Source organism: Podarcis cretensis, assembly GCF_951804945.1.
Source record: "Podarcis cretensis genome assembly, chromosome: 17".
Classification (NCBI taxonomy): domain Eukaryota; kingdom Metazoa; phylum Chordata; class Lepidosauria; order Squamata; family Lacertidae; genus Podarcis; species Podarcis cretensis.
Genome location: NC_137187.1, coordinates 11,419,931 through 12,573,363, shown reverse-complemented (window position 1 = coordinate 12,573,363; position 1,153,433 = coordinate 11,419,931). Strand labels below are relative to the sequence as shown.

The window sequence follows — 1,153,433 nt, the reverse complement described above, 5'->3', positions numbered from 1 at the left end:
CATGTGTGAACCAGCTCTTTGAGACACACATGTGATGGGTAGTAGGCTACATTTTTGTTTTAGTAAATAAATATGACACCCACCCCTTTTCAGGGCTTCTTCCCTCAGTCAATTTTTTTTCCAGGGCTCTTCCCCCATTCCCACAAATTGTGTGTTCGTGTATATGTTAACAATGAACCACAGCAAGCCCAAAACACATTTGCAAGCTTATCTTTGTCACATGTGCACATTGGTCCAGAAGGACTGAGAGTATGAGAAAGAAAAGAATCTCCAGCCATTAAGCTCATAGGCACAGTTTGTGATTTAAAGCACTGTGTCTGAACGCCATTTTGTTGTTGTTGTTCCGGAGTTTCCCCTGCTAAAATCTCTTTAAAGTGCAATCAGAGCAAACGTCAATCCACAGTGTACCTGAATTGATGTTTGCTCCAGTTCAGCTTTAAAGAGCGGGTTTTCATGGGGAATGCCCAAGGCAAAATTTTTTTTACATGCTCAGACACAGAGTGTTAGCTTGCAGACCTCTGCCTGGAAAGAGTGATGTGAAAGCCAAGTACGAATAAACCCACAGTCTCTCAGCCTGTTACCTCTTTCCACCCCACCCCCCAATTATATCGTCAACATTTTTAGCATATACAGTCAAAACACAATTCCGTCTTTTATTTTTGTAGACTCTCCATCCTGTTTTCCATGGAGTTGTTGTTTCTCCCCTTCTGGTGCACCCTATCTTCTATCAAATCATAACCACAATATTATAATCTAATTACCTCTGTTGCTCAAAGCTCTAATCCTCCTTGAAAGCTCATCACACTGGCAGAGGAATGGGGGGGGACACGGGGGGAGTGCACCGGCCCCTGCTCCATTGGGCCCACCCCTGACACGCACCATGCACCCCCCTGTGCCGGGCACCATGCCCCTGCGGGCAGCATGCCACACCCCCAGGATGCATGCCACACCCAGCAGGTGGCATGTCACACCCCCATGGGCGACTTGCCACACCCCGGGACGCATGCCAGCCACGCCCACACCTTCTCTCTGCCCCCCGGTGACAGATCATGCAGCTTCGCCACTGGCTCATCATACAGTGGTACCTCAGGTTAAGAACTTAATTCGTTCTGGAGGTCCGTTCTTAAGCTGAAACTGTTCTTAACCTGAAGCACCACTTTAGCTAATGGGGCCTCCCGCTCCTGCCACACCGCCGGAGCACGATTTCTGTTCTCATCCTGAAGCAAAGTTCTTAACCTGAAGCACTATTTCTGGGTTAGCGGATCTGTAACCTGAAGCGTATGTAACCTGAAGCGTATGTAACCCAAGGTACCACCGTACTACTGTATAATATTTCTTTAAATAGTTCAAAAAAGGCATCCATTCTTCCATAAAGCACCCATCCTTTTGCTGTTAAAGTTGCCAGTTCTGCATTGTGCATTACCTTACTTATCTATTCTTCTTTGGTTGGAATTCCTTCTTCCTTCCATTTCTGCACATATAAAATCCTAGCTGCTATTGCTATGTACATAAAAGTCTAAACCACCTCAAAGGGTTGTGAGGATAAAATGGAGAAAGGAATAGCCATGTGTGCTGTCTTGAGCATGGTGGAATATACACGTAAATAATAATAATGAATCATTCAATTAAATAATACTGCCACCAGCATAATTGACTTATTTGTAATGCCAAAGAAGAGATGAGTAGGGTTGGCCCGTCACCTCCAGCAGACCTGAAATCTTACCAGCTGCGTGACTTTCATGCAGTTGTTAAAGGCACCAAAGATGTGGCAGGATAGAAGGTTGGCATGGTACCCTTTTACTCTCTGGTGCCAGAAGGAGGACCAGCCTTGTCTTGCTGTATCTGTGAAAACGAGACTCATCCTGCCAGATGCCAGGAACAAGTACTCTCCAATGCGAACGGAGGAATGTTTGCTCGAATGCTTAAGGCCAGGCAAAAAGCCAAACTGTACTTCTGGTTTTAAAAGGGGGGCGGGAGTGGGAGGCTACTGAAGAGCAACCAAAAGGAAGGATAAGGTAATCTCAGGCCCTGGGCAAATTCTTGTGTATCTGAAATGCATGTGTTGTTGTTTTTTGAAATCATTTTTATTTGATTTTTACAAATATAATTTTATAACAATCCAAATACATATCCATATATAGAGATTACTCAGAATCTCGAGACTTCCCCCCATCCCCTTCATGGGTCCTATTGTTAACATTTAAAACAGCATATTATTCCATAATCCACATCTTATATCAGTCCATATTGTCCATAGCATTTGTTACATTACAAGTGGGGTTAAAATCCCACTAGTTTTTTCACCTGTTTGCAGTGGTCTCCTAATTGGATTATAAATTTTCCCATTCTTTTTTAAAAGCTTTTGTCCTCTTGGTTCCTGAGCTTTCCAGTCAACTTTGCCATTTCAGCATAGTCCATCAACTTGATTTGCCATTCCTCTTTGGTAGGTTTTATTTTATTTGTTTTTTATTTTTATATTTTGGAAATGTACATCCAGTTTTTTCCCCTTTAAATTTTTTAGAGAGTGAGGCCCTAAACTAAAGCTTGTTTGGCTTATACGTAAATCCGGCACTGGCTATACCAACCTCTGGCATGTGGCTTTCAGACAGAAGAAGGCTCCTCACCCCTGCTCTATATACTACTGGAGCAGAGAAACTTCCTTCCACTGATGGGGAGTGTTGAAGTGAGGGTAGCATCAGAGGACGTGTGCTGTCTTGCCGTTCAAAACGAATGTTCTTTCCACCTTTTGTGCAACAATGCATTATAAAAGGAAGCGATGTCTGCAGCCTGAACACTAAGCTGAGCCACAACGACTCTTTGTTAGCGCCAGTGCCTTTTATTTTAACAGTATTTCTTAAGCACCGGGAATCAAGAATTGTCAGTCTGCATATGCAGGGTGGAATATTCCTGCCAAGCTACCGGGGAGTTACATGCTGTGTATAAATATCAGAATGTACTTGCTTTCCATCTCGCCACTGAAGCCAAATTTCTCTCAGCCAGCCAAGGGACTGTATCAGACCCTCCTGCTGAGATAGCTGGGGGTCTCAACCTCCTCTAAGAACATCAAGTCTCTCAGCTGCCACCCGTCTCACCTAGCTTTCCCCCCGCCCCTTAGGAGTTTGTAATTCTAAGCATGCTGTGCTCAAACAGGCCCCATCACGCAAGATTCTCTTGCACTCATGTGCTTCTCAAGCTAGTTCAGTACTTTGGCTTTCTTTGAGAGGGGATCTCTTTGTTCATGACTGAGACACACATGCGACTCAAGAACAGCATTCCAAGTAGATGCTGTAAGCCACATTGAGCACGGAAAGGCAGCATACAAGTAAAATTATGTATGTATGTATGTATGTATGTATGTATGTATTCTTTGTTTCTTGTCCCAGAAGGCAGTGGGTACAGATTTTTCCTCAGGATTTACTCCCAAAGCCACGAGGTTTAGGTTTAGGACCAGAGTTTTCCTTCTCCTAGATGGGCTATGAAGTGTAGGTGGGTTCCCATGAGGCAGGACACAGTGATAACAGCAAGAACCTTGATTGAATTAACAGAACTGAACAACAGGGGCAAAGCAACTGCTTACATACATTTCTGAAGGCCTGGGCCACTCCCACTCCCAACATGATTGGCTATCTAAACTTCCAAGCTGCGAATCATAACTCTGAGTTGAAGGGCCAATGGCAGAGGCCCAAATCCTGAAATGTTCTGTGATTGGATATCATGTATCGAATCAGAACACAGGGGCTCATAATCCTTAGTTCAAACGCAAGCTCTGGCAAACACAGACCACTGAATACATAACAGGCTACCTTCCCAAGTTGATGAGCCCCATCTGCCCCTCACTTCCCTCTACAGCATGTGCAGAAACTGCCTTCTTGACATTTGGACCCACAATTAGTCTCAGCTGCTCAATCTTCCAGAGCCTGTCTTTGCCTGCAGAGGAAATCCCTAACTGACCGACAGTCTGAGACTGTGGGCATAGCTGGGAGGTGGGGGGGGGGAGCTGCCCCCTGGATCAAGTAAAACAATACAAATATTTAACTAACTGACCAATCACCTCGGTTCTGCTCCCCCCTAACAACAGTCCTGCCTCCACTAATGAAAATCCTGGCTACGTCCATGTCTGAGACACACCAGCTACTCTCACCTGGTTTAGCCACCCAGTCAAAGCCATTCCTGGGATGTGTCTGTTGACACATGCCGACAGCTTCTAGGAGCCATAGAGTGCAGGGTGGGGACAAAAGGTGGACAAACTACTCCAGAAGGAGCACACTATGTCCCCCACCAGAGGTACAAACCGAGGGAGAAATGGTGGCTCCCTTGGCCTGAAAGCAGAGATGAGCGCCACACCCCATAGTCAAATTTAACTGGACTTAACTGCCCAGTGGTTCTTGACCTTGACTTTTACTACTCTGCCCCTAACACCATGTACACCGTACCCAGATCCAGAGATCCAGAGTGGAGTCCCTAAGGATGGGTGGCTGGCGCCTTGTACACTGCCTTCTGGTAACTTCTGCGGCCAAGAAGGTGCCAAAGATATCGCTCTGCTTTCCTTTGGACCCAATCAATAAGGTTGAGAGGGAGGTCTTGTTGTCTGGGCAGCTCACGACCTCCATATACACTACTCAGGCCTGCACCTCAGGGAGGTCACTTTGGTGCTGCTAGGACAGCAAAAACAACGCAGAAGAGGTTATTAGTGCATGTGCTTGTATATGTGTGCGGACTGGGAGAGGGGATTTGTCTACAGGTATATGTGTGGAGTCTTTGTCCATGGAGTTTTCTTGGCGAGGATACTGGAGTGTCTTGCCGGTTCCTGCTCCAGGTGGATCACGTTTGGTCAAAACCCTGCACTATGACCTGTCCATCTTGGGTGCCCTGCTCGGCATAGTTCATAGCTTCTCTGAGTTATTCAAGCCCTTCGCCACAGCAAGGCAGTGATCTTGGGAGAAAAGCAATGACAAACCTAGACAGCATCTTAAAAAGCAGAGACATCACCTTGCCAACAAAGGTCTATAAAGTAAAAGCTATGGTTTTCCCAGTAGTGATGTATGGAAGTGAGAGCTGGACCATAAAGAAGGCTGATCGCCAAAGAATTGATGCTTTTGAATTATGGTGCTGGAGGAGACTCTTGAGAGTCCCATGGACTGCAAGAAGATCAAACCTCTCCATTCTTAAGGAAATCAGCCCTGAGTGCTCACTGGAAGGACAGATCGTGAAGCTGAGGCTCCAATACTTTGGCCACCTCATGAGAAGAGAAGACTCCCTGGAAAAGACCCTGATGTTGGGAAAGATGGAGGGCACAAGGAGAAGGGGATGACAGAGGACGAGATGGTTGGACAGTGTTCTCGAAACTACCAGGATGAGTTTGACCAAACTGCGGGAGGCAGTGGAAGACAGAAGTGCCTGGCGTGCTCTGGTCCATGGGGTCATGAAGAGTCGGACACGACTAAACAACAACAACAACAACATATGTGTGGAGTAGAAGGAAGTGTGGAGGGTGTCAGTCCTTAGGCACACAAACACACACACACACACACACACACACACACACACAGTTCTCATCTACTATCACAGGTGACATCCAAGTCTAAAAGGTCACTCTGCCATGCGCTGATCCCTGACAGGTGTTTGAAAAGCAGCAAACACCTCCCCAGAAAAAGCAGCAAACCTAGGAGGGTTATTGAGCCCCGTAATACGTAGCTAGAGGGTCATGACATTCTCAGGCCAGGGCTAAAACCCAGCTCCGATAGAAAACTGCCTAAGAAGGAATGAGAACTGAATTTCAGTCATAGAACTCATGCCCACGTTGTGTTTCTCAGGCAACTGAGACACTTGAGTGGTGGGTGGTAGCTAGCAGTTTCAGCTGTATCCAAGAAACCAAGAAAATCCCAATCCTGCGTGTGTGTGTGTGTGCGTGCACGCAATTTGTGACTACATTTAAGACAGGCTGGTGTAGTTCAACTCAGGCTGACCGAAAAGCAAAATTCTTCAGAAGGCCAATAAAACAGCATAGTCACGCAACAAAGGGGCGGAGGCTGGAATCGAATTTGTTTGGCCCTTTCTGGCAGAGTGACCTGCCATTTTGTGTGCTCTGTGGAGGTGGCAGCTGACATCTGTTGATCTTTTTCTGCTTCCTGCTCGTTGCACAGATTACGGTTTTTTACCTGTGGCAAATCGGTTCCCCCCAGAGATAGCTGACATCCATGCTGGTGTTACGGTGCACTCACAGTTAGGAATTTTGGTAAACGATTTGATGTGTAAAACCTTTGGGCTGATTAAGTATGAAGAGCTCCATTGCTCTGGCATCCAGACGGATGCTCGCTATGCTGTTTTGACCAGCTGGTGGGGAAATTGGGGCGGGGGAGCTTCATGCTAATTAACAAGAAGCTTGGCAATGATTATTTATTACCCTCCTTTCCACACACCCCACCCCCAAACTTTGTCGTGAAAGGGGAAAAGCTACGTAACCCTTTGAATTTCAAAAGTGGGCTTTGCTGTTTGAGACTTCCACACAACCTATTTAGCATTCATCCCGATTCGTTTGCATGCAGTTTAGACAATGTTGGCTATTTAATGAGCATTTGTTTATATTTGTTTGCAGAGAGGCTAGATGACATTGCTTCGAAGCAAGTGTTATCTCACACTTTCCAGGGCATTTTCCTCAATGCAAAAAGTCTAGCCTTTCAGAGGAAATGGATTTGTTGCGCTAGACATCCTAATCAACCATAATTGTGCAACCTGAATTTGCCAGATTGTGACAGTGTCAGTGAGAGTCTGGGCTTGCCGTGACTGTAACTGCTGGGGGAAGACATGCTCTCAGTCCCAATTTTTTTGGGGGGGAGGGGTGTGTTGTGACTAGAAATAACCAACTGAGAACAATCTTATGCCAGAACAATGAGCATCCAGATGAAATAGAATCCAGAATGTAAAACCAAAGGAACATTTTTAGAACAAGTTATTGTACTCTGACTGTTCCACCTAAAACCAGCAATTTCCAGCATGCCAGGACACGCTGTGGCGCTGAGAAATGATTTAACAAAAGGACACAAGGCTTTTGTGAGCACAAAGACAGAAACTGTGGAGAAGCGTACATGTTGTGTCCTTGGGACTTAAGACTCTGTCATAGATTCAGTCAGACTATATGTTAATCTAGGCCAGCATTGCTTGTTCTGAATGGCAGCAGCTCTCTAGAGTCTCAAGAAGAGAGTCTTTCCCATCACCTTCTCTCTGACCCATTTTAAGTGGAGACGCCAGGGAGTGAACTTCTGAATACACAACATGTGAACTACTACTGGGCATGACCGGATGCTCTGACCTTGCCTTTTTGGGGTGGCGGGTATTTTGCCTGTCGCCCTAAGGTAAAGGTAAAGGGACCCCTGACCATTAGGTCCAGTCGTGGCCGACTCTGGGGCTGCGGCGCTCATCTCGCTTTATTGGCCGAGGGAGCCGGCGTACAGCTTCCGGGTCATGTGGCCAGCATGACTAAGCCGCTTCTGGCGAACCAGAGCAGCGCACGGAAACGCTGTTTACCTTCTCGCTGGAGTGGTACCTATTTATCTACTTGCACTTTGATGTGCTTTCGAACTGCTAGGTTGGCAGGAGCAGGGACCGAGCAACGGGCGCTCACCCCGTTGCAGGGATTCGAACCGCTGACCTTCTTATCGGCAAGTCCTAGGCTGTGTGGTTTAACCCACAGTGCCACCCGCGTCCCGCCTGTTGCTCTAGATGCAGATAAATTGGCAGATCCATCTCTCCTCAGAGAAGGCTGTGCATTTTGTTGCTGGCTGAATGGCAACCTATCAGAGACTCTGTAGGAACCATAGAATCATAGAATTGTACAGTTGGAAGTGTCCCCGAGGGTCACCTAGTACAACCCCCTGCAAAGCAGGAATAGCAATAATCGCTTCCTCTGTGCCAGGTTCAGAACAGAGGCCAGAGGGCCTCCATTGCCCCCAAGCACAGATCTAGACAGCTTCCTGAAGCACTCCAAGACCAGGAAATGCCACAAGACCCATTATTTTATTACAAAGACCTCACTCAAGATGGTGTGGCTGTCTTGCATCGGCAGGGACTGGGCTAGATGAAATTTGAGTTCCCTTCCAGCTCTATGATACAGTGGTGTGATTCCACCCAGAGCCAAGACTCGCACAGCAACAAACACAAATCCTCTGAGAATGGATCGTTCTTATTCTTACACACTTGAAAGTAAGGCTCTCCTGTACAGTATTTGAGAGTGAAGTGGTTTTGCTTCAGAAAAAAAGTATTTACCTTTGGGTATGAGAAGTTAGAAAACATTGATCTAAACAAAACTCTCACTTGACTGTGCCTCACAGTCCTGGGATTATTTATCCTTTTTTTATTTAAAGAGGAAATGTATTCCGATTATGATGGGGTTCCTCAACAAATCCCTTCACAAGTATAGAGAGTTGGGTTCTCTGAAAGATCTACTGCCCTGAGACTGCTACTAATGTGTTTTGGTAAGTGTGTTATTAAAAAAAAGTCACTGGCTACCTCAGGTGTGGATAGCTTGTTATAAAGAATAACTCGTGTTGTGGACAGATGTCCCGACCCAGTATCCAGGCCAAATACATGGGGCAACTCATATGTAACTATGCCAGCTTGCGATCAGGCCATTCCCAGTAGTACCTAAAGGTGGACAAGCATCTTCTATGGTCAATTTGGCCTTCCTGTTTCTTTGGCCTGGTGATTTACTTCAGGCCCTTACTGTTTCTGTCCCTTTTCCTCATTTTCTTAAATTCCAACAGTGGCACATTCTTCAACATTTTTCCAGGGTCACCACAGAACTTTTTACATGCTTATTTTGCTCTCTGGGTGCCAACCACAGTCACACAGAGTCTTTCTCTATGTGGTGCAGTGATGTTAATGCAGAAACACTCCTATCTGGACATTTCAGCAGCCCATTGGGTTGTTGCCAGAGGGATGATAACCTCACCACTAGTTTGGATAGCGCCATATAGTCTTTGCCTTCTGTTTTTTTGATCAGCAACCGAAGTTTAAGCTTGAAGTCTTTGAAAGCGTTGAAACAGAGACATTCGAGACAGCTGCTTTTTAGGCAGTCTAACAATCAAAGCTTGAAGCAACTGCTCCTTCGAGGAAGAGGCATGTTTTGCTTCGCTGTGACGTATTTGGACAGTTGTCTCATTCTCATAGCATCTGTTTTCCGTGTCTTGTAGGTGGTAGCTGCTTTCGAGCGAGGATCCGGCTTGTATGTGTGGAAAACCATGGTTTATCAGCGTGCTTGACATAGGAGAGTTTGCAATCAATGGCTAACAAAGTCTTGACATGCACCAACTCTAGGGGCTGAGCTGTCTTTGGATGCCTCAATATTTGTTTGAAGAGGGTCCGGCACCCTCTACTTTGAGGGGGCCAAGCACTCCGCCACGGAAGACTACACCAGGCTGCACAGCCTTGGGAGACACCGCAGGGACTGGTCTTGCTACTCCACATTTTGGGATCAGACAGAGAAGGCTCAGGATGGTTGTTTTGCATTCTCTAAAATGGGATGAAGTTTCAAGAGAAACATTTCCTTTGTGGGGGTGAATGTCAGTAGCTTCCTTGTGGGAGTAGCTATAAGCAATCAAAAGAGAAGAGAAGGGAAATTGGGGTCAGGGGTGGTCTACTCCTTAAGTCTATTCTTGGTGAGAGATCTTTCATATACCTTTCCAGTCTTTGAGAGGAGACACTCGCCATATTCCTGAAAGTTGCAAGCACTTCCCTTTGTCATTCTCAATTTCCCCAGTAAGTGGTCAGCTACACAATTGTTTTGTTTTTACTCTTGCAAAGACATTGTTTCTCATTAGATGACTGGTATATATTTTTTTTCTTTTCATTTTTGGTGTTCTTGCCAAGATACCTTTTATTTATGTGAACAATGGGTAAATTGGATTGTTGTGTTTACTGATATTTTAGAGCAATATTCGTTTGTACAGAGCATATCTGGCCAAGTGCATCGACGGTATCACCCTCATTCCTCTTGGGAATTAAGCTTGTGACTTCAAACCCCCACCCCCTTGCGCCATTGTAACTTCCATTAAAGGAAGGAAGGAAGGAAAGAGATTGATTGTATAAATGGCCTAACCAGCTATTAAGATCTCAGTGTGGAGCAGCAAGGTTTTCCTTGATTTTGTAAAAGGTTTTTAAAATGGCATAGCACTTTGTTCTTGATCGCAGTTTACTGGAGCCTGAATTCTCATTACTGCTCCGTCTGACAAAATGGTCAGTCAAAGCCTTCACCATTCCATACTTAAACAGGAAAATATGGCCAATATGCAACATGGGAAGCAATGAGGCACCACAAAGAATATCCTTCTCTTATTACTAAATTGTGGTCACTGTTAAGAAACTCGCCTAGATTGTGGGTGTTATGTACTGAAGTTCTCACCCTGGGCCAGCAGGGGATACTGTAGATAGTTCAGGTCCACATATGCAAATAAGGGATCGAAAGTGACATTCAGTGATTGGCTAGTTACAGAAAATGGTTACTGTTGCGTTCTAGTGGAGTTCTATATAAGCAGGCTGGCTGAACCCTTCAGTTCAGTTCTGTTCTGGCCTGTGAATAAACAAGAGCTCTTTGAAGAATTGCTGTGTCATCTGTTATGTTCACCCACAACTTAACAGTGGGCTTTTCCACCCACCTCAGGAAATACAGGCACCATCCTGTGGGTTCACAACAACAGAAAATCTTCCATCTCCCGCAGCTGATTTGGATAGGCTGAAATCCAACACAGGTGTGGAGCGTTGGCCCTCCAGGTGGTGCTGAACTACAACTCCCATCAGCCCTAGCAAGCATGGTCAGTAGCCAGGGAGGATGAGAGTTGTAATTCTGCAGCATCTGGCAGGCAAAAGGTTCCTCACAATGGGTCTAACAGATTGGTTACAAATCTGATATCAAAATCAATATTAATTTTGGTCTTACAACAGGAATAGGGAACTCTCACAGGAGTCAGTAATCACACAGTTCGAAGTCAGAGTTGTCTTTATTAGCAAAAACACCATCTCTACAGACTTGGTTGAGTGTCAGGCCTAATGAACAGAGCAGCTCGTTCCTGGTTGTCTTATTCTATGAAAATCAGTTGATAAGACTGAAAGTCCCCACCTCCCCACAGGTGTCTAATACCCTTCCTCTCCAAGGCTTTTCCCAAACACCCACAGACTATGCCTGCATGCAGCCAACCTCTCCTCTGCCCTTTTCATGCCTCTTCTGGTTCTGGGAGACAAGTATTGCAGCAGGAGGGGGAGACACCCATGACTCATCAGCAGCCTGACTCATCTCTGCTTCTGGGTCTCCCTCCCCCCACGCTCCAGCTTCAGCTTCAACCTCTTATTCTGGACTGCTCTCTGCCACAGACTCTCCCAGCTCACTAAGCCCTGTTACCTCTTCAACATCCAACACCTCCTCTTCCCAATCTTCTCTCTCTGGCCACTCATCATTGTCCTACCAACCCTCCCTGGGCTCTGAGCCTTCTTCCCTTGGGGGTTCCCCAGCTGGTTCCTCCCACTGTTCCTCTGTGTCCAACCAGTCCGTCCATGACAGGAACCTAACCCCAGAGGCCAAGTATTCCCAAGATCTCTGTCCGGCCCTAAGAACCTTCCCAAGCCACACACCTCACTGATCCTGCTTCCTGCCTTCCTCAGATTACTTTGCCAGGCTGAAATACAGTCTTATAGAATGGCAATGTCTCTTGCTTGCCAGAATGGGGTAGGTGTGTGTGGAAATCTCCGGCTTTTGCATGGCTGGGACATAGCCTACCATACAAAGGGTAAGAGTTGAACCTGTTGCTCCAACCACTTTGTCTCTGTTTTTGTAAGTACAGTGGTACCTCGGGTTAAGTACTTAATACGTTCCGGAGGTCCGTACTTAACCTGAAGCACCACTTTAGCTAATGGGGCCTCCTGCTGCTGCCACGCCACTGGAACACAATTTCTGTTCTCATCCTGAAGCAAAGTTCTTAACCTGAGGTAATATTTCTGGGTTAGTGGAGTCTGTAATGTGAAGCATATGTAACCTGAAGCGTATGTAACCCGAGGTACCACTGTACAGTTGGAAGTACCTTGGAAGTCGAACAGGTTAATTCTCGAATGTTTTGGCTCCCAAACGCTGCAAACCCTGAAGTGAGTGCTCCGGTTTGCAAACTATTTTTGGAAGTAAAACGTCCGATGGGGCTTCCACGGCTTCTGTTGGCTGCAGGAGCTTTCTGCAGCCAATTAGAAGCAGTGCTTTGGTTTCTGAACGTTTTGGAAGTTGAATGGACTTCCAGGACAGATTCTGTTCCACTTCCAAGGTACGACTGTACTTGTAGTAAAATATCCTTTTCAAGTTTTCAGATCTGTTGTCCAGTTAATTGGGGCCTCTTTATACTCAATCAAAAGGTTTGTATTCATGGCCGTACTAGTGGCACTGTTTCTGCCTTGGACCCTTGCTTGGGTTTATGTGAAATATGAGTCCTGGCAATCCAAGAATCTCACCAGACAAAACAGATGACGAGTGGGAGGATTGTGATGTGGAGGAACCGATATGTGCTATTCTTCAGATTTGCTTCTCCATCCTTGCCGGTAAAATGAATAAGTACTCATCAGGTGCTTCGACCAAGCCAAGAACCTCATGTGAAAGGTTAATAAGGGTCACCTCTCTGAATCTTCACCTGTCGTAATTCTTCCTGGCAAGAGCTAAATTCTTAGAGATATGCGAAGTCGTTAAAAAAGCTCCAAGGAGTTCTTTAAAATTTTGCTGGGAAAGTTCATGCCAATAATAGTGACCCTTCAATGAGCCCATCTCTCCTTCTCCTTAACAGCTTGGAACTATTTTAAAATATTCCACAAGGGGTTATCTCTTTTCAAGTCAGCCTGCAGTGACACTGCAGTGCCAGTCAGTAAAACAAGCGACCTTGCTAGCTAGAATATATTCATGCCAACGAATGTTCAACTGTGTTAAAGGCCCTTGTGCAAAATAATGGAGGAGGGCTAAAATGAATACAGTGGTACCTCGGGTTAAGTACTTAATTCCGTTCTTATCCTGAAACTGTTCTTAACCTGAAGCACCACTTTAGCTAATGGGGCCTCCTGCTGCCGCCGTGCCACCGGAGCACTATTTCTGTTCTTATCCTGAAGCAAAGTTCTTAACCTGAAGCACTATTTCTGGGTTAGCGGAGTGTGTAACCTGAAGCGTATGTAACCTGAAGCGTATGTAACCCGAGGTACCACTGAAATGCATAGTTATCCTCTATTAGGATGATTAAGAATAATAATGAATGTTGTTATTATCAGTTCTCATTATTATTTATGAAGGCTCCCAAGCTTTATATGCTGGATGCTCCCATCAGCCCCAGCTAGCACGGCCATGTTGCCAGCAGCTAATGTTTGGTGCAGTCCAATACCCGCTGCAGGGCCACAGATTCCCCTTCTCTGTCCTAGGAAATAAAGTTTCCTGATTGGTGGAGGGCAGTGAGAAGAAGCTGATGACTCAGTCCTTCAGCTCTCCTCCTATGGGATGGAGCCAGGGTGGAATGGCTGGTGAAATGTGAGAAATGGCCGTCGCCTTGGCTTTGGTGCGTTACACACATAAGGCAAACGAGTTTGCCAAGCCTCCTTATTAATTTGATGCTGTGAGCAGCCATGAAACATTTAGAGCCTGTATGAAATATTCAGATTCCTCTGTGGCGATTTTTGAAAGGCCGTGTGCATAATTTAAAGGTAAGTGTAATAACACCAACGTCATTAGGAGCATCAGTGCTCAGTTTAGGGAGGCAGGAACAGAACCGGAACAATATGGATGTATGATCTTAGAAAAACACCCTCTTGAACATAAGGCCACACACCAAAAGAATGTCTTTCGCCCACACATTTTTAGCTGCTATTTAGTTACGTGTTTTGTCCTACATTCAAAGAGCCCAGAGTATTGTTTTATATCCATCCCCCCATGGCGTTTGCCCTCCTAGGTGGGTCATAAGGAAAGGGTTAAATGAGTGTGAAGTGATTGGCCAGTGGGAACCCAAGGGGAGGAGTTAGAGTTAGAGTTGGAGTTGTTGTGAAGTCAGTTGGGAGTTGGAGAAGGAAGAGGGAGGATAAGTCTGTGGGTTGGTCTAGTTTTGATGTGTGAGAGTGAGGGAAACTGTTAGGAGGAGTCAGATAGATAGTTGGGATAATCATTTAGAAGTTATTAGGAAGGTATAGGCCGGTAAAGAAACTAAGATTAAGAAACTGACAAGAAAAGTTATCTGAAACCATAAACTTGTTAATGCTTATCAAATAAACTTGCTTATTTGATTTAATGTTAACAGCTGTCTGGACTCTATGTGTACCCGAGAGAAACGGGTTGGTGGCAGCGAGGAAGCAATCACAGTGGTGGCACAGGGATTAATAGACCGTCAAACGTCCGGGGGACCCTGTGTGATCGCCACCTTCCCCCCCCCATTATCTTCACAATAGTCTTGTGAGGTAGGCTGGAAGGCAGAGAAGTGGCAGCTTGCCCAAGTTCAGCCAGTAAGCTTTGTGACTGTGTAATTTGTACTTGGCTCTCTAGCTCACTTGGTTAAAGCATGGTGCTGATAATGCCAAGGTTGCAGGTTTGATCCCCGTATGGGACAACTGTGTATTTCTGCATTGCAAGGGGTTGGACTAGATGATCCTCAGGGTCCCTTACAACTCTACAATTCTATGATTCTATTATTCTGCTTGGTCTGCCGCAGCACTGACCACTATACCACACTGGCACTTGAATGTTTAGATTGTTTCTGTGGCTATGAGTACAGTTTGAATTCAGGTAGCTCCTGCACAACTTCCAGAATGAAGAGTTTAACATAAAAGAAAGAACCAGGGGTCTAGTCCTTGTGGTAAATTAAAGGTAAAATTTAATTCAGAAATAATAATAATAATAATAATAATAATAATAATAATAATAATATTTTTTTATTTATACCCCACTCTTCCCAGCCAAGGCCGGGCTCAGAGTGGCTTACAAGCAATAATAAAAACAAGATGAATGATTACAACTTAAAAACAAAAGTAAAATACAACATTAAAATAATGGAACATTAAAATATTATAATGTAGCCTCATCGCAGGAGGAGAAGGGAAAGAAAAAAGAAGGAGAGGGGGGGAGGGAATCAAACTGGCTCCAAGCCAAAGGCCAGGCGGAACAACTCTGTCTTACAGGCCCTGTGGAAAGAAATCAGATCCTGCAGGGCCCTGGTCTCATGAGGCAGAGCGTTCCACCAGGCTGGAGCCAGTGTTGAAAAGGCCCTGGCTCTGGTTGAAGCCAATCTAACTTCCTTAGGGCCTGGGACCACTAGGGTGTTGTTATTTATGGACCTTGAGGCTCTCCGTGGGGCATACCAGGAGAGGCAGTCCCGTAGGTACGAGGGTCCTAGGCCGTGAAGGGCTTTAAAGGTCAAAAGCAGCACCTTAAATCTGACCCTGTACTCCACCGGGAGCCAGTGCAGCTTGAAAAGCACTGGGTGAATATGCTCCCATGGCAGAGACCCCGTGAGGAGCCTCGCTGCAGCATTCTGTACCCGCTGGAGTTTCTGGGACAGCTTCAAGGGCAGCCCCACATAGAGCGAATTACTGTAGTCAAGCCTGGAGATGACCGTCGCATGGATCACTGTGGCCAGGTCGGGGCGGGAAAGGTAAGGGACCAACTGCTTGATGCGGTGAAGGTGGAAAAATGTCGCCTTGGCTGTTGCTGTAACTTGTGCCTCCATGGAAAGGGAGGCGTCAAGGATTACACCCAAACTCTTAACGGAAGGCAATGGCACTAATTGGGCCCCCGCAAGAGAAGGGAATTGGTCCCTCATCCCCATGCCATCCCGACCTAGCCATAAGACCTCTGTCTTCGAAGGATTTAGTTTCAATCGGCTCCCACGAAACCATCCAGCCACAGCTTCCAAGCATCTGGTCAGTGTGTTCAGGGCTGAGTCGGTGTGGCCATCCATCAGCAGATAGAGCTGAGTGTCATCAGCATATTGGTGACAGCCCAGCCCAAAGCTCCGGATAATCTGGGCAAGGGGGCACATAAAGCTGTTAAAAAGCATCGGGGAGAGAATTGCGCCCTGCGGCACTCCACACACCAAGGAGTGGCGTGATGACATTTCCCTCCCTAGTGCCACCCTCTGTCCCCGACCAGAAATAAAAGAGCACAACCAGTTACGGGCTATGCCCTCATGTAGAGAGACTACTTCGCCTTCCCGTACCCAGCTCTCTGTCACACAAGCCAGGTCAATCCCCTGCAAGACAAAAAAGTCACGCATGGTGGCGGTTTTGTTGCCTATGGACCTGGCATTGCACAGCACCAATGACGGAGGTGTGTAATCCTTGCTCTCCCTACCCTCATCCCTTGGGATGGGGCGTAGATTGGAAGGGGTTCGAGGATCACTGCATCTCAAAACCCTTCGCCAATAGAGATATCTAGCCCCACCGCCATTCCTCCCTAGCCCTTCAATTGTGGAAATCTCAGATCCCATACTAGCCTTCCCAATAGATGGGTAACATCCCCTCAATAACAAGTCATCCTTGGGCCAGGACTCCTGGGTCAAAATGGTATGGGAAAGAGGTGGAGGTCTGATAGGGTAAGTATCCCTAGAAGATAAAACCCAACCAACCGCACCCCAAGCGGGGGGACAGTCCCATGGTGTTTCATTAACTGTCAATCCCCCTCTCCCTCCTGGGTTAATTGGAGGATTGTTGGTTCTATCTGTGGCTGTGGAAGTATTAATGAGGTATGTGTTATAAAATGTGGATCCTGGCCAACAAAGAGCCAGATTCAAATTCGGAAGATATGTCCATCCTGTCTCGCCAGGAGTACAGTAGAGAAGGCTGATCATTCTGATAAGTTTTTGGAACATTAGGCAAAGGTCCAGATGTAGATTTGGTGCTGGATATCTCCAGATTGTCAGCAACATAGAGTTCTTTAGGAGTTGTTGCCATAGAAATGTTGGAGGCGCCAAATTCCTCATGTAATTTGGTGTCGTTTGAAAAGGGAACAGGGAGTTGCACTGATGTCTTTCTATGGGATAAAGAGCTGTTGGACGTCTTTAAATATTGTGCTCTAGGCTCTACTGTCCTTATACTTTGGGTAGAAATCTCAATCTTTATACTCATTAGCCTCTTCTTCAGGTCTTATAATTCTAGGCTTACAGAGTTCTTTTCTTCCTTTGGGCAATTAGTATTTCTAGTGTTGAGCTTGGTTTCCTTTATCCGCATTAGCTTTGACTCTATGCAAGGGATCAATTGCCTCCTAGTTTCGTCCTTAAATACCCTCACTGGGCGGAGAGAATGGAACCACCATAGGGTATCCTTTATCTCCATGAGTCGAGATGGGAGGGTTGATGACCTAAAGGTCATAAATAGGCGCATGGTGTTTCTCAAGGTAGGCAGGAAGTGGAAATTTTCTAGATCTGCATTTCGGTAATGGTAATTCAGGAGCTGAGACAAGGACATAGTAATTTGTCTGCGGTTCATCCACCTATGAGTGTATCGGTGAACCTCAAGCATTATCTGGTTCGTTTGCAAGACTTGACAGGACCTCACTTCATCCATAGTTTGAGTTGGTGAGTTGTTAACAAAGTCATTTCTTATCATCCTTTTAAGCCCTTGGGCATTTAAAGGGGAGGAACTAGATAACTAGGAACTAAATTATGCATATCACTTGTCTTAATGTCGCTTATCTGCAGCAACTCAATACTGCTAGTAGCCCATAAATTGCTTTATAGTTTAATTCCAAACTGAAAAAGAAGACAAATCCTAGATAATACTTAACTCAATGGGGCTTACTTCTGAGTAGGCATATTTAGGATTGCACTGTTTGTGTAACAAAATTGTACGGAGAGCAAATATACAGATTTTTTGAATAATTGCAAAGTACGGTGACATATTTCTGGCGCACGTCCAACACACTTCTCTTCCTACACTATAAATTTTTAACTTTTTAATTTGGCTTGAATCAAATGTTTACAAGAAAGGAAACAGAAAAGAAAGAAAAGAAAAGAAAACCCCAACACAGTAACTGAAATGTATCATGTCATTCAAATCAGGACCAACAGATCTAATTATTCTAAATCCAAATTCTGATTCCAATAATTTTGTAAGGCTGCCATTTCTGAAAAGCCAGAGAATGATCTCTTTAATCACTGCCCCTCGGAAGGATGACAGTAAATCTGTCCATATATATGATGTCTAATAGTTTTGTCAGCCTGTCTGTAGTTATGGATAGACATTGCAAGCAATGAGCTAAGGCCATTTTTGCAGAAAGTTCATAAAGCAAAGCTGAGTTCTCTAATAAGGTTCATCATCAAGGTAAAGCATGAGAAGAATCGAGACAATATTCTTCCATCGTACTCATGACATAAATGTGCTGACTTGAGAATCATGTCCCCAGTTAAATGGGTTCACATGGTAAGTCTCTGGGGCAGGGATGATGGTTCAACATATTTTTAATGTTGTTGTTTTTTATAAAAAATTATTAATGAAAGAACAACACAAAAAAGAGAGGGGAATGAGAGGAAAGCAACTAAACAAAGACAACACTGTCAGCTCATCTTTGCAATATATCAATACATCTGTCATCAATTACACATACAGATCCAAATGTCTGAATATGTATCCAGACATAACAGATGGTGAATATTTACCATCCCAAGCTCAAATTTTAAGTATCTTAGCAAGGACAACAAGTTAGTCACCCCCTGTTCTGAGGTACCATTTTCCAGGAGCCTATGATGTGTCTCCTGTAAATTAAGAGATTATGTACTGCTTAATTGTTTTGTGGATCTTGCCCCACATCTGATTGGATGTAGCATTCCCTGTGTCTCTAAACCACAATCTTATGAACAATCTCTCTTTCCCTTTTCAAATTCCAGATGATCTGACAGACCATTCATTCCAATGGCTGAGCAGCTGCTTTTTTTACAAAGTCTATGGCAAGAATCTGCATTTGAGCATTTGCAAAATTGCACAAACCCAAACAGAAAGCAGTCATCATGAAATTATAAAACCGTATTTTAAAATCAAAGTGCTCAAACAGTAAAACACACCCAAAGGCAGATGTCATTCATAATTAGGCAAGGAGAAAGGCCTGACTAGGAAGGAAAATGACACAATGCGTGGCTTCAAGTTTCAATCGTGCAGTCTTCTCCAATAAGGTCATATTGACTGAGGCTGATGGAAGTTGTCCAAAATATCTTGGTGGCCATCAGTTTGGGGAAAGCTGCAGCAGTGGCTGGAAGGGGAAGATTTACCAGAAGGGGGAAAGCCCTGATCTTGGATGTGCCCAAATGCTTCATTTTACGACCCTTTGTTGTGGTTCAGTTTTTTAAATATCTCACAATAATCAATGGTGCAAATGTTCCTGATGGGGTGTTAGGGGAGGGGTGGTACCACTGGTGGGGGACATGTCATGCTCCTTCTGGAATAGTTTGTCCACCTTTGGTCCCCAATCAGTTCCTAGAAGCTGTCAGAATGCAACAGCAGCTACACCCCGGGAACAGCTTCAACTGGCCAGTTCTTCTTTCTCTTTGGTGATCACTCGTAGCCGAATAAGATTGTCTTCCATTAATATGGTCTTAGTAGTGTGTCCATAAGTGACTGTGGAGGCCAATTGTGGATCCACACATCCTTCCACAGCGGGGTAATCCTCAAGGTGAGGATCTGCCACGGTGTGCCTTCCTCTTAGCTTGTTTCTCCCTTTCATGCTTCTTCAAAGTTCACAATGCCTTTGGTGAAGGCTGCTCTCCAGCTAGAGTGCTTGCAGGCCAGTAATTCCCAGTTGCCATTTTTTCAGGTTTGCCCTGAGAGCATCTTTCAACCTCTATTGTTGTCCACCGGCATTACTTTCTATGCTTAAGTTGGGAATAGAGTACTGTGGTACCTCTAGTTATGGACTCGATCCTTTCTGGGGTGCCATTTGCACCCTGAAAAGTCCATAACTAGAGCGCTGCTTCTGCACATGCACTTGGCATGATAGAGCACTTCTGCACATGTGTGAAGTGCTCAGAATGCTTCTGCACACACATGCATGGCGAAACCCATTTGCAAGCCAAAAAGACACAACATGAACCTAACGCAACATGAGGTATGACTGTGGTCGCTTTGGAAGATGGTAATCAGGCATCTGAACAACATGACCAGTTAAACCAGGTGATCAGCCATTTGCTTGCCACTGCTTCTCAGAGTTAGGGTTGTCAACACTGATTCTGGCCAATAAGCGAGGAGCATGTGACAGATCCCACAGCCAGTCCAGCAGCAGAGCCTGGGGAACATCTCCAGATACTATTTTTAATGGCACAATAGTTACCCATTTATTTTGGGGGTACAGTTAAGATAGGGGGATTGCTGTTGGGGAAAGAAAGCCATGGCCTTGCCCCTTGCTTTTCTGGCAACTCCCCTTAAGTCTGGTGTGTGGTGGGCCAAGGTGGCTTTTTACCTGGTTGGGCCTCGCAGTAGATGAGCAGCTGAACCAAAGATCCACAGCCCTCCCCACTTGGGCCTCCCCGGACCTCGTATCCACAAGGCTGAGGCATGAACTGGATACGCGGCATGAATATTTTATTCCCCGTTCTCCGAGCGAACTCCAGGCTCCCATCAACAGCACCAGTGTGTCAACATCATCAACAACTCCTTCTACCTTGTTCCTGTCACAGCAGACAGTAGAGTACAGCGGATTCCCTCCTGAACAAGACCTGCATAGTATATGCTCCAGCAGTTATTAAACACATCACTCACGGAATGATGTGACCTTCACAGGGGATCAGGCAGTAGAGTTGGCGATGCAAAAAGTGATACTCTGTACCTGATTGGAATGATTTCTGAGGGAGGCAGGAGGACTGCCGAGGGGAGGGAGGAAAACTCCAGTCACGCTGCATAGCCGCCGCTCTCCAAACAACCACAACCCTGCCATGCCTTATTTCCCTGTTTATCACAGATGGGTGCCTATTCAGCTCAGTTTTGAGAGTGGAAATATAACACCCTGCGTGACTTGGGTGTTTTAGGATGCTGATAGATGGAGGTGGGAGTGTAATGCTTAGGGGTATGGCCATGAATGCATTAGCTGCCTCTAGGTATACTAAAACACTGTGCTGTAAGCCTCTTCCCTTCACTCCCCACTGCTTAATCTCAGGGGAGCTGTTACGGGCCAGCCTAGGGTCTTTTCTTTTGCTCCCTCCCCCTTCTGGAATCTTGATTTTAAAAACAACTTTACTTACAGGATAGCCAAACACGCTGCAAAGTGCAATTAGATCTCAGTCACCCACTGTCTTAATTTATCCAGAGGCAAATTATTATTATTATTATTATTATTTTATTTTTATTTTTTTATTTTTATATATATTATTATTATTATTATTATTAATACCCCAGCCACTCTGGACAGCTTCCAGCAAAATATAAAAACATAATAAAACATCAAACATAAAAAAAATTCCCAATACAGGGCTGCCTTCAGATGTCTTCTAAAAGTTGTGTAGTTCTTTATCTCCTTGACATCTGACAGGAGGATGTTCCACAGGGAGGGTGCCACTGCTGAGAAGGCCCTCTGCCTGGTTCCCTGTGACCTCACTCCTTGCAGTGAGTGAATCGCCAGAAGACCCTGGACCTCAGTGTCCAGGATGAACGATGGGAGTGGAGACGCTTTAACAACAAGAGACAAGAGTTTATCACTGTCCCCTTAAAGTGGCTTAAGTCTTCATATTTCCTTATAAGTTAGCATATTATATTTCCTGCAAATTTGTGCCATGGCCCCGTGCCCCAAATATTTTAATTACCTAGAAACATGCAGCCTGTCTGTCATATGGGAGCAAGGTAAAAAGTAAAAGATAAAGGACCCCTGGACGGTTAAGTCCAGTCAAAGGCGACTGTGGGGTTGCGGCACTCATCTCACTTTCAGGCCAAGGGAGCCAGCGTTTGTCCTGACAGCTTTCTGGGTCAGGTGGCCAGCATGACTAAACCGCTTCTGGCACAACGGAACACCATGACATAAACCAGAGTCACAGAAATGCCATTTACCTTCCTGCCTATTTATCTACTTGCACTAGTGTGCTTTTGAACTGCTAGGTTGTCAGGAGCTGGGACAGAGCAACGGGAGCTCACCCTGTCGCGGGGATTAGAACCGTCAACCTACCAATCGGCAAGGCCAAGAGGCTCAGGGGTTTAGATCACAGCACCACCCGCATCCCAATGAGAATACTAGTCTACCTATTACTATGGTAATACAGTACTACCCTATCTTACAGGGCTGTTATGAAGATGAAATCATATGCACGAATCACTTTGAACAGTCAGAGGGCTTCTCCAGATCACTCATTTATGGAGCATCCTCTTGATATGTTTGAACAAAGTTTACATGGGGATTGTACTTTCAACATGGAAGGTTGTATTTCTATTTGATGTGCATTTGTTCTGATACGTTTGCAGGGAGGTTATAAGGCAATGAGCATTCATCCGGCTGACATGATTTCTTTGTGCATTCCACATACTTCAATGCATTTACTCATCCCTTTCCAAGCCACAAAAGTCTATTTCTTTTTTTAAAAAATGGACTTACACTTTCAGCCACTCTAACTGCACAAGCCTAAATTTTCTGATATGTGGCATGTGCTCGAGCCCCTTCCAGAAAGTGCTCCATGTATACAACACTAATGTCTCACAACAAATGTAATCGATCTGTAGAAAATACAACCTGAAAAAGAGACGTTGCACGTACTTTTGTAAACCAAGAATTTTTAAAACAAAAATTATTATAAAATAAAAGCAGTTATCACTTAAGGTCCTGCCAGAGGTTTATTTTAGCTTATCTTCTCCTGTGTGCACATTTTATTTTGATACTTTTTGTGATGGTCTTTTTTAAATGTAGATTGCAGATTTGAAGTACAAATTATATTATTTTGCTATTTGTCATGTCTGCTCTGTCCTTTGGCTGCCAGCAATGTAATGAACTTTAACTTAATGGGTGCTGCAGTCTAACCAACACCCGTCTGCTCAGGCCGTATGTCTGCAGAATTCATTAGATGAACTCGGCTGTGAATTTTGTGACTCGAAGGCCAAAGATTGATAGCTGCAGGGTGGGGTGGAGGGATACATTAAACAGTGATGTGGAAGTACTTCAGACAAAGAGCGGCAGGTCCTAAGAGTAACGCCCAAACAGAGACACTTATTTGCCATGTTGGCGTTGTTGGAAGGAATATTCCCTATCCATTACTGGTATGCTGATTCACAGGCCATAAGAATTGTCTCTATGTGCATCTGTAAACAAGGAAGTTGAGGTGATGGCACCACCACAGCAAATAATTATAAGGTGAAAAAGAACGGGAAGTAGCAGAACTTCAGGATACTTCAGGCAGGATACTTCAGGCAGCTGTGATGGCCTGGGAATCTGATTCAGAGGCTGAACCGGAGGAATCCCAGCCTGCACAGGAGTCCCCGCCTCCAGGGCCGGCTGAGCTGGGGCAGGGCCTTGATTCTGAAGCGCCTGCACCTTTGCCGGATTCTCAGGAGCAGGAACCAGGTGAATCCACTCTGGCTCCGGAGGTGGTTGAGGACTCAGTGCCTACAGGTGAGTCTCCCCCTGGGCCCAGTAACCCTTCAACCTCTCCTGAACTGCAGAGGCTCAGGGCAGAGAGGCGAAGGGAACTGGTTTCTCCCAGGAGGAGTGCTCGGCTTAAGGCCAGGAGAGTCGGGTCTCCTGGAGGCCGGGACCGCCCCTGGCCTCAGAGAAGATAAAGGCCAGTCAGCCCGGTCCCAGGTTGTGGGAGCAATGTCGTTGAAGAGCTGTTTCGGCCAGCACCCAGTCCGGTTCCCCCAGAGTTCCTGTCCTTGCCCGGCTTCTCGCTGTGGACCCTGCTTCGCCCGTGGAGGACTGTCTGCCAACCCTCAACTCAGGTCCTGGACCTCGCCCCATGGTAACCTCCCCCCCCCCGGACCAGCACAGCAGCAGAACTTCAGGCAGTTATCAGACTAGCTCTGTGTTTCAAATACCTGCAAACGAAGGCTAGCCATAGCAAATGTGGGAATCCCTTGCAGACCACAGCACTGCCTGGAGACAGTCAAGCTGGTCTCAGAGGAGAAATGACCCCTGGGAGGAACACAGAGAGAAGAAATGCCGTGGTGCATCTGCAGCAGCACAACCAGACACCTTCATCTGCCCCAGCTGCAGCAAAACATGTCTCTCCCGCATCAGTCTCTACAGCTACAGCAGGCACTGCAACCTTCCAACAGTTTGGCTTCACCCTCAAAAGTGCACTCCTCCATCGTTCCCCAAGACAGATGGATGCCAACCAAATTGATGGCCATTCTTTGAGTTCTGTCCTGTGCTGCTGGAGGAACCAGTTTTGGAGCTTGAACTAGCCAGAGCACTCCTGAAAGTGCTCTGGCTAGTTCATGGAGGAAAACAGCAGAGGGGTGATATATTCTAGGCATTACTATTCCAGCCGCCCAGAGTGGCTGTGGGGTATCTCAGCTAAAGCGTCAGTGACAGATAGCCATCCAACCTCTGCTTAAAAACCTCAAAGGAAGGTGAGTCCTAAACCTTTCAATAATCTAAGTGATTGCAGTTCTCTCCTTTCAGACGGTGGGCAGTAGTGGTACATGGTCTGAATCCAAAAGCAAATATTATTGTAAGGTCACAGAGCTGGCAACCTAACTCCCATTCTGCCATGCTTCAGCTCATCACTTTTAAGAGCTGACGTGGACTTGAGTCCTGACTGTCTCACGAGGGTTAGGCCCACAGAGCAGCGGGAGGGAACTTGAATGCTTATTTTTACTAGGCTGACAAAACCATGCCACTCACTCTGCTTGCCACACTGCTGATCTTGTCCCAGGATGGGAAACCTAAAAGGTAAAAGGTAAAGGTACCCCTGCCCGTACGGGCCAGTCTTGACAGACTCTGGGGTTGTGCGCCCATCTCACTTAAGAGGCCAGGGGCCAGCGCTGTCCGGAGACACTTCCGGGTCACGTGGCCAGCGTGACATCGCTGCTCTGGCGAGCCAGAGCCGCACACGGAAACGCCGTTTACCTTCCCGCTGGTAAGCGGTCCCTATTTATCTACTTGCACCTGGAGGTGCTTTCGAACTGCTAGGTTGGCAGGCGCTGGGACCGAGCAGCGGGAGCGCACCCCGCCGCAGGGATTCGAACCGCCGACCTTTCGATCGGCAAGCCCTAGGCGCTGAGGCTTTAACCCACAGCGCCACCTGCGTCCCTGATGGGAAACCTAGGGCCGTCCAAATTTAGCTTGACTACAACTCCCATCACCCTGTAACCAAGCTGGCTGGAGCTGATGGGATTTGGAGTCCAACAACAGCTGGAGATGAGCTCAAGTTTCCTATTCCTGGTCTGGCCACCATGGTGCTCTCTCAGCCAACATTACAGGCAAGAGGAAGCCAATGCGATTGGATATGTTCTATAATGAATATTCATGGGATGTTCTGCTTATTGCCTGCTTTGCCTCCCCCATCACCCTTCTTTATGTGGTGAGGCTAGTGGAGGTTCGCTTTTGACTCGGTCCTACTTACCTCATACAAAAGATACTGGCAGCCAAAATGCACATCTACAGAAGGATCTCTCAGGGCAAAGAATAAAGGCTTACTGTGCAAAACGGCGGCTGTGCTGGCGCTAATCGATACTTGGCTGATGGATGGCCTGCCAGGAGTCTTTCAAGCACATCAGTTCAGCAGCGAGATTTTCTGCTTGCTCACTGCTTAACAAAATAAATAGAGATGAATCCAGGCATTTAACATTAAGTTCTGATTCAGGACTCAGATTGTTTAAGATGCATTGCTATCGCTGCTGGGTTTCATCCTTGTAAAAGCATGTTACGCTCCCAATTGTTTTTAAAAGTGTTTTTGTGTGAATGTTTTTTTAAAAAGAACTGTGCCCTAAATATAAGAATGCTTGGGAAGTAAACATTTTTCTTCGAGGGAGGGGAGGAGCAGAGTTCTGTTTTTCAAAAGAATCAGGCCAAGTATTCCCTTCAGTTTTATAAGCTTTGGTTTCTTGCACTAGGCATAAGCAGCTGCAACTTGGAGAGTAGCTGAGATTGCTCAGCTAGTAGAGCACGAGATTATTGATCCTTAGGGTTGTGGGTTCAAGCCTCACATTGGGTGAAATATTCCTGCATTGCAGGGAGTTGGAATAGATGACCCTCAACTCTATGATTCCCAGAAGGGGCTCAAATCCAGCCCCCACCTTACATGCTGTCACTGCCTTCAGAAATCTGGCTTGAGGTGGATAGAAACAGGGTCTTTAAAAAAAAAAATAATATTACTGTCTCATTGAATGTTCTGCCTACCAGACTTGACCTGGCCAGTTCACTGAAACAGAAATCAGCGGGCCTAAGTTAGTTGCAACTCCCTAGTGATTTCAATTTAACCTAAGCAAAATTAAAGGAAAATCATTTGGATTGGAGTCCGTATGCTTTAACGATAATGATAACGATAACAATATCTTTATTGTCATTGTCCCATACGGAACAATGAAATTGAAAAACTACATAAAACTACATAAAACTACAACAAAACTACATAAAACTACTACAAAACTACATAAAACATTAAAAAACCCCTAAAAACTCTAAAACCCCATTTTAAAATACACTATACTATAGAGACCCCTTATGCTGCGTTTAGAACCAGAATTGCATTTGCATAGTTACTGTGCGGTAGCCACCACAAAAGTTAAAGCAGCCCCATGTTGGTACCAAGTAAATTTTGAAATGACAAGACAAAAGAAGGGGATTAAAAAAAATGCAAAAACACCAAATAACACCAGTGTTTGGGTGGTTGTTGCTTAAATCAGATGGGTGCTTTTAAGAAAGAAAAGTAAACACAGCTCAGAATATAGTTGTATTTGTCTGATATGCTATGCATCATTTCGCTAGAAAATTTGCATTATGTTTTGCAATGGAAAATGTGGATTGTGTGAGTGAGCAACAGCTTAGGTTTCTGTTGGCTTGTGTTTTAATATGATAGGATTAACAACTATGCCAGGAGAGAATGAATGCAGAGCCTTAGAACTTTTGTTTGCAATTTCAAAACTTCTCCATCTCTAGCTGAAGAGTCTCCCCGAAAAGCTGGGGGAATATAATACAATTTAGGCTGCGATGTCATATGTACATATTTATGAGCAAGTCCCACTGAACTCAGCAGAATTGAGTAGGATTGCAGGATTGCTTTAAAAGTAAATTAGGCAAATTAAATGGAGGTTAAGGCTGTCATTGGCTTCTGTCCAAGAGGAGTTTGGATTTGGATTTGATATCCCGCTTTATCACTACCCGAAGGAGTCTCAAAGCGGCTCACATTCTCCTTTCCCTTCCTCCCCCACAACAAACACTCTGTGAGGTGAGTGGGGCTGAGAGACTTCAGAGAAGTGTGACTGGCCCAAGGTCACCCAGCAGCTGCATGTGGAGGAGCGGAGACGCGAACCCGGTTCCCCAGATTACGAGACTACCACTCTTAACCACTACACCACACTGGTTGGTTATCTTCTGCCTTGACGGTTGGAGGCAGTATGAACCTGAAAACTAGTTGCTGGGAGTCCCAAGTTGGAAAAGTGTTGTTGTGCTCAGGTTCTGCTTTTCAGTTTGCGATGGGTGCCTAGTTGTAAGAACAGGCTGCTAGAGTAGATGAAGCTTTGGCCTGGCCTGAAGCTTTGGCTCTTCTTACATTTTTATGCCTGAGATCATGTTCCCAGCAGAATAGAAAAACTCACCTAGCAGCTTTGAGCAAGCCGTAGAGGGCTTCTGCATTTTCAAAAGCAGTAAATGGGAAATGATATGTAATGAATTAAAAAGGATGTTCAAAATAATCTTTGTGTAAAAAACAAACAAAACCAGAAGTTTTCCTTCTGGGAATTATAGGGACCGAAATACCTAAATTGTCTAGAAATTTATTTATGTATGGTACTACAGCAGCAAGAATGCTACTTGCCCCAAAATGGAAAGAAGCAGAAGTCCCAGCAAAGGAAGAACGGATACAAAAATTTATGGAATATGCAGAAATGTCGAAACTTACCGGAAGAATAAAAAATCAAGATAACAAACTTTTAAATAAAAGAATTAAAATGGTTTGTTGAAGATTTATAGATAAATTGCAAACAGATAAAAACATTGGCAGGATTATAGAAATAACCTGCAGTTTCATAAGAGTACATATTTAAAGTAGATGAACAAATGAGCAAATGAAATGAGTTTGGATATGCAGAAGATATTTAAAAAATAATAATTTAAGGAACCGCAGAAAGAGGTGGAAGGAAGTCAAGTTTTGAAATGTCAAAATGATTGTAAAATTAGTGAAATGTATAAACTTGAAAAGTATAGATAAATTTTAAAAAATAGAAAAGGAGGCCTTAAATACCCTGAGATCGGACTTGAGGGAAACCTACGTACTCTTTCAGGTTCATCCCCAAGGAGAACCCTGTCTCCAGGCCTGCCTGCTATTGGCCAATCTGTAGATAGGGGACTTCCACATGTTCAGAAGCATTTGCATAGTGTAAAAGATTGATATGTGAGCAGGATATGCAGGAAAGGGTAGGAGAGTCAGATGCAATGCAGGACAAAGCTTGATGTGGTTGGTTGATAATTCTATATCTGGACAGATGCAGCCATCAGTGATGGTGGTGGTGGTGATTTTATTATTTGTACCCCGCCTACCTGACTGGGTTGCCCCAGCCACTCTGGGCGGCTTCCAGCATATTCAAAAAACATAACAAAACATTAAAAACAAAAAGTTGTATAGTTACTTATCTTGTTGACATCTGATGGGAGGACATTCCACAGGGAGGGCGCCACTACCAAGAAGGCCCTGGTTCCATGTAACCTCACTTCTCACAGTGAGGGAAATGCCAGAAGGACCTCAGAGCCTCAGGGTCCTGGCTGAATGACAGGAGTGGAGATGCTCCTGATGTGTACATGCCCTTCCCAAACTGTCTCAGATCCTGATAAATCTTGTGTCCTACACAGGCATTATCCAATCACCTGCTCTGAATCCATGCATGGTACTTACCAGCTAAAGAGTTTCAGGGCATCGGGAGTATTTGATTAAACTGCATCTCTTCTCTCCTCTAGGCTGTGCTTTGCTCTGTCATCGTCACCTTCCTGCCATTTCTGATCTTGTCTGCTATGCTTTCCAGAGTAAGTGGCAACATTAACTCTAATGGCATTTAGACTAATAGGACTCACTTACTCCCAGTTCCAGCCCAGTGCTTTTGCTTGACAAAAGAGAAGGGGCTAGAACATAAATTAAGCATTTGTGTTTGGTGAGAATGCATTGGAATGGCCCTGATGTCTACTCTATCCCCCTGCCCCTTCCTATCAGCAAAATCTAGCTAAATATTTTCCAGGCAATACAGTGGTACCTCGAGTTACAAACACCTTGGGTTACAAACACTTCGGGTTATAGACTCCGCTAACCCAGAAGTAGTACCTCGGGTTAAGAACTTTACTTCAGGATGAGTACAGAAATGGTGCGGCAGCAGCGGGAGGCCCCATTGCTAAAGTGGTACCTCAGGTTAAGAACAGTTTCAGGTTAAGAACAGACCTCTGGAACGAATTAAGTTTGTAACCAGAGTTACCACTGTAGTGAATTTCTGGTCTAGGGGGAAAGTGTCATGGGAAAGCTTAGAGGAGACACCAGTCAAGAAGCTAGACAAGAACTTGATTGTCTCTCTCCAACAAGAATGGAACAGTGAGGTGAAAATTCGGATTCCCCCTACATGCTACCAAGTCCAGGGCCACCTAGTGTTTAACCACAGGATGACACTATGTATAGACAAAAGGACAGCAGATAGGAGGAAATGAGAAGATAATATTGTCTTTAGAGAAATATAGTAGATTTTGTAGCATTATTTTGTGTTCATCCAGGGCTGGCCCTGACCAGCAGCAGAGTGAAGTGACCGGCTTCATGTGGCACCATCAGAAGAGGATAGATGAAGGCAGGAATAGTGCAGGAAGACATTTTCAAAAGCTGGACCCCTCTAGGAAGCAATGGATCTGTTAGTTTTGGTTTTTTGAATGTATCAATTTATTCAATCAACAATTCAGTTCTCTACATGTCTGATGCAATCTTTCTTTCTCCTTCCTTCCTTCCTTCCTTCCTTCCTTCCTTCCTTCCTTCTCCTCATGAAAATTGGTGAGCTTTTTGGTCCACATTTTGCCCCAGTTTCCTCCAGCTATTTTTTGTGATTAGTTTAGCCACAGTTCCTGAATTTTGAAAAATGTGCTTTAGATATGCACATTTATATTAATGTCAGCAATGGTTTATATGGAAAGCAAATATATATGGACCTAGCTGTATGCTTGACCACCCACTTGCCAGCTACAAATTACTCCCATAAAACACATGTAGTCTAGAAGCTAAATAATTCAGCTTACAGCTTTGTTATTTACCCTAAATCTCAAGATAAATGGATTCTTTATTACATTTTGCTTAAGATGCCCAGTAGCAAGTTGGGCTTTTTATGCTTTGAGGAGGGAAAATAATATAGCCCATGCAAACAAAGGATTCCTTAAGTGTTCCACCCTGGTTAGTTTCTTCAGTGGGCAATTGGAAATTCAACAGAGCATTTAGGTTCATGGGATGCTGTCTTGTGCTGAGTCAGTGAGACCATTGGTCTAGCTAACTCACAATGGTCCATGCTGATTGGCAGTGGCTCTTGGGAGATTCAGATAGGGTCTCTCCCATCCGTATCTGGAGAGGGCAGGGGTCCAACTTGGGACCTCCTGGAAGCAAAGCCTTTCAACGTCTGCCCAATTGTAATCATGCACTAGCTTGTTTTCAGCCTCAAATGAAGCTTTTTGGTGTGACTTCCTTCCAAGCCCATAGGCATGAAGACCACCAGAACATCTTGACTGCCCCATTACTTCATTCAGCCTGAAGTTCAGAAGCACACAGAGCAGGACCCATCATTCTATATGCTTAGTTATAATGTCCCAGGTTTACTCCCTGGTTAAAGCAGCGATAGGGCTCTACATGCGGCTACCTTTGAAGGTGACCCAGAAACTACAACTAATCCAGAATGTGGCAGCTAGACTGGTGACTGGGAGTAGCCACCGAGACCACGTAACACTGGTCTAGAAAGACCTACACTGGCTCCCAGTACGTTTCCGAGCACAATTCAAAGTGTTGGTACTGACCTTTAAAGCCCTAAACGGCCTTGGCCCAGTATACTTGAAGGAGCGTCTCCACCCCCCATCGTTCAGCTCACTGAGGTCCAGCTCCGAGGAAACCAGGCAGAGGGCCTTCTCGGTAGTGGTGCCTGCCCTGTGGAACACCCTCCCATCAGATGTCAAGGAAATAAACATCTATCTGACTTTCAGAAGACATATGAAAGCAGCCCTGTTTAGGGAAGTTTTTATTGTTTGATATTTTATCATGTTTTTAATGTTCTGTTGGGAGCTGCCCAGAGTGGCTGGGGAATAAATAAATAAATAAATAAATAAATAAATAATAAGATCTGTGGCATCCCCAGATGGCGTTGGACTTCAACCTTCATCAGCCCCAGCCCACCTGTCTATTGGCCAGGGATGATGAGAGGTGGCCCAGCACCATCTGGCCCTTTAAATAATCCTCTACCCTGTTCTTGTTTGCATAAATTGATGGGCAGAGATGAGCATGGAGCTCTCCCACAAACACTACCCACCTTGTACCTCTTGCTTTAAGTCTGCAGTCCTCCCAACTGACTTGGAAGTAAGGCCTACTGAAATCAACAAGACTTATTTTGCAATCCTCACCCACCTACCAAGGAGTAAGCTCCATTGAATTCAGTGGGACTTACTTTTGAGTAGGCATGTTGAGGATTGTAGCCTTAGTTCTCAGTCAATGGGATCAGGACAAGGCAAAGGCAGCAGGCAAGTCAGAAGTTAGATGCTCCTCCATAATACATACCCCCCTCATACATGTCAGATGTGTAGGACCACCCGCAGCAACACAGCCCAAGCTTTCAATTGTACATGCCTGGGATTCATAGCACATTGAATAAGCTTACAGTTTTCAAGTCAGGGTGAAACTAGCTTGCGGGGAAATGCCTCACAATGCAATATTTCAAAAGGAACTATAAGATACCTGTGGGTTGTGAGTAATCTCTGTTGCAGAAAACAGGTGGGAACACACTGGGACCAGAGTGAATGCCAATGTGCACACAGCCTGATTCTCTAGTGCCAGTTTCTAGACCATTTAAATATCATACAGCAAAAAAGGTATTTCTGAGTCTATAAGTCATTAAAATTACAGGTAATAGCAAGATTGCATACTTATCAGCTTCTGTAGTGCCTGATACTTGCTAAATATTAATGCATGCCAGGCAGGAAAATTAACAGCAGCAAATTGTGTCTATACATATTTAATAAAGCGTTCCAATGTATTAAACCATATGATTTATGCTTAAACATGAATATTTATTGCTTAGTACGAATATTGAGGGCCTGGGTCAAATCAACAGATGATTTAACCCAGTGCTAGTCCAATGATGTCAATATAGCAATGATAATCTCATACCCTTCAACATTTCTCTGATGAAAGTAGGGATGTCCTGTTATAATAATAATAATAATAATAATACCCTGCCCATCTGACTGGGTTGCCCCAGCCACTCTGGGAAGCTTCCAACATTTTAAAAAACATAATAAAACGTTAAACACCTGCCATATACAGGGATGCCTTCAGATGTCTTCTAAAGGTTGTACAGTTACTTATCTCATTGGCTTGGGGGACCCTCCAACATTTCTCTGATGAAGATAGCGACGTCCTAAAGGAAAAGCGTGACATTCCAGGATCAAATCAGAAACTGGGGCAAGACTGTTCCTGGAAAAGAAGGACATTTGGAGGGTCTGAAAGGAGATGGTGTTGGACTTTCGGAGGAAGAGAGGAGAACTAGCCCCGCTGTACATCAGTGAGGGCTGTGTGGAGACAGCCTCTTCCTTTAAATTCCTAGGAGTTTATCTCAGTGAAGACCTTACTTGGAAAATAAATACAACCCAGGGGGTTAAGAAAGCCCAACAGAGAGTCCATCTCCTCAGAGTATTGCGAAAGAACAATGTCAATCAACATTTGATGATCTCCTTCTACCGGTCAACAATAAAAAGTGTCCTTTCATACTGCATCACAGTGTGGTACGCTGGTTTGACATCAACTGATAGGAAGTGCCTACAGAGGGTAGTGAATACAGCACAAGATATTATGGGCTGTCCCGTGAATCCGCTGGATGAAACAGTGGAAGAACGTTGCCTCAGGAGAGTGAGGAAAATTCTCAGGGATGATTCACACCCTGGTCAGCACTTTCTTGATCTCCTGCCCGCAGGCAGAAGATATAGAAGCATGATTAGTCGCACCAACAGGGTAAAGAACAGCTTCTATTCATGGGCTGTTAGGCTGCTGAATGAAAAGATAACAACAGGGCAACTTACTTTTGGGTTTGATGGGTGTGCATCAGTAAACGAGGGGAATTAAGACTAAGAGAGCTGAGTGGGGGATGCTTGTGTAATCTCACTGTATACAAGTTGTACAAGTGACAATAAAATATTTCAATCAATCAAAGTCTGGAACTTGGACGAGAGTGGTTGGTTCAATAATGAAGCAGCTCAGCCTGGTAACTTATAAAGACTCTGGAGGCTCCAACTCTTCCTGGTCCTCAACCAACATTCTTATGTTCTTATGGCACCACCTCAGTTGCTTTCAGGTGGACCAATAACCATCTCCCTTCTTCACAGACAGACAAAATGGAGTCTGGCCTAAGCAACTTGTTCTTCTACAGTTTATGGCACTGAAGTGAACTTCTGTAAATCTGGGACTATCCCTGGAAAATAGGGACCCTTGGAGGTGTGCATGTGCAAGATCTTCAGAAATGGCTGTAGCAAAGACAATAGTTGGTTGCCTAATTTCTCCCAAAGACCATTGTGATGGGCAGGGCAGGCTCAGTCACTGCCTAGAAATAACCTCTTACACCAGTGAATGATATGCTTCAAAAACAAAACAGTATTTAGCAACTTGAGTGCAAGATAAGCAGGCTCCTCTGGGATAGATCAACGATCTATCTCAACTCACTACTTTTAAATCAATAAATCGCCTACCCACTTACATTGCCCTTGAGTGCTTATTAAAACGCTCTTGCTCAGTGTTATTGCAAGCACTGACCTTATCCAGTTTGTAATTCTAATTTTTATTCTTTGTTTGAAACTTGGCTCTTTGCCTCAGCAATAATGGAGAATTCGCAGCTTGGGTATATAGCTCGTGAAAAGATTTCACTGCAACTGCCTGAGGTTTATGGCCTGCAAACTTGGGTGCCGGCTGGTCCTGGCTTTAGAGATTAGTGGAATTATCTAGCTGAACCTCACCAGACAGTAGATTATTTCATACATCTCTGTCAGCCTCTTTGCGGATATGTGGTCTCATTTTAAATAAGGACCTGGCTGTAATAATTTGCTATGGTGAGTAACTTTATATAAGCAGTTTCTTTAAACTCCAGAGGGGTTAACTAACAGGGTAAAGTTCATAAGTATGAGTATTTTATAGATCGAATCTGTATTAAGCTTCTTCTAAGCATGACTATAAATGTGGGAAAGGTGTAGGGAACCTTTGGCTATCAAGATGATGCTGAACGAACTAAAACTCCCATCACCCTGAACCATTGGCTATTGTTAATGGGAGCTAATGGGAATTGTTGTGGATCCAATCTGGCCCTCCCAGTGGTGAGTTTGGACCATTTGAACCTTGCCCCTCCCACTCTACCCCCTGTTAAGCAGCAGCAGGAGGTCAGATGAGTCTGGCCATAATAGAACGGTACCATTAGTGTTTGCGAACTAGGCACTATACTTCTGTTGATGCTGTCTAGAATTGCATTAGCTTTCTAAATCACTGCATCAGAGTGCTGACTCATGTTTAGCTCGTGGTCTACCAATACATCCTCTTCCCCCTCCTCTCTCCTTTAATTTTGAGTTAAACCCTACATTTTAAATTCCAAAGTGTCAAAGTTTCTCATCCCTAAATTCAAATGGCAAAACCTGAAATTTGGGTCTCTGTGTGTGTCAGTGAAATTCATTTCAGCTCTATAGAAGACACGGTAATGTGGTAAAATTCTAGGTAGGTTTGCAAGGGTAAGGATGCCAGGATTAGTTCAGCACCCCTCCAGTAACAGATGAACTATGCAGTGTACACCAGTGGTCATGTCCACAAAATGCAAGGTGGCAGGATCCCCAAGGACGCGCTCTACGGGGAATTGGCTTCTGTGACTAGGCGTGTTGGTAGACCAACTCTGTGTTATAGAGAAAGGCTGGCAACACCAACACTGCCATATGGGAATCTCTTGCAGGTGATCACAGGGCCTGGAGACAAGCAGTCATGTCATGTATCTGTTAGAATTCCTGCTCCATGACTGCAGTCATGGGATTGTTGTCTATCACATGACGGTGTATGTTTTGACTCCATAGAGTGGGATGTGACGGAGACAGGATGTTTCTGTTACTGTGTTCCGTGAAGTGGGACTATTGTCCTTTGTTTTCTCTCTCTTTGCTGTCTGATGCTAGAGAGAGAGGGAGCCATGTTGCAGTGCTCCATGTGTGTTTATATGTAAATAAAGTAGATTAGCCAAAATGCTGAGTTGCTGAGGTCTGTTACGCATGATGCACAAACTCTGCGGATCCCTAAGTGTGCCAGTGTCTGATGGCATCGTTCGCTCTGATGTTCAGGCTGAAGAAAGCTTTTGAAGCTCCCGAACGATTGATCAGGAGGGAGAGAACATGCCAGTGAGGCATGTGTCTCTACCAGGGTCCTACTCAAGTGTAGGCTTAGCTCTTGACAGTATCCATAGCTGTGACCAGAGCAGAAATGACCGCTGCAGGGAGCACAGAGAGAATAAATGCCGTGGTGCATCTCCAGCAGCACAACTGGACACCTTCATCTGCCCCAGCTGCAACAAAACATGTCTCTCCTTTATCATTCTGTACAGCCACAGCAGGTGCTGTGACTCTCCAATGGTTTGACTTCACCCCCGAAGGTGCACCCTTGCCATTGTCTCCTGAGACAGACAGATGCCAAAACTAACAACGCCAGACCAGCATCCCTCCAGACAGTCCAGTCTAGTCCATGCACACCCCTGTAAGTGAGTATACTGCGTTTAGAATAAATACAGTGCAGGAAACAATCTTCTGTCACTCCAATTCAATTTTTCCCCCCACCTACACAACCTACCCAAACATCTCCTCTTTTTAGAAATTATTAAACGTATCATCACAATCCCACAGAATTTGTGGGAGTATACGATTTCATATAGCATGGGTTTCTTTTTTCATATTTGAATGTTCCTACACGCAAGAAAAACTCTCTTTATGTGGAAAATGAATTCGCCAAGAAGAAACCCACACTAGAACGCTTCTCCCTGACTTGCCAGTTTCCCACAGACAGGAAGATTTTTTGTGTGTGGGAGAGCATTCAAACACGTTTTTCTCCGCTTGCGATCTGAAATGGTGCAGTCCTAGAAATTCTGTATATCAGCTCTAAATTGAAGGATGGGCAGAATTTTCAGACGTGCCTCAATTAGAATGTGAAAAGCTGTTAGGGAAAGGGACCCCTGACCATTAGGTCCAGTTGTGGCCAACTCTGGGGTTGCAGCGCTTATCACGCTTTATTGGCCGAGGGAGCCGGCGTACAGCTTCTGGGTCATGTGGCCAGCATGACTAAGCCGCTTGTGGCGAACCAGAGCAGCACATGGAAACACCGTTTACCTTCCCGCTGGAGTGGTACCTATTTATCTACTTGTACTGCCGTGCTTTTGAACTGCTAGGTTGGCAGGAGCAGGGACTGAGCAATGGGAGCTCACCCCGTCGCAGGGATTTGAACTGCCGACCTTCTGATCGGCAAGCCCTAGGCTCTGTGGTTTAACCCACAGTGCCACCTGCGTCCCGTGAAAAGCTGTTAAATGGTTGCAAATATGCACATACATTAGACTGGGATCTATGGCCTTTATATGCCTGTATACGTATGTGTTTGTCTGTATACGTGCGAAAAGCTTTAAGGCTGTGTGGGCCATCAAAATCAGTGTGCAGCCTATTGACTCAGAGCTCACGGAAATGCTCAGGCAAACATGTGTTACAGTCCTCCATCTGGCTGATCCGTCTCAGAAGCCATGTGTCCCACATTTTTAAAAATCTTCCTCCTTATGCAAAGAAGGCATATCAAGAAGAATGTTTGTTCATGGTCCTGTGAGAGGACTGTACCACATGCACATTTGACCTATGGATGGTTTTAAGCAAGCAATCTTCCATGGGCATTCTGGTACATCACAGAGACAACTTTCCAGGTATCTCTTGCTTAAAAATGATTTTATTTAGGGTTAGAGTGCTAACCATTTTTCAGAGTAAGAGGTGGTATTTTGGCTTGTTTGCCATTTGGGATGCTTAAGAACAGGGAGGAGCTGGATTTAAAGGAGGGAATTTCACTAACTTTCTTTTAAAAATTCCCTAAAGACTTCACATTTGATTCTCTTAAGCCGATGAAACGTAAAGTGGGTTTTTTAAATTAAAAACAAAATCCTCAACATTGCCACTAGGGGGCATTGCTTACTTTCATATGGCTGTAAAGAATTCTTGGAAGGTTATGCAAGTTTCTGTGAAGATGCGCGTGTGTTATAAAAGACAAATGGGATTTGCAACAAATTCTTCTAGTAAATTCCTGACACCCCTCCTTCCCCTCAGGAGCGCTCATGTTCAGTGTTTCAGCCATCCTAGGCATGTCTTTCTCTGCAATACTATAAACTACAGTATTGGGGCTCAAGTAAGCCAAATGACCCCAACCCTGGCTGTCTGCTTTTCCTTTAGAACTGACACTCAATATTCCATGGCTCATCCTGTAAATGAAGAATGCTCAGTCTTCACTGGGCTGCTATTTATTTATTTATTTATTTATTTATTTATTTATTTATTTAAACATACATACATACATACATACCTTGCCCATCTGGCTGGGTTTCCCCAGCCACTCTGGGCGGCTTCCAACAAAAGATTAAAAATGCATTAAAACATCATTCATTAAAATCTTCCCTAAACAGGGCTGCCTTCAGATGTCTTCTAAACCTCAGATAGTTGTTTATTTCTTTGACATCTGATGGGAGTGCGTTCCACGGGGCGGGTGCCACTACCGAGAAGGCCCTCTGCCTGGTTCCCTGTAACTTCGCTTCTCGCAATGAGGGAACTGCCAGAAGGCCCTTGGCGCTGGACCTCAGTGTCCGGGTTGAACAATAGGGGTGGAGACGCTTCTTCAGGTATGCTGGGTCGAGGCCGTTTAGGGCTTTAAAGGTCAGCACCAACACTTTGAATTGTGCTTGGAAACGTACTGGGAGCCAGTGTAGGTCTTTCAAGACTGTTGTTATGTGGTCTTGGCAGCCACGCCCAGTCACCAGTCTAGATTAGTTGTAGTTTCCGGGTCGCCTTCAAAGGTAGCTCCACATAGAGCGTTTTGCAGTAGTCCAAGCAGGAGATAACTAGAGCATGCACCACTCTGGTGAGACAGTCTGCGGGCAGCCTGCGTACCAGATGGAGTCTGCGGGTCTCAGCCTGCGTACCAGATGGAGCTGGTAGACAGCTGCCCTGGACACAGAACTGACCTCTGCCTCCATGGACAGCTGTGAGTCCAAAATGACTCCCAGGCTGTGCCCCTGTTCCTTCAGGGGCACAGTTACCCCATTCAGGACCAGGGAGTCCCCCACACCTGCCCTCCCCATTCCTCCAAAACAGTACTTCAGGATTCAACCTCAATCTGTTAGCTGCCATCCATTCTTTTAGGGGGGTTTAGGGATCCCCCCCCTCAATTGCATTTCTGCAAGGCTCAAGTTCCTCCCAGATGTCCTGATATACCTTCTGCTTGTAGTTCAGTGGCCTTATTTTGGCTCACGCCCTGTGGGGCTACTGAGTTCACTTTTCCAGGAGAGATTGCTGAAATAGGCTCTAGGCAGCCTCCCCCAACGTGGTACCCTACAGATGTTTTGGGCTATAACTCCCATCAACCCCAGCCAGCATGTAAAGTCCCGAGGGGGATGGCTAATAATAGGATGAGAGGAAATGTCAGTGGCACAAAGGGAAGTGGGAATGGATGCTAAATGTGGGGGGAAATGCAGAAGTGTGGAGGCCAGTCACCAGTGCCCTCAGATGCTCATAAATGATCATCCGATGAGAACAATCTGTTTCTAATTATGGAGAAGTCACATGTGAAATCCCAGATGCAGAAATGCATCATTGATGCTGCTACTGATGTTTGAGGAAACCCCGACTAAAGAACTGTGGCAAGAGAAATTGATGGACTACGCAGAATGGGCAAAACTGACACACAAACTACACGACAAGGATAACTGTGATTTTAAAGATGAATGGGAACACTTTACAAAGTATTTAAAGAAACAACAAAATGAACTGGACTCCTTGGCAGGTTTTGAATAAACATTCACAAACATTTTGTTGATAACATTTAGACAGATAAATTAAGGATCTGTACAGTTTTGTAACATGCAGAAAATAACGTATGTTGATAAACCAGAGAGAGGAGCCAAGGGAAGTCTGGGGGGGGCCTATGTTTTGGGGAGGGGGGAGGGAAAAATAGGGGGGAATATAAGGATGATATGTTTTTTGATAAAATGTTATGTTGAAATTACTAATAAAAAATACATTAAAAAAATAAAAATAAATGATCATCTGATGAGAACAATCTGTTTCTAATTCTGGAGAAGTCACATGTGAAATCCCAGATGCAGAAATGCATCACTGATGCTGCTGCTGATGTTCAGTTAACACAAGTGGCAAAGAGGTTTGGAAAAACTAAAAGTTAAACCACGGGGTGGACTTTTTAATTATTTATTTTCAACTGAGTCTTGCTGTGATGGAACTAAAGACTGTGATTGGCTACCGGACGCTTCATGGGCATCATCCCACAGTCATTTGGGCTCATTTACAGTGCACTCCGCAGCCCAGAACCTACCAGGTCTACTGATGGAGTCCTGCAGCAGTTAACAGGTCCCGGCAGCAATACTAAGATCTGTTTCTGCAGGACCTGGGAGAGCTCCTAGGGAAGAAGGATGTAGCTCCAGCAATGTCCAAAGCTCATTTGAGGTCTATATTTTCCTCTTCCCATCTTAGGCTTCATCTGCACCATACTTGTAAAGTTCTTGGAAGAGCCACTATCCTTTGGAGTCGTCGCTACCGAAATAGGCGGGTTAGTTCTATTTGGCGGGTTCACATGTTCAGCTGCTCCTGTTACCTTGTCTGACAGGCCTTTTGGGCAGTTCTTGGCATGGATGGCAAATTCTGGAGGCAGAGCTGGCGACGACCAAGCAAGCTGTCAAGCTAGCAGAAAGAGTAAGCAGTCAGAAAGATGAACACTCTTGAGAAGAGGCCAGTGTTTATAAATTGTGCAGATGGGTGAGCCAGGACAGTGTCGGAGGTATAACAGGGGCAGGTGAAGACACACCAACACCTTGTGCTGCCTGACCATTGCTGAGTTGGTAGCTGTGGTACCACCCGATGGCCATCTTCCTTTGTGGTGCCAAAGGACAACTGGTGGGCCAGCAGCTTTCTCCCCTAGGAAGGTGCAGAGAGTGAAGCTACTTGGTCCAGTTGTGGGTCACTGGCGTGAGAATGTCTACAGTTCCCTGGGGATTCTAGGTCAGAAGCATCTGAGAACTGTAAGACCTCTTGAGGTATGGGATGGTCCTAGCTTATCAGAGCAGTCACCGTCAAGCCATGTCAGGGGTACAAGAGCTAAGAAATTACTTAGCTGAAGATTAGGCTGGTGTAGTACAAGAAGCACAGTTCAAAGTGCTGGTGCTGACCTTTAAGGCCCTAAACAGCTTTGGCCTGAAGGAGCATCTCCATCCCCATCGTTCAGCCCAGTTCGTTCTGGCGGTTCCCTCACTGCGAGAAGTGAAGCTGCATGAAACCAGGCAGAGGGCCTTCTCGGCAGTGGCACCTGCCTCGTGGAACACCCTCCCGTCAGATGGCAAGGAAATCAACAACTATCTTACTTTTAGAAGACATCTAAAGACAGCCCTGTATAGGGGAGTTTTTAATGTTTTATGTTTTACTGTGCTTGATGTTTTAATTTGTTGCAAGCTGCCCAGAGTGGCTGGGGCAACCCAATCAGATGGGTGGCATATAAATAAATTATATCTTCATCATCATTCCTCTCATTCAGATCATGAGAAGGGCCATGATTCACAGGGTTGCTTCATAATTCAAAGACAGCATAAGGGCACCTGTTCCTCAGCTCAGGACCAGATGACAGACTTCTTCACTGCTGACGTTAGTTTATTATCATTAAAAAAAACAACAACCCATAGCTCTTTTCATCGTTTAAAGTGCTTCAGCTGAACTTACTACAGATTCTCCCAATGTCAGAGTGACGTCTCCTTTTCTGATTGTTTGGACAACAAGGCAGTGATGGCTCTTTTGTGTCTGTACAGAAAGTTCCCTGGTTTCTCTGCAGGGATTCATTAAGAGCTGCCGCGAGGCAAGGAGAGAGGAAAACCACAGAGTCGAGTGTTGGACTTGGCATTTAGCTGGGACTATACAAAAAGAAGTTCTAATGTTCAGTGAGTCAACTTGCAAAGGCTGCAGGCTGCCTCTTCCTCTCTCCCCTACCGTTACTTGCTCTTGTTACGGTTTTGCAAAATATAGATTATTTTCTTAATGCAAATCCTTTGGCTGTTACTCAAGTTCCCATGTGGAGTATTGTGCATGACATACTGTGCTGGAACCAGTTCCAATCTGCCCCTCCTTCTCCTGTTCCCTTCGAGGGAGACAGTGCCTGAGATTAGCTTTGCTCCATTTCTGAGAATAACTCTAGGGGACTCTGTGGTTCCGTTTCAATTGAAATGGCACAGAATAAACCATTTCCACAGAATAAACAAGCATGGGTGACAGGCCGGGAGAAACGGCTGAGTCAGAAAGTTCTCTTTCCTTCCCACCCACCCACGCTAGATCAGGGTCTGTAATTTGTGCTGGGGCTTCTCAGCGCTTAGCACATTTTCAGCGCCATAGCTCAGGGCTTGCTCCAGGTTTTGAGGAGGCCCTGAGAAAGGAGACTTCTTGCAGGAACCCTTCAGTGAGGCCTGATGGATTCACCTGAGCTCCAAGCACTGCTGGGAATTTGGGTCTTGCTCGCCACCCTTTTGATTCCCCACAATGCCCCACAGCAGTGCTAGGTCAGAGGTGCAGTGGGAACTTGAAAGGAAAGCTTGGTCCCATAGCTCCCTGGTAGAACATCTGCTTTGCATGCAGTGGGTCCCAGGTTCAAATCCTGGCATCTCTAGGTAGGGATTTCATGCTCTTTATTCAGCTCATAGTGGTGAGGAGGAATGGAAGTTCCCCCAGAATGTCTTCTTTATATACATTATTTACACAATGGGTCCCACGTGATTGGCTAATTCTGGGATTCACCTGTAGGCCAATCAGGTTGTGGATTCCCTTCCACCTGGAGCTGGATTGGGTGGCTCCTGTGGACCAATCAGACTGCTGCATTCTGGATCCTATTGTTCTAGGACCAATCAGACTGCTGCATTTTGGATCCTATTCAACTCAGTATTTATCAATGGAGGTAGATGAACTGATATTCTGATTCTGAATAAGGCAGCTTCCTATGTTCCAAGATCCAGCCACCTGACACTGCTCAGTGCCAGACTAGAAAAAATGAGATAGATAGATGCTAGATGCTAGAGGCCTCCATCAGCTGTGCCTCACTCCACCAGGGTGCTGGGGGTATGAAAGTTGCCCAGTGATGCCAGGTGCTGAAACTGGTGGCCTTGCCACAGCATAACCCTGGAAAGAAAATACGATCATGTCCCTGAGCAGGTGCAGAGTACGTTGTTGCTCAGTTATAGAATAAAATCTTCCACAGAGCTAGAGGCACTCAACCCCAATGACCCCAATGGCCTCTATTAACTGTACGGTGCTTTTCAATTGTGTAATGATTGTGTCTTTAATTTATTTTCCAGTATGGGTTCATCAGTTGCCCAAATCTTGTTTACTGGAAGGGCATTTTGTTTGCTCTTTTGTGCTCTGAGTTTCCCTGGAAGTCCCGCAGGACTACTGTGGCTGTTTAGATTGGATGCTACCTCTCTGAAGAGAATCCTGCCTATGCTCTTCTGTTATCTCTGGTGCTCCACTGCATACAGAAAAACCTCTTCACCCCTCATCTGGTATTGACACAAGCCTTACCAGTGCATCACAGCTGCCCTTGGGCATCTTGCCTAGCACACGAGAGGCTTTTGATGAGGCAAATACACACAGAGCAGTGGAAGTGTGCAAGATGTGTACTTGTATAACTTGGAAAAGGACAGCCAGCCAGCAGTAGTAGTTCTGTTGACTTAACCGCAGATAACCACAGGCCAAATATGCAATGGAAACAGATGCGCCCAGCACAGTGGCATAACATGGGGGAAACCACACAGGTAGTTGCCACGGGCACAAAATTCTTAGGGGTGCAAAAATTTCAACACCCAGTGCTGCCTCTATACAGCTATGCACTTCCACCACGTGCTCCATTGAAACCGACTTCTCCATGCAAACCAGGAAGTGACTTCTCCGGGCAATGGAATGACTCTTCTTTTCTTATCTCTGCGTCTCCGATTTCCTGGGTGACAAGGACGCCATCAGGCAGTTGAATGTGCATGTGTATTCCAGCTTTTCCCTCCCTCCCACTGCCCCTCGGTGCTGGACACCCGCGCTATGCCACTGGTCCAGCATAATTGAATACAAATAGTTTTTCCCCCTATATAGAATCATAGAATCATAGAAGCATAGAATCATAGAATCATAGAGTTGGAAGAGACCACAAGGGCCATCGAGTCCAACCCCCTGCCAACCAGGAAACACCATCAGAGCACTCCTGACATATGGTTGTCAAGCCTCTGCTTAAAGACCTTCAAAGAAGGAGACTCCACCACACTCCTTGGCAGCAAATTCCACTGTCGAACAGCTCTTACTGTCAGGAAGTTCTTCCTGATGTTTAGGTGGAATCTTCTTTCTTGTAGTTTGGATCCATTGCTCCGTGTCTGCTTCTCTGGAGCAGCAGAAAACAACCTTTCTCCCTCCTCTATGTGACATCCTTTTATATATTTGAACATGGCTATCATATCACCCCTTAACCTCCTCTTCTCCAGGCTAAACATGCCCAGCTCCCTTAGCCGTTCCTCATAAGGCATCGTTTCCAGGCCTTTGACATTTACATTTGTTACTCAGCAGTTATATTCCAATTCAACAAAACCAGTGATTTCCTTCTCAAGCATGGGAAGGGTGGAAAGAAAAGAGATGGAAAGAAGATAAAGTCCCTACCAGAGTAGAGTGGCAAGTCAAGTTGTTGGATTCTGCTGAAATGGCTAAAATGACTGGAAGAATCAGAAATCAGGAAGACCAAAATTTTAATAAGGAATGGGGAAAATTTATAACTTACCTTAAAGACCATTGTAAACAGTTAAAATCGTTAGTGGGATTGGAATATCACTTGTAGTTTAATGGTGAATTTTGGATATAATGGAGAGAGAAAAGATTTGGATTATTATAAAAGATGCAGAAGGAAATGATTAACAATGGGACCCACAAAGGGGAGGGTGGAAGTCTAGGAGATTCCTTGGAATCTTGTTTTTACGTTGTATGTTGGATATGTGACTGTAAAATGTTAATCTGAAAAACCAAATAAATAACTTTCTTTTTTTTAAAAAAGAATTCCTGTTCACCCACCATCAATGTTTATAACTCATATTACACACAATTGCATTTTAAGGTTCTGCCTGTCACCCTCTCTAACACGTTTCATGGTCAGACTTGGTGTGAGGCAGCCTCCTATAGACAACATCTCATTTATTCTGAAATGAGGAACTTTTACAGCTCTCTCCTCAAATTTCTTATTAGTATTAGTGCACTATGCTTGCATCTTTACCCCTTCCTCTGAGCAGCTCAGCCTGATTTCCTGGGAGTTATGCCATTTTATCTCCACAACGTCCCTCTAAGGCAGGCCAGGCCAATAGACCCAAGAAGGAGATGCTCCTGTTAAGTGCGGACGGGAAGAGCAAGTGAGGCCACTTCGGGGGAATACGAGGGCAGAGTTCTCCTGCTGCAACACCGACAGTAGCTGCCTTGGAATGTGGCACTAGGACTTGCCGATCATAAGGTCGGTGGTTCAAATCCCCGTGACGGGGTGAGCTCCTGTTGCTCAGTCCCTGCTCCTGCCAACCTAGCAGTTCGAAAGCATGTCAAAGTGCAAGTAGATAAATAGGTACCGCTCCGGCGGGAAGGTAAACAGCGTTTCTGTGCGCTGCTCTGGTTCACCAGAAGCGGCTTAGTCATGCTGGCCACATGACCCAGAAGCTGTACACCGGCTCCCTTGGCCAATAAAGCGAGATGAGCACCACAACCCCAGAGTCGGGTACGACTGGACCAAATGGTCAGGGGTCCCTTTACCTTTACCTTTAAGAAACACCAAGGATGTGTCCACAAGCCATGCAAACGTGTCCAGAAACAAACAAGAGCTTTGCACATATGGACAAAAGGCATCAAGGCCTTGAGGGGGAAGCTTGGGAGCTCTGAACAAGCTCACAGAGAAGCCCTGTGCTCACAAGGGTTTCCCTGCTCTCTTCCCGGAGCGGCAGAATGATCCATGCCCAGGGCAATAAATGACCGGGGAAATGCAAAGCATGTTCTGTCAGAGAGGGAAAGGGGGAATCCCTTTCAGCTGCCCTCTGACCTGGAAGAGCAGACATGCCGTTGAAACAGGGAAAATCCATTCAGAGGGGAGAATTTGGAGTGGGGAAAAAGGATTTGGAGTGGGCAGGGAAAGGGAAGGTGTCTCTTCCTGCTTCCACATCTATGCCGCTCGCAGCTGTAACCTCCCAAAGCAGCTTTTTCAATCATGAAAGGGTGCATTGGTGAGGCACTGCCTTGCCTCCCCTACCCCAGTCTTTAGATGGTATTATCACACTTTGCAATGTGATAAGCTAGCCCTTGTTGTTTCTCATTCTGCTGAGTTTGGGTCCTGGACTTCTGCCACAAAATCCTGCCCTGATGACATCACTGATTTGCACAAGAACATGTAACGTTGCCTCGGTGGTGGTACTAGACGTCCCAGACAGCAGCGAACAAATGCCAGAGTCTCATGCCCCATTGCCCATCCTCTTCCATAATGCCAAGTTCAATTTGCCTTGTGTCCTCCTCAGGAAGAACTTTCTGGTGGTAAGAGCTGTTTGACAGTGGAATGGTTTCACTCAGAAAGTGGAAGACTCTCGTTCCTTGGAGGTTTTTAAGCAGAGGTTGGTTTGGCCATGTGTCATGGATGCTTTAGTGGAGATTCCTGCATTGCAGAGGGTTGGAATAGAGAACTCTTGGGGTCCCTTCCAGATTTACGATTCTACGATTCCTGCTGGCAATATGCTGAGCATTCCCTTTGCCCTTGTCAGTGATGGCCAATCTATGCTCTGGAGCAACGGCAGGTCACCACAAACTGTAATAATAACATTAAGACTGAGAGGTAAATTTACCTAGGCATTGCAGAGAAGGATGAACCCAACATAAGGCTGCAGATTTTGGCAACAGTTCCACACGCTTTTTGGTTATATCTCCTTAAATCAACTTGAGTAAAAAGGAGATTTCACCCACAGAAGAGTTCTCATTGCACAGTAAATTGGAATGTTGCTTACCAACATTTTAGAAGACATCTGAAGGCAGCTTTATTGTGTTTTGAATATTCTGTTGGGAGCTGCCCGGAGTGGCTGGGGAAACCCAGCCAGATGGGCAGAATATAAATATATATAAATATATTATTATTATTATTATTATTATTATTATTATTATTATTACCACCATTGACCAGAAGTGCGATCCCATGCATGTCTACTCAGGTCAGAAGTAAATCCCATTTAATTTAATGGGATTTACTCCCAGGTAACTTTGTACACCTGAATCGTGAGCAATGAAGAGCCTTGTGCAGGAATGTAAAGACTAACAAATTTATTACAGCATAAGCATAACACATGATAACATTCCATGCATCTGACGAGTTGGGCAGCAATCCATGGAAGACGATGGCATAATAAATCTGTAGGGTTGCATTGAACACTGACAGAACTTCCCTCTCCTCTCCTCTGCAACCAGTGCTATTTTTCTAGAAAAAGAGTTGCCCGAACTCACCCTTGTTCTCTTAGAATGGCAGCGGCATCTACCTGAGAGGTGCCAGAACTGAGTTCTGGTGAGTTCCGGCTGAAAAAAGCCCTGTCTGCAACCCCTCAGGTTCGAGAAACTTTCTGGAGCAGATGTTGGGTTGGATCCAACTCTTAATCTTTGAAATGCCACAAGACTCCTTGCTGCAGCACACCACCGTGGCTCTCTCTGAAAACCTGAGAAAATGAATGTTACTTTTAAAAAGCTAAGTTGAGAACAATATTAAAGCAGAAACATGTTTCGAAAGCCATTTCCCCTCAAACTGGCCTACTTTAATAATCCAAAGAACACATATCTCTAGGTTGCATGGATTTTAGTTAAGAATATTGAGCATATGCTTAAATCTCCCCCTTGGAGAGCAGTAGGTCAGAGAACTTTAACTGGGCCATATGTGCTCTGTTTTCATAGGGTGTTCTATTCTATTCTATTCTATTCTATTCTATTCTATTCTATTCTATTCTATTCTATTCTATTCTATTTTCTATTCTATTCTATTCTATTCTATTCTATTCTATTCCTATTCCTATTTCTATTTCTATTTCTATTTCTATTTCTATTTCTATTTCTATTATTTCTATTTCTATTTCTATTTCTATTTCTATTCTATATTTTACAGTGGTACCTCGGGTTAAGAACTTAATTCGTTCTGGAGGTCCGTTCTTAACCTGAAACTGCTCTTAACCTGAGGTACCACTTTAGCTAATGGGGCCTCCTGCTGCCGCCGCACCGCCGCCACGCAATTTCTGGTCCCATCCTGAAACAAAGTTCTTAACCCGAGGTACTATTTCTAGGTTACCTGAAGCGTCTGTAACACAAGGTACCTCTGTATTTGCAAATATTTACCACTGGAAAGGATTGACCAAATTCTTCAAATTCACAGTTGAACTGTAACTTTCAGTGAATCCACAGTTCTTATCAAACCATGTTTGTTTTGTTTCTAGAACTGTCATGGCAAGCCAATTAAGGACGAAACCCTATATGCGCTAACCTGGAGAGTGATTTTTAACTGAGCTTAGTGGGATTCACTTCTGAGTAGATACGCCTAAGATTTGTGAGAGTGGCTACCACTCATTGCAGTGGAGCTTGTGCATGAGAATTTCCCAGCGGATCATGCCCTAAACTTCTGGCAAATCCTCTAGAAGTGGATTTTCTTTGCATTGCATTCCACGAGATCTGAGTAGCAACATCTGAAAACCAAGATTCTCCCCAAGAGCTTGTTTTCTTCTGCTAAATCAGGTAGCTAACACGTCCCCCCCTGAAAGGGCCTTTTCAGTTGTGGTACCATGAAGAAGAGGAAGAAGAAGAGTTTGGATTTGATACCCTGCTTATCACTACCCGAAGGAGTCTCAAAGCGGCTAACAATCTCCTTTCCCTTTCTCCCCCACAGCAACCCTCTGTGAGGTGAGTGGGGCTGAGAGACTTCAGAGAAGTGTGACTAGCCCAAGGTCACCCAGCAGCTGCATGTGGAGGAGCGGAGACGCGAACCCGGTTCCCCAGATTACAAGACTATCGCTCTTAACCACTACACCAAACTGGCTCTCTAGAATGCACTGTGTGTGTGTGTGTGTGTGTGTGTGTGTGTGCGCGCGCACCATCATTTTATTGGGTCATATTTCTATTGGTTTTAACTGTAAACTGCCCTGCTAATCCAACTGAAAGACAGGGTGTACATTTTACTAAATAAATAGAGGCTCATGGTAACTCCAGGAACATTATCGACACAGTTCAATGACTTGCCTTTTTTCTGATGAAAGCAAATGTGCGCCTTTGGCACTCGTACCTCGCGTACGGGTCTGTTTGCTTGTTTGGAACGGTGTGTGTTGACAGAACCTGTGGGCTAAGCTGATCGGAGATGGATGTACTTCTGGAAAGTAATCACCTGTGGTCTGAAACAAGCGAGTGATAAATGTCCCTCCCTCTCCCTAAACAATGCCCCTGAGAATCATAGCTGTCAACTTTCCCCCTTTTTAAAGGGAAATTCCCTTGTTACGAATAGGATTCCTCGCAAGAAAAGGGAAAAGCTGACAGCTATGCTGAGAATTATATGTTAACATGTATAGTGATCCTAGACACATTAATTGGGAAATGAATATGAACTGGTTATTTTAGGAGAGGAGTAGGCGGACTTCAGGTTTATGAGATTATTATTTTTATTAATTAGACCCCAAGATCTACCAACCAGATCCAGATGCAAAAGATATCAATGTAGAATTATACTGTTAGAATTAGAGGTGGGGGATAAATTTGATCCAGTTTGCTTTTAAAAGCGAACCAAACTGATTCACACTTTCTGGAACAAAACAAAGCCACCTTCAGAATCCTCACTTTTCTGAATTTTGCAATGTTGTTCTCTGGCCAAGAAACACACAAATATGCATGTACTAAGGTAAAGTGTGCACCATGATGCATATATTAGTTAAAATACCATACAGAAATGTATTTATATTTGGGGAAACTTCTTTGCAAAAATGTGCATGTTAGGCAAAAATTGCATACAAACATGGATATATATATAAAGGGGAATTTTCACCAAAATGCTGGTGAATTTTCAGGAGGATCTTTCTTTTTTTTAATCAGAAAACTGATGCAGAATTGCGGAGAACTGAATTTAAGACCGCAAAAGTGAGAAACTAGGAGAAAATGAAATGGACAGATACACCCATCCCTAGTTGGAATTAAAGAACAGGGTTCCTTTGAGCACATTCTGAGCCTAAGCATTTGATTTCGGTAACAGAATTGCACTGCACGCAGTCCTTTCACACAAAACCCCACTCCTGGTGATCTTCCTTCATTAATTTATTGTGGGGGAGCCATTTTCTCATTGTTATTAATGGGAGTCAGAAACCTTTACTGCAAATCACCCAAAGATCTAACAGGAGAACCTGATCTAGCGCCCACCCATCCTGGTCTTAGGAAACCAAGGATAATAACAACAAAGTCACCGGGGGAGGGGGCTACATTATAATGACAGCTAATACATTCATTATCTTCCCTCTTGCTGTAAGACACTTCATTAATTCTCTTTGCCCTCCAAGGGAACAACGGATTCTGCCTCCTGTAGTGTTAAGTGGCTGGCAACTGGAGCCTGAATTTGATTATTACAACTGAGAGCCAAATTGCACCCCTGAGAGCCACACTTGGAGAGGAGGCAAACCACGTCAGCACATGCTAAAAGTGCCTGGTATGTGTGGGCGTCTTGGAAAAGAGACGGAAACGCCATTGGCAGGCATCCATCTCCTGTACACACATACAAACACACTGAAAGAAAGCAGTTTGCAGTTGCAAAGCTTAGAGGTAGCCATGGCAAGGATGCATTTTTCTCTCCATCGCCCCAGGGATCCCATTGCCAGGAAAGGAAGAAAATGTCATATTGTAAAGGAGACCAAGAAAAATGATAATTGAGAAGATGTATGAGAAAAGTCAGGACGCAGGTGGCACTGTGGTCCAAACCACAGAGCCTAGGGCTTGCCAATCGAAAGGTCAGCGGTTTGAATCCCCGCGACAGGGTGAGCTCCCATCACTTGGTCCCTGCTCCTGCCAACCTAGCAGTTCAAAAGCACATCAAAGTGCAAGTAGATAAATAGGTACCACCCCAGCAGAAAGGTAAACAGTGTTTCCATGCGCTGCTCTGGTTCACCAGGAGCGGCTTAGTCATGCTGGCCACATGACCCGGAAGCTGTACGCCGGCTCCCTTGGCCAGTAAGGCGAGATGAGTGCCACAACCCCAGAGTCAGCCACGACTGGACCTAATGATCAGGGGTCCCTTTACCTTTATGAGAAAAGGCAAAGTCATAGCTTGCATGATTTTCAAAGATCTCTTCCTCTCTCTTCAGCCTAATTATGTTTATGATGCATAAATAATTTCAGTTCATAGTCCATAAATGATGCATTCCACGCTTAAGGACATGTGGTATCTAGGATGCCCTCTGATACACAGAAAAAGCCTCGGATTGTACTGAAGCAAGACCTTATTGGACAAACTGCCCCAGAAGGAGCGTGATGTGTCCCCCACCAGAGGTACTCCTCCTCCCCTAATTCTCCATACACCCCAAATGACTCCTGTTAAATGTAATAGTTGAGGAGGAGAGGGAATTTCAGCATGTGCAGCTTTTCTCAGTCCTGTATGGCTCAAGTCACACCTTCCAAAATTCCCCCATCTATAGGACTATTAAACAAGAACCCCAGCAGGACCCCTGCTGCTGAGTCCCTCCTCCAAAGTCCTTTGGCCCATTCCTTCATCTTGCTGATGTTGCGTCTTCATCTGGCCTCTCCAGGAGACAAGAGGTCCAAAGGAAGGAGAAGCCTTGCACGCTCTCCTTCTGGGAAGTGGTGCAGATTGGGGCCAGAGGGCAAGCGAAAGGGTAGTGGCGACAACGGCACTGAGCTGAGTCCATGTGACCTAAAATCTGGAGCCAATGCTGCTGTTACAGGCTAGCAATGCATACATCGCAATCCACCCAACCCCAGAAGACGCAATGCGTCTTTGTGTCCTCTGCGCACGCAAAAGCACATCATCTCACATGTCAGCAAGGCCAGGCCACCCAGGATCGGGGGTCCGGTCCTGGCTGCAACACTGTCCCCAAGTGCTGTGCTTTCTTGTTTTCCTGTAGGAATGAATGTCACATTCACAGATATGGGATAAAATAATGGTCTTCCCGGGACTGGGGCACAGGCTAAATCTGCTCCCTGGATGCCCATCCACCAACTATCAAGCCAAAATTTATCTCCATGGACCCAGCATGGTTTCTGTTTCTGCGTCACAGGATGGAGTGTGTTTTTATTTATTTATCCCATTAAATTTTGTCCATCAATCTCTTCCCATGAGTTGCATCCAGAAGCATTTAAACAACAATAACAACAACAAAACCATCAGCAATAAAAACATCAGTAAATACGATTTCTAGGGCCAACAGGGGTGAAGGCCACGATCAACATCTCCACTTAGAAAGCTTGTTGGAAGAGGAAGTTCTTTAATAGTTGTAAAGACAATGAAGGCAATGGGTATCTAATATAGAATGGAAGAGGCTGGTGCTTCAATAGGGTGGGTGCTTCCTGATAAGAAGTTATCCACAGGAGGCTGTCTCCTGGCACAGCCCAATGACCGAATGGGTATTCAAATGGGTGGGGTGGTATTTCAGGTATCCTGGTGCCAAGCTATATAAGGCTTTGTTTGATAGCACCAGCACCTTTAACTGATCCCAGCTGCTGATTGGCAGCCTGTCCTTCAGCAGCGACTTAACCTGATGTTGGCTTTCTGCCCCATCAAGCTGCTGCATTTTGCACTAGCAGCAGCTTCTGGCTCAACCTCAGGGCAGGGCAGCTCCACATACAGCACATTGCAGTAGCTCAACCGAGAGAGTACCAGCACATGGATGACAGTGGTCAGGCTGCTCCTGTCCAAGAGCATCAATTGTTGACTTACCAGTTGAAACTGCTAAAGGGCACTCCTAGACGTCACCGTGTGTGATGGCCTGGGACTCGGGCTCAGACTCAGAACCAGAGGAGACTCAGTCTGCACCGGATCATTTGCATCACCTGAACCAAGTCTGGGGCCTGATCCTGAAGAGTCCCAGTCTGCACAGGATCCCCTGCAACAAACACCAGCTGGGCCGAGTCAGGGGCCTGAGCCTGCCCTGGCTCCAGATGCGGGGATTACCTTGTTGCCTTCAGCTGGGCCATCGCTTACAGCTGCTCCACTACCGGTTTGGTCAGGGGAGGCTGAGGTGGCCCCTGGGTCTAGTAACCCACCGACGTCTCCCGAGTTGCAGAGACTAAGGTCTGAGAGAAGGAGAGACCTGAGTACTTGCAGGAGGAATGCTCGCCTTCGGGCGAAACAGGGAGGTGAGTCGCCAGGGGTTCAGGACTGGCTGCTACCCCAACAAAGATAAAAGGCTGTCAGACCCTGCCCCAGGTTGCAGGAACAACATTGCTGTATGCTAGATCCTGCCTGAGATCCTATACTTCTTCTTGCCTGGTTTCCTGCCTTGGCCCTGTCGGACTGATTCCTAGCGGAACCTCCAAATTCTGGACCGTTCCTGGACCGTGTTTCATGGGTTACCCCCGGGCCCAGGACACCGTGGCTTCTAGAGAAAGATGGTTCTAGTAGGACCTCCAGACTACAAACCTGTTGCTTCATGGGGTGTATGGCTCCTTCCAAAGCAGGCAATTGACCATTTTCCTGGACTTGTGAACTGAGCTCACCCAGGGTGCCTTCCCCAGGATTCAGAGCCAGTTTGATGGCACTCCTCCAGCCCACCACAGAGTCCAGGCACTTGTCTAAGACTTTCACAGCCTATCCTGATTCAGATGTTACAGAGAAGTAGAGCTGTGTATCATCAACAAACTGATGGTACCAAATCACCGCAACACAGTGGCCCCAATACCCTGTTCACTGAATTTGTTCAGGTCAATGGTATCAAAAGCCACTGAGATATCAAGCAAAAATAACAGAGTTGTACACCTCCTGTTCTTCTCCAGATAAAGGTCATTCAACAAATTGATGAAGGCCAATTCAGTCCCCAGACCAGACTGGAGCCTGGACCAAAATGGCTTGAGATAATTACCATATTTTTCACCCTATAGGGCGCACCGGCCCATAGGGCGCACCTAGTTTTTTTGGGGGGGGGAATAAAGGGGGGGAATTACAGGCTGCTAGCTGCGAGCCTTGGGAGCCCGGTGGGAATTCCCGCCGGGCTCCCCAGGCCTGCGGATATCTGCCCGAAGCCTGGGGCGCGCGCCGCTGTGCTCCCCGGGTTTCGGGCTGCAGGCTGCTGTCCGCAAGCCTTGGGAACAAGCCTTGGGAAGTCGCGCCGGGCTCCCAAGGCTTGCGGATAACTTCCTGAACCGACCCCTCTCGCTCTCCAGGCTTCAGCAAAAGCCTGCATTTGCCCCATTGGACGCACACACATTTCCCCTTCATTTTTGGAGGGGAAAAAGTGTGTCCTATAGGGCGAAAAATTCGGTAGTTATCATGGCTGAGCTGGGACGGGGGAGTTCTGTCGGCCCAGGCTCAGCTAGGACATTCCAAGATCTGCCTATTCCAAACTTGCTCATCCTGGGGGGACCTTGGGCTGGCTTCAGTTAAACAAGTAGGAGCCGGCACAGTGTGCCCATTCCACTACCCTGTGCTCCCTGCACCTCTCAAATAATCTCTGGAGGGAGGAGGAGAGGGGAGACTGTTTCGTCTGGCAAGCAGAACTGCTTGTACAGACGGAGCAATAATAATAGCCCAATGTTGAATTCCTCCCCTTGCATTAGGATCTTACTGTTACATGGAAGTGTTATGTTGATAATTTCCCATTGCCAATTACAGTACAAGGTGACATCTTTGTGGTAGGTCATGACTCTGGGCCCCAGATCTTGAAAAATCATGACTTCAGGAGGAGACACATTTGCATTTCTCTCTTTTATTCATGTAGAAAATATAGGAGCTACATTCCCCTTTGCATCTGGTGACATCGGTCCAGAATCTGAACCCCAAACCCTGGTGCAAAATGAAGAGGAGTCAAACTCTTCCAAGATGCTTTTGCTCTACTCTCTTTACTATTTTCTTTGCTCCCCCCTCCCCAAAGAAAAATAATATTTAGCAACTGCTCAGTCTGTTTCCTAAGCAAGTCCCGCCACGCAATCAAATGTCAGACTTTCTCAGGAGGATTGGTTGTGCCACAAAGTCCAAGCTCAGAACTGTGGAATGTATTTTAAGTGCAGCAACCACCAGCCTCCTCTGAACCTCCCATGCTGCAGACCTTGGTTTCCTCGCTTGTGAAATAAGCATCTGGGGCAAAGATCTTGGAAAGATCTGGGGAGGGAAAAAGCCAGCAGATTTTGAGAGTACCCATGCATGATACGAGACGACAGACAGACCATTGCGTATTTGAAAGTTAAAGGTAGTTCGTACGACTGAACAGTGGCGAGAGGAGCGGGGGAGCGCAGGAGCAGTTGCCCTGAGTGCAAAATTGTTAAGGGGCACAACATTTCAACACCTGGTGCTGCCTCAATACAGCTGCATGTGTCTGTCACTGGACTCTGTTGAAAACGGCCTCTCCATGCAAATCGGGCAGTGGCCTCTCCAGACAATGGAACAACTCTTATCGCTGCGGCTGTGATCTCCTGGGTGACAAGGATGCCATTAGGCAGTTGAATGTGCATGCATGCTCTGTGTTTCCCTTTCTCCCAACCATCCACTCTGCACGGCCCCTGGCAACCCACGCTATGGCACTGTGGTGGAGGCATCATTTCCCAGTGGCATAAAACATAAGCCTCTTATCAAGACCTGGGGTGGTGGTGAGGAGTTCTCCTCTATGACCTGATCAAACTGGGCTCAGTGAAAAAGTAGGTCTCTTGGAGGGCATTGCTCAGATTCCTAGTGGCCCAGCTAGTTAGCTATTCCAAGTGTAGCAGGGCAATGTTTCTCACACTACACAAAACAACTGCTGTGTTGTTTTAATGGCTGCATCGTCTACTTTAATGGTGGGTGCCTATATTTTAATGTTTGTGTAAAGGTCAAGGGACCCCTGACCATTAGGTCCAGTCGTGACCGACTCTGGGGTTGCGGCGCTCATCTCGCTTTATTGGCCAAGGTAGCTGGCGTGTAGCTTCCGGGTCATGTGGCCAGCATGACTAAGCCGCTTCTGGCGAACAAGAGCAGTGCACGGAAATGCCGTTTTACCTTCCTGCTGGAGCGGTACCTATTTATCTACTTGCACTTTGACGTGCTTTCGAACTGCTAGGTTGGCAGGAGCAGGGACCGAGCAACGGGAGCTCACCCCATTGCAGGGATTCGAACCGCCGACCTTCTGATCGGCAAGTCCTAGGCTCTGTGGTTTAACCCACAGCACCACCCGTGTCCTTCTCAATGTTTGTGTAGCTGGTTGCTATACTTTGTAAACCACCTAGAAATCCATTTTGGCATTAAGCAGCATATCACATCCTAAGTTGGAAAGGTGTGCTAAAGAAAGAGGTTGCTATGAAACAAATCCCACAAAAAACACATTACTAATGAATGGGGATGTTTTCATGACCTCATTTGCTGCTTATCTGAGGGTGGGGCAACTTACCTTTCTTTTGGTAGCTGCTTCCGTATGCTTACCATTGTATTTCCACATAATACCATGGATGTTGCATTTTCCCAGAACATTCTGGGGGAAATGGTGACTGCCATTGGGACTGCTGATTTTCTTGTGTTGACCACCCTCAGAATGCTTCCAGAACAGAGCACTCTAGGAAAATAAAATTGCTGCTACCAGGAAACAGTCCCTGGAAAACTCTGCTCCCACCACTTCCATAAGCTATGTAAAAAAAGCACAAATAAGCACAAATGCATGTTTTAATGAATTAATGCAGGCAAACTTATTTTACAATGGGGTCATTTAGGAGAACTTCATGATGGACTGTGCCCAGCAAATGAATAAGATTGCGACCAAGCCAAATGTTTCGGCTACATTCATGTGGACTGACATTGAGCTGTAGCATAAAATGCACTCTTCAAATACACATTTCCCCTACAATCCGTGAAAGGCCATCTTCACATTTAAATGACACGAATGCCATATTTTGTTTTCCAACACACTGCATTCCAAAAAATCACAAAAGAATTGAGAAACAGAAAATTCAACACATAGTGGCATGTACTGTTTGGATCTAATTAAGTCCTGGAGTTCGTCATAGTATGTATTATGGTGTATGCAGAACAAATCAAATCAAAACATGATTCGCTTGAAGGGGTGGTGGCAGAATACAATGAAATTACAATGCTTCGTTCCAGTGGAATTTTGATCCACCCTGGATAGTTTTAAAAATAACAACCAATTCTCCCAGGCCTTTGGCTAATTAATCTATGACCTTTTTTTGAACTGTGTGTACAATGGGAGTTTATTGTTTTGTTTGTTATTATGTTATGTATCATTGTGTTTTTTATATTGTATACCACCTTCCAATCCTCAGATGAAGGGTGACATATAACTTGAATGAATGAATGAATATCAACTGCCAGGGAGCAGAAGAGACAGCCATACACACATCCCTGGCTTCCTACCACCTTGTATCTTTCTTTGCGTTAGATTGTGATGGATTGTACACCAGGTAAAATTGCAGCTTTGCTTCTGCCCCCTGCCCTCTGCACCTGTCCTCAAGTCAACTGATTAATTCTGTGAACTCAGATTAGGTGAATGCCAAGGTCTGCTTTTGCAAACAGCTGGAACAGCTTCTATGAGCTTCTAGTTAGGCTTTCCCCCCGGGATGGTCCACATAGAGAGGTGCAAATATGTACTGGGGTAGTAGCTACCCTTTTTCTAGGTTCACAAAACTCTCTTCTAATCTCCCCCCTCCTTACAGAGGTCCTGTACCTTTAGCAACAGAGCTCTGGGGCCTGTGCTATTGCAGGTCACTGGTGGAAGAGAACAGGTCTGAAAGCTCAACTACATTGAATAAATAAATAGACTTTCCCTACATACAGGAAATTAGACAATTTGGGACTATCAGTATCTACATATTAAAAACAAAAACACAAAAGCACCTTAGGCTCCAATCCCATGCTAATTTACTTGGTAGTGATTTCAATTGTACTCAGGGGTGTTTCTTCAAATAGGTGTGCATATGTATTGGGCTGCATGTTATCAAACTATAACCCCCAAAGTGCCCTCATGGAACAAACTGCAAACTCACCTGTTTCGCAGGTATTTGTGGTGCCATTTTCTTCTAGACAATGCTGTCAACAGCTCATCCAAGGCAGACTGTGTAATAACTATGACTTGTAGTTAATTCATACTTGGAGTTTGATCTTTGTGGAGCATTTAAGCCTCTTCGGAAGACACTGAATGGGGTCTTTATGTATGTTAAACACAGAGTCATTTATTGCCTCTTTGGGGGTCATTGCATAGTGAGTTAGCAAAGGGATTTGCAAGAGCAACTGTTTTCATTTCTTGGCATTCCTCTATGACAGCATAACAATCATATAAACCCTAGACGAGGCCTACAATTGTAGATTACCTATTGTACCACATGGTAGACTCTTTATGGAATACAGTGCAGTGAAATTTAGGTCACCTCCAGAATGATGGTATTTTTGGGGAGGGATTCAGGAGCATACAAAAAATGTGAAGGTAAAGGTACCCCTGACCGTAAGGTCCAGTTGCGGACAACTCTGGGTTGCGTGCTCATCTTGCTGTATAGGCTGAGGGAGCCGGCGTTTGTCCGCAGACAGCTTCCAGGTCACATGGCCAGCATGACTAAGCCGCTTCTGGTGAACCAGAGCAACACATGGAAATGCCGTTTACCTTCCTGCCAGAGTGGTACCTATTTATCTACTTGCACTTTGACGTGCTTTCGAACTGCTAGGTGGGCAGGAGCTGGGACGGAACAATGGGAGCTCATCCCGTCGCAGGGATTTGAACCGCTGACCTTCTGATCGGCAAGCCCTAGGCTCTGTTGTTTATGTAGGTTTGCACAAAATGAGTTTAAATGCTCTGTTATTCTGCCACAAATACCTTTTTGCTGTTAGGAAAGTGATAGGGAAATGGGATTAATGGGAAGACGCAAGACTACAGCACAAACAAATCAGAATGAATTAAGGGACAACGTTGTTTGTCGTGTAACCCCCCATTCCGCAAACAAATGGAGAGGAATGCTCAATAAAGACCAGACATTGTGTAAGTTTTGTGCAAGCAAATCAGGATAAATGCTCAATAAACAGGTCTTCTGGGGGAACCCTGAGAGGAGAGGGAATGGCCTATTCCTAGAAAAGCTGCTTGATCTTTTTTCACTGCACAGAGATCAACATCATTGCCTGCCAATGACCAAACATCAGGTTTCTGTTAAAGGCACAGCTACAGTTGAAAAGCTGACAATCCTGGCTTGTGGGGGTTGAATGAGAAAGGGCAGTGGGAGTCCAAAAACTTAAATTGGAGAACTATCCAAAGCTCACCATGGCGCTAATGCCCTCTGTGGATATGCCATTTGTTGACAATCTGGCGGACTCTGTTTGGCGGACTCTTGCAGCATTTCAGTCCACTGTTTCTGCAGCAGTATTGCTTAGGCAGGGTTTGTGCAAAATTCTGAACAGCAAGGAGATGTTTCCATGTAATTTTTGTTGCTGGCAACCTCATTACCAAAACTTCAGATTTCTGAATTTCTGTGGCAGCCCCTCTCACACCAACCAGTGCCAAAATGTTAGTATTTCACACGCCCAAGAAGATGAGAAGCCGTTTTAGATCTTGGCACGTTATTCCACTATAAGCATTTCACTAAAACTATGGGACACCAAAAGGTGCTTCGGAGGTGAGGGAAACTAACTGAATTAAATGGTTTCAAGAAATGTTGAATGAGTTTGGCCCAGCTGGTTGAAATTCAATTTAGCACTCGACATCGACCTAAATCTGAAAAAGTTGCAAGGACCTGGAGGCAGGGGAAGGTTAGAATTGAATTCAGCATTAAAAGTAAGCGTGTGCAGCAATCGCCAGAAGATACGATTAGAATTGTAGGAAGGCTCCATACAAAGTTAATTGCCTTTTAGGAGGTAACCAGTGTTACTGAAAAACTAAGGAAAAGCATACAAAAATGCTGTAATTCGGAACCAGATCAAAGATAAGCAAAAGTGACTTAGGATATGAACACCCTGGAATATAAGAAGCTGCATTTATTCATTACTGAGTATTCTTTATTGTGCGTGGGTGCTCCTCTACTTCTCCTAATTTTATTTTGTTTGGAGAGAAAGGCTGCGGTCGACAGAATGAAGAGAATCTGTTCCCATGGCTCAAACGATTTGTTTAATAAATATATGTAGGACAGAAGGGGGGGGGGGAGAGAATTGGCTGTTTCAGAGAGGGCTGGCAAGGGAATCGACTTTGTCCATGAGGAAGACAGAGCTCCGCAGGAACTAAACGTTTTTCTCTTGGACCAAAATAAATAAATAAAACAAAAGCCATCATTCCCCACCCTCCTTTCCCACCAGCCAATCATTTCCTCACTCTTGCACTTTTATGCAGCCTGGCAAAGGGCTGGAGGGACGATGTCTTTCCCATGCTGCAGAAATAGCCAAGGAACCATGTGAGCCTGATCAACAGAGGAGGGAAAGAACCAATGGCAGAAGGGACTCGGGCTCCACACCCACCACCCACCCCTGTAGTGGGAAGGGGCCGGCACTCGGCTGTCTCTCTGCATTGCATGCTTTTAAAAAATGGCTGGCAAGACAACCAGATACACTTGGCGGGTGGTATCTGCCTCTCTGGCATGATGAACTAGACCGTACTCAAAAAATGCAGCATGGGCTGTTTTAAATCCAGAGTCTGGATTTTCCTGGAATCTGGCTTTTGTTGTCTAAATCGACTTCTTTGCCTACATGAAACAGAAGATTCCCTCCTGCTAAAGTTGAAAGAGTTAAACATGCCTCTAAACTGATCCATGGGTGGAAGAGATGCGGACTGGAAGTTAGAGAAGGAGACAAGACAGAAAGAGAAAGAGAGAGAGTTAAGGGCATCTGAAGGGCTAGACCAGAGAGTCACTATTCTATCTGGTAGAGATCTGAAGAGAGATATAAAAAAAGGAGACACCTGCGCAGAAACTAAAAGCTGGATTCAGACTAAGTTAGTTGAACTTAGTTCACATTGAAATCAATGGGACTGATGTGAAACCATGACTGACTTGACCCACTTATTTCAATGGGACCTACATTCAACTAATTTAACCAGGATCCACCATGGAGTAATTTGGACAGCCTATAATGCAAACAAAGAAATAGGTCACCAAGGGTCATACCACAACAAGAACCCTATTCGCTTTTCCAGTGCCAAAACTTTATCTCTCTTGTCTCAATTATCACAACCCCAAATATTCTCTTCCTGCCCTTGTTGGTTTCTCTATTGCTGGGTGTGTGAAATTGTTAATTAATCAATCAATCAATCAATCAATCAATTATTATTAATAATAATAATATATAGCATACCCACCTGGCTGGGTTTTCCCAGCCACTCTGGCTGGCTCCCAAGAGAATATTAATATTAATAATAATAATAAAGTGACAAAACATCAAACATTAAAAGCTTCCCTAAACAGCCTGCCTTCAAATGTCTTCTAAAAGTCAGATAGTTGTTTATTTCCTTGACATCTGATGGGAGGGCGTTCCACAGGGTGGGTGCCACTGCCGAGAAGGCCCTCTGCCTGGTTCCCTGTAACCTGGATTCTCACAGTGAGGGAACCATAGAACCATAGAATTATAGAATCATAGATTCTATAGGGTCATCGAGGGCCATCGAGTCCAAGGGCCATCGAGTCCAACCCCCTGCCAAGCAGGAAACACCATCAGAGCACTCCTGACATATGGTTGTCAAGCCTCTGCTTAAAGACCTCCAAAGAAGGAGACTCCACCACACTCCTTGGCAGCAAATTCCACTGTCGAACAGCTCTTACTGTCAGGAAGTTCTTCCTAATGTTTAGGTGGAATCTTGTTTATTGTAGTTTGGATCCATTGCTCCGTGTCCGCTTCTCTGGAGCAGCAGAAAACAACCTTTCTCCCTCCTCTATGTGACATCCTTTTATATATTTGAACATGGCTATCATATCACCCCTTAACCTCCTCTTCTCCAGGCTAAACATGCCCAGCTCCCTTAGCCGTTCCTCATAAGACATCGTTTCCAGGCCTTTGACCATTTTGGTTGCCCTCCTCTGGACACGTTCCAGTTTGTCAGTGTCCTTCTTGAACTGTGGTGCCCAGAACTGGACACAGTACTCCAGGTGAGGTCTGACCAGAGCAGAATACAGTGGCACTATTACTTCCCTTGATCTAGATGCTATACTCCTATTGATGCAGCCCAGAATTGCATTGGCTTTTTAGCTGCCGCGTCACACTGTTGGCTCATGTCAAGTTTGTGGTCAACCAAGACTCCTAGATCCTTTTCACATGTACTGCTCTCAAGCCAGGTGTCACCCATCTTGTATTTGTGCCTCTCATTTTTTTTGCCCAAGTGCAATACTTTACATTTCTCCCTGTTAAAATTCATCTTGTTTGTTTTGGCCCAGTTCTCTAATCTGTCAAGGTCATTTTGAAGTGTGATCCTGTCCTCTGGGGGTTTAGCCACCCCTCCCAGTTTGGTGTCATCTGCAAATTTGATCAGGATGCCCTTGAGTCCATCATCCAAGTCATTGATAAAGATGTTGAATAAGACCGGGCCCAAGACAGAACCCTGTGGCACCCCACTAGTCACTCTTCTCCAGGATGAAGAGGAACCATTGATGAGCACCCTTTGGGTTCGGTCAGTCAGCCAGTTACAAATCCACTGAGTGGTAGCATAGTCAAGACCGCATTTTACCAGCTTCTTTGCAAGAATATCATGGGGCACCTTGTCAAATGCCTTGCTGAAATCAAGGTAGGCTACATCCACTGTGTTCCCTTCATCTACCAGGCTTGTAATTCTGTCAAAAAACGAGATCAGGTTAGTCTGACATGACTTATTTTTCAGAAATCCATGCTGACTATTGGTGATCACAGCATTCCTTTCTAGGTGCTCACAGACTGTTTGCTTAATGATCTGCTCCAGAATCTTCCCTGGTATTGATGTCAGACTGACTGGGCGGTAATTATTTGGGTCCTCTCTTTCCCCCTTTTTGAAAATAGGGACAACATTTGCCCTCCTCCAGTCCTGTTCTCCAGGAATTCTCAAAGATGACTGCCAGTGGTTCTGAGATCACATCTGCCAGTTCTTTTAATACTCTTGGATGCAGTTCATCTGGCCCTGGAGACTTGAATACATCTAAACTAGCCAAGTATTCTTGTACTATCTCCTTATTCTGGGCTGTGTTTCCTCTGCTGAATCATTTGCTCCAAATTCTTCAGGTCGGGCATTGTTTTCTTTATCGGAGAAGACTGAGGCAAAGAAGGCATTGAGGAGTTCAGCCCTTTCTGTGTCCCCTGTTTGCATTTCACCAGCTTCTCCTCTGAGTGACCCCACTGTTTCTTTCTTCTTCCTTTTGCTACGAACATACCCATAAAAGCCTTTTTTGTTGCTTTTAACCTCTCTAGCAAGCCTGAGTTCATTCTGTGCTTTAGCTTTTCTGACTTTGTGTCTACACGTGCTGGCTATTTGTTTGAATTCCACTTTGGTGGTTTCCCTCCTTTTCCATTTTTTGTACACAGCCTTTTTAAATCTTAACTCAGTTAAAAGTTCTTTAGATAGCCACCCTGGCTTCTTTAGGCACCTTCCTTGTTTCCGTCTCATTGGTATTGCCTGAAGTTGTGCTTTTACTATCTCCCTCTTAACAAACTCCCAGCCATCATTAACTCCCTTTCCTTTTAGTATTACTGTCCATGGGATCTCACCCAGCACTTCCCTAAGTTTTATGAAGTCAGCTTTCTTAAAGTCAAGAAATTGAGTCCTAGTATGCTTGGCTGCTCCTTTCCGCTGTATAGTAAACTTCAGAAGAGCATGATCACTCGCGCCTAATGATCCTTCCACTTCTACCCCACTAACCAGGTCATCAACATTGGTTAGGACCAGATCTAAAATGGCTGTTCCTCTTGTTGCTTCTCCCACTTTCTGGACAACGAAGTTGCCTGCAAGGCCAGTGAGAAATCTGTTTGACCTTGTGCTCTTGGCTGAGTTTGACATCCAGCAAATATCCGGGTAATTGAAGTCCCCCATTACTACTATCTCCCTTCCTTTTGCATGCTTGGCCATCTGTTCCAGGAAGGCATCATCTATGTCCTCCGTTTGGCTTGGGGATCTATAGTAAACTCCCACAATGAGGTCACTGTTATTCTTCTCTCCCTTAATTTTGACCCAAATGCTCTCACTTTGGCTTTGAGGTTCTAAATCTTGGATCTCTTCACAGGTATACACAGCCCTGACATATAACGCCACTCCTCCTCCTTTCTTGTCTGGTCTGTTTCTCTGAAATAGATTGTATCCCTCCATTATTACAGTCCAATCGTGGGGCTTATCCCACCAGGTTTCAGTGATGCCTATTATGTCATATTTAGTTTGCTGTACCAAGAGCTCAAGCTCATCTTGTTTATTTCCCATGCTTTGCGCATTAGTGTACAGACATTGAAGTCCATTAATCATTCCCCCGTGACTCTTATTTAAGGATTTTTTCCTCCCACCACTAGGTCTGCGTGCTGTTTGCTCCATTTGGTCTATGACATTTGGATGATCATCTTCATCAGTTGATAGACTCCAACCTTCAGGAGCACTGTCTCCCTCCCCCACATTAGTCAGTTTAAAGCCCTCCTGATGAGGTTTCTGAGATTTTTGCAAAAACATTCCTCCCAACCATTGTGAGGTGCAACCCATCGCTTGCCAGAAGTCCATCTTCAAGAAACTGCAGTCCGTGATCTAAGAATCCAAACCGTTCCTGTTTACACCATTTGCAAAGCCAGCTGTTCACTTCCACTATTTTTCCCTCTCTCCCTGGGCCACGTCGTTCAACTGGGAGGACAGATGAGATGACAATTTGTGCATTTAATTGCTTCAATTTCCTGCCCAGAGCCTCGTAGTCTCTTTTGATCTTCTGGAGGCTATTGCTTGCAGTGTCATTGATTCCCACATGAACCAAGAGGAAGGGGTATTTGTCAGTGGGTTTTATGATTCCTTGCAGTCGTTCAGTTACATCTTGGATCTTAGCCCCGGGGAGACAGCACACTTCCCGAGACATCTTTGTCAGGCCCACAGATCACTGCTTCTGTTCCCCTCGGTAGGGAATCCCCTATCACCACTACACGCCTCCTCTTAGGTCTGGTCGGGGTTCTTCCGTGAGCTGTCTGTTCCAAGGTTGCCTGCACATTCCCTGAGGACTGACTTTGCTGCTCGTCTTCATATACCTGATCGACTGTAATGAGGGAGAGATCCTCAAATGGAGTCTGCTCTTCGTCTTCCATGCTAGGGGAGAGGACCTCAAAGCAATTGTGTATTTCTAAACAATCAGAGCAAACCCTGGGCCTCCTACTACCGCCAGAATGGCCTTGGCGCTAGACCTCAGTGTCTGGGCAGAACAATGGGGGTGGAGATGCTCCTTCAGGTATACTGGGCCAAGGCTGTTTAGGTCTGTAAAGGTCAGCACCAACACTTTGAACTGTGCTCGGACTGTGCTGGTCCCATATGGGCCAATAGAAAGAGCCAAGGAGGCCACTTACATACAGGGTCCCATAGAAAGAAGGGGGTCAACTGGGCCCGGACCAAAGGCCTGGCAGAACAGCTCTGTCTTGCAGGAAATATGTCAAATCCCGCAGGGCCCTGGTCTCTTGTGACAGAGCGTTCCACCAGACTGGGGCCAGGGCTGAAAAGGCTCTGGCCCTGGTCGATGCAAATACATACGTAATACATTGGATTAATTAAAACAGGTCAATATGCCTGTCTGCCTAGCTATTTGCTATGTGTTCTGCTCTCCTTTTAAGGTATTTAAGACAGGGCGGTTTCTATTTTATCTTCACAACAACCTTGCGAAGTAGATAGGCCACCCAGTCAGCTGCAGGACATGTATCTCTTATTGTGGCTGGGTCTGTAAACATACACATTCCTTGAGCAAGTGAGCTAAGCAGAATCAATCATTTCCCTACTAGTTTATATGAAAATCTAGCTAACGCAATGTGTATCGTATTACTCTAGGATGCTTGCTCAGTCCTGGCTCTGCAACTCTTTGGATATTTCTGAGAGTTTTCTTCCAGCTGCAGATAATTGTAATCAGGTTGAGAAGTATTTTGTGCCATGGCCTAAATATGCTCAGTCCAATGTTAGCTGGCTTTGAGCCTCAAATCCTCAGCAAAGTACGTAGCCTTAATATGCTAAACATTATTAGATCTTCAACTTAACTCTCCCACTGACACCACTGATATTTCAAAGTGCTTAACTAAGGTTGGATCACAGAATCTTAGAGCTCAAAGGGGTCCCTCAAGGGCGATCTAGTCCAGTCCCTTGCAAAAACAGGTGCCCATAGAGAAGTCAGCAAAGGCAATATGGCAAAGGCAACCAGTTTATTATGGTCATAGACCAGCAATTTAAAAATGGCCAAAAATATAATAGTTATAAGAACAAGATACAATAGTTATGCAGCTTTTTTGGGGGGGGGGGTCAAACTGCGCATTTTCTCTCTCTCACTTGTCTTCTCAGGAGTGTAGAGCTTGGTGACTGGACAAATAAAAGCATTAGAGCATGTGCTTCTCCAGTGCTTATACTATAGAGACCAGGCACCCCCAAACTTGGCCCTCCAGCTGTTTTGGGACTACAACTCCCATCATCCCTAGCTAACAGGACCAGTGGTCAGGGATGATGGGAACTGTAGTCCCAAAACAGCTGGAGGGCCAAGTTTGGGGATGCCTGACAGAGACATTCGTATTAGCCTCCCCTCCCCACTACTCCATAAGTACCCAGGGTGCGCAGGACAATTTTATACCTCCCTGCTGCTGTCAGATACCAATCCTGCTACAACATACAGTGTTGCCAGATTCTGCACAGCGGCATTCAAAATTTGTCAGATGATGACGACTTGTGCCACAAACTAGATTTAATGAACACTCACATCAGGGTGCTCTCTAAACTGATAGTTGTAGTCTTTTATATACTAACCTTTTATGCTCTTCCATATTCATTTAATGTTCCCAACCCTTCTTTTAGATTCTTATAGTCTTTTAGATACACCTTCTGTTTTAATACTTTTTAGCCTTCCGAAATGTTTTACAGATTCTAAATGACTGTACCCCACCCTACTTATGCCGGTCTATGACCGTAATAAAGATTTGATCAATTGGTGAAGAAACTCTCCATGCAGTTTGGAAAGTTGCAAAGTCCTGGGACTAAGGTTACCAGTGCATTTTGGCTGTAGTGAAAATTCTGGAGCAAGTTTGGAGGCCCCAGTTCAGGGGGGGGGGGGCTTACAAGGAAGAATACAAGAGAAGTTCAGGAAGGTTTGCGATATTCTTTTGGCGGGGCAGGGGGGCAGGGAGGGTTCTGCATGTTCCAAATTGTGAAACAGGAGAACATGAGAAAATAAGATGAGCCTGCTGGATCAGACCAATGGGCCAGGTCATCAACATTGGTTAGGACCAGATCTAAAATGGCTGTTCCTCTTGTTGCTTCTCCCACTTTCTGGACAACGAAGTTGCCTGCAAGGCCAGTGAGAAATCTGTTTGACCTTGTGCTCTTGGCTGAGTTTGACATCCAGCAAATATCCGGGTAATTGAAGTCCCCCATTACTACTATCTCCCTTCCTTTTGCATGCTTGGCCATCTGTTCCAGGAAGGCATCATCTATGTCCTCCGTTTGGCTTGGGGATCTATAGTAAACTCCCACAATGAGGTCACTGTTATTCTTCTCTCCCTTAATTTTGACCCAAATGCTCTCACTTTGGCTTTGAGGTTCTAAATCTTGGATCTCTTCACAGGTATACACAGCCCTGACATATAACGCCACTCCTCCTCCTTTCTTGTCTGGTCTGTTTCTCTGAAATAGATTGTATCCCTCCATTATTACAGTCCAATCGTGGGGCTTATCCCACCAGGTTTCAGTGATGCCTATTATGTCATATTTAGTTTGCTGTACCAAGAGCTCAAGCTCATCTTGTTTATTTCCCATGCTTTGCGCATTAGTGTACAGACATTGAAGTCCATTAATCATTCCCCCGTGACTCTTATTTAAGGATTTTTTCCTCCCACCACTAGGTCTGCGTGCTGTTTGCTCCATTTGGTCTATGACATTTGGATGATCATCTTCATCAGTTGATAGACTCCAACCTTCAGGAGCACTGTCTCCCTCCCCCACATTAGTCAGTTTAAAGCCCTCCTGATGAGGTTTCTGAGATTTTTGCAAAAACATTCCTCCCAACCATTGTGAGGTGCAACCCATCGCTTGCCAGAAGTCCATCTTCAAGAAACTGCAGTCCGTGATCTAAGAATCCAAACCGTTCCTGTTTACACCATTTGCAAAGCCAGCTGTTCACTTCCACTATTTTTCCCTCTCTCCCTGGGCCACGTCGTTCAACTGGGAGGACAGATGAGATGACAATTTGTGCATTTAATTGCTTCAATTTCCTGCCCAGAGCCTCGTAGTCTCTTTTGATCTTCTGGAGGCTATTGCTTGCAGTGTCATTGATTCCCACATGAACCAAGAGGAAGGGGTATTTGTCAGTGGGTTTTATGATTCCTTGCAGTCGTTCAGTTACATCTTGGATCTTAGCCCCGGGGAGACAGCACACTTCCCGAGACATCTTTGTCAGGCCCACAGATCACTGCTTCTGTTCCCCTCGGTAGGGAATCCCCTATCACCACTACACGCCTCCTCTTAGGTCTGGTCGGGGTTCTTCCGTGAGCTGTCTGTTCCAAGGTTGCCTGCACATTCCCTGAGGACTGACTTTGCTGCTCGTCTTCATATACCTGATCGACTGTAATGAGGGAGAGATCCTCAAATGGAGTCTGCTCTTCGTCTTCCATGCTAGGGGAGAGGACCTCAAAGCAATTGTGTATTTCTAAACAATCAGAGCAAACCCTGGGCCTCCTACTACCGCCAGAATGGCCTTGGCGCTAGACCTCAGTGTCTGGGCAGAACAATGGGGGTGGAGATGCTCCTTCAGGTATACTGGGCCAAGGCTGTTTAGGTCTGTAAAGGTCAGCACCAACACTTTGAACTGTGCTCGGACTGTGCTGGTCCCATATGGGCCAATAGAAAGAGCCAAGGAGGCCACTTACATACAGGGTCCCATAGAAAGAAGGGGGTCAACTGGGCCCGGACCAAAGGCCTGGCAGAACAGCTCTGTCTTGCAGGAAATATGTCAAATCCCGCAGGGCCCTGGTCTCTTGTGACAGAGCGTTCCACCAGACTGGGGCCAGGGCTGAAAAGGCTCTGGCCCTGGTCGATGCAAATACATACGTAATACATTGGATTAATTAAAACAGGTCAATATGCCTGTCTGCCTAGCTATTTGCTATGTGTTCTGCTCTCCTTTTAAGGTATTTAAGACAGGGCGGTTTCTATTTTATCTTCACAACAACCTTGCGAAGTAGATAGGCCACCCAGTCAGCTGCAGGACATGTATCTCTTATTGTGGCTGGGTCTGTAAACATACACATTCCTTGAGCAAGTGAGCTAAGCAGAATCAATCATTTCCCTACTAGTTTATATGAAAATCTAGCTAACGCAATGTGTATCGTATTACTCTAGGATGCTTGCTCAGTCCTGGCTCTGCAACTCTTTGGATATTTCTGAGAGTTTTCTTCCAGCTGCAGATAATTGTAATCAGGTTGAGAAGTATTTTGTGCCATGGCCTAAATATGCTCAGTCCAATGTTAGCTGGCTTTGAGCCTCAAATCCTCAGCAAAGTACGTAGCCTTAATATGCTAAACATTATTAGATCTTCAACTTAACTCTCCCACTGACACCACTGATATTTCAAAGTGCTTAACTAAGGTTGGATCACAGAATCTTAGAGCTCAAAGGGGTCCCTCAAGGGCGATCTAGTCCAGTCCCTTGCAAAAACAGGTGCCCATAGAGAAGTCAGCAAAGGCAATATGGCAAAGGCAACCAGTTTATTATGGTCATAGACCAGCAATTTAAAAATGGCCAAAAATATAATAGTTATAAGAACAAGATACAATAGTTATGCAGCTTTTTTTGGGGGGGGGGGTCAAACTGCGCATTTTCTCTCTCTCACTTGTCTTCTCAGGAGTGTAGAGCTTGGTGACTGGACAAATAAAAGCATTAGAGCATGTGCTTCTCCAGTGCTTATACTATAGAGACCAGGCACCCCCAAACTTGGCCCTCCAGCTGTTTTGGGACTACAACTCCCATCATCCCTAGCTAACAGGACCAGTGGTCAGGGATGATGGGAACTGTAGTCCCAAAACAGCTGGAGGGCCAAGTTTGGGGATGCCTGACAGAGACATTCGTATTAGCCTCCCCTCCCCACTACTCCATAAGTACCCAGGGTGCGCAGGACAATTTTATACCTCCCTGCTGCTGTCAGATACCAATCCTGCTACAACATACAGTGTTGCCAGATTCTGCACAGCGGCATTCAAAATTTGTCAGATGATGACGACTTGTGCCACAAACTAGATTTAATGAACACTCACATCAGGGTGCTCTCTAAACTGATAGTTGTAGTCTTTTATATACTAACCTTTTATGCTCTTCCATATTCATTTAATGTTCCCAACCCTTCTTTTAGATTCTTATAGTCTTTTAGATACACCTTCTGTTTTAATACTTTTTAGCCTTCCGAAATGTTTTACAGATTCTAAATGACTGTACCCCACCCTACTTATGCCGGTCTATGACCGTAATAAAGATTTGATCAATTGGTGAAGAAACTCTCCATGCAGTTTGGAAAGTTGCAAAGTCCTGGGACTAAGGTTACCAGTGCATTTTGGCTGTAGTGAAAATTCTGGAGCAAGTTTGGAGGCCCCAGTTCAGGGGGGGGGGGGCTTACAAGGAAGAATACAAGAGAAGTTCAGGAAGGTTTGCGATATTCTTTTGGCGGGGCAGGGGGGCAGGGAGGGTTCTGCATGTTCCAAATTGTGAAACAGGAGAACATGAGAAAATAAGATGAGCCTGCTGGATCAGACCAATGGGCCATCTAGCATAGCATCCTGCTTTCGCAGGGGCTGACTAGATGCAACAGCACTCTGCCCACTTATGATTCCCAGAAACCAAGAGATCGAGGCAACCTCTGCAAACTCTGGAACATCTTACCAATGAATTTTGGGCACAATACCTCAGGAAACTCTCTTGCAAAAGCCAATTGAAATAAATCTACTTTCATGTGGGACATGTGCTGGAGAAATTCTGGATGGATATTGCCCTTTAAGGTGCATTTTCCCAGACCATATGGAACACACATTTGACGCTTTTTCCTTTAAATGCCTAACACCTGTATATTTTCCCAGTGTATACTACCATGTGTGCGTAACTGCGGGTTTTTTTTTTAGAAGTTTAAATGCAATGCATCATATCCAAAGTTAGTTCTACCTAAATGCAAGTTTTCTGTCTGAGGTTGTGGTCTGGCTGACTGCTGATAACAAAGCAAGCAAGCATTTTAAAAAGTCATTTAAGTTGGAGATGAGTGGGCAGATTTCAAGATGCACATTTACAGTATTCTGAGCTCCATAATTTGATTGAAGTACCAGAATAGAAAATAGATCTCCTGTTCCTTTCTTAACAAAAACCGTGTTCTAGAAAATTCATCTCCATTTTTCTTCATTTCAGCAGAGGGTGGGGGTTTCTTGGGAAGGGGCTCATTTTCGTATTGGTTAGCAGTTGGGACTGCATTAGAAATCCTTTCTCCTAACTTCTGTCATGTGCCAGTTACAGATAGGTAGCCGTGTTGGTCTGCCATAGTCAAAACAAAAAATTCCTTCCAGTAGCACCTTAAAGACCAACTAAGTTAGTTCTAGGTATGAGCTTTCGTGTGCATGCACACTTCTTCAGATACCTTCTTCTGTCATGTGCAGTGTGAGTCCGATCGATGCAGATATTGCATCTGCCCCGCCCCACCTTTGCGGGACTAAGGCTGTAACCTTGCGCAAAACTCCCCCAGACAGAAGTTCCCCTGGCCTGAACTCAGTGGGATTCCACTTTGGCATGCGCAGGTGTTGATGAAAGTATGGTAGCTTTGGGGAGGAGATACCAGGTGGGAAACCAAACCAGTGCGTCTGGTCCCGCTCATGAATCTCCCCCATCAGGTCTGATTTAGCAAAGATTTTCCTATATCCACGTCGCGACTTCGGGGACGGGGAGACCCTTGAGCATCTTAATTCAATTCCCCAGTGGTTTGCAGCCCCTCGTCCTTTAAGTTTGGGGCTTGCAAGGCATTCCTCCGCCCACTGCCTCTCGGCTCCGAGCAACTCCAGCTGCGCCAAAAGGAAGCGAGCCTTGCCGAACTGTTTGAGCGGAGCCTGCCTCGCGCGCAGCCAAGGGTCGGGCCCCTCCTCCCCTCCTCGAACCAATAGGTGCCGAGCTTCATTTGCATATTTCTATAAAGCGCCGGCTTGGGCGGGGTGGGGGGCAAGCGCGAGTATCTTGCCTTCGTGCCTTTCCGAGGGCGCCCTCCGAATCCTCCCCGCCTTCGCACGGCACAACTTGAGGGGAAACTTTCCCGCACGGACGCCGCCCGCCACCTTGCGCGCGCGGAGCTTCTACCCCGGCCTCTGCTACCCCGGTCTCCGGAGCGATGGACAGGCGCGCGCTGCTGGCAGCCCTGTGCCTCGTCGCTCTTGCCCCCCAGCCCGCCGCCGCCACCAGCACCACCTCGGTCTCAAGTAAGTGCAGACCCGCCCGCAGCCCAGAGAGCGAGGCGGCCACGCGACCAGCGAGCGCTCTGCCGAGCGAACCTGACTGAGGTTGGCGGGAGAGAAGGAGCTTTGCGCGGCGCCCGCGCTGGCTTTAGGGTGGCGGGAGGACGAGCAGTAGCAGCAGGTAGACGCGTCGAGCGGGCGGAGTGGAAGGGAACCCGCGGAGGCGGCTGAGGGGCGAAGAGGGCGGGAGGAGGACAAGCGGACGTCTGGAGCGCGAGGATAAGGCGCTGGTCAGTCAGAAGCGGGCGCCAATTTTTGCAGTGGGTCTGGAAGGGCGGCTGACAGGGCGAGCTCTCTGGGAAGTAAGGCGCGTCAGGGGACTTGGCTCCCAAGTTTGAGAGCACGGGCGCCTCCGGTATCCCGGGACGGTGCCAAGTGTCAAGCGGGGAGGGGGGGATGTTCGGAGTTCATATCTGAGGATGGTAGGGAAAAGTATGAGCGGAAGCGCGGAGGACCCTGTAAGGGCTTGTGGCACAGTCCGCGTTTCCGCAAGCAATCCAGCCACGCGTCCGGCGCGCGCGGGATGGGGCGACTTCAGTTTTTGCCCGGGACTGTGGAAGACGCAGGTGTGCTGTTTGGTGGCGAACCTGCCCCGCCCGCTAGGGCTTCTCGGTGATGAGGCGCCCTGAAGAGGGCCTGCCGGTTGGACCATTGCGCGGCAGTTTTGTGCGTATTGGCGGGGAAATGTGAGGCGCCGCGGAAGGGAGAGAGGGGAAGAAGACGACCCCAGATTGGAAGGGCGAAGGGAATGGGAGTGGCGGCGGGGGCGGGTTAGGATACGTAAAGCAGTTTGGGAAGGCTTGACGGGGTTCCGAGGCCGCAGCTCGACGCCCTGCCGAACTTGAGCCGAAAAGGAAAGGCGCGCTGAGGCGAAGGGTTTGTGGGGCTCGGCGTGCGCGTCGGGGAGGCGCCGGTTCCGTGGCTCCGGGCGCGCACGCTGCGAGGCGCCAGCTTCCTTCCCGCCCCTGGGCTGCTTTTGCGCGCTTCCTTGTTGCTGCCGGCCGCCCTTCCTCGTGTCAGCGCCGCCGCCGCCGCCGCCGCCGCCTCCGGAGTGGGCAGGGCGGCTCTCCTGCGGCACCGCGCGCTCCGGAGGAGTGTGCTGGGCGGGGAAGGGGCCCGCCGGCTGACGGCTGCTGCTGGTGACCGCTAGTAACTCCTCGGCTCGCGAGCCCAGGAATGCCTGGAACGTGGGCCAAGGTCACCCTGGTTCAAGGGCTGCTGGGAGCCGGGGCAGGCAGGGAAGGAGGGAGGGGTCGTGCGGAGGGAGAGCGGCTGCCGCCTCGGCTCCCGCTTCCGTGCCGGGGAAAGCCTGGCTGGGATGCTCCCTGGAGGATGAAAGCGCCACTTAAGGGAGGGAGCGGGGAGGGAGGAAGTGCCTATGGAAAGCTGTGTAGTAACCAGAGAGAGAAGGGAAGGGAAAAGCGCAGTTTCGCGGGTGTTTTGGTCTCCACAGGGTGCGCTGGAAGTCAGTCGTCTAGTCCTCATGCAGGCGCATTTATGTTCTTGTGCCCACTGGAGGCCAATATAACCACACACACCCCGATCTCCAGATGCAAACCTTAGAGAGCTGGGAAGAAAGCTGAAAGGATGGAAGAGAGATTGGCCGTACACTAGTTTTGCAGTTCAAGGCAGATAGGTGGACAGTGGCTAAAATTCTCCCTTCCACGCCTCACACAACTCACACAAGACTTGGCAAAGTGTTAGCAAAGGGCTTAGCTAATTGCACTGTGCACACTGCATGTTTTCTATCTGCAAGATGTAGCCCTTGTTTTCTGGTATATATGCTCCTAGTAAAGTACTTTCGCTGACTACCACCACCCCATTGAGCTCCTTGGGGATGTTATTATTATTATTATTATTGCTTTTAAAAAGTGTTAGAAGGAGTTGCTAGAGTTGGTGAAAGTCCAGAGTTGCTTGTCCAGAAAAAGCACCTGTTCATTGCTTTTTAGAAACACCTTTCATGACTGTAGGCAACAAGTTACCATCTGGTAAGTTAGTGTTCAGCATTCAGGCCTACAGATTAGTCACCTTGTGACCACATTCCAATTTTCATATGTTGCATTATTCCAGTCTTATGGCTGCATGTGCAAAATGGCAGGACTCATGTGCTTTAAACAGATTTGTGAAGGGTAGAAACAGCAAGTTCTGCGTTCCCTAGCTTCACATATTCTGAAGGTTCATTTTACAGTTTGCTTGCTTGCTTGTTTAACAGGTTGTAGTGAAGAAGGAGATCCTTTAACCATGATCCTGGGTTCACACAACACACAAAACCAAACATTGGCTTAGTTGCTGTGCCATACTGACATAATAAGCCTGAGAAGGAACAAAACAGAGGGGAATTCTCCTCCGGGAGACAGCATGTTTGCATGGTAATGGCAAACCAAATTCTGACTTACCATGGCATGTGAAGTGGGCAATAATTTGAGCACATGTGGATTCTTTCAGAGTTTCTGTCTCATGCTGCTCTGCGAATAACATTAGCATGCATGTCCTGCTCAGGCTTCTTTATTTATATTTGGGGGGGGGGGCATTCACATTTATTTTGCATGTGTAAGGTGGCAGTTCCATTCCAGAAGTTACTACAATGGATTCAAACGCAGTGCGAGCATACCTGTGCTTTACCACTGCCAGCTGGGAGGCCAGCATAATAGACCAGCATTGTAAATCTAGAGGACATTGCGGACAGCAGACATTTGGCCGTGCCTCTGTTTATTAACTTAATCAGTTCCGGAAGTCCGTTCTTAAACCAAAACTGTTCTTAAACCGAGGCTCGCTTTCCCTATTGAGGCCTCCCGTCGCCAGTGTCCTTCCACCACTCAGATTCCATTCTTAGACCCAGGTAAAGTTCTCAAACCGGGACACTGTTTCCGGTTTTGTGGAGATTGTAAACCAAATGGTTCTTAAACTGGACTATTCTTAAACCAAGGTACCACTGTACCGTTAAGTCCTGCATACTTCACCAGCAAAAGTTTAGGCCACCAGTCTAAACTGGGCAGAACAGGACCATACAGCATCAGCTTGAAACATTCTGTGCTGTGCTCTGAAAGCATACATAGCTAAAATGCAGAAAATGAAAAGAATGACAAGGAGAACTCTTTAGTCAAGTAGGAAAACCCCCAAATATTTTCTTAATCCCCCTTGCAAAATACCTCACTTGCAACCAAGTTAAACACCCATTTCTCAAAGATTAGGCTTGGCCTCTAGTTCACCATCGGGTGTCAGTCGATGGGCTTTTGTTCCTAATCAGTGAAGCTGTTTACAACATACCACTTGCCAGTCATTGATCACAGCATCTTTTTTGTGTCTTTCCTAGCGTGTTAGATCATAAAGTCAGTGAGTTACACTGCAGGAAGTTAAGTTAATGTAGCTTATTTAATATATATTTTCCCTATTTCCATAATAGGGGAAAATAATAACTACTTGAAAGGAACTTGGCAAAGCTTCGTTTTATTGTGATTTGTAGAATTATAGAAAGTTTGAGACCAATAACTTAACACTGATGTCAGTTAACAGCTGAATTGCCAGCTTCTTATCTGTAGCAATTGTTTCCGGAATACACAGTTTGTGTAAATGCTGATACAGTAGTTGCAAATTTTGAGTATTGTTGTTCATGTAAATTGCAACAGTTTTGTGCACAAAGTTCAATAAATGCTCTCCTTCTGTGCTCAGCTGATATGAATGGTGGTTGCAGTGTTTTATAGAGCATACTCTTTCCCTGATTTTAAACTAGCAGCCTTCTTTTCATTTTTAGTGGCTAATGAAGCTTCTCTCCTGGGATTAATAACAGCGTCAGGTGGAGAGTGTGGGGCTCACTGGAAAACATTAACTTGCTCCCTGATTGGAGGTTTTGGTTGGGCCGCCAGATGGTTGGCATTACAAATTGCAGCAATAAAATAATGATTCTAATGCAAGTGATGTGTTAGTGTTGCATCCTGCTTTTGGTGGTTGACCCTGCTTTTGATTATTACTAGCGTTCCTACCATAAGTAATTGTACTTCAGAGGTAGGTAAAACATTCCCACTAACCTTTAATTGCTTGGTTAATTCTATGATTCTAGGGCTTTCCGAACTTTTCATGTGGGTGACACACTTTTTAGACATGCATCATTTCGCAACACAGTACTGTAATTCAGTTTTACTAGAAAACTGGAGGTTAAACTAACCCCTTTCCACCAGCCCCGGGAGGAGCGCGTGGAGCATTCACGCAACACACCTGCACACTGCAGCTGACACACTAATGTGTCGCGACTCAGTTTCTAAAGCTCTGTTCTAGGGTGTATAGACTGTTAGTCGGTCTAGACAGCTCATATTTATTTGAACTCTTCAAAGCTGCTGTAGAAATCTTAATAACAGTTATATACTGCATAAAGGCAGGTACAGATTAATGTGTATGCTATGTATACTTAGCTGGCAGGCAGCAATTCAAATGAAATAAGCTTGGCTTTTCATGCCAAGATGTCTTGCTAGGTATAAACTGGTAAAAGTTTTGTGTTTATGAAATTATATGAACTTACTGGAGTTGTAGAGTAGCTAAATATAGAAATGCAAAGGTGTAAATAAAATACAGACAGGTTGTTCTTCTTTGTGTTCCTGTTTAGAACAAGAACCTTTCATGACCAGAAGTCTATTACGGGGTTTCCTGTATGCATTCTGTATAGTTGAAGGCTCTTTTTATTCCATCCAGAAGTCTGTCGATTCATCACTTAATGGAGCAGCAAAGAGTTTGTTTTAACTTAGCTTAAGACCTACTCAACTATGATTTTCCTTTTCTTAGTGGGTAAAATGAATATTTATTTAGCAATCTGTGATAAACGTAAAGATGTACTTAGGAACTGGCAATAGGTTGAGGAGACAATGCATTTGTTTTGCAAGGCTACTGTGAGTAGTACTTGAGACTGAGAACGATGAGGTGCGAAAGCTGCCATAAAATATCATAAGCGGTAATATAAACTAGCACCAGTCAGCATAAAAAAAGAGAAACCCTGTACCATTAAACAGCATAAACCTGGGAATGCCTGCCTGAACCAAAATTCTTCACCTAGGACTGAAGGAATAAAATGCATTTCTCTTGAAAGGGAGCTCCCTGAAGATGGCAGTGAGTCCTAGCAGGGTGAAAGGCATTATGTAAAATAAACAAATGGGGAAAAAAATCATTCTAAAATTTATTTAGTTCTAATAAATGCACAATATGGTATGTGTGATCCCAGCCATACTAAAATATTTTCCTTCAGAGACAGGGGAGCCAAAGAGTCACAGATTCCAAAGTCTGAGAATAATTTCCACAAAAATAAATGAGTTTAATTGCTTCCTTTACTTCCCTTCCACTACACACACCTTTTAGCCTTCCTGGCACCAATGCACAGAAGCCAGTGAGACAAAAGTCCTACTGATTTCAACCCAAGGAATATGGCGCTGGACTCATTTTGCAAATATACGCATGCTTAACTTTTAAATGGGAATACACCCTTTGAAAATGCTGGCATTTCTTCACCTAGAGCTTAGGTTAGGGTATTAAACATATAACTGTTAGAGGAACCATTGGCCTACTTGGATATGATGGGCTGAATCACCCTGAGACCTCCAGGTGTAGGGTGGTATATTATTATTATCTGGTGAACCAGGTTCGCGTCTCCGCTCCTCCACATGCAGCTGCTGGGTGACCTTGGGCCAGTCACACTTCTCTGAAGTCACTCAGCCCCACTCACCTCACAGAGTGTTTGTTGTGGGGGAGGAAGGGAAAGGAGAATGTTAGCCGCTTTGAGACTCCTGCGGGTAGTGATAAAGCGGGATATCAAATCCAAACTCCTCTTCCTCCTCCTCTTCTTCTTCTTCTTCTTCTTCTTCTTCTTCTTCTTCTCTGTTGTACTTGTACACATATATTAGACGCTGTGGTTTCGTCATTTCCTTTGTTAGTTCTGAACAGCACTCCACAAATACGTTCCCAGAACATTGTGAAACTCTTATGTGAAACAACGAATTGAATACACAGTTAGATAAACAAGGCAGCTGTAGTACCAACATTTGCTATGTTATGAAAAGGTGAATAAATATTTGATAGGTAGAAGCAGACCAAGAGCTCCCTATTCAGCAAAGGACTGAGATTAGACCATGCTTAATGTTAAAATTAAGCCATCTTCACTGCAAAATATATTGTCTGCCCCTTTTGTTAAAGAGCAAGATGGAAGCTGCTAGTGAAGTCTAAATGTCTTGATTCAAGTAAAGTAAAATATTTGATGGTGGGGTTTATAGATAGCCAGGCACACAAGACAGGAAAGCTTTATAAACTGTGTTTTGTGAACTGTGTTGTGTACACACACATGCAGACAGGTTACTAATGTTTGTGAATCAACTTGCAAGGCTGAGCTAGCAAAAAAAACCATTGGTAATGTTATAAATTTTTAAATTATAATGGTATGTGTTTTCTTTGTGCGGCAAATGATTTAAATGCTGATGAATTCCATCATAGCTAGGGATCAGAAACAGGGTGGTCCATCTGCCTCTTTAGCTGCTAATACAGTTGCTAAAGCAATGATAGCTGTGAGCATTGGTCTTGCCAGCATCCTAGGATGGGCAGGGGACAGTGGTCCACCACTCTCCATACCATCCTCAAGGAAGACCCTTCAAGAGAACTATGGCCACACAGGCTGTGTGTGCAATGCAAAACGATCAAATTATTTGCTGGCATTCCTTTTCTTTTAAGTCATTTTAATGTTTTCATGTTTTGTTCTCACATTAGGGAGCACTACGGACAAAAAGTGGGACTTCAGCAGCATTGAGAGCAAATTTTCTTTAAGGACACCTGGGAAACCTGATGAAGACACCTGCCTCATAGTTCCTGGCCAGGAAACCAGTGTAGCGCAGTGCAGCTTCAATCATACCAGCAAAACCTTTGTGGTTATACATGGATGGACGGTAAGAGGGGTTGCAGTTCTCCTGGTGCTTCACAGTTGCTTTCTGATTCAGAGCCATTTGAATAGAGTCTATTAGTGAATTTTCTGTATCATATATACCACTTCAAATAGTTGTCACATTTCTGGGTGGCGGATAGCCTTCTGAGCTCCATTTAGTGTTGAAAAGTCTTTAGACTTGTTCTTAGAAATACATTGTGTGTTTATAAGTAATTTGCAGCAAACACAATATTAAGCTTAAAAAAATAACTGTATCATAACCTTTAGCAAAATAAGAGCAGCAGAGTTCAATGAGAAAGCAAGGGCCAGTCTAGTGTAGGGTTTCCCAAGCTTGTTTCTCCAGCTGTTTTGGGGACTACAACTCCCATCATCCCTAGCTAGAAAGACTAGTGGTAAGGGATGATGGGAATTGTAGTCCCAAAACAGCTGGAGACCCAAGGTTGGGAAACACTGGTCTAGTCCATCATTCTGTTTCCACCATTGGCCAGCCAGATACTTCTGGAAGCCAAGAAGCTGTCAAGGGTGAGCTGTAGGCAGCTGTCAGAGGTTGTTCAAGAGCCAGAGAGTCAGGGCTAAGGGGCGAAGTCAGGCACAGAAGAAACACACCACTGTTGAAAGACCTTACTATTCAGGTAGTGTCCCAGCCCAAACAAGGAAGGCTTTCTGATTCAGGAGGGCCCAATAAGGCAGAGCCACCCACAGCTTGAGAATACTTCATTGCTGGGAAGATGTTATAAGCTGCATCACTTGTCAGGGCCCCATATGGAACTGAAGATTCCCAGTACTAGCCCTGGTCCTTAAACAAGCAGGGCATTAAGACGAGGGCATTGTTCTTGTTTGACTCCAGCACCTGGTATTCAAGGGATATATTGCCTCTGTGCATGCAGTTTCCATTTAGCTTTCATGGTGAATAGTAGACTTATCCTTCGTAAATGTGTCCAGTTCTGTTTAGGTAGATTTTTTTAAAAAAATAACATTTATTAAAGTTTCATAAATATTACAAAAATGAAAAAGAAAAAATAAGAAAAATACAAAATACAGAAAAATAAAAACAATTAAAAACATTTCAATCTTTCTATGTCTTGTCTTTCATACTTGTTTCCCTGACCTCCTCACACCTCCCTTTTTTGTATTCTAATTCAATTAGCAGTTTCAGCAGATCCTTTCCATTTTTGCTTTTTTATCTTAATAGTTTATCTTAATATATTATAACTTTACATTCTCACCTATTCATAATCCAATTTTACCTAATTCTATAACATTACTGCTAAAACCACATAACTTCATTCCCGCATCCTTCTAACATTCCTTAATTTTACAGTGTTTCTGTAAGTAGTCTTTAAATTTCTTCCAATCTTCTTCTACCGACTCTTCTCCCTGGTCTCGGATTCTGCCAGTCATTTCCGCCAGTTCCATGTACTCCATCACCTTCATCTGCCATTCTTCCAGGGTGGAAGGGTGTTTAGGTAGATTTTAATGTTCTGTCTCCATTCCATTGCCTCCACATGCCTCCGAATGACAGTTGCTGGGAATTGCAGGTGGGCAGACCTTGTGCTCAGGTCTCGTTTGCAGGCTTTGCACAGGCAGTGAGAGAACAGGTTGGCAATTGTCAGAACAGGATGCTAGACTAGACGAGTAGAGTTTCATATTCTTATTTAAAGCCATCTAGGCTACAATTGATCACCACATCTTGTGAGAGGGAATTTTGTATGTGTTCACTATACTAATAATAGGTCTAAATTGGAAATTTGTGTATTCTGTGTGGAGTCCCCAGTCTAGGTGTGCATCTGCATTCTATGATTTTGATGGTTCAGGCAGTGGCTGTTTATATATATACTGTACACAGCTTTATATGGGACGTAGGTGGTGCTGTGGGTTAAACCACAGAGCCTAGGGCTTGCCTATCAGAAGGTTGGCGGTTCGAATCCCCGCAACAGGGTGAGTTCCTGTTGCTCAGTCCGTGCTCCTGCCAACCTAGCAATTCGAAAGCACGTCAAAGTGCAAGTAAATCAATAGGTACCTCTCCAGCGGGAAGGTAAACGGCATTTCCGTGCGCTGCTCTGGTTCGCCAGAAGTGGCTTAGTCATGCTGGCCACATGACCCGGAAACTGTACTCCGGCTCCCTTGGCCAATAAAGCGAGATGAGCGCCGCAACCCCAGAGTCGGTCACGACTGGACCTAATGGTCAGGGGTCCCTTTACCTTTACAGATATATATATATATATATATATATATATATATATATATATATATATTTCTTTTCTATCGTTTTGTCGTGGCATTTGGCTCGTACAGTAAAGCTTACTTACTTACTATACTAATACTGCTGAAATCTGTCCTCAGTGATTCCCATCCCCCTAAAATATACCTTAGATGCTGCTGTGATATAATTCCCTAATCAAACATGCTTTCCTCTTAGGTTCCCACACTGGAAACCTTTGAAATTTGTGTTAATCTTGTGTGTTCATACACTGCTTCCTTGGTTGGGGGGTCCCTGTGACAGCTTGAGACAGAATAATGTGGTTTCTATTCCTGTCTTGCAGGTGATTGGCATGTACGAGAGCTGGGTCCCCAAGCTGGTAAAGGCTCTGTATCAAAGGGAACCCCATTCAAATGTTATTGTCGTTGACTGGCTGTCTCGATCCAGCTTACATTATCCAGATTCTGCTGCCTACACAAAGGAGGTGGGAGAAGATGTTGCCAAGTTTGTTGACTGGCTGGAGGTAAGCAGTTGCATTCATTTTTAGTGCATAATACATTCAAGGAGGGTCAAAGGTGTAGAATATGTACTATAAACGCTATATTTTAAAGCATAGCTATGCAGTCAGCGAAATCTAGCGATGCATCTCTTGTTGAAGTGTGCCACATGGGGCTGCAGGTGGGGCAATTACATGTTTAAATATTCTCCCAATGGAGGGAACGTTCTGCATATAGACTGGGCAGAAGGCCAGACTAGAGAACCTTCTTTCCATCCTATTGGATTTCTGTCCGGGGATTTTATAATATGGAAGAACATCTGAGAATCCGAGCTGCAGCTTGAAGCGGTACACTTTGGCAAGGATCACACCTTTGTCCTTTTTTTCTTTTCTTTGTCCTTAGTCTCCTGCATATATGAATAGTAGCCATGCTCCCCCAACCTTGGGTCTCCAGCTGTTTTTGGACTACAACTCCCATCATCCCTGACCACTGGTCTTGCTAGCTAGGGATGATGGGAGTTGTACCCTGCTCTAGCGCAAAATTGCGTGGGTTTGTGGTAGGCTTCCTGCTGTAGTATTTTTTGACTAAACCAGGGGTGAGGGCCACATTCTTGTATAGATAACCTTCTGGGAGTCTCATTCCTGTGCTGGGAAGCACTGGAAGCAAAAGTGGCCTAGCAGTCAATGTGAACTTTACCTTTGTACTGTAGGTTGGTACACACACACACACACACACACACACACACTGTTCTGCAGCCTCCATCCAAGCAGGAAAGAGGCATGGTCAGAGTTCAAGGAGCCAATCCAGGCAGGCAAAAACACTCAATGAAGGTGCAAAGCAGCGCTGGGCATGACTTGGGTGTGTGTGTGTAGTCTGGGAGCAGCCCAAGTGCTAGGCTGGCCCCTGTTGCAAATCAGTTCATCGGCTGTTCAGTGTCAAGCAAGATAAAGGTAAAAGGTAAAGGTACCCCTGCCCGTACGGGCCAGTCTTGACAGACTCTGGGGTTGTGCGCCCATCTCACTTAAGAGGCCAGGGGCCAGCGCTGTCCGGAGACACTTCCGGGTCACGTGGCCAGCGTGACATCGCTGCTCTGGCCAGAGCCAGAGCCAGAGCCGCACACGGAAACGCCGTTTACCTTCCCGCTGGTAAGCGGTCCCTATTTATCTACTTGCACCCGGAGGTGCTTTCGAACTGCTAGGTTGGCAGGCGCTGGGACCGAGCAGCGGGAGCGCACCCCGCCGCAGGGATTCGAACCGCCGACCTTTCGATCGGCAAGTCCTAGGCGCTGAGGCTTTAACCCACAGCGCCACCTGCGTCCCTTCTGTCAAGCAAGATAAAAACTATAGATTTAGAGCTTAATCTTTTTAATATGATTTTTTTCATAGGAGCAATTCAGTTACTCACTGAACAAAGTCCATTTGCTGGGATACAGCCTTGGTGCCCACGTTGCTGGCATTGCTGGGAGTCTGACCACTAATAAGATTAACAGAATTACTGGTAAGCTAATATTGACGCCATTGAGTTAAAAAAGGAAAGGTTGAATGCCGTGGTTCCTTCCACGTTACAAAATGAATAATCCTCAGAACAAAACCAGGAAAGGGTCATTAAAATGTTATATAAAGGCTTTACAACCTTTCTGAAATGGGATGTAGTGCTAATAGTTATAGGATTCTGTTTCTAGCATCACCATCACCATTTATTATTTATACCCTGCCCATCCGGCTACGTTTCCCCAGTCATTCTGGGCGGCTCCCGAAGGATTGAAAACAGAATAAAACATCAAATATTAAAAACTTCCCTGAACAGGGCTGCCTTCAGATGTCTTCTAAAAGTCAGATAGTTATTTCCTTGACATCTGATGGGAGGGTGTTCCACAGTGCAGGCACAGGTGCAGTTGAGAGCTATTTATATCTGTGGGAATTTTGCCATTGAACTGAATGAGAAATGGGGAGGTATTCAATGTTACACCAATCCATTGGTACAAGTATTTCTACTTTCCTGACAAAACAAATCTCCCCTCTCCTCCCACTAGGGTTCTTCCAATCCTCATTTGCGGAAAGAGAGGGGGCAAAGGCCCGTTGTGCTAGTGGGAGACCTTGCACTGGCTTCTGCTAGAATGCAAGGTTAGGTGAATCCGGCCTATGGAACTCTACCACTAATATTCATTCTTTTAGACCAGAGTTTTCCAAATTGTGTATTGTGACATGTTAGTGTGCCGGCTGCAGTATGTAGGTGTGTCAGGTGAATGCTCCCTGCACTCCTCCTGCAGCTGCAAAGGGGTTAGTTTAACTTCTGGTTTGCTAGTAAAACTGAATTACTGTGTCGCGAAATGATGCACCATATGTCTTTTAAAAAGGGTATCACCAACATGAAAAGTTTGGGAAGCTCTGTTTTAGACAATGTGCCATACAAAAGCATCATACTTACAGGGATTTCTAACAGTTTTCTTCCCTCCTAAGGTTTAGATCCTGCTGGCCCTAACTTTGAATATGCTGAGGCATCCGTACGCCTTTCCCCAGATGACGCTGTCTTTGTAGATGTCTTGCACACTTTCACAAGGGGGTCCCCAGATCGCAGCATTGGAATACAGAAACCTGTTGGGCATGTTGATATCTACCCTAATGGAGGTATCTTTCAACCTGGTTGCAACGTCGCACAAGCCCTGCTCCTGATTGCAGAAGGAGGGCTTCAGGGTGAGTTTTCAAGTCTGATTCTTAATAAAGGCATAAATATGACCGAAAGCTAGTGGTTAATTATGTTCATATGTGCTACTGAACATTAAATTCTTCTGAAAACTTGCTTCCCTTTTTTCAGATCCTTCGCAGAAACATCCATTAATTTTATACTTTTTCTTGTTTGAATTCATGCTTATTCCAAGTTTAGCTAGATTTTTTTTTTCGTTTCCCAATCACATTATCAATTCTCAACTGGGGAATTCAAGAGATGCAGTGGATGAATGGTTAAGAAAACACTCAATATTCTCCAGAGGTGTTATGCATTAGAGAGCTGCTTATTTTAATGTTGGATGGCTAGGTCCAGCATATCCACTGCAAATGGGGACTTGACCCACAATATTTTACAAGTAAAATACAATCAACAGTGTCATAGAATACATCATTCTTAAATGTGTCAGAAACACTCATTTTTAATTTATGATAGCTTAATCAACTATGGGACGCAGGTGGCACTGTGGGTTAAACCACAGAGCCTAGGACTTGCTGATCAGAAGGTCAGCGGTTCGAATCCCCGTGACGGGGTGAGCTCCTGTTGCTTGGTCCCTGCTCCTGCCAACCTAGCAGTTCGAAAGCACCTCAAAGTGCAAGTAGATAAATAGGTACCGCTCCAGAGGGAAGGTAAACGGCGCTTCCGTGCGCTGCTCTGGTTCACCAGAAGCGGCTTAGTCATGCTGGCCACATGACCCGGAAGTTGTACGCCGGCTCGCTCGGCCAATAAAGCGAGATGAGCGCCGCAACCCCAGAGTCGGTCACGGCTGGACCTAATGGTCAGGGGTCCCTTTACCTTTAATCAACTATAGCCTTCAAGGCAATAGTATTTAGCCTATATCATATATATCTGAGAATTGATCTTCATGCTGGTCCCTATTACATTGGTTATTTCTTCTTATCTATAGTGAAAATCCTTACATTGGAATGAGCAGAAAAATCACATTTCTTCTTTTTCTAGGGGGGAAATCTGCATCATTGAAACTTAATGATTTTGGCCTCCAAAAAGTCAAAACTGGAGGCCATTTACTGCGCCTGCATATATTGTATATGTTGTTTAACAAAGGGCACACATCTGTAAGCTGTGCATCCGTAACATAATGGCTTCCTTTTCCTTAAAGACGCAGATCAGCTGCTGAAATGCTCCCATGAACGTTCCATTCACCTCTTCATCGATTCCCTCTTGTACGAGGAGAAACCAATCATGGCCTATCGCTGCAACTCAAAAGAAGCATTTGACAAAGGGCTCTGCTTGAGCTGCAGAAAGAACCGCTGCAACAACTTGGGCTACAAAGCCAACAGAGTAAGAAGCAAGAGGGGCACCAAGATGTACCTGAAGACTCGAAGTCAAATGCCTTACAAAGGTAAAAGTGGTGACTTTCTCTATTCTAATCTCGGGGGGGGGGGGAGGGTGTGCGTGAATATAAATAATTTAAAGACAATGATGGAAAAGCCTGGTAGTTCTCTTGCATAGGCACTACTTATTCAAAGGAGCTTGTGCAGGAACCTTCCACCTGAATCATGCCTCTCTTTCCCCGAGTAAGGAGAGAAGCAGGCTGCGGCCGTACCAGCTGTTTTGTCTGGATCTGACATTGTTAATTTCGCTGGTCGCCCACCTCTGAACTGAGTTGGGTCTCCCCTCGATAACAGCTGGAATCAATCTAGCCTACCTCAGATACTGGCACAGACTAAATGTCTCTGAGGGCCATATTCCTACTAAGCTCTTCTGGTTAGAGCAACTAAAAACAAGTGGCTGGGTGCAAAAGTGTCACAATAAGTTTAGGGCTTAAAATCTCCAAATGGAGAAATATTTGGCCCTGAGTTCACATGACCTTAGAAATTGGATCTTTGACCAGAATGCCAATCAAGATAGAGCATCCATTATAGCTGCTCGTTACTCTTCCTGGTACCCCCAAATTAAGATCAACCATTCAAGACCTTGAGACACTGACTTTCCCATGACTGAGTGGGGGCATTTGTTGAACTAAGGTTCCAACAGATGTCCTCAGCATACTTAGAGGGGAGATACTTAGAGGGGAGATACCTTAGAGGGGATATTCCCAATATGGAACGCAAATGCATTGATGGATGCAATCAGGTTGAGGATATCATGTGCTACCTGCTAATTTGCCCCCACTGTATACAGTATAGGGCCAATCCCCCTAGGAAGTGGCAGTCGAACTCTGATAAAGATCTACAGATGACACACCTGGTACCCAAATTTGCTCTGGCAGCTAAGAAGCTCTGTTCCAGACATGTTAATGCTCTCTAATTTTAAAATTTCATGCTGTAAACTTTTTATGCTGCAGACTTTTATAGGGTATGTCATGCAATTTCAGAGGAAAGCTTTGCCTTGCCCTCAGCTGTACATTTTAAAGGCCTTTGGCTATGCACAATAAATTGATTGATTGATTGATTGATTGATTGACATTGTTAATTCATTCCATTATTGTCCAGAATCCAGTCACGATGCAAAAAAACAGAATTGTTTGCAGATATGAGATAATCAGATAAAGTTCTATGATTGGGTATAAATTGATTTATTTGTTAAATTTATACCCCACCTTTCCATCACATGATACAGAAGGTGATTATCAATGGATTTTAAGATCTTTTGTTAACTGATGGTGAATAAATCTTACAAAACTGACTTTGTGACTTGGATGCAGAAGTATTGATATGCTTGAATAAAAGTAGTGGCTTCTAACTCAAGATAATTAAGAAGAATTGAATTTAGGTTTTTCATCTGTTTTTGGTCTCTCTTTTTGTTGCTTAGTCTATCATTATCAAGTCAAGATCCATTTTTTCGCAAAGGTGAATACAACGAAGAAAGACCAGCAATTCCGTCTCTCTTTCTATGGCACGAAGGATGAAAGTGAGAATATTGCAATTTCACTGTGAGTATTGACAAACAAGTGCATTTATTTTGGGTAGTAGAAAAATGTTAAATGTATGGACATACAGACAGACACACAGAGTTATACAAAGACTCTATAATCAATCAGTCATGCAGAGGCTTGCTTCTCAGTCTGCATCTTGTAGTCTGACTGAGTCCAAAACACACACCTCAAAACACTTCCGCATACAAAGGCAGCCATCCAGTTTGAGAAATAGTTAAGGAGCTAAGCAGCTATGCAGGGCAGAGAGTAAAATCACTTTGCCTCTTTCTGTATTATGGGACTCAATTGACCAGGTATGGCAAAAGCTTCAAATTGCTTAGGAGTTGTGTTGTGTAAATGATAAAGCTATGAGTTGAAGTCATATGTGTTGTTCTTTGTGTATGCAGATCTCCACCCATTCACTTTAAAATAAAATAAAATGAAGAGTTCAGTAGGCGCTGTATTTTTATGCCCTCATGTCTCGTGACTTAATCACATAGATAACTGAATTTTTATTGCCGAGTTCCTCTAATCATATCTTTGTTTACAAAGATTACAGTCACAAGACAGTTAGGGCACCTAAGTCCACCAGAGATTTAAAATTAAATCTGAACTTCCTTCTCCCCTGTGAGATTCTGTGGGCAGGCGTAGTCTAATACAGTGGTACCTTGGGTTACAGACAGTTCAGGTTACAGACGCTTCAGGTTACAGACTCCACTAACCCAGAAATAGTACCTCGGGTTAAGAACTTTGCTTCAGGATGAGAACAGAAATCGTGCTCCGGCAGCAGCGGGAGGCCCCATTAGCTAAAGTGATGCTTCAGGTTAAGAACAGTTTCTGGTTAAGAACAGACCTCCAGAACGAATTATGTTCTTAACCCGAGGTACCACTGTAATGGTATTGAACAATGGGTTCTGTCTCTACTTCATGCTCTTGTTTTGAGTCGTCTCAGCTTGGTCTGTTGCAAGTCACTGTCCCACTTTCTCTCTCGTGTGCCTGTGTGGATGCTACAATAAGGATTTACATAGTGGGTAGAATTGATTATTTAGTGGAACATCTTTGCTCCTATACATGTTTGATATGATGTGTGCTATGTCCTATGAGCCAGCACCTTAGTCTTTTCCATGTTTCCTCATTTAAGAAACAACTGCATTCTCAGATAACTGAATTCTTACAAGGTTTCAGGGAAGTATTGCCTAAGCATAGATTTTCTTTTTAAACAGGCCCGAGATCTCCACAAACAAAACTCATTCGTTCCTGATCTACACAGAGGTTGACATTGGGGACTTGCTCATTGTCAAAATCCAGTGGGAGAAAGGCTCATTTCTCGACTGGGCCGATTGGTGGGGTACCCCTGAGTTTGGCATCCAAAAAGTCAGAGTCAAGGCTGGAGAAACCCAGAAAAAGTAAGAGAATGGATTGTGCCGTGTGTGTGTGTGTGTGTGTCATTTACCTTGCAGCGCATTTTGCTTTCATCTAGGACTAGTTGCCATCTATCCATGCTCTGTGAAAGTGGTATGCTGAAATTTTCTATGGATGGGAAACCCAGATGAGTTCAGGCAGGGCTGGTGAACCTGTGGCCCTCCAGCATGGCCCATGGTCAGGGAACATGGGATTTATAATCCAGCAATATCGGAGTTCCACGGGTCCACCAGACTTGAGTTAAAACATCTCTACTAGCAGAGTTGAGAGAGACCTTGGCACCATGAGGTGCACCATGTGAGCGAAAGGCAGTTCTTCTCATGCAAGGGAGACTCCCCTCATCACCACCAGCCTGCCACACCATATCCCACATTGTTTGAGGGTCCTCTGACTCTTGTGATAAGCTGCTTTGGGGATACTGGAGGATGGAGAGGAACAGCCCATTCAGTGAGCGGAATACTTGGCGCTCTCTGGACACTTTAGACCATGGGTTGGCAAACTAAGGCCCGGGGGCTGGATCTGGCCCAACTGCCTTCTAAATCCGGCCCACGGATGATCTGGGAATCAGCATGTTTTTACACGAGTAGAATGTGTGCTTTTATTTAAAATGCACCTCTGGGTTATTTGTGGGGCCTGCCGGGTGGTTTTACATCAGTAGAATGTGTGCTTTTATTTAAAATGCATCTCTGGGTTATTTGTGGGGCATAGGAATTCGTTCATTTCTTTCCTCCAGATATAGCCCGACCCCCCCCCCCAAGGTCTGAGGGACAGTGGACCGGCCCCCCGCTGAAAAAGTTTGCTGACCCCTGTTTTAGAGTGTCTCCCAATCAGAGTAGACAATATTGAGCTCTATTAGCCAATGGACTGTCTTGATATAAGGTAGTTCCATACAGTCAAACTCCCAGAGAGAGCATAGAGGTGGGCTTCCTGTCCTCTAGAGCGCAAGGAATCATCAGTACATTGTGCAGCAAGCAAGGAGGAAATGCTGTGATATGGTCCAGTAAAAGTTTTACCATATAGGTTTGCTGACAATGTCAATAGGATAATCAGCAAGCAACATTCCCCCCCCCCCCCGGTGTTTTTCTAATTTAGTCTTCTGCTAAAGATCAGACTTCAGTGGGAGTATATAATTGTAATACTTCTCTGCACTATACAGTGGAAGCTTGCAGTATTAAATGTTTTACAAAATATGGTCCAGGGTGGTATTTTTAATGTCACAAAATCTTTGTGGTTTGTAAGCATAACTTGCTTCTCTGGAATAATTGAAAGTGCCATATGTATAATTTCATCATAGAAGAAATAAAGTAACATGTTAAGCTGTCTCCTCCCCGCAATTATAAAATGCCACTATTCAGAAGACTTTTCCAGTGTAAGAAACAGATTAAATAACAAGAGATAAGACGTTGCATTTAGGATGGTGTATTAATAGCTGTTTCGGGAAAGAGCTATGGTAATATTCTGTGTACTCTGCAGGTTGGTGTTCTGCTCTCGCGATGGATTCTCTTACCTCAAAAAAGGAGGTGGAGCTGTGGAATTCGTGAGATGCCTTGGAAAAAACTCCATTGATCACGATTCATGGTAAGAACTTTGCAGTTGTATCACTGAGAACTCGGTCATGAGTGATGAGTTGCCACCACCCTTCTCACAGTGGGTGGGGCAGGGCAGTGGCGGGTTTGGAACTGCACAGGAACAGTGGCAGACATGATCCAGCACTTCTGCTGGTGCGCCCTCACAGCCCTTACGTCATCACTGCCCTGCCCCATCTCAGTCTGATTCAGGCAAGCTGCAGCAGAGGCATTATTAGTTAGCAAGGTTAGTATCTTGAGTACAGCAGCTCCACCCCACCACACAGGTCACTGTAGAATCCAACCCATGCCTGCTCTTCCTAAATGGTGATTAAGAGCCAAGTTCCATTATAAGCGAAATCAGGTGATGCACTCTTGCTAGACTGTACCTCAGTGACATGGGGCCAGTGAGGGCCAGAGGTGCCACCTTGAGAGCGATTGGGTCGGTGTGTGTGTGTGAGCATCGTGCCTCCCTCCCTAAGCTGGGCAGAATCTTTCTGGGGTTTGGGAAGGAGGTGCCTGGCCTCTGACAGGGTGCTGGAGCTCTGCTGCCTCTTTCCCAAAGCTACCTGGCTTTGGGAAGGTGGAAGGAGGGATCTTGGACCCATTGGAGCAACGTGTCCCTCTACCTAAGCCAGGCAGAAGCTTCCTGGGCTTTGGGAAGGAGGTGCCAGAAGAACATTTAAGGGGCTAGACTAGACCCCCCTAGTCCATTGACCGCACATACTGCAGGGTTCTCCTCGTTCTGTATGTAACCTGCTAGGGCATTGTAGAGAAAGTCAAACATAACGCTTCTCTCTGATTGTGTGCAGGCATTCTCCCATGGGATATAATTCAAACATATGCTCTGCATTCTGAGGGAGGGGGAAAAAAAAGCACAAACCACCAAACACATGCGGGAATGTTCAGGGATGCAGGAGAGGATATATTGCTTGATTATACCCTTTCCAACTTGTGTTAACAAGTACTACAATTTATCTGAGTAACATTCCCCTTTTTAAACTTGCACAGCGGATGCGTTTGCTCAGGCTCGCTAAAGCCTATAAAATACGTTTCCTTGGTAATTCCCAATTTAGTCCCTCACAAAAAGATAGGCATGGCACAGTCTTCTATAAAAGTATTAAAAGAGTTTACTCGCACATTCTGTTCACAAATGGATCTCAGAAGGCAGACTTAAGTTACAAAAGTAATATACACCTGGAAACGATCCCATAAGGAGACAGCTCCTTTGTCCTCTCTTGGCTGGAAGCCAAGACGAATGTGGTCACACAGAGAGAGAGAGATGGCTGACCAGTCCTACTCTTTGGTTACCTTTGCAGGTGAGGTCACACCTAACTCTAGTCACATGCAGAGGAAGTCTGTCCCAGCCTAGGAGAAACGGGAAGTTCCGACTGTCTGGTCCAGACATCCGCTTTTATGTCCACTCTAGGGATGTTGTACTTGACTGCTCTTGTGTTTCACATCCCACAATACTGAACCCTGGTGGGCTCATGCTGACAAGCTAGTTTAACTGCCCCCTCTTCTGCCTTCTGTCAGCAGTTCCCACCCCCCTCCCCAAGTTCAATCCTGCTGTGCCCATGGATCTCATGTTCCTCTTTTTTTGCCACCCCTTTGTTTTCTTTTTAGAGAACAGGTCAAGTCACGAAATAAATATCGGCGCTTGAGTTCCTCGGAGACTAGCAAGTGGGTGAAGAAGTTCCATTCAGGGAAAGAGCCAATATGTTGGCTGTTCGGGGGCTGAACCCATTGAAATATTTATCGGTCTTCTGCAATGCTGTCTACTTTCTTCGTTGCTCTAAGAGACTCTCGCCCAACCCAGGCTCTAGACTGGTTGCACCAGAATGCGGTTGGGGTTGCCCAGTTGAACGCACACCCAACTGAAATGAATGCAGTGCAATAGACAACATTTTCAACGAGGATTCAAATCTTCACTGTATTCCCGATCCAGCGAATGATATGCGTGCAGAAGCCTACTTTAAAATATGGGGATGCCCTTCTCTGGGTCAGAGTATTTTTGTTTTATCTCAGTATGCAAAAGAGCGCACATTAGCCAACTGTTCTTTTTTAAAGAAGCCTCTCACATTGCACTGAGAGCAAACTACCATAATTGTCACACCACCTTGTTACATTTTCTCACTTTTTTATAATGTACTGTGTGTAAAAAAAAAAACCAAAACTATTTATTGAAAGGCTAGATATTTCAACTGATGAGTTTGTATTTTTATAGGTTTTTTTAATGATCACTTGGACATTTTGCTGGACAATTTCCATTCAGGTCATTCATTCAGTGTTGCATCCTTTGACTGAAATGCAATAATTTCACTTGAAGGGGGAGGGCAATAGATACTCACTTAACATATTCCTGTTATATACATTTCTCCTCCAACCCTGAGCATGACTGAAAGACTGCAGGGTGAAGTCTCTGCAGTTGGTCAGCACTTATGTACACTTAGGTATTACTTATTGAACACTTACTTTTTAAATAGGATAATAAATTTTCCAGAGAAGCTAGCATTTTTTCTAATGTCTTGTCTTCATTTTTTAAAACAAGAATGCAGTGCATCTGTATAAAAACATATGCACTCTCTGGCACTGTACCAAGCAATTAGTAAAAAGGAGTAACAGTTTGTTAAGATTGCAGGAACACTATTTCCGTTATCAATTTCAATTTGACAACTCCTAGTCTTGAGCAATTGTTACAGCTGCAATCATTGTTCCTAGGACTAGGATAAAGGACAAACACCTCTTTGTTGCTGGTATTTTTAAATTTGGGGATGGAACCTCTTTTGTTGCTCTGCAATATGAAGAACAGCAGAAGCTTGAATAACAGTGTTTGTCTGAAATCATCCAGGTTTTAACAAAAAGCAGTATTGCACACTTTTAGAATATGCACACTTTCAGATTATGCACAAGCATTACACCCTTTGAATCAGAAAGTCATGGATGCACGGACAAGCTGTAAAACAAAAGGGTCTTAAGAAGTATTTACAAGAATGCTCAGAATACTTTAGTAATCATTTCAGTTTTGCAGCCGATAACTCAGTTAAAACAAAAAGCTGTTGTTTTATGAGGATACCTGAAAAAGCATACCTGGAAATATATATGTACTGACCTTCTATCTCTTGTTCCGAGGGGCTATCTGACATTTAATATTCATTGTTTGAGCAAAAACATGTCACAAATAAATTGTTACCAAAATCCTGTGTGTGGTGACAAAACTGTGGTCCAGGACGCACATACCCCAGTCTAACACAACAGAAACTGCATTCTTCAAGAACATTCTTTTAAAAAAAGAATCTATAATAGTTTAGCTGGCTCAAAAATGATTTCTATGCCTTGATGAACTATGGTGTAGGCAGGATAATTGAGTTTGATAACTAAGTATTGAAGGAGATCTATAAAGATAAGGCAGTGTTTCTTCTTGACGAAATTTCATACTTCCATTTTCAAATTTCTGAAAAGTGAGGGTTCAGTATCTATAAATGTATTATGAATTGCACATTTCAAGGCAAAATCAAATATAAATATCAACAGCATTTGATCACCAAATGGTGAAGTATTTTATATGTGAGAAAATAAAACTAGGCTTTAAATGTTCTTATTTATTATCTGTAAAATACCTGTATGTATATGTGCCAAAAGGTTAGTTTGTATATATTGCTGAAGTTATCACAACTATATGCATAATAAAGTGCCAATTTTTCTAAATAAGAAATTATCAATCAGTTATATGAAAAATGCTGCAATGAAAAAACTTTCCTCCTCCCCAAGATGCATCTCCATTTTGTACTACACTGAAATATGAAAGCTTATTAAAAGTTAATTTAGAATGAAATCACTGGCATGACTTTCTTTGGAACAGGTGGGGAACTAGAACAGATCATACTTACAGAAAGCAATTTAGCAATGCACTGGAATATATGTGTGAAATTAACACTTTCACCCCTTCTGCAAGCAACACCCTGTCTCCATAAACATGCCCTCTAAATAGGATGGGTAGTCCATTCATATAACTAAAATCCCAGCAAAATATTGAGAAAATGAAAACTTGGTGTGATACATTAGGACAGTCCATGGGGGGGAAAACAGTCCTTTGTTGCTTCAAGTTATTTCAAATCAATTGTTCATAAGGTGCAAATTGTCCTAGGATCCCTACCAGAAGCTAACTCAATTATGTAGAATGTTCATGTGTTTCCTTAAACTACTTGGCACTAAGGACATACCTTACATGCTGTTAACAGTTTCACATTAATTACTGTAACTGTTGTGGCATCCCTCAAAGAATATCATCATCTTCACAATTTATTATTTATACCCTGTCCTTCGGGCTGGGTTTCCCCAGCTACTCTGGGCGGCTTCCAACAAAATATTAAAAATACAATAAAACTTTAAAAACTTCCCTAAACAGGAGTGCCTTCAAATGTCTTCTAAAAGTCAGATAGTTGTTTATTTCCTTGACATTTGATGGGAGGGTGTTTCACAGGGCGGGTGCCACTACCAAGAAGGCCCTCTGCCTGGTTCCTGTAACCTCACGTCTTGCGGTGAGGGAACTGCCAGAAGGCCCTCAGAGCTGGACCTCAGTGTCTGAGCTGAACAATGGGGTGGAGACGCTCCTTCAGGTCTACTCAACCGAGGTCATTTAGGGCTTTAAAGGTCAGCACCAACACTTTGTATTGTGCTCGGAAATGTACTGGGAGCCAATGTAGGTTATGTGTTAGGTCATTTTAATTTGGCGAGGGCGCAGAAAAAGAGATCCCTGTCTCACTCCTCTCCACAGAGCTACAGTTACTTTCAGTGGCGTAGCGTGGGTTGTCAGCACCCGGGGCAAGGCAAGTAATTTGCACCCCCTAACCAATGGATTTGCGCTCCCTAACCTGTGGATTTGTGCCCCCTAACCCTAACCCCCAGATGTTGCGCCCGGTGCGGCCGGCCCCCCCTGCACCCCCCACGCTACGCCACTGGTTACTTTTAAGGTCATGAGGCAAGTTGAGGTTGAAAAGCCTTGGGCGGCAGAATCCACAGGGTTTAGCAGATCTGGCCTCTGAGGAATGCATCACTCAGTGCCACAGTGTCAGTGACAGCTGCGGCTCACTTCTTGGAAGTCAGATCTGCCATCTGTTCAGCAGCCCCTTCCTCCACGACATCTCACAGCCCTAGTGAAAGAATGCCATTTAGTGGTTCGCCTCGGGTGCCAGAATGTGTTGGGGGCTGGCCTTGTTTTAGTTGCTTCCAGTGTGGAAGTGTGTGCTACATATTGCAAATGGGTATCGCAAATGGGTACTGCACTTTCTTCTAAATGGAGTTACATAGGACTGTTAGAAAGCACAACTCAGCTTGCTGTTGTTACTTGGCTAAACAACTGAAGTAAAAAAATAACCTGGGCAAGCTCAGAAGCACTGATCTCTTTACTCCGCTGTCAGTGAATGTTTAGTTAATAATAGCGCTCCACAGTCTGAATTGGTGCTGCCTCCTCAAATAAACTAATATTTTACCAATAGCTTCCCTTCTACATGCTTCGCTCGTTCTCTCCGTTCATAGAAAAATACCCTGCATGTGCTCAGAGGGATTTTTCCATGGCCAGGGAATATGTTTTTGAGACTGAAAAATCCTCTTGAGAAATTTAATTAGTCGTACTGAAACTCTTCTAGCTCCACTTTAAATTACTCTCTCCCCCCACCCCCCCACCCCCGAAGTAGGAACCTCTTTGGGAGCCTAGAAGTGTGAAGATGGTGAGGGGAAACAGCTGAGGAATTTTGCTGGTCTTATCAAAACTTGTTTGGCTTGCTTTGAAATTCCCCAGATGTTTTGCACAATCAAGAGGTCCCAAGTGTGCCTCAAATCTGGCTTTAGGCAATACTTGAGGCCAAGCTATAGGTATTCTAGAAGCCAAGGGGATTATACGGTGGTGAGCACTGCTGAGATAATATATGTGGTATGTTCTAAAGTATGATATGGATGACATATATTGATATTTCTAGTAGTAATAGCACTAGCACCATTGGGGTAGTGGTTACAAGAGGAACCTGTTGACAAAATATCCATCACTTTAGTCCCGTGTGAGTGAAAGCTGACTTGCAGAGTCAAGACAGTAGACGCAGATCTTTGTCCTCCTCATATGATCCTCACAACAGCCCTATGAGGTGGTTGGACCTGAGAGATGGTCGCTGACACAAGGTCATTCCAACAAGTTTCAGGGCTGAGTGGGGATTTGAACAGGCCTCTCCACTCCTGGTCTGTCACAGAACACAAGTGGAAACCTTTTCCAGAAGGAGGGACTCATACCTTCCTTGGCAGCCTTCCAGGACCTATGTGCAAGGGGTGGGTGGTTCCAAAGGCAAAAGTGGACAGGTGTGTTGAACCAAATGTGATCTGCTCCGGAAGGTCTGATAGCACCATCTTGGCACTCAAGATGACCCCACAATCAATTGGTAGCGGTTGTAGCCAAGAGCTCACATAGGTTTATGTTCAGCTTGCTTTGAGGGTACCCTTTTCTGTGGGCTTGGGATACTGGGCTCCGAGGCCAGAGAGAGGGATATCTGTGATGTTTTGGGTACTGGCTACCTGCCAATCAGGTGATTTACGTATTTTGCTTCGCTGTATGAAGAAGCTAGTAGTATCCGTACTGCTGTCGTCGCATACATAATTAATCGTCTCTGCTCCTTTGGTATCTCCGCACCAAAATTCCTAACAAAAAGGCCTCTGGATACTATTGGCCCAGAAATGGAAAGAAGATAAAGTCCCAACCAGAGATGAATGGCTGATGAAGATGATGGACTACGCCAAAATGGCGAAATTGACTGGGAAAATCAGAAACCAGGAAGAGAAGAACTTTAAGAAGGAATGGGGAAAATTGACAATGTACTTAAGAGAACACTGTAAACAACTAAAAACTTTGGCGGGATTTGAATAACGTTTGTAATGTACTGAAAACTAAGGTAAAATTGGAATATATAAGAAAAATAGAGAAAATAAGTGAAGCAGTGGAAAAAGATTGAAAATGGTAACCATGGAAGGGTGGAGGGGAGTGAAAGGATGCAGGGAATCCTAAATGATGGTGATTGTTTGAATTTAAATTTGCAATGTAAAATTCAATTAAAAAGATTTATAAAAGAAAAAAGAAAAGAAGAAGAAGCTATGCCCTTTTGCTTGCATGTGGACAAGCCATCTCCTTGCTGGAATGCCTGCGTGCTGCAGAGTCTATCCTGTGTCTGTAAGGGCAAGGGGAACTAGCAGGCTGCTTCACTGTAAGTCTATGCCTTTCTTTAATAAAACATTAGAACTGATCGCTCTGATGTTTCAGAATTCTTCCTTGGAACTCTTGCGTATCACAAACTCCCAAGTGCCTTGCTCTGGCTCTGTGCTGAGCAGCGACAGAGCAACAGACGTAGCATTTCTTCTGCGCAACGCTTGCACACAGATACTTGCACTCCAGCCACCCAAAGTAGTTTCTACTCAACCACACCTCTCTCCTTCCTGGGAAGAAAGAGGCTTTTTCTTTCAGTTCAAAGACACATCCCAGCCACGCAAATGCCAGAGAGCAAAGCATTTCTGCAGGAAAAAAATCCACTGGAGGGAACAAAATCGCTCAAGAGCTACTATTTCCAATAGCCAGCGTCCCCCAGATCATCACTCCAAAGTTGCTTGAGTGTTGGGAGGACTGAGGCGAATGTTGTGGTGAAAATGTTTAGAAAAGAGGTTAGAGGAGATTGTTGTTGTTTAGTCGTGTCCGACTCTTCGTGACCCCATGGACCAGAGCACGCCAGGCACTCCTGTCTTCCACTGCCTCCTGCAGTTTGGTCAAACTCATGTAGGTAGCTTCAAGAACACTGTCCAACCATCTTGTCCTCTGTTGTCCCCTTCTCCTTGTTGTCCCCTCAATCTTTCCCAACATCAGGGTCTTTTCCAGGGAGTCTTCTCTTCTCATGAGGTGGCCAAAGTATTGGAGCCTCAGCTTCAGGATCCGTCCTTCAAGTGAGCACTCAGGGCTGATTTCCATCAGAATGGATAGGTTTCATATCCTTGCAGTCCATGGGACTCTCAAGAGTCTCCTCCAGCACCATAACTCAAAAGCATCAATTCTTCGGCTATCAGCCTTCTTTATGGTTCAGCTCTGCAGGGCCACCCAAGATGGACAGGTCATAGTGGAGAGTTTTGACCAAACGTGATCCACCTGGAGCAGAAACCGGCAAGCCACTCCAATATCCCTGCCAATAAAACTCCATGGACAAAGTTAGAGCAGATATTCCCCCCCAAAAAACCCTCTGACAGTGACAAGAGGAGTTCACAATGGGAAAAACTCCACCACATGTGGAAATATGTGCCTGGCAAATTACAGCCCTTCCAAAAACCAAGAAGGAAGAGATCATTCTTTTATTAATGCACCAATGTTGGGCTGTTGCTGTAGAATTCCACTACTATATCAGTCGAGCATCTTCTCTAATCCCTGCTAAGACTTATTTCAACAGTTGTTTTCAATAATCTGGCATTCTAGCTTGCTTCCTACATTGACTTTCCCCACCTCCTTCAGCCCAGCTGCGCAGTTCTTTATCTTTAAAATGGGCAGCTCATCGATGGAGGACTGTCCTTCACAGAGAGGGCTGTGGGACACATGTCAAGCAGGCCACATGACCACTCTAGTCCACTTTCTCACAAGCTTTCTTTCCACATTAATTGCCTGGTGTGTGATACAATGAAGTAGCCTGGGATGACATGGTAATTCATAGGCGATGGCTGCTCATATCGAGTATTGTTGTTTAGTCGTTTAGTCGTGTCCGACTCTTGGTGACCCCATGGACCAGAGCACGCCTGGCACTTCTGTCTTCCACTGCCTCCCGCAGTTTGGTCAAACTCATGCTGGTAGCTTCGAGAACACTGTCCAGCCATCTCGTCCTCTGTCGTATCCTTCTCCTTATGCTCTCCATCTTTCCCAACATCAGGGTCTTTTTCAGGGAGTCTTCTCTTCTCATGAGGTGGCCAAAGTATTGGAGTCTCAGCTTCACGATCTGTCCTTCCAGTGAGCACTCAGGGCTGATTTTCTTAAGAATGGATAGGTTTATTTATTGTTTTCTTTTCTTTTCTACGTTCTTATTTCCTTGGTTATTATTGTTTAATTCTTTTGTGTTTGTGAAAAGCAATAAAAATTATTTTAAAACAATGGATAGGTTTGATCTTCTTGCAGTCCATGGGACTCTCAAGAATCTCCTCCAGCACCATAATTCAAAAGCATCAATTCTTTGGCGATCAGCCTTCTTTAAGGTCCAGCTCTCACTTCCATACATCACTACTGGGAAAACCATAGCTTTTACTATACGGACCTTTGCATCGAGTATTAGAGATATATTAAAGAAGGCGGGGGGGAGTGTATCTGAGTGCAGAGAGCACAGCTGAACTCAGATCCTGCTTGCCAGCTTCTCTCGGGCACCTGGTTTGCCACTGTGACAACAGAATGCTTGGCGGAACAGGCCTTGGGTCTGATCCAGCAGGGCTTTGCTTAGAGTTTTAAGCATCCAACAAAAGGGGGGCAGATTGAGGCCATGGGCATAAGCACAATGGGGCAATATCTGGTTATATCCCTGCTGGGAATGAGGAAATGTTAAAAAGATGACAAAATATGGTCAGGGGACTGTGCACTTATCTGGAAGCAAGACAACAATGCAAAAGGAGCAAGATGTGGATAGGCGACTGTCTGATCTGAAAGCAGAATATTAGGAAAGTGTTTGCTGTCTCCGTCCTGAAAAGTTCAGCACATCAGCTCAAGACATTTGGCTGCCCCCAGGAAGCTGCACTGCACAATCCAGAAGTACATTTCCTTATTCCACCATGTTGTGGTGTTTTTGTGTGTTTTGTGTTGTGCTGTGGTGGTTTTTTTAAAAATGAACCCTTTCTCACCAGGCATGTAGGTCAGATATAACAATAATGTATAAAACCCATAACTTAGAATTAAAACATTCAATGGCATTAAAAATAGTCCACATAGTTAAAATTATTGGAAATTCCACAACCAAAGTCAATAATTTTTGAGTAGTTGTTTGCCAAGAAAAACTAAATTATATTTAATTCAAGTGGGTAGCCGTGTTGGTCTGCCGTAGTCAAAATAAATTTTAAAAATTCTTTAAAAAGATCGTTAAAAAGACTTTTCTTAAAAACCTAAAAACTCCCTTAAAAGAATCAAGTGTTCAAAAAAGTTATATGATCTAAGAAAGTCTTTAAAAGAATCCTTCTAAAAGAATTTGAAAATTATAAAGTAGCACCCTAGAGACCAATGGAGTTGTTTAAGTATACACTTTCATGTGCATGCACACTTCTTCAGATACATATAAATTATATTAATTTAGCCAACTTTTAGCACCCATCATTTCTGGAATTTGAAAGCTGAAAAATTCAATCCTCCCTATTTATATAGTTATTGCATTCTCTGTATATATATATACAGAGAATGCAGGGACGCAGGTGGCGCTGTGGGTTAAAGCCTCAGCGCCTAGGACTTGCCGATCGAAAGGTCGGCGGTTCGAATCCCTGCGGCGGGGTGCGCTCCCGCTGCTCGGCCCAGCGCCTGCCAACCTAGCAGTTCGAAAGCACCTCCGGGTGCAAGTAGATAAATAGGGACCGCTTACCAGCGGGAAGGTAAACGGCGTTCCGTGTGCTGCGCTGGCTCGCCAGATGCAGCTTGTCACGCTGGCCACGTGACCCGGAAGTGTCTCCGGACAGCGCTGGCCCCCGGCCTCTTAAGTGAGATGGGCACACAACCCCAGAGTCTGTCAAGACTGGCCCGTACGGGCAGGGGTACCTTTACCTTTATACAGAGAATGCATTAAAACAGCAATCAGCCCCAGCCGAACTATGCAATTACAGTATAATATGCATGGTTGGAAAAGAAGATTTGCATCACCAAGAGTGGGAGGACTAAAGAGGACACCAATTTACATTAAAAATGCATATGGTAATTTTATATGTGTAGGCACAAATTTAGCTGTGATCACTATAATTAGAAAAGCAGTAAATCTCAATATAATCAAAAAGACACCAGGAAACTTGCATGCTTGCTCATTCTGCTGACCCGGTGGTGCTGTTGATGGCAACTTCAAAGCTCTCAACCTTCCTTTTTCGAGCTCTTTATCTTTAAACCAGTCTCAAACTTGGACAGCTGTCAGAGTACACTTTCAAACAGGATTTCGGCAGCCTGATTAAAACCATCACCAAAACCCCAGTTTTCAAAGCCTGCTTAAAGGCTTGGCAAGGCGGAGCCTGTCTAATCACACTTTGAACACAGTTCCACAAAGGTGGGGCCACCGCTGAAAAAGCCCTCTCCTTCATCCCTGCCAGAACATTTGCTCTCCCAGGTGGGTACACAAACCAGGCCTCAGAAGCAGAACTCAAAGTGTGGGCAGGCTGCTCCAAGTCCAGTATAAAAATTAAGAAACTCAGTAATTATTTCTGAATTTCCATCTATGTATATAAATTAGCAAATACAAATCTGTGTCCTCCATGGTTCTACCCCTTGTATGGTCACACATTTCTTCATTTTTGGCTGTGCATACATTGTTAGCATTTGTATTGTATTTGCATTGTAAACGTATTCCACAAAGAATATATGGTATTGTGGAAAGGAGGTGGCAGTTGGAAATTGGCAGCTGGCAAGTGACAGTTGGGAATTGGTTGGTTACTCTGTTAGCTGATTCTTCATGATTTGCGGAGTGTGGTGACTTCAAGCAGAAGTCTGTAGGGATTTGTGAGGGAAGGCAAGCTATACAACTTATGCACTGCTACAAATGAGCTTTTTTGAAAACAAAAAGAACTAAACCCTCTCTTGGGCTCAAGGGAGAGGAATGCATTGGTGTGTGTGTGTGTAATACTTGTTCTTCAACTACTGCCAAACGGACAAGTAAAGATTTATCTTCCAGTCTTGTGTAAGGCATCTATTTATATATATATATCAAAAACAGCTAACATAAACGGCAACCCTAACACCTATTCTCAAAGATTTGCACTGCTTCTCCAGCTAGTTTCCCTATTCAAATAAATTTGCTAGTTTTGTCCCCGGCGGTCTGGATCTTGGCACTTGAAGGAACACCTCCGCCTTGTATGTTCTTCTATGTGCCTCAAGATCATTAGATGAAGTCTTGTTTTGTGTCAGCCACTCACCCCACCCCCATTGAATGAGGTAGTTTTAGGCCATTTCTTTAATAGTTCTTTGGGACGCCTTGCCTTAGGCCACTTATTTGGCCATTTCTCTGCAGGTTTTCAGAAGACTTGGGTGAGACCTTTCAACTCAGCAAGGCACCTGGATTGTTAGAAGGCAACTGGTAGTGATTTTATTCAGTTCTCATCCTGTTTCTGATTTTCATTTGTGACTGTTTTATATCAGGGATGTAGAGCCTGGGTTCCTCCAGATGTTGTTGGACTCCACCTCCCATCAGCCCCAACTAGCATAGCCCACAGTCAGGGATGATGGGAAGTGCAGTCCAGCAATCTTTGGAGGGCCTTTCTTATATTGTGGTTTTAAAAAAACTGTATTTTCAATACCGTGCATGGCTTTGCAATACAGCAAAACACAGAGCAGCACAGCATTTACATTTGCCCTACACTTTTTTCCTTCTTTTTTTCTTTTTTATTAAAGATTTTCTTGTTTTACAGAAATATGTGTAATGTCTCTTGTATTTTTTCCATGTAGCATTTTTACAAATCAGTTTCATTTGTTGAGACATTAGGAAGAAAAGGGGTGGAGGGGGGGGGGAAGATGGGTGGGGTCGGGTGGCGATGTTTCTATTCTGCTTAATGTATGTAGGGTTTGGTGTCAGCGTTACTCGTGCCGGTTCTCTGCTGTTCACTTGTGTTCCTTTGGTGGTGAGAGAGGTTGGGGTTTGCCTAGGGTGTGGTTGTTTGTTTGTGATTGGCTGTGGTGATCTTTGTTTTTGTGTGTGAGTGGGGTGGACAACAGCCATATGAGAAATATGTAAAATAACTAAGCAAGTATTAGACATCACCCCAGAATTGGCCCTACTAAACATCTTCCAAGATAACAATGCCCATTTACACTACAAAGCACTCATAACCCACCTACTTTCAGCAGCCAGAAACACCATAACCAGACACTGGAGAGACCTGTCAGGAGTAAGCATGGACCAAGGGTACCAAATAGTATGGGAAACAGCCCTACTAGAAAAATTAACCAATAAACATTTGCTCTACACTTGATCTTAGCCCATGCTAGGCCAAGAAGCTCCCTAGCTTTGCAAAATATGCTACTAGAACATGCCAAGCATTTCTTTTGCGGGTTGCATCTGTAGTTGGGATGTTCCTTGCACTCAGCAAGGCCTCCACTGGAAACAAATCCCAATTTTATGCATGTTACAACTTCAGCTAGGATTCTCTACACACAATAATGGAACAAAGCAGAAATACCCACAAAAGCAGAATGGATAAGCAAGGTGATGGATTAAGCAGAACTGGCTAAAATAAGAGAACCTAGTGATGAAGGTTTTGTGGAAGAATGGAAACCTTTTTTTTGGATCATTTAAAGAAATATTATCATATGATGAACACACGAGCAGGATTGGGACTATGAGCAACAGATGGGATTAAAGATCATAGTAGTTTTGTTAAGGGTTAAGAGATAGAAGACAAGGTGCACCAGAGAGAGAAACAGAAACACCTTGGGTCAGCAAGTTGGTGGGGAAAGTTTTTTATTATGTATGTGTGAAATTTTGGAAAACGTAATTTTAAAAAATGGAAATAAGTCCTGAGAGATTTTGCATGAAGCAAAATTCTCTGGTGTGCAGATGCACACACACACACACACACGAAGAGCCAGAAAACAGTGTGGAGAGTCAAAAATCAGTTTGTTTGCCAGAATCAAATGGGAGGATGAAGAAAACATATTTCCTTGTCAAGCTTCGTAACATGGCAAATATTCAGTTAATTTCAGACAATTTTTATTATTCCTGCTTTAGAGCCATCTTCAGCCAACTGAGGAAGAGACATCTGAAAGTGGATCAAGATAAAAAGAAAATCCAATATAAAGTTATCTTTACTCCTCTTAAAAACAGTCATGCAAGGGAATGTTATCATATGTTGGCACAATGCCTAGTGACATAGGAAGTTTGATCTTGGCTGAGGTCCCAACGCAGTATCAAAGAAATGATGGAGAAGAAACTGGTTTGCTTTCTTTATCCTGCTCAGTTAGACGTCGTAGAGACGTCTCTAGAGGCCCATTTGAATATCAGTCTGCAAATGCAGTCTTCTTCATTAATTTACTTTATGGAGCTTCATGTAGAGATTTAGTAATCTGCATGATATGTCTGTCTGAACCCTACAGAAATTCTTTTCACTTCTCTCAAGGCTCGAGGCCCACAGCTGAAGATTCACACCTGGTTTTCCAAAAAGTTTGCTTTGCCACAAAATGCAATATTTTGGGGGGAAAAAGCAAAAATACTGTTCAAACGAGATTAACTCCTTGAAACCCTGTGAGATACTGTTACATTCACCCCACTTGAGAGTCAGCATGGTACAGTGGTTCGAGTGTCAGATCAGAATGTGGGAGGCCATGATTCAAATCCCCATTCAGCCCCGAAGCTCACCTTGGGACAGTCACCACCATAGCTGTCAACTTTTCCCTTTTCTTGTGAGGAATCCTATTCGGAATAAGGGAATTTCCCTTAAAGAAAGGGAAACGTTGACAGCTATGGTCACCACCTCTCTGCCTAACCTACCTCTCAGGGTTGTTTGTGGGGATTAACTGAGGAGCAGGGAGAAGCATGTATGTTACCTTGAGCATCTTGGGGGGAAAGGTGGGTTATAAATGCAGTAAGTGATAAATACTGTATTTTTTGCTCTATAAGACTCACTTTTTCCCTCCTAAAAAGTACAGTGTTGCCCCGCAAGACGAACGCCTCGCAAGACGGAAAACCCGCTAGACGAAAGGGTTTTCTGTTTTGGAGGCGCTTCGCAAAACGAATTTCCCTATGGGCTTGCTTCGCAAGACGAAATGCCTTGCGAGTTCCTGTGGATTTTTTCCCCTTTCCCCCCCACTTTTCCTAAGCCGCTAAGCCGCTTATCAGCTGATCCGCTAAAAGCCGCTAAGCCGCTAATAGCGCTAATCCGCTAAGCTGTCAATGGGCTTGCTTCGCAAGACGAAAAAACCGCTAGACGAAGAGCCTCACGGAACGGATTAATTTCGTCTTGCAAGGCACCACTGTAAGGGGAAATGTGTGTGCGTCTTATGGAGCAAATGCAGGCTGCGCAACTATCCCAGAAGCCAGAACAGCAAGAGGGATTGCTGCTTTCACTGTGCAGCGATCCCTCTTGCTGTTCTGGCTTCTGAGATTCAGAATATTTTTTTTCTTGTTTTCCTCCTCCAAATACTATGTGCATCTTGTGGTCTGGTGCGTCTTATAGAGCGAAAAATACGGTAAATTTCTCGTGGTGACAGGTTCCAGGGCCTTAACCAGGATTGGTTACCTTTAGAAGGAGGTCATGGGAGTCTTACTACCTCACCACATTTGAACATGACTGCAATGTATGGTTTTTGCAAACACAAAAACTTTTATTAATTACACCACAATAAAACACTTTCTTGAGGAAGGTCAAATGAATGCTTTAGAAATGAATGACAGAGGTATTGAAAACAAAGGAAGAAGAGATTTCTTTAGAATGACATCGAAACAACAACGCCACAAGGCATGATGGGGATCAGGAATAACCAAGACAGACAGAATATTTGGCAAGGACAAAAAGGAACAATATGTTTAAAATAAATACCTCACACGGGAAGAATAAAGGAGAGCTTCACTTGCAGATTCATAAATTATTAAATGTGTCAACACGAACTGAAGTTGAAAACATTGTCGCTGTTGTATAAGGGATTATTACTAAGATTGGATTGGAATTGGATTGAGTATCGGTTTTGAAGCAGAATTAAAGGGAATTATTAAACCTTGAAATCTAGCACGCAGGGAGCCAGACTCCTCTAACCCAGAAATAGTACCTTGGGTTAAGAACTTTGCTTCTGATGAGAACAGAAAATTGTGCAGCGGCGGGGCAGCAGCAGCAGGAGGCTCCATTAGCTAAAGTGGCACCTCAGGTTAAGAACAGTTTCAGGTTAAGAACGGACCTCCAGAACAAATTAAGTTCTTAACCTGAGGTACCACTGCATTAGATTCCTGGTAAGTTCCCTTATATCCCTCTTAAAAGAATAAACACGCTACAATCTTGTGTAAAGTATATAAAAGAAGTTTATTCACATCACCAGTTCACAGTTGGATCCCTGAAGGCAGACTTAGTTACAAAGTATATACATGTGGAGCTATCCCATATGGAGATAGTCCCAATGTCCTCTGTTGGCTGGAAGCCAACTAAGCATCTCTAGCTAAAAGCTGCTGCTCCACCTGAGGAGGAAGTCAAAGAGAGAGTGTGTGGCAGCATGCCTTGTCCTTTTATTACCTGGACAGGTAAGGTCACACCCACCTCTAGTCACATGCAAAGGAAGTACGTCCCAGCCAGGAGGAAACAGGAAGTTTTCGATTGTCTGGACCAAACATTCCCTCGCATGCCCACTCTAGGAAAACAAGGAATGTTGTACTTGACTGCTACTTATGTATTACATCCCACAGATTTCCTTCTCTCTCCACGCCCCCCATAGGCTGGCATAGTTGTGTCTCTGGACTGGGAAAATGTTGGGGTACTGGGAAGGCACCAGATCCTGCAGACATATACCTCGCCCTAGTATACCCCAACAGGCTCTCAAACTGCCCTTGGCATGCCTCCTTCCGTCAGAGCTAGAGAATGTGTGGCCCATTGTTGTTGGGCACTCTGGCGATCACACAGGGTCCCTGGACGTTTCACCATCTATTGATCCCTGTGCCACCACTTTATTTCTCGCTGCCCCCACCCAGGCCCTACCTGGTAAAATACTGAGTCCAGTCAGAGTTAAAGTGGAACATAAACTTCTGTTTATTTATTGCCGTTTAACAAGCGTGTGGTTTCATAAACGGTATCGGTCAATTACAATCATGGGGTGCTTATCCAGACCTATAACTTCCGCTGCCTGCTCTCACTCACTAAACCACCTCTCAGATATTTCCTTGTCTTCCTAGCCCCTAACTGTTCCTGACTCAGCTTATTTCTTTACACTAACTCAACCTACCCACAAACTCTATCTCAATTTGCTCCCACTCCAACCAACCTCCCAACTCCCAATAAACTCCCCCTTCGCCCATCCCAGAGCTGGTTTTATAGTCCCTCTGACTCCACCCCCCCCCCCGGTTCTGATTGGGTAACCTGTTTAACTATTTCACCTCCAGCACTCTCATATGTTGACGTCACAGGCACCAACCCCCATCAGCCCCTGCCAGCATGGCCAATGGCTAGCGATGCTGTGAGCTAGGAATTGAAATGTATCACATTTTTAAAAGGCCTTCTCCACTTCCCCCCAGAATGTAGAATGGAGAACAAAACATGGCAAGACATTTTATGAGGAACAGGCATGGTGCAAATGCAGAGTAGTGATTAGACTGGTGAACTAGACCCCACTCAGACATAAGGCTCTTGATGTCACCTGGGACCAGTCACAGTCTCTCAAGCCTCTCCAACCTCAGAGGGTTCTTGTGGGGATGGAAATGGGGAAGAGGAGAACCACGTACGCCACCTTGTGTATCTTGGAGGAAAGGTGAAATATAAATGTAATAACAGATGGAAAAGTACAAGAAAATGGGGACTATTCCTGGTGTAGAGGGAGAGTTGCAGTGCAGTCTGTGTTGGCCAGCTGTGCCTTTCCTTTCTAAAAGAAAATAAAGGTAAAGGTAAAGGGATCCCTGACTATTAGGTCCAGTCGTGGCCGACTCTGGGGTTGCGGCGCTCATCTCGCTTTATTGCCCGAGGGAGCCGGCGTACAGCTTCCGTGTCATGTGGCCAGCATGACTAAGCCGCTTCTGGTGAACCAGAGCAGTGCACGGAAATGCCGTTTACCTTCCCGCTGGAGAGGTACCTATTTATCTACTTGCACTCTGACGTGCTTTCGAACTGCTAGGTTGGCAGGAGCAGGGACCGAGCAACGGGTGCTCACCCCGTCGCGGGGATTCGAACCACCAACCTACTGATCAGCAACTCCTAGGCTCTGTGATTTAACCCACAGCGCCACCCGCGTCCCTCTTAAAGAAAATACATCCCATGAAACAAAGCATTTCTTCAGTGCACACATAACCCCCTCTTTTTCCTTGGTGACATTTACTCTACTCGTCTCTCAATGACAGTGTCTGCCAACAGGGAACTATATTCCATATGTCTCAACTCCTGAGAGATGTGGAGGGTTAGATCGTGATTCAACAATCTGCTACGCCTTGGGAACAGTGGGTAGCAGGGCACAGATCGAAAGTTGATGTGGAGTCAAGTTTCATTTCCTAATAAGATATACTACCCTGAGGAATAAGTAAGCAATTCCCTGACTGGTGGAAGAGCCTTGTGCCAAGAACTGAAAGTATGAGCCCCCTCACTGTGGCATTTAAACACGGGAATACAGGGAACGGTCTTAGAGTGAGCCAGCCTCTCTTTTTTGGGTATAATTTTTATTAAATTTTAGAATATTCATTTAAACAACCTTAAAATACCAGTGACTTCCTTTCTTCTCTCTCCATGGTTCATTTTGCATCACATAAATCCCTGCATATTTTATATAAACTAAACCATTCAGTATTCCATTGTTACATCCACCAAAACCTATTTACACTGTTGAATTTATCTTAATGCTGCCCATGTTTTCAAATACAGTAGTACCTTGGGTTACAGATGCTTCAGGTTACAGACTCCAAACAATGTCAAGCACACTCCATCTAGAATTTGCATATTACTGGGGGTACATGGTTTTCTTCTACTTTCTAAGTTATAGCCCATTCTGCAGACTTGCCATGTCCGTGAACACATGCTTAAGATAGGTGTGCAGACTGTTAGAAGATTACCATGGAGTGTCGGGAATTAGCTTTCGTATGTCAAGATTTCATTCTGATAGACAACTTTTCCCTTTTCTTGCGAGGAATCCTATTAGGAATAAGGGAATTTCCCATAAAAAAGGGAAAACGTTGGCAGCTATGCTGCCAGAGAAAAACAATTGATTCTCTTTATGCTGCAAGTGCTATTGGGACTCAATCAAGAAGATAACCATGATAACCATGCTCCTGTTTCCCCCCCCCCCCACCCCTTTGGTGAAAGTGTTTTGTGAATTGAAGTTTTTTTAAAAAAATAATAATAATGTAAAGATTAAATTTGCATTTAACTTACAGCCGAGCCACACAATCAGCAGACTTAGGTAAGGTGATATATATCTGTTGCTGGATTGTACCACTTCATAGTGCAGGGGAAGACTAAATCTGAATACTGTAGAATGCTTCCTCCTTATCAAACTCTTAAAACATACAATAGCACCAGGGAGAAAGTTAACCCCAGATTGCCTGGTTAACTGCACTAATATTTGAAGGACACTTCACTTGCTCTGGATTGTGCCCCATAATTTCCCCTCATTGTATGATTCTGTGGCCTAACACAAGACGTGCTGTGAATCCCAGCTAACTCCCCTTTACTGAACTTCATGTTGCAGAAATGGCATTTGTTTGCATTGGCTTCAGGAGAGTTAATCCGATGGTCTTTGCCTGGAGAAAGCAGTTTCGAGTTCTCCAGCAATTCCTGGCTATCTCTGTTTCAGGTCCTTCTGCTAGGTTGATCTGTATCTCTGGTACTCTTCGCAATCGGCACCTTTTAAGTTAAGCCACCCATCCAACAAAGTATCTGAAGAATTTCATCTTCCTCTGAGAAACGGTGGTGGAATTTCCCCTAACTGATGCACCAGTGCAAAAGATAATGATAAATTGTGGGATTGCTTTGTGTAAATATTGTTTCACGGTTATCTGTTTCCCTATGGTGTGGAGAGTTCCAAGAGAGAACGTGGTCCAGCACTGGGCAAAGGAAGTTTGAACCCATCAATTTTAATGGACGAGTGTGACTAACACCATGTAACCATAGCTGTCAACTTTTCCCTTTTCTTGTGAGGAATCCTATTCGGAATAAGGGAATGTCCCTTAAAAAAAGGGAAACGTTGACAGCTATGCATGTAACCATAGTGTTTTTATGACATCCTATTACCGTATTTTTCGCTCTATAGGACGCACCAGACCATAAGACACACCTAGTTTTTGGAGGAGGAAAACAAGGGAAAAAATATTCTGAATCTCAGAAGCCAGAACAACAAGAGGGATCACTGCGCAGCGAAAGCAGCCATCCCTCTTGCTGTTCTGGCTTCTGGGATAGCTGCGCAGCCTGCATTCGTTCCATAAGACACACACATTTCCCCTTACTTTTTAGGAGGGAAAAAGTGAGTCTTATACAGCAAAAAATACGGTATATATAAATCACAAGCTGAGAAAGGGGCAGCAACCTGGAAAATGCCTGCCTTTTAAGTATCATCTGTTTCCCCAAAGGAAACACGATGCAATCTCAGATTCCCCCATCCCAAAGGCAGCAATTGGCCAGGCAACAGAACTTCTTTCTCCTTTGCTGGCTGCATTTGAGGACATAGGGTATGCACAGTGATAACCTTCTTCTCCATGAAATTGTCTTACTCCTATATCAACTTTCAAATGTTTGCTGAGAGCCTTTCATTGCTACTTTGCCTTACCTTCCATAATTCCATTACTACCTGGGAAGTTCGTTCTTCAGCCTTTAACACGCGTTTGGTGGGGCTTACTCCCAGGTACATGAGTATACAGTAGGTTTGAAGCCTTCATGACATTATCCAACTGAGAGGTAATTTCGGCAAAGCACATGGGTTCTACAGTAAGATAGAACAGAACAGGAAGTAGAGGCATGACACAAGATTTGGAATCATGGCACTGGGTGACTCCATTGGCTTCGGCTAAATTTGAAAAATATACAGCTTGAGGATTCAATCAGGCCTGCCGGTTATTGGGTACTGAGAATTGCAAAAGTTTACAGGTTCTTGTGGTCATCTCAGTTTGGCTCGTATCTCTTTTCTTCCACTGCTGCTATAATCACACTGGACTTTACCCGCTACTATCCTAAGGGCTCTCTTTGAAACCTTATTCCCCTTCCCACCACCCCACATGGTCTAAATACTTGGATGAAAAATGGTGAGAAAAGACCTCTTATGCAGACACATCACCACCAGTTCAATGGAGTCAGCACATAAACATTGTGTTCTGAACCAAATTTAAAGGGGAAGTGGGGGTGGGGGTGATTTTTAGCAGCATGTTTCAGCAGGCTGACCAGGAAAAAAAAGAAAAAACACTGGTGGAAGAGGAGAGGTCATGCCCAATGGGGTTTGCACAATTCTGCCCCTCTGTTTGTTTTTTAAGAGTAACTGTGACTTCCACACAGGAAGTGAGGGGAGCACAAGATGGGAGCATGTCACGAGGTCTTTATTAACAGTTCTGGCCAATTATGGTATCAGGAGGAAGACTGAATTCATTACACGAGTTGCGCCCCATGTGCATGCATGCCAGGAAGAGGTTAAGCAGGTCACCCAACCCTAAATTTCATATCTGAAGCCAGTTTGGTGTGGCAGTTAGAAGGTCTGACTAGGACTGGGGGAAACTGTGTGACTTTGGGCCACTTCCTATCGCTCAAGCCTGACTTAACTCTCAAGATCTTTGTGAGAATAAAATGGAGGGGACCATGTGTGTTACTCCAAGCTCCTTTGAGGAAATGTGGGAGAAAGATGTTAGAATGTTATAGTCCTGGGAGAATCTCTTATCCACATTTTCCTCACGTTACCTAGTAAGACTAGACTATAGCATCTTGAGATGACCACTGGGGGAGGACCATATCCCATATATACTTGAGTATAAGCCGACCCGAATATAAGCCGAGGCACCTAATTTTAGCACAAAAAACTGGGAAAACTTATTGACTCGAGTATAAGCCGGTTCACCACACCACAAACCTGGTGGCGGCGGCAGCGGCAGAGGAGGAACAAGCAGCCCAAAAGGGCTGCTTTAGGGCTGCTTGTTCCTCTTCCTCCTCTGCCGACGACAGCAGAGCAGGGACAGGAGCCATGGTTGGGAGAGGCACAGCGCAGCGCAGCACATCTCCCAACCGCAGCTCCTCTGCCTGCCCTTGCGAGAGGCAGGTGGCAGCAATGGGACCAGCGGTGAGAAAGGGCTCCTTTCCGGCTGCTCGCCCCACCGCTGCTGCCCGCCTCACTCGAGTATAAGCCAAGAGGGGCTTTTTCAGCATAAAAAATGTGCTGAAAAAAGTCGGCTTAAACTTGAGTGTATACGGTATATCAGGAAACACCGCAGCTCATGGGGAAGAATGATGGCTAAATGGGAAGGAAGGACCACAGCTCAGTGTTAGAGCAAATATTTTGCATGGAAAAGTACCAGGTTCAACCCACAGCAAATGCCAATTCGAAATGGGGCCTGTTTCTGCCAGTCAGTGTAGTAAGTGAGTAAAATGGACCAGTGATTTGAAGGGGAATGGATTCTTTTTTTTTTTCTATACTGGTAAACTATGATATGTCAAAACATAACCCTATGCAGTGTTTTTTTTCCTGGGAGGGGGGAAGTGGGGGAACTCACCATGAAGTTTGTTTGTTTGTTTGTTTATTGAAGGCCCAGCCACAGTGGCTAAATGTAAGAAGTGATTAATAAACTCAAGCAGACAATGATCTGGTACTAGAAATGGCCACAACTTTATTGAGGTGGATTTTTGGCTCAGGTCACAACATTATTGATTATATAGATAAGTGGTACAGGGTGGTATATAAATTCAATAAATATAAAAAAGAGAAATAAATAAGAAATAACCATTTAATTTTAAAAATTTAAGGGAACTCAGTTCCCCCGTGTTCCTGCTCAAAAACAACAGCAACACAAAACAACAACAAAACCCTGAGCCTGTGACTTATATATTTATATATATTATTGATTTTTAATTTCAGATAACGAAACATACCCACAGGTCTGCGTGCTGCTGGGCCTGCATGGCGGAAAGGCTTCTCTTCAGCACCAGACACTTACCGGTACCTCCCAGGCAGGCCTTGCACACAGAAAGCACAAGAAAGGCCAGCACAGCGCCTGCCTGCCTGCCTGGCTGGCCTCCCACTTGTCTGTCCATTCCCAACTGCAAGGGCTGGTGGACTGGATGACTGAGCTCTCTCACTTGCTTGCTTACTCGAGGCTTTCCTCTGGACCACATCAGTGAGACCAAGAGTGCGGTCTTGTCATCTGGGCAGCCAGGACCTCCATACACCATTCCCAGGCTTGCACCCCAGGGAGGTCATTTTGGTGCTACTAATGCAGCAGTTTGACTTCACCCCCGGAGGTATACTCCATTCTCTCTTGAGACAGAGGGAGGCCAACAATGTCATTGTGGCTTGTATATGGTTTTCCACTTGGCCCCTGTGGGGAGCAGGATTAGGTAGGCCTTTGGTCTGACCCATAGGAGCCAACTCCTAGGGCCTGAGGTCCCTTCTACCCCCCACCCCTGTAAAATATTTGAAGGGACCTCTCCGTCCCCAAAGTTGGTGGTGTTATATACTGAAGTTCTCACCCTGGGCCAGCAGGGGGATACTGTAGATAGTTTTCACTCAGGTCCTCATATGCAAATAAGGAATTGAAAGTGATGTTCAGTGATTGGATAGTTACAGAAAGTTGTTACTGTTGCTTTGTAGTTGAGCTCTATATAAGCAGGTTGGCTGAACCCTTCAGTTCAGTTCTGTTCTGACCTGTGAATAAACAAGAGCTGCTTGAAGAATCGCTGTGTCGTCTGATATGTTCACTCACAACTTAACAGGTGGGCATTGCCATTCAAATAGTGTGTGTGCATTGCATCTTGTGGTCAATTATGCAGGGTGGGGCTTACCTGCCCCCCCCCATATTTTATTCAAGTTGGCACCCATGGTCTGAACCAGCAGGACATTTCTTAGGGCTGAGCCAAACTATGCATTGTAGTGCTCAGTTTTGCTTTCAAAAGCGTCTTGCAATATAGCCAGGGGTTATCTGTTTAAAGAAAAAGAAATAAAACTTTCCAGTGGAATCTTTCTGCTTCTGCCTAAGCATATCTTCATTTTATTTTTTTGTTCGGCTTTGCTTTTTCCCAGACATCCGGAATATGCAAGCAGCATGAAAACAACAAGCCCCATAGACTGATGGGAAAGCATGATAACCAGTTACCCCAAGCGACTCCCAAGGTAGACATAACTCTTCTTCATGCTAAAACAGCAAGGTTTTCCCTCATATCAGTAATTTTCCAAGGCAGGTTGTTCAGCAGCTCATGTCAGATAAGAAGATTATAACTCATTACCTCTGCTCTGAGCTACTTCCAGCCTTAGTTTTTGGATTGTCTCCAATCCACCGCACAGCAAGCAAAGCTGCAAATGTCAACATGTGCTAATTAAGACTGGGATTGTTAGAAACTTTACCATTACATATATGCATACAATCATTTTATTTATATGCCACCTGTGCTTGGTTCAAAGCATGCTCAAGATGGCTTGTGTGGAAAAAACACATAATTACAACATAACAAAAGCAGCCGAAAAAAACAAATAAAACCGCAAAAAAGTACATAACCTAAACTTCCTAACCTGGCTTTCTAAACTCAGCATTCTTCCACTTTTGTTATGTTTGTTCTTTGCCCTTTGCAAGGTATATCTTTTCTAAATCTGACTATAGAAGACTGTCTTGTACTAGCTAAGACTAGTATTGTCTTTTCTGATGGGCAGCAGCTGTCCAGGGTCTCAAGCAGAAACCCCTGCTCCCTGACCCTTTTAACTGGAGTTGCCAGGGATCAGAAATCCTGCCTGCTCAGCCTTTGCTTTGCAGTCCCTTCTCCAAGCAAAACATATGGGGATATACTTGTAAACATGGCCAACTTAATTTACACATTTTGTTCTTGAATGCACAATGTCGACGTTTGGGGTGGCCAAGGAGGTACGTCCTTCCATGGGCCTCATCCAGTACTTAATCTGTACAGCCTGTCAGCTGGTTAGTTCCTGCTCCTGTATATTATTTGGGGGGTAGGGGGAGGCATAGAGGCCACTGAGTTCCTTGATCTGTGTCTCCAAATGCCTATATCTGATCTGACCTCGTCCTTTGGCACTAGAACACTCTTATTTAATCTTCTGCCGAAAATATTACTTGCTGCCATGTGGCCTTGAGCTAATAGCTGATTTCTCAATGTGTGCATGGCCTAAGAGAGTTGAACAGTGACTTACACAACATGGGTAGTTCTGCTTCTGCATTTTTTTCTCCCATTTTTTAAAACCAGCTGTTCATGTCCAAGTGGAAAAATGAAGCAAGAATATTTGCTCTGGGTTATGGGTGACCAGCAGCAAAAAGGCAGGAGCTGGTGGCAGGAGGATGTGTGTCAACGTTCTCCTACCCTGGATGGAAAATGGGGAGATGGAAACACACCGGCTTTGAACAGCTGCTAGGACCGGCTTGAAATGCTGGTGACCAAATTTCACAACCCTGCTCCCAGAGTTTGCAGCTGGGAGCAATTTCACTTTTTTAGTTGGAGAGAGAAACAATTTGTGTTATTCTTGAGTAGTATGTGGGCTTCCCATAAGCATCTGATTGGCCAATGTGAGAATGGACAGGCCCTTGGGCTGTTGCAGTCTTCCAATGCTCTGAGGCATGTACAGTGGTACCTCGGGTTACAGATGCTTCAGGTTACAGACGCTTCAGGTTACAGACTCCGCTAACCCAGAAATAGTACCTCGGGTTAAGAACTTTGCTTCAGGATGAGAACAGAAATCGTGCTGCGGCGGTGTGGCGGCAGTGGGAGGCCCCATTAGCTAAAGTGGTGCTTCAGGTTAAGAACAGTTTCAGGTTAAGAACGGACCTCCAGAACGAATTAAGTTCTCAACCCGTGGTTCTACTGTATAGGATTGTACTGCCTTAGGCACCCTACAATCTCTTGGTCTCAACCCCTCACCTACAACATGAATACTCATTTATCGTTTAAGGGTCATAAGAACCAATGCAATGAAGCACTCCTAACAACCATTGCCATCTTGTTCTTAGAGCCTCTGTGCAGTGGATCCCAGCACCAAACCTTTAGAGATAAAGCAGAAACAAAACAGGGACATTGCACTGCTCTGCATTTAGAACTAATAGAGAATTAGTGGAGTTGCAAAGATATATGTTTTATATGCTCAGTTGGACATAACATCTTCTCATTCAGGTGGCAATTCTAGAAGCATATATAAAAAGTGACCCAACAGCACTAAACTTTCCATTTGTAGATTAACATAACTTGGTTAACAAGACTAGACGGCAAACCATCAGCAGGGACTTGTAGTTTTATTTTTATTTTCCACAGTGCCTTGTGCAATCAGTAAGAGGAATCTCAATGTTTTATTTCTGCCTTCACAATTCATGATAGTGAGGGCCAGTACGCTCAGGACAGACAAGAGCAAGTATTTTTTCACATTATTGGTAAGCAACTTAGAGGAGTAACTACCACAACATGTGCTGATAAGTCCAGATGAATTCTTAAAGTGACAAAGTTGTGGAGGACACATTTATCCATTCGAAAACCCATAGAAGGGTGATACTTTTATGAGGACAACCAAAATGTCACAAAATGGTGTGCAAGCTTATCAGTGTACATGGTAACCAGTCGAGCCCCAAGACATTGTGTTGCCTGTGGCAAAGGACAAGATGGTGGCCTCCTTGCACTCCATGTACAAAAGTCGATCAGACCGAGAGCTGAAACTTCCTCCAACAGTGGCAAAGAGACAGCAGTGTATCTGAGGGCAGCAGGCTAAGTTAGGGGATGCAGGGCAGGCAGGCTGGATGGCGCACACATACTCTAACATGAGGGGCATCAACATAAGAAAACCCTGATGGATCAGACCAAAAGTCCATTTAGTCCACCATCCTGTTCTCATTGTGGCCAACCAGATACCTGTGGCAAAGGTTTTCAACCATTTTGAGTCCACGGTTCCCTTGAACAACTACGTTCTTTCTGCGGCACCCCTGTGGGGCTCAGGAGCCCAGTTATGTCACCCCTTGCCTGCAGAGCTGGCAGCCTCTCACCCTTTTTCAAACACCCTCACTTGTGGAGTATTCCCTCAGTCTCCTCTCTTCTCCCCTTTCCTTGGGAGTTCTATGGGAAGCCAGTGCTGCTGCCCCTGATCTCTGAGCCACACACCTCCTGCCTCCTCACACTGCCCCACAGGGGTCTGGGAAGAAGAGGCCCCCAGCCTTAGAGCCCCAACAGAGACTGGCCAAAAGTGAACATGAGGCCAGCACCTTACCTTGGGAGACAGCAGTGGCAGCAGTAGGTTACTGTTGGGCCTGCATGCACCAGGCCCTTAGCTCACACAGCAAGCACAAGAAAGGCCAGCACAGCGCCTGCCTGCCCTGCTTCCCACTTGTCTGTCCATTCCCAACTGCAAGGGCTGGTGGACTGGGTGGCTAGGCTCCCTCACCCACTTGCTTGCTTACTCCAAGGCTGCCTCAGCTCCTGGCAATCAGCACCCCCTGGCCAGCCCCAGAGGCACCATTGGGTTGTCTCTGCCTGCCTTTGGAAGGCAGAGATGTGAGAGGGCATCAGAGGATGGAGGGAAGGAAAGGAGGCCAGAGGCCAGTGTTGCCCATGACACCCCTGACCATCATTCAAGGCACCCCAGGGTGCTACGGCACATGGGTTGAAAACCACTGACCCATGGGATTGGAAAGCCTGCAGATTTAAGACCTGACATTTCTTTCAGATTCTTGAATAATCAGTAGGTAGTTAAGTCGCTAGGTGGCACCAGATGTTTCTGGTGTCTGTTCTTGTTTGAGAGAGACAATAAAGTACTTGTGTAGCTCCTTGTCCCAAATCCTAAGCTTCACCATGGAAGCAGCAGCGGGACATGCTTTAACCCTTGCTCTGCTGCTTTCTCAGTGCATATTGGGCTCCCCTCCAGTTGGTATTTGCACTGGGAGAGAAGCTCCCATTGCTGCCCATTGCTGCCCCCAAGGCAAGTAGCAACTGGGTGGGGTCTCCTCTAAGGATTAGTACTGTCATCAGGGCAATGGATTAACTTCCTCCTCCCTTATGCCACAGCCTCAATTCAGATCAGAATGATTAAATTTAGGTGTATATACATGTATACATATATACACAAACACACTGATGAATGATATAAATCTGCTTTGGCCTTAAAATTGTGCAAAGCAGAAAACAGGATACTCCCTGGCTGACACTGCAATGAGTTCTTTCACTTTTATGATATCTCCTCAAGGGAATGAACTTACTGGCCAGATAACTCAGGCTAGAGATTCCGGTAACCTGAGATGGTGTGTGTATTTTCCAAATGTGGATGGACATCTGGAAACACTCAGCCTCATGTGTTTGCAGAAACAATGCCCTGAGAATATCTGCATTGAGATGTGAGTTGATTTGGGCAAGGAGGTGTAATCTGATCAACAGTCTTGATAATGTTCCAAATGCAGGGTTCTGAAGACCAGGGTTCTCGACTGCACATGGAGTCTCCATTGGATACGCAAGACTCCCTGCTACAGAAATTTACTCCATCGCATGAGGGGCTGGAAGAAATCATGTGGCCCTGTGGGTGAGGCTAAACCTGTTCCCCCAGCCTTCCTGCCTCTTTAGGTAATAATTCCTGAAGAAGACGAAAGGTATTATAAGATGGTTGATGAGACCATAACAATGGTGCCTGGCCTGTTGTGGAGTAGTTTGCAATACTCTTTGAAAACCAGGTTTGCAGCTTGAGGGTGCTTTTAGATCCAGTTTGACAGCTGTAGCATGATGTCCCTTATACCAATTTGAGTTGGTTGATTGACAAGGAGCATGCTCTTCTGGAAAAGAAATCACCTGGCCACAGTTTCCTATCACACTTTGGTAACATCCTTAGACTAGCACTGCAATACATTGTATGTGGGGATGCCTTTGAAAAGGCATCAGGCACTTGCACCAGGTTCAGGATACTAGGCTGTTGAATGGGACCCATGTCGTGTCGGCTGCCAGGTTCTTCCCAAGAGCCCCTTTTGACCCCTGTAAGTCCTAAAGGGGTTTGAAGCTGGAGTACCTGAAAGACCGCCACGTCCCATGTGAATCTGCCCATTGACTGAGATCCTCAGATCTGAGGTTCTCCTCCTTGTAAGATTCAACAAAAGACTGCACGCCCACTGGCAGCACGGTGGGGTGAAAGCAGTTCTCTGATCTGCCAGGTGAGGCACTGCTGTTTACCAGGAGAGGGTGGTGCGGTGCAAACACACCAACAGAGCCAACCCAGTGGTCCTGCCAGCACATTTGCACTGCACTCCCCTGCCCACCACCTTACCCTTCCTTGTAAGCGGCAGTGACTCACCTGTTTGTGTTATTCTAAAGCAGCAATGCTGCAGCAAGCAAAGGCTGTAGCAGCCAAGTCAGCTGCTTGTGGCTGCAAAGCCAAACAGGATGTGTGTGACTGTTGCCATGGAAACAAAGGGGCAGTCCATTCTGAACTGAGCACTGGATGTTAGCTCAGTGTGTGTGTCATATGACCTGTACAGGATGTACATGGGCGGAGTTTGGAGTTTCTCTCTGTTTGTTGATGAGAGCAGACATGTTTTCTCTATATGACTGCTGAAGACAGGAATAAAACATGTAGATACATTTCTGTCTGTGTCTGATTCCCCTCCCTGGGGATATGCTGGAGAGCAGGGAGGAGGAGAAGCAGTTTGGTGTGTTTTTCTCACAGCCTGAGGAAAATCGCCGGAACGGACCTCGTGTATTTCGCCTGCCGGGAGTCGCCGGAGGGAGGTCAAAAGAATTCAGCCGGTGCCTGGAGAGATAGGCACATACCTCTGACCGGCCCTGAATTCCGACAGTTTGGACATCTCAAAAGTGTCTCCAACCCACCACGCTGTTTCCTATTGACTGACTGGCAGAAGCTCTCCAGGGATTCCGGCATTCCGGCGGGAGTCTGCCCCAGCCTTCCCTGGGGATTTCAAGGATTGAACCTGGGACATTTTGTATGCAAACCATAACTCCTCTACTTACGTCATTCCCACATTACTATTTCTTACGTACTGTCCATCTTGTTCTTTTAATGCACATTTTATTTTATCTGTCTGTAGATAGATAAGCAGGCAATGTCACTTAATCAGGCCTCCTGATCAGTAAGTGCTGCCTTGATGGAAATATATATATGAGAACAATTTTTTATTCCCTTAAAGGGTCTAAAAAGCTTGATGCACCCAGTTGGCACATAGAATATAGCAGCCCATTTGACGTCAGTGAAGCAGAGGCTGTTTGGAAAACTGGGAGGATAATCTGGTCCCCAGAGTGTGCTCGGCTGCAGTTTTAAGCAAAATAAAGATAAAATTCAAGGTTTGTTTGAATTCTACCACAAATTAGAAAGAGCACGATAGCAGTCGGTAGCTGCTTCCAGAAGGGAGCAAGAAACCCTTGCTCTTCTGCTGTAACGTACAAGTGGAATTGCAACTCGCCTTTTTCACTATTCGAGATGTGGGACTTTTCCCTGTGGGTATCTCTATAACATGCATTGTACATTTAAAGCAGTACCATATCACTTTAAACAGTCACGGCTCCTCCCAAAGAATCCTGGGCCCTGTAGTTTGTTTATTATCCCCTTTGCAAAGAGGGGTTAATTGTTAAACCACTCTAGGAATTATAGGGGGAATAGAGGTCTCCAAACAAATAAACTATAGTTCCCAGATTCTTTGAGGTAAGCCATGAATGACTGTTTAAAGCGGCCTAACACTGCTTTTTAAAAAAACCAGAGCCAGGGCTTTCTCGGCTGTGGCTCCGATCTGGTGGAACGCTCTGTCACAAGAGACTAGGGTCCTGCGGGACTTGACATCTTTCTGCAGGGCCTGCAAGACAGAGCTGTTCCACCAGGCTTTTGGTCAGGGCACAGCCTGACTCCCTCCTTTGGCAATCTTCACAGAACTCTAGCCCAGTGGTTGCCATCAATTTGATTTGAATTAATTTTATAATGAAATGATTTTAGAATGTTGTATTATTTTATTGTTGTTAGCCGCCCTGAGCCTGGCTTCGGCTGGGGAGGGCGGGATATAAATAAAAAATTATTATTATTATTATTATTATTATTATTATTTGTATAATGCTTTTCTATATTATTATACACAAGCTGAAGAAACAACAAAGATCACACACCTTATGACAGATCTGATACAATTCAAAAATGTAATAATAAAAACATAACTTTAAAATAAACAACCTGTATCAAATAAAGTAATATTCAGTAACTCATTACAATATAATAGCACACAGTAAAATTGAATATCAGCAAATAATAATTAAACAGAAATTCACTCTTAACAATGACAATAAATAATTTCTAAACTATAAAAATAACAGCAAGTCACAGTGCATAAAATAACAATACAAATCGAGAAGCAAAGACGCAGGACAAAAATTATCCCTGAACTCCTGCTTTAAAGGTACAGATGGAGCCTCTGTTCCATCCACACCAATGGGTTTGACGTACCTGCTGCAGCTGGAGAAGATGGAGACACAGTTTACTTGAGGGGATGTTGAATGAAAAGTTCCAAGAGGAACACACACACACACACACACACACCATTATTTATTTAGTGCCAAAGAGCTTATGCGTTTAAGCATGATGACCTGATTACTATCCATGAAGCTTGTCTCCTTTGTATTAAAGGAAATATAGACTTCACCGCTGTAAATTGCTAGTGAGGGTCAGAAGCTCTTCCCTCAGCAAGGACCCTTGGGGTAACAGTGCCCTTTCTGGGGTGAGGCAGCGGACCAGACATTTTCGGGAACTCGCCTTCCCTTGCAATACAGATCAATGCAGACAGTGGGGCATTTTTAAAAGAAACATTACATTACATAAGCTTTACACCACTTTCTCACTTAAGTGCAATTGCAAAAATGTTTTTTTAAGATGTAGTTGGGGAAGCATTGGCTAATAATAATAGTAATAATAATAATAATAGGGAAACTTGGAGGGTCTGCTGAAGTGGCAAGTAAGGTGACACATTTGGTACACCAGAATTTCCCAATTGCACTGCAATTCACATTCAGAGGTTAAGTGTGCCTTTGAGGCTGCTATGCCAGTCTTCAAGTATTACACAACATGCAATAGTATGGAGAAAAAAGCAGACCTTTTAACACTGCTGTCTGTACACTCTGCCCTACGCTCTAAGGATAATGGAGCCAGACAGTGCCAATGTATTATGAAAAGGCTGGGAAAGAGATTGTATCTCTTCTGCCATCTACCGGCCATTAAAATAGCTACAATGGGTTGTGGAGCTTTCCATTTCAATGCACAGCTTCAGATACATTTGAAAGACACGATCTAAATAGTTTTAGTGGAAGCAACAGGTCTCTCTCTACCCTCTGAATTCTCCTCATCAAGAGGAGCTCTGAAATTGCATTGAATGTCTCTGTATTTACTTAGTTATCTAAAACATTTTCATCTTGGCTCATCATATGGCTTTACAATCTAAAAGCCACAGGGTCTAAAACATTGCAATGTGATAATGGAATCAAAACTTGACAGTAGTGAATTTCTGTTTTAAATTACATTTTGGTGGCAGCTTTCCCAATTGCCTCTGTTTGAATGGTCAGGGACTCTTCCATTGGTTATCAGCAGGCAAATCCTTCCCAAGAGTAAGAGATGCAGTGATCAGTGCAGCCACAGCTGTTTATGTCCAGCTGTTGATTGCTGAGTTGCAGCAAGTCAACAGGTAAATATTTTCTGCAGCACAGAAACAGGGTGATAGGAAAAGTTGTAGAGGTTGGATTTCTGTCTTTTGTGGAGCTGTTAGAAGCACCTGTCCATTAAGAGTCCTTTAAAAACAAACCCCAAACCCACAAGTGAGGTGCACTAAAAGTTTGCAATGGGAAATGTTCCTGTTCTTGATTCCAGGCAGCTGGCTATCACCACCTGCAGGATATTCCATTCCCCTCCTCCCGTTTTCCCATTCTGTTCCCGCCAGGATGTTTGGTCCTCATCAGTGGCTTGTGGTCAATGGACTAGGGGGACTAGGCGAGTTCCTTAAATGTTCCGGGTAAATTAGAGTATTCTAGTATTAAAAGCTTGCAACTCCTTTCCAAAGCCTGGGAAGCTTCTGTTTGGCTGAGGGAGGGAGGTGCAATGCTCATATGAGTGACATCAGCCAGCCACACCCCTCCAATAGCTCTCACAAGCTGGCACCTCTGGCACCTCTGGCCCTAACTGTTCCCCTACAAAAAAATTCACCGCATGCCACTGGTCCTCATCAAGGTTTTCCTCCCCCTTTAAAAAAACCTTTTCCTTTTTTTTTTTTTTTTTAGTACTTCTACTAACTTTGGGGTTCCCCTAAGATTGCCGATTCCTTCCTCTTTCACATGGATGGTACCAAAAGAGGTTTGATGGAGATAGCAAGCTGTTAGCTTGCTGCTGTTTACCAGAAGCATGCAAATCTGGCACGCCTGGTGGTGCTTTGCACCACACTGACCTTGCGGCCACCTGGGCCGCCCCTCCTGGTAAGCAACAGTGACCCACCTGAGAGGAAGCTATTGTTGTGGCTCTGTCTCTTCTCTGGCAAGCCGCTTTTGCATGGTACCATTTTGGCTATAAAAGCAAACTCATGCTCCAAGTATTAGTGCACAGGATGCTTTTTCAAGAAAACAACAACACCAGTGAACAACTTTGATTTTGTAAATCAGAGACACCATCAAATGCATCATCTTTTCCTCCTTGAGTGCCTCCTGCCGTAATAATAATAATAATAATAATAATAATAATAATAATAATAATAATTTATACCCCACCCTCCCCGGCCAGAGCCGGGCTCAGGGAAGCTAACACCAGTAAAATTACAGTAAAAACATAATAGGGCAAAAAATAATACTTTTAAATACAAGTTAAAATGCAATTTAAAATGCAGCCTCATTTTAAAAGAAGCCCATAGATCAAAACCATAAGGGGAGGGAAACATAAGGGTCAGACTGAGTCCAAACCAAAGGCCATTTCTGCTTGCCATCAGTGGATTTCAAATTGTGCCCCGAGGATCTTTCCTGTATATGTGTGTGTGTGTGTGTGTGTGTGTGTGTGTGTGTGTGGTTTCTAGGGTGCCCTCTTAGAATCATAGAAGAGTAGAGTTCAAAAGGACCAAGAGGGTCATTTAGTCAAACGCCCTGCAATTCAGGGATCTTTTGCCCAACGTGGAGCTTGAACCTGAGACTGTGAGATTAAGAGTCTTATGCTCTACAGACTGAGCTATCCTGGGAAGTTTTTTGCAAGCCTTCCTGCACTCCCCTTTAACCTGCAGCATCAAAGGTTGAAGCAGGGAGCACGTTTTGCAATCCTCCCTGTGCTTCTTCCGCCCTCCCACAATATTGGAGGCGCAAAGGAGAAGTGCAGATCCTTTGCCAACATCCTGCTTTGAACCCTAGGACGCCTTACAAAGTGCAGGAAATCCAGGGCAAATGTCCACAGAGGTGTTCTGCAGTGGATCATGTATCAACAATGAAATATCCCCCAAATACAGGAGGCTTCAAAAATTCAGCCTGGGGTGACCGCAAAACTGTATTGTATCAAGAAGACTGGTTTCGCTAGGCTTCTACCGTCCTGGAAAAGAAAGACATTCAGGGACTGCAAGACTACATATTCCTAACTACTCAAGTCGTCTCCCAATGGAGGCCTTGTCAGGCTAGGATGTTTGGGATGACAAGAATCTGGCTTCTGCAGCCAGAGGTTGTTGAACAATGTACAGTTGCTTCTGAAATGCCTTTTTGCCGCTGCCTAGTACACAATTCTGCTTACTCAGGAAAGGCTTGCTCCAAGGTTCTCAGTTTGTGCATGTGTAATAGTTACGCTGGGGTCAAGTAGGAGTACTTATTTGCCCAGCACATTCTGTTGCACAATATTAGAGAGCTAAGAAGGCAAAAGGTTTTTGGGGGGGTGAGGGAAGGAAACCACGTTACTAGGGAGCAGTGCCATAGCTACAGGGGTGCTAGCTGGGTTTTCTGACCCAAGTGAAGCCTTCTGAGGAGCACTGTTGAGGCTCCCAGCCTGTGTGTGTGTGTGTGTATGCAAATATGAGTGGCAGGTGTAATGGTTCTAGGGGTTGCTCGTGCGTAAGTTGTCGCCACTCCTGGCTAGGTTACCTGGTTGAATCCTTTCTGTCTGGACAGCCCTTCACTTCGTGGCTGTCTCAGTAGCTGGCAGAATCTGTCAGTGGGCGTTTCTTGAACTTCTTCCAGCAAAGAAGTCCTTTGACGCCCAGTCTCCTCCTACTCTCCCTGCGTGGAAGTCTTCTGCGCAGGGAGGGTATGGGCAGCGGAGGACCCGTGCTCTCCCCGCTGGTCTCCGGCGAGGAGTCCTGGAGCCCCCTCGCCGATTCCCCCATCTGCCCCCCTTCTTCACTGGTGCTACGCTGATTTCCTTCCCCAGCAGATGGGCTGCCTCTCTCCCTACTCGGACCCTCTCTGGCATCCCTCTGGAGCCTTCCCTCCGCCTCTGGCTCCGATGGCAGTTCCCTGACAGCAGGGTACCAAATTGGGTCTTTGACCTGGGTGATATAAAGCCTAGTTTTGCCCCTGCTGGGGAGGAAAAGAAAACCCATGACACACTTAAAACTGTGTGTCCTGTGCTCTGTGTGAGGGTTTAAGGCTGCAATGTTATACATCTTTACCTGGGGAAAAGTCCCACTGAACTCTGTGAGGCTTACTTCTGGGTAGACATGATTGCATTCTAAATGGATGTTAAATGTAAAATTCAGCATCCTGGCTTTGTTTCCTCTGCAATTTTCTGCAAAGGTAAGACTGGAAGTTTGGGAAAATGGCAGAATCACCTGATATGAAAGAAGAGAGATTCAGCAGAGAATGGAGCATGCATGTCGTGCTTCCCACCCAATGCTCTCCTTGACTGGCAGATGCGGAATCAATCATGCAAATAGTCAAACATATCATTTGCATAATAGATACGAAACATAAAATATTACATCTGTGAGAATGGAGTTTACTATGATACAGAAGCCCATTTTTATTTTGGATAACTTAATGCAGCATTTATTTTAAAGGGATAGGCAAAATCTCTAGCACTCGCTTAACTCTCCCACTGCAATAAATAGAGCATGGGTGAGGAACCTGTGGCTGTTGGACCAGCTCCCATCAGCCCCAGCAAGCATGGTTGATGGTCAGGGATGATGGGAGCTGTAGTTCATCAACTTCTTAGAGGACCGCAGGTTCTCCACCCTTGCAACAGTGCTTCAAAGAGTTATTGTTGGTCAGAATGATCCACTAAAGTATCACAAGACAGTGATCAAAGTGCCAAGTTTGGCAGAACTCTTCGTCAGATGATTTTTAAACAGTGTTACGTATATTCTTGTCAAGATATTTTTATACTGCTGTGCGCCACTTTGTGTGAACTTTGTCCCCAAAGGTGCTTTATAAGTGTGTATAGTTTTATAAACATTTCAATACATAAATGAAAAAAATGCTAACATTCTATGCATGTCTCCTTAGACATATATAAAGGTCAATGGGACTGCAATCCTATACTGACTTACTTTGGAGTAAGCCCCACTGAGTGCAATGAGAGACTTTTGAGTTAGTTGTGCGTAGGACTGTCCTCTAAGAAGCTACATCCACATTGCTCTGCCACTTCCCCATGAAGAAACCTGTCATTTAGTGCTGAATCGGAACAAACTACAATTGGATTTTCTGCAGGTTGTCATTTGTTCCAATTTAGCACTAAAGAGTGAGTTTTCCAAGGGAAAGCAGTGGGACAAAAGCAAAACAGCTCAGACCCATGCCTAGAAAGCATAAGGCAAGCAGCAAACTGCTTGGACACATGGAAGTGTGGGTAAGTCCTTAGTTAGGCTCTACTAAGAGACATCAGCTTGCTGACAAAGGTCCGTATAGTTAAAGCTATGGTTTTCCCAGTAGTGATGTATGGAAGTGAGAGCTGGACCATAAAGAAGGCTGATCGCCGAAGAATTGATGCTTTTGAATTATGGTGCTGGAGGAGACTCTTGAGAGTCCCATGGACTGCAAGAAGATCAAACCTATCCATTCTTAAGGAAATCAGCCTTAAGGAAACCAGCTCACTGGAAGGACAGATCCTGAAGCTGAGGCTCCAATACTTTGGCCACCTCATGAGAAGAGAAGACTCCCTGGAAAAGACCATATGTTGGGAAAGATTGAGGGCACAAGAAGAAGGGGACGACAGAGGACAAGATGGTTGGACAGTGTTTTCAAAGTTACCAGCATAAGTTTGACCAAACTGCGGGAGGCAGTGGAAGACAGGAGTGCCTGGTGTGCTCTGGTCCATGGGGTCACGAAGAGCCGGACACAAATAAATGACTAAACAACCAAAAAAGTGTTATGAAGATCCCAAGTTGCACTGGGGGCTGATAGGAAAAAGAAAGGAATCATGACTGATCCCCCATTTTTGAAAATATGAAATCCAGCAGTTTTTATAAGGCTGCTAAGGCAAACTAGCATTCATCCATGGGCTGCTTTTGAGCCATGAGCTTCCAGCTGTTTCCTACTGCTTATAGATTGAGAAATAGGTTTATATAACCCATCCTTAAAGCTTTATATATTTTCCCATTTTACTGATCAAAACATTTGCCTGAAACTGCATATGGTCTTGCTAATGCAGCCTACAGCAGACCTGGGTCATCTTTCGTCTGTTTGGTAAGCCTTTGCCTGAGAGTGTAGGAGCATAGTCAGGTCGGTATTAACTCACGCATGCCATCAACTTGTCAACATGACGTTGCTTAATCTTGAGGCTAATTGTATCCTTCCCTGCCCTTCTCTCTAATGCTCCTCAGACATAGATGGTAAGGGGAAATATGCGAAATTTAGAATGGTCCGTGAGTCATTTACCAATCATGGGGAAATGTTGCTAAAGTAGTGCATTCTCACATGTTATATCCGGATAGATAAGGAAGTCAGTGGTACATTAGGCTTTAGCTCGTGGAAGTCGCTGGCCACAGGGTTACACAACCCTGCCTTTGCCAAAACAATACCAGTCATTCTTAACATGACAGGAGCAATCTGGGTACATTCACGAGGTTAGTAGTCAGGAAACTGTCAACCCCTTTAAGAACTTTAAAGTGGTCTATAAATAAATCCTTCAAGTGGGTAGCTTAGTTGGTCAGATCCTGATGCTGAAAAACCAAGATTGCAGGTGGTTCTTCTTCTTCTTCTTCTTCTTCTTCTTCTTCTTCTTCTTCTTCTTCGGCGATCACTCGCAGCCGAGTAAGATTGTCTTCCATAAACATGGTTTTAACAATGAGTCCGTAAGTGACTGTGGAGGCCAATTCTGGATCCACATGTGCTTCCACAGTGGGGACATTGGTTTCCGGGCGGGAGTTGATCACAGTGTGGATTTGCCAAGCGTGCCTTCCTCTTAGCATGTTTCTCCCTTGTATCCTGAGTTTTAGTGTCTACAAAGCCCATGACAACATTGGTAAAGGCTGGAGCACTTGCAGGCAAAGTGTTTCCCAGTTGTCCATGTTTATAATACATTATTTTAGATTTCCCTTGAGACAGTCTTTAAACCTCTTTTGTTGACCACCAACATTACGCTTTCCATTTGTAAGTTCGGAATAGAGTAGTTGCTTTGGAAGACGATCATCAGGCATCCGCACAACATGACCAGTCCAATGAAGTTGATGTTGAAAAATCATTGCTTCGACACTGACTAGGTTGTATTGATGCTTTTGCAAGACTCTTGCTGGTTATGCACACAGACACCAGGGTTTCCTACCTGACCCTATGTACCAGGGCTTGTCACTATTTTCTGGGACTTGCCTCTGTTAAGTGCTATTTTTTGTCTTTATTTTGCCATTCACTGAAATGTTAGAGATGCTTTTTCAAAACATTGATAGTGCAGAGAGCTAGCAATTAAGTCCTCACAGGGGAAGACAGATGCACCTTCTCTATCATGAGCCCTTGCCTGCTGGTAGGACATCTGCAAATGGGCATAAAATGCTTCCTTTCTCCTGGGCATGGTCGGTCAATTGGTGCAAAGGGAGGATAGAACATTTTTTATGTACACTACAACAGCAGCAAGAATACTCAGCGCAAAGTATTGGAAGACACAAGAATTACCCACCCGAGAAGAATGGCAGACGAAAGTGATGGACTAAATGGAATTGGCTGAGATGACTGGCAGAATCTGGGACCAAGGAGAAGTGTCGGTGGAAGAAGATTGGAAAAAATTTAAAGTTTATCTTCAAAAATATTGTAAAATTAAGGTTTGTTAGAAAGATGTTGGAAAAAGAAAATTAGGTGGTTTGGGTAGAAATGATATAAAGGATTAAGTAAAAATGAGCTGATGAAATTGACGAAAGAGAGGACGTTAAATTATAATATATTAAATTAAATTACTTAAATGAAAATAAGGTTGGAAGGATTTGCTGAAATAACGATTTGAACTAGAATACAAAATTGGGAGGTGTGAGGAGGTCAAGGAAATAAGTAAAGGAAGAAAGTTATGTAAAGGTTTAATCTGTTTTTTTTTTCTTTTATAAGTGAATGTATTTTTATTTTGCTGTTGTATTCTTTTTTTTTGTATTTTGTATTGTTCTTTTTTCTTTTTGTAATTTTTAAACTCCGAATAAATATTATTTAAAAAAAAAAATGCTTCCTGCCTCCAGCCTCCCATAACCTCCCATTAAACCATTAATTCATTAATTGTCTCCAAATATGTTCAAGATTCATTTTTTAAAAAGGTACAATCAGATCCATTATGAGAACAAACACACAACAACAAATAATTATACAATTCTGGTCCCTTTCCTAATAGACTGTGTCTGCTTAAAGAAAGCACTGCAAAAAAGGTGATTGCAGAAGGAAGGAAGGAAGGAAGGAAGGAAGGAAGGAAGGAAGGAAGGAAAACTTCCAATACTGTAGTGATGAGGCTGATGAGATTGACTCGGGATCCTAGGAAGGAACATAGGAAGGTGCCTTACACAGAAACAGACCCTTGTCCCATCTAGATTGGTATTGTCTGCACTGACTGGCAGCAGCTCTCCATATCTGGAGATGCCAGTGACTGAACATGGGACTTTCTGCCAAGCCTAGGGAGTATTCTACACTGTCTTGGATACATCACAACACAAACAAGCTACAAAGAGGAGCAGTTTGCATTCACTGCATACGTGACATGAGATCACCCCCGGACTACCACCTCAGTTGTGGTGTAGATGCCCAAATAGGACTAGTGCAAACAGTGGAGGATGCAGAAAGAATGTGACCCCTGATACGCTGCAGTGAGGAAAGGGAGAAGCCCAAAGGGTGGGGAGAAATCTTTCATTTCTTAAGCTGCAATTGACAAGATAGGCTCTGGGGGCTTTTAGGCTGATCCTTAGGCAACACCTGCTGATCCTTTGTGGTGAAAGTCATCCTGTATATGTGTATTTGTTTGTTTCTGTTTCTTAGCTCACCTTCCTACAGCCAACGGAAGGCTTAGCTGGATATCATACCAAGGGCACCGCATTCAAAGCCATGTTGATTCACCACCATGTCCTAGGCAAATCAGATTGTGTGGGAGACAAGGTCTGCCATCACAGAGATTTCAGTTGGATGCATGTAAAGGTAAAAGTAAATGACCCCCTGGATGGTTAAGTGGTTAAGTCCAGTCAAAGGCGACTATGGGGTTGTGGCTCTCATCTCGCTTCAGCCTGAGAGAGCCGATGTTTGTCCATAGAGAGCCTTCTGGGTCATGTGGCCAGCATGACTAAATCGCTTCTGGCACAACAGAACACCGTGACAGAAACCAGAGCGCCGTTTACCTTCCCGCCAGAGTGGTACCTATTTATCTATTCGCACTGGTGTGCTTTTGAACTGCTAGGTTGGCAGAAGCTGGGGCAGAGCAACGGGAGCTCACCCTGTCGTGCAGTTTCTTTTTTTTTTTAATTTCTTTTTATTAAGCTCTTTTTCAAAAGAAAGGAAAAAACAAGTAAACGAAAAATAACATACAAAAAATAAAAAAAATAAAAACAGCAACATCAACAAAACATATCAAAGACAAAACACACATACATATCAATTTACAACATAACATTAATTTCGAACTGCCGACCTTCCCATCAGCAAACCCAAAGAGGCTCAGTGGTTTAGACCTGTGTCCCTTGAATGCATGTAGTCCTTTCAAAATGCCAAGAAATATTTACTAAATTGAAGAATGTATTAAGGACTGGGTCACACCACCTTTTTTTATTGATAAGCACACCTGAGTACAAAATACAGTGGTACCTCGGGTTACATACGCTTCAGGTTACAGATTCCGCAAACCCAGAAATATTACCTCGGGTTAAGAACTTTGCTTCAGGATGAGAACAGAAATTGTGCTCCGGCGGTGCGGCAGCAGCGGGAGGTCCCATTAACTAAAGTGGTGCTTCAGGTTAAGAACCGTTTCAGGTTAAGAACGGACCTCTGGAACGAATTAAGTACTTAACCCGAGGTACCACTGTAGAGACAAAACTTGTGAATTAAAGCATGCACACATAAGTGGCCATTTCTCCGCACAAAATACACGAGTTTTAATTGTTTTTACCTGCTTGAATTTTATCTTGTTATTAAGTTGGGAGTAAACAGGGATGTGATACACAAAAGTCATGCCTGTACCCTTTTAAGGTGGAATGGAACTATATCCTAACAGGCGGATCATCTATGATGTCAAATGAAGTGTCTGCTTGCTGGGCTATCTCTCCCCATGCTTCTTCTAACCCTTCGTAACTTGGCAGCTCATCACTCTCTGCCTCATTATCTCCCTCACAGCTGTAATTCTTTCTTTTTTTAATATACATTTTTATTAATTTTTTAACATATCATTTCCAACAATCATTTAACATAACTTCTTATCTTATACAATATTTTAGACTTCCATCAACAACCTCTGAAGATTTTCCGTTCTTTATCACTTGTTCTGCATTTCTTAGTTTCTCTGTTACTTTTAATTATCGTTAACTAATAATTCTCTTCATAGTCTTCCTTGCAATATTTCACATAATCCTCCTTGCAGTCCTACTAGCGTAATCTCTATATTACAATTGCTTTTCAAATAGTTCAAGTATTTACTCCAGTCTTCTAAGAATCTCTGGTCCCACAGGTTTCAAATCCTTCCTGTTAATTTATCTAATTCTGCATAGTCCATTAATTTCATTTGCCATTCTTCTTTTGTCAGTAGTTCTTTTTGCTTCCATTTTTGTGCCAATAATATTCTTGCTGCTGTTTTTGCATATAAAAACAACTTAGAATCCTGTCTGTTAACATCCTCCCCAACAACGCCAGCTTGGCTGTAATTCAGACTGGCTTCCCTCCTCCCTGTCAGCTACAGGAGAAGGGCAAGGCAATCTCCACCATTCATCTTCCTCTTGATTCCAGTTCCTGACTGCAGGCTCTGGGACCCAGAGACACACATGGGCAGAACAGGGAACGCTGTGGAAGCTGGCACCTGCGTGGGCGCACCTGGTTTGCACCACCTCAAAATTGTGTGCCCAGAGCCACAGTCCTCCTAACGTTCCTCCCATGCTATGCCTCTGGATTTATGTGGCCATATTCTACCCCCAAATGAGCACCAAGTTAGCACCAATGGAACATGGCTGTGTTGGGGCCCTTCTTGGTGGTGTCCAGCTTGTGCCCCTGGAAAACAGAACCCCCCCAAAAAAAACTTTTGGTGTTGTCTGAATCTGATAGTGGCCTGGTTCACAGTTCACTTTTGTTGTTGCTGTTTAGTCGTTTAGTCATGTCCGACTCTTTGTGACCCCATGGACCAGAGCACACCAGGCACTCGTGTCTTCCACTGCCTCCCGCAGCTTGGTCAAACTCATGCTGGTAGCTTCAAGAACACTATCCAACCATCTTGTCCTCTGTTGTCCCCTTCTCCTTGTGCCCTCCATCTTCCCCAACATCAAGAATGGCAAGATAAACTATTTACCGGTAGTTACGTTGAACTGGCAAGATTGACAGATGCGATCAGAGGTCACAGCAAACAAAAATTTCAAGAAGATTGGAAGAAATATAGCGATTACCAGAAAAGGCAATGCCCACAAATTACTAGTTGGACTTGTTTTAATTAACTTTTGCAAATTGATTTATGGTTAGAATATAAATAATTAAATGGAAATATAAAGAGAGTTAGGGACCAGATTGATTTATGGTTAGAATATAAATAATTAAATGGAAATATAAAGAGAGTTAGGGATGCAGGTGGGTTAAAGCCTCAGCGCCTAGGACTTGCCGATCGAAAGGTCGGCGGTTCGAATCCCTGCGGCGGGGTGCGCTCCCGCTGCTCGGTCCCAGCGCCTGCCAACCTAGCAGTTCGAAAGCACCTCCGGGTGCAAGTAGATAAATAGGGACCGCTTACCAGCAGGAAGGTAAACGGCGTTTCCGTGTGCGGCTCTGGCTCGCCAGAGCAGCGATGTCACGCTGGCCACGTGACCCGGAAGTGTCTCCGGACAGCGCTGGCCCCTGGCCTCTTAAGTGAGATGGGCGCACAACCCCAGAGTCTGTCAAGACTGGCCCGTACGGGCAGGGGTACCTTTACCTTTATAAAGAGAGTTAAAAAGAAGATAAAAGGAAGCAGATTATTATGGTTGATAACAGACTCGTGTAAAGGATGAAGGAAGTCATCAAAGAAAATGGATTTGAAATTTAGTTAAAATATACTGTCTATTAGGGTATTTTTCAGGTACAGTACACTTTTATTTTTGTTATGGTTCTTTTTGTTAATATTGTTATTCCTTTTTTGTTTTTCCTTTGTTTTTGCTATTTTTTCATTTTTATTTGTTATATAATGTCTCTGATTATGTTTGTTTGTTTGCACATAAAATAAATAAAATTTAAATTTAAAAAAGAAAAAAAGTCTGAATCCAGGCCTGTAGTTTGTTTCTCACAAAAATACAGTTGTATCTTGGTTGCTGAACACCTTGGAACTTGTACCTTTCGGCTCCCAAACAATCGAAAACCGGAAGCCGCGTCTTGGTTTTCGAACAGTTCCGGAAGTCAAATGGACTCCTGGAAGGCATTCTATTTGAGAACCAAGGTACGACTGTACTTGGATCGGTCAGTCAAAAACAAATCTTAGTTGCTGCTTAGGGCTTGTTTGGAGAGAAAGAAAACCACAAAGGCAGCTTCAGGCATAAAGCTAGCCCAAACCATGGTTTTACTCCTGGCTGCTCAGCAACAGAGCCAGAAGCAAGCGAGGGAGAAGTAAATTACGTGAATTTTTTAGCAGTGTGCACTTTTAAACCATAAAGCTGATGTCCCCTTAAGTCCTTTTCGCCTCCCCAGCCCCCCACGCTGCACCAAATAAGCACCAAGTTGCCGTAGAAAATGGCTGTGATGGGGAATATCTAAGATAAATATCTCTTATAGTGCTGATCTTGGGCCCTTGTGAAAAAGCCTCTCCTTTGGGGGTGGGGACTGAATACAATAGTCCTTGCAGTCTCCAAAATATTTCAAAACAGATGATTTTAAAGGTATTGCATACGCATTTAGAAACAGATTAAACTGAAATGTTCTAATCCCAGAAGATGTTTGGCGGGATTTCCCAACTAATCCCAGGAAGCCTCTGAGCATATATAACTGCTGCAGATACATCACAGGTATCAAGCCAAGAGAGAAGGTCCAAGCTGCTAAGTGAAGACCAAAAAAAAAGGTAAGCAATAATACTTGCATTGATATGTGTTTTTTGTCTTTGTACTTTTATGGTATATAGGAATAATAGGTAGGTTGAAAAGTAAGATGAGAGCCAGCTTGCAAAATCTAAACTGCCTTAAGCTCCTTGAGTTCAGTGGAAGTAGCATCTCCTGATCTTTCACATCAAAATCGAATGACTTGTTGTGACTTAGCGCTCCATTTCTATAATTTCTATAATTCTGATGTCCTGTAAAATGTGCACGCTCTCTGCTCTTATCAGTTTGCATAGTTAGTGACGGTTATTAAATGCATGGTGCTTTATTATTATTTTTTCTAAACCACACTAAGAACATGTGACCGAAGGACAGTATTAAAATAGCTATAACCAATAAATTTTAAAAATGAGCATTTACTCCTCTTTTTTCAATAGCATCCTCCTTATACCCAAACTAAAGCAGCCACATGAGATCTGCTTATAGTGAATAAGTTCACAGAGTCCAGGACTGTCTTCCCTGAGAGGCAGAAATTCCTAGTTCACTGGAATCTTTCCTAATTTACCTGTGCTTTTTTTTTAAACCAGAGATGCCAGAAGGTGAGCCTGGGATTGCTTGAATGCAAAGCCTGGGCTCTACCCTTGAACCATGGCCTCCCCCTAATAAAACTGGACAAGCACAACCCAAATTAAATCTTGACTTTGGATCCTGTCCACGTTTTCATACTGGATTCAGTATCTCAGGTTATGGTATGGGTCTTCTGATGGCACTGGCTTGTTGACTGTAATATGGTTGGAAAATCTCCAGGTGAATTATTTGAAGAGCAACTGTAATCAACAAATTACGCTAGTAGGACTACAAGAAGTTTTGTAAGGAGAAATATACGAAGTGTTACAAAGTAGAAAAAGATAGAGATATTGGTTATGAGTTTGAAATGTAATAGGGAAAATAAGAAATGCATACTAAGAGATTAGATTGGAAAATTTTCAGACAGGACTGATGGAAGTCAAAAAACTGAATAAGATGTAAAAGTATGTTTATTGTTGAAAATGATATGTTAGAAAACTAATAAAAAATTATATATATATATATATATATATATATATATATATATGGAAAGTCTCCAGGTGAAACTATAGCTGGTGAAAGAGGTTTATTAAATATTGCTAGGACCACAAATTATAGGTAACAACAACAACTTTGGGAGTGAGATAGATGCCACATACCCAGAATGCTCTGGTCAAATATAGCCACATTGTTCACTTCTACTCCACTTCCGTTCTTAATTCCTGTCACTGCCCATTCTCCCTCTCACAGTCCACATGTGAATACCTAAGTTCAGTTTTAGTAATGCTAGCATTCAGTGTTGACTCTATGAGATTGTTTTTGCTCATTGCTCTTAGGGATCAAACAAGCAGAATGAAGACTCTGATCCTTCTTGCCTGCCTTCTGGCCCTCACTGCTCATTTTGAGGTAGGCATTGAGAGTTGCCGTTAAATTGCAGCAAGGGGGGTTAGGTGAAGGTCAGGCAGCAGTGGCATGTGGCAGTGGCGGGCGGAGGCTGGGCGGTAGCGGTGGCAGGGGGCAGTGGTGGCAGGGGATGGAGGCTGGGCACCCACAACAAAAAAAATTGTGGGTGTCAGGGGCCCCTTGAGTTGGCACCTGTTTGGCCCATTTTTGCAGTTCTGGGCAGGCAGCAGAAATGGTAGACTGGCTGATCACATGCTGGCTTGCATTTCGCTAGGAGAGTTGCATGTTTGGATAAGCGGTATGATTGATGATGAACTTTGACTTGCCATAAAGGGCTCCTTATATCTACAAATGAAGTAATGGCATAGGAAGAGGGAAATATTTTTATTTATTTATTTAATTCACCATGGGAATAAGCACAGAGTTAAATACATTTATGTTTACCAATGTCTATGCCAACTCTCCATTGTTCTCCTCTGTCTCCTCTGTCCTCCCAGGCTAGCAAGAGTGGAAGTGGAAGCAACGAAAGAAGGTATTGGAGAGGCTTCCGTCCACAACCAGCCTACTTCCCTTCCTATTCAAGGAATCCATACTTTCCCTTCCCTTCCTATGCAAGGAATCCATACTTTGCACAAGGGCCTTATGGCTACCCCTCACAGAATCCATATTTCTCACAACCACAGTATTATTATGTCTTTCTCCCTGTCAACGCTACCGATTGAGGTAAGTGTCCATTAAAATGGTAGTAAAGGATTGAGTTTCCTGTGGCTCTGCAAGGGACCAGGTGAGCTGGGCTGTTTTGAGCAGTCATTCAGTGACTGCTTGCAATGAAGGTTCAAGCCCAGCTTCTATCTTTTTCACTGAAGAACTTGGATTCATGACTTCATGAATGGTTTTTAGGACAAAACCCTAAACATTTTGTAAACAGTTTTTGGTGGTTGTATCCCTGACCGGGCTAGCCTACTCATGAGGCAAGGTGAGGTGACCGCCTCAGGCGGCATGATCCCCAAAGGCAACAGATCCCTGTGTAGATATTTACACACACACACACACACACACACACACACTGTTCCTGATATAGATCTTCATTCACTGATGTAGATCTTCACTGATCTTCTACACAAAATCAAGTGGTGATTTTCTGGCTAAACCAGTATAAAAATAGCAGGCTCTGTTTGGTTTGTGTCTGTGTGTGAATGTGTTCTGAATAACCTGAAGCTGAAAAGAGCTTTTCCACCCTTATGGATTTGATTGTTACCAATTTGTTCTTTTCAATTAACAGGTCTCTCTGAGATGCGTTCTTCAAGACTCTAAGAAACAATTTCCTTCTGTTGCCATGAATCACCTGATATAATGCATGATACAAGATTTTAATTTTTGGAAAAAAATTATGCTTTGAAGTATATTCCTTTGAATAAATATGTCCAGTATCTACTTATGTTTCCTGTGGGTTGTTTCTTCCTTTCTCTCTCTTCCCTGTCAGGGATGGCCCCAGACATTTTGGCGCCTGAGGCAAATCAGAAATTAGAACCCTTCCATAGGAGTCAATTCCTAGGAGCTGAGGGGACTTTGCGCTGCCTATAAAATATTTGAGGGGGCCAGCCCTCCAAGTTGATGGGTACTGAAATTCAAATTGTGTGGGTGCAGTACATCATTTGATCAATAATGTGGGGCAGTGCTTACCTCCCCCCCAATATTTTATTCAAGTTGGCACCCCTGAACTCTCCCAATTGTAGTTTGCTAAACATACTTTTTATATACTGTTGAGGCCCCTCACGCCCCACCACCTTGATGCTGCACACCTTGCTCCCCCCTTGCTTCCAATGCTGATCTTCTCTTGGGGAATACAGTGGAACTTTGGTTTTCAAGCGTCTCAGAAGCTGAACAATTCGGAACCCGAACACTGAAAACCTGGAAGTAATTGCTTCTGTTTATGAACATGCCTTGGAAGTCGAACAGCTTCTGAGGCACGTTTTTCATTCCCCCCCCCCCTTGACTTTGCAGCTAGCCCATTCATCCTCGGTTTTCAAACATTTCAGAAGCCAAACGGTCTTCCAGAATGGATTACGTTCAAAAACCAAGGTTCCACCACATTGGAAATGTGGGGAGAGAAGATCAGCATCAGAAACAAGGGCAGGGAGAGAGAGAGAACCCGTGCTTTTATTTTCTAAAAAAAATGTTTAGGGATACTCTCATTTTCCTATTCATATTGAAATACTGCCCCTCAATGAGGCCAAACTTAGAGTCACAAAATGTTTCGGTGTATGCATCCCCCTGCGTCCTCCCAGGAAAAAAAAGCACTGGAGACAACACAGGAGAAATGTTGGAAATGGGAGAGTCAAGATTAGCATTGGAAACAAGGGGAGGGGGTGAATATAAGCATCTTAAACGAGCAGGGAGCAGGGAGATCAGCATCAGAATGAAGATCTTCACTCTCCTCTTCACTCCCCAATTTTACCTGATTTATACTCCTTCCTTCTTAAATTTCACTCTTTGCTGCTTCTCCCTCTTCCCCAAGAGAGGGAAGTGAGGCTGTGAAACAACTCCCTTGAGTTAGGGACTCAATGCTGGTCATTAAAGTAAGTCCCACCAACCTTATTGTGAATTGAAGACTGGTGGTTGTGGAAAATGGAGGATACTGGTCCCAGTCTGATGACAGTCTCATGTTTAACCAGGTTAGGGAAGATCACTTGGGGCATAACACGAAACTGGCTCCTATGGCAAGGAGATTGGCATTCCCTTGTGAGATTTGAAAAATCATACTTACTTCCTGGTTGTATTCTTCAGCAGAACTCACCATGAGTTTTCTGCTCCAAATCCATGACCTGGTGGCTTCCAGTGGGGATGGTAAAACTCACTAGATGACACCCATGACCACACGGTGTGCTGTTATGGTCAGTGTGGGTGTGTTGGTAGGGCAACTTGTCATCATAAGCCACAACAACATATAGGCCACCTCTCATTTCAGTCTCTGGGGCTTCCTAAACCAAAGCACAATGAAAGCAAATTAAGGGATTATCATCACACAATAGTTGACTTTAAGAACAAAACCCAGTCATTCCTTTCCTTCCAATTCATATCAGCCAAACCACAAAGCTCATCTTGATGAGGCAACAAATCCTTTTTGTTTCCAGGTCCTTCAGACTTAAGTTCTTAGATCAACCCTACAAACATTATTATTCATTAACACGTTTGCCTGAATCAAACATGAGGTTTTGGGCTTATTTTTTAAAAAAGAAAGATGTGCACTGATAACAGCAAAACCGCCTTTGCAGTGATGAATGCAACTTTGGAGAAGCCAATAGGCTGGGTGATAAAGGGGGTCAGGTATAAATAACGTGGATTGCCGTGGGACACCCAGTCCAAGGTGCCACAACCAGTTTTTCTAGGAGTGTTGCATTAGGAAGGAACAGTCAACAGGTAGGTAAATTATTTGTTTTTCAAATCAAAGTTACTTTATATTTTTCCTTGTCATATAGAGTGATGCTTAAGATCTAAATCTGCTTTCACTGATTGTTTTCTAAGTGGAAACTGGGCTTAATCAGGCCCTTGATGAATAAACAGATTTATTTTGAGTGAAGAATAGCCGAAAACGACTACAGAGATAAAGAAGGGTCCATGGGCTTAAATTAGCCATAACTCAGTGATTCCTGGGGTCATGTCTTTGAGCAAATATATGATTTCATAACACATGAACCTGTGAAATTCATTGTCTGAAATTCATTGACTGAAGCATCTGGAATTGATCCCTCTTCATGAACTATCTTTCTGCCTATCTTATATAGTAATACAGAATTTTTCTTTTTTCAAGTAACATATTGAATTTTTGATATTTTCCCATTATGCATATTATTATTGTTAAAAACATCCCACTCTTTCTTCAAGGAGCTCAACAGGGCATACAAGATTTTCCATGTCCCTCACCCAGTGCTATTTTTCTAGAAAAAGAGGTGCTGGAACTCACCATGAACTCCCCCATTGTTCTCTTATAATGTCAATGGTACGCACCTGAGAGGTGCTGGAACTGAGTTCCAGTGAGTTCCGGTTGAAGGCAAAAAAAGCCCTGTCCTCCCCATATTTTTCCAAAACAACCCTGTGAGGTAGGTTGGACCAAATGATAATGGCTAGCCCAAGGTCACCTAATCAGATTTGTGACTGAGTAAGGATTTGTAATCTGGATTCCGCACTTCAAAGCCAATATTCGAACCACTATGCTACACTGAATTTCTTTTCCTATGGCCTATTTCTCTATTCTGCTTCAACAGTCAACCCTTTCAAGAAAGGAAATGAGTGGTTTGGCAAGGACTATGGAGACCAGATGCACAGAAGCTAAGGGCTCCTATGTTCTTATCAGACCAGCAACAATGGGGATAGCCACAGTGCCAATGTGGGTGGCACTGTGGTCTAAACCATTGAGCCTCTTGGGCTTGCCAATCAGAAGGTCGGTGGTTTGAATCCCTGCTGCGGTGGTGAGCTCTCGTTGCTCTGTCCCAGCTCCTGTCAGCCTAGCAGTTCAAAAGCACGCCAGTGCAAGTAGATAAATAGGTACCACTGTGACAGGAAGTTAAATGGAGTTTCCATGCGCTCTGGTTTCTGTCACAGTGTTCCTTTGTGCCAGAAGCGGTTTAGTCATGCTGGCCACATGACCCAGAGAGCTGTCTGTGGACAAATGCCAGCTCCCTCGGCCTGAAAGAGAGATGACAGCCACAACCCCATAGTTGCCTTTGACTGGACTTAAACATCCTTTACCCTGCCCCCCACCTTTTAGTCACCTTTTCCTCCCAAGAATACTCCAGGCAATAACACTACATAGGTAAAGGTACCCCTGCCCATCAGGGCCAGTCGTGACTGACTCTAGGTTTGCGCGCTCATCTCGCTCAAGAGGCTGGGAGCCAGCGCTGTCCGAAGACACTTTCGGGTCACGTGACCAGCGTGACTAAGCTGCATCTGGCAAGCTAGCACCAGTGCAGCACACGGAAACGCCGTTTACCCTCCCGCTAGAATGCGGTCCCTATTTATCTACTTGCACTTAGGGGTGCTTTTGAACTGCTAGGTAGGCAGGAGCTGGGACCGAACGACGGGAGCTCACCCCGCCGCGGGAATTTGAACCGCTGACCTTTCGATCGGCAGGTCCTAGGCTCTGTGGTTTAACCCACAGCGCCACCCGCATCCCACCACGTCAACACTACATAGGGTTGTCATATTTCAAGGGTTTTTTTTGCAAAGTCACCAATTTTTTAACACTTCCGATATAGCCATACTCCAATTCAGCAAGTCACCACATGATCCTGCAGTTAAGTATTCTTCAGCTTGTTAAAAGAAAGAAAAAATCCTTCTGCCATCTCACATAAAGTAAGTAAAACAATATTAGCGTTCACTCACAATCCCTAAAGTTCAACACAATATTCGAGGGACATTTTTTACCCCAACCTGAAACTAATGAAATTCACATGGGCTGAATATTCAGCCCAACATGAATGCAAAAGTTTCTAGAGCTGTTTACAAAGATCAGTAATAACACTAGACAGTCATAAGGTGGTTGTCCCTTTGAAGGAGAGATTTAAAATTATTGAGAAAGTGGGAGAGGAAGTGCAAGCACTGTGTTGGTTGGAGGAGGCAAGGAAGTGTGAACTCAGAAGGGATGGTGTCTGGAAAGAAGTGGAAGAAGTGAGAGATGGAGGAGAAGGGTGGAAGAAAAGAAAACAGGGAAGGCAAGCAGGGAGAAGGGGGGAAGAGTAGCAAAAAGCTAAAAAGAAGAAATGAGTTGGTGGGGAACTGAGGGAACAAGGAAGTGAATGGAGCTAAGGGAAGCTGAGGAAGCAAAAAGAAAAGGATGGGAGGGAAGAAGGATGAAAACAAAGAGGTAAAAAATAGATGGAGAGGCAATGGGAGGGTGTTGAGCCCCCCTGTAATCTGGCCTACCACTGCCAGATGGCCTGCACAGGTAACAATATTATTATTGTTACTATATTAATATACCGTATTTTTCACTCTATAAGACTCACCAGATCACAAGACGCACCTAGTTTTTGGAGGAGGAAAACAAGAAAAAAAATATTCTGAATCTCAGAAGCCAGAACAGCAAGAGGAATCACTACGCAGTGAAAGCAGCAATCCCTCTTGCTGTTCTGGCTTCTGGGATAGCTGCGCAGCCTGCATTCGCTCCATAAGGCGCACACACATTTCCCCTTACTTTTTCGGAGGGAAACAGTGAGTCTTATAGAGCAAAAAATATGGTATTAATTATATGATATATTATATAATATATTAATTAATAATGTTAATAATGTTAATAATAATAATGAACATTATTATCCTCATGAATAATATCCTTAATGAAGACAAGTAAAGCAATCAATGTGTACATAAGGAAAACTGCCCCCCCTACTTTGTCGGTGTCCCCCACCCACTGAACTTTGAGCCTGGCTATGAGAGTAAGGTTCCAGCTAATTTGTATATTATCCTGGTATGTGGCTGAGGCAATTTTTTCTATCCTGGAGTGCAACTGGCACTTGCTTCATGTCACTCAGCTGGTTTCTCTCCCAACAGAAATCATCTGTACCAGATGAGACCCGCCATCCTGTTGTTGCTCTTTTTATTTGTCGCCATGGGTTCCTCTCGCTCGGTGCGCAGAGTGAGTATAATTACTTCGTGACAGTCGCCATCTAACAGCTTGATCTGTCTGTCCAATCGACTGAAGTCACAGCCTAAACTTTGCGCTCTGCTGTGTTGTGCTGGTTGTCTGTGAACCTTGCCAAGGCATATTTAGGAAAAAATAAATAAAAATGGTTCCCCTAGTGCCTATTAATGTAAGCACAAAAGGCGTTTGATAGAGCAGAAGGAATTTTTAAAACTGCTGAACAGGGCTGGCCCAAGACATTTTGCCGCCTGAGGCAAAAGAGAAAACGGCATATCCTCCCTCCCTGTTGCCTTCTTTTTCACCACCTCACTGCCCTCCTCCTCTGCTGCCTGAAGCAACTGGAGGTGGCCCAAGGAAGCCCCAGCACACTGAAGACAGCGGAGGAGAAAAAGGGAGGCCAGAGAGAAGCAGGTTCTGCTCTTCACAGGTGATGCCAGCGGGTGGCAAGTGCAGAAGGTGGCAAGCATCCTCCTCCATGGGAGCTTGGATCTGCTGCCCCTCCAGTCTGCTGCCTCACTGAGGTTAATGGATGGGCCAGTCCTCCTATTGATGCAGGGCAGCTGCACCATTCAAGAGAGTGGTACATGTGAAACTAAAGCACACTGTCTTTTATGTGTCATCAGCCAGTTCACAGCATACCCTCCCAAATCAGAGATGATGAAAAACGGGACGTGGGATCCCCCAGATCCAGTTTACAGAGGCAATTGCATCACCCCTCCCCACTGCCAAACAGGGGCAAAAGCAGCAGGGGAGGGGCCCCTCCCCTTACCCCTGGGCCAAAGCATCAGCCAGGACTCACCTCTGGTGGGGGCATAGGTTCAACAGTGCGATGGAAAGCAGGAGACAGAGACCAGCAGTGCAAGGAGACTCCATTCTTCAGGAGCCGATCTGCTCCTACCCTCGGCTCAGATCCCCACTCCTCCCAGTGCTGTGGGGTGCATGTCCACACACCAGCCCCATGCAAAAACACATGTCTTTTGGTCCTGCTGTCTTACGAGAGAGTGTGGAGCAAAAAAACCAATACATTCTAGGGTCCATTCAGAAGCCAGGATGGTTTCTGTAATTCTGGGGTGTGCTGGTCAAATCTGGATGGTAGGGGGATATGTCCATTCAGAACTGAGGAATGTCTCATTTGGTGGTGGCTCAGTGGGGCTGAACAGCCCTTATGATTCTGAAAGGGAATGTTCAGAATCTGGTCTCCAGTCACATCTAAACCATCCATTCAAAACACTCTTAATACCATTTCAACAAACCACGGCTTCCCGCAGAGAATCTCAGGAACTGGAGTTTCTAAAGAGTGCAGAGAGCTGTCCGGAGACTCCCTTACAGAGTTAAGCTTCCCAGCACCCATAACAAACTATAGTTCCTGGGATTCTTTGTGGGAAGTCATAACTGTTGAAGTGATATGAGCACTTAAAAAGTGTGTTGTAGGTGTGGCCTTCTTCTCTGATCTCTCTGCAAGACCCTAGCAGATCAAAATAGATGTTTCCACTTGTCTTCATTGTGCAATGAAATTACCAGCGTACATGAGAACATGCTTTGTTTTCACAGCCTAGAAATGGACATTGGACCAAGCATAGGCCAACGCTTGGACTTCAAAACTGGTGGTTCTCGGGAATTCCCAGGCTGCCACCTCGTGTGGTGGTGGTTTTTGTGCCTTTCAAGAAGCCCTCGGTGACCTCTGGTAATGCAAAACCTGTGACACCTGGAAGAGTTCCGGATATAAACAGAACTAATACAACACCGGGTTCAGAAAGAGGAACTAGTGGTAGAGGAGACAGGAACATGGGAAGAGGGGATCGTGACCCCCTGGTCTCAGCTAGTCAATATTGAATTGCTGAGGGAGTCCATGGTTAGATTTCCTGCATTTCAAAAAGGCAAATGCAGCCGAGTGTGTGTCATGCAGATTAGGGTCAAGGTGTTGAAGGGAAAATTAGGAAGGATAAATATTGACCTTAGCTGTGTTTTCTTGTATTTCTGTTTTCTTCCTGTTCCCCTCAAAGACTCAATAGTCCCTTAGTTTCTTTCAAATTTGTTTTCTTTTTGTATTTTGGTAAATTTTCTTTATTATCTTTTATTGGCTGAAAGCTAGTTATGACTTTTGTAACCATTTAATATACATACATACTTTTACATTAAATTGGAAATCCATGTTAAATATCATGCCATTGATATATATATATATATATATATATATATATATATATATATAGTGCTTGGCTGACATGGTGCTTAAATAGTGCTTAAGTTCAAAACTCTTTGACCACAGTGTCTGATTTGTAAAGTGCTGGCTTAAAAAACCCAACAGTTTTCTTCAATCTTCACATCTCTGTACCACATATTAAAATCATAACATGTTGTATACCAACAGAACGGTGAGATCAACTGTGACAGATGAAATAGGTTGGATGGTATGTTGCATTAATAAGTGAAGCTGAACCAAGCAAACAATTGTCTAGCTAACAAATCAATAGCCAGCCTGATTTTTGTAAATGGCATGTTTGCTGTATTTCCTAAAATGGACACCAGAGGGAGGAAAAACACAAGCTACTACAGGATAGCATATTTTTTTATTTTATATTTTAAAAACAACTTCATAAGAGAGAAATAAACGACATTTGTTTTGAGTTCAGCACAATTTCTAAGATCAGGAATTGTAAGGAAACGGTTGGAAACATCAGTAGTAATCTTCTAAATGAATATAAGAAAGGCAAATATAATACCTTGAGCTGTTTTTGGTGCTAGAAGTAGGTGTGATGTTCTTATCTTGCACTTGTCTCTTGCATTCACCAAGAATCAGAGAAAAGGAAGTCTATTTTAACTGACAGTGCAGAGTCGGAATCAGTGCTGGATTTACGTATAAGCTAAACAAGCTATAGCTTAAGGCCCCACTCTCTTGGGGGCCCCCAAAAATTTAAAGGAAAAAACACACCTGGCTGTACATTTCTAAAATATAAGATAAAAGAATAAAATAAAACCTACATGCAGCAACAGTGTTTTGTGTTGTGTAGGCTCCTATGATGTAAGTAATGGGCCCAACCTGCTAGCCTCCTCCCTAAAATATCACTGGTTTGCTATTCTTATTTCATGTTATAGCAAGTTTCTAAAGACTAGATTATGAGTCTTTGTAAATTGTGTGTCTAAAGGAACCTTTGTTATTGCCAAATGCCAATGTGTTTGCATTATTAAGTTTGTTATGAATAAAAAAATCATTTTAAGTTAGGGCTTAATTATTTCACTATTAATATACTTCTTCTTAACTGTATTCCAGTTCAACAATTACTTTGATAAAATGCATATTTTGTTATGTGCAAATGGCTTTAGGTTCATAAATTACCATATAGCATATATTCAACACAAAAAACAGCGGCAATTTGTTGTTGACAAAGGACAGCTGGACATATAAAGGGCCCCATTACCTTCAGTAGCTTAGGGCCTCGTCAAACCTAAATCCAGCCCTGGTTGGAATCATCCAACAGCAAGTGCCGCACAATACAGTCCTAGTGTTTGAGGCACCCTGGATTCAGTTGGCTTAGCTCTGCTGGAGCTTCAGTACAGTCACCTGCAGTTGTGAACTCTTTTTAGCAAAGCAGCTGGAGGAGGAGGAGGAGAGGACAGAGGAGGAAGAAAGAGCTGTTACTGGAGAGGGAGCCTTTCCCCATCCTTTGGACGCCCTGAGAAACTCAACAAACCTGCTGCACCTGGAACAGGGTGTGGAGACTGCAGCTGAAGGGGACAGAGCTGTGGGCAGCCAGATGAAGGGCTATCCATCTTGGGTCTACCCTTAGTTCACAAAATTAAAAGACGCCTGTTTCTTGGGAGAAAAGCAATGACAAACCTAGACAGCATCTTAAAAAGCAGAGACGTTACCTTGCCAACAAAGGCCCATATAGTCAAAGCTATGGTTTTCCCAGTAGTGATGTATGGAAGTGAGAGCTGGACCATAAAGAAGGCTGCTTGCCGAAGAATTGATGCTTTAGAATTATGGTGCTGGAGGAGACTCTTGAGAGTCCCATGGACTTCAAGAAGACCAAACCTATCCATTCTTAAGGGAATAAGCCCAGAGGTACTCACTGGAAGGACAGATCCTGAAGCTGAGGCTCCAATACTTTGGCCACCTCATGAGAAGAGAAGACTCCCTGGAAAAGACCCTGAGGTTGGGAAAGATTGAGGGCACAAGGAGAAGGGGACCACAGGATGAGATGGTGGCACAGTGTTCTCGAAGCTACCAGCATGAGTTTGACCAGACTGCGGGAGGCAGTGGAAGACAGGAGTGCCTGGTGTGCTCTGGTCCATGGGGTCACGAAGAGTCGGACACGACTAAAAGACCAAACAACAACCTTGGTACCCAAACAGCTTGGCTCCCAAACAAATCGGTTCCCGAACACCGCAAACTCGGAACTAAGTGTTCCGGTTTGCAAATTTTTTTTTTGAAGTCAAACATCGGTTTGGGCTGTCGGCGTTGTTTCTGGGGCCAATCAGCCAATGGTTTGCGAATGTTTTGGAAGCTGAATGGACTTCCAGAGTGGATTGAGTTTGAGAACCAAGGTACCACTGTATATGTAACTGCATTTCTGTAATAATTTAAGTTGTCTGCTATTGCTCCAGGTGTTTTTGGTTTTTGGTTTTGGTTTTGGCACACAGCTTAGAGATATTTTAACATATTAAGTGTTGATGAAATAGTAATTTTATTTGTACCATGCCCATCTGACTGGGCTAAATTATAATGATACCTCCCAAATAGGTCTAGGGTTTGAGCCAAATTTCAAAATTCAACAGAGATTTATATCTAAAAGATACATGCTTCCGCACCTCAGCTGAACACCTTAATATGCCCCCTACATCTCCGGTTAACATGAGCCGGAGCAGCACGAGGGTTTGCTTAGCTGAGGTGTGGCTCCCCTTTGCATCAGCAGTTAGCTGGGCTGGGAGGCTGAAGAGCCTCAGGAAAGCTCCACTGTGCCTCCGGCTCACGAGGAGACCCTCTCCAGAGTGCATAGAGGATGTTCTCTTCAGGCTCCAGGAAGGGTCTCCTCATGAACTGGAGGCACAGCCAGGCTTTGCTGAGGCTGGTCAGGTCTCTCTCCGCACTTCCAGGGACCAGCTGAGAGGTGTCAGAACACTGCTCCAGCTCAGTCCAGCTGAACAAAAAGCCCTGCTCAGAGTCAAGTGGTGGGACCCTGAAGACAGGTCAGTGGATAAGTGGGGTAGGCAAAATGGTTGGGTGCTGAACAAACAACAGGCTTGAGTGAGAGAGAGGAAGAAGCAGAAGCAGAGAGCACTGCAGATATAGGACAGACAGCTGAGGAGGAGGTTGGAGCTGAGGGGGCTGAGGCTGGAACAGATTCCCTGGAGCCTACAGATCCTACTGTATTCAGCTCCCCTCCTTGTCTCCAAGAGCAGGGAGAGTTTTGCATGTAGCAGAGCAGAGAGCGCAGGGGGTGGGGCTCCCCAAAGGAGTTTAAGACTGCCAGGAAAACAGCTGCACGGTGGAGAAGACTTCAGGGGAAGTGGTAGGCACAGATCGTCAGCCCTGGGAACTTCTTTGCTGGGGCCAGTCTTGCCCATAGGTTTCTCTGTTTGTATTCTGTTTCCCTGAATAAAGGATCAACTTTACTGCTCATCTCTGAGTTCCTTTACTGACCTGCACTAGCCCTGACACCAGGTGCAAGGAGGCCCTTTACAGAGGAGGAGCTAGGTGCTCCGGTACCCAGAGCAGCGTGTGCAGGGCTAGCAGCGGGGGCGAGCTTCCCGGGGGTGCACGTGGCGATTTTATCCTCCCTGGGATGACACCCAGGGCGGACCACCCCCACCGCACCCCCTTTCTCTGCCAGTGGCCCTTTATCATAGAACTGTTCTGAAATCCTTTGTGATGGCCTGGGATTCGGACTCAGAGGCTGAACCTAAGGAATCCCAGCCTGCACAGGAGTCCCTGCCTCCAGGACCAGCTGAGCCGGGGCTGGGGCTTGAACCTGAAGGGCCCTCACCTGTGCCGGATCATCAGGAGCAGACACCAGCTGAATCTGCTCTGGCTCCAGAGGTGATCGAGGACCCATTGCCTGCAGGGGCTCCACTATCAGCCCCGTCAGGGGAATGTGAGGTTGCCTCTGGGTCTAGTAACCCTCCAGCCTCTCCTGAGCTGCAGAGGCTCAGGGCAGAGAGACGGAGGGAACTAAGTTATCGCAGGAGGAGTGGTCGCCTCCAGGCCAGGAGAGGCGAGTCACCTGTGGACCGGGACTGCCCTATGCCTCGGGGCATATAAAAGCCAGTCAACCCCAGTCCCAGGTTGCGGGAGCAACATTGTTGGTAACCTGTTCCTGCCGGCACCCTGTCCTGCTCTTCTGCCAGAGTTCCTGACCACACCTGACTCCTTGCCTTGGACCCCGTTTCAGCCTTGACGGACAGCCTCCATACAACACCCTCAACCTCGGACTGGACTTGGACCACGCCGCACGGTAACCCCCCGGGACCAGCACATCCTTACTGTGGCATAGTGGTGTCACCTTGTGCAGAGGACAGGGATAAATCAGGATTATTGATGTGGTATCCTCCAGAGGTTTTGGCCTCCGACTCCCACCATTCCAGCCAGCTTGACTGGTGGTAGAACATGATGAGAATTGTAATCCAAAACATTGGAAGGGCACCACATTAGCCTTAAAATCAGGCCTTAAAACCCTAGGTAAACACTTGGGACAGGTATGGGGGAACCTTTGGCCCTCCAGATGTTGATGAAGTGCAGTTGTGATAATCCCTGGCCATTGGCCACGCTGGCAGGGCCTGATGATCATTGTAGTTCAGCAATATCTGGAGGGTCAAATGTTCTCTACACCTGACTTAGGAGATGGAGGTATAGAAGCAGCCTAGCTAGGCAGTTAGGGTTGGAGCAGGAATGTTGTTATTGTTGGCACTCATCTGTCTGAAGAGACAATGGAGTGTGCCTCCAGGGGTGAAGTCAAACTGCAGCACCAAAGTGACCTCTCTGGGGTGCAAGTCTGGGTAGTGTGTATGGTCCTGGGCTGCCCAGGCGACAAGACCTCCCCCTTGACCTCACTGATGTGGTCCAAAGGAAAGCAGACCAATACATTTGGTACCGGCTCAGTTGCAGAAGTTGCCAGAAGGAGACATTCAAGGCACCAACCAACCATCTCAGGGACTCCATTCTGGATTGGGGTAGGGTTTACTTCTTAGCCTGTTCTTCTCCTAAAGATGTCCCACAAGGCAGCAGAGGTTAAGGACGAGAGTTTTCCTCCTCCTAGATGGGCTTCCTTCCCAGGTTGCCAAGCCCCACAAGAAACAAACCCTATAGAAGAGGGACAGAGAGATAAATTTTTTAGCACACAGACGTGCAAAGGATGAGTTGAATCAATGGTTCCTTTATGTGGAGCAGCAAATGTGAATAAGAGAATGGGGGTTCTGCAGGCTCTCCCCATTTTGGAACCTACCTCTGCTTTATCTTGAGAAAAGAGGAGGCTTTTTTCTCTTTAGGAGTGTTCCGCAGGGGAGTTCATTCTCCTTAGACACCCAAAAATAAAGAGCAAGTGTGTATTGTGTCCTTTCAATATGTTGCACTGCCAGCCCAACTGATTTTGATATGCAACTGATTGCATATCAAACAGCCCAACTGATTTTGATATTTGGCAATTTCAGTGTTGTGAGTCAAGGTGAGTTTGGTGTTACATTACTAGTCACCAGACAACCAGGAAGCCCTTAATTGGCAGCACAAATCCAAAGCTATTTTAGGAGATCAGTATGGGATTAGGAGCACATTTTAAATCAAATGTGTGCATTGGTTCTTGCTCATTATGTCTGCTTATGCTAAGTCTATTATGAATCACATTTTTGCTTACTGCACACTTTGAAAATAGCCCATTTATTACATGTAATTCTTAACCTAAATGGGAAACATTAGTTTCTTCACACTCTAGAGAAAAGTTGGAGAAGTAAAATTACATATCACCAGTTGATCTGTCATTTTCATCTATATTATCACAATCTAATTAACCATCATTTCTGTTTTGCTGATGCTGTGTTCATCTCTACTACAGATAATCTTAACGACATTTTTGCCTTGTCTAAACCATTAATTATGGTATGATGGTCAGGTTACCCAATTCCAGAATTAGGTGTAGGTTTGGTGCAAGAAGTAACTTGTTAAAAATATTCTTTTTGTTTCCTTTTTTATTTCGTGATTAAGAGAGAGGTGGGGAAGGAGGAAAGCATGAAATCAAGAGGTGATCAGAAAAAGTGGGTGAGTTAACGTATGTATTTTTAGAAATGTATTGCTCGTGTAAAACAATAAACTTCAAAAGAGAGAGAATGACCCAAAAATAGGAGTTTTAGGCCCAGTCCTAAATATATTTATTATTCTGGGCACTTCCCACTAAGTTTAGTGACATCAACTTCCACCCAAACATATGTAGGGGTTAGGCTGTGTCCAATTTGCAAAACACTTTGCATTTCGTCTGAACCGGACACTATATATGGTCGAGTATCTGGATGCACCTTCTTCATCTGTTGCTATGGTTACTGTTCAGTTTGTTCAGCCTAAGGATATGCTCAGAATGTCCGGAGTTGTAAGGGCATTTGCCTAGCTGATTAAAGTAACCAGAGGTAGCATGTCCTGCTGGGTGGGCAAGACAATAAACATATCTTTATAGGAAAGCAAGGTGTCAAAAGTTTGGAAGAAAAGCATGGCAAGACTATTACAGAAGGAACTCTTTTTTGACCCCACCATTTTTAATGACTACTGGCCTATACATTCCATCTGTATCAGATGCTTGAAACCCCAACTTCAGGTGCTCCTGGAAGACACTAATTTTTTGGATCTATTTCTATTCTGGCTCTCAGCCTGGTGTTGAGACTGAAATTGGAATTGGACAGGGGGGCTTGCATCCTCATGCTGGATCTCTGATGGCCACACCAACATTTCAAAGGGACTCATGGGGAGGGGGGAAAATTAGGATCCAGCCCACCAGGCAAATCCAGTTCCCCACGCCTGGCTTCCATCTTGTCCCCAAACTATTTAAAATATGCATGAAACTTCTGGATAAGTTGTCTAGAGAGCCGCCCAGAGTGGCTAGGGAAACTCAGCCAGATGGGCGGGGTATAAATAATAAGTTGTTGTTGTTGTTGTTGTTGTTGTTGTTGTTGTTGTTGTTAGTGTAGTGTCATAGAATCCAGGGAAAAGGGCAAAGCCCACCCCAAATAAAGCCTCCAAGGAGGTCTTTGTCGAGCCCACTCCATCTACTGCCCATCTCTTGGGTTTCCTATTCCTTTGGTCCTCCCACTCACAGCCTTTTCTTAGTAACTGCAGCGATGCATCTTCTGTTGCCTCTCTACTTCCTTCCTGAACCACATAGGAAGCAAAGACACAGCTTATACCTCATTTCTCCTGTTCATCTCCCAACCACCACCACCAGGACCAATAGCACAACTGCCTTTGTGATCTCCCCAGGGAAAACACATACATACACTGGGGGAGGGGGAAAACCTGACCTCTCCCCACAAATGTCAGGAAGAGAACAAAGGGCAGGAGTGAGCCTAATGGGCACGTGGTGGGGAGGGATGTAGTGATGCTTGCAGGTGCCACAATAGAGGCTCTGATGGGGCTATATGGATGCAGACCCAGAGAATGAATCAGAAGAGGGACCACATTTGTAGAACACATGTAATCTGTTACCCAGCTAGGGCTGCAGACACACCATACATGTAAAGCACATTCCCGCCCCCTCCAAGAATCCAGAGAACTGTAGTTCATTGAGGGTGCTGGGGACTTTAGCTCTGTGAGAGGTAAGCTACAGTTCTCAGGATTCGCAAAGCTACAATTTGCAGCACCCTTAACTACAATGCCCAAGATGTGCTTTAAATGTGTTCTGAATATTTGTTGCGTGCACAGCCTAGCAATGTTTGTGCAGAAGCACCTTCTGATTGTACATGTCCCCTCTGTAAGTTGGGCATCGATCTGAAGAACCAGCGAGTTGGCCCAGGATATGGGTGCTCCTGAATTATGAATTATGGTGCTGGAGAATTGAATTATGGTGAATTGAATTATGGTGCTGGAGGAGACTCTTGAGAGTCCCGTGGATTCTTAAGGAAATCAGCCCTGAGTTCTCACTGGAAGGACAGATCCTGAAGCTGAGACTCCAATACTTTGGCCACCTCATGAGAAGAGAAGACTCCCTGGAAAAGACCCTGATGTTGGGAAAGATGGAGGGCACAAGGAGAAGGGGACGACAGAGGACGAGATGGTTGGACAGTGTTCTCGAAGCTACCAGCATGAGTTTGACCAAACTGCGGGAGGCAGTGGAAGACAGGAGTGCCTGGCGTGCTCTGGTCCATGGGGTCACGAAGAGTCAGACACAACTAAAAGACTAAACAACAACAAACAACAACATGGGTGCTCCTGAGGAATAATGACATGTGATCTGAAAGTGGGGTGATGGTGGTTAATTGCCTTCTCTCAGAGGCAGCTGTTCCACCCCTCAGAGAAGTGGGTCTGGTTTGGTTTAGCTCATTCCATGTGTGTTCCATCTCAGTGAGAAAAGACTTCCCTCAATAACCACAGACTTTCTGTGACATAATGATACTTGCTGCTAATAAGATGTTGGGCATTGCGTGAAACACAAATGACTGTGTGTGGGTTCGGCTTTGATCACTGCCCACTTGGAAGAGACTTTAAATTCCATGCAAGAGACGGGTACATCCCAAAAAGTCTTCAGTAGCCGGGGAAAGAGCTTCAACAAAGCAGCAGGAGGACTAAGCCATTATTTCTTCTGAATTTGCCATACAACCACGTGGTAAGAATTCCTTGTAATGCCAAGGTTGAAATTTGCAATGTGAATAATGAAAGACGGTGAAGGGAAAAACTCATTTCTGATTCTTTCATGCAGGTACCAATTTGAAATATGAAGATTGTAATTCTACTCCTTTCTCTTCTGGGGCTGGCAATCTCTTTACCAGTAAGTAGCTTGTAATCTACTCAAGCTTGGCTCTTTTGGTAAGATGCATACATACCTAGCAAGCTACAGCAAGGTACACTTAATGTACAGCATAGCTCTGGGCTTCTAGCCGATAATGGTCCAACATGCTTCTCCGTAAATTCAAGCCCGCAGGGGCAGTGAAACTCACCATCCCACATGCAACTTGGCTTCCTCTGTGCTGCAATGCTTTCCCAAACAGGAGGCAACTTCATGCTCCAAATGTTGACGCTTAGGTGTGAAAATGTTCATTTTCAGACTTTTTTTTTTGTAATCGGCATTTGCACATACCAAATTTCAGCTGGTTGAAAGTAATATTTTTTGGGTGTGGGTGTGTATCCTTATCTCTCCCCCCCTCCATTTCCTAGGGAGAGACTTACAAATGTCTCAATTTCACACTGTGCTAGTAATCAGGGGACTGCAACGGGCTTTGCCTGTGCTACATGCTAGCTTTCTGAAAGTATTTTCAGCAGGTATAATGTTTCTGGGGCCAGGCCTGTGAATGTCTTTCTTTTCAGCCTTTTTCTGCTAACTAGTCCCACGCTACGTGTGTGCTTTCTGTGTGGCAAAATACCTTAACCACATGGGTTACAATTTATAACACACACACCCCAATTTGAAGGCGAGACATAGAAACGTCCTGATTTTTTTTGGGGGGGGTTGTAGTAATTGGGGTACACTGAACTTTACGTGTGCCCGTTTTCAGAGCTCTAGCTCACTGAGAAATACTCATTTTCATTTCTCAAGTGAGCCAAGCAGACAGTAAGGGGTATATGTGTACATTTTCAGAGAATGAGAAGGTTTAGAAAGGTTTATATGCAGAGGAGAGATTGCCGGCTTGCTTAATTCAAGACTAGGCATAACAACAACAACAGTTTAAATAACTAACAGTTTGCTGCCCTTTCATGGTGTCCCAAATCAGCCGCCTGAGGTGGAAGGTTTACTTTGTCTAAAGGCAGCTGCTTGTCTTTCATTGCTCATGTTATTTTGCAAAGCACTATGTGCATTGATTGTGCCATTTCCATGTTTCCCAAATTTCTGATAGCTGACACACATTTGGCTTTTGAAAAATAATAATAATAATATGTAAATCCTGAATTAACATTAGGGACATGCATCAGTTTCAAAGGAAATTCTAAAAGCTTACTTTTATGTATGAGAAAGAGCTACCCGCACACAGAAGTGCTCTCGACCTTGCTTTTTGAGGCATCTGTGTCCTGTGTGAGTCTTACCTGGAGTTGCATGTCTGGACTTTCCCAGAGATATTTGAAATACCGTAGTCAGCAGCAGTGTCTGGGCAAAAATTGGTGAAATGTCCAGGAAAATACAGACATCTGGCAACCGATGTCGGCAGTGTGTCGTTTTTGCTGATTTCCCATAAAAAATAGTTCAGAAACGTTACTTTTGTTTGCGGTTTTGATAAAAAAAAACTCAGCAAGCTTTCTGTCCACATTTTCACGGTTTGAAATATGGCAACCCTAGTCCTCCAAGGATAGATCATTCTGCTATGTGCCAGGTTCAATCCCTGAATGTCTCCAGTTTAAAGCAGGACTGGGTAGCAGAGATTGTGAAACCTTTACCAGAGGCCTTGGGGAGATTTTTAAATGTTTGGAAACAATACCCAAGAAAGAATAAGCAGTTCCGTGTATATTCCCTTAGAGTAACAATATTTACACATGTAAATACAACACTAAAAAGTTCATCAGCAGCTCAGTGCAGATGCACCTGGTAAACGCAGAGTAGTGAATTTTATGTGATAATTTATGCCATAAATATAATGCTGCAACTCACAAAGCTCTGCTGATACTTGATCTCTGCCCATCTCATTGCACAGAAAGATCTGTGTTCTGTTTCTGTAGATTTCTGAAACTTCATGCTATGACGCTGGGGAGATGTTGCTACCCTGATGCATTGCGGTAAACGGTGCACTGCCCAAGCATTTGGTGCCACATGACCTATCAATCATAAGCATTCAGGAACTGCTGCATTACCATTATTTCATTTTGAGTAGGTTGCAATGATCCTAGAACATGAACTAGGTAATTGTTATAGGAAAAGCGAATGAAATGCAACTCCAGTGGCTGAGGAAGGGGGGTGCGGTGGGGGCTGGCCGCCCCGGGTGTTGCCATTGAGGGGTGTGTGTGACAAAATGCAGGGTGGCACTCACCGTGGGGCCTGCAGCACGCCCAAGCCACATGTCTCTCCTGGGAGTGACGTGGTGGCTTGTGCGCCTGCAGGCTCCGTGCTGCCCCAAACGGTCTGCCCGCTGCCTCCCCTTCAGATGCAGGGCAGCTGAGAGGAAGGAGGCAGGCAGACTCTGGAGGCCCCACGGAGCACCCTGCCCTGGCTCGCTCCACCCAGCGAGCAGCTGGCCCTGTCCTGGGCGCAGGGCATGTGCACCACCCCAGGCGCCCGATCAGCTTGCTCCGCCGCTGTGCAACGCCAATCCATTTTGGTGTACTTCATCTGGAATGCATTTGCTTCCTCCTTAGGTGAACCAAATGGGCAGAATCCTTGCTACGAGCAACAGCAGAGAGGTAAGCAGTGTGCTTGTGTGCATGCTTTGTAATGTTAGGAAAGCGTCTTTTAAACTATATATTTCCTCATCGCTTTTACAAGCTGGATAATTAGCTAGACCAATGCCCATCAAGATGGCAGTGATGCTGGAGACCGGCACAGATTCTTTCCCCTATATACATATTGTGAGTTGCTGGGTTCCCTTGGCAGCTCCTCAGCCTCAGCCTCCCCCCCCCCCCCAACTATTGGTTCTGGCCAAAGCAAAAGGTGGAGGAGGGCCTGTTTCTCAAGGTTTGGCACTGTTCAGTACTAAGCCAGAGTGCACTTTGGGGTGAATTTGAGGGCGAATGCTCAGTAGAGGAAGCTGAACAGATGATCTCTGTGGGAATTAGACTGTGGTTCCTATTTGCAGAGTATGCGGAAAACAGACCTGGGTTATCTGTCCCTTTCATTCTCTTTTCCCTCATTTAGAAACGATGCAAGACACTCTCATTTAAAGTTAAAAGAATGCATAACTTTGTGTCCTTGCAGTTGTGATGTTGTCCTCCTCCCCCCCCCCCGCCAAGCTAGTACCTCTGTTCAGGAGTTTTGTGTTTCCTGCAAATACTTGGCTTCTCTGATGTACTATCAGCTCTGGTGACAAATGTTCCATAAGGGCTGGTGAAGGTGTGGGTGCTATTGTGCCATTTTTGTTCTTTTCCTCCTTTTGTACCAATCCGAACATCTCCTAAAAGTCTTCATCGAAACACTCTATTTTGTTTTACCGCTGTGGACATTTTGAATAGTTTTCAGTCAAAATAAACTGCCTCCCAAGCTTAAGTACATGTGTGTATAGGAAAACATCCACAGTACAAGGGAAAGTCAGCAAATTACTATATATCATAGTATATGAATAGTCGACATCACTTCTCCAATGATAAATAATTCAGATTTATCACTTGCAAGAAACTGTTCTGTAATTCAATCCTCAGATACTACGACTGATGCAAAGATACAAAGCCATGGGGAACAATCCACAGCAAACACAGGTACCTTAAAAGCAAAGTAATTAAGGTGCAACAAGTTGGAAAAGAAAAATTAAGTTTTAACTGCATTGTTCTTGTGAATGTGACTTCTCAAGATAATCTTTAACTGCTGCAGAATTAGGTCATAAGTTTAGTTATGTATTCCTGTGTACAAGGCTAATTTGATGGCTCAGTAGAAGCATCCAGTTCAAATGGCAGTGGAATGAGAAATGGAGTACAGGGAGCTTGGAATTCCAACAATTCCTTGTCAGACAAGGCTGTCCCACTTCAAGTTGTGCAAAGCCCACTTTAAGCTTCTCCTAACTTAGATTTGGGCTTGGACAACACCTCTAATCTTTGCAGCTGGAGACTGAGTAGAAGACCCACAATCCTCAGCTGCATATGGCAACCAAGGCTAGGTTCTGCTCAGTAAGGGAGGTTCAGAACTAATAAGGAGGGGAGTAATGGGGGAGGGTGTTTATATTCTGAGTTTTGCTAGCATTTATTGTGAACATTTCAAGGTTTCTGAGTAAATGGTAGGAATGCTTCCAAAACCAGGTGGTTTTTTGAGACAAATAGGAGAGTGTCTGCACATGTTATAATCCAGGAGAACTCATGGAGTCTATTCTTGTAAGGGACATTTGGCACCACCACTCAAATAGATTTCTGTCAGTATCCTTATCTTTGAGCCTCTTGCTCTATCTCTACTTTATGGGACTTCCTCCCAATCTTCAGCATCCCCAGTAAAGCTATTTCTGTCCCTAGAAGCTGATGTGTAGTTTTAACCCCAACCAAACTGACAGCATTGCTTTCCTTCACAGATCCACAGATACTGAATTACAAACATTCTGATACACTTCCCACCCAAATATGATAGATAGATGATAGATAGATGATAGATAGATAGATAGATAGATAGATAGATAGATGATAGGTAGTAATAGCTTGCTCTTCACCAAATGGTTCAGGGCAAGTTACAAAAATATCACAATAAAAACAGGTGCAATTTATATTAAAATCGTAAAAGACCACAAAACTAACCGATATCAAAGTTAACAAAACAGGAGCCCAGAACAGCAATGGATAGGAAGGAAAGAGGAAGGAAGACATAGACTCAACCAAAGGCAATCCATACTGGATCTTCCAACAGGTAACAGTGGCTAACTAGTACAACCTCAGTGCAATATATAATTAATTTCATCATTAGAAAGAGGAAATCTTGGAGCAGTAGCAGCACTTTGGGAGAGCTTTTCTTTATTTCAAACAGAGGCCATCTCTCTTTTAGAACTGAAGCAATAAGCAAACATAAACCTGATCCAAAATAAAATAAAATAAAATAAAATAAAATAAAATAAAATAAAATAAAATAAAATAAAATAAAATAACGTTTTTAACGTGTGATTTTACTGTATTTTTGGTTTTTATGGAAGCCGCCCAGAGTGGCTGGGAAGGCCCAGCCAGATGGGCGGGATATAAATAATAAAAAATTATTATTATTATTATTATTATTATTATTATTATAAAATAAAATAAAAACAACGTTCAAATTGCATACTTCATCCTTAATTTGTGTTCCCTCCTTGATGGTAGCAAAGGCCAAGATTGGGGCCTGGATTGCCTCCAGCAAAGCTGGTTCCAGATCAGAATCCATCAGTAAACCAGGTGCCCAATGAGGTAAGCTGGAAAGAATTCATCTCACAAGTCAGTGTTGTGTAATGCGTTTCCATGGTAGTGGGTACCGCTATTTTAGAAGTGCAGACAGAGAAATCAATGCCAGCTGCTCGACTCCAAATTGCAGGCCTTCTGGCTCATGAGGGAATGACCCAGTGGAACTGGTCTGGCTAGGTCCATTAAACAAGATGCTGTAGGTGGGCTGAAAGCAAGGAGCTTAGAAGTCCCAGGCCTTATGGTTTGAGGGCAAAAATGAGAAAAGTTTGCAGCAGGCAGATCTGATATAATGGCTCACATTCTAGAGGGAGTCTGGTGCCTGACTACCTTCGCAGATGAGGCTTCTGTTACTGTTATGGAAGGCTGCATATACATCTGCTCTGTGTGGTTCAAGACAAAGAGATCTGGGCGCTGAATTGGAAGACATTTCTCTCTTACTGCTGGTGTTATTTGTGCTACTAAATTGACTGTGCAGAGAGGAAGAGAGGTGGTTAGAAATACATTTTCTTAAACCCAAGTAAGTGGTTCCAGCTAAGTCCCTCTGTACTGCACATGAAGGGGTCAGTCTATGGACTGACAAGAATAATGATGATTCTGGGTCTGTGGCAATACTAGTTCACATTCCTGCAGCAGCAAGTTTAGGACTGGTGGGTCAATCCTATTCAGAATCAGAACTGGGACTAATGGACCTCAAGAGTCCCAAATGCTCTTGTGTGTTTCAGACTAAATACCCTTGTTTTGAAGTCATTTCCTTAGTCTCATCTATTTCCACTGGACCTACTTCTGAATAACTGTGTTTGGGATTACATACAAAGTCTTTTCACCACAACTGACTGTGGCTCAGATTTCAACTAAGAATATGGGAGATAAATTTTGCATATCTCACGCCCAATATCTTGATTCAAACTATGCTTATCCATATTAGAAGAGTTTGGATTTGATATCCCGCTTTATCACTACCTGAAGGAGTCTCAAAGCAGCTAACATTCTCCTTTCCCTTCCTCCCCCACAAGAAACACTCTGCGAGGTGAGTGGGGCTGAGAGACTTCAAAGAAGTGTGACTGGCCCAAGGTCACCCAGCAGCTGCATGTGGAGTAGTGGAGACGCGAACCCGGTTCACCAGATTACGAGACTACTGCTCTTAACCACTACACCACACTGGTGTATTTACTCTGGCTAAAATTCTATACACAATGGGGTTAACTCCTATTGAATTCTGAGTGGACTGCACTGTCCATCTGTTCCAGCATAACCAACTTTCCAGGTTATATTTATTAAATGCATGTTGATCGATGTGATTCTTTGTCACCCTTTAGCAGGTTGCTCCACTTGAATGGACGTTTGCAAATTTCCCAGTTACTTCCAATTTCCCACAAAACCCATCAGAGCTGGGAGGGCCAAACATCCAAGTAAGGAAGCTTCTTAAAGGGTTATGTGCCATCTTAAAAGCAGATCATAAATGTATTGTGCTTTTCTAACTTGTAACAGAGATTTGAGTATTGTTTTATTTTATTTCTCCATATAGTCCATGAATTACTTTATTTCAGCATATAGTCCAGATATTGTTCAACTCCAGCTCCCACCATCCCTGACCATAGGCTATGCTTACTGGGGCGGATGCAACATTTGGAGGTCCCCCTCCTATTACCTTCTTCTAGAACCTTGTTTTACCTTTTCCAGTGTTTTAAAATAAAACTGAAGGATACATTGGCCTGGTTGACACATCACAACGAGCCAACCATGGCTAAGCACATGTGTGTTGAGCTCTCAGCCACTTCATTCCATTCTCCGGTTGTGCTGAGCTAAGCCATGGTTTGGCTTAAGATGTCTTCTGAACCTGTGCTCATGATGTAGCTCTCCCAGACTCTCTCCACAAGCCATAAACCACAGGACAAACCTTAAAGCTCATAGTTAGTCTGTAGAGGGCTAAACCACAAGCCCATGTTTAGATGACATGATAAGCCAAGCTATGGTTTATTTGCAGTGCAGTGCAGCTCAGCAGCAAAACAACTGTAGAGGAGAATATCAGCAGCAGGAGTCCCCATGTTAGTACAGTCATGCTAGGCCATGGTTTCACTTAACGTGGTATGTGAAACAGGCCATCAGTTCTTCACTGCTGTGAAACATTCATTGTGAAGTCACTCAACAGTAAGTTTTAAAAATGAGATTTCAAATGGTTTGATCTTTAAGGGCTAACCTAAATATTCTAGAGCTGCTATTATTGATTTGAATGATTTCTCCTATTCCGCAGCCAAGAAAAGTTGCCAGAGCAGCAAACACTGCTCTGTTGCATCATCTGATATCCAGAATACTCCTTGAACATTAGAATACAAAGTAATATTCTGCCTAGCAAATGTATTATATACAATGACTTTCAATGTTTTTGCATAAATCACTTAAAAAAACCTCAGTCATTTTTGTGTTACAGAACTTTCCTGGCTATAATGTACTACCATTCACCCAGATGCTCCCAATGGACCTTAATTCTGTAAGTTATTTTTCTTCCTAAGCATGCCATGTTCTATATTTGGTTTCATCACTGCAAGATTATTTTTTTTAACAAAAAGAAATTGAAGAAATAATTCTGGTTTTACTCTATAGGAAGTTTTGTTACATCTGAAGGTGTTCTGATGCAAGAAGACACCATTATTGCTGCTCCTGTTAGAGAACTTCTATTTATCTAAAAGAGTCAAAATATTACGTCATAAGCATGATGTGTCCCAATTTTTCTGGTACATCTCTCTTTCAAGCCACTGTCAATGACTTCCTTTTCTTTTTTGAATGGTTAAAGTTGTTGCTCTTTGGGGTTCTAAGAAATACACAAACACGAAAATAATATCTCTTGACAGCAGGTGTTGTTGCTTACAAAGAGGGGGACGGGAGGGGCAAGGTGCCAGAGACCTTGGTGCAGTGTGAATGGGCCAGATGAGCCAATCCGGTGCTCCCACAACCGCCCTGCTGCTGTCCCAGTAAGCGGCAGTGACTCATCTGCCAGGAAACTAGTGTGCTGGCTCTGCCCACCCACTGACCTCGTGGTCAGATTCAAGCTGGAATGAAATTTTTCTGAAAACAATTTTCGGATAAATGTTGTGAATTTTTCTTTCTTTCTTTCTTGAACTGAACTGCTGGAGAATGTATTTTTAGGGGAAACAGCCCTAATCCAGAATGTAGTTTCTATCAGTTTCCTACTTGAGCAGGACCCTCCACCCAGCTGCTCCCCCCCCCCCATAACAGCTGAGAGGAGAGGGAATTTTCAGCAGGAACCTCACATAGGTTGCCTGTCTAAAACGGGACCCCATGTCTTCAAAGTCAAAGCACACTTTTTTACAGGGCTGTCCCTGGAAAATAGGGACACTTGGAAGGTCTGCACGCTGCCTGTCAAATGATGCAAACAATGACATTCTTCAAACTGACTCAACATTGTGGCTGCCCTGCTTACCCATCATGAGCTGGCCTGGGCTGAAGGCCTCTGCTATGGCAACAAAGCTCATGTCCCTGTCATCTGCTGTGTTTGGAATTAAAATATTTATGGTTCTGAGAAATTTTAATCAGATTTTACATAATTCATTTCAAATGGAGCATTTCTTCTCTTTTTGTATTTGTCCCTGATAGTTTCAAACCCTTATTTCTTTTCACATAGCTTGCTATCCTGTTGGGGGCATTGACACTTCCTCAGACGCTGCCTGTAGCGGGCGTTGGAACAACTATGCCACAACAGCTGCTGCCACCCCAATCGGTAAGTATTTTATAGCACTTTGAGGCTGCAATCTCATACCTCATTTGTTGTTTGGACCTTTAGTCGTGTCCAACTCTTTGTGACCCCATGGACCAGAGCACGCCAGGCACTCCTGTCTTCCACTGCCTCCCGTAGGTTGGTCAAACTCATGTTAGTAGCTTTGAGAACACTGCCCAACCATCTTGTCCTCTGTCGTCCCCTTCTCCTTGTACCCGCAATCTTTCCCACATCAGGGTCTTTTCCAGGGAGTCTTCTTTTCTCATGAGGTGGGCAAAGTATTGGAGCCTCAGCTTCACGATCTGTCCTTCCAGTGAGCACGCACTCAGGGCTGATTTCCTTAAGAATGGATAGGTTTGATCTTCTTGCAGTCCATGGGACTCTCAAGAGTCTCCTCCAGCACCATAATTCAAAAGCATCAATTCTTCGGCAGTCAGCCTTCTTTATGGTCCAGCTCTCACTTCCATATATCACTACTGGGAAAACCATAGCTCTGATTACCTGGCAGTAAATCCCACTGAACTCTGAGCATGCACTTGTAGGATGGCACTGTAAACATACGCAAGTCTATATAAGTCTGCTCCAAAGTGAGCAAAGGATGGTGGCTAATAGTGTCTACACTATTCACCTTTCGCGATTTGGGAATTTATGTTGGCGCAAGTGAAGAGATACTGGTGCAACACTAAAAACAACAACACTCACCCTTCTAGATAAGACAGCACAGCTAGAGATTGGAAACTGGAATGCAAATGAGAATAATGTCCCAATAACTTCTGTGATTACTTGTAGCTTTGTAAGGGGTAATCTACAGCTTCCAGGATCCTTAGGTAGGAAATGTGCTTTAAAAGTATGGTGTGTATTTTAAATTTGTCAAGGAGGTGCCAATTACGACAACTTTTCTTGCAGATGCTTCCAATTATAGTTGCGCAAATGGGGCCACAGGTAAGAAATTAGACAAAACTATTTTAATAATAATAATAATAATAATAATAATAATAATACCCTGTCCATCTGGCATCCACTCTGAATCTCTGGGGCTCTTGAAATATAGTTGTCCCTTTCTTTTTTTCTTTTTGCCTGAAAAATGAGGGGTGAACACCTGTCAGATATTTCTCAGCTACAGTTCCCATCATTGCTGACCATTGGCAATGCTTGTTGGTGCCGATGGGAGTTGTAGTCCAACAACATCTGAAGCGCCACAGGGTCCTCATCACTGCCCTGTTCTTTCATTGCACCTAGTTAACAGTCATGTGAGGGAAAGGGGTGACTTCACGTTCCCTGCCATATCCACTCTCCACGTGCTGGTGGAAGGTCTGGTGAACCTGTACTCCACATATAGGCTCCCTGTATGATTTAGCTCCCCCATGGCCTGGCAAGGGGGTATGGCAGCAAGGGTGGGGGGTTAATGGCCATGGCCTCGCTTTCCCTGCCTACCCTCCAACATTTCACTGGGGAAGATAGGGACGTCCGACGCTATTTTTCTAGAAAAAGAGGAGCCGGAACTCACCATGAACACCTCCCTTATTCTCCTAGAATCTGACATTATTGTTAATTGCCTGAGAGAATATGGCTCTAGCTTATTAGAGATGCTCATTCTCTTAGCAAGGGGAGATGTAGCTTAGTCACAGAGCATTTTCCTCCCAAGCAGAGGACTGCATGTTCATTCCCCCAGCATCTCTTGGCAGGGTTGGGAAAGATATAAAATACTGAGCTCAACAGTCTGGCTCAATGTGAGGCTGCTTCCTTCCCACGTTCTGCTCTCAAGAGAAACGCACAAGTGGAATGCACGGGGATTATTTCTCTGTCCTGGATCTGGCCTGAACCTGCACAGAATCATACACAGGCAGATACCAGATGGCATAGATGCGTGCTAAAGAGCTAGGAATTGGTGGTGTTGCATAGTGGCTATGTTTGTTGACAGAGTGAGCTGTGAACAAGGAAGTCCATTTTGTACATTGCCTCTGTCATCTAGTAATTTGCCTAATAAGACTACTAGGCTACTATTAGTACCAACACTACCCAGTTTGCATTGAATTTGAATAGACATTTGTGTGTGTGTGTGTGTGTGTGTGTGTGTCTGTTATTAGCATATTGTAAATTTCTTTTGGGATGCCTCATGGCAAACTACTCCTAAATGAAATAAACAACAACCACAAAGCCTGCTGGTGTTAGTATGTTTTGTACCTTCTTAAAGATACCATTTAAAAATATATAAAAATATTTCTGCAAATTAGCTTTTACTTACCTCACCCCTCTCCTTTTTGGGGCTCTAGGGTGCAGTGCTCAGTTCTGAAGAAATGGTAAGTAGCTCCCTCCTTAATTTCTTATATTCTTTTCTCAAAATAGTTGGTCAGCAATCACCTCCGAGCTGCTTCAAGCCCACCCTGTTAGTGTGGCCCCCTTCTGTGGCCTCAACTACATAAGAGAACAATGAAGCACCCATTCCAAAATCCTGGGTCAAGGAGGGGGAGGGTATGTCAGAATTTAGTCTTGGTTTCAGGACTCAGTATCCCTGAGTATTTTAGTTTTAGTTTTAGTTTTGAATGTGAGGAAGCCTTTAGTCAAGGTATATGAAAACTCTGGGCTGAGGGCTAAAACTGGACACCTCTCCCCTGGCCTCCCCTCCATCCCCTCCTGATGATGCTGTAGGTACAACACACCCTAGCCAGCTTCCTGGTGTGGGTTTGTGTGACTACCCACTCTGGCCACACCCTCACACTCTGGCCTCGCCCTCTTTTGGCTCTGACCACACCCACCGCTGGAATGCAAAGGGGCTTCTGCTAGTTGGATCTGTCCCAATAATAACTAATAAGGATTGATGTGTGGGTAGGCTTGCCAAAACAAAAAGGTTCATGTGCCCATCACCCATCACCGAATCCAGCTTTTCTTGGATCAGAATTTGGTATTCTCCCATCTCACCATGGGGTTTAGGGAGATGCAGACGTTCCAACTCAAGCACTGTGGATAAGGAGGCGCAGTACATTTCTCCTCCTCCTCCTCCTCCTCCTTCCTCTCTCTCTCTCTCTCTCTCTCGTCCAAAGAGGCTCTCTGTGACGTTGAAGTTAGTCGTCAAACATCCTGACAATTGTTCTATTGCTTTTCTTCTCCCTTTGTAGCCACCACAGTCGCAGATTGTTGGGTTTCTAGTCCCTGGAGGAGGATTCTTCCCTTTGGGCCAGGCCCTTCCTGAAGGTCAAGAAGATCTTCCAGCAAACCAGGCTGGTTCTAATCCGGGCAACCTACCGTTTCCAGAGGGCACAGCAGCAGCCATCCAGAAGATTTCTCCAACAGCAAGTGATGGTCTGAGCGAGGTTGCAAGCGGGTTATACCCAACCGCCTCGGGCTTCAGACAGCCAGGGCCTGTGACGAATGGTGTGTTTGCCGAACCAACTGCTGGCATGAATATGGAGCCGAGTGAACTCCGGGAACCGCCTACTTCTCTCGTAAGACTTGATAAGGACAATAATGGGAAGCAGCAGCACAATCTGTCTCGGTCACATGTGAGAGGAGACAGCTACGTGCCATTAAGCACCGTGGCGAGTAAGCCATTGAAAGAACCATAAAGGGAGACCTCTCAATTATCATGTCTTCTGTGTATTGTATATCGTATGCAGATGCTAACGTGCGTGTGGTAACTGAGTTGAAATTTGGGCTAGGGGTGGTTGGAGGATTTTTTTGTTTTTTGAAAAAATAATAATCATTATGGATTGTATCTAACATTAATCCTGCTTAGAGGAGACCCAATGACATTAATGGACATGAGTAACTTAGGCCCCTCAGCTTTAGTGGGTCTTAGTTGGATACAGCCTTACTAGTTGGAAAATTTGGAAATCCCATTCCAGAAAGGGAAATACTCTTTGAACAGCCTTATAACAATGCTTAGCAGCTTTTAATTCTGGCTCTAGATCTTAATGACGAGGGGTTGAGTTGGGTGATACATATTTTAAGAAAGATTATTGTGAGAATCTTTTTATTTAGTGAGATCCTTTTTCATAAAGATTCTCTCTTATATACAGGGAGGAATCTTCACATGCAGAGGTTCCATTTAGGGAGGGCAACCAGAATCTCCCTTTTCCCTTTTCCAGGCACTGTGCAATAATTCATTGGAAGCATAGATCCGTAGCCTGCAAGCGAGTTCCATATACTGAGCGGCTATTGTGATAAATGATTAATAGCCAAATTACACATGTGGGCAGAAGACCTGAGTTTTTAAACATAGGAACTGCCCAAATCACATGTAAAAGGGTGCCATTTAAAGTACAAAAGTAGGTGCATGATGTCCTCTGTGCTGTTTTTGTCTTCAACTAAGTCTGCAGGGGCCACATGCCAGTTCCTGCCTGCTAGGGATAAGACTTGAAACAATGCTTCATTACCACTTTCTTACATGATGCAAAGCCAAAAAAACACCAAATTATAAATTCATGGGCGATAAATGTATCCTGCCGAAGATATCAGATAATGAGAGACTGTACATCAAAGAACACATTCATTATATTTCACGATTTGACATTACATGGTGAACAGTGTGCCACAAATGTCCCTTTTCTCATTGTGCCATATTGCATCTGATAGTAATTTCTGATGGCAATGCATAATAAACAATAAGTTAATAAATATCTTTTCAGAGGCATGTGATTGGGCTTGAATTTAGTGCGCTATTCCAGCTGAAGGTTTTAATCATATTAAAGGGAATGAGAAATTTTTCCATTCACAATATGAAGCTTGTTCTGGTTATTTCTTCTTTATGGTTGCTTGGAAATGTTTGTCATGCTATTACAAATATTACGCCTGAGCAAATGTAACAGCTTGCCAGATGGAACAAGCTCCCCTCGTCCCCATGTCCTGTTCTGGGGTTTCCTCATGCACACACCCCAATTTTAGGGACACAAGGGGAAAACCCTGTTGCACAAGCAGAGGTTCATTAGATAACAAGAGTATCATAACAAACGTTGCTCGAGTTTAACAAAATCTAATATAGTTTGAAATCCAAACTAGAGCTTTAATAGCTACTCTGTTATTGGTGGAGCCTCTTCCCACCTCCTAGTTTTGTCTGATTATCATTCTTCTTGCAGTAATCCCAAGAAAACCCATTAATCCCAATTTCAATTTTATTTTATTCTTTGGTAGATTTACAAAAAGAAAAACACACACCAATAAATAATTTTTAGAAAGGAGCAAGATGAGACACTGACGCACAAAGCATATTTAAAAAATATCAAGACTCCTTTGCACTCTGCTCCGCTCCTCCTTTCTTCCCACCCAGGGCAGCCCTACCCTCTGCCTGCACTATCTATCTATCTATCTATCTATCTATCTATCTATCTATATTATAATAATTTATTTATACTCCGCCCATCTGGTTGAGTTTCCCCAGCCACTCTGGGCGGCTCACAACCGAATGTTAAAAACACAATACAGCATTAAATATTAAAAATCTCCCAATACAGGGCTGCCTTCAAATGTCTTTTAAAAGTAAGATAGTTGCTTATTTCCTTGACATCTGATGGGAGGACGTTCCACAGGGCAGGCGCCACTACCGAGGGTAGTACATATTTTAGAGCTGACATGTCATGTGGGGCTGGACCTCAATGTCTCCCCCTCCTGGCCTGCTCTCCAGAAGCCACTACGAGCTGCCCAAGAGAGGAGGCTAGTGGTGGCGGCCAAGGAGAGGCCATGGAGAGGCAACGGGATGCTCCCATACCCCACCCAGAGGAAGTAGCCTGAATCCTCGCCAGAGTTTTCTGCCAAACACTGCAAGGTCATGAATCATGACAACAAGAGCACTCTCTCTCACAGACTCACTGACCACAGTGTGTCCGTTTACCCAGTTACTATTTCTACACACATACTATTTCTTGCTGCAGAAGCTTACACAGCCCTGGTGATTTGTTGCAGAAAACCCTCACTAAAATGCCAGCAATTGTAGCACAACCTGTGTGCTATTTCTGTTTTCCTGAGATCTGTTAACCTGAGAACAAAGCATGTCTGGGAGAAGCTTTCACACCCTTCAAAAAACAGGGGAGTTGTGAAGCTCCTGCAAGGTGAAATCCCTAGGCTGTCCCGCAAAAACAATCTAAGGTGTCAGGCCTGCGAAAGACCCCCAGAGCCTGAGTGTCTGGAGACAATATTGGACTAGATCATGGTGTCCCAACCTTGGGTCTCCAGCTGTTTTGGGGCTATAGCTCCCATCATCCCTATCTAGCAGGATCAGTGGTCAGGGATGATGGGAATTGTAGTCCCCAAACAGCTGGAGACACAGGTTTGGGAAACCCTGGGCTAGATGGACATATGGTGTAAGGCAGTTCTGTATGCTTCTAGTTCATTGGCCATGTACTACAGCCCTCCAGGTGCATGACAAACTTTCCCCAGCTTTTTCAGTCTTAGGCAAGCAGCAAGAGTCATGCAGCTCCACAGCTGGCCCATCGTATAGCTTAGTGGACTGTGCGACTTGTGATAGGTCACCAGTTGTTTAAGCAGCCATCCTGCTCTGTTGCTGTTTGAGACTTTCTTCCAACCAACTGCCGAGACACGTAACTTCTGCCTGTCTCTCCACAAGTCTTTGCTCCTCCACTTATCTCCCTTTCTTCTCTTCTCCGCTTACTCCTTTCCCATTTCAATCCCTCTTCCGGAACTCCCTCCTTACAACGAAGGCACGAGGTACCTGTACATTATTACAATTTATGAACTGTCGCCCATTTTAAATGGTTCGTGCAGCTGGAATGTAAGTGGCTCTGAACACTTTGCAATGCTAACCGTGATTCCCTATTTGCTCAAACGCCCCATCTGGTCTCTTCAGAAGCCACTTATATGTATTGGGTACGCAGAGGACATCAGCTGGGTAATTTGCTAATACTTTAGGTTGCTCAAGGCAGCTCCTGGTCTTTTTGTAATTAATATTTGCTCAAACGTTTCCCCAGGCTAATCAGTATTGATTGGAAAGATCAAAGTGCTCCCCAATCCTGTGCGATCTTTACTTCTTTTTAAATGAATTGCCCCTTCTCGGACATGCATGGAATCTGAAACACAGTCTTTGCAAGGAGAATATGAAAGCAAACTATTTTAGGATGGAAACGTATTTCCATTTCAAAGGCCCAAAGAACTATTTCTCTGGATCTTCCACTGGCAAAGTCTGGGCTAGAAATACATTCACTGCAGAGATTGCTTGCCTCTAAAAGCAGTGGCAGAGCTTCATGCTCCGGCACGGGGAGGTGGAGAGCAGGTGGGGCGGGGCTGGCGCGTGTCCTGGGGGCGTGGCATGTATCCTGGGGGTGTGGTGCCCAGCGCAGGCGGGGGGCAGCCGTGATGGCACCCCACTGGGATCGCGCTGCCGGGGGCGGTGTGCTCCCCCCACACTCCTCTTCCTCCGCCAGTGTCTAAAAGAAGGAAGCCTGGATAGCTCAGTTGCTTACAGCATGGCGCTGATAACACCAAGGTTGCAAGTTCGATCCCCACATGGGACAGCTGCATATTCCTGCTTTGTGGGGCGTTGGACTAGGTGATCCTCAGTGTCCCTTACAACTCTACAGTTCTGTGATCCTGTGAAGACCAGACTTTGTCTGGAGCTCCAGCTCTTCAGCTCGCAAAGACTCCAAGGCAACGCACTTGCGGTTTCACTTCTACTTATGCGGTTGGTTTCACGAAATAGTATTGGGTGACTGTGATTCAACCCCTGCAATGGATAGGCAGGGTGATATGACTGAGCCCCCAAGGCTAATTCACAGTTACATGAAGCCTCTGGGGGCAGTCTTTAGAAGATGCGGGGCAAGGGGCCACCAGTATGCTGGTGACACCTAACCCTAGTTTGTGAGATGTAAGTGAGATGTGGGATAATATTTCTTAATATTGGGGTGGATTTAATAATAGTAATAATAATTTATTATTTATACCCCGCCCATTTGGCTGGGCTTCCCCAGACACTCTGGGCAGCTTCCAACCAAATATTAAAAACAATACAGCGTCAGACATTAAAAACTTCCCTAACCAGGGCCGCCTTCAGTTGTCTTTTAAAAGTAAAATAGTTGTTTATTGCCTTGACATCTGCTGGGAGGGCATTCCACAGGGTAGGCGCCACTACCGAGAAGACCCTCTGCCTGGTTCCCTGTGACCTCACTTCTCACAGCGTGGGAACTGCCAGAAGGCCCTCGGCACTGGACCTCAGTGTCTGGGCTGAATGATGGGGGTGGAGATGCTCCTTCAGGTATATAGGACCGAGGCCTTAAGGGTGTTGGAGAGTAATGAGTAAAGGCTAGAAGCAACATGCAAAAATCACAAACATACCCTTCACCTCCCAAAAACCTCCAAGCCAGGATGCCTTCAGAAGATATAGGAAATGTGTTACAGGATGGGACAATGTAAGAAAAGGAAGATTGCTCAGGGTGGAAAACTGTGTAAAATAAGGAGTAGTTAGCCCTTATCTGTGTGTCCCCAAAATAAAAAAACCCTCTCAATTCAAATCGGATTGGCTATCTCTCATTACACCTCTAAATAATCTTCCCATTAAAAAAAATGGCCCTTTTCCCAAGATTCTGTGTGTTCTTTCTTTCTTTCTTTCTTTCTTTCTTTCTTTCTTTCTGCAACTCTGAGTTTTCCAGTTGTCCTTATCAAACTTAAGCCATAAATTCTCCTCCAAGCTTGGAAGTAAAACCTTGAAATCACCTGGTTTCTAGCTAAGATTGTACCCTCATTCCTCAAACTAATTGCCCCAAACAAGATTTCTGTCTCTAAACAGGGATGAAAAACTTGGTTAAAATAAAACAATCCAATTTAACAAACATAAAGGCACACACCTGGGCAATTCCAGACAACAGGGGAAGTCATCACTCACACAACTTTAGTTCATATCTTATATCCCCAAAGTTCATCCCATAGTTTATAATTGGGGTGTTTTTCCTTGAACAGCTGCTTCCTAGCTGAATAAAAGAGGAGCGACATAGGTAACTCTCAAATTCAGAACAAACATTATGTAACATCAAAAGGTACCTAAAGATACAAATGGATGAAAGGAGTAAGATATTTCATTCCCAATTAAGCAACAATTCTGTGTTGCTCCAGAACAGGCTTGAGTGGGTCACAGTGATAAATCCACTCCTTTTTAATTAGAATAGGGAGTAACCAGAATCCTCTTCTCCAGGGATTCCTTTGGTGCTGCTATCAGAAAACTGTCAACCAAAACTATATTCAAAGGAAGATATAGTGTCCATCTCTCTCTTAATGTCAAAGTTTGTATGGTGGGAAGAATGATCCATGTATTCAAGGATGTTTAGAAATCATTTATTTTGCTCCCTCCAGTCCTTGGACTTGGCACAATCATCAAAGCTTTCTGAAACCCAACTTTGGTTCATACAGGAAGTGGATCTGCTCCTTCTTACAGCACCCCCAAAACCCAGAAAATAAGTGTTTAAAAGTCCAGCAACTAAAACAAAGTAGTGGACACAAAAAATGCATGTAGTAGAGTAAAGTTTGAATAAGATGCCTATAACTATTAGGGATGCTTGCTTGCAAAAATGTGCCCATTAGGAAAAAATTGCCTGCAAAGTTGTGTGTAATAGACAAAATTCACACTAAAGCGCTGCTGGATTTTCATGGGACTTCCTATATGAAAAAACGCAAACTGATGTAGAATTGTGGAGAACTGAACTTAAGAGTGGAGAAATGAGAAGCTGGGTAACTCAGTTGGTTAGAGTGTGATGCTGATAACGCCAAGGATGCAGATTCGATCCCCATATGGGACAGTTGCCTATTCTTGCATGGCAGGCATTTGGACTAGATGATCCTCAGGGTTCCCTTCCAACACTGCAATTCTATGATTTAGCCATTACTAGGTGGCTTGCTCCATGAAAAGCAGAGACATCACTTTGCCAACAAAGGTCCGTATAGTTAAAGCTATGGTTTTCCCAGTAGTGATGTATGGAAGTGAGAGCTGGACCATAAAGAAGGCTGATCGCCGAAGAATTGATGCTTTTGAATTATGGTGCTGGAGGAGACTCTTGAGAGTCCCATGGACTGCAAGAAGATCAAACCTATCCATTCTGAAGGAAATCAGCCCGGAGTGCTCACTGGAAGGACAGATCCTGAAGCTGAGGCTCTAATACTTTGGCCACCTCATGAGAAGAGAAGACTCCCTGGAAAAGACCCTGATGTTGGGAAAGATGGAGGGCACAAGGAGAAGGGGACCACAGAGGACGAGATGGTTGGACAGTGTTCTCGAAGCTACCAGCATGAGTTTGACCAAACTGCGGGAGGCAGTGGAAGATAGAAGTGCCTGGCGTGCTCTGGTCCATGGGGTCACGAAGAGTCGGACATGACTAAATGACTAAACAACAACAACAAAGGTGGCTTGAAGTCCTTTCTTAGTTACTGGAACATATTATGGCTTCCTTTCCACCATTGCCACTTATTTTTAAGAATATTGCACCAGAGGCCAGACAGCCACCAATACCGCAGGGCATTTAGGCCATATCCATTGTCTAGCCAGATCTCTGCTTGCCTTGCTGAGTTCTAGGCAAAGCTATATTTTTCTAACCACCACAGATCGTGCTTGTGTGTATCAGCAAGCAGAGCACCATCTATTACCAGCAATTTCAACATTGTGTGCTCTGTCTGCCCCATTTTAATTACCGTTTGTGCAACAGTGAACTGCAAAAGCTTCAGAAAGTCTTGCCTCATCATTCTGATCTGAGACACTACTTCACTTTCACACATAACCCAGCCTTCTGAAATGTGCCCAGAAACATCAACTTTCAGCCGTTTTGTCTTCTTCAAGAGCCACCCATAATTCAGACAACTGATGAGTCAAAGTCTGTCTTGGTCCATTTCCAGCCCCTTTCACAAGCATTGCTGAGGGTAATTTGCTTCTCCTGCCTGTACTAGCAGAGGTCACCCTATGGTTCAGGCTAGGCTGCCATCTGAATATTCAAGACGAAATGGAAACAAACTCATCAACATTCACTAGGTTTCCCTCTCTAGCTCTGGGGTTATGCTTCAGGTACAGCACACACTTTGGCATCAAAAGTGTTCCTTCCAGTGTTGTAACACCAGCCTTTTGGCCACCAACAGGGTGCACAAAGACCACTTACATTACCCTTCTGTCAAGGCCCACAGTGTTGGAATATAAATTGTGTGCATCCTAGAATTTTGGAATTTTCCATGGACAAAGTTGATATTGACAATGACTTCCATCCAAAATGGCGTCACTATAAGACACCACCTAGACAGCATCTTAAAAAGAAGAGACATCACCTTGCCAACAAAGGTCCGTATAGTTAAAGCTATGGTTTTCCCAGTAGCGATGTATGGAAGTGAGAGGTGGACCATAAAGAAGGCTGATCGCCAAAGAATTGATGCTTTTGAATTATGGTGCTGGAGGAGACTCTTGAGAGTCCCATGGACTGCAAGAAGATCAAACCTATCCATTCTGAAGGAAATCAGCCCGGAGTGCTCACTGGAAGGACAGATCCTGAAGCTGAGGCTCCAATACTTTGGCCACCTCATGAGAAGAGAAGACTCCCTGGAAAAGACCCTGATGTTGGGAAAGATGGAGGGCACAAGGAGAAGGGGACCACAGAGGACGAGATGGTTGGACAGTGTTCTCGAAGCTACCAGCATGAGTTTGACCAAACTGCGGGAGGCAGTGGAAGACAGGAATGCCTGGTGTGCTCTGGTCCATGGGGTCACGAAGAGTCGGACACGACTAAACGACTAAACAAAAACATAAAGCCACACCTTTCAACACCACACTTGGCAGAATGTCTGTGCATGCAAGACGTTTCTGACAATTCCTTCATCCAAGTCGTTTATGAAGCCATTGAACAATAACGGGCCCAGGGCAGAACCCTGTGGCACCTCACTCTTCACTTTTTCCCAGGATAACAAGGAACCATTAATGAGTCCTAGTCCAACATTCCAACCAGTGCACCACACTGGCTCACTTTAGTTCTGTTTGCATGCAAATTCTTTCCAAAACCTTTTCTTTTTCTTCTTTGGTCTTTTTTGTCTTTCTTTCATCATAGATGCAACAAGTACTAAGAATATATTCCATAGCCTCCTTATTCCCAACTGCAAGGGAAGCAGGAGATGGTAGAAACAAAATTGACTTTGCCACGAATTTCTGCCTTGTTTGAACATATCTAGAGCACTTAAATAATACAATTTCCATTGACATTCTCTTGAATTCAATTCCTAAATTCTTTAGGCACTTTCAAAATTTCCCCAGAGAATCTGGCTATGTGACAAAGTAATTTTGCCTCAAGCCTTTAATTTAAAGGATGAAAGCAAGTCAAATCACATCACAGTGGAAGTCAAACGCCTGACTGCTGGTTTTGTCCTTTCTTCCAAGTTAAGAGAAAAAGTTCAGTGAAAGAAAAATAGTGCCACAGCAGGAAACAGAGACAGCTTTATTGCTGTAATATCATTTAGACACGGCGGTATATTTAAAAGGAATATCGAGATGTAAAGGCCTTATGTTAAGGGAGGCATTCAGAATGGGTGTGAGGTACATATATTCTAACTTCATTTATCAGAAATTTACTTCAAATATATATAGTATTTCAAATCTCCCATTTTGGAGCATTAATATTGGTTTTAGGTGAGCTTTAAAAAATGGTCATGTGACAATTCTATGTCCCCTTTGAAAAAAAGTGAAGAAGTGATTTGAATTCTTTAGTATTTGATGATTTTTATCTGGATGCCATGTTCTAAAGGGTTTTTTTTGGTTTGGTTTAGGTTTTTTTTTTTTTTTTAGGGGGGCATTATATGACTTTATATTTTCTGAAGAATCCATGGGATTTTGGGATGGGAGCATCCTGTTCTTAATGCAGTGGATGTTCAGCATTCATTCACTGTAGTCATTCAACTAAGTGACTCACAGGTGTGAACCATCACAAATTAATCACCTCATACAGAACCACCATGTCATTTCATAGAATCATAGAACTGTAGAGTTGGAAGGGACCGTGAGGATCATCTAGTCCACTGTTTCCCAACCTTGTTGTTTTTGGACTACAACTCCCATCAACCCTAGCTAGCAAGACCAGGGGTCAGGGATGATGGGAATTGTAGTTAAAAACAGCTGAAGACCCAAGGATGGGAAACACTGATCTAGTCCAACCCCCCCCCCCCCGAAATGCAGGAATCTTTTTGCCCAATGTGAAACTTGAATCCATGACCCTGAGATTAAGAGTCTCATGCTCTACTAACATATCCCAGTCATATGATGTCAATTAAAATTAAATACTTATTTCCAGTAAGGTTTTTTTTTTCTTCAGTAAGGGATCCGGCATGGCGCTATGGTCTAAACCACTGAGCCTCTTGGGCTTGCCGATCAGAAAGTCAGCGGTTCGAATCTGCATGACGGGGTGAGCTCCTGTCGGTCTGTCCCAGCTTCTGCCAACCTAGCAGTTCGAAAGCACACCAGTGCGAGTAGATAAATAGGTACCACTGCAGCAGGAAGGTAAACAGCGTTTCCAAGCGCTCTGGCACTCATCACGGCGTCCCGTTGCCCCAGAAGCTGGCCACATGACATGGAAAGCTGTCTGTGGACAAATGCCGGCTCCCTCAGCCTGAAAAGCTTACCTACAGAAACAACAAAAAGAGATGGACTCATTGGCAGGTTTTGAATAAACATTCCCAATGCAATAACATCTAAAGTATATTAATATGCAGAAGATAATAAATAATGTAACAAACCAGAAGAGGAAGATGAGGGAAGTCAATGGGGAGGGTGGGGAGTGTAAAATGTAAAATTGGATAACTGTATTCGCAATTTGTTATAACGAAAGAAATTTAATAAAATATTTATAAAATAAAATAAAAAGCGAGATGAGCGCCGCACCCCATAATTGCCTTTGACTGGACTTAACTGTCCAGGGTTCCTTTACCTTTACCTTTTACCTTTGCTTTGCTATTAAATTTATTGAGATGAAATATTACAAAACAAATCAAAGTTTTCATTTCATACTTGTGTACAACAATGCACTCAGATCTTTCTTTCTTATCTGAAAAGTCAACATCATCAACGAAATGTTTCTGGTTAAAGACCACAAACCAATTCCAATTATCATCATGTCTCTTTATCTTGTTTATTCCTTTCCTTCATTCTTTATCCAACACATCCTCTCATCAGATGTGTTGATGTCAACATAAGCATAACATCTTCTATATCCTGCTCTGTCTGATCCCCCTATTTACAGGGCATATCCAAGTTCTTGTGGCTGCCATTAAATCAATGATAATTAATTGGGGATAGCCAGTGCTTTTTTTTGGGGGGGGGGTACTCTCATTTTCCTCCTCATATTGAAAATACTGCCCCTCAAGGAGGCCAAACTTAGATTCACAAAATGTTTAGGGTTATGCATCCCACTGCGTGCCCCAGAAAAAAGCACTGAGGATATCTGTGACTTCCCTCTATGGAGCTAATAATAATAATAATAATAATAATAATAATAATAATAATACACTATTTATACCCTGACCATCTGGATGGGTTTCCCCAGCCACTTTGGGAGGCTTCCAACTAGAAGTTAATTACAAACTTCCTTAAACAGGGCTGCCTTCAGAAGATAGTCAAATCTGGTGGGATAATAACTGTAGGTATATTATGCCTCATTACTGATGAAACTTCCTTCCAGAATACCTTAATTTCACCTGGCTCAAACATAATTTTCTGTGGGCCCAGTTACACATCAATGAGTGGGTGAGTTCTTACATGTGACTGCTTATATGCCTACTGTGACTGGGAAAATTCCTGGAGAAATTCTAAAACTGGGAACTCATCAGTCAGAGAAAAGTGCTGCAAAACTTCTCCAGAACTCCACTGATCAACCCCTGCTCACAGAAACCAGGATGGTGCCACAATCCCCAAAGCTGGGAGTCTGAGTGAATGCCCAAATATTGGAGTCTTGATGAATCCCCAAAGCCATGAATCTGAATGAATGCACAGATCCTTAGGCTGTCTCAGGACCTCTTTTAACCGCTGAATATTTTGCAGGATTGGTTTCCATCCTTTCCCCCTCTCTTTACAAACTAAGCCTCCCACCTGCTTGCATCTCCTGCAACTTCCTGATCAGACCTCTTGACTCCCACGTAGCCACTTTACCCAGCCTTGCTTCACTGCTGGAGAACATTCCCCGGGGCTTCCTAGTGTCCCTATTTTCCAGGGACAGTCCTAGATTTACAGAAGCTGTCCCAGTTTCTGCTTTGATCCTGGAATGTCCTGCTTTTCCTTTGTTGTTGTTTAGTCATTTAGTCATGTCCAACTCTTCGTGACCCCATGGACCACAGCACGCCAGGCACTCCTGTCTTCCACTGCCTCCCGCAGTTTGGTCAAACTCATGCTGGTAGCTTCGAGAACACCGTCCAACCATCTCGTCCTCTGTCGTCCCCTTCTCCTTGTGCCCTCCATCTTTCCCAACATCAGGGTCTTTTCCAGGGAGTCTTCTCTTCTCATGAGGTGGCCAAAGTACTGGAGCCTCAACTTCAGGATCTGTCCTTCCAGTGAGCACTCAGGGCTGATTTCCTTAAGAATGGATCGGTTTGATCTTCTTGCAGTCCATGGGACTCTGAAGAGTCTTCTCCAGCACCATAATTCAAAAGCACCAATTCTTCGGCGATCAGCCTTCTTTATGGTCCAGCTCTCGCTTCCATGCTTTTCCTTAGGAGGTCCTTATTTTCATTCGAGAAATGTTGAAGGGCATGAAGGTTGGAGTGACACCCCCCCCAAGCCAAGGAGATAAGTTAGTATACAGCCTTTAGAAGACATCTGAAAGTTTAATGTTTTATTATGTTTTTATATATGTTGGAAGCAGCTCAGTGTGGCTGTGGCAACCCAGTCAGATGGGCAGGGTATAATTAATAAAATTATTATTATTATGGAATAGGATGGCCCTATTTGGATGTGCCCTATCAGCACTTGCCAATGTGGGACAGCACTGGTTACTTGTCAAATCTCCAGGATTAGCCTCAGGAGATTCCTGGAGATTAAGGTTGATTCCTGGAGGTTCCTGGCCATACCTGAGGGGGGGGGGCTAGCAACTCATTAAGACCACCAAATAAAATCAATTACATTCAAATACAATAAATGAGACGACATACCTGAACATTCTACAAACGGTTATTACACAATAAGAGGTACATTACCAAGTAAAACATCCACAAGGGTACACAGTATACAAATGGTTCAGCTTACACTAATCAGTGTAATTGGCTGACAGTGTTAGCTTTTATTATCAGCTGAGGAAGAAGATTTAAAACAGTTGGTTATCCTGGAAGGACTTTGCTGCTGCTGCTGCTGTTTTTGGAGCACCAACATCCTTCAACTTATTCCCTGCAAAACACTGCATGAGTTGTGCTTTGTCTGATTTTACACTTACCTTGGAAGGCATGTTGCCTCAAGTTTCAGTGATTCTTTGTGAAGTTATACTAGCCAAAAAAATCCCTTAGTATGCGACATTTTCTTAAGTCATATTAGGTGGTGTCACCATGTATATATTGTACGCTGATTGTAAATTAAGATACAATTCAGTAGTGATATAAAAGTGTTGTAATCATATTATTAGACCACCGTGTTGCTTTTGGATTGTCAGATTAACATATAATGTTGACACTGGAAGAAAACATGAAATGCACTTCCGGGTTGGCGCCATCGCCGAATGGCGGACTCCCTCCGAGCTCCGGAGGGAGCCTGCTCGGCAGGGGCTGGGTTCTACCGCGCTGGCGACGCGGGGACCCTTAAAAACCATGGGCGCTGAAACCCATGGGCATGGTGACTCGGCGGGCACCGTTTGTGCCCCCCCCGACCACGCGAAGGAGCCTTTTTAAAGGCTGCGGAGCGGGTGACAGGGGGGGTGGTGGTGCTGTGAGTCCTCCGCTTCCCCTGCCGAGTGAAGCCGCATGCCATTTGGCGGAGAGCGCTGACTTCTTCCATTGAAAATCTGGACTTAAAAGAACAACCCGTGAGTAATTGGAACTTGGATTAAAAAGGGGAATAAATTTTTTCTTAAATTCGGAGCGAGCGGGGGAGGTATAAAAAGGAAGTCAACCTCCCCCCTGTTGTAGAGGAGCTAAAGCAAAGGACCTGACAACTAAGATCGAGTGCAACCTTTTTTTTTGATAAAGTTATTAATTTCGCGATGGAAAACTATAAGCTGGGCTGGAGGAGAAGAGTGGAATGTGAATTAAAATACAACCACCCCCGGAAACCCCGGGAACGATCCGTGAGAGCGCCTGGAGAGGAGAAATAGAGGTTTTGACAGCTGTCAAAGGAGCTGCCAAAACTGAAGAACAAAAAGAGAACTTTGTTACGAGGACTTTGCTGGTTACATTTGTTATAAATTGGATATAAACTGTTTAAAACAAGGAATAATAAGTTACTTTGACTGGTGGGTGTGATCGGGAATGAAACTGAGTTACTATAATCCCTCTAGAGGAGCTGTGGGTTATTACAAGTATCGCTGGCATGGAATTTGAATCGGACTTTTTATCTCCTGGGAAACTGCAGAAATGGAACACTATTTTGTCTACAGAGGTCTACACACTAAAGGAGACAATAGATTTATCTATTGAAGAATGGAAGGGACTTGACGTAATGTTTTGTTCCTGAATAACAAAGCCTCTGTAGAGGAATTACAAGCTTTTTGGAATTAGAACATTTGTGGAGGAGAGCAGGGGGGAAAAAAAAAAGAGGAGAAGAGAGAACAACAAGAACAACAAGAACAACAAGAACTGGACAAGGTTGGAAGATAGACCCCTTCCAAGATTGGACATTTGAAATTAAAGATGATTAAAAGACGGTAAAGACTATTAAAAAGACGGCAAAGCGGACTGGTGAAGGATTATGGCTTAGATGTGGGAGCTCCAGGAGACAGTAGATATTGACGGACATTGGGAACGCAACCGGGAAAGGGGGGAGGGAAATTTGGAATCCAAAGGGTGTTAAATTATATTTTATTCTTTTTTTCTAATTTTTTATGTTAATCTGTATCTTATATTAAAGAGGGGAACTCGTGGAAGGGAACAGGTCGATTTTAGGGGATGGGAAAATATTTTTTAAATTGGGTTAATGATAATAATTTTAAAATTTGGGGTAAGAATTTGCTGAATCTATTTGAAAGAATTGGAATATAAGAGGGGGTGGGAGGGGGAAGTCCTGGAAAGATGATATTGAAAATAAGGCCTTAAATTTGGATGCTTTTCTTTTTTTGTTATATTTGAAAATCTTTAATAAATATTATTTAAAAAAAAGAAAACATGAAATGAACTATAAACCATTAAAAAAATCTCAGCTGCTTTCATATATATTTTTCTTTCTTACCAGAAGATGAGGTTATGTCCTTAAATCAACATTTTCTCCTGGTTTTAGTTCATTTTGTACCTGCAGTGTGTCCATGTTTTGATACAGGTTTTGCAACTTGATCAGCTGAGTGGCAGGTAGGTATTCCACAGGGCAGTGTTTCTAGAGATGCAGCAAGGTGGAAAGCTACACCTGTGGGACAGCTACTAAAATGGAGCCGTTTCAGGTAGAACACTTCTGTTGTGGCATGGAGAGGGTGACCGCCGAGACACCTGGTGTCATAAACAAGATTTCATCTCCATTTTGCTTTGTTGCACACATTCTGTTATTGTGCTCATTTTCTATGTGTTAGACAATGGTTTCTATAAATATAGACTTGAGGATGCAATTATAAGTAATGAGATATCATGGCTTTGAGTTTTATGTGCTGTGGTAAGGGTAGGTGGGAACTTGCTGGAAGTCTGTTATTCCCCTGCCCTTTTGCTCGGTATTGATTGGTTAGCCGGCCATTTCAATAAGGCTTATATTCTAGAGAGAGAAGTTTACAAATCATTCCTGTGAAAGCTTTATCTTCTGAAGATTTCACCAGTTGCCTCAAGACAACAAGGGTTGGGGGATTTTCAAGACAGCGTGAAGGTAAACATTTCTTTCCATCTTCTGTAATAGATATGCTTGGAGGAAGGGGACTGTATTCCATCACAGACAAGACTTCTGTCTGAGAAAGAAAGCAGTCACGACAGCACACACTTTCCCCTGAATTTTTGGTTCTGCCTCAGGCTAGTGGTGTGTGTGTGTGTGTGTGTGTGAAGAACCCTGTGAAAAAAAGTGACAAAGCTTACATTACGAGAGCTCAAGGCAAGTGTGCTAGGCCATTTCCAGAGAGTCACTATTTTGTGGGTAGGATTTAATTGCACACTGACAACTTTAGTTTGGGCAGTTAAAGTGGATTTGGTGCTCTTGCAGAACAAATCCACTCCCCTAACAATGGGCCTTTTGTGATGAAGGAAGTGGTCAGGGGAAGCACTGGGGAAAAGTAGGATAATAATTGTGTGAAGTAGGTCTTACAGCCTCCTCAGAAACAAATCAGAGTGAATGTTCAAAAAGTAGCGGGTTATCATATCAACGCCCTGCAAACTTTGTGCAAGTTAATTAGGACTCACTAAACACAGACCCACCGAGTGTCCCTATTTTCCAGGGACAGTCCCAGATTTACAAAAGCCCTCCTGGTTTCTGATTTGATCCTGGAATGTCATTAGGATGTCCCTATTTTCATCAGAGAAGGGTTGGGGGGCATGGAGTTACGTGACTCCCAAGCCAAGGAGATAAGTAACTATACAACCTTTAGAAGCCATCTGAAGGCAGCCCAGTATAGGGAAGTTTTTTTTAAAAAAAAAATGTTTAATGTTTTGTTATGTTTTTATATATGTTGGAAGCCACCTAGAGTGACTGGGGCAACCCAGTCAGATGGGCGGGGAATAAATAATAAAATTGTTGTTGAATAGGATGTCCCTATTTTTATCAGATAAATGTTGAAGGCTATGTAAACAGTCTTCAGGAAACAACCTTAGTCTTTAAGGTGCCAAATAACTTACTTTGGTTTTGATTTTTGCTGCAATGGGTTGTCATAACTTCTTCCCTAAAATTTATCGTTAAGAAACCCTTTCACCTTCCCTCAGCTGCCACGAGGCAGAATGTAATGGCCGCCACAGGCAGCTGATTTGGGGCTTGTTATTGCTGTATTTTTATTCCCAGGGAGAGGCACTTTTCTACCTCAGGTGCTAAAGTAACTTGACTGGCTCTGTGTACAAAATACATTTTGTGGTGTGTGTGTGTGTGTGTGTGTGTGTGTGTGTGTGTGTGTGTGTGTGTTTGGTGACTGGGAAGGGCACATAACATTTGCTGCTTTGCTTCAGGCAGCAAAATATATTGGGCCTCCCCCAATTCCCCAAGCAAGAATTTCCACATTTGTCTTCCGTTCCTCTATAAGTGAATTACAGGACAAGTGTATTTAATCTAGAAGCCCTGCCACTTGTGGAATATGGCCCCGCTGTGCTGGAGAGCTTGCTTGGGATCAATTCATTAGCATTGCTTTTTATATCTCTGTGCACTCTCAGCCTAAAATTACTTTTTGCAGTGTTAGGCTATAAACATATGACACAAGCTATTCTTTAGGGAAGAAAAATGTTTGGCACAGGGTGTATATTATGTAGGCATGATTGTGATTGTTATGAAAACCCTCATTATCTTGTAGACTAAAGTTTCAGACAGTTTCAGCATTATTCTTATTGGAGATTAGTGTATGCTCAAAACATATATAAGCAGCAGAGCCACCAGGAACCAGAGAGGGGTTTACTCATGAGTACAATGGTACTTCTATTTGCGTTCACCTCCAGTTATGTATCCTTCGGGATACGAACATGGCAAACCTGGAAGTATTTTTCCAGGTTTCGCTCTGCGCTCATGCGCAGAAGCGCTCTATGTGCCACGTGCATGCACAGAAGCGACACCTCCAGTTGCGGAAACCTCAGGATCTGACCGGAGCTCTGGAATGGATCCCGTCCGCAACTGGAGGTACTTGCAAAGTCCATTTTTAAAAGGAACAAGTTTAGTTCAAGTTCCTCTTATCCAAAAATGAACTTGTCTGAGTTCAAGTTTGCACTTTTACAAAGCAAACAAATTCACTCCCAGTTCATCCAAGCTCTTCAGTTCATAAAAAGTTTATCCTCACCTGCTTCTATGCTGAAGTGTAGGGTCTGAAATCAAATCAGTAAATGCACACAAGTAATAAGCTCTTTTGACAGGCAGAATAGGTAAAGGTAAAGGGACCCCTGACCATTAGGTCCAGTCATGACCAACTCTGGGGTTACGGTGCTCATCTCGCTTCATTGGCCGAGGGAGCCGGCATACAGCTTCCGGGTCATGAGGCCAGTATGACTAAGCTGCTTCTGGTGAGCCAGAGCTGCGCACGGAAACACCGTTTACCTTCCCGCCAGAGCGGTACCTATTTATCTACTTGCACTTTGACGTGTGCTTTCGAACTGCTAGGTTGGCAGGAGCAGGGACTGAGGAATGGGAGCTCACCCCGTCACAGGGATTCGAACCGCCGACCTTCTGATCGGCAAGTCCTAGGCTCTGTGGTTTAACCCACAGCGCCACAGGCAGAATATTAACAGGTAATGATCCCCCCATAGCTGCATTACAGTACCAGAAAAGGCTTGCCTGCCACACAACTGGCACAAGGCATTGTTCATTTAGTTCCTGTACCTCTCCTTTTCTCCATAAGCTACTCCTGTTGGAAGAGCAGGACTCCGTTCAACAGGGAAGATTCAAAAATGCCTCGCATTCCTCCTTCTGACTGCTTGGCAACAGTGTTAAGTGATGAAGCATCCTTAGACATACAGAGCATCATGGGAAGGGCTCCCTCTACCATTAGGTTGAGTGTGATGTCATGATTTGGGGTATAGTGAAAAAGCAGCAATTAAATCCATTTAATTAGTGATTAAAATAAATTATTTGATTTATTAGCATTGTATTAACATTGTATTGTAATGTTGTATAATAATTGGTTTTTTTCCCCATCCTCCTAGGGATGTGGGGTTTTTGTTTCAGTTGATAAAAAAACTTCACCAGCCATGGGTATTAAGTACCTCAAGCATGGAAGGAAAACCACATTTGTCAAAGGGGTCTTTGCACTGACTATGCCACTATTTCACTGTTTACTATATTTCATTTCCAGGACCTCATCATCCTCTGAAATTCTTCCCAGGTCCTTTTTTTACTCAAGACATAACATCAAAGATATGAAAAAATGGATCCTTATCTCAGTCCTATTAGGAATCTGCTCTGCAATGCCGGTAACTAATACAATTTTACCTCAAACTGTTGTCCATCAAATTAAGGAGAACCTGTTCCATGTTTTGTTTTGTTACTAGTAGTATAGATTGTTATTTTGGAGACTTGACATGCACAGTGCTTTCCAGAGTAGACGATCCTCTGTTTTTTTCTCATGTTGGAGGGAAATATAACATCATAAATATCAAGATGGCTTCCAAGGCATTTTTACAAATGGTTTGAATTTTATATGACAAAGGCCCAGTGTTGCTACAACCCTGCTGAGACTGGGAGCAGATTATGGGCTTGATGGCTTACTCCTCACACAACCTCTTTCCCTATCCAGATAAATTTCCCCCCTTCCTTTCTTCTCCCAACATTAACTTTAATTTTGCTTCAGATGAGCAGCAGCAGAAGCCATGGGCAATGCAAACCAGGGCTGAAAACTATTGTTTGCAAGTATTACAACATTAAACAGACATGGCTTCCTCCAAAAACTCACGAGAAATGTAGTTTGTTAAGGGTGCTAAGAGTTCTTCGGAGACCCCTATTCCCCTCACAGAGCTACAATTTCCATAGTTCTCTGGGGAAATGGGTTGACTGTTAAACCACTCTGGGAACTGTAAGTTCAAATGGGAAATAGGTATCTCCTAAAAACTCTCAGCATCTTTAACAAGCTACAATTTGCAGAATTCTTCGAGGGGGAGCCATTATTGTTTAAAGTGGTATGATGATGCTTTAAATGTGCAGTGCAGGTGCAGCCTAGGTGATGAGGAGTCCCATTACTTTAATCAGGACTATGTCATGCCTAACCCAGCTTGGATCAGGTCCATTCATTTTTGTGTCATTTTGTGTGGTTGCACAAAGGTGAATCTGTGGCCATTTTTAGACACCTAAGCCTCAGTACAATATAAATTTCATGCAAAAGAGCAAGTCAGCAATGGAAAACCTGCTTCTCCCCTTTCTGAATACAAGTGATTAGCACCTTCCCAAATGCAAGTGTTGCAAAAGGTAGGGGGAGATTCAAGAAATATTTTGTTTGTCCGCAGATGCTTCTTCAACATGCCGGGATACCTGGAAGGGGTGGTATAAGCCTTGAGGTATATTTTACCCCCCACCTACACTTGCAATTACAGTGGTGTACCTCGGGTTACATAGGCTTAAGGTTACATATGCTTCAGGTTGCAGACTCCGCTAACCCAGAAATAGTACCTCGGGTTAAGAAGGATGAAAACAGAAATCTCACAACGGTGGTGAGACAGCAGCGGGAGGCTCCATTAGCTAAAGTGGTGCTTCAGGTTAAGAACAGTTTCAGGTTAAGAATGGACCTCTGGAATGAATTAAGTACTTAACCAGAGGTACCACTGTATCTCTAAAATATCTGGAAGTCATTATGATAACCTTCAAGGAGAACCGGTCCAATTAGCATCTTAAAATAAGCTTTTCTGAATGATGGTGTTTGCTGTTTTAAATCATTAATGCAGTAATGAATAATTAGCCAGGGCTGCAGTGCTACAGCTGGTGAAAGGCTAGCTGAATTGTTTTAGGAAACTGTAAATGCCATCCTCCAGCAGAGAGGGAGATCTACAGACAGGCCTTGGCACAGAGAGCCCTGCAAGTGCAGATGTCCCACTAGTAGTGGGGGTGGGCAGATCAAGGCATTCGGGGGCACGTCAGGGCAGCCATGGATCATGGGACCAACACTCCCTCATGCCCCTGGCACACCTACAGAATGATCCAGAACCAAAGGCAGCTTTTACGTAGCGCAACCAGAGGTGCCACCATTGTTTTGGCTCTCTCCAGTATATTTTCTGTGATGCTTAAAGGTAAAGGTAAAGGGACCCCCGACCATTAGGTCCAGTCATGACCAACTCTGGGGTTGTGGAGCTCATCTCGCTTTATGGGCCGAGGGAGCCGGCGTACAGCTTCCGGGTCATGTGGCCAGCATGACTAAGCCGCTTCTGGCGAACCAGAGCAGCACATGGAAACGCCGTTTACCTTCCCACCGGAGCGATACCTATTTATCTACTTGCACTTGATGTGCTTTCGAATTGCTAGGTTGGCAGGAGCAGGGACCGAGCAACGGGAGCTCACCCCTTCGTGGGGATTCGAACCGCCGACCTTCTGATCGACAAGTCCTAGGTTCTGTGGTTTAACCCACAGCGCCACCCACGTCTGTGATGCTTAGGAACAAATAAATTCTGTTGCATATGGGCTTTTATAACTAATTCACCGCTCAAGACTGTACCTGTCATTATTTACTCTCTCTATCACCTGCAACAAACGATGGTTACAAGAGTTAATCTCAACATCACCTAAGAACTGGCATGCAGCAGTTGGGCTGCTGATATGCACAATCTGCTAGTGGAGGTTGGTGCACTAGGGCAAATGTGGCAGTGCCCCCAACAACCTTGGTCTGCCCTCTGCCCCTGCTTGCCTGCCTTCTTACAGACATCCAGTCCAGGGGGTGGCACTGGCTGTCAGCTTCTCTCTCTCTCCCCCTCCACCATCTCAGCATTGTCTTTGCAGATGTCAGCAGGGAAAATGATGGGGACCAAAGTAGAATTTGTTATCTCTGCCTGTCATATATCCCCTGACCATTTGATAGATGAGAAGGATGAATTTTATGTATACAGTGGTGCCTCAGAAGTCGAACAGAATCCGTTCGACTTCCAAAATGTTCAGAAACCAAGGCGTGGCTTCCAATTGGCTGCAGGGAGCCCCGCAAGTCACGTCGGACGTTCGGGTTCCAAAGAACATTTGGAAACCGGAGCGCTCACTTCCGGGTTTGCAGCATTCGGGAGCCAAAATGTTTGACTCACAAGGCGTTCAGGAACCAAGGTATGAATGTACTCTGTGTTAAGAGCTAACTATGAATTACCTTTAAATGCTCGATGGCAATATCTTCAGAAAAAGCATTTGCTAACTACCATTTACGGACCAACAGCTTTTACAACTCCAGAGGCCCCAGAGATATTAAAACAGCTGATTAATTCTTATGTAACAAGGAAAAAAACCCTATTACCTTATAGAAATGTTTATTAGCAGCAAACCAGTTCAATGCACATATATTAAGGAAGGAGCGGAATAAAGAATTTGAAATCTTGATCTCGGCCAAGCAGTGGAAAACTGTGTTAAGCTCTGTAACAGGGTTTCCCATACTTGGATCTCCAGCTGTTTTTGGACTACAACTCCCATCATCCCTAGCTTGCAGGAGCAGAGGTCCGGGATGATGGGAATTGTAGCTCAAAAACAGCTCTAGACCCAAGTTTGGGAAACCCCTTTTCTATAACAAGGGTGGCTCTGGGCCTTAAACAAAGACTCGTACAACCTGCAAAGAAGAAAATTTGACAGATTTTCACCACTCCTTTCCTCTCCTGGACGCTAATGCTTCAGGCCATCCCATGAAACTGTCCAGGAGGAGATTCTGAACAGATAAAAGAAAAGTGCGTCTGTGCACAATGTATAAGCTACACGTGGGAACCGCTGCCACAATGCCCATTAGCTTGGATGGCTTTCAAAGACCATTTTAATACAGGACTGGTCTACCAAGGGTTACTAGCTGTGATAGTAACCTCCACTTTCAGAGGCAATCTATTTCTGAATACCATTTTCTGGGCGCAAAAAGTTGAGAAGGGCTATGGTTTCATGCTGCATTTGAGGGCTTCCCAAAAGAATCTGGCTGGCTGCATTTGGATACAGGATGTTGGCCTAGACTGGATGTGTGTGACCTGGATGTGATCCCGCAAGGTTCTTTTTATGTTGATCTGACACAGGCATTCTACAATATCTTTTCAAAAATTTTATTGGTTTTTGCAATATCAAAGACAAACAAAAACATAAAACAAACAAAACATAACAAACATAAATCATAACCTTATTGAAAATAACAGTTATTTACTTTGTAGAACGACTTCCTCGTTTCCCCTTAGTTGAATTTCATTGCATATCCTTATAACGGTTTTCCAAATCCCAATTTTAATACCCTTTAAATTAAACATTAACATCCTTAAATCTTCTCCTTCTTGTATTAAACATATTATTTTATCAGTTAACATAAATACAATCCTAAGCCCATTAAGTATCTGGACGCTATTTCCTGTTATTTTAGCTTAACAAATTTAGCTAAATAATCATTAAATTTCTTCCATTCTTCGTGGTGTTCCTCCTCCTTCTGGTCGCGGACTCTTCCGGTTAGATCGGCTAGCTCCATAAAATCCATCATCTTCATCTGCCATTCTTTTACTGTTGGTAATTCTTGAGTTTTCCACTTTTTAGCTAACAAAATAAGAGCCGCAGTTGTGGCATACAAAAATAGATTCACATCTTTCTTGGGCAATTCCGAACCTGTTATTCTGAGAAGAAAGGCCTCTGGTTTCTTTATAAATGTATATTTCAACTTTTTTTTCATCATTATAAATCTTTTCCCAGAAGTCTTTCACCTTGGAGCAGGTCCACCACATATGAAAGAATGTTCCTTCCTTTTCTTTACATTTCCAACATGTATTATCACAATTATGATACATCTTTGCTAATTTTACAGGAGTCAAATACAATCTATACATCATTTTCATAATATTTTCCTTTAACAAAGTACATGCGGTGAACTTCACCCCTTTCTTCCACAATCTTTCCCAGTCCTCAAACATTATGTTATGTCCTAAATCTCTTGCCCAATCTATCATCACCGATTTAACTTGTTCATCTTTCGTATGCCACTCCAGCAAAAGCTTGTACATTTTAGATAAATTTTTACCTTCAGTATCTAACAACTCCATCTCCAACTTAGATTTTTCCAAGGCAAAACCATTTTTCTTATCCAGTTTATACAATTCGTTAATCTGGTGGTAATGTAGCCAATTTAGCTTATCTTTAATTTACTCAAATGGTCTTAATTTATAACCTTCCTCTTCCTCTATTAATAAGTCATAATATCTCAACCATTTGGTATCCATATTTAATTTTTCTGGGCCTTTGCCTCCATTGGTGAAAGCCATCTGGGCGTCTTTCTTTCTAAAAGGTCTTTGTATTTTATCCAAACATTATACAACGATTTCCTAATTATATGATTTTTAAATGCTTTATGGGCTTTTACTTTATCATACCACAAATATGGGCATTCTACAATATCAGGGAGTTCTTCCACAATAAGAAGGCTCTCTGCACGTGCTTAGAAGTGTTATTACTTGTGTTCGAGGCACTATCTCTGGCATCAAAAGATAAGGACCTTGAGTTAAATACCAATTCTGAGCATCAGAAATGGGCCTGGGGGGAGGGGGGCAATAAGAAGGAGAATAATATTGCGAAGATAAAATGGTTGGTATTAATGTTGTGGGTTTTTCATTTCTTTTCAGCTGATGAGACAATTGGCGGGACCAAGCGTGGCAGGTGTACTCCAGCAGGTAACTGCAGCTAATTACAGATACCCTCTTTGAAAAATTCTCTTTCTAAGTGAATGTAACTGCAATAGAAAATACATGATGCAATTCTAGAATATTTTCATATATGACAAACTACCCCAAAAATCTATTGTTCCTTTGGCAATAGAAATCCAATTGTAATATCCTGCTTGCTCAGCAGATGTCTGCTTGCATCTCCAAAAAGTTATCCGGAGGGTTGGGGGATGCCTCTAGAGTAGATTTGCGGGGGCCCAAATCTTCATGGGGGAAGGAGATGAAGGAGAATTCCCATCCTATCTGCTGGCATAATGCTGGATCTTGTCTTAATATTCAACAACTGATGATTTCCTTCTATCAGTCCACAATAAAAAGTGTTCTCTCATACTGTATTACGGTATGGTATGCTGGTTTGACAGCCATGGACAGAAAGTCCTACAGAGGGTGGTGAAGATAGCACACGATATCATGGGCTGGAGACCATTGCCTCAGAAGAGCAAGGAACATTCTCAGGGATGACTCACACCCTGGCCAGCACATTTTTAATCTCCTGCCCTCAGGCAGGAGATATAGAAGCATGATAAGCCTCACCAACAGGTTAAAAAACAGTTTCTGCCTGTGGGCCATGAGGCTGCTGAATGGAAGACAGCAACATAGCAGCTGACATTTGGTGTTGGTGGTCGTCCGACAGCACACAGAGTATAATAAGGACTGAGAGATTGTGGGAGGGAGGGGGTAAACAATAAAGTATTTCTATATTTCTATAACAATCACATTGTGTTCAACATGCACACAGCCTGCGTACCCAGATAGTTGCACTGTACACTTTGTTCAACAAGTGTACAGTCTATGTATCTCTGTACACAATAGCTGAGCTGTACAGATGAATGAATTGCACTGCTTCACACAAACACTTGTGCATATGTAGAGACAACTTGGGCCTGTAGGTTGTGCAATGTGTGATCAACTCTCAAGCAGTTTAAAAGTCAATTAAAAGAGACAAAGGAAAGGTACATTCTGGCTCAAGTTGGCCATGACTAAGGCTGCAATCCAATCTGCAATTATTTTATGTTCATGTGACATATAGCTTGGTAAACGTAGAAAGGATTTGTCTGTTCTACATTGAGAGGAATGGAATCTACTGTGTTATCCTTTACATGTCTTCTCAGAAGTGGATCCCGCTGAATTCATATAGGACTGCAGTCTTAGCCTGGGCTATCTTTGTTCCATTGGTTTCTTGGATATGCAGCCTATTTTAATGCATGTTTACTCAAGACTAAGTATGCTTACTAGAGAATAAGTACTTACTTCCAAGCAAACTTGCCTAGGATTGCAGCTACGTATGGTCACAAACTAACTTTATCTAGTTACAGATAGGTAGCCGTGTTGGTCTGCAATAGTCAAAACAAAATAAAAAAATTCCTTCCAGTAGCACCTTAAAGACCAACTAAGTTAGTTCTTGGTATGAGCTTTCGTGTGCATTCTTCAGGTATCTGAAGAAGTGTGCATGCACACGAAAGCTCATACCAAGAACTAACTTAGTTGGTCTTTAAGGTGCTACTGGAAGGAATTTTTTTATTTTGTTTTAACTTTATCTAGAGGACTATGGATAAAAAGTGCAGAGCTTTTTATTTCAGAAGGCATTTGGAGGTCTTAGAGTTTAATGCTGTACTTTTATTCATTGATATGGGTTTATGTTGTCTGTATTTCTTTACTAATTTGTAAACCAGCTTGAGGGTTCCTTGGGTACCCAAAGGTGGAATAATTGTAAATACTTCCCTTGTTCCACCTTCCTCTTCTGCCTCTATCCCTCTGTAATGAAATATATGGCTGTATTATTGAGCAGAAAAGAACTGGGTATGTCAACATAACAGAAATCAATAAGAAAACCCATTTCCAACTATTTATGATGCCACATTCTAATGCAAGTTTTTAAGAATGCTAAAATGTGAATTGCAGCTGCAGAATATCTGCATTGATTTGTGCCATTTCTTTAGTATGCTCAGCCTTATAGCTATGCAGGTCCGTTTAATACAATGTGGATACACAACTTTCTTCCGCCACATCCATCTTACTATTGGTTAAGGGGAGGACCTCAGCAACATGAAACTCAACAGGTAAGCTGCTTGTGCTGCAATAATTTTGGGAACTGTACTCAGTATAATGAGGATTAAAAATAAGGTGCTTCCAGGGCATTAGAATTTTGCGGGAGAGATTCAATCACTTACTGGGACTTTAGGTTTGCCCAATTAAAGTGGACTAAAGCCTGAGTGCAACAAATCCTTAAAAAAAAAAAAAAGGCCAAAAACCCCTTCAGCTTTTTGTGGTTTGGAAAGCAATGGAGAAATGCATTGAAAAGTGTGAGGAGAATGAAATATTACCAGGAAAATGTGCAAAACAGCCTGCAAGCGAATCAGGATGGATGGAGGATAAATGTTCATTGTCAAATAACATATCGGAATGAATACTCAAGTCATAGTCTATTTTAGGCAAAAAGATCAGGATGAATGCTGAATAAACAAGGCATCTGGATGTGATGCAATCGCTTTCATGTCTCTTAAATGATGACAGCCAAACTATTCCCCAAGATATTTGCTAGGAAGAATGGCAATTTTCTGTTTGCTGTCAGGGCACAGTTTATAGGGAGAAAGGCCTCTTGGAACACATAAGGAATGATTTAGGGTTGTGCTATATAGGCATTTAAAGAGATCATCTTTATTTCAGTACAACTCAGTCATTAGCATCTTTTGCTAATTATTTGGCATCTTGAATACTAATGAAAGAACGAGAGATTTTGCAGGCAAGAGCCTAATACATTAGATACTTTTTAAAAAGGCATGCACTGCTTTTGGTATCATGGACATAACTTCTTAATGACTGTACCCTTTTCCTTCTGGCTATTTGTCCTCCCACGCTCCTCTCTACAGTATGAAATCAGCATGCCTGTACACCCTCCTCCACTACCATCTCAGCAGACACCCATTCTGCTTCAGCAGCCTGAAGTGCAAGAGCAACCTCTCTTCCAGCTCGTAAATTTCATTCCTACAAGGCAAGTCCAACTCCAGCAGTACGATATGCAGCCACCATTCCAGCAGAAGCCATTTCTGCTGCCGGAGGGAAACCAGCCAGTTGTCCAACAGCAGCCATCAGAGAGACAAACTCAGCAGGTCAGTTTTATAAACAGGTGACATCTAAGTCCCAAAACCACCAGTACAGGTTTCAGGGACTCCAGTGCTTGAATCCTGAGCTCCCCCCCCCCCCCAGATGATAGGTTCATTTTCCTGCCAAAGGCCAGTTTCTGAATTTTTGGAAGATTTTTCTTCCATAGAATTTCAAATTTCCATCCAATCCTGGTCAGCTGAAACAGTGCTGTAAAAGCATCCAGCCTCAACTGCAAATTAGGATTAAGGTCTGTCTTTGCTTTTGTTATTCATTTTGTGTCTCCTAGTCTTATGTCTCTAAATGTTTTCTTGATAGATACAGTTACCCACTATACAAGAATACTCAGGGACATTAGGTCAGGCAGTCAGTATAGAATTTTATTTCATATCGCCTTGAAAAATTAGCATTGAATTCTATGCACAAAAAGGCAGCACCCATAGTTCTTTGATACTTTTCTTGGGTACGTATTATAGTACCTATTCTATATATATATTAGTTTTTGCCTTGCATTTCACTTCACTGGATGTTTCTATGCTCCTTTCTCTTGCAAAGCTCTACCCAGGTTTACTTGGAACTCCACAAGATGTAGCCCAACAACCACAGCATAGATCTGTATGTTGATTCTCAAAACAGTCATGCTGCCAGACACTGATTCACATATCTGAACTCTCTTAACATGCAACCCCAGTGGTGCACTTAGGTGCTTTCAGGCTCGGAACTTTGTGGTATTACAGTGGTACCTCAGGTTAAGAACGTAAGTCATTCTGGAGGTCCATTCTTAACCTGAAACTGTTCCTAACCTGAGGTACCACTTTAGCTAATGGGGCCTCCCGCTGCCGCTGTGCCACCACTGAAGCAAAGTTCTTAACCCGAGGTACTATTTCTGGGTTAGCGGAGTCTGTAACCTGAAGTGTCTGTAACCCAAGGTACCACTGTACAGGGGAGGTGTGAGGCTCTTTAGACAGTAATACATATTACTTAGATCACTCCAAAATGTGGTCAGTCAGTTTTTCTGCTAGGGGTGGAAGGAACTGTCAATTTCAATTCTCTCAGTTTCTTGTTTTTCTTAAATTTAGTTCTTCACATTTCTGCAATTCTTAAAAAAACCCTCAGCATTTTAATTTGAATTTCTCATAATAAACACAACTTCCCATGAAATTTTGTCTCAAGTACACATTTTTTAAAAGCAATTACCGTACCTATAATATAAGGCATCTTAATGATATTTTCGTTGACAGATTAGCTTTTACACACACTGTCCCCTAATATATTAATTTTTGTAAATGTTGGAGAACTGCATTGCAAAATTTAGATAAGTGTCAATTTTGAAAGATCCATGTGTTTCAGTTCTTACATTGCGAATTTGATGCAGTCACCTTTAAACTGAACCAGACTTCTCACCCATCCATATTTGTGGGTTGGTGGGGGGAAGGGCTCCTGCTCATTCTCCTGCGTTTGGCCCTGGACTTATGACCCAAAGTCCTACCTTGAGTGCATCAAGTAAGTATCTTGCACAGGTTTAAAAATGAGCTCATGTCAAAGTGACTTTTCTGAGAAGTTAAGCTATGCAAGAACTCTGTTGACATGGGTGCTTTCTGTACTATCCATCATGAAGCAAAGCAGTGCATGGTAACACAGAGATCTAAAGCAACGGCAGCCATCAAGTGTCTTCCTTTCAGCCTCGCTACCCCACATGCACACCCCACATTGACCTCACAGACAAGTCTGGGCAGGGCAGTAAAGGACTAGGCCAGGCATTTCCAAACTCAGCCCTCCAGATGTTTTGGGACTACAACTCCCATTATCCCTAGCTAACAGGACCAGTGGTCAGGGATGATGGGAATTGTTGTCCCAAAACATCTGGAGGGCCTAGTTCGGGAATGCCTGGACTAGGCAATACAGGGGGTGGGAATCCCACTTTATCATTCTTACAAGTAGGATTTATTGACCTGTCTGGAGAAAAGCCATCAGTACAGTGAATCACGTAAAATTATTGCAGTACCTTAATCTCACCCAGAAGAGGTGTTGGACTCTTCTTCCTTGGAGGTTTTAAAGCAGAGGTTGCATGGCCATCTGTAATGTATGATCTAGTTAAGATCTAGTTAAGAATCCTGCATTGCAGAGCTTTGGACTAAATGACCCTTGGGATCCTTTCTAACCCTACATTTCTATGATTCTACACTTGCTGCGAAGAGGTGATGACTTAAGTCCACAGTGTAGGTGCTAACTATAAGAGCAAGAATTGGGAACCTGTGGTTCTTCAGATGTAGTTGGTTTACAACTCCCATCATCCCTGACTATTGGCCATGTTGGCTAGACTGGTGGGATTTGGAGTCCAGCAGCACCTGGAAACTCAAAGGTTCTCCATCCATGTCTTAGGGCATTTTGGTAAGACTACCATTGAGAACAAGATGCTGACGGGCCTCTAAGCTCTCCACTGTTTTGCATGAAACAACAAAGAGTACTGTTCCTGAAAGCAAAACTACTGCTAATTGGTTTTTCTCCTTTGTCTAGATGCCACCCAGTTTGCATTACATGTCTTACATAGCCAGCCAAGGAGTAAGTATGTTGCATTCATTTACAGGCAATGAAATCCTTATCATTATCATGTCAGGGAGACAACCAAAACATTAAAGGAATATCTGGGGTGCAGTACATCTCTGTGTGCTCTGCGCACAGTATGAGAATGCTGGCGACACCAATATTGTTGTCACCCCAGTAGAAGCTGTGGCCAGCCAGCACCAGAACCAAAGGGCAAAGTGGATCTAAGTGCAGCACCTTTCCCTCACAGGAATGAATGGAGAAGGAACTCAGAGATGCCACCTGAATGAGGGCAGAGCTAGCCCTTCCGCTACAGCCAATCCCAGCGCTCCCTTTCCTCCTTATCACAGCTTGATTACTTTGTCTCAGAAAGCTCAACAAGAGTATCTGAGAACTAACTTGCCACCCATCTACACATCTCAACCCATTCATCTGCACAGTCTCATCCTTTTTGTCAATCCCACTAAAATATGACAAACGGATAGAATCAATGAGATGATTTTTCCGTATGCTGCTTGCAAAAGAATAATTGCATTCTAATTTAGCTATTCAAATGTGTGTGTGTGATTGAGAGAGGGAGGGAAGGAGGGAGGGGGCACACTTATGGGAATGATCATAAACCTACCCCTGGAAGCTACACGTTGCAATTTTTTTAATTTCAAAAGACAGGAAGAATTTTCAGTGAAGGAAAGCAAAACACTCCAGAGCTCGTTAACTTGTTTATGATACACTAATGTTTCAAAGGGAAGGAAATAATATAAGCAGCAATGTGGACTTTTAAACCATGTAGACAGAAATGTTTTATGAAGTACAATCAAATGGGTATAATATGCTTTAAAATGAAGGGTGTTTTCCCACCACTGTACGTGTATTGGCCTGGGATGATTTGGTCCTCATATGCTGTTTGCTTACATGTTCCTTAGGCGGCTCCTGCCAGACTAGGAATAGTAAGCTCAGAAGAAATGCCGGTGAGTTGTGATAAGTTGAAATATGCCTCCTTAATTACTACATTAATTTACACTGTGAATGAATGAAAAAGCAAATTCTGTCTACAAAGATACCTTATGCCAGTTTTCCCTTACCTGGTGCCACCCAGATCTTGATGGGCTCCAGCTCCCATCAGATCTTGTCTACATGGCCAGTGGTCAGTGACGTTGGGAGGTTTTTACCCTAAAACATCTGGGGGACAGCTGGTTGGGGGATGGCTGTCTTATGCTATAAACATTAAAAGCTAAGTATTATAGTAACTACCATTCAAGGGACTCTATGAATTGTAGCAATGGCATTCAGAGTTGCTAAGGAACATTTCTCAGTTACCTCACAAAAAAATTGACGGTACTTGGAGAGGTCATTACCCTCAAACTGATATAATGCTGATTACAGGATTGTAATGTAAGCAGATCTCCGTAATTCTCCTACATGGCTAGATAAGTATCACAGTACAGGTTCACCAATATTGAGTGATGTATACAGTTTACCACTGATGCTGGAAGAGAAATATTTGGGAGAAACAAATATATAACAGGGTTTCTTTTTCTTTTTTCTTTCTTTAAGCCTGTCAGTGCCAAGGAGGGTTAAAAAAAAAAAGCTTGGCCTTCGAATAAGCAGCCACTCCCTTTTTGACACAAAACATTTCCCCTCAATTAAAAGAAACTACTCCAATCTGAAGGGACGTGGGTGGCGCTGTGGGTTAAACCACAGAGCCTAGGACTTGCCGATCAGAAGGTTGGCAGTTTGAATCTCTGCGACGGGATGAGCTCCCGTTGTTTGGTCCCTGCTCCTGCCAACCTAGCTGTTCAAAAGCACGTCAAAGTGCAAGTAGATAAATAGGTATCGCTCTGGCGGGAAGGTAAATGGCCTTTCCGTGCGCTGCTCTGGTTCGCCAGAAGCGGCTTAGTCGTGCTGGCCACATGACCTGGAAGCTGTACACTGGCTCCCTCAGCTAATAAAGTGAGATGAGCACCGCAACCCCAGAGTTGGCCACGACTGGACCTAATGGTCAGGGGTCCCTTTACCTTTTACTCCAGTGTGAATCAGTAAGTGATCCCCTATACTAAAATCCTACATTAGACTCTAATTCACCAGGAAGTGAATGAGAATCAAGCCCAGAATGTTCCATTAAACACACACTTGGCATCAGAAATGCCAGCCCTATTTTTAATACTCCCTTCTCATTCCAAAACATCTAGAGCAAATGTTTCAGCACTGAAGTCACAGCCCCCACTAGTAACAGACCATGATGTGGAGCAGGAAAACATGCATTGGTTCAGTTTGCTTGACACCTCTCTCCTCCCCTGGCACAAGCAGCAGCAACAAACCGTGCTCCCTGGTTTAGCCTTTCCTCTGAACCAGGGACTGTTCTCTTGTTTCACTCAAGCCACAGTTGGTAAGCTCAAAAACAGACACAAGGGAGCAAAGGAAGGGAGCGAAAACAACAATCTCCAGTTTGGGTGTAACACTAGGCCAGGGGTTGTGCAAAGCAAGGAGTGAAGTGAGAGTCCTCTGCACATTCACAGCTATATTAACTATAGCGTACCGTAATGTGAAAATACTGCTGCCATTGTGGATATTGGAAAAACTCTGCTAAAAGCTACTGGAAATTTTTTCTCTCCCAGGGTGGTGGATTTGGCGCACCAGCCTATCACGCACCAGGCCCAAACCTGTTTGCCATGGATGCTAGATATGGAAACATGCAACCGAACCTCGGTGGGCCAGGTGATTACACTGTGGAAGATGACCAGCTTGGAATAACAGAGCAGCCTGAAGTTCAAGGAGGAGCCAACGCAGGAGCTAACCCTTCAGGCAAGGGGAGCAACATCATCTCCCTAGATGGCACCCAGGGTGGTGCCTTGCCCAATGCCAACAGCAACCTGCTAAACCCTGCGGCCCAGAGCAAAGGACCAGCAGGTGTACCACAGGCCACAGCAGCCCCTCCGGCAGCTGAGGGGCTCCCTGACAGCTTCATGCCTTTTAACGCTGATGCTGCCATGCCTTTGGAACCCACCATGTTCCCCGACACCGTATCCACAGCCAATGCAGGAAATGAAGCTGGCTATCCACAAGTAGGTCAAGATATGTGGCATTTCCAAGAGCCTTGAGTGCCCTTAAGGAACGCATGCCCACTTCTGCTCTTCAGGTATTTCCTGTGCTTGATGCATTGGCTTAGGAGGACTATTAATCTTCTACACAATGAGCACCAAAGCATTAAATGTGCTAATCAATGTATGCAGCTTGTGGCAGTGATGGCGTAATTTCCCACCTCCCCGCCCCCCCATGTCTTACATTTCACATCTGGAAAAGCAACGGAGGTGCCAGATGATTAATGGCTAAAAAATGAATTCTGTTTCTGCTGGCAATCGCGGAGGTTCCCTTCCCTTTTGTTTATGCCACTTTAGCTTTCATATGCTTTAAGCCCTCGCCTGATTGATATTTTAAAGAATGATTATTATTTATGAAACTTTTGGCATTAGAAACCAGAAATGCACTCAAGATTTATAAGCAATTGCGTGTTAATCTGGAGCTTACGGTTGGTGTGTGTCTCTGATTCTGATTAGAAGGCTCACTGTGTTGCATTGATTTATGTAGGCAGCATGTAATAAACTTTTATTTAGCCATATTAATGCTTCTTGCGGCTTGCTTTTCTTAAAATGTCGAGTAAATGACAGCGCAGTAATGCTAAAGCTGTTCGCAAACATAAGCAATTCTTAACCCTTAGTTGGGTCACCTTTTCCGTCCTAGATACTTTGCCTACTGCACATTACACACAGAACTTTCAGGTAACCAGATTTAATTTGGGGGAAACCAAAGTCCCCCGTTCATACTCTTCCCTGAGTCTTCAGTCACTTGATGGGTCATGTCCCTAATCCCCAGGGGCAGCCATCTTGTTTTGCTGCCTGATGAAGAATGGGAAAGTGCTGTCCCTGCCTACAACTGAAGTCTCATTTACCAGGGTCACATGGCAGTAGCTTCTGGTGAAATCTCTCTGGAAGCCAGCCAGAAATCTCTCTGTGCCCCCCCCCCCCGCAGTGGTAGGGGGGCAGGGGAACCACAGAGGCACCATGCCGTGGGATTCTACTGCCCAAGGTGGCTGCTTTACCCTGCCTCATGGGCCTACCAACCCCATAAACTGAACTGCTGGCATACCCAATTTTACAGATGCAACTCCCTTCACATCCCTCTTTACTTAGCATATAGATTTGCAACTGGAGAAGCTAGGTGTAGCTCAAGGGCTTCCAGATGCTTTCCTAGCACAGATCTTGAACTGCCAAATTGTCATAATCTAGCCTAGGGACATGTGATGCTGGATCAGAGCAGGGTCCATGCATTCTCTGTTCCAAAGCGGCCAGCCCAATTTCCTCTGGGAAACGTCCATGCATTTCCTACATACTTTGTGAAAGATTTCTGGTGCTCAACCCAATACCTTTTGCTGCCAGAGGCTATCCTGCTACTGCGACCCTCAGACCCAAGCCAAGGTACAAAACTATTCAAGGGGCACTAAGGCGTTTTGAGAACTGTGACAACATATCCCACAAGCACCACCCTCTTCTTCTTTTGCCAGACTATTTGCTGCCCTTTCATGACACCTCAAACCAGTTACCTGTCTTTACCTAGACCTGGTTTTATTTCTTTGGCTGGAAGGAAGGAAGGAAGGAAGGAAGGAAGGAAGGAAGGAAGAACTTGCTCTCCCCCTGCCGGTTGCACCAGCCTTCACAGACATTGTTTACTGGTGTAATAAATTACTGCATTGTGACCTGAAGGCCAAATGAAGAGTCTGACACAGAGTCTGGGTTGAACTAGAGCCTCTTTATATAAGATTAAAACCCATAGAAACCCTGCAGAGGGCAACACTATTGCATACCCTCCAACATTTCTCTGATGAAAATAGGGCTGTCCCACAACAACAACAATAATTTTATTATTTATACCAGCTCATCTGACTGGGTTGCCCCAGCCACTCTAGGTAGCTTGCAACATATATAAAAACATACTAAAACATAATAATAATAATAATAATAATAATAATAATAATAATTTATTTATACCCCGCCCATCTGGCTGAGTTTCCCCAGCCACTCTGGGCGGCTCCCAATCAGTGTTAAAAACAGTACAGCATTACATATTAAAAACTTCCCTGAACAGGGCTGCCTTAAGATGTCTTCTGAATGTCAGGTAATTCTTTATCTCTTTGACATCTGATGGGAGGGCGTTCCACAGGGCGGGTGCCACTACCGAGAAGGCCCTCTGTCTGGTTCCCTGTAGCCTCACTTCTCGCAATGAGGGAACCGCCAGAAGGCCCTCGGCGCTGGATCTCAGTGTCCGGGCTGAACGATGGGGGTGGAGATGCTCCTTCAGGTATACAGGACCGAGGCCGTTTAGGGCTTTAAAGGTCAGCACCAACACTTTGAATCGTGCTCGGAAACGTACTGGGAGCCAGTGCAGATCTCTCAGAACCGGTGTTATGTGGTCCCAGCGGCCACTCCCAGTCACCAGTCTAGCTGCCGCATTCTGGATTAATTGCAGTTTCCGGGTCACCTTCAAAGGTAGCCCCACGTAGAGCGCGTTGCAGTAGTCCAAGCGTGAGATAACCAAAGCATGCACCACTCTGGTGAGACAGTCCGCGGGGAGGTAGGGTCTTAGCCAGCGTACCAGGTGGAGCTGGTAGACAGCTGCCCTGGACACAGAGTTAACCTGCGCCTCCATGGACAGCTGTGAGTCCAAAATGACTCCCAGGCTGCGCACCTGGTCCTTCAGGGGCACAGTTACCCCATTCAGGACCAGGGAATCCTCCACACCTGCCCGCCTCCTGTCCCCCAAAAACAGTACTTCTGTCTTGTCAGGATTCAACCTCAATCTGTTAGCCACCATCCAACCTCCAACCGCCTCCAGGCACTCACACAGGACCTTCACCGCCTTCACTGGTTCTGATTTAAAGGAGAGGTAGAGCTGGGTGTCATCTGCATACTGATGAACACCCAGTCCAAACCCCCTGATGATCTCTCCCAGCGGCTTCATATAGATGTTAAAAAGCATGGGGGAGAGGACGGAACCCTGAGGTACCCCACAAGTGAGGGCCCAAGGGTCTGAACACTCATCCCCCACCACCACTTTCTGAACACGGCCCAGGAGGAAGGAGCGAAACCACTGTATAACAGTGCCCCCAGCTCCCAGCCCCTCTAGACGGTCCAGAAGGATGTTATGGTCGATGGTGTCAAAGGCCGCTGAGAGATCCAGCAGAACTAGGAAACAGCTCTCACCTTTGTCCCTAGCCCGCCAGAGATCATCAACCAGCGCGACCAAGGCAGTTTCAGTCCCATGGTGAGGCCTGAATCCTGATTGGAAGGGATCCAAATGGTCCGTTTCCTCCAGGCGTGCTTGGAGTTGTTCAGCAACCACCCGCTCAATCACCTTGCCCAAGAATGGCAGATTTGAGACTGGGCGATAGTTGGCCAAATTGGCCGGGTCTAAAGATGTTTTTTTAAGAAGCGGTTTAATGACCGCCTCTTTCAGCGGGTCTGGGAAGGCTCCCTCACAGAGGGAAGCATTCACCACCCCGCAAAGCCCATCGCCCAGCCCTTCCCGGCTTGCTTTTATCAGCCAGGATGGGCAAGGATCAAGGAGACAGGTGGTCGGTTTCACTCGTCCAAGCAGCCTGTCCACATCCTCGGACATTAAACATTAAAAACCTCCCTATTCAGGGCTGCCTTCAGATGTCTTCTAAAGGTTGCACAGTTACTTATCTCCTTGACTTGGGGGTCACATAACATAACTCCATATCCTCCGACATTTCTCCCATGAAAATAGGGATGTCCTAAGGAAAAGTGGGGCATTCTGGGATCATATCAGAAACTGGGACAGTTGGAAAATAGGAACCCGTGGAGGGTCTGCTATTGGTGCAAGAGCAAACCTGAACCCAACTGCAGTCTCTAGGGCGCAGGCGCTGGAAGCATGGCTGTGCAGCCTGTATTCTACTTCCAGACTATACCCTGAATGTGCGTAGAAAGGCCTATACTGCTCCACTGGCAAGGCTCCATAGCTTCAGGCTGATGAAGCAGTTTAGTGTCAGAAGCAGCCCATATCCCACCTCAAAGCCCAGACAGGAAGCCTCAAGGGCAACCCATCACCCTGAAAGGTGCCTAAAGGGGGTCACCAGGCTGAAACACAGCTGCTCCCCTTCCCATACCTGAACTCCCACAAAAGGGGACAAATCTCTATTTAGTCCCCTTTCCTCCATAGCTCACCCACTGGACTAGTGAGATGGTTATATCCTTGCAACACTAGTCCGTCTTCAACCACCATAGCTGAAGATGAGCCTGGCCATCAAGGGTCATCTGAGAATACTGCTCCATCAAAAAACTGGCACTCCCCAGAATCAGAAGTGCCAGAGAAAATCATTTAAACAGTGTACCACCTGTGCCAGACCTGATCACCTCTTGCCCACCCACTCCAAAAAATGTACCAACACGTACCAAGCAGCAAATTGTAAAAGCTATGTCAACAAAACAAGAGCCATCCATCAAGGCCCAACAAATAAAAATCCCAGGGCTGACGCAAAAGTCAGATTTAATGTTGCATTTGCCCATCAAGGACCCACTAACACAGTTCTGAACCATACAGATCTAAGGAGGTATAGGAAACTGTGCACAACTGGTCTGGGATGTGATGATTGAGTGATAGGACAAGTGGTGAATAAGCTTAAACTCATTTGGGGCTTTCTAAGGCATTATAACTAGAGTCAACACCCTAAGAGAGGGCATTGGAGGCACAGAAAAAGGGCCTAAAACCTTGCCTTTGTTAAAATCCTTATCTATCTTCTGCCAGGCTAGAGACTCCATGCCTAATACCGATTTCAGATTCCTTGCAAAAGAGGGTGCTGTGAGCCGTCATAAAGGATGTGAAAACTAAAAAGAAAACCTCCCTGAGGTAAACAGTATCCTCCCTAAGGGGATAGGTAAAGGTAAAGGTACCCCTGCCCGTACGGGCCAGTCTTGACAGACTCTGGGGTTGTGCACCCATCTCACTTAAGAGGCCAGGGGCCAGCGCTGTCCGGAGACACTTCCGGGTCACGTGGCCAGCGTGACATCGCTGCTCTGGCCAGAGCCAGAGCCGCACACGGAAACGCCGTTTACCTTCCCGCTGGTAAGCGGTCCCTATTTATCTACTTGCACCCGGAGGTGCTTTCGAACTGCTAGGTTGGCAGGCGCTGGGACCGAGCAGCGGGAGCGCACCCCGCCGCAGGGATTCGAACCGCTGACCTTTCGATTGGCAAGCCCTAGGCGCTGAGGCTTTAACCCACAGCGCCACCTGTGTCCTCTGTTACAAGTTAGAAAAGCACAATACATTTATGATCTGCTTTTAAGATGGCACATAACCCTTTAAGAAGCTTCCTTACTTGCATGTTTGGCCCTCCCAGCTCTGATGGGTTTTGTGGGAAATTGGAAGTAACTGGGAAATTTGCAAACGTCCATTCAAGTGGAGCAACCTGCTAAAGGGTGACAAAGAATCACATTGATCAACATGCATTTAATAAACATGCATTGATCAACATGCATTTAACCCACAGCGCCACCTGCATCCCCTCCCTAAGGGGATAGTCCTCTAGAATTTGGCACATGGCATCCACCCTAGTTGGACATGGCCTTTTTTGAGATGCACTGTCCTCCCTCAGGTCCTGGATTTTTGCCCTGGGAATCCCTGTAGCTGTACTTTAAGAATTGACACATTCAAATGATGAGAGGTCCCACAGATGGAGCAGTCATGTTGACATTTGTGGGTATTCGGTGTGCAAGGACCACAGGAGCTGTACTCCCACAAATACATCCCACTGGCTGGTACTAGGGTGGACCAGGTAGTGGACTGGACCTTTGCCATATACAGAGGCCTCATAATCCAAACTGTGTTGGCAGCCATCACAGAGGCAGTGCCGTTTATTATTACAGCTGAGCGATGTGTTGGCAAATATGGATTCTTACCATTCTTAGAAAGTTTTGAACCAGACCTTTGGGACAGCGTGAACACTTTTTGCGAATAATAAAATAAATGAACCACATACACATTTAAGTTTTTGAATATGTAAGGCCCCAGAGGCAAAACGAGGCCATATTCTGAGCTGCTTGGCAGGAGCTTTTGCCTGGAAAGATGTGTGGAGAATAATTAGTTTAGTACTCAGAACTCCAGAAGAAATCTGTGCCTCTGTAGCACCCTGCTTGTGGTTAACGCTTAGCTGGAATGAAATATTCAACGCAGAAATAGAGAAATTAAAATAATAATTTATTTGTCAGACAAATAAATGAGAGGCACAGTGGTATATGGTTACCAAGCTCTGGCCTGCTCTCCTGCCATTCTGGCCAGCACTTATATTTCCTTAATCCAGCCCCCTTGCTCCTCCTGTGGCTGCCTCTGTCCAATCAGCCTGGTTGAAATTCCTATTGGCTGTTTGCTAGAACCAATCACAAAAGATACACCCATTTCCTTTTGCCCTTTTATGGGAAACAAAAAGCTATATATTCTTCTATATATAAATGACAAATAAGTAGTAATATATCTTACATGTGTCTCAACAAGGAACCTTAATTACCAGCTCACCTCTTGCCCTCCTTGCCCTATTGCCCTCCAAAACAAATGGTTAATCTTAAATTTTTATCTTAAACAGATGTCAAGGATCTTGAGTTCACATCATCATTGAAAGATCTCCTTCTCTTGGAGGTCTTTAAACAAAGGCCTGACAACCATATGTGTGCTCTAATGATGTTTCCTGCTTGGCAGGGGGGCTGGGCTGATGGCTGATGGCCCCTGTGATCTCTTCCAACTATATGAAATAAGAATCTAGCATAAGGATTTAACATTTCTTTCTTTCTAAATCCTTTGCATAATTACATTTAAGCCAATATATTTAATACATAACATAGATAGCTTTTTAGAAGAATAAACCTTCTCAAAGTAAAAAAGGAAGGAACAGTTTCCAGCCTCAAAATAAGATAGGAAGAAACCTATCTTCTCCAGCCAAGCCAGTTGCCTTTTTCACTGCTCTTGACCTTTCAACCTTAGGAAAATATGGCTCAAATTTAATGGGAGGCACATGGTTTTATTTTACTATTTACCCACTCTTAATTATGTTTATCTCTTTTTTTTATCTTCTGTAATATGTAGGGTCAGTGTAACCTTGGCTCTCAGCCTGTAATTCCCTTTTTACGACTTTGAGAATTGTTTTCTGCTATAAATCAGGGGGCCCCCTTGTCCAGGAGAATAAACATTGCCAAGGTTCTTAGGCAGCTGGTCTTCTGCCTGGCATAAACATTTGAAAATCTTTAAGCTCTTTTTAAGATACAGGCCTTAATCAAAAATATAAGCTTTGATAAAAATGCAGGCTTATGATTAGATGCCTCACCTCCACAGCTATCTTGGGAGCGTTGCAAAATGCTGTTGCCATGAGCAACGAATCCTGTCCTTGTGACCATGAGCCCAGTCTCAGAAAGATGTGGATGTCACGAACACCCCCTCCTTCCCTGAATTCCCTGCACATGGAAAAGCCTTTGTAAAGAAGGGGAAGGGTCATGTCTTGTGCCTGGTGGGACTGACAACCTGATCATGAGAAGCAGAGAGAGTCAACCTCTTATTTAGCACCAGGACCCTGCACTGCAATGCAGCAATCGCCTCTTTCTCTTGCCTGATTCTGTGTGTCTTCAAAGCACACGTTACTTGTGGTGACGCGAAAGGGGGCTTCTTCACTGGTGGCATCAGTGCTTTGGAATGCACTTCCTGATGAAATATGAGAGGTCCAATCTGTATTGGCATTGCACTGTTTACACAGGCATTCCCAAGATCTTTAGATCCAAATCTCCTGTTTGTATTGATGTGTTGTTCTAACATATATTTGGGTGTTTATATTTTAATGTTTGTATAACTGGTTTTAATAATTTGCAAACCGTTTAGAAGCCTATTTTGGCATGAAATGATGTATAAAGTTGTTCTTGTTGTTGTTAAACATGAGTGAATGGCTTATTTTGTGCTGTGCTTTGAAGGCACTCTAAGGCAGACAAATTCTTTTTCCTCTGTGAGTCTGCAAATCTCATCACACAGTGAGGGTCTGACCTCATTCTTCCTTGAATCCCCCAATGATACCAAGATCTCTTAAAGATATCCGGGGATGGGGGGATGGGACAGGGCAAACAAAAGTATTGACCGGGCCGCCTGTATCTTGGATCTGTATATCCAACACTGTAAGTCCTAGACAAATACACACTACTGTGAATTCACAGAGCTCTGTTAACAACTGAGACTTGGTGTTTGGATAGACATTGGCCCCATGTGCACTGAATAGCACAACACACTAAAATTTACAGTTAGGAGGCATATTATGAGCTGTAGAGCACAGAGAAATAGGGAAAGATTTGTTCAAGGTGTTTGGAAGGTTTTGATGTAACCCATTACAGTTTTATGAATGTAACTTGAAAATATATTCCCAGAGGGTGAAAATAGCACCAAATATAAAAGAGAAGGAAGGAAGGAAGGAAGGAAGGAAGGAAGGAAGGAAGGAAGGAAGGAAGGAAGGAAACCTTGCAAGAACAAGTCAACAATTTGTATTCTTCTGGTGCTGAGGAAGATTTCCACTGAAACAGGCTGTGCAATTAACTACTCATATGATCACATTTCTACTCATTTCTCCGAGCAGTGAGATGTTCCAGAGGTGCTGTTATGTGTTGTTTTCACAAATGCCCTAATCTACACCTTTGTGTTAATATTTATTTGTTGGAGAACTGCACCACAAAATTCAGAAAGGTGCAGTGTTTGAGTGATAATTGTGATTATGTTCTGGGAAGTGTGAAATTGGTAATTTCACATTTAAACGTGAACCAAATTCCCCCCCCCCCCCCCGCTTACTCAATATTCCCCCTCATCTTCATATTGAAAGGAAACATCAGTAGCAATAAGCAAGTGGCCTTTCAGGTAAGCTTGTCCATCATTGCTGATCTTCATACCAAGAAATACTGACTGGATAGCTCAGCTGGTTAGGCAGGGGTCAGCAAACTTTTTCAGCAGGGAGCTGGTCCACTGTCCCTCAGACCTTGTGGGGGGCCAGACTATATTTGGGGGGGACGAACGAATTCCTATGCCCCACAAATAACCCAGAGATGCATTTTAAATAAAAGCACACATTCTACTCATGTAAAAACACCAGGCAGGCTACACAAATAACCCAGAGATGCATTTTAAATAAAAGGACACATGCTTCTCATGTAAAAACACGCTGATTCCCGACCCGTCCGTGGGCCGGATTTAGAAGGCGATTGGGCCAGATCCGGCCCCTGGACCTTAGTTTGCCTACCCATGGGTTAGCAAAACAACAACAAAAAACCTATGGGTACGTGAAACATACTCAATAGACACACAAGATGTAACTGGCTGTACTTTTGAATAAAGTATACTATTCATTGTATCAGATTGTAGATTTCAACAGAGGTTACATAAAGTTCAACGAAAAAAGCAGAAGACCCAGTAGATCAGTTCATTCTCTAGTCAGTTCATGTATGAAACTTCCATTGAAATCTACAGTTTGATACAATGACTAGTATACTTTATTTATTCAAAAGTACAGCCGGTTACGTCTTGTGTGTTTATTACCCATGGGTTAGAGCATGGTGCTGATAATGCCAAAGTTGCAGGTTCGATCCCCATATGGGACAGCTGTATATTCCTGCATTACAGGGGGTTGGACTAGATGATCCTCAAGGTCCCTTCCAACTCTTTGATTCTATGAATCCCCTTGCAAGCCAAGGAATCACCAGAATGCAGTCTAAAAGTCCCTGGACCAGTCAGCTGAATGCACTGATTTCTATTACCCTTTTTGGTTCCCCTCTCCCCCCCCAAAAAATCTTGTGATTACAATTTGCTGTGAATTGTGTTTTCTTTGCTTTCATAAAATACTGACCCCCTCCATAAATGCCAGACAGCACATGACGGTGATTGTCCAGACCAGTCCTCAAAATTCTTTCCAGCAAAATGCAATTCAGCTATACTTCTTTTCTTTAAAAATGCCTGATGTTTGGTAGTAAATATATGTTGTGAGAACAGAAACAAAGTAAGCCTAGGAGAAATTTTCAGACAGTGGTGAAGCAATGCCAGACCCCTGGAGCCTAAAAGGAATAATCAGGAAATATGACGTCTACCCTGGTTCTGCTGATGGTTTCTGTATTCTCCTTTCATCTTTCATTACAGTTCAGCACCTTTCCACTTTCATTTGCTCTTAGATGGATAATTTCATACCAGGGAAAACAAGCTGAAGGAAGGGGATTTTTTTGCCAGGAAAGGTGTGCAATGTAAAGAGTTCTCCATGCGCTCAAGGGCTGTTTATAACAAGGAGAGGGTTTGTTGTTTTTACACATGTAAAAACAGGGCAGAATGATACACTAGTATCATGACAGACACTGCCATGGCAGACACTGCAATCATAATTTTACATTTCTGTCGCTTTTTCCAAAAGATCAGCATAAGAAGGCTCCGTATGCTGGGTGCAGTGGATGGGTAAGCGTCCTGAACTAAGTTACCTTTGAGAAAAAGCTGGGGGGGGGAGAGAGATTTGCACGCATAAAATCACCTTAAAATGGTCATTTGCAAATTTTGATGACAAATGTTTGCATTGTAGTCTCTGATTGTTTGCTGGGTGCTTCTGTTTGAGACCCAGGGCAGATCCACACTATGCATTTAAAGCACATCCAGTGCAGATGATTGCAAATGATTGCAAAGGTTGCAGGTTCAATCCCCATCTGGGACAGCTGCACATTCCTGTATAGCAGAGGGTTGGACTAGATGATCCTCAGGGTGCCTTCCAACTCTATAATTCTATGATTCTCTCCCCCCACACACACACACACTCAAAGAATCCTGGGAGCTATAGTTGCCCCCTCATAGAGCTCCCAACACTGCTGAAAAAACTACAGTTCCCAGAATTCTTTGGGGCAGCCATGTGCTTTAAATGGGCATTACGTGTAGATTCACCCATAGTCATACTAGTATTTGTTATTGACAGCTGGTTGGTTTTTTTATAGTATTGGAAAACTAAAATGAAGTGTAATACAGTGGTACCTCGGGTTAAGTACTTAATTCGTTCCGGAGGTCCGTTCTTAACCTGAAACTGTTCTTAACCTGAAGCACCACTTTAGCACGATTTCCGTTCTCATCCTGAAGCAAAGTTCTTAACCTGAAGCAATATTTCTGGGTTAGTGGAGTCTGTAACCTGAAGTGTATGTAACCTGAAGTGTATGTAACCCGAGGTACCACTGTAATGGTATTTGGCAATCCCCAGGGGCATATGCTAGTCTGTTGAAGCAAAGGCAACAAGGAGTCATACCTCAGCACTTTAAAAACCAAACACCGTATTTTTCCGTGTATAACACGCCCCCGTATATAAGACGCCCCCTGTTTTTGGGGACTCAAAATTAAGAAAATGGGGGGAGAGATTGTATCCGTGTATAAGATGACCCCCAATTTTAAACATATTTTAAAAAGAAAAACCTAGTCTTATACACGGAAAAATACGGTAATTTCTTATGGAATGCACCTTTATAGATTAGATGGCTGTAGTTTGCAAAAATGTGATAGTAAATCTCAGTGCTTTAAGGTGCCACACAATACATTAGTTTATTATATTTGACAGTACTGAGCACTGCTGGAATGCAATAGTGTACAGCATGCGGCGGAATATTGTCAGGGGCATGCACAGAGCACATAGGGTATGGCTGCACATCCCCATCAGAACCAGAAATATTAGGGTATAACCCATTATACCTGGAAATAAATCTATTTGACCCCATTGAGGATTACTTCTGTATAGATTTTGCATTGTATTTGATTACAGGTTTAAGCTGATGAATCAATTAAGTCTGCATGAAGTCTTGCATGTGAGACAAAACCAACAGTTCTACAAAGAAAAGCATCTCTTCTTTGTTTTTAAGGTGATGCGCACCAGTTTGCAGCAGGCATCTTCTTAGAACAGCAATTGATTCCAAGTTGAAATATAAGAGGGCATTAACTCTTGCAGGATAACACTGGTTGCAGGGCCAGCCCACTCATGAGGCAAGGTGAGGTGACTGCCTCAGGTAACAGTAGGAGCACCAACTCCTGGGGACACCAGCTCCCTTTTAACCCTCCCTATATTTTGGGGTAGGGCCCAGGGGGGCTCCCAGTGCCCAAAAAGCGTGGAGGCATAGCCACAGCCAACCAAGACAGGGCTCCAGCGGCCAGCTCCTTCTCCTCCTGCAGCAGAGGGAAAAGAGAATTGACACCAGGAGGAGGTGTCACTGGCCATTGAAGCCACGCAGCCACCACATTTGGCTCCCCGCTCCAGCTCCCCCCAATGTCCTGACATCACACACAAAACACTGGGACATTGGGACATCACACGTGTGACACTGGACCCCCCCCCAATTGGCCTGGCACCTCTGGATGACAGGATCCACAGGGGCAGCAGATTCCGATGTAGATCTTCATTCCCCGCTTGCTCCTGATCTAGATCTTCACTCACTCACTCACTCCTTTTTCCCTGGCGAGAGAGGAGGGATGCCATTTTGTGCTTCGCCTCAGGTGCCAAAATGTCTTGCGCCTGCCCTGACTGGCTGTGCCTGCAGTTTTTGAAAGCGTGAGCTTTAAAAATAATTGCATTAAAAAAAACAAAAACCTGCTGACCAATTCATCAGAGGTATGTTTTTAGTAGATTAAAGTGTTTTTAATCCAATGAACTAATCAATTAAATACCGTAGGGCTGAACACATTATTTACCCATTGTGAACAGGGACTATTCCAAAGAGTACATTCAGCATCCATCCATAATTGCATATGGTACTGGTGAAAATCACTTGTTTTTCGATCAGGAAAAACAAACCATGAACCTGGGTTTGGACATACCACCCAGCCAGACCATGGTTTGTTTCCCAGCAGTGTGGTAGCAGCAGGAGTGGGGGAAGAAGATAGTGCCCACAATTTCAGCAGCTTACGCCACCATGCTAAAAGTTTTCATTTAAACCATAGTTTAGTATAACTACGGTTTAAAGTGATGCACAAATAAGGCTATAGGGCTGCATAGGCTTATATGGATGGATGCACATATAGCAGTGCATATTATTTACTATGCTTTACTAGCTTGATACGTAAATTATTTGATTTCTGTAAAACAGTGCTTTCTCAAAGCTTCTTTTTTCCAATGCAATTCACGAACCCTCTTTCGATGCAAGTTTAACTATTATTTGAATATGGTCATGTAGTTTCTTGAAGTTGCTGTTCCAAGGCTACACTTCTATATCCATTTACCTGGGAGTAGGGATGGAGGAGAAATTCAATTTTGTTTGCATTGTATGTAATTTGCATTTCTCAAGGCAACACATGAACCAAAATGCACCCATCCCCCAGATTTTAGCCACCCTTTGAAATTTATACTTCTGTGAAGTTTGCAATGCAGTTCTCTGGTCAAGTAATGGGTGCACACCAAAATATACACACGAGGATAATGTGTGCATAAAATACGTATATTAGAAAATAACATACAAAAATGCATTATACAAGGGGTAAAAAGGTAAAGGTAAAGGTACCCCTGCCCGTACAGGCCAGTCGTGTCTGACTCTAGGGTTGTGCGCCCATCTCACTTAAGAGGCCGGGAGCCAGCGCTGTCCGAAGACACTTCCGGGTCACGTGGCCAGCGTGACGAAGCTGCTCTGGCGAGCCAGCGCAGCGCACAGAAATGCCGTTTACCTTCCCGCTATAAAGCGGTACCTATTTATCTACTTGCACTTAGGGGTGCTTTCGAACTGCTAGGTGGGCAGGAGCTGGGACCGAAAGATGGGAGCTCACCCCGCCATGGGGATTCGAACCACCGACCATACGATCAGCAAGCCCTAGGCACTGAGGTTTTACCCACAGCACCACCCGCGTCCCCATACAAGGGGTAATTGGTTGCAAAAATATGCACATTAACAAAACCGCATACAAAACTGTGTTTATTGGAAGAAATTCACACTAAAATGCTGACAATTTTTCATAACGATCTGAAAAATAAAACCTCACAAAGTACTGCAGAAATATGAAGAACTCAGTTTAAGATTAGGAAAATGAGAGAAAGCAGAAATGACAGCTTTGTCCATCCCTATTCAGCAATAAGCTCCACTGAACCCAAAGGGACTTACTGCTGAGAAGACATGTATAGGATTGCACTGTAAGCTTTTCCTCCCCATGACTTGTTATTAAACATAATAAGAGACTTTGAGATTTGGCAGCTCCTGTAATAACATATGCAAGACCTTACATACAGTATCAACTGCCTGGCTGTAGCCTAGAGTGACGTCAAATGTCTCACGAGCACTGATTGGCTCCAACCTTGCAAAAACAACATTTAAATGTTGCCCTGCAGATGATTTTAGAATGGAGAGCAAATTGCTTCGATTTTCAGTCTTAAGTTGTTTTCCCCCCTCATCCCATCTCAGGATCCCAAGAATGCTTCCCCACATTTAAGAGGTAATTCTATTTCATATGACTCCCCTTCATTTTGATTTTTGAAATTTGCGTTTTACTTTGCTAAAGAGCATAATGGTTGATTAATTGAAAAAGGAACAACGAGCAATCAGAGACCGTGTGATGTATTAATTGATGTGTCATTTTTTTCATTACTTTGCAAATACTGTGCAACAAAATAGATATTGCTTTAGATTTAAAATCATAATAATAACAACAGCACAGTCCAATCAGAGTTATGTGACAAGTCCCACTTATTCCCACAGGAGAGATTTAAACATTCATCCATGGGACCTACTAATGTAGGAATAAATCCAATCAAACTCAGTGGGGCATACTTCTATGTAGACAGGTATAGGTTTGCACTGTAAATCAATGTTAAAAAAGGCAGTGGGGACCCAATCCAACATGCAGTTGGGGCTATCTAAAAGCGAAAATTCTCAGGTATGGCATTTGCCATGCTTCTTTTTACTGTATCAACTTTGTAAATGTCAGTAATTTGCCTTTTTAATTTAAACTGTTTGAAAACAAGGATGGTTGGTGATGTGATATTTCTTGGGATTTTGTTGTAATGTACATTGCCTGATCTTCCCAATGTCTATTGTGTATGATACAAAATATTTAGATTTTTTCACTGTGTTTTGAGATGTGCAACCCAATTCTGTTTTAAAATATTAATAAAGCTCGTTACTTCTATCTATATGGTACAGTGGTACCTTGGGTTACAAACACCTTGGGTTACAAACACTTCAGGTTACAGACTCCGCTAACCCAGAAGTAGTACCTCGGGTTAAGAACTTTACCTCAGGGTGAGAACAGAAATCAGCCACCGGTGATACGCCGGCAGAGGGAGCCCCCATTAGCTAAAGTGGTACCTCAGGTTAAGAACGGTTTCAGGTTAAGAACGGACCTCCGGAACGAATTAAGTTCGTAACCAGAGGTACCACTGTAATGCGTTCATTTTTTAACCTAAAAGATGGAGTTGTCCACAGTAGCAGATCTGATGTGGAACTTCTGCTGGGGGTAAATGTGCATAAATGTCCCTAGGGGCATGTGTTAATCTTTTCTGCGTGATCTCTAGATTTTGCAATGTTCTGCTTATGCAAGATCTCTTAGGCTCGCAGACTAGAGAGGCTAAACTTCTACTCCAGCTGTGGACTTACTTTCTCCTTGGGGCAGGGTGTGGGGTGTGAACAGTGCCAGATTTACGTATAAGCTAAACAAGGCTATAGCTTAGGGCCCCACTCTCTTGCCCCCACAAAATATACTTCTTCTTAATTGTATCTCACTATGAATATACTTCTTCTTAATTGTATTTCAGTTCAACAAATGGCTTTAGATGCCTCTTACAGTGGTACCTTGGTTTACAACCATAATCGGTTCCAGAGGTCTGGTTGTAAACTGAAACAGGTTGTAACCCAAGGTGTGCTTTCACCAATTGGGCCTCAAATAAAAAAAGGGGTTGTAATAATAAAAAAATGGGTTTAATCCAAAAAAAGGGACACACACTTCTGGGGTTGACATGGTTGTAATCCAAAATTGTCATAATCCAAAACGGTTGCAAACCAAGGTACCACTGTAGGTCCATAAATCACCATATAGCATATATTGAACACAAAAAACAGTGACAATTTGTTGTCGACAAAGGACAGCTAGACTTATAAAGGACCCCATTACCTTCAGTAGCTTAGGGCCTCATCAAACCTAAATCCGACCCTGGGTGTGAAATAGCAAAGGCATCATATCTCCCTGTACCGCTTCTGGAAATATATTTATCAAACACTGTATAGTCTTATATACCCACTACAGTGGTACCTTGGGTTAAGTATTTAATTCATTCTGGAGGTCCGTACTTAACCTGAAACTATTCTTAACCTGAAGCACCACTTTAGCTTATGGGGCCTCCTGCTGCTGCCGCGCCGCCAGAGCACAATTTCTGTTCTCATCCTGAAGCAAAGTTCTTAACCTGAAGCACTATTTCTGGGTTAGCGGAGTCTGTAACCTGAAGCGTATGTAACCTGAAGCGTATGTAACCCGAGGTACCACTGTACATCCAGGTAACAAGTGCATTTACCTGAATGGAATCAAACCAACGAAAACACATGGATCAGATGACCATGTTGTCAATAGACTCAGAGTGCCCAGAGCTGCTGGGGAAACCCAGTCAGATGGATGGGGTACAAATAATAACCATTATTTAAAGGAGGCAACCATCAGTTGGCTGTAAATGCCAATTCAGAAAGGGTAAAAAGACAAGAAATTAAACAAGTTGTGAAATTATGAACTGGGGGTCGGCCACTGAAGGCGCCTGGGTGAGAGAGTTTCAGTTGGTCCTCCAGATGGCAACTCCAAGGCAAGAGAAGTGTGTGGTGACAGACTGGCCGCTGTGGAGATTGAGCTTTCTGGCAGTCCACTTTATGGAATGGGGGAGGGACTTGGGCCACCACCCTCAGCCCTGCTCCCAATTGAAGTCATGGCTCACTTCTGTAATTACTGGGGTTTTTTATCATTTGTATTGTTGCTTTATACTATTATGCTGCACATTTTTAAACAGTATACCACCTTGGGGACAGAAAGGAAATTCGTAAATTATTGTATAACTAGTAAATGAACTGGCCACTGGTCCCATCACCTCCTGGCAAATAGAAGGGGAAGAAATGGAGGCAGTGAGAGATTTTACTTTCTTGGGCTCCATGATCACTGCAGATGGTGACAGCAGCCACAAAATTAAAAGATGCCTGCTTCTTGGGAGAAAAGCAATGACAAACCTAGACAGCATCTTAAAAAGCAGAGACATCACCTTGCCAACAAAGGTCCGTATAGTTAAAGCTATGGTTTACCCAGTAGTGATGTATGGAAGTGAGAGCTGGACCATAAAGAAGGCTGATCGCCAAAGAATTGATGCTTTTGAATTATGATGCTGGAGGAGACTCTTGAGAGTCCCATGGACTGTAAGAAGATCCAACCTATCCATTCTTAAGGAAATCAGCCCTGAGTGCTCACTGGAAGGACAGATCCTGAAGCTGAGGCTCCAATACTTTGGCCACCTCATGAGAAGAGAAGACTCCCTGGAAAAGACCCTGATGTTGGGAAAGATGGAGGGCACAAAGAGAAGGGGATGACAAAGGACGAGATGGTTGGACAGTGTTCTCGAAGCTACCAGCATGAGTTTGACCAAACTGCGGGAGGCAGTGGAAGACAGGAGTGCCTGGTGTGCTCTGGTCCAGGGGGTCACGAAGAGTTGGACAAGACTAAATGACTAAGGAAAAAGTAAATGAACAACCATGGTTGAAATGGGTTATTATGCTACACATATATAATAGCAGCGCTGTCTCTGAGTTCAGAGCAGCTTAAAATTGTATGGGGCAACTCCGGCCAGAGTCTTAATAGCACAAGGATGGAAGAACGAAGAAAGCCCGACAAAAGATCAGTGGCAAGGGAAATTGATGCACTATGCGGAGTTGGCGAAATTGACGTACAAACTGCATGACAAGGACAACTGTGACTTTAAAGAAGAATGGGAACCTTTTACCAAGTACTTAAATAAACAACAAAATGAACTGGACTCCTTGGCAGATTTTGAATGAACATACACAAATTTATTGTTGCTAATATAATAGATGGATAACTGAAGGATCTTTACATTTTTGCGACGTGCAGAGAATTGTTGTTGTTGTTTAGTCGTTTAGTCGTGTCCGACTCTTCGTGACCCCATGGACCAGAGAACGGCAGGCACTCCTGTCCTCCACTGCCTCCCGCAGCTTGGTCAGACTCATGCTGGTAACCTCGAAAACACTATCCAACCATCTCGTCCTCTGTCGCCCCCTTCTCCTTGTGCCCTCCATCTTTCCCAACATCAGGGTCTTCTCCAGGGAGTCTTCTCTTCTCATGAGGTGGCCAAAGTACTGGAGCCTCAGCTTCACAATCTGTCCTTCCAGTGAGCACTCAGGGCTGATTTCCTTCAGAATGGAGAGGTTTGATCTTCTTGCAGTCCATGGGACTCTCAAGAGTCTCCTCCAGCACCATAATTCAATTCTTCGGCGATCAGCCTTCTTTATGGTCCAGCTCTCACTTCCATACATCACTACTGGGAAAACCATAGCTTTAACTATACGGACCTTTGTTGGCAAGGTGATGTCTCTACTTCTCAAGAGAAGTGCAGAGAATAATATGTATTAAAAAATCAGAGAGAGAAGCTGAGGGAAGTCATGGGGGGGGGGAGGGTATGTGGGTGAGGGAGGGGGAAGTGGGGGAAAATATAATGAAGATGATTTGTTGGAATAATTTGTTATGTGAAAACGGTTAAATTAAAAAAAAAAAAAAACTGTGTGGGGCAACTCAGCCCGCACTCTAGAATGTGTGCATGCATGCACACACATACAAGAGAGAGAGAGAGAGAATGTCTTATATGTGGGACATACAATAAAGTTAATTCAGGAGGGTTTCCACACACATGGGGAAGGAGACAGAACTTCCTACAGCCTGCCAGGTCCAGGACAGTCAGGGGGGAAGAGTTGGGTGTCTTCTTCCCCCCCTTCCTTCCCGGTATAACTTTCTAGATCGCCACCCTCCTGTTGCTTTCAGCAGGAGGAAAATACCCATGCCAGCTGCAAGCCAGAGGAGTAATGGTGATGGACCTTTCTGCCACCCCAATGAGGCACTTTCCACTAACAGGGCAGGGGGGGAATTCACAGGATCAAGCAGCCCCACAGCAGACAGTCTGGAAAGATACAACTGCTCCCTAAAGCATTATTTAGCAGAAACCTATTGCAGTGGTGGTGGCGCTGTGGGTTAAACCACAGAGCCTAGTACTTGCCGATCAGAAGGTCGGCGGTTCGAATCCCCACGACGGTGTGAGCTCCCATTGCTTGGTCCCTGCTCCTGCCAACCTAGCAGTTCGAAAGCACGTCAAAGTGCAAGTAGATAAATAGGTACCGCTCTGGCGGGAAGGTAAACGGTGTTTCCGTGAGCTGCTCTGGTTCGCCAGAAGCGGCTTAGTCATGCTGGCCACATGACCCGGAAGCTGTATGCCAGCTCCCTCGGCCAATAAAGTGAGATGAGCGCCGCAACCCCAGAGTCTTTCACGACTGGACCTAATGGTCAGGGGTCCCCTTTACCTTTTTATTGCAGTAGTGGGGAACAGCTGGCCCTCCAGATGTTGTTGCAGCCCCAGCTTGCATGGCCAATTACATGCTGCAGAGGAAATTTGGAACACACAACTCTTGGGGTCTCGCAGGTGGCTCTAACGAGTGTTTTTTGGAGGCTGTGCTCTCGTGAGAGCCAAAACAGGACATCCCAGGATCCAGTCAGAGGCTGGGATGGCTTCTGTAATTCTGAGATGCCCCGTTGAGGTGTATGTAATAATTAGGGGTGACAGGAGTTGGAGTCCATCCTCACCTGGAGGTTCACAGGTTCCCCACCCCTGTGCTTGGCAATTATAAAAAATAACTGTCCTGCGATTCTCTCAGGTGTCGTTTGTGGGGCGTCTTCTTACGCAGTGCAGTTCTGAGGCTCCATGGTAAAGCAGACGACGTTTTCAAGAGATAGTCAACATCAGGTATGCCAGGATCTGTTTGCTGAGGTATGCCAAAATCTGTCCCTGCTTCACTTCCAATTATTCTACGTATCTTAGAACTAGGCTATGTCAGTCTTCCATAACCTGGTGTCTTAGGTAGGTTTGTATTAACATGCAGGCCACACAAATGTCTCTTCCACCCCTAGTCATGTAACCAGAATGAAGACTAGGCTGCTGATTTGCAGTAAAGAACGCCTGAAGATGCCCACTCTTAAAATTATTGCATGATAAAATCAAGGCAGTGTGCTAAAATGAATGGCCCAATATATGTGATGGACTGTTGATTGTGTGTATGTTTTTTTATAGGCCGGAAAAGGTGAAGGATGAAGCTAACCCTCCTGTATCTTTGCCTCATGGGCACAGCTTTTGGCATGTCGGTGAGCATTTCAGACCCAGCCAATTTGCTAGGCCTCCCCCCTTTTTAATTTTCCTCTGTGTGATCACTCAGCACCACTTTTTCTTTGTTTCTACCGTAGCTGCGCAAACCCCGTAAGGCGGGATTTGGAAGTAAGAGTGAAGAAGTAAGTAAATTTCCTTCCATTTTTCTCATTCAACCAGATTTATCCAGCTCTGTATTTCCAGCGGCTACTCTGTCCCCCAATAATCCAAGCCCCTCGCAGGTGGTTTAGTCTGTTTCAACTAGTAAACACTGCTTCATCGTAATGGAGCACCCTGACTCAGAGATGGCCAAAGCCAGAGGCGAATAAAGGGGAAGGACCATAGCGGCAGAGAAAGTCTGAGATTCAATCATTGGCATATCCAGGTCTGAATCTATACAGATATTTAGAAAAACGCTGCTTTTTAAAAAAAAAACGTAAAATATATATGGAATTTGCCATTAGCTCACCAGCGCCACCTAAGGTTACATTTGTATAATGCACTTAAAACATATTTCCAGCTGTATAGCTGAGTCCTAAGTATGGCTAGGAAAAAACCCCGCCTGAAATTCTGGAGAGTCCAACTCACCTCTGTTCCATTGTATATACACCCCGTCCCCAAAGAGAAGCAACAGTCTCACACACTCTCTTATGCAAACATTTTCCCTTGATGTACTCAACATCTGGCAGCATTAGAGTGGCCAGGTGAAAAACAGAACAGGACAGGACTCTTGCACCTTTGTTTGTTGTGTAGAAGACTGAAACTCAGCAGGTGTAGCTTGTCAGGTGGTAGTGGTGGGGTTTTGAGCCCTGCCTTCTTTTACCCCTGTCAGGGAACTGCCATCGGAGCCAGAGGTGGAGGGAAGGCTCCAGAGCGATGCCGGAGAGGGTCCCAGCAGGGAGAGAGGCAGTCCATCTGCTGGGGAAGGAAATCAGTGTAACACCAGGGGTGAAGGGGGGCAGATGGGGGAATCGGAGAAAAGGCTCCAGGACTCTTCACCGGAGACCAGTGGGGAGAGCACGGGTACTCCGCTGCCCACACCCTCCCTGCGCAGAAGACTTCCGCGCAGGGAGAGTAGGAGGAGACTTGGGGTCAAAGAACTTCTTTGCTGGAAGAAGTTTAAGAAACGCCCACTGACGGATTCTGCCAGCGACTGAGACAGCCACGAGTGCAAGGCTGTCCTGAGAGAAAGGGTTCAACCAGGCAACCTAGCCAGGAGTGGCGGCAACGTACGCACGAGCAACCCCCTTAGAACCATTACAACCCCTGTCCACCCTAGGCAGAATTCCTCCGTTCCTCCTCCAGAATTCAAATTTGCCCATTTCAAGTTTGTCTGTGTACAGCTGTAGTTCTCAGCCTATTGTCTAGGGCCCAGGGGTCAGCAAGCTTTTTCAGCAGGGGGCCGGTCCACTGTCCCTCAGACTTTGTGGGGGCCGAACTATATTTTTTTTTGGGGGGGGGGGAATGAACGAATTCCTATGCCCCACAAATAACCCAGAGATGCATTTTAAATAAAACACATTCTACTCATGTAAAAACATGCTGATTCCTGGACCATCCGCGGGCTGGATTTCAAAGGCATTTGGGCCTGATCCAGCCCCCAGGCCTTAATTTGCTTACCCATGGTCTAGGCAGCTCTGAAAACAAGTGAGGCTCGGCAGGCTTGGAAAATAATTTATCACTTCCAGAATTTTGAAATGACTGACAGGATGCGGGCCAGGGATAATTTACCCTCCCACAGTGCTAGTGAAGCCAGTGGGACTAGAATCAAGTTGATTCAATTGAAAACCGGTTCTGTTTAAATACTGTTGTTCATGGAGAGCCAGATTCAAATGAAACACATTCTGACAGGTATCTTTCTTCACAGATGATGCAGTTTGGCCCATATGGCTACATGAATTCCCCACAAGTAAGTTCACTCTTTTCTTGGTTCTTGAAACATACACTTTCTATACTTCAGTGGATAGCTCAGTCAGTAGACCATGAGACACTTAATCTTAGGGTTATGGGTTCAAGCCCCACATTGGACAAAAGATGCCTGCATTGCAGAGAGTTGGAATAGATGATCCCTTTCAACTCTATTATTCTATGATTTTATTACATGTTTTTATTATTATTTCTTTATAATTTGTACCGCACCCATCTGACTGGATTGCCCCAGCCACTCTGGGCAGCTTCCAACACATACCGTATTTTTCGCTCTATAAGACGCACCAGACCACAAGACGCACCTAATTTTTGGAGGAGGAAAACAAGAAAAAAAAATATTCTGAATCTCAGAAGCCAGAACAGCAAGAGGGATCGCTACGCAGTGAAAGCAGCAATCCCTCTTGCTGTTCTGGCTTCTGGGATAGCTGTGCAGCCTGCATTCGCTCCATAAGACGCACACACATTCCCCCTTGCTTTTTAGGAGGGAAAAAGTGAGTCTTATAGAGCAAAAAATACAGTATTTAAAAACATGAACATCCTGCCTTGCCACTAAGGATCTCAATGCGGCGTATATGGCTCTCCTTCAATTTATCCTCATGACAACCCTGTGAGGTAGGGTGGAGGGAGACCCAAGGCCATCCAACGAACTTCATGGCAGAGAAGGTATTTGAACCTGGGTTTCACTGGTCTTAGATCAACACTCCAGTCAGAAATGCTTTCTCACTATGTGCTGCTTTTATTTCTCTTTTATTTATCACATTTCAGCTGGCTCATTTGGCAGCTTCTTTATATGGCTACCGCTCGGGTTTCCCGCAGATGTTCCCCCAGCAGCCTATGTTGCCCCAGCAGAGATTTCTCCTCTGGCCACAGCAGACACCAGTGCATCAAGTCGCCAGGCTGCCTCCACGCAAACCTCACCAAACTCCAGTGGCCAGGCAGCCAAACATCAGGCCACAGCCAAGGCCGCAGTTAAAACCACAACTTCCGAGGCGTCCGCAGCCACAACCACGATTACAGCCGCCACCAAAGCAGCCACAAAATACCTACCCTTCTCAGACTCACCAACAAGTGCTGGTTCATCAACCCCAAAGGGGGAAGCAGCAACAGCCTCAGGTAAACAAGCAAGTTTGATCGGGGGGGGGGGGCTGAATTGCTCCAATGTCCCCAGCATTTCACTGTCTGCCAGTGCAAGGGATCAGCAGGGACGGCCCTATCATTAGCCAGAATGAGGGATCTGCTTCAGGCAGCAGATGTTGTAGGGCAGCAGTGGAAGCCACACACACACACACACCGCTTCCCTCTGTTGGAGGACAGAGCTGTGAGTTCCACACAACCTTTCCTGAAGCTCCTAATATAATTTGTTTTGCTCAGGTGGGTGGCGGATTATGCTGTCCCATTGAAGTAAGAGCCGGCTGCCAGTCCAGTCAGCTCCTGTACATGGGCCAGGGCTGAGAGGAGGTGCCATATTGACCTTTGCCTTAGGCAACAATATGTCTTGGGTCAATCCTTGCCTTCAACCCTTACTCCCATCGCTGCATTTGCAGGTCAGGGAAAGAAGCTGCAAATTTTCTACTTGTCACAAAATGTTAGGGTGACCCCTTGGCCTACTTTACGGGGGGGGGGGGGGCGTTCTATATTTGAAGGCATTCTCTATTTGAAGGACTGCTCTGCCCGTATATGGGTTAAAAATAAAGAACCCCAAGATGGGAGAGCTGTGGCCTTGAAATTAGTATTTGGATGGCAGACTGAGCTGGCACCAATGTCACTTGGTCACAGTCTTCCCGCTGTGGGGAGATTCACTTTCTCTCTATGCAAATTACAAAAATTATGTCTAAATTGTGCCCTCTTTTGCCCATGTGTAAGTGGCCCCCCAAAGACACAGGAAAAAGACACAGGTGGCAACCCTAGTTTTCATTTTTAGGCTATGATTATAGGGCATACGCATCAGAAAGGAGGGGTATGAGGGGAAGAAAAATGAGAGCATGTGACTTACTGCACATGTGCCAGCACTGGACTGTACACACCATACGTTTAAAACGCATTTCCCCCCACAAAGCATCCCAGGAAATGTAGTTTGTTAAGGGAGCAGCATGGGGGTAAACTACAGTTCTCGTGTTTCTTTCGGGAAGGGTGCATGTCTTAAATGTATGGTGTGAACACAACCTTAGTTTTGGACATTTTCCACGTTAAAGGGGGGGAATGTGTTATGTGGTGTCAGGCAAACCAACAGAACAGAAGCTACTCTCAGTGGTCATTTTAGCAAAACAATGATAGCTGGAAATGTAGGTGGAATCACACTATTCTTTTTTATTGTAATCATTACATAGTGACTGGGTTTTTTGGGGGTTTTTTTGCAGGGAGTGTTAGATTTTGTCATAATGACACCTTCTCTTTCCCTCTCCAGGTATTCCCACCACAGCAACAACATCCTTGGCACTTCCCTCAGGTGAATGGATGTTCCTTGTTTTACACACGCAGAGAACTTTTAAGGGCTACAGTTGTGGGGTATTTTTTTTGTTTTTGATTAAAAAGGACTTCTGATTAATAGGCCAGCAGATCTCTCCTTAAAATAAAAATGCTTCTAAGTTAAATTCTTCTAAATTCACAGGTGGAAGATGCTTTCTCAGGGCAGCCAAAGCTTTATCTTCTCAAACATGGGAGGAAGTGCTTAGAAACTCATTTTGGCATTAAGCAGTATATTGATGGATTCATTAATATCATTAACTGCCAATAATCATACTTTTGAAAATGATCCCCATTGTGACACGTATTTACCTTATCTGAAAGAATGCCTACCCCCTCTGCAGTGTCGTCAAGTCAATACTGTATGCAGATTGAGCTGATCGCTGAAAACTCACATGGTTAATCTACTAAGATTTCTTCAATGGATTTGTTGCCAGCACCACAACAGCATTGGTCCAATGCACGCTTCCTCACAGATCTTTGTGATTTTTGTTTACATAGGAAGACAAGCGAACCACCAATAAATCAGAAACCACGCCTGTGGTTGGGTGATTTTGGGGAGATTCCATGTAAAAATTATGCAGTTCCATGTTTTTGTACCATGAAAACAATGGGAAACACCAGATCTGTGGTTCTTATGGTAGAGTTAACAGGTGCCAAAATGATCTGTCATGTGATGGGAGGGTGGAAGGAAGAATCCATGAAAAACTTAAGCAGTTTCAGGGGGCTGCATTTTTTTGTATCATTGTGTCTCCTAGATCTCTCCCCATTCTCTCTTATCTTCTTGGTCACTCTGATGCTGTTCAGATGCTCTGATCTCTGAAAAGCACTTAGAGCTAGAAGCGGAAGTGGGAATTGGTGCTGACCTGCTGGGAGCCTGAAGGGCCCTGCCCTGCTACTCTCCACCTGGCTTGGGATGGAGCCTCACAGGCTCCATAAAGGAGTGTTGCTGCTGCTCCTCAGCAGAGAGGGCCATTTTTGTTTTGTTTGTTAAAAAAATGCTGTTATTTTTTATCTATGTCATTTTAAATTGTGATTGATATTAATGCGCCAGAAGTGGTTTAGTCATGCTGGCCACATGACCTGGAAAGCTGTCTGTGGACAAACGCCGGCTCCCTTGGCCTGAAAGCGAGATGAGCGCTGCAACCCCACACTCGCCTTTGAGTGGACTTAACCCTCCAGAGGTCCCTTTACCTTTTTAACATTTTTACCTAGATTTTATGATTTATGTGGAAATTGTTTTCAATTTCATAGTGTACTTTTGATGTGTTTTATTTATTGTGTATGACTTTTGTTGTGTTGGTAATTACATAAATCTTGTCATGTTGTAAGCCGCCTTGAGCACTGATTTAACTATGGAAAGGCGGTATACAAATAAAAGGATGGATGATGAATGGAATTGGTGCCACTTCCTCGTTAAATTACAATTATGCTAACGTGGCTGTTTTTCTTCTGCATTGTAGATGTTTGGTCATGGAGGCTTCCAACAACAACCATTTGGTCCATATCAGGGAGTAAGATATTCCATTTAAACGCTTCGGGGTAGTGGGGACAATTTTGGGGACCACTTAGCTCTATCCCATAGCTAAAGTGGCTTGTTTAATCAGGAATGATTGATTGACAATGCCTTTGTCTGAATTCTATTAGTATCACCATGGGCTGCTAGGGATTGTGTTATATTCTTAAGATTATGGATGTTTTAATTGTGTTGTTGTGGTTCTGAAAAAGTTATAAAACTAAATAAACAAGCCCTGTGAAACTAATATAGATCCATACAGTGAATCCAAAATGCTGTTGATTCTTCCATTAGAAATATAAAGAAACGAATTCAGTAGAACAAAGGGGGAAGAAGTTAAGCACTTTTTGTAGTGTGGTGGGTGGGTATGAATCTGTCCCTCATTATTCATCAGATAGCTCGTGTCTGAGAAGCGAGGGAGAGTCTTGCAAATTTCAGCACATCATGTGTGCTTAGACACTGGTCTTTATGTTTTAGAATAGCTAAGCAATCTAATTTCTATGCCCTCCCCGCAAAGTCTATCCAAACTTACTCGATTTTCTTTTTCTCCAGCGTATGCCATTTGGACAGCCACCTGCCAGCAATGAAGAAGGGGTAAATACAATTTGATATAATTGGGATGGTGTGAGCTAAACTGTATATGAAGCTGCAGGAAAGAGGACGTCTGAGGCATCCTTCTACATTCTCCTGCTATAATGTTCACTTGGGAGCCCTCCCTTCCCTTGACCTTCAGGAAGGTCAGGATGCACAGACCACATGGCTTTAATCTTTCCTGATTCTAGTTCAACAAACAAGATGAATTTTAACAGGGAGAAATGTAAAGTATTGCACTTGGGCAAAAAAAAATGAGAGGCACAAATACAAGATGGGTGACACCTGGCTTGAGAGCAGTACATGTGAAAAGGATCTAGGAGTCTTGGTTGACCACAAACTTGACATGAGCCAACAGTGTGACGCGGCAGCTAAAAAAGCCAATGCAATTCTGGGCTGCATCAATAGGAGTATAGCATCTAGATCAAGGGAAGTAATAGTGCCACTGTATTCTGCTCTGGTCAGACCTCGCCTGGAATACTGTGTCCAGTTCTGGGCACCACAGTTCAAGAAGGACACTGACAAACTGGAACGTGTCCAGAGGAGGGCAACCAAAAAGGTCAAAGGCCTGGAAACGATGCCTTATGAGGAACGGCTAAGGGAGCTGGGCATGTTTAGCTTGGAGAAGAGGAGGTTAAGGGGTGATATGATAGCCATGTTCAAATATATAAAAGGATGTCACATAGAGGAGGGAGAAAGGTTGTTTTCTGCTGCTCCAGAGAAGCGGACACGGAGCAATGGCTTCAAACTACAAGAAAGAAGATTCCACCTAAACATTAGGAAGAACTTCCTGACAGTAAGAGCTGTTTGACAGTGGAATTTGCTGCCAAGGAGTGTGGTGGAGTCTCCTTCTTTGGAGGTCTTTAATCAGAGGCTTGACAACCATATGTCAGGAGTGCTCTGATGGTGTTTCCTGCTTGGCAGGGGGTTGGACTCGATGGCCCTTGTGGTCTCTTCCAACTCTATGATTCTATGATTCTAGTGCTCAGAACTGCTAAGTGATGAATGCAGTTCTGAGGTCAAGGCCTTTAACCCACAGTTAAAATAACTTTCATAATTCTATTAACAATAACATTTCATTCACAATTGCTAGTAATTTTATTGCATTGGGTGGTATCAAACTATTTTACTCTCTTAATTATATTTGTAGACCCCCTATTATGGATATGGCTACCTTGGGATGGGAGGCAGAGCTCCGTATTCTGAAGAAATGCTTGAGCAAGACTTTGAAGAGGCAAAAGAAAAGGAAACCCCTAAAGAGAGCCCAACAGCTGATCCTGCAACCAACTCAACGGTCTTGGAAACAAATTCAACCATCTCTAATCAACCAAGCCAGGCAGTGAATGGCACTGCTTCTGGGCTCAGCTCAGCCGGCAATGGGGCTAATTCGCCAGGTCTTGAGAGGAACTTGCTCAGTGGAAATGGGATCCCAACACCGTCACCCACGGCTCATGTGTCGGCAAGGAACGGAGCAACATGGAATGGCATTGATCCCTCAAGTCAAAGGCCTCCATCTCCAGATGTCAATGCCATTCAAAGCTTTCCTTCAGGGGGGCAACAACCCCCAGGGTATGGTGCACATGTCTATAAGCCCCAACCAGATATGAGAGATACAAGGCACAATGCTTTGATTTCTAGAGGAAACCCCTCTACCCAAACTGAAAACCCAAAAAATTCCTTGACTTATGGAGAGTACTCTAACCACAGAGGCAATCTCCAGAATACAAACAGCAACCCTCCCTCAGTAAACAATAGACCTAACTTATATGAGCAACAAGGGCAACCCCATTATCTTGAGAGGAACCCATCAGGTCAAAGAGAAAGAGTGCCTTTTCCTAGTTCTGATCCACAAGGCCAGTGGAATAAAGTTCCAGTCTACAGGGATAACGGTCTAAATCATTCCCCATCTGAAGGCCGTTCCCTGGACCCACAGTTTAATACAGCAGGACAAGTTGAGGATGTCTATAATGAAAGAGAATACACTGAACGGCATCAGCCTTCTGGAATGCACCGAACAAGCACATTTTCCCATCAGGAAGCATTCTCAGCCACAGGCAGAACTCCATTTGAAACAGAAGCCCGGCAGTATGAGTGGAAGGAGAAGCCTTTTATTCATCCAGATCGTGAAAGAGAACAATTTCAATCTTCACAAAACCGGAGGTGGAACAACCAAGAAGATCCACAGGTCTTCCGAGGTGCTCCTCCCAGGTATAACTCAATGTATTCATCTGGTTCTTTTCAACGAACGGGACATGCCGCTTACTCTGAAAGGGCTCTCAATGGCCAACAAACCCATTCCTTTTATCCCAGAGGATGGGAGGATAGAGAACATTCACCCACAATGAGCCCAGCAAACCAAAGAGAAAGTCCACCGTATTCTCCAGATTTGCCTTCAAATCAGATGCAAAGAAACACCTATCACAGAAACGTTCTGCAGGAGCGTGAACCATATCCCAGGCAAAACCCATGGACCCAAGAAAAACAGGTGCTTGACCTTGACAGAGAGTACAGAAATCCTCCATACAATCCAACTCAACACCATGCATATCCAAAATATTCTATGGAGAATCCAGCCAACCAAAGAAGTAATTTGCCATATGAGGAAATTAACCGGTGGTCTCCAGAAGAACATTCTCCAGTTCGTGGCACAGAACGCTTGAGACAAACAGAAAACACCCCATATCGCATGAACAATGCATTCGGACCCAGAGAAAGGAATTTGGAGAACCAAGCACCACATTCTCCATTACAAAGCGGCACTCTTCTCCAAAGCAGAACACAGTATCCTGAAAGAGATGTTTGGGCCCCCCAAATGGTGGGCCCATCTGCTCCGAAAGAAACTTCGTCCTACTTTGATACCTACCCCACAGACTTCAGGAAAAACCCAGCGCATGCTGAAGACACAGAGGGAGCCATGCATGGGAGAGCACCAATCTCCAGTATTGATATTGCAGAAAGAAGACATCATTCTGACACACTGAGATACTCAGGTGATTACCCAAGAGAACCCAGAACTGTCACCTCACACACAACTGACAGCCACCTGTGCTGCGCAGGTGACTCCCCAGTGCCAAGAGAGAACTTACTGGCACCACTGCAAAGTGCTCCTCGTTTCCAGTTTGCTTCATGGGAGCAAAAAGGAAGTTCGACATATCCAGAGAGCAACCATGCAAAACATGCCAGGGATGCCCCTTACCCAGCCGGCATTCAGTCTAATCACAGGGATATATCTCTGAAGACTGGGAAAACACAGTCACAGAGAGAAAACTTGGATGTATTTGGAGAGGAAATAGCAAGCCTACAGACTGGTCCACCGTGCTCCAAATCGCACCTAAGAAAACAGAATGAACCTGAAGCCAACTATGAAACTGGCCTCCCTGCACCTAGGAACACACCTTGTTATGGAAGCAGCATCCGAGGTGACGGACACAATGTCCTTGCTTGGATCGTGGGGGAAAATCAGTCCAAAAGAGAATCTGAAAGGGCAGCTTCTATGAAGTTTGTTCCTGAAAATGTACCACCGCCACCTCAAGGGATCAGAAGTGCAGCTCATGATGGTGAAGATGTTAGAAAAGGAGAACTTGCAGCACTTGGGTTCAAGAGGACTCCATGCTTTGGAAGCTGGTTAAAGCAGTATTTATCCAGCACGGGAGCTCCATCTGGTGATCAGCAGCACAATCAGTTTTATCCAGATAACCCATTGCCCACCAGGAAGCCAAACATCATGGTGCCACCTGTACCACAGCCAATCTCTAGTACTGATCCATCTCATGATATAGAAGAAGCACCATTGAAATTCAGATCCCCGGAAGAAGAATTGGTTGAGCAAGCAAAGGAAAGGACACCGGACTGTTTACTGTTCCCAAACAAATGAAATGCTAAAGAACCTACTTTTTTCAAGTTTGGAAAACAGCATCTCTAAAAAATGACAATGGCATGCTCATTCAGAGCACAGATGCAGGAAAATGAAACGTACATAACTGCATAATTACAAAGAGGGGGAAATAACAGCTGAATTGTGTAGATAGTTTGTGCATGTGCATAATGTAGGTCATTTGGTATTGGGTTTTTCAAACCTCAGCTGGCATTTCACCCTTCAACATTCTAACCTTCAACCTTTCTTCTGGCTTTCTGTAGGACTCAACCAAAATGGGCTCCCGAAACTCTCTAAAACCTAAAGTTACCAGATTCCCCCCCCCCAATAAATCCAGGAACACTTTTCAACTTCCCCATTCCAGGGATGGATTTTGTCAGGGGACTAATTTGTAAATCAAAGGACTGTCCCCGGGAAACGGGGGTATCTGATAACCTTACTATAACCTGTTTGCAGAGGATGGTGAAATTCTTATTAATATATTTCAATTTATTATCTGCCTTCACCATCAGGTCCCAGGGCGGGTTACAGTACTTTAAAATTCAATATTAAAAACAATTTAAAACAAATTATGGCCATAGGGATAGGTGGGGGTGGGGAAGTTATTTCCCTAAATATTCTCTTGGAAGCATGCAGAATTCAAATGGAGAGAGAGAGAGAGAGAGAGAGGGAGATGGACTATGTACTTTTGGCAGGCTTCTCCCCTTCAGACCTTCCCTCAACATGTTAGTAGTGTGGGACTGGTATGAGATGTCACAATATGCCCATGTTGAGTGTGTGCAATCCAGCTGGCTCTCTGAATAGGGCCTTATGTATATGCACTAAGCCTTTTCCTTCCCTGCTGGTTTCACTTTGCACAATGCTTTTCAAAACGGCAACACCATCAACGTTATGGAAATATCGGCACAGCTTTTCCTTACTGGGCTACAAATTACTTGTTTGAAACAAATGTAATCTTCCCCTTCTTTTCTGAACATTTACTTGACATTAAAGTGCATTTATTATGGACACTTTTCCTCCCTTCATGTCTGTGTGGCGCGTTTTCCTGGTTCCATTTTGCTCCGTCTCTCATCGCAGAAGATGCCAATTAAACTGTCACAAGTTTAAAGAAGTTCAGAATTCAAAACTGGCAGGGTTTAATGGTGCTCTTAAAATAGCATAATTAACCAGCTTCCAAGGAAAACAGCAGTCTCTGTCGCTTCACCAGTGATATGATGTAATATAGTCCCGGAGACAGCAAAGTGGTTTAGTACTACCTTAAAGCCAATTAAATGTAAGAGGTGCTGATTTAATCCAACAATAGAAGTACCAGGATGTCAGGTTACATGGGGATAATGGTCCTCTCTGTCCTTCAGAAGGCAATTAAAATGTTATTTAAGCACACGGGACACTAAATGCACAGGAACACAGGAAACTGCCTAATACATAGTCAGGGAGCTGGCCCATCTACCTTGCTGCCCATCTACCAATCTGCTACAGTGACTGGTAACAGCTCTCCAGAGTCCTGGGCAGGTGTATTTCTCAGCTGTATCTGCAGATGTTGGGGACTGAACCTGGGATATTGGACATACCAAGTGTGTGCTTTGCCCCAACAATGCACACACAGAGCTGATTTCAATGGACTTAGTTAAACCTAAAGGTGGACCGGTCTAGCCTATTCTGCCTTGGATGTCTTGCATTAAGGCATTATCCTTTTGATACATGTTGTCATGAACACACCTGCCGCAAGTAGAGAAACACAGCATGTGTTAGTAAGCAGTCAGACACCTGGGAGCAGCCCTCCTCCCCCAACACAGAATGGAATGTTGATAAGGAGTTAGCATAGAGTGGGAGGGTGAGAAGTCAGCTCGCTCAAGAAGCACTAGTAGACTTGCAAAGCAGGAGGAATTAATCATCTGAGCCCAAAGAGTTGACATATGGGAAAGGTCGCAAACCTATGTGACATATGGGGCAGGAAGCAAACCCAGAAACGTAAGTGTCATAGGTTCAGGATATTCTGCAGAACCAGGAGGCATTCTTCAGAAGGGTCAACTGATTCATAAGCCGTGGATGTTTGGTTAGATGTCCGAGGCTAATTGTTTGCATTGCAATAAATCTTCAAGCTAATTACGACTTGTGCGCTGTGTTATCAAGATGGCAGCGTGGGCTCCTGACACATGTCCCCAAATGGATGTTTGGAGTAAAGGTGGGTTTTGTGTCTGAAAACTGGGTGGCTGCTGCCTGCTTCTATGCATGTCTCAATGGGTTTAATGAGACTTATGCCCAGGGGTACCAACTTGAATCAAATATGGAGGGGAGGTCAGCCCTGCCCTGCATAATCGATCACATGAGGCGGTGCACTGACACCATTTGAATGGCAACATGCATCAACTTTCTGCAATCCTTTGTGTGGCAGGGGGCCATTTGAAGTACTTGGACACACACACTCCAGGGTAATGAAGATGTAGGTTGATGAAGTGAAAAAGAGGGTCAGGCTTCTGTAGCTTTAATTGTTGAGTGAATGAGATGATTTCAGCAGGTGTAGCTTGCATGAAAAGCTGCACCTGCTCAAGTTCCATCTACTACACAACTGTGAAAGTTGCCCGTTCCGTTTTCCCTATTGCAACTCATTAAATGCCAAGGTTCCAGCCACCTCTAGCTCAAGCAAGGCCTGTGGGCTGGATGCAACCCTTGACATCTCTCCATCTGACTCTTGGGAAGAAGCAGGCGCTTAGGGGCAGAGCATCTACTTTGCGTGCAAGAGGTCAATCCCTGACATTTCCAGTATGGACGACACTGGGCTGGGTGGCCAAATGGTGAAATTGAGGATGGAAAGAGGTGTGTGTAGACAACTCTGACTTTTGCCTTTCTAGAATGGAACTCTACAAAAGTATGAGTCACATCTATTGCTCCACCTACTTTTGCCTATTGTCCCGCCCCCCCACCCCACTGCAGAGGTTTTCAACCTTTTTGAGTCCACGGCTCACTTGACCAACTGCATTCTTTCTGCAGCACCCCTGTGGGGCTCAGGAGCCCAGTTACATCCCCCCTTGCTTGCAGAGCTGGCAGCCTCTCACCCTTTTTCAAAGACCCTTCTTTGTGGAGTGTTCCTTCAGCCTCCTCTCTCATCCCCTCTCCTGCCACCCCTGGTCTCTAAGCTGCCCTCCCTGCCCCAAAGAGAGGTGCCTCCTCACACTGCCCCATAGGAAAGCTAACCCACCCTGTCTTAAAACAACTATCCTCTCCTAGCAAATATATATATATTAAAAGCTCAAGTGGAACACTTCGTTACAAATGTCTACATTGCCACTTTCTCGCAGGGCTGCTTGAAGTATGGGAAGAGGAGCTCCTTGACATGCTCTGTGCCAGCTCAGTAACATTTTCAGGATCTGCACATAAAAACAAGAGGGGAGCAAAATATTACCCTGAACCTTTCTCAACAGCTATAGAAAAGCAGTAAAATCTTATGACAGTCATATGGTTGGTTTTACCATATAACTACCATATACTATCTCATATATCAGTATCTGTATCTGTTCATTTCACTTCATTAGCCTCAAGCCTGCTGGTTTGCGAGAAAGTGAGGGGCACTTCCTCTACAAACTGATGGGCTTGTGAGGGAGCCTTGCTGCTTAGTGGCACTTTCTTTGTATGCAGAAGCCCCTAATTTCAATCCTTGGCATCTCCCAGCAGAGTTGAGAATATCCCTGGAGAAACTCCAACAGCTAGTATAGATTGGGTTCAGACCCTTTTGCTGGACTACAAACTCCCATCAGCCCTAGTAGTAGTCCTAGTATCTGGTAGTCCATGCCCAATGGCAAGGGATTATGGGAGTTGCTGTTCAACTATGTCTGGAAGGCCCAGGTTCCCCACATCTGTACTGAGTTAGGTGGACCAATGGGCTGACTCTGTCCGAGGCAGTTTCCCTATGTTCATTACATTACAAAACCAAGCAGTCTTTCAAAGAAACATTTGGAAGATTCTGTGCTCCTATAGGAAGTTCATAAGACCAGAGCTATGGACTGGAAATCCCAGTTGCTTCCAATCTTGTCACAGTAACCATGCAAAGGCAAGCCAGCTGTTCTGATCTTCTAGGAAGATAACTCAGGAAAGGACTTCAGCCCTGTGGTTGGGGACTCTGACAACTAAGCATGCAGCATGAGCCCCTCCTCATGAGTTAGTTCCCCAAACGTCCAAGCTCCCTCATGTAATCCCACACTGGAAATACCAAGAGGCACACAAGGAGGATGCTGAATGTCAGAGATGCACACATTTCCAAGCTAGCACACGGCCTCTTTGAGTCCACTCCACTCTCTGTTATGGGGCGTACAGCTTCAGAAGTCATCAACTCCTCCATCAGGACAGGAGGTAGAGATGTGGAACCCATGGTCCTCCAGATGTTACTGCTCTCCAACTCTTGTTGTCCCTGACAATGCTGTTTTGGGCTGATAGGGTCTAAGAATATCTGGAGGGCCACAGGTTCTCCATCTCTTCTAGAAGACCTTATCTGAATGCCACACTCTCTTGAAACAACATGGGCTGTATGGACATCTTGCTGCCAGCTGGGCCCCTCTGGATTATGCTTAGTGCCCAAGTATCCTGCCACTGGAACAGGCAACTTCCTTATCACTTCAATACATGGCTTTCTCCACCAACCTAACAGGTATGCCACTCTTTGTCTTTCAATATGGCTGTTGCATTTTTATTATAATTACTGCATGTTCCCCAACTCCTGACTAATTTGCTTTTGACACTTGCAAAAGGTTCCACACCCATCCACACCATACACCAAATCTGACTTACTTGGTCCTTTGTTTTCCCATGCTCATTCCCCAAATGGAAGTTGTCCTTCTCTGTAATGCCAAGCTTACTAGCAAGAAGCCTCCAGTTTCTTTTCCTTGTGGCTATCTCTGTGGCCACCTTAACAAGTTGCAGGTCACTCAGTCCTTCTTTATCCTGAATATCTGCAGTGAACTGCAAAAACAAAGTGGATTATTAGAGAACTGCATTCCATGGGTGAGCCACATGGTCTTTGATGGACTCAGCTTCTGGTTAGAACTTTATTCTGATTGGTTAACAACATAAAGTTATATTTTAAATGACCTTGCTAAGCAGAAACCCATTAAACTAAACAGTAGCCATATTATAAAAACTTCTGGGGAGTTATCAGGTTTGCATCTAACAGCCTTGTATATTTCTCTTTTGCTCCCTTCACACTCTGTGAAAAGACAGAGCATGTAGAATGATGTACAGTGGTACCTCTGGTTACAAACTTAATTCGTTCTGGAGGTCTGTTCTTAACCTGAAACCATTCTTAACCTGAGGTACCACTTAAGCTAATGGGGCCTCCTGCTGCTGCCGCGCCACCAGTGCGCGATTTCTGTTCTTATCCTGAGGTAAAGTTCTTAACCTGAGGTCAGGGCCGTCTTAACCATTCGCGCCAGGAGTGCAGAGCACTCGGGTGCCGGGCTCCCAGGGGCGCCAGGCCGAGAGTCTGGGGCCTGAGAGTTGGAGTCTGGGGAAGAGCCTACCCGTCGGAGCACAGAAGCAGGCTCTTCTGCTGTTGGCGGCTCTGCGCCATGAATTCAGGGGCAAGCAAGCCAGTGAAGCTCTGAGGCGGCTGGCCAGCCGGCTGGCTCCACCCTCCTGCGTGCCTGGGATTGGCGTAGGGCCATGGAGAGGCCCGCCCAGCGCATGCTGCTCACACCACGAGGCGCCCGGCTTCACTCAGTCATCGATACTGAGGCTTCAGGCTGGCTTGTTGCGCTGGGCGGGGGGGGGGGGCGCCAGGAGGATCTTTGCACCTCGGCGCCGCATATGCTTAAGACAGCCCTGCCTGAGGTACTACTTCTGGGTTAGTGGAGTCTGTAACCCAAAGTGTTTGTAACCCAAAGTGTTTGTAACCTGAGGTAACACTGTAATAGGGCTGTGCTTCTGGCCCTGCCCAAACCATGTGCAGCTCCTCCCATTCATATCATTCATGAAATTGCGTTGGTGCCTCTGCATGTAGTTACTGGCTTCCTTAGCTTCTGGAACCTCACACAGTAGATGACAGGGACAAAGGGAGAAACAGGTGTGTGTCTGGGCAGGTCCAGATGTGTGGGCTCACTGCAGCTTTCTCAGCACTTTGTCCCTTCATGCAAGTAACTGTTGGCTGCTTTTGGGCAAAACGGTTGGTAACATCTCGCTTTGGATCACAAGACAAGATGGCATCCAAAATGCTATTTCAGAATCCGCTGAGTTCTCTTTAAAAGCTATGACTCCATAGGAACAGGTCAAGAGTCTACATGGACATAGTACTGGGATTTCCACAAGATTTGAGACATGTTCCATATGCTCCCCATGCAAACAGCCCTACCTGCCATTTCTAGACTACTGCATCTCAAGCCCTCGGGTCAGATTAAGTGTGCTTCAAATAGATACACAAATCAAAAGCAGGCGATTTAGAATTTATACAAAATTGACAATGATCAAAAGCATCCAATTTAGAATTGCACTCTCTCTCATGCACATCCTTCTGAATTAATTTGATCTTTCAAAAGCCAGACCAATAAGAATGCCATTCAGAAGGCTGCTAAGCCTTGGCATTTTGCAGTTCTCTGTATTTAACAGATACGAGCTTTGCAAATATGTGGACTTATTAGAATTCTGGAAAGAGATGTTGACTGTACTCATATTGTTGGTTGGATGCAGAGATATTAAAAGTCCAACAGATATAATCTGTGCATATTTTTTAATATAGATTGGTAACCACTTTCTTTTCTCCCACAAATTATTATTATTAGTGAAAAGTGACAACTTTTTTTTTTAAAAAAAAGGAATATCTTAAAAATAAATCATAATGTCTACTTACACTCAGATAAGAAGTAGGATGCTCAATTTGTGTCAGATTTGGAGGTATTATTGGAAAATCTAGCATAGATTTGACTATTTCTTCTGAAAAGGATAGAACCCAGGCAACAAACATATCTTCAGAGATATACCCTAAGGAGAAAATGTTCTTCTTACATTAATGCTATTTATCTGCAAGATAATGGGTGCCATCCTGTAACTGAAGTTACTAAATACTCATCAGTGGCAGCCCCACACAGAGCACATAACTGTAGCCCAGTATGGAAGTTCCCAAGGCATCATGGATATTCTACTACTAGGGAAGGTTGGTTTTAAAATGTGCTCTAATCCAAAGCTCTTCAGATATTCAGAGCTGGAGAAACGACTCCTAGGATGAGCAGGACTCTCTATTCACTGAATTGTTAGGGGCAATAGCTGCACATGAGTGCAATGAGGATGGTTACATATTTTTATCTGGAATTGTCATGAATAGGGAAGTCCTTGTGGATGCAGGAAAGCTATTTGCACACTGGGGTTCTGCGTAGAGAATAGCCTCTGGATCGCAGAGTAATTTATGTATTTACATGCATAAATACTTACTGCAAATTTATGTATGTAAAGAACCAGCAGTGACGATATATGATGCTTTGGTTTTAAAATAATAAACACGATCAAGCCATAGTTAAGCACTTTTAAGCCCCATTGGTTTCAGTTGGGAGAAAGTGAGTATATTCTTAACTGTCTCATTGGGATTAACAGGAACAGCTTGACTTCAGTTGAGTCATGTAAAAGCAAAATAAACCTGGAAACCACATCTCTTTGCAAACTCCCCCTCATTTCTGTTTGCCACATAACGAAGAATCCACAAGATGGTGCTGTGTCACATCCTTTATGAAAAAAATACATTGTTTTTGATCTTCTTTCAGTCAGTTTAAGTTTCCTGTTAACATGGTATCCTCCACATCATGGACCCTGGAATGCACATTTCTTCAATCAATATTCTCAAAATTCAGCAAACTACCTTGATTGTCTTTATCCAGTTCCTTGAGGAAAGTAGCAGAAAGTTCATCAATGGCACTGCAACTTTGCATAGGATACAAGTCATGCAGCACGCGCCTGAGTTGTTCCTTGCCAACAATGCCAGAGAATAATGTTTGGTATAGTCCTAAGCAAGGGAGATGAAAAACAAACTGGATGTTATTTTCTAAATCTGCTCCAAATATTTTTCCCGTTTTTATTTTTAGTTAGAATTTCTGGCCATTTTGGAGAAGTAAAAAATCCTGTCATCGTCGTCCCCCCAAATTAGTGATACTTCCACCTTTCAAGATTATTCACATGGGGAATTCCAACCCGTCATGGATCACAGAGTGAACAGGATGATTTTTTGCCATGGATTCCATCTAACAAGTTGCTAGGGAGCAGTGGAGGCTAAAATCTTATGGGTACAGGACTGCAATCTTGGGTCAGATTAAAAAGCCCATGTAGATCTCTGAACATTTCAGATCAGGGGTCAGGGAACTTTTTCAGCAGGGGGGCGGTCCACTGTCCCTCAGACCTTGGGGTGGGGGTCGGACTATATTTTGGGGTGGGAGGAAATGAATGAATTCCTATGCCCCACAAATAACCCAGAGATGCATTTTAAATAAAAGCACACATTCTACTCATGTAAAAACACCAGGCAGGCCCCACAAATAACTCAGAGATGCATTTTAAATAAAAGGACACATTCTACTCATGTAAAAACATGCTGATTCCAGGACCGTCCGCAGGCTGGATTTAGAAGGCGATTGGGCCAGATCCGGCCCCTGGGTCTTAATTTGCCTACCCATGTTTTAGATGATGCAGGAAGTCATAGATGGGGCACAATGATGTTAGCCAGCAACCTGGCATCAACAATCAGGTTCTGAAGACCTTTCCACATCACACTATGGAATCTGAAGCAACCAAACAGCACCGCCATAGAAACTGCTTCTCTTCTGCAAGTAACCAGTTTTAGCAGGAGTTGCCTATTCACCAAGAGGCCACTGTAGACATGGCTTTGGGAGCAGGACAAGGAGGTGCAGCAGTGGCAGTGGGTGAATAATTTATTGGAGACTGGATCCACTGCCCATATGGATCCTGCTGCCCAAGGTGGTCACTTCACCTTGCCTCATGGATGGGCTGGCCCTGGGTCTAGCCCACAGCCACTCTCTGCATCTCCTCCCTCCTCTGTGGTAGTGGCTTCAATCATGGATTTAATGGGACTTTGGTCTGCGGAAGCAAGGAAAACAATCTTCTCTTAAGTATATTTATCCAATACCACACAGGCAGAAGAAAGGAGATTTAGCCAAAAAAGGTTCAAGAATTGACTTTGGCCTCAAAGCAAATACAAGCTTAGCATTCCCAATATTGTTCTCTGGTGACAATATCAGAATGCCACTTTTATAAAGCTAAACTCCTGTGTACCAATGACACTTACAATCCGGAGCACCCTCTGCCCCACCAATTTTGTTAAGGAAAAAAAATAAAAGTTCTGAATCTATCCACATGCACTTGGGAAATCAATAAATCTTTAGATGTGCGTCATTATCATTTTTATGAGTTCGGTGAAATCACAGATGCTGTATCCTCTTCATTTGGGATAATTGCATTGTTTGCATGCATCACGGGAATTAGAGTGGAATGATGGTAATTTATTGATTTGAACAAAAGGGCTTACCACTCATGTGGTAAAAACAAACAAAAACGTATTGGCTGGTTTAAAAGCCAGATGTGCCCCAAAATCTTGTCAATAACTGATGTTTCTAATAACCATTGATTTGTTCTTAAGCAAAGCCAATCAGCAAAGGGGTTTTTCTCAAGTTTCCCATGTTGGAGCAAGTTAATTGAGCTAAGGGGCAGGATCTCAAAAGATACAAGAACTGTGTATGATTATTCTTGAGCTCAAACCTGGCACCTTTTCTGTGGGCACGACCAGTGCTATTTTACTAGAAAAGGAGGTGCCAGAACTCACGATGAACACCACCTTCATTCTCTTAGAATGGCAATGGCACCCACCCACTGAGAGGTGCCAGAACTGAGTTCTGAAAAAAACACACCCTAGGCATGGCATTGCTGATGTTGGCAAGGTCACAAGCTGATCTTTAAACCCTAAATGGCCTCGATCCAGTATACTGTACCTGAAGGAGTGTCTCCACCCCCATCGTTCAGCCTGGACACTAAGGTCCAGCACTGAGGGCCTTCTGGCAGTTCCCTCACTGCAAGAAGTGAGGTTACAGGGAACCAGGCAGATGGCCTGTTCGGTGGTGGCACCCGCCCTGTGGAACACCCTCCCATCAGATGTCAAGGAAATAAACAACTATCTGACTTTTAGAAGACATCTGAAGGCAGGGAAGTTTTTAATATTTGAAGTTTTATTCTGTTTTTAATGTTCTGTTGAAAGCCGCCCAGAGTGGCTGGGGAAACCTAGCCAGATGGGCGGGGTAGAAATAAATTATTATTATTATTATTATTATTATTATTATTATTATTATTATTATTATTATTAAAACAGGGCTAGCTAGTAATAGGAGATAAGCCATGAAAGATGAAAGCTTGGCCTCTGGGATGTTCTTCCATTCCCCTTCTAAGATCAACGTTCTAAGAAGGAAGGAAAGTACATTTGTGTTTTGAGTTTGTTCCCTTCAAAGAAATCAAGCACGTAACTCTGGCCTGACTGAGCTTAAACCTTCTCAGTTGTTGTTTATTTTCTGGAGACATAAGGGAAAACATACAGGCAATATTCAACCCAATTGCTCAATAAGAAGTAACCCTGCTTCATCATTTCAGTGTTCTGAAAATGATAACAAAGGCCCTAGCATGATAGAAAGGCATTAGTTTTTTTAAATTTTATTTTTAAATGGTTTGCAAGTAATTTTAACACACAGTGGTGGATCCAAACTAAGGAAACTGTACTTCATTCCTATTGAGATCATTGGGTCAAGTGAGCCATGATGTAAGTAATCTCCACTGATTTCAATGGAAAGTAAGAGAAAATAAAATGCAGTGTGATCAGCTCTCTGTTTACTCGTGAGTATTCTTTCCTTTCTATTAATTGCTTTATTCATCTGCCCGAATCTTCCAGCGTCGCTAAACTGTTGCCATACTCCCAAGCTTCTCTTTTCTATTTCTCTCCTCCACAGCTCAGTTTTCTTCATTGAAAAACAGCCTTCAGCAGAGGATATCTAGATTACTGAAGTGTGAATCTCCTTGCAAGCCTGGCAGTAATCCAAAATTCCTATTAATTTGGAATATAAGAGTCAATTTCATGGTTTAAGTCTCATGATGCAAGCCCACATTTCAACGCTGGTCAGAGATACCAGGCTGTGTCGCAAATACTGCGGACTAATGCTCTGCTCTACTCAGAAATGCTGGGCCTTGCCAACGAACCTTATCAGGGATTCTCAAATAGCCACCCTATAGAATCAAGCAATGCCTAACAGTGACTGATGAATCTATTTTTGATGCCATTATTCTGTGACCAGAGTTAGTACAGTCAGGCTGATGAATTTTTATTCGGACGTCAGCTGCTAGCTACACATCTGAATAATTCTTCAGCCTGCAGGAAAGATGCATTAGTATCTGTCATGGCCCTTGGGGGGCTCTGTAGCTATCTGTTTTTGTTGCTGTTTCATTGTCACAGATTTGCAAGAATCCAAGCAAGCTTCATCTTATTCCAAGAGAAAAGAAAACAGTCACGGAATCTAGCACCCCAAAACTACAAAACTGTTATTACTGAGGTGGATCTTCGCTGCTCCTTGTGGCGATCACACAGGGTCCCTGGACGTTGGACGGTCTATTGATCCCTGTGCCACCACTGTGATTGCTTTCTTCACTGCCACTAACCCATTTCTCTCGGGTACACACGGAGTCTTAGACAGTTGTTAACATTAACAAATAATCAAGTTTATTTTATAGGCATGAACAAGTTTATGGTTTCAGTTAATTTTTCTTGGCAGTTTCTTAATCTTAGTTTATTTACTGACCTATATGTTCCTAACAACTTCAAACCGATTATCCCAACTATCTATCTAACTCCACCTAACAGTTCCTCTCACTCTCACAACACAACTCAACCAACCCACAGACTTATTCTCCCTCTTCCTTCTCCAACTCCAACTCTAACTCTAACTCCTCCTATCAGTTTCTCTCTGGCCAATCACTTCACACTCATTTAACCCTTTCCTTATGACCCACCTAGGAGGCAAACACCATACTCCTTAACATTTCCCCATCAAGCATCTAGTGCAGCTGTTAACAATTTGATAACCAAGAACATCCTAGTCTGATCTATCACCCACGTCTGGATCAATAGCTGCAGCAAACAGCTTCAAACACAGTCATGGGTCCCTAAAGCATGCAAGCCGCACAGCAACAACCCTTGCTAAAAAGAAAGAAGTAGAAATCCTGAATTCTAGTCCCTACCATTCCTTCATTAATATGTTTTCCTGTCAATGATGATGATGTGAGGTCCTTAATATATCATTTAATATCTTCAGACTCACTGCTTCAGTACATGAAAGTTTAAAGCACTACGGACATGTTCTAGAATGAAGTGAACCACTCATAAGTCTTTGACGCTGACCTAGCTAGGTAGATCCAGGTGTCTTCTTATTATATGTCAATATATGAGGAGAATTGCACCAAAATTGAGTGAATATATGGTATAGGAGGAACTAGTATAGTGGTACCTCGGGTTAAGAACTTAATTCGTTCCGGAGGTCCGTTCTTAACCTGAAACTGTTCTTAACCTGAGGTACCACTTTAGCTAATGGGGCCTCCTGCTGCTGCAGCACCACTGCCATGCGATTTCTGTTCTCATCCTGAAGCAAAGTTCTTAACCCGAGGTACTATTGGTCACTGGAAGGACAGATCCTGAAGCAGAGGCTCCAATACTTTGGCCACCTCATGAGAAGAGAAGACTCCCTGGAAAAAAACCTGATGTTGGGAAAGATTGAGGGCACAAGGAGAAGGGGACGACAGAGGACGAGATGGTTGGACGGTGTTCTCGAAGCTAACAGCATGAGTTTGACCCAACTGCGGGAGGCAGTGGAAGACAGGAGTGCCTGGCATGCTTTGGTCCATGGGGTCACGAAGAGTCGGACCCGACTAAACAACAACAACAACTATTTCTGGGTTAGCGGAGTCTGTAACCTGAAGCGTCTGTAACCCGAGGTACCACTGTACTAGGCATATTTACTTGGGCAGGAGTGGGAAACCTCAGGCTCAGGAGTCAAATGCCCTTTGTATCTGCACTCATGACTCTTCCCAGGCCACACTCCTGGTTGGCCCTGCTTTGCTCCTTGATTGTTTTTGTATGGCTAGAACGTCTCATCTCATCGAGTCACAGAGTTGGAAAGGACCCCGAGGGTCATCTAGTCCCAGTGGCATTGCTGGCAACATTAACTCTGCCTTGTGGGAATCCCTTACAGATGACCACAGTGCCTGGAGACAGGCAGTAAAGTTGTGTAAACAAAGTAGTGGCCAGAGCAGAAAGGACTGCTGGGAGGAGAGCAAAGAGAAGGAACGCCGTGATGCATCTGCAGCAGCACAACTGGACATTTTCATCTGCCCCAGCTGCAACAAAACATCTCTCCCACATCAGTCTCTACAGCCACAGCAGGCGCTGCAACTGTCCAACAGCTTGAACTCACCCCAAAAGGCACACTCCTCCACTGTCTCCCAAGACAGATGGATGCCCACAAATTACCGTATTTTTTGCTCCATAAGACGCACTTTTCCCCCACCTAAAAAGTAAGGGGAAATGTCTGTGTGTCTTATGGAGTGAATGTGTGGTTGATCGCTGGCTCTGTTTCTGGCCCCGCCCCCTTGCCCAGGCCTCCATTGTTGAATGTTCTGAAGATGGAGGCTGTTTCTTTCCCCAGTGACATGTGACTGGCTGATTAAATGATCTGTCTGGAAATTGTAGAAATGGCTCCCTTTCCTTTCCTAAAGAAGCTGCAGAACTGTGAGCTGAACCCCATAAAAACAGGATTTTTTCCGTTTGCAAAGTAAGCTCTACAGCTTTGAGCTGATCCTCAAAAAAAGGGGCTTTTCCCCTTTGCAAAAGAAGCTGCACAACTTTGAGCTGATCCCCCCCAAAATGGGGCCTTCCCCCTTTCCTCCTCTAAAAACTAGGTGCGTCGTGGTCAGTCTTATGGAGCGAAAAATACGGTATTTATATGCTGAGTACTGTAAAATCTATATTTATGCTATTTTTCTCTCATATACCTACCATGTCCATAAGGTCTGTGTGTTTTGTTTGTTTGTTTTCCCACTTTTTCTAAGATGTATATCTGCTGAATCATATTTTTTTTTAATGACACAGCCACCCATTTCTACTCACAACAACTCTGTAAGGTAGGTTAGGTGGATATGGTCTTCCAGCATCTAGTCCAACACACTAAGTAGTCATTGGACCACACTGGCTCTTAAATGAAGTTTGATGGGTAGGCTTATAATGAAAGACACGATCCCGGTTCTAAGCCACTTAGGGCTTTACATGTCATAACCTATAGAAATCACACAACTGAAGTTACTCTCAAGAAATTCACATCCATATTTTTCAATCAAAGCTCCTTTCTCCCATGACTGTAGGCGAAATAATTTTAGAAAATGCTGTGAGATAAGAACTGGATTACAGTCTTTTGTTTCACAGAGAAGGCCATGCCCCTAGAGCTATATCATTTCTGTAAAGCATTGGGTGTGTGCCTGGGGCTGGGGTTTTGAGAAGAAAGGAGCAGTTATTCCTGTTTGGTTGTTTTTAAACAAAATGGTTTAATAGCAATAATAGTCGTTCCAGCAAAGGATTGTCCAGCAGCCAGCTGGAGGTAATAGCCCAAAACAAAGCAAAATTCCAGAATATCAGTTTCCCCCATCTGGCCATTAATCTGCAGGAAATGCACTGTGTGCTGTAATTGCTTTAATTAATCAAATGAACTCTGCACTTCAAAACTGGTATTCCTGGGTTTTTCAATTGAGACAGCTAATCCCATCAGGTATTTCAAAAGCAAAACCTTTCAGCACTTCTTCACTCCTTCCAAGCCTGGGTAATGAATCAATAATTTCATTTTGAATGCAGAGCAGCTGAACGTGGGCAACAGATTTATACCTACAGCAATGTGATGCCTGAGTATAATGTTATTCAACCTGTTTCTTGGATTTCCCAAGAAGGCTAATCCAATAGAATTTATCATTAACCAACTACAGGAGGAGACCCTCCCTGGAGCTTGAAGAGGACCTCTGTAAAGTAGAACAGATAGTCACCTTACAGGGCAGCAGGGGAGAAGAGAGGATGATAATTTCATGAACTAAGATTACCATTTTAGGATCCAGCCCCATGCCTAGGAAAGATAGTCGATGTATAAAATCATTCTGATAAAAGTCCTGATCTAAATCTGCAGTAGAATGGACTAAAACAACCTAATGCAATACACATGAGAAAGTGAGTAAACCCTGAACTACAAGCCAGTAATGAATTTGTATGCAAAAAGCAAGTAAACTAGAAAATCCTGTGGCTTCAATCTCTACTCACTCATCTGGAAGCAAGTCCCATTGAAATAAATGGGACCTGTGTCTGAAAACATGTAGATGCCATCAAAAAGTAAATGGCATTTTCCATTCCAAGAGACACAAGACACAACTTTTCATGAATACTAAACTACAGAGAAAATTGATAGTGATCCCTGGAGAACAAAATACTGGATAGAAGAATATGCCCCGACAACACGACAAAACTACCACACACGACTGCTTCTGTATAATCATCCCACACAAGCCAGCAAACCTCCCTGGACTTGACTGGAGTTCGGCTGATTTACAAACGCAAAGCTCATATTTTACTCAGACTCTTAGTCAGCCAATAGGTTGCAGACTGCAGTACTGAAATAGCCATACATTCATTCTCATTTGCAGCAGAGGGCATTTGCTGATTTGGTGTCCCAGGCCATAAACTTGTCCACAAGGAGGCGGGAATTGGGCTACAACCAATATGCGTGCAACCACTTATACAAATCTTCATTGTTGAATGTTGTTGTTGTTGTTTAGTTATTTAGTCATGTCCGACTCTTCGTGACCCCATGGACCAAAGCACGCCAGGCACTCCTGTCTTCCACTGCCTCCCGCAGTTTGGTCAAACTCATGCTGTTAGCTTCGAGAACACCGTCCAACCATCTCGTCCTCTGTCGTCCCCTTCTCCTTGTGCCCTCCATCTTTCCCAACATCAGGGTCTTTTCCAGGGAGTCTTCTCTTCTCATGAGGTGGCCAAAGTATTGGAGCCTCAGCTTCAGGATCTGTCCTTCCAGTGAGCACTCAGGGCTGATTTCCTTAAGAATGGAAAGGTTTGATCTTCTTGCAGTCCATGGGACTCTCAAGAGTCTCCTCCAGCACCATAATTCAAAAGCATCAATTCTTCAGCGATCAGCCTTCTTTATGGTCCAGCTCTCACTTCCATAGATCACTACTGGGGAAACCATAGCTTTAACTATACGGACCTTTGTTGGCAAGGTGATGTCTCTGCTTTTTGAGATGCTGTCTAGGATGGTCATTGCTTTTCTCCCAAGAAGCAGGCGTCTTTTAATTTTGTGGCTGCTGTCACCATCTGCAGTGATCATGGAGCCCAAGAAAGTAAAATCTCTCACTGCCTCCATTTCTCCCCCTTCTGTTTGCCAGGAGGTGATGGGCCCAGTGGCCATGATCTTCGTTTTTTTGATGTTGAGCTTCAGACCATATTTTACGCTCTCCTCTTTCACCCTCATTAAAAGGTTCTTTAATTCCTCCTCACTTTCTGCCATCAAGGTTGTGTCATCTGCATATCTGAGGTTGTTGATAGGTTGATATAGATAGGTGTATCTACTGTTGAATAGATAGGTCTTTTTCCTTTGCTCTTTCTTCCAAGGCTCTGCCTTGCTGTGTATATGATTCTTTCTTCTTCTTCTTCTTCTTCTTCTTCTTCTTCTTCTTCGGTCATAATATAGTGCTTGGTCTATTCTGCATGGTCTCTGATCTGCCTTCTTTTGTTTGGGCCAGAAGATAACCCTGTAGAAGATTCTTTAAGCACTTAGAACATAAGAAGAGCCTACTGGATCAGGCCAATGGCCCATCAAGCCTAGCATCCAGCTCTCACAGTAGCCAGCAAGATGTCTATAGGAAGCCAGTAGGAAGGATCTGAGCACAACAGCAACTGAGACTTCCTGCTTCTTGTAGAGATGGACCATAGCTATCATAGCTAGCAGCCTTTGATGGATGACAAACACATTTATTTGAGTTGTGATGGTGTCATGACTAAAGCCACAATTCTGGAAGATGCTTCAAGGAAGGAAGGAAGGAAGGAAGGAAGGAAGGAAGGAAGGAAGGAAGGAAGGAATCTCTTGAAATGTTTAGATTGTTTTCAACCTTCTTTACTGGTGTTCTGATAACAGTAAGGACTTGTGAGATAACACACATCAGACAGAGTTTTATACATTAATAGCATGTTCTGCAATTACATTCCTAATCAATGCAGAGAATACAATAGGTGGCTTTTATTTTTTTAAAAAACTAGTTTTGTGAGTGAAATATCAGTCTTAATCATTTCCTCAGTTATTATTTCCTCAAGAACGTTAACCCTTGATTGGGTATCATATAGATTCATCATAATGACTGTTGGATAAATCTGTCAATTTAAGCTTCTCTCAGTTTCTTATTTTCCCAGTCTTGTTCAGTTCTCCATATTTCCACATTCAATTGTGATTTGTTTTTAAAACTCTTGAAAATTCACCAGCATTTTAGTGTGAATTTTTTCCTTATGTACACAGGTTTGATGTAGTTCTGCCTGATAAACATATTTTTTGCAAAGTGCATAATGTAATGCATTTTTGTGTTATTTTCATCTATTTTTGCATTTTTTATGCAAACTTTCCCCCAGTAAATGCATATTTGTGCACATTACTTTGTGTACAAAATTCAGAGATATGCAAAGTTCAAAGGATGGCTCCATTTTGGTTCATGCACTATTTCAGAAAGTGTGAATGTGGCTGGTTCGCCTTAAAATGTGAACTGAAATGGATTTCTCCTCCCTCCTTAGATATGACATGAATGGATCTCTCAGTAGCCTAACCTTATTATATGTTTAACAGCGGTAAGAAGGAAAGGGAAAAGTCTAAAGGCATATCTGCTTCTTAAGTATATTCCAGCTGTTATCTTACCCAGCTAGGGACAGTATCTTAACATTTGTTGTGACAGCAAATAAGAGCTCAAGATCAGATGCCAGCATACTCTACAAGGATAATACTGTGCCGTGCGAGGCCTCTGTCGAATGTGTCAGCAGATAGTGTCTACTGCAAGATTTAACACTGGAACTAACGGAATGTTGTGCTTAAGAACAATTGAATAAACAGAGAGGACTAATATAAATCCTGGAATTATGTCTTACCTTTTACTTTGGTCTCCAAGCTGCTTTTAGAAAGCCAGGACAAAGCATTACAGTAAGTCTGGAATGTTAACTGGTCACCATCCGTGACAGGAATTTGCTTTAACAACTGAAACAAACAGACAAACTTATTCAAAACCAAGGAGATAAATGATTTCTCTATCTTAAATACAGTGGTACCTCGGGTTCCATACGCTTCAGGTTACAGACTCCACTGACCCATAAATATTACCTCAGGTTAAGAACTTTGCTTCAGGATGAGAACAGAAATTGTGCTCCGGCGGCACGGTGGCAGCAGGAAGCCCCATTAGCTAAAGTGGTGCTTCAGGTTAAAAATAGTTTCAGGTTAAGAACAGACCTCCGGAACGAAGTACTTAACCCGAGGTACCACTGTATTTTTCTCCCCAAATTTCAATGCAGGGCCAGCCATAACATTAGGCATAGTGAGGCAATTGCCTCAAATGACAGGTGTTTATGGGGCGGCAGCAGCAGCCATCCAACCACTGTTCCTGAGCCCCCTATTTGTTCTCCTCTGTCAGAAGACACAGCTATGTGTGACGCACGGACTGTCTACCTTCCTGAACCCCCAAATATTAGCAAAAGTGGAGATTAGTACTGAGCGATCCATTGTGTATTGATGACATTGTTTTCCATGCAGAGCAAGACGCTCTTCGCAGTGCAAATATCTGCATTCTCCGTTGGCTACATGCTCAGGATTGATGAACCCAGTTTTTGCTATAGTACACATATAACTAACAATTAAGCTCCTTATTTTGGAGATTTATAGCATCATCACTGTGTAAGATTGAGAATGAAAACAATATCTGCCAATTTCTTCTATGTGAAGTGACTGGCAGCAGCTTTGACTGTTGCACCAATTATGCTTTGCACAGGACATGCATTCCCCTTGCCACAGGAGGGAGCACTAGAATCAAATTTTAAGCAAGCAACATTTCCTGCCTCTTTGCTTCCTTTCATTAAATAGGTTAACCAAATATATTAAAAAGCACCAGGCAGCCAACTGTAACTGACTTCAAAACATAATTATTTATATTACTTGCCAATTAACAGCTCTTTGTTCTCTTAAAGACTCATCATGTTTCAGAATATAAGAATACAGTTACTTATACGTCATAATTTTTCATCCCACCTTTCTTCCAAGGATTCCAAAAATTGTAGAATTGGAAAGGTCATTGAGGGTCATCTAGTCCAACCCTGCGCAATGCAGGAATTTTGCATTATTTTCTTGTGCCCCCCCCCCAATATTTAATCTTCACAACAACCCTCCAAGGTTGGTTAAGCTGAGAGGATAAAAACCAAAACAAAAGTGTTGTTTCTACAGCAGCAGGTACATAGGAACAGGGGAGAGAGGATCACTGCTTTCTCATATAAAATATTGATTCTATAGATTGGTTGCTATGCACATTACTAACACTCTCTTCCTTGGGGGGTCACTGCTGAAAAATACTTATAATATATCATCTGGATGATGTGCTGTAACTATTCTTCAGAAATTGCCCTTGAGAGAGAACTCGAGTTTAAAGTCTCCAATATATAGAATAAATATTCCTTATCATTAATCAACAGCTTTCCTGTTCTTTTGCTCCACTTTCAACTGCAAGCCGCAAATCTTCCCATTCTTAATCTGTGGAATGAAGGCAAAAACTTTGATGCCTTCAGCCACATGTGTTTTGTCCTGGCTGCCAATATATAGTAGGCTTACAGTTCCAAGTTTTTAACGATGCATAACGATTACTGGAGGTTCTTTGAGTAGCGAGCAAATTTCTAAGGAATGTTCAGGGATAAGGGCTGACTTACTGTACCTTCAGAGGGCCCAGAATCTCCATGGAAACACCACTACACAAGGACCAGACTGGCAAAGGAAGAGGAACCATGGCTGGAACAAACTCCAGAAGGCAATGAGGTTGATAAGTCTTGATGGCTGTGATGAGCAACCAGCAAGGTTTTTTCCACATTTTTATTATTATTTTAAGGAGGGGGAATACTGTCCTTGACCACCTTGTCTGTGAAGTAAGCAAATCCCCCACCTCAGTCCCTGAAATTCTTAGAAAATTCTCCTGCTCAGTCACAGTTTGAAGATGGGTTTTCTTCCTATTTCGCTATTAGTTTGACCAAAAATATCAGGCTGGCTGTAATAAAAAAATGTACCATTTTCATACTTTCATTGCAATTAGGTTCTCCCAAAAGACATTCTATCTGTTGCAGAAATACCACTTGTGAAGTGCAAGCATATTGTTTATTGCCTCATAAATAAGCCTTCTTCTATCTAGAGATATATGTTTATTTTCATAGAACATTGTCTATTTTACTGTGTATTTTTGTTTAAAAAAAAAGATGTATTGTAACCCACCCTGGAACCTTATGGTGAAGGGTGGGTAAGAAATCTAATAAATATCATATTTTTCTTGGCTTCCACTGCAAATATTCTCCTGTGGGGCATCCAGGGCCAAGCAAGGGTTTTCCCCCTCCTTGGACAAATCCCTGTTTAAAATCCCCCAAAAAAACTTTCTTTAAAAGGCAGGAAGTGGAAGTGTTATCAAGGCATTTAGTCCAATAGATGCAAGCATTCAAGCTGTATGATCTCTTCATTCAAAACATAAAAGAAAACAAGACTTTTTAAATAAAAAAACCTAAACTCCACCCTGTTGGAGGCGAGTGGAGGAGGTATGTGTACCACATGCCTGCCTGAATAACAGTTTAATAGAGTTTAAATGTCTGTAGGAGGCAGACAACAATTCTCCATCTTTTTCAAGGACATGATCAGAGAACAAAAAGCAGGAATAGGACTGCGGCCACGGAATTCCAAGTAGAAGCTTGAACCTGAATTTCCCTGGAATGAAGAATCCAGCCCTGAAACAACGAAAGCCTTTGGGAAAAGGTGATCGGCCACCTCTTATGGCAGGAGCTAATATTGCAAGTCCATAGAGATGGCGAGAAGGTAAGCTTGTGCAAAGTGAACAAGGGAAGCTTATTCAAAGATAAGGATTCCATTCTCCGTTTTACACGCATTTGGTTTGAATGAAATACAGTAAAATGTTGAGCCATTAGTTAAGTCAGGAAGGCTTACATCTTCCTAAGGTTGTCTAGATGCCAACAGAACACAAACGAGAAGAAGGATGCACACAATTTCCTGGCTCCCAAACTCCGGGATCATAACATATACCCTTTCTAATCTAATGCTATTTGAAGGAGGTAAAGAGGGAAGTCTTGCCTCATGTCATTGTAGTTCATGTGTGGCTTGGCTTATTCTCTGTTGCAATGCAAGCAACTGTTCACTGTCGCGAAGTGAAATTCACAATTTCTGCATGACAGAAATAAGAATGGTCCTTGCCCTAGTAAACAAACTCTCTGTGTACCAATTTTTGGACTTTGTTCTTTCACAGCAGACGGAATCCTGTTGAAACCCCTTGAGGTTAGAACATATACAATTGATCCAACAGCTTTGAAACGCTGTTGCTCTTCTGCATGACCTTGATTTGCAGCAGGTTTATGGAATTATGAACCTGTGGAAAAGTTCAACTATGTTATTTCCGATATCTTTGTTTTCAATTGCAGGGTGGATCTGTAGGCTGATTGGCCCTGGAGCTTTTCTGTATCTCTAGAAAGAAACAACTTCTTGGCTTCACAGACAGCAAAGCAATTATAAATTCCTCAGACTCTAATTAAAAACCAGATAGGTTTCCAAAACACTATTAAAGACACACTAGGGGAATAAGGATTTCAATTTATTGTCATGAATATCAAGCTCGTTTCCTTATTAGCTGCAAAGCAGTGAAGAGTAAATGTTCCATAGGCAAAGCATTCTGTTTAACAATGGTAAAAAAAATGTACCTCAACAAGAAAATGGTGTTTTGCAATTTGTGCCTTCTTTCCACTGAAATATATCTACAGTAAATGAATCTGCACTAATGAGAAATATTTCCCATTAGGAGACACTATAATCTGCAAGCAAGTGGCAGGCATGTCGCATCTTGTGTAGGTTTATCTTTTTCGCTGTATTTTTTCAAAATCTGTGCATATTAATTTTGATTTATGAGCCAAGTTCTTCCACTGGATACTTCCTTGGAACTGTTCATTCCATTTGACTATCTAGTTCATTAATGCCCCTCTCCTCCCATGATAAATGCTGTAGGTCAGGCCTGTCCGGCTCCTAAGAGAATGTGATCTACTCCCAGTATGAAAAATCTGGCAGTGATCTACCCATTGTCATTGAAGAAGAAGAAGAGAAGAAGAGTTTGGACTTGATATCTTGCTTTATCACTACCCAAAGGAGTCTCAAAGCGGCTAACATTCTCCTTTCCCTTCCTCCCCCACAACAAACACTCTGTGAGGTGAGTGAGGCTGAGAGACTACAGAGAAGTATGACTAGCCCAAGGTCACCCAGCAGCTGCATGCGGAGAAGCGGGGACGCAAACCCGGTTCACCAGATTATAAGTCCACCGCTCTTAACCACTACACCACACCGGCTGGTGGATTGACCAGAGTTGTTCAGCTTTTCTTGGGGGGAGCAGAGTTATTAAACTTTTGGGGGGAAATCAGAGTTGTTGAGCTTTTTTTCGGGAGGACAATATATTTTTAAGGCGGAATAGCATACACCGCTCACCTCATTCTCAAAACACCAACAAACAACATTGACTGGTTGAACATCGCTGCTGTAGGTTATGCATGTGCAACTGTCAAATCTTTCCCCCTGAGGAGACCACCATGTCAACTTACGGAAGCGGGTGGGGAACAGAAGCAGCTATGGCAATGGGGAATGCTCTTAAGTTTGCTTGGATCCTAAATTGCATACTCTTGCCTTACTGTGCATGGGCTAGAGACCCCACATTATCATGCCACATTTTCTCGTTCCTTCAGCAACTCCTTCCTCACTTACAGCTAGTAAGTGAACTGCATCCACCTTGAAATATTCAAGATAATCGCCCCATTTATCAGGTCGCATCCAAAAATGAAACTGAGATGAGTCAAGACCCTCTCATGGTTCTGAGGCTCTGCTCCGCACTTTAAAGCTCACATCAGATTTATTCATTATTTAAAAATATTTGCGATCCAGACTTATACTAAGAGCTAATAAGGATAAACATCCACTGTCTATTACTTAATGATCTGAGGACCTCACTGCCCTTACTCTTCTGACATCTGGATGGATTATATAATTTTATATGTTTTAATTTAAGATGGATGTGCTGGTGGCTATTTCATGTGAGCTGAAGTTTTTGTTGTCATTTTTCATTTTTCCTTCTTTATTTTTTAATAGCAAATTTAACAAACAAATAAAAATATTTATTATCGTGCTCACCTTGGGTGGAAACCTCTGATAAACCAGTAGATTCTACAAACAAATCACTGATGTTAAGGTAAAATTGTTGGCCTGTTTCTAAAAGAATTGTAATTTAAATATGTGCTTTTATAATCAGACAACACATTTGCAATGGATCAGCTAAGTCAGCTTTCAAAAGCAGTTCCTAGTCCTTTAACAATGGACAAAGATTATTTTGTGTGTATGTGTCATAATATTCCAGTCCAGATATTTTAAAGGGACGCTGATAAAATGATGTTCCCTTTGAGGCTCTCATGTCTTAAGTACAATTAAGACGTTATGCAATAACAGGCTATTCTGCAGTTGTCTCATTTTAACAAGGGGAGAGATTTTATTGTTTATAGTCAATTATTAATAGCAGTGGAACTATCCAGAGTAGGTCAACTGGCAGTCGCTGCCTCTGATTATTATTTCATCTGGCTGCAAACATTCATGCTTGGTTTTTAACTCTCTTAATAAAAATATGTTCCCTGTTCTGGCTAAAATGACCCAGTGCCTCTTCTTTCTTAAGGCTATTGTCTACTGGGGAGCGAAGCCAGCACGGTGATGCCCCTTGGGTTTAAAACACACTGCTTTAAACTAGGTTGTTTTTTCTAGACTGCAGCTTCTCTGCAGCCAATAGACCTTTATTGGAGCCGAGTGAACATTGTAAAGCATGTTGCAGGGCTGTGGCGTCCTTGAAGCTGAGCAGCTGTGGACCTAATCAGTGCCTGGTTAGGAGACCACTGGGAGCCCCACATAAGTTGCTCGGAGAGCAAAAGTTGCAAAGAGCAGGGGGGCAAAAAAACAAAAACAAACCCATGATGAGCTCCCCCAACCCCGCTAACTGTTTAGTTGAGCTTATTCATTCTTCTAACATCATTACAATGTCCATGTCCTGGCTTTGCTTCAGTATCTGCTGGTGCCAGAGGCAGGAAAACATAGACTGCAACATTTTACAGATGGGAAGCTTGCCTTGTACAGAATGAGACATGGCTCATCTAGCTCAGCAGATCTCCAGGGTTCCCAGGAAAATGCTCAGATGTAACCAGGGACCTACTGCGCCACTGAGCTATAACCCTTACCTAATGGCTATTTCTGCTAGAACTTTCCAAGGAAGGGCAGTATTCAGGGTAATTGTTCATAGAAGTGGCTTGGATAAAATAGGCTGACTCCAGAAAGTGAAAAAGTTGGCAAACTTTATAAGCGGGTAGGCTGAACAAAACTCTAGCAGTAAGATTGCTATAAATAAGAACGTACAGAGTCGTCTGGTTAGCAGTCAGACAGAAGCCTAATCTGCTCTGCTCTGCTAAAAATAAATGAATGTATTACTGAAACTAGAACATACTGGACATTCTTTTATACTCAAGAAACTCAGGCTGAAGGAAACTTCTTTGGCTCCCCCCAGGAGCTCTTAATTAGCTGTCAATTAGCTCAACCACCATGAGTGACTCTTGCAATTGCACCAACTAGCAGCTTTAACACTCTAAGAAGAAAAGAACTCTTAGCTTACATTTTGATCCCTTCGCACTGCCATTCCAAGATAATAATACTATAATCAAGCAACATACTAAGTTAGATCCATTCATTTCAATAAGTCTACTCTGAGTAAAACCTAATTGAATATCACCTAATGTTTTCTTCTTCCACCCCCCTTTATTAAAAACAGCTTTTCTGTTTCATTTTCTACCCTTAAATACAAAACTTAAATACAACTTAAATACAAAATACAAAACTTAAATACAAAATACTAAGTTAGATCCATTCATTTCAATAAGTCTAGTCTGAGTAAAACCTAATTGAATATCACCCAATGTTTTCTTCTTCCACCCCCCTTTATTAAAAACAGCTTTTCTGTTTCATTTTCTGCCCTTAAATACAAAACTTTCCCAGGAAGGCTGACAAAATAATAAACATATATATAAACCATTCAAGACAAATCAATGCACAACAACAACAACAACAACAACAAGTGAAACAGTAGGATAAAAACAATAACCTACCATCAGTTGAACAAATCATTACAAGGGAAATGTTAGGGAAAATAAGATGGTTTTTGCCTGGTACTGAAAGGGCATGGAGGTTGCCAAGCATGTCTCCCCTGGGAGAGCATTCTAGAAGAGGGACACCCACAACTGAAAAATGAATGCAAGAAAAAAAGATTTGCAGTTGCTACTCAGTTAAGCCTGGAGCCAAAAACCTGAGCAGCCAATTGAAGCCAATGTTGTTCAGAAAGGATGCATGTATAGCCGTGACGTAAGTTTTCTGGGCACCTCTTTTGCAGTGACATCTCTATCAAGTGTGTGAGATTCCTAATGATTGTCTGGATGACTTTCCTTTCTTCTGATGCTTATTGCTGGGCAGGCCCTATCTAAGCGAAAGAGCAGGAAAGTTCACCCAGCGGCTGCTGGTTGTACCTTCTTGCCAAAAGGACTGTTGGTTTGCAGGAGGCGCATTCGAGGCACGTTCCCCTTCTGGTCTGGCTGAAACATAAGGAACCTACTCCAGCATCTTTGAACCTCTGGCACTGGCACTGTTCAGAGAAAGAAGGCAAATAAAATATTGACCGTTTTTAAGAGTACATCCCAGAAATTTATTTATTTTTAATTACATGTTAGGCGTAACATTGTGTGGATATGCCAAATATGTGTTATACAGGTATGCTGGTAGCTCAGGTAGCTGTGATTGGCTGCAGAACCCTGTTGAATCTAAAATAACCAGAATTACTACCATGTATGGGAGGTAAAGGTAAAGGGACCCCTGACCATTAAGTCCAGTCACGGACGACTCTGGAGTTGCGGCGCTCATCTCACTTTACTGGCCGAGGGAGCCGGCATTTGTCCGCAGACAGCTTCCAGGTCATGTGGCCAGCATGACTAAGCCGCTTCTGGCGAACCAGAGCAATGCACAGAAATGCCGTTTACCTTCCCGCCGGAGTGGTACCTATTTATCTACTTGCACTTTGACGTGCTTTCAAACTGCTAGGTGGGCAGGAGCTGGGACCGAGCAACGGGAGCTCACCCCGTTGCGGGGATTTGAACCACCGACCTTCTGATCGGCAAGCCCTAGGCTCTGTGGTTTAGACCACAGCGCCACCCACGTCCCTGTATGGGAGGTGGATGTCCTCAAATCTCAAAAACCTAAGCTTACCATATTTGCACTAAAAGCAGGGAGAGGAGTCTCTGGGTCTCTCTGACCTTTGAGGCTCTCCTTAGGCCATGAAATTTTCCCAAGCCACACCCATCACAGGTTCTGCTCAACTCCACCCTTAAGTGCTTAACTGTGACAGTGCATCTTCCCAGCTTAGATAGAGAGGTCCGCTCACTTTTGCCACTTATCCCTAGCATATGGCCCCTGAAAGTTTGCTCATGTGGGAATCTGGCCCTCAGGCCAATATGAGTTTCCCACTCCTGCACTAAAAAAAACCCTTGAATGAATTGAGTGATATTAGATTAAGGCCAGGCTAGATGTTTAATGTGGTGAATGTGTACATTTTTAAAGAATGTAAGTAGCAGCTCAGTCAGCCCTTCCCCCCTGCCATAGGTAAAGGTAAAGGTACCCCTGCCCGTACGGGCCAGTCTTGACAGACTCTGGGGTTGTGCGCCCATCTCACTTAAGAGGCCAGGGGCCAGCGCTGTCCGGAGACACTTCCGGGTCACGTGGCCAGCGTGACATTGCTGCTCTGGCAAGCCAGAGCCGCACACGGAAACGCCGTTTACCTTCCCGCTGGTAAGCGGTCCCTATTTATCTACTTGCACCCGGAGGTGCTTTTGAACTGCTAGGTTGGCAGGCGCTGGGACCGAGCAGCGGGAGCGCACCCCGCCGCAGGGATTCGAACCGCCGACCTTTCGATCGGCAAGTCCTAGGCGCTGAGGCTTTAACCCACAGCGCCACCTGCGTCCCCCTCCTCCTCCCCCCTGCCATAGTCCATGAAAATTCCCCACCCCACTTGCTGTTTTTATCAGGAGGGAAGGATACCAGTGACACCATTGGAGATAAGCTCCTCCAGCTCCAGCGAGAGCAGAGTTTAGGCCGTGTATTCCCTTGTTTACAATCACACAGATATGGGCAAACTATGGGTGGTCGCTTCTCTTCTACTTCCACATATATCTACTTGCAACTGTAGTCTTTCGTAGTAAGCCTTCTCAAGGCCAAGCTTGGATCGGGATGCCATTGGGACCACAAGGGAGAGGGCAAAAGATTGAGGCACCACCCATGCCAAGGTAGTGCCCGCTGCCACTCCAATTTACTTTTCAAAAGCCATTCATGCCATTGCTAACCACATGGTTTGACCCTTATTTATTCAAGTTGGATGCTCCCACCATCACCCTACTGCAAAAAACAACCAGGAGGAAAGCAAAATGCCCCCCAGACCACCACTATCATCAAAGGTTTTTTTTTTTTGTTTTTTTTTAAATAATTTTTATTGCATTTTTCACAAAAAAGAACAAAAAAGCAAATTTTCACAAACATTACAAAAAGAAAAATTTTCACAAACATTACTTTTACACTATCATCAAAGTTTTTGAAATAGCATTGTATGAGAAAGAAAAAAATAGGCTTTTCTAAAAAAAAAATACTGTTTTTATTTATTTTGATGGTACAGAAGATAAATTTTGAGAAAACAATTGTTACAACAGTAAACATCAAGTAACTTGTCCTGATAAAATTACAGACTTTTATCATGCCGTGTGTTAAAGTTTCATTTGATTACGCTAAGAGATCATGCCACATTTTCCCACGAGTGCTGGGTGGGTGCTGGCATTTTTGTCAAGGCAGATTCCAACTCAGCTGCAAAAACAGAAAGTGATTTTTTTTTCACTCCAGCACTAGTTTTCAAAGGAGGTTCTGAGTCACTGAAGCTTCACCTGTTATTTGCTTGAGAGAATTCTGGTGCAACAAGAATGTGCTTGAAAGACAGATGTTGTCTTCCCTCTCTCAGCTACAGGAGACTTATTGCTCATTTTATTACTAAATTCTGTCTGGAGATGTGCATCAAGAAATGCTGATGTGATATTCACCCTGGGTAGAAGACGGCTTGCAGGGCTTTCTGGAGAGACAAGAATCTAAGCAAGGCTAAACAACCCCCTCTCTCCAGACTGAAGAACGATTGCTTTGTTTTTTGTAACAAAAAGTCAAGTAAATTGAATTAGAAGTGTGTCTACACCAGACCTCAATACGTTTGGGGCTACTAATCTCATCAGCACCAGCCGACTTGGCCAATGGTCAGAGATGGTGGGAGTTATATTTAAACAACATCTGGGAGGGAGCAGGTTGGTTTACACTTTGTGTAACCAAAAATCTTTGGGGATTTTGTTTTTGGCTTTCAAGTCAATTCACACATTTTTAGTTGCATTTCAGCATCAATAAAACTGTTAATTTTTTCAGTTCCGAAGGTAGTGTAGCATTTTTCTAGACATCAAACAACAGTATCATTACTATTGCCATAAATTCAGATTGATTAATAAATCATCAATAAAGATCTGCAGTTCAAAGTGGTTCACAAGATTTTTTTTAAAAAAGGTTCATTTTTAATTATTACTGAGCATACAGTGTGAATTATTTTAGCTTATGTCATGAGCCACTATGAAGGTCTATGGACAAAAGGTGGAATGAAATAAATAAATACTGCATTGGGCATTCTACTCATGTGTAAATGCAACATGTGAGTTGGGAGAGTGGGGCCAAGTATGCCAAGCATCGTTCCTGTTGTCCTGTGTCAGCTGGAAGATGAATTTCCTCAGTCAGTAGAGCATGAGACTCTTAATCTCAGGGTTGTGCAATCAACCCCCACATTGGGCAAAAGATCCATGTGTTGCACGGGGATGGACTAAATGAACCTCAAGGTCCCTTTCAATTCTACAACTCTATGACCTTCTGGTATTTGTGGAGGGTTCCAGTTGTGAAGGGACCTTCCACAAGTACCATAACCTCTCCACTTTGGAAATTCATCCTCCAACTTAGGGAGGGTGGTGGCAACAGCAGACAGAGCTTAGCATGCTCATCAATACTTACATGTTGTTTTGACATATGAGTACAATGCCTGAATGCCAACAAAGGTCCATATAATTAAAGCTATGGTTTCCCCATGTGATGGCCTGGGAATCCGATTCAGAGGCTGAACCGGAGGAATCCCAGCCTGCACAGGAGTCCCGGCCTCCAGGGCCGGCTGAACTGGGGCAGGGCCTTGATTCTGACGCGCCTGCACCTGTGCCAGATCCTCAGGAGCAGGCACCAGGTGAATCCACTCTGGCTCCGGAGGTGGTTGAGGACTCGGTGCCTACAGGTGAGTCTCCCCCTGGGTCCAGTAACCCTTCAGCCTCTCCTGAGCTGCAGAGGCTCAGGGCAGAGAGGCGAAGGGAACTGGTTTCTCCCAGAAGGAGTACTCGCCTTAAGGCCAGGAGAGTCGGGTCTCCTGGAGGCCGGGACCGCCCCTGGCCTCAGAGAAGATAAAGGCCAGTCAGCCCGGTCCCAGGTTGCAGGAGCAACGTCGTTGAAGAGCTGTTTCGGCCAGCACCCAGTCCGGTTCCCCCAGAGTTCCTGTCCTTGCCCGGCTCCTCACTGTGGACCCCGCTTCGCCCGTGGAGGACTGTCCTGGACCTCGCCCCACGGTAACCTCCCCCCTGGACCAGCACACCCCAGTAGTGATGTATGGAAGTGAGAGCTGGACCATAATGAAGGCTGATCGCAGAAGAATTGATGCTTTTGAATTATGGTGCTGGAGGAGACTCTTGAGAGTCCCATGGACTGCAAGAAGATCAGACCTATCCATTTTTAAGGAAATCAGCCCTGAGTGCTCACTGGAAGGACAGATCCTGAAGCTGAGGCTCCAATACTTTGGTTACCTCATGAGAAGAGAAGACTCCCTGGGAAAGACCCTGATGCTGTGAAAGATGGAGGGCACAAGGAGAAGGGGATGACAGAGGACGAGATGGTTGGACAGTGTTCTTGAAGCTACTAACATGAGTTTGACCAAACTGTGGGAGGCAGTGGAATCCAGGAGCGCCTGGTGTGCTCTGGTCCATGGGGTCACGAAGAGTCGAACATGACTAAACAGCTAAACAACAACAACAACGCAATGCCTGAAAGAGACTGTAGTGGTTTGCCCAAGGCAACAGAAGAAACCTTTTGGCTGAGAGTGCTTTGAACCTTAGGCTTCAGTCCTATGCACAATTACCAGTACTTTTGAGTGGACCTGTATAAGATTGCACTTAACTTAGTAGCATTTACTCTGAGTAGACAGGTATAGGATTGTATGTTAATAACTGGCCAATATTCTCCTCTTATCTTTGTGGAGAGTTCAAGAAGAGGAGCCAAGTGTTAATCTAAAAATTGGTTGCAAAGCTGAACTGCTTCATGACTAGATGTCAGGGACTGGGCTGAGGAAGAATGGTTAGATCACACCCCCCCCCCTTTTCTGAACCTTCCCAAGGGCAGGAGGACAGTATTGATTTAGAACAGTGGTTTGCAGAAGGGCACAGCCCAGAGAGGAAAAACTGGGAAATACTGGGTGAGGAACAGCTAGAAGAGGAAGCACCAAGAAAGAGACAGCTGGTTAGATTCAGTGTCCTGGGACAGCATTCCTTTCACCCAAGACTAGATGGGCTTGGAAAGTGATAGAACAGAAAACGCAACAGCAATAAAGTCAGATTACCCGATGTAGGAGTGACATATATTAATGGGGACGGAGGGGGTAAACCTTTATTGGGAGAGACACCATTTTTTAGAGAGATATTCATTCCTTTGTCTCTTGCTGTGATTATTAAAGAACTTATCTGGTAAGAACACTCCTTTTGTTTGATCCGCTTAGTTACTGCCACCAGGGGAGGGATCCGATTCACCAAAGCCTGACACTAGACAGAGTGTGTAATGTCTTGTTTTGCAATTCTTTCCCTCCATACAATTTATAATTGTGATTGGTTTGCTGATGGGGCAAACGTCAGGCCTGGAAAGGAGTACATTCAGTGCCCTCCTGCTTCAGCAAAACTACTGATTGCAGCTGGACTCAAAGCCACCACTAGCCATTACTTCAGGGTGGAGGGATTATTTGTTTTGTAAGAAGCTGGAAAGTTAAAAAAAAAAAGTATCAGAAGCTAAAACAAATACCTATTTATGGGTTGGAAAGATGTGCTCTTGAAAAGTATAGTATAAATGAATAAAACAACGATAAATGGCATCAGATGTAATAAACCAAGTGTGTGATGGCACAACCATATGGAAATGTCATTTCATAATGACTATGTTGCTACATTGCCACTTCCCTCGCTGTCCCATCTTCCCATCAAAAGTTGCACCTTTTGTAATCAGAAAATGTCTCAGATACATTAAGCTGCCCAGCAAGGGAGGAATCAGCAAATACAGTACCAAGGTGTACCTTGTGGCTGTGCAATGTTTCTCACACTTTATTACACTTTCCAGGACCCCCCCCCCCCCGGTCTTCCCATGTGTGCAGTAACTTAGCGCATCACAAGAGAGCTGTTGAGGATTTAGTACATACTTGTCCATTGTTGCCTCACTGTTTATTGGATGCAGAGGAAATGGATATGTTGATGAGTTGGAAAGAGTGGGTCCTAATAAGTGCTTAATTTCCAGAACAAGAGATGCTGGATCTGGAAATAGCACTCTCAGTTGGAAGCCTGTATGCAAATCCCCAGTATGTTTGGCAGCTGGCGTGGGGTGGGGGCTCTCTGTGCTTACTCTATGAGAAAGGAAACCCACCCTGAACCTGTGCAGGGTTGCTTTCATCTATTATTCCTTCATCTGCCCCTAGCACTGTGGACAGATGGTAAAGACAGGGTTCAGCCCTGGCACAGTCAACTGATCTAATGCAATATTAAAGCACGTGCATTAGACCTTGTGCATTGCGGTTTTTCAGCATCATCACTGTTTGAAGGCTCTGTGGATTTGCACATTCTCCAATCCACATGGCTAACACGAAAAATGTGTACAATGCAAAGTCGGCTAGATGCCTTAAATGGATGTCCACCACAAACCGCATGCACTGCCTCATTCCATAATCTTGACCACACAATCTTGCATAACAATTGCTTCATTCCGATGACAAACGTCTTGCAACATCAGCTCTTTTTGGAACCATGTTCAAAATCACTTTGTAGGCTTCAGGTGATGGAAACTGCACCCTATCCCAAGGCAGAGTGCTCTACTTTACACGTAGGGTGTGTGTACACCCTATTACTGGATGTAAAAATAAATTGCTTCTCTCCATGGGACATTTCGAAATCTGCTCTTTTATATTAAAATTGGGTTTGTAATTAATGTGGCAGCTGCAGTCACGTGAACAAAAGTTCAAAATCATTGTTTTTTCTTAGTAAATCATTAAGATTTTGCTTTTACTTTTTTTGGATTTTAATCTGTTAGTTTGTGTTCACAACAGACTTAACACAGCATATGCTAGCCTTACTATAATGATATCACACATGGAATCTGGGTGGCATGTCATTCTTCCACGTATCTCCATGCCAGCATCAGTTTCTACCACAAACCAGTGGCACTAGAATGAAGACATATTATCTGGGGGGTGGGGAATATAGTGACTAGGTCTAGATAATATTTATTTATAAATACATACATACATACCCCGCCCATCTGGCTGGGTTTCCCCAGCCACTCTGGGCGGCTTCCAACAAAAGATTAAAACTACATTTAAACCTCAGTCATTAAAAGCTTCTCTAAACAGGGCTGCCTTCAGATGTCTTCTAAACATCAGATAATTGATTATTTCTTTGACATCTGATGGGAGGGCGTTCCACAGAGTAGGCGCCACTACCAAGAAGGCCCTCTGCCCTCATACCATGGCAGCAAAGATAAGTCATGACTGACTGGGCAACTGTTTCAAATTGTTCCCTTGTGAAAAGTGCAAAAACATAGGAAGGTGCCTTATACGTAGTCTAATTGGTGTGTAAGGTCTGATGAAATGGACAGTTGCCTTGAGTAACCATCCAGCCAAAGTCAAGGTCCCATTTCCATTGCAAACCTATGCTGGGTTCATTCCCACTTTGACCATCATTATTTCCTCAAGGAATCATAGGAACTTAAGTTTGACCATATGCTGAGGATTTTCTACTTGGGCCTCTATCCATTCCTTTCACAGAACTAACAGATTTTAAAGCGGAGAGCAAATGGCTCAAACCAGCGCAGTCTATTACATGGAGAAACTATGCCGCTAATAATATCACCATAAATATGCCATTAATTAAACTTATTTTGGCTACGTAATGGGTAAAAGGCGCTGTATGAAGTCACTATGAAGGGATACATTTTTTTAAGCATGCAAATACTGTACTGTAAAAAGGATTACAGGAATGTGTTCAGCAATTATTGGTGTGGACAGAAATAGCACTTTATCCTTCAGAGGCCAAGAGAGAAGATTAAGGTGTGAGTCACAGCAGTGGCTGATGCTTTTTCTTTTTTTTAAAAAAGGGATACTCTTACTTTTGCAGGTCTCGGCATGGATTGCAATCCAGTTGGCTTGAGATGGATCTGTAATTGCCGTAAGGATCTGACCATCGTTCTTTTGGAAGTGACTGGCATAGATTCCCATAGTCCAAACAAATCCTACAACCTGAAGCAGTGCAGTAAAGTACTGTAAGAAGAACTCAATTCTGCTACACCAAAGAACTAGAAATCCTCACTTTATTCTAGAGCAGAGTAGGGACACTTTTTCAGTGTGATAGCTTCATTTCCTTCTGGGCAAGCCTTCAGGGACAAAAGGTCTGTGGTGGGTGTGGGCAGAGTGAGGAATGTATATTTTACCTACAGTAAGTACACTAGGCTAGGTTCTATACAAACGCCCTCCTCTCTTTCCTGCATTGTTAACTGTTAATTTTGAACGGGCTCCTTCATAGTCCTGTTTCCAGTCTTCCCAGCTTTGGGGAAAACTAAGTTTGGAATCCTAAACAGATGTGGTTAGAAGTAAACTGCAGTGAAATCAGTGGAATTTCCTTCCGAGAAAATATATAAGATTTTGTATATTTATTTTTATTTATTTTTATTTATTGAATTTATATAGTGCCCTATACCCGGGGGCTCAGGGCGGTTCACAGAACAATTTGGCTGTAGGACTCTACTGCTTGCCAGAAAAAAATTCCATTGACTTTTTGGGCCTTGCATACTCTAGGACTTGATATATATCTTTTCATGACCTATTCGTATTATATGCATTAAACATAGGGCATCTGAAGCTACAGTTTGCTAGTAGCCATGATGGCTGTATACAGGGTTTCCCAAACTCAGGTCTCCAGCTGTTTTTGGACTACAGTTCCTATCATCCTTGACCACTGGTCCTGCTAGTTAGGGATGATGGCAGTTGTAGTCCAAAACCAGCTGGAAACTCACATTTGGGAAACCCTGCTGTATTCCATCTCCAGTACAGGAACAGATAGGTAAAGGTAAAGGTACCCCTGCCCGTACGGGCCAGTCTTGACAGACTCTGGGGTTGTGCGCCCATCTCACTTAAGAGGCCAGGGGCCAGCGCTGTCCGGAGACACTTCCGGGTCACGTGGCCAGCGTGACATCGCTGCTCTGGCCAGAGCCAGAGCCGCACACGGAAACGCCGTTTACCTTCCCGCTGGTAAGCGGTCCCTATTTATCTACTTGCACCCGGAGGTGCTTTCGAACTGCTAGGTTGGCAGGCGCTGGGACCGAGCAGCGGGAGCGCACCCCGCCGCAGGGATTCAAACCGCCGACCTTTCGATCGGCAAGCCCTAGGCGCTGAGGCTTTAACCCACAGCGCCACCTGCGTCCCTCACAGGAACAGATAGGACTCTATATACCAGTTTCTTGGAATTGTTCTGGTGGACTTCCCCAAAGGCGTATGATCGGCCACTATGAGAAGTAAGGATGCTGCACAAAATGGTCCTTTGTTCTGATCCAGTAGGGTTCTATATCAAGTCTTACTTACTTACTTACTTACTTACTTACTTACTTATTTTCTAATGCAAGGAAGAAAGTATCATTTACTAAATAGGTAAATTGGAACAAGCTCCATGCAAAGGCAATAGTTATCCATGAGAGTTTTTTTAAGAAACTCTTTAAGGATAATTAACATTTCAGAAGTTATCGCCTATCACACTCATTTGGAAAGTGCCACCCTCCCCCATCCCACCCCATAAATATATAAATGTGCCAGCAACAGATTTTGAGCCTGGAGTTACAGAAGATAGATATGGAAATTGAGAGAAGCATCCTTGCCTGAGGTGTGCATACTCATTTGAAAAAATCCAATCACTGTCTCCAAGCCAGCAAGTTTACATGTTGTTGTTGTTTTGAAACAAAAACATGTGAATAGAATGGGATGAGAAACATACACCCCATACTCAGCCTCAATGCTTGGAGTGTAGGTAGGGAACCTGTGTTTCTCCAGCCAAACTAGTAACAAACTATAGCAAAAGTGCTTTTGACTTTGAGGTCATCATGTTAATTCACAATCTGAATTAACTCAAGACACACCTTTGCTGAGTTTGTGGCAAAAAGAAACAAAAGTTTTAGGGAGTGCTCTTGCACTGTGGCTCCCTGAAGGGATAATCTGAAAGAGAAATACTCTGAGTCAATACTTTGGAGATACGCCCACTACCTGCAGCAGGCCATACCCTGGAAGTGGTACTGTGTACCCTGATACCAAGCTGCTGTTAATATCAAAAACAAAGTCTTAGATGGCCTTGCATCCACACATACACCCATGCGCCTCTCTTCAAACACTGGTAGTGATGGCAGTGGCTGCTAGCCACTGGAGCAGGGGGGCTAGATGTTAGAAATTTGCCACCCCCAATTTAGTGTCTCACACTCTCTTGCTGCCCTGGACCCATTGAAATAGTTCCACTGCCTACTTCCCCTCCTTATGCAGAAGCAACACCTGCAGAAACTAAATGGGGCGGGGGGGGCGTTCTTTCTTCCCACTTCAGTGGAACAAGAGCTGCTTCTCACCTCTGGCAATGCTGTTGGGGAAATGGCTGAAGAGTTGTTGTTTTTAAATTATTGCAGGAAAGCAGATTTGCAAGGGGAGGGAGGGGAGAGAGAGAGAGAGAGAGAGAGAGAGAGAGAGAGAGAAGGGGCTCTGCTCCTTTAAACTAGTTTAAGCAGTTGAAGTTACAGATATGCCTGGGGTTGCTATTGCCTGAAGTGAGAGACAGAGAAATGGCTGGGGAACTTGCTGCTCTCAGGCACTTTTCCTGAAACAAAACAAAGGACTCCCTTGCCCCCTTCTTCCCACATACAAGTCTGATGAATCCGTTTGAAAGAACTCCGAAAAAGAGGGGGGGAGAGAGATTTCAGTTCTGAAGCAAGTACTCGCCACACTGACAGCTCTTCCTCGCATATAATATTACACCTTGAAAGGAAAGATCAAGCATTAATTTAGAAAACGTCTCAAGATCAACTGAGCAGGGAAGCGGGGACGAAAAGAGCAGCAATGCACTCACCTCGTTTGTTTGTTCTCTCTGCAATACACAAACACACCTTTTCAGGTTGCTACAATGCACTGTATCCAGGGAAAGCCTCCTCATCTTGTTATTGGATGGAAGTTCTCAGGGTTTGTCTTTGCCCAGAAGCTCTCCACTCATAGCAAGTGGCGATGGGGTGGGGAGGGGGGAAGAGTCACAACAGCATAACCCGCTGTTGCCTGGCCTTCGCCTCTTTCTTCCAGAGCTACCAGAGTCTTCAGTTGAACTTGGAGGAGGGCTTTGTTGTCTGTATGTAGCAAGGAGAAAGAATGCCTCACTGTACAAGGAAACAAAATAAGTGGTTGCTTCCTAAGGGAACAACCCAGGCTTTAAAAAAAAAAAATCTGCTCCTTATTTATTGCTAAGAGGAACCTGTGAGCAGCAATTAATGCAGCCAAATTATTTGTAAATTAAATAGATTAAATCGTTCAATTTGTAAACTGAATGAATAACTTGCTGTTGAGAGCTCAAGATTTCCCTCTAAGTATGGATGGAGGAGAAATTTGATGCAGTTGGCTTTGAAAGGTGACCCTACCTAATTCACACTTTCCCAAGTAATATGCAAACTGAAATACAAGCATCCTTTGACATTTGCACTTATGTGAATTTTGCAATGTAGTTCTCAAGCCAAGTAACATGTACGAAAAATCCATCTGCTACGGTAAAGTGAGCATATGAATGCATATACTGTATTCATAAAAAATGACATACAAAAAAGCAATATATTAGGGAAATTGCTTTGCAAACCTGTTTGTCTTAGGCAAAATTGCACACATGGGTGTCTATTAGTAGAAGTTCACTTTAAAATGCTGACCAATTTTTACGAGGACATTTTTAAAATATCACAAATTGATGCCAAGATATAGAGAACTGAAGAATGGGCAAATGAGAAATCGAGGGAAGCCAAAACTGACACATTCACCCATCTCTACCTATTAAGCACATCATCTCACCTGAAAGCCTTTCTATGCATAGGGCTCATGAGAAATGGCCTCTGAGTGTGCTCAGGTGAACTCTCCCTTAGGATGATTTTGTATGTTATACAGGACATTGAGAATAAGTTCTGGGACTGAGATCTGGAAGACTCTCACACTTAGAGCTGACACTTTTTAACCTGCCAGCTTATGAACAGTTCATTCAGCCACTCACTGGGGCAGTGAACAACATCTCAGGGTGAAAAATATCATCCTTGGGACCCTGGCGACATTTTATTTTAGTGATTAACTACAGAGCTTGAGATCTAGCCACAAATTCCTTGTTATCCCATAATATTCCTTCTGCAATCTGGTGCCCTTCAGAAGTTTTGGACTATAATTCTCAGCATCCCCAACCAGGATTGTAACCTGAAACATCTGGAGGGCACCAAGTTGGAAAAGACTACCATAAAGCAATTACAGTGGTACCTTGGGTTACAGATGCTTCAGGTTACAGACTCCGCTAACCCAGAAATAGTACCTCAGGTTAAGAATTTTGCTTCAGGATGAGAACAGAAATCGCGCAGCAGCGGTGCGGCAGCAGCAGGAGGCCCCATTAGCTAAAGTGGTACCTCAGGTTAAGAACAGTTTCAGGTTAAGAATGGACCTCCAGAACGAATTAAGTTCTTAACCCGAGATACCACTGTACAGCTTTCCAGAGTGTGGTTAACAGACAAGATAACACCAGTATAACTAAAATTTCAGCACCCCATCCCCTTTCCCCCCTAATTCTATCCTACACTCACATTTTAGCAAATTTCTGCTGCTTTTGAAGAAGAGCTCTGTCCCTTTGCCCTTAAAAATGTGTTCCTGCAAATAAAGCAGCACTGATCAAAAAATGTTTACTTTGGACACACAATTCAGTTTGCTCATTGAACATGTGAGCAAACACCACCCATGCTCTGCTTTCTCCTTATTATGGAGAGAGTTTTCAAAATATGAACTGTCCACGGAAATTATAAGCAAATGTCAGTCTTTCCTGTCACAGTTTAAGCTTTACATAAATTGCTTTCTGTTGGGCCAGCCCTATATTTCCAGGATATAATGTGAAGTAGAATAAAAATGTACCAAAAGCACAACCTCCTATATCACCTTCCGGCTGAGATTATTCCTTTCCCTGTCCTCTGATATAGGATGTCTGTCTGCAGCCCTCAACTACTAAAGTTGCTTAGAGACACCGTGGGACTTACTTCTGAGTAGGTGTGCATAGGATTGTGGAGATAGTTGATTTCAATGCAAATTACTGTCAAGTAAGTATGTTTTTGAGGCAGGGATGTAAGAAGGGGATACAAACATCCCTAGGACAGTCTCCAATGCTCCTGTTCCACTAGCATAAGAGACTTGCACTAGCAGAATGGAACTCTCCCCGGCAGCTCCTCTATATCTCAAAATCAGCTCCAAGGGGTTGCGGGACCCTTAGCAGATTAGATTCCAGCACGCAGGAGGAGGAAAGGAAACTGAAGTGGCTCAGCACCAATGGAACTCTGCATTGGACATAGTCCCTATTTTACTATGGTCAGGGGCAGGGAAAGGGGGTGAGGTGGGGGCAGTCCGCCCCAGGTGTCACCACTGAGGGGGGTGAGAAAATGCCGGGCGGCACACCAGTGTGGCCAGTGTGGTGTAGTGGTTAAGAGCGGAGGACTTGTAATCTGGTGAACAGGGTTCGCTCCCCCGCTCCCCCACAGGCAGCTGCTGGGTGACCTTGGACCAGTCACACTTCTCTGAAGCCTCTCAGCCTCACTCACCTCACAGAGTGTTTGTTGTGGGGAGGAAGGGAAAGGAGATTGTTAGCCGCTTTGAGACTCTTTAGGGTAGTGATAAAGCGGGATATCAAATCCAAACTCTTCTTCTTGCTCCTGGGAGTGACACGGTGGCTTGAGTGCCCGCAGGCTCTGTGCTTCCCCAAACGGTCCTCCCACTGCATCCCCCTCAGCTGTAGGGCAGCTGAGTGGGAGGAGGCAGGTAGACTCCTTGGTGGCCCCACGGAGTGTCCTACCCCGATTGGCCCCGCCCCACAGGCGGCTAGCCCTGCCCCCAGGTGCAGGGCACACATGCCGCCCCAGGCACCCGAACGGCTTGCTCCACCACTGACTATGGTTACCAACTAAAGAAGTGGTCTGGCTTTCTCTTTTGACTAGAAGACAGTGCCTTCCACACAGCAAGGATATGTGTGCGAATGCCTGCAGTTCAAAAATTCAATTCAAGGCAGAGGAGCAGCAGCCAGTGAAAAACCTGGCAAAACCTTAACTTGCTGGAGAATTGTTAGGGGTATTCATATAATACCTAACTGTCTAGGAGGCCAGTGAGTTTTTTGTTTTGATCCTGGAACCACCAGTTGTCTTCGATATGCCACAGAGTTTTCAGCCTTTAAGCCTAGCACCTCTTGCCAGGGACCCAACAGAGAGTCTGGATTCAGCTTGTTGAGCATCCATAAAACATTTGGGCTGCTCAGCTCTTCATTCAGAGTTACTTCCAGATTGAATTTCAAGTGGCTAGACCCATTCCAAGGACAAACCTAAGCATGCCAAGCAGCTACCTAGCAACGCTTTCCATTTTCCTTTCAACTTGCAGGATGCAGCACACAGTAACTGCGGCAGCATGAGCTTCAGTTAAGAAGCCTTTCAAGCCACCATGGCAGCCATAATTTAAAAATATATCTGGCGGCCAGCAAAGAACAAGCAAGCAAAAACTGTGGCCTGTATGTTTCCAAATCATTGACTTGAATTAATGCAAGTCTTCCTTTTAAACTCCCCCCCCCAAAAAAAAAAAAAAACTTTTTTGGCAAACTTAGTACAAACTGGTCCAGGGTCTGAATCTGTTGCCAAGGACAAAACATTATGGGGCTGCACTCCTAGGCTATTAATACACTGGTTGCTGTGAAGGGGAAACCTCTTAAAAACTAAAATGTGCTGTTCTATAACAGTCTGAGTAACATATGCTCATATTGTTAAGAAGCGCAGATTCCCACCTTTCTCTTTAAAGTGTAGATTCAACTGGTGATTCAGTCAATGATTAGGACTTGAGGGTCTGGAGTACAAAATTTTACCAGGAAGGAGCTTCCAGGCTAATTGGAAGCTGAGCCCAGAAATTACCAAAAAGTATAAAGGTAAAGGTAAAGGGACCCCTGACCATTAGGTCCAGTCGTGGCCGACTCTGGGGTTGCAGCGCTCATTTTGCTTTATTGGCCAAGGGAGCCAGCGTACTGCTTCTGGGTCATGTGGCCAACATGACTAAGCCGCTTCTGGTGAACCAGAGCAGCACACGGAAACACTGTTTACCTTCCCGCCAGAGCGGTACCTATTTATCTACTTGCACTTTGACATGCTTTCGAACTGCTAGGTTGGCAGGAGCAGGGACCGAGCAATGGGAGCTCACCCCATCACGGGGATTTGAACCGCTGACCTTCTAATCGGCAAGTCCTAGGCTCTGTGGTTTAACCCACAGTGCCACCCACGTCCCTACCAAAAAGTATACTCCCTTCATAATTAGTCTGAGTCCAAATACAAATTCTCATTGGTGTAGCAGCATCCATACACTCTCTTCTCTGGCTTGAGTTTCCCTGGCTGCATGGATGCTGATGAGAACTGATGCTACAGTCTTTATTAAACACTGCAGTGTGGGTACTTACACCCTAGGAGATGTTAAAGATAGGAAATGTTAATAAAGTCCTTATTAAAGATCAATAGCTTCATGACTTGACAACATTTATGGGGATCAAGCAATGTATGTTGAAAGTGCAAAGCAATTAACAGTGACACATACCATTTATTTGGTATTGCTCAAAAAGAACATCTTTGTAGGAGAGATCATAACAGGATCATAACTTACCAGCAGGCTCTTTCCGCACTATACATTTAAAGCGGTATCATACCACTTTAAATAGTTACAGATTCCCCTGAAGAATCCTGGAGACTGTAGTTTGTAGATGGTGTTAAGACCCCTATTCCCTCCACAGTTCTCAGGAGTTCCCTGGAAAGAGGGGTTGACAGCTAAACCACTCTGGGAACTGTGGCTCTCTGGGGAAAATAGTGGTCTCCAAACAACTCTCCAAACAACTGTAGCACCCAGGATTATTTGATGGACACCGTGACTGTTTAAACTGGTATGATACTGCTTTAAATATATAGTCCAGATGGGACCTTAATGATAAAACACTCCAATTGGCTAGTTATGAGCAATAAGAACCCATCAGTCATCGTGGTGTCTGAGTGGGAGGTTGGCTGAGCTCTAAGATTGTAATTGAACTGTATTTCACTACAAGGAGGGGTGAACCCTCCCTTGAAGTTCTAGAACTACTAGGTAGTTCTTGTTAAGCACATGAGGGTTTGTGGCACACTTCAAACTCTTTGAACTCAATGGATCTTATTTCTGAGTAAATATGTATAAGCTTGCATTGTACCTTTCAAGCGTACACTTTAAAATGCAGCATTTAAAGAGTCATTTTACTGTAGCACTTGTTAAAAAAAAAACCCTATGTGACAGCGATTTCTGTTTTTTCCTTTTATTCTAATAGTGTGGAGAGTTTTGTAATTGATTTAAGGCAGATCTTGGCACCAATCTTCAACTCACACACGAACTCTTGGCTTTATGTTGACAATCTTTTCAATTAACTGAAGAAATTAATTAGCAGACATCACACACAAGAAAATGCTGTGAACTGCAGGCATTGTGTTGCTGACCGTATGACGTCTTCCTTTTGTTAAACTGCTGACAAGGATGCTGTGCTGTGATCACAGAGATGACTGCAAATTGCTCTGGGTCTCAAGCAATGTGCAAACCAAAAGCTTTTTTGAAAATATTTGTGCATGAGTACATTACATTATTTTCATGGTCCTGTAGAATGCTCATAATTATGAAGTTCAGGGTGTTACTGGAGGGTGTGTGTGTGTGTGTGTGTGTGTGTGTGTCACAAAAGATATCTGTCTGATCCAAGAATGCCACATGGCCACAGCTAGTCTACTCAGCCTACTCTATTCAAGCTAAAATATTGTTGCCAGTAAACAAAACGGAAGCAGTATTAAAAGTTTTTAAACAGGACCCCTTCTCAGTAAGGAAAGAAGTCCTATCCACCTTGGAGTCAACTGCCAGGTGACTCAAAAATCATTGACTATTCCCCATTTAATCAGCACCCATTGCTCATTGCTCATTCCCCACTCCCAGAGGCATAAACAGAATTTGAGCCATATGTCCTGACCTAGTGAGGAACTAGCCAGGCAAATAAATTTAGAGCAGCCTAGCAAGGGGAGCCTCCTCCATGAGCTATAGGGAGTCCTAGCTGATGACATGTCTTAGCTCCATCTGACAAAGGGTGAAGGAGAGTTAAGCTGATGTTCAAGTTCAGCAGCAGGGCAACAAAGCTGGGGCACACCACTCTCCCTTGACCTAAAGCAAAACCAAGCTCTCAGTAAAGCAACTTAAACTACAGAAACAATTACTGTATGCAGGTAGAATGCTAGTGGGGGGTAGGGTACTGTCACATGTCTGTCACATGTACAACTATCTCCCTGATGGACAGAAGCCGTGGGTATGTCCAAGGTGCAATGAACTCCTGGCTCTCCAGGAACAAGTTTGTTTCCTTGAGACCAAGGTGGTTGACTTGGAATAGCTAAGAGAGGTAGAGAGGTTGGTGGGATGTTATAGCTGTGTCCCACTCCCACAATGACAGCTGCCCTGCTGTCATGGAGAATGAGTCTCAGGGAAGGAGAATAGATACAGGTAGGTAGCCATGTTGGTCTGCCGTAGTCGAAACAAAATTAAAAAAAATTCTTCCACTAGCTCCTCACGTTATTGGAATGAGCTTTCTTGTGCATGCACACTTCTTCAGATACACTGGGGAGGAGAATGTCGCTCTGAAGAAAATCTTCTTTTAGAAGGGATTGATTTCTTGAGGGGTGCACAGCTATCCTCTTCTGCCAATGATACATTTCTGGGGGACGGTCCCGTTAGTGGATGAGTCAATAATTAAGAACATAGATAGTAGGATGTGTGATTGGACATACAGACTACAGGATGAATTGCCTACCTGGCATGAAGGTTGCTGATGTCACCCATCATCTAGTTAGCCTGGTAAATAGTGCTGGGGAGGAGTTAGTGGTTGTGGTGCATGTTGGTACAGATGACATGGGGAGATGTAGTTGTGACACCGTGGAAGTGAAATTTAGGTTGTTAAATTGGATGCTGAAAGCCAGGACCTCCGAGGTAGTTTTTATCAGAAATGCTACGAGGTAGTTTTTATCAGAAATGCTACCACTTCCACAACCAGAGCCTGCTGGTAGTAATCTCAAAGTATGGATAAGATGGTTGTGTCAGGAGGAGGGTTTAGACACTGGCAGACTGGCCCAAGACATTATGGCACCTGAGACAAACAATAAAATGGTGCTCCCCACCCGTGGCAGGGAAGAAGGGTTGAGTGAAGATCTCCATCAGGAGCACGGGGGGTAAATAAAGATCTACATCAGGAACAAAAGTGGGAGGAGACCAGCAGCACCTCCTATTCTCCAAGAAGCCCCTGCAGACGAGGACTTCTGGGTTAGCGCCTCCGGCAATGGCGGAGCTCCTCCGAATGGGAGGAACTTGCTCCGTGAAAAGTAGGGTCTGAACCACCACAGCGAAGGCGGAGACGCACTGAAATCACAGGCGGAAGAAGCCTGTGAACTTGGGATTCGGCTGGCACCCTTTGCGCCTCCCCTACTCACGGGGAAACCCTGTTTTGGGGATCCAGAGTGACGTGGGGTGAGCGGCGCGGTGCTTTGAATTGACTGCTTCTTTCACGGAGTGAAGCCGCATTGCTGCTGCCGGAGAGCACTGACTTTTTCCTGTGGACAATTGGACTCTAAACAACAACCCACGAGTAGTACGGAAAATTGGATCTTTAAACACCTTAATTTGACATTGAACGGGGAAGGTTCAAAATAGGAAGTCCGCCTTCCCCTTTTGTAAATAGACTGAAGCAAAGAGCTTACAAGTTAAGGTCTTGGAAAGCCTTATGTAAAGGATTAAACTTCCATCAATTGAAATTATTAGACCCCCCCTTGGAAGCAGGAGAAGAGGGGGGAAATTTTGGACTGTGTATCCTGCAGGAGAGAGTGATTAGAATTAAATTGCCACTGTTCTGAACCTGGGAACGGACTGACAGTGATTGACGTTTTGGGAGAGTCCATTGACAGCGAAGAGAACGGATGTTGACAGTCGGTTGAATAAGAGAAATATATTGTTTCCATTGTCCGCTTCTGCATTTAAAAGGGAGGAAAAGTAACTGAAAATTGAAACAAACTTTACTTTTTGAACTTTCTTTGAAAGGATTGATACAAGTGGAGACTGTTTCCCTCTAGAGGGAGCTTTTGAAACTGTTACAAGAGTGGAGCTGGGAAATCTCCAGTTGCTTGATAAGAAGTGTGGGAACCAGAGACTGACCTTGGACATTCGAGAATGACGACAGGAGAAGCCTTAGTAACTGCATTTTACAAGATAAACTATTTGCTGGAACAGCTTCATAAAAAATTGGATGTTATGACTACTAAAACTGACATTTTGGGATCAAAAGTGAGCACCAATACAGAAATTATTCAGGATTTGACACAGGAATCTATTTTAGCAGGACAAACTGCCGAAAAGGAGAAGGAGAAAGTTGCTGTTGTCGAACCTAAAGCAATACAAGGGGGAGCCTTAGTCTTACAGAGGCAAATCGAAGACTATAAGTTGAGGCCCTTTATGATTGAATCTAGGAAAAGTCAGACTTTGAAGATCGGAGCCTGGCCTGGACTGGAAAAGGAAAGTTGGAAAGATCCCTCTGTGCAGGGATTAACTGACTTTTGGAATATGGACTTGGGTCAGGAGGAGATTGGATGGGGGGCCTTTGGAGTTGGAGGAATTTTGAAATATGCCCTGAAATACTTTGTGGATTCTAGTTTTAATTGTGGAAATTTGGCTGACCTGTCGAGAGGGAGTGGAGGTGTCGTTGGATTGGAGTTTCCTCAAGTTCCGCTCTTTAGCATCAAAGAATATGAAGAAGAACTGCAGAAGAGATATGGAAAAGAGTTAAGAGCCTCGGACATAAGATCTCCAGGTTGATGGACTGTATGGAGTGGACGGAAGGGTCTGTCAGAGCCCGAGACCGGGGAGAGGAGATGGTGGAAGAAGATTGGAAGATTTAAAGTCTATATATAGAAATACTATAAAATTAATGAGTGTGTGATGGCCTGGGATTCCGATTCAGAGGCTGAACCAGAGGAATCCCAGCCTGCACAGGAGTCCCCGCCTCCAGGGCCGGCTGAACTGGGGCAAGGCCTAGATTCTGAGGAGCCTGCACCTGTGTCAGATCCTCAAGAGCAGGCACCAGGTGAAACCCTTCTGGCCCCAGAGGTGCTTGAGGACTCAGTGGCTACAGGTGAGCCTCCTCCGGGGCCCAGTAACCCTTCGGCCTCTCCTGAACTACAGAGGCTTAGGGCAGAGAGGCGAAGGGAACTGGTTGCTCCCAGGAGGAGTGCTCGCCTTAAGGCCAGAGGAGGCCTTAGAAGATAAAGGTCAGTTAGCCCGGTCCCAGGTTGTGGGAGCAACGTCGTTGTTGGCTTCAGACCTTCCAGTGTTCCTGTTCCCTGCTCGGCCTCCTGTTCCTGACCTTCCAGCGTTCCTGTTCCCTGCCCGGCCTCCTGTTCCTGACCTTCCAGCGTTCCTGTTCCCTGCCCGGCCTCCTGCTTCTGATCTTCCAGCACTCCTGTTCCCGCCCGGCTCCCAGCTTCTGACCTTCCAGCGTTCCTGTTCCCTGCCCAGCCTTCTGCTTCTGACCTCCCAGTGTTCCTGTTCCCCGCCCGGCTCCCTGTTTCGGACCTCGCCTCTCATCTCGTGAACTCTGACTACGATCACGGTACCTTTCCCCCGGGACCAGCACAGAGTGACAGGAAAATGTTGGAATGAATTTTTATGGCCTTAGTAGAAATGCTATAAGGAGTTAAGCTTAAATAAGTATACTAATTTTAATGGAAATAAGATTAAAAATATGTTAAGACATTTATATGATAGAAAATGGAGAGAGATGGAAAGGAATTGCTAAAACAATTAATGGAAGTGGAATGCAAAGAGGGAGGTGAGAGGAGGTCGATGATATAAGGGAATGAAAGTTAGAATATGGAAAAGGTATGACGTATGTTTTTTTTAAATTGTTTTTGTTTTGTTTTGTTCAAGTTCATTGTGTTGGGTGATGTGGTGGGGTTGTGTATTGTATTGTTTTATTTTTTCTTGTTCTTGTTTCCCCCCCCCCTTTTTTTCTCTTTTCTCTCTTTTTCCTTTTTAAAAAAGTAATAAATATTATTTTTTAAAAAAGAAAAAAAGAAGCCCCTGCAGACATTGCTTTAGAGGGGCTGCTGAGGAGACAACAGATCCAGCCTCCAGCTGAGATTAAAATCAAGATGTTGAAAATTAATGTGAATGATTTTGGATTAGAAAAATAATTGCTACAAATGGGTTTGTGTGTACACAGCCTATGGCGGGCTTTGAGCTTCAAAACGCATACAGTGGTACCTCAGGTTACAAATGCTTCATGTTACAGACCCCCCCCCCCCAACCCAGAAATAATACCTCAGGTTAAGAACTTTATTTCAGGATGAGAACAGAAATAGTGCAGCAGCAGCGGGAGGCCCCATTAGCTAAAGTGGTACCTCAGGTTAAGAACAGTTTCAGGTTAAGAACAGACCTCCAGAACGAATTAAGTTCTTTTTTAAAAAATATATATATATTGGAATTTTATTTACAACATAACATAAACCCCCCACCCCCACCCCAATACAGATATCCACCCTCATTAAATATGAACATAACATACAACAATACAAACAACCAAATAAAAGACCGGAACGAATTAAGTTCTTAACCAGAGGTGCCACTGTACTCTAAAGTAGTCTTTGGTGGGTCTACTCCAAAAGGAGCAAATGGGAAAAGGGATCACAGCCTATGCATGCTCAGGACAGGGTACTGCAAAATATATGCAACCCATTTGTGTCCTTGTGCTGTATGCTTAAGGATGACATCATTGCAACTTATGGTGATGACGAAGGAAACAGCCAAAATCTGGCAAAGCAATTCCCAAAAGGTCTGATTAATCTTGGCACAATGCCTTTACACTGCATACATTTTACACTGTAAAAATAAGACCAGATTTGGTACTGGATTCCTCCTCTAGAGGGGCCCAATGCATAGACACACAGGGCAAGTATCTTTTAATTGAAGAGGAAATCTCAGGTATTACAACTTGCCATTCAAAAAACTGTATTTGAAGAACGTTCAGGAACTGAGGTTGGTGTAGGATGCTGCTGTCAGAGCCTTGTTGAGAGACCATTATTCATAGCATATATTATTCCAATATTATTCAACCTCTACTGCTTTCCAATTTGTTTCTGAGCCCAATTCAAAGTGATGGTCATCACCTATTGAGCTGTTATTGGTTTGGCTCCAAAATTGAAAGGCCTGCTGGCTCCTGCGTGATTCTCCCCACCCACTGAGAATTTTGGGGGTGACTCTGTTCTGTGTTCCTCCTTGTCTGGAGCAAGGTTAGTGGTATATGAGACAGTGGCTATGTTGTGCTGCTCCCCAGGAGGAGCCCGTGGGACAAGGCACGTAGTAGACCAAGGACAGCTCTTATGAGCAACTCGCTGAAGCTGAACAGATGTCTTTCAAGGCTCTAACACTCTAATGCTCCAGCCTCTTTGTTGGAGAACTAGAGAAAGGGCCATGCATCTAGCCGGATCATGACAAGCTTCTTCATACTATGGCCTACTTCCTGTGTCACTGGACCAGTGGGGTATTTGGGAGGTACCTACTTTCTTAGACTCATGAGTCTGGTTCTGGTTCTATGGACCCTGGTGTTATGGGATCCAGTTCAGCAGGTTTCTGCCCACCTCAGGTTCTGAAGTCCCCTCAGGGTCAGAGGCAGAAACCAATGACACTGTAGCCTCTGACATGATGTCCTATTCAGCACTGCACTCTGACAGTAGATGAGCAGGACAGCTGGAATGCCCTCATTTAGTGCGCTCTCTCTCTCTCTCTCTCAACTTGTAGATGAACAATGAAGACATCAACAGTGTTGTTGGTTTTTACTGATGTTTTATTTAGTGTGTTGTTGTTGAAAACCTATTTTTGTATTTTATGAGTGTTGAATAGTGTGTGTGTGTGTGTGTGTGTGTGTGTGTGTGTGTGTGTGTCTGTCTGCCTGTCTGTCTGTCTGTCTGTCTGTCCGTCTGTCTAGAGATATAGATGCATACATCACACAATTTCTTGTATCTCAAAAAGTCGAATTCATACAATCTTTACAATTCAGATTTCAGAATTCAGATATTTGGTGGCAAGATATTAACATGTGTCCCACTATTCACAGCATCATTAAATCTAGATTTTGTAGATTTCAAAATTAAATGCCCTTGAATGTACTGAATTCAGCATTTGATTATAGAGCTTTTATACTTTACCAGTTCTAGTGTTCTGCCTCCCTGCCAATTTACCATTTGGTTAGTAAAACACTTATTGGTGTTACCTCTAGCAAACTTTAAGAATGAAAGCTGACATATATATTATATTTTAACTTCAAAAGGTTAGACATGCCTCTGCAGAATTAGTATTATCAACAGCATTATTATTTTACAGTATATATACTCTGTTGATACACACACACATATGAATGAGAGAGAGAGAGAGAGAGAGGGAGGCTTCTGTTCTTTCTCTGGTATCACTTAGATTTGAACTATAAAAAACCTTGCTGAATTATAAGCCAATAAAATGATCTTCCCACCCCCTCCCAACCCTGGCCTTTTTGCTACTTTGCTTTGCATCTCCTGCCACGAGAAAACGAAGTGCTGCAATGTTCCCCAGATTTATCTGTTCATATATTTGGTTGACGCTCTACAAGGCCAGCAGCAGAAGCTGAACGGAGAATACTGCTGTAACTTTTACCTCCATTTATGCTGAAGACTGTGTCATTTCTTTTTCATGAATTGAATTATAAACCTTTTCCTATTGATAATATATAGATCTTATATCTCAAGGCTTACTTCTTATAAGCTTGTCAGCAAAAGCAGGGACAAATCTGGGGCCACTATCACATTGGCCAGTGCTGGCTCCAGAATTTTGATTGGCCTTGATCCAGGCATCCACAGTGGGTCCTCTTCATGTGGAAAAAAATATTATGAGCAAACTGAGAACCCTCACACACACTGCTTTCCATGCAAAGTAAGGATGATAGCTCCATTAGGGTGGTGTGGGGGATTCCTGAAGCCCTGACCTCACACCATTTAGAACTGACCCTGCAATTTGCCTTAAATTCCCTTTCCCTCTCTGTAAGCTGAATGATCCAAGCACAATGTCATCACTTGATTTGCAGAAGAACCTTTGGGATGGCAATTGTGATGTAGCAGACCTGTGCTGGGGAAGATTCAGGTGCAAATTCCAGTCTAGAAACAGTGGTCCTGGTCCAGTCCACATCCTACCTTTTAGGACTGTTGGGCAGATAAATGAGTCCCTTGGAGGAAGGTTAGGACACAACCATGATAACATATAGAAAAACAGCTCTGAAACATTTTTCTTCTTGCAAGAAAAGAGGAACATCAGCATCCCTCCACACTACTGTGACAAAGAAATGTGCTCTGTGCTAAGAATATTAACTTAGCTCTCTAAGCTCTATGACAAATTACAGCTAAATTGTAATAATGTGCCTGCCTTTTCTTTAATGAAACGTCTGTGTTTTGCTGCACATGACCGCACTTCTGTTTTGCTTCCCCCCCCCTTTTCCCCTCCCTCAAATGGAAGGTGTTCTTATATAGCTCACAGATGATGTTTTTGTGCATAAACCAAAGCCCTAAAAGACTTTATCAACTCATGTCAAGCTGCTTGAAGACCTGGCACAAGCAATTTCATCCAGGACTCTTGCCGGTGATGTATTTTGAAGGGAAATATTTTGTGAGAAAGATCCAAAGATTGATTTAAATCTTTAGGTTAAAGCAGGGTTGGAAAACCTGTATCCCTCCAGATTTTGTTAGACTACACCTCCCATTCTCCCTGACCATTGGGACACAGGTTCCCAGCCCCTGAATTAAAGACTACAACTCCCATCATCCATTGGCCATGCAGGCTGGAGTTGATGGGAGCTGAAGTCAACAACATCTGGAGAAGGCCACAGGCTCCAAAACTTGATCATAAGTTATTCTAAGCAGCCTTCTATCTTTATGACACGATATCCGGCAAAACCTTTGCTTTTCTGTTTATTTCAGTTCACAGTATTGTCATACCTTGGTTGTCGAACTTAATCCATTCCAGGAATCCGTTTGACACCTGAAACAATTCAAAAACCAAGGTGCAGCTTTTGAGTCGCTGCAGAAACACAGCACTCGGAAGAAGAAGAGTTTGGATTTGATATCCCGCTTTATCACTACCCAAAGGAGACTCAAAGCGGCTAATAATCTCCTTTCCCTTCCTCCACCACAACAAACACTCTGTGAGGTGAGTGGGACTGAGAGACTTCAGAGAAGTGTGACTAGCCCAGCAGCTGCATGTGGAGGAGCGGAGACGCTAACCCGGTTCACCAGATTATCAGACTACCGCTCTTAACCTCTACACCACACTGGCTCTCTCGGACACTCAGTTGCAGTGAGAGAGCAAAATCTACCCTCCAAATATGAAGCTGAGTGGCCTAGAATTCACTGGTGGGAACTCTGCAGGGTGTGTATACCTTGTAATTGTGAGCAGAATGCCTTTTGCACACACCCAGGGTCCTTGCAGTATACAAGTCAGATATGCACTTCAGCCATCATAATGGTGGGCACTTTGTGAGAGTTATAGAACAGTAATTATTTGCTACTTTGAAGAACACATTGTTCTGGTATGCTTGTTTTGGGGGGAACCTTTTCCACATCACAGTATGGTCTCCGCACCACAGCCTGCCTCAGAGATTTCCGTATTAAAATTCAGCTCCTCTTGCACTCGGCTTGTGTGTACTGCAGTAAGGGGGAAAACTGTGGCTTGAAGGGAAGGCGAGCTAGGCAACCGTTTGACACTGATAGGTATGGCAATACATCATAGCAGTATCAGTCAAAACACTGCGACTCAGGGTTAATTCTTACATATAGCTGACAAATGAGAACCAAACATGCTGCTACATGCTTAAATAATATGCTGCAGGAAAAGGGGGGAAGAGCAGCGAGTGCGGGTGTTGTTACCATCAGAGATGCTGGGAAACTGGGTTTGCTCCTCAGTTTTCCAGTGCTGAGACCCAGGGTGGTAAAATACTTTGGATAGGCAGCCTGCCAAGTTCAGGCTACCAGCAGTTGGTAAGACAGGGGGCAGGCTGAAGATCAACAGTCTGGATGCACGGAGGAAGAGCCTAGTGGCCTCCCTAAGCAACATGTTAATCAGAAACTGGGATGAATGGTACGTTGGTAGGTAGGCAGGCAGGCAGGCAGGCAGGCAGGCAGGCAGGCAGAGACAAAGTACAGTGCTATTTTTCTAGACAAAGAAGTGTCAGAACTCACAATGAACACTACCCTTGTTCTCTTAGAATGGCAGTGGCGCCCAACTGAGAGGTACCAGAACTGAGTTCCATCGAGTTCTGGCTGAAAAAAAGCTCTGGATAGATGATGATTATAGATAGGTAGGTAGGTAGGTAGGTAGAAGATAGATGATAGATAGATAGATGATAGATAGATAGATAGATAGATAGATAGATAGATAGATAGATAGATGATAGATAAATGATAGATAGATAGATAGATGATAGATAAATGATAGATAGATAGATAGATGATAGATAGATTTGGTGGTTTAGAAATTCTTTTATAAATAAAAAATAAATAATGCCACCCCAAGAGAATGAAGGTGGCTGATCTGGAAGCCAGTGGCACCAAGCTAGCTTTCCACTACCACCAGCCTCCACAAGTCAGGAGGATTTGTGGCTGCTATGGCTGCATTCACACAACACTTTATTCTGTTTTCCTGATGTTTCCCTAACTGTTGATTTCTGTGCTCTTTTTAAGCTTTCACATGAAGTAAAAGCAGAATATGGCACAATTTTAATACTCGTTTCCATGTTATTTGAAAACAGGTGCGTGTTTTTGTCCTCTGGAAGCAAAGAACACAGAAAGGACTGCTAAATTAGCACTGTCTTCTGCTATATTTATGAAAGCAGCTTTTATGCCATGTGAAAGCTCAAGTGTAACGCAGAAATTTACGGTTAGGCAAGTGTCATAAAAATGGAATAGACTGCCAGGTGAAGGCAATCTCTGTGAGTATCCCAGTTGGAACTGCCTACCTTTCCTCCTCTTGCCAGGAGCCCAGGCAGCGACACAGAGAGTAGAGAGCCAACACCTGATTTGCAATTCCTACATCCACCTGATAAAGTGTTATTTTGAAGAGTAAACCCGGCTTGGGGAGCAGTGACATACTTTGGGCTACTAATTGGCTAATAACTGTGGCAATTAAATTGGGGGTGGAGAGAGAATCACACACACCACCTTGAGTTTTTTGGAGAAAAGGTAGGCTATGAATCCAGTACTTACAACCAAGAGCATTGTCTACTGTGCTCTTTTGGGTCTCTAATTTATTTAGCCAGAGTTTGCACAGGAAACTGTCAGTTCATGCCATTCCCTGCCCCTCTTGTGCTCCAGAAAAGAAGATGGTGCAAAATAGGATAAATGTTGTCTTTACCAACAGACAATATCACTTAGTTCATTTTATCTCTGCTTCATGTATACAGATTTTTCATCAACGAAGTGTGTAAGCTGCCTTTTCAGATATATGGTTTTAACAGTATGCAGTCATACTTCAGGTTATGAATGATGTGGGTTGCGCATTTTCGGGTTGTGGACCGTGCCGAACCTGGAAGTACCAGAATGGGTTAATTCTAGGTTTTGGCACTCACACATGTGCAGAAGCACAAAATGGCATCATGCGCATGCGCAGACACGGTGCTTCAGGCTGCAAATGCTGCAGGTTGCGAATGTGCCTCCCGCACAGATCAGGTTCGCAACCAGAGGTATGACTGTCTTTGCATTGAGACCATTTCAATTTTCTTCCAATGGAAAATACAATGTAACTAACTGTAACTGTCCAGGTGAACAACTAGGGAATGTTATTGAGCCGTTTTACCTTTCCTTATGCCACTGCAGGTCTACTTTAAACAAAACAAAACAATAAAAGTCTATTTAAAGCCAGTTATCTCCTTTATACTCAGATGCTTGGAAAGGTCATATGGACCTTTAGAAATATTTTTGCATGAATCAATGCACATCCAAATTGATCCAGCCCCATCTTAATGTTTTGTCAATATCTGCTAGTGTATTTCATATGCCGCCCACTAGTAGCCTCTCTGACAGCTTCAAATGATGCTACTTATTCATAGGATGGTTTGCAATGGCAAAGTGAAACCAGACAGATTGTCCCGATGTGTAAAAACTGAGGAAAGATATGGCACATTGCTCCAGGTGTCCAAAAAAATTGCACGGAATGCAGATCAGATACAGACAGAAAGAAAAAGAACCTCTTCGTAAAAGCAAGAAAGAGTAGCTGCTGCAAATTAGTTTTCTCCCTTTACCTTCCCATTACCACCTTACCTCTTTATAAGAACTAGGACATTATCAGTAGTGTGTGCCATCCATCGAGTTATGTTATATTTAAAAAGGACTGAAAATGCTTATCAGGAAAGAGAGGCACTGGGAAAACTAATTTGACAAAAGCTTGCAAACTTGGACCCCATGATGAAGGCTGGATGGCTCTATGGGCCCTGGTAGCAAGGGCATTTAGGGTTTGTTTCTGTGTAGTATGACAGGTTGATCCTGATTGCAGGGAGCATATGAGCCAGCCAAGTAGTGCAGCTGAACTGCAGCTAAAAGCTCCCATATGGAGCTATCCAAGGTGCTGTAATCCTTGCTGCTGAGTTGTGTACCCATTACTCAGCTGCTGTGCGATTTTGCTGCTTGGCACTTAGCTCCCAGAGGAATTATTTGGAGAGGGTGGGTATGCCTCCTCCCACATTTGCAATACGCAGTTGTCTAGAACACCTATATTTCTGGGCAACATATTGGTTCTACAGTTGTTACAGAAGTTTATATGAGCCTACATATTGGCTGTATACTAAGCAACAGAGCGCCCGCAGCTATTTCTCTGCCCTTGTCTCTGTTTGATGCAATTGTTCTTGCTTTATTGCATATTGTTGCACACATACGCCAAACCCTGAGATGTGTGAAATTGTAGGGGTCCCAGGTGCTTAACCAGGATTCAGTTTCCTCGAAATAGGATCAGTGGAGACTGTGGCGTCTTTTGAAGGTACCTTTTTCCACCTTTGGTGGACCTGCCCAAAGATTAAGGCCTTCTGGGAAATGATTTATAATGAAATTAAGAAAGTGCTTAAGTGCACCTTTAACAAGAAACCAGAGGCATTTCTCTTGGGTATGGTTGGCCAGTTGGTGTCGAAGAAGGATAAGAATTTCTTTTTGTACGCTACTACGGCAGCAAGGATTCTTCTAGCAAAGTATTGGAAGACACAAGAGCTACCCACGCTGGAGGAATGGCAGGCGAAAGTGATTGACTTTATGGGATTGGCAGAAATGACCGGCAGAATCCGCGACCAAGAGAAAGAGACTGTGGAAGAAGATTGGAAGAAATTTAAGATGTATCTTAAGAACTATTATAAAATTGAGGAGTGCTAAAATGCTGAGGGAAAAGAAGACGTAGAATTGCAGCGGAAAAATGTGTTTAATTTTAGGGTGGAATTGAAAAAGAGAATCAATTTTCATTCAATTGGTTAAAAAGGGTTGCTGAATAATGGTTTAAAATCAAGGATGCAAAAAGGGAAAGGTATGGGGAAGTCCGGGAAAAGAGGGTTATGGAAACAAGGTTAAGAAAAAATGATTTTTTTGTATTTGTTTCCATGTTGCTTTTGTTTATGTTAAAAATTTGGAAATTAATAAAAAATTTATTTAAAAAAAAAAAGAGAGAGACTGTGGCGTCTTTATGATATATGGTTTATTTACACATATATACAACCTGAGCCTACAATGGCGGGGCTCTCAGCATTAACACTTCAATATGGCCTTGCTTCTCCCATAGACATAGCCTTTGATTCCTGCAGAAATCAGGCATGGTTCTGTCTCTCCCAACTGCCTAGCCTGCAGCCCTGTTTCAATGGCTTCTAGGTAACACACACTTCAACTAATTTGTCTTTCTAACTACCAGTGAGTTGAGGGAAGGGGGTCCACTCATTTGCCATACTGCCAAGAGCCAGTTCCTTTGTTGCCTTAAGAGCTCATAATTTGAGGGCCATTACCTCACCAGGAAGCTAGCCTGGCTTTTTACAGGAATTGAATCCATGCTGTATCCAGGAATTAGAAGGGTGCTCAGGCATACAGCTTATACCCTCCAAAAAGGGGGGGGGGGGACACATCATAACAATATTATGTGCCATATATGAGAAACACACTGCAGTTTCATATTTAAATAATGGATCAGGTTCCAGAATCAGGATGGATTTACTGAAAATCTTTATGTCTTCATTTCTTTTATTTTTTATTTATTGCATTTATACTCTACCTTTCTCTTTAAGGTGGCTCATGGTGGCTAACACAGTTCTCCACTTCCTCGTTTAATCCCCACAACAACCCTGTGAGGTAGCTGAGATGGAGAGGCAGTGGCTGGCCCAAGGTCACCCAGGGAGATTCATAGCTGAGTGGGGACTTGAACCCTGGTCTCCAGGGTCCTAGTCTGACACTCTAACCACTGCATCACAGTTTTCATGAAGTGTAAACAGAGGGCTTGAAGGCCAGCTTAAGATCAGTTTAAAAAAAGGTAAAGGACCCCTGGACAGTTAAGTCCAGTCAAAGATGACTATGGGGTTGCGGTGCTCATCTCGCTTTCAGGCCAAGGGAGCCGGCGTTTGTCTACAGACAGCTTTCCAGGTCATGTGGCCAGAATGACTAAACTGCTTCTTGCGCAGTGGGACACGGTGACGGAAGCCAGAGTGCACGGAAATGCTGTTTACCCTCCTCCCTGCATTGGTACCTATTTGTCTACTTGCACTGGCATGCTTTTGAACTACTAGGTTGGCAGAAGCCAGGACAGAGCAATGGGAGCTCACCCCGTCACAGGAATTTGAACCGCTGACCTTCTGATCGACAAGCCCAAGAGGCTCAGTGGTTTAGACCACAGCGCCACCCGCGTCCCATAATAAGGTAGTACAAACAAGATAGTCCCTATGCTCAGGCAGGGACCTATAATTAACTTATGTTACTCTGTAAAGCATTACATCAATAGTGTTGTTGTTGTTGTTGTTGTTGTTGTTGTTGTTTAAAAGCATTTTTACCAGGCTCTTCAGCTGAAAAAAACCCCAATTTAAGAAGGTTAGTACAAACAAGACAGTCCCTGCGTTCAGGTTTACAAACTAAAAAATACAATGCAAAAGGGAAGGTGAGAAAAGCAAACCTTGACCCCAGCTCTTAAAGCTGCCCAGTTCCTATAATGACCTGCTTGAATGGAAAGAGTTCTGCTGTCTTTCAGCAGAGCCTATCAAGTGGGATGTGCTTCCGATCCCTTCATCTGCTAAAGCCAGGTGAAATACAGGTGGAATGATGAAGGTGATGATTTCATACCATCTAAAGATAGAAACACACCAGCCTGGACACTGTGTACCAAGCATTTTGATAGCAAACCTACTAGCCCTGTCTCAGATATACTCTACAACTCTACAACCTTCAATTCCATCTCATAAAACATATGCCAAGAAGGATCTGGAAAGAATTCATCCCATTTGATCCACTTAACAATGATGTCATCTGTAGCTACTTCATCACAGATCAGTTTGTTGCCAAGAGTTTAGCACAGACTGGTGGATGCCAGTGTTGTTGTTTATTTTGCTTTTCTTCCAGTAAGTCCAAACTATAGCAGGACAAAAAGCATCACTGGTGCCAAAGTGCAAAAGACTCAAGTTAAGTTTTGACAGCTTGGGTAGAGAGAGCAAGCTTTAAAGTCCTGTGGTGTATTAGCATTTCTGCCTTGTGCTACAGATACTGCCGTGGGAAGAAGAATTCATATAAGAAAAATTATGGTGGTGGAATACTGCAGCCAATGGTGGCTGTACCCATTGTGATGGATAGGGCAGAAGGCAGGGAACAAACAAACAAACAAAAATAGCCAGTGTGGGAGCCAATGCTAGACAGAGCCAAATAATTCTGGTCTTGTCCCCATCTTCCTCCTCTCTGCTGAGTTCTAGAAGTGCAACATTGAGACTAAGGAGAAGGAAGCTGATAGACAGTGCCACCTCTTTGGCTGGTTAAAAGAAAGAAACAGCAATGTCCTGTCTACCCAAACAAATGAGAAACCACTTATTTCAGCTGTGCAAACTATAAACGTGAATTAATTCAAGAGAATCTGGACCCAAATACTTTACCTTTTTCTCTGTGTTTAGAAATTAGTGCTACATCTCCTTTAGATCCTACTATCTTCTTAAAAGGTAGCTCAGATTCTGCCAGTTGTGGAATTTTTCTTGCATTGTTTCTGAAGAGCGATATCAGCTGCACTAACCTGATGGCATTATTTGAAGAATGGTGTTTCATGGTTTATGTCAGGATGTTGTCAGTGGCTCCCGGCTGGATGTCCAGGAAAGTATAAAGCAAGGGAAAGTTTTTTACCATCCTTTTTTATTTCAGACTTTACAGAGAGAGGTTATAGAACCCAGCCTCTTGGATAATGGCGTTGTCCCAAGTGAATCTCCACCCCCCCCATCTCTCCCACTTCCTCATTCACCATCATTCTCATCATTTCCTCTATAGGTGCTGCTACGTGCCCTCTGTCTTTGAGCTCTTTGCTCTCCTACTTTTAAGGCTCGCCGGGTTCTGGGAGATGTAAGGTCTGGAATGCTTTCTAATGACAACATGTCAGCCAGCTGCTGCTCTGGCTCTCCATGATTTCCCAACTTTTCCCCTCATCTGCCTCTGAGCTGTGACCTCCCGCAAACCCCCATTTTAAATCTATACTGTCTTCCCCTTCTTCCTCCCTGGAAGGGTCAGGATAGGGAGATGGTCTCTACCATTCCTCCTTTGCCCAGTCCCTGACAGTTTAGCTCCCCTTGGTCCAGGAAAAACACTAAATGGACCCTTCACTGCATGCTTACCAGGGATTCAACAAGTATTCATGCCTACCTGCTCTGAAAGCAAGAGCAACTTATTACCTATGGCATATAAATGTCCTGATGAGGAAACAGGCTTACAAATATCATTGTGTACACAGTAACAAAAGAAATTAAGATGAGTGCTGAGTCAGAATAAGGTGCATATTTTGTGAATATTTTTCTCCCCCGTGTGAAATGCACCATCCTCTTTGCTGATTTTTTTATGAGGTCCCAAAGGGGGTCACAGTCATGACATGCAGTGAATGTTCTTCAGAACCTTGCCTTGGAGCAAAACTCCAAAGCGAGTCTCTTCCCACCCTGGAACAGCTGTTTCTTCAGCACCACTTGTGGTCCATATCTGAGTTCTTCCTTACAACAGCCACATCATCATGTAGCCTCCAGATGTTGTGAACTACAACTCCCCTCTGTCCCAGCCAGCATTGCCAATGAACAGGGATGATGGGAGTCGTAGTTCATAACATCCACAGGGAACCACATTAGCTATGCCTGATATAGCCACTCAGATATGCTAGGGGGTGGAATGAGGTAAAAACAGCATCAAAGTGAAGCAGGAAGGTACATATTTATGGATAGCAAGAAACTAAGTGAAGAGGATTTTCCCTACAGCAATCATATGGACCATTCATTATTCTGATTCCGGGGCTGTGTGTGTGTATTTATTTTAACGCCAACCCAGTTTGATAGGATCTTCCTTTTGCTGCCCTTCTCTTTGCTTCCCATAGCTGACTGTGACGGCCGGCAGCTGCAGGGGGTGTGATAAGTGCAATTTATTTCCATCTAATGCAGATAGAATTTTAATAGCACTAATTCATGAATATATTTATATCCTCCCTCATTGCTTTTATTCTTTATGAATAGCTGTAGGGGGAAATGTTGGGTTATAATTCTCTCCCCTCAGGACAAGGGAAGAAAGGGTGGGGGGATAAGGAAATGATAATACCTTGGGGAAGCCATAAGTCTAGTTTTCAAAAGGTTAAAAGAGGCAGGGGGAGAGAGGTTTTACAGGTTCCAGGGCTTAGCAGGGGAAATTGTATGGCTGCACCAAAAGCAGAAGGGAATCACACATTTGAGATAAGTGCAGCTCTGCTCTGAAATAGTAAACGAACCAAATATCTATGTGTGAAACATTCCAATGGCTTGAAACCTAGATTTTCATAGTCATGAGCTGTGGCTGCTTCCACCTTAGCTGAAATCAATATTTTGCACATATTTTTTTTTAAAAAAATCTGCCCAGTTTTCAAAGTCAGATTTTGAACGTTAATTTTTGACATTCTAATTTGCATTTTCAACACGGACTTAACCCCAAAATTTGAAATCTGCATGCTTTGTACGTCTTGGTGTCATTTTATCGTTTTGATTTTAAGAGGCATCTAAGATAAATTGTTATAAAATGTAATCAATCGCATATTGCTTAGCACTGCTGTTTTGTCCCCCTTTCTTTGTGTTTTTCCCATTGCTGGTTCCCCCTTTCCCCATTTTCTTTCTTTAATAATTTTGCAATTATAAAGTTGTTTTTTTTAAAAAAAAAAAAAAAAAAGCATGGCATTGCTATCAGATGCTAAATATTAGCACATGTCAGCTGGCCAATAACAAATTCATTTGCACAGAGTTATGTTGCAGAGTCTCATAACTGCCTGGTTCAGAATACTAATTGGATGTGGTTGAATACACGCTGATATTCTGAGCTGGGCCTCCATGGCTCTTTGCCCTCCACTCTTGCCCTCCATGGTTCTTCTCTGGCTCAGATTATAATGTCCTTAAACACTCTTCAGGAATTCAGTACCAAATGCATGAAATGGCTCTCAAGAAAGATGAGGCTAGCTTATACATCTGCATGCGTGTAAACCCCCTTAAAAATTACAATTGCAAATTGCAAATCACCTGGGTTTGGGGGGCTGGTTCACACATCACAATCTAGGGGATAAGCAGGTTCACTCCTTCTCAAGAACACCTCCATGTGTTTGTGCCAAACATACAAAAGTAAGCATATATGCTCACTTGTCGTCATGGGTCATAGCAGAATTCCAATTTCTGCAGAAATGGGGAGGATGAGGAAAACGAAATGAAAGAAAGAAATTGAGGGTGAGAAGGAGTAAGACCAACTTCTGCCACTCTTACCACCATCCACAATGACTGCCAGAGCCCAGAAGCTGCAGATACCATGCAAAAAGGGGGGAGTTCAGAGGTTAGGGGCTAAGTGGGTGAAACCGTTACAAATACAAGGGAGGGAATTTTAAAATTAAGAAGAGTCGAAAGGCTGACTCTCCTTATTGATTGCTAACTGGTTAAAGAACCGTAAGCAGGGAATGAGAATAAATGGATAGTTACGGTGGAGGGATGCAATCAATGGGGTTCCCCAAGGATTAGCATTGGGACCAGTGCTTTTGTATATGTGTGTGTGTTCTGGAACATTACAACAGAATGTGTGATGCTACATTACAATTAAAATTCATGATTTGCAGTGCAATCCTAACTGTGCCTACTCAGAAATAACTCCTATTTAATTCAGTGGGGCTTACACCTAGATAAGTGGGGTCACATCACAGTTGCTGCCTTAATTTCTAAGTCCTGTTTCAATCTACTATGGGAGAAAACTAGCATGGGTTTCCCTAAAGATATGGTAGTTAATATTTCACCAAATTTGGTTTAGCTGTAAAAAGAACAATTTCCCCTGCTTACTTTTCATATGTAATACATTAAAATAAGCTACATTCCCCATGTAGTTGAGGAACAGATTGTCTTCAGCATTCACTTAGATTCTTCTGCAGTGTTGATAATGGGAAGCAATTCTACGAATTCAGGTGTAATGCTGAGCTTTCTGCCTGGACAATTTAGAAAAATGTTTCTTAGCTTTGTACATTCAAATGGCTTGAATAGCTGCAAATCAACAAAGGAATAATACATGTTCTTGATATTCTTTCAGCCTATTATTAACATGCAGCTTATAAATGCAGGGGGGAACAGCAGGCTCTTTTTAATTTTTAATGCTTCGGGGCATGCAAAATTACTAGTAGTAATATAATTACATATTATGATACAATAAATGTTTGCATGGATTTGCTTAACATAGGTGTAGAAACGCCCTGCCTTGGACAGCCTTTGCGTCAAGTGGTTTTTCTGATTCAAATCAAATGCATTTCACAGGTGTAGCTCTCACCAGTCACCTGTTAGGAAATTTATTCTGAATAAGCACATTTCATTGTAACAGCTATTGACATTTAAATGTTACCGCAGTGATCTACTCTGGTCTCAATATATTTATGTTCGTGGAGATTTATTTTATTACAGTCATTTGGCAACTTTATACAATAGTAGATGTGAAATGAGTCACCCTGTATGTCCTCTGTGCTACTATAAATAAATAAAAAGAATTATTTGTTCATGTGGGGGAGGGGAGAAAGAGAGACTCATGCACTTGTAAGGGCGAGAGCTACTGGGAGGGGTTGAGATGTTCTAAGGAGATATCCCACGTGTCCTTCCCACATGCCCAGTGAAAGAAGACATGTTGCTTGACAAGAGTGTGGGAATGTTAAAGATAGTAAGGAAGGATATATTGAATAAGTATTATCCTTCCCTCACTCACACTAGTGAAGTGATGTAGCAGAGCAAATTCCCCTCAATACAATGGTACCTCGGGTTACAGACGCTTCAAGTTACAGATGCTTCAGGTTACAGACTCCGCTAACCCAGAAATAGTACCTCGGGTTAAGAACTTTGCTTCAGGATGAGAAATCGCGCAGCAGCGGTGTTGCAGTAGCGGGAGGCCCCATTAGCTAAAGTGATACCTCAGGTTAAGAACAGTTTCAGGTTAAGAACAGACCTCCAGAACGAATTAAGTTCTTTACCCGAGGTGCCACTGTATACCGAACTTTTCTGTGTATTGGACCATCTTTTTTCCCAAAAAAAAGTATGTGAAAAATTGTGGGTCTTCTTATACATGGGTAGTGCCTTGATGTGGACTTAGGATTGGTTGATGCCAAATTTGTGGGTGCGGCAAGCTGTGTTGTTGATTGGCTGTTGTTGGAGCAATTGGGTGGGTGCTTGGCTGCTTCTGCCAGAGAGGGGAGCTCAAGAACTCCGGTCAACCCCCCACCCATTTTCTAAATTTGGAGTCCCCAAAAACAGGGGGCATCTCATACATGGGGGTGTGTTATACACGGAAAAGTACGGTAGTTGGAAGCTAGTTTGAAGAGTCATTTGAATCTCTTAGTTAAGATTATTTCCTGGTGTCCCCTTTAATCCCTCTTCAAAGAATAAAGACATAAGAGTCTTTCTGAGTAAAGTAACAAAAGGTTTACTCACATTTCAGTTCACGATTTGATCCCTGAAAGGCAGACTTTCCTTGGTCAATCAATCAATCAAACCTTTATTGCATTAGCATACAGCCATAGCAGGATAAAAAAATAAAATAAAATAAAAAATGCTAGAGACAAACAACCAAACAAAATTCAAAGCGATATTACTGCGAATGTATATAAAGCATATAATGGCCCCAAAATAGGCTCAGGACATTAGGTTAAAAAGGTAATAAAAGAATTAAGACAGGCCCAGGTCTAGGACACACTACCCCGTCAGAGTAGCCCTGAGTTTCAAGGCCTGCACTATAAAGATTGCCACCCCACGTGAAACTTGGGGATTTGCATCCACAAGAAGCGATTTCAAACAGTCTTCCTTAGATGTGATGGTGGACGGGATCAAGAGGAGGAGCTTAGTTCTTATTAGCTCATAAATAGGGCAGTAGAAAAAGAAATGTATGAAGTCCTCTACTTCATTCATTGTGCATGGACATAGACGCTGAGTAATAGAGGTCTTAGAGTAAATCCCCTGCAGGAAGGCCGTGGGTATAGAATGGAAACGGGCCATGGTGAACGCTCTTCTCAAATTAGGCTCCGTCAGGTCTATCAAGTAGCTGGCAAGTGATCTTACCACTTTCACTTTAGGGAGCCACATGGAGAGGCGAGTTGTGGTGGACTGTGCCCGGTCCATGGCCTCGTCTCTAGTAAGAATCCAGGCCTGGATTTTATGTTGATCCCAAGCTGACAGCGTGTCCAGATCTGGGAGGGAGTAGCATGCAGTAATAGTCTCCATGGCCTTGGACCATTTATTGCTATGAGAACTAGTTAAAAAGGCTTGCCTGGCTAAAAGGGAACCTGGGGCTTTGATTAATTTACAGTAAAAACTAATAATTCTAATGTGGGCTCTCGCAACAATGGAGGGGAGGCCAGACTTTCCTTGGTAGTTACACAAAGAAACTATGAGTTCATCTCATATGGAGACTGAATTCATCGGCTTCTGGCTGAGAGCCAGCAGACAACAAACTTACATTAAGACAACAAAATGGCTGCAGGAGAGCAGCAACAAGACAGCAAGAATCAAGACAATAGAAAGGCAAAACAGACTGAGAAAATGGCTGCATGACTCGGCGCTTTTAAGGAGTCAGCCAGAGCCACGCCCATCTCCCAGATCACATGCAGGGAGGGGAGGAATAAGGAATGTTGCATTTGACTGCACCAATGGATTACATCCCACAAAGAGGCCTGGTGACAAGCCAATTTAGACATTGTGAGGAATGTATGACTGTCATGTAGGGCAGTGGTCTTGCTTAAGTGCTCCTCATAGCTTCCCAGCAAAGTCTCGTAAAAGAATGACGCATGACTGAACATCATTGTGCTCAGACTATCCTTGGCCCCTGTAAGTGATAGCCAATAATGTACCTTGGAGGTCCAGGGGCTTCTGGGAAGCCATGAGGAGCACTTAAGCAAGAATACTGCCCTACATGACAGTCATACATTCCTCACAATGTCTAATCTGGCTCATCACTTGGCCTCTTGGACTTAATGAGTGGCTTCACAAATTCCTTGCCCTGCATGGAAAGAAATAAAAAGAGAATTAGTTCATTCACAACATCTACGTATCTTGATTCCAAGGCTGATTGTTCAATAGCAGAAATGTGTAGACATTTGATATCTCTTGGCTGCTTCCTTCTCCCTCGCCCGTCACTAGAAAATGTAAGGCGATTGTTCTCAGTATCCCTGTCATTTCCTGGACTTCTGCCATTATTTTATTTTGTGTGTCATTTATATGTCAGTAAATATTTGAACTATTGAAAAGCAATTGTGATAAACAGATTATGCTAGCAGGACTGCAAGAAGTTTTGTAAGGAGGATTCGGTGAAATATTGCAAGGAAGACTATGAAGAGAATTATTAGTTAAGGACGATTAAAAGTAATAGAGAAATTAAGAAATGCAGATTAAGTGATAAAGAACGGAAAATCTTCAGAGGTAGTTGATGGAAGTCTAAAATATTGTATAAGATAAGAATGTATGTTAAAGGACTGTTTGAAATTTAAATTATTTTTTTAATAAAAAATTCGTACCCCTGGAACGAATTAAGTTCTTAACTAGCGGTACCACTGTACCTGCCATTGTAGAATGTGGAGGTGTGTCTGGATACTGGGTGCTGGATTAGTAACCAGTTCTCAGGAAGTAGAGACTGAGGTTAGATCTGCAAATGCCCTACAAATGCTACTGTCACAGCTGCTGCTGACTGCTGCTCCTCACTTGAGTGCCTGGCTATTTTTCTTTGTTATCCTATAGATTTCTTTTTTTAAAAAAAAATATCCTGCAAATTTGTAAATAAACACCTATTAGATGAGCCTCCAGTACTTTTCCACATGAATGTGATAGCAACGTAATGGCTGCTCCTAAAATATCCTCCTTCTCAAGGAAGCGGGGGAGCGTGAAGCAATAATTTAAGTCCACAAATTAATCTACTGGAGGGACTCTTAAATACAAAACCAGGGCAGCTCAGCAATGCATGTGAACTCCAAGGGACCACAGAACATTCGCATTTGATGGAGGATGAGTGCCCTATCTATTTTGCCCACTGTGCAAATTAGCCAAGGATGCTCTCTGCAATTGGCTGCCATAATCATGCAGCTTCCACGACAGGCTATTTGTGACAACTCGTAAGGTAGCCGTCAACCTTTAACAACTTCAGAGAGGGGAAAGGAAAGCCTCTGGTGAGCACTCACACCCTGCTCGTTATGTAAACGCTGCACTTGGCTGAGATGTGGCACTTGGGAAATGAATTTAGAATAGAGAGGATCTGCAACAACCCATGTACAAAAATATAACAGATCTACAGCATTTGCCTTCGGTATACATTCAGAAAGCAGCTGCATCTTCACTGCACAGTCTTATATATACACACACGCATACACTGACCAACAATGCCAGGGAATGCTTGAGTTCATTGAAGTGCAATGGCGAACTGGGAGCTAGGCCGGGGTGAGGAGGGAGAGATGTTTTTTCAATGTTGGAAGTAAGCTATGAAAACAGGAGCTCACACTGACTCACTCAGATTTCACAGGGATTAATCCCTGCTAAATTGTTCCTCTAAAGAACCATTTTCTTATAAAACAGCACATGTGCAAAAGTGAAGACCCCGCAGCTCATCATAAAAGGATGATTTCATCAGTCACTGAAATTACCTCTCTTCTCTCGCCGTAGATTTGTTTGTCATAAATGCAGACATTTTGTCTCCTCTTCATTTGTCGCAATGTTTCATTTCCATCCTTAATTGGAAAGCTGAAGCACCTAAAAATGAGGTGTAGTTTCAAAGGATAGAGTTGCATTTCCCATTTTTTTTATGCCTGGGTCACAGGTGGCTTTTGGGGATTTTTTTTCTGGATCAAAATTGGAGTTCCATTTCCTACTTACATAAAAATACATCTATCCTTGAGCAGTTTTCAGATGAATGGGCAGCCATCACCACTGCAACAGCAAGGGATAGCCCAGTTAATAGTGCCATTCTTATTTCTTTCCTCCTCCTCTCTATTTTCTTTCTCTTCATAATAGCTTAGCTTTTATTTATTTCCTTCCCTTTATTTGCTACACATTTCTCATTCACTAAGAATATAAGAACATAAGAAGAGCCCTGCAGCTGGGTCAGGCCAAGGTCCCATCTGGTCCAGCATCCTCCTCTCGCAGAGGCCAACAAAATGCCTCCAAGCAGGAACTGAGCACCACAGAACTCTCCTGGAAGTGCACATTCAGGGGGAGCAGTCCCAAAGTGTGATACAATGTCAATAAAAACACAAAGTTATATATCAATAAAATACTCTGATGTGGTTTGGCACTGAAACCACCTTGGCCACCTTTGGGATGATCTCTGTTGCGGGAGAGAGGTGGGGAGTGTGAGTCTGTTGATTCCCAGCTGCTTTCAAAACCACCAGCCATGGTATCTTTCTGGAGACACTGTCCAATTAGGGTGTGGGTGGCACTATGTTGCAGAGTTTGTGTTCGTATTTAGGTGGCCATTTCCAGAAGGTGGCACTGGCAGATCTTTGCTTTACCCAAACGTATCTATACGTCAAGATTCTGTCTCATCCCTCAAGCAGGACCAACCTGAGATAGACAGCAGTTCTGATGCAACCAACTTTCCTCTTCTGATCCCCCAACAAACTGAAGCTCAGTCCGTTCCAGACAAGACAGAGGCACTGTTAGTAGGTGGCTCCTCTGTCCAGATGGCTGTTTTTTGTTTGTTTTGGGTGTTGTTGTTTGCTTGTTTGTTTGTTTGTTTGTTTTCTTGCTGGGGTGCTCCTGGATTCATCACTGTCATTAGAGGCTCATATGGTCTCTGTGGCATGGAGTGCTTTTAACCAGCTTAGACTGGTTTTCCAACTAGACTCTTCAGTGGTTCATGCACTGCCCACTTGAATTACTGTCATGCACTGTACATGGAATCCTAGAATTGTAGTGTTGGAAGGGGACCACAAGTGTCATCAAGTCCAGTTCCAAGCAAAGCAGGAATATTGTGCCCAACATGGGACTCAAACCCATGGCCCTTGTATTCAAACTGAGCTATCTTCTATGAACATGGTGCTGCCTTTGAAGATGATCCAGAAAGTACAGCTGTTGCAGAACTTAGCAGCAAGAATTCTGATAGGAATGTGAATTAAGAACATATTGTGGCATTTCTTCTTCACTGTCATTGGCTCCTAGTCCATTTCTGGCCTAATTTAAAGTGGTGGTTTTGATCTATAAAGCCCGGTGTGGCTTGGGAACCTCAGTATCAACATCACCTTACCCCATATGTGCCTACCAGAGCCTTAAGATCTCCATCACAGGCCCTTCTCTGCCTTCCCTCTCATTTTGGAGGGTGGTTTTCCCTAGAAAGACTAGACTGGTGCCCATGCTAATGTATTTTTGGTGCCAATGGCTTTTTAAATTCTTTTTTTATTCCCAGGCCTTTCAGCATTGTATTTTGATATCCTCTTAGCTTCATTTAAACATATGCATAATATCATTTAAATATTGATATTGCATTTTTGCATTTGTTTTGATGGCAGTTAGGGTGCATTTTAGCCTTTTTAAGGTTCTTTTAGTTCTATGTATAATTTGGTTATTTGCTGTTTTAGTGTTGGTTGGTTGGTTTAATTTGATTTTAGTATTGTGTTGTGTCGTGTGGGGTTTCTATGCTTTTCAATTGGTTTCAGTTGTCTGTATGTTACCCAGAGAATTAAAGAATATAATAAAAATATAAACAAAGAGTGACATCCATGTATCTGTTGTACCATATATATTCGTCATTGCAATTGAGCACATACACAGTTATTCCCCAGGAAACTAGAAGAATAAAGTGAAATATTAGGTGAAATTATCAACAATAAAACATGCATTGGGTACACAGATCAGATAAAAATAAAAATAAAACATTGTATAGCAGACCATAATAAAAAGCTCTGGTCTGACACAAAATTATTAGAAACCAACACCCTGTTAAGCAGATCACTGAAATGTGAAATAGACTATAGCTCTGAAAGTCAACAGAAATCTATCCATGACTATCTCTGAAGAATTTAACTATAAGAAGCCATATATTGCTTATAGAGTCATCAGCCATGTATGGATTTCATGAATTAGCAGGAAAAGTAATAGTCTGCTTCCTTTTCTGGTAAGAAGATTTTCTGAATAGGAACAAACACATACTTTACACAGCTACAAATACGCCCTGCTTTAAATTTCAGTGATGTGCTGAACTGATTAAGTCTTTGTCCACAGAAATTTTAACCAAAAGGCTTGCCTTTTTGTGGACTAATATAATATATTTTTACTATTGCTACGTATCTATTGCATTTCACTTCCTGCAACAGGAAACAGTAACTGCCCAGGACTGCCCAGGGCATAAACAATGCTTATGCACTTAGGCCCAGTTCAGATGTAATGGGAAAGTATGCCTGACCAAGTCTCAGGCTCACAAAATCCCTCGCCTTGCCTCACCTCTTCTTCTGCATGTTGTGAGGAGGGAATCAGAAGCATCCGGTTCTGATGTTAAACTAACCACAGTTTTCTGTGTCATTCAACTTGGGAAAATGTGGTTTGTTTAAACTATGGTTCTGAAACCATGGTTTGATCATGACCTTTTTTCACTATAGTTTAAATAAGGCAGTTTCCCAAGCTCAGATGTCACAGGAAACAGTGGGTCATTGAAAATCAGTGGATGCTTCCCAACTCCTCCTCTGGTGTGCAAATGAGCACAAGGACCAGGCAGTTTTGTTGCTTGTTTGAAACCATGAAATAATGCACATTCTCTATATTGATGAAATAATGGCTACCTAACAATATTGGTGCTAGCTATTATTATGAGGGTGGTCATGTCTTACAGAAGACAGACACTTATATAAATGAGTTCTATATTTGAAGTGCTATTCAGACTGATATAAATATTTTAAAAAATCTTAGGAATGGAGAAGAGAAACCTTGAAGTTGCCTACCACTGAACCTAGTGAACTAGTGAAGCCTAGTGGTTGGCTGTTCAGAGCAATTGCTCATATGGAGAAATGTACAATACTTTGATTAAAACTTGAATTGTTATTTCTAGATTTGCATCAGTAACTAAATTAGCAAATGCAAATTTCATACAACGCTATGTCCTTTTTGTCCTCTTTTGGGGGGGGCCTGTTATGCATTTCCAAAAAAGAGGGAGATGCATTGACAAGCCACCCTTATTATAATTAATGTCAAAGTGGTGTGAGGGGTGAGATAAGAGCTAGCTAAAGTGTTGGTATAAGATCTTAGTCTAGACCAGTTGTACAAAAGCTTAGTCTCTCTGTTAATGACGAACAAGTTTTGTATCCACGTAGATACACGCACAAGCAAGCACGCTCACTGGTTTAAGGAAGCATTGAGAGAAGCACTCAATCCTCATACCTCTCTACGGAGCCTTCTTTCACACATGAAAGACCATGGCTGTGAATTGCTCATTTGGGCAGGATGTCTCACACATATTCCCATCCAGCTAAATGAGGGGAATGTTGTTAAGTGATGCTAGCAAAATCAAGTCGGAAATTAGTTTTCTTCTAAAATCTCTATGTTTAACCATGTCTCCCATTGTCAGGGAAAAGGGAGCTTGCATCAGAAGCCAACCAACACAACACAAGCATTTTGTTCTAAATCCGCATCAAAGATTGCAATGGAAAGGATTAAACGTTAACCAGAAGCTTGTAGCCAAAGAATTGGCTGATTGGTTCAAATCAATCTATGAAATTTAAGCTTCCCTAACTATTTATTTCGGGTGGCACTGTGGGTTAAACCACAGAGCCTAGGACTTGCCAATCAGAAGGTCAGCGGTTCGAATCCCCGCAACAGGGTGAGCTCCCATTGCTCGGTCCCTGCTCCTGCCAACCTAGCAGTTCGAAAGCACGTCAGAGTGCAAGTAGATAAATAGGTACCACTCTGGTTGGGAAGGTAAATGGCATTTCCATGCGCTGCTCTGGTTCACCACATGACCTGGAAGCTGTACGCTGGCTCCCTTGGCCAATTATGCGAGATGAGTGCCGCAACCCCAAAGTCATTCACTACTTTACCTAATGGTCAGGGGTCCCTTTACCTTTAACTATTTATTTGCGCTTGTTACCCCACTGAGGGCCCCCAAGCCCCAGTGCTCTAACAGCAGCAGAAACAATTTAACACATGTCTTGGAGCACAGGGGAGCAACCTACATCTCAGAGGCCACACATGGCCTCTGATTTCATTTTATGTGGCCCTCATCTATTCCTGGAGCTGCCCCATTCTTCCATCCCACCAGCTTCTTGCTTCTTTTTCGTTTCCTTATTATTTTTCCTGGCTTTAAAAAGTGTCCCCCCCCCTTTAATTGGAAGGGGAAGTGTTTAATTCACTTAAAAATGGTTCAGAGTAAATACTGCAACATTAATGTCATTATTATTTATTGTCTGCTATTTTGATAGGGATTTAGCAATAAATGATCCCAACTCCAGTTCCTATTGAATTCAAGCTTAAGCCCCTCCCACCAAATGAATGAGGTTTTAAACTGCTTAACTAGCTCAGGGATTAGGGGGGGGGGTTGGTCATGCAGAAATATCCTGCAAGACGATAACACTGATAGCCCTGCAACATCTAAGTTGTTTTGGATTTTTGTTTAGAACATGCATGACTTAAGAAGAGATGGATTACTTGAAAACCTTGTGCTTCTGGCCTCTTGAGAATTAGTTGGGGATCACTTGTGGGCTCAGATATTTTCTGGAATTTGTCTAAATCTGAACCAAACAACTTATGAACCAACGCAAAGAGGTTGACCAGCCAAGTCCACCACCAAGGACTTGAGGTTGCTGTCTGTCTCAGCCAGCATAAACAGGGGAGAGGGGTTGCCTATTTGACTGGCCATAGCCCATATTGTTAAGACCTAGTCTAAAGGGAGACTTACAGTGCAAACCTAATTATACTTACTCAAAATTCAGCGGGGCTGACTTCCAGGTAGATGGGGTTTGAATTGCAGTCTGGAACAGTAGCTAAATATATTATCACAGAACACTCACACATACCCACAAAATTAATAGAATCCTTTCCCACAATTTAAAACACTTTGTAAAAAAGAAATAATTTAAAAAAATGGCATAGTGTTAATATGTTTCAGCCATGTATCAAAAAAGATTATTAATGATTAAGATTTATGTGTGAATATTTCATTTGTTTATATATTGATTTTCTTTCTTTTCGGCCTTCCTGAAAAGGCAAGATCTCCCTAGCAGAAGTAATTTATGTGCTTATTCAATATCTTATCAATTCAGTTTTGCATATCAAGAAAAAATTACTTCTCATCCAGATGATTTCTTCAGCATCTGCACTTAATTTCTTTCTAAATGTCAGTGTGACACCGCAGTGGTAAAAAAGAGAGAGAGACCAATTTTCCAGTTAACATTCTCTACAAAGCAAAGTACAACTAGTACTAGAAATGAATGCAAATGCTTTCCGTGGAAATGTCTCTATTTACTTTCCTCAGAGAGCATGCTGCAAGCTAGCTCATGCTGCCTAGAGAAGGAATTAATAACTATGTTTATAACCATTATAAATATTATTATTTTTAATTGGGCAAATGCTTGTGAGGCAATACACTTTTGTTAATGTGTTTAATTAAATAGAAATGCCAGTTGTTACTTCTATCAGGGGCTTTTTTCAGCTGGAACTCACAGGAACTCAGTTGCTGCACCTCTCAGGTGGGGGCCATTGCCAGTCTAAGAGAACGTGAGAGGTGTTCATGGTGAGTTCCAGCATCTCTTTTTCTGGAAAAATAGTGCTGCTTCTATCCCAGTTTGCTGGAGTTACTCGATTTAAACCGGGCATAGGCAAACTCAGCCCTCCAGATGTTTAGGGACTACAACTCCCATCATCCCTTAGCTAACAGGACCAGTGGTCAGGGATGATGGAAGTTGTAGTCCCAAAACATCTGGAGAGTGGAGTTTGTCTATGCCTGGTTTAAACCGTGTGTGTATTGCCCCATTTCTCTGGTAGCCCACACTCGTGTGGGAAAGAACCACACTATGCATCCCTCCCTGCCAGGGGCTGGACTGAGGAGGAATGGTGGAGCCCTCCCCTTCTCCTGAACCTTCCTGAGAACAGGAAGACAATATAGATTTAGAACAGTGGTTTCCAGAGGGCCATATTTCAGAGGGTGCAGAGGGAGAAAGCTGGGAAATATTAGGAGAGGAAGAGCAGGAAGAAGCAGCACCAGGGAGAGACAGCTGACAGATTGAGTGTCTTTGGAAAGCATTTCTGAGCCCCCCTCTCCCAAGACTAGGAGGGCATTGAGAGTAGTAGAACGGAAAGCGCAGAGACAGAAAGCTCAGATCAGCCAGCATAGGGATGATATAGAATAGAAGAGATGGAAGGAGTTGGACTTTACTCGGATCAACACCGTTATTTCATTGTCTCCTTTCTCTCTCTCTGTGAATACTGAATAAATTACATGGTAAGAACTCTTCTTGTTTATCTGGTTTTTGGCTGCCACCGGGGGAGGGATTGGATTCCCTGAAGCCTGACACTCCCATATAGTTGTCCAATGATTAGAACGGAAAGGAGATACACCCAATAGCTCCAACGCCACTAAAGATAATGTCAGAAGGCTTCCAAGAAACATTTTCCTATGTTGATGCTCCATGTAACAGGCCAAGAATAACTTTTTAAGGCCTTTCACCCTGTGTACATTGTCCAAAATTCATGCAGCAGCTCCATGCCAGGATTATACCGGAAGTGCTTACATGCCATGGACTGATGTACTGGGGAAGAGGCTCTCCAACTTTATGCATGGAGATTCACCCATAGGGAAGTTGTTTTTATTTTTACACCAGCATATAATGATCTCTGGCAGGCAAGCAGCCTGATAAGCAGCAAGGACTCTCCATCAGTTTTATGTAAATTTATTTACAAGAAAAACACACTGAGAGCTCAGTTCCCCGCCTGCTCTCATTCACAGTAGTTGATCAGTCTGAATCATTGTTTGTCCACCAACAGGAAGAGCACCAAAACCACGCCTTTCTTCTCCTTCCCTTCCATTGTTCTCTGAGCTTCTCAAGTCTCCTAGTACGGGGACTGAACGGCTGGTCTGTCTCCTCCCCACTCCCAGAAGACACAGCCTCAGACTCTGGTTTATCTGCTGGTTGCCTGGCAATGCTCTGACTGCCTTCCAACTCTTCCTCTCCTTGGGAGCTAACAGCGTCTTCCCTGGGAAAGGCAGGCTGCTCTTTCTAGACTTTCTAGACAGCCAGCTCTCATCTGCAGGGTCAGTCCCCTGCTTGCTTAGCTCAATTTCTGAGGCTGACTCTTCCACTGCACTCGGGGGGGGGGGCACGTTCCTGACACAGCAGCTGCCTTGTGGGCAGGAGCAGCATGGTTAAAAATCAGCCCTGAGATATGCCACCCTTTACTTTTAATCAAAAACATATTCACTCAAAATAAAGCTCTTCAGTTTACCTTAACCATTTGGATAGGTATCGGTGCAAGGACAGTGTGTTCCTCCTATTAATTCTACGTAGGAAAAGATATGCTTTCTGATGTGCCTGGAAAATTAGCTTTTTTGTGAAACCTAGTAAAGGCAGATGGAGTCAGAGCTGTGCAGGTGGATCAGCAAACAGCAGTCATGACCCAAACTCCCTTATAAGGAGTTAGGAAGGACTACCTGTCCTATCGGGGGACGCAGGTGGCATTGGGGGACGCAGGTGGCGCTGTGGGTTAAAGCCTCAGCGCCTAGGGCTTGCCGATCGAAAGGTCGGCGGTTCGAATCCCTGTGGCGGGGTGCGCTCCCGCTGCTCGGTCCCAGCGCCTGCCAACCTAGCAGTTTGAAAGCACCTCCGGGTGCAAGTAGATAAATAGGGACCGCTTACCAGCGGGAAGGTAAACGGCGTTTCCGTGTGCGGCTCTGGCTCGCCAGAGCAGCGATGTCACGCTGGCCACGTGACCCGGAAGTGTCTCCGGACAGCGCTGGCCCCTGGCCTCTTAAGTGAGATGGGCGCACTGTTATTCTAAAGCAGCAATGCTGCAGCAAGCAAAGGCTCTAGCAGCTAAGTCAGCTGCTTGTGGCTGCAAAGCCAGGCAGGATGTATGTGACTGTTGCCATGGAAACAAAGGGGCAGTCCATTCTCCTTATTGAGCACAGGATGTGAGCTCAGTGTGTGTCATATGACCTGTACAGGATGTACATGGGTGGAGTTTGGAGTTTCTCTCTGTTTGTTGGTGAGAGCAGACATGTTTTCTCTGTACTGAAGTGAAAGACAGGAATAAAAGCAATGTAGATTCATTTCTGTCTGTGTCTGATTCCCCTCCCTGGGGATATGCTGGAGAGCAGGGAGGAGGAGAGCAGTTGGTGTGTTTTTCTCACAGCCTGAGGAAAATCGCCGGAACGGACCTCGTGTGTATTTCCTGCCGGGAGTCGCCGGAGGGAGGTCAAAAGAATTCAGCCGGTGCCTGGAGAGATAGGCACATACCTCTGACCGAGCCTGAATCCTGACATTGGTAGCAGTTGACGGTTGCTATGATCCATGGGAGTCTGCATCAAGGAGACTGTATTCATCCCTCTCCATGGAAGCCTGAGATGGAGGCTGATTCTCTGCAGCCAGAAGCTGACCAGAGGAAGCTGAAAGCCAAGCTACGGAGCCCAGGTATGAGATTTTCGGGCTTAAGAGTGTGAATGCAGATGGATTAATTCTCTGCTTCATGGGAGCAACGTTTGGGAAAAACAGCTCCGAGAGAGAAGAGTCTGCATTCCAAACATTCCTGTGGTTTTTCCTGTCCAAGGAAAGGAATGTGGTTGCTTAGCAACGCAGGCCAGTTTCAAGATAAGGGCTGGAAGTCAGGCTATGCCCAGATAGGCACAAACAGCTCGTGTTTTGACTAGGCCCTTACAAAGGAACTGTTGGAAGGGGACTTTCCAAGCCGCCAGTGTTATTGCTGCCAGGTGCACAGAGTGTAAACAAGCCAGCTATTGGATTTTAGAGGCTTGTGTTTGAGAGTCAATGCAAGGACTCAAAATGGATGTCAAGAAGGGAGGCCTGCCTTCTCCACCCCTTTTGACCAGTGACAATTATGCATCTTGGTCTATTAAGATGAAGGCCTTGCTGCAGAATCAGAGACTGTTTGGGGTGATTGAGAACCCCATCCCTGCAGCACCAACGCGTGCTTGGGAGTCACAGGATGTGAAGGCCAGAACCGCTATAATTCTGTGCGTGTCAGACTCTCAGCTTATTCATATACAAGATTTACCGCACGCGAAAGATGTTTGGGACACGCTGAGAAGGACACATCAGAGAGATGCAGGTTCTTCAGCGTTGCTGTATTTTGAAAAGCTGACTAACCTGAGGCTTGCGCCTGATGGAGATGTTCAAGCGCACCTGACGGAAATGAAATTTCTGCGTCAGCAGATGGTGGAACGCAATTTCCGTCTGCAGGAGGAAGTGTTTTGCTTCATGGTGATCAACAGCCTGAATCGGACTTACAAAACGGTTGCCAGTCAGCTGGGGTCTCTCCCAGCGCAAGATCTAACGTCGGACAGGGTCTTTGCCGTGGTTCTGAACGAACATGACAGACTTGCCGCCCTGGAAGTCAAGGACAGGGGGAGGGAAGAACGGAGTTCTAACACCCCCACTGCTGTAGCTACTGGAGGAGACGCCGTAGCTTTGCACGTTGTCCTATGCCACAATTGTGGACAGACTGGGCATCTTCAGCGGTACTGCAGGAAGCCACGTCAGAACAAAGGAGCCAAGGAAAGCTCCACGAAGTCTGAGGCGTCAGGCAGAAGTCATGCCAAGTCACAGGCGAAGCCTGCAAAGGCTTTGATGTCCCTAAAAGCCACACCACAAGTGGGGAATTCCTTCGTTTTAGACACGGGAGCGACGGTTCACATGACCCATCGTAGGGATTTGTTTTCGTCGTTTAAGAAGCGAAGCTTCGTTGTACAACAAGCCAACGGTCAAGAGCTGGAAGCCACCGGAATTGGGACTGTGTATCTTAAAAGTCTGAACTTGACTATAAACGATGTTTATTTGGTTCCAGAGTTGAAGTACAATCTGCTCAGCGTTTCGCAGATTGCCAAGAAGGGACTAAAACTGTCCTATGATGATCAACACTGCGAGATCTACAAAGATGGAGAGTTGTATCTTTCTGCCAAAGAGGAAGATGGACTGTATTTGTTGACTTTTGATCAAAGTGATTACATGGAATGTAATTCTTGTGATTCTAACATGATTTCTTTTGCAGGTGTAGCCAAGAAGAACGCCAAGCAGATCACCTCAAGGGTCGACAGGGCATTTCAGCGGGTGTATGCTGATGTGATTGGTCCTTTAGCACCATCTAGAGGCAATGCGAAATATTACCTAATATGTGTTGATTCTTTTACAGGTTTTGTCTGGATTTATCTTTTGGAGAGACCGAATGAAGCCTTAGAAAGGTTTAAAGAGTTTTGTGACAAGGTTAAAAATATGCATGATGCTGACATAGATTGTCTTTGCACAGATGAGAAGCCAATTTTTCTCTTACAGGATTTCCAGAGGTTCCTGAAGAAGAAAGGGATAAGACACAAAGTTGCTAGTTCCGAAGAAGCTTGGAACAGATGTGTTTGTGTTAGGGTGAACAAAGAATTGCAAAAGGGAATGCGTGCGCAATTGCTTAGTTCACATCTGCCACATGAGTACTGGGCTGAGTCACTAATGTCATTTTGTTACACGTGGTTGAGAAAGTTTTCAAAAGAGTTGGGATGTTCTCCTTTTGAGAAACTGTTCCACAGAAAACCTTCTGTTGCCCATTTCAAAGTTTTTGGGTCTCATGTGAGGACAGAAGCTCCGGGTGGAGTAAAGAATGCCAGAGGCATTTTTGTGGGTTATGAAAAGGGTCTCTACAGAGTAATTTTGTCTGAATCTGGTCAGGTGATTCTCACAAAATTTCTAGAGAGTGCTCCTGAACAGGAGCGAGTGATTGTTCACACATTTCCCACAGGTGATGATGATGATTCTGATGATGATGATGATGATGAGTTTGATCTTATTGAGTTCAGTAGTACTGATGATGACAGCGATAGCTCAGACAGCTCAGTTGTCACAGTCATTGAGAGGAAATCTCACATAATGACTAGACCCTCAGAAGAGGAGGATGAACCACTAATTAAGCTTAGTACTGGTTCTCCAGAGAGTTCAGAGGCTGAACCAGAAAGCAGAGAAGAGCAGCACCTCTTACGTAGGTCTGAGAGAGCAACGAAGGGTGTACCACCCAAGAGGTATTCAAAAGAGTTTGCCAACCAAGCTGTTGCATGTGTTGCTGTTGTAAATGACCAAGGTCAAATTGAAGCTGTGTCTGAGTCAGAGACAAAGGCACAACAGAGAGTTGCTAACCAAGGTAATGCAGAAGCACTCATTCCTTGGAAGTCACACAACCAGAGAGGTACATTGGTAAAACCAGTGGCGGGTAGTTCCAAGGGTGGAACTGAAACAACAGGGGAGTGTTATAAGTATAACAACTGTTTGTTTTCTTCTCTGGATGACGCTTTGCTCGCAGCACGCATTGATACTTTAGGGGGAGTATGTTATTCTAAAGCAGCAATGCTGCAGCAAGCAAAGGCTCTAGCAGTTAAGTCAGCTGCTTGTGGCTGCAAAGCCAGGCAGGATGTATGTGACTGTTGCCATGGAAACAAAGGGGCAGTCCATTCTCCTTATTGAGCACAGGATGTGAGCTCAGTGTGTGTCATATGACCTGTACAGGATGTACATGGGTGGAGTTTGGAGTTTCTCTCTGTTTGTTGGTGAGAGCAGACATGTTTTCTCTGTACTGAAGTGAAAGACAGGAATAAAAGCAATGTAGATTCATTTCTGTCTGTGTCTGATTCCCCTCCCTGGGGATATGCTGGAGAGCAGGGAGGAGGAGAGCAGTTGGTGTGTTTTTCTCACAGCCTGAGGAAAATCGCCGGAACGGACCTCGTGTGTATTTCCTGCCGGGAGTCGCCGGAGGGAGGTCAAAAGAATTCAGCCGGTGCCTGGAGAGATAGGCACATACCTCTGACCGAGCCTGAATTCTGACACGCACAACCCCAGAGTCTGTCAAGACTGGCCCGTACGGGCAGGGGTACCTTTACCTTTACCTTTTACCTGTCCTATCAATGTCAATATGCATCCTTGCTGATGTGCCTGGTTTCCTTGAAGCCCCCTCTTTGGTAAGAGCCACATAGTGGTGCACAGACTAAATCCCTGCATGCTCCAGTTGCCTGTTCAAGAATAAGCCCACTGGGCTACAAACCTTGCAAGACATGTGAATCATGACTGATGAGGCTGCATTGAGGCAAGGTTAAGCTGTGTTGAAAGTGTCAAGGCATAGGGAGGGAAATAGGGCATAGGGAGGGAAAATAATGATAGGGATCTAATTGTAGCTTTGATTGCATTCTGGCAAATACAGTCTGTTCTACTGATGGGCCAACTGCTTGGCTGAAAGTATTTTTGCAGATTATTAGCAGGAATGCTATGGTACCCTGTCCAGGAGAAGGTAATGATTCAGATTATGCAAATGAGCATGTTTTGTTTGTTTGTTTTTTAAATGGCATTTTCCAAGCGAGTTTTTTCCTTTAATCCAAATAGAAACATTAGGAAGATACGACACAGAGCAGCAAATAGAATGGCTGTAAATTTTGGAAATGGGATGTCAAGCTAAAAAAAAAAAAAAATGCACAGAAACCCATGTTCTACAAGCTGACTGCAGATATGTGGTGATGCTATCCAAAACAATGATCAAAGGATGTGAATTACCCAATTCAGGTGACATATGTAACATCCTACCAGGATGCGCCGAAGTCATCATAGCAGTCAATTAAAGTCACATTTTCAATGCATGTTTCAAATCTGCCTGCTTTCATCTTTCATCCAGCAGCACTTTTTAAAGTAGTATTCTGAGCTGAAACACAAGCATGCTGCCTTTGAGTTCTATACAAAGGCTTTGATTCAGCGAAACACTCCAATGTATACTTTAACAGAAATCCTATTAGCTTCGATGGAATTATAAGCATGTTTTTAAATAATGCTAAATGAAACAGAGGAAGATAAACCATAAATTCTGCTGCTGGTTTTACTGAGCAAATTATGTGGCTGAGAACACAGGGAAATTCCTTTGGAAAACTCTGTCGGAATGATCTCAGCTGTCCATGGAAGTTTACAAACATCGCTCTAATCCATGGGAGGTGGACAAAGGGCTTCTTTTTGACTCATCTGTTCAGTATGTCTGAAAAGGAAACATGTTTAGGATGGTATTCAGCTCCCACTTGCCACCAACTATGCAAGGATTTCTACTTGTTTAAAGGGATTTGCACTCCTTTTCATTTTTTTTTATAAAGATTTTTATTAATTTCCAATTTTTAACATAAACAAAAAACAACATAAAAATAAACAGAAAAACTCATATTTTCTTAACCTTATTTCCATAACCCTCTTTTCCCGGACTTCCACATACCTTTCCCTTTTTGCATCCTTAATTTAGTACCATTATTCAGCAACCCTTCTTAACCAATTAAATATAAATTCATCCTCTTTTTCTATTCCACCCTAAAAATTAAACACAATTTTCGCTGCAATTCTACGTCTTCTTTTCCCTCAGCATTTTAACACTCCTCAATTTTATAATAATTCTTAAGATACATCTTAAATTTCTTCCAATCTTCTTCCACAGTCTCTTTCTCTTGGTCGCGGATTCTGCCGGTCATTTCTGCCAGTCCCATAAAGTCAATCACTTTCGCCTGCCATTCCTCCAGCGTGGGTAGCTCTTGTGTCTTCCAATACTTTGCTAGAAGAATCCTTTTCACCAAGTGAGAAGGTCCTCACCAAAACAGCTGCAGAGGGTGAGAACAACCCCTAGATCAGATCAGATCTGAAGGAGAGGAGAATGTTCCACTGAACAAATGCACTACGAAAATTCGCATAACACTACATTGAATACAACCCTTAATGTTTAGGGCTGAGGTGAGGATGATGAAGACTGCAGTTTCATTTAATACCCACCTTTCAGCCTAAAGTCCCACGGCAAGTCCGAAAAATATATAGTGGTACCTCAGGTTACATACGCTTCAGGTTACATATGCTTCAGGTTACAGACTCCGCTAACCCAGAAATAGTGCTTCAGGTTAAGAACTTTGCTTCAGGATGAGAACAGAAATTGTGCTCCGGCGGCACAGCGGCAGCAGGAGGCCCCATTAGCTAAAGTGGTGCTTCAGGTTAAGAACAGTTTCAGGTTAAGTACGGACCTCCGGAACGAATTAAGTACTTAACCTGAGGTACCACTGTACACCTCAAGTTTCAAAAGCCGGGGCTACTCGCCACATTCCACGATCTTTTTCATGTAAAAAAAAGACAAACACCCACCCACTCATTCCAAGAGTGTTAAGAGTAGTCAACATGATTGAATAGTGGTATTTGCAAAACCACAAAAGTAAAGAAGGAGAGGGATGATTATGATGCCTCCCAAAAATCAAGGGCCTGAGCTATGAATCAAGGGCCTGAGCTATGGGCAGTTTGATCAGTTGCATTAGATTAACTATATATGAGGCAAATACAGAATATGAGGCAAATACAGAAAATTAGAGGACATTCAGTATAGCTCTAGTAGTGACAATGTATACTACTATCTATGAGTGTTTCTGATGCATGGTACTAGGGCTGGACAAGATACATTTGGTCCACTTCTTCATCTAATGCTCCCTAACTTCCTTGTGAACTGGAATGCAGCTCCTAGACACATTATGCACATGACTGAATGTTGTAATGCATCTTTGGTGTACAAAAGGGGGCACCCCAAAATTGTGTGTTTTATATAAGAGTGGTGAGTGAGAAAGGGCACTGCTGCATACCCATCCTCCTGACAGCTGAGTCGCTACTGTTTACTGGGAGGGAGAGGGATGAGGTGGCAAGGAGGTCGGCACTGTGTCAACTGATGCACCAACACAACACTGACCTCCCTGCCACATTGTCGCTCCTCTTCTAGTATGTGGCAGGCACTCAGAAGCTGGAAGACCAGGCTTATGGTGCCTCCCCTCCTCACCAGCCACTTCTGGCTTTAAATAAGTGATGCACACAGAATACACATGTGAATGTGTTTTACAGGTGAATGTGTTTTACAGGTGAATGTGTTGAAAAGCATTGAAAGGGGGATGGATGGATAGAGATAGGTTGATAGATGGATAAATGGACAGACAGACGGTACAACTGAGGGAGGAAATTTTCAGATTCACATGCAGTTCAGCATAAAATAGTTGGCAAGTGATTCAATGTTGTGCCTTCCAAGCCCATTTCAGCAAAATGATCCAGAAGAATGAGATGCCATGGTAGATTATGACTGAAGGTTGCTGAGAGATCTAGAAGAATCAATAGGATCACACACACACGCACACGCGCGCGCGCACACACACACACACACTAACACTTCAGTTTCAGGCACTTGGGAGAAATCCTGCTACAGCATGGACAGCTTCAAAACTGTCCCAAGCAGCCTTGCTTCAATTCTTGATTTGGGACTTTCTGTATCTTATACATACACCCCTAATATTTACGCTCTCGAAATATATATTAAACCGTGTGTTTTCTCTCAAATAAATGTGTATGTTTAAACTACTGAGAATTGTGCTGCAATATTCAGAGATGTGTGAAATCCGGTGGACGGTCTAGTTTCCATCTGCACAGTGCGTGAAAGAAGTGCAGAGAAGCCATTTGATATAGGAACATGCAAATTTCCAATTCTTCTTTTTTTTATATATAATAATTTTTATTCGTTTTTCAAACAGATAACAAAAGTAACACAAAACAACACAATTTCCAACTCATCGTTTCATACCCTTCTTTCTTTTGACTTCCCCATACCTCCCCATCCCTGCATCCTTGTTTAATGGTTCTTTAGCAACCCTTAGGTCCATTATCTTAATTCCCTTTTCATAAAAGTTCCTTTTTTTTTTTTTGGTTACTGCTGCAATTTCTTTACCTCTTACCCCCTGACATCTTAACATTCATCAATTTTACAATTGTTCTTAAGATATATTTTAAATTTCTTCCAGTCCTCTTCCACTGTCTCTTTCCCCTGGTCGCGGATTCTGCCCGTCATCTCAGCCAGTCCCATAAAGTCAATTACCTTTGTTTGCCATTCTTCCAGAGTAGGTAGTTCTTGCGTCTTCCAATACTTTGCCAGTAGAATTCTTGCTGCTGTTGTAGCGTACATAAAAAAAATTCTATCCTTCCTTAACACCACTTGGCCAACCATGCCTAAAAGGAAAGCCTCTGGTTTCTTAGGAAAAGTCCACTTAAGGACCTTCTTAATTTCATTATAGATCATTTCCCAGAAAGCTTTAACCTTTGGGCAGGTCCACCAAAGATGGTAGAAGGTACCTTCAGTCTCATTACATTTCCAACAGTTATTATTAGGCAAATGGTAAATTTTTGCAAGCTTGACTGGGGTCATGTACCACCGATAGATCATTTTCATAATATTTTCTTTTAAAGCATTACATGCAGTAAATTTAATACCGGTGGTCCATAACTGTTCCCAGTCAGCAAACATAATATCATGTCCAATATCTTGTGCCCATTTAATCATTGCTGATTTCACCGTTTCATCCTGTGTATTCCATTTCAACAGCAAGTTATACATTTTTGATAAGTTCTTAGTATTGGATTCCAACAGTTCTGTTTCTAATTTTGACTTCTCTTTCTGAAATCCTATTTTCCTGTCTTGTTTAAATGTCTCATTTATCTGATGGTAATGCAACCAATCTCGAACCTTAGGCTTTAGTTTCTCATAACTCTGCAGTTTCACCCTTTCACCATCATATTCTAAAATTTCATGATATTTTGGCCAGCAAATTTCCAATTCTTCAAGCATCCCTTTCACTTGTGGATAATAAAATCCATCTTATACACACATATTAAAGATACACAACCTTTTCCCTGCTTTGAATAGGGTCACCCTAATTGTTGCATTTTTAATCTTTAGCGGAGCATTGCAAATATAATTTACCAAAAAAATTTGGGGAATTCAATAAGACATGCAATTATGAGGGAAACATGGTATAACTTTTAAGCAGAATAATCAGTGCATTCTTTTATATAAAGAGAGTTGACATACAACGTAAATGGTATTGTCTGGGGACATTTTAGAGAGAATGCTTTTTAATTGTTGGGGCAGTATATGTTTTGGAGAGCTATAGTAGCATAAAGGGAAATTTTCAGATTCACATTCAGATCAGCCTAAAATAATTGGCAAGCCATGCAATGTTGAAGCTTGGATGTCACTGCGAATCAGACCTCATTGTAGTAATGCTGGTGGAAATTACTGAGCCGTTTAACAAAGCTGAATCCTCAGTAGATTTTGCAAATTATTTGTTTCTTTTTGTGATTGCCAAGGGCTTGATCCTCAATTTGCACACAGAAGAAAACCATTTCGCCTGGCCTGCTGTTTCTCTCCACTCTGTGAGTTGGGATTAGCAAGGAGTGAACAGGCAAGGAACAAGGCTGGAGGGTTCTAAGTCACTCCTAAGCATCTACCATACTTTTCCATCTATAAGACAGTTCTTTTTTTACCTTAAAACAATGCTTAAAAATTGTGGTAGTCTTATACATGGGTAGCGCAGAGGTAGGGGACTGTGGAAATGATTTCTGTCTTGGGTAATAGATTGTCACTGGTGTTATTGCGGGTGATAGGCTGCTGCGACAATGTCTGCTTGTGATTGGTTTCTGCTGCAAGAATGTCTGCTGGTGATTGGTCGCTGCTGCAACAATGGCTGCTGGTGATCGGGCTCTGCTGCAGCAATTGGGTGTGTGATTGGCGGCTGCTGGTGTTGATTGGAAATACTATAGGAGGCTTCTGCGTTGCATTCGATCACAAGCGTTTGGAATTTGGGTGAGCTTTTTTTCAGCATTCCTCCCATTCTGGACAATCTCTCTCCCCCCCCCCATTTTCTTGATATTGAGTCCCAAAAATTAGGGGGCATCTTATCCACGGGGGCGTCTTATAGACGGTAAAGTACAGTAGGTGATGCTCCCCCCGAAGTGAGCGTAACTGCTGAGCCACCATGAAGGAAGAAAAGTCCACTGCAAAACCTCTTTGCTTCACTGAGATGCCTGAAGAGTTAAATTCTAGTGTAGCTGGCCTCTTTCCTGGAAGCGGTCCCATTGAGCATCAATAAGAAAAGGTCAAATCTGGATTCAGTATAGCGTCTCTTGAAAGCGACAGCACAGAAGGTCCACATCAACATGTAAACCAATCACTGTCCACTTCTGATTCACTGGATCCCTGCAAGTAGGCAGTCGCTTGGCTGTGCTTTTCAGGCTGGTTGGAAGCACTACTGAACTACATATTGAGATAGCGGAAATGTTATTTATGTATGCCACTAGTGCAGCCCGTGTTTTGTTAGCCCCAAAATGGAAAAGTCCCAACTAAAGAATGCATGTGCGTGCATTGCCAGGCTCCATTACTGTCTTGACCATGGGTAAGCAAACTAAGGCCTGGGAGCCGGATCCAGCCCAATCGCCTTCTAAATCCGGCCCGCAGATGGTCCAGGAATCAGTGTGTTTTTACATGAGTAGAATGTATCCTTTTGTTTAAAATGCATCTCTGGGTTATTTGTGGGGCATAGGAATTCATTCATCCCCCCCCCAAAAAAAAAATATAGACTGGCCCTCCACAAGGTCTGAGGGACAGTGGACCGGCCCCCTGCTGACAAAGTTTGCTGACCCTGCACTAGATCAGCCTCTCTTTTTTGAGGCAGCTTATTTAGTAGTTGCCACTTCTAATTGCTACAACCACATAGCAGTTTTGTTTCACACATCACTTTTGCCACATGGAGCAGAGCCCACATAATTTCAATGCAGGTGGCAACCACACTGCTGAGCTCATATATGAATTGGGCCTCAGGCTAAGACAAGAAGCAGAAGAGCAATATAATTGGAGGCAGCCCACTGGAGCCAAGACTACAGAGGTGGTCTTTCCCCTTTTTTTAAGATAAGCAGATGGTATGAATAAAGTGGCATGGTGACAACTAATTCAGTCCCATCACTAAACCCAGAGGCTATTCTAAGCCTTCTGTTTCTGACGTGAGGTCCTATCTTAGCAAACCAATGGATAAAGCTTTTTTCACCTGGCATGCAGTTATCCTGTAGAACTCGTTATCAGCCAAGAGACAGTATGAAGGCTAATGGTATATGAAGATTCAGAATAGGATTAGAAACATACAATGCACAGTTTCTACACTTGCGAATTAAATAGTGCTAACTGACTTAAAATGCTAATATATAACCATGCTCCTGAAAGAACAAATTCTTGGAGAGTTATCAATCTTATTCAGCTCTCCACTGGTGTGTATTATATTTGAAGCCTCTCAAGTTATTCTGAAGAGAAAATGACCAAACCATATCTCTCTGTTTTTGAAAACTGGTTTCCACGTCTTTTCAGACAATGTTGTTTGTGTGATGTCATTCTGTTTAGCTGGAATTGAACATATTGCTAGAGAGATTCAGCTGGAGACCTGCAGCAAAATGGTATATGTTGCTGGAGTCTATGGCTGAGGGGGTTGAAAAAACAAAATTTAGTGTCAAAGACAGGCACCCGTTTGCATTTTTTAAAAAAAGTTTTGGAACATTTACAAGTGCAAGCAGTCTACATGCAAGTCAATGGAGCATGAGGATTCTGAATGCAGTTCAGTGCTTGATTGGGCCTTCGTGGTGACTGAGGGGGCAATATAGGACAATACAAGATGCCCGAATTAACATTGGTATGGTAAATGCAGTTCAACATCAGTGAGCCATGCTAAAGAAAAGCAAATCCCAACTTTGCATATACACTGATGGACACTGAGTTGGCAGTTGTTGCTGGCATCCATCCGTCTCAAGAAACAATGGAGTGCACCTCCAGGGGTGAAGTCAAACTGCTGGAGAATCACAACGCCCGCTGTGGCTGCAGAGACCGGTAACTCGTGACTGTTGCCTCTCAAATTGGTTTTGCTGCATTAGCAGCACCTAAGTGACCTCTCTGGGGAGCGAGCCTGGGCAGTGTGTATGGAGGCCTTGGGCTGCCCATCTGGCAAGACCTCTCAGCTTGGCTACAGGAGTTGCTGGAAGGTGACATACAAGATGCCATCCAACCATCTTAGGAACTCCACTCTGGATTTGTGTAGGGTTTTCTCCTCAGCCCTTTCTTCTCCCCAAGATGTCCTGCAAGACAGAGGGTAGAATTGGTAGTGACTGTCCAGAAAAGAGATGTTAACGGTGGATAACTCAATGAAAGGTTTGACACCCAGTGTGTGTCAGCTGTGAAAAGACGGGCTCCATGCTGGAGACCATTAAGAAATGGAAGGAACAGAATTATGACCTAGAGAGAATGTTTACTGTGATCTAGAAAGCTCTTATGTCCTTATGCCTTTATCTTTTCAAATCTATCCTTGCAGTCATGGAAGTGGGAAATGCTTTAGTTTTATAAATGAAAGAAAGGTCATAGTCTGGTTTTGTGGCACCATATTTCACCGCAAGCAATGTAGGAAGCTTTATAATGGCATCCAATGTGTTGATGTCTTGGAAATTTTGTACCTCCCATGGCACAGTACTGCACCCAGCCTCAAGTTCCTCTCCAACCCCAAGATCTTGTGGCATGTCATCTTCTTCTTTGGCAATCACTCGTAGCCGAGTAAGATTGTCTTCCATAAACATGGTTTTAACAATGAGTCTGTAAGTGACTGTGGAGGCCAATTCTGGACCCACACGTCCTTCCACAGTGGGGACATTGGTTTCCGGGCGGGAGTTGATCACGGTGTGGATTTGCCAATCATGTCTTCCTCTTAGCACGTTTCTCCCTTACATCCTGAGTTTGAGTGTCTTCAAAGCCCATGACACCTTTGGTAAAGACTGTTCTCCAGTTGGAGTGTTCGCAGGCCAGTGTTTCCCAATTGTTAGTGTTTATACTACATTTTTTAAAAATTTGCCTTGAGACAGTCTTTAAACCTCTTTTGTTGACCACCTTTGTTTACCTTTCTTGTGTATCACTGTTGTGTATCACTGCCCAAAAGCCATGTCAGGGAGCATGTGTTCCTTCAGATGTGGTTGGGCTCCTGCTTCCATCAGCCTCAGCTGATGATCCCTTCTCTGTGCCACCAGAGCAGCTGATCGCAGAAGAGAACTTCAACCATTTCAAGCCAGAATGCTAGCAACACAGAGCAGAGTCCTCCTGGTCCTTTGAATTGGATAGTCACAGACAGCTGAGCCAAGCCGCTGCTTGCTTTGTACCACCAAGTTCTGCTCCATTCATTTTGTATGGGCAAGTTTGTCTGAAGAAAGGGCTACTTGGGTACCTTTAATGGAACACAGGCAGACAGCTTCCTTCTTTTCTAAGTACTTGCTGCCTCTCCAGGTGTGTTTTTTTTTTGGGGGGGGGTGAACCTTACCAGCACTTGTGCCTGGGTCAAGCTCCTAACTGGCCACTTTGCTATTCTGTGATAAAGCAGTGTTTGTGCTTGTCGTCTTTCAGTTGCCAGGCAACTATGGAACAAAGTCCTCATGTCACCTATAAGTCAACCTTGGAAGATTACTGAGTGGACTTCCATAGAAGTGAGTTTCTGGGAGCAGTGGGAGCACCCAGCAGAGAGCTGCTTAATGCCCCCCAAGGCTGACATCTGGTCCAAATGTCTTGTTTGCCTTTTGGGCACTTTGGCTCCATATGCATCTTAATTCAGCTTGTGCTCTTAAAATGTCCTCAATTATGTCAGATTGAACCTTGCAAAAACAGCGGGGTGTTAATGAGATTATTTGTAGAAATAAGGCTGACATGGTTCTCTCCCATAACACTAAACAGAAACACATTGTGTTTTTCTGGTTGATAGAAAAGCCCCTAAGTTTCAATTTCTAACTTTAATATGTTATTGCTTTGGGTAAAGTTTAGCATGCTTCCTAAAATATACATGGGGGCAACCTTTGCCAAAAAATAACTAAATACACTACATGGAGTGGTTGATGTGCTCAGCATTTTGCAGTCAATATTTCCCTCGGCCCTTGGGGCTGGTTTTTTTTTGTGTGGTTAGACCAAGGGATTGTTTTTAAGATTTGATTACCATAAGAGCGGTGGACTTGTAATCTGGGGAACCGGGTTCGCATCTCCACTCCTCCACATCCAGCTGCTGGGTGACCTTGGGCTAGTCACACTTCTCTGAAGTCTCTCAGCCCCACTCACCTCACAGAGTGTTTGTTGTGGGGGAGGAAGGGAAAGGAGAATGTTAGCCGCTTTGAGACTACTTCGGTTAGTGATAAAGCGGGATATCAAATCCAAACTCTTCTTCTTCTTCTTCATATTGTGAGTTGATTTTATAATCATACAATTGCAGAGTTGGAGGGGCCTCAAGGAACATCTACTCCCACCCTCGGCAATGCAGGAATCACAGCTAAAGAATCACTGACAGATGGCCATCCAACTTTTTTTTTAAAAAAAATCCAGTAAAGGGGAGCCCATCACTTTCTGAGGGGGTCCATTTCACTGTTTAACAGCTGTTAATGTCAGAAAGTTATTCCTAATGTTTAGTTGGCATCTCCTTTCTTATCATTTGAACCCATTTAATTATCTTGTATTATGCTATTATTTGTATGAAGCTTGGAGATACTGGTATAATGTAACAAGTTCCCGGTGCTTTATTATACTTATCTGTAAGATGCCTGGCAAAGAGTTCTCCCTCCATTATTTGCATATTCTTCCATAAGCACACATTGATTTAACAGAAGGCATCACCCTGATATTTGGTACTTCATTAGGGACCAATCGGGCCACCACAATCTGCACATAAACATACAGCAAATCCATTTTAGGAGGGATCTTTTGTTGCAGATGGCATGCGAGGGAGAAAGAAGAGCAAAGAAAATGCTAGATTTGTCTTAAAGGAAAGCAGGCGTTTTTACTGCCTCTTGAATCTTGAGACATCTGGCTAGCTATAGAGGCAGTGAGGACATATTTATGCAATAGCCGTGATGAGCAGGCTCTCCCTCCATCCTTGCCCAGTTGGTATTGATTGGCTGTTTACTCTCATTAAGTGGCTGAGAAACGCAGCTACAGCCACTTGTCAGCAGAGGCTGCTCTGCTGCCCTAGTAGAAAACTAGGAACTGTATGCCTCCTGAAAAACATTTCAAAACAATGCTACAGAACCTCAGGATCCAGAAGGCTCTGAAAGCGACGTCTTTATGTTAAGCAGGACCTGGTATTTCTGAAATCAAGTTCCTAGTTTTCCTATGAACTTGCACAAGCACTAGTGTGATCCAGGAAGCGGCTATTGCAGGCAGGGGGTAACTTGGTTCTTAACAGCTGAGCTTACTATGGCCAGGGACAGATTTTTAGAGTTTCGCCTAAAGTGATTTCTATTTGCTGTTAGGATGACAAAGTAATGTGCTACAGTTTTGCTTGGGGGCAGGGGGTTGTACCACTATAACACAATGTTCCACTCTATGTTCTCACAATTCAATTATTTGAATCAAATAAGATATATTTGTGGGTTTGTCAAAATAATGGAAGGAATATGCTTCTCTTGGCTAAAATCCTGACTAGCCCCTCTCTTTCTCTCTCTATACAGCAGGTTTGCTTATAAACAGCTTTAAAAATAAATAAATACAGATAGCTTTTTGCTCAGCTGGGAGGTTACAAGTTAAGTTACATAAGTCAAAATGCATTCTTCATATCACGTCTTCATCTGCCCCTCTCTGCATATGACAAAACAATATATGTGGATGCATATGAACTGAGAAATAATTCATGTTCAATAGTTCCGTTAAGTAATTTTAGATTCTGGACCCAGTGCTTTTATGCCTCCCCAACCTCTTTAGATAGTAATGGGCATTACTTTAAATAGCATTTGTGTGTGAGTGGGGACCTCTTTAGATGGTCATGTTAATTACTTCAGTTAATTCTCAAAATGTAGTAAACCTGCTGCTTTTTTTTTTTTTTTTGGGTAGTGGGGCTCCTGCTCATTTTGCTGAGTGTGACCCTGGAATTCCCTGGAATTCCTGTCTGGACAACACTACCTTTCATATCAACACAGCCACCCAGATAAAAGTTTTCCCACTATGGAGCTCTTTGCATGAACTGTACATTATTACTTTGAAGCTACTAAGATCTTCATGTGGGGGAAGGTAAAATATAGCTGAAGCTTCTGTTGTGGTTCTTCAGTGGTCAACCAGGAAAGGGAAGGGAGATGAAAAGCAAGACATGCATGTCGAATTACAATGGCACACAGTGCTATTTTTCTAGAAAAAGAGGTGCCAGAACTCACAATGAACAATGATCTCCTTTATTTTCTTAGAATGGTAATGGCACCCACCTGAGAGATGCCAGAACTGAGTTCTGGCTGGAAAAAAAACCCTGCCAACACATTCTATTTCTCCTCCTTGTTTATATACATATGAGTACAAACTGTTGCCAAACATATCTTTTCATAATTCCATCAGATTAGATGGCTGCTTGTGATGGGTCCGCATTCTAAGGGCTGAACAACACATATGTTCAAATTCGTATGGACATGAATGTATGAACCACCTTCATTGAAATGGAGGCACCTGACACCACTGAAGTTCCCCTAAAGCTAAGCAGGTTTGGCCCAAACTCACCTGGGAACCACGTGTAAGGTGTTGTGAACACTTTGGAGCATGAACACAGCATAAGTGTAATAACGAGCTCCATCTGTGGTGTTTGTTGTACGATTTCTCATTGTCGCATGAAGGCACCACATGATGATGCATCATTCACTATGCAGAGCCCATGCAGGCCAACTCAGGAGTAATTCCAAGTTAAATGATGCTTACTCTATGACTTTTTTTCTGCCAAAATTCACAGGAACTCAGTTCTGACACCTCTCAGGTGGGCCTGACCATTACCATTCTAAGAGAAAGAGGTAGGAGTTTGTGATGAGTTCTCACACCTCTTTTTCTAAAAAAAAATAGCACTGCTCCTAGGCAAGAGTGGATGTACAATTGCTGTCTTAATGATGCACCCACATGAATGCCCATCCCCTCAAGACAGTCCTCAGGTGATGAGCATTCATGGGTAGTGGTACAGACCCGGGGTTTAATTTGTGGTCCAGCTGCACCCACACTTGTCGCCTGACCAAGTTTACACATCAGTGATGGGTTTGAAAGGCATCTCTCTCAAGACGCACACATATAAACAAGCTGCACACAAATAACCCACGTGACTGTGGGGGAGAATGGTGTCATCATGCCCACACTCCAAGGGGTTGTAGTGGTGACTGAAGGCAATGCTTCATTGCTTCAATGCTTCACTCAGCACCTAAGCTCAGGCATCACGTTGCATCCTCAGACACACCCCTGTATTAGTGAAGAGCGCGGGGGGGGAGGGGTCAGGCTAAGGCAGAAAGGGGAGGAGCTTCTATGCAGGTGAAGCATTGAAAGTGGCGCGTGAGGGGAAAACATGCTGCCCCTCCCCCATACCCTAAGCAGCTGAGGTAAAAGCGCGCGCCAAAGAACGTAAACAGAACGTAAACAGAGCCCAGGAAACACATGGCTGCCGGCGCTGCTGCTGCTGGTGGCCTCGCGCCTTCAGCAGCTCGGCAACTCCGCCGCCTCCCGGCCTCTCGCTGCCTCCTCAGTCAGTCGGCTTCAGCCACTGCAGGAGCAGCTCCTGGCGGCAGAGGCTAGAGAGGACTGCTAACAGTTGGGCAATACCAAGCAGCGTCTTCCCCGGCCGCGGTCGCCACCTGCGCGCAGCGGCGGCGGCGGCGAGGCGCGTGGGGCTTAGAGAGCAGCGGCCCCTTCTCCCCCCCCCCCGCCCCTCAGGCGTTTTCCCGCCTTCCTCTTCTTCCCTCCTCAGTCAACAGCGGCGGCGGCAGCAGCAGCGGCCCCCTCCCCCTCCCTCTCGGCCAGGCCAGGCGGCGCGCAGGTGGCGAAGCTCGAGGCTGAGGGGCACGCTGGCGGCCACCGGCGCCAAGAGAGCTCGGGGCTGCCCTCGCCGTTTCCCGCCGGCCATGGCCCCCCGCCTGCTGCTGCTGCTGCTGCGCGCGGTCGTCGTCCTGCTGCTGCTGCTGCTGGGCGCCTCGGCCTCGGCGGGGGCGGCCCCTCCGTGCCCCTCCTCGCCGCCCAGCGTGGACTGGGTGCAGGGGCTGGCCCGGCGCGCCTCCGTGGTGATCGAGGGCAAGGTGCTAGCTCACAGCGTGGTGGAGCCAGGAGGAGGCGGCGGCGGCGGCGGCGACGTAGGAGGAGGGGAAGAAGCGACGTCGCTGTTGCTGCTGCTGCCGCCGTCGCCGCCGCTCCTCACCCTGCCGGAGCAGCAGCAGCAGCCGACCGCCGCCTCTGCTTCCAGCACCACCTTCTCAGGGACCGTCCCCTCGCCAGCTCCCCGCGCGCTGGTGCCCAGCCCCAGCCCGCCGCCTCCGCCCGTCTCCTGGGTGACTCGGGTGCGCGTGCACCAGGTGTGGCCGGCCAAAAGCGGCGGGCTGCGCAAGGACGGGCTGCTGTGGGTGCTGCTGGCCGAGCGCGGCTCCGCCTGCGGGAGCAGCCTCAAGGAAGAGAGCCGCTACATCTTCTTCATGGAGCCCGTCGCCGCCTCCAGCCTCAACGCCACTGGGGCGCCTTCGCTGCTGCTGCCGTCGCCTTCGCCGCTCTTCCGGGCGTCTTCCCCGCCCCTGGAGACGGGCAGGAGTCTCAAGAAGGAGGTCAGCAGGGCGCTGTGTACCCGGGGATGTGGTAAGTCAGCTGGCTGGCCAGGGGGGCCCGAGGAGCGGTGCCTGGGCTGGGCTGGCCCGCATCCGCTTTGGGAGGGGGGGGGATGAAGGTGGGGAGAAGGATGAGGTCGGTTGCTTCTTCGTTCCTTCGCTGCTCGCCCTCTTTCTTGCCACCTCCGTCCCCGAGGTGTGGGACTTGTGGCCCGCTCTGGATCTTTCCTCTTTGGAGCGATTTGCAGGTGGATGTGGATCGCAGGTCGTTCAAGTTGGGTGCCAACCATGGGTGGGAAACTTTGCGAAAGCTCCCTCTCTTTCTCTCATACGCACAGCAACAAGCAGGCTACGAGTTTGGGGTTGTGGAGAGTGGGTATATTACTGCAACAGAATGGAGCCTTTCTCTCTCCTGCCGATTTATTTTTTTAGTTAGTTTGCTAAGAGAAGGCTGCATTTCAGGCCATCAAGAAAGAGGGAGGAAACTGGAAGGCTCCTTGGTGCGGGGCAGGATGTCTTTACTTCACCTGAATAAAGGCCTTGGCTGTTTGTTTGTCTGTGTTTGCTTTCTTAGAAGGAGGAAGGTGCTTGATGGGGTGATGCTTTCCAACCCTTGTTTACGTTGGTATGTTGTTGGATGTGTAACTTTAGATGAAGCTGTAGGCTTTTGAAGCAGAACGAAGGAAGAATTTGGTTGCATGTTGTATCTGGAAAGGTTGCTCTTTGGTCGTGGCGAATACTTCCTTGCCTAGATCTCCTTTGGCATATGGGATTGGATATGTATTGTAAATAAATCCAGCAGGGCCCAGCCGTTTTTCAACTGCTCACGTTGTGTCCCCCCTTAAAGTCTTCTGATGCCTCCAAAATCATTTCCCTCAACAAAAGAAGCAATTGCTCTCTCTCTCAGCTTCTGGGATTTCAGTGGCTGCCAAATGTTAACAGTCCTCTAGATGTAATTCTGCACTCCCATTTCTAGATGTGTTAGTACTCATGAGAGCCACTGGATTTAACTGGATTGTTTGCAAATGCAGTGCCCTGTCTTGTTTTATAGCACCTGAAATTCAGTCTGTCAGCTCTTGTTAACGTGAGGGTTTCAAGATGATTTTGTTTTGTGGCTGGGAGAACGTAAATGGTTGTTGGAGGCAGAGCTGCTGAGGAACAACGCTGACCAACCAAATCCATGAATCTTGGTGATCCTTTTCATTTTGTGTACTTTCACCTCAACTCAGTTGGTTTCTGTTTTCCTGTTTGTTTGTTTAATTCGCAATTGTTACCATAATCACTTCGGCATTTTCTAGCTACCCTGTGCCAAATTACTTCAGAATGGCTGCAGAAGGGAGCTGTCCACATTAAACGGTGCTGATGTTGAGTGAATGACGTCGGGATTCCCCAGGACTGGCGGGTAGATGTCACTGTAAAACAAGGGAAATACTCTGCGGGGACCTGACATATTGGCTGATATAAAAGCTGAACATTTTTCTACATCAGGTTGTTTTTTCTTATGGTGCAGTGAGGAAAGAACGTGTCTTTATCAATCCTTTGTAGTAAGGTTTCTGGTGTGATTAAACAAGATACAACAATGAACTGGGCTGCTGCAAACAAAACTGGACACTAGCATAATATCAATTAAGTGTGGGGGAAGAATTGTGGGAGTGTTAGAATCCTGTTTATTCTTGTCTGTTCCAAAACATTGTCATACATCTCACAGGTGTGTTAACATTAATAAAGCTTCTAGTTTTTCTGTGACTTTCATTCATAACAGTTTTGAGGCTCCTGTGATCTGCAAGCTTACTTGAAATATATATTCCATTACATGTAGGATACAATGTTGTTGTTGAACTACACACACACACACACACACACACACACACAAGTGTGTGTTTAAAAATCTGAATACTTCAGTAGTTGAGGCGTTCTATGGAAAATGAGGAAATATGCAAAGGCGAGTTAACGTATAAGAGTTAACCAGAGTGGAATGTTTTTGTTCCCCTTTTCCTGCTGTGGACCTGAAGTATGCAAATGAACATATACAGCATGACTGAGTTTCTTCTCAGCTTGAAATGTGAAAACATAAAGATGGCAATTTCTCTCTTTTTTTTTTGCAGGACTTGAATTTTAAAATGTAGGTTGTGGTGTAGGTTAATTGTGTGTATCTGCTGTTGATTAAGTAATAAAATGTGAATAACACCCTTTGGTGAGGTGGGGGGGGGGCTCTCAGCAGCTTTTTGCCTTAACCATATTGAGTTTAGCCATTCCCAGAAAAATTAATGAGAGAATGGCTGATGTCTCATTGCTGTCTCAGTTCCCATCTTTCTGTCCATAGATTGATGCTTGTTTATGTATTTAAAATATTTACCAGCTATCTAAGGCAGTTACTGAGTCAGGATTACTGCCTCCTTTCATCTTAAGATAGGATTCCACCCCTTTTGCTTAGTCTGTAATAAACTGAATTTACCCTGCTGCTGTGACTTCTCAGCATCTGACAGCCTTTGACTTCCATAAAAGTCAAACCTGGTGAGCTCCAAATGCTCTAGACACTGCAGTGAGGCCCTAAACGTGTTTTTTTTTTTTTTCCAAGTCAAGGACTAGGGTAAACCATCTGTTATAACAGTATTTAGTGAATAATGGTGGAGAAGTGTTAAATGGAATATCAGATGGCATTAAAATCTCTGGCTTCAAACTCAGCAGTTCAGTTCTAATACCATGCTGAATCATGACTAATGGAAGTTTAACTACAGTTTAGTGTGATGCCTGAACAGATAAACCATGGATTGCTATTGATCAGCAGTTCGGTATCAGAAACAATGTTTAAAATAGGCTTGTAAATTATTGCTTGTACTAATTATGATGTGTGAATTAACAGAAGATAGAAACAGCCATCGTGCTGCCTGTGGAGGCCACTGCATCTAGTGATTGGTGTGCTGAGCATACGTAAAATTAAAGCTGATGAATAACTGTAACCATGTTTTGCTTGCACATTGGGAACTGTAACCATGGTTTGCTTGCATATTGGGAAGCTGTAACCATTGTTTGAGTTTTAATCTATATTTAGCTGTGAGGTCTGTCAGAATAGATTCACTATATGATTAGTGGTTGATATGGTTTGTCAGGGTGTATTAATTACAGAGAACATTCATTACCATATACTCAAAAGGCCAACTTCTAAATCTAGATAACTAGGTCTCATGCTTGTGAGATTTTATTTATAGATGGATATGTTTTATTTCTTCTATCAATCAAGTTCTTAATTTTATGTTGTTGTTTACTTAATTCTGAAAGGAATGAATCCTTTCTCTTTATAAGTGTATTTTTTAATAGCAACCTTCTCTCCCCCCCCCCCAATACATTAAATATAGAGGATTCTTCCCCCCCCCCTTCCCAGTTCAGGATTGTAGGAGAAAACTGGTTTTTGACTTCAAGTAAAATCTCACAGAAGAAGGGGTATTATCTCAACCATCACCAAAGTTACTTGCATTTCAGGAGTAATACATAACTCAAAGATAAAGACTGTAAACCTTAATGATGTGATTGCTCCTTACTCAAAATAAGATGTTCTATTGACATCATGGGTTATAGATTATACAGAGATCAAAGCAGTCAGATATAGCTCTTTTTTCATGCTGCGGTAAAACTTACACAAGCTGCCTAATGAAGGAGAAGCTGTTTATCTGCCTGTTTTGTAATGTGCAAATGATTAGCTGTTTGCACCCTTACTCTCTCATTAGTTGCATAAAGTCCATACTATATAAATTATATGGTTCCAATATCAGAGATGCTGCCAGCTACCATACATTCTCCATGCAGTGCATATTTTACTCCGATTCTTCTCTAACACTGGCAGCAGCTGGTCAAGCTAGAGGAAAATGCCAGCCATTTCTGGTGGGCAATCAGTTATGGGGGGGGATGTCAATTCCTTCCTTTACTGGTTGGTAATCATTAGGATTTGGCATTGAAAGCAGGTAGTGGGCACTGCAGCCATGTGCAAGTGTTAGATTGTTGATTGGCCCCCTTCCCGCACTGATAGCAACTTTGGGGGTGGCTTGCCCATCAATATCAGTGTAGTTACCCTGTGCCCTTTGTCTCCATTGCCCTTTGAAGTGCCCTTTGTCTCCATTGCCACCTTCCAACAGTTACTGGTAAATGTGGGCATTCTCCTCCCAATCTTGATCACTTGATAGCTGCATCTAGCAGTTCGTTAGGGCTTTATTGGCCAATGCTGACTACCACCCTAAAAGAAAACCAATACTGTACGGAAGTGCTAGAATTCTGGACTGTACTACATTAGACTATACATGTCTCTCTGTGCGTGTGATATTTCCTGAAAGTTCAGATATATAGGGTGAGTCCTTTAAAAGAGGCCCTGTGGATACAGAGTACACATGTTCTACGGGGCCTTTTTAAAAGACTCACCCTGTAAAAAGCTCACTCTGTGTAATAAACCAGGGATCAGACAATACCAAACCCTTTTCTCTGATATATTAGCATAGATGGGGAGGCGGTTTGGTCTGTGGAGAAGCATTCAGAAGCATGTCTTCCTCACCTGCAATCTGAAGTGTTATGGCTGAGAAGTAGAACCATTTCAGTCTGCATAATTTGTGGATCAGCTGTTACTGCACACCACTATACACAGATGTTTTACATATCCCTTGATTATCTGTTTCATACAGTGTAGCTTCCTAGTCCCTGTGGATGGCTCCCGTTCCTTTGTCCTACATACATTCCAGTGCCTTCTACTTGGGTCCTTTTTAAGAAAAAACGGGCAGGGGAATGCCATGCAGTTGATTACAGGGGACCATCTGGCCCAGGGTTTGTTTGATTGGACTCTAAATGAGCCAAGAAACATCTGTGTACTTCTCTCTTGAATTGTGCAAAGCAGCCTTAAGTCCAGCCAAAATTAAAGTTGGCATCTTCTTTCTGTACTACGTGTTTTGATTTGGCCTGCAGGAGAAGATTAATTAATAGCATGCATGAAATCGCTTTGTGTTCATATATATCAGGTATTTGGAGAACTGATTCCCTTTGTGCCTATTGATCTGCTGTTTTTGAGGCATCCAGTCATTTGCATTTTCTATTTCTTTCTTGTAGTTTGTTGCCTTGTTTCATTTACCTACTGTGAGGGATTTCTAAAAGCAAAACATTGCGCTTGTCAGTGTATGTTGACTATGTGCCTCCATTTACATAAAATATTGCTGCAAAGGATTTTCTGTCCAGAGCTAAAGAGATTTCTTATAAAGCTGTATTAAGTGGTAAGCTTTAAGAATAGCAATAACTTTACTGCCTGTTTTACATATAAGAGTGCAGAAGCAGACTTAGCCAATAGCCAAGATAGCTTGCATGTGCATCAGTATTATGTTTAAATGTGTGCATTGAGTCTGCTAAAAGCCATATAAAGGAGGGCTTTCATTACTTACTTAACTTCTTACATTCTTTCAGATTCAGTATCTATCAAGACAGTTATTTGGGTGCCCCCCCCCCAATCCTGTCTCATCTAACAGAGTAAAACTTGAAATATAGTCACCTGGGGAAACCTTAAGTACAATCAATTTTAAATGTATTTGAAAAGCTGTCTGAAAAATAGTTCACTTCCTTATTTACCCACTCTGGGGAGTATATTTTCATCTCTATATACTAGGTTAGACTCGGTACTAATGGAAGTGACATCCATACCTTCCTATACACAGAAGCTATGCAGTTCTCAGGAGGTTTGAGGTTAACAAACTTGTTTTCTTTTTTACAAAACAAAACAAGTCTCAAAAGAGCATATTGTAAATATCATTGTCCCTAAATCAGTGCAAGCTTAGGCATGTCTACACTGAAGCAAGTCCCAAGGAATTCAGTGGGCTTCTTTCCTAGGTAAATATGTATAAAAAGGTAAAGGACCCCTGACAGTTAAGTCCAGTTGCGAACGACTCTGGGGTTGCAGCACTCATCTCGCTTTACTAGCTGAGGAAGCCAACGTTTGTCCGCAGACAGTTTTTCCAGGTCATGTGGCCAGCATAACTAAGCCGCTTCTGGCAAAACCAGAGCAGCGCACAGAAATGTGGTTTACCTTCCTACCGGAGTGGTACCTATTTATCTACTTGCACTTTGATGTGGTTTCGGACTGCTAGGTTGGCAGGAGCTGGGACTGAGCAACGGGAGCTCACCCCGTCACGGGGATTCGAACTGTTGACCTCCTGATCGGCTGGAACAAGCTCCATGCAAATGCAATAGTTATCCACGAGAGGTTTTTTTAAAGGAACTCTTTAAGGATCTTTAACATTTCAGAAGTTATCTCCCATCACACTCATTTGGAAAGCACCCCATGCCCCATCCCACCACCACCCCCATAAATAAATAAATGTGCCAGTAACAGATTTTGAGCCTGGAGTTACAGAAGATAGATAAGGAAATTGAGAGAAGCATCCTTGCCTGAGGTGTGCATATTCATTTGAAAAAATTCAATCACTGTCTCCAAGCCAGCAAGTTTGGCTAGGTTGGCAGGAGCAGGGACTGAGCAATGGGAACTCACCCCGTCGCGGGGATCCTCCACATGCAGCTGCTGGGTGACCTTGGGCTAGTGACACTTCTTTGAAATCTCTCAGCCTCACTCACCTCACAGAGTGTTTGTTGTGGGGGAGGAAGGGAAAGGAAAATGTTAGCTGCTTTGAGACTCCTTCGGGTAGTGATAAAGCAGAATACCAAATCCAAACTCTTCTTCTTCTTTAATAAATGAATAAAATAAAATAAAAACCCTCAGGTCTAGAGTCCGAATGCATCCCTCTAGGCCTCTCTGTCTAAACCTTAGGACTTTCACCAGGTCACATGCCTTACCAGCCCTGCACGGCACCCTTCTTTACCTCTACAGTAATTGTGCCATTTAATTGTGATAACATGCTTGGGTGAAGAAGGATGGAGAGGTGCTGGTGGGTGGGTCAACAGCTGTAGAAGTCTCTGACTTGTGTGACTGAAATGTAGCCTATTGTACGAAGCCGCACCCATTTTTTGCCTCAGGCCCCACTTACCACTGGAATATGATGCCCCAAACATTCCCTGTGAGCAAATGTGTGTAGGTCTAAGGCTGAAAAAGTTCCCTACCCCAGCTGTAACAAAATGAAAAAGACAATATTAACAGATCAGTTTTCTTTCTAAGAATGGCTGGTAGCTGCAGCTCATTCAATTCTAAATAATCTTCAATTACCTTCATTACCTCAAAATGGGTGCCTATATTGCCACTTTTGTACATTCATTTAAATGTAATCGATCATCAGTTTCGTCAGTTAAATGGTAGAGGAGTAGTCAACTAAAAGTTATGTAATTCAGCTGACAATCTGGGTTGCTTTAGTTAAATATTGCTTCCATATTAAACATAAACAAACGGGTACATCATATGGTGGCTATGTATGCTCCAAAGTGGGAGCAGCGAGAAGCCTACCCAGGAAAGAGGGATACATTTTATTTCATCTAGGACATCACCATACCAACAAGAGGAAAGAGACTCAGCAGGGTCCAAGTTGGTCCCACATTTTAGAGTCAAGATGCTTGTGTGTGTGTGTGTGTGTGTGTGTGTGTGTGTGTTACTGGTTCCAACAAAGTGCAAATGTAAAATACATATAAGAAAATATAGAAAAAATAAGAAAAGGGGAGAGTATCTAAGGAAACTTACTGCCACTGAGTACATTATGGGAATACGTACATAACTCATATCACCCACATTAAAATAGGATACTATTTTTAAATTGTTTTTTATGTTCGCAGTATCCTATGGAGAAATCACAAAAAGAGAACATATGGACCAGATCTCCAAATCATCTCTCTTAAGCTTGGTACCAGCTCAGGTTATTGGTGAGGGAGACTGAATATTTGAATGCCCCAATATATGTATTCCCTGTGAATAGAAAATGAGCATGACAGGGGGAAATTTCTAGGCTAGCTAGCATCTTGATATTCAATATTTAAATGTGCTGGGATCCTACAGAGTCTCCAGTCCAGGAGCAGATACTTGCTGCTGTGTTCTGCCTCTTTTTTTCATTTCTGCACTGTGTGGGTCTCATAATGCTGCTTGAGTACATCTGATCCCTGAAATAAGCACCATATGGATGTACCCTAGGTAACAGAAATGTCAGATTGCAGTGCACACTGCTTGTCAGTACGTTGTACAGACACTTTTTAAAGAATGTAAATCCTACTGCTGATTAAGTGAGTGGATTACATGACTGTAGTACAGGCTACTTGTGTCTCTACCTCTGAAATAAGCTCACTGATTTCAGTAGACCTAGTTTTCTGAATAAAACCAGCTGAATGTTGTTTCATATGTGCAGTGGTTGCAGAGATACGTCAGTGGAGTTTTTGTGGTCTTAAGGAACAATTCTAATAGGGTTCTTCAGCCAGAAAACGTTTTGCAAGTTACTTTGTCCAGTTACAAATCAAACAATGCTAATCAGTTAAGCTGCCATCTGCTACATTCATATTATCACTAGTAATTATAAATATGAAAACAGATTTCTTTTTCTTTACTGGGAAGAAAGGAATAAGGATTAAAGAGAGAGACTTTAGAATAGTGTGGAAACTCAAAGCCATTGTTTGCACAATTGTTTAATTTAGTTTTGATTGAAAATATACCTTTAAGGCTTTCTGATAATGGGTGCAATTATCTATCTTGAGATTCCAAGTGTTTATTCTATGTCTATTGCCACATATAAGTCATATTTTATTGTGTAATGTTCCGGAACTGCAGTACTATATTTCTCCTTGTGCCAAGATTATCTTTAGAAAAGCAATGAGAATCTAAATTACAATGTGCCATGATTATTTTATCTGCAACAAAAAATGTGAGTCATAGACAACATGAGTGACTATCTTAAAACACCTAAAATGAATTGTACTACAGAATGTGTAGAACAAACGCTTCTTAACGAGGAACAATATATTAAGATTCACTTCTTTCTGGAACTTATATGTTTAATTTATCTATTGGAGCAAGTTGCATCAATATTTAAAGTTCACCCTTGACTATGCAGTTGTATTTATTTTATTTAGTAAATTTAGAGAGCCGCTGTGTTTTATCCTGATAAATGGTGAGATTATTGTTCTGATAATTGACAAAATGTTTGAAACAGAATGTTTTGTCATCAAGCGTGAAACACCCACTCAGGTTATTGCAAAGATTCCAAAGCTTATTTAAAGAAACATGCAACAGTCACCTGTATAGGAAAAAAGCAGACATGTCTTACAATGATTAAAATCCTCCCCAATGACCTTTGAGAAAACTAAACAATAGATGTTCTATCTCAACTGTCACAGGCATTATGCCTTTGAATACGAGTTGCTAGGAATACAAGTTGGGCAAAGTACTGTTGTGCTTGAGTCCTGCTTGTGTGTTCCTACAGGTATCTCGTTGGTCCCTGTGAATACAGGATGTTGGATTAGATAGAGCATTGGCCTGATATAGCAGGTTCTTCTAATGTTCATTTCCTATCACAGTGAACTGAAAGAAAAACATGGTAGGAATGGACACGTTCAGTTAGTGTTACAAAGGAGAACTGTCCCCGCTTTACGTTTTTCAGTATAAAATGCATAATACAAAAATAAAAGCAAAGATAGAACTGGAAAAATCTGGGGGGAAAACATGTCATTGCACCAAACTGAAATATTTATCTTCTCCTGCAGCCATATTTTCCAAGCTGTATATCTGCCCATATTATTTAAAACATAATAAATGAATATCACTTAGCTGAAAATATAAGCCTCTGGTAGTTATTATTCTTTAGCTTTAAATAACTTGTTATTTTTTGCATTATTGCTATATCCCATAGTTTAATCAACCAACTCCATAACTCTTGGTATATTTCATAATCAGCGGTACAAATATTTTCTGACACAATCACTCATTGAATCAAATCATGATCTTCACAACTGATATTATCAAGGATGTAGCTCACTAGTAACAGGCCTCAAGCATCTGGTAACAAGTACATATAAATTATGCCTATTACACGTGAAATTTCTGTTCAAACTTTTCTCATTTGGGGGCAGCCCCATCACATGTGCAACCATGTACCCGTGGCACCACAACCCTTTGAACATATGCTGGTTCCTAAAACACTTTCTAAAAATCATCCACTGAGTAAGATGCTACCTAGATACTGCCATAGACTGGCCTCTTTTAAACATTAGTAGTAGGGGAAATATGTAGTTACAAAAATAATCTTTAACAATATTTAAAATAGCACTCTCCCTCAGAAATTATGGTGGCAATGAGAAAAGGAAGCCTGTACTCCTCCTCGCCTCAATTTCTATGTTCTAGCATAATTTTAATTGCAGATTCTTAAGTAATTCTCTACTAAAGTGGGGGTTCATGTCTTTGTGCAGTTACTGATACTTAGGTTGTTGTTGTAAATCAATTAGGCTTTTCAAAATTACCATATAACTTAAATCATTTAATTCCTATGATGTATTTAAATGCTGGCCATACACATGCCGACTGCTGTAAATGTGCCTAATTAGGCGTTTTCATACACTGGTAGTTCTATATACATTTAAACTTTTTTATTACGTTGAGACAAATATTGATTTTTCTTATAACCCAGTTAATAGCAGTCAGGATGCTCTCTAGTGGTGTTGTTTTTGTTTTTAATGGCTATCTGTGTAAGCAACTGCACCTCTCCTTGCGTTGAAGGAGAGCCTCAGAACTGAAGAATAGAGACACAGCAAATGTCTTTAATAGCTACCTCCACACACTCCATCCTCTGATGATGCTATGTTGTTAACATGATTGCTAACCATCTTTTTCCTTGTCCCCTCTTCCTGGTTTATTATTTAGCAGTGTGCTAAACTGCCTCATTAGAAGCTGCTGTTAGAACAGTTAATGCTACTGTATTCAAAGCTTAGAGACTCGTAAGAGAAAATGTACAGGATCTAGATAACTGCCAACTGGATAAGGGAAAGCGTTAGAACTAATTTAAGATCTTGACCTTGAGAAAGCAACCAGCATAAATGAGTATTCAGTGAGAGCTGTGTATTGTTTAAAACTGACTTCATGCAATGAAGTAGTTAAGATATCTTTTATAACTTTCATAACCACCACAAGCTGGTTTTAAATAAGAATATACGTTTCCAGTTGTAAGAAACCATGACTGAATCAACTGGTTTGTTTGTTTATTGCTGTAGGTCACTTTGGATGCAATATGTCTAGAAAAGTGACATGTAACATACCGTCCAAGTGTCTCTATTTTCCAGGGACAGCCCCGGATTTACAGAAGCTGTCATGGTTTCTGATTTGATCCCAGAATGTCCCTCTTTTCCTTAGGACATCCCTATTTCCATCAGATAAATGTTGGAGGTTTTGGAGTTATGCAATCCCCGAGGCAAGGAGATAAGTAACTATACAACCTTTGGAAGACATCTGAAGACATCTGAACTCCTCTGTATAGGGGAGTTTTTAAATGTTTAATGTTTTATTATGTTTTTATATTTGTTGGAAGCCATCTAGAGTGGTTGGGGTAACCCAATCAGATGGGCGGGGTATAAATAATAAAAGTATTAAAAGTATTAATGTTGTTGTTGTTAAACAGGGCACTTCTTTCATTGGAGAAATGTTGGATGGTATGATATTATAAACACTCTGCAATAAAAATAATAGTAAAACACATGTGAAAGGCTTTGTTAAAGTTATCATGTTATGGAGTTGTTTCCTGAGTTGCTTACATGTTTCACAGTGAATGGGAATTGAGCTAAGTCAGGGTTGGGAACCTAAGTGGCCCTCCAAATGTTCGTGATCTGCAGTTCCCATCACTCCTGACCATAGGTCATTCCGGCTAGGGCTGATGGGAGTCGGAGAACAGCAACATCAGGAAGGTCACAAGCTTCTCCATTCCTGACCTAGGGTCTGAAATTGAATGGTAGAATTGTGTTGTGGGTGTACATACCAACTTTCCTTGTCTTCATGCAATGAAGTAGTTAAGATTTCTTTTATAACTTTCATAACCACCACAAGCTGGTTTTAAATAAGAATATATGTTTCCAATTGTAAGAAACCACCACTGAATCAACTGGTTTGTTTGTTTTTTCATATTGTATGTCATTTTAAATTTGGCTTTAATTAATTTTATTTGTTTATATTTTACTGAAATATGTCATGGGTTTGGGCTAGAAATACCAGTAAAGGAAATTCTGGCAGCAGCATTGGTGTGCAAATGGTTGCATAAGAGCTCGTAGAATACTTTTCACAACATGGACTTGGCACCAAGCCTACATCTTGAGATGCGGTGTGGTTTCCTGTTCTTGCAGACATTGTGCAAGAAATCAGTCGGCGCTTGTGCTAACAGGTGCATATTGCTGGATTTCAGGTCTCTTTTCTCATGCAAGGATATTGCGCTAAGTTAGGGAGAGTTCTTCCACTTATAAAGGGGGCATTCCGCTTGCCAAGGGAACCTCTGCATAGATGTGGAGACTGAAATGAATGCTGGGAGCCTGAGAGCTGTGCTGACTCGGGGCCTGCACCATGTGTACCCCTTGTACCCCCTTCCTTGCTGTGAGCCCTGACACACAGCACACTAACAACAACAATAACAACATTATTTATACCCCACCCATCTGGCTGAGTTTCCCCAGCCACTCTAGGCGGCTCCCAACAGAATATTAAAAACATGATAAAACACCAGACATTAAAAACTTCCCTAAACAGGGCTGCCTTCAGATGTCTTCTAAAAGTTGTGTAGTTATTTATTTCCTTGACATCTGATGGGAGGGCGTCAGTGTAACCTCACTTCTCATAATGAGGGAACCGCCAGAAGGCCCTCGGCACTGGACCTCAGTGTCTGGGCTGCACACTGCTGAAAAGTTTTTCATAAAAGATTCATATCAAGTTATTAGTACATTCCTCTTTTGCTGCACTGCCAGGATACAAGCTAGGCTCTAGCACCAAAACACTGCTTGCTCACATTAACAGTAGTGCACCAAACCAATGAGCTTGTTACAGTAAGTGCCATACTTTTAACCATTGCTTTTCTTCAAGAAAAAAAGTGCCATTACTACATTCCCTTGAGTACCCCCAGAAAGAAAGCACTGACTACACAAATTCTAAGTTGTCTTTTCAAACTGTATAAAGGTGGGGGTTTTTTGGTTTTGGTTTTTTGTTGTTGTTGTTAGCCAGCCATGTGCATAACAGCAAGTATGAAGTGGTCTTCATTTTTTTTATGATCAGGCTTGCTGATTATCACCTGGTTCCTCTTGAGGGTAAATCCTGTTAATTGAGTTGCAGTTTGTTCCCCCCCCCCCCCATGGAAAGAGCTGGTTTCAGACTCATGTTACAGGAAGTGTTTTTAGGAGTAATGAAATAAAACTTTAACTCTACCTAATCAGGAACCAGTATGTTTTGATCAAGGTGTGTGAGAGAACTGGGTAACAGCTGGTTTTTGTTTTTTGTTTTTTAAAAAGGGATCATCCTTTGCCTCTTTATTCCTAAATTCTACATATAACCTAATGCAGGCATCCCCAACCTGCAACCCTCCAGATGTTTTGGCCTACAACTCCCATGATCCCTAGCTAACAGGACCAGCGGTCAGGGATGATGGGAACTGTAGTCCAAAACATTTGATGGGCCACAGGTTGGGGATGGCAGACCTAATGCCTGCTGTATATAGCAGAAACTAGTAAGATCTGTCACCCCCACTTTGAAAGAGTTTAAATGCAGATCACAAGGCTACAACATACAACTTTTTTTTTTTTTTTGTACTTTTATGAGGAAAGAGTCCCACATCCCCCTAATCCCCCCGTTAGAGAGTTCTGGAGAACCTGAAAGGTCGATCATTATTTTGCGACATTTTCAACTATGAAATTTGGAGTTTATGTAGTGCACTGCGCTTCTTCTTGTTCCTGAATTGTTCATTTTACTTCCATCAATGTTTTCCATCTTATTTCAGCAACTATGAGGATCACAGAAGTTCTTTAAAAGGATTGAAAAGTGGCGTTCTCAATATTTCTTTCCTTTCAAAAGCCTGCAGGCTACACAAACGCGTCTTGGGTGCCACATACTGTGTGCAGGCATATGTTGCCCACCTCCAAGATAAAGCAGCACACAAAAAGGATTATATTAGCTAAGCTGGACGTTAATTTGCAAAGCCCACTAGAAACAGAGTAGTTCAATGCCAATTCTTCCTTCCTGTAGGAAGGAAGGTTGTGATTTTAAGCTCTCTGTGGGAGCACTGCCCTGTTTTTTTAGAACTCTTTCTTCTTTGGCAATCACTCGTAGCTGAGTAAGATTGTCTTCCATAAACATGGTTTTAACAATGAGTCCGTAAGTGACTGTGGAGGCCAGTTCTGGACCCACACGTCCTTCCACAGTGGGGACATTGGTTCCTGGGCAGGAGTTGATCACGGTGTGGATTTGCCAGGCATGCCTTCCTCTTAGCACATTTATGCCTTGAGTTCTGAGTTTGAGTGTCTTCAAACAGTCAGTTCAATGTCAATTTGATCAAATTACCTACTCCTTTAGGAAGGAAGGTTGTGATTTTAAGCTCTTCCTGGGAACACTGCCCCGCTTTTTTAGAACTATGGAAGGCTCAGTTAACACTCTTGGTGTCTCCCTTTATTCTTCAGCTGTAAAAATCCCATTTGGGAACTTAAAATATCAGACATCCCCAATAGATTTTTAAATTTAATTTTGCTATTTTCACTTAGGTGTTCCTTTCCCCTTTTTATTTTACTATTCAATAAATATGTAGTTATACAATCAACATCTAATGTAAATATTTCAAAAGGCATATAGATATTAATATGCAAATATTTACTGCTGCAAATATTAGCTGCAAGTTTCGGGCGAGGGGAGGCCCTCCCCTCGCCCGCTCTCCTCTCTCTGGGGCAAGGGGGGGGGGGCTTGACTGCACAACTCCCGTGTCCCCATCACTTTGCGTGTGAGAAATGTCCTGCCTTGGGGATGTGTGTGTGTGTGTTTTGCACAAGTGTCGCTCTCTCCTCCAGATTCCCCTCCATTGGTCTGAGCGTAGAGTCCACATCTGCAGAGAATGAGCTATAGCTTATGTGTTCAGGAACACACACACACACACCGTTGTGATGGGAGGCCGGCTGTGCGTGTGTGTCCCCTCCCCTTGCTGCTCTTACAGCCCTCCCTTTGGGTTGTCGCCTGTGAGAGTTGCGAGGGGCTCCCATGTTTCAAAATTAAAAATAATAAAAAAGAAAGCTGCAAGTTTCTTCTCTTCGTTCGTTTAATACTTACAGTTGGGTTAGTAAACAAGATAATGGGCAAAATACCAGTTCTTGAAGGGACATGGGTGGCGCTGCGGGTTAAACCGCAGAGCCTAGGGCTTGCCGATCAGCAGGTCGGTGGTTTGAATCCACGCGACGGGGTGAGCTCCCATTGCTCGGTCCCTGCTCCTGCCAACCTAGCAGTTCGAAAGCACGTCAAAGTGCAAGTGGATAAATAGGTACCGCTTTGGCAGGAAGGTAAACGGTGTTTCTGTGCACTGCTCTGGTTCGCCAGAAGCGGCTTAGTCATGCTGGCCACATGACCCTCCGTGCCCCAGAACTGTGAGAGGAAAGACTCCATCAGGCAAGGCCTCTTTCCACCTGCCCTGCCCTGCCCCACCCTCTGACCCTAGGAGTCGGAGCTGGTCCTGGAGGAAGAGCTGTGAGGGGAGAGACTCCATCAGGCAAGGCCTCTTTCCACCTGCCCTGCCCCACCCTCTGACCCTAGGAGTCGGAGCTGGTCCTGGAGGAAGAGCTGTGAGGGGAGAGACTCCATCAGGCAAGGCCTCCTTCCACCTGCCTTGCTCCAACCTCTAGTCTCTGCTTCTCAATTTGTATTGTATTGTTTTATGTACTGTGGCTTGCTGTTGTTTTATTGATTATAGTTTAGATATTATTTATTGTAACTGTTGAGTGGATTTCTGTTTAACTTTTATATGTTGATGTTATTATTTTATACTATTCTAATGATTGTTGAATGTTACTTTTTTGATGTAGGCTGCCTATTTTAAAGTTATGTTTTATTATCACATTTTTGTATTGCATTAGATTGTTATAAGATGTACATTTTTTGTTTCTTCAGCTTGTAAACTGCCTTGAGTATTGTAAGATAGAAAGACGGTATACAAATTTAAAATGATGATGATGAAGATGATGATGATGCCCAACCTGGGCTATATTTAGATACGCTCCGCCACTAACCTAGGCTCTTAAAAATATGGTTAACACATTAACTCTCATACAAGGCAGAGATGCTTTTGGACAGTAAGAACCATAACGTGGGGAAGGGTATTTACCCTGTTTTAGATGAGTTGGCACTAACTCTGAAGGGTTGAGTGAGGTGCCGAGCATGGGAATTCTCTTGAGCCCAGCTTTGCTCTTGGATATCCAGATGAGAAGTGCCAGCCTAGGAGAGGTGCTTTTACACAATTTTGGTAGGTGTAAGATGGAGGGCACAATGAGAAGGGGACGACAGAGGACAAGATGGTTGGACAGTGTTCTCGAAGCTACAAACATGAGTCTGACCAAACTGCGGGAGGCAGTGGAAGACAGGAGTGCCTGGCGTGCTCTGGTCCATGGGGTCACGAAGAGTCGGACACGACTAAACGACTAAACAACAACAAACCAGCTCTGGATTTCTGGCCACTGTCACACGTTCTCAGGTTATAGCTAGACTACACTGTGGCCACCTGCTGTACCTGGGGCTACCTTTGAAGAGCACTTAGAAAATGCAACTGGTGCATAACGCTTCTGCCAGGGTAGCCCTAGGACGCAATTATTTGCAGCTTATTACTACAATACTTTCCCAGCTACAGTGGTACCTCTGGTTACGACCGGGATCCGTTCTGGAGCCCCGTTCGCAACCTGAAAGGAACGCAAACAATGTCTGTGCACGTGCGGGTCGCGATACGCTGCTTCTGTGCATGTGTGTGACATCATTTTGCACGTCTGCGCATGCACGAGCAGCGAAACCCAGAAGTAACCCTTTCCGGTACTTCCGGGTCGCTGCAGGACACAACCTTAAAGTGCGCAACCTGAAGCAAACGTAACATGAGGTATGACTGTATAATGATTCCCAGTTTATTTCTGAACCCAGTTCAGAGCACTTTGATATTCAAAGCCCTAAATCAGGATTTCCAAGCCACCCTCTCCTTGACCTCACTGGTTGTGGTGGCAGAAAACTCTGCTGCTATCTAGGAAGAATTTCTGACAATGGACAGCCCTCTCCATGGGCAAAACATCAATATGCCCACTAGGAAACTCTCCAAAGGGCCATGTGAATGAATCCACTGGGGCTTTTATGAAGAAAATGTTGTAAACATTATATTTGAAAAATATTCAGAAGATGGTATAGTAATACATATAAGCTCTTCTTTGGAAAGACAGTAAATAGAATAGCTTTCAAAATTGGTGAAAGTCATCGCTTACTTGCCACGATCACTTTCCTCCAGTGAGGCAGGGAAATCTTTTGTCTGAGCTGCTCTTTTATAATAGCTCCAATAAAAGACACATGCAACAAAGACAGGTCAGAAAGGGAGTATTTTTGCAGTGGCACAGAATAGCTTTGACAAAGTTAGTGAATCAGTTGAGCTGACAGACGAGGCTCTCTCAAACTGATTGATATTTTCCAAAAGAATGATTAAATACGAAGAGTGGTGCCTTGTCACAAAGAAAAGAGCTTACCCACTAAAGATTAGGTATTTGATATTACACTGATAGATGCACACTTTAAAAAGGGCTTACCCTGGTTGTCATATTTAAGGGCACCTAAATCTTATCAAAAGAGCCAGCCTGTTTTTGTTGTTTTTTGCTCAGGCATACTAGATCCAAAAAGGTTTTTTAAAAAACAAAACAAAAACAAAGACCTCTAGGCAAACCTGGTATGTATGTATGTATGTATGTATTTAAAAATGTAAAAGCAATCCAAGGGATTTTGATACATGTGACACCAAGTAGTGCTGATTATCTGAGGGACATAAATGGATTTTGATGTCCAAATTTATTTTCTGTATAAAAGTATTGAAGATGCTTTGGTAGCCAAACCATGAGAATGAGATTTTAATTATTTACCGTATTTTTCTGTGTATAACATACCGTCTTGTATAAGACGGCCCTCTTTTTGGGGGGACTCAAAATTAAGAAAATGGGGGGAGACGCCCAGAGTTGTTGAGCTATTTTTAGGGGAAATTGCCGAATGTCGCTCACCCGTCTGACCTACGCTGCCGCTTGCACACATCGCTAAAGCCACCTAGTGTCTCTCCCACCTCCAATCCCCCGCCCTACTGACGCAGCGACAGCCAATAAACACCAGCCCTTGACGCAGCCACCAATAACACGCCAAAACGCCGCTGACAATCTCAGGCTCGTGGCAGCAACCAAACCCACGTTCCCCCTATGCACTATCCATGTGTAAGATGACCCCCAATTTTTAACGTAATTTTAAAAGAAAAAATCCACGTCTTATAGATGGAAAAGTACAGTAGTTCTAATTTCCAGCCTATTCTAGTCTCAGAATTCAAAAGGTGGCAAAATATTTTTTTAAAAAATGTAAGTGATGCATATTATGGTAAATGTCAGAAACTTGGAGAAAGCTGACACACTGAGCAGTTTATAACATTTCTGTTGAGCCTGTTCAAAAACATACAACTTAGTAGTAAATTTCATATTTTACCACATGTCAGATATTAGGTGTAATGTACCCCATAAAGGTAAAGGTAAAGGTACCCCTGCCCATACGGGCCAGTCTTGACAGACTCTGGGGTTGTGCGCCCATCTCACTTAAGAGGCCAGGGGCCAGCGCTGTCCGGAGACACTTCCGGGTCACGTGGCCAGCGTGACATCGCTGCTCTGGCGAGCCAGAGCCGCACACGGAAACGCCGTTTACCTTCCCGCTGGTAAGCGGTCCCTATTTATCTACTTGCACCCGGAGGTGCTTTCGAACTGCTAGGTTGGCAGGCGCTGGGACCGAGCAGCGGGAGCGCACCCCGCCGCAGGGATTCAAACCGCTGACCTTTCGATCGGCAAGTCCTAGGCGCTGAGGCTTTAACCCACAGCGCCACCTGCGTCCCCATATGCACACCTTATTTGATGTGTACCCCATAGCACACCTTATTTGAGGGGGAGGAGAGAGGTGGGGAATAAGTTTGTCTATTTCCACTGAAGGGCACTGCCAATAATAATAAAGGGATGTCCTATTCCATAGTAGTAGTAGTAGTAATAATAATAATTTTATTATTTGCACCCTTCCCATTTGACTGGGTTGCCTCAGCCACTCTGGGCGGCTTTCAGCATATACAAAACCATCATAAAATATTAAACATTAAAAACTTGTCTATACAGGGCTGCCTTCAGGTGTCTTCTAAAAGTCAGATAGTTGTTTATTTCCTTGACATCTGATGGGAGGGCGTTCTACAGGGCAGGCGCCACTACCAAGAAGGCCCTCTGCCTGTTTCCCTGTAACCTCACATCTTGCAGTGAGGGAACCACCAGAAGACCCTCAGAGCTGGACCTCAGTGTCCTGGCTGAACGATGGGGCTGGAGATGCTCCCTCAGGTATACAACTCTGCATCACTGTGCTCCCATTTTGTAGAATTAGCTCCCAACGAACATCAAGCAAGCACTAATGATGTGTGGCTTTTGTAGACAGCAAAAGACCTCTCTGTTTACCCTGGAAGTTCCTGATATCAAGCTTTTTTTGTTTTGTTTCTTGTTTCTTTTTGTTCTGGCTGCTGTAGTTGTTGAAGTTTCACAACCATTTGGATGTTTTAACTGCAGTTATTTATTGATTTTAATGGTTTTTATGTGCACTGTGAACTGCTCTGAGATTTATAAATCTTTAAAAAGTGGTATATAAGGTTAGTTTTTTAAAAATAATAATAATAAAGTTTTTTTCGCTCTTTGTATAACCCCCACCAAACTACTCTGCACCATCAGAAGACAATGTCAACAAATACAAGATTTGCTTGACATTAGCAGAAGTTGAAACTGGGTGTTTGGTTTCTGGACTCTACGCTTCAGTCCTAATGAATCAGCTGTTTAGCTCTAGTCCTCTGTGACACCATAGCTTCATATTCAACAGCAGCCAGAGCAGCTGTAATGACAGTGCAGCCTGCAAGCCCAGAACCAAGCTTCTTGGAGAATTCTTACATAGCCTCACTGTGATGTCAGATCAGACACTGTCCTCAAGAGAGGTAGGGCAGGGCAGGGGAACTCTATAAGGATGGAGGTTCAACAGCACACACTGCCTGTAGTACCAGCTAGGGGTGGATCTACAGACAGGGAAAAGAATGCTATAAACAAGCCAGAAATTAAATCGTTATAACAAGGGGGGGGGGAACGCTATGGAAAATCATAGAATTTTTTTTTTTGCTCACCAGTACCATCAGGTGTTAGGGAAGCGGGTGGCGCTGTGGGTTAAACCACAGAGCCTAGGACTTGCCAATCAGAAGGTCGGCGGTTCAAATCCCCGCAACAGGGTAAGCTCCCGTTGCTTGGTCCCTGCTCCTGCCAACCTAGCAGTTCGAAAGCACATCAAAGTGCAAGGTACCGCTCCGGCGGGAAGGTAAACGGCGTTTCCGTGCGCTGCTCTGGTTCACCAGAAGTGGCTTAGTCATGCTGGCCACATGACCCGGAAGCTGTACGCCGGCTCCCTCGGCCAATAAAGCAAGATGAGCGCCGCAACCCCAGAGTTGGTCATGACTGGACCTAATGCTCAGGGGTCCCTTTACCTTTTACCATCAGGTGTTGCATGACCATTGAATGCATAACCGATTCCAAACACTGTTTTTCGACTAATGTAGCTGAGTTCAAGGTCTTTGCTGGGAGTCAGGTACCACAGAATCCCCTACTCTCCACTTCCGGCTGCATGTGTTTATAACAATACGTAAAGAAAACTTGGATCCTATTGCCTGGCTCTTCTTTGACGTCTATGGTGCAAGCCATATTTCTTCACACCCATGATTTTCCTGAGCTGCGAAAAAGCTCATGAGTCAAGGGCAGGCTATGGCAAGACTGGCAATTTCCTCCTTTTCTATCAGCTGCTAGTGCAAGAGAGCTGATCCAACAATGTGCAGTCTTATAAGTTGTCAATCTTTGTGACGTGATACCTTATAGTAGAAGCTTGTGCTTCGTTGTAGTGCTGTAATTTATCCTAGTCTGAGGTTCTTTTAAAGCATTTATTTATTTCAAAGATTTATATCCTGACCTTTAACAAGCGTCTCAGTCAGGGCAGCTAATAAACAAAAATACCTCCCAATTAAATACACACACAAAATATAAATAATAAATAAAACTCCAGTAAACAAAAAAAATGATATGTTCTTAATCCCACATCACTAGTATTCATGGAAAGTTGACATCTTAGTGCCATTTGTACGAAGAATGTATCCATTCCCTTATTATGTACAGATTTTCAGTACAATAGGGTTTTTAACTAAGAATATTCAAGAGAAAGGCTGGCTGGCTTTATATGGTTATATCAATATTTGGATTACTAATGCAGAATAACCCCTCCTGGTTGCTGGAGGGAAGATATTGATCTGAGAAATCCCTTTCAAGTGGCATAGCAGTCTATTTAACTTCCAGACATAGTGTGGAGGGATAGGAGAATATCTCCTTTTTCAGTCTTGGAGATGTGATCACCCTTATTCCCTCTTAATTAAAACTAGTAATGTGAGTGAGTTCACAACTGGGGGAGGGGATAATGTCTTGCTGAAGTCAGCTCCTGGTCCTAGTCAACCCTCTCTGCCATGTCTGAAGTTCTTGTTTTTATTTTTAAGGTTTTAATTTTTTACTTTTGAGAAGGGAGAGGCGATAAGAGAGTAAGTAGGTCAGGTATGGTAATGGCTTCATGGGAGTTGATCTGGAGGAAATATGACCCTCTGTGCTTATTTTTCCTCCAAATTTTCCCTCCAAGTTTCTTACTAGACAAGTCCAAGAAGGATATCCTTGACATCTCTGTGGAAATGTTTAGCTCTAATCCTATTCTGTACTGGAGGAGGATGTGCCTTTCAAGCATAATCTGACCGATTTACTGGTTTGGGCTGCCTTTTTTCTTGTTTGTTTATAACATCCTAGCACAACTTTTGATTTGAGAATGTTATTGCACCTCACCAGTCATTTATTCAGGTCTGTCAGGAACGTAGCAGCCTTGCAAAAAGAAGCCAGACCACCATACATAAGTTATGACCTCTGTTTGGCTTGTTGGTTGCAAATGGTGCAGATCTGGTGTATAGCAATAATTTGGTCCCAACCTAACAAGCTAGCAGACACCCTAATAGTAGCAGAATGGTCACCAAATGGTGGGAAAGCATACTGAAATGTGGGCTAGGGAATCTTTCCATCATGTATAAAGGTTGCTTTGGTGCTTTCGTACCTTGAAAATCTTATTTTGTTTCTCCTACATATGTCACTCAGTTATCCGTGCAGGGAACAGTTCTCTGTTCGACAGTGTTCTGAAATTTGCATGGGCCCAGATTGCTGCTTGCTTCTCTTTGTAAAATTTAAAATTTAAAATTAAGAACTTTTTCTCAAATATAAAGATGTGAGTAGCAGGCTTTGTTGATTTAATTGCAGATATTTTTATTCATATTTGCTGTGAGTATCGCCAGCTGACTTTGACCAGCCCAGGCCTTCTTTTAAAATGTGATAATATCATCTATACAGTAATGTCATAGGAGATATTATGGTGGGTACTGGTGCGGTGATTAGTGGTTGAACTTCACTGATGTCACAGTGAGGCTGCACAGCAGAAATGTAGGAACTAAAAGCACTACAACTTTCCAATCCTCTGCCAGCCAGCATAGGCTAGAAACTCCCTTTGACTGCAATTGCAATGATAGCTCATGGATTAAGTTGCCACAGGTCTCCTTATATCAAGACCTCTCAGATGATAGTTTAGAAGTGAGTGAGTCCAGAATCAGGGTTACTGAAGGAAAGAGGCAAAGCAGGCATTGCAATGAGAAATGGGAGTGTGCTTAAAGCATAGGTTTAAAAGGAGGTCTGAGGAGCAAAGGGCAAGGGATTATTAGTGGAATTATTATTATTAAAGGGTGAGTGTTTTGGGATGGTGAAATATTCAGCAAATGTTTTCTGTGAGTTGCAATTTTAAATGGAATATTTTTGCCTGTCATTCTCTTGTACAGTGACTAAACATCCAACATTGCTTCAGTCCGCTGGCAAATTATCCGCAATCCATTATTTTGCCACTTCCAAACCATTCTGATGATTGTGGGGTAGGGGGAGCGACACTTCAAGTGCATTAAGGGTTAACTACTCAGGAATAAATTATATTGTGTATATGCCCTATGATTCCTTGATAATTCATAATGTTCATTCATCAGTATGGGTGACAATTAAAAAAAACACTCAAAATTACAGAAAACAGTTATGAGGTTGGCAGGCAGGTAATAATTTGCAGTGTGTTTTGCAATTACAGAATACTCAACCATTAAAATGCCAACAAGATTTTTAATTTTTTTTTTTTAACAGCAACACAATTTTGCATAAGGCTTTCTAGAAAAGCATTCAACATGTTTTGCTGGAAGAGAGGCTTTTAAAATGTAAAATCCTGTTGAAAATTTGAATGTGAGCAGCAGCAATAATGATCTGTGTTCCAATTTTGTTAATTAAGGGAAAGAGGCTGCAGGAGAAGCAATGTGAATGTGTTCACAGGGTCTCCCATTCTTATAAGCATATGAAGTTGTCTCATTAAGTCAGAGCCTTTCTCTGTTTAGCTCAGTATTAGTCCCATATTATCTGCTAGGACTGTTGCTGTCACTCTTGTGTTCCAGGTGAGGTCTCCCCTTCCCTCTGTTCTTGATACTTCGGATCTTTTTGATGGGCATGCCTAAATCAGCTGTGAACCCTTTCCAATGCCCTATCATTGTCCACTCATAATGACCTGTGCTCATGATCATACTGGATTGGTTATATGTGATCCCACTTTCAGTTCTATTTATACCTGCCAAAGGTTCTGGGTGGACATCGTGCTTTGTTTCAGTGCGTGTCCTGTAGCTTCCTGCTGAAACTTTTTATGCCCCAAACATTACGCTTTTGTTGTGCTATAGTGCAAGAATGGCCCTCCAGACAGCAGTAATGTGGTAACATGGTTCATAAGAACAATGAAATAAAGTGGAATGATTTGTGGATGGTGCAGTATAGATCCAACAGCAATGAACTATTGTTGGGTCAATGACACCTTGCCAAATACACCTACCAACAACAACAACACCACACCAGGGTGATATGAGTGAGAAGCTAAGAGCCTGGTGGGGTGGATGATGGGACCTTACACCCTCTTTCTCCCAAGCTTGTGGGTATAATTAGGCTTGTCCAGTAGCCTTTAGAACCCTGAAAATCACATGGTGACTGTTGCTTTTTTGTTTGGTTTGCTGTCTATGAGCATCTTCCACCGTCCAAGAAATAGGATGTCTTTCAAATAGCACTTAATGGACACGTCTTTTTAAGTGCCTTTAAAATGGAAATGCTTTTACCTACCTGTCTTCCACATCACATATCGGCTCCGAAGTAAGAGAACGGTGACACCAATGACCATTGTTCAGGGCCTTGAATGGAAGACGCCAGTTTATAGGCAGCAGCAAACCACCTGCTCTCCCAAGCACAACCAAAAATTCCTCTTTCCTGTAACCTCAGCACAGGCAAGCTGCTGCTAGGGTAAATGAAAATGAATGAAGAGATCCATCATGAACATTCTGAACATTCTTGTTTCAATTTCTTTAATTTTGGTATGAATAGTGAATGTCACAAATTTGCTGTGCTTGTTTTAGGTTCTTCCTGTTTGTCACAAAACAAATGTGCCTTCCCAGGTTCACGTAGACTTCCTCCTCAGAGCCCCAGGTTGGATGGGGGGGGGCAGGAAGCACACCATGTTCCAGTTAATAGCCAGTATAGTCAAACTGTGCTGGGCCCGGGGGTTAACCCGAGCAATGCAGTCCAGGTCCAGTCCCGAATCCAAGGATTCCACAAGAAGTCAGTCCAGCAGGGCCAAGGCAGGAAAACCAGATTAGGTCAGGCACAGGGTAACAGGCAGGTAGCAGCAATGTTGCTCCCGCAACCTGGGACAGGGTCTGGCAGCCTTTTATCTCTGACAGGGTAACAGTCGGTCCTGATCCCCCAGTGACTAATCTCCCTGTCTCGCCGGAAGGCGAGCACTCCTCCTGCGAGTACTCAGGTCTCTCCTTCTCTCAGACCTGAGTCTCTGCAGCTCGGGAGATGTTGGTGATTTACTAGACCCAGAGGCCGCCTCAGCCTCTCCTGACCCATCTGGAGCAGCTGCACGTGATTGCCCAGCGGAGGGCAACAAGGTAATCACTGCATCTGGAGCCAGGGCAGGCTCAGGCCCCTGACTCTGCTCAGCTGGTGCTTGTTGCAGGGGAACCTGTGCAGACTGGGGCTCTTCAGAATCAGGCCCCAGACTCAGTTCAGATGCCGCCTGAGGCAGAGGATCCTATGCGGACCGAGATTCCTCCAGTTCCGAGTCCGAGCCTGAGTCCCAGGCCATCACACAAGTATAGCCAAGGAAAGTCCTATAATGATCCCTCTGTTAATAGCCAAGGAAGTTGTGTCCTTCATTCTTAAAACCATTTAATGGAAAAATGTCCTTCATTAAATGCTTATTTGCTTGGAAGTCCATTTTTTAAAATGTCATAAATATATTATATGTCTAATATTAGTAAGCTGCACTATGGGTGAATGAACTCCTCTACGCTTGATTAAAAACAAGTCTCAGAGAGTATTAAAAAAAGAAAAAGTGTTTCCTGACAGTTTTCTCCCGGCTGACAATGTTGGTGTGTGTGCACATTATCTCATTGCCCCCTAGGAACTGTAGTTTGGTGTTATCTGCCCTGCATTAACCACGCAGGATCAACTACAAAGGAGCAAACTGTGGTGGGCGGGGGCAGACAAGAGAAGGTTTTAGATCTGAATGCAGGACAGCAGCCCCACAAAATGCCTGCAGGAAAGTTGATGGACCCAAATACAGAAGATGCTCACTAAGCATAAATGGTGCTTTATCAAGTAATCTGGTCATTTACTTCACACAGCAATCCAGGAAACTTTTATCAAGAGGAAGGGGTTAGCAATGCATTAAAGAACTTCCATGCAGATAATTTGCTGCGGTGCAGTTAGATAACATTAGACTCTGATCATAGTAGTTTTACAGGGGTCCCCCTCTTTAGATGGAAAGATGTCTTATTTCACTTAAGCCAGCACTGCTCCAAGAGCAACGAGCTGCACATTGCACTGTGTGGGGCCCTGGACTTCTACAAAGTCCTGCTTTTACAGCGCCAGCATCACCTGGATGCTTGGTTTATTAGATGGGGGGGGGGCGGTTATGCATACATGGCAAGAATCCAACATTCCAAGCTGGAGGAAAAACTCTCAGGTAAATGGTGCTTCATTCATAATACAACTGAGTAGCATAAGGTTAGATGAAATCGGCATAACAGAAGATGCAATTTTAGCAACATCCTTAGTACTTTGTAGCTTGTTTCAAAGATTATTACAAAGATTTGTCATTGCCAGGGAAGCATATAGGTGTGCATCTAACCAGTGGAAAGGATGACAAAGCTTTAAACTGTTGTGCGCCTGTATTTGTTTGTTTATTGCTGACATGAATTTCAAATCAAGGTCTTGCTTATGAAGAGGTAGAAGCATGACTGTGGAGTTTTGAATTTGTAAAAGAAGGATTCATTTTCTTTAGGCCTACCCGAAACCATTCTGATAATCTACCTAACTTCTGAGTAACACTTTGCATAGCATTCCAACTAGAAAGTTGTACTGTATATTGATTGACATCACTCTGTTTGAACTAGGTCATTACTAATCCCTAAAGCACGTGTCTCTTGTCTATCTAGATCTCCTTATTTATGCACATCTTGTTCTTCCATTCTGTTTACCCACCCTTCAGTTAGGGATTTTTCCATACATCCAAGTAATTCTGTCATTTGGCATGCTGGTATAGCAAGAGAGATGCAATCTTGGGGTAGCTGTTCTTGTGTGTTTGTACATGATTTGTGCTTCATCCCATGCCCTAGTCCTTATCTTTATAATACCACATTAAAACAAGCATCTTACAGATGCCAATATTGCTTGTGTGGACCTCTTATAATATACTTCTCTTTGATTATTTTTCCACCACTGCTCCTCAACTGTTAGTAACTCCATTTCTTTTTGTTCATCTAATTCTGATACTTCATTTTGTATTTTGGCAGGAATCCCAACCCAGTATTACAAAATTTCTAGAAATTCTCAATCGTATTGAGATGTCACTACAGTAATTCCCTATCTGCAGGTGTCACTCTTGGGTGTACAAGTGAACACAAGTGTGTTTGCACATACTTAGTATTGTTCCTGAACATTCCAAACTCTCAGCGAGACAAAGTGTGCATGCAAAGATCCTAAGCATTTGTACTTAAAAGTCAGTCCCATTGAGCTCAATGGAACTTATTCTCTATAGAGATCATGCTCAGCCTTGCCCTCTAAAAGCCAGAGGGACACTGAGGCAAACAAAAAGTCAAATAAAAAGAATGTATAAAGGGGCACCCTATGTGGAAAGGGACAGGATAATGAAATAGCTAAATCAATGCAAGTGTTACTCATATTTTATTCTATAGTTCCATTGTCCTGAAATTGGGTGTACAACTTGTTCTGGGAGGGATTGCACTCCTCCTAAAGGAATAGGTTTATGATTCTATGATTTTACTCCTGGATTCCAATTTAATGCTACAGCCTAAAGGTGGCTTATGTGGTACCGATGCCCAACGTAGGCTGGTTTACCAGCTAGGGTAGCCTGGTCTCAGTTGCCCATGCTCTGGTGACTTCCCATCTGAACTAAAGTTCAGGGAGCGCGTCTTCCAGGATTCACAACTAAGAGGGTACTGCTTGCCTCACTCCTTTATTACCTCCACCTGCAACTTCCCTCCAGATTCTGCCCCCTCTCCAAATTGTAGCAATCTATGCTGAATCACAGGTACCATTTCCAGTTCTGGACCATGACTAGAGAGTGGTAGGTGGGTGGGATTTAAAAAGGTACTGTGGTGACAGGTGTGAGGTGGGTGCGGTTTTATCTCCGGGGTGCAGACCTGAGTTGGAGTCCTCAGTGGACCCAGACAGGCCCCTACACCCCAGAGTAAGCCTGCCCCAAGCCTGCCAGCCATTGGTCCAGTCTTGCAGGCGGGCTGAGTTCTAAGTAACCAACCAGAGGGAGAGAGGTTGCAGCGTCTCTCTCCCAGCAGGAATTTCCTGGCTGCGGTAGTGGGCTGTCCCTGTCCTGCAAAGTTGCCCACTGCTCAAGTAAGCAGCATTCGCCTGCAGAGGTCCCCACAGAGATGGGAGGTCAACAGCGGTTGAATAGGAGCTCTTGAAACTGCAGTGCCTGCACACATATTTGCTCTTGAGTGGTTTTCTTATGGCTTCAGGTGGCTTGCAACTGACAGGTGGCTGACAATGAGTTTTGCCATTGGCATGAAGAAAAGAAACCATCCGTCAGCTAACCTATGTGATCAGTTTTAGCCTGAGTAAAGGTTGATTTCAGATTTATTTTCATTCAGATGGCATATATGGGCACCAGCAATGGTTAAGGTATTGGTTCTTTTCTTTAAGAAGAAAAGAAAAGAAAGTGACAGCAATGAAACTGATGGGCCACTTTTATCAGTTTCACTGGAGAGACAGCTATAATCCCAAAGCCATCTAACAGTAGAGCTCTCTCTTCCCCAGCCTGCTAAAACAAATGGGTATATTTTTGTTCAAAAGGGCATCTGTGCACACAGTATTTTTTCCTTGATGTTTAACATCTGAATTGGAAACTTTGGCTCTGGAGTCTATATATAAAAGCTGAGTATCGCACACAGGGTTCTTGTGGGATTTGCATACAAGATTTCAAGAATCATTCATACTGACGTATATAGCACCCTTTTCAGGCTCTGGAAGTGCAATCTGTAATAATGGCAGAAGGCAAGTATGTGGGTGGTACTCCTTGGCCATGGCAAGGTAAACTGGAACTGCTAAATCTGTGGAGGAAATTGGAAGTCTCGCCTCCTAGGAATGATACTGACACGTGACTGTATATGTCAGAAACAATTCTGCTTTCTTCACTTCTGAGCAAAGTATCACCAGTCTCCAACCAGGTTTTGTTGTGCTATCAAGGACTGCTGATCCCCTTACGGCATTCTTTAATTATAATAGCTAAAAGGCTTCAAGTTTGCAAAATACCCAGTGAACAAGGCTGCAGTCCTACAAACGCTTGTTTAATGGTAAATTCCCTTGCAATCAGTCGGTTTTACTTCTGTGCCTGGGGCACAAAACTGAATAACAGTTGCTGAAAACATCTTAAAACTATTCAGCACTTGGTGGAAATACCTGCTTTTTCATTTTATTCATTTTATGTCCTTCCTAGCTACTTTTGCATTACATAATTAATGCGTAGGAGGGTGGTGGTTCTTTTTCCTTCCTGCAGATTCTGGATTAACAGTTGCAGAAGCATCAGATAACAACAAATATATTTGTTATGTATTTTTTTTTAAAAAAAAACCTATGAGCTTCTTCTTGGTTCAGTTACCTATGGAGCATGGGAAGTTACTAGAGTCATAAAGAACGGAAGCAAATGAAAAAGAGGTAGTTTCTTGATTTCTGTAAGAAATACCATAATAAGAGGCAAAGTACCTTTTAAATTGAGATGCTTATCAGCAACGTTTAGGTCAGAACTTCTGTCTACTGGCTGCCATTTTATTTGCCATTTATTTCAAGAGCACCTGTGCTTTGTAAACTCAGTATGACTTGCTGCATGTATTTCAAGGTGCATATGCTTTGTAAGTGATGAATAAAGATGTCAGGTGAACTTTAAAGAGAACTACTTTGTATAGAATGTCATACAACAACTTGGAAAACCCAAGTTAAAATCCTTGGTCAGGAAGCTCGTTATGTGACCCTGGACTAGTCACTAAACCTACTTCACAGGATTGTTTTAAAATTGGGGGGGGGGTGTTGCATCTATGCCACATTGAGTACCTTGGAGGTAAGCCCAAACCATAGTAATTAAGGCTATGGGGTTTTTTTTTTAAAAAAAAATAAAGGCGAAAACAGCTCCCCTTAAATATCTGGTGTTGATTTGTTTAGTTGAACTTGTTGAACTCCATCAACTTGGAATGAAATATTTTGGCACGTCCTATCAGTTACACAAGTATTTCTTTGACTTGAAATAAAAAATTTAAAACAGTCTTACTTATACATAACTGAGCAGTAAAAAAATAAATGAACGAAATCTTCCTGGTTACCTTATTGCAGACACAACTTGAACTGTGAAGCAGCACTGTTGCATCAGGAGGGAAAAGCCACCAGGGAGGTATATTTTGCTTAAAAGCTGAAAGCATTTCAATTTTAACTTTTAATAAGGCAATATCAATATATCTGGGCATGCAGAGAATGGCACTCAGTCAAAATATCTCTTCAAGTATGAAGCACAGGGAAAATTGTTCTTAAAATACATGCCTTTGAAAGAAGCAGTGGCAGCTTAGGGACTTGCTATTCAACATCACCATTTATCATCATTTATTGGAATTGTCAAATCCTTCTAGGAGGTGCATGCTTCTTGGTCTGACTGCTTTATTGCTGCATGTGTCACTCAGCATTTATGTAACCGAACTAATTTCCTAACATTGCCAATTCTTCCTTCAAATTTCTCCGTCTTGTGCTCATTGAGACTCTAGGCCACTTATTCTCTTTTAGCAGTTTTAAAAACATACACACGGCTGTAAATTTCCGAAAAGACTCCAGCAGCAGCCTTATTTTCACATCACAAACCATGGCTCTATACTGATATATTGCAGTATTCAAAAGATGTAGGTGAACAAGGCTACAATCTTATATATACTTACATAAGAGTAAATTTCCTTGCAATCTGTCATTTTTGCAAACCTGTAAAAAAAACTGATATAAAAATCATGCTTTTCTCATTTAAATTTCTTAGATTTGTGTCTATACCTAACTAGATACCAGACTGACTCTGAAAATCATATTTCTCTGTCCACTTCAACTAGAACAACTTTTCCCTCTTTTTGTTTGTTTGTTCTTATCTAAAATATTCCTGATTTGGACAGAAAATGTGAATTATAGTACAGTACTGAAATGGTATGCAATGGTAGTAGGAGAAAAGACAATTCCACATGAATTTATAATGAATTTCATGTATCCTATCCTATCCTCCTTGCAGAATAGTAATGTGGTTTCTCTCTCACACACACAAAAAACCACCCACTACATTATCTCTGCACTGGTATCACAAATGGAGTACGTGGGTGGCTTTGACTCAGCCCCGAACCAAGAGTCATATGTATCACACTTTCTTCATGAACAGAATATTAACACTGTTCTGTGTTGTTGATGGCAGTGTTGGTCAACTTAGGGCTGATTCTTATATAATTGTTGCAGCTTGGGCATTGTTTTTGCATGGTTCCTAGCAGCAGAGGCTGGTTCTTATTAGGACTAGTAAGGCAAAAGGCCAGGGGATGCCAAATTGAGCCAATGATAGGTGGAGCCAACTCATTCTTCTTCTGGCCCCATCCTACTCCATGCTGAGTTTCTACAAGGGCAGTACTGAGTCTAAGGAGAAGGAGGCTAACAAGATCCAGTAGCACTTCCTAGATTGGTTGTTCAGTAAGGAGGTGGGCAGGTGGGGGCAGGCTGAAGGAAAGCTGAGCTGGTAATGGCAGTGCCCCCCTTGCCCTAGCAGACCAGCCATCGTTGGTTCCTAGAGATGCCAGGAGTAGCAATTTTGCAGGTGATTTACTTCTCTGGCCAACACTGACATGGAAAGCACCCGTGTAATCCATCTGTTGCATATGGTTTCAGGTTGGAGGCATTCCTGATGCAGAATGAGAATATACAGTGGTACCTCGGGTTACATATGCTTTAGGTTACATATGCTTCAGGTTACAGACTCCGCTAACCCAGAAATAATACCTCGGGTTAAGAACTTTGCTTCAGGATGAGAACAGAAATCGTGCTCTGGCGGCGCGGCAGCAGGAGGCCCCATTAGCTAAAGTAGTGCTTCAGTTTAAGAACAGTTTCAGGTTAAGTACGGACCTCCGGAACAAATTAAGTACTTAACCCGAGGTACCACTGTACAAAGCAGAACTGATTCCCATGCCATGACTATGGTTTTAAGAAGTCCACTTACCTTACATAACGCAAGAACAGGCCTTTTCTGCAGTGACTCTCCATTTGTGGAATGCTCGCCCCAGGCAGCTTCAGCTGATGCCTTCATAATACACCTTTAGGTGCCAGGCAAAAACATTACTCTTTCACCAGGCCTTTGGCTGATTGACAACCAGTTCCCTTTTAAAATGTGTTGGTAAATTGCGTGAGGCATTACTGGGTCATTCTTGCTTTTATTTTCATTACGTGTTCTGTGTTTCTATATTTTGATTTTATGTTGTGAACTGCCCTGAGACCTGCAGGTATAGGGCGGTATAAAAAAGGTAAAGGGATCCCTGACCATTAGGTCCAGTCGTGACCGACTCTGGGGTTGCGGCGCTCATCTCGCTTTATTGCCAGAGGGAGCTGGCGTACAGCTTCCAGGTCATGTGGCCAGCATGACTAAGCCGCTTCTGGTGAACCAGAGCAGCGCACGGAAACGCCGTTGACCTTCCCGCAGGAGTGGTACCTATTTATCTACTTGCACTTTGACGTGCTTTCGAACTGCTAGGTTGGCAGGAGCTGGGACCAAGCAACAGGAGCTCACCCCGTCGCGGGGATTCGAACTGCCGACCTTCTGATCGGCAAGTCCTAGGCTCTGTGGTTTAATCCACAGCGCCACCCGCGTCCCTATAGGGCGGTATACAAATTTAATAAATAATAGTAATAAAAATAATACCTTAAGTGGTCAGGAGGCATTGCAGCCTGGCTATGGCCCCTAGTCAGCGATCTGGCTGGTTGGCTGGGAGGACTGCAGGCCTGCCTGCAGATTGGCCAATGGTGGGCATGCCTCAGCCTGGGGATTCCTCAGGGGTATGGGCATCGCTTGGGTCTGCCCCAGGGGAATAAATTGAGGTCAGCCCAGCATTCCCCCTTGGGGGCCTTGGCATGCGTTCAGCCTTGCATGAGGATTTTATGGTGTGGAAAAACGTTAACATATCCAAAACTATGTACCATAGCCACGTTGCCTGCAGCTTACACCCCCAATAGCAGAGAATTGCTCTCTATATTTCAAAGGCTGTCTCTGGGAGATGGAAAATCTCTTTTCCCCCCACTTCCCTCTCCTGCATGTAGAAGCTTTAGATGTGGAAATGAATGGTCTGGTGCTTTCATCATATCTGGTCAAGAGCTTTCTGCTCCATGTTCTTAGGCTTACTGCTATAATCAAGGCTGAAGTAGATTATTAATGTGTTGAACTCTGGCAACCAGCTTAAGCAGGAACAAATATATTTACTGTGATTCATACCTCTGTTCTGTCTACCAGGTAATCCACTGTTAAATTAGGCTTTACTATGCATATGTATCTCTCCTACAGATCAAAGGTAATTCCAGTGAAACTGAACGGATGCAAAGCTAGAATGCATTGGGAAATTAGCAGGGCAGTTTGCTATTCAGGATTATAGAGAACATAGTGAAAGCTTACCTGACCACTGTATTATGTTTTCCAACTGGAGAACAGTGAGGAGCGTGCATATATATATATATACACACACACACACACACACACACACACACACACACACAACAGCAGCAACAACAACAACAACATACATACAGACATATACGTTTAGAACCATTCAAACAGAATACTGTGTCAAAAACCAAATTGTGGATCTGTGAAATGTATTGCTGAATCAGCATCAAATCAAATCCTGAGCTCTTGAACTAGTGGAGAGGGAACAGGGAAGATAATTTTATGATCACCAATGATGCTTCAATTATTTGAAGGGGTAAGGAGTAAGACCAAATTTACAATAAAAAAAAATACAATAAAATAAGAAAGCAGAAAAGATTACTGTCCCCATCTTATTGCCATGATCTGCCTCAATGGTGAGGAAATCACCACCATCATTTTGTGCCACTTTTCCCTAAAAAGAATCATGCTCAAAGCAGCTTACAGCAAAGAAATAGTGAGAGGAAGAAATTTTTTTATTATTATTATCATCATTATTATTATTTGCATGTACGAGAATGGCATTCCTTTCTAGCAATCTTGCTCATGTGTTTCCAGCTCCTGTTCATGTATATGCATCTTCCAACACCCCCTCAGAAGGTGGAGACTGCAGTTAGAGAATAATCTTAAACTTCTCTAGTGCTTTATATGACACCTTCTTTAATGCTACTACATGGCATGAGGCCCATTTTTAATTGTTTCCTATTAAGTAACATATGGTTACATAGCTGTGCAATAAACAGACAGTAATTTTAAAACTTGTAACATGTAGTTTGGTGGGGGACGCAGGTGGCGCTGTGGGTTAAAGCCTCAGCGCCTAGGACTTGCCGATCGAAAGGTCGGCGGTTCGAATCCCTGCGGCGGGGTGCGCTCCCGCTGCTCGGTCCCAGCGCCTGCCAACCTAGCAGTTCGAAAGCACCTCCGGGTGCAAGTAGATAAATAGGGACCGCTTACCAGCGGGAAGGTAAACGGCGTTTCCGTGTGCGGCTCTGGCTCGCCAGAGCAGCGATGTCACGCTGGCCACGTGACCCGGAAGTGTCTCCGGACAGCGCTGGCCCCTGGCCTCTTAAGTGAGATGGGCGCACAACCCCAGAGTCTGTCAAGACTGGCCCATATGGGCAGGGGTACCTTTACCTTTACCTAACATGTAGTTTGATACTGTGCAATATACATAAAAGCAAGGTTTTTAAAAATATATATATAAAAGCCTGAGTTAATAGTAGCAGTATTTACATTTGCCAATAGCTTTATACAAAAAGAGCCTCAAAGCGACTTAACAAGATAACGTACAAACAGATAAAGGCAATTAAAACCCAGAATAAAGTAAAACAACACAATTCAAAATATCTAAAATTATAAAAAATTGTGGGATTATGGAAATCTAGCTTTCCTTTTTCTGCTATTGGCAGGTTAGCATACAGGTTCTTAAATTGTTTCTATGTTTCTGCAATCCTTCCTCAACTTCCTTGATCTCAAATAATTTTCATAATTTAACTTCGTGGTATGGCTGCTGAAGCAAAATTTGCATTCTCTTTGTAAATGAAAAGATGGGTATGGGAAATATCTTGCTTGCTTGGATGTGCCCTAATATCCACGGTTCTTTCCGTCAGAAAAGGTTTCCCCAAACAGGAGCAGGAGAGGAAGGAGCAAGGAATGTCATGGTGGGCAGTTTCTTAATGAGAAGGCTAATTTCTAGAGAGACTCGTCTGAGTGTCTCTGCAATCTTTATCCTCCCATTAGCCAGAAAGTGCTGCAGACCTTTTGTGAGTTCAGAATTTATGCACTACTAATGTCAACATTGAAGTGGATGAAATGATACCACTTGCTGGGCCTCCTGCGCTCTTGGCCATTAGCCACCAATGATTGCAGATCCATTGTGAGTTCAGAATCTGCGTGCATTAATGTCAACACTGAAGCAAGCTAAGAGGTGGCCCTTGCTGGCTTAGTGGTGAGATAAATACTTGGCAGTTAAGAAGCTGAGCATGAAAGATAAAGCTGCGCAGGAAAGCTCTGGCTCTTCGAGCTCCTTCCAGGTGGGCAAAATGTATAGTCAAAACTAAGCTGTCCCCTACAATGCTTTCTGCTTTTGCTTCATTGCAAACAGTCCCTCTATTTCCTTATTCTTTTAATGTCAATTGCTCAGACATTGTCCTGATGAAAGCTTTTTCCTTGGGGAATCAACTCTATATTTGGACTCCTGTGTCTACATCCAAAGCATCGAAGATCACACCCTGATCTGTCTGCATTTTTGGCCCACAGCCTGCAGGTATCTAAACAATTCACTGACAATTCTCCTCAATGGATTTTCCCATTAAACTCAAAACTACATCATCTCACCTAGGTTGGCTGAAACAGATCCATAGGATGCACCCTTTCAGGGTTGGAGATTTTCCTTGTGTACACCCTAGCACAGGGGTGGCCAACCTTTTTGGGAAACTCTTCAGGGCATCCCCTTCCTCCCAATAATTTTTGACTTGAATTCTGAGAGTGGAGCAAAATTTAGAAGCTACAGAAACAAGGGTGGGTGGGTGGGCAGTGGCAGTCTCTACTCATAATAGCAACAGTGGTTTTTGTTTCTTTACACATGGGCTCATATCTTCATGGTCATTTATTTCTCAGCCACTTTTACATGATAAATCATGCATGCTCAACGCAGCTTGGAACATCAACAGATTTAAGTAGGTTAATTCACTAACAATGACGAAGCACATACTTTTTTAAATAGCCGTGTGAACAATAAGCTAATGAAAACATTTCACCTTGATAAATGTATTCATAATAACAATACAACAACACAACCCAGACAACAGCAAAGATAAAACATCTCCAACAACCCCTAAACAGTTCCCCACCTTGATGGTCTCTAGGCACTTTGGGCAGCAGCAGCAGCCTTTGCAGGTGGAGCCAGTCAGGGCCCCACTCTGCCAGACCAGGTGGAAATGAGCCAGACAGAGAGCAGGTTTGGTTTTTTTTTGCAAGGCTTCAGTGAGACGGTCTCTGACACCTTCAGAGTGCGATTGTGCATGGCTTTTTTGTTTTGTTTTTCCTTTTTGCTGATGGCTGTGGCAGCGGCGGCTGAAGCAATGCTGCTTTTTGGTTGCCCAGCAACCATTTTGTCCCCCCCCCCACACACATAATGTCCCAGACACAGTATCTCTCTAGACATTTTGGGGAAATACAGAGATCTGTAGGTTAACATAAGTGATGAAAGCTTGGACCAGAAGCAAATGCTTGGATTAAAATACAGTGGTACCTTGGGTTACATACGCTTCAGGTTACATACGCTTCAGGATTCAGACTCTCCTAACCCAGAAATAGTGCTTCAGGATGAGAACGGAAATCGTGCTCCGGCGGTGTGGCGGCAACGGGAGGCCCCATTAGCTAAAGTGGTGCTTCAGGTTAAGAACAGTTTCAGGTTAAGAGCGGACCTCCAGAACAAATTAAGTACTTAACCTGACGTACCACTGTATAAACAAGTCAGTGTGTGATTACAGATAAGAAATTTCGATCCCTTCAAGATTTTCAAAGTATAGGCATGCTCTAGAAGTTCTGTAAGACATTCTGCTTGTTTAACTTTGAAGGGCAGTTTATAACCTCCCACTTGGCTCACCTGCTGAAATCAGTGGACTTTTTAAACTTTGCTTAACTTGAACTAGATCATGCCCAGATTTGTAATTTGTTATATACTGTTGTTATACACACTCTAAAAACACACACATGTGTTATACATATTCCAAAGCAGCCAAGTAGTGTGTAAAAATAAACACCATCTTTAAAGCAGAAGCAATGAAAGTCATATTTTTGTTTTCTTGGGTGGCAAGAAAAACAGCTTTGCTAATTAGCATTCAGCCCTATGAATGATGCAGTTATAGCCATGCCAATGAGAAACCTCAAAATATGTGTAAAAGATAGCTGTGGTGTGAACAAAAACTTAACAGACTTCACTTCAATATTTAATTATAATATGTTGTAAAAAGAAACCACTGGAATTGTTTCTGCAACCTTTCAAACCAGATCTATCTAGTTTCTTTTTGCTATACACATTCCTTTATTATTCTTCTCAAAAAAATTCAATCAATATTTAATATCAGAGCAGGCACTAATATTCAGTTCTTTCTCATCATTTACCTAAGACTGCGGGTTTCTATATGAACCAGAACAAAGCTGTAATATCAGCAAACAGTAGCAATAAGTATGTTTGCTTGTTTTGTTGCGATTCGAAACATGGCTTTAGGTCAAAAACTGCTGTCCTTGGAAAATAGAATTACACTCTGTTTTTTTACCAAAGGCTAAAATGTAGTGAAAATCTTGTTTAAGATACATAATAGATTCAGAATCCTTTGTTATTTGTTCTTCTATAGATAGTGGAAGAAATAATCGGGGATTATAGACCCGTAGGGTAAAAGATGTACAAAAAGGCTGTTGTACCAACATTTTGTTCTAGTTTCGGATGCTCCTTTCCTCACAGGATTCTACGCTGCATGAGAGAATGGGTGAGATTCATGTGTGCCTTCACTTATTTCTCCTATGACTTGGGATCTCCTGGTTCACCTACAACAGGGGTCAGCAAACCTTTTCAGCAAGGGGCCGGTCCACCATCCCTCAGACCTTGTGGGGGGCCAGGCTATATTTTGCGAGGGGAAATGAACGAATTCCTATGCCCCACAAATAACCCAGAGGTGCATTTTAAATAAAAGGACACGTTCTACTCATGTAAAGATACGCTGATTCTCGTCTCATCCGTGGGCCGGATTTAGAAGGCGATTGGGCCGGATCCGGACCCCGGGCCTTAGTTTGCCTACCCATGACCTACAACCTGCACTGCAAGAGGAGTGGGAGATGGAGCACACAGCCTGTGTACTGCACCTGTTTTCACCCCAGACAGAATCCTGTTGCAGTAAAGTACCACAAGAAATGGCCAAGAAATGGTGCAGAAGAACAATGCACACCTATCTTCGAGGCATTATTATTGATATGCTTGTCATCATGTGGTGCCAGGAGCAGGTGCCAGGAGCAAGTCAGCAATAACTCACACGGTTTCAGTGAAGTTAATTCAAATAAACAAGACAGCTCAAGAGGCCAAGCCTAGAGAGCACAGCAACTCTTCCTGGTAGAACTTGCCCTGGTGAGGCAGTTGTGAGGACTAAAAGTCCCCGCCTTCCCACAGTTCCTTCTCCCAAGCAACCTGAGGCTCTGTCTTCTTGCCTGTCTTTACTTCACCCTCTTCATACCTTTTCAGATTCTGGGAGATCAAGAGAGAGGGGAGCTGGTCGCCACAGGACGGGGAGACAGCCTGGCTTCCTCACCAGCTTGAGTCATATACCCCTTGGTCCCCTGTGCTCTGCAACCTCCTCTTCTGGATTGTTCTCTGCCACAAACTCTTCCTGCTCACTAAAACCTGCCATCTCTTCAGCTTCTGACACCAGCACCTTCTAGTCTGATCGCTCTTCTGACGCTGGCTACTTATCAGGTTCATATGTGAAGAGGCTCAGAATACCCAGAATAGGCACACTGATGTTAATGGCCATGGCTAACTTAGGTTTGCATATTTCAGTGGGTCTTCTCTGACTAGAATTTAATGGGATGCAACCTGCAGTGCCTGGTGCAGTGCATATTGAAGAACATCAGTGTGACAAAAGAGGCAGTGAGGTGGAAAGCTCTTAAATGCATTTGACATGGGACACTTTGGGGACAGCAAGGAGAAGATTATGACTCATGCCCCTTGGAAACAGGGAGAGGACAATCGTGTGTTGAAAGGAAGGCAGAAAAAGGATCTTAGTAATTATTGCGTAGAATAGAGTGAGGAAGTTCACTTTCAGCCCACCAAGAAGCACTCGTGCACATACTGGGAGAATTACGTCAAATTATTTTTTGCTTTTTGCCCAAGATTAAAAACCTTGGATTGGAAGATGGGAAACAGATCAGGTGTCGAGTCGTATTAGATTCAACATTCTTTATACTGAATGGATTTCCTTTTTTCTTAGGGTGGAAGGGGTTTAGTCCCACATGTGTGGCAAAAAGAACCTTTCAGCTGATGTTTACAGTTTCTCTGAGCTTCCAATCCACACTGTTGCTTTTGCTTTCTCCTATTTTGAAGTTGTACCTTTCTTGACATACAAGAGTGGTTTTGAAAAATTAAGAACATTTTTGAGTTAATGAGCATATGAGCAGTTGCTTACAAATTCTTAGCTACTCATTTGATTCTGTGATTAACTGCTTTTCACACATTTTAAAGCACCGAGACCAGTTCAATCATTTATTTATTTTCTTTCCATGCTAGAAACCATAAATTTCCCTAGGTATGTACTGACAGAGAGCCATTTCATACATTACACAGAGGAATACCTGAATTTGCCATATACACTGGACAGGGAACTGTAGATCTTTGTTTACGCTACAGTTGTGCTATTATTATTATTATTAATTATTACGGCTACTACTACATTTATTACCAGCCCTTCATTAGCAGGTCCCAAGTGGGTTCCAACAATCTAAAATGCAACATTAAAAACAGTTAAAACAAATTACAGACACAGGAATATGGCGGCTCCTGAAAAACACACATCTCAGGTGTCAAAAGAGAGGTTAAAGAGGTGTGCAATAATTTACATTAGCTTTAGCGTATTGTTTGCTTTCTCTGCTATGACAGCTTTCACCACAGTCAAGTTTTTACTACTATAAACTTTTTCATATGTAAGGAATTATGCTAATTTTTATTCCCTTGTTTCCAATCAGTATTAATTGGCTGTTATTGAGCCAAACTCTTAGTATCTCAGGTTTAGGATTATCTGAATATTTCTTATTGCACATTTTCTTGCTACAAATTCTGCATTAGAGAAAAATATTTTTGTTGACAGGCATATAAACCTTCTGCCAATAATTTTCTAACATCCACATAATTTAATTAGCCAGAGGCCTGGGAGAAGAGGAATGTTTTTGCTTGGTACCTATATGTCATGAAGGTGCCAGGTAAAGAAGAGCTTGTCACTACCTGAGGGAGTCTCAAAGCAGCTAACATTCTCCTTTCCCTCCCTCCCCCCCCCCAACAAACACTCTGTGAGGAGTGTGGGGCTAAGAGACCCAAGGTGACTAGCCCAAGGTGTGGGGCTAAGAGACCCAAGGTGACTAGCCCAAGGTCACCCAGCAGCTGCATGTGGAGGAACGGAGACGCGAACCCAGTTCACCAGATTACGAGTCTACCACTCTTAACCACTACGCACACTGGTTCTCCCTGAAGCTCCCTGGGGACAGCATTCCACACGTGGGGAGCCACTGGGCTTGGGAAAGGATTGGTAGCTTGTTTTAAGACCGTCTTCAGAGACACATCTGTGTGCAACACATTGCAGTAGTCCAGTTTTGAGGCAGGAAGTGCCACAGTTGGTGCACTAGCACTGGTTATTAGCAAGGACTAGAAGGAGATCCATGCCACTGAAACTGACAGGGCCTCAAATGACAAGCAGAGGATTTTGCCCTTAACAGTTAACACATCGTGTGCTATCCATCAGGCTTGTTAGAAGCGATGCAGGCAATGAGGAGATGGAGCCAACACTGGTTTTTCATCCCAAATATTAGGAGCCTTTGGATAGGTGTTAAAACGTTAGCTTATGCTGCGCTTTACAGCCATAGAATAAAAAGTCTTTATATTTTCCACTGTTGTTAAGGCAACAGAAACCACATTCTCATTCTCAGTGGACCAGGGGTTTGCCAGACATCAGGGTTTTATGAGTATCCTACTCTATGTGAAATGCATTTTACAAAGATGTTAAATATTCATGGGCTTTTATGCAGCCAAATTTCTTCCTAACATTAAATGATATGTGATATAATCTCTAGTGATTTTTAAAGGGGGCTGGTGATCATTGTTATGCTGGTAAAGAAGGAAGGTATCCGGCTAACTGGGCTAGGCTAGGTTTTAATTTGAACACATTGGGAGGTAAAGCATTTTTGCATGCGTTCTGGTACTTGTGTAGCATCATGGCTGTGGACCAGTCACAGTTTAAATCTTATCTCTGCCATGAACTTACTATATGAACTTAAGTAAGCCATTCTTTCTCATCCTCCACTTCATCAGTATTATGTGGGTGATGATTCAGCCCTGGAACAAGGACTTCTGAGCTAATATACATGAACCACTCTTCATGAAATAATCTTAGTGTGCTGTATAAATGCAAAACCTGATTAGCATTTTCCAGAAGAGTAGCTTCATTAGTACATTGCACTGAAAAATAAATCTTCTGGCACCTTAAAAAGGTAAAGGACTCCTGACAGTTAAGTCCAGTTGCGAAACGACTCTGGGGTTGTGGTGCTCATCTCGCTTTACCCTGAGTTACAGGTATATCTTTTTGTAGCTGTTCCACTGAATCTGACATCAGAAAAGGTATTATTTATAAATAAATAAAAAGCCTGCCTTTGAAGACCCTGTTTAACTGACCTGGTCATCCTTACACAAAGGGAAGCCGAGTGGGGTATGCATGTGTGGAACAAGATCCAATCATGCAATGGAAATTTTCAAAAGGCATTTTTATTTAAAAACAACAACCAAACAAACTTTAATATCTCGATAGGTGTCATGTTCTGAATCAACATGCACTTTCAAGTTTCTTTTTCAATCCTCTGTTCTGTGCATGTTTCTGCAGTCTTTCTATCGGCTTTTCTTTGTGCCATGACTGCAGATTAAAACAAGACACAGCATTATTGTTCTTAAAAAGAAAGAAAAAGATATCCCAGATACCTTGGGTATATTCCAGATGGAGTGTGAAAAGTTTTGAGAAGAGTTTCCTCCTGCGTTCTAGCCCATGGATGAGATGGGAGGGTGGAATACAGAGTGCTGCACCCTGTGACAACCCTCAACATGCATATCCAAAGTAACACAGTTAATTGCTCCCCTGCTGCAAAATGTTTCCCCACAATCCACAACCCCATCTGCAGGGGGAGCATGGCAGCACAGGTGGTGCTGTGGGTTAAACCACAGAGCCTAGGACTTGCCAATCAGAAGGTTGGCGGTTCGAATCCCCACGACAGGGTGAGCTCCCGTTGCTCGGTCCCTGCTCCTGCCAACCTAGCAGTTCGAAAGCACGTCAAAGTGCAAGTAGATAAATAGGTAAACGGCGTTTCTGTGCACTGCTCTGGTTCACCAGAAGCGGCTTAGTCATGCTGGCCACATGACACGGAAACTGTATGCTGGCTCCCTCGGCCAATAAAGTGAGATGAGCGCCGCAACCCCAGAGTCGGTCATGACTGGACCTAATGGTCAGGGGTCCCTTTACCTTTACCTTTAAGGGAAGTTGTACATTTCACCTCTGTTATATATATGTAGTGCGATGGGCAGCTATGGTGTCTTCCTAATTCTCACCCTTTATGTGTTTGTCATTGGGGGCGAATGATGCAGATCAGCTGGCCAACCAGCCTGCCAATGAGTGTTCAGTAGCTGGAAGACAGCCGGTCCATCCCTGGTCATCTATCAGTGGCCAGTTGCTCGTCAACAGAGCTCTTGCTGGATGACTAACTAATCTTTATCTCTCTCACACACACCAACATAGAAGGGAGAAAAATAGGAAGCCACTGGCATTCAACCCACTACATATACATAACTAAGGCAATTGTGGAGATTTTGCTATGTTTTTATTTCCCCCCCCCCCCAAAAAAAAAAGAAATTCCCATCCCATTGGGGGGCCTTTTTTATTTTACCCCCTCCTTCAATTCATCAAAAGAAACAATTTTGGCAAATTCGTTCACAGCATTCATTTCAGTGTTTAAAAGATTATGTGTTAATTAATGTTAATTTTCTTTTTGCTATTTTTTAATGACTACAATATGCTGCTCATCATAGTGGCACATTTCCTTGATAATCAACAATGGGAGACAAATGTTGTCTTAACTTAAATAAGGCTGAAATATCTTTTAATGTTGTTGCTTTTTTTGCCATAGAAGACACACCAACAAAGATTTAATTGAAATGTTTGGGCCAGCCCAATACACTTTATCTTGATACTTGGTACCTTCTCTCTTTACTTCATGGTAATTAACAACACAGAATTTAATACCCTTTATGAGCATTTGAAAATTGAGTAACATCTATTTTATTTGTGCTGGAAGGTAGTCCCCATTGCTTCACTTAAGCAAGCAATTGCCATTGGGGTCAATAGCTATTGGTGCAGACTTCATATATCTTGGGCATGTCTCACACTGTATTTTTAGGGTAGAGAAGGAGACTAGGCCATCAGAGATGAGCTGCATTAAGTTCTTAGGCAGGGCTTAATACTTGTCACAGATACTAGACTAGATCTTAGACAAAAGACCGAGATACTTGTCATCACATGAGGTCATTGCCACACAGGACCTTAAGCTGAAGATGAATTTGTGTTGGAAGTTCCAAACAATCAAGGAATATCAAAGATGGGGCTGAACAGATAAACGAATAGGCATATCCCCCAAATCACTACATTTATAGCAACCCAGCTGGAATCCATCTGCCTGGCAAAGGTTTTAGTCTGAAAAATTCCTGATGATGTCACGAGTTGTATGCTGGGCACTTGATCACCAGAAAGCTCCTGTCAGTTTTCTCTTCCCGGTTAATATACCTGAATAATAAATTTATTTGCAAATGTTTGTTTACGGTATTCACACATTTTAAGGTATAGTAGTTAACACCCATTAGGTGTACTTTCTCAGAGAAGATTATCAATCCATGCCCTAACAACAATCCCTAGTTGTAGTTTGAGATTTCAGCACCATGGGTAGTTCAGCAGTTCAAGCTTGAAGACCACCCCACCCCCCACTCTGGAAAAAAAGTGCTAGCCATAAAACCCTTACCTTTAAGGAAAAGCAGTATGGAGTGGAGGAAGCCCCGTGAAACCATTCACCTTTCTTTTTCTTTTGTTTTTATAAATTTTTATAGGTTTTTCTACATATCATTTCCAACAATCATTTAACATAACTTCTTATCTTATACAATATTTTAGACTTCCGTCAACAACCTGTGATGATTTTCCATTCTTTATCACTTATTCTACATTTCTTAATTTCTCTATTACTCTTAATTATCATTAACTAATAATTCTCTTCATAGTCTTTCTTGCAATATTTCAAATAGTCCTCCTTACAGAACTTCTTGCAGTCCTACTAAGTAATCTGTTCATTACAATTGCTTATCAAATAGTTCATATATTTACTCCAGTCTTCTAAGAATCTCTGGTCCTGCAGGTTTTGAATCCTTCCTGTTAATTTATCTGTGAAACCATTCACCTTTCAGCCTAGCCCAACCTTTCCAAAGCTTTATTAGAAACATCCAAGCAATCCTTGCCATCTCCCTACAGAAGTGAGGCCTTTTTAATAGGTAGCAGTTTAGGAAACTGGAAATGATGTGCAATCCTAAAAGGTCTGGGTTCTGTCAGGGACTGGGCAGAGGAGGAATACTAGAGACCGCCTCCCCATCCTAACCCCTCCAGGGAGGAGGAAGAGGAAGACAATATAGATTTACAACAGGGGTTTGAGGGAGGTAGCAGCTCGGAGGCAGATGAGGGCGAAAGCTGGGAAATCATGGGACAGCTGGAACAAAACCCAGCTGACGCGTCATTAGAAAGCATTCAAGACTCTTCATTTCCCAGAACCCAGCGAGCCTTAAAAGTAGGAGAGCAAAGAACTCAAAGACAGAGGGCACGTAGCAGCACCCGTAGAGGAAACAATGAGAATGACGAATGAGGAAGTGGGAGAGACGAGGGGTGGAGATTCACTTGGGACAATGCCATTATCCAGGAGGCTGGGTTCTATAGCCTCTCTCTGTAAAGACTGAAATAAAAAAGGACAGTAAGAAATTCTTCCTTGTCTTTATACTTTCCTAGGCAACCAGATGGGAGCCGCTGACAGCATCCTGACAGGTTCAAGAACTGGAGTTGCTCTAAGCATGAATCTTTTTATCGTAAACCAGTCTGATCTCAGTGTGGTGGAAAAACTCCACAAATCAGGCTGCTTAGCAATGGTCATTTGAGGAAACGTCACAAAGGAAGCTGAGATCACACATGTACGGTGGTGTCATATTAGGTCATAAGAAGATACACAGAATTTAAAAAAAACAAAACACACTTCCCTTTCCCTCTCAGAAAATCCTGATTTAAGGTGTTTCCCACAAGCCAAGTTTTTCAGGTCTGCACAATTTGTAAATTATCAAGCCAAATCCAGTGTGCCAGCCACATGGCAGCTCACTGGGGGCCCTATAAACCTCTTCTGGGACTGGAAAAATGAGAGGCAGTTGCCAAGCACCTAGCAGACCACAGCATATGGAGGGCTACATTCCCCATAGCTTGGCTGGCACCATCCCTACCACAAGTGATTGCTGGTTTACCATTGAACCCTTAACACACGCATCAGAGAAATGGTTTATAGCATTGCCCAGTTGCCTGGAGTGAATGTCTGAGGCAAAGATCTAGCAGTATATCAAGAAATTGCCATCTATTTGTCTTCATGCAGTAAGCCTATTATTTTCAGAAAGTCTTCTTCATCATTGCTGCCCACAATACAATGCATGCTATATTGCTGAGGCCGATTTGGAATAATTGTTTTGTTGTTGTTGTTTTTAAAAAATTGGTTCACTGGCATAATATATTTAGCTGTATTTTGTCTTTGCACTCATGTTTTATTTTTATTTCCTTTTACTGTGCACCTGATGTTCATTTGGTTACCTCCCTGGCTTGTCTCCCTCTTTCTTTCTTCCAGTTACCCTGAGCCTAATTCTGTTACCTAGTAAAAGCTTTTCGAGAAGGAATCTTCATTCCTTGCTACAATTCTATAAATATTAATCATATGCAGTTGTACTTCAGTGTGCTGAGACGTTAATGTGGTTTGCATTGTGCATTTTTATAATTTCATGGATAACAAGAGAAGTGAAAAGGAAATAAACATCCATGGTGTTTTAGAACATAATGGCTCAAATGATAACACTAAAGAGCACTGAATAAATTTAATAATCCACTGACCCTGAAACACAATTGAGAAATCTCATCTGGACTTTGGTTGAAAATGTTTGGCCTCTACAGAGAAATGACATCTTTTGCTCCACTATTTACATGCCTGTATAATATATACCAATGTGTGTATGTACCAGTCAACTTCGGATACCACATCATGCACCTGACAATGTAGATGATAAGTCTGTGAAAGTTTAAGCATTAATAATTTTGCTAATCTTTAAAGCTGCCACAATATACCTTGTTGTTCTAGTTCTAAGGTGTCCTTGTTCAGGTATCCTTTTTGTTCTGCATATGTTGTATAAGTATCATTTAAATGCCAGAAAGCTAATCAGTAATACTAATCCCACTAATAATAAAAACCACAGATAAAAACAGCTCGGGTCTCAGATACCCAAAAGAATGCCTTCCTCCATACTAATCTGCCGCCAAGACCATATAACACCGGTCCTGAAAGACCTACATTGGCTCCCAGTACGTTTCCGAGCACAATTCAAAGTCTTGGTGCTGACCTTGAAAGCCCTAAATGGCCTTGGCCCAGTATACCTGAAGGAGCATCTCCACCCCCATCATTCTGCCCGGACACTGAGGTCCAGCGCTGAGGGCCTTCTGGCGGTTCCCTCACTGCGAGAAGCAAAGCTACAGGGAACCAGGCAGAGGGCCTTCTCGGTAGTGGCACCCGCCCTGTGGAACGCCCTCCCATCAGATGTCAAAGAGATAAACAACTACCTGACATTTAGAAGACATCTGAAGGCAGCCCTGTTTAGGGAAGTTTTTAATGTGTGACATTTCAATGTATTTTTAATCTTTGTTGGAAGCCGCCCAGAGTGGCTGGGGAAACCCAGCCAGATGGGTGGGGTACAAATGATGATGATGATGATGATGATAATGCATTAAGATCTACAGAAGAAGCCTTTTGGTCTACGAAGGACCATAGCATGATGAACTATGGGAGAGGGCTTTCTATCTGGATGTTTCATACCTATGAATGACCTCCCCTCTAAGGTGCATCATGCCTTAATTCACTGGCAGGGGAAGACACACCTCTTTGGGGCAGGTGAAGATGCCATTGGGGCAGGATGAGATGCACAAGGGACTGAGGATGCTAACGGGCTGCTGCATATATGGCTAATGAATTGAAGTTTAGATTGATGGGTCAAAAATTGTGCTGTTCTTTGTAACAACATCTAATAGCAATGTACCAATGCCAAGATTATATAAAAGTTATTTCATAATGGATGCAGCTCTCATGAACTAGTATAAAAAAGTGAAAGCCATGTGGCAAGACTATCTTACCGATATGTGACTCTTAACTTTCGAAACATCGCATTGTGGAATCTATTTTGTTATGTTGCCTGCAAAAGTGTACTTGAACCCTCTCTTCATTTCATTCCAACTGCAACAGTGAGCTCCACAAAGCCTCTGTCCTTTGTTTCCTTATTGTTTGTATTATTTGTATGGAGTTGCTTTTGAAAACTCAATAAACACACCTTAAAAATAATAATGTGAAAGCAAAATGAAATTTCAGTTCAAATAAAAAAACTAAAACAAAAGGTACTGTCATTGTTAAAGGATGGATTGGCCCTTTCTAGTAACACTGCATCAAATATTTAAGGTATCATACATTTTTAAGGTGGTTTTAGCTAAATTTAATTTCTGACAGGAGTACCTTTCTTGTTTAAAAGCTTTGTTGTTTGTAACCTCCTACCCCCTTCTGCTCTGTTGTTTTTTCCTTTCATGTTTTGTAACCACCCTTCCTTTACCTTTAGTACATCTTTTATGTCTGACCCTAGACCAAACCAAATAAAATAAATTCAGACAAGCAGCTCCTTTTCATTGCAGGTGTATCTGGGAATTTCTAAAATCTGTGTTAAAACAGATTTAGAGTTTGGGTCTGTTTTGTAGCTATTATCAAAATGCACAGCTCTCTAAAAATTAGGCCAGTTTGTTTTCAGACTGTAATAAGCCTACTAAGATGGCTGATGAATCAGGGGCAAAGGAAGGCGTTGTGACACCCAGGGCGGGTGTCGCTACGTAGGGCTCATGTGCGGAGTCACTACGTATGACGCGTGCGCCGTATGTAGCGACGCCGCACAGGCACTATATAGCGGTTTTCCACTGGCGCTGCTCCAGTGCCGTACGGACAGCTGGATCCCGGCACCATCCATACGGCGCTGGAGCGGCGCTGGCGGCAAACCGCTATACAGCGCATGTGCAGTGTCGCTACATACACCGCATTTGTGCGACGCCGCACATGTGCTGTACTTAGTGGTTTGCTGCTGGCGCTGGAATCCTCTGCTCGTGGCTGCAGCCACAAACAAAGGATCCTCCACATGCAGCTGCAGTGCCGCAATGGCTAACAGCGCCGCCGCAAGCCCCCGCAAGGTGACTTCTTGTCACCCCCGCAGACATGGAACCCTGGGTGCACCGCCCCCCCCCCCCATTGTGACGCCACTGTGATGAATTGCTTCCTGTATAGTGGTTAGATATTGTGCAGGCGTAATGTAAAGAAACACAGCAACAAGCCCTGTCTTTTCCATTCATATCACAGTTCTCTGGCTTTCTTTTAGGCTGTGTATATACTCCTTTTTACTCTGTTGTCACCACTGGTTTGGAAAGAGTTGTACACAGTGCTTTTTCTGGGGGTACACAGGGGTATGCATACCCCTAAACATTTTGTGAATCTAATGGGAGAAGAAACTAAAAGTTTTAGTGTCTACTCTAGCATGGTGAATTGTCAGTTATGTTGAATAGCATGGCGAATCGTCAGTTCCGTTGCTACCCCTGATGGCAACCTCATTTCCTGTCACGGTGTTTCCTGAGTTTCAGATGGAAGCGGGCGTTTAATATGTGAAGTAGGAGTTGGAATCTAGCATGGTTATTGGTCAGTTTCGTTGTTACCACCTCCGATGGCGGCTTCATTTCCTTTCCCGTTGATTTTCTTGAGTCAAAATGAGAGTACCCCTAAACATTTTTTAAATAAAAATTCACTGGTTGTACACATATCTATCCTGTATCTATCTTGTCATTTCTTATGAATGACCTACTTGCGTTTTAAGTTGGTAATGTGTACATAAGCTTAGAATGCATTTGTGTTGTTCTTCCAAATTGCAGGGCACATTGCAAGCTGAAGGGCCTTCTTCTACTGTTATTATTATTATTTATTGAATATGTATGCTGCTCTCCATCCGAAGATGGTTCACAACATAAAAATACAAAATAAGAACACAAAATGCAAAATAAAACAAGAACAGAAACAAACCAATAACCCTCTTCCCCACCTACAAATACATGAAAAAGGGTATATCATATTACATATACACGATACGCATCTGAAAGACAACATACAAACCTCTAATCTGATAAAAGACAGAGTTCTTCTGCTACTATAGACAGAAAGGCTTGATGAAATTAAAATATTTCCCACTGTTATCAGAACTCAGATACCATAGGAGACTGCATAATTTCATGGGCTAACCAAGAAACATGTTTTCCAGCTTCCAGCAAGTTGGATTTCCCTTGATGGTGAAAAAATCCACAGAGCCTCACCTGTCCTGTAACTTACCTAGCTGAAGACTGCCCATCCCCTTCTCTATGGCAGCCCATCAGTAGCCTTGCAGTTTCACACCATGCTCGATTTTGCCACATGCAATCCACAAGGGGTATTGTAAAGTGGGCATAATGGAAAAAGAAGCTTGCTCATTTCCTTTCTTATTACTGACTGCAGTCCCATTTCTGGAAATTAAATCCACAGATTAAACCCACTACACAAATTAAATCCATGCCAGAATATTCAACATATTGTAGTCTTTGCTTGGCTAGGTATCTTTACATCTTTATTCTCCTAGATGTCCGTAACCAAAGAGATTCTTATACAGAGACTCCCTCTCTTGCTTTTCTTCCTAGAACATAATCTGTTTAATTGATGTATGCATGTGTTAGTACTAATGCTAGTCCCATACTGAGATGAGAAAGAGTGACCTTGTATGTTTTTCCCAGAACAAGTCCCTGGATCAATGCATTTTGATTGCAGAACATTGTTTTATTAGAGGTATTTGTTGGGTTTAATCTCCTTAACATCCCTCAACACATGGCAGGCATTAGTGATCCTTATGTCTGTAAAAGTGTTTCAAGGGACAGACCTTCAAAGCCATTAATAAGCTGATTTTCAGAGATGAGGAAAAGGGTACATTCTACTCAGTGGTGTTCAAGTATTGGATAGGAATACAGAAAATGTACAGGGAGGAAATAACACCAAATGGGAGGCAGGAGTGAGCATTTTAAGGCAAGGAGGCATCATACTTACAGTTGTAACACCGGAAGATGTCCATCTATATGTGCACGTTTCTGTGCATATTACTGCTATGAATGAATGCTTGCATACGACTCCAGCAAATATATGCTAGATGCTGGTGTCACAATTATACTGTGCAATCTGCAAATTGCTTTTTCCAAGAATATCCTTGGGTGAAATTCCAGTAAAGGCTTTGGGAGACCGCAAGGCAACTGAAGAGTAAATGGTTTGTAAATTGCCGATTATTTTTTATAGATTTCTGAAAAGTATGTAGGACATTTTTCAAAATGAATACTTGGAACAAGTAGGGAGAAGAGTCATCTCTTATATGACAAGAGAAGCTTTTTAGAATAAACATTATTAAAATGTATCCACTGCTAGAATGATTCAGGCACTGTATGATTTCAGGCAATGCAACTCTCTGACCTTGGGTGAATCTATACACCGGGGGGACGGGGGACAGACCACTATAATTAAGTCAGAAATTAAATCATTATAACAAAATAAAAATTAAAAAAACGCTATGGAAAATCACATAGAAATTTTTATTTGCTCTCCAGCACCATCTGGTGTTACATGTTTATAACGCATTCAAAACACTGTTTTTTGACTAATGTAGGTGAGTCCCTTGTGCCTCAGTTAGCTCAATTGTAGGAAAGGGGACAGGAGCTGCATCTGGCTGAGAAAGGCAACTGGTGCTGTGGTACAGTGTTGTTTTAAATGAGAAAATTATTTACCGCTCCAGTCCTATGTGCAATCAGAGTGATTCCTGCTGAGTTCACACACACACAAGTTTGTCTCATCTTTACTCAAGGATGATTTCCTTAGCCATATATTGGTGGCTGAAGCAGGGTAGGGAACACAATCAATGCCTGGTAGAGGCATTCAACATTACTGCTTCCTAGGCCTAAAATTGATTAGGGAGGTTAGGCTAAATCAAGGGTTTCCCAAACTTGGGTCTCCAGCTGTTTCAGGATTACAACTCCCATCATCCCTAGCTAGCAGGACCAGTGTCCAGGGATGATGGGAATTGTAGTCCCCAAAACAACTGGAGACCCAAGTTTGGGGAACCCTGTGCTATAAAAGGTAAAGGTAAAGGTACCCCTGCCCGTACGGGCCAGTCTTGACAGACTCTGGGGTTGTGCACCCATCTCACTTAAGAGGCATGGGGCCAGCGCTGTCCGGAGACACTTCCGGGTCACGTGGCCAGTGTGACATCGCTGCTCTGGCGAGCCGTTTACCTTCCCGCCGGTAAGCGGTCCCTATTTATCTACTTGCACCCGGAGGTGCTTTCGAACTGCTAGGTTGGCAGGCGCTGGGACCGAGCAGCGGGAGCGCACCCCGCCGCAGGGATTCGAACCGCCGACCTTTCGATCGGCAAGTCCTAGGCGCTGAGGCTTTAACCCACAGCGCCACCTGCGTCCCCACCTGTGCTATATACTGGCGCTATTGTGCCATCTTGTGGCACACTTGTATGGCCTGGCATGTGGTTTGGGAATCATTGTTGCAGACTGCTTGGTGTTTTGTACATTGTGGTCTGCTTGTGGGACTCTTTTGCCAGACTATAAAAGGAGAGACGGGCAGGTCCTTTTAATTTATCTCATAAAATTCTAGCCTGACATTATAGCAAAATACCTACTTGTAGCTGAATTCATTATGTGGAATTGGAAAATGCTTTTGAAATGAATTACTGTTCTAAATGCCAGTGGAGTGTAGAAGCAGGTAAAAAAGGAATGGTGAGCAGCATTTGTGGGTTTAGATTTTATTTTTATTCTGTGCGTTGATGCCCTGAAGCCTGGCCATCTTAGCAAGTAGTTAACAAAACCAGAATTTAATTACTGTTTTTCCTGGGATAGTGACTCCAATGATTGTGTCTAACCCGGTAAAATCACTTTGCCTTACTAGAGCTATGATTGGTGCCTTGAACTAAAGTGCAGGTGGAGAATCTTCTTTGCTGTTGAGGGTTATATTCTCTGCGGCATAATCTGTCAAGGCTAGCATGTTGGAGGTGGGTGGGCCAGAGCCAACTCTCTGCCACTCCTTTCTTTTCTTTCACACCCAACAGATGGGGGGCGGGGGGCGGGAACAGGTCACTCTAGCTGGTGGCCTAGCTCTGAAAATGATGGTTTGCAGAGGGCCTTCCCACACTCTCCCTCCTTTCATTACTCCATCCATTTCAGCTTCCCCCCTCCTCTTTCTTTTGCTCCTTTTGATCCCCCTCCACTCATACCTAATTAAACCAAAATCTGCATGTACCCATTGGGTCACAGGCTAGTCAGTGTGGTGTAGTGGTTAAGAACGTCAGGCTTGTAATCTGGTGAACCGGGTTCGCGTCCCCGCTCCTCCACATGCAGCTGCTGGGTGACCTTGGGCTAGTCACACTTCTTTGAAGTCTCTCAGCCCCACTCACCTCACAGAGTGTTTGTTGTGGGGGAGGAAGGGAAAGGAGAATGTTAGCCGCTTTGAGACTCCTTAGGGTAGTGATAAAGCGGGATATCAAATCCAAACTCTTCTTAGTCACCCTCACATAAAAGGCAGCACAGTGGTACCTTGGCTTACGAACTTAATCCATTCCGGAAGTCTGTTCTTCAACCAAAGTGTTCTTAAACCAAGGTGTGCTTTCCCATATCAGTGGGGGACTCAGTTTACAAATGGAACACACTCAACAGGAAGCAGAATATGTTCTGCTTCCAAGGCAAAGTTCACAAACCAAAACACCTTCTGGGTTTGCAGCGTTCTTAATCCAAGTTGTTCATAAACTAAGCAGTTCTTAAACCAAGGTACCACTGTACCTGTCATTCATATTTTATGTATTTGTCGCGGGAAGCACTGGGGTAATACCTATACTGTAATACTCTCAGCAAATATGACTGCTGCATAAATTGTGAAAGTGTGTAACATTCTAACAGTGGGTCACAATTTATTCTTCACTCACAGTGTTAGTGTCCCTTCACAATGTACTTTGTACACCTGAATTTCAGCAAGTTGGACCCTCCATTCCTACTTTAGGTCGTCTGCATTTTTTAAAAAGTGGCCATTCATGTTTCATCTATTTTTTTATTTAAAGAAAATAAATAGCTACGAGACTGCCCTGGATTTATTTGGAGGGATGAACAGGCAATGTCAGAGGCACTAGCCAATTGGTGCTGTTCAAATCCAGCTATTCTGTTTGAAATTCAAAACACTCTCAAAAGCTGCAGAGTTGATTTCTCCCCCGCCCCCTCAGAGCTTGTCTTGGGAGGACAAACATGTAGAATTGTAACAAAAACAGTGAAGGGCACTTCTGAATCAGGTTGCACACTTATTTGAATTAGCCAAGATAGCCTTCACAAACTGCAATAAACCCCAGGACATCAAAATACTACAGCAGCCTTTGCCAGCTCAAGTTGATGGGGAGATGCAGTCAAACAGCTGGAGGGCACCTGGTTAGTGAAGGCTGAACTTTAGGGTGTTGACTAACAGACACTCTGGCAACTGATGGCGTGTCCAGAGCCAATTGCAGGCAGCTATGCATCCAAGCTATCATATTATTGGCTGGCACTGCTCCTCAATGGAATTATCTCATGGAAAAAATGTTCTTCAAGGGATGATTGATGGGGAAACATTTAGAAGCAGAAACATTATTGCATTACAATTACAGACCTGCAACACTTGCTTTTTATTTCTTGGTTATATGCCTCTGTGCTACACTATCAATGGATAAGAAACAGTGGTGTATCTCCCCCCCCCCCGCCCCATCTGTTATTGATGGCAGAATCTCAAATAACTACCACAGACTTTTTTTGTTTTTCTTGAAACTGATAATTTACTAGTCTTCCCCTACCCCAGTTGAGCTGTTCCTGTCTTTCCCTTTGTTTTATATTGCATGCAGCAATTATATTTTTCATGACAAAATGTTTGTTAATGTGTAGAATGCCAACTGAGCAAGCACTTGTTACTTAATTCAGGGATACATGCCAGACCTGAATTGAAAACCTGAAAGATCTCCTGGAAATTTTGTTAAAATTTCAGGAATCTTTACTCTCACTTTCTTTAAAACTCATGTGTCTAAACTCATGTTCCCTTGTAGTAGGGCTTAAAAATGCTGAAACTATTGTACCAAAACAGCAAAAAATAAAATAAAATCATGCAATCTTATACGTGTCTGCTCAGAAATAAGCTCCACTGAATTCAACAAGACTTACTCCCAGGTAAGGGACTATAGGATTACAACCTACATTGTTAATTAATGGGGCAGTGGGAGATCAGACTATTTCTCTTAACATTTGACATGGCAAATGGCATTTGTGGGTTTAGGTTATATTTTTACTCTGTGCATTGGCACCCCGAACCCTACCCATCTTAGCAAGTTGTTAACAAAACTGTTCTAATGGTAAGTTTAGCCTTAGAACACGCACCTTTCACTGGTCCTGGTCAGTACCCTCCTGATGGTGCTTTTGCCTGTCTAGAATGTATGTTTAAGCTATAATAATGCTTCTTCCTTGCCTGGACATTGGATGGAGGGTGTGGGTGATTGATTGATTGATTGATTGATTGCATTTATATCCCATTTACAGTGGTACCTCGGGTTACAAACGCTTCGGGTTACAAATGCTTCAGGTTACAGACTCTGCTAACCTGGAAGTAGTACCTCGGGTTAAAATTTTTACCTCAGGACGAGAACAGAAATTGCACAGCAGCGGCAGTGGGAGGCCCCATTAGCTAAAGTGGTACCTCAGGTTAAGAATGGTTCAGGTCAAAAACAGACCTCCAAAACGAATTAAGTTTATAACCAGAGGTACCACTGTATAGGTGTGTGTTCTAACAAGCTAAACTAAGGCCTCACTATAAACTCAAGATCTTAAACACAGGGCTAAGGCAACAAGCAGTGGCCATGATGCCACATGGCCAGTTGCTAACTCTACTGCCCAGAACATTCACCTAGTGAGAGCATGGCCTGGTGTAGACATAATGCTTAACCAAGAAAACTGTGGCCTGTGGTGTGGTGAAGGGAGAATTATGTGGGATGGATAGAAAGGCCTTTAGTCCCTGGGCCTGAGGTTCCCCACCCTGGCACAGAAGTTACATTTCACAGCAGTTTGATTTTATGACTGGTTTATTTCCCCTAAAAAGAACCCAGGAGGCAGACAGAATAAGGAGACTTGTATTGCTCTATTCTAGAGAGGGAAAGAATCACACACAAATTGTATTGGAGGGGCTGAGAATCTTTATATTAAATAGACGTGATTTTTCAAGTGAATCCACTGAAGTCTTGCAATTCTACAGCATTAGATGTTCCTCAAGGAAACATATTAAAATATGGTACGGTCTCTCGTGGAAATAAGTAGGTAGTTCAGTGTAATTCAGATAATAAAGTTCATTATATATGCTCCCTATGTCTAGGTTTATAAGGTTATGAGGCGTGAGATGTATTTAGTAGAAATATTTGCAGATTCCTACTTGGCAGTACATTCCGTCTCGTTGGTTTGAATTTTACCTAAACAATCTCTACTGCCCACTGGTCTTTGAACTGATAAGGAGCTGCCTAGTTAATTAAGACACATGCAGCACAATCTTATGCATGTTTGTTTGGAAGCAAGTCCTACTGTGTTCAGTGGGCCTTATTCTGAAATAACTGTGCACAGTCAGAAGAAAAGCCTGTTTGAAGCCCAACTGGGTCATACACCTCAAGTAGACAGTCCTTCACAAAGGAGCCTTGGAAACTGAGCTGCAGCTCTCTGAAGTAGGGGAGTTTGGGATGCCCAGCGAAGGATTCTCAGCCCTCTGGCCAAAGTCTTATTCTCCTTTCATAAGCTATTGCTTCTTCTTTCATAAGCTATCACTATTAAACTGGTATAAAAGAGATACAAGCCCATAGTGTAGACATGTACACAGATGCAGCAGGGGTTCCTTAGGGGACAATTTTTTATTTATTTCATTTCAATTCAATTTTATTTTATTTTATTTACTTATTACATTTATATTCCCCCTGCCATCCTCACAACACATTGAGGTAGGTTAGGCTAAGAGATGGGGACTGGCCTAAGGTTACCCAGTGAGCTTCAAGGCTGAGTGGGCATTCGAACCCAGCTCTCCCAGGTCCTAGTCAAACACTCTAACCATCATGCTTCAGATAAGCAGCAGCCACTAACAACATGTCTGGGAGTGCAAAGATCAGAGGCCCAGAATGCAAGGAGCACACCAGCCTTAAGGAGCAGGTGAGACCTACCACCAGTCAAGACCTACAAGCTGCTAAGTAATCCTAAGACTATTAACCCCTCTTGGAGAACTTCTGAGGAAGTGGAGGAGAGATGCCCTTAGGAAGCTAGGAAGACGCCTATTCACGCTGGATAGTCCAGGTTTTCCTCTAAGAGCTTCCCTGAAAAGCTATTAGGAGTCGGGTAGACTCTGGCAACTAACTGATGGTAGCTCCTCTTTCACCTTTCTCCCCCACAAATATTCATCATGATTTTTCACAGGGCTAAGGTGGTCATGTGTAGAGGACAGTCCTCTCTTTGAAGGCATCTTCTGCTTGAAAGGCTGTCCACTTGAAATTTAAATGGAACAAGTCAAAAGAGGGGAGAATTCACACTTCTCCAAATCTGGCTGTTCTCCAGCCAGGTATGGTGTAAAAAATGCATATATTAGGATAAAAAATGCATGGAAATGCATATATCAGTGAAAATAACATACAAGAATTAATTATACTAGGGGAAATTGCATGCACAAATGGGTGCATTAGGAGGAATTCACAGCAAGAGGCTTTGGGTTATGTACAGTATTTCCTCTTTCAGCGATAAATAAGTGGCTGCCGTATTAGGGTGTGTTGAATTTTTCAAATTCCCAAAATGAGGAGTGCTTAAAAAGTTGCAACATGACTTGGGGAATTCAAAATATATTTTGGCTAAATTAATATAAATCAGCTTTGCTTTGTAAGGAAAATGTATGTAAAATTCCATAGAAATAATTTAAAATGATTACCAAGTACTTGTATTAATCTTAATCTTTATATTATATTGTATTGTATTGTGTTATATTATTATATTATATTATATTATAATTTAGCATTTACCTGACCATTGTAGAAGGTAAAATTAAAATTATTTGGTTTTCCAAAAGCAGTACTGTATACGTACTTCATCAGATATAGACTTACCAGGTTAAATGTTGTCCAGTCACAAAAATAATAGCAGATTTGAATTCCTCACACCCCAAAACATATATTTAAAACTCACTGAATAAATTTGCAAAAATTAAGTTTCACCACTTAAAATGACGCGCTTACATAAGCTTCAATTGGTAATGCAAATTGATATTCAAATCCATGTGTTTTTATGTAGCTGCTGAAACATACAAAGGAAATCATCGGGGGGGGGGGATTCATGCATACATATGTAAAGGCATCAAATGGGATACAAGTATTTACTTACTTTGTTCTCGGACTTCCCTTGGGGATAAATAAATATCACAGCTGGGTTTTCTAATCTTTAGCCAAAGGTCAGTCAAAGTTCAGCTAGTTGTTTGTCAGCTATTCATGTCCATAAATGACACTGATATTTGAAAGCCAAGGAAATGTGTATGCATATATCTCCCGATAATTATTAATTTATCAGCTCAAAATGCAACTAAAAACAAATTTCAGAAGCTCTAAATCAATCGCTAGTCAATAACTTCACACATATCCAAATGTATTCAGATGATGAAGGCTTTCCTAAATTGCTGTAGAAGAAAAATGACAACAGGAAATGAGCATGCTTCATTTCCCTGACACAGCCAAATTAAAATGAGACAAAACCTAAAGAGTGAAGACTATTTCTCCTGCTCATTTTAAAAGCAAGCAAGCAAGCAAGCAAACAACAAACAAACAAACAAACAAACAAACAAACATCAAACAAATAAACAGTGACTGCTTTAACTTGATTTTCAGATGTACTCAAAGAATTTACTTTGCGGAACATAGATTAGATTGAATTTCAGAATCTGCAGAAGATATAGAATGCAAACCAGCTGCACTGACTTTAGTGGGAGCTAGATTGCATACTCCCAGAGGTAAGCCACAGGTTTATGGGATGGCTCATATGGGATGAGCCAGGAAAACGGAGTTGCACCAGGGGATCAAAGCCAATAGTGGAGGCCAAAGGACAAAAAGGAGGCAGAACTATTCAGAAGGCAGGACGGGCGGCGGGGGGGGGGGATTATACAGGATGACCATGTTGTTCAACATAAGAGAACATGAATTCTTCCTATATTTGTTTTCTATAAGAATTCAGTGGTCCACCAGGCCCAGAGAGCCCAAGCATACTGCTGTGAGCTTCCATTCATACAACTGAGTTTGGCTTTGGTTTCTCTTTTGGGCCAGGCTGCTGACTTTGTCCCTTGACTCTGATTCCCTGGTGCAATCCCTGAAACCCAGCTCATCTTGCAGTGCTACCTGTGGTTCAGCCCTGGCAGTTGCTGATCGAGCTCCCACTGAAGTTAATGTGCTTGTTTTGCATTCTTTATCTCTGTCTGTGTGATTGTATGTGTGCAAGTGCTGTGACTTCCAGATGACCTGCTCATTGAGCATTGATCCTGATTGGCTCATGTCCTTCTGGCTTGCACTCTTTATAAAGATTTGAGGAGTGAGGTTATCACCCCTCTATTATTATCCATTCTGGGTCACCCAACCACTGTTACGGTGTCCTTTCTCTTGGCCGATCAAGATGAGCAGGTGACAGCAAAGGTTGCAAGGTTTTTAGCTGGGGCAATTAGAATAAGATCCATTATTTGACTATTGACCCTAACCCCCAAAATGTATTTTATATAATTGACTTTTTACTTTACCCTCTGTATACCACATTTTGTTTGTTTTATTGCTATGGATGGTGGCTGATGCAAATAAAGATTCATTCATTCATTCTTCCTGATTTGTATGTGGGGATGTTGCATCGACGACATCTTCCAGTGCATTCACCTGTCACTTTCCTTACTGCAGAAAAGTCTGGTGGGGAGATGGGAGTTTGTTGTACAAGAGTGAATTTGTCTTCATGTGATTTAATTCCACCCAAAACCAGCAACCGTCTCGACTTGCCCTCCGTATGTGTATTGTAGACATTAGAATGAGTTGCCTATTCCATTCAAACACTGTCCATTTCTTTATATGAAACATTTTTGAAGGATGCCAATTTTTGTTCAGTTTCTCGACTTAATGTGGCTCTTAGAGACTGTGGCAGGTAGACCAAGGTTCCTGTCCATTTAATGAAAAGGAAACCACATCTCTCTGCTTTATGAAACTCTTAGAAATCTCAGCACGCAAATGGCGTGTTTGTCTAAAGTGGATAAAGTAGGTAAGGGATTGCAGCTTAAGCACGAGACATACACTGGAAAATACTCTGGTTTGATAATCCCATCTGCCTTCTGTCCGTATTTATGGTTTACAGTGCAATCCTAAGCATGTTTACTAAGAAACAAGCCCATTGTATTCCATCAGCTTTATTCCCAAATAAATATGCATAGGATTGTGCAGTTTGAACTTTTATTATCTTATTTCTGTTGGATTCATAGGTTTTTCTTTCAAGTGCTATAGTATTCTTCACTGTTTTCACTACAACAGAATAGCTGTAGAACGTGGCACTGCGTAATTCAGCTGCCTGGAAATATCAGCTTTTCTTTTTGTTATTTTTGAACGTGTTGCCAATATACGCTTGACCGTGACTCGTTCTGCCTGGACACTGAGGTCCAGTGCTGAGGGCCTTCTGGTGGTTCCCTTGCTGTGAGAAGCCAAGTTACAGGGAACCAGGCAGAGGGCCTTCTCGGTAGTGGCACCTGCCCTGTGGAATGCCCTCCCACCAGATGTCAAAGAGAAAAACAACTACCAGACTTTTAGAAGACATCTGAAGGCAGCCCTGTTTTAATGTTTAATTGTATTTTAGTATTCTGTTGGAAACCGCCCAGAGTGGCTGGGGAAACCCAGCCAGATGGGCGGGAGATAAATAATAAATTATTATTATTATTATTAAAGATGCTGAATAAGACCTCTTGTGGTGAATGGGGCTGAACCAGGGGTGGAGGAGGGGGGGTGCGGTGGGGGCGTGCCGCCCCAGGTGTCACCACTGAGGGGGGTGTCAAAATGCCAGGCGGCACTCACCAAGGGGCCTGCAGTGTGCCCGCAGGCTCTGCGCTGCCCCAAACAGCCCGCCCGCTGCCTCCCCCTCAGTTGTAGGGCAGCTGAGTGGGAGGAGGCAGGCAGACTCCTTGGAGGCCTTGGAGCATCCTGCCTCAGCTTGCTGGCCCTGCCCCTGGGTGAAGGGCACACACGCCGCCCCAGGTGCCCGATTGGCTTGCGTCACCACTGGGCTGAACTTCAGTTTCCTGTACAATTGCTTCCTGTTCCCCAAGGACTAAGCAGAAGCTCAACAAAAAACGATTCACAGAGAAGAAATAAAATAAAATAAAATAAAATAAAATAAAATAAAATAAAATAAAATAAAATAAAATAAAATAAAATAAAATAAAATAAAATAAAATTTGTAGAATAAGAGGAGCCAAGTTTGCATAAACTGTACAGTGCACAGAATCCGGTTGTATTGTAATCAAAGTGTTGAGATTCCTGCAACCCTCTGGATACCTTCCAATTCTACATTCTATGATTCTAAGTGGGGTTTTTTTAGCTGCAAATTATGCTTAGTGCTAGCATGTAATCAGCAGAAAATCTCCAAAACTGTCGTGCAGTTTACCATACAGAAGCCTTCATTACCCCTGGATTTGTCATGAGTAATGATTTCCGTTTTCTGCTGTGGAACCCTTTGGAAGTGTGTGGGACTCCAGTTTCTGTACATGCATTTAACATGTGAGGCCTCCCATCACTTTTAGGAATCTGATTGATCAGGATGTGAGACAGGCCCTTTATCTGTCCCAGCATACAAGTTGTGGAACTCCCTCCCTAGAGAAGTTTGTTTAGCATAATTCTCTTTTAAGCTTCAGGTGGGCTAGTAAGAACTTTTTTTATTTTTCCAAGCTTTTAATGTGGATTAAATTTCTTTGTTTTGTTGTGATTTGACTTTTTAAAAAAAAAAAAAAAAACCCACCCAAAAAAACTGCATTTTGTGTATTTCTGAAAGACCCTTTGAGTTTATTTTGTAAATAAAAGTAGGAATACTTGGCCAACAAAAAAGCGGGACCAAATAGCATTTGCTTTTATAGCAAAGATACACTTGCATAAAACACTTGCATTTGCCTCTTCATAGGTTTCAGTTTTTCATAATTGTTGAGTGTTCAATGTCAAAGCAATTTATTAAGGTTGAAAGCTAGGGAAGATATTGTCTCCGGGGAACATGCAGTAGTAGTATATGGTTCAGAAAACTACAAGGAAATTAGAAAGAATTTGCAAGTCTAAAATTCTAAACTCCCTCCATATCCCTTACTAGATATAAAGACCTAATGCTGTCTTAATAATGGTATATTCTCATTTTCATTCCCCATGTCAACTCAGCAACCTGTCATTGAGACATGACTGTCATATAATTCCTTGTTCATGCATTTTCACACACAAAACCCCCTAAACTTATAGACGAATAGGTTCATAGAATTGTATGTTGGAAACTGTGCAACCTTTTCTTCGCTTCAAGTGCTCAAGTCCATTTTACTCAAAGCTTAAATAATAAAATGAAAATATTTTAAGAACTAGCCTGACATGCTTCATTAATTTGGAGTTGCTTTCTTTTTTAGAGCTGGTGAGTAATTTCCATGTCGACACAGCAATGGCAGGATAAGATTGGAATGGATGAGATTATGGCATGGTCAGAGGTTATACAAATGAATGCCAATAATTTAGAAACAGAGCTGATTTTTTGGCACAGTTCTCCATGTAGAATTATTGCGATTTTAACCTCAAGGATCTAAAAACAGAGAAAGGGAAACAGTTTTATACCAGTCGGTTCCTAATTAGGATTATGCAATGTTTGCCCATGATGTCTTTGCTGAGACGCATTTCACATTTCTGATAATTATATGTTTACAACGGCACTACAGATTAACCTAATTTTTCTCTAAACCAGATTAAAAGTTATAATTGTTCCTAAGGAACTCTTTCATCACATGGCCAAAATAACACCTCTGTGGTTTAGCAGGTTCTATTATCATGTAGAAGATCACATTATAAATGGCCTCAGTCCAGTATACCTGAAGGAGCGTCTCCACCCCCATCATTCAGCCTGGACACTGAGGTCCAGCACCATGATCCTTCTGGCAGTTCCCTCACTGCGAGAAGTGAGGTTACAGGTAACCAGGCCGAGGGCCTTCCTGGTAGTGGCACCCGCCCCGTGGATGTCAAGGAAAAAGACCTGTCCCATCAGATGTCAAGGAAAAAACAACTGACTTTTAGAAGTCATCTGAAGGCAGCCCTGTTTAGGGAAGATTTTTAATGTCTGATGTTTTATCATGTTTTTAATATTCTGTTGGGAGCCGCCCAGAGTGGCTGGGGAAACCCAGCCAGATGGGTGGGGTATAAGTAATAATTTGTTGTTGTTGTTGTTTGCATAGGCAATATCTTTGGTTCAGTTCCCGACATCTTCAGTTAAGCACAAAGGATCTCAAGAAACATGACCTTAAATCATAGAGAACTGTTGCCAGTTAGGGCTAGATAAACTAGCGTTACTTGAGCTGAACAACCAATCATTCAGTTCCGTTCGTCAGCTTCGTATTTTTAGCTAGACACAAGGCCGGCATGCTAATAGATGGTGATCAAATGTTCAGATCAGAAGTGGGAAATTACAATTAGTGACATTCTCTAATAGGAAATTGTCTCAGGCTAGCTAGTTGCATGGCTATGATTTAAACTTGCATCTTGACATCAAACTAGGAAGTGCTTGTGACTCTATAAACCAAAGCTGAAGAATGTATATATTGTAAAATGCTGCCATTCAGAAGGTTTTCCCCCCTTCCCCTAAATGTTTGTGTGAGAGTCTATTAAGTTTCTAATGTAACCCTGGTGACAAGGTGACAAATCAGCCTTGACACAGACATCAGGAAAATTACCACAGTAGCTTATAGCAAGAGAAAGGAAAACTGCAATGTAAAAGATTCCATTTCCTGGCTTCTGAAGGATTTTGGTAGGTTGAAGCCAATCTATTTTTGCTGAATTGTGTGTATTCCCAAAGCTTGCCAGATGCTGGAAGGAACAAGCAAGCAAGAGGCAGGTCCCTGGAGATAAAAAGTTCTCAATACAGAAGGGAGGAATGTGCCTGCTGTAAACAGGGAATTAAAAAAAGAAGTTGGTTTTGCTGCAGTGACAGGGCATGTGTGTGTGCGCGCTTGCTTGAAAGAGATATCTATCAAGAGCGATGTGCAAACGAATGTTTATTTTCTTATATTTAGTAAGTTAGAAAAATTATTAACCATCTTCACGGTGGAATCTGAAATTAGGGATGTTGCAGAACTCTGCCATTGCAACACTTCTGCAGTAAATGAGGCACTAGATTTTTTATTTTTATAATGATGCACTAATTTTGCAATTAAACAACCAAGGACATTGCTGGGACGTCTTGGGCTTTGGTTTGGACCACCTTTGTCTATCCCACTTCCAACACCCACTGCCTGTCCTCTCTTGAAACTAGGATAAAGGGCGTAGAAGAGCAGTTCCTTGGCCACACTGGTCCCAGTCTGTTTGCTTGCTTGGAAACAACAGGTCCGCCAAGCTATCTCAGCTTTAAACAAGAACTCAGAGTCACCTGCATTAGTAGTGATACGAGGGTCTGTGGGGACACTGGCAAGGGAGTAGCAGGTACAGCTATGAATACTGAAAGTTGCCTTCAGCTTCAGTCAGGTCATAGGTCCACTTAGTCAGCGATTGTCTACATCGATGGACAGTGGCTCTCCTGGGTTTCAGGTCGGTTCTTTCTCACCCTTGACTGAAAATGCTAGACATTTAATTTGAGACCTTTTTGCATGCAAGGCATGTGCCTTCCCACTGTGCCTCAGTCCTTCCTAGTACTGTTGCCTGGCTGAGAACTACGGCTGCTTTTGCAAGGCAAAGGCAAGGCAAAATGGGTACTGTGTTTCTCCGTTTCTCCCCAGTGCCCACCCGTGTGATACCCATTCTCTCACTATCAGTGGGAAACTTGTGATAGAAGTAGCTTGAATTCAGAATATGTTTGAGGCTTTCAAAAAAACCCCAACCTTATCAGAACTCGTTATTATTTTCAAATATAAAAAGGACCACTAGAGCTTAATCGTAACATCTTATTTTATAACATTCAGATCTGAATAATATTCAGATCTGAATATCCATACAGGCATAGATACAAAGACCCAGAGAACACGTACTCCATTAAAAAAATTTTTTGGAAAGATTAATCACGCTGCAAGAATAAGTAACCACTGAAAAATGACTTACAAAACAATAATTTAAGTTATTGTCTACTTCATGGAAATAACAATATTTTATTGATGAAATAGGGATGGCCTCATTTAACAATTTCCACATTCTTAAAGTTCTAGGTGATACATTTGATATTATCAGATGTTATTATCCAATGACATCCAAATTTACCAGTCATAAAATTAGGCAATTGTGGTTTATCAACTTATATGAAACATTATTAAATAGTTTGATAATGATGTCTGTTGGGTGGATGTCAATCTTAGCACTGAAATCACTCTGCCTTCTGACTTTTAGTTGCAGAAGCTGCTCCCCATATAATCCCTCAGGGAAACCTTGCATTATCATGTTGTTTCTCCTGCTTACATTTTACAAATAATGATAATGCTTCTTTTCCAGATCATTCAATTTATTTTGCCGTTTTCTCTTTTAATCTTCAGCTTACTTATCTGATATATCAAATTTTCTTATCACTATTGTGTTCTGCCAATTTTAGACAAAAGATTATTTTAGTCCTTCCAATGCAATTGTAAATGTAATCATTATTGTTGTATGTGTCTTTTGATTTAACCTGCAATGAAGTTGAGCAGCCATTTTGTCAGGAAACTATTCCGGATGAATCTTTCTTCATTTCCCCTGCCATTAGAAAGTTTAAAGATGTCCAATTAAACTCAGTTCAGGTCACAATACAATCAGTGAATCATTCACCAACTCAAAAAAATAAAATGTAATCTATCTGTTCTGATTATGTTAATTGGACTAAGCACAATAGACAAACCCCTATCTATCTATCTACCTACCTACCTATGTATCTATCTATCTGGGGTTCTAAGCAACATGCTCTGTTAGAGCAGAAGATTGTGGTATGGATTCAGAGTGGTCCTGTGCAAGAAGAATGATGCTTCTGATTGTGCAAAGCAGCACTGCCAAAGTCCACACTCAATGCAGTCCCCATGGACCCTCCTTTGAGGAAGGCTGAAAGGGGCAGGAGTGGGAATGAGAAGCTAGGAAACCTCTGTTGCTTGAACTCCGTTGCGTGAACTGAGTTCCACTTTTTCTTTGGATTCAACCCATAGTGCTGTATTGAGAGATGAAGCATTTCTTGGTACCTGTCGTTCCTGTTACTCCTAATTCCACTGCACATTTATTTTTAAAAAATCATATCAATGTTTGTATTTAAATACATATTTGAATACATGTGTTGTCTAAAAATACAGATTTTAAAAACATATAATAACTTTTTATTTTTATTTTTAAATTTTATAGCTCATCTGTAATACATAAAGACCACCCACTTAAATTACAATAAATTAAAAGCAATGTGGTTGTAAATTATCATTAAACCTTTTATTCCAGAAGCATTGAGGAAAAGTCAGTTTGTTGGTTGATTAACTTGTGCTTTTTCATAATATGTTAGTTTGATCATTATTACAATAGGTCATTTCCCCCCAGTCCAAGCACATTCAAAGAGCAAGGTATATTGATCTCCAGAATATAACTGGAAGTTTCAAGAGAGCATGACCCTTTAATGTGGAGATTCTAGAGGTGGAGGAAAGCCCATTAATGCCAAGGGAGAATTAGGAAGCATGAGCCAGAAATACAAAACAGCACAACTGTTTCTTTCAATTGAATGTTGTGAGAATTCTTCAGTGAAAAACTGCCTATGTGAGAATGGTACTCTGTGTTGTCAATTTGATGAGTGAGTCAGGTGTGGAATGTCAATGTACTCAAGGAAAGAAAGAAACGCAGCTGAAATGTGCTTGGCCTTTTTTGTCAGATGTTGCACTAGGAAATGTGAGGCAGAAAGAGTTACTGCCACATTGGTTTGGCTGCACTATCAAAATGCTTCCTGTTTCAGGATTCCTGTGGTGCCTTGAGGAAGACTTCAGGAAGATGCCTCACCTGAGCAACAGACATACACTGCAAACCGTGCATGGCCCATAACTACACACACACACAAACAAACACCTGCAAGTGTGGTCATCCCACACATGTACCCCTAAGCAGCAATTAGTCTTGAAAATGGAGTTTTCACATTTTCCAAACCATTTTTTTTTTTTTTGGCAGGGCTGTGATCTTCCTGAAGGCAAGAAATTACCTTCCATCTCTGGTTGCAATCTCCAGGAAGCTCACCAACTCCACAACAGTAGGGCTTTTTAGAAAGCCTCCCACTAAAGCCAATATAATGTTTCTTACAAGCCTAATTGCAACTGGTGAGCACTAAGGGGTGGTTGTGGAGGGGTCCCCAGCTGTAGAGGGAAAGGGTAATGCTTCCCTCAGTAGCCCCTCCACCCCCAAAAGAGCCTCCCACCAGCACCATTCAGTGGTGGACTTTGGGCTCTTCAGCAGCACCCTGTGCAACACTAAAATTCAATGCCCCCTACCTGTGTGGTGTAGTGGTTAAGAGCGGCAGGCTTGTAATCTGGTGAACCGGGTTCGCTTCCCTGCTACTCCACATGCAGCTGCTGGGTGACCTTGGGCTAGTGACACTTCTCTGAAGTCTCTCAGCTTCACTCACCTCACAGAGTGTTTGTTGTGGGAGAGGAAGGGAAAGGAGATTGTTAGCCGCTTTGAGACTCCTTAGGGTAGTGATAAAGCGGGATATCAAATCCAAACTCCTCCTCCTCTTCTTCTTCTTGCACTCTATTCTACAATATGGTTGTGGCGCCCTCTGCAGTGTAGCGCCCTGTGCAGCTGAAGCAGTCGCACTACCCTAAAACCAGCTCCGCACCGTTATTTATAAGATTTCCTATTCTGCCTTCACCATAAGGTCCCAGGGCAGGTTAGAATGTTAGAATAGACCATTATCAAAACCAATAAAGACCATTGCACTTACGAAAGAAAAATAACTGTCCGAAGCGGGAAAAGAACAGTATAAATAAAACCTTACTGTCAGATGCTAGGCTAGGGTAAATATGTGTGTCTTCAACTAGTATTGAAAGAAATCTTCAATTGGCTACGGTAGGAATATAGCCTTTAAAAACCATCAGTTGAGCCATGGAGGGAAAGGAGGTTAATCCCCATGCCACTTGCCCTATCATCTGAATTGTGGGGCCCCTGTTAGTCATTTAGTGTTGTAGTGCTGTGATTGGCTCTGTTAAAGTGGTGTGGGAGAAGATGTTTCTGCATTGAACTTGATGCATTGTAGGCCACCTCATTTATCAGTATAATGCCACAATAGCCAGGAGTGAGTTCTAAGGAAGCTTTAAGATTTTGATGTCTTCCAGGTCTGCCTATTTTCAGCCATTCGGTAGATGAAATTATACCGGCAGTGCAGATATGCCAGGTTAAAGTTGCCTTAGTTGTGTACCTTTGGCATAGTATCCCCAGTAGTGGCATATCTCCACCATGCCGGGAACATACAAAAAATCCTAAAACATTCCACCCCCCCATAATTGAACATTGCATTGTGATCCGATTCATTAAGGAGATATTTATCTTTTTTTATTATTATCTTCAGTCCCACCCTAGCATATTAGGGAGGATAACAGCAGTTTTCATATGAATAAGCGGCAAACCAGATGGGATATTGGAGATCTGTGAACAGCTGTCTTGATGAGAGCTGAGTAGAAATACTCTTTCTGCAGAACATCCATTGAATTTGACAGTACCGCCGAGACCACATAACACTGGTCCTGAAAGACCTACATTGGCTCCCAGTACATTTCCGAGCACAATTCAAAATGTTGGTCTGACCTTTAAAGCCTTAAATGGCCTTGGCCCAGTATACCTGAAGGAGTGTCTCCACCCCCATCATTCAGCCCGGACACTGAGGTCCAGTGCCGAGGGTCTTCTGGCGATTCCCTCCCTGCGAGAAGTGAGGCTACAGGGAACCAGGCAGAGGGCCTTCTTGGCAGTGGCGCCCACCTTGTGGAACACCCTCCCATCAGATGTCAAGTAAATAAACAACTATACAACTTTTAGAAGACATCTGAAGGCAGCCCTGTTTAGGGATGTTTTTAATGTTTGAAGTTTTATTCTGTTTTTAATGTTCTGTTGAAAGCTGCCCAGAGTGGCTGGGGAAGCCCAGCCAGATGGGCAAGGTAGAAATAATACATCATCATCATCATCATCATTATTATTATTGCCGGCCTTCCTTAGTCTTCAACAATATGCATTTACTATCTATTTACCTTGATACACAATATGTATCATACTCTATAACTTAACTTCCAGTCTTTAGCTTCTGCTATACATCACCTTGCCAACAAAGGTCCGTATAGTTAAAGCTATGGTTTTCCCAGTAGTGATGTATGGATGTGAGAGCTGGACCATAAAGAAGGCTGATCGCCGAAGAATTGATGCTTTTGAATTATGGTGCTGGAGAAGACTCTTGAGAGTCCCATGGACTGCAAGAAGATCAAACCTATCCATTCTGAAGGAAATCAGCCCTGAGTGCTCACTGGAAGGACAGATCATGGAGCTGAGGCTCCAATACTTTGGCCATCTCATGAGAAGAGAAGACTCCCTGGAAAAGACCCTGATGTTGGGAAAGATGGAGGGCACAAGGAGAAGGGGACAACAGAGGACGAGATGGTTGGATAGTGTTCTCGAAGCTACCAGCATGAGTTTGACCAAACTGCGGGAGGCAGTGGAAGACAGGAGTGCCTGGCGTGCTCTGGTCCATGGGGTCACGAAGAGCCAGACACGACTAAACGACTAAACAACAACATTCGAATGGCAAGAACTGAGAGGCTGGAGACAGAAATGTGCCTAGGAATACACTAGCTGGCACACCAATCTTAAACTGTGAGTCTGAGATATCTATCCGGGTGGATATCATCTTGTACCAGATTAAAAGAATCATTGTTATTTATCCACACTGTCCAGTTTCTTTGGTTTTTGTATTTAATTATTGTTTAGCTTATGTAATGTGCACTAATACTATTTGTAAGCTACCAGATCATGCTTGCACAGCTTCTGTCTGTTTTTCCCCCAGACGAACCATCTGCATTTGGTTCCTTTAGACCAGATTAAAGTAATTCTCTCTTTACAAGAGATTTATGTACAAATTGCTTGCTTTGGTGAAGATCAGTCATGAAGGGACAATTGCAGCATCTACTTAATAAACAGGAACTCATGATAAAGAGCTCAACAATAACAGAAATCTATGTTTCAAGCTCAAATAAATCATTAAGTCTATGTTGCAAACCTCCCAAGAAAGGACAAGCAAATTGAGGCAGGATGGGTCATTCCACGGCATACATTTGGATTTCATGCACAAAGAGTTTAATCTAGGTATGGACATGCATCCTAAGGCCCCCATGGAGTGGAACTTCACCAGATGGTCATTTTTCCTCCTGAAACAAACAAACAAACAAACAAAATCTGAAACATTTAACCGGGGAGGGGGTTAAATAAAAAAACCCATGCATTTAGTGAAGTTGAAATGTCATATCCAAACAAATTCAAACTTTTACCTGGCAGTTATTCTTATGAGAATACTTGTAAATATTTTAAAACATGACAGCATAATAGCACACCCATTCCTCACATTTAATTTGAACACACACACATCCCAAAAGTGAAGTCACCGAAAACTGTTAGCAGACTAATTTTAGTGAAGATCTGTGTGCCTCTAAATATATGCATATCCTGGGAACAGTCACTTTAAAAAATTAATTGCAAGTTTGATTTTTATATTAGACTGGCATTGTGTGCATTCTGATTGTGAAAATGTAGTCACCTGGTTCTCGATAAATGGTGTTGTCAACCCTCTTCGAAATAATGATGACATAGCCCAGGAAATTCTCAGTTGCTCAATTGTGTGGGTGAGGTGTGGGGAGGAAATTCTCAGTTGCTCAATTGTGTGGGTGAGGTGGGGAGGGATGCCATGAGGAAGGAGCAATTGGATAGAAGGATAATTCTTACTGTAATAAACCAATATATGTTGAGTCTGAACTGGGTCAAATTATCTCATACTGCCCAAAGACTTTGTATCAAATTCTAGTCTTCCCAGTCTACTGGAAGTCTACTGGAAACCAGGCCGACCCAATACATTTTGGCTTCTGGGACGAACCACGGAATGGCAAGGGAAGAAGAGGTGAGTGAAGATCTACATCAGGAACAGCAGGGGAAGGGAATAAAGATCTACATTGGCATCTTCCACCCCTGTGGATGCTGCTGCCTGAGGCAGTCGCCTCACCTTGCCTCATGTGTGGGCCAGACCCTACTGCAAATGTGAACTGTTCTACACAAGGTTATTCTGGCTGGTTATTTTTAAGCAGTATGAGATAGCTGAAGGAAATTGGCAAACCCCCAGATAGTCTGCAATAATGAATTGAAAGCTTTGTGTTTTATTAGTTGTGAGTGCTGGATAATTATGTGGTTAAGATAATGCCAGCATAGGAATCATTCTGTAATAACTATAAGCAGAGATACGTGGAAGATAAGAGCATGAACAAGCATGTGATTTGTCTAGACAGCTCTTGTTACTTACAAAGGTGTTTGTCAGGGTAGTGGAACTGTCATAAAAGCAGAAAGCAGTCATAAAATGTGTTTGTTTCTCAGACCCAAATAAGACCATTTATTATAAATGTATATATTAAACACGTTCAGAAAACCATACAGTTCAGGTGTCTCCCAGGATTGTGCCACTTTTGGATTCTGCTGTAGAGTGTGGAGGAATGTTCTCCCAGGTCAAAGACTCATGGGAAGGCTAACATTTCAGGAACATGATAAAATCAACGCAACAATTTTTGAATTACACTGTAGCAATTCATGAAGACCGCAAAGACTAGAATTGGGATTGGCTGTGTCACTGAGTTCTTCAGTGAGTTCCCCTTGCAAGGGGAGGCCGGCTCAGCACTTCGCATTCAGCTTATTGGTGGTGCTTCAATCCATTGCCCACGAGCTTTTTTGCAAGTGCTGCATTCCACTTCAAAGTGTCCTGTCATCTGACACCATGTGATTGACAGCATGGCAACACGCTTGTCAGATTTGGCCTGCAAGTGGAAGGAGAGAATAAGGATCTGGTCCACTGGTCAGATCTAGTTCCCCATGCTGTGCATGAAGCCAAACTTTGGTTTAGCTTGGTGTGGCACAGCAGCAAAAAAAAAGTACTGGGGAGGAGCATAGTGACTGCAAACTCCTCTCCAGGAATCTGCACATTTATGCACTAGAGCTAAGACAAGGTTCAGCCAATATAAGAGAATTAGGCTGCAGTCCTTACCTGGGAATAAGCCCCATTGAAATGAGGAACTTGCTTCTGAGCAGACATGCAGAGGATTGAAAGCTTTCTAAGTCACTTATCCAAGAATATAATGCTTTATTTGCAATGTCAACAAACTCTCAGTCTTGCAGACTAGGCCTTTGTCGTTTGATCAGTAAATGAAGTTTGTGCAACATCATGGTGCTTGATTGCTTTAAAAGAGAGAGAGAGAGAGAGAGAGAGAGAGAGAGAGAGAGAGAGAGATACTGCAATACAGTACACGATGGCATCAGTAAAATAGTCAAGCCAGGAATCATCATACCAGCATTTCTTGTATTATTATTTTTTGTTTAATTTTTAATTGGAAGTATTCCTCCCTTCCCCACCCTTCACCCCAGCCAAAAAAAAAAAAATAAGGTTCAGAAATGAATGAACCAACAATTCAATACTAGAACACCAGAACAGGCAACATCTTCTATTAACCTTAAAAAATAAATAAATCTCACATCTGGAGGTATACCCAGATGTTGAGAAAGCAGCCTCTGCCCACTCCCACCCCCTTTCTCAAATACTTCACCCAAACAATCCGCCTTTCTTTTAACAGAGGCCAAGCTTTTAGGTGGGTCGTGATCTCGCAAGGCTGTTTCTTTTGTTGCTCAAGTCAAAGCCAATTTAATGGTGGCTTTTGCTTAATTAACATGCTAACCAGTGATTGTTAAGTCTGTGGGAGTTTTTTTGTTCTGCAGTGCTCTGATGCCGTAAGGTGGAAAGGCACCCGCTGGCACGCATTGCCTGTGCTTCCCCGGCGACGGCTGATTGAACCGGCGCCCACGAATCCGACTGTACTTGACACAGTTATATTAAAAGGTCAAAGTAATTGCTGCACAGAGCCAAGGTCACGACTCAGCCAAAACGTGGTTGGCACAAGGCCTTCCTTTCATGCTCTGCTGGCTTCAGTAATCCCCTGAGGTTGTGGGTTCTGATTGCATTTCCAGATGGTCTCCTTTGGTAGGAACACCAGTCATGATCTGTCCAGAAGCATCATTTATGCTGGCAAAGAGCAATGCAAGGAGGTCGCAGTAGTGCATGAATTGCAGTGGGGATGTGAGCTGCAGCAAAACCTTGGCTCCTGGCTAACTATTATTCAGGAGAGGAGGCTGTGTTTGTTTAGTTTCCGCAGACAACAACAGGGAATATAAAGATAAGCGGTAATTGGTACTCCTCTAATTCTCATTGTTCATACTTCTTCATTACAGAGTATAAGGGGAAGCATTAAGACTCCAGAGTGTGCAGAACTCCTCTAAGAAATGTATCTAGCCATATTGGTAAAAGTGATACGTATCTGTCTGATATGCATTTTGGATTTATTTATTTTTTTAAAAGTAATATTTATTGGTTTTTAAACAAACACGAGAACCATTAAACATTTATCCAGCAGTACATCTAGTACATTTGTTCTGTCTTTAGACATAAGTTCACACATTTAGTGTTCAAACCTATTACTTAACATAACCTCTCCACTGAGAAGATGGAGCAGTTGGTATAACAAAGTCTTGATTTGGGTCATTAACATAGTTAAAGAAAGGGGTTCATGTTTCTTGGAAAGTGACTCTTCGCATTACGCCTTTAATGGCCTTTTGTGTCTGGTTGAGATGCTCAGAAATTCCTGCATCCCAGATAATATTTCCACATGTCTTCAGGAGTACTTCAGTCTGGTTCTTCAACTGCTGAGCTATCCCTAATCATGCTGTGCTGAGTAACAATTCTACTAGTTAGCCTACTAGTTCTCTGTGGTGCAGGATGGAGCCCAAGTCTAGGTCCAAAGATAGTAGGACCAGGGCAGGATTTAGAGAAAGAGGTTGGATTGTAATTATGGGTATAATGGAGAATACTTTATTCTAAGAGGTTTTTTAACATGGGGACATTCCTATTAAATGTGAATAAATGAACCAAGTTTTCCACAATCCTTCCAACATGAAGGGGAAAAGGAAGGATTCATTTTTGCCAGCTGGGCTGGCATCCAGTGCCAGTGGAGGATGACCTTGAGTGAGGCCTCCTGTAAACTAGCAGAGATGGTTTTAAAGGGGGGGGGGATAATGCAGGCTGTTAGGGTTACCATATGTCCTCTTTTTCCAGGACATGTCCTCTTTTTCATGGGTACGTAAAATGAGAGTCATCCAAATGTGTCCTCTTTTTTTGCTCTTCAGAATATGGCAATACAGTGGTACTTCAGGTTAAGAATTTAATTCATTCTGGAGGTCCGTTCTAAACTGGAAACTGTTCTTAACCTGAGGTACCACTTTAGCTAATGGGGCCTCCTGCTGCCGCCATGCCACCACCACGCAATTTCTGTTAACATCCTGAAGCAAAGTTCTTAACCCGAGGTACTATTTCTGGGTTAGCGGAGTCTGTAACCTGAAGCGTCTGTAACCTGAAGTGTCTGTAACCCAAGGTACCACTGTAGATCCGATTATTGCTCATAGTGAATACTGTAGTCACAGGGATTACTGGGTCCTAAGAACCACATGAGCAGAGCTCCATGTCCTTGGAGGAACAACATTTCTCAGACAACAACCTCCTCCATGACCCATGGCATTATGATTGCCAAATGGCAGGGCTGATGTACAAAAAACAATGTCATGTCCTTTAACAGAAGCTAGATATGTGGGAATTAGCGGGTGAAGCTTTCCAAGGCATAGAGAATAACCACCTGCTAATTACTACAAGAACAAAGGGCAGTTGAAAAGTTAGCAACCTTCAATAGCATCCTCTTTTGATGCTGGAAGAACTTTCAAAAACAGTTTGTGCTGTGGGGGATGTCTGCTGTTCAAAGGCAAAAATCCTAACATCCACCTGGCTACATCCACAATAGCTATTTTGGATACCATACACAGTGTTTTATCTTCTTTTTATACAATAAAAAAGCAAAATGAACACTCAGAGTCAGACCACAAGCAATAAATAGTTGCATGAGGAGGCAGACCTAATTAAAAAAAAAAGAGACTTTCCTATATCCTAGCCTACTTCAAAGCAGCTCATCACATACTTTTTACATGAGTTATCCCATGAATACTTAGAAGTCCAGCTACAGAAAATAGCATTCTGTTTCCTTCTAAATTGGGATAATTAGCAAAAGGGTAATTAATTTATATACCCAAATCCCTGTTTCATCTCTTTTGACCACTTTGCACAACATCACTGGCAACATTACTGTCTCCCCCCCCCCGCACCATATTTCCATATTCTCAGCTGTACTAAAAGAAAACTTTATAATTATTCAGTGGAGGTGGTGTCTAAAAATAAATCTAAAACTAAAAATGGAAATAAATAGGTGCTGAGTTGCTTTCACACCAACCCTTCACTGGAATCATCATTTGTGGTTCACTCACCTTTTACACAGTCAGGTGCCGCCGCCAAATTATTGTAGTCCACTATTTTCCTTGTTATCTTCTCATCTTATTTCAGACCAGACTTATAGTGAACTTTCTGTACAAACACAAAATGCAATTGCAGCACGGTCCACCTTCAAATCTGAAGTGGTACGCCTATGGCTCTGATGTTAATTATTCTTAGCATATTAGCATTTGGATTCTTAGTATGGGAAGGAAGCCCCACTGTCCGAAATGAAGCCAGTTTTTACCCTTATGCATGCTTACTTGGGAGTAAGTCCCACTGAGTGCAGTGAAGCTTGCATTCTAATTAAACACATTTTGTGAATTTTATGCATGCAAAATTATGCTGACTCCAAAATCGCACAATTCAATTCTGCTTTCCCCTGCAATCTTAAATAACTCTTCCAAATTAGGAATTTGCTAGTTAAGAACCTTGTGCATGATAGCTACATCATGCTCAATTTGTTAGAAATGCTGTTATTTTCCAAGCAACAGCTGTATGCACACAAAAATAGTCATGCCCATAATGCATTTTTTTATTATTGCTGAAATATCTGTTACTTAAGATTGCTTTCTGTCAGTTTTATAAACAGTGTAGAGAAAAGGGGTTTTTAATGCATGCTAACTGCACTTAATTGAACAAATTGCTGAAGTATCTATAATTTCCAGAGCTCTTAATTTTTCAAAGAAATAGGAGAGAAGACAAATTAAATCCTTGGTTAGCTTAAAGGCAGGTTCTAATTTTAATCCTTTTGTGCTATGAAATCTTAATGCTGGCTATGAATCAGCTTTATTTCCTATCTCAATTACCTGTCAAGAGCTTTTAAGACTGTATGAGCTAGACTTTTAATCCTGCAAGGACATGATTTTCATAGGATTCCTATTGGCTTCCTTAGTGTTTCCCACTGAACAATAAAGCTTTCTGCAAGTCACTTGGTGTCACCTAGCCTACATAGAATCATAGAATTGTAGAGTTGGAAGGGACCACGGGGGTCATCTAGTCCAGCCCCCTACATCATAGATTTGTTTTGAGAATAAAGGGATAATCTCTCAAATGCTGTCCAGAAATGTTCATAGGAAGGGTGCGTTACACACTGCATAAAGCCAGCAGCCATCACCAAAATTTATTCTCTCATATCACTTGAAATATTTATCTGTGGTGAAAGGCAATGACTGCAGAGGTGGCAAGAATGTTCTGCTTCCTACAGATGCCACCTTCCAATCCACAAGTAATTTTTTTGTAGAAAATACCACACCTTTTCCCAGCTGCTACAGTAGTTCTGCTCTCTGTGATAGCATATTCTCCTGCCTCCCTTCTCTACAGATGGACTCTTTCCTCCCCACCCCACCCCCGCCAAAAAAGATCAGGCTATTCCGTACAACTGTATTTAGAAATGTCAAAACGGTTTCAAGTTGGCTTGTTTCAAACAGACCGTAGCTAACATTAGCCACCATTTGTCAGTTTGTGTGACACAGCAAGCTGCAGTGGATAAGCAAAAATGCAACTAAAACTTCTGAACTCCTGGTATCAGCAGAGAGGGAAGGCTTGCCTCGACTTGCTCATCTCATCATTAAACTACAGTGGTACCTCTGGTTAAGAACTTAATTCTTTTTTAAAAAAATAATATTTATTCAAATTTTAAAGGTTACAAAAAGAAAAAAGAGAAAAAAGAAAAATAAAAAACCCAGAAAAAATACAATCAATTAAAAAAGAACAAAGCGAACCTTTACATAGCTTTCTTTCCTTTACTTATTTCCTTGACCTCCTCACACCTCCCATTTTTGTATTCTAATTCAAATTATTATTTCAGCAAATCCTTCCAACCTTGTTTTCATCTTAATAATTTATCTTAATATACTATAATTTTACGTTCTCTCTTTCACCAATTCATTTTTACTTAATCCTTTATGTCATTTCTGCCAAAACCACATAATTTTCTTTCCGGAGGTCCATTCTTAACCTGAGGTACCACTTTAGCTAATGGGGCCTCCCGCTGCCGCCACACGATTTCTGTTCTCATCCTGAGGTAAAGTTCTTAGACCTGAGGTACTACTTCCGGCTTAACAGAGTCTGTAACCCAGAGCGCTTGTAACCTGAGGTGCCACTGTAGGGTTTAATGCAGGGATCAGGACTTGCTGCCCTGTAGACAGGATACACCCTCTTTGGTAGTGGGCCCTGTGTCTTCCCTTCCTTGACCCTCCTGTGTAACACAATTAGCAGAAGAGATGTAAATGGGATCTCTTTTGCTAAGCTTAAGTGCTATGTGGGGGCAGATTTTGGAGGGGCAGGTGGCGAGGAGGCACTATGCAATGTGATCTTTCTGAAAATGATTAATCCTTCCCTGTGCATTGATTCACCCCCACCCCCCAAAAAACCTGTCCGTATGGTAATTAGGCTTAGAAAAAAGTTCCAGGGAACATTTTCCCAAAACTTAATTGCAGCACTGACAGGTGGGGCCATGCAAGGGAGGCAGCCGAGGAGGGAAAAGGGGACGAATACAGAAAAGTAAAGGTAAAGGGACCCCTGACAGGTCCAGTTGTGGACGACTCTGGGGTTGCGGCGCTCATCTCGCTTTACTGGCTGAGGGAGCCGGCATGCAGCTTCTGGGTCATGTGGCCAGCATGACTAAGCCACTTCTGGTGAACCAGAGCAGTGCACGGAAACACTGTTTACCTTCGCACCGGAGCGGTACCTATTAATCTACTTGCACTTTGACGTGCTTTCGAACTGCTGGGTTGGCAGGAGCAGGGACCGAGAAACGGGAGCTCACCCCATTGCGGGGATTCGAACCGCCGACCTTCAGATTGGCAAGTTCTAGGCTCTGTGGTTTAACCCACAGCACCACCCTATACAGAAAAGTAGGGGAGGAATAAAAAGACTGGGAAAGGGAGAGAAATAAATGCAAAGATGGTGACAAGGAAGGATGAATATGCCAGAGCAGGGATGGAGAGGGGAGGAGTTGTCATTGCCCCTGCCTACTCTTGCACCCATCCCTGTCCAATGCAGCCCTCAGAATAGGTGAAGCAATGTGAACTGTTCAGCCACTTTTTGAGTTCTGTATTCTTAAGGAAAAAATGTTGCTTTCTGCTTTAGTAGTTGTTTGGACCAGGAGGTTTAAACTTTTACAGAGGGATGGAAAGTTCAACCAAGGAACATGGGGTAGTTATGCGGAAATGGATCTTAAAGATTTAAGGGGGGGGGGGTGAGAAGCTTGACAGATTTGGAGAAATGGAAATCGCACCCTGCTTGGCCAAAGGAGGGGAGCAGAGAATCTTATGGGTGAATAGAGAAGACTTGGTTGAGGAATAAAGAAGAGAAGAAGAAGAAGAGTTTGGATTTGATATCCCGCTTTATCACTACCCAAAGGAGTCTCAATGTGGCTAACATTCTCTTTTCCCTTCCTCCCCCACAACAAACACTCTGTGAGGTGAGTGGGGCTGAGAGACTTCAAAGAAGTGTGACTAGCCCAAGGTCACCCAGCAGCTGCATGTGGAGGAGCAGGGACGCGACCCCAGTTCCCCAGATTACGAGTCCACCACTCTAAACCACTATACCACACTGGCTCTCATAAAGAAGAGTAAAGTATTTCACAGCACACTTGCAGCTCTGTAGAAGAAAGAGAAGACCACAAATGGGCTCAGGAGCTGAGTCGGAGCTGCAAATGTATAAGCACTGGCTAGGTTAGGAAACAGTCTTGTCTAGGTTTAGCTAAGGGTGCTTTCCTTTGCTATGTTATTATTTTTCTCCTACTGATAACTGTTCTGACTATTACAAAGGGTTGGTTAAAAGAACAACTTTTCAAAAATTGTTAATCTGTTGCCTTACAAAACCTTTCAGGAAAACTTGAGTTTGTTTCGGAGGATAGTAGCTTAGTGGTAGAGCATCTGCTTTGCATGCAGATGGTCTCAAGTTCATTCTTCACCATCTGCAGGTAGGGCTGGGAGATATTCCTGCCTGGCACCTTGGTAGGTCACTGCCAGTCAATGTAGACCAGGGTTCCCTGAACTTCGGTCTCCGGCTGTCTTTGGACTACAACTCCCATCATCCCAGTGGTCAGGGGTGATGGGAATTGTAGTCCAAAAACAGCTGGAGACCCAAGTTTGGGAAACCCTGGAATACTGAGCAAGATAGACCAATGGCTTCTTATTCTCCTACCATAATGATAAAAGTTATCTGCCATCTACACAGTGTCATTCTCAGAATATTCGACATTTGACCACAGTCAAATAATAAGAGAGTCTACCATCAGTATTTGGCCAGCATTTCTATTTTAACATATTCTCAGATTAATAATAATAATAATAATATACTTCCATGCTCTTTCCAAAAGAAAATTGTTAAACAAAAACATCACCATACCCATTCTTTTTTGTACCTCTTGTTTTCTGGGGAGAAACACAGCAATAACGCTTTAAACAGCTGTGGAAAATATCGCAGCTAACAAAGTAGTTCCACCTAATGGGTCTAGAGGGGCAGATTTCACCGTACATTGAAAGCAATAGGGTTTTACCATAATTATTGCAATCAAATGTGAAGGTACAATGGCATATAAAAAAAGAAAAACCACAAAGGACAAAGATTACTACGGAGAGAAAGAAAATAATCCCGGAGCACATGACATGTTACTTTTCTCTTCCATTTTATTTAATTGTAATTGTTTTTAAGATTAAACGCTCTCTGGGGACACAATCAGTTTTAAAATTGAGCTCGAAGGCAAGCAATTCTTTTAGACTATTTGTGATTCCAGGGATGTGACTATAATTTATCAGCTGAAGGGAGGAAAGCAAACTGTCCCTTGGTAATTAGGTCCTGGTGCAGGAGAATATGTGTTTTCCTTACTGTCCCATGTTGAGTGCCACAGGATTTTATTTTATTCTGTTTTTGTATTTTGTAAGGGCACTGCAGTGATAATAAATACAAATAATTGGCAGGTTGTTAAGGGAAGGAAGTTAGAGGATCACTTCTTTTGGAAGCCTAAAATTGATTCTCTTGGGAGTAGCATTGCGCTGCCTGATTCAAAAGTAGCCCATCTGTACTAAAGATCTACAGGTGCAATTTGCAAACTACCTTTGCCTAGGGTTGCATGTATATTTAGCTGGGGAGAGGAACATAACAATCAAAACTGTAAATCAAAAGAAGCTGAATTCTGTGACATGCACAAGTAAATTTGCCTAATTTGTTTTGCAGTGAAGTCTTCCCTCTGTGATTTATTATCCAGTTGAATAATTTCACGAGTGGGATGACTTCCACCTGTGTAGTGGGACTTCCCCTCTCCACCCCCTGCACACACCTTAGACCAGGGTAGTCAACCTTTTTATACCTAACACCCACTAATGCATCTTTCTTGATGGTAAAATTTCCTTACCGCCCACCAGTGCTCAATGGAAGGAGGATTCAGCTTGTGCCTTGGAACCCCCTACCGCCCACCCAGAATCCTGAAACACCCGCTAGTGGGCGGTAGCGACCAGGTTAACAACCCCTCCCCTAGACCATCTCCAAATCTGCTCCAAAGGGTTAGGGAGAAACCCACAACAGAAATAGTGAGGTGGAGGAAGGTCTGTTGTACAAGCAGAAGTCAAGTGGTGAGATACTTACTGCTACTTTGGATACGCCTGTTGTTTTTGTTTTTGTCCATGGAGTTTTCTTGGCAGGGATACTGGAGTGGCTTGCCGGTTCCTGCTCCAGGTGGATCACGTTTAGTCAAAACTCTCCACTATGACCTGTCTGTCTTGGGTGGCCCTGCACAGCATAGCTCATAGCTTCTCTGAGTTATTCAAGCCCCTTCGCCACAACAAGGCAGTGATTCATGGACTGCAAGAAGATCAAACCTATCCATTCTGAAGGAAATCAGCCCTGAGTGCTCACTGGAAGGACAGATCGTGAAGCTGAGGCTCCAATACTTTAGCCACCTCATGGGAAGAGAAGACTCCCTGGAAAAGACTCTGATGTTGGGAAAGATGGAGGGCACAAGGAGAATGGGACAACAGAGGAACGAGATGGTTGGACAGTGTTCTCGAAGCTACAAACATGAGTCTGACCAAACTGCGGGAGGCAGTGGAAGACAGGAGTGCCTGGTGTGCTCTGGTCCATGGGGTCACAAAGAGTCGGACACAACTAAACAACTAAACATCAACCCTTTGGATACAACCCTATATATTACATATATTTTCCTAAAGACCCCACCAAGCCTTCTTAGGGCTCTCCTGATTTCACTAGTCTTCACACACTTTTGCTATCTGAATGGCTACATCAGGGGGTTTCCCAAACTTAGGTCTCCAGCTGTTGTTGGACTACGACTCCCATTGCCCTTACCTAGCAGCACCAGTGTTCAGGGATCATTTGGGAACTGTAGTCCAAAAGCAGCTGGAGAAACAAGTTTGTGAAACCCTGGATATACTTTCTTTCTTTTTCTTTTATAATGAAAGTTGTGGTTGTCAGGCCAAATGTTATGAGTTTTCTCTTGCACACAAACCTTGGCTGCCTTGTTAATACCAAAGTGGAGTCTATGAGAGGCTTGTGCAGGTAGAGCAAGCACCCCCAAACTCGGCCCTCCAGATGTTTTGGGACTACAACTCCCATCATCCCTAGCTAACAGGACCAGTGGTCAGGTATGATGGGAACTGTAGTCCCAGAACAGCTGGAGGGCCGAGTTTGGGGATGCCTGAGGTAGAGGGACCCTCTGCAATTTGCTGTAGAGATTCCTTCCATTTCACATTTATTCCTATCCAGCAGACAAGCTTGAGCTGGGTTTTTGGTGTTAGCATAACATTTGGCAAAGAAATCAATAATTGCGTACAGTCTGAAGGGGACTATGTGTCCTTGTTCTACATCTGCTTGCTTCTGTGTAGGCTCACATTTAGCTATGTCCATGAAACTTAAAAGCTTGCATATTTGCTCTCCAGCTGAAATAGTTTCAGCATTATCACATGCCATCTTATCTACTTTGGCCTCTTTTCACAAAAGGGTATTCTATCTATTGTTATATCCTATATCTGTATTATGGTGGAATAATAGTACCTAGCACTTCAGAGAGTTCAAAGCATTTCACATACATTTACTAATCTTTACAATAGTTATGCAGAATAGATTAGCATTGTTATTTCCAGGTTTCTGATGAGAAGCTAAGATTCTGATGGGGTGGGGAGGACTTTGAGGTAGCAGGTTGCCTGTAGCTACTTAGTGACTTTATAACAGGCAAATTTTGAATTGGGAATTTCCTGGTTCAAAGCTGTTAAAATGCCCCATCAGCTTCCATTGTATTCTAATCTACATGTTGCATTTTCGTCCCCTTGCTAATACCAGTTTTCTAACTCTGAAGAGCACTTGCACCCAAGAATATGTTATGTTTCTCTTTGGTGAAAAATCACGATCAACAATGATATTCTGCCAGGTCCCTTTACCAGATCATTCATATTATAGTAACTTCTGTCCCAAATAAATCATATGAAGAGAATAAAATGTTTCAGGTGGCAGATGATCTGAATGTTTAGCGTGAAATGGTAGCATTAGTGTTCTTTCTAATATAAAGAGAATAAACCTTAAACACAGTTCCATGTATTAACCAAGGAAGTATAAGAATAAACACCATCTGGGTCTTGATTGGCTCCTGCGAGATGCTTATCTTAGATGGATTTATACATAAGCTCTTCTGGCAACAAAAGCCAAAGAGGTCTGACCTGTATCCATGCAGATCCCCCCAGCAAATAGTAAAGGCAAAGGTAAAGGTACCCCTGCCCGTACGGGCCAGTCTTGACAGACTCTAGGTTTGTGCGCTCATCTCACTCTAGAGGCCGGGGGCTAGCGCTGTCTGGAGACAATTCCGGGTCACGTGGCCAGCGTGACGAAGCTGCTCTGGCGAACCGGCACCAGCGCAGCACACGGAAACACCGTTTACCTTCCCGCTGTAACACGGTACCTATTTATCTACTTGACTTAAGGGTGCTTTCGAACTGCTAGGTGGGCAGGAGCTGGGACCGAACGATGGGAGCTCACCCCGCCGCAGGGATTCGAACCGCCGACCATGCACTCGGCAAGTCCTAGGTGCTGAGGTTTTACCCACAGCGCCACCCGTGTCCCTAGCAAATAGTAGTCAAGAGTAAAAGGACATTAGTCTTGGACCAGCAATACCAAACAAGACTTTTCCTTTTTGCTGACCCCTGCTCTAGAGTGTCACTAAGAAGCCTGCCTTGTTAACTTGGAAGCTTTTGAAAGATAAATCCTCAATCCATATGGGACAGGCAGCACTTGAATCATGAAGGTTGCGATCCTGCTCACGGTTATGAAACCCATGGAATCTAGGGAGATTTAAGCAGCTTAAATGTTACACAGAACTGCCGTTGTGGGCTAGAATTAAAAACAGTGGTGCAGCTAAGGCTGGACCGTGAGATGAAGCTCAGAGCTCTACAGCACAGGAACCCCGGAATGACCACCCAGGGAGCAGCAGCTGATAGGAGCAGTGGAAAACAGTTCCCGCATTGGCACCTGGTATGGCATGGGCACACTAGGGTGCGAACTTCTTATTTTGAAAAGGGTGTTATTGGATTTCAGTATCACTCTATTAAGATCATTCGATCAGCCAAGCAGTTTTGCTTGCCAGAGACTGGGGTTTCAACAATGCTTAGTCATGTGGTGCCCGATGTGGTTACATATTTGCAGTTACAGAAGAAGAAGAAGAAGAGGAGGAGGAGGAGGAGGAGGAGGAGGAGGAGGAGGAGGAGTTTGGATTTGATAACCCGCTTTATCATTACCCGAAGGAGTCTCAAAGCTGCTAACAATCTCCTTTCCCTTCCTCCCCCACAACAAACACTCTGTGAGGTGAGTGCAGCTGAGAGACTTCAAAGAAGTGTGACTAGCCCAAGGTCACCCAGCAGCTGCATGTGGAGGAGCAGAGACGCGAACCCGGTTCACCAGATTATGAGTCCACCGCTCTTAACCACTACACCCTAGATGCTCATTTTATTGTTTTTACATACATACATACATACAAACAAACAAACAAACAAGTGTGTGTCTGTAATTCTTTCCTTTTTCAGGTCAACAGAAGCACCTCTCATTTTACCCCTGAAGTCAGTTTAATCTATGAAACTGTATGTGCTCAGGGTATTCTTTTTTAAAAAAGCAAAGCATTGGCAGACTGTTTCTTTGCATAATTTTTGCTGCATCATGGAACGTTGAAGGCAGTGCAAAGCACAAAATGGTGGTGTGGCAGAGAGAAGAGAATTTTTTTTTTAACTTGCTTCACAAATGAAATAATACACATGGACATCTCAGTGCTCCCTGCCCTCCCCCCCAAAAAAACCCATTAAATCCAGGGGCCTAAAATCGTCTAGCTAAAATCACAAAGGTAGCTCTGTGAGCCTGAGGACTTTAGACAAACTACTTGTGAAATGGTGTGGGAGAGGAGGGTATATAAAACAATTCACTGTGCTAAAACAAGGCCACTTGTGAGAACCTAAGCAGCTATTTGGATCCTGTCTCTATAGTTACTGAAGTTTAAGTTAGTATGACATGTCTACTCAGAGGAGAACTCCCTTGACTCCAAAGAGAAATTGTGTGTAGGATTGCAACCTTGGTTAGTTAGACATTTAGCAAATTTCTTAGACAATTTCTAGTACATAGACCTGATCAGCACCATATATTCTCAGAAGAAGCATGGTCCTGGAAGACCTCCAAAGAATGCAAGGTCTGTCATTACAGCCATGACAGTCATCTAGGGGCTAGTTAGCAAACATAGAGCAACTGCTAACAAGAACTGAATTCCAAATTTCAAAGCACCAACACCAATAAATCAAGTTTAGAACCCCCCATCCCCTGTCCAGCCCTTTTATACTCATTGTCATGGAAATGGATTCCTTAGGGGATTAAGGAATTTTACAGAAAGGGTCAAGCTGTTTTCTTCCACACTGAGTTCAAGGTTCGCTACACTAATGTCCATCTCTTTATATTTGGCTTCAAGTAACATGCTTCTGACAGTGGTAATGGATTCTTGGCAAAAGCACTGAAACATCAGGTAGCTCCACATCCTGCCAAGTTTAGGGCATCATTGCAAAAGCAAACAAAACAAGGGATCATTACTCGGACCATCATAAACATTTAAATATCAATCATATCTACTTAAGCCTCCTTTGCTGTAACACTGTAATACTGGCACTAAGCAGGCCTGTGAGAGGTCAGGGAAGCTAATGACCAACCTCTTTTTCTGTCCCAAGGGTTATGGAGATCCATTTAAAAGTGGCATGGTGCAGGGAGGGAGAGAGAGGGAGAGAGAGAGTACTAATACTTAGCATTAATCCAGTGAACTAGGCTAATATTATTACCATTCTCTAGGGATGCACTAATCTGTCAAATTTGGTTTCTCTACGTTTCTAATTTTTCCAGTTCACTTCTCCAAATTTCTGCATCAGTTTTCAGTCTTTTCCAATAAAAAACCCCCATGAAAAATCCACCAGCATGTTTAATGTGATTAGTTCACTAATACAAGCATTTTTGCACATGTTATTTTCGTAGGAGAACAGTGTCACAAAAGGGGTGTGTGAATTTCGAAGGATGTGATTTGGTTTGCATATTTGCTTTGGATCTGTGAATTAGGTAGGTTTCCATTTAAATCTGAACAAGAAAATCTAATTTGCTGGACACAGGGGCACTGGGTTCTAAGGGTCGAACCCTTTGGGGGGGGCTATATTTTGGGGTAGGGGCCAGGCGTCCCTGTTGTCCCAAGAGTGCAGAGCCAAAGTAGGGTTCACATGGTGGAACTGAGAGAACAAAGTGTCTGGTAATCCTTCCCCCCAATGTGAAGGGATGTGACCTAACTAAGTCTGTGGTCTTAACCCCTTATTACATAAGTTAGAGTTTTACATAAGTTAGAGTTAAGGATGTCAGTTATATGAGGGTGATGTATCCCACAAATTTATGAGCTAACTAACAGCAGGACTATCTTTATCCATTTGTCTTTTATCTCTTCACAATGTGAACATACACCAATCTCCACCCTTTTTCTCCTTTTTCTTTCACCCGAGTTTGCATTACAGTGGTGTCTCGCAAGATGAAAATAATCCGTTCCGCGAGTCTCTTCGTCTAGCGGTTTTTTCGTCTTGCGAAGCATCCCTATAAGCGGCTTAGCGGCTAAGCGGCTATTAGCAGCTTAGCGGCTTAGAAAAAGGGGGGGGGGGAGGGAAAAAACTCACAAAACTCGCAAGACGTTTTCGTCTTGCGAAGCAAGCCCATAGGGAAATTCGTCTTGCGAAGCACCTTGAAAAACAGAAAACCCTTTCATCTAGCGGGTTTTTCGTCTTGCGAGGCATTCATCTTGCGGGGCACCACTGTATTTTGTTTTGTTGTAATCAGGTGTGTGTGTGTGTGAGAGAGAGAGAGAGAGAGAGAGAGTAAATAAAAATTAACAAGGAAGAGGCAGGAGAACAAAGGGAGGTGCTCATGTTGATTTTTAATTGTATTCTAATGGTTCATTTTTATTTCCTACATTGTATTTTATTGTACAGTGGTACCTTGGGTTACAGACACTTCAGGTTACAGACTCTGCTAACCCAGAAATAGTGCTTCAGGTTAAGAACTTTGCTTCAGGATGAGAACAAAAATCGTGCAGCGGTGGCGTGGCGGCAGTTGGAGGTCCCATTAGCTAAAGTGGTACCTCAGGTTAAGAACAGTTTCAGGTTAGGAACGGACCTCCAGAACGAATTAAGGTCTTAACCCAAGGTACCACTGTATTACAGTTTGAATTCTATGGAATACAGCAGTATATAATAAAATAAAAGAAGAAAGAAAAATACAATTAAAAATCATACGGCACCCAGCACAGCTGGCCCAGACTACCCCAAACTTTCCATATCAAGAGCATTACTTTCTGGTGCAGTAAAACTAGAATAGCTCTGTAGACTTCTGCCACTCTTGACATTACACCAGCTCCACAGTGAAGCAGCACCCATTGCCATTCTAGAAAAATCAAGATGTGCTTTATGTTGCCAGGATGCACACAAGGCCAATATTCTGGTACTAAATTAGGTTATGGATAATTAAATAGCAGCTAACTTATATGTGCCTGGGAGACGGTTCTTAAACATCCCGAAAAGCAATGATTTGGGAGAGCTTAATGTTTTTGGGGCACGAGAGGGAGAGAAATTAGAAACATTTTACAGAGATATGAAAGGCACTTACATCCATTCACGTCACTTATAATCTCCCCTGAGCTTTAACAAGAAGCAAGGTTAACATTTGGTCATTGTTGTTGTTTTTAATGCAATTTGCCTCTACATTACCCTGTTAAAATTAGATTCTTATAGCCTCCTTAGTGTGCAGCCCACTTAAGGGTTTTCTGTGGGCTTGGAAAGTAAAGGTGATATTAAGGGGAATCGCCAATCAGTATAATTATCCTAAATAATAGGGAAACAACTCATGCAAGTGATGATCTTTTACTCTGCTCCCTCTTAAATACAGTTCTGGCATTTATCTGCTCACGTTAGGAAAAATAGCTGCAGCTGCTCTGTAGAAGTTGGGCTTGTTTATTTCTCTTTTTCTGTTAATAGCGTCTTCCCAAGGTATGTGGAGACCACAGGTCAGAGGCAAAGCAGATTATGTTTAATAAAATATTTTTCCCCCTACACATTTTATTACTTAAGCTGAGAGTTTTATATAAGAAGAATGTCCGTGGCATTTTCAGAGGCCAAGATAGGAGAAGAAGGACCCTGGTTCAGTCCCTGGCAGCTTCAAGTACGGCTGAGAAAGACCCTTGTCTGCAGTCCTTGAGACCTGCTGCCAGCCAGGGAGTGGGTATGCATTATTCAATATGTGTTGTCCCAGTTTGGGTCCTATATCTGAAAGCAATGGGATTTCTGTTAGTGAAAGGGGATGTGATAGGAATGACTAACCGTAACCGGATTTGCAGCTTTATGAACATTGCTTGAGCAAAATATGGCATTCCCTGTTTAGTCTGTCCATTTCTGTGAACGCCATGCTTCATCCATTCATGTGAGCGTGCAAAGTCAGTGGTTTTATGTACATTCTCACACCCTTTGATGTTCGCTGCAAGCCATCCTACTGCCCTCTTCTTCTGCCTAGAACATTGAAAGCACCTAAGTTGGCTTTCAACTCTTAAGTGCAGTGCTTCCCCCCCTTAAAAATATGTTTAGGGGTACTCTCATTTCCCTACTCATATTGAAATACTGCCCCTCATTGAGGCCAAACTTAGATTCACAAAATGTTTAGGGGTATGCGTACCCCTGCGTAACCCCCCCCCCCAAAAAAAAGCACTGCTTCAGTGGAAAGAAAAACCCTCAACAGAGGTAGCCACACACAACACTATTTCTTCACCACCGGGGCCAGTGATGCATTTCTTAGGCTTTTGTCAGACTGCAACAGCACAGTGAGATTTGGGGATCCTTTATCAGAGGGACTGAGCAACTGCTCAGGGCCTGCTTTCATAATAATAGCACTGCAGTTCAATTCATTCTGCAGGTGAACGATGATAAGTGCTTTTTATTTGTCTTTGTTCTGCTGCCTGTCAGTTTTACTTGTGAGTCCCCTACTTCTTGTATTATGAGAAAATATAACTTAAGTTTTCCCTGGTTGCTATTTCTACATCATCCATATGGTTCATAAAATGCATACCCTATCACATATATAAAAAAGATAGAGCTATACAGCAGTGCTTACGATTGAACCGGGAATAAAATGGATTATTATTCTGTGTAAATGTGAGTATTGTAAACTGACCTAGACCCTAGAGTTCTCTTCTTTCTTTCTTTCTTTCTTTCTTTCTTTCTTTCTTTCTTTCTTGTGGCTGGAATTTTAATGGGTGGAGGATAATATGCTAACAGGAAGGGAAATGAAAAGGGAAAGTATTTGTAAGGTTCAGGAAATTCGTTTTTTGCTGTCATTTATTTGCTTTAGGGACGGTTAGGGTTGAGTTGGCATTTCCTCAAAGACTCTTTTATGTACAAAGAAAGTATCGAAATACATTTACAGCAAGGACGGCACTTGCTTTTAGATTGCAAGCCATTTGTAACCCCTGGGTTTAGTAATTGCTGTTGATAAAAGGAGGTATCAAGGTAAACAGAGATCCATCACTACAGCAGCAGCATCCACACTGCTGCAGCTGAGCTGGTGGCAAGCTCTCTCTGTTCAGGGTTGACTACCTGACCTATAGGAGTGATGCAGCAGCTGAAACACTCAGTATATTGAAATGCTTGCCCCCGTGGATCATAATCTGAGAAAAAAATTGAATCGTGTAACCAGGAGAGAGGGATATTTTTCAAGATCACTGGCAGTCATGCATAAGCCTCTTTCTATTGGGCCTATTTAGAACTGGGTTATTTCTACTGCATATAATTGAGTTGTTAATTCTGGATGCAATTTGATTATTTTGCTTTAATTCTTCACTCCCTTCAATATCCCTGCATTCATTTATTTCCATAGAAAGGCGGTCTGCAAATGAAGCTAAATTTTTAAATGTTGTAAATGTATATAAATAGTCCAGAAGGGGGCCATTCTCCAGTCCTGGGGCCTGAAATGCAGCAGGCAGAAGACAAGAATAGAAGGCAAGGCTTGTAGCTTTTATATAATGTGGCCAATTTCAGAGTCTTGTAACCCTCCTGGATTCAGCAAAAGACCCATCTAGTCTTGTTTCCTGCTTCCTACAGCAGGTGCATCGAAAAAGCCCATAAGTAGGGCAGAAAGGATGCAGTTATTTCTCAGTAGCTGGTAATTCAGAAGCAGAGAGTCTCTGATTCCATCTGATATGCAAATAGTGAACCCATTCTCCAAGTGTGAATCCTTATGTAGTCAGCAGGCCAGGGGGAACCAACAAATTTTGCAGAAATTGCATTCTCACAGGGCACCAGTGGCGTAGTGTGGGGGGTGCAGGGGGGGCCGGCCGCACCAGGCACAACATCTGGGGGTTAGGGTTAGGGGGCGCAAATCCACGGGTTAGGGGGCGCAAATCCACGGGTTAGGGGGCGCAAATTACTTGACTTGCCCCGGGTGCTGACAACCCACGCTACGCCACTGCAGGGCACAGCATGATGGCTGACAGTTGGGAGGGGGAAATGTGGGGAGAGGAATGCAGTTGAGAATTCTGGAAGAGGACATGGCTGTCCTCAGACTGTAGGGCCATAAGAACCCCCCCCCCCCCACGGCCTTTCTGAGAAAGGAGAGGTCCGTCAGGAGAAGAAGGCTGGCATTGATGGAACAGGCTCAAATGTTCATTATTCAAGGTTGTAAAGAGATAAGCAGACTCAGGAATGCACATTGCCGTGGTGTGGTGAGGCTGGTGGGGCCATTGCAGGAGGGGGGGGCAAGCCCATGTAAGGACATAGGAAGTTGCTGTAACTTTCGATTTCCCAGAAATCAGGTGGTATTGTATTCTGCAAATGTATAAAAAGTGGGCACACCTGACTGGCATGTGCAGATTGCGTACTTATCGCTCTGTACCTTTGTTCTGCATATGCATAAATCCTGTTGAATCCTGCAAGATTGGTTGCCACTTCGTGTGAATCTGTGCTCCGGGAACCCAATAGCAGATATGGAAAATGTCCAACAAGACACTTTAGGTTTTCATCATAAGGAAGGTGCTCCAAAACTGATAATTTTAGCTGCAACCCTGCCCCTTTGTTTGTTTGTTTGTTTCCCCCTTTTCTAGCTGTATAGCAGCTTTCCCCCTTCGCCTGCCAGTTGCAGGGTCTGATGCTGCATTTCCTTGTTCCATTCTGTGGCTGAAGAATACATACATGTGATACCAGGCTTGGCCCCAGCTTCAGGTTCTTACCAGTATTTAAGGTACAAAATAGGTGTATCAGCCACTACTAGCAAAAATGGAAATTTATTGTATAGGAGAGGGAGGTAAAGAGGCCCCAGAAAGAGCTCCTCGTCCTATAACTACAAGAGCTGCCTTTAAACACCTGTGCACATTTGTCTTTCATACTTCCCATGTTTCATGCAGGAAACAAACGTGTACACAGTTTATGCAGTAATTTCCCACTTGGTTATATAGTACAGAGGATGCCCTCTGGCTATCCTGCATTACTGCACTGCCAACACCAGGTGGTGCTATATAAAGCTATTATGTCACACAGCCCACACACCACTGTGCCACAAGTGCCCTTGGTTTTTGGTACAGTATTTCAATCTGGTAACCTAATTGAGACTGGATTTCTAACCCCACATACCCGGGAGTAAGCCCCATTGAGTTCTACTGCACTAACTTCTGAGTAGATGTGGTTGGGACTGCATCCTAATAACTTAGAAATGAAAAATTAAACAAAACAAAAAAAATGTATGCAGTTTTATGTACTTGCATTAAGTTCTGTGTCACTGCAAGTTTAGGATCATTTTTTGCACAGAATTCTAGATCCTATAGCTATAAGCTGCTCCATGAGTGCAGACAAAGGACAAGTATTTATTATACTCTGCAGTGTTTAACCAGTTGGGGAAACTGCAATGTGATCGAATTAAAATATATTCCTGTAATAATGAAACATGTGCCTCACTTTGGGCAAACATCTGTCTTTGTCTTAGGCTGGAACTATACATTATGCTCTCACTCTATTACTCTGTTTGCTGCTATTCGCCGGGGGGAAATTGGAGAGCACTGAAGCCATGTCAGTTTTTGAATGACCAGATATTACTGAGGAGATGGCGGAAATGAGATGCAGCGCTGCTGTTTTTTTTAAAAAAGGAGCCAAGAATCGTCCACAGTGTCTAGTTCAAGGTGATATATACTATCTGTTGCCTTACTGGCAATGTTTAAAATAGACATGCTACAAATCCTGCTAAAGATTGTGTCTTGCGATCTTAACCTCTCACCCCCATTGAATCCAACTTTCTTCTGAGTAGATATGGTTAGGATAAGGCTACCAGATTTTTTTTTATGAACCCGGGGACACTTTTCAACTTCAGTGGATTTTGTATGGGGACTGATTTGTAAATCCAGGGACTGTCCGTCTGCTAACCTTAGGTTAGGATTGTATTGTGGCTGACTGCAAAGTTAGTTTTGTTTGTTTAGATTAAAAAAATAAGTTCCAAATAGAGTTCCATATAGATTCCCTCTCAAGTAGGTGTTAGTTTTAAAATATTTATATATAGAAGTGGAAAGTTCATTATTCCTTACGAGTATTGCACAGTTCAACAAGTCCAACGCTGAGTGACTCACAGTGCGCGAGTGTCAATCTAGTTCAAAGTACTGTAGGGAATTTGTCATAAAGTATTCCACTGCGGTGTGAATAGATTAATTACTTAAGCAGAGATTCCCTCTTCACTTCAATTATATCATAGTGGAACACTTTGTACATCCAGTATGTATTCAGTGACATGAGCCTGGCTGCTTTCTTCTCTTGAACGTCCCTCCAATAAGGATCCACCCGACCACAGATTTCAGTGGCTGAAATCGTATCTAGAACTATGTAATCCATATTGGATCTTACAGCATGGTCATTTCAAGAGGGACTCACAGCAGTGCAGCCAGCCAGCCTTCAGCCAGCCTGCCCAAGATGGATCCCAGTCTTTCTTCCCCCTCCCTCTTCCCAGGACACCCTGCTAAAAACTCTTTTCCTATCACCTCACACCCAGTTACCATGGCAACCTTCGAAATTCCCAGTTCACACCTCAGGACAAGGGGGGAGGACAGTTCTGTTGCATTGCCAATGGCTCTCCTTGCTGCTGTATTGTTTCTTAATGGCCCTAGCTTGGCCAGGCTGTTTTGCATAGACTAGCTCAAAAATTCCTCTGCAGCTTGTATTCAAAATCCTACCATTTATTAATTTCTAGGATTTAGAAGGCCAACACCCCAAATCTATAACAATATATTTGTTGTGTAATTTCATTTCTGATAAAATTCCAATGATTACAGGTAAAGTGGACTTGGCTATGAAGTAAGCTGATTATGCAGAATATGTTGCTGGTGATTAAATATAAATTAATGAATAAAATGTGTGTACCGTCCCTTAAAAAGAAAGCCACCGTGATTTGTTTTTGATGCTGTTGGAACACATTATGTCACATGTCTTCTAAGAATTTAGCACCACTGAGTTCATTGTGACTTACTCCCAGGCAAGCATGCAGAGGACTGCACTTGAAGGCTGCAATTCTGTTTACTCACTTAGCTGGAACGGCGGAAGCCCCATTGAACTCAGTGGGCCCTGCTGCTGAGAATGGGATTGCACCAAATGCCCTGGTGCTAAAGAATCTCAAAAATCCATTACCTGAAGATTATCAAGAGCCTGCTGTCTCCTTTTGGCTCTTTCACCTTCATCGCTGCTCATTCTATGATAAGAGCTTGTTCGGAGCTTTCTCTGACAGTGACCGAATTTCTTTCGTTTCAGAATAAAATCACTATACATCTCTATTATTAGGACTAATGTTGTGCATCTGGTTTTGGCACTTTAAGATTTATAAGAGTTCCCCCCCCCCCGTTGAAATACACATTTGGTTTAAAAAATATTCTCAAAAACATTATTAAGAGCCTTTGCACCAGAGGCAAAACATGCATTAGCCAGAAAGGAGGACTTCCGGGTTAGCGCCAACGTCAAATGGCGGATTCCCTCCGAGCTCCGGAGGGAATCGGCTCAGTAGGGATCGGGTTCTACCGTGCCGGCGACGCGGGGACCCTTAAAAACCACAGGTGCGAATGCCTGTGGACGTGGTGACTCGGCGGGCACCATTAACGCTCCCCCCGACCCGCAAAGGAGCCTTTTTAAAGGCTGCGGGACGGGGGGCGGCGCGGTGCTGAGAGTCTTCTGCTTTCCCTGCTGAGCAAAGCCGCATGCCATGGACGGAGAGCGCTGACTTTTTCCTTTAAAAATTCGGACTAAAAGCAACAACCCGTAAGTAATACGGAAACCGGACTTTAAAAGACAAAAAATTTTAAATTCGGCACGAACGGGGGAGGGATAAAAAGGAAGTCTGCCCCCCCATCTTGTAGATATTTTAAAGCAAAGATCGGAGAACTAAAGTCGAGAGAACCATCTTTTCTTTTCTTTGGAAGAAAAATTAATATTTTCGCGATTGGACTGTACAATTGAATTTGCTGGAGGATAAGAGCTAACTTAAATTAAAGTACAACCCCCCCTCCCGGGAACCGGGAGTGATCTGTGAGAGAGCCTGTTGAAAAGATACGGACTTTGACAGCTGTCAAACTAGCTGTCAAAGTTGGGAATAAAAGGAAACGTTGTTTTTGGTGACTCTGCTGGTTAGATCCTTTTTAAAATTGGATACAATTTATCAGGAGTAAAGGAAAATAAGCTACATTTGGACTTTTGGAAGTAAGTGGAAAGATACTAAGTAAACAGGGTCCCCCTAGAGGGGACTTTTGGGATAGAGGGGACTCAGTGGGAAAATACTGGAGGAACTGAATAGGACTTTTTATCTCCTGGGAAAGCTTCATGATCAAAGTGGTATCTTAGCAACAACGACAACAGCATTGAACAATACTGTCAACAATCTTATGGGAACAGGAACTGAATTGATACAAGTTTTTGTTTCCAAGCCAGAAGTTTTGGAAGGTGAAATAGAGGCTGCTACAGCTGAGGAAACGAACTTTGAAAAATCCCAAGAGCCACATGAGGACTTGTTGGAAATGAAGGAGAAGCCACAAGGTTGCAGAAGATCAAGGCTGAGAATTTGAGCTCCACTTCTAAATACAGAGGCCTGCTGGCAAGAAAAAAGAATACTATGGTGATAAGGCTTCCTCGAGAGTTGGTGCTGAAAATAAAGGACTGTCAAGAAGACCGGCAGAGAGAGACTAAGAGAGAGCTAAATGCCTCAGGCGTTTGGGACACAGGCTAGAATAGCTGTACTGACATTGGTTTTAGAGACCACAACCGGGAAAGGGAGGGGGGGGGACTTGGGAATCCAAAGGGTGTTTAAATATAATTTGTTCAGATCTTATACATATGTTTATTCTGTGTAACCTTTATGGAAGGTGGGAAAATCGCGGAAGGGAGATTTGGGTCGACTTTAGGAATAAGGTTTAAAATTAATTCAAAAGTGGTTTTTCTTTCCAGATTAAATAGATACAAGATTTTAAATAAGTATTTGCTGAATGGACAAAAATGAAGTTATAATACAGAAGGGGGAGGTGTGAGGAGGTCGGGGAAATAAGGTTTAAGAAAGAAAGGATTGAAATTATACTTGTTTGTTTGTGTATGTTTGTATGTGGGTTTGTGTTTATGTGTTTAAAACCTCAATAAATATATTTTTTTTAAAAAAACAACAACATGCATTAGCCAGAAATCTTCTATCCCAGAAGGAGAAGGAGGAGAAGGAATACTTTGCTGGGTCAAACCAAGTGTTCATCTAGTCAGCATCAGATTTCTGACCATGACCAGCCATGTCTGAAAGTGCTGAATTAACAGAAGCTTTTTAAAAAAGGTTTGTTTTATTCCATTCTTTTCATCCCCCTGCAGAAGGAAATAAACATCAGTTGGACATGATAATGTACATTTTCTTTTACCACTTTATGGATATGCTTAGTGTCCAAAAATGTCCCCTTTATTTAATCAATAACCCTATCAACCCAGCTTATCATAGAAATACACAAACATTTCCATCAACGTCTACCAAACATGCAGGTGACAGAGTAGGGCTAAAGAGGAGAGGAAGGGGGGGGGGGAAGGCCCCATTCCATAAAGACACATCTTTCAAATTTTACACCATCCCAACTCTTGTTTCCTGGTGTAATTTTGTCTTAAACAATGCATATTGGAAGGTGTCCCACTTCAGTAGGCTGGCCCTTGCAGTTGGTACAGTGGTGCCCCGCAAGACGAATGCCTCGCAAGACGAAAAACCCACTAGACGAAAGGGTTCTCCGTTTTGGAGGTGCTTCGCAAAACAAATTTCCTATGGGCTTGCTTCACAAGACGAAAATGTCTTGCGAGTTTTTCCGACTTTTTTTCCCCTTCCCCCCCTTTTTCTAAGCCGCTAAGCCGCTTATCTGCTTATCCGCTAAGCCGATAAGCCGCTAAAAGCAGCAAAGCTGCTAATAGCGCTAATCCGCTAAGCCGTCAATGGGCTTGCTTCGCAAGACGAAAAAACCGCTAGACGAAGAGAATCGCGGAACGGATTCTTTTCGTCTTGCGAGGCACCACTGTACTTACTGTTCCTGACGTCCTTGTACCATTAAGTCCACCACTTAAGTCCACTGCTGATGGGGTACAGCTGCTGTTTTGCAGCCGTTGTTCCCTACAAGACCATACATTGTTCTTCCCCGGGGCTCATGAGTGCGTGAGCATCAGCCAAAGCTTTCTGGCTTGCAAAGCTTAGGAGCCATCAAGTGAAGCACACACCACCAGTTGTGCATTTTGACATGTGAGGTGCTGGGAAGCCCTCCTGCTTCTGCATAACCAGTCAATCTGCAGAAACAGGCAGCTTACTGAGCACATAGTACTATGCCATGCGTGGCTGGTCGGCTGCATTTGGCTGAGCCAGTCACAACAAGTGGCGCACATCTCTGGAACTCTGTTTCCGCCTTGTACGAGAAATTTACAAATCCTAAAGGTGATCAGCAAGAGCCATGGCATCCCATTTTTTATTCTCAAATAGTGTGTGCCAAGCTCCGCTGTGAGCATATACGAGAAGAGAAGCAATGGAATGGCGCACTCCCGGCAAACCACTGTGTGGCACGCCTGCCAAGCACTCAAAAGCACAGAGTGAGGGAGGAAAGTTGGCCCTTCATCTGCTACAAAGAAGGCTTTAAATGTCGGTGAAGTACATGGCAAGTTGCTTAATAAGCCTATTCGCTCCACTTAACACTGTAAAGGCAAATGGGCTTTGTGGGAGCCCCTGCACATTGGATCTGCACTGTAGTGTCTGCTAAGAAAAACAAATAAATTGAAATTCACTGAGGGGGAAAAACAAACCCACATGAGGTGTTCGAAATTATACAGTGATGCCTATTGTTCCAAAACAACAAGTGGTCTATCTTCCTAGCAGTAGGTACTGCGCCAGATTCTCTCATTTACATCCCCATAACTTCATTCAGTCCAACTGGTGCCTAAGCAGGCAAAGACATAGTGTTTCAGGGAGGATGAAAATATACAGTACTGAAATTCTAGCAGAGCCTATTCTGGTTGATTCTGGTTAGGTGTGGTCATTTGCAATGCAGCTGTGAGCCAACAGTTTTCAACAATGACCCATTTTCCTCACTGGGACCAGCATTTGTCTGTATGTCACAGGAAATTCCCCTAATCACAGCGCCTCTGCGATGCCAATGATTCAAGTGTTGCTTGTGGGTATTGACATGCGCTGGAGGAAGAGGAAAGAGCCACTCCTTGGGAGGGGCATCTGTCAGGTGAAATGAGGGTCACAGGTTGAGGGCGGGGGCACTTGCAGGTCACCCAAAATGAGGAAATGTGTCAACCCCCCCCCCAAAAAAAAGAGGACAAAAGTAGACACATGTTTGCATAACTTTTTGTATATGTATTGATGCAAATTGAGAAATATGTACTATGAGTCAATGGAAATAGAAATGTAGAGTCATAGAATTGTAGAGTTAGAATGGACCCAATCCTCTGCAACGCAGGAATGCAAAGTCCCTGACAGATGGCTGTCCATCGTCTACTTAAAAACCTCCAATGAAGGAGATTGCATCTCACCATAGCAGGGAAGCCTATGACCAGGTAACCTGTATACCTTCTGCTGCCCGGGTGCTGATTGTTGATCAGCGGCTTCAAAGCCCCCTGTTCTCCTTTCTTTTGTTCTTCCATCTTTCAGTTGGGCTTAGGTAAGATAGCCCTTCAAATAGAGAAGTGGTTAGGGATATGGGAGTTGTAGTCCACAAAATAGTGAGGACCCCATGCTTGGCTACCCCTGAAATAGAGGGTCACCCTCTGTAAATTAGGACACATGGCCACTCTAGAAGGAGGCCAAGGTGAGGGTCCAGTATGTGCAGGAAGGCAGGCAATGCCAGGTAAATGTGGAAGAAACAGGCAGTTGAACTGGTGAGATCAGTGGAGTTGAGAAGAAATCTATAGGGCCCACAATAAGTACTGTGGCTTGTTGTGATGAGTCCAGCAGAGGAACAGTGACTCCAATGAGTTTGGTTCCAGCTCAGATTCAGGATCCAAGTCTCTTCTGCCCACAGGTCTTGAGGAAAGGCTGTTTTAAGCAATAGGCTCACTTTGCGTGCTACTACAGAACTCTGGCCGCAGAAGGGAACTGCAAGATGTCCAGCCAGACTATCAAGAAGAATTTGCTTTTCTGCATTTGTTTCAGTATTAGTATCCTCCACAACCCTTCTGGCAAATATTTCCTTTTTTCTTATTATCGCCTCAAAGGAATGGTCCTCCTCCTCCTCCTTCTCCTCCATGGACTCCATGATCTCTGCTGAAGACAGGATGGTGACAGTTTTTAACTTTGAACCAGAGACGCTCCTGTTCTTATGTTCTCATCCCTTTAATACCTTCTTGTCTTCGATTCCCAAGACCTTCCTCCCTTCCATTTCCCCATTTTCAGGTTGAAAAGACTACATGGGAGCCTGAATATTGAAATCATAATAAAAGCGGTCACCAAGTTAATTGTAGAGAAAAATACTTTGTGCATTCTGAATATAGAATTAGGACTCTCTACATCTCCTTTTTTTAAAAACAAAACAAAACACAGCCACTGGGCTATGCTTCTTTGTCATTGGCTGCTCCCATTTCTTCCCTCTGTTTAACACAGAGGGAATCCCTAAGAGAATGCTGTCTACGACAATGTGGCAACTTGACCTTGGTGGATTTCTCTTTTCTCTGTTTAAAACCCTCTCCAGAGGGCGGGAAGAGGGCTTGCACATATTGTAGTTGGCAGGGAACTCAAGCAGAACATACTCATTGACATGGATATCATTAAGGCCTGTGGGAGTTTGATCTGCTTGGTCTCAGATCATCAGAGATGCATGGAGTTTCCTCTGCAGGAAAGGATGTGGAAGTGCTAAGCCTGAGGCTGCGATGCTGTGGCAATGGGAGAAAATTGGAGCAGGGGATAAGATGCAACCCATTCCCCAACCTGCAAAGCATCGGAGACAATGAAGCATTGCTCCGTTTCAGAACAGGGGTGGAGGAGAAATCCAAAGGCATTAGAATAAACTAGAAGAGGCAGGAAGAGCAGCAGAAACATACCCAGTATTTGGCCTTATATGAAACTAAGAGTTGATTTGGAATGGGGATCCTTCAAGCTTTCTAACTTTGAAAGTAGGTTTTTAAATCAGAAAAGTGGGTAAAAGAAAATAGGAGAAATCCCAAAGTCAAACAACAGTCTTTTCCACCTGCTTTTCCTGTTTCTCAGTGCATTATTGTATAATCCCACCATGGGTGATGGTGATTGCAGAGGTTTGAAGTGATGCATTGCAGGTGAACTGGAAGAGGATAAAGCTCAAAAGTAAACAAAGTTGTAGAAGGGCTTAAGGACACATTTTGATGTAAAGAGTAATGTGCCCTTCAGAGGCAGCTCTGAATCTATCAGCATAAAAAGGCATATTGCTCTTCTTTCCATTTCAGTCTCCTCCTCTCACTCCTTGTTACTGGCTCAAGAGAAACATTTGCTTGAAAAGTGAAAATTTGGACTAAATGTTTAATGGTTCTCCAAAGGTAGCAACTCGTGCTGAAATGGCATGTCAGACATGAGACATCCTTTCATTTTTGGCTTATCTTAGAAAGGGCACCTGTTTCCTTTTTCTTTGGATTTGCTTTTCAAGGCCCGTCCCCTTAATTTGTTCTCTTCCCCATTGTCAAAGCATTTGAGTACTGTACAAACTTCATAGGGATGAAGACCTCTCTCTTTCTCTTTTTCTTTCTATCCCTCTCTTTTCCTTATGAAACAAGTTCTATAATCTTGAGTAAAACTTTGCTTTCGTGTGTGCTTAGGATTTCAGTCATATTCTTATCCTTACTGAGCTTCCAGATAAGGCATGATCTAGTCTCCTTCCAGATAAACATTTGCATGGAGATGTTCAGTTGCACTGTTGTTACATGCTGCCTTGTCTAGTTGATGAAAATTGACAATAAACAAAATCCTTCTGCCTTAATCCAGAATTTTTGTACCTTATTTTTTTTTTAATTAAAATTTTTAAACATAAATGCAGAAATAAAAAACAATGAAACATATATCATAACATATTTTCTTAGCTTCATTGGACTCCCTCACGTCTCCCGCTCCCACTTGCATCATTGTCAATTCTTACCCGCAATTTATCATCTTGTTTACATTCTTATATCCCATTCATTTAAAATATAATCTAATAATCCTCCCAAAGGTTTATGTTTTTTCCTCAATCTCACTTGTCATCCTAATTCCATCTAGTTTAGTGGTGCTCAATTATTTATGATCTAGCATCCTTCTTAACATTCAACCAAATTACAATGCTTTTTAAAATAAATCTTAAATTTCTTCCAGTCTTCTTCAACCTTCTCTTCTCCCAGGTCTCGGATTCTGCCGGTCATCTCGGCTAGTTCCATATAGTCTATCAGCTGCATCTGCCACTCTTCCAGTGTGGGTAGATCTTGGGTTTTCCAGTGCTTAGCGATAAGTATCCTTGCTGCTGTTGTTGCATACATAAAAAATGTTCGGTCCTTCCTTAACACCTTCTGGCCGACAATACCCAAAAGGAAGGCCTCTGGTTTCTTAGTGAAGGTATACTTAAATACCTTTTTCAGCTCATTATATATCATTTCCCAGAAAGCCTTCACTCTAGGGCAAGTCCACCAGAGGTGAAAGAATGTTCCTTCATTTTCTTTACATTTCCAACATTTATTATCAGACAAATGGTATATTTTGGCAAGTTTAACTGGGGTCATGTACCATCTATATATCATTTTCATTACATTTTCCTTCAAAGCATTACATGCAGTGAGGTTCAACCCAATGGTCCACAACCTTTCCCAGTCCTCAAACATAATGTTGTGCCCAATGTCCTGTGCCCACTTTATCATAGCCGATTTAACCATTTCATCTTGTGTATTCCATTTTAACAGCAAGTTATACATTCTTGAAAGTACCTTAGTCTTAGGCTCTAACAGTTCTGTTTCCAACTTCGATTTCTCCACCTGGAACCCTAGCTTTTTGTCATTTTTAAAAACTTCTTTAATCTGAGCGTAGTGTAGCGAGTCTCGCACTTTATCCTTCATTTTCTCCAAACTCTGCAATTTCCAATTGTCTCCATCTTTTTCTAGTATTTCCCAATATTTTGGCCATTTGGCCTCCATATTGGGTCTTTTTCGGGCCTTAGCTTCCAGCGGTGAAAGCCACCTTGGAGTTTTATTTTCCAATAAGTCTTTATATTTTGTCCAGACATTAAACACTGCTTTTCTGACAATATGGTTCTTAAAGGCCTTATTGATCTTAACCTTGTCATACCATAAGTATGCATGCCAACCAAAAGCATTGTTAAAACCTTCCAGATCCAGAACGTCAGTGTCCTCGAGAAGTAGCCAGTCTTTTAGCCAGCAGAAAGCTGCGGCCTCATAGTACAACTTTAGGTCTGGCAGGGCAAAGCCCCCTCTTTCTTTCACATCAGTTAATATCTTAAACTTAATTCTGGGCTTTTTGCCCTGCCAGACAAACTTAGAGATGTCTCTCTGCCACTTCCGGAAGCACTCCGTCTTGTCCACAATCTGTAGTGTTTGAAACAAAAACAACATTTTTGGCAATACATTCATCTTAATAGCAGCAATTCGGCCTAACAAAGAAAGTTTCAATTTTGTCCAACTGTCTAAGTCTCTTTTAATTTCAGACCAACATTTTTCATAGTTATCCTTAAAAAGACTCAGATTTTTTGCTGTTATGTTTACCCCTAGGTACCTTACTTTTTTAACCACAGTTAGTTCTGTCTCTCTCTGAAACCGTTCTGACTCTGTATCTGTCAAATTTTTTCCCAGCACCTTAGTTTTCTGTTTGTTTAATTTGAATCCCGCCACCCGACCAAAGTCTTGAATCAATTGTAACACTCTTTTCGTACTAGATTCTGGCTCCTGCAGGGTCAAAACTAGGTCATCTGCAAAAGCTTTAAGTTTGTATTGTTTCGCTCCGACCTGGATTCCTTCCACCAACCGGTCCCCTCTGATCATGTTCAAGAGCACCTCCAGAACCGAAATAAATAGCAAAGGGGAAATGGGGCAGCCTTGTCGTGTTCCTTTTTCCAGAATTTTTGTACCTTAAATGGCACTGATTTGTAGTTCTGTTGAGCTGGTCCGAGCTTTGTACTTCCCTGTTTAAAAATGAAACTTGGCAAAAAACATTTTCAGACAGGCAGAGAGGAAAGGCATCTTTTTCCCAACTGTTGCATCCCCCATCTTCCCCATGTGTGTTGGAATACTAGTAAAAAAGAGACTTCATTGCTCTAGCAGGGGAAGTCTGGAGACGTGTGTATTTTTAAAGGACAAATGCATGGAAGTTTTATAAACACAGTGCATAATAATGAAATAACAAAAGCAAAGCATCACGTGGCAATCAATCAGGACACAGGTCAGAAAGATCGACTCACTGAAATGTCTGAATAATGAAAAGGGGTTGACCAGTGTAGTCATTCTATATCAGCACAAAAAAAAAAAGGTGCAGTTAAGTGGAAGGAGCACCATGGCATTAGTGGAAGACTGGCAGCTCACACACTGAGCACCCACTGTGCTCAGCACCATTGGTAGGAGCTGCATAGCTTCCACATATAGGGCTGGCATGGCAAAGATAAAAAGGAAAAGTAGATTGGTAGGAAGGGACACAGGTGGCGCTGTGGTCTAAACCACTGAGCCTAAGGCTTGCCAGTCGGAAGGTTGGCGGTTTGAATCCCCTCAACGGGGTGAGCTCCTCTCGTTCAGTCCCTGCTCCTGCCAACCTAGCAGTTCAAAAGCACACCAGTGCAAGTAGATAAATAGGTACCGCTCCGGCGGGAAGGTAAATGGCGTTTCCGTGTGCTGCTCTGGTTTTGCCAGAAGCGGCTTAGTCATGCTGGCCACATGACCTGGAAAAACTGTTTGCGGAAGCCGACAAACGCCGGCTCCCTCAGTCTGTAAAGCGAGATAAGCGCCGCAACCCCCGAGTCATTCGCAACTGGACTTAACTGTCAGGGGTCCTTTGCCTTTTTTTAGATTGGGGGGGGGCTGCATATTTATTAATGAAAAGGCACTTCTCTGCTTTATCTTTTAAACAGAATGAATTCCATGCATACATGTGTGACTTATGGGAGCACTGTTGGATTGTGGGGTTTTTTTTATATAAAAACAACAACACATACAACAGACAGTGCTTATAAGGTGCCCAAACTGCTGAAGTACACATGCTAATCTGACGGTGGCCCATCACCCCCAGTGTGTTTTGTTTGCAAGGCAGCATGAGAAGCAGGTTTTTGCAAGATGTGTTTTGCAGCTCCTAAAGGTAAAGGTACCCCTGGCCGTACGGGCCAGTCTTGACAGACTCTGGGGTTGTGCGCCCATCTCACTTAAGAGGCCAGGGGCCAGCGCTGTCCGGAGACACTTCCGGGTCACGTGGCCAGCGTGACAAAGCTGCATCTGGCGAGCCAGAGCTGCACACGGAAATGCTGTTTACCTTCCCGCTAGTAAGCGGTCCCTATTTATCTACTTGCACCCGGAGGTGCTTTCGAACTGCTAGGTTGGCAGGCGCTGGGACCGAGCAGCGGGAGCGCACCCCGCCGCAGGGATTCAAACCGCTGACCTTTCAATCGGCAAGTCCTAGGCGCTGAGGCTTTTAAATCAGGCTCCAAACTGAAACGGCGTCCTGTCATTTTCTTGGAATTGGGAGGCGGTCTGTTTGCTGTCCCTCATATACGAAACAGCATAAGAGCAAAGCGCAGGAACTGCGTCAAGCAGAAGAGAGCTTGGTCAGCAAGAGATTTTCAGTTGTTCCTTTACTAATCAAGGATTTACTGTCAGAGTACCTTTCCGCTTATCTCTTATACAGGAAAATTTGTGCCTATTCAGCAGATTAAAGATAAGTCAGACTTGGAGAGGAAGGTGTCCTCTGTAGATCCTTGTCAAATACACAAACACACAAGGTGGAAACCTTTTGCTATATTGACATTTAGTGCTCAATTGCTCTCATGTTCCATTTCAAAATACATTAAAGATTTATTCCAGGCGCACACACAAGTTGTTGAATACAAAAGGCAGGTGCTGCTGATAGAAATGTTTTACAATAAATACTTTGGTAGTGATGTTGCCATGTTGAATCCAGGTTTATTTACTGCATTATCATAAGCACACAGTACTCTACAGTATTTCTGAAACCGAATGTAACTGACCTGTAGAAAGGAATATATGAATTGAAAACAGAGATGTTGTATATACAGTGGTACCTCAGGTTAAGTACTTAATTCAGTCCGGAGGTCCGTTCTTAACCTGAAACTGTTCTTAACCTGAAGCACCACTTTAGCTAATGGAGCCCCCTGCTGCCACCGTGCCGCCGGAGCATGATTTCTGTTCTCATCCTGAAGTAAAGTTCTTAACCTGAAGCACTATTTCTGGGTCTGTAACCTGAAGTGTATGTAACCTGAAGTGTATGTAACCTGAGGCACCACTGTACCCTTCTTAACTATGAGAATGCTTTAATAAAAACATTTTTCAACAACAACAACAGCAGCAACAGCAACAGCAACAACACTGTTCTACTATCACTTAGATCAGAATTTCCCAACTTGGGTCTCCAGCTGTTTTTGGACTACATTTCCCATGATCCCTGAGGACTGGTCCTGCTAGCTAAGGGTGGTGGGAGTTGTAGTCCAACAACAGCTGGAGAACCAAGTCTGGGAAACCCTGACTTAGATCAAAGTATCATGTCCTAATGCAGGGTGTTTCATAAGCAACACTATTTGTCTACACCAGGCATAGGCAAACACGGCCCTCCAGACTCTCCCTAGCTAACAGGACCGGTGGTCAGGGATGATGGGAGTTGTAGTCTCACAACATCTGGAGGGCCGAGTTTGCCTATGCCTGGTCTACACTTATACCCCCTTCACACCTGCAGATTGGCTGCTATGTTTCAGATTATAGAAATAAATAAGGAAAAAGCAGCAGTGAACAAAGTTCCCTGTGACTCAAGTGAAGGGATTAGAATAGAACTGTTTCATAGATGCAGCACTTTCAATTCTGAGATAGAAACTAGAAATCAAAGACTTCTTTTAGGATGGATTCCCTGCCCCCCCCAATAAAATCATATATCATACATATATTAACTTTCTTACCACCACCTCAGTGATTTATCCACTCATTCTCTGCTCCGATGCTGCCTCCTCCTTCCATTTATCACATGAGATATATTGCACCATCAGTGACCATGCAGCAAAAGTGATGACATCACAAGCCTATGCAGGCACCAGCTGATGATGTCAGCACCAAAAAATCCTTCTAGATGTTGCCTTCCTATCATCCCTGAGCACTGGCCATGTTGGCTGGGGATGATGGGAGTCCAACAACATCTGGAGGAAGGCAGGTATCTGTAACTGTTTAAAGAATAACAAAATTTATGCACCGCCTACTACTCAAACCAAAGACTTCTCAGTGGTTTATCCTTGCTCTTGCTAGGGAGCACCTGCATCCGTTCCTCCTCTCTCTCTATCCCACAGTGCCAACAAAACCCCCAAATAATAACAAAATGTGTTGGTGCCCTTGCCCTTGATGTAACCCAAAAGGCTGCTATGACATAACTTGTGGGAAAAGCTGTTTGCTTTGATTATTTGCTCCTTGTCAGTGTACATTTCTCTCACAGATGTCAAACATCGGATGACAAAAAAGAAAAGAAAAGAAAAGTCACTTTCAACTCTCTTTTTTAAGGACATGGCGGCAGGTGTGGGGGTGGGGAGGAATCGGGCCCAGAGAATTGCTCAGTGTCGTGCGGTAACTCTCCCGAGTTCCAATCCATTGCCTGAAGATGATATAAAATTGACTGATAGATGTTAACCCTCTGTCCTACTTGTTTTGCTGATAAGTGGTGTGTGTGTGTGTGTGTGTGTTTAAAAATGTGGCTCGCCTTCTTCATCCCCTGAGATTGACAATGCTCCTGGGTGGCACATAGATAGGGACGATAATGCCTTTTTGTATTAGTAGTGCTGAGTGGCACTTTTCACAGCTGCTGTCTTCCTTCGGAGCTGAGGGGGAAACATTTTTATGGCCTGTCATTTGCACAGGGATTTCTTCAACTCCTGCATCGGAATATGAAGCCAAATGATGAGAGGATATGAGCAACGATTTGCCTTTCAACGGGAATGATTTGTCAGAGGAATACTTTGCACCAGTGTGCCGTATATATTGAAGGCTGAGGGGAAGGTACCCACCCTCATGATGAGGGGGGAAGTGGGGGTGCTACAAGACTTCACAGGCAACAGGGGAAGCCCTCTAGGGTGTCATTAGGTCCATGGGCACCACTCTAGCAACTCCAGCTCTAAGCATTGGGGCAGAGTGTTGTTAGTTAGAACACCTGTGTCTGTGAGAGAGGGGGGGTTACACCTAGGCAGCTAGACTGGTGACTGGGAGTGGCCGCTGGGACCACATAACATCAGTCCTGAAAGACCTACATCAGCTCCCAGTATGTTTCCGAGCACAATTCAAAGTGTTGGTGCTGACCTTTAAAGCCCTAAACGGCCTCGGTCCTGTATACCTGAAGGAACGTCTCCACTCCGATCGTTCAGCCCGTACACTGAGATCCAGCACCGAGGGCCTTCTGGCAGTTCCCTCATTGCGAGAAGTGAGGTTACAGGGAACCAGACAGAGGGCCTTCTCGGTATTGGCACCCACCCTGTGGAACGCCCTCCCTTCAGATGTGAAGGAAATAAGCAGCTATCTTCTCTTTAAAAGACATCTGAAGGCAGCCCTGTTTAGGGAAGTTTTTAATATTCAATGCTGTATTGTTTTTAACACTTGATTGGAAGCCGCCCAGAGTGGTTGGGGAAACTCAGCCGGATGGGCGGGGTATAAATAATAAATTATTATTGTTATTAATACTATTACACCTGTTCACCTTCACTGATCTGCCTCAGTCTTCATCTACTGGTGAATAACCAGTTTTCACTTAAAATCTGACTGACTTTTGGTTTGTTCATACTGTGAGATCTGTGTTGTGTCCTGAGGTTCTGAAACAGCCTTTCCCAACCTGGTGCCCTCCAGATGTTTTTGGACTATAACTCCCAACATCTGGTCATCCGGCGTTGATGGGAGTTGCGGTCCAAAACATCTGTAGGGTAACAGGTTGGAAAAGGCTGTTCTCTAAAATGATATCCACATATCTCTTCAAATGGTGTCTTATCTGTGCTGTGAATATGGGGGGGGGGGGAGCAGGATATATTCTTGTTCAGTGCAATGCAATTTACAAAATGGTTTCCAAAGTGCCAAAAACATGTAAAGCATTTGTTTGGCTAAATCAATATTATCATTCTCTTTTCTTTTTTGCATGTGTATTGTTAGGTAAAAATGCGTGCAGAATTAGTCAGAATATAGTAGCAGGTGGAACCCCCACAGTGCTTGTTGGTAGTGCAAAAATTGCAAATGGAAAAAGGACTCATTAGCGCCTTATGAAAAAATTACAGGATATGGCCTGGCATAATGATCTTTCTCTCTCTCTCTCTATATATATATATGATTACAAATACCTTTTAATCTGTGCATTGTGAGCTATTCTGTTAAAAAGTCACCATTGATAGGTTTATTATACAGTTCTGCTTTTGTCATGAATATATTAAGGACATGTATATTTTCCTCAAAATCCACTTTTGAAATTCGTTGACTACTAGGGAATGGAGACAGGCACTGTAGTTTTCTAGTCCCAATGATGATAATTTATGGAGATGCAGGCCCCCAAATGGCTAAGAACTAAGGAGAGAAGTGGAGCCATGTTGATAGTTTTCAAATATAGAGCTTGGCATAACATTATTTGAGACTTTGGCATATTTGTGTTTGGCGAAATCTCTCCATGCAGAATGTGTGTTTATGTTATTCAGGTAATCTCATGTCTCCAAACCTGGATGTTAAAGTAAATCAGCCGGGAGTAAACTGAATTTATTCAAAGGCAAACAGTGAGCTTAGCAGAGCTGTCTCAGATGACAATGAGCAATGAAACAAAATTTACAGAAGTTGAATTGTGAGTTGTTTTCTTTTCGTGTTGGGTTAAATAATGGTTTAGATTAATAAATTTCCCATGTGAATCACCACCAAACCAAGAAGCATAGGTTATGGTGCATGTACTATATAAGACGGATATATTTATGTAGCATGGCCATTATTCTACAGCAATCAGCCTAGAAGTATGTATTCCTGACCAGTTAGAATCATGGAACTGTGGAGCTGGAAGGGACCACAAGAGTCATCTAGTCTAACACCCTACAATGTAGGAATCGTTTTCCCAAAGTGGGGTAATTATTGCCGCTTCAGTATTTCCATTCCTCTCTGCCTCTGTCTCCCTTATTTTTCTGATCATGCCCTCTTCCCACGCATGGCTGAAAGGCAAGCCATTTACACTTCAATTTGCCTTGTTGCTCTTGGTGTTATGTACTGAAGTTCTCACCCTGGACCAGCAGGGGGATACTGTAGATAGTTTTCACTCAGGTCCACATATGCAAATAAGGAATTGAAAGTGACGTTCAGTGATTGGATAGTTACAGAAAGTTGTTACTGTTGCTTTGTAGTTGAGCTCTATATAAGCAAGTTGGCTGAAGCCTTTAGTTCAGTTCTGTTCTGGCCTGTGAATAAACAAGAGCTGTTTGAAGAATCGCTGTGTCGTCTGATATGTTCACCCACAACTTAACACTTTGGCCTGCATTTTGGTCTGTGAGATTCCTGGCATCTTCCCCACCTCCATTTTACACTCTTTACTGTTATCCATAGAACTAGCCAATCAAGCTGTGGGTCCAGTTAGGCTAACTGGGAAGCCTTTGCATATATAGCTGTATCTGCTAACTACTTCTCTGTTTTGTAAAACATATGCAAATCCTATTAACCCCAATTGGGTGTCTTTCCATACCTATTTTCCTCTGTAAATTGTTGTGCAAGACAACATCCCCATGGCATTTTGTGACTAAAGGCCCAATATCCTTGAAATCACATGTTCAGAAATTACAGATCCTGATAACACATGGGCATGTGTTAATACTCCTTCCTCTGGAAGGTGGTAAGAACTGCTGCTCTTCCTCCTTGCCAGTGGCTGTTGACTTGCTTATCTGTTGGCACTCTGGGCAAAGAGGTGAAGCAGTAAGGAGGAGCTGTAACTGCCGACTCCTGTTCAATTCCTACCTCACTAGCTTCTGGACGAACAGACAGCACTCGAGGGGAATCACTGCAGAAGGGGTGAGGGTCCCTGCAAAACCCATTTCCACTGCTTTACCACCTGTTTTTGCAGTCCAAGGCAGGCAACAAAATGTCTACTGAGCTACAGCAGGCTGCTCTATATGATGGGTGAGCTGTGTTCAGCATGGTGGGTCACAAACTGTGTGTGTCTGAGTTAAGACGGGTTTATCTGAGACTCCTAAATGTCATTGCTCATAATGCAGCGAGTCACTAGCATTAAAGAACCTAAAGAAAGCCTAAAGTGTGTTCTGTGGACATTGTTGACCCTCATAGTTCTTCATAACACCGCCAATACTAACAACAACAAATGTCAGAAGGCTCAGGGATTTCTCCGTCGTATTTATTACCAGGGACAGAACTTCTGGCTATATTCTATGCAAGGCTAGTTCACCTTGTGCACTAAATACTTGCCACTTATTTAGCAACCAGCAGGGCTTTTGGATAACGCGCCCCCCCCCCGCCATGGCGTTACAGTGATTACAGAACTATAAACTTGAATTAACGTCCTGGCATTTCAAGGAAATTGTGGTGTGTAGCCTAACGGCTTTTAAAAAAATCCCCACCCCCTGTAATTTTATGGCAATCTGCATTGGTCTGCCAAACAGTGGGTAAAAAAATGTCCGTCCTTGTAACTCTTTGGTGTCTCCCAAAGTGAAGGCACCTTTGCCAGTCTGCTTCTGTGATTTATATAAGTAAGGTCCATGATCAGACTGATGGATGAGAGACATATAAGCCCCCCAGCAGAGGGAGCAATGTCAATGTCACTGCTTTTGCTTTTATGTGCAATAAGAAAAGGGTAGCTAGGAAGCCAGATCTGAGAGTGGGCGCAGTTCATTGTTTCACTGCATGAGATCATTAACTGCCCTTAGGCAGGTCTCACCCACCAAACACACAAACATACACCACAATATATAAATAATAATAGTTTCCTCTCTTACAGGGTTATTGTCGGGGTAGCTGGAATAGAGTATGTAAAGTGATTTAAGTGTTTAAGAAAAGGTGCTATAATATTTTCTTATTTATTCATTTTGCTGCAGAAGATTAAAGTCATACAGTCCCATTTGCAATCTAGTTAATAAAACAACCCATGGCAGGGGGAAGAGGGGGGCAGAGCGGGAATGAAGGCAAGAAATCGAGAGGAGGAAGAGGAAAGCTGTACAAAATTATGGGAAGGGAAAGCCAATAAACACGTTTTAACTCTGTATATGACAAAACAACTTTTAAAACCACTACAGTGACAAGGGCTAAAGTGTGAATGACAACTGATAACAAGGCAGTTAAAATACAAGCTCAGCTATATAACTAGGCAGCCATTGCATGGAAAGAGCACCTAGCCATGTGTAATTGTAAAACTGCCCTGTTAGGTCTCAATCCTTTCTTCTCGCTTCTGCCCACTCTTGGGTGGTTTGTGGAGGGTGCAGGGAGGTGATGGCTGTTAAACACATCTGCACCGTCTACCACAGGCAACTTGGGCCCAGATCCCCAAACCTTTTAAAATATGATAGTCACACATTGCTTGAGAAGCAAACCTGACTGCATGCCAGTTTGATCTCGTTGGGTTAAAAAACAAGCATTACTTGTGTTGATAGTCTGGCTGTATGAGCAACACCAATAAGCGACAGCATCTCAGACATGTTGACATTGCTTCCTGAGCCACGTTAAAAGATATTACCACTTAACCTGCTGAGCAATGCTACAAGTCATACAATGCAGTAAATGTGCAGGTATGTCAGCAACAATTGCTGGGCGGCCAGCTGGGAATAAGACCCTGTAGTAGACAGAACACTTTCCCCCCCTCCAAAGGCTGTCCTAAGCTGTCATTGGCACATGCTTTTGAGGAATATCAGCTGTAGGATTGGCTCCAAGTTTGCTTCCCTATTGGTAAGTTACGAACAAAGGGTGGTATTCAGCTAAGTCATGCTCAGAGTAGAAGCCTACTCTACCTCATTTGTCAGACCACATGATTATGCCTGCATCCCTGGAAATTAGCCGTATGAAACTCAAGTGTGTAGACATGCATAGGATTGTGCTGTATGCCTCTGGTCACCTCTGCTCTGTCCCAGCTCCTGCCAACCCAGCACTTCGAAAGCACGCCAGTGCAAGTAGATAAATAGATACCGCTGCGGCAGGAAGGTAAACGGTGTTTCTGTGCGATCTGGTTTTCATCACGGTGTCCCACTGTGCCAGAAGTGGTTTAGTCATGCTGGCCACATGACCCAGAAAGCTGTCTGTGGACAAACGCCGGCTCCCTTGGCCTGAAAGCAAGATAGGTGCCGCAATCCCATAGTAGCCTTTGACTGGACTTAATCCTGCAGGGGTTCTTTACCTTTACCTTTTTTACCTTGTGCACATGGACATAGCTATCTTAAATTGGTGGAACTCACACTGGCTTAAGTTAAGCTGGTGTAAATTAACCTTATTTCAAACTCCATTCAGGAGCAGGGCTATTGGCAGCTGAACCAGCCCATGCCAGACAAAGACAAAACAAGCCTTTAAAATACAGATTGGCTTACACCATTCTTTTGGCCAGCCTATGTTGCACCAGGTTGTTAGGTTACATGATTAACCTGAAGGAGGTTTGGAGTAGGTGTGACTCTGTCCTTGCCTCACCACACCCCCAGAACACCTCTTTTGAGGGTGAGGGGTTATACCAGCCTACGTTCTGCTGACTCAAGTTCTGTTGTCTGAGCCCTGGCTGAACCAGAATTGAGGGATTTATACCAGCATATCCCCAATGAACCAGGCTGCAGGTGTTACAGTGGTGTAGCCCTGGCTGAACCCTAGCATGGCCAGGACAGCCCAAGATCTACCAATTCCAAACTCACTCATCCCAGCAAATCTTGGGTTTGGATTCTGTTGTGAGCTAACAAATTAGATAAGCTAATGTAAATTTCTGGTGTTGTTTTTTTGGAGGGGTGTACATTTAAGTTTTTTGGGGTGTAGCTTGCTTATTTCTTTATTTAGACATTTTATAGCTGCATACCTGCAGTGTGTGTGTGTGTGTGTGTGTGTGTAATTTTTTAAAAATAAAACCAAATACAATTAAAATAACTTCTTTTAAAAACACCAAAGAGATCACTGAAGCTATTTTTATTCATAAGCACCTACACATAGTTGCACCATGTTCATAGCATTATATCCTACAGAGACTGAAATCCTCATAATTCCTTTTTTTGTAATCAGAATTTACTTCACTGGGGATTTGCACCAAAGGAATAATCCGATGCCTGGATGTGAGAAAAGGGGTGGGTGAGTGAGGACTTTGTCTAACTTCTCTCTTGACACAGATTAAAGGAAAACTGATGCTCTCTTGATGGAGGGTTTCTTAGCTACTTGGAGCATTGTTCAAACAGCCTTTGGACTTGCATCTCGCAGCTTCAATCACATAGAAAAGGGAGAGTTTCTGAAATCTTAAATATTGGATTAGCCGTTATTTCATTCTTAGCATGCTGTGAAAAATATATCCGGAGTCATTAATAATACCTTAGCATAAATGGTTATGCATTAAAGTATGAAAGGTACCGCATAACTTGTTGTGGCATACAGCTGAGAAAATGGTAGTGGCTTAATGCACAGCTTTAACAAATAAATAATTCCATGCTGCATAATGAGCTTCAAAATATATATTTCCAGCTCTGTGACTTAAATAGACCCACAGCTAAAGAAAGATTGAGTGAGGTACTATTCTACCTGCAATTACAATTTATACCCCACCTCACCTTCCATTGCCATGTTGCAAAAACATGTTAGATTTCCCTCCCTTACAGCTCAATCCTGGGACTTACACTCCTGTGTGAACAGAACAACCTTTCTGCTTAAGTCTAATTAATTCATGAAGGGGTTAATGCCATAGAGTAAGCTGTACTGTCAGACGTAGCTAGGTCATTCCCCCTCACCTTGAGTGGAAGGTAATCAAACTACCTGAAAAGCTGAGCATGTGAGGAAGCTAAATTAGTTGCTCCAGCTGAGCCAAATGGCTCTTACAAGCCACTCTTGATTTGCTATATGTTCCAATAATTTAGGAACTTTCACCACTGTAACTAATCCAAGTTTTTCTACCTCTACTGCTTTTTCTGAATGTTGTATGGAAAAGCACATGAATCTGACCTTTGCAGAGTTTGTAGGTAAACCATTTTTAACCTACCCAGTGTGCGGTCTTTTTCTATGCCAGCAGAAGATGGAAACTTTTGAAGGCACTTAGAAGGGCATAGTTTAAATATATTTCAATGCTTTACTTTGCTGCCTATTTTGTGATTTTAAATCTCTGCTGGAGTTCTGTCACCAAAGTGTTCCTGCCCCAAATTTGGAACTTGGCATCCAGGAATTCTCCTTTATTTCTGTATTTATTTTTTACTTGAACAAACATCTGCCCCGTTGCTCCTATAGACAATAGTTTGAATATTTTATCACTCTCAATGACTGTGAGCTGTAAATCTTTTACATGCAAGGGCATTCCTCTAAAACTCAGCCTGAAAAAACAAGTCAGCGATTACTGGAGGTGTCAGTCTAAGTTATTATTAGGGTAAGCCTGGGGAATTGAACACATTCCTAAGAGTGAGCTACAAAACTGCTGCTTGGTCACTACTTGGCACTCCATTCAACTTGATGGCAAATAACATCATGATCCGTGATAATAAATTGAAGTCCTTCAGGCTTTGCATGGCTGGGCATCATGATTGGGAGGGACTGGATAAATATTGCGGAGAGAGCAACTGTTATGTGAAGTGCCCTGCAATTCACTGTGAAATAAGCGTGCCTCAAAGGAATATAGGCAGACCTGGCCCAACCCCAAAACCTACAGGTGCCCAGAAACACAGCCTGAGGAAGAAATAATTTTCCACATCCATGGCACTCCAGTTTCCATTTTGCTCCAAGTTCTGACTTGCTGGTGGTGATTAGCAGACCCTCCAAGTGTCCCTATTTTCCAGGGACAGCCAGTGATTTACAGAAGCTGCCCTGGTTTCTGATTCGATCCTGGAATATCCAGCTTTTCCTTAGGACCCACCTATTTTCGTTGGAGAGTATGGAGTTATGTGACCCCCAAGCCAAGGAGATAAGTAACTACGCAACCTTTAGAAGACATCTGAAGGCAGCCCTGTATAGGAAAGGGTTTTTTTAATGTGTAATATTTTATTATGTTTTTATATATGTTGGAAGCCGCCCAGAGTGGCTGGGGCAACCCAATCAGATGGGTGGGGTATAACAACAACTACTGCTGCTGCTGCTGCTGCTACTATGCAATAGCACGTCCCTTTTTTTCATTGGAGAAATGTTGGAGGTTACGAACTAGGAGTAGTGAGAGTGAAGACCAGCAAATGTCCCAGTAATGGCTCATGTAAAGCAGTTATTTATGTTATTCAGACAATTTATATACCACTTAAAAACAGCTCTGTTTAAGTGGTTGTTGGCTCAAGATACCAGTGAAGAAATAGATGGTTCGCTGACTTCCTCTCTTCCCAGTCACAGAATGCTTTCTGCTTTCTTGGTGTTCATGGTTGCAATTCTCCCTCTCTTCCTTTGCAGTTACAAAAAAAGGGGTGAGGTTTATTTACCTATTTTCAGCATTCTTCGTCTTGTTCCCATTCTCTCCCAAGGACCAATAATGAAAAAAACTAAAGGATGAGCTGTTGGCTTTTTTGTGTTTTTTTTTTAAAAGCCCCATGAGTTACGTTGAAAACCGTGAGCTAATTACATGCATCATCAGAATGAGAATCTCATTTCCATGAAGGTGGTAGATGTCAAGCCACAGCAGGTGAACAGGCAGTTATTCCTAGCTTGTCTTTGCACTGGCTTTTTCCATTGGTTTAAACATGGTATTTAGCACTGTTAAATGGGCATCGCACAGCAGAGTCCACAATCGATAGCTACTAAAACCAATTTAGCTAATGCAGTGAAGCTTCATTTTTAGTAGCTGGGAAACGTTTCATCAAACCATAAGGCAGAGCTGTGTGTACTCTGTACTAAATGTACAATTCTGCAACGCTAACTTTAATAAGATGCTAAGAAAATCCAGAATCTGTTACATGTGTAAATTATGCAAAACAAGTGAGAAGATTTGCATTCTTGCTTATTTTGCATTATTCATTGGCTACAGGGGACAGAAACCCTGTCCAATTAAAAACTAAAAACCTTATTTAACCATCCCTCTGACTTCTGAGATTCACACAATTCCAAACATACCTTTTCAGCCTTAAGACCAAAAAGCCTGACTGAAAAATAAAATAAAATTAAAACAAAAGGAAGCTGAATTTTGCAGCCAGCAGTGCATTCTGTGGCTTCTTATGTATTCCTCTAATATTATACATAGCCAGCTTCTGAGAAATTAAACTACCACCCTGCCATGAAAGAGCTTTCATGGTGGGCTTATTCCTGTATTTATCAACTTGCCCAGTTGGATGAAAGCTTGAAATCAGATCACAGAGTAAAAGTGCATATGTCTAGTGGGGTCTCTTTTTTAAGGCAATAGCTTTCTTGTATTTACTGGGCTGCTGTGATCTGTTGGAATGCCCCACCATAATCCTGAATATTCACTCTGACTATCTGGTTTCCTTGCAAATCTCTTCCTTTGGAGTGAACATAAGAAAAGCCCTTCTGGATCAGAGTAAAAGTCCATCTAGTCCAGTATTTTCTTTTCACAGTGGCCTACCAAGATGTTTGTGGTTAGCACAATAGCCCTATCCTCCTGCTGTTTCCTAGCAGCTGGTATTCTCAGAGATATGCTGCCTCTGATTCTGCAGGTAATATAGGCATCACTTCTAGTACTAATGGCCATTATTATTATTATTATTATTATTATTATTATTATTATTATTACCCCACCCATCTGGGCAGCTTACAGCATACCTTAAAAACACAATTAAAACATCAAGCTTTAAAAACCTCCCGAAACAGGGCTGCCTTTAAATGTCTTCTAAACGTTGTGTATTTCTTTATCTCCTTGGCATCTGAAGGGAGGGCGTTCCACAGGGAGGGCACCACTACTGAGAAAGCCCCCTGCCTGGCTCCCTGTCACTTCGCTTCTCACAGTGAGGGAACCAGCAGAGGACCCTCGGAGGAGGACCTCAGTGTCTGGGCTGAACGATGGCGGGTGGAGGCGCTCCTGACCCTCCCTTAATTCTTCTAATCTTTTGAAGCCATCCAAGCTGGCGGCCATCACTGCATCTTGTCGGAGTAAATTCCATACTGTTTAACTATGTGCTGTGCAGTTAAGTATAGTACCTCCCCCTGCCTTTCCTGAAACTTCCAAAATTCACCTTCATTGGATAGCCCTGAGTTGCAGTGTTACGACAGGGTGCTTTCGTCAGACCATGTATAGATTTATACACCTCTGTCACATGTCCCCCTTAACTGCCTTTCATCTCAACTAAAAAGCCCCCAATGCTGTAACCTTGCCTCATAAACGTCTTGCTTCAGCCCCTTTGATCATTTTGCTTGCTCTTTCCTTCCCAGCTCTTCTACAGTGTCCTTTTTAAGGAGTGGCAAGCAACTACACTGAGCATCCCAAGTTGGGGTCACACCATAGATTTGTATAATGGCCGTATGATATTGGCAATTTCCCCCTACCGCCTTTCCTTTCCTTAATGTTCCCCGAATATGGAATTCATATTTTTCACAGCTGCCGCACACTGAGTCAGGTTTGTACTCTGAAAACATGGCTACCTTCATGACCTAACTCTAGGTGATTAATGAACAAGTTAAAAAGCACAGGGCCTTGAGGGGACTCCCCTTTCTGTATCCCTCTATAGGGAGGATCATCTTCTTTTTAAAAACATACCAACAAAAAACAAAGTCAATATGTAAATACACCAAAATGACTAAATTGTGCTAGTAGGAAAAACTGACTTGAGGTCTCTGGATTTGAGGAGCCGCCCCATAGTGCTTATACTTCACTTCTCCAGACATGTATACAAATCAGTTTCTCCAAATTTTGTGTTCACACATGTACTTCATAACAACAATAATAAGTATTATTATTATTTGTTTACTCAGCATTTGATGACTGAATGTGTGGATTGACTCCATTTAAAAGCTCTGCATCCTGAGATAATTTACTGCCAGTAAGGAGACACTGAAGTCTTCTAAGCTACTAGAAAGAGTAACAGGTACCGTATTTTTCGCTCTATAACACGCACCTGACCATAACACGCACGTAGTTTTTAGAGGAGGAAAACAAGAAAAAAATATTCTAAATGAAACAGTGGATGTATGATTTTTGTGGTTCATGCTGTGGCCACAGACATGTGATCTGACGGTGAGTTTGGGGTAGCCCAATGCAAAAATCCTGAGGATCCATGTGGATCCATGCTTTGTAACCACGTTTTTGCGCCATTGCGGCCCCATGAAACAGTGGGTGCGTGTGTTTTTTGGTGCAGGCTGTAGCCATGGATATGCTATGTGATCTGATGGTGAATTTGGGGTGACCTAGTGCAAAAATCCTGAGGATCCATGTGGATCCGTGCTTTGTAACCACGTTTTAAGTGGGGAGGGAAGGAAAAGAACTCAAGGGACAAGGAGCACGTGTGGGGTGTGTGGAGAAGGATGCTGCTAATAATGCAGGAGAGGCTCCTCTCCAGCTTTGCTCCTTTAGAACAAGCAGGCTCTGCGTCTCTCCCTCCTCCCCGGCAAGGAAACCATGATAGTAACCACTCTGAGACAAATCAAGAAAAATTGCGACCAACACTCTCCCCCAACAAGCGCAGTGAGGTCAAAACGCACACACACGCAGAGAGAGAACTGGCCCTAAAGTCGCAGGGGCGCTGGGGGAGTGAACGGGAAGCAGGAGGAGGAGAAGGAGCCCTCACACACAGAGAGACACACAGAGTGTCGATTCTAAAGTCGGAGGCAGAGGGCAGGGGCGCAGGGAGAGTGAACGGGAAGCAGGAGGAGGAGAAGGAGCCCTCTCTCACACACACACAGACACACAGAGTGTCAATTCTAAAGTCGGAGGCAGAGGGCAGGGAGAGTGAACGGGAAGCAGGAGGAGGAGAAGGAGCCCTCTCTCACACACACACAGACACACACACAGTGTCAATTCTAAAGTCGGAGGGAGAGGGCAGGGAGAGTGAACGGGAAGCAGGAGGAGGAGGAGGAGCCCTCTCTCTCACACACACAGACACACAGAGTGTCAATTCTAAAGTCGGAGGGAGAGGGCAGGGGCGCAGGGAGAGTGAACGGGAAGCAGGAGGAGGAGAAGGAGCCCTCTCTCTCACACACACAGACACACAGAGTGTCAATTCTAAAGTCGGAGGCAGAGGGCAGGGAGAGTGAACGGGAAGCAGGAGGAGGAGAAGGAGCCCTCTCTCACACACACACAGACACACAGAGTGTCAATTCTAAAGTCGGAGGGAGAGGGCAGGGGCGCAGGGAGAGTGAACGGGAAGCAGGAGGAGGAGAACGATAGCTCAAGCACACACACACACGCACACACAGCCCCTACAGTGGCTAATCCAAAATCGGACAGCAAAAAACTGCAGGCAGGGACAGAGAGCACGGGGTTGTTTTAAAGCTCTGCTTCTCTCCCTCCTCCCGGCTAGGTTAAAAAGCTTTGCTGCTACTTAGCAGCTCAGTGGGGAGGAGAGAGGAACATAGAGGACGGGGTTGTTTGAAAGCAGCCAACCCCGCTCTGCTTCTCTCCCTCCTCCCCAGCTCGGCTCGCTGACAGGAGCCGCTTACACCCGCTTTGCTGTTTCAAAGCGAGCCACGGACTGCTCACAACTGCAGCAGATTCCCCCGCCATCTGTAGGCATTCGCTCCATAACACGCACAGACATTTCCCCTTAGTTTCTAGGAGGAAAAATCTGCGTGTTATGGAGCGAAATTTACGGTAATTGTTGCTTTGTAAGAAACATCGGAAAGCATTGCCTCGATGCAGAGAAAGGCATAGTCCTATAATGAAGAGGCTGCAGTATCTAATTGGGACAAGGTTCCTTTGTTTCACTTGCGAGTAATGAAGCTCCATCCATCTTGTACACATAAAATGCACATCCTTCTTTGTCATTGTGATATATTTCCATGTGCGAGCATATAAATAGTGATAATATATGGAGGAAACTCTGGTGTGCAGCTGGCATGCATCCCAGTATACATAAACTTATGATTTAAAATAATAGGGGCATGAAGAGGATGCCAGGATGGAATTCTGTTGTTTCTAAATATGCTGGTGAAATTCATGGTTAGAGTCAATTAAAACGGAAACACTTTATTATAGGATTAAGGTAAAGAGTGTTTCTAATTAGGAAGTGCATACTTTGAATACATGCTGGTTCCTTAATGAGAGATATTCTTCTGTCTTTTGGTAAACATGCAAATTAGAGGCTAGTTGGTTCCCCACAACTTTTCAGATTTTTCTCCTTAGTGGTGTTTCTTAGGATGCTTTGCAAATCATGTCATGTAGATCTGTCCACTGGTATTAGTGTCTGCAGTACTTAGGCTGTTAATGTTCATAGTATTCAAGTTAGAGTCCAAAAAAATATGACAATCACAGCTTTACCTTTTAAATTAATAATCCGCAGGCATGTAGGAATAAACTCTCTTGAAAACACTGAGTTGAAATATACCTTAGAATTTAAGCATTGGAAGGGACCCCAGGGATCATCTGGTCTAACCCCCTGTAATGCAGGAATACACAGTTGCCCCATACAGGGATCAAACCTGCAAACTTGCCATTATCAGCACCATGCTCTATCCAACTGAGCTATCCAAAGAACAAGGCAGCTAACAAAACGGAATGTGTAGAAGTTCAATGTGAAATATTCAAAGGTTATAAAATAAAATGGTAACAGAAGTAAAATAATGGCAAGGTTTTTTTTATATAAAAATACTACTATTCCTTTCCCCCAAAGAAGGCTTTCCTAAGAAGAAATGTTAAAGCATGAGCTTTATGGATATAAAAGCATTCCATGTTTGGGAGTGGGGGACTGGAAAGTTGAATTGAGTATGAGAAACAAAAATATCTCTGGTAAATTGCAGAACAAATGATTCTGGACTGCAGCTATGAATGAATTATTAGTGTAATATAACTAAGGCTGTAATTGATAAATTGATCCCTTGGGACAGTTAATGGAGGACATAAAGGGGAAGGTTGTTCACTTTTGAGAAGGATGTCATTACAAGAAAATATGAAAAAATAATTGCTCTTGTGTCATTTTGCAGAATATCTAGTATTATTGAACAGATAGGGTGTTCTGGTGCAGAACAGGTGTAGATATGGTATTTAATGATTGCCACATATTGAAAACGCAATAAAGACTTTTTATATGTTATACAATATTTCTATCCCACTTTGCCGCAGAGTTCTAAAGGCAGTACTTTACATGCTACAAAACTGTCCCCATCTCTCCATGTTATCCTCACACCAATCTCCTAAATTAAGTTATGGCTGAGGTCATCCATTCATGGCTGAGCGGGGATTTGAACTCAAGGTTCTCAACTCCTAGTCTAATCCTAACTTATACACCGCACCATTTTGTAAAGTGTAAGAAACATCTTTGGGTTGCAAACAGAAAGAATCATCTGAGTGAGGTCTGCACTGGAGATGACTAAACAGAGCCAGACGTTCTACATGTGAGCCAACAGACCTGAATGACATTTTTTTAAAGGCCCTTATCTGATCATTCTCAGCTCTATCGTATGTCTTGCCTCATATGGCTAAATATAGTTAAAATAGTTGATATTAAAACAGCTCCTAACATTTCAGTGCAATGAAATAAAGTTATTAACTGCAGTGGATTTTTAATAAGGACTTGAAAATGTCAGGAGTAGTAAAGGATGCAGCCAGAACATTTGGATGCCGGGAAGGGTTGAGGAAATGCAAAATGGGAACCAAGGCTGACATTTCAGTGGGTTTAGCTGAGCTGGGGCCTATGCGGGGAACAAGATTCATAGCAAGTGTCAAAGGCCTACTTTTGGCTATATTGAAGATTAAATTTAAAGGTAGGGAAGTTGGTGCAATCCAGGAACAGTTAGTCACCACTAAGTCCCCTTGAACACAGTGGAATCTAAGCTAGCTGTGCCTGCAACTGAAGAAATAAATGATTAGGAGGCAATACGACAGCCAATGTCAAATATTTGATGGGGTGTCACATGTTGGGAAATTTCCATTCCACCTTTAGTTACAGACATGGGATTGTTACATGTCACATGTCTGTTTACATTCCAGCACTGTTTGCTGGTGTAAGCGGAACTTCAGCTGTGTTTTAATGCTTTTGCTGTTCTCTCTCTCTCTCGGGAAGAGATGCAAGGAGAGACAACATGTTTCTTTGTCTTGCTTTATGTTTAATAAATCCGTAGTATATAGTATGTCTCCACAAGCCTCAAGCCTCTTTCATTTCGCAGTTTGCTCTGCTAAGTAAAGTGTGCCCATGTCAGCAGACTTGGGTCACTGATTTATGTCGCACCAGAGGTCGAAGGATCTTTGCAGCGTGATGGTTGGAAGGAGACGATCCAGCTGGGGGCTAGCCCACTGGCCATTTGACCCCTGGATGCCGACATCACATAGTTGATGAAGCAATTTTCTGCTGCACCGAAGGACAGGACCTAAACAATTGGAGGAATTTCACAATGCTACAAGCTGTTTGACAGTGGAGCAGACCACACTTGGAAGGTGGTGGACTCCTTCATTAAAGATTTTTAAGCAGAACTAGAAGGCTAGCGATCAGGGATGCCATAAGAATGGATTTTCCTGCTTCAATAGGAGGCCGGACTCCATGATGATCTTTTACTCTTCTTCCAACTCTTAATTCCCATGATTCTATTTTTTAAAAAAATAATATTTATTAAAGTTTCAACAATTACAGAAAGAAAAAATAAACATAAAGCCCATTAAACAAAAACAAAAACGCAAAAAAGAAAATGCATCAGATCTCCTCATTACCATTCTTTCATTAGCTTATTTCCTTGACCTTTTCACACCTCCCTTTTTTGTATTCTAGGTCTATTATCTATTTCAGCAAATCCTTTCCCTCTTTTAAAATTTTTGTCCTGTAAATTGTCTTAATATAATGTAACTTTACGATTCTAATTCCCATTATAAAGCTTTAAGTGGAATTCACTGTGGTGAACTCTGACAGGGCAGTTATTTTGATTACAATTAAGTAATTGCCTCCTAAACAACCAGCACAAGGCAATTTACACATAAGATAATTAAAAATGCAAATACTGTACTACAAATTTAAAACAAGACTGGTGGACACTCATTGATAAAGACCCATTTATCCAACAAAAATGTATTCAACTGCTTCTGGAAAGTTCAACTAGTGGGCACCTGCCATATCTCAACAGGAACAATATTTATTCCACATTATGTGTATTACGTGCAGCCACAGGAAATGTCCTGCTCTGAGTTATCATGGAGCAGGCTTCTGAGATATTTGGAACTTGCAGGGGGAACTTTCCCATGGACCACAGTCATCTACTGGGTGCACCAGCTATATTTTAAGATTGCTTGTTGTGGCTACTTTGTAGACCTCATCATAGCTCCCCCCCCCCCCCAAAAAAAAAGGTATGCTCCTGAGAAATAATCACATTTGATAGATCACACTTGATGGGACTTGTTTGCATAGGGACTATTAGAATAAAAGGCAGATACCGCATGCTAATAAACCAGAACAACATTCTGTTCTGTTTGCAGAGGTGGCGTTCTGTTAAGGAGAAATATTTTGGTGGATGAATACTAATATACAGAAGCATTTTACCAAATACATTATTCCCTTAGTGGGCATTTTAACATATCAATCAATCAATATCCACAAAACAACTTTGCTGCTTTCCAGCACCATCCCCTCTTCCACAAAAGTCGGCTGGCATCTCAGCCTCATCAGCAACCACATAAAATTAAGCGCTCTCATATAAATGTCAGCTCCGCAGGCCCCATAACCTAATGCTGAATGAAGACTTTAACAAACTTTTTAGCCAGAACTGCGAGGAAAACATGATGTCTCTCCCTTTGGTACTTCTTCTCATTAGCTGATTAGTTCTCCTGTAAATCTCAATGGCTAGAATCCAAAGGACTGTGGAACTACTTCCAGGAGCTGCCCCTCCCCCCCCCCAGAGAAGGTTTTTTCTTTATTGTTTTGAAATACAGTGGTACTCGGGTTAAGTACTTAATTCGTTCTGGAGGTCTGTTCCTAACCTGAAACTGTTCTTAACCTGAAGCACCACTTTAGTTAATGGGGCCTCCTGATGCCGCTGCGCCCCCGGAGCACAATTTCTGTTCTCATCCTGAAGCAAAGTTCTTAACCTGACGTAATATTTCTGGGTTAGCGGACTCTGTAACCTGAAGCGTATGTAACCTGAAGCATATGTAACCCGGGGTACCACTGTAGTAGTTTCCGCAACCCTCCATGCCATATGGCAAATAGCTTTTGAAACTGAGGGGGAGATTCAGAATCAGTTTATATGGTAATGGCAGCAAAGGTCGCAGTGCGAAACCTGTGCTCCTCCAGAGGTTGTTGTTGGACTCTCATTAGTCCCAACCAGTATGTGTGTGATGGGACTTGTAGTCCAACAACATTAGGAGGGCTACCAGTACTCTATATCTCGCGTAGCTGTACAAGGAAGGGAGGGATTTAAAAAAAGCAGCTCTGCTTTAGGAATTATAGGGACGGAAGTCGCCAAAAAGATGATAACCCTAAGCTGTTTATGTATGTAACGACAGTAGCTGGGATTTCTTTATGCACAAAAATAAAAGGAAGAAGTTCCCAGAAAAGAAGAACGCATAAGTAAAGTGATGAACTATGCAAAATTGGCAAAGCTAACAGTCAAAATAAGAGAAGCTAATGATGATTGTTTTGTGGAAGAATGGAAGCCTTTTTTGGAATATATATACCGGTATATTTAAAAATCATATGATAAATTCGTGAGCAGGATTTGAACTACGAGCAACAGAAGGAATTAGAGATTATTGTATGGTGGTTATGATTTAAGAGTGATGGTCAGGGTGCAGTAAGGGGGAAGAATTAATAACACAATGGAAAACGGGAGGAGTCGATAAAACCAAAGGAAAAACATTATGTTTAGGTGCATATATGTGAAATTGTTGAATATATATATATATATATATATGCGCAAGAATAACCCCTTTCTAAGAACCTAAGTAGCTCTATAAATCCCAGACAATATTTCTTCCCATTATCTCAAACTATGCTATACTATAAATCAGGTCTGCACAACTTTCTATCCAGCGAAACATAGCCCACCAGCTATATATATTGTGACTGGCTCGATGTTTTGACAACTCCCTTGTTTTTGTAGGCAAGTTTATCTAGGCCTTGGGGTTAGGCTACCACGGTGTGGACGGCAGTTGGCTTAGAAAGACAGCCTTTTAATCCTCAACCTGATTTACTGAACAGCGCCACAAATGTGCTTGGCGATTTACAGAGAAATGTAAGCCAAAAAGTGAGGTCCCTGCCCCAACGAAATTTCATCCTCAGATTCAACAGCAAGAGGAGACCACAGAGGGAGGAAGACCTGTGGGAAGGGGTTGAGATCGAGGAGAAAGGCTAATGCCGAATAAATGAGAGCAAGTTATTTATTAATTATTTTAAGATATATAATCTGATTTACAGCCTGAGACCAATGTGGTGGGCAACATGTTAAACATAAGATAAAATCTCCAAAGCACAAATTCTAAAAACAATTGAAACAATTGTCACAAACTCTAAAAACAACAAATCTATTCATATAAACTATTTTTTAAAAAAAACAACGCACAATTCCTACAGATGTACAGTTAATATTTTATAAGTGACTGGGTCACACCTCAGGGAAAGCCTTCTTTTTAAAAAAAAATCAGAAGGTACCTAAACATTATGACACTTGGTGCCTGATTCATTTCAGCTAGAGGACTGGGGCTGCGACATGAAAAGCTCCTAGAACCTATGGGGCATGCCGTATTCTCAGCAGTGCCCCATCTGAGGAGTGCCGTTGCTAGGCAAGAATATGTAGGGGCAAGGCGGTTCCTTAGATAACGTGGTCTGAAGTTGTGTAGGGTTTAAAGTGCCAGAGGAAAATCTTGAACTCCACCCAGTAGCATATTGGGAATGAGTTTAGCTCCCACAGCAGAGGTGTTATAGGGCATTAACAGGACAACCTGTTCAACAATCCAGCTGCTGCATTCTGCGCCAGCTGCTGCTTCTGGTTTAAGGTGACACTTTGCTCCAGATCCCATTTTGACCACGCCCAACAGCTTCATATAGGTGTGAAATAGCACTTGGGACAAAATAGTGACACAAATGCCATGCCCCAACATTACAATGAAGAGCATTCCCTCAGAGCTACAGCATTCTTTCCAACATTTCTCCAGTGAATTATTATATAGGGAAAAGATGATGATGATGAAGAATTTTATTATTTATACCGCACCATCTGACTTGGTTGCCCCAGCCACTCTGTGTGGCTTCCAGCATATTTTTTAAAAAACAAACCATAATAAAACATTAAACATTTTTTAAAAATCCCTATACAAGGCTGCCTTGAGATGTCTTCTAAAGGCTGTATAGTTACTTATCTCCTTGGCTCAGGGATCACATAACTTCATACCCTCTGCTGAAGATAGGAACGTTCTACCATACTCTCCAATGTTTCTCCAAAGAAAATAGGGACTTCTAAGGAAAAGCAGGACATTCTAGGATCAAATCAGAAACTGGGATGGCTTCTGTAAATCTGGGGCTGTCCCTAGAAAATAGAGACAGTTGGAGGGTCTGCTACAGTCCAGAATCAAGCCTTTAGGTAACATCAGAACCATGGTAAAACGGTGCTCCCCAAGCACCCACCCCACATACAGCCATACCTCATGTTATGTTTGCTTCAGGTTACGTGTTTTTGGGTTGCAGACCATGGGAAACCTGGAAGTACTGGAATGGGTTACTTCCGGGTTTCGCCGCTCGCGCATGCGCAGAAGTGCCAAATTGCACCGGCGCAGACGTGGTGCTTCAGCATGCGAACACTGTGGGTTGTGGACGTGCCTCTGTCACGGATTACGTCCGCAACCCAGGGATCCACTGTATTCAGTCCAGGAGAATACCATGGTATAGAAAGCCACAGAGAGATTCTATGGGTGTACTCATAGAAGTCAAACAAATTGAATTCAGTGGGTCTTGAAAGTAACCATGCAGAGGATTGCAGCCTGAGGCTTTGTTTCGACTTGGAAATGCATAGTAAGAAGTTAAGCCAAAGGTAATAAGCTCACCTGTACTACATCTGACCTTGCCAAATTTAGTCAAGAGTCCCTAAAACATACTTGTCTATTTTACATCTGGTACACAAGAGCCATTAGGTGTCCTATGTAAATTGTAAATTGCCTTTGTGGGAGCAATTAATTTACATATTTGGTCTGCAATGATATTTCTGAACTGCAGTCATAAAGTTTCGCTGAATGCCTTCTCTTTCAATCTCTCCCCCAGCCCTGTGCTCTTTCTCTTGTAATCTATCTTTTCACCATATAATTAGTGCACTTAAAATCCATTTCCTTGCCATTTCTTTCATTTATCACAATCACTTACTGTCTATGGAACCACTCCTGTTTATAGAAGGGGTGTTTAACATTTGATACACGCTTTATATTTTCCATGTTGTATTCAAGAGACCTGGAATACAAGCCTGCTGGACTTTATCCTGCTTGGACTTTATCCTGCTGGACTAATCCTGCTTGGCACTTCTGCACATCATGACTGTACTGGCCCCTGGTAGCTCTGAGGTTATTTTGGATTCACTCTGGTGGGGTTGGAGTGACATGATTTCCTTCCTGCCACTCACCATTGGCTGGCAGCTTGTCACTCAGTGCATTCCTCCTCAAAGGAAGGAGAGGTGAAATACAGTGGTACCTTGGTTCTCAAATGCCTTGGTACTCAAACACCTTAGTTTTCGGAAGCCGAACATCTGATGCAGTTGTTGGCTATTGTTTCTGGGGCACCTGCACCAATCAGAAGCTGCACCTTGGGTTTTGAACATTTTGGAAGTCACCTTTCTCTTATGGCCACTTCTGTATAATTTCTCTAAGAAAAGTAGCAATTTATGCGTGCAGCTGCCACTCTCAACTAAAATGGCTGCCTCTCAGCCCGGAAGTGAATATTCTGAATGCATAGAGCTTCTAATTAGGATAAGTAACAAATTAAAGGAAAATGCCTAAATGTGCTGCTGGAATTTTAAAAGCTTAAAGAGGCATCTTCCAGATTCCAGCCACTACATTTTCCTACAAAGTAATGCAAGTCTCATCTGATAAGAGTGGATCATACTGCACCAAAGCTTATGCCAGGGGTGAGGAACTGAATCAAGTCAGTGGGCCACATGCTTTTTTCCACACACACCCATGGGCCCAGGTGTGACAGGTGTCAATCACCTGATGCCACAACAATGTCAGGTGGCCAATTCCACTTCCAGAAAAACTTCCAAAATACTAGCAAGCAGCTTTATATCATAATAGATTTGTTGCCCTATTAGGTGCTGCAGGATTGCTATAACAGACCTAACACAATTTATCTTCCCAGGAAATTAAGAATCTCATCTCCTGAAACCAATTGTCTCATTGCGTTCATGGTTGTGGGTAGTTGTGATTCCCGTTCATTCAGTAACACCAGCAGTAAAGGCATCATCTAATTTCATACTGCCTGCCATGACTGCAGCAAAAGTTAGTATCTGGAACCCTCCTCTTTGGGGGGGGGGGAGGGCTGTGCATGAATGCAAAAGATGAGGAACACTAGACAAGGAGTTTGACTGTCTAGTTGCTACATACTGTAACCTCGGCATTCAAAATTCTGACTGTGCTCTTGCCTTTTTTTCATGAAAGTCAAATATCCCAAATTGTAAACAAAATGTGGTGATTGACAGAGGAGATTGACAGTGATCAGCAAAGCTCTCTAGTGCCCTTAAGGCACTCCAGAAACTTTCCAGCTAAACAACTGAGAATGTAAGCAACTGATATTGTATCCTCAAAAAGGGAAGCACTTCAAGAAACGGGTACTGAGGTTTTCTTAATGACCCCACATACAATAAGAATTTGTCTGCCAGAGTAAATTGTATATTTAATGGACTAGGTGATGTGCTACCAACTGGGAAATCTGATGTGCTAAGCATCTAAATTCAATGCAAAGAGCACTAGAATGATATGGACTTTTGGAACTGAACGATTAGGTTGGTTAAATTTGCATGCCACCACTGTTTAGAATTACACCATGCAGGAATGTTTTTTTTTTTACTGCGCTTTGAAACCTCCGGATCAGAATTATTTAGCACTTTTATAGCAGAGTGTGAAGAAAACCCAGCTGCTAGCATGTATGCAAGCTGCAGTGTGGACAAAGTGTATATCCATGCAAGGTTTAATATGCCCAAAGGTGCTATCCACATTTAAGTTTTTTTAAAAAATAATCTGTGTACTGGTGCCTTCATTTGCACCTTTAGCAAGGTAATCATAATATTTCAACCCAGATTTGCTTGTGGGGTGTTTATATGTCTTCCTGTTAAGTCATTCATTCGTCCCACACTTCTCAGTGAATTTCCCTGTCATTTTCTTAATCCCAAAAACGATTTCTTTTTTTATGTAGATTTATTGCTCTGGAGTGACAAAGCCCTTTAATCCACTTTAATTTTGCAAACCTCTAATTCCAGTATACTCTTGAATCCCTGCTATAGAATAATGTTATGAATTTGCAGGCGGTAAGCTGTATGCCAGAGCCGGCGTTCTAATATCTGGATACAGCACCATACCCTCCAACATTTTTCCGATGAAAATAGGGACGTCCCGTTCCATAATGATGATTTTTACATGAATGCAGAAGGAATGCTTGTCATACATCTTGCCTTGCCAACAAATCAGAATGGACATTCAGTAAAGACTGGGTGCAGTCTAACCACTGCTTAATCTTGGTGCATGCAAATCAGGATGAACGTTCCAAAAGCACAGGGAGTCCTAGGTAAAGGGGATTGTGGGAAATTTCATAGAGGGCCCAATGGCAACTGGGACTGCTTTCAGGAAGGGAATAGCTGAAAAGCCAGGCTGTGGGAACAAGGAGACCAGAATGGAGTTGTGGGAAGAGAAGGAAATTAATTTGAACTCATGAAAAAATATTTGCCTAATCTCTATTTTTATTATTATTATTAGCATCATCATCATCATCATCATCATCATTAAATAATTATTAAAACTTTATGAGCTGGGAGAAAAAGGATCCAGGAGAACATTTTCCCTGCTAATTAAGCCATTTAGAAGTCGTTCATAGACAATAACCTTGGCAGAATTTTATGTCAAAATTATAGCTCGCACTATAACACTCAGACCAAGTCCCTAATGCATTTATTTCATGCCATCTTTTTCCTTGTTGAATATCTTGCTACATGACCGGAATAGTGCTCTGGGTCTCATTTAATAGTCCCAGAAAGGCTGGAGGAGGAAAAGCCACATCTTCTCTCCCCCCCCCCCCCCAAAGCGAAAAGAACCTTGATTTTTGTATGACTGGCTGCTATCTCTCTTGTATACTTTTATGAAAATGCCACCTCAGGGGCAAGGAGGCTGCATGTAATTGGCAGGAAAAGTCTACGAAACTGATGTTAACTTTCAAACTCGAACAACGGCTTGCGGGCGGGGAGGGTAGTTTAGGCCCTGATTAATGGCTCTCCTCTGCAGCACTCAAGGCTGCGGTTTGGTGGACATCACAGATTTGCCTTTCTGTGTACCTTTGATCATAAAGCATGAAGGTTATTCCCTTGTGCATCTTGTGCCGTAAGCACATTCGTTTCTAGAACTGTAGATTCTTGCTGCTCCGTCAGCTTTTCAGCAGTGAAATTAGCTGTAACAAATGCAGTTGTAGTAGAGGTCATTTCATGTCAGGGTGGGTTTCGGGAAGGGGGGAGAGAGAGAGTTGTCATCTGTCTGCTGTGTAAAAGCTAAATGTATCATGGGAGGGGGCATTGAGAAGTCCGTGACTTTTGAAAGTAGCAGCCTAACATTCTGGAGCAAACCCCGTTGAGTTCCAGGGAGCTTTCATGATCTACATCCCTGGAGAGCATGGCATTCAAGTCAGAAAAATAAGTATATAGATAAGAGATTAAGTGTTTCGCCAATGCTGGGCTTGCTGAAATAAATGTAAAACCTAGGCTTAGCTGTTCATTTCTATTTATAGGCACTCATGCTATTTTATTTATTTATTTATTTATTTGCTAGTACATTCTAATCTATGCGGATTAAAAGTTTATCAAGTGGTTTATACATATTTATTTATTTATTTAAAATTGTGCTGCATTTGGGTTTTTTGGGATGCTAGTTCATGAAACCAAAAGAAAAGGTGCGACCTGTCACTGGAAGGTCTGTTATTCTAAGTCGAACCTATCAAAGGTCCGTCCCCCCCCCCCCCGCTGCAACACCCGGTTTCTTATTTATGCTCCTTCAGTCTCATACCGTGCAACTGCACCAATCCATCCTGTACTCACTGCTTTCGGTTTCATGAGATTAACTATTAAGTTAATAGCTGCTTTAGAAGAAAATGAGGGGTTTGCTCCATGGATAGTGTTATGACTGCAGCAGCTTGCCTGGTGGTGAGGAGCCATGCTGCTCTTCGCCCCTCCAAAAAAGACAAATAAATGCATACAGATGCCTCCCTGCGGTCTTTAGGCTGAAATTGTGTACAGTGGTACCTCTGGTTACGAACTTAATTCATTCCAGAGGTCCGTTCCTAACCTGAAACCGTTCTTAACCTGAGGTACCACTTTAGCTAATGGGGCCTCCTGCTGCTGCCGCACAATTTCTGTTCTTATCCTGAGGTAAAGTTCTTAACCTGAGGTACTACTTCCGGGTTAGCGGAGTCTGTAACCCAAAGTGTTTGTAACCTGAGGTGCTTGTACTGTATTTCTGTATCTGTATTTCTGTATCTGCTGCTTCCTTCTTGCCAAGCGGTTGTCACAGTGAGTTTTCCTTCAAGGTGATACAGTGCTACTCATTTCCTATTTGCCACCAATCCTCTCCAGCCAGCAAGAAATGCTGCAAGGCATAAAGTGAAGGCCCTTGTCAGTCGACTTGTTTTGGAAATCACTGAGCCCCTCTTGTCAAATCATTGCTAGTCTTCTCACACACAGCCAAGCCTTTCGTGTTTTTGTTGAGGAGTCTGAGTCATGGGATATGCATCGCTTGGAGCCGCTGAATCCCCACATGCCTCTTGCAACCAGCCACCTCTATAATGATTTTACCTGGTAAATAAAACAAATGTGACTGCTTCTCAGTACCGGAGAGCTTTGTTTTCAGTCAAAAAAGTGTCTCTGAATAGTTAGCACAGATATGGTACGTCTCTGGGCACAATTCAGAGTGTTAGTGCTGACCTTTAAGGCCCTAAATGACTTTGGCCCAGTATACCTGAAGGAGCATTCCCACCCCCATTGTTTTGCTCGGACACTGAGGTCCAGCGCCGAGGGCCTTCTGGCGGTTCCCTCACTGTGAGAAGCCAAGTTACAGGGAACCAGGCAGAGGGCCTTCTCGGTAGTGGCACCCGCCCTGTGGAATGCCCTCCCACCAGATGTCAACGAGAAAAACAACTACCAGACTTTTAGAAGACATCTGAAGGCAGCCCTGTTTAGGGAAGCTTTTAATGTTTGACAGACTATTGTATTTTAATATTTTGTTGGAAGCCGCCCCAAGTGGCTGGGGAAACCCAGCCAGATGGGCGGGGTATAAATAATAAATTATTATTATTATTGTTATGGGGAACAGGGTCTCTCTCTCTCCCCCCCCCCCATATTTCCAGTGTTAGGGGGGGAAATTTCCACATAAATCACCACAGTTTGAAATTGGTATATGGGTAACTGAGAAAAGCAAAGCAAAATCTCAGTCTAACTTGGAGAGTTACTGGAGCCCCCCCCCCCCCCCCCCAGCTTTTAGTGAAAATCTTGGGCTGTTGATGGTCACCGTTTTGGAATATATTAAAAAAGAACAACTTCTGAAATTGAATATTAGATGCAGTATTTGTGTATTAAACACTCAGTAGTCTGAGGAAACAACACTTCAACATTTAAAACTCCCCCTTCTTCCCCCAGTTAGGGTGATAGATTTGTCATTGATTGTTGGTGGTTTTCCCCCAGATACTCTGAAATTCAAAACTGGGATGGAAATTAAGGAAATACAAGTAAGACATGCAACAAGATATTGCTGTGTGGAGTGTGCGCCTGTTCAGGATTTCCTTCTTCAGGATACTATATTCTGTGTCCCCTCCTCAATTTTCTCTAAGCAACAGTCAGTCATTTTGTGCCCACTGTACCCACATACAGTACCTTGGGTGGTTTATATGCAATAAATAAGCAGGGAGTGAAAATCGACATCAGGAACAAAGGGGAATAAAGAAAGAGATTGAAATGTGCTGCCCCTGTGGATCTTGCCGCCTGAGGCGGTTGCCTCCTCTTCCCTCATGGATGGGCTGACTCTGTCTGGCACTGAAAAGACTATAAAGATGGGTGCCAGGTGAGCCGCTTTGGAAGACTATTTCATAACTGGGATTGCGACTGCTGAAAAGGGGGCAAGTTCAGGAAGTATGAAGTTCTGCAGGCCATAACACATGGTTGTTGGACAGTATTCAGCTCAATAAGTCATTAGCTGGCCTGGTCTATAAAATGAAGCTTTGTCTATGCAAGGCTTATGCAATCTACAGGTGCAGTACATATTTTTGTATTCACTTTCCAGTGCCACTGTACTTAATCTTACCCTGAGCATGCATAAAATATGTAACAGCAAGGGTTCTTTTTTGTGCTCAGTTAATGTCATGAGTTTCTTTGAACAAGATGGGGCCATCATTGTATAGAATCCCAGGTTTTCATAGGGTTTCCCTTGGATAGGTAGCTAATCTTGCAAACGGTTTCTTCTTTCTTAAGTTTGGATTTTCCTCCAGTCTTTTCCCAGTTCAGCCCACCAGCTGATTCTGCTGTCCTGAACAAGCAACACCTTCTGGTCAGCAGGTGGCACTAGACAAAAAGGTATTTAATAACAAGTGATGGTCCTCTTAGGAAAGAAACCTTTAGATTTTTGCTATTGTCGTTCTTGGTTTCAGCTTTGACAAAACCTTATTTCAGATGAACTGTGATACTGGAGTCTCATATATCAATAAGGAGAGACCAGGAATTGTCATCTGCATGGACTAAGTTTCCAGAGAAAGGAACATAATAGTTTAAAGCCTGACTTGACCAAAGCAAACAAAACTGTATTCATTGTGTGTTGTGGGTAACTGTTTAATCCTAAAATAAAAGAATATAAATGTTATGCTTATCAAAACAGAATCTAGGAAAATATGAGTGTTGCAATCACAGCCATCACTCGTACCCCCACCCATAATGGTTTGTTACACGTTATCTCCAAGTTATCTCAAATGTATCCAATTTCCAGAAGCAGGTGATAAGGAAAACTATCCAATTGGAGATGAAAGCCTTTATATCTTCAAATTGGCTATCTTTGCTAATCGTGGCGTGAGGATATTTCTCCACTTTGCATTTTCCAGACCATTATTGCTTGATGCAGACAGTTTTAAGGGATTAATTCTGGATCTAAAAGATGCTAAGAAAGTTTTTTCCCCTGATTAATGGCCCTGAATACTGATAAAAGGAAGTGATAACACTAATAATCTGTCTATAAAGGAGTTTAATGACAAATCTAACCATGCAGGGAATTATGGAGGTAGGGGTGATTTAAAATGTTTCCCAAACACCTTTATGTGGGTGTTTTGTCTTCCTCACTATCCGTATAGAAAAGCCAGGTCCCAACATTCTGTCACACTCTAATATAACCAGGAAACAGAAACCAGAATTAGGCTGTGCTGGTGAATGGTTCAGGCATATACTCCATGCCTCTCCTGCTCTTAATGGCTGAGGTCAGGAGCAGTGTTAGAAACTCAGATATATAAGTTAGGCACCAAATGGCTCCTTAAACCAGGATTACAGTCACAGAACAGAATACCTTGTTGCCATTTGGAGGCAGAATGGCTTGAAAGTCGTATTTTTCAGTACAATTTTTTGGTTCCTGAAATTCACTCTGATTGTGCAGACAAAATACAGAGTTCTACAGGATGTGTTACTAGTGTGTGAAAACACAAGTTTTCATCCAAGGATCCCCAGGCATAAACTTCCAGTTGGTGGAGACATTAGGCGCCATCCTGGCACTTGAGCATCCTTACTTGGTGGCAAAGGGTTGATTGTTGTTGTTTAGTCATTTAGTCGTGTCGGACTCTTCGTGACCCCATGGACCAAAGCACGCCAGGCACTCCTGTCTTCCACTGCCTCCTGCAGTTTGGTTAAACTCATGCTGGTAACTTCGAGAACACTATCCAACATCTCGTCCTCTGACGTCCCCTTCTCCTTATGCTCTCCATCTTTCCCAACATCAGGGTCTTTTCCAGGGAGTCTTCTCTTCTCATGAGGTAGCCAAAGTATTGGAGCCTCAGCTTCAGGATCTGTCCTTCCAGTGAGCACTCAGGGCACTTAAGAATGGTTAGGTTTGATCTTCTTGCGAGACTTCCGGGTTGGCGCCATCGCCGAATGGCGGACTCCCTCCGAGCTCCGGAGGGAGCCTGCTCAGCAGGGGCTGGGTTCTACCGCGCCGGCGACGCAGGGACCCTTAAAAACCATGGGCGCTGAAACCCATGGGCATGGTGACTCGGCGGGCACTGTTTGCGCCCCCCCCGACCCGCGAAGGAGCCTTTTTAAAGGCTGCGGAGCGGGTGACGGGGGGTGGTGGTGCTGTGAGTCCTCCGCTTCCCCTACCGAGCGAAGCCGCATGCCATTCGACGGAGAGCGCTGACTTCTTCCATTGAAAATTTGGACTTTAAAAGAATAACCCGTGAGTAATTGGAACTTGGATTAAAAAAGGGGAAAAATTCTTTTTAAATTCGGAGCGAGCGGGGGAGGTGCAAAAAGGAAGTCAGCCTCCCCCCTGTTGTAGAGGAGCTAAAACAAAGGATTTGACAACTAAGATCAAGCGCAACCTTTTTTTTTGATAAAGTTATTAACTTCGCGATGGAAAATTATAAGACTGGGCTGGAGGAGAAAAGTGGAATGTGAACTAAAATGCAACCCCCCCGGAAACCCCGGGAGCGATCCGTAAGAGCGCCGGGAGAGGAGAAATAGAGGTTTTGACAGCTGTCAAAGGAGCTGTCAAAGCGGAAGAACAAAAAGAGAACTTTGTTATGAGGACTTTGGTGGTCACATTTGTTACAAATTGGATATAAATTGTTTAAAACAAGGAATAATAAGTTACTTTGACTGTTGGGTCTGATCGGGAAGGAAACTGAGTTATTATAATCCCTCTAGAGGAGCTGTGGGACACTACAAGTATTGTTGGCATTGAATTTGAATAGGACTTTTTATCGCCTGGGAAACTGCAGAAATGGAACACTATTTTGTCTACAGAGGTCTACACACTAAAGGAGACAATAGATTTATCTATTGAAGAATGGAAGGGACTTGACGTAATGTTTTGTTCCTGAATAACAAAGCCTCTGCAGAGGAATTAGAAACTTTCTGGAATTAGAACATTTCTGCAGGAGAGCAGGGGGGGAAAAAAGAGGAGGAGAGAGAACAATAAGAACAACAAGAATAACAAGAACTGGATAAAGTTGGAAGATAGACTCCTTCCAAGATCGGACATGTGAAATCAAAGATGACCAAAAGACGGCAAAGACTAATAAAAAGACGGCAAAGCGGATTGGTGAAGGACTGTGGTTTAGATGTGGGAGCTCCAGGATGACAGTAGACAGTGACGGACATTGGGAACGCAACCGGGAAGGGGGGGAGGGAAATTTGGAATCCAAAGGGTGTTAAATTACATTTTATTCTTTTTTCTATTTTTCTGTTTATCTTAATCTGTATTGCATATTAAAGAGGGGAACTCGCGGAAGGGAACAGGTTGATTTTAGGGGATGGGAAAATATTTTTTAAATTGGGCCAATGATAATAATTTTAAAATTTGGGGTAAGAATTTGTTGAATCTATTTGAAAGAACTGGAATACAAGAGGGGGAGGGGAGGGGAAGTCCTGGAAAGAAGCCAATGAAAATAAGGTTTTAAATTTGGATGTTTTTCTTTTTTTGTTATATTTGAAAATCTTTAATAAATATTATTTTAAAAAAAAAAAAAGGTTTGATCTTCTTGCAGTCTGTGGGACTCTCAAGAGTCTCCTCCAGCACCATAACTCAAAAGCATCAATTCTTCGGCGATCAGCCTTCTTTATGGTCCAGCTCTCACTTCCATACATCACTACTGGGAAAACCAGAGCTTTTACTATACGGACCTTTGTTGGCAAGGTGATAGCGAGGTGCAAAATGCTCCTGTTGCCTGGTGAATTTAGAACGCTGGTCAGGAGGGGTGGAGGACATATTTAGTCTCACGACAGTAGTGTAACTAAGGCAAGTCAGGGCCAGCCCTTTCCCTTCTGACATGGGTGAGAACTGACTACAACAGGACAGCTGCCTGAAGTAGCAGCTCTGGAACTGCAGCATCTACTCCACTTAGGGTTGATTTTAATTAAGCGGTATATAAATTGTTGAAATAAAAATAAATAAAAGGGAGGCCTGCCAGAGATGGCAAGTTTATGAACCATTCACATTTCTGGTTATGGAAGTTTTATGAAAAAGTAGTTCTGTAATTAATGTATTGGTATTGGGCATAAAATTGCTATAAGTGTCTGTATTTTTATAATTTGGGTACTGTATTCTGCTCAGTATTAATTATTTTTACATAATTTTCTTGCTATAATGGCCAGCATTAAAATGTAATGATAAACAGATAAATGAAAGGGGCATAATAAATGAAAGAGCCATAGAGGCAGCAACCCCGATACAAAATCTCAGCCTAGGAAATACCAGTGGGTACACAACCCATTGTAGCTCTTCAGAGCACTTATTAGTTGTAGAATTTCTGTCCTGCCCAGAGGCTCTCAAAGTAGCTTACAATAATTATTAAAATGATAAGATCGATAGTGGGGGGTGGGGGAGAGAGCACAAAGAAACAGAACTCTTCAGTACCATATGAGGTTAAAACAAGAGTCTAATAATTGTACAATCTGAAAAGGCCTTGGCAGATAAAGTGGTTTTCACTTTGCGCTGGAAAGTCCTCAAACTCATCGCCAGACAAGCCTCCCTGGGGAGAGAGTTTAAAAGTATAGCCCAATCTCAGATTAGGAGTGGGGAGAAATTAGGTTTGGTTTTCATTCTAAAGTGAGCCTAACTAATTCACACTTGAAATGCAACCCAAATGTAGCTGTCTTTTGAACCGCACACTTCTTTGACTTTCGTGATGCAGTACAAAAAGTGCAGCCTACAAAATGTATATATTAGAAGGAAATGTGTATTAAAACGCATGCAAAAAAGTGTGCAAAAATTCATATATTAGTAAAAGCATACAAAATGCATTACTGTATATATGGGGAAATTGCTTGCAAAAGCATGTACCTTAGGCAAAACTGAACATTAAAATGCTGACAAATCTTTCTGGGGATGGATAGATAGATAAATAGATAGATAGATAGATAGATAGATAGATAGAGATAGATCAGATTGATGTAGAAATGTCATTGTAACATCTTAATTTAGAAGCCTAAATTAATCCACCCCTTATCTCAGGTCAACCTGCCTCATCTCCCAAGGTGAACACGTTGCTGCAAGGAAAAAATAGGTATAAAAGGAGAATTCCTAGTTTCCAAGATTTGTGGCAAGAACTCCTTGGGGAGAACCACTCATATTTGTTAGTGAACAGCTGCTACCACCTGCCCCTTCCCAGAATGCCCTCGACACAGTGTCATTCTGGGGGGTTCTGGGAAATGAAAGGCAGGTGCCATTCTTTTGTGGCGGCCACCAGACAACTGCTGTAAATATATTTACTGTTCATCCTTGCTGAAAACAGGGCCAGGGCCAGGTTTTGGGGAGGCCTTGGGTATCCCCACCCACTCCCCAACATCACTATTGCTACTGCTAGAGAAAGAGGGCACAGTGAGAATGATTTATCACAGCTTCTAATTGCTTGCTCTTCTAATTGCTTGATCACACAAGATCAAACAAGACGTTAGGTGGGATTCAACTTAACACTAAGAGGGGTGTGCATGTGTAGAAAGAGGTCTGCTCATGCAACTGGGCTTCCCCCCTCATTCCCCCAATTGCCCTCTAAACACATGCTGGAATTTACACTAACACCCCCCCCCCCCCCAAGCAGATTTAGGGGAAGCAGAGGGCATGCAGGGGAAAAGTCCATTGTGTGGGTAATAATAATAATAATAAAAAATTTTATTTATATCCCGCCCTCCCCAGCCGAAGCCGGGCTCAGGGCAACACTAACAACACTAAAATAGTGCAACATTATAAAAACATTATAAAAATTAATTAAAATCAAAATTGATGGCAACCATAAACTAAAGTTTTGTAAAGATTGCCAAAGGAGGGAGTCAGGCTGCGCCCTGACCAAAGGCCTGGTGGAACAGCTCTGTCTTGCAGGGTCCTGCAGGGCCCTTGTCTCTTGTGACAGAGCGTTCCACCAGGTTGGAGCCACAGCCGAAAAAGCCCTGGCTGTCGTTGAGGCCAGCCTAACCTCTCTGTGGCCTGGGACCTTCAAGATGTTTTTATTTGAAGACCGTAAGTTCCTCTGTGGGGCATACCAGGAGAGGCGGTCCCGTAGGTACGAGGGTCCTAGGCCGTATAGGGCTTTGAAGGTTAAAACCAGCACCTTAAACCTGATCCTGTACTCCACCGGAAGCCAGTGCAGCTGGTATAGCACCGGATGAATGTGATCTCGCAGCAAAGACCCCGTAAGGAGTCTCGCTGCGGCATTCTGCACCCGCTGGAGTTTCTGGGTCAGTCTCAAGGGCAGCCCCATGTAGAGCGAGTTACAATAATCCAGTCTGGAGGTGACCGTCGCATGGATCACAGTGGCTAGGTCAGGGCAAGAGAGGTAAGGAGCCAACTGCTTAGCTTGGTGGAGATGAAAAAATGCCGCCTTTGTTATAGCTGCAATCTGCGCCTCCATGGAGAGGGAGGTATCAAAGATTACACCCAAACTCTTAACGGATGGTGCTGGCACTAATTGCACCCCCGCAAGAGATGGGAGTTGCCCCCTCAATCCCATATTGTCCCGTCCCAGCCAGAGGACCTCTGTCTTCAAAGGATTTAACTTCAACCGGCTCCCACGTAACCATCCAGCCACAGCTTCCAAGCATCTGATCAGTGTGTCTGGGGCCGAGTCAGGATGGCCATCCATCAACAGATAGAGTTGGGTGTCATCAGCATACTGATGGCAGCCCAGCCCAAAACTCTGGACAAGCTGGGCGAGGGGGCGCATAAAGATGTTAAAAAGCATTGGGGAAAGAATCGCACCCTGAGGCACTCCACACACCAAGGAGTGACGTGACGACAATCCCCCCCCCAAGCGCCACCCTCTGTCCCCGACCAGAGAGAAACGAGTGCAGCCATTGAAGGACTGTGCCCTGGATCCCCACGTCGGCAAGGCGGTGGTCCAGGAGTTCGTGATCGACCATGTCGAAGGCTGCTGACAGGTCTAGAAGAATCAGCAGCCCCGACCCGCCTCGATCCAGCTGCCTGCGGAGATCATCTGTTAGGGCGACCAGAGCCGTCTCGGTCCCATGACCAGCGCGGAAGCCGGACTGGAATGGATCCAGAGCCGATGTTTCATCCAGAAACCTACCAAGCTGTTCAGCAACCGCTCTCTCAATCACCTTACCCAGGAATGGAAGATTCGAAACCGGGCGGTAATTGGATAGATCTAAGGGATCTAATGATGTTTTCTTTAAGAGCGGGCGCACCACTGCCTCCTTCACTGGAATGTCCCAGTGCCAAGGGACAAATTGATGATATCCCCCAGGGGGCCCACACCTCGTCTGGACACGCTCTAATCAGCCAGGACGGGCACAGGTCAAGAGGACAAGTGGTGGGCTTTCCAGCTCGGAGGAGTCTGTCCACATCGGCTGGGGATATCCGGTCAAAGTGGTCAAATACTGGACCCGAGGACAGTCGAGGGGCCTCCAGTTCCTTTATTGTATCCAAATTGGCAGGGAGGTCATGGCGGAGCAACAGGACCTTCTCCGCAAAAAATCTCGCAAATGCCTCACAGCTGTGTGTCAAATTGTTATTTAAATTTGGCTGTCCTTCGAGGGACATTAAAGACCGAATTATACTAAATAATTGCGCGGGGCGAGAGCTAGCGGATGCAATGGAGGCCGAGAAGTAGGACTTCTTAGCGGCCTTCACTGCCATCTCGTAGGTTTTCATAAAAACCCTGTAAGATGTTCTTGAAGCTCCGTCACGGGCACCCTGCCATACTCGCTCTAGTCGTCTGAGGTCCCGCTTCATTTTCCGGAGCTCCTCGGTAAACCAGGGAGCCCGGTTTCTGCGGGGTCGCAGAGGGCGCTTAGGTGCGATCTCATTGATGGCTGCCAGGAGATGGGTATTCCAGCCCTCAACAAGCTCAGTCAATGAGTCGCCAGGGGGAGAAAGGTCCCGTAAGGTTTGACAGAATCAGCCTCTGTGGGCGAGCCCAAATCGGCTCGCTACCTAAGCAGGGTGGGGGTGGAACGTCAGTCCTGGCTTTCAGAGCGTAGTTATCAGACCATGGCACCTTCATCGAAGGAAACATGATCACATCTATACCGACGCCAAAGATCAAATCCAGCGTGTGGCCTGCTTGATGTGTGGGGCCCGAAACAAACTGGAAGAGCCCTAGTGTCGCCATGGAAGACACCAGGTCCAGAGCCTGTGAGGAGGGAGTGGCATCAGCATGGATGTTGAAGTCCCCCGATACCAATAGGTTAGGGAACTCCAAGGCCCAGCCAGCCACCGCCTCCAGTAGGCCTGACAGGGTGGCTGCTGGTGTGCTAGGTGGCTGGTACACCAGCCAGACAGCCAAGCTCACCTTGGAGCCCCACACTAGGCCAACACATTCAATGCCGGGGATTGATGGTGATGGAAGAGCCCTGAAAGAACAATCTTCCCGGATTAATAATGCCACCCCTCCCCCCCCCGACCCACAGTCCGTGACTGGTGGAGGACGGAGAAACCCGGGGGCGCCATCTCTCGTAAGGTAACAGTATCCCCTTCGCGCACCCAGGTCTCCGTCACACAAGCCAGGTTGACCCCCTGCGAGATGAAGAAATCTTGCAGGGTGGCGGTTTTGTTGCCTATAGACCTGGCATTGCACAACACCAGTGACGGAGGTGAGTAATCCTTGCTCACCCTACCCTCGTCCCTCGGGATGGGGCGCAGATTGGAAGGGGTACGAGCATATCCGTATCTCGATCCCCTTCGCCTATGACATCTGCCCCCACCGCCATACCTCCCTCGCCCCTCCACAGTAGGAATCCCAAGCCTCATACTCGCCTCCATTTACAAAATATGAAAGCAAACAAACAAACAAAAAACAGTTACACCAAAACAAAACCAATCCCCACCCCACTCAACAACCATCCCACCCCAACCCAAAATAAAACAAAACAAAATCAAAATACATGCATAAAACCACTGTTTATGGTGGTACAACAAAGCAAAAAGTAAAAACACTTTAAAAACAGTTTAAAATATATATAAACATTTTAAAAACATTTGCTGCAGCAGCACCAGTGTCCTTAAAGTTGTGGCGGTGGTGAGTGTGGGCCCCGCCCCCTGGCCTGGTGAAGTGGGCTTGCAGGGGGAAGAGCCCTCCCCACAAACTCACGGCGAAGCCCGAGGCCTCCTTGGAGCCTTATATGCTGAGGGGCAGTATGGGGCCCGCCCCCAGGCCCAAGGTGGAGAATGGGCTTGCAGGGGGAAGAGCCCTCCCCACAAACTCATGGCGAAGCGGCAGTAGACTTCTTTCTATGCGTGCAACATATTAGTTGAGGCCCACCAATTATTTTTAATATGTAGCCTACATCTATATATGTGTGTGTGTTCCCCCAACCAACTCTTTTTTAAAAAATCCATTGTTTTTCAATGAAGTTCACTTCAAGGAACATGAAATCCCTGATAATTTACCCACATCACAGCTCCATGCTTTTCGCTTCTTCTCAAACTTGCTACAGTTGTTTTCCATTTCGTGTTTCACATGGAAGATTTTCTAGCTACTGCAGGTGGGGTGGGAGTGGGGGTGGGGAATAATCCAAATAACAGTTTTTATTTCCTCAAAGCAGCAGCAAAAGAAAATCAGTCTCCTGGACTGTAATACAATTGCAAAATTTCAGGGCTTTTCCTCCCTGCTGTTCTCTCTTTGAACTTTTCGCTAAATTACTATTTTCAGATCTCTGGGGGAAAGATCTGGCAAGTTACGATGACATCTCTTGGCAAGCACTGTCTTCGGAAGCGTGTACCTGTCAAAATATGTGATGAATTCAAATGGCCTCAATGGAAGGAAATGTCATTCGATTGTCATCATGACAAATTATATCTCTGCATGTAATGGATAAAACTTTATCCCAAGAATCAAGAAACTTTATATATGTGTGTGTGTGTACACACACACACACACACACACACACACACACAGATTATCCCCCCAGGGGTTAGCATTTGCAGGGCTGGGGCGGGGGTTCTGTCTTTGAAATTACTCTCCATTCCTCTGACATGGCCAGACTTCTTTCTCTGCAGCTGCTTCTCAGCTGATTTCTGTATCCTGTAACAGTGTTCGGTTCTCTATTTATTTACTTGTTTGTTTATATTATATTATCTATAATAACAAACAAACAAGTAAATAAATAGAGAACCGAACACTGTTATTACTTAACCCTATTTTTTTGTAAAGTTAATTATTATTTCCATTTTATAATGTACATAAAGCAGAGAGAACGATTCTAACAATGGACAAAAATTGAAATATGAAACACAAAACTATAAAATAGGCGTTTAGAATGAGTAGTTGCACATGAGTTAAAATAATAGAGTTCAAGTCATGAAGTTATCAGGTCATCAAATATAGTTCCAGAAGTACTGTTTCGGGGCGGGAAGGTGGGGGGGGGACTCCCCGAATGGAGTAATTGTGCCCCTAAAGGACCAGGTGTGCAGCTTGGGAGTCATTTTGGACTCACAGATGTCCATGGTGGCACAGGTCAGTTTTGTGTCTGGGACAGCTGTCTACCAGCTCCATCTAGTATGCTGGCTGAGACTCTACCTGCCTGCGCATTGTCTCACCAGAGTGGTGCATGCTCTGGTTATCTCCTGCTGGGACTGCTGCAATGCGCTCTGTGTGAAGGTGACCCAGAAACTACAACTAATCCAGAATGCAGCAGCTAGACTGGTGACTGGGAGTGGCCACCAAGACCACATAACACCGGTCTTGAAAGACCTACATTGGCTCCCAGTACGTTTCCAAGCACAATTCAAAGTGTTGGTGCTGACCTTTAAAGCCCTAAACTGCCTTGGCCCAGTATACCTGAAGGAGCATCTCCACCCCCATTGTTCAGCCTGGGCACTGAGGTTCAGCTCTGAGGGCCTTCAGGCGGTTCCCTTACTATGAGAAGTGAAGTTACAAGGAAGCAGGCAGAGGACCTTCTTGGTAGTGGCTCCTGCCCTGTGGAATGCCCTCCTATCAGATGTCAAGGAAATAAACAACTATACAACTTTTAGAAGACATTTGAAGGCAGCCCTGTTCAGGGAAGTTTTTAGTGTGTGGTGTTGCATTGTGCTTTTATATTATGCTGGAAGCTGCCCTGGTTGCCTGCGGCAACCCAGTCAGCAGCATATAAAATTATTATTATTATTATTATTATTATTATTATTATTATTATTATTATGACATCAGCGAGGCCAAGAGAGTGGTCATGTTGTCTGGGCAGCACAGGTTCTCCATAGGCTTGCACTTGGGGAGTTCACTTCAGTGCCAATAACACAGCAGTTTGACTTTCTCCCCAGAGGCACGCTTTGTTTTCTCTCGAGACAGATGGATGCCAACCACAGATCCCATATCTTTTCAAGTGGTTTCATAGATTCATAAATTAAATTAAGCAATAAAGGGTACAACTTAGAAACTAATCTCCCCCCTACCTATTAGGCTCAATAAATTTTCAAATTGTGTTAAAATGGAACCCTGTTATAATGTAATAACATAATAATAAACAATGATATAAGAAAACAAAAGAGATCAGCAGTAACATCAAGCAATAAAGCCATCATAATACCCAATGTATTAAAGTCCCATCAAAAACATCATGAAACAGCAGGTTACTGACTAAATGCTAGCCTAAATATTTATTTATTTGAAATCTTTATATACTGTTCTTCACTATCCTATATCTCTATATCTATATCTATATCTATATCTATATCTATATCTATATCTATATCTATATCTATATCTATCTATCTATCATCTATCTATCTATATATCTCCCAGGGTGGTATACACAAAGAATGAAAACAACAATATATTACTATGTAGCAAATTATCCACATTAGAAACCCATCAGTTTTTTCTTCAAAATATATATAAAAAATAGCATATCATCAAATATCAGAATTGAAAGCCAGCAAATAACTGGGTGAGCAAATGGGGTTTTAAAAAGCTACACGTATGTGTATATGTATGAATGTTGTGAACATTTGCGGGGGGGGGGGGGGATTGAATATATAGAGAGGTAAAACTTCACAAACAGAAAACTTTCCTGTGACTTTCCTACATATTATTAACAAATTATGATTGTGTATTGTTAGTTTCGTAGCCGAAGATCTTGCCAGAAGCTAGGGAGACAGAGACTCTTATCTCTTTGTGGAACTAAATATAGTTACAGATTATCAAGATGGTTTTTCTTCCTTATTAAAACACTTTAAATAGGAAATTCATATGCATAGATTTACATTTGTTATTTTGTAACATGCCTTTCATCATCCAACTTCAGAGCATGCTACGAAGCATAAAATCAGCATAATTAAAATAGATATTCATCAGCCTCTAACCAATTATAATAAGTATGCTTCATACCTGTTTTAAGGATTCACTGCTATCCGCACTGATCCATTGAGTAGTTGGGACATACTGCTGGGTGAACTTTTACGGAACAATAAACAATTAAATTCTTCCCCATCTAGAAGGGGAACGATTCTGGGAATCTTTTTATTCCTTCAAATACTCCTGTTCCAAACTGTATAGGCCTATCAGCATAACCACCAGCACTTAGAACTGTGATGAGAAATGTACTGGGGATGTACTGGGAAGATGTTTAAGAACTGGCAAGGTAAAAGGCAATGGTAAAGGACCCCTGGGTGGTTAAGTCCAGTCAAAGGCGACTATGGGGTTGCAGAGCTCATCTTGCTTTCAGGCTGAGGGAGCTGGCGCTTGTCCACAGACAGCTTTCTGGGTCATGCAGCCAGCATGATTAAACCGCTTCTGGTGCAACGGAACACCGTGATGGAAACTGCACGGAAACGCCATTTACCTTCCCGCCACAGCAGTACCTATTTAGCTACTGGCACTGGCGTGCTTTCAAACTGCTAGGTAGGCAGGAGCTGGGACAGAGCAACAGGAACTCACCCTGTTGTGTGGATTCGAACTGCCAACCTTCTGATCGGAAAGCCCAAGAGGCTCAGTGGTTTGGACCACAGTGCCACCCGCATCCCTAAAACTGGCAAGGTATGACTCCACTGACTACTCCCCATCAAAAGCTTGCAACTATGTTCTGAACTAGGTGACAGCCTTCAAAAGCAACATCACATTCATTGCATGAATCTAATCTGGCAAAATTCTTCAAACGTGAAACGAACAGCTTCGGCTTGGTATTCTAAATTCTTTTCATTCAAACAAAAACTTAACCCGGGTTAATTTTGTTTATTTTTAACGTGGTAAATTATTATTTTTCCATGAGAGCTTAGTGAGAAATGAACAAAGAGAGACAGGCTAGGCATTGTGTTGCCTGTGGCTGCTATCCTAGATGTCACGAAGAAAGTGAAGACCGTTTCCCAGGTGGAAGACTCCATTGTGTTGTGTTTTATTGTTGATGATAAACAGAAAGTGGTGTGTCACTGAGCACTGCCTGTCACACTGCTGGCATTTTGCAGGTGGAAATTTAATTGACAATACTCAATTTCCGATTTCAAGGGGAGTGATTTCCTTGGCTGGAGTCATACTCCTGTGCCTTCTGCTGACATTGTTTTTTAAAATGTGTGTTGGAAGCCGAATTAACAAGATCACCTCCTACGATATAGAAAAAGAAGAAGCAACTTGGAGGGGGGGGGGTGTAAAATGATACCTAATAGCACATAACAATGCAAGTGTTTGGTTAGGTGAAGTTTGGGGTTTTTTTCGTGTATCTGCTTGACTCCACTAATTGCAATTCTCTAAAAGGAAAGGCCAAAATTAGAGTCCTAGCTGGACCCGCAACAAAATTAGCCAGCCAGCCAACCCTGCCTTATTTTAATGTACTCCATTTCACTCAACCTGAATTATACTTTTCTTTTCCTTTTTTTACCCCTCCTGACACTTGGCATTCTGTGGCCGCTGATCAGTTTTCATGGTGCTGTTTTGGAGTTTGAAAGTTTGTTTTCATTACTTGGGTTGTTTTCCTAAATATTTTTTTCTACTTCTTCAAAACTTGAGGTTTCCCCAAGCATATCGATATCTCCCTTTTGTGTTCCTCGTAGCTTTCATAATACATCACTTGGGTTCACTATCACTATATATAAAACTGGGATTTGTAACAGATCATTGCAGTATGGAATGCTGCTCTTCAGACAATGCATTCCATCCCTCTCCGAACCCTCCCCAGTTTAACATCCCCACCAGCAACAATTAATCAGTTTTTTATGGCCACTGAGTATGAACGGTCCTCACTTGGCAGTTTGGGTATCCCTTTTTTATATTACATTTTTAAAGATTTATTTTGTACTTCTGCAAATGCTGGAATTCACCCAAGACTGTTGATGCCTCACTCTTGTACGTGTCGTGGTGCTGTTTTGCTTATAGAAGCGATGGCGTTCACAGCCTGAACACCGAAAACAGGGGGAATTATGATTCAGTGTGGCTCCATTGCAGAAAATATTAGAGGAATGCCCACATCTAAGCCATTTTTCCCCAGCTGGTGGATCTATGCCGGACTGAGGCCACAAAATCTGATACAGAGGTACCTCGGGTTAAGTATTTAATTCGTTCTGGAGGTCCGTTCTTAACCTGAAACTGTTCTTAACCTGAAGCACTACTTTAGCTAATGGGGCCTTCTGCTGCCGTTGTGCCGCCAGAGCACAATTTCTGTTCTCACCCTGAAGCAAAGTTCTTAACCTGAGGTAATATTTCTGAGTTAGCGGAGTGTGTAACCTGAAGCGTATGTAACCTGAAGCGTATGTAACCCGAGGTACCACTGTACTCGAGAACTAAGTGCCCACTATTTTAATACTAATCGACATATTTAAAGGCAATCTTTCCTTGAGCATAATACTTAGCTTCTGCACAGTACTTTTTGATTGTTCAAAGTGCCACTCAGTAATCTTGCAGTGCTTGCTTTAAAAACTCCAGAAAATTCATGGGGCACAGCTCACACCCTTGGATACTGGGGACCTTTTTAATTAAAATTTTACGGTGGAATATTTTAATTGATTTGTAAGCAGTTATGAATGCTTTACAGATGTTACAGAATTCAAAAATAATAACAAACAGGAAAGATTAGATTTGATGTCATATAACATAATGTGACACTTCCACAGTCTCAAGGCCAATTTTTATTGTTTATTTATTTCATAAAATTTATGCACCACTAGACGGTAAAAACCCCTCAAAGCAGTTTACAAAAAGATAAAGCCACTAAATCAGGAAAAATAAACATTAAGAAGAAGAAGAAGAAGAAGAAGAGGAGGAGGAGGAGGAGTTTGGATTTGATATCCCGCTTTATCACTACCCGGTGGCGCTGTGGGTTAAAGCCTCAGCGCCTAGGACTTGCCGATCGAAAGGTCGGCGGTTCGAATCCCTGCGGCGGGGTGCGCTCCCGCTGCTCGGTCCCAGCGCCTGCCAACCTAGCAGTTCGAAAGCACCTCCGGGTGCAAGTAGATAAATAGGGACCGCTTACCAGCGGGAAGGTAAACGGCGTTTCCGTGTGCGGCTCTGGCTCTGGCTCTGGCTCTGGCCAGAGCAGCGATGTCACGCTGGCCACGTGACCCAGAAGTGTCTCCGGACAGCGCTGGCCCCTGGCCTCTTAAGTGAGATGGGCGCACAACCCCAGAGTCTGTCAAGACTGGCCCGTACGGGCAGGGGTACCTTTACCTTTAAGGAGTCTCAAAGCGGCTCACATTCTCCTTTCCCTTCCTCCCCCACAACAAACACTCTGTGAGGTGAGTGAGGCTGAGAGACTTCAGAGAAGTGTGACTGGCCCAAGGTCACCCAGCAGCTGCATGTGGAGGAGCAGGGAAGCGAACCCAGTTCACCAGATTACGAGTCCACCACTCTTAACCACTACACCACACTGGCTCTCATATTAAAACATATGATAGGTTAAAATACTAAAACAGTCTAAAATTCACACCAGCTTTCCTAAGCATCTGGGTAGGCTTGACTAAACAAAAATGTTTTTAGCAGGTACCAAAAAGAATACAGTGAAGGCGCGTGCTTGATATCAATAGGCAGGGAGTTCCAAAGGGTAGGTGCTGCAGCACTAAACTATTGAGTTCTTACAAATGTGGAACGGGTATTATGTAGCACCTGTAGTAGCACCAATTCTACTGATCCAAGTGGACACATATGGGGGAAGGTGATCTCACAGGTACACTTGTCCCAAGTTGTTAAGTGCTTGACCCAGTAGCAAACTGGCAAATAGTGCATATCAGTGCAGAGGTTTTATATGCTGACAAGGCCCCACTGCTGTCAGCACACATGTTGAAGCATTCTGCATTAAATGCAGCTTCCGGATCAAGCGCAAACGAAGCCCCACATAGAGTACATTGCGGTTATCCTACAAAATGCTGCACTTAGGGGGTTGTCTTCAGTGTAAGTCCTACTCAAAGTAAACCCATTTAAATTAATAGGCATGGCTAACTTAGGGCCGTAAGTTTCACTGGGTTTGCAACGTAGTTAAATACAACCCAGAGATACTTGTTTTTTACTTTTTCCTCTCCTCAATTGCATGGAGTCCAATGACAGTGAAGTCCAAAAGAATGGCAACAAAGCAAACAGACTTGTCAACTCCCTGACATAGAAATGCTTTGAAATGTTAATCATTTAGGGTTTTGCAAAGTATATAGTGAGTGCTGCCTAGAGGTGTGATGTCAGCACAATGTGTTGTCATTAGCTATGGCACAATAAACACTGTAATATTACTTGTCAATATTATCTTAAATGTCAAGGTATAATAGCTACCGTAAGTTTACAACAATGTCTGCTTGTTTGTTCGCCTCCCCAGCCATGCATCATGCACCTTCCCTTGTTAAATATTTCTTCTGCACATCACTTTTCTGACAGCTAAGCAATAAAGTTGTAATAAACTCAAATTATGTACCTAAGTAATGGGTCTTCTTCACAGACTCACTATGGTAGGTGTCAAGTGCTGCGGTCGTTTTGATTTAGCAGGCTATTAATGGCTGCATGTGGCATGACATAATCAAAGCATTAAAGCAGAATTGGATTCCCAGAGGATTCATTTACAGATGATTTTTTTTTTTGGAGGGGGGTTGTTTGTTGAGAAAGTTAATGGAACAGAATTTAGATGACTGAGACTCAGTGTAGCAGATCATCACTTCTTTTGCAAAATATATTCACACCAAAAACTATCCCATTGTTTCCTTCTGCATATTAAACATTTGAAGGAGCTTATATGGAAAATATGCAGGGTTTTTTCAGCTGGAACTCACTGGAACTCAGTTCCAGCACCTTTCAGGTGGGCACCATTGCCATTATAAGGCATTCATGGTGAATTCTGGCACCTCTTTTTCTAGAATAAATATCACTGAAAATATGTGGTGGAGAGCCAGTCTTGCCACAGTTGTTGTAGAGGAAGTTTAACTATTTAGAAAATTGTATTATCTAAGAAAAAGTTTGGGAGGAATGTGATGATTAATTAAGCTAAAACAATTGTCAGAGAGAGGTGATCAGAATTTTGGGCATTTGGGTGTATGCAATAGCAGAGTTGGGGAAACTTTTTCAGTTTGAATCAAGTAGAACTGTGCTGAATATTCTCCAGTTTTGATTTTCAAGTAGAAACTAACAACATATGTCTGGCAAGTTTTCATATTGGCACAGTCTGAATGGTGAAAACAGAAAGGTCATAGGGGGCATTGTTACAGCTTCATCTGCCCCAGCTGCAACAAAACATGTCTCTCCTATATCAGTATGTACAGCCACAGCGGTGCTACAACCTGCCAACAGTTTAACTTCACCCCAAAGGCGCTCTCCTCCATTGTCTCCCAAGACAGATGGATGCCAACCAACCAAGCCAATCAGACATTTGCAAGAGAACAGATAGTGAATACAGACAGTAGGAGTAATTTAAAACAGGACTCTTAGTGGTGTGGTAATGCCTCCATAATTTTCAAGGATCAGCTCCAGACTTACAAAATCCAGAAGATTTTACATTGAGGGCAAATATAACCTGAGAGAACTGAAGTTCTGTAGCTAAACATTCACTTCACTCAGTCTTGGCCATAGAACTATCTCATGTTGTTGTTGTTGTTTAGTCGTTTAGTCGTGTCCGACTCTTTGTGACCCCATGGACCAGAGCACGCCAGGCACTCCTGTATTCCACTGCCTCCCGCAGTTTGGTCAAACTCATGCTGGTAGCTTCGAGAACACATTCCAACTATCTCGTCCTCTGTTGTCCCCTTCTCCTTGTGCCCTCCATCTTTCCCAACATCAGGGTCTTTTCCAGGGAGTCTTCTCTTCTCATGAGGTGGCCAAAGTATTAGAGCCTCAGCTTCAGGATCTGTCTTTCCAGTGAGCTGATTTCCTTAAGAATGGATAGGTTTGATCTTCTTGCAGTCTGTGGGACTCTCAAGAGTCTCCTCCAGCACCATAACTCAAAAGCATCAATTCTTCGGCGATCAGCCTTCTTTATGGTCCAGCTCTCACTTCCATACGTCACTACTGGGAAAACCATAGCTTTAACTATACGGACCTTTGTTGCCAAGGTGATGTCTCTGCTTTTTAGGATGCTGTCTAGGTTTGTCATTGCTTTCCTCTCATACTATCTCACACTTTATGTTAAACATACTGTAAAGGTAAATTGGAGGTTGTAGGCCACCTTTAGTTCCCGTAGAAAGAATAAACAAATGAAATGTTCATCTCGTGCCGTAAGCAACTTCATGATGGTGAAGGTGAGAGTAGATACACTAAGAAAAAAAGAGGTGGCCAAGCTATTCTTAGCATGAGATGATCAAAGAAACAGTGGAAATAGTTGCTGAAAGCATTGGTGCAGAGAGAAGAATTACTTTTGTGTAATGGAATTGCAGTGCAGGCATAGCAAAAAAAAAAAAAAAAAAAAAAAGCCGGAACAACCTGGCAGACGTTTTGAAGAGAACATGGGCTTAATTTCCCTTTTCCTCCACATCCTCCCTTGAATCCGCCTAAATATGACTAAGAAGACATTTCTGTGGAATAACCTTTCTAGAAGTAACAAAGCGTGATCTTCCTTAATTTGTTGATCTGAGTCTGCTCTCCCAATTAGTGTTTTAATTGCTGGCTTGAAACATTAATATCATTCAGAAAATTCCACTATGGCACTTTGCCCCCAAGGTTTTCCGGGGAGAAAGGCATTACATTTAATTCATCTTTTCAAAAAACAATTAGTTGTTTTGGAAACCTCAGTTGCACGCAAAGATTTCAAAGTGAGGTGCAGTCTGTAGAAAGTAGTGAGTTCATATGAACTGTCAAATTACTTTCATTTTTTGTATTCACGAGAAAGGACGGGAGCATTTTCATGCCTGTGAAATAATTATGACAATCCACATGACGTGGTTTTTTCCCTTTGAAACATGATTTCATCCTTCTATTGAGAAGGTTTGGCTGGGATTATCTCCATTCGACAAGAAGGGGTGGTACTGCTCCCTGTCACCATTGCTACCCCACTGGAGGACTTCCGAAACAAGAACAGGCACAGTGCTTCCCAAACAATGGTGGGCAGGAAGTTGAAGAAGAAGAAGAAGAAGAAGAAGAAGAAGAAGAAGAAGAAGAAGAAGAAGAAGAAGAATTTATTCATTTATACCCTACCCATCTGGCTGGGTTTCCCCAGCCACACTGGGCAGCTCCCAACATAATATTAATAACAACAATAAAAAAGCAACAAAACATCAAACATTAAAATCTTCCCTAAACAGGGCTGCCTTTAGATGTCTTCTAAAAGTCAGATGGTTGTTTATTTCTTTGAAATCTGATGGGAGGGCGTTCCACAGGGCGGGCACCACTGCCTGGTTCCCTGTAACCTCACTTCTTGGAGTGAGGGAACTGCCAGAAAGCCCTCGGAGCTGGACCTCAGTGTCCGGGCTGAACGATGGGGTGGAGACGCTCCTTCAGGTATACTGGGCCAAGGCCGTTTAGGGCTTTAAAGGTCAGCACCAACACTTTGAATTGTGTTCGGAAACATACTGGGAGCCAATGTAGGTCTTTCAGGACCAGTGTTATATGGTCTCGGCGGAATGTCACAAGTGCTTCATCCACTAATACTGGCCATGTTGCTGGCTTCATTGAGTTGATTCACAGCCCAGTGAGCCAGTGGAATGGTGATTTACCACCTCTGCCATATCATAAGAACTGGGTTTTGGCCACTTCTCAATGTTATTGGAACTCCATTTGTCCCCACCCCCCACGCCCTGCAGGGAACCAGAGCCCTAAGCTGAGTGTATTTCAGGAGAAATGTGTGGCTATTACATTTAATAACAATATTATTAACTTATTTTTTGCACTTTCCCTTTTTATTGCTGTGATCTGGACAGTTTCAAAAGACTGTAAAAAGTAACTATTGTGTAATAATAAACAAACAAAAGAAATGCCCCACCAATTTTTTCAGCAATTCCCACCCCACCTTGAAAGGCATCATTTCCTGAAGGAGGTGTTCAGCATATGTCTCCAACAAGCCTTTACCAGCCACAGATGACAAGCTTTTGCCAAGTCTTTAAAACTTCTTAAATAAATTGCTAGTATCTTTCATATGAACTGTCATATGTGAGCCTCCCTTGGGAATTTTAGCCTCTCACTGTGTTTTGTTTTGTCTGTTTCCAAACTGCCTTCAAGTTGTTGTTAAAAAAACACAAAAATACCTGGAGAGTCTACTTTGTAGTATTTCCTTGCAGGCAGGCTTAGCATGAAATACCAATCTCGATAGCAATATATAAAAGCAAATAAAAGTTTATAGCAATATAGCAGCATACTAAAGGGGGAGAGGTGGAGAGAGCTGACAAGCCAGAAAAAAATGCCATTCAGAGAGCTGCATTTTAATAGTTCTTCCAGTATTTTAACAAAATAAAAATAAAAATCAGGCAGTATAAAACTTTCTATTATATGGATCAGTCATTCTGATATGGTGCAATCCAGTGGTTTTTTTAAATGAGATACAGAGTCAAAAAGCTGCTTTATGTGCATTAGAACAGGGTGGGAAACCTTTGGTCCTCCAGATGTTGTTGGACTCCAATTCTCACCATCCCAGACTATTGACTATGCTGTCAGGTGCTGATGGGAGCTGGAGTCCAGCAACATCTAGAGGGCCAAAGGTTCCCCATCTTTGCTTTAGAACAGCTTTTCTACCATTTTACAGTCTCACATTTAATAATACTAAAAACTCAGCATTTATGCATTGCTGGGGGTTGGACTAGATGATTTTGGCCCTCTATATACTTCACAACCATATATGGTAGGTCAGTATTATGGTGTGTACCTAATTGGCATCTTTAGTCCTGTGGTTCCAATCTGACTATAACATACAGGTCTGGAATAATTAACCTTGTCACAACCAAAGCCCCTTACAATATGAGGGGCAGGGTGAGAGAGAATTGGGTACAGTAACAAAAGACCCTCATAATGATGTTCTGTAGCCTTAACTATGCAGAGAAGATACCTATAGGAAAGGAGATTAATTCTCTAATAAACACAACTTATATTAGTATTTGCTGGCATAGAAACATAGAGTTGGAAGGGACCCAACGGGAGAAGAGTTCACCACTTCTCACGGGAGTCTGTTCCACTGCGAAACAGCTCTTACTATCAGAAATGATTAGTCAGAATCTCCTTTCTTATAACTTGAAGCCATTGGTTAGAGCCCTATCCTGCAGAGCAGGAGAAAACGAGCATGTTCCCTCTTCCATGTGACAGCCCTTAATATATTTGAAGATGGCTATCATATCTCCTCTCAGTCTCCTCTTTTCCAGGCTAAACATACCCAGTTCCTTCAAACACTCCTCGTAAGGCTTAGTTTCCAGACCCTTGATCTCCTTGGTTGCCCTCCTCTGCACACATTCCGGCTTGTCAACGGCCTTCTTAAATTGTGGTGCCCAGAATTAGACACAGGACTCCAGGTGTAGTCTGACCAAGGCAGAATAAAGTGGTCTTTACTTGTTTAGAAGGATGCTTCATTGAAATCAGTGGGATACCGTTCCCATATGAAATCTTTAACATGCTTTGATTAACTATTGCAATATAATACCTTATGGTAGAAATATATAAGTAAAACATAATTTATGCTTGGTTAAATATTATATAGGGACGTGGGTGGTGCTGTGGTCAAAACCACTGAACCTAGGGCTTGTCGATCGGAAGGTTGGCAGTTCAAATCCCCACGATGGGGTGAGCTCCCATTGCTCGGTCCCTGCTTCTGCCAACCTAGCGGTTTGAAAGCACGTCAAAGTGCAAGTAGATAAATAGGTACCGCTCCGGAGGGAAGGTAAACGGTGTTTCCATGCGCTGCTCTGGTTTGCCAGAGTCATGTTGGCCACATGACCCGGAAAAACTGCCTGTGGACAAACTTCGGCTCCCTCGGCCAGTAAAGCGAGATGAGCGCCGCAACCCCAGAGTCGTTCGCGACTGGACTTAACTGCCAGGGGTCCTTTATCTTAAATATTCTATAAGAGGCAGCTACCAAGGAAACAAAGGACCCACGTTGAGATTGACAGAAGTCAAAACATAAAGAAGAAAGTTATTTTATTTTTATGTAACAATTTCTTAGTATTCGATGTTATGGTTTTTTTATTTTGTTGTTTGTGTGTTGTGTTGTGTTGTGTTGTTTGAACATTATATATAAAACTAATAAAGAGTAATTAAAAAAAGAGAAATCAGTGGGATACCTCTAAGTAAATGTGCTGGAGTTTGGGATGTAGGGCAAAAAAGTGATGACCAATGCTATTTTTACACACACCAGACAAATCGCTATAATTTGCGGTTGCTATAAGCCATTGATTGCTACCCACTCTGTGTTATACTGAGGCTGAATATTTCATCTTTTATATATATATATGAAGATGAACTTGTTGTCCTAGTAGTCCCTGTTGCTAAGCATTTTCTTTCCCTACTAAATCCGCACAGTCAATAACCTATTAGTATTCAGTGCTCTATTAAAAAAGAAGAGGCTGCAAACAGTTTACACTTTCAGACTACCAAGAAATCTATAATGCAAAACAATGCTGATGAAGTACAGCATGTTGGCTTACAATAAAGTGTCATCTTTCTTCTCCCTGAAACGCTGCTGATATTTAAATGCTTGGGTGCCTGGTTCAGAAAGGCACGCAGCATGGAATAGGAGATAACAGCTGTAAAGCCATGATATAGTTCCATAGTACGAGGACTGGAAGCATCACCAGTTTTTGCGACCAATTGGGACGGCAGCTATGCCTTTCACAAATTTAACCTTGCTTTTGAATTATGGTGCTGGGGGAGACTCTTGAGAGTCCCATAGACTGCAAGAAGATCAAACCTATCCATTCTTAAGGAAATCAGCCCTGAGTGCTCACTGGAAAGACAGATCGTGAAGCTGAGACTCCAATACTTTGGCCACCTCATGAGAAGAGAAGACAGGGGACGCAGGTGGCGCTGTGGGTTAAAGCCTCAGCGCCTAGGGCTTGCCGATCGAAAGGTCGGCGGTTCGAATCCCTGCGGCGGGGTGCGCTCCCGCTGCTCGGTCCCAGCGCCTGCCAACCTAGCAGTTCGAAAGCACCTCCGGGTGCAAGTAGATAAATAGGGACTGCTTACCAGCGGGAAGGTAAACGGCGTTTCCGTGTGCGGCTCTGGCTCTGGCCAGAGCAGCGATGTCACGCTGGCCACGTGACCCGGAAGTGTCTCCGGACAGCGCTGGCCCCTGGCCTCTTAAGTGAGATGGGCGCACAACCCCAGAGTCTGTCAAGACTGGCCCGTACGGGCAGGGGTACCTTTACCTTTACCTTGAGAAGAGAAGACTCCCTGAAAAAGACCCTGATGTTGGGAAAGATGGAGGGCATAAGGAGAAGGGGACGACAGAGATGGTTGGACAGTGTTCTCGAAGCTACCAGCATGAGTTTGACCAAACTACAGGAGGCAGTGGAAGACAGAAGTGCCTGGCGTGCTCTGGCCCAGGGGCTCACGAAGAGTCGGACACGACTAAATGACTAAACAACAACAACAACATGCCAATTTATACACCAGAAATTTCCTGCTTGGGCTTCCAAAGTAGGCCTCTTGAGTGACTTCCAAGATGAACCAATCCATAGTATCCTTAAAACCCATGAGAGAGAACCTCTGATTCTATAACATACATTGTTTCCTGTATTGGGATCAAGGCTGCAAAACTTTCCAATAATATGGAGCTTTCCAACAAACCATGTCACTTTCCTGTGTTGTCCAGTTGAAGCCTACACAGTAAAAGTGTGCAATTTTGCACACGCAACTGGGAGGCAGCTTACTGTGGTCACTGAAACCATAGACTTGTGCTTTAAGGTCTGTTGGGATTTCAGTAAGGATAGGAAGAGTCCAGGTTGGGAGCCAGCCTGATTCAAGATCTGCAGGACTGTGGACAGCTCCCAAGCAGATGATTTCTTCCGACAATATTCAGAGGAGAACTGAGTCCCTTCATAGAGTTGTAGATTTCACACCATAGTCCTTCAATGAGTGGATTTCTTAAATACCCCCCACTCCTTCTCACTCCTTATCTAGGTCACTTGACCACTTAGTATGAATGTGACAGGGTGTCTCATGTCACTGCCTAGGTTACTGATGGGAGTCATGAAAGTTGGGGTAGGCAGCTGCTATTATTTGTGGCCTAACAAAAAACCTTGTTGCTCCTAGAAGCAGAGTCCAGGTGACTAGGGTGATACACATGTACATGTATAACCCAACTGCAGTCTTAGACACTGAGGGAGCATCCATATTGCAGAGCAAAACAACATTCAGTTTCAACAAAAAGAATTATTTGTGTGTGTTTAGTGGGCAGGCAGCTGTTTGAGGGTCAACCTTGGTAAGAGAAGCTATTATGGTATCTTCATCATGGAGGAACAGTAGAGAGATGGAGGGTGATTACAGCCTACCATTATAGTATCTTATGTTTGTTAGGAACACGGGAAGCTGCCTTAAACTAGGTCAAACCATTGATCCATCTAGCGCAGTATTGTCTACTCCGACTGGCAACGTCTCCCCAGGGTTTAAGGCAGAGTTTTCTCCCAGCCCTAAATGGAGGCACCAGAGATTGAACTTTGGGCCTTCTGCATACAAGGCAGATGTTCTGCTACCGAGCTATGAGCCTTCTAAGCCATAATGGACAGTCCGATTATTTTTGCCTGTCTTCAAATTAAGAAATGCTTCTTCTTCACTATAGCCTGGGGTATTGTTAGGCAGTAGGGCCCATGCTCCAGCAATGCTGTGTCAGGCTCCAGATCTCCTGCCTTATTCCTAAATAATAATAATTATTATTATTTTAAAAACTTTGCTTACAAGGTTCCTGAACACATTACTCAGCTCAATATCAATGAGAGCCTAGTCACCCACCATCTTAACTTGCCAAGAGACATGTTATACATTTATGTAAATTTCTAGGTACTTGTGCCCCAAGGACGTAGCGATACCTCTGGCTATAACTACAAACTATGGACACCATGGTCCATAGAGGAAGGTGCCATCAAAAAAATTATAACAATTGGGATTAACCAAATCAAAGAGCACATTACTTTTTAAATATATATATATTGGTAGCCTCTATTGGTTGGTTCTTTGAATATGGATATATGCAACGAGTGACTAATTTGTAGCCTGTAAAGGATGTTGGATTCCAACTCCCATCAGCCTCTGCCAGCATGACCAATGGTCAGGGATGATGGGAGTTGTAGTCCAGCAACATCTGGAGGGCATGCAAGTTAGCTAACCTAATTTAACCAACAAACTTATCAATTACCTTTTGGTCTTCCTACAAAGCAATAGATTTCCTCCTGCAACAAGTCTAGAAACTTGGTGGCAGCAGAAATTTATAAGAAATGTACCTTACCTCATTTTAGTAATTATAAAGATTACAATTTAGTCTAGATCCAACCTTATATGGATGAATTTGATAGATGCATAATTGCTGGTTTTGTTTGTCTGTAATTGTGGGGTCATTTTATTATTCTCTTTTAATTATACTTGGAGCTGCAAATTATATTTGAGAATGTTTAGTTGTATTTTACTGTATTTTACTGTTTGCCAGCTAATTATTGTGTGCTGTAATGGCCAGCTGGCTGAGCAATAAACCCAAGCTTGATTTGACTATTCAAGTAGCTTTGCACAATTATGACATGAATAACCATTTAAAGTAACTTGTCACTATTCCTTGCTGCTGTAAGGGCAGTTCTTCAAGCAGGTTGGTATGTGCGCAGACTTCTTGGATAGACAGCAATAGCAGAGGCTTAAGTAAATATGATCATTCCGTGTCTGTGGGTAGGTTATAACAAACACTTCTTCATCTGTGAAAATTCATAGGTATCTTTCTTGTATACGTATAAAGCACCAACAATTATTTATCTTTCATTAAGAGCACTGAATAACTTTTCATTGCAAGGCTCAGTGACATACCCAGATTTTGCATCACAGCTGTGGCATGTTTGTATTATGTGTCCAGCACTTCTGTTGGATGAAACCATGATCACGGCAGGGGCTCTGCAGAGCCTTCACAGCTCTTTCAAAAATCTGCAAAAACAACCTGGTATCTTGCAAAACCCAGCAGGATTTTGCAAACTCCTGAAATTTATATTGGCAACACTTTCTGGCTGCCAGCATCATAAATAAATTCTGATCTATCTAAATAATGAAAATGTGTTGATTGTAACATGAACAAAACAGCTATATTTTGCTCTTCAGATTCTGAAGACCATTTGGCTCACAGCAAGATATTACATCAAGGTGTATAACCAGCCTGTTAATATTATTGCAGGCGAAACAGCAATTTGTTTAAAATGATACTTCTAATATTTCTGTTCCATTTTGCATTAAACTGGAGTTTCTACATGGTGTGAGTCCAGGGTCACTATGGCCAACACTCAAATGCACATCTTAACTTAAAATTACAGGTTGTTTAACAAACCTAAGCCCCCCCCCAAACCTATGGTTTGCAGGGAAAAAACAAATTCTATTTGGTACCTTAGATATATTTCCAAAGCTTTCTAAAGAACTATTTATCTAAATCTATTCAGGCTTTTATCCCTTCAACTATGGCATCATTGGTTCACGTTTAGCGAGAAACAGCAAGTCCATCGGCTTCACCAACATTTATTTATTTCAAACGTATAGGCTATTTTTCCATCCAAAGGCTTTCAGAGGTGTGTACCACCCCTCTATAAAAAAAAGTCCTGCAATAAGAAAACCAAGCAATTACAGTGAAAAGAATCAGTTACATAAAACAAATATTAAAAGCAGAAGTTAAACTCTTTAAAAAAGTGGGATCAAAAATTAAACAGTCTGAACTTGTTTTCCTATTAAATCTATGTTCTACGCAAGTGCCAATATCAAGTGTCTGTGTTAATATACAGTGGTACCTCGGGTTACAGACGCTTCAGGTTACAGACTGCGCTGACCCTGAAATATTACTTCGGGTTAAGAACTTTGCTTCAGGATGAGAACGGAAATCATGCTCTGGTGGCGCGGCAGCAGCAGGAGGCCCCATTAGCTAAAGTGATGCTTCAGGTTAAGAACAGTTTCAGGTTAAGAACGGACCTCTGGAACGAATTAAGTACGTAACCAGAGGTACCACTGTAATATGCAGATACCTTCTGATTGTCCAAATATACATATGAAATAAAATGTTGAGAATTTGATGAAGTTTTAAATTTTGTAATTCACACTTGATGTCAAGATCCAACTTCATAATTTGACATTCAGAATTTGAGGTGAAAAGTCAAAGGGTGCCTATTCAGATTTGTCATACAATATAAATGCATTGAATTACAGTGGTACCTTGTTTTACGAACTTAATCCATTCCTGAAGTTCGTTCTTAAACCAAAACCATTCTTAAACCGAGGCGTGCTTTCCCTAATGAGGCCTCCCACTGCCGATGCCTTTCCACCATTCGGATTCCGTTCTTAGACAGAGGTAAAGTTCTCAAACCAGGACACTATTTCTGGTTTTGCGGAGTTTGTAAACCGAATCGTTCTTAAACCGGACTTTTCTTAAACCAAGGTACCACAGTATACTGCAAATTAGCACTGTCAAATGTTGATTGTATTACAGAAACTTTGGATGCCAAATATTGTTGCTAGAAATCAAATATTTGCATATCCAGAGAAGACTAAAGATAATATTTGCTGTGAAAATTCCCAGAGAGAGACATTCATTTGAGCAATAGCTGCACCAGTTTGATATGGAAGTAGCCTTGGTTCTGTTCTTCATTGTTTACAGATAGTCTTCTATTCTTGTTATTATTTGTATTAATCTTTCCTTTTAGTACAGAAATGATTCCTCCTTTCTTGAGGATAGTGCCCATCTGGTAAGACATGCTGTTTTGTTCCTCCCTTGTTGGCTCTGGACACATAAAACAGACAATAGAGAGAGAGATTAGCAGCTTTCTGAACTCTTAATTGCTGCCTTATAACTAGAGTGTCAGAGACAAAATTAATACCCATGTCTGTGCCTTTCATTTCTCTCACCTCATTGAAATTATTGCGTCTCACCGTCTGCACCAACTGTGAGGGATCCATATGAAATAAATACAGTCATACCTTAGAAGTCGAACAGAAGTTGTTTGAAAACCAAATTGCAGCTTCTGATTGGCTGCAGGAAGCTCCTGCAGCCAATCAGAAGCCGCAGAAGCCCTGTTAGACATTCGAGTTCCAAAAGAATGTTCACAAACCAGAACAATCACTTCCCAGTTTGCGGTGTTCGGGAGCCAAAACATCTGAGTTCCAGGGCGTTTGGGATCCAAGGTATGACTGTACTGTATTAGATGAGAGAGCTGGTTAGGTTATTATTGATTATGTTGTATTTTGTTTACTTGTTCATCTACCCACTAGAAAATGACATGTTTGATAGACAATAGATAGATAGATGATAGATGATAGATGATAGATGATAGATGATAGATAGATAGATAGATAGATAGATAGATAGATAGATAGATAGATGATAGATGATAGATAGATAGATAGATAGATAGACAGACAGACAGACAGACAGATAGATAGATTCACATTCTATCACTTTGTTGTACAGTGAGCTGTCACTCTCACACCATAGCAGAACCAGGTACTAATAGGTTTAGGAGAAATACAGAGGAGATGAGTAGCAGGTATGCAGTTTCGATACATTATCATTAATCTCCCCTCCTGCCTTGCCCACCACATTGCAAAGTCAGCTTCTGGTTGGGATCCAAAGCCTGATAACCTAATGCTTCTCAGAGGCTTGGGGCACCCCTTTTAGTTGTTATTCCTTTCTGTACTGAGTTGTACATAAATCTATTATTTTTATCCAGCGCCTGGGCATTTCCAGGAACTCATTCACTGCTGAGGTGGTGGTCACTGCTGAAGTGGGGCTGAAACCACTTCAGAAGGAAAGAGCCCTACCTCAGCAGTATGTATAAGGAAGTTAGATGGTGCCTGGCTGATGAAGGTCATTCTGGACTGGACTGGCCCATCAAGCAAAAGGGCAAAAGGTGGCTTACACTGTTGTTTCCCCAGCCCATTTCAAAAATATTTGCACCAATTTCTAAATTCTGAAAACCTGTCCACCCATACACAGAATCATACATTGGATGTAAAATTTTGCAAAACATGGCATAGAGTATGTAATTATGCCTACTAATAGTCCAATTGCAGAGTCTGAGCTTATTATTCACTGGGTTTGGGATGCTCCTCCATATGCAGTACACAAATAATTCAAGATTCTTAAGTGTAAAATAGAAAGGATAGTATGAAATATGTTTGTCCTTATTATGCCATTCAGCAACCCCTATAATATTTCTTTCATGTACTAATAAGATTTTTCTTTAGAGTTAGAGAGGGATCGACGCGGGTGTAACGCCAGGTGTAAGAAAATGAGCATCTCTAATGGGCATCTTATATATGGTGAAAAATTATCTTGCTGCATTGTGTTGCATGCAGCTGCGTAGAAGCTCTGCACTTTCCCCTTGAAGAGCATATACTGGGAGCAATTCTGCTTACATCTGTTTGCGTGTGTGGATTTGTGACTTGATACTTCTGAGTCATCCTCTGCTGCAGCTGGCTTGCAAGACCATTCATGGAATCATCTTTCATCTTAGAAGTGAATGTAAGATAGAGATTTCTCTGGATCCTGGCAGGGAGGGGATGTCATTCCAAAACTAGCCATCCTATTTCTGCTGCGGCAGGAGAGAGACAATTAAACACATTAATAAAATGTTGAGTAATGATTTGACAGCTCTCAAAGCAGCATTTTCTCCTAATGTTGTCTAGCAGGCAGGTTATATCAGTATTCCTCTTACTGCTGAACCCTAACTTAATTTTTGGACTCTGAAAAATCCAGATAATTCAGGCTACACAAATATCTTATAACTCAAACACATGATTTCAGGGGCATTCACTGTCCTGGTTAGAGCTTTAGAGCTAAGATTGTTGCTGCTGCTGCTGCTGCTGCTGCTGCTGCTGCTGTTCTTGTTGTCATTCGTCCCAAGCAATCTGTTGTTTCTTTGGCTACCAAGGCCTGTTTACACTTGTCTGTTCATCATTTAATCAAGAGATGACCTTGAAAAAGAAGAAGGCCCACACCACACACCCAACACCCTGAGAGCAGTGAGAAGAGATGACCATGCTTACTATTGGCATGCAGCTCCCAGAAAAAATAGCTGTTTGTGACATATAGAGAGCAATACCATACAATATATAATATGAAACAAAACCAATGAGAAACAAAATCCATTTCACAAGGAGAGCACAAGAACATGATAAGCACCAACAGAATCCTTAAAACTACAGAGCAAACATCACCCTTCTATCCATAATATTAATATCCTGCAAATGCCTTGCAAATACAGTGGTACCTCGGGTTACATAAGCTTCAGGTTACACACGCTTCAGGTTATAGACTCACCCAGAAATAGTACCTCGGGTTAAGAACTTTGCTTCAGGATAAGAACAGAAATCGTGCTCCGGCGGCACGGCAGCAGCAGCAGGAGGCCCCATTAGCTAAAGTGGTGCTTCAGGTTAAGAACAATTTCAGGTTAAGAACGGACCTCCAGAACGAATTAAGTACTTAACCCGAGGTACCACTGTAAATGGGTTTTAATCTAGTGCCAAAACAAGTGTATTCTATAAGCAGGGCATGGGGCTGTCTGGTACAGAAAAGTCCCTCAAATGTTTAGGTCACAATTCACTTAGAGCAGGGTTTCCCAAACTTGGGCCTCCAGCTGTTTTTGGACCACAACTCCCATCTTCCTTAGCCAGCAGGACCAGTAGTCAGGGATGATTGGAATTGTAGTTCAGGAAATCCCTAGTTCAGGAAATCCCAATTTAGAGCTTTTAATGTCATCACCAGGCACCTTGAATTTGACCCACAAGCATTTAGGCAACTAAGGCAGATCCTTCAGAATCAGTGCTGGATGATTCCAAGCGTCTTTGCCAATTAACATTCCGACAGCTGCTTTCCGCACTAATTGCAGCTTTCAGTTCCCCTTCAAGGTCAGTCCTGTTGCCTGCAAGCAATAAATAGAGAGATGTGTCTGGAGTGTAGAAACCCCTTGGGCTCTATTGTGCAAAGGTAAGAGTGTCACCTGCTGTTCCACCTACTCCTGCCTCGGACCCACCCACTATTTCCATGTGGCCCCAGGAAAATTGCTCAGGAGGGTATGTGACTATCGGGCTGAAAAGGGGTTTCCCACCTCTGTTGTATAGGGCCACTGATTTGAAGAGAGGATCCATAAAAGGAATGGTGCATCTCTCTCTCTCTCTCTCTCTCTCTCTTACACACACACACACACACACACACACCACACACCCAAGGGCAGATTAGCAGTGGTCATCATATGCCTTTTCAGACATTCATTGCACAGACAGACAGTGGAAATGTGAACATTTTTCCTGCATCACAGGCCACCAGTTGGCCAGTCATGCTCTGTGATGTCAACAACATATCTGTTTGAAGCCTGGCATACAAATACTTTAAATAAATACATTATTATGCTCTAGTGAAGGGGTCAGCAACCTTTTTCAGCCGTGGGCCAGTCCACCACCTCTCAGACCATGTGGTGGGCCAGACTATATTTTTTTTTGGGGGGGGGGAATGAACGAATTCCTATGCCCCACAAATAACCCAGAGATGCATTTTAAATCAAAGGACACATTCTACTCATGTAAAAACACACTGATTCCTGGACCATCCGCAGGCCGGATTGAGAAGGCGATTGGGCCGCATCCGGCCCCCGGGCCTTAGGTTGCCTACCCCTGCTCTAGTGGGAGCATGAAAAGTCATACAGTGGTACCTTGGATTACAGACGCTTCAGGTTACAGACGCTTCAGGTTACAGACTCTGCTACCCAGAAGTTGTTCCTTGGGTTAAGAACTTTACCTCAGGATGAGAACAGAAATTGTGCGGCAGCAGCGCGGCGGCAGTGGGAGGCCCCATTAGATAAAGTGGTACCTCAGGTTAAGAACCATTTCAGGTTAAGAACGGACCTCCGGAACGAATTAAGTTCTTAACCAGAGGTACCACTGTACTTTGGTGTAATGTCTACACCAAATGTTTTTTCCCCAAACTGTATGCTTACATGATTTGGTGATATCGTAGGGTGACCAAAGAATTCTGCCAAATAACTTTGAACTCAGTCTTTCTAAATGAGGAGCTCTGTGGACATTTAATCAATATTATGTATTAGTTTTAGAGGGGACATTCTCGGCTCAAAAGAAATCTCTATTGGCTTTCTTCTACATAATGTCACACCACTTATACTCAGATTTATTTCAGACACTGCCATTTTAATTAGAGCAAATAAGCCAAGGTTAATATTTTATTCTATAATCGTTGAAACCAATTTTGTCCCTGTAGTAACTCCTGGGATAATAGCGATCCTTCTTCCTCCTTTGTTGCAGCGCTGCTCAGATGTCCCAAATGGTAGTAGCTCGGTGCTTAGCTCTGCTATCTACACACATGTACCACATTCTGCAGACTGCGGTCAGATGGCGCTTTCACATCTATCAATGGCTACTAGTCAATGATGGCTATGTGGGGCTTCCAGGATCAGAGGCGGCGGGCCTCTGAAGACCAGCTGCCAGGGTATCAATGAGTGGAAGAGGGCTTTTGTGCTCATGTTCTGCTTATGGGGTTCCCATAGACATCTGGCTAGCTGTGAGAATAGAATGTGGACTGGATGGGCCTTTGATGTGATGCAGCTGGGCTGTTCTTGTGTCCTTATCTTCACGTGGATATGAAAGGGAATGAGACTGGAAATCAAAAGATAGGACTGTTAACTGATTGTTATTATTTTTTAAAACAGCTGTTTAATTCAATTGAATTATCAAAAGCTCAAAAAATGTACATTGGAAATAGCTGGGAAATTGAAATATGAAGGAAATAAACTTATTACTTAAGGAACAACAAGTAATAAGAAGGAAAACCATATTTATCATATTGTTTTTAATTATCACTGCCACAAGGCGGAACCAAAAAAATAAATAAATAAACAAGTGTGCCCTAAAACATTAGCCACACCAATTGAAGCGTTAATCAACTGAAGCTTTAGATGATAGATCAGCTGATGAAACCACACAGCCCTAAACAAACACTTTGTTCCGTAATGGCACAGAGAGGGTTTCCCATGAATGTTACACAAGGCAGTACTGTTTTTCTGTTGGCATTTGTTGAGAAAAATTGCCATGAACAGATTAGCAGGTGGTGAGAAAGCTGCTTGAGGCTAGTCCTGTAAACATTTACTATGGAATAAGTCCCAGTGATCTCTGTGTTTGTTTGTTTGTTTGTTTGTTTGTTTGTTTGTTTGTTTGTTTGATATTACACCTTCCCCACCCTCTTGCAGGACCTACAGGGCTCATGACATGAATTAGAAACAGCTAAAAAAACAACCCAAACCAGTCAGTTATAAGTATTTAAAAAGCAATTAAGCAAGTTGCCATATTAAAAACAGCACTGAATCGAAACAACTTAAAACCATTTAAAAGCACAAGAGAAGAAAATATCAGCCCCTCCAAGTGTCCCTACTTTCCAGGGACGTCCCTGATTTAGAGAAGCCGCCAGTTTCTGATTTCTTCCCGGAATGTCCCGCTTTTCCTTATGATGTCCCTATTTTCATTGGAGAACTGTTGGAGGGTATGGAGTTATCCAACCCTTGAACTGTCTGAAGGCAGTCCTGTACAGTGGTACCTCGGGTTAAGAACTTAATTCGTCCTGGAGGTCCATTCTTAACTTGAGACTGTTCTTAACCTGAGGTACCACTTTCGCTAATGGGGCCTCCTGCTGCTGCCATGCCGCCGCCGCGCAATTTCTGTTCTCATCCTGAAGCAAAGTTCTTAACCCGAGGTACTATTTCTGGGTTAGCGGAGTCTGTAACCTGAGGTGTCTGTAACCTGAAGCATCTGTAACCTGAGGTACCACTGTATAGGGATTTTTTAAAATGTTTAATGCTTTATTATGTTTTTATATATGTTGGAAGCTGCTCAGAGTGCTGGGGCAACACAATAGATGTGTAGGGTATAAATAGTAAAATTATATTTATGAAATGGGACATCCCTATTTTCATAGAATAAATGTTGGAGGGTATGAAATATGCAACCAAGCAGCCACCATAGGTTCTCTCTCAAAGTATAACTTAGTTCTTCATAGACATGCGTAGGATTGTACCTTGAATAATGTGCTACAAAACTCTTTTAAAGTGGGATTTTATTTTTTTTAAGCCATTTACACAAGACTTGTTTGGGTGGTGTTCCATTAATCATGGAGCCTGTAAAATTAACTTGGAATTCCACTCTGAAGCCTTGCAAAATAACCCAACACCACTTACAGCCCATAAATGATTTTAGGAACTGCACACCTAAATTAGTCACACACACCCTTTCTTGCATGTGCACTTTGGAAGAAATTTTTATGCACTACAGGTGACCTGATGAGCGGCTATTTACAAGCCTGGCCCTCTGCCTAAATACTCTTTGACCCCTACAGCTCCCTGCCTGTTTCCAGCAAGGAAGGAGCTCCTGTGCTCTTTAATGCTTTTATTGGAGGGAGAAAGAACATCAGCAGCTGCCACAATTCGCACCACTGCATCATCTGCCAACATTCTCCCTTCTAAGCAACTGTTAAAAGGGCATGGAAGCCTTAACCTGTATTGAGTTTGGCAATCCTAATTCAGTGCTCCATTGTTCCCATTGCAAACTGTGTGGCCTTGAATATAATAGACTTCTGTCTATTTTTTCACCCCTTGCCTTTTGTGTTCTTTTAATTCACTTTCACAAAACAAAACAGCTATCTCTCTGCAAAGCGACTTTGCTCATCAGAGAAAGACTCCTCCCTCCCCAGCTTTTCATCACCATCATCATCATCAACAACAACAATTTAAGGTATAGTCAAAATGAAGCACCTTTTCAAATGGGGAAGATTTAAAGATATACATAACTATCCTGTTGCTATCAATGGGATTTAAATGTGTCTAATTTTGGATGAATCACTAGACCTTACAAAAAAACCCTATAGGTCACTTAATTATTTCCATATGGAAGGGAAATATGGGGAAGGGGGCTGAGGCTTCTGCAATCTGGGAGAAAAGGACACTTGGAGGTTCTGCTTTAATTCTTTCCCAACCCTTAACCAGCTTTTGGTTATGTATAGCAGCTGAAATTTACATCCAAATTCCATCCCCACCTCCCCATGCACATCTCCCAGCTCCATTTAAACTAAAAAAATGGTTCAGGTGAGTGTGAGTGCAAGAGGAAGTAATGGCAAGGGGAGGGTTTGCTTTCTGTAAATCACCCTCCCCATACTAGATGTGGAAGAAAAGATGGAAGCACAGCAACCTTTTCCTACGAAGAGAAAAGCACATCGGCTTGCGTTGCCTTGAGCAAAAAGTGGCCAGAGGTGAAAGCGGGTAAGGATAAATAGTTATGTATCTCCACCAGCCTGTTGTGGCTGTTTTTGGGTTGTTTTGTTTTGTTTTGTTTATTTGTTTTGTTTTAACCGGGAGGGGAGGAGATACACACAACTGCATGTCACATCTTGTTTGGGCCTCAGTGTGAGATTGTCCCTAATTGGGCCTTGAGTCTTCAAACTGTGCCAGCTAGTTAAGCTTCATTTTTTTTTTCTTCCTGGCTTGTCAGGATGGTGACAGATGTCAAACAGTCACATGCTTCCAGAGCAGCCCAAGCAACTAAATTGTTTATTGACTTCTTGACATATACAAATAAAACAAGTTTCATTTTGCAGCAGCTAAGCTTTGGGTTGCTGCCAAATCTCAACAATGGCAGAATCTGGCTCAGAAACTGCAGTTCCAACATACTGGAATATTTATTGAAAAATGCAAAGCAGCCTTAGCAACTTTCACAACACTTTTTTTTCAGATCCATTGCATGCTCATCCAGTGGATTTGTGGTTTCAGTGAGCATTTTACAGTTTAACAATATTTTAACCCTTTTGTTCTGAGATCTTGGCCATCCCATGATACTGCCTCTATATGGTACGAAGACCCCTTTCAATGTGATGAAAAATTTGCTATTCAAATCAACAACAATTGTCACTGTTTTTGTGTGTTGAATATATACTATATGGTAATTTATGGACCTAATAGGTATCTAAAGCCATTTGCACATAACAAAATATGTATTTTATCACAGTAATTGTAGAACTGAAATACAATTAAGAAGTATATTCATAGTGAAATACATGCCATGCAACCAGTCCATGCAGAATATAGACACCCTATATATAGAAATGAGCAAACCAGTGATACTTTAGGGAGCAGGCTGGCAGGCGGGGCCCATTACTTACATCATAGAAGCCCACACAACACAAAACACTGTTGCTGTATGTAAGTTTTATTTGTTTTTATCTTATATTTTGGAAATGTACATCCAGTTATTTCCCTTTAAATTTTTGGGGGGCCTAAGCTATAGCTTGTTTAGCTTATATGTAAATCTGGCACTGCCTAGAGGTTTTGTTGTTTAGTCATTTAGTCATGTCTGACTCTTCGTGACCCCATGGACCAGAGCACGCCAGGCACTTCTGTCTTCCACTGCCTCCCGCAGTTTGGTCAAACTCATGCTGGTAGCTTCCAGAACACTATCCAACCATCTTGTCCTCTGTCGTCCCCTTCTCCTTGCGCCCTCCATCTTTCCCAACATCAGGGTCTTTTCCAGGGAGTCGAGTCTTCTCATGAGGTGGCCAAAGTATTGGAGCCTCAGTTTCACGATCTGTCCTTCCAGTGAGCACTCAGGGCTGATTTCCTTAAGAAATCAGAGGTTACCAGAGCATAAAGGACAGAAGCTGGAACACCAGCCAAAGCTGATGGAAGGCACTCTGTGCCAACAAGGCTACCTGAGCCTAAAGCAACAGCAAAGCATCCAGAAGTACTCCAAGTTACATACCTACTCCTTCAGAGAGACTGTAACCCTATCAAGAGCAGGCAACCTCCCATCCATCTGATCTAGGGAACTGCCCACTAACAAGAGCCTCAGTCTTACCTGGATTGAGCTTGAATTTGTTGGCCCTCATCCAGTCCATTACCGAGGCAACACAACTGTCCAACACATCCACTTTCACACCTGCAGACGTAAAGAAGTAGAGCTGACAACATACTCCAAAACTCCACTCAGCAATTTCATGTAGATGTTAAACAGCATAGAGGATGAAATTGAACCCTGAGGAACTCCACAACAAAGCCTCAACAGGACCAAAGAGCACTCCCCAAGTATTACCTACTGGAAACGGCCATCCAAGTTGGACTGGCGCCATTGCAAAAAGTTGCCACTCGCCCCTAACTTGGACAGCTGCTCCAGAAGATACCATGGTTGATGGTACTGAAAGCCACAGAGAGGTTAAGAATTAACAGGGACACCTTTTCCCTGTCTCTTTCCTGACAGTGGCAATCATACAGGGCGGCCAAAGCAGAAACCAGGCCTAAACCCCGATTGAAATGGATCTAGTTGCATAATTGCTGTTGTTTTGTAGAATTCCTTCCTTCCTTCCTTCCTTCCTTCCTTCCTTCCTTCCTTCCTTCCTATTTTGCATAATTTAATTCACTAGCCACAGGGAGGAACACTGAAGCCCTGACAGCAGCCTCTTCTGGTTTCTTAGGGAGGAATTCAATACCATGCCCAGGCATTCTGCAATCAACTGCTTTGCTCTTGAAACCTATATTTCAGTGCACTTGTTTCGGCAACTCTGCTGATCCAGGGAAAGCAGCTCAAGGGAAGCATAGCAGGTGGCTTTCCTGTTGACCAGTATGCTTGGAAAACAGCTGGATGCTGTCTCTGTAGCAGTTCCTTCAGAGGTATGGCAGCAGATGGCAAAGTGCTCCTACTCTGATGGGCAATCCAAAGACAACTGTACTTGAAAAATGCACATGTGTAGTCTCTCTGAAATGAAGAAGAAAAATGGCTCCACCTGTTGATCAGCCTCTGGTAATGATTGAATTGGTGCACGTAAGCTTTCCAGCTCATTTTTCTTGGCATCACTTTAATAATAATTCGGAGATACGTGATAAATGAAAAATGCAGTTTGTAAGCCTAAAGAAGCTGTAAAGATTACTGTATGATGGGAGTGTGTGTGTGTGTGTGTGTGTGCACATGGTGTTGGAATGTGCAATGTTTACATATTGTTCTCATTGAAAGAAGAGGAGTGTAGAGTTTAAGTTGCATTGATCTTTTGCAGGAGTATGGAGGTGTTATTTCTATAAACAGGAGTCATGGTGCAATACCAAACTGCTAAGCTTGCTTCCTGAGCAGGGTTACAGGAGAATGGGACAATTTATGCAACTAAGTGTTGGTGGTTTGGCTAAAGAATAAAATACTAGGTATAAAATAAAAGGAGAATTCCCTGGATGCCTAAATCCACCCTCTATTGTGTGGGCAGGTAATCCCTCCCCTTACCTGGCCTGGTTTCCCTGGCAACGCTTCCCCCAGGTGGGATTGGACAACTCACTGGGGTAGGCGGGGACCTCCAGGTATCCCACCTGAGGGAAGGCAAAGCCTATGCTGATGGGGCCACTCCAGATCCAGGGCTGCACGCGTCCACGCAAAAGGCGCCCCCCGTTTTAAGTGGGGAGCGGTCATTATGCAACTAAGTGTTGGTGGTTTGGCTAAAGAATAAAATACTAGGTATAAAATAAAAGGAGAATTCCCTGGATGCCTAAATCCTCCCTGGCCCCAAATATGGCAACCGAGTGTAGCATAATGGACAGGATGAGTGGGTGGAAAATCCAGCAACAATTAGGCAAGAGGGTGGTCTGCCACTCCCTTAAATTGGCCAGGGGTGGGCTAGGCGCAGCCCCCAAGCCCCTGCCACTGATTGGCCTTGCGGGCATTGCCCGCCCATACCTGAAAGGCCATTGCAGCTAGAGGTGGGTTGACCAACCTCTGCCCCGCCCCCAGCCACAGCAGAAAATGGCAGCCTCCCTGGACCCCCCATGGCCACACCATGCGACAAACGTCACCCACCTGGAGCCCCAGGTGAGCAGTTATTGTCGAGAGTTGTTTTTGCATGGAGCAAAAACACACATATAGAACTAGGTTTCATTTTTTGGGGGGAGGCAGGGTTGATGTTTGGCTTAGTAGGTCAGAAGCCATGCAGCCCTCGATCTAGGGAAAGGTAACATGGAGTTCAGGCCTCCTCCTCCTCCTTACCTCCAGCTCACAAACGCACACAGAAAAATGAAATAACAAGGAGAAAGGAAATGCAGAACAAAAGCTGGCAGCCTGGTCATATGGATTAGTTTAAGCTCTGCACAGCAAAATATTATTTATCCCATGACAGTTAAAATGAAACCCTGTCCCTGGGAGAGCAGGGCAGAAACTGCTGATTCTATTCCAGCATGGAAAGCAAGTTATTTGCCTTCCCTGTGGCTCACGAAGCCAGGCAAGGTGCTGGGAATGGACCCTGTTTTCTGTTTTGCTTGCTCCCATCAAAAACAGTGGATTTCCTGGTGGAACTATGTTGTGCGGGTTTGGGAAAGGCAGAACATGTTTGCTCTGCCTAGGTTTAACCTGCCAAACAAAGGACAGAACTCTTAATAAAACCTGAGAATCTGTGCGGTGTAAGGGCTAAGAATATGAGATGGGGAGCCTGGGGCTCAAACCTTGTCTCACCGCAAAACACGAGGCCCTTAGGAAATCACTACTTCTGTGTCTTCAGACCCTCTTCCCCTCCATGGGCATAAAGCATTGTTACAAGCATTGTTACAAGAATGCAGTTGCCAGGATTACTTTAAGGATGTAGTATATGCAGTATTATAGGGCATCTAGTCTAGCATAGCTGTCAACTTTTCCCTTTTCTTGCGAGGAATCCTATTCGGAATAAGGGAATTTCCCTTTTAAAAAAGGAAAACGTTTGCCGTCTACAATGCAGGAATTTCAGCTAAAGCATACATGACAGATGGCCATCCAACCCTTGCTTAAAAACCTCCAAAGAAGGAGAGTCCACAACCTCTCGAGGGAGACGGTCCCACTGTCTAGCAGCTCTTACGGTCAGAAAGCTCTTCCTGATGTTTAGTCTGAATCTCCTGTCTTATAACTTGAAGTCATTGGTTTGATCCTACACTCCAGAGCAGTAGGAAACAAACTTGTTCCTTCTTCCATGTGACAGCCCTTGAGATACTGTATTTGAAGATGGCTACCGGTGGATTTGATTTAAATCAAATAGATTTAAATCACGATTTAAAACACTAGTCAGTAAGACTTGATTTTAAAGCAAGATGAGCGCTGCAACCCCAGAGTCGGCCATGACTGGACCTAATAGTCAGGGGTCCCTTTACCTTTAAGAATTGATTTAAATCATTTTTTTACAGAAAGACTCATTCTTGTTGGTATCATCTTAATATTGACAACCAGAGGAAGGTTTCATTTTGAGAATAATAAATTATCAGAGTAGTTTTTACATTTATATCAAAAATTACTGATTTGGTTATACTATTAGAAATACATAGACAGATAATTATGAAATTATTGTGAGGTTTAATAAGTTAACTCTCTATATTTGGACAACTTTTCTGCTGTACTTTATTGGAAGGAGAAAAGCAATAATTTCCTTAATAACAATTTATTTAACTAAAACAATAACATTATAGCATATGTATCCATGTTTGTTAACAGATGTGCTTAAACTTTTTTTATAAAAAAAACCTTAGACTGAGTTTTAGCATAAATGAAAAACTTAAACAAATCCTTATTTCCTAATGAATAGCCTTTAGACTATAATGTAACTTCAATAGAAAACTATCTTTAGAAAGATTTTCCCTTCAAAAGCATTTTATTTTAAAAATCCAATTTAAATTTTAAAAAATCTGATTTAAATAAAAAACATCTGATTTAAATTTTAAAAATCCAATTTTTTTCTATTTTTAAAAATTAAAAATCATTGATTTTTATCCACCCTGATAACTATCATATCTCCTCTCAGTGTCCCCTTTTCCAAGCTTAAACATAAGCTTTATTGTTAACCAAGGACAAAAAAGGAAATAATATTATATTAGGTGGCAGTATTTTTAAACTTCTCTCATATCGTTCAGTTCGTTTTGCTTTTTTCACCCCACAACTCCTCTAGACATTCCTCTTCTTGGTCTCATGCTGCAGACTAGTTTTGTAAACCTCATGGCAGAGACTAATTCAGAAACACGCACATTTGTGACTCCTTATATGTATAACCAACTCTTCCTTTTGGAATGCTCTGTGGCTTAAATGGAACTGACTCCTGGTGGCTTCCACCTTTTGACAGCGATCAAATCAAAGCACCATTGACTATTACCAGAACTTTCACTAATCTCAATAAATTCTGTGTAAAATAATTATTCCTGAAGGGTGCTCTTTTATCCAGAGGCTGATAGCACAGTGGTACAGCATATGGCTTACATACAGAGATACAAGGTTAAATCGCTGACATTTCCAATAAAAAGGGCCCTTCAGGCAACAGGACTGAGGGGAAATGATAGCACGATAACATGTGGGAGAGTTATTTGGTAAGGTTAGCTGGTCTCCTTAAAGGACAGCTTTTTACGGTCAGTAATAAAAACAAAGTGAAGTATTTAAGATAACATTATGTTTCTGTCCATAATTTAATGCAAATCTTTAATAAAAATTTCAGACGCCAACTCATGAATCATAGCAGAAACCCACAAAGCCAAATCCATAGACTTTGTGGGTAGAAAGAAATAAAAAGAGACCGTAAGGAAAAGATACAAATGTATTTTGCAGAGAAACACAGCACAGTCTGTCATATGTACACGCCGTTTCAAATGTCTCTCTGGCAAGTACAGAATACAAAGAAACACTCAGTTCATCCACTTCTGAAATATGTCAGGAAGGAAGTACGGCATGCAAGATTAGACAGGCTCATTGTACATTGTTAAGTGACCTTTTTCAAGCTAAAATCCCATTCTGAGATATTTCATGTCCAATCATGCACCTGGCTTGGCATTCAGTTGAAGGGATAGTTCCTGTTTGTCAGTGCTGCAAACTTTTTCAGGAATAGGCCAAAGTGGAAAGGTAATTTTCCTAGCTGCAATCCAGATTTTGACAGGATCATGCACTGATAATTTTATAAATGTCCCCACCACAGGATAATGCAGATAATTCCATTTATTGCTTATGGAATTAAAGGAGAACACTGTTGTGCAACTTCAACTGAGATGACCTGTTTCCTAATCTTTTAGTTAAAAGCTGCAGATGATTCCCTCTTGGCCAACCTACCTGCAAGATGGAGCTGGTTGGGACTGAGGAAGGGAGGAAAGAAATCTGTTTCCAGTTGGAATGGGGCCAGCAGGACAGAACTGCCTGTGCTTTGAAGCAGGTTTCAAAGAAGTAGTCATAATAATGAGAAAGCGGGTTCATCAAAGGCATGGCCATTCGATTTGGAGGATCTGATTATTCTTTATTGACACAAGCCTTCTGTCTGTGTAGCTTCTCCATAGCCACTGTGTAAAAGTAGCACCAGGCATTGTTAAGTCCCTAGTAATGTCCCGTCCAGATAGATACACACACCCTCTGAACATTGGCCCATGTATAACTACAATTCCTGGACACAGCAGCATATCTGAGCAAGCACTCTCCAACACCAAACACACACACATTTTCCTGAAACATGCAGGAGAGGTCTTGCCATGGGTTGTTTCTGTCACAAGTCGAGGATCTTGTCAGAGTCAGGTATGTGTAGCATGCTTATAAAACAGAGCTGGGGAACATTTGGTTCCCCAAATGTTCCTGATCTACAACTTTCACCATAGCTCTTGATTCCACCAGCAATATCTGGAGGACCAAAGTCTCCCCAGCTTTGTAACATAGAACATCTCCAGGATGAGCCACCCAACTCTATCCCTTCTTAGTTGTAGGCTGCAAGTAAAAACATTCCTGCTTGCCCAGGCGTTTGACTCATGGAGCTGAGTAAAATGTTGGACCTCGGGCCCACAACTCCGAGAAGAAATCAAATGAGGTTTCTCCTGGCAGATTGGGACAAAGATACCACTGTTCTAGTAGCTTCCTTTTTAGCCACAATTTTACCCAAAAGGTTTCCCAATGAACCATCCCTTCGGGAAATAGACTGGGCATAGCAGAATATCTAAGTGCACACAGCCACAGGGTGACCCTATAACCCATGACAGCTTCAACCTTGTCCTTTTAATTATCCAAGTGGTTTGAAACGTTTTATATTGTGATGCCAGTAAAGATATTTGATTTGATTTGACTCCTGGAGCTGAAATCTGAAATACACTTACTAGCCACATTGAACGCAGTGTTGCTTCTGAGTAAACATCTGTAGGATTGAACTGTAAGCTTTCTAAAACAAAAAAAACTGTGATGCTTTTTCTCCCCCTCCTTCTGCTGCTGCTGCTCAAGAAATTGTTTACATAAAAATTAGAAATAATATGGTCAGCCTAGAACTTCCCCTCTGTCCTGGCCAGGTTCAGATGTTACAACAAACCATGGTCTGTTGTTAGATGTATGAACCAGCACAAGCCTCATTCTTCTGTGCTCCTGTCCCCCATTCACACACAAGAGTTAAAGCTTCCATTCCTGGAATAGAAAAAGAAGTGGTTTATAGTGGCATTTGAACTGAGCAAACTGTTTTGTTAACAGAATATTAAACCAAAGGCATTGGCTTGTTCTTAAACCAGGAAAGGACGCTTTAAATCTCTTCCCCTCATGCATGAAGGTGAAAGGGAGTGTGCAAGCCCAAGGCTTATGCCAGCTCACGCTTGTAACAACAAATCATGATTTGTCATTATATCATACCTGGGCCACTGAGTCCATCCAGTATATGAATATATGGTGACAAGGAAGCTGAGCACTTCAGCTGCAAACGCAGCCACCTAGAAGAAAGTCTTGCTGGTTTTAATGGTACTTAACTTCCAAGTAGCCTAGGATGACAGCCTTAATCCAATACTTCTAAGTATATTTCAGGAGGAAATGAAAATGCAGCTATCCGAACAAACATTCAGTACCGTTATCTCTTTCCCTTCTGAGAAAGCAACATGACATTAAGCTTTGTGTTATGCGAGTACTTTTTTTTTTTTTTACTGCCAGTTCCTTTAAAGTTCAGTAATCTTTCTAGTTCTTATGTGATCTAAACTGTCTCCGGAGAAGTGATCAAGAATGTTGTTAGGGAAATGTTTAAGAATAGGCTAAAAGGATGGGTGGGTAAAAAAAAGCACACTCCGCCACTGAAGTCCTCTGTCATATGCTTCAGTCCTAAGCACATGTACTCAGATGTTATTGCTGTTTAATTCCGTGGGGCTTACACCAAGGGAAGTGGGGCTAGAACTGCAGTCTTGGATGAGGGCCAAAGTGGAAATCTGTGGAGACTTTTTTGTCCAAAGGCTCCTTCATGAGGTGTTCATGAGGTGTGCTGGGTGTCATTCCAATAGTATTGTGGAGGAAAGGGGAGAGAGAAGCCAGTGTGATGTGGTGGTTAAGAGCGGTGGACTCATAATCTGGTGAACTGGGTTCGCTTCCCCGCTCCTCCACATGCAGCTGCTGGGTGACGTTGGGCTAGTCACACTTCTCTGAAGTCTCTCAGCCTCACTCACCTCACAGAGTGTTTGTTGTGGGGGAGGAAGCGAAAGGAGATTGTGAGCCGCTTTGAGACTCCTTAGGGTAGTGATAAAGTGGGATATCAAATCCAAACTCCTCCTCTTCTTCTTCTCTCTGCTATCCATATAAAGATCACCTGCCCCATGCCTGCCATTAAGAAAAATGCCTGGTTTGGCTTCGAGTCCAAATGAAATCAGTGGGGCTTGGTTTTAGAGCAGGCATCCCCAAACCCGGCCCTCCAGATGTTTCCGGACTACAGTTCCCATCATCCCTGACCATTGGTCCTGTTAGCTAGGGATGATGGGAGTTGTAGTCCCAAAACATCTGGAGGGCCGAGTTTGGGGATGCCTGTTCTAGAGAAAATACATTAAAGACAGTGCAGCAAAAGGAGCAAGCAATTGTTTTCATATGAAGCCATGTTCCACGGTGGGCAAGGGGACACAAAAATGGGATGGTGGTGAGCGGAGTCCATTTGGGGGAGGAGTGAGAAATGTCCTTATTTTCACCCGAGGAATGTTGGAGAGCAGGTCATTGCAGGTGGTCTTCCGTGGATTGTGGAAAGAGCCTCTAAAGCAAAGTGATGTCAACAGTCATAACTGTGCCAGCTATACATTTATAGGATTGCAATTTTAGTGTCTTTGAAATAGGCGATTAACCATATTGATGTAGGCATCAGATGGAATGCTTTCCAGACTTTCCCTCTACTACCAACATATAAGCGGACCACAGTAATATATTAAATGGCAACCTGGGTTTTTGCTTGTTAAATCACCTGTTTGAAACTTTTTAATACTGTGCCTTTTTTGACAACCAGATCCTGGAAAACAACAGCACCTTCCTCTCTGCTGTCCCTGTTTTACAATGGACACTCACACTTGAAGCCTGTTTTCTAAGCCCCAGCATATCCTGTGCAGGCCTTAGTAGAATTTGCTGTTTAATATTTTAAACTTTTGTAGTTCAGCTTACCCACTCTTCATCCCAATCCTGCATTTATGGAGTGGGAGCTGGGCCAGATACCCTTCCATAAAAGATTTACATCGTATTTTTTTATTTTTAATCCTCTGAGAGAGATCTTCATTTGTTATTAGCTTTATTTTGAGAAGCAACAGGAATGTATGCTGTCATACAGAAAGACAAAACAATCTTTGAAGGCGGGGAAATGTTGCTAATTTCAAATTTCCTCCCAGGTTTGCTGAGGCAGTACTTGCAACCCCTGCAAACGTACAGAAACAGATGTTAGTAGCCCCACCCTGCTCCCTCTCTGAAATAAATTGTATTTCTTACTATGGAAGTTAAGTATGGAGGCCAGAATCTCAGTACAGTACTGTAGAGGAAAGAGCTGCTTCACATGATCAGAAGAAGAAGAGTTTGGATTTGATATCCCGCCTTTCACTCCCCTTCAGGAATATCAAAGGGGCTAACAATCTCCTTCCCCTTCCTCCCCCACAACAAACACTCTGTGAGGTAAGTGGGGCTGAGAGACTTCAAAGAAGTGTGACTGGCCCAAGGTCACCCAGCAGCTGCATGTAGAGGAGCGGAGACGCGAACCCGGTTCCCCAGATTACAAGACTACCACTCTTAATCACTACACCACACCAGCAGCCCACTTGTAGGACTATACCACTGACAGCTGAAGATCACATTTTGCAATGATTCCTCATGTTAATGAAACCAATCTTTTTAGGAAGAACGAAGGAACATTTTCCTTAACGTGCTAGTTTTGTGTGTGCATACGCAGTTTCTCTTTTTTTCCTCACGTTATTTTTTACATGGAGGAGCATTCAAATATTTGATGCCCTACCTGCAATCTGCAGTGGTTTAATCTAGCAAAAGATGTCCCTCTCATTGTTCTGCTGATCCAGTAGTTTCACCATTATAATAACTGGAAGAGGGGGAAATGAGATTTTATGCATAGGCTAACCTTTATCCACTCAAAAACTGAGGAAGGCGTTATGTACTGAAGTTCTCACCCTGGGCCAGCAGGGGGATACTGTAGATAGTTTTCACCCAGGTCCACATATGCAAATAAGGAATTGAAAGTGACGTTCAGTGATTGGATAGTTACAGAAAATTGTTACTCTTGCATTGTAGTGGAGCTCTATATAAGCAGGCTGGCTGAACCCTTCAGTTCAGTTCTGTTCTGAGTCTGTGAATAAACAAGAGCTGTTTGAAGAATCGCTGTGTCATCTGATATGTTCACCCACAACTTAACAGAAGTCTCAAACAGGGATATGGCAATTTGCATTCATTTGCAAGGCTGTTATCCCTGAGTTTAAGGGCTCATCCAGACTTCCCTGCAGGCAATGTGCTTTAGAGGTCACTGGTTTGAATCCAGCTCTGGGCTGAGGTCTCTTGACAATAATGCTGATCAGATGAGGAGGAGCGTTTTGATCTTCAATACAGGACCCCGGGCAGTGAGGATTAAGCCTCCTCACCCAGCACATCACAGTGGAGAACAAAAGAACCCATCCTTATTTATCGGGGTTCCCAAATAACGAGGAGGAAGAGGTGGCCTGAAGGACAGGAATGGATTGGGGGAGTGTCAGGGGAGGCTCTGAAGGCGTGACTAGGCCTGCAGCGCGGGGGAGGGTTGCTCATCCTTACACATAAGATGGGAATTCCAGAGGTTGGGTTCCTCTATGGGAAATGCCTTAATAACCTGCATTGCAGCCAGTTTCATGTTTGAGAAACAGGAGGCAGAGAGCAAGACCTACCCTTTTGACCAGTTGTGTTTGTGCGTGTATATGCCTACATTGCTTTGAGCCATCATGGGAAAAGCAACTAACTATGTGATCATAAGGATATACAAATTCAATGGGACTTAGTCATTGTTTTGGAATGCAAGCTAAGAAATGTTTTAAATAAATAAGTGAATGCATGTGGCAGAACGGTGTTGTGGCATGTAATGGTTATGCTTTGGGACCAATCCAAAGGATGAGGGTTTTGTAAGACGGTTGTTTCCTCTGAGTTGGTGTAATGAATCAAGAATCCACCATCTACATTGAGAGTATTTCAGGATGTTCCATCTCCACCCTTTCTCTCTCTCTATGAGGCCATTTATTAGTCATTAAATTTACAGGGAATTCTGCACACTGTCAACTTTGCATACCAGACAAAACTGTGCTTAATTTATTCTAATTTTTTATTGCAAAGATGTTCAGACTTCCTGCTCTCAGGAATCACTGTCTCACAGGGAAACTATTCTGCTCCAGGGTGGGACTTGAGGGATTGACTTGATTGTTGGGCCAAAGACCTCACTCTGTGAGGATATTGCTTCTACCCTTCCAGCAATCTTATAGAATCATAGAATCATAGAGTTGGAAGACACCACAAGGGCCATCGAGTCCAACCCCCTGCCAAGCAGGAAACACCATCAGAGCACTCCTGACATATGGTTGGCAAGCCTCTGCTTAAAGACCTCCAAAGAAGGAGACTCCACCACACTCCTTGGCAGCAAATTCCACTGTCAAACAGCTCTTACTGTCAGGAGGTTCTTCCTAATGTTTAGGTGGAATCTTCTTTCTTGTAGTTTGGAACCATTGCTCCGTGTCCGCTTCTCTGGAGCAGCAGAAAACAACCTTTCTCCCTCCTCCATGTGACATCCTTTTATATATTTGAACATGGCTATCATATCACCCCTTAACCTCCTCTTCTCCAGGCTAAACATGCCCAGCTCCCTTAGCCATTCCTCATAAGGCATCGTTTCCAGGCCTTTGACCATTTTGGTTGCCCTCCTCTAGACACATTCCAGTTTGTCAGTGTCCTTCTTGAACTGTGGTGCCCAGAACTGGACACAGTACTCCAGGTGAGGTCTGACCAGAGCAGAATACAGTGGCACTATTACTTCCCTTGATCTAGATGCTATACTCCTATTGATGTAGCCCAGAATTGCATTGGCTTTTTTAGCTGCCTCATCACACTGTTGGCTCATGTAAAGTTTGTGGTCAACCAAGACTCCTAGATCCTTTTCACATGTACTGCTCTCAAGCCAGGTGTCACCCATCTTGTATTTGTGCCTCTCATTTTTTTTTGCCGAAGTGCAATACTTTACATTTCTCCCTGTTAAAATTCATCTTGTTTGTTTTGGCCCAGTTCTCTAATCTGTCAAGGTCGTTTTGAAGTGTGATCCTGTCCTCTGGGGTGTTAGCCACCCCTCCCAGTTTGGTGTCATCTGCAAATTTGATCAAGATGCCCTTGAGTCCATCATCCAAGTCGTTGATAAAGATGTTGAATAAGACCGGGCCCAAGACAGAACCCTGTGGCACCCCACTAGTCACTCTTCTCCAGGATGAAGAGGAACCATTGATGAGCACCCTTTGGGTTCGGTCAGTCAACCAGTTACAAATCCACTGAGTGGTAGCATAGTCAAGACCGCATTTTACCAGCTTCTTTACAAGAATATCATGGGGTACCTTGATAAATGCCTTGCTGAAATCAAGGTAGGCTACATCCACTGTGTTCCCTTCATCTACCAGGCTTGTAATTCTGTCAAAAAACGAGATCAGGTTAGTCTGACATGACTTATTTTTCAGAAATCCATGCTGACTATTGGTGATCACAGCATTCCTTTCTAGGTGCTCACAGACTGTTTGCTTAATGATCTGCTCCAGAATCTTCCCTGGTATTGATGTCAGACTGACTGGGCGGTAATTATTTGGGTCCTCTCTTTCCCCCTTTTTGAAAATTGGGACAACATTTGCCCTCCTCCAGTCCTGTTCTCCAAAGATGACTGCCAGTGGTTCTGAGATCACATCTGCCAGTTCTTTTAATACTCTTGGATGCAGTTCATCTGGCCCTGGAGACTTGAATACATCTAAACTAGCCAAGTATTCTTGTACTATCTCCTTAGTTATTCTGGGCTGTGTTTCCTCTGCTGAATTATTTACTCCAAATTCTTCAGGTCGGGCATTGTTTTATTTATCGGAGAAGACTGAGGCAAAGAAGGCATTGAGGAGTTCAGCCCTTTCTGTGTCCCCTGTTTGCATTTCACTATCTTCTCCTCTGAGTGACCCCACTGTTTCTTTGTTCTTCCTTTTGCTACGAACATACCCATAAAAGCCTTTTGAGTTGCTTTTAACCTCTCTAGCAAGCCTGAGTTCATTCTGTGCTTTAGCTTTTCTGACTTTGTGTCTACACGTGCTGGCTATTTGTTTGAATTCCTCTTTGGTGGTTTCCCCCCTTTTCCATTTTTTGTACACATCCTTTTTTAATCTTAACTCAGTTAAAAGTTCTTTAGATAGCCACCCTGGCTTCTTTAGGCACCTTCCATGTTTCCATCTCATTGGTATTGCCTGAAGTTGTGCTTTTACTATCTCCCTCTTAACAAACTCCCAGCCATCACGAACTCCCTTTTAGTATTACTGTCCATGGGATCTCACCCAGCACTTCCCTAAGTTTTATGAAGTCAGCTTTCTTAAAGTCAAGAAATTGAGTCCTAGTATGCTTGGCTGCTCCTTTCCGCTGTATAGTAAACTTCAGAAGAGCAGGATCACTCGTGCCTAATGATCCTTCCACTTCTACCCCACTAACCAGGTCATCAACATTGGTTAGGACTAGATCTAAAATGGCTGTTCCTCTTGTTGCTTCTCCCACTTTCTGGACAATGAAGTTGTCTGCAAGGCCAGTGAGGAATCTGTTTGACCTTATGCTCTTGGCTGAGTTTGACATCCAACAAATATCCGGGTAATTGAAGTCCAGGTGGCGCTGTGGGTTAAAGCCTCAGCGCCTAGGGCTTGCCGATCGAAAGGTCGGCGGTTCGAATCCCTGCGGCGGGGTGCGCTCCCGCTGCTCGGTCCCAGCGCCTGCCAACCTAGCAGTTCGAAAGCACCTCCGGGTGCAAGTAGATAAATAGGGACCGCTTACCAGCGGGAAGGTAAACGGCGTTTCCGTGTGCGACTCTGGCTCGCCAGAGCAGCGATGTCACGCTGGCCACATGACCCGGATGTGTCTCCGGACAGCGCTGGCCCCCGGCCTCTTGAGTGAGATGGGCGCACAACCCCAGAGTCTGTCAAGACTGGCCCGTACGGGCAGGGGTACCTTTACCTTACTTTATTACTACTATCTCCCTTCCTTTTGCATGCTTGGCCATCTGTTCCAGGAAGGCATCACCTATGTCCTCCGTTTGGCTTGGGGATCTATAGTAAACTCCCACAATGAGGTCACTGTTATTCTTCTCTCCCTTAATTTTGACCCAAATGCTCTCACTTTGGCTTTGAGGTTCTAAATCTTGGATCTCTTCACAGGTATACACATCCCTGACATATAACACCACTCCTCCTCTTTTCTTGTCTGGTCTGTTTCTCTGAAATAGATTGTATCCCTCCATTATCTCGTGCAAGTTTGAAAGTAAGTCCCATTGTGTTAAGCAGGACTTACTCCAAGGTAGATGTGCAAAGCATTGTAACCTTGGTAGCTCAAAATATAGCTATTTGCTGAAGCATTATCCACTCAATGCCCATTTACACCACAAAGAACTCATAACCCACCTGCTCTCAGCAGCCAGAAACATCATAACCAGACACTGGAGAGACCTGTCAGGAGTAAGCATGGACCAATGGTACCAAATAGTATGGGAAACAGCCCTACTAGAAAAATTAACTAATAAACTGAAACTGACACGGGGACAAACAGAAGAAGACGCCTTCACCCCGGTATGGCTCCCCTTTATCACATACACAGCCCAACAGGACAATGACAATAATCCACCAACAGCATACAAATCAATATGGCTAACCTGATCCAAAACACCCACCCACCTCACTCACACACGAAAACAAAGATCACCACAGCCAATCACAAGCAAACAATCGCACCCTAAGCCAACCCCAACCTCTCTCACCACCAAAGGAACACAAGTGAACAACACAAGCAACGCTGACACCAAACTCTACATACATTAAACATAATAGAAACACCGCCACCCGACCCCACCCCCATCCATCCTCCCTCTCCCCACCCCCCCTTTCTTTTTTCTTTCTGTTTTCTTCTCCCCCTAATGCCTCAACAAATGAAACGGATTTGTAAAAACGTTACATGGAAGAAGAAGAAAAAAAAAATACGAGGCACTACACTTCTGTAAAACAAGAAAATCCTTAATAAAAAATATTTAAAAAAAAAAGAAAAAAAGAAACTGAGGAAGTCTCAAACAGGGATGTGGCCATTTGCATTCACTTGTAAGGCTGTTATCCCAGAAGACATCACTGAGTTTAAGGACTCATCCAGACTTCTTTTTGCGCTGCACGTTCCAGGCACAGGCCCACACTTTAAAGCTCCTTGTTTGAGGGTGTTTTGTTTTTTGTCCCAGTGCATTCCACGGGAAAACCTGTATTTTACTGCTGAATCAAAGCAAAAAAAAAGGTGTCATAGCAAAAAACAAAAAACTACCAGAAATGCAGCACAAAAGGAAGTTTGAATGAGCCCCAGGTCTTGTGGGGAAACCTGGTCAATTTAAGTCCCAAGAGTAAATGAACCAATATTTCTTGTGAAGGTGGAAGAATGATTCAGGATGTCTTTTGAATCTGCAGGAAATTATTAGACCTCAGGAACTGATTCAATATTGATTAGAAATGAGTGTGTGTGTGTGTGCACGCACGCACCTTTATATGTTTAAAATGTTATCCTGAAGGAGTAATTCTGATTTTGCTGAATAGACTATCCTACTAGAGAGTTAAGAGAAAGTGACATAAAGATAGGGAACGTGATAAATATGTAAACGAATAAATTTTGGATTATGATGACCAAACATACATTTTGATATATTGATATTGCCATTTATATTATTACAATAATTATATTAGTATATGTCTAATACATTTTGCATGCTTTCTTGATGTATGCTATGCAAGTCTTTACACATACACACAAACACACACACACCTCATATCAGTTCTCTATAGCCTAAGGCTGCAATCTGAAATACTCACCAGAAGCCTCCACAGAAAGCAGTAGGACTTACTTCTGAGTAAACAGAAGTATTTCACTGTGCATTTTGCATTGTGAATCTGTTGACAAACCGAAACTATACCCAGAACAAAATCACTTGAGGATTGTGGCGAGGTGCAAATATAGATCACTGAGCTCTGTTTTTGCTTTCTAGATTCAAGAGATAAGTAAAAAAGGGGGGAAGAAAAAGCAGCCATAAGCAAGAAGCTTATTGAAGAAAAAACAAGCAGAAGCAATAAGCGTTAAGAGAACTGAGTGGAGGGGGGGGGGGAGTGATTGCATTTCAAGTAAGATGAAGCGTTTTAACATAAAGAACACGATGTTTAAGTTTGAGCTAATTTCTTTTACCATTCTGCTTTCTAAAAATAACCACAAACGATGTATTGATTTTCTGTTCCATCTTGTTTAAGAGGCTGATGTCAGTGTGCTTGCTTATATCAGTGGCCCTGTAACTTCAATTTGAGCGCTGTGTACTTTGCTCCACATGACAACATCGGCTGTTATCAGCGATAAACAGAATGGAAGGTTTTGCAGTTAAAGGTGTCGTGATGGGGCAGAGACAGGATTTTAAGAAGCAGGCGGACACTTATCAGATTTAGCAAGGAATGGGCCCTGGATTTTAGAGAATACAACCCATGGGTCAAATATAGGAATTCCTTTCAAGTCAGGTGACCTCCCTGCTCAGGCCCAAATGAAAGAAAACTCTTAAATGTCACTCGTGTACTGTTTAGATTAGAATGTATTTCGTAAGAACTACTGTGATTGCAGTACTTTCTTTCATTGGGATCAGGTTTCTGTCTGTCATTTGGGCCAGCGTGCCTAAGGAGAAAGCTGCAAAGCGTGTTCTCCTTCATGGAGAGCACGTGTTGCGGTGGGGGCCGCCAGGACACTCCAAAGTTGGGGGGCAGGCTAATTGATCGTTGGCCACTGATGCGATTGGGGCTTCCCTTGCTGTTGGGAAGAAGTTAATGTTGCCATTTATTGATTGACAGCCAGAAATAGTAAAACTCCTTGCACGAGGCTAGGGCTTCCTCTTTTTGCCCGTGCATTGGATTGCCCGTCCCTCCCTCCCTAGAATAGGGTTGTTCGCTTTGACCTTGCTATGCCTGTCATGGGGTCGTCTGCTTTGGAGCGGGGGCCTGGTAGGAATTTTGTCCATCTGGCTGATTGGCTGGGGCCATTTGGTTTTTGCCTACTGCGTAGCAAATCGTCACAACTTGTAAGGTTCGCGGTTAGGCATTGGTTTATGGTTTGGTTGGTTGAGGGGCATGGATTGGCTGTGCCTGCCCCTCTAATGCTGCTGCTGCAAGGGATTCCGTTAAAGGAATTGGGAGCTAACTATTGCTTGTCCACTCTGTCAAGGGGGCTTGGGTCGTAGCAATGAGCTCCTGGTTGCATTTGGGGTGAGGGCAGGTTCCCTGCTCCGCGTAACCCCCAAGTGTATTCCCCCATTCTGACTTTCGCATTGTGCGGAATGTCAGTCTGTCCCCCATGGTGGGGGCAGATAGTCGCAACCAATGCCTACGCAACCACTCACAAATTTGTATTTTAATAAAGTTGTGGCCAAAATTATGCCAAAAATCTTAAACAAAAATTTCTGTGTGATGTGTGAGTTATTGGGGTGGACCTGGGGACCTCGACACGTAATACAATTTTACAATGTGTACTGTAATACTGTCTCCCCACCCCCCAAAGCATAGCTTCTCAAACTTGGGAAATCGAAACTATACTGTCTTTGAACCAGAACCTTCATTTAGCTGTCATGGCTGTTGATGCGTCAAGCTTCCATTTTACAGTAGTACCTCAGGTTAAGTACTTAATTTGTTCTGGAGGTCCGTTCTTAACCTGAAACTGTTCTTAACCTGAAGCACCACTTTAGCTAATGGGGCCTCCTGCTGCCGCCGCTGCGCGATTTCTGTTCTTATCCTGAAGCAAAGTTCGTAACCTGAAGCACTATTTCTGGGTTAGCAGAGTGTGTAACCTGAAGCGTATGTAACCCGAGGTACCACTGTACATATATCTGAAAGAATCAAAATGGTCATTCAATACAATGCAAAGATCCAGAACTTTCTGAAATGTTGTGTGAACTGCCATAACCATTTGATTGTTCTTCTTGAGGAATTGTAACATTAGTTCATAAACCTCAGTAAGCAGCTCTACATATCTCTGGGCTCTGGTAAAGCAGCTGTCTATCCTTTATAAATAATGTCCCCCCCCCCAAAAAAAAAAATCATTAATTGAAAAGCCCAATTAACAAATGTGGATAATACTGTACATTTAAACTTATGGTAGAAGATGAATCTGAACCTGCAAAAGCAGGAGGATAATTCTCTATGAACTAAAATGGCCGTAGTTTTGAGAGATCTGATGAAAAATTGTCACTGTCCCTTTGTGTATATTGTGCCATTTTTTATTTTAAAAATTCTTATTTTCCACATGGAAAGTCTTGTTGTTTATCTTTGCACATCTCTTTTATCCTGTGTATCATTAATAATAGTTAGGCTCTTTGTTCAAGGCAGCTACAGCTATTTCTGAGCATACCAAGTAAAACTGTGGTAGAGAGATGCAAAATCTGTTAAGCCCCTACCAATAGGCAAATTGAGGATTCCTCCTCAGGTGGCAGATGCGAGGGAGTCCGCAGCAGCAAACCCTTGATTGTTCTTATGTGCCCCCCCCCCGCAAACCCCTTTCTTTTGGAAGGTGGAGCTGCATTGGTTACGTGGTCTGTCCTGGCCCCTCTAAGCTAGCCTGCTACCTCAGTAGCAGTGGAGGTAGGTAAAGGTAAAGGACCCCTGGATGGTTAAGTCCAGTCAAAGGTGTCATCTTGCTTTCAGGCCGAGGGAGCCGGCGTTTGTCCACAGACATATTTCCGGGTCATGTGGCCAGCATGACTAAACCACTTCTGGCGCAACAGGACACTGTGATGGAAACCAGAGCACACGGAAATGCTGTTTACCTTCCCGTCGCAGCGGTACCTATTTATCTATTTGCACTGGTGTGTTTTGGAACTGCTAGGTTGGCAGAAGCTGGGACAGAGCAATGGGAGCTCACCCCGTCGTGTGGATTTGAACCACCAACCTTCTGATCAGCAAGCCTAAGAGGCTCAGTGGTTTAGACCACAGTGCCACAGTGTCACCTGCTCCCACAGTTTTGTAGGACACTTTGTCCTACACTGGGTAATGTTGGTAGGGGTGGGTGTGTTCGCACAGCCCTGACACTCCAAATTATACTATCCATATTGCTCCACAGCAATATAAGAATCACAATATTTTTTTTGGTTTCTTCGAATTTCTGGGAAGTGCCTGCTAATTCTAAATACATTCTTCAGAATCCTGTAATATAAAGCACTGTCAGAAAACACACACACACCATACAATGCTTATTTTATTTTCCTCTTCTTTTAGTCACTGTGCTTCTGATATTTTCCTCAGTGGCAGATAGACCAAAGAATCACTCCAGAATGTTTAGGAAAGCCCACGGGATCGTTTGTGCGCATTTACACATGAGAGCCTTTGGGCCCTGATACTGCAATATGTTGCATTTGGTGGTGCCTGTCAAGAGTTTCCTCCAGGCTAAGTGAGGCGCCTGGAAATTAAAAAAAAATAAATCAAAAAACACCAATCCGTTTCTGCACAAGCATGAGGAATCAGCTTTGCAGCAAATCTTTCATATTGCTTTGCTTAGTTAAAAAATGTTGTGATTCTGATTAAATTGTGACTGTACCAAGAAGGGCCAATTTATACCACCTGCAGTCTTGATTAGAAGTCCTTTCCCCACCCACCAAAGCATCTCACAGTTGCTTGCCCTAGGCAAATTTGGAAATAAATGTGGAAGGCAAATAATAAATAATGCAGGTTGCTTCATGTGACTGACTGCTGTAGTTTAAGGAGGCAAGGGACAAGATAGTAGTCAAGGTAATATAAATTCACTGGGACAGGAATAAAGTTTATAAATAGGCAGGGGCTGGAATGCACCATAGGGAGTACTCCAGGCAGTGATGATGATGCTGATGGTGATGATTTATTTCTGTGGCTGAGAAAGCTAAATTCTGCCCCAAGAAAAACCGCCATCTGTTAACATGGGGTGGGATTCACTTAATGAGCACACACACACACATATATATATTTACATACCCCGGCCAAGACCGGGCTCAGGGCGGCTAACATCAGGTATAAAAACAATTGATTAAAATACAATTTAAAAACAAGATTAAAATACTACTTAAAATGCAGCCTCATTTCAGTGGAAGCCCAGATCAAAAACTGTTTGGGGGGAGAAAACGTCAAATGTTCACCAAGGCCAACTATCGAGACTGGTCCTACGTGGGCCAGAAAATCAGGCAAGTCCCCAAATAGGGGTTCCATCACAGAAGGAAAATGAAAGAGGGGGAGGGGATCAGGCTGGTTCAAAGCCAAAGGCCAGGTGGAACAACTCTGTCTTACAGGCCCTGCAGAAAGAAATCAGATCCCACAGGGCCCTGGTCTCATGGGACAGAGCATTCCACCAGCCGGAGCCAGTGTTGAAAAGGTCCTGGCCCTGGTTGAGGCTAATCTGATTTCCTTATCAGGACCACCTGAAGGGTGACCCAAAGAGGTTTGAGGCTGAAACCTGCATGGCTCATGACAGACTGCCCCTGACATAGAATCATAGAATTGTTGAATTGTAAGGGACCTGGGATCATCTAGTTCAACCTCCTGCCATGCAGCTGTACCATACAGGGATCGAACCTGCAGCCTTGGCGTTATGAGCACCATGCTCTAACCAACTGAGCTATGGGGGCTTGGACATGTCTTTCTGCTCCTTTCCCCCCTGCTCTGTAACTTTTAAGCGATATGGAATGTGTAGCATGATGCCAATAACCAAGATTTTCAACCTATGGGTCCACTTCATTGTCTTCTCTTTCAAGGAGTGGGATACTCCAGTGCAGCAAAGTAACATCAATCATTTTATTATATCACTAGGAGTTAATGCTACTGAAGAGAGGAGTTACTGAGATGCAAGGCTGCTGTATTCAGCAGTGGCACGCTCTCCGTCTGAAGCTGCAATTCTAAGCTCTCCATGTCTTGTTCCCCATTCCAGTTCTTCTGTTGGAACTTTGAATTAATGTGCTCATGTAACAGGCAGATTATTGTGAGAGCTATCAGAGTGCTGAAGGGCAAATGGAATAAATTGGCGAAAAGAATGTATATAGGAAGGGCATGCAGAACACAAGTCCATTTAAATCAACTGGTTAAAGCCTGGAGGGCTGCTTGAAAGAAGAGTTTTTATATTAAGGATTTTAGAAGCTTTCTATACAAAAGTGTTATATATGGAGTTAGGGTCAAAGAGAAAATATAGATTCCTCTCCGAAATACAGAATTACATTGCTATTGTCCTCTTAAAATTATTCACAACTAAAATGATATTTGTTTTACATTTCCTGGGGCTTTGTCACCATAGCTGCCTGCAACATTATTCACATTGGAAAGTAATGCCCTTCTGATATTTTGGTGTTTTTTTAAAATATATAAATTGCATTGTACTGGCTTATAGATGGTAGCCAAAGGAGGAGGAGCAGAGAGAAAAATACCTGAATAATTTGAAACACAACATGAAGAAGATCTCCTTCACATTGCAGTTCAGATTATTCAGATGTTTGTTTTTCTGCTACTCCCCCCGCCCCATAACCTAAAATACATTGGCCTCAATCCTGTTTTAGTTGTGTGCAGCAATTGTTGCCGCAAACAGCAAACTCTTCCTGGCAGTTTAATTGGGCCCAGATAAGTTATGCAGATGTGCACCCAGATACACACTGCAGCCTCATCACCTGCCCAAGCAGAAGCCTGTTTCTTGTTCCATGTACAGATCTCCTTTGCTGGACTGCAGCAATGATGCTTTCTGAATAAATTATTTCAAAATGGATTAAATAAAAACGCTTCCTCAAATACAATACCTCATATAACCCAAATGATTTGCTGCTTTGGAAAAACTTAATACTGCTTTGCACTAGAGCTGGTAAACACCCCGGTAAGTGTACCTTCATAAAATATTGCCCTAGATTAGCAAGAGCCCTGAAACAATTTTGCCATATATGCTGTCCTCATCAGGTCTCGTTTTTTAAAATAGCTCCTTTATGAAAGCGTTTTTACACAGCTCTGCTTTTACTGCACATCATGCACAGGAAGTTAGAAGAGAAACAAAGTCATGCAAAACTTTTAATAAATTTAGATTGCAATCCTATTAACTGGGATGATATGCCATTGAATTCAACAGGACTTAACGTCTCCTGAGAAGATAGGTCTAGAATTACATTGTCAGGGGACAATTGAAACCCTGCATCCGCCAGAAGGAGGGAGTTAGGATCCGGTGGATCTCTGGCTCAGCCAGCTGCTTCCTGGCACAGTCATGCTATGCCTGTGTAAGCCCCACATCCCCGCTCTGCCAGAGATATACACCAATGTAACTCCCTTGTATAGACAGAACTGGGACTCAGCTGGCTGAGACAAGAAGGGTAGATAATACACCGGTGTGCACCCAGAAAAATGGACTCTGGAAACAGGGGGACTTTTGCTGGATCTTAACTCTGTTTAGCTTATTCTGGTGGATCATACATCAGCAAAAACGGTGATCTGAATCAAGCCCCTTGGCTCAGCCGAGAGACCAGCAACTTTTGGTTCCTCCTCTCTTTGAATACTTTCCACTTGGCCCTTATAAGGTCCCTGTTACTAACATCTAGTGACTTTGTTTGCTTTCCTCCCTCTGAATCCCTTTTTCCTTTTGTCATGTATTTTAGATCATAAGGCACTTTGGGTGTCCTTCTCAACTGGAGAGCGAGGTAAAAATATTTTAAATAGGTATATTTGCTTTCCTGTAAAAAGTGTGTGTGGTAAAATAGTAGGGTGAGGCCTGCATTCTATGACAGGGGATTCATTTTATGAGATATCCCTCTGTGACTGTTATCCACACTTCTAACACAGCAGCTCCTTTTAGCTCAGTGCCACTAATGTGACCTATTTCCCTTTTCTTTGTTGATTCATTCAATCTGGTTTAATTAATGAAATATAATTCCAGCCTTTTCTCCAATCCCATTTCTAACATATCACTTCACAGTCAGCACAGCATGGCAAATATGGCAATTTAAATGGATTTTTTCTCTCTCTCCTAGAAAAAAAAATATATAACTTGCCCAATACTAAAGTGATGCATTGATTCCTGGCAACAGCTGCTAGGAAGCTATTAGGAACTGGAGTTAATCATTCTTGATTGTTATTGTCAGTCAGTTCCCATATTCACAATGCAGAACAATGTCAATACTGCTTACACTGATTTTATTTACAGCCATATCCACTGAAATTAGAAAAAAAGAGCTTCTAGGGGTTTTTCTTCCCCTGAGACATGGGATGTGAAACTTTAGGCTAAGTCTGATTTTTCAGTTCCACAAAGCTTTTGGGTAGAGAGTCTTTGTAGGAGGGTACCAGTTCAGTCTGCCGGTGGAATAAAACGTTTCTGAATTCTCCACATTGCACAAGTCTCATGTTGATTTCGTAGAACTTTTTCCTCAAAGGGATGAAGAGAAAAGTCTGCTGGCAAGCATCTATTAAAAAAAAGAGAATGAACACATACATTAAATAAAAAATACATAACACCATAGAGCAATATGTACACGATAACAACTTCCAGAGGTGCACTAATATTATTTATTATTATTTCTTGGACTTCTTATCCCCACTTAAATTGTACCTGCCTATGGCAGGTTTGAACAACATAAAAAACACAAGACTAAAATCAGTTAAAACAAGTTAGAAGCAGAAGACGGAGAGTATATAGTGCATCCATTCTGACTTAGATGACTTACTGTGCGAGCCACTGCCAATTTTAATCTGGGGACAATTCCTCGCCATTGCAGCTGGCCAGATGTGTAAGCCCCTGGCCGTCTTTTTGCTTTATGTCAGCACTACCACCAGGGCTGGATTTAGGTTTGATGAGGCCCTAAGCTACTGAAGGTAATGGGGCCCTTTATATGTCCAGCTGTCCTTTGTCAACAACAAATTGTCACTGTTTTTTGTGTTGAATATGTGCTATATCAGGGGTCAGCAACCTGCGGCCCATGGGCCGCAAGCAGCTCACGGGAGCAGTTTAACCAGCCCACAAGCTGCCCCCGAACCCAGCCGCCTGCTCAGCGAGTCCCCGCATGCTGTGCTAAACTGGCACGGCACGGGGACTCGCTTCCGTGGTGCTGGAAATCGCGTCTGCATACCGGTATGTCCATATACTGGAAATCGCGCACGCATGCAATCCAGCCCACAGAGATCTCCGTGGGACTTGACTTGCCCAGGCAGGTCAAACCTTGCCGAGCCCTGTACTGTATGGTAATTTATGGACCTAATAGGTCCATACACAACACAAAACATTGTTGCTGTGTCTAGGTTTTATTTTATGTGTTTTTTATCACATATTTTGGAAATGTACATCCAGTTTCTTTTTCCCTTTAAATTTTTTTGGGGCCCCCAAGAGAGTGGGGCCCTAAGCTATAGCTTGTTTAGCTTATACATAAATCCGGCACTGACTACTACTGTAGATAGCCAATGAACAGTACTGCTGCAGCCAGCTCTGGAAGGATCTATAGTTCTACTTGGTCTTATAAAGCTGGTTAATGACCTTCTTCTCTCTAACCAACTTGTGGCTCAGGTCCTAACTGATATGCCTTTCTTGCCCATTTGCCACTCTCCAGATCCCCAGTCCTAATACCCTTCTTACTCAGGACATTCTTGGTATGTTCACTGTCCGCTGATGGCTCATGGCATGCTTCCAAACCTGTACGGTATATCTCAGTTGAATTAACACTGATTTCATATACTGCTTAAGTGTTCATAGAGCCGGCAGCTCTTGCCAATGGTGGTTCATTCTTTTTGCTTTGAGAAGCAAGGTATTGTGGCACCTGAAAGCCTCATAAATTTACCACAGTGTGATTACTTTTGTAGAGAAGAACCTTCTTTATCAGCTGCATGAAATGGAAGCTCGTGCTGCAATTGATTGATTGATTTAGCTATTTAATATCCTGCACTTCGAAGGGACGTGGGTGGCGCTGTGGGTTAAACCACAGGGCCTAAGACTTGCTGATCAGAAGGTCGGCGGTTCGAATCCCCGCAACGGGGTGAGTTCCCGTTGCTCGGTCCCTGCTCCTGCCAACCTAGCAGTTTGAAAGCACGTCAAAGTGCAAGTAGATAAATAGGTACCGCTCCGGCGGGAAGGTAAACGGCATTTCTGTGCGCTGCTCTGGTTTGCCAGAAGCGGCTTAGTCATGCTGGCCACATGACCCGGAAGCTGTACGCCGGCTCCCTTGGCCAGTAAGGCAAGATGAGCGCCGCAACCCCAGAGTCAGCCACGACTGGACCTAATGGTTAGGGGTCCCTTTACCTTTACCTATCCTGCACTTCAGCACACATTTCTGGGGCAGCTTCCAATACAGAAGTGTAAAAGTTTGTAAACATGTGCTAGTCTTTACAAGTTAATGCATGAGTCCTTATGGTGCCATGTCATTGGTCTTACTTGAGTGATTCCACTCTTCCCAGAAATTACAGTGGGGCTCTTGCCCAACATTGGAGTTCCCCATTGTGTCCCGTCTCCCCTTTCCCATGCAGACTTTACATTTTTATTGAAATTTCACATTTTTTCCAAATGCAATTCAAATTGCATAGCACGGTACAAGCTTACAAGATTACAACAACATATTTTTTTGTTTCCTTTTTTTTAAATAATATTTATTAAAGATTTTCAAATATAACAGAAAAAGAAAAACATCCAAATTTAAAACCTTATTTTCATTGGCATCTTTCCAGGACTTCCCCTCCCCTCCCCCTCTTGTATTCCAATTCTTTCAAATAGATTCAACAAATTCTTACCCCAAATTTTAAAATTATTATCATTGGCCCAATTTAAAAAAAATATTTTCCCATCCCCTAAAATCGACCTGTTCCCTTCCACGAGTTCCCCTCTTTAATATGCAATACAGATTAAGATAAACAGAAAGATAAAAAAAAAGAATAAAATGTAATTTAACACCCTTTGGATTCCAAATTTCCCTCCCCCCTTTCCTGGTTGCGTTCCCAATGTCCATCAATGTCTACTGTCATCCTGGAGCTCCCACATCTAAACCACAGCCCTTCACCAGTCCGCTTTGCCGTCTTTTTATTAGTCTTTGCCATCTTTTGGTCATCTTTGGTTTCACATGTCCAATCTTGCAAGGAGTCTATCTTCCAACTTTGTCCAGTTCTTGTTATTCTTATTGTTCTTGTTGTTCTCTCTCCTCCTCTTTTTTTTTTTTCCCCTGCTCTCCTGCACAAATGTTCTAATTCCAAAAAGCTTCTAATTCCTCTGCAGACGCTTTGTTATTCAGGAACAAAACATTACGTCAAGTCCCTTCCATTCTTCAATAGATAAATCTATTGTCTCCTTTAGTGTGTAGACCTCTGTAGACAAAATAGTGTTCCATTTCTGCAGTTTCCCAGGCGATAAAAAGTCCTATTCAAATTCGATGCCAGCGATACTTGTAGTGTCCCACAGCTCCTCTAGAGGAATTATAGTAACTCAGTTTCCTTCCCGATCACACCCAACAGTCAAAGTAACTTATTATTCCTTGTTTTAAACAATTTATATCCAATTTGTAACAAATGTGACCAGCAAAGTCCTCGTAACAAAGTTCTCTTTTTGTTCTTCCGCTTTGACAGCTCCTTTGACAGCTGTCAAAACCTCTATTTCTCCTCTCCCGGCGCTCTTTCAGATCGCTCCCGGGGTTTCCGGGGGGGGTTGCATTTTAGTTCACATTCCACTTTTCTCCTCCAGCCCAGTCTTATAATTTTCCATCGTGAAGTTAATAACTTTATCAAAAAAAGGTTACACTCAATCTTAGTTGTCAAATCCTTTGCTTTAGCTCCTCTACAACAGGGGGGGAGGCTGACTTCCTTTTTGCACCTCCCCCGCTCGCTCCGGATTTAATTAGAGGGTCGGGGGGGCGCAAACGGTGCCCGCCGAGTCACCATGCCCATGGGTTTCAGCGCCCATGGTTTTTGAGGGTCCCCACGTCGCCGGCGCGGTAGAACCCAGCCCCTGCCGAGCAGGCTCCCTCCGGAGCTCGGAGGGAGTCCGCCATTCGGCGATGGCGCCAACCCGGAAGTTCCATATTTTTTTTGTTTCCTAACCCCCTTTTTGCCATATATTCTTAGGTTTAATGGCTCAAGCCTCACTTTTATTTCTTCTGTCCTGTTGTCCTGCTCATCCACTGAGGACTTGCTAGCAGACCAAGCTACCCATGCCATTACCATACTAATATACTTTCAGCCATATTCATGGTTTTATGTAGAAGCTACAATTTCCTCCACACTGTTTTCCTGCTTGGGAAGAACTTGCACCTAGGATTTTAATTCTAATTTGCCCGCTCAGTGGTGTGTTATAAGTGAAGTGACTGTTGAAGAGACATGGCTTTATACTTGTAATGCTTTTAAGATCCAATCAGATCCCATCCTTCAATTGTCAAAGGAATTTTCTCAAAACAAAAAAAGTCTGTCTCATATATCTAGAAGTTACAGAAAACAGAAGTGAGATTGCTTGGTCTGGTTGTTGTTGGTTTTTTTGTTTGCTTTCAATTGTAGACCAACTGAAATTGGACTTGTTTGTTTTCAAACTAATTCTCTTTTTTAACAGATTGAGTTTGCTGTTTAAAATAACCTATCACTCTGCCGCATGCAAGATGAGTTCAGTAGACCCTAGGCTCCCTTTAACACCACATTTTGTATCAAACAAAATATTGAACAGACTTTATTGGGCTCTTTGGGCTGCTCTGGAAAGGCACAGGAAAAGTTTACAGCGTTGAAAACAATGCAAAAGTAAAGCTATGGTCAGGAATGAAGAATTCTGTCCAGTTCCCTTGATTATATAGTTAAAACTTACCTTTTTTCTGGCTCAACTTTTTAAAGGTCAGGCAAACACATGATTTAATTATCATTGCATTATTAAGACTATTGGGGTTGTTCCCTAGTCCCAGATATTTCCCAACATTAATGGCAAAGTTGTCATCTCCACAAGTGAACACAATATATTACAGTGGTACCTCAGGTTAAGAACTGAATTTGTTCTGGAGGTCCCGTTCTTAACCAGAAACAGTTCTTAACCTGAGGTACCACTTTAGCTAATGGGGCCTCCTGCTGCCGCCACACGATTTCTGTTCTCATCCTGAAGCAAAGTTCTTAACCCAGGGTACTATTTCTGGGTTAGCAGAGTCTGTAACCTGAAGCATCTGTAACCCAAGGTACCACTGTAGTTTCTTTTAAAGGGAGCAAAGGGTGAGGTGATCTTCTAAACCTTCCAAGCAGTTTCAGATCTTGGTATACAAAGATCCTATTGGGTTGCTCTAAAAACCTTTAGGTGTGTTGTAATACTAGAGGGAAGTATCTGGCATTGCTTGGAAGCCAATAGTACCAATGACTGACAATCAGTGCAGTTTTGAAAAGTTCAGTCCACCATTTTGAGTCAGTATGGTGAGCAACTGTTCAGAATGATAAGAGATAGAGACAAATCGTGCTTCTTGATCTCTCATGCTCTACTGATTGAGTTCTGCAAGTACAACTGCAAATACAGTGGTACCTCGGTTTAAGAAGAGTCCTGTTTAAGAACGATTCGGTTTACAAACTCTGCAAAACCGGAAATAGTGTCCTGGTTTCTCATTAGGGAAAGCACGCCTCGGTTTAATAATGGTTTCGGTTTAAGAACGGACTACTGGAAGGGATTAAGTTTGTAAACCGAGGTACCACTGTATAATGTTTTAAGTGTGTTTTAAGCGCAATATTCAATGTGACAATAGATGGCGATGGTGAGCCTTATGGAAAATTCAATCTATTTTTTTTTTAAAAAAAACACTTAAAAAAAAACATTTTCAACGCGGTTTTTATGTGTGTCTAGATCCCTCCAGTGTTTGTTGGTACAACTCATGGCACATCATTGGAGACGGGGCCTGAGTCTGCCAGGCCAGCTTGGTGTCCAGCGGTAGCTTATGTGCCTCCCTAGTTGTTGGGCAACCTCTCTTGCAGAAAGTAGCTTGGGCTGGCTGAATTGAACCTGCCTCCCTGACTCCAAGATGTCAGGCTGTTGTAGGGTGGGGATACCGCCCAATGAACCACTCAGCCCCTCATCAACTGCCTCAGTAGTCTCACCCCAATCCCTCTCCCCCCACGATCCTGCCAAGAGGCCCCCCATTTGAGGGTGATAGCACATGGGATAATTGTTACTGCACACCATGGGGGATGAGGAAACATTCAAACTAGATATGTCATTTTTGTGTCAGCAAACCTTACTCAGAGGCATACTTCTTAAGCCAGTGCTTCACACTTCTCAAACCTGTGTTTCCACAGGCAACAGTGCAATTTCATTTGTGCGCAGATCGTGCTTTTGATTCAGTGTATGAATTTACATATGCAATGTGGGGAAACAAGCATTTAAAATCCAAATGTTAGTTCTGGGGAATGAGCTCCTCGCCATCTGAATGATGTGACAGGCTGATGGGTTGTTTTATATGCTGGTAGGCACAACTGATAGTGTTGTGACACTTTAAAGGCTTGTAGATTAATTGTGGGCCCTGCCACGCAAAATATGCCATAATATGAGTGCAGTTTTCCCCACTTACCTTCCTGCGAGCAGGTCCCATTGAACACAGTGGTTTTACTTCTGAGCAAACATGCATAGGATTCCACTGCACTTCTTGTTAATCTTTAATGTGCTTAAGACTCTTTGTCATTCTTAAATACGTGCATTATGGAAGGCTAATTTGTTGTTGTTGTTTTTTGCCCAAGATTCATGACATCTAGACTTATGTTCATGGCAGACAGTAATATGGATGATGTGAGTTAATTAGCAGGCAACTGATGATTAGAAGATCCTTAGGGCAGGAGCAGGTTGCCCCAGCCCCTCTGGGCAGCTTCCAACATATATATATATAAACATAATAAAACATTGAACATTTAAAAACTTCCCTATACAGGGCTGCCTTCAGTTTATATATTTACTTATCTCCTTGGCTCGGGGGTCACATAACTCCAAACTCACCAACATTTCTCTGATGAAAACAGGGCGTCCTGAGGAAAAGCAGGGCATCCTGGGATCAAATCAGAAACTGGGAAGGCTTCTGTAAATGTGGGACTGTACTGTCCCTGGAAAATAGGGACACAGAAGGTCTGACAGCACACATCCTGTGCTGTTGAACTTCACTTTTAAAATATTTTTACATCAAAGATTATAGTATGTTAGACTAAAATTAACAAGTTAAGGTTCTGAGAGTAATGAGCCTCTTTAAAACTGTACCTCATCTACACCTTGCATGCAGTTTATATGCATGCCATCTTGACACTGCGTTGAGTCTTTTGTAGTCATACTTGCATTTTAAAAAATCTTCTTGATATATTTTCCCTTGAGGAACTCCCAAATGCACCTGGATTTCTGTACACCTTTTGGAATTTGTTTCTGTCTACTGTTTCTAAGTTTATCTCCTCTGTTGCTTGGACTGCTTCTTAGCTCAGAAGTATGCACCAGAGAAAGACATGATCGAAGAAGAAGAAGGAGGAGGAGGAGGAGGAGGAGAAATTGATATGCTGCCCATCTGACTGGTTTACCCTTACTCTGGGCAGCTTCCAACAAATTCAAACACAATATGCACTGTCCTATTCAATAAACATTCCATAAGGGTTAAGGTTTGCAGCACTGAATTTGAAGCTGGTTGCATTTCAAAGCATGTTGTTTAGATTCTTCCAGCAGGTCAGCAGCACAAGCCTCACCTTCAATTGATTTCAGCAGGGGCTTCTCAGATGTACCCACATGCAGAATTTAATTCCTGTTGAGCCATTGATTTGTGTGACTGGTTATGGGGAAAGACTGTAAGAGGCTTGATATAGTTAATATCCTAAACTGCCTTTGCTTAAGAGCAGCTTGCTGTAGTAAAAAACAGCCCTGAAGGCATCTATTCTATTATTTTCCCCTCAGGTGTGTGGGGAAAAATCTCTTCAGAGTAGATTGCATAGCCAGCAGGTTTAGATTCTATTTTGGAAATGGAAAAAGGAGTCTGAATGTTGTAGATGGAAATGTCTAGGGCACCCTGGAATGATTTATTTGCTATCTTTCAGAAGGCTGAATTACCCTAATCTATCAGCATTTAAACTCTGTGCTTCGGGTGTCATTTAAAATATTTAGGAGCTTCATGGATAGGCTTGTAGACCTATTTATCCTCAGTGTTCTCATGTGAGACAAGAAGGATGTGGTATTAACTACATATGTGTATAGAGATGTTTCCGTATATATATGCAGATCTGAATGTGGCGTGTTACATTGCAGAATCTTCTCTTGTATAAAAAAATGTGCATCTATGCATTCAGACATCAAGATCCAGTACCTTGTCTGTTTGTAAATTGCTTTTGGATTGCCCTAGACAATATAAAGCAGATAACTAATAATAATAATAATAATAATAATAATAATAATAATATTCCTCCCTGCAAAATACAGACTTAAAGCTTATTCAGAGCCATAGCTGGGGGGGGGGGGGAGAGCCAGTTTTTTTAGCCCTAGTTGAAGCCTCCTGAGGGGCACCATTGAGGCTCCCAGCCTGTGTGTGTGTGTGTGTGTGTGTGTGTGTGTACAAAAATGCTTGTGTGCCAAACTGGATCTTTGACCCAGGTGAAATAAAGCCTTGTTTTGCCCACCTAGGTTTGTTCACATTGTGGGTTTTGCATCCCACTCCTGGAGAGCTGGAATTAGTGAGTGACAGGCAGCAAGAAAGAGACTCTTTGTGGTAGCCATTTTGTATTAAGACACTCTTCCCATGGGGGGCCATTTTGTATTTTGAAATTCTTAATTTTAAACCTGGCAACATACCTGATAAGAGATTTGTTTGTTTAACTGTGGTCCAGATATACACTATTAATCCCATTGGTTCAATGGGATAAATTACATATGTGCTAAACGCTCCCAAACTGAAATAATTAAAGGTGCTTCATGTTCTTTGGTTCTCTGCCCACTATTCTCAAGTGTTCATTACAGAAGCCAAAAACTCTTCTTGCATTTGGATGTAGATTGGAGGCCTAATGCCAATCTCATCAGCGCACAGGAAAAATCTCTTTGTCTGCATATGTGTGTGCCCCACAGATGCTGTGACAGTCCATATATCATCGTAATAGGTACCCATTAATTTCCAAGAACCTGATTTTTCAATTTTCTTGAGTTGACAGAAATGCAGTGGCAATCCTTTGAACTGAGTTCAGGGAAGCATTACATGCAGGGATGGTACATTGATATATTTTATTCCTCAGCTGTATCTTTATTCAGGATAAACCTGCGTCTTCCGTAAGGCCAAGCACATTGCATATTTGTTTGACGTTGGTTCATGAGGCTGATGCCGCCGCTATCCTTCACTGTTGATTTTAGAAACTGCTGCTTGCATTTTAAACAGACCCGTGTTTACAAAGCAGAGAGCTGTCTTATGGCCGGGGCTATCCCAGAATTATAGGTATCATTTTGTTCCACTATGCTATGGACAATGGGCACAGTCGACAAAGTGATGTGCTTTTCAGCCCCATTGATTTCAGCAGCAGACATTTAAGGATGTTTGATTAACTCTTCCATGGAAATCAGCAAGACTTCAGGGGGATTTGGACAGAGTAATACCCAGTTTTTCCTTGCTAGCCACCTTCATAGTTCGTTAAATAGAATAACGCAATATATTCTACATGACACATTGAACTCTATAAGACTTAGGCTGCATTCCTATCTATACACACTTAATTTGGGAATAAGTTTAACTTCTGAGTAGACACATAGAGGCAGAGCCATCTTTACCCAGAGGTGCAAGTGGTGCTGGGCACCCGGGCGCCAAATTCTGGGGGGGGGGGGGGACCAGGCACCTGCTGCTGAAGCTGCCTAAGCTCTTAACTATCTACCTGTTATGAAATAATAAATAATTTTGATCAAGCTAGAAAAACAAAATACATATATACCTAGGTATTACCGAAATGTATACCTACTGTTTCACTAAAGGACTTTTGACTTTGTGTGCTCGTTTACCAAAGATGTGCAGCGCTTGTCATTCACAACAGCGGCACTTGTCAGACTCAACAATGGCGCTTGTCATTCTCAATGGCGCCGTGCACACGGAATTAACTCTTACATCAAAATATTATGTTATGTATTGTATTGAGCTGATATGCAGCAGCGGGGTCAATGACACCTTTGACACCTTTGGGGGCAGGTAAACTAAATTTGGGGGCACTGGGTGGATCTTTGCACCCCGGTGGCGCATATGCTAAAGACGCCCCTGCATAGAGGATTGCCCTATTGCTGATTTCAATCCTAATTATATTTGCTGCTACTATCCATAATTACTTCCAAATAAGCATGCATATGGTTTCATTGCAAGAGTACTTAATTTTATATATATATCATGGTCCAGTATTAGTAGTACTTAATCTCAAAAGTTGGTTCATGTGGATAGCCACAAGCAGGACACAAACATAATAGCTCTCTTATGTTTGTTATCCCCAGCAACTAACTATTATACCCTTATCTTCCAAGAATCTATATGTTTCCCCTTCAGATGCACTCAAGTTCATGGAGAATATCATTCTACAATGGAGAAATAATAGAGTACAGGAAGCTTGCTATTAACATTAAACGGGGTATGAACATGCCCTTGGTAGAGAAATTATCTACAATTCCCAGGAGATCTGTTTAGGAGGCGGACATACAGTACAGACAGACTCAGGTCGTTGTTTCAATATGCTTTATTTAGAATATGAAAGGCTCCCAGCAGAGATGCAAAAGACACAGACCCAACACAAAACAAAAACAAGGCCTGCTAGAAAAGGATGGTGGGAGTTGTAGTCCAAAAACAGCTGGAGACACAAATTTGGGAAACACTGCTTTAAAGGATGTTTAGACAGATTTATAGAGAATGACTATCAATGACTATTATCCATAATAAGCAAAACAATGCTTTTGGTGTTTGAGCTTTGTTGTTGTTGTTGTTGTCTCCTTACTCTGTTCATTGGCAACTGATTGGCCGCTGTTGGAAACATGATCTGGGACTAGATTAAATCTTTGGTGGATACAGCCAGGCTAGGCTCTTAAATTTTTCAGCTGCTAATGAATGGAAAAAAGTATTCAAGCATGCAGACAATCTAAATGTTTATTTTTCTGGAAATGTCCTGCATAATTGATCATTGTAAATGCATTGCCCAATCTAATTGTCTTTGGTTTTGCTTTATGCTGCTAATCATGTCAGTTAACCCTGCAATCTATTTCAGAGAGCATCAGAAATTAGAAAGCAGCCCATTCTTGTTTTTTGGGTTAGAGCCTTTTGAATAAAATGTTCGTCTAGCAAATTGTCATTGCTAGAAAAGCTCAGGTGTACACATGTGGTCTAGATGTTGCATTCACCATATGAGGCTTGGCATTATGAATTTTCTACCCTTTAGCAGTATTATTTGGTAGAACTCATCACATGAGTTAGAGCCATCATCCCATACCATGTCAGCAAATAGCACTGGTGCAGATTATTGCAGAAAAAAATTGCACATAAGTTACAGGTTTCTAAGAGACAGGAAATTTCTGGTCATTCTTGCTCATTGTGGTAGAATTTTATTTTATATAGTTTTGTTTCAGATTTGCAGGTATCTCTGCCTACGCCATCTCCAGAAATCTGGATGGCACGATCTTAGATTGGATGTCATTACTTAATACGCTTAGGTTTTGTATGCCCTTACTTTAGTTGGTCATATTATGAATTTTTTTTAATCTTTCTTTGTGGTTCTGTAATAATTAGAAAAATGAATGAAACAAACAAACAAATAAACAGTCAATCACCAGATATAGGTGTTGTGAATCTAAGATTCCTGGATTGACATACCGTATTTTTCGCCCTATAGGACGCACTTTTCCCCCTCCAAAAATGAAGAGGAAATGTGTGTGCGTCCTATGGGGCGAATGCAGGCTTTCGCTGAAGCTTAGAGAGCGAGAGGGGTCGATGCGCACCGACCCCTCTCTCTCTCCAGGCTTCAGGAAGCTATCCGTAAGCCTGGGGAGCCTGCGGGAGTTCCCGCAGGGCTCCCTAGGCTGCGGATAGCAGCCTGCTTGCCCGAGCGCGGGGCACACTGAAGCAGAGCGCCCCGCGCTTCGGGAAGCTATCCGCAGCCTAGGGAGCCCTGCGGGAGTTCCCGTGGCTAGGGGGGAATAATTTTTTTTTTCTTTATTCCCCCCCCCAAAAAAAACTAGGTGCATCCTATGGGCCGGTGCATCCTATAGGGTGAAAAATACGGTATTTTGTTTGGTATAATAAAAGCTGGCCTATTGTTAGTTGGGCAAGATAAAGAAGTCTACCTCAGGCAACATATTACCAATTAGGTATACTATGCTATTTTTACCATCAGAAAGAGGGCATTGTGTTGATATTTTGCCTCATTTACTGGAATGTCCCAAGGGAACACCATGGAAAACTGACATTAAATGCAGATCCATATGCAACTTTATATGCTTGAGGACTGCGAGAGAGTCACTTTGGTTTGTAAGGGAGTTGTCAAAGCATGAACAGACGAGAGAATAAAACAAGTGAAGTTTATTGGTATGCTTTCAAGTGAGAATATCTAAATATTCCTCTCCTTTCTCTTTCTCTTTCTCTTTCTCTCTCTTCTCTCTTTTCCCTGTCCCTTCTACCCCTCTCCTTTCCCACTTACTGTCAGGAAGGGCCACTTCTGAAGGGCCAAGTCAGGATAGCCTGGTATCGGCAGAGACTAATGGCAACAGCAGCTACAACAGTGAGTGGATTTTGAATGGGGGTGGAGGGAGAGGGGAACCAAATGACAATGTTATCAGGTGTGGTATTCAGTTCCTGAAATATGCTGTAATAACCTGTGTTGAGGAACGGAGAACATGTCTTCCATCTCCAGCAGTCCTAATCAAAACAAGACTTAGCAAAATGGGGTTCATGATTTCAGCAACAGTTTCGTCTCCTTGGCCACTGTGGGTGACTGAGACAGACCCATCTGCCTTACTCCATTGTTGCTCATAAAGACGTATCCGTGGCATAAGCTGATGCAAGAAAACAGAGGCTTGGAGCCAGGCATACAGTTAGTGGCTCATCAGCTAAATGAGTCCCATCCTTGGCATGGGCTTATGGGCCTCTGCCAACCCCCAGTTTGGTGCTGAGCAGGAACATTGATTTATGATGCCGCATATTCCTTTCCTTCTCTATTCTTAGAATGGGCAGAGAGACCCTGCCTTCTGCTCAGCATGACTTACCTCCAAGCCTTCTTTAACCACGAGAAATAAAAGTGATAATTAACCTTAATAATGATTTGGTTCCTTCTTCCCAAAGTTTTGCAAAGGACCCTCTTTTCCCAAAGTTTTGCAACGAACCCTCTTTTTTAAAAAGTTATTCCTCGCAATGAAACAGCAGAGGGAAAATATCTGAGCATCTAGGGCTCTTCTGCTAGCTCCAAGACAAAATAACTGCCCCAGAGGTTATTGGTTTCTGCAGAAATATCCTTGTGGCAAGGAATTCTGAGGCCCTTAGCTTGATTCACTGCAGTGTTGATAGAGGAAAACTGAGAATGGGGAAGAGCAATACATGTGGGCTGGATAAGAAGTTCTAGTTTGTGTGCCGGGTGATGATGTGGGTTGAGTGATGCAGGCAAATGACAACTGATGCTGATGAAGGAGGCAAGAAGGATAATCTGTTAGATGTACTATGTGGGGATTAGCAGAGAACATGGAGAAACCAGCAGCTGGCAGTGTGCCTGGAACTGGGAAGTACGGGCTCTCAAATAGAGTCATATGAATGAAAAATATATTTGGGAGGTGCATGGTTAAACAGAATGTTAATTCAAAGAGGTTGTTCAAGAACTTAAAATAGTCTCTGTTCTCTTTGGCAATGCAAGACAACCCAGTGTTTTTGAAAAAGTTCTCTTAAGTGGTTTAAATTGCCTTCATTGTCACATGTCCTGATTTGTCATCAGTGACATCACAGAATCAAATCTGATTGGATATATGGTGTTGTGAGTGGGGATAGTGCATAATCCAGGAAGGAGGAAGCAAAGTGCCACCAGGTAAAAAAAAAAAATTAGTGCCAAAGCAGCTGCGGCTGCTGCCACAAAGTGTGAGAATGTGAAAGGTGAAAATTGCCTAGTTTTTAAAGAAGAAATTTCCACCTTACCACCTGCAAGTAACTGATATAGCTGGATCAAGCACTTCTTTTGAGATTCAGGGCCTGACACAAAGCTCTAGACCTCTGTCTCTTGCCTTAAACACAGTACCTTTAATATGTTTGGCTGTGAATCATGTTGATACCAAGTTCATTGAGTAGGTTTTCCTCCGTGAATTTCCTCTCTCTTTTTAATATAGAGAATTTTATTGCTCTTGTGTGAGTTTGAACATAGTTAAAATGTTAAATAAATGCAACTCACACACTTAAATACCAGAGCGGTTTGTTGGAAGTCATATTCTTGCTAAAAATATAAGCCATACTTTTGTGTGTGTCTGTCTCAAAATCTGAAGCCTGCCTCCATATATAGAATTGTGGGCATTTCTGTTTAATGCACCCCACTCCGACCCTTCTTCATCTTTTCGATATGTCTTGACTGGGTAAGAAGTGATCTAAAGAATGCAAGGTGTACATATACACCTTAATCTAAAGAGGGAAAGAATCTAACTATGGCATTGTGCTCCCCAGCCCCAGATTATTAAAAGACCACTGAGACTGGTTTGGATCGAAACAGGCCACAACTTTATTGAATACAGATGAAAGAGGTTTAGCTTGGGCATGGGGCAATCAAAATACTTCTTGCCCGCCAGATGTGACGTGTAGGTCAATCCAGGTGTGGGTTCCTAAGACTTACATCAAATAGGGTGACCACCGCAGTGACCACCATTTGGGAGAGTGCCATTGGCCTTGGCCCCGCAGACATGACCACTCTTCCCGGATCCCTTTAATGGGATACCCCAGCATTTTGGAGGGGCAGGCAGAGACTACAACCTCCCCTCCACCCAAGGCAAAGGATTGCCCCAATGTGATGATTGCTATTGTTGTAAGCCAAAAATGGCTTATCTCCTGAGTTTATGCCAATAAAACCCAGAAGCTTGAGGAGTTAGAAGTCCATCGTTGTTTATTGCAAAGCAATAGGTTACAGTCGGATTGTTTCGCTAAACTGCAACCACGCCCAGTGGTCCAGACAGTGGTATTCATAAAGTTTCAAACAAAGCATTTCAGTTTTCACCAATCATATACATCATTACCTCATTTCATGTTTAATACACATGTGCAATAAGCACTGGCAATTTATGCTGATACAGTTTTGATTCCCACCGTGTTCTGTTACATTGTGTTAGTATGCATGTTGGGAACCTGTGCTATGTGTAGCCATTTGTACCATACAGCAACTTACGTTCTAGCTTTGAGCTGCATATTTGTGATTCACATATTAGCTGTATTTCTGCCCCAGTGAGGGTGAATGGCAACTTGCAAAAGCATCAGTTTCATAAAGCAACAGGTTACCATAACTTCCCTATTAGAAGCACACACAAGGATTTACAGGGGTACATATTATCACATTTATTGTGGCCCTTTGGGCCACCACCACACTATGAGGTAGGCAAAACCACCGGGCTGGAGCCAATTTGCCCAGTGGACAAATTCCTATCAGGCCCCATAATATGGTGACCACTGTAGCCAGAGCAAAGTCATTGACCATTGGCTTTAACCAAGGGTCGGTGAGTAGGGAACCTGAAGAAGGAAAAGCAGACAGGGCCCTAGGTATGGTCTGCTTAAATGGCTAGGGAGCGGTCCCAGGAGAAGCCTTCCTGCTCTGCTGGCTCCCAGCCTCTGTCTGGCTCTGCTGGCCCAGCCCAGCCTCTGTCTGAGCATCCATTCCTATTCACAAATCCCGGGAGCAGGCCAGGATCCAGCTTACGCCCACACCACGCCCACAGGGCACCGATGCCACAATTCCCTTGTTGGGGTCTTAGAGGAGCCTCTGCCATCCCTCAACACTGCTGCACCAAAAGGGTGAGAGGGCTTCTCAAAAGCCTACAGAAAGTGAGTGGGACAATTTTGCCGCAGAACCCACACTCAACAGCAAGGCAAGAAATGGAAGAGGAATGGTATAATTGTCCTGAAGTGAAGCATAGTGTCAGGCTGGTCCTTGAGAGCACAGAGTGAAAAGGGGTCCGTGTTGGAGATTTGAGAGCTCCCCAGCCATTGGAAATCTAGGTTTAAGTACTGTTTTGAGGCCATAGATTCCAATGGAGAAGGGAAGGGGACTTTTAGATGAGCAATTCCTATTATTCCAATATTTTTATTGTACTGTTGTCTCTTCCTAGAGTTCCCTGCCTATTTCCCATTTTGTTTACTCTGCTTAATTAAAAGTTGAAATAACACCATCCTAGTGAACAATGACTAAACTAGTTACCTTTGTTTGTTTCCTGTCTTTTAGTTATCTTACTATTTGTCTGTGTGGCAACCATTATTTGTGGTTCGAGGACCCGACCCCCGCGAAGTAAAATGAAGACACAGGGACACGATATAAGGTTAATGGGCTAGAAAAGGCCACAACTTTATTGATTACAGCAATGAAAAGGTATTGGCTTAGGCATTGGATCGCGAAACAAGTGGGTTTATTCACCAGGGGTTCATCACCTGTTGATGCTAATTCAACTATAGGCTCACCCCTGATGTCACCGAGGGTCGTGCCATGGCCTCCCGCCAAGCAGGCTTCGGACGGAATACACGACCGCCAGATTCCATTAACGGAATACCCCTAGAAATTGAAGGCATAGGCGATGGCCACACCTAGCACTTCGACACACCACAACACATTATTCCAATGCCTAACCTACCCACCAATACCACCAAAAAGTTGTGACGATTGCTACGAGGTAGGCGAAAAAACCAAAAAGCCTAATGCCAAATGGAAAAACTCCTACCAGGCCCCCCGGGCAACCGGGGCGACCAACCTAAGGTCCATAGCAAGGCCAATGACCTAAGCCCTAACTCAAAGGGAGTGGAGGGTGGGTGACTCGCCCAGGACGACAAAGAGAAATGAGGCCGGGGGGGAGGCTGGCACTGCAGCATAAAGGCTGCTGGACACGCCCCCCATGGCACCTGGTTGGACAGCCACTGGGGGGGGCGTGAGTGCCAGCCAGGTGTGCTGGAGGCAGGGGGCAACGCCCCCTGCTAGGAGCGGTGCTCGGGCTCCCGTCCACAACCACTCCCCTCTCTTTCAGGGAGGAGAGTCTTTGTGGTTCGAGGACCCGACCCCCGCGAAGTAAAATGAAGACACAGGGACACGATATAAGGTTAATGGGCTAGAAAAGGCCACAACTTTATTGATTACAGCAATGAAAAGGTATTGGCTTAGGCATTGGATCGCGAAACAAGTGGGTTTATTCACCAGGGGTTCATCACCTGTTGATGCTAATTCAACTATAGGCTCACCCCTGATGTCACCGAGGGTCGTGCCATGGCCTCCCGCCAAGCAGGCTTCGGACGGAATACACGACCGCCAGATTCCATTAACGGAATACCCCTAGAAATTGAAGGCATAGGCGATGGCCACACCTAGCACTTCGACACACCACAACACATTATTCCAATGCCTAACCGCCACCCGAGCTAAAGGCTCGCCGCCAATACCCTCAAAGCTGCAACCAATCCCAGATGCTTTTGCTGACACTAGCTAACCAAATGTCGTTCCCCAGATCCGATAAGTGGATGCCGTCATTCCGGTATGAAGCTTGGTCGCCGATCCGGATACGGTCATGATAAATGACTCGGCCATACATAAAGCGCACCCAACGGGCTACCGCCCGATTTACGAGTTTCCTGGTTCTTATAATGGCCATACCAAACAGTTCTTTTCAAGAAGGAGGACCAGAACACCGTTGTTCTGGGACACAAGGCTGCAAATGCATTCAAGTCTCTTTTATGCTCCACAACAAGTCCACACTCCTTCTGTTAGCGAGGTCATTCTCCCCAAATGAATTGCAAGGATGTCGGGAGGGCCGAACTTGGCTACTTTCTCCCACAGCAATGGCATAAGCTCCTCCCAACACATGCCTCTTGTCGACAACCAGGAAACTCGAACACCATGTGGAAGGCCAAGATTGTGTGCAAGGCCGCAGCTCACCGCTTGTACGCGGGCCCAATGAACTATACTGTGGCCGCAAATCCACACGCTTCTCCTGAGCATAGCTGGGGGTAAAAGACAGAAAAGAAAAGGCGGATAAGTAGGGTAAAGCTGCAAGTCGCATATTAGACTTATAAGCATTGGATTTCCCACCGGCCCATTTCTTTGATCCTGTCCGCCAGTAGCCCCAGGTGCAACCCAGGCCGAGGTTGCAACGCCAATCCTAAATGAATGTGCAGCGTACTCCTGGGAGGATAGACCACAAGCCTCAATAGCCTTGCGAAGTACTCTGGTGAATTGATGCCTCAACAAGGGTGACCCATCTTCATGGACCAGAAACGGACCCGGGCTGGGCGGTCTGAGGTAGAGGTACCGCCTAGTGTCCTCTACCGAGCATGGGCCCTGCTGTGCCGACGCCGTGAGCTTAACTAGGACACCTTTACTAGCCTGATCAGTCTTGGACTGACATATACGCACTGTCATGTTAGAATCGGACAACTGCACGTCCTCGCACAGGAGGCCGCGTGTTGAACCTCGTGCACTAACTTCAAACACCACCTCACCAACTCTAAGCGTGCCAAAAAGGCGATAGCGTAGCAAATTGACCTGAGTTTTATGCGTATCTGTGATAACAACTCGGAAGAAATCGGCTTACGGCCCTCGGCCCTGTGAGGTTGTAACCTGCCCCAACCCTCAATGGCTCTATGGATCAAGAAGTCGCTACCCGGGTCATGAGCAAATGTAGCTTTTGAAAAGAAGCTGATGGCGGCTACGTGAATATTTAAGGTTTTAGGAGCACGTCCCAGATCATAGAGATGGGAAAGGTACTGCAAGACAGCGTCAGTGGTAGGAGGTACGTCATGTGAGAGCCCAGATAACCCAGACCTGAAACCAAGGAAATCACACCAGGCCTTCTTGTAGGACCTGAGAGTGGAGGGTGCCACGGACGCCAATACTCCCTGTATCACTTAGCGTCTCCCACGTTCCACAGGTGCTCCGGAAAGGCAACAGTTGTGCTCCAGGTGCAAGCAACCGGAAGCGAGGTATCGGAAATCGAGACAAGGCATCGGCTATGTCATTGTTGGCTCCGGATACGAATTTGGCTTTAAGTATTATGTTGTACTCAAGGCACCGGAGGACGAATGCCCGCAAAAGGGAGGAGATCCTCTCAGACCGAGATGACTGCCTGGCTAGAATGTTCACGACCACCAGGTTGTCGGTCCAGAAGCACACGCGGTGATCTCGAAAATCTACCGTCCAGATGTGAACAGCCACCACTATTGGAAAGAACTCAAGAAAGGTGAGATCCCGCATGATGGCCTGACCTTGCCATGCCGTCGGCCATTGTAGTGCACACCAGCGCCCCTTGAAGTACAAGCCAAAGCCTAAGGACCCAGCCGCGTCCGATTGGACCTGGAAGTCTGATGACAGATTCAAGACATCCTGCCATAGAGATACCCCATTGTAGTTCTACAGAAAAGTCGTCCATACCTCCAGATCTGCCTTGACCGACCTGGGGAAGCAGACCCTGTGGTGCGGGTGTCTAAGGCCACTGACAGCCTGGCTAGGCGGGCACAGAAGGCGCATTGGAGTGGGCCTGGAAATCAGAGGCTAAATTAAGGATTTCCAGCCATAGGGAGACTCCGTTGTGGTGTTCCAGAAATCTGATCCCCATCTCAAAATCCGCCTTGACCGACTTGAGGAGTCTTACTCTATGGTGCGGATGCTTGAGGCCCGCTGACAACCTGGCTAAGCGGGAGTGAAATGGGCGGCCTGGTGAAACTACTCTACATGCGAAGTTGAAATGATCTAGCAAGGACTGGACCTGTCTAAGAGCGACTTTTATTATTATTATTATTATTATTATTATTATTATTATTATTATTTCGGGAAGGGTTTGACGAATTGTTTCCTTAAGGGCAACCATTTTCCCCACTGGCAGGCGGGCGGATTGAGCTGCTGTGTCAAGCTCTATACCCAGGCAAGTAAGATCCGTTGATGCTCCGCCTTATCTGCTGTGAGGGGAACATTCGCCAGTATTGGGCTTCCCAACGAGTAGAAAGTCACCGAGGGGAACTCCCAGCTCCTGGGCCAAAGCTGAAAAGGCCTCCAGAAGGGAGGCACATTCGCCAGTATTGGGCTTCCCAACGAGTAGAAAGTCACCGAGGTAACGTGTCACCTTGCCAATGTAATATTTCCCTTGAAATTTTAATCCCAGCCAATGAGAGTCATTGGGATGAACTGGCAATAGACAGAAGGCTGACTGACTCCATGTCACGTTTTGTCAAGAGTGCCTCGTAACCAAAAATCCGAATAAGTCTTAGTGCCCAATCGAAGACTTCAATCGAAGAATGTGGAGAGGAGGGAGCAGGATCAGGGAAAATGCTAGACCCGGAGGGTCCCTATCGTCTGTTCCCTGCTGCGGGGGCTTCCCTGGCACTGGCACCCCGCCTTCCCTAGAGGGCTGCTGCCTTCTGTAACACGCCACGGCTGGAAGTACCCCTGCACAGCTCTCGCACTCGTGCAGATACCTACAAGACTGCCTTTGGCATGACCCCTTATTGAATTCCCAACGTACCTTGACCTTGCGCTTTGGCTCCCTTCTCAGGTCCGGCTTACCAGTGCGAAAAGAATCTAATGGCTTCTTCTCAACTTACGGGACGACCACCCCAGACCAGGTGCCATCTTCAATTAGATCCCAGCATGCTAGATGGATCCTGGAAGCGGGCTGCATATTCTGCAAAGAACCGGAAGAACTGGACGCAACAGGGTTATTGACACAGGCCGGCAGCCTCCGCACAGGCGACCCAATGCAGATTCTGAGGGCCAGAGGCCTAGTTTTCACTGCCGCAGTTACTGCCAGAGAGCTTGGGCCTGTGCCTGAAAACTGAGAAACGTTGAAGAGGGCGGCAGAGGTGCCTGGGAGGTCATCAACCTGGGTGAAAGGCAGGCTCTCCGGAACCACCTGGGAATCTAGTATCGTATCAGGGGTAGGAGCGGAGGGCATGGGGTTAGGGGTTGCTCGAAAAAATGCTGCTCATAATCACCAATGAAGGCATTTAGGTAGTGCGAAATAGGTTTGGTGTTATTATCCTGTCCATGTGGCACCCATGCAGCCTGAGGTGTGAGCTGACTCCGCCGCAGAGCACTTCCTCTTAGGAGCCATGGATAACGCGCTAAAGTTACTGCCACAAACACGTGCTGCTGTTTACAAGCGGTTGTACAGGCACCTGTTATAGATTCTGAAACGAATGTACTAATTAACAATTGATTCACTTATAATAAACAACAATTTTTTCCAATTATTTGGTTAAATGTTCAATAGTTTATCCAATTAGTATGTGCGGCGTGCGTGTGTTATTTATTAAGAAGATCAAACCTCTCCATTCCGAAGGAAATCAGCCCTGAGTGCTCACTGGAAGGACAGATTGTGAAGCTGAGGCTCCAGTACTTTGGCCACCTCATGAGAAGAGAAGACTCCCTGGAGAAGACCCTGATGTTGGGAAAGATGGAGGGCACAAGGAGAAGGGGGCGACAGAGGACGAGATGGCTGGATAGTGCTTTCGAGGCCATCAGCATGAGTCCGACCAAGCTGCGGGGGGCAGTGGAGGACAGGAGCGTCCGGCGCTCTCTGGTCCATGGGGTCACGAAGAGTCGGACACGACTAAACGACTAAACAACAACAAATATATATATATATATGTATTAAAGATGCTTCCTACTTCATATTATAATATCTCGTTCAATATGCAGGGGTCCCATACAGGGATCAAACCAGCAACCTAGGCATTATCAGCACTATGCTCGACCAGTTGAGCCATCCAGGCTCTCTAGAATTGGGTGGGACCCCGAGGGTCATTTAGTCCAACCCCTTGCAATGCAGGAATATGCAGTTGTTCCATACAGGGATCAAACCACCCACCTTGGCATAATCAGCCCCATGCTCTAACCAATCGAGCTATTCGGGCTCTCTAGAATTGTGTGGGGCCCCATGGGTCATTTAGTCCAACCCCTTGCAATGCAGGAGTATGCAGTAGTTCCATACAGGGATCGAACCTGCAACCTTGGCCTAATTGTCACCATGATCTAAGCAACTGGGGGTTCCGCAATATGTCAATTATATATTATAAATTTTGTTTTTATTTTTATCAATTTTATTTGTCTATTTATATATTTATCTTTAGATTTATTTATTTAATTAATTAATCAATTTAATCTTGGTATGTCGCCCAGGACGACAAAGAGAAATGAGGCCGGGGGGGAGGCTGGCACTGCAGCATAAAGGCTGCTGGACACGCCCCCCATGGCACCTGGTTGGACAGCCACTGGGGGGGGCGTGAGTGCCAGCCAGGTGTGCTGGAGGCAGGGGGCAACGCCCCCTGCTAGGAGCGGTGCTCGGGCTCCCGTCCACAACCACTCCCCTCTCTTTCAGGGAGGAGAGTCTTTAACAGGAGGTGCTGATTAGATCTTAATGCTAACTAGATTATATACTATTTGCCAGGCAATTGCTCTAAATGCCTTATCCCATCAAGGAATAGATGTATTTGTAATAATGGCAGGGTTATAAATGAGTTCTGCACATTGACTGTGATGAAGAACATCAGAAAACCTTTGTTACAGCAATGGGATTTTCATATGCCAAATAAGGAAAGAATTTCCTTGTTTAGTTTAGGGCCTTAACTGTCAGGACCCCTGACAGTTAAGTCCAGTTGCGGACAACTCTAGTGTTGCGGCACTCATCTCATTCTATAGGCTGAGGGAGCTGGCATTTGTCCACAGACAGTTTTGCCAGGTCATGTGGCCAGCATGACTAAGCCGCTTCTGGCAAAACCAGAGCAGCGCACGGAAACACCATTTACCTTCCCACCAGAGCGGTACCTATTTATCTACTTGCACTTGGACATGCTTTCGAACTGCTAGGTGGGCAGGACCAGAGACCAAGCAATGGGAGCTCACCCCATTGCGGGCATTTGAACCACCGACCTTCTGATCAGCAAGCCCTAGTCTCTGTGGTTTAGACACAGCGCCACAGTTTAGGGCCTTACACCTGACTTAATCTTATATAGAAGGGATTAGAAGCAGCTGTTGATTAAAAAACTAAGTTGCATTAATATTCAAAGTAAGTCCAGGTAGACTGTTGCTATAGCTGGAGGCTTCACATTTTTAGTTTCCTTTTTGATCAAAAGATTATTTGCAAGTAAAGTATTGTTGTATTGTAAAAAGAATGAGAATAACAATGAGAAAGTGTGTCTTAGTGGACTAAAGGAAAACAAATCAGTTTTTCTTTTCTTCAGACTCAAATCATGCAAGCCCTTTATTTAGAGTGTGCAATTTCACCTGCAGTAAATTTATCTAGCCATCAGTCTAGGACCTCCATGCACACTGCCCAAGTTTGCTCCCCAGAGAGGTCACTTCAGTGCTGCAAATGCAGCGGTTTGATTTCACCCCACAGAGGTACACTCCATTGTCTCTCGAGATAGAGGAATACCAACAACATGTGCACATCTTTACACAAAGTATTAGGAGCTCAGGACGGCTCCTCAGTACTCTCCAGGACACATTTGAGATCAGAATGGTACCAGGGTCAAGAAAGTTCATAATGGGAATCTCTTTTCTTATTAAGGTACACCAACTTTTACTCATGACAGGATCTACAGTAATAAACAATGGGGGGGGGGGTTCAGATTGAGACACACCTGTTCTCACTATGATGGGAACATGTCTGGTCTTTTCTGTTGGGAAGACAGAGAATAGAGTACAGCTTGCTCCTGCAGAAAGAAAGAAAAACAAAAGCACAGCTATCCTAATCTCTGAGGTGATCTGAGACCCTGAAACTGTGATAATCAGTTTAACTGTCAAGGTTTAACATAAACTACAGCTTGCTGAAGATGTGGAGAATTCTCTGTTGATAATTACAGTTCTCAGTGATCCCTAGGGAGATGGAATCACTGGGCGGATTTAAAATTGTTGTTGTTGTTATTGTTGTTGTTGTTGTTGTTGTTGTTGTTGTTGTTGTGTCCCCATCGTTCTACCCAGACACTGAGGTCCAGCGCCAAGGGCCTTCTGGCAGTTCCCTCTCTGCGAGAAGCCAAGTTACAGGGAATCAGGCAGAGGGCCTTCTCGGTGGTGGCACCTGCCCTGTGGAACGCCCTCCCACCAGATGTCAAGGAGAAAAACAACTACCAGACTTTTAGAAGACATCTGAAGGCAGCCCTGTTTAGGGAAGCTTTTAATGTTTGAGGCATTACTGTATTTTAGTATTTTGTTGGAGGCTGCCCAGAGTGGTTGGGGAGGCCCAGCCAGATGGGCAGCGTATAAATAATAAATTGTTGTTGTTGCTGCTGTTGTTTGACTTTATATACCACCCTATCCCTCTAGGACTCTGGGCGGTTTACAGAATAAAATCATAATATAAAACCACAAACTCCATAATCAAAATAAAAACAACAACCCAATAACCTCCCCCTCCCAAAAAACCCACATTTTAAAAGGGCATAGGATGTCAATCAAATCAACCAAAGTCCTGGTTAAAAAGGAACGTTTTTGCCTGACGCATAAAGGTGTACAGTGGTGCCTCGCAAGATGAAATTAATTCGTTCCACAAGTTTTTTCGTCTTGCGATTTTTTCGTCTTGCGAAGCACGGACTTTGGAAAAGCTTCAAAAATCACCAAAGTCTTCAAAAACCTCAAAAAAGGCTACCACACTGCGTGCTATGAGTTGTTCCTCGAAGTGAATGCACGGTTTTAAGAAAAAGGAAACAAACTTGCAAGACAAAGGAAACAAACTTGCAAGATGTTTTCGTCTTGCGAAGCAAGCCCATAGGGAAATCCGTCTTGCGAAGCAACTCAAAAAACGAAAAACTCTTTCGTCTTGTGAGTTTTTCGTCTTTCGAGGCATTCGTCTAGTGAGGTACCACTGTATAATGAAGGAGCCAGGCGAACTTCCCTGGGGAGTAATTTCCCTCTAAAAAGAAAAAGAAATCCTTCTCTACCTGCATATTAACTAGGCAAATAAATTTTCATAGGTTCCTGCAAATTAAAAAATACCGGAGAGGGAGGTTTTAGAAAGCATCTATGTTATAGAACTGAATTATTGCTTCTGCAGTCTTGGCTGGGAAAGGTAGAGCGAGCCACCCTCATTATCCCCTTTGTACTGATGAGAACAGTAGCCATTTATCAGTATGGTAGATTTCCTGTATCCAGTAGGTAAGCTAGGCTTTAACAGTCACTGAAATGAGAGCTAAATTTAGAGCTATTAAGTTTAATAGCTTATGGAATAATAAGTTACACTTTGCAAAATAACAGAGAGTGGAGGAGCACAATTAGACAGGGACCAGAAATGTGTGTCTATTTTTAAGCTTTTTGTACTACCTTTCCACTGTTACCTATTCCCAAAAAATGTACTGTACTGCAGCAACAGCAAAGAACCGCTGTAATAAAACTCTATTAAAAGTTCTCAAGTTTAAACTTTACTGAAGTAGTTCTGCCTTAGCTTGGCATCTAAAAAATTTGGAAAGATGTCACATTGGAAATAATTCCAGAGAGCTGGGATGAAGGAGAAATTTTACCCAGTGTGCATTTAAATTTGAATCTATCAAATTCACACTTTATGATACGATATACAAGCTAAAACATAGTTATCCTTTGACATTGTCACTTATCCAGATTTTGCAATGCAATATTTTAAAGACCATTTTGCTGGTCTTAAAAAGCAGGCGCATGGGTGTGTTGAAGGAGTTCTCTTGTTTAGTCGTTTAGTCGTGTCCGACTCTTCGTGACCCTATGGACCAGAGCACGCCAGGCACTCCTGTCTTCCACTGCCTCCTGCAGTTTGGTCAGACTCATGTTTGTAGCTTCGAGAACACTGTCCAACCATCTCGTCCTCTGTCATCCCCTTCTTCTTGTGCCCTCAATCTTTCCCAACATCAGGGTCTTTCCCAGGGAGTCTTCTCTTCTCATGAGGTAACCAAAGTATTGGAGCCTCAGCTTCAGGATCTGTCCTTCCAGTGAGCACTCAGGGCTGATTTCCTTAAAAATGGATAGGTCTGATCTTCTTGCAGTCCATGGGACTCTCAAGAGTCTCCTCCAGCACCATAATTCAAAAGCATCAATTCTTCGGCAATCAGCCTTCTTTATGGTCCAGCTCTCACTTCCATACATCACTACTGGGAAAACCATGGCTTTAACTATACAGACCTTTGTTGGCAAGGTGATGTCTCTGCTTTTTCAGATGCTGTCTAGGTTTGCCATCGCCTTTCTCCCAAGTTCTCTAGGACATGCTAATTAGATAAATAAAGATAATAAACAGTGCAAAAACTGTTTATAGCAATATATTTAGTCAATAATTTTCTTTTAGAATTAGTCCCTTGTGTCACTGTGGGGTTATATTTATTCTTTTAAAACTAAAAAATGTTATATTTATTCAGTGTAATAGTGAAGCGTGTCCCCAGATTTAATTTAGAAATAGCTTTGCCTCAGCTATCAGGAGGGAATCTCTATTCAAGATTAAAAGTAGACTTAGCACAGGAAGTGAAACCTTCTTTTTTTAAGGTCTGGCACAGGACTTACAGGGATTTGAGGATCAAAAACAAAACCATGAATCATTTCTGGAAGTCAGTGTAATTGAGGGAGTCTTGAGGAATTTCATCCTTGTAAGTTCTGATCTGCATCTCCCCAACAAATGTATGATTTAGAACTTGGCTAGCCATATGCTTTCATGCATTCCAAATGTTCCAGTAATGTCCAAAAGTATACAAAAATATATATCTGAAATTCATAATTTGTGAGAAAGTATGTCATATGTATTTAAAAAAGAATTCCCATGTGTATTTGGACACACACCTCACAATTTAATGTAGATCTGTGACAGGTTGGGGGGAGCAGAAAAAAATATATGTGAACAGGTGTGAGAATGACACTGACCTGAAACAAATGAGTACACCTGCTAGTCACTGATAATAATAATAATAATAATAATAATAATAATAATAATAATTTATACCCTGCCCATCTGGCTGGGTTTTCCCAGCCACTCTGGGCGGCTTCCAGCAAAACATTAAAATACAATAATTCATCAAATATTAAAAGCTTCCCTAAACAGGGCTTAAGGGACGCGGGTGGTGCTGTGGGTTAAACCACAGAGCCTAAGGCTTGCCAATCAGAAAGTTGGCGGTTCAAATCCCCGTGACGGGGTGAGCTCCCGTTGCTCGGTCACTGCTCCTGCCAACCTAGCAGTTCGAAAGCATGTCAAAGTGCAAGTAGATAAATAGGTACCAATCCAGCGGGAAGGTAAACGGCATTTCCGTGCGCTGCTCTGGTTTGCCAGAAGCGGCTTAGTCATGCTGGCCACATGACCTGGAAGCTGTATGCTGGCTCCCTTGACCAGAATCGGTCACGACTGGACCTAATGATCAGGGGTGCCTTTACCTTTACAGGGCTTATGTTTAAGGAACCCAGCAACCCAGGTTAAGGCTTAGGTGCTAACTGTTTGTAACACTGCAGTGCTAGAATGTTCATAATGCATTTGCAAGGGAGGAGAATGGCAAACAATTTGGCCACACCCCTGTGACCTCCTAAGAGCCCCACTAGGTCCAGTGGGCACCAGCCCCCCATGCTTGCAAGTCATCTTCAGAGTGTTGCATCATCAAGTGCTGCAGGCACCTATTTGCCATTTTTCAGCAAGCTTGCTTGGGATAAAGATGGTGTGGTTGAGCATGTTTGTTAACACCACTGTCACCCCACTTATTGTGACATATCTTTATTTCTAAGTATGACTGAAATTAGGAAAAGTGTGCTAATATATTTGTAGTACCAAGATTATTTTGTGCTTAATATTGCCTAGTTTGAAAAATATTGAGAGAGAGAGACAGAGAAAGAAAGACACACAGAGAGAGAGATTCCATTAAATCTACTGCATACACATGCAGGTATGTATCTTGCAGGCTCTTCCAAGATTGCATCCAGCCCTCTACCTACTGACCCCCTGAGGAACTCATTACAAATACACTGATTATATTCACTTCGTGATAAGAGGAAGAATTATGCTGCACAAAGTCAGCTGTAGGGAAACAGTCTGTATTACTCGCTTATCTTATTTTGTTCTAATTTTTGTACTGGTCAGTAGAGATCACCTTAAAAGGGCTATCTTATTTCTCATCACATCCTTTTTTTTTTTCTTCATCTGTATACTGAATACTGATTTATCCTGATCTCCTTTTCAGTCTCATTCACAGTCACTTTTCTATGCTGTGTTACCATTTTTAGTTCTGGATTCTGCTCTCCTATATACTTTCTAAATTCAAACCTAACTTCATATTAGTGCAGTTCAACCGAAGTGTAAACTATGCAGCTGGATTTTTCAAATTCAGTCCAGCGGCTGAGAACAGAATTTGTACCTGAACGATGATTATTTGGAAATGCGGCTGTTTGAAGAGAGAACTGTCCACTGTGTCATTATGATGAATTGTTGTCTTCAAGTGTAACACATGTTCACTTGAATCATCTGGAGCTATTTGTTTTTCAACAACCTGCTTCTGGCACATTGGAGTCTCAATTATTGTAAACTGATCTCTGCAAGGCCGGGATTTACTAGCCTAATTGTGGTCCAAAAGGTGCAATCCAGTATCCCTTAAAACCCTTAACCTGGAATGTGTGCTCATACAGGTCTGCTCAAAAGACAGCTAAACTCCACAGAAGAGAGCATCTTTGTGTCTCCTTTCCCAACTTGGCCAAAGGTGCTTTGGACTCTGTTTCCTCCCAAAGCTCTCCCTACTTTTCTGAAGAACCCATCACTTAGTTATTTGTACTAGTCCGTTCAAAATACTCCTGCCTTTCTTCCCTCACAAATAGAAGTGTTTCTTCCCTCACAAATAGAAGTGTTTGCATATATCACCATAGTGTCTTTTTTAAATAAGTAAAATTATATTGGTTGCATAGTGACCTCAGTATTGTCCACATAAGAAAGTGATCCTGCATCCTTTTGAAAGTTTGTTGTTTTTCTCCACTGACGATTTGTACATTTGTCTGTCTCGTATTTCCTCTTTTTCCTGTTGCTTATGTCAGTGGGAAATGTTCCAGAAGGCATCAGTCTACTGGGAAGAGAGATATTTTGGGATATTCGAACCATGGGTTGTTTCCAAACAATATAGATACATAGGCATTTTGTCCACAATGGTGGCAATGACATCACCATTGGCCACTATTTGATCAGGCATTTCAAATGTATGGTCACACATGTACACATACATCTGGTCAGAGGTGTACACACCACCTTTAGTTTTATTCTAATAAATAATGATCTCAGGCTTGGATTTCATATATGAGATTGCTGCATCATTGTGCACTGAAGAAAGTCCTTTCTTTCTTCGGCACATAACTTAAGACTGTCAGATCTCCTTGAAAGTCAAACATGCTGCTCTGAAGATTTCTGGATTTGTAGACTAGAAAGTCTGGGGGGAATTCGGGGTTTTTTTTTCCTTCCAATGTTCCAACCAGTGCCAGATTCTTCTTAAGTAATTCCCCCTGGCCAGTTGCACTCTGGAGCAGAACTTATTAGTTGTTCTGTTCTGTCCTAAACACTATGAATGTGCTGTTAGTTTCTCAACTGGTGTCTGGATGAAGTTTCAAGCTGTTGGAGCACCTTCTTCCTTCTCCACATATATATGCCTGTTTCATAAGCATATGATGTTCCAGAATGGCAGCACATCCATTTTATGTCATTGTTTGTGGTTTTGGGTAGCACACACAGCCTCATTGGGCATCTCCCTTTGGATGGTGCTAATTGTTCATCACTTGTCACTTTCTCATATGGCATGGTGGGAGGGTGATGATAGACATATCCCACAGGTCATACACAGGAGCAAGCTTGTCTTGCACACTGGGAGTTCGACACTGAAGCCAGCCATCAAATCTGTGTCCTTCAGTGATCCTTTTGAAGGGGCCACGGCACTGTGTTCAGGAAGTGTTGAGGGCAACTCTCAGCAACATATTTTGCAAAGGAGAAAAGTGGTAATCTGGAATGTGAATCACATATGACTACCTGCTGAATTGAGTGCTCATTGCTTGAAAAAAAATTTGGAGTCTTGCAAGTGTAATTAGTAATTTGTTCCAAATTACAGCTGTCATAGTTATGCTGATTGACAAGGAAGGTCCTCACTGAGGGAATTTCTTTTTTTTAAAAAAATCTAGCTTGTAAAGTGGTATTAAAGGAAACCTTTTGGGGTACTGTTGACTCCTGATACCATTTGTGATGGAGTCAAGAGAAGTGAGGGATTTGTTTGCTGTCGGAATGAACAAATTCTTCTTCTCTCTCTGGCTCTCTGTGCCCCTTTCTCACGTGAGATAGTCCAAGTGGGACATATGTCTGTGTAGACATTTATAAAACTTTACTCCCTGGCTAGGCTGCTGCTTCTGCCAGCAACTGAAACTGCAGATCTGCCCCCATATGCATGGAGAGTGGAGTCTGGAATGGCTCCCACCTGAACACAGTAAACCACTACTGTCCCTTCCCTCTTTCCCTATCCAGTGTGTAACTGATCTTCAGAGTGGACTGTGTCACTCAGCAGCATTCAGGTTAGAGCCTCCTGCCTTGTCTTAAAATACCACAGTGAATGATCTCCCCCAAGTTCGCATGCATGATTCTCTGCTCATTTGCTGGAAGTAGCCTGCAGACCAGAGGTCTGGAATGGCAAACTGGACAGTAGGACAAGAGATGGGCTTGGCTGGACTGACCAGCATGTTCGGAAAAGCAAGAATTTGCTTCTGGGGGTGGGACAGAACGAGTACACAGGTTGTTGTATTAGACAGTGTTTGAGGACTTATGAAATGCTCCATAGAACTGCCTTGTCAGAAAATGGAAGTGGGCACCATATGGTTTTAGAGTAGTTTATTATACTAATAATTTTGAATTAACAATGAACTCCAAATGCAGTTTTCACATGCGAGACTGGGTCCAACAAGGAGGCGGACTACTGACTTTTCCCTTTAAAATATACTTCACAAATGTCTTGGTCAATAAGTTGGAGCCTGTCAATGGTACTAGGCTTTTGTAAATTTATGTATGTGCTCATTTTCTTAGAAAATCAGGAGAGTTTTAGGTTTGCTGAAGGCAAAATGCTGCTGAGAGCAAAAGTATGAAACTTAGGTAGATCAGGAATAACAACGATTCCTTCCAGGTCCTTCCATAACCACCAGGACATCAGTAATTGCTTGACAACACCTCTCATAAGGCCGGCTATACAAAAATAAGAGGGAAATATTTTTAAATAAAATAATAAGAGTTTAAGGATATGTGAACACAGTACTCTACATGTTTCTCCTGTGCACATCCCCTGAAATAGATATGAACCAGGCATTCCATACTCCTGCTCATTCATTTCAGTGAGGTCTGCAGTTCCCTAGTGCATTGGTTCTTAGCACATTGGCCTATGATCTCCCCATCCCTTCAAACAAGTTTGAGTGTTAGGGTGTACAGCAAAAAACACCTATCGTAGCCAAAGAGCAAGCAGCTATACTGTGTGTATTTGAAGTGTTACTTTAATAGTCAATATTAGGGCTGTCAGTCAATTAAATAATTTTTCATTCATTTTTCATTAGTTAATTTTTCATTAATTGCTTGGGGCAGAGGAAGCACGAGAACTTAAGAGAACGCTTTGGGGGCAATGTATAAGGTGCATTATACAATGCAAATTTTAAAATACGATTTTTAAAAAATGAACTTTTCTTACAGAGATTTTGTGATGAAACCATTAGAATATCACCAGAACAGAGAAGTTGCAATTGATATGGAGTAATTGCAACAAAGTTTTTTATGTTAAAAAATAAAGTTCCCTATCATCTGCTGTAATAAGGTTTGCTCAAACTGAACTGCAGAAAATCTGATTTTATTTAGTCATCATCACTATTGGCCTTAATTGGGCATCATCATATTGTCTAATAACTTTTAATTAATTTAAATTATGTTCATATCCCAAAATAGCTTGATGATGCTTTATCAGCAGCTTTAGCAGAAAACAGGTTTCCTGGCACTTAAATTGGTACTCTCATGTGCTCAGATTTACTCAGCAGGGAACAATTAGATTCAATTAAACATTCATTATATATTAGGTGATGAAAAATGGAGGCATGTTTTGTTGCTGCAAGTTCAGAGAGGTGAATGCTCCACTGTTTCAAATGGGAAGGCTGTATGTGTGAGGTCTCAAAATGCAGTATCTTTTTAAGTCATGAGTTTCTGGAGCTCCTCAGGAGTGGTTCCACAATATTAGCCAAATCAGAGACTTAATCAACTGGATTCACTTCCAGAGCAATTTGCTGCTTGTCGCTAGTCTAGGCCCAACCCTGCTTTGGTAGCAGATAGCCATAGGGAAGAAGAATAGGAGTCTTGCTTCAGGAAAATAGGCATGGCAGCAAGGAGGGAGAGCCTGTTTGCATCTTCAAATAGCTCGGTCAGTAGAGCATGAGACTCTAAATCTCAGGGTTGTGGGGTTGAGCTCCACATTGGGCAGAAAGATTCCTGCATGGCAGAGGGTTGGACTAGATGACCCTCGTGGTAACTTCCAGCTCTACAATTCTAGGGTTCTACTTTTCTTAGTAAAGGTAAAGGGACCCCTGACCATTAGGTCCAGTCGTGACCGATTCTGGGGTTGCGGCGCTCATCTCGCTTTACTGGCCGAGGGAGCCGGCATACAGCTTCCAGATCATGTGGCCAGCATGACTAAGCCGCTTCTGGCAAACCAGAGCAGCGCATGGAAACGCCGTTTACCTTCCCGCCAGAGCGGTACCTATTTATCTACTTGCACTTTGACGTGCTTTCGAACTGCTAGGTTGGCAGGAGCAGGGACTGAGCAACAGGAGCTCACCCCCTTGCGGGGATTCAAACCGCCAACCTTCTGATCGGCAAGTCCTAGGCTCTGTGGTTTAACCCACAGCACCACCCATGTCCCTCTACTTTTCTTAGCTTCACTTAAAAGGACCCTCATTAAAACACTCTAATGCTGCTATTTATTTATTTCAACAATATTTGCATCTGTTTGCTTAGTTACCTTCATTGCCTTTGGCTGTTTGCGCCGTATACCTTTAAAATGCATTCAAAGCACATTCTTGCCCTCAAAGAATTCTGGGCACTGTAGTTTCTTAAGGGTTGCTGGGAATTGCAACTCTGTGAGGGGTAAATTACAGTGCCCAGAAAAAAAATGTGTTTCAAATGTGGTGTGGTGTGTATTTTGTATTTTACAGTGATACTTAAAGCAGTTACATTCTGACAGGTTGAAAAAGTGTACATTATGTAAAACTCCAGGTGTTTTGACGAGTTCCCGTTACACTCTTGACCAAAAGTCAGAAAGAAGAGGCAGCCTCAAGCAAAGGATGTAAAGAATTCTTAGGGCTACAGTGGTACCTCGGGTTACATACGCTTCAGGTTACAGACTCCGCTAACCCAGAAATAGTGCTTCAGGTTAAGAACTTTGCTTCAGGATGAGAACAGAAATCGTGCTCCGGCGGTGCGGCCCCATTAGCTAATGTGGTGCTTCAGGTTAAGAACAGTTTCAGGTTAAGTACCGACCTCCGGAACGAATTAAGTACTTAACCTGAGGTACCACTGTACTTACAGCCACTTCTGTTACCTTTTCTCTAACTCATTGGTTGTAGAAATTCTGTTTCTCAGTGGGCAAGACAGGAACTCCTCACACGTTTGAATCCACTCTTTGCTTTGTTAGTGCTGCACAGGATCCTGGTGTAAAGAAATAAATAAGGTTTAAAAACTGTAGCCCTACAAATTCCAATAGTCAGCAGCTATCCTTGTTGACAACATTCTGCTGTAGAAGGAAACCCAAAATATTCTTCTTAAATAGTAATGGATACAGAGAAAAAAGGGAGTTGCTAGCCATATTTTAAAATAGCCTTTAAACGAGAGCAGGATGCTCTTTTGTGTGTGTTTGTTTTGTAGTCCTACTGACAGATTTCTAAAACACTGGGTTATCCATTATTCTTACTGTGATCCTGTCAGAGCGCCAAGACAGAGTGTGACATGTCAGTCTCAGTGGGCAGCTATGGTAACCACATCCTGAATGGTGCTTGTCAAAAGCTGGGTTAGAGGGTAAGGAAATATCTTCACAATGCAGGGGCACTGGTTGTGTACCCACCCAATTAGACGAAGCACACTTCAACCATATTTTACTTTTATACACCCCCTCCTGCCAACCCTTCATAGCACTATATGCCCTCTTCTTCTTTTTTGCAGGGGTATATGCTGAAAATACAGCTTCAGTTTGGAGAAATAACTATGCCCCCCCCCCGTCCCCTAAAGCAGGACTGTGTGGATGCTGGAAACACAGGAAAGGAAAGGCTCCATCTAGTCAGGGGCACAGAATTCAGCTTCCAGACAATCCCAACTTTTCTAGCCCTTGAGAGCCAGTGTGGTGTAGTGGTTAAGAGCGATAGACTCGTAATCTGGTGAACCGGGTTCACATCCCCACTCCTCCACATGCAGCTGCTGGGTGACCTTGGGCCAGTCACACTTCTCTGAACTCTCAGCCTCACTCACCTCACAGAGTGTGTGTTGTGGGGGAGGAAGGGAAAGGAGAATGTTAGCTGCTTTGAGACTCCTTTGGGTAGTGATAAAGCGGGATATAAAATCCAAATTCCTCCTCCTCCTCCTCCTCCTCCTCCTCCTCCTCCTCCTCTTCTTCTTGTGGCATATGTTTGAAAGAAGCTCGTCATTTCTGACTAAATAAGCGCTAGCCAATATATGCCTGTATGGGAGCTGATGAAGCACAAAATGGCTTAGTGATGCTGCTCTCACCTCAAAGACGGAAAAGGCAGAACAGTGGTATAATGATTTTTTTAAAAATAAAATAAAATAATATTTTAAGAAGAAACTTGAATATTTTATTGAGATAAAATATTGCTGGTAGTTTCTTTAAAAAGTGTTGTTCACACCGCTCTGCAATAGGCACATGACAGCTGAATACCATACATGCAATAAAATTCAGTAATCATGAAAGGGCAATGGCTAAAATTCATTCTCCCAGAACCCATTTCTGTCTCTGTTAAAAAATATTTGGCAACCTAGGACTTTATCTCTCCCTGAATTGCAACAGATAACCCCAAAATGCTCTGCCTCCTGCCTCTCCTTACCACATCAGCAAAGCACCTTTAACCTGGCAGGGTACTCAACAGCTATCAATTCTTCCTTAGCTTGACAATTTCTAGTTCTTTTCAGCCAGTCTCTTCAGGTTGCATTGACTTCCTAGAATCTTCTCCTTCAGAACTTCTGATGCAAATTTTTAAAACGATTCTAATGCTCTGGGAAGCCCCGTTTAATTAGGGACCTCATCCTGGCTACACTTGAGGGGAGCCACCTGTTACAATCTTCCATAACATTCTGCCAGCAGCTGTGGGGCCTAGATTCTTTATAGCCATTTGTGTCAAGGAGAAAGCTACTAGTATGATCTGCATGAATTTTATACTTTCTGCTGGTGTAAGATTACTGACTACACCAGGTGCAGAGCAGTGGAAGCTCAAATTGTATTTTCCCCCTTCTTTTGTTCCACAGCAGCTGTAAGCCCTGAACTAATGGCATCTTCCTGTTGTGTTCTGAAGCAGTGGGGGGCAGTGTTGGCCCGTAGTATGAATATTATATTTGTGCATTCCCAGCAATAGAATTTCAGAAATATATAGAATTGGGCTTTTCTCAGGATGCACAGGTTTATGAACCTGAAATGCATAGTGCATTGTGTTGATAGGACCTTGGGGCTACTGTTTGCTATTCTAAACTATCTGAGCACCTTATTATCTGCATCTGAACTGACCAACCTGCAGTCTAAGGCCTGAACTATTCATTACATGTAGCCCCATCTTGCTTGCTTGCTTCCCCCTCGTTTTTTTCCAGTTTTGTTATTTGGCACAGTCACTGAATCTGCAGTCTGGAGCAGAAGACCTGGACAGGAAGAAAAGAAAGTGCTTTTTTTAACCCTTTTCCTCATGCTATGTTTCTGTTTGAAGCTCGACCCCAAGCTGCTTTTTACCCTTGCTGGGGGAAATAAACAAGTATCTGTATTGTTTCCCCAGTGGAGTTAAGAAACCCCTTGGAGTGGGGAGCCAACTCTCCGTGTAGGGGTAGGGGGGGACTATCAGTGGGATAATCACCAGAGGGTGGGGGAAGTTAAGAAGTCCTTTGCTGCTGCTGCTATTTGCTTTGAATTGCACCTTCAACAATTGCACGGTATACCAACAATTGCACGGTATACAAAAAAAGAAGGCCCAGTAAAAGAATCGCAGATAAGGAGAGAGGGGAAAGGGCCATAGCTCTGAGGTAGCATATATGCATTTCACGCAGGGGGTCTCAGTTTCAATCCCCGGCTTCTCCAAGTACCATATTTTTCGCTCTATAGGACACACTTTTTCCCCTCCAAAAATGAAGGGGAAATGAAGGTAGATTTAAGAATGTCCACTGACAAAGAATGTCCAGTGTCTAAGAATGTCCACTGTCTCAAACCCTGAAGAGCCACTGTGTAGACTATTCTGAGCAAGTTACAGATAGGTAGCCATGTTGGTCTGCCATAGTCAATACAAAATAAAAAAATTCCTTCCAGTAGCACCTTAAAGACCAACTAAGTTAGTTCTAGGGACGCAGGTGGCGCTGTGGGTTAAAGCCTCAGCACCTAGGGCTTGCCGATCGAAAGGTCGGCGGTTCGAATCCCTGCGGCGGGGTGCGCTCCCGCTGCTCGGTCCCAGCGCCTGCCAACCTAGCAGTTCGAAAGCACCTCCGGGTGCAAGTAGATAAATAGGGACCGCTTACCAGCGGGAAGGTAAACGGCGTTTCTGTGTGCGGCTCTGGCTCTGGCTCTGGCCAGAGCAGCGATGTCACGCTGGCCACGTGACCCGGAAGTGTCTCCGGACAGCGCTGGCCCCTGGCCTCTTAAGTGAGATGGGCGCACAACCCCAGAGTCTGTCAAGACTGGCCCGTACGGGCAGGGGTACCTTTACCTTTACCTTTAAGTTAGTTCTTGGTATGAGCTTTCGTGTGCATGCACACTTCTTCAGATACCTTCAGATATTCTGAGCAAGACAGGCCCGTGGTCTGACTTAGTAGAAAACGGCTTCCTAACAAAATTGAATCTTGGGTTTTGCCCTCAGGTGGCTTCCTGGGCATCTGTTAAAAGGGCAGAGCCTGTTTGGTGCCTGCTTGATCTCAGTTTTGTGGTAGAGACTTTGGAAGCTTAGTGACACTGGAGCCTCTTTAAAGTACAATGTACAATGGTACCTCGGGTTATAGACACTTCGGGTTACAGACGCTTCAGGTTATAGACTCCGCTAACCCAGAAATAGTTAAGAACTTTGCTTCAGGATGAGAACAGAAATCGCGAGGCGGTGACGCGGTGGCAGCGGGAGGCCCCATTAGCTAAAGTGGTACCTCAGCTAAGAACAGTTTCAGGTTAAGAACGGACCTCCAGAACGAATTAAGTTCTTAACCTGAGGTACCACTGTATTGCAACCTTTCCCCCCAGCCTTTTATCTCTACTGCTAACCCTGACACCCAGAAATGTTGTGATTTCTCGCCCCCACAGCATGAAGATAAGGGGAATCATTTTAGCTACAAACTTTCTGCAAGTTAGGCTGCCATTAAAGCATTCTCTGTCTTTTATTTCTATGCCAGGAAAAGCTTCATCAGCTCCCCCCCGCCCACGTCACAGAAACAGGGGCTGGTAAATAAAAGTTGGCAACCTTCTGTGTACACCACTGTAGGCAGAGGAGTGAAGGTTCCTGTGAATCACTGTGGTATCAAGACATATCAAGAAGCACCTTAGGCTGTCATATAAATCTCACTGAGCTCAGTGAGGCCACCACAGCTGTTGTTGTTGCTGCTGCTGCTTTGGGTGAAGGAAGTAGGAAACTTTGAAGATGGGTACTGGACCTTTGGGGAGTAATTTAGATTCTGTCATGCTCTGCGTTAGGTGCATCAGGATCCAAAACAGGCTTGGAATTGAGGTTGGGTTTGTTGTTGTTTCAAAGCAGCCACAAGCTATTTCCAGGGCGTGGGTGAGGGGGAATAGCTTGTTTTTTCCACAACCCAATTCCACGCCTGACTGGAGTTCACCCACCACTAATCCCTAGTTGGAGGATAGAGTGGAAGTTGCAGTGTGTTTTCACACAGGAGTCCTAGGGTTCAGAGAAGAATTGGCAATCTCTTCCTATGCACGAACTGGCAAAAGACGATTAATGCAAACGGCTTCCTACTTGTGTGAAAGGCCCTTTCCACATCATGTTTTGTCCTTCTGTGCTCTAACTGTACACAAAATGAGGCCAGAGAGGTGTAACCCTGTGCCACATTCCCTGACATCAGCGTATCTGTCTCCCTGTTGGGTATTTATATATTGTTGTAGCTCTGCGTGGAATTAGTGTGAATCTAGATCTAGCAGCATGGTCCGAGGCAGAATAGGATTTGGTATATGTCTGTATATCTCCCCCCACACCCCTGTCTCTTGGATAAACTTGTGCCAGCATACCCCTGACATTATGGCTATATGTTATCACTGGCAGAAAAGTATCTCAAGGTGTGCCGACGTAAGGGGCTTTAACAAAATTCTGAAGCTGCAGGGTTTGAATAAGCCCTCAGTAAATTATAAGAATTAGAGCAATAATAATTTTCATTACTGAGTTTGGCATTCAATATCTGGAGGGAACAGTAAGGGCACAAACATAGAAACGTAAGGCTACATTTTCCTTCTTCCATCCAAGAGGGCTGCTGTTTTAATAGAAATCTGAACTTTTGTTGCATATTGTGATTGAATTAAATTGTATAGTGACAAGAGTCAATTCAGCCTACGTTTTGTAATTTCTCTGGCTGCAGTGATGCACGGCTCATTTGAATGAAAGCAAAGTTAATTTTTTCAGTTTACAAAGAGAGCAGTTCTGTGCCATTCTTGTTTCCCTGACAACACTTGCTCTAATATTCAGCACTGTCCTAATATTTTTGATATTATAGTGCAGGGATGTGGCAAACACGGCACCGGAGGATTCTGAACAGCAATGCCGGGTAGCAGAGGGAGGGGAAGCAATTTTCCTGCAGGGTTCAACGAAACAGCTTGACACACACATACCTTACACAAGCACACACACACACACACACACCAGGAAAGCTGAAAGGAATGGGGTGAGATGGAAAAGAAAAATATTGGACAAGCCTGGGTGAGCAGAGATTTCCAAAAATATCCTCCCACCAGTCGGACTGCAGATGCACCACTGTTTATCAGAAGATCAGGCCATCTGCTATAGTGTTTCCCTGGAAAATCCTAGCAGAGCCCCTCCCTCTGTCTTTGCCAACCTTCCCTTGCTATCAACGACTGCCCTCCTATGCACAGACTGTGTAAGTTAAAAGAAAGAATTTCCCGATGATGTCAGTGCTGTTCACTTGCAGGGAATCCCTGAGCAGGGTGGAAAAAAATGTTTCTTGAGAAAATCCAGTCTCTCCTCTCATATAAGGAAGGAAACCTCTGGCCATAAAGAATTATTATGGTGTAGGAGATAGGGCACTGCTACAGTCCACATAATGCACCTCTTAATGGGTTCTTCTGAAAATTGTTTTTCGGAACAACCCCCCCCCCCAAAAAAAAAAAAAACCCCACCCTGATACAGCTGTCTGTTAAAGATTGCTAGCCAGCCATGGCAGCTCTGCAGCAGATTACCGCTGGGAGCATTCCTTAATCCACATGCTATTACAGGATCAAAGCGAGTGTAATGAAAAATTGAAAGATTTTGTAGACCCTCCGATAGCAAGCCTGCACCACTCTTTTATAATGAGTGGTATTTTCCTCCCTGAGTTGTCCAAAGGAAATCAACAGACTGCACAAAGGGGCAGAACAGAGTGTGCCTCATCGGCAGAGGTGTTCTGCAATTTTATAGAATAGATTATACAATACATTGTTATAAATAACTTGTAGATTTATCTTTTTCTTTATTGGAAATTTCTGCTCCTGGGTGCATAAAATGTTATGAAAGTTCCATTCTTTCTGTGAGTAAGGTAGTAAAAGACTGAGAGTATATATATATATATCTCTCTGTATTTGTTGGATATGTCTGGGATACCACAAAATAGTTTGGAGGAAAAGAGGGCAAATGATTATCTCTATTTCATAAGTACATAGGAAGAGCCTAGTGGATCAGGGCAAAGACTCATCTAGTCTAGCATCCTGTTCTCACAGTGGTTACCCAGATTGCCTGTGGGAAACCTTCAAGCATGAACAAAGCACAAGAGCACTCTTCCCTCCTGGGGTTTCCATCAACTGGTATTCAGAAACATTGCTTCCATTTGTGGAGTCAGAGCTTCTTCTTCTTCTTCTTCTTCTTCTTCTTCTTCTTCTTCTTCTTCTTCTTCTTCGGTGATCACTCATAGCCAAGTAAGATTGTCTTCCAAAACAGGGTTTTAGCAGTGAGTCCGTAAGTGACTGTGGAGGCCAATTTTGGATCTGCACATTCTTCCATGGTGGGGACAACTCCAGGTGGGAGTTGAACATGGTGTGGATTTGCCAAGTGTGCCTTCCTCTTAGCACGTTTCTCCCTTTCGTCCTGAGTTTGAGTGTCATCAAAGCCCACGACACCTTTGGTAAAGGCTGTTCTCCAACTGGAGCGCTCGTTCCCTTGACAGTTTCCCAATTGTCACTGTCTATACTACTTTTTAAAAAAGATTTGCCTTGAGAGAGTCTGCCAATCAGAAGGTCGGCGGTTCGAATCCCCGCAACAGGGTGAGCTCCTGTTGCTCGGTCCCTGCTCCTGCCAACCTAGCAGTTTGAAAGCACGTCAAAGGGCAAGTAGATAAATAGGTACCACTCTGGCGGGAAGGTAAACGGCGTTTCCATGAGCTGCTCTGGTTTGCCAGAAGCGGCTTAGTCATGCTGGCCACATGACCCGGAAGCTGTACGCCGGCTCCCTCGGCCAATAAAGCGAGATGAGCGCCGCAACCCCAGAGTCGTCCGTCGGAATAGAGTAGTTGCTTTGGAAGACAATCATCAGGCATCAGCACAACATGACCAGTCCAAAGAAGTTGATGTTGAAGAATCATTGCTTCGACACTGGTGATCTTTGCTTCTTCCAGTACACTGGCATTAATTCCCATAGCCACTGTGACTAGTAGTCACTGCTAGCCTTATCCTCCATCAATTTGTCCAGTCTTCTTTTAAAGCCATCCAATTTGGATGGCATCAATGCCTCCTGTGGGAGGGATTTCCACAGTCTAACTATGTGCTGTGTGAAGAAGTACTCTCATTTATATGTCCCGAATTTTCTAACTTTCTGCTTCATTGGATGTCTGCAAGCTTTAGTGTTATGAGAGAGGGAGGAAAAAAACTTTCTACTATACACTTTCTCTGTGCAATTCATGACTTTATAAACTTCTATCATGTCACCTTTTTTGTAAAATAAAAAGTCCCAAACACTGCAGCATTTCAACAGAAAGGAGTTGCTTCGTTCCCTTGATCATTTCCTTACATGATAAATGGGAGAGAGACTTTTTCGATTTTAATCTGAGCATAGTTTCCCTTAGAAATAATACAAAACAGAGAGGAATAGGATTTCTTTTACACAGCACTATCCTGTTCTTCTCTCCCGTTTACCTTGCCAAGCAGCGCAGGAGACCAATAAGATCTTGAGTGGCCACCAAAAACGATGGAGTGGATTGTTCTAATATGGGGAATATTTTAAGATCACATCAGAATGGCTTGGCTGGTTTAGATTGAAAGTCCCGAGGGGGCCACTAGGGGGCGCATTGGAAGATGGCTGACAATAACATCTCTCCGACCCACACGAGGTAATTTGGAGGCTATGATGGGAGTAATTAGCCTCCCTACCCCCCACGCCCAGGATGGTGGGGGGGACTGCCCTTGCCTGCTGTGCCCTATGCCACCCCCGAATTTGTGGGGATGGGGGCACTAGGCACAAAGCCCTCCTGTGGGATTCTGGCACTCCTGGATGCCATCCCTGATCCGCGCCACTAGCTGCAAGAACTTCAAAAGAAACAATTTGGATGAAGGAATGCACATATCTCAAGGAAGGAGGGGGAGTAAAGACTGCTAACAGAAGAGATCTCTGATAAAACAAGACAAGAATAAAACATGAGAAGATACGCCAAGATACGGTATGGCAAATGACTGATGGGGGAGGGGGGGAAACTTTCCTTTCTTTCCTTATGTGATTAAACAAGAATCCCCTCCCCTCACGAGTCAGAATTGTCGTTTTAAGGACTTAAGCTGTGGATTTAAGGCTGTGTGGAGATAAACTTTCGAACCAAAGCATGTTTTAAGAAGAGCGTGGAATGTATAAGAGCTTTGGAATGACGCAGTTAAAAATGCCGTCGCCATATTGGGAAGTTCTGCCGGAGGACTTAAGTCTGAGAGGAGAAATAGAGAAATAGAGCTGTTTTTATATTGTGGGTGAAACTCCTCAGTGGGACTTAAGAATGACAGTTCTGTAATTAATGATGGAAAGAGCGCTGTTATCTATGAAGGTGGTGATATATGGAAACCATCTCGATTTGAGGATTGGAAGAACGGAAAATTCACACAGGATTATTATTGGTGTTTATCGGTTTAAGGAGATTAACAGAAGAGATCATAAAGAAAAACGAGAAAATATATGAACAAGATGTAATGTGGAAACAGCAAGATAAGACTGGATAGAATTATGAACTCTGTTTGGACTGATTTGGATTGATTTGGACATTAACGCAATAGCAAGAAGATGATCAGAATCCCCCTTCGGATCTTTAAATATGGGTCCCCCCAACAAAATTTAAAATTCGGCTTTGTAATTCGGAATTTATGTGATGTGATTTAATTTGATTTGATTGGCCGGTTAATAAAAATTATTTTTAAAAAAAGGAAGGTGGAAAGTCCCATCTAGTTCAGCAATTGTGTTATTAACATCAGGCAGGCAGATGCATCTGGAAGCTCCCAAGCCAGACACGAAAGTGATACTCATCCTCTGTGTTTGTGTGTGTGTTTGTGTTTTGTTATTCCCCCACACCCACCATAGCATCTGGCACATTGAGGTGGTGCTGTCAAAATCTGGCCTCCCGTTTGTTGGATGTTTGCTTCCTCTGTGAAAGAGGCTTCTATTTTTCTGCCCCTTATTCCCAGGGGACTTGAGAATTTCTTTAGCATTTGGGTAGGTGCAGGGTTTTGAGTTGAGCTAAGGTGGCCATAGATAGGGCTGGCCCACCCATGAGGCAAGGTGAGGCGAACTGCCTCGGGCAGCAGATCTGGCCTCCAAAGAACACATTTGCTTTGTTGTGGCATGCTCCCTGGACACCAGATCGGTGGCCTCCTCAGTAGCCCCTCCCCATACTGCCTTTACAACGGCCTCTCAGCAAATAGGAGGCGCTGCTAGTCTCCTCCCATTCCTACGGATGCAATGGTGAGGGCTGCCCTCTGGGGTCTTCTGGGGTCTGCACTCACCCAGCGTGATTCAGAGAAGGCCAGCCCACCACCCCTCTGACAGCCTGGCCTCCCCTGATCCCCTCCCTCTTGCTCCTAATGTAGATCTTCACTCATTCCTTCCTTGGTGGCAGGTGGGCTCCATTTTGTGGTTCACCTCAGGTGCCCAGCTGTCTTGTGCCAGCCCTGGAGTTGATGAGTGTGTTTTTCTTGTAGCAAACACGTCCCCAGTACTCTGAAGCCTCTTCGGCTCCTCATTATTCCTGATCTGAAAAAGCCCCATGGGAGAAGCCACCTCATGATAGTCTTTAAGCATGGGCACATGTGAAGGTTGCAGAGTGCAGACCACTGGGAACATTATTGGCAGAATGAAAAAAAGGACCCTTCCAAAACCCAAAAGTAAGGCATGAGAATTTCAAAACCCCCCCCCAAAAAAAATAATTATCTCCCCTATGATAATTTTTGATTGCAGTATCGTTTCTCATTAATTGATGGAGAATAGTTGGAGGAGGGGGGCAGATTAGGAGATTGTTTTGGCACAGCACTAATTGAACAATGCCATATCATTTTGTGTGTCTCTGATTTAGCGCAGAATGTCTGGATTTGGAAGAGGTTCTATTCTAGAATTCTGGAGCGGAAAGAAAAAGCATTACATGCTGAAAGAACAGCAGGCATTAAATACAAGATTCATGTGCAGTGTGTACGTGTGGCATTCTTTGTGGAGGGAGAAAAAGCAGGCAGGTCACCACAAGTTCAGGAAGTCCCAGTTCCTTACAGCAGGCTCAGAATCAGTAAAAAGGAATATGTGCAGGGGAAGGGGGAAGGGAGCCATGTCAGTAAGCATTTTTCTGCCATTTAGCTCAAAACCTCATTCTCTGGACTCAAGATTTAGAAATTCTAAGATCAGGATAATCGTACAAAAAAAAAAGTCACCGCTATCTCTGCTAGCAATCATGTTTGCTATTGTTATTGCAGCACTTTTCATTGTAGAATATGTATCTTTTCCAATTTTAGCACATCTACAGATTTAATATTATTTTTGGCAGCGGTAAAGAGTCTTACATCATTCCATTATCTACATAAGTAATGTAGAAGATGAGGTGTTTCCAGAAACTATTATTGTCAACAGCAGAACTCCTTAACTTACAATCAACAATAATCAGGATTTTTTCCCCTTTTGTGAACAAGATATCTGCATTCTTAAACATCCCTTCACCATTATTCCACTTAAGAAACCTAGCAAAACAGCAAAAGCTTGAAATGTGTACATCTGGATTCATTTAGTCACTTGAGCATAAAACTTAAATGTGGAATGAGCATATGCCAATACAAAGAGAACAATTAATAACTCAGTGCCACTTCTTTAAAAAGGAGGAACTGATTGATCTACTGCTTCAGGATTTAGGGCTCTCTTGTGGATCTACACTGGCTTATGTCCAGATTCTACCAAATATTTTCAGAGCTGTCTTGATCAATTAATGGGTAGACAAGTATTCAATGCGTTCTGCAGGTGCATATTCTGTTAACATAAATGAAACTTCATTATGGTAGAAAGTACATACAGTTGCTTATCATTTGACTCACAAAGTAGTAGTAGTAGTAGTAGTAATTATTATTATTATTATTTTATTTTATTTTATTTTATTTTATTTTATTATTTATACCCCACCCATCTGGCTGGGTTTTCCCAGCCACTCTGGGTGGTTTACTGTACAGATAAAACAAATTAAAACATCAAACATTAAAAACCTCCCAATACAGGGCTGCCTTCAGATGACTTCTAAAAGTCATATAGTTGCTCATTTCCTTGACATCTGATGGGAAGGGCAATTCAAAGGGAGAGTGCCACAACAGAGAAGGTCCTCTGCCTTTTGTGAAGAAAAATATTGGGAGTCTTACTGTCCTACAGACAGTCCTACCTGTAAGTCCCACCCCTTCCCTAGCAAACCTATCCTAAAAAGTGGGGAGGGGATCAGCAGCAAGGAAGCCCATTTCTTAAGGCCTGGATATCGCTAAACATGTGTAGGGACATCCTTCCCTGCCACAGAGTGAATGGGAGTTCTACTTCACAATAGGCCAGGAGGCATGAAGTGGCAGCATATACTGCTTTACCGAGGACTGTCCTCTATTTGAAGGTGTCCTGTGTTTGAGGGCTTTCCAGTCCCATCTGGTTTAAATATAAGAAACCATAAAATGGAGATAAGGAGCCCTGAAGTCCTTTATCAATAGTGAGCAGCATATGATCAGCCAACGTGCTGCCATCTGCCTTATTGCAGGGCAGATATGTGGAGCAAGTCTGCCCCTGCAGCCTGATAGAGGTGGAAACCGTCTCTCATGTCTTGCTCTCATGTCATTTTTATGAGGATATGCACTCACCCCTGTTATACAGAAAATTCCAAGTGGGTCTGAACCGCAATGCTTAAAATCCCTGATAGAGGATAAGGATCCAGAGATCACACTAAGGGTGGCCAAATTTTGCACAGCTGCCGTAAAACTCAGGGAACAAGCTGTGCTATTACAAAGGCCTCAGATGCAAACCCTAGATAATATTTTAGAGACTGAGACCTAAACCACATTTCTCACAGCTGTCATATTTGTATTGTTTATTATTATATTTGATTGTTAAGTAAAGCTAAAGGTAACGGGACCTCTGACCATTAGGTCCAGTCGTGACCGACTCTGGGGTTGCGGCGCTCATCTCGCTTTATTGGCCAAGGGAGCCGGCGTACAGCTTCCGGGTCATGTGGCCAGCATGACTAAGCCACTTCTGGCGAACCAGAGCAGCGCATGGAAACGCCGTTTACCTTCCCGCTGGAGTGGTACCTATTTATCTACTTGCACTTTGATATGCTTTCAAACTGCTAGGTTGGCAGGAGCAGGGACTGAGCAATGGGAGCTCACGCCATTGCGGGGATTCGAACCGCCGACCTTCTGATTGGCAAGTCCTAGGCTCTGTGGTTTAACCCACAGCGCCACCTGCGTCCCTTCTATTTGATTGTTAACTAAAACTTAATTCTATTGTGTTTTTTGTTCACTTAGTATGGTATGTGAATCTGGTCTGGGACTGTAATAAATTTCATTTCATTCATTTCATATGATCAGCAGAACAAGAAGGCACTCTAGCACCTGATGTCTTTCCCTCTGTGGTGAGATTATTATATTATACTAACCATTTCTAAATTTGCCTCATACATTTAAATCACCATGTGAAAATGTTATGTAAATTGGTAACATCTCTTCCTTTTTTTATGGCGACACGAAGGCTATTTTTGGCAATGCGTAACTCTGATGCATCCCAGTGGCAAATGGCACAGTGGCCAGGCTTTAAGGATGAAGCTTACAAGCTGTTTCCTGTCTCCCGTCTATGCCAGCAGCTCGTTCAAAAGGGCAAATTTCATAGGGAAGGGGGGAAATGTCAAGCAGAACTGGCTGTCAGCATCGATGGCAAACCCATTAAGAGCCAGGTCCAGATTTCAGAGGGAGTTTGAACTTGGTTTGTAGTGGGACCTTCCTCCTTTCTAATGTCTTTCCCACTCATTCAGGCTGTTATTTTCTTAATCTCCGTGTCAATGCCAGTTTGGATCAGTGAAATCTTGAGTCATTAGCATTCCTCCTCTCAAAGAATGACTCAGGCTAAATAAACTGGCAACAGTACATGTCAGGGCCCTCTTCGCCTCTTGGTTCCGGCCCTGCATTGTTCGTCCAGGAATGAAATTCCAACCCACAGCATTCCTTAAAAGCAAACTTTAAATTTGGTGTCTGTTAGGTGTTTCAACAAATTGTTTGGTAGTGTAATAGGTCAATGCTGGAATGGAACCCCGTACAGACTTGCAGTGCATGTCAGAGTGACATAACTGCATAATGAACATGATCAGATACAAAAGGATCGAAAAGGTAAAACCTGAGGGGGAAGGCATCATGTTATTTAAAACTGCTTATTGGTTTCTTTCTGCCATCAATCGTTCTCCTTTGGAAAGGTTTTTACAGTATCTGGTGAAATAAAATAATACATGGAACTTGAATATCTGCACAGGGGTTGGTTATTGGCAAACCTCCCACCCCAAGGAAATGTCACCCGGCTTCTCCAGATACCAAGGCCCTTTCTCTGTCACCTTTATGTAGCTTGAAATACTTTGGGGTGTGGGGTAGGAAGAGGCATTGAGACACAAGTGGGCAAGAAACCTTCCTGTTGTACATGCAATCCAAGAGATTGTGCTCCAGTCTTTTCCTTTACAGTGGTACCTTGGGTTAAGTACTTAATTCATTCCGGAGGTCTGTTCTTAACCTGAAACTGTTCTTAACCTGAAGCACCACTTTAGCTAATGGGGCCTCCTGCTGCTGCCACACCGCCGGAGCCCGATTTCTGTTCTTATCCTGAAGCAAATTTCTTAACCTGAAGCACTATTTCTGGGTTAGCGGAGTCTGTAACCGGAAGCGTATGTAACCTGAAGCGTATGTAACCTGAGGTACCACTGTATTTACCCTTTATTCTAGATGGGAAGAGATGAGGAACCTGAGTTTGTCAACAGCCCATCAGGGGAAGCGATTAGCTTTGAAAATAGACCATAGTAGAACTAACTAGCTGTCGAGTAGCATTCTTAAAAAATACCAGGTATATTCAGAACAAAATAATGGACGGACTCCCATCTTGTATTTGTTGGTGCTACTGCTAGCAGGTCCAAGAGAGAGGAGGTGTAGAACAGAACAAAGCATAAACCAGATGAGATTTGGCTGGCATGGCAATAGTCTACTTCTGACAGAGCTGTATATATGGCTTCAGCCCTATAAAGACCATTTTTCTACTCTATGTTCCTTGTTTACTAATCCCACCTGTATGCCATGTTCAGGTTGCAAGATCACGTACACACAGTTGTTTTTGTTGGCTACTGTAGTGCAAAATCATTTAAGCTGGAAGTTTGCCAAAGCTCAAAGATCCACTGGTACTGCCATTTGGTGGTTAAGTTTAAGTAGTCGGGTATTATTTTAAGTTACTATATTTCACTTCTTTGTAGTTTAATTGTTATTGCTAATATTATATCACTTGCATTGGACTTTTGGGACAGGGGAAGACAGAAGTTAAAACCAGTGTATAATTAAATACAGTTTTGTGGCTTTCTGAATTTGAGGCTTGAAAATCCATATGAGATTACAGTCTGACATCCCAAATAGATTTTGTGAAACCCCAATAGACACGGTGATCTCATTAGTGATGGTAATATTCGTTTGTACGAAAGGAAGTTAATACAAAATGAAATAAATGGTTCTTCAATTCATCTATCAGGTCCTGTCAATTATTGACTCCCACTGCATGCCAGCTGTCAGATACTATCAAATGTTGATTGCTACATGTCTGATACTGTCAAATGTTGTTGTTTACTGCATGTTGGCTGTCAGATACTGTCGAATCTTGATTACTAATGTACGTCAGCTGGCAAAGGTTATCAAATACTGACTTCTACATGCCAGAGACTGTCCAGTACTGAATCCTTTTACATCCCAGCTATCAAATGCTGGCTGTTTTCTTCTAGAAACTATACTGTACTAAAAGCCACTGCATCCTGCCTGTCAGGGCAATGTCCATTACTGACTGCCACTGCATCTTCTGATGTCAAATGCTTGACAGAAAACATTCAATGAATATTCAAATCTCAAATATTCACACTTCAGGAGCATGTTCTTTGGCACAGTTTTGTGGAGCAGATTGTTTCAACTATAGCCCCATGTTATACAGGGAGCCTGAAAAGGTGAACCTGCAAATTTTAAGACAAAAACTCCTCCCATCCACACATTGCTTTGGCCTCCAGAAATCTGTACCAAGCAAACCTTGCTCTGGATATAATCCCGTACTGAGCCACATGTTCTCTTCTTTCTCTTTTCCTTGTCCTGCTACTTGGCTATAAATTAGCTCCTGAACTTTAGACGCAGTTGCTAACAGCAAAAAAGCAAGTTGCAACACTCAGATGGGCTCCATTTCCAGTTCTTTGCCCTGACTTGATGAGATGAGTGATGCTGGGTCTTCATTGTCATGGTTTGAGTCTTTATACCAAGGTGTGGCTCCTACGTCTGCCTAAACTTGCTCTGGGGAAGTCTATATTGCTACAGCTTCAGTACCACCTCTGCATTCTGGGTTTTTTTGCTTTAAAGGGAGTGGCGGACCAAGAACGGGGGTGGGGGGGAGGGGGAGGAAGAAGAGGAGCATACCAATGAAACAAGGAAAAGCAAATAGTATTAGGAAACAGCAGGCAGTATTTTACATTTCATGGCTGAAAGCTAGATATACATCTGAAGCCCGATTATTGTGTCATATATTAAAACGACAGCCTCTGCCAACCATTTATCACATTCTTATCACACGTTTCTTCTTAATTATCCCATATGATAAGCATTTTGCAGACAAGTGTTAGAGGCAAAGAGTATATGACTATATATCTCACATTATTTTTATGTTGCTCTCTCAAGTGGCTTAAGTATATTCACGTTGGATATGAATGAGATCATTTTTAAATACATGCCCTTGGGCATATCCTGTCTCCAGCAGGCAAGGGTAAGGAAAGCGAGTGAGATCAGATACTATGGAACACAAGGAGTCATCATGCCAGTGAGTACAGTACAGGGATGGGTTTTTTGCCATAGCAACATTTCCATGGTCTTGTAAACTTAGGAAACCCAGGATCTTGCCTCTGGGACTCTAGCAGAAGGACCTGCATGCCAGGAGAGGGAGTTGCTGGCCTACTTCTGCTGTGGTTCAGTGATTCCACTGCAGATGGCCAAAGAGGGGTATTGCACCTACCAGCTTAGGTAAAGGTACCCCTGCCCGTACGGGCCAGTCTTGACAGACTCTGGGGTTGTGCGCCCATCTCACTTAAGAGGCCAGGGGCCAGCGCTGTCCGGAGACACTTCCGGGTCACGTGGCCAGCGTGACATCGCTGCTCTGGCGAGCCAGAGCCGCACACGGAAACGCCGTTTACCTTCCCGCTGGTAAGCGGTCCCTATTTATCTACTTGCACCCGGAGGTGCTTTCGAACTGCTAGGTTGGCAGGCGCTGGGACCGAACGACGGGAGCACACCCCGCCGCAGGGATTCGAACCGCCGACCTTTCGATCGGTAAGCCCTAGGCGCTGAGGCTTTTACCCACAGCGCCACCTGCGTCCCCCAAGTAACACTGACTGCTGTTGACTCTGGCCTGACTCCCCTTTATGAGCATCTTTCCCCTTGGATACAGACTAAATTGGTCTTGGACTGCCCATCCCAGCTTATCTATTTGCCTCCAGGCCACCAGCCCTGATACATAGGAACATTTGTTTATGTGTTAGGGTACCTGAATGTGCCCGGTTCATTTGTGCAATGGTTATAATGTAATAATCTTGTTCTGTGTGCAAACTTCACTGCAATTGCATTTGATGAAAATAATCCAGTGTGTGTGAAAGGTAACTGACAGATTGAGGGGAACGTGACGGTTGTGTTGTGGTATCTGTGATGAAAAAATATGCTCCTGGAAATACCATAGGGAAACCAATATATTTTTCAAGCTGTATGAAATATTCTAAAACTCTGAAATGAGCATAGAAAGGCATATGTTTTCTCCAGTGCCACGCTGTTCTCCAGTGCCACTGGTGGCTGTTTTTAATGTGGTTGAAGTCCTGCCATGTGGTTTTTGTCCTGCTAAATATTCCCAATCTAGACTACTACATTTCAAAACTTCTACCTTCAGGTAAGCCTTTCCACATCAGTTTTTCTGTGGGCACTAGCACAAAGGGGCTTCCACGGGCAGCAAAAATAAGGAGTACCACTGGTGAGTATGGTCACACACAAAAAAACCCTTAGGTCTGTCTATCTACATATTGAAAGTACTATTTAGAATGTGTCCAATACCCTTTTGCAGCTGGTCAGTGCAAGAGGAGATTGATAACAGTAGACAGACTATCTTTTAGGCATTTCATCTGCCCCTGGCAATCTTTTCATTGAGGGAACCCTTGAGTTCCTAGAAACAACACTGGATTAGGGTAACTACTTTGAGCTCATCCAAGAAAATAACAGTGAAATCCTATACATGAAGACTCGGATGTAAGACCCATGGAGTTGTATGGGGTAAGTGGGTATATGTTTTCAGTTTAAGTCACACACTGAGGCTCTCATTTCAATGTCAGCTTTATACAAGTTTGGAACATTCTGGAGATGTATAACATCCAACGTTAACAAAAACCAACTTTCATATTTATGTTTTAAGCCATGTAGCTTGGTAAGGTAAAGGTAAAGGTATCCCTGCCCGTACAGGCCAGTCTTGCCAGACTCTAGGGTTGTGCGCTCGTCTCACTCTATAGGCCGGGAGCCAGTGCTGTCCGCAGACACTTCCGGGTCACATGGCCAGTGTGACAAGCTGCATCTGGCGAGCCAGCGCAGCACACGGAACGCCGTTTACCTTCCCGCTGGTAAGCGGTCCCTATTTATCTACTTGCACCCGGGGGTGCTTTCGAACTGCTAGGTTGGCAGGCGCTGGGACCGAACGACGGGAGCGCACCCCGCCGTGGGGATTCGAACCGCCGACCATGCGATCGGCAAGTCCTAGGCGCTGAGGTTTTACCCACAGCGCCACCCGCGTCCCTGTTTGTAGCTTGGTACTGAGGTTTTAATCAACCAAGGTTTACCCAGTATAGTCCCTCTGAAATTAACGGACCTAACCTGGTCATGTTCATTAATTTCAATGATTCATCTTTTGAGTAAAATTTAGTTGAATACCACCCACAGATTCAAGAGGCAGTTTTTAAATACACAGGGGATGAATATTCACTATATGCAACTCTTAAAGTTGCTGTATTTATGCATGTTTAATACTTAAATATGCATGCACAGAAGAGCAATGTCTCTACATTTTAAGAACATTTAAAAAACATGAGTGAGCTCCCCCTCTCTGGCATGCTCATACTTTAAAAAAAAATCTTTTCGGAAATAGAATTGACTGGAAGCTGCTGCCGTGTAAGTCTAGTTAATTTTATCACTCTTGTACGGGAGAGCAAGGGAAAGTGGTTGCAAATACTTTTTTTTTTTTTCACAAAGACTTTCTCCCTTTTCTCTTCCATTTGAAATCACTGTTATCGGTTCAGGACTAGGGTCGTGGTAGCAGCAGCAGAGAAGACTCTTTTATTGCTTTATGGCATTGGTGACTAACCTTATTTGGCCTGAGGGCAACATTCACCCTTGGCCAACCCTCCAGAGACTGCATGCCAGGAGTGAGTGCAACCAGATGCAGGTGTGGCAACCCTACATTCTCAAATGCACATGTGCACACACATAAACATGCACAGGAGGCACATGGGTGAGCGCACACACAGAGAGAGTCCCTCCTCCTCATGCCAATCAGGAGAGGAGTGGTTTTTATTGTTCCTTCACTGCTCCTCATATTATCAGTTTGATGACCAGGGATGGGATTATTTGCATTCCCCAACAAGACACTGGACTTTGCCCACCCCAGTGTTGTGTGTCTACTTTTTTAAAAAAGGTGCTGCTGCCAGCAAAATTGATGGGATCTTTGAGGAAGCGGAAAAACTTGCTTGGGGACCAAATGAACCCCGCCCCCAAACTGGGGGTTAGTCTTCCTTGTTTTATGAAAATGAATCTCTGTACCAGAGCCTTTAAAGATATCTACATCATGTATAATAACTCTTACACATCTGTTCCATGAATCTTCAAACTTCATGGCCTGCACAAGATATTTTGCAGCCTAAGGCGGAACAGCAGTTGTCACCCTCCTCCTGCAAATCAAGGCACGTTGTACCCAACCTGGTAACTCCCATTATTTGACCATTGACCTTATGCTGGATGGGGCTGGAGGTCAACAGGTTATGGGAGGCTGCATTAAACATTGTGGAAGGAAAGGGAACTGGAAACACAGGGATATCATTTTCAGGGGCAATCATGGCTTCTTTGTTATATATAGTTCTACATGAGAGGCGCCAACTTTTAAACAGTCCCTGTAGCAATGCCTGAGTTTAAAATTCAACTTATCTTAAAAGTAGCAGGATCACTGAAAGCTGTTTCATTGTTTAAAATTGTATTTCCCATTTGCTAGATCCAGTATCTCTTATCCATACAGTTTGTTTCCCATACCCCAGTTTGTTATTATCCTAATAATAATCTTCGTGAGAAAGGTTAAGCAGAACCCAGTGATCTTTCTGGCCGAGTGAGGATTTTCGCCCAGTTCCCCCAGTACCCACTACACCACTTTGAGTATGCTGAATATACTTTCATTACTTTGTTTATCTGAACTGTGCGGACTACCACAGATTGAAGTTATTGTTCCTATTTTTTGTGGAACGTGTAGCTGTGCTCAGTTGGTTCCTGCCAGGTAATAGAACTAGTCTAGTTTAAAGAAGCTCAAGAGAAAAGGGGACCTATAGTATTCACAAATATCACTGCTGCCACCCCAAATCTGACAGTGTCACTTTCTTCCACCTTAACATTTTAAGCTGTTAAAGATTAACTAAAAAGTTGGACATTAAATGCCGACAAAGGCAATTGGCTTCACTGTTTTGGCTTTGCGGAGAGGCCTGGGACATTGCTTCTCTTCCATATGGACTCAGAACTCTATTAACGACACCAGCTATTTGTCAGTATGTCAGCAGGGAACAGCCAAGCTGAGAATATTTTATATGGCAATAGGGAAATAACTGGGAAGAAAGCTTATTCGTTGGGCTACTGGCAAGCATATCATATTGTTTCATTCTCCCCTTTTCCCCAAGCAGTAGGATGTTCCAAGGTAGCATTATGGGATCAGTTTCCTTGTGAAGCGACATAATACTGGGTATGTGGTGCTTTTGTAATACATTTTTACTTACAAATATACGGGCTGAAGCAGAAAGGATGCAAGAAGACACAGGTTGCAGGCACTGCTGGCTCCCCCTATCATCAGTCCAGCACCCAGATCATAAAAGTCAAGCCAGAAATGTCTGAATCATATTTTCTAGCCAGCTGCAAACACCAAACTATTTTCTCTTTCTCTGGCCAAATGCACACTACTGCTCCATTCAGCCTGCAGAGGGGTGGCGTCTAGGTGCCTTCCACACTGGGCAGCATAATTCTTTGAGGGAGGAAATGTGCTTACTCTCTTGCTAAATTTCTCGTGCCATTAAGAGGGATCACTTTATTAGCTTTGTGTTTTTCACATTCTGGAAATCTTATATTGGGCCTTACAAACTTCTTTGTATTGAAATCACAGCTAAGCGACAGAGTTCCAGCCAGCCATTCTCTCTAAAGCCTGGTCCAATCTCATTTGTAAAATGGGAACAAAATTATCCAGGCTGCCAATAACAATAAGAATTAAAAAAAAAAAATCCACCCTAAACCTAAGAGACAGAGTGGACTATACAAAATAGGTAGATCTACATTGTGCTTTGGCCGCAAATACATTTTTAATTTATTAAAAAAAAAACTGTGTAGAGCTTACATACTGACCCTAGACATAATTAACAAAATTCCCTTTGGAGAACAGATCTATGGTGCGGTTTCATCAGAAGACTATTGAAACATCAGTTCCCTAATAGTGGGTTAACTGTGTGTTTGCTTCTTTTCTGTTGCCATTAAATTCTTTTAAACACAATAACTCAATTATTTTCTTGGGCTTTCTGCCTATGTGCAAGCTTTCTGCTTTAAGGAAGATATGTTCTCTTGGAATTTGGCTCTATAAGACATTTCAAGTTAAGTCCTGTAAAAGAAATTGAGGATTAAAGAATGGGAAGCATTAGGAACAGGGATGGAAAGCTGGGGGTCTTTACCTGCATGCCAAGGTTCCTTTCTCATCCAATGACTCTGGTTTTGCTGGACCACGTCTAACAAAGGTACCTGTATGCTACAATGATGACTTGTACCCTTAGTATTTGACTCCCTAGAAGTTTGACAGTACTGTACTCCAATCTCTATGCTCACTGTTTTATGGGAGATTCCATTACAGCCCACAAGATGTCACTGTGCAAAAGTAAAATCTGAAATGAAGCAAAATGTTATTATCGATAATTACCTATCATTTTTTCCCCTCCTTACCCTTCATGAGAACTCTGGAGATTTTCGCAGCTATAATCAGAGGGAGAGAGGGGTGAGGTAATGTGGAAATTAGATGCACTGGATTAATTCAGGGCTTTCAGGGGGGTTTTTTGGCATTTAATTGCATATGTTTAGCACACAGTTAATTGTATGTACTTCATAAAGTATGATATAAAAAATAGGGGGATCCTTTGGGGATGTCGGATAGACACAAACGTGACACGGTTACTATGAATTAGGCCTAGCACAACACAAATTAATTCATTTAAAACATAATAATTAGTATTGTGAGAAAATAAATTGTCAGCGAAATGCATGCAGCTACAAGGAGCAATTAACAACAGATACCATAATTAAAACAAGCAGAACTAAGTACTGAATATCTGTTAAGTACAATAGTTACAGCAAAGCATATGATTATGTTCTCGGTTGCATTGTTTGAAATGCAGATATGAATAAGAACCCCCGCCAAAATCAAAGCACTGGAACAATTTACGGAAATCCACACAGCAAAAATTATATTTAATATTCCATTTCTATATGTAACCTGACAGTTCAATAAGGAGTATATCATGAAAACTAACATGAAAACTACTTTATGCTGGTATTACTCTAAATCCTTTTTTTTAAAAAAAGTGCTTCCTCATTGTAAGTATATTGTAGGTCACTCCATGGAGACATGAACAGTTGCTAGGAAAGTGCAAATAAGACTGCTGTCCTGGGAGCCATATTTAGCCAGTGATTTTTCTGAGCATAGAGATGCAGTATGAACTTAAGTCCAGTCAAAGGTAACTATGGGGTTGCGGCGCTCATCTCGCTTTCAGGCTGAGGGAGCCAGCATTTGTCCACAGACAGCTTTCCGGGTCATGTGGCCAGCATGACTAAACAGCTTCTGGCACAATGGGACACCGTGACGGAAACCAGAGCACATGAAAACGCCATTTACCTTCCCGCCGCAGTGGTACCTATTTATCTACTTGCATTGGCATGCTTTCAAACTGCTAGGTTGGCAGGAGCTGGGACAGGGCAACAGGAGCTCACTCTGTTGTGAGGATTCAAACCACCAACCTTCTGATCGGCAAGCCCAAGAGGCTCAGTGGTTTTGACCACAGTGCCACCCTCGTCCTTTACCTTCTACTTACGTATTGTCGTACTACAGCAAGTCTTTCCCAGTGTTCTGAGTTATAGTACTATGGGCATGTAAAACAAGCCCTTTAACTTTTCTGGGCTATTTTGCTTGTGACCTTGAAGCATGCCATGGGCTATGTGGAGCTTGATCTTTAAACTTTCTGCAAGTTTAAAGTGAAGCAAGAATGAACTTTGCCAAGGGAGGTTTCTTTTTCTTAGTTGAGCTTGGGGAGGTGAAATCTGCTTCTGGCCTTTATAATTAGGGAGGTTCCCCTGTTGCCCCAATGATTCATTCATTTGCTGTCAAAAGCATCCATGAGTGTATGCCCACCTTATGACCCTTCACTCTCTGTTCCATGGATGGGGTAGCTCCACACAGAGCTATTCTGTTACTTGAAGTAAATGGCAAAACCCACATGTTCAGGGGCTGCATGCGTACATAGAAGCACATACAGAGCCCTAGAGTGCCGAAACTTCGTGCTTGATGCTCTAATGCAGGGGTAGGCAAACTAAGGCCCAGGGGCCAGATCCGGCCCAATCGCCTTCTAAATCCGGCCTGCGGACAGTCCTGGAATCAGCGTGTTTTTACATGAGTAGAATGTGCCCTTTTACTTAAAATGCATCTCTAGGTTATTTGTGGGGCATAGGAATCCACTCATTTCTCCCCCCAAAATATAGTCCGGTCCCCCCTAAATTCTGAGGGACAGTGGACCAGCCCCCTGCTGAAAAAGTTTGCTGATCCCTGCAGTCTAATCATTACTAATTCTGCACTTAGGTGGGCTTCCTCTTCATTTTGTGCAGAAAGCAGGGGAGACACAGAAGGCTGCAGAAGGCTTTGTTATTTCAGGTGCAGTGGAATCATTCTTTCCCCAGACCATCTCCACCCAAGTGAGGGTATATAGCACCCCCCCAAAAAAAAAACACATTGTAAACAAATGCAATACTTCCTGCTACAATAGAAATTACATTCATAGTAATTAAAACTCCATTTAATTAAAAACTCACATTACTTCCAGTAATGGGGATTTCAAAACTATCATAGAACTCTGGGACAGATCAAACCTCTATATAGCACTAGCCAAATAGGCATGAGAGAATTATGGATGTAGTGGGAATTTGCAGAAGCCTGGCTTGGGTTTGGACCCCATGGTTTAGAAATGGCAGCTGAGCCTCCTAATCCCCCCCCTTTTCCCCTCCTTCCTGCTCAGATCAAAATCTAGAGAGTCAGGAGATGAAGTCTTATTCCTCTCTGATGCCCTCCAGCTCCCCACAAAGCCATCCTTGCAGCCCTCAGCCCCCAGGATATTCCCTCTTACCTTGGGTGGATCTAGATACAGGAAGAAGAAAAAAACTCTACAAATAAGTCAGAAATTAGATCACTATAACAAAAGAAAAAAATCTCTATGGAAAATCATGTTTTAAAAATTTCCTGCTCTCTGGCGCCATCTGGTGTTGCATGTTTAATAGTGCATTCAAATCGCTGCTTCTTTACTAATGTAGCAGAGTCCCTCGTTTGGCAGGAGCAGTGGTGGTGGCAAAATAGGTCAAATTTGGAAAATATTGTATGCTGTGTAGAGCCTTCAATCTACATGCACATCTGCATTTTATGATCTTGATGGTTCAGGCAGCGGCTCTGCTTTTTACATATACAGTTTTCTTTTCCTGACGGTGTTTGTATGGTTTGGCTAGTACAATAAAGCTTATTTTGATTAGAAGATGCAAAATGGGTACTTCCTTCCCCCTCTTCCTTCCTGGACCTCTCCTTCCTCGCTTTCCATTGGCCCATACTAAGTGACACTATATCTCTGGCCTAATCCCTGCCACTTTTCAGCTGCCTCCCAGCCTCTCAGAGTGCCATCACTGCTTCATAATGGGAATAAGAACTATGGTGATGTCAGTCAAGGGAGGTGGACAAAGAATAGGCATGAACTGCCACCTGCCTGCTACTCTGGGGACAATTACCATACACACACACCCCAACATTTTGGGAGGGTAATTTGGGTAGCAGCACAAGCCAGGTGCAACTCTGGAAGTCTGGGCTGGTTTTCCACAGACCGCGCCTCATTGGGAGAAGCGGCGTGGCCTGGTGTGGTGTGCCCAAGCAGCTTTGGGAAAGTTGCTCCAGCCTGTTGCTGACTGGACCTGCTTTCAGCACCTCCAGCGCCACAGACGAACTTCTGGTAAGTTTTTCTTCCTTTTTCTGGTCCTGTTTGTGGACTCGCACCACAGCAGAACTAAAAAAACACCTGTCTTTTGCTCCCTTGCTCTGGCGCAACCAGCGCAGGGGAGCAAAATAGGGACATTCGGGATTGGGAGGAGAAGTGGGGGCATCTTCTGTCAATTTGGGATGTCCTGAATAATTCGGGACTATTGAGGGGTCTGAATTACTACTCACATGGTATTGCACTTCTGAATATGCCCTGGGCTAAGTAAGGAGTACTGTACGTGTGAATGCACACTGGTGTAAAAGGTAAAGGTAAAGGTACCCCTGCCCGTACGGGCCAGTCTTGACAGACTCTGGGGTTGTGCGCCCATCTCACTTAAGAGGCCAGGGGCCAGCGCTGTCCGGAGACACTTCCGGGTCACGTGGCCAGTGTGACATCGCTGCTCTGGCCAGAGCCAGAGCCGCACACGGAAACGCCGTTTACCTTCCCTCTGGTAAGCGGTCCCTATTTATCTACTTGCACCCGGAGGTGCTTTCGAACTGTTAGGTTGGCAGGCGCTGGGACCGAGCAGCGGGAGCGCACCCCGCCGCAGGGATTCGAACCGCCGACCTTTCGATCGGCAAGCCCTAGGCGCTGAGGCTTTAACCCACAGCGCCACCTGCGTCCCAAGTACACTGGTGTACTAATACGTAAAGTTATGCAACAGGATTCCGCTTAGTCATTTTGCTGATTAATTGTTTCTGCCCCTGGAGAGAAATGCTAGCTTTATACGTACGTATTTTTGGCCAAAAAAGAAGGCTGTTGTTCTGCCATTTTTTGATATCTGCCTGCCAGAACAAATAAATATGACAAAGGAAGAAAATTATAGAGCTACGTCAGAACTAAAATAAGAGGAATGAAACAAGAACCGTTCTAGGCCCCAATGCAGCAATACACTTGCTGGATCGTGGCCTAGATGTGTTTTGGCAGGAAGGGCAGCATAATTCTTGATTAAATTACTTAAGTGCTATTGTCAGGCAAAGCTCAGGCTGAGCTGAAAAGCAACTTCCCTCCTCCTTTGTAGTGTAGACATTTTGTTAACAATGTGGTGTTTGGCCTTGCTAAACTGCATAGAAGCCAGATATAAAGGATTCAAATACCAGAATAGGAAGCAGAGTAATTCATTTGGTATTTAAGTAGGTGAAAGCCTGCACATTTATTTCAACCAGAAAGTTAAGAGGAATAGTAGTAGTAGCTTGTACTGTACATTGGAGCTCAGTCAGGTTGAAGGTGAGCGAGAAGGGCAGACAGGAAGAAAATATACCTTGAGTTTTGAAGCACAGGAAGAAGAAAGCACCCAATCAGCAACAATCAGTGAAGGAGAAATCAATAATGCATGCAAAATTGGATTTATTAAGTGGACAGGAAACCCTAAGATAAAACTGTATATATTCTAAAGCATATATAAAATAGTATTGAAATCTGATATAAGAAAAGGGACGCAGGTGGCGCTGTGGATTAAACCACAGAGCCTAGGACTTGCCGATCATAAGGTCAGTGGTTCGAATCCCCGTGACGGAGTGAGCTCCCATTGCTCAGTCCCTGCTCCTGCCAACCTAGAAGTTCGAAAACACGTCAAAGTGCAAGTAGATAAATAGGTACCACCCCAGTGGGAAGGTAAACAGCGTTTCTGTGCACTGCTCTGGTTCGCCAGAAGTGGCTTAGTCATGCTGGACACATGACCTGGAAGCTGTATGTAGGCTCCCTCGGCCAATGAAGCAAGATGAGTGCCGCAACCCCAGAGTCGGTCACGACTAGACCTAATGGTCAGGGGTCCCTTTACCTTTATCTTTTTGATATAAGAAAGCGTTTGTGTTTTTCTCATTTTGTGTTCCACTTTTTCTCCAAGGACCTCAAGACAAATGTCCTGAAATCTAGTTTATGGAAGGCTGTAGCCTCTCCTTCTAGGAGTGCAGCTCAATGCTGTAGCCATAAGAACATAAAAAGATTACTTCTGCATCAGTCCTTTTAGTCCAGTAACCTGTTCTTACTATGACCAGGCAGATGCCTATGAGAAGCCCATAGTCGGGACCCAAGTGCAACAATACTCTCCCTACACATGTGGGAGAGTGCTGTTTAGGATGTTTAATCTTAATTATGCTAACTAGAAATCATCTAATTGAACTCAGTAGGATTTCCCATAAGTAAACATGCTTAAGCTGTGCTTCACATCTTGATAGGAAAGCTTGGGTAGGGACGATTTTGCTTCAATTAATTATAGGGCTACAAAACGGGTCCCCTCTAGCTGTTATGAGTCTGTGGCTCTATCATCATACACAATTATGAAGATAATTATCAAAAATGAATAATTCACTTGGGTGTCTCAGCTGCGGTACTTGGAAGAAAGCAAATAAACATTTAAGTATGAAGCATTCCTGTTCACCGTTCCTGTCAGCCAGCCTTGCCCTTCCCCAGAATACGCCAGTTCATTCCTCCTCCCTTTTCCCCACCCAACAGTAAGTCAGCATTCTGTCATTTGGCTATTTTTAGGGTGTCTCCCACTTAGGGTCCCCCCCTAAATATTTCTGTACATTGGGGTTTGCTTAATGATACCACCATCTTGTGTAAGCATGGCGCCATTTTGACTACATGGTCAGTGCCCACCACTGAACTCTCTTAAGTCACCACTTAGGCAGGTGGAAGGATAACCTTAACTAAGTAAGGATTAGCTTAGCTGAGCCATCCTTTTGTTGGCGTCTCTAAGCCTAGCCATGGCAATTCAACCACTGATGGCAGTAAAAGCTCTGGAAGACTGGCTTTCATTGCTTCCATTCTGTCCCCAGCTCATTGGAACCAAGTACCAATTGTGTTTCCCTTTGCTTTCTTCTCTCTACCTTCAATATTTTCCAAGTCTTGCACATCCCTGACTCTCACTAGGTGGCAAAACCTACTCCTCTGAATGTAAACTCCTTTCCTGGTTCTTTTGCATTCCCCATAGCAAAGCTGCGTCTCTAGACTCTACATTGCAATTCGATATTAGGAGGACTCTCTGCCTAGGCAACACATAGGTGGATTGGCCTATGCAATGTATTTAATAGCTCTTTCTATTCTGTATGTTTCTGTAGTGGGGTTTCAAGTCAAAAAGCATTTTGTTGTTTCTAAATAATTCTATATTTAACTTTAGTCCTTTATTCTTTTATAAACAAATATTGCAACTGCAACAATGGTGTAGTTTTTGCTGGCAAGCACACCAATACTGGTCAGTGCTAAATCTCCCCCCCCCCCCAACAATAATTAAGATAATCAAATCCATCACAGTTCCATTTGTGTGCAAGCAATTATCTCCTGTAAAGATCCAAAGAATAGTAGTACTAATTCTAAGTTTAATGTTGAATGGACATATAAGATACATATGTGTACACCGACACACTTAACAGATCTGGCAATAATTTCGAAAAGCAGTAAGTAGAACATTCAGAAATGATAAGAGTTGCCAGCTGGACAGGAAGAAAGACTAGGACGGGCATAGACATTTTCATGGACTATTGTCTAGGAAACATGTTGTTATTAGGAGCACAGACTACAAGGAAATTTAAAAAGCTGGTACAGTATTTCTAAGATATTGAGTGAAATTGTTAGGCACTTTTGAAATACACTCTAGGTTGGATTCCAAAATACCACACCAGAAGCACGTATTCCTTTTCCTTTCCTTTTCTGATTTCAAAATGAAATCCTTCTAGTTTCAATGCAGCTTTGCTGCCTGACTGTCACTGGAACTTTATAGTAACCTTTCTATGACAATCCAGGAGAGGTTGATGTTGTTATTTCTCATGTTCTTTTCTGTGAAATAGGACTAAAAGTATCCTACCTGACAAAGAGTCAAGCAAATCCAATCCAAAATAAGTTAATTGTGTTTAAGTTGCCACTGAGATTAATTTGCTGAAGATTTATTGTGACTAACATACCATTATTGATTTTAATGGGGCACATGTGTATTAGCTTCTGGTATTAGCAAGTCCATGCGTCATTAATTTTGTTTTCACATTCCTAATAATAGTTCTTCCCCCAACTTCACAACCCTTAAATCTATCTGACTTGAAGTTTGCAACAGTGATGTTTTGATATGGGTAATCTTTGTGAAATGCAGCACTTAACTTCATCAGAAACTGTTCCACTTCATCAGCTTTTCTTGGGCAGTTCTGGAACACTCAGAATTGGATGGTGAGATCTCCATTTTGTAATCACTCTGAGATTTTCAGGGTCATTGGCACCACCTTTGCTGCTAAACCGTGACAGCTACTGTCACAGCATCAGCCTCTTTTATTTCAGTAACCAAGCACTTTAACAACAGAAACATTTTTGATGAGTGTTACGTTAGTAAGCTTTCAGAACTGTGGATAAATTTCATACAGGGTTTTGCTTCTGAATTGCCTATTCTCTCTCCTTGTCCCCCATCTCTTGGGCCCATTTCAACTTGACAATACAGTTGGCAAACCCATTTTCCATTGACTAGTAGACAAACAAGTCAGAGTCATCTAAAGTAGCCAAGTCCCCACAATAAAAGATTTGAGGGGGCTGGGCTCCCCAGAGTTGACGAGCATTCCCATTCAAATGGTGTGTGTGCACTGCATCATGTGATTGATTATGCCAAGCAGGGCTTACCTGGGTCAATATTTTATTCAAGCTGGCAACCCTGGTGGTTATCTGTTGTTGCTGTTATAAAGCACCAGCAATATCCACTGTGTAGCATGTACAATAAGCAAAAAGGAAAGAGAGAATGAAAGAAGTTCCCACCACAAGGACCTTAGAATTGGAAGTTTAAAAAATGGGGAGAAAACAAAAGGTACATTTTATTTTATATATCAGCGATGATGATGATGATGATGATGTAAAGCACCCCAAGATCTGCGGATGAAGGGCGGTATACAAATTGGATGATTAATAATAATAATAATAATAATTTATTTTGGTGGTTTACAATTCCTGGCTAGAGTGAGGAATTATCCCACCTCTCACTCTTTCTGTGATAGCAACTGTAGTACGGTGGCAAGACTTTTCCGGCAGGTATTTGGACTACTGTGTCGTTCATTTTAAACTGACTCATTTTTTCACAGAAGTACTGCCTCCCCCCCCCCCCCGCAGCTATCTCCTTTATCACTGTTTTTTATTTTTACTTTTTTATTATGTAATTGTTTTGACTTCTTGTTGAGATTGTCTGCTGCCGTAATTGCAAATGGTAACAATTACGGAAACAACTGTAAACAATTGTTTCCCAAACTTGTGTCTCCAGCTGTTTTTTGTTTTTTTTTACTACAGCTCCCATCATCCCCAGCTGGCAGGGCCAGTGGCCAGGGATGATGGGAATTGTAGTCTGGAAACATCTGGAGACCCAAGTTTCAGAAACCCTGCTCTAGGCAGGGCCACAGTGAAGATTTTTCTCCCTGCACCAAATCCCTACCTTCCAGTTCATTTAATCAGCAGAATCAAGTGGTGAGCATCCCTGTTCAAACTTGGGGTATACAGTGGTACCTCGGGTTACAGGCGCTTTAGGTTACAGACGGTTCAGGTTACAGACTCTGCTAACCCGGAAGTAGTACCTCAGGTTAACTTTACCTCAGGATGAGAACAGAAATTGTGCTCTGGTGGTGTGGCAGCAGCGGGAGGCCCCATTAGCTAAAGTGGTACCTCAGGTTAAGAACAGACCTCCAGAATGAATTAAGTTCTTAACCCAAGGTACCACTGTATAGTGGGTTGCCGAGGTGGGGAAGGGGAGAAGAAACTCTTCTGAGCACAGAGCGAAAGGGTGTGTGAAAAAGGGAAGGTTCCAGAAAACACTGACAGGCTGAAAGTGGAAACCTAGTTCTGGAGCGAGAAAAGAAACTGAAGAAAGATTGCAAAGAGAAAATGAAAGGCAGAGAGAAGAGGAAGGCTTTAAGTATCCCTTCCAGCTGGCTGTTTTCATGCGCCTCCCACCCTTTTGCACACTGGAGGCATTTGCAATTCCGTTCGCCACCAAACAACTCGTTCTGCCCACAGGCAAGAGCTGGAACTCCAAACAGTGAGCAAGCTGTATGTTTATATGTGCCCACATAAGACTACCTATAGAAGCATTCAGCTTGCTTGCCTTTTGGCACACCAACCCTCTCCTGTACGTGATCCTCAGACTGGAGATGTTAATAGCATGCCTGGCGGCCCAGCCCAACCAGGTGCTGGTGAAAGTGCCACTCCTTTTGTGTCAATCAGCAAAGTACAGTTATGTAAGATCAGGAGTGGAGCAAATGCTTCTCTGAGTATGTGCTGCCTCAGGCGGGTGATTTGCATGTGCCATTTGTGTGTTGAGAAAGAGAGATCAATTGCAGCCACATCCCTTGGCGTGCACATGCACATCCAAGAATAATATATGGCTATTAGAATGATGTGCGCACACACTCCACAAATGATCATATAGGTGCAATCATGAGACTTAAATGAAGAGCCAAGACAAATTGCAACCTGGCACTCACAAGCTGCACTTTGTCCAGGACTTCATCATAATTCTCTGTACAATCCAGTATGTCTAAATTCAGGAGAGAAATGAAAGAAAAGCATTGTTTGTCTTTGTCCTCCTAAAGCATAACAAGGAGAGCCCTGCAGCTTTATGCTGCAACATTCCAAAGGGTGCAGGTGAGATCCTGAATATAGTCCCCCCCCCCCAACATCTGCCATGTTTCAATTCCCTCTCTAGATTCTTCCTTCAGGAACTACAAATCAATTTTACAAAACCTCAAAACCCAGTTGCCAATATTATTCATTACTGTGAAAATAGTCTACATTATATTAAGATGAAAGATGAAGTTGAGGTAATTTTTTGTGTGTGGAATACAGTGGTACCTCTGGTTACGTACTTAATTCGTTCCGGAGGTCTGTTCTTAACCTGAAGCACCACTTTAGCTAATGGGGCCGCCTCTGCACGATTTCTGTTCTCATCCTAAAGCAAAGTTCTTAACCTGAGGTATTATTTCTGGGTTAGCGGAGTCTGTAACCTGAAGCGTATGTAACCCGAGGTACCACTGTAATTCCTCCTCCCCACAAAAGCCCCCCTCCCCATTTTAAAAAGTCACATCTTGCTGCAGAATCACAGTCCATTCCCCACTTATCAAGGCACGTGCCAAGAGAGTGGGAGGACCATAATGTTTATGATTCCCTCCATTAGAGCCTTCCTCCCTTTTGGACAGAGAGGGCAAAGATCACATTCTGCATACTGCTGTCCATTGCCTCCTTTTCAAGTGACATGCGCTCGAAAGGAGACGATCTGAAACACTGCAGGCAGTATGTGATCAAGTCTCTTGACAAATAGTCTACTGAAGAGGAAAGATCACATCGCATATCACAGAATGGGCTGTGGACACTTGAAAGGGGGCAGTCCACAGCACTATAGAAGGTAAGGTAAAGGTAAAGGTACCCCTGCCCGTACGGGCCAGTCTTGACAGACTCTGGGGTTGTGCGCCCATCTCACTTAAGAGGCCAGGGGCCAGCGCTGTCCGGAGACACTTCCGGGTCACGTGGCCAGCGTGACATCGCTGCTCTGGCCAGAGCCAGAGCCAGAGCCGCACACGGAAACGCCGTTTACCTTCCCGCTGGTAAGCGGTCCCTATTTATCTACTTGCACCCGGAGGTCCTTTCGAACTGCTAGGTTGGCAGACGCTGGGACCGAGCAGCGGGAGCGCACCCCGCCACAGGGATTCGAACCGCCGACCTTTCGATCGGCAAGCCCTAGGCGCTGAGGCTTTAACCCACAGCGCCACCTGCGTCCCACTATAGAAGGTATGATCCTCCAACTCTTGCATGTGCTTCAACAAGAGGTGCATGGATTATGAGTTTGCAGAGGTGATTCTCTCTCACCCCACCCCACTCCATAATACTGCTCTTTCAGCTAAGTTTGTGCCCCCTGAAATGTCACCTTTTTGCTGTTTCTTCTCTGTTCTGACATTTTCTATAGAGAGTTTGTTAACTTCCTATTCTTCTTCATAGAATTCCTCAGAACTGTAGAGTTGAGGGTCAATTAGTCCAACCCTCTGCAATGTAAGAATTTCAACTTATCCAGCTTCTACTTAAAAACATCCACAACCTCCTGAGGGAGATTGTTCCACTGTCAAACAGCTCTTACTGTTAGAAAGTTCTTCCTGATGTTTAGTCTTCCTTGTAACTTGAAGCCATTGGGCTGAGTCCTACCCTCAAGAGTAGGAGAAAACAAGTTTGCTCCATCCTCCATGTGACAACCATTTAGATATTTGAAGATGGCTATTATATCTCCTCTCAGTCTCCTCTTTTCTAGGCTAAACATACCCAACTCCCTCAACCATTCTTCATAAGTCTTTTCTTGACATACATCTCTTAGGATGGCATCTGTGTTTTCAACAACTTCTGGCTAAGCCTTTGTTATTCCCTGTGAATCTATCTTGCATTGCCAGATGTGGGAAAGACTGGAGCACCTCCTTTGTCATTACAGTGGAATGTATTTTAACTTTGCGTCATCTTTTATCACTCAGTATAAAAAGCACTGAGATCCTCCCTTTTGGATCCCTGATGGCCTGATGCTGTAAGTTGAGGCAGTAGCTTATATAGGACTGAGTAATAGAAACCTAGCAATACATGCCACAAAGTTGGTGACCTACCCCCACTGCTGGGGCCAAGACCACTGATTTGATGAAAGAGCAGTAGTGAAGGTATGTGGGGGATTTGAATGGACAGAAACAACTTCTGATCTTTGTACGGTGTCCAGTGACCCTTTATACTGTACAAGACTCAAAGAGGGCAGTAAAAGTTATCCTAGCCCATACTCTATAGTAAGGGAAGCAGGGCATGTTGCTCAAAACTAAATCAAATGAATGAACCTTTAAAGCCCTATACACCCTAGGACCCTCGTACCTATGGGACTGCCTCGCCTGGTATGCCCCATGGAGGACCTTACAGTCTGCAAATAACAACACCCTGAAGATTCTGGGCCCCAGGGAGATTAGACTGGCCTCGACCAGAGCCAGGGCCTTTTCGGCATGGCCCCAGCCTGGTGAAATGCTCGCTCACAAGAGACCAGGGCCCTGTGAGAACTGACATCCTTCTGCAGGGCCTGCAAAACGAAGCTGTTCCTCCAGGCCTTTGGTCAGGGTTCAGTCTGACTCATTTTCTCTTTGTATGAGAACAAGCATGAAGGACGTTTCCCAGTCCGCTCACAGGTCCTTATAATGTCAGTGGAAACAGTTGGTCCTGGCGAATATTAACCGCTTTCAATTTTAACCTGAGGATTGTCATTTGTCCAGTTTTAACTTTAATTTTAATTTATTTGAATTAATTTTGGGATGCATTTTAATTGACTGATTGCTTGTTTTTATGTATATTGTATTATTTATATGATGTTAGCCACTCTGAGCCCAGCTGCAGCCGAGGAGGGTGGGGTACAAATAAAATATTATTATTATTATTATTATTATTATTATTATTATTATTATTATTATTATTATTATATTTAATGTGTTCCTATACACCTTCCCATCACAGACAGCCACAGTTACATTTGCTGCTCTGGGCTCCTTTGGAGGATTGTGCAGGATATAAATTTCATAAATAAATGTATAAGAACAATTTCACTTGGTGCAGCGATTGGTGAGACTGACCCCCATCAGTGGGGCAAGCCCAGCGTGGGGCATAAAACTCACCTTTAAGGCTGTGGAGGACATATATGTGTGGGGAAACGCACTACTGCTGTCACAGCAAGATCAAACGCAGGGGAAGCTTCCAGTTCTCCTCACACAGTGACACAAAGTCACGTGGTAAAGTGATTTTGGGGGGAGGGGCGTGGTGGCACTAATACACCTCCTTTGCTACAGACCCTCCTGTGTGTGAAGATCTTTCTGATACGGAATTTTATTTTGAAATATAGTTTAAATTACAAAGTTTGGGAAGGCCCAGGAGAGGACATTATTTGTGGCAGCCCTTAATTTGTGGAATTCCCTCCCCCATAGAGGTGTGTCTGGCACCTTCACTGTACAGTTTCTCCTTTTATGCTGAAAATGCACCTCTTTACCCTGGTCTTAAAAAAAACCCAAAAAACATATGCTGTATTTTAAATTGTTGTGACCTGCTCTGTCATTTTAGGATGAATGACGGCTAATAAATCAAATTAACAACAACAGAATTTATTATTATTTCTCCTTGTGCTGTTAAGTTGGTCTCAAACTTCCATCAAAATGTCTAGTCGAATGGATTATATTTCTTGGTGGATATTAGTTGCTCCTAGCCAAGATGGCTATGTTCTCCCTCCATTGTTGGAGGAAGTAAAACTTTGAATAAAGGTAAAGGGACCCCTGACCATTAGGTCCAGTCGCGACTGACTCTGGGGTTACGGCACTCATCTCACTTTATTGGCCAAGGGAGCTGGCGTACAGCTTCCGGGTCATGTGGCCAGCATGACAAAGCCGCTTCTGGCAAACCACAGCAGCACACGGAAACGTCATTTACCTTCCTGCCAGAGAGGTACCTATTTATCTACTTGCACTTTGATGTGCTTTCGAACTGCTAGGTTGGCAGGAGCAGGGACCGAGCAACGGGAGCTTACCCCGTCGCGGGGATTTACCATTTACTTTGTGCTCAGGTCCTGCTTGGGGCCTTTGCATGGGCATCTGGTTGGCCACTGTGATAACAGCATGCTGAACGAGATGAGCATTTGGCTTGACCCAGCAAGTTCTGCTTATGTTCTTGGGCTGATGCCTTTTAGCCTATTAAGGCCCTACGTGACCTAACTTCAGATTTGCAGCATTCGTTTGGCATGATTTCTAATACTATTGTGCTCTTTAAGCCAGGCCTACACCACTGAGCCAAACAGCTCAACAACCAAACACTGTGGTCTGCCAAGTACTTGACAGCCGATGTGCTTTTGAAGCCCCAGGCTGGAAGCAGAAGCAGGATGTTTATTGAGTATCGGTGGGCTACCATACATGGCTGGACTGCATTTGGCCCGGTAGGTCACAGGTTGTACAGGCTTGTCTGAAACAAGTTTCTAACAAGTCAAAGCATATTGATGGACGGAGCTTCCTTGAGGCAACTGTGTGCATGTAAATATTGATAGGGAAGGTTTGTTTATAATTATTACTGAGAACTGAACTGAACCTGTAATGGGTGTATGAGAGAGGGAGAGGAAGAGAGAGAGATCATTGTTTTTTAACGTGTGTGGGGAGGAGAGCCCCTAATTTACATATATTCAGAAACTATGCTTTTAAGAAGTCCAGGGGAGAAATGCCAGCACTGTTCTAGTTTTGTCCAGAAAGGGAGAGGCGTGTTGAACTTCCTGATGGGCTTGCCCACCCTCTCCCTCTTCAATGAACTCATTTAACTTACATTGTCATATGCCAAGATAGGTGGGCCCATTGAGGCTGCTGCCCATTCACCATAGCTCTTGCATGAATCATTCTTCTTATGAATGAATGCTGAAGATGAGAGAGAAAAGGGCACAGAGCTTGTTGGTGGTGCCTTTGATATTTCATGAATGATTTCTGGAAATAACTTCCTATTGTTTTTGCATTTTTCTCCCTCAAGAAAAAGGGACTTTCTGGTATGAGCTATTTCATTCACATTCTTGGTCCTTTTACTAGTTGCCAGCATGCATAACATTCCGAGGAGAGGAGGATTACAAAATAAAGTAACAAACTGCTACTGAGACATTCCAAGGGGTGGATATTAGTGCAGCCAGCCAACAAAGAAAAAGGTTGATTAATCATTTACCTTTTAACCAATTTATCAGTTAAATTTAAATAAAAACCTCAGTGTAGATGCCTTTTTGAGATAGGCAAGTGGTAGAAAACCTTATTTTTTAAAAGCTAGTATTTAAATATATCAAAAGAGAGCATTTCATCTTAGCACTTAATACTGAGCGTGAAAAAATAAACAAAGTGTATCCTTAACTTGCAGCTCCTGCAGTTAAAAACTGCTCAGTCATTTAATTTGGACCCAGGTTAAAGCAATGTTAGTTGCAAACCCTTGTAAACAGAGATAGTTTAAGAAGAAGGTGTTCAGTCCTAGTTTAGTTTAAAGCTAAAGCGCCTTCATAGGGTTTGAACAGGGGCCTTGAAGTTTCCCATCAGCAGCTAGCACCTGGACAGCTCATCAAGCAGTCACACAGGTCACAGTCTCAGCCTCACACAACAGGACTTCTCCCTGTGCCCCAACCAAATCTCCCAACCCACTGGAGCAGACGTTGAGAGCATGCAGAAGTGAGGAGGGGGAAGTTCCATTGCACAAGTGGAAATCTGTTGCATAAGTGGAACAGCACTGTTAGATGCAACTCATTATCCATAATTTAGCATCTGTACAAATGAATTAGTACATGTATATTTTATCAATAAGTGTGTCCTCTCTTTTTTTAAAATGCCTAATGCCCCCCATTGACTCGCACTTGCATGTGTGAAAGAGTTAACCTAAGCTCAGGTTGCCCGTGGGCATGGCGCTTTGCAGGCTCCCTGCAGTCTTTTGTTTTGCTCCTCCTATTCCCCACCACCACCCTTCTTGCTTCCTGAAACAAGCAAGAAGCCATGTGGATATGGCTCCCAGCTGCAAGAAAAGCCAAGTGAACTAAATTTCTCCAAAAGGGAGATTTTACAGCCTGCATCTTTGCTACCCCAAATATTGTGTGGGCCTTTTTGTAAGGAAACCAAGTACATTTCTTACAAGTCATTTGGAAACTTAATCATCTTCAGTTTACTGCTAACAGAAAGAGACCTGTTTGCTGTAATTTCTGGAAACTCTGTAAACGAAACATTCACTTATTTGCAAAGCTAAATGTCTGCAATTTAGTCTAAGTATTTTTATGGGGAATGTTGACTTAAAGGTGTATGAGGGTAGCTATAAATTGAACCAAGTTTAAGTGTGCTTGTAGCAATCACCATTTTGCTAACTCTGCTTCAAGAGAGTAACAATCTCTCTTCCAAACTTCTCTCTACAACACTCTACAACCAGTCTGTGATATTGAGCCTGCTCCAATTCATTCTGGCCAGCTACAGAGTTCTGCACATACGAAGAAACTCCACGATACACAATGGAAAAGAATATATTCTGGGTAAATTGGAGTCCGCTGCCTGCTATCCCCTCCTACTTGCACAAGGTTAGGGCATTTTTCTTGCAGAAGGAGTAGCAGAGAGTGATGGCAGTGAGTTGCAGGCCTCAATTTGAGACTTTGCTTTGTGTGTGTGTGTTCACCTCAAACTAGGGGCTCAAAAGTTGCAAGCACCTCCTCAAGTAATTTTTCCATCACTAAAATTTACATTGCTCTACCAGAGTCTGTACTTCTTTTTTATTTTTACCCTCATCTGGGCAATATTTTTATTCTTTAAAGGCAGCCCTTTTGTCTTTTATAACTGACTTGACTCTGCTTGCTTACCATGCTGGCCTCCTCTTGATCCTGTTCATGCTTTTCCTAATCTGTGGTGTACATTCTAGCTGGGCATCTATTATTGTGGTTTGAACCTCTAAGCTTCCCAGGGAGATTTGACGCTGTTGACTCTCCCTTTCAACTTCCTTTTAATTAATCCTCTTCTCCCGCTCCACCCCCCCTTTAAAAAAAAGTTACTTCTTTTGAAATTAAATATGGCTCTTCATTGGCTTCCTGGGCCATTGGCTTCCTTTCACTTAGAAATATGCTGAATTTGATGGCGCCAGTTCAACAATATCTGGATCTCTTGTCAGGTTCTGGGACTAAGTCCAGAGTCACTTCCCCTCTAGTTGGTTCGGTGGCCAAACTTTCAAAGGCACAGGCCTTTGAGGATAGTTTATGTCACCCACTAATGCAATACTTTCTCCTTTGGCTTTCCTCCCTGATCTCCCCCCCCCCCCATTTGCAACTTGCTCTCACTGAGAGCCAGTGTGGTGTAGTGGTTAAGAGCGGTGGACTTGTAATCTGGTGAACTGGGTTCACGTCTCCGCTCCTCCACATGCAGCTGCTGGGTGACCTTGGGCTAGTCACACTTCTTTGAAGTCTCTCAGCCTCACTCACCTCACAGAGTGTTTGTTGTGGGGGAGGAAGGGGAAGGAGATTGTTAGCCGCTTTGAGATGCCTTAGGGTAGTGATAAAACAGGATATCAAATCCAAACTCCTCCTCCTCCTCCTCCTCCTCAACATCAGGAGAATAGTAGTGCATTCCCAGTTCTCTTTTTCAGACCAGTTCCCTTTTTCAGAACACCACAGTTCTGCTGAAGAATTTGTTCTTCTCAATTTATCTGGTTTATTGGACTGTATGCACTCCTTTGACATTTGAAACTCCCCTCCAATACACCCTTCCCTATCCTTCTACAGACTTTGTATCTACATATAATCATATCCCACTTATTTTGTCCATTCCATCATATTTCTAACACACCCATTACATCTTTGTCTCTTGTTCTGCAGCACCAAGTACTCACTTTATGCCCAGCTTGCCATAGAGGCTCCTAAGATTAGCATACAAACACTTCTACTGTACATTGCATTACCCCCTTAATATCCTTTGTATGTGTATTTCCCCCGATGACCCTTTGGTCTCTTTATATGAAAAACAGCTGGTGCAAACATATTCTGAGTATTCCGAGAACAGTACAAGGACTGGGGAGGGAGGATCTATAGACCTGTATGCATCTCTAACAGATGCACAGAGTGGTCTCTGAGGATTTCCCCATACTCTCTGGATTATCTCTCTTCTGACCTCCTGCATTGACTTCCATTACTTCATTTCCCTAAACAGACTTGTTTCTAATATTTTTACATATTCTTGAAGCAGAAATGATTTATAGGACATATAACAAGAGCTGTTCCATAGCAAATATTCGCAATGGGTCCATTCTGCCCGTGTAGTGGGTAAAAAAAATAAACTCCAGTATCATTTATTAGTGCAGTGCGCTATTTGAATAATTTGCAAACACCAGCTTTTTACTGCTTTTGCTCTTTAATTTATTCATTATTCTGCAATTTGGGAGGACCAAAGTCAGGTTATTAAATTCAACTAATACTAATTTAGAAAGAGTAAAATAAATCCAAATCAATAAATCCATGTAAAAAGACACTATGAAATGAATTGTGCTTGCTTTAAGTGTATGTACATGTGTGCAATTTTACATGGCTGCTCAACTACCCTTTAGCTAAAAGAATTTGCTTCCAAGAATAAAACAATTCTTGAAATCATAAAGCACTGTCTGTAACTTATGCCCAGAATTAGGTGACTTATTCAGATTTTATGGCTGAGTTGTCAAATCTTTGTCTTTAAAAGTGACCTTATTCCACATTTTGTATTAACTTTTCCAGTAGTGCTTCCCCCATAATGAAACACACCAACTAGATCACAGTTATGTGAAGATTTTATTCCCTGTTTTCTAGTTTGTGGAACAAATACATATCTTTGAAAAGAAGAGTCATGTTTCTGGTAAACTCCATTTTGCTAGCTGTCTTTTCTTAAAGCACCAGTTTCTGACTGTATATTTTGTGACAATATTGTTATTATTATTATTTAATTTACAGTGAAGAATTTACACTGAAGAATTGCCATTCCTTTAGGACTGCCAAGAACAGCATGGAAACATGAATTGTAAGGTCTCAAATGCCCAAAGGCAGATAAAACACTCCAGCTGCTTGAGATCCCTTTGCTCTAAACAAAATAGGTCCCTACACTCTACGCATGTGCCTTGTTTTTCCCACCTGCCATTATCCTATTGCAGCATTTATCCCTTCCCCCACCCCTGTTTTTTGCCCCTTCTTCTACTTTCTGGCTTTTCTGTTCCTGTGTTGTCTTGATCTCTCCTATCTCCTACCTCCTCCTTGACCAAGAGCAGGTATGGCATGGTTGATAGAGTGTTCCACTCAGGCCGGGGAGATGTTGCTCAACATCTCTGCTCAGCCATGAAACTCACTGTGAAGTCATGGGCCACTTGCTGTCTCTCAGCCCAACCAACTCACAGCATCACTGTGTGTCACAGTTTCATAAAGGTGGCGGGTGCCCTGTATTATCTGGAGAAAAGCTGGAGAAAAACATGATAGATAGATAGATGATAGATGATGGATGATAGATAGATAGATAGATAGATGATAGATGATAGATGATAGATGATAGATGATAGATGATAGATAGATAGATAGATAGATAGATGATAGATAGATAGATAGATAGATAGATAGATAGATAGATAGATAATAGAGAGAGAGAGAGAGAGAGAGAGAGAGAGAGAGAGAGAGAGATACCTCCTACTTCTTCCTCTTAATATCGACCCCATGCTCTGGCCAGTTGAGCAGATTTGTTTAAAGCCAAACAAAAAACAAGAGCAAAACAAATGGCCCTATACTGTGTCACATCCCTGATGTCTCTGAAGCCACAATTACCTGCTCTGAGTATATCAAGGCCATCCCGTGTACCTGGCTGGGGACTGACACACGATCTTTCTGCATGTGCTCCAGTGCTCAAATTACAAGTGGAGCAGAGGGGGCCTGGCCCCCATACCTTTTGCGATGGCGTCAAATTATTGTTCGTGCAAGGCCATAAATCAGCTAAAATCAGGAGAAGTTGGGGATGAGTATTAATTGTAGGATGCTTTCTTTAAAAAACAACGACAACCAAATGCAGCTGTGAAGAGTGCAATTTAGAGTGAAAAACCAATATGGGGAAGGGATTTTAACCTTTACCGCTCCAGGACTTTCCCTCTAAAAACAAGCAAACAAACCCATGAAGCTCCTCTGCAGAGGAGAAATGTGTGTTTTACTCTGGTGGGGCTGGGGAGCATGTTGAGATGAGGCAAATTTTCTTTAGGAAAACTATCAAAGGGCTAAGAATCCCTTCTACAACTGGATTGGGCTGGAGTGGCAGGAGGGATAAAGTCCCAGAAGGGGAAATTTCATGCTACTGAACATCATGTGTAATTTGGTCCTCAGGCAAAGAGGAAATATGAGAAAATCTGGTGAATTGTTTTTTTTTGGGGGGCGAGGGAATATTTGAGCATTCAGTAAAGGAATGAGCAGAGAATTCCATGCACCCACATGCTCTCGCTGAATTATCCGAAAACTCCCTCCAGAGTTCAACTTGTCAGATACAGTTTTGTCATGTTCTGGTAGAAAATATTTAATTTTAGCCCAGTCTTGGTGCTATGCTTCCTGGGGTGAACATAATAGGAATTAATATCTTTCAGCTTCTGAACATGAGAAGAATGGTTCAGTGTTCCTTCTCATCACTGTATAGAATTTTATGTTCTGGAAGAAGTCACCTTTTGCCTGATCATGTGTATTTATCAGTTGAAGGTCCAGGACTGAGAAATAGAGTGTACTGTATTCAAGTAGTTCATTAACAGAGTTGTGCAAAACTACACAGAGAAATGTACCGGACTTTAATTATAACAAAACAAATGAAATTGTTGTGATTATGAAACATTTTTCATTCTTTACTATGGCGCAATGCTGCCTGAGCACACATTTACCAAGCGTCTCATGTGGGGCTAACTCACTTTTCACCTTCCTTTTCAAGGCATATTGGAACATTGATAAGAAGCAAAATGCACAGTGAAGACAGAAGGAAGCACGATTCAAGTAGGTAGCCCTGTTGGTCTGCCTTAGTCAAAATAAATTAAAACAATTCTTTAAAAAGATAGTTAAAAAGACTCTTCTTAAAAACCTAAGAACTGCCTTAAAAGAATCAAAAAAGTTATATGATCTAAAAGTCTTTAAAAGAATCCTTCTAAAAGAATTTAAAAATTAAAAAGTAGCATCTTAGAGACCAACTGAATTTTAGGTATAAGCTTTTGTGTGCATGCACACTTCTTCAGATACACTGAAACAGAAGTCATCAGACACTTACAGAAGGAAACAAGGTTATTAATAAACTAATAATATTTAGGACTTCCTGTTCCTCTTAGAAATTTGGCTGAAAAGGCATACATTTTTCAACTTTCCAACAAATTGTTTCTCTCATTATCTCACCATTGCTCTTTTTCTTTGGCTGTATTATAACTATTGAATTCATGACCTGATAGAAATTCAGGCTTCTCTTGCTCATCCTCCATTGTTGTTTTTTAAAGAGGCAACTTTAAAAAAAAAATGTTAGATTATGCTTTCCCTCTATAATACTTGTTTGCAGATTAATTTACACACTTTTTTTCCTTTCAGTATTGACAGTTCTCTTTCTTGAATAATTTCCCTGCTTTCATTTCTTTTAAAACTTCACTTAAACAGTTAACATACAACTATTATTTTTTTTGCTGCTGTGTACAGTGTGTAATTACTTAGATGCTTAATAATAATTATCATCATCATTATTACCTTCAACCATTGCTGCAGCCAAGTGATTGGGGCAAAGAACATCATTCCTAGCGAGAAGCTACAACAGCTGCTCCTATTATTAAACCGCTTCTTAAAAAACCATCTTTAGATGTGGCCACGATGACCAACTATCGCCCAGTCTCAAATCTTCCATTCTTGGGCAAGGTGATTGAGTGAGCGGTTGCCGAACAACTCCAGGCACGCCTGGAAGAAGCGGACCATTTGGATCCCTTCCAGTCGGGATTCAGGCCTCATCATGGGACTGAAACTGCCTTGGTCACACTGGTTGATGATCTCCGGCGGGCTAGGGACAAAGGTGAGAGCTGTTTCCTAGTTCTGCTGGATCTCTCAGCGGCGTTTGATACCATCGACCATAACATCCTTCTGGACCATCTTGAGGGGCTGGGAGCTGGGGGCACTGTCATACAGTGGTTCCGCTCCTTCCTCCTGGGCCGTGTTCGGAAAGTGGTGGGGGGGGATGAGTGTTCAGACCCCCGGGCTCTCACTTGTGGGGTGCCTCAGGGTTCTGTCCTCTCCCCCATGCTTTTCAACATTTACATGCAGCCGCTGAGAGAGATCATCAGGAGGTTTGGGCTGGGTGTTCATCAATATGCGGATGATACCCAGCTCTACCTCTCTTTCAAATCAGAACCAGTGAAGGCGGTGAAGGTCCTGTGTGAGTGTCTGGAGGCGGTTGGAGGATGGATGGCAGCTAACAGATTGAGGTTGAATCCTGACAAGACAGAAGTACTGTTTTGGGGGGACAGGAGGCGGGCAGGTGTGGAGGATTCCCTGGTCCTGAATGGGGTAACTGTGCCCCTGAAGGACCAGGTGCGCAGCCTGGGAGTCATTTTGGACTCACAGCTGTCCATGGAGGCACAGGTCAAATCTGTGTCCAGGGCAGCTGTTTACCAGCTCCATCTGGTACGTAGGCTGAGACCCTATCTGCCTGTGGACTGTCTCGCCAGAGTGGTGCATGCTCTGGTTATCTCCCGCTTGGACTACTGCAATGCACTCTACGTGGGGCTACCTTTGAAGGTGACTCGGAAACTACAACTAATCCAGAATGCGGCAGCTAGACTGGTGACTGGGGGCGGCCGCCGAGACCATATAACACCGGTCTTGAAAGACCTACATTGTCTCCCAGTACGTTTCCGAGCACAATCCAAAGTGTTGGTGCTGACCTTTAAAGCCCTAAACGGCTTCGGTCCAGTATACCTGAAGGAGCGTCTCCACCCCCATCATTCTGCCCGGACGCTGAGGTCCAGCGCCGAGGGCCTTCTGGCAGTTCCCTCATTGCGAGAAGCAAAGCTACAGGGAACCAGGCGGAGGGCCTTCTCGGTAGTGGCGCCCGCCCTGTGGAACGCCCTTCCAGCAGATGTCAAAGCGATAAACAACTACCTGACATTCAGAAGACATCTTAAGGCAGCCCTGTTCAGGGAAGTTTTTAACGTGTGATTTTACTGTATTTTTGGTTTTTATGGAAGCCGCCCAGAGTGGCTGGGGAGGCCCAGCCAGATGGGCGGGGTATAATTAATAAATTATTATTATTACAAGGAAAGGAAGGAACTGAAACACAGCTTTATTCTTGTGGTCGCTTTCTGGGCATCTGCACCTCCTTGAAATAAATGCCCTATCCCCATAGATTAGGAGCAGATGGAGCATGATCCGGCTGCATCGAGGCGTTCTGTCCTGCTCTGAAATAATTGGGGTCTAAGGCACGGTTTAACTCACCTCTGCTGGGGGCATTTCCAGCCTATGACAGCGCAGAACAAAATCGTTGGCGTCGTGCCATAGTGGAAAACCACATCTCATTGCTCACCGATGAACAGACTAAACAATGGTGAGTGATGCAATGGAGGTGATATCCACAACTAGAAAAGACAATATAGCATTTGGGTATGGTGCAACAAAGCTCGAATCTTCAAAAAAATCAAGATGTGTGCCAGAGAGTAGATGGAAGAACGGGTTACAAACCCCCTTCTACCTGCCAATTCCTCCCTCAACTAGAACAGAAGTCAGCTTGGCAGAGGACTGTGTTTATGTGGGTGTGTTGAAAGGTGTAGGAATGGCCTTGGAGAAGCTGGGCATTGCCAGAGGAAAATCAACGGCTACAGAATGGGTTAAGCCTTCTCTTCCACTTGCCACTTTCCCCTTGCAAATTACTGTATTGGGTGTGGGAACAGTTTCTGCATTGGTGGCTTCAGGTCTCAGCCAACAGTGAAATCCCATTAATCTTTATGGAGTAAATCATTTATTATTCTATATGTTTTTGTAATGTCCGCAGATAAAGAAGACATTTTTATATACTGGACAAAAAAACCCCTAAGGACTAAAACCCAAAATTTATCGTCCCCCTTTGTTATGCTACGCCTTTAAAATGAACAGTGAAATCTCATGGCTCATCAATAATTTTCAAGATTCTCAGTGGTTTTTGGTTTTTGTTTTTAAAGGAACTGCTCTTGGTGTTATTTTGATTACAAAATAAGTTTATGTATTTTTTTTTAATCTTCCTACCTACATATGGGATGAATGAATTCCTGCAGTAGGTGGAAGAATTCAGAAGCAGACTCTGAAACTGCAAATTATTGTGCACTTGTAATCTCTTGTTTGAGCCTGACAGTCTTAAAGTTACCCGTCAGTACTTCCTTCATAAATGTTCATAAAAGTGCTCTTTTTATTGGGTTATGAAATGCGTTTTGAACGTTGGTTTTAACAGTGAATTACTATTTCAAACTGTGTCACAGTGACACAGTTACGGTGTCATTTGGCTGCTGTTTGCTTGTGAATATATCCATGATGCCCCAATCTGCTATGTCAGAGAGATGAAACACATACCAGCTGTTAGAAGAGATCCCTTCGAGATCAGATGTGAACCTGTTGCATAGAGCGTTCCATGGGCACATACCCAGATCAAATTCAGGAAGGCAAAGAAAAATGTTGTTTTTTATATTATAATAATAATAATAATAATAATAATAATAATAATAATAATAAACTTCTTCATTTGGGAGGACATCAGGTCCTACCAGTAGGCAGAGTGAAGCAACTGCTTAACATAACAGACACTAGGCTGTTCCTCCAGATCGCCTTAGCCACTCAGCCCCCTAAACCAAAACTGCTTCACAGGATGCAGTTGAGGATGGTATCCCATTGCTGAAGCAAGAGTCAGCTGCCCGCTCAGTTATCTTCGGTACATGGATGGAGTGTGTGCACTATCCTGTCCTTTGCCTCAGCAAACATGCCTTGGGCTGGCCCTGCAGGACGTTATTACAGACCATCAATCATTTATACACAGATCATGGGAACTGACCATTTGGTGAATTTGGTCCCATTATTTGGGATGGTTCAGAGTCTCTTATGGAAGCCAGGAATCTTGTTTTTCAATACACCAGGACTATGACTCTACAGAGGCTTCCAAGAATTAGTCAGTAGCTTTCCCCTGCTCAGTCACTATTATACATTCCAAGACAGTGTTTTCCCTAGGAATTAACACGGAAGTGTTTTTGAATCTTCAGAGACGTGAGACCCTTTGCCCTTGGTGAATATGGACTTGGACTGTTCACCAGCAGCATCACCATCATGACCAGTTAATTAGATTTAACTTACATTTTAATTAACAACTACATTTACATTTTTGTTTTGCACACAGCTCTGTTAATTAATGTGGTTTCTTCTCATGCATCCATTCATTCTGGTCATTCATATAGTTCATTTATACAAATATAGTTCATCAGACAAAACTGCTCTCTTTTTATGCAGAGCACCTATTCTTCATTGTTCTTCCCCCATTCAGAGCTCTTTAGGTGTGCCAGAGTCTGCGTCCTGCACCAATGCCTTATCATTAGAGTTTTCAACTTCCTACGTGGGGTTTATAGGCTTGTGGTGGAGTGCTGTGATTGGGTGCTAAGCTACACTATATCCTATGCTTTGTTGTGATCAAATGGACAGGGTGGTCATAATGACAGGGGCAGCTATTTTCTAATTTCCCCCCTCCCATTGCAACCAATGGAAATGAGATTCCTTGCACCAGGTCCACTATCAAAATGAGCAGAAATGTGATATGGGGAAGCACAGAATATGAGTATGGCTTATGGGTTCTCCTCTCCTCATCATGCCCATGACTCAAGCCTTCTCTGGCTGTTCTGCCTGTCAAGATATGCCAGTGGAACAGCTACACCAGCAGAACATCTTCCACCAGCATATCGGTGGAGTGCCACCAGCATACTTGTCATGGCTTGGGTATTCTGCTAGTGTAATGAGGCTTCTGAAAAATCCCATAGTGTCTCAGAGGGAATTACTTAAGTATAGGATTGCCCTGTCAGTCTTGGTTAATTTGTGAACACATTAGGCACCTTCAATACTGTTTGCGTTCTTGAAAAGCTAACGAGGACAAATTAGTTTTTAATTCCTAGTAAATATGTATTTAATAGACCATTAGCACTGCGTGAGTGTGCAATAAATGTTAGTATCCTTGAAAAGTAGTACTTAATAGCTGGCTTAAGCACAGGCTTCAAACCATACAAGCCATATTTTCCCATCAGGTAAGCAGAAAGGTACAAATCAAATGGGAAGGTATACATTCACTTCATTCATTCTCCATGGCAAGGAATGTTCATGTCCAGGTGACCACAGAGGCAAGCTTTTTGAGGTTCTTTTGTTTTCAGTCAGGCTATGTAACAAAGGTCCGTATAGTTAAAGCTATGGTTTTCCCAGTAGTGATGTATGGAAGTGAGAGCTGGAACATAAAGAAGGCTGATCGCCGAAGAATTGATGCTTTTGAATTATGGTGCTGGAGGAGACTCTTGAGAGTCCCATGGACTGCAAGAAGATCCAACCTATCCATTCTTAAGGAAATCAGCCCTGAGTGCTCACAGGAAGGACAGATCATGAAGCTGAGACTCCAATACTTTGGCCACCTCATGAGAAGAGAAGACTCCCTGGAATAGACCCTGATGTTGGGAAAGATGGAGGGCACAAGGAGAAGGGGACGACAGAGGATGAGATGGTTGGATAGTGTTCTCGAAGCTACCAGCATGAGTCTGACCAAACTGCGGGAGGCAGTGGAAGACAGAAGTGCCTGGCGTGCTCTGGTCTATGGGGTCACGAAGGGTCGGACACGACTAAACGACTAAACAACAACAACAACAACATGTAAGGGTAAGAAGGTTTCCCTAGGGAACTGAAGTGGGTAGGCAACTGCTAGCAGAAGCCAGATGAAGCTGCCTTTAACTGAGTCAGGCCATTGTCCATCTGGTTTGGCATTACTCCATTTGACTGAGATTGCACCGAACAGTATTTTCATGCTGTGTTGCCTGAAATCTTTTTCAACTGGAGATTGAATTTGGGATTAAGCTCTTGTGCCGTACCACTGAGCTATGGACTTTCTAAGAACTACCATTTCCTGGTCCCAGAGACTAAGTGGCAGCTGCTGGCCGTAAATTTGGTGAGGTCCACATTCCATTAATCACCTCTGATTGGCTGATGTTGCTATATTGCATAGCAAAGCAGCTATTATCAACGAAGTCCTCTGCAAGCTACAGCGAGTGGCTAGAAAAAGCTCTAGGTCAGAAAACTACTGAGATCCTGGCAGCAAGAGGTAAAAGGAGAGGTCTTCTTTTTTCCTTTTTTTTTTTTAAGGGAATGGTGCGGTGGTAGTTATGAATCAGTGGCTCTTTATGAGAAACCTCTAACCTCACCTATGAAAGATTTATTTGCAGATTGTTAAAGAGATGTGCAGGACTTCAGTTTTATTAGGGCAAATTGTTTATTTTGGTCAACCACCAGACAGTTAGGCGGCACTATTTTTGCATATGTAAGTAAAATGTTTTGAAAAAGGGTTTTGACTTTGTTCTTATATAAACATCATATATATTCAGAGGCTGTCACCATTTGAGAGATTCTGAAACACAAATGCCATGGAGTGCCTTCCTTTTACTCCGCATTTTCAAAAACCTTTTTCAATAGTTCTGGAATATCTCCTCCCCTTCTATCTCACATTCAAAATTGGGTTGTAAATAAAGTGTTGAACATTTGATGCCAGATACACACTTGTTTCATACACTTTCATATCACTTTATGGTTGATATAGACAGCTTTGAAATAGTCCTTGAAACTTTGCCTTTAACAGCAGCATAACGTCCAGACGTCATCAAATGTTCATATTTATTAACCCCATTCTGTGATCAGCTTCACACGAAATCAAGGTGAAAGCGTGGCTGTGGAGCCCTCATGGACAACCTTCTAGTGGCTTCATGCTAGTGCTGGTTTTAACCTGATATAAAAATGGGCATGGCCAGAAGCTAAAGTGGGAGGAGCAATGGTTTGAAGGCTACCTTTATGAAATGAGCTATATTCCAGTCATGCAATAGCAGAGGTTTCTATACACGTGTGTATACCCACTCACCCTCTAGCCTCCATTCAGGCAAGCAATAAGCATTAACACAGATCAAGACCCTTTCCAGGTAGGGTAAAGCACTCTAGGCACAGAGCTGTGTTGATGAGGGGTGCAGAGTGGGGAGGAGGTAGGATCAGGAGGTCAGATAAAGGCCTGAAGTGTGTCCCTTTTGGGCTCATGCTGTGAAGATACAGGGGCCCAAGTTAAAGGCTTAAGAGCAGGCCAGGCTATTTTTTTTCTTGTCAACTGACAACTTAGAAAGGTGAGCCTGAGACCCTACAATATTCATAGGCATTGTACCTCTGAATGCTGGAACGAAGAACATGGGATGATGATCGCCTCCATTGTCACCCTTAAGCTTCCAGATGCGTATTACCAGCTGCTGTTGGAGATGATAGTGATACTTCCTTATTTATTTCCTGTTCTTCTACTAAATGTACACAGCATACCATATGATTAAGATAACAGCCATGTGATCTAAGCCTTGATAAAGCAGAAATACAATTAACAAAATTTATACAAGCTAGAACGACCAACTTGTAATATAGCCAACTTTAAACAAACAAAAGCCAAATAGCAGGAAGGGTGAACCTGGCAACAGCCAAACTAAATGATGGACACCCAAAAACAGGTTTTGAGATGCTAGTTTCCCTCGTGACACTAATTTGGAAGTATTGCTCTAGGGAATACTTTACCAGCTAATGTGTGTGAGGTTACTGGCATTTTGGATGCAAAGAACATAATCAGTGGTTGCTTCAGAAAATGTAAATTCTTGTCCTGTGATACTGGAAAAGGGGACAAGGCTAATGGTCTTAAGGTACAAGAGGATAGATTTCTGTTGAAGGTTAGGAGAAACATTTACAGTGGTACCTCGGGTTAAGTACTTAATTCGGTCCGGAGGTCCATTCTTAACCTGAAACCGTTCTTAACCTGAGGTACCACTTTAGCTAATGGGGCCTCCTGCTGCCGCCACGCCGCTGGAGCACGATTTCTGTTCTCATCCTGAAGCAAAGTTCTTAACCTAAAGCACTATTTCTGGGTTAGCAGAGTCTGTAACCTGAAGTGTATGTAACCTGAAGCGTATGTAACCCAAGGTAGCACTTTAGTAGTTAGTGCAGTTCTACAATGAAATAAATTACCTAGGAAGCGGCTCACCAGAAGTATTGAAACAAAGGCCGATCATCCATCTTTTGAGAATGCTCTAACTTGGTCCTCAAGGCCCTCTCCAACTCTGTGATATCTATCACATCATGCCATACATTCGGAGTCATTATATGCAACAGTGGGGAGAGTATGAAGAGACAGGGGGCTGTTGCTTTCTGTCATAGCTTAAGTGTGCAGTAACATCTGGTTCCTCCACCATGTATTTCTGCCTGTGTACATCAACCGTGTGTCAGTGCACATCTAATGCAAGCCCAATTCATGTCCACCCCCCAACCCAAGAGCTGTGCTCATGCATGCAATACCATGCACAAGTGAGCCTCACCTCCTCTGAGCTGAAACTCTAAAGCCATTCAGCAGCAAAATCAGACCTTTGGATTTCCTTGCAAGCACTCCAAAGACCCATAAACATGGTATTTTTTAATAGATGTGGAAGGTGAAATGGGTTATGGGGAAAAATAAAGCCATGTTGCGCCAGTCCAAAATGAATGGTTAGGAGCAGTAGAAATATAATTATTATAGTTACCTTTCACAATCTAGATGGTGCAGAGTTGCTTAATTATACCCAGCGAGAGTTTCCTTCAAATGATTGCTTTAAATGTCATCTTTAGCTGAGGAATGTTTTCTTTAACACCATCCCGACCTAATACTACTCGTTTTGTGTTCTTGCCTCAATGTCCCTAAACACCACTCTTCTTTCCCCCCCCCCCCGCCTCGCTTTTCTAAAAGTACAGATTTCCCACATTGTTTTTCCACAAATAAGTGTAAGTGTAATTTTTCTCATGAGCCCATTACATATTTGCCAAAACTATTTTTATGTTGCTCTTGGGTGGTTATTTTGCCTGTAAGTTACATGTGGACTAAGAAAGCAATTGTTCTTAAACTGTAGTATTTTCAACAGTGCCTGGGCCTGGAAGACTAATTATAGAGAACGAAACTGTAACTTTCTCAAATGTACGCAGCAGTAATAGAAACTCTTAAGGGCAGCCCTTTATACTTCTGGTGTTCTAAATCCTGGCCACATAATACGGCAACTCCTGAGCATTGTTGAAATTCAATAGTTAGAAACAAGCAAGGATGCCTTTGGAGCCCTTTGTTTTGGATTTGCGTTTCATTTCTTCCACTTGAGCACCCAAGAGGCCCAAGTGCATGACATCTTGAGATTGTAGATACCTTTCCCACAGTGCTGTGGGGAATTCTCTGGTGCAAGTCTTGTTGAAATGAATGTTTGAAACACAAGTGCAGCCTGCAGTGACAAAGTGTTTTGAGAAGTTGGCCTCTGGCCGAGTTCTACAGACTCTCGTGTATACCCAAAGCCTAAATTTAGGCTGCAGACCTATACACTCTTACTTGAGTGTAAGGCCCAGCCAATGCATAAGGAGTTATTTCTGAATGAATGCACATAGGGCCAGGCAGTCACTCTCAGCTTGTGACATATCCTGAACAATTGTCACTAGCCCTTAAATAGTGCCTTATGTCATAGGTAAAGGTAAAGGTACCCCTGCCCGTACGGGCCAGTCTTGACAGACTCTGGGGTTGTGCGCCCATCTCACTTAAGAGGCCAGGGGCCAGCGCTGTCCGGAGACACTTCCGGGTCACGTGGCCAGCGTGACGAAGCGGCTCTGGCCAGAGCCAGAGCCAGAGCCAGAGCCACACACGGAAACGCCGTTTACCTTCCCGCTGGTAAGCGGTCCCTATTTATCTACTTGCACCCGGAGGTGCTTTCGAACTGCTAGGTTGGCAGGCGCTGGGACTGAGCAGCGGGAGCGCACCCCGCTGCAGGGATTCGAACCGCCGACCTTTCGATCGGCAAGCCCTAGGCGCTGAGGCTTTAACCCACAGCGCCACCTGCGTCCCGCCTTATGTCATAGCATTCCTTATTTCCAACTTCTGCTATGAAAAAGCTTGTTCTCCATTAAAGATGTGCAAATCCTCCAGTGATTGCTCTTGAATAGAGGTCTTTCACTTCCCTCTAATAATGGCTAAAGCTGCAATCCGAAGCCTTCTTAACTGGGAGTAAACCCCACTGAATTCAATGGGACTTGCTTCTAAGCAGACATGGCTGGGATTGCTATTCAAGTCAACATCCTTCCCTAAAAATAAGATACCACCACACCCCTTGGAGCGTCTCAGAAAATTCTAAATAGTTAAGGTGTTTATGCATCTCCTGAATGGACTCTTGAAGCACAACCAGAAAGCGGCTGCAACACGTCCCTCACATAATTATTTTTTGTCGTGATAAATCTTTCATAGGAGATCCGATTGTTAGGATTTTGCATGTAATAGAGAAGCCCTCTCACCAGGGTAGTGTGTTATCAGAGCTTTTTAAAATTTATGTTTAATGCTTCATTTGCACCTTTCCACTGGTACATCCATTCACAGCAGACATATAATAATTTCTTTTTTTTTCAGAAGTTCAGCCATGTAGTTTCAAGCTCCCGGACCCTTGTTCCTTCATAATCTTGTTTCAGAGTTACCCATTGCCATATTTCTTTTACAGTTGGGAGGGTGGGGTGGGTGATTTTCATCGGAAGCACAGCGTAGGTGGGGAAGTGTTAAATCCCCCCCCCCCCGCGCATTTCATGGTCAAATGCTGATCATCTTCCTTCCCCTCCACTGCTGTTTTTAAAAGGAAATAAAATTAGGGGACAAGACAAAGCAATATTTAAATGCAACCCACACATTTAATGACTCACCTGCTTTGACCCTGGGTTCTTTGTAGCTGTTTCGTACAGGTCTAAATAACTGTATATATCGCTATTAGTTCATGAATGTTTCCCTCCACCCCTCAGGATCTATGACAATTAAAATGATAACATAAAATATGTCTGCTACTCTATTGGATAGGAAGTGACTGTTCTTTCCAGAATTACTATCCTTAGGGGATTTCAAATCTACTATGGTGAGTCAGCCGCTGGTAATGACTAGCATGAATACAAGTTGTTTCACCAGTGACTGACAAGCAACCCATCTTGGCCTGTTCTGGCGCAATCCTCTTGCAAACTAGAATTTGAGTATAATTGTTTACATTATGAGCAATTATACGACTCATGTGCAACAGCATGTTTAGATGTCCACAAATATCCAGCAAAAATTTGCCTGTTCTCAGTATCTCTTGTTACTCATAAGAGACATTTAAGCAGAGGGTTCCCAGTTTATTAGGTTCATTGAGAACAAGAGTCAGAGGATGCACTAACCCACTTCCTTACATAAAAAGTGTATATAACGCTGAAAATTAGAGAAATGTGTTTTTCTTCACTTTGGTTGCTCTCTTATATTAAAAATGCCAGTTTGTTATCTAATTGCACACATTCCAAATCTCAGTGGTATGACAACTAGGTCTGGCAGATATATGGTTTTCAGCACTGTGATATATCACCAGCTAAACACCAAAATATGCTGATATATCACAGTGTCTGGAATAAGGATGGAGCTCTGTACAGGCATGGGATGCGGGTGGTGCTGTGGGTTAAACCACAGAGCCTAGGACTTGCTGATCAGAAGGTCGGCGGTTCGAATCCCCGTGATGGGGTGAGCTCCCGTTGCTCGGTCCCTGCTCCTGCCAACCTAGCAGTTCCTAAGCATGTCAAAGTGCAAGTGGATAAATAGACACCACTCCAGCAGGAAGGTAAACGGCATTTCTGTGTGCTGCTCTGGTTCACCAGAAGCAGCTTAGTCATGCTGGCCACATGACCCGGAAGCTGTACACAGGCTCCCTTGGCCAATAAAGCGAGATGAGCGCCACAACCCCAGAGTTGGTCATGACTGGACCTAATGGTCAGGGGTCCCTTTACCTTTTATGTACAGGCATTGGCTGGCTTCACAGTTTTCCCTGCATCATTATTTTTTGCATAGCACACACACTCACACACACATCATGATTCTGAACATATTACCAGGTCAGAAATTATGAAACCGATATCATGGTACGGACCAGTTTGGGATGATATATCTATCACCCAGCCCTAATTACAAAATTGGGTTTGGTTACTGTGTGGCACCTCAATTACTATAAGCCAGGCATAGGCAAACTCGGCCCTCCAGATGTTTTGGGACTACAATTCCCATCATCCCTGACCACTGGTCCTGTTAGCTAGGGATCATGGGAGTTGTAGTCCCAAAACATCTGGAGGGCCGAGTTTGGGGATGCCTGCTGTAAGCAGATTCTAACTGACTTGGCCACGCCCAACTTATAGCTGGCTTGCTAATATTTCTGTCCTACCTGGATCTTTGCAACTTGTCCACTGATAGGGTCAAGTTAACCTAGCAGGACAAAATTCTGCTATATTATACCAGGGCTTTTAGTAACTGTTATAAATGAAACTGGCACTATAATCCCTAAATCTGGTATGAGGAGCAGTATCCCAGGGTATAGCCTAAAGGCATATAGTGTACAAAACTTGCTGAAGCTAAGTGAATTTAACAGTGCATTCCTGCGCACATCTGTTCAGAGTTCAGTGGGACTTCCAGGAAAGAGTGTGTCGGGGTTGCATACAGGCTGTGCATCTAAAGCACATGACTTTGCCCAAGGAATTCTGGGAATGGTAATTTAAGGGGGCTCTGTGAGGAGTGAACTACAGTACCCAGGATTCCTTGCGGGAAGTCATGTGCTTCAAATGTATGGTATGTATGTACAAAGAGCCTAAATCTGGTCAGCTCTTGGATAGGAGATTAGGAAGAAAGGATGGGATTAGTGAAACAAGCACTATATATTTTGCAGTCAAACCTCAGCTGGGAGTCTGGCTGCATAAAACACACACACACACACACACACACACACACACACACTTCCCTTCTGACTTCACCAGAATAGCATTGCCTCTGCACACTCTCATGTAGCTCTGACACTTTTTCTGAAGTTGAGGCACAGAGGCTCTTTAATCCCATCTCTTTTTTAAAAAAATAATAATAATATTTATTCAAATTTTAAAGGTTACAAAAAGAAAAAAAGAAAGAAGAAAAAAAGAAAGAGAAATAAGGAAAAACAGAAAAAATACAAACAATTGAAGAAAGAACAAATCAAACTTTTACATCACTTGCTTTCATTCACTTACTTCCTTGACCCCCTCACACCTCCCATTTTTGTATTCTAATTCAATTAGATATTTCAGCAAATCCTTCCCAACTTTGTTTTTATCTTAATAGTTTATCTTAATATTTTATCTTAATATATTGTAATTTTACATTCCCTTCTTTCACCAAATTATTTTTACTTAATCCTTTATATCTTTTCTGCTAAAACCACATAATTCTATTCCAACATCTTTCTAACATTCCTTAATTTTACAATATTTCTGTAAATAAACTTTAATTTTTTTTCAATCTTCTTCCACCGACTCTTCTCCTTGGTCTCAGATTCTGCCAGTCATCTCAGCCAGTTCCATATAGTCCATCACCTTCGTCTGCCATTCTTCCCGGGTGGGTAGATCTTGTGTTTTCCAATACTTTGCGATAAGAATTCTTGCTGTTGTTGTGGCATACATAAAGAAAGTTCTATCCTCCTTTAGCACCAATTGGCTGACCATGCCCAAGAGAAAGGCCTCTGGTTTCTTCTGAAAGGTATATTTAAATACCTTTTTCGTTTCATTATAGATCATCTCCCAAAAGGCCTTAATCTTTGGGCACGTCCACCAAAGGTGAAAGAATGTACCTTCAATCTCTTTACATTTCCAACATTTGTTATCGGGCAGATGATAAAGTTTTGCAAGCTTGACTGGTGTCATGTACCACCTGTACATCATTTTCATTATATTCTCTCTTAAGGCATTACATGCTGTAAACTTCATGCCAGTGGTCCATAACTGTTCCCAGTCAGCCATCATAATGTTATGTCCAACATCTTGTGCCCATTTAATCATAGCAGATTTAACCGTTTCATCCTGTGTATTCCATTTCAACAGCAAGTTATACATTCTTGACAAATTCTTAGTTTTAGGATCTAACAATTCTGTTTCCAATTTTGATTTTTCCACCTGAAAACCAATTTTCTTGTCCAAATTAAAAACCTCCCTTATTTGATAGTAATGAAGCCAGTCTCGTACTTTGTTTTTTAATTTGTCAAAACTCTGCAGTTTTAATCTGTCTCCTTCTTGTTCCTCTTTAATCCCATCTCTTGCATCAAGAGAGCCTTTGAAAGGAGCAGAATCACCACACCCTTTGTGCACCCCAGCTGTTTCCCATATACAAAGCAAGAGATACAGACATGGGGGTGCCTAGGTAACTTCTGGAGGGCACCAGGCTCTCCAACCCTCTTCCTACCTCTGGGTTGAGGAGCCTGTGAGCCTCCAGTTATTGTGGCGCCCTAACTTCTATCTGTCTCAGCCAACATGGCCAATGGCCAGGGGTATTGGGAGGTGTAGTCCAGAAACAGTTGGGGGGGCCCTGTCCTACAGGCATGCTTTTGCTGTTCATAGCATGAGAGAGGGAGTTAAAAAGTCCTTTGCCTGTGTCTCAGACTCAGCATGAGTGGGAGTGAGTCAGTAGGTGGAGCCAACGTTGCCAGCCCTCCAGCCTTTGTTCAGTCAAAACTATGTCCCCTGTTGAAAACTCATTGCCAGGAGTGAAATGAGTGAATGAGTGTATAAACCAGAAAAGAGGGTGGGGATATATGCCAGATGTCACAGCTCTAGACGCTACACAAGAATTTACAGGTACAATAGGTCTGCACAGCTCAGGGTTGCTAGGATCCGTTGCCAAAAATCCAAGGCCCAGATCCACAAAAATAATGAGATAATTGAGCTGATGAATCAGAGAGGTTTAGCTTGCATGCTTTTTCTAGAGAAGTAAAAGTTCAGTTTCTAAGCAATGCAACCATATACCTAGTTCATTTTTTTTTAAGAGTTAAGAAGTACACACCCATACATTAAAGTTTTTAGTGGATGGCCTTCTTGGCAGTGTTATCCCAAGTGGTGGAATTCTCTCCTCAAAGAGGTATGTCTGGTGCCTACCTTATTTTCATTTCAGTACCTCAGAACTACTTGTTTCTGAGGATATCTTCACCTAGTAAGATTGATATGCAGCTGCTAAGCAAATAAATGAGATTCCCATATCAACATGCAACCAAATAAACAAGATAATAATAATAATAATAATAATAATAATAATAATTATTATTATTATTATTATTATTATTATTATTATTTATATCCCGCCCTCCCCAGCTGAAGCCGGGCTTAGGGCGGCTAACAACAATCAAATAATCAAACAATCAAATAATCCAACATTCTAAAAACATTTCATTATAAAAATTAATGCTGGGAGTTAAGCAACTATTTCTTTATTTCACCATGCATATATGAAAAGTGCAGTATTATGGTCTTGATAAAACTAACCAATATATTCAATTAACCACTGAACATGGACAATGAACCACACATGACAGTTGTTGAACTTAAAGGAGGTGTCTATGTGCTAAGAAGTCACAATATGCACACTGGCCTGAAGGAAAACTATTAGTTTATTATGTTACTAATCTTGAAGCAGGGGGAGAAACACCCATGAGATCCTTAATAATTACCATCTGGAAGGCTGCAGGTGTTGGATGCTAGATTTAGTTTTCCAAAGCAGACAGAGACATTTCCTGAACATTGGAATCAGATCTTCAGCTGGTCTGAATCAAACCTGTTTCATTGACTTCAAAGGTGAAATGACTTAAGCTGAAGCTCTGTTGATCTAACCCAGTACAAGAGCTGGCCTGGGATCTACAGTTTCTTTTATGTTATGTGCAGCTCAGAAGGTCAAGCTTATTACAATGGTATTGGATGGGATCCCAATTTTTTTGGAAATGTGCTTCAAAAAAGATAAATGTGCTTCACCTTGCTCCGGGCCCTGAGCTCATACAAGCAATCAACCTGCTTCCTTTTCATAAGGATTACAATGTCAAAAATGGTGATTTATTTTTTTAAAAAAAGATAGCTAAGGTGTCTTTTCCAGAAACATCTGGAACACACCACATTGTAGTTAGGGGAAGTATCAGTCTCTGGGTGTTGATAGCATGTACAAGCTGACATAGGGCAAGTGTGAATGGGCCTCCGTTGACTACTTAACACATTTTAATACATCTGTCTGCACCAATGGCTTGCCATACATCTTCTAGTTTAGCAGTGACAACGCCCAAATAATATGAGTGGGCACAGCCCTTCTTGATCCTCCTGCCATATTTTGGAGTTGTCCTCTTCTCCTGAAGATTGTACCTGTCTTGGTTGTTCTTTCCAGGCCTTCGTTCATGGTTTTTGTTTGTGTAACTATAGTACCATGCTGAAAAATATATACAGTAAAAACATCCCCCAAACACTTGATTTTTCTTCTTTCCCTTTTTTGATTTTATACCTTGAATTCTAGTAAGCACCATTGGCATAGCCATGGTGTTTCAATAGTAACATTAAAATAATAATAATAATAATAATAATAATAATAATAATAATACCTTTACTGTCATTGTACAACCTGTGCAGGATGAAATTAAATGAGCCTTCCCCCCCCCCCCCCACTCTTATTGGATATTTGGTCCAGGTTGAATAATCCTGCTATGAGGATTTTAATTGCCGGGAGCAGCCATCCACACAGTGGATTAAGTGATTGAAAAATTAGGACAATATTTTGCTCAAGGTGGTAATAAAAACATGTCTGCTCTTTCTAAATATAGAAAGTCAAAAAGCAATTGAAGGGATTGCATTTAGTAAATCAGGAGGGAAATTACATGCAGGCTCATGTATAAGCTTTAGACCGAAAGAAATTAAGATACATATTAAAAAAAACTACTGGAGAAAATAGTTCTAATAATGGAAAAGCCAATTGTTCCTTCACATTTGTATGATGCAACACCCAACTAAATTTTTATATACCACTTAACATCACAATGTAGCACAGTTAGGTGTTTAAGTCAGTGGCTTTCAACCAGTGTTCCGTGGCAAGCTGGGGTGCCTTGAATGACGGTCTGGGGTGCCATGGGCAACACTGGCATCTGTCCCCCTTCCCTTCCCTTCTTCCTCCGATGTCCTCTTGCGTCTCTGCGTCCCAAAGGTTTGCACAGCTGTTTGTTGCAGCAGCCCTGGCTACTAGCTCCGCAGGTGAATGGTGCCTCTGGGGCTGGCCAGGGGTTGCTTTCCAGGCCCCTGTAGGGCGGTGTGAGGAGGCACCTCTCTTTGGGGCAGAGGAGGCAGCTCAGAGACCACGGGCGGCAGCAGCAGCTGCTCATAAGATTCCCAAGGAGAGGGGAGAGGAGAGGCAACTGAGAGAACACTCTACAAGTGAGGGTGTTTGAAAAGGGGTGAGAGGCAAGGGGGGACATAACTGTTGACATTTCCATTCCACCTTAAGGAGCAGATGTCCCTGTTTTCATGTTGGAGGATATGGTAGGATGTCCCTATTTTCTTCAGATAAATGTTGGAGGGTATGTGACCATGTGAGCATGGAGTCTTCTTGAATGGAGCTCACAGTCTCTTTGCTACTCCCTGGGCCATTTAACTGCCATGCTGAGCTATGGTTGGCCACAGCTTGCAGCTAGTGAGCTTAACCATGAGGCCTTGAACAGACTAACACCCTTAGTGAAATCTTGCCTTACCTCAGCACAGCAATAAACAGCAGAGGAGCAAAGTTGCCATGAGCACATTCCCCTCTCAAGGATGCCGTCATGGCAAGCTACAGTTATCAAGTCATGCAAACTGCACCCTGCTTCGCAATCCAAATAATCACATCCCTTCAAATAGTTTCTGTGTAGTGAAGGAGGGTTTTGACAAAAATCTTTACAAGTGGAATTGTAAATGATTTCCTTTCCACTAAAACAATAACTCTAGTGGGCAGTTTGTCGATGAGAAATCAGGAAACAGCCACTTAAGGCTGTAATTTCTTGAGTATTCTGTTCAGTTTGACTTGTCTGGCATGAGTTATTTTCTTGGTTAAATAAATAAGATGTAGATTGGTTTACGTATGATTTGCACTCACTGTGCTGCTAGAGACAGATAAGGGTTCATGTTTTATCTTCACATTAGAAGCATGTTTTATTCCTAGAAATATAATGTACATTAAAGTGTCAAGAGGGTGGCACTCCTAAAAAGCATGTAGGCTTGTTATGAAGTTTCTGAGAGATGGAGGAAGGAGGAGGAGATAAAATTGTTTTGACATGTCAGAACTTGTCACATTTACCCTGTAGTATTTTCCATTGATTTCAAAGGCAGTTATTTCCACTTAGCAAGCTTAGAATTGCAGCCTAATTCTCCTGCTGCCAAACAGGGCAATTTACTATGTCCAGAATTTTCTATAAGTAACTGTTAAAAAACATTGCATCAGTTTTTCATTGTCAGACTGTTGTGCCACCATTGCAAATTTGTGACAATATCCCACTTCACAAAGAGGAAAAGTAGTCAGGGATTATTTAATTTATGTACCTATAACACCACTGTGGAACAGCACAAAGTGTGGAACCAAGCAAAAGAGAAAGCACTAACTAGACACCATTTCCGTTTGTTCCTGGCTTTTATATATAATAATAATAATTTATTATTTATACCCCGCCGATCTGGCTGAGTTTCCCCAGCCACTCTGGGCAGCTCCCAATCAAGTGCTAAAAACAATACAAGCAATTTTAGACAAGCAATTTAAAAATTCATGGGAGCTGCCCCTGATGTGATACAAAATTTTCTCCCAAAAGAATTCTCAAACAGATAAAGTCCCTCAAAAGAAGAGGAGTCTGAATGCTGGTGGGGGAGGGGGAGGGGGAGTCAGAAATGAATTCCCATAGCAAATTCCTGTGTCTTTCTAAGAAAACCCACCATACAATATTCGGCTCTAAAATGAAATTGGTTTGTCTACTGACTCCTTTTAAGTGTTAGGATATGACATTCTAATGCGTTTCTCAGCTGTATGTTTGAAAAGTGTGGTCATCTCAGGCCCAATCCTTTCTCATCCCTCAGTTAGCCTGAACAGCAAAGTGGCATTAAGTATGTTCACAGTAAAAGACCGACTGTGTCAAAAGCATTTTTCTTACTCAAATGCTGCCTTGGGATGGTTGTGAAAGTTTGACCTTTGTGTCCCCTCTGGAATGGAGCAGCTGTTGATTTAGAGCCCCCAAAATATGCACTTTGACACTTGTTCTGCTAATATGAGAACAGCTGAGAACTCACCCAGGAGTCAAAAAGAAGCCCAACCCACTGGGCAGAGTGCAAGCCCCATTGTAATGAATGGGATCTGTGCTAGAGTGAAAGTTTGCTCTTTGCATCTCTCATTCATTCCACTGTGTAGCCATGTTTGCGTGTTCATAGTCGTGAAGGTGGCACAAAACATTTTGCTGCTTTTATTTTAATGCAGCTTTTATATTAAATATATACTTTACCCTTCAGGGATATATTTTCACTCTTAATTGCTAAACTAACAGTTAATAAGAGCTATTTAAACAGAGAAGGATAGCACAGGAAAAGTGTCTAAAGGACTGTGCCATGCAGACACACTAGGCAGCTGCTTCAGACAGCTCAGTTAAAAGGGTCTGTTAATGTCCTTTCAGGGACACGGGTGGCGCTGTGGTCTAAACCACAGAGCCTAGGGCTTGCTGATCGGAAGGTCGGCAGTTCGAATCCCTGTGACGGGGTGAGCTCCCATTGTTCAGTCCCAGCTCCTGCCCATCTAGCAGTTCAAAAGCATGTCAAAGTGCAAGTACAGTGGTGCCCCGCAAGATGAATGCCTCGCAAGACGGAAAACCCGCTAGACGAAAGGGTTTTCCGTTTTGGAGGTGCTTCGCAAAACGAATTTCCTATGGGCTTGCTTAGCAAGATGAAAATGTCTTGCGAGTTCCTGCGGGGGTTTTTTCCTCCCCCCCCCCTTTTTCTAAGCCGCTAAGCCGCTTATCTGCTTATCCGCTAAGCCGCTAAAAGCTGCTAAAAGCCGCTAATAGTGCTAATCCGCTAAGCCATCAATGGGCTTGCTTCGCAAGACGAAAAAAACGCTAGACGAAGAGACTCGCGGAATGGATTAATTTCGTCTTGCGAGGCACCACTGTAGATAAATAGGTACTGCTCCAGCGGGAAGGTAAACAGTGTTTCTGCGCGCTGCTCTGGTTCGCCAGAAGTGACTTACTCATGCTGGGCACATGGCCCAGAAGCTGTACACCGGCTCCCTCAGCCAACAAAGCAAGATGAGTGCCGCAACCCCAGAGTCGGTTACGACTGGACCTAACGGTCAGGGGTACCTTTACATTTACCTAAAGTCCCTTCATGAACTGAGAGACTACTGCAGAATCCTCATTGTTGTCCCTGGAAGTGGCTGAAGAAAACTTGGAGCCAGCTTTGGGGATGTGCCCAGTGCTTGCATTATTTCCCAGGCTGGTGGAATTTGCTGTAATAAATGGCCCTTGGTGTTAAAGCATAACCAAAATTAGAAAACTAGTGTCAGATGTGTACTCTTTTATAATTAACTCATCTGAGAATAGTGGCATGTGGCTGATTGCATCATTTTCACGTGGTAAAGCTTTTAATGATAAACTATCAAGACTTGATAAGTTATGCATGGAGCTGGTGTTGGGATGAATGCTGCTTCTTTGCTTGATCTTCACTTTTGTATCTCACTTCTTTTCTCATTTGACCTTTGGATAGGCATCAAATGTGCAGCTTGCATAAGGCCAGTCTCTAAATAAACACTGAAATGTAAAGGCATGAGATACGGACAATGGAGAGGAGATTGACTGGAAAATTTAGAGAATGTTAGTCACCAAGCACTGTGGGACGGTTGTACTTCTTTTATAAATGTGTGCCTTCTTTTATATAATATTTGAGGCCATTTGAGGGAGGACAAAATTCCTAATTCCAAGTATATAATTGTTGCTATAATGGGAATTATGCTCAAGAAGATGTTTAACTAAGAGAAACAGTGAAAAATCAGAACAATTCTCTTTCTCTTAATTGAATTGCCGTGAGAAACAAAACTGGTTATTCCTAATGCTCCTAAAAGGAAATTAAACCACCACCGTTTGAAAGATAAATGCAACTCATTATGGTGATGGATGGAATAAGTATGGTTATTTAATGCTAGAACTCTGTAATAAAGGTTGTCACCTTTTTCTCCTGGACAGAAAGTCTGTGCATTAAACATCTGGATGGCAGGCAGACGATCACCAGACAAGGCCTTTTTAGCATGGAGATGTTTTAGAAATAACTTGGGAATTATTGAGAAGAGTAATGGGAAACACTCCAAGTATGGGATTCCTACTTCTTGCTAAAAGAAAAGCAGGCTGGGTGATACATGTAGATCCAGGCGGATCCCTATCCTTTTGTTTAGAATTGTACAATTGTAGAGTTGGAGAGGACCACAAGGTCCATCTACTGCAACCCCCTGCAATGCAGGAATCTTTTGCGCAGTGTGAGGCTCAAACCCACAACCCTGAGATTAGGAGTGTCATGCTCTACCGAGTGAGCTATTGCAAAGAATACTTTGCAAGGTCCTACATCTGCCATCTTCACAGTCCAAACAGTCATGCTTCCAATAAGAGCCTATAGTCTTTATCCTATGGAGAGCCCAAGAAGCAGCCAGCTGTGCTGATCCATATATGCAGTGGCGTAGCATGGGGGTGCAGGGGGGCCCGGCCGCACCGGGCGCAACATCTGGGGGTTAGGGTTAGGGGGCACAAATCCACGGGTTAGGGGGCGCAAATCCATGGGTTAGGGGGCGCAAATTACTTGCCTTGCCCCGGGTGCTGACAACCCACGCTACGCCACTGCATATATGTACTGCTTTGTGGAGCGTGTGTGTGTGTGTGTGTGTGTGTGTTGGTGCCTGAAGCATCCCACCCAATCTGGGCTGTAGTAGAGTTGCTGCAGACTGAGAGCTAATGGCTCATGGACTGGCACCATCGAATGGACTACAACTTTGAATAGCATCCAATGCTGTGTGTGTAGAATTCTGCTTACACACTACAACTTCCATTTCCTCTCTTCTCCTTCTATGGCCCGGCCTCAAAATCTGCTCCGGGGGCGGGGGGGGAGATGCAGGGGAAAGGAGGTGAAAGTTCTGTTGTGCAAACAGACATCTGTTGTGCTGGGGGAACAGCAGCACTGGATACAACCCGAAATGTTAGTAATTTGATTTCTTCTGATTTGAAAAACCTAAGCAGCAGTAATTACTATGGAGAAAATGCTTTATGTGAACAAACTGTATCACGTTAATTCTGTAAATGCAATTCTGAAAGAATTTCATTAAACTAACAGCCAGGTGCGTTTCATTTGCATTTTGTTTTGTTTTGGGTTGTTGTTGTTTGTTTATCAGATGATGGGGGGGAGGAAAAAACAGACCTTAAAGAATAAGCAATGGGCTTAATGACTTGCTTTTTTTCCTTTGATAAACATGGACATGAAATACACCAAATTAGTTCTTTTTTTCATCTTCGCCTCCCCCAACGGACGTGCATGTATTTAATGCTCCATTTAATGCTTTATTTGTCCAATATCAGTAGAAAACAATTTAATCTACAAAGTCTCACATGTGTGTTCTGCTCGGGGCTTTGCAATGGCATCTGGTTGACTGAGTGCTGGACTAGACACTTGGCCTGATCCTGCAGGGCTCTTAGGTTCTTAAAGAAACTTATTTCAACTCACAGCTAGTCATATGCTGCTGTGCAAGTGGACACTTAAGCATTAATCTTAGGCATAAGTCCCAACAGGATAACTATGAATGTGTAAGTGTAAAAGTCAAAATAATAATAATAGTGATTGTTGACAGTTACCCACATTAAGGAAAGTCAATGGCCCTTGGTTTATGACCATAATTTCATCTTAAATATGGCAGGGGTGAGTACGGCATGACCTGCATGTCCCTGCTCCAATTGGCCTAGAGTGCAAGGCCAACGCACCTGGAAGGTGCTGCACGGCTGAGGTGGGTGGCACCGGGTTGCCGACCCCTCCCTGGTTGCGCAGGATGATGGCGGCTTCCCTGGACCATCTGCGGCCATGCCCTCTGGCAAACACACACACCCCGAGTCCTAGGGGAGTGGACATTGCCTTTGGTTTCTGACCATAATTTCATCTGCATTTGCACCATTGGCAATGTAAAGGTAAAGGGACCCCTGACCATTAGGTCCAGTCGTGGCCGACTCTGGGGTTGCGGCGCTCATCTCGCTTTACTGGCCGAGGGAGCCGGTGTACAGCTTCCGGGTCATGTGGCCAGCATGACTATGCTGCTTCTGGCGAGCCAGAGCGGCGTGCGGAAACACCGTTTACCTTCCCGCCGGAGCAGTACCTATTTATGTACTTGCACTTTGACGTGCTTTCGAACTGCTAGGTGGGCAGGAGCAGGGACCGAGCAACGGGAGCTCACCCCGTCGCGGGAATTCAAACCGCCAACCTTCTGATCGGCAAGCCCAAGGCTCTGTGGTTTAACCCACAGCGCCACCCGCGTCCCTGTATCTAATGTAGCACCAGGTAACTATTACATCAGTGTAAGGATTTATGCTTGTGCAATGGGACATCTCCCCCTTGCACCCTCTAAGTCCAGAGCAGATCTGTGGGAAGTGCAGGGGTGCTCATGGGTAAGAAGACAGAGTAAACTGCACTAGTGGAAATCGTTGCGCTGCTGGGACATAATCTACTTTATCTACTTTGTAGATTATGACATTTACTTTGGTTAGCCTGGTAAGTCAAAACAAGCCCTGTTGTTCAATAATTCTTAAGATTTACTGGCCATTTTCAAGGCAAACCAAGTGCCATTGGCAAAATCTCACCCCTATTTCTTGCAAAGGCAAATGTTCATAGGGAGACATGCGTTATATCGTGCTTTTTTGCAGTGTTCACAGCAGTTTAGATACAGCTTAGTCGGTAGAGGGTTGTGGGTTGGAGCCCCCACAATGGGCAAAATATTCCAGCATTGGAGGGGGTTGGACCAGATGAACCTCATTGCACCTTCGAACCCAACAATTCTGTCTTAATGGCCTTTACAACACATCTTTGGAGTGGAACAGAATTATTGTCTCTATATTACAAAAGTTGGGGAAAGGGTCGCAGTAATGGCTTGCCTCGGGGCAACGGGTGAGTCGCCCATCCTCATGGTGCACACCCCTCACAATTTTGCTTCACCCGTTCTCAATTTTATGTTAGTCATGTGTCATGTTTACAGCATGTGCTCTGAAGAGATTGTGGTGGCTCTGTCAGGCTCCTAAATGTGGCATAAAACCAATCCCTCAGTTCTATAGAAGAAACAGACTCAACTCCTGATAAAGATCATCTGTGGCTTCCTGTACTGGGGACGAAAAGTTGAACAAACTTAAAGGTCATCTGTGTTTATATTAAAAAATACTGGGTTGCACCATGTTTTGTAACAAAGTTGGGTCATTATTTATCTACTTATGCTCCTTTTCTTTCTTTTTCTTTGCTTTGCTTTGAGCTGGATGAGTTTGCTTATCGTGATATTTCCAAGTCTGTAAACAGCCGATGAGTAGGAGCTCTACTTCCCTAAATAGAGTGTTAGCTCACTTTTTATTATCAGTACAATAGAGAACTGCCCATCTGTTGCTCTTTCACATCTGGAACCACAGATGCTCCCTCGTTGCAGCCATTAATTACTGCAAGGAAATTACTGCAGTGTGTTTACCAGTTATATTCTCTCTCACCTCTTCCCTCTCGCTGCCTTACGCCATTGCTAGTGTCTTTGAGTCATCGCGCTTTAGGAGCTGCCCAGGAAACCAGCAACTCTAGTATTACTCCTTGGCGTAATACATTTTTGGAGATGGGTATTATAGCAGCAAACATGCATATGACCGGTTGCTTGTTAATGTTCTGTTGGCTGCTAATTGTATATGTTCTTTCAGAGAGGTAAGAGAGCAAACTAGTACTTTGTGGCTATCTTCTAAATCTCACCACAAACAAACAAGAAAAAAATATTATTTGAGCAGGGCTTCCCAAACTGGTGTCCATGGACCACGAGTGACCTGCAACCCTCATTCAGGTGATCTGCGGCATGCCTGTGTATTTGTGTTTGAAGACGGAAGATGAAACATCCATCACATTAAATACTCATAACGATTTTTAAATTGTCTTTTATTGCTTCTTTTGTTTCTTATATTGTTTAGTATAAAATACAATATATAAGCAATAAAAGAAGTAATTAAAATACGATTAAAAAAACCCATATAACATCTAGGATAATTGCTACAACAGGCAGAAAAATCATCAAGTGAGCTTCTAAGACTCTCAGCAATTTTCAAGTGGACCCAGCATCTTATAGAAAGCTTATTTATTTATGGCAGAAAACCAAAGTAGACTTGGGCATCGTGGGAGCCAGTGTGGTGTAGTGGTTAAGAGTGGTGGACTTGTAATCTGGTGAACCAGGTTCACGTCCCCACTCCTCCACATGCAGCTGCTGGGTGACCTTGGGCTAGTCACACTACTCTGAAGTCTCTCAGCCCCACTCACCTCACAGAGTGTTTGCTGTGGAGGAGGAAGGGAAAGGAGAATGTTAGCCTCTTTGAGACTCCTTTGGTAGTGATAAAGCGAGATAACAAATCCAAACTCCTCCCCCTCCTCCTCTTCTTCTTCTCAATGAAATCTTTAAGAAAATTCTAAGTCATTTCTGGATCAGACCATGGTTCCAGCTAGTCCAACATTCCGTATCCAACTGTGACCAGTTACGAACAGAGCACAAGGGAGATAATTCCTCCCCTACTTGTCCTTTGCATCTCATCATTAGAGGTATATTATCTCAGAACATGGAGGTTCTCTATAGTTGCCATGGCCACCATTAGACCTTTTCTCCATCAATTTTGTCCAAACTACTTTTATTAAGTGATTTATGATCGTATGTTCTCTGGGGATAGAGTTGTGGGCTCCTTAAATACATTTCTTGTGGCACGATCTTTTGCAGACAGTACTGCCTTGTCTTCTCCATTGGATACATTAAGTAGTAGACAATGAAGAGTTGGAGAAAATATATTGGATCTAACCTTTCCCTTCCAGGAACGGAACAGAGTTAGCATCCGCAGGGTGGGACTTCCATACCTCATCCTTCCCTCTGCAGGGCCCTGTCCTCAATTTGTGATTCAAGTGCTAACCTCTCTCACATGCACCCATAACCCATCAAGTTTGTGGGGGGGGGGGGAGGGAAATATGGATTTAAAAGATAAAGGCACACATGCTGAAAGTAATGATACATTAGCATTCACTACCCTGGTGCCCTCTAGCTGATTGGACTACAACTCCCATCAGCTCCAACCAAGATAGCCATGTTTGCTGGTGCTGATAAAGGTTGTGGTTCAAAACATCTAGAAGACACCAAGTTATTGAATGCTGCAGTGCATTAAGTAAGTTCATCGGTATATGTCTGCTTAACAGGGTTCTATATTCCTATTCATAGTTATGCAGCCAGTTTATTGTGGCTCTGGTGAGCTGTCATTCAGTTCTAGATCAAAACATACATCTGCATGGGATCAGAGTGCAGAAGCCTCTTTCCCAATGGCATAATCCTGCATACATTGAAAATACTAACCAGGCTCCCTTTGATCTATATATAAATGAATAGAGTTACTGTGTAAAGGAAGAAGAAGAAGAAAAAGAATTTTAGAGTTTCAAAGCTGGTTTCACTACCCATACAGTAGCATCACCATACTAAAAATGAATGCAATGTATGAGTATTTGCTGCATATATTCTTATGCTGATTTCATAGGCACATGAGAACTTGCAAAAACACACAGGAATCCAACTTTCTGATAGTTCTCTTCTGGAGTTTCAAGAGAAGCATTACTTTATATACAATACTACTGTGAGGGAAGTGGAGTGGTCAGAGGCAGTGGATGTGAAATCACTGACATTACATCGGAAGACCCCAGTCTGAAGCAGTGCATTCCTCCCTGCGTATATCTATGCTATCCTGATGTTTTTAGTGTTCAGACTGGTATTCAAGCATGTTTTACTCAAAGCAGGCCTAAGTTAGGTCCATTAGTTTCAGTGGGTCTACTCTGAGTAAAACTTGAAACCCAAACTCAATATTTGCGGCAAAAGAGCCATATTTTACATGTTAAAAGCTTTCTCTCTCCGAGCTGAAAATTCATGGTTTATCTCACTACAGCCACTATTTAGATAATTGCAGACAACAAGGACAGCTTACGCAAATTAGTGCCTGCATAACAAATGTTAGCAGACCAATTTACGTAAGTTGCACGCAGTAAAATTCACAATATGGCTTTGCTCCTCCGGAACCAATATGCACCTGCAAATCAGTGGGGGTGGGGTTTAGGACATGCTCTGAAGACAGTTGGGTCAACTGTGGGACCTGCTGCCTCTTCTACCATCTACAAGCAGACGATACAGCTTGCTTGCACAGTATGTTAAATAGTATGTGATATTATACTCTGCTTCTCGGTCAGCAGCAGAATTGGTAATATAATTCCGTTCATAGTGCCTTATATTACTTGACTTCAGTTCTCCTATGTGGAGTGACTTCTGGGAAAGAAAAATGGAATATCAGGGGCAGGGTGGGGGAGGTAATTGGCTGTCGCTAACAATTGTTTAATTTATGTAGACCTGTTCTATCCTATTGCTTACTCATTGGGTGACCTATCTCATTGGACTATTTTCTTAATTCATTGATTTGCCTATCTCACATTCCTCCCACTATTTCAGTTATGTGTTCCACTCAGTTTTTCTGTGATCATATTATAGAACTGTAGAGTTGGAAGGGAGCCCTGAGGGTCATCTAGTCCGACCCCTTGCAATGCAGGAATCTCAACAAAAGCACCCATGACAGGTGACCTTCCAACCTCTGCTTAAAAAGGTCCAAGGAATTAGAGTTCACCACCTTCTGAGGGAATTGAACAGCTCTTAGCATCAGAAAGGTCTTCCTAATGTTTAGCCAGAATCTCCTTTCTTGTAACTTGAAGCCATTGGTTCGAGTCCTACCCTCAAGAGCAGGAGAAAGCAAGCTTGTGCTGCCTTCCATGTGACAGCCCTTTAGATATTTGAAGATACCTATTATATCTTCTGTCAATCTCCTATTATCCAGGCTAAACAGACCCAACGTCCTCAACCGTTCCTCATAAGGCTTGGTTTCTGGACCTTTATCATCTTGGTCACACTTTGCACACATTCGGGCTTATCAATTTCCTTCTTAAATTGCATTTTTTAGATTATCTCCATTGGTTACCCATCGTACACAGATTCAGTTTAAGATTTTATACTAACTTTTACATGAGGTATTTGTTAGGCTCTGTCATGTTTTTTTGCTTTCATTTTGTTCCCCTCATTAAAAACAACAACACAATCTTCTTTATTATTGCTTTTTCTGACTCCTGGAATTTACTGTATTCTAAAAAATGGGGGGGGGGGCAGTCATTTTGTATTTATTTGTACCAGAAATCCAAGGTGCAATCTGGAACCCGTATAGCATCTAGTAGAACCCAATGCAAGTACAGGAGCTAACTCCTTTTAAACTCCATTTGAAGACTATGACTGTATGAAGACTTTAGGTTTGAACCTGAATACTGCTTTTCTTAGTGTCCATCGTAATGACAAGTTTTAGGAAAAATCAAAAATATATTGCTCACAATTCTGTTTTTACAGACTGACACAGATTCCTTTGCTTTTTTTTAAATAACTGATTGTAAACCATATCCATCAACTTAATTAGAAATCATTCCAAAGTTAGTAGAAAGCAAGAACACCCTGTTATCTTCCAATGTTGTAATTTTTGAACCTGCAAAATACATATATATATATATATTTTCAAAAGGCAGGAATAGCTGGGTGACACAAGAGGAAAATATGTGATCCATGGGAGTGCCCTCCCATATACCGGTAGGCATTTTGGGAAGAGGTGATAATCACTCTAAAGGGCAGGAAAGATACTGTGGCAGCACAGGCTCTTTTGTGTTTTGGTGGACCAGGAAAAGGAGACACTTTCAAAAACAAGAGGGCATGGAAAATACTAGGAGCAGCAGCAGCCACAATCATCATTGTGGCTTTAGTAGGGGGGAGGAAATGGAAAGTCACTTACTTTCCTTAGGTTTGCACTTTGCTAATCTAGTCTTTTGCAGAGACTGAAGAACAAGTGACACTTGTTCCATGTCCCTGTGTTTCAGTTGCCCTTTGCATCCACAATCTGTAAATCACATTGCAGTAATCATAGGATGCATTCACCCTATCTGGTAGCAAGCACATTATTAGGCCTTATACGATTCCATTGTTGCCATTCCACCCATGCCATCCAAACTGCCATTCTTCAGCAAATATATTTTAAAGAGTGATTCCAGCATGGAACCATGGAATTAAATCTCACCAAGAACTTTGGTCAGTTTGGGCAGGAATGCAGACCATGGTTTTCCTGTCCCACGAAAGGTGTTAACTACCTTAGCATTGCTAGGATGATTTTATATCTGTAAAAATATTAATATTAATAACTGAGTCCATTAATTATTATTGTGACTTTGTGGTTATTACACTTGTCTCAGACTGCTTTATTTAATGTTATTGCCTTTTAAGAAAACTTTTATTAAGTTTTACAATTTTATATTCAACACAATCATCATTATCACATACAAAATATATGAATCCCAATCTCCCCCACCCCCCTCCCATTACTTCCCTCAACTTCCCCTTCTGGTTCTTTAAATATTTGCTTTTCCTGCCTAATTTATTATACCTTAATTTTGTAATCTTTTAATTCAATATTGTTATATTCTTATCATTTTTATACCATATTTCCCCAATCACATCTTATGTTTTGTTATTTACCCAACTATTACCTCTTAACTTTTATGCTTATTTTCTTAATTGTGTTTACTCAAACCCTGCTAGTGAGTCCACTTCTTTACAATGTTTCTGTAAATACACCATAAACAGTTCTCAGTCCTTCTTAAAGTCTTTATTGTCCTTGTCTTTTATGTTTTCCAGTGAGTTTCGCCATTTCAGCATATTCCATCATTTTTCCTTACCGTTCTTCTTTCGTTAGTATCTTGTCATCTTTCCATTTTGGGGCTAGTTGTAGTGTACATAACACTACAGCAGCCGTTGTAGTGTACATAAATTAGTTTCTTCCATTCTTTTGGCAAGTCTTGACCTGTAATGCCTAGCAAAAAAAGCTTCTAGTCTTCTAACTAAGGTTATCTTAAGCATATTTTTTTTCATTTCATTATAAATCATTTCCCAATAACTTTTAGTTGCTCATGTTATTGCCATTTAACCCTGTTGTTTACATAAAAAAATTCTACAGCCACATATACATGTACCAGTCTACTAAAGATAATATTTTGTCCATTGGATTAAATGGACTCTAGTCAACGAAAGCTTCCACCATAAGAATTGTGTTAGTTTTTAAGGTGCTATAAGGTTCTTCATGGGTTTTGCTGCAACAGATCATCATAGCTCTGGAAATGGTATTCCAGGAATTTATGCATTTCCCCAGTCTTCTAGAAAATAATATATAGCTGTATATCATCTGAGACTTAATTATGGCACTACACTAGTGCACCTTGTGCCAGATTTTACTCAACCATTGTCCAATCAGTTGTTGCTGCTGCGGTTGCTGTTGTTCCAACATATGCTTCTGTTTGTAGCTTCTTGAACTCTGGGGGGATGGGATCATCTGTCCCAGATGAGGTCACATGCTTCCTGAAGGAGCATGTTTGCATCCCAGTTGCTCCTGGTTTATACCCTCAAAGCTCAAACAGCCGAGGCTTCTTGTATCCAAGGTAGCACTTATTCCCCTCAGCCTCAGGTCTACAAGGAGAAGCCCTGCTCTGGGGGCCTCCTATTAAAGTGCTACGATGAATGAGCATCCAGGGTCGTGGTTTGAACTCTAGCATTATGTTTCCTTTTTCAAACTGCTAAAGCTTAACACACAGGAGTTCTCACAATGTCGTGTGGGTTTTGTTTCGGGTTGTTGTTTTTCAAAAAAAGCATTATCCATGTTCATTTTCGAAGTAAACTGGCCATTCATCAGGGCACATGAGGTACGTGTGCGGGGGTTTCTTATGTAAACTCACTTGGCTGGGATCAGTAAACATTTCTTCATTGTCGCAAATAATCAACAAGAGTGTAACAAATGCAAGTTAAGGCCTGTTTATCATTATGACTTTAAACTGTTTATAGGAAGGGGAGCACTTTGGACATCCTTCAAGGGAGTGGGCAAAGCCATATGGGGTGGTTTTGGCTTGTTGTTTTCAGAGGGACACATGGTCATTATTATTTTTTTGCATCCATGTTGTGGCTAACATTTAACTGTTATGATAACTTGCAATGTTTATGATTATTCTAGCAATATGATGATTTGAAAGCTATTAGACAGAGACATCATCTTGCCAACAAAGGTCCGTATAGTAAAAGCTATGGTATTCCCAGTAGTGATGTATGGAAGTGAGAGGTGGACCATAAAGAAGGTTGATCGCCGAAGAATTGATGCTTTTGAATTATGGTGCTGGAGGAGACTCTTGAGAGTCTCATGGACTGCAAGAAGAACAAACCTATCCATTCTGAAGGAAATCAGCCCTGAGTGCTCACTGGAAGGACAGATCCTGAAGCTGAGACTCCAATACTTTGGCCACCTCATGAGAAGAGAAGACTCCCTGGAAAAGACCCTGATGTTGGGAAAGATGGAGGGCACAAGGAGAAGGGGACGACAGAGGACGAGATGGTTGGACAGTGTTCTTGAAGCTACCAGCATGAGTTTGACCAAACTGCGGGAGGCAGTGGAAGACAGGAGTGCCTGGCGTGCTCTGGTCCATGGGGTCACGAAGAGTCGGACACGACTAAACGACTAAACAACAACAACAACAACAACAAAAGCTTAACTTGCATTTGTTACATGCTTGTCAACTGTTTGAGTACCTCACATGCCCTTTTGAATCACTAGTTTGCCCTGAGAAGGTGTGTGGATAATGCTTTCTCTGCCCACATAACATTATGAGAGATCCCAAGCATTAAGCTCCCCAGCAGTTTACAAAGGGAGGCATAATGATTGAGATGGAATGCACCACCCCACTTCTTGGGCACATGCATCCTATAGGACAAAGGCCCCAATTAAAAAAAAAAATGAACCCAGATGTAGAGATCTTCATCATAATTTATCTTTAAAGGTTGGGGTCTTGTTATTGTTTATAAGGATAATGTCTGCACAACTTTTCATCTGGGGAAAAGAAAAAATGGCCAAGATAAAGTGGATTTTCTCATACTTGCTTGTGCAAAACACTGAAACATTCGCAAGGACAATGTTTCTAATTTCTGTTTCACCTGTTGAGCTTCTTAACATGTTTATACTCACCGATGAGAATTGTACTGTATTGTTGTTGTTTTACTGATGACAGCAGTTGCTTTTTATGTCAGTTTTACGCCCACAAACAATTCACTGTTGTCATCAGTATTTATTCTTCTTTGGCGATCACTCGTAGCTAAGTAAGATTGTCTTCCATGAACATGGTCTTAACAGTGAGTCCATAAGTGACTGTGGAGGCCAGTTCTGGAGCCACACGTCCTTCCACCGTGGGGACATAGGTTTCCAGACAGATCATCACTTTTCTGTGGTGGTGGTGATGATGATGATGATTTTATTACTTATACCCCATCCATGCTAGGCGGCTTCCAGTACATATAAAAACATAATAAAAAGTCAAACATTAAAACCTACCCAATACTTGGCTGCCTTCAGATGTCTTCTAAAGGTTGTGTAGTTCTTTATCTCTTTGAAATCTGATGGGAGGGCGTTCCACAGGGAGGACACCACTGCCAAGAAGGCCCTCTGCCTGGTTTCCTGTAAGTTAGCTTCTCGAAGTGAGGGAACCGCCAGAATTTCTCTCTCTCTCTTAGTTTTCTTCTTTTAAGTTCATACTTGTGTTGTTTCAGAACAAGATGTACAGCGTATGTATTTTCAAACAAAACAAAACCCAATGCCAATGAAGATGTTACAATCTCTCACAGTCGGCACGCCCAGCTGCATTGCATTTATATGGTAATATGCTAACTACGGTGTGTCCTTCACTGGTCACAGGGATTATTAGTTCTTATTGCAAAATAAGAATCTTGCATCAATGGATCCTGTTTTTTTCAGTGTTTGTTCCTATAACGTTTGTCCATTCAGATTTAGGAGTATAATTTAGGTCTCAAAGCAGTTCAAAAGAGCATCAAATCGACTGTTTGGAATCTATTTTAAACAAAAGAAGACTGCATTTGGCAGAGCAGTAGTAAGAAAGAAAAGGAATAATGCATAGCTAAACATTTCAAAACTCCTCAAAATATGAATGGATTAAATAAAACAGATGTGGGAAGGGAATAAGAGGTCAGTTGGTTCTCCTGGAGTACCTCCATCAGTTCCCTCATAGCCCAGGTTCCCCATATAACTATGGATAAGAGCCAGCCTTCTGACATAACTTTCTGCCATTTCATCCACATAGAAACAGTGAGCATTGCAGGGCGTGTTGCGCTTCATGTATATGAATATCCCACTCTGCTTGGCTAGAATTCATTGCAAGGGTTCGCACTCCCCCCCCCCCCAGTGGTCTAGCACCTTTTGCAAATTCCTGGAACAGTATTTCTTAGGATGAAGTAGTCCTTTGAAGGCTATTGACCATAGCTGCTTACATTGGGCTGCATCCAGGCTAAATTAGTTTACCTTAGTTCCCATTGATATCAGTGGGAGCGTTAGTTACAACATGAGTTCAATTAATTTAGTCTGGATCCAACCCATTGTGGATCAAAGAACAGAAAGTAGAAAATTGTCGAAAGAGGTTTGCATAACATTTGCATAATTTTTATGTATAGATGCAAATTTAGAAATAAGTATCCTAACTTTGCAGGCAACTCAGTTTTTTTATCCCATTCCTTCACTCTGTGCCTCCAGCAAATAATGTGGCATAAGGGGTGGGGAATTTAAGGGACGCGGGTTTATAGCCTTAAGTGTATTTGTCAATTCAACAGGCTGCTTTCTCTTAGCAAATGATTTGGTATACCCTCTCCTTGAGCCTCAGGGACGCGGGTGGCGCTGTGGGTTAAACCTCAGCGCCTAGGACTTGCCAATCGCATGGTCGGCGGTTCGAATCCCCGCGGCGGGGTGAGCTCCCATTGCTCGGTCCCAGCGCCTGCCAACCTAGCAGTTCGAAAGCACCTCCGGGTGCAAGTAGATAAATAGGGACCGCTTACTAGCAGGAAGGTAAACAGTGTTTCCGTGTGCAGCTCTGGCTCGCCAAAGTAGCTTCGTCACGCTGGCCACGTGACCCGGAAGTGTCTGCGGACAGCGCTGGCTCCCGGCCTCTAGAGTGAGATGAGCGCACAACCCTAGAGTCTGTCAAGACTGGCCCGTACGGGCAGGGGTACCTTTACCTTTACCTTTAAGGGGTGGGGAAAGGCAAAAAGTCAGGAATGCTGAGCAAAAGGAGCAAAGGATGCATTTGAACAGTGCAGTTTTATACATACTTAGCTTACACAGACTGAACTCACTGGGACTTGTTTCAGAGCAGACATGTCTAAGATTACACTGTTAAACAGAAGAAAACTGCCTACTTTTTGCTTATTTTTCTCATGTCTGTAAGACAGTGCAATTTCTCACAAAATGCATACATAGAAGTGCAGGCACCACTTATGAGATGATGATATACACAGGTGTATTACATTTAATAAATTAATTTTTAAAACACAGACACACATATATACACAAACATGGGTATATTCTACAGCAATGTGTATGAGTATCACAATCAAGCAATATGAATTTAAGATTACTCTAATGCATTACAATTATCATAAGAATTTTGTAAAAATGTTAAGGACTCCTAAACAGATATTGTATTCCTAGAATTTGGTGTCCTTAACAAAGCTGTTCAGAGAAATGTCTTAAAATATGTGAACAACATAGGCCAATTATGCTGCTATCAGAATGGAGATTGCTTTTGCCATTCAAATAATAACAAAAACTATGCTTGAGTTGCTTTGCAATTCATTTGTAAGTGAGAGGCAATTAATCATCAATTGACAAACTCAATCAGTGAAATTAGATTTTGCCTCTTTAGCCAGAACAAAGGCCAAAGTAATTATCAATGGTAGATGGACTACCTACTTCAGATTAATGACCTTTGGGCACCCTCATGTACTCTCTCTCTCTCCTAACTTCAAGGCATTTGGTTATAAAAAGATCACTGAACATTCCTTGGGTGCCCCCAAGAGTTTCCAAAACTAACAGAGCAATCCTATCTCACCTTGGAGATTACAAGTGTCCCAGCATGTGGTTTGTGGTTGCTTTCTGAATGCTTCATTGATTGTATGAATAGATTAGCAGCGCTCTTCAGTCAAGAAAAGAACTATCTTTAGTCATAGAATCATAGAATCATAGAGTTGGAAGAGACCACAAGGGCCATCGAGTCCAACCCCCTGCCAAGCAGGAAACACCATCAGAGCACTCCTGACATATGGTTGTCAAGCCTCTGCTTAAAGACCTCCAAAGAAGGAGACTCCACCACACTCCTTGGCAGCAAATTCCACTGTCGAACAGCTCTTACTGTCAGGAAGTTCTTCCTAATGTTTAGGTGGAATCTTCTTTCTTGTAGTTTGGAACCATTGCTCCGTGTCCGCTTCTCTGGAGCAGCAGAAAACAACCTTTCTCCCTCCTCTATGTGACATCCTTTTATATATTTGAACATGGCTATCATATCACCCCTTAACCTCCTCTTCTCCAGGCTAAACATGCCCAGCTCCCTTAGTCGTTCCTCATAAGGCATCGTTTCCAGGCCTTTGACCATTTTGGTTGCCCTCCTCTGGACACGTTCCAGTTTGTCAGTGTCCTTCTTGAACTGTGGTGCCCAGAACTGGACACAGTACTCCAGGTGAGATCTGACCAGAGCAGAATACAGTGGCACTATTACTTCCCTTGATCTAGAGGCTATACTCCTATTGATGCAGCCCAGAATTGCATTGGCTTTTTTAGCTTTTTTAGCTGCTGCGTCACACTGTTGGCTCATGTCAAGTTTGTGGTCAACCAAGACTCCTAGATCCTTTTCACATGTACTGCTCTCAAGCCAGGTGTCACCCATCTTGTATTTGTGCCTCTCATTTTTTTTTGCCCAAGTGCAATACTTTACATTTCTCCCTGTTAAAATTCATCTTGTTTGTTTTGGCCCAGTTCTCTAATCTGTCAAGGTCGTTTTGAAGTGTGATCCTGTCCTCTGGTGTGATAGCCATCCCTCCCAGTTTGGTGGCATCTGCAAATTTGATCAGGATGCCCTTGAGTCCATCATCCAAGTCGTTGATAAAGATGTTGAATAAGACCGGGCCCAAGACAGAACCCTGTGGCACCCCACTAGTCACTCTTCTCCAGGATGAAGAGGAACCATTGATGAGCACCCTTTGGGTTCGGTCAGTCAGCCAGTTACAAATCCACTGAGTGGTAGCATAGTCAAGTCCGCATTTTACCAGCTTCTTTACAAGAAGCTTCTGCCGCGTTTTCTGTTCCATCCCAAATCATTGTTGCCAGAAGGATACCCAAAAGGTTAGCGTCACCGCTGGTGGCTGTAGCCACATTTATATCCACAGTAGCAGGACTTGAACCTGCAGCCTGTTATTTATTTATTTTCTCACTGAACTACATTCAGATTACAGTTCCTGCTTCTGACATTGCTGTTCTAGTGCTTAGCTACTTTATCCACCCTCCCTTCAGTAGTGCAGCTAGGCAGGGGTGGGCCAGGTGGGTGGGGGCTTAGGGTGCCACTGCAAGGGCCCATCCCTGAAATTGGCAGCTTTGGAATTTAGGTAGCTCTCCTACAAAAAGCTCAGTAACTGATTTTCCAAAAAAAAGGTCAACAAATTTGATCAACCCCAGGTGCTGGCGGGAGTTGCTACACCACTGCCTCCCTTGCAAAAAATATTTTCCCCTCACAAAGGTAATAAATAAGTTTGTTTGTTTGTTTGTTTGTTTGTTTGTTTGTTTGTTTGTTTGTTATACCCTGCCCATCTATCTGAGTTTCCCCAGACACTCTGGGCAGCTCCCAATGGAGTGTTAAAAACAATACAGTGGTACCTCAGGTTATAGACGCTTCAGGTTACAGACGCTTCAGGTTACAGACTCTGCTAACCCAGAAATAGTACCTCAGGTTAAGAACTTTGTTTCAGGATGAGAACAGAAATCGCATGGCGGCACCGTGGCGGCAGCGGGAGGCCCCATTAGCTAAAGTGGTGCTTCAGGTTAAGAACAGTTTCAGGTTAAGAACGGACCTCCAGAGCGAATTAAGTTTTTAACCCGAGGTACCACTGTACAGCATTAAATATTAAAAACTTCGCTAAACAGGGCTGCCTTCAGATGTCTTTTAAAAATAGGGTAGCTGCTTATTTCCTTGACAAAGATAGCAAAGCAAATGTGCTATATGCAAAATTTTAAACAATGCTGTAGAATTAAAAGCATTTTCTTGGGGGGGGAGAGGGGGTTTGCCACCACTAGGCTATTATGGGAATGACAGACTCTCCTTCCCTGCCTAACATTGTTTTCTGCATCTTGCCCAAAGGATTGTTTGTAGGCCATATTTGAGCTGCCAAGAAATCAAACCCTATTAGGACTGTAGGTATAAGTGATTGTCCTTATGACCACTTGGTTGCGTAGGTCAATTGTGGGAGGTGCTATGGGATCTTCCTGTATTGGTGTGTGGGTGTTGTGTGTGGAAAGGAGTATGCACCAGATTCTACCTCAGCATTCCTGCTACAACCACATATTGACTGGGGCATAATTGACAGGGGGGGGTACTGTTAGTAAAGAATGTCATGATCAGTGGGTGGCAAGTAAACTTGTTAGTCAGTAAAATTCCATCAATGGTATCTCCGAAAAATGTTACACATCACTTGGGAAGACAGGCAAACTAATATCAGTGTACTGGAAGAAGCAAAGATCACCAGTGTTGAAGCAATGATCCTTCAGCATCAACTTCGCTGGACTGGACATGTTGTGTGGATGCCTGATGATCGTCTTCCAAAGCAACTACTCTATTCCGAACTTAAAAATGGAAAGCATAATGCTGGTGGTCAACAAAAGAGGTTTAAAGACTGTCTCAAGGGAAATCTTAAAAAATGTAATACACACACTCACAACTGGGAAACACTGGCCTGCGAGCGCTCCAGTTGGAGACGAGCCTTTAACAAAAGTGCCATGGGCTTTGAAGAAACTCAAACTCAGGATGCAAGGGAGAAACGTGCTAAGAGGAAGGCATGCTTGGCAAATCCACACCGTGATCAACTTCTGCCCGGAAACCTATGTCCCCACTGTGGAAGGATTTGTGGGTCCAGAATTGGCCTCCACAGTCACTTATGGACTCACTGTTAAAACCATGTTTATGGAAGACAATCTTACTCAGCTACGAGTGATCGCCAAAGAAGAAGAAGATGCATGGGCCTATCGCTCCTTAGTCATAAAAACACTCAGCATTGTGTGAATCCATGACAACTCACATTGAAAAGGAACTCAAGCAATAGTGTTGGGAAATAGCTTGGAAAGATGCTGCTGGACTCAATGCTAGAGTCACTTAGCATGACAGCTTCAAATGTTAATGAGCACAAGTAATCACTTCCACATGAGCCCATTGAATGATGAAACAGCAACATCTGCAGACAGGATACGACATGGAAAGAGCAACACCAATGTGGGAAATTATCATGTCAGATGCTTCAACAACATGGTATCCTGTTTGCAGATGTTACCATTGCAGCATGCAATAGAAACATCTGTCACACCAAGACATTAATGCAAGAAATAGCTCTATCTTAAATCCCGTTATTGTCAACCGGCACAACTAGTTATCTCTTGATCAGAAAATAAAACATGTGATGTATTTGTGCTTTTCTGCCAGCTCTGAAAATCATGCTGTTGTTCTTAACTAAAATATTCATTGATATGTGATCATTTCCCCCCCCCCCCCCAATTTTAGGCTTTTAAAATTGCTAGGCTGGTAATTAGGGGAAAATGACAACCCGCTGTCAAAAACTGAAAGAACCTGCACTTTTCCATTGTCATTATCTGCTGCATTTGTTGCCCAAAGAGTTCTACTTTGTTCAGATGTAGAAAAGGCAGATGACCAAAGTACTTATGTAACTGATAGCTGCTATCCATCTTACTTATCACTTCATGGCACCTAACAAGCGAAAAAGGAGATTACAGTCATACCTCTTGTTGTGTTCGGTTCAGGTTACGTCCTTTCAGGTTGCGTCCTGCGGCGACCCGGAAGTACCGGAAAGGGTTACTTCTGGGTTTCGCCGCTTGCGCATGTGCAGATGCTCAAAATGACGTCATGCGCAGAAGCGGCAAATCGCAAGCCACACAAACGCGGGTTGCGTTCTGCTCATGTTGCGAATAGGGCTCCGGAACGGATCCCATTCACAACCAGAGGCACCACTGTACAATCTAAGGCTGCAGTCTTAAAACACAATTTACTATTTCTTTGTTAACTTTATATCGCGCCTTCCCATCAAATGATGCTCAAGGTAGCTAACAGCACTAATGCAATAAAATAAAATAAATACAATTTTTAAAAATTAAGTAAACTTAGGTAAAGTAAAGGTAAAGGGACCCCTGACCTTTAGGTCCAGTCGTGACCGACTCTGGGGTTGCGGCACTCATCTCGCTGTATTGGCCGAGGGAGCCGGCGTACAGTTTCCAGGTCATGTGACCAGCATGACTAAGCTGCTTCTGGCAAACCAGAGCAGCACATGGAAATGCTGTTTACCTTCCCGCCAGAGCGGTACCTATTTATCTACTTGCACTTTGACATGCTTTCAAACTGCTAGGTTGGCAGGAGCAGGGACCGAGCAATGGGAGCTCACCCCGTCGCGGGGATTCAAAAACTGCCAACCTTCTGATCGGCAAGTCCTAGGCTCTGTGGTTTAACCCACAGTCCCACCTGCGTCCCTTTAAACTTAGGTAAAAGCAACCACTTAAAACCACACTGGGTTGGCATCTGTCTGTCTTGGGAGACAATGGAGAAGGGCACCTTTGGGAGTGAAGCCTGCTGTGGCTATAGAAACTGATATGGTTGCAGCTGAGGCAGATGAAGGTTTCCGGTTTTGCTGCTGCACAGAATATTTCCATGTCCATTTATGGACCAAAGCCCTATTTTAATAAGATCTTCTGAAACCAAAATAGCCAGGGCTCCAATTTACAAAGAGAAGGTTCCATTGAGCAAAGTGGGACTTCCAAGTAAATGTACATAGGGATGCAATGCACATTTCCACAGTGTGAGGGAACAGACAGAGGAAGGAGGAAACAGACATAAGAGAAGAAGCGAGTTGGCAAGGGCAACAGGGTGAATATGCACAAATGCAATAGCTAGGCTTGCTAGGTTACTTTGAGGCAATCATTTCTCTTTAGGCTAAGAGAAATCTAATTTAATCTACTTTACTGTGCTGTTGCAAGAACAGAATGTGATAGCACACACACTGCCCTGGATACCTTGGATGTTTCAGTAGTCAGTGAGAAAAACTAAGCGATTTGGCAATAGACCTCCAGAAAGAGTTGAGATTTGAGGTGGAATTTTAAACAAGAAAGGAAAGCAATAGCACACAGCAAACAGGAGGGAATTCCGGGCATAAGTGACAGCATGGGATAAAAAGGTGGAGAGTCCCAGGGGCCAGCAACCTTTTTCAGCCGTGGGTCGGTCCACCGTCCCTCAGACCATGTGGTGGGCCGGACTATATTTTGGAAAAAAAATATGAACAAATTCCTATGCCCCACAAATAACCCAGAGATGCATTTTAAATAAAAGCACACATTGTATTCATGTAAAAACACGCTCATTCCCGGACCGTCCGCGGGCCAGATTTAGAAGGTGATTGGGCCGGATCCGGCCCCTGGGCTTTAGGTTGCCTACCCCAGGTTGCCTACACCATCGCCCAGGCAATCACCTCAACACAGAAAGCTGGCCTGGCTTATATTTCAACACTTGCTGGATCCAAGAGTTAGGAGGATCTCACATACAACCTACTCACCCCTTCCTTCAGCAAATTCTTAACACTACACTTATGTCCCTCAGCTCAAAATGTGCCTATCTTGCTGAACCAACAGCTGAAATAAATGACTTGTCACTTCAGAGATGCTGATTTCACATTTCTCGTTGGTGTCAATCACATTTAAGCAACATAATTGATGGATTTTATCCAGTCCAGGGAGGAATAAGAAATTATATTCGTTTGATGAGCATGCTATTATGCAGAACATAACAATATTGAACTTGGACTCCTGCTTTTAAAAATACCTAACTTTTTTCAATGTATCAACTTTGGAGAGGGGCTGGTTATAGAGCTTTCCCTTTTTCTTGCGAAAAACAGTGTATTTCCTTTTTCAGGATTATAAATAAAATGGGTATGGTTCAGAGATATATGCATACATATATACCCCACAAAAAACTAGATAATTATAATTATAAGCACAACTGTGATTGGTATACTTATGTGTAACATTGTAGAATAAAGACTCATTTTCACAACATCCCAATTCTCCTCAGGTAATCCTTTTCAAGTTTGCAACGTCTGCTTGGGAGAAGCTGGGGGGGGGGGAGCATCAGTGCCCAGGCCATAGCTGTCAACCATCCCTTATTTGGCGGGAAAGTCCCTTATCCCAGCGCCGCGTCCCGCTGCTGTCCCTTATTGATGATGTCCCTTAAATTTCCTGGGTTTCAAAGGAAGCAGCTCCTCTCCCTCCCTCCCTGCTGGCCAGGGAGGAGGGAGGCTCCAACTGTGTTGCTTGGCTGCGTTGCTCACCCAATAAGGAGTCTAAGAAAGACTGGGGGGTGGAGCTTGCCTTGTGCCGATCAAATCGGTCGCGTTGCCTGGGGACTCGCCTTTGCTAAGCGCTTCCCAGCGGAGAGGTGACGGTGGTTTTCTTTGCTACATCCCCTTTGCCGGGTTGCTGTGCTGTGGGAACCACCGCTTGAGGCTTCGTTTGGCTGCTGGCTGGGCTTTCTGCCTTTGGCTTGGAGGGGCTCAGAAGTCGAACATACCTATGCCTGGAAAATCCCTTATTTTGGCTGCTGATCCCTTATTTTTGAGGCTGCTGGTCCCTTATTTTCAAATCTGTAAGTTGACAGCTATGGCCCAGGCTCTTGCGCTCCTTTTTGTTGTTTCTTTCTTTTCTTTTTTTTCTGACTGCATTGTACACATGCAGCAATCTCCCACTCTCCCAAAGTGCAAGTAGATAATCTCCCAGACTCTCAGTCTTACATGACTTATTTAGTTCTTTTCTTGTGTTTTCATTTGAAAGAGGGGTGGTATTCTTAAAACTTCTTAGAAGAGTTTTTAGAGACCTCTCATACAATTGCATTAATTGTTGTGACTGTTGTAAATTTTAAAGTGATAGTTTTGTCGAAAGTACATAACTACAGTACATATAAAATACCATTGAACAAACTATACAATACCTCCCATCTTTTCAAATGCTAATCTCAGCACATTTGTCAAGCTTTTTCATGATTCATTTTAGGACGTTTATTAATCTGAGGTTGTGTTTTGGCGGCAGCAACGTTGAACACAGAATACAATTCTGATTGACAGCAGCAATATTAAACAGCTCTGTTTTGGCAGCTGTTGATCAAGCAACATCCACTGGAAGCTAAGAAGTTGGTTCTGCTGCTGGAGGTTAAAAGAGAAGTTAGAAGATCAAAGTGGAGGGAAATTAGCATTTTAGAGCCTTAGGTTTCCTCTAAGCAGTCTATCAAACTGCAATTTTTAAAAATATTTGGAATTAGAAGGTATTTCATTTTAGGGAATACTATGAAGTCATGTGGTACGTACCACTGTAAAAGTTGAAATATGCAAATCAGTTAAATTAGAATCCTGGTCTGATTATGATGTAACCTCCCCACCTCCCCCCGTTAAGAAGGACACCATGAAGCCCGGGTCCATTAATGAGGTGAGGTGAGGTGAGTGAAAGAGATAACACCAGAGCCCTTAAATTACCGGAAAGAGCCAGTGGGCCACTAAATTCCACTGTTTCCAACCACTAGTGGAATGGAATTAGCAATAAGCAAAATAACATTTATGCAGATAACTCAGGTTAACCTTCTTCACATACACTGTAAGGATAAAATGTATTAAAAAAAAATGGTGGGGGTGGAGAAAATTTAAACTGAGAATGGCAAAGCTTTACAATGCAATTCTGTATGTGTGTACTTAGGAATAAGCTGGATTTAGTTCAATGGGACTTACTCCCAGGTAAGCGTGTATAGGATTACAGCTTTTATTAAATCAGTTGAGAAAGCAATGGATAGTGGCAGCACATGGGACTGTGGAATTTTTGATTCTGGCAATGGATTCATTGTCTGAGGAAATCTATTAATTGAGCTTGGATAGGCTTTGTGCTGTCTAGGTATCCCAAGTATTACCTTGTTATAAAGAATCATGTGAAGTTATGGAGTTATGTAATGGATGTATGGGAAAGACCAGCTCTCTTGTTATGCACACTATTATTCTTGTGCATTTGCATTCGCAGGTATTGTTGTATGTGAACTTAGCTGCAATACAATAGATTCAGCCACTGATTCCTGGCAATGTTTCATGTAGTAACAGGCTGAAAACTTCCCGCAAGGAAGTTGCCCCACAGAACTTAGCAAAAGGAAGTGGCAAGTCTGAGAGAGGCTATAGAAGGAACATTATGTTAAATTTGCAAAATTCTACCACTCTAATCACCTGGGAGCACTGACATCGACAGGGGACACACAGTTATTGAGTTATTAGTTCAGTACATCCAGTCAACTCAGTGCAGTGTAAGCACTTTTTGCAACACTGGTAACACTAATGGTGATTAATAATGACCGCTCCCCGCATAAAAAACGGGGGGTACCCTTTGCGTGGACGCGCGCAGCCCCTGGATCTGGAGTGGCTCCATCTGCATAAGCTTGGCTTCGCCTTCCCTCAAGTGGGATACCTGGAGGTCTCCGCCTACCTCAGTCAGCTGTCCAATCCCACCTGGAGGAAGCATTGCCAAGGAGACCAGGCCAGGTAGGGGAGGGACTACCTGCCCACACAATAGAGGGAGGATCTTACCTGGGAATCCTCACTTGGCTCCAGAGCTTCTCCCACCCTACCCACCCTCAGCTAATGTCTTGTCTTGCAGGTTAACTTTTCTTCACAGGTATGCGGGCGCTGCTACGTCAAGGTCGCTGTTAAAGGGCCGGAAAGGAATTTCCCTGCATTGGCAGGTTTCACCTTTCCCGTAGCAAAACGTCACAACTTTGGCGGTATCAGGCCTTGGGCGGAATCCTTTAGTCTATCTTCCTCTTTGCAGTGGTGATACCAAGGTTCCCCGTTAAAGGGGTTTCTGAAGGGAGGCTTTGACCGTACACCAAAAGGTCGTTATTGCTCTCCCCTGCGGCGGTGGCATAACGGGGGGCGGCTATCTCTGGTTGAACATATGTTCAACCTGATGCTCCCTAGGTCCCCGGCTGGGGACTGGGGAGGGAGAACGCCCAATGCCTGAGCCAAGGTCTACCCACATTTGAAATTTAATAAAGTTGTGGCCAATTTAATCCCATAGCACGTTGTCTTGAGTCGTTATTCCACATGACGGGGGGCCGCTTGGGATCTGGGGGACTCCGCCTGTCTGCGCAAAGGATTTTTAGGACTGCTAAACCGTTTGGAAAACATTTTGCAAAATGACTCGGGGGCTGCATCATTATTATTATTATTATTATTATTATTATTATTATTATTTCTATGTCAGTGGCATTGTACCAAAACTTGACATGTTGGGAAAGAAAACTGCCATTTGGTCAATGGGAAAGAAAAGCAAGAGTCTTTGGTTTTCAAGTTACACATTTAACTGAATCTGGGTTGCCCCCAAATTCTTTAAATTGGTTTTAAGTATCTGCAGTTTTGCTGTCCAGCAGGAGAGTATACAGTCTCCTTTTCTAAAAATCTGTGACTATTTGAAGGAGATAATGGATTGGACAGCTGACTAAGCAGTCTGTTGACCTCTGTAGCAGCCAGCTAGATTGATGGTCCTTTCCTTCTCTCCTGGGGAACTGAAGCATGCAAACCTATCTTTTGTTATTTTGGAAATACAGAGTTCTTCTGTAACACTTTATTGAGGAGGACTCTGTAAGATAACCTGTTGAGGGTAGCACCTCTAGGATACAATAGATGTACATCAAAGCAAAGGAGAAACGAGGAGTTCATAAAACGTGAAAGTGAGCACAGCAGAGGATTGATGGCCATGGGATCAGAAAACCAATTAAGTTAAATATTCGCCCAGCAATGACTGCTGTTCTGTCTGACAGAGAGGTGGAGGAGAACAGTATTATGGAATTCACATGCAAACACGGGCTGCTCAATTTCTGTAAACCTAATGAAATGAACAGTGGATCTGCTGTCAATTCATATTTCAGAAATATTTGTGAATTAGTAATAGCAGCAGCAGCAGTAGTAATTGTACCCTGCCCATCTGACTGGGTTGCCCCAGCCACCCTGGGAGGCTTCCAGCATATATAAAAACATAGTAGAACATAAAACCTTAACCAGTCTTAACCAGTCTCAAATAATATATGAGATATAAAACAAGTCACTGATTATTTCATGTGACTATAGCTAGCATCCCAGTATAAACTAACACACCAGCAAACATCCAACCCCAGTGCAGATAATATTCTCCTGTCTTAACCTTCTCTTTATGGCTTCTTGCAGTCTCCAGAACTCGCCTGGTTAGCTCCAAGATTTGAGCTGGAATGAGGAGTAGGCGGTTTTCTCCTGACTTCATGTTGTGTTTCAGAGACATAGTACAAGGTCAGGGTTGGCAACTATCAATCTTTAGTTGGCCAGCCAAAATTGTCAACCTCTGTCCCTTCCAAGTACAGTGGTACCTCGTGTTACAGACGCTTCAGGTTACAGACTTCTCTAACCCAGAAATAGTACGTCGGGTGAGAACAGAAATCGCGCGATGGCGGCGGGAGGCCCCATTAGCTAAAGTGGTACCTCAGGTTAAGAACAGTTTCAGCTTAAGAATGGACCTCCAGAATGAATTAAGTTCCTAACCCGAGGTACCACTGTATCCTGTGTTCTAGGTGACAGCTTAAATGTAGAATATCTAAAATTTAGGAAGACAAAAGTACCAAGAACTTAGCTGAAATGAGCGGAACCAAACTGAATGCCTATTCTGCAATTGTATGGAATTATTATTTTTCTTATACATAACAAACCCAACTGTGACAATAAGCAGCCTCATTGTATAAAAATGAAACTAACTGGCCTTAAGAGCAATTCCAGCTCTAAAATTCTGTGAGCTGCTAAACCATCTTAACAATTAAATTTGTGGGGGTGGAGGGAGTTTATAATCAGTAGCAGACTCTGAGAGCACAGGGAACACTTAATATCCTACATGTGGTAACACAAAAAATCTACTGAAAGGTAACAAAAATGCATTTATAAACTTCTTTCCCCACATTTCCTGTCCAGTATTTCTCTCTGGAAGCTGTGAAGAGTGGCAAATGCAACAAAGTTTTTTAAGGGTTCTGGGAATCATAATATTTAGATACATCCGAATGACACAGCTTTTTCCCGTCAGCATTTCTCCAAGCTTCGGAAGGGGCCACCACTCAGCAAAAGGTTCTAGGTTCATTCTCTGTCATCTCCAGGTAGGGCTCAGAAAGACCTCAGGAGATCTGTTGCTAGTCAGTGCAGGCAATAGTGAACTAGCTGGAACAAAGACCTGACTCTGTATCAGACAGCTTTCTATGTCCATCACATGGTACAAGATACCTATAATTGCTTCAACTGCTTTTTTTACCCCCACTGATGCGGGTGGCGTTGTGGGTTAAGCCACAGAGCCTAGGACTTGCCAGTCAGAAGGTCGGCAGTTCAAATCCCTGCGACGGGGTGAGCTCCTGTTCCTCGGTCCCTGCTCCTGCCAACCTAGCAGTTTGAAAGCACATCAAAGTGCAAGTAGATAAATAGGTGCCACTCCAGTGGGAAGGTAAACAGTGTTTCCGTGCGCTGCTCTGGTTCACCAGAAGCGGCTTAGTCATGCTGGCCACATGTCTTGGAAGCTGTACACTGGCTCCCTCGGCCAATAAAGCAAGAGGAGCGCCGCAACCCCAATGTTGGCCACGACTGGACCTAATAGTCAGGGGTCCCTTTACCTTTGCCTCGATACTCAAATGGTGTCAGTGACCATCCCAATGTTTCTTTCAGTGACTTAAGAAAAGTGACAGTGAGCAACCATGGTTAATCCACAAATATTATTGAAAAGCATTGAAACTACTCAGTTATCTGAGGTTTCCCCCCCCGCCAGCAGAAGCCTGCCTCCCGCAATGTACTATTTAAAACAACTTTGATTTCCTAAAAAAAAAAAAAAAACCAACAATTTTGGCTGCCTCCTCCCCACAAAAACTCCATGTGACCTACTCTGAAAAGCTGTTTTACACAGTGGGGGAGGTAATATGTTAAAAGAGGAAGAAGGGGCTGCGTATATAACTTAGTATTCCCCTCAGCCCATTTTCATTTTTAGCCACCCCGGGCATGTCCCAAGAGTGGTTGCTGAGGGATATCTCGGGTGAGGACTGTGAAGCATGTATCTGGCCAGGGTAAGAAACCACAAACTTTCTTCGCAAGGAGCCTCTTGGATTTCAATAGGTCAGAGTAGGTGTATGCCAAAGCTTGTGACTCCAGTGGAAAGCTGGTCTGGGATTTGGTCTGAGCAACAAAGAGCTTCCTGCTGCTCCCTGCTCCACTCTTGCTTTGTCTTCCCCCACTTTGTCTTGCCAGACCCAACCCAGCCTTGTATGCCTTCTCTTTGGTCCTTGCGGTCAATGACTTGGCAGTTGCTGAGTCAGACAGGCCCTATATTATTGAAAGTGTGCAAGAACCTTTGTACGTGGCACACCAGGGACCAGGTAGTTCCACTCCCCAAGGGCCTGTGAATAGACAATTCATGGCATAATAATTTTTCTAGGATCACTTTCATTAAAGGTCTAACATGGGGTTCATTGCTTCAGAAGAATGACATGCAGGTTGTGTCATGAAAGCTATGCACAGAAAGTGCAGTGAAATATGTGATGCCAGGGTGCTCATTCTAGCCAGAAAGAATGTCTTAAAGTGTTCAGATAATGGGAAATTAAAGATGTGTATAAAGAGACTCTCACATCTGCTATTTTTGAAATTCAGGGGTAACTCATATAGGGGAAGCCACACAAATTTCCTAGGAGAAGGTGCATGAGCTATAGCAGTGACTGGTGCCTGAATATCTTCCCGGGGGCTGAGGGGGGGAGAAGTGTCTATTTAGTTCACTTACCTCCCTAAAAAATAGAGACATGTAATTTTCCCGCTTTGCATTATTACCCTGGAAGCACAAACCCTGCAGTAATGACTCACACACAATTTTCACCATTTCCTATAAAATGGGAAACCACAATATATAAACTGAGGTTGTTTGTAAGCCACATGTTCTGTACAGACAAGATTGTGCCAATGTGAAGGCAGCCGCAAAAATGATATAGTTCGCAATGGAATTTAGCAGGCTAGAAGCAATAAGCAGGAGCATATTCAGAAAATGACCAAGGTGTGAGAAACCAGGTATTCACCATGTACACAAATACATATGCCAGTAAACGTCCTGCTCCAGGAAAGACAAGCCCCACCCCACCCACCAAAAAATCCTGCCAAACTGTGCTTCCCTTAGCAATGACCCATTCCACCTTAGGGATCCCTGATTCATATTTTGAGACACAGAGGCCTAGGTGTTCCCCAGACCTAGAGTTTTCCTGTCTCACCTTAAAGTCACCCCAGAGAGGCAGTAACCCATCAGTCACCCATGAGAGCAGCTGCAAATTTATTGTCACTCCTCCAGAAAAAGCACTGATGCAACAATAAAATGCCAAACAGCAAGGAAGTTTAGCAATCTGCTCTTGAAAGGAAAAGAAAGAGGAAGGAGTAGGTGGGAATATCAGTAAGTGAAACATGGGAGCAGCTGGGCCCTCGTTTTGGTCAACGTATTATCCAAACTGTTTGCAAAGTCAGATTATAAAGATAACAAAGTGGAATTCAGTCATCCTCCGTATACATCTAACGTCCACAGGCTGGAGCTACTGCTCAAGAATGAGTGTGTGCCGCTCTTTAGCAGCTAATTGAACACCGAGTGGTACAGGCGGAGCAGCTGTCTCAACTTGTGACACTGTTTTGCGTTAGTGAAAGAAATCTGAGCACTAATCATCTCTGAACACCAGAACTGCATGGCATGAATATAAAACGAACCCGCTTCCAATGTGGACAGGCTTGAATAGGAATCCTCTTTTAAGGAATATTTGTTGATTAAAAATATGAATTATTCAACCATCTTACAAGAGTGACTCACTCTAAATCCACAATTAAAGGCAACTGAAAGTTCCATTGATTTCCATGGTAAAATGGCACAGATATTTTATTTATTGATTTATTTATTGGTCACTTCTAAAATTTGGTACTAACATAGAGAGAGAGGGTGGGGGAGAGAGAGAGAGAGAGAGGAATATATGTCTTCCTAGTTAACCACTGCGAGAACAGAATGTTGAACTGGAAGGGCATTTGTTGTTATCCAGCAGGGTTCTCACGATCTATTGAGGCTGCTTCCAGCACTGTCTGGAACCAACAGCTTCTTGCTTTGTGCCGTTATATTTGGCCATAGCCAGCCTGGACAACTTATTACCTGTGGAGTACCTACCATGTTAGGGATGCAGGTGGCGCTGTGGGTTAAACCACAGAGCCTAGGACTTGCCGATCAGAAGGTCAGCGGTTCGAATCCCCACAATGGAGTGAGCTCCCGTTGCTCAGTCCCTGCTCCTGCCAACCTAGCAGTTCGAAAGCACGTCAAAGTGCAAGTAGATAAATAGGTACCACTCCGGCGGGAAGGTAAACAGTGTTTCCGTGCGCTGCTCTGGTTCGCCAGAAGCGGCTTAGTCATGCTGGCCACATGACCCAGAAGCAGTACGCCGGCTCTCTCGGCCAATAAAGTGAGATGAGCGCCGCAACCCCAGAGTCAGCCACGACTGGCCCTAATGGTAAGGGGTCCCTTTACCTTTACCTACCATGTTGTAGTAGCAGGCCAGCTGCTTGAAATCTGTCTTGTTTTAGCAGTCTCAGGCAGACAGAAAAAACTTAGAGCTGTAGCCAATAGGCTGCCAAATATGACTTAGTAGACTGTGTTAAGCTCCTGGATCGCAAGTAGTACAGGCCAGAGTTACAGAAATTCTTGCCATTTTAGCTACACCACTTCACTCCTGGCCTTAACTTAAAGCATTTTTACAAGTGACACCAGGAATGGTGGTCAGTCTGGTATATATCACATGACCGCCGTTAAGAGTAAAGAAAGCAGATGATTCATATTAAAATCAAGTGTCCATTCCAGGCTGTGTAGCTTTATAAATTTGATTTGCAAATACAGAAAATGCAAAAATGAGGACCCCGGTGAGGAGTTTTGCTGGCTATTGATTTTTCAAGTATTTTGTTTGGTGAAAAGGCCCATAAATCTGCTTCAGAAGTTTGCTTTAAGTAAAAGTGTTGCTGTGCACCAAGAAAGCTTGCTTCAAACTGAGCCATTCCCAACTCTCCCTAGCCATGGTACTGCATGTTGTACTGTTCACATGGTCTGTGGTCATGCTCATACCTCACTGGGGAAAGAGCAAAAGCCAAGTCAAAGAGAAAAGGGTTAATGCTGTGTACACCTGATGCCTTTAAAGCACATTTGCAGCACACTCTTTCTCAAAGAATTCTGGGTGTTAATTCCCAGCAACTCTTAAACTTCAGTGCTCAGAATTCTTTGGGGGAAAGACGGTGCCTTGAATGTGCTCTAAAGGTATACTGTGTACACTGCTTTATTCAACAGTATTGATTTCCTTCTGGCAGAAGGGTGAATGGATGTTAGCAATAGCTGGACAAGGCCTGTCCAACTCCAAATATTTGTAGAAACCACTGGCACTAACAGCCATTACAAGTACCCAAAACATTTGTAGACAAAGGGATCTCCCATAGAGCCTATATTGGGGTGGTTATGCTGTGACTCTCTTCCTATCTTTTCACTCCCATTAGTCCTGGTTTTACCCATAGGTTGTGCAGGTAAATAAATGAAAAGTTGTACAGAGGTACAGAATTAATAGTGACAAACTCCTGTTACAAGGCTCAACCCTATTTTTCTGGCTTAGAATTAAAGCTGTGCAGAATAACCTAGTCTTTAAGCAGTGTGTTTGTGACTAAGCATGACTTTGCAATGATTAACTTAATTTTCTTACTATCATTAGTTGACTTAATTCATTGGAAGTGAGGGCTACTTCACACAGGCTTTTTTTAGGCACACACCAAAGTATAGCCTGGAAAATATAAAGTGTGAATGAAAGAAACAGGCTTACCATTATGTGTCTCACACAGGTGTACTTGTTAGGGACCTGAATTGCTCTGTAGAGTGTATACTAGTAGCAAACCCAGATTAGTTCCTGTGTAATGTGTAAAATGGCTGCTTACCCCGTCCTGGGGTAGGTGGTGGTTGCAGCCCATCGTGGTAGACCCTGATCCTGGGAGAGCTATGCAGGGTAGGGTGGCTGGTAGTTGGGGGAATCCCCTGGCCGGCTGCTTGGATTGGCGGACTTTCCCACCTACTAGTTACTTGAATTTTGGGCTTCTCAGAGGAAAGCCTTGCCTTGCCCTCTGCTGTACATTGTAAAAGCCTTTGGCTTTGCACAATGGATGGATGGATGGATGGATGGATGGATGGATGGATGGATGGATGGATGGAATGAATTTTGGGCCAAGCCAAGTGGGCAGGGCTTGGTTGGGAGTGAGCAGGAGTGGAGCAGTCTTCACTCTAGTCCTCTCCTAGCCAATAAAAGCCGGCTGCGGCCGACCGTAGGACTGCGATCGGCCGAAGAAAACATCCTTAGATGATGACTTCTAAAAGGGTATTACTGGTACCTGAAATGTTTAGAAGTTGTCTTTTTCCTGGCTTATAGTCACACGTCAGCCAAAGATAAGTTATACCTAAATGTAGTCACTGAACAACCTGATACTGTAATACAGAACACTGGATTTAATTTCACACTTCACAGAAGGTAAGTTCGCGTTTTTTTTCCATTCATGTTTCTTTTTTTAACCAAGAGCTTTGTCCAAACTAGAGAATGAAATGTTGCAATAAAAAAGAGTTTTATTTTGTTTGAGGTAATGACATTATGTCAGCCCTGTAACTTAAGAGACCCCCAAATCATTCCACTAGAAGGCACGGGGGTGATCTCTCCTGTGGAAACTTTTATTATAGCTGCACTGCTGCTCCCAGTTGCCTAAGATGACTCACTGGGATTCCGGTCTGAGGTAAGAGCCACTGTACTTACCTGGCATCTCAAGGGGCAGAACTAAGTGGAATCTACCTAGTTAGGAGCAGAGCTAGGAGGGAACCTGGTGGTTGGAATTGAATTAAGGTTGATCTGCAGGGCCAAGGGTAGAGCCAGGGCAGAATCTAGCAAGTCACTTGTGGCCACCCAGAAAATGTTCTGAGGCTGCAGCGCAAAAACAACAACAACAACAACAGAATTAAGAAAAGGCAGAAGCAATGGTTGAAATGGGTTTCCATATTTCCCAGCTCAAACCCAAATGCCATATAGGGGAAAACGGTCCCATGTATAAATTGGATTCGCTCGAACAACAGCTTTCTAAATCTCATGCAGTTTATTCCAGAGTAAATGAACCAGGCTATCACTGCTTAGTGCTGACTCAATAAATGAGTAGCTCCCATTTAGCATATAGATGTTGTCATCTTCTCCATTTGGTTAGCACATTTTACGTTCAAAATGTGCTGGGAAATTTGAAAGCCACTTACTAAGAAACCTGCCATATGTCTGCCCTTTGGTTTGCCTTCTGTATATTTCTGTGGAGATTACCACATCCAGATGTCAGATTAGCTCTAAAGTGTAGTGTTCGTTCAGATTTTCATATTGGTTTCTGCCACAATGCAGATTATTAGTCATTCCAGTCTGACTGGCAACACTACCTGGGCTCTTTAGGATACTAGACCCTCCAGCCTTTAGTTCTTTCTTTCTTTCTTTCTTTCTTTCTTTCTTTCTTTCTTTCTTTCTTTCTTTTTTGCTTTGTTTTCTTTGGATAACTGACCTCACAGCTGCTTACCATACATCACTTTTTAGGCTTTTGGATGCTGTTGCAGAAAAGCATGATAATTTGCGGCAGATTACCCTTTTTTGATTGGGACGCAGGTGGCGCTGTGGGTTAAAGCCTCAGCGCCTAGGACTTGCCGATCGAAAGGTCGGCGGTTCGAATCCCTGCGGCGGGGTGCGCTCCCGCTGCTCGGTCCCAGCGCCTGCCAACCTAGCAGTTCGAAAGCACCTCCGGGTGCAAGTAGATAAATAGGGACCGCTTACCAGCGGGAAGGTAAACGGCGTTTCCGTGTGCGGCTCTGGCTCGCCAGAGCAGCAATGTCACGCTGGCCACGTGACCCAGAAGTGTCTCCGGACAGCGCTGGCCCCTGGCCTCTTAAGTGAGATGGGCGCACAACCCCAGAGTCTGTCAAGACTGGCCCGTACGGGCAGGGGTACCTTTACCTTTACCTTACTACCCTTTTTTGCTGTTGCATCATGGCAGCCCTGGTGCAAAAGTATTGAGGATCTAGAAATGGGATGTACTGAGTGACTTGGTTGCCCTAGAATCATATGGTGTCAAGAACCAGCAAATTAGCTCTGCAAATATCCATCCTTTAGCATGCATCCATAAGGTGATCTGTTGCTAAACAGCTGTAGTTATAAATCTTCCACCTTTCTGAAGCAAATGCCTGCTTGATCCCGAGACCATGCATAGTTGACAAGCTCCTGCTGCCAAAGGAGTGTCTAGATCTGTAAAGTGGGGCTCGTTAAATCACCACAAGCTTCTCTGTTTCAGCTGTTTATGGTTTCTCATTAGGAATGAGTCCATTAACCCTCTGTCAACACATTTTTTGGTGGGATAGCAGCCTGAATTGCCTGAATTGAAATAAATATATATATACTTTTAGATACAACATTTTAAAAATCTGGGGCGCTTTGAAGTCCGAAATTACATTGCATCAAAATTTTAACGCCATAGCTAGATTTTTCAAACCACAATGGAATATCTTCAAGTACACTGTGACAGAAAAAATTTATCCCTTTTTTATTAAAGAAGTTGTTCAAAATCGGAACTGATCCTGATATTTTAGGGCTAGAGATGCAAGCTTTAGTTGTTTAATTGGCAGATTAATTAACTAAAGGTTTAGTTAACTGGAATGGAACTTCAAAATAATGGCACACCTAATACAGTTTTTGAGGCTATTTTGGTTCTGGCATGTTGCTGTCACAGGGAAGAGAAAGGGAAATGTCTTAAATTTCTTTTCTTTTTAGCAATGAGTGATCATTTCTCTTCATTAAGCTTTCAGTTATTATACGCTAACCTTTGTTATCTCTAATATTCCATTTATTTAAATTTAATGAATCAGTTGCTCATAAGCCAGCAGATTAATGAACTAGAAAGTATAAAATCATTTATTAGCCATATTTAAAACTAAATTTTAAAAATGGAATAAATGTTCAGAAATTGGCACAGCCATTATTAGTTTGCCTATTTATAGCCACTGAAGTTGCAAAACAACTGAAATTTCCCATTCTTTATAGATTTTGTAGTTTAGAAGTCTCATATCCACTTTTGCCAACCTAATGTGAACATTACAAGCAATTTTAGCAGTATGTAGTGCTTCCCTGTTTGAAGAGTTTTGGCATTAGTCTTTATTTGCTAAATATCCTGGGATGCATGTATCTCAGACATTTCACCACTCTGAGTTCAACTAAAGGTGTAAATATTTAACAGTTTTCACAGAATTCCATTGGGACAACTGACTATTTAAGTTCCTACCTGAGTAATTGCAAAAAGAAAATGTTAAAAGAAAATGTTAATATGAAACATTGTTTATACAAGTTTTTCTGGAGGTAACAGCCTTTTTGTACAGTTCTAATAGATGTGACTTAAGGCCTTGATAGGGGACACGGGTGGAGCTGTGGGTTAAACCACAGAGCCTAGGACTTGCCGAGCAGAAGGTCAGCGGTTCGAATCCCCGTGACGGGGTGAGCTCCCATTGCTTGGTCCCAACCTAGCAGTTCGAAAGCACGTCAAAGTGCAAGTAGATAAATAGGTACCGCTCCAGTGGGAAGGTAAATGGCGTTTCCGTGCGCTGCTCTGGTTCGCCAGCAGTGGCTTAGTCATGCTGGCCACATGACCTGGAAGCTGTACGCCGGCTCCCTCAGCCAGTAAAGCGAGATGAGCGCTGCAACCCCAGAGTCGGTCACAACTGTACCTAATGGTCAGGGGTCCCTTTAACTTTACCTTTAAGCCCTTGATAATGGATTATGATTATCGTGTTATGGTGTTAAGTAGACCAGGGGTCCCCAAACTGTGGTTCATTGACCACCAGTGATCCATGAGTTTCATTCAGGTGGTCCATGGTGTGCTGTGGATTTCGGGCTGAAGACAGGAGATGGCACATCTATTGCAATAAATACCCACCTTGATTTTTAATTGTATTTTTAATGCTTCTTTTACTTCTTATGTTGTGTTAAAATATTAATACAATACATGAGGAATAAAAGGAACAATGTTAATACAATTAAAAACCATACAGCACCTAGCACAGTACATTACAATTGCTACAAAGGGCAGAAAAAATCACGAAGCTGTTTGATAAGCTGTTTGTAATGTTTAAAGTTTGGGAACCATTGAACTTGACTATTAGAATTCTGCTTTTAATATTTGTTATTGTCTGTTTGTATTATTGGGTACTATGGTTCCTTTTTGAAGGCAGAATGGCAGGATATACATGAATAAACATGCCTGTAAATTCTTGAATAATTTATAGCAGATCCATCATGTTTGCTGCCTAAGGATACTATCTGATAAGGTCCTTTATGGCAGTGCTGGATGTTCCCAGAGATGTGTAGCTGCTGCCAAACAAAGAACAACACTAGAAACATGAGGTTTAATTATAGGTAATTCAAAGCATCTTCCATTTGACAGTTGTAACATGCTCACAGGTCTAGTAAACCACTGCTGCATCTTTGGGCTGATCTATACATTCAAAAGAATCACATGATACAGCTTCTCCTGCACTGTACTGTACAATATACATATGGGACGTGGGTGGCACAGCGGTCTAAACTGCTGACCCTCTTGGGCTGGCCAGTTGGAAGGTTGGCAGTTCAAATCCCCACGACGGGGTGAGCTCCCGTTGCTCGGTCCCTGCTCCTGCCAACCTAGCAGTTCGAAAGCACTCCAGTGCAAGTAGATAAAAAGGTACAGCTGCGGCAGGAAGATAAATAGTGTTTCTGTGCGCTGCTCTGGTTCGCTAGAAGCGGCTTAGTAATGCTGGCCACATGACCTGGAAGCTGTATGCCAGCTCCCTCGGCCAATAAAGCAAGATGAACACCGCAACCCCAGAGTTGGCCATGACTGGACTTAACAGGGGTCCCTTTACCTTTACAATATACATAGAATGATACTTCACATTGTACACAGTCAGTGCACAAGTGGCACACGAACAGTGCAATAGCACATACTTCAGTGCAGTTCATTTTTTTAAAAAAAAACACATTTTATTCTTTGAAAAAGCAAACTCTAAAGGTGGCTAGCATGAAACCCCCAGGAGTTACCTGTCTGAAATTGACATGATTAACCCCCTCTTGAAGGGATATCATGTCTTCACGTTACATGCACATATGTGGAAAAAACCAAGGAAGCTAGGACCATGTTAGTTTTTCAATGCAAGCCAACGGGTTTTCTGAAGATTTTTTCTTTTATTGGATATGGATATGGTCAGGCTGTGACCAGATTGTTCCGGATCAGAATGAGGCCAATGTGAATTTTTGAATCCGGTCCTGAATTGCCTGATGGGCTGTGTGCACGGCCGTATTGTCCGAGAACATTAATCACTAACATGTGGGGGAGAACAAGATAGAGTTTGTTCTTAATTCCATTTGGATCGTGTTCACAGATTTATATTTGGAAAATACATATGTGCCATGCCAGGGGGAAAATATTATAACTCCTAGCAAAATGGCTGTATTTGATCGCCATTAACAATGTTGTGTATTCTGCAGAAGACCAGCAACAGAGAACTGTAATGCTTACTACTAGAGGAATACTGTGTGAGTAAAAATATTTCCATCACAGTTACACAAGGGTGCAGCTTAGCTTGGTCGAGGCATGCCTTCTATACACTTCTCTTTGCCTACTCAGACAGGATACATTTCCTTTTTGTCATGTTATCTCCCTGGCTTTAACTAAGTCTTTTCCTTTTATAGTCTCAGAGGTTGTTGAGCAGTATTCTTCAGGAATACGGCAATGGAAACAACCGTATATGGATTCTTAAAAAAAATAGCTCTGCTGGTGCACATACATCAATCTTTTAAAATGTACTAACGGTAGCCAGACATAGGCTGCACAGTAATTAATAACAGAATACATTAAAATATGTTCTCAAGAGTTCAAAGGAGGCTACAATCACAGGGGAGGACAATAAACAGCTGTGTAAGGAAAGGCAGTATCCTTTATTTCCAGTGTGTTTGGAGATCTATGACTAAGTATATCTTGAGAAAGAATATAAGTCCAAAAATGCAGTTGCCAGGTGGCAAGTAGCCACCATAAATCTTTTTTTCTGGGGACCACCTGATCTTGTTTGCTCAGCACAAGTTGAGAGACTTCCCTCCCCTTTTCTGAATTCTTCAAGCATCGCAGAGACCTCAAAGGCAGGAAAGGGCTCTCACTGCAGCATACAAATTTGCATGCCAGGTTCCCGTTCCTTCAGGACATGAGGAATCACCTAGGAGGCCTTTGCTTCATCACCAAACTCTCTGCAATAACCTCTCAGTTCAGAGGCATCTGTCAGTTTCTTGAGTTTGGGACCAACGTTAATCCCAAGGGTGACACTGTTGGATACCCTGGCTTGGTAGGGATCCAGCCCCCAATTGGCTTCACTATGCTAAGTTCTGCCTCCCAAGTTCAATAAATTGGCTGCCCTGTTCTCATTCACCCAGCTTTGTGGATGATAGAGGGGGAAAATGCTGCTGACAGCTACTGATAAAGTCCATTTATGCTATATATTGTACAGCCAAAGAAGGAATATATGCATATATCGATCTATCTGTCTATCATCTATCAATCTATCTATCTATCTATCTATCTATCTATCTATCTATCATCTATCATCTATCATCTATCTATCTATCTATATTAAAAACAGTGAAATGATGATGATGATGATGATGATGATGATAGGTACTTGCAGACTAGCTGCATTGTATAGTAGGGCCAATGCATTACATAGCTTTGCATTCTCATTACAACTCCATATTTCAAGAAACAGTTTAGACAAATACACAGCTTAGCAGGTCCCGTGTAAATCCAGCAGAATTGAAATAGAGTATTTAATAACAAACTGGATGATGGCCCCAGATGATGCTCTACCACGTATACCATAGTGCATATGCTAAAACATGTTTTGAAAGGTGTGTTCATTGACATAAGATTGTAGATGTCCTAGAAATATAACTATTTGAGGTTCCCTGCCTGTCTTCATTTCTTCAAAGATATATATTTGCTTCCCATAATACATGAAGTGACCCCAACTGGGACCACCTGACACCAGTGTTGGAACTAAGGAGGCATCTGATGATGATGCTGAGGTCACATTACTCTGTTTCTAAGTTAACAATCTATATTGATGCACAGACTAAATCAAAGGCAATATTAAAATAACAATATTAACAAAGGCAATGTAGTAACATTTTGCATAGCACTTTGCAAGTGCTCAAGCCCCCTGCATACATTATCTATTTGTGATGCTTATAACAACCCTATCAAATAAGTCAGTATTATATTATCCCTCATATTGCTCACTGGGAAACCGAGGCTGACAGAGAGACTTTTCTATGACCACCTACTGAGTTAATAGTAGGAGAAAGATTCAGACTGGAGACATCCAGACTTCGTGTGTAGCTCAGCCATGTAGACACTAGGTTACACCATCTGTAAATGGGCAACTGACAGTATAGTGGTACCTCGGATTACATATGCTTCAGGTTACATATGCTTCAGGTTACAGACTCTGCTAACTCAGAAATATTACCTCGGGTTAAGAACTTTGCTTCAGGAGGAGAACAGAAATCGCGCAGCAGCAGTGGGAGGCCTCATTAGCTAAAGTGGTGCTTCAGGTTAAGAACAGTTTCAGGTTAAGAACGGACCTCCAGAACGAATTAAGTATATAACCAGAGGTACCACCATATTAGACATTAATTTAGGCCCTGGGAGCTTCCCATCAGGTCCTCAACATACCCTCCAAGTCCAAACCCAGCAATCCAGGGTCGGATTTAGGTTTGATGAGGCCCTAAGCTACTGAAGGTAATGGGGCCCTTTATATGTCCAGCTGTCCTTTGTCAACAACAAATTGTCACTTTTTTGTGTTGAATATATGCTATATGGAAATTTACGGACCTAACAGGTATCTAAAGCCATTTGCACATGCAGAATGTAGGCACCCTATATACAGAAATGAGCAAACCAGTGATATTTTTAGGGAGCAGGCTAGCAGGCAGGGTCCATTACTTACATCATAGGAGCCTACACAACACAAAACACTGTTGCTGTATGTCGGTTTTATTTTATTTGTTTTTTATCTTATATTTTGGAAATGTACATCCAGTTTTTTTTCCCTTTACATTTTTTGGGGGGGCGTCAAGAGAGTGGGGCCCTAAGCTATAGCTTGTTTAGCTTATAGGTAAATCTGGCACTACAGCAATCTGTTCCATGCACCTTGGGCATGACTCAAGAAAGGCACAAGCAAATGGCTCTTGAACTCCCCCCCCCCCCACTGTGAATTGTAACAGGAGCTTGGGCAGGAGCAGAGTCTTCCTCGCACTATGTACCTCAGTCTCTCACCCCAGGAAACAGGCAAACATTTCAAACCTCCTTTCCCTGTGAGGCAGTTAGCACAGCTAATGCCACTCACCCCATCCACCCTTGGGTCAATTAAAAATACATTGTTATCCCTCAGCCTCCTGCTTACAAACAATTGTTAATTGGTGATATATGAACTGAGTGATTTCAGATGAGCCACTGAATCCTTTTTATTTTCCAATTTTCAGGAATTTAAAGATAGCCTTACTGGCTAAGCTTAAGCAGAAGCTACACAAATATACATAGTACATGTTGAAATGTGAAAAAATGTGTGTGAGAGGCAATTCCGTAGAATGGTTATTTGGGGGTTGTCATGATCAAGCTTTTATGGCTTTAATTTAACACATGAGTAGTTTCCTGGGTAAACTTTCACTTTAATCCCCCTTTCACGGCATGAAATAATATGATATCCCCACACAGCATATTTCCCATTCAGAGGGAAGCTCAGGCAATTCTCCTATGCTTGCATAGCTCAGTTACCGTATGAAACTTCTGTGGCAACTCACTTGTACTGCAAAAGAGGAAGAAAGAAGTAAACCTGTTGAAATACATTTTTAAACATAGTTGCTGGTGCTGTTGCTGCTGCTGCTTTGAGGAAGCGTGTGGGAAATTTGCACTTGTGAGGCTTGTGTCGTTTTTTTAAAGACAGAATGTCAAAATATCCGGCATGTTCCACATTTAACACACAAGGCAGGTTAACATGCACTGAGTAAGATTCAAATCACAGGGGTTTTTTTTCTGGCCAAAAGAAAAAAAGAGAAATGCAGCTGCTATTATCTCTTGTCTCTTTACTGCCGTTGCACTATGTGCCAGCTCCTCCTTATCTCACGTCAGCGGGGTGGTGGAAGTGCACCAACTCACAGCACAGTGATGTTCCATCTCATGGACTTTTTATTAGCTGTGGCAAGAAAGAGTTAAAAATGTTTAAACCCTTGGGGATATGGCCTTAAACTCTTTTAACCTGACTGAAAGGTCATGTCTACATTTATACCTATTTAATGGCCATGGTTTCCCCCAAAGTATCTTGAGAACCATTGTTTGGTGAGGGCGCTACAGCTGTGGGCAGGATTCTTGCATCGCAGGGGGCCAGACTAGATGACTCTTGGGTCCTTCTCAAGTCTGCAGTTCTATGATTCTGTTAGATATGCCTCCGACACATGGAGTTTCTTTGGAATGAACACTGAGGTCCAGCTCTGAGAGCCTTCTGGCAATTCCCTCACTGTGAGAAGTGTCAAGGGATCAGATGTCAAGGGAATAAACAACTATCTGACTTTTAGAAGACATCTGGGAAGTTTTTAATGTTTAATGCTGTATTGTGTTTTTAATATTCAGTTGGGAGCCGCCCAGAGTGGCTGGGGAAACCCAGCCAGATAGGCGGGGTATAAATAATAATATATTATTATTATTATTATTATTATTATTATTATTATTATTACTACTACAGGTTTTGAGGGGCCCACAGGAAAGGTTATTTCAGTGTCCCTCCTCCCTGAGAGCACCTATTTTCTTCTCTTTATCACTGCAGCCATTGCTCTTTCTCTTGCATCTTCCTCTGGGTCTGGCTTGCAGCACCTCCCACTGTTTGCTCACTTGGACAATGCAAATGAGAAGGTTTCAATAGCAAGGAGCATTAGGTTCCCAAGTATTGGTAGTAATCCTCCATGGGCCTTGCAGGTGTGTCTAATAACACCAGCCCCCAAAACCTAAGTCCTGCACTGTATTATCCCCGATAGGTCCATGTCACAATACGATGTGTAATGTCATGCATCCAGATAATCGCTTATCCAACTGTTTTGGATAGCTTTAACTATAACATGGTGGGGCAAGTGCTCTCTTTAAAACACAGAAAATTGTTCCCCATAAATCCCTTCCATGATCAGAAATTCTTATGAAGTGTCTTGCTGGGATGTAGCCATTTCCTGCTTGTTAACATAACTAGTGGTTACTGGTTTTAAGACCTTGAGAGCTCAGAAATAATAAATATTAAAACTTTTCTGCCCACATGATGACATTTTCCTGAACTTTAGCAGATCAGGTCCATAAAATTGGTGATAAATCAGATGATGTTAGATCTTTCACATGGCTTTGTGTATACAAAAGCAGATATACAAACAGCTCAAAAGTCTGCCACCACCGCAGAAAATACGCTAACGAAACGTCAGCCGCTGCCACAAGTATTACTGCTGCCGAGTCACTAGTTTAAAAGCCTGATTCTCTCCATGACGCCCCCCCCCCCCAATGTTCCCTTGGACCGGTGTTTAGATGTTTTATATAATCTGGAACTTTATAAATGTCAATAGAATGAAAGCCACTTTTAGACTGATTCAGCTGAGTAGGTGCAAAAGATTTTTATTAAGCTTGGAAATGTTTAATTGCTGGGAAAACACGGAGCTTAGATACAGAAATACTGTTTTTTTCTCGCCAGACCCTCAACTTTTCATCAATCAATCCTTGACAGATACACCACATCATGTGGATATAAACATGAGTGTCCCCCACACCACCATCCTTTTTGTACCAGGTTGGGATTGTAAAACAAAATAAATTTGGTAAATTTGATTCTTTTCATATTAGCTATGTCCATGTTGGCTTACAATCCCAACACAGAGAGATACTGTATTTTTTGCTCTATAAGACTCACTTTTTCCCTCCTAAAAAGTAAAGGGAAATGTGTGTGCGTCTTATGGAGCGAATGCAGGCTGCGCAGCTATCCTAGAAGCCAAAACCGCAGGAGGGATTGCTGCTTTCACTGCGCAGCGATCCCTCTTGCTGTTCTGGCTTCTGAGATTCAGAATATTTTTTTCTTGTTTTCCTCCTCCAAAAACTAGGTGCATCTTGTGGTCTGGTGCGTCTTATAGAGCGAAAAATATGGTACATGATAACCTGATGGAAAGGCAGAATAAAATCATCCTGGACTTCAATCTAGATGCCAAAAAAATGAGAGGCAAACATGGCAATAATTTATTTTCATCTATAAAGAACAGGTCATACAGTTTGGGATGTGAAACCCAAGCAGAATAAAACATACGTATATGCATACCTATTATGCACATGGAGAGAGTGCAATATGATCAGTATGATATAAGGATTTACAAAATCAGTACATGGAAAAAATACTGAATTGGAATATGAACTCAGAAGAACTGACCAACAATGATGAATGATGAAAAATATAATCAACATTGTCCTAACTAAATGTTCCTTCTTGCTTGTGGAGGTAGTTACATAAAACAAAGCTCATGACTTCTGTTATCAGCCATGTGTAGTGTGAACAAGCAGCTGTGCAGGTAAGTGAATACTCTTCTGCAAAATGTTGATTACAATAAGAAAAATCCTCACCACAGTGTTTCAGCATTTACAAATTGCTAATTGTCCAGTGCTAAAAATATTGGCAATATCTAAAGCAGTGTCAGTGAAGTTCCACTAGTGCAACAATGTTTCTATTTCCTTTTGTTCCCCCATCTTCTTGGGATGACCCCCCAAACTCCCTGGAGCTTATTTCAAGGGTGCCCGGGGGGGTGGGGCTGCAGGGGAAAGGGGGAGGGGAGTTCCATTCTGCTACTGCAAGTCTTGGGACGTTAGATACCACCCCATTAACTAAAGAAGTCTTCCATCAAAGTTCTGGAGAGGCTGAGATCTGTGTATGTTCAGTTGGAAGTATATCCCATTGAATTCAATGGGGCTTTGCAGTTCTAAAGAGACAGAAGTACATTGGACCACACAATTGCATGTGCCTTAGCTTAATAATACAACAACCAGTTATAAATGTATTTGATAAATGCAATCACCCCTTTCCATGATCAAGCATGTTTTTCGAATGACCAAAGATATATTTCACTTTATCTGAACTGGTTGGTAATGTGATTTAATTCATAAATTATTATCTATCTATATATATATATAAGTCAGTACCTAACATTCCCTCATTCTAGCATTACCAACAAACAGAATGCAGAATGTGTCTCAGTAGCTAGAGACAGCAGAGGCAGTGAACAGGTTTAGCCTTTGCTCCAATGGTATTGTCAACTGCACACTTTTACTGTACAATATCCCATATGAATGAATGATTTCCATTCACCTGTAGGGGCGAAAGTAGGGAACAAAACCAGCCTATCAATTGTTGGTTGGCTCTGTGATGGCAATCATTTTGGGAAATGCAATATGTCTTTGTCAGGGTAGTTCACGAAGGAAATCGTAACACTCAAATGATCCTTGAAACATACACTTCTGTGTCTTGATAATGATGGGCATTTTCATCATTTTAAACAGCAGTGAACCCGAGCATTTCTGATTGTTTCAAAAAGAAACAATCTCTTTTAACCCTGCTGTGTAGAGAGAAAAAATCAAACTTGTGGAAAAATTTAACTATGAAAATCCTCACATCTGTTTTAGAATTATATTTATAAAGGCACACATTCAGCCAAACTATTTGCTGCTTACTGAGCACTGACCTCTTAAGGAAATAGAGAGATATTACATCTCATAATATAAATCCCCTTTCCCAGTGCCCCCACTCTGCAAATATTACTTAAGCTCCAATTTGTTTTCTGTTCTTTAGATGATTCTGCATTTTGATAGCTCAGGAAATGATGTCACAGTATTATGCGCCAGGAATTCAAACACAACATGAAAGCACTGAAGATTGCAGAACTGGGTCTTATGTCATAATTTGTTTCTCTTTTAAAGCATTCTGCAGTCATATCCCCTGTTCCTTGTTGCATGAGATACTAACATATGAATTGAATTCACAGGATAGCTTCCAATTTGATGGATTCAATTTTTGCGACTGCTTGCTTTTTTCTCATCATACTGTAAATAATAATAATTCCGCTATTGGTTACCATAGTGAGATACAGTACTGCTAATTAAAGGTAATAAAGTTTCTTTGGTGTTCAGCAACTGTTGATTAATATAAAGGTAAAATGTCAGCTAAGCTAATTTAAGGGTTTTAACCTTCTTTACTTGAAAAATGCAATGACATCTAATGTAACTCTGATTATTCTTTTTTTTTCTCCATGAGACCACCTTATCAAACTTGCAACTAGGTTGAATATTTTGTAAGTCTTTTAAAAACAAATGATAGTCTGCAGTTGCCAGAGTGTAGAAAAATGACCACCTTTTCTGCCCCAATTCAGTCTACAGCCCCACTTTTCTATTACGTCAAAATCAGGAAACTTCTATTGCACTACAAACCAGGATCTTATCCAGAAGGTAGCTCAGAATTATCTCAAATGTCTAAACCACTGAGCTTCTTGGGCTTGCCTATTGGAAGGTCGGCAGTTCGAATCCCTGCGATGGGGTGAGCTCCTGCTGCTCCGTCCCAGCTCCTGCCAACCTAGCAGTTCAAAAGCACTCCAGTGCAAGTAGATAAAAAGGTACAGCTGCGGCAGGAAGGTAAACAGAGTTTCCATGCGCTCTGGTTTCCATCACGGTGTCCCATTGAGCCAGAAGCGTTTTAGTCATGCTGGCCACATGATCCAGAAAGCTGTCTGTGGACAAATGCTGGCTCCCTCAGCCTGAAAGCAAGATGAGTGCCGCAACTCTATAGTCGCCTTTGACTGGACCTAACCATCCAGGGGTCCTTTACCTATATCATGTTGCCTCTTAGCATCCTGATTATCTGACAGTGCAATCCTATGTATATTTAGTCCAACATAAGGCACATTATCTTCAAAAATGTTCAGGAGTAGGAACATTATTAAATTTAAGAAATCATGTATTATATGTAGCATCAGAAATGGAATACCATTATTATAGGGTCAAAATAAAAGCTGCTCTGCTAACTTATTTTAGACCGCTCTTCTGCTAATAGCAAGTTTGTACAACTTGTTTACATTACCCAAATGTTATAGGTCACATTACCGAAATGAGTGATTATCAGGCTGTAAGTCAGGACACTCTGATGTCCTACGACTATGAAAGGGGCAAGCCTTGAAAAAATAAACTATGTTGGTGTATACACCATTTGGTACACTCTGAATGTGGAGAACAACAGATTAAATGAGCACTGATACTCCCTTCTCTCTGCCAAAATAGGGATCTGACATCATCCTGTGTGAGACAGTAAGGATGAACCATGCAATGACTGACAGGTACACAGAAATCCCAGAAGCATCATCATTACCCAGAAAGCAAAGTCTTAGCTTTGAATTCTGAATAACTGGGTAGAAGAGAGAGCAGGATACATTGATGCATAACTAATCTATGTATCTGGCAAAGCGGATGTCTGGCTATTGCTTTGTGGGCTAGTCAAAAGAGTATACATATACCGTATTTTTCCGTGTATAAGACTATGCTTTTTGCTAAAAAGGGGGGGGGGAATTGGGTGTCGTCTTATACATGGATAGTGAATGCAGGGGGGGACGTGCAATTAATGGCGGCAGCAAGCAGGAGATTGGCAGTGGTGATTGGGCGGGTGATTGGTGGCTGCGGCAAGGCCTGCTGGTGATTGGCGGTGACTGTAGCAGTTGGGCAGGCGATTGGCGGATGTGGCAAGGCGGGCAGGCGATTGGCAGCTGCGGCAAGTAGGCAGGTGAGCTGTCGGTGGCGGCAAGCGGGCAGACAATTGGCGGCTGCGGCAAGGTGTGCGATTGGCTGTGCCAAGCGATTGTCAGTGGCAGGCAGGCAGGTGAGCGATTGGCGGAAGTGACCTCCTCCACCCCACTCCACCCCAAAAAGCTAAACAACAATTTCTTAATTTTGGATTAAAAAAAAAAATAGGGATCATATTATACATGGGGGCGTCTTATACACAGAAAAATACAGTATATTTCTTTCTAGATAGGTAACTGGGTTAGTCTGCTACAACTAAAACAACTGAGCCCTGTGTCACCTTAAAGATCAACAAATTTGTATGGCATAAACTTCCATGAACTAGAATCCAGTTCATCTATTAATCTTAAAACACTCTCTCTCTCTCTCTCTCTCTCTCTCTCTCTCTCTCTCTCCGTGCCCTATGTGTGATAAGTATGAGAAATACGAGTCCAAGTACTAAAAGATAAAGTCACTCTAGCTTCTTACACATCTTGATTAAAAAAACAACACTTCTTTGTAAATGCAAATGAAGTTCCATGTTAAAGTATGCATCACTCCTCGTTCAGGAATTATCTTAGAAATCTGAAGATGCTGACATCATTACTGTTCTTATGACAACAAGGAACATACAATATGCATGCAATAGTGGTCACTTCTTTTCTGAAATCACTTGAAGTTAATCAGATTAAGGTGTCAAATAACTTGTATTGATATCAAGATTTTATTCTCTTAGAAGCCAGTCCGCTACCTTCCCTTTCTAAAGGGTGCTGCGGATTTCTTTTCACTAATTATTTACCTAACTAGGAGATGAAACAAAACTTGAAAAGAGACAACAGTGATGTCAGATTACTGCTAAAAGTGTGTAAACTGCCATAGTTGTAGTCTTTTCAGCTACTGGCTGCCAATATGCTCTCGGACCCAAATCAAATGACTTGGGGCCCAAATACTTGAAGAAGTGACTCTCCTTGCCACATCAAGCCTGATGATATGCTGAGAGAGTCCTGCTAGTGGTGCTGTTGATGAATGAAGAGTAGTGTGCATGCGTTTGTGTGTTTATAATGTATTGCAGGACCTTCTTGATGGTGGCACCCTGGTTATGAAAGGAGGTGTGATTGGCTTCCTCATTAGATAGTTTTCAATGCAGCCTTGAGACAGATCTCTTTGCTCAAATGTTGATGTTACTCATGAGTCTTGTGCATTGTTGCATTTGTTTTATGAGCTGCCATTTTAATTTTTATTACTGGTTATGTGGTTATTGTATTTATTGTATTAATTTTCTGACTGCTGCCCTGGGATCTTAATGAATTCATGGAGGCTAATGAATTGAGTAAATAAGTAAATAAACTCTAGGCAAAAACTGAAATACTATTAAACCTGTGATTGTGGCACCAGATGAGTAGGTATTTTGCATGTCCACCTAAGAATGGTATTGCTCGCATTCCACATGATTCTTCTATAATTGCTAATGTTCACAAAACTGTACTTCAATCGGATAATACACTAACACAATACAAACAAGTGGGGTACAGAATCTCTTTCAACTACCAACATATAGCCTGGTTCATAGGATGTGTAGCAAGATTAAATCTTTTGCACCTAACAGAAACAGCTCATGCTAACATGGGAGAACTTGCTTTTTTGAGACCTTGGAGTGCGGCCCTGCAAATATTTACATGTAAACTAAACAAATGTATTTCTTATAAAGAGCTCTGGATCTAACCCAATTTGTGTGATGCATGATCAGGATCTACCTGCGTAGATCCTATATAATTTCTGCTAGCCTGTGGGGCTTCATGCGATGGGGGCTAATCAGGAAAACAGCAAGGGAAGAAAATATTAACCCACCCCCAGCACTACAGCCTCAAGCCAGTTCACACACACCAGAACACAGCCAGCCGATCAGCTTTTATAACAAACAAATCCTAATTTCCTGATCAGAAATATCCTGACTCACATCTAGTTTGCATGTAGCATAGCCTTAGGTAGTAGTTCGTACTACTACTTTTATGCTATCTCACCTAAGTTTTGTGTTAATATTTTTTATTGATTGTAGTTGTTTTTAAGTATTTTATTTTGTAGTTGTAAATAGTATGGTTGTGGGCTTTTTAAAGCCAGCTAGAGAATAGTAATAATGGGCAGCTATGCAAATTTAATTAATAAATACATTAAATTAAATTACTGGGATAGATTGATCCATGAAACAGCTCTGTATAGGACAGTTTTATAAATAACGTTAATCAATAGGATGGTTCTATGAATGAGGCTCAGAATCTTTTCAGAGTATGGTATTTTCCCAAAAAGAATACTTTTTTCTCCTGTGCTTTATTCATGTTAGACCAGGCTTCCTCAGCCTCAGCCCTCCAGATGTTTTTGGCCTACAACTCCCATAATCCCTAGCTAGCAGGACCAGTGGTCAGGGATGATGGGAACTGTAGTCGCAAAACATCTGGAGGGCCAAGGTTGAGGAAGCCTGTGTTAGACACAGCAAGTGATATACCACCCTAATACAAGAGAAAAATACAGAGATAAGCTTGCTGCAGGGGACAGTTCCCTCCGCGTCAGTCCCCAGTAATGTGTGCTGAAATTGATGTGTTGAAGGGGGGGGGGGGATACAGAGTAAAGCTAGCTTTCAGTGGTTAGGAATTCGAAATGGAACAGGAGCTGTGGAAAGCACTTATTAAATACCTTGCAGTGTTGCGTAGGTAGGTTACTGTGAGAACATCAAAACGTATGAAACAGTTATACTTGTTGGAGCAATTCTGTCATCAATAAAGGTGTTCACCCACATGCATCATTAATAGGACTGCACTTTTAAGCTGAAATTCTAGAGACAGGAAGTACCATAAGTATCCCTATTTGGTTCAAGATGAAATCCACAGGGGGGGGGGGCGCAACACTTTTCTTCCCCCATCCCAGTATGCCCAAAGAAACCTCAGCTGGGATCCATGATGTCATAAAACGGTGCCTTCTGGAGACTTTATTAAGCATGACTGTTGATCCACAGGTTCTAAAGCTCCCTTGCTCCCCTGTAACACCCACGAAATTGGCACAATTTTGTGAAAGAGAGTGTGTGTTCGGGTGGGGAAAGGAAATTCTACTAAATGCATGGAAATTTCCATGCTGAGGAAAGATAAAGGATGAGAGAAGATGATGCTGTGTTTAGAGCAACACAAGCATATGAATAAGTTTTTCTAAGTACTACAATGTGCCCTACAATAACCCTGTTGCTCAGTATTGCTATCCTCACATAGCAATCCTCACATAGGGAACCTTGCATGATATAGTAGTCCACCCTAGAGAGCTTGTGGTTAAGAAGGTGAACTTTGAAATAAAAGCATTATCTGATCCACAGCTCACAAAAATCCCCAGTTTACACTGGGAAGTGTAATATTGTTACTCTGATTCTGTTTACTGATTGAGGCTTGTTCTAAATAAAATCATGTGAACTGCTGCCTTAGCCAAAAGTAGGTGCAGGTCTCCTGGCCTGATGCAGTTAGGCCTCTAAGATTTCCCATAAAAGACCAGACTAGATGAAACAACCCTTCTCTGTCTTTAAATTTTGGTCAAGGGCAAAGAAGCCCTACTGTGCAAGCAGAGGGTGTTCAAACCCTTTCCAGCTCCGCTATTATAACAACACTTTCCCACTTACCCCTGGGGAAACATATGTGCCGGGCACAGGTGCCACCTTAAATAAACTATTGGGAGGGAGGGCAGTTAAATCCCGCCCCACATAATCGATCACACAATGTGATGTGTGCACACCATTTGAATGGCAGTGCCTATCAACTTGCGGGGAGGGGCAGCCCCCTCAAATATTTTATTGGGAGGGGACGAAGGGCATAGAAAGCCAAGTGACAGTGGCCACCCTCACACCCATCTCTCTAGCAATACCAGCTAAAGAACAACAAGGCCCCTGGCATAGATTATATTCCAGCAGAACTTCTTAAGACCATCATTGGATGGTGGGCCCCCCTGCTGGCGACAATACTCTTCCACATTGATTCAACAGGCCTATTTCCCGAAGGGTGGGCCAAGGCAATAATCATCCAAATTTATAAAAAGGGCCCCAGCACAACAACAAAAGCAAATTATATGCAAAACACCTCTATATCAAATTAACTAGTTGGATGGACACTGAAGCCATCTTGGCAGAGGAGCAAGCTGGATTTAGGCAAGGCAGATCTACCATAGATCACTGCTTTGTCTTAGCACATCTTACTGACAAATACGCCAAGAAAACCCGTGGGGTCTTATATGCAGCCTTCATTGATTTGAAGGCTTTTTATTTCAAATGGAAAAGCATTTAAAGCCGTAAATGGCCTCGGTCCAGTATACCTGAAGGAGCATCTCCACCTCCATCGTTCTGCCTGGACACTGAGGTCCAGCGCCGAGGGCCTTCTGGCGGTTCCCTCATTGCGAGAAGCAAAGCTACAGGGAACCAGGCAGAGGGCCTTCTCGGTGGTGGCGCCCGCCCTGTGGAACGCCCTCCCACCAGATGTCAAAGAGAAAAATAACTACCAAACTTTTAGAAGACATCTAAAGGCAGCCCTGTTTTGTTGGAAGCCGCCCAGAGTGGCTGGGGAGACCCAACCAGATGGGCGGGGTATAAATAATAAATTATTATTATTATTATTATTTAGTCACTGAGACCCCTGCATTCTGACGTGACAGCCAATACACGGGTCTAGTATGGGGGGGGGAGAGAACTAGGCCCGTGTCCTGTTAGGTTGTACTAGTTTTTTGTTTACTTCAGAGTGCTTTTTTGTGGGGGGTAGGAAGAGAAGAAGAGACCCTGGCTAAGAAGCAGCGTCCCCCCCCCCCCCCGTCCCTGGTTTATCCAGCTGCAACTTATCCAGCTGCAACTGCAACCACAAGGTGTTTCCCTCGGCACCAGCCGGAGCGCGTTTCACGTCAAGTCCTGCCCGGCGTCGCTTTCCAGGCGCAGCTGAGGCGACCTCTGCCGGGCTCTGCCTGCCTCGGGAAGAGCGGCCCGCCGCTGCCGCCCCTCCCCGCCTGCCCGCCCACATTCCCACACCCTCCTTGCCCCCAGGGGTGGACGAGGCTCCTCCTGTCCCCGGCAAGCGGTGCTTGCTTGCTTGCCTGCCTGCCTGCCTGCTTGCGTGCGTGCGGGTGGGTGCCTGGGGCGGGCAGAAAGGAATCCCCCCCACGCAACTTTTCCTTCCTCCTTTTCCCTCCCTCGCTCCCCCTCCAAAAAAAAAGACAAACCCAAAACGCGGAGGGGGGGGGGCGAGTTTGAACTCCTTGCGCCGAGTTTCCTCTCTCGCAGCAGTCCGAGGGATGGGAGCCAGGGCAGCAGAGTGAGAGGCGCCGAGGCAGCTGGGAGTGCGCAAAGAGGAGCGGAGCAAAGCGCGGGGGGCTCAGCCAGCCCCGAAGCCAAAGCGGAGAGGAGCCGAGAGAGGAACATTCTTGTCCCTTTGCCCCGCCGCTCGCTCCGTCCGCGCGCCCTTGCCAGAGAGGAGCGAAGGTTGCGAAGGCGCAGCGGCGGCGGCAGCAGCAGCAGCAGCGCTGGACATGAGCGAGTCGCGCCGCCGGGCAGCGGGGAAGGAGCGCGGGGCCGCCTCCGCCTCGCCGCCGCTCGAGGGTCCCGCGAAGAAGCGGAGAGGCAAGGGCAGAGAGGGCGCCGGCCGGAGAGGCGCCGCGCGCGAGGAAAGCGGGCCAGGTACGTCTTCCACGGAGGCGAGAGAAGGAGACGTGAAAGTGCCTGGGCTGGGGTTGAGCACACAGGTGGCGGCGGCGGCGGCAGCGAGGGGTAGCTGCTCCGTCCCCCGGGGGGGGGGCTCTTTCTATCTCTCTCCCCCCCTCCGCCCCCAAAAACTTTTCTCCTTCCAACTCTGGGGGAAGGAGGCGAGAGAGCTTCTGCTCCCAACTTTTGGGGGACCCCGGAGCGTCCCCCACTCTCCTTCGGCCCATTCCTTTCTACCAACATTGCTGGGTCCGTGGAGCTATTCGGTTCCTCAAGTCATAGCCCGCCTGCAGCTGCGCGCCTAAGTCAGGTGCCCGTCCAGGTGGCGAAGGAAAGCAGGCGCGCGAGGTTAGGCAGGACAAATGCAGGCGAGTAGCTTTAGGGAGCTGCTGCACGAATCCCTTTGGAAGGGGTCGGCTCCTGATAAGGGGCGATGTGTATTTACCCTTTGATACGACTCCTTTTCCTCTTGGGTTGAGGGATCATGTCTGAACAAGTCTGGTTCTCTTCTCCCCACCCCCACAGCCTAGCCTTCCTGCGTACCTTTTAAGCCACCAGCCCTAAAGTAACTCGCTAGGGAGCAAGCCACGTTGCACCCAGCAGAACTTTTGATTACGCATCCTAAGGATTGCGCCACACAGGGACAAGGAGCCAGGGAACATATTCTTACCCTTCAGCATCTTTCAGGTATCTGGTGCATAACACCTGGTACAGTTACCTCACTTGGATGCATTGCCATCATCCCATAATGTGTTCTAGCCTCCCTTCTGTATTCACAAAGTGATAAAAGTATGAATTGATCACATTTGTTACCTGCCTTTTCCCTTTATAAGCTCAGGGCAACGTATTTGAGATGATCTCGTTTTGTTCCCTTAGCCCCATGAGGAAGATGGTGACTTGGCCAGGCTTACCTGTGCAGCATAACTCAAGGTGGGATCTGCCTAAATCATACTTGGAGGAGACCCTTTGAAATTAATGGACTAATAAGTCCAGTTACTTCGTTTGATTAGGTCATGACTCTTTCAGGTCCATTGATTTCAGCAGGTCTACTTTGAGTATGACTTAGCGTGATCCCATCTTTAAGGATTTTGACTCAGGCCTTCCATATTCAACAGCTTCTACTATGCCACTTTTGACTTTTCTCCAGTTTTTATATATTTCTCTGGATGAAGTAGGAAGAGTCTCTGTTTACGCATGCAGAGCCACAGGTAGCAGCTCCAATTTAATTAGCACATAGTTACAGAAAGGTGTGGGATCGTGTGCATGTGGTGTGTTACTCCAGTTGCGGAGGGCACAAAGTGGACATTGCCATATCAATGCATTATTTTGGTTAAAGTTTGGACTCTAATAACTGGATAAATGTGGAACAAGAGGAGAGTGGTCATTCTTAAGAACTGATGAATTAAAAACCACCAACACTGCCTCTCTTATACCAATTATATCCATTAATACTTTGCTAGTGGCATATAAATTTTGCATTAAAAACTGGGCTAGAGCACTGCAAATGCTACACTGTTGGGACTCTTCCAGAAATAGTTCTAGCTGCACAACACCTGTAATGTGCTACTAAAAACACTTGTAAGATTCAGCAGTCTTTTATTCAAGAAAATACATGGTTTTGTGAGAATATAGTATCTTGCAAGTCAACTGACACCATAGTAGACAATAACGCTGGGGAGGAAATCGGCTGAAACATTTACTTGAAAGTCCCATTAATTTCAATGCTTTTACTTCAAACAAGTGTGTTTAGGATTGCAGCCAAAGTGCATTTCATCATTTCCAGTGAGATACAAAATCAGTAAAGTGATCCTCAATTGGATTTACTTCTGTGTGACTTTAAACCTTGAAAAGTCATAACTCCAACATAATTTTGCAGCACAGTCCCATGAGTTCAGTGAGACTCCTCCCAGGATTGTAGCATTAGTCTGATAGAGAGAGCTGATGGGGTAGTTAAGCATGGGAGCGGGGAAGTCCTTGTTTGAAATCTCACCTCAAACTCCTGGTAGCCTTGGAGAAACAATATTCTCTCAGCCTCAGCCCTGCATTTACAGTATGGAGATAATACGGATCTATCATGCAGGACTGAAATGATTTAAGTTAAGCACTTTGAACATTTGAAATGTGGCATATAAATGAGAAATACTATTTTTATATTTTGTGTATTGTATTTCCTGAGGCCAAAAACAGCACTTGCCCTTTCATTGGGTTTATTCTTAATTTTTTCAGGTTCACAGATGTGGATTCCAAAATATGTTAACTTAAGGAAGTTCATCTGACCCCTCCTTCACCCTCCAGTCCCCTAAAAAGTCTCTTTGTAAGGGGGGGGGGGGGCTTCCAGAGCAATGCAGGAAGAAGAGAGTGCTGGGTGGCAGGAAGAGATGGGACCTTTCCATCCATGAGCTTCTTGGGAGCTATGCCACAATGTGACTTAAAATGTTATTGTGTGACAGCCCAGTCCTGTGAACATTTACTCAAAAATAAGGCAAATTCTGCCCAGTGTAGGTAAGCAGTGTTTCTGTCGGCAGACAATGGAGTTTAGAAGTCGCACGATGTCAGTCTCCATCGTACTGGAAGTTTGATAGGAACCGTATCAATATGAAAAACTGTTTAATTGTCGTGATCCAAAGCTTTATAACTTACAAGGCTGGGGAAACTTAATGATAAAAAGTAAAACTGCAAAAGGAGCTGCCTTTTAATTTAGAAACTCATAGATTTGCTCACAAATCCAAGCCCCTTTTTAAGGCATTCAACTTATGGTTAACACCAACACACAAACAGAGAGTCGGGTTGTACTGAGTAGCCCCTCCCACTGGTGTATGTGTAATAGGCTGAACATCTGGAGTGAGATACTTTGGTGTCTACAGACTGCCATGTGATCTGGAATCCCAATTGCTTAGGTTCCAGATTGTATAGAAGCTTGTTTAGGAGAATAGAAGCTTGTTTAGGAAAAAGCTGCTACTCACTTCAGACACTTGGACACAGAAACACCCAGAGGAGGGTCTAAGGCAGGGTGGTCCAACACGTGGCCCTTTTGGGGGGGCAGCCCCCAGCAACATTTGACAACCCCCTCCCAGCCCTTGTGCTGCCTTCCCAAAGCCAGGTGAGCAAGGCACTAGGCTTGGGGAAAGAGGCATGTGGACTCCTTAAAGCCTAGTTAGCATTTTCCTAGCTTTGGGAAGGAGGCGGAAGCGCTCTAGGCCCCTGCGGGGGAGCCTTGCATCTCCTTCCCCAAGTCTTGCTCCCAAAGCCTTGCTTTGGGAAGGAGGTGAAAGGGCTGGGGGGGGGTGCACAATTTTGGCCTCACTCCCCCCCCCCCCAGCGATACAAGGCAGTGTGCAGCTGGTGGGTTCCGTGTCAAAGTACTCTTGCAGCCCACTTGATATGAAAATTTGGGCCACTCTGGTCTAAGCAGTGCAATCCTACTTCTTGCTTATGTATTGGTGTTAAGCTTTAGTAGCATCGCCAGGTAGGTTCATGTCTCCAACACTCATCACTGAACAACTTTGAACTGGCAGTTTCTTGTCAAATAATGAAGGGGATATAGATATAGATATAGATATAGATATAGATATAGATATAGATATAGATATAGATATAGATATAGCTTTCATTGCACTCTGTTTAATGTAAATCCTAAATTGGTAGAATTCAGTGCATTTTGAGGTGTTTCAAGACAGACTGCCAGTAGGACCAAGCTGTTTATATTAATGCCAGGAAGAATATGTAAATATTATGCCAATAGATGGTCACTATAGAGGACCTTGGGGAACACTTCTAGATAAGGAGCACTTTTTAATAGAGTTTTCTCTTTAGGAACAGCTTTGCAAGATAATGTTGTAAAATACTGCCCTCCCCTGTTGTTTTCTCAAACTGTGTTAATGTAATAATGCCAACATTGCAAAAACCAATATGCCATTCTACTAGGCGGTAAGCAAATCCATGGGGACAAGTTGATTTGATCCTGAACCTAATATACACCTATAATCTTGTTTGTTTTGAGGAAACAGTATGTTACTAAATACTTCTTTATATTAAACAGAGGTGGGAGAGATGTCACTCTTTTGCCTTAAGCAGCTTTTAAGTTGTACACTGAAAATATTTTCAGATAGTATTTTTTATTCTTCTTCTTACATTTCATGATATCATTTTCAGGTGACGGCAACAGATACTGCTGCTAAGTAATTAAATCTATGGAAATAAAGTTCTGAAATAAGCAAGCTTATTTAGAACAGTAGTTTATATATCCTCTGTGTTTTTAAGAAGTGCAAAGCAATGGGGAATTAACCATTAAGAAAACAGAGTGGGTTATTAGATAGGATACAGTATTGTATGTATGGAAGGGACCATTATACAAGGAATGCAACTACTTATCTTCAGAAGGTTGAAAATCACAGAGTAAAAACCTTTAAAACTAAAAATGATACGCAATTGAGATTAACTAATCAGACAATAGAAAAATTCAGCAATTTTATCAATCTGAAAAAAGTTAATAACTCAGATTTAAGCCTCCATTCTAAATCCATCATTTGGAAGTAAGTCCTGATTTTAGTGTTGGTTTGAGGTCAATAGCGTGCAAGAAACAAATGAGACAATTCTAAACCCTTGTTGTTTCTGCAAAAGAACAACAAACAAGCCGTAAATTCTTGACAATGCTTATAAAACCTTTGTTAGCCACAGATAAACAGTTCAAGTTAGATACGTTGAAGCTAGAAGGCAGTGCAATAGTTTGAGGGTAGGATAATTTGTATTGGGACATCACTCCAAATTGATCTGAATGCTAATGTTACCCAAGAAGATGATCTATTTTAAATTGATAGTTCTGAAGGCAGGTGGATGTCAGCTTGTAGTTCTTCATCTTTGGACATGACATGGTATGCTCAGATGGTTTGGTGCATGCAAGCTTAGCCATAAAGTGGTCCTAGAACATTATCAGATAATGTTTTGAAAGGTTTGTTGAGTGTTCAAGGAGGAAGGAGACTTGTCTCTCTTTTTACAGTAATTTTGATTGATCTACAGCTACAATATTTCTAAACAATGTACATAGGCTTTACAGATGCACCTAACCACAGATGCTAGCGTTGGTACACACACTTTTTCATTTATATAAATAAATAAGGGAGCATTAAAAGTTCATGTAAGCAAAAGAGACTAACAAACTCATCTAGTTATCCCTGAATACAGCTGTGCTTTTGCTGTCTTCCAGAACTAAGTAGGGCATCTCATATGTACATAGTTCACAGGATCACACCCATTCAAAATACAAAAGAATTAAATACTTTTTCTAAGCAACTGAAAGCTAATGACTTGTGCCAAGATGCATCATTTGCTCAGTTTTATGTACTAGCATGGTCAGGTGTACTCAAACGCTAAACTTAGTATTAAAAAAAACAAACACCAAAAGCCTATGCCTGTTTTAACTATAAACATATTTCTTTCCTTTTGAGGGAGAGGGAAAGATTAAGTATCATTAAATATGACACTCCAATGGCACTGCCTGATATTCCAAGAAAACTGAAGAGGGGAAATCTGACATAGCAGGTGAAAGAGCAGACTATGCTGCAGGGGCCTAGTATGAAAGAATACTTTGAAAACATTGCATTTGAAGTTGTATACCTGTTGTATCCATCTGGGCATATAATGTGTTTGATAGATGCTGCTGTAATCCAGACAATCCATTTATGCACGCACAAAACACTCCGCACATGCATAAGAATATTTTTCTTCCTTTTTTGACCCAAGACCCTCACCTCCCACTCATGTAAATGTTACAAGGACTTCACAGTACCACTAAATGGGAGGGGACATGTTCTATCAGAAAAAAAGGGAACTTGCTGCACACATGGCCTTTCTTGGGCCACAGCCATTCCTAGTTAGCATGCAAGTTCTCTTTTCTTTTAGCTTGTCCTGTTCTTCTGTGCTTAGAGGATTTCCTTAAAATTGTAGCCATCAGCTTCTGTATTCCTCTTGCCAGTTGTTTCCATGAGATTCCTGGCTCTCTCCCCAAGATGAAATGTAATAGTTGTGGGGAGGTGACACACCTTTGATTCTGCCAAGAGTTATAGGAATGACTGAAAACACATATATCCCAGGATATTCAGGTAAGCAGAGATTTCATTTGTCATCTTAAATTCTTAAACCTTTTCAGGTATTCTGGAAATATATCATGTGAGAGGGGCTGTCGGAATGTGTGTGCTAGGTGCATCGCTCTCTCCTATCTGGGAGTCAGTGCGGTATAGTGGTTAAGAGTGGTAGTCTCGTAATCTGGTGAACCGGGTTCGCTTCCCCGCTCCTCCACATGCAGCTGCTAGGTGACATTGGGCTAGTCACACTTCTCTGAAGCCTCTCAGCCTCACTCACCTCACAGAGTGTTTGTTGTGAGGGAGGGAGGGAGGGAGGGAAAGGAGATTGTTAGCTGCTTTGAGACTCCTTAAGGGGAGCGAAAGGTGGGATATCAAGTCCAAACTCCTCCTCCTCCTCCTCCTCCTCTTCTTCTTCTTCTTCTTCTTCCTCTTCTTCTTCTTCTTCTAACACTCTCTATGAGTTGGAAGATGACCGTATGAAATGGGAAACCCACTTCTGTTTGTTTAGGGCTCCCCATGTGATGTGCAACTCTGGATTTTCTACAGTTCTGCACCATGTGGGGAGCTGCCATAAATACAGGAGGATTCTTCCTTGCACTGGGACAAGAGTGGAGCCAGCACACTCATCTCCTTGAGCTTCCTTCATGAGCTATGTTTTTGAATGCTTGAATAGACCTTGAGCATTGTGTGTTTCTATTTGTAGGGTTGTCATATGTCTGGAATATTCCGGACACAGCCGGTATTCAGCCCTCGTAAAAAGCTCGACAACTTTTGTGTCCAGGTTTTCACTTTTTGAAATACGGCAACCTTTATTTGTTGTATTTCAAGTTATTTCAGTGACACAGATATAAGGGGTGGGATTCAACTGAGTTTTTGCATGCGTGGAACAAGGTCCATTAATTCAGTGGTACTGCCCCTCTCACCTCACCCTTTCAAACTCCTGGGACCGCCTTTATTTTGCGCTTTGGGGAAAACCCCAGAACAGGCTTAAGGAGCATGGAGTGGAGAAGGGGGAAAGTTTCATTGCAAAAGAGGACCTTGTTCCATGCATGCATGCTCAACTTGTCCACCTAAGTTCTTTAAACTCATTTCTTCAAAATACAGCTTTCTTTAGCCAATTGGGAAAAAGTCACTTTAAAAATTGCAGATTATACATAGATTTTCTTACTCTGTTCCATGGTGAGATCCTTTTGGAATATGGATTAATAAAGGCATTCAGTTATTTATTGGTGGCTTCCTAGCTATCATGCAGACACTCCCAAGTAGTAAAATGTGCGTTGAAGAAGACTTGAGTTCCACACAGCTCTCTCTACAGCTGACTGAGCAGAGAAACTAGTCATGTGAATCCATCCATAAAACGTCTATAAAAAATTAACTTATGAATCAAAGGTGATGGTTAATAAAACCATTTTTGTAGGCCTTGGAGTTGTTTGGTCATTTTACATAACGGGTACTAGGTAAGGGGCACTATCTCAGGTTCAGTGGAGCATGAGTTTCATTGAAATCAGTGACACATGACATAATGCCGTACATATGTCACTGTTTGAGAAAGCTTGCACTTAACTTTTCCTTCATCTTCATATATGAGATTATATGATAGTATAGGGCACATAGTATAGGGCACATTCCAAATATTTGATGTAATATTCCTAGGACCATTTGCAAAAGCAGAGATATTTAGTGTAGTCGTCAGCAGTCACCACTTCCAGACTGAAGTTTTCTTCTTCCCTCCCCTGCTAAGCTACTCATTTAGGGAGCGGTGGCATGTTGGAAGTGGTTCTGGGTTACAGCAGTTCCTTTCTGTAGCTTGATACCTTGTGGAAGAGGAGTTCTCCATTGTTCCACCTGTTCATTCAGCACAGTGCAAGCAGTAGATAGTCTGTGTGCATCTTCCAATTTCTGTTGTAGTACTAACAATTTAGGAAGAATGTAAAACCATGAAGACATCCCATTAACTTTCCCATTCCCTAGAAGTCCTTTGTGGGCCTTAACACATATTGTGTTAGTTTCCTCCCTTTCTTTTTTGTTGACTTCTTCCAGACAATGGATGACCCACCTAGTTTCAAACCTACCCATCCCTTCAAAGAGGATCAAGATAAGACCTTACGCTCTAATCAAGTTGGATATCAATTTTGTCCACCATTACTATAGACCCACATATTTTCTGTGACTCTTTCTATATTGAAGTGAATGTTCATGTTCTCTTAGGCATCTACCTGTTTGTATGCAAGAGAGAGGAGACATACTAATCATAGAATCATAGAGTTGGAAGAGACCACAAGGGCCATCGAGTCCAACCCCCTGCCAAGCAGGAAACACCATCACAGCACTCCTGACATATGGTTGGCAAGCCTCTGCTTAAAGACCTCCAAAGAAGGAGACTCCACCACACTCCTTGGCAGCAAATTCCACTGTCGAACAGCTCTTACTGTCAGGAAGTTCTTCCTAATGTTTAGGTGGAATCTTCTTTCTTGTAGTTTGGAACCATTGCTTCGTGTCCGCTTCTCTGGAGCAGCAGAAAACAACCTTTCTCCCTCCTCTATGTGACATCCTTTTATATATTTGAACATGGCTATCATATCACCCCTTAACCTCCTCTTCTCCAGGCTAAACATGCCCAGCTCCCTTAGCCGTTCCTTAATGCTAATTGTGGCAGCGTATCAGCAAGACCTCTTAAGGACTAAGCAGGATGGTATTGTATGGATTTGTGTGCAGACCTGCGGTTGATACAATTTTTAGTGGAAAGGATGCATACATATATTCGATTCATGGCTAAAACTGTTCATTGTAGCAGGTCAGTAAAAGACTTCAATTCTGTGTTTAGTGTTTTACTCCTGTTTGCTATAGCAATCTTGAATTAAACACTAGGTTACACAACATTGTTATACAGTGGTACCTCAGGTTAAGAACTTAATTCGTTCTGGAGGTCTGTTCTTAACCTGAAATTGTTCTTAACCTGTGGTACCACTTTAGCTAATGGGACCTCCCGCTGCCGCCGTGCCGCTGGTGCGTGATTTCTGTTCTCATCCTGAAGCAAAGTTCTTAACCCGAGGTACTATTTCCGGGTTAGCAGAGTCTGTAACCTGAAGCGTCTGTAACCCAAGGTACCACTGTATTAAGTGTGATGGCATAAGATACAACTCTGACTTTGTGAGGCAACAGCTCCTTTCTTACAGAAAATATGCGTGCATGGTCAACAGTAGTCCAAAGGGGGAGAAAAACCAACTTCTAAGCACTTTTCTGAATTGGTAGTAGTACGTACATTGAAATAAATGTCAGACTTTAATGTGATCAAATGTAGAAGCAGGGTTTGTTGCTGTGTTTTATTTGTTGCTAATACTTCTCTTGCCCTCAAATGTTCTTGAACAAATGGATTTAGCTTGGCTTGTTCTTAAATCCGGAAAAAATTGCATCTCCATTCAATGGGACATATTAACACTTGTAAGTACAGGTGGCGGAAAAACTGAGAGGCTTGGAACTGCAAATCACTTGACTCCTTCTCTCCAAATGATATCATCAAACTGTTATTCTAACCAAGTTTGTAAATAAGCTCAACAGTTTTGCTGGGTATCTTTGAACTTTAGCAGAGTGCCCAGTATAGGCAGTTGAGATTCACAATGACTGGTTCTAGAACTGTATATGCTAGATTTATGTAGGTGCAAAATTGCATATATGCTGCAGTTCTATAGGTGTATATCTCACAACAAGACCCTTTGAATTCTCATTTGCTAAGAGAAAGCAGCCTGTTGAATTGACAGATACACTTAAGCCTATAAACATAATTCAGTGTGTTCTACTTGTTCCACAAATAAAACTTTGTAAAGAGGTTCTTATAATACGCAAAAGTTGATGTAATTTACTCTAGATAGTAGTAAATCTGATCTAAATATACAAGTTGTGGGGAGAGAGTAGAATCCCGTGAGGTAGACAATACTTTATATAGACTTTATGGCAAATGCTTGCAACCAAATCAGCTCCATGTGTACTGATTTCTACTTTGCCTTCAGTCTCTGTGTTGGACAAATTTGTCTCCATACTATTCATGCTCCATGCTGATACCAGGCTTGTACAGCAAACCATAGAGTGCAAATCACAAGTGTATGGCGGTCTTAGAAGCCGCAGTTCCAATAATATTTATCACTTTTATTCATGTAGAAGTATTTAAGCTCAATGGAAATTACAAGTAAATTTGTTCATAGTAGGAACCCAACTGTTTATCAGACTTAGACTGGACAGAACACAGTTTTTCCTTCTGTCTGGTATAAGTCCAAGGTAACTCCAGTGATTCATCATATGCATGTGGTTTGCATTTCCTTGAAACCAGTGAATACTCCTTGACCACCAAATGTGTTATAATATTTCCATTATAAATACAATTCAGGGGGGAATATGAAGCGAGAGGGTTTAGAAAAAAAGGGGAAAGAATCATAGAATCATAGAGTTGGAAGAGACCACAAGGGCCATCGAGTCCAACCCCCTGCCAAGCAGGAAACACCATCAGAGCACTCCTGACATATGGTTGTCAAGCCTCTGCTTAAAGACCTCCAAAGAAGGAGACTCCACCACACTCCTTGGCAGCAAATTCCACTGTCGAACAGCTCTAACTGTCAGGAAGTTCTTCCTAATGTTTAGGTGGCATCTTCTTTCTTGTAGTTTGGAGCCATTGCTCCGTGTCCGCTTCTCTGGAGCAGCAGAAAACAACCTTTCTCCCTCCTCTATGTGACATCCTTTTATATATTTGAACATGGCTATCATATCACCCAAAGGATTGTAAAATGACATGAGCATATCTGGAATCATAAGTTGAGGTTGTAGGAGTGCCAGCATCTAATCACCAAGTAACAGAGCATCCTCGTCTCTATCAGCATAAGACAGAGCATAAGTGCATTTTGAACAATTCCTCTCCAGGGTATGACTATGCAGTCAAGTGTGCTATGTCAAATCCCTACTCTACATACCTGCCCACTTGTGAAATCACAGTAAAGGTTACTTCACTATTACAGTGGTGCCTCGGTTTAAGTACTTAATTTGTTCCAGAGGTCCGCTCTTAACCTAAAACTGTTCTTAACCTGAAGCACCACTTTAGCTAATGGGGCCTCCTGCTGCTGCCACGCCACCGAAGCACGATTTCTGTTCTCTTCCTGAAGCAAAGTTCTTAACCTGAAGCACTATTTCTGGGTTAGCGGAGTCTGTAACCTGAAGCGTATGTAACCTGAAGTGTATGTAACCTGAGGTACCACTGTAGTCTGAATGATCCAGGTTCTCAGTATAATTGTATTATTTATATGATGAACTTATGATTAGCCACTGTGCCTTCTGAATATTCAAATATGAGGGAAAGCTTAAGGGAGTCTGAAGATGGCTGGAGGGGGTGGGCTTGATTAAAAAATGAATGGTTGTCAAAAATGGATATATGGAAAGTAATAAGATATACTGTGTGTGGCCTGTAGATAATTGATAGAAGCTAGGTGGGTGAAAGATTTAATTGTGAGCATCACCACAGCCATCAACAAAAACTATTTGCTGACTCCTTAAGAGATGCATTAGACATTGTGAAATCTAACTGAATCGTCACTGGCTTATGTACTCAAATCCGCTCAGGCAGTTTCCTGTAACTAAATCAGTCAACTAATGATAAGCAACTGCTGGGTCTTCTTTAAATGTTAGAAGAAAGATGTCTCATGTGAGATAATTGCTGAAGAGGCCAACTTACATGATCTGGTAAAGGTATGTCTAATGATAACCTCTTTTTGATATTTCTGTTAATATATTACATCAAACTTTAAAACTCAGTTTTAAATCTCTTTACATCTGAGTTGGTGGGGGGCTGTTCATTTTACTTGAGCCAAGGGCATTCCTGAGATGTCAAAGTAATGCACACTCCCATATTATAAAGCAATAGATAGTGGAACTGGCAACACTGCTTTTGTCTCCAATCCTATATGAAGCAAAGCCATTCTTATTTATTATGGAAATGCTTGCTAGAATGGCACTGTCATGGAGTATTGGCTGCATTCTGGCCAAATTACCAACTAGAATGAAGCATCAGTTCTGGCAGTGGTATTCTAGCTGCCTATACATTTCTAAGCCAAATTCAGAATTCTGGTTTTAATGTACAGGACCTTGTATGCCCCAGGGCCCAAATCCTGCACAGAACACCTCTCCTAACATGAACCTATCCAAACTATGTTCATCACCTGAGGCCCTTCTCCACGTGCTCCTTTTTTGAGACATCCAAATGGTGGTAACATGGGAGAGTGCTTTTTCAATTGTGCCCCCCCCCCCAAGCTATGGAATGCTCTTTCTAGTAAGCCATCTGGCACTGACTTTAATGTCTTTTCAGTTCCACATTAATACACTCTTTCCAGGCATTTGGTGGATTGTGACAAGTTACACTACTGTTGATATTTTTAATCTGTTGGTGGTGGTGTGGTTCTTGAGGTTGTTGTTTTGTTGGTGTATTGGTTGCTATGTGTTCTAACACTGTATTTATTGTTTCTGAGTCATTTAGCCTTTTTTTTTAATTAGGCGACTAATGTAACAAATAAGTCAAATTAATAATATAGAAAGCTGGGGGTCTTGAAATCTGTTACACCCAAACCCCAGACTTTATTACTGTCTTCCATTCTGAGTGCATGTCACAACCAGGCTTGCCTTCCGTTTCACCCCAGTATAATACTCTGATCAGGCCTCTATGTGCATTTCACAGGCAAAAACTTACAAATTGTAGAGCTATACCCTTCAGTTGGGAGTTAGCAGTGTGGACTTGAGAGAGCACAATTAGCTGCTTTTGGCTGGAAGGTAGAGAGTGTTGATTCCTGACTCAGCAATTGCCTTTTATTTTAGGATTTTCATCAGCTCGTAAGATACGATTGTGCTTTCTTATTATGCCAGCTAGTTTAGAAATAATTATTTTCTAAGTTTATTTAACTGATTGCAGTTTGTGTTAGGCCAATAAATCTAGTTGTTCAGTGAATTACAACTGGTGTGGTCTGATCCAAGGCTTTTCTAATTAACCTACTTATCTAAACCGAGCCAATATCCTTTAAGAGTGAATGAGTGCTGACCTCTCTTGGAGAGTTAGGTGAGCAGAGATGGGGAACTGACAAAATGATGACTCAATCCACTAGTGAGACTTTTTCAGCCCATAGCAATGGAGTGCTGCTGCTCTTGTGGCCTCATTTATTGTTGGTTTAGTCCCAGTCATAAATGTGGAGAAATTAGACCCTTTTTTGGCTCTTCTAGTGACCTCTGGGGTGCCAAGATTAGAAGACTCTCCAGGACCCAATGCAGATGCAAACAGGTGAAGGCTGATCATTTATATAGACTATTAAAGATATATGTTTTAATGTTATGTTTTTACCTAAGGTCATAATAAAAAGTTCTTCTACTACTTAAAAATATGAAGTAGATAACCAAGGAGGAAGAGGTGATTTTTTTTACTGTTGGTTTTACCATTCTTACTTATCTTTATTCATTTCAACAGTTAATGTACAGCTTAACACCTTGGTATCTAAGCAGTGTACAGTAAGATTACAAGCGATAGGATAAAATCAGTTAAAACTAACAATATAAATCAAAACATTTACTTAAAATGCTTGCTTAAAAAAAGGTGTACTAGATGTACTAAAATCTAAAAAAACTATAATTTGCAGCTATCACATGCAGTGCAGCAAAGCAATAATGCCTACAGGATGGCCAGCCAACTATCTTCCACCAGGGGTTCAATTGACAATAAGGCGTTCTTCAGTCTGTGATCTGAATGAAAAGAACATATTTGCACCTGCTAAGAAGCTGCCAATCTCTCTAGCCTTTCCACAATACTTTTCCTTCCTTGTGCTCTTAAATTAATGTTAGAAAGTGGGCTACAGTTGGCTACTAATATGTCATTTAGAACATAAAAACATGTTAAAGGTGCAGAACTCTAGAAAACGTGGGAGAGCTATGTCAGGTGTGTGTCTCAAGCTTGTCTCTGACCAGTATAGATGTACAGTATCTCTGTGTGGCCATATTCTGACTGCTTTATATGCACAATTTAAGATGATGATAGGAACATTATCCTAACAGGTGAGATAAAGTTAACTCTCTGAGAATGTTAAAGGTAAGGGTAAAGGGACCCCTGACCATTAGATCCTGTCGTGACCGACTCTGGGGTTGTGGCGCTCATCTCACTTTATTGGCCGAGAGAGCCGGCGTACAGCTTCCGGGTCATGTGGCCAGCATGACTAAGCCGCTTCTGGCGAACCAGAGCAGCACACGGAAACGCTGTTTACCTTCCCACTGAAGCGGTACCTATTTATCTACTTGCACTTTGACGTGCTTTTGAACTGCTAGGTTGTCAGGAGCTGGGACCGAGCAACGGGAGCTTACCCTGTCGCAGGGATTTGAACCATCGACCTTCTGATCAGCAAGTCCTAGGCTCTGTGGTTTAACCCACAGCACCACCCGCATCCCTCTGAGAATGTTAGGCCTTTCAAATATTGTTTCCACAAAGAAGCAGAGAATGATGGTTTGTCCTATCAACTTCATCCTTGGCTGCAACATTGAACAGGATAGTACTTCGAATCTTAGAATTGCAGTACTGGAAGGGACCGCAAGGGCCATTTCATTCTTATGTAAACCAGGATAAAAAGTGAGTAGGTTGCAGGTACAATATTTAGAACCTTGTTTTCTCTCTCCCAAAGGTCCCCCTTATTTTTGTGACTCAGTAGTGGGCATTTGGAATTAAAAACAAACAAGCCATGATACCACTGGTCTAGTGTAGAGGAAGAGCAACCACACTCTCAAATAAGATACGGCTAATTGTTGAGGAGAAATAATCTTTTGAAATGAGTGACAAATTAATCTCGGAGGTGTTTTTTTCCTAGTAAAAATATTTATATGCTCTTGGCATGCCTGCCCTGTTTTGTTTGAGGAGGGAAAGTTAAAGCCTTTAACCTGGATGTAACACATGAACGACTTCAAATGTGTCATGAAAAGGGTAAAAAACAATTTGATAATTCGTCTTCCCCGAAGTGTTTGAATACAGGCATCGTTTGAGAACTAACTTTACCGCTCAATCTTATTTTGCCTGGAAATGACAAGAGCTACTTGGCTACAGCCAGTGGAATGCAAATAAAGTGGTAAGGACATACCAGTACTGTCGCAGCCCAGCTCTACAGTCAATAATATTTGTGTACAGAAAGACAGTCCCTGTGCAATAGGCACAGAAACTATTCTGGACATTGTGCAAATATTGATAGGAGAGAAAGGCAAAGCATATTTTGTGTCTGGTGTAAAAAGTTGAGGTTTGTTAGCTTATGTAAGGTTTTTTAAAACAAACAAAGAGAGATAAAAAGCTGACAATGCATGCATGTTTTTTTTCCTTCTGGGGAAATGAAATTCTTACCCCCACCCCCCAAAATTAGAAGCATCTAATTTTATTCTGTAAACTGCATAGGATTGACTTTTCTTCCCTCCCATTACTTACTCCCTATTATAAAAACCTCTAGCTCAATAATTTCCAAATGAAGCCAGATTGGGGTAGGGTGGAGACAAAATAAATCCCTGTTACTTTTTAAGGTTCAGGAAAAAGTGGCACCCAGTGAGCCTTTTTAAAAAATAATTGTCTAGTAGTGTGTCTGTGGCAGGTGCTTAACAGTAGACAGTGAGAAACAATACTTTCAGCAGAGTGCTGAGTGTTCTGGAAATGCTATGAATTCTTACCAAATCAGTGTGCTGTTAACATTCCAAAAGTAACAAGACAGAATGCAACTTTAACAGTGCTGATAGTTTATCATGTTCCGTTTTGATACAAGAAAGCAAACCAAGTGTCAATAGTTTATGTGAGTCATTCAGGCAGCGCAAAAAAACCTACATGGATGTCACTGGTCATTTAACCCTCAGTTACTTTCCTCTGCATGCTGTACTGTTGTGGATTTGGTTTGTTTCTGCGTTAAGTATTGTTGCAGCATCGCAAGGTTGGGATGAAGTTGTCCTTTCTTTTATAGTTGATAAAAAAGCTGGAGCCACCTTCCACTTGAATGTCCTGTCTGCTAGAGTTGCTTTTATTTTTAATTAATCTTCTCAGCATTGCATCGGAACGCCTTATTTTCTTTTTATCTTTCCTTTTAGTGATGCAGGCTTTGTGTAGAGGGGAGGTTGGAGTCTTTAAGATTGTTTGAAAGGAAAAGTAGAGATGCTCCTCATATTTAACTTGGACTGTGCATGCCTTGTACCCTTATGAGAATGTTGTGTATGTAAGTTGTAAGAAACCTTAAAGTAGTCTTCTATGTATGGGACCTGAAAGGGAGTGCCACTTGTTGTGTTAGACAATGTACAACTTGCTGTATTGGACATTGGTCTTAGTACTAATTATATATAATATAATCTTTTTCTATTATACCATAACTTCATATTTAAAATTATATGAAAATTACATATTAGGGATAAATACCTACATCTTCTGCTGCAAGGCCAACAGAGAATTTGCTCCAGGTAACCATGTAGGAAAGATTTAAAAATGTTCTTTTTTTCCTTTTACTTCATGAAGAACATGTTCTTTGAACAAGTGGGCCAGTAACACTTGTGGGCTTCCTTGCAAAGTTGCACATCACAGTTGGCCCGGTACCAAATGGGAAAGAAAGTGCCTACCTCCAAATGATGTGCCACTGATTTGTCTGTTGAGAAAGGAATACATTTGGTAAAGCTAAAAAGGTAAAGGACCCCTGGACAGTTAGGTCCAGTCAAAGGCGACTATGGGGATGTGGTGCTCATCTCACTTTCAGGCCAAGGGAGCCGGCGTTTGTCCACAGGCAGCTTTCCGGGTCATGTGGCCAGCAGGACTAAACCGCTTCTGGCTGCAGTGGTACCCATTTATCTACTTGCACTGGTGTGCTTTCGAACTGCTAGGTTGGCAGGAGCTGGGACAGAGCAATGGGAGTTCACCTTGTTGCGGGGGTCTGAACCACCGACCTTCTCATTGGCAAGCCCAGGGGGCTCAGTGGTTTAGACCACAGCACTACCTGCATCCCTCTCTTATAGCTTCCTAAGATCTGTCCCCACTGCAGTGTCACAAAACATTCAGGACAAACATTTTCAGGCGTATATGGTAGTGCAAATGTGTATCATCTGGAACAATTTGCCTTTTGTTGGTGAAATCTCCTGGTGGAAACAATTCACATAGCCTAAAAATGGGGTTGTTGTTTTAAGTAAGACATGTAGGAATCTAGAATGGCATTTCTCTTATTGCAGTCTGGCTATCACATAATCTCTTAATGCTTGTACTCCCCTGGCACATTTTTCTGGCCACCAGAGGGTGCTCCAGGAGCAGCACATACCAAAACGCAACCTTTTATGCGCTTACTTTTCCTATACTCATGTAAAATAAGAATTCAAAGTCCAGGCCTTGCATGTTCCACACCTCGTGCTTAACATTTTTGGAAGGTTTTTAATCAATCCCCAGTCACTAGCTGTAATATATATCCACACAGAGATCTTCAACTACTTTTTCCTTTAAGTCTTGCCTTTTTATACTATAGTCTACTGCCTTTACTTTAGTTTGAAAGGGTTAGGAAATGCTTGTGTATTGTTCTTAATATTCAGGGGGAAACGCAATTTGTTTTCTTACTGCAATTGTTATCTGGCAGGCAATAAGGCTTAGTGCATTGTTTTCAGTTGAAACAATGGTTTTTAAAGTCTTCCCGCCTCCCCTGGTTAAAATTGTGGAGCACATGAAGTTTAAATACTTAAAACAAAGAAAGAAATGTGTTTAAACCAGTAACCAAGCAGATGGGGAACTGTTAATATGATAAAGTAAGACTGTAACCATAGGTTCTTGCAACAGTTGGTATTCTGTAATGTAGGGTAATGGAAGAGTCCTTGCTAGTTTCCACATAGACTTTTAAAAACCCATTGTGAGCATTTACTCATTGCATGAGGAAGTGCCTAAGCAAACATTTTAAATCATTAGTGTATACAACTGCAGGATTTTGGTCACATTGCCAGGACATGCCAGGCCTTTCAGATCACTGTGACAGCAAGGAGGCAGCTGCTTTCACTAGACAGCTGTTCAGCTGTAGAGTTAGCCTTGTGTATTTTACTGGAACCATATAGTTCCATGGGGTTTTTGCGTTTGTTTTATGTGCATCAGGAAAGTTTACTAAAGGCTGTTTTTAAAAAGTTGCCATTTTCAAAAAGTTAAAAAGCTCAACAGATCTATACTGGTGCGCATGTGCATACATGTGCTTTCACATACACATGCACACACAGGTGGACTGGATGGAAACACAGGTCTTGGCATGCATTCTGATCCGATCTCATGCAATATGATTATGGAATAGGTTCAATGTGAGGTCAAAGGGATGTTCATGAACATTCTGTCCCTTTTCATTTCAGATTCATTTTCTTCAGCTCCACTCTGGTATTTATGTTTACTTTATATTTCTGCTAAGGGGAAAGAAAACCCATCAGGGATTGTTGAGTGTGTGGCCAGTTTCCTTTCTTCTTTGCCTTTATCCGTACAGACACAAGACAATATGTGTGTGTGTGTGTGTGTGTATATACCGTATTTTTTGCTCTATAAGACTCACTTTTTCCCTCCTAAAAAGTAAGGGGAAATGTGTGTGCATCTTATGGAGCGAATGCAGGCTGCGCAGCTATCCCAGAAGCCAGAACAGCAAGAGGGATTGCTGCTTTCACTGCGCAGTGATCCCTCTTGCTGTTCTGGCTTCTGAGATTCAGAATATTTTTTTTCTTGTTTTCCTCCTCCAAAAACTAGGTGCATCTTGTGGTCTGGTGCGTCTTATAGAGCGAAAAATACGGTGTGTGTGTGTATATATATATATATATATATATACACGTGTGTGTGTGTATATGTGTGTGTGTGTGTGTGTGTAGCGCAATAAAAAATGCAATCGATACATAAAATGAAATCTTAATTAGCAGGTATACAAAGGCGAAAATTGTATGGTCAGAATTAAATGACAATGAGATGCGAAATAACAGGATAATTAGAACTTTAAAATATGTTACACTGGCAAATCTTCAACCTTTTACAGTAGCAGAGATTATTGTAGTGGGCTAGGAAATCACTTGAAAGGAGCAGTCATAGATAGATAGGTCTCATGTTCTTCATAATTCTGTCTTAAATCTGCTGACACTTTTGCCAGGAGCCATCTTTCACAATGCAAATTTATGTTCTTGTTATGGTACGCATAATATATTTCACGTTCTTTAAAACACTAAAGTAAGCTGAGGCTTAATAAAGTTATAACGATTTTATATAGTTACATTTTTTTACCGTGCCGATGTATAAAACCACCCCATGACTTAAATTTCCTGTAAATTTCATATATCTAACAACTTTATTCCAGCCACTTCATCTGTGTGTTTTTTAATAGTCTTAACTTTGGCTGATCAAAGTGTGTAGTATCGATCTCAACCTTAGGTCTGATTCTGAAGTTATTACAAACTGCTTTTCCCAGACCAAGTTTAGGCATTATGTGCTTAGATCAGCAATACTAGCCAGAGCTTCAACTAATAAGGAGAGTAATTCCCCAGCAATACAGTTGTTAGCCTGAAGTGAAATTTGACACAGGGAACTTCAGAGTTGCCTCCTGCAGTCAGTTTTAATACCAAAATGGTTGTGTTTTCAAAGTGAGGTTTCCATTGCTTTGGTAACCTATCATAGGTAGCTGCAACCTGCTATTATGTTCCTTAATATTATTTTTAAAAGGTAAAGGTAAAGGACCCCTAACAGTTAAGTCCAGTTGCAGACGACTCTGGGGTTGCAGCGCTCATCTTGTTTTACAGGCCGAGGGAGCCGGTGTTTGTCCGCAGTTTTTCCGGGTCCTGCGGCCAGCATGACTGAGCCGCTTCTGGTGAAACCAGAGCAGCACATGGAAACCTTCCCGCCAGAGCGGTACCTATTTATCTGCTTGCATTTTTGGCATGCTTTCGAACTGCTAGGTTGTCAGGAGCTGGGGACCAAGCAACGGGAGCTCACCCTGTCATGGGGATTTGAACTGCCAACCTTCTGATCATAGACCATAGCGCCACATGCAAATGCACTCTATGTGGTTGGTATGGAAGCAGCAGTTAATGCGGAATCCTGAGACTCAGCTATACAGCTGCAAATAAAATGTTTTAAGTGTGTTTTAAGTACAATACACAACGTGGCACTAGGTAGTGATGGTGAGCCTTATGGAAAATTCAATGTATTTTTTAAAACACTTTTTTAAAAAAAAAAATCAGAACAGTTTTTATATGTGTGTAGCTTCCACCCTGGAGTGTGGTTACTGACAGGAGCAAAATCTTGGCAGCATATTACACCTCTGCATTACAGATCTGCATTGGCTGGCAATTTGCTGGCAGGCCAAGGTCATGATCATACTAGCATATAAAGCTCTTAACAGCCTGGGGCCAGTTTACATAAGGAGTGACAATGGCCCCCCACTCCAGTATGCCTGTTTAATAGCTTTGATAACCAGAACTTTGCAGCCTTGCACTTGTCCACTTCATATCTGTAAGTCATTGTATCAGGGCACTTTGTGCTCTGTCGGACACCAGACGCTTCTGTTGTGCTGTTTTAGATGCTTGCTAAAAACCTTGGTTTCAGCAAGCCTGTCTAAAACATGTAAATAAGTTATGTGTGCGTGTTTTCAAATTTTGTTCATTTTATTTGTACATTGCTTCTGCCTAGCTGCTTAAAGGGTAAAGGGACCCCTGACCATTAGGTCCAGTCGTGGCCGACTCTGGGGTTGCGGCACTCATCTCACTTTATTGGCTGAGGGAGCCAGCATACAGCTTCCAGCTCATGTGGCCAGCATGACTAAGCCGCTTCTGGCGAACCAGAGCAGCGCATGGAAACGCCGTTGTTGGCAGGAGCTGGGACCAAGCAACGGGAGCTCACCCCGTCGTGGGGATTCGAACCGCCAACCTTCTGATTGGCAAGCCATAGGCTCTGTGTGCTTAGAGAGGCATAATTGGCCCTTCTATGCACTGCCTCCTTCCAATCTGAAATATAAGGGACAGGGCCTTTTCAGGTGCAGTTGTAGAACACCTTTTTAGAGAAGCCAGTTTGGCACTGTTGCCGTTGGCCTTTCACCATGTTGTAAAGATGTGTCTCTTCCACAGAGCATTTGGCAAGAGAGCTGTAGAATAATTAAACATTTCTTTCATTCCTGGCTAATTTCATCCTTTTGGCAAACCCTTAACAATATTTTGCTTTGTTGTAACAAGTTTACCAAGATTAATTAGCGGGATATATGCATAGTTTGTTTATTAAAACGTACTTAAGTATAACAGCAATGTACAACCCAAGGTAGCTAATACGTTAGTTTAGGTGTGGCTGCTTTGAGGCCCCTTGAGCTATATTTTGTCTTCAAAGGAATTTTATCAGGCTCCCTGTGCCAAATTTGTATCCATGTGTGGTTCAAAAAGGGGGGGAGGGGGAGGTTTCTCATTGTATTGGTGCACAAAAGGTTTACCTGCCCTAACCCTTCTCCCAATTCATTTTTGGAATGAAAGAATTGAGTTCAAAAACATTTTCCACCCAGTTGCCTGGAGACAATGTCAACTTGCCCCAGATAAGGGGATGTTTCATTTTTGGTGCTTTTCATATACACTTTGCTGTATATATGATACTTTGATGTGGCACCTTTAATTGCCAGTCTGCCTCAAATATTTCATGTAGCTCATTTAATTCCTTAGCTGCTGTTTACCATCAAATCAGTGACACTTTGCCATGTGTATCTGTGAATCCCTTACTACTAGCTTATGAAATTGGTCAGACATTTTCAGACTCCAGTCAAGTTTTTGGAGCTTAGTCACTCAAAAAAACCATCCCTGGTCTATTGCATTTGGGTAAATTAGTTAGCATTTGTCTGTTTCGAGAGAGAATGGAATGCTCCTCTGAGGGTGAAGTCAAATGCTGTAGAATCAGTGCTTGCTGTGGCTGCAGAGACCGGTAACTTGCCTCTTACGTTTTTTGCTACGTTAGCAGTACTGAAGTGACCTTGTCAGGGCACAAGCCTGGGCTGCCCAGATGACAAGACCTTCCTCTCGGCCTCACTGATGTGATCCAAAGGAATGCAGAGCAATACATTTAGCACCAGCTTGGCTTCAGGAGTTGCCAGAAGGAAGCATACAAGGTGCCACCCAACCATCTTAGGGACCCCATTCCAGATTTGTGTAGGGTTTAATCCTTTGCCTTACCTTCTTCTGAAAATGTCCCATAAGGCAGTGAGTGCAGATTTTTCCTCAAGGGTTTACTCCCAAAGCCTTTCTCACAAATGAGTATAGCCGCAAGGCAGCAGGGGTTTAGGACCAGAGTTTTCTCTCGCCTAGATGAGCTACCTTCCCCACATTGTCCTCTACAGCCTGTGCAGTGATGTTCTTCTTGACTGTTTGGACCCACTATTGCTCTTCCGCTTAATCCGCCAGAGTCTGTTTTCGCATGCAGGGGAAGTCCCTAACTCAGGGGTCGGCAACCTAAGGCCCATGGGCCACAAGCGGCCCATGGGGGTCATTTAACTGGCCCATGGACTCCTGCCGTCAACTCCCATGCGCTGCGCTAAACCGGTATGGAGCAGAGCGGGGACCGCCTTCTGTGATGCTGACCAGCTTCCCATTGGCTGCAGGAAGCTCCTGCACTAATGGGAAGCTACACAAGCTTCCTCCGCGCCGGAAGGAGCACCGGAGATAGCATTTGTGCACACACACACACACTGGCCCACCATGGCATCTGTGGGACCATGAACTGGCCCAAGCCACAAAAACTTTGCTGACCCCTGTCCTAACTCACTAAGGGTTTGAGACCCATTGGTTACCCTCACCTGCTTTTGCCAGCCAATCAAAGCTGTTTCCTGGAATGTGGCTGCTGTCACATACTGACAGCTTCTAGGAGCTACAGGTGAGAAGAAGAAGAAGAGATTGGATTTGGTATCCCGCTTTATCACTACCCTAAGCAGTCTCAAAGAGGCTCGCAATCTCCTTTCCCTTCCTCCCCCACAACAAACACTTTGTGAGGTGAGTGGGGCTGAGAGACTTCAAAGAAGTGTGACTAGCCCAAGGTCACCCAGCAGCTGCATGTGGAGGAGCGGAGACGCGAACCCGGTTCACCAGATTACGAGTCTACCGCTCTTAACCACTACACCACACTGGCTCTCAGTGAGAGCTAAGTGCAGCATGGGGAGCAAACGTGGACAAACTAACCCCAAATGGACCATGACATGTCCCCCACCAGAGGTACTGCCCCTCCCCTAACATCCCATGATTCCCATCTTGTTCACATTTTATTTCCCGATGTTGCTTAATATTTCCACATTGTGTGCGCATATTCTTTTCCTCACAGAAGGAAGGAAGAGGAGCTAATCCTGAAACTGTTTTCAGGACTATGTAGAAGGTAATTTAATTACATCATAGACTCTGTCACCACCTAGGTTGGGGTGCTGGTGGAAGGAAACCCTGTGTTTTAAAACTCTGTTTAATTTACTATTTCATTAAACCTTTGGCATTTTAGTGAGCCAGGCTCCCTCTGGGAATGGTTCTGTGAAATTTGTCAACAGCTGAATCACACAGATTTGGAAAATGTTACCCTTCTTAATGAAGAAAAATAAGGACTACTGAAACAGTTTAATGTTTTACTCTATTTCTGCATTAATTCTGCAATAATAACCTCTGTTTTTCCTAGAGTGATGTGGAAAGTAATCGAAACCTGCTCAAAAGCAAAAATTTCTATTTCTGAAAATAGCTAGTTTCCTTACCCCCTTCCTTTGAACTGAAATTGATTCAGATTTCCCTTGACAAATTAGATGTCAGGCATCATTAGGACTGGCTAGTTTCATGGTGGATTTGTGACTAATGACTCCCACTCTGAGCACTGACTATCAGTTTTCATGGAAAAAGTCACAGTCCAGAACAGAAAGAGAATAAACAAAAATACGTAGCGAAATGCTTTGAACATGTTCTCTCTACCCCACCCACAGCTGCCCCAGAGAAAAAGCATGAGGTACTGAGAGAGAGGTCTGAGGCTACTTAAATTCAAAAATCTTGTCCTGCATAAACTCTTAACAGTAGTATAAAGGTAAAGGGACCCCTGACAGTTGAGTCCAGTCGCGAACGACTCTGGGGTTGCGGCTCTCATCTTGCTTTACTGGCCGAGGGAGCCGGCGTACAGCTTCCGGGTCATGTGGCCAGTATGACTAAGCCGCTTCTGACGAAACCAGAGCAGCGCATGGAAACACTGTTTACCTTCCCGGCAGAGCAGTACCTATTTATCTACTTGCACTTTGTGCTTTCGAACTGCTAGGTTGGCAGGAGTAGGGACCAAGCAATGGGAGCTCACCCCGTTGCGGGGATTCAAACCACCGACCTTTTGATCAGCAAGCCCAAGGCACAGTGGTTTAGACCACAGCGTCACCCGCGTCCAAGGTAATAGTATTTTTAAGTAATATAGACAGCCTAGTGGGGTCATTTTCTCATTGATAAATAGGAAATTCATCTGTCATTGTTAACATCAATATTAATTTTGCCTTCTGCCCCCTCACCCCAAGTATAGGAGGGATTTTTTTGCCCTTTTTTGTGATGGGACTTGAACCTGGTTGATGCCACTGAGAAACTGTCTCAGGCCTCAGATTCGTGACATGCATTTGTTTGTTTTCACACCTTCTGCACCTATTGGGAGCTGGTATCCACGTTCATTTCCCAATACATGTATCATAAAAAGGTGGCAACTGCTAGCTCCTGGAGGAAACATAACCCATTTGTGAAAGCTGTATGGACTTCTGCCTGAAACGGGGGCGGGGGGAATCACCTCTAATTTTCTTCCTGTCTTTCTTCTTTCACTCTTGGTGGCATTTGAAATGACTTAGGGCTGTGTTTTATAAAGTTCACTTTTTTGAATTAAAATTGAGTCGGCTCTTCACATTTTAAACCTCAATGTTAGCTTTTTGTATGTATCAGAATAAGAATTACCTTGCTTCAGAGAAGCTAGCTGTTTGAAGCAGAAAAACAGTTACTGCTTTGGTCATGGCTTCTTGTCATGGAAAAAGGTGGGATATAAATTATCATTATTATTATTATTAGCCCAGAGCTCATGCAGAGATTCAGCAGTTAGCCTCCTCTGAAGACAGATAATTCTAAGTGCGTCTGCGTTGGGATTGATTGATTGATTGATTGATTGAATGAATGATTAAATCCCATCCAGTACAGAAAGCCACAATAAATACCTGCCCCTAGGATAGCCTGCTAAGAAATCATGCAGAGGTACAGTGGTCACGTCCTCTGTTGCTCATTACTTTGGTCTCATGTGAGCCTTATTTGTGTGGGCGAAAGCACACAGAGTTCACAGAGCACACTGTTAAAGAATTACTGATTATTATTATTATTATTATTATTATTATTATTATTTATACCCCGCCCATCTGGCTGGGCCTCCCCAGCCACTCTGGGCATCTCCCAACAGAATTAAAAACACAATAAAACATCAAACATTAAAAACTTCCCTAAACAGGGAACAGATGTCTTCTAAAAGTCAGATAGTTGTTTATTTCCTTGACATCTGGTGGGAGGGCGTTCCACAGGGCGGGCGCCACTACCGAGAAGGCCCCCTGCCTGGTTCCCTGTAACTTCACTTCTCACAGTGAGGGAACCACCAGAAGGCCCTCACAGCTGGACCTCAGTGTCCGGGCTGAACGATGGGGATGAAGACACTCCTTCAGGTATACTGGGCCAAGGCTGTTTAGGGCTTTCAAGGTCAGCACCAACACTTTGAATTGTGCTCAGAAACGTACTGGGAGCCAATGTAGGTCTTTCAGGACCGGTGTTATGTGGTCTTCCATAATAATGACTTTCATAATTACCCAGCCTTGTCAGTGTTAGAAACTCAGATATATAAACTAGGTTCCTTAAACCTAGATTATGGTCGTCACAACAGAATATCTCTTCGCCAAGGGGTTTGGACTAGATGACCCATTGGGTCCCTTCCAACATTAATTCTACAATTCTATGACTTCAGCTATGTTGCTTGACTGTAGCTTGCTCTTACAGCAATTTACTTGTCATAGTATGCAAGAAGGAGAAACGCACACAGTGGAAATGGAAATGGTATTAACTATGGACTAAGGCAGTGGTTTTTAAACTGTGGTCGCCAACCTGGTGCCCAGAAATCTCCATGAAGTCGCAGTTGGACCCATGCCAGTTGCAAAATGCACCTGGCGCCTGGCTAATTTCTGACTCTGCTTGTCATTCTCAGCCTTGTCAACAGTGCCTGGATATTGTTGCAATTTTTGTGAAACTTTGAATTTTCAGCAGCAAGTTTAGTTTTGTGTAGGCAGAGAGTATCTTTTAAAGCAATGACTGCCTCAGAATTTTCTTGGAGAACAATATGTTTGCCCACTGCTGTACCTCTTTAAAACATTAAACCTTCGGTTGAAAGCACAATGCTTCAAATGCTTGAAGGAGGACTGTGAAAAGGACATTTTATGGCGAACTCTTTGTCAAAGAAGGGCTGGCATTCCATTTAAGTACATCATATAGAAACTTGTTTAATATTGTTCCATTGGAGAATCAATTCATTTTTTTCTCTCTGAGTATACATTTATTGTACTATGGCATAATTCCAGAAAGCTGTTTTAATTGATTGTGAATTCAATTTAATACACAGAGAGAGAGAGAGAGAGAGAGAGAGAGAGAGAGAAAGCTGTGTATTGCTACAAATATAATAGAGGTCTTAAACCAAGCTATTCAGTAGTGGAAGCTTTAAAAAGCACTACAAGTCCTTTCAGTTACTTTCAGAAATGCATTTCTCTCGATTTTAGACTGCGTGATAGACTTAAGAGCATTGTAGTCAGCAAGTACATTCCGTCAATCTACCACTAAGATGAGGATAGTTAATTCATTGCCTCTTAATAAGTAAACTCTGCAGAATAGTCTTCTGAAAATTGATACAATGCTACATCAAGACATTTGTAGTCTTAATTTGAGAAATATTGAAAACCAAGGGTTGATTAAAGGGAAATTGTTACCTTCCCAAAAATATGTGACTTCATAAAGGTAAAGGTAAAGGTACCCCTGCCCATACGGGCCAGTCTTGACAGACTCTGGGGTTGTGCGCCCATCTCACTTAAGAGGCCAGGGGCCAGCGCTGTCCGGAGACACTTCCGGGTCACGTGGCCAGCGTGACATCGCTGCTCTGGCCAGAGCCAGAGCCAGAGCCAGAGCCGCACACGGAACGCCGTTTACCTTCCTGCTGGTAAGCGGTCCCTATTTATCTACTTGCACCCGGAGGTGCTTTCGAACTGCTAGGTTGGCAGGCGCTGGGACCGAGCAGTGGGAGCGCACCCCACCGCAGGGATTCGAACCGCCGACCTTTCGATCGGCAAGTCCTAGGCGCTGAGGCTTTAACCCACAGCGCCACCTGCGTCCCATGTGACTTCATACAGTATGTTTAAAAGACAACCTTGACCTTTCCTCCTTAGTTCAGTTCACATAAACCTCTAGGTAGATCTGCTACTTAAAAGACATCGCATAGATTGGTGAGCATGCATGTTCAACCTTTGTTGACTGTGATGCAATATCACATGATTGCTTGCATGTATGAAACAGCCATTATAGATCAAACACCACAGAATTTTCATTATCACTTCAAATAAATATGGAAGTAATGATTCTCAAAGGGGAAAAAACAGCCATACACTTATCTCTGAGTAATCAAAACAATGAACAAGCATTTATGAATCAACCATATGAAAGCTACATTGGAATAGCATAATCTACAGAAAAGGCTGTGGAAAATTAGCAAGCAACTTCATAGTAATTTCCACCATTCTTCACATCCCACTCCCCGAAACTGTAGATGAACTCAAAGCCTAATCAGGGCCATAAGTTTGAGTCTGGCACAGAAACCAAATTCTCTACCTGATGAGAGCATTTAATTCGTGAATCAAGAGCATATGGGAACTATACACCAGATTCTAGATGGACTAGCTACATGTCTTCATCTGTACTGGAGAAGAACCTTCCATTGGAGAAAGCAATTATCCTATATGCTTGGAAGCTTGTTTGCTCTTGCAACCAGGGAGCTTGAAAGTTTTACTCTTTTATTTCCTTATATAGCTTTGTATCTTCTTGGTTTCCCCTCAGTGTATATCCTTCTTCTAACCTCTCTATGGGCTCATTCAGTTGATCAGCAACTGCACAGTCTTCTCTTTTCATGTGGGACGTGCTTATTTGAAAGCATCTCTTCTATAACTTAATAATACAATAGGAACCATACTGTTGAAGTTTTGTTGTGGGTAGAGATTTTTCACATAGAAGTGCTTTCAAAGAAGTAAGTCATGTGCAACTTTAAATGTATTTTGAGAAGACTGTACCACAGTCAGTAAGAGCTGTTTGACAGTGGAATTTGCTGCCAAGGAGTGTGGTGGAGTCTCCTTCTTTGGAGGTCTTTAAGCAGAGGCTTGACAACCATATGTCAGGAGTGCTCTGATGGTGTTTCCTGCTTGGCAGGGGGTTGGACTCGATGGCCCTTGTGGTCTCTTCCAACTCTATGATTCTATGATTCTACATCAGGTAATGTATGCTTGATTATGATGGGGAGGAGATTATTATATCCCATACAGCAAGCTCAGTGTTTGCTTCCATCTCTCCCCCCCCCCTTTTCTTATTATTTAGATTCTGGGTCTAGGGCTTGCCGACTGGAAGGTCGGCAGTTTGAATCCCTGCGACGGGGTTAGCTCCCGTTGCTCGGTCCCTGCTCCTGCCAACCTAGCAGTTCAAAAGCACGTCAAAGTGCAAGTAGATAAATAGGTACCGCTCTGGCAGGAAGGTAAATGGCGTTTTGGTGCGCTGCTCTGGTTTGCCAGAAGCGGCTTAGTCATGCTGGCCACATGACCCAGAAGCTGTACGCCGGCTCCCTTGGCCAATAAAGTGAGATGAGCGCCACAACCCCAGAGTCGTCTGTGACTGGACCTAACAGTCAGGCGTCCCTTTACCTTTACCTACATATGACAGAGAACTCTACAAGCCACATTTTCCCCCTTTAAATTTAATAGAACATAATACTAAACTTGAGAGACCAGTATTCAAAACTAGTTCAGGGGAAAAGTAAATTTATGGACTCTGACTGAGTTGTTTAGGTAGGGTCTTTTAGGACTCGCATAGTGACCCATGGAGGAAATGTGAAGGAGGAGATAAATTAGTGCAGAGGTCTTGGGGGCAGCGGTGACACGAGGTGTAATGAAATTAGACATGTAGTGAAGGGGAAGGAAACTAAGGAGACTACGTATGAAAAACTTGGAGGAGGTTGAAGCAGGAAGACAGCTCAGTGGGAGCATGAGGGAAAAAGAGAAAAGATGTGTGAGTGAGAAAAGATCTGTAGCGAGGAAAAGTGAATGCAAGGGAGTAGAAGCTGGAAATGCAGCAGCAATTGTGGGAGGTATGCATTGCTTATGAGAGTTGGGGGCTCTGTAAGGGGAGGATGGGGCTGAAATCATTTCAGGGGGCCTCGTTGTGCTCTCCCCTACTGTACTGAAGCCAAAATTCTTCTGCTAGACCTCATCCTTAATTTACTTTACCTAGCCAAGAAGTCTTTATGTGCTCACTATGGCAACAGGGACTCTTTGCTTGTTTCCTCCTGAAGCCAGTATGAGCATGGCAAGTCCGTCTGACTGTGGGGAGAGCAGCTGTGCAGCAGAAGGAAGTTGCTTGACTGCAGTAATCGTGTTTGGCAGGTCAAGGGTGATTCCTTGCCTGCGGGGATTTGTACAATGCTGTGGGCTAGCAAAGTGGTGTTATAATAACCCCCAGATGTTTCCTCTACTTTCAGTGTATATGTTCTGCATAAGCCTAAAAATTAGTCCTAGCATAGGAACAATGAGAATTTGACCAGGGTGGGTGGGTGGGAAGAAGAGAATAGCTGTTTGTTCCTTAAGAATTGCCTTTTCTGTACTGTATATTCTGTACTTCTTAGTACTGATGGCTGCCTGCTTGAAATAGAAATCTTTCAGTATATTCCGTACTTGTGGCATGTCTCCAGAATAAGCCATTCAATTTTGATTTCATTTGAACACATGCATAACACTCTAGAAACTTTAGATTTTACAGTTCAGGATTTGTAATTGATATTTAGCCATAGCTAATACAAAAACCACCAAAAAGCAGGTTTCCATTTCTTTGTCATACTGATATATAGGCAGCTTGATATGCTAAATCTTCTATATTACACTACAAATAATCTAGCATAAAACTGGATGGCGTATATAAAACTGAGAGAATCTCTAGTTTAAACACCAACTATGTTAGCTTTCATAGTTCAAAATCTTGATAGGAATTCTACCCTTGTTCATCTTCCTCTCATTATCTCCCCCCTTTTTCACTTCCTCTCATGTGTTGTCTACATTTTAAAGATCAAATTGAAGAAAACTGGTTAGGCTTTTTTTTTTTTTTTAACTCTGGTTTGCATGAGATGGATTTATATAGTTGAAAAATTTGAGTTTCTAATGCAGAAGTACAGACCTTGTCCCTAATGATATATTGCTGTCTTATTGACAGAAAGCATCTCTGACAGTAACTATATTTAGCAGCCTCTATCTCAGTGCAGGTTTTTGTAATCTTATAAACTTACTTCTTTCCTGTGATGAATTGCAGGAGTTTGCATTTCCTTTTGAGGCTTTACAAACCTACTTTCATACTAGTTTTTATTATTATTCTTTATTGTTCTTATACAGCACAGGCCCCCTGGGTAACCCAGAAAAAAACTAATAAGAATAAAATAACAGAATAACTCTCCAAATGTGCTTTTGAATTTCTTCTAAGGCATTAAAGTCTGAAATATTACATTGTCAAAACTTGGTTTAATCCTGTCAAGATTTTTTTTGGGGGGGGGGGGGCGAATACTGTTATGCTGTTTCATTATATCATCTACAAATTCCAGACAGAACCACAGCCTAGATAATGACTTGATCTACACTCTGCAATAAATACTTAACCTTGGTCTCGTTTTCCTAGAGCAATGTGTGTCCCTCTCTGCTTCTCTCTGTGTGTGGATTCTTAATTCTACCAGCAGGGGGCTAATGATGTGTGAGATTAGCGGAGCTGCTTTTCCTTTTAAAAACAAAAACCGCCCAAAAACATTTCTATCCCTTGCCACCACATTTCTCTTTCTAATCACTTCCTTCTAAGCATCTTCCCATTTCACTTTTGTCAGATCAATATCAGTTTATTGATCAGGTTTACTGAAACAAAATGCTGGAGAATTACTGACTGTTGGATCATAGGCTCATAATTTGTAGAGTTCGAAAGGAGCCTGGAGGGAATCTAGTCCAACCCCCTTCCATGCAGGAATCTTTCACCCGATATGGGGCTTGAACCCACAACCCTGTGATTAAGAGTCTCATGCTTGATCAGCTGAGCTGTCCCAGGCTTCTCCTTGCTTTATCTAACTGGGGCTCCACACTGAACTATGGAAAAGGCAAACACACCTCATTGAGGACTCAGTGTAAGTAATCTGCCTCCTATCTTGGTAACTATGTATTTGGGAGAAAACAATATTGATTAATAACTAAGCTATCTTTGATAAAATAAGGTTGCAATGTATATTCCAGTAAAACTAGAATCATCCAAATCTTCGTGGTGCTTACTTTGTATATATTTAAGCTTTAAATATACAGGCTCAGTAAGATTCTAACATACTCTAGTCACTGAGCCACCAGCCAAGTTAGTGGTGGTGCTCAGATTGATTTCCTAATAAACTGTTTTTTGCTGCAGATAAATGCACAGCATTCCTAGTAATTCCCTTCAGTGTCCTTTTCAGAAGCATCTTCACAACCATAAATCTCCAACGATATAAGTTAAGGCAGCTTCATAAACCATTAAGGAAATTAAGGCAGGATATATTCTCGTAGAAAAAGCCCATTGAATCATGCATGTGTATTTAAAATACTTTGTTGGGAAGCAGTGGAGCAGATATTTGCTACCATTTCTCTTCTCTTCCCTCCCAAGCCATAACATCCTAATTGCCCCAAATTAGAACAGTTTTCTAAATGCATTGCTTTTGCTGAATTTGAGCATTTAGAGAGAAAATACTTACTATAACATCAGCAATGCTATGCCAACAATTATATTACACCATCGTTGCACGGATGCTGTGCTGGCATTGCAAGTAAATGCAGCTTAATGTATGTTTATATTCAAGGCGCCAATAAATAAATTAAGTTAAAACTGTGTGAACAATATTGTTTAACTTGGGAGGTAAACTGTGGCTGATTCACACTGCTGAGCTTCTCATTGTGATCAGGTGCACAGACACAACTGCATACATCTCAATGTACAAAACGGGCAACAGATACAGTAAGTTTATAGGCATTTCTGTCACAGCTACCCTTTTTTGCAATAATGCAGATGGCTGTCACTTTAATTGCAAAATATACACTGATTCACACTAGCTTTCTCTATGCAGTTGTGTGTCTGCTTAAATGATTACATGTAGACATTCAGCAGCTCTTGGTCAGTTCTTACTTAATACTTTTTTGTGACATAACTACTGACCCATGCTAGGGATCATTAGGAAATGAATTGAAAATAAGACTGTCAGTATAATTATGCCATTATACAAATCTATGGTGCGACCACATTTGGAATACTAGTCGCCTCACCTCAAAAAGGATATTGTAGTGTTGGGAAAGGTTCAGAAAAGTGCTACCAAAATGATAAAGGGGATGGAGCGACTCCCTTAAGAAAGCTTGCACGTTTTGGGACTTTTTAGTTTAGAGAAAAGGTTTGGAAGAGGGGACAGAAGTTCATAAAATAATACATCACAAAGAGAAAGTCGGGAGAGAAATGTTTTCTTTCCCTCTCTCACAGCACTAGAACTCTTGGAGATCCAGTGAAGCTGAGTATTGGAAGAGTCAGGATGGGTAAAAGAAAGTACAGTGGTACTTTGACTGTCGAACTTTATCCATTCCGGAAGTCTATCCGACTCCCGGAACTGTTCGAAAACCAAGGCACAGCTTCCGATTGGCTGCAGGAGCTTCCTGCACTCAATTGGAAGCTGTGTCGGATGTTCGGCTTCCGAAAAACGTTTGCAACCCAGAACACTCACTTCCGGGTTTGCAGCGTCCATGAGCCGATTTGTTCAGAAGCCAAGCAGTTTGACAATCAAGGTAAGGTAAAGGTAAAGGGACCCCTGACCATTAGGTCCAGTCATGACTGACTCTGGGGTTGCAGCGCTCATCTCGCTTTATTGGCCGAGGGAGCCGGCGTACAGCTTCTGGGTCATGTGGCCATAATGACCAAGCCACTTCTGGCGAACCAGAGCAGCGCACGGAAACCTGTTTATCTACTTGCACTTTTGTGCTTTCGAACTGCTAGGTTGGCAGGAGCAGGGACCGAGCAACGGGAGCTCACCCCGTCATGGGGATTCATCCCACCGACCTTCTGATCGGCAAGTCCTAGGCTCTGTGGTTTAACCCACAGCGCCACCCGCATCCCGTGACAACCAAGGTACCACTGTACTAATTCATGCAGCACATATATAGAACTAATTTCCCCAGGAGACAGTGATGGCCACCAACTTGGATGACTTTAAAAGAGGATACATTTTTTCTCTCTCTTTATAATGTCTTTCATAATGTTATGTTGGAAACTTTCTCTAAAGTCGTTTCCTGGTGTCTGCCTGAAGCTCTTCTAAGAAATCTGTTAAGAGTATATTGATCCTGTACTATGGATTTTTTTTGTGGCTTTATCGCGTGTAGTAATTCACCTAGCGAGGGTAAACTTGTCTCTGAATCAGGTGCTCATTTACACACTCATGAATTTAATTATGAGTGTATTTAAAGTCTCAGACTTGAGATTTTGAAATACAAACACCACATGGATTTAAGCAGGTCTGAAATTAATGTTGCTTTATTTCCATACCAGAATGGTTTAAAAGAGCTCATTCCCTTGAGCTTGTTTTGGATTCTAAATATATACCGTATTTTTCACCCTATAGGATGCACTGGCCCATAGGACGCACCTAGATTTGGGGGGGAGGAAATAAAGGGGGGGATTATTTTATTTTTTCCCAGGCGCCTCCCCGCTGTCCCCCGAGCTTGTGGGCCTGCCGGTGGGGCTCTCCAGGCTTCAGCGAAAGCCTGGATTCGCCCCATTGGACGCACACACATTTCCCCTTCATTTTTGGAGGGGAAAAAGTGTGTCCTATAGGGCAAAAAATATGGTACTTTACCATGGAGAGACATGGATGTAGGTTAACCATTTTAATGAATGCTGCCCATACCAACGCTCAGCAAGGTTAGACAGCTATGTGAGGCACACATTGAACTTAGAGGTCACTACCCCAAACATGAGACTTGTTCTTTAATTGATCCATCCAGCTTCTCTCTGTGTTTCAAAGACAAGTGTGAAGGACATATTTAAGGACTCTGGAGACAAGAGGAATAGGTTTCCTGTTCCAGGAAAGACCCAATACAAGTCTCTTGCTCAGGAATGGATGGGGAAATGTAGAACTGGCTCTGAGACTATATAAGTAACTTTTTAAAATGCATTGAAAGGGCTTAATAGGATAAATCTGAATGGTTATTTCCCTCTACAAAGCAAAACTAGCTAACCATTTAGATTATTAGTCTCCTGTATGTTTACAAAGCATCTCTAGACCTTGGAAGCATTTTCTCCTCAGAAGTCTTGGTTCTTATCTTGATTCTTACTAAGTCTTGAGATCGTTACCTAAACAGTTTGCAAATTTGTGAAAAAGTTGAGTTTTACCCCTCACTATCATACAGGGGCTTATTATGTAAGTTTTTGGAATGATTATAAGTCCTGTTGTTTTTGTCCCATCAAAATAACTGAACAAAATTTAAAGGGTTTTGTTTGTTTTTTAAGCAGCCATAAAGATTGGCTGTCTGGCCATGTGGTACTTAGGCACAACCCCTTTAAAAATCCTGCACAGATCAGATAGTTTCTGGATCATGTCTTGATTTGAAAAGAGGCAATGTATTAATTCTATAGCAACCTATTAGCCTATGGACTGTGTAAAACATAGCTATTTACCAAATGTTAAGGAATGCAAAGCAAGCACACCCCTTATGAGAAATGCAGACACCCCTTCTTTCTTTTTGAGTGTTTGTAGCACTCAAAAGAGGAAAATGATTATGTACTTGCTTTGCATTCCTTAATATATGGTAAATTGTTAAGTCTTAAATATGGATTTAGGAGCTCCTCGTGTGGTTTGGGTCCCCAGCATTTGGGACTTAAAGAGTTCTTTATTGACTTTATTGCTTGCTTTGTTTGTTTTGAAGGTTAAATATGGCCTAAGTAACATCATTTATATCTGACGCTCTCTATACTTCTTCATTTTCATCCAGAGAGACTTATGTTTTACTGCATATAGCAATATTCTGTATATTCCAATAAAAGGAATCACTTTACCTACTGTGGATGTTTCAGAGGTTCATTGGAGAAACCAGAGAGTTTGGCAGCTAAAGCAGAGAGTTGATGCAAATAAATGTACTTGGGCAGTAATGTTTAATTGGGAGAGGGGGATGTGCCTAGGGTTAAATCTCAGTGGAAACCACTTTCTGCTCTGAAATTTCTGTTATCTATCCCTGACATGAGGATTTGACTTAAGTAACTTAATACAGAGGCACATGCAAAACATCTCTTCTCTATATAGCAAATGTTTTTTTTCCCGTATATACAATCTCAGCTATTATGATTAGTCAACTTATATAGCAAATAAATTTGGCATTTTATGAGAACTGGTTTTAGATACTGCATTATGAATTATTTTATTTTTATTGCATACGGCCTTGCAGATTTTTAGGCAAAGGATAGTATAAAAATATATCATAAAAAAGATATAGGAGATCTGAGTGCTAGTGACTGACAGTGTGTTCAGTGAAATAAATTATGAAACTTAATCCTAGTTCATGTTAAGGACCAAGCTGGATCCTCCATTATTTTATCTTGAAAAATTTGTTATTTGTTTAGTAGAAACAATTTTTTTACCAGGTAGGTTGTATATTGCTACTACTGCTTACTACTTAATATTTAACATTTGCTGTACACTAGAAGAGGGCTGGTAGATTCTCCTCTTAAGCAGAGATACTAGTGTCAAAGCGTTAATTTCCTTAGATATGCCTATACTAAATTATGCCATTGAAAACAGCTTGCAGCAGATTAATGGCTGATCCTGTTTGACTTTAAAAAAACCAAACCTCTCTCTTGTCAAGAGGAAGACATTATTATCAAGTATATTTGCAGAATGTGGTTAAACTGTCTTTACTAACCACAAGCTATAGGCAAGCAGTTGGCAAGCCGCATCAAGCAGTTGGTCCCTTACCTTTCCCGCCCTGACCTGGCCACAGTGATCCATGCAACAGTCAACTCCAGGCTTGACTACTGTAATTCGCTCTACGCGGGACTGCCCTTGAAGCTGTCCCAGAAACTCCAGCAGGTGCAGAATGCAGCAGCGAGGCTCCTCACGGGGTCTCTGCCATGGGAGCATATTCACCCAGTGCTTTTCCAGCTGCACTGGCTCCTGGTGGAGTACAGGGTCAGATTTAAGGTGCTGGTTTTGACCTATAAAGCCCTTCACGGCCTAGGACCCTCGTACCTACGGGACCGCCTCTCCCAGTAAGCCCCACGGAGAGCCTCAAGGTCCATAAATAGCAACACCCTAGTGGTCCCGGGCCCTAAGGAAGTTAGATTAGCTTCAACCAGAGCCAGGGCCTTTTCAACACTGGCTCCAGCCTGGTGGAATGCTCCGTCTCAGGGTACCAGGGCCCTGCAGGATCTGATTTCTTTCCGCAGGGCCTGTAAGACAAAGTTGTTCCGCCTGGCTTTTGGCTTGGAGCCAATTTGATTCCTTCCCCCTCTTTCTTTTTCCTTTCTCCTCCTGTGATGAGGCTGCATTTTAATATTTTAATGTTTCCATATTTTAATTGTTGTATTTTAATCTTGTTTTTAAATTCTATTCATTCAACTTGTTTTTATTATTGCTTGTTAGCCACCCTGAGCGCGGCCTTAGCTGGGGAGGGTGGGGTATAAATAAAAATTATTATTATTATTATTATTATTATTATTAAGGTTTGTTATGTTAAACAAGCATGATGAAATGTGGTGCCTTACAAAAGACCATTTGCCTACAAAACAATGGCTACAGGGGGTTTACAACCAGAGAAAATCATGATATGGTGGCTGTTTGAGTTGGCCAGTCTTACTTTTATTCAGAAGTAGGCTTCACTGAGTTCAGAGGGACTTCCTCTCAACTTAGGTCTGCAAAGGCAGCCAAGCTTCGTAATTTGCAGCGTACTTTCTTCCCATGCACCTTCCTTTGAAGTTTAACTGATCTGGCCTTGCAGTATTGTAAAACCACAGCAGCTAAGTGACTAGTACAAGGTCAGTCAATGACTCATGATGGAGCAAAGAATAGAACTGTGGTCTGCCAAGTTCGGGGATGATTTCTGCAAGATCATTTCTCTCATTTCTTCCTGGGTAACCCGGGCTGCTTGTTTCTTTGGATATTAATCATGTTAAAAGAGGGACATGGAGAATCATATTGAGGGGGAAGTAAGAAATCTCTAAGGTAGATTTGGATGTCTGTCTGTCTAGTTTTTTCCCCGTTCCATATGAGACTGTGCAGTATTTCAGTGAATTTTCAGGCATGGAATGTGTATGAAACATGGCTCACTTTACCTTAATATGAACACCGCTGCTTTGAGGATAGTCCCTTGGGCATTCTTAACAGCTTTTCTTTCTTTCTTCTTTCTCTCTGAGTTTGTTTTTGACTGTCTCATGGCATATCATGTAAAGTTACAAAAAATATTTTAAAACAGCTCTGTCCAATGTCTTCGTGCTCTGCGAAGGATCAGAACTCCGCAAATGGTGCATTTACCTTATAAGCAACGTTTGCTTTAAAAGGAGCTATTTTTCTAGAAGCTGAAAAGCTTTATTCTTAGGATGTCATTCCTGATGTTCACTAATTGTTATTTTAGTTGGTGAAAACTATAAATGCTTTTGTGTATTAATTGGTGCATAATAGTAAAAAAAGGGGGGAAATCAGATCATTTTGGCATGTGCTCTTTTAACAAATGTTGGTAAATGTCAACATTATAGTAGTGGGAATTGATTAAAGTGGTTGCAAAACATTTGAAGCCTGATAATATTACTGCAAAAGTGAAGAGCTTAAAGCAGAGAGTTTTCTGTAACAAACGAATATGAACCATCAAGACTTAATCCAAATAGATTTCTGTTCAGAATATTGCATTTGCTATGTGAATTGAGTGACAGCCTAAACAACAAATTTATTATATCAAAAATGTAAACCATTCTCACCTAATTTATTATTAATAGGATATATTGAACCTAGGAACATTTTCTTTCATTCGTTTCAATGGTGAATAACGGACTAAGGCTGCAATCCTACCATTAAGGACTAGCTGAGGGCATTGAGAAGTGGTTTAAGTTCTGATGGAGGTCTGCAGAGAATATGCTGCCTACACTACTGAATATGCCTGAACCCTGAAAAAAGCTGGCTTAAATGTCCCAAGCAGCAGGAGGGGGTAAACAGAGGTGTTCAAGAGAAGTTTGGGGTTGCCAAGGATCCATTAGATCCAAAGCACCCTCATTTTTTCTCTTTCACAGGGATAGGCCTGACCTTCCCTCTGTATACGCTATAATCAACTGACATACTTCTTTCCAGTTTGAATGCACCATTAGCTGTTGGTTTTGTATGCACATGTGCTACAGGTATCAGTTTTTCCCAAGCTTGGGTCTCCAGCTGTTTTTGGACTACATATCCGATCATCCCTAGCCACTGGTCCTGCTAGCTAGGGATGATGGGAGTTGTAGTCCACACAAAAATAACAGCTGGAGACCCAAGTTTGGGAAACATTAACACAAAGTGTTTAAGATCCATCTGCACGGTTTGTATTCTTGAAAATTCATAGAGGGTTTTTAAAAAAAGTTTTAAAGTGCTTTGGGTTTTTGGGGTTCTGATGCCAAAGTCACTAACTGGAAATGAAGCACATCTCAATTCACCCAGGTTTGTTGTGCGGAGTGTTTATGATCCGTTCATCAGATTCGAGGGGGCAATCATGCTTTATATGTGTTGTTTAAACGGTTAGTGTAATAACTAATTCACTAGCTGTACCCTTACTTTTGCCCATATGTTCATGGGTATTCTACTAACCGATATCACCTTAGGATGTAGTGTTGGGGAGATACCTGTATCTCCCATCTATTCATTGCTACTTTGCAGTAGATGCTTGTATAAATATGTGGCTTTATAATCCAATGAAGTTAGTCTCCCTACAAAATATTTCACCTCCCCAAGTAGAAATAGATGTTTTAAAGACATGCTAAAAAGAACATTATTTTTGAACCCATGCAACTTTAGTTACACTGAACATCCTCATAAACTTTTCTTTTTCTTTTTGTTAAACTACAATTTCTTCTTTGTATGTGATAATACTCTTAATATATCCACATGGCTACCATGAATTAATGGTTCTCATTTGTTCCCTGGCTCTTGATGCTTGACTCCTCCACCCCTCTCCTCATTATTCTTATATAAAAAAAATGTCAAATGATCTTTATGAATCTTAGAACACCCTGAATTGTTCAGATGAGTCACCTTTTGTCTTTGAAAGGGGAAAAACAAGAGCTAACTAGTCACTTAAACATTCTTTTTTCTTTCTTTCTTTTTTAGCTGTGCCTCCTAAATTGAAGGAGATGAAAAGCCAGGAATCAGTTGTGGGTCAAACATTAATTCTCAGATGTGAAGCCATTTCTGAGCACACCTCTCTCAAATTCAAATGGTTAAAAAATGAAAAGGAAATAACAAAAAAAAATAGACCGGAGAACATCAAGATCAAGAGCCCCAAAAAACAAAAGTAAGTATACAGTGATGTATCTAAGAAGCTGAGTTGTAAGAGGAAAATTGAATTATTCACCACAGAGTGGGCATCTACTGCATTAATTACCTCAGTGTGCCCAACAGTGTATTGTGATGTGTGCAAATTAATGGAAATAGGTTATCACTTCAGTTTCACTGAATGGTTTTATGATGGTGCTGCTGTTATATCTTGCTTCATAATAATAACATTGTAGCTCTTATATAATCCTTATATTTGTTCCAAGGCACATACATTGCTTTATCGTCATTATCCATATTAGCATCTGTTGGAAGAACCAAACTGTTTTAAACCCAGTTAGGAAGATTTGCATCCACAGTGCTTTGGACACACCAAACATAATAACTCTTTGGGGAAGGTGTTGAGGCTTTTCATTATTTTCTTTCTAGGTGTTGTGTTGTGTTCTGAAAGGAAAACATTCCCATGCTCATGGACCTAGACCAACATTAGCTAACCCAGATGCCCTCCAGTTGCTGAGCTGGAGAAACCAGTTGGCAGAGACTGGCCTAGACACTATTAGCAGAGTCTGTGAATATGTGATCGATCTCAGGTCCATGGGTGTTAGCTCCAGTTTTTACTAATGAGGCTGGATCAGTTTTTAATCATTAATAATTGTGATGTCCATATCCAAAGCTACTATTATACCACAGTGACATTATCCAATTTGGGCATTTTAAAACCCCCGTTTAGCTATGAAACTCAATAAATCTCGTAAATAGTTGGTTGCCTCACCTACTCCACAAAGTGACCATGAAGCTAAAATGTTAGTGCAAACTACGTGAAAAATAAGCATTTCACAAAGAAAATTATATTTTTTTGTGCAGGCAAGCCTGAGGTCTGCCTCCCATATTTGAGTAAAGGTGCACATTAATTCCTACAGTGTTTTATTTTCATTGAATTTATATCCCACCCTTTTCTCCAAGGAGCTCAGGGTGGTGTACATGGTTCACTTCCCCCACCCCCCCTTCACTTAATCACCACAACAAGTCAGGTTGAGAGGCAGTGACTGGCCCAAGGTCAACCAGTGAGCTTCATAGCCAAGTACAGATTCAAACCCTGTTCTCCCAGTTTCTAGTTCAGCTTTCTAACCACCACGCTGTGGTTTTCGTCTCGAGGCCCCAAGGCCCACCCCCAAAATAAATACACACAGACACTTATATTAGTTTAACTTTTTGGGCAAATTTTGGCCACAACTTTATTGAAATACAATCACGTGAGGGTTATTGGCTTAGGCATTGACTCCCCACTATAACTGACTCCACCTAGAAACATAGAATCATACAGTTGGAAGAGACCACAAGGGCCATCGAGTCCAACCCCCTGCCAAGCAGGAAACACCATCAGAGCACTCCTGACATATGGTTGTCAAGCCTCTGCTTAAAGAGCTCCAAAGAAGGAGACTCCACCACACTCCTTGGCAGCAAATTCCACTGTCAAACAGCTCTTACTGTCAGGAAGTTCTTCCTAATGTTTAGGTGGAATCTTCTTTCTTGTAGTTTGGAGCCATTGCTCCGTGTCCGCTTCTCTGGAGCAGCAGAAAACAACCTTTCTCCCTCCTCTATGTGACATCCTTTTATATATTTGAACATGGCTATCATATCACCCCTTAACCTCCTCTTCTCCAGGCTAAACATGCCCAGCTCCCTTAGTCGTTCCTCATAAGGCATCGTTTCCAGGCCTTTGACCATTTTGGTTGCCCTCCTCTGGACACGTTCCAGTTTGTCAGTGTCCTTCTTGAAGAAAGCTGCTCACAGGGTGATCATCGAACGGGGTAAACCAAACGAGGGAGCAAGGTCGATGAGGACCAACCTAAGCTCACCCCGGGGTTCCTGGCATGGCCCTAGCCCCTCAAGTGGACTTCGGACGAGATCCAGGACCCCCAGATTCCTTTAACGGAATACCCAGTTCCTGGAGGGGCAGGTGATGGCCGCACCTCCCCTCCCCACAATCCAACTGAGCCAATGCCTAACTGCCACCTTACAAGTTGTGACGATTTGCTAAGGGGTAGGCGAAAACCAAATGGCTAAAGCCAATCTGCCAAATGGAAAAAAATCCTACCCAGCCCCTGTTCCAAAAGAGGCGACCCAAACCAAAGCAAGGCCAAGCGACTCTACCTAAACTAGGGAAGGTGGGCAGATGTTCAGCCGTGCAAATGCAAGTGCCCCACTTGCATCACACTGCTGCTTTTAAAGCCCCTGGGATCACGCCACCTACTGGCTATTGGCTAAAACCACCTGGCATGATCCCAGGGGAATAGTCAGGACTTCCTGCTCCTCCCCCCCCCCCATTTTAACCCTGTCAGGTGAGCTCTTGGGTCCCGAGCGCAACCAGGACCCTCTGCTATGAGGATCCCATTTGCAAGACAGGAATATTAGTACAGTGGTGCCCCGCAAGACAAATGCCTCGCAAGACGGAAAACCCGCTAGACGAAAGGGTTTTCCGTTTTGGAGGTGCTTCGCAAAATGAATTTCCTATGGGCTTGCTTCGCAAGATGAAAATGTCTTGCGAGTTCCTGCGGGGTTTTTTTTCCTTCCCCCCCCCCTTTTTCTAAGCTGCTTATCTGCTTATCCGCTAAGCCGATAAGCCGCTAATAGCGCTAATAGCGCTAATCCGCTAAGCCGTCAATGGGCTTGCTTCGCAAGACAAAAAACCGCTAGACGAAGAGACTCGCAGAACGGATTAATTTCATCTTGCGAGGCACCACTGTACAGTAGTTGGTTGAGCCTTGCTTTGCATAGTCTTCCCCAGAGGTAGTAATATACCTTGGTTCTTTCTTTGCAATTCCTCTTCTAGAGATTGCCTCATGCAGATGATGAGAAGCAAAGCTATTGAAGATTGCCTTTGCCAAAGTAATGTCAGCATGCTCAGGGGAAGGGGAGAAGATGGCTTATACTTTAGTTTCATGTCCTTGGATTCCCGGGTTCATGAAATCGGATTCATGAAACATTGGTGTTTTTAGTGAGTTCTTCCTGTTCAAATGCTATTGGATCAAGTATCTTTTATATATATATATAATTATATTTTATTAATTTTCCATCAAAAGAAAATACAAATCACACCACATTACAACTTCTATAATTTTTTCCATTTTTGACTTCCTTCAGCCTCTCTGCCAATCAACCGAATTATATCTTCTTTAATTACACATTTCCAAATTTTGCTATTGCCTTTATGCCTACCCCCACTTCTATTTTCCCCTTTTACAATATTTCTTATGTTATTACAAAGCTTATTTAAATGCCGCTAACGTTATTCCATTATCACTTATACATTCCCAATACTCAACTAACTTTCCCCAGTCCTTGATGAACTTTTGATCTCGTAGATATCTGATCTTCCCAGTCAGTTTACCAAGTTCTGCATAGTCCATCAGCTTCATTCTCCACTCCTCCAGCGTTGGTATTTGTTCTTGTTTCCATTTCTGGGCCAGTAATATTCTTGCCGCAGTTACTGCATATTGGAAAAGTTTATGATCCTTTCTATTTATCTCATTTCCGACAATTCCTAAGAGAAAGGCCTCTGGTTTCTTAACAAATGTATATTTCAACATTTTTTTCAGTTCATTATATATCAACTCCCAGAAGCTTTTCACTTTCTTACATTCCCACCACATATGGTAAAATGTACCATCCTTTTCTTTACATTTCCAACACTTCTTACATGTTTTATACATTTTTGCTAGTTTTACTGGTGTAATATACCATCTATATATCATTTTCATAACATTTTCCTTTAATGCAGTACATGCAGTAAATTTAATACTTTCATTCCATAGTTTTATCCAATCATTAAATTGTATATTATGACCAATGTCTCTGGCCCATTGTATCATAACTGATTTGACTTCTTCATCCTTTGTATGCCATTCCAACAATATCTTCTACATTTTGGATAGAGTTTTATATTCATTATTTATTATTTCTAATTGAAATTTAGAATCTTTCTCTACATATCCATGTTCTTTAAGATCTTTTTTAAACATTTCATTTATTTGAAAATAATGCAACCAGTCATATACCAACTCTTTTACTTCTTCATAGGGTTTCATTTTCCATTTCCCCCCTTCTTTAACAATCAAATTTCCATATGTAATCCAATTCTTTCTCATATTAATTTTTTTAACACTCATAACCTCTAATGGAGACAACCAGTGTGGAGTTTTTGGTTCAAGTAGGATTTTATACCTATCCCATATTTCTATCAACGATCTTCGGAAAATGTGGTTCTCAAAACCTTTATGGATTTTCTTCTTTTCAGCCCATAGATACGCGTGCCATCCAAATCTGTTATCAAATCCTTCTATGTCTAGCAACTCTGTGTTTTCTGATTTTATCCATTCCTTTAACCAACAGAGACATGAGGCTTCATAGTACAGTTTCAAGTCTGGCAAGGCGAAGCCTCCTCTTTCTTTAGCGTCAGTTAATAACTTAAACTGAATTCTTGGCTTCTTACCCTGCCAGATATACCTTGAAATCACTCTTTGCCATTCTTTAAAAGTCCCAGTCCCCTTGATTATTGGAATCGTTTGAAATAGAAATAATAACTTTGGCAGCACGCTCATCTTTATCATTGAAATCCTCCCCCAAAATGACAATTTCATTCGTCCCCACACTTCCAGATCTTTCTTTATCCCATTCCACACTGGTATATAATTATTCTGATATAAATCTATATTCTTGGGGGTTATCCAAATACCCAAATATTTCACTTTTTTCACCACCTCTATACCTACTTGTTGTTGTATTATTTCTGTCTTGCCTAGATCCATATTCTTAGCAATTATTTTGGTCTTTTTCTTATTCAATATAAATCCTGCCACTTGGCCAAATCTCTCCACCTCAACAAGTATATTTTTAATACTTTCCGAAGGCTCTTCCACCGTTATGACCAGATCATCGGCAAAGGCTTTAACCTTATATTCATTCCGGCCTACTGCAACCCCTTTTATTGCCTCATTTTCCCTTATGGATTTTAGAAAGACCTCCAGCACCATGATGAATAACAGTGGCGAAAGTGGGCACCCCTGTCGTGTACCCTTAGTTATCCCTATTTCATCCGTAATCATATTGTTTACAATTAATTTAGCTTTCTGTTCAGTATATATTGCCTTTATTCCATTGAGAAATTCCTTCCCCACCTCCATATATTCTAAATTTTTTAACATAAAATCCCAAGATATATTATCAAAGGCCTTTTCTGCATCCACAAATATTAACATAGCTTGTTTCTCATTTCTGGCAGTCAGATATTCCAAAATATTAATTATATTCCTTACATTGTCTTTCATCTGTCTGCCAGGTAGGAAACCCGCTTGATCCTTATGAATAATTTCTTGTAATATTTTTTTAATCCTTTTTGCTAAAATACTTGCAAAAATTTTGTAATCTGTATTGAGTAATGAAATAGGCCTATAATTTTTAACTTGTGTTAAATCCAAATCTTGTTTTGGTATAAATGTAATAAATGCCTCTTTCCATGTTTCTGGAATTTCCCTTTCCTTGAGAATATTATCCATAACTTCTTTCAAGGGTATTGACAGGATGTGTTTCATTTCTTTATAGTAGCTTGCTGTAAATCCATCTGGTCCCGGAGCTTTCCCTTTTTAAAGTTCTTTTATAGTCTCTTTTATTTCATCAATTTCTATTGGGGAATTCAGCCTATCTTTTTTTTCTGTCGGGATCTTCTGCACCTTTTTTGCCCTTTAAATATCTTTCTATCTTCCTCATAGCTATTGGATCAAGTATCAAGGCACATATGTCCTCCATGCTGCTGATCTTGGCATATGTCTTTTGCTAGAGGGAGAAAGAGCAGAGCTTTCAAAGCTTCATTTCAAATAACTAACATATGGAAAGCTTATTGTCATGGCTGCAGTACTCCATCCCACACAGCAGCCAGAATCAAAGAAAGCACTTAACCTTTTTTTTGTGGTACACAAAACATTTTTTTGCTTCTTACAATTAAAACCAGATAAATACTCTGTTGTCCTCATCTGTCATCGTGTCAAAGGTAGTGATAAATGGTTTGGTAAGAATCTGCAACCACAAACTGAGTCTGATTGATCGTGGCAAAAGCATTTTTAAGAGCTTTGCTCCATGCCTATGCAGGGAAGGCTGGCGGAGGAGACATCACACCTGTACTTTCTCAACTGTTCCTCCTCCAGGATACTTCATGCACTACCAATGCAGATTGGGGGGGGGGGCAGGAAGGGCATTGCCATTGTTCATTAGGGATGCAATCTCTCACTAGTGAACTAGTCTCCCTAGGAGTCAGGTACAATAAGTTGTACCTCGTATTGAGCCAGAGAAAGAGAGTGTTTGGTTGTGCCACCCACCACAAGTCGCCAACATTCTCCCTCTCTGAGTTGGCAAGGGTGACTTGGTTCTGGTAGGGAGGGTTGGGTGGGGGGAAACCCAGACTTTGATTCTGGGGGATTACAACATGCATCTTCAGATCACCTTAGGAGGGCTGTCATGGCCACCATGAAAACACGGAGCTGTCCTTGTTGTCATTTATTTTCTCTTTTTCTGTATTTCAAAGTTCTAACAAAAATCCATATATCATGAGCCCAGTTCAGATAATATGACATATCTGGAATTTATTTATTTATTTATTTGCAAATGGGACCAGTAGATGGTTTTGTGGCATGTTAGTAGTGGTGTTGCCCTTCATGGATGGAGCACCCCTAATTTTTAGCATCTCTTTTTGAATTTTCTTGCGGCATTGAAGTGACCATTTGTTTTCATTTTTTTTTTTAAGGACGAGCAAAATATATCCCCGCCAAAGGCTATTGGTTTGTTGAACCCTTAAAATGCAAAACGAATGACACACTGTTACTTGGAAACCAGCGGAGGATGACGTGTAAAATAATTGTACTGAACTTTTAGTACAAATATGTGTTATCTTCTCAAAAGTGATAATAAGCCAAAAGCGGTGATTTCTTTCCCTGCCCCCATTTGCGAGCAGAAATCCCAGAAGCCTTTACTTGTTAGTACTGCTTCACCTGGCTGGTGAAAATTAGAAATGAAACCACTGAGGAAGAATGGCACGCGAGGGCCCCAACACGTTGCACCATCAGAGTAGTTTCCTTTTAATTCTTCCGCAGAGACACCTATTCCAGTTGACAGGCCACCAGAGTTCAAAGGTGATGGGAAAGTGACTGTGGCTACTCACATATACAATCTTTTAGCTGCCTTTTCTTCTTTGAACATGCCTGCTCTGCAGTGAATAGATACAGTGGTACCTTGGGTTACAGACGCTTCAGGTTACAGACTCCGTTAACCCAGAAACAGTACCTCAGGTTAAGAACTTTGCTTCAGGATGAGAACAGAAATCGTGCGGTGGCAGCGGGAGGCCCAATTAGCTAAAGTTCATTGCGCAGTAGGCTTCCCTGCAGAGAGGGGAGGCGTCGGCTGGGGGTCAAGAAACTACTCTGCTGGGGAAAGTTTAAGGTCCGTCCACTCTCGGATTCTGCTAGTGAGTGAGCAAGACATGGAATAGAGGCGTTCTGCATTGTAAAGGTTTTAGCACCAATAATAAAGCTTTTGAAAAGACCAGTGAGGCATCTTGCCTGATCGCTCTCGAGCAACCACCCGATAGCCATAACATGGTGTAATCCTGATTGTTCCTGTTTTCCCTTAGGACGTTCTCAGAACTTCGCATTTCTAGGGCTTCACTGGCTGATGCTGGAGAATATACATGCAAAGCAAGCAACAGGCTTGGGAATGACAGCACGAGAGCTCGGGTAACAATTACAGACACCAATGGTAAGACACCAGTGCTTTTTATTTTATCTGGAAGTGCTTTCAGAAGTAGGCTTCCTTGCAAAACATGGGGGGAAGATCACATGGGGAGAATCCTAATTGAGAGGGAAAAAACGCTGAAATGAAAAATACTTGTTTGCTGAATGTAGGTAGTAAAAAGCACCTAAATAGGTACAAATAAATTCCAAATGGTATGGTATTATTCAAAATATGAGTAATGTAACCGAGTACTGTCTGCATTAGTTTCTTTATTAATAACTTGAAGCAACTTGGAACGCTGAAAACCTAACTTCAATATGTAATTAGCACTCATGAAAAATACACTGGGTATTTGACCATATCTGTTATATTCTGCAGATAAGTGTGTGCATGTTTCTTAAGTGTGGAATCAGTCTGTCAGGGTTTGCATTTAGAATCTAGGCCATCTTCTAAAGCTGTACTTGTCTTCAACCTAGCTGCTATAATGCCTATCCCCTTTTCTTGGTGTCTCTCTGGTTTCTGGGCAGGTAACATTATTGCAATACATGTTATATGAGGGATAAAGGGAATTGTTAAATGCATTACCTTTTCTTGAGGAATGTAATTTAGATTTGTGATTGTGAAGAGCAGAAAACAGGCCAAAAATAGGTCTTTCTGAACTAAGAAACATGTATGTTTAAACCTTTGTTCTGCTTTACTTATCTCAGCAGATACTAAAGGTTCTGTTTACTCCATCAATATGCATAATCTTTATACCAGTACTTCTGGTTATGAGCCTCTTGGCATATATACACAAGTTGCCATATTGTTTCTTTAAGTGGACTAACTCAGACATACTGACAGCAGCAATATGTCTGTATTTAAACACACCAGAACACAATGGAACTTTGGGCTCATTAAGCTTCGTAAAACCTGAAAGAACTTAACTCTTTTGAAATTCTCCTTTTTAAAATGTAGTTTAGAAAGGAAAGCCACATACTAGACTCTTTGGTCATTACTGTTATCCTACATGCTTTTTTAGTGTATAGCTTGTGAGTTCATGCTTGGTACAAAGCTTACAGTTATGGTCGCAGGTCCATTGAAGTAGCTGAAATTTAATAGGAAGTGGTGCTAATGTGTTCTGTAATTTGCATAAACTAAAGCTCTGGACTAAACATCTGAAATTTTAATATTTTTATTTCATTACTATAGTGGGACCTCGGTTCCCGAACACCTCTTTTGCCGTACGTTTAGGTTCTCGAACGCCAAAAACGCAGAAGTAAATGCTTCCGTTTTCAAACGTTTTTTGGGACCCGAATGTGTGACGTGGCTTCTGCTGAGTGCAAGAAGCTCTTGCAACCAACGGGAAACCGCGCCTTGGTTTTTGAACGTTTCGGAAGCCGAACAGGCTTCCGGAACGGATTTCGTTCGAGAACCAAGATACCACTGTATTACCTTTCCCAGAATTTGCTTACGCCACCAAATACATTGTTCTCCCATCACTGAAATACTGGACCATTTGCAGGTAGATTACATATTATGCAGGATTATGTTGCTGGCCATTGCATGTATAAGCAGAAAAAAGCCAGACTGACCTAGGGAAGAGCCCTGTGCTACCATCCCAACCTGTTTGAACCCAGCACTGAGCAGACTTTACTCCCTTCCATGCAAAGCAGGTAGCCTTTGTAACCTCATTGCTTCCTGGGCTCTGGGAAGGTCTTGTGAGATATCAGGTGGCCTTTCCAGGTGAGTTTTCCGCCCCCACCCCCTTTTTAATTTAATCAATTTTTGGCGATCCGCATAAAGTTGCAAATGGCATAAGTGAAATTGGCATAAGATGCGATCTACCTGTATACGCATTTTGATTATTAGCAGCAACCCTTCCCCAACCTCCTTCAAATCTTTAAGCCAATTCATACATTACCATAAGGAAGAACGAAGCCTGGCGTCATTACCTTGTCTGTATTATTGAGTATTGCCAAAGCTGCTAGGCAATCCGGTATGCGGGTGGCTTGGGCATCAGTGTGGTAGCATATTAATTGATTCCTCATTTCTTTCCTGTTCAAATTACAATATTTTCAAGGATGAAGGTATTGAGGAGTTTCTCCTGGAGTTCTTGTTCAACTTGCTCACTGTTGCTTTCATTTCTCAAATATTAATAAGGTAGATTCCATGCAGACCATTAATGCAAGCTGTTAAAGTGTTGATCTGTATACATGTAATCCAGATGAACCATGAAAAGATACCTAAAAATTAATAATGTAACAATATTCATGGTACTTTAGACTGTCACTACATTAATTATTGTGCTGGATTACTGTTGTACAAATATTGGAATGATGGGTTGAGCAGATTTTTATTTTTCTTTGTAAACTTACATAGTTCCCATGCATAAAGGAGTTGTTTGCTCATAAATCTGCACCGTTTCACACTTGGAATAGATTTACCAGTTCCGAGCAATATCCCAGAGAGTCAGGACTAAGCCAGATATGCTAGGCTGAAGTAATGACTCAGATAAATGGGCACATGCCTGAGCACAAGGTTATTCCCATACTGTGTTCTAGCCAAAGAAATGGGGAAAGAATTGTAGAATATGTGGGGGATCTCATTCAGAAACCTAAAATGTACATCAAAAAATTCCACCAGAATACACACATCATTTGTTACAGTTGCATTTTTGTAGCAGTGAGGGCCTTGAAGATACTATAGCTAAATAAAATTGGCATAATTACTAAGGAATGCAAACTAACCAAGATGACAAGTTTTTGATTATGTAAAGAAAATACTTTATACAATATATTTTTCCAATAAAACGTTCTGAATTTCCATAACTGCTTGCTGGTACAACCAAAGCAACCATCTTTCACGTTAATAACAATAACACTTGGCACTTGCTGTTTCAGACTCTTTTGAGGAAACAGGCTAAAATTTGTTTTTGTGTATGAGAGAAAGACTTTGATTTGATAAAATTAAAACTGAGCCAGATTTATCAGTGGACACCCGGAACATGATGGCAAAACAATTACTTGTAGTGGTTATGATTGGATTTATATTATGACAATAGTAAAGAGTAGATTAAAAAGGAACCATCGCATTGGGTAGGGCTAGGCTATCTAGAGACATGCCCACTGGTCTCTTGCAATTGTGAAGCTTACCATACTGCCCTGCATCCGGCATTACATTTGCAGACTCTGTACAGTATATGCTAAGGACATGGGTGGCGCTGTGGTCTAAACCACTGAGCCTCTTGGGCTTGCCGATCAGAAGGTCGGCGGTTCGAATCCCTGTGACAGAGTAAGCTCCCATTGCTCTGTCCCAGCTCCTGCCAACCTAGCAGTTCGAAAGCAAGTAGATAAATAGGTACTGCTGTGGCGGGAAGGTAAACGGCGTTTCCGTGTGCTCTGGTTTCCATTATGGTGTCCCATTGCACCAGAAGCGGTTTAGTCATGCTGGCCACATGACCTGGAAAGCTATCTGTGGACAAACACCAGCTCCCTTGGCCTGAAAGCGAGATGAGCACCGCAACCCCATAGTTGCCTTTGACTGGACTTAACCGTCCAGGGGTCCTTAACCTTTGCCTTTTTTACAGTATATGCTATTATTTTCACTCGACATCTAATTGGAGAACTGGTGAAATTGTACACAATTTGAGAGGACTGTTTCAAGACAATAGGTCAGGGGGTGAGCAAGTAGAATATCAGAACGATAACTGTGTTCACAACAATTGGAAGGTTGGTGTGCACATGGAGAGAATAGTAACGGAGGTCTACAAAGACCCCTGTTGTAGTTGTCAGTTGATTTTGACAATTGCAGACCCCTTGTTGCTCAGCCTTGTTCACTCTGAAAAATCTCCGAATAACTGTGGAACATTCTACTCCCTCTTGAATGGAAACGAGAGTTGTTTCAAGATAGCTCTGTATTGCTCTGTGATTTTGCTTGTCAAAAGTTAACATTCCTGGTTATCCTTTGGGAATGCCTTGTATTGTTTTTCTGAAGGGGGCTATCTCATCTCAAGAAAGTGGTATTAATCTCCATTAATATCAAAGAAAGTGATGTACAATTCGGTGAATGCACCATTGCTGCCCATTAATCTGGTTTGCACAGCACACTTGCTCCAAACCACAGCTTTGCATGAAGGATCCTGCGGGGGGGGGGGACTGTTGTCATTTATTATTATTATTAGTAGTAGTAATAATAATAATTTATAGCTCACCCGCCCTGGCCGGGCTCAGGGTGGCTAACACCAAATATATAATACATTAAAAACTCAAAACCAATCAATTAGTTTAAAATACAATTCAAATCACATTGAAAATCAAAATAAAATTAAGTGGGAACCCATGAATCATAACTGTAGGGGTAAGGAATTGAAAGTTCACCAGGCCCGGCCACTCATGCTGGTCCCATATGGGCCAGTAGAAAGAGCCAAGGAGGCCACTTACATACAGGGTCCCATAGAAAGAAGGGAGTCAGACTGGGCCGGGACCAAAGACCTGGCGGAACAGCTTCGTCTTGCAGGCCCTGCAGAACTTGTCCCCAATAGTTCTGCTGCCAGTTCTGCTGAGAGCCAGTGTGGTGTAGTGGTTAAGAGTGGTAGTCTCGTAATCTGGGAAACCGGGTTTGCGTCTCCGCTCCTCCACATGCAGCTGCTGGGTGACCTTGGGCTAGTCGCACTCCTCTGAAGTCTCTCAGCCCCACTCACCTCACAGAGTGTTTGTTGTGGGGGAGGAAGGGAAAGGAGAATGTTAGCCGCCTTGAGACTCCTTAAAGGGAGTGAAAGGTGGGATATCAAATCCAAACTCCTATTCTTCTTCTTCTTCTTCTTCTTCTTCTTCTTCTTCTTCTTCTTCTTCTGTGCCATGTTGAGCTAAGCCACTCTTTGGCATAGCATGTCAAGCAATCTCAGGCTTGTGTTGTGTTCAAACGAGCTGTAAGAAAGGTTTGTCCTAAGGCTGGGTGAGCTAAAACCATTGAGTACAATTTTGGATGACACTCTATGCAAAACTATAACTTACCTCATTGCAGTGCAGCAGAAAAATGGCCAGGAAGGAGCAAAGTGGCTCCAGTCTCCTCTCCCAGAGTCTGCATGCATGAAAAGCCATCTTCTCACACCTACAGAAAAGTATAACTGGAAGCACAGTGAGTGCCTCCTTGTTAGCATCCATCTGTCTCAAAAGTCAGTGGAAAGGTGTGCCATTGGGGGTAAAGTCAAACCATTGGTAAGTTACAGCTCCTGCTGTGGCTGTACTGACCAATATAGGAAAAGACACTTTTTGTTGTATATGATGATGCCTGACATGGTCTCTTCATTTTTTTCTTTCGCCACCATCTTGTTCTTTAGATTTTAAGGGTTGAGGATCCACATGAAGGCAAGCTCTGTTTGGGGTTTCCTTCCTGACAGGGGCATGTGAATGTTCTAGAGGCTGCCTTTTCCATCTATATTTGAAAGATTTTTTTCCTTAATAAGGCTGCTGTTCATTCTGTTTTTATCACAGGTTATTTCTCCTTTTTTTCTGCTAGCTATTGTGGTGCTGGCAGTCTCGTCTACCCTTCAGCTTATTGTCCTCCCAGGAATATTATTTCCACTTAGCCAGGTATTTCCTGATAAGGTTGCCTTACTAGCAAGTATTTGGATAGCTCACCTAGGTCACCTTCAAATAAATAATATTTTGAAACCAATTAATAGAATCGGGGGGTGGGGGAGAACTAAAGGTCACATACATATTTAGCTTTTTAATGCTAATAGGTTCTCTGTTCTTAAAAACTACAATAAAGAGTGTTATTTTGCCATGTTTCAAAATGCAGCCCTCCTTAGGAGAGAGTAATTGAGGTCAGGAAAGATGTGTGAAGTTCTCCAAGAGGGTGATATAAATAGCAAACACAGAGGCTTAGGTACATTTATGATAATTGCTTTTCACCAACTAATTTGTCACTTTTTTTCTCTACAAAGAGTCTTGATACACCTTTATTGTGTGGGCTTTGTCACACTGTAAGTATCTTACGAAACTCTAATGAAGGGCACTGATAACATCTCTTATAAATTAAGAACGTTTTAAGGTATGTGTGCCAAACGTAATAAATTTGAATCTATATTTAGACTTGTATGGAAAGGGCTAGCAGCCTCATACCCAGCATTGCTTGAGAATTCCAAGAAGCCAACAAATCAATGAGTAGTTAAAATCAGTGCAGTTGTATAAAGTTCAGTCCTCCAGTTTGCTTAAAATTGACATCCACTTGTGTCCTAACGTAGGTAAAGGCTTCCTTGCCCTAAGGACCATGATGCAAAGTTTGGTTACCCTGTCTTAAAAAGTGTCCAAATGCATGCTGAGCAGCAAAATACATAGTAGTGTTTAGCATCCGTGGTGTTGAACCTGGGAGGTAAAGGACACTGTGTTCCATGCGCCAGAAATAGTTTAGTCATTTTGGCCACTTGACCCGGAAAAGCTGTTTGAGGAAAAACGCTGGCTCCCTTGGCCTGAAAGCGGAGATAGTGTGCCGCAGCCCATAATCAGATTTGACTGGACTTAGCCATCCAAGGGCCCCTTAAAGGTAAACGTAAAGGTAACCCTGAGAATTAGGTCCAGTCGCGGACGACTCTGGGGTTGCAGCACTCATCATGCTCTATAGGCCGAAGGAGCCGGCGTTTGTCCGCAGAGAGTTTTTCCGGGTCATGTGGCCAGCATGACTAAGCCGCTTCTGGCAAACCAGAGCAGCACACGGAAATGCCGTTTACCTTCCTGCTGGAGCGGTACCTATTTATCTACTTGCACTTTGACATGCTTTCGAACTGCTAGGTTGGCAGGAGCAGGGACCGAGCAACGGGAGCTCACCCCGTTATGGGGATTCGAACCGCCAACCTTCTGATCGGCAAGCCCAAGAGGCTCAGTGGTTTAGACCTTTACCCAAACCTCGGACCTTTTTGCATGCAAAACACAGTGCTCTACCACTGAGCTACAGCTTTATCTCTTACCTTGAATAAGATAATTACTGGGTTGGTTACCTACTGTATTGACAGCTTCAAGGGCTTAAAGCTAGAATAATACTTATAGTTCTAGTATGCCACGCCTGCCTATAAAATGAACTGGTCCTTGCCCCTCAGAAAAGTTTGAAATGTCGCTTGTAAATAAGTTTAAATTCTTAACCAGCTGTTAACAGGAAGCTGACCAAAGATCATTCATCCTCCTCTATGGATTAGGGTTTAAAGAAAACAAAAAACAGATTATTTGAGGACTTGAGCAGAGGACTTGTTCGGATTCCAGGAGTCATGCCTGCTGAGTTTCCTGTGGGAACAAGGAACTACTCTTCATCAGCTAGCCAAATCTATGTGCTAGAACAATCGGTTGTATCTAGGGTGGCTGAACTTTTCTGAGGATTTCTTAGGCTACAGATACCATCTTTGATCTGTTTTCTCATTTTCTTCTAAATATATGCTTATTCCTTCTGCTCACCTGTAGAAGGGGAAGACGCATGGGTGAACATTTCTCATTTCCAGGGAATTTTGTGGTGCTTCAATCAAAGATTGAATTATGAATTGGCTCCCTTAGAAGAAATGCTTTGCTGTTGTGAACATAGATGAAGGAAGACAATGGTTCTGTGTATTTCTTGAAGGCTGGCAAATATTTAGAAGGCAATTGTAGCTCTTCCAGAAATCTTGTAGCCATCTGCCTTTGGCAAGTACTGGAGCAAGTACTGCACTCCTTCTAGTAACTTCTTCCTGTTTTCTGTTTATCCCATTCCTGTTTTCTTCTAATGGAGCCAAGAACTAGCTTTTCCTAGAACAGTGATTTTACACCAGCTGTAACATAAATGTGGTAATGATAGAGTTTAGTAGTTACTGTCTCAGGGTCTATGTGACTCGACTGCATATGACTATCAAATTAAATACTTGGTGTATATTATTAGCTCACTAATATTTAAGTTGGTTCTATAAGCTTGGCCTTTATTTGGCTGAATGATACATTTGTTTCCTGTAAGAAATCCGCTTCCTAAAAAAACCCCTGGACTTTTTGTTAGGAAAGTGATTGGGAAATGCACTGAAAAATGTGGGATGAACAAATGATTAATTTGAAGACACTACACAAGCAAATCACGAAGAATGCTCATTGTTGCATTACTTTCCTGAAAACAAATAAGAACAGATGTTCAATAAAGACCGGACACATTCTTCTAACCTCTGCATAAGCATTGTGCAATTAAATCAGGATAAATTTTCAATAAACAGGTAATCTGGAGCCCTCTACAGCATCTCCAAGGATGGAAGAGAGGCTGTATGTTAGTCTTGGAAGCCTTGAACTGTACATTGGAGAGAAGTAATAAAAGTATTTTGTGTGGACACCTAGTGGCTTTGTATGACTGGGAATGAGTACAATTAACAGAGGAACTTCCTTGTATTTTGCATAGCATTCAGTATTTCTAAGAGTCTGGCAGATCTGAAGAATTGGATTGCCATAACTACATCTATCATATTCCATCTGGCATATTCATTCCTTCAAATGTCTGAAATTTCTTCTGCCTGCTCTTACCATTCTAAGCCAGAAAATCCTGATGCATCTTGAAATAAGATTACCCATGCCTTTTCTCATGTTTCATGTTGAACTATAGACACCATATAGCTCATATAGAGAGGTGAGATACACATGCATTATGGCTTTTCATACTACAAGTTGAAAGTTTACAGTTTAATTGAAAGACTTGTCTATTCAGGTATCACTAAGAACAACCCTAGCAATCATCTTGGGAGGTGACTAATAGTTATATATAGTTGCCTTGTCAAAAGGTTCATGTGTTACACAAGAGTTAAGTGTCCAGAATTAACTGAAGTATTTTTGTGTGTGCATGCTCATTGAGATACTAAATTAGCTGGAAAAAAATCAATTCTGAAAATAGACACTCAAAACATTTTTTTCTTTGGTACCACTTCTGCATGAATAGAATTCTAGGTCTTGGGTGGGTGGGGTCATCTAGTCCAACCTCTTGCTCAATGAAGATGCAATGGCAGCATCCCTAACAGATGGCTACTTATGGATGGCTATCCACCATGTACTTAAATAGCTTCAGCAAAGGAGAGTCTACATTCTCTACACTGTCAAACAGCTTGTTCCATTAGAAAATTTATCCAAATATCAGCTTTCCTGCAATTTCTACCTAGAAGGTCTAGTCCTGCTCCTAGTCTTATCCTCTGGAGCAACAAAGAACAAGTCTGTTGCATCTTCTGTGTGACAGGCCTTCAGATATTTGAAAGCTGTTACCATGTTTCCCCCTCAAATGCCTTTTCTCTCCAGGCTATGCGTACCCAACTCTTCCAACTGCTCCTCATAGGCTTCAGGTCATTGGCATCCTTGTCTCCCTCCTCTGGGTGTGCTCCAACTTGTCAGTGCCCTCTTGACTAACGCAGAATAGGGTGAAACTCTTGCTACTTTGTACAGTTCTATTTACACAGCATAAAAGTGCATTAGGGGTTTTTTAGTAGTCATATTGCAGTGCTGGCTCAACTTCCGCTTGTGATCATCTAAGATACCTAAATGCTTTTTGCATGATCAGAGGAGAAATGACTGGGAAGAGCTCAGAGAGAAGAAATGCCATGGTGCATCTGCACCAGTGACACCAGACGCCTTCATCTGCCCCAGCGGCAATAAAACATGTCTTTCCCATACTGGTCTGTAGAGCCAGAGCAGGTGCTGTAATTCTCCAATGGTTTGACTTTACCCTGGATGGTACACTTTTCCATTGTCTCTCGAGATCAATGGATGCCCACAATAAACACTTCTGTGAAACCAGGTCTCCCATATCGTATACTTGTGCCTTGTTCTCCCCCCTCCCTTTTTTGTACAGGACATTTGCACACATCTGTATCTGTTGAATTTCATATTTTGTGATTCAACTCTGTGTTCCAGATAGAGAACATATCTATCATTTTCCAAGTTCTAATATAATTCCCCATGTTGGAACAGACAGAGGCAAAATAGCAATCGAGTAAAATTAATTCACCAGGACATGGCTTGCCAAACTCTACACAGCCTTCACTTATGTCAACCCTTTTCAGTTTTGCCACTTAGGATATTTAATTGATAAGATACTTTTTTCTGATCCATCCACGTATAAGATGTAATTTTCTTAAGGCAAATGAAGAGTTGCAAGAAACCAAACCTCACTAACTGTCCTAAGAAGAACTAGGTCTTCATTTCTTGCCTGTTTCTCAAAAAAACATTTATATTAGACGTTTTGGGTTATATTAGAATTTGACTTTGCTTTCCCTGCAAGTTTCATCAGGACACAACCTTTTACACATGGCAATGCCCTGGCATGTGTAACTGCTTCTCATTTTTGTTTTGTTTTGCAGAACCCACCAACATGATACCAGTTTTGACAAAAGCATCAAACACGTCCTCACGTAAGTCAAGTTGAAATGTTTGCCTCCTTGAAGCAAATTCTACAGGCTCAGCCTTTCTCTACATCTTTACAGCTTACCTTACTGGATCTTTAGCATGTGGGAGAAAAAAGAAATCAATCTGATTTCCTGGCTCTGTATCTGTGACTTTGTTTAATGCAGTAGTGATACCTCAGATGGAGTTTAGTGCCACCATCATCTTTCAATGTGGTCTTGGGTTGCCCATTGCAACAGCCAGTCCCTTACAGTAAGGCTCTAGAGATCACTGTTTATAACTTGGAACCTGCTAGGTGTTCATCCTTTCTTCTTCCTTAATAATGGCATCTTTCTTATTTGGCCCAGTATGTAGATGCATCTAATTTCTTCTGCTGTTGCATGTGCCTTCTTGTAGCATGGCAGTGCTGAATTTTAGTGCTTTTGGAAGTTGTGAAAAAGCAATCTCAGAATAGGTCTTTTGCTCCTATAGTTAATATCGCATATGCTTCCCTTCTAGGAACATGCATGCTTTATAAAATATTATATTAGTGGAAGCATTTTAGATCTACCTTCCTTGGGATGGTTCTCAGGGTATTTATAATGGGGGACACATTCAGGTTTTCTATTAACTTTTCTTTATGATGTCACAAGATTGAGTTCCACCTCCCTGATAAGTACTTAATGTGCGTACTGCATGCAGCTGCTTGTTCTGCTAAATTGTCAATTTCGTAGGACTTCCAGTTTTCTGAGACGCCTCTGTTTAACAGAGCCTGGCGATAGAATGAAATGGGAGCATTTCTGAACTATAGCAAAAGGATTCCTTCGCAACATTAATGTGTGTTTTGAAATTGTCTTCAGCCTATTCTTGGCTCATTTTTAATCGGTCCTATGCTCATTTTCCACACAGTTTCAGAAGCCTAAAGAATCCTGATTCCTTTCCTAGTTCTCTTTATTTCAGCTAGTCTTCAGAGTCATTTTTTAATTATTTGTCAGCTGGTCTGTATCATTTCTTGCGCTTTACATTTTAAACTAATTCAAGTTGAGTTTCTATTCATTCTAAAACTTCCGCACGTTACACTGGCTAATCTGAAGCTTCTTTAAACTTGCCACTTGCTTTGGCCTTCCTGTCCTAGCATGGATATTTTCAAAACAGCTACATGTTACAGATTCTTTGTTTGTAGAACCATCTAAACATAGCAGTTTTTTCTTGTGAAACCGAAAGTCCAATTGTCATGAGCCAGGAAGTGTTTTATTTCTTGCACTTTCTGCCAATTTATGTAATAAAACAAAGTGATTCTTTTCAACCCTTGAATTTCTGGGTGGCCTGTTACAAACAGCTGAAAACATTTCCCAAGTTCTACCTATTTTGTGCCAAGGACTATGGAGCTTGCTTATTTATTTAATGGGTCATTCATAGTGTACCTAAGACATCATTAGATTGCTTTCTCTATTGCTTATATATTGAATTTATATACCAGCTTTCATCCTTGGATCTCAGGGCACTTCACAACATAAAAATACCAAAAAAAAAAAAATGCTAAATACAAGAACAAACTGATAACAACTCTTTTGCTTCTATAGTTAATACCGCATATGCTTCCCTTCTAGGAACATGCATGCTTTATAAAATATTATATTAGTGGAAGCAGTTTACACACACAAACACATTTTTGAAGATATGGAATATCAATCAGCTTTTCAAGATTCTTCCTTTCCAGAGCTGCTTTTCCTTCTTTTTAAGGGGAGAAGTACCGGTATTTGGTTTTTCTGGGAATGCACTGTGCGCTCCAATAGGAAGGCAGAGCATCTCTATTATCTATCATATTGCCTTCTGTGTATTGCAGAACTTATAGACAAGATTCCAGCATCGACTGAAGGAACAAATACATCTTCTTGTAAGTACATACTAATAGCAATCTTACTGAATTCATACAATGCGTTCTTTCAGGGCTGCAGAAGTTTTCCAAAACATAGGCAACAATGAGATTTTCTAGAAATGAGTTTGGACTCCAGGTTTCAGAGGGAGAGAGCAACGGAGACCTAAGCGTGCCATTGAGAAGCGTGCCCCCCTTCTTGGCATCTTTTAGTCTTTTCCCCTGCTTACAGCAGGGATGGGCAGATTTCCATTCTACAAAGATTTGGCAGAAGTGGAATAATAAAATTCTGCTAAAGCTACAAAATGGATTGTGGAAGTTAGAATGGCGGATGTGATGACTGCAGGCAAAAGTTGTGCACTAAGAGTTGTGCACATAACATCTCTGAAAGTGTTGCATACAATGTGGAGCGGTGTTTTTCTGACACAGAATCATAGAGTTTCTAAGGGACCCCGTGGATTAGATAATACAACTCCCTGCAATGCTGGAATCTTACCTTCAGCATCCATAACAGATGGCCATCCAACCTCTACTTAAAAACTCCCGATGAAAGAGAATCCATCACCTTCCAAGGGAGTCCGTTCCACTGTCGAACAGGTCTTACCGTCATAGAATTCTTCATGATGATTAGTTGGAATATCCTTTCTTGTAACTTGAATTCCACGTGACAGCCCTTTAGATATTTGAAGATGGCTATCATATCACCTGTCAGTCCCCTCTGATTCAGTCAGGCTAAACATACTCCTCTTACTCAGGCTAAGCAACTTCTCCAGACTCTTTTATCATCTTGGTTGCCCTCAGCACAACTTGTCAGTATCCTTTTTAAATTGTGGTACCCAGAATTGGACTCAGTACTGCAGGTGTGGTCTGACCAAGGCAGAATAGAGTAGTACTCTTCCCTTGATTAGGACACTACTGTATATGTCTGTTGATGCAGCGCTAACCTTATTTGCTGCTGCATCATGCTGTTGACTCATGTTAAGCTTGTGGTCTACCAAGACCCCTAGGTCCTTTTCACATGTACTACTGGCAGTCCAGCTGTATTTGTACAGCTGGTGCTTCCTGCCTATGTGTAGAACCTGACATTTGTTCCTACTACTAAATTCATTTTGTTAGTGTGGGCCCAGTTCTCCAATCTGTTAATGTTACCTTGAATTCTGATTCTGTATTCTGCGGCATTAGCTACACCTCCTGGTATGATGTCATCTGCAAATTTGATAAGCATCCTCTCAATTCCTTAATCCGGGTCATTTTTAAAGACGTTGAACAACAACAGGTCCCGGACAGAACGGTTTTCCAGGATGATGAGGAACCTTTAGTGAGCACTCTTGGGGTTTGGTCGGTCAAGTTAGTGCACAAGGATGCTACATCTCATATTGGAGGAATGGTTGTGATGCAGCACGTTCAGTATAAACACCACCATTTCATTGTAGCAGAAGAGTATAAGTGCCTTATCTCAGATTCTGGTAGTCCTGCCTTATAGGGGCAGGTGGTGTATTGTATTGTATTGTATTGTATTGTATTGTATTGTATTGTATTGTATTGTATTGTATTGTATTACATCACTGGATGAGGATATTCTGTTGTGCTTGGGGGTGTCATTTTGGTATGCTCAACTCACATGGAGGGTGTGAGGATAAAAAAGTAGGAAAACCATCCATGGGACCCTGAGCTCCTTGGAGCAAGAGTGAGATTGAAATGTCAGAAATGTGTAATATATTTCACCTGCTGGCATGGATGGTAGTTGTCTGCAAGCAACACTTCAGACGGCCATCTTTGCCCATTGAGGCTACTCTAGTAGCCCATCGGCATGACAACTTTGAACTGCACTTGACTGATCCAGTGTGATCTTGGGAGCCTGGAGTTCATCTCTGCTTCCCAGCACTAATTACTTAATTATTCCTCTTTTAACGATAGCCCAGACCTAGTGCTCTATATGAGATAGACCATTGGACTGATCCATTATGACAGCTCCCGTGCTCTGTAAAGCCTACCGTGCAAAACTGCAGATGAACTATATATAACTGACCTTAATTCACACTGGTAACTACAGCAGAAGTGAAATATCTAATTTTTCCAAAGCATCTTGACCTTGCTATGAGGAGAATTGAGGGAAATGTGTCTTAAAGTTAGTATTAAGATTCCACTTGCATGGGTCACACAATATTTATTTTTAGGTGCATATAGTAAATAAGTCTCTACCAACAGCAATAAGAAAGTTAGCATTTTCAAAGGTATCCAACACCGTTTTGAGGTTCAAGCTAAATTTCATCCTTCTATGCTAATGTAAGATAGAAATACGTTGGGGTCCACATTTTAAAACTGATGAGCTCAACATTTGCAGTTGTGTGCCATACTGCAAAGATGTTATTTTTTTAAATATGTCCAAAAGACAGGGGGAAATGGAATTGGCCTCTTAAGAAACTGATTTTCTTATTCTAAACACAGCTATCTGAAAATGCCTAATGGATTTCAGCTTCTCTCCCCCCCCCCCCAAAGTAAGCATGGCTGAGAGCAGAATGACTATTCTTAAAGTTTTCACAAGAACATTGCATGCTGATTGGTATTTCACAGTTACGTACAACTTGTAACAGCCACCATGAGAACAAAGTAACTTTCTTTCCCTTCTATGACAATATGGGAGCTTATTTTAGAAAATTACATATTAATAACACCTTTGCACCAAATGTTAGAAAATTACCATGAGACCATTAGAAAAAAATTAAGGGGCAAGCTTCTAGATGACACTTTTAAAGAAACTTTACCAAAAACAAACAAAAACCCCGTGGCTATTTAAGTCTTCTTGCAAAACATGTTTAAGTAGCTAATTTTCCAGAATTCTTTTTTTTAATATTTTTTATGGAATTGCTTTGGGCTTTGGAAAACATAATTAGATAATTAGATAATCCATAATTATCTAATTTTGCAGAAAGGTGTTTATTTGATGCAGTATCACTCCAGTGCTTTAACTTGAAGTTATTTTATTTTATTTTATTATTATATATTTATTTATACCCTGCCTTTTCCCCCCTTATGGAACTAAAGGCAGTTTACAGATAAAAATAAAAACTACTTAAAAACATAGAAAAAGTAATCCTTAAAAACAATTAAACATGGAGAGAATTAAAACTATATGCATATATAAAATATATTAAAACTATACCAATAATTGCAATAAAAAACAGCACAGTCCCAGCCCATTCATTAAAAGCAGTCAGTTTCCCAAAAGCCTGTTGGAACAAAAGAGTCTTCACCTGCAGGTGGAAAGAGAAGAGGGAGCCAGTCTGGCTCCTCTAGGAAGGGAGTTCCAAAGTCTGGGAGCAGCCATTGATAATGCCCTTTCCCCACATCCTTACTAAGCACCTGTGAAGGTGGAAGGACGTAGATAAAAGCCTCCCCTGAAGATCTCAAAACCCAGGCAGGTTTGTATGAAGGAATACAGTCTTTCAGACTGCTTGGACGATTTTTACCACCTATAATGACAAGGTCCCCTAGCCAGAACCCCTCTGACATGATTTTATATCTCCTCGCAGACATAGATAAGTATGTGACCTGGCGTGTAGCACTCTTTGCAACCGCCACTAGGAAAATTAGAGCAAATTATATAGCCAAGATAGCCACCAACTGTAAAGGAGATGAATTTGTTTGACCCTATCTGCATCAAGCTATATTCTATCTTTATCACCAAACTCCGAATATAATTAACATTATTTTTTAATATGTTAATGGCCATGTGGTGATTTTAGCCTATAAATTTTATTGTTTAATGTCTTAACCTGTATATTAAGGTACTTTTAAAGCTCTGTTCAGAGTAGGTAATGTCTTGATAATATAAATGTTTGAAGTTTTTTGTATTAATCCAGCATATTTTCTTTTAATTGTTGAATGATTCTGTGTACATTGCAGCAGCCTTTAGCTATATGTTATAAATCTGACTGCCTGACTGGCTGCTTGGACCTAGGCCGTGGAGGTCTTTATAGATCATAACCAGCACTTTGAATTTTGCCTGGAAACAGACCAGTTACCTGGGAGTCACGTGCTTGCTATAACCAGCCCCGGTCAACTACTTTTGAATTGTTAGGGAGTCCAAGAGAATGTGAAAATATTCATGTATGGTTTTAATTAATTCCACAATAACTACAAACGACTACATTATTGCTTTTCAATATTGCAATTTGTTTGGAGTGAAGCAAAGTACCCATTATGGTGCCACAGGTTCTGTTTTTTGCTGCAGCAAACCAACATGGCTATCCCTCTGTGAAAAGAACGCACGTAGTACAACGTATATTGCAGAAAATTGAGTAACACATGGCCTTTTTCCTCCTTGCTTGCTGTAGGATAGATCAAGTGAACAAATAGCTGACGTTTAAAACTTACTGTGTTTTTCGTTAAACATAACTTCCGAGCTCTTCCTTAAAAGTCTTTGGATTAGTTAAGCAGTAGATGCAGTTTTTCTTGTGTGTTCAGGGTTGCAGTGACCTGGAACAAATCTCTTACAATCTCCAGTTCTTTTGCATTTTGCTGGTAAAGGAGAAGTAGTTCTGAAATCCTATACCCTAGGGCCTTGGTGGCTTGATTTCATGAGTTTTAAAGTTAACTGGCTGCTTTTACACCCAAAAGGGAAAAGCTGTCATTTTGTGATGTTAAAGGAGGAACTCGCAGAAACACACTGCTTCAACATCACAAGAAAATAACTATAAACTGTGCTTTCTAAACACAAGTTGTTTTAAAATCAAAACATGTACACAAATAAGTTTAAACTTTTAGTGCAATGGTGAAATTGAATCCAAGGCCATGTGTGATTGGCTATACAGTGGTACCTTGGTTGTTGAACAGCTTGGTTCCTGAACAAACTGGCTCCTGAACACCATAAACCTGGAAGTGAGTGTTCTGGTTTGTGAAGTTTTTTGGAAGCCGAACGTCCAACATGGCTTCTGCAGCTTCCTATTGAGTGCAGGAAGCTCCCACAGCCAATTGGAAGTCACACCTTGGTTTTCAAACTGTTCCAGGAGTCAAACGGACTCCCAGAATGGATTAAGTTTGACAACCAAGGTACCACTGTACTCCCAATGCAAGGTGAATGCATTTAATTTGGGCAGCAGCCCTACACGTGCCAGAGCAAATTTTGGAAGTTGATGTCTCTAATATGCAGAATCATGTAGAGTTTTATTGGACACACTTAAGTAGTTCTCGGCATTGGGATATGAACAGCGGGAGTGTCCTGCCTTCTGTTCAAGCAAGTGTTGATACATCACTAACCAAATGCCTATGGAGAGCCTACAAGCAGGACAAAAGTCCTGCAAAAACACCCTTCCCACATGCAATTCCCAGCAATTGATATTCAGAGGCATACTGTCCCCAGTAGTGGAGGTATAACATAGCTTGTCTTGAGCAAGACACTATATCTAGCAGACTAATGTATTATATCACAGAATTTTGAAGATTAAACATGCAGTATAGGTAACTTTGGGATGCGTGTGGCGCTGTGGGTTAAACCAATCAGAAGGTCGGCAGTACGAATGCCCGCAATGGGGTGAGCTCCTGTTGCTTGGCCCCAGCTCCTGCCAACCTAGCAGTTTGAAAGCATGTCAAGTGCAAGTAGATAAATAGGTACCGCTCCAGCGGGAAGGTAAACAGCGTTTCTGCGTGCTGCTCTGGTTCGCCAGAAGCAGCTTAGTCATGCTGGCCACATGACCCAGAAGCTGTACGCCGGCTCCCTCCATCAATAAAGTGAGATGAGCGCCGCAACCCCAGAGTCGGTCACAACCAGACCTAATGGTCAGGGGTCCCTTTACCTTTACCTTATGGGTAACTTTGTACTTGGAAAGTGTTGAAGGAATCATTGAATAGTGAGTTTATTATTCTAGGGCACCATTCCTGAATCTCTGGAAAAGAACTAAAACAAATAGCCTTCTAATTTTCAAAATACAAAAATGCTTATCAGATCTGTATACAGTGGTACCTCGGGTTACATACGCTTCAAGTTACAGTCTCTGCTAACCCAGAAGTATTACCTCAAATTAAGAACTTTGCTTCAGGATGAGAACAGGAATTGTGCAGCGACGGCGTAGCGGCAGCAGGAGGCCCCATTAGCTGAAGTGGTGCTTCAGGTTAAGAACAGTTTCAGGTTCTGGAACAAATTAAGTTCTTAATCCGAGGTACCACTGTATATTGAAGCTGGTGCATGTTACATATGGCCTTCTGTGGAACAGCAGTGTACTGAAACGGGTTGGACTATTTGCCTTCAGCCCAAACCCATTTTGGTACAAAAAATAGATAGTATGTGTTTTTTCATTACTACCTCTGTCAGGACTTTGTTTATTTTAGGGTTCAGAAATGCTACTCTTATCCAACTTTTTATTTTTCTGTGAGAATATACTTTATTGTCCGTGCTTATAGCCACTGAGCTTTCGGTAAAGAATCAATCAAGTGCATATTGTTTGGTTAAGACTCCTTGATATTTATCTGGTTTATCTACATCTCAAAACTTATTAAGACTTGCCTGTTTAAATATAATTCAGACAAATAGACCATTTGCAGCTGAAATTAGCCATTAAGGAAAATTCATTGCTTTGTACTTTTCAGAGATTCTGTTTGAAATATTTACTATTATATAAAAAGACAGAAACATGGAGGGAGAAGATAAATTTGCTCAAAAGCTAAAGGGGCCACATGTTGATTCAAAGCCTGCAGTTAAAAGCCTACTCAACATCTCTTAAAGAGGATGATGCCTAAGGGGATGTAATTAGCACCTGGATTCCTTCCCTCTCCCCTCCTTGCCAATGTCAGAGGCAGTTCTGACTGCCTTGGGGATGGGACAAAGAGTCACTCTCCCCTCGAAGCATCTCCACCCATGACCAGACACAGAGGCACAACAGGTAACAACATTGGAGCCAGGAGCACAGGGTTTTCCCGGGCACATAATTACTTTTATCAAGCAGCAGGTATGGAAAGTAAATGTACAGGCTGTTTAGTTATTAGCATGATAAATATTCATAGAGAACTGAACACATTGCAGAGCTACAGTAGTTGAAGGGCACTGAATATCACCCTGTGTACAGTTGTACCTCAGGTTACAGATGCTTCAGGTTACAGACTCCACTAACCCAGAAATAGTATCTCAGGTTAAGAACTTTGCTTCAGGATGAGAACAGAAATCATGCAGCGACGGTGCAGCGGCAGCCGGAAGCCCTATTAGCTAAAGTGGTACCTCAGGTTAAGAGCAGTTTCAGGTTAAGAACAGACCTCCGGAACGAATTAAGTTCTTAACTCGAGGTACCACTGTAGATCCCAGTGCCTGTGGTGTCTTCCTAGTTCTGGAATCCAGTAAGTCTGCAATGGAAACACAATGAATTTCTTAATTTCTTTTACTATTTTTCAAAAGTTGCTATACGAGCCAAGTGTTGTTTTGCACCATATTTGAATGAAATGCAAATCTCAGGCTTGTTGCAACCATGATCAAGCACTTTACATTCATCCCCTTGCACTTAAACTGGGGGGGGGGGGGTGGAGAGAGAGACAAGTGTGTGAGCCCGAGTCTCTCTGTGCCGTGTTTGTGTAAACTTGTGAACATTTCTGAAGGAGGGTAGTTCAATTACGGCCGCTAGTGAGAAGGTCCTCTCTCTCCTTGGCCTCGTTTCATTTGGTGGCACCAAGCTCACATGGTCCGAAGCTTATCAATAGGCAAAGCCAGCACTTTAGGGACTAAGGTGCTACAGCGCTGACAGGATGTAACTGAAACTCATGAGATCCCTTTCTGCCTGTGTTTCTGGTCCAGGTTCTCCAGCACCTTACACTGGCTGACATTCATTCCTGCAATGCTAGTGGAAAGTGAAACACTGAACTTGAGGGTCATATTGCAGTGATAGCAAAACCCTGCCATCTTGTTCCTGACACAGATCTTTCTGGGGGATATAATATATTTTAATGCAGAAATCACACAAAGGGAGGCTGCACTCCACACCACCATATCATTAGAAAAGTCTTAAACACCCCAGTAATCCCAAGGGACGTGGGTGGCGCTGTGGGTTAAACCACAGAGCCTAGGACTTGCCGATCAGAAGGTCAGCGGTTCAAATCCCCGCGAGGGGGTGAGCGCCCATTGCTCGGTCCCTGCTCCTGCCCACCTAGCAATTTGAAAGCACGTCAAAGTGCAAGTAGATAAATAGGTACCGCTCCGGCAGGAAGGTAAACGGTGTTTCCATGTGTTGCTCTGGTTTGCCAGAAGTGGCTTAGTCATGCTGGCCACATGACCCGGAAGCTGTACACCGGCTCCCTCAGCCAGTAAAGCGAGATGAGCGTCGCAACCCCAGAGTCGGCCATGACTGGACCTAATGGTCAGGGATCCCTTTACCTTTACCTTTAATCCCAAGGCAGGTATTTTCTGCATATGAAATGCTTAACATTTATACCACTTTTCAATTGATCAGAGTTCTTCACACGCATTATCTCAGTAGTTTTAGTCATGAAAGATAGGCCATTATTATTCCCATATTGCAGGATAGCCAAGTCTTGCCCAAGGCCACAGTAAGTTTGTGACTGACATGAGATTTGAACCAGGACTTCCTAACTTGCAACTCTTTTATTTGCTACACGGCATGCTTTTTGAATTTGAGAAATTCCTTTTTTTGTGCTTTCCCATCCAATTTGACTGGCCTAGTATGTCAACAGAGCTGGCCTTGGGCCTCTTGTACCTTAAAATCAATATGTCTCCTATCACTGAGAACTTTATCACACATAATGTGATAGCAAATATGTGCTCAGGAGGCAGCTGCAACTAATACTTGATTCTTGACAAATTTATTTCTGTGACATCTGTGGTTATAAATCACTTTGGCACATTCACACTTTGTAGTTTTATGTATGCACACAAAGCATATTGCATTAATACCTTAAAAAGATAATGTGTGAAGCAGCTTTAACTCCGCTTGATCTTTTATTTAACTATTTAGAAGGATATCTTGTTCATTCTGAATGTTCAGGATGGGCAATAGATGTTGAAAAAAGGAAATCACCTGCCCCTCCACACATACCATAAAAATGTGATCTAGTTCAAAATTTCCCTATGCTTTGCTGATATAAACTAGATTGCTAAAGTCAATAGTCCTTACAACTCTTATGAGGCATCTTTGTTCACAGGGATACTTGGGCACTGTTTGGATTTTGTGAAAATATGTGGCTTTTGTTTTCAAGTTTAGAAGATGCACTTAGCAACATGTCATTGTTATATTTAGTAACACCTACTGAAAGGTCGCAGGTGGCGCTGTGGGGACGCAGGTGGCGCTGTGGGTTAAAGCCTCAGCGCCTAGGGCTTGGCGATCGAAAGGTCGGCGGTTCGAATCCCTGCGGCGGGGTGCGCTCCCGCTGCTCGGTCCCAGCGCCTGCCAACCTAGCAGTTCGAAAGCACCTCCGGGTGCAAGTAGATAAATAGGGACTGCTTACCAGCGGGAAGGTAAACGGCGTTTCCGTGTGCGGCTCTGGCTCTGGCCAGAGCAGCGATGTCACGCTGGCCACGTGACCCGGAAGTGTCTCCGGACAGTGCTGGCCCCTGGCCTCTTAAGTGAGATGGGCGCACAACCCCAGAGTCTGTCAAGACTGGCCTGTATGGGCAGGGGTACCTTTACCTTTACCTTTACTGAAAGGTCTGTGTGGGAAGAGCAGAGCAGCTAAGGAAAAAGGCTTTGGCTAGAAAAACCTGACAATTGGGAGCAATTTGTACATGCCATCACCTCAGAGCTTTCATTTTTTTTATTCCATAGATAAAGGACTTCATGCTGGCATAATAGCTGTGGTCCAGGTTATTCAGTTTCATTGGATAGTCTTATATGCACTGTCCTTTTGAGATAAAACAATTAAAACACAGCTAGTTGTATGGTCTCTCCAATGGAGGTCCAAGTGATAAAAAGGCAATGATAAGTGTGAACAATATTGGAGCTGAAAGAAGCTGATGCTACAGTCACAGAGGTCTAAGTGAAAGGATATATAATGATTAAATATACCTTGTAGAATTGAAAAGGTATTAAGGAATGATCAGTATCAGCTATTTTCTGTGTGTGAAAAATAGATATCTGGGATTGGCAGCTGAGACTGCTGTTTGGCAATAGGAATTGTTCAAGAATTTTCAAGCTGCTTTGGGGGGAGGGTTATGGGATTGTGATCCTAGATACAGTGGTACCTTGGGTTACATACGATTCAGGTTACAGACTCCCCTAACCCAGAAAAATTACCTCAGGTTAAGAACTTTGCTTCAGGATGAGAACAGAAATCGTGCTCTGGCGGCGTGGCGGCAGCAGGAGGCCCCATTAGCTAAAGTGGTGCTTCAGGTTAAGAACAGTTTCAGGTTAAGAAGGGACCTCTGGAACGAGGTACCTTAACCTGAGGTACCACTGTAAATTTTTTTAAAATATAAAGAAACAGCTTGTACACATTATAGATGTTTACTTATGCAGTGCTATATACTTTCTTTCTTTCTTTATTCAGTATAAAGAAACAACTTGTACACATTATAGATGTTTGTTTATATAGTGCTATATACTTTCTTTTTTATTTACTTATTTATACATTGGATTTTACAGCAACGGTAGATGCTAGAGTTGGAGGAGGAAATTCACTGGAGGGGTGTAGTTGGAAATAAGTGGAGACATTTAAAGATAATAAGCAGCTTGAGTCGAATGCATCATAACATGATGGAAAACCAGTGCAGGGATTTGAGAAGGATTGTTACTACAATATTTTGAATCTCTTACATTGCTGTGAAAATGTCCACTCATAAGAGTAGACTTCAGAGTGGTTCTTCTGATTACTTTAACTGAAGCATCGTCATAGAATTCCAGTTCCTATGCAGAAAGTGTTACTAACAAAGTGTGTTTCCATTGGTACCGCATCTACGAACCAAAGTTCTAATCTTTATAATCTATTTGAAAAACATTAAAAAGGACAATAAGAATGTTTAGAGTCCGTCACAGTATGGGGCTTCCTCATACAGACTGCTGCTGATTTCTCTTCCAGCTTTTGGGTCTCAGTATATCACTTAGTACTTAACATGCTCTGATTCAAGTGACTAGTTTGAGTTGGCTTCCAGATTATTTACCTCCTGCGCTTTGCATTTCTAAAATGTTGGAAATTGTGGAACAGATGACAGGTTGCTTTGTTTTTTAAAAACGTAATTTATAGAGCTGGTGCTTGCGAGGTTGTGATTTATGCAAGGCGGGGGAAATTATTCTGTTTTTTAATGGCAGTAATGCCTGATTTCCCTCACTTTTATAATACTTTCCCTGCTGTATTTCATCCTTAAGCATAGCTTGCTAGTTCATAATTGTTTTGCATCTTCAGTCTGTTAAAAATGCATGGCGAGTGGGCACAAGAAGCTCGTTTAGATTGTCAGGAAGGAAGTTGTGGCCTTTTGAGTCATTGTGATTTATGAATATTTGGGTGATGTCAGTGTTTCTTCAATGAGTACATAGATATCTAAACAAATGCATGTTTCTTCTTCCGATTGCCCTTTTTATGGTGCCTGCCTGCATCTTGGTAGAACAGTAGTACCTCGGGTTACATACGCTTCAGGTTACATACGCTTCAGGTTACAAACTCCACTAACCCAGAAATAGTACCTCGGGTTAAGAACTTTGCTTCAGGATGAGAACAGAAATGGCAGCAGGAGGCCCCATTGGCTAAAGTGGTGCTTCAGGTTAAGAACAGTTTCAGGTTAAGAACAGACCTCCGGAACGAATTAAGTACCTAACCCGAGGTACCACTGTACAGAGGTACCTTGGGTTACAAACACCTCGGGTTACAAACACTTTGGGTTACAGACTCCACTAACCCGGAAGTAGTACCTCGGGTTAAGAACTTTACCTCAGGATGAGAACAGAAATCGTGTGGTGGCAGCAGTGGGAGGCCCCATTACCTAAAGTGGTACCTCAGATTAACAACAATTTCAGGTTAAGAACGGACCTCCAGAACGAATTAAGTACATAACCAGGGGTACCACTATAGTTGTTTGTTGTGGATATTACTTTTTGGCTCAGAGTTTACTACAGTGAACCTTCCTAATTCTGGAAGCATAGCAATAGAATCCTGCTGACCGCAGTTCTAATTCGAAAATGAGGGTAATATCTGGCTATGAGTGGGGGGGCGAAGGAATATTAAGAGAAAATGCCCATAAAAGCTAGGGTTTGCCTTATGAACTTATGAAGCTATTGGCAAAATAACAGTACGTCGGGAGTGTTTTTATTATTTGGGGGAACAATTCATAGCAGAGAGTTGTTCACATGTTTTCTGGTAATAGTCTATGCCTCTTTGAAAAGTCCTTGATGTACCCCTTCAGAATCCTGACTTTGAATTACCATTTTCGAACTTGTGTCTTGGGATCTGGCTGTCATGCTGAAAAATATGCTGCCAATGAGACTGAGGTAAAACTGCTGCGTTTCTGGTGGGGGCTATTCCTCACCTTGATCTTCATATCTGAAAATCTCAAAGTAGTGTAATATGTATGTAAACAACAAATTTTTAAGTTATACAGATAATGTGTTTTATTGTTCCAATCCCAAAGGAGTTAGGAAATCCTAAATTTTAGGAAAATGTTTAAACATTTTAGGAAAATAAAATGATCTGAGTATCAGGTGCAAAAATTGACTATTGTTATCCTTGAATACACTACAAAAAATAGGTAAAATTTTTAAAATAACCAAGTCATGAGTTACAGACTCACAGACTCATGCTTACAGACTCATTCACTCACTCACTCATTCATTCATTCACCCCAGTATACCTGAAGGAGTGTCTCCACCCCCATCATTCAACCCGGACACTGAGGTCCAGTGTATAACAGTGCCCCCAGCTCCCAGCCCCTCTAGATGGTCCAGAAGGATGTTATGGTCAATTGTATCAAAGGCCGCTGAGAGATCCAGCAGAACTAGGAAACAGATGTTTTTGCTGTGAAGATTCTGCTATATAAAAATTACTGGAAACCAGTTTTGGTATAATGGGTGATATATTTTCTTTGACGCTTGCTTGCTGGATGCTGTATGGATTTAACAATGAAAACATTTTCTTTATATTCCAGAGAGGTAGCTGTGTTAGACTGCTGCAGCAAAAGCAACAATAAATTCTAATCTTTAAGTACTACAGGAGTCTCTTTATTGCTTTGTTGTCCTGTAATACAATAATGAGAAGAGTTAGAAGGATTGCTGATCATTTAAAGCAGTAGAACAAATACAAGTTGACCTTATTCTAGTTTAATCATATCCATCAATACCGATTGTATCTGTTTGGGATTGCAGACTTCTTACTGCCTTTTATTGCTGTTCTAGATATATTTCCTCTGTATTTGTGTATATATAAATACCACATTTTTTCGCCCTATAGGACGCACCGGCCCATAGGACGCACCTAGATTTTGGGGGGGGGAACGCACCTAGATTTGGGAGCTTGCAGGGCGGGGGGCGGGGGAAGCCTGAGCTTCCCCCTCCCCCAGCCCCCAGAACGGGAGCCAGAGCGATGCCGAAGCTGCGTGCAGCTTCGGCATCGCTCTGGGAGCTTGCGGGGCTGGGGGGATAGCTTCCTGAAGCCTGGGGAGCGAGAGGGGTCGATGCGCACCGACCCCTCTCGCTCTCCAGGCTTCAGCAAAAGCCTGCATTTGCCCCATTGGACGCACACACATTTCCCCTTCATTTTTGGAGGGGAAAAAGTGCGTCCTATAGGGCGAAAAATACAGTATATGTAAATCTGACAACGAAATGCAACACTTCAAGGGGTCTGATAAGGCGTGTTGGGGGGGGGCACAAGATTCCTTTTTGTTCTTTCCACATCAGACTAACATGACTTACCTTTCTGGAATTCATCAGCAACCTTGGAAGGTAGAGGTTGGGTGGGATTCACATGTATAATAAAGCAAATAGTGGATTATTATTATTTTTCTAGTTGCATAAAATATATTTGCTTCATTAGTGGTTAGAATAGGATTAGCGCAAAGAATTATAAAGGATCTCCTTATCCTCCAGCACTCTTGTTCCGAACGCCACAGACACTGAAGGGCATTTGTATGGAAAGTGTATGTCAGCTGTCGGAGCCTAGCTAAAGAGGCTGCTGGTAATCAATGGCCACATGGGAGAGACAGAGCCATCATTCAAGTGGAAGACTGCAGCTTTTCCTGCCATGGTTCTCAGATTCACATGGACAAGAAGGAAAAATAACGACTTGTTAAGTGCCACCTGCTATTAATGGTACACTGCTAATAAGAACTTGGATAAAAGGTGAAAGTCCATAAGATAAAGAAGAAAAACCTGAGCACTGAGTCTTGTTGGCTTCCCCACTTTTTAAACAACATTTTTTGGAAGATGGAATTGCTTTTAGTAGAATTCTACTCAACCTCTTCTACAGCAGACAAACGTAGCTACCCTGTTGTTGTTGTTGTTGTTGTTGTTGTTGTTGTTGTTGTTGTTGTTGTTGTTGTTGTTGTTGTTGCTACTGATGCTGCTATTTCATTTAAACGTAAAGGGACCCCTGACCATTAGGTCCAGTTGTGGCTGACTCTGGGGTTGCGGTGCTCATCTCGCTTTATTGGCCGAGGGAGCCGGCGTACAGCTTCCGGGTCATGTGGCCAGCATGACTAAGCCGCTTCTGGCGAACCAGAGCAGCACACGGAAACGCCGTTTACCTTCCCACCAGAGCGGTACCTATTTATCTACTTGCACTTTGACGTGCTTTCGAACTGCTAGGTTGGCAGGAGCAGGGACCGAGCAACGGGAGCTCACCCTGCCACAGGGATTCGAACCGCTGGCCTTCTGATCGGCAAGTTCTAGGCTCTGTGGTTTAACCCACAGCGCATACTGCTTAATGCCAAAATGGGCTTCCAAGCGGTTTACTAGGTAACTAGGCTGAGGCAACAGGACCTCACCTCACACCTGGTTTAAAGTGTTGAATACTGTTGGTTTAAAATTAATACTTAGATATCAGAAGCCATATTAAGTGTCTAGTGCATGCTTAGGCAAACTAAGACCCGGAGGCCGGGGCCGGCCCAATCGCCTTCTAAATCTGGCCCGCGGCCGGTCCGGGAATTAGCGTGCTTTTACTTGAGTAGAATGTGTGCTTCTATTTAAAATGCATCTCTGGGTTATTTGTTGGGCGTAGGAATTCATTCATTTTCCCCTCTTCAAAATATAGTCCGGCCCCCCACAAGGTCTGAGGGACATTGGACCGGCCCTCTGCTGAAAAAGTTTGCCGACCCCCTGGTCTTGTGAATTTCCTCCCAGGGCTGGAGTTACTTTACTAGAATAAAAAGTATGAAACATAATGGCTACACATTATGCTCCTAGGTGCGCTTGGAAAGACCATCGCTGTCCTATGTATGTCAGTTTCACCTTTCTTGAAATCTTAAAAGATAGGGTTTGTTCTTTTTTTTTTTACTTCTTGCTTTTACTCATTCAGTTTTCATACAGACACTAAATTCTGTCACTGCTCACACCACATGCCTTCTGGAAATTGCTGAGTAAATACACTTGCACTTAATCACATTAATAGATCAAAGGAAATGTGCAAGCCTATTACAATCAGTTAATTGCTACAGAATAATTTGAGGTTGTCTGCTGGGGCTCTGCAGAGCTCTGCTATCCCCACAAAATCAAATATGGTTGGGGGGTTTTCCCCCCCTTCCTAAATATTATTTGTTATTACTTAGCTATTCTATTTGGCAAGACTCTAGGTCTAGCTCATCACCTTAATGCATAGCCTCATGCTTCCCTCTGCCAATAACTATAACTTACTATTTCAAAAGTAAACACCATGCATAGACTTTCTAGCTGCTGCATGCACATAAATAATGTATTAGGCTTCCTGTACTGATGGATGCTGGTTGGTGCATAGAGAATGGGGGAAGGAGTGGCTGGACAATGAGCTATAGTAGAACCGGCTGCAAACAGTTATTACCCTCTAGACAAATGTTTTTTAATCTCATCAACATCTACTACTCAAAAAATTATTGTAATATCTTTGGTGCTTTTTAAAAAAAATATGGCAAAAGCTTAAATGATTAATTCTGCCCCTCCCCGTTTTACACTGGATCTTTCGTTTTTCTTGCTGCAGCAATTCTGGAAGCGACTATTGTCCATCCGCTTGATGGACTAAAATAACCTGGTTGGTGATTCTATTTTTGTTTTTGTTGATGCATTGCACTGTGTTCTTTGCAGCAGTTCAGAAGCTGCTTGTACTGATACAGAGCAGGAGAGGTTCAGCTTTCCTTTCAGTTCACCCTGCTGGTGTTCGGTCAAAGCAAGGTTAGAATTCTGCGAAGGGTTGTACGTAGGGAACGCAACATTTAAAACACAGTTAGAACATGCCTGAAATTGTCTTTTTCCTATCGTAGCTGTGAAGACATTGAATTTGACCTCTCTTCCCTTCTTCCTATCATACCCCTTTCTTAGTAGAATCAGCAACTTCTCAATGACTTATCTGATTATGCAAGCTTCCTTGGATTTGATATGGCCTGATCATTGATGATCAATTAGGCTGCCTTACATCCACAAAGAGCCAACTTGGAATGTGACAGACACCTGTCAGGTGGAGGGGTGTGTGGTTTCAATTTTTATTGCCAGGAGATGTGTACATACCAAAATTGCAAAAGGGGTAACAAAGTTTAGAGCTATATGGCAGAAATGTAGATTTTCAAAACTCCTGCTGTTGATTTGGAAGTAATAATGGCACTAGCGGAGGAAGGGGTGTGTGGTGGGTGCCGTTCGCCCCAGGTGTCATCCCTGTGGGGGGTGACATCGCTGTGTGTGTCCCCCAGGACGCTCGCCACAAGCGGCATGCCCTTGCCCCTGGGACACTCATCCATAGCTGTCAACTTACAGATTTTAAAATAAGGGACCAGCAGCCTCAAAAATAAGGGATCAGCAGCCCAAATAAGGGATTTTGCTATTGTAAAGAGTTACATACATTGGTAGGATTGACAGATGCTGTCAATCCGGCATGAGGCGGTTGCGGCACGGTGGTGGCCGCTGAAGTGCCGCCCTTCTGCGTCCCTCCCCATCCCCTCCTCTTCCTCCTCCCTCAGGTCGCCTCCTCAGCTGCCACCACCGCTGCCGCCTCTGGGCTTGCGGGCGGCATGGGCAAAAGTCTTTCTCCCTCCCCCCCCTCTCTCTTGGCCAGGGAAGGGCCGATGGAACTCCTCGCGCCAGGACGACGGCGCCAGCGCGTCGGGCCCCAAGCCGCTGCTTCCCTCTCGAGCCAGGCGAGCATGAAACCCGGGAAATTTAAGGGACATCATCAATAAGGGACAGCAGCGGGACACGGTGCTGGCATAAGGGAGTTTCCCGCTAAATAAGGGACGGTTGACAGCTATGCACTCGTTGCAGGTGGTGCCCCCATGGGCAGCAACCCCGCCCCCAGATGCACAGCATGTGCTGCGCTCCGGGTGCCAGAGCAGCTAGCAGGTGAAGTCAAACCAATGTAATGTTTTACTCTGACATCTTGAATCAAAATGGTGGTCGGTGTCCCAAGATAGATGAAGATCACTGTCCCCACCACAGGAACCAAGTTTGGTGATAATATATTGAGAGGTGGCCAGACCATAGAGAACAGATAGCCAGACAGAGAAACCACTTTCCAGAATATAGACCGTATTGGCCCGAATACAAGCCACCCTTTTATTCCAAATTCTGACTGTGAAAAATTTAAGTGCAGCTTAAATTCGTGACCTTACAAAAAATTGGCTTTTACAGTATCACTGTAGGATTTTCTTTTACATTTGCCATTTACGGGTGTGAGTGGCTTTGGAATTTAAAGGGAGCAGCTTATATTTGTGTATTGTCTTTTCTTCTATTTTCCCCTTGAATTTTAAAGGTGCGGCTTATTTGCGGGTGCGGTTTATATTCCGGCCAATACGGTAGATGTTTACCTGTAGTTTTATGTGACTGAGCAATGTACTGGTGCACATTCCTAAAGACTCCTTGCTTTGGTTCAATTGTTTATTTCATCTGGTTGGTGCATAATGTAGAATTGTCTTTCAACAAATGCTTCATCTTCTAGGAGGTTGCTGCATTCAAGAATATGCTGGGCTATTGAGGAATCCATTTAGGGAGTACAGTGAATCTAATTTAAGGAGCAGCTGCTGGATATTTAAAATCTGACAGCTTTTAGTGGCAAGAATAAGACTAATTGTGCTAATTCTAAAAAGTAAACAGATTTAGGTCTGGGTGGCCAACCGAGATTAATGGTAGTAAACATTTGTTGCATTCTCGTGGGCAGTGGAAGGGTTCTTTGAGCAATTTCTCCTTTTAAAACTGTGTTTTTCTTCTAGAATAACTTTCTTGTAAAAATAATCCCCTGTACTAGGATGTTGGAAAGCTACTTTATCTATCTTCCTTCCAACAGAATCCTTGATGCTAACAGATTGTTTCCCTGCTTAACTCTTGGCAAGAATATAAATTTAAACTGGGACAAATCTTGATTAGTGTTCACAATTTGGCCACAAAATAAAGTAAATCTGAAAATTCTCCAGCCCTTTTTTGTGTGGGGGTCTGTAGGGGTGTTGTAGGTCACTAACAGTATGCACAGTTGTCAATACATCCTCTCTTTTACAGCAATCACAAATTGTATGTGGGATCACACATACTGTCCGGGTACAGTCTTATAGAATAGCACTTGCCTGCCTAGGGCTTCTGTTGAGTAAATCTCTTTTCTCCCTTAAGTCGTTCTCAGCCATGACACTTATCTAGTCCATTACAGAAAGCAGAGCAAGTTATATTCAAAGCATCCCTCTTCATATACTGTCTGGCAGGAAGGCAAAAGATCTCATGTTTATATGTCAAAAAATGCTTTCCTGGACTAAGGCTTGTCATGCTTCATGCATGTTCTACCTGATACACTCGTGAACCAGGGCTTTTTTCAAAGGCAACTCACAAGAACTCAGTTCCGGCACCTCTCAAGCGAGCACCATTGCCATTCTAAGAGAATGTGTTCATGTGGAGTTCTGGCACAACTTCTTCTAGAAAAACAGCACTGCTCAGAACCCTTGCTAATTCATCACTAAATGGCTTGGGTCCCAAGCACTTGAAAGAACATTTTCTCCAATACCTCCTGACCCAAAAATTGCTGTCTGGGAGAGAGGCCTTACTTATGGTCCTATCAATGTGAAGAATGTGGGCACAAGATTGGTCATTCTCAGTGACAGCATCTCAGATATGTAACTCCCTCACAAGGAAGAACTGTCAGTCCCCCTTTTTATCCGCATTAAGGAAATAGGTAAAATCTTGTTCATTTGGCCAATATTTTAATGAAGTTTTAATTCCTGTCTATATTATTAACTTCTGAATTGTTGTGTGTCACTTTATTATGAGATCTGCCCTGGGCTCCCCTTGGGGGCGGGGAGGGCAGGCTGCACATTAAAAATAATAAATAGCAGAAGGGGGTTTTTTGTTACAATGTGACTGTGAGGAAAGAATATAATAATATAAAAAGCTCAATTGAGATGAAATGGAGAACAGTGTTTAAGTGTGCAAAGCAGGTCTGCAAAAGTGGAATTCCATGATAGTCTGGCAGCCATGTTTGTTCCTTCATGTTAGTTCAACTTAGTCCACAACTTTAAATAGAATTTTGGTGAAAAACTACTTTCCTTCTTTCTCTTTTGCCTGCACAGTGGTACCTCAGGTTAAGTACTTAATTCGTTCCGGAGGTCCGTACTTAACCTGAAACTGTTCTTAACCTGAAGCACCACTTTAGCTAATGGGGCCTCCTGCTGCTGTCGCGCCGCCGGAGCCCGATTTCTGTTCTCATCCTGAAGCAAAGTTCTTAACCCGAGGTACGATTTCTGGGTTATCGGAGTCTGTAACCTGAAGCGTATGTAACCTGAAGCGTATGTAACTCGAGGTACCACTGTACTGTAGTTACTTGCATCATAGCTTAGCAGGGTTAAGGTATGGATAATGTATTTCGTTTTTCTTATTGATGTAGCTGTTGCAAAGCCTTGGGAACCATCAAAAAGGATTTGAACAAAGGACTTGGAAATAGATCTTAAGTCAGTGATATAAAGCATTGTTACCAGCGGCAAGTTTACTGCAAAATCTCTACACTTTATGCAATATTTCAGTACGCAGTGTTTTTCTCTGGTTTTCTCTTAATGTCACAGAATGCAGGTCATTAAATAGCTTTTCTTTCTGCATTTTCTGTTATATCACTTTATGCTTTCTTCCCCATTCTAAGATTTCACAAAAGGATTTCTTTCTAAGACTGACTTTGCAGTCCTAAAGTAAAATTATAGCCCCCTCACCTAACGTGGATTTACTTTATTAAATCTCATAGATCTTAACCTATTTGATAATAGTTTCTGGCTATGCCAAATGCCAGTGTTAATAACTGGTGGCAATTGTACAGAATGCGACTCAAGGATGGAGTTTTGTTTTAAAGTGAACATGTGGTTCTGAGGTTGCATTCAGTCATGGTCTCTGGAAGTAGTTTGTGTGTCGAGGTCCCCAGGGCCACCCCAATAACTCACACATCACACAGAAGTTTTTGTTTAAGATTTTTGGCATAATTTTGGCCACAACTTTATTAAAATACAAATTTGTGAGTGGTTGCTTAGGCATTGGTTGCGACTATCTGCCCCCACCATGGGGGACAGACTGACATTCCGCACGATGCGAAAGTCAGAATAGGGGAATACACTTGGGGGTAGCGACGGAGCAGGGAACCTGCCCTCAGCCCACCCCAAATGCAGCCAGGAGCTCTTGCAGTGGCCCGAGCCCCCTTGACAGGGTGGACAAGCAATAGTTAGCCCCTGATTCCTTTAACGGAATTCCTTGCGGCAGCCAATCCATGCCCCTCAACCAACCAAACATAAACCAATGCCTAACTGCAACCTTACAAGTTGTGACGATTTGCCACGCAGTAGGCAAAAACCAAATGGCCCCAGCCAAACAGCCAGATGGACAAAATTCCTACTGGGCCCCTGCCCCAAGAGCAGACGACCCCATGACAGGCATAGCAAGGTCAAAGCGAACAACCCTAATTCTAGGGAGGGAGGGAGGGAGGAACGGGCAATCCGATGCACAGTTGAAAAGAGGAAGCCCTAGCCTCGTGCAAGGAGTTTTAGCATTTCTGGCTGTCAATCAACAAATGGCAACATTAACTTCTTCCCAACAACAAGGGAAGCCCCAATCGCATCAGTGGCCAACGATCAATTAGCCCGCCCCCAACTTTGGAGTGTCCTGGCGGCCCCCACCGCAACACGTGCTCTCCATGAAGGAGAAACGCTTTCTAGTGAGAGGGTCCTTGCCATGCTTTATTCAGTTCCGTTCAGTACCAAACTGATGTTAGTAAAGCAGAACTGATTCAGAACAAACTGACTGAAATGATGCATAGGCTGCAGGGGCTGACAGGAGAAAAGATTGAAAGAGTGAAGTATGTGGAGGTTGCTCAAAAGGCTGCTGTGCAGATGAGATGGGATAGCAGAGCCCTGATAACCCTAGGGCAAGAGAATCATGTCTGAGCAATCATGCAAGGATGCTTTTGTAAATGAAAGATGGCTTAATTCTAATCTCTCTCTCTCTCTCTCTCTCTCTCTCTCTCACACACACACACACACACACACATAGGAGGGAGGCAGACATGCTAGTAAAATTGTGGATTTGCAAGACTGTACTTTGTTCCACCGAGAACAGTCACTATAGAGTGGGTCAGAAATAGAACATATTTTTTATGTATTTTTGGAGAAAATCGCATACATAATTTGAGAAAAAAATTCAGAAAAGTTGCCTGGCTTACAGCAAAGAAAAGCAAAAGCAAAACAAAAAACCACTTCAGCTCCTTAGAGATTAACAAAGCTTCTCTGTTATCCTTGAGCTTTCTTCAGCATAGTTCAGGCATCCCCAAACTCGGTCCTCCAGCTGTTTTGGGACTACAATTCCCATCATCCCTGACCACTGGTCCTGTTAGCTAGGGATGATGGGAGTTGTAGTCCCGAAACAGCTGGAGGGCTGAGTTTGGGGATGCCTGGCATAGTTAATCATCAACAACTAGACAGTCACACTACAGTATTTTCTGGGAATCTTTTCTTCACCACAAGCCATATGCCCTTCTATAAACTGAAAGCTTATTAACAGATTGAAAATGCTTGATTCAGTGGCTGCAGTCCACAAACCATAGATTACAATGAGTTTTTAGTGTGGTGAGAGTTCTCTGTATGTTGCCACTTATGTAAGCAAGGTTGTGAAGCAATGGCTAAGACTATCATGTTTCCTTCCGCATTTCAATCACTTGAGAGAGGAGGCGGAGTCTAGCCGAGTCCAGCCCTACCATGCTAAATCTCAGTAAACAGCAGAGGCATACTAGAGTCTTTTGCACCTTTACCAAGGAGCTGTATCAGCGCCTTCTCACCCCTGAAAAAAATCACTTTACTACAATAGCTACATTATAAATTGCTGCATTTTATGCAACCCAAGTACAGTGGTACCTTGGTTTAAGAACAGCTTAGTTTATGAACAACTTGGATTAAGAACGCTGCAAACCCGGAAGTAGGTGTTTTGGTTTGTGAACTTTGCCTTGGAAGCAGAACATGTTCTGCTTCCTGTTGAGTGTGTTCCATTTGAAGATTGAGTCCCCCGTTGCTATGGGAAAGCATGCCTTGGTTTTAGAATGCTTTCGTTTAAGAACGGACTTCCGGAATGGATTAAGTTCATGAACCAAGGTACCACTGTACTCAAAGCATCTAGAGCAGCGGTTCTCAACCTGTGGGTCCCCATATGTTGTTGGACTACAGCTCCCATCATCCCTGAGCTCTGGCCTTGCTAGCTAGAGGTGATGTGAGTTGTAGTTCAACAACATCTGGGTACCCACAGGTTGAGAAGGGCTGGTCTAGAGTGTGGGTGAAGCAAAGGGGAAGGGCAAAAAAGTGCATGTCTTGTGCCACAGTGCATGGATGGGAAGCTTATTGCCACACATATGTCATATACTCCATAGCCTGATAAGTGATTTTTGCATGGTACCTGTCCCTGCCCCCCAAGCCTGTATCCCTGATGGGGTGGTGGTTTTAACAACCCCTAGGTACACCTCTTCTTAATATCACTGACTTCTTCATTTAATAGCTTTAATCCCAGGTGGTCTCCCATCCAAACACTGACCAAAACTTCAAGTTATCAAGGATGCAGGGTGTCAGTGATTTGCAATGCAGGGTGCCAGCCTTTTGCATAGCTTTGGATTCCTCTCATATAACTCATGTCCACCTTGCCTTAAACATCATCTAACTATCACGTGTACACTCATCAATCTTCATTTTTCTTCTTTCCTACTGCTGCCCTAATGTGTGCCTTCAATTACCAAATTATCAGGAGTGGGGAAACCTAAATCTTGGGCTAATATATATGCAGATTTTATCTTACATTATTCAAGAACAGGGTTTTGATTTCTAAGGTTCAGGAAAAACATGAAACTTCAGCTATTATTTATGCTGCTCACTGCCTAATTTTTTACCAGGAGAACATGTGGAATCACAGTCACATTAAACCACAGTCAAATTAAAGCTTACATGAGTATACTGTACAGAAGAATCACAGAGCTGGTTCATGCCAACATCACAAGAATACCTATCCAAGGCACAGATCCTGTCAGGTGCTGTTGCGGTTGCTCGAGAGTAACCAGGCAAGATTCCGACCTGTCTTTTACAGGCTTTCTTTTGGTGCAAACTATTTACAGTGAAGAGCGTCGTAAGTTCATGTCTGGCTCAATTGCTAGCAGAATCCGGGAGTGCTCTGTTTTTGTACCTCCCCCAACATAAAAGTCTCGTCACCCCCAGCCTTTTCCGCTCCTCCCTGCGCCTCAGACTACTGCGCAGGATGGGCGATGGCAAGGAAGTGCTCCCTGCCTCTCCGGCTTGCTCAGGCTCAGTGTTAAGGCTCTTCCTAGCATCCTCTGGTCCTTGCACCTCTTCTCCACTGGAAGTGGGGATTTCCTCCTTGCAGGAAGAGGAACTGCTTCGCAAGATTTTCGGAGGCTCCCTGTAACACAACTGCCCTTCTGTCTCTCGCCTCTGAGCTGGTGGCAGTTCCCTGACAGATCCTTGTGGAAAATTTCATAGCTTTTTACAAAGAATGATGACAAAAACCCAACAAATCACCTAACACTTCTGTAGGCACCAGGTTCCCAGTTTCCTTAAGGGCTTCTCCTTAAGGTGGTCTCTCTCCACTCCTCAGGGTGGGTCAGACAAGCAAGCAATGCTGTGCAACAGAAGGCTGTGCTGCTATACTGCTGCTGAAGCCTCCCTTACCTGGGTTGTTTCTCCACCAGTGGCAGAAGCGATGGGGAGGGTGGCACCTGTGGCAGCACTGCCTCTTGCGCTTCCTCCACCTCAACCTGGTGGTTGAGTCGACTCTGGAAGGCCTTTTCATCTACTTGAACTGGAAATTGAAAGGACAGCACTGGAAGCAGAAACTCACCACCCTGGCCCCAAAGCCTTGAAACCAAGTGAAGCTAAGCTACTTCTCATGGAAGAATTCTGATTGCTTTATTCACTTACTGCAAAGAATGCTCAACATTCAAAAATTTGGTGCCTTTAGTGGTTAAGCTTGCTTGCATTGAACGGAAGGTATGTTGTTTTCTACAGGCTTACATTGGAGTGGATGAATTATCAGTATTAACCAAAATTCCTCCCTGGTGCCTCTTGATTAAAGCTCATAGAGACGCAGTAGGCTCAGCGGTGCCAGGAAAGCTGATGCAGTGTTCAGTCTCCAGCAGCTGCTGATTAAGGGTTCCTAGCACGTTCCATCACTATATATTGACACATTGGGTTGCAAAATCTCCAAAGAAGCACCTATAGTGCCAATAAATCTGCTTTATGCAAATGTTACTTACATTTCCATGGCTGTACTTAGGCTATTCTTTTGCGCAATAAGGATCCAATATGAAGCAATAAAGAAGAGCTGCATTTTAATATTTTGCTGAAATAGCACCGAACGCTAAGATTAGGGTGGGCGAGTTCGGCGTCCTGATAACTTCGTTGCTTCTGATCTTACGTAAAATGACAGTCAAAATCAGGAGAACAACTATTGCATATATTTCAGTAGTATGGATCCGGCAGAGATCTGAAAGTGGGAGGACAAGATTCCCAGCATGGGACAAATGCGCGCCCTTGAATATATTCAATAGGAAATTCTAAAAGAGATGTACATTTTAAAATCATTGTTTTGGTAACTTTTCATAGGAAACACTGGTGCTCTTGTAGAATAATAATAAGGATATGGTGTGGTGCTACCTTCCAAAAATGGTGTCCCTGGCTATTTTTTTAAAATGCAAATTATTGGTGTAAACAACTGCACAGAAGGCAATGGGCAGTGAGGTCTGTATCCCAAAATTCCTTTTCTTACAAATATAAATAGTTTTATTTGGCATGACTTTGTCATGCAAGTCATGAACCATCTATAGGAATTACTCGGTCTGTTGCAATTCTCGCTGATAGAAAACCTTTGACCATTTGTGAAACCAAATATGAATTTTATTTACCAGTTAATTGTGTTTGGTTTCTACTCAAATTTATAGTCCTTGAAAGTGGACTATAGTGGAGCTGATGACATTTTACTCAATATAATTAGTAAATGGTTTGTAAATACTAAGAAACAGTGGAAGATGTCAAACTGAATAAACTTTAGCTTTGGTTCTCTTTAATTTTGGAAGACAAAACATAGTATTTTTCAAGCAATTTTTCCCCCCACACAGTTAATGCAATACTAATATAGAATTGTGTTCAAAATAAGGTAAAGGTAAAGGTACCCCTGCCCGTATGGGCCAGTCTTGACAGACTCTGGGGTTGTGCGCCCATCTCACTCAAGAGGCCGAGGGCCAGCGCTGTCCGGAGACACTTCCGGGTCACGTGGCCAGCATGACATCGCTGCTCTGGCGAGCCAGAGCCGCACACGGAAACGCCGTTTACCTTCCCGCCAGTAAGCGGTCCCTATTTATCTACTTGCACCCGGGGGTGCTTTCGAACTGCTAGGTTGGCAGGCGCTGGGACCGAGCAGCGGGAGCGCACCCCGCCGCGGGGATTCGAACTGCTGACCTTTTGATCGGCAAGCCCTAGGCGCTGAGGCTTTTACCCACAGCGCCACCCGCCTAACACGTGGATCGTATGCTTGAAAAGCTTCTATTTAAATAAACAAAAGCAAACAAACCCTGTCCTTTAAATCATAATTGTGTTGCCTGTGATGAATTCTACTTACTAGACTGATGAGAAGGCAAACTTTATCTCTAGGTAGCAGGCAGAAAGAAACTGCAGCTGAAAGGCCTATGTCCCCTGGGAGGGATCGGGTATCCGACAGTCTTTGCATTAAGTCCAGCCCATAAGGCTGCCACCTACAACCTTCCCCACCCTCATCCTCGTTGCAGCTTTGTTAGATTGCTCTAATCGATTGTCATCCTTTCGTGACCACACAGTAGGAGAAAGAGAGAGAGAGTCTAACTGGCTCCTCCATTCCTCCCTTAGATTTTATGGCCTCTCCTCCATCTAATTGGATGAAATAGGAAGTCACTGGCAGTCCTGCGTTGCTGGGTGTGCTGATTTAACTCGGACCAGCCCTGCAGAGGGGTGGGGGTGGGGAGAGAGGAAGGGAAGCAGAGGGAATCTGTATGTCAGAAGAACAGAGTGAAGGAAAGAAGAAAGGGAAGAACTAAAGGGAAGGAATACTGGGGAGGGACAAAGAAGAGGGAGGTGGTAAGGACCGAGGACAGAGTTGCCATTATCTCCTTTTCGAATCTCTCTGTAATGATATTGGTTGCAGTGATGCCCAGGGAGCAGGCACCTGCTGCTCTGTAATGATTCAGCCTCTTTCTGCCGGCTCTTTCGCACAACAGGATGCTGTTGCTACTGTCATTGCTGCTGCTGCCGCCGCCGCTGCTACTGCCGTTCTTACTGATTTTCCTTTTGCTCCTGCTGCATGACGGCTGTGTTTTCCTCCATCTAAGCGGCCACCCGCCTCAGATGCTCAAGGTGAGAAGCCAGCCTCTTGCTCTGGGCTCTTCGTTCACTTAAACAATTTTCCTCAGGATTTCAGATTCTTCTTCTTTTCCCTTAATCTTCTTATTTTTCGCTCCGTGAAGAACTGAGATGGCTTGAGAGGAATTATAAACAACAATTTTTAAAAGTGAGCAAGGAGGAGGAGCAGGAGCTGAATCATTATGAGATTCTTTTCTCCTTTCTGAATATTTGGAAGGATTTCTCCCCCTTTATTTGGATCGTGTTCTGACACTTGAACTCTTGATACCTATGCTGTGATCCGGTAAGATTTCTCTGGGTCTTTCCCCCCCTCTTTTGGCTTGCTTGTTAGTGATAATGGAAAGATTTTTTGAGGCCTTCTAGAAGAGAGCTCAACTGAAGAAATACATGCTTAAATATGTCTGAAGCTACTCTGGAGAGTTTTCCCAACCCCTCGAACCAGCTGAGTCCCACTCCATCACTCGAGGGGCTTCCTGCTGAAGAGGACATAGCAGAGAATCAAACAGCAGACACAAGGGTGCAGGGAATAGCAGGCCTTGCTGCTACTTGCTGTGTGTGTCTGGAGGCAGAGCGGCTGACAGGCTGCCTCAACTCTGAAAAGATCTGCATTGTCCCAATCTTGGCTTGCCTGATCAGCCTCTGCCTCTGCATTGCTGGCCTCAAGTGGGTGTTTGTGGACAAGATTTTTGAATATGATTCTCCAACACATCTTGACCCAGATAGGATTGGGCAAGATCCGGTGACTGCCGTGGATCCTACTGCACTCTCTGCTTGGGTGCCATCTGTAGTGCATACTTCTTACTTTCCAGTACCCACCAATGTAGCTAACTTTGAAGTCACAGGGCAGCCTTCTGGTTCACCAGTTCCCCCTGAGGTTGCTTCTAAGCCGTCTCCATCTAGAGGTGACCAGTTAGAGGATCAGTTTTTACTCTCTTCAGTGCCCTCCTTACCCCCACCTAGTATAGAACCTGAAGTGAAAGGGTCCACGACAACATCTCTGCCACAAGAATTTGAAACTAATATCCAAACAGCTCCACCAAAACTAGGTAAGCATTCGATCCTATTCCCTGTGCAGATTGTCGTTCATATGCATACAAAACAGGTGCAATCTATATTAAATATTATTCATATTGTGATGATATGATTGATACTAACAGATTTGCTAATAATTAAAGAGGAGTGTGTTAGCTCAGATATTAGCTTTAGCCTGTCCTTTTGTTAAAGTTGCAAAAAGAGATACTTGAGGAAGCGGGGGTGCTAGTCATGTAATACTAACAATAACTTTGTTCAACTGATGGTACTTTACAAACAGTTCATCTGGTCCATTTAAGTAATGAATTGTATATGACTGTTATCACTCCCTTTTGATCTTGATTCTTTTGTGTCCCTGACAGATTATGCCCTTCAACACTCGTTCATACTCCCTCCCCTTAAGTTAGCTGGTTAGTGCAAAGAGAGAAAAAATACTGTTAATTTGGCAAAAGCAATTGAGTCCTGCGGCACTTTAAAGTCTAACCAATTTTATTATGGCATGAGCTTTCATGGCCACAGACTGCTTCATCAGATGTATGGAATGTGAGCTGCACTCCTAGCATATGATGAACTGGGCTCCAGTCCATAAAAGCTTATGCCCATAAAATCAGTGAAGTCTTCAAGGTACGACAAGACTCTTAGTCTGTTACAGCAGAGATGCCAAGCATGACTATCCCTCTGGAAATTTGTCAGTAATTCTGATCATTTATATTTCCAGTTAGAGCCTGGTACCAACCTGTACAGATATGAACTACATCAGTGTCTCTCTGGCCCAGTATACCATTGTATATAACCCCTCCATTTATGGCTAAATTTGAGCAATAGCTTGCCATAGGATAAGCCCTGGAATCTCTTTATATTGGGAGCTCTGTCTTGGGGAGTGTGGTGTAATGATAAAGATGAAAGAGACTCTAAGCATGCGTGGAGTGCATTTCCTTTGCCACTGAGTAATTTCAGCCATGTTCCAATATCTGGGATCAGAACAAACCATTTTCTGCTTGGAGGATGTTGCTTTTAGCCTGATAACTTACGTTTTTTAAGAAAATCCCTGGAAGCATTAGAGGCAAAAAAATATCAATTTGTTTAGATGTATATTCTTGCCCATTCTGAAACATCAACAAATTTATTGAAATTCACCCCACCTTTTACTGACTTGTGTCTACGCTCCACAAAATAGCTTAAACTGGAAGATCTAAACTCTAAAGTTTGCTTTTCTTTTATTCCTCTATGGGCATGAACAAGCTTTTAGCTTTCACTTGAACCTCTTGCTATTAACATATTATAGAGAATAAAATGCTATGTTGGAAAATAAAATTGCCAACATTTTTTTGAAATGCAAATCACTGAAATGACACATAAATAGTGAACTTCTATTAAACATGCAAAGGGGGTGTGTTTTGAGAGGGTGATGATATTTAACAGAGATCTGCAATGGTGAACACTGATTTGTTTGTTCTTGTAACATTGTAAGCTTTATTCCCTACCTCTTCACCCCCTTTTTTGCTAATATACTTTTGAGATGTTATTTCGAGAGCATCATAAATCGACCACATGGTCATATCTGGCAGATGTATGTCAAATGTAAAAAGATTAGCAGTTATACCACTAATTTACAGACCAATCCTATGCATGTTTGCTCATGTGGACTTTTCTGTCTAGTAAGTATGTTCAGGATTGAGTCTTCATGCACCAGATGATTTGAACGGTATAATGAGAAATCTCCATTGCTAGCAGTGCAGCTACACCCATTTGCAGGAGCTGTGGATCTTGCCCAGTTATTATAATAGTCCAAATGTGAGTGTTTTTACTTTTTACTTTGTTGTACCACCATAAATGGTGGTTTTTATCCATGTATTTTTATTTTGTTTTGTTTTATTTTGGGTTGGGGTGGGATGGTTGTTGAGTGGGGTGGGGATTGGTTTTGTTTTGGTGTAATTGTTTTTTGTTTGTTTGTTTTTATATTTTGTAAATGGAGGCGAGTATGAGGCTTGGGATTCCTACTGTGGAGGGGCGAGGGAGGTATGGCGGTGGGGGCAGATGTCATAGGTGAAGCTCCATCACGGGCACCCCGCCATACTCGCTCTAGCCGTCTGATACTCTCCCCGATGCTTTTTAACATCTTTATGCGCCCCCTCGCCCAGCTTGTCCGGAGTTTTGGGCTGGGCTGCCATCAGTATGCTGATGACACCCAACTCTATCTGTTGATGGATGGCCATCCTGACTCGGCCCCAGACACACTGATCAGATGCTTGGAAGCTGTGGCTGGATGGTTATGTGGGAGCCGGTTGAAGTTAAATCCTTCGAAGACAGAGGTCCTCTGGCTGGGACGAGACGATATGGGATTGAGGGGGCAACTCCCATCTCTTGCGGGGGTGCAATTAGTGCCAGCACCGTCCGTTAAGAGTTTGGGTGTAATCTTCGATACCTCCCTCTCCATGGAGGCGCAGATTGCAGCTATAACAAAGGCGGCATTTTTTCATCTCCGCCAAGCTAAGCAGTTGGCTCCTTACCTCTCTCGCCCTGACCTAGCCACTGTGATCCATGCGACGGTCACCTCCAGACTGGATTATTGTAACTCGCTCTACGTGGGGCTGCCCTTGAGACTGACCCAGAAACTCCAGCGGGTGAGGAATGCCGCAGCGAGACTCCTTACGGGGTCTTTGCTGCGAGATCACATTCATCCGGTGCTATACCAGCTGCACTGGCTCCCGGTGGAGTACAGGATCAGGTTTAAGGTGCTGGTTTTAACCTTCAAAGCCCTATACGGCCTAGGACCCTCATACCTACGGGACCGCCTCTCCTGGTATGCCCCACAGAGAAACCTACGGTCTGCAAATAAAAACATCTTGAAGGTCCCAGGCCACAGAGAGGTTAGGCTGGCCTCAACTAGAGCCAGGGCTTTTTCGGCTGCGGCTCCAACCTGGTGGAACGCTCTGTCACAAGAGACAAGGGGCCTGCAGGACTTGACATCTTTCCGCAGGGCCTGCAAGACAGAGCTGTTCCACCTGGCCTTTGGTCAGGGCGCAACCTGACTCCCTCCTTTGGCAATCTTTACAAAACTTTAGTTTATGGTTGCCATCAATTTTGATTTTAATTAATTTTTATAATGTTTCTATAATGTTTCACTGTTTTAGTGTTGTTAGCCTCCCTGAGCCCGGCTTCGGCTGGGGAGGGCGGGATATAAATAAAATTTATTATTATTATTATTCTGCTGAGACTGGATTCAAAAGGCACAACATTACAGCTCCTTCAGAGATCCTTGGCATGAGAATCCATTACAGAAATACTGGCTGGAGCACAACTTACCTGAGATGATAGTCTGTCGGATTGCTGAGCAAGTAAAGTTGATTAGTATAACAAAGATTGGTCATGTATGTGCCACGTTGACTTACTGAGCTTAACCAATTTTAGGTAGATGGGGGGCATGGGGAGAGCAAGCTTTTTTCTCCTTAAGAATGTTGCCATTCCTCTGCAGTTGGCAAACTGAGCATCGTTTACAAAAAGCAGCTTCCCGTAGGAACCAAAATGACAAAGACCTGTAAAGAAGCAAAACCAAACATATACACAGCCTGCAACATTCTGTACAACAGAGAAGAGTTTATGAATTCAATAATTTGAAATTGAGACAGAATTTGGTCATAGCCCACCCATCTAGTGGGTTTCTTGAGAGGAGTGGGGGGAGGGAGGTGGCCTAACAGCAGATCATTATCTGCATTCCTCTCAGCCCACATTTGCAGAAGGGAGGTGGTGGAGGAAATTTTGGAGGATTGCAACAACTGTTTTGTTCTTTAAGTCTTAAATTCCATATATAGGTATTTACAGAAGGAGTAAGGAACTTGTTAACTGATTTGTCTTCGGTTTGCGTTGAGTAAGAATATTTACTTAGACGCATAAGCCAATACAAGCTTTAGAACTACGAAGATCCCTCTAGAATTGGTATGGGGAAGCAAGTCTGCAAGATACTTGCCATGGCTCTGCACTTACCATGTGCATTACCTATTTCACGCAGTGCAAGTCATTTGGGTAAGGGAGGGTTTTATTTATTTATTTAATCCTCTAGGTGGGTTGTAAGAGCCGGGTGGGCACTTAAGCAAGTAGATATTTATTCCTAGTAAGATTGCAAGGCTTCATACTAGCACTTCTTCAGGGCTAAATATGTGCTGTCATCGTTCATAGTTTGAGACTGACATGTCATTTTTGAACCAGACTTTTTGTGGTTACAGAATCCCATTCTCTCCTCTCCTTTTCATCCAACTCAGCATATTCTGTTTGGGGCTCTATCTTTCAAGGTCATAGTCTGACAAGGGCTAATTGATTCTTCTCTGTACTGGAGTCTGGGGGAGAAGCAATCCTAGTAATTGTCTCCGCTGTCTCGAGAACTCTCATACCTTTTAGTACCGTACACTTTGTATTTTTTCAATATAGAAATAATCCCTTTTCTTCCCTATGCATTCTCATTCTAAATTAAATGTCACCCTGGTTCTGTTGAAATAGGAAAGAAAACCTAGTGTTTTACTCAATCATATATAGGGCATATTCATATACACATCTGAATGATGTATCTATGGTTTACATTATATTCTTGCCATAACCTGCAATCTCTCTTTGAAGATGAGTTGGTTTCATGATTACTAATCATGCTCAGATGAAATAGTGCTTTACACATAACCCACAAAAACACCTTCGTTACTATAATGGTTATGTTCAGGACGCTGCAGTCATTTCTGTGGTAATAGCTGTATTGTATTATATCGTCAACATTTTTTTCCTGTTATTAGAGCTTATTAGAGGTTTGAGCTTTTTTCATTTTCTATTTGAATGAACTGTAAGGAGTTCCTGTGCAACATTTGATCACTAGCTTCAAACACCCCAAATATTTGATAGTGGCTTTTTACCTACCACTCCCTACCTGGTTTTACCTGCCAGATTCTGACTCTTTGTTTCTTTGCACATGCATAATGAATAACAGAAAGGCACAGTGTGTGTGTGTGTGTGTGTGTGTGTATAATATATATATATATATATATACATAATTTCTATCAGACGACTTCGTGTCCCTGTTGGTGGGTGGGTGTGTGTGTGTGTGTGTGTGTGTGTGTGTGTGTGTGTGTGTATATATATATATATATATATATATATATATATATATATATAAAATTTCTATCAGACGACTTCGTGTCCCTGTTGGCCAGCAGGAACAGCACTACATAAAGAGTCCCCTTGATGCAAGATCAGCAAAAGGACTAAGCAGTGCTTTTTAAAGTGGTAGCTTCAGTCCTATTTAAGTTACTGTTGGGGAAGGCCTAACTAAATCTAAGCTTGCAAGGTTTTAGGAAGCAATGGCTGTGATCCAGTCTAGGCTCTAGGCACACCTGGAGCCTTTTTGAGTAGGTGGGAAATAGACTTAATAAATCTAAAGCAAATAGATTATTTATTGTAAAGATAAAAAAAAAAGTTGAATTAGGATCTTGAACAGAGCTAAGGGTGACTTTTCACAACCGTACAAAGTTTGAGAGCAGTAAAACTCACTCAACACTAAAGGTAATCATTGTGCAGCAGGTGTGACTTATTTTCAGCAAGTCTTACTCCCAGATAACTTAAGAATAGACAGTCAGCCAAGGAGGTGTGAAATGTAGCCATATTAACTTTTGGTTCTCATTTGGATAAGACTTACATTTTCTAAAGGAAGTCTTCTTGCCTCCAACAGTGGACTTTGTTAGTGGACTCTGTTCACTAACCACCTAGGGACTACCTTTGTTCTGGTGGTACATTTCTTGATCTGCAGTATACATTCTAACTGAATATCAGTTTTTGATAGCACTATGGTCACTATTCCCAAGTGGTTCAGCAACACTAACATCACACCTGGTCCTGGGTGCCACTCAAGATTAAGTCCAGGGTCGCCACCCCTCTGGCTGGCTCCATGACCAACTGTTCTAGGGCACAGTCATTTAGAGTATCTAGAAATTTTCTTTCTTTGCCTTGACTCGAACTCACATGTAGGCAGTCTGTCTGAGATTAGTGGATGTCACCTGTTACTAAACCAATCAGTGTCAGTGCTGATCTATGGCAGTGTTCATTTGGTCTTCCATATTCATTCATTGGCAACCCAGTGAAACAGGTGATAACCAGTGATTAAAAAGTGCAAACTCAATATTGTACTAGGAAACCAATAAATTCTTTATTGGTGTTCACTGCATCATTTAAGATGCATTGTTCCCTTCAAATAGAATATAATTTTATTAGGATTTTTTAGGAAACAAAAATAAATTGAAGCATTTAAAGTACCTATGGAAGATATTAGAGATATTAGAGTGGCATAAGTTTAAGTGTATTACTTAAATGCATTAGTTGTTTTTTACCTGAAAGGCCTCCAAGCATAAATATATTATGCCATAGGGACAAAAGCAAAATGCATCTAAAATATTACAATTTCCATACACCTTACAACCCTCTGCACCTCCCATAACAGCTATAGAAAATTTGCAGGACAGTATCAATAGAAAATAATCAGCTCAGTCCATCAAATCTTTACTTGCTGCCAAAATGATGTTCATGAAGGTGCCAGGTGGATCACAACGGGAAGAACATTCCACAGAAGTAGAGCCACAGCTGAAAAGGCTCTCTCCTTTAACATTATCATTCAAGCCTCCCTCAGAGTAGGGACCTGGAGAAGGGCCTCAGAAGTTGATCTATGACTCTGGGTAGGGTCTTTAAAATATTGGGGTCTTGAGGCATAAAGAGCTTTAAAAGTCAAAACCACCACTTTGAATTAGGCTCAGAAGCCTACAGGTACTAATTGCATTAGTACCGTACTAATTGCATTGACAAAGCAATCAATTAGAGCAATTAACATCGCCTTCTAACTTCCTCCAGCCCCTCTATCTAGTTGTAAAACAGAATTGGTAAGTTTCCTAGCATACTAGCATTCGGGAATAAAGTTAATAGTTGCCCATCTAGGGCTGTGGGTCAAGATCCTTTGGCTTTCGGCTGGGTGAAAGCAAATAAAGCGAAGTTGGATAGACAGCAAGCAGAGAGACTGTGATATTTACTCAACATTATGTATCAATAAGAAACTGGACAAGGAGGATGCAATTTTCCATCATTTCCATTGATTTTGTTACTTACGTAGGTGAACCCACAGAAATTGTTGACTATGGATTGCTGTAATCTGTCGGGAGAGGGGGTAATAACTGAGACCCCTGTTTTTCCATCACATTAATTTGGAGCATTCCAACAATGTTTATAATTCCATGTCCATTGCGGCACTCTTGTTCCATTCTTCTCATATCTTTATGTTATCTTTAGTCTTCTCATCCAAGATGCCAAGGTCTCACATGATAGTCAATGACACCTAGCACAAACTTCCAGAAAACCTACACATAGTATCACAGACTTGAACTTTTCATCCATTTTGCTTGATGTTTGCTGTAATTAATGGTTCTGCGAACCTAGCAAGGTCCAGGTTAGCATAATACAGTGTGTTCTGTTCTGTTGTATAATAATATTGTTAGTTGCTTTAAAGTTTAAACTTTGTTAAAAGGTGAGGAAATAACACTTGATAGTTCAGTGTCTGTGCGCCATCCTACATTGCCTTGCCATCCTTTCACAAGTATCTTCACTGCAGTAAAAGTCAAAATGCAAGTGAATTGGTATGACAAGGGCTGGTGCTGTGATGTTTTCATTGTAACATCTGTATGTGATCTTACATTTGTATATATTTTAATTCTACTAATGCTTGATTGTTTAAAAAGGCGGGGTGTGACATGTGGGCCTAGTTGATCTCCTGGGAGTGAAAAATGAAAACATAAAAGAGGAAATAAAAGCAGTCTGGTAAATATGAATTGAGGGTATGGCTGTCCTTTCATCTATTTCCCCTGGGCTCATCCTCCATCACCCACAGTCCCCTTTTTCTTCTCCAGCTACACCCCTGTTACCATCACCCAACTCCCAAAAGACCAGGAGGGAATCAGAATGGGCAGCTGTCATTATCATTTTTCTGCCTTTTCATTGTACAGAACAAATGGCAGCTGTTCTCCGTCTTGCCCTATGTCCCCAGAGAACAGTCTTAAGTCAGGAAGGAAGAAAAAGAAATATCCCTTCCATACTGTTACAGAAGTTGTGCATTAACTGTCTCTTCCTTAACCCTCCACACAAGATTCAGGAAAGGCAGAGTCTATGATGCACACACAAACTTCAAATTTAGGCATATAGTCAAAATTAGACTTGAACCTGCAAAAATCAAGCAAGCAAATGCCTAACTACACAGCCTCTGTGTGAGCCTTTCTATAAATAGAAAGGCTTCAACATATCTAAATCACTTTTGAAAACTGGAATCCTCGCTTTCTAGATCATATATGTATAACCTTGCATATATGTATATATGTATATGCGTGACCTTGAGTGAAATAGCCAGGTGTGCATACATATTTTGGAAGAAGGTGTCACATATCAGAACGATAAGTATCTTAAATTCCTTGTATTAGTAGCAGCAGAGTAAATTAATAATATTGCAGTTACCCAGCTGATGGCAAAAAATTGTACTATGCCATTTTGAATAACTAGGTGATACTGTATACACACGTGTCGTATGATAGCATTCAAAGTGTCATTATACCCCACTCCCATTTAGAAATTTACTAGAAATAGCTGCCATCAATTATCCTTTTTCATTGTTTTAGTGATGCTTTATTTGCTTTTGTGCATTGCAGATATGTACGGATGAATTTCCCTTCGGTTTGCAATACAGTCATTTTTATTTTGGAACAGAAAAAAGAGTCTTTCCCAACAGCTGACAGCAAGGCAAAATGGTGTTTCCAATAGGGCAATGTTTCAAGTTGATGTGTAGCTGTGCATTTATTCCGCAGTATGCAGCTAGAAAGATATAAATGGAAGCTTTTATGCTTTGAACATTTGCAGTCTTGCTAATGGAAATGCAATAGATTTTGCTGCAGAAACCTAACTCGGAATCAATACTGATGCAGTGAACCAGCTGGTTCAGCAGTGGAGCATGTATCTATAGAAAGAGATAGAACCCGGCTATACAGGCTCCTGGAGTCCATATTAATTTGGGATAACAAGGCTCAACCAAGCTTGGAAAGCAGGTTTGGCCCCACCCATTCCTTAGTATGGCCTCATTGATGGACGAGATGGGGGAGTGGGAATTGAAGGGGAAATAACTTCACTATTCCATAAATCACTGAGGGTTAGTACATGTGATGTTAGGAGCAATGTAGTTTCTGGATACAGCTGAATAATGCTTTGGTAATTGTGCTTGCCTTGTTCTATCTATCCTGCAACTATTCCTATACTATATCTAGCACCAGCACAGCATAATGAATGATGAATATCAGAGGTCAGCAAAAGTTAAATATTTGTTCACAAACCATGTATGTAATTGTAGGAAACTGGCAACTATTTCTAGTCAGCATATATATATATATATATATATATATACACACATAAAACAAGCTTTGTTCACAAGTTTTGTCACCATCCCATGATCATCCTCACTGCTGCAGTAGCCTGGTTTTTGGTTTTACTCACTGTGCTCTCACAAGCCAATTGCATATTGACTGATGCTTCAGTTAGCTCTTGACTGCTGCTAAATTCCTAAAGGCTATCCAATGGATTATCTTGAATGGTTGAGGTCTATGACAACTGATTGGCTTGGGGTATGTTTGTATGTAATGCATGATAGTTGGCCACTTGACTTTCAGAGCAGTGCAGACACATCCAGCCTACATATGAATTCTTATACGTAGTAATGGGACCAAGACTTGTTTTCCACAAAAAGTAGGTCACCAGTGTGATAGCCACAGATGTACAAGGGTTCGCAGAGGCCTTCTTTAAGAAGAGTTTGGATTTGATATCCCGCTTTATCACTACCCGCAGGAGTCTCAAAGCGGCTAACATTCTCCTTTCCCTTCATCCCCCACAACAAACACCCTGTGAGGTGAGTGAGGCTGAGAGACTTCAAAGAAGTGTGACTAGCCCAAGGTCACCCAGCAGCTGCGTGTGGAGGAGCGGAGACTTGAACCCGGTTCACCAGATTAGGAGTCTACCACTCTTAACCACTACACCACACTGCTCCTGATGAAATTAGATTTGAAAGAAGCATTCTTTGGAAGCCAATAGAGAATAGGTTGTGGTGTTGGTGTCATGCCCAGGACAGTATCTGGTTTGCAAATATGCCCCCCAAGTATGGAAACCCCTGATGCAGACTCTTGATAGGTGTCTAATTTACTCCTATGATTACCAAAAAAAAAAAAAAGATCCACTAGTAGGCAGTTCAGGCCAAAATAGAGTGCAGATATAAGTCACTGACAACCACATTGGCAAGGGGTGGAATCCAATGTGGCAATAAGGCAACATTTCATCAGTACACGGAGTTCTGCTTGTGCAACAGAATGGTCTCTTCCCCCCCCCATCCCTCCATGCACCCCTTAAATCTCTTCTGGGGGTTCCCCAACACTTTTGAGCAGATACTGGGGAGGGGGAGGGGTGTCCATGGGGAGACAGGGGGAAATACTGTTACACAAGCTAGGTTAGTAGGTCTCTAAAGCTTCTGTTCTCTTACATTGGAGAAAGTAAATATAGGCCTTGATGGGACTGCACATTTTGCCAGTTACTGATAATGGTAGTTGCTTGTAATATGTTACATCGGCTCATATCTCATTCTGGAAATTTCACCATCAACAATTCACAGTATTTTAACTTAGCGCACTTGTTGACAAAGATATTGATGCCCAGTAAGGCATATTGACATCATTAGATAAACAGCATCTAAGAAATTGATGTCCCCTTGTGATATAGGCCCCACAAAATAGACATAGACAGACATTAATCTTCAGTTTTACTGACACTACATTAATGATCTTTCATTCTTTATAATATTTGTTCCTCTTCTACTAACTGTATATGACTTTTTCTCAACAATTTGTACATTGGTGATTCATGGGATATGGTTTTCAATCATTTAGTAGCAGATCATTTTTGAGATAAAGGGAAACCAGCAATGGCTCATTCATGTAGTATGCAGTGGCATGCGACATGCAAAACAAATCCCAGCTCTGATTAGAGTCTTTGCTGTTACTCTTTCACCAGTCAATTAATTCTGATGATGAGACACATCAAAGGGGAATAGAAGGCACCAGGTATATGCAAATGTTTCTCAACCACACAAACCCAGCGTCTTAAAATGGCTTGATTTTTCTAAGGTCTTAGCTGAAATCTACATGAAGGTACTAGAACTAGGTCTCTGCTGTGATGTTTACAGTTTTTTCACAACAGCTAAGTTAGACTGCTGACAAAGATGGTATTTTGAAAGTGAGGGATTTTTTTTCCCATTAAAAAAATGGCAGTCCCTAACCTGTGGAGGTACAGAGGTACAGCTAGCATCCTCATTATGCAGTTTTTGTCGCATGCAGAAGACTTGCCACATTTAACTTCTGAGATGTATATGCAGCTTACACAGGGGTTCTGTTCCATGTATTACATGAAAATTGTGTATACCCAAACCCTTATAGCTTCCCCATGACGGACAGGTGAAGGGGAGAGTGGAAGCATTCTCAGCGCTCACAGATCCAGTACACTGAGTGGGCCTTGCCCAGCAAGCAAGGCAGAGGGCTTAAAAGCTCTCCACCTTGCTGGGTAAGGTGCATGATAAGAGCTTTTAAGCTCTCCACCTTGCTGGGGACTTGCACAATTTCAACCAGCCTGCCTTCAGTCATGTGTGATGGAAATCATGCATGTGTGATGGAAATCATGTGCATAAAATGAGGGATTGCTGTATTTTACAGCCCACCCCATTAGTTTGACTATAATTTGTTTTAATTAATTTTAGTATTGTATTTTTGCATTATTGTCACCTTATAGTGAAGGGCAGGTAAGAAATCTGATGGTGATGATCGCAATGATAATCATGAGTTCATAGGCAGGTCGGAATTCTGGAAATCTGGACCAAAATGAGAAGACAGGCAGAATTTAGTCAAGATTCCAAATCCTGAAAGTAAGGGAGGTTGGTGGTAGGACTTTCAGGACCACGGACAGAGCCCAGGCAACAAACTTGGTGTTCCAAGCAAGGCTCCCTGCATTCCCTAAGCCTGGCTACATCTCTCAGACTCTTCCTTCAGGCAGAAGCCAATAAAAGATAATTTATGACCTTAAAACTCATGAGTTAATTGACTTCTTTTTGAAATGTGATTTCTATTCTGTGCTAAATATCCGAGAAATGAGATTCCTCACTTTTCTTTGTAAGACTTCTATTAATCTTTCCCACCCCACCCTTTCTCAGTTTTTAATTAACTGTCATTCATGCAAAACTGGTGTTATTGACTTCACAAATTTGTTGTATATCCTTTAACCACAATTAGACAGTATAAGCTCCTGGTGACTTTACCAGATGTGCAAAGCGATGCTTTTATAGAGGCCTGACTTCCAGGTGGAGGAATAAATTGTGAATGATGTACATTTAGCTTGATTACTTAGTTAAAAGAGCATTAGAAAAGAGAAGGCATATTTGGTGAATGCATCAGAGATGCAGGATGAATTAAAACATTCTGTTCATTTAGCAAATCATTCTAGGTACCATTTGGTAATCCAACATGTGGACTGTCACACATGTTCAAATATGATGATATTTGGCAGATTCCCAGCAGCAGAAGCCAAGCTAATATATGCACATCACATTTTGGCTACTGCCTATTAAATGCCACTTATGTATATGTACATTTATTTGAAAATGCATATAATTTTGTATAACATTAGGATAAGCTATTCAATGTTTATTTATTTTATTTATTGAATATTAAAGCCTGCATTTTCATGTAAAATGGCAATGACAGCTAACAACAATAAAAAACCAATATTACAATGAATGTAGTAAGCAATAACACAGTAAAAATATTGACTACCAAGTTAAATGTAGACAAAAAGTCAGACAATGGTAACCAGCTAAAAACATATTCAGATTAAAATGCATATTTAATTGTTTTGGCTTAGGTTTTCTGTTTTTGTTTGTTTATTGTTTACCTTTCCATATTGAGCTGTCCCCAAAGCAGCTTATAACAAACATCTAGTTATCAAAATATAAAACAGCGAGCTGGGGGAGAAAAAAACAGTATACAGAATTTACCAATACATTCAAATATGACAAAACAATTGAAATATATAGAATAAATTAAATATTACAAAAGGAAATAATCCAGGTTTAATACATAAGTATAGTGCAAAATTAAATTTAACCTCCTACCTAAAACTGGTGATGCCAGTCAGCAGCCTTGCTGCAGCATTCTGAACCAGCCTAAGTTTCTGAGCAGCCATCAAAGTCATCTCCATCATGACAAAAGATGACACCTCTAGGAATGATGTAGTTGATACAGCAGCCTCAGATGGACGAAAGTGTTCAGGCCACTGCCGAAGTATTCTGGCCAGTTCCAAAGTTGCAGGAGTTCATTCAGGAATACATACAAACTATAAAGTTGATTTTTTTAAAAAATGCAATCCATCCAAAACACAATAAATTCCAATTCTTTGAACTACATTTCTACTGATCAGGAGCTTTTCTGTCTTATCCAGAGACAACACATCCATTACTGACACCAAACAGCTATTTTTAAAAATGAACATTTTCCTTGGATTGTGATGGAGAGGCAGATGATTATCTGCATACGATGACACAAACGTCCAGGCAGCCTTCCTGATCAGTTTTATGTAGATGCTAAAATACCACACAAATATACTGAAAAGAGGAAAAAGAAGAACACTGGAATTTAGAAGAAGTAAGCTCTGGATTGGAGAATGGGAGAAGGGATCCAGAGAAACCTGAATTGAGGATCTGGCACACAAACATCCTGACAATCTGTTAAACTATCAGAAGCTATTTGCATCAGACACAAAACCAGCCCTAGTTTTACACCACCACCCCTTTCCACTGTGGTTGACTTCCTCAGGTAGCATAGTATGTGATAATATTATGTTTCCCATGCTATTTTTTACTGTGTGGAGGGAAAGATAAAACGCTCATCCATCAGGCATCACCTAACACTGTCTCTTTCTTCTAGCCTAGATTCAGCAAGGTGCATGGAGAATCATTTTGTAGTACCAAATAAACTTTAGTTTCTTTTCTCACACACCATCACTAATGAAGTTCCAGCTATAACACATGATTTATTGAGCACCAGGAAAAGGAATTCACCCTCCATTACAATACCATCCCCCTCTGTCATTACATCATTATATTTCCTTCATATCTCCTCTGTCAGAACATTCCAAGCCCTGACATTACTTTAGTACCTTGCAGGGAATCAACTTAGTTTCATTGCTAATAGAATTTTTCAAGATATCAATAACAATATTCCCAATTTGTAGATCCTTCATCCGTGTAATTTTAGTGATCTATGGCTATAGGTATATTCCATTATGTTTAAAGAGAAGCAGTATTTCAGGATCAAAGAAGCAATCAATATGTTAGCACAAAGTATTTTTCAATGCTAGTTAACTGAAAATTGATGTATAGATCCCTCTTTGTGTTAATAAAAATGGGAACAAGGGTATGGAATATAATTAACATGTATTGAGGTAAAACTTGTGTTATATTATAATGTGTGTGTGTGTGTGTGTGTGATGAAGGTCACGAGGCAAAAATGTTTGAAACTTTCATTCATGCTTTTAAATGCCCATTTTCCTGATCATTGATTATCATGTTGTTTTACTTTAGTTTAAGCCCCAAATACTCAACATAGACAAGAATGGCAGATGTGCAAGGGGGGGATGTGGGTTAGTAACATTTTGTACCTTTGTGGTCAAAATGTACACAAAAAGCAAGTTTTCTTGCTACCTAGAAAACTCACCTATACTTTCAGATGTCATCTGCGATTTCCCCAGGGTATTTGACTCTCAGGATTTATATTTTTATTTTGACTCTGTTTTGGAAATTGATTTGTTGGATGCAGTTCAAACAACAACAAAAAGTCAGAGCTGAATATTGACATAGTTAGCTGTGTAGGTTAGATGATATATCTCAGTACCTGACACTGCAGTAGCTGAAGCCCAAAGTGATAAAACAGATACCACTTTCAAGAGTAGGGATGTACATGGAATTTGATGGTTTCAATCTGATCAAGCTTTTCCCACATCACACCACCTCCTGCATCAAGTGCTCAGTTAAGAGCATGCTGGGGCGTGAAACAGAAAATATAGCAGCATTTGCGGAGTGGAGAGTTAAGCTCATGAACTTCATTAACATTATGATGCATTGTGCCATTTTCTCATGAGAAGGAAAGATAGATCATCAATGCTCAAAAAGAGGGCAGGAGGTAATGTAGTTGCTTAAATGACTATAGTTAAGATTCCTGATGGTTTCTCTGCATCTACAGCTATACAGTGGTACCTCATGTTACAGGCGCTTCAGGTTACAGACACTTCAGGTTACAGACCCCGCTAACCCGGAAATAGTACCTTGGGTTAAGAACTTTGCTTCAAGATGAGAACAGAAATCGTGCGGTGGCAGCGGGAGGCCCCATTAGCTAAAGTGGTACCTTAGGTTAAGAACAGTTTCAGGTTAAGAACGGACCTCCAGAACAAATTAAGTTCTTAACCCGAGGTACTACTGTATATTACTACCACTATTAATTGGGGGATACGTAGCATGATATGCTGGATATCAGAGAATTGTTTGAATCAAAAATAGATTTAGAAAATAACTTTTGTTGGATTTCTTAGCTGTATTGATAACGGTAGGATAGGAATCTTTTTGGTTTCACCAAGTTATTTCCTGTTTGAAGGAGGAAGGGATAAAATATATAATCTGCACTATTTTAGAGCCTATGTGTCAATCAGTAGGACTGCAACTACAATTTGAAAACATTTTGGGGGAGGCCCATAGCTCAGTGGCACAGCACATCCTTTCATGCAGCCCCAGCATCTCCAGAGAGAGAATCCTGCTGGGAAATTGCCCTTCAGTGTCAACCGCATAGGGCTAGGTGGTCCATTGATCTCTCTCATTGTAAAGCAGCTTTATATGTTCCCATGTTTCATTCAAATACAGAGGTTATTGATTTGGGCGGGGGGTTGGCTTGTATTTTATAAACTAGAGGAATGCTGGTGGAGCTTGGCATTGAGAGAATAGTACTGATCTGGGTTCCAGCTCAGGCTCTGTTACCCCACCCTTCTGTCCATGTACCACCACAGGTTCTTTTGGTCAGGTTCTCTGTGATCATAGCATTTTTCACTATTGTTGTTGTTTAGTCGTTTAGTTGTGTCCGACTCTTTGTGACCCCATGGACCAGAGCACGCCAGGCATTTCTGTCTTCCACTGCCTCCCGCAGTTTGGTCAAACTCATGCTGGTAGCTTTGAGAACACTGTCCAACCATCTTGTCCTCTGTCGTCCCCTTCTCCTTGTGCCCTCCGTCTTTCCCAACATCAGGGTCTTTTCCAGGGAGTCTTCTCTTCTCATGAGGTGGCCAAAGTATTGGAGTCTCAGCTTCAGGATCTGTCCTTCCAGTGAGCACTCAGGGCTGATTTCCTTCAGAATGGATAGGTTTGATCTTCTTGCAGTCCATGGGACTCTTGAGTCTCCTCCAGCACCATAATTCAAAAGCATCAATTCTTCGGCGATCAGCCTTCTTTTTCACTATGCTATATAGCCAATGTGCTCAGTCCCTACGCATTCCCATCTGTTAACCTAATCTTTTTTCTCTTTGCTCGCATCACACTTTTCGTATACCGCCATTTCTCCATTTGGAATTATCCAAGAGGTTTGCCCACAAACCTTACATTGTGCACATCTCGTTTTAAGCTACCCCAGGGCTATTTTGCACAAACAATATATCCTGGACTGTACTGCTTGAGAACTAGAGGCTGGGCAATTACAAGTTTGACTGCTCCCCCTTACTACTTTTTTATTTTTAAAAAGCTCAGTGTATATAGAAAAAGAAAATATGAGGGGATTTTTTTGCCTATGGGAACTTTGGAATGAGTGATTCCACCTTAGGCATTTTCTGCATTAATCCTCAATTTTCCAATTAAATGTGGGTCCTAAAACATACTGTTTTATATTAGCCATCATGTCAATACTGTCATACAGTATGCAACTTCCTTCTTAAATAGTGAGACAGTACTGTGACTGACAGTAGCGCCAGCACAAACATTCACTATTCATGAAGAGCAGCATAAACACCCCTTCATTTCATTTGTTACCAGTTGACTTTTAGAGAGAGAAAAACCTGCAATCCAGCCGGAAAATGAGCTCAAATGCTTTTATCCCGCTTAATTTTAATGCACAGCCTACAAGGGTAATTGATCTCACAATTGTTCTTCTCTCCCCAAGCCTCCTGCAGTCTCAATTGACTTGGTTAGTTTTAAAGCACAATTAGTGGCACTATGATTAAGAAAGGCGTTCAAGAAACATGAATGAAATACCGAAGGGTTCTGGAAAAATCTTTTCAGATGAACTTTCATGGGAAAGGTGTCAGTTAAGAGTAACAGTCATTGAAAACAATGCTGTAACACAACTAGGAATTGTCCTTTGTTCACAAATGAGTAAAAAGGTAAAGGCCCCCTGACAGTTAAGTCCAGTTGCAAACGACTCTGGGGTTGCGGTTCTCATCTTGCTTTACTGGACAAGGGAGCCAACGTTTCTCCGCAGACAGTTTTTCTGGGTCATGTGGCCAGTATGACTAAGCCGCTTCTGGTGAAACCAGAGCAGCACATGGAAACGCCGTTTACCTTCCTGCCGGAGTGCTACCTATTTATCTACTTGCACTTTGACGTGCTTTTGAACTGCTAGGTTGGCAGGAGCTGGGACGCAACCATGGGAGCTCACCCCGTTGTGGGGATTTGAACCGCCAACCTTCCGATTGGCAAGCCTAAGAATCTCAGTGGTTTAGACCACAGCGCCACCTGCGTCCCACCACAAATGCCTAGCTGGAGGCTAATAAAGTTTTGGAATGTAAACTATCACCGCAGTTCTGTTACATAGAACGAATTACATGAAGGGGCACTTTTTCAGTACCTTCTGACCCAGACTTTGGAATCATTGGGAGAGATTCTGCCTATGGAACTCCCTCCCAGGTAAAATCAGGTAGTTTCCCACTCCAGCTATGTTCAGGTGCAATGTGAAAACTCACCCATTTGCCCAGTCTTTTGAGGAGAGATTGATGCTATGGGGGTATTTTTTCCTGTTGTTTTTGAGCATGTTTTATTTTTATTTTTTCAAGATTAGTGTAGTGTTTTATGTTAGCCATCATGTGATCCTGTTTGGGAAGAAGGGTGGGATATAAAAATGAATAAATCTGTATTGCAGGATTTGTGCTTCATTTATTTTTCCAAACAGTGCTAGACAAACGTGACTCAAAAGCCTTCAGATCAGACATATGCTGTTTGACATTCTGAAGGTAGGCGAAGCTGCCTGTCTGCTCCTAAATACAGTTGGCTTTTTGAATTATGCATTAGGCTATAATATGGGGACAGCACTTCATATTCTTCTTGGGGAGTGGGGATGGAAAGAAGGGGGAGGTATGCGATATACTGCCACTTTTCATTTTTTATGTGTTAGCTGGGTTAAAAGCAACCCTTGAATTGTGTCGTTTTTTTCCCTGGGCCCTAACTATTTAATCATCTAAGAGAATATCAGCCTGAGTTTTGTGGTAAGATTTATTATGCCCCTAACTGTCAGCAAAGTGCTTGCTTCAACCGAGCATTGGGAAGTACTCCAGTTTAGAACACTAATGGGCTTCAGTCTCAGAGAAAAAATAGTGTTGGTGATTGAAATGTCACTGCAGAGTTAGCCCTTCGAGCTGCATGCTAAATGGGACTGAGATCTTGGAGAGAGTGGTCTCTCCTTCTCCCTGAGATATTTGTGAGCTATATACCACCAAATGATATAATGGCAGAGGAGCTTTTATTTATCCTTGTTTTAGAAGCAGCAGGTTTTTGCCTTCATATGCAAAGAAAATAATACTATGTTCTGGGCATCATTTTATTGTCATTATTAGTTTGTACAGATTGGTCCAGGTCAGAAAAGACTTAACAAACTTCCAAATACTGGGAAGCAAACCAGCAACACCACTGGGAATAGAATGAATGCTTCAAATCAGACTGAATGCCGTTCTGCTCCATCCCTAATCCAAGCAATCTTAGTGAGAGACTAATATCAGTCTGTGTAAAACATAGAAAAATATTCCCTTTTCATCAATATTGGCTTGACAGAGAAGCCATTAGTTAGGAATGTGGGAAAAGGTGGTTGTTTCCATGGCATGAAGACACTGAGAACACTCTCTCTTAGCTTTGTCCTTGACTGATGTTGTCATTGCTTTGGTCCATTTAATAACTCTGGTGCACTGCAAGTATGTTACCTTTAAAGCAGAAATTGAGGAGAGGAAGCTAGAAATAAGCCTTTCTTCCTCTGCCAGTTTGCCTCTTAATAATCATAGATGCCATTGCATCCCATTTAATTGTTCCTGCTGCCATGAGCAAAAACAGTCACGAAACACTTGCCTCAGCTAGAAATTCGGGACTGATTTGATTAAGCTTGTACTCTATCGAAACACATTTCTCTAGACTGCAACAAGGTTTGGGACAATAAAATTACTATGACTTTCCCTGTGTGGATTCCATATGATGTCAGGAAGAGAAGCTGTAAAAGCTGCCTCTTGGCTTCTGTCACGATCCCAAGATCAGCAGTGACCCAGACACATAGACTGAGGTGCCATTGTTGCTGACCGAGGAGACATAGGGTTTAAGAACTAGATATCGCTACGACCTCCACTCCTAGGTCCCTAGAAACTGCAGTGCTTGAGCCCATTACTATCAAAGAGCCAGCATACTCCCTGCCAAGGACCTATTGCACTCTGCAGTGCTAGTGTGACAATGTAGGCAAGGTGGCTGCTTGTGGAAAGTTGACAGAATGCTAGGCTCTAGGTTGGGAAGGCTCTGACCTCAGCAGGGAAGTAGAACCTGAAAAGTGTGTAGCCAGTCTCTGGGAACATAAAATGGATCACTTGAGAACGAAAGTGTTGAGCCCTGAAGCTGAGCTCTGTCCGGGGTCCTGAAAATTCTACCACCAACCTCCCTTGCTTTCAAGAATTCTAATCTTCACTGAATCCTGCATTCCATGAATCTCATTCTAGTCCAGACTCCTCGCTGGATTTTTAACCTCTAGTCTGTGGGCTCTAATTTACCAAGACAGCTGCAGGAACGCAGAAATAATACATCATAGTATTCGAGCTAGGGAAACTTAAGTCTTCCATCCATGTTGAGAAAGTGCTGTATGACTAGTTATAAATGTTATATGCAGCCTGTGTACTTTTCCTGCTCATTTAGCCCTCGGCTCCAACATAAGCGTTATCTAATCAAGAAAGGTCAATAATTTTCCATTGTTGCTGCTTTTCAAGGGGGAAAAAATTATTCTGAATTAGTCCTGTGTTTTTTCAGCCCCTTGTCTGTCTGTCAACCCCCATAAGAAGTGTCAGACATGCTCAAAGATATGGATTGTGAACTGTATTTCTAATCAAGAGAAAGTGTTGTTTTCTGTATATCTCTCATGCTAAATAGAAGGCTTGCACAGGAGGCAGTAGATCAAGGATGGGGAATCTGTGCTCCTCTATATGTTGTTGGACTCCAATTCCCATCCACCGTAGTCAGCATCTATTCATCTGTAGCAGAGATAGGGATGGCAACAGCTAGATGATTCATTGGTCTCCATCCCTGAAATAGATTATTATAAAATTATTGCCAGAAATGGCTGCTTCCCCAATTTTCCTTGTTGCAGCCAGAGTATTTGCCTACACAGAGCTTGGAGAAGATTGAACAGGGATCAGAAGCCTACAGTGAATAGTGCACAGCATGTTCAGGTGGCTAGGGCAAGGTCAGACTGTACAGCATCTGGGACAACTATCGGTACAATCTCACAAAGAAGAAGGCTGTTACCTGAATAGAAGTCTGAGCACCTAAATAGCATATCCTGCCTATTCAGCGCCTGCCTATTCACCCATTCATTCATTGAGAGCAAATGGGAATGAATGCAATTATGAGGGTAGAGAAATAATGGAGGTGTGAATTCTGGTTACCTAACTGAAGAGTGTGAATCCTCTGTTTTGGGGGGCACAGAGCAAGCTTCCTTGGAGTAAAACGAGGGTCAGCTTTGGGATCTGTGGGTTCCCCCCAACTCATATTTCTAAAGGCCTCATCTGCTTCCAGTGCTTCGACTTTGTGACGTAGCAAAATATCTTATTGAAGTTGTCACACATTCGAAGAGATATATTAATGATAACATAAACTGTAAATGAAAAACAGATTGTGTTGGTGCATTTGGCCTACCTGCACCTTCAGAACCAAGAATAGTAGGGTTGGGTCTCTAGATTGTGGTAGATCTCAGCAATTGCATCCTACCTATCCTTAATTGCTGTCTCTTGAGTTTTGGAAATGTTAACCAATAAGAAACGTCTTGAGTATAATAAGTCATTCAGTTGTTCAACCTTTGGATGACCTTGGAGTAAACGGAAAGGAATTACCATCATAAATATACAATCCAATTATATGCAGCTGATGTATTTTCTACTGTCTCTCCAGTTGGTGTTTATTTTCAGGCCTCCTGCACTGTACTGCTTCAGCTGAGCAGGGTTTTATCTCCTTTTAAGCATAACTAAAGATTGTTGATCTGAAAAATAAATGTTTAGGGTGGGGTATATAAACTGTTGTGCCAACAAAATGTTATTGTTATTATTACTAATTATTATTATTATTTGCCCACCCCTCCACTCTAAGGTCCCAGTTGCAACAATTAAAGCACAATATTTAAAAAAACAGTTTAAAACAACTTAGTCAGATGCATAAGACGGGTCCTTATTACTCAAGCAATGGTATCAGGAGACTGACAAGTCAAGCTTGTCATAACATATATGTAGCCACCCATGCCTGGGCATTGTTTTTGCATCTAAACATTGGAGCTAGAAACTTACAGTGGTACATGACTGGCTGATTCTATGCCCTCAGGTACTATGATAATGTACCTGTTAGCCCTTGCTAGCAAAATGTTTTACAGAATTTGCAGATCCCTTCCTGGTCATTTTTTTGCAGTTGCTCTGACAATAACTCTTGTCTCATTCTTCAAACATACCCTGCATATAATTTCCGTAATCTAGTTGTGTTTCAATGCACTATTCAGTGTAAAATAGTACTGTATAGTATGTTTCCTGTAGCAGATCACAGCCATTCTGCTCTCCCTTATCTTTACTTGGTGTTGCAAAGGTAGGATGCAATCCAATCAAAATTAAGCACCTTTAATTTCACTGATTTCAGTGGGGGAGTTAGGCACATGCTTGAATGAAATCAGAAAGCTTAAGGGAAAAAAACACTTTAGCAGGAGTATGTCTGTTGCTTTCAACTTTGCTGCAACCCCCACCCACATTTAACATTCTGAATGTATTAATGGGGTACTGGGGTGAAATGGAATCACACAGGAAGGAATACATCATCAAATAGCTTTAAAATATAATGATTCGTACTCTCTTGGGGGTTATTACTAGCAGTGTGTATTCACAAGTTAATGCCCATCTAATGTAGCCATAGTTTGTACATCAGGATGAAAAGCCATTAACAAGCCCTTTGGAACATCCAAGTGCCTCCTACTATTTTCAGTGTTCATATGTTCCCCAGAATTAGCACAAGATTGCTGGGTACGTTAAATCCAAACAGTTGAAAACTACTAAGCAACGTTTGGTTAGGAATATTGCCTACCATCAGATTTTGGACGATCACAAGTAAATCTTAAAATAAATTGTTTAAATGGCAGGAACAACCATATAAACATTGTAAAGTTAGCAGCTTTGCAATCTCAGCCTGAAATATCAGGGGTAAATAAAAGCTTTTTCTTGCTTTCATCTGTTCTATAATTTGCGTATGATTTATGAGACTTCTAAAAGGCATGTGGTAACTTGCACATTAGAAGGATATTGTGCGATATTCTGTATCATGCTTAAGTTGTCTGATATTAGCACAAAATCACTTTGTAGTAGCAGAGAATCTTTATCAATTGTCATTGGACATGAATAAAAAACGTCTTTCAATTGTGGATTTGTTTTCTGATTGAATATGGGGCATAGGGGAGCTTTTACAAGGCCAAAATGACATACTGCTATAAAGTAGAATGCTGTTGGCTACTGCCTCATATCAACTGGGAGCAAACAGAAGGAAAAGCGTATCAAAAGCATTAATCTCTTATGGCTGCAGTCTAAAGCATATTTATTGGTCCTACCCTGTGAGACTTACTACCAAGTATAAATTTAGAATCAAGCCTTTAAAATCATCTCATTATTCCACTTTCTTTGCCAATTAAACCAGAAAGTCAATAAATGGTAATGTTTATGCAATTTAAAGAAATGCAAATAACTTCTGTGCAGAAATATTTCCAGAATGGCCACATATGCTTACCATTAAATACTTCCAAAATTCTAATTTCCACCTATCCCCATTGCTGTTATTTGGCATCTCTCCATCATCCTTATGCATGCATCTAAATAGGGTTCTGGATATTTATTTGGTTTGAGGCTTTGCTCTATTCAAATGACTTTTTGGGTTTGAGGACCTTCAACGCCTTCTCTCTCTCTCTCTCTCTCGCATAATCCAATAGGGAATTTTGTTCCAATTCAAATGCATGTTTGAGAGGAAACATCCATCAGATCAGGTTGGTCCACTGCTCCCTGCATTCAACTTCAGCCATGATGGTTCAAAGTGCCTACAGTTCTCAATAGTGTCATCAAAACTGTCTTTCTGTCTATAAATGTGTCCCTTGATTTATTCACCTCTTTTCACAACATACTAATGAATATTAACCAACTGTGCTCTCATATGATAATTAAGATTGCTCTCCTTGGGAAATAATCTGTTTTGTAATAAAATCCCTTCTAAGAGATGGGTCTAAACAGAAGTCTTTAAGGATATTTTACAACCTATCACTAGCTGGAGTTTTAGTGTTCTAGTCCATTAACACTAAGCTGCTGGAGACAAAGATCACAAGACCAGGTTAGTTTTAAACCTGAGCCTGCAGAGCTGTTTCCTACAAAATCATGTTGTAGCTGAGCATTTACTTCAGCAGCAGCAGGATTTCCCCCAAAGTCATGAGACTAACTGAAATGTATTGTTAAAAACAACAACCCCAAATGCTGTTTTGTTTTCTAACCTCTCAAAGAGGCGTTTTCTAACCTCTCAAAGATACATTACTCTTGTGACTAAGCAGCTGCCCGTGAATTGCAGGTCATATGCCATTTATAATCTCTGCATCCTTATTTCTCTCAAAGCATTTATCAGTTACAATTAGGAATAGAGGAGAAATCAGATTCAGTTCCAATTTAAACCTGAATTTATCAAATTCTCACTTTCGAAAACACGATGGAACCAAATCACAACCATCCTTTGAAATTTGCACTTACCCAAATCTTATGAAAGGGGACACAGGTTGTGCTGTGATCTAAACCACTGAGCCTTGAGCTTGTAGAAAACTGAAGAACAAATTAAGATTGGAAAAACGAGATATGGAAAGAACCAACATTAACAAATCTTTTCATCCCTACTTATAAGCAATAATAGAGCAGGAGCAACTACCAATATATAACAAGGATAGTAACAGATTTTAACTCCAAAGTAAATAATGTATAACAGTTTAGAAAGTGACACCTACATGATTCCAGAACTCACCACTTTCTGAAAACATTGGGGTGATCTAGGCTACATTAGTTGAATGGATATCCCTTGATTTCAATTGAAACTGGTGGTCATCCTAAATCCACTTATCTGGGAATAAGCCCCATTGAATTCAATAGGACTTTCAATAGGCATGTTTAGGGCTTCACTTTTAAACTGGATCCAGACTGAATCCAAACTGCTACCCTTTGTAGGTAGGTTGTGCATTTCAACTAAGGCATTCCAGAAAATATCGTATCCTTTTACTAAATAGATCAGTATTCTTTAGAGAGATACATATACAGTTTGGAGATCTATTAAAAGTTATCATACTACTTTACCAGTACGTAATGGCAGATTTAAATGTGTGTGAGTACCTCAACATCAGTTAATCTCTTGTTGTATTGTTTTTAAGATTGCATTGTTAGACTAATTCTTACTTACATAAATCACAAGAGCAATGAAATATGAGATTAAAATTGACTCAGCAAAAATATTTCTATTTATCATATTTATTTATTAAATAATTAATAATTTGCCTCTCAGTTGCCCAAACCAGTTCCCCTTACACTACCACCTTAGAAAATCTTCCCCTTCTTTCTGCTTATCATGAGTCAATCTTCTTATTTTATTTTATTTTATTTTTTTAAAAAAACAACAACCTTGAATCGGGAGACACTGAACAATGCAATGAAGTGGTTTGCAATGTTGTGTAGTGATAAGGAAAGGAAGGAAATTGCTATATCTTTCTTTGGCAAATCTCTACAAAACCTTTCCGAACAATGGCACTTGTCAGACTCTGTAAAACTAACATTCTGTGTCTGCAACAGGAATTGCTGTGGGCAGAAACCTGTAAAAGTTTGTGTTGTGACCTTCTCATTTTGTGTTATTGGTGTGGAATTGCATACTTCATATGGAATGCTGAGTATCTTAACTTCACAAAACGCTTTGACCCCCTTTCATATGTCTATAACATTCACACAAAACTGGATGGAGGCTTCTAATGAAACATGTTGAAGCCACAAATGCCACTGCTGGACTTGGAAAGCGCAACATTTAATTCAGAGTAGTTTACACACTTAACTACCAAGCTTCTACATCTCATTGGCAGTCTTGGGAAGATCATGAAATAATTCATTTTTCAGAGGGGGTTTTTTAAAAAAAATTGTACATATTTGTTGTACATAACTGTACATATAAATGTTGGCACTCAAGAAAACTCAAGGGCCTTTTAGGATCCTGATCATTGGCATTCCATTCCCCAAGCCATACTTGTTTTTCCCCACCTGAATTATAGATACTAAAATACTATTCCTGAGAAAATATGAAATATGCATATGTCCTAATCGTGGAGCCAAATATCAATAGTCAAATTTTTAGTTTCATACTTGCAGATGTTGAGCATCAGTTGGTAAATGTAAAATGGGATACTAGGAGCAGTATATAAGGGAGAAGCAATATAAAAGAGCTTATTTCCTCATTTCAACAACAATTTGATGTAACGTTTGGACAACGCCTTGTAGTTATGATACAAGGCTTAACTATTTTAACATAGGCACTGCCAATGAAATTCAAGGAAGCCTTTATCTGGATGATTCAAGATATTAAGGGTAGAACGTCCCTGCAAACTGTAACTGTATTTCTTAGGGGGGCTTCTTCAACTAGAAGGCAGCTGAGGAACTTGTGTAAGAGAGAAAATAATGAGGGCATATATGTAGGAGGAGAGAAAGAAATGTTTTGACACTGCAGAGTGACAGATATGGTGTAGTGCCTATCACTGGGGCCAAAAATAGGTGTGTGTGTGAAGTAGATATTCAGGCTGACTTGAAATGAGGTTCTGTGTGGATTTTACAAAAACCTGCAAAGAAAAAGAATGGCCTGAATGCCTATAACAGTAAGATGTAGGTATTTGAATTCCCCATTTGGTTTCCTTCTCTGTTTCTCTTCCCTCCACCACCTCTGATTTTTAACATGCCCGCTTAACTATAAATGGCAGGATATTATTATTATTATCCATCCTTGGGATTTTATATGTAGCCCCCCCCCCTCAATACACACCTGTCTGGCAAATGTAATAGAGGTTTTGCATCCATGAATATCATCCTAACTTAAAACATGCATAATTTTTCTGAGACGCCGTTGTTAATGCAGGTCAGGAGCGTGACATTTTGTAAACAATAGATGCCTGGCTGGTGTAAATCAAAGCAGCTTCATCGGCAGTTAGCCGAATGGCACAGGATCTGGCCCTTAGTCTCTGCTACTAACTCACTGCTGGCAGCCACAGCAGCAGGAAAAGGGGGGAAATCTGTGATGGGAAGTTGTAGTGACATCCCATCTACTTCATCCAATAAATTCTGCAATGAAAGTAAGAGCAGGATGAGAAAGGGAATGAAAGATAGGGAATGAAAGATAGGTCTGGCTGCCTAGCACTCCTCTGAATAAAATGTCTTGGGGATATCATGCCTTGGTTTTGATTACCAGCATTTCTTCTTTTAAAGCATTTGACAGAAGGTGTCCCACTCCTCTCTCCAAAGGAAGAGATTCTTCTTAACAAAAGGCAAGCCTTTCTTTGTAGTGTAATCATCCACCTCTTTTTTTTTCATGTGCATATAGCTGTCATAATTTCGAATGCTACTTTGTGGACCTTCCTCATTATTGCATGTCTTAGGAAATCCCCCCCACACACACACACACACATTATGATTTTAAGACATGGCATGACGCACGGAAGCACTTCCATGTCTGAAAGGAACGGCACATTTTATTGTCTGTCTAGCACTTTTCAGTGTAGTCTTGTTCTGTAGTAGTTGTCATTTTTATTCTTAGCAGAACACTGTGAGAGAACACTCAGAACCTATCAGCACCAAACGGGTGCATTAGAGCTTACGGTTTCTCCAATACAGTGGTACCTCGGGTTACATACGCTTCAGGTTACAGACTCCATTAACCCAGAAAAAGTGCTTCAGGTTAAGAACCTGCTTCAGGAGGAGAACAGAAATCGTGCTCCAGCTGTGCGGCAGCAGCAGGAGGCCCCATTAGTTAAAGTGGTGCTTCAGGTTAAGAACAGTTTCAGGTTAAGTACAGACCTCCGGAATTAAGTACATAACCCGAGGTACCACTGTACAGAGAAATGCAGAAACTTCACGGAGTCTCAAGGTTTGCTATGAAACAAGAACATTAAAGAACAAAGTAGCCATCTCCTTCCTCGCTTCAGCTTTCAGATAGAGCTACTATAAAGTATCAGATAAAACGGAAGGGAAAAAATATGATGAAGATGATTGAGAGCTGGAAATGTTTTAGGAAAGTTATGCAGAACTTTGCGCTAGATCAGAACAAAAGTCCCATCTAGTCCAGTGCCCATTCTCACTGTGGTGGCATTTGGGAAACCCAGAAAACAACTTCCCTCTTCCACAGCTGTGCCCACAACAGCTGGTATACAGAAGCACACTGCTTTTCCATTAGTGGAAGTAGCGTAGAGGCATTATGACTAGAAGCCATTGTCCTCTCCTTGAATTTGTCCAAACTCCTTTAAAGCTATCCAGGTTGGTGGCCATCACCACATCTCATGTTTTAACTTTGTTTCAAGGAATAAATTGTTCCTTTTGTCTGTCATAGAGGATAAGGCTGTCATTGGCTACTAGCCATTTTGGGTATGCAATGCGTCAAGTGTTAGAGGCAGCATCTCTCTGAATCCCAGTTGCTGGGACTTGCAGGTGTGGAACCTGTTGCAGTCAGGTTCTGCTGGTGGGCTTTTGCAAAATGATCTACATGGGCCTTTGGCCTGACCCAGCAGGGATCTTTTTGTGTTCTAATGATTCTGCGACCCTCCAGCTTCATTAGATGATGCCAGGTTCTAAAAAGACTGTCCCTGTACCATACACTTAAAAAGGTAAAGGGACCCCTGACCATTAGGTCCAGTCGTGGCCGACTCTGGGGTTGCGGCGCTCATCTCACTTTATTGACCGAGGGAGCCGGCGTACAGCTTCCGGGTCATGTGGCCAGCATGACTAAGCCGCTTCTGGCGAACCAGAGCAGCGCACGGAAACACCGTTTACCTTCCCGACGGAGCAGTACCTATTTATCTACTTGCACTTTGACATGCTTTCAAACTGCTAGGTTGGCAGGAGCAGGGACCGAGCAACAGGAGCTCACCCCGTTGCGGGGATTCGAACCGCCGACCTTCTGATCGGCAAGTCCTAGGCTCTGTGGTTTAACCCACAGCGCCACCTGCGTCCCACGTCCCATACACTTAGTTTTCTGTATTTCCTTATAGGGAGTTGCTCCAGTGTTCTTATCATTTGGATTGTTCTTTTTTGCACAAGGAAATAACTTCTTTTTTGTACAAAGTGCTAATACTGTGTCTTTTCTTGTCAACTTTAATCAGTCCTGAGACCTTTTTTTCTTTGAGGTAAAATATAATTTAGCTTGTTGAAAGCAGTTGTTGTGGGGGGGGGATTGTTTTGTTTAGCAAATCTAAATTAGGTATAGTTTACCTTCTACATGTTCTAAATAGGCTTTGCTGTAGATTGTAAGTGAATATGGAACTTAACATGAAAAAGAAACAGAAAATATAATTGCTATGAGGTATACTGCCACCCCATAGCAATTATATGTTCTGTTGATTTTGGAGTCAGTGAAGAATAGAACTGATTTTCAGTTACAAGCAGTGGTTGTATTCAAAACACAAGCAGGCAGTAATATACTAAAAAGCTGGCACAGTTTTCATAGGTGTCAAGGAAATGAGTGCCAGTTTGGGGGAGGAAAATATTTATGGGTGAGTTGGGTTGTGAGGAATAAAATGGAAGAATTACTTGAGTTACTTAGCTGTAGCATTATGCAGACAAAGAGTAATTAAATATTAACTACATTCAGCTCCTATATATGCACTGTAATCTCACAGCAGAATGTAGAGGCTGTATATTCTGGAAGTGTAGGAGAAAAGCTAGAGAAAAACTGCATTGTGAAGTTAAATAGACAGATACTGCCTATGGTAATGCCACCAAATTTCACAAAATTAGAAATCATTAGTGGCCATTGAAGTATTCACCCCCACATTGTAAATATATAAACAAAATATCTGACCACTGGATGAAATGATACCAAATTTTAGAAATATAGAAGTACAACTGAGACATTTGGTAAATGCTGAAAATCATTTCAGAAAGAGCGACTTGGCCAGCTGGCAGGATCAGAAAAACTGAAGTCCATATTAGATTTGAGAGGGGGGAAATTTACAACAATAGAGCAAAGATACTAGAGCAGAATGCATGCAGCATGGTATATTAAATATACCTACCACAAAGCCATGTCCAGTTCAATGGCAAAAGAACATGTATGGCTGTTGGTGCTTGAGACTCTGAAAGTCAAAGGGGCTCCCCAAAGAGTGGTAAATGACTCAGGGACTCAGAAGATATATAGGGTTGAAGAAAAACCTGACAACCCTTTAATATAACTGCAGCAACTGTGTTTCTCAAATCAGTTAACTGTTGGCAGTGGCAGCTTAACTGCAGAAAGAACCATCTGCAGTCTATTTACTTTGCAGTAGTCTTAACCATAAACGTAACAAAATTAAAATTAAAGGAAACACTGAGACTTGGCAACTACATTGATAACAGTAATAAGTATTCCACTAGTTCTCTAGAACAGGTAAAAAATAAGGTTACCGGTAAGTTCCTTGCTTTCATTTGTATCACAAGAGGAGTAAGGTAAAGGTAAAGGACCCCTATCAGTAAAGTTCAGTCGCAAACGAGTCTTGGGTTGCGGCGCTCATCTCGCTTTACTGGCCGAGGGAGCCGGCGTTTGTCCTCAGACAGTTTTTCCGGGTCATGTGGCCAGCATGACTAAGCCGTTTCTGGCGAAACCAGAGCAGCACACAGAAATGCCGTTTACCTTCCCGCCGGAGCGGTAACTATTTATCTACTTGCATTTTGACGTGCTTTTGAACTGCTAGGTTGGCAGGAGCTGGGACCGAGCAACGGGAACTCACCCCATCATGGGGATTCGAACCACTGACCTTCCGATCGGCAAGCCCAAGGCTCAGTGGTTTAGACCACAGAGCCACCCTCATCCCACAAGAGGAGTAGTTGAGAAAGAGGATGGAGAAAGTTAAACTCGCCAGACTGTGCTATATGCTGTTGGAGGAGATCGCTGATGATCTGGGATGCTGGCAAACATCATGTTTAAACCAGGACTGTAGTTTGTATTAGCAATGGTTTGTGTGAACAAGCCAACTTCACCCTATGGTTTGTGATCCTGGCTTGTTTGGATAAACAATTGTTACAACTAACTTGTTTCCTGTTTCAGTCATAAAAAGATACTGTAGTTAGCTGAAAGCAAATGTTCTCAATCTCCTCCTTGCAGCTGCAGACATATACACATACAACTGTTTCTGAAAAGGTTAGTCACTGAAATTATAGATCCAGAATGTCTTTGAGGACCAATTTAAAGGGTAAGAGAACATTAAGCTGGTATAATGGTAATTACAGACATTTGGAGCACCCTGAAATGTGAGTAAAAATAAGCCTGTTTAGTTAGACAATAAGCTAAGAAAATAACTTTCTTGGTAAAGGGGCCTTATAAACCCCAAAAGACAAAGTACAGCTGACATAAATCTGAAGAACAGATGAAGGCTAGGGAGCGCAGCAAGCTTAAGAAAGCATTTTAATGTGTAGAAATCGAAAGCTACTGCGGCACCATTCATTAAGTTGGCTTTAGACAGCTGGCATCTAATTCTGCAGACCTCTATGATAGGAAGAGGCTTGTTTGCAGTACTTCAGTGTCATTGGTGAAGTGCAGCTGTTGTAAAAGCTGTTCAGCCTGGTGTATCTGTTGCTTCCAATGCACGTTAAAGGTAAAGGTAAAGGACCCCTGACAGTTAAGTCCAGTCGCGAATGACTCTGGGGTTACGGTGCTCATCTCACTTTACAGGCCGAGGGAGCTGACGTTTGTCCGCAGACAGTTTTTCCAGTTCATGTGGCCAGCATGACTAAGCCGCTTCTGGTGAAACCAGAGCAGCGCATGGAAACGCCATTTACCTTTCCGCTGGAGTGGTACCTATTTATCGACTTGCACTTTGATGTGCTTTTGAACTGCTAGGTTGGCAAGAGCTGGGACCGAGCAACGGGAGCTCACCCTGTCGTGGGGATTTGAACCACCAACCTTCCGATCAGTAAGCCCTAGGCTCAGTGGTTTAGACCACAGCGCCACCCACCAATGCACATTACATCAAGGCTAAAAGATTGGCAGCATATAATGCCAATAAGACAGCATAGTGGCTGTGAGGTGGCCCATATACAAAGGAGATTATACACATTTGTTATTTTGGTTTCAAATACTTCTGGAGGAGCGACCGATTTGTGTCTGTAAATGTCCATGTCTCTGCACAGCTTGACACAGAGGAGAGACAGATGAACTTGCTGGCTTTTAACTTTAATGGAAAGCCACTCTGTCATTCACTCTGCTTTGTAGCTTATTGTCCAAAACTGCCTCCACCATCCTGGCGTTCTGACACCTCACTCTTAAATACAACATATGCCTTGTGTCCCAGATGTCTTCCAGAAAAGGATACAGCAGCCAAAATAAGCAAGATGGTATCTTGAATACACACAGGGACTTGATGTTACGGAAAACATCTGCACAGCCAGTCTTCTAGTTGCATGAGGAAATGTGAACACACAGTTTGTAAAACAGGGGTGTTGTTTTCAACCCAAATCCTTCTCGGTGTGGTTTTTCCCAGTCAGTCTGACATTATCCCCAGCAGATGGGCCCCTTTTCCTATTCTTTCTCATACAACAAAAAAGAAAATATTTCTTCCTCCACCACATGAAATCCAACATGCAGAAAATACTGCTCAGCTGACCAGGCAAAGGCAGAAGCCTATTTTACTTGACCTGGTTAGTTAATGCAGAGGCTGCCTCCCCAACTACCATTCAGAGGCAGTATTGTACAATGGTACCTCCGGTTATGAACTTAATTTGTGCCAGAGGTCCGTTCTTAAGCTGAAACTATTCTTAACATGAGGCACGCTTTTGCTAATGGGGTCTCCCACTCCTGCTGCGCTGCCAGCACGCGACTTCCGCTCATATCCCAGGGCAAAGCTCGCAGCTAGGAGCATCTACTTCTGGGTTAGCAGAGCTTGTTACCCGAAGCGTTCGTAAGGAGGACGGTACATAACCTGAGGTTCCACCTGTACACTTCTGTGGTTTCTTCTGTGCCTGGAGGTTCCAGCACCCCAGGTCACATACAGTCCACATTAGCTCAATAGGCTAGTTTGCAGCCCTGACATTGTATGGTTCTGTCTGCTAAAGCTCTGTACAGTCATATCTCATTTTACATCCACTTCATGTTACATTCTTTCAGGTTACATCCCACGGCGACCCGGAAGTACCGGAAAGGGTTACTTTTGGGTTTCGCCGCTCGTACATGCGCAGAAGCACAAAATGACATCACATGCATGCGCAGAAGTGGCAAATCGCAACCCGTGCGTGCGCAGATGTGCCGCTGCAGGTTGCGCTCTTTTCATGTTGCAAACGGGCCTCCAGAACGGATCCCATTCGCAACCAGACGTACCACTGTAATTGATGAATCCTGACAAGGGTGCTGTGTTGGCTACACTGGTGTGTTTGCAAACCTCCCCACCACTTTGCCTCTCCCACTCTCCCTCCCAGGAATCATAGAATTATAGAGTTGGAAGAGACCACAAGGGCCGTCAAGTCCAACCCCCTCCCAGTGACACTGCTACTGGGAGATCAGGTCAGTGCCCCCCCCCTCCTTCCACTACTGGGGTGGCCTCTTTCTTGTGTTTAGTAATGCAATTACTTATCTGGGTGGATTCCTGCATTCTAGATTTTAATATATCACAACAGAGTCTTTTTTACCCAGACGTTTGGCAAAGTGAAATAGTGTGCTGTTTGTTTTGATGCTGGAGTCCTAGTGGTTGCTTGGTATTCTCAATGTCCTAAGTCTGGAGGCCAGGACGCATTGAGTAAGGAGGGGGGTGGAGGTACAACAACTGAAGAGAAGAGATATTGACAGAAACAGAACAGATAATTTAGTGAGTGCCTTCTAGGAAAATTAGTTATTGCAGTCACTTTTGGTACTTCTGTTCTCAAAGAACAGTTCAAAGGGGAAATGATTCCCACTGGCTATGGATATGATTAATGTTTAAGGGAATATTAAAGACATGTTTCACTTTTGACAAGACTTTTGATTCAGCCTTAATGATGTTTTTATGGGGAGAATAAAGGATGTGTAGGCCTAGCATAGGATCGTGTCACCCTCTGCATGGTGAGCTCTGATTGAATCTGCTAAGCATTTTGTACTGCTGAAATAATTAATTAATCTAAATACTATTTTTACCTCAAAGTATGAATTTCTTTGTATAATCTGTTAAGTGATGTGTGCATTACAGATCTGTCATTACAAAAGAGGAGATAATTAAAAAAAAACCACCCAGAGTACTTTAGGCTTATGAGCTATACCCCTAACAAGCTGAACACCAATAATCCCAGCGCTCCCCTTTTCCCCTTCTAAACTGCTGCCTCTCCCCCCCCCCATCCACCAAACTCTGGTTAGCTGTACTCACAGTCAATCAGAATGAGGTTACAGCTCAGCACCATGGTGGAATTCTGCTGCACTGCACCACCAAACTCTGCTCTAGTTCTGAGCTCTCAGTCACAGCACCATATCTTCTATAAGAAAGTATGTCTGATTTACTTTATTTAAATCAGATTTACTCTCCAGTTCCAGTAAGAAATTTGGAGCTTTGTCATGGGTTAGTAATAATAATAATAATAATAATAATAATTTATTATTTATACCCTGCCTATATGGCTGGGTTTCCCCAGCCACTCTGGGCAGCTTCCAACAAAAGATTAAAATACAGTGGTCTGTTAAACATTAAAAGCTTCTCTAAACAGGGCTGCCTTCAGATGTCTTCTAAAAGTCTGGTAGTTGTTTTTCTCTTTGACATCTGGTGGGAGGGCATTCCGCAGGGCGGGTGCCACTACCAAGAAGGCCCTGTGCCTGCTTCCCTGTAACTTGGCTTCTTGCAGCGAGGGAACTGCCAGAAGGCCCTCGGCACTGGAACTCAGTGTCCGGGCAGAACGATGGGATGGAGATGCTCCTTCAGGTATACTGGGCCAAAGCCGTTTAGGGCTTTAAAGGTCAGCACCAACACTTTGAATTGTGCTCGGAAACGTACTGGGTGCCAATGTAGATCTTTCAAGACCGGTTAGCCCACATAGAAGAGCAGGGCTCCTCTGTAAACCATCAGGGGAGGTGAAGGGTACAAATTCCGTCATAGGTTTGTCCTCCCTTTCCACGTTACTTTTACTCTCATGGATCAGGGCTTTCAAATACAATTTCTGGTTCAGTTTGAAAACTAGGTTGGCCAAAGTAGGATAAAAGTGGAAGAAGTTATAATAAGTGCTGGGATGAAAATTTGAAATCCAAATTAGCCTTCCTTTGATAAGCAGACTCATTGCAGTATTGGGATGTTCTTTGGAAATGAAAGTCCTTCAAAGGGAAGCTAGGACATAAATAATAAACTTCAAATACATCACAAAGTAAAGGTAGTCACAGACTTGTTAAGTGGAATAGCATTGGCGCGGGATTGGTTTTGTTCGCCATTAAAGGAAATTCCCTCTGGAATTTCCGCAGGCACTTTGAAATAGATGAGTAGCACAAAAGGCATTTTAAAATAGGGTGCCTACACTTGTCTAGTTATCTTTATGCCTGATCGAAAGGTCTGTTAAAAAACTATCTTTATAGTTTCTTCTTTCCCTTTTTGTAGACTTTTTTTTCTATTTTAAAAAAATTACTCCTCATCTGTGAGAACTACAAACAGGTCTTCTGTAAAGTCTCCTGACACCTTTTGATGCAGTCATGAGCTTTTGCCATTGAGATGAGCAAATTTTCTCAATTTTAGCATTTCATCTTTCTTATCAGAGCAAGTGGGTGAAATGTATTGCGTCTGTGAAACCAGGGAAATGTGTTTATCGGGTAAATTTGCTTGATAGCTTATCAGCTGCACAATGTCAGGTCTGATGTTTTACCTTAGCTTCTTACATACAATTTTAAAATTGACATACTTGCTCCTCCAATGAAGAGTCCCAGGGAACTCCTTACTTTGGGGGGGAAATTGACACTGCTCATACAGACATTGTGCTACCTTTGTTGAGATCAAGTTTTTGAGTTAAAAGATACTTCTGTTTTAAAACACACACACACACACACACACACACACTTTTTTTGTCCTTCATCAAGTCCACTGAAAAGTATCTTACAGTCCGTGTACCATACATACAACCAGACCTGCAGTCCAAAAGCTCTTGTTAGAATCCTGAAAATAGCAGCCTTCATTTTTAAAATGTTCATGGATACAGATAAGTTTTTGAGCAGATGGTTGAGCAAAAAGGCCAATCAGATCTCCATGCCTGTCTTTGAAAGTACTAATCACCTGACTATCCTTCACATTTCATTTCCCCCTATGCAATGGATGTTTCTCTTAAAATGAGCCTAAGACTAATGAGAAATAGAATGTAAATAATAATAATAATAATAATAATAATAATAATAATTTTTATTTATACCCCGCCCTCCCCAGCCAAGGCCAGGCTCAGGGCGGCTAACAAGCAATAATAAAAACAAGTTGAATGAATACAACTTAAAAACAAGATTAAAAAATAACATTAAAATATTGAAACATTAAAATTTTAAAATGCAGCCTCATCACAGGAGGAGAAAGAAAAAAGAAAGAGGGGGAGGGAATCAAATTGGCTCCAAGCCAAAGGCCAGGCGGAACAACTCTGTCTTACAGGCCCTGCGGAAAGAAATCAGATCCTGCAGGGCCCTGGTCTCATGAGGCAGAGTGTTCCACCAGGCCGGAGCCAGTGTTGAAAAGGCCCTGGCTCTGGTTGAAGCTAATCTAACTTCCTTAGGGCTCGGGACCACTAGGGTGTTGCTATTTATGGACCTTGAGGCTCTCCATGGAGTTATAGTTTAGTGAAGTCATTTGGCTAGCAGAGGTATAGGATTGTCTGTGAACAATGACCTGTGCTCCTGTTGATGAGAAAAAGGTGTTCCTGGACACCGCCCCCCCCTCCCCAGTTCCATATTTTGTAACACACATAACACAAAACTAAAATTTGTCATTAATAGTTAAGCTTGTAAGTATACAGCAAAACATACTACTCCATTTGTTTTGACGTATAGCTGGTGATTGTTTTGAAGTATTCCCTGGTATGCATTTCTCTAATTTAATTTAAAGTTCTGTGTCTGTAATTTTTTCATAGATTAGATGATAGCCAAGCATATGTCTTTATTTTCAAAACATTGCTTCTGACCCAGTAGGAATAATTACCAATTGCCCTGAACTGTTGGGGTGTCTGTTGCTCCACTCCTATTGCAGCAAGTTTGTCCTTTGATTTTAAACCAAGGTACCACTGGCACTGTGACTTGGTGTGACAGAAACTGCTGTGCTGTTATACCCTTGCCTTTAATTAAGTAGTCATTAAAAATGAAACACTTTTCACTTCCTCTTGCTCAGAAAGTGACAATGATGGAAGGGCCCAGCATGCCCATGATGGTGCAGAAATTGAATCATTAAATTAAAGGACTTGTAAAGACCCCAATCCTGATTAGTTAAACAGCTTGCTTTGCTTCGTGATTAATGGGATTGCAAGAATCAGATCTGACTCCCACTTAAAAGAGAGACTTGCCTGAATGATGATTAGAATATGTGCACGCAAACAGATGTGGAGATGTTGCAACAACAATAAAAATGAAGAACCATCTTATTTTGGGAACACACAGCCTTTGTTGTGTTGTTATTGTCCATTATTGTCACATAGCGCTGAATGATTTGTAGCAATCACTGCCAGAGTTGAAATAAGGGGGTGAAGTCTTAGATGATCTCTACTGGAGTTGCCATTCAGCCGAGCTGAAAATTCTGATTTGCTTGTTTGTTTGTCTGTCTGTCTGTCTGTCTGTCTGTCTGTCTGTTTGTTGCACTTGGTACCTTCTTCCAATGAGCATAGTTAAGCTTATAGCAGTAGACATTTGCCTTTCTACCAGAGCTTCCCTATGCATGTTCATGTTCATTACAGTGGTACCTCAGGTTACATACGCTTTAGGTTACAGACTCCGCTAAACCAGAAATAGTGCTTCAGGTTAAGAACTTTGCTTCAGGATGAGAACAGAAATAGTGCTCCGGCGGCACGGTGGCAGCAGGAGGCCCCATTAGCTAAAGTGGTGCTTCAGGTTAAGAACAGTTTCAGGTTAAGAACGGACCTGCAGAACGAATTAAGTACTTAACCTGAGGTACCACTGTATTGGTCAAACAGGACAAAGTGTACAACACCCAAAGAACAGCCCATTGTTTGAATTATAAATGGATGTTAATTAAAAACATTTAATTTCGTGTTTGTTTTTATCATTTGATCTTGCCTCTGACTCAGAAACCAAAATACTTATGATTTCTGCCCAGTGATAGCTTAGTTCCTTGACTCATTTCTGTGTCAACTGAGATTACAGTAGGGGAGATCAGCTTCTCAACTAAATGCCAAAATAAAATAGGCTTACTGAGATCCTGGGTAGAAAGGTGCCTGGAGGTCATGTACTCCAAAATCTTCCCTACCCTAAAGCATACTTTAAGCATTGTCTACATCAGACAAAAAAAGCACACTGAACAAATGTGTCATTTTTTTAATGGTAACTCTGTCACTGGAAGATATATATATTTTACGTTTTCCTGGGCCAGCTTAATTGTATCTGTCATTGTAGCTCCATTGAGGAAGACTATACACAATTATATTTTCAAGAAATCTCAAATGCTTTGTGATTGTCTTGCCAAGGGTTTTAAAAATAAATACATACATAAAATTAATCTCCTGGTCCTGATGTTCCCACATTTCCAACCTTGCTGTCTGCAGTTGATACTGAACAGTGTAGCCATCTGCAAATAAAACCTGTAGAGACGATAAGAGTAATACCGGAACCTTTCCCTTCTAAAATGAGGATATCAGGAAGGTGAATATGATAAATCAGAAAATCAATGATGGGAAAAGGAAATTGGAGGGTCTTCTTTCACTTAGCATATTCCCTCATGATTCACAACATAAGACTGATTGGTAGAGAATTTTCATGCTAATGACAGATTTGGTGTAGCATGTACACCATTTCCTTTTCTTGTAGCCATCCTTCCTCCAAATGTGTTTCAATAAGAAAATGATGCTAGAAACATGCTGCTCTTTATATCTTAGCCTGACTATTAAACTAAAGAATGTAATACAGTACCACTGGGACATCTATCATACAGAAAATGGAATGGAGAAACAAGACTAAATTCCATCTTGTTCCTGCACACACACACACACACACACACACACACACACACACACTACATTCCCTTAAAAATGATAATATAATATGCCAACCATGTTATGAATTCCAAGGACAATGACTAGCTTACTTTCATCTTTTCATTTTCTTCCTATCTTTTTTCCTTGAATACTTGGATCAAAGGAGTTTTAAAAAACAATTTCCCTTCTAAACTTTGGTTGAATCTAGGTCATTTAATTTTTGCTGTTTCTTGGGTGCATAGCTCTGCCTGGATTTGTTTAGAGTAGAGGGAATACAGTAGGACTGATTTTTGCTTCTGCATATTAACAATTCGGTGAATAATGCATCAAACAGAAATCAAAGTGGGAGTTGTGGAATGGATATGGAATGAGGAAAAGACCCACTTTCACAAATTTCTGATGAGGTTTTCTGCTCCAGGTTTTAACTGACAATTGAGTATCTGTCAGATTTGTGTGACATACCAAGTTTCTACAGAAGTTTTTTTTTCTTTAATATGTGTTTGTATGAGCATGGACAGTTTTATAAGCCACGGACAAACATTCAGCATAACCATTCAGCATAACAGGGCAGCCCTGATTAGGGAAGTTTTTAAGGATCATTTTTTTATGTTAAAACTATTATTATTATTATTATTATTATTATTACTATTACTATTACTATTGCTTGTGCAACAAAATCCACAATATTAGATTGTGGAATAAAAGACCAGTGGTACAATTAACACCCAGAATAAATACCATTGATTTAGTCATGCCACTAATTTTTGGAGTACAACATTGAAAGGGCAGTCACATATGGAATCTAAATTTATGACTACCTGATGTAAATTCATATGTGATTATCTATGTTTTGACAAGCATTACAAGCATTATTTGTTACTTCATCTATATATACTGTATTAAATTCATTAACATTTTATAATTGTACAGTTGTTCAGTTGTTTCTTACTGTTTGGTGAGGTAAGATTCTCATTGGCTGCAGCCCTACAGTTTAGATCAGGGGTCAGCAAACCTTTTCAGCAGGGGGGCAGTCTACTGTCCCTCAGACCTTGTGGGGGACTGGGCTACATTTGGGGGGGGGGATGAACGAATTCCTATGAGCCAGACTACATTTTTGGGGGGTGGGAGGAATGAACAAATTCCTATGCCCCACAAATAACCCAGAGATGCATTTTAAATAAAAGGACACATTCTACTCATGTAAAAACATGGGGATTCCCGGACTGTCTGCAGGCCAGATTTAGAAGGCGATTGGGCCGGATCCGGCCCTCAGGCCTTAGTTTGCCTACCCATAGTTTCGATCTCTTGACACCAGCATGTGGCCAGAGCAGCTGAAGTAATTGCAAAAATGAAGAGTGTTTTCTGCTTTGTCCTCTGCTGCTTCATCCTAGCACAACTGGCATTTAGACAGCTATGTTGTTTCAGCTCCTTGGGGAGGCAGCTACACAGTTGGGCTGTGAGTTGTGCCAGAATACACAGCTCGGGCACATTTAAGTTACCCCCAGTAAGGAAAAACAATAAAATCACCATCAAGATTCTGCTCCTGACACCTGAACTTCTGTTTCTCCCCTTGGCCAGGTAGCAGCAGCCTGCTGTTCATCGCTCCCTGATCATTAGAGCTGTTCTAGCGGTTTGGTAGGCGCTTGTGTGACTTTCAACTGCAGGATTGCACCCTACCTATTCGAGGTCATTGGGTGTTGGTCCTGCAGGAAGTTGTGATGAAAGGCTTGGAACTGACAAAGGAATGTTAAACTGAGATGATCAGTTGTTGAAACAAGTTCTGAAAAGACCTCTAAACGTTTCTCTTTTGAAATGTTAGAAGGAGATGCCCTTGCAGCGCTGGCGGGTTTATTTGAGGCTTCAGCAGATGTGGTCATGTGTTTGCCTTTTGATAGACCTTGGCCGATAGCAAAGGGAACAGAGGTGGTATATATGCCTCCTTTCCCCTACTCTATTGCTCAATCAAAAGTCTGTGCATATGAGTTCCCAGAGAGGCATCTTGTCAAAGATCATAAGGAGGCTAGAACTTCAGAAGGATATGCTTTTCAAGTTTCAGTAGTTTAATTCTTAAAGCATTTCTTGGATGGAGGCTGAGGAAGGCAGGCCAGCCACTCCCACACTTTTGGTCCGTACATACTTGGGATTCAATTATTAAGTATAATTAGTTGCAGTTGAAACTTTCCCCTTGCTACTTACTACTGTATTTTATGATCTTTTTATCCATTTGGCAGTGACTTACCTCTTCATAAAATATGTGTGAATGATGGAAGGTAATGAACAGGGGTTTGTTTTTTTTGTTTTGGCTCATTTGGTGAAATTTGTGAACTATTGACTTTGTGCCAAATTCATATACCTGAGCATAAATCAATAACAGTTATGCTAAAACCAGTGGAATGGCTCTCAAATTAATCTCAATATTTTGGGGCAGACTTAGCAGTTTGGATAAATTTAGCTGTTTTAACCTAAGGGGGAAAGGTGGCAGAGACTGTTAAAATTATAAAGCACATTGAGACAGTCAGTTTGAGGGGGTGGGAAATCCCTATTGTGTTACATGAAACAACTGGTTGAATATTCAGAATGTCAGAAAAGGGTCTGCCACCATGCAACACACACACACACACACACAGTGCATACTCGGCAGCTCAGGCCTATAACTTGAATAACCAGGAGGTACTTTCCACTCGCTTTGTGGACTTTACCTAACAGGAGTTGGTCTGCTACAGTGGTAGAGTCTATGCAATGGCACAAGATAGGCCCAGGGTCATGTGTATATGTGTGTGAGAGTTCCTCTGTGTGTGTGAACGCTTCATCTGCCACTCTCATAAGCTCCTGCCTCTAAGCCACTTTGACTAAGGGAATGCATTGATGGACTGATTAAATTTGTATCCCACCTTCCTCTGTGTGTCCTTCGTGATTCTGTCTCTTTCATTTTAAGCTCACAATCACCCTGTGACTTAGGATAGGCTGAGAGATCATGATTATACTATCATCTCAAGTAATGGCGCCACCCCTTGCCACCATTTACAAAGAGTCTAAAGTAATATCCCACTTCCTGGGGACAAACAACAAAAGAAGGCCTCCTCCAGCTGCCCTATGTGGGAGCTTTCCAGGGGCATCTAACTAGCCACTGAAGGAAGCAGAACAGTAAACTAAATGGCTCTTGGTCAAACCCAACAAGGCAATTCTAAATTAGTTGTTACCTCAAATTTTGACAGCAGCAGCAAAAAATTAAGGTGGACATAGCACTGGGTTAGGCAGAGCCCAGCTCCACAATGGGGGGTGCAGATTTCCCCCTCCCCAGTCATCAAATCAATGATTTAATGAGAGGAGAGAGGACAATAACCACCTGTCCTCACCTGATCTACAATAACCACCTGTCTTCACCTGATCTGCACAGACTTGCTGAGAAGGGGAGCAACTTTTAGCCATGCCCAGTGACACTGCCTTGGGCCAGTGATTGGTAGGGCACATGTCTGTGATGTCACATGTGTGTCAATGGGAGACCTTGCCCAGTCCATGCAGCTTCAACGGCCACAGTTCCTACTCTCGCACACTTAGAAGGAGCCTGCCTTTGATGTTATACCATGCTCGGTTCAGTTGTTTGGCCGCCTCCGCCCCCTTGATATTGGGGGGGGGTCCTGAAACCCCTGCTAAGGAATATTGAGGGGACTTGTGTTACTTCTGCCACCTAGAGTTGGCATGCCTGGCCATGCCCAACACTGGAGGTGGCCAATCAAGACTGGAAGTTGACCAGAAGGCATGACCACAATGGAGAAAGGCAGTGAAGATTAGAGCAGGGTATGCAATTTCTATGAAGAGCAAGTATGGAAGAGCCTTGAGAAAAGTCAGCATCTCATAGGAATGATATTAAATGATGATTTGATTGTTAGATTCTTATTTATTATGTATAAATGATTGTAATATAAATTATTGTGTAGGTTCTAATAAAAAACAAAGAATTGATAGTAAAAATGTTAATAGTTATAAAAAGTACATTTATCAAATATTCTTCGCTGAAGTTGACCACAGGTATTTTTCAGTGCCTAAATCATTTTTGCTTTTTTTTTTAATTAAAGACTTTAAAATTAGTTTTACTTAAGTTAAATATACCAAATGTTTCATGAAAGCTAAAACAATGTAATATTGTGCTACTTTATATTTCCTTATTTATTACACATCCTAGTTTGCCTTCAGAGTCTTTCCAAGGTCATTGAGCACTTAACTTAATTACTTTTCATTGATTTCTTGATATTTCAAGCCTGCCTTAGTGGGCCCCTTCTTTAAAAACAGAAAATGTAAATTGTGCTTTTAAAGACACAATTTTCTGCCAATATTTTAGTCACGTTTGTGAACTTAACTGCTTTCAGAAAATGAGTGAAAATACATTTCAATTCATTTAGTAGTACTGCTCCATTTTTAATCCTAATTTAATTTTACTCACTATCAGCAAAATAAATAAAGATACCCTCTTTTGTTTTGCATTTCCAAATGGCTTAGCACAAGGGATTTAGTAGAGGAGGGAGAATTAAGAATCAGGGAGATTGTGGAATATAATGGAAGTACATTTTGTATTGTCTGTTATTACACCGGTTTGGTTAAGGGAGAAGTCATTTAATCACAGCTACTATCCACTGAATAATACCTTTTTTGTGATCTGAATAATTAAGGCTTAAAACAACTGTGAAGAAATGACCTTGCACTGCAATCATAAGATTTGGTGCAACAATAAATAAGAATTTAGGCTGGACTGAATTGTTGCACTTAGTCACTGACACAAGAATGCAGCATACAGTTTTTGTATAGTAGGCAGATATGCCAGCACAGATGATTAAGATCAGTGAGAGGAATTAAGTGGCTTGCATGCTCTCCTGGTGTCCTTCACACACTGTAAAGCATTTTACATGCTATGGAGATAAGATGTTATGGTGTATGTAAGTGAGCAGATCATTTTTATAATTCTTTCAGCAGTATCTTCGCAACTGACTAATTTACACCATCACTTTTCAAGCAAAGCATTTCCTATCATGGGTTGACTGTTTGGAGGAGTTTATTTCGTCTAAAACTGCATCGCTCTGGTATCAGGAAGGAACAACAAAGTTCTTCTCTAATCCTGCAGAGAAATGTCAGCGATTGTGTTGACCTTACCACTGAGATGCCATACTCTTCTCAGCTGAGATTAAGATGTACATGATTGATCTAGATGTATAGCTCCCAGGAAAGCCCTAAAGTCAGCTCTGCCGAGTTGTAATGGAATAGCCCGAAGAAAGATTCTGCTTACAATTTTGCCCTTACCTAGTCAAATTTAGTTATATCTTAGCTGACCTTGACAAAACTTTTTTCCTGGAGAAATATAATTGTGCTTGGCCCACTGAGTGAAAACAGCCAATGATATTATATTTCTTATGGCATAAAATCACTTAAGTCATTTGAACAAGCCTATGTAGTAAGAAGCATCAACATGAGTGGTAAGTTCCAGATAAAAATACTGAAAATCAGCACAAGCACTTATTTAATCAATTAAACGTATATGATTTAATTCAACTCAATTACCTTTTTATTGAGTGCCATGAAGGCACTAATCCAGAATGCAGCAGCTAGACTGGTGACTGGGGGCGGCCACCAAGACCACATAACAGACCTACATTGAAAGACCTACATTGGCTCCCAGTACGTTTCCGAGCACAATTCAAAGTGTTCGTGTTGACCTTTAAAGCCCTAAACGGCCTCGGTCCTGTATACCTGGAGGAGCGTCTCCACCCCCATCATTCTGCCCGGACGCTGCGGTCCAGCACTGAGGGCCTTCTGGCGGTTCCCTCATTGCGAGAAGCAAAGCTACAGGGAACCAGGCAGAGGGCCTTCTCGGTAGTGGTGCCCGCCCTGTGGAACGCCCTCCCATCAGATGTCAAAGAGAGAAACCACTACCTGACATTCAGAAGACATCTTAAGGCAGCCCTGTTCAGGGAAGTTTTTAATGTACGACATATTAGTGTATTTTTGGTTTCTGTAGAAGCCGCCCAGAGTGGCTGGGGAAACCCAGCCAGATGGGCGGGGTAGAAATAATAAATTATTATTATTATTATTATTATTATTATTATTAGGCAGGAGCACACCTATGTAATGGATTCATTCATACAAGATTTTTATGGGCTCTCGCTACACTTCCCACGGCAACAACTGTAACGAATGTATGAATATCCTTGAACAGTGATATTGATGTAATGAATGTATGAATATCCTTGAACAGAAGCATGGCCTGGAATCAGCACTGCTCAAAGCTCCAAGCTAGCTCCAGCATTGGCCATCACTCTGGTGTCCTGCTGGAATGCTGTGTGGGTCAGGTGAGAACTGATCTGGTATCATGCACATTGCACATATTGGCTTTGAAGTGGACCCCAATGGTCCAACGACTTCACTAGCCTGTCTCCTTCTAGTACTGTATTTAAAACATTTTCCCCTCTTGCTCTTTGTTTTTGGTAATGTGCACTTCAGATTCTTTTTTTTTTTTAACATCCCTAATTGTCTGCTTGCATTTCTTTTGCCAAAGTTTGAGTTCCTTTTTTGCTCTCCTGTTTCAACAAGGCTTTCGTTTTCTAAAGGAAGCCTTCTTGCCTCTAATAGCTTCTTTGACTCTGCTCATTAACCACACAGGAATCCTCTTCATCTCAATGATGCTTTTCTTGATCTGCGGTATACATTCTAGCTAAGCTTCTAATATTGTGGTTTTAAAGAATTTCCAAGCATTTTGGAGATATTTGACCCTTGTGACTTTGTGTTTCAACTTGGTTTTCATCAATCTCCAGAAGTTTCTTCTTTTTGAATCGAAATGTGACTTGTATTCGCTTTTATTAGCAACTGTCCATTTAAATATATATTGAAATTGATAGCACTATGATAACTCCTCACAGTCAATTCAACAGCATTTATATCTTGCTCCGGCTTTTAGGTGCCACCCCAGATTCCAGGGTCACCATTCCTCTGGTCATCTCCATGACAAATTGTTCTAGGTCTCAGTCATTTAGGGTCTCTAGATGTTCAGGAAAGTGTATTGGGACAGCTCTGCTCAGAGGTGAGCTGATGGGGGGGAGACAGAGTATGTCAGCTTTGCTTCAGTGATGTTGGTGATGGGGGTTTGGCTTCTAGAATGGGCAGCAGAGAGGCACAGTTAATCTCATAAATGTGCATGGATGTTCTACAAAGCAATCTTCTCATAACTGGAATTGTGCCTACACAATCAACAAAATCCACATTGTGTTTCTGTTAAGGCAGCTGTTCTCAACCTGTGGGTCCCCAAATGTTGTTGGACTACAACTCCCATCATCCCTATGGGAGTTGTAGTCCAACAACATCTGGGGACCCACAGGTTGAGAACCGCCGTGTTAAGGACTTAAGAGCACTAAAAGATCAGACCAAGGAAACACCTAGTCCAGGAACAGTGACCAACCAGAGGCCTGTAGGATGCTTATAAACAGCTGTATGCAATTGGCGTTCAGAAGCATCATGCGTCTGACACTGCACATCATGTTGTGCAGACTTCTATACATTTTTTAAGATCATATCCCCTTTTTTCTGTATCAAATATCAAAATGGACCAGGTAGCCCACTAATCTGACAAAAGTTTTAGTTTTCACTTATGGACTAATATCTATTGCTTCCCTGTTACAGATATGGTATCCCTAGCTTTATCTTACCCATTAGATCTTTTAGAAATCAGGCTTGCTTTATAGAATGAGAGTCAACATGAAAAACAATCAAATCACTCTTAATAATGATTGCATGTGAGATAATTTCAGCATTTGGTCTGAGTCCAAAATTATAATTGAGCAGAGTTAAAATAGAAGATTCTCATCCTGGCTTTGAGTGTCATTTGTCCATTATTAAATTAGCAGCTGAAACTCAGGAAATAATATTATATGACTAGAAATATAATTTTGCAATGTAGTCAGCTATCAGGTCCTCCTAAAGAAGTGTTGACAAGGAAGTTGCCTCAAACTTTATATAGTTTAAACAGGAAAAAAGAAAAATTGTTAATTGTTTTGTAGCATTACTATGCCAGACTACTGGTGTTTGTAAAGTTATGTTGCAGCTCTTTATCCTGTTACAACTTCATTGGGATTCTTTTTTATATTAGATAAAATATACTACACCTTTCTATTACAATAATACAGCAGCTTACAATATTTCTAGAAAAGGGCACACTGAATTCAGATGGTCAAGGTTGGGTATTTTAAACCTGGCGTATTAAATAAAAAACACCAACATTATAGAGGACTGTATATACCAGGAGTAGGCAACTTTTGCGGCACTCCAGATGTTATTAAACACTGGTTCCTAATGTCCCTGGCCATTGACCATGCTAGCTGGAATTGTTAGAGTTGGAATCCAGTGAAATTTGGAGGGTCACATATTGTGTTAACTTTAACTAGGAGGGAGTGTCTGGCATTGCTGCTGTTTAGATTCAAAATGGCACCCAATGGTTTCCAAACACAGACCAAAACCAGCTCCTCAACTTCAGTGGCTATTGTGCCAAATTTGGTTAGAATGTCTTAACAGTTCTCCAAAAACGTGCATTTTTGAAATGTTGAGTCAACTTTTTCAAAATGACATCCAGGTTATCCAAAAATAGACGAAACCATGTTCCATGACCATCATGTTGGATATATTAAACTGTGTATAAATGTTCTGACAAACAATTTTTCAAAATACATTTGATTGGTCCATTATGGCACACAATTGTGTTCCAGTCAAAATAAGTTAACCCTGACAGCCTAGGAGGTTCCCAGTTTGTGAAGATAAACAATGAAGAAGCAGTGCTGCTTAGAGAAGTTCATGTAAAGAGGTTTTTACGTTTCCCCCATAAACTATTATTAAGATGACAAAATGCAGTTGTTACCTTAAAATGGGTTAATATAAACAACAGCAAACTATAATAATAAAAAAACCGCAGTAAGACAATACTATCTACCCATACAATGTTTTTACTGTTGTTTTCAATTAGGTGTTATAATTGGTCTTTATTTTATCAAAGGGTATATCTTACCTGTAGCTGAGTAACTTTAACTGAACCTGTTTAGAAACAGAGCAATGAAAAATGTCATGAGGGACATCCTCACTTGCTCCAAAGATTCAGTGGTGAAGGTTAAATGGAATAATATGGAAATGCTTGTCTTGGCTGTAGATAGCACTTACTGAACGCTGAGTAAAGTGAAATCTTTCCACAGGGGAAATTTACAAAGGCCCAATAAAGAGGATTCATAGCCATGATAAAATTTTATCAATGAATACTAAGGAACCATCTTAGAAATTGGTATGGGTGATGGATCTTGTTGAATAAAAGTATTGTGGATTTTATTCCCAAATTCTATTTTGGCAGCATAAAATTTCATTACACAAAAATGTTCTACCGAAACACCATCAGTTGACTCATTTTTGCTACCCGTGGAATCTACGCGGGAGAACAAAGTTTAAGTTCTTAAGACCGAAATATCTTAGGTAACCTATCCTCAGCTGGAATTTAAAGTTTAATGCAATACTGCTCCAAATTTGAATAAGGAAAGATATGTGGAGCTAAGTCTCAGCTAATGAGGTTCCTTCAATGCATTTGGCGGCATCAAATATAAACCTGTATATATTGAAACAAAACAAAACAAAATCTTTCCAGTAGCACCTTAGAGACCAACTAAGTTTGTTATTGGTATGAGCTTTCGTGTGCATGCACACTTCTTCAGATACCACATGCACATGAAAGCTCATACCAGTAACAAACTTAGTTGGTCTCTAAGATGCTACTGGAAGGATTTTTAAAATTTTGTTTCGACTACGGCAGACCAACACGGCTACCTACCTGTAACTGTATATATTGTTTTTTCTTGTCATCCTGTTAACTCCCTCTGCTCAGAGAAGTCATACCCCCTTTATTAGCTGCAGTATTTCCATTCCTCTTGTTCCTATCTTTATCGTAGCCAAAGGACAAAAAAGACCCCACACACAAAAACCTGTGTACCTGCTAATCTGTTTGTAGCACAAAAATGTGGTTTTTCTCACACTGAAGTAGTTCATGCTCTGCTTCAACTGCTTTCAATATAGATTAATTCTAGATCCTACCATCCATATGGGTAGGTGCGGTTACCTTATAGGCATTTGAAAATCATCCCCTTGATTAGATTAGATCCACACTTCTTCCTACTCCCTAAATATGCCCCAGGGGAATGAAGAAGTAAGTAGTGATTGTGATCTTGGTATACACTCACCCGCAACAGTATTGGGCAGGTGTGGATATACTCTCCCTTATTGCCAGATCTGCCTACATCTGTTTTCAAATGGACAGGGAATCAATCTGCAATGAGCTTTTATTTTTGGAATGAAACTAGTTTCTCAAAAAGTACTTTCAGGAGCAAATAATATGCAATAGATCTAGACAGTGTGTGGGCTGCATAGAAAAAAAACCCAAGTACTTCAGTCATGTGTAAGCAGCCTTAGATTTTAATACTTCAGGGCAAAGCTTGTAAAAGAAATATTCTCAGGGTAGCCAATGATTGACCAGTACAGATTTAAATAGATTATTTAAATGAATTCTTGTTCATTTTGTTTACTGTGAGTAATAAGGGAGGGAGGGATATAGATTTATTATTGCAGCATCATTACATTAGGAAAGCTACAGCGAGGGAACTTTTTAGCATTTCATTATAAATCTTATTTTTGACAACCTAAATGCATTCTATAAATATTAAATAACAAAAATGTATCAATTTAGTCTCTGCGTGAGATATCTATGGAATCACTTCTGTCGATGAAATAAGATAACCACACAAAGAGACTAGAGGAGAGCCAAGAATTCACTGTTTGTTAAATGTAACTCTTCTGCTACAAGAATCTGTACCTTTTTTGTACATTTCAAAGCATCACACACAACAGGGGAGGTTTATCCATTATGGAGAATGCAGTGCTTCTCCACTAGGTCAGGCTGCCCCAAACTGTCCACTGGTAGCCTCCTTATTACAATAGCTAGAGGGTGTCACTGACTATTAATGATGTATGTTCACTATTCCGTGATCTCTAGTCTAGAGTATTCTGCCTGCAGTTAGAAGCTTTGGGGGTAAGAGTAAGCAGGAGAAAGGAAGTAGCTTTAAAATGTGAAATATTCTATTTGATGAATAGCTGCAGTGTGTCAGTGACATTTTACTGTAAATGTTCCTTATGTGGCTGAAAGGAAAATCCCAATCATGTTATTCTGCAACTGTGATGAGATTTGGAGGAAGATGGCTGAGATGAAAAGGGTGCATTTTTTTTCCAAAAGAGGGAGGCCATCCACCTTCTTGAGTTTGCAATGTGCAGCATGCCCATGCAGAAAATCTGATTTCACTGTTTAAATGATTAGTAGCTCCCAGAGAGCTGCCGAGTGATTCTCAGATTAGGAACTGCATTGTCAAGGGTTTTTTTTAGTTTTCCTAGGAGGAATCTCTTTCTGACTCCAGTAATTCCTCCCTTTGGGTGATAGGGTAGAAATTATTTCCTTTTTTTTAAGGGATGCAGGTGGCACTGTGGGTTAAACCACTGAGCCTAGGACTTGCCAATCAGAAGGTTGGCAGTCAGGGGTCCCTTTACCTTATATTTCCCTTTTAGGTGATTATTTTTAAGATTGAACTAGACCATGGGTAGGCAAATTAAGGCCCGGGGGCTGGATTTGGCCCAATCGCCTTCTAAATCCAGCCCGCGGACGGTCCGGGAATCAGCATGTTTTTACATGAGTAGAATGTGTCCTTTTATTTAAAATGCACCTCTGGGTTATTTGTGGGGCCTGCCTGGTGTTTTTACACGAGTAGAGTGTGTGCTTTTATTTAAAATGAAGCTCTGGGATATTTTGAGGGCATAGGAATTCGTTCATTTCCCCCAAAAAAAGTAGTCCAGCCGCCCGCCCCGCCCCCACAAGGTCTGAGGGACAGTGGACCGGCTCCCTGCTGGAAAAGTTTGCTGACCCCTGAACTAGACACACGCATAGTCATTTCAACCCACTGGGAGGAGTGCAGAGAGAATAAACCCCATGGAGCACCTGTTACACCAAAACCAGATGCCCTCATCTGTCCCACCTGTAGTAAAACATGTCTCTCATGTATTGGTCTCTACAGCCACAGCAGGCGCTGTAACTCTCCCAACGGTTTGATCTCGCCCTCAAAGGCACACTCTTCCATTGACAGATGGATGCCAACAGCATATTAAGAGCAATCAGGATCTACCCCTGACCATTCATTCATTCATTCATTCATTAAGCATTTATTGGCGTAACCCCTGACAACTGTCATTCCAGTTCCCTTTTTGTACAACAACTCAGATTCTCCCAAGTGTTCTTTTCTTATCCTATCTGTTGAACAGCTAGCTGACATTTTTGCCGTACTGTTTTAATGCAATGCGTTACTAAATATATGGCATAAAGAAGAAGAAACCCAAGCAAAGTAGTGAGGTCCAAACCAAGGCAGCAATGGGGGAATTTCTTCCTAGAGCTTATGTCAGCTTCCTCAGGACCAGAGCAGGGGAGGAAAGAGTTAAATTCCTCCTCCACACCTGCTGCCGTTCCTATAAATATGAGCCCCCCCCCCCGATGCTATTTTGGCCTTTAATCGATATGACAAAAGACGTTGAATATGCAATGGTTTTGTTTGCATTATTGGGGCTATATTCTAGTACAATATTCTGAGGCTGAGTTTCCCTAAGTTAGGTGTCCAGAACTCTGGTACCTGTTTCCCCATTTAGGTTTTTGTATATCCAGTGTAAGTAGCACTGGACCCGTCCCTTTTGGCAGGACATTTCTGCTTCAGTTATGGATTCTGCTAATAAATATGAGTTTTGACTGTCTTAAATTCATGCTGTTTTGGCTCTTATGGCAAACTGAGAAATTTGTGCGCTCTAGGCAGTTAAAAAAAACATTTTGGAGTTAGAGTACTCAGAATGATTTATCCAAATATGAGTACAGTGGTACCTTGGTTTAAGAACAGCTTAGTTTATGAGCAACTTGGATTAAGAATGCTGCAAACCCGGAAGTAGGTGTTTTAGTTTGTGAACTTTGCCTTCGAAGTAGAACACGTTCCACTTCCTGGAGTGCCCCGCTGCTATGGGAAAGCATCCCTTGGTTTAAGAACACTTTGGTTTAAGAACGGACTTCTAGAACGGATTAAGTTGATAAACCAAGGTACCACTGTATTTCTCTTCTTACGGAGAGATAAATGTATGCTTATCATCCTTCCAATTTTCTTTCCCCTCCTATGGTACTGCCACCCATCACATACAACATATAAAAAACTATTATTATATCACACTGTTGTTCTCTTTGAAGATGTAAATTGTGATTTTAGGTACAGTTGACCATCAAAGAATTTTAGTAATAGAATAATTTCTATATTCGTTTCTTAGAACATGATACAAAATCTGCAGATGATTGGTTTTGTTTTTTAACCCAAGTGAAATGATCCATGTCCAGCTTTAGGAGAGAAAAATGTTTCTCTTTTCTGCTCTGTTTGACCTTGTTAGAATTAGGCTTTTTAAGACTCGAGAGATAAGATTTGATTCCGTTCAGAATCTGTAAAGGATGTCTTGTCTGATGTAGTAGTAGTGTGTGTGTGGTTTAAATAAATAAAAGATAAGGGTCTTTTCTGAACAGTCATTTTATAAATGTACACTTGTTTCTCATTTGTTATTACTGTATTGGCCCGAATATAAGCCCCACCCGAATATAAGCTGCATTGTTAAAACTGGAGTTGGGGGAAGAGAAAAAATTCCCGAATATAAGCCACTCCATTCCTTGCTGCTCATGGCTGCATACTGTGGGGTGTGAGTTGCACTGCTTTGCTGGCAGCCTTCCCCCTTCCTTGCTCTCTCCCTTCCTGGCCTTGGGGGAGAGGAAGGGGGACTGCATGTGGGGCGGGCACCACTTTGCCCCGCTCCTGGCGCTGTTTGCCCTGCGCTCCTGGCTGCATACTGTAAGGTCGATGTGGCCTTTGCCCGTTCCTTTGAAAATGTTTGAACGGGGGGAGGGAAAGGGTTAAAAATATAGACCAATGGGAAAGCCAGAGGCGGAGCCTACCTGATTATAAAAGGGCTTACCCCAAGGTTTGAGTTAGTTGGCTGGTTTTAGTGAGTTGGCTGGTTGGGAAAGGCAGTTGGAGAAGCAGTTGGCAGGCAGTTGGAAATAGAGAGACTGGGCAGTGGGTTCTTGAGTGAGGGGAGGTAGAAGAGATAGAGAGAGGAAAATAAGACTAAGAAAGTAAAGGGTAACAACGTTTGGAATGCCGTTAAAGTTTGTTTGTGTCTGAAATAAGTTACACTCTTCTTTATTAACTTGAAAACCTGACTGAGACTGAAGTGATTTTACCGGGGAGGACCTGGTTGGTGGCAGCGGATTAGTGGTGTACGGGTCAATAGTCCGTGAGACGACCGGGGGCTCCGTACGAATGCCACAGTTACGAATATATGTTGCACTTTAACTTTTCACAATTGGAATTTGGGGGAGAGGGAGGCTTACATTCAGGCCAATAAGGTATGTAGTACAGTGGTACCTCGGGTTACATACGCTTCAGGTTACATACGCTTCAGGTTACAGACTCCGCTAACCCAGAAATAGTACCTCAGGTTAAGAACTTTGCTTCAGGATGAGAACAGAAATCGTGCTCTGGTGGTGCTGCAGCAGCAGGAGGCCCCATTAGCTAAAGTGGTGCTTCAGGTTAAGAACAGTTTCAGGTTAAGAACGGACCTCCAGAACAATTTTGATGATAAGTGAGAAATAAGGAAAATATAAATTTATTTTGGAGAATTGTTAGATTTTATCTAAATGAGCGGTGATAAATATTGTAAACAAGTGGGTAATTTGCTTGGAAAAAATCTTTTGCAACGATGTAAGTGGGTGCGGGAGATGAGAGGGAGTCCAAAGAAGAGACGAAATTATGTTATGATATAAGTAATTTTTATTTATGCATTTGTATTCAAAAATCTTAATAAATATGAAATAAAAAAAAAAAAAAGAACGGACCTCCGGAACAAATCAAGTACTTAACCCAAGGTACCACTGTACTAAGAGTCTTCTTTCAGTATTGCAGTTCTGTTGAAATGGAAGTATGAAAATCTTTCTAGACCCCGTTGTCATGGTCAGACCATTTCCTGGTGAGACTTAGGCTTGCAGCTGCTTCTGCTCTTCCTGGGTAGTTAAAATGGTTTGTCTCTGAAGGTTGATGGAATCTGATAGATTCTTTAGGGTCTTTGGGGAGTTTCCAGCTAGCATGGCAGGCACTCTATCAAAGCCCTAGTTACTCTGTAGAATATAGAAATGATTCCAGTTGTTTCACAATTACTTGCAAGTGCCCCCCCCCCCCACACAGTGCACAGAGTCTTGCTCCTAATTTACTAGAGAGCTGGGGGCATTGAAGCAGATAGGGAAATGGCTTGAATCCAAGTGGCAGAAAATATCATGCTGGCAGAAACACGAGTAAGAGCAAATTGCAATCACGCCTACTTTGTGCCACCGATGGCAGAAAATCAATATTTAGCCTCACCATGGCACCTTCAGGAGATAGTCAGGTGGGTCTTTTCTCAGTGATTCAGGACCTACTTGGTCTTGTTTTAGTCTGTTTTTATACTGATTTTTTAAAATTGTTGCTTCTATCTTCTTGTAAACTGACTGGAGAACCGTCTGGTTGAAGCTTGGTATGTACAGTGGTACCTCAGGTTAAGAACTTAATTCATTCTGGAGGTCCGTTCTTAACCTGAAACTGTTCTTAACCTGAAGCACCACTTTAGCTAATGGGGCCTCCAGCTGCCGCCGCACCGCCGGAGCACGATTTCTTGTTCTCATACTGAAGCAAAGTTCTTAACCTGAGGTAATATTTCTGGGTTAGCGGAGTCTGTAACCTGAGGTACCACTGTACAGTGGTGCCTCGCAAGACGAAAAGAATCCGTTCCGCGATTCTCTTCGTCTAGCGGTTTGTTCGTCTTGCGAAGCAAGCCCATAGGGAAATTCGTTTTGCGAAGCGCCTCCAAAACGGAAAACCCTTTTGTCTAGTGGGCTTTTCGTCTTGCGAGGCGTTCGTCTTGCGGGGCACCACTGTACATGCATAGGATAGATAAGACTGTCTTGCGGTGCCAGCTCACGGATGCTTGAAAATGGAACAGAAGCATTCCAGCAGCAATGCAGTATCACAAATCGTTTTTTTTCCACAGAGCTTTTTTTTATGTTGTGCATAAGGATAGTCTGGTTTTCCTTATAAGGTAAAGGTAAAGGTACCCCTGCCGGTACGGGCCAGTCTTGACAGACTCTGGGGTTGTGCGCCCATCTCACTTAAGAGGCCAGGGGCCAGCGCTGTCCGGAGACACTTCCGGGTCACGTGGCCAGCGTGACATCGCTGCTCTGGCCAGAGCCAGAGCCGCACACGGAAACGCCGTTTACCTTCCCGCTGGTAAGCGGTCCCTATTTATCTACTTGCACCCGGGGGTGCTTTCGAACTGCTAGGTTGGCAGGCGCTGGGACCGAACGACGGGAGCGCACCCCGCCACAGGGATTCGAACCGCCGACCTTTCGATCGGTAAGCCCTAGGCGCTGAGGCTTTTACCCACAGCGCCACCTGCGTCCCCTCAGAGCAGGTAACAACCGGTAAAAATAGCACAGTGTACCTAAAATTGTACAGCCAATTAATTAAAATACATTCTAGAATCAATTCAGAATCAAATTAGTGGCAACCATTGGGTTAGAGTTCTATGAAGATTACAGAAGGAGAGAGGGGATCAGACTGTGTCTTGGCCAAAGGCCTGGTGGAACAGCTCCATCTTGCAGGCCCTGCGGAAAGATGTCAAGTCCCACAGGGCCCTAGTCTCTTGTGACAGAGCGCTCCACCAGATTAGAGCCGCAGCCGAAAAAGCCCTGGCTCTAGTTGAGGCCAGCCTAACCTCTCTGTGGCCTTGGGACCTTCAGGATGTTTTTATTTGCAGACCGTAACTTCCTCTGTGGGACATACCAGGAGAGGCGGTCCCGTAGGTACAAGGGTCCTAAGCTGTATAGGGCTTTAAAGGTTAAAACCAGCACCTTAAACCTGATCCTGTACTCCACTGGGAGCCAGTGCAGCTGGTATAGCACTGGGTGAATGTGATCCTCCTTTTCTGCTTACAGGCTCTTAAAACGTTTTAACCACATAGATGTGGCAGTTGTAATAGTCTCCTAAGCATGTTGGATTGCTCACTGCCCTCCAAAGACCCTGATTATACTCTTAATGAAGCTAGTGAATACCATTTATTTTAGTGAACATAAAAACAAAATCCAGATGTTAGGGAAAGCTTTACAGTTGCCTTTTTATCATGATGATTCTGTTTTCATATGTAAAATATTTACTGATAAAATTGTATATTTTATTTATTTCGGGTGTTCAGCTGCCCTTAGGAGTATTTAAATTATGAGGACATACATTTTTTAGAATAATAATATTAATAATAAATGCATTATTTTAGTCTTTGGCTGCAGTGCCCCATTGAGTTCAGTGAGAGGTCACCATGCATCAAGATGAGGGGTAAACTAGGTTTAAAATATAAGCCTAGAAATAACTAAAATTTCTTGAATGATTATATGCCTCAGATTACATTCGAGATTTCAGAATTGCTTCTTCCACACTAACTTCAGAGTAGCATTAAGAATGAAGGCCTGAATCTGCTTCCCTCTTTCTTTTTATACCATGTTGATTAGACTGAAAGCCTGCTGGAAGGAATAGTAGTAGTAAAATAGTGATACAGATGTGGCTGCTATCCAGTAAAGTGAAGCACCACTTTTTTCCATTTTCCTTGCTGCTCACATTTGGTAATAATAATAATAATAATAATAATAATAATAATAATAATAATAATAATTTATTTATACCCTGCCCATCTGGCTGGGTTTCCCCAGCTGCTCTGGGCGGCTTCGAACAAAAGATTAAAAATACATTAAAACATTAGTCATTAGAAACTTCCTTAAACAGGACTGCCTTCAGATGTCTTCTAAATGTCAGATAGCTGTTTATTTCTTTGACATCTGATAGGAGGGCGTTCCACAGGGCGGGTGCCACTACCAAGAAGGCCCTCTGCCTGGTTCCCTGTAACTTCACTTCTCACAGTGAGGGAACCGCCAGAAGGCCCTCGGTGCTGGACCTCAGTGTCCGGGTTGAATGATAGGGGTGGAGACGCTTCTTCAGGTATACTGGGTCGAGGCCGTTTAGGGCTTTAAAGGTCAGCACCAACACTTTGAATTATGCTCGGAAAAGCAGATCTCTCAGGACCGTTGTTATGTGGTCTCGGTGGCCTCTCCCAGTCACCAGTCTTAACTGCTGCATTCTGGATTAATTGTAGTTTCTGGGTCACCTTCAAAGGTAGACCCATGTAGAGCATGTTGCAGTAGTCAAAGAGAGAGATAACTAGAGCATGCACCACTCTGGCGAGACAGTCTGCGGGCAAGTAGGGTTTCAGCCTGCATACCAGGTGGAGCTGGTAGACAGCTGCCCTGGACACAGAATTGACCTGTGCCTCTATGGACAGCTGTGAGTCCAAAATGACTCCCAGGCTGCGCACCTGGTCCTTAAGGGGCACAGTTGCCCCATTCAGGACCAGGAAGTCCCCCACACCCGCCTGCCCCCTGTCCCCCAAAAACAGTACTTCTGTCTTGTTAGGATTCAACCTCAAACATTGCTCAACTTCCTTTCAAAACAGCCTCTGCTCCATTATCTGCTCCCTCTCATCTCAAAAGTCAACACAACCCAAATGTTTCTGGTCGTGCTGCCTGCACCATATATTAACCTAGCCAGCCTCTTCTGCAAGTTTAGATGCTTTGCAGAGCCAGCACAGCTGCCAACTGGGTCAGTCTCAAGTCTATCAGTGAGAAGGCAATCTGGCACACGAAACCAAAGTGTTTGTCTTTTGTATTTCCTTTTCTTTTTTCAGCTTGAACTCTGAAAGGAAATCAGTCCTGACTTTTGAGTCATGTACTGCAATAAGACACATGAAATTGTTTCAACAAGTTTACATGCCCTTGCTTTTTCCTGAAGTGTCTATCTTCCAGCCCCAGTGGTTTCCTGTTTTCCTTAGGAGTTGAATGGAATCTTTAAAGAGAGACGTCTAGTGTTCATATTCTAAAACTGTATTGTAAAGCTGTGGAAATATTATCCCAGTTCAATAATCGGTTTCTTTAGGACTAAGTAATAGGGGTTGATCTTTTTCCAAAGGTAAACGTGGCAGAACAGCAGATGTGAATTTTACTTTTGTAGACTAGTTTCTACATTCACACACCTCCCATCTAGGCATCCAAGCAGCATGAGCACAGAAAGCACACATTACACACTTGCAAAAATACTCAAGAAGGATATGAAGTAGGAGTGTGTGGTCCAGGGAGAATCTCAAGGTCCAGTTAGAAGGAAGTGGGGGGCTGCAGTTGGCCATTGGCTCTGAGGTTCCCCACACCTGCCCTAGATAACCAACACTAATAGTTAATGGCATAAGCTGTACTTCATACCCACGCAGAGCTCCTTAACCAAGCTGAAATAATGTGCCACTATCTCTGTGCTAGGGATGCAGGTGGCGCTGTGGGTTAAACCACAGAGCCTAGGACTCGCCGATCAGAAGGTCAGTGGTTCGAATCCCCGCGACGGGGTGAGCTCCCGTTGCTCAGTCCCTGCTCCTGCCCACCTAGCAGTTCGAAAGCACGTCAAAGTGCAAGTAGGTAAATAGGTACCGCTCCAGCGGAAAGGTAAACGGTGTTTCTGTGCGCTGCTCTGGTTCGCCAGAAGCAGCTTAGTCATGCTGGCCACATGACCCAGAAGCTGTCTGCGGACAAACGCCGGCTCCCTTGGCCAGTAAAGCGAGATGAGCACCGCAACCCCAGAGTCGGCCAGGACTGGACCTAATGGTCAGGGGTCCCTTTACCTTTACCTTTTTATCTCTGTGGTAGAAACATCTATGCTGGTTGAGGAGCCCTTTGCAGTGGGGTTACTGTTTTCATGCTAAGGAATTAACAGGTGACTCCCACCCATCTTAACTTGATTCAAAATGGTTTCTTAGTGTTTTTTCCCATTTTCTAGAAAATTGGCAGTTCCCAAGGTTCTATATATATCGCTTCTTGAAAGAATCAAAGTAGTGAAGGCCAATCCATTTCACGGTGGTTTCTCCAGAAAGCCAATTATATGTGGATTCTGTCGCACAATGGTTCACTCTGCGATTCAGGAAGCTGTTAAATGAGAGACGTTGGGGAGAAAGGAAGCATATGGAAATACGGTGTCACGATTTCTCATTATGTTGTTCGCCTCCTCTTACTGCTTCCTTGCATCTCTGCCTGCACCTCTTGAAGTGGAGTGAGTTACAGCGAGGCATCTGCTGACAGCAATGACAGCAGTACTTATTCACAGAAACGTGTGATACAGTGAGCTCTTTCTTCTTCCAGTCATCTCTTTTTTTGCCAAAGGAGACACCCTTGTCTACTTACAATTCAGCAAAGGAGTCTTGTTCATGACCCATAAGTTCTGAGACTGGCACATTTTCTCTTCACTGAGCAATGACATCGTACCTTGTGGGTCTGATCATGTATCCACTTGAAATTACACCTGACATCGGCAGAAACCCTATTAAAATACGTACAAGTCTATCTTGTACTTGAGTTCACACAGATCTAAAGGTAGCCTAGGGAACATGGGGCTTTTAAAAAAAGATTAAGGCTGTATAAAAGATACTCATAAGGTACTTGTAAGCTTTAGCGGTGGAGTGTGGTTTGTTTTGGGGGGTTTTTTAAGAGAAAGAATATAGAATGTATTTCCCTAAGTTAAGGCACAAAAAGGTCAACAATGCTTCAGGTAATCAAAACTTTACCTTGTTTTTTGTGGGGTTTTTTGCAGAGAATGTATTATGATGAATTATTAAATTGGTTTTATTCGGAAAGTTGTTAGGTGCTCTGTTAAAGGCAGAGGTAAAGAAATATTTAGAAGAATAGATGAATTATTATTCTCTGACATGAGAGCTCTTTTTATTTCCTTTTGGTAAAGTACAAATCCTTCTGGGATTTTCTGGCTGCCTTAAAACATTATACTTTGAAAATCTAAAAAGAGAGAGAAAGAGCTGAGTAAAAGTAAAATTGTTGCTTGTGACATTTCATTGTGCGACACTTGAGACAACTAGTTAGTAATTCTGTATTTCTAAATATTTAGAACTTAAGTTTTCTTCCTTTGGAGTGAATATGACTGCCTTGCATAGATTCATGGGAAATAATAGCCAAGACTCTTGATCTAAAGTGAAGATCAGTGCTATTTACTCAATTCCTGTTTGGAGTGAAATTATTCGTTCTAATTTAGAAGGATGTTTTTTATCACTTTGTCTCAGTATTGTTTCATTGATTCTGTTTTGGGCTTGTTAGCAGTTGAAGTCAGACTAATGCGGTCAAAGGAATCAGCATTAAGGGGGTATTAGTAAATTTTTTAAAAAAGAATTGCATAGAGGTGATGCATTGATGTTACGTAGAAGGATTTCTGCTTTATTAGCCATGTTAGAAAGTATTGAACTTGATAATGTATCAGAGTTGGTGCAGATTAATTTAGGTGCATGCAGCACATGTCTGTGAAGGATTTAAGTCTGAAGACAACAAGGCAGCCACTTAGCACAGGTTCACACTATAAACTTGCATAGATTTCGTACCACTTTAACAAACACGGCTTCTCCCAAATATCGTGGGAATTGTACTTTGGTGGGGATGCTGAAATTCTCTGGTGGAGGCCCTTGGCTTGCATCACAGTTCCCAGGATTCCCTAAAGAGGGGGGGTGACTGTTAAACCAGCTTTGTCTGCAGTCTAGATTTGTCCACAAGTTTGTATCAGCTAAGAGCTAATTGTTACTCTGAAACTCCCAGGGTGATCAGTTCTGATCTCACAGCTGCTGGAAGAAAAAGTGCAAAGCAAGAAGGCCGCAGCAATTATAGATAGCTTTAGGCATGACTCCTCTACAACCATCCTTGTAATTCAATTTAAAGCATTCCATTAGCCATTGTGGCAGTAATAAGCTTTGTCTGCAGGAGCTCAAGCAGACAATATTGCTTTTCTTTTTCAAATTAATGCATTCACTTTCTGAACTGCAGGGCGTCTCCAGAGTAATAGTCTGCTTTCAGGAGGAAACATTTTAGAGGGTTAAAGTGGGAGGAGTGGGAAATGGAATTCACATGTGATTCTAGGTAGGCATATGCAATAAATATTTTGACATGCTCAAACTTCTTAACACAGCCTGTGGATTATTAAACCGATGTCTAAGTAAAAGGAGAAAGAAGATTATATTAGGAGAGATTACTTTCCAACCTGGAGTTACTTAACAACATCTCTTCCACATATTGAAGATAAGATGTGGAGTTCCTTAGAGGACATTGAGTCAGGGAAGACCTCCTGGAGCCTCTCCCTCCTAAGGACTTAACCATATGCTTGCTGAGCGATTCTGCAGAACTACGCAGAAGCAATGCCAGCCCCCAGATTGCTAAACCTTGGAAATCAGTAGTCCAGTGATCTGGAGAATTGGCAAACACCTTGGAATTGGGAGCAGAGCAACTAGCAGTTCACATATGAGATAGAGACAGAGAGCTGATATTGCGAATAACGGCTCTCCTACTACCTGTTATATCTCTCTTGTGTGGTGGGTGCCATCTAGACATTATCCTAGCCATGGGGGAGCCACCTATCTATGAACAATTTACTCAGAAGTGCATATGTTCAGTGGAGCATACTTCCAAGGCAGTGTGCATAGGATTGCAGAATCAACTAAATTCTTCATTGGAGTGCTGGCGATGTATTTTCCACACTGTAGTGTCTGACAATAGCAAAATAATTGCAGTGAGCATATTTGCAGGATTACCAACATAATTCTGTATTTGGTTATTTCCTTACAAACGGTGAAATGTATGTGAGGCCAAGAGGTTGCCAGGCTATTAATGTCCTGTTCTGGTTCCGCATGAGAACCAATGGAGCAAGGCAGCACCAAGGAGAGCTCCTAGTGAACAATTTGCCCCCAGAAGAGTTGGAAATGAACCGAGGCCTGTTTCAAAACTAGGGTATCTTGAAGGGCCAACCTGTCAGCCTGAAAATGGACAGTTCTCCTATATTCAAGGCCTTTTCGCCTTCAGAGCTGAACTGGTGAGGTGGTGAGGCACTTGAACCAAGGGGAAGAGGACTTTGAGCCTCCTCATTCTGGTTCTGTGTGCCAGGGAGTTGTGACATCAGATTCAGTTGGTTCCTGAAAGTGTCCTTTCATATTGCATCACGGTGTGGTACGCTGGTTTGCCATCAGCTGATAGGAAGAGCCTACAGAGTGTGGTGAATACAGCACTTTTTAACAATAAAATGTAAATTGAAATTCAAAGGTGGACAAACTACCCCAGAAGGTGCATGATGTGTCCATAAGATATTATGGGCTGTCCCGTGAATCCGCTGGATGAAATAGCGGAAGAACGTTGCCTCAGGAGAGTGAGGAAAATTCTCAGAGATGATTCACACCCTGGCCGGCACTTTCTTGATCTCCTGCCCTCAGGCAGAAGATATAGAAGCATAATTAGTCGCGCCAACAGGGTAAAGAACAGCTTCTATCCGTGGACTGTTAGGCTGCTGAATGAAAAGATAACAACAGGGCAACTGACTTTCGGGTTTGGTGGGTGTGCGTCAGTAAACGAGGGGAATTAAGACTAAGAGAGCTGACTGGGGGGGTGCTCGTGTAATCTCACTGTATACAAGTTGTACAAGTGACAATAAAGTATTTTAATATTCCTGCTTGGCAGTCTATAGTTCAGTGGATCACCAGCAAGTTCTCAAGCTGGTTCCCTAGCCAGGGACACCATAGTCTCCAGTTTAATGCTAGATCCAGGATCAGGATAGTGTTTGGGGTTTTTGTTTTGGGGGGGTTTTTTGGTTTTTTTTTGGGGGGGGGGTTGCAAAGAAAAGAGACATGCAAGATACCATGGGCTCATCTACACTCATTGTTTATAATATTTAAAATGTGTTATTAAAATGTGACACCAGAAGGCGCTGTAGAGCAGTGAGCCTTCGGCAATAAAAATGCATTGAGCGTTTTATAACATTATTTTTAATGATGTTTTACAGATCATTGTAGACCCAGCCCATGTGTAATAGAACTCTATGGCTTTACATTGTATATACATTTGCAAATTTGTACATGCAAAGCAGAGTTTACCAATTATTTTAATTTCACTGTTAATTATAGCTGAACTATAGTATGATATAGTTCATCTTTTCTTTAAACATTCCCAGCTGGAGTGCTTTCCTTTTGGGCTTTTAAAACCAATGCAGTGCACCATTGGGTGTGTTTTGTGTGCCCGAGCTGCCCCACTCTCCTCAAGAGAGTGAGATGGGGATTCATTTAAACACACAGATGATGACTGACTGCAACTTCTCTCCCAATCATTTTCGCCTTCTGCAGAACTCATGGAGGTGAACTTAGCTGGGAGAAAGATCTGATCTCTTTCCACTTTCCACTTCCTCTTTCTTTGTGACTGGTGCAGTTCTATATTTAAACACAGGGCTAGGTGACACGATTGCAACGTGTACAGCGGGTGTAAGTGAGGATGTAGAGATCATAGGAGTACCCAAAAATATTCTGGACAGGCTCATAGTTGTTTTTCTTTGTAATCCAGAAGCTGAATGTTTGTTGCAGTAATATTTCAAACACTAAAATGCAAATGCTGTCATTCTAGTTTGACGCTGTTCTATAAAATGTGCAACAATATTAACATCCCCCCTGTGTTTATTCTAGCCACATCTACATCTACCACTGGGACAAGTCATCTCACAAAGTGTGGTGTGAATAAGAAAGACTTCTGTGTAAATGGAGGCGAGTGCTTCATGGTCAAAGATCTCCCAAATCCACGATATTTGTGCAGGTAAAAAAACCAAAAACTTTTCTTTAGTAGAGTTGTAGCATCTATTGGCAAACGCTTTTTCTGTGTTACCTGGTAAATTGTTTAACAGGAATAATTTACTTCACAAATGAACAGCAGAGTCACTGCATTTATTTAACCTCCAAAACACATTGTATTATGGTCTGGTTCCCAGAGTCACCTCAACAATTTACTAATATTAACCTTAGATCTATTGTTAGATCCAGGGTTGGTTTGACAACAATCATGTGCATTATTGGGAGTGATGTATGTAAGTGTGACACTTACATAAAAGGTTTTAAATGCAATTGCTACTGAAATGAAGCAACGTTTAATAAATCAGAAGGTGTAAAATACAGGATCTGTTTTGCTTCCTTTTTAAACTAACTAACCAGTACACTGTCAGCAGGAACACCTTCTAATCTTTAAGAAATGCATGCTCTTTTTAGTTTTATGGCCATCCATATTAGCATTTGATGACGGAGCTGACCGAAAACGGTTTAACTGATAATGAATTCTTATCAGACATATTATACCTGTCCTGTAATAAACACAATTAAAGTTCATCCCAAAACCAACATAAACAATACTTAGAAGAAAATTAAAATGTATCTAATCATATTCCTTAAAAGATGGCCTTTAAAAAATGGAAGTCTGCAAGCAAAGTATTATCTCATTAGCTGAAATCAATATATGAAATTCACATCCGCTGCTCCTTCCTACCCCTTGGCCACATCGTCCCCTTAATGTTACCAGGTCACAGCACTGCAGTGATATTGGCAGATTTCCTAGTCAAATTATAGATTTCTCTTCAGAAAGGGGAGGATTTGGATTAGCATTATATGTAAAGATATCTGTGAATCTGAGAGTGAAAACCCTGCCAAATGCATCTGATTAAAGATATGAGGACTGAGGAACAAAACTGATACTGCTATGTCAGTGTATTATGTCCAGCCAACCAGAAGATGTGGATGATCCTTTCCTAAAACAGGTTACAAAACTTTCACAGAGAGGAGTCATAGTATTACCGGGGTATTTCAACCACCCTGACATCTGATATCAGTCAAGTTCTGCTAAGAATGAACTATCCAATAGAGTCTTGCCTTGCCTTGCTGACAACTTCGTATTTCAGAAAGTGGAAAGAGTAACAAGGGAGTCTGCAATCCTGGATTTAATCCTGATGAACAGGGGAGAACTGGTTGATGAATTGAGAGCAGGGGAAACTCTGAGGGAAAGTGACCGTGTCATCTTGGAATTCATAAGGGGAAGGGAGGTGAAAAATGAGCATATGTGGACATCTTCCGTGGACTTTGGGAAAGCCCATTTCAAATGGCTCAGAGAAAAGCTGGGCAGGGTTTCATGACTAGAAATACTTGAATGAGGAAATAGTTCAAAGGGGATGAGAGATTCTGAAAAGTAAATTGTGGAAGGCACTATCACAAACTGTTCCATTGAGAAGGAAAAACGGAAGACAGTTAAAGAAGCCTGTGGTCCCTCACAGGGTGCTCTTCAACAAGAGACTTAAAGGGGGCAAGAGGAACAGATCGCCAAATATGAGTGCACTGGAGTAGGCTGAAGGTCTAAATATGGTGTCAGGAATACTAAAGCTCAGAATTAGCTAAGGCTTGCAGGGGATGGGGGGGGGGAAATAGCAACCAACTCGCTTATGTTTGGAGCAAGAAAAAGAATATGGAAGGACTGCAGCTTGAGGAAGATGGCCTGAGAGATGGCAGAACTACTTGAATGTCTATTTGGCCGCAATCATTTCCTGCAGTGGGAATTCTACCTAGGAAAAGTAGAACAAATGATAAAAGGAGAAACTATATTAATAATTCCAACATACAAACTATCAAAACCTATCATATTCATTAATTTCCCCCCTTCCCCCCCCCCCCAAACCCTCCCCCCCAAGACTTCCCTCAGCTCCTCTCTCTGATTTCTGAGCACATGTTATTCTCTGCATGTTATCAAATTGTATATATCCTTACGTTAATTATCTATCATGTTATCCTGGGGCAAAGTTCTTAACGTGGAGCAACCACTTCCTGGTTAGCAGAGTCTGTAACCCGAAGTGTCTATAATCTGAGGTACCACTGTATAAGCTTTCATGTGCATGCACACTTCTTCAGAAGTGTGCATGCACACCTTTTCTTCTTTGTTTGTGCATGCACACAAAAGCTTATACCCAGAACAAACTTAGCTGGTCTCTAAGGTGCTACTGGACAATTTTTTAATTTATTTCGACTTCTTCAGACCAACACAGCTACCTGCCTGAATATAGAGTATCTATAAAACAGACTTGGATATTTTGTCTTTTTCCATTATTATTTTTTCCCTCCCAGAGGTCTTTGCGAGGAGTTTTCATGTTCCATAGGAAACAGAGTAGCATTCTCTCTGTTTTTCTGGGTTTTGCTGTTTTTTTCAATCGCTGATCACATTTTTGCCCTTTAGGTGCCTACACGGATACACTGGGAAAAGATGTGCTGAAGTTCTGCCCATGAGAAGCCAGTACCCAGAAAGTATGTTGTAAAATAATGTGAAATCTGCTTTCTCCTCCAACTGCAGCAGTCAAAATCAGTGTCACTTGGTGTTTTCATCCTTCAGTTTGAACTGGGCTCTGTTTCTTCTGCCTTGGGCTGTACATTGTCATATGTACATTATAAATCAGTGCAATGTTTTTTCAATGCATTTTTTTTCCATTATTAAAACTGCAAGCTATCCTATATGTCTCCTGAAACTTTGACCTAAAAGGAAAGCTTGCTGGTGTGTACTGATCTCATTTTGCCGTAAAACAAAAGTGATGTTTACATTTGGAGTGTTGTACTCTCGTGTTATATTTCTCTAAAGTTCACCTCAATTCACTTCACTTTTGAGCTTTGATGGCAGTGATAAACAGAATCGGTTGCTGGAGATGAACACACCAAGTCCAGGCCACACACACACTAAAGAAGCTTCTCTCTTAGCGTGTATTCACCTCTTCTCTTTTTCTCTGTTTTCTCTACCTTTTTGTTTTTGTTTTTACTCTCAGGTGCCCAAATGAATTTACTGGTGATCGCTGTCAAAACTACGTAATGGCAAGCTTCTACAGTACGTCCACTTCCTTTCTGTCTCTGCTTGAATAGGAGCATGCTCAGTTGGTGCTGCTTTTCTTATCGCTTCATCTTTCCTCAGATTTTTTTTATCTGTTAACTAAACGGATTACACAAACTCTGGCGTAGGTTGCCTCTGCCTTGTTTGCATGGAAAAGTGACGGCACAAGAAATTTCAAGAATTCAACTAAGATTTGAGTCGGCAAAATTGGGCAAATTGTAAAGGCGCCTCTCTAGTTTTAACAGTTGAACTCAGCCGCTGCAATATGAAGTAAGCCCAAATAATAAATAAAATGTAGCGCTGCGCTAATGGAGTACACCCATATGCCTAAATCCAACACAGAGCTAGGCAAACTAAAGCCCACCAAAACCAGAGACCTTGAGCAAATTAGGTTTCAATCATAGTAGTTATCCAAACAATAACCATGTAGCAAGCACGTTTTGAAAGGTGAATTTAGGTGGTCCAATTTTATCAGCCATGATCATGTGAAAAAGCATGTAAGGTGAGATATATAAAGAAGGCTTTCACTGGTGGTATCAATAAATATTTTATATCACACTAGTCTTTATTTTCGAAGGGTGTTTAGTTGCAAATAATGTATTTTAAAAAATACATAAAAAGCTGAGACGCGGGTGGCGCTGTGGGTAAAAGCCTCAGCGCCTAGGACTTGCCGATCGAAAGGTCGGCGGTTCGAATCCCCATGGCGGGGTGCGCTCCCGCTGCTCGGTCCCAGCGCCTGTCAACCTAGCAGTTCGAAAGCACCTCCGGGTGCAAGTAGATAAATAGGGACCGCTTATTGGCGGGAAGGTAAACGGCGTTTCTGTGTGCTGCACTGGCTCGCCAGATGCAGCTTTGTCACGCTGGCCACGTGACCCGGAAGTGTCTCCGGACAGCGCTGGCCCTCGGCCTCTTGAGTGAGATGGGCGCACAACCCCAGAGTCTGTCAAGACTGGCCCGCACGGGCAGGGGTACCTTTACCTTTACCTTAGTCTTTATTTTCGAAGGGTGTTTAGTTGCAAATAATGTATTTTAAAAAATATGAAAATATGAAGAGCTCTGTGGTGTCCCTCAAAATCTCACTAAGCATTTAAAGTACCTCCTTAGATGCCAGACAATTTTTTTCCTAATGAGGATAAAAACAAGTAAAAACACCCTCATAAAAAGCTGAGACTGAGAAAACCCCTTGAATGTCAATAGAAATATAATTTCATATGTTCTTACAAATACTGTATCCACTCATGGAATGAGTGTCCTGTGTTTGTGCTAAGTTGTACAGTTTTTTTTTCTAAAACTAACTAGAAAAGATGGAACCAATCAATATACTGTATGCTAGTTCAGTTTAATTTCCATTAGTGTACAGCCTGCACTGGACATACAGTTCCATCTTCCTCATCTATGAACAAAAAATGTATATGAATAATCTACAGTAACCCTCCTAAGCCTTACCTCTCCCATATTTCAAGTTTTCTGTTGGGAATGGAGGGAGTTAGATTCCACACTGGCCAGATGTTTATCTTAAGTACTAAAAAGCTCATTTGTATAGACTCTATGTCACAGTGCTTTAAAAGTTTTCTTGACAATCGTATTCCCCAAATAATATGAAACTATTTTCTAATTTATTTTCTATTGCTCTTCTTATTTTAAAAAAAGTATTTTTGATGGTCAAGAATATATGAAGACATAATATTAAAATGGAGTTGTTTGCCTAGTTAGATTAAAAGATTGACTATTTTATGCATTTGCTGCATTTTATGTGTTAGCCATTAAAATACGGTATTTTTCACTCTATAAGACACACCAGACCACAAGATGCACCTAGCTTTTAGAGAAAGAAAACAAGAAAAAGAATATTCTGAATCTCAGAAGCCAGAACAGCAAGAGGGATCGCTGCACAGTGAAAGCAGCAATCCCTCTTGCTGTTCTGGCTTCTGGGATAGCTGCGCAGCCTGCATTCACTCCATAGAACGCACACACATTTCCCCTTACTTTTTAGGAGGGAAAAAATGAGTCTTATAGAGCAAAAAATATGGTAATTGATTTTGACTTGTGTTGCTTTCCCAAAATATAGACCTAAATAGTTCTACTTAAGTCTTCCCATAGACCATTACATCTTTTGAATTCCAGATTACCGTTACTGTGGACAACAACAAACAATGCCCACTCACTTGCACCACAGAAATCCTCTTGCCAAACAGAACCCCTGATTTGTCTTCTCTTAACCCTACTCCCATCACCTGCATATCCCTCAAAATCTTCTCCAGAGATCCTCAGTCCTCCAGAGCAATTTATTAATTTGTTAAATTGCTTTACTGCCATTCATCTGAAAATCACAGGGTGGTTTACAACATAAAAATACAAAACGAGAACACAAAATACATACAGTGGTGCCTCGCAAGACGAAAAGAATCCGTTCCGCGAGTCTCTTCGTCTAGCGGTTTTTTCGTCTTACGAAGCAAGCCCATTGATGGCTTAGCGGATTAGCGCTATTAGCGGTTTAGCGGCTTTTAGCGGCTTATTGGCTTAGCGGATAAGCGGCTTAGCAGCTTAGAAAAGGGGGGGGGGGAAGGGAAAAAAACCCACAGGAACTCGCAAGACATTTTCGTCTTGCGAAGCAAGCCCATAGGAAATTCGTTTTGCGAAGCACCTCCAAAACGGAAAACTCTTTCGTCTAGCGAGTTTTCCGTCTTGCGAGGCATTCGTCTTGTGGGGCACCACTGTAATAATAAAACAACCAATAATCCCTCTTCCCCAAACACATTTTAAAAGGCTATCGACTGTTAAGCAGCCAAAGGCCTGGTTACAGAGAAAAGTTTTTGCCTGGTGCCTTAAGATATGTAATGAAGGCTCCAGGTCAGCCTCTTTGGGGGAGGAGACAAAAGAGAACCCCTGTTGCGTGAGGGGGTCATGCGACATGGGATTCCACCCTTTATATTTACATAGAATGCATGCACCACACAACTTTCTTGATATTGCTTTGTAATACAAACATACATTTCCTTTTTGTATGTTACAGTGATTCTCATAGTGAAATCCTCCCACTATAAAACACATGGTGGTCAACATTGACCCATTTTGAGGGATATACAGTACCACGTTTTGGATTTGTGTGCCTAAGATGCTCTGCTATGAAATGTCTTAAGATATTTTCAAAGCTGCAGCTACTCATACTTCTTAGCTCCCTCAACTTCTGAGGAGCTTGAACAATCAGAGAACCATAGAATATTAGAGCTGGAAGAGACCCCAACCCCCTGCAATGCAGAAATCTCAACTAAAGCATAATTAAGAAACAAATTTACAACAAGAACTAAAAAGTGCACTATATTACTATAAACTGCAAAGGGCAGAGCCCAGAGTGAGTATTAACTAAGCATACAGCCAATCCATATTCTCTATATTTTTGTTCAACCTAATGTAGTTCAGATATGGATATTAAATGGAGATGGATGCCATTACTGTGCTAGATGCTCTGTCTTCAACTGGATTGAAAATATATGAATAGCAGTTTTTATTTTGTTGGCATAGAGAATCCCATCATCAGTGTTAACCAGGCATGAATCCAAAACCCATGGCCAGAGAGCCAGCAAAACTATGAACATGTTGATCACTATTTGGTTTAAATTTACATAATTTTGGAATATGAAACAGGGCTTGTTTCAAAAAGAGGCAGCGCTTTGTTGCAAGTGTCTTAAATATTGTATTTGACATTCGAAGTTAAGACTTTATTATGTTAAATATGAACGTACATAGATGGTATTATACCAGTCTTTCCTAGTTTTAATCATAGCTGGATTATTATCATCTTCATTTATTATAATTATCCTTATTATCACAATCAATATGATTGAAAGCTGTTGGACAGTGAGCCATCACCACATGAGCACAGCTGACCTCAGGAACAGATAGTTGCATGTGTGCTGCCAGAAAAGTGCAAAAAAATGCTCAGTTGAATCTACATTCAACTCCCTCATGCATTGGCTGCTGTACCCTTGTGGTGATGGATTTTGTTAACTGTATTTAAAGTTATGTTTTGTTGCTAATATATCACAAATTATGAAATACTAAGAGAACAATAGCAGAGTAAACTAGAATACATATATAACAAAGCACGGCTGTCTGGGTTATTTTTTAAAAAATCAGGGGAATGTTACCATGAATATCAAATAACAATTGGAGTGATACACATATTATTCTGGAGTCAGAATGAGCGATGCATGTTTCATTTGCATGCTTTTTGGCCAAGGTTTACGTGCCAGAATATATTTTCTTTAAGTACCAATCTCCCGTTGAATTATTTCAAATAGAAGCTGTCTGAAATGAGTTACTTTCACTGGAATTAATTTCCATTCGGACTGCCCACCTTGCCTACAAACTAGTGTAAATGCAGTAATATATACGCATGAGCATGTCACTAATTCTATTGACGACTCAACCAAGCTTTCTATGCAACTAATATATATTGTTAGTAGTGTTCATGTAGGCATGTAATACTGGCTCTGTAGGGGAAAATCTCTGAATTCAGATTCGTTTAACCCTTAAAATGTTACTGATTGCTGGGAGGGCAAATTCTCCCGCCGCCGCCCCCCCTTACCATGTATAATTTTTTACCTTAGGTTTCTAAAACAGAGTAAATAAATGTTGGTCTTATTTAAATACAGAGGGACAGAAAAGGTGGTTGTTTTTAAAGATGTAGAGAGGGGATCCAGAGGTAAGCAGAGTAGTAACATTTTGGTGCAGGAAATAAGGATTAAATATAATATGGGCAACCATATGTTTTATAAAAAATGCTCTTGTGCACGCTACACACACATGTAACTCCCACTATTGTTGGTCTTCCAGACCTAGCAGCCTGTCGAAGAAAGTGTGTGTTTTTTTCTTTAAAAATGTTTAGGGGTACTCTCCTTTTCCTACTCATATTGAAATACTGCCCCTCAATGAGGCCAAACTTAGATTCACAAAATGTTTAGGGGTATGTGTATCTGCATATGCCCAGAAAAAAGCTCTGGTCAAAGACAATTTCAAAGGATCCATATAAACTAACTTGATTAGTCAGAGTACCAGTGTGAGAGACTTAGGCACTCCAAAATTTGCCGCGTCTAATCCGGCCCCAAACTTTATTTTTCTGCTCCAAACCCCTATGTTACTGGAGATACATTCTTTCTTATTTCCAGTTTATAATAAAATGTAAAGAACACAGGAAAATGAGTTGTATCCCCAGTAATTTTCAGCACAGTCAAAATGTTCTGGTGCCATAATGTTTTGCAATGAGGAATGCTGTTTTAAAATGAGATCCTAGCAACTCTATTCCTTTTCAAGCAGTTTCCTCCGTTCCTAATTCCTCTTCTGAGACTTCCATCCCAGACGATAAGATAAAGTAGTGTTTTTCACATTTGTGCCTTTAAAATATAAATCTACCTAGTTGATCAGCATGTGAAACCAATTAGCTCCACAAGGCAATGGACAAAAAAAGATGGCACTTTCCCTTCAGACATAGAATCATAGAATCATAGAATCATAGAGTTGGAAGAAACCACAAGGGCCATCGAGTCCAACCCCCTGCCAAGCAGGAAACACCATCAGAGCACTCCTGACATATGGTTGTCAAGCCTCTGCTTAAAGACCTCCAAAGAAGGAGACTCCACCACACTCCTTGGCAGCAAATTCCACTGTCGAACAGCTCTTACTGTCAGGAAGTTCTTCCTAATGTTTAGGTGGAATCTTCTTTCTTGTAGTTTGGATCCATTGCTCCGTGTCCGCTTCTTTGGAGCAGCAGAAAACAACCTTTCTCCCTCCTCTATGTGACATCCTTTTATATATTTGAACATGGCTATCATATCACCCCTTAACCTCCTCTTCTCCAGGCTAAACATGCCCAGCTCCCTTAGCCGTTCCTCATAAGACATCGTTTCCAGGCCTTTGACCATTTTGGTTGCCCTCCTCTGGACACGTTCCAGTTTGTCAGTGTCCTTCTTGAACTGTGGTGCCCAGAACTGGACACAGTACTCCAGGTGAGGTCTGACCAGAGCAGAATACAGTGGCACTATTACTTCCCTTGATCTAGATGCTATACTCCTATTGATGCAGCCCAGAATTGCATTGGCTTTTTTAGCTGCCGTGTCACACTGTTGGCTCATGTCAAGTTTGTGGTCAACCAAGACTCCTAGATCCTTTTCACATGTACTGCTCTCAAGCCAGGTATCACCCATCTTGTATTTGTGCCTCTCATTTTTTTTGCCCAAGTGCAATACTTTACATTTCTCCCTGTTAAAATTCATCTTGTTTGTTTTGGCCCAGTTCTCTAATCTGTCAAGGTTGTTTTGAAGTGTGATCCTGTCCTCTGGGGTGTTAGCCACCCCTCCCAGTTTGGTGGCATCTGCAAATTTGATCAGGATGCCCTTGAGTCTATCATCCAAGTCGTTGATAAAGATGTTGAATAAGACCGGGCCCAAGACAGAACCTTGTGGCACCCCACTAGTCACTCTTCTCCAGGATGAAGAGGAACCATTGATGAGCACCCTTTGGGTTCGGTCAGTCAGCCAGTTACAAATCCACTGAGTGGTAGCATAGTCAAGTCCGCATAAGCACTGTCAAAATATAACTTGGTTCTGTTTTAACTAATAAACTCCCCGGGTTCAATTTATCACTCTGTATAATAGACTGAAAGTCAATTTGATACAGCCCAGCGTAAGAGGGGAAATATAGAAATATACGTAGGAAGACGTTGCCCTGCTAAGGTCACTATTTTAAATGCCCACTATGAGTTACAGGCCTACAGACTAGCGAATTTCACATACAGATGTTTTAGATCCACATGTTGGGCAGATGCTACAATAGCCAGGTGTTACAACAAACAGTTCAAACAGTCCGTCACCATGATATATCAGAAATATATTTAAGGGTTCGCATAAACTGGTGCATTCAGCATGTTCTTCCAGATTATATACAGATGCCAGAGTGTATTTGCTGTAAACTATCATTTCACAAATGGACACAAGAGCCTGCCAAAGCTTACATGAACTCTGCCATATTAACCTCATGCCATTTGTCCTGTCTCCGTGTGCAAACACCAAATAGATATAATATCCATGTGTAACTTGTTTTTTTTCAGTACAGTGTATTGCTCTTTTCTGAAACTATTTTCCTTTTTCTTTCTTTTTATGTCAACTTTCTGCATTGGCAGAGCATCTTGGGATTGAATTTATGGGTATGGACCAATCATTCCTTTTAGCTTGCAGATTTTAGACCCTGAGAGATTGAAAACCTTTTTATTTCCCCCCCTCCCTTCAATTCCTAACCAACTTCCTTATGCTTTAGAAGGGATCATACAGCTATAACAGTTTTTGCCAGCTCCCTATCTGCACTTAACATAAACATGTATAAACTGTGGATTATGCTTGAGGTGGCCATAAAAGACTGGGAATTTACTTTTCTTGTTCGAATTCTTGGCTAACTTGCTTTTGCTACAATCTAGTATTGCTGCTGTCCTGTCTTGGAAGCACCTGCCAAATTTCCATCTGTCACAAAGAAAGAATGGCCATTGTGTAGAATGGCAGGATTACTGTGCTCCTATTTAGGACATAAGAAACCTATTTTGCTAGGCAAAACTTGAAGCTTGCACCATTCAACCACCACAAATCCTGCTGAAGTGAATGTTTTACTAGAGGATTTGAGGATTGCAGATTGAAGCACTTGTGGACTTGACTTCTTCCATGTACAGTATTCAGCAAGCGTGGGCAGTGCCTAGCATGTGAAGCAAAACCAGGTAAAACAGAGGCAATTTAAGGCAAAGCACAGGGAAAGTGTAGCAGGCCTATAGCAAGAAACATCTGCAGCAGTTTTAGTACAGACCAGAGACCTCTACTTGAAGCCTTTTCACATGATTTGCTGTGACCTATTGCTTTGCAAGGGACACGGGTGGCACTGTGGGTTAAACCACAGAGCTTAGGACTTGCCAATCAGAAGGTCGGAGGTTCGAATCCCCGCAACAGGGTGAGCTTCCGTTGCTCAGTCCCAGTTCCTGCCAACCTAGCAGTTTGAAAGCACGTCAAGTGCAAGTAGATAAATAGGTACCGCTCCGGCGGGAAGGTAAACTGTGCTTCTGTGTGCTGCTCTGGTTCGCCAGAAGTGGCTTAGTCATGCTGCACACATGACCCGGAAGCTGTACACCGGCTCCCTCGGCCAATATAGTGAGATGAGTGCCGCAACCCCAGAGTCAGCCACGACTGGACCTAATGGTCAGGGGTCCCTTTACCTTTACCTATTGCTTTGCAAAAGGCTTTTTGAAGGATATGTTTGCTATCCTTTGGTCCCATATTTTTCCAACTGCTTGGTGACTGTGCACAAACAGCCTACCTGACATTCTTCTTGCTCCACGTTGGGACCCTCTGTGGGCTCAGATCCTAATGTCATTAAAAGAGACAATGTTCTGCACTGCTTGTGTTTCTGAGCACCAGCCCAAAATATAATATTGGAAGCACAACGCTTAAAGAGAAGTCCAGACCACTGGAGCATGCAAACCACAGGAGAGATTATTTGTAGCAGGAAAGGACGCACCTGATTGATGATTTTTAAAGTAGGATAAGGACAATAAAAAGCCTTACACTGGCCACACCCAGTGTAATAATAATAATAATAATAATAATAATAATAATAATGCTGCAGGAGGAATTTTCAGCAGAGTGCTAATCAGATGCAGCAGAATGTAGATGCGGTCCATCTGTTCCTCATTATTTCCAGCTGGGTGATGTGTATTCAGATATACATCCCCATCCAAAGTCGTCTGCAATTAACCTGTAACACGTACAGCTGGACTGGGGGCAAGTAAGCCTTCTTCACTCATGGCACCCACTCCCTCGCACAGATGATTGAACCCTTTTAGAAAGAGGCACTAAATCACCAAAAAGTGGGGATGTGGTTTTATGGAGGGTTTGCAAATGTTTCCTCCATTTTGGCACCAAGAGAGAGTGGGCAGGTGTGAGAACGAGCTGCATGATTATAAACTTGGAAACTGTTGAGGACGTTGCAAGAGTGAGGAAGTGAAAGGACAAGGAAGGGGAGCGCAGGTCCACCAGGAAGGTCGTTTGTAACACATTTCTTCAGATTACTGGCTTTTAAGTAATAATAAAAGCTTTCCAGAAAATATCACAAGAAGATACACAGTTCACCACACGTAGCATGTTGTATGCCTTGAGAACGCCACACAGACTGAGAGGCTTCTTGTTAATAAGACAGAGGCTGACTCGAAACGGTAGTGAAACGGTTTACGTTTTTACAAACGTTTTCTTGTCTTTTCCATAGTCACGGCCATGTTATATCTTGAGCTGGACACAGGATTGCCACCAAAGCCAGCATTCCTGTGAAGTAGCCTCTGCATGTAGTAATATCTAGGATTACTAGGATTACATGGCAGTTCTGCATCCTGCAACACATTTTTGCAGGGAGTGATCGCCATAGGAGATGCCATTGGTGATGGTATCCCTGGTGTTGGTGTAACCCTAACCCTGGTCTGTCGTGGGCAGGAGGGAGGAGAAAACACTATTTTCACAAGTTAATAACTGATAACTACAAACAGAATTCTATGTTAACCCTTTCTGAACTGCACTAATTAACTGGATTGCATTTAGCATGACCTTTCTGTCTCTTGTTGTATTGTAACATTATAAGACTCCAGGTGCTTGGCTGCTCAGTCAGTGCTTTCAGGTGAGCATAGGTTAGGAGTTATGCTGTATGTGAAATCCCTTCAAACTCCGCTTCAATCTTATTTTCAAGCATTTTCCTTCACTCTTTTTTCCAGTTATCAAGCATGCTGTGCCAGGCTTATAGTTGACTTCTCAAACTTTTAACTTTCTCTTTCCCTTCAGTTCCTCTCTTTTTCTTCTCTCCCATATATTTGTGATTGCTTCCCTACCTTAACTTCCTTTTCTTGGATTTTTATTTGTATAATCAGTTCAATGTTCTAGTTTTTCTTTTCTCACAAAACTGACCCTTCCTTCCCTCTTTTAATAAGTAGTGCTATTAATTTTTGCCTGAATATGTTCAGAAGCCTGTTAACTGATGTTTACATTGGGATTGGCTTGTAGGAAATAACTCATCCAACAATAGGATGCATTGTGTCATAGAGATGAAAGGTTTTTTTTTAATTCCAGTCTTGGTTCATAGTAAATTTCAAGTTGTCCTATTTCTTTGAAGTATGTCTCAGAAACAAACTAGATGATATCCACAAAGTGTGTGTAATGCCTCTCATGGCTTTTTTTTTAATTAGAAAAACTATTTTCAGAGGGGTTGTGGTTGTGGGAAGGGAGAGAATATGCCTGTGATCCTCTGTGCAGTCCTCGATGAATAAATCCCATTGAATTTAATTCATTTTAAGGAACGTAAGAGATCACAGCAAAAGGGGCAATACCAAATCTAATAAAAAATTAAGTAGTCTTGCTAGAGAGCCTAGAAATCTCAATTATCCATTAAACATTTTGGTAACTGTTGTTTAATCTATGATACAAATAAAAGTCCACACAGGCAAAGCCTGAGGATAATAGATAAGTACAAAGGGGGGGGGACCTTCATTTAATCTATTTGTCTCAAAAGAAATGGGCAGAGAAAAAAAGTCACTTAGAAAGATGTGCCATGAAAAACAAAACTATCTATGCAAAAACACCAGTGCACATGTAGAAGCCAAACTACATTTTCCAAAATGCCATGAAAGGAAAGCAAAATTTCTTCCAGGCACAGTCAGCACTTCATGGAAGTTCCTTCCTTCCAAACTGATACACTGCAGCATATCAGCACATGCTGCCAATTATTGGTCAGTGCCCACCATGATGTAATCAAACTATATGCTGGGTCAATGTCTAAGCAAATATTTACGCTCTTAGGAGCAACAGTGACGGCAGAGGTGAAGAATTTGGGACCTAACAGGCTAGTGCCAGAAAACAGTAACAGATGAAGGCAAAGCAAGTCCTAGCAGATGTCTTATCTGCAAACATACAAAGATCAGCAGACCAGGAAATCGCCAAACACTAACAGACTCTTAAAGCATAAAAGTAGCAGACTTTCAGATTCTGTCCCATTGATGGTAACCTCATTTCCAAAAGAAATTGAAGTTATTTTTTCTCCCCCCCCCCATTAAATTTAAGCATTTATGTTTATCAGCAGTGCTCCAGTCATTCAGGGATATGGAACCTGTGGTTTTCCAGAGGTTGTTGGACTACAACATTCCTGACTGGCTGCACCTGGTGGGACCTGGTGGGTGCCCTATATCATCCAGAGATCCACAGGTTCCCCATCTCTGCAACTCCTTGCTGGATCCTCACACCTTGGTTGCGTTAATTTTGTTCTATCAGGATGATGTAACATTTTTGCAATTTTCTACTGGAAATACAAACCACAAAAGGAATAGAGGAAACAAAAAGTTCCATGAGCCAGTGTACAGTTAGTATCAATGTTCTAATTGTAACGTTTCCTTTGTTCAACATACAAAATGATGTTTTGCCAAGTGTGACAGACAATGGAATGTGGTGGGGGGTTTTCCAAACCAAACATTGCTTGCCCTAAGAATTACTTAATAATGATAAAATATCACTTGAGTGAGGTCATTGCAGTGGAACAGATCTTCTTCACGCAACTGTTCTTTTTGCTACAGTTATGACATTTGAGTAAGCACAGCAATATCTATGTGATACAATGCATTGCTGCCTATTGCTGCAGCCACTTTGGGGCCAGTGGAAAGAATTGGGGTTAGCAGATAAACTGCATTAGCAATCCTCTAAAAGCGGTGCAATTTTCACCGGTGGCGTAATTGCAAGCCAAACTCAAAAGTACAATGGTAACTTTTCTCATGTAAAGATTGCTGTGATCTAAGTTAATACCAGAAAAGCAGCAGTGTGTCTTAAAATGCCAAAGAAGAAAGGGGGGAGAAAATTGTTGGGTTCGGGCGAGAGATTGCTGTAAAGCTATCTTCATCCAGCTGTCTTTGCAAAGAGGAAAAAACCTGTTTCTACACTACATGCATTGTTGTTATATCAGTGCATTTTCTTTTGCGTACTTTTTTGTTTTTCTAAATTTTTATTAAAATTATGTTTAAAAACAGAATTTTTGAACTACAAGTACAAATTAATTTGAATTATATTTATTTTAAACTTCATATTCCTCCATCCCTAGTATTGCATTTGGATCTTAATTTCTAAACTTAAATTTTGTATGGTGATTGTGTCATTGATTTCACTGCGTGAGATTGTAAAATAATTGTTTGTGGCATTGGTTGCTCTGTCTTTTATTATCTAGTGTACATTTTGTAACCTTCTCCTTTTTGCCCCTTTCTAGAAGCTGAGGAACTCTACCAGAAAAGGGTGTTGACCATAACTGGCATCTGCATTGCTCTCCTAGTAGTTGGAATCATGTGTGTTGTGGCCTACTGCAAAACCAAGTAAACTTTCCTCTTCCTTTCTATATTTGTGTTTATCACTGAGGGATCGGGACCCTGTCAAAACAAAAGGCTAAGAAATGTGCTTGCAACTGTTGATGCAAGATTAAGCAGCTAAATAAACTCAAAAATTTATTTGCAACCTTATAGTGAAGCTGGAGTGTGCTATATTGTATAATCACAAAAAAAATTCCGATGGAGATGACCCCTTAGAAGACTATTATTATTATTATTATTATTATTATTATTATTATTATTATTATTAATTATGCCACCCATCTGAATGAGTTGCCCCAGCCACTCTGGGCAGAAGGCTGCCTTCAGATGTCTTCTGAAAGTCAGATAGTTGTTTATTTCCTTGACATCAGATGGGAGGGCGTTCCACAGGGCAGTTGCTACTACCAACAAGGCAGGTAGTTACTGGGATTGTTTGTCTATAAGGAGATGATCCCTTAGATTTTTCTAATCTAACTCATGACCCACTGAGATAACTGCCTAAGTGTCCCATTTGTTCTGAAGGGCTTCAGAATTAAAATTCATTAATTTAGAAAGTTATTATTCATGCTGTAGGATGACTCCAGAGCCAGGTTTAAATCCAAAAATCTCCTCCACACTTTAATATACTAGCTCAGTATGTTAATAATGAATGTCAAAATGCATGTTGATAGGTAATTGATCTGTCACCAATACAGAGAAATATAGGGATTTAAAGCATATTGGAATAAGAATTGCTTATTCTTAGAGCAGCCCATCCTTATGTTTACTTGCTGAGGGTAGGTAATTCTGTTTCATCTCTGTATTGGAAATGGGCCATTTTTTTCCTGCACATGAAGGGCACTCACTAACCAAAAAACACAAAGGCAAATCACTAAAGGGAAACAGAAAAGAAAAAAGTATTGCAAAAGCTAAATGCGCATTCTGTTCCTTGCATCGGTGCCTCTTCATTGAATTAACTGCTGTACAGATGGAACATTTTGGAAGAGTCAGTGTTATGTGATGTCACCTTATCACTTTATTAACATTGCCACTGGAAATGCCACTACACTTTCCTATTAATGAAATTTAAATAAGAAAAACGCATACACTTATTTTGCAGCTAGTAAAGGTTTTAGTGAGGGATCATTCAGTCATTTCCTGCTATGAGAACACCTATTCTTAATCAAGTGAACGCCAGCATATATATTGGTTTGCGCAGAGTCAAACCAATATACACATACACTATAATATTATATAATAAAGCAGATTTCTTTGCTGCGGCTGTATCCCTTGACTCAGGTGAATTTGCAGTTGATGCAGTATCCTCCTCCCATCTATAGTTCAGCACAGGCCAGCGAGTGATTCAGCACTTTCTGTGGCAGCAAAGCTTGGGGAAAAGCTCAGTAAAAAAACAGTTGCATCTTTCTGAACAAAGTTCATACCTTAAAACCATAAGAATTACCACCTTTGGATTTTACTTTATTTAAAAGCATTTTGAAACAGCTTACATTTTTAAAATATATGGCTGCTGTACAAAAAAAGATTCTTTTTTTTCTCTTTGCACAGCTAAAGTCAGTACATGTCCACGACTGTACATTACATTGCAGGCAGGCATCAGGATAACCAGGTTATTTCAGAAAAGTGATAAGATGCACATGAATTCAGAATAAAGCCTTGCAAGGGCCTCTGCACCGAGATACTATACAAGAAACTAGCTGCTGCTGGGAATGGTGCTCTCCTGTAAAGATAAGAGATAAGAGCATTGTTTTCACTGAATTCTAAGGGACCCAGAGGGGCATCTAGGCCAACTCCCTGCAGTGCAGGAATCCTGCACACAGCCATCCCTGTGTGGGTTAACAACCAGATACACTGACCCATTCTGCCACCTGAGTTTCCTAGAGCCCACCTATTAGTCATAGGCACACTGACAAGGGGAGAAACATGATCATACTCCATAGAAAGTCCTTGTGCATTGCGCCAAGCACCTTCCAAAACATATTGTCAGGGACTCAGCGGGAGCGCAGGGAGGAGAGGAGATGGAGAGCGAGGGGGAGCAATCCGAGGGCAGCGTAGGAGAATATGACAGCAGCCCGATAGATTCCATGAGCCTCTCCAGCGAATCGGAAGATTCACAGAAGGGGGCGCCGATGGGCAGGGCAAGGGGGGACCCAAGGGGGACACCCCAGAAGCAAGGGGCCAGCGGGGACTCCCAGAGCAGCAGTTGGAAATCAGGACCAGCTTCCCCACCAGAGCGTAGTGGGGGGGAGGAGTCCCAGGTATCAGAGCCCACATATGCACCACCAGCGAGAGAAGATGAGTCAGGGTTGGCCACGCCTCCATTGGAGAGCGAGGGAACGGTCAAGAGGAAAGTTGCAGGCTGGGCGCGCGCGCCAAGTTCAAATGTACAGGCGAGCGGCACAGAAGGTAGCCCGGATAGGGAACCAGGTCCTAAAGCCCGCCGGAAGGAGGGGGAAGAATCATCAGGGTCAGCGTCAGAGGAGTCCAGAAAGGATGAAACCCTAGCAGGCAGGAGGGCCCAGAGGAGAAAGGAACTTAGGAAGAGGTGGAGCAAGGCGAGGGTCTTAAACTGGTGTGGAAGGGGCGGAGACTCAGACGGGACTTCGCCGGTCTAAGGTCGAGACGTAGAGCTGCGCGCTGCGGCTTTAAAATGGAAACTGAACCTCAATAAAGACTTTTGTACATAACTACAGCCTAGCGTTGGTCCTCTGTGAGCTGGGACCTGGAGGCAGCTCTGACACATATGAAGTGCACATTTTTGGTAGAGACGAAGAAACAAGGGTGAATGTGAATAGATAACATATATATAATACGGTCTTGCTTCTCAATTGAAATCCATGGCTGTCATCCCCCTTTGATCTCAAAAGAGCAACAGACTGTGAAAGTTTCAGAAAGGCAATTCATTTTGGAAGGTAGAACACCTTTCCCGATAAATCTTCTCTCCTCATAAGCCTGACAGAGTTCTGGAAGTCCTGAAGTCTTAACGTCATACAGATCTCTTGCAGTTTCTTGTCATTCAGATAATCCATGTATGGGAATGTGCTGGTCAGATATGGTTGCAGAGCAGAACTGCTTTGTCTATTTGACTTTTAAAGCTGTTCTTTATTTGAAACGCAGGAAACAGCGGAAAAAGTTACACGACCGCCTCCGGCAAGGCCTTCGATCTGAGCGCAACCATAGAGTCAATATGGCCAATGGGCCTCACCACCCTCACCCGCCACCCGAAAATGTCCAGCTGGTGAATGTAAGTTTTGCACAAGTGGCACCGCGAAGTGTAGCTCATCACTTCATCACCAGTTTTTATTTAATCAGTTATCAGATAGAAATGATAAGCATGCTTCTCTCCCCGCCCCCCAAATAACTTGTTATTCTACCATGACCACCTAAAAAAGCAATTGTAAGAGTGAAGAAAGTTTTCCAATGTAACTGGTGTGCCAACCTGAATAAAATAAGGGGGAGGCTAGGTAAGCCCCACCCTGTATAATAAATCACAAGATGTGGCACATGCACACCATTTGAATAACAATGCCGATTAACTTTTAGTGGGGGCTGAGCCCCCTCAAATATTTTATTGAGGATGCCGAAGGAACCCTAAGCCCCTAGGAGTCGGCTCTTATGAATGTAACTCAGAATAATTCTAATTTACAGACTTTCTTTTTCTGGGCAAAGGCGTAACTGAAGTTACATAAAGTTACAGAGAATTCAAATCCTGGTAGGTCTTCTATATGAAATCATGGAAATTAGATTTTATCAGCACAGCAGTGTAAAGACATCCTTCTGCACAGATTGTCCACAAAAAAACAATCATGAACCATGTACCTTGTCCAGACAACAACAGTCACCTGAAGTTAGAAGCAGGGTATTTTTGTGGGCACCCTTTCTGGTTTTGTACATGGAATTTTACTTTGAAAGCCATCTTAAGGACATAGAATATTAACGTCAAAATAATACTGAGCACTGCCAACTCGGATTGAACCTTCTACCTAAAAGGTAGGCTACAACAATGTTTGTTCTCACAAAATGGAATCCATGTGAGGGGGAATATTCCCATGGTTGAAGCAAAGGATACACCATATCTTGTGTGGATCTCACATTCATTCATTCATTCATTCATTCATTCATTCATTCATTCACTTTCTTAATCACAAGATCAACCATGCCCTTGGTTCTCTGAGAAAGTAGATAAGATTTTGTTGCAGTTCTTTTGCCTGCCACCACTTTGTTTCAAGTAAAAGAGCTGCCCTTGGTCATACATAGCTCATGTAAAATATTACCAGTGTGGTGTAGTTGTTAAGAGCGGTGGACTCGTAATCTGTTGAACCGGGTTCACGTCTCCGCTTCTCCACATGCAACTGCTGGGTGACCTTGGACTAGTCACACTTCTCTGAAGTCTCTCAGCCTCACTCACCTCACAGAGTGTTCATTGTGGGGAATGAAGGGAAAGGAGATTGTTAGCCGCTTTGAGATTCCTTAGGGTAGTAATAAAGCGGGATATCAAATCCAAACTCTTCTTCTTCATGTTCATTTCAGTGGAGATTCTGCCCTCATAATGGTTCCAAGATGTCTTTAGAGCCCAAACTTACTCCCAAGAAAGTATTTCATGAATATAGAGGAGCTACTGGCAATGCTACTCAATGTACACACAGTGCTTAAGCTGAGTGCATAAATAGCATTAACAATGTGATTTCTCCTAATACATGCCTGCTGGCAAAAGGAGAAGCAGCTTCCAATCCACTGCTACTGAAGAGCTTTTTCAGACATTCTCAGGTTGGAAAGGAGCAATGTCTGCTGGCCAGAACAGAAGTGGAGAGTTCCTTGCAAGATTAGACATGCAGAGCACCACCTCATTTGACAGGTGCCACTCTGAGCTACGGAAAGGGCTAAAAAAAAATGACAATGAGAGTTGAATGCAGTCCATGGCCTACTAGCCAAAAAACCTGATTTATGGATTAAAGATAAAAGAATGGGGTGAACTCCTGAACAGAACCAAAATAGCAGTCAGCTAGCAGTACATTTTACAGATGAACCAGAGCTACCTTGGGGGTAATCCTAAGGATCTTTGCAGTCAATAAGAGTTTTGCCGTCAATTCCAGCGGACAAAGGATTTCACCTGTTCTCTGTATTTAAACAATGCAGATATTCCTCATATTGCATCATTCCCTGAGAGAGCCAATTTGTAGACAAACTATGCCTGTTTCTTAGGCACCACATAGGCGAACTATTTCTTCTGTCAATTGCTTTTTGAGCCATTAGGAAAGAATAGGCCAGAATTCAGACTCTATTGTTCCTATAAAGTCCCCAAATGATGGCCAAACTAAATATTTTGAAAGACTAGTTTGTAAAAATACAGAAAATTTATGCTGCCCCTAACACACTTCACAAAGAACTTAAGAGCAGATTGCCGCCTCACCACTGAAATTCAGGGGACCAGCATATTATTATTATTTAGTTGTTATGGGTGGAGAGAGATTAAGTATTTGAAAAGGGAAGTCAAAAAATACCCATAGCCCCTACTCAAAAGTCTACCCTGGGTTAGCCAGAGCATTAGGAGAAAGCCAGTCCATATTCTGGCCTGATGTGCTGTTATCAGAAAGCACCTTTAGTGTTGTAATTTTAGATAGCTAAACCTTTCTCCCTGATGAACTAGTTTGTAAGATGGAGGGAGTTTCAGTGGGAGTATTCATAAATTTTATTTTTGTGTTTTCTATTTTACATAAACAAGTGAATTAAATACATAAACATATAATCCCTTTTGACTTCCCTCCCCGCCCTCCATTGTGGATCTTAATGTAATGATTTTCCCCTCTGCATCTCTTTCATAACTCTTATTTTTATAAATCCTTTGTCAATCCATAGTTCAAATTTTTAGTACAGTGGTACCTCGGGTTAATTCGTTCCGGAGGTCCGCTCTTAACCTGAAACTGTTCTTAACCTGAAGCACCACTTTAGCTAATGGGGCCTCCTGCTGCCGCCGCGCTGCCAGAGCACAATTTCTGTTCTTATCCTGAAGCAAAGTTCTTAACCTGAAGCACTATATCTGGGTTAGCGGAGTCTGTAACCTGAAGCGTAAGTAATCCGAGGTACCACTGTACAAGTTTTCTGTCAATCCTACCAATGTGTGTAATTGTTTGCAGTAGCTTTTCAAATAAATCATAAACTTTCCCCATTCTTTATTAAAGACCTCCTGAGGTCTCAGTGGGAGTATTCAAGCACATTAACTTGCCAGACCCAAATATATAGGGTTCTCCTGACACACACACACAAGCCACTGGTGGGAGGCCACGAGGGAGAGGAGAAAGGCCAGTTACACAAGTAGAAGCCCTTCCATTTAAAGGACTAATTGGGTGAATCCCATCCATGATGTATGAGTTGTGCTTATAAATATGAGTTATGTCTCCCTTTTATTTAGCAATATGTATCAAAAAATGTAATATCCAGTGAGCATGCTGTGGAGAGAGAAACAGAGACATCATTTTCTACAAGCCACTATACCTCAACGACTCACCATTCCACAACGGTCACCCAGACACCTAGTCACAGGTAGGCGGCTGAAATAAAACCTGCAAGTTTTTTTCTTCTTATTTTTAAGAAAAGGTGCATCTTGGTAAACTTTTAACTATGTTGGACCTTTCCGGTGATTGCAACAAATCTTTGATTACAGAGACTTTTTACTGGTTGCTGAAATATTCACATATTCTTCTAAACCATATTAAAAAGCAGCTTTTGTTGGCTGAGGGGAAGGGCTAAAGCAAGTGTCAACCTTCCATGATTTTAGAGTCCATGTCTGTTGCAGAAGAGCTTTCCAAACTGTCTGTCATCACAGGTTAGTGTGTCAGCTGCAGTGCATAGGTGTATCACACAAACACTCCCTGCGCCCATCCCGGGGCTGGAAAGGGGTTAGTTTAACCTCTGGTTTGTTAGTAAAACTGAATTAATGTATCTCGAAATGATGCATGTCCAAAAAGTGTGTCACCAATGTGAAAAGTTCGGAAAACTCTGTGTTGTAGTAATCTCACACCTTGATCACACTATTATTGTTAATGGCTAATACATCATAGGATGCGGGTGACGCTGTGGGTTAAACCACAGAGCCTAGGACTTGCCGATCGGAAGGTCGGCGGTTCGAATCCCTGCGACAGGGTGAGCTCCAATTGCTCAGTCCCTGCTCCTGCCAACCTAGCAGTTCAAAAGCACGTCAAAGTGCAAGTAGATAAATAGATATCGCTCCGGCGGGAAGGTGAACGGCATTTCAATGCGCTGCTCTGGTTCGCCAGAAGCGGCTTAGTCATGCTGGCAACATGACCCGGAAGATGTACACCGGCTCCCTCGGCCAATAAAGCGAGATGAGCGCTGCAACCCCAGAGTCAGCCACGACTGGACCTAATGGTCAGGGGTCCCTTTACCTTTACCTTTAATACATCATATGAGTAACAAGGTAATCAGAGTAACAAGGTAATCAATTTTTTGTTCCTGGGATGTTGCAATTATTCCTTTGAATAATAGATTCACTGCTATTAAGTTGTTGTGTGGAATTAAGCTATGCCTAATTCTCAATTATGTCTCTGATGAGAACAATGTTGAGCAGTGTAATTCCTGCCCAATGTGCGACCCACAGAACTGAACATGTCCCACCAACCATATTTAGCTGCTTGCCATGTGCTTGACAACCCTGTTTTTCTAGTGTCAGACATACAGAAAACTATTAGTGGCCCCAAAATCCCCTTGGACCCTACCATACAGGGGGCGGGCAGGCAGTTCAGCTTGGTGGGTCACTGGTTGTGAAGGTCTGGCCATTTATTCCTTTGTATGATGGCAAAGCCCACTTACTTGGGAATACATCCTGTGCAATTTACTCCTGGGTAACCCTGTATAGATACTGTAGGTGTTGCCACAGTTTACCACTCAAGGCTAGATGAACACACTCACGTCCAAGTGTCTTCACCTTGCCTTTAAAGAAATAAAAAAATCTGGTGGGCGCTAGCCAGGCTATTCAGCTCTGTAGCCTATTTTAAAAACCATTTGCTCTTATTTTGTTTAATTTACTGTTTTGAAATGTGTGTATTCCCCTCCAGTGATTTTATTTGAGAAGAGGTAAGCTACAGTATAGTGGATGCGGGTGGCGCTGTGGGTTAAACCACAGAGCCTAGGGCTTGCCGATCAGAAGGTCGGCGGTTCGAATCCCCACAACGGGGTGAGCTCCCATTGCTCGGTCCCTGCTCCTGCCACCCTAGCAGTTCGAAAGCACGTCAAAATGCAAGTAGATAAATTGGTACTACTCTGGTGGGAAGGTAAATGGCGTTTCCATGCATTGCTCTGGTTCACCAGAAGCGGCTTAGTCATGCTGGCCACATGACTTGGAAGCTGTCTGCGGACAAACGCTGGCTCCCTCGGCCAGTAAAGCAAGATAAGCGCCTCAACCCCAGAGTCGTCCGCGACTGGACCTAATGGTCAGGGGTCCCTTAAGCTTTAAGCTACAGTATCCCCCTCTCTCCCACAGCAACCCTTTCCCCTCTTATCTTGGTTTGTGTTAGGTTTTAATGAGGATGTGCAAGACCGTTAGTGATATTCCGAATAAATTCCAAGTAAATACGCTTATAGTGAACTTCATAATTTATTCAGAGCATATAATTTCTTATTTGTTTATATAATTTCCTTGACACAGAGCGATACCATTTGTTCCTTTGTATGACAGTAAAATCTTGAAGACTGTGTCAGTTGAAGGCTGAAAGTTTCAGGGTACCCCCCCCCATTTTGTGTACATAGTAGTTTTTTTAAGAATTATCTTCTTAATAAGCAGCATTAGAAAAACTTTACCTCTATGCACACTCCTGGATCATGCATTACGTAGTTTTCTCTTTCCAGTGTTAAATTTTAAAATATTCTCTTCTGTTCTTCCCAACGGCTTTTTATTAGTTGGAGCAATGGTCGGACCGAAAGCATAATCTCCGAAAGCCATTCTGTGCTTGTGAGCTCCTCAGTTGAGAACAGCCGCCATGCAAGTCCGTCAGGCCCCCGAGGGCGTCTCAATGGCATTGGAGGGCCAAGGGAATGCAATAGTTTTCTCAGGCATGCACGAGAGACACCCGACTCCTACCGCGATTCACCACACAGTGAGAGGTACCTACAGCCAATAATTCGAAAGGTGTGACTTATCTGGGATACAAGCCGGCAGAAATGAGTTCATTTTTAAAACAGCTTTTTCAGTCTTTCAAGAAATCCTTAGGTTTTTTCATTCTATGTTTGTTTATTCATCTCAAATTTAAAACTCAGTGATAGATGGGAGTTGGGGAGGGGGGGAGAGAAATTCTAAGCTGAGAGCAGACTTCTTTACAAGGGGATTCTATGATCTTCTAAATAATTAGCCAAAGATGTTGATCCATCCCATGGCACAAAGTCTTTTGGAGTGGCTTTTTAGAAGGAAAGTGGAGCTTAAGTGCAGATGCAGCCAAAGTAGACTGTGAATAAAGCAGGTGATCAGAATAACCAGGAAAAGGTTCCTACCAGGAATTATGAAAGTCTGGTCTGCTTTTTCCAACCTCCAACCTGTTGCACCATGTGTGTAAGAGAGATGTGCTTAAACTATAACATTAATACACAGCCTATACCCTTCTCCTTATTTTAATAAGAAATATCGGTTGATTTATTCTCTAACCTCTTTCAAAGAGCAAAAGATACAAAAAGCAGGTTGAAGGCATCTTCCCTTCCCTCAGTTGAGGTTTCGGGAGAAGAAAACTCCACTCACTTAGATACCACTAATTGATGTCGTAGTCACGTAGTTGCCTCAGTTCAACCATATATTTAACGTGCATCAATTCTTATTAAGAGAAATGCGGAATATAGAATAAGCATCACTGAATTATTGTTTATGTGACTATTTATTATCAGAGTAGGGCCCACTTGATGCTTCTCCAGGAGGTCTCTGTTAACTTCCTTTCTGGAAAGCAAATACAGTGAACGCTCGGGATGCAAACGTGATCCGTGCGGGAGCCACGTTTGCAACCCGCAGCAGCACATCTGCGCATGCACAGGTTGCGACTTCTGTGCATGCGCGACCACCGAAACCTGGAAGTAACCCATTCCAGTACTTCCGGGTTTCGGCGCATCCGTAACCTGAGAAAACGCAACTTGAAGCATCTGTAACCCAAAGTATGACTGTATCTGGAATATACTCCCATGACTCATACCCAGTGTGGCACAGCAAATGGAAGACACACATGGAGGAAATAAATCAGTAGTAATGATAGATATATAACTAAATCATATAAATGTGAGACACGAATCTCTGAATAACCTTTGCAGTATTATTTGCATGTAGTCATATGCCTGAAAGTCAGAAATGCCTGAAATGCTGCAGGGCGTTACAGTAGATTAATTAACTGGGAATAGTACTTCCATTGTGCTACTATTCTTAAACTTAGCCTTGAATGCTTTCTGAATTCATATGTAAATGAGCACCATGATGAAGATCCTTGGTGTAAAACCTTGAAATTCCTTTGACATCCATACAACCAATTTGCCCTTCCCAGCCTTGAAATCTTTCAGCGCTAAAGATTAAATTTTCTCTTCTCTAAAGCTGATGGAAATGAATATCGCTGGAGATGTTATCTATATTTCATCATGGGTTGCTATTCATTTTCATGAAAACTTGCGAAAATGAGGAACATTAATATATAAAATTTAATTATACATGCGAATCAGTTTTGTCTCAAGCATTGTACAGATTTGGAGTTTAGGAATGCAAGTATTTTATTTTATATTTAGAAAATGAAGAAGTGTATCACTGCAGCCCCACTAATGTAATTCAGTATTACTAGCAATTTGGCAGGCTGTGCATCAAGATTCCAAATGGCTTGGGAACCTCCAAGAAATTATTTTTCCTAATGCTGTCACGTTTTTGTTCTTTCACTTAATTCTTCTCCAGCTCAATTTTATCTGTACTTCTTTAGGTACGTATCTGCTATGACAACACCAGCTCGCATGTCACCCGTAGATTTCCATACTCCAAGTTCTCCAAAGTCGCCTGCCTCAGAAATGTCTCCGCAAGTCTCCAGTTTAACAATGTCTGTCCCTTCTGTGGCAGTCAGCCCGTTTATAGAAGAGGAGAGGCCTCTCCTTCTGGTGACCCCACCCCGGTTACGGGAAAAATACGAGCATCACATGCAACAGTTCAACTCCTCTTACCACCACAACCCCGCGCATGAAAGCGGCAGCCTGCCACCAAGTCCGCTGAGGATAGTGGAGGACGAGGAATACGAAACCACACAAGAGTATGAACCGACGCAAGAGCCCCCCAAAAAACTAGTCAACAGTCGGAGGGCCAAAAGAACAAAGCCCAATGGCCATATTTCCAATAGGTTGGAAATGAACACCGACACAAGCTGTGAGAACAGTAGCTCAGAGAGTGAAACAGAAGATGAGAGGATAGGGGAAGATACACCTTTTCTGAGCATACAAAACCCCATAACAGTCGACCTGGAATCAGCTACTGCATATCGACTGGCTGACACCAGGACTACCCAAAACAGTCGGTTCTCAACACAGGAAGAATTGCAAGCAAGATTGTCCAGTGTAATAGCTAACCAAGATCCCATCGCTGTATAAAAGAGAGAGAGAGAGAGAGAGAGAGAGAGAGAGAAACACTAAAAAAAAACAAAAAACCAACCCACATAGATTCACATGTAAAACTTTATTTTATATATTGAAGTACTCCACCTTTAAATTAAAAACAATTTATTTTATTTTAGCAGTTCCGCTATTAGGATTAAAAAAGACAAAACAGGAAAAAAACTTTTATAAATTAAATATATAATGTATATACAAAAAGTGTTATGTGCCATATGTAGCAATTTTTTTACAGTATTTCAAAAATGAGAACGATATCAATGGTGCCTTTATGTTATGTTATGTTGAGAGCAAGTTTTGTAAAAGTTACAAGTGATTGCTGTTCCACAGTATTTCGCAGAAGTCTCTAACATTCTGGGTTATATCTTCCCCACAACCCGGTCCCCTTATTTTCTTTGTGCATTGCATTAGTGGCGACTGGCTGTACAACTTGCAAGAACTGCAACAGTCCCTGTGTTTGCTTGCTGTAGCCCCTGATCAAAAACGTTCTGTACTGGCATAGCTACCTAAAGAACAAAGCATACGCCTTTCTTTTATAAGAGGTGGTTATTTCCTTACCTTATATGAGTTGGGTTTTGTCTGCTCTCTCACAGGACCACGGTTTGATTTGGGAGCCTAGAAGGAAATGGTAGATCCAAATGTTATGCCATTGTTTACGACAGGTCAATACCAAAAGACGTAAAGCTATATTAAATATTTGACAGAAATACTGTGGGCTTTAAGTTTAATATAATCAGCCAAGAATCTCCCTGAACCTCTATAATTTTTTGTAATCGTGTTTCTTTGAAACACAAGTTCAGGCTTGCTTGGTCACAAAAAGTAAATGCGCCATAATCCAGCAGGGAAGTCCTATGCAACCAACTTTGAAATAAATGGGAACTATATCAGGCCTTTTGACCAACTCCTATTTATTCCAGTGTGGTTTATACAGAAGAACGCCCTGCTGCATTGTGCCCAAGGTAAGTTGGTTGCAGTTCCTGGGTAAAATATTAGACCAGCTTTTGTAACCAAACAAAAAAAAGAGGGGGACTCATAGTGTGGGGAATTAAAATGCCAATGATAAAACCACAGTCATTTTGAACCTGTATCTGTACCCCCTACCATGGAGTGAAATCTGGTGCGCTTCAAATGGGTAACATTTTTTTATGTTCAAACTGGAAAACAAATGTCTCTTCTACTGGGGGCGGTATCTCTTCCTTTGCAATCATTGGGACTTAAACATGCTTAACTTTGGTTAGATTTGGATTGAGCCCAAAACTGCCAACTTACATACAAGATGAAACCCAAATGAGCTAGAATGAGAGGTCTGGTGGGGAAAGGCTAAACATTTAGTAAAATAGAAGGAAAGTGTTGATCTGTATTGGTTTTCATCTAAGTATCTGTAAGACAAAAATGGTACATTTGTCAAGCATGCATTTTGTTAGATACATTATGCCACTAATCAATCAAATGACTTTTTTGCCCCTGTCACCTAGAAGGTGAGCTACACAAGACCCTATTTTTAGAGAAAAGGGGAGTGCAAAAGGGGATCATCTCCCCACATCACTTTTCACCTAGCCAAACATATTCCTCAGAGCTCAACTGAGGGTAAAAGAGCTGGGGATAGGGCAGGCTGTATGGGGATATGCTGCAGGTAGGCCTCCCCTCCATTTTATCCTTAAAATGTGGGCCTCTTACCCTGATTTTATGTGTGAGTGAGGCAGTCTCTGGTTTAAACAAATAGGTATCCCATCTAGTTTGGTCCTTAGGCACCAGGAATAGTTATTTCAACTTCTCACTTTACAAGCCAACAGCCCCTTGCTGGACCTGAGTTTGGGTCAGAATGATAGTCCTAGCCTTTATACATCTCAGTTTGTGCAGCACAGACTGGTGACCAAAGGTGGTATTTTCATTCATTTTTGTGAATGAAAAATAAGGTTGGTTGTGCTGACATTGACTCTCAGGAGAGGGTTAGGAAAAACAAATCTGTTCACAGTTCGTAACTAGTCCTTTGAGTTCAGTTAACACTGATGTATGGAGGCTGAGATCTTTGCAACTCCCAGAGAGCCTAATCTGGATAATGTAACTTGAGTGCACCGTAGTCTAAGGCTGCAGTCCTAATCCTATGTACCAGGAGAAACTTAATCAGTAGGATTTACTTCTGCATAAAGCTATTTAGAATCATGTTGTAACTGTTGATTAAGTTATATTACAGGGGGGAAACCACTGAAACAACTTTCCTGCAATGTAATTTACATGAACACAAGCTTGAAGTTTCCATTTCATCATACTGACTTCAAGCGCATGTTTAAGTGCTTTGCTGAGTATTGGCTGCCGGTTCAGAACCTAACAAGGGAATGTTTTCTAGCATTAGCTTCCTGGCACCCTGGGATTCAGCAGTATTATCTTCCTTTACTGGTGAAAATCTTGTTTTCTCAAGGCAAGAGAAAGCATTGCTCTGTTACCCAGAAACCCTACACAGTCTCCTAAGCCAGCTCAAAACATTACATGGCTACAAAAGTTACACTGCATTGGTCAAGTAAGTCACAAAAATATAACAGTAAGAGGCAGAAGGAAGGAAATTCTTTACCAATCCCCAACGTTAAACCTAAACCCTGCCACTGGCCTTGGAAATGCATACCTTCCGCATTCATCTTTATTCCACTTCCTAAGGTTTCACATGTATTAAGGTGAGCTACTACTTCAGTTTTGAGCTCTAGTGTGAGTTAGGCCCTGCTACTGTGTGGATCTGAGAGAAGAGTTTAAATTGAAAACGGATCAGCTTTAATCCACTTTACAGAGCAGCTGATGTCAGACCTCAATGTTTGGACTGAGTACAATACTGTGCAGTTAAAAAGACATCAATAGAAGCTGCAGACTTCTCATTAATATTCCCAATAGATTTCTTCATTGTACTTGTCTTCCTTTTAGCTGTGTTTGTTTTGCTCCATTTGGTCACATAACAGAAAGGGAAATCACTGGACCTTGTTCTTCACCCATGTCTGTTTTGATCCTAACTAAATTCACTCTTCCTAACCTAGGACTTGTGCAGACTTTTGCTTGTCTTGCCACTTCCCACCCCCACCCAGTCTTTCCTCTGAAATGGAGTAAAATTCATCAGGTTTTCCAGCAATTGACAATTCAGCGCTAAATAGTGAATTTTCCCAGGGAAAAAGGCAGGGCAATCAGAAAACCTCTTAGTGCACGACTGTACAGGATTTTACCATTATTCTGTGGTGCAGTGCACCCCTGCAAGTCCAGAAAATGTTACCAGTTACATGATGTTTTGTGTACCTACCCACTCCCTTTAATGCTGAACATTCATGATTTCTCGAAATATGTTGTGCAGACTACTGCAAGATGAAAACTGAATGTGGTACATCAGCCCATCCAAAAACCGAAGAAGAAATAGCACATACTTTTATTACCTTTTGTCCCTTTCTGCTGGCTAGCGTCATTGTTGATAAAGGTTGCTGGATCTCACACTGCTCTGTTAAGCTCCTATCTAGGCAAGGAGCTGTCACATTTCTCCATTTAGCACCCTGCTGCAGCTGACAAGTCGCCACTAGAAACTGCCTGTTAAAATCATAAAAGTGGGGAAAGAGTATAAGGGCTTAATATTATCCCAGTATTGTAATAATATCTTGGAGGGTAAGTCTGAGTATATATGATATATAAAATATATTTGGTGATACATTACCAAAGGATATTTTAAAGTAAAGCTAAATGTGACTTTCCCCTGGCAAGGTGATAAAAGTTAAAGAGTTCCGCCAAAAGTAGCAAGCATTCAGAACGGTTATTACATCTCTTATGCTGACATTTTATTGATGTAAAATAAAATAAAAAGTTATTTGCTACAGCTGAGGTCAGCATTTCCAAGGTCCGTATGCACTATCATGGATTTGAATGCCGTGGTAGAGGAATTATCAATTTAAAATGTCAGTGCAAATGCATTTTGTTGTTCATTCTATCTGCAACTACAATATAGAAAGTAGGTCTCATTCTTATGCACCAGTTTTATCATTGTTTCTATATTGACAGTATATCCTCAGCTTTGCTCAAGCATCTGTCATTAGCTGCTGTGCAATAATATAATTAATTAAAAGTTACTAGAGAAATTCTGGAAAGAATGGATTAAAGAAATGAGAAAGTCAGTAGTTAAAATGGAAGGGGAGTATCTATGCATTTTAAGGTGGCCCTTTCATTTACTATTATTTTGCATTTTGGAAATATCACTTAGTTAACGAGAGCAAACACCTATGAATGAGTAAAATATTTGTGAAGCGGATGTTTATAACCAAATCACAGAAAGGCTGCTGAGAATTAGGTGTCTTTTGCTAGATCTCTAAGTTCTTCTGAAAACAGTCTTGTGTACAAAGTACTACATCTGATTTTAAGTGGTTAGACGATGAGGGGATTGGTAATACTTCTATGCACCTAAGTAAAAATGGGTTACCTATGTTTCACCACATACCTGTACTCTGAAATGTAGTAGCTTCTCTCTGTTCTGTTCTTAAAGCTCTGTTCTCTGAAGCACATGAGGTCATAGATTTCCAAAATGGGAACAGTACAAAAGAATCTGTTTTAAAACAGCTTTTTCCCAGTTGTTGTGATTCCTAAGGGGCCCACAGCCATTGAAATCTAAAAAAGAGAAAAGCCAGCAGTGATCAGCTGATTCAAGTGGTTTAAAATTTAGGCACAATTTTTTGAAGAAGCTTAAGTTCAATGAAAAACTGGTGGTAAGGCCTTTTAGACTTTTTAAAAAATCTCGGCATTACAACCCTAAGACAATACAGCGGAACCTCGAGTTTCAAAAGTCTCTGTTGACAAACATTTCAGAACATCCAAAACCCGAAAGTAAATGCTTCTGTACGAGCCTCGAAAGTCGAACTTCCAAGGCGGCTTCCGTTTTGAGTTTCCCTGTTGTATTGACTCTTTTGCATTGAGTTTTCGGTTTTTGAACGTTTTGGAAGTCTTAACGGTCTCCCGGAACGGATCACGTTCGAAAACTGAGGTTCCACTGTATACAGAGTGGCTTAAGACAGGGATGGGAATCTTGCAGCCATCCAGGAGTCATGGAACTTCAAATCCAATCATCGCTGACCACTGGCCAGTGACAGTCATGCAGATGCTGGAGGAAGTGTGTAAGAACAGAGGGCACAAACAGAGGTCAACAAAACATTCTGATCAGCATAAAGCTTCCCGTTAGTTCATATATACATGAACTTCGGTCTCTTGTTAATTGTTTGGTCTCTCGTTACTTGTTTACAGTTAAATGTATTATGTTAAAAGTTTATTTTGGATGACAGGAACATTCCATCTGGGTTATTAATCAGCAATGGCTCATTTGCACATCTGCAGCAATGCTGCATCTATGACAGAGAAACATGAGGAAATAAATCAAACGCTTAGACAACAGCTGTGGTAATGAGCAAGAATTTCTGACCCATCAAAGCAAGCTCTAGAAAAAGCTGCTATTATTATTATTATTATTTTAAAAGCAACTTCAATTCTCAGGGCACTCTGTTCTAATGCATTCAAGCTTTGCACCATCATCATGTGTTTATTAGGTGTAGTCTCCCGTCTCCCACTTAATGTTTGCTAAAAACTTGTCCTGAACGAAACAGCAGTCAAAATAAAGAACTCTTATTCTGAATGTAGTTCATGCTCCCCTGTGGCAAATACTACCCTATCTCGTAAGAAAGAGCATGGCAGACTCAGCTCTGCAGCTGCTATGGCACATAAGAGTTCTCCGCACAACAGATAATTTGTCTGCATCCTTATTTTGTATCCCATCTCACCCCGCCATTAATGCACAACCAACAATATAGGCGATGCCCAACATTGGAGTATACCCATTGAAATCAATTGGCTTAAGTTCATTTGTTTCAGTGGGTCTACTCTGGGTAACAGTCTTATGTGTTTCCTTTTACCTCTTATTTCTTGATCCCAAAGCTGCCACCATGTCCATATTTTCCCTCAGCTCCTTCATCTTAATCCAGCTAAGGATTGGCACCTTAAGCATTTAGAAAAGCCTGGCTAAAAGTGCACATCTTTCACTTGGAGACGTAGCAAAGGCTGTTCTCACTCTTTTCCAGTACTGGCTGAATTCCTACCAGCCGTGGCAATATCCAACAAATCAAACATATATACGAAATGCTGCAGAGAAATGTAGACAATGAAATGGCCACATACCATTTTAAGTATATATTCTTTTTTCTGTAAATACATCTTGTACATACGTCGATGTTCCCCCACAATCATTTATTGTCTTTATTGTCTTTATGAGTTATATATCAGTTATATCACTGTAAATAACAATGTTCTTTATTATTTATATTTAGGCATTTAAGAGAAAGAAAAGAGGAAGTCTTTTATTTTAAGATAAATGTCAAAAAATGTTTGGTTATACCTTCTCCCTCCCCTCCCAAAAAAACCCCTATAATGTATCCATTAATTTTCATATATATATGAAAATTATATATAATTTTCATATGTATATATATATATATATATATAATTTATTGGTTTGGAGAGAATGTATCTGTAATGGAAAATGTACAAGGAATGCACAGTGGAAGGCCGCAAGGTACTGATAAACTAAAGAATCTATAATCCCAAATATTAAGCAATAAGCAATTGTTGATTTATTTAACGTTTTGTTGTTCATTTTCAGTAAAGAGGTGCTGGAATAAATTGCTACTGTGTAGTATTGGCACAGTTGCTCTGTAGACCATTTCAGTCCACGAGAGTTCTCCCAACACCACCTGCTCCTCCAGTTCCTGGCACTTGTGTCCAAATATAATGACAGAGTTCTAATGTCATCTATGTTCAGACATCTGTTTGAGAAAAAGTTTGATTCTTTGTTGTCAGTTCCCCCTCCTCTTCCCAATTTCCTCTGTTCTTATTTCTGGAGTAGAGTTGACCATCCAAGTCTGTTACTTGTTGCCTGTGTTCTTAGAGATCACATGTCTAATTGCTGCTAAGCAGTTTGGCATTAATCAGGGTTCAATAAAACAATTAACAATAATTCAGCGACATGTCTGACATGTCCTTAATGTCGCTAGCGGAAACAGCGCAAAAATATTAGCGGCGGTGGTAAGAATGTGGAAGGGAGAACAAGAACCCGCAAACTGCAGTGTTACGCTTACATGGCTAATTGCAACCATTTCATGGTAACAAAGGCACTGTTAGCAAGAAGCTACAGCCAACCCCATCTTCCTGACAAGGGCACCTGTGTGCATGTTCATTTTCAAATACCTGCTTCTCACATTTGTATACACCTACATAATTCACTTTTACATTGTCAAAAATATTAGCTGTGCACCTTGAAAGGAGAGGGCTGAAGAAGACTGTCACATTGCAAGGCGGTCCGTATCCTGAAAAGCAATGGAACTAATTTTCACTATGACCACAGCATTCCTTTGTGAAGCTTAATTGAAGCATCAGGTGCATATACCTATACAATAGGTTACTTAAGAATGCTTGTGGGCCACTCATTGCTACCAGTTCCCTGCTTCAGAGAATTGGCTTACAAGATGCTGCCCATCCAGACCATCATCATTCTATTAATCGACCCAGGGTATATTTTCTCCACAAATATCCATACACATCAGGGCTGGGCAGGGAAAGTGTGCATTTTTCAAAAATCCAAGGATTTAAAGGAAAAAGCCTCTTGGGAGACACAGTTATTCATAACTATCCCATAGTAAAGGTAAAGGTACCCCTGACCGTTAGGTCCAGTCGCGGACGACTCTAGGGTTGTGTGCTCATCTCGCTCTATAGGCCGAGGGAGCTGGCGTTTGTCCACAGACAGCTTCCGGGTCATGTGGCCAGCATGACGAAGCCGCTTCTGGCGAACCAGAGCAGCGCACGGAAACGCCGTTTACCTTCCCACCGGAGCGGTACCTATTTATCTACTTGCACTTTGACGTGCTATTGAACTGCTAGGTGGGCAGGAGCAGGGACTGAGGAACGGGAGCTCACCCTGTCACGGGGATTCGAACTGCCGACCTTCTGAGCTGCAAGTCCTAGGCTCAGTGGTTTAACCCACAGCGCCACCCACGTCCCTCTCCAGTACTTTAGCTGGGTACAATTATCCTAAGTCAGAGTATTGGCTCATCTAACTAAGCATTGTCTCTGCGATGGCTGGGAGAGGCTCTCCGGGGTTTTAGGCATGTCTCTCCCAGCCATAACTAAAGATGGTGGAACATTCTGCATACGAAGTGGATGCTCTGCCACTAAGTGGAAGTGCTAGCTTCCCTTAGGAGAAGTTGCATCAAACGGCAGGCAAAACTAGTTTTCTATTGCTCATGTCACGTCCTGCTCCTACAAGCAAAGGAAGCTGTGCATAATGCAGCTTGCAAAAATTGAACATGCTAAGCAGAACCAAAACCTTATTTCAAACCCTTGTGAAAGTTCTTAGATGTGGTGACAGTACATTATTCAAGGTTAGGATCTATTCAGTAAATACAGTCGTACCTTGGATCTCAAACGCCTTGGTACTCAGACGTTTTGGCTCCCACAAACCCAGAAGTGAGTGTTCCAGTTTGCAAACGTTCTTTGGAACCTGAACCTCCAATGGGCTTCCACGGCTTTCGATTGGCTGCAGGAGTTTCTTGCAGCCAATCAGAAGCTGCGCTTTGGTTTCCAAATGTTTTGGAAGTCGAACGGACTTCCAGAACGGATTCCGTTTGACTTCCAAGGTACAACTGTAAATGGCATTGTGTCTAAAAAAGCCCAAAACCATGTTCATGAGCTGCTTCTCATTGGACCCAGTAAGTACGCACTATGCACAAACACATATCTGCACCCAGATATGTGTAAAATATACACAAACAGCCATGTATGTCCTCTCATCAATGCACAAAGATTCCACAGTCTTCACGCATAGTCACATGAATCCAAGACAATGTGCCTGTAATCATGTAACCAAGTGTTAGTTTGTAACAATATGTACATTGGAAACAACAGTCAGGGAGAAGAGTTCTCGCCTAAACTCCCTGACATGCAAATTTTCTTTGTGTGGGGATTTTCTTTCAGGGGAGGAGCATTCAAGCAAACATGTCTCTTCCCCCAGCACATGCACACACCTGCAACAAGTGGTATGATTCAGGAACAGTAAAAGCCATTGTTTATGCACATCAGTCGATACTACATTTGCCCGGGAAGCAATGGGAGTGAGCACAGAAGCAGAAGATTTAATTAGGAAATCAGATTGATCCACTCACATGCTTGAATAGGATTTGCTAAGTGGCCACAGTGGGGGGTGGGGACAGCTTGGCTTGAGGGTGGGGATTCAGCAGCTATAGCTTTTCACAAGAAGGAGATAAACAATGTCGCCTGCTAATACATATTAAGGAAAAGTTTGTATTAAAATGCAGAGAGAAAAATAGAATTAAAAATGCCTTTTACTAGGAGAAACTGCTTGTAAGAATGGGCATAGTAGGCAAATTTGCATACAAAATTGTATGTTGAGAGTAACGAACAATGAAATGTTGACAAATGCTTGTTAGGCCTTTAAAAAATACACCCACGGAAATAGATGTGGAAATGTGATGGAATTAAGCCTGGAAGGCTAGAAACTGAAATTGGCAGGTGTGCCCATTTCTAACCAAGCATACAGGTACAATTCCACCTGCCCTGGGCCCATGTGCATTGCCTGTACAGTGGTACCTTGGGTTACATACGATTCAGGTTACAGACTCCGCTAACCCAGAAATATTACCTCGGGTTAAGAACTTTGCTTCAGGACGAGAACAGAAATTGTGCTCCGGCGGCGCAGCAGCAGCTGGAGGCCCCATTAGCTAAAGTGGTGCTTCAGGTTAAGAACAGTTTCAGGTTAAGAACGGACCAGCGGAACGAATTAAGTACTTAACCCGAGGTACCACTGTACATACAGAGAACAAGTGTCCAGGCTTCTTGTTCAATCCACTTGCTTCAACTGGGAAATTTCCAGATTTAACAGAAGAGTAAGGATGTAGATGCCCAGAACAGACAGTTCTTGGCTGACCCAGGAGGAGAACTTACAGTCTGAGCAGCTCTGTTAGGCTAAGCGGAATTGCTGATAGGCTCATTTCTGCCCTTGGCACTTTGCCATTTATCCTCCACACTGCCTCTGAAATGGAAATTACTGTGATAAAGACCCAAGTGCTTTGGGGGTCATGCGCACAAAGGGAGGGAGGAGCATTTTGCTGTTCATCACTTTCCTGCCCTGTCCTACAAAGCACTCAAGAGAAGCCCAGTCCCCCATATTACTTACAAGACAGCTGCTTGGTCCTAGAGCCTTAGAAAACGAGACTGCAGCCTGCTCTGTCAAGACTTCTCTTTTTCAGATTAGAGATCTAATAAATGCAAATACAGGTTGAGACGTGAAGCTGGAGAAGCAAGGAGGTTTGAATGGCATTAAAAGGTAAAGGTACCCCTGCCCGTACGGGCCAGTCTTGACAGACTCTGGGGTTGTGCGCCCATCTCACTTAAGAGGCCAGGGGCCAGCGCTGTCCGGAGACACTTCCGGGTCACGTGGCCAGCGTGACATCGCTGCTCTGGCCAGAGCCAGAGCCACACACGGAAACGCCGTTTACCTTCCCGCTGGTAAGCGGTCCCTATTTATCTACTTGCACCCGGAGGTGCTTTCGAACTGCTAGGTTGGCAGGCGCTGGGACCGAGCAGCGGGAGCGCACCCCGCCGCAGGGATTCGAACCGCCGACCTTTCGATCGGCAAGTCCTAGGCGCTGAGGCTTTAACCCACAGCGCCACCTGCGTCCCTATCTTTTTCAGATTAGAGATCTAATAAATGCAAATACAGGTTGAGATGTGAAGCTGGAGAAGCAAGGAGGTTTGGATGGCATTATAAGGCTGCTATTCCTTTCCATTTTAACAGTGTTAGTGGGATTCTGTTCTGCTATTTAATCTTCACGCTACTGGTTAGCACCGACCCAAACTGTTCTATAAATGTCAGCTACTACAGACCTTGCAGCTTGCTTTATTAGAGAAATGCCTCTTATCTAATAGGAAACAAAATGTTAATCTGTTCGGCCAATTGGGCTTATGCAGAGCCTGATTATCATATGCAAATAGAGAGCATGCTAATTGCAAAATGCTGAAGGACCCCATTTGTCTTCTGACCTTTACAAAAGCTTAGTGGATAGATTTCAAAGACATGCTGGGGGCGGGGGTGGGAGCAGAGGAACAACCAGCTGAACTCTGATAGGGCATTTAGCAGGAGGAGACTGCTGACACAACCTATCAGTGGGCTGCCACAGCCTATAATTAGAGTTGCCAGCTTTTTTTGGCAAAGCTCCTGTGCTATTTAGTGGGACACAGGTGGCGCTGTGGTCTAAACCACTGAGCCTAGGGCTTGCTGATCAGAAGGTCGGCGGTTCAAATCCCGGCGAAGGGGTGAGCTCCTGTTGTTCGGTCCCAGCTCCTGCCCACCTAAGCAGTTCAAAAACACATCAAAGTGCAAGTAGATAAATAGGTACCACTCCGGCAGGAAGGTAAACGGCGTTTCTGTGCACTGCTCTGGTTTTGCCACAAATGGCTTAGTCATGCTGGCCACATGACCCGGAAACTGTCTGGGGACAAACGCCGGCTCCCTTGGCCTATAGAGCGAGATGAGCACTGCAACCCCAGAATCGTCCATGACTGGACCTAACGGTCAGGGTACCTTTACCTTTACCTGTGCTATTTAGCATTAGGGGGCTCAATGTGGTGTGCATGTGCACCACCAGCACTCTCCTTAGCAGCCCCCAAGGCCCACTCCCCTCATAGTTTTTTAAAATAAGTTTTTTGGGGGGCAGGGGGGATTTTGCTTTTTATTTTGATGGTTTGGTTAAGAAGGGCTGCCTGATGGGGAGTATGGATTTTTGTTTTTTTGTTTTAGTCTGTGTTCTGTTTTGTTTTTGTTGTTCTTGTTTTTGCAGGTAGGTAAATTGCTTTTCGGGACGCAGGTGGCGCTGTGGGTTAAAGCCTCAGCGCCTAGGACTTGCCGATCGAAAGGTCGGCGGTTCGAATCCCTGCGGCGGGGTGCGCTCCCGCTGCTCGGTCCCAGCGCCTGCCAACCTAGCAGTTCGAAAGCACCTCCGGGTGCAAGTAGATAAATAGGGACCGCTTACCAGCGGGAAGGTAAACGGCGTTTCCGTGTGCGGCTCTGGCTCTGGCTCTGGCTCTGGCCAGAGCAGCGATGTCATGCTGGCCACGTGACCCGGAAGTGTCTCCGGACAGCGCTGGCCCCTGGCCTCTTAAGTGAGATGGGCGCACAACCCCAGAGTCTGTCAAGACTGGCCCGTACGGGCAGGGGTACCTTTACCTTTACCTAAATTGCTTTTCATGGGATAGTGCTTCTCAGCATTACCAGTTTTCCTTCTCAGAAATGGATATTTTTGTGGTGCTCACAGCAGCCTTGCAGCTTTCCAAATGGCTCCCCAGGCTCAGAAATATCAGGGAAGCCTGCTTTAGACAAGCAGACACTTGGCAGATGATGCCTGGTGGGGAAAGCTCCACTTACTGAGACCTTGTTAAATGCGAAGGACAGGAGCCATGCCAGAAAGCTCCTGTTAGAAGAATTAGCGTTTTCCCCCCCCACACACACACACCAGAATGTTAGTCCCAATTTTTGAGACTGTGACATTCCTATGTGATGGTGTCTAAAATGTCCTTGCTCAGATGTATCTCAAAAAAAAAAAAGTATGCTTTAATTTCAATCTATCTCCCCTTCTAACTATAGATTTGCTACTTCATTCACAGAAAACAGCTGCAGATCCAAGCCTGAAAAATCACAGTCATTCTCTTCCCCCCAGCCTTCTCTATCCGTTTAACAAGGGCAGCTGCCTGGATAACAATTTCAATTACTATACAGAAGAGGGAGGGAGAAACCTTCACTGCATCTCTGTAAATTCTCTCAATCAATAAGGCAATGGAGTGATGTTGGGGGGAAAACAAACTGTATTTACTCTTCCATTTCAGGCGATTGTGAAGGCCTGCTGGAAACGTACCTACTGAGAAATTAGCCCAGTGTGAGTCCAATTGGAGGACAAAGCAGCATGAAATGGATGGTGGCCTGAGGGTACCACTCCATCCAGGGGAAAGTCTACTGACAATGAACACTGGATGTGCCCCCTTCTGATTCGGAAACTGCTGCAGCCAAACAAGAACAAGAGAGAAGGTGGGGAGGTTAATTTCATGATAGCAAGCTCCAGTTTCCCTGCAGCAATAGGGAGACAACAATTCCTTCACACAAATTGCTTTAAAAAATGTGAACTCCCCGCAAAAGCTGTGCTGATAACCTCTTTCAGCTTTATGCTAACTGTAAAGGATGGGGCAGGTGCTGACAAAGCCATAAAGGGGCCTGGAAGAATTATTTTCACATTTAGCTAAGAAAAGGGAAAAAAATGAATGCTACTGCACTAACAAAGCCAAGTTCCCAACACTTGTTTACACACCACAGTGAAACTTTTGCACAGCAAAACATTATGTTTTTGAAACAAAATATAAAAAAAATAATCCTTCCAGCAGCACCTTAGAGACCAACTAAGTTTGTTCTTGGTGTGAGCTTTCATGTGCATGCACATTTCTTCAAATGTTTTTGTTAGTCAGGGACAGTGAAGTTCTACTTCTTAAAAATGAAAATCCTGCTCTGGCTCCCTCTGGCTTTTGAGTTTGCATCAGGTACTATAGCTACATGCTTCAAGTTTAGAAAGTAGAAGCAAAAGATGAGGTTCTCCAGATGGTATGTTCTGCTGCTCTGCTTTCAGGTGAAGTTTGTTTATAAAGTGACACTTGGCATCAACAGAAATGGAGCTTTAGCTGAGGTCTGCCTCTTCCATGGCAAAGATCCTAACCGCATAACGCTATGCATGTTTAGTTAGAAGTAAGCCCCACTCTCCCCCCCCCCGGCAAGTAAATGAGTACAGTGGTACCTTGGTTCTCAAACGCCTTGGTACTCAAACAACTTGGAACCCAAACACTGCAAAGCCGGAAGTAAGTCTTCCGGTTTGCGAATTTTCTTTGGAACCCGAACGTGCTCCAATTTGAGTGTTACACTTCTGATTTGAGTGCCACACTTCCATTTTGAGTGTTACACAGAGGTCTGTCTGTTTTTGCTATTGTTTTTGCTTTTTTGTTTTTGCGGCTCTTTTTTTGTGTGTGACTGTGTGGAACCCAGTTCTGCTACTGATTGATTGATTGCGTGACTGCAGTACATTGATTATTGCTTTCATCTTATGGATCAGTGGTCTTGTTAGATAGTAAAATCCATGTTAAATGGCTGTTTTGGGGGTTGTTTTTAAAAGTCTGGAACGGATTAATCAATTTTGCATTCCTTTCTATGGGGACGCGTGCCTTGGTTTTGGAACGCTTTGGTTTTGGAACGGATTTCCAGAATGGATTAAGTTTGAGAATGAAGGTACCACTGCATAGGATTACAGCTCAAGATATGGGAAATTGATGGCTACATTCTGCTTCTGCAGACCAGGTGCTGGAAGCTACAGTTCCTGCAGGCATCTGGGTGACCACTGTCAGAGCAGAGCTCATCTTGTGGTCTTAGGAATTCCTCACAAGATAAACTCACTGGGTAGGATTAGGTAAGCCACCATGCTGTTAATCGAACTCCCCCCTACAATACACCATGAAGATATTATAGAGTTGTTGTCAGGATTAACTGAAACCAGACTCTCCAAATGCCCCTATTTTCCAGGGACAGTCCCGGATTTGCAGAAGCCATTCCAATTTCTGATTTGATCCTTTAATGTCCTGCATTTCCTTAGGACGTCCCTATTTTCATCAGAGAAATGTTGGAGGGTATGTGATATGATGTACTTTTACTGTAAGGCCCTGCTGTGCAGGCTAGGTTAAGCTGGAGGTGGGGGATTTGGGTTTTTTTTAATGCCATTTCAAAATAAGAACATGTTTCTCAGGATTACATTGAAGATGTAGAGCATCAGATTGGGGGATTTTATTTTAAAATAGAGGGAAATCTTAATCGGTGCTTCATTAAGTTTCCCCTGGCTTTGTTGGCTCAGACAATGGCAGTACGCTGGATATTTTCTCTTTTGTTTGTCAACATCTGTGAGTCGTTCAGGTCAATTAGTTCCATCTGTAGCTGTGGCAGCAGCATCTTCTGGTGACACAGCAAAAGGGCCATTAAACGGCTAGAACAGCTGCCTTTTATGTTCCAAATAAGAACTTCCTGCAGTTTCTTTGCAATTCACGTTTGAGTCCAGCATCTTCTGCACTGTTCTTCTGCTAAATAATGGATAGTTTCTATGCAGAGCTTAGTGTGCTCTTTTGTTGTTTTTTAATCTGCACCTTGGTAAGACATATTCTGTGTCAAGAAAGGCAAAGTGCTCCAAACCGAATAAAGTATGCAAAACAATGACATTTTTTATTGCTTATTAATTTTACTCTTTTTTCCAGTTCTGCTTCTTTTATTTATGAGGCCAGGTAAAGACACAGAGGTTCTGATGAATAGTCCAGCTTTTCACTAGACTTTTCACTAGACAAGTAGGCTGGTGTCAAAGTCTTATACACATTCACTTGGAATTAATAGGTAAAGTTTGACTCAGTGGGATTTACAGTGCAATCCTATGCGTGCCTAAGCAGAAACAACCCCATTGCATTCAATGGGACTTACTCCCAGGTAATTGTCTATAGGGCTGCAGTCTTGTTTACATCAAAGACGGGGAACTTGCAGTCTTATAGATGTTGCTTTCTGATAACTTTCATCATCCCTGACCTTGATGGCTGGGAATGATAGGAGCTGGAGTTGAACAATTACAAGTTCCCATATAAGTCCAGGGTACTACTCAGTAATTACAGAAAGAGGAATCCTTGCCTCTGAGATGTGTGGGAAATCTCTACGTCTTGATGTAACATCTTTGTTTCTGTTTGTGTGAAAGAGGGAGGGAGGGGGGAATTTGGAACAGCTCAACTCTCTGCGCATTGCTTTAGATTGTACAGCTTTCCCCTCCCCCCCTCACCTCTCCAGCAATTAGCAAAGGCAGCTGAACACCCAGCTAGATCCAAGGTCAGGTTTCTAGTCCAGAATGGAAATGGCTGCATGCATGACCCATGAAAAAGCTAATGGCAAAAGTATGAACCAAGATCGTAAACAACAAAATGTAGCTGGGAACAGAGCTGGGCTCTTCTACAGCAGTTGTGTTCATTCAATCAAACAGAGCAGCCAGCAAACACTTTTTCTGAGCAGAAGCTAACTGTTCCCAGGCAGACCATAATCAAAGTGCGTATGGACACACACATACATATATATGAGGATGTAGAAGCACAGCTGATATGACTGTGTAAGAAGCAGAGAAGAAGCCTGGAGAGATAAAAGCCATTTTAAAAGCTCTGAACAGCTCCTGCCACGTGGAACAAGCAAGCAAGCAAGCAAGCAAACATCACTGCCCTTCTCCACATGGCTGGCATTTTAATATCTGCTGCAAGAGCCCAAAGCCCGCTTACAGCACAATCCAATGCATGCCTGTTGTTGTTGTTGTTGTTGTTGTTGTTGTTGTTTAGTCGTTTAGTCGTGTCCGACTCTTTGTGACCCCATGGACCAGAGCATGCCAGGCACTCCTGTCTTCCACTGCCTCCCGCAGTTTGGTCAAACTCATGCTGGTAGCTTTGAGAACACCATCCAACCATCTCGTCCTCTGTCTTCCCCTTCTCCTTGTGCCCTCCATCTTTCCCAACATCAGGGTCTTTTCCAGGGAGTCTTCTCTTCTCATGAGGTGGCCAAAGTACTGGAGCCTCAGCTTCAGGATCTGTCCTTCCAGTGAGCCCTCAGGGCTGATTTCCTTAAGAATGGATAGGTTTGATCTTCTTGCAGTCTATGGGACTCTCAAGAGTCTCCTCCAGCACCATAATTCAAAAGCATCAATTCTTCGGTGATCAGCCTTCTTTGTGGTCCAGCTTTCACTTCATGCCTACTTAGAAGTAAATCCCTAGGTAAGTGGGTGTAGGGTTGTAGCCATAGCATCTCTGGTTGGCCACTGTGAGAACAGGATGTGGGACTAAGATGGGCCATTGGCCTGATATTTGAGAGCAGCAGGGAGATAGCTCAGTAGAGCATGATACACTTAATTTCAGGGTCATGGGTTCAAGCCCCACATTGGGCCAAAGATCCCTGCACAGTAGGGGGTTGGACTAGATGACCATCGTGGTCCCTTTCAACTCAACAATTCTATTCTTCTTATGTTCTTGGCTGTTTAGCAAGTCACCTTTAATAACAGATGAAAGATCCCTTCTTCTTTGGATTTGAAGGAAACAACATCACCCTTCACTTAAAAAAAACAAAAACACTCCTACATGATAGAGTGTTCTATTCTCTTCTTTTATCCAAAGCTGTTTCAATTTAAATGGAATATATTCTCCCCCATGCAATTTTCATGAGGTACAACATGAGAGAAAGCGCAGAGCGGTTGTATCATTAGTAGTTGTGCAGGAGAGGGATTTCTCCAAGTGGAGTTTGTCACGCCACGGGGCTGAAGGGATTTGAGAAACTACTCCTACCCAGATCCCCTTCATCTACTGATATTACTGGTACAGAATCCCTTAGCATTACTATCTGGAGTGAAAAAAATAAGGTAGCCCCTTTTTTGTCAATCTATGAGCCTAATAAAATGATGAGCCATGTTGGGTGTTGAAAATGAGTAATTTTCACAGGAAAAAAAACAACCACATTACAATGTAATCCTATACATACCTACTCAGAAGTAACTCTCACTCCGTTAAGTTAGTCTTACCCCCAGGTAAGGTTTGCAGCCTTAATTGTGTAAAAAAAAACAAAAAGCCCATAGTCAATAATAGATAATTTTTAAAAATCTAATATCCAAGTGGGCTGTTGGTTTCATGCCTTTAGCCTGAGAGGGCAATAAATTTGCGGAGCTTCAATGAAAAAATGCAGACTGAACAGTGTAAACTCTGTAATGATTGTGATGGAAAAACCTTATTCTTTATATTTCACTTATGGATAAAACTGAACTGTCTTCTGTATTTAATACAGCAAAATGTTCCTCACTTAGTCTGCTTTCCGACACCGATGAGCGATTAAACATCTCTTTATTGAGAGAACATTGCTAGTGGAAAACAATATTCTACTTTCATCCATCAGCACAATTCCCATTATACAGACTTCAAAATGGGGTGGTTGGTACCATATTGAGGAACTAAACTGTTTTTTATAGACTTATAACCTTAGTAGAATTACTAGACATGCTGGCGGTAATGGATAGCTCTCACTGAAAAAACATCTTGGTTGGGTAAAAGAGTAAAAAAGGTAAAGGTACCCCTGCCCGTACGGGCCAGTCGTGTCCGACTCTAGGGTTGCGTGCTCATCTCGCTCTAGAGGCCGTGAGCCAGCGCCGTCCGAAGACACTTCTGGGTCACGTGGCAAGCGTGACGAAGCTGCATCTGGCGAGCTGGCATCAGCGCAGCACATGGAAACGCCGTTTACCTTCCCGCTATAAAGCGGTCCCTATTTATCTACTTGCACTTAAGAGTGCTTTCGAACTGCTAGGTGGGCAGGAGCTGGGACCGAACGATGGGAGCTCACCCTGCCGCGGGGATTCGAACCGCCGACCTTGCGATCAGCAAGTCCTAGGCACTGAGGTTTTACCCACAGCGCCACCCGCGTCCCCCCAAAAAGAGTAAAAGAGTAAAAGGTAAAAGAGTAGGCGGAATCTAATCCATAATACCCAAATTTGAGCAACAAAACAACGTGACAAATCTGACATACTTTGTGACAGTGGATTGTATCCAATGAAGTCACTTCACAATACAGTGGTACCTCAGGTTACATACGCTTCAGGTTACAGACTCCGCTAACCTAGAAATAGTGCTTCAGGTTAAGAACTTTGCTTTAGGATGAGAACAGAAATCGTGCTCCGGCGGCGCGGCTGCAGCAGGAGGCCCCATTAGCTAAAGTGGTGCTTCAGGTTAAGAACAGTTTCAGGTTAAGAACAGACCTCCGGAACGAATTAAGTACTTAACTTGAGGTACCACTGTATGTGACTTCCGCTCACACAACAGAACTTCCTCTCCCTCTCCTCCACACGTGCCCCCTTGCCTACCTCGCAGCTGTAGTGGAAATACGGAAGACAATTGTATTTCGAGGAGTTAGGTGGCATGTCCCTTTCCCTTTAACATCCCCAATCTGAGGTCTGCTGGATTCTTGTGTTTCACACACCTGTCGGGAGTTTTCTTGGGTTCTTCTGCGTTGCAAGTGCTGGTTGGATGCCCAGCTGCAGGTAGTGGGAGACTCTCGGCCGCTCTGTATTAATTCCATCTCAGGGTCCTGGGCTAATCATGAGTAATGCCAGGTGCACTTGATTACATCAAGGCAGGCTATAAAAGCCCAGAGTGCTTTTACCCAGATCAAAGGACCTGATGCTGGGAGACCGAAGGTCGGGGTCTTTCTCCTGCTGCTCTACCTGGGGCTCCGTGCAGCTGAAGGGGAGATTGGGTTGCCCCTGTCAGATATGTTTTATTTTATGCTTTGCATGCCTGCTGTTTATTTGTTAATACAACTGTTTTGGTTCCCCTTCCACCTCCTCATTCCTTTTGTCCTGATATTCTTGGAAAGAACTGCTGTATTTGGCAGCACAGCAGCTTCCAAATATGCTCTGTCTGGCCCCAACTTCCCATGGAAGGGCATTCTACAACCTTGGAGCCACTACTAAGAAGGCTCTGTCCCAGCCACCTAGACATGGAGGTGACTGTAAAAGACAGTTCATGCAGAAGAAGTCAGCCCTTCAAATATCTTGGCCTCAAATTGTTTAGTGAGTTGATCCCTGAAAAGTGGACTACACATCTTAACCACATTCAGTACAGCAGGCAAGAGTGTTTCAATTGGGTCTTTCCAGTCCAAGTCTAAACACTCAATCTGCTAAGGGTTTATGCTTGTGTGATTTTGGGCTAGTGACTTTCTCTTAGTCTAACCTACCTCAGCTGGTTGTTGTGAGAATGAAAGAAGACAGCATGTATGGGTGCTCTGAACACTCTGGACAATCTGAAAGAATTTTGTTATTATTAAAACTATCCAATGAGTTCATACTCAGTGCCCCAAACAGTCATTCCCCAAGAATGCGCATCTAACCATTTTTGGCATAAGAGCCTACAGAATGGAATTTGTCGCACAGATAAAGCTCTCAAACAACAGCGAGCCCTGATTCCAAGGACATTTCCTCTGATAAGAAACCGTCAATGTGGGGGAGAAAAAATATATATTATCCACTAATTTGTCTGAGGTCAATGATTTAAAAAACAATGTTTAGGAATTCCAGACAAGCCCCGTGCAAATAATGGTTTTATAACTGACCAGGCTGCAATCCTAAACATGCTGGCAGCAAATCCTATTGAACTGGATGTGACTTCCGAGTAAACATGCTTAGGAATCCTCAGGAAGACTGAAATTCTACGCTCAGTTACAGAAGAGTAGGGTACATTGTGCTCTATGGGACTTCCTTCCACACACAAGAACAGGCTGTGGGTAGTTTGCTAAGTCTTGCAGCTTTTCTTTCAGACAAGTACACACATGTGAGGTAGCAGGACAAGCCACAATGGGATCAGTCCTGGTTATTTAAAAATCCAAACATGATGGCGGAAATGACTGGCAGAATCCGAGACCAGGGAGACGAGTCGATGGAAGAAGATTGGAAAAAATTTAGAGTATATTTTAAAAAAAATTGTAAAATTAATGAATGTTAGAAAGATGCTGGAATGAACTTACATGGTCTTAGCAGAAAGGTTATAAAGAATTATGTTAAAATGGATTGTTAATGGGTTAAAGTGTAAAATTTAAGGTTAAATTGTGTTAAGATAAATTATAGAACAAAATCTGAGAAAGAGGGAAAGGACTTGCTGAAACAATTATGAATTAAGAATACAAAAAGGGAGGCGCGAGGAAGTCATGGAAATAAGTAAATGAAAGATAAATATATGAAAATACTGGATGTTATTGTTTTTAAATGTTATTGTTTAGCTGTATTGTTTTTGGGTTTTCTCTTTTTTCCCCTCTTTTTTTAGTATTGTATTTTTCTTTATTTTTGATGTATTGTAATCTTTTTTTATTACTTTTTTTTGTAATTGTTAAACTTTAATAAATATCTTTAAAAAAAAATAAAAATCCGAACATGAGTTTAAGCGAGAGTGCTGAGGTTGGGGGGGGGGGGGACTTTGGCTCAGTTCCCTTTTCTGATATGAAGCTCACTGTGGGTGTTTCTAGACACTGGTGCTAGGAGTGACAGCAACATGAAGACACCTCCTGAAGCAGGACAGTTTACTCTATGGTTTTAACCCCTTCATGAATTAATTAGACTCAAGCATGCTGGTTATACAGTCATACCTTGGAATAAATACGCTTCAGGATAAGTATTTTCAGGTTGCGCTCCACGGCAACCAGGAAGTAACGGAGCATGTTACTTCCGGGTTTCGCCGCTCGCGCATGCGCAGACAGTCAAAAATGTTAAGTTGTGGGTGAACATATCACAAGACACAGCAATTCTTCAAACAGCTCTTGTTTATTCACAGGCCAGAACAGAACTGAACTGAAGGGTTCAGCCAGCTTGCTTATATAGAGCTCCAGAACAACGTAATTGTAACAACTTTCTGTAACTATCCAATCACTGAACGTCACTTTCAATCCCTTAGTTGCATATGTGGACCTGAACTATCTACAGTATTCCCCTGCTGGCCCAAGGTGAGAACTTCAGTACATAACAAAAATGATGTCACGCGCATGTGCAGAAGCGGCAAAACGTAACCCGTGCACGTGCAGACGTGCAGTCGTGTCTTACGTTCTGTTCAGGATGCGAACAGGGCTCCGGAATGGATCCCTTCGCATCCCGAGGTACAACTGTATGAGGCAAATCTCATATACAAATCTCATCTTAGAAGGCTTGTTGAAATAGGAAGGTCTTCAATATTTTATTTATTTATACAGTTGCACAGTGGTACCTCAGGTTACATACGCTACAGGTTACATACGCTTCAGGTTAGATTCCGCTAACCCAGAAATAGTGCTTCAGGTTAAGAACTTTGCTTCAGGATGAGAACAGAAATCGTGCTCTGGCGGCATGGCGGCAGCAGGAGGCCCCATTAGCTAAAGTGGTGCTTTAGCTTAAGAACAGTTTCAGGTTAAGTACGGACCTCCAGAATGAATTAAGTACTTAACATGAGGTACCACTGTACCTTGGTTTTTGAACAGCTTAGTTCTCGAACGTTTTGGCTCCTGAATGTCACAAACCTGGAAGTGAGCGCTCCAGTTTGCAAACTACTTTTGGAAGCCGAACATCCCACCAGGCTTCCATGGCCAGAAGCTTCCTGCAGCCAATCAGAAGCTGTGCTTTGGTTTCCGAATGTTTTGGAAGTCGAACAGACTTCCAGAACAGATTCTGTTCAGCTTCCAAGGTACGCCTGTATTTCATTTCATTTATTAAATTTGTATACCACCCTTCTTCCAAAATGTCAGGGCGGTTCACATCATAAAAATGCACAATTAAAAAACACATAATAAAAACAAGAATAAAAACAAAGCACACCAATAACACACACACACACCCCAGCAGACACTAAAAAGACAACTATTCAACTGTCTACTATTCAAGGGGAAGGACTTCCACAATCCTATATTATGTGGAAAGGACCTTTCAATGAATCAGCATCCAGACACGCCTCACCTGCAGAACGCAAGGATCAGTTGGGCACAGAAGTAGCTTTCTCCACCTACATAAAGGCAATCCAATGAATCTCCATAATATTAATAATGTGCTTTTTAGCTGCCAGCTCTGCATGCCAAAAAGGCATGACAGGGGTCTGACAGGAAAACCTCAAATCTGCATCCTTTTAAGATTCAACTTCTACACTGCATTTCTGGGAGCTGGGAGCTGGGGGCACTTTTATACAGTGGTTTCGCTCCTTCCTCCTGGGCCGTGTTCAGAAAGTGGTGGTGGGGGATGAGTGTTCAGATCCCTGGGCCCTCACTTGTGGGGTGCCTCAGGGTTCCGTCCTCTCCCCCATGCTTTTTAACATCTACATGAAGCCGCTGGGAGAGATCATCAGGGGGTTTGGACTGGGTGTTCATCAATATGCAGATGATACCCAGCTCTACCTCTCTTTCAAATCAGAACCAGTGAAGGCGGTGAAGGTCCTGTGTGAGTGCCTGGAGGCGGTTGGAGGATGGATGGCGGCTAATGGATTGAGGTTGAATCCTGACAAGACAGAAGTACTGTTTTTGGGGGACAGGGGGCGGGCTGGTGTGGAGGACTCCCTGGTCCTGCATAGGGTAACTGTGCCCCTGAAGGACCAGGTGCGCAGCCTGGGAGTCATTTTGGACTCACAGCTGTCCATGGAGGTGCAGGTCAATTCTGTATCCAGGGCAGCTGTCTACCAACTCCACCTGGTATGCAGGCTGAGACCCTACCTGCCCGCAGACTGTCTCGCCAGAGTGGTGCATGCTCTAGTTATCTCCCGCTTGGACTACTGCAATGCGCTCTACGTGGGGCTACCTTTGAAGGTGACTCGGAAACTACAGCTAATCCAGAATGCGGCAGCTAGACTGGTGACTGGGGGTGGCCGCCGAGACCACATAACACCGGTCTTGAAAGACCTACATTGGCTCCCAGTACGTTTCCGAGCACAATTCAAAGTGCTGGTGTTGACCTTTAAAGCCCTAAACGGCCTCGGCTCAGTATACCTGAAGGAGCATCTCCACCCCCATCGTTCTGCCCGGACGCTGAGATCCAGCGACGAGGGCCTTCTGGCGGTTCCCTCATTGCGAGAAGCAAAGCTACAGGGAACCAGGCAGAGGGCCTTCTTGGTAGTGGTGCCTGCCCTGTGGAACGCCCTCCCATCAGATGTCAAAGCGATAAACAACTACCTGACATTCAGAAGACATCTTAAGGCAGCCCTGTTCAGGGAAGTTTTTAATCTGTGATATTTTCGTGTATTTTTGGTTTCTATGGAAGCCGCCCAGAGTGGCTGGGGAAACCCAGCCAGATGGGCGGGGTACAAATAATAAATTATTATTATTATTATTCTGGGTGACACTTCAGCCCTGAAACAGGAACGAGCCGTTTCATCTATTGGCAAGCTGTAGCTCAAATCCTGCTCTCAAGAGACTACCAGTTAGGAAAGAGAAGAGTCTCTTGAAGGTTGCTTGTACATTTTGTAAACTTCCCCCTCCCTGCCACACACCTACAATCCCCATTTGGAGGGGTTAATCCGATGACAAGTAAAGGGATGATTATTAATTGAATTGGCTTTAGACAAGTGCAGTCCAGGGAGCCGTATACTTCTGCCAGTACACCTGCAGGCCCCTTTGCCTGTCTGTAGTCCATTCCCTCCCTCCCTCCACAACACACACACACACACACACACACACACACACACACACACCTGCTATTCTTAGGCATTCCCCAAGGAGGGACTTGCAACGCTGCCAAGTGGTATGGTTCATTCTGCGTGGTGGATTAATATCCACTCAGGGATCGGGATGAGATCATCTCTTTCAGTTTCATCCATGCTGTCAGGATTTTGAATCTTTGCTAAGACCTCATATATGCTGCAGGCTTTAGGCCCAGTACCCCCATGCACTCAGAGTCCACTCTAACATAAGGCTGTAATAAGAACATGTCGCATTAGTACTGCAGCAAATGGCAAAAACCCAAATCTCCACGAAGAGCAGCTCTAGCCAATAAAGGTAAAGGTGTGTGTGTGATGGAGTAAAACCAGCGGAGGAATAATGTAAGTATACAGTGCCATGCATTCACTTAATTTTGGAAGAGCCCCCACCCCACCTCAGAGTTAAGCAGTTTGAGTTGTGAGAATTAAGGGACGTGGCTTCCTGAATGGAGATAAATGCTTCTCTTTCTTCCCATGATTCATAATAAATAATAATAATAATAATAATTTATTATACCCCACCCATCTGGCCAGGCCTCCACAGCCACTCTGGGTGGCTCCCAATAGAATATTAAAAACATGTTAGAACATAAAAAAAATAAAAACTTCCCTAAACAGGGCAGCCTTCTAAAAGTTGTGCAGTTGTTTATTTCCTTGACATCTGACGGGAGGGCATTCCACAGGGCGGGTGCCACTACCAAGAAGGCCCTCTGTCTGGTTCCCTCTAACTTCACTTCTTGCAGTGAGGGAACCACCAGAAGGCCCTCAGCACTGGACTTCAGTGTCCGTGATGAATGATGGAGGTGGAGACAGTCCTTCAGGTATACTGGGCCAAAGCCAAAGATGTGATGATGGCCATTAGCTTAGCCTCCTCTTATTTTTAAGAGCTGGAAAAATTAATGGAATATAGGTCTAACAATGGCCATTAGCCATAGTAGTTACATGGAGCCTGGGCATGCAGATAATTAATCTGGAGGCAACGGCGTAGTGTGGGTTGTCAGCACCCAGGGCAAGGCAAGTAATTTGCGCCCCCTAACCCGGGGCAAGGCAAGTAATTTGTGCCCCTAACCCCTAACCTGCCGCCGCTGCCAGCTTCTTCTTGCTGCTGCCTGGGCTGGGGTATTTACAGTAAGGTAGCCACGGCGGCGGCGGCGGGTCCGTGTCAGGTGATCTAAGGCGAGTTGCCGCTGGCGCTGCCGTCCAAACGACGCCGCTTGCCCAGAGGAGGAGGAGGGCAGAGAGGCGAGGAAAATGCAACATGGCCCAGCAGCTGCAGCAGCGGCAGCGGCGGGGCTGTGAGGAGGGGCTGCCTGATGTGCGGGGACCGCGGGAACCGCTGAGAGCCGCTGCCTGCCTGCCGCCTTCAGCCTGGACGCGTGCACAGCTTGTCGGTTCCGCGAGACATGGGGCTCTGCTACAGCCTGCGCCCGAGGCTCTTCGGCAACTCCGGAGGCGGCGAGCGCACCCCTCCCCCAGATGTTGCGCCCGGTGCGGCCGGCCCCCTCTGCACCCCCCACGCTACGCCACTGTCTGGAGGTAAGTTTTTTTCTCCAACATTAGTTGACAAGCACTCTCCTTTCACTGACCTTGCTCAAACTTGCAATGGTTGGATGGCGAGATTGGGTACCATTCAAAGATCATTGCTTCTAGCAGCTGTAGCACACATTTTGGCAGGGGAGTCACCTGTCACTTGCAAAAGCAGATGGCATCTAGGGCATCCAGGAGCCAGAACTTGTCATTTGCCAGCCTGTTGTTTTCCCGTCTAGCTCAGGTGGCAGGCTGGAAAATGCCACCGAAAGATGACAGGCTGAAAAAATCCCACCTTCGCTTAGCAATGACCAAGTGAAGGGAACATGCATACTTTGATCCATGAAGGAAATGTTAAAAATGGCTCTGTCAACGGTGGTAGGATGATACGATCAGAAGCACAGCTGCTTGTTATCTCATCTACCCCACGCTCCTCTCGCATCATGGTTCATTTATGAGAGCTGAGCAACAGTTTGCGATCTGTCCGTGCTTGCAAGCTATGAACCTCAAACAAACATCCATACATACATATGGACAGCTCCCTTGCACACCAAACACAAACATTTTATAATTTCTATAATATTCCCTGAGTGCTCACTGGAAGGACAGATCCTGAAGCTGAGGCTCCAATACTTTGGCCACCTCATGAGAAGAAAAGACTCCCTGGAAAATACCCTGATGTTGGGTAAGATGGAGGGCATAAGGAGAAGGGGACGACAGAGGACGAGATGGTTGGATAGTGTTCTCGAAGCTACCAGCATGAATTTGACCAAACTGCAGGAGGCACTGGAAGACTGGAGTGCCTGGCGTGCTCTGGTCCATGGGGTCACGAAGAGTCGGACACGACTAAACGACTAAACAACAACAACATAATATTCTTTCTTTCTCTGACACCCAAGCATACACTGCTCCCTATCCAGCTATACTTCTATAGGAGACAGTGTGGTATAGTGGTTAAGAGTGTTGGACTAAGATCTGGGAGACCAGGGTCCTAGTTTCCATTCAGCCATGAAGCTTACTGGGTGACCTTGGGGAAGCCACACTGGTGCCAGATTAAGGGAGGAGGATTTGCAGCAACAGTCAAGAAGAGAAATCTGAAAATAGGACGAATGTGACAGAACAGGGGGTAGGCGGGAAGATGACAATCTCCTCCTTCACTTGATTTGACAATCATCAGAGAAGGGAGGGGTGGTAGTCCAGAACATATGTTTGCAAAATGCAAGGTGTATTTACTAATGTTTAGCAGTGGTTTTAGCGGCGAGTCTGCTATGCCATGAACGAATGAAAAAGCAAAATAAAGAGTGCTGCAGGAAACCCTCAGGGGAAAGTGTGTCATGATGCACAAAATCTACTGCTCACAAATGTGGCCCGTAATTTTTTTACTAGCCTTGCAGCCAGTGTGCTCACCTGACACCACAGCCAGGATTTACAACTTTCCCTTGCTCAGCCTCATTCAAATAGAAGCTTCCTCCAGTGACATTTCCACATTTAAAGCCTTGATGAGCACTGCATGCTCTGGCACCCATATAATTTATAGCCTGTCATTAAGGGCTTTAGATGGAAGAGACGTTACACGGGGGGTGCTTATGGCAGTGGATGCTTTTGATAGACTCTCAGTCTCACTCAGCCTACTGCTCTGTGTGGGCAACTATTATACTTTTATTGCCTGCAGAAGATGAGCTCGACTGGTTTTGAAGCGTGACCAAGTTCCTGGCATTCTATTGCAGTAACCCAGAATTACAACATGGCTCTGTTGGGGGATTCCCACCCCCTAATGGTAATTGCCCCACCGGGGAAAGGGGGAAGGGATTTTAATGGAAATTGAGACTGGGGAGGGAAGGCTTATTGCACAGCAATCTCTACAAGCATCATGGGAAGAACTGCCTCAAATCTAGTGTTTAAAACACGTGACATGATTGCTAGGTATGTCATTGGTGTGACATGTGCAGTTGGGCTTTCCCTCAGTATATAGTGAACAGGGAAGGCTAGTTATTTGCTTGATTTTGCTCTTGTTGAATGCTCTGGCCCAGTTCTCAGCTCAAGTAAACCTATCAAAAGTGTATTTGAAAAGTTGCATTTTGAGTGAAAATACGCTGAGGTCCCGCTCCAAAGGCCTTCTGGCAGTTCCCTCACTTTGAGAAGATACAGGGAACCAGGCAGAGGGCTTTCTCAGCAATGGCACACTCCCTGGGGAATGCCTTCCCATCAGATGTCAAGGAGAACTATACAACTTTTAGAAGACATCTGAAGGCAGCCCTGTGTCAGGAAGTTTCTAATGTTTTGTGTTTTATATGTGTTGGAAGCTGCCCAGAGTGGCTGGGGCAACCCTGCCAGATGGGCAGGATACAAATAATAAAATGATGATGATGATGATGATGATGATGAAGAGGATTTGTCCACCTCTAAAAGTGAGCAAGCAGAACATAGGATAAGCAGCATATGAAAAGTAGCAAGTCCACATGACACAGTGTAGAGGCCATGGCTATTATGAGAGCCAAACAAAACCTTCAGCTAGGTCCAGTCGTGGCCGACTCTGGGGTTGCGGCACTCATCTCACTTTATGGGCTGAGGGAGCTAGCATACAGCTTCCGGGTCATGTGGCCAGCATGACTAAGCCGCTTCTGGCAAACCAGAGCAGCACACAGAAATGCCGTTTACCTTCCCGCCAGAGCGGGAACCTATTTATCTACTTGCACTTTGACGTGCTTTCGAACTGCTAGGTGGGCAGGAGCAGGGACCGAGCAACGGGACCTCACCCCATCGCGGGGATTCGAACCGCTGACCTTCTGATCGGCAAGTCCTAGGCTCTGTGGTTTAACCCACAGCGCCACCCGCGTCCCTCATTAGGAATGTATCCCCTTTAAAGACAGCCTTTCCCAGTCTCAAGTCTAGGGTTGCCACCTTTGTTCTAGCAAAATACAGGACAGGGTGCGCAGAGAAGTTGGTGGACAATTTTTTGTTCATCTGGTGCAGACTTCAAAGCAATCCATTACAATGTATTGCAGTCTAACAGGATGGTCGCTCTTGAATTTCTCTCTCTCTCTCTCTCTCTCTCTCTCTCTCTCTCTCTCACACACACACACACACAAAATTGTAAATTTGTCTATGCTTGGCTACCCATAGCTTAAATACATGACCTATCACACACCTTTTCCAACACATGCATTTGGAGAGGATCCCCAACTTGGCAGAGAAAGAGACAGAAGACCTGAAATACAGGACAAAACTGTATCAATACAGGGCGTAACATTTTACATTGAAATACGAGACAATCCTGTATTATACAGCACAGGTGTTGACTCTACTTGAGTCCCCAGATGTTGTAACGCCCATCGCCTCCAGCCCACATGATGCCCAATGGGATTATGGGAATTGTAGTCCAGCAACATCTGGAGACCCAGGCTTGGGAGAAGCTGTCTTTAAGCCTGAATAGCGGCGTTTTGCCTGCCCACACTGGATAAGCTGCGACCGTCCCTTATTCAATCCGGAAAACTGACATAAATCAACGCAGAAAACAATGAATTACAATGATTTGACAAAGATGTCACCTGGACTCTCTGTTAAAACAAATGGGGTGGCGGTGGGGAATTGCAATTCCAGAGGAAAGATGGACTATAATTCACTTAGTCCATCTCTAGAATAATGACAGAATTCTCTCCACATCACCACCTAGGCATAAGCATGGCAGTCCATTATGGCAGCCAGCCCTTGCTAGCAGATCATTCATGGCTAAGGCTTCACATCTCTTTGACAGTAAGCACTGTTTGGCTGCCCAACACTTTTGCAAAATAGAAGGCAGGTCATTGGTCTATGTCTGTACACACAGCACAGAGAGACACCTAGTGGACACACCTGGTTTTGCCTTGTACTGCAAAACAGCTACCTGCCTTCTAGACTGACCAAGTTGCTTCCATTTGGTCAGTGGGGCTTTACATTTTGTTGCATTTTTAAGCTAATAACATAAAATCTATTTTAAAAGTGCATTTTTTCTTAATTTCAAAGTCTGCTTGAAAGTCTGTTTTAGAGGAGTCTAAACCTCATTTTTAATGAGTTGGGGGGATAAGGAAAAGCAATGCTTTTTATCCTCATTAATCAAATTCAGCCAATTGAAACAAAGTAAAGGAGGAGCTCCCAGGCTAACATCAGCTTAAATGCAAGTGTTTGGTTTGGTTTCTGAGCCAGGGATGAAGTGAAAAATTAGTTTCCTTTCACATCTTAATGCAAACCCAGCTTATTCGCGCTTCCCAAACCCAAATGCGCAAACCAAAGCATAGCTACCTTTCCAAATGTGCACTTCTCTGAATGTTGCGGTCCCATTGGAAAACCAAATAAAAGCATACAAAAACAAGTATATTAGGGGAAAGAGTGTCCAAAATGGAGTATGTTAGGAAACGTAATGTGCACAAATGCATATTGGGGGGGGGGGGCATTTTGCAAAAATGTGGGCATTAGACAAAAATTGTGTACAAAAAAGAATGAAAGAATGCATTGAGCGACATGCACATGTGTATTTGGTACGTACAGATTTACTTTTTAAAAAAGCAAATGGATACGTATATGAATTTAAGGTTGGGGACATGAGACACTTATATCCGATTATCTTCCATCGCTTTCTGGGTCATTTGCTAATGGTGCCTGACAAACTTTCATTCAACATTACGCACCACAACCAAATATCTCTACCTAACTAAAAGCGTGCCAAAATTACATGTGCGAAGTGTGTGTGTGCATTAATTATCTGTCGTGGTGGGGGGAAGCAGGTGCCAGCCAAGAGGCCAAATACCTATCCAAATAATAAATTAATTATTATTATTATTATTATTATTATTATTATTATTATTATTACCCCGCCCATCTGGCTGAGTTTCCCCAGTCACTCTGGGCGGCTCCCAATCAAGTGTGAAAAACAATACAGCATTAAATATTAAAAACTTCCCTAAACAGGACTGCCTTCAGATGTCTTTTAAAGATAAGATGGCTGCTTATTTCCTTGACATCTGATGGGAGGGTGTTCCACAGGGCGGGAGCCACTACCAAAAGGCTCTCTGCCTGGTTCCCTGTAACCTCACTTCTTGCAATGAGGGAACCGCCAGAAGGCCCTCGGCACTGGATCTCAGTGTCTGGGCTGAACGATGGGGATAAAGACGCTCCTTCAGGTATACAGGACTGAGGCCGTTTAGGGCCTTAAAGGTCAGCACCAACACTTTGAACTGTGCTCGGAAATGTACTGGGAGCCAATGCAGATTTCTCAGGACCAGTGTTATGTGGTCCTGGCAGCCACAAAGGTGCTGTCCTTAAACATTTCCGGCCACAGAAGCTCTTGTCTCCCTCCATCCATCTTGCCAGGTAAAGCCTTGCCACTGGTTAACCAGGACAGAACTAGTCTGTCATCAAACTACAAATCAGCCCCATGTACAGTCCCTCTTGCTGGTGACGAAACGGTTATTGAAGGCTCTCCATTGCTAGCATTGCAGTTGGAAATGTCACAGTTCCAGATGGCACAGCCTCCTGGAAGGGCGGGGGGCGGATGGAGGCTCTCTGCAAATACTCTTCAAGAGTAGCTTCCATTTCACTTCCAGCCTATTGCTAATTTTATTTAGTCACTGATGCAGGCTATTGATTTCAAGGCAGATTTAAACGTCTAACCAAGCCACGGGGGAATAGCGGCATGTATTTAAATTCCATATGTTGATTAAAGCTGTCAAGGGTCACAGATGCAATTATATATGCAAAGCTGAATGCAGTCTATTCCCCATGTCCTGAAAGGCAGTGATTAAGGAAATGGAGCAAAGCTAAATCCAGAAGCCGAAAAGCTTGCGGAAAGGGGGAGATGGGTTCCTCCTGCGAAGACACTTACATGCGTTTATGTTAGAGGTCCATGGATATTGCCCATGTTAAAGGGTATGTGGTGTAGTGGTTAAGAGTGGCAGACTCGTAATCTGGGGAACCGGGTTTGCGTCTCCGCTCCTCCACATGCAGGTGCTGGGTGACCTTGGGCCAGTCACACTTCTTTGAAGTCTCTCAGCCCCACTCACCTCACAGAGTGTTTGTTGTGGGGGAGGAAGGGAAAGGAGAATGTTAGCCGCTTTGAGACTCCTGCGGGTAGTGATAAAGTGGGATATCAAATCCAAACTCCTCCTCCTCTTCTTCTTCTATGGCAATCCACTGGGTAAGCCATGGACCATTTACCCATCCTAAGAAAGTGAGGGGCAAACCCTATGTTGGACTATAGCCACCAGTTATATTCAGGGCCGGATTTAGGTTTGCTGAGGCCCTAAACCACTGAAGGTAATGGGACCATTTATATGTCCAGCTGTCCTTTGTCAACAATAATTTGTCGCTGGTTTTTTTGTGTTGGATATACAGTGGTACCTCGGGTTAAGAACTTAATTTTTTCTGGTGGTCTGTTCTTAACCTGAAAATATTCTTAACCTGAAGCACCACTTTAGCTAATGGGGCCTCCTGCTGCCGCTGCGCCGCCAGAGCCCAATTTCTGTTCTCATCCTGAAGCAAAGTTCTTAACCTGGGGTAATATTTCTGGGTTAGCGGAGTCTGTAGCCTGAAGTGTATGTAACCTGAAGCATATGTAACCCGAGGTACCACTGTATGCTATATGGTAATTTATGTACCTAATAGGTATCTAAAGCCATTTGCACATAACAAAATGTGTATTTTATCAAAGCACAGTCATACCTCGGGTTACAGACACTTCAGGTTGTGTTTTTTTAGATTAAAGGTAAAGGTAAAGGGACCCCTGACCATTAGGTCCAATCGTGACCGACTCTGGGGCATCTCGCTTTATTGGCCGAGGGAGCCGGCGTACAGCTTCCGGGTCATGTGGTCAGCATGACTAAGCCGCTTCTGGCGAACCAGAGCAGCGCACGGAAGCCTTCCCGCCGGAGTGGTACCTATTTATCTACTTGCACTTTGACGTGCTTTCAAACTGCTAGGTTGGCAGGAGCAGGGACCGAGCAACGGGAGCTCACCCCGTTGCGGGGATTCGAACTGCCGACCTTCTGATCGGCAAGTCCTAGGCTCTGTGGTTTAACCCACAGCACCACCCGCATCCTTTTTTAGATTACAGACCGCCAAAACCTGGAAGTATCAGAACGGGTTACTTCCAGGTTTTGGCAGTTGCGCATGCACAGACGCGCTAAATCGCGCTTTGCGCATGCACAGACATGCCACTGTAGGTTGCGAACGTGCATCCCACACAGATCCCGTTAGCAACCCAAGCATCCACTGTAATTGTTGAACTTGTCTTACATTTTGGAAATGTACATCCAGGTTTTTTCCCCTTTAATTTTTTGGGGGTCCCTCAAGAGAGTGGGGCCCTAAACTATAGCTTGTTTGGCTTATATGTAAATCCAGCACTGGTTGTATTAACAGTCACACATTATGCCAAGTTGCAAAGTGCCCTTGGGAGGGGGGAGTGATTTATTCCATGTTCCTTTACCCTGACCCTCCCACAAAGCTACTTCCACCCAGATCCAGCACTGTCTAGCAGGGATCAAAATGGATGGTGGAAGAATTTGAGGGGGAAGGCAGACAGCAGGGATAGGATTAAGTAACCACTTTCCTTCTTCTGCACATGCATGCACTCCTGAGAGCACTTTGAAGCAGAGATGGGCAATGTCGCGATTAGGTCATTTTAGACTTTGAACCTAATGGTGAGGAGGGGCTGGCGGGTGAGCACTTTGCGGCCGATATTTGTTTATTTATTTACCTAGCAAAATTGATATGTTTACTTTAGTCATCGGACGACCTCTAAGCAGCGTACAAAGGACACTGCTTAAAACAGTCATTTAAAAGAAAACCCTTATAAAAAACAAAAATTTAAAAACAAGTTAGCATGAAATTTAAAATATGAATATGGCCAGCAATGTCAAACAATTATAAATAAAAATATAAACAGGAATCAGCAATTTTAAACAATTAAAAATAAAATTACTTGCTAAGATTGCATGCCTGGGCAGGCTTGCTGAAGCAAAAATGGAAAAGGGGGGGTGGGAGGTGTTAGCAGGCACCAAAAACAATACAGTGAAGACCTTTCTGGGAAATGATATATAATGAGCTAAAGAAAATGTTTAAAATTCATTTGCTAAAAAAAAACAACAGAAGTCTTTTTACTAGGTATTCTGGGTGAAGAGTTTCCAAGAGAAGATAAAAGACTTCTTATGTATGCAACAATGGCAGTGAGAATGCTTCTAGCCCAGAGATGGAAGGAAGAAGAAATACCTACAAAAGAAGAATGCCAAATGAAATTGATGGAACATGCGGAAATGGTGAAAGTGACGGGGAAGATCCAAAACCAGGAAGATCAAGTATTTTCTAAAGACTGGAGTAAATTTGTAATTTACTTAAAAGACCACTGTAAACAGTTAAAAATATTTGGCAGGGATGTAAAGACACTTGTAATGTGGAATTGTTTTAATAGTAATTATGGTTATATAATAGATAGATAAAGGTAAAAGATGCAGTAAATTTAATCTTAAAGATGGAACCCATGGAGGGCCGGAAGGTGGTCTCTGCATTTTAATGTTTGAAATCACTGTGTTTTATAGGTATTAAAACTTTTCAAAAATTAATTAAAACAATTAATTAAAATAATTAATAAAAAAACCAATACAGTGAACACATTTTAACTGCCGATATCAAAACTTCACCGACTTTTTGGCTTCTTAGAATACCTGAGCAACAGCAGGTATGTATGAAACAGCTAGTAGACTATACAGATGACACTCAGGCAGGGCTGCTAACCCAAACCTGCGTGGCAGGGCTGGGTCTGTAGGAAAGAGTAACCTTCACAGTACTGCCATAAAACGGAAAGCCAGTATTTGCAAAGTCCAACACACCCTGCTTACTGCAATTTGCCATAAAACGGGATGTTTCCCCACCTCTCCTTCAGCATGTCTGACCCACAAAAACCACAACACAGATGGAACAGAACGCTAGGCTCTGCCAGTTTCACACTCACCTTCAAGCAGACTCAAGAAGGGTGTCAAACACAGACTCAGAGGGGTGTCAGAGGTCCAGCAGTGGGAGATGCGGCTGAACAGCTGCGCTCCTTCAGACTGCAGGTGGAAAACTGCATGTTGTTGGAAAACTCTCTGCATGTCAAAAGCTAGCAGAGGACGAGAGAAAGACAAACCTATTTCCAGTGCAACTATAGGAATGAGCAGTACTGAACGTTTAAAGTAAAGGTAAAGGGACCCCTGACAATTAGGTCCAGTCGTGGGCGACTCTGGGGTTGCGGCGCTCATCTCGCTTTATTGGCCAAGGGAGCCAGCGTACAGCTTCCAGGTCATGTGGCCAGCATGACTAAGCCGCTTCTGGCGAACCAGAGCAGAGCACGGAAACGCCGTTTACCTTCCCGCCAGAGCAGTACCTATTTATCTACTTGCACTTTGACGTGCTTTCGAACTGCTAGGTTGGCAGGAGCAGGGACCAAGCAACGGGAGCTCACCCCATCGCGGGGATTCGAACTGTTGACCTTCTGATCAGCAAGTCCTAGGCTCTGTGGTTTGTGGTTTAACCCACAGCGCCCTTATTGAACCTTTGCCTCAGTTGTGATTACTGTATGTTATTATTTGGCTTTTGAGAAGTGCACAGGTGACAAGCACTACCTGTTAAGCGTTAAGTCATAACTGAGGCCTGATGTGTGAATGCAGCAAAACCTGGCAGTAGAAATACTGAGGTGGTAGAATGGACTGTGCCAATTTGGACTAGGGTGCTTTTCATTTTAGAATAAATTCATGTTTAGAGTTCTCTGCAAGATTTGTTGTTGTTGTTTTTTAAAAGCCTAGCATGTAAGGGAAAGGGGTTCCAGCAAAGCCCACACCCTGCTATTCTAGCTTTTTACATGTAGTGAGTTTTTATGCAAAAAGCAAACACTACCAAACCGTTCTGTTGTGTACATAAACCAGGCCTGTGTTCCACGCAATTGCTTTCAATGAGATATAGATCATGATGCGTCTTTGCTGCGTTTGTACTTTTATGTCTTTTCCTCTCTTTCTTTGCAACTAAATGCCTCGTTCCACTTAGTCCTTTGGCTCAACTTTAAGCACTGCAACAGTTGGCTGTGTTTAAAAATGTACCAGTCTTCCTATTCATAAAATCAGGGCTTAATCAGTTGTTTCTCAGGGCTTAATTTCTCTTAAGATTCATGTTTGATCTCTAGAAAATCTTTACCCAATCCTAGACAACACGCTTACCTGAGAGAAGCTTTTAGGCAAGACCTTCCAAAGTACGTACTACTTGTCACAGTCTACCGGTCACTGTCTCCTTCAGCGTTAATTAACCCTTCTCCACTTCAGAGGTGGCATTTTCAGCCCTCCACAACTCATTTCTGGTTGTTTTTCAGCTGCTTCCTGTGGTTTCACAGGACTATTTCTCCTGTGAACACAGCAGAACCAAATTGCATCCAATCATTACTGATTTGCTCAACCTGAACTGCCTCAAGTCATTCAACCTGAGCAATCACTCCTGTGATAACACTTTTAATGGAATCTGTAATTATGACATAAAAACACAGCATTTCTCGTTTCATAAGCTCACTTAAAAAGGTAAAGGTACCCCTGCCCTTACGGCCCAGTCTTGACAGACTCTGGGGTTGTGCGCCCATCTCACTTAAGAGGCCAGGGGCCAGCGCTGTCCAGAGACACTTCCGGGTCACGTGGCCAGCGTGACATCGCTGCTCTGGCGAGCCAGAGCCGCACACAGAAACGCCGTTTACCTTCCCGCTGGTAAGCGGTCCGTATTTATCTACTTGCACCCGGAGGTGCTTTCGAACTGCTAGGTTGGCAGGCGCTGGGACCGAGCAGCGGGAGCGCACCCCGCCGCAGGGATTCGAACCGCCGACCTTTCGATCGGCTTAATAGTGTGTGTATTAAAACTTCATTGATCCAGATCACCCATATCGGAATCTTTTTTTATAAGCTATGAGTGTTTTGTGTCTTCATTTACATGGATTTTTATATGCCTTATTTTCCCTTTCTGTTTCTGAGAGCATGCCTTGGGCTCAAGTGTGCCTCTGACCTGTCCTTCTTAACACATTATTATAATTAAATTATTAAATTCTGTGCTTACCATGTTTTATTTGTAAACACAGTCTTTCTAACACACAACAGATACACTCAGTCCATGGATGGGATCACCATTAACAAGCCCCCTCAAAGATCCACAGAGGCCTGGGGGTCACTTCCAACTTTTGGGGCTCCTGGCCATGATAAATATTTAAAAATGACAACACATAAAACCCAAAATAAGGCACCATAAAGGGGGTGGGGCATAAGGTAGCTGTCACTAGTTGTGGTTTGTTTATAGCAGGTGTGGAGAACCTTTGGCTCGCCAAATGTTGATGAACTACAGTACCCATCAGCCTTAGTGGACAAGCTCAATGGTCAGGAATGATGGAAGTTGTAGTTCAGCTACACATAGAGGGTCAAAGGATCCTCACACCTGGTTTATATAATCAGCGGATCTGAAAGGACACAGTCATCATAGTCTGCTGTTGTGCCATCAGAATTGATATATTTTTATATCAATTTAGACCTGAAGGAGCGTCTCCACCCCCATCGTTCAGCCCAGACACTGAGGTCCGCTTCCGAGGGCCTTCTGCTGGTTCCCTCACTGTGAGAAGTGAAGTTACAGGGAACCAGGCAAAGGGCCTTCTCAGTAGTAGTGCCCTCCTTGTGGAACGCCCACCCATCAGATGCCAAAGTAATAAACAACTATCTGACTTTTAGAAGACATCTGAAGTTTTTAACGTTAGATGTTTTATCGTGTTTTTAATATTCTGTTGGGAGTTGCCCAGAGTGGCTGGGGAAACCTAGCCAGATGGGCAGGGTATAAATAATTTTATTATTATTATTACTTACTTACTTACTTACAACATTCTTTATGGCAAAACCTACATCATTTACCAAAAATCTGTGCCTGTCATCACACATCTTATTTGCAACTCTAAGCTAAGAGTGTATGTCACATTTTGATCCACTGACCATAAGAATAAGTTATTAAATGCAAACCCATTAACAGGTGTCTAAATTTGAGGCCCACTTTGAACATAATGTGCAGGCCACATCCCCACCACCAGGGGAGCCCTGTAATTGGCCCTGAGCACAAAGCTCTCTGCAGAAGAGATGCTCAAGTGTTGAATAATTTCTGAGTGAGAAGCAAGGGCTCAAAGCCCACGCCGAATTTTGTTCACATTCGGCATTGATGCTTGTAGCAAGGGGGGCTGGTAGATGTGCTAATGCACAGATGTCAAGGAGCAAAGGGAGCTGGCACATGTGGTGTTTGGGAGGGGCCATGTAGCACAGCTCCATTCCCTGCTGATTCAACAATTCAAGCATTGCTTCTCAAGAAGGCTGCAATGTCAGGGAAATCCTAGCTACAGATCGTGACGACATCTATTCATCTAAGTGGTGAAGAGGATTCTACAACTCTTCTACATACCCAGTTAGAAACCTTGGCATACCCTCCAACATTTATCCAATGAAAATAGAGATGCCCTGTTTTGTTTTGTTGTTTATTATTATTATTATTATTATTATTATTATTATTATTATTATTCTCGATAGTGGCACCCGCCCTGTGGAACGCCCTCCCACCAGATGTCAAAGAGAACAACAACTACCAGACTTTTAGAAGACATCTGAAGGCAGCCCTGTTTAGGGAAGCTTTTAATGTTTGATGCATTACTGTATTTTAATATTTTGTTGGAAGCCACCCAGAGTGGCTGGGGAAGCCCAGCCAGATGGGCGGGGTAATCCCCCGCCCATCTGACTGGGTTGCCCAAGCCACTCTGTACGGCTTTCAACATATATAAAAACATAATAAAACATTTTTAAAAAATATTCCTCTACAGGGCTGCCTTCAGATGTCTTCTAAAGGTTGCATAGTTACTTACCACCTTGGCTCGAGGGTTGCATAACTCCATACCCTCCAACATTTCTCCTGATGAAAATAGGGACGACCTAAGAAAAAGGGACGCGGGTGGCGCTGTGGGTAAAACCTCAGCGCCTAGGGCTTGCCAATCGCATGGTCGGCGGTTCGAATGCCCGCGGCGGGGTGAGCTCCTGTCTTTCGGTCCCAGCTCCTGCCCACCTAGCAGTTCGAAAGCACCTCTAAGTGCAAGTAGATAAATAGGTACCGCTTTATAGCAGGAAGGTAAACGGCGTTTCCGTGTGCTGCGCTGGTGCTGGCTCGCCAGAGCAGCTTCGTCACGCTGGGCACGTGACCCGGAAGTGTCTCCGGACAGCGCTGGCCCCCAGCCTCTTAAGTGAGATAGGCGCACAACCCTAGAGTTGGACACGACTGGCCCGTACGGGCAGGGGTACCTTTACCTTTAAGAAAAAGCAGGACATTCCAGAATCAAATCAGAAACCGGAACGACTTCTGTAAATCTGGAACTGTTCCTGGAAAATAGGGACACTTTGAGGGTCTGCAATGGGAGGAGTTTTACAGCTAACAAGGTGCTTATGTAATAATGAATTCTTGAAGTTTCTTCTGATTCAGTTTTGGGACAGATGTGCAGTAAAATTATTCCGAGCAACTGGAGGGCGAAACAGATGATCTACCTGGCACGTGACTGCATGAGCACTACAATAAGTGACCTTCCGGGTGGATAGAACTGGACGTTCCAGAGTGAGAGAGCTCCACTCCATCATAACTGGCCTCCTGGTAAGGGATTTTTGTACACAGCCGCCCAAGACAGCAGCAGAATGGCATGCGTGCTGAGAGAAATATGCAGTGCTCAGCACCTACAAAGCTTCACATCTACAGCAAAAAGAGCTGCATGGCTCTCCGAGATTGAAGCTAGCTGCGGCAAAAAAAAAAGGATGGACAGTCCTCCTGCCAACTGCTAAAAGCTTTTCTCCAGCAGTAACAGACTGCCAAGCACTATCCTTCTGGGATATGGCTAAGTCATGTCAGGGTCAACTGCTCTGACAAATTACTGGAATTCTGTCAAGGTACGGAAACTCAGTACTTCCCCCTCCTCCCCTCAGCCCACTTGCGCTACAAGAATCCCCCAGGCTAAACAGTGGCTGCTCTGCTGAATGAATGAATGAATGAATGAATGAATGAATGAACTAATCTAGGAGTTAACATGCCTGTTGTCTTTGTCCATGGAGTTTTCTTGGCAGGGATACTGGAGTGGCTTGCCGGTTCCTCCTCCAGGTGGATCACGTTTGGTCAAAACTCTCCACTATGACCTGTTCATCTTGGGTGCCCTGCTCGGCATAGTTCATAGCTACTGGAAGGACAGATTGTGAAGCTGAGGCTCCAGTACTTTGGCCACCTCATGAGAAGAGAAGACTCCCTGGAGAAGACCCTGATGTTGGGAAAGATGGAGGGCACAAGGAGAAGGGGGAGACAGAGGACGAGATGGTTGGATAGTGTTTTCGAGGTTACCAGCATGAGTCTGACCAAGCTGCGGGGGGCAGTGGAGGACAGGAGTGCCTGGCGTCCTCTGGGGTCACGAAGAGTCGGACACGACTAAACGACTAAATAACAACAACAACAGGAGTTAACATCAGGAGTATGAATGTGTGTGCTGCCGTCAATGGTACTGGATTACAACTACATCCAATAAAGAGGTGGCCTGCAGTGCAATCTGGGTTTGTTTGTGTAGAAGGAAAACCTAGGGAGTTCCGTGGCCCTAAACTCCCCCTAGTAAGTAAGGGCACATTCTTAAGACCTTAGCTTTCACAGCGGTTTTTCAAGCACACAATATCTATATTTTTTCCAATAGCACAAACCTATACGTGTCTACCCAGGAGTAAAACCCATTGAGTTCAGTGGGGTTTTATTCCTAGGTAAATAGTAAAATCATAATATTAAAATAAAATAAAATAAAAATAAAATAAAAACATAATAAAAATCATAATAACAGACAGCATAATAATGGAATAATCATAATAACAGTCCCCGTCCCCCCAACAAGCTTTAACAGGCCATAGATTATTTAATGGCTAAAGACCTGTATCCCATATAAATAAACAATAGTAAAAATGCCCTGGACCCTTTTAGAGTCTAGGTCAGGCATAGGCAAACTCGGTCCTCTGGATGTTTTGGGACTACAACTCCCATCATCCCTAGCTAACAGGGCCAGTGGTCAGGGATGATGGGAGTTGTAGTCCCAAAACATCCAGAGGGCCGAGTTTGCCTATGCCTGGTCTAGGTGAAGGCTCTTATGACTGAACCCTCGTGCCATACAAGATGAAGTTCTGAATTAGAGATGGAATTTCCCCCATATACACACTTTCATATGAGGATGCATTCAGTCATGCAATTCCCCGCCAACCAGTGTAGATCCGGTCTTGTCAGGTTTCAGGAGGAGGTAGAAATATCACTTTGGAAGGTACATGGTCATAGCTCGTAATGCACAGGTTAATAATGGCTGGTACAGAATTTCAGCACAGCAAGGAGAAAAACAAATTGGTACTACTCTACACTTCCCCATGGTAAAGACGTGGTGGTTGCTTTCACACCCCTTGCCAGACCATCAGTGACTTCTTAAACTACATTCAGATATGTAGTATAACCAGAATCTATTGTTTCTTTCTCTCAATTTTCCTGAAGCTTCTAACATCACATAGGCCCATGTAAAGAATCGCTTCCTGAAACAATTCTCACATCGCCAGTGAATTAGAGCCTTGAAATTTAACACTTTATTGCTCTTTCATAATTTTAAGTACTGAGGAGAAGGGGAGGGAATTCTGCACTGAAGACCATGACCTGCCCACCAAACATTATTCAAAGATCAATGTGATTTTTTTATCGGACTGCCATTGCAACTGCTTGAATGGCCTTACATGTTCATTACAGAAGGAACAATTCTTCAAAAATTATACGTATTGGTTTCTTCTATTGACTGGTCGTCTGGATAGCATTTCTTCAGTTTGGAAGCATAAAGGTCACCTAGAATTACAGATATATTTTAGACGAGGAAAGTACCTGTAAAAATATTTATCCGAAAGCCAATTGTAATCAACCCCAGTGACTTGTTTGCGCTAATCCAGATTTTTCATTTGTGTGCTAGTGAAAGCCCTCTGTGCACACAATACAGAAGAGGGAATGTGTATGCAATGACAATTCTCTATATAACCTGCACAACTGAGCCAAAAAAACTATAGCTCTGCAAAGAAGGCTAGGGAGGGGCATAGGGTCCACCTCTCCTTTCCTGAATATGGGGAAGGGCACACAGCTAGCAATGTCAGAGGATTCCCAAGGAAATGGGAGCAGAAATTGCCAAGGTTTGCTTCTTTACCAAACGCTCGGAGAGGAAATCAATCCAGTGAATACAATCAATATTCACTGTTGCTGTTGTTTTCAATCCATAAATAATATGGATTGAATTTGCACTGCATTTCCTTTGCAGTTAAATGAATGGTGTGGAATAACATGAGAACCATGTAAGTAATTATGTAGAATTGTGCCACACCAGGCAGCAAGTCAAGTAACATAGCTTTTGTCAGAAGCCAAGCTGCAGTGGAATGGAAACAGCGCTGCATGCAACAGCTATTACACAGAACAGAAATCAGTACCTTTTACGCCTACATTAAATGAACTCCCCGTCCTAAGTAGCCCAGTCTTTTTTTCAATTTTGGTCACAGTGGCCACCGTTTCCCTGTCTTTCCTGTTGGGATTGCATGTTGGGAAACATGCATGCCATTGCATGTTTCATTAAGGGTCAAAGATATTTTGGAGTTTGTAACTAGAATGAAGATTCCCAGCAAAGATCAGAAGATGGTTTTCTGATACATTCAAGATTAAACTGCAAAAAGCAGCACAATGTAAGAACATTTATTCTGGTTATTTTTTATACTACCCAATAACCAGAAACATAGCTACCTATGAAGAATGGTCATACATGATCTGTGAAAGAATGAGAAGTGTTGCGTTCTGTTTAGAGGCTGTTATCCTAATTGCTCTTATGATTAACTGCTAAACTGTTTTGATTTTTTCCCCCTTAGAAACATATTACTTAGAAAAATCTTAAATTAAATCAGAAGGTTGGCAGTTTGAATCCCTGCGACGGGGTGAGCTCCCTTTGCTCGGTCCCTGCTCCTGCCAACCTAGCAGTTCGAAAGCACGTCAAAGTGCAAGTAGATAAATAGGTGCTGCTCCCGCAGGAAGGTAAACAGCGTTTCCGTGCGCTGTTCTGGTTCGCCAGAAGCGGCTTAGTCATGCTGGCCACATGACCCGGAAGCTGTACGCCGGCTCCCTCGGCCAATAAAGCGAGATGAGCACCGCAACCCCAGAGTCGGCCACGACTGGACCTAATGGTCAGGGGTCCCTTTACCTTTACATGGCTGAAAGCTGGGATTAGTGTGCATGTGTCTGCTTTCAAACAGTTTTGGGGATTGGGATTTATGAGTCTATTGGGGGTCTTGCTCAAAGCTCTGCGCATAGCCCTAAAAATATCGACATGTCAACCCCCTAATTGTAGGTTTATAAATGTGGCCTCTACCACAAGGCAATATAAATCTATAGAACAATTTCATTTATATGAATTAACTGGGCTGACATCCAAAACATTACGAAAAGTGGAATTATTGGGAAATGAGACATTGCTTCTCTATAGTACAATCCAGCAAGGCTAAGCAGTTTTAGGTCCCATTTAATTTAGAGTTAAGCAGGTGCATGGCTAAGAAATCCTATGCTAATATTGTAGTACAAGGAAGAGACGCTGGCACTAAATGGATGCAACGGCTGCCATGTTTTATACTCGCCTAAGAAGGGAAACCCATGGCTAGGAAATTCTCAGAGTGACAGGGAAAACAGCATGCTCACTGTCTCCTCCACAATCAGCAATGTCCAAGCATGGGCAATAAGAGAGCCAATCTGGCAGTCTAAGCCTCTCAAACCCCCAAACCTCCAACACAGAAAGAAACCAGACTACCAGGTGGCTGCCACAGGTACAACCAGGTAGGACTGGGAGAGACTCCTGCCTTGAAATTCTGGAGAGCCCCTACCAGCCAGTTTGGACAATGCTGAACAAGATGGTCCAATGGTCTCATTTGGAATAAGGAAGCTTCCTACAAGGTGAGACCAGAAAGTCTGGTGAATGGTCACAAAAATCGGACGGCGAGAAATATTTGAACATACACACCTTACAGGCCTTCAAAGTAGGCCCCCTCTGATACAATGCACCGTTGACAAGGTTCATAGAAATGTTGGAAACTTCTGGAGAAGTCCTCTTTTCGTACTACTTTCAGTTACTTTGTCACAGCAGCCTGGACGTGTGAAATGTTGGGAAATCTGTGCCCTTCCAGTGCAGATTTCAGTTTTGGAAAAAGAAAGAAATCTGCTGGGGCCAGATCAGGAGAATATGGAGGGTGGGACACAACTCAGTAACCTCAGTAATGATTTCACACAGAATATGCAATTCCTCCGCCATCATTCGGACGGACAAACGCTGATCCCACATCAATAACTCACGAACTTTGTCAACATTTGTCACTGTTCTGCTCGTTGGTGGTCTACCAGAGCAAGGGTCATCTTCAATGGTTTGCCGCCCTTCACAGAAACACTTAAACTACTCATACACTGTCTTTCGAGTTACCGCTTCATCTCCGTACAGAACTGTGAGCCTTTCATGGGTTTCCGATGCTGATTGTATGTTCGAATATTTCTCGCTGTCCGATTTCTGTGACCATTCACCGAACTTTCCAGTCACACCTTCTATATTCCTAGCTCTCTGGAGAGTTCTATGATCCCCTTGTAGCTGTCTTTCCTCTAGTGGAGGAAATGCATCCAGCTGCACGGCACCAACAACCAGTGCCGGATTTACATATAAGCTAAACAAGCTATAGCTTAGGGTCCCCACTCTCTTGGGGGCCCCAGAAAAAATTAAAGGGGGAAAAACTGGATGTACATTTCCAAAATGTAAGATAAAAAGCAAATAAAATAAAACCTACATATAGCAACAGTGTTTTGTGTTGTGTAGGCTCCTATGATGTAAGTAATGGACCCCACCTGCTAGCCCACTCCCTAAAATATCATTGTTTTGCTCATTTCTATATATAGGGTGCCTACATTCTGCATGGACTGGGTGCATGGCAACTTGTGCAAATGGTTTTAGATACCATTTCGCTGAAGCCATGGAGTCTGCATTCGCTCCATAAGATGCACACACATTTCCCCTTACTTTTTAGGAGGGGGAAAGTGCGTCTTATAGAGCGAAAAATACGGTATTTTGTTATGTGCAAATGGCTTAGATACCTATTAGGTCCATAAATTACCATATAGCATATATTCAACCCAAAAAAAACAGCGACAATTTGTTGTTGACAAAGGACAGCTGGACATATAAAGGGCCCCATTACCTTCAGTAGCTTAGGGCCTCATCAAACCTAAATCCGGCCCTGCCAACAACCAAAGAGACCTTATGTGATGTGCCCAAACTAAACCCCGGACCTAAAGCACAACCACTGGCCCAGAATCAACACTTCAAAAACGCACAAGGGATATTTGCTCCATTCACTTCATCTGAAGTTTTCAGAGAACTTAATAGCACATTTTGCCATGTCATTAATTCTGGATTCCACAATGTCTTGTTTGCCTGTCTGTTTACCGTTACTAGGTATTGGGCTGTTGAAGTCAGTCCCTTTTGCATGGACCCCTTCCCATTTGCTGCTCCATCCATCAACTATTCCCTCGACTGCTTCTTTAATTTCAGGCAAATAATTATTTTATCATTTTGTGATGATTTGTGCCATCTGCTAGCCCAGACACTTCAGTAATCCAATCTTGGTGACATTGTTTCTTAGTATTTGTGCCTGCTTTGCTTTTTTGCTTGTGTGTGTGTGTAGGGGGTTTAACTATAAATTCAGAGACCAACTCCACCTTCAGCCATACCAGTGTTTTCGAAACAATTATCTGGCATGCATTTTCAACACCTCTATCCAAGAAAAAGAGGGCTGCATTTTTATGTGTCGGTAATTTACACTCTGTGAACAACAGATGTCCTAAATTTAGCAGCGAGGGAAGTGTTTCTGAAACTATCAATACCTGAGGCAGAGGGTTCCCCCTCTTCACTGCCTCGCAGGATATATTCAGGAGACGAAAAGGCTCAGGACAAACCCCTACGCAAATCAGAGTCCCTAGGACAGTTGAATGGCACCTCCTTCTGGCAAATCCTGCAGCCAAGCTGGTGCCAAACGTATTGCTCTGCTTTCCTTTGGACCACATCAGCAAAGCCAAACGAGGGGTCTTGTTTTCTGGGCAGCCCATCATCTCCATATTCACTGCCCTGGCTTGCGCCCCGGGGAGGTCACTGCTAATACAGCAGTTTTACTGCACCCCTGGAAGTGCACTCCATTCTCTCTTGAGACAGACGGATGCCAACAACATGGCTGGATCATGCCCACACTTTGATTCCAGCCAAGGTTAATACATTTTGATGCTTAGCAGAAGCCTGAGTTTATTCAATGCTCAGTTTTCCCGCTGATAGAAAGTATATAGCAGTACATAATACAACACTGTGACATGTGTCCGGGGATGACAGTTTATGGCACTTTGTGGAATAAACTGTAAAAATCTTGGGAAGCCATCAGTTGCGTTTTGCTGGACAATTTATGCCGGGATGCTGGGAAAATGAAAGCAGCATTGTTAAATAGTAACTGGCCCCCATCACCTCCCATGAGAAATAGCAGTTGTTGCGGGGGGGGGGGGATGGGGAGGAAACAATCCAACACATTTCACCACAGCACTCCTTATTCTCCTATTTCAACGAAGGTGCCAAAAGTTACAGCCCAATGTATTTTATTTTTTTTTACCCGTGAATGTGAATGGGCCCAAATAACTGAAGAAACCATGGAGACAAGGCATGCTCAAGATGTGGGGCAATCCATAAGAACTGCCAGTTTTATCCCCATCAATGCTGCTATGCCTTTTTAGCAGCTGGGTGACAAACCGATATTTGGGCTTTTCTCCTCACAAAGGCCCTGTGAAGTAAGTTAGGCTGAGGGACAATCATTGCACCAAGACCACCCAGTGAATTTGACTGACCTAAAAGAGATGGGGGGGAGAGAGATAAGATACAGGGAAAGAGGAATGGATAAATGTGTCAATTTCAGTTTCTTACTTTTCCAGTCTTAAATTGATCCTGAAACAATTAGTGACTTTTTTTTTAAGGCTCATTAAATGTTGTCAGCATTTTAGTGTGAATTTCTCCCAAGGTATTTTTGCCATGGAGTTTCGACTAATATACTGTACAAGTAGGTCCTGCAATCTGCCCACTCATTAACCTGCAAATTCACTTATGCAAACATAAAAAATTATGCCCCTAACCTCACTATACGCTCTGAAGATTCAAACAATATCCAGACAGCTGCAGCTTTCTCACTTCTTTCCTTGTTGTGCTTTGCTGGTCAGCAGCAGCTATTTTGGGGCAGAAAACTTGGAAAGAGAGAGCAGGGAGAGAGATTGGACAAATCAGAGAACAGGAGAGAACAGACAAATCATTTTTTTCCCTTTGTCTCTCTTTTGCTCTTTGGCCACAGCAATTTTAGGAAGAAACCATTTCAGGAGCGGGGGGAGATCACTGATTCTCATTGGAATCAATTGAAATCTTGGGCTCGTTAGGCAAATGGGACCCATGTGTATACATTTTTGCAACTACCTTCCCCTAAAATAATACATTTTTGTAAGTTATTTTCAGTAATATATAACATTTTGTGCACTCTTTACCATAGTATGTGCGTTTTCGTCCGCATTACTTAGCTGGAGAACTGCATTGCAAATTTTAGAGTATTTCAAAGGATGGTTCTCATATTGTTTTGGAAAGTGAAAATTTGGTAGGTTTGCCTTTAAATCTGAACTGAGTTGAACTTCTGCCCCTTCCCCAGTGCCGGATTTATGTATAAGCTAAACAAGCTATAGCTTAGGGCCCCACTCTCTTGGGGGCCCAAAAAAAATTTAAAGGAAAAAAACCCTGGGTGTACATTTCCAAAATATGATAAAAAACACTATTAATATACTTCTTAATTGTATTTCAGTTCAACAATTACTTTGACAAAATACATATTTTTGTTATGTGCAAATGGCTTTAGATACTTATTAGGTCCATAAATTACCATATAGCATATATTCAACACAAAAACCAGCAACAATTTGTTGTTGACAAAGGACAGCTGGACATATAAAGGGCCCCGTTATCTCCAGTAGCTTAGGGCTTCATCAAACCTAAATCCGGCTCTGCCCCTCCTTATGGGGTAATAAGCAGTGGGAAAGGAAAGTTTCAACTCTTTTTTAAAAAAATAAGCGATTGGGACAAACAACGTATCTCATCTGCTGTCATCACATGCAACATTGATCCTGATATAGCAAGAAGAAACCCCTGTTTTGAATTCTTAATACTGTAACGTTTTCTGTTGCCGTTCCGATTGACAGATTTACTCATCCACGGCTTACAGCTGCAGCCTTTGACACAGAAACCCTGGACACGTATTTGTCAGTGTTAATAAGTATACATGCTATGTAGATCTTTCAGTACACATAAAGTCCAAGTAAACAAATTGCAGTTCCATCTGGTCATCTCCAAGGCAGGTTGCCATTAGCAAAGTGACTAGCAGTCCTCAGAAAAGCTTTCGATGGTATGAGTCATACTTTCCCCCAATCAGTGCAGTCTACGATGTAGGTGATTGTGTAAGAAAATGTCTGGAATGCAATTCACCTAAGTTTAGAATTGTGTTGCAGGGCATGACTAGGTAAAAATAACAACCTTTGCTCTAGGATGGAGGTGGGAGAGAGAACATTCATTCACACTCACACCCTCTCTCTCTCTCTCTCTCTCTTACACACACACACACACACGCTATACCTGCTTTAGTTCTGAACTGTTGAAAGCTGTCTTTAATATTATCAATAGAGAGATTTTACTTTCTTGGGCTCCATGATCACTGCAGATGGTGACAGCAGCCATGAAATTAAAAGATGCCTGCTTCTTGGGAGAAAAGCAATGACAAACCTAGACAGCATCTTAAAAAGCAGAGACATCACCTTGCCAACAAAGGTCTGTACAGTAAAAGCTATGGTTTTCCCAGTAGTGATGTATGGAAGCGAGAGCTGGACCATAAAGAAGGCTGATCGCCGAGGAATTGATGCTTTTGGATTATGGTGCTGGAGGAGACTCTTGAGAACCCTATCCATTCTTAAGGAAATCAGCCCTGAGTGCTCACTGGAAGGACAGATCGTGAAGCTGAGGCTCCAATACTTTGGCCACCTCATGAGAAGAGAAGACTCCCTGGAAAAGACCCTGATGTTGGGAAAGATGGAGGGCACAAGGAGAAGGGGGCGACAGAGGACGAGATGGTTGGATAGTGTTCTCGAAGCTACGAACATGAGTTTGACCAAACTGCAGGAGGCAGTGGAAGACAGGAGTGCCTGTTGTGCTCTGGTCCATGGAGTCACGAAGAGTCGGACACGACTAAACGACTAAACCACAACATTTTTAAAAAAGTTCTTATAACTATATTTCCAGTCGTCTTTATGCCTGTAAGAGGCCCTTAACGGCTGAAATTCCCTGGCATTTTGGAGCTTGAACGAGCACATAGCTGTCAACGTTTCCCTTTTTTTTAAGGGAAATTCCCATATTCCGAATAGGGTTCCTCGCAAGAAAAGTTGACAGCTATGAACGAGCATGGAAAGAAGCCCTTAATACAGCAGGTTACCCTTAAAGGTTTTTGTTTTAAGTGAATCCTCCTTTCATTTGCTTTATGTGGCTGTATCTAGCATCTTGGGCTGCCTCTGACTCCTCTTCCTTCTAGTTTCCCTTCCATTGCATCTTGAACCAGGCTCTCGTTTCTTAGGCTATGTCCTGTCCTGCTTAATTGCCTCTTCCTCATGCTTTGCACAGGTCATAAAATGCAATTAAAATAATCAAATTCAGTTCAGCCTCTTATCATGCTATTTTCAGGTTTCTTACAGCCAATTGTCTTGTCTCCAACCTGCACCATCGTGCTGCCTTTAAGCAGATCTAAATCAAACCTAGAGCACACAAGGCTTGATTATATGGAACTATTCTTTTATCAAATTGCAACCATAAACCATTTCAGCACATAGCAAACCACAGCCATCCTTGATTCAAACCCCCTCATCTACCCTGGCTCTCTAGTACTCCAGAAGCTTCTTAGAGTCATGTCATGCACACAGTTCCCCTGCTTTCCTCTCCATCCCACAAGCACTTCGATCCCACATGCCATTAAGTGCTGTCAGAAATAGAACCGACTGGGCTGATCACCATTTATTTCTCATCCTGCAGCAAGATCAAGGAACAAGGTCAAGAGGTTTCTCTTGACATATTAAAGAAAGGGGGGGAGGGAGGCACATAAAAATCTGTTTGCAGAACAGCAGGCATGTTCATGTCCTGTAGCAAGAACAACAAAGATCCCAGTGGCCCGCTAGAAAAGACTTGGGCAAATTTACTGCTACATGAACGGCTGCAGGATGGAGCCTCTGCCTTGTCAGATGGATGATGAAGGAGTCTAGAAGTTGGTGGGGAAAGGGATGAAGATCTGTAATTTGTTTGTTTGTTTATACATTTAGAGAGCTAATAAGTCTACTCAGAACTAGGGCTAGGGGAGAACTTAGATTCAGTTTGCATTTACCTGCCCACACACTTTCTCGCCAGAATGGTACATGCCCTGGTTATCGCCCACTTGCAATACTGCAATGCACTCTACCTGGGGCTACCTTCGAAGGTGACTCAGAAACCACAACTACAGTGGAACCTTGGAAGCTGAACGCCTGTAAACTCAAACGTTTCGGCTCCTGAATGATCAGAAACTGGAAGTGATTGTTCTGGTTTTCGAATGATTTTTGGAAGCCGAACGTCCGGGACAACTTCCGCCACTTCTGATTGGCTGCAGGACACTCTTGCAGCCAATCAGAAGCCGTGCCTTGGAAGTCGAACGTTTTGGAAGTCGAACGGACTTCCAGAATGGATTCTGTTCGACTTCCAAGGTATGTCTGTTATCCAGAATGCCGCAGCTAGACTGGTGACTGGGAATGGTCTGTGGGATCACTGGCAAATTTGCTGTATTGGGTCTTTAAAACCAGGAGCACTTGGGAGCAGCAGCTGCTTCAAACATGGTGAGAAATGTCCTAATCTGCTGCCCGTTCTATTGCTTGTCTAGGATTTTAGCCTTGAACACTTTTTAAGTCCCACTGGTTTCAGTGGGAGACTTGCTTAAATCTCTACCTTTGACGTCAATGGTATTTTTTAAAAGGTTTATTTTGCCTAGGCAGTGCCCTGAAAATTAACCCTGTTTAATTGTTTCTCACTGCATAGTTGTTTTCTGCATGAATAATCTTCAATTTTTCAATATAGCTCATTTGTAACACATCCCTAAAATTATTGGTCTGTAGAATCAACTTTTGAATGGCATTAGTTAATGCATATCCATTGTGCATGATGCTTTCTGCAGATTCCCTCTATAAACCAGCCTATAATTTTGTGAATATAAATATCTTAGTACTTCATGGGTAGCAATTAACCTTTCCCCAGCAAGCTCATTTATCACTTGAGGTTGCCCATGAAGAAACATCTAGATTCTACCGCTTTCAAATAATTCTGAACGTAAATGAGCCCAGAAATTTGCAGTATGGCATATAAACACCGAGAACAATATAGAGACGTTCAGCATGCTTGCATCTTATTGATTTTACAGGGAAGTATTGAAGTCCTATTGATTTGATGGGACATAAAACTTGTTCAACATGTTTCAAGGGCAGCTTTGAGCAATTGTGTGGGGAGGGACCCTATGTCTGAATTGGCCAACTTTATAAATTTGATTTTGCACCAACAGTTCTGTGTGAAACAGGAATATCAAACACAAAAAAGGTATCACTGTATTGCAAACGTGCCTTCAGCAGCTGGTAAAAATACGCACACTCCTATCCTTTGGGTTGCCAGAAACTAAACAACTGGGTATTGCCCAAGCAAGAAGGAAATGAAGTAGGATGTGCAGTGACAGAAAGTCCCCAATAGAAAAGGTAAAGGTAAAGGACCCCTGACTGTTAAGTCCAGTCACAGACTACTCGGGGGTTGTGGTGCTCATCTCGCTTTACTGGCTGAGGGAGCTGGCGTTTGTCCGCAGACAGTTTTTCCAGGTCATGTGGCCAGCATGACTAAGCCACTCCTAGTGAAACCAGAGCGGTGCATGGAAACGCTGTTTACCTTCCCGCCAGAGTGGTACCTATTTATCTACTTGCACTTTGACATGCTTTCGAATTGCTGGGTTGGCAGGAGCTGGGACCGAATAACGGGAGCTCACGCCATCGTGGGGCCTTGAACCGCCGACCTTCCAATTGGCAAGTCCAAGAGGCACAGTGGTTTCAACCACAGCGCCACCCACATTCCCAACAGAAAGCCACCACAAACTCATAGTGAACCTCCCATTGAAAAATGACGGCACAATGCACTGAAGCACATCTACAGTTGGGCAAAGTATGAATTTATGCAAGAGGTGGACCCAATGTCAAGAAAGTGCAGGTTGGCACTTGGATAAGGACGTTAAGCAGATGTTGGGGAAAGCATGCAGGAGCGAGTATCTCCAGATCCACTGCCATGTGGATGGGCTCCTGGTTCAAGAGATGAGGGAGATGGACATGCAGACATCTCAGAAATCCCCAAAGAGCTGCTGCCAAAAGGGTGCTATGCTGTCTGGGCAGGAAAGCCAGTAAATCATGAACTGAGAATGGCACCTCAGTGATCAGTAGACTTGCCGCATTTTTCCTGGTCTCGAAAGACGACTCAACCCACTGTTCCAGAAATGACTCTCCTTTCCCCACTTGGATCTGTACTAATTTGCTGACGGTCTTATACAAAGCATCTCATAAAAGCTCATAAAGTCCCAGCTTGGGAATTGCTAGGAGACGTTCATAGCATTGCCACCTAGTGGCAGAAGCCAAATTCATTTCATTAGAAAAGTTGAGGCTCAACATTCTTCAGAGGTCGAACACTTTTTCCAAGATGGATGCCACGGGCTTGGGGCCTGTGTGAACAGAGAGCAAAACAAAAACCAGGCATTACCTCAGATTGCTGGCCTTGCCACAATAAGTTATAACTGACACAAGGCATTACCCAAGTTTCCATTTTAATGTGACATCGTATACCAAGTTTTATATAGTACAGTGGTACCTTGGTACTCGAACGGCTTGGCTCCCGAACAAATTGGCTCCCGAATGCCGCAAACCTGGAAGTGAGTGTTCCGGTTTGTGAACGTTTTTCAGAAGCCGAACGTCTGACGCTGCTTGCTTGGCTTCTGATTGAGTGCAGGAAGCTCCTGCAGCCAATCAGAAACCACACCTTGGTTTTCAAACTGTTTCAGGAGTCGAACAGACTCCCGGAATGGATTAAGTTCAAGAACCAATGTACCACTGTACCTACCGTATAATGAACACTTGTTTTGATTTGTCTCTACAGAGGTTATATGACACTGTATCAATCGTTATTTTGTACTCTCCAGTGCTCCCCCCACCTGTGACTTTTGGTACTGCGAAAAGTTCAGTTTTTCTTAGCATTGAGTTTGCTGTTCCAGAGTGTCAAATCTATGTTTGTGCACCCTAAACTTGCAGTGTATTATTTAATCCCACCTACCAAAGACAGGCAGCCTGAAAATGGATTTTTATTTTCTGAAAACTTAATCTCTTATTGTGTGGTGTGAGAATAACATTGTTAGAGCCACACCCCTTTTCTATTTCACTACCTTAATCTTCCATACTTCGTTTACATCGTTAAGAATCAAAGCTTTTTGGCTGCGCAAGCTTTCGAACTTTTGAACATGCTCACACTAGTGAGTCACAGTTTACCAAACTGCTTCAGAGCACACAATTGCTTTCCTTGCGGTAAATAACGGGAAATGGGAGGGGGTAAGAGAAAATATTTGCTTGAGCTATGCATGCATGAAGCAAATGGAGTAAGAGGCAGAGGCAGTGAGGAAAGAATACAGGATGGAATTAGGATTTCTACCATGAGCCCTCCCTGCTTTAAAACATACAATGAAACAGGCACTTTATCAAAGCTTGTGGGGTTTTCCAGTGTTGAGTGGGATCAATGCTTCCTTCCCAAATGCTTGGGGAATGAGTCACTAATCAAATGTCAGCTACAATTTCTTCATTGTGCAAAATACTGATTGCTCTGCAAAACTTCACAGAGATGTCATTTTGCAGGAGAGGGTATTCTGGAATGGGCCCCCCTCCCACCAAATCTAGGTCTCCCCCCCACACTCCCAAATCTAAGTTTGTTCTTAAATGTCACTGTAAAATACTGACAGATTCTAGGGTTGCCATACATCTGGACATACCCAGAATACTGCAGTCATAAGCAGTGCCCGTGCTACCAACTATGTGAACCACCAGTGGCTTCGCTGCCTGTCTGGATCTGCAAAAACAGGAAGTGTTGGTTTGGTGGGTTATGAGCTGTGCAGGCCTGCACTAGAAGAAGCAAGAAATCCACTAAATGTTTGGAATCTGTATTTTTAAATGGGTGAGAGGTGGGTGGTGTTGGAGAGAGATTTGGGAGAGAGAGTCTTACTCTCTTGTGGCTGAGTGAAGCACAATGGCAATTGCTCTTAGCACATTAAAACTTGGTTAGATTTACAGTTGCCCTTCCCCACCTTTAAATAAATGTTCCCCACAAAAATACTTAGGATAGAATAAATCACAGACACTTAGCTTTTCACATAGGTGAATATTTTACTTATGAATTTTCCAGATGTTATGGCAAACAGGCCTCCATGCTGCCAGTAAAACAAAGATGAAAAAGGTTCCAGGCAACTTTAAAAGAAGATAACTTGGTTTCCTTGCAAAAGGGATCTTGCAATCTTTGAGCTGGCAAAGATGCAGGCTTTAAAAGCTCCCTTTGGGGGAGATCAAGTTCACTTGGTTTTTGTTGCAGTTGGGAGCCATAGCCACATGGCTCCTTGCTTACTTGTTCCTGGAAGTTACCTTAGCAAGGATCATGCCACTCTGACTTCTGGCTAGATAATACCTCCACTACCACCTCTTGGTTGACTGCCTTACTGTCACCAGAATTAACCCTTAAATTACTAACTCAATAATGCCTTCCATTGTACTTTCAACACTTCTCCTTCTTGGCTTCTTTAAAATGTGATAGCAGTGTGTGTGTGTGTGTGTGTGTGTGTGTGTGTGATAACTTTCAGGAACCAGAGAACAAGTTCTGTATTTATCATTTTCTTACTGCATTCTTGCAGAAACTTGCTTGGCACCTGTAGAGCAATAGGAGGGCATGTATAGGTGATAGAAGTTTAAGCACCAGCAGAGGCTCCATTTTAATTTCATTAAAAGCTTCTCGTAACGTTCTCATTAATCACTTGGTAATGCTTTCACATTAATCTTCCCACTGTGAAGCAACTGCAGCTTTGTACCTCGTCTTTAAGATGCAGGGAATATAATACTGCCGCTGCTTTGCAAAGAATAGAACTTGGGAGATATGATAGGCTGGCCAGGATAGCCCGCCAAAGTCCCTTGAGCCAAGCAGAAGGCTGCTGGGCCTCCCTATTTAGGCCAGCAGTCCCTGGGTGGCTGAAGAACAACCCTCCTGCCTTCACATTATGTTGTGCTATGTGGGTCTATTCTTTCATGTTCAATGATGCAGTGCCTGGTGTGTGTAGTTGTATGCTAACCCCTTTTCTTTCCTGCACTACTCAAATGACCTTTGGTGGAACATCCCTATCCCAAACAGGTGTGATCTCAGGGTACCCTGTTAGAGGGGTCTAGTGGGAAGTCTCTGTCCAGAAGCCAGGCGTGGAGCAGATGGACCAAAGAGCATTCAGCGGCAGCCTCAGAGGTCCACCTAGGTAGACTCTCATCTTGAGGTGGTCCTTCCATTCCAACAGGGGCTGAAAATGAATATACACCCAGTGCCTAAGCCAAAGCCTACCTACATCTGGAATCAATAAAATTGATACCACGCCCTTAGAAACTCTTGGCCCTTCTGCATAATTTTTTCCTAGGTACTTGCATAGATATTTGTGCTGTGCTTGGACTCTGTGCCTCTTTGCCTGAAGGTTATTATTTATTGGTAAAGACTGCAGGCATCACTCCTTAGCCAATTGTGTGCCTACATGAGCTGCACTTGATTTTAAAGAAATGCTCAGATTTACACTACTGGAGAATCTACTCCATTATGTGGACTGTGTGCGACTCGGTAACAAAAGACATCAGCAATGCAGCAATTTGAAAATGAGATAGTTACTGAGAGAGAAATTTACTAATGGAAAGGCCATGTAAAGCAAACTAATGATGTTTTATCTAGACTTTTGTCAGTATGGTGTAGTGGTTAAGAGTGGTGGACTCATAATCTGGTGAACCGGGTTTGCTTCCCTACTCCTCCACATGCAGCTGCTGGGTGACCTTGGGCTAGTCACACTTCTCTGAAGTCTCTCAGCCTCACTCACCTCACAAAGTGTTTGTTGTAGGGGAGGAAGGGAAAGGAGACTGTTAGCCGCTTTGAGACTCCTTAAGGGGAGTGAAAGGTGGGATATCAAGTCCAAACTCCTCCTCCTTCTCCTCCTCCTCCTCTTCTTCTAACTAATACCTTGGAATGTCACATAATTACCACTGGTTACTATTAAGTTGTTGCTTAAATGAGAATTTATTTCTGATGGCTACTAGCTAGTGAGCATCACACCACACTCAGTACTTACTTTTAAAAGTTATTAAATTTAATTACAGGAAGGAGTCAAGTACTTACTGGAAATTTAGTCCAGTAAGTGGATTAATAGCCCTTTGCCACATTTGTGCAACAAATCCATTTTTTATATATATATTAAAAAATCAGCCTTTTTGCTGTTAGAAAAGTGATCGGGAAATGCTCTGAAAAGTGTGGGGTCAACAAACAATTAACAGGAAGCTATATCAACACAGGGGACGCAGGTGGCGCTGTGGGTTAAAGCCTCAGCGCCTAGGACTTGCCGATCGAAAGGTCGGCGGTTCGAATCCCTGCGGCGAGGTGCGCTCCCACTGCTCGGTCCCAGCGCCTGCCAACCTAGCAGTTCGAAAGCACCTCCGGGTGCAAGTAGATAAATAGGGACCGCTTACCAGCGGGAAGGTAAACGGCGTTTCCGTGTGCAGCTCTGGCTCTGGCTCTGGCCAGAGCAGCGATGTCACGCTGGCCACGTGACCCGGAAGTGTCTCCGGACAGCGCTGGCCCCTGGCCTCTTAAGTGAGATGGGCGCACAACCCCAGAGTCTGTCAAGACTGGCCCGTACGGGCAGGGGTACCTTTACCTTTACCTTTTATATCAACACCCCACAAGCAAAGCAAGATGAATGCTCTTTGTTGTATAACCCTCTGCAAACAAATCAGAATGAATAAAGACCGGACAAAGTCTAAACCTCCGTTTAAGCTTTGCAAATCAGGATGAATGCTCCATAAAGAGGTTATCTGGAGGACCCTCATGTCCCCCCAGCTTTGGAAGAAGAAGAGTGATATTGCACTTGATGGTTCAGTTTATGCAGCACCTCACTTGCTGGCACCAATACGGAATGATCTCACTGCTGCTTTCAAGCAAGCCGCTCCTAAATTCACAAAAGCAATCTCTTTTTATGACTCTCCGGTGCCAGATATCTTTGTCATGTCAGAGTGTATGTTTGTGCTGGTTGTTACTTTGATTGATCTTTACAGCTTAGCATTTTCGCTTTTTATTCACCAGCGTTACAATCCCATGTCACAGGAACTTTATAAATGCTCTGCACGACAGCACTCCAAATTCAGGCGGTCTCTCCCAGGAGAGCAGCAGCATCAGCCCTGTCATTTTCCTGCCTCTTCAAGCCAAAGGCTTATTCCGTCTTGACAGCCAGTAGGTAGGTATGTGGACGTTCATCTCCCCACATTTCCTCCAAGGAGATCAAGGTGGCAAAGATGGTCCTCCCACTTCCCATTTTCTCCAGCCCAAGGTCACCCAATGAGCTTCACGGCTGAGTCAGGATTTTAACCTGGGTCTCCCAGGTCCTACATGGACACTCCACTTTTGGTGCTGCATTCTGTATACAAACACATTTGGGTATCATGGTGCACATAGGCACCAAAATACTTTGATACAGACTCCAAAAAAACTTCAATCCTGACTCAGCCGTGGTTACTTTCTATATTATAGCAGTCACACAGAGGCTGCATCTTCTGAGGAGCATCTTCAATCCTGTCCTTTCAACGAGTGAACACACCTAAGAAAGGCATCTTTGGGCAAGTTGGGCAGCTCCAGGTAACCAACTTGTGAGAATAGCCCTCTAAGGCGTCCTCCTCCTCCTCCTCCTCCTCCTCATTATTATTATTATTATTACTTATTCCCCGCCCATCTGGCCAGGCCTCCCCAGCCACTCTGGGCAGCTCCTAACACAATATTAAAAACACAATAAAACATCTAACATTAGAAACTTCCATAACAGGGCTGCCTTCAGATGTCTTCTAAAGTTGTGTACAGTGGTGCCCCGCAAGATGAACGCCTCGCAAGACGGAAAACCCGCTAGACGAAAGGGTTTTCCGTTTTGGAGGCGCTTCGCAAAACGAATTTCCCTATGGGCTTGCTTCGCAAGACGAAAATGTCTTGCGAGTTCCTGTGGGTTTTTTTTCCTCCCCCCCCCCTTTTTGTACGCCGCTAAGCCGCTTATCAGCTGATCCGCTAAGCCGATAAGCCGCTAAAAGCCACTAAAAGCCACTAAGCCGCTAATAGCGCTAATCCGCTAAGCTGTCAATGGGCTTGCTTCGCAAGACGAAAAAACCGCTAGACGAAGAGACTCGCGGAACGGATTAATTTCGTCTTGCGAGGCACCACTGTAGTTGTTTATTTCCTTGACATCTGGTGGGAGGGCGTTCCACAGGGCAGGCGCCACCACCGAGAAGGCCCTCTGCCTGGTTCCCTATAACCTCACTTCTCGCAGGGAGGGAACTGCCAGAAGGGCCTTGGAGCTGGACCTCAGTGTCCGAGCTGAACAATGGGGTGGAGACACTCCTTCAGGTATATGGAGGAGCATCCATGAGTACAGAAGGAGCTCTTCTTCAGATAACCTCCGACTCACAGAGGGTAACCAAAATGGCAACAGTGTTGGGTGGAGCTGGAACTTTCAACTATCCATACATACACTTGCTTGTTAAAGTCTAATCTGAACTAATCACGTCTTGTGGGTTTTCCTCTTTTCTCACCAGCATTATTATATAAGCCTGGGCAATGGATACTGGGCAATGGATCCCAACCCAAATCAGGCCAAGCCGGGTTGATTGGATGGGGTTGAGGACCATTTGGTCACCTTGGGTTAACCTGGAGTGATCTGGGGGATGTCAAAGTGGGGGAGCAGTCTGCCAGTGTGGAGTAGAGCCTGTTTGTGTTTCCTTCACCCCTCCATCCACATGTTTAATTTGGATTTAAAATCCTGATTAAACATATGGTTGGAAAGGGGGGGTAGGAGAGGCATGCCCCGTCCCCCTCCCTTTCACCTGACTATGGAAGGCCCCCTAATTGGTTTGGGGCCCGGATCCAGGTTGGATTGGGGCCACTTTGAAGTGCTGGATCGGGTCCCGAGACAGATAGGGGTCCAAAAGTGCTTTACTGTGTCAGGCTGCAGGCATGGAGGTCAGTGAGGAGCAGCAACAGCGTGGACTTTCCTCTGAGCAAGCTGTCATACCTGGCTTGAAGACAAGCTCGAATATATGGCAGATAGAAAATAAAACATAATGTACGGTAGTTTAATATAATTTTAACAGCTGTCAATATATGACACAATCTATGATGCCCATGTTGGGTCCTTTTCCGCATTGCACCCGCGCTAGGTCTGGTGGACCGTTTACGCAGAGTTTCCCTGTTCTTCTCTGCCCCTGCATCTTATTAGCATGCGACGGAGCATTTTTAGAACTGCCGAGTCATCAGATGTCAGCCTCTAATATTGAAACAAATCAATTGAGTGCTGCAGCGAGCGTGCATTTCTGCCAGTTTATGTCATGTCCCCGAGGTTAATGCTGTTGCTACTTCCAGGGTATATTACATTATTGTGCCTGCCGTTTTCATGTCAGCGTCTATTTTTGGATTTCAGACACACACTGTTAAAGACGTTGCCCTCCCACTGAATTACAGCATTGTGAGATGTTAGCTGTGAATATATGCCCAAGTGTGTGTTTTTCTCTCAGAATCAAAACAAGATACGGTGCTTTGCATGTAATGACAGACACCTAGATAAAGGTAGGTGGACTCTGTAAAGGTAAAAAAGGTAAAAAGTAAAGGACCCCTGGGTGGTTAAATCCAGTCAAAGGTTGTGGCGCTCATCTCGCTTTCAGGCCAAGGGAGCCGGTGTTTGTCAACAGACAGCTTTCCGGGTCAGGTGGCCAGCATGACTAAACCACTTCTGGCTCAATGGGACACCGTGACAGAAACCAGAGCACACGGAAACGCTGTTTAGCTTCCCGCCACAGCAGTACCTATTTATCTACTTGCACTGGCATGCTTTCAAACTGCTAGGTTGGCAGGAGCTGGGACGGAGCAATGGGAGCTCACCCCTTCACGAGGATTTGAACCACTGACCTTCTGATCGGCAAGTCCAAAAGGCTCAGTGGTTTAGACCACAGCGCTACCCGCATCTCTCTGTAAAGGAAGATGACCTCAATAGCCATCTAGCCAGTGGGATGTAGTGTTTAGAGTGTTGCACCAAGGCCTGGAAAACCAGGTTTGTTATAACAAGCAAACAAACTCATTTGCAAACTGATGCAAAAAACATGGAGAACCAAGCTTCAGAATGGAAAAACTGGAAACTGAGAGGAACAGAAAGTGACAGATTTACTCATTATTATAAGGAATGCCCTAGAGAACAGGAACTGGCTAAGGTGCTGAATTACCAATCCAGTTCCCCAGGCGTCAGCAATCAGAAACTGGTGCCTAGATAGTCACAGTGGGCTGTGTCATCAGGCATGCTGAATTTTTCAGCTGTCAATTTCCCAAAATGAGGGTTGCTAGAAAGTTGCAACATGACTTGGGGATTCAAAAGGTATTTCGGTTAAATCAATACAGTTTAGTTTTGCTTGATATGTAAAATGCATGTAAAATTGCATAGGAATCGTTAAAAATGATTGCCAAGTACTTGCAATTATGTATTAATATTAATAGTATTATTATTTAGCATTGCTTGACATTTTCAGTAGGTAAAATCAAAATTATTTTTGTTCTCCGAAAGCAGTTTATGTGCTTCTTCATCAAACGTAGACTCACCAAGCTAAATGTTGTCCAGTCCACAAAAATAATAGCAGATTCAAATTCCTCGCAACCATATTTTAAAGAAATCTGTCTTACTGAAGAAATGTGCAAAAACTAACCCCCATCACCTGACAATGGCACGTGCCCTACTGTATCAGTTTGACTTGCCACTACAGTGGTACCTCGGGTTAAGTACTTAATTCATTCCAGGGGTCCGTTCTTAACCTGAAACTGTTCTTAACCTGAAGCACCACTTTAGCTAATGGGGCCTCCTGCTGCCGCCGCACCACCGGGGCACAATTTCTGTTCTCATCCTGAAGCAAAGTTCTTAACCTGAAGCAATATTTCTGGGTTAGCGGAGTCTGTAACCTGAAGCGTATGTAACCTGAGGTACCACTGTATTTGCCTGCAAGGGCACAGGGTCTCTAACGTGGGTTTAGGCCTGATTCTGTAAACATCTGACACTGTACATGTACTGGCTAAGTCTAGAAGTAAGCTACAGAGCCCAGGCTTTCAGCTACCTGGGAGGTCTGAACATATCGGTGCAGCCAACTACCGATGCTGAAAATACAGATGATATATTGCAACAGCCCTGAGAAAGTTGCTGTTGTGAGAGGCACGCTAGCAGCAGAAATGTGCTGGGGTTGATGTGTGCCCGGCAGCAGCTGTTGAATTTTACATGACCCTTTTCATGAGAGTGTCAAGGAAAACAGCCCCCACCCCAATGACTATAACAGACCCCAAAAAGCCACAAGAAGAAAGCATTTCATTTCAGGCTGTTAAGGGTGATGCTGTAAGAGCCAGGCGAGTGAAGGAAGGAAATATGCTGTATTGGGCTTGAGAAAACTCATCCCAAGTCAACCAAAAGACAGCAGTGGGCTCAGAGAGTCATGAGGTTGCTCCTTTGATTTTAGCCTAATTAGGGATTTAAAAAAAAAAAGTTTCATAAGTTGTTTCTCAATTTCATCCTTTTACATGGTTTTGTATGCATTGTGGCATTTTATGAGTTGTGGCTTGCAGTTATTTTTTATTGAACATAGTTTAATAATTATTTATTGTAGTTGTTAAAGAGTGAATTTCTGTTTAATTGTTCTGTTTAATTATTCTAATAGATTATTGAATATAACTTGCACTGATATATAGTTGGAAAGTGCCTTTGATATGTTGTGACTGCCACCGTGGCTATTACAAAACCATTGTAATTTGTGGCATGCCATGCCTTCCTTGCTTGAGGTTTGTATGCTGAATGTTGGAAGAGACAGAAAAGAGTCTGAGTGTATCCCTGGCTGTTAAGAAGCTACTCTTGGGGGCTGCTTTTGCTTTTCAGGACTGATGCTTCTTCAGGAATTAGCATTGTCTGCAATGGCTTTTCAACTGAAGGAATGGGTTTCCCAAACCCAAAACTGACTGTACAGGCATTTTTAAACTGCACCAAAATCCCCATTTCTCCTTAGCTAAAATGCATAAACTTTAGCCGTTGAGCAAATGCAAAACAAGAACACAGCTCTCTCCCTTATCAGTTTGACGGCAAGAATGGCCTTGACTTTACCAGTAGAACAGACACAGACATATCTTATGTTCTGACCACAAATGACGGGGAGACCCAAGTCTGGGACTAACACCAGAGCATGTTCTCGGAAGTAGTGACCTTTTGCTCCAAGATAGGAGTAGGAACAGGAATATCCTTTTATGGTCAGGAGTGCAGGAAGGAAATCCCTTTTATGGTTGAGAGTACCAGAGCAGGAACATATGTGATGTCAACCTGCATACATAGACTGACGTGGTTGGAAGGAGGGAGAGGGTGCCTGGAGGATATAAATACTGCATGAAACTTGTCATTTCTTTGGACTTTGCTGTGGACCCACCACGCAAGTGCCTTCTGCTATCCGGAGAGTAGAATAAACTCTTTCTTTGAACCAACTCGGTGTCATTTTGACTTCCTTCCTCCTGTCACGGAGCAACGCAGACCCAATCGGTGAACTCCAGTAAGGCTACACAACCTACACATATAAGGTAAAGGTAAAAGGTAAAGGACTCCTGGATGGTTAAGTCCAGTCAAAGGCAACTATGGGTTGTGGCGCTCATCTTGCTTTCAGGTCAAGGGAGCGGGCATTTGTCCACAGACAGCTTTCCAGGTCATGCCATTTACCTTCCCACCATAGCAGTACCTATTTATCTACTTGCACTGGCATGCTTTTGAACTGCTAGGTTGGCAGGAGCTGGGACCGAGCAACGGGAACTCACCTTGCTGTGCAGATTCGAACCGGCAACTTTCTGATCAGCAAGCCCAAGAGGCTCAGCGGTTTAGACCACAGCGCCACCAACCTACACACACATATATTTAAAGTGTTCTACAAAAGGTGCCACTAAGCGCCAGCATTCTGTCCTCACAAGAAAACTGACCCTGTAAAAGTTTGTCCTTGGGATTTCCTGCTACTTGGGTAGGTGCAACATGACGTGAATGGGTTATATTTCACAGAGTTGCAGGGAGGACTTTTAAGCAAAATGAAAGCTAAGTCTTCAGCATGATAAGCTGCTTCTTCTTTTTGTTAGCAATCTAGTCAGTCACCATTTCATCCGAATCGTGGAACCGTGCAAACAAAACCAAGACCAAAAAAAAATGGAAAGCCTCTAATCAACTCTGCCTATAATGCCAGCCCTATAACCTGGAGATTGGCTTGCAGACCAGATGTGCTATGATGTTTGCAGATACAGATTATTTGTCTCTTTCATTATGGTTATCAAATGATGCATTTGTGGTGTATGGCATGAAAATCTCCCTGTCCTATTAAGTGGAATACCAGCAGCCTTAGGCCAACCAATCTCTCTCTGTGCATTAAATATATATTGCCTTCCAGATATCTATCTTTTTTATTTTATTTTATTTTTTTTAAAAAAAACCTAAATAAACTCACAATGAAGAAATGTGTGTTCTTCAGCCACCTTAAAAGGATTAGCTGCATCTTTATCTGTAGATCTGGCCAAAAGCCAGGAAAAGCATTCATGCTGTTGCAGGAACTGAATATATATATATATATATATATATATATATATATATATATAGCAGATAGGAATGGGCAGGGGGGGGGGGTTGCAGGGTAGACACTCACTCAAGTCCTGACCTGGCACCCAGCAAGCCAACTGGGGACAAACTAGACATTTGCGGGATTGGATCAGTCTGTGTTAAATTGTTTTGTTCTCCTAAGAGAAGCTGGAGGGGTGCTCCTGCTTTTAATCCGATCACAGCATGGAGGCGCTGGTCTGTTAGGGCAAATGGGACACAGACCCATCTACCTCGTCTGCTTGCCATCCTACTTAAGACCGGTCCAGGGGGTAGCACTGGCTGTCAGCTTCCTCCTCCTTGGTTTCCGGAGCTACCTTTGCAAAACTCAGCAAGGAGGGTGATGGGGATAAAATTTGAATTACTCAGTTCTGCATGTCATTGGCTCTGGTCTCACCTACAGTTTGGCTTCCTTGCCTTTTGCCCTACCAGCCCCAGTGGACACTAACCACTATTCTGCATGAGGCTAGATGTTGGGGAGGGGGGCGGAAAACATGTGCTTATGAGGTGGAAAGAGTTATGTTCAGGAAAACTGGGTCAGGGAGAGTTTTGAAACTTTGCCCAGCTCAGAACACTCGTTGTTGTTGTTGTTGTTGTTGTTGTTGTTGTTGTGTACTGAAGCTCTCACCCTGGGCCAGCAGGGGGATACTGTAGATAGTTTTCACTCAGGTCCACATATGTAAATAAGGAATTGAAAGTGACATTCAGTGATTGGATAGTTACAGAAAGTTGTTACTATTGCTTTGTAGTTGAGCTCTATATAAGCAGGTTGGCTGAACCCTTCAGTTCAGTTCTGTTCTGGCCTGTGAATAAACAAGAGCTGTCTGAAGAATTGCTGTGTCGTCTGATATGTTCACCCACAACTTAACAGTTGTTGTTATTGTTATTTTGTTTTCCTGAATATTTACCTGATGGTAAGAGTTCTCAGCGGCACCATTTCTTTTCACACAGTATTTTACATCGAAAAGTAACCACTGCAAGGCCCATTCTCATAATTTTTTTTAGTGTGTGGCAAAACTTGTGGTTTTGAGGCAGCCTGCGTGTTTTCTGTGGAGAGGTAGAATCAAACAGACATTCTCTTCCATCTTCAAAGGCCAGAAGCAAAAGCAGTTGTATGAATGTGGATAATCTACACAAAATTCGGATGTCAGGATTCTTCGTGCTGAGATTATAATCCTTCCAACTGTACTAAAAGCTTAAAGCAATGCCTCCTCCCCAATTTCTTATAGGCACACTTTTAAAAATTGCTGGTACACTTCGCTCTTAGCAACCCATGAGAAAGTCATGTCAGCTTTAGGTTCTCTCAGTTTTTCCGTCTTAAAAGTTACTTGTGAGTTTTTGTTCTAGGTCTGGTGTGCCTTCTGATTGGAAGGTAGCACATATAGAGCTGTGTGTGTCTCATGCAGAGACACAGTAGGAACCCATTTTGGAGGACAGGTAACTACCGTATTTTTCGCTCTATAAGACACACCAGACCACAAGACGCACCTAGTTTTTGGAGGAGGAAAACAAGAAAAAAAATATCTGAATCTCAGAAGCCAGAACAGCAAGAGGGATCACTGCGCAGTGAAAGCAGCAATCCCTCTTGCTGTTCTGGCTTCTGGGATAGCTGCGCAACCTGCATTCTCTCCATAAGACGCACACACATTTCCCCTTACTTTTTAGGAGTCTTATAGAGCAAAAAATACGGTATTTGTTTAAGAAGTAGCAGAGCAACTCATTTGGACCTGAGTGAGGCTGTTTGGAAGGACAGCAGGCTGGTGCAATAAGCCATGCATAGACGCAGCAGACAGAAGTGAAGACAGAGAACCCATCTCCATTGATGGTTACCTTAAATTCACACAGGAACTTTTAACTATTTTTATTTTATTTTTCGCAGCACACAATCTGGCCTAGAGAGAAGGCCGTCATGCATATACCTAAAGACCAAGTTGGCAATAAAACTACTGTTTCACATAATGGCTGAAATCGAAGCACTTGTCTCTCTCTCTCTCTCTCTTCAGGACAGCACGCCTTTTTAATGTGTTTTGAGTGGAAACTGTGAAATACAAGTTTTATGTATTATTACACACAGCATCCCTCCTGCCAATCACATGCCTTATAAATGGCAACAGGCATAAAAAGCAAACCTGTGATGAAAAGTTATGATCAGGATACTGAGTTTCACGGGGAGCCGTTTTCAAGGCCTTAAGTTTGCCTCCATCTGTTTAAACGCTCCATAAATCTCACCAAGTGCACAGATGTACCCACTGAAGCAATAATTACGTGTGTGAGGTTTGATCCTCGGCTGGTAGAAGCAGAAGTTAACCAATTTACCTCAACTATAGAGTCAGCCTTGTCCTAGGAAATAAACAATACACCATACCATGATAAAAAAATGCACGGTACAGTGAGAAGATGACCTAGAGCGAAATAAGGTGCTTCCAGATTGTCGTATTCAGTGCTTTTTTCTTTGGGGGGGGCACAGGGGTACGCATACCCCTAAACATTTTGTGAATCTTTGTACTTTGGTCCATATACTGTATTTATTTCCCCCTATTTGAACTATGGGATGCAGGTGGTGCTGTGGGTTAAACCACAGAGCCTAGGACTTGCCGATCAGAAGGTCGGCGGTTCAAATCCCCACGACGGGGTGAGCTCCCGTTGCTTAGTCCCTGCTCCTGCCAACCTAGCAGTTCGAAAGCACGTCAAAGTGCAAGTAGGTAAATAGGTACTGCTCCGGCAGGAAGGTAAACGGTGTTTCCGTGTGCTGCTCTGATTCGCCAGAAGAGGCTTAGTCATGCTGGCCACATGACCCAAAAGCTGTACGCCGGCTCCCTCGGCCAATAAAGCGAGATGAGCGCCGCAACCCCAGAGTCGGCCACGACTGGACCTAATGGTCAGGGGTCCCTTTACCTTTAAGCTACAGTATCCTCCCCTCTCTCCCACAGCAACCCTGTCCCCTCTTATCTGTGGTATTTGAACTATAAAATGGTGATTTTCTTCAGTCAAAAGGAGAGTACCCCTAAACATTTTTTTAAGGAAAAAAGCACTGGGCATATTTACACACAATCCTATATTATTATTCGTATCATTATTGTTACATTTATTTTATTCATACACACCCTTTCCTGCAAAAAGCGTTCTCTGTGTGTACCTTCTTGACAACCCAGCAAGGTAAGCCAGGTTGAAAGATTGTGGCTGGCCCAGGGTCACCAGGTGAGCCTCATGAGATCTGAACCCAATTCTCCCTAGCCCCAGGCCCAACATTTTATCCACAACAACCACAATAAAACTTTTTTTAAAAAAAGTTTTTATTTATACTTTTCAGGTTTATACATTTCATCAATTTTACAATCATTTTAACATTTCAAAGCTTGACTTCCTTCCCCCACTTTCTGCGGTTCCTTACATTTATTTTTTAATATCTTCTGCATATCCTAATTCATTTAATTAGCTCAATGAATTATCTTTTAAATATATACCCTTATGAAACTGCAGGTTATTACAATAATCCTGCAAATGTTTTTATCTGTTTGCAATTTATCTGTAAATATTCAATAAACTATTTCCATTCTTTTATCAACAGTTTGTTATCTTGATTTCTTATTCTTCCAGTAAGCTTTGCCATTTCTGCATATCCCATAAGTTTTTGTATCCATTCTTCCTTTGCTGGGACTTCTGCTTCTTTCCATTTTGGGGCAGGTAACATTCTTGCTGCTGTAGTAGCATACATAAATTAATTTCTATACAATTTAGGTAATTCTGTCCCTATAATTCTCAGAAGGAATCCTTCTGGTTTGTTTTTTTTTTACAAGGATTATTTTGGACAACCTTTTCAATTCATTATATATCATTTCCAAGTAAGTTTTAACCTTACTACAAGACCACCACACATGATAAAAAGAACCTTCTTTCTCTTTACATTTCCAACAACCACAACAAAACTTCCAAGGGCATTTCCCCACAACCTTTGGTGTAAGTAATGCTTTCATTTGGGATTTCAAGAAAGGCCCATGAAACTGAGCGGGACTTACAGCACATGTCCTCTCAGAAGAAAGTGCTGCTGAATTCAGCAGGGACTTACTCTCAGGTAAGAGGGGGGTAAGAATGCATCCAGGGGCATCTTACCCATAGAGGCTAGTGGTGTGGGCACCAGGGCGCCAAGTTCTGGAGGGCACCAGGGAAGAGGCGAAGGCTGGAAGAGGCCTCCTGGAGATGGCTCAAAAATGGAAACAAGAAGAAGTACCGACTTTGGAAGAATGGAGAATAAAACTAACAGACTATGCAGAACTGGACAAATTAACTGGAAAAAATAGATTCCAAAGAGATCATAAGTTTCTAGAGGACTGGGGAAAATTCAGAGAATATTTGAAAACTGTATGTGAGGAACACACAATGCTAGTGTGTTTTAAAGAAGCTTTGTGAAAAAAATAAGGAATATTGCAAGAATGTAAATGAGGATAGAAAAATTTTATTTAAAGGCGATATTAAAATTAAGGAATGTGAAGATAGAAATTTAACTACGGATGATTATCAGAGGAGTTGAGGGAGGTCCAATAAGTTAAAATATGTGATGTGAAAATTTGTATGATTGGAGATTTTATGGAAAAATTTAATATAAAATTTAATATAAAAAAAAGGAAGAGGCCTCCTGGCATCAGCTCGCCGCCCTCACCCACCTCCACCATGCCACGCCGAAGCAGCGCCGCGCCTGGAGCCTCCGTCTGCCATGGCAACCATGGCACGAAGCTGCCAGCTGAGCTGGGAGTTGCCGTGTCCAGCCTGCGCCTCTTCCCTGCCAGAGGAGCCACCCTCTGTGGCGATCACACAGGGTCCCTGGACGTTTCACTGTCTATTGATGCCTGCGCCACCACTTTATTTCTCGCTGCTGCCACCCAGGCCCTACCTGATACAATACTGAGTCCAGGCAGGGTTAAATTGGAACATAAACTTCTGTTTATTTATTGCAGTTTAACAAACGTGTGGTTTCATAAACGGTATCGGTCCATTACAATGATGGGGTGCCTATGCAGACCTATAACTTGCACTACCTGCTCTCACTCACTAAACCACCTCTCAGATATTTACTTGTCTTCCTAGTCCCTAATTATTCCTGACTCAGCTTATTTCACTGCACTAACTCAACCTACCCACAAACTCTATCCCAATTCACTCCCACTCCAACCAACCACCCAACGAACTCTTCTCTTTGCCCCTCTCAGAGCTGGTTTTATAGTCCCTCTGACTCCACCCCCCTGGGTCCTGATTGGGTAACCTGTTTAACTATTTCACCTCCAGCACTCTCATATGTTAACGTCACACCCTCCAGCTGCTGCCTGCCTCTTCCAGCCCCACCGGCAGTGCCGTCCTCCCTAAAAAAAGGTCAGCAACTCTGGGAAAGGGGGCGGCCCCGGAGGGAGCTTTGCACCATGGCACCGGATATGCTTAAGAGGGCCCTAGATGTATCCTTACTCACCAATGAACATGCACAGGTGCAGGTCAGTGGCGTAGCGTGGGGGGTGCAGGGGGGGGCCGCCGCACCGGGCGCAACATCTGGGGGTTAGGGTTGGGGGGGCAAATCCATGGGTTAGGGGCGCAAATCCACGGGTTAGGGGGCGCAAATTACTTGCCTTGCCCCGGGTGCTGACAACCCACGCTACGCCACTGGTGCAGGTCACAACATTGTCCAACACAGCAAGTTGTATGAAAGATTTTTTAAGAGAGAGGCGCTCAGACTGTCCCTTTTTAAAACACCAGCCTTAGGTCAGGCCATGCAAAAGCTGCTGTACCGATGCAGCTGAGGTAATCTGAGCCCTCTGTTTATTCACAGAGGAGATAAAAACAGACTGCACAAGCCCTGCCAACTTCCTTAACGCTCTTATGAGCTTCAGTGAAAGACTTACTTGATGGGAAGAGAAGGAATTTCAGTCTAAAGTAACTCATGGGTCACTGACCTTCCGACTAACGTCGCTTACAAGCCACATACACACCGCCCAGATTGCTCTGGAATCTTCCATCAGAAGTTTAACTGGTGTGAGACTGGGAAGGGGTGGCACAGATAGTGAGAGAAAACCCGTTTCGAAAGCGTTGTTCTAATTCTTTCACTTTTCCTGAAGAGCTGACTCTTCCAGACTTAAGAAAATGCCTGTAAATGTCTTAACAACCTGCGCGTGCATCGTGTTAAAAGTCAAAACCATTTTTAAAAACTGTTCAGATGACAAGGATGCAAATTGTGCTTCTATGGCCTACACCACAGTGACCCCTGGTGGTCTAGATCCAAACAGCCCCATCTGCGATGTCGAAAAGACCTGGGGAAGTTATATGCCATGAGACCACTTAAAGGCGGAAAAAGCCATGGTAATTTCATTTCAATATTGATCCTTAGGATGCGGTTGGAAACTTTATGAGGAGGAGTATATATATTGTAAGAGCTAATAAAAACCCCTGGAATTAAAATGTTGTTTTTAAACATCTAAGTCGCTGCTCGCAAGAGAGGCAGCTGGCACTGTGCTGTTAAATAATGTTCTGCTTTGTCCTCAGGTTTGTCTGTGTTAAGAATTTACTTATGCTGAGTTCCAGGAATTGACGGAGCAGTCATGACAAGATGCATTTGCACAATTTACGATGTGTCCCTCTGAAGAAGGTAATACTTTCATCTAAAATTGTGCAGAAATGTTGTTGTTGTTGTTGTTGTTTAGTCATTTAGTCGTGTCCGACTCTTCGTGACCCCATGGACTGGAGCACACCAGGCCCTCCTGTCTTCCACTGCCTCCCGCAGTTTGGTCAAACTCATGCTGGTAGCTTCGAGAACACTGTCCAACCATCTCATCCTCTGTCGTCCCCTTCTCCTTGTGCCCTCCATCTTTCCCAACATCAGGGTCTTTTCCAGGGAGTCTTCTCTTCTCATGAGGTGGCCAAAGTATTGGAGCCTCAGCTTCACGATCTGTCCTTCCAGTGAGCATTCAGGGCTGATTTCCTTCAGAATGGATAGGTTTGATCTTCTTGCAGTCCATGGGACTCTCACCTACTTTGTCCCAAAGTTAAATCTGGCGATGGTTCCCATTGGAACTAGCAGTTCGGAAGTCAGGGAGGCCAGCAGTAGGCAGAGGCAGAGCCAATGACCTCTACAAAGGCAACATTGAGACTAAGGATGTCACAGGAACGTGCCAGTCAATGATCACGCAGTTCAAAGTTAACTTTATTCACAAAAACACAATCTTCATAGATTTGGCTGAGTGTCAGGCCTAATGAGCACAGCAGCTCATTCCTGATAGTCTTACTCCATGAAAATAAGTTCCTGAGACTGAAAATCCCTGCTTCCTCACAGCCGTCTAAGCCCCCTCTTCTCCAGGGCTTTTTCCAAGCAGTTGGAGACTGTGCCTGTGTGCAGGCAACCTCTCTTCCACCCTTTTCATGCTTCTTCTGGTTCTGGAAGACAAGGAGGAAGGGGATATTGTCACAACAGGAGGGGAAGATACCTGTGATACTTCACCATCCTGACTCATCTCTGCTACTTGACCTCCCTTACCCCACTTTCATGCCTCAGCTTCTGATTCTGATTCTGGACTGCTCTCTGCTACAGCCTCTCCCAGCTCACTAAGCCCTGTTACCCCTTCAGCTTCCAACACCTCCTCTTCCTAGTCTTCTCCTTCTGACCACTCGTCGTCATCCCACCACCGCTCCCCTGGCTCTGAGCCTTTTTCCCTTGGTGGTTCCCCAGCTGGTTCCTCCCACCATTCCTTTGTGTCCAACCTGTCCATGCCAAAGGAGGAGGAAGCTGGCAGCCTGGTTGTATGTAAGAAGGCAGTCAAGCAGGCACTGACTGAGCGCAGGCTGAGGTAGGTGGGACAGTGCCCCATTTGCCCTAATAGACCAGCCTCCTCTGGCCAAATCTGATTGGCTGCAGAGCATCATAACATTATTCTACCAACTCTGCAGTGTTCGAAACTCCCATTGTTCTAGGCGCATTTTGTGATGGGGGATTTCATTAGTGTGAGCAGTTTCTGAGCTCTGGGTGCAGTGCTGAGCCTAAGATTTAAGATTAAAACTGCATAGTGAAAGGAAAGGAGGACCTTTTTCTGCCTCCCTACTTCTAGCTATTCTCTGAAGACTGGAGAAGAGACCCTCTTAAGAATATTAGTGGGGTGGGCAGTGGAAGGGCTGGACCATGTGAAAAATGAACAGAATATTTTAGCTGCAGCTCATTCACTTTCAGCTTTGTATTCTTGTTATATATATATATAAGTGTGCCTAGACATTCCATTGTTGTGCCCATATCCTAGGTTTAAGGTGCTATTTAGCTCCTAGCTTTCATATCTCAGTTTTTAACACTGCAACTCTGTGGTCCCTGTGTGGCTGTGATTGGCCGTGCTACTTTACCCAGGAAAAGGAGACTCCATAATTATAAGGGGGAAAGTGGTTCCAGGACAGCAGTAGGTAGGCAGCAAAAAGCATCAATGAAAGTTGAACCATCGCACTATTTCACTGGGAGCAGGAAACATTTCTGAGCTGTTTTTGACCCCAGTGTAGGAGAACATCTGGCACAGCTCTAATTCTTCATGAACCGCCCCCCTAATCAGTCGTCTTGATTGCTATGGATTGCTGAAAATATATACCACAACCCAGAGCCAGCTGTCAAATATAAAAAATATAGATCAAAGTATGTAACACGGTGAAAACCATGTTTTCATAAATATGAACCTCTAGAGGTCAACCTTCATTTTAAAATAAAGTGTAGATGCTATTGTTTGTAATGCAACCAACAACAGCAAAAAGAGCTGGGAATCCATATTACATTCAGCTGCAACACATGGAGTGAATAAGGTGATGATGCACTAATAATGTGCCGGTGTCAGGTGGCTCTCCATTGGCTCCACAGTGTGATCAGCCTGGCCAAAAGTAAGCAGAGGAAAGCCAGCAGTGTGGCAAGATTGCCAATGCAGACGTCACCCCATATAAGATGATGCTGTGGTGAGAGCAGTGGGTCGCTGGAGGGTGAGGCAGCAGCTGGGTAGAGGGAGTGGAAGGGTCACGTTTCCCAGCAACTTGGCCTTAAGAACAAGGTGAAGGCAGAGCTAAATGGCTTTGGAAAAGGCTAAGCCATGATCCTAAGGATCCTGATAAAGGCACATTTCCCACTGCCAGGAATAGAAGGTGGTGTGAACACTTACTGGTGGAGCACAGTAGCGGCAGCAAGAAGTGAACATTTGTTACAGTTGCAATCGAAATTATTCAATTCCACCCCATTGCAAATCAGGGGTGGAATAATAGTGAGACTGGAGAAACCAGTACAGTCATACCTTGGTTGCCAAACGCCTTGGAACTCGTACGTTTCAGCTCTCAAACGATCGAAAACCGGAAGTGAGTGTTCCAGTTTTCGAATGATTTTTGGAAGCCGAACGTCCGATGCAGCTTCCGATTGACTGCAGGAAGCTTCTGCAGCCAATCAGAAGCCACATCTTGGTTTTTGAAGGGTTCTGGGAGTCGAACGGACTCCCGGAACACATTTTGTTCGAGAACCAAGGTACAACTGTATAATTTGCAATTTCAGCTGAATTTGGAGAAACCACTTGAAGCATCCATTGTGTTAAGCTATTTCAATTGCTTTTCTTTGATTTGCTCATTGCAAAGAGCTGAACGTCTGTAAATTTTGATAATAAACCTGATTTGCAATGGGGGTTGAATAGTTTTGATTGCAACTGTATCTCAAGGTTGTAGTATTTAAACTTTTTCTTGTGTTGGGTAGAGAGAAAACAATAGAAATGCCTACCAAATTACCTTTCAGTATATATATATATATATATGGGGACGCAGGTATATATATATATGGGGACGCAGGTGGCGCTGTGGGTTAAAGCCTCAGCGCCTAGGACTTGCCGATCGAAAGGTCGGCGGTTCGAATCCCTGCGGCGGGGTGCGCTCCCGCTGCTCGGTCCCAGCACCTGCCAACCTAGCAGTTCGAAAGCACCTCCGGGTGCAAGTAGATAAATAGGGACCGCTTACCAGCGGGAAGGTAAACGGCGTTTCCGTGTGCGGCTCTGGCTCGCCAGAGCAGCGATGTCACGCTGGTCACGTGACCTGGAAGTGTCTCCGGACAGCGCTGGCCCCTGGCCTCTTAAGTGAGATGGGCGCACAACCCCAGAGTCTGTCAAGACTGGCCCGTACGGGCAGGGGTACCTTTACCTTTACATATATATATATATATATATATATATATATATATATATATATTAAAACAACTATGTTTAGACTATGTTTAGTTCTTGTGTGTTTGCAGCCCTTTTGGAGGAAGAGTGGGATACAGTTATAATAAACTACAGCAAGCTCCATAACACTTCAGCTTTTTTTGGGAGGGGGTCCTATGTTTGTTTGACTCACATCTTAGCCTGGTTATTTCATGCCAAATACTGAGAAATACAAATTCCGAAGACTGGCTGTGTTTCAGGTCACATATTGCTTCGGGAAGTGTGAATTAGGTGTGTTCACTTTCTGATGTGAACTGAATTGATTCCCCACCCCCACCCCCACCCCATCTTCATCTGTACCTCTCAGTTCCTACTGAGCAATACTCGGGGACAATAGACCCGACCATCACCACGGATGTGAACTCTCTAGAACAGAACCTTCTGCAACACACAAACATAAACACACACCATTCTAAGGCAGATGGCTTTGGTCCTCCTGCAGATACCTCAGTTTGGAAAGTATGAAAAAACATCTCGCTGTAGGAGAGGGGCATTCCACAACAGAAAGATCTCTGTGTGTTTGGTAATCATTTCCCTCTGTGATCCTAAAAGCATTTTTCAGCAATTAGCACACACATGAGAATGTCGTTAAAATGGGAGAGAATACAGAAGAGATTTTTAAGGTCAAGTGTATGTTCCAGGGATTGTAGATTTCACGTTCCCATTGTAGAAATACAAGAAGCGATCTTCCTGGTGCGTGTGAAAGGTGCATACGAAACCTTTCACAGGATTACAGGAGACTGGAGACAGACTTTTGGGAGAGTAGAAAGCAATTTGAAACAGCCATTACACTGTTTGTGCTCTCGCCCCGTTTTTGCCTTTGGTAGGCAGTAGGCAGGCTGCAGGTTTGTGCATTGTTTCAAAGCCTGCATAATTCCTTTGATCGAATGCGACAGTCAAACAAAAGAAGTGTGTCACCAGTTAACAATCTAGGAGTTGCATTCTGCACTATCCTCAGTTTCCGAACTGTCTTCAAAGGTGGCCCCATGTATAATTTGTTATGGTAGTCCAGCTGTACAAGAGCAAGACTACATGCTGCATTAGAAGTATATTTAAATAGCATGCTTAGGACAGGCTCTTTTTAAATAAATGCATTCTCAGGGGGCCCAATCCTCAGATCAGGCCAATCCACAGAAGAGGAATTTGTGTCATTTTCTCATTGTGAAACCCCCTCTCCAGAAAAATGCTGCTATTTGCTCCCCAAGGTAGTATTTGCTGGGAAGAAGGGTGAATAATGCTCCTTGGGGGAAGGTTAATCCCCCTTCCCCATTCAGCAATCTTAATCTGGATAGCGGATCCCCACAGGTTTTCCTTAAGAAAAAGGGGTACTCAGTCTTAAGCACACTGTTTAAATATCCTGTTATTCTTGTATGGCATAGTCTCCATTGGGAACATGAGATGCTAAGGAGTTAGAATTTTTGGTCGCAGGGTCGAAGCAAGGCAGGATATGTGTATTATTCCAGGAGGCCATGCCAGGATCAAGGGGAAGCAGGGGGCAATGGGAGGAGCCATTCCTCAGAAGACCTATAGACTTACCAAAAAAGAGTAGACCTGTATACATTGCAGCAAAAGTGTAGAGCTGGTTGGAGGGATTCTTCTGCCCTTCTATGCGAGTTTACCCACATTTGCCATCTTGCTCCTTCTGCTTCTGCTGCATAGTCTCATCTTTCCAAATCATAAATGTGCCACAAAAGCTCCCCTTCAGTAGAATTCAATTTTTCATGGACACTAAATTATTCATGCCCTAATGTGTCCTCCTAGCGGTTGCTTGCAATTTAAGCTATTTGTTCCTCCAACCCAACCCTCCGGCCAACACACAATAACTCTGCCATTTTGACTGAGCCAGCGAAAACATATCCTGGCCCTTCCATCTCAGTGTACATGTTTACAGTTACCACAAGTGTTCTGCTGCAGCTGGAGCTTTGCGCGGGTTATTTTACTACCAAGAGTCAAATGGATATTCTTGGAGATGTCCTTCAACAAAGATCTCCATTTGTCCTGCTTTTTCCTTTTTCCTTTTACACAAATGACTCAAACATATAATAGGTTAAAATACAGATTCTGTCACAAAGACTCATTTAAGTGCGTCTCAGTAGCTGACTCATGCAACACTGCCTACAGAAAATGTGCTAAGGAAAATTACCCAAATTATCATTTGGATCCTAGCACAGAAATTTCCTTTTTCATAACTGCTGCACACTGGGTTGACATCTTCATCAAGCTATCCACCTCAACCAGTCAAATTCCTGGTAAATCATTGCCAGTTCAGACGTCATGAGTGTATATGTGAATTTAAGATTTATTTATTTTTGCCTTGATATGCATTGCTGTACAGTGGTGCCTCTGGTTACAAACTTAATTTGTTCCGGAGGTCCGTTCTTAACCTGAAACCATTCTTAACCTGAGGTACTACTTTAGCTAATGGGGCCTCCTGCTGCCGCCGCACCGCGATTTCTGTTCTCATCCTGAGGTAAAGTTCTTAACCCAAGGTACTACTTCTCATCCTGAGGTAAAGTTCTTAACCCAAGGTACTACTTCCAGGTTAGCCAAGTCTGTAACCTGAAGTGTTTGTAACCCAAGGTGTTTGTAACCCAAGGTAAAGGTAAAGGTAAAGGTACCCCTGCCCGTACGGGCCAGTCTTGACAGACTCTGGGGTTGTGCGCCCATCTCACTTAAGAGGCCAGGGGCCAGCGCTGTCCGGAGACACTTCCGGGTCACGTGGCCAGCGTGACATCGCTGCTCTGGCCAGAGCCAGAGCCAGAGCCAGAGCCGCACACGGAAACACCGTTTACCTTCCCGCTGGTAAGCGGTCCCTATTTATCTACTTGCACCCGGAGGTGCTTTCGAACTGCTAGGTTGGCAGGCGCTGGGACCGAGCAGCGGGAGCGCACCCCGCCGCAGGGATTCGAACCGCCGACCTTTCGATCGGCAAGCCCTAGGCGCTGAGGCTTTAACCCACAGCGCCACCTGCGTCCCGTAACCCAAGGTACCACTGTACAATTGCTCTTGCCATTTTAGAAAACCATAGAATTGTAGAGCTGGAAGGGACCATGAGCTCATCTAGTCCAACCCCCCTGCGATGCTGGAATCTTTTTGCCCAACATGGGGCTCAAACCCATGACCCTGAAATTAAGAGTCTCATGCTTATACTGACTGAGCTATCCTACCTTTTTACTACCTATTCACTCCGTTTGGAGAGATCAGATGGGGCTCCTCGCCATCCTTTTTTGTTTCAACTACCCTGAACAATCTAGTATCAGCAAACTTGGCTGCCTCACTGCTCACCCCTAGCTCTAGATTGTAGAATTAGAAGGGACCCTGAGAGTCATCCAACCCCCTGAATATCAACATGCAGTCTCCCATCCAATCTGAAACCATACCGGACCCTGCTTAGTTTTACAAATGTGCTAGCAGTTTTATTGCTGCCCACCTGTCAATCAACCAATGCCATGATGCCAGATTAGCTGGTCTTGAGTCAGCCATGAAACCACCAGCTCTCCTTTACCAGAGCAAATTTCGAAGTTTAAATAAACAGTGAGCGAAAGCTTTCTCTTTTCTTTCTTTCCTTTCTTTCTTTCTTTCTTTCTTTCTTTCTTTCTTTCAGCACCCAGAAAACCCTACAGTGGATAAACTGGCAGGATATGAGAAAAGGGGGGGGGGTAGAATATACACCTTGCCTGGAATGGGTGGAAACTTCTTGTGATCCGAAGTCTGTTTGTGGCCAGGGAAGGCATCTTGAATAAAATATTGGGGGGTGGAGTGGATATATAAGGCCTGCCCTGGATAGTCAATCACAATACATGGCATACGCACACCATTTGAATGGTGATGCCCATAAACGTTGCCGTTTATTTTATTGAAGGGCGAAGGGACCTCAGCCCCTAGGATTTGGCTCCTATGTTTGTGGCAACTGAGGAACAATGAAAGGCAACAGAGCTCACCCTGCTGTTGAAAAAACCCATTCCTCTTTGGGTGTACAGTGGTACCTTGGGTTAAGAACTTAATTCGTTCTGGAGGTCTGTTCTTAACCTGAAACTTTTCTTAACCTGAGGTACCACTTTAACTAATGGAGCCTCCTGCTGCCGCCGCACAATTTCTGTTCTCATCCTGAAGCAAAGTTCTTAACCTGAGGTACTACTTCTGGGTTAGCAGAGTCTGTAACCTGAAGCGTCTGTAACCTGAAGTGTCTGTAACCTGAGGTACCACTGTATTTTAATGACGATACACATCACAATCCCTCCCTCTGTAGATGGAAAGCTTTTTTACAACAGCAGGCTGATCGTCTGCACTCAGAAGCATTCCAGCCTGGCCAAAGGACACAGCTTTCACTTTGATTGAATTTATAGGGAGATCTTTGCTAAGCGTTATGGTTGCCAGCTTGTTCTTGAGGTTCTGAGAAATGTCAAGGACCACGTCAAAGAGGGAAGAGGATCAGCAAACACCGGATCAATGAAACTGATGGATGCTGGAAAGGAATCCGGTTGAAGTCCAAGAGGGGGCTGGTTTGGTTTTCTTTTCTTTAAGTACGTAAAGTTAAGATAACCAAACGAAATGTAGTGAGAATGAATGGAAGCATTGCTCCTTAAAAAAAAAAAAAATACTATGGTGGGCTTTGGTCTGCATAGACTGGCTGGGGAACCTGTTTGTCTCCAAATGTAATAATAATAATAATAAATTTTATTTATACCCTGGGCTCAGGGGGCTAACACCAATGTAGCTGGGCAATTCTCATAACCCCTGAGCATTAATGTGCAGGCCTGTGTTAGTGGGGCAAAGTTCAAGGCTGCAGTCCCAGGCACACTTACCTAGGAGTAAGCTCCATTGAGTACAGTGGGGCTTACTTCTGAGTAGGAAGTGGTGGTGTAAATATGCTACCGAGGGTATTTGGAATGATGCCCGAGAATCTGGAATGCAGCCCCTGTCTGTGGATGTTCCCTTTTTAAACACTAGATGGTGGGTAAATCTTAAGCAGCACTTTTTGGCCTGTCTCCGGATCTCAGCATATGAGTGCCAAGTGCTAATGCATTTTATATTCTTCCTCCGTATCAGGAAATTTCAGTCTGCCAAGTAACAACAGAAACTGCTGATGCTGGGGCTCGAGGTGGGAACGGATGATGCAAAAACATGCTGAGCAAAGGAGCACTCTGATAGATCCACTCACCTGCTCTGAGGTGTGTTTGGTCAGAGAGGTCAAACCTGCAGTGCAATCGCTGTTCTTGCCACCCAGCATGGCCTCCATCGCTCACCACAAACAAAATGTGCGATCAAGAGCAACAAGCTGTGTGTTTTTGAGCCTTGATTATGCCTTGTCAGGTCTTGATGCTGCAAATAATGATGTAGTCCTAAATTGTCCTCGGTTCCACATGCAGTGATGAGAACATGTTGACGCAGTGAGTGGAGGGGAAACCTCTATCAGCCCAATTTGTACTTGTTTACCCCAGCTGTTGGGACGCGGGTGGCGCTGTGAGTTAAACCACAGAGCCTAGGACTTGCTGATCAGAAGGTCGGTGGTTGAAATCCCCACGACGGGGTGAGCTCCCGTTGCTCAGTCCCTGTTCCTGCCAACCTAGCAGTTCGAAAGCACGTCAAAGTGCAAGTAGATAAATAGGTAGCGCTCCGGAGGAAAGGTAAACAGCATTTCCATATGCTGCTCTGGTTCGCCAGAAGCAGCTTAGTCATGCTGGCCACATGACCCGGAAGCTGTACGCCAGCTCCCTCAGCCAGTAAAGCGAGATGAGCGCTGCAACCCCAGAGTCGGCCACGACTGGACCTAATGGTCAGGTATCCCTTTACCTTTATCTTACCCCAGCTGTTAAAAAACAAAACCAAGAGTCCTAGCAGGAAAAAATGGTGGCAACACATCTAGTTTCCTACATATATACAGTTGCCATTTTTTCCCTGGTAGGGCTGTTGTACTTTTTTAACAGCTAGGTAAAAAGTACCAATTCTGGCTGATAAAAGGATTCCCTCTCTTTTATTTCCCCCTGGAATCAGCATGTTGGGAAAAGCGACACTTACTATGCGTGAAGAAGCCTTTTGGCCCCGTACTTCCAGTCCCACCCAAGTAACGAAAACCATAAAGATACTCAAATCCCACATGTGGTGGGAATGTAAAAAAGTGAAAAGTTTCTGGGAAATGATATACAATGAGATGAAAAAAAATGTTGAAATATACATTTATAAAGAAACCAGAAGCATTTTTACTGGGCATTGTAGGAAGTGATATAAATAGAAAAGAATGTAAGCTGTTTTTATATGCGATGACGGCAGCAAGAATATTATTGGCACAAAAATGGAAGCAAGAAGAATTACCAACGAAAGAAGAATGGAGGAGGAAATTAATGGACAATGCAGAACTAGATAAACTAACAGGAAGGATTCGAAATCTGCAGGACCAGAAATTCACAGAAGACTGGTATAAATTTACAGACTTTTTGAAAAGTAATTGTGATGATTGTAGGTTTGCAAGAAGTTTTGTGAGATGAATTATTGGAACTATTGCAATAATGGATAAAGGAGAGGATGGTTAGTTAAGATAATTAAAGGCAATATGAATTTAAGAAATGCATAAGAAGTGGTTAAAACGGTGGATCATCAGAGGTGTTGATGGAAGTCCAAAAAAGATTGTATAAGTGGTGAAGTTTTGTGGTATGTATTATAATTTATATGTTAAAATTAATAAAAAATATTATAAAAAAGATAAATCAAGCCCCAAATCATCTGATATTGTGCAGGTCTTAACAAAACAAAATCTCTGCCTCCATGAGCCTCTGCACGGTCAGCCCTCCCTCCTTAACAGAAATGCTTCAGACATTATCAGAGCATGGACATGCTGCCTTGCCGTTGCTGTTTATAATGCTGTTCAATAGATGACATCTCCATCACCCTGGCCCAGCCAGAAATGAAAAGAAAGAAGGTCCTTCATTCAAACCACAAAGTGGCTCTTTACAGAATTTGCCAGAGTAGCACAGAATCCAGTCTCCAATAACAAGGAGGCCTGCTTTCCGTAAACCATCCCCCCTCCCAGAGCATTTGGCACACGGCCCCTGAGGTTGCTCCTCCTCCTCCGCTGCTCTGCGATTCATCTGCAAGGTCCTCCTTTCTCCTGCACGGCTTGGCTTCCTGTCAGGTGCAGAAATGACATAAGAAGCAAGGCCAGCCCTTTAGACAAGGCCCTTTGCTTGAGAGATGCCAGGAAGCCAAACCATCTGGATGGAAGACTTGACACGTATCCAACTCAAGGGTGGGAGGAACTGCAGAGGCAAAATAAGCCACACACACACAGAGGGAAAGTAAAGTGCAGATGGCTGCATTTTGCTGTGAATGCTCCAATGTTAATTACACTAATAATTTATATTAATAGTTTATACTGAACGTTAGTATAAAAAATATAAGATGACCCAACTGGGTCCTTCGTCTTCTGGATTAGTATTCGCTGAATACGATGATTTCTCATCATCTCAGTGGTTAAAACTGCTTCCTATCTTATTAAGGCAACCGACAAACAACAGCTCCTCATAGAGGCTCCTCTGTGTTGGTTTGTTTCCCCCTCTAGCTTGAGTCAAGGGCCTATTGTCTCCCTCTAAACTCATTCTCTAAACACCATAGTCCAAAACTCCTGAGCTGTGAAATTTCTGTTCCTTTCGACCAGCTGCCTCAGCGCGTGAGCTTCTCTCTTGGACTGCTCAAAGCTCGGTATCCACATCTCCCGCAGAGCCGTTCTGTGCGTATTACGAGATGAAAAAACAAATGGTTGAGGTTTGGGGCAGCTCAGGTGACTTGCTTCTGCATTCCACTTTTTTGGTAACATTCCCTGGTTGAGAGAGAAAAAGAGAATAAGAGAGGTGGGAGGACACAATCTGAATTTTATCAACCACCATGTAAGCTGGGATGAATATACACTCACTTCCACTTAAATAGTGTGTGGAGGGGGAAATATTTGGGAGGAATTCAATGAAGCACTAAGTTAAGGTCCCTTAGGAGTGTATCCAGCTATGTTAGTGGAATGGCTTACACAAGAGAAAGTGCAGGAAGCCGGAATGGTTCTGATGGCTGGTTGCACAACAGACTGTTGTAGGCACAACCTGTCGCACAGCCATCTTCCACTAGCACAACTGTTGTACTGGATTTCATATTACACAGGTATTATCGCCATCATGCATTTATTTATATAGCGCATTTGTGTGCATGGCTCCGCATTGCGAATGCAGCCCTCCGTCTGAAAAAGACTCCCCTCCCCACTGAGCTAGGAATGAGGTCTACACGTTCGCTCCGTGTAGCTTCAAACGGCTGAAGCCAGGGATGCAAACTTGACAGGGCTTGGATGAAAATGTGCCCGCCACTTCTTACAGTCTTTTTTAATGCTGCGGCGATTCTGTAAACAAGCATTATGTTTCACTCAAGAGGCTGTGAAATATTGCAGTTTAATAAACTGTGGGCTGTCATTAGATCTAATCATTGCTTGATGTGTGCAACCCACTCCATAGGTCAGCCTTGACTGCCAACTGAAGACTAAGTCAGCAGCAATTTCACTCAAGGCAATGGCTGATGAATTATTTCGCTGCAATATTGTAGGCAGCTGGAGAAGAGTTGAACTCACAGAATATGAGACTGGGGGGGGAGGGTATTTGAAAGCAAAGAACCTGTGGCCCTGCAGATGTTGTTGGACTCCAACTCCCTTCCACCCATGACCATGTCCATGCTGCTAAGTCTGATAGGAGTTGGAATACAGTGGTACCTCTGGTTAAATATTTAATTCGTTCCGGAGGTCCGTTCTTAACCTGAAACTGTTCTTAACCTGAAGCACCACTTTAGCCTATGGGGCCTCCTGCTGCTGCCGCGCCGCCAGAGCACGATTTCTGTTCTCATCCTGAAGCAAAGTTCTTAACCCAAGGTACTATTTCTGGGTTAGCGGAGTCTGTAACCTGAAGCATCTGTAACCTGAAGCGTATGTAACCCGAGGTACCACTGTACTACCACATCTGATATGCCACAAGGTCCTTATTTCTCTTATAAAGACTCATATAAACTCAGAACTCTGGGAGAACAACATCTGCCTTCCTTTCCTTGGGAGCTCTCCTTGGTCCTGGAGAGTGTGTCTCTGGCCCTGCTTCTATCTGTCAGAACTCATACATCACACATGCCACAAAGTGACTCCACTTGACAATTAGTACCTGGCAAGTCTGACTCAGAGATGGTGCGAGCCTGGCTATAACAGGGCAGATGGCTTTATAATTACCTTTGCTTGTCTCCTCATATTTCCCCATATTCTAGTGCACACCATGCATTCAAAGGCATCTATGTAATTGTCCTTCATGATATCTTGCACTCCCCATGTGCGTTCCTTTATAGCAGCAAGCAGGTGTTGGTTGGAGATGTCCCCTTTCAGCTTCCATTCAAGGTAGGCCTCATATTTCTCATCATCTGCATCCAAAGCTTTGATGTACTGTGCCAGGTTCTTGGGGTGTGAGAATCCTGTGACCAGGATTGCACTCTTATTGCTGGGAAGCCAGTCTTTGACGCTAGGAGAGCCATAATAAACTGGTACCACACCCAGCTTCAGTGGTCTCCAGAGCTTTTCAGTGATATAATCTTCACAGACAGCATTCTCAAAGGCAAGGACAAATTTGTACTGAGCAAGTATCTTGTAGAAGTTATCGTTATCCATGGAGGCAGGGTTTTTAAGCTGCTCCGGCAGATCTCTGTTATGCAAGCAGGCACCATAGGAATCTACCTCAATGTGAGCCATAAGCTCCTGTACATAGCTGTCCCGGTCAGAGGGAGGATCGCAGTCAGACTGTACATATACGAGGGGCGCGAGCCTTTTCCTCAAGCTGTTCTTGTTCTGCAAAGGAATCATGTACCTCAGGGATTTTAAGGCCTCAATACTTTCAAGGTACTGTGTGGTGAGTGGCAGATGTGAGTGGCGGCTGAACGTTGCTGTGTGGTTGAACAGAGTGATGGCGGGTCTCTGGAAGAGCTTGTAATTGTTTTTGGGTGACTCCTCGTGGAAAAGGGCCCAGTCATGGTGGTCTTTTCGGGGGAGAGGTAAGCTATCTATGCTGAAGTCAGTACCTAGATGTTGAAAATACAAATGGGAGAGAAAGAAATCAGCATTGCTCCCAGTGAAAGAAATATTAGAAAACACTATTCAATCTGGCTGCGCTTCCATGAATGATATGAGCAGCATATTACCAAGGCAGCATAGTATTTACGACCATCACCTCCCCTCTCTCTTTTTTTTTTTTTTTTAATAATTTTTATTAATTTTCCACACAGATAATAAACAGCAATATAACACAATATAACTTCATACTCATCGGTTCATAACCTTTTTTTCTTTGACTTCCCCATACCTCCCCATCCCTGCATCCTTGTTTAATAATTCTTTAGCAACCCTTAAGTCCATGTCTTAATTCCTTTTCGTAAATATTTCTTAAGTTTTTTTTTTTTGTTTACTGCTGCAATTCTTTACTTCTTACCCCCTGACATCTTAACATTCCTCAATTTTACAATTATTTTTAAGATATATTTTGAAATTCTTCCAGTCCACTGTCTCTTTCCCCTGGTCCCGGATTCTGCCCGTCATCTCAGCCAGTCCCATAAAATCAATCACCTTTGTTTGCCATTCTTCCAGAGTAGGTAGTTCTTGCGTCTTCCAATACTTTGCCAGTAGACTTCTTGCTGCTGTAGTGGCATACATAAAGAAAGTCCTATCCTTCCTTGGCACCACTTGGCCCACCATGCCCAAAAGGAAAGCCTCTGGTTTCTTAGGAAAAGTCCACTTAAGGACCTTCTTAATTTCATTATAGATCATTTCCCAGAAAGCTTTAACCTTTGGGCAGGTCCACCAAAGGTGGTAGAAAGTGCCTTCAGTCTCATTACATTTCCAACACTTATTATTAGGCAAATGATAAATCTTTGCTAGCTTGACTGGGGTCATGTACCACCGGTAGATCATTTTCATAATATTTTCCTTTAAAGCATTACATGCAGTAAATTTAATACCGGTGGTCCATAATTGTTCCCAGTCAGCAAACATGATATCATGACCTATATCTTGTGCCCATTTGATCATAGCTGATTTCACCGTTTCATCCTGTGTATTCCATTTTAACAGCAAGTTATACATTCTTGATAAATTCTTAGTATTGGGTTCCAACAATTCTGTCTCTAATTTTGACTTCTCTTTCTGAAATCCTATTTTCCTGTCCTGTTTAAACGTCTCATTTATCTGATAATAATGCAACCAATCTCGAACCTTAGGTTTTAGTTTCTCATAACTCTGAAGTTTCACCCTTTCACCATCATATTCTATGATCTCATGATATTTTGGCCATTTAGAATCCATATTAAGCTTTTTTACTTCCCTAGCTTCCATTGGTGACACCCACCTAGGGGTTTTACTTTCCAACAAATCTTTGTATCTAATCCAAACGTTGTACAATGCTTTCCTTACAATATGGTTTTTAAAACTTTTATACACCTTTACCTTGTCATACCATAAGTATGCATGCCAACCAAAACTATTGTCATACCCTTCCAGATCCAAAATGTCAGTATTCTCAAGAAGTAGCCAGTGTTTCAACCAGCAGAAGGCTGCTGATTCATAATAAAGTCTTAAGTCCGGCAGGGCAAACCCCCCTCTATCCTTTGCATCAGTTAAAATCTTAAATTTAATTCTGGGCTTTTTGCCCTGCCAGACAAATTTTGATATGTCTTTCTGCCACTTCTTGAAACAGTCCATCTTGTCCACAATCTGCAATGTCTGGAATAAAAACAGCATTCTAGGCAATACATTCATCTTAATAGTAGCGATTCGGCCTAACAAGGAAAGTTTCAGCCTTGACCATATTTCCAGATCCTTTTTAACTTCTGACCAACATTTTTCATAATTATCCTTAAATAAGTTCACATTCTTGGATGTTAAGTTTACCCCCAGGTATTTTACCCTTTTTGTAATTTCCAAACCTGTTTCATTCTGAAAACTCTCTCTTTCTTCCATTGTTAAATTTTTTTCCAACACTTTCGTTTTTTGTCTATTCAATTTAAAACCTGCTACTCGACCAAATGTTTCAATTAGTTCTAATACTCTTTTAGTACTAGTGTCTGGCTGTTGCAAAGTCAATACTAGGTCATCTGCAAATGCTCTTAATTTATAATGTCTAACTCCGACCTGAACTCCTTTAACCAACTGGTCCTTTCTAATCATGTTTAACAAAACCTCCAGGACCGATATAAAAAGCAAAGGGGATATTGGGCAGCCCTGTCGTGTACCTTTTTCTATAGGTATTTCTTCTGTTACCACGTTATTTACAATTAATTTGGCCTTTTGTTGAGAGTATATTGCACCTATACCGTTTTCAAAACCTTGTCCTACCCCCATCCCTTGGAGATTCTTTTTCATAAAAGTCCAACAAATGTTGTCAAAGGCTTTCTCCGCGTCCACAAAAATCAAAACTGCTTTCCTATTAATGTCAACGTCCAGCAGCTCCAAAATGTCTATAATGTTCCTCACATTGTCCGACATATGTCTACCTGGGAGAAAGCCTGTTTGGTCCTTATGAATCTCTTCTGCCAACACTCTTTTCAATCTTTTTGCCAAAATGTCTGCAAAAATTTTGTAATCCACATTGAGTAAAGATATAGGGCGGTAGTTTTTAACCTGGTTCTTCTCAGTCTCTGTTTTCGGTATAAGTGAGATGAAAGCCTCTTTCCACGATTCAGGTGCCTTTTTCCCCTTCAAAATTTCATTGCAAACTTCCTTCAATGGTTGTATCAGCCATTCTTTCAGCATTTTGTAGTATTTGGCCGTCAGGCCATCTGGTCCTGGTGATTTTCCCAATTTCATATTCTGAATGGCACCCTCTATTTCTTGTTCTGTTATTTCCTCGTTTAAGATCCTTTTACTTTGTTCTGAGATTTTCGGTAAACCGTATTTTCTGATGAATTCTTCTATTTCTTGCTCGTTAGTTGGCCCTTGTGCATACAATTTCTTAAAAAAGCTTTGAAAACAATTGTTAATCTCATTGGGTTTGTGGATAGTCTTTCCATCCATTTCTAAACTTGTTACCGTATTCATTTTCTGCCTTTTTTTCAATTGCCATGACAGAAGTTTCCCACATTTATCCGCTGATTCAAAAGTTTTTTGTCTCATTTGCTTTATCTTCCATTCTATTTGTTGGTTCATAAGTTCCATGTATTGCATCTGATGAAACTTTATTTCTCTCAAAATCTCATGGGACTTTGGTTTGGACCTCAACTTCTTCTCTCCTTCTTTTATTTTTTCTAAAAATTTTTCCTTCTTTTCATTTTGTTGCTTCCTCTTAATAGAATTTTGTTGAATTAGAAAACCTCGCATCACGGCTTTGCTTGCATCCCAAATTATTCTTTTTTCCACATCTGTTTTCCTGTTGATCTCAAAGTAATCTTTTAATGTTTTAAGGGCCTTCTTATGGATCTCTTCATCCTTGAATAGGGTGTCATTCATTCTCCATCTAAAGGAACCAGTTGTTGTTAGTTTCATCTCCATCTTGACCGCATTATGGTCGGAGCACGTTTTTGGGCAGATTTCTACTTTTTTTGTTCTTGACGCCAGACTACTAGAAATCCAAATTTGGTCTATTCTTGTCCATGTCATTTTTGCTTCTGAGAAGAAAGTTCCCTCTCTCTCTAAAGGATTCTTTGTTCTCCAAATGTCAATCAAATCCATTGTTTCAGTCATTTCAAAAAAGATCCTTGGTAGTCTCCCTTCTTTCGAAATCACTTGTCTCTGTGCTTTATCCATGTTTGTTGAGACAACTCCATTCATATCTCCCATCATTAGGATTTTATAATCTAAAAAGTCAACTAATGTCTCATGCAACTTCCTAAAAAATTCAGCCTTCCCTTCATTTGGGGCATAAACTCCCACAATTAATATCTTTTCTCCTTGAATTTGTATTTCAATTGCCAGGTATCTTCCTTGTTCATCTTTAAATATTAATTTTGGAGCCAACTTTTCCTTTGCATAGATCACCACACCTCTTTTCTTTACTTTGTCTGATGAGATGAATTCTTGGCCGAGTCTCTTATTTATTAGTAATTTCCTGTGTATCCTGGCAATATGGGTTTCTTGCAAACATATTATGTCTAATTGTTCTTTCTTCAAAATGTGAAAAACCTGTCTTCTTTTCCGAGGGAGGTTCAAACCATTACAGTTCCAACTAAGGAGTTGCAGAGACATTTTGTATTTAGGTAGCTGTTCCTCCAACTGCTCCAAGCTTCTGCTCTTCCTCCGATGGTGGTAGTGAAAGTCCAAATGACAGATTTGCTATATCAGGTGGTTCCCTCTCCTCCACGGTTCCTTTCTGCAGATCCTCCAGGTACTTCTCTAGAAATAGTTCTTTGTCCTGAATTGTTTTTATTTTAATCTTCCTTCCATTGAAGTTAAAGGACAATCCTTGTGGAAACTCCCATCTGAATGGTATGGTGTTTTTCTTCAGCAGGTCTACTAAACTCTTGTAATATGTTCTCACCTCTAAAATGTATTTAGGAATGTCCTTAAAAATCTGTATCTGACAATTTTGGATCACCAATGCCTTTTGATAATGCAAATTCAATATTCTATCTCTTTCTTCTTTTGATCTCAATGTAATTAGGCAGTCCCTTGGTTTTTTGTCCTGCCTTCTACCCAGTCGAAAGGCTGATATTATCTCAAGTTCCTCATCTTCCTCCCATTCCTCCTGCCAAAAAGTTATGATGTTCTCTGTGAGAAATTTCACAAGGTTGTCCCCTTCCCCTTCAGGCACCAATCTAAATTTTAAATTCTTCTCTTTACGTTGAAGTTCCAGTAAGGAGAGGGCTGCATCATGCTCATTCACTTTTTTAATAATAGGCCCAAATTTTTCCCTTGTCTCTTCAGCCGTTATTTTTGCACTTTCTGCAATCTTTCGTGTTTCTGAACTTTCCTGAATTAATCTATTTATAGAATCTGTGTTCGATGCAACACTAGCCGTATTCACATCCAACCTTGTTGTCAACTCTGTTAATTTTTTAGAATTCTCTGTCGAAAGTTTTGTCAATGCTTCCAGGGATTGATTTATTTTAAGTAGAGCCTGAGTCATAGGATCCATAGAAGCTGGTGTTTTTTCCTGCACAGCTGCAGTTCCTGATATAGAGGCCCTTTTCTTGTGAGATTGTTTTGCTTTCTGCCTTGTTACTATCTCTTCTGTAGGGGCACTCATATCCTCAAGGTCGTTTTCACAGAGTTGATTCCCAAGTGGAAAATCCCACTGTTACTTTTTCAAGTGCAACAGTTTCAGATAGAGCCCTCTAGAGGGAGCATTCAATTGTATCCAAATGGCAGAGATAGAGGAAAACAAAGAAGCAAGGAAGTATAACAGTAGCCAAAAGTTTCCAATGTCCAAATTGTAATATCTCTATTTTTCTATGTGGCCAAAATGCAGCAAAGTACATCTAAGGTCCGATAACTTTTTTGCAAACAAGTCCCCACTTCTCAAAGTTTGACAGTCCACGTCCCGGTGTCTTGTTTGGGCAGCCCGACCCCAGGGGATTTGGCAATGGAAGGTCTTAATTGTCCATTAATTTTCCAGCAGGTTAACAACGTTCCAATCCCTTCCCCCCTTCTCCTGCCAATCTGGGGGGAGGTTTTAGGTCCGATGTCAGTTTGACAGCTTAAAAAAAATTAGAAAGGTTCCCTTTAAGTGCAGCTTGATTTTCGTTGCTTTATTCCTTCTGCAGTTCCGGGGAGGCAGACTTCCTTAATTTTTGCCTTTCCCGTTTTCAGCCAAAAATTTTTTTTTTTTAAAGTCCCGTTACTTTTCCAATCTTACTCACGGGTGTTGTGGTCAAATTCCAATTGCAGGAAGGAATCGGCGCTCTCCGCTCATGGCGACGCGGCTTCACTCCGCTAGCTGGGTGACGACTCTCAGCACCGCGCTTACCCCGATGCCGCTCAGAAGCCTTTAAAAAGGCTCCCTCACAGTGCCGGGGGGCGCGAAAGGTGCCCACCGAATCTCCTTTGTTCACAGGCTCCGCGCCTGTGATTTTAGGGGTCCCCCGCTTGCCGTAGCGGGTAAGACCCGAAGTAACGGAGCAGTCCTGCCTCGGAGCTCGAGGCTCGGACCGCCATTAAGCGCTGGCGCCGACCGGAAGTCCCACCTCCCCTCTCTCACCTATGGCTCCTCCCCACAACATCTTACTAACATGCAAAACAAGTGGGACCCACAATGGAATGTTGCATGTGCTTCTGTTGAGAGAGCCATTTTCCAGCATACTCCATTCCATTCCCCTTTCTCCTTCCCCAAGGTTGCCATTCCACTCATCACACACACACACACACACACACACACACACACAAACACAGATGGACAGCATTTCATGCCTGTTGAGGATGCTCAGTTGTCAGAAGCAAGCCAGCGGCAAGTCACACTGTGGAGTTAATTAGCAAAAAACATGATCACTTGGTGGAGTGTCAGACCTAATGAGCACAGCAACTCATCTCTGTCAGGTCTTGCTTCCTATGAAGTAGTCACTGAGAATGAAGATCACAGCTGCATAAGTACCCTCCTCGCCATGGTTCCCCCCCCCAAGCGATAGGAGACTATGCCTGCGTGAATCTAACTTCTCTTTCACCCTTTTCATGCCTCTTCTGGTTCTGGGAAACCAGGGGGGAAGGGAGCTGGTCTCAGCAGAAGGGGAAGACACCCATGACTCTTCACCAGCCTGACTCATCTCTGCTTCTTGGCCTCCCTTACCCCACTTTCATGCTTCAGCTTCAGCCTCTGGTTCTGGACTGCTCTCTGCCACAGACTCTCCCAGCTCACTAAACCCTGTTACCCCTTCAGATTCCTCTGACCATTTATCATTGTCCCACCACCACTCCCTGAGCATTCTTCCCTTGGTGGTTCCCCAGCTGGTTCTTCCCACCATTCCTCTGTGTCCAACCAGTCCATGACATCAGTCCGCAGTGAGCTATACACAAATATACACTTGGGTTCTTCCTAAAGGGTTTTTTTTTGGGGGGGGGGTACTTCTAGTCCTTGGAGTTCCTCCAGATCTGCTGAGAACTCCCAGTTCTGTGTGGGAGATGCCATTTTAGCTACAAATGAGATCCTAATTCTGCTTCTAAGCAGATAAGCAACAAAGGCTGCAGCAAGGCAGTTCCTAATGGGTCTTCGCAATATAAAACAGTTAACACTGCAATCCTATATACAACTGTAAGACCCACTGAATTCAACAGGACTTGTTTCTGAGCAGACATTTATAGGACTGCACTGTAAGTTTATGCTAGTTTTCTATTTGGAGTTCATAAAACATTGCAGGATAAAAAGTGCTGTGATAGGTATCTAAAGTTATATATAAAAAGGATGCTATACATTCTGAGAAAGCTCAATAAAACTTGATTCCCTTAAACTTCCAGTGTTCGAGTCTATCTGAATAATAAATCTCTCTAGATGTGGTTTTGAATTATAAAGGGAATATCCTGCGGACATGTATTGTGAAAATAATATTTTTATTACAGCTCTGAGGAGAGAGATAATAAAGTCAGTTTTGTGCTTGACAGCCAAAATAATTCAGCCCAAGAATCACCAGCTCCATGGGAATCGTGAAACTTGTTTCAAAACTTTTATCTACTTTTCCTGCTCCTGGATCTGAGTTGTATCCATTGGGGGCAGCTGCATGTTTTTAAAGAGAGTAGCTGCATGTTGTGACTTGGGTTTCAGAAACGGAGGCTTTGACAACATTAGCAGCAAAAAAAACTGCAGTGCACCCACTAGAGAAGTACTGAATACAATTTTTAAAACCGCATTAAACTGGGGAAGTATGAGACCCTCGAGTGGATATTACAACTTTTTGGCGATATTGTAAACAAACAGAGTCCAATTCTTGCTGAGAAAATAAAGTCAGAGCTGTCTACTAATGGTGAAGATAAAGGATATGCAGAGAGAAGCCTATAAAAGGATACTTCCAAGGTGAAACACTAGGATGACTGATTGATTCGATACAACGCATTAATCTTAGCCAAGCTGATAGACAATATGTCTTAAAGGATGGAAGAGATGATAAAAAATATGCTTCAGACCAGAAAAAGACAGAGAGGCATTACAAGGTTTATGATGAGAAAATGCAGAATAAGATTGCAATTATGAGCACATTTCATACTTTAATGTTTGTGACAAAATAAATAATGGTCTAAGTTACGGACGGTCAACATGCAGGTCACTGACATAACTGAAGTTTTCTTATGATCCCCATAGGTATTTTTCAAGAGCTTTTATTAAAGTAAGTAGCCAGTCCTTATTTAGTAAGTAGCCAGTCCATTTAGGCTTGAACTGAGCTCATGGTTTCCTGTCCCACTTAAGGTATTATTAAGATTTGCAATGCTAGGGTGATTGTGTTACAACCAAATAGTATTGTTGTGAAAGGTACGTAGATTTTTCACAGACTGTACTTTTTGCATTTTGTTGCCATTTGTCCTCATTATTTGCAATATTTTTTCCTCTAAAAGTGTGTACGTATGCACACACACACACACACTACAACTGAGGATAACAATTCATGCACATAGTTTACGCCCAAGTAAATCTGTTGGTCTTTAAAGTAACGATAAAATTGGTTTTTTTGCTTGAAACTAATATGGCTACCTCTCTGAAAACTGACTATTCACATTAATTATCTCCATTTCCAGTGTTCATCTGTGAGTGCCAATCTTTATATAGCCAAAATGGAACAGTCCCCACATAAAAGGGAGGTTTCAGCAGACTTGGGGAAATTTCAGGGTTTGCAGAAGTACAGAAACATCCTTTGGGAGGAGGGGACTTAAGGCAGTAAGATCAATGGCCATAGCATGCTCACTGACCATGGTGGGGAACAGAAAACCCAGAAGAAAGGAGGACTGAAATGGAGTGGCTGGAATCGCAAACAGCAGACCCTGAAAAGCAGCACACCATGCTGCAACATTCTGTTGCAGGCCCCACCTCTTTTCTCTGTTATGCTTGGCAGCTACAAGATAAATGAACCATGTGGGCGAGGGGGAAAGGCAAAGTCACTCATCATCTTGAAGAATAAAACGAACCAGCCTCTTACCATAAAACAGAAATGCTTTAGTCATAGAGTTGTGCTGATAGGTCCTGTTGATAGTAAAGAAGCAAGCGTCTTGTCCGCACCGACCAAGCCGCCCTGTCTCTCCTGTCAGCGGAGACCACCACAGCAAGATAGGATATCGGTCGTTGTTCAAAATGGTCTTTGTATCGCTGGGGAGTTCTTCATCTTTCAGTGCGCTGTTTTGTGAAATGGAGGTTTTCGTCATCTTCCTTTCAGACTTTCCAAGCTCTACAACCACCTTTCAAGGGGAAAGAGAAATCTATCCTTATTGAAGTCTCATTATACATGGCATGAACTATCGTTCTGTATAACAGAGCACCCACTGAGGCCTGCTTTAAAATGGAGGAAACAGTAGGCCCTGGTCTCTGTAGAATTTAGTTCTAGTAGATAGTAGTTGGGGAAATGATTCAGTGATTGTGACCTTACTATTCTCATGTGACTTATGGTGTTGGGTTGGTTGGATTACTGTTTTCATCATTAGGCTGCCAACTTTTCAATCAACCACAGCAGCTGTGTCTCTTAACAGTATATGCCTGAGAAGCTCAGGCTTCCTCAGCCCTCCAGATGTTTTGAGACTACAATTCCCATCATCCCTGACCACTGGTCCTGCTAGCTAGGGATTATGGGAGTTGTAGGCCAAAAACATCTGGAGGGCCAAGGTTGAGGAAGCCTGCATTAGCTCATAATATTTACCTCCGTACAGTGGTACCTCAGGTTACATACGCTTCAGATTACATATGCTTCAGGTTACAGACTCCACTAACCTAGAAATAGTGCTTCAGGTTAAGAACTTTGCTTCAGGATGAGAACAGAAATCGTGCTCCGGCGGCGCGGCAGCAGCGGGGGCCCCCATTAGCTAAAGTGGTGTTTCAGGTTAAGAACAGTTTCAGGTTAAGGATGGACCCCCAGAACGAATTAAGTACTTAACCTGAGGTACCACTTTACTGCTAAAAGCTTCACATGTTAATATCATGCATGCATTAAATTCCTTTACTAATGAAAAATCCATCAATGGGGGAAGCTCATCAGCAGAGGGCAGAGGTTGGGAGAGTTGACTCAGGGAAGAGATGTTGCAGGAGTACACAACTCCCATCAGCCCTGACCATTGACCATCCTGGCTGGGGCAGATGAGAGTTGGGAGTCCAACATCCATGGCACCAATAGCGGCCCCAGTATTTTGCAACACTGTTCCTATTGGATGTAATTCAGTGTAGTGCTAACTGTGGCATGCATGCAAGGTCTGCTCACGCAATAAGAATTCCCCCCCTCCGCCCCCTTTGTCTTGGTGTTCCCCCAACCCTCCAGAGCAGATTTAGGGGGGCATGGGTAAAGCAGACAGTGGGAAAATCCTGATGCAGAAACAGGCCTTGTTCCATGCATGCGCAACAACTTAGTTCAATCTCAATGAAATCAGTCAAGCACCTACAATTCTGATGCTCTGTCATCTGCTGAAAACGAGGTGTTTTTGTTTTGGTCTTGACAGGAGTTTTTATTTAGAGAAATCTATTGTTGGTCATTTGCTTTGGTGTATTATTATATTTTAGTCCGTTGTGTTTTGGGTGCACACAGCCACAATGTTTTTCTTATAAATAAATATAAATAAATATAAATACAATCTGGGTGGTCATGGAGACGCCACACCCCTAGGGTAGAAAGATAGGCAAAAGAGGATCTCCCTTAGGACCTGGAGACCCAGGGAAAGGTTATGTGCTGAAGCTGTCTGGGTGGGCAAGCCTGCCCTCACTTCTCTTCATGCCAACAGTCCCGCCATAGAATCATAGAGTTGGAAGGGACCTCAGGGGTCATCTAGTCCAACCCCCTGCAATGTAGAAATTCTTCACCCAATGTGGAACTTGAACCCATGACCCTAAGATTAAGAGTATGGCATGTTTCAGCCTAAAGCAGTGCTCAACTCCTGACCCTGAGTATCTGTAATACCTGGAGGGTGACAAGCAGAAAAAAGATGGCCATTAAGCAGAAGCAGGATGCCCAAAATCTCTTCTTCCTCATTGCATTCATGCCTTACGTTTGGGCATAGGAAGCAGGTATTGCCTCTTCAGAATTACTGCAACATACTCCACAGATGGTCTTAACTGCTGTTTCCCTTCACCTCCTGGTCCTTCTCCATTGCCACCAGTGATGGGGGAACCGATGCCATCAAGGGCAGTGATTAAAAATTGGCCGCATTTCTGATCTTCTACCTTGCAGCTTCTTGAACCAATGGCTTCTTGGAAGCGAATGCATCTGCTAAAGGAAAACAGGGCAGAGGTGTGTTTTAGAGGCACTGGTACAGCCAGTTTGATATACAGTGCTACCTCTGGATGCGAACGGGATCTGTTCCGGAGCCCTGTTCACATCCAGAAGCGAACGCAACCTGCACCTGCACATCTGCGCGTGTTGCGATTCACCACTTCTGCGCATGCGCATTACGTCACTTCTGGGTCGCCGCAGCGCGCAACCCGAAAATACTTATCCTGAAGCTACTTCAACCTGAGGCATGACTGTACTGCACTTCACTTTATATCAGAAAAGATATTGGACGCAAATGTTATTTCATCGTAATCTGTGTTTTATGTCTGTCACTATACAAGTACAAAAGAGAACAGCCTTTCATTTTAGGCACAGAATTCTGCAGTCCAAGAACTTCAGCTTTCTTTATATATAACAGAGTTTCTATTAATAACCAGTTTATAGTCCTTATGGGCTTTGTGCAGACAACCCCCTTTTAAAAACTTGTGTTCCACTGACCGCTTTCTAGTCTGCAGGTATGGAGGCTCATCTAAGTGTCAAGATATACATACTTTTGTTAGAAGACCAGCAACTTCACATTTGAGTCCTTTAGGAAATCTCAACAGAGTGCCATCTGAACCCAATGATATGTCAGTTTTTAATTTGTCAGTAAGGCCTAAAACCTTGTCACCACTCACTTCTTCAGGTTCCCTTTCCAAAAAAGTTGGTTCAGGCACAGGAATCCATCTGCCCTCAGACTTCCAGTGTGAACAACTCATTTAATTTCTCTGTCATCTTGTTTGCCTCTTTTAGCACGTATCTGACTCCGGTCATTGCTGAAAGCTCCCTATCTCATTTCCTGCTACTGCTGTACTTAAATATTTTCTATGGTTGGTACTTATGTTTTTAGGAACATGCTCCTCAAGCTTTTTGTTGTCCCCGTCATGGTTTGATTGCATTTATGTTAACAAAAGTCTGTATTTATTTATTTGTTTGTTTGTTTGTTTGTTTGTTTGCCCAAGTCTTCCATTTTCTGAAGGATGGCTTCTTGCCTTAAATAGTTTCATTGACTCTGCTTATTAACCAATAAGCAGAGTACAGTGGTACCTCAGGTTACATTCGCTTCAGGTTACAAACTCTGCTAACCCAGAAATAGTACCTTGGGTTAAGAACTTTGCTTCAGGATGGGAACAGAGATCGTGCTCCAGCGGTGCGGTGGCAGATGGATGCCCCATTAGCTAAAGTGGTGCTTCAGGTTAAGAACAGTTTCAGGTTAAGAACGGACCTCTGGAATGAATTAAGTACTTAACCTGAAGTACCACTGTACTGGCATCCTCTTCCCCTGAATTAACTGTTTGGGACAAAAAACCTGAAGCAATTTGTTTCCTTTTTGTGGGATACTCTGGCGCAGCACTACTGTTAAGTAGCTAAGGCTCACACAAGACAAGACCTCTCACTTTAAACAGGGTAGTACAGTGGTACCTCGGGTTAAGAACTTAATTTGTTCTGGAGGTCCGTTCTTAACCTAAAACTGTTCTTAACCTGAGGTACCACTTTAGCTAATGGGGCCTCCCGCTGCCGCCACGCAATTTCTGTTCTCATCCTGAAGCAAAGTTCTTAACCCAAGGGACTATTTCTGGGTTAGCAGTGTCTGTAACCTGAAGCGTCTGTAACCTGAAGCATCTGTAACCCGAGGTACCACTGTATAAGGATCCCTTTGACTAGAAGAAGCTTCCAGAGTCAAAGTTGCCAACTTTCCTTTACTGGCCCTGCTCCTCTGCCTTGAACAGTAGTGACAAGCATAACTACTACTACTTCTTCTTCCTTTTAAGTAAAGCTGTTCCTGGCACAAGGATAAGATAAAATGTGAAAATTAAGCAAGCAAATGTTTCCCCATCAGCCTTCTGTTACAGGCACAAGGGACCAGGCAGCAAAACACGATTAGAAATCTGAATTCATATCCTTGTTTCCCGATGGACTGAAAGACTCAAACGGCCCTTTTATCAGGGCAGCTGGGAGGGCGGAGGGAGCTTCAGGGAACCAAGAAAGTATTTCTTTTCTCTCTTTTCCCCAGTCCTTTAAAACATACAACAGCCTCAAGCGGCTCCTTCATCTTTATAGCATTGTGTAACATCCTAGACTGCAGGAGATCTGTCTCTCTCTCTCTGTGTATGTTTATATATCTATATTTATATTATATTTTTAAAAAAACTCACCCCGGATAACAGCTCTTCCGTCTTGTTGCTGCTAGGCTGTTTTTTGTGGGTTGGTTTTTTTGCTTTTTACTTTCAGTTTGTACTTTTTTTTTTTTTAACAGCCCTCTGGATTACTGCAAAACCTGGAGAAGGATCGGAAAGCTACAGTGCTAAAAACCGATCGTCCGTTTGGGAAAGCGCCTGGGAAATCCAGTTCATCAATTCCCACGTTCCGGGTTTCACTTAGGAACCAGCTTCGGGAAGCAGAGCCGGAGCCAGGAATTGCGGAGAGAGACGACGACGTCGCCTCTCTCTTTGGATTTTGTAAAGGAAAGTTAGTCTAATTGCACTAATAATATCAGCATTTTAGCGAAGTCATTCCCTCCCTGGAAGAAGCCATCCCCCGTGCCTGGCGATCTCGGCAAGCGGGGTAGGAAACAACATAATCAACAACACGCAATTAAATAAATTAAGCATCAGCGATAATCTGGGGGTTTTGGGGGAGAAGGGCTTCGGGCTTCCCGTTGGAAAAGAGCGCGTTTAAAAGAACCGGCGGCTGCGGCTTTCGCTTTTGCAAGGATGGACGGCTGCTGCATTATGCTAAAGCTCTTTGCCAGCGAGAGGACTGAGCTGCGTCAGTGGAATACATACAGATATGTATATGTACAGGAGCGCTAAAAAGCCCTTTGAGATCATTCATCACGAAGCAGCTGAGGATCACACACACACATCCGAATCATTTAAGGCGGGACAGTTCCGTCTTTTATGATTAGCATGTCTTTACTTAAGCTGATTTGTGCATGGCGCCTTCTTCTCAGGGAGAGTTCACATAAAACTGAAAATAAGAAATTCAGCAGCCAGGAAATTATCTGTCTTATCAACTCTTCAAATATATATCCATACGCATAGATAATTTGAAATATGCATACTCTTCAAATAGTTATTTCAAATTATCTATGCATATGAATATATATATATCTACTCTTCAAATACTCTGGGACGCAGGTGGCGCTGCGTCTACTCTGGGACGCAGGTGGCGCTGTGGGTTAAAGCCTCAGCGCCTAGGGCTTGCCGATCGAAAGGTCGGCGGTTCGAATCCCTGCGGCGGGGTGCGCTCCCGCTGCTCGGTCCCAGCGCCTGCCAACCTAGCAGTTCGAAAACACCTCTGGGTGCAAGTAGATAAATAGGGACCACTTACCAGTGGGAAGGTAAACGGCGTTTCCGTGTGCGGCTCTGGCTCGCCAGAGCAGCGATGTCACGCTGGCCACGTGACCCGGAAGTGTCTCCGGACAGCGCTGGCCCCTGGCCTCTTAAGTGAGATGGGCGCACAACCCCAGAGTCTGTCAAGACTGGCCCGTACGGGCAGGGGTACCTTTACCTTTACCTTTACTCTTCAAATATCCATATGTATAAATAATTTGAAATATGCATAACTGGTCATAGAATCATAGAATTGTAGAGTTGGAAGGGTCCACAAAGGTCATCCAGTCCAACCCCTTGCAATGCAGGGATCTTTCACCCAGGGGTGCCAACTTGAATAAAATATGGGGGGGGGCGGGTGGCAGGTAAGCCCCATCCTGCATAATCAATCACATGATGTGGCACTCACTATTTGAATGGCAATGCTCATCAACTTGAGGGGTGCAGGGCCCCCTCAAATATTTTATTGGGGGAAGTTGGAGCCTATGCTTTCACCCACCATGGGATTCGAACCCACAACCCTGGAATGAAGAATCTCATGCTCTACCAACTGAGCTATCCAGCCACTAATGTGCCATTGTGGTGTGCCTAGGACAGGGGTCAGCAAACATTTTCAGCAGAGGGCCGGTCCACTGTCCCTCAGACCTTGGGGGGGGGGCTGGACTATATTTTTGGGGGGTGGGGATGAACGAATTCCTATGCCCCACAAATAACCCAGAAATGCATTTTAAATAAAAGGATGCATTCTACTCATGTAAAAACACGCTGATTCCTGGAATATCCGTGGGCCAGATTTAGAAGGTGATTGGGCCAGATCTGGCCCCCGGACCTTATTTGCCTACCCATGGCCTAGGAGAACAGGTTCATATCCCCACTCAGCTATTGAACACACTGGGTGGCTTAGGGCCAATCACAGCCTAACAGCAATGTCATTGTGAGGATGGCTTGGGATGACTCATGTATGCCCTTTCGAGCCCTTTGGAGTAACGGTGAGATACACGTTCATTGTCTCTTGAGACAGACAGGTGCCAGCAACAATATATGCACACATACACCAAACACTATAGGGACGCGGGTGGCGCTGTGGGTTAAACCACAGAGCCTAGGACTTGCCGATCAGAAGGTCGGCGGTTTGAATCCCCGCAACGGCGTGAGCTCCCGTTGCTCGGTCCCTGCTCCTGCCAAGCTAGCAGTTCGAAAGCACGTCAAAGTGCAAGAAGATAAATAGGTACCACACCAGCGAGAAGGTAAACGGTGTTTCCGTGCACTGCTCTGGTTCACCAGAAGTGGCTTAGTCATTCTGGCCACATGACCCAGAAGCTGTAGGCCGGCTCCTTCGGCCAATAAAGTGAGATGAGCACCGCAACCCCAGAGTCAGTCACGACTGGACCTAATGGTCAGGGGTCCCTTTACCTTTATGTTTCAAAATTTAATGTACGGAGGGCAGTGTTGACAACCTACAAGCTATGAGCTCTTCTTCATGGTACAGTAGTAGAAAAAATACATTGCATCCAATGTGTGTTCACTGTTGACACTTCAGGGATCTGATAACAATGTTAAACCTTTATTGTAAGCTTGTAGTCAGGGCTCTTTTCTTATGTTTAGGGTTGAGCAGAAATTGAAACATTTTGCATGGCCACAAAAGGATGTCTCCAGAGTTCTTTTCAGACTGCTAGTTTAGAGAACAAGAGGCACAAAACACAAAATCCCAGCTTTTCTCCACTGCCACTCCACATTTCTTCTTTCCCACAAATCCCCATTTGCTCTAGGGCAGTGTTTACCAAACTTGAGTCTCCAGCTGTTTTGGACTACAGTTCCCATCATCCCTGACCTGCTAGCTAGCGATGGTGGGAGTTGTAGTCCAAAAACAGCTGGAGACCCCAATCTGGGAAACCTTGTTCTAGGGAATAAAAGAGGAGATCCCAGCAAACCCCAGTATTTGGCAATTCGGGCCAAATTGCCGGCCTTTTATAACAGCAGCCTAGCACTATTTTAATTTCATTTTATAGTGAACTGTGCCTTGCTTTTTAGGGCATTTAGGAAATCATTGTTACTGCTTGTTTATTAAACTTCCAGTACAGGAGATCACAGGGCACAATAATAAAAACCACCGCTCCCCCGGCAGTGCCTCCTGCCCTGCAAACTAGTTCCAAGTCTAGTCGTGCAAAACTTGTGGGCTCAGCTGCAGATGTGCAGAGCTTTATTAAACGAGTACAAAACTTTGGCATCAGTTTGGAAGGGGTCCCAAAATTTGGGGTCCATCTTTAATAAAGCTGATGTGCAGGTATGTAACAAGCCACACGGGGTCTGATCTGGATGAGCACTGTGATGAGCAATCCAGATGTCACTCTGCATGTGTGCATTGTCTGAAGACTCCTGCTCTCCCACGGAGATCTGTCTGGACTGAGTTGTAATGATCTATTTTAGCTTATAGAGAAAACCAAAGTAATTATACATAAATGCAAAATGTATAGCCCAGCTCTGTGCATGTTTACTTGGAAATTAAGGCTGCAGACTAAGCTTCATTTGCACCGGGTAAGGTGGACCATAAAGAAGGCTGATCACCGAAGAATTGATGCTTTTGAATTATGGTGCTGGAGGAGATTCTTGAGAGTCCCATGGACTGCAAGAAGATCAAACCTCTCCATTCTGAAGGAAATCAGCCCTGAGTGCTCAATAGAAGGACAGATCCTGAAGCAGAGGCTCCAATACTTTGGCCACCTCATGAGAAGAGAAGACTCCCTGGAAAAGACCCTGATGCTGGGAAAGATTGAGGGCACAAGGAGAAGGGGACGACAGAGGACGAGATGGTTGGACAGTGTTCTCAAAGCTACCAGCATGAGTTTGACCAAGCTGCGGAAGGCAGTGGAAGACAGGAGTGCCTGGTGTGCTCTGGTGCATGGGGTCACGAAGAGTTGGACACGACTAAACAACAACAACAACAAAAGCAGGTATTTGCAGTGCATTGAAATAATGTATATCTAAATCAGTGGTTCCTAACCTTTCTTGGTCATGCCCCACCTAAGCATCTCTAAAATCCTGATCCCCCCACCGTGACATATAATTCTTATTATTCAAAAAGTGAGTTCCTGTTCACGTGGAGGAAGCCTAAAAGGACATTAACTGTTAATAACTCATTCTCAAATTGCCCCCCTTAAAAATTAAATTGCCCCCCATTGGGAACCACGGATCTAAGTATGCTATTTATCAATATATATATTAAAGGTACAGAAGAGGAAAAAGCCCTACGATGCCTTGCATATGGCAACGAAGGAGTTCAACTGAGTACCCGAAGTGGAACTAAGGAATGCAGAGCTCTTTGGGCATCTTGTTCTTCCCGCACTTCCGGTGCGGCGACTTCCGCTTTTCTATCTCTATGGCAAAAGCCTTGTTCCCGTTGGCGGAGAGAGAAAGGAGGGCGCTGTGAATCTCCCCCGTTCCTTCCGGTGCGGCTCTTTCGTGGTGGAGGCGCTCTACGCCCAGCAGCTGCGCCTCTATGGCGCGGGGCGGAGCTTGTTCCTCATAGGGAAGCCTCCGCCGCTTCCTCTCTTCCGGGGTGGGCGGGAGGCGGCTGTGATGATGGCGGACGGGGAAGGCGGCTTAGACCCCGAGCCCTGCGCTCCTCACCTGGAGGCGGAAGGCGAGGCCGCTGGGGACAGCGAGCTGGACTCCGGGCTGCCCCTGGACACCGACGGCTACGTCCTGTACAGGTATGTGCGAATGTCGTGTTTTATATACATACATATATATATATATATGGGGCTTACTTATGAGTAGACGTGCAAAGGACTGCGCTCCAAAACTTACTTAATATATGTAGAGAGAGAGAGAGTGAGTTTTGGAGCGCAGTCCTTTGCATGTCTACTCATAAGTAAGCCCCATGAAGTCCAATGGCATCGACCCCTAGGTAAGCGTGCTTAGGACTGTAACCTCGGGATGCCTCTTTTGTTGTTGAGTCGTTTAGTCGTGTCTGACTCTTCATGACCCCATGGACCAGAGCACGCCAGGCCCTCCTGTCTTCCACTGCCTCCCGCAGTTTGGTCAGACTCATGCTGGTAGCTTCAAGAACACTGTCCAACCATCTTGTCCTCTGTCATCCCCTTCTCCTTGTGCCCTCAATCCTTCCCAACATCAGGGTCTTTTCCAGGGAGTCTTCTCTTCTCATGAGGTGGCCAAAGTATTGGAGCCTCAGCTTCACGATCTGTCCTTCCAGTGAGCACTCCAGTGAGGGCTGATTTCCTTCAGAATGGAGAGGTTTGATCTTCTTGCAGTCCATGGGACTCTCAAGAGTCTCATCCAGCACCATAATTCAAAAGCATCAATTCTTTAGCGATCAGCCTTCCTTATGGTCCAGCTCTCACTTCAATACATTACTAGATGCCTCTTTTATGAAAGCCCAAAGCCCCAAACCTGCTGTCTGGTTTATTGCTAGGTGTGTGTGTCTTTAGAGTTTGGGTGGTTTTTTTTTTAGCAAGTTGGGGTGTAAATGTCCAGATAAATGAATGAAACACATTCCCCTAAGCAAGGCTTGGGTTTTTAAAACGAAGGATGCCCAGGTCTGTTTGGAAATAGCCTCGTCCACTTTCCTGGGCTTCCTTATTCCCGGAGAGGGGCTGATTGCTGTGCTTAGCATAGATGGAGAGACACTCTGAATTACTTTTATAATGTCATGAAACATGTGGTTGGAAGTAGGGAAATTGTGGATGGGGTTCAGGGCAGTGGGGAAATTGCCAGAAAGGAATCATGCAGTGCTGCCCATATGTGCGAACCAACCTTGGTCTTTAGGCAGTGGCTCTGAACTACATATGTCCTAGTATTTCATACTTTACCCCTGGTTGTCAAATTATGATTATTTATTTTTTTACAGGGATAGGAAGGAATGGGCTGATGTTGAGCCAGTACCTCAAGATGATGGGCCAAATCCAGTAGTCCAGATCATATATAGTGAAAAGTGTAAGTTTCAAGTTCTTCGGTTAAAAAATAAAATCGGTATGCCCACCTAAACTAGAAGTGTGACCATAGAAAGGTGATTCATTCTTCATTACTATTGTCTTTATGAGAATTCAGAAGTAGAACTGACAGAGTAAGGCAATTAGGATGATTCAGGTCATGAAAGAGTGTGTGAGATTACTGCACTTGCTACTAGCACTTAGGTGGGGCTAAAGATTGTTTACAACCCCACCCACATATTAGAAAGCTATCATTAAAGCTTCATGTATATGAGAAGCTGGGATACACATTTAAGCCTTATTTGATGCTTGATTGCCCTCGGTTTCTTCAGAAGAAAATACCATCAATAAAGAGGTGTCAGAGTTGTTTTTAGTAGATAATCTAGATGCACATAAAACAGTAGCTTTAATGCTAGTTAATGCTGCTGTTTCAGCAAGAAAAAGCAAGCTACATTAGGTACTTCTCTGTTTGATACACAAACATATCAAAAGGGCATTTACATTTTAGGTGCATTTTCCAGATTACTGTACCTTCAGTGGGTGGGGGTAGGTTTAAAACAATATTTCTGTAAGCTGCTTAGAGGTTTTCTTACAATCAAGCAGTATCTTAAGTTTTGTTAAGTAAGTAAATAAAACACAATAAGCCAAAAAAAGAGAGGACAGGTTCCCTTTCTCCTCCGAGCCTTCAGTCCAAGTGTCAACAGTGGGAGTGACAAAGCAGGAGGAGGGGATTCAAAGTTAATGCACGACAAACGTTAACAAGTTAACTTCAGCTGAAAATGGTAATTAAAGGTTAAAGCCATTTTGAAGAAGGATTTAAAGGAAGAGGCTGGGAGGTTGAAGGAACAACCTGCGTGTATAGGCTGACGTGGTTGGATTCCTGGGGAAGGGGGGAGAGGGTGCCTGGAGGATATATATACTGCATGAAATTTCTCATTTCTTTGGACTTGCTGTGGACTTAACATGCAAGTGCCTTCTGCTATCCGGAGAGCAGAATAAACTCTTTCTTGGAATCAACCTCATTTGACTTCCTTCCTCCCTCCCGGGAGCAACGCAGACCCACTTGGTGAACTCCAGTAAGGCTACAAAGTGACGAAAGAGAGAGAGACTCAAACTGTGTTGGTTTTCTGAGAAAGAGTTCCAGGCATAAGGGTGAACTGGCAGAGTTGACGAAGAAAGCAATGTGGACTGTGTGGTACTTCCTTTGCTCTTGATCTGGAAGCCGCTGTTAGTGTAGAATGCAGCAGAGCAAGACCTTGTCAGCATATACCACCTGTGCTGGGAAACCTGTGCTGCTTGCCGGTTTGCTAGCAGGCCAATTTCAAAGTGTTACTATTATTATAGAAAGCCCTTAACAACTTAGGACCAGGTTACCTGCAAGATGGCCTTACCCCATATAGACCCACTTGGCTGCTTCGAACTGCGGAACTGGCACTGTTACAGGTGTTGCATCATACTGAAAATGGCTTAGGGTGCCAAGAGTTGGAGAAGGGAAGATCACAGGCAAGGACGTGGCAGGTAATAAGGGCAGGGAGAGGGTGGGGCAAAGCAGTGGAGAGCTCTAAAGGCCACAGGGCATTTATGCTGGATAGGGAGCCAGTCTAGGGAGGCCAGGGTCTGAGCCATCAGGGATGTGAATGGTTTTGGCAGTAGAACTTTGGGAAGAGATGAGAAGATCTTTGTCCTTCGAGGAGGATAAGACAATTGATGGTCATGATGGCTGGTGTACTGCCTCCAGCAATGGCCCTGGTATGCCTCTGAACACCAGTCGCTGGGGAAGACTGTTGTGTGTTCATAGCCAGCTTGAGGGATTCCCATAAACATCTGGTTGGCCACTGTGAGAACAGGATTGTGGACTAGATGGGTATTTTGGCTTCTTCTGACCCAGAAGGAAGGCTAGAGAGTGATTTGACATAAAGCGATTTCTCTCTCTCTCTAGTTAAAGATGTATATGATTACTTCCGGGCTGTTCTGCAATGTGATGAAAGGAGCGAAAGAGCTTTCAACTTAACGGGAGATGCCATTGATCTTAATGCTGCGAACTACACTGTGTGGTATGTAGTGATGATGAATCTGTCATTTATTGTTAGTTGGGAATTGCTGAGTATACATGAAGAAAACCACAAGTTGAGTCTGAATTTCTTTTATTTTTGTGTGGAATCTCTAATATTTAAGTAATTTTTATCTGAATAGCTTGATTAAAATGCATTTTTAACTAAGCACAAGAAACTAGTAGTGAAACTGTGCTAAAATGCTACTTTCCTAGGCCTTGTTGCAAAATAAGTGAGTAGACATTTTCCTTGCAGAAAATTATTGCTCATGTGAGACTTGTATACCATGAGACACGACTGCCATTAATGCATGGGATTGTAACCTCGAGGTTGAGGTTGGATTACTGTCATGAGCTCTAAGTTTGGCTGTCTTCTTTTAAAAAAAAAATGTCCAGAAACTGCAGGTGATCCAAAATGAAATGGCTAGATTCTCTTCTGGAAGAAGCTGGGGAAGAACCATGCAATATCTGTTCTTCAACAGCCAATGATTGCTGGCCTTGATGAAAAGTGCTGGTGTTCACTTTTAAATCTGAATGGCTGCACCAAGGCCACCTGAAGGAGCAAGTCCTACTGAGTATTCTTCTTTGGGTCTCGCATTTTGCTGAAGAGTATTTTTCTTGTCTGATTATTGTTTTTTTCTTCTGTAGGCATTTCCGCAGGGTTCTTCTGCAGTCCCTGAACAAAGATCTACACGAGGAACTCAATTATATCACAGCTATCATTGAAGATCAGCCAAAGAATTATCAAGTCTGGTAATGTCTGGCTCCTTTTTGATAAGGAAAGTTATTTCCCTTGAAAGGAAATGCCCACTTGCGTGGACTTGCCTGTCTTTTCTAAATAATAAGTGCAGAATGCTTACATGGAGACCATTGTACATGGCAAGAATGCTTAAGATGGGGAGGGTTTTGTTTATATGATGACACGACATACATAATGCGTTTTGCAGAAATGCCAGTATTGTAAATGGTTATAGAAAAATGAGAAGAAAGTAGGAGTGTTTGCAAACATGCACAAACAGCAACAGAAAGAAGGGGGGGACCCAAAGCAACATTTCATTGGCCATTTTCTGTATATAACTTGAGAAGAATTACAGTGGCATATGTTAATATATTATGAGGTATGTTAATATATTTATAAGGTCAAATGCAGCAAACCAAAAGGATTTCAGGGGGGACACACACACACACTCACAATCATATAAAATTCAAAATTCTTTATAAACATTCTTAATGAAAAAGAACAATAATTTGACGTCCACATAAATGCTTTGAGAAGGTGAGCAAAATGTCCTTATAAGCCAAGCTACTAGGTCCATCAATAATTACTAGTCTATGAAAATGGTCAAAAGCCTACTTACTAGTTCTTCATAGCATAACAAATAACATTACCTTTGTAAACTTCCCTGTCTGATCACCTTTGTGCAGTTTGTGCTCGCCATAGATAACTAGGCTGATGGCTGTTTTCATGGCTGCCTTTGTTCCTCTTTATTTGCCCTTGGCTTGAATATGGCAGGCTGGCAGGTGCTTTTTGACTGTGTTCTCGGTCTGCTTCCTTTCCCACCCCAGGCTCAGTTTAACACAACAGCCTGCATTTCTTTTGTTTCCTCATTTGCTAACAGTCCAACAATAGCTCAAACCCAAAAGGGCAGCCTAAGCCCAATGAGGCTGCTTTAGTCCAGCAGTAGAACTGGTAGCTTACACTGTTGCAGCTACAGCATCTTCTGGTACTTGACAAAGCAGGGCAGTGCCATGTGGCTCTTGTAAAGTGCCTGGAAATCCTTTTGCCAGCAGGAAAGCTGTGGGCAAGAGTCTGTTGGTTTTCCTGAGATGCCATGCTAAGACTGCATGCATTGGGGTGTTGCATCTGTGGGTGGGACTCTGTGCCCTATCTCCGTGTTTCTGAACCTTGGGCCTCCAGCTGCTTTTGAACTACAATTCCCATCATCCCTGACCACTGGTCTTGCTAGCTAGGGATGATGGGAGTTGTAGGCCAAAAACATCTGGAGGCCCAAGGTTGGGAAACACTGCCCTATCTGACTAATGGCTATTAATACTTTGCTCAGAAGACGTGGCAAATTCAGACACGTACATCACTTGCATGCTGGCTGTGGCATCAAATGATGAAATTGTACATATGAATAAGCTAAGTGGATTAATCGCTGCAAGGACAGCTTTCTTTCTGCCTCGTATAAACTCAAAACACAATGCTCGTCAGTGGGTGCAACTTGCACTTTCAGCGGGAGAGTTTCCAAGCAGTGTGATAGAACATTGCAGCCTTTAATGAGCTGTCTCGCACTACAAGATCAGAAACAACCAAATATGACGATGTGCCACTCATTCAGTTACCATTCCATTGAACGTTTTTGTTTTCGAGTGCAAATGCCCATTATCCATCACTCTTGGCAGGATTGCATTTCAATAAAAAAAAACAACTAAACAGTAAACAGGCACTGAAGGGATGCTGGGTTTTTTTAGTTTTGTTTAAAGAAGGATTTCTTCATGTTTTAGGCACCACAGACGAGTGTTGGTGGAGTGGCTGAAGGATCCATCCCAGGAACTTGAATTTATAGCAGACATTCTTAACCAGGATGCTAAGAACTACCATGCATGGCAACACAGGCAGTGGGTCATTCAGGTATTTTGATGTTGCTCTTAGTAGCAAAATGCCCACTGAGATTTGGGGTGGGGACCTTGTACATTGCAAGGAGCCCTGGGGAATGCCACTGGGAGTGGAATCCTTGCATCGATCACTATGGTGGGTAGAAGGCAGGTTTTGCCCCCTCTATTTCCCAAATGTACTTCCTCCTTCTAGCATTTCTCCTTTATTTGTTGTGCTTTTAGGAATTTAAACTGTGGGATGATGAACTAGAGTATGTGGAACAGCTCCTGAAAGACGATGTCAGAAACAATTCTGTCTGGAACCAAAGATACTTTGTCATTTCAAACACAACTGGTTATAATGACCCTGCTGTTTTAGAGAGAGAAGTCCAGTAAGTAAAATAAATACTCAACTTCATTTGTGGCCATTTACACTTGTCACAGGCAGAAGGATACATCAGAGATGCTTGCTTGGTTTTTCTTTTGTTTTAGTATATTGGGTTTTACCATTAGATAAGGTAGTCTCTGCCAACCTGATGCCTCCAGATGGTTGGGACTAGAAGTCCCATCAGCCCCAACCAGCACAGCAGAGTTTGAGAGTTGTAGTCCTCAAACTTTGGAAGGCAGCAAGTTGGTGAAAGATGAGCTAAGGACATCAAAACTCATGCCCTTGGATTATTTTTGCCTTGTGAATAAAAATTTCTATAGTATTATCTTGAGGTATCCCCCACTATTTTCTTTTTAAAAAAAGAATCTGTAGAACATCTTTTCCTTGGTAGGAAATTTGTTTATTGGAGAGAAGACATTTTTAGTTGTGTTCCATACTTAGAGTAGACTCACTGAAATTAATGACCCTGCTAGTCCAGTGGGTTTACTCTGAGTAGGACTGGTGTTGAATACCACCTACTCTATGTTGAATGCCGTTTACTCTCTGCTATTTTGGGGGGGAAATGAGTACGTTGATATGCATAAAATATGACTCCATATTTCCTCTCTTCTTTATAAAATACTCTGCTTTTCTTTTTCAGGTTTACCCTAGAAATGATCAAGCTGGTGCCCCATAATGAAAGTGCTTGGAACTATTTGAAAGGGTGAGATAAATTTGTTAGCGGCTTTGGCTATTCTGAAGTGCAGAATATGCTAGTATTTGTTATTATTTTATTTATTACATTTTTATACCACCTTTATCTTCCAATGATCTCAAGGTGGTGTTCATGGTTCTCCTCTTCCCCATTTCATCCTCACAACAATTCTGTGATGTAGGCTAGGCTAAGAGATGGTGACTGGCCCAAGCTCACCCAGTGAGTTCAACACTCTAACCCAGGGGTTAGCAAACTTTTTCAGTAGAGGGCCGGTCCACTGTCCCTCAGACCTTGGGGGCTGACGGTGGACTATATTTTGAAAAAATAAATAAATGAACGAATTCCTGTGCCCCACAAATAAGCCAGAGATGCATTTTAAATAAAAGGATACATTCTACTCCTGTAAAAACATGCTGATGGGCTGGATTTAGAAGGCGATTGGGCCGGATCCGGCCTTCAGGCCTTAGTTTGCCTACCCATGCTCTAACCATTATGCCACACTGGCTTGCTGTACTAATAGCAGGCCCAGGGTTCAGCTTCCTGAAAAAAATTGCTTTCATTTTTAAAACAAGTTTCCAGCCTTTCACTGCAGAGGTATTTGTGAAAGTACGTGGGCGGTGCCTATTGCAGCCAATGCAGTTGTGGAATACGATTTCCTACGGTTGGTAATGGAGCTCCAAGTGCATTTCCTTTGCCGCCATGACTAGCAAAACCAGAAAGAAATTGTGCAAAAGAAGACAGAAAACGTAAATCTATTCAGTTTGCCTAATTGTTATAAGATGCAGAACCTATGCTTTTTTTTTACATTTGTTTTTGATTGCATAACTTCCATATTTTTAGCATGGTGTACATGGAGCCCTGGATATTTTGTAATTCTGGATATTTTGTAATTCCAGAGGCTGTAAGGAGGAGTTACTCCAAATGATTTTCTGCTCCCAGTTTTGGCAGAGGTAGCAAACTGTAACACAAGTAGAGGATGACTGAGTTGCAAAACAGCATGGAGTGCAGACACAAAATGGCTTGCAGAAGGGCTGTGTCCTCTATGCAGGTTTGATAGAGGGGTGGAAGTTCTCCAAGTGCTTCAGGTGCTGTTGCATGTGCAGAGTGATACTGATCCGCTTTGGGTACCTGAAAAAGACTGTCACTACCCAGCTCTGGAGGCTTTGCGTTTAAGATCGGAAAAGAAAATGTCAGGTGATACATGGCTTTAAGAGTCACATTGTAGAGGAAGCACATACTGGTGAGGATGTGGTTGTCTTCAGGGTTTTGTTTTGGTTTTTTAAAAATTAAAATCATGTAATTTTTCGAACTGCCCCTAGCATTCAGGGATAGAAGTTGTGAAGAACTGTTGTTGTTGCATATTCTGTACATGGTGGGTGGGTGTCTTACATAATGTAAATGGCTTACATAAACATATTTATATTGATGTAAGCCGTTTTATTGCATAGAGCAAAGTGGTTTGCAGTCAACATAATCTTCTTTTTTTAAGGCTACAAAAATTAGAACGAGACCAGGAACCACAGGTCCAAAAGAGCCTATAGCCTTGGTTTGGTTTTTTTAAAAAAGAAATAATTTTTATAAAATATTTTCTTGGTTTACAAAAGTACGTGCAGTATCTCTTTTTTCAGGTTGTAAAGTCTTTTCTGCAGATCAGTTTTGAGACAGATTTGTTTTGAGACATTAGTGCTGTGTACAGTCTAAGGTTGGGGAAAAAGAGAGGGAGGAGAGGGGTGGGGTGGGTTGGGGTGGGGTTTTGTTTCAGCATCAACTGAGCAGGTTCTCCTGCCTTGTTGAATTAAAGTTGTACCTGGTGCCCAGATGACATCTGGGAGGATGCCAGTCGGATTGCACATGCCATGGAGTTCCAGATGTTGTTGGACTCCAGGTCTCCCAACCCCAGCCAGTATAACCTGTGGTCTGAGATGATGGAAGGTAGGGTCCAACAATGTCTGTGGAGCTACAGGTTCTCCAGCCATAGTGTAGACCTTAGTGCTGAGCAAATTGCCGAATCCTGCTTGGTCTGTTGAGGTGCTTTCCTGGGCCTTGTTTCATTTTCCAGGACTTTCTCAGCTGTGCATGTTCCCTCTTGTACTTAGCTCATTGCCATATTTAAGAGGCAGGGGGATCTTGCCGCTTGTCCTCTGAATAAAGGTAAAGGGACTCCTGACCATTAGGTCCAGTTGTGACCGACTCTGGGGTTGAGGCGCTCATCTCGCTTTATTGGCCAAGGGAGCCGGTGTTCAGCTTTCGGGTCATGTGGCCAGCATGACTAAGCCGCTTCTGGCAAACCAGAGCAGCGCATGGAAATGCCGTTTACCTTCCCGCCAGAGCAGTACCTATTTATCTACTTGCACTTGGACGTGCTTTCGAACTGCTAGGTTGGCAGGAGCAGGGACTGAGGAACGGGAGCTCACCCCGTCGCGGGGATTTGAACCGCCGACCTTCTGATTAGCAAGTCCTAGGCTCTGTGGTTTATCCCACAGCGCCACCCACGTCCCTCTTAATACCTGGCACTGATTCATGATACTGGTTGAGATGGGTTGTAGGTTAATGATACCTGACACTATTTGTAGTTGCTTGCTTGCTTATCATTTTATATAGACCATAGGAGATTTCCACGTTCTGTAGGAAGCGTCAGATTGGTAAATGTACAGCAAATGGTGTGGTGACCGCATGCAAATGAAGTGTGGCATTCACAGCTGCATTTTATTTCAGGATCCTGCAGGATCGTGGCCTTTCGAAACATCCAAACCTCTTAGGACAGCTACTAGACTTGCAGCCAAGTCATAGTTCCCCCTACCTGATTGCCTTTTTGGTCGACATATATGAAGATATGCTGGAAAACGAGTGTGAAAACAAGGAAGAAACTCTCAGCAAAGCATTAGAGGTTAGTTTTTTAAAGTTGTTCAGCCTCTGTGTTACCCTTTTAATAGACTAGTTGCAATAAGCAGATGGGGAGCTCGATCTCTTTCTCCAGTCTTCTGTAGAATTTAATCTTACCAGTGGATAAATAGTCTGTCAGTTTGAATGTGGTAGCACCGACTTTTGGTACCGCAGACAAATTTTAAGGAAAGGATAGTGATTTTTAAATTGACACAATTGCAGAATGTTATCCATTTTTGCAGAATTGAAAATTGGACAGAAATGCCACAGACCACTTCTCTGCCATGCACTGCAGTCTGGAAGTTATAATTCTGAGGAAAATACTTGTTTAAGATGCAGTATTAATATGCTGTATAACTGCTGTCACAATTACTTTTATGCGTGCTGATTATCAGATTGCTAATTATTTAATCCCAGCTACAAAGGAAATGTAAAAATTAAAGGGGTTTCACTTTTTATGTAACCATTTTGCCTCTTTCCATATATGCTGTTCTGTACAGCAGCTGACTCCCATTTCATCCCTAAAATATGCGCTCAGAACTTCTGACTTATTGTTAAGGGCTTTCAGCCAGCTGCTACCAGTCAACACATGAGGGACAGGATTTGCCTTTCTGTCTAGATTCAGCACTATTTATTATTATTATTATTTTGGTTAGAACCGTGGTTTTTTTTTTAAAAAGGCTTGGTTATAACCTGTGGTACATTGAGTAATGGAGTCTTCGGTTGACAAAAAAACTAGACTGGAAGGGTTGGAAAGCTGTATTTTAGTGTCCATTAAGAGAATTAGGCTTGTATTTTATCCTGCCATGTAGGAGAGAGAGAGAACTTTGCGTATTTCATTTGCTTTGCCAAATCTTAAAAGCCAGGCTGAGCTGCCAGATTATCTGGATAGAGTATTTTGCTTTGAGAAAAGGAAAGTCTTTTTTTACATGCTGATAAAGCCCTCTACCAACTTCCTTTGCACTCCGAAAGATGCCTTTTAATTATTATACTATTATTACAATATTGTATAAACAGTGAAAGGGCAGGTCCCTGCCTAGTGGTGCTTACACTTTAGAAATAGAGAAAAGGGAAGCAACAGAAGGTTAGGAAAACTGAAACTGGTAGGGAAAACAGTAATGTGAATGAATACTCCAGTTGTACATCATTCCACTTCATTGTTGGTGTGTATGGGGCTTGGGGGAAATGCTAAAGGTTGTATTCAGAATTAGGTGACAAAATAGTGAACTGACCCGCTTCATTCTGCAAGAGATGGGATGGGGTATATATAAATGTAATATCTTGCTGCATATACTAAGCCTTCTCCTTTCTTTTGGAGATAACAATTGATTTGCCATTTCAGGATGTTGTTACTGGTACTCTGTGTGCGATGTTCCCAAAGGAACATGAATTACTGTTAACTATTTTCTTTCTAAGCAAAATAAATACCCACATACAATCTACCCCATAAAACAATTTGTTTTTCTCATTGGGGGTAAGTTTGCACCCTGGTCAGTGTTATATTTTAAGGTGTAAAGATACCCTAAATATGTTTCCTTTGTGTTGCCCTGCTGACTGTCATTTCATCACCTCGGCTAAATTTCTGTTCTTTGCTGTACCTTAATATTTCTTTCTGCTAGAAAAGAATTCTAAATCAGTTAGCGTGGAGTGGGTTGGACATTGGAAGATTGTTGGGTATTTACTACTGGAGAATCAATAGTGAATTCAATTACTTCTCTCTCTTGAATATTTCAAAATAAATATCACTGGTGAATACCACGCATAACTACTACATCAGGCTTTCTAAGGGCACTGATGAGTATTCCCCAGGAAAACAACAGCAGAGGATTCCATCCTTTTTGGGTCAAAAAATATTATAGAAACCTTTATAAATAAAATCATTGGTTAGGTTAGGATTCCACTGCTGAAAAATAGAAAATAGTTCTGGCAGGGGCTGATGGGAGTTGGAGTCCAAAACATCTGGAGGGTTACCAGATTGTGGCATGCTGGGCAAGATTAAACCCATAGTTTGACTTGGCAGAATGTAGTTTCAGATCCATGCACCTGCTGACCCAGCAGAGTTCTTCTAGTTCCACTATCCAGTGTTGTCTTCTGGTCTGTTGCAGGTTTCCAGAGCAGGGAACTGCCTTTCTGCTTATATTGGCAAAACACCATGAGCATTTGGGGTGCTATGTAATAAACAAAATGGCGGGTATAAACCATGCAAACTGTTCAAACTTGTAATTCTCCCTTCTGCAGCTATGTGAAATCCTGGCTAAAGAAAAAGACATAATCCGGAAGGAATACTGGAGATACATTGGACGGTCCCTTAAGAGCAAACACAGCCCAAGTGAGGAGCAGAATGTGCCAACTTACGATGATCCGCAGTAACTCCATGTTAAAGCAGGAAAGAATACGGCAATCGGTTCTGGGTGAACTACAAGAACTTTGAGAGTGGACATAGCTAGGCAGACAATTAAACAGAGTGATGTTCTCCACCCCTTCCTAAAATATGTTGCAACTCTACATTACTACAGAGGTATTGCTTTTAATCTCACCAGGAGTGTAAGGCACTCTTCATAACATACTGACCCCTGGTTACTGCTGCTGTACAGATTAACTGTGGGGGTGGTCCAAAGCACTGTGCATTTAAAAAAACACTTAGCAATTACTTGAATTGTACCAAATAAAGGAATTGTTTTCTTCATTTTATGTGAATAATGCTGTACTAGTGATTTTAATGCCCTAAATTGGTTCCCAGTCTTGGCCTCCACAGAGTGGCCCCTGTTTTCATAAAGCAAGCGCATGTAAGATTCTGAAAGTATTTGAGTTGGATTGCAGAGTCCTCGTTTACAGTGGATTTATAGAGTAACTTAATTTCAGTTACTTGAAAGGAATGAAGTTGTATATCTGAGCAGCTATGCAACACTGACGTGTGTTTTCATTGTATCCAACTAATGCCATCAATAATTTGTATTAAAAGATATAGAACTTGTACAAGGACTTGATGTGTGCTTTGAGATTTGGATTTTCTTTAAAAAGAAAGAAAGAAATGGTGTCCCATACAAAGTGGAAATGGCGATGCTGTTGTGAACTCACTGCTAGTTTTGCAGTGCAGGGAAAATGCCTGATCTTGCCACCTTGGCAGCCAGCCTTGCAGCAAACCACTCTATATAGTACAGTACAGTCAAACCTCAGCTCCTGAATGGCTCCATTTTTGAAAGCTTTTGAACGTTTTTTCAGAAGCCAAACATCTGACGTGGCTTCCGCTTGAGTGCAGGAAGCTCTAGCAACCAATCGGAAGCCGCTCCTTGGTTGTCTAACATTTTGGAAGCCGAACGGGCTTCTGGAACGGTTTACATTCGACAACCCAGGTTTGACTGTACTCGGTAAAGACCTGAGCCATTGTTTACAAAGCCTGTGTGTTCTCTTCAATAATCAGGTCACAATTTTTTAAAAAAATGCCTTAGGCAAGTCAATATATTTTAGCCTCAATATTCCATTTGCAATATGGAGATGATATTACTTATTTAATTTGCAGAGTTCTAAACATCCTTTCCCTAGAGTGCTTCTAGTCATCACAGACAATATAGTTATTTTCATTCTATGAAGCTATTATTATTTCTTACATTTATATACCACTGTTCATCTGAGGATCACAGAAGCGAAACCAAGAACAATTCTGGATTATTCCACCTCAAACCCAATATGAGTTTGCAAACCATGATTCTCCTTCTGGGGCAAAATCAACATTTTCTTTTGCTGGGACTATCTCGAGTGTGCATGGGGCTTCCCCTCCATTTAATCTTAATATCCTAGAGCTGGATATTTCTGTGCAATCTACCTTCCAAACATCCTAACGGAAGCATCTTGCCACTTAAGTTAATGAAAGCATGGGGCATAAGAATGTTTCACTCCAGCATGTGGAATTTAAGAGTACTTTCAGCTTCTAATACAGTACTCATATGTTTTGTCTTCCCAAAGGGCCATGGCAACGGAGCCATAAAGCTGCCCTTAGTAAAAATGGCTGGCCACTTTCCTGTATTCTTTCTTTGAGGCCAGGCTGCCATTAGCGATGATGGCCACGTTTTTTGTTGCTTCCAAGAGGACCAGATCAAAAAATGTCCTGAGAGAAGAGTGTCACAAGTTGGTCAGGGGAAACTGGGTAGAAAATCACTGGAGGGAAAGAGTAGGCAGTGAAATGCAGGAAAGGAACAACAAGAAGTGCTGTGGCATCTTAATGACTAACTCTTATTATGGCCGAAACAAAATTAAAAAATTCCTTCCAGTAGGACCTTAGAGACCAACTAAGTTTGTTATTGGTATGAGCTTTCGTGTGCATGCATACAGTATGCATAATACAGTAGTCCACAAAAGTTTATGCACTGCTATAATAAATTTGTTAGCTCTAAGACACCATAAGTTTTTCTCTGGTTTTTATTGCAAGACACTAACACACAGCTACCCCACTAGAAAAAGAGATAGGCGTTGGAAAGGATACGGGAAATGGGCAATAGGTCTTCAGAGGTGTGAAGAAAAATGAGTGGGGATGAAAAGTTTGGGGTAATCGGGGACAATGAGAATCAAAGAATGGCGCTAAAAATATGGAAATTTAGCCTATTTGAATTATTTATAATTTGAATTGAATAATTTATAAATAAAATATGCCTTGTGCCTCAGCCCTTGAAGGGCCTCCCAAGACGTACGTGACATGGGCAGCCACAGACGCACAGTGACACCAGCAGCCTCCAAATAGGATGGGGGGAATGGAAGATGGTAGGTGCCCTCATGTGCAAAGGTATACCTAGGGATTGGTTAGGTTGGCCCCTACCAAAGGTGCAGGCCCAGGGTGGTGCAAAAATGGTGCCTCTCACTCTGGTTTGGAGTGACTAGGAGCCCGCCCGCCCATCCAAGCACTCTGTGGACTGCTTTGCCACTTTGGGTGGCCAACATCTTGCCCTGGGCCCAAGGGAGCCTAAATACACCTCTGGTCATGTGTCAATATATAAGCTTGTTTTTTAAAAAAGCAACTACCTATTCATTTTCAGCGGTTGATGTGCGCTATTAAAACAGAAGTACTGTATCATTGTTGCCTCCCCCCCTCCCCCCATATATTAATCTTACATAAAATCTTTATGTAGGATTGATATTATTACCTTAATAGTTTGTGTTCTATAGGGCTCACATACATTATTTTGTAATAAACAATGGCAAATAAAAAAAGGGGCAATACAAAAATGGAGATTGCTATGGCAAAAATATCAATACAGCTGTACCTTGGAAGTCGAACGGAATCCGTTCCGTAAGTCTGTTCGACTTCCAAAATGTTTGAAAACCAAAGCTCGGCTTCCAAAAATAGTTCGCAAACTGGAACATTCATTTCTGGGTTTACTGAGCCAAAACGTTCGAGAGCTAAGCTGTTTGAAAACCAAGGTACAACTGTACATAGCATTTATATAGGACTTTAGAATTTGAAATACTTCATATACGTTGTCTCAGTAGTTCATGGCTGGAGTGAGATGTGAATTGTGGATTTATCATATCCTGGTTTTAGCTTTATACCATAGCTAGCTATCTCTTATCCTTCTCCCTTTGTCGTGTTGATCTTTCAAATAATATAGCAGCAACAGCACAGCAAAGTTTGCACCATTGTAATGATTTCAATTCCCCCCCACAAACATACACTGGCAATTAAAGAAATTCAACATACTACTTTGATAAAACATGCCTTTTGTCACAAAGTTGTTATTGTGGAGGAACATTTTGAGAATTGAGTGAGGGGGCCAACACTTCAAAACCCATCCCATAAAATGGCCTGCCAGAAAATTCTGCCATAGCTTTCTCCACAGTTTTTTGCTGCTATATTGGCAGTTGTTCGAGAAGTCAGCATCTTGCAATTGGCCAGATTTGGACTAGAACAAAATTAATAAATGGTGTGAATCCTGTTCTTCTGGATTTACTTGCACTTTCAATGCATTTTCTGAAGTCCCAATTTGTTGCAAATGGTCACAAACGATAATACAATACAACCACATATTACACATGTTCACCTCATGCAAATTCAACCATACGTACTCTGCCATAAAAAAAGGGGTGAGCGATCAGGAAAAAAAGCACAAAAAATCCCACCTGCCCTTCCACTCATCAAACAGCCTCAGAGTAAGTGTGGTCCCCTCACTGAGCATGGTTAGTGATTAAAGAACAGTGCAACATTGCCCCAAAACGCAAGCCACCTATCTGTATTGGTGTGCCACTGAAGAGCCAGCGATAAGTTTCAACGCTGGTGGAAAAACTTGCTGTGCTGGACTTACTGAGAGATGGCATGTCGATCTGCGTTGGTTCCACAACTACTTTGTCCTGGAAATTAAGTGGTACCTTGTGGAGAAAGAACTTGACCAAGTGTTGCTGTTTGTAGACAATGCTCCTGGTCATTCCACTTTGCATATACAGTTGTACCTTGGTTTACGAACTTATTCCGTTCCGGAAGTCTGTTCTTAAACCGAAACCGTTCTTAAACTGAGGCACGCTTTCCCTAATGAGGCCTCCTGCCACCAGGGTCCTTACACTGTTCGGATTCCATTCTTAGACCGAGGTAAAGTTCGCAAACCGGGACACTACTTCCAGTTTTGCAGAGTTTGTAAACCTAATCGTTCGTAAACAGGACTGTTCTTAAACTGAGGTATCACTGTTGAAGTTGTCTTTCTCTCCCCTCCCCCATATCACCTCCATCATCCAGCCTGATGATGAAGGTTTTATTTGCTGTTTCAAGGCAACTTACATAGGCTTACATCCTCATGGGTCCATAACACTAGGGATGCTGATCCCAGTCTTAATGTGATTGAGTATTGGAAGGCCTTTAACATTACCAATTGCATCACATATATTAAATATGCTATGGATGCAATCAAGTCTGAATCAGTCGATGCATGTTGGTGAAACTTATGGAAAGAATGTGTGAACCATTTTAAGGAATTCCCTACTATTGACAATGAAGTGGAATTGTTCAGATGGCCAGGCAAGGGAGTGGTGATGGCTTCACTGATACCCTTGAGGAAGAAATTGAAGAATTAATTGAGGGACAAAGAATAACATTGACTAATGAAGTGTTAGAGGAGCTGATGAACAAAAGAAGATGAGGGTGATGAACAGGGTGAGCCAGCAAGTTGGAATCTACATAAATTAGTTGAAGTGAAATGCTTGAATAATTTAACTGCTGACTATGATCCCTCTATGGAATAAAGGCTCAAAATCACACATGCTGTTACAGACACTTTGAGACCATATGAAAAATGCAAAAATGTTTATTTTATTTAATATTAATTTATATTCCACCTGTCCCCCAAAGAACGCACAGTGTCTGCCCCATTTTATCCTCATAACAAACCTGTGAGGTAGGTTAGGTTGAGGCTATGACTGTCCCAAGATCATCTACAGAGCTTCATGCCAGTTTGAACCCATCTTCCAGGTCCTAGTCCAACCCTCTAGCTGCTTCACTCTTCCACAGTGTGACTGTATATGTGAGGACCCACTACACTACTTTTACCTGTAAACAAGAAAATGGATTAAGAGAATGATTCGCAAATGTAAATATGTCTCCGACTGAGTTTGAAATTTTAGTGGATTTCGAGACATAAATATATATATATATTTGGGTGGGAGGGATGCTCTTTGGTTTAAAAAACCCACACAACTACCCACAGCCAGGGCAGAAAACAGTGTGAGAGGGGAAATTAGCAAACAGGGAGAAGTAGCCAGTGTCACAGAAGACAGAATTGGGATTCAGTGTGACTTTAACAGATTGGAGAGGTTCTACACTTAGGCAGGAAGAACCAACTGCACAAATATAAGATGAGAGACACCTGGTTTGCCAGTAGTATATATGTGAAAAGGATCTAGGGGTCTTAGTAGACCACAAGCTTTGCATGAATCAAGTGTGATGCAGCAGCAAAACAAGCTGTTTTAGGCTGCATTATCAAGAAGTACAGAGTCCAAATCAAAGGAAATCATAGCACTAATCTATTCTGCCTTGGTCAGACCACACCTGGATTACTGTGTCCAATTCTGGGCACCACAATTTAAGAAGGATATTGATAAGATGGACCTTGCGCAGATGAGGGTGACCAAGATGATCAAGGGTATGGAAACCAAGCCTTACTGAGGAATGGTTGAGGGAGTTGGGTATGTTTAGCCTGGATAAGAGGAGACTGAGAGGAGATCTGATAGCAATTTTCAAATATCTCAAGGACTTGTCACATGGAAGATGGTGCAAATTTTTCTTCTCCTGCTCTGGAGGCTAGGACATGAACCAATGGATTCAAGCTACCAGAAAAAGGAGATTCCTACTAAACACCAGGAAGAGCTTTCTGACAGGAAGAGCTGTTCAATAGCGGAACAGACTCCTAAAAGAGGTCGCAAGACTCTCTTTCCTTGGAGGTTTTTAAGCAGAAGTTCGATGGCCATCCGCCATGCCTAATTTAGCTGACGTCCCTGCATTGCAGGGGGGTTGAACTAGATGACCCTCAGGGTGCCCTTCCAACCATTCTCTGATTCCAAGCCGAGCCTCCCGAGTTTACTCGGAAAGAAATCCTACTGTGTTCAAACCATGCCTTCCTGACGTGTAAATTAACGTGGTAGCCCAGTGTGTGCTACTGGGACCCCCAAAGCTGCAAGGGCGGGGAACAAACCAGCGCTTGGAGTTTGGATCGGAGTCTTAGTAAAAAAAAAAAACCCCATAAATTTCTGCACATCTCCCAGGCTGTACATCTATGGGGAGGGATGTGGGGCCTAGTCTTCCGAGGCTGAAGCCCAGCTTCTCTATTTTATTTTCTTCTTCAAACGAACGGCTGTTGTAGCCGCCCAGAGAGGGAGAGCGCGTTTTGTGAGGGAAAAGAAGGCGGTTTTGTGAGGGAAAAGGCTTGAGAGCCGAGAGCGGGGCTGAGGTGCGTGAGGGGAAGGCGAGACCCTCCTCCCCTCAGCCGCCCGGCCGGCTCTTTCCTCCCTCTCTGGCCCGCTGTGTTATTTCCTCTTCCTCTCGGCGGGCGGGAGGAGAGACAGAGAGAAGGGGAGGTAGGCTGGGCAGGCCGGGCGAGGAGGAGGAGGAGGAAGAGGCAGCGGCGGCGGCGGCGCTGTTACCGCCGAGCGTGGTGGTAGGACGACGACGACGACGGACGACGTGGGGAGGGGAATAGACCAGGGAGACCGACGAGACCCGCCGCCGCTGCTGCTGTCGTCGTCGGGCGGGAGGGCGGCGCTAGGAGCTGGCGGGGCCCTGAGCGAGCTTACAGAGTCACCGTGTCACGGCGGCGGCACCCGCCCGCCCGCCCGCCTGCTTGCTGCCTCCCGGGAAGGCGGGGAGGGAGGAACTGCAGCCGCCGCCGCCGCCGCCGCCGCCACCATCCCGGAGAGGCCTCACCATCACTACTACTACGAGCGCCGCCGCCGCCGCCGCCGCCGGAGTCGATTCGCCTCCCTCCGCCCGCCCGCGCCGAAGAGAGCCGCCTCCTGCCCACGGAGCGGGTGACTTGGGAGAGGCTAGGCCCAGCCTCGAGCCTCGCCCGGGCCCAGGCTGCGGAGCCGGTGCCGGACAGCCAAGACCGGGGGTGGGTGGGGGGGTGGGGGAGGGAGGGAACTGGAGCCCGGGACGGGCCTGGGCTGGGCCGGGCCGGGCCGCTGCCGCCGCCTTCTCCTCTGAACTAGGATGTCCCGACATGAAGGTGAGTGAGTGCGGGGCCGCTGCTGCCGCTGGCCGGGCCTGGGCGACACCGGGCGGGGGATGGGGAGAAGGAAAGGGAGCCAAGGAGAGAGCGAGAGGTGGATCATCATGGCGCCGCCGACGCTGCACTAGGAGGGGTGGCGGTAGTTCGTAAGTCGGCAGCGGAGCCGGGCCTCGGGTAGCAGCCGCAGCCGGCGGTGGCGGGAGAAGGGCGGGCCGGAGCTGCTTTGCATTGTCATGGGGCCTGTGTCCGTTACGGCTCCCTTTTCGTCCCGGACCAGGAGGTGGCCTGAACTGCGGCCTAAAAAAAAAAAAACGAGGCCCAGGCGGTTGTGGGCGCCTCAGAGCCTGGCCTGGCTTTGGCCCCGCCCTAAGGGGGGGAATATAGTAGTTATGGGGCGAATGAATGCCGCCCCGTTTCCCGGGACGATCTGCGCCTTTATGGCGGGCGTGATTTGATACGGAGGGGAAGAGTGGATGTGAGCGAGCCAGGCCCAGCTGGCAGGGCAGGGAAGCCCATGGCTTGGCGGGGTTGGGGGGGAGAATAGGAAGGGTGGGTTTTAGGGGCAGGCTTGCATTGCCGGACAGAGTTGGGGGTTGTTGTGGGGCACGTGGGAATGGCGTACATAAGGCTTCAGGGCTAACGGCAAGTGAGCGCTTGGGACTGGAGCCGGAGAGGGAAGCTGCATTTCGGTGTCTAGGCTTGGTGAACCAAGAGGAAGGGAGAATGGCAGGTAGGGGTGGCTCTGCGCAAGGAGAGGATGTTGGGAAAGAAGTGGGGGCAACGCAAAGAGAGGACAAATGTAGTTTGGCACTGTATTGCCGAAGGAAAATGGATGCATGCTCGTCAAAGTTATGGGTGGGGTGGACGATGATTAAATGGTGGAGAAAAACTGGCAGCAGTACCAGTGGGGATATATGCCTGGCGAGGAGGGTAATGTATGGGTACCAGAAGCCTGAAAAGCGCACAGAGGGCACTTCGTAGGTGTGTTAATCTGGTAAGAGAAATGTGCACACAGAGTTGTGCCGAAGTGAAGTGTGGACATGTGAGGAAGTGAGTTTTGAAGAGGAAGTTGAAATTGGGAACGCTTCAGAGTTGGTGTGACTTGCAGCATATGCTTCAGGGAATTCTTATTTTGGATGGCAGCGAAAGGCTTGTGATGGGTGGTAGCCATGAAGAACAGCAAATAATGTAAAGTTGAAAAGGTTCCCTAAGGGAGAGTGAATATATAGGGCCGGATTGTTGATGTAGATAAGGGCTTGGATGATATTCTAAGGTGGTTGAATATACATTTTCATACTTTTTTGCTGTAAAGTTGATTGTAATCTGAGTAGCTGTTGAGAAACTAGTAAATTGCACTTCTATCTAATCTGATAGGTCTCCCCTAGTCTAGGGCAAGTAAGAATTATTTATTGTTGGCCACATTTACATTCTGCCTTTTTCTCCAAGTTGCTCAGTGTGGTTCTCCCCCTCTTCATTTAATCCCCCCAATAGCCCTGTGAGGTAGGCTAGTCTGAGAGGCAGTGGCTGGCCCAAGGTCAGCCAATGAACTTCATGGCCAAGTGGGAATTTGAATTCTGGTCTCGCAGGTCCTAATTTGACCCTAACCAATGCACCACACTCAAGTATATATACATTCAAGCGTCTTTGTGGCACATACGTCCATATGGGCTGATAAATTCACAATAGCTATTTACAACATGACACCTTAAAAATAAGTGGCTAATGTGTGGTCCTCCTGATGTTGCTCTACAAGGACCTTCATCTTCCTTGATCGTTTACAGTTCTGGTGGTGCTTATGGGAATGGTAGCTCACCAAGTTCTGAAGGGCCACACATTAGCCGCAGCTAACTTGAAACTTTCTTTCTTGGATGTAATTGTATGCTGCCTTCCTCCTTTTGTTTACTCACATTTTGCAGCACCATAGAAGACAACACGGACAATAGTTCACTTTGCTCTTGATATTCTTTTTTTGTTGATGTGGAAGTAAATGGATGATCAATAAGCAAACAGTGAGAGGAACTGAAAATTTGAAACAAAACAAAAAAATTCCTTCCAGTAGCACCTTAAAGACCAACTAAGTTAGTTCTTGGTATGAGCTTCAGAAGTGTGCATGCACACGAAAGCTCATACCAAGAACTAACTTAGTTGATCTTTAAGGTGCTACTGGAAGGATTTTTTTTATTTTGTTTTGACTATGGCAGACCAACACGGCTACCTATCTGTAACTGAAAATTTGAAAAGGTTTGTGGGTAATAGGAAGAATTATGTGTGACTAATGGATCATATTTTGTTTTGTTTTCATTTTTCTGGTGATAATTAGCAATAAGATGACATACAGAAGTTATATGTAGTAAAACTTTTAAACAAGCAAGTACGAATTTAACAGCCAATGGATATGGAACATTGTCATGGAGGCAGATATGTATATATTAATGATACTGAGGAATAAGTTATCCATGACAACCAAAAACTTTTGTATTTAAATGTTTAATGTTGCTGAAAGTGTTAACGTCGATTACGTGAAAAACAATCTTCCATTTTTTACTAATGGTTGGTGTCTTTTTGATAGTTGGAGCTCCATTAGCTAATTCCATTAGCAAATTCCAGCTATCAAAGGGCACGACGAACCCAACAGTAAAAGATGGAATATAGTTTTTCAGTGTTATGTAAAGTTCAGTCTTCCATATTTACTATTGGTTAGTGCCTTTTGACAGTTGAAATTCCATTAGCTAATGGAATTTGCTGCCAGATGTGTCAATGAACACAGCTTAAATAACTTTACCAGGGGATTTGATGAATTCATGGAGAGGTATGCCTATCATGGAACCTCCCTGTTCATAGACGGTAAGCCACTGAATACCATTTGCTAGGGGCCAAATGATATGGGAGTGTTGTTCCCTTTGTGCTCTGCTTGTTGGCTTCCTGCAAGCCTCTGATTGAATACTGTTGGGGACAGACTGCTGGACTAGATGAATCCTTGGTCTGATCCAGCAGAGCTGTTGCTTTTAAATTAGTGAATAGTAAGTTATTTTACTGTTGTCCTTTTGAGGCTGAATGGTTCTTACAAGGGCTGCAATCCCGTTGTGTGCAGGCTTCAAGTATAGTAGTGGAATAAAGCTCCATTGTAGCTGTGCTAATTAAAATTATAACGGAGAGATGCCAAGTACATCTGAGGTCTATATGTATCCTGTAGATGCCAGCTCTTCAAAGTGTGAGGGCTTTCTACTATAAATGACTGTAATAATAGCTGATTTCAAAGTATTTGCTTAAGTGTGGGATCCTGGAGATTCTGCAGCCACACAGTCAACTTAGTGCATGTGCACATGTCCTTGTAATTTGTAAACTTCTGCCGTTTTACAGCCTGATCCTGTGCATTTTTACTTGGAAGCCCCAGTTCAATGTTCATAGGGCTGCAGCCTTAGAGTCAGTTTTAGTTCCTGCAATGAGATTTCAATGATGAAAAGAGATAATTTTTTTTATTAATGTGGATCAAGCCAAACTCAGACGCTTTTAAAAAATCTGAAAATAGTGTGATAATCTGGAGTGTTGTTTTGCAAATTATGGATATTATTCTTGGCTGCATCTTGTTTTAGTGTTTGCTGTGTTAGTATTTTGGTTGTTGTTTTTGTTGTGGCCAGTCCATAAGAGAGGACACTAAAATATGATGCAAACATGGCTACAATGCTTGTTTTGGCACCTTCTGAGTTCCCTGACCTTTTTGTCCACTAATAAATCTACATCAGCTGTGAAATTACCTGAGTAACTCCTGTTTCAGTGAGTAATGTTGATTTTCTCACAAGTAGTATCTGGACACCCAGTTTGAGTCTTAACAGGAAGCAAGTAAGAAGACAAATGGAAATACAGTAGAAAGTTTTTGTGCATCAGACAGCTGTTTGAGAGAACTATGTGTTAATGATCTGAGAAGCCTTGGGTTACCAGGGTCCTGTTGTTCAGGAGTAGGTTGGGGTATATTAACTGGCAGCAAAGACTTGGGAACCAAAGCTGGAGTTCCAGGAAGTCAGCCTACTTAACTTGTAGCTGATATGATATTGGATGTGGCCTCAGTGCCTACTAGAGCATGCTGACAGTTTATGTAGTGTGGCTGCTCAGATCCCTGCTGGTAGCTTAGTAAAGGAAAGCTTTGATTCTGCAACTAGTTATTGGTTTTCAGTGAAACTGCTTGCTGAACAGTTGTGTTTGATATATTTTCAGTGCTCAGACCATATTTTTTGTTGCTTCCTCTTTGGGTTATGGCAGCTGAGCAATCTTGATCCTGGCTGTAGGTTTGTGGGAACATTTGTTGGGGGAAAGTATCTGAAAGGGCAAATTCTCCTCTGTTTTATGATAGTTCTGAACTACCCCATGACATTGTCATTGTTTTTAAAGAAATTGTTTTATTCATCCTTCAGTGCAGATGCATTGTAGTAGGGATGGCTTGGGCTTAGCTTGATTCCACACTTATTTTGGCATTCTTCGGCTGGTACCCGGTTTTGGCACTTAGGATGCACAGCTCCAGAAACAAGTACATAACAAGTTTGAAACAATGTCTGTAATAATGTGTGACATTGCAGGTTTGTGTATTGCTCCAAATATTGTACAAATTGGTCTCTGTAATGAATGGATGTTGAGAATTGCCAAAAGCCTATTTCATCCAGATTCTGTTTACAACAGCAGTTAACCAGATGACCGTGGGACAAACAGGGCATCAAGCTAGCAGAGGTATACTGCCTTTGAATAGGAAGTTTGTTTTTAATTCTCGTGGCTCATAATCAGTGAGATTCTTGATGCTCCATGAATTCTTCTAATTCTCCTTTAAAATCATTAAGTTAATGGAAACTACATCTTGAAGTAGTGGGTTCCTTTTGATTGTGCTGACCCTGTCCTAATATAATGAAAAAGAGGAATAACTTGATTCAATTTATTCTGTGTACAGTGCATAACATAGCCTGGATCCCCCGTCCCTGGCCCCTAGTTCATAGGTACTCACAATTGTTGCAGGGGATGGGAGACCTTGTAAGGACTCTACTCTGCTTGTCCTCTTGTACTCTGTAAAGCCACACTGACATTTGACATCACAGTAGACAAACAATCTGTAACTAAAAAATGAAACAACAGAGGTGAGTGGTGGAAGTGAAGGCAGGAGTTAACAGAGGAAGAATGTTATTTCAGTTATACACAATTAGGTTGAGTTATGGAGGGGATTGTGAGTTGTGTCAAAGTCTTCACAGAAAAGCTTGGTTTTGAAGGAAAAGAGAGAGAGGGCACCATGAAGTTTTTCTGGACGGCAGTTCCAGGGGAGAAAGTAATTTCAAGGAACAGGGGATCTTGGGACACCTGTGGGTAGTGGAGCTGGTGGAGCAAAGGTCACAGGCAGTCATATATAGACATGTAAAAATCAGAGATAAAGGAGGTTAAGGCTATGGAGAGGTTTGCAGGTAAGGACAAGGAGCTTATACCTGAGACTGGAAACCAGTATAGGAATACAAAGAGGGGAAATATGAGCTTATTATCCACGTGCCTAAGAAGGAGGAGGAATACTGATCAAGGAATGTTGATCAATTTCCTAGACTAAGCAGAGTGAGGAGGGCTGCTGGGGAATTAGTTGTATTCATGAATCCCACTTTTCTGTTAAAACAATAGAAGAAGTTTACAGTAGGAGTATAAAAACACATTAAGGTAAAATGAAACTTCAGAAACACATAACAATATAACAGCAGCAATTAAAACTATCAAAAAGCGAGCTAAAAACTCCAGGAAATAACAGTTCATATATCGTACCAAACTGGGATTTTAAAGAAAGGCTTTACTAACTATCGGAAAGCAGGAGATAAGCATGGTAGATCTTCACCAGGAGGAAGCTTTCTAGACCTTTTACAATCTTGGTGCTACCATTGAGGAGGCTCTGTCTCAAGGACCCATCTATCTGATCTTATGTATGAGTAGCCCAGAGAGCATGACGTCCAAGGTATTTTTTTATTAACATTTTTAGTAATCCAAAAGTGCAGTAGCAGGATTTTACATTGTACCATATACATAACAACCAATAAATAATAAGAAACAGAATTAGTGACACCAAGACATCCATGTTTCCTTAGCTGGCATGAATGTTGAATATTGAACACCTAAGTCTGAAGCAACGGAAATAAAAGTTCCACCAGATGACATAAAAATGTTCTGGATTTTCTGTCCGTCCTGTAAATATGCAGTTTTGATATGCAGGTGTGTTTTTTGGGTGGTGTTGTCATTTAGTCGTGTCCGACTCTTCGTGACCCCATGGACCAGAGCACGCCAGGCACTCCTCTCTTCCACTGCCTCCCGCAGTTTGGTCAAACTCATGCTGGTAGCTTCGAGAACACTATCCAACCATCTCGTCCTCTGTCGTTCCCTTCTCCTTGTGCCCTCCATCTTTCCCAACATCAGGGTCTTTTCCAGGGAGTCTTCTCTTCTCATGAGGTGGCCAAAGTATTGGAGTCTTGGCTTCAGGATCTGTCCTTCCAGTGAGCACTCAGGGCTGATTTCCTTAAGAATGGAGAGGTCTGATCTTCTTGCAGTCCATGGGACTCTAAAGAGTCTCCTCCAGCACCATAATTCAAAAGCATCAATTCTTTGGCGATCAGCCCTCTTTTATGGTCCAGCTCTCACTTCCATACATCGCTACTGGGAAAACCATAGCTTTAACTATACGGACCTTGTTGGCAAGGTGATGTCTCTGCTTTTTAAGATGCTGTCTAGGTTTTTTGGGTAATCTGTCCTAATTTGTTTAGGGCTTTAAAGGTTAGTATGAACCCTTTAAATTGAACCCAGAAACAAATGGGCAAAGAATACAGATAGAACAACATTTCTTTTTTTTTCTTTTTTTGTCTCGATCCTTGAAGATGCCAGCAGCATTTTCCATTAATTGAAATGTCTGTGGTTTCAAAAAGGCAGCCCCATGCAAAGAACTATTGCAGTAGTTGAGTCTGGAAGTAACCAGGGCATGGGTAACTGGCACTAGGTTCATCTCCAGAAAAGGCTGCAGCTGGTGAACCAGCCAGAAATAATAAAAGGCACTGCTCATTGCCACCTTCATTATTAGAGAGGTAATGGATGAAGGAGTACCCACAAGCTGCATACCTTCTGCTTCAGGGGAGTATGTCTAAAATAAGTTAAATACCCATATGAAGAAATACTGATGGACAATATTTTTATTTTATCTGGATTACATGTGAAGTTAGGATTTCTGGGTGCTGAAGTTGAATCTGTTTAAGTTAGTCTGTTTGCTTTAAAAAAATTGCAGATGATTTCATGACACAGTTACAAACTTTGACTATCAGTGCTGTTCACTCCAGCTTGCATTCTGTGCATTAACTGGCACTTGCCATTGTTGTTGGAGTGTTCACTGTTTACTTCCCTCTCCTGTGAAAACTGTTCATGTAGGACTATCCCATGCTTTCTGCTTTGCCTAACTAGTTACTAGTTTGTAACACCCATCTCCTTATCCTATAACTGCTAAATTTCCTTAAGAGCATTTAGTAACGCTCAAAGTTTCTTTGAAAGCTCAAACACAAAATGTCAAGACTGTCTTTGTTCTTGACATCCTCAATGAATCTTAAGAGGCTGGTGAAGCAAAACTTCCCATTGCAGACTGCTGATTCCACCCCCCCCCCCAAATGATTTTCCTTCTATATAAAGCCTTCATATCCTTAAGTTTACTTTTCACTAATTTATCTGATGGACATGTTATTTTCTGAAGACTCTTGTTTTGAAATTGTACAAAAATTGGCTACTACCCTATTGGCAAGGAGGCAGGCAGATTTTTAGAAGTCAAGTGTTACCATATTTTAGTCCTCAAAATATTAAATTGGATTGATGACATTCCAGCCCTAGTTACTTGTTGCTTTGAAATTGAAATTTGAAATTGTCAGTTCTAAAGCCTCATCCTTTCTCACCTCTGTCCTGTTTTAAGATTAAATGCTTGAAAATAATGGTTCACTTGCGACCATCTTTCTAGCATCTTATGTAGTAAATAAACATGGATGCAAATGACTTTGCTTCCCCACAGCTTCCCTTTCATTAGTACTCCTCGCATATATTTGTTACCCACTGATCTCACTGCCTCTTTGATGGGATTCTTGTTACTAATGTGTATTTTTATTTAAGTTCTGAAATTGATTTATTGTAGTTTTATAAGTTGAAGATCTTTATCAAGCAGAGGCCCTTGGCTTTTGTTCTTTAGTTAGCATACGACATGGAATAATTTGTGGCCCCCAGGAAGAGAAACTAAATCTTCACATCCTTTGTTTTAAGACCGCCAGAGCACAATCTATTCATATATATATATATATATATATATATATATATATATATGGCCAGGATGCGGGCATATTACATACTGGAATATGCTGAATGTGTATGTCTTTACATTTTCCTGTTGGTGCAGTTTGGATTAGCAATTCAGCTATTAATGAATTCTATTTATCAGTAGCTAATGGGATGAACTGCACTTTGAACCATTTTACTTGCTAAATGCCTGCCTTGGAAGGCCTGTGCAACATCATGGTTGTACAAACGTAATGATCTGTGCAGAACAAGGACTTAATAAGACATTAATTTTTTTTAGTCTTGTCTGCTAAAGACCTTATACCCAAGGTAGAAGTGGACGCTGAGCGGGGTGAGATATATTCCTGATTCTCTGGTTCCTGCCATCTGTGAATTTTTGGAACATTGTCAGTTATTGGCCTTAAATGCACAAAATCATGGGTGGCTTATGAACGGAATCATAGAATAGGCCTGAGTCCTCTTTCATACTTACATTTATAACCCTTCCTGTCAGTATTGAATACATATTGAATAAATATTCCAAGATTTATTCTACAACTTTGTGTGTACCTTCTTACTCTGAAAGCTTGAAAGTATTGTAACTTCAGTGGTTGGAATTCAACATATGTCCTGTACATGATGAATGAGGTCTCCTGGTGCAAGAGGACTTCCTCCCCCTATGTTTCTGAGACACCTTCAACTTCTACACAGGAAACTAATTCAGACTCCAGAAAAATAGTATCTGTGCAGCATTACTCTACACACTTCACAAAGCTTAGAATCTTAGAATTATAGAGTTGCAAGATACCAAAAGGGTCATCTAGTCCAACCCCCTGCGATGGAAGAATATTTTGTCTTACGAGGAGCTCACACTCATAACCCTGAGATTGAGTCTCATGCTGTACCAACTGAGCTGTCCTGTTTTTAATCAAGGAGTAATTTGCACTGATATTTTCTGTGCTTAATATAGTTTGCATCTGTCATTTGTTCCTTCTTTTAAAGAGACAAGACAAGATTATTTAGTAAGGCCAAGTGGGTTGAGCAAGTCCTGTGCTTTCCTTATGCTGGGTCGAGCTATATCACAGAATCATAGAGCTGGAAGAGATGACAAGGGTTGTCTAGTCCAAGCCCCTGCAATGCAGGAATCTTTTTTGCACAGCATGGGCTCGAACCCATGACCCTGAAATTTAAGAGTCTCATCCTCTACCAACTGAGCTGCACTTCTCACATGCTGCTGCTGTGCTGGCAGAATGGCTGCCATATCCAATACAGGTCAAGCATATGTGAATAGGGCATATTCAGTAGAATGGTGGGCTCTCCCTGTGTATTTTGCCTGCAGCAGCCAAGAGGCCATCTACTTGGGACACTCATTCACCTTATTCAGGTGATGCCTTGCAGCAGCAGCTGCTGCTGCTACTAATGGCTTTTCTCTCAGAGGGGTAAGAAGTATCTAACAGATGGCCTTAATGGAAAACTTGTGCTACCAGAACATACAAATGCAATGCAAAAAAAGCAACACCCGCCTGCATAATCTTTTGAAATGCAGCCCATTGGTGGGTACAGCCCATCAATCAGAGACACTTCTAACAGCCGATGAAATCACCAAATTGAGCACACACATCTGCACCATCATACACGCAACAGCCAAGATTACACCAGAACACCCCTCCTCATCAGCCTCAGTGACACCACCAGCAGTTAGCCCACTATTGCCAGTCTCCAGACATCCTTAGATTGCCATAAGGGGTTCCAGTTCCTTAAAGCTTTTCATAAGCACATACACAAAGGAATGGAAGGAAGATACACACAATACTTGCATATATCTCTGGGCAGGCTTCTTCTGCAGAGCAAATATGGCATTCCTGCAGTGGGTCCAGGATCTACAAGAGAAGGAAGGATCCTTTTATGAAGCAGCCAAGGGGATGGGCCAGGATATGACAGCAAGGATACATACACAGTGACAGCCTTCAGTGACATTGTAGGAGTTAAAGTCCTATGAAGGAGAAGGGGATGGGACTGGCCCTACTCAACTTTTGTATGCATGGAAAAGCTTAGTCGTTTACAGTGGACCTTCTGGATACAAATTTAATTCATTCCGGGGTTCTGTGCGCACCCCGGAAAATATCCAGAGGCGCCGCTTCTGCGCATGAGTGTGATAGAGTGCTTTTGTGCATGCGCAAGAGGCGAAATCCAAAAAAAATACTTCCAAGTTTGCCGCTTTCACAACCTGAACTTTACGTTACTCGAGAGTCTACTGTATTTAAATATTTGTAGGGCACTTTACAGGGATTAGTCCTTGCAAGGCAGCTCACAGTATTAATTACATTCAAGTGTAATTAAACATTGAAACATCTAAAATTATTATAGAATTGGCAAGAAAACAGTATAAGCAAAAAAAGGTATAAATATATATAAAAAAACAAGCTATACAGAAAGTTTAGAAGACAACAATGAAACAACGAAATGCTCTCTTCCCCTATGATGCGGGGTGGAATATTTTCTGTTTCATAAGTTAAGTACTAACAGTGAATAGATGGCAGTTGCAAATACAGCATTGGCTAAGCTTGAAAGTTTCAAAGTTTTTAGCTTTGTTTACTACAACAAGAGGCCTGGAAGGTTGCATTTGGCCCATGGACCTGAGCTTTCCCATCGCTGCTCTATAGTGCATCTGAAGGATTTACAATGCAAACTGAAGAATTAACCTAATTTGCTTAGGAGAACCCACATCGTTGCTTCCTCCACTATCTCTTGAGATATTGGAATAATGAAAGTTTTCCTGTCTGGGGTAGTTGTAGGAGTTACTGGGATCATGTACATGAAGCACTCAATATTTGCTGTATAAAACCATAATTTTTTTTTTTAAAAAAAACATTGTTATTGGTCTTCTTGCCAAATTGAATTTATTTTTAGCCTTGCACATCTTTGGGTAGTTCTCAGATCTTCTACTTCAGCTTCTTATTAGACTTCTGTGTAACATACCAATATGTTTCTTCTTGTTTAATTTAGAATCATTTTGCATTTGAAATCTTTTGCAGTTTGTGGGATTATTTTGGCCCTTTTTGTTGTAAGTGTGCCATGCTGTTTACACTCCATGCAGCTTGCAGGCACTTCTAACTGCTGATGACGCGTTGGGCAAAAGATTTCTGCATTGCAGGGGGTTGGATTAGATGACCCTGGTAGTCTCTTCCAACTCTACAATTCTGTGGTTCAATGATTCTATGAATAGCAATGCACTAACAGCCCTCATTTGATTTTGTTTTAATTCAGATGCTGCACTGGATTTTATAGTTGTGTTGTCCAGCGACACAATGTTGAATTTGACCACTGTTGTGCTTAATTATGGTCAATGCTACATTCCTTTATTCCGTTAACAGACACACAGAATCATTGGGTTGGAAGGGGACAAAAGGCCTCTGCACAGTCTTGTTTGGTATCATTTTCTTTGATTAAAAACTGAGACAAACAAGACAAATGCTCTTTAATCTCCTTTCCATCCTTTAGGTACAGTGGCTCCACATGATTTCTGTTCTTTTTATATATGAAACTGCAAAGTCTCTTGCTAGCTTCAAGGGATTCTTTTATAGTCCATGCAAGGATGAATTTTACTTTGCCTTTAGCTCTTCTTTCTACTTACAACTCCTAGTATAGGCTTCTTATATCACGCTGGTCCAGAGCAGACTTTACATTGATAGAAAGTTCACCCAGAGTTCCATACATACATCATTTTATTTATATGCTGCCTTTCCATAGTTAAAACCAGTTCAAGGCAGCTTACAACATAAAAATTATAATTGCAAACATAGCAAAAGTAGTTGTAAACAATAAATAAAATATCAAAAAGTACACAACCAAATTAAACAATTTCCATATAAATCGTGATACGATCTAAAATAAAGGTACAAAAAATTAATATTAGTAGCAGCAGCAACTCCCCCCCCCCAAGAAAACAACCTAAACCAGGGGTCAGCAAACTTTTTCAGCAGGGGGCTGGTCCACTGTCCCTCACACCTTGTGGGGGGCCGGACTATATTTTGAAAAAAGAAATGAACAAATTCCTGTGCCCCACAAATAACCCAGAGATGCATTTTAAATAAAAGGACACATTCTACTCATTTTTCCTGGACTGTCCACGGGCCGGATTGAGAAGGCGATTGGGCCAGATCCGGCCCCTGGGCCTTAAGTTGCCTCCCCATGACCTAAACGGTACCCCAGTCCAAGCGTCTGTTCAGAAGCATTAGCCTTTGTAGCTGGAGTCATTGGCCTTGCCCTTCCAGGGCAGGTGGGAAACGGCCTGCAAGGCAGGGAGCTGGTATTCCAGGACTCACAGCCAAGATGGTCTGATAGTTATGAGATCATTAGTGGGACATGAGGTTGCCTGTCCTCTATCTCTGCTTACCCCCCACCAACATACTACATTGGTGCAGATACTTACTATTGTTAAGGTTAATTAGAGTTCCCTCTTGTCAAAATGTCAGGATGTCAGACACCTGCTGATGAACATTAGCCATGGAAATAATCAAATCTGGATTGAAGAGCGTAGTCTTTTCTGCATCCTGCTTCATTTTGAACATTTTGCTCATATTCATATTTTTATTTATTATTTGACTAATAATATAGATTCTTACCTGATCTTTCCTCGCTCTCAAAATGCAGCTCTTCAGCAGTTCAGAACTGTCATGTTTGGACCAGTTGTCTTGCGTGTCAGGAACTGCAGTTCTTGAGTGACAGTGATGTACTGGCCTGGGCGTTAGGCTTGCACCTGAAAGATCTTGGTCAAATCCCTAGTGAGTCACAAAGCATACTGATGACTTTGGCCAAGTCACTGTGTGTCAGTTGATTCTATCCCAGAGGGTTGTTAGGAGGAGTAAGGAGAGGGGACCCTACCCTGTCTTGAGCTCTTTGGCAGAAAGATAGGATACAACTTTAATTCTGAAGAACAGAATTAAATTGACAGAGCCACAGTTTTTGAACATCTTGTTGTCTGAGATCTCCTATACATTGTAGATGTGAAGAAGTATAATTATTTGTTAAAACTTACTCATTTTTCTAAACCTGTCAATTTGGTAGTTTATGATCGAGTAAATGGTGTCCAACCTGTTTTTAAAATGTCTGATTTCAAGAGAGGATGGAGGTATATGGCAGAAGGGGTTTTTCTTTGAAAACAGATGAAAGAAAATTCTAAGTGCAGGAACAGCTTATAACTTACAAAATCCACGAACTTTGCAGGCTTCTGGGCTAGACTGCTCTGTACTATTTTGGAGATTACAAAATCTGGATAGAGAGGATTTCAGGCATTCCCTAGGAGACTTGGTACAAAAAGTTTGATGGCCCAATCTGTGTACTAATATGAAAATACAGTGGCTTGTATGGTTTATGATTATGGGAGCTGGTGAGAATACAATGAGTGTGTTTACAAACAGTGTGTGGGTGGTGTAATGCGGTCAGTGCTTGACGATTCGTAAGTCTAAATGCAGGATGAATTGGAATGGGTGTTTTGTCTTTAGGAAATGAGACTTGTGATCTGGTGCAAAGTATTCATAGGCATCAGTTTTTGAAAAAGGTGTCATGTAGTCTCTTGAATTTATTCCAATACATTAAATTGACGAGGAGTTCAAACTATTTGAGGAAAAGGTACTAAATTACCGTAAGTAAAACAAGGAAGCATATGGCCTGTGTGCTGGATCTGGCCCACCCATCTCCACAGCTTTATCTCCAATTCCTGGTGTGATCTTTTAAGGGCAGCATACTTTATTGTTTCATCTCAGGAGATAGCAGAGTTGGGAGATAAAGCCCCTGCCTGCTCTTTAAGTGTAATGGGCAGCATTTTCACTCACTCCAGCACTGGAAATGCTGCCTTTTAGTTTGCAGCTCCTTTAGCTGAGGTTCAGGAAAAGCAAAACTAAATGCTGCTGAAATCGTCTTCACAGTTGCATGGGAGGAGACAAGGGAGAGGGGAAGTGTGAGAGCTTGATACTTGCTTAGTCTTGTTCCAGCTTAAGCCTAAGTGACATGCATGTGTGTTTTATCAATATAAAGAAAAGAAGGAAAAAGAAGACAGTGATCAAGTAATTACCTGAAAACCAGTAAAAATTTCCTTCAATACTTTTATTTAAAGAATTGGAATCGAAAACTATTTTTATTGTGGAACTGAAGTTAAGCTTTCCCATAATTGTATTTTCATGCTAGAAAAGGCTTAACCTGTTGAATTTCTGTATGCCATATTAAAGGCACAAGAATCCTGTGTGTCCCCCCCCCCAATGTCAACCATAAACCGAAGCCTAGGCGAACCTTTTAGAGACCGAGTGCCCAAAATTCAACCCCAAACACACTTATTTATCGCAAAGTGCCAACACAGCAATTTAACCTGAATACTGAGGTTTTAGTGTAGAAAAAACAATTTATACATTAACATCTTTTGTCTTAAAAGGAAAACGCAATAACAGAGCTTTCAATGGTACAAACTTTTTTTGAAAGGCAAAAGTTTGCATTTGGCATGCTTTTGAACAAATAATGTGATTTTTGCTGTTGTATGCATGCCGATAATTTGTCTAACCTTGCTGAACTCAAGGCGGCTTCCTCCCAAGTAGAAACAACAGACTGGCACTTCAGAAGTTGACACCTGCTCAACTGCTCACCAGGGTTACCACCCGAGAGCAGAACAGGAAGGCGGGTCAGGCACAACCAAACTTGATGGCGGAGAGGTGGAGCTAGCCCAGAGGCGGCCGTCAGGTTTGGTTGCGGTGGCAGATGGGCTTTATCGGTGACTTGAGTAGCGGTGGCACAGGTTTTGGATGGAGCAGCAGTTTCCCAGCATGAGTCCTCCTCCCCACACCCCACCCCCGGTGCAGCCCCGAGGGTGAAAATGGTGCCCTAGCAGTGCTGGGACCATGCTGGAACCGGCCAAGAGCCTCCAGCAGTGCTGGAGTGCCAGTTTCACCCCCCTAGCTATGGCCCTGCTGGGGTGACGGTGCGTGTGCCCACAGAGAGGGCTCTGAATGCCCCCTCTGGCACATGTACCATAGGTTCGCCACCACTGGCCTAGGCTGTCAAATATTGTTGGATTACAGTAGCTCTCATAAGCCTTAACCATTGACCAGCTCTTACGAGCTCCCTGGTGTCCAAACAACTCACATATGAAACACAGCTCTGACTCCAGTCATTGGCCAAAAGCACTGTTACTAAAAACACTCAGAGGTCCTCTTAACATTAGGTAAATTTTAAATTGAAATACAGTCAAACCTCCGTTTACATAACCCTCTGGTTACGTAAACATTGGGATGCGTGCACAGCAAACCAGAAAGTATTTTACCAGGTTTTGCCACGCGTGCATGTGCAGAAGTGGTCCTTAGGTTGCAGAAACTTCGGGATCCACCTGGACCTCTGGAATGGATCCCGTCCGCAACCGGAGGTACCACTGTATTAACCTATTCTAGTATTTCCCCCCCCCAGAGGAGTAACCTCTTTGTAGCAGAAAGAATTTGTAGCACCTTAAAGACTAACAAATTTAAGTAACTAAATTTGGCACTGTTTATATACTTTAGAAGCAAGATGTATATATTTTGTAATGACACAGATTAAACATTTGTTTTGCAACTATGGTTTCTAAGAGCATTTAGTATGTACATGATACAGTTAATTGTATTGAAGCTGCATTTCTTAGTGATGGCAAATTTAAAATCTGGTGGCAGAGTCCTAATCACGCTTCTCATGTCAGCTGGTCAGTAGCAGCATCTTTTATTTCCATAGCGCTCCTGTTCCATTTTCTGGTTGCTTGGTGTTCTGTAATCAGTTCAAGCTTTTTATGAAAGGAAGATTGCATAGAAGAGATCACCTTCCTGTCTATGGTCCATAGCCAATGGTAGTGAAGAACTTCATTGTTGTAGTATTATTGCTGCTACTACGTCATCCATGTACAGTACAAGATGTTTTACACAGAATGAGAGGACAGGCCCTTTCCCCAAGGGGCTTACACCCTAGAACAGTGTTTGAAATTCCCATTGTTCCCTGTTTTGTGACAGGGAATTTCATTAATGCAAGCAGTTTCTGAGCTCTGGGAGCAGTACTGGGCCTAAGATTTCAGTTTAAAAGTGCCACTGCTGGAACGAAAGGAGAAGCTTTTTTGCTACCCACTTCCAGCCACTGTATGAGGACTGAAGAAGGGACCCTCATGAGAATATTATGGGGGTGGGCAGGGGAAGTAGGGTTTTGTTTTTTGCAGTCTTCAGATGAGGACTAGACCATTCAAAAAATGAAAATAAGATTTTTGCTGCAGTTCATTTTCAGCTTGATATTATTATTTTTAAAAAAGCGTGCCTAGTCATTCCATTGCGGCGCCTATAATCTAGTTTTAAGGTGCCATTTAGCTCCTAGCTTTCATATCTCAGTTTCTAACGCTGCTCTAAAAATGGACGTGAGGGAGACAACAGAGGAAGGAGAGGGAAGCTTATGTGGAATAATTAAGTGGCAAATATGCTATTATTTTGGCTTTAGGTGTCCCTGGTCTCAAGAATGCATTCTAGTCTAATGGTTTCAGTTCCCTGGCTTCCATTCCTGTTGTGAAGGTGGGAAATTGCATGAAGACAGGTACAAACAGGCAAGCTGTTCTTCAAAGGGGGGGTATCAAATCATATGACTGAGCAGAATGAGGAAGCAGAGCCAGATTGATAGATGTCCAGTGGGAATTGGGGACCAATTTTCGAGTGTTGGTAAATGAAATCAGAGTTGTCTTTAGTTTCTGTTTGTTTAAAGGGTTAAAACACTTTTAAACAACCTCATGAAAGTATTCCCCACATTGTTTTCCGTTATTTGAAGTTAAAGACAATCATAACTATTAGGGAAATTTTCATATCTTTGAGATGCATTTGTATTCATTAAATGTTTTGAATTCGTGCAGGGCAGATGCAAACTGAAAAAGTACTGCAGTTGTTTGTTATGGTGTGTTTCTGTCATTTTACTAATTCAAGAGTGTATGCACTCCATTAATTGGGCAACCTGAGTGTATAATAGTTTTCTGTCTGTCTGTCTAATTCAGTTTGGAAATAGTTTTCCAGTGTAGACCAGTTTTTGTGCAGAATTGTGCATCTTAATTGAAGTCCTAAAAGGGGTAAAGCACGTTGTCTACTTTGTTAGCCTCAATAAACAATAACCACACATCAAAATAGGATAGTGGTAGTATCAGTGGTGTCCAATGGTAGTATCCTGGTTGTTGTGGATGCAAGCAGTTTTATTCTCCCAATTTCACCGGCCCCACCTGGGCAGACAGAACCATCCAGAAAAGGTCTGTTGAACAGCACTTTGTAGATGTTGGGGTGGTGAAGAAATATTTATTTGCCGTAATCACTGCCACAAGAGGAAGGTGGCATAATGAGCTGTGTTTTATCAGAATTGCTGTGGGTTTTTTGCCACCTGGGTTCTAGCACTCTGAAGCTCTGATGTATACCAAAGATTGGAGCAGACTCTTGTGAAGCTGGAGAGGGAGCTGGAGAAGAGTTGCATCAGCCACCTGGTGTTGTGTCTCCATTCTGCAGAGTAGCCAGTAATTTGACAGGACTGTTAGCCATGCCAGCTGGAAAGCCCCCTAGGGTCCCCAGTAATGGAGAGTCTATTAGTCTCCCTGTGTGTGTATCATTCTAATAAGGCCACCATCCTTGCATGGAGGAGAAGCCACCAATAATCTAAACCTCGACAGGAAGTAATCTTGACAATGACAAGGTGTTTGCTAATAAATCCCTCACCCTCAGATTGCTGTTCTCCTGCTCAGTTGAGAAAATTGAGTATGTCTTGCCATATGTTGGTACACGCCTTTGATTGTCATGGTTGCAAAATGGAAACAAAGCAATATTCCCCTCCTTTATTTTGCCATAAATGGTTTTATGTACATAAGAGTATATTGGAAGTCTCACTGAAGTTAATATCCCTTGTGGAAATATGTGTCATTGGCTCTGCTAGAATGTGGTTTGCAATACGTATCTGAGTGCACATCTAGTTCAGAGAAGTGCAGTGCATTGAAATTACATCTGCTTTTGGATATGTGTTTGATTTAAGCTCTCAGGTGTGTATATAAATGCTAATATGTATCTTGGCTAGATCATTTTCATTTGCATGGACATTCCAACACAGCTAGTCACACATAGCCATGACTAGAGTTAGAATAAGGTAACTGTGTATTGTGGTTTTCTCATTCCCCAACTTTGTGCATTCTAGATGCTACAGTTTCCATCAGCCTGATCCATCACAGCTGTAGCTGCTATAGTGAATAGTTGTTGTTGTTGTTGTTGTTGTTATTTCATTTATACCAAACCTTTTCCACCAAGGAACATTTTCTCCAGCTTTCTCCCCCTCCTCTGTTAATCCCCACACAAACCATGTGAGGTAGGCTAGGTTGAAAGGCAGTGACTGGCCCATGGTCACTCAGTGAGCTTTATGGCCAAGTGGGATTTGAACCCTGGTCTCACAGGTCTGACATTCTAACCTTTCTCTACACCACACTCATAGTTAGTGTTTTCATCAGTTGGGGTAACTAATGCTACAGTGTTGCCCAGTTTTCCCTGTTGTACTTTTTGTGTCTACAGTGGTACCTCGGGTTAAGAACGTAATTCGTTCTGAAGGTCCTTTCTTAACCTGAAACTGTTCTTAACCTGAAGCACCACTTTAGCTAATGGGGCCTCATGCTGCTGCCGCGCGATTTCTGTTCTCATCCTGAAGTAAAGTTCTTAACCTGAGGTAATATTTCTGAGTTAGCGGAGTCTGTAACCTGAAGCATATGTAACCCGAGGTACCACTGTACTTTGAATGGAAGACTAGGTTGCCATTTAGAAGCCTTTTTAGAAATACAGTTCCCTTAAATTGAATGTCGTCATAGTTCAAATGGACATAAAACCTTGGTGCATGATACCATGATCATGGGCAAATCAAGCAGACTTCCATGGGAGAAATATTTTTGTTCAGTCTTATTCATAGGTAAGGATTTTAAGGTGAAGTCCTATATCTTCATTGATTTTTTAAAAAATATAGTCTAGTTCACCTAGTAAATTACATGCCCAGTGAAGTCCTGTGCATATTTGGAATGAGCCCCATTGTTGCTCCCTAATAAGTGTTCATAGTACTGCAGCCTGCATGTTAAAATGCCCAACAGGAAAGCTCTTTTTGCTTTTGTACCAGCTGAACTATAAGAAATTGGGTCAGAAACCAGTAAGAGATGGTCGCTCCTAAGGTATTTATCTGAGGATAAAGCTGATAATTGCTCTTGATTATATTGTTTCCTTGTCTTCAGCATTGGAAAGTAGTTTTAATGAGTGAGGTTGCACAGCTATAGACAGGAAGCCCAACTGAAATTAGTTGGACTTAACTTCTGAATAAACATGCTTGGGAAATTGCTGCATATATGACTTCAGCATATAAAATGTGTCAGAATTGTGAGAAAATTGAACTATTTCCACCACATTATATTCATTGGAGCCTGTTCAGAATCATAGCTTGTTTGTATTTCTCCTCTGCTACTCATATCTGTGTGTTTGTTTTTTGCCAGAACTATTTTATTTGCCCTTCCTGTTTTTACCTTGCAACTTCTCTGTTTTTCTTCATGGCAGCAAAGTGTTAGGTCCCTACTCAATACAAATCAGCCTGTTGTTTCTGCGCTAGGACTTCCCCTCATCCCTAGTTAGAACAACTGAAATCTGTTTTGTAGTGTTTTTCTGGCACACCAGCAAGCCTTTCAGTCCATGGATATTGTTCAGTGATACGCCTTCTTGAATTAATTATAGGAATGAACATTTCAAGACATTATATTGGGTGCTTGTGAAGGAGGCTGTGAAGTCTCACATAAACAGACTCTTTGAATTCATATTTTTATTGATAACTTTAATTATCAATAAACATACATTCAGGAATCCTACCTACAAAAAACTACATTGATAAAATATGTAATATGGTTTTTCCATCACATAGCAACAACAACAACACCCCCATAAAGTTATAAATAATTTTTTGCCCCATAAGTCACCTCTCAATGCTTAGTAAACATTGAAATGATTTCAGATACAATGGATTGAAATGTCCTTTGTTCCTAATGCAATATTAATCTTATTAAGCCAACAATGAACTGAGGACAATTCATTAGTTTTTCATTACTCTGCTATTAACATTACTGCTGCTACTAAAAAAATTGCAACTAATTTTCAGTCCTTGTACCAATATAATTTAAAATTTTCTAAAACCAATTTTGAGCACAGCAGAAGGCAGAGAAGCCACATTATAATAAAATGAGTATGTAGTTAAGGAGTAAAAAGTTAATCTGTAAGGCCTAAAGTATAATGTCAGCTCCTATACAAGTTGAAATTATACTTAATACTAAAGATACATTTAGTGTAGAAGTCCAATGATCTCACTAATAAAAGCTAAGGAGAAATTAGGACTTTGGGTGAATTTAAAATGAAGACAAAACCAAACTTACAATGTTTTAACATAATGAGTAACAGAGCGGAAGTATTTAGTATATTTGGAACAATACAGAATTGTAAATCTGTACATTTAGAATCTGTCCCCCACCTACCCACAGGCATAAATGACGTAAGATCCAAGTTTCTTTTCAGTTTTAACTAGATTTTGAAGTATGGGGTTCTTTGGTTTGGGGAAATAGCTGTGATAAAAGATGCATACTATTCCCAGTTTGTTGTTTTATATCAGGCTGCCAGTATCTACAGTTATAACCTCTTTCCCCATGTTACAGAGAATGTTGGAATCTTTCTTTGGATAAAATAATTACTAAAGTATACAAATTAATATGATTCAAAACTTAAACAGGGTAACTTAGCTTTTCTAAAAGCATTATTTTTTTATTGTGCAGCTCAACTTGATGTCAGAATGCTTAAAGAATGGTGATAAATCTTTTTACTTCCTAATTGTGCAGGAGGGTATCTCCTTTATCATTAAAATACTGTACATTCTGTGGGCTCTGGCTAGTCAAAGGAAATGAAGTGTTTACAAAAATATTGTGGTAAGCATCAGCACTTAGTTTTTTTATGCTTAACTGTAAACTTATTCCAAACTATTTGAAAAATTTAGCTAAATTGCACCCTACACCAGTATTTCCAAACCAGGGGCCGTGGGGCCCCCTGGATATTCCAAGAGGGGCCACAGGTGAAAATCGCGTAAATGGGGGCCACAGCATGAGGTTAGAGGATCGCCGAGGGAGGTAAGAGGTGAAGGGGGGGGAATCATTTCTTTTTTAAAAAATCTGATTGACTGGCAATCCGCTTGGCCAATTACAAGTGGGTAAGGAGGCAGCCCATCAGGGCCTAATGCTCCTTTTTGCCACATGCGTTTTCTTAGAGGAGTTCTGGTTTGTTTCTGGAGGGAGAGAGTGATTGCAAAGCCTCCCATTTTGACCAGTAGAATGTGCGGTCCAGAACCCCTAGGTCAGGTATGTGTGGTGGTGGGGTGGCAATTGGTAGGGCCAGGCGAGTCTGAGCTGCTTGTTGCTGCCACCAGTGTAGGCCTGACTCTGCAAGGTGCAATCCACCCCAGCGCCTGGCAGATCAGGGCTTTCAGGTGTTGCCAAGGGACACGGCCTGTTGACAGCTTCCGCCTGGCTCTTCAAGGCACAGGGTGAAATCCACCCCATTCAGTGCCTAGCTTAATGGGGTCGTCTGGTGCTGCTGACTTGCATCTAGTTAATACCTAAGTGTCTACTCAGAAGAAAGCCTCACTGAGTTCAGTGGGCCTTACTCCCAGGTAAAGGTGTGTGGGGCTATAGAGTTTTCTCTAGGCAGCCAGGACTCCTCCGGATGACAAGATTTTTTTGCACCAGGTCAGTGAGGACCACTTGCTTTTTAAAATTTTCCCATATATACAGAACTCCCTGTGTGCCTTTTGGATTGTATCTGTAGGTTTCCCCCTCTGTGTCAAATAACTGTGCTCAAATAAATGTTGTTTACTTTTTATAATACATGGAAGATGGATCTCCTTGGGGAGGTTCTGAACTCTCCTTTCTTGGAGGTTTCTAAGCAGAGGTTGGATGGCCATCTGTCATGGATGCTTTAGCAGAGTTTCTTACATTACAGGGGTTGCACTAGAAAGATGATTCCATGTTTTTCCGCTTTAACTATTTCATTATGTTCCTATCATTTTATGTAATTGTATTTTGTATAAATTATAAAAAATATAAATAAATTACATTGTATAAATTATAAAAAATATAAATAAAACATGTTCTATTTACAAACAAAACATTTAAATAGGTATAAACCTTTCTACCGGTAGGATGGAAGGGGACATGGGTGTAGCCAGAATTTTTGTTAGGGGGGCAGGCTTATGTTGGGGGACAGAACCTAACCTCAGATTTGTATTGATTTGTATTGCTTTTTACTTATGGGGGGCAATTGCCCCCCTTGGCTACACCCATGGGGGGCCACAGGAAGGAAACAAGGTTGGAAGGGGGCCACAGTCGGAAAAAATCACTATCTGAATTCAAAAGTCCTGAAAACCGCAAAATGATAGCTGTTGGCAATGATGAGAACATGGATGTATTTCCTGTACCTTGAACTTGTCATCATGGGTTTATTTTTGAGAAGTGCAGATGTTTTTTATTTTTATATTGTATTCTGAAAACTGCCATGAACAAATGTGGAATTCCAAGATGTGGTCTATTACTGTACATAAAGGCACATCCAAATCAAACATTTCTCTTATTAGGACTGAAGAACGTATTTTTTCTCCCTTTATTGCTTATTCATCTTCTGGAAGTTGAAGGGGGGAGGGACCGTTGCATATCCTGATGGCTTAATTAATGCAGTGTCATGTGATGCTTTTGAGTCAGTGTGAAATAAATTTCCCTATAACTAGGCTTGCCACATTTCAAAAAGTAAAAACCAGGACACCTCAAAAAAATGGTTGAGCTTTTTTAAAAATTTGTTGAGAGACATATGTGTCCATTTACGAACACTGATATGAATGTATTTTAACTAATTGACTTAAATTAATATTGCCAAAATATCATTTATAGGTATTTTAATAGATACTGTAATAAGTTTAACATACAAATTTATTAACCCCAAACTACCATGTACTATTAAAAATCACATTTGCTTCTAAAAATAGTTTTTCAATCTCTACTGTAGTAGCATATTGCAACCATAGTTGTCTCAACCAATAAAGGAGTGTAGCCTTCCCTCTCAGCCACATCTATTACAATTTGACTACCATTGTTTAATTAGTAGAAATTCTCAAATTGTGGTCTACGATCTTTGTTCATGTGGTCACAGAAAGGCTGCAGAAGAGTCAAGAATATTTGACCTTGGCCCTGTGCTTGATTAATTTTTTTTCTGATGGTGGAGATTGAGGCTGTTTTGACCAGTGCCAGATTATTGAATTAGATAACAAGGCCCTGGCGTGGGGCCCTTGACCTTCATAGTATGTTGCTGGTGATTACTGATTTCTCCCTAAACACCTGCCAGTTAAGTGACTCATCTTAGCAGTCTAGCCTGGTTTATTACGAGATCCACAAAGAACCTCAGCAATTTTCAAGTGGCCTATGGAAAATACAGCGAAAAAAGCGAGAACGATTGGACAAATGACACTTTAGCTCAATCTGCCAATTTAAAATTGATCCCTCAAACAGAAGAGGATTTGCACCTTCATGGACTGGTGTAGTTTGGGTACTGGAGTCTCTTGAACTTCCTTGCAACAAGTGATCAGGTTCTTGAACTTGCACTGGAAAGGTGTGTAAGTGGTGTAAACTGGGCCATTCCCACTTTATGAATTGTAAATCAGTGTTAGAAACTCTGATACAGTCGCCAAATGACACTTTAAGCCTGAGTTACAGTCGCCACAATGGAATATCTAGGCGCCACCCCCACCCCCGTTGTAATGCTGAAAATAAATTGTGTACAGTGGTACCTCAGGTTACATACACTTCAGGTTACAGACTCCGCTAACCCAGAAATAGTACCTTGGGTTAAGAACTTTGCTTCAGGATGAGAACAGAAATCGCACAGCGGCAGCACGGCGGCAGTGGGAGGCCCCATTAGCTAAAGTGGTCTTCAGGTTAAGAACAGTTTCAGATTAAGAACGGACCTCCGGAATGAATTAAGTACGTAACCAGAGGTACCACTGTATATCATCAGCACAATAAAATCCAAAAGGCACAATGTGGTGTTTTTCCACACTTTTGCTGCTGTTTTGATTCCCTTGGGTTATTTCAGGTGTCTTTTGTGGCCTTTGAAAAATGGAAGCAATTAACCATTCTGAAAAGAAAGCATCAAAAGGAGCACCGGAAACTGCACAAGGTTGCCAGGCTCCTTCAGGGCTGCCCCAATCAACCGTCAGAGCCCAGCCTGGCCCTGCAACTTTTTTTGGGGGGGGTGCTCTTGTAAAGGAATCCAATTAAGTAAACACTGCTCCAGAGCAGTTAATTACAAAATTGAAATACTGTGATGTTGTATATTGTTGTTTGATACAAACATTATTTACGCCTTCATTATAAGAAAGCTTATAACATTTTGATGAGAAAGCAAACCCCTTTAAGTTCACCTTAACATTTCTAGATGATACCAAAAGAAACAGCCTTTTAAATTTGGACGCGGAAACGTTAGCGCCTGAATAATGCTGAAAACATCTTAGGAAAGTAGTCTGTTCCATCAATTAAAATTAGAATGAGCCATTTTTATCTTTATCCTTCTACCCTCCAGTGGCATAGCTTTCAGTGGTTCTGTCCTATTTCTATTGGCAATCTAAATCTGTTGGGGAAGTAAAAGTGTTTGTGGGGATTGGGGAGACAGAAAATACCTCGGCTGAAGTTCAAGGGCGCATGGTCATAGAACGACGTTAGAAATTGGGTCAGCGTTCTGGAAATCCAAAGAGAGGTAGTTTTATTGCTGATAAATGGAGTCCTTGTATGTTGATTGAGGCCTGCCATTTAGTTGGAGGACTGTTGGCTGAAAGTGTGGGTGTGATTTTTGTTAGGAAAGCAGTTCTGTTGCATTGTCACTGATGCACATTCATATTTCACTTATCAGTAATTTACTAGGGCTGGCAATGTTGGGGGGGGGGTGTCCTTATTACTGTTGTTCATCCAGGTAGTCTGAAAGACGAAGATGCATGGTGCATTCTTGGTACAAGCTCACTGCATAGCAAGTTGCTATATTTTCTCAGCCTCGGTGCTCCCTGCTCTCCGCCGAATTGTGTGGTCTACGTTACAGTGTTGCTGTAAGCACTATTTTGAGTACCTTGATTTGTAGTAAGTGATCCGTGGCAGTACTGCCCTTGTGAAGGCTGTGAGCTGGTGTCTGCCAGTTAAGTGTGAGAGTCATTGTAGAAATACAGAACCAGCTGCCAGGTCTTCTGAAAAATAGTTGTGGTTTTGAGAGATTGGCATGGATTGAAGCGAGGTACTGCTCACGATCTTTGCTCTAGATCTGTAACTGAAAGAGAACGTTCAGTTCTCTTTGAACTTTTGCATGGCAATTACAGACAGGCAATTGTGCAATTACTATAAATTAGAAGCTTGAGATCATGATTTTACTAGGTATTTTAAAACATACCTAGAAACATTTTAAAGTTGGTTAAATGTTATGTGGCTCTTAACAGATACATAAATAAGATTCCTATTCATGCAAACTTCTAAATAAAAAGTGGGAAGGTTATTACACTTTGTAGTTGTGGGTTGTTGTTTTTTTTGCAAATTGTTATCTTTAGGATTATGCATACGTTGGGTTGGATCAGAAGGTAAAGGGACCCCTGACCATTAGGTCCAGTCGTGACCGACTCTGGGGTTGCGGCGCTCATTTCGCTTTATTGGCTGAGGGAGCCGGCATACAGCTTCCAGGTCATGTGGCCAGCATGACTAAGCTGCTTCTGGCAAACCAGAGCAGCGCACGGAAATGCTGTCTACCTTCCCGCCAGAGCGGTACCTATTTATCTATTTGTACTTTGACGTGCTTTCGAACTGCTAGGTTGGCAGGAGCACAGACTGAGCAATGGCAGTTCACCCCGTCACGAGGATTCGAACCGCCAACCTTCTGATCGGCAAGTCCTGGGTTCTGTGGTTTAACCCACAGCGTCCCCCCCTGTGTCCCCGGATCAGGATATACTCTTGTGCAAATATAAAATCAAACAGAATAACTTATTCTGTTTGGTGGATGGGATTCTGCTCCAGCAGTAGCTCCACCTTAAGGACAAAGTGGGGGAAAGTGATTTTTGCAGGTTTGCCCCCTAGCACCATCTCCCATGCTCTTCTTTTAGAGCTGCTTTTCAAAGGGCTGTAGGTGAAAGAAATTGGTGAAATTCTTCTTACCCTTCCTCCAGCAGAGTGTTCCAGGAACAGCATTATCCTTGGAAAGTCTGCGTTCAAATCCCTGGCTGCAGAAACATTGCAGAATGTGAAGAAAATTTGTATTGTAGAGCGAGGAGCTCTCTGGAATGTTAAACTTGCACCTGTTGTGGGTTACTGTGTGTTTTGAAAGGGAAGATGAATGATTTTTCTGTGTTTTATCTGACAAATGTTGACAGAAGAATAACTTGTTGCTACTTTGGTAACAAGGACTAATAGAGAGGTTGTGTGGTTGTGTCAGATGAAAGATCTGGAGCTGAAAATTTCCTTCTACCATATTCTTCTGTTGAAAAGTTCCTCCTTTTAGAAACTCATTATTTCATTTTGTTATTGACCATTCTTCTGAATTAACACATTGCAAGTCAACTGAAGTGGACACAATAGTAGTTATAGTTAAACTCAAAGTTACCATTAACTTTTAGGTGACTACCATTGGAAGCACAGATATTTATCTACACAGCTCTTCAAGCGTGCTACAATTAGTATGTTAATGATACCCAGCGATTTTCATACTTTGAGTTCTTGTTTTCAGGGTTAATTAAGAAGATATTCACTAAGCAACCCAAATGGGTTTCTTTCACATAACTGCAATAACTACACCCAAATTTGTTGTTTGTTCATCCAGTTTATAGCCCACCTTTCTTTCCCAATAGAAACTATGTGACTAACATGAAACACTTAACAGTGGAGTTAAATTAATTTTAAAAGTTGTAGGTATTACTAGGTTCACTATTTTACATTTAAATATAGTATAATGTATAGTTAATAACCATTTCTTTTTGTTTGTAGGTGTCAGCTGCGATGCATGTTTAAAAGGAAATTTTCGAGGTCGCAGATACAAGTGTTTAATTTGCTACGATTACGATCTGTGTGCATCTTGTTATGAAAGTGGTGCAACGACGACAAGGCATACAACTGACCATCCAATGCAGTGCATACTAACAAGGGTAGATTTTGGTAAGTTATTCTTGCTTTTTATTTTGGTCACAATACATATATCGTCATTTTTATATAACTTAGGATGTTTCCCAAACTAACCTTGCTCTTTTCAGATGGCATATGTATTCATTCTTTTGTTTTGCTTTTATTTTTCTTCATTTAGTTTTGATTGCATTTAATATGAGCACTATTCAAACAAGCACTGCACAGGGAATTAAAAAAAGTTAAGCCCCTTGCTGACACTTTATGATTTTTAGCCTCCCATCCAATCGATGTTTACTTGGGAGTTAAGCCTAACCGAACTAGGTGAGACTTCTGAGTCAACTTGCCTAGAATTGGGTTTTGTGTATAAGAAGAAACAGGAAGATGGGAAGGGATATTCAATTATTTTAAAAGCACATGAATTTTCATAAACATGAATAATCAAATACAGGTTAATTACTTTTTATTGTTGCTGTTCATCAGTGTTTTGTTTTGTTTTGTTCTATTTTGTTGAACCCGGAATTAGAAGGAAAAACAAGTGAAGTTAATTCCTTAGCCTTTCAAGAGGAAGTAGTAGTGTGGCAAGTGGAAGTAGAATGCAAATTGTAGATACAGAATTCAAAGTGTAGGGAGATGTGAGAGCGAGAGAAAAAATTTCAAAAATGAATTGCTACCTTTCCCCAGAAAACCGAAGATATAAACCTGTGCAATATGGCTATTCTCATTTTAGTGGTACAGAACTTCAAATATTAAATTCCAATAACATATATATGAAAAGCCCACAGCGTAATCAGAGCAGAGTAAAAGTGGCCAGCATTCCATCAAAAACAACAAGTTGTTCCATTTTGGTGGTCAAAACATGTGTTGGCTCAGCTGGTGTATGTTTTGACCACCAAAATGGAATTAGATGTCTAATTTGTAACTGTTTCTTGTTCTCTCTCTCTCTCTCTCTCTCCCCCCCTCTCTCTCTCGGAAGAACTGCTGTAGCCACTGCACTACACCTTTTGACTTTGATACATAACATAATCACTTGCTTAAACCATGTAATTTTGCCTTGCTAGACATACTACAGGTTTGGGCAGCCTCTGTAGCTTCAGTGCACCTTACTCATTTCTTGTATCTCCTTGGGACATACCGCTACCTGGGTTGTAATGGTGCTATGGGAGTGTAGCTATAAAATACCTTCCAGTGATGTAAGCAGGTTCTCTTTTACTAATTTTATAGACCTCTCTTACCTTGAGGTTCTATGACTTTATCATTGTTGAAAAGTTATTTTTAATACCTATGATCAAAATTTACTTGTCTGAAGCATTTTAAACTCCGTTCTTCAGCCTGAGATAAGACTTCTTTGAGGCCAATATTTTGTTTTGAAGTGGTATTCAAATGGGGGGGGGCATATTAGCTCTCCAGACAAGTACCAGAGCCTATATTTAGCGGAATACTGCTTCCAGGGTATGTGGTTGTAAGTCTATCAAGTACAGGTTTGTTTATAGTGTGGTTTACCTGCCTCCTCTCAAGCTTGTTTGGTGGTTTGACAAAAATAGGAGAGCTGCAGTTTCTTCATTCACACATTACAGTGTTTCCTCCTCATCCACTTATGAATTATGTTTGTCTGCTGTATTCCAGGTTCAACATACAGCCCTTAGCTTGTCCTGTCCCTATTCTCCGAGTGGAGTTGCAGGAAGTCCAGTCAGAAATTTCCCGCAATTTATTCCCTCCCTTCTGCCTGTCCATTTCTCAGCCAGGCTTTCTGTGAAATCTTTGGGAGAAGAGGATCTGTGAAAGAGCCTGTGTGGTGTCAAGCAGGGAACTGGGGAGACCCAGGTCCAAGTTTCCACTGCACCATCAAACTCATTGGCTACTTCACAGCTTGTTGCAAGGATAAGATGGGGTCGAGGGAAAATCTAAAGGCTCAGATGTGTTTATTTCAAGAAAATGGGTTCATCCTGGAAGTGTGGTGGTGGTTGCATGTCAGGGTTCCAGTCATGGAATATCTGTAATTGCCTCCCTTCATGGATAGGATGGTATGCATAGTAAATCGCCACAACCCGTGCCAGTACAGGGAAGTGTATCGTTGGTATGGTGCCTTTTATTATAGAAGAGTCTGCACAGGACATAGATTACTGATGGTAGCTATATGCACAACCAGCAGAGGGGTGTGATTGTGCCGGACTGTGCGTTGAGAAGAACTGTGCTGCTTCTGCAGCGCTGTGCATCAGAAGCACAAGGGGAGAGATGAGTTATGAATCAGGCCTGAGTGGAACTAACTTGCTGTTTACAGACCAGCTCATATCCTGTTCTGCTTTCTGGTTTGTTTGCTGTAGTGTAGAAAAGGACTTCTGGAGCTCCAGACTTCTTGCAGAAAATGAGGGGGCCAAGTTTCACTTTGTGAAATGTGACTAATGTCTACTGTGGCTTATAATTTTTCCCATGTTACATTTTGTTCAGACATGTGTCACTGGAAGACCTGAGTATACTGGGCCTTTCTCGCTATTATTGGCATATCATTCTGCTTTGCATTTCATTTTAAAAGAAGATTCAGGAGTGAGGAGCAGGAACAATTCATAAACACAAAGGGACAGGCGGCTCTTTGCATTTCCTTCTCTTTGATGAACCAACCCTTTTAAAAAATTGTTTATTTTTAATTCAGTGGGTAAGCATGTGTTTTTTTAAAAAGAAAAGAACAAAACAACAGTACACATCTTGGATATATAAAAGAAAATAATGGCACCATTTTTATATATATAAATGCACATTTAGATTAAAATAATGAAAGAACGTTAACAGATTCTAACTAAGAAAGAAAAATTGGGGTAAGTCATGGGTAAGGTAAACAAATGGGGAAAATACTAAAACTACTTTCGGATAAATAATTTGTGGGTACTATATTGAGCTTGGGCGATTCTGAGATATGTAATAAAATTACAACAAATATCCGCATAATCCTCAGGCTCTGCATTTTCCTGCAGCTTACACCGCTGATGAGCAATTTTTTCCATGACTGCAGCATGTACAACCCTTTTGAGCCAGTTATTGATTGTAAAATTTGAAACCATCTTTCCATCCCTGGGCCCACAGCAGGGCAGGTTTCCGCTACCAGATAAAGGACAAATGGTTTTAATGTTGCTGAAGAGTTGTTGCTTTAAAATGTAGAGAGGAGGTACCGAGTTTGAACTGGCTGGACTACGTTACCAATAATGTTGCTAATTTCCCCCATAACTGCAACCCAGAACTGATTCTTTGCATTTCCTTCTCTCTGATGAAACAACCTTTATTATGATAGTAGGGTCTAGAATATAGAAGACTTCTATCCCACTTTTAAATATGGGTTCTCAGAGCTGCTTGCGAAAGAAAAATAAAACAATATGAATAAGCATCAAATGAAAACCAATAGCATAAAATGGAACAGGTCCATCAAAGCCAGCAGTTAAGTGCCTCAGCAAATGGATTCACCTGCAGGGTTGACTGCTTCAGCCTGGAGCTCTGCTGGCAAGCACCGTGCTGCTGTCAGGAGAACACCACTCCCCACCCGTCAAAACCACAAACCACCACTAGCTTTATCTATGGTCTTACAGATACATTGTGATGCCTGGATTGCAGTGCGAAACTTAAGATTTGCCCTATTCGGACATGGATTCCAGAGGTTTCTGGCTAGTGTCTGGGATGACTGTTGCAAATAGCTAAACCAGAACATCGTTTACAGAAACAGCGGTAATGGTACCAAAAGCTTTGCTCTGCAGACCAAAACTGATTGGGAGGCTACGTGTACTCTTAAAAACTCTTCGTGCTCCTAAAGAGATTAAAATCTTTTATAGTGAGAAACACATGTACAGTGGTACCTCGGGTTAAGTACTTAATTCGTTCCGGAGGTCCGTTCTTAACCTGAAACTGTTCTTAACCTGAAGCACCACTTTAGCTAATGGGGCCTCCCACTGCTGCCGTGCCGCCAGAGCACAATTTCTGTTCTCATCCTGAAGCAAAGTTCTTAACCCGAGGTACTATTTCTGGGTTAGCGGAGTCTGTAACCTGAAGCCTATGTAACCTGAAGCCTATGTAACCTGAGGTACCACTCTGTTACAAAAAGTGATGGTTCTTCAGTAGATTTTCATTTAAGAAAATATTGGTTGACTACAAGGTGGCGTAGGGAGCTTGTTAGCTTATTGCCATGGATATAGTTTTCTGGGATATTCATTAGAACTCACTTGAAAACCGTATTAATGTCACTTATGTGGCCTCATTAAAATCTGCTTAAGTGCTAGAGTAGAGCTATGCAGAGCAAGCTTTCTTAAGTACTGTCCTATTTCTGTTGGTTTCTGTGGGACCAGGTAGCAGTCTGTATTCCCGAGTGATGTTCATGCTCTTCTTCAAGTTCACATAAGCATCCTTTGTGAATTTTCATAGCTTGGTATGTACAACAGCATTCAAGGATATTTTTTGTATTGTATGAATAGCTGTACTTGGATCTTTTACCCAACCTTTCTTGTATTGGAGTAACTTTCACTGCGGGGAGAGTGGGATTATCCAGCCTCAAGCGTTCCGTGTTGCTTTAATGTTTGCATTGTGCAGTCATAACATTTCTTCCCTGTTGAGAAGAGGGGTCAGCAAATCAGAATCCAACCTCTGGGACCTGCATTCTGTCCCTGCAGCCTGTCTCATTCCTGAAGTAAACCTTTCCCCTGGACTGCAGTTAAACAGTTTGGTGGATGTTAATCTTGGTTTCAGATTCTGGTTTAAGGGAATTGTTGGTTAGTTGTAACCAAGTTTAATGTTAGTGCTGACAGATTCCTTCAGCATAGTTAAGACATGGGGAATGGGTGGGAGTTTTTTCAGGGAGGCAGCACATATTTCTAGTAGAGGTTATGTCTCTCATTATCGTCGAATCGGAAGGGATCACCAGGGTCATCTAGTCCAGCCCCCTGCAATGCAGGAATCTTTAATAACCAACAACCCTGGGATCAGTTCTCCTGCTCTACTGGCTGAGTCCAGTCTGCCAAGTGCACTGCTGCTGTTGCTGCTGCTGCTACTCATGGTATATTCATTTCATTGTGGGACTTCTGTGGGAACAAAGAAAATGCTTCTGCTTTCAATGGGGAGATAGCATTTTCCTTGCATAAACACATGTCAAGTAAGGCTTTATTGCCATTCTACAGTTGTGGTGGTGGAGAGCAGCAGTTTGTGCTTCTGCTTGTATATTTGTTTGGGGTTGCTTAGCTTTGTGACCACTTTCTTGTGAGTCCAGGTGTATAAACTCCTACCAGCTACAAATGCAGCAGAGGAAAACTGGATCTGGTGTTTGAGCTTTTCTTGTTTAAAGAACTAATGATGTATATTATTCTGTAAGATGCCTCAGTGGTTGTTGACACTGGTTTGTTTTCAGGTGTGAAAATATTAGCACACTTAGCACTTCTAAGCATAGTATTATTAGGATTACTTTGTGTAGGGAAATGCCATTAGCCTTGTAGATTCTTTCTCAATTCTGAATAATAATAATAATAATAATAATAATAATAATAATAGATTATGTGGCTAACAAAACACAAAACGAAAATCCTGTATTGTGAGAGATGATTAATTGTGTTCGATTGGGTGTGCAGAACAACTTGTGTAAACACAGTAGAACTTCCGCATCCCCAAAATCTGCTCTGGAGAGTTGGGGGCAAACCCAAAGCAAATTTGGGGGCTGCAGGGGGAAGAAAGAGAGGAAAAGTTGTGTTGTACTCATGGAAGTTCCACACATACTGTGAATTAGTTGGATGCAACTCTTCTTAATTGAATTGTACATTAGACTGTATGTTTGAGCTAAGTTTGGTGTGTCCTATATTTGTAACCATGATCATTTTTTATGAATGGAATTCTCACATATCTTATTTCCCCCCCAGATTTGTACTATGGTGGAGAAGCTTTCTCTGTAGAGCAGCCACAGTCTTTTACTTGTCCTTATTGTGGAAAAATGGGGTATACGGAAACATCTCTTCAAGAACACGTTACTTCAGAACATGCAGAAACATCAACAGAAGTGGTAAGCACAGTCTGCCTTGCTTCTGAATAACACCAACAATAACTTGAAATTTTTGCCTATCGTGGGGGTTTTTTAAAATAGAAAATTAGTTACAATGAATGAATACTAATTTAATATTAAAAGTTGCAGGAGATCACTTACCAATGTCTTTTTTCCCCCATTGACAATTTTATTTTCAGGTTTTCTCTTCTGGCCCTGCTTCCCATGGAAAATCCTCCCATGGAAAATAATACAGACTTTACCTTGAGAATGCTTTGTGCCATATCTGAGCAAATGCAGTTGCCCTTTCTCCATTCTGAATGCAAGGCCTCTTATTTACACTTGGAGGAAAAGTGTGACCAAAATGCTTTAAAAGAGAATCAAGCAAATTCATGGAGCAGAGGGCTATTGAGGGCTAGTAGCCAGGATAGCTATGGTCTACCTCCATAGCTGGAGGCAGCAGAGCTTTTGAATATCAGCTTCTGGAAACCACAGGAGGGGAGAGTGCTCTTGTGCTTGAATCCTGCTGGCTGATTTCGGCATGAGTTCGGCCACTGTGAGAACAGGATGCTGGATTAGATGGGCCACTGGCCTGATACAGCAGGCTCTTCAGCCAAATATCTATCTTTAGGGTGTTCAGAGACCTTCAAGTACTTTATCTCAATAATCCTTACAACTACCCTTTAAGGTAGACCAGTATTACTATCCATGCATTTCCAGAGGCTGCCCATGAAGCTCATTTGAGCCAGAGACTTGCTAGCTTGTAGCTCATACTCTTTAACTATGCAATATGCTAGCTTTCAGAGGATAACATGCATGGGAGAATATTCAAAAATATTTGGGTTGTGATTTCTTTTGGGAGGGGGGGCATCAGAGGAAACCTGGTTCTCTCATTTTCTATGCTTTGGTTACAGTAAGATCCCTGTTCTTTTGTTAACATCGCAGGCTTGAGCTTAGTAGGGTGCAGTTTCACTTTTACCTAGGTAAAAATACCTATATAGTGTTGTCATTGAATCAGCATATTCTGAGTCCATCAGCTTGTGGACAGTTTAGTGGTTGGAGAATAAAACAAATTTTGCTTCCAAGTGCAGGTTTAAATAAGAAATTTGGTGCTGAAATTTGCTAGTTTTCAGTTAAAGAATGTTCAGCTGATTCATCATTTTCCTTTTAATTGATTATGTGTAACTAAATATGCACATTATCAAAACCTCCATATGCTGGCTTGAAATACTGGACGAAGAACATCTGTTCCATTATTGTCCTTATAGCGAGGCGTTCCAAATATGTAACCAAGCACACCTTTCTGCAGTTGAGGTGTTTGTATACCTTCTTGAAAGGCTCAGTTAATACTCAGAGTTCAAGCTTTCATTGACTAATCTACCAATTAAACCTTGCAGCACTACTGATCTTACAATTCAGCCTGTAACTTAGTTAGGATTGATTCCACAGGGTGGCAGTAATGTTTCATAGATGTGAAATACTATACCAGTCTGAATGGTGATGATAGTGCTTAGCAAAGTGCTCCATTCTTCCTGGTATCCCAGGCATTGCTCTTGAGAGTTTTCTGTGCAATGCCGTAGGGAGGTTAGGCTTATTCCAGAAGTAATCAGAGGATCCATAATCCTGTCTCATTCACTTAGAAGTCTCTCTGTCTCTGCAAATGTGGCAGGTTGCTTGCAGGCAGCTCTTAAGGTTTTCCCCCCGTGCTCCAAACTGGTGACTTAGCAAAGGCAGTTCAGGTAACAGCAAAGGAGAAGACTGGAAGGGGCAAAGGTGCCTGAGCACTGCCTAACAAAATCAGAACTTGTATATAGATTTATTTAAAATTGTATTCATCAGATTTGATGCACCAATAGGTGTGGCACAGAAAAGCTTTGAAGTCTTGTATGTTTTGGTCTCCTGGATAAATTCACACAGGATTATCTGTCATTTATAAAAATACTTGGGTTTAAAGAGACTCTGCATAAAGGGATGGAAGAATTATTGGGAAGCAAAACTTCGTATGTGTCAGTGCATGTTTTTGCATAGTCAGATAAGTCTGCATTTTGTGTTCATTTTATTTCTCATTATTGAAAACAGAATGGCAAAAGAAGACACAGCAAGTTTAAAAGTATGGAGACATGTCTGAAGTTGTTTCCCGTCCCTTTAGTAAAATGATTGAGCTAAATCAAATCTCTCATATTTATTGAAACACAAGTGCTGTTAAATCTTCCCTTTGTAATCGTTTGTTTTCTGTGTAAAGTGGCTGCTGTGTGCCATGTTTCTAATTATTATTACAGTTGTTTTATGTATTGCCTTTTGAACCACTGAATCAAGGCAATTTGCACATAGGATAATTAAAAACAGTTAAAAACACAAAAAAGAACAGATGCCTTTAAAACAGAACTAAATCTTTTAACAAATGGACACTCGTGGTAAACACCCATTTATCCATCTGGGAAATATATTTGATGTTGCATCTGCTTCGTGGTTTTGTTTGCTTTTTGCACAAGTCCTACTTTCAGTACTTTTATCTGGCTTGAAAATAACCTCTTGGCTGGGGTAATAATTGTTTTCAGACAAGACAGCCCTGTGTTTAGTATTGTCCTGTAATACTAGTATAAGTGGTAGGTGATCTGCTTTTGTCCTCATCTCCTGGAAAGGAGAAACAGCTTCTGTGTGCTGCCTCCAGAATGAAGATCCTCTGCTTTCAAGGCTGCTTACTAGGCTTTCTGTTTCTCTGCCTTTCTAGAGAGGAGTGGGAGGGCGGGGCAAGTGCAAACCTCCAGAATGGAGCTCTCTCATACAGAATTCTGTTTGGGACTTCCGGGTTAGCGCGATCGGATTAATGGCGGATTCCCTCCGAGCTCCGGAGGGAATCGGCTCTGCTGAGGACGGGTCTTACCACGCCGGCGACGCGGGGACCCTTAGAAACCGCAGGCGCGGAAGCCTGCGGACTTGGTGACTCGGCGGGCACCTTTAAGCGCCTTCCCTGACCCACGAAGAGCCTTTTTAAAGGCTACGGAGAGGGTACGGGGAGCGGCGTGGTGCTGTGAGTAGACCGCTACTTCAGTGGAGCGTAGCCGCGAGCCATGGCCAGAGAGCGCTGACTTTTTCCCCAAAATTCGGACTGTAAAATAAACAACCCGTGAGTAGATTGGAATCTGGACTTTAAAATTTATACCTTTGAATTTGGTACAATCGGGGGATGTGCTAAAGGGAAGTCCGCACCCCCCCTACCTACAAACGATCTAAAGCAAGGATTGGAGAACCAAGGTGGAGAGTATTGTTTTTGGTGTCAGATAAAAGATACTTCAGTGAATTTGACAGAAGAAGTCTTTGTGCTGGAGAAAAAGTGAGGAATTTTGGAAGCTTTTGTGTAAACCCCCCCCCCCCGAACCCGGGAGTGTCCTGTGCGTAAGCCGGAGGAAAAAGAATAAGGAGTTTGACAGCTGTCAAAGGAGCTGTCAAACGGGCGGTTAAAGTTAAGAACTTTGTTACTTAATAACTCTCTGAATTAAAAGTGTTGCATTTGAACTGAGGTGGTTGGAAACAACGTAGCTATAAACAATAAGTAATGGACTGTTGGAAAAGGACTATCAAGTAATTGGAATCCCCCTAGGGGGAACTAGAGACATTACAATGGCTGCAGAGGGAAAATTACTGGCAGAGATAGAAAAAATGTTTTTTCTCGTGGGAATCCTGCAAGAGCAGAGTACGGCTATGAACAAAGAACTTATGACCTTGAATTCTAAAACAAACAACTCTGCTGAATGCATAAAGGATTTGACTAATAAGAAATCTGCAGCTGAACCAGAAGAGACATTTTTGGAACAGGTGGAGAGGAAAGAAGGAGCGGAAAAGGAAAATACCAATCAGAAGCCTATATTGTCAGGAAATAAAGAAGAAGATCTTCGGATTACAAATCTGCGAAAGATGAGAAAGATGAAGGAGGAAGTCCCTGGAGTACCTGGAATACTGGAACTTAAAAGAATAAAGAAATATGATTGGGACTTCCTCTTTGAGTATGGGAGAGCAGCTGACCTTTTGCAGCAACTGCTTTTAAGTATTTTGGATGGAAGAAAACTTGGTGTGACCGCGACTGAACTCCTTCGAGACCTGAGGACCAACAAAAAGGGTTACCAACAAAATCGGCGGAGAGAGACTGACAGAGACTTGAAGGCCTCGGATGTGAGGAATCCGGGCTAGGAACTGTTTCTGTGGACATAAGGGATGGAAACCGGGGTAGGGAGGGAGGGGAGAACAGAATTTTAAAATTTTATGATTTTTGTATTTGGCCATTATGACATATAATTAATTAAAATATAAAGGGAGAAATTCGTGGGAGAGAAATTAGGTCGACCTTAGAAAAAAGATTTAATGTTTATAAGAGAATTGGATACGTTAAATGTGGATAAGTAAAAAGAGTTAAGTTTTAAAAATAATAATAATATGTTAAAGATGAGAGATAAGAACTTGCTGAATTAATTATTGGAATTGGGATGTATGAAGAGGGGGTGGGGGAAGTCAAGGAAAGAGGGTAAAGAAAGTAAGAGTATGAAATTATATATGTTTTGTTTTTGTTTTTGTTGTGTGTGTGTGTATAAAATGTGAAAACCTAATAAAATTTTTATTAAAAAATAAAAAACAGAATTCTGTTTGGAAGGATGTGCCCCAGTTGCCTGGACTGACCCTATATTTCTTTCCTTCCCTTTCTTGGTAGCAGAGTTTTAGGGACAAAAAGCAGTTCTGTTGGGGAGAGATGGCTAGAGAATCAGTCCAAGCAAGCCCCCTCATCTGGAGTTTGCCAGGATAAACTAGGTGGAGCTGATGAACTGCTTCCTCTCTAGCAAGGAAGAATATACCAGCCCACACTCTGTCTCCATAGCAGTGCCATGGAAGCTGCCTGCTCTTTTGGTTTCTTTTAGACACAAAGTCCTCCGTGTTACGTCTAGGGGAGTCAGAGAAGAAGCAGTTGCTTTAAGAGCCGTGGTATGGGAAGAAACTATGAAGTACCAAAGACAGTTGCTCATCTTGGCTCTTCCCTGTCCAGGAGCATAAAAGGCACAGGGCTGTACCTGTTTGTATGATAGCAGCTCCTTCCTGTTTGTACTGGCAGCAAGGAGGGGAGCAGTGCTCAGGTGACAATCAGGTGAATGAATCTGGTTGGGGGCTTTCACTGACTTCCTGATTATTTGGAAGGCTGGTCTTGAGAATCGTTATGAACTGAAGGGTGAGTTGTACAAGGGCTGCTATTTTCTCAGCATGAGAGAGTAGTTTCTGTTCAGTGTGTTGGTCAATTTTTTTTTGGCCTGGAAGACACTTGCTCATATGGCCTTTCTTTCTTCTGTCATTACAGATTTGTCCGATATGTGCAGCATTACCAGGAGGAGATCCCAATCATGTTACGGATGACTTTGCAGCTCATCTTACACTGGAACATAGAGCTCCAAGAGATTTAATATCCTTGCCTAAGTCAAGAAGAAGCAACTGAAGAATTTTTGCCTTCTATGCTAAAAGCCACCCATGTTGATTCTGAAATAGGTGCTTTTGTTAGCGTGTTACATAGTTTTCTTTGAATAGCTAGATAAGCTATACTCTGCTTGGAGCACTTCATGTTAATTGCACCACTATTGGCTAGTATAAACTGATAGGATTTATTTTCCTTTCTTTTGAGGAAAGATTTGAAAGAAAATACGTTCTGTCTGAGCAAGTAACCTCTCCTCAAGCTTTGGGAATGCTCCAAGAAAGAGTTCAGAAGAATACATTCCTGTAGCTTGTAATTCCGTTGGCATGTTGCCTCTGAGACTGTATTTTCTTGATTTGCTTTGTTATAGTTCTATGCCGCTTTTCATTCAGATATATCCCAAAGCGGCTTACAAACAATAAATGACAATAACATGACAGAACATCACAAATACAGCACAGATGATATAGAATAATTTACAGATCCTCGGTGAAACAATTACAATCTATAAAACATTATTAACAAAGCAACAACTAAAAAAATAAGGTAAACATCACAATTAATGCAAAAGTATATGATTTAACAAATACACACTCCCCACTCCCCATGACTGATAATCTTTTACTGTATTCAGCTCATTAGAATACACATACCCATAATGCCCAGGGGAGCAACTCCCTTCTGAAGGTTCCTTGGGCTGGAACTGGGGCAACGCGGGTGAAACTAGCCACCCCCTGATAGCAAACAAAGTCTTTCTCCCCTCACAGTTCTTCCTCTGGATTTGGCATTTGCTGCGCATTGCCCTGCTCTTTGCATCTATAATGCTAATATTGTGCAAAATTGTTTTTAATACACCCAGTGTGATTTTTTTAGATAAGGGGATCTGAAGATAGAAATGTAACTGTTTTTTATGACCTTGCTAGTTACTGGGGTTGTGCTTGGTTCACACCACGCTAAGCTTGAGAAGACACAAAATAGCAGTGGTTCCCAATTGGGAATTGCCTAACCCACCCAGGGGGTCAGTGGCACCATTCACATAACAAAAACTACCTTGGAGATAATCAAAATTTTCCAAAGCAGGGAGCGTCCATGGCTTGACTTTTGAATAACAAGAAATCCACGATACATAGCTAATTGGGAACCACTGTATTATAGCATTGGGGGCAGGCAAGCTGGAGCATGCCTCTAGCAGAGCAGCGCACCCCAAATTCAACACATTTGGGATGCCAGCGGCACACTAAGCAGAGTCTGCATACTCAGTGCATCTGCTTTATGTGGCCATAATTGTGTCGAATAATTGGGCCCTTTCACCAAGTCTGGTGTTCCATTTCTCCCATGCGAGTCATGCAATGGGGAGGGAAATTGCTGTGTCTGCTCTTCAGATGCCATGATTGCAGCCCTAGGCTTGGGAGGAGAGATTTAGGGCTCTCAGCCCAGCGCTGGCCACGAGAGTGGTGTGTTCCCATTAACAAGAGCTGGGGCGGGGAGGTGTGTTTGCATACAGTATGGATGCCTGGTGAGTGTAGTGCACGGGCCTTGGAGGGCTGGCTAGCCTTGAATTGTGGCCATTTCTCCTCTAAACTAAGAAGGAAGCTTTGCTCCTGTTCTTTACAAGTCCATTGTCTTAGTGGCTAAGGCGTTCCTGTTTGCGTGTTGACACTTTCCTTCCCTTAACTCATTGCTTACGACGAATCCAGTGGTGTTCGGCATGTACGTAGAATGTTTCACCCAGGCCGGGGTTTGGGTGGCCCTCGCGCACGTAGATCCAACATGCACTTTACTAGCAGTTCCACTGGTGGTTTTTCATCTTCGCAGAGTTCATATTCTCCAAGCAATAGGGAAGCCATGGATCCTATAGCTGGTAAGATTTGTGAATATTTACATATCCCTTTGTATTTTTGTGCACTTGCATGATTTAAATTCTTCCACCTCGCCCCCCCCCCCCCCCAAAAGCAGGAATATCTGTTGTTAGATTTTATCTCTCTTCCCTCTAGAATAGTCTTCAGTGAATCAGAGCTTTAAACATCCACATGGATGTTTATATTTTTAAGAAGTTGCTGCAATGATGAACTATTTGAGCTGGCTGAGAGAGTTTTAAGGAACTGCTCTGAGCAATAATTCCAGCCGCTTCAAAGTATCTTCACGGCTTGTTGAATGTACTACTGTGTTGTTAAAACACTAATGATGTGTCAGGGTAGGAGATCATTGGGGCTGCATTTTAGGGACTATGAGTATACCTTCACCCGTTTTACCCTGTAGTAACAAAATGGGAAGCTTATGGAATAGATACTGTGGGAGAGTGAGGTGGTAGTGGCAGAGGACTGTGTGGTTATGTTAGAGTCCACTCTTACTTCCCGAATCCTTTTTTTATATTGGCAGAGCTTTTATCTCAGTTGTCCGGCGTGAGGCGTTCTGCAGGGGGACAGCTCAATTCCTCTGGCCCTTCCGCGTCTCAGTTGCAGCAACTGCAGATGCAACTGCAGTTAGAACGGCAGCATGCACAGGCGGCACGGCAACAACTGGAGACTGCACGTAACGCGACAAGGCGCGCCAACACTAGCGGCGTCACCACCACTATAACACAATCCACAGCAACAACCAACACATCCAACACAGAAAACAGTCAGCAGGCTATCCAAAACTCTCAGTTCCTCCTTACAAGGTAACTCGTTCTAGAGGGTCGGAATTGTAATTATTGGTTCTGAATCACTCCAGGAATTCAGCCCCGCTTTTGAAATTTGTGTATTTTGATGGCATCTTCCTCCTCCCCACAAACTGCTTTTTAGCCACCTCCTTCAGCAGTCATTATCTGCAGCCAAGCACACGTAAACTTTTGTGCCTTTTCTGTTACTGCTTGTATCTACTAAAAAGAGATTGTTGGCTTAAGTGGCAAAGGGCAGAGAAGGGGATAGAGTTTTAAAGTGGCTCAAACTGTAATTTAGAAGTAGGCGTTGAATACAAGTTTTTCTTGCAATTCGCATTCCTGGAAAAATCAAGAAAATTACTGAGCAATCTGAGGGCCGTTTAATACAGTGCTGTTATGTGTAGCTGCAATTCATTATGTTTAACTCTGAATTCCAAGATGCTGGCATATTTTAATTTTTTTATGATTCAAAATACATTACAAATTAAATCCTTCATATATTCTCAAATCTACACATTACAAAAATGGTATCTGTTGTAAAGTAGAAATACCGAGATAGTAATGGATTCATCAGATATTTCTCTTTAATTCCTCTTTAATTCTCTTTAAACAAAATCTCTATGAGAACTCATAATATAGAACAAAATGGAACCAATTAATAATGGCCCTCCATTGTAGACTGATTAAAATATTTTACATATGTTATTTTAAAATCATTTTCATCTCTTCTGACATCTTCCAAAGACATTATTTTACTGAAGGAGACTGAGTGTGTTGTCAGTTTCAAGCTATGGCCAACTTTTTACTGTCACAATTTACATTATATGCTAACTTTGAAATAGTTTATAAAGCCTAAAAGGAAAGTTAGATCCGGTAGAACTGAGACTAATCATCATCTGCGTGCCTCGTGTGCCCACTACATGTGATTAGCAGCTTCCACTGTCTGCACAATGTCTCCCAACAGCCTGCTTTTGTACCATTAGAAGTCTTAGGTAACCCCAGTGGAGTAAAATACAGTGGTGCCCCGCAAGACGAATGCCTCGCAAGACGAAAAACTCGCTAGACGAAAGAGTTTTCCGTCTTTTGAGGTGCTTCGCAAGACGAATTTCCCTATGGGCTTGCTTCGCAAGACGAAACGTCTTGCAAGTTCTTGCGAGTTTTTTTCCTTTTTTCCCCTTTTTCTAAGCCGCTAAGCCGCTAATAGCGCTAAGCCGCTAAGCCGCTAATAGCCGTGCTTCGCAAGACGAAAAAACCGCAATACGAAGAGACTCGCGGAACAAATTAATTTCGTCTTGCGAGGCACCACTGTACCACGGCATGGGCCTTTCAAATCTACACAGATATACACAGTTGCCATATTTTGAAAAACTTAGCCACAAATTTGAAAAGAGAATTCTTAAGCCACTTTCCCACTAACTCATATTGGCCTCAGTATCTTGGCCCCTTCAGTTTGGCCCTTCAACTTTGCCTTGCTTGCTTCCTCTGTAAGATTATTCTTCCTTCCTCAATTTAATCTTAAGGGAATGCCTTCTTTAAAAAAAATAGAGAAGGAACCTTGTTTTAAACATCTCGTTTGTTGTGATTCCTTCATTTAAAAAGGTCTTCTCCTTCTTTGCTTACATCTCGGCAACTTTTATACTTTTGATCAGATAAATTCTAAAAGATACCCAGTACCATCTTTGGGTCAGAATAATCCCTGCGTGAAGATTCCTGGGAAATAGATTTTAATCTCATCTCCTGAATAGGTTCCTGGGGTCCTCCCTTTGTAGCAGAATGTCACAGCAACCCTCCATTTTGTTCCATTTTCACACAAAAAGTACCAAGGTGGCAAACTATCTGATAGCAGAAGATGGGAAAGTTGAATGGCGTGTGCAGCATACATTCAACTATGAGAGCAGTAATCTCTCCAGTTACTATGCAGGTTTGCTAAAGTTGTATTACCCTGCGGTGAACCGAGAATTTTTCAGGAGAACTGAATGGGTTCCATAGAAGCAGCACTGGAGCAGTTAAGAGTGCTGGCGCTAGGGACTCAGGGTATTGGATATAAGCAAGGAGTGATCACTGGCAGTCCCTGATCATCTCTTTCCTAGTGTAGAAATAAATCAGATGCATCTTTTCTGAACCCAAGACATCCACAGGTCTTTTCATGATCCTGTAGATTATTAGACACTTGGTGTGTACAGTGTTCCCAAGCCTCAGAATTTTCAGCTATATCCTGTTTTGTCTCCCCTTCTTGTGCAGGTTGAACGATCCCAAGATGTCTGAAGTAGAGCGTCAGTCAATGGAGAGTGAGCGAGCTGACCGCAGCCTGTTTGTTCAAGAGCTTCTGCTGTCCACTTTAATGCGGGAAGAAAGCTCCTCCTCTGATGAGGACGAGCGTGGGGAGGTTGCCGATTTTGGTGCTATGGGCTGTGTAGATATTATGCCTTTAGATGTTGCTTTAGAAAATCTAAATTTAAAAGAGAGTAATAAAGGAAATGAGCCTCCTCCACCTCCTCTTTGATGACATCCCACTTCGCAGACAATGTCCTCTGTGCTGTATTTGCCAATGAAAGTGGACAACAACTATCTTGGGTTTGTTTTGGTGATTGTAATTTCAGGTCTGTCACTCTTGTTACATTGTGTACATTCAAAGGAAGAGAGAAAGATATATATGATAATCATTTCCACTTAAAAATAATTTTTACTTCTAGCAGGTAAATGTAGGTTGCAGATCAGAGGGGAAATCCTCTGTGCCCTGTACTTTTTGACATGCAAAAAGGTTCTCCTAATACTCCACATTCAAACTGAAGAGGAAAAAAAAATGAAATCTCTAATGAAGCTGCTGTGTGTATTTATGAATATTAATGAATAAAAACTGCTTGGATGGTTTACCTTTACTGCATGAGGTTTTTTGCAGCGTGCATGAGTTTTAGTGACCTTGTCATTTAAAAAAATTTAAATACAAGGAGTAAAACTATAAACGACTCCCTCTCCCTCCCCCAAAAGCTTTCCCATTATTCAAAGGTTACAAGGCAAAGAAGTTAATGCTCACTTAGCATTGTGTGGCCATCAAGTAGCTTTTGAATAATGTATGTCTGAACCACTTTTATTACATGTGCCGTTTGCACATCATGCAAGCTCTGCAGTGGGACAGCTTGTTTCCAGGGTGTGACGTTTTGCTCGGTGTGACCCTTGTGTTGCTCTCTATAACCACCGCACATCCACGTGGAGTTTCAGCCTGCTTTTTATGCATCTCTAGGAGACACAAAAGTAAGGCCACTGCCAAAATCTTCTGGCAAAGGGGGCTTTTTGTGTGCCCTATAATCAAAATACTTGTTCAACTTTGTTTAAAAGTTTTTTTTTCCTTTTTGTGGTTGTTAAAAGAAAACCATTTTCAAACTGTTAAAACATGTTTTATTCAGGTGTAGATTATTCATTTGCTCATTGTCTTAAAAGAAAACAAAAGTTAACCTGGATTATGTTGTCTTAGTTTTAAAAACCTTCACAGTCTCAATCATATGTTTTTGAGTTATTTATGTATTTGCTACCTAGTTTGCAGAGACTTGTCAGCAACAGGAGAGCTTGAGGAGGTTGACTTCCCAAACTTTTGTCAATATATTACAACTGCATTCTTAATGCTAATTCTAGCACCTTTTTATTTATTATTTCTTGATTTTTTTTCCTGGTATAAAAAAAGTAAAAAGCCTTTTTAATTGAATCATGCCACCTACATGCCTATACTATTAATCCTGTATGTATAAAAATGTACAGTGTTTTTGTGCATAGACTTTCATAATAGCCCCAAGGCAGGGACAGGAGGGTTTTTTTGTTTTGGGGGGGTTGGGGTGGTGGGGAAGGGAATGTAAAGTTAGACTATAAAGACAAAATTGCACACAGCTTCTGATTAAATCTAAACTAGGCTTAGACAATAATCATGTTTCTCTCTGGTTCTCTCACTTTCTTCATCTCTATCTCCCCTCTCTACCCTTTCCACTTCTGCTACATAGCAAGCATCTTAGAATTAAATTGCAGACTTGAGCAGGATGGTGGGGTTTTAAAAGGACAGATTCTCATCGAAAATGGGAAAACGCCCCACCCACTGGTTTTTAGTTTCTGACTCCAGTTATTTCTATATAAAATGCAGTACTAGATTTGGTTCTTCTTTTTTTTAGTCTCTGCAACAGAATGTTCTAAGGGGGAATTTTACAGCAGCCCTCTGGTTATCTTGGGAGTTTAACCCAGCTAGGGATTTTTTTTTTAATTGTTGAGGATTTTCAAAACCAGTTTTCAAGCTGTAGTCTTTTCAAACACACCTGCACATTACAATAAGACACGCAGTTCAATAAAGCATTTTCAAGACTGTTGTTCAGTTGGTTCTTCTTTGGTGTTGGCGTGTTATCCAGACACATTGATGCCAGGCATTCTTTTTTCAGTGATATTTTAATAAGGCCTACACTGGAGAAGTTCTTGGCTCATAAGATGACATTGCTGTTTTTTTGAGTTTGTTTTGTTGTAAAATGTAAATCTCCAGTATCCGTATGTGTTGGGGCATCTGCGGCAGAAGTACGGGTTTGAGACTGTGCCGAACTTGGGCACCCACAGCATTCCCTCACCAGCTGATAAAGACAGATCCAGTCTCTAAAGCCTCAACTACTGTGAACTCCCCCGAGTGCAAAGGTGTGTTACATTTCAGTTTTTCCAGGCTTTGTTAGATGTTTGCTGGCATCCTGCTCTTCAATTATGCTGGCAGTGTCACTACCAATCAACACAATTCAACACATCAAAGCAGATGGCTATCACAGAAGTAGACTAAAAATAGATTCAGTTAATGGTTATCAGTGACTGACAATTTTGTTCTTAAAAAAAAACATTTTTGGCAGGAAAAGGACAGAAGTGTGGGCACCAACCCAAGCATTTCTGGGGACAGCAGTCCAGAGATGGACAGCTGTACCCACAAAGGCCTTCACCACTCACCTAACTGAACAGGTTTGTGGGGGAGCCAAGGCACTTTCAACACCTCGGTGAAACTTGCAAGTAGGTGTATAGATTCTGATGCTGAGAATACAATTGCCGTGACACTGCACTTCTCAGTAATGCATTTCAGGCATTGTATGTGAACAGTTTTGGGGACCTTCCAACCTACCTTCAATATTGGGATTAGCTCCACATTTCTGAGAGGTTCTTGGTGAATGGGTCATGTGCCATTTTTTGCTTGGATGCACTACTAAGTGCTGCTTGTTCCTGGTGCTAAGCTTCGTTCACGGTACAGGACAGTGGCCAAAATAATGTGCTAAAGTTGTCCATTGGGTGCTGATTCCCTTCCAATGTTTTATGTACTGTTTTGAGATCTTTAAAAAGATATAAAAGTCACGCCACAGGTTCACCAGCAGCAGTGCCTAGACGGTGAAATGTATATATACCTTTCTGAGCTGGCTGCAGGTAGGGGGCCTTTTTGCCAGCACAACAGCATCACATTTTGCTTCCCCTGATTGCATCCAAGAAAAAACACCTGGCCAGACTCTTCCAGGTACTGTAGTTGACAGCCCATCTGTTTCAACCTGCTACTGTCCTGGGTATAATACTGTAATCAGGTTATTTGGAGAAACCTGTATCATGGCCAGAAGGGCTATGTATTGTTTATGGAAAGTGATTTTATCTACTTTTATCAGAAGTAATCTATATTAGCACGAGAGGCAACTTAGCATCTCCAGCGAGTAGTCACAATGTGCTATTTATTGGTGAATGCTTGCTTAGTGTTTTGACATACACCATACTTCTCTTTCAACACCAAGTAAGTTCAAGCCCATCTGACACATTGCTAACTTTTGGTTAGGCTTTTTTGAGAATGAGATAGTAAAGAAAAGTCTATAATCTTACCTATTTTATGAAGTTTATCACTGCCTTTGAGGATGTCTTCACACAATGCAAATGACAAGCACCTTCACCATCTGCGTAGATGAAAATTACCTATAGCCTGCTTGCTCAAAGCAACATAAAGCTGTTCCCACCCAACCCAGCTACATCTCTTCACTCATCCTAAAACAGCTCTTGGGGCAGTGCTAATAGACTATTTGTGGTGGCGGTGAAGAGTTCTGCAAAACCTGTATTAGAGGAAGTCTGTAACCAAACCAAGATAATGAAACTTTTGCTATAAAAGGCATTTTCAAAACGGGGGTGAAAAAATCAGCAGGAAAATAAATTAGTAACGTAAATAAGTGTGATGTTGCAACTTCCTCAGACAAATCCCCCCCGCTTCCAAACTGGGGGTTTGATGCATTTTGGGGCTAGGATAGCATGTTGGTTGACATTTGGTTCTCTTTCCTTTGGAATACATTTCTTTTGTGCAATAAGATTTTCTCCCCTCTATCACGGGTCTAGGTTGATAACTTTGATTGTCCCACTGTTACCTATAATTACACTGCCTTAAAAACTGAGTGTGCAGCACTATTAAACATGTTCAAACCCCAATTTTCAACATGGATACATCATATCAAATAGCCCCTCTTTTCTTAGTGGTGAATTGTCTTGACCCTCCCTCACAGGACTAGTTTGAGGATAAAATGGGAAAGACCATGCGCAACAACCTGAGTTTTCCAGAGAAATGCCGGGATATGTGTATGATAAATAACAATTGCTTCATGTAATAAAAAGCAGCGCCAAGTTTTATATAAGCCTTTATTTACAACTTGTTTAACAACTGTACACTGGTTTTGTAGCCTTGGAAGCATTATTGTTTGAATGGGGAAGGGGAGGGTGCTTCGAAAACCTGACCATATTACCTTGTCTTTACACACATTCATACTAAAACCTCTACCATGGCAAGATGGTAGATACAGGGTAAGATTCATAGGTGGGGAGAGAATTAATATTTAGTGGTTGGAGGAGTTTACACTCTTACAGGGGGAAAAAATATCACCAGCAGTTTCATAAACAGTAATTTTGGTAACCAGTCAACATCTAGGTCAGGACAGTCAAGTTGCTATTGAAAAATGGACAAGGGCGGGGGGGGGGGGGGAGAGAGAACATGAAAACTACATAACACACAGTAACCGATATGTTTAAAACATGCTTAGGATCTCAGAAAGTTGCAGTTGCACAAACCCAAACCGTTTCAAATAGACAGCCAAAAGTGCCTATTGGAGTTTATACTTTAATCTCACATTCCTCTATGACTCCAGCTAGTGGTCTGACATGTTTTAGTAGGCAAGGGGGAAAAAGACACAAGATACAAAAAAGCCCCTGACCTCAAGCCATGTATGCTAAGAGCAGCAGCAAACACAAAACAAGAAGACTCCAAAAGCAACCACACCAGACCAACTACAAAGCAATTCCTTGCAAACCAGTTAACTCAAAAGTTTGTGCAAGAGAAGAAAAGGTAGGAGAGGATATTGATGTCTCATGATTAGGTATTGGAATAATGAAGGCAGCGGACATCTCCCCCTCAAACTGCAAGGAGTTCGGAACTTACATAGTACTTGTCTATCCAAGTATCCGGCAAGTCTTACATTCAAATGTTGAACATCAAATTCCTACTACCGGGTCCTACACGTCTGCCTAATTCAATCCTAAGCCAACAGCAACCCAGCTTCTCGATGCCAGAGATCCCCACATCCAAGTGGGCAATGGTGAGTGACATGCAGGCTTGATCATCCTTGACATTCAATCTGAGCCTGCAAGGGAACCAGGATTCAAACTGGACCTCAATCTTCCCCCTCCCCTGGCTCACACATTCCTTACTCAAGTTGGGGAGAGAACTTTTGCCACCACACCTATCTTGGAGGCAGCTTGGGAGAGCTGCACATTTTCACTGAGCTGCTCTGCTACTTTGGAACTGATCAATTAGTTAATTTCCACCTAAACTACGACCTTGAATCATCAAATTTGGAACACAACCAACATTCTAGGGGGGGAAAGGCTACGTTTAGAAGTTGCTGGTGCTCAGCAAAAGTCTTGGATCAAATAACTTGTCCTCAATTTAATCCCCCTCTGCATGCTCACAACACAGAGAGGCTTTGGTTCTGCAGAACACAGTCTTCCTCTCTGTTTAAGCAGGCGACACCAGGGCTAAAAGTGTAAGGCTGTGCTAGAAAAGGCCTGCTAATCAAACCATACAGCGCTTAGTAAGAGTTTCTTCTTTCACATGACTGTGTAGACAATTCCTATGGCTTAAAAGCAGAGACCAGCAGCTGCACGCCTTGAGGCCAAGTCTGTCCCCTTAAGCAGTCCCAGGATGAAGGCCAGCTGTCAACCAAGAGGCATGCAGAGTGGATGTGATAGCCCTGCCAATGGGACTCGCTGGCATTTTGGAAGCACAGGGATTGAGAGCTGGCCTGCCAATTTCTATTCCATCCTCAAAGCAGCCCTCCTATAAAAATGGTTGCTGACCAGAGGCTTGGAAGGATCATTCACCATCCCGCAGGACGGCTAACGTAACAGTAAGATACTAATGCAGCCACAAAGCAACCTTTCCTCGGGCTTTCTATCACACTGCCGTATTTCCTAGGTCTGCTTCAATACAAAACAGAATCTAGAGCAGCACAAGCGTGTGCTTAAAAGAGTATAACCTTTTTCTTTTTTAAAAAAAGCAGCTTTAAAAATAGTTTAAAGGCAGCACAAAGCATTCCAAGTTACACTGTCAACATGTACATGTATCGCATGGATGATAGCAATAATTCATAACGTAAAGAAAGACATTAGTGCAATCTGAAAGGAAGTTAACGCGGGTATGAGGAAGAGAGAACATAAGATAAATACAGACAACCCTAAATGTAATCCAGAAAGACCATGTCACATATAATACTGAAACCAAGGAAGAGTATGCTTCTTTGATATTTGTGATCTCCACTGATGTTCCTTTCTGGAGCTGCTTGTACACATCTGCACAGATGGGAAAAGAAGCCTTTAAAAGGAAATGTACAAGTCCGCAGTGGGCGAGGGGGGGGGGAGCAAGAAAGGATATATACACATTAAGACAGGATGCAACATCAATAAATAAAATATTGCATATATGTCAAGCCTCGGAGTTTCAAATAAAAAACCTGGAAGAGGTCAGGCATCACTTCCTATCTGCTTTCTCCAAGGAAACGTCTTTCTGGACTTTGCTGGTATTAAAAAAAAAAGTATATATATATATATATAATATCTATATGTATGTATATAGTATTGAACAACATGGCTCCTTTAGTGCACTTTTAAAATAATAGCAGTAAACAAAGGTGCATTTATAAAATACATTTAAGATTAAATGGTAGCTTAGTAAATGGAAGAAGTTGCAAGAGACTTGCATGTTAATACTGTTAACAGGAAGAATTAAGTAGCAGCGGCAATGGATGTTAGAATACTAAGTGCTAGAGGAGCAAAACAACCTACCCAACACTCATTTTTAGAACTTATGAATACTGCATCAAGTTTCACTCTCTTGGTGGCTGAGAAGAATTGGGGGCTTTATAATGTTGGATGGGAAAGTGGTAAAATCGTATACACACACGGCGATAAGCATCTTTGCAAGCAACTTTTTGCTTTGGAGAAAAAGGTGCCAAGACCTTTAAAATGAGAGGTTTTGCTTATGTTGACTGAACAGGAGATAAAAAGAGAGATGGCATAGACCAAAGAGCCCTTGTTTGATAAACAGTGCAGCAGGTTAAGCAGCCACATATCATCGCATATATCCAAAATAAAAAGGGAGGCGTAGAACCAGCAAATATTTAATTGCTGTCAAAATGTATTTTTTTAAAAGACATAAAAAATGATGACTACCCTGTTTAGAGACATTTTAAGAAGTTTAGCAAATATGTATAGTTTATGGACTTACACACTGCAACATTGCTGTGACAAGGAAATGGTTCATAAAACATAAGCTACAGTATTAAGCATTGAAAGCTCATTTGCTAATAAATCCACATAAGATTTTACCAGCTGACTACCTATGTACCCCTATATTAGATAGGATGTCAATGTGCTGAAAGAAAAAGAAAATAAATTGCTCTTGCAATTTAAAACTTTCCTGACTGGTTGACTGGAGGAGATCCTGACCATATGCTCCCCCCACAAAAAAAACACCATTGTTGAGAGCATGTAGAAGTTGGTTTTTAATATACTAAAAGATATTTTGTACATCTTAAAAACTCAGAATTGCTTCCAATGCAGAAACGTCAAGGCTTCTCTGACATGGAGGTCGACATCTTTTCTCCTAACTCTGGCTGGGGTTCTATCCACGTAGTTTTATAAAAAATTCAACCCAAACTGACAGTGTTTTGAAAAGAGCAACCAGTGTCAGTCTGCTGGCAGTAAACACAACTAAGTGTCTTGTAGCACCTTAATTACTAAGATATACTAAGATAAAATACTAAGGGATATATTATGGCATAAGCTTTCGTAGATGAGTGTCCATTTCAGATGATGCTTTTTTTTTAATTGGTTCAGCCTGAACCATTCTCCAACCCAGACTTCCAGTATCCAACACAGAACTAGTATGGGAGGATAGTTCTAGTCTGTCTTCAAGCCACAAACACATCTTCAGACTTCCCCTGTATGTGGAAGTGGACTGGGGCTATTGTGTTAAGTGACCTGTAACCTGAAGTTCATTACAGGATAAAGGCAGGTTCAAATGTGTATCAGTCTGAAAAAGAGCACTCCCATTCAGGAATAATGTCCCTTTCTTTTTTCTTAAAAAAAGGTGTCCCAGGGATGAGTTCCACATTTACCTGTCTCTTTGCAAGGTGGAGGTGCAGCTCCTGATCCTGCTTGCATGCAGTGATTCACACAAAGAACTTTGTCAGACATTACCCTGTGGGTGGGGGGTGTGCACACAGCTAACCCAAAGAGAATTATGTTCCTCCAGTATCATCTATTTTAATGGCTAGGAGACTGAAGGTTTTCCTCTCTTTAACCCTCCCAGTTATGACTTACTAGGCGACACTGTCAGAAATGCCACATATCTGATCTGTTTGCAAGCCATAAAAATAATCTGATACACCTTTCAGAGCGTCCCTTCACTTTCCAGTATTCAACTGCAACCGAATATTGTAACCGATGAAAGACCTAATTCGACAGGAAGAACGCAAGAGACAGATAAAAATCTACCAATGTCCTAAATTTGGAGAAAAATACAAACATGAAAAGGAAATTTTTGGAATACAAGAGGGAACATTGCCTAATTTTTAAGTTAAAAATCATACAAGCAAAAGCTACAACCCACACAACTGTAGGGTGTGTTTTTTGTTGCATCAAGGCAACTCATCTTACAGCAGCCCCCTCCGCCTCCCTAGCCTTCACTGCCTGAAGACAACTTAGTTGGAGGGATACATTTAAATACAAGCCTGGTAATGCCCACACAATTTGCTGCTAAATGTTTCTTTTAGAAAAATATGAACTCCATTCCATTTGCCTAGCCCAAATTTTATCCATCGTTAGAACACATCTCGAATAAGGAAGTACAAGCCAACATTACTGCTGCTCTATCCGAGGAAAATTCAGTGAACATGTTTATAAAAAATTAACAGACTTGCTTGGTTTATGAATTGTTTCCATTCCACCCAATATAAATATTTTAGAAACAAGCCTTTTATTTCTGTCTTTGCCACAAAATCTGCATACAGCAGCAAGACACAATGACCTTGATATATAGAAAGTCAGTTGCACTTAAGTCCTCTAGAAATTAGAGACACTTAATATAACCACAACTGTCTTTATTCATTTCAAAAGGAATTAAGTGCAACTGTCGTTCTGGGAATTTCATCCTTGACTGTTGCTTTCCTTGGTTTTTAATGATCAACAAGAATGTATATTCGGTTCTCAATGCATCAAAGTAAAATTTAATTGTGTTTTTAATGAAGGGTTCTTGACATTTCAGAATACTGATAATAAGCCTGCCTCCCACTTCAATGCAAACAAAAAATATGGCAGCCAAAGTGGAGAAAGAAGTTGCTTTTGCTTTCATGCTAGATGAAAAACGAAACAAAAATATGCTGTGGAAGACAGGCAAAACCCCAGCGCCAGCTAAGAGAGAAAGGAAAGCAAGAACGGAAATCAAAAGCAGAAAAAGAAAAAGATGCGGGTTCAATTGTAAAATTAAAGTTGTCTTCAAGTTTCTTTCAGGCACAGAACAAACAGGAATAGTTCTATAAGATGCACAACAGCCTGTGGAAAATAAAAAAACACTCTCCTGCCACTCCCAACAGAATAAGAAGTTTTTGCCTACAGAAGCATTCAGCTGGCAAAATTAAGACTCTTGGAGATGTTATCTGACCCGGAATAGCAAGTGTAATAATATGCATTACTCTAAAACTGGTTAACTCAATACTAATCACTGCTCTTTTGCTTCCAGTACACTACTTGCCACCAGCAAAAAAAGACAGGATGCCAATCTAACACGTTTGCTTGTAAGTGCAATTGAAAACTATGCATAGATACCTCCCATATTTTGTCTCCAGCTTCAAATTCACCATTGCAGAAAAAAGGCAGATTACCAAGTGAATGATCCCGTGAAGGATTTTTTTATTTACTTTTATGCCTACTGAGGGAAATACCTGACTTACTTCATCTAACATTGAAACCATACTACAAAGGGCTAACAACCACACCTTGCCTTTTAATTACTATTCTACACATTACTGAACTTTAAGAACTCCTTTTATGTACTAGGGTGGTGCTGAATAAAGGCAAAATTCCTTTCTTAAAATTAAGTTGTGCTGTGCATTCTCGCACAAAATGAGGATGAGAAGAAAAACATTTTATACTGAAAATGTGACCATAAAAACCAGGTGGACTTCCAAGTTAAAGCCATCTCTGATTCCTTTCCCCTCCTGAAAAGGAAAAGGTCACTATGATCTACATTTGGAAGGATACACAACAAAAGCTGTTCTCTGCTGAACGTTAGACACACTGAATTTTTATTTTAAGGTGAAGTTTTCCAACAAAACCTCTAAACTACTTCCATGGCGGATCCATATGGAACTACTCGTCTTGAGCAACCTCAAACTTCTCACACATTAATTTGAAAAGGGTGCAAGTGGCTCAACATCTAGAACGCAGTACTTGGAAGGATCAGAATCTGAAGGGGAATTGCTAGCCTTCCTTCATGACAAAGACCCATTAACAGTACAGGCATGTGTGTATGAAGATTTGGCACTAAAGGACAGTGAGTTTTCATGTCAGAATCACCAAGCCTGAAGGCAATGGTACCATCTGTAAGGCAATGAATAGACTCTCCCTCCTTATTGACCTATTAAAAATTGTCCTCAGTGGTAGATGGCAATTTGAAGACAGCATCCACCAAAGACATCCAATCAAAATCAACCCTGATACACCAGGGATGGGGAACTTTTTGAACTACAACTCCCATCATGCCTGATCATGTTGCCTGGGACTCAGAGGAGTTTGAGTCAAATGATATCTGGGGGACCAGGAGGGCACTGTTCTACACAGTTCACTGCTTCATAAAATTTCTCCATGATGGTTTAACCATGTAGAATACTAGGCATCTGTAGGATCAAGGCACACAGTAAGTAGAATACTACTATGGTCCCATCTCCTAGGATTTCCAAGCAGGTGGAGAACTGCAATAACATGACAATGAAAAGGATGGGTGCTCCACTTGGTTAGAGTACAGAGGGGGAAGCTTTAAAGCAATTGGCCATGCAATGAATGGTTGCCATATTCCACTGTGATTGAACTAACCAAGAATGGAACAGGAACATCAAATCATTTTAAACCTTAGTGATGCTAAAAAGGAAAAAAAGAACATGGGCAAATAAGGACAAAAATCAGCTTGCCTCTCCAAATTAAAGCCAAGAGAAGGATAAATAGAAGGACATGAACACACGTGATCAGGTACTTGCAGCCAGGTTACAGCTTCTGCCAGCATCTGACTATTGCTGCTAACACATTTCATAACAATTCTATGCAACACCATTGCAAATTCCATCACATAATTTAAACAGATCAGACTGGATTGAGAAAGAAAAGGTAATTCCCTTTATACAATGGTAGCCTTGGAAAGGATGGCAACATCATTTGCCAACGGGACATTTCCGGTTTGCTACTTAGCCATCATCAGCTTTCAGGTGAGACAGGACAATTCCATATAAACAAGGGGAAGAGAGGGGGAGATTCCGTTATTACATTCCACTAGGTGTTTTCCAACATTTTGGCACATCAAAAGACAAAGGGAAGGCTCCAGAAAGTAAGACTAAAAACACTGAGAAAGTGTTTTCTTAAAAAAGAAAAAAAAAAACAACTACCTTCCTGAAATGAGAAGTTAACAGCAACCGCAAGGAACAAAGATACAGAAAGGATGCTGGCTAAAGTTTCCTGAAATGCTGTCACTCGTAACAGAAGTAGGCCTTGATCCCAGGATGGCTTCCATTCAAAAGGCAGGGCCTTCTTCTACCTTGCTGTCGCTGGCTGGACATGGCCAGGATAGGCTCTTCTTGTGCTGGTGGCTTGCCTTTGTCTAGCCAGGAAGGACTGTCCTGAGCCTGTGGTAGCAAGTCTGTCTTCTGCTGCTTTTTTATGAAGAGCCATACCCTAGGAAGAGAAAAGGCAGGTATATAAGAGCAGCCTTGCTGGATAACATCAAAGGCCCCTCCTGTTCAGCATTCTGCTCTCACAGTAACCAGCCAGATACCCATGGGAAGCCCACTATGAGGACATGAATGCAACAGCAAACTCCCATTCATGCTCCTCATCAACCAGTACTCAGGGAGACAGTGCTTCTGATACTAGAACTAATGCAACTAACATGACTGGTAGTTATTGATAGCTTTATCCATCATGAATGTGTCAAATTTCCTTTTAAAGGTGTCCACATTGGTGGCCATCACTATAAATTGTGGTAGCAAATTCCATAACTGAACCATGTGCTGTGCAAAGCAGTAATTCCTTGGTCTGTCCTGGTTCTGCCATGGATCAGCTTCATCGATAACCCTGGGTTCCTGTATTATGAAAGAGGTAATAACTAAAACATGCATTAAGTTTGCTCTACTACGGTGTGTTGGCTGCGCTAGACCGTCCCTTTCCCAAACAGGGCCACCCAGATTTGGGGCAGGGAGCCAAGAGTCCATAGTAAAACCCAAATGTTCATCATCAAATTTAGCATTTCCATTGCACGTTTTGAGAGTTCTGGCTAAAGCTAAGAGAGAGTAGTTTGCTTAAGGCCATCTAATAAATTCATGGCAGGCATGAGATGAACTTGGCAACTTCCCAGGTGACAATCTTAGCCACACTGCACCAGCATGCATGACCTCTATCAATTCTCCAGTGGCAGTGGTGAACAACTAAACTTCAGAGGTATGGCAACTATAGTAGCATGGCTGTGACGAGGTTGCTTCCTGTGTACAGGTGCAAAGCTTCCACAGATGAGCTGACGCTTGCTGACCAACCCCTATGTATGGGTACCTCCTGGAAGACGAAAACATGCCCCTAGACCCAGCTTTAAGGTTATCAAAACCTTTCCTTTCACACTGCTTGACGGATGGATCATGATTCTTGAATTATGGAGGCTATGACAGTAGGAACCTGTCACCCTTTATTTCCATTATCGCTTTCTGATTATGGTAAGAATACTTGCAAGCCTCACTTCCTCGCCTGTAGAGAGAAAACGGACTTTGGAGAAGGCAGATGCTCATAAAATGCACGTAACGCAGCACAGGGCCACAGTGAACACCATTTTTTCAAAAGCTTTCCACCTTAGCTTTGCTGTGTGCTGCTGAATACTTGTTTAAATCTTACAGAAATTTGCCTTTTCCCATCCAACAGCTAAGCTGGACATGATGGGGCAGCAAATGTGTATTTATACATGTGTCTGTCCCGTCTGCGTGCAAAGCAGGAGGTGGTTTTATACATCTATATGTACATACATGAAAGTATATAAAGCACATACACCCTACCCTACAATGACCAGAAATCTTACTGAGGCCTCTGAAATTTTATTAGGCTCATAGCTGATGTACTTTCAGGTGCATCTTCAGAGCCAAGAAATATAGAAAAAAAGCTCTTTTAAAAAAATGAAAGCCGAGATTCTCAGGAAGCTAGATTTTGTACCCTGCTGTTTCAGGCAAAATCAGCCAGCCATTTAGAAGGGTTTTTGAACTATGTTTGACAATTATAATGAGACAGCTGAAAGAAATAGGCCTGGATACAGAAGCCACAGAAGGATGAGTCATGTTACGGAAAGAATTTTAAAAATTCCTCTAGCTTACACCTGCAACTGATCTACTAATCAGAAGGAGGAGTGAAAAGTAGTATTTAGGTGGCATTTTAAAAATCAAATATGGGTTCAAAAAAAACCTGAAAGAAGGTAGGCTTTTCATGTGAAAAGTGACTTTAGCCATAGTAGACTATCTCATGTACCTCCGTTATGGAGTTTCCAGGTATGCTTGGGGCTTAGGACCAATGCTGTGCTCTCCCACCCCTCTCCCACCTGTTTCCTGCAGCATCACAGCACACACACTTCCTCCTGAAGCCTGGAGCAGAGGTCCTGAAGCAGCAAAGAGTAAAAACATACCACAAACTACAAATCTCTATGGTAATCCAATCGACGCCCCTGCACTTAACATCCTTGTTCAGGAAAACCTATTACAAACACATGTCATATCTGAGTGTTTATTTTCACTTTGGACTACTTACCATATTGTACCAGGCACTGACAAGGTATTTCTCCTCCATATCTCTTTGAGTTTTCGTTTTCTCGTATTCTTTCTAATTAAGAAAAGCATTATCAAGCGCTTTTGATTATTTGGCTATCGTGCTAAAGGTATTTATGCAGCGCAGCATTGCAGGTCCAAGTGCATGAATTTTACTCCCCATTAGTTGTAGCAACATGTGCTGGAGGCCACAGACACCTCACGTCATTAGAGCCATCATAAAAAAGCATTTTCAATTAGTGACCACATGGTGCAACGGGGTGAGCTCCTGTTGCCCTGTCCCAGCTCCTGCCTACTTAGCAGTTGGAAAGCACACCAGTGCAAGTAGAAAAATAGGTACCACTGTGGCGGGAAGGTAAACAGCGTTTCCATGTGCTCTGGTTTCCGTCACGGTGTCCTGTTGTACCAGAAGCGGTTTAGTCATGCTGGCCACATGACCCAGAAAGCTGTCTGTGGACAAACTCTGGCTCCCTCAGCCTGAAAGCGAGATGAGCGCCGCAACCCCATAGTGTCCTTTGACTGGACTTAACTGTCCAGGGGTCCTTTACCTTTTACCTTTACGTGGTGCACGGCTGCCTGTTTTTACATTCAGGCTGCTACTTCCAATCAGGAGCCCAGGATGAAAACTTAATCCAACAGTGAACATTCAGGAGCACAATATAATTGCCAACAGCGCAGCAATTCTATGCACAAGGATAGAGCAATCCTAACTTGGGGCCAGGAAAGAGTGAAGTGGCAGATCTCCTGCTGCATCTGGAGCTCTGGCACTCACACCAACCAGGGCAAAAGGTTTGTGAGTGGAGGTGGGCGTGTGAGGGAGCAGCTTCTTGTAATTGTTCATTATGCCAGTTCCAGAGTTGCAGGCATTGCACCCCGCTTTTTATGGCACTCCAATTGCTACCACTGGAAGGAGATCTGTTAGTGGTGGCTTTCTGCATGCCTGGGCAAAGCTGGGACCTCTGACGCAGAGGAGAAGTCCCTCTGACTGGCAATATTCCTCTCTGTGATGAAGAGGCAGCGAGCTGCTCACGATGCAAATCTTGCCCTCATTCATCAGCATCAGGGAGGGACAGTTTTGCTTTCTTGCCAGAGGATTAGCCAGCTGAAAAATTAGTGGAACTTGCTTCTGAGAAAACACACATAGAACTGATCTGCAAGTTACTACTACAGTAGAACCTCGGTTCTCGAACGTCTCCGTTGACGAACAATTCGGAACCCAAACGCCAAAAACCTGGAAGTAATTGCTTCCGTTTTTGAATGGCTTCCGCTACGTATTTATCTATTTTTTCAATAGAGTTTGCCAACCGCCCATTGATCCTCAGTTTTCAAACATTTCGGAAGTGGAACGGTCTTCCGGAATGGATTACGTTCGAAAAGCGAGGTTCCACTGTACTGCTATTTATTACAGATGTCTTACCTACCCTTGGCAATAAGGTCTCAGGGTAGGATACAACCGAGTAAAAATACAGATGGGAAATTCAATGTAGCCCCATGGCAATTGTTCCATTGGTGGAAGCTTTTTAGCTTCCGAAACAAGTCAATTTTGAAGGGCGTGGTGGCGGGGGGGGGACCCCACTGCGCAAGTACAGGCTTCCATTGGCGGGACTTGTTGGTTGAATCCTGCCCAATGTCAAACTCAAGTTAAAACAATTTAGGCTAACCCAGCATAAGTTACCTCTAAAGAATGGAACATCCTGTCACGTTCTTGCAGCTGATTCTTCAGTGCCTGAATCTCAGGTGCCGACCCTTGGTTCTGTTTGGGATCTAAAGTACGGATCACCTGCAAGGGGCAAGAACCATACAGCACAAAGTAAGAACACAGGAAAATGCCTTCTCCTGGGTCACACTATTTCCCCATCTATCCTAGCATTGTCTGTTATCCTTGGAAGGGACTCCGCAGGGTCTCAAGACAGACAGATGTCTCTCCCATCACCTACGTCCCAAATCCTTTAGGCTGAGATGCTAGAGAACCTGGGAACCTTCCAAATGCAAAATATGCATTCTACCAACTGCGCTATGGATCCTTAACAAGATACACAGAGCTGGTAGAGTTAATTTTTTTAAAAAAAAAATCTTAAAACACAATCTAACTTATTCTTGGTATTGGCATATTGTTAATTCCAATTGATAATTTTGTGAGGCTACAGAGGGAGGACAAGTCTCAGCCCTCTAAGGAACATGGTGGAGAACAGAAGATACTCACACTTTTAGCCTTTTCCAAGTATTTCTTGTATCTTTCCTCCATTTGCTTCATTTCTTCTTCTTTTTTACGCAAAGCTTCCTGCAACTCCTCTATTTTGAGAGCTTTATTGGGAGAAGATGTCACATTTCAGATATTGCTGACAGCTTATGGGAACACTTTTTAAAGTAAGTTTGAAAAGACAGGTGTGTTTATGGGGCTATTAAGAATATTTGGAAATGGAAATCCAATCCCTTTGACAGGGAAGATTGCTGGCTTGGAAACACCCTCCCCCAAGAACAGCCCCCATTGCACATAAACATGATGTTCAAGTCAGACAGCTCTCTCTCTTTCTCTTTCTCTCTATACCTATACCTACACACACACACACACACACACACACACACACACACACACTCTGGGTGGGGAGGTTGAAACCCCTCCATCCAGCGTAACAATGGAGATGCAGAGGAAAACTTGGCAGCAGAGTACAGCAAACCTTGTGTCCTCCTCTTCCTTTGGGTTTCATTTGTGTGGACGTTTTTTATCGCGAGTTCTTCAAGGACCATGAACCCATATGCAATTAAACTGCTGTTAGGGAGTTTAGTACACCATTTAAAGATGTTGTGCAAATAGATTTCCGAGGCTGGACAGGGTACTCAAAACTAAGATGTTGACAAGCCTAATTCTGGCATATGTATTGGGAATGTTCATGGCAGGGAGAGTGCAGTGTCTACCTCAAGCAGAAGATCTTTAAGGGGCAGCAAAACATTCTTTGTTTATTTGTTTATACTCCCTGGGAGAGGTGTTTGTGCGATTTTTTGTATCAGGTGCCAAAATGATATGGGCAATCTTACATACCATGATCCTTGACTCGATTTCTTTTGGGAGGTGGGGGAGTTAGGGGATGTCATTTGCTGTTTCGCTATAGGCAGCAAAATGTCTTGGGACAGCCTTGCAACCTGTGTGCTGTTGTTTTTTTTAAAAAGATTACCTGTCTCCATATAGTGGTGGTATATAATACAAATGGAGGCTACCTATGCCAGACTATTCAATGACATTCAGAGTAAGTGCCAGTTACAAACATACAACACTGTGTTATCTAAATGAAGAAAAGAGCCAATTATCATGGTTTAGCTGATTTAAAGGAAAATAACTAGATGCTGTGTTGTAAATAAACCAAATGCAGAGTCCTAAATTAGCTGTCTTAAGACATTTATTTGTGTTTCGAAAGAAGTGTTTTTACGATTATAACAATAAAAATCAGTTACGAGGCAAAATATAACACTACTTACAACTGTTGTTATATCGAGGCTCTAACTCTTCAATGATAGCTCGCTTCTTCTGAAGCTCATTATTAGCTTCATGCAGCTTTTCACTATTAAAAAAAGATAGAGCCAGAGTATGACCGGTTGCTGAACTACTTTTCCCTGGAAAATTCCTATTTCAGAATAACACTCTAAAACTTCTGTCAAATTTAACAAAATATATGCCACCTGATCCCTATCGGTAAAATTCATTAAGCTAACAATACAGTCTCAAGATACCCTGAACTGGTGGTACTAACTTTTAAAAAAATATATTTAGGGTTAGGATCTAAAAATAGCTTTTAAATGCTCAATGTATTAACCATCTCGAGCTGGTTCACTCCTAACTGTGCTGCCTGGGATAAGAATAATTGTTTTACTATCCTTACATAAGTAGCAGAAAACATTTTACTACTTACAGATGTTCATCAAGCTTCTTTTTCAGAATGACTGACTAAAAACAAAAGGAAAAAAAGTGTTATTTGAAGCATTCATTGTGGCATAGATTTGAAAACTGAGGGTAGAACAAAAAGTTAAAGCAAATGTGTGCAACAAAGCCTAAATGGGCAGCCTCAGGTACTTAATATTTTTCAGCTGGACCCTCTTAAGTTTATTTCTTCTCACAGTGCAAGACATGTGAAAGCAAGGAAAAACTAATATAAACCTGGAATCCCACCAGGCGAGGGGTGAGAATTGGAGCAGGGAAAGGTTAAGGACCACCTGCTCTTATACCAAATATCACCCCCCTCCCAAAAGTAGCTTTTCTCTGACAAAAGTGCGCCATGAGCACAATTCAAAGTGTTGGTGCCGACCTTTAAAGCCCTAAACGGCCTCGGTCCAGTATACCTGAAGGAGCGTCTCCACCCCCATCGTTCTGCCCGGAAACTGAGGTCCAGCGCCGAGGGCCTTCTGGCGGTTCCCTCACTGTGAGAAGCCAAGTTATGAGGAACCAGGCAGAGGGCCTTCTCGGTAGTGCCACCCGCCCTGTGGAACGCCCTCCCACCAGATGTCAAAGAGAAAAATAACTACCAGACTTTTAGAAGACATCTGAAGGCAGCCCTGTTTAGGGAAGCTTTTAATGTTTAATAGGTTATTGTATTTTAGTGTTTTGTTGGAAGCCGCCCAGAGTGGCTGGGGGGGACCCAGCCAGATGGGTGGGGTATAAATCATCATCATCATCATCATCATCATCATCACCACCACTGGGTTTTGTTGCCAACATTAGCATATAGATGTATTTTATGGGTGGAACTGACATTTTTACAATTTAACAAAATGCTTTTTAAAAAAAGATTAAGGTTGTTCTGCTTTGTACCGCTCATGTACAATGTAATGTAATGTAATTCATTTCGAGTCCAGTTCACACAGCAGCCCCTAAGCCAAGTCCTACGTGACCCATTCCATCTGTAGCAGCTACCTGTTCATTCACCCACCTCGAAAGATGAAGGAATCCTTGAAGCTGTCGGAAGGTCAGTGAAAAGTAGTGGTACCCTCCAAGCTGTATGCATGGCCAGGCAGAATGGTCTCATTTAGTGCCTACTGCATGAACTGACCCACAGTTGCATTGGGCATGCTATGTTACAGGCTGGGTATGTGGCTGCTCTGTTCTGGCAGCAATTTTGTCAATTGTCAGACAGCTACTACCCTCAGCGACTTTGTAAAAAAAATGAGATACAGTCGAGGGAGTTAACCGGTGCCACACAAGCCAAAAACATAGCTGCTACATACATGCAATGTAGCCCTATTCAGACAAGGTTCATAGCATATGTGCACCGTTGATCTAAATGCACTAATTTGACCAAGTATGGAAATTTTTTGCTTTCTAAATATATAAGAATGCATAGTACATAAATTTGTTAAAACCACTTCCAAATTGTTCAAAAAGGTATAGCTAGGTTTTGAGGAGCATATTGCAAGTCTCATGTAAAAATCTTGTACATGCAATCGACATGTACATTGCCATGTGCAACATTTGCAAAGGAGCGGTGATGATCTCCAATGCCCTCCCCTTCAGAAGGTGCAGTTGAGTCATACATGGGTTTCATGCCAATTCCTACACAGAAGTGTGTTCATTTAGGAATGTTATAAAATATTAAGGCACCCCTATTTAAGAAACAAGGGATTTACAGCCCATGTCATGATTTCTGTCATAAGAACAATGCGAGAACACCGCAATAAATGTAAATTTTAATGTGGCTCAGTCCTGTATGGAAACGCCTACATAAAAATTGTGTAAAAGCATTAACTACAAATTAAATAACTGAAATTGTGGTTGATTGCAGTACTTGCAAACTTCTTCACCTGTGTCTAAGGAAGCATGCAACAAACACAGCTGAAGCATTGCCACGATAACAACACACATAAAAATATTTGGGAGATGTACGCCCCCTAAGGTTCTGCTAAGCCACAGGTGCACAACACGTAGAAAGCGTGAAACATAACATGAATAAGAACGGAAACTTTATCCATTTAAGTTTCTCTTAAAAAGAAAAAACAGAGCCACAAATCGGCATTGACTGATTAAGAGCAGATTGAAGTAAATAGGAAGCCATACTCACAATAGCCTTCAGCAGAAACCCGTGCCGAGAGACAGAGGCAACAGATTAGTACGAAGCAAACAGCAGCCAACAGAATAAACTACATAGTATCTTTCTGAAGAGAACACATTTAAAGCAAGGCATTCTCAGAGCATGCACATTTTCTTCTCTCTCTGCTCTCTAAGGTCTCTTCCTCCTGTCTCATCCTCTAGAGAGCTGTGGAAAGCTAGCACAAACCCGTTTCAAGTATATGAATAAGTGCTCTAATTAAAACACAAATGCTGCAACGAGACATCTTTTGAATAAAACACATACACGAATATCAACTCGACCTTAACTTTCAAAAGATGGTTGAGGTCACTGTAAGGTAAGGACTACATGCGAAAGCAACCAGAAGTAATTAGATGAGGTGAATGGCAGCCCACCTAACAATGATACAAAATGCAAATCTTTTTTCCCCCCATTCAAAAGTGGCTGGGGTTGTACAGTATATACATCCAAGGAAAAGTAAAAAACTGACACACTTTGTTGAATGCTTTTAAGAGCATGGGCTGCTAATCTGTGGGCCTCCAGCTACTGCTGAATCACAACTCCAAAGACTCAGAGTGGGAAGGGACCCCGAGGGTCATCTAGTCCAACCCCCTGAAATGAAGGAATATCCTGCCCACAACCATCCCTGGGTGGGCTCGAACCAACAAACTTCTTGTCAACAGCCACACACACTGTGGCTCATTGTGCCACAGATGATGCAAACTGTAGTTCTACAATGCCTGGAGGTCCACAAGTTAGCCACCTATGATTTAGTGTTTACATGGTGGTCCTGTACAGTGAACACACCAAACAGGTGATCAACTCAGTTGCTCCATATTGACTAGACTTGCCAGCAGGAAGCTTCTTATCTGAAACTGGGAACTCTGATCCCATTTAAAAATAGTTAGAACCAGGGAATCACATTATTTTATTTTTACATGTGAAAGCAAATGAAGCTTTGAAAAATTTAAAGTCGATTGAGTTAGAATACCAGATGCTGGAAAAGTCAGCATTATTATAAACTGATTGCAAGAAGTTTTTGTCTTTTTCCACTTACATCTTCTGTTTTTAAACCTTGTTCCTGTAAGGATTTCTGCAGTTCTTCAACCTGAGATTGTACTTCAAGCAGTCTCTGATTTACGAGCCTAGAAATAATGAGAAAAAATCACTTTCTTCTCAGACACAACTATTAAGTCTTATTTATTCTCCTTATAACAAAAAACCATAGTCGCCCAATTTTGTTTACAATTCAGTGTGCAATTCATACAGCATTTGAACACGTGGCACAAAGTATTATTTTTAAACACAGTGATAGCCTCACCTTGTGCATTTCAAGGTGGCTAACAGAAATCATAAAACATGTGAAAAATAGCAAGGTAGCAATTGAAGAAGTTAAACATAGCAGCAATAAAAATCTAATAGACAAGTAATTATGACAAGGCCAAAGGCCTTAACGATAAGTTGGCAGGCCAAAAAAGGAGGCAGCAAAACAGGGAATTCCAAAGTCAGGGCATGGCAACAGAAAAGACCTTCTCTGTCATTCCAACCAAACTGGGAACTGACAATAATAGGGCCTTTCTAAACAAACTTTATAGTGTGATGAATTAAAGGGCAGCTAAAAGAACAATATTGATTGCCATCTCTTGCTGAATACAGCACCTTGCAAGCTGCTTCCAAAGGAAAATCAATAAGAAAATATTAACACAGTATAAAAAAACCCCTCTGACATTAAAACTTTTCCAGAATCCCGTTGTCTCAGACTGCAAGAAAGCAGAGCTCGGCAGGGCATGCCTTTGAACCACCAGGGATAAAGCTTATGGCTAGAAGACTTCCTAGAGCCCCAGTTTAGAAGCATAATTTCACCAGAGAGTATGATCTTTTGTGGAATGGAGAAAAGAAAGGAGAAACTGGGTCTTCAAGCCTGAAGAATTTTAGAGCTACCTTTAAAAACATACAGCCTGTGTCATAAGACTTCCCTAAGACCTACACTTCAAACATGGGTCTTTTTGCATTTTGTACAGATTTAGGAATGCATTACACAGTACAAACGTAGGTGTATGCGATAAGTGTCTCCCATGATGAACACAGCAGCATATGAAGGAGGCACACAAAGATCTTCAAACATGCAATAAATATATCCCGGGGTCAGCTGTGGCTTGTAAGTGTGTTCACCAAATATCTGCAGACACAATGGCCTTCTTCAAAAAGCACATTCTTCTTCCTTTCAAATATTATCATGTTTACCATGAGTACATGCATCTCCCCTTAAAATACTGTGGAATACACTGCAGAAACAGAACTTTTGTCATGTCATATGATCAGTGAAAGATAAAGCTATTAGAGCCCATAACCTTTGTCACAGGGCAAGTAGAACTGAAGAAAAGAGGAACACGACCCCATTTTGAAGGGGAAACAGCCCTTTCTTACCTGTTCTCAGTCTCCAATTCATTCTTTCGGAGATTAGCATCATCCAGAAGGCTCTGTAACAAGGCAATTTTTTCATTATCAGATCCTTCTTGGTTCAACTTTAGTATCTTGTTTTCATGTTGAAGGCGAATGAGTTTTTCCCTTGAATAAACAAGATGAGAGCCAGGATTACAAATTCAGCAATGGGACTCAGAAGAACACATCAGTAACATTAACACAGAAAGAACAGTATTTTAAGAACTGCCTTACCAAACATTGCGGGGAGGGAACATTATAAACGGAGTGGAGACTGATAACAACAGCTTCTCTTACTACTAATGAAAACATTAATGAAATACAATGCTGACATAAAGAGGACCATATAATTCAGACTTACTTGATTTCAGGGGTACTAATTTCAGCTGCTAAACTGTCAGAAGATTCCTGACCTCCCAGGGGCAACAATCCTATTTTAAAGAGTGAAAAAGAAAACGCTTAGATCATGTAGGGCTAATCTAGGATGTGACAGAAGTAAATTATTTCAAATGTATTTCAATGCATATTCCAACTTTCATGCTACAATAGAAAGACTTAAAATGTAACTGATATAATCTTAAACTTAATTTTGATTAATGAAACCCAGGTGCTTGACAAAAATTCTGAATTAAGGCGTTTTGAGCTCAAATTGCTGTATCTGCATGCACCCTTGCAGGATTGCTCCAGGTGAACAGGCAAATGAACTATATTTCAATAGACTGTTACACCTTTTATGACCCCTGAAGCAAACCACTGTGAGATTTTTATGATATTGTGAGAAACAACAGCCTGATTTTCCAATTCTCTAGAATTCAAGTGCTCTGAAAAAAGCAGTTTATTTATAACATCTGAAGTCTCTCCCTCCCTCCCTGCATGTTTTATCTTCCATATGGAAGGAACCTACTCTTACACCCTAGGACCATAAAGCAAATGACCCTCTTCTCTGGTAACGTCAACCAATTTATTTATTCCATGCAATATAAACCAAAATGTGGGAAGAGCAATAAAGGAATATTAATGGAAAAGAGACCCAGCAAAGGATACTAACTTGGGACACACAGATTATTAAAATATACTCATGAATAACAGCACCAACCTACTCCCTGAAATGCCACAACAAAATCTTGTATTTCACACACCACACTCTCTACATGATGTTTTAGGTGAAATCTCATAATCTTGATTTTCTTTACCTGAAGTAGTAAGCTGCCCCTCTTGTGCTTGTACACATCGAATCTCTTCAATGGTTTCTTTCAGGGAATCTCTCTCCATTCTTAACCGCTACATAGAAAGAAAAACATAGATAAATATGTGACAATTCTACAAGTCAACTCATGAAGCACTGCTAAAATGGCTACCATTGCATGTCAGGATTTTAATCATCTATGTATCCAAAAAAAGTCTTCCATGTGAAGAACTTCAAAGCAAAACTAAAAGAAATGAAATGAAATATCTGCTAGTTTGTCTTCTGAAAGGGCCTATTATGCAGTAGGTAAATATATCCAGACTCCACAGACTTGTGGAATCTCAAACTCATCAACATCATGCAGGGCTTTGAACAGCAGAGGAAAAATGCCAGTGCCAACTGTCAAACAGTTCCTTGCACTAACTGGAAAATTGTATTAGCAATTCCAGAAAGTTATGGGGAAGGAAAACAGGCAAAGTAATGCAGTGAAGAAGTATCTGATATATTCCCCATGCCACTTTTGGGGGGACTTTTTGGGGGAAATCAGCAGCATTGCTTTAAAGCAGAAAGGCATTAACTCCTTGTGACCCCCAGAGCAAAAATGCCTGTGTGCCTAGCAGTTTAGAGCTGGCCGTATCCATCTACTAAACAGAAAGAAGACAAAGACGTCCCCCTGCTATATATTAATTGAATGTTTGCACACACTGTCCCAACAGTCCACCACCTCCAGTCAAACCCTCTTTTACATTGAACGAGGGGTTGTTGCCAAAACCAAGAGTTCTATAGCAACTAGTTCAATTTTTGTCAGTGTTCCAACATCATTACAGTGTGCATTTCCTTGCCCGCTGTCAACCTATGAAATGGAGTGACGCAGCAAAATGCACAACATAACAGCGTCAGGGCCAGACAAGTTGAACTAATTGTTAGTGGAGGGAGGGTTGAAGGGCTGGGGAAGAGACTTGGCAAGGGGCTGCCATTTTCAGCCACATCTCAGTGTTCTAACATGTACTTCATAATGTATTTGAATGTAAAAAGCTAGACAGCCACTGCTCTAGAATGCTTGGCCCTTTAGAACCTGAAATTAATATACGTTTTATGTTTTCAATGTATGAATGGTATGTAGGTTCAGAAATGGCCCAGTCAGGCCTACACTATGGTGGCAGCAGGGCCCTCAACAATAAACAACAAAAAAGGAATCATGCTGAAATACGTTGAAAAGAGATTTAATTTCTACCTAGGAAGCAGACAACGATGAAGCAGTTGCAATTGTGGGAGGAAGGAGAGACAGCATTAGGCTGGAGAGACAGCGAGGTGCCTCGAAGCATAGGGAAGGCGAGGACGAGACAGACAATAGCAGGGGGGAAAAGCAACGAACACAGATGTTGGGAGAAAATATGTGCAGCAGGAAAGGGTAAACTTGTGCCAAGCCAAAGAGATGAAGATGGAAAGTGACCCAGGTTTTTAACGAGTAGACTAAGAGCAAGATGTTGATGTACAGACAAACCTCCCTTTCTCCACAGAGCCTGCTCTAGTTAATGAAATAAGGGCTTTTCTACCTAAAGTTGTGCAACTACTCATGTATATCATCTGAAGAAGGGAAAAAGTAGTGTTGATGACAGCTGGCTCTGGTGTTACAGCCAAATCCATTTTCTCCCTGCACGCTGAAAGCTTTTTCAAGTTTATTTTATGCACTTTGTCAACAGAGAATCGAAGTATAGAAGCAGATTTAAATAGAGGAGTACAATGACCTTAGTGATAGGATGTTTTGTGAAAGGTATTCTGAAGTTTTTAAAGGATAGTGAAAGTGGCAGGAGAAAATGTCAGCTCTGGGGCATTGCCTGAATGTGTGTCAAAAAGAATGCAGAGATGAGCTAACTAACTATAGTTCTGGTAAACAAGAAAGATAAATGCATCACAAATAGTGATGGAAAAGCATAGGATAGGGAAAGATTAAGGTAGACAGTGAACTTTTCAATTTTCACCACATTAAATCTGAGATGGGAGACAACCACATCCAGAAGGAAACATCATACATCAAACAATCACATGGAAGACAAAAAGTCAGGTATGAGAAAGTAGATCTGGGAATTATTTGCATAAACCTAAAACCACAGATGAAAATGCAAGCACCAACAGACACCATGGGTTGGTTGACATGTAACTCCAAGCTATGGTTTTATGCCAACAAGAAAGAGCCCTGTGCTCACAATGCTCTTTCGTCCCTGTCTGAACTGCTAAGTTATTTGGTTTATGGCAAACCATGGCTTCCACAGGCCCTCTAAACACACAAATAAACTGTGGAGTGAGAGAGGGAACAGCATGCAAGCTCAACCCATAGACATAGGGTAAACCATGGTTTGGCATTACATATGAACTGACATGTGAAACAGCGATGGAGCCTTGTAGAAAACCACGCAGAAAGTGAGACAACATGATCAGTTGCAGTAGTTAAAAGAAGTTACTAGGAACTGTCATGGAGACTTAGAGTGGGAGAGGAGGTCAAAGAAGGTAGACAAAGATAAAGAAGGCAGGAAACCAATAGAAGAGCTGGAAGAGGCTTTTAGAAGCACTCCGGAAATCTACTACATTACAGCACAGAGAAAGACATTTAACCTAGGATTTATAAGGGGACAACATCAAAAACCAACTCTTTTAAGAGATAAGAGTTAATAAAGTTGCTTCTATCAAGGATGAAAAAGCAACATTTAGATACATACATCTTTTTCTTTTTGCAGACTGTCTACTTTTTCTTTCAGCATCTTGTACTCAAATTCTAATTTGTCTGCTTTCTTGGATTCTTCAGACAATCTATTCTGGAGTTCAACTACCTGTAAGAGCAAGAAGGGATCACATCACCAATAACACAAAAATGTATGAATCATCGTAAGAGCCAATGGCACGTTCATTTGCAACAATAAAAAAATGTTTATTGTTACAAGAATGAGCCCAGGTGAGTCTTGGACTTGTGCACTCCCCGCTGCAATCTTCCTCGGGTGCAGTAATGACAAGTTCAGAAATTTTTGCTTCTGATTTCAGTTAAGTGCAGATTAGCTTTATATCACACCCTAAACTGGTAAACTTTAGAATGATTCATTGAAACGAACCAGCTGATAAGGGAGCTGTATCAATGGTCGATTTTCACTCAATGGCAATCATAGCTGCCTTCCATTTTCAAATACTGAAATTGCTAAACTGAGATAAATACAATTACTACTCAATCTGTTGTTTTACTGGTGGTAATATCAGTAGATATGGAGAAGCAAGTATTCATGGAAATGAAACTGGTGTCCAGCTGCTGTCTCCTGCAGAATGAATTACTCAAAGATGTAAGCAGACTGCTACTGATATCTCACAACTGACTCCATAACACAGCTACGTTAATGCAGCTGAATCTCAATACACTCTCTTCAATACACTGTCTCAGAGTATGACTTGCTTTTCTGGTTATTATACCAGATATATAAAATAAATGCAATATTTGTTCTGCCCTATCAGGGACTCTTACGAAAGACAAAGCTGTTGTTTCCTCAGATACATGGAGAAATATCAGGTGGATGATTTTGCAACGAAGGATAAAACTAAACCAAAATGTGGCAAATTGGAAGCCTTTTTTTGGACCATGGGCCCCAAGTGCCCTATAAATAACCCATTTTAACTCCCTTCCCCATTTTACTTTTAAAACAATTAAAATATTGATTCAACTGAAAACGTTTGTACAAAAGAATATAATTACAACAAAAGGCATTATATTTTATATTTATGTTTAATGACCGTCGTTTGAAAAACTATTGGCTGTTCATTACACACTCATCTAAAATGTGCCATTTTAATCATAATTATAGTTGACCAGATTCTATCAAACACATCTGTTAATGACAGGGATTGCTTTTCTTCTAGTTTTTACTTGTTAACAAATTCACCACTATTTCCAAGTTCACTTCTAAGACTTGATCCTTTAAAAATAGCAGTCGCCAAGTGAGTTTTGTAGCTGTGGGAATATAAACCTAATCATCCCTAGTCCAAGTCCAACTCTCAATCCAAAATATCATATGGATTTTATGAAATTTGGAATAGTGTTTCAAAGCATTTCTGTGAAAAACTGCATGAGGGATTTTTTGGTCACTAGCTTGGCTGAGGAACAGAAGAAATTGTAAGGTGACTGGCATAAAGCGATTTACAAGTAATGGGAAATGGAGTAGCTCCAATTTCACTCCCTCCTGTGCTCACCTGTCTCTTGTACGTTTCCAGCTGACTGCGGGCTGCATTGGCTTTCCTCAACTCTTCTTCTAAGCTGACAGTGTTTTGCATGTACATTGTGTTCTTCTCTTCCAAGAGCTTCACTTGCCGCCGTAGATCTCCAAGATCTTCCAACTTCTTTTTGTATGATTCCACCTGGCCTTCTAACTTGTCCACTTTGTCAGATGAATGCCTGGAGGGAGGGATGTTGCACAGATTCCATAGGTGGAAAACCTTTACTGCATGTGTTTTAATGTAAGCGTTTATTAGCTGCTGCTCGGCCGAAGCTCTTAGAAAGCATTATTAAAAAAATAAGCATACTACAAAATAACAACAGAATTCCAGCATAATATAAAATCAAGCAATCAAAAAGAAAGGAGCAAACAGAGATATTTTCACCTGGCAGAAAAGGAAGGCAATGATTGCACCAGGCAATCTCTCTGGGAATTCTAGAAGCAAAAGACACATCTGAATATGCCCTGTCTCAGTTATCACACCAGCAGCCTTAGTTCAGATGCTGGGAGGACATTGAGGCAGATCTTAAATGTTGAGGGAGTCATACAGACAGAGGCAAGCTGTTAGGTAGGCTGTTCCTAAGCCATTTAGGGCTTTAAAGTTTAAAACCAGCACACTGAATTGTCTCAGTAACGGACAGGAAGCCAGTGTGGCTTATTCAGAACCGGCAACGTACATCCATTAGAAAACTGTGTATAGAATGTACCACTGAACTTTGTTCTTGAGAATCAGCCCCATGAAGAAATATACATTCTTATGGGCAGAGAAGTGGCTTACCTTAATACATCCATTTCGTCCTTCAGAGACTGAGCTTCTTCAGCCAGGTTTGTTAATTCTTCATTTTGTTGCCGCAAGTCTACAATTTCCTTTTCCAACTCTTCACAACGAATTCGATAATCATCCTTTGCTGCTTCTAATCTGTAAACCACAACAGATTTTATTTCAATAAACAAATAAACAAGGCAACACACACAAAATGCTTAGCAGCTCCTAGGCAGGATTCAAATTTTCCTCTTTTGCAACCTGAAAACAAAGAAACATAGATAGGAGACAACTGAGTTGTTTGTTTCTTTAAAAAAAGAAGCTTAGATTACGGTGGCTGAAAATCCAAAAATAGTGTGCCAGAGTTGCCTCATTCAAGCTCTATCCTCCAGTGACCCCGAAACCCAAAATATATTTTGCCATATAAACTGATCTATTTGCATCAGGAACTGCCATCTTGTAGTAAAAACTTCACAGTTACACAGCACATTCGGCCAAGCTGCACACAAAATCGAAACAGAGCAGCATAACATGAAAGTGTGGAATTTCTTTCTCTCACATGCAGGCATTTAAAATAGTTTTCTTTCTTAAAAGTGAGGAAAGAGATAATGGGGCCTTGCTCTGTGGCCCACATCCAGCTGATAAACTTCCACCTAGCACAGGAGTAGGGAACTGTAGCTGGTCAGCAGGCCAGAGCCTTATCTCCCCCTTCACCCTGCCAGAGAACAGATGAGAGGTGGGTGGGGCACTCCTTGCAAAGAGCCCTGCACGGTGCTTTGAAATGCCACTGATTACTGGGGCTTCAAAGAGCTGGGCGGGACTCTTTGCAAGGAGCAAGGGGCTTTCAAAGTGTCCTGCTCATGTCTTTGCCAGGCCCTTCAAGAATTGGTCCCATGGGGAATTCAGTAGTGCAGCCAAGCCCAATAAGCTTTTCTGCTGCAATCAACTGGCTACAGAATTTCCCACAGGGAGATCGGTAGTGGTCTATCCCAACTCTCTTGCTCTCAGCAAGCCTCCCCTGCCAAGGTACAATCAGAAGTGTATTTTACGGCTCCCCACTATGCACCGGAAGCTGTGCCTCCTCCACCTGCCCTTTACCTTTCAACAAATTACATAATAATGCCAGGTCTGAGACAGGTGGGTATGGTTTGGAGAAGGTTGCAGGAGAAATCAGGACTGCGCTGGACGTAATTAGGCCTGTAGTCTGAAAGTTACCCACCCTAATCTAACAAATGGGAGGGAATACAAGTGAATTTCTGATCAACTTTAATTTCTTCAGTTTAGAAAGTGAAATTGTGCTAGTTCTCAATGCAACATTCATAGTAAGCTTTCAGTGAACATTTCAATTGCTTTCGTTGTCAACATTATGTGCCACTGTGGAAGTTTTCATGATCTGTGATCTAAAACAAATGAAAGAAGAAAAAACATCGTATTCCCTATTTCATAAGTCCCTTGTGCAGAGGACTTTAGGTGGTGGGATATCAGATGGTTCAAAGGTGGATCGTCCCACCCACCTGTCAAAGCTGGTGAATGGGAGGTGAGGACAGATAGTGATCTGGCTTGCCAGGCCAAAAACATTCCCCGCTCATGACCTAATGTGAAGTTATTAAAATATAACTGAACAAGTTAATATAGTTGGACTGAATTCATTATCTTCCAATACATGGTGGCTGCTGGGACTTTGCACCACCATGCAATTCTTACCTGAAAGTTTCCTCTTGGAGTTGCTCTAACTGTGTCTGTAGCTGCAGATGTCTACGGCCTGCTGGGCTGTTGGGATCTTCTATGGAATCAGACTGATTTAGGCGTTCCATCAAGACCTGGTTCTCTGCTAGCAAACTACTCTTCTCTTCTTGCAGTGTAGCAACCTATTACCAAAACACAACGACAGACAAATGTACAGCTAAAAGCAAATGATGGTGCCACTAGTAAGTCTTAAAAACTAACGTAGAGGTGGAGGTGCAGGGACCAAACTACATATTTAACAATAAAATCAGGTGGAAATCGTTTTGGGATACATGTGTGTAATTCTCATAGATAAACCAAAGATAACTCTATGCCCACTTAGCAACTCAAACAGTGGTTGAAACAGTTCAACTATGGGACAACCAATGGAGTATGAAGGAAGAAAAATAATAATAGTGCCTTACAAAGGCAGGAAGAGGATAGATAAATTCTTTTATCAATAAGGAAAGTAAATGCAACTTCAAATACAAGTGAACCAACAATATATATGGTTGTATCCAATGTTAGTCATACTCTGAGTAGATGCACTGAAAAGAATGAACATAACTAGCATAGGTCTATTATTTTAAGTGTGTCTACTCTGAATGAAACTTAGTTGGCTAAAATATATTCACTGGTATGGACTGTAAGCTACTAGTAATGGGTGGACAGATGGGAACACCACAGACATGGTTCAGATTACATATTCCCTCCTCCCCAACTTCTTCTTTTGCAACAGAGAATGATTTGCTGCAATACCTAAACTGAGCAGACTGGTTTGCTATGAAAGGAGAAGTCAGGGAGAGCACAAGGGAAGTGGGATGTGAGCACACAAGCTTGAGTCTGCTTCATGTAAAGCCAACAATAATAATTTTATTATTTATATGCCACCCACCTGACAGGGTTGCCCCAGTCACTCCATGCCAAATCATAATTGACCATGCTCAAATCAAGACACACAATCGTGAAATGCACTTTAAATATACAATTATATCTGTAATATGTTATACAAAAATATTTTATTTCCTACAGGTTGAGATTTATAATGTCAAAAATCTTATTTTACATTTACTGTGCAATAGTCTGTTTACCTGCATATCAAGTTCATGGCATCTCTGGGAAATTTCTTCTTTGGTTGCTAAGGCTTCATTTAGTTCTTCTGTTGTTTTCTTCAACTGTATTTTTTAAAACACAATATATTTCCATTTGCTAAAAAGATTATGATGCAATAATTTTCTAAGGCTGTGATCCAAAGAAGCCATTCATGTACAAGTAAAAGAAACTAGGCATGCAAGGCACAGCTTAGTTTTATTTTTTAATCATTTCTCTGCAAAATCTTCCACAGAAAGGCAAAAAAACTGACATAGCCTTGCTTCTTTTGGGCTATGAGATGCTGCAGAGAAATGTCTGAAAGCACCAGACGTATACACAAACGATTTTTTGGAATTACAATGCACCACTGTAACAACTTGCATAGTTACAGCATCTTAAAAGGGCAAATACTATCATGGTTAGACCACTAATTATATGTAAACAAGAAATAGAAGTATTTTACATATTCACACTGAGCCCTACGATCTGTACATTAAGAACGCTACAGAAAAACATTACCACGCAAAGTTAATAAAGCTTTAAAAAAACCACTTTTCTTTATAGTTGCATGAAATGAATATTGTTTGCTTTAACTCTTTTTCACACAACACAAAAGACTGGGAAACAAAACACAAGGAATAGACATTAAAGGTAAAACCTGCATAGACCCCTATCCTTACTAGGAGATATTCTATCCTTACTAGGAGAGAGAGTGTCCTGGTTATTTAGGAATATACCAAGCCACTTTACATCAGGTCACCCAACTTGTCTATCTAGTCCAAAACTGTATCAGGCAGAGGCCTTTCTTTTTACCTGATACTATACTTGATCCTCTTTAAAGTAGAATCATCCCAGATTGAATCTGGGACATTCTGCCAGCGAAGGATGTGCTCTACTAACTGAGCTACCAATTCCTTCTAAAATTGTTGCAGCGTTCACCCATATTCTATAAATAAAATGGCTCACATCCAGGTTTCTACACATAATGCTTATATGCAATTAGATTTAGATTTGTTGTATGCTGCTAACTTTGATTTTTTTTTTTAAAGATACAAACTCAAAAAAGCAAAACAAAAAACCCCCAAGCTGTACTTATTTACAATATGCCAAGAAAAATGCATACTGAGTTCCACTAATAAAAAGAAAGAAAGAAAACATCTGGCATTAGGTACCTGACGGTCAAGATCAACGTAAGCATCATTTCCAGCAGAGACTGGAGATTCTTTACTCATCAACTGCAATTAGATTACACTGGATTAGAAAAAGCAAAAGATTTATTTTTATTCGTTTAATAAACAGGGCAGTCTAAAATGTTCAGAAACTTTGGAGTTTGAAGATATATACCCAAAAAAGAAAGCCAGAAGCAAGCAATCAGGAAAATAACTTACTTTTACTAGTTGACTTCACAAAAATAAATACGCTTTTGCATCATTGCTTGGAGAGCGGGTTTGGGTGTGGGGAAGAGACCTTTTTGTTAGGCTGTGTCTATGTGTCTAAGGCTGTCACATTCCTCGTTACTTTATAGTCCCTTGCTATTCCAAAGTTATCTTTGTACTGTACATTTACCAGACAGAACACTTCTCACTCCTAGAACGGAATGGGCAAGGAGTTTTCTTTTGTTTTATTATCAACACCGAGATTTCCTAACTGGGCCTGCAACTGTATGCCCTTATTCACGTTCTTAGTTTTATGCTGTGTCGTGATCAAAAGCAGAGATTACCTTGAGGCGTGATCATAAATCAGACCATATCCAAGGTTGTGGAAGAGCCAGGTTGTCAGCTTCTGCTAGCAGGTGCAGCTGGACAACTCAGTATGTGAATGGGTATGTGTAAAAGCGCCCACACACAAAAATGACTAGCTCCAATGGTAAAGGATAAAGGGGAAATGGAAGGCTAGGATGCTTGGATGTCTTTTCCCCCTTTGATCTTGCAAAATGAGCACCTGGGCCACAGCTCATACAGTGCCAGTTCATGGGATATAATGAACATTAGGACCGGGTTGTATGAAAAACTGCAGAAGCAAACAGAACCTTAGTGTTTATGATCAGGACAGGTCTGTAACAGATGAAGATGTATATAAGACATTGTTATTGTTGGAGATCATGTGCATTTTAAACTAAGCTGAGGTCACCACGTGAATGAAGTGTGCCAATGGCAGGAAATTCACTTCTCTGAGCAGTATTGTAGTTTTAATATTAATATTAATTGTGTGCCATGAAGGGGAAGAACCACAATACACCATCTTGGAATAAAAACAGGACACAACTTAATTGACTATAGATGTGAGATGTCAGGCATTGGGTACTTCCTAAACCAGCCAGCCCACCTGCTGCCTGCTCAACGGGGGTCGCTCCTGAGTAAAGGATAGCCCCTATAACAAACATCAAATAGGGGCAACTTATCAAGAACACCACCTTTTGAGGTGTGCCATGGCCCTCAGCCCCTATCTAGATGTTCGAACAAAAGCACCTCCCCAAGGTTCAGGATACTCTGTTACCATAGAGGGTGAAGGAAAAGACTAATAACCCCATCAACAGACTAAGGATCCTACCCAATGCCTTACAAATGGCATGAAAGTTCACTTCTTTGAGGAGTAGTATATTCAGTAGTTTAATTTTAATATAAATATTATACTTTACTATATACAGTACCATCAAGGATATTACTTGGCATTTTGTGCAATATTCAAATAAGTGGCTGAATTACACCTAGATTTCTAGTCTAGACACTTACAAATTTTGTCTGAGGGACTCACGCATGATCCATTGTTATTTGTTTGCCATTTGTTGCTTGTCATTTATTGAAGCAATCTAAAAAATGTGATGCCTGATGAGTTTCAGGTATGGTATAAAGCTTTCCATCACAGCAATGGTCCCTGCTTTTCCTGCTCAATGTACTTTCAAGTGTGTGTTTTAATAATAATAATAATAATAATAATAATAATAATAATTCTTCAGTAGTTTTCAGAATTGTGTCTGCCTTCTTTCTTTACCTTAAGGCTTTCCCTAGATTTTCTATGGATCCCAGAAAGTTCCAAACATTTTAAATTCTGGGGTCTAGAGGAATGAGCACCTTAAAGCACAATTTAAAAACACAATGTTGAAAAGTAAGCATACTGTTCTACACCAGAATGGTTTTAGTACCTTCCCTGTTGACTGCAGAAGAACCTCAAGTGCTAACCATATTGTCAGAAAAGCAATATTTATTGTTTGGACAAAATATAAAGACTTATTAGAAAGTAAGACCCCGAGATGGTTATCACCAATGGAGGCTAAGGCCCGGAAGAGACTCAATATGGAGGCCGGCTGGCCGAAATATTGGGAATTAATAGAAAAAAATGGAGACAAATGGAGGTTGCAGAGCTTGGAGAAATTAAAGAATAAGGTGCAAGATTGGTTACATTATGCCCAAATTCAAGAGGTTTTTAAATTGGACAAAAAGATAGGATTCCAGGTGGAGAAGTCGAAATTAGAGACAGAACTGTTAGAACTAAAGACCAAGGTATTGTCGAGAATGTATAACTTGCTGCTTAAATGGAATACACAGGATGAGACTGTTAAATCAGCCATGATAAAATGGGCTCAGGATATAGGATATAACATTATGTTTGAGGACTGGGAAAGGTTATGGACCACCGGAATAAAATTCACGGCATGTAATGCCTTGAAGGAGAATATTATGAAAATGATATATAGGTGGTACATGACCCCAGTCAAGCTTGCAAAAATATATCACCTGTCTGATAATAAATGTTGGAAATGTAGAGAGGCTGAGGGGACATTCTTTCACCTCTGGTGGACATGCCCTAAAGTGAAAGCCTTCTGGGAAATGATCTATAATGAACTAAAAATGGTATTTAAATATACCTTTGTTAAGAAACCGGAGGCCTTCCTTTTGGGCATTGTCGGCCAGAAAGTGTTAAAGAAGGACAGAAGCTTTTTTATGTACGCGACAACAGCAGCAAGAATACTCATTGCAAAGTACTGGAAGACACGAGACTTGCCCACACTGGAAGAGTGGCAGACGCAATTGATAGACTATATGGAACTGGCTGAAATGACTGGCAGAATCCGAGACTTGGGAGAAGAAACAATGGAAGAGGACTGGAAGAAGTTTAAGGATTATCTACAAAAATATTATAAGTTGTATGAATGTTAAGTATTTGCACGATTTAGAAAATACCAGCTCCAGCGAATAGGCTTTGTAAAATAGAAAATTAAGTTATAAGCAAGAAAAGGTCAAAATTTAAGGCAATATTTTGTTTAATTTTAAGGTATGAGCAATTGGTAAAAATTATTTTAAATTTAGAAGTATAATATTTGGAAAGTACAAAATAAGGTATGAAATAAGGTAATAATTTGCTGACATTCTGATTATAAATAATGCAGGGTAAGGAGATGCGAGGAAGTCCAGTTAGTTATATCTTTGTATTTGTTTTTTATTTTTTATTTCTTTCTTTTTATCTTGGTGTATTTGTTTTGGCTTTTTGGTGTAGGGATTTTGTATTATGTATTTTGAAAATTTAATAAAATATTTATATATATAAAAAAAGAACCTCAAGTGCTATAAAGCAGAGATGGGGAATCTGTGACCCTCCAGACATTGTTGGACAAAAGCCATCAGCCCTAGACAGCATGGCCAATAGGGATTATGGGCAACACAGTCCAACATCTAGAGAACCACAGATTCCCCACTCCTGCTATAAAGGGTCCAACACTGAAAGTGCAGTGCACTGACTTTCCCTCACCTGTTATGCATGTGCTTGTTACCAACATTGCACTCATGCTGGACAAAAGCCAGAGCCAGTAAAACTAGTTACTGTATAATTAGTGAATGCTCTCTTTAGGGCCAAGGTGACTTAGCTTCATAGTACCTAGACTGCTTCCATGCTGTTTTCTTTACAATTGCTATCCTTTGCAAGAGACTTAGTGCTACAATGAATCCCACCGTTCTTCTTTTCCTCTTTTATACAATTCCATGCTCTGGGCTCGGAGATTAATGATGAAAACCCTCTTGAAATTACTCCAATAATGGTTTTTTTCCTTGTGAAAAGGTAGAAGGTTTTAACTACTGATTTGATTTATATTCTTGTTTTACTGTTTCCTCTCACAATTTATTATATTTTTAGGGGCAAAACAGTACGAAGAAAAATGTTAGGAAATCAATAAATAAAGCCACACAAACCCCGGCAGGAGAAACTGACACTGGGGCAATTCAGAGAGACTATTCAAGGTGCAAATCAAAGTCTACTCATAACTAATTCCCAGATGCGATCAAGAGGAAGTGAAAAACAAAGGCTGAAATTTGCAAACAGGAAACTTTTCAACTGGGATTTGAAAGGACCTTTGTTGAATGGAGCCTGCAAGCAGACATTTCAGAAGGATAGGGAAGGGCACTGCTGGAATATACAGTGGAATATTAATTTTTATGTCAAACCTTTACTGAAATTCTACTTCCAGCTAATTGCAGAAAAACAGTGCACTAGAGTAGAGCCCTTTTCTGCAAGTGTGGAAGCACTCCTAGAGTCCGTCTTTTGTCTCCAGGAGTCACAGGGCAGCTTACTAAGCTGTTCATTTTCTCTAAGGATGTCGGATGATGTTTTAGTAGGAATGTAGCTGTTTCATATGGATTAATTTGCTTTAAGGCTGGTAAGACATTCAATAAAATTACCTGCCCCGCACAGAAAAACCTGCTCAGTGTTGACCAACCAGCTATGAATCCTGTTTCATGCCATATACAGAGCTACCAATACGCAGCAGTGGTTGAAAAAATAACTCCACTTAAATTCATAAATCGAATGATCTTTCAGAAGCAGCAGGGTTCAAAGAAAACATTGCCTAACACACGGCCCTATGAAGTATCCAAATCAACATTTACATCATTCTCAATTGCACCACTTGCAACATTAAAACAGAAAGCTGAAATGACTTCCCTTCACTTCCCTTCAATTAGAGTATATCAGTTTCTAGCATTCCTTAAGCTGCTAAACTGAAATCTGGGACACAATCCAACCTACATCAAAACACTTTTCATCCCTGTTAATTTAAACAAATTTTTAAACATGCTCTCTTAAATTAAGGGGACTTAAAAGTGCTTAACTTTGATTCAAGTGGATCACTGGTTTTCTAATTTTATTCCAATTTATTCCAATACTACTTAATTCAACTTTATGCTAGCATACTGCAAATAGTGCTATCAAATCCAATTACAATTAACCTGAAAACTAGTCATCCAGTTTTAAAAACAATGTTCAAATAACATTTAATGATTACCGCAGCATAATCCTATGCATACCTACTCAGAAGAAAGTCCCATAGAATTCAGTGGGATTTACTTCCAGGGATGTTTGCACTGAATTACAGACTCAGTGAGCCTAGTTATCCGTACTGGAAATGAATTTCAATTGCCAAATCTTCTACTGCAAACTAAACTAGTAGTTCTAAATTGTTGTGGGAACCACAGGGAAGGAAAGACAAGAAGGGAACCTAGTATTGGTATCCAGAAGGTTATATCTTCTAGATTTAAAGAAAAGTGGAACAGTTTATTAAATATTCAATATACATTAGAAATTTTATTTTGCCTATCAGAGGGTGACAATATTTCTCATTTTTACATACCATGTCCTTTTCTGTTAAATTACTTCTTTCTGCTAAACTGAAAGAAGCAGTTGTAACAAACTGCTGTCTCAGCCTTCCATTTACCACCATCCAACTCCTTACCTCCTGAATGGCTGTCATGACAACATGTTGAACAGACTCCTCCATCATCATGATGGTCTGGATATACTCTGTAAGAGAGAAATTTGAGCACGTAATCATCCATACTTACAACAATCAAAAGGATAAATAGCTCTGTGCTTCCTGCAGTATTCAAAGCTTCCATCTATCATATTGTAAATATAACTTTTTTGTTTATAAACATAAATGAGGCAGGAGAATGGTTTTCAATGCTTGCTGAAAACCTTGCTGCTTAGGCAAGCCAACTCAAACATGAAGTTTTATTATGCATTTTTTTTATTAAAAAAAAACACAACCTGTTGATTTTATCTATATTTTGATCATTTTATTATGTCTACATATTTTTGAAGTCTGTTAATTTTATTGATATTTTCTAACAGGTATTTTATGTTACTTTATGTAAACCACTTAAGAGGGTTTTTGTTTTTATTAGGTAATGTATAAATATTGTTAAACAAAGCAAGAAAAGTTGTTTGTGTGTCCACTTTGAATGATGCACCCTTCCCACCAAAGTTTAACTGACCTTGTTTTTGTTCACAGTTTACAGCACAGCCCAAAATAAGTTGAAGCATTCTTCCAAGCTCAGCAACTTCCGAATGCTCCCCAATCAAGTTGACATCAGGAAGGATAAAATCATTGATCTGTTGCCCCAAAATCTGTGAAAATACAAAGATGCAGACATGGTGAATAGTATAGGAAGAGGGCACATCTCTTGAACTTGGCAAGCCTCCATATCTCAAGGACACCAGATCTTCAGATGCAGGTCTGGGCCAAAAAGGTACTAACCAACAGTACAGAAGGGGTTTATCTATAGTGGAGAAAAACTGAAGGCAGGAACAAGAAAACCCTTCCCTTGCCTGCTAATTTCATCCAGCAACCCATTCTGCCAAGATGCTGGGGAAAATTTAATATTAGTCATGCTGTGGCATATGACCCATGACGTGGGCGGCTCATTTGGTCTAGATGCACATGCACATTGAACCAACTAGTCCACTCTTTCGGTGAGAACAGTCTTCTCTTATTTAAACAGCACAGTATCTCTTCTAAGCTACAGCTGACTTTTAACAAGTCTCTTGAGCCACCAACGTTCAAACACTTAGCTCCATAAATATTTGTTGTTGTTTGCCATGGCAACTCAAAGCAACTTACATGGGTAATTATTATTATTTGTCCAAAATAGTGGCATACTTACCGTATTTTTCGCCCCATAGGGCACACTTTTTCTCCTCCAAAAATGAAGGGGAAATGTGTGTGCATCCTATGGGGCGAATGCAGGGTTTCACTGGAGAGTGAGAGGCATCGGTGCGCACCGACCCCTCTCGCTCTCCAGGCTTCAGGAAGCTATCCGCAAGCCGTGCAAGCCCGGCGGGAGTTCCCACAGGCTCACAAGGCTTGCGGGCAGCAGCCTGCAGCCCGAAGCACGGGGAGCCCTCCGGAGGGTGTCCCGTGCTTCGGGCGGGTGTCCGCAAGCCTCGCGCGCCCGGCGGGAGGTCCCGGCGGGTGCGCAAGGCTTGGGGCGGCAGCCTGCAGCCCGAAGCACGGGGAGCCCTCCGGAGGGCGCCCCGTGCTTTGGGCAGGTGTGCGCAAGGCTTGGGGCAGCAGCCGCGGCTGGGGAGGGGAATAATTTTTTTTTATTCATCCCCCCCCCAAAGGAGGTGCATCCTATGGGCCGGTGCGCCCTATAGGACGAAAAATACGGTAAATGTTCTTAAATGTATTTGTTGTAGATTGTTTCTCTTTGTGAAAATAGAAAGCAGAAAGAAATTTTCTGAAGTGAGAGGCTCTCCTAGAATTGCATTAAGGACTTTTTTTTAATTAATACTACAAAGCTGTCTACAAAATCAATTAATGCTAAACACTTAATGTTCCCTATCCTTCCAAAATAAATTTGAATTTTGCTACTGATGGGAAGGCATAGCTATTGCTGAGATAATAAAGCTTAGCCTTTGTGGTTTTATCGAGAGATTTCCTAAAGTATCTATTTTAATTGCTCTAAGAAAAAGAAGCTATGTGAGGAAGCATTCATCAGCTTAATAGGAGGTACTTAAACAATGGACAGCATACGGGGGGGGGGGAGTGAGTGTGTGCAATTCCTTTTCTGTAAATTACAAATTTGGGGAAAGATTGCCTAAAATATTTATAAAGGATCAGTTTTCTGAATTAAAGAGCTATACTTTTATCTTTAGTAATCCTTATTTACCTGTTACACAAACAGAATAATGAAAATGAAGCACAACAAGTTGAAAGGAGAATGAGGTGCAAAAATCAGTTTGTATAAGCAAACAAAAGACCTTACCTCATGATTGTAATCCAAAATTCCTTTTAATATTTTCTTCAGATTGCTCACCTTTTAAAAAAGGAAGGGGGAAAATTGCATACTGAGAAACTGTGAGAGAAGGCCACACCGAAGCACAATCTTACGTTGCTGTCTACAAGAATTAATCTTTCTAGCCAAAAGCCATTTTTGCCTAAAACAGCCAATCGTTAAGATTTTTTTCGGCCTCAAGCAGCCAATCATCAAATCAAGATTTTGCAATTAATTTTATTTCTCATTTATAGATTTTCTCTGCTCATTTTCAAAGGGACAGGAAAGCAAACAGATATAGCAACTACCTACACCAATGAGTTTGGGGGCTCAGCCTTATACCCCCATGGTGCTTCTCAAATATAATGATTTCTCTTTGGGCCACACTGGGAACACTGTGCACACAGCAGGGTTTCTGAGCCCTTTCTTGGCAGTATCTGCTTGTCCAAATTGGCAAAGCTTCAAAAGCAGCATCAACGCAACAGGAGTTGGGGGTTGGGAGGACAGAAACAAGTTCTTACACACAACAGAGCCATTAGACAGGCTTGAAACAAGTATGTTCATTTTTCTATCCCACTTCTGAAACTCTTTGGACCTTGCGGTCCTTTTAAGTTGATAGCAAGATGTCAAAATGCCATTAAATTTAAAAAGCTGGATGGCATTTTGACATCTTGTTTTCAGGCTATCAAGACCACAAGCTCCCAAATAATTTAGATTTCCTCATTAGCCAATAAAAACCAATACTTAGGCTTGCTCTCGTTCTCAAATTCTTTAAATGGGCAATGCCAAAAATTATACCCTAGGCAAGAATCAGGACCCACGAGAATGGATTCAATACCATGTGCCAGTAAGATAATAAAATGCTTGAAATGACTGTGCAAATCAGCGTAATACTTGAAGTGAAAAACTTTATTGGGCAGATAAATTATAGTGTAAACAGGAGAAGTTAAGATTCATTACCAAACTTTTTGAATTAGACAGAATTTAAGGAGCGCAGTTCAATGGGAAGAAATAATTTACAGTGGTGCCCCGCTAGACGAAAGGCTTTTCCGTTTTGGAGGCACTTCGCAAAATGAATTTCCCTATGGGCTTGCTTCGCAAGACGAAAATGTCTTGCGAGTTCCTGTGGGGTTTTCCCCCTTTTTTCCTAAGCCCTAAGCCGCTTATCAGCTGATCCGCTAAAAGCCGCTAAACCGCTAATAGCGCTAATCCGCTAAGGCGTCAACGGGCTTGCTTCGCAAGACGAAAAAACCGCTATACGAAGAGCCTCACGGAACGGATTAATTTCGTCTTGCGAGGCACCACTGTACTGAGAAAATTATATAAACTGATTATCAGAAATGTATATCTGGATCATGCACAATGCTTGCTTTGTCAGATGATAGATCATAGAATCACAGAATTGTAGAGTTGGAAGGGACCATGATTGTCATCTAGTCCAACCTCCTGCAATACAGGAATCTTTTGCCCAATGTGGGGCTCAAACCCACGACTCTGAGATTAAGAGTCTCATGCTCTACCGAGGGAGCTATCCCAGGCAACATGCTTCTTTTAAAAACAACAACACAACAACCCTCAATTATCTAGACAAGTTATTTCTAAATGGAACACAAGGGGTTGGGGAGTAAATGGTACCAACACAGGATGCAGTCTTGAGTGCCAGAAGATCATAACAGAATTCCACCCAAGAAGAGCAAAGTATTTAATGTCCCTGATGGCGCACAAAGCAGTCACTGGGGCAGTTTATCTTCTACTCTTCTGTTGGCATGCTATTGGTTGCTCCATATTACCATCAACCATATCTTATTTTTAAAATACTGAAGTATCATTTCAAATAGTCGCAGGCAGAACATTTTGACTGTACTGAAACATCTTAATTTTTGTTTTCTGCCATTTCCCCCAAAGGGAAAGCCACCAAACCGTTCCTTGCAAGCAACTGTGTACATAAGAAATAATGCAGCTTGGGTTTCAATGCTGCCGCCTAATCCTGCAGTGTGAATTCCGAGACAGATTTAGACAACCTAGGGTGACCCACTGACAATACTGCTTCCACGATTCTACTGTGTATCCTACTGTTAAGAAATATGCAAAGCTGTAAGATCCTTGGCCGAATGCAAATCTTTGATACGTCTTCATGAGAACATTGCCCACGTATGGAGAGGCTGTGCATGCATGGAGAAGTGTTCAAGTTGCCTTAACCCTGAAATCATTACAGATATTTTGGCTATGGGTCTCAACGGCTCTTGTTTTCAAATGTCTTTCAGGGATCAAAATGCAGCAGCAGCACCTTAACTGTTTAGAAAATTTATTCATGTGTTGAAAATTCCATACAATTCTCTTGAACTTTCCTGTCAAATTTCCCATCTTCTACCTCCTCAGATATGTAAGAGGGGCAAGTTTTTAATCTTCTGTATAGATAAGGAATGCAAGCATCTATGTGTACTAGAACATTTTCATTTGGGAACAGATGGGTAGAAAAAAGTATTTCCACCATCAATACAATTGTCTCTCAACTTTTTACATTCCTAAGTCTTACAAGGACAAAGCCATTTGTGCAAGTAAACAACAACTGTCAAGGATTCTGTTTTTCTCATCCATGAATCACCACAAGGCCAGATTATACTCAATCAAATTTAAAAAGGTAATTCGTAATATTTCATTTCCCCCTGACAACAGTACCATCAAGAAGCAAAGATTTCAGCAAAAGCTCTTGAGAGTTGAAAATCAACAAATGTGGAATAATGAGAGTAAGGTGTAGCAGTTCCTCCCCTCTGATTTTTACTAGCCAAGAGGAATCTGGGATTCAAGGCAAAAGCTCCCATTTTACCTCCAGATCAGCAGGTTAGACTGAAAAAGACTCCAGTGGAAAGAATTTTAAGCCTTTGCCTTCTGCAAACATGAACTGCAAACATAAAGAGGATTAATTCAGTCTTTTGGCCTGTAGTGTAGACTCCTCGTCAGCAACTGGTATGATGAATATGGCATGTGGAAGAAGGAGTGGAGAGCAGTGGGACAGGCCATCCCCACCAAGCAAGTCATGAAACCACAACCTCCACTTCCTCCATTCATGTTCCTGCCTCCAGGCTGGCAATTTGGGGCCAGCTGTACATTTTGGGGTAGTAAGAGAAGAGCGTTTTGGCTGTTGAACTGACTGGGAACCGTGACCACAGTGCTATCAAATTTAACATATATGTAAGTGGACAACTGCCAAGAAAGTTCACACAATCACATTTTATTTCAAAAAAGGAAACTTCCTGAAAATGAAGGATTGGTAAAAAGGAATCTGAAAAGAAAAGTCAAGAGGGTCAAATCTCTCCAGAATCCTTGGGGGTTATTCAAAACCACAATTTCAAAAACTTCGCTAGAATGTACACCATAAGGAAAGGTACCCCAGGGCCAATACGATGCCAGCATGGTTGATGAGCAAAGTCAATAAAGCTATTAGGCATGAAAGTCTCTGATTTCATGCAAACATTGAAAGTTCAGAGGCATATGGCATATAGGGATATTAGCTGAGGGTCTCTTAGTTTCCATGTGGTCCAACAGAATCCCCTTTACCGTGCTACTTTCCTCTCAACTCATGATCTCCCCAAAGAATTCAGAATTTTTGTTCCATTAACACTTCACTTTTGAATCAACATAGAGTAGGGAGTGGTACACTGGGGTAAAAAAACCCCACACCTATACATAAGAATATTTCGGTATTATGCATGATATTGAACTTATTTTTACTCAAAGTGGGCCTACTGAAATTAATGGACCTAGCCCAGTCCTTTTCATTAATTTCAAGGGGTTTACACTGCATAAAACGTCACTGAATACCACCCTCTATATTTATTTTGGCTTGATCTCGTGTCAGTTGGGTGCAGGGAGTCTCATTGTGCAAGCATAAGTTCTTCAGCAAGGCTTTTGCTGACGGGACCGGTTAGGTAAAATCAGCCCTGATTCAGTATTATTCCATAACCTACTCTGAAACTCCGGAAAAGGCAACATAAAATTCATATAATGCACATACACGTATAACTGCAATACTTTGTGTACTGAAAGTTAAAATCAGAGTTAAACTGTGAAAATACCTTTAGTCTCCAGTTGTCCCCTACTTCAGTTTTGATTCTGTTTAACCAGTTTTCATCAAAGTACGTTGGATCACTGAAAAAACAAAAGCAGAATAATAGATAGCAATGTCTCTTACTACCATCTATAGTTTTTAAATAAAATATTAGGCTATTACTTAATAATATTATTCATTTCATTTCTATTTGACTGTCTGGAATAGATATCACGATTGCCAACTCCAACAGAGCTTTCATAAGTGTATTATTATTATTATTGACATTTATGAGATGTATGTCTCAATTATATGTTATATGTTTACTTTCACCCAAAAGTTCTAGAACATTAATGTATTATGGTTCCTATAATATTTATCACAATTTTTTGCAGCCCCCCTTTTTTAAAAAGCTACTTTATTTGAAGATTTTCCTGCTTTCATTAACCACCATTAAGCCCTCTCATGTTTCTATGAAGTCCTAGAATTCCTCAGCTACCTTGCCCAATGCACAGTTGAAGGGAAATATTGGGTGTGTTCTAGCACACACCATTTCATCGGAGGAAAGCCAAACTGACATGATATAACTGAATGAATGGAACATTTCCTAAAGTCCTCTACTGCAGTTTTCTGAAACAGTTGCATCACAAAGTTTTCTGGTGCCCTAGGGTGCTTTAACTGAACATGTTTATTTTACTTGTATTTACTGACTTGTGGGGTTTGTTTCGTTCTTGTTTTTGTAACTAACTCTCATTTTATTTGAAAATCCACACACTGGCTGACTAGATCTGCTACAGAATTACAACTTTAAAACATTTTTGGTTCCTTTGCCTGTTCATACTTTATTGCTAGATAACTCACCTTCACTTTCTTTATGAAGGTTTCTAACAGTGTGTTTCCTGAGCTTTTGGAAGCAGGGGCATCCTTTTTCAGACATAAAAATCAGTCCTACACTTCACTCACACCTGCAAAATTTACTTTCAGTGTGTATAATACCACTAAGAACTACTTACCCACAGAGGAGCCTACTCACAGTTTTTTCTGCACAAGTCACTGATCAGAGTGTGCCTCCTAACTAGAAAGAGCTAAGAGATGAAGCAGGAAGCCCTTGCTGCAGCTGGGTACTTTGGGCTACAGGCCCTTAAAATATTTAGGGTGGAATTCAACTGGATACTTTGTGCTCACAGAAGAATTTTTCATCTGGAGGACAGTTCTCCTAATGGAAGAGGAGGGGAGGTGAATTTGCTGATTTACCTTCATGCCTGAATTCCCTCCTCTTCCATCAGAGGCGGCATCCACCAGGATAGCTCGGTTGGATAGAGTGTGGTGCTGATAATGCCAAGGTTGCAAGTTTGATTCCCATATGGGACAACTGCATATTCCTGCATTGGAGGGGGTTGGACTAGATCAGAGCTTTCCAAACTGTGTGTCGGCTGCAGTGTGTAGGTGTGTCGTGCAAACGTTCCCTACACTCCTCCCAAGGCTGAAAAGGGGTTAGTTTAACCTCCAGTTTGCTAGTAAAACTGAATTACTGTGTCGCAAAATGATACATGTCCAAAAAATGTGTCCCCAGCATGAAAATTTTGGAAAGCTCTGGACTAGATGATTCCCAGGGTCCCTTCCAACCAGATTCTATGAAAGGCCCTTCTGTGAGTACAACAGCACCAAATGTATTCCATCTTTAATTTCTTTCTCATAGCGTGATAGTGCACTCCGCCACACATATTTGGAATTTGGTCTAACACCTACCTTCCTGCTGTCATGCCTTTTTACGCTTGCAGGTTCCCCCCCAGAACTGCTTGATTTTGAAATAGCAAATTATGCTACTGATCTAGAAGCATGTCAATCCCTTGGACACTCTCCTTCACTTGAACAGTCTCACCTGCCTCTTGACTAAGTTTTTTCTGTGGTACCTGTTTGGAGGAGCAGAAGGAAGAATAATTTGGATATAGTGTAGCAGTTCATAATGCTTTTAAATCACAACTTCTTAAATCATTGTTGGGAGGGGAACTTTTTTGCTTACATTTTTTAAAATGCTCTGAAAACATGTTCTGTATTTTTCTGTTTCATTATGCTGTGGGAGGATTCAAATTCAGTTTTTGCTGTTTGTTTTCTTTGTTCTAAAAACATCTATTCTTCAAAGTTATGGAAGTTCCTACTATGAGATTAATGTAACTCACAATGAATGAATTATTGTATCAAGTATAGCTTTGTGCCAGGCTGCAGTTAAGAATAACTAAGAAATACAAAATCCATTGTATAGAGACCAAATAATCTGTTATGAAGCATTTCTGGTAAAAGATTCATCCAGAATATTCTCTATGCCTAGAAGTCTCTTAGAAATTGGTTTGGCAGATCCATCTTCAAAAATGAATTTAGTATATACTCTTATTATCTGAAAGGAAAACTTCTGACATTACAGTACTCTCAAATTACACAAATTGGAACATTCACAGTTAAATATAATGCCTCTGTTAACTGACTTTCCTTAAGTACATAGCTTGTAATGATAATTAATTAATGTCAAAATCTATATTAAAGGCTTATGGTCTCACATCTACTGCAACTTCTTAAGAATTGTGTTGCAGGACAAACAAGGAATTGGGAGCCAATGATGTTAGCAGTGTCAAAAGAACTGATGAGTACTCATTTGTACACTCCTATTTAAGTCAGTCGCATGGGAATATAAAGAGCTGCCGTATAAGTCAAGGGTGGGGAACCAGCCAGCATGGGCACCAGTCAGGGATAACAGGAGCTGTAGCTCAACAACATCTGGAAGGCCAAAGGTATCAGTGCTTCAGCTCTGTCTGTCACTCTCATTTCTAGAATAGATGAATGTAGATCCATTAGGAGCTTATACCTGTAGTTTATATGGAATGTACATGAGAAAAGTACAACCTGAAATCTGTAGATATGTTTGTATACTGTAGCAGCGTGAAGGTCAGAGTTGTACTGACCTCATTGCCCTGTGTACTCTTTTCTGGTTCAGACTGCACACATTACTCTTCAAACATAGATCACCATCTTTCTGCTCTAGAGCATGAGATCCAAAGTGTGATATGCAAAAATGTGATTAGCCAATGATATAAAACTCTTAATTGCCTCAAAAAGGCTCCTCGTGGACCACAAACATCATTTCGAGAACATCTAGAACAAGTCAGGTAGGAGAATGGTGGGAAGCAGGAAAGGCTTGCTTTCGGTGAGAGGGATAAGATTTAATTTTCGAAACTGGAGTTCAACAGGACAGGAAGCCTGGTGAGTGTGATGGAATCCTCAGAGACTATGATCCTCCCTCCACCCCCACCCCCCATCATTAAGCCAAGGCTCTATGGCTCGTTCACCTCATAATTCAATATTCTTAACTTGTTTCCACTGAAGAGGAAGTTCATCTCATTCCACACGCCACTCTTTAATTTGTAGGAATTTGAGAGTTAAGATATAAGTAGCACACAAACTTTGAAGATGCAAGTTAAACCTGCTGAAGTACAGCTTGATTCTCAGTGGTGAATAACAGGATGGTTGAAACAGAGAGTACAGATAAAGTGCCGGTAACAAAGCCCCAACAAACTGGTTTGGTTAGTTCAAGCAGTGAATGAGCTAGCTTCCATTCCATTTCTGGCATGTTCTGGAGAAAGCACATTCACAATTTCTGTGAATAAGTTCTCTGCATTTTTGATGTAAAAGTGACACAAAATGAGCACAAATGTTTATGCCATATATTAACTAGCAAGATGTCTACCAAACGGTGGGAATGCCTATGGAAATGTAGATCCAACTTGGGATATAGCCAAAAGAACGAGTAAAGGAACAAATCAACTTCTTTTCCTTGATAGCTTTGATCTGTCTTTGTTTGGCATACCCCCACTTCATTTCACTCTCCGGGCCAATTTCTTCTGCTTCATCTTTGCTTTACTGCATCTGCATACTCCTTTTTTCAGTCCCATTAAACCGTAGTCCACCCACACTGTCACATTATTCAGAGAAAAGCCCAGTACAACCAATCCCCACCAGGAAGTCAATGTCTCTTTCTTTTTCAAAATATTTTTTTATGAATGATTTTCTTTCTTTACTTATGTTGATTGCTAAATACAGATCCACGCCGAAAGCAGGGATTAATGTAGCAACTGCTGACATCACAAAGAAAGTTCTTCATCCTTAATGCAAGAGAAATCTGTGCTGTTTCCCTTCACAGTTCAAGGGAAAGGGTCTTTCTGTAGGCCTCTCTTGCAGATGAAAGGTTGTAGGCCCACCGTAACATAAGCTTTTCTCTCCCTCGGGTTTCAGACTATACCTCTCCCAGATAAAGGGAGAGCTGTTTGGGAGGAAAAGGTGGAACGGTGACAGAGAGGTATAGGACATTATTATATTCTAAATGCTTTTCGTGAATATTACCCTCAACAGAAAACCAAGTACTGGGTGGGGGGGGATTAGTCATCTTCAAGCACATTTAATGTCCTTGAAAGATGCTAGATGTAAAAGTGCAAGAAACAGAGCCACTCTGTTTCTAACAGAATGCATCTTATGTAAGCAACAGCACTTCCCCCAGCACTGCCTTGACAGAGTCATGACACTGAAAAGCTAACACAGAGTGGGGGGTGAAAGGGTAATTTAGACAGTTTTCAATAAACAAGGTCATTAACAATGCTACTTATGAAGAAGAGCAATATGGAGACGTCATTAACTGAACTCTTAGTCACACCAGCTCTGCTATTTCTTTCACTACAGTGCAATTTACTGAACAAGCAGTTTTATTTTTTATTGTGTATGCTCTATATAAAAGCCCACCAAATACATTAAACATCCATTCCCCCATTCCCTTCCTCTATTGCCAACACGACTGTCAAAATATGCTCTTCTGGGTGGAGAGCCTTATTCTTTAGTTAAATATGCTATCTTGCAAGACACCATATACAGTACATTAGTCACGGTCTATAAATCGATATTTTTTTTAATTTAAAAAACTACTACCAAGAACTGGCCATGTTTGCACATAATGCTAAACCATAAAAGCCTGGGTTAGTAAACTATACTGTGCAGAAATGCCTCCCTTTATGAGAGTGGATAAACAAATCACAATAAAGATAGCCTAACATACCAGATCAATCTGGTTAGTTTCACTTTAACCGTCTTGAACTACAGTTTTCTATTGGATTGGCAATTGTGGTTTCCTGGGTCAAGGAAAACCAGGTTTGGATGTTACATTAAGCTATGGTTTACTTGCTCATGCAAAGGGAAGCACTCAGCTCATGCACAAATTGTTTTCTGTGTTTGAAAACAAAAGCTTGAATCACCAAAAATTACATTCATTAATAAAAGTAATTAATGTTTTGTTGTTAAACAAAACTTATTGTTGAGCAGTAAAAACACTTAAGATCAGAGTATAACATAGTAAGTTCATATTAGGTGAATACTTGTCAGGGGCAAGGGGGAAGTTACTTACTGAGTAAGTAAACACATTCACAATGATTTTTAAAAAGTGTTCTCTTACATCTTTTGCAGGACTTGGGCCATCACGACTCCATTGGTTAAATCATCCACAGTCTGGCATGGTGCTTCAACATTAAATGTCTGGATCTGAGGAGGAACAGGTACATTTAGTCAAGTTACACCGTATTGCATCAAGCCAGCACATCAAGAGATTTCAAAAGCACTGCAGCTCTTACTAGCTGACTACAATACATTATATTATTTATACAATGCAGAGAAAAGTAACAAACGAAAGCAATTTAGCCCAAAAGGATAAATACACTGTCCCTACTGGTAATCAAAATTGTAAATAAAAAACTACTGACTTCCTCCACAAGGCAGTAAATCTCTCAGCCCCTTTATTTATTTTACAATTTATTGATTATATCTCACCTTTCCTTCAATAAGCTCAAAGTGGCATACACAATTCTCCTCCCTCTCCATTTTATCCTTACAACAAATCTGTGACGTAGGTTAGGCTGAGAGACCATGACTGGTCGAAGGTCACCCAGCAAGCTTTAGGGGTGAACATTCATGAACAGTCCTGGTAAAGTGATGGATCCTTTAACAGGGTCTCTATATTAGATTTCCACAGCCCTCCAGTCACTATGAAATTTACTTTCCCTAGGTGATATGGTAGCTGAGCCAATGACATCTTGGCCCTTTTAATAAAACTTCTGCTATAAAGATGCCCTCAGAAGGTGACTGTTAATCACAGTAGGTAAAATATGTCAACTGAACTTAACTCAAGAGAAAATAAATTATATGATCTGCACAGATCATATAATACCACGTTAGGTTAAAGTTTCTTTTTATGTCACTTTTCAATCAAACATGACTCACAAGAATAAAATACAAAAATGCAAACTAAAAAGCAAAATACAATTAGTATCAATCAAATCCAACAACATTGACAAAGGGCACAGTATCTCACACAAGAACCAATGTATCTATGTGTGAATTTGAGCAAGAGTATCCATGCGTAAGAAGCCCTTATCAGGATATTTCTGCATGTTGTGTCTTGGCTCTTTCCCTCAATTAATACTTCCAAACTTCCACGCCGTCCATCATATTGTCTTATCTGGAGATGCACAGGTATTTCTATACCTGAAGGCACACACCTTTAAAAACAATTTCCACAAGGTGGAAGTGTGAATAACAGAAGATTGCATCATAAATTTGTTAAGCATTTTGCATACTTTCCCCTAAAAGTGAATGTTGTTTTTCTCTGCACATTGACATGCTATAAATAACCACTCTAAGCTTCTTTGACTTTGAAATTACACCCCTTTCCACCTTTAAAATACATATTTGGTCTTCCTGATGTGCTGTGATGGAAATGCAATTCACCTCTTCCCTGTCTGCAGCAGCCACCTTCCCTGCCTTCTAGCCAAGTGTGCAACACCAACTCTATAATATTTGATAATAGTGGTGATTGCAACATTAATACAATGTCTGCCCATCATCTCCTCCTTTTAGTGTGTGCATGTCTTCTCAAAACTAAGCCTCAGAATTCCCAGTATATGATATTCAGGAGTAAGTGGCCTCTAAACTTGAAACGTTTAGCTAGAATTTATTTAAAAAGTGACCATTCTCCCACAGCTCAAAAAAAGATAACCTCAAAACAAAACATTAACAATAATCAATGATGCTATTACATGCCACCCCAGTCTCGAAATGTGGTATCTGTATGATATATAGTTTATTTACACACATATACAACCTGTGGCTATGATAGAGGGGCTCACACCATTATCACTCCAGCAAAGTGCTACAGCCTTGGATTAAAAAAGAAACCATCCTTTCAACATATGGAAGTCCTACTCCCAACATTAGATAACTCCTTGTTCCACAAAGTTTTGAGTCAGTGGACTTAGCTGTGGGCACAAGCTCCCTTCCACATTTAAGCTCATCATCTTCTTGCACTCTGGGAAGGACTAAACATTCCAAAATACTTGCGCATTATGTTAAAAATGGCGATTAAAAACACAGCTACCTCCTCCCCTTTCATAATAGGTGCTGGCATTGCTAATACCTGCCTTGGTTCCTCCTTTTTAAAACTTTCAGTTTTCTGGTCACTATGTGTTTTTGTAGTGGCAGCCATGTTATTAACATACATTACCTGGGGGGGGGGAATGGGGAATAGGACTTGGGGTGGGGGGGAGAAATAAAAATGGCAGCTGGAAGACACTTGACAGTGATCAGTACTGCCTACAAGGTAACTAGTTTGGCTGAGAGCCCATACAACCTTGAACACATCCCTGGTTTTACTAGACGTTATGGCAAGGGAAGTTCCTTGGCAGCAGCTGATCTTTTATTTTATTTTTATTGTTGCAAAGTTTCAGTTGCAAAGAGGCCAGTTTTGGCCTCATCAGATTGCAAATGAATGGGAAGCACCTGGAATAACTAAGGGATGCCTACTTCCTGCTTCAGAGAGGGAGGATATTTTGGACTCTTACATCTGAGAAATCATAAAACCCAAGGCATTCTGGCATGTGTTATACTGCAAACAAAGTGGATGCTCTGAAACTTTGCCCAAAGAAACAACCACTCTCAACACACAAACTAGTTTAGGAACAAGTCCTTCTGTAGAGTACAGAATTCCACAGTGCATGAACAACAATTTTCAAACCTATTTCCTAACCCTGGAGAGTAGAAATATTCAACCAGTTCTTCATAATAAAACAGGAAGTTAACACCCTGGAAAAAGAATGGGAACACATTTCAGCCTGCCCATCTTCACCCAGCTGCTATTTTTTATATATATGGAGAGTTTCAGCTAAACAAGCTTGTCGACCTACTGATCATTTAATCTACCCTAACCAGTTCTTAAAATGTTCACAAACAGGTTAGAGTGCTTGGGTGGATGTGGAAAGTTTCACAAGCAGCTCAAGGACAAGTTTAACTCATTTTCTCACCCAAGTTATCAAAAATACATTTTGGAACACCCTTCCATCAAATAATTAACATACACGCTTTGGACACAAATGTTAACACTGGAAATTTCCTTTCAGTTGATATCTAAGTGGCTCAAAGCCTTTAACAACAGGAAAGTCTTCTGTTTGTATGCAGCTTCTTCTTGATTTTGATTGCACATTGTTATTCTTATTATTATCCATTGTTAGGTGCCCTGAAAGGAAGACTGACAGGTTTCAGTACATATTTTAAAATAAACTGTGTACTATGACTTATTAATATCTGTTAATCTCAATGTGAACAGATGCCCTGGGCCCAGGAAACACCCTTACGCATGCCCTTTCCTTTCCAGTTTGGTTCAGATGTTACCATCTCAGTCCAATGAACCACAATTTGTGTAACTGGGGACAAGATTTGTGCTCACATGCTCCCCCTCCCTTATTTAAATATTTACAGGCTTTATTTAACCGTAGCCTGTGACTTTGAAACCAAGGAAGCTATTGTTTAACCCAAAATGCTGCCTACCAGATGTTTGGACTACAATTCCCATCATCCAATGACCATTGGCCTTGCTTCCTGGGGCTAATGCAGTTTTAATTCCCAACCAACTAGAGGGGTACCACGCAATGTTAGAAACTCAGATATATAAGCTAATTGCCAAATGGCACCTTAAAACTAGGTTGCAGTCACCACAGCAGAATATCTAGGCACCATCCACTCCCCAAATAAGATTTATTATTGTTATTATTATTTTTCATTTCATTTCAAGACTGCTTTATATTTTAAAGGGGGAAAAACTCAGTGGTTTACAACACATTAAAACATCAAATAAAGAAATCCAAATAAAACAAATTCAAGCTTCAATGAAAATATTTCAGATCATTCTGTAAGTGACATTTTGCTTTCTCCATATTTATTTACCTACTTAATTTATATATATGCCCCATAACAGAAGTACTCTAGGAAGCCACTATGGTATAGTGGCGAGAGTGTTGGACTAGCACCTTGAAGATCAGGGTTCAAATCACCACTCAGTCATGAAGCTCACTGGGTGACCCTGGGCCAGTCACAGCCTCTTAACCTACACCACGGGGTCACTGTAGGGAATAAATGAGGAGGGAGGAGGGAGTGAACCAAGTACACCTTGGAGAAAAAGGTGGGGTATAAATGCAATAAATAAGCTCTTCTGCTTACCTGCTTAAGAAAGCTGGAGGGGTCAGCCAGCTGGAGATGTCAGCTGCCAAACTGGCATCCAGAGATCTCCACATGGTCATAACTGGACCCGCACCAGTCACAAAACACACCTGGCACATGGCTAATTTCAAACACTGACACCAGGTTAAGCAAAGCTGGTTTAAGTAATCCCTACTTTGTGATTCCTCCATCATGGTTTGATATCCTGGGCCATAGGAATCACCTGTACAGACAGCACAAGAAACTGTGGTTTCTCCCACCTCTGGAAATATTGAATTAAGGCACACTAGATAAGTGAACAGATAAATGGATTTTTCTCAGTCCGATAAACTATGGTTTGTTAAACTGAGATAGTTATGTTTTAACTGACAAGCCGCTCCAACAGTTGACTTTCAAAAGCATTTGCAGGCTGCCCTGAATGGGAAGGCATTTAATGTTGATGTTTTAGTATGTTCCTATAAATGCTGTGAGCTACCCAAAGTGGCTGGGGAAACCCAGCCAGATGGGCAAGGTATAAATATAATAATAATAATAATAATAATAATAATAATAATAATAATGCCTACAGTGCTACAGGCGCACTGTGACTGAATGTGCATGAAAGAGTGCGTGCACTGTTCAGCAGTAACCTCCATTGTACATTCATAGCATTTCTTCTTTGGATCCCAGCCCATAATTCCAACATAGGCATGTCAGTGAAACAAGAAAATATTCTGAACTAGTCAACTCTAAGCAGAATTCAAGGCTACAGCAGGGACAGAATGACTCAAGTTTGTGTAACAGACATATGACACAGACTCCTTTTTGTCAATTTCATTCCTACCAAGCAAATATTCTGAAGAAAAATCATTATCTCTTGCTTACAACTTACTAAATTGTGCGTGCAAATATACCTTCTTTCCATCATTGATAAATAAATAAAAAGAATAGGAATCTGTTAAATAAGTTGCTTTATAGAACCCTAAAAATTTAAGTTTTTAAAATAAAAAGAACAGCCGCCACCTTACAGATCATAATTACAGTAGGACTGCTGCAAATATGTTTGAGAAACATTTCTCACAGTAGTGCTGCGGTCCATAGTGCTATAGTACACAGCCATGAAGAATTCCAAATCTGAACCCAATAACCACATTACTTAAAAAGTCTTCATTGCTGATTGTTGTTAGTTACAAACCACATACTGTCTTCCTCAGGCTGTACCAATTAGCACACAAAGATTTTGTAAACCCTTCTAATATTGGTCTCCGTGAGAACTACGAATCTATCATCAAAACAAAAAGGTCCTGCAAATGCCTTTATTTTAAAATGCTTTTGTTCTATTCAATAAAAGCAACCAAGAGAGTTTTCTACATAGGGTTGGATCCAGACTTATGAATGCAAGTTAACTTTAATTGATGTTTGGGGCAGCCCCTCACTCCATCTTCCCTGGAGCTACTTAAGTCTTGAGAGAACTGAGGAAAGGCACAGGGCTGTCTTACCCATAGGCGCTAGGGGTGTGGGGCACTGGGGCACCAGGCTCTCAGGGGCGCCAGGCCAAGAGTCCAGGGCCCAAGAGTTGAGTCTGGGGAAGAGCCTGACCATCGGTCAGAGCAGTGTGGCGGGCTCTTCTGCTGCCGGCGGCTCTGCACCGCGAGTTTGGGGGCGACTGAGCCAGCAAGACGCTGAGGCGGCCGGCCGGCCCCGCCCTCCTGCACGCCTGGGACTGGGCAACCAGGGGCGGCGCCGGGTGGATCTTTACACCCTGGTGCCGCATATGCTTAAGACAGCCCTGGAAAGGCAGAAGAGAAAGAGCCCAGGTAAGAATCCTTGAGCCATCTGTTTCTGAAGAGACCACCACTTGGCCTTAGAGGACTCTGTTGCTCTACATTTTATACCATTTATTCTTTCGGTATTTAAAAACTGTATACTACAGTGGTGCCCCGCAAGACGAACGCCTCGCAAGACGGAAAACCCGCTAGACGAAAGGGTTTTACCGTTTTGCAGGCGCTTCGCAAAACGAATTTCCCTATGGGGTTGCTTCGCAAGACGAAAATGTCTTGCGAGTTCCCGCGGTTTTTTTCCGCTTTTTCCGCCCTTTTCCTAAGCCGCTTAACAGCTGATCGCTAAAAGCCGCTAGACCGCTAATAGCACTAAGCCGTCAATGGGCTTGCTTCGCAAGACGAAAAAACCGCTAGACGAAGAGAATCGCGGAACGGATTAATTTCGTCTTGCGAGGCACCACTGTACTTCTGGTGCCTTGGTATAAAAGTGGTATATAATAAATGCAACAAGTAAGTATTGCAAGTGCTATTTATTTCACTGGGTTGACTCTTAAGAATAACTAAATATGCATCCAACCCATAAATGTTTCTCATACTGATGACAAGTCAGTTTAAGGAGAAACACTGCGGTCATGTCAAAACCTGTGAAAGTGGTAGCAGAGTAGTAATTTGTAAGATCAACTAACTATAAAGTCCTGGGTATTTACAAGCTTATGAACAAGTACAACTGTGTGACTTGAAGAACACATCATACCAGTGTGTCTGGATTTAGGCCTCTGCTTCCTTCGGAAGTGCTGAGTATGATCTACAAAATTAACAGAGAGCTTCCTCTTAAACCTGCCAGCTAAACACCAACATAGGATTGCAAAGGCATTCCTGGTAGCTACCCTCACCTAAATAAAAAATATTCCCCTAGAGACTCACTAAAACCCAAGTTTCTTCCAGAAGCAGCATAAGACACGATGTATCAAATGATTCCCATTGACAAGAACTAAAGTGCTATTAGGATATAAGAAGGAACATAGGAAGCTGTCTTATATAGAGTCAGAATACTGGTCCATCTAGCTGAGTGTTGTCCACACTGACTGTAAGTGGGTCTGCAGGATTACCAAGAGGGTTCTCTCCCAACCCTACCTGCAGATGCCAGAGGACCAAACCTAGAACCTTCTACATGCAAAGCAGATTATCTACCACTGAGCTACAGCCCTTCTGCAATTTATGCTACTCACCCATCCATAACTATACATTATAATTTTAAAAACTTATTTGAATTAAAATGTAAATGGAATGGGCTTGCTTAATACCTTTTCTCTCTCCCTTAAAGGTTATGCTGATTTAGGCAATGAGAAAGACAATGCACATATGGGATACATCTGTCTGCACTGTAAATGCAGAAAACAAGGCCACTGAAATAGGGAAAAGAGAATAATTTATTCTGAAATGCATTTTCATAATATAATAATAATACAGTAAGAGGATCTGATGTGTATCCAAGGGCCATTTAAAGGTTCCAACATGCAAGGACTTTCTACCAGTTAAGATTGGTGCAAACACTGCCCGTTATTTACTTTTGTTTCCAGAAAATGTAGAATGCAATAAGTATTCACTTCCTTAGTAATTACTTCTCTAGAGAAAGCAGCAAGTTAGAGAGAAAAATACCAGCAATTAATAAATATGGACTCAATGCAAAGCAGTGGAACAGAAAGCCTGCCCTCCACATTGTAGAGTTTACACACAATGAGAAGTTTCTCTCTCTCTCTTACAACACTAAAACTTCAATAAAGCTGAATTTTGAAAGATTCAGAACAGACAAAAGTGTGCATAATGAAATTATACAAATCGTTACCCCAAGTTGTAGCTGATGGCTACTATTCTGGATGTTTTTAAAAGGGGTTTAATCAAATTCACAGTGGATAACCAATGTAAATCCCACGGATTTCAATGAGTCTAGCTGAAGCATGGCTTAAGTTTGGAACCAACACATGAAGTTTAAGATGCATATTAACTAAAACAAAGAAAAATCATAAATGCAGAATACAGTAGCAGGAGAATGAAACAACCAGTCAAATTAAAGATTACATGGAAAATAAAGGTGTCCAGCTCCCTTTGAAAGTCAGCCTGTATGGACAGCATTCCAGAGATATACTGTACTTTTCCGTGTATAAGACGAACTTTTTTTACCCCAAATCAATTCAAAATTGGAGGGGAGGAGGTGTTGTCTTATACATTGGTAGTGTGTAGTTTGCCCGTGTGACTGGTTCTTGCCACGAGCCTGAGATTGTCAGTGGCGATTGGGCGGGTGCTTGTTGACTGCGGCAAGCTCAGGAATGCTCAACAACTCTGGGCAATCTCCTTCCACTCTCTTATTCTAGAGCCCCCCAAAATAGGGGGTCATCTCATACATGGGGGCGTCTAATACACGGAAAAATATGGTAGTACTGCAACAGAAAAAGTCAAATCTGGACTCTACATAAGGTGAAACTGAAAGAATTCTCATTTGAAAAATATTAGTTTCCAGGAACTCGGCCTGGAAATGAATTGGCAGCCAGCACAGGTATTTCAGTCTAGCACAACATCTGAGTATGCATTCTCAAACCTTTCGATAGAAAAAAAAACAGTATCTTAAATTAGCTGGAGTCTGATGAAGAGTGTACTGGTGTAATCTTCTATAGCATGGTGAGGAATATTGTACTTTGCTAACTAGAAAACATCACAGAATGTTGCACTAATACAGCAGAATCAAGCCTGCACTGGCAATAGTCACCCTCCAGACACCTAGTATTACAAACACAGAAATGGACATAGCATGTGGGTGGCAAGTACAACACTGGAGACAATTTATGCCCCTTTTCAGAAACCACAAAACTATGTCCGAACATAACACATTCAATATGTAGCTGTTAAAAATCAAAGTGCAATAAACAGCACAATAAACTTTGCATTTATTTATTTATTTATTTATTTATTTATTGGTTCAAGGTGTAAGAGACAAATTTTCACCCGGCAAAGTCCTACTGAAGTTGTGTATCATCCTTGGTGTCCTTGCTGACAACCTGAAGGTAATTTAGTTCTAGGGATAACAGATCACATGTTCTTGACTGGTGAGGCAATTCTAACCCCAGAGATATGTCAGCTGGGAGAGGTTAGGCTGTGCCATATCTTCTCACCCCAGAATAAACCAACATAAATGGCTTACCCTGGCATATCTACTCACAATGGCTGACAAAAATCCCTGCTGGCATAAATTAAGGCAGTGGAATGTTACTCTGGTGTAAAGGTCGAAAAGGGTGTGTGTCACGGAAAAACTAACTTATGCTGCATCCTAACTCCATTCACTGGTTTCACTCACAGACTTCTGTGTAACTTACACCATCAAGAATGAAGGTTAACTAAAATTCAGTCCACAGGACTTAGTGGAAAGTCGGAAATTAAAGGTTTACACTGCTCCCCACAAACCCACACAGTGGCTGTTAGGATATACCTTACCTTAAATTGAATATACACTGGCATATCTGTCCAGACTGCTCTGTAATTTAATCAACAATGCACAGGTTTGTAGGCAACAGCATCTTTCAGAATAGAATTTGATCTTAAATAGCCCTGCTGCAATCAACAGAATTGAATTTGTTTAAGTTCAAGGGTGCAGATTTCTTTTTAATTGAAGTAATAATAAGAACACTACCTACAAAAGAGTTAAGGACCCCGATACAAGTTGTTATTCTTTATCTCCTGCACATAATGGGAACTTTATCTTCAGAAGCACTGTATTCCAGGGTATTTGATTATGGATTCGCACACAGGAACATAGGAAACCAGGCATGGCTCCCTACTCAGCATACACATCTGGCTGAAAATACACCGATGAAATTAGCTACAACTATTTGCCTCTTAGCAATGCAGGTTGCCTTTATTTTCTCCCTGCACAGTGCTCTACAAAAGACTGAGAAGTATGACAACATGGAGGTATACCCCAAATATCTCCAACAGTGTATCTCTGTGTTCCATCACTCCTAGCTCTAGACCTGTGGAAATAATGCTCCTCTGGGCCCAAATACCTGAAGTCTCTTTAAAATGGAACAAAGACAACCTACTGATTTTAGATAGACAAAGCACAACAAGATGTGTGGGTAGATTTCCCCCCCAATGCCCAAGTTGCTTGGATGTCAACATCTGAAAACCACAACTAGATACTCACTTCTCTGAAATTAACAGATTATAAATTCGGTAATACCCCGCCTTCAAGAGAGAGAGAGAGCTATGTTAGTCTGTTGGAGAAAAACCAACCAAGAGTCTTGCAGAGTCCAAGTACCAGCCTTTAAGTAGTTTCTCTCCAAGAAACGTGATTAGGTGCAAACTGTCCCGCTGGTAGCCACAAGTGCGAAGTTTTGCACAAGTTTATACAAACACTAAAAGAGACTGATGAGATTTAAAGGGAAGCAGAAGCTGCATTTACAGCAAAGCTGTGAAGGGAGAGATGGCGAAATAAGCAAGCCCAGCCCTTTCATGGCTTGATGACATTAATGCCTTCAAAGGACAAGAAAGATGGGGCGGAATCCAATATTAGTCATAGTCCATACAGACTTACTGAAACTAATTGACATTAAATATCTTACATCCATTAATTACAGCTGGTCTACTCTAAGTAAATTTTGCTGGATACAATACATGGGGGGAAGAAAGGAGATACGAGATGATCTACTGTGCTTTTTCACACACTAAAAAACAAAACAAAAGCCGGGTGGACCTTCATAGGGAAACCAGTGGCTGGTTCCTTGAGACTGTGTACCTGCCCAACACATGCTTTGCAGAAACTTACTTGCTACATTCGCACTCTCAATTTTGCATATGGAAACAAATAAACACTGTACATAATGATACCACTCACTTATTCGCAGAGTGAGTTGGTAGTTAAGCCCGGATGAATCCAGCGGGTTGCCTGCATCTGAATAAGCAGGATGAGGCTGGACCCATCTTAGGGGGCCGAAGCCCATAACCGGGGTGAGCGAGGCAAAGCGCGTGGAGCCCCTCAAAACAACAGAGACCGGCTCGAGGCAAGGCAGGGCCCAACTGGGAGCTCGAGCTCGAGACAGAAGGAAGCCGCCCAGGCACCAAACTGGGAAAGGGATGGGAGGAGAGAAAGCACAGGCCCAGGGGCCAAAAGCTCCCGGGGAACGGCACCTTTCCCCCCCGCCACAAGCCTCGGTCACTCACCCAGGTGAGCAAGCTCTCCCCGAGCTCGGCCCGCTCCAGGCTCTCCACATTGAACATGGTGCAGGCCGGGCGGGGTTTTTTCTTCCAGCCGAGGAGCTGCCGCCGCCACCGCCGCCTGGGCCTCCTCGCAAGGCAGAGTCTTCGAGAGGCGCCGGCCCGCTTTCCGCCGCCGCCGCTCGCTTTCCGCCGCCGCCTCTTTTCTCCTCTCTTCCCCTCAACCCAGGCCGGCACAGCCGGGCCGGGCTGCTCTGTAGCGCAGACACGTCAGCCGGGCCCCGTCGTGGGGGATCCGCCCGCTCCGCTGGCACACCGGCCGCCGACAAGGCGCAGGCGCCCGCCGGCCCACTAGGCCCGCCTTCCCTCAGTCACGCCGCGAGGGAGGAGCGGCGCTCGGGTTGGCTGAGGCGCGCGGGGGGAAGCGGCCGAGGCTGCCGCCGCCGCCGCTGCCGCCGCTTCTGGTTGCTGAGAGGCCTCGCTTGAGCCCGTCAGGAGTTGAGGTACTGAGGCGAGTGGCCGAGCGCTCGTGAGGCGACCCGCCGCGCCCACTTTGGCGCTCTTTCCCGGCGCGGGCCGGCGGCTCCCGTCCCGCCATTAGAGGCGCACCCCTCGTTTCCTTTGAATATTCTTCCCACTCGTGTTCGCTAATGCTGAGGCAGCTTTTCCGGAGCCCCTTCGGCGGGACGTGATCCTTATTCCGAGTCCTGACGGTTCTCAGGGGTGACTAGGCCGAAGAAACGAGATTTTTTAATAATAATAATATTTTTGGGAGGGAGGTAGCTTTAGGGTTCCTTCGCGCCAGGCCTCTCAAACGGTATTATGAAATATTTGCTTACGGAGGATGCACTGAAATGAACAGGGGGAGTTTTATCCCACCCTCGTTGGTTTTATTTTATTTTAATTTTGGCAGTGCAGAAGTACTTCTCTGTAAAGCAGCGTTTCCCCAAACTTGGGTCTTCGGCTGGCTTTTTTTTTTAACTACAACTCCCGTCATCCCTAGCTAGCAAGACCAGTGGTCAAGGATGATGGGAACTGTAGTCCAAAAGAAGCAGCGGGAGCAACACACAAGTTTGGGGAAACGCATTTCTCGTTCCCATAAAGTATTGAAATGTTTTATTCCATGCCGCTGGCGCTAGAAAACTTTGATTTAAGCGAGGCTGGTTGTTTTTTTACTGCTGAAATTGCTATTCTGGTAAGCAGCTGCGTTTTGAGTGGGTGGGTGTAAATTTACCCTGAGGTTGCAGGGGTGGGGTTGCGTTCCTTATGGGGGTTGAGGAAAGAAAGGAAATCTGAAAATGGATCTGGTCTATGCAGTCCCAGTTTTGAGCACTCTGGAGGGTAAACTCTGACAACTTCTCTTTTGGGTGGTGCTGTATTGGGGTGTGTGAAAAATACAGTGAAACTCCTATCTGGGATTAACTGGGAATAACGTGGCACATCTCAGTCACTAATGCATTCCTGCCTTCAAGAGTTACCTTGAAGTTCTACCTTGCTCCAAGGTAGAAAATGGCACACATACCCACCCACCTTCTACCTGGTCACACCAAATATCCAGCTAACCCAGCAAGCTCCTGAAAGCTGGTGCCTTTAACAGGGCTTGCTAGGGAATTGAACTTGGGACCTGCTGCATGTGACTCATGCAATCTACTACTGAATTATGGTTCACAAGATACAAATTATTGGAAAACTTGCTCTTGCAAGCCCTACTGAAATTAAAAATTGTGTTCTTGCAGAAGCTTTACTAAATATCAGTTGGGATTGCAAAGGAGAAAGACCTAGTATGTTGGGTTTATTGTTGCTTTCTGACCCTGGGAGAGGGGGAATTTAGGAGTCTGCTTCTATGCTTCAAATGAGAGCTTGTGGCCCTCTTGGTGTTGTTTGACTACAATTCCCACCATTCCTGACCATTGGTCATGGGGGCTGCAGCTGATTGGAGGCCCAGGAAGATCTAAAGGGCCAAATATTTGCTACCCCTAGAGAGAAGCTTTACATGATGCTCTTAGAGCAGCTTCAGAGACAGTTCATTAGTTGGTGTCCAAATCTGTGCCTGATTCAACTCTCTCACCTCATTACAAACTAAGTACAAATCATTGCAGACTCCTTATACCAAGTTACGCCATTGGTCCATCAAGCTCATTATTGTCTACAGTGACTGGCAACAGCTCTCTGGGATTTCAGACTAGGGATATTCCTAATTCTATCTGGGATTGAAACTGGGACCTTCTGCATGCATAGCAGATGCTGCACCACTGAGCTGTGGCCCTTCATTTAATGCCACCTCTGCTCATTCTCTGCTTATATACCTGTCTAGTTTATGTTACTCTATAAAGCACCATGTACACAGCTATATAATAATATAAAAAACCGGCTAGAATTCCTGCTGTATCCGAAACAGGCACTGAGAGTGGTAGGTGTAGGGTGCACCCTTCAGTAAAATACCATGTATACATAATCACAACCTTATACAGTTCTTCATGCTAATGAACAGGAAATAGTTTTTATTTACACTATTTCCTTTGGATACATGTATCTTGCTTTATAACACAAATAGGCTCTCAAAGCAGTTACAAAGTATTTTCATAATAAGAATCAAATTTGACTCAAGTTACACTTTAGAAGTTACTCTTTAACTTGAACCAGCTTTATGTTCTACATATAAGTTGGTGGTGAAATACACTCCTTTGTCATTTAGATTTTGAGTGTGCCAGGGTGGTTAAAATTATGTTCACTATGTGTCCTTATTGTGGTCACAAATAGATAGTGCACTCACATTTACAGTTTGCTAATATGTAAGAAGCACCTCGTCAGGGACGCGGGTGGCGCTGTGGGTAAAACCTCAGTGCCTAGGACTTGCCGATCGCATGGTCGGCGGTTCGAATCCCCGTGGCGGGGTGCGCTCCTGTCGTTCGATCCCAGTGCCTGCCAACCTAGCAGTTCGAAAGCATCCCCGGGTGCAAGTAGATAAATAGGGACCGCTTACCAAGCGGGAAGGTAAACGGCGTTTCCGTGTGCTGCGCTGGCTCGCCAGATGCAGCTTGTCATGCTGGCCACGTGACCCGGAAGTGTCTGCGGACAGCGCTGGCTCCTGGCCTCTAGAGTGAGATGAGCGCACAACCCTAGAGTCTGTCAAGACTGGCCTGTACGGGCAGGGGTACCTTTACCTTTACCTTTACCTAAGAAGCACCTCAATCAAAATAGTATAGACCAACATCTAATGGAGATTCTTGAAATCTAGTATATACTGCACTGAAATGGAGGTTGCATTGGGTGTCTCCTAAGGTCCTTCCAGATTGTTTTATTTTCTTATTCCAAAACACTGAATGTTCTAGGTGAGTTTTAAAATGATTTTCCTAAGTCTTTACCTGGAACATTTATTTCAGTGTTTTAGCTGTATTGCATTGTTATATTTAACTATCCTTTAAGATCTATATTGCATAGATTCAGTTTGTATACATTTGGGTCTCTTCGTTTATTGTGTAGATAATTGATGTGAGGCTCTTAACAGTGTAGTTAAGACAGTGAGTAAATGAAGTACATGTAATTTGCAACTTATGCAATTAAACTTGCACACATTTGGTTTTATGTGCTCTGTAAATAAAAATAAAAAGGGGTGGTCATTCGGGGGGAGGGGGGCTTTGACAATCACACCTGCCAAGGAACCCAATGTGTTTTGACTATATGTGATTTTGGCTTTACGTGGTATCCTTCGAACATAACCCCTGCATAAATTGAGAGTTAGGTAAAGGTAAAGGGATCCCTGACCATTAGGTCCAGTCATGGCCGACTGGGGTTGCAGCTTTCATCTCGCTTTATTGGCCAAGGGAGCTGGCATACAGCTTCTGGGTCATGTGGCCAGCATGACTGAGCCGCTTCTGGCAAACCAGAGCAGCGCACGGAAACGCCATTTACCTTCCCGCACACTTTGATGTGCTTTCGAACTGCTAGGTTGGCAGGAGCAGGGACTGAGCAACGGGAGCTCACCTCGTTGCGGGGATTCTAACCACCGACCTTCTGATCGGCAAGGCCGAGGCTCTGTGGTTTAACCCACAGCTCCACCCACGTCCCTAAATTGAGTTTTACCTGTACACAAAAAATGGTGTTTTCTTTCTAAAAAGGAATATAATACCAACTAATCCAGGCCATTCTTAGTTTTCAGCATTATTTGCCAACCCCTAGGGAAGAATAACTCAAAATGCTTATTGGAACCTTCTAGTTCCCTGTAGTGCCCTTTGTAAATATGAAAGAGAGTAAACACACAGTTAGAGAAAGTATGAACAAACCTTTCAATTCTTGTCAATGGAGAAAGAAATCATTCAGCATGAATGTAGTTTCTCTTTCTTGCCTGATGAGAGGTGTGGTGGCAATTCATAAATCTTCCCTTCTTAAGAACAGTTTTAGCTATGTGTTCTTTCTGGATGTCCTCCTGCTTAGGAAGGGATGCACCTTGGTGCTCAGAACAATGAGAACATTCTATGGGCTTTTCAGAGTGCTAAAGTAATAAATTAACATATCAATAGATCAGGCATCTTTTCTGAGTAGCATGAGTCTTGAATTCATCTGTGCCTTTAGTATGACTGGGATACACTTACTGCTTTTTCTTGCTTTTCTTTGCCTTTTAGTTCCCATGTGTAAACAAAAATATAAAAGCATAACATTTTGGGGTTCGTGTTCAGTTGCTCTGATTTGGTACCAATTCATGTCAATAAAAGTTCATCAACTGATTTGGTACACATAATGTAACTAGTACAATTCAAGTTCACATGATAAATTTAAAAGAAAAGGCACACGGTGATCATTTGCTCATTGCGATGGAGCAAGGCAACAGTGTCTTCATGCATTCAGCTGAAGACACATAGCCAAATCCAGCAGTGCTATCCTTCCCCCTTTTCTTGGACGAAGGCTTGTTACCTCCCTCATCAAGATTTGTGTTTCCCAACTATTCATTTCTGTGTATGCTGATAGCTCCTTATCTCTTTCTTTGTTTCTGCAATATTGGTTTTTCATGTTTGCTTAGAAAATAACTCTTACATACATTTTTGTTGCTTTCCGTTTCTTTTCCCCATCACACAGATGTGAGCCACAGAAAAGCCAATTTAAGTATCTTTTATTAAAATGGCCTTGATTAACTCAGGAATGCAGATTACCAGACAACATGTATTCAAGGCAGCTATAGAAAAGGGCTACTTGTATACTCAAATATTAAGAGTCTTACATACCCATTGTGTATTTTACATGAAGAGCAGAAGCTGTGGTTTGCCAGTGCCAGCTGACAGTGCAAACCTATAAAGGTCTACTGAAAACTAAATTTCATTGAGTTCACTGGAACTTACTCCCTGGTGAGAGGGTATAAAGGTAAAGGTACCCCTGCCCATACGGACCAGTCTTGACAGACTCTGGGGTTGTGCGCCCATCTCACTTAAGAGGCCAGGGGCCAGCGCTGTCCGGAGACACTTCCGGGTCACGTGGCCAGCGTGACATTGCTGCTCTGGCCAGAGCCAGAGCCAGAGCCACACACGGAAACGCCGTTTACCTTCCCGCTGGTAAGCGGTCCCTATTTATCTACTTGCACCCGGAGGTGCTTTCGAACTGCTAGGTTGGCAGGCGCTGGGACCGAGCAGCGGGAGCGCACCCCGCCGCAGGGATTCGAACCGCCGACCTTTCGATCGGCAAGCCCTAGGCGCTGAGGCTTTAACCCACAGCGCCACCTGCGTCCCGGTGAGAGGGTATAGGAGTCTTTTATCTAACATTAAGAAAGGAGTACAATAAATGTAGTTACTCTGGAAGGATATAAAAAGATCAGGGCACATTATTTGAAATTACGTAACATGCTGAAATTAGCTGGACCTGCCTCTAAGACTAAGCAGATGCAATTAAGATTTCATTTTATTTTGACTGGCCAGTTACAATTATTTATTCCATCCGACACTTGAGGGCATTCTAAGTATTTCTGAACCATGCCATGTGGCAAAATTTCAGCTTTACCACATGAGAAGCATTTAACAAAGTATTTTCATGTCTCTCTTATTAGCTATCTAGTCAAAAGCCTAGTGAAATAATACATCTGCACCAACATGTTCTTTTGTGACCTTAAAATTCAGTGCTTTTTTTTTCAAAAAAGAAAGAAAACTTTGCTCACAAGAATAAAAGCATCTGTTGTAATTAAAATGTAGCTGTTTTGTGGTGCTTTGTTCTTATTCAAGAAGCAATGGAAATAAAAAAAAGAATGTGAAGAACTTGAGTTTTTTGCCGTGGGGCCAGTAAATTAAACCGGCCTTCAAAAATTCTATTTGCTAAAGGCAAGAAAATAGTTTTTCTCCCCTGCACTTTGCTTTCTTATTGTGTTTTTGATTTTTGTAGCAGCTCTCATCCTGGTTTTGCTAGATACAAGTAAATGCTTCTGCTTTTATCAGCACTCACCAGTCTATGTATGCATATTTGTAAACACTGATGGGACTGCGGTTGCTTTTGGTCTGTCTCCTTTCATTGGATGCAAACCTTAACCAAGTACTGCTCAAAATATTTTGAGTCACAGGTTATGTGCATATTTTCTTCTCCATACTCTGTTCCTTTTCAAATGCAATTCCCCTGCTGGATGTACCTTCAGCAAGCTGATCAGTAGTAACATTAACCCAGTTGTAGTTTAGGGTTAACTGTGGTTCCTCTTTAACCAACTTGAAATTGTGGTTTCAGATCCTATTTCAAGCACATCCCTGTTAGGGTTAAGTGCAGTTCATCTCACTTCCCGCACAACAGCAAACCATGGGTTAGGCCCAACAGAATCTTTGCTCCATAGCAAAGGAGTAGCTGTTCTTGATTACTTAATAGCATACTTCAGATTTGCATATTTGAGGAGTAGTTAACAGGTCTTCTGAATTTTGGCAAACATGAATGATTGCCATACACAGAAAGGTGCAAGATAACACTGCTAGCATTTTCCCCAAATTGCTTGTAGATAGAGGGAGAGTGACCCAAAACAGAGACAGATTAAGTGGGTACTTGTTTATATCCAACTTAATATTTTTAAATGTTAGCTCTTTCATCAAATTTCACCTCAGTTTCTTAATGTTTGCACCTCTGTATGTTTCTTGAGTGGATAGGGATGATTTAATAGCATGTTCCATCCAGACCTGAGTTGTTTTATATACATACAGCTGCACTTTACTCTGTGTGGGCATAGAAATTACTCAAGCCTATATCTGCAGGTGCGAAAATAATGTAAACATATGCTGTGTTGAAGTATATTTTAAAAAGTAGCCTGAAAATGTTCTCTTTTTGCAAGTACAGCACAGTGGTTTCTCAGATGCTGTGTGTGAAACATTTGCTGTGGGCCTGAAGAGAGCTGCTAATGACATGGTGCTGAGTCTTCCAGATGAGGTAAATAGAAGTTATGTCCTTTGAGGAGGGGAAGCTTACCTGACAATCAATTTATGCAAACATAAAAAGGAAAAGGGAAGGCAAGCAAAGAAATTGGCATAAAATTATCATCTTAAATGCATTTACACATCTCACCACTGCTACTACCACTAATAATAATTTTATTATTTGTACCCCGCCCATCTGACTGGTTTGCCCCAGCCACTCTGGGCTGCTTCCAACATATATAAAAACATAATAAAACATTATACATTAAAAAGCTTCTCTATACAGGGAAGACTCAGTGTTATTAAATGCATTTATGATTAGCTAATTTCCTCCCCAAACTGGAAAAGCCAGCTGGCGGTGCAACAGAAGACTGAAGTGGTCAGGATGGAAGATAGGAGTAGTTTGGATGAGGAAAGTGCTTGATTCAGTCTGCCATCAACTTCTCTGATAAATAAATAAATAAATAAATTATTATTTGTACCCCGCCCATCTGGCTGGGTTTCCCCAGACGCTCTGGGCGGCTTCCAACAAAGATGAAAAATACACTAAAATGTCACATATTAAAAACTTCCCTGAACAGGGCTGCCTTCAGATGTCTTCTGAATGTCAGGTAGTTGTTTATTGCTTTGACATCTGATGGGAGGGCGTTCCACAGGGCGGGCGCCACTACTGAGAAGGCCCTCTGCCTGGTTCCCTGTAACTTGGCCTCTCGCAGTGAGGGAACCGCCAGAAGGCCCTCGGAGCTGGACCCATAAAAATGGGAGGGAAAGTACATTATTGTACTTTGTTGGCAAGGAGTGGCTTTTTCATCCATTCAGAAGGAATTTGAATTCGAAGTGTGTGAGCAAACAGGAGACCACAGTTGTTCAGTGGGAAGGGGAAAGTGGTCTGCATATCATCAGATGGACTTTCCCAGGACTCAGACTTGGTATGGAGAACAGACTTCTGGGCTAAGCCCTTGTGATGTCTTAGCACAAATTAAGTTTCCAGACTTTGTGGAAGGAGTTTGGAAAGGAGAACAAGTAAGGATAGCTTGTCTGTAACACAAGTGGAGGGAGAAAGAGAATGTTTTTGTGAAGAGTTGCTGGAAAACTGAAAACAAAGCATGGGTTATTGTATGGAGGGGAACACTGTTTATATGTTCTCTGGTTCAGTTGTCTGGCAATGGAGGTGGAGTTAGTACTCAATTTCAAGGGAGATGCTGGAGCTTTAATATATAGGGCAGATATACCGTTACCCTGTAATCCTCTTAATTCTGTGATGACAGGGTAGGCTGCAACTTTTTAATGCTGGGGGGAAAGCACTCTGTATATGCCCCGAAGCACACACCATTACTACTTATTTCTGCTTCAAAATTCTGTGCCATAGCTTAACTGACTGATTTTGGACTAATACCTTATTACTGTGCCTGTGCTGCCCAGCTGTTAAATGGGACTGACCTCCTCTAAAGGATAATAAGTGCTGTATATTGCATATATGCATATTATATGTTTTTGTCTTACTATGTAGCACATGGCTTGTCTATCTGCTTTTGATTTTTGTCACTTCTAGTGCATACTTTCCACTGGCAACACATTTGAGACTGGATCGTGTTGGACGTGTCATTAGGCTATTGGCTATTCCCACTGCCTATTGTCCGAATTGTCATCTGTGAAACACATGTCACCACATGAAATCCCATGGAATTTTAGAATTCTAGAATGTAGCAGGGTATATGTGATATGGAGTTTGGCCATGTGGAAATCTACCAGTGTGCCATCTTGTCACAGAACACAGTTTGATTTTAAAGTTTGAAGACCAGTGGCAACTTCAAGGGTTTTTTGTCTACTCCTTTTTAGTTGTAGATGTGAGCTAAGCATTAATAATTTTTATGCACATGTATAAATCTGAATGCATGTCTTTCCTGGATTCTAGCTTTGGAATGGCCAGCCAAGAAACAGAAGTTCAGAGATTGATCCTAGATAGTGATTCAATGATCGAAGGAATAAGTGACCAGGTCCTGCTGGCAGTGGTGCTCAGCATCACATTCCTTGCTGCACTGGCATACATGCTTTTAAGGTGAGATACTGTTAGCACTTGACAATGACCTACTGTATTTGTAATGTGTCAGGCATATATATTTAAAGTAATTTAAAATATTTTTAATGATACAACACACCTGTTTTTTGACTGCACATTCTTGGAAGCAGCACTTCAAAGAATCAAACTAGAAAGTCAGTAGGGTTGATTAAAATCTCCCTTCACCCACAAAGCTTTTACTGAGCTTGGGCCAAATGAGATGACCTCCAGTTCTTCATGCTACTCATACTTGGTATATTTACAACACTAGCCAAATTGGGGAAGGAGACAGAGAAAGCATCTTTGCACTGCAGAGTTACAAATATATATATATATATATATATATATATATATATATCTACACCCTAACCTGAAAAACCAGTCATAGATATTGTATATGTTAACCTATCTAGCTTGGAGCATTAACTAGCATAATAAAACTATGATATTTTCCCACCCAAGTTCTCTGTTTCCATAGCTGCTGCTACTTAAAACTGAAAATTCAGCTTTAAGATAGCCCATTTTCAAAATTAATATATGATAAAAACTAATGCAGAATACTTTGATGGGGATAAGAAATTCATTAACATAAAGGAAAAGGGAATGATGTCATTACTTTCATCCTAGAGCACAATCCTGTGCATGTCTGCTCAGAAGTAACTCCCACTGAACTTGGTGGGACTTACTCTTAGGTAAGAATGAGTAAGATTGTAGCCTTGAGCACTCAAATATTTTTTAAAAAGCTTTCCATTTATGTGCTAATAGTATTTTTTTTTTTGGGGGGGGGGAATACATAGGGTTAGAGTTTTATCTAATGAAGCTCTACCCAAAGTAGACACATTGAAATAATGGACCTAAGGTAGACACGGTCATTTATTTCAGTGGGCCTACTCATGATAGTATGACTAGCATTGGATACTACCCTTACTATCTGGGACAGGGGGAAGGAATTTTGCACTGAAGTTTGGATCAAGTGACTTACTACTGCATAAAATGCCGTTGTCCTGCAGTTAATTGGAGCATCTTAGAATTATGAACATGCTAGATGAATTCCATTGTGTATAGCTCTGATTTTGAAGTTTTTTGTTAGCATTGTGTTATGCACTGTATTTTCTCTTAACAGAAATGCCCACCCAGCTATTCATCCAGAAAACCAAGAGCTAGTGAGAGCAGTTAGACAACAAATACAATCAGAACAGGTATAATGCTATCTGCTCTTCCTTGCATAAATTGCATTTGGTGCCAACTCTCAGATAATTTCTCATGTGATGACCAGGAGGTAGATAAATCTGAACCTCATGGATTTTGTGCTCCTTTAGAGCCAAATCTGGTTATAATACATGGATGCTAGAGAATAGAATTCATGTCTCATGAACCTTTTGTAATAGCTGGAGACTATTCCCTCTGTTTCCCAAGTTCAAGGATGGGTGCTGTGACTTATGTAAACAAAATGGCATAGCATATGCACAAGAAGGAAGCATTGGCATGCTTGAGGCAACACTGAGAGTGACAGAGGTACACATTAAAAAGAAAAGAAACATTTGGGGGGTTGGAGGAAGCCCCAAAGAGGGGGAAAAGAATGACTCTGTATGTGTGCAGTCCCAGGAGGGAATGGTGCTAAGGAAGGAGCAAAATAAAAACACAGACACAACCATCCCTCAGGTGAGGAGAGTTCCCCATTCTCAGCAGGCTCCTTGCCTGAGAATGGGGAGCTTTAAAGGTGCAGGTGGGGCCAGCTGACAGTCAACCTGATCTGCAACTTCAAAGGCTCCTTCAAACGAGTTAGAACAAATAATCATGCCTCCTGTGTGGTGGTGTAGGCAGCAAATAAAGTCTACTTCATAGTCTTTGTCACATCCCAAAGTAGCCACTTGGTAGAACTCTTCATTCTATGGCCATACTACCCTGAACATGCCTGATCTTGAAAGCTAAGCAGCTTCAGCCCTGGTTAGTAATTGGATGGGAGACCACATGGGAATACCGGGTGTCGTAGGCCTTTGCCTCCTTTGTGGGATGTGGGTGACGCTGTGGTCTAAACCACAGAGCCTCTTGGGCTTGCCGATCAGAAGGTCAGCGATTCGAATCCCCGCGACAGGGTGAGCTCCCGTTGCTCGGTCCCAGCTCCTGCCAACCTAGCAGTTCGAAAGCACGCCCAAAAAGTGCAAGTAGATAAATAGGCACCGCTCTCGTGGGGAGGTAAACGGCGTTTCCATGCGCTGCTCTGGTTTCGGTGTTCCATTGCACCAGAAGCGGCTTAGTCATGCTGGCCATATGACCGGGAAAAACTGTCTGCAAACACTGGCTCCCTAGGCCTGTAAAGCAAGATGAGCATCGCAACCCCAGAGTTGTCTGCGACTGGACTTAACTGTCAGGGGTCCTTTACCTTTACCTTTTAGAACTCTTCAGTGAGTGGTCCATGGTCTGATGAAACCAGCTTCGGTACACACAGGCTTGATTGAACCTTCTGGGAATGTGCTGTGACTCTTTTGCTAGGCACTTTGAGGACAAAATCACCTCCACACCAACCTTTATGGTGTTGTTAATGTGGCCTTTCCTTGTATCATCCTGCTTGAACCCTTAGGCCAGAAAGTTTATTTAATGAGTACCCAGGGAAGAACTTTGTGTGGTGGCACCCATACTTTGGAATCCACACCCAACAATTGTAGGCAAATCCTTAAGACTTTTTTTAATCCAACAAGGCCTTTTCAGGGTACATTGTTAAGATAGTTTTCTCATTGGTTTTACAGATTAAGTTAATATATTCTCATTGCTTTAATCAACTTAGTGTTTTGTTTTTACTTTTTTAGACTCTGTAGGCTAACAAGTTGGGTTTCTGCCCTTCATTTTCTACTGTATGATTGTTCTTATGTGAGAATAGAGTCCGGAAAATATACTTGTGGGAAACACTTTCTTCAGATCTTGCAATAAGGATTAGTTTGCTGCTTTTGGCAGGTACAGCGATTTGCTCTGCTTTAACAGGTGACACTTCTCATTTCTTCCAGCAGAATGTACTTGAAGACAGACAACGTTTCTATACTGATATGTCATGCCCAGTGTGTTTACAACAGGCTACATTTCCCATTGAAACAAACTGTGGACATCTTTTTTGTGGTAAGCAAAATACGTTTTTGCATCACTTATTGCATTCTGTTATGCTGTAAGATGTGTTAAGTAAATGATGTGCAAAAAGGTGCTTTTGAAAATGTGGATTAGTTTTACAGCAGCATGGAATTCCCCTTTGATTGTTTTCATTCAGCTGACTGTGTTAGATACTAGTTATTTCTAACAGGTATTGAAACTATGTCAAAAAATGTAAAAATGATCATTGCTATAGCGAATATAAAGAAGGCTGATCGCCAAAGAATCGATGCTTTTGAATTATGGTGCTGGAGGAGACTCTTGAGAGTCCCATGGACTGCAAGAAGATCAAACGCATCCATTCTTAAGGAAATTAGCCCTGAGTGCTCACTGGAAGGACAGATCGTGAAGCTGAGGCTCCCATACTTTGGCCACCTCATGAGAAGAGAAGACTCCCTGGAAAAGACCCTGATGTCGGGAAAGATAGAGGGCACAAGGAGAAGGGGATGACAGAGGACAAGATGGTTGGATAGTGTTCTCAAAGCTACCAGCATGAGTTTGACCAAACTGTGGGAGGCAGTGGAAGACAGGAGTGCCTGGCGTGCTCTGGTCCATGGCGTCACGAAGAGTCGGACACGACTAAATGACTAAACATAGTGAATATATTAAATTACTGCCCATTTTTATTCCTGTCCCACTTCATATATATCTTATGTATATTTGTGTAAGAGGCTCACAGCAATTCAAAATACCAGTTTCATAAGAAAGGTTAGGCATCATTGGCATTTAAAGCTGGCAATCGCTTAAAAATGTAGATTGACACTTATTTCAATATTGTTTGTAAAGATTTCTTAAGATACTGATTTGCACAGATGATTTAATGTGTTGTAGAGAAAATAGTCCTTTCACCCCACAAAATGACACTTTTGCATCAGCTTATCATTTGGATCAGCTCATCATTTTTAAGTGTTTGTTGAAATAGCAACTTCTATTTGGTATACTGTCAGTTTAAGAAAATAGTAATGGTATTCTTTTATCTAGGTTCCTGCATTATTGCTTACTGGAGATGTGGTCCATGGGGAGGTGCAATACATTGCCCTATCTGCAGGCAAACGGTAATAAGCTGATATTCAAAATTCTGATGTTAACTTTTGGTAACTTTCCCTTCAAAGTTTTTACATGTTTATGTTTCAGGAATATACAGAATACCATTGATACCTGAGTAGAATAGCATTTGCTTTAGAATCTAATGCTAGGCATCATTTTAGATTATGAATCCCAGAGCAGCATCTACATTAATCTTTGTATCAAAGCCAACTAATAATCCCATAGCACCTGCACATTTTAAAAATAAATAAATAAATAAATAAATAAATAAATAAATAAATACATTTGTTTCAAAAATCTCTTTAAGTGGGGAGAATAGTGATGTCACCATCAATTACAGAACAACCTACTGCTCTGTCCCAGCTCACAAAATAATAGCAACATGCTGCCATCTATATGTTTCATAGTGTGCTCAAAGTCAGCAGTGCTTATGGGATATGCCTCATAGCAAACACAGGAACGAAAAAGGAAACTTTGACTCCTGGATTTCTTCCTCCCTGGTAATTCCTGTTTCAGAGACAACATCATGACAGCTAAGCATCTTAAAGGGGGTAAAGCAGACACGGTGAAACAAGATGAAACAGATGCCATGGCAAGCTTAGTTTCATAGATTTGTGAAGAACTAGCATAAGATTTTCATGGATCACTGCCTTGCCGTGGCGAAGGGGCTTGAAGAACTCAGAGAAGCTATGAACTATGCCGAGCAGGGCACCCAAGATGAACAGGTCATAGTGGAGAGTTTTGACCAAACGTGATCCACCTGGAGGAGGAATCGGCAAGCCACTCCAGTATCCCTGCCAAGAAAACTCCATGGACAAAGACAACAGGCATATAAAAGTTATGACGCTGGAAGATGAGCCCCTCAGGTCGGAAGGCGTCCAACATGCTACTGGGGAAGAGCGGAGGGCAAGTACAAGTAGATCCAGAGCTGATGAAGCGGCTGGGCCAAAGCCGAAAGGACGCTCAGTTGCGGATATGCCTGGAAGCGAAAGGAAAGTCCAATGCTGTAAAGAAAAATATTGCATAGGAACCTGGAATGTAAGAACCATGAACATGGGTAAGTTGGAGGTGGTCAAAAATGAGATGGCAAGAATAAATATTGACATCCTGGGCATCAGTGAACTAAAATGGACGGGAATGGGTGAATTCAGTTCGGATGACCATCATATCTACTACTGTGGGCAAGAAACCCGTAAAAGAAATGGAGTGGCCCTCATAGTCAACAAAAGAGTGGCAAAAGCTGTACTGGGTTGCAATCTCAAAAATGATAGAATGATCTCGATACGAATCCAAGGCAGACCTTTTAACATCACAGTAATCCAAGTTTATGCACCAACTACTGGTGCTGAAGAAACTGAAATTGACCAATTCTATGAAGACTTACAACACCTTATAGAAGTGACACCAAAGAAGGATGTTCTTCTCATTATAGGGGATTGGAATGCTAAAGTAGGGAGTCAAGAGATAAAAGGAACAACTGGCAAGTTTGGCCTTGGAGATCAAAACGAAGCAGGGCAAAGGCTAATAGAGTTCTGTCAAGAGAACAAGCTGGTCATCACAAACACGCTTTTCCAACAACACAAGAGACGACTCTACACATGGACATCACCAGATGGGCAGCATAGAAATCAGATTGATTATATTCTCTGCAGCCAAAGATGGAGAAGCTCTATACAGTCAGCAAAAACAAGACCTGGAGCTGACTGTGGCTCAGATCATCAGCTTCTTATAGCAAAATTCAAGCTTAAACTGAAGAAAGTAGGAAAAACCACTGGGCCGGTAAGATACAATCTAAGTCAAATCCCCTATGAATACACAGTGGAAGTGAGGAACAGGTTTAAGGATTTAGATTTGGTGGACAGAGTGCCTGAAGAACTATGGATGGAGGCTCGTAACATTATACAGGAGGCAGCAACGAAAACCATCCCAATGAAAAGGAAATGCAAGAAAGCAAAGTGGCTATCCAATGAGGCCTTACAAATAGCGGGGGAGAGAAGGCAAGCAAAATGCAAGGGAGATCGTGAAACATACAGGAAATTGAATGCAGATTTCCAAAGAATAGCAAGGAGAGACAAGAAGACCTTCTTAAACAAGCAATGCAAAGAAATAGAGGAAAGCAATAGAATGGGAAGAACCAGAGATCTGTTCAAGAAAATTGGAGATATGAAAGGAACATTTCGCACAAAGATTTCCATAATAAAGGACAAAAGTGGAAAGGACCTAACAGAAGCAGAAGACATCAAGAAGAGGTGGCAAGAATACACAGAGGAATTATACCAGAAAGAAACGGATGTCTCATATACCCCAGGTAGTGTGGTTGCTGACCTTGAGCCAGACATCCTGGAGAGTGAAGTCAAATGGGCCTTAGAAAGCACTGCAAATAACAAGGCCAGTGGAAGTGATGGTATTCCAGCTGAACTATTTAAAATTTTAAAAGATGATGCTGTTAAGGTGCTACACTCAATATGCCAGCAAGTTTGGAAAACTCAGCAGTGGCCAGAAGATTGGAGAAGATCAGTCTACATCCCAATCCCAAAGAAGGGCAGTGCCAAAGAATGCTCCAACTATCGCACAATTGCACTAATTTCTCACGCTAGCAAGGTTATGCTTAAAATTCTACAAGGAAGGCTCAAGCAGTATGTGGACCGAGAACTCCCAGAAGTGCAAGCTGGATTTAGAAGAGGCAGAGGAACCAGAGACCAAATTGCAAACATGCGCTGGATTATGGAGAAAGCTAGAGAGTTCCAGAAAGACATTTACTTCTGCTTCATTGACTATGCAAAAGCCTTTGACTGTGTCGACCATGGCAAACTATGGCAAGTTCTTAAAGAAATGGGAGTGCCTGATCACCTCATCTGTCTCCTGAGAAATCTCTATGTGGGACAAGAAGCTACAGTTAGAACTGGATATGGAACAACTGACTGGTTCAAAATTGGGAAAGGAGTACGACAAGGCTGCATTTTGTCTCCCTGCTTATTTAACTTATATGCAGAATTCATCATGCGAAAGGCTGGGCTGGATGAATCCCTAGCCGGAATTAAGATTGCCGGAAGAAATATCAACAACCTCAGATATGCAGATGACACAACCTTGATGGCAGAAAGTGAGGAGGAATTAAAGAACCTTTTATTGAGGGTGAAAGAGGAGAGTGCAAAATATGGTCTGAAGCTCAACATCAAAAAAACGAAGATCATGGCTACTGGTCCCATCACCTCCTGGCAAATAGAAGGGGAAGAAATGGAAGCAGTGAGAGATTTTACTTTCTTGGGCTCCATGATCACTGCAGATGGTGACAGCAGCCACGAAATTAAAAGACGCCTGCTTCTTGGGAGAAGGGCAATGACAGGCCTAGACAACATCTTGAGAAGTAGAGACATAACCTTGCCAACAAAGGTCCGTATAGTTAAAGCTATGGTTTTCCCAGTAGTGATGTATGGAAGTGAGAGCTGGACCATAAAGAAGGCTGATCGCCGAAGAATTGATGCTTTTGAATTATGGTGCTGGAGGAGACTCTTGAGAGTCCCATGGACTGCAAGAAGATCAAACCTCTCCATTCTGAAGGAAATCAGCCCTGAGTGCTCACTGGAAGGACAGATTGTGAAGCTGAGGCTCCAATACTTTGGCCACCTCATGAGAAGAGAAGACTCCCTGGAGAAGACCCTGATGTTGGGAAAGATGGAGGGCACAAGGAGAAGGGGGCGACAGAGGATGAGATGGTTGGATAGTGTTTTCGAGGTTACCAGCATGAGTCTGACCAAGCTGCGGGGGGCAGTGGAGGACAGGAGTGCCTGGCGTTCTCTGGTCCATGGGGTCACGAAGAGTCGGACACGACTAAACGACTAAACAACAACAACAAGCATAAGATTGGTCTAAAGTTCTTCTATCTCTAAGGGAAGATATCTCTAAACTGACTAAAAGTACGGCTGAAACTAAGGGCAAGTGACATGATCAGGGTGTATGTGTAGTCTTGGTAACATAGTTTCATATGTAGATAATAGTTCAATGTTTAAGTCTCTTCCCTGCAACCATTCAAACCAATCTTATGGACTGAATTTCCTGTTTGCTTTGGGTTGTGGATAATTCTACTGTAATATCATGGACTAATTTGGCAGGTGGCTCACAGCCGAACACCCTGGTTTTCAGAACTTGCAGATTTCCTTGAGCTCAACAGTAACTTTAATCTCTGTGGTTATAAGAAGATAACTACAACTGCACCCATTTTAGTGCTTGGATTTTGCTTTTATGCTTCAACACATCATTAGTTGGCTTTAAAAAACCCCACACACATTACATTCTGTAACCTTTTAAAAGTACGGTATAAGAAAGGAAACAATCCATGTAAAATCATTAAGTAACTGATTTTCTATTGTGTTCAGGTAATTTTATTTTTACCTCTCTTCAGTGAGAGGCAAGAGGATGCAGTGCAGGTGCTTCAGGATGTCAGTGATTACAACAGGAGATTCTCAGGTCAGCCAAGATTGGTATGTGTAGGAACAGAGTCAGGAAGACCAGGAACCCACAGTTTCACCCATCTGTTGCATCCAGCCTAGCCTTGGGAGCTGAAGATAGAGCTGAGGATTGTCCTTCCATTTAGTGTACCTCTGAAATCCACAAATACAGTGCCCTCCCCAGGTGCAAGATTGAAAGAAGGACTGGGCTTCTGAGGTACCTGTGGCGCTTCAGAAGCAAAGCAGGATAAGGACATGTCTTAACCTTCCTCTTTGGCTATCAACAGTGCAGCCAGGATTTGTAGTTTTGCAGCTGTGGCTCTGAGAAAAGCCCAGGCTGTGTAATCTAATTCTAAGGCACAATTCTCACCCCTTCCCGAGCCCCAGGCTTGAATTTGGGGTTGAGGAATCAGGAATTGTCTGACTTGGCACTGTGTTACAGAGATGGAGGAACCAGCCCCCACCCTTTGTGGGGAGGGGACTAGAAACAACATCTTTTGGTTGGCCAGCAAAGCCAGCCAAATTTGAGAACCCCAAAATTTGTGAACTCTCTTGGATGGAAGTTGTGGGTGTGTCCAAGGTGCAATGAGCTCCTGTCTGTTTAGGAACAAGTTTGTTTCCTTGAGGCCAAGGCGGCATATCTGGAAAAGCTTAGCGAGGCAGAGAAAGTGGTGGATGAGGCCCTCAGGGACATTATAGCTCTGTTCCACTTCCACAGAGATAGCTCCAGGGGGAGTAAGGGTCTTGCTATAGTAGGTATAACAGAATCGTGGTGGAATGGAGAGAACAAGTGGAACACATTATCTCTAGATATAAACACCATAGGAAAGATGTACTGGAGATGGTGTTGCTCTGTACATCAAAGAGAACATTGAATCCAGCAAGCTAAAATTCCCCAAAGGGGTGGACACCTCCACAGAATCATTGTCGGTGGTGATACTGGGCCCCAAAAGCAATTTAGTACTAGAGATGTGCTATTGCCCCCTTGATCAAAATGCTCAGGGAGATCTTGAGATAAAAAATGAATCAATAAAGCATCTCAACGGGGAAATGTTGGTAGTATTGCTACATTTGTGTTCCAGTCACAACAAATAGGTAAAATTTCTAAATACTCTAAATGATTGTTACTTAAAACAGTTGGTCATGGAACCAACCAGAGGGGTGGTGACCCTGGACTTGAATGGCACCCAGGAACTCTAGTGTCTGGACTAACTTTTGCAAGAGAGTCAGAGGAACTGAGGCAGATAGCAGGGACACTAGATGAAGTTCTAGGCCTAATACAGTGGTACCTTGGTTCTCAAACGCCTTGGTACTCAAACAACTTGGAACCCAAACATTGCAAACCCAGAAGTAAGTGTTCTGGTTTGCGAACTTTTCGGAAACCGAACGTGCTCCATTTTCAGCATTATGCTTCCGATTTGAGTGTTATGCTGAGGACTGTCTGGTTTTGCTATTTATTTTGCGTTTTTTATTTGCGGCTCTTTGTTTTTGTGACACTTGGAAAATACTGGTTAAGGGGGGTGGGGAAATAGCCAAGCATGTGTTGAACAAAACATTCCTGCCTTGCAGGGAGTTGGACTATGTATCCTTGTGGTCCCTTCCAACTCTACAGTTCTATGATTCTGTGTATATAGAAGAACAAGCCTTGCTGAAGCAGAACCAGCATGGCTTCTGCAAGGGGAAGTCCTAACTCACAAATATCTGAGTTATTTGAGAAAGTCAACAAGCATATTGATAGAGGTGATCCAGTTGATATCGTGCACTTGGACTTTCGAAAAGCTTTTGAAAAGGTCCCTTGCCAAAGACTCCTTAGTAAGCTTAGCAATCATAGAATAAAAGGAAATGTCCTCTTATAGATCAGAAATAGATTAAGTAGCAGGAAGCAGAGAGTAGCAATAAATGGACAGTTCTCTGAATGGAGAGATGTAGAAAGTGGAGTCACCCAAGGATCAGTAATGGGACCTGTGCTTTCTAACTTCTTCATCAAGAGTTAGGACTGAACAGTGAGGTGGCCAAGTTTGCTGATGATACTAAATTGTTCAAAACTGTTAAAAAGGTATTGTAAAGAGCTCCAGAAAGATCTCTCCCAACTTAGTGAATGTGTGGTAAAATGGCAAATGCAATTCAAGTGCAAAGTGATGCATGTTGGGCCAAAAAAATATTAATTTCACATATATGCTCATAGGGTCCGAACTAGCAGTGTCTGCCTAGGAATGAGATATGGGGGCTGCAATAGATAGCTCTATGAAGATGTGCAACAACTGAAAAAGGCAAATTCCATGCTAGGGATCATGAGGAAAGGAATTGAACACAAAACTGCCAATAGCATAATGACATTGTACGAATCTATTGTGTGAGTACATTTGGAATACTATGTGCTTCTGGTCCCCGCATCTCAAAAAGGGTATTCTCATTTGGGCCAAATCTGTGCCATTTGCATTTGAGTTTCCCTATTGTTCTTATTAAGCCTTCATTGAGCCTGCTGGGTTCCCTGGTGCCATTCCCATTCCTCATACGGCAACACTAGCATTCCCACACCTACATCTATCTGTATAAAATTAAGCAAGTATAAGTTGTTGGCCTAGGCATAGTGATGTCCTGTGAAATCTGTTACACGTTATATGCCTATTAACCATGTTTAGATTCTACATAGAATTTGATACTATATATTCTTACATAGTTGTTATGTTTCCAAGGGGTTGCTCGAGAGCAAGCAGGCAAATATCTCCCTGCTTGGCTGTGAAGCCTTGTTTTTGCTGCCAAAATAAACCTTATCTGTCCGGAGCCCCATTCTCCCATGGCTGGCTCAATCGCTGGCAGAATGCGTGAGTGGGCGGTTCCTAAACTTTCCCCAGCAAAGCAGCTTCTTGACGCCCAGACTGCGCCTCCCCTCTCTGCGCAGATACTTTCTGCGCAAGGAGGGCATGGGTAGCAGAGGACCCCTCTCCTCCCTGCTTTTCCCAGGCAAGGAGTCCTTCCGACTCCTGCAGCTCCTCTCCACTGGAAGTGTGGTTACTCTCCTCCGTTGAAGAGGAGCTGCTCCCCCCCCCCCCATCCCTGGAGGCTCTCTATAATCCATTCGGCTTTTGCTCTCTCCCTCCTGAGCTGATGGCAGTTCCCTGGCAATAGTCTTGCATTTCTGTAATAATTAAAAACCCTGATTCCCACTGCATGGGGATTCAGTGGCCTGATGCTAGTCCTCCTTTGTAATCAAAATCAGAGGCAAAGTTCCTATGGCAGAATACAGCTTTAGGCTCAAGGTCTTGGGAAATCATGCATCTGTAATGATACATGTGTTTGTGTAATAATACATGTTTGTGTGTATTGTGATATGGGACATGTGTAGTCTTGGTAACATTTTATGCGCAGGTAATAATTTAACACGTTTTAAAATCTCCTTTGTGCAGCCATCCAGATGAATATTTATAGTGAGGTGCTATATTTATCTTGTGGGCTGTTTCCTGTTTTGCTTCAGACTATGGATAATGCTATTCTAGTGTATTGGACTACTTTGCAAGTGCTTTGCACCTTGGTTTTCAGAACTGTCAAATTTGTCTGAGCTGTATGGTATGTGTAACCCCTGTAGTTGTAAGAGACGCCTAGTAAGAATAATTACAGTCACATATTTTGTTCTTATGCTAGAGCACGTCATTTGTTAGGGTATGGCTTTTCTGTAACCTTTTAAAATTTGGGTGGGGAACCTGTGGCTTTTCAGCTCCAATCGTTCCTGAGCAGTGGCCATGGAGGGAGCGGTGGATGGAAGTTGAGAATCCAACAACATTTGGAGGGCAAACAGGTTCCTCACCCCCTGTTTTAAAATCACTGCAGTGGAAAGGGGGGGAAGTTTGCATGCAGGTATTAAATGATCGATTTTCTATTGTGTTCAGGTAACTTTATTTTTGCCACTCTTCAATGAAGAACAAGAGGATGCAATGCAGGTGCTTCAGGCTGTCAACGATTACAACAGGAGATTCTCAGGACAGCCAAGATCGGTATGTGTGGGGATAGAGTCAGTGGGACCAGGGGTACAAATTCCATTTACCAGTAGCACACAACATTATAGAGCGCTGGAGCACCTCTGAAGTGCAGTGCAAGCACAGGGGCCAGTCCCTGCCCTTCCCTAACATTAAGGTTCAAAAGAGGAATGGGCTTGTTTGGCTGTAGTGCTTTGAAGGCACTCAAGAGTATGGTCGCAAAAGGACAAACCCTAGCCTTGTTCTTTAGCTCTGGAGAGAAAGGCCTGGGTTTGTGGTTTTGCAACTTGGCTTCAGAGACAGGTCCAGTCGTCCTTCCAGCCTTGGAGATGGAGAACAGCTTGCCCCACGTTTGTGCTAGAGTTAGTCCCCACTTCATCCCTTTCTAGCTCCAAAGTGGAGAGGAGCATTGGGGCTGTTTCTATAATGCACTGTGTAGTGTAATTCTAGGAACAATCTTCCCCGCCCCCTTTCCTAGCCATAAGCTTGCATTTGCAGTGAGGGAGCAAGGGATTCTCTTTGCATTTGTACCGTGTTGCAGAGGTGAAGGAAGTAGACAATGACCTTTGTGGTGAGGGATCCAGAAACTACGTTTTTTTTTTGTCAGCCAGCAAAACCAGCCAAATTTGTGGACCCCACCCAAGACAAATAATAATCCCTGTTGATGTGGTGAATTTTCGGGAATAAAATAAGGGATTTAATTGAGAAATACCAGCTTTAGAGGCCAAAGGCATGGAGAGTTCCCAGCTTTTGTATGTCTTTAGAGACTCAGCAAGCTTAGTCAGAAAAGAGTTTATGCTATGTAGCAGTTAAGAGAGGGAGCTGTAAGCCTAAAGCAGAGGTAGGCAACCTAAGGCCCATGGGCCACAAGAGGCCCACGGGGGTTGTTTAACCAGCCCACGAGCCCCCCCAACCGAGCCACCCGCTCGGTGAGTCCCCGCGTGCTGCGCTAAACCAGCACAGCAATGGCGCAGGGACTCGCTTCCACGGCGCCAGAAATCGCGTCTGCGCAGACACAGACGCCAGAAATTGGCTCATACACGCGATCTGGCCCATGGAGGGATTCCACTGGAGTGAACCGGCCCAGGCGAGGTAAACCTTTCCAACCCCTGGCCTAAAGGCTCCTTGTTGAAATCTTGCCCCAACCCATTAGTGATGCTTTGGCAAGCCACACTCTCTCACACTCCCCCTCTGCAATCTATTATGATTAATAATATTGGTCTGCCTTCTGGGTTCTTTTGGGTAAGGATTGTTGAGATATAAAGCATTCTAACACTTAGAGAAAGTGATGTTTCAATATTGAGTCTTATTTAAGTATGTTTTGTATTGAATGTAAAATCTTAAACAATATTTTGTTTTTCCCATGTGTTTGTTTAATCTTGTACTTGGTATAAAAAAAGCATGATCCAAGGTGCTGTTTATATTCAGAGTCCCTATGAATGAGAATATAGATCTTTAAGAGGGAGATACTGGGGGAAAGGGTCATGGACACAGTCCAAGAAGGAATTACACTATCATGCTTTTTCACCAATATTACAATTTGTGTAAATGCATGTGAGCTTGTAATATATGTGTCAAAAGTCCCTGAGATAAATGTACCATGTATCACATTTACCAAAAATTGGTCTTTCTACATTTTGTTTAGATTATGGAAAGGATTATGGATTTGCCCACGTTATTGCGCCATGCATTCAGAGAAATGTTTTCCGTTGGAGGCCTCTTCTGGATGTTCCGCATCCGAATATTCCTCTGCCTCATGGGAGCTTTGTTGTACCTGGCATCCCCCCTGGATTTTCTCCCCGAAGCCCTGTTTGGAATTTTGGGGTTTTTAGATGATTTCTTTGTGGTGTTTCTGCTACTCATCTATATATCTATAATGTACCGAGAGGTTGTAACACAGAGACTGAACAGATGAAGACGAATGTCAGTGACCAACATTCAGAAGCACTAAGGGGGGTGCTTAACTAAATGAGCCACTATGAAATAATCATCTTGACACATTTTCAGTTTCTGCTATTAAATAGCTTCTAACCAAACATCTTATGTAAGCATGAAAATTGTCATAATGGTGATAGCGAACTGGATTTTCAGTGTTTGTTATGTAAAAGAGATCTGATTCAATATGTAATATACTGCTTACATATGTTTACAGTGGATGAGTAATTGTACGTTATTCAAGGTACCACCAATTATAAGGGAATTTCTTTTTGAATGTTTAACAAAAAAAAAGTATTCGGTTTAGCTGGACATGTATTTAAGGCACTACTCAATGTACAGTTTTTTTATTCAATGTACAGTTTCAAAGACTGCTTAATGTCTCATTGCGGGTGCTGAAGTGGGAGGGAATTGTTGGTTTTTTAAATAACCTAGTTTAGCATCTCTGCCTATGCAGTAAGTGCTCAAGCTTGGGCAGCAGCATACTATTGCACAAACATTCTAAGTACAGTATTGCTTTAGCTGCAATTACATACATCTCTCCATATAACATTTGTACCTTGCAATGTACACTTGTCCATGCCTTGATTAATGATGGTATGTGTTACAGATAATTGCTTTTTACATTGCAGGTTCAACATGATGGCTTGGATTAAATAAAAGACAGCCCATCTCAAGAGGGGAATATATAGTATAGTATAATGTAATGTTAACTAAACCTTTGAACTTGAATCAAAACTAGGCTCCCTGATCATGTGAAATTCTAAGTGCTAGTGATTAGCTGAAATCTAAAACTGAATGTTATACTTGAAATAACTTCTCATAATGGGCACTATCACCGTGTTGTATGTATACTTACATGCGTGCTTGCTTAGAAGTAATCCTTATTAAACTCACTGGGACTTGCTTCCAACTAAGCATGCATAGAATCGGGGTGCATACCTTCTAAGCTTGCAGCACATGGTGTCCCTGAAATGCTATGAAACACCTTGTGTGAGATGCTTACCCTCCATCAAATTTAAATGGTTCTTGAGGCAGGAGAGAAGTGTTGAACAGGTGCAAAAGCACTCCTGATGCTATTGCGCGTGAGACTGCACTTGGGCATGCACTGATGTGTGAACCACTTGCCCCCTTACATTTTGGACATACAAAGAACTTTGGCACTGGTGCTTTGAACAGCCCAGGAAGAGAAGAGATAGCATCCTTTTATTTATATTCCTATGTACAAAATTTACAAAACAAACCCCAAAATGCACAGATTAGATGTAGGGACTTGAGTCCACTGTGCCTGGAATGCTCCTTATCACTTAACCATGAAGTCACAGCCTTGTTTGGCCAGTTCCTGCCTCAAATAGTCATCAGGAAGAGAGCGTTTTGGCATCACTAGAGACAGAGCTCCTTAAGAGAGAAAGATATGGGATCTTCTGGAGCAGCCTATGGGATCTCACCCCACTCCTCTCCGGTATGAATTTTCTACACCAGCATTAACTATGGTGAAGGTTTATAGCAACACTAATATTAACTATAGCTAATATCAACCAAGGTTTTATTTTAAGCAGCTTCACTCTCTGTTTTTTTCATACTGGCAAAACCTGGCTGGTGTTAACCGTGGTTGAAGTCAGTACCAATGCAACTCTTAGCCATAGCAGGGAAATTCATGCCAGAGGAGAGGAATGTGAGACACCACAATCTACTCCCGGTCATATAACCATGGTTAAGGGAGCAAGAGCATTCTGCGCACTGGTCCTTTGACACTTTGCTTTGTTTAAGGCAGTAACTCCTTCAATTTGATAAAATCCTTGCCAAAGAAAACTCATCCCTCACTTACTAACTGTACTTTTTTCTATTAAAGTCCCTAAGTACTTGAAAATATATTTGATCCCCTTGTATTCCAGACAAGAGCATATTTTGAAATATTTGTATTGTCCATGCATCCATTTCCTTGCAGGGTATCTGAGTGACATTGTAAGCATATGAACATGTATCAAAATATAAGTTAAGTGCATTGAAATACTAACTTTTGTAGAGTGGGGAAGTTTCAGTTTAAGAACCTGTGCATGAACAAGGCAAAGGTTCTCTTAAAATGCAAATGCAATTTCATTCTCACAAATGTTAATTGTTTCTATGAACTTAGTCTTAAATCTCCAAAATCATGGCTGGGGAAAATGTTTGAATGTATTAATTCTGTCTCAAGATTTGCATTTGGTTTGTTCTGTCTCTACTTGACATGAATGTTAAAAACAAGGGAAGGAAAGAGAGTGAGGTTAAAAAGAGAAAACACCTCCCATCAGTTTTACTGTTTTTTAAGGCTGCCTCTAGTTCCTTTCAATACTTCTGCTTACTCTTGTCATCACTAGTATGTGATAGTGATGTGTTGCCTACCTCGGGTATGATGCCAGCCTTATGCACTAAACAAATCTTGCTTTATTTTTGGTCAATCCAAACTCTATGTAGAAGTTGGGGGAGAACATATGAAAGCACTACTGCACGTCAAGAAGTGTAGAGCCTAAAATAAAGTATATAAGAATATAAGTGGGCTGTTTCAGTCTTTGATGTTCCTCTAAAACACCCAAAAACAGTTGCAAAAAGAGGTTGAGTCAAACCCTAGTACATATTGCCTTATTTATTTTCTGGTGGCTGAACAGTCTTCTTATGCAACCCATTTTCGCTTTGAACAAAAACAGATTTCAACTGATTACAGTAACCACAGAGTTGTTTAGTAGCCTTAATGCCCTGTTTGCCACCTGCGCTGATAATTCTCTTCATTCAAGTCTGTATCATCAGCGCAAGTCCCTTTACATAACTTTAGAATGTTTTCCAAGTGGCTTTTGTGTGCCTTCCTTGTCTGTCACTGGAGCTGATGTGAGAAGTGGGCTTGGTCCACATCACACCTTGTCACCTGTCACTGTTCAGCACTCGATTTCTGGAATCTCTGCAATCATTCTTGCACCTCATAAAAATAATACAAATATTTTTGTTATGCTTAGCTATCCCTGTTCGCAGTGCTGATACTATGCACAGCCTTATGTCTCACCCACGCTCTTCTCGCACCTGTTCCCTATGGGGTACCTTGTTTATTTTTCTGCTCAGTTGTTTTAGCGTCAAATGATAAGGCTATATTTCTTATTTTTAAAAACTGGAGAAATCAACATTTTATATTCTCAGTATATAATTTTAATATGGAATCAGTCATACGATCTCTGTATAATCTCAAACACATACTGTTGCTGCCAACACAAAACTGTGGAGGATAACAGGAAATTTTTATTTCCTATTGTGCATTCTTCTGCATTGCTCTAGAGACGATTTTCTTCCAAAAGGAAATCTGCTTCCTAATCCTTGATGGATAATGTTTGATGTGGGGCATGAACAAACTAATACTATTTTACAGGAATCACTGCCCTTTTTGCCTGCATATTTTAATATGTCCCTCTGAATCGTATCTGGATACCTATATAGCAATTTCATTCATTCTTAATAGTAATAAAAATCCATTAATTTGGGGAGAATATTTCAGCTCAAAAGCCAGATGCAGTATTACAATCAGATAAGAGAGCTTTTCTGTTTTATTGCAAGGCACTTCTCATTCAGAGGAAAAGATGGATTTTTCCAGTATTAGCTTTAAACATTATCTGGAAGAATCACTAACCAGAAATCCTAAAGTTTAGGAATGAATCCTGTAGAAAATAAATGATTAAAGTAATAACTATAAAGATTTGGACAAGAGAAAATACTCCAAACAGAAATCTTGTATCTCTTTTTCTTCCATTTCCCTGCTAATTAATGATCTGTATTAAAGGGACGCGGGTGGCGCTGTGGGTAAAAACCTCAGCGCCTAGGGCTTGCCGATCGAAAGGTCGGCGGTTCGAATCCCCGCGGCGGGGTGCGCTCCTGTTGCTCGGTCCCAGCGCCTGCCAACCTAGCAGTTCAAAAGCACCCTCGGGTGCAAGTAGATAAATAGGGACCGCTTACTGGCGGGAAGGTAAACGGCGTTTCCGTGTGCTGCGCTGGCTCACCAGATGCAGCTTTGTCACGCTGGCCACGTGACCCGGAAGTGTCTCCGGACAGCGCTGGCCCTCGGCCTCTTAAGTGAGATGGGCGCACAACCCTAGAGTCTGTCAAGACTGGCCCGTACGGGCAGGGGTACCTTTACCTTTACCTTTATTAATAAAGACACTAGTGGCTACATAATGCTTTTTGATGCACACACACTCAATTTCCCAAAACAACCTTAAGGCCACATACTGATTTATTTGCTGCAAGTACTATGTCAGTTGACTTTCATATGAGGAACAATTAATGACCAAAGTTGGTGTAAAAAGGCTGCCAGAGATCTATGCAGTTGTAGGCAGTATGCTACCATAGATGTTTCACACAAAATGTAAGCTGGCTCATGTATTTACTGAAAATAAACCATGTTTGAAATAAGATTTTTTTTGTCCATTTACTGTATTTCTGCATATTTGTAACACTATAATCTTATGCTTTATTCCTTGAAACATGTTTACGGACACAAAAAATCTATTGCATGCACTTTCTGCAGACACTTTTTTCAAATCCCTGCTCAGTCATGAAGCTCACTGAATGATTTGAATCCATCAGTATCTCTCAGCACAACCAGGCCTCTTGCAAGGATAATGTTAAAGAACTCCAGCTACACTGCCCCATGCTCCTTTAAAAAAAAAAAAAAGTTTTTATTTATACTTTGACTGCTTTCTCCCTCTTTCTGTGGTTCTCATTTTTTTAAAAATATCTTCTGCATATCCAAATTCATTTAATTTGCTCATTTAATTATCTGCTTTAAATATATACTCTTCTAAAACTGTAGGTTATTACAATAATCCTGCTAATGTTTTTATCTGTTTGCAATTTATCTGTAAATATTCAGTAAATCATTTCCATTCTTTTATTTTAAAGAATTTGTTATCTTGATTTCTTATTCTTCCGGTGAGTTTCGCCATCTCTGCATATCCCATTAGTTTTTGTATCCATTCTTCCTTTGCTGGGACTCTGCTTCTTTCCACTCTGGGGCAAGTAGCATTCTTGCTGCTGCTGTAGTAGCAGACATAAATAAATTTTCTGTATAATTTAGGTAGTCCTGTCCCTATAATTCCCGAAAGAAAAGCTGCTGGGTTGTTGTTTATTTATAAAAGTTATTTTGAACATCCTTTTCAATTCATATCATTTCCCAGAGGCTCCGTGGAAGAGTGTATGAGATAAATAAAATGATGTTATCAGAGTAAATTGAGGTAAAGCCCACAGTGCTCCATGACAAATTAAAGCAAATCTAAATTTGTAGTGTACAAATTCCCCCATATGCTGCGAAGAAAAGCTGTGAGTCACTAAGGCTCACTAGGACGCAAATCCTAGAAAGGAACATTCCCCAACTCAACAGAAACTTAAAAAAAATTTTTTTTGGGAATAACTTGGGTGACAATCTGGTTCTTCTCTTCTTCTTGGGGGAGGGGAAACACTGACTCCTTAATTATTATTTACAGCAGATTTCTTTTTGTCTGAAATTGAAATGTTTTATGCTTTCATAAGGAGATGATTTGTTTTTGCCTGGCAAACAGATGCTTAATTAGCGGCAGAGCAGGAGAGGGAAGATCAAAGCGGAGCAAGAATGCTAATGGAATGGCTCATTGCTGGCAGGTGACTAATGAGTAGTAGGGGGGTATATCAGGTGTTACTAATAGCTTGGCTCAGAAAGCTGTTGTGCTCCGCTCGAAACATATGCTGCATTTCAGATAACAAATCTATTTCTCCCACTCTTCCCTGAAAATTTAGGCAGCAGTCAACAAATGGTTTGTGCTTCGGGGTTGCCAACTGACCAGCTTGGTCTTGTACCTTCAGGATGGGTCACTCTGCTGTGGTACTGGGGTCTGCATGGGTGCAAAGGGGACTGACCCAAAAATCAGGACCCGAGCAATGCTTTTTGCTCCAGTTTCTTCTTACAATGTCTCACTTGGGGCAGTAGAAGGGCACAAGCAGCCACTCATTGTTCAGGAATACTAAGAATTCATTCTAAAAGGGTTCCAAAACACCCTGCAGGAGTCCCAATCAATAAGTAGAAGACTTAAGGCAGGGGTCAGTAAACTTTTTCAGCAGGGGGCCGGTCCACTGTCCCTCAGACCTTGTGGGGGGCCAGACTATATTTTGAAAAATAAATAAATGAACAAATTCCTGTGCCCTACAGATAACCCAGAGATGCATTTTAAATAAAAGGACACTTTCTACTCATGTAAAAACACGCTGATTCATAGACTGTCCGCGGGCCGGATTTAGAAGGCGATTGGGCCGGATCCGGCCCCTGGGCCTTAGTTTGCCTACCCATGACTTAAGGTGTTGTACCCCTGCTGGGTTTTTCACACCAACCCTTCCTATTTCACAAGAATCATTTTTAAAAGTCAGAAAAGAAGAGAGCATTGCTGAGACCTTCGCCTGGAAAACTACCCTCCATTTCAAGGGGACGATCAGGCAAATAATGCTCATCAGTCCTCCAAAAGTAGAAGCATCGTTTGGTACTTGCTCACCAGTTCCAAAAACTCAGACCCTCTAGTCAGATTCAAAACCTACCAAGGTCTTTGCCTTTCTGGTCTTTGCTTTGGGTAGGGATGACCCACACCACAGTCTGAAGATCAGCTATCAAATGTCCACGAAGCACCCTTAGCTATCAAGCTGTACAAAAATCCAGAGAGTTGGTCATCTTTGCATAATGCAAATAAATGCATCCCACAAATTTGGTTCCCTTCCATTATTGTAGGCAGATGTTGGAGCTTCCTCTGAAGAAGGAGGGGAGTGGCTGAAAATTCATGAGCCTTGATCCAGCTAGGGAGAATAGTGTGCAGAACCAGACTGATGCAAGCACAACTGTACATAAAAATAAACATCCAAATCCTGGCCGGATACACCTTTTATGCAGATGTGAAACGACACTTGGGGACACTCCTTGCACATGGCTTGGGCTGGATTGAGGCCATGGGTTTGTATCTGCATGAATTTATTGACTGAAGATCAGACCCATTTTCACGTATCTGATTAGATCCAATCTGATTAGATGCCTAGGACTAAGCCCCATTCACTGGGACCTATTTCTGAATATACTTGGCTAGGGTGTATGGCTCTATACTTCATTTATTCCATACCTAATCATGACACCTCTTCTAAAATGAGCAAGCATAGCTACAAAAACACAATAGCCATACCAGTTTCAGCAGATGAGAGCAAAGTGTTTCATGGCACCCTTTGAACAACTACAAAAAAATCCCACTGGAAATAGACAAACATTTCCATGCTGCTCTTAACTGCTTCTCTTCCTGAAAATGTGTTCCATGAACAGCCTAAAATAAGTTTCCTTGCAAAGGCCCTGTTTTCCCATTAAGAACCAGTTTAATTTTTGCCAATCTAGGACTCAGATTTAGTCTCAACAGACAACATACGATCCACTGTTAAGTTCTCACATATGACATTTACCATCATTATAGCTCTCTAGATCAGCCTTCCCCAACCTCATGCCTTCCAGATGTTTTGGATTGCAAATCCTATTCATCCCAGCAGTGTGGCCAATGGCACTTGTAGTTCAAAACATCTGGAGAGAACCAGGTTAGAGAAAGCTGGTTTAGATCTCCTGTTTCACTTTTTCATCTCTTCTCCCCTGGTTTCTCCAAAATGTCTTCATCTACCAAATTAAGACCAACTATCATATTCCTCTGAATTGTTCTTGGTCTAATTATAATTCATTCCTACTCTGTCTCCAAAGGAGGTGACTCCCTACAGAAATCAATTAATCAGGCCTTTATACATTTTAATTTCTGTCCAGCAATGCAACTCCCAAGCAGTTTAAAAGACAATAATAATATAAAACAACTTTAAAATTGCAAACACAGTGGTGCCTCGCGAGACGAAATTAATCCGTTCCGTGAGTCTCTTCGTCTAGCGGTTTTTTCGTCTTGCGAAGCACCCCTATTAGCGGATTAGCGGATTAGCGCTATTAGCGGCTTTGCGGCTATTAAAGGCTAAGCGGCTATTAGCGGCTTAGCGGCTTAGAAAAAGGGGGGGGGGAGGGGAAAAACTCGCAAGACTCACAAGACGTTTTCGTCTTCCGAAGCAAGCCCATAGGGAAATTCGTCTTGCGAAGCACCTCAAAAGATAGAAAACTCTTTCGTCTCACTGGGGCACCCCTGAGAGGGTGGCGCCCTGGCATAACGCGCCAGTAAACCCAATGGGAAAGACGGCTCTGCTCCCGAAACATCTGGAGCAGATTGGAGGGCTGTGGAGACACACAGCGAGTGGAAATCCCATTGAGCAGGCAGCTGTCCTTGCAGTAATGGGACAACCTTTTGTAGACGTACTAAAAACCAGCAACTTCCAATTCCAATTAAAAAAAAATGGTGAAACATGACTGTTTTAACAATAATTTTGATATATTAAATGAAAGAGCCTGGTGAGGGGGAGAAAATACAAGAACAAGAGTAAGGTAAAGGGACCCCTGACCATTAGGTCCAGTCATGACCGACTCTGGGGTTGCAGCACTCATCTCGCTTTACTGGCTGAGGGAGCCGGCGTACAGCTTCCGGGTCATGTGGCCAGCATGACTAAGCCGCTTCTGGCAAACCAGAGCAACGCACAGAAACGCCATTTACCTTCCCGCCGGAGTGGTACCTATTTATCTTCTTGCACTTTGACGTGCTTTCGAACTGCTAGGTTGGCAGGAGCAGGGACCGAGCAATGGGAGCTCACCCCGTCGCGGGGATTCGAACTGCCAAACTTCTGATTGGCAAGTCATAGGCTCTGTGGTTTAACCCATAGCACCACCCGCGTCCCCTAGAACAAGAGTACCACCACTCAAAAGACCCTGTTTAGTGGGAATAAAGCTATTGACATCATCAGTGTTTATAGCTGAATAAACAATTATCCAGATTAATTCCTGAAGATCCAGGCCACTAGGACCTTGCAGGTCAGGAGTCACGACTCCTTTGATTTTGCTAAACTGGTGGCCAGTTAAGACAATGAAGAACAAGCATCGTTCTCTTTTTGCCACCCTCTAGAGCCGGTCTGCTGCATTCTGCACCATTTATGAGCACCCTTCAAGGCAGTACATCACATTAATGATGTTTTGATGTCACCAGAATGTGCTGGAGAGAGTGGCCAAGCCTTGGAATTAGTTACAGCCAACTCATTCTACACATCAGCTGGAGAGCAGCCTGCATCCCTCCAGATGTTTTTACACTCTTCACACCTGACAGCCAGCATGGCAAACCGAGATCAAGAGAGCTGTTATAGTCCAGCCACATCTGCAGTGCTGCAGGTTCTTCTTCACCCTTGCTATATATACTTCCTATAGTTAAACTCAAAAAAACTGCTGGCAATGTGGTGTTAATAAAGCGATCAAGATGGGAAAGGTGAATCAACTTGGAGATTAGTCACAGGGTGAGTGGGCTTTAGAGAGGCGTGAAATAAGACTCAAAATGTAAACTAGCTTGGCGTCCACCCACCCTCCCATCATTAACAAGATATGCTTTTATTGCAAAGAAACAGATATGCAATAAAGCAACTGGCTTCTTACCAGAATTTCTGCAGTCAGAGGTCAGTGCTGCCAGCTTGTCTGATGGACGTTCAAGGCTGCTCAAATCAACACGCACACTTAAGAAAGCTTCTAGTATGTTATTTTGACCTTGAGTGGTTCACTAGTCACTAAGAGGGAACACAAGCTCAGTGGGTAAAGCATGAGACTTTTAATTTCACGGTCATGGGTTCGTCAGAGTCATGCGTCCCTTAATGTGCCATTTTTAGCTGACCAGGTGCAACCGGGGACAAGAAGAGGGGATTCCAGCAGGTGAAGCTTTTCTTATGCATGAGTAGAGAAAACTGCACCTGCCCAAAATCTGTCCCTCGCCCTTCCTGGCAAAGCAGCACACTGAGAGTCTTCGAGGTTGAAAAAGCGTGAAATGGAAAGCTTATCCCTCAAGTGTTCTTGCTAATTGCTGACAGCTACTGCAATGACTGGACAACGCAGTCAGCGACATCTCATCTGTGATCGCTCTTACCTATTAAGATTGTCCACTGGTTTTTAGTTGATTAGTCATCGCCAGTTAAGGAACAGTATCATCTTTAGCTAAAGAATTTGGAGCTCTTCAGTTTAAGGATGACTAATGGGGCATGTGCCAGAGGCTTATAAAATTAGGAACAGTGTGGGGATGATATAGAGAGAGACTTTTCTCTCTCATGCACACATGGTTGGAAGGTGCACCATCAAAAATGATGATGGGAGTTGATTTAAGAGCAGGATCAGGCCAGGTCAAAGCTGAAGTGGTATTTCATTCAATACATAATTAACCTGTGGAATCGCTACCACGGCTTTGTCTTAGAGAAACGCATGAAGAATAAGAGCTGTCCGTGGTTATGTGAGCCAACAACTTTCTATTTATTTAGTCTATTTTTACTTGGCTCTTCAACTGAAAAAAGGCTCTCAATACAGCCTTCAAATGTTTTCAGTAAGATAGTTCCTGCTTATCTAAAAGTTGTAGCACCAAAGGAAAAGGGATTTAGTGGGAGGAGGAAAAAAGCCAAATGTAGTTACAGAGTACTTGTAAGGACCATCAAGAACAGAAAGAGCTCAAGGACAAAAGAAGCCAAAAGTTGCAAATGGAGAGCTCTGCCATCATTTATTGTATTTGCAAGTTAAGAAGGAACAGAGTCCTTAACCTTCATGCTTTGCTTGTGATCGTCCAGATGTGTCTGACTACCTGCTGTTAGAGACTATTGGACTAGGACCCTATTTAGTCTGATCCAGGAAAGCAATTTGTATGGTCCTTAATTGATTATATTTAAATAAATTTGCTAATTGCAACATCTGCAGTATTGGCCACTTTTTGAGATACTGAAGGAAAAATACATCTGTTTCTTTGTTTTATAAAACAGAAGAAAAATAACAGCTTACTATTTTATTTTTCATTCCCTTTTACAGTAAACACTCACACCAAAGGTCTGCCCTTAAAACTGCCAGCCCCACTAGTTTAAAATATTCCATATATACAGTATTGCTCCCTACTGGTTAATCAGCTAAAATCGAGTTGATTAACCTACATTTAAAGTGCTCACACCCCTAATTATGATAGATGGATAATGGTTCAACACGGGTGATTAGCTTCCTAGCTACTGAGAGCCCAAAGTAGAAAGTATCATGGACTCACAAGTATAAATACAGAATTAGAAAAAAATAAAATAAAGTTAGATATTTTTTAAATATATTTTCAAAAATGATGCCAAGCCATCTGTGGCTAATGTAAAAAAGAAGAAAAAGAAGTAAATAGATGACACATTGTTTACTGTACGCCATGTGAGCGCTCCATCTGCCACAAGGAAAGTCAGTACTCCTCAGTGTTAACTCTCAACGCTTTTAAGAGTACTCGGTGGATAGAGAGATAAAACATTTCCAAAACTTTATATAGTTGAACTCTCTCCTTTCAGAGAACAAATCTATCACCACCAGGCAGGTCATACTGAACAACTAACACCTCGTCATGATTTGCAGGTAGGAAGCAGCTGCCACCCATCAAACAGCTCAGAAAGGCATTTCATAATATTAAGTCAAACACAATGTTTTCCTTCCTGCAGAAGTTCACACAGCTGCAGATCATCCAGAAATAAGAAGCTGAGCTATATCTATGCTTGTGTGACTCAGACTTAAAAGGGGGCTGTGGGCCTTTAACAGCAAAATGAGATGCTCAGCTGAGTACAGTGGTACCTTGGGCTACATACGCTTCAGGTTACATATGCTTCAAGTTACACACTCTGCTAACCCAGAAATAGTGCTTCAGGTTAAGAACTTTGCTTCAGGATAAGAACAGAAATTGGGCTCCGGCAGCGCGACAGCAGCAGCAGCAGGAGGCCCCATTAGCTAAAGTGGTGCTTCAGGTTAAGAACAGTTTCAGGTTAAGGACGGACCTCCGGAGCGAATTAAGTACTTAACCCGAGGTACCACTGTACCTGCTTGCATGTAGAAGTTCCCAGGTTTTTCTTTAAAATAATTTTTTAAATACTTTTCAAGTTTATATGTTTCACTAATTTTACAATCATTTTGACATTTCAAAGCTTGACTTCCTCCCCCCCCCTTTCTGCAGTTCCTAAAATTTATTTTTAATGCATATTTCCTGCATATCCAAATTAACTTAATTTGCTCATTTATTCATCTTCTTTAAATATATACTCTGATGAAGATGCAGGTTATTACAATAATCCTGCCAATGTTCTTTTCATCTGTTTACAATTTATCTGTAAATATTCAATAAACCATTTCCATTCTTTTATATGTAATTTTTTTAAATCTTGATTTCTTATTCTACCGGTAAGTTTCGCCATTTCTGCATATTCCGTAAGTTTTTGTATCCATTCTTCCTTTGCTGGGACTTCCGCTTCTTTCCATTGTGGGGCAAGTAACATTACTGCTGCTGTAGTAGCATACATGAATAAGTTTCTATACAGTTTAGGTACTTCTGTCCCTATAATTCCCAACCTGGGAAGGTCCCAGGTTTGTTCCTTGGTATCGTTCAGGAGGCAGGGAGGCAGTGAGAGATTTTACTTTCTTGGGCTCCATGATCACTGCAGATGGTGACAGCAGTCACAAAATTAAAAGATGCCTGCTCCTTGGGAGAAAGGCGATGGCAAACCTAGACAGCATCTTAAAAAGCAGAGACATCACCTTGCCAACAAAGGTCCGTATAATTAAAGCCATGGTTTTCCCAGTAGTGATGTATGGAAGTGAGAGCTGGACCATAAAGAAGGCTGATCGCCGAAGAATTGATGCTTTTGAATTATGGTGCTGGAGGAGACTCTTGAGAGTCCCATGGACTGCAAGAAGAACAAACCTCTCCATTCTGAAGGAAATCAGCCCTGAGTGCTCACTGGAATGACAGATTGTGAAGCTGAGGCTCCCATACTTTGGCCACCTCATGAGAAGAGAAGACTCCCTGGAAAAGACCCTGATGTTGGGAAAGATGGAGGGCACAAGGAGAAGGGGACGACAGAGGATGAGATGGTTGGATAGTGTTCTTGAAGCTACCAGCATGAGTTTGACCAAACTGAGGGAGGCAGTGGAAGACAGGAGTGCCTGGCGTGCTCTGGTCCAGGGGGTCATGAAGAGTCGGACACGACTAAACGACTAAACAACAACAACATCACTCAGGAGACCTAGGAATATCTCATCTCTGCAGCCTTGGAGAATTGTGGCCCGTCAGCGCAGACAATATTCTGCTAGATGAGTCAAAGTCCTGACTCAGAATAAAGCAGCTTTCTATCTGAACAAACCGAGGAAGAAGGCAACAGTTATTGTAGTATTTGCATCTGCAGGTGGCATCTTATTTAACACCAAAGCTTCATTTACATTTCTCATTTGCATTCAGTCATATGAAGATGATCCAATACTTGCTTCAAAATAATTTCAAAGGGAACGGAACTCGGAAAGCTGTCAAGCCGGGATAGCTAATTTGGTTAGAAGCTCAGCCTGCACTTGAGTAGGACCCTGGCAGAGACACATGCCTGACTGGCATGTTCCCTCCCTCCTGGTCAATCGTTCGGGAGCTTCAAAAGCTTTATTCTGCCCGAACATCACAGCAACCGATGCCAACCAACACCAGCACACTTAGGGATCCTCAGAGTTTGCGCATCATGCGTAACAGACCTCAGCAACTCAGCATTTTGGCTAATCTACTTTATTTACATATAAACACACACGGAGCACTGCAACATGGCTCCCTCTCTCTCTAGCATCAGACAGCAAAAAGAAAAAGAACAAAGGACAATAGTCCCACTTCACGGAACACAAACATCCTGTCTCCATCACTTCCCACTCTGTGGAGTCAAAACATATCCCATCATGTGATAGACAAAAATCCCATGACTGCAATCATGGAGCAGGAATTCTAACAAGAACATGGTCTGATAAGCCTTTTTATTGGGTATAGTGGGTAAAGAGATACCAAGGGAAGATAAAATACTGTTTATGTATGCAACAACCGCAGCAAGAATTCTTTTAGCCCCAAAATGGAAACAACAAGAAGTGTCAACGAAAGAAGAGTGGCAGATGAAGATGATGGATTTTGCAGAACTGGCAAAGCTGACAGGAAAAATCCGAAACCAGCATGATCAAGTATTCCAAAAGGACTGGGGTAAATTTATACGATATCTGAAAGATTATTGTAAGCAATTAGCATCACTAGCAGAGCTATCTGAAGACTTGTAATGAGAAGTTTTCTACCTTTCTATATTTACCGTATCTAAATTTTGAGCTACTTTGTAATGAGTGTAATTGGAATTGAAAAATGTACAAAATGCAATGATGTAAAGGTCTATTTTGGAAGCTATATGAGGCAGGAGGGAAGGAAGCCAATAGGCTCTAAAGAGCCAGGGAGGTAAAGTGGATAATGATGATGTGAATGTATATCATTAAATGGAAAATAAAAGCTGCATGGAGGTTGGATGATCCTTAGGGTACCTTCCAACTCTATAATTCTATGATTCTATGACTACAAACTGAAATAAGTGTGTCAATGCATTTCCCTTGATCGGAAATGCTTCATACAATAAATTCTCAAAGTGGGGAGCCCCCTCTGAAAATGCCAGACATAATTGCTGCTGTCTTCACAACTCATACAATTCTGAGAAGAACAGACAGATAAGGAAAAGTACCAGCTGGGATGAGAGGATGCTAGAGCGGTGGTTAATGGGCAGAGTCAAGGAAGTTTATCAGAGGCAAGAAAGGCTTCTTTTATAAAAGGGAAGTCTTGTCCAAACCGGGGGGGGGGGGGGGAGGAACACAATTTTCTGCGAGAGAAATGCATGCAGACAGTAAAGAATGCACAAAAAAGTAAAGGAGAACATTGCTAAAAACAAAGGACAGGAGTTCCACATACAAAAGCAATGTGGTTGCCCCCAACTTCCTGTGGAACCCCTGAAATTGGTTAAGGGGAGTCAGGAGAGCCCCAATAACGGTATGCAGAGGAAGGAGAAGGGGCTCGTTCCAGCTGGCAAGCTGCAATGATGGGATGCCCACGACAGCTCAATGCTGAATGCCACCAATTAAGATCATAGATACACACACATGCATTATTATTATTTTTAATTATATTTATATACCCCCCTTCATCCAAAGATCACAGGGTGGTTTACAACCTAAAAACACAAAATCCAACATAAATCACAATTAGCATTAGTAGCAGGGGACCAGCTAGGCAGGTGGCTGCACCTTTGGACAACAAGGGAATCAAACAAGGAAAAGGAGATGGTGGGGAAGCAAATATGCTGTTACAAATTTTGGTAGAATTAGCAAAAGTTAAGAGTTAATGAAGGTTTGATTAAATTCCTGAAGTTATAATTTGCTAAGGAGCCAGAGCAACCTGGCAAGACGGGTGTGTGTGTGTGTGTGTGTGTGCGATTTTACACAAGTTTAGGGTTTTCTAGCAAGCGTATTTCCCAGTAGTGATGTATGGAAGTGAGAGCTGGACCATCAAGAAGGCTGATCGCCGAAGAATTGATGCTTTTGAATTATGGTGCTGGAGGAGACTCTTGAGAGAAGATCAAACCTATACATTCTTCAGGAAATCAGCCCTGAGTGCTCACTGGAAGGACAGATCCTGAAGCTGAGGCTCCCATACTTTGGCCACCTCATGAGAAGAGAAGACTCCCTGGAAAAGACCCTGATGTTCAGAAAAATGGAGGGCACAAGGAGAAGGGGATGTCAGAGGACAAGATGGTTGGATAGTGTTCTCAAAGCTACCAGCATGAGTTTGACCAAACTGCGGGAGGCAGTGGAAGACAGGAGTGCCTGATGTGCTCTGGTCCATGGGGTCACGAAGAGTCGGACACGACTAAACGACTAAACAACAACAACAACAGCAAGGGTATTTGGAAAGGAAAAGGGTGGAGCCAGAACTCCAATTAGAGGCCATATGGAGCAGAACCATCTTGGCAAGCTGGGAGATGGCATGCAGGAGGCCTTAGACTCTACTGCTCCACTGCTGTGGGGAATAAGTCCCTCTTGAGGTGTAATGCTCTGAACTCTCTCCCAAGTAGACCCAGGCAGAAAGATGTGTACAATAAACCACATTTCTTAAAGACACTATTCTCCGTTGTGCCTTGATTTCCCACCAGAAACACAACCCTGGGTGAGAGATGGAACCCCTGGAAACTTGTGGAGCCGCTCAGCAGAGATTGGGGTGACGTGCAACAATATTCTTTGCAGGGGTAACTGTGCCCCTGAAGGAGCAGGTGCACAGCCTGGGAGTCATTTTGGACTCGCAGCTGTCCATGGAGGCGGAGGTCAATTCTGTGTCCAGGGCAGCTGTTTACCAGCTCCATCTGGTACGCAGGTTGAGACCCTATCTGCCCGCAGACTGTTTCGCCAGAGTGGTGCATGCTCTAGGTATCTCCCGCTTGGATTATTGCAATGCGCTCTACGTGGGGCTACCTTTGAAGGCAGGGTGGACTTTGGAGACTGGTGACTGGGAGCAGTCGCCGAGAGCACATAATACTGGGTCTTGAAAGACCTACATTGGCTCCCAGTACGTTTCTGAGCATAATTCAAGGTGTTGGTGCTGACCTTTAAAGCCCTAAACGGCCTCGGTCCAGTATACCTGAAGGAGCGTCTCCACCCCAATCGTTCTACCCGGACAATGAGGTCCAGCTCCAAGGGAACCAGGCAGAGGGCCTTCTCGGTAGCGGCACCCACCCTGTGGAATGCCCTCCCACCAGTTGTCAAAGAGAACAACAACTACCAGACTTTTAGAAGACATCTGAAGGAAGCCCTGTTTAGGGAAGCTTTTAATGTTTGATGGATTACTGTATTTTAATATTTTGTTGGAAGCCGCCCAGAGTGGCTGGGGAAGCCCAGCCAGATGGGCGGGGTATAAATAATATATTATTATTATTATTATTATTATTATTATTATTATTATTATTATTAGTCTTCACAGCAGATGTAAAAGCAGGTCCCGATGCTTGAACTTACTTTGTCAGGAAGCGTGTTGGAACAACTATGGGGAATAGTGATGGCAAAATACAAAAGTTCTAGGCGTTATGGATAAAGTTAAAACTGGAAAATTGCCGGGGACAAATGTCATCCACCTGAGAGTTCCTAACAAATGTGTAACTGCTAGTCTTATAACAAAAATATGTAGCATGTTCCTAAGATCAGTTTCTGTACCTGAGTGGTGGAAAGTGGTCAATGTAACACTGATTTTTTAAAAGGGCTCCAGGTGGAATCTGGGAAATTACAGACTGCTCAGCTTAATATCCCCCCCCCCCCGGAAAACTGGAGAGGCCCCTGTCTAAAATCCTTGAGAGCTGCTGCCAGTCAGTGTAGATAAAATTGAGTTAGATGATGGGTTTGATTCCCGTTACGGCAGCTTTTGTGTTCCATAAGGCAGAGGAAAGCAATTGTCACTGGAGGACAGGCAAGTTGTCAGTTAATTTGGGTTTCTGAAGTAGAAAACATGTTGAAAACCATGTGTGTTTGCTACTCTGGGTACGAAAATATCTTGGTGGGTTGGACCCGCTCCTATCATGGGGGTGAAGCCAGCTGACAAAAAGCTAAGCCTATTGTTAGATTGCGAACTACACTTTTAGGGTGGGTCAAACACCAGATTGCCTTAAATCTGTTCATGCACACCCACCACTATCACAACAACTCACTGCTGCTTCTCCAGGCAGTTCCTCCCTCCCTCATTTCTGACAACCTCCAAATGGGTGGGTGGGTCTTTCTTTGCTTCTGCAGTCTTGGAATATCCAATTCCTAGCCTAAAGCACAGTCAGATTCCAGAGGTGCACCTCCATTCTGGAAAAAACGTGATGGCTGTTAAAGCCAGGGCTTTTTCCCTTCCAGGTGGAACTCAGTTCCAGCACCTCTCAAGTGGGCGCCATTGCCATCCTAAGAGAACATGGGAGGTTTTCATGGTAAGTTCCGGCACTTATTTTCCTAGAAAAATAGCACTGGCTAAAGCCTTTATTCCACCCAAAGTCTTTTGAAATTGAATACTTGACCGTGTTAAAGTAAATACAGTGGTACCTTGGGTTACATACGCTTCTGGTTACATACACTTCAGGTTACAGACTCTACTAACCCAGAAATAGTACCTTGGGTTAAGAACTTTGCTTCAGGATGAGAACAGAAATCGCGCAGCAGCGGTGCAGCGGCAGCAGGAGGCCCCATTAGCTAAATTGGTGCTTCTGGTTAAGAACAGTTTCAGGTTAAGAACAGACCTCCAGAATGAAGTAAGTACTTAACCTGAGGTACCACTGTAGAGACAAATTGAGGAAAGAGTAAGAACCCAATTTGAATCCCTTTGATGGATACTGCTAGAAAATTCTTTGCCGTTACTACCAGGATATAGACACATCCTAACATGTAAAAGGTAAAGGACCCCTGGATGGTTAAGTCCAGTCAAATGCGACTGTGGGGTTGCGGCACTCATCTCGCTTTCAGGCCGAAGGAGCCAGCGTTTGTCCACAGACAGCTTTCCGGGTCATGTGGCCAGCATGACTAAACCACTTCTGGCGCAACCATGACGGAAACCAGAGCACACGGAAACGCCGTTTGCCTTCCTGCCGCAGCAGTCCCTATTTATCTACTTGCACTGGCATGCTTTTAAACTGTCAGGTTGGCAGGAGCTGGGACCGAAAGACAGGAGCTCGCTCCGTTGTGGGGATTTGAACCACCGTCCTTCCGATTGGCAAGCCCAAGAGGCTCAGTGGTTTAGACCACATATACGCACCTCCAAAGTCCACCCTGCCATTTTGCTGAATTAGATAGATTGTGGATGGGCCAGTGGGTCCAGATTGCAAAGAGGTTTCATCAGGGCTCAGAAGCCTGACCTAACTGCAATAAAAGTGTGCTTTTTTAAAAAAACTGGACGTTTTCCTCATAATATTGTCATGGACATAACTTCAGAAGCCAGAGAACCACTTACATGAAGCATATTTGCTCAAAATCATTGGCCTCATAATACTGGAGTGTGTGTGATCTCTACAAATGAATCTCCTATTGCTAGGTGCTGCCCATTTTATTATAGATGCTGACCATGTGTAAGGGTGGTTGCCAGAGTTCTAGCGTGCCCCCCACCCCTATAAGAAAGAAACCGACACAAATGACATTTGGCATATCCACTAGTTGTCGGCTTGCATCTGTACACTGGGGTTATTTAAACAGAAATGTGACACCGTCCTTGGGATCTGGACCTATTCAGCTTCCGTAGCTTCCAAACTCACCCTCTTTGCAGTTGCTCCTTTTCAGGATGGCCTTAATTCTTGTCACCTGGACAAGTAAAGCCTTGTTTCCTTGCAAACTGCAGCTCCACCCTGTACAAACCACCCTTCAATTATCTGCCAGAGTACTTTATAGGTAAATATTTGTTCTGCAGTCTCAGACACTACCTCATTCCTGTTTGTCCAGGCTCTTAATCCAGGACTTTGAATGTTGCGCTTAGTCCATCAACACCCTGAGGTGCTTACATGAAAATTTAAGTATTTAATAACAGACCTCTGTGTGTGTCTATGTGTGCATTTTCTGATACCTCACTCTTATAAAGAAAATTCTATTAGTTTAGGACTCGCCTAAAATTACAGTTTTCTCTCTCTCACTACAGATGTTAAATAAGCAAAGCTAGGAATTGTATTATTTATGATTGCTATTGTTGTAAAAGATCATTATGCTTAACTGAGATACATCTAGGGCATGCACAGAAAAGGCAGAAACCTCTTGAATATAATGGATTTTGGGCTGTTTACCCTTCATAAAATGTTAAATCGGCCAACCAAAAATAACACTTCAGGCAATAGTACCGTGGTAACTGTCAAGCATAGCAACCTTTCTGAAATTATTTATTCCAGTATACAGACTTCAGATTCAGAAGAGCTACCTAGGAGGTTCATAATTGTTTAAAACAAATCTGCCCTCTTTCTCTAAAATTAACATAGAATACTTGCCTGAAATGTGTGCAAGACGTTTCTGTGCTAAGATGGTTAATATTTCAAAAGGAGGAGGGAGTAGCCAGGTAGCTGTCCTGTAGTCTTGACCCAAATTTATTTGACAACCCCCCTCAATCCTTTTGTAAGCTGTGGTTTAATATCTGCAAGTTCCCTTTTGGCATTGAGATATTGCTAAAACGGTCTTTATAAATTGTGCCTGTTTTCTTTGCAATTGTAAACAAAAGCAAGATTGGACCAGGCAATTTCCATCTGCAAACCCATTGCAGGAGAGCTTCTGGATCCAGTAACATCACCAGAACCAGGACAGCATTTCTAAGGAAAGCAATGCTAGCTGTGAATACAACCTACAGAACATGAAAGGGCGGTGGGGGCGGAAATCACTGAACATGGCAAACACTACCAATCAAATCCCAACCCAACTATGCTGAGTCCAGTGGGGACATAATAAACCAGCCATGTGTTCTGCAAATACGTAAGCTGTCAAGCATTTGGCAGACCACAATATATTGTTTGATAGGTTCTAGGTTGCGTATGTCTGTTATTTAGAACACACTTCCATGTGATTCATCCTGTGTAACATGCCCTTGAAGATATCTTGGAAATTGCAGCCAGTTCCAAATACGACAGGCAGACTATCAAATAGGCCTGGCTGTTGTAAGTGTATTATGCTGTTGTTGAAAAAGCATTGCTCGCTGCCGATTTCCTTCCAGACTTTATTTCACAGTGCAGATATGGGCTTAAAAATCAGGTATTTGTTGGAGGTCCTTCTTCAGGTGCCCCTGATGTCACCAACTCTCAGCCTAACCTTCATCAGTAGATAGTTGTCAGGGTGAAGGAGGGTACATTAGAAATATATCTGCCCCTTCCTTAAGGCTTAGGCCTTTCTGATCCGTTGAACCAGGCTTCCTCAAACTCGGCCCTCCAGATGTTTTGAGACTACAGTTCCCATCATCCCTGACCACTGGTCCTGCTAGCTAGGGATCATGGGAGTTGTAGGCCAAAAACATTTGGAGGGCCGAGTTTGAGGAAGCCTGTGTTAAACCATGAGCATGTCACATGTAAAGCTATGCTGTGCATCTTGCTCAAGCATGAGTGCTGGAAGACAAACACTGGAGAAATATTGTACATCTGCTTGTTTAATATTCAGGCCTCATCATGGGACTGAAACTGCCTTGGTCGCACTGGTTGATGATCTCCGGCGGGCTAGGGACAAAGGTGAGAGCTGTTTCCTAGTTCTGCTGGATCTCTCAGCGGCGTTTGATACCATCGACCATAACATCCTTCTGGACCGTCTTGAGGGGCTGGGAGCTGGGGGCACTGTCCTACAGTGGTTCCACTCCTTCCTCCTGGGCCGTGTTCAGAAAGTGGTGGTGGGGGATGAGTGTTCAGACCCCTGGGCTCTCACTTGTGGGGTGCCTCAGGGTTCTGTCCTCTCCCCCATGCTTTTCAACATTTACATGCAGCCGCTGGGAGAGATCATCAGGGGGTTTGGGCTGGGTGTTCATCAGTATGCGGATGATACCCAGCTCTACCTCTCTTTCAAATCAGAACCAGTGAAGGCGGTGAAGGTCCTGTGTGAGTGTCTGGAGGCGGTTGGAGGATGGATGGCGGCTAACAGATTGAGATTGAATCCTGACACGACAGAAGTACTGTTTCTGGGGGACAGGAGGCGGTCAGGTGTGGAGGACTCCCTGGTCCTGAATGGGGTAACTGTGCCCCTGAAGGACCAGGTGTGCAGCCTGGGAGTCATTTTGGACTCACAGCTGTCCATGGAGGCACAGGTTAAATCCGTGTCCAGGGCAGCTGTGTACCAGCTCCATCTGGTACGCAGGCTGAGACCCTATCTGCCTGTGGACTGCCTCGCCAGAGTGGTGCATGCTCTGGTTATCTCCCGCTTGGATTACTGCAATGCACTCTACGTGGGGCTACCTTTGAAGGTGACCCGGAAACTACAACTAATCCAGAACGCAGCAGCCAGACTGGTGACAGGGAGCGGCCACCGAGACCATATAACACCGGTCTTGAAAGACCTACATTGGCTCCCAGTACGTTTCCGAGCACAATTCAAAGTGTTGGTGCTGACCTTTAAAGCCCTAAACGGCCTCGGTCCAGTATACCTGAAGGAGCGTCTCCACCCCCATCGTTCTACCCGGACACTGAGGTCCAGCACCAAGGGCCTTCTGGCGGTTCCCTCACTGCGAGAAGCCAAGTTACAGGGAACCAGGCAGAGGGCCTTTTCGGTAGTGGCGCCCTCCTTGTGGTATGCCCTCCCACCAGATGTCAAAGAGAACAACAACTACCAGACTTTTAGAAGACATCTGAAGGCAGCCCTGTTCAGGGATGCTTTTAATGTTTGATGTATCATAGTATTTTAATATTCTTTTGGAAGCCGCCCAGAGTGGCTGGGGAGGCCCAGCCAGATGGGCGGGGTATAAATAATAAATTATTATTATTATTATTATTATTAATAAATGACCTATCTACTTACTAAACCAACGCAGCATACCATCTCAGTTGCATCCGTATCGGGTCTAATGTGGTTTGGAATTAATCTGCACTATAACCAGTCCAGAGATCAGTAACACTTGAGAACCATTGATAACAAAAAAAATCAATATCCTAGTCTTACAGAACTAAGTTTTTCAAAACATTACTACCTAACTTGGAACATTCAAAGTGTCTACCTGACCAGTAGCTAAGCAAAACAAAAACACAGGAGCTAGAACTTAAATTATGTTTACCTGGTTTTCTTGTATTTGTGTGGAAGCAATTGTGGTCCTGTTAGCAAATTAGCTATTTATTCTGCACAGAGTAGTATAAAGAGGAGTTACCCTCAAAACAAGACACTCAAAAGCAACTGAGCCAGGAGAACAATCAAGTCACATGGCAAGTGTTTTACAGCTGAAGAGAACAGCAGATGTGGGCCTGGAAGCTGCTTGACTGGACAGTCACCTGGAAACCCCACTTGTATGAGATCTTTAGAGGAAGAGAAAGGTATAAGCATCACAAAAAATAAAGTATCTGCAAGCCATCTTGTGGGTAGGTGGTGTAGATAGAGATTGGGTCAGTGTTTAGTTTTGAAATCTGATCTTTTATTGAAGGTCTCTTCTAACCTTATAACTAGTTCTATAGAAGGTTGTAAGGTTAGACATCAGTTACCTCAAATGGATAATCACAGCAAATTTTGCTGCACAGTAACCATGCTGTTATCTTTGGAATGATTTATAAATGATTCTAGCTTTGCACCTTTGACTTTAGCAGGGCAAAATAAGAAACACCAACAAAAAATGGTATGAATATAAAGCCATTTTAATGTTCTGATATTTATATCAAATACTCAGTCAAGTATTTATACATACAGTATCTTATAAACTTAGTTTTAACACAACATGTACAAAATTGCACATCGCCGATTACAAAGTCATAAATGTAATCTTTTGTTTTCATGTAAACAATTTCAGCATGAGAATGTTCTACATTCCAGAATGCCTATCCCTCCCACTTAAGAATGTTCACTTCAGTCTCTATTAAAGATCTACAGCGTGATAAAAACCAGAGAATGTTCATGTAAGCCACTACAATCAGATACACATACAAGGCAAGTCGCCTTTTAGTCTTAAGTGCTCAACATAAAGTTTGGGAGATCTGATCCTGTTCCCACGAAGTCATTGGCAAAAGGCCCACTGTTTGCAACAACAGCAGGACCAACATTACCATCCTAAAATCTCTACCTGCCATACAGTAAAATAAAAGTCATCCACGACCCTCAGTTCATAAGAGACAGAAAAAGAGGGGAGGCAGCTGACTGCTGTTTGGCAGTAGGAATTGGGAATATTCTTGTAAACATGGATTTAAACCATTAGACAATTCCCGAGGTATAACATTTTACCTCCTCAGTCACACACACACACACACACACACACGACACAACACCAATCAAGCTGTACATTTAGTCAAGAGGAAGTATTAGTTTTTTTGAAAAAACTTTATGTCTATAATCATCAGTTTTAACAACTTCTAGTTCTATGCTTTATGAACAGTGATGATGAAAAGCCACAATGGGCAAGCGCTGGGCACATTTTTATTAAGTCCTGTATTTTATGTATGTTCACCTGCCATCCCAAATCAATTTTTTGAACACATTCTTTGTCAAAAACCAACCACTCAATACAGAAATCATGAATGAAAGTCTAGCTATTAACCTTTGCAATGCTGCAATCCTATACGCACTTACCTAAGCAGAACTCCAATTGAGCAAATTCCCATTGAAGTTATTACAAGGTGACACCCAATTACTTTCAAGTAGACATGCAGAAGATTGCCCAGCAAGCCATCATAAAAAAACACCTATTTCCAGTGAATTATTCATTTGTCGAAACAAACTGTTAAAACGCAACTTTTCAAGGACCTCTAACCTCAGCAAGTAAAAGTTTGCATTTGTTCTTGCAACTGAACTCCCCCCCCTTTTTTGCTATTACTACTAGCAAACAGGAAACTTTTTGCAGATGCTGGCTGTCCCATAGGCTTGAGTGTTAGAACTAGTATCTCTGTCCAAGAGGACTTTGTTACTGTGCAATAGCTGGCTGTATGAGAATGACCCTGCCTGAGCTGCTTCTGGGCCTTCTTTGGGACACATTCCCAGGGCATACCCCCCACACCTCAAAAAGCATTTTGCACCTGGCTGGATGCGGGTGGCGCTGTGGGTTAAACCACAGAGCCTAGGGCTTGCCGATCAGAAGGTTGGCGGTTTGAATCCCCGCGACAGGGTGAGCTCCCGTTGCTTGGTCCCTGCTCCTGCCAACCTAGCAGTTCGAAAGCACCCCTAAGTGCAAGTAGATAAATAGGGACCGCTCCGGCAGGAAGGTAGACGGTGTTTCCGTGCGCTGCTCTGGTTCGCCAGAAGTGGCTTAGTCATGCTGGGCACATGACCTGGAAGCTGTACGCCGGCTCCCTCGGCCAGTAAATCCAGATGAGCGCCGCAACCCCAGAGTTGGCCACGACTGGACCCAATGGTCAGGGGTCCCTTTACCTTTTTATTGGCTACTTGCAACCAAGTGAAGATGTCTGTGCCTGACATCTCTACCATGCCTGGGGATCCTTGGATCTTGACTGTCTTCACACATCAGCAACACATCCTGTAGAATTCTATCTGTTATATTTCAGTTGCACAATCAGAATGAATTTCAGGAACCAAAAAGTCACATTGAAACCAAAAATGGCAACCAGGCCTTCCGTTTTGGCGACTGTAAACCTGGTTTCTGGAGCCATTTGGTGCCAAGCTTATATATCTGAGTTTCTAACACTGCCCCCACTGATGAAATGCTGTTTCCCCTATACACCTAAGCCAGAGACAGATAACCTGTGACGCTCCAGATCCTTTTGGACTACAACTCCCATCAACCCCAGCCAGCACAGCCAATGGTTGGGGGTTATGGGGCATGCAGTTCAACATCTGGAAGGCCTCAGGACAGTCACCTCATAAACCTTACAAGCCTGGATGTTATCTATGATTGCAACACAGGATAGTTACAAGCTGCTGTTTTGGAAGAAGGGTTGAGAGAACTTCTTAATTTCGCCATGCAGCTATGGAATGCTCCCCTTGGTTGTGCAGGTGTATCCCAAGAAGACAACCCGTTTAAGTAAATAATAAAGCCAAGTTTACCGTTACACAGGTCAATTCCAAAATGAAGAGGTAAAAATAGTGTTTTGGTCATTGAACCTGGAGTTCCAGCACAGGGACTATTGGAGTATCCCTCCCCTAATATGGATGGAAGCATGCCAGCTCCTCCAATGCCACAACCACCGATCACTGGGCAGTCACTGGGTTGGCAATTCCTGTGCCACCTCTCATCAGTTTCTCCCAAAGTAGGGACACCACTCTGCAGTTATCAGCATACACTGCTTTGGGGATTTACAGTGTGGTTGGGAAATCAGGTCGGCATCTACCCAGCATCTGACATCAATATATAATTCTAGAGAAACTATAAAAATCATTTCATTCCCCCTTTTACAACCTTTAGTTCTGAAACTGTATACAGTGGTACCTTGGTTTAAGAACAGCTTAGTTTATGAAGAACTTGGATTAAGAATGCTGCAAAGCCGGAAGTAGGTGTTTTGGTTTGTGAACTTTGCCTTGGAAGCAGAACATGTTCCACTTCCTGTTGAGTGTGTTCCATTTGTAAACTGAGTCCCCCGCTGCTATGGGAAAGCACGCCTTGGTTTAAGAATGCTTTGGTTTAAGAACAGACTTCCGGAACGGATTAAGTTCGTAAACCAAGGTACCACTGTAGTATAGTAAGAAGATATGAAAAGGGTGCATTTGATTAAAGACGCAGGACCCACCCACAACCTAGGTTTTGCTATAACAATAAAACTGTCTTGTCTCAATTGCATTTAAACTAATACTTCACTTGAGTACATTTCAATATGGGGTTACCGTGGCTAAGTTTAGGTAACACTGAAAAATCACCAGCAGCGAAATCAATACTGGGAGACACTTCATAAGGAAAGTCAAGGGGATACCTACAATGACACTGCCCCCCAAAAAAAAACCCGCTCAGATTTTCAATAATGATCAAGCACTTTAGTTTTCGTAGCTAAATCAAATTGTCCAAAATTCTAGGCAGTACTAAGCCATGAAGTGGTGGACCAACAACCTGACTGCTTTCTGCCCCAGAGAAGGTGGGAACCGAAGTCTGACACCATACAAAGGGCCACAGGTTAGCAAAGTTAATTTCATAAAGAGAACGTCGAGATTAGGCTGAATACTTGTTCCTGATATGCTCCTTCTTAGTTGCAAGGTTTTCTCCTCACACACAAGAGCATTCAAACATGCAGCCCCCAACCTGCAGCCTGAAGAGGTACAATTCTCAAAAAGCTTTGCCATTTGATTCCTCTGAGTTATAAAATTGGCCCTAAAGACCTTATCCTAAAGCTTGCTGTGAACCCTTAAGTTCTCAAGATGAGACATGCCAGCTTTTGTGCCAGCACACAAGCTGTGATAAATGGCAACATTTCGGGCAGATATTATGGTACCGGCATGTAAAACCTTAACTGATGTTTAGGAACACGTCTGTTATACAGTATCTATAGCAACTCTTTTACTCTTTTACTGAAATTCATTAAAATGAAGCTCATGCACCAATTAGGAACCCCACTTTAACGACATAATACAAAGTGACAGAATCCAAGCTATATCTCAATTGCTATGATTGAAAGATGTCTGCGAGAAAGAGATGTCTGCGAGAGACCCAGTCCAAAGAATCTATATGAAATGACTGGCAACAGTGTTCAAGTCAACAGTGCAGAAAATTGCATTTTTCAAAGATACTCAGACTTTCAGCATCGCCTGAAAAAAATGTAGCATGAACAACTGCTCCCTCAATAGTCTTTCCTTCTTGGAAGAAATACTGTTTGGCAGAACTCTAAAAAAAAACAAAACCTTATCATCTCAGTGAGATGTAACATCCCGTGATCTAATTAAGTGCAAGGGGACTAAATTGTGCTGGCTCACACAATTCTCTTTCACACTTGTAGCCCATCATTGCTTCAAAACACTCAGGGAGGTGTACGTGAGCGTTACTCCTTTTAATCCTTGCAAAAATCTTGAGAGGTAAGTTAGGCTGAAATACAGTGAGTCATCCAGAGAGCTCCAACACAGCCAAGCTGAGATTTGAACCCAGGTACTTCCAGTCCAAACCCAGTCTACCCAACAAAATATATACCCTCCAGTATATATAGGGTTCTACCTGTATATTCTTCTAATGATGAGTGGATAGCAACTCATTTGCTCACCATCAATAATCTGTACAACTCTTACTTGAACTCATCCCAGTGATTCAAGTCTTCCTGTCTCTATGCTGAAGACTCTCAAGCAGGTGTCGGCAGCCTGCGGCTCTATAGGTGCGTGCTGGACTGCAACTCCCATTCTCCTGCGCATTGGCCATGTTATTATTATTATTATTATTATTATTATTATTAGATATTATCCACTGTTTAAACATTTGCAAGCAATTAGAACCAGAATATCTGAAATGACTCCTTACCCGGCATGGCAGGCTAGCTTGCTTGCGATCGTATGAGCAGGATACCTAGAACATGGACTGACGATATAACTCAAACTAGTGTGAATACATGTACAGTGGTGCCCCGCAAGACGAATGCCTCGCAAGACGGAAAACCCGCTAGACGAAAGGGTTTTCCGTTTTGGAGGTGCTTCGCAAAACAAATTTCCTATGGGCTTGCTTCGCAAGACGAAAATGTCTTGCGAGTTCCTGCGGGTTTTTTTTTCCTTTCCCCCCCCTTTTTCTAAGCCGCTAAGCCGCTTATCAGCTGATCCGCTAAGCCGCTTAACAGCTGATCCGCTAAGCCTCTTATCAGCTGATCCGCTAAGCCGCTTATCAGCTGATCCGCTAAGCCGCTTATCAGCTGATCCGCTAAGCCGCTTATCAGCTGATCCGCTAAGCCGCTTATCAGCTGATCCGCTATGCCCCTAATAGCGCTAATCCGCTAATGGGCTTGCTTCGCAAGACGAAAAAACCGCAAGACGAAGAGACTCGCGGAACGGATTCTTTTCGTCTTGCGAGGCACCACTGTAGTCTATTTTATCCATGCTTAACTCACACAAGGTTAATTCTCTCGTTCCCATACAACTCTTCTAGTTACGAGACCAGGTCTTGCATGACCACAAAAGGCTGCAGCTTTGCTGATCAGCATTTCTAGGATTAAGCATGCATAGGAATCATGGATTCTTAAATCCCAAACCGACACATCTTAGAATACCACTTTTAAATCATGCAGACAGACCATATGCTTGGAATGACTGCATCCAAATGTTGGATTGGAAACATATGCATTACTAATCTATGAAATTATAGCTAGTGATCAAATCAAGTGTCTCTGCCTCAAAGGAACAAATTTAAAAAAAATTCAGGATCTCATTACTAAACAGGGTTCATTATTTTTAACCCCAACTGAAATGAACAGAAATCACTTTTAAGTTTGCTGCCTCTGAGCTAGGCCATTTCAACATTCAATTCCGTCTTCACAATTAACCACAGTGTATAACTAAAAATGGATTTAAATTTGCAGCAGAAAGCAAAAATAAGCCTCACTTACATCACTTTGTGCTTTATATATTCTTCCTCTCCAGGGAAATGTTATTAAAATATATTCTGGCTGTAATATAAAAATCCAGAAGTTGTTTCAGCAAAAATTAGTACTTTCATACCCCACTGATTTCAGTGGCAGTTTAAATCAATGTTTAAATCAATGGAACATGTTTAAATCAATGAAAACTTAAGTGCCGTCAACATCTGCCCATTGTATTTAAGATGTCACTTAGTGCAGATCTGCTTTCGAGTACTTCAAAATGAAAAACACCACCATACTAGTATTTATGGCAACAGTTCAGCACTGGTTAAAAATGGAAAGCGCCACCACCATTCAGATAGTTGACATTTTAAACCCAGCAATTCATTTTTTTTGTAGCTGAATAACCTACTTGCTATAAAATCACACGCCATTACGAACATCTAGGTCCACAAAAAACCCCATCATGTTATGTATTTGAAGATCAAGTCCATACCTGAAGACGAGCTTCCACCCAACGATAGGAAAAAAAATATTTTGAGAGCCAGACCCATACCACCAGTGTGTTAAAAAGAGGAATTGGGTAGGAGTTGTGACACATCGTCACTCACTAAGTTAGCAACAAATTAGTCAGCTCCTCTAGACACACAACCATGCGAGTTACTACCTGAGTGTTCATGTGGGCTATGTAAGTGTGCAGGAAAACCAGCTGCCCTCCCTCTACTTAAGGAAAAAGGTTTACAGTCCGTTTAAATCACCTTTTTCACTGACAGATAGTGCTATGCCAGTTCAACAATGGACATCACCCGGATCACCGAGCTCACTAGAAACTGGAATATTTGCCCAATGAAGTGCTAATGCAGGTGAGTACCACTAAGCCTAGAATTTTGTGTGTGCATGCCTGTGTGTGTATCTGGTGGGTATTCTTACAATTATCAAACGTGCAGGAGCCAAAGAAAGCAAACCAAAGACTTGCTATAATACATGCACACAAAAGAGCAACCAGAAAGGAGTGGAAAGGTGGATTCAGATGAGAAAAGTGCATTTTAAAGGAATGATCAATCAGGTACTAACTCACCTCTGCAAAAAGAGAGAGAGAGAAATTCTCAGAACTGGGTGGGTGAGAGGAGAGGGACAGACCACAACATGGAATGGGTTTGAATGCATCTGAGGCTGAGGAATGAGAGGAATTCTATTGGTGGGTCAGAAAGTAAAATGTTCAGTTGTCAACGGCACTGCATTTAAATAGGCTTGCAGGGACACTGACAGGATGACTGGTACTTTTAGAAAAACAAGAGCCATTAATACAAATATGAGGCAGATAGCTAACAAAGTTGTGGACTTTGTGTTACTGACTTTAGCAGAAAAGGCTACAAAACAGGTGAACAACCTAGAACACTGCATATATTTCAAGAAGCAAAATACGCTTTTGGCAGAAATGATGCAGCATGCAGCCCCATCAATCGCAACAGGTAAGGAAATGTAGGTTCTCAGCTCCAACCTCTGAGACAGCCAGAGTTATTATGTACCCTTAGGAGAAAAGTTAAGAAACAACTTGCAAGAAACATGCAACTTCCAGGTACATTTGAGAAGCAGAAACAACCAAGATTTATCTAAGCCTGAGCTTTTTTCTTTAGATTTAATATTCCAGATTAGAGCCCACCTGAGAAAAAACATTGTCACATCATCGGGTATTTTCAACTATGTAAATGTAGCTGCTCTGGTCCCAGCTAAGGTGATACCTTTTGTACAACTCGTTATTTAATTTGCATCCCTCACACTTAAGGCACTGCTATAAAGTCTCCACCTTTGCCATATTATCCTTTAAGAGTATGCAAGCTCAAGTACTTTTTCTGCAAATATTGATGAAACTCTGGCAATTAATGCAAGATGGACTGATCATATGAATTAAGCTTTCTTCAAAGTTTCTCCATTTCTAAAAGGATAAGACTGGTTATTTCACACATCTGCAGCATTATGGTTCCAAATACAAAAAGCTCCTGATGTCATTAAGTTGGAGTTGCAATCCTATGCGTACTTAACTTGGGAATAAGCTTGACTTAACTTATTGGGACTTACTTCCAAGTAAATATGCAAAGCATTGCTTTGCTCCAAGAATCTCTCCAAAGCATGGAAATGGTACTGTGTAATATAATCTATGATATCTGTTTATAATTATTTATCAAGCAAGGTTGTCACAGTACTGCCTTATGGAAAGTAATATATATACACTGCCACAAGCTATTCACATGTTATATCCAAGCAACGATTGTTATATCAAGAGCTCAAGTTTAAAATAAACCACAGAAACAATAAAACTGCATTTTGAGAAGCATCCAAACTATGCTCTATACAACTGGGGACCGGGAGGAGATTTTGCACGGCACACTTTGACCAGAAAACTGTCAAAACTCTCAGTTAAACAAATTACAGGCAACAGTTTCTTTTTAGTGATCCCACTTTAAAACAAACCTCAAAGACTTCAAACTTCTCTTTCCTCCTCCCAACCCAGAATCACAAAGTCACAGAATTGGAAGTTGGAAGGGGTCAGGGTGGTCATCTAGTCCAACCCCCCTGCAGTGGAGGAATCCTGCCCACAGCCATCCCTGGGTGGGCTTGAACCACCAACCTTCTGGTTAACTGCCAGACACACTGAGAACTAGAAAATATTTACAATGGAAACTGCAATAAAATAGCTTATACACTGTTCTTGGAAGAAAAACTACCCACATTTCTATGTGTTATTCAAAACACAGTACAATAGAATTGTTCTATTTTTTTTTTTTTTAAAAACAAGCCTTTTCTGCATAGCAGTGGCAGTGCAACCCTAGACATGTCTACTCAAAGGCAAGCTCCATTGAGTTCAATGGGGCTTAGTCCTTAGTAAGTGGGCATAGAACTACAGCCTCAGCCACTATACTTCCATACAGAGCAATTACAGCTGGAATGTGCACCATGAAGGATAAATCATCTGATATTTACTCTTCCAAAACGATTTCTTTTATCATTCTGCACATTATAAAAATAAAATGTGACATTCCAAAGCGTTTCACTAAATAAGCCTATCAATGTCCCAGATTTGTGCTGGCACAAGAAATAAAATAGAGCTCATAAGTCTAGAAAAAAACCCCACACTCTTCTTAAAACACTAATTTTTAAATAAATAGTTTTGTGTGGCACATCATCTTCTGTTGCTGTACTTTAGCACTACTCATTCACGATGAGCAAATTATCCGGCATCAGAAATTCAACCAAAACATTCTCACAGCAACTACAGTAATCATTTTTAGACTTTCCGTTATTACACCAAAAAAACCTACACTGCCATATCGTCTATAATATTTATAGTATCTTCCTAAACAATTACATTTTTGCTCTCTCAAAGTCTGAGCAATTCTATAAAACTTCTACAGCAGGAAAATAATAAGTTATCTCTCTGTACATAAGACTTGACAAGCCCTGTATTAGCTACAACCATCCCAAATTCTTGATAAACATTTCACAAAACTACCCCTTGTCAAACTGCAAGGATTGTATCTTTTAAAAATATTACCGCTCTTATCAAAACACCTAGCAATCTGCATGACATACATGCCCCTTACCAAACAATTAGCACCCCATCGTATAAAATCTAAAGCCTTTTTAAAGAAATAAATAAATAAGCCTGCAGCCAAAAAATACTGGAGTTTTTAACAATCCCTGGCAACTTGAAGAAAAAGCTATACAGGTTGACTCTAACCACCTTCCACCACAAAAATGAAAAATAAAATTCAAGAATCTCTAAAATATAGTCCTCAACAAAGACAACTTCTGCCCACACCATAAGCTCAGGTGGGATCACTGAAGAGATCTTTGGACTTCCAGCAACAATCTGGTTTTGTTTTTTTCTGTGTCTGATCTGCAAAGCTTTTCAGATTTGTTTTGAGCTGGAGAAGCTAGAAAAGTGGGCACATTTTCAAGCTGGAGTTGTTGTTTTTTTCCCGAAGATCACCAGCCTCAGGCTTCCTGATGTAACTGGGGACTGTCAGAATGGCATCAACTGCTGCAGCTTCACAGCCCTCCTTCGCCTTGATGTCTGCGCACCTGACCTGTGCTCCTGAAAGAAAAACCCAAACACCACAATCTGGTTATTAATCACTTCAGCCTCACTTTCACGACTTGGCAGAAAAGCTCTCGATGCTGGAAATGATCTCAAATCTGTTTCGACTGAAGAGTACTTGTTAAAAGTTTTGTTTCCGGAGTAAACAACATTCCCTGGCTGTCCAAAGCGCCTGTTGTCCCATCCTGTCCCTTGAGGAGCAGAGACTGTTGCTCCCCCCATTTCTTCTCCCTCCCCACCTCCCATTACGCCGCGTTTCTCTCCGGCTCTTGGAGCCCCCTTTGGAGCTGGTAAGGGGGCACAGGGGGGCATAGGGCTCGTGTGGGAGAGGAACCTCTTCACCCATCCGTTGGCCAAGCTCCTCCGATGACCGAAGAAGAGGGAACTGAAGGTTCGCCCCGATCAAGGGGTCATCCTTCCCGCTCTGCCACGCAAGGCAAGCTGGGGCGCGCCTCGGTATCTCTCCCCGTCGCGGGACGCTCGAGCGGCTTCAGCAAGCGCTGCTCTCCGGTTCTGTGGCTGCTTCTCTGCCGGGGGGCTGGCTAGCTGCCGCCGAGGTCTGCGCCGCCGCCGCCGCGGCGTTAATGTGGCAGCCGCTGGAGAGGTGGCTCCGGACGCGGCCTTGCAGCTGGCTGACCTGGGCGCGCAGGAGGCTGGCGGTGGCGGCCAGCTCGGCGTTCTGCCCTTTGAGCGCCTTGACTTTCTCCTCCAAGCGGGCGATGCGCTCCAGCTTGCGCCGGCGGCACTTGGAGGCCGCGATGCGGTTGCGCAGCCGCTTGCGCTCGGCTTTCAGGCGCTCCTGGCTCTCGGCGTCCAGCGGAGACAAGGAGGAGGCCGGCGGCGGCGGCGGCGAGTCTCCGGACGAAAGCGCCGGAGGTGGTGGCGGCGGCGGAGGAGGAGGAACCGACCCCACGGCCGCCTCCGGCACCGTCTGCGGCTCCTCCAAAGCTCGGCCCGTCGAGCCGGGCGCTGGAAGGCGAGCCACCACTTGGGGAGGGAAAAAAGTGCCGCCGGCCGCCGGGCTGGCCGGGTTGAAGCCGCCCAAGGTGGTGTAGACGGCGGGAGACTCCTGGCGGGACGGAGGGCAGCAGGGCCCCCCCGGGTGGGGGGTGGGCGAGAGGGGCGCCGGAGACACGCCGAGCAGCTGGTTCTGCTTGTGCAGGTCGGCCAGGGCTTTCACGAAGCCGTCGGCGAAGCCCTCCTGCTCCTGCGTCACCGCCTGCTGCTGGGCTGAGGGCTGCGGAGACCGGTACAAGAAGGAGCCCCCGGCCGCCGCCGCCGCCGCCACCGAAGGCCCTCCGCCGCCGGGGCTGGCCGGACCGGCCAAGCCCGGGCTGCCCGCTTGGATCAGCAGCTGCTCTAGGTCGGCGGCCGCCGGCAGCTTCAGCAGAGGCTGCAGCACGCCCGATCCCACCTCCTGGCCGACTCCGGGCGCGTCGGGGATCAAGCGGTGCACGGCGTTGCTGGTGCCGCCCCGGGGGCGCAGCGAGGTGAAGGGACCGGTTGGCGACAAGGCAGCGCCGGGGGTGGCCGTCGCCGCCGCCACCAAGTCCCGCTGCTGCTGCTGCTGCTGCTGCTGCTTCTTCCCGACCAGGAGCAGCTTGTGCTGTTGGTCTGCCGCGCTTTCCTCGGCCGGATCCAGCTCCGCAGGTCCCGCTGCGCCGGGCCCGCCCGCGAAGCCCGGCAGTTGCACGAAGTCCGGGAGCAGCTCCAGCCCGTCCTCGCCGTAGAAGGGGGCCACCTCCATCTTCACGGCCACGCGGGCGCCCGAGCGCCCGCCGCCGCCGCCGCCACTGCTCATGCTGGGTGCGACGGCGAGCGGGGCCGGAGTTGACGTCGTTGCTGCTGCCGCCGCCACTAACTGAAGCTCCTTCGCTCCCAGGAGGGGAAAAGAGGAGGCGCGCAGCCTCGAAGGCGCCGGCGGCGGCGGTGGCAGCAGACCCTCACCGGGCGCGCCCGCTCGCCGCCTCCTGCCCCAGGGCAGCCGTCCGGGGCTCGCCGCTTTCTACTTGTGGCATTTTCGGGAAGAAAACTCTTCCCACCCCCCGCTTCCAGCCAGAGGAACTGATGTCAAAAACGCCTCGCCTTAGCAGTTCCTGCCGCTCCGCCTTTCCAGGCTTCGGCCGCGGCGGCGCTCACACTGCCCTCTAGGCTCCGGCGCTGCCGAGGCTGGCCGAGCGGCCTTGGGCTGGCTCGCCTTCTGCTTTTCTTTGTTTACGGAAGGCGATCGCAAACAAAACAAAGGGAAAGGGGGCGCTGCTGCTTGTAGAGAGGCGGCAGGGGAAGTCTAGGGGAAGCATAGAGAGAAGAGAGATTAGTACAGTACTGTAAATCTGAATGTGGGAAGGGTTCCTTTTAGATTCCCCTCCCCTCAGTGCGCGCCCATACTATGTAGAGTATCTTCGGCCGCAAATCTCTTCCAAGGCGCTTTGCAGTTAATACCGCAGGCTTTTAAAGACGCCTGATGACGAGTGACAGAGCACGTGCCTGCTTTACCAACCAAAACCTAATGCACAGAGGCATGTGGATTTAATTCCAGATCTTTAAACAAAAATGCAGGGGAAAGTACGGGAATTTTTAAGATGCTAGAGACGGTGGCCACAGCAGGTAGGCGGAGGAATAGCAATTATTATTTTTTTAAAATAATTTTTTATTGACAGGCCAATCACATCATATTATTCAAATCACATTGCTTCCAAATTATACAGCCATATTTTTTAATTTTTTGGGAGTACCCATATATCAAGCTCCGCACGAGTCCAAAATTCCGGCTATTTCCAGACTTCACTTATTTTACTGCATTCATTAATCAGTTCTATCCAGTTCAGACCAGATAGTTCTTTGTATATTTTCTTCATCTTGTTGTTATCGTATTCCTTTCTTTGCGATCTCTGATGATTCTCATAAGCCGACTGAAAGCTGGTTTCTCTCTCTGTGTGGGTTTAGTCCAGGACCGCCCTGTTCAGCACCTCCGTAGACAAAATTAATCATCATTGTCCTTTATTTTTCCAGGCTAGCAGAATAAATCAAATAGATCAGGGGGCTCTGTCAGGTCAAACTTCAGTTTCAAACTCCTTCTCCTTCATGCATTCCTGAATAGGCGGAGGAATAGCAAATAGACTTGTACAACCAACAACAACCAACAGCCTAAAGCCACCCCTCAACTTGATGATATTCAGGGAACACTCAGGCTGTTTCCTGTTGCCATAGGTGAAAATAAATTTTGTTCTTTTCTGTCTCTGATTGCAGTCCCTGTTCTCTACACTGCATAGAGGTAACTCATTTCTTCAAGTATAAGGAGTGATGGAAAAGAGAAGATTGCATTCAGGAAAACAGGAGCTTAGGAGCTGCTGCCTATCATGCCAGCCCATTTGTCCAAGAATTCCCCCCAGTCCTATATGCAGATGCAAGGCAGTCAGCCAGGGACCTATCAATGAGATAAGTTAAAATATGTCAAAAGCTAGGCAGAACAGAAAACATCTAAACCTTCACCTAAAAATATTCGAAGGAGCCAATCTAGCCTTTCTTGGCTAATTAGGATGGGCCCAATAAAAAGACACACATCCCAGCCAACTTCATCACTCTTGCCAGCAAAATCAGGACAGGGCTTCCAAATATGAATGCAATTGATGGATAGTTTATACAGAAGGAGGTGGCCCTTCAAATATCCTAGTCCAGGACCATTCAGGACTTCAGAGGTAATAGCCAGTACCTTGAATTTAAACAAGTCTTTTTTGAAATGGTCAAAAAAGCACCAAATATTATTGTGGCATCAGCTGTAATTTCCCAATATTTCCCAAGGACAGCAATACGGCACATTGCAACAATTTACCTTGGGTGTGACTAAGGCAGGTGTGGGAGTGGGCAGGTCTGCTTTCTCTGTTGAGTATGTTTAGCCTGATAAAGAGGAAACCAAGAGGATAGCCTTCTTCAAATATCTAAAAGGCTGTCTCATGGAGCAAACTTGTTTTCTTCTGCTCCAGAGGCTAGGACCTGAACAAATAGCTTTAAGTTACAAGACAGGAGATGCTGCCATCAGGAATAACTTTCTGACAGTAAGAGCTGTTTGACAGTGAAACAGACTCCCACAAGTCCATCTGTGTTCTGCCCTCAACACCACAGTTCAGTCAGTAGAGCATGAGACTCTTAATCTCAGGGTTGTGCATTCAAACTCCACATTGGATGAAAGATTCCTGCATTGCAATAGGTTGGACTAGTAAATTGTAAACTGTATGGAGGACTTAGAGGACGCACGATCCAATATTACTCCTGAAGCCCAGCTGGTTGCTATGGTAGGGAGTGGTTTGCTTAACACTGGCTGGTGACCCAGCTTACTCCCCTCAACTGTTCCTTATAAGGCTTGGTTTCCAGACCCTTGATCATCTTGATCATCTTCCAGACCCTTGATCATCTTTGTCACCCTCCTTAGCAGACATTCCAGCTTGTCAATATCCTTCTTAAACTGTGGTGCCCTGAACTGGACACAGCATTCCAGGTACAGTCTAACCAAAGCAAAATAGAGTGGGACTATTACTTCCCATGATTGGGACACTATACTTCTGTTGATGCAGCCTAGAAGAGCATTTGCTTTTTTTGCTGCTGTATCACACTGTTAACTCATGTTAAGCTTGTGGTCTACTGTGACCTCTAGACCCTTTTCACATGTACTACCGGCAATCAAGGTGTTCCCCATCATATTTGTGCAGCTGCTTCTTCCTGCCTAAATGTAGAACCTTACACACTCCTCTCTCAAAATGGGCAAGTTCCCTTAACGTTTTCTCACCCTAGAGCAGAAACCACGTTGCTGTCACAACATATCCATACAATATACTTGTTAGCTCCACATTAACAAGAGCCTAGAGAAAAATAAATACACATCTACTAACCCAGGATATAACACCCACTCCCCTCCTGTCTCCCCATGGGTGTTGGGGGGCGGGGGCGGACAGGACCCACAAAAACAGGCTCACATACTGGAGCGTGGAACTATTCTCCTGCTAGCATCTCCATCAACAGATAATGAACATTCCATACAACTCCATACTTTTTACCTAATGGCCTAGATTAAAAAAAAATGAAAGTCCACAAAGCAAAATTCAAAAAAGGGCACACCACCCTTTGGGGCTATTCCATCGAGGTTGGTGGTACTTATGTGCAGAAATTGTATGAGACCAAAGCTGTGCTACTACAGGGGTTCCCTGAGGAAGGCCAAGGGTGAAACAGATATTTGCGATTCCAAATGCAAACAGACACCTGCAGCTCATTTTTTAAGCTACTGTTGACTTTAATCATTTGTTTTTAAATACCTGTTTCTGGCTTTTTTTTTTTTTTTACTGAGAATTCTAATGTTTTATATCTTTGTAAGACAACCACTGCACAGTTCACAATTAAGCAATATAAACTGTGTATATAAGTGAAATATATGTCTTGTTGAGTTAAAAAAATTCCTTAGTACTGTTCTTGGTTACTTAGGAGTAAGCACAGTTTAGTTCAATGGGGCTACTCTTAAGTAAGTCGGAGCAAGCGCGCAGCCCTAAAAGGAAGAACAAATCATGCAGAAATTCCTCCATCTGTCTCTCGCTTCAGTTTCAGAACGATTTAAAATAGGCATCCGCGAGATGCCACCCTGTGCGCAAGCTCAGCTTTCAAACCAGCCCTTTTGAAGAGGGCAACAAGCCGCTGTTCGGACGCACGTACAGTTACGAGCGCGGGAGCCAAGGTAGGCACGTCAAAATCTGAACGGCAGCTCCTATTGGACGCGGCGAGCAGAGACGTGCCGCACCCAAACCATCGCGGGGCGTGACCAATAGCAAAGCACGGTGGCGGCGCTCTCGCGAGAGTTGCTCTGAAGCTGGCAGCGCCATGTTGAAGTAGGGAGAGGCCACAGCCAGCTTATGTCGTTCTTCGGGTTTTTTAAATTTTAAAAAAGGGACGCGGAGGCCTCGGGGAGGTATTTGGATCTTCGCGGCCTTTCAAGTGTGTTTTCGAGCTCCCGAATTTTTTTTTTTACGGCGGTCGAAGGAGGGCGGCAGCGAGAGGATGGTGCAGTCTTGCTCTGCCTACCGTTGCCGGAATCGATACGACAAAGAGAAGCCCATCTCCTTCCACAAGTGAGTAGGGGCGGTGGCAGGAAAGCTTGGAAAGAGAGCGCGAGGAGACAGAGAAAGAGAAAGAGAGCGGGAGCGCGCCCGCGCGCGTGCCCACCCGGCCGCCTGAGCGGGCGGGAAAGGGAGATGCCGTTTGCTTCACGAGGCGGAGCCACAGCGCGTGCGCGCACCGAAGCGGCGAGGGGGAGGGGGGGCAACTGTTAAAATGTACGCTGCGTTGGCCTTTATACTGAAGAGACGCGGAGACAGAGAAGGCGGGGCTAGTCGAGCTCCGGTTGTTAATTAAAAACAAAACACACAAAAAAACCAAAAACCCCGTGATGGGGGGCGGGGCCGGGATTCGAAGGTGTGCTTTGTGGGCTGCGCGGTTAGGATGCGCGTGAGGCAGATTAACCGTCACTGACAGGCTACCTCAAGTGCCATCTCCCTCGAGGCTAATTTCTGGTGTTTTTCCCCTCCCTTTTTTTTTTTTGGTACAAGCCGTAACTAAGCACATAAAAAGCGCCGTTTTTTGTCCGTTTGCAGCAGCAGCAGCATTAAAAAGAATTTTCTTTTTTTTATTAGTTTTTTAGAAAAATTTTCTTTTACAGATTTAAATGACACATTCATATCCACTATAATACCAAATTCCCTCCCCGCTCCCTCCACAATCCTCATAATTTTGAATTTATTTCACATTTCCTTTATGATTGTATTGCCAGTTGATTAATCTTTACAGCTCTTATCCCTCTCACAATACCCTTTCTCATCACAAAGCCTCTTTAAATCCAACTAGCGTTGTCTGTTCATCACAAATATTTTCCAGATAAATCGTAAACTTTCTCCAGACCTGTGTGAACTTGTGATCTTTCTGATATCTAATTTTTCCTGTCAGTTTGTCTAATTCAGCAAAATCCATCAGTTTCCGTCTCCATTCTTCCAATGTTGGTAATTCTTCTTGTTTCCATTTTTGAGCCATTAAAATTCTTGCCGCAGTCACTGCATATTGAAAAAGTTTATAATCACTTCTATTAATTTCTCTTCCTGTAATTCCTAACAGGAAGGCTTCTGGTTTCTTCACAAACGTATATTTAAACATCTTTTTCAACTCATTATATATCATTTCCCAGAAGCCTTTTACTTTCTTACACTCCCACCACATATGATAAAATGTCCCTTCCCTTTCCTTACATTTCCAACATTTGTTACATGTCTTATACATTTTTGCTTCTCGGCCTTTTGGCTAAGATCAAGTGTAGCATTAAAAAGAGTTTTCGTGGCTTCACAGGTGTATTTGTTGCTTGAGCTGTTGTGACCCCCTCACGAGTTATAATCTTCTGACGTTTACAACAATAAACACTGTTTGTCTTTAAAGCGTCCCAATGTTGTGTTTTTTTTAGCCCAGGGGACGTGCTCTTCTCTTTCCGTTCTGCACCACCCCATGTATCTCGTAACTACTTGCTGTACTATCACCCCCTGCTTTTTCCATAAATAGTCCATAAATATCTTTGTATCCCTGCAGGTCACCTATATCTCTTACCCTCCCACTTTTCTGTTTTTCTCCTCCCCCTTTCCCCAAATCTATGTATCTCCATCTGTCAAGTGACCTCTTTTTTTTCTTGCCCAACAAGACAGGTTTTTGTCTTTTTTTTAATCCACTACACTGAATTTTGCGGTAATAAATAACACCATTTTGATGAGTCTAGGTAGACTGAAGTTTCCCAAACATGGGTCTCCAGCTGTTTTTGGAGCTACAATTCCCATCATCCCTGACCGCTGGTCCTGCTAGCTAGGGATGATGGGAGTTGTAGTCCAAAAACAGCTGGGGACCCAAGTTTGGGAAACGCTGGGGTAGACCCAAGGTCAGGGATGGGGGATTGGTGGCCCTCCAGATGCTGCAGAACTTGTGTTGGCCCCAGGCAACGTGGTCAATGGTTAGTGTTTATAGCGGTTGTTGTCCTGCAACATCTGGAAGGGCAGAGGTTCCCCATGCCTAGATCTTTCCACAAAGAGGTAGGAAAGAAGCACAAAAACATTTGGCATTTCACATCCGAAGACCAAAATCAGAAAAAGGTCCACAGTTATTTCACAGGCCAACCAATTGTTCACATCTGCTGACTAGCAAATCATTGCAGGCATTATTTGCTGAGGGGTGAAGTAATACAAGTGGTCCTTGAGGAAATCCAGAAGTCCTATTCCTAACTCCCTTAATTTTAGCCGAATCATCACTGCCTTGTAGCAGCGGCCTGAAAACTGCTAAGGGGGCTCTTGCTATAGGTAAAGGGTAATTCAAGTGATTCCCCTCCTTGGCACGATCTAGAAGTTGCACTCTGTTTCCAGTTGAAATCCAGTTTGTAGACCCCAAAATGAACTTTTTTTTTGTTTTTGCAGTGCTTTGATATAACTGTGCCTCCTTAAACAAACGAGCAAACATTTAAAGCTAAGTGAGGATGTTTTTGTTTTGCCTGGCAGGCTTTCTGAGCTCTGAAATTCCTTGAGACAAGCAGAAATTCAGTGATGAGAAAGTTTTTGACTGTTGAAACTACACGTGTTGCTTTGCTTTTTTATAAGGTGCACAAATTCATTTACAGGCTCCCTTTTGCTGCACTGCTTTGAAAGTTATCACAACTTAAGCTGCATTTGATTTAATGAGGACTTTGTAAGCAACTAACTCACTCTGGATCCAATCCCATGTTTTCTAATAAATGAGAAAGTGAGTTGAATATGGCTAAAGGGACAAGGGCTGTCTTTAAAGGCTGTATGCCTGGTAGAAATTCAGCAGGTATAATATTCCCAACATAGATATATCTGAGGTGCAGCATATGGAATATCTGTCTATTATGTAGCCTTTTAAAGGCACAGAAGGTTTTTTCCAACTCATGTCCACCACCACTATTGAAGCATAATCTGTAGTAATTCCTCTTGTATCAAGTGAACAACTCATGCTTTGATTTACGAGTATTTTATCTGTAGAGGTGTTAGCTGTATTTCTCATTCTAAACATCTGTTATAACCATCTTCCTTCAAACCATTTACTAAAACTAATATCAAGCGTATCCAGGCTATCTTATGATTGCAGAACCAGGGAAATCTTCACAGCATTCCATGGCTTTGTGGATCTCAGCGCCCAACGTTCAAGATCTCAGTTTGACAACATTTACTGTTAGGATATGGACAGCCCACAGCCTGTTCTCTGGCAAATTTTACAGGCTTGAAGAAACAGCACCAGTTTCCCTCACACTGGTCATATTGCCCTGCCCCTGAGCCAAGCTGAAACATAATCCTGTAAACTTTCAGTGGTACTCTGTGTTCCCAGTAAAGCACATTTGCTTTAGTTTTAACAGGTCAAACATGCACTTTAGTTTGACATTCCTCGTCTCATTTTTTGGCCAAAAACACAGTTCTGTTCCAGCTGTTCCTTCTTACTGTCCAGTGAAAACCTATATTTTCAAAGGAGTAGTAAAAAAGAAAGTAAACTCTTTCAATTTTGTCAGGTGGTTAGAATTACATGGACTGAAAAGAGGTAGATCTCCTGAGTTTTGTTTTCATTCTTTGTACTTCTTATTTATAAACCAAATAAGTAAAACACATATGCTGAATATGTTCTCTTATTGTCATCTTTTCTGCACTCACTGATAACCCATCTACCTTTTTCTTTTTAAAAACGCCAGAGTTTTATTCTGTGAGGATATTTAATTTTGTGAAAAGTCTGTTAATGTTTTGTTTGCCATATTAGGCTCCTTTGGGAGGAAGGGCGGAATAAAAGTCTAATTAATAATAATACAGCAATCAAATAGCAACATTCACGGGCACTACAATAAAATGAAATCTCCAGCCCTGCCTACTTTATTTGAATTTTACTGCCACCATTGTTCTACAATTCTGATTGTAACCAGAAGCAAGTCCTGTGTGGAACTCCTGTTATTTATATCTTTTAAAATCACTTTGAAAACAGCTTCTGGGACAGTTTATTACTGTTGCCTTGTAGACGAAGTGGGGAAATATCCTTGCTAGTTTATATAGGATGGACCGACGGAATGTGTGCAAATAATAAGTATTAATTGCCTACCCTTGTTTCAATGTTGCTCTAAGATTGCAGCCCTAAATGCCTTACTTTATGGAAGTCCCATTGCTTTATCAACTTACTTTAGTTAAACTGCAGTCCCACCATGGTCAAAGACCAGCTTAGGAGCCTTAGGAAGTGGTCAGGATGAATCCTGCGCTGCTAGAGCCTCCAGTTACATCTGTGGAGAGCTCATCCATTGGTAGTGGGGAATGGGATGTGTTGAGGGTTGCTGTGGATCTACAGGAGTCAAAAACGTCTTTGGACTCCTGACACAGTATTAGAGTTGGAGAACAAAAAGCATTTAATTTAAATTGAAAAGCCAGAAGGAGAACAGAATTGGGAGAAAAATCAGATTTGAAATAATGAGCTTTTAAAATAAGTACAGTATTTCTGACTTTTGAATACAGTGGTACCTCGGGTTAAGTACTTAATTCGTTCTGGAGGTCCGTACTTAACCTGAAACTGTTCTTAACCTGAAGCACCACTTTAGCTAATGGGGCCTCCCGCTGCTGCTGTGCCACTGGAGCACGATTTCTGTTCTCATCCTGAAGCACTGTTTCTGGGTTAGCAGAGTCTGTAACCTGAAGCGTATGTAACCCGAGGTACCACTGTATTAGGTACCAGTTGGTGGGTTCCCCAGTATTTCTCTACACACAGGAGTACACTTCCCTAGCATTCTTTGAATAATCTCTCTGCTCCATCCACCAAATTCTGTTCAAATTATGTTTTGTTTGTAGGTTTCCCCTCACAAGGCCTGATCTCTGTAAGAAATGGGAAGCTGCAGTTAGAAGGAAAAATTTCAAACCAACAAAGTATAGCAGCATTTGTTCTGAACATTTTACTCCAGATTGCTTCAAAAGAGAATGCAACAACAAGCTACTAAAAGACAACGCTGTGCCAACAATATTTTGCCATACAGAACCAAATGTGAAGGTAAGTGAGGTTTGTGGATCTTTTATAAAACTTCTATTCTTCACAGATACATTTGTTTATACATAAGCAGTGGTTCTTTTTCTAAGCAACAGATATTGTGTGGAGAGGAGAGCAGTTATTAGCATTGGCACCAAATAGGGGAAGGCTGAATTGCTCAGTTCCTGCTTCTTGATATAGTAACTGGAATTGGCTCTCTACTCCTCTACTTGCTCCCATTAATTGAACACTTTTTTTTTAGTTGTTGGGCCCTTCAGTGTAAAAATGTGAAAGTGGCTTTTTCATTAGGTTGCAACTTTTAAAGAGTTAGCACTTTTAAACACTTGGTCCTACAAAGGTCCTACACCCAATAAACTTGATGGCTTCCATAAGAGCTCGGAGAGAGTGAATGAGCTGTGAGCAGTGCTTCTCCTTTAAGGTGGTATACTATTTGCTTTCCTCACCATTGCAAGGGCACTAAACATTTGACAGTATGTGTGGCTACAAAGTACCCTGTTTTGCCTTATGATTCCTGGAAAGGATCGCTGCTCCAAGCTACTCACTGTAAGGCCTGTAGCCTTGCCTGCCAAAGGTTCCAGGTTCAGCCAGGAAATGTCCCTGGTCTGAAACGTTGGAGACCTGCAGCCAGACAACGTAGATAGTACATAGACCAATGACCTAAAGCAGTTTTTGTATTGCATTTGTAAGCCTTAAACCTTCTTCCCACCTTCTCAGTAGGGGGTGGGAGGGGCAAGATGGTTTTCCGACTTCAAACTCAATTCTTAGTTGTAGGGCAGGGTGATGTATCGATACAGCGTCTGAAATCAGTTTGAGGTCCACATTGCGGTAACAGCTTAATAGTATTCAGCATGGCGATATACCGCAAATCACGATGTGTGTTATGTGAAAAATAATGACAACTTCTCTCATGATTCCTGCTGCCCCTGTTGCTCTGTACCAGGGGTCAGCAAACTTTTTCAGCCGGGGGCCGGTCCACTGTCCCTCAGACCTTGTAGGGGGCCAGACTATATTTTGAAAAAAGAAAGAAAGAACGAATTCCTATGCCCCACAAATAACCCAGAGATGCATTTTAAAGAAAAGCACACTTTCTACTCATGTAAAAACACGCTGATTCCTGGACCGTCCGCGGGTCGGATTTAGAAGGTGATTGGGCCAGATCCGGCCCCTGGGCCTTAGTTTGCCTACCCATGCTCTGTACTATAAAATAACAGTTGTAACAATATGCTAAAGGCAAGTAACAATTTATCAGTTTTAGACTCCTAAGTAGTGGCAGATGCCAGGATATTACCACATTCGCCTCTACATTCTTCCATCCTTATTTCAGACATCATATGTCAGTATATTGCTATGTTTAGCTGGTGAAATATCACGATGTTGAAAATCAGACGTCGCTCAGCCCTACTTAGAAATTTAAAAGGAGGCATTCCTATGCCCACAGGAATATCCTCTATTCATGGATAGATTATTGCTTTTATACTGGAAAGCTGCTGCATAGCAGCATTCTCATCATCAGCACCGTTTTCTGGTGCCCCTGGGAATTTTCTAATGGGGTTTATCACTCTTTCCCATACACCCTGAGAAGTGTCCAGGTTTCTAGATGGTGCAGCAGGACAGGGGAGCTGGAGTGTAAGTGTTCAAGTCATTGTGGTGTGAATTAATCTATCCTCGGTGGTTACATTTCAGATGTGGCTTGGTAGTGAGAAGAGAATGGTATCTTATGGAAGTATAAGGCTTTTGTATCACTCCAAGGAGGGAAAATGGAAGACTGAGATGCTCAGAGATATACCCAACTGTCTTTAAATAGTGTAAAAATGTATAACACCAAAACACGAATGGATAAAGTTATCAATCTACTATTAAAACTGGCTATTTAAATAGATACTTAACCCTGGAAATTGTGAGATTACAGTTTTCTTCAAACAAGCTATATCGATTAGCAAATTGTAGTTGCTGCCTAAAAAAAAAATTACAGATGCCTTTAACAAAACAAACTTAAATGGTATGTTCTTGTCTTGTTGTTTTTAGTCTGAAGGCACTCAAGAACCACTTGAAGTACCATCTCCCCCTTCTCCTTCACCTCCTCCTCCACCACCACCTCAAACTGATCCAAGACTAGTAGACCCCAGCATTGGATTATTAATGCCCCCGCTTCACACTCCCAATAATATTGCTGTTTTTTGTGATCACAACTATACTGTAGAGGATACAGTACACCAGAGGAAAAGAATTCAGCAGTTGGAAGAGCAGGTGGATAAGCTGAGGAAGAAGCTTAAGACTGCACAGCAGCGATGTAGACGTCAGGAGAAACAGATTGAAAAACTGAGAGAGCTTGTTCAGTTTCAGAAGGAAAAAGACGTCATCCCTGGCAAAGGTGGCTATGTGATTCTGCCTAATGACTATTTTGAAATTGTGGAAGTACCTGCCTAGAAGGCTTATGTCTATATTTATGGGGCACTGCCAAATTGAGCCTCATCAGACTAACTCAGAAGTTCATTTTAAAATGCAATGCTTTCTAGTTCTGTGTAGAAGATACTTCAGCCCTTGAGCATATTAAAAAATTGCTATATAAGAATTCTTCGTCACTGACTTTCTGGCATTTTTATTTATCAATTGCTCAATAATGATAGTTGTAGTAATTTCAGGAGGTGATAATTTCGTGTGAGGGTTCAGTTTCTGGCCCCTGCACGCATTGGCAGAGCATGCATAAGTGTGTTACACCTTGCCCCCATTACACTCTGTTCTGCCCTCTTCTGGGTCCATAACATTCTTTACTTATAGCATAGTCCTATGCATTTCTATTCATAAGTAAGTCTCACTGTGTTCAGTGGGGCTTACTCCCAGGTAAGTGTGCATAGGCTTGCCGTCTTACAGAACACTCCTAAGTATGTTACTTGGACATAGATCTGTTGAATTGACTGGGGCTTGCTGTTATTGAGTGTTGTGTAGCCAACACAGAAATTTAGTCAAGCTGTTAAGCTCGCCACAAGAAACCACTGCGTAGTAGAGATAGCTTTTACTTGGCAAACTCACACTATATACACACACTAGTAACAGACAATAAATAAGTCTTTACTCTCTGAGCCCAGAGAGGGTTCATTGCTTTCAAAGTCCTTGCTGTGCCAAAGTCCACGAGGCAAGTACTAAGTCCAGTTGCTTTCAAAGTCCTGCAACTGCCAGAATTCTCTTGAGTCCAGAAGTCTTGTAAGTTATCCAACTTCTCTCCCGACAAGCTCTGCCACATTTCCACAGTTCCATAGATTTCTCCAATGGCCTTCACAAGTCTCCACTAATCCCCAACAGTGAGTGCTGTAACCGGAACCCTTTACATACCCAGCACTACATGCTAAACTTACCTGGTAACACAGATAAAACAGACACAATATGCCTGCAGATGCACATTTCTGCTGACTCAAGTAAATTAAACCTTTTCACTTTCCTTAGCACTTACTCCCAGGGAAATGGAGTTAGGATTGAGCTGCAGTCCTGGCACAGTCAAGGACTGTGATTGGTGTTTAAAGGTATGATGGAACAAAGAAGAAAAGGCAGTGTCAGGTATGTAGGGGGCAAGCCATGAAGGTCAAAACCAGCTCCAGTGCCAGTAACACCTGTATTCAAATCCCTTATTTTAAGAGTGCTGCTTTAATGTGCTTTCTACAGCTTTCCCACATCAACAGATGCACTGCTGCATCTTAAGCCATTTAAGTTGACCGTGTTAAGGGTAGCTCTGTGTAATGCCTAACAATCCAGCCTCGAGATTATGGAAGCATAAATGACCCATTATACCCTCAGCAGATATACAGGCTCACAGTATTTTCACTAGAGCATATCTGGAAGGCCTACCTAGCCACTGCTCCAATCTTGGACTGCAGGTGCAAATCTGGGAGGCTGAACGCTATGTGCAGTGGGTGTCCCTATCAAGTCACGAGACCTGCCGGCCATCACCCTCCCAAACCGGTTTAGGTTCATCTTCAGCCAGTTCAACTTCATTTGATACTCAGAGTGGAGTAGATACTAGCTAAGTTACCAGCACTGCAGGAACTGGGTTAGTTGGAAAAGGGGTGTATCCGGCTGACATCAGCACACTGAGTGACACCAAGCTGGCACAAAATCTTTCCTAGCAGATTCATAAGCAGATTGAAAAAGGGAGGTAAGAGTGGATACCTGAGACTCTGCAGGACATTATTGGATGTAGGGGAAAAAGCAGATTGAAAGTTACCATTCTTCAGAAGCAAAAAGAAAAAATAAATTATTCCCTCGCCCTTCCAGACAGCTTGCAAAGGAAGCAAGAAAGAGACGTCTGTAGCAATAGTGTAGCTCCCTTGTCCCAAAAGATTGCAGTTGTGGGGAAAGGAAGATCAAATCCCAGCCAAATGACTGAAGAGGATTCTTGCGATCTGGATTCTTCAAGTGAAGAAGATGATACCTTTTCTCATGTTGACAGATCTGAACACTATGTTCCCCACAGGAAAGAAAACGTTTCTACAGGGGATAGTATAGATTGTCTGGGTGATAGATATGCACCATGGCCTTTCCCCCAGTATGTTTGTTATTGTAAAGATGACCGGAGGGCCAGGTCTCGAAAAATGAACCGCCACCCCCAGCGGCCCTGTTTCGTTCATAAACCAAGGGAAATATGCTGTGCTAGGACTACCAGCGATGTGAATATGGATGAGGTCCTATCCTTGCTGCCAGGGCGCCAGCGGAAGACACGCCAGCAGCTTCAACGGGAAAAGGAAGCCGCCATCACTCTCCAGTCTGCCTGGAGGGGTTGTCAAGTCAGAAGGGATATTGGCAAAATGAATAAGGCCGCCACCCAAATTCAGGCAGCTTTCCGAGGATACATGACCCGGAAGGAATTGCCTCTGGGACTCTGCGGTTATGGCAGGACCAATCAACGAAAGTTGCAGAAGAAAACGAGAGCTGAAGATGAGAGCAAACCTTTCCCTGCACTCCTAGATTGCCTTCAGCAGTTTGGTTTGGTGTCTGGAACAAAGCCTACCTGCCAGAGCATTTCCCTCCCAAATGACAAGCCAAGGAACTATTCAAGAAACTTCATAGAAGACTATCCTCTTTTGAATCCAAACGTCACCTTTTTTGAAATTGAGTCCACCCTCAGACCCAACAGAGAAGTGTTCACGTACACCTCTTTCAATGTCTTCGCCACAGGAATTCAGGACCAGAGATACGAGGATGCTGCCGCCACAATCCAAGCAGCTTGGAGAGGGTACCAAATCCGACAGAAAGGAAGGCCTATGACAGGAGAAGAAAAAAGACCCAGAAACCCTATCTGCTCTAACTTTGCCATGAAGAAAACCCCTTGCAAACACTCATTGCCAGGGCCGGCTCTCAAGGGGCCCAAAATCCGTCAGATCTTTGTTGCAAAGGCAGACCTCCATGACAGATGTAAAGGCACCCTCTCGCTAAGAGATGCACCGCAGATCCGAAATATTAATATACATGCAGTGATAAAGGCCATGCCAGATCCTTCCCGGAAGCCGAACATATCCATACAGGTGCTGAGCCCAAATGCTGTGGTCCAGGGATATGAGAGAGATATGAGCAGCGGGGTGCAGGCTCTCTACACTGTCCAAAATAATAGTGCTTCAATGCCCTCTCAGATCCTCATTCATGTCAACACGCAGAAAAGAAAGGATGTTCTCTTAAAAACTGAAAAGAAGAAGCAAAAGCCCTGAGAGGCCCCTCCAAGGTGAAAGTGCTTAGTAAAGGCTTCTCTGAGAAATTGCACATAGATTCAGTTTTGATTGTAGATGAAGCATGTAGTCATGCACTGTCTGTCTATACAGGCAGAGGGCCTTCTTGGTAGTGGCACCCGCCCTGTGGAACGCCCTCCCATCAGATGTCAAGGAAATAAACAATTATCTGACTTTTAGAAGACATCTGAAGGCAGCCCTATTTAGGGAAATTTTTAAGTGTTTGACGTTTTATTGTGCTTTTAATATTCTGTTGGGAGCCACCCAGAGCGGCTGGGGAAACCCAGCCAGATGGGTGGAGTATAAATTATTATTATTATTATTAATTATTATTATTATTATTATTATTTATTATTATTATACATAGAATGCAGGGGCTTTGGGGACTTGCAGAACTTCTTCACTGGGGAAAAAGGTGGAACTCAACTTTCAGCCCTTTTTTTAAAAAAAAGAAAATAAAGAAAATTGGATGTGAAGAGACAGGAACACTGCAAACTAGCCGATGTTCATCACTAAGATCCTTTCCATAAATTACATGGTGATGATCCTGAATTTGCCATCGCATGTACACTAGATAGGGAATTGCAGCCAATTCTGCCTTTGGTAAGTGTCTCCAATACAAGCAAAATACACGTGTTAGGGTAAAATGTGCATTAAATTGCATATATTTGTGAAAATAGCATACAAAATGCACATTCCAAGGGAAAATTAGTCTGCAAAAATGCGTATGTTAGGTAAAATTGCTTGCAAACATGTGTACATTAGAGAACCGTGCACTACAATGCTTCTGAATTTTCACGAGGACTTAAAAAATAAAAAAAATAAAAAGGAAGCTGATGTGGAAATGTGGAGAAAATTCAGTCTTGCCTGTTGGATCAGCTTCTTTACATGGAATGATGAAGGTGCACCACCTAGTCTTTTGGCTCAGGCAGCAAAACACATTGGACCAACCCTGACAACATGCCAAATAAGACTTTCTGGTAAGATAGGAACCATTAGGAATCAGTGCTGCGTTTGTTCTGTGCGCTTGACATCACCAAAGGAGGCTGCTGCACTTTTTTCTAAGCTCCACTAGATGTCCCCATCTTCTAGCAGTGACTATGCTAAAGCTTTGCTGTTGTTGCAGAATTCTCTCATCACTCTCCTCTCACCAAAAAGGAAACTTTGTGCCGTAATAAATTTGTTAAGTTTTAAAGTAAAAGTGGACTTTGGCTTGAGCAGAAGAGGTTACACTATACAAGGTAAAGGTAAAGGGACCCCTGACCATTAGGTCCAGTCGTGGCTGACTCTGGGATTGTGGCGCTCATCACGCTTTATTGGCCGCTTCCGGGTCATGTGGCTAGCATGACTAAGCCACTTCTGGCGAACCAGAGCAGCGCACGGAAACGCCGTTTACCTTCCCGCCGGAGCGGTACCTATTTATTTACTTGCACTTTGACATTCTTTCGAACTGCTAGGTGGGCAGGAGCAGGGACCGAGCAACGGGAGCTCACCCTGTCACGGGGATTTGAACCGCTGACCTTCTGATCGGCAAGTCCTAGGCTCTGTGGTTTAATCCACAGCGCCACCCGCGTCCCTAGACTGTAGTGTATAATTGGAAGGAAAAATGAATAGGAGAACACAGAGAAACACTTTTTGTCATTTCATTTCACTTTTAATTTGTATACCGCCTTTTCTATTTTACAAGGCAGTTTACAAGCTGAAAAAACAAAATAGTCAGCAAAAATCACACACGTAATAGCAATCTGATCCAATACAAAAAGTCACAATAACTTTAAAATAAACAACTCGCCGTATATCAAATACAGTGGTGCCCCGCAAGACGAACGCCTCGCAAGATGGAAAACCAGCTAGACGAAAGGGTTTTCCGTTTTGGAGGCGCTTCGCAAAACGAATTTCCCTATGGGCTTGCTTCGCAAGACGAAAATGTCTTGCGAGTTCCTGTGGGTTTTTTCCCCTTTCCCCCCCTTTTCCTAAGCCGTTAAGCCGCTTATCAGCTGATCCGCTGATAAGCCGCTTAACAGCTGATCGCTAAAAGCCGCTAAACCGCTAATAGCGCTAATCCGCTAAGCTGTCAATGGGCTTGCTTCGCAAGACGAAAAAACCGCTATACGAAGAGCCTCACGGAACGGATTAATTTCGTCTTGCGAGGCACCACTGTAAAGCAATATTTAAAAAGCTATAAATCAATATTTAATGATCCATTAGCATTATTCAACAATCCATTAGAATATAATAGTAAACAAATAAGATGGGAAAAGAGATGCAAGCATGTGAACAAATAATAGGCAAACAAGGAGCCAAGGAAGGCATGGTTTGGGGGTTGATTGATGACAAGAGGTATTGCGACATGATTCCTGCATTTGTGTTATGAGAAAAAACTGCTCCTTTTCCCTTATGGGGTACCCAAGAGCCCATATAGAGTCCTTTTGTAGGTTCTCTATCGGTAGGAGAAAATAATAGAGGCCAACCAGAGAATATTGAGAAGCAAAGCAGCTAGTAAGCCTGATCTTTATTAAAGCTGTTGCAACAAGGTCTCCTCCCCCCACACGGGGGGGGGGGACGACCCAGGACAAAGGTGTGCAAGCCCTTATATAGACATTTTAAATTGCCCATCCTGGAGTCCAAGACCACCTCTAGAAACATCATACATACATCACAGAAGGGGCAGACTACAATAGAAATCTGAGTGCGTCCCCCCCCCCTCCTGTATGCTTGCTTGCTTGGTTGGATTACCTGGGCATCCTGGCCACTCTTTTGTTACTCAATTCCTGAATCCAGGTCACAGGTTGGGACGCGGGTGGCACTGTGGGTTAAACCACAGAGCCTAGGACTTGCCGATCAGAAGGTTGGCGGTTTGAATCCCCACAACGGGGTGAGCTCCCGTTGCTCTGTCTCTGCTCCTGTCAACCTAGCAGTTCGAAAGTACATCAAAGTGCAAGTAGATAAATAGGTACCGCTCCGGCGGGAAGGTAAACGGTGTTTCTGTGCGCTGCTCTCGTTCTCCAGAAGCAGCTCAGTCATGCTGGCCACATGACCCAGAAGCTGTACGCCGGCTCCCTCAGCCGAGATGAACACTGCAACCCCAGAGTCGGTCACGACTGGACCTAATGGTCAGGGGTCCCTTTACCTTTAGGTCACAGGTCACAGGCTCACACCCTATTCACATATAAATGTGCCCTTAAGACAGGATTTGTGAAAGAGACAATGGGGAGATTTCCCGTTTCCTTTGATCTTGCAGAGAAATATTTGAGGTCATTTTGGGAGAGAGAGAATGGTTTCAAGACTTTTCTGTGGGTTTTAGGCATGTGGTTTACATATTTGTATGTGTTTGCTTGGTACATTTACAGACATCTATTGTATATATACATAAAAGACCTTAAAATTCTTATAACAAGGGAAATGCAGTATCTACAGGTGCTCCCCACCTCCAAAAGCTTCGCCCATCCTACACAAGTATGAAAGGAAAAGAAAGCAGCATTGCCAGGTGTATGGAGAATTATCAGATACCGTATTTTTTGCTCTATAAGACTCACTTTTTCCCTCCTAAAAAGTAAGGGGAAATGTGTGTGTGTCTTATGGAGCGAATGCAGGCTGTGCAGCTATCACAGAAGTCAGAACAGCAAGAGGGATTGCTGCTTTCACTGCACAGCGATCCCTCTTGCTGTTCTGGCTTCTAGGATTCAGAATATTTTTTTTCTTGTTTTCCTCCTCCAAAAACTAGGTGCGTCTTGTGGTCTGGTGTGTCTTATAGAGCGAAAAACACGGTATAATGCAGGGCCTCTGCATGAGGTACCAAGAGCTGTATATGCTGGCTGCCCTGAGGAGAGCAGCAGTTGTGAGCGTGGCTGGCAAGTCTCAGAGAAAAGGGGTGGCGAGTGCAAAGAGGAACTTGGGGTGGCTGGGAACAGGACAGATTTCTCTTTCTGGCATGGCTCTTGCCCCAGGCAGCAGTGGTTTGCCAGCCTCTTCAGCAGTGGTACCGACAACTGCAGCAGTGTGAGAGGGGAGAGGGCTTTCTGTTTTGTTCCTCTGTGTCAGGGGTAGCTAATGCCTCCAGATGTTTCCAGCCTACAATCCCCCCAAGCTCCATTAACGTGTGACCCCGAAATTTTGGATTCCCCCCCAAAGTGATGCCAAAATTTAGTGTGGCACAAAACTATACCCATATGGGTGGGGTACAATTATTATTATTATTATTATTATTATTATTATTATTATTAAAACATTATACCTCACTCATCTATGCCTTTTACACATGACGAGATCCTTCTAGAAAGGTTGTCCTAGGATGGAGAGGCTTAATGGGATGTTCTATGTCTCTTCCCATCTCTATTCAGCCGAACATTAGCTTTTTTCGTTTATTTTCTTCTACCAAGCAGTTTTGCCTAAAACCAGAGGTTCTGCCATCATCTTACGTGAGCTGAGCACACATACACACGTCTGTGTTATCTACTGTCACGTCCTATTCCATACTCAGCAAACGGGCAGACTCTGGATGTCAGGCCCATGTAGACGGCGTGTGTGAGATCTGTTGAGAGAGCTGTGCCACCAGGAGGCCAGCTGTTAACTGCTACAAGATTATGAGCAGTCAGCGCTGTCAAGCCGAATTTGGGGTTAGGCCAACGGTTCGGAGAGTCTGTCGAAACATTTCCCTGACGCTGAGTCTTGCTAATCGCCACAGGGACAGAAAAATCCAAAATTTAGTTGCGGTTCCGTTTCTGTCCTTGTCATTCCCTTTTCTGCGTAAAAAGAGAACAGAATGTTTGAGAGGATCTGATCTGCTGTTTGTAATAAGTGCCGCCCCAGCTTGTTATCCTGTCCATCCTCTAGTGGAAGGGTGGGGGAGATTGTGCCCATCTCCCGCCCATCATCTCCAGCAGTCCTGGCCAACAGGGATGGGAAGACCCTTTGCAACCTCACAAAATTGCAGGAGGTCACTTGCTTGTGATGGGAGCAGTGCATATAATGTGGCAAAGGTTGCACCCCCCCCCAATCTCTGCCAAGCGGTGAACTGATTTCCAGGGGGTCCCTGGCGCTCACCCAGTGTTGTGTTTCCATAGGGAAAACCGAGGCACAGCGGGGGCTATTGTCTTTAAGAAAGATAGTTATTGTACACACATTTACGCCTGTAATCTTTATTAACTTGAAGTTCCCCATTCCTGTTGTAGTTGAACAATGTCTACATAGCCGCAGGCTCCCCATCCCTGCTCTGGTTGGTGGTAGCTTTTCATTTTGGGGTAATAACCTTCTCTTGTGATTATCTAGGAGGGCTGCTCCTTTAAAATGAGCTCGTGAAAAGTGTGTGCTTTTGATCAGAACAGCTCAGAGCAAATCCTCATTTGTACCAAATTCTAAAAGGGCCACCATATAACTCTGTTGATAAAACTTTGTTTCAGTGACAGGGGAAGTAAAAAAGAAAGAAAGAAGAGTTTGACAAGAAGATGAGTAGATATTTTTGGTCTATTGGGGTGAAAGGGGAGCAATAAACCTTCATTTTAAAGAGATTTGCACAAGACCATCAAACATAAAGCACATAAAGTTTCCCTGAGAACAGTACAGAAAGTCATTCCAAGAACACAATAATATTTTTATAGCTCTAGCTGGAAAGAAAGCAAAGGCAAACCCAACTATTTTTGTTATTAACATTTTTATTGAATTTCAAACAGGAGATTAACATAAATTTATACAGTTTTATCAGAAAAAAGCAGCAGTGCTATTATCTCCTCAGTGTGCAGAGCCTCCCACTGCATACTGAGGGTTGACAAACCCCCCTACTGAGTATAATTAAGGGGAAGAGGCGAGGAACATTGAACCCAAGAAGAAAAGAAAACACAACAAGAAAAGGTGTGTGTGCATGATGGAGTGGGGGCGGGGGCCTTTTTTTGCCAAATGAGCAAGATCAAGCAAAAGATTAAGGCTCAGTTAAAGAACATTTCTGGAAATGGTTGCCAAATGAGTTGAATTTTTTATTCCAAAATAATACTCCTGTGGCACATAATGTGTTATTTAGTGGGCAAAGCTAAAAAAAGGTCATCAACTGCAAACCATTCTTCGACTGCAGGTGAGAATGGCGAGTTCCAGAAGTGCAACAGTAGAGTTTGTTTCGCAGGTAGTGAGGTTAGCAAATGAAAGTCCTTTGGAAGTGTCCGAATGACGGGTGTGTCTTAGAATGAGTTGACTGAAGGAGAATTCCAGCTTCAAAGAAACTATCGCTGGCTTCGGACCAATTATTGGAAATCTGTAACTCAGCTGCTTTCATTTGTTCCTGGTTCATGTCTGGGGTCAGTTCAAAGTGCTGGTTATTAGATTTACACAACAATGTTCTGCATGTTTGCCAAGGGGGTTTACCCCTAGGTAACTGGATATATGATTGCAACTTCAACACTGCCTCTGCCTCCTCTCTGAAATGTTTGGGAGACAGGCCTTGTTGCATGTCCTGATACGTGGTACCTCGGGTTAAGAACTTAATTTGTTCTGGAGGTCCTTTCTTACCTACTTTAGCTAATGGGGCCTCCCCCTGCCGCCGCGCCCCCACTGCACCGCCGCCATGCTG

The 1,153,433-nt window shown here is 42.8% G+C and overlaps 13 protein-coding genes and 6 long non-coding RNA genes across 40 annotated transcripts; 12 read left to right on the top strand and 7 right to left on the bottom strand.

The window, feature by feature from the left end:
• Positions 1-72,140: 72,140 nt before the first annotated feature.
• Positions 72,141-94,459, top strand: LPL (lipoprotein lipase). 2 transcript variants are annotated; one of them, XM_079959032.1, is made up of 10 exons: positions 72,141-72,395; positions 79,167-79,342; positions 81,882-82,061; positions 83,421-83,532; positions 84,495-84,728; positions 85,880-86,122; positions 87,535-87,655; positions 88,861-89,043; positions 90,533-90,637; positions 92,251-94,459. In XM_079959032.1, coding segments are annotated over exons 1-10 (1,443 nt in total). In that variant the 5' UTR covers positions 72,141-72,307; the 3' UTR covers positions 92,252-94,459. The 2 variants fall into 2 exon arrangements, with proteins under 2 accessions (XP_079815158.1, XP_079815159.1); XM_079959033.1 differs by lacking the exon at positions 72,141-72,395 and adding an exon at positions 72,925-72,997.
• Positions 94,460-101,912: 7,453 nt separating this feature from the next.
• Positions 101,913-138,122, top strand: LOC307206537. Its single transcript, XR_013834325.1, has 6 exons — positions 101,913-101,963; positions 114,725-114,814; positions 131,023-131,178; positions 136,622-136,691; positions 137,186-137,411; positions 137,971-138,122. It is a non-coding gene; the product is annotated as an uncharacterized lncRNA (long non-coding RNA).
• A 1,937-nt stretch (positions 138,123-140,059) lies between these two features.
• On the top strand, positions 140,060-145,226 carry LOC307206638. Its single transcript, XR_013834445.1, has 4 exons — positions 140,060-140,108; positions 141,944-142,040; positions 143,238-143,322; positions 144,880-145,226. It is a non-coding gene; the product is annotated as an uncharacterized lncRNA (long non-coding RNA).
• Positions 145,227-151,519: 6,293 nt separating this feature from the next.
• Positions 151,520-166,807, top strand: AMTN (amelotin). 3 transcript variants are annotated; one of them, XM_079959710.1, is made up of 11 exons: positions 151,520-151,586; positions 154,218-154,286; positions 156,797-156,841; positions 157,793-157,849; positions 159,416-159,499; positions 160,810-160,902; positions 161,922-161,981; positions 163,134-163,229; positions 164,133-164,168; positions 165,500-165,526; positions 166,343-166,807. In XM_079959710.1, the coding sequence occupies exons 2-11, from the start codon at positions 154,233-154,235 to the stop codon at positions 166,787-166,789; spliced, it is 999 nt and encodes a 332-aa protein (XP_079815836.1). In that variant the 5' UTR covers positions 151,520-151,586; positions 154,218-154,232; the 3' UTR covers positions 166,790-166,807. The 3 variants fall into 3 exon arrangements, with proteins under 3 accessions (XP_079815836.1, XP_079815837.1, XP_079815835.1); XM_079959711.1 differs by lacking the exon at positions 151,520-151,586 and adding an exon at positions 154,028-154,124 and having other exon boundaries at positions 160,813-160,902; XM_079959709.1 differs by lacking the exon at positions 151,520-151,586 and adding an exon at positions 154,028-154,124.
• Positions 166,808-182,030: 15,223 nt separating this feature from the next.
• Positions 182,031-200,055, top strand: AMBN (ameloblastin). The gene is made up of 8 exons (XM_079959705.1): positions 182,031-182,145; positions 185,246-185,363; positions 190,695-190,742; positions 192,734-192,853; positions 193,664-193,903; positions 196,413-196,457; positions 197,363-197,407; positions 199,055-200,055. The coding sequence occupies exons 2-8, from the start codon at positions 185,310-185,312 to the stop codon at positions 199,535-199,537; spliced, it is 1,035 nt and encodes a 344-aa protein (XP_079815831.1). The 5' UTR covers positions 182,031-182,145; positions 185,246-185,309; the 3' UTR covers positions 199,538-200,055.
• Positions 200,056-213,729: 13,674 nt separating this feature from the next.
• ENAM (enamelin) lies at positions 213,730-231,842 on the top strand. 2 transcript variants are annotated; one of them, XM_079959203.1, is made up of 10 exons: positions 213,730-213,935; positions 219,401-219,489; positions 219,814-219,884; positions 219,984-220,028; positions 221,753-221,794; positions 222,580-222,927; positions 224,219-224,260; positions 225,741-225,791; positions 226,346-226,387; positions 227,535-231,842. In XM_079959203.1, the coding sequence occupies exons 3-10, from the start codon at positions 219,831-219,833 to the stop codon at positions 230,256-230,258; spliced, it is 3,348 nt and encodes a 1,115-aa protein (XP_079815329.1). In that variant the 5' UTR covers positions 213,730-213,935; positions 219,401-219,489; positions 219,814-219,830; the 3' UTR covers positions 230,259-231,842. The 2 variants fall into 2 exon arrangements, with proteins under 2 accessions (XP_079815329.1, XP_079815330.1); XM_079959204.1 differs by lacking the exon at positions 213,730-213,935 and having other exon boundaries at positions 219,085-219,489.
• A 1,606-nt stretch (positions 231,843-233,448) lies between these two features.
• LOC307206428 (uncharacterized protein) lies at positions 233,449-269,026 on the bottom strand. Its single transcript, XM_079959707.1, has 9 exons — positions 268,991-269,026; positions 267,250-267,517; positions 264,266-264,395; positions 256,231-256,346; positions 248,497-248,602; positions 238,090-238,233; positions 237,091-237,221; positions 235,041-235,211; positions 233,449-233,626 (listed from the first exon to the last, which is right to left on the bottom strand). Exons 2-9 carry the CDS (start codon positions 267,331-267,333, stop codon positions 233,501-233,503), a joined length of 1,008 nt encoding a protein of 335 aa, XP_079815833.1. The 5' UTR covers positions 267,334-267,517; positions 268,991-269,026; the 3' UTR covers positions 233,449-233,500.
• Positions 269,027-323,644: 54,618 nt separating this feature from the next.
• Positions 323,645-845,364, top strand: NRG1 (neuregulin 1). 8 transcript variants are annotated; one of them, XM_079959483.1, is made up of 15 exons: positions 323,660-323,910; positions 530,061-530,135; positions 705,946-706,129; positions 713,789-713,913; positions 724,208-724,258; positions 726,076-726,126; positions 817,919-818,045; positions 821,071-821,129; positions 828,310-828,333; positions 830,793-830,828; positions 833,448-833,550; positions 836,659-836,785; positions 839,951-840,081; positions 842,455-842,683; positions 844,488-844,879. In XM_079959483.1, the coding sequence occupies exons 1-15, from the start codon at positions 323,754-323,756 to the stop codon at positions 844,740-844,742; spliced, it is 1,734 nt and encodes a 577-aa protein (XP_079815609.1). In that variant the 5' UTR covers positions 323,660-323,753; the 3' UTR covers positions 844,743-844,879. The 8 variants fall into 8 exon arrangements, with proteins under 8 accessions (XP_079815611.1, XP_079815609.1, XP_079815613.1 ...); XM_079959487.1 differs by having other exon boundaries at positions 323,664-323,910; positions 842,455-842,658; positions 844,488-845,364; XM_079959485.1 differs by lacking the exon at positions 530,061-530,135 and having other exon boundaries at positions 323,645-323,910.
• Positions 773,084-807,398, bottom strand: LOC307206586. The gene is made up of 2 exons (XR_013834387.1): positions 807,219-807,398; positions 773,084-775,596 (listed from the first exon to the last, which is right to left on the bottom strand). It is a non-coding gene; the product is annotated as an uncharacterized lncRNA (long non-coding RNA).
• A 3,056-nt stretch (positions 845,365-848,420) lies between the features above and the next one.
• On the bottom strand, positions 848,421-892,499 carry LOC307206559. 3 transcript variants are annotated; one of them, XR_013834340.1, is made up of 3 exons: positions 892,372-892,499; positions 880,046-880,192; positions 848,421-848,718 (listed from the first exon to the last, which is right to left on the bottom strand). It is a non-coding gene; the product is annotated as an uncharacterized lncRNA (long non-coding RNA). The 3 variants fall into 3 exon arrangements; XR_013834341.1 differs by having other exon boundaries at positions 892,377-892,499; XR_013834342.1 differs by lacking the exon at positions 892,372-892,499 and adding an exon at positions 881,283-881,298.
• A 21,884-nt stretch (positions 892,500-914,383) lies between these two features.
• On the top strand, positions 914,384-915,457 carry LOC307206134. Its single transcript, XR_013834280.1, has 2 exons — positions 914,384-914,821; positions 914,997-915,457. It is a non-coding gene; the product is annotated as an uncharacterized lncRNA (long non-coding RNA).
• A 10,943-nt stretch (positions 915,458-926,400) lies between these two features.
• On the bottom strand, positions 926,401-943,339 carry FUT10 (fucosyltransferase 10). 3 transcript variants are annotated; one of them, XM_079959581.1, is made up of 5 exons: positions 943,120-943,339; positions 940,613-940,921; positions 938,657-938,912; positions 928,806-929,641; positions 926,401-927,380 (listed from the first exon to the last, which is right to left on the bottom strand). In XM_079959581.1, exons 2-5 carry the CDS (start codon positions 940,691-940,693, stop codon positions 927,156-927,158), a joined length of 1,398 nt encoding a protein of 465 aa, XP_079815707.1. In that variant the 5' UTR covers positions 940,694-940,921; positions 943,120-943,339; the 3' UTR covers positions 926,401-927,155. The 3 variants fall into 3 exon arrangements, with proteins under 3 accessions (XP_079815707.1, XP_079815709.1, XP_079815708.1); XM_079959583.1 differs by having other exon boundaries at positions 940,701-940,921; XM_079959582.1 differs by having other exon boundaries at positions 940,613-940,918.
• A 4,498-nt stretch (positions 943,340-947,837) lies between these two features.
• On the top strand, positions 947,838-960,842 carry FNTA (farnesyltransferase, CAAX box, subunit alpha). The gene is made up of 9 exons (XM_079959681.1): positions 947,838-948,008; positions 949,166-949,251; positions 951,187-951,301; positions 951,946-952,050; positions 953,806-953,932; positions 954,139-954,287; positions 954,924-954,986; positions 957,693-957,864; positions 960,099-960,842. Exons 1-9 carry the CDS (start codon positions 947,875-947,877, stop codon positions 960,228-960,230), a joined length of 1,083 nt encoding a protein of 360 aa, XP_079815807.1. The 5' UTR covers positions 947,838-947,874; the 3' UTR covers positions 960,231-960,842.
• A 6,019-nt stretch (positions 960,843-966,861) lies between these two features.
• Positions 966,862-1,012,058, top strand: KCMF1 (potassium channel modulatory factor 1). Of its 2 annotated transcripts, none has more exons than XM_079959667.1 (7): positions 966,862-967,552; positions 994,968-995,135; positions 1,000,979-1,001,118; positions 1,006,436-1,006,537; positions 1,008,230-1,008,404; positions 1,008,923-1,009,205; positions 1,011,429-1,012,058. In XM_079959667.1, the coding sequence occupies exons 1-7, from the start codon at positions 967,537-967,539 to the stop codon at positions 1,011,688-1,011,690; spliced, it is 1,146 nt and encodes a 381-aa protein (XP_079815793.1). In that variant the 5' UTR covers positions 966,862-967,536; the 3' UTR covers positions 1,011,691-1,012,058. The 2 variants fall into 2 exon arrangements, with proteins under 2 accessions (XP_079815793.1, XP_079815794.1); XM_079959668.1 differs by lacking the exon at positions 966,862-967,552 and adding an exon at positions 968,264-968,285.
• Positions 968,292-974,080, bottom strand: LOC307206614. Its single transcript, XR_013834418.1, has 3 exons — positions 972,543-974,080; positions 969,782-972,437; positions 968,292-969,574 (listed from the first exon to the last, which is right to left on the bottom strand). It is a non-coding gene; the product is annotated as an uncharacterized lncRNA (long non-coding RNA).
• Positions 1,012,059-1,015,827: 3,769 nt separating the features above from the next.
• On the bottom strand, positions 1,015,828-1,073,298 carry HOOK3 (hook microtubule tethering protein 3). 2 transcript variants are annotated; one of them, XM_079959383.1, is made up of 22 exons: positions 1,072,960-1,073,298; positions 1,061,901-1,061,986; positions 1,056,441-1,056,513; positions 1,052,356-1,052,406; positions 1,050,583-1,050,715; positions 1,050,042-1,050,109; positions 1,044,496-1,044,558; positions 1,043,323-1,043,406; positions 1,042,211-1,042,374; positions 1,040,522-1,040,662; positions 1,039,721-1,039,922; positions 1,038,211-1,038,321; positions 1,035,501-1,035,588; positions 1,034,669-1,034,738; positions 1,034,293-1,034,433; positions 1,032,923-1,033,010; positions 1,029,718-1,029,752; positions 1,029,287-1,029,369; positions 1,028,016-1,028,116; positions 1,027,488-1,027,592; positions 1,025,796-1,025,867; positions 1,015,828-1,023,695 (listed from the first exon to the last, which is right to left on the bottom strand). In XM_079959383.1, the coding sequence occupies exons 1-22, from the start codon at positions 1,073,014-1,073,016 to the stop codon at positions 1,023,555-1,023,557; spliced, it is 2,157 nt and encodes a 718-aa protein (XP_079815509.1). In that variant the 5' UTR covers positions 1,073,017-1,073,298; the 3' UTR covers positions 1,015,828-1,023,554. The 2 variants fall into 2 exon arrangements, with proteins under 2 accessions (XP_079815509.1, XP_079815510.1); XM_079959384.1 differs by lacking the exons at positions 1,061,901-1,061,986; positions 1,072,960-1,073,298 and adding an exon at positions 1,058,162-1,058,309.
• A 51-nt stretch (positions 1,073,299-1,073,349) lies between these two features.
• Positions 1,073,350-1,099,450, top strand: RNF170 (ring finger protein 170). 5 transcript variants are annotated; one of them, XM_079959747.1, is made up of 9 exons: positions 1,073,350-1,073,456; positions 1,080,241-1,080,330; positions 1,082,233-1,082,376; positions 1,083,500-1,083,575; positions 1,085,382-1,085,487; positions 1,086,496-1,086,569; positions 1,090,938-1,091,042; positions 1,094,897-1,095,001; positions 1,096,629-1,099,450. In XM_079959747.1, the coding sequence occupies exons 2-9, from the start codon at positions 1,080,326-1,080,328 to the stop codon at positions 1,096,896-1,096,898; spliced, it is 885 nt and encodes a 294-aa protein (XP_079815873.1). In that variant the 5' UTR covers positions 1,073,350-1,073,456; positions 1,080,241-1,080,325; the 3' UTR covers positions 1,096,899-1,099,450. The 5 variants fall into 5 exon arrangements, with proteins under 5 accessions (XP_079815873.1, XP_079815871.1, XP_079815875.1 ...); XM_079959745.1 differs by having other exon boundaries at positions 1,085,379-1,085,487; XM_079959746.1 differs by having other exon boundaries at positions 1,073,359-1,073,456; positions 1,080,236-1,080,330; positions 1,085,379-1,085,487.
• Positions 1,099,451-1,120,186: 20,736 nt separating this feature from the next.
• LOC307206374 (transcription factor JunD-like) lies at positions 1,120,187-1,132,689 on the bottom strand. The gene is made up of 2 exons (XM_079959599.1): positions 1,121,925-1,132,689; positions 1,120,187-1,121,572 (listed from the first exon to the last, which is right to left on the bottom strand). The coding sequence occupies exon 1, from the start codon at positions 1,131,883-1,131,885 to the stop codon at positions 1,130,575-1,130,577; it is 1,311 nt and encodes a 436-aa protein (XP_079815725.1). The 5' UTR covers positions 1,131,886-1,132,689; the 3' UTR covers positions 1,120,187-1,121,572; positions 1,121,925-1,130,574.
• A 2,702-nt stretch (positions 1,132,690-1,135,391) lies between these two features.
• On the top strand, positions 1,135,392-1,143,738 carry THAP1 (THAP domain containing 1). The gene is made up of 3 exons (XM_079959825.1): positions 1,135,392-1,136,194; positions 1,140,974-1,141,169; positions 1,143,192-1,143,738. Exons 1-3 carry the CDS (start codon positions 1,136,124-1,136,126, stop codon positions 1,143,591-1,143,593), a joined length of 669 nt encoding a protein of 222 aa, XP_079815951.1. The 5' UTR covers positions 1,135,392-1,136,123; the 3' UTR covers positions 1,143,594-1,143,738.
• The last annotated feature ends 9,695 nt before the right edge of the window (positions 1,143,739-1,153,433 follow it).

Bases quoted from the DNA above. Each gene is read 5' to 3' on its own strand.
- NRG1 (XM_079959487.1), top strand. From the start codon at position 323,754: ATGGAGCCCGTCGCCGCCTCCAGCCTCAACGCCACTGGGGCGCCTTCG. The intron at 323,911-530,060 runs GTAAGTCAGCTG...ACTTACTGTCAG, and splicing joins GCTGTGTACCCGGGGATGTG to GAAGGGCCACTTCTGAAGGG. The intron at 726,127-817,918 runs GTAAGTACATAC...TGTTTATTCTAG, and splicing joins AGGAACAAATACATCTTCTT to CCACATCTACATCTACCACT.
- AMTN (XM_079959710.1), top strand. From the start codon at position 154,233: ATGAAGATTGTAATTCTACTCCTTTCTCTTCTGGGGCTGGCAATCTCT. The intron at 161,982-163,133 runs GTAAGTTATTTT...CTTTTCACATAG, and splicing joins TCCCAATGGACCTTAATTCT to CTTGCTATCCTGTTGGGGGC. The intron at 163,230-164,132 runs GTAAGTATTTTA...CTTTTCTTGCAG, and splicing joins AGCTGCTGCCACCCCAATCG to ATGCTTCCAATTATAGTTGC.
- AMBN (XM_079959705.1), top strand. From the start codon at position 185,310: ATGAAAAAATGGATCCTTATCTCAGTCCTATTAGGAATCTGCTCTGCA. The intron at 196,458-197,362 runs GTAAGTATGTTG...CATGTTCCTTAG, and splicing joins CTTACATAGCCAGCCAAGGA to GCGGCTCCTGCCAGACTAGG. The intron at 197,408-199,054 runs GTGAGTTGTGAT...TTTCTCTCCCAG, and splicing joins TAAGCTCAGAAGAAATGCCG to GGTGGTGGATTTGGCGCACC.
- LPL (XM_079959032.1), top strand. From the start codon at position 72,308: ATGGACAGGCGCGCGCTGCTGGCAGCCCTGTGCCTCGTCGCTCTTGCC. The intron at 72,396-79,166 runs GTAAGTGCAGAC...TTCTCACATTAG, and splicing joins CAGCACCACCTCGGTCTCAA to GGAGCACTACGGACAAAAAG. The intron at 79,343-81,881 runs GTAAGAGGGGTT...CCTGTCTTGCAG, and splicing joins TGGTTATACATGGATGGACG to GTGATTGGCATGTACGAGAG.
- THAP1 (XM_079959825.1), top strand. From the start codon at position 1,136,124: ATGGTGCAGTCTTGCTCTGCCTACCGTTGCCGGAATCGATACGACAAA. The intron at 1,136,195-1,140,973 runs GTGAGTAGGGGC...TTTTGTTTGTAG, and splicing joins AAGCCCATCTCCTTCCACAA to GTTTCCCCTCACAAGGCCTG. The intron at 1,141,170-1,143,191 runs GTAAGTGAGGTT...TGTTGTTTTTAG, and splicing joins ATACAGAACCAAATGTGAAG to TCTGAAGGCACTCAAGAACC.
- FNTA (XM_079959681.1), top strand. From the start codon at position 947,875: ATGATGGCGGACGGGGAAGGCGGCTTAGACCCCGAGCCCTGCGCTCCT. The intron at 953,933-954,138 runs GTATTTTGATGT...TTGTGCTTTTAG, and splicing joins ACAGGCAGTGGGTCATTCAG to GAATTTAAACTGTGGGATGA. The intron at 957,865-960,098 runs GTTAGTTTTTTA...TCCCTTCTGCAG, and splicing joins CTCTCAGCAAAGCATTAGAG to CTATGTGAAATCCTGGCTAA.
- KCMF1 (XM_079959667.1), top strand. The intron at 995,136-1,000,978 runs GTAAGTTATTCT...TTTCCCCCCCAG, and splicing joins ACTAACAAGGGTAGATTTTG to ATTTGTACTATGGTGGAGAA. The intron at 1,006,538-1,008,229 runs ATATCCTTGCCT...CTCATTGCTTAC, and splicing joins ATAGAGCTCCAAGAGATTTA to GACGAATCCAGTGGTGTTCG.
- LOC307206374 (XM_079959599.1), bottom strand. From the start codon at position 1,131,885: ATGAGCAGTGGCGGCGGCGGCGGCGGGCGCTCGGGCGCCCGCGTGGCC.
- FUT10 (XM_079959581.1), bottom strand. From the start codon at position 940,693: ATGAATGCAATGAGGAAGAAGAGATTTTGGGCATCCTGCTTCTGCTTA. The intron at 938,913-940,612 runs GTATTACAGATA...TCCCCTTGAAAG, and splicing joins TTCTGCTTGTCACCCTCCAG to GTGGTTGTAGAGCTTGGAAA. The intron at 927,381-928,805 runs GTAATTATAAAG...TCTCTCAACCAG, and splicing joins ATATGAGGAGACAAGCAAAG to GGAATGTTACCAAAAAAGTG.
- HOOK3 (XM_079959383.1), bottom strand. From the start codon at position 1,073,016: ATGTTCAATGTGGAGAGCCTGGAGCGGGCCGAGCTCGGGGAGAGCTTG. The intron at 1,061,987-1,072,959 runs GTGAGTGACCGA...GTTCCTCCTCAG, and splicing joins GGGAGAGCTTGCTCACCTGG to ATCCAGACATTTAATGTTGA. The intron at 1,042,375-1,043,322 runs GTAAACAGACTA...TTTTGGTAATAG, and splicing joins GCCATGAACTTGATATGCAG to GTTGCTACACTGCAAGAAGA.
- LOC307206428 (XM_079959707.1), bottom strand. From the start codon at position 267,333: ATGAGGAGGCTTTCCCTGGATACAGTGCATTGTAGCAACCTGAAAAGG. The intron at 256,347-264,265 runs GTAAGAGTATCC...TTCTCTGAACAG, and splicing joins CCATGCCGAGACCTGCAAAA to TGCCAGTGCCAGAGGTTCAA. The intron at 237,222-238,089 runs GTAGTTTGCTGA...TTTTCTCCTTAG, and splicing joins ACTGGATAAAGACAATCAAG to GGTATATCTCTGAAGATATG.
- RNF170 (XM_079959745.1), top strand. The intron at 1,083,576-1,085,378 runs GTATAATGCTAT...CATTTCTTCCAG, and splicing joins AACAAATACAATCAGAACAG to CAGAATGTACTTGAAGACAG. The intron at 1,095,002-1,096,628 runs GTATGTGTGGGG...CATTTTGTTTAG, and splicing joins TCTCAGGACAGCCAAGATCG to ATTATGGAAAGGATTATGGA.
- ENAM (XM_079959203.1), top strand. From the start codon at position 219,831: ATGAAGCTAACCCTCCTGTATCTTTGCCTCATGGGCACAGCTTTTGGC. The intron at 225,792-226,345 runs GTAAGATATTCC...CTTTTTCTCCAG, and splicing joins CATTTGGTCCATATCAGGGA to CGTATGCCATTTGGACAGCC. The intron at 226,388-227,534 runs GTAAATACAATT...TTATATTTGTAG, and splicing joins CTGCCAGCAATGAAGAAGGG to ACCCCCTATTATGGATATGG.